This window comes from Budorcas taxicolor, chromosome 11, assembly GCF_023091745.1.
Source record: "Budorcas taxicolor isolate Tak-1 chromosome 11, Takin1.1, whole genome shotgun sequence".
Lineage (NCBI taxonomy): Eukaryota > Metazoa > Chordata > Mammalia > Artiodactyla > Bovidae > Budorcas > Budorcas taxicolor.
Genome location: NC_068920.1, coordinates 129,261,610 through 130,394,274, shown reverse-complemented (window position 1 = coordinate 130,394,274; position 1,132,665 = coordinate 129,261,610). Strand labels below are relative to the sequence as shown.

The following is a 1,132,665-nucleotide window of genomic DNA, read 5'->3' as shown; positions in this document are numbered from 1 at the left end:
TGTTGTTTTCCTCTATTTCTTTGCACTGATCACTGAGGAAGGCTTTATCTCTCCCTGCTATTCTTTGGAACTCTGCATTCAAAGGGGTGTATCTTTCCTTTTCTCCTTTGCTTCTTCGCTTCTCTTCTTTTCACAGCTACTTGTAATGCTTCCTCAGACAACCATTTTGCCTCTTTGCATTTCTTTTTCTTGGGGATCATCTTGATCACTGCCTCCTGTACAGTGTCACGAATCTCTGTACATAGTTCTTCAGGCACTCTGTCTATCAGATCTAATCCCTTGAATCTCTTTGTCACTTCCACTGTATGATCGTAAGGGATTTGATTTAGGTCATACCTGAATGGTCTAGTGGTTTTGCCTACTTTCTTCAATTTAAGTCTGAATTTGGCAATAAGGAGTTCATGATCTGAGCCACAGTCAGCTCCCAGTCTTGTTTTTGTTGACTGTATAGAGCTTCTCCATCTTTGGCTGCAAAGAATATAATCAATCTGATTTTAGGACTGACCGTCTGGTGATGTCCACGTGTAGAGTCTTCTCTTGTGTTGTTGGAAGATGGTATTTGCTATGACCAGTGCATTCTCTTGGCAAAACTCTATTAACCTTTGCCCTGCTTCATTCTGTACTCCAAGGCCAAATCTGCCTGTTACTTCAGGTATTTCTTGACTTCCTACTTTTGCATTCCAGTCCCTTATAATGAAAAGGACATCTTTTTTTGGGTGTTAGTTCTATAACGCTGTAGGTCTTCATAGAACCGTTCAACTTCAGTTTCTTCAGCATTACAGGTTGGGGCATAGACTTGGATAACTGTAATATTGAATGGTTTGCCTTGGAAATGAACACAAATCATTCTGTCATTTTTGAGATTGCATCCAAGTACTGCATTTTGGACTCTTTTGTTGACTCTGATGGCTACTCCCTTTCTTCTAAGGGATTCTTGCCCACAGTAGTAGATATAATGGTCATCTGAGTTAAATTTACCCATTCCGGTCCATTTTAGTTCACTTATTCCTAAAATGTCAGTGTTCACTCTTGCCATCTCCTGTTTGACCACTTCCAATTTACCTTGATTCATGGACCTAACATTCCAGGTTCCTCTGCAAGATTGTTCTTTACAGCTTCGGACTTCACTTCCATCACCAGTCACATCCACAGCTAAGTGTTGTTTTTGCTTTGGCTCCATCTCTTCATTCTTTCTGGAGTTATTTCTCCACTGATCTCCAGTAGCATATTGGGGACCTACCAACTTGGGGAGTTCATTTTTCAGTGTCCTATCTTTTTGCCTTTTCATACTGTTTGTGGGGTTCTCAAGGCAAGAATACTGAAGTGGTTTGCCATTCCCTTCTCCAGTGGACCCGTTTTGTCAGAACTCTCCGCCATGACCCGTTTATCTTGGGTGGCCCTACAAGGCATGGCTCACAGTTTCACTGAGTTAGACAAGGCTGTGGTCCATATGGGGCTTCCCTGGTGGCTCAGAGGTTAAAGTGTCTGCTTGCAATGCGGAAGACCTGGGTTCGATTCCTGGGTTGGGAAGATCCCCTGGAGAAGGAAATGGCAACCCACTCCAGTATTCCTGCCTGGAGTAGTTTTCTGTGATTGTGGTTTTCAACCTGTCTGCCCTCTGATGGAGAAGGATAAAAGGCTTATGGAAGCTTCCTGATGGGAGAGACTGACTGAGGGGGAAACTGGTTCTTATTCTGATGGGCGGGGCCATGCTGAGTAAATCTTTAACCCAATTTTTTGTTGATGGGCGGGGTTGTGTTCCCTCCCTATTATTAGACCTGAGGCCAAACTATGGTGGAGGTAATGAAGATAATGGCGACCTCCTTCAGAAGGTCCCATGCACGCACTGCTGCACTCAGTGCCCCCAATCCTGCAGCAGGCCACCACTGACCCATGCCTCTGCCAGAGACTCCTGGACACTCACAGGCAAGTCTGGGTCAGTCTCTTGTGGGATCATTGCTCCTTTCTCCTGGGTCCTGGTGCACACAAGGTTCTGTTTGTGCCTCCAAGAGTTTGTTTCCCCAGTCCTGTGTAAGTTCTGGTGGCTCTATGGTGGGGTTAATGGCAACCTCCTCCAAGAGGGCTTATGCCATACCCAGGTCTGCTGCACCCAGAGCCCCTGCCCCTCAGCAGTCCACTGCTGACCAGTACCTCCTCAGGAGACACTCAAACACAGTTCTGTCTCAATCTCTGTGGGGCCTCTGGGTCCTGGTGCATACAAGGTATGTTTGAGCCCTCAGAGCATGTCTGTCAGGTATGGGATTTGATTCTAAACGTGATTTTGCCCCTACTACTGTCTTGCACTCATGTCACTAGCAATGTAATGCTCAAAATTCTCTAAGCTAGGTTTCAACAGTATGTGAACTGAGAACTTCCAGATGTTTAAGCTGGATTTAGTAAAGGCAGAGGAACAACATCAAATTGCCAAATCCGTTGGATCATAGAAAAAGCAAGAGTTCCAGAAAAACATCTTACTTCTGCTTCATTGACTATGCTAAAGACTTTGACTCTGTGGATCACAACAAATTGTGGAAAATTCTTAAAGAGATGGGAATACCAGACAACCTTACTTGTCTCTTGAGAAATCTGTATGCAGGTCAAGAAGCAACAGTTAGAACCAAACATGGAACAACGGACTGGTTCCAAATTGGGAAAGGAGTACATCAAGGCTGTATGTTGTCACCTTGCTTATTTAACTTATATGTAGAGTACATCATGCGAAATGCTGAACTGGCTGCAGCACAAGCTGGAATCAAGATTGCCAGGAGAAATATCAATAACGTCAGATATGCAAATAACACCACCCTTATGGCAGAAAGGGAAGATGAACTAAAGAGCCTCTTGATGGAAGTGAAAGAGGAGAGTGAAAAAGCTGGCTTAAAACTCAGCATTCAGAAAAGTAAAATCATGGCATCCAGTCCCATCACTTCATGGCAAATAGATGGGGAAATAATTGAAACAGTGACAGACTTTCTTTTCTTGGGCTCCAAAATCACTGCAGATGGTGACTGCAGCCGTGAAATTAAAAGACACTTACTCCTTGGAAGAAAAGCTGTGCCAAAACTAGACAGCATATTAAAAAGCAGAGAGATTTCTTTACAGACAAGGGTCCATCTAGTCAAAGCTATGGTTTTTCCAGTAGTCATATATGTATGTGAGAGTTAGACTATAAATAAAACTGAGCGCTGAAGAATTGATGCTTCTGAACTGTGGTGTTGGAGGAGACTGTTGAGAGTCCTTTGGACATCAAGGAGATCCAACAGTCCATCCTAAGGGAAATAAGTCCTGAATATTCATTGGAAGGAGTGATGCTGAAGCTGAATCTCCTATACTTTGGTCACCTGATGTGAAGAACTGACATGTTGGAGAAGACTCTAATGCTGGGAGATTGAAGGCAGGAGGAGAAGGGGCCAACAGAGGATGAGATGGTTGGATGGCATCACCGACTTGATGGACATGAGTTTGAGCAAGCTCCAGGAGTTGATGGTGGACGGGGATGCCTAGTGTGCTGCATTCCTTTGGGTCACAAACAGCTGGACATGACTGAGCAACTGAACTGAACTGAACTGACCATGGAACTAGGGCCCCAGCAGTAGAATTTTGGAATCCTAACCACTGGCCTGCCAGGGAACTCCCCAGGCTTGTGGTTTTCCTAAGACTTTTATGAGGGAAAGAGGGAAGGGAGTTGAGGGTTGTAACAAGAAAATTTAGGATAAATTAAGAGGAAAGTGCAGCCATCAGGGAGGAGAGATGAGGGCTGGTGAAAAGACTACAGGATGAATGAACTGATGGTCTGGTCGGGTAGAAGGACTGGCTGAATGCTGGGAGTTAGAGTGACTGAGCTGAAAAGATTGGAGTTGGTGGTATAGACTGGTGTGTGGAAACTGCGATTACGAAAGAGGTGCATTTATTGCATGGCAAGGTCTGGGACATGATAGTGGGAGTGAGTGGCTGGTGTGGCATAGAGATCATTGAAAGGGAGGAGGTCAAGGAACTGATATGCTTGGGTATCAGAGGGTCATCTGTATAAACCCTACATACTCACTGGGTCTGGTTGTCTATGCTCAAGCTCTTCCTCCATTGCCCAGCTCTACAAGTCAATTTCTTATCAGAAAGATGTAGATGTTGATAGTTTCTACATCCTAAGGACTAAATGAATTAATACACACAGAGCACCTAGAAGACTGCCTGATGTATAATTCGTGCAAAACAAGCTTTTATTTTCATTTATGACTAACAAATCTGTAACTCTAGCTCAGAACTGTCTTCATGAAGACTAGTGCAAGCTCTTTTATAACAAAAATCCTAGAAATAGCTGTCTATACTTTTTTGTCCTTTCTCATCTCCCATTCCCCCCTCTGTTTTCCACAATGAGTTATTCCCCTACCTCTGTACTAAAAATGCTTTTGAAAAGCCAACAATGATCTTGATCTTGCCAAGTTCACTGATTCTCAGTATTCATCTTACAGCATTTGACATGGTTTTGATTATGTCATGCTTCTGAAATCCTTATAAAAATTTTGGTTTCCAGGGCATCTCATTCTCCAGGGCTTTAATCACTGTTAACCCTTCTTAATCTCCTTCACTGGGTTCTCTTTCTGTTCCTGACAGATTGGCACATTTTGGGGCTAAGCTTTTTTCTCTATTTATAGTTACACTCTAGATGATCTGAGCAGTCCTACAGTTTCAAATAGCATCTGAATACTAATGCATGCAAAATTTATGTCTGTGATTTCCTAACTCTATTTGGATGTCTAATGGCCATCTCAGCCTTAACTGCCCAAAACAGAAGTCTTGATTTCCACTCCATCCAGACCCGTTTCCCCAGTTCAGCCAATGGTATCACCATTCACTTATTCTCTCAGGCCTTATAGTCATCCTTCACTCAAGTCTTTTCCTCCTCCTTCATAATCAATCCATTTAGCAAGTCTTGTTGGCTCCAACTTCAGGGTATATCTGAATCTGGACCAATTCTCACCACCACAACCCACCATCCTCCTTCTTTCTTGTCTCTTTGCTTTCATTCTTGCCCCTCTACTGTCTCCATGAAACATGCAGGAGGCCTTTTAAAATGTAGATCAGTTTATGTCATTCCAGATAATATAAAATGCAGATTTTACCATGACTCTCTCTACTTATAAAAGATTCAGTCTCCTATAGCCCTGAGGGCAGTGGGTTTCTTTTGTGTGTGTGTGTTTCCTGCTGATCAATAAACTTTGTGTGGCTGAATATTACCTGACGTTTCTGGAATCAGAACGCACAGATTTGGTGAAATGTTATGGAGACGTTAAAAACTGAACATTTGGTGCGGTAACATGGGGTAAATCTTGACCAAAGAAGGCTGAATAGACTCTCCCACCTTTACTTTAATACTATTATGACTGATTAAATTGTTAAAGTGTGCAGGATTACAGATTGTAAGTGGACAAGGAAAAATGGAAAGGGTTGTCATAATCAAGTAATTATAACTGAACGCTTGTTTCAACCATCTCGTTCAATCATGTTATTTAAATTAAAACAAAAAACACCTTTTCTTTTTTTTTTTTAAGGCAGGAGTCCTGTCTTTCTCCACTCACTCGTCTCCAGAAGAAATTAGCACTGAGCCCACCGGGCCACCGTCCACGGGTAGGCGGTCCAACGCTCGCTTGCGTCTCGAAGAGATACTCCCTCTGCTCCCTGAACTCCCTCCGCCCTACTTCCTCCCTCCAGGCCCCGCCCCTCCCCGATGCGCCTGCGCACGAGCGAACACGTGGCTGCCGCGGAGCCAGAGCAGCAATGGCGGCGGGTGGTGGTGGTGTTGCGGACCCCCTGTCCCCCGCGGGGGTCCCTTGCGCTTTCTCCCCGCAGAGCCAGGCCTATTTCGCTTTAGCGTCTGCCGACGGTCACCTACGAGTGTGGGAGACAGCCAACAACCGGCTACACCAGGAGTACGTGCCTTCCGCGCACCTCAGCGGTACCTGCACCTGCCTGGCCTGGGCCCCAGCGAGGCTGCAGGCCAAGGTAAAGTGAACAGAACGGCGCGGGGCGGGCACTCTCCCAAGCTCGGCCTTATTGCCCCCCGGCCCGGCGGCGCGCGGTCTGGCATCGCGCGTGGCCCTCGGAGGCCCGGGGCGAGGAGGCAACGAGCGCGGTGGCGGCGCAGGGTGGGCCCATGCCGCCACCCCCGTGCGCGGCCTGTCCAGAGGGCAGAGAGAACGGGCGCGGCCAGATCCGACGGTCAGTGGACTTGAGCTCTACCGGCGGGCTCCGTGCTGTCTGGGCCTCTCCGTCGCTGGGGCCGCCATATTCGCCGAGGCCCCAGGCCCCCCAGGGGCGGCTTCCTGCTGCCCGGCCAGTTCTCTTGCTTGCGCTCTTCAGAACTCTGGCTTTTGACAGAGCCCCGCTTTGGGGCAGTACTATTCTCCGACCCTTACCGAGCTCATCGACTTTACTTTGGGTAGTTAAAATGAACAAGTCTGTCTGTTTCCTTGCTTCCGGACACCCCCATCCACCCCCCCCACCCCCCACCTTGGGTGCCGGCTCACCACGTGTTCTCTCCCACGTCTAGGATGTGAGACTCTTGAAAGTCCTAACTTTCCCAGCCTGGGTTCCATTCTAAGCCATTTGAACCTTCTTGCTTTTAAAATTTTAACATCTGCACTGCTCGCCGTTGATACATTCCCTTTTCCCCAAGTCTAAAGTCTCCATTAGGACTTGGAGGTAAAGTGAAATTGTAGCTTAACTTAACGAACGTGAGTCCAAGTGAAGTTTCTCTTAGACGGGGCTACTGCTGAGTTAGGGAAAGCTTTTCACTCTTAGGGACCCATCTCAATTAAGATGCCACTCATTTTTGAGTCACTCGACTACGTCTGCACTAACTCAGACGCACGTGGGTACTGCGCCTATAAGGTAGCCAGCCCGAATCAGTGCAGTGTGATTTGAAAATGTCAGTATTGAGATATGTGGGGTTTAGCTAACACTCTGTTTCAGCCTTTAAAAGTCAGTGTTTAAACACAAATGCACTAAAAAGGAAAAAAAAAAAAACTGTTTAGTACAGATCTTAACTCCCTCTGACTATTCCAGGAAACTTTCCTCTAACTTTTTAGGTTGAAAGTCTGGATACAAGTAATTTGTTACACTTTGCATGAGTATGTTTAGATTCTTTTCAGATATTAAGCTAGGTTTTTATACTTTCTAGATGAAGTAACTCTGATTGGCTATTAAAGAAACCTTATCAGTGCACAAAACTAGGACTTAAAAAATCACAGTTGTCATCAGGATTACAGCACTCAGCGTATTTCTCCTTTTCAGATTTCTGTTTGTGTTTTTTAACAGTCTTGTAAAATGATAATAGTTCTAATGGTGATAGGAAATGTGGAGCAATGGTTAGATGCAAAGACCCAAACTGGACTCCTGACTTTGAATCCAGGCTTGGTGTCATTGTATTTGTGCCTCTAGTTTTTCATTTGTAAAATAGGAGTAATAGTGCTCACCTCAAGAGTGGTTGTGAAGGTTAGTATTACTTAATGATGCCTAAAACGTCTAGAGCGGTTTCTGGTGTGTGAGTGCTGCAAGTATTATGTTACTATCTCTTATTTGCATGGTTAGTCCTGCACAGTAGATTAACAACTAACTTTTTGCTTTGTTCAGGAAGAACAACCAGGTTTTGGAAAATCAACTTGAAAAACACCAAAAATAGAACCAGGACTAGAATACAGGTGTTTAGAGCTCAGCTCTTCATTATGAGCCACAAATCGTTACTATTAGGCTGGCAGACATTTGTCACCCACTTGATTTTCTCTTGCCTTGCAATTGTATGTCTGAGGAGTAAAACTTTTACCTAGTCTTAAACTTCCTGTTAAAATCAGTTTGGGATTATTTACAGCACAATGATACGGTAGAAAAATGGGTTTGGTTTCATACCCATGAACCAAACTTGTCTTGTCACATTGAGCAAGTCACTTTACTTTTAGAGGCCTCCTTGAAAAAGAGTTGGGCTACATTAAAAAAAAGTTCTTACAGGCTTCAGTATCCTTTTACTTGTATGCTCTCACTTTAGCCAGCTGACTCTATGAAATGCCCTAAAGTCACATTTTTTAAAACTTGAGTGTCAGAACCAAGAAAGTTTAACTGACCTCACCAAAGCCTTAATAACCATTGAAGTAGTTGTGGCCGTTAGAGTGGAGGGCATTGACTCCTGATCCAGTGCTCTTACTTGAACCTTAGATCTTGAGTCACAGAATTGAGAACTGGGAGCAATGTAGAGACATCCAGTGTTCATCATCTTGGGATTGTATTCTCTTGGACATCAATTTGACATGAAAATTAGGGAGAGAAGTCATTTTCCTGTATTAAACTTGCATGTGTACTTTGTAAAATTTTAAAGTCAGGTGATTTTTAAAGATGGTGGTTGCTGCAAATCTTCATTTTCTACCTTTGCTCCTAGGTCCCTGGGTTATGATCCTTGCCTCTTACATTCTAACATGTTTTCATAAACTTTTATTGTAGATTTATATTATTTTGTACGAGTATTCTCTGGTTTAGTAATTGGCAGTTTGCCACCCAAGGACAAAATTTGGTGACATTACACTTATTAGTGAAGAAAAATGATTTGGTGTTGGGTTTCTTGGATGACAGGAGTTAAAGCAGTGGTTCATAAATTTTTAGAAAAATTAGACTGCTGCTTCTTGTTCTTGGTCACAGAATGATTATAATTCTTTGCCTCTATGTCACAGTAGTCTTTAGGAATTTTTTGTATGTATTATGTAGCTAAGCATTTTATTTCAGTGATGGAGCCTGGAGGAAGAGGACTGCAAATGATGGTGAGGAACATGCAAGGAGACAGGTTGATGGACTGGGTGAATGCTGTTTTTAGAGTCTCAGGTTTATGTGTTTAAGGCTGAGATGTTAGTATATGCCAGAGGCACACATTAAGTGGTTGAGCCACCTTAGTGGTTGAGCTATTTCATTGCTCCTTTAAGATCCAAACTTTTCAGTTTTTCGCAAGTCCTGAAGAAACAGACTGGCTACCACAGTAAATGCATTTATGTTGCTTTGCTGTCACTGCAGTTAAAATGACCCTGCATAGCTTAGTGCTTATTGAATGAAGCACGTGGCATTTCAGGCTTTGGATGGGGCAGGCATAGTAGCATTAAGCATGTTTCTGGGAAAGACTTGAGCAACCCCAGTCCTAACTCTTAGAGAAGCAGCACAATCTACTTGTGTTACGGTATAATGCTCTGTCTTAAGGTATCACCAGTGTTTAAACTTAAAAAGAGTAAGGTTTGCGTATTAGATCTAATTGGCAGAAATAAAAATTCCTCTGTGTTAAGATTTATTTTTGATGTACATACTGTATGTAATTACATGTAAAATGCACACATTTTATTCATTGTTATCCATGAAACTTTAGCATTTGCCAGAGTAAGGGACAGCTAAAATAGGCCAAGAAATGGTGGCATAGGAGACCAATTGCAGAATGAAACTTGAAACTTTGCCATGATTTTCAGTGACTAGAGGTCAGTATTTCTCAAAAATAGGTTTCAAACCATTAGTGGATTGTGAAATAGATTTACTGGATTATGATAGCATTACAGAAATGGCATAGACAATACAGAGTGTATTTTGCATAGTAAAGTTTAAGTTTTTTGGTGAAACTTGTTTCAGCTGTATACACACATGTTTTTATGAGCGTGTATGTGTGTAAACTCTTCTTACTCGGGGATCTCAGCCTAAAAAGTCAGTGCTTAATTGATCAAAATCAGACTTCTCATCACCTGGTCGTGCTTTTTCTGTCTTCACGTCTATACTATGCCTTGATTTTATGAATCACACACATGCAGATTCTCACTCAGCCTTCCAATTGCCTTCTAGATCAAACACTGCTTTCTTGAAACTGTTGTTGGCATTTATTGCTTAGCTCAGCCAGCCCTTCACATTGGCAAAGACTCTGTAGTCTGAGTAATAGACCCAGTCCTTTTGGTCTTCATTTCTGGTACCTTCTGGAGCTCAGATTTTCTTCTCTCTCTCTCTTTTTTTAAATTTCCCCTTTTGTGTGGCTTGTTGGATGTTAGTTCCCTGACCAGGGATTGAACTGGAGCCCACCAGTGAACGTGCCAGAGTCCTCACCACTGAACCACCAGGAAATTCCCTGAAACTCAGATTTTCTGATCACAGATAGATGAACTAAATTTTTAGCCTACCTTTTCCATTACTTTATATATTTACACATGTCATTAACATGCACATGACCTGAAACAAAGGAATATGACAAGACATTAAAGAAGAAATAAAGACAATTCAGATATACTGTGTCTGTAATGCAAAGCAGAGTATGACTTGAGTCTTAAGAGAAAGAAGAGGCTTTTGTGGAGAGAACATGTTTGAGGTCGACCCTGAAGCATGGATTGATTTTTTTTTTTTGACCAAATTGAAAATTGAGATGGGTAGGAAAAATTCTCTCCCAAAAGGAGGGACAAGCAGATGGGAAAGTGTATTCGTGACTCTGGTGGCTCAGATGGTAAAGAAACTGCCTGCAGTGCAGCAGATCCAGGTTAGATCCCTGGGTGGAGAAGATCCCCTGGAGAAGGGAATGGTAACCCACTCCAGTATTCTTGCCCAGAGAACTCCATGGACAGAGGAGCCTGACAGTCCATCCATGGGTTTGCAAAGAGTCGGACACAACTGAGCAGCTAACGCACATTCTTGACCAGGGAGTGTAATATAAGGATGGAATTGGAAATGAGACTAGAAAAGGTGGACTGGAGGCAAATTGTGGATGCCTTTGAATGCCTAACAGTTGTTTTTTTTTATTTCTCTGGGGAGTCATTGAAATTTTTGATCACAGAAATAATAGGTTCTAATAGAAAATGCCAACAGAAGTCTGTCATAATCTATAATCATTAGTACCACTAAACTCTTGATTTCAGAAATATTTAGTAATGGGGTTAAAATATTCAGTTCAGTCGCTCAGTCGTGTCCGACTCTGTGACCCCATGAATCACAGCATGCCAGGCCTCCCTGTCCATCACCAACACCCGGAGTTCACCCAAACTCACGTGCATCGAGTCAGTGATGCCATCCAGCCATTTCATCCTCTGTTGTCCCCTTCTCCTCCTGCCCCCAATCCCTCCCAGCATCAGGGTCTTTTCCAATGAGTCGGCTCTTCACATGAGGTGGCCAAAGTATTGGAGTTTCAACCTCAGCATCAGTCCTTCCAGTGAACACCCAGGACTGATCTGCTTTAGGATGGACTGGTTGGATCTCCTTGCAGTCCAAGGGACTCACAAGAGTCTTCTCCAGCACCGCAGTTCAAATGGATCAATTCTTCAGCGCTCAGCTTTCTTCACAGTCGAACTCTCATGTCCGTACATGACCACTGGAAAAACCATAGCCTTGACTAGACGGACCTTTGTTGGCAAAGTAATGTCTCTGCTTTTAAATATGCTATCTAGGTTGGTCATAACTTTCCTTCCAAGGAGTAAGCATCTTTTAATTTCATGGCTGCAGTCACCATCTGCAGTGATTTTTGGAACCCCCAAAAATAAAGTCTGACCCTGTTTCCACTGTTTCCCCATCTGTTTCCCATGAAGTGATGGGACCAGACGCCATGATCTTTGTTTTCTGAATGTTGAGCTTTAAGCCAACTTTTTCACTCTCCTCTTTCACTTTCATCAAGAGGCTTTTTAGTTCCTCTTCACTTTCTGCCATAAGGGTGGTGGTATCTGCATATCTGAGGTTATTAATTTCTCAGCAATCTTGATTCCAGCTTGTGCTTCCTCCAGCCCAGCATTTCTTATGATGTACTCTGCATATAAGTTAAATAAGCAGGGTGACATTGTACAGCCTTGACGTACTTCTTTTCCTATTTGGAACCAGTCTGTTGTTCCATGTCCAGTTCTAACTGGTGCTTCCTGACCTGCATACAGGTTTCTCAAGAGGCAGGTCAAGTGGTCTGGTATTCCCATCTCTCTCAGAATTTTCCACAGTTTATTGTGATCCACACAAAGGCTTTGGCATAGTCAGTAAAGCAGAAATAGATGTTTTTCTGGAACTCTCTTGCTTTTTTGATGATCCAGAGGATGTTGGCAATTTGATCTCTGGTTCCTCTGCCTTTTCTAAAACCAGCTTGAACATCTGGAGGTTCAAGGTTCACATATTGCTGAAGTCTGGCTTGGAGAATTTTGAGCATTACTTTACTAGCATGTGAGATGAGTGCAATTGTGCGGTAGTTTGAGCATTCTTTGGCATTGCCTTTCTTTGGGATTGGAATGAAAACTGACCTTTTCCAGTCCTGTGGCCACTGCTGAGTTTTTCAAATTTGCTGGCATATTGAGTGCAGCACTTACCATAGCATCATCTTTCAGGATTTGAAATAGCTCAACTGGAATTCCATCACCTCCACTAGCTTTGTTCGTAGTAATGCTTTCTAAGGCCCACTTGACTTCACATTCCAGGATGTCTGGCTCTAGGTGAGTGATCACACCATCGTTAAAATATTAGGTTTCACTAAAATGCACATTGGTTATATAAACTTATCTGGTTGCATGTGTTACTTGTTTGGACATATGCATTCTACTGAATGAGAAGTTAGTTTTAAAAAAGATCACTCACTTGGAGAAAATGTATGTGAGTTGTTGTTTGAGGTTAACTAATTGGATTATTATTTAGGTTTAGACCAATGATCCTCAAAATTGGGCATATTTTCTATAATATTCCTACCACTAGCCTCTGCTTGCTTCTCCCCAAAATAGAGATTTTGCTGATAGGGAAACGAGGGCTTTGAATGTATTAATGTTTAATTTCTAAAATTTCTTTGTGCTTAAAAAAATAATTCCATTTATCTTTGGCTGTGCTGGGCCTTTGTTACTGCTCAGGCTTTTCTCTGGTTGTGGTGTGTGGGCTTCTCATTGGGGTGACTTCTCTTGTTGTGGAGCACAGGCTGTAGGGCATGTGGGCTTCAGTAGTTGGGGCTCGAGGGCTCCGCAGCACAGGCTCAGTACTTGTGGCACACAGGCTTTAGTTGTGCTATGGCATGTGAGATCTTCCTGGGCCAGGGATTGAACCCATGTCTCCTGCATTGGTAGGCAGATTCTCTACCACTGAGCCACCAGGGAAGCCCTCTTTGTGCTTTTTAATGCAGATGCGTATCTACAGAAAAACATACACATATTTGGATCAGCCCATGTCCCACACGTTAGAAACCTCAGTGTAGGTAATTTTAGTTTGATTTGGGGAAAACCAAGAATAGAAGAGATACTTTCTAGAATCTTTCAGAGAAGAGTTTTCTGATGAGGTAGTATTAGGTTGGTACACTTTCCCCTGCTTCCCTTGCCTGAATTTGGTGTCTGTGTTCATAACCTTATGCAGAAGCCACATTTGCCGTCTGGGATCATTCAGAGGTGGCTTTAGAAATTCATGTAACTGAAGGTGGAACCTGGGACACTTTGTGATTAAGTTCAGTGTTCAATCAAAGGAAATGTTACTGATGAGACCATCAGACTTAGACTTTGACTTTAATTGTAACTTCTCTTTTGGGTTTATTAATGTAAATACATTTCTCAAGACTTGTAAAATATGCATTATTTTTTCCATATTTAAAGATATCTTTTTTGTTGTTAAATCTTACAATTTTTTGTTGACTTAGTATGTCCAATGAATCAAATTCTTCAAATGTAACATCTCTATAGGATAATTAAGAGGAAAAAAAGAAGAAAATGCCTTATAAATCTGCTCCTTGATAGTCTGTGCACGGGTAACATCAGTTTTCATTGGTGGTTTTTTGGGTTGGGCAGATTTTATGTATTGTGAACTATTTTTTATGTGCTGTAGAGCAAAGATCTTCAGTGTTGAGAAAAAAAAGTTCTCTTTTTTATGGTATTGGTCTCTTTTACATGAAAAGAATGGATTTCTCAGAATTTCTTTATGTTAAAACATAGGCTAATGAGCTTTAATTTAAATAAGTTATAAATATATGGAAGAAAAGTTGCAAAATTATAATTAATATTCAGCATTATAAACTCTAAAATAGTACTCTGAAGTTGTACTCACTGGTTGTCTTCTTGATGGACAGATAGAAGGTGTTAGTTTCATTTTTTGAAGTAAGTCTAAGAAGGCTTGGACCATTTGACACTAATCACGAACACAGCATGGAACTTTCAGATTGACCCTTAATCAGTCACTGGAGCAACTTCTCTGGTGTGTGCTTTGCGCTCCTCTGAGAGTTCAACAATTTTTGACTCAAATTGAAGTAATTGTATGTTTATAAATATAAAAACATTTGAATCCCATTTCCTGAAAATGAAGCCACAAGGCAAGGAAAGATTTTGTGGGTAAAGGGGAAAGTATTGGCTGCTTGTATATGGATCTATAATGTCTTTGCTTTGGAGTGGAGACTTCACTTGGACTTGTTGGGAATGGTTGGTTTCTGAGAAGTGGAAAACAGGCTGCTTGGAACCCTTAGAACCCTGCCGAGAGCATTCTAAATTCTGTTTGCCTTCCTTTCAGAGAGGTAGGAGACAGGGACAGGTATTAGAAGTTCTTCCTGCGGAGTGATTATATTCTAAGTAGTGAGAAAGAAATCATCTGAGAGCAAATCCCATCTCCACTTTAAAAAACATTTCTTAGAAGCAGGCACATTTCATTTGTGGGCTTGAGGGCATTTGCATTTATGCATTAATGATGGTTCAGTGTTTGAAATAATAAAATAAAAAATTGTCTTTTTTTTTCCCCCCCAGGAAGGTCCACAGAGGAAAAAAAGGAAATCAGAAGCTATAGGAACAAGTAACCAGGCCGACTTGTTGGCTCTTGGTACAGCAGTTGGTAGTATTTTATTATACAGCACAGTAAAAGGAGAATTACACAGTAAATTGATAGTAAGTACATATCTGTATGTGTATGTTTTATATAAAAGAGAGATGTTGGGAAACTGATTATGAAAAACAAAGCAGTTCAGGATATGCTGTAGGATCTGTAGTATAGGGGCATTTTTCTCCCCCTTCCATATTTAAAATTTTGAACAGTAATATTTGATAATTGCTGTGATAGGTAACCTCGTCATTATTATAGGTCAGAATATGAAGAGTGTGAAGAACTGTTGCGTGGGCTTAAAATAAGAAAGGATAGGGAGAATTCTGAGTATCACAGACAGTAGCTGAAAGAAGGAGCACACCACCTCCAGGGTTCTGGAACAAGGGAAGCTGTGAGATTTTTGCTGAAACTCAGACCCCTGAGAAGCAGATGTTGCTCTCTGTGCTGATGATGTCTGTCGAGGGAGATTGGCCCTATGGACTTGAGGTCCAGACTTCTGGGAGGGGGGAGTGGGCACAAGCTGGCTGCTGGTATCTTTGAAAGGAGCTGATGAGACTCGTTCTCCAAGTGTAGAAAAAGCTGAATCTTAAGTTCAGCTGCTGCTGAAAGGATTGCTCCTGCTGGGTTGAAGAAAACGTTAGGGTGATGCAAACTGGGAGACAGGAAGGAAACAGGTCCCTTGGTCTGGAGCCCACTAATGATCCCACTGACAAAGCAGAAATGGGGTTTGCAGAGCCCCAGCCCAGCATCCAGAGCAGAGGCATGTGGGCTTGGTACTGCAAGGCAGTAACTTAATTGGCACGATTTGTTTCAGACAGTTATCTATTAGAGTATGTTTTTGATGTCCACTTAATTCCTATCTGTATATAGGAGTGCTTTCTGTATTTATAAATGAAGGACTTTTCTCTTTTAAGTAACATCTATCCATAGGTAATTTGGAATACCTGAAGTTAGGGAAAAGAATTATATCTAAATTAAAATTAATTTATTTTAATTGGAGGCTAATTATTTACAGTATAGTAGTGGTTTTTCCATACATTGACGTGAATCAGCCATGGGTGTTCATGTGTCCCCCATCCTGAACCCCCCACCTGTACCTAAATTGATCAATGAGAGATCCTCTGTTGATAGTTTAGTCAGTTAATTTTGTATCCTGATACTTCCCATTATATTACAGCTTGAGTAATTTTTATATTTGTTCAGACCTAGTTGCCTAAAGTCCTATAAATTGGATAGTCCCTTGTTGGTATTACTGTTACTGACCATTGAGGCAGTTTCTGATTTTTTTGTTATAAAACTTTTTTTTCTTACATGGCTTCCCACAGTTACCTATAACTAATGAGTCCAAGGTGTGTGCTAGGTGTTTTTATACATAGTATAAATTTTTTCTGAAAGTTTTCCTAATTTGTCCTTGTCTCAGCGGTGGCAGGGTGCCTGTGTTTCAGCAATGTTTTTGTCATCATTGATTATTCTGTTAAAACAACAATGAGACTAACCAAAAACCCAAGCTTATTTAATAGGTGAAAATTTTTATTTGATTTTTAAATCTACATTTAAAAATATATCACTTGTTTTTATATTAAATACTGTAAAAATAATATACAACTGAAAAAAAATCTTTCAGAAGTATATGTAAAGGGACACTCCCTTCATTCCTCCTTCCTCTGCAAGGTGAGTGTGGGCCTTATGTTTGCTTTTACCCCACTATACCCCAGATCCCATCTTTTGATTTGGTCAGTCTTTTGTGATCAGCAGGGACCTACCATCGGGTGCATGGTGATACTGTTTCAGCCAGGTACAGACATGATACTGATGGAGGTTTGAACTCCTTTTTAGGTCATTTTGATAACCTTGCAGGATTATATATAAATCTTTGACAAAGAATGAGTTTATTAGAAATAATTGGTATTGAGTCAGTCAATGTTTGTTGAATGAGTAAATGAATGAATGAGTGGACAGTTGCTAGATTGCTTTCCAAAAAGGTATGCTAGCCCTCTAGCAACATGTAATAGTGCCGTTTTCACTGTAGCCTTACCAGGATGGATATTACAGTGCTAAAAAATTGGTAGATGAACAGACTGAAAATGTTGCTTTGTTTTGCTTTTATCTCTTGGATTACTTACTGAAAGTTTTAAAAAATTTCTTACTGAGTTCTTTCTATGAATTTTTCCATTCATATCCTTTGTTCAGTTTTTTGTGTGTGGTTATAAAGTAGGGCTTTGAGTAGATAGTTGTTAGGAAGGAAGGGAAGTATTGAATTTAACGTTTAAAATTATTTTTCTTTTTTGGTGGGAGCAATCTGTATGAAAGAAGTAGTGAGTTTACCTTTATGCTTAGCTTAGATATGTATACAGTTGTTAACTGTATGTATATTTAATGTGAATTTAGGTGGAAAGAGTGAAAAAACAGTAATTGCTCAGAGGGTAGGTTTTACCCTAAGATTTAACACCTTATTCTGCTGAATGAGCTTGTTCTGGAATGTGTTAGATGGGAGACTTGAATTTGTCTTTCTGCAGTTGATGTCTCCATTTCTATGCAGTGCCTCTGAGTAAGCAAGCATTTTGCTATGCTAAGTATATTTAAACTTACATCCATATGGTATGAGCTATGACACATGGAAACATTCAATGTTTCCCTGAAGAAACGATGATTTTTAAAATTGAGAGAGTGTGTGGTACTTTTTTTTGCAAAGGGATTTTCAAGGATAGTTTTAACTAGAAGTGAATTTTACCTTAAGTGTTGACTTTAAACCCTTTAAGATTTGACTTTACTAGTTCACTCAAGTGTCCCAGACTGTTGCCACTATACATGAAGTATTTTATCATGCTTAGTGCTGACATTCCTATCAAAAGCAGCAGGCGTTTAGGACTAATACTTTGACTTATGATGTATGTTTTTCCAGCAGAGGGGAAGAGAAAGTTAATATTTGATAAAATTATAGCAGATTTATCTCATTTTTAATGTTGGAAATGAATACTCATTTTAACAAGGTTAATGGGTAGGCTTTTTTATTAGGTTAAGGCCTAACATTTTAGTTAAGTGTTCAGTAATGAATCTAGGGTGCATATTATACATTATACCAGATGAGCTTTTTTTTTTTTAATTTTTAAAAAAACATCTGCAGAGTGGTGGACATGACAACAGAGTCAATTGCATACAGTGGCATCAAGACAATGGCTGTTTGTATAGTTGTTCAGATGATAAACATATTGTGGAATGGAACACACAGACATGCAAAGTAAAGTGGTGAGTAACATTGATACTTTTGGGATAGCTCGATGACTATTTGGGAATGCATTAGTGTTTTGACAAATCATGGCTGTATTCTTGATATAAGTAAAGTTGGATATTGGATACAATGGGGAATGTAGACACTGGTAAGGTTATAGACTGTTCTCAAGGAATGTTTAATCAAATTGGACATAGAGGATTTTAATACATAAAAGTTTATGTATTAAATACATAAAAAATATATAATACATACAAGAGGGTTTTAATACATAAATAATGGTATGGGATAACTGCATAAGAGATGCCATAAGGTAGCATGTAATTCAGAGAAGGCAATGGCACCCCACTCCAGTACTCTTGCCTGGAAAATCCCATGGACAGAGAAGCCTGGTAGGCTGCATTCCATGGGATCGTTAAGAGTTGGACATGACTGAAGCGACTTAGCGGCAGCAGCATGTAAATTACTGGTCAGGGTGGTGTTGGGAAGGCCTGGTGGAAGAGAAGAATTTCAGCTGGTCTTCTTAAGAGAGCTAAGATGGATAGGGCAGGAGAATCTTTTTGAGGGTGGGGAAAGGAATTTGGCGTGGGGATATGGCAGGAGCAAAGGCTAGGAGAAAGAAAAGTGAAAGATTTACTTGGAATGGAGTAGTGGAATTTAAGAGGAGGGCCATGCTGGGGAATAATGGCTGGTAGAGGATATGAGCCAAAATATCTGTATAAGAGTCTGGCCATAAGTTTTTGATAAAAATCTCAGACAGTCTTCTAGTTCAAGCACCTAAACCTGTGAGTGACTGTGTAGTAGATGCTTAGTTAATGTGGACTGTTGAATGTAGTTGAACTTACGCAGATGAGGATCCTAAGGAGGATAATGATACTCATGGTCTTACAACTAATAAGTGGCAGGGGAGTTCTAATCCTGCTCTCTTGAATTCTGGCACAGTGTTTCTCTGCTGTACTAAAACTACTTTTTTAGAGTTTTAGATTGTTCGGTAAGCAGGAGACACTGAAGGTCAATGTCATAGGAGCAGAATAACCCAAATAATGTTTTAGGAAGAAAATCTTCTAGGATGGTGTAAAATATATGGGAAGGAGCTAGTTCAGAATCAGACAAGCTAGTTCAGAGGAAGGGTAGCTAGACCCAGCAGAAGGGGTGGTGAGAGAGGCTTAGAATCTCACAGCTTTGGGGCTGGTGGTGCAGAGTGAGTCATCTGCCTAGAGGTGCAGTGCGTTCCATTAACCACACTCGTGGTTGTAAAGAGACACCTGTGGAGGTTCTTGTCCACTAGGTCAGGGTGGGGCCCATGCAGCTATACTTTTAAATGCCATCTAGATGAGAGTTCACCAAGCCAGTCCTTCCAGAAGTGACTGATAATGTTCAAGGCACTCTTCAACATGTTATACACAGTATTGTTTTTGTAACACTGCAAGGTGGTCTCCGTCCCTGCTTTGGCTTAAGAGAGAAGTTGAATCAGAGTCTGAGCTTTCACCCAGCTACACTCTCTCATACAGTATTGTGTTTACAGTTTCATTTTTGGCATTCTTATGCTATAGTTAATTGATTTTATTTTCCATTTTAGGAAGATGAGGATTTAGCTCTTAGTCCCTACCTTTTTCCATCCCCATTTTCCCAGTGTTGTAATGTCACACTTTGATTAAACAATATTCGTTGTTCACGTTATACCTACCTAAATACTGTTTTAGATGAGACTTGGACTGTACTGTTTGTATTATCTTTGGGCACAAAATTTTGGGGTGTATTATTGCTTCATTTGCTTAGTTTTGTATATCCTTGTCATTAGTTCAGTCTCATTCCTGCAATAGTGTAAATGTCATTTATTTTCAGACACATCAGTTGATGAATCAGTTATTTAATCTTTGTAGGCTTTCCTCCAGTTTCATTTATTTCTTGGGGGACTTCTCTGCTTTATTCTGGTGATTATCCTGAGATTTCCTTTCATTCTCTTGAAAATTTTCTTGTCAGATGGAACCTCTGTTTTCTAGATCCCATTCTTCTCTTCGTGGGTTTATTTCTTCCTTTTGGTGACACACACAAATTGGTAGCTTCCTGGAAGACAAGCAGAATCTCAATACATTTACCATGCATGTCTTCCAGTGTCTATTCTGTCCTCACAGTTGATTAATAATTTGAAGATACCGACTTTGAGTTGGAAATAATTTCCCCCAGGATTTTGAAGCATTGGTTCTTTTTTTTTTTTTTGGCTTTCATTGTTAATTATTCTTATACACTGAAATATTCTGTGTTTTGTTTATTTTTTTCTTTAGTCAGTGCATTGTGTTGGCCCTTGAGGAACTATTTAGCCTGGGAATTCATGTTCTTCATTCTTCTTGTACTGTAGATCTGAAAATTTAATTCCTGCTTTCTCCTTTCTCTTATTCTACATACTGTTATTTAGATTAGACTAATCCTTTAAGTTTCTTACTGTATTCTCATTTTAACTCTTCTGTCTTTTCCTTCAGTTACCTGGGAAATTGCTTCAATTTCACCTTCTAAGTCTTGTATTGAATTTTTAAGTTCCTCAAACTAAATTATTAACTTCTGGGAGCTATTTTATGTTCTTTGAATATTTCTTTTTCATTCTGTCATTGTAGGTCACTCCTCTGGAACCAGTCACATTTCCTATTGCTTTTCCATCTTTAAAGTGCACATTACGCTACTTGTGTCTACAGGTCTGATTTAGTGGGTCCAGGTTGGGGCTTCAGAATTCACACAAATTCCCAGGTACTGCTGATGGAGGGAAGTTAACACATTAGGTTGCAAAGCTCTTAATGGGGAGGGGGGCGGGCTTTGGTGGTGTTAGCTCTATGCTGGCATTTCCTGTGCTCAGTGGTGAAGTAGATTCAGAAAGCTTGTCAGGATGGTGATCATGTCTTTTTTTTCTTTAAAGTCTCTCAATTCAGTGACCAGATAGTAAATAAGGAATATAGGTGAGTGCTGAAGCTGTGGGATTTGGTGTAAAATTGTCAAGAATATTTGGTACCAACGAGGGTAAAGGAAAAGTTCTTGCTCGTTATTGCAGCATTTCTTTGATTGTTGGTGAGGTTGAGTTTTTCACATTGATTGTCAGGTTGCTTTGCACAGACTTCTCATTGTGGTGGCTTCTCTTGTGGTGGAGCACAGGCTTTAGGGCTCTTGGACTTATTGCTACAAGACCTGTATTTTCCCAGACCAGAGATTGACCCCATGTCCCTGCATTGGGAGGTGTTCTTAACCACTGGATCACCAAGGAAGCCTTGTTTGTCTGTTTTGATTTTGAGGTTTTTTTTTTTTTTAAATCAAAGAGTTCTTTCTCTTTCTAAAAATGCTTATTTGGCTACACCGGTCTTAGTTGCAGTATGTGGGATCTAGTTCCCTGATCAGGGATTGAACCCAGGCCCCCACATTGGGAGCATGAAATCTTAGTTACTGGTCTACCAGGGAAGTCCCTAGGAGTTCTTTCTTGAATATAAAGAGATATTTGTATATTCTGAGTATTAATTCTCTTTTTAAATTTTAAATTTATTTTTTAATTGAAGGATAATTGCTTTACAGAATTGTGTTGGTTTCTGCCAAGCATCAACATGAATCATACATATACATATGTCCCTTCCCTCTCAAACCTATCTCCCTCCCCATCCCATCCCTCTAGGTTGTTACAGAGCCCCAGTTGCCTATATATTTTTTATATCTTTCCCCCCCAGGCTTTTGCTTTTAATTTTTATGACTTATTTGTGGTAAGAAGTTCTATTTAATTAAATTTGTTTGTTTGTTTTTTCTTTATGATTCCTTATTTGTAATTGCTTTGGAAGGCCTTTTCTAACCCCAGAATTATAAAAACATTCTCATAAATATTTCTTTATTTTTCATCAGTTTTGATTTAATTTCTAAAGTTCATTGTGTATTTTAAGAATCTAATTTTGTTTTTCCTTTTTTTTTTGAAAAGCACTTGTTACCATTTAATGAATTTCCCAGCATGTCACTTCAAGCTACCAGTACACAAGCTGCACCTATACCCTTAATCTTCTCCTCAGCTCTTCTGCTGAAGAGTTTGGCCTTGAGTTTGGCCTTCACAAAGACAGACTGCCTTGGGAGCTTTCCCTTCCCCAGAACTCTGTAGTAACCTAATCACACCACATCAGTGATAGGAGCAGCTCCAGGCTTGGTCTTGGCAGCATTTACCCGTGTCTGTGTACTGACCAAGGTCCATAATTTATCATGGTTGATAGTTGGGCAGAAACCCTGGTTCCTCTTTAAGTGGTACTGCCTCATACCGGCTTTCCCGAAGTATCTTGGGTGATGTTTTCTGAAGTTGATTCTGTGGTGGTACATGCCACCAGCATTACCTTGGCCTTCTGTGTGTTTCCGGTGTTTGCTGAGGTGACTGTGGCCGTGGCTCACGTGGCTCCTAAGTTTCAGGTCTTCCTTAGTTTGGATGGCATGTTGGCAGCCTAGATAAAAAAGAGTAATTTTGTTTTTCTGAATGAGTTATTTGACAGTTCCAATGTGACTAGCAGAGCAATATATTTTCCACTTTAGAATTAACCCTTTTTGGTAGGAAAATTGCTGCTGTTATTTCTTATTATATAAGTGAATAGCCAGGCCAAGCTCCTTGTTGCTTATAAAAGTTTGTTAACGTGTGTGACAGTCTGCAGACACTCTTGCTGCTAATCGTATTTGTGATATTAGAAAGGGATCATCTATACCTGATTTATTTTACTCTATCAGATGGGGGCATATCTGTGTGCATTTGGGGTAGAAATAGCCTTTTTGTACCATAGGTTGAGAGATCATTTGTGCTGCTAAGTAAATTCTCTTTCAGAGAATGCAGGAACTTTGGAGGGAATAGTGGCTTTGCAGAGGTCCAGCCAGCATGCCCAGTTTCCTGGGTATTAATAAAATCTACCTGATGGATTGCAGGATACACAGCTACCCATTATACACTCTCACAGCTCTTACTCACCCATTTCCTGGTACCTCTCCAGATTCTCTGTCCTGTTGGGGAGGCAGGACCTTGGAGATCTGTCCAGGGTTGGTTACTTGACTCAAGTTTCGGGGGATTGCCATTTGGCCTAGAATCTTAAGAGGCATTTTTAAGGCCTGATTTGTGTTTTATTTCTGCTCTGAGTAAAGGTTCCTCCCCATTTACAGAGATGTTTTTATTTCTCTTCAATACAGCAAATGGAAAGGTGATAATAGCAGTGTCAGTTCCTTGTGTATCAGCCCAGATGGAAAGATGTTGCTTTCAGCTGGTCGAACAATCAAACTATGGGTTTTGGAGACCAAAGAAGTCTACAGAGTGAGTGAATCAAATAAGTTGTAAGCATAACAGTGGTCTGGAGCAAGTATGGAGAAAGGCAGGAATCTGAACAAGAGAATATTGTTTTATAAGATTTGTTACTTTGAAGCATATGAAATAGTAGATTTTTAATAGACAAAACTTAGCCTTCAGATCTGTTGAAATAAATTAGATATGTCTTTTTCACATGCATTGCAAAAATGAATATAAATGGAAGAAGTGAGTAGAATTTGAATCGTCTCTGTTGATAATTATAATCGTGTAATAATGACAGTAATTTTTAATTCCTAGCTTGCGTCCAGTATTTGGCGCACTCTCAGTATTTAAGGAAATTTAGAATTAGCACAGTACTTACCTGTGGAGATGTAGACTTACGATTTAGTGCGCTCGGGTTACTGACCTTCTGGTGCTGTGATGATGCCGTAAAATTGTGGTTTCGACTCACTGAGAGTAACGTGAAGACCTACAATTCCTTGGCTGTGTCTGAGCACCCAAGCACCCCTTTAAAATGGGTAGAATGAAGTGAGTCTTTAGGGTAAAGATGGAGGAAAAAAAGATTATGGGCTAGAGTCATGGGAGTTGGAAGGGACATTTTTAATGTTCAAGATTTTTCAGATGAAATTTTTTAAAGTGAGAGGAATATAGCACAAATAATTAGTAGTCTGGAGCTCTGATTTCAGATATGTATTATTTGTATTATTTCTGGTACATGTGAGCTCTTAATTTTTGTTAACTGCTTTATATCCATCTTCTCCTAAATGAGATTTAACTTTCTCTAGCACTTCACAGGACATGCGACACCAGTTTCATCACTCACGTTCACTACTATCAGACCTCCTAATGAGAGCCAACCCTTTGATGGAATTACAGGTCTTTATTTCTTATCTGGAGCAGTCCATGACCGGTTACTTAATGTCTGGTATGTAGTCTTTTGGATTTGGGAGGTAACATTACCTTGAAAGGATTGGTCACATTTACATGGTTAATATAAATGATGAATATGAGATTGGCTTTATTGTATCTAATGTTAGATTTACATTGACTTGTAATGAGAAATTGAGCCTGCCTAAAAATCAGATCTTTATGAGAAAAATTTAAGAGTGTTATATTATAGAACTTCCTCTGTGCTTGTTTAAAGATACACTAGGCTGAATATTTTTGTGACTGGGCAATTTAAAAACCTTTAAAAAAAATTTTTTTTTTATAGAAAAATCTCTTATTTTGTTGAAAGAAATGACTACTGGATTAGTTCAGTAATGTCTATTTGCTGGTGGTTTAATACACACATACATAGGTGATGAACTTATGCTAAATAACAGTTTATCGAACTCAAACACTTTCTCTATAAGAATATCTTAACCTTTTTACTCTTAGGGATACTAGGCTTCACCTCAGCATTATTCTTGGGGGCCGTTTTAAACAGAAATCACCAACCAAAAGCACAGGAGCAAAAAGCGTGGCACTAAGCGGGCTGTGAAAAGAATCCTGAGTATGAAAGCTGCAGTAAAAAGGCAGCATCGCCTTGTTTAACCTCATGGGTGTTGGGCTGCTCACATTCTTCACTTCTCTGTGTATTCCTGTTAAAGACCATGAAATCACCACAAATACTGATTTTGGGGTCTGCAAATAAATTTTAACAAGTAGGCATATTCTCAAATAAGGAATCAACAAATAATGAGGTCATTTATCTGTTTATTTCTGGACTCTGTTTTCTCAATATTACTATGATGTTAATTTTCCTCACCTTAATCTATAAATACTGAGTGAACTCAGTCAAAATACTAGCAATGTGATTTTAAAATTCAAGTGGAACTGCAGAGCACTTAGAGTAGCCAAAATGACTTTGAAAGAGAAGTTGGAGGACTCACTTCAAGACTTGGAAAGCTGTAGTGATAAGAAAGTTGGCATTGCCATCAAGATAGACAAATAGGTTAGTGGAAAAGAGGTTGCTCATTGTTTAAGTCTGCCACAAACACATGAATGCTTTCTCTTTTCCCATGCAACCATGTTACATGATAGTGACACAAATATTTTGCTTATTTTTTAATTACTTTATTTAGCTTTCAGAAGATGAAAATGCTCTTTGGCCCCCTTTTTTCCCCTCCCAGTGTCTTGCCTTCTAAACCTTGGTTTATTATCTAGGCAGGTCCGGTCAGAAAACAAAGAGAAGAATGCAGTGATGTCTTTTACAGTTACAGATGAACCTATCTTTATTGACTTGACTTTGTCAGAAAACAAAGAGGAGGTAAGTGGCTTGTTTTATTTTTATTTTTTGAGAATTTGTTTTTGGACTTCACAAATACTCTTTTTAAATCAGGATTTTGATGATGTGATGGTTCAGGAAAGAGAATGAAGTAAAACAAAAATCTTAGACTCTTTGATGTAACCATTGAGTTCTGTGTCAAGTGCTCATGAGGGCAAAGGACAGGGCGTGGTGGCGCTTTCAGTAATTCAGATTTGCAGGCCTGCCGGCTCGCTGTTGTCAGCCAGTGCACTTGGCAGTAACTTAGTGCCTCTGAACCTCCAGGCTGTGTGGTCATTGACTACGCTGTCTTCATAGTCTAAACTTCCGTTTATAAGCTTGACAACTTCTACTTGAATTGTTCTTTTGATGGAGGGATTATTTTTAAATTCAAAAGTTGTCCATCCTTACTGTTCTGATTTATCTCTGGTTATTATTTGAAGGGTGGAGAGGGTAGTCGGATTTTCATAAGTAATTATTAGAGTAGACTGAAGTATATTTCCTATTAGAGTAATGTTCTGTTTTTGTTTTAGCCTGTCAAGTTAGCTGTTGTTTGCAAAGATGGTCAAGTTCATCTATTTGAACACATACTTAATGGGTAAGTAAGAAAGTTCTCAAGTCTCAATAAATAAGAAATTTATTTTCTTCCCGTGACTTGCTACTGTTTATACTCCCACCTCAGCCTTCTTTGCTTTGTTCCTTTTCAGTTAGGTCATTCTGAATGCTTTAATTCTTTGTGTGTATGAATATATACATTCCCATGAAAACTTGAGTTTTGGAGTTGTGGCTTATTTGTTCATATTTGTGGTTAAAGAGGGTGGCTTTTTGTGCTGTGTATTTAGTAAATTTTGTTAGTTCTAACATAAATTTTAAAAGAAATTAGCTTAGTAGGAAAACTTTGTTGTGAGCTTTGGTGAAGCTTTAATTTCTAACGTTGATAGTGTTGCCCTTGTCACACAATGGCGGGTCAGCGAATGCTTATATTCTGGTGGACAGAGAGGATGTTGCTGATGTTATGTATAGTAGTCATAGAACAGGAATCAGTAAATTATGGCCTGCAGGCTGCATCCAGTAGAGACCATATGTGGCCCCCACCAAAGCAAAAACTTTACTATCTGGCTCTTTATAGAAAGTTTGCCAACTCTTGCCATATGCTGTGAACATGGTCTGAGACTCAGTCAATGTGCATAATGATGTGAAGCTTTAAAATGGTTTCAACTTTTTATTGTCAGTTGGTGGCTTCCCTCATAGCTCAGTCAGTAAGGAATCTGCCTGCAATGCAGGAGACCTGGGTTCGATTCCTGGGTCAAGAAGATCCCCTGGTGAAGGAAATGGCAACCTCCTCCAGTAGTCTTGCCTAGAGAATCCCATGGACAGAGAAGTCTGGCAGACTTTACTCCACGGTGTTGCAAGTCGGACATGGCTTAGTGACTAAACCACCACCACCACTACCCTTCCTTTTACAATAGGAAGTATGAAAGCAGTATACATTTGTTTTAAAACATTCAGGAGACATAGACGATTATAAAACCCAAGTCTCTGGAGCTCCATTGAGTTCCTTAGAGGTAGCTGTAAACCTTTTGGTGTGTAGCCCTCGAGGCCTTTGTTCACATAGTCATATATGTGCGCGGAACGTATAACTGAAGGCCCAGAAGAGGGCCACAGTAAGGGCTGGGGCATTTCTTCTTGGGCAGTAGCCTACCATTAAAGGATTTTAAACTGATGATTGATGGGGTTTGACCTAAATTTTAAGACATTGCAAAGAGAATAGGCCCCAGAAGGGTAAAGGCCAAAGCAGAGGCCAAAAATCCTGGCTGGAGATGGTTGTGGAGTTGGGAAACTAGGAAGAGAGAGTTGGAAAGCTAGTGGGGTGCTTAGAATTGGAGTTATTTATGGAGGATGTGTACTTACTGGTGATAAGATGTCTGTGGTGTGAGTGTGTGTGGCTGAGATACAGGGACGGATAAGGTTGTTGGAGGCAAAAGGCTTAGGACTGAGAGGGAGGGGGAGGGAGGGAGGGGGGATGTCAGAAGGATCATCCGTCTGCACGCTATGTGTGAAAGTCACCAAGAAAGGAATTCTTCAGCAGAATTGTTGGACAGAATGACAGTTAGCTGCTCCACTTCTTTAAGAAGTGCTAAGTGATCTAGAGGCCATTGGGTTAGTGTTAGCTGGTGACGACAGTTTCCGTGGTTTTAGAGATGGTGGAAGAGGAGACTGCTTGTAGCGAATGTTAGTAAAGAACAAGGTGCACACTTAAGTCATGGTGAAGGGTCCTGGCACAAGGGTGTGGAGAGGGCTGCCAAGGTGAGCAGCCTGGAGCAAGGTGAGTGGAGCTCTGAAGTCGAGGATCTAATTTCATTTATATTTTGCTGATTATTTTGCTCCTGGAGGTGTGTTGCGGAGGTCATGATGAGTGTTCAGAGATTGGAAGCATTTGGAGATGGGCCTTAGGGGAGTGGGATGTGGACAGAGCCATTCGGGGCCGAAAGCTCATGGTGCTGACAGCACACTTGGGAGCTTTGGGGCATGTTGTGGTGATAGAGCAGGTGTACCTCATGGCAGATTTTGGGGGTGAGGTCTTGAATGTTGGCAGGGTGGGGATAGATGACAGAAACACTGGTGCTCTGGGGACCTTCTCACTCCTGGTGGTGACATGGAGGCCAGTGGAGGATCCCGTTTCTTTACTTGACACCAACTTCTGAGAATTCGTGTGAAATGCTATTTCACATTTTCTTTTTTATATTTAATTAATTAGTTGATTTTGGGCTGCGCTGGGTCCTCACGGCTTTGTGCAGGCTTTTTCTAGTTGTGGTACATGGGGACCACTCTTCTCGTGCTGTGCGGGCTTCTCATCGCGGGGGCTACTCCTGTTGTGGGGTGCAGGTTTCTCTTGCGGTGGCTTCTCTTGTTGCAGAGCATGGGCTCTGTAGTGTCCAGGCTTCAATAGTTTCGGCTCCCGGGCTCTAGAGCACAGGCTTAGTAGTTGTGGCTCATGGGCTTATTATTTGCTCCTTGGCATGTGGGATCTTCCTGGATCAGGGATTGGACCCATGTCCCCTGTATTGGCAGGCAGATTCTTATCCACTGCATCACCAGGGAAGTACTGTTTTCACATTTTCTTATGTAATTGTTTTTCCATTTCTAGGTACTGCAAAAAGCCTTTGACTTCGAACTGTACAATTCAGATAGCAACACCTGGGAAAGGCAAGAAATCAACACCAAAACCTATCCCTATTTTAGCAGCTGGTTTCTGCTCAGACAAAATATCATTGTTGCTTGTATATGGCAATTGGTTTCAGCCCACCATTGAGCGAGTGGTACGTAGATGTTCCTGAAGTAAAGTAGTATAACATCAATACATCTCTGGTAGATGATGAATGTGAAAGGGTACATTGCTCTGTTTATTGGAATACTTAAGAAGATGTCATATATTTCCCTTTAACTGAGGGACCGTTCAGTGGGTGGTTTATTTTAACTTGTGAGAACTTTGGTTCTACAGTTGATCCATAAACAAGACAGATTTGAACTGTGTGGGTCCACTTTTACATGGATTTTTTCAGTAGTAAGTACTATACTACTACACCATCCAAGGAGGTTGAATCCACAGTTGCAGAACTGTGGATACATTGTAAGTTATAAGTGATGAATTTTCGATTGCATGGAAGGTCTGCGCCCCTAGGCTCTGCGTTGTTCAAGGGTCACCTATGTAATTTTACTTAACTCAGTATATCCAAAATAGCATTTAAATGCTGAGGCAATATAAAACATTTGAGATGTTTTACTCTCCTTCCTTTATTTGCTATTATGTCTTTGAAGTCTGGTATGTATTATTCACTTGTAAGCACATCTCACTTTGGGCTAGTCACATTTCAGGTGCTCAGTAGCCACAGGTATGGGTGAATGTTGCCCAGTTACCCAAAAGATAAATAAGATTTCGTGGTAATATCACACATTGAATATTCCAAGTGGAAATGTGATAGGTGGGGCAATGATTTAAATTTTTTGATTACAAAAGTTTCTTGAGGACTTCTGGTGTGTAATTATGAGCATATCCAGTAGATGAGGCTGTGAGAGAATATTTCTTGCTCAGGCAATCTGTTGTTGATTCGATTTAAAACTATTTACTTACTTTAAAAAAACATAATACATGGATATGATATGATAAAAAGGGGAGAGAAGTGTTAAGCTGTGAACATAAGTCTTCTTTCCATATGTGACTCCTTTAATAATACCACTGTCCAGGTGCAGCCTGTTACCTGTTTGCTTGGTGTCTTTCAGATATTGACTGATTATGTGGGTATAGGAAATTACCTATAACTTTAAAGCCTTATAGATATATAGGGGTTTTGCTGCATAAACCTCCTGTTTATTACTGTATCAGGACATAGAAATTCACCTTCGAGCCAGTGCTTGTCTTTGACTAGCCTGTGGAAGGATAGCAGTAGGAAATTTTAGTCTTTTTTAGCAGATTATTATTTACAAGGGCAATGAGCTGATAATATTTTCTTTAAAACCTGTTACATTTTAAATCTCAATCAATAAAAAAAAAAAAATCTCAGTCTTTTGAAGCTGCACATGTGAAAACTTTGAGCAGTTCATAACTAAGGAAAGTAAACATTATGTCTGCTGTCTTCAGAGATTATCCGTTTTCCTCAAATGCCCCCAGTCTGAATGATGATCAGTCTGAGTGACCAGGAGTTTTTTCTGGAAGCCTTCTATACCTTTTTGTATTTTTATAAATACGCACAAGTAGGCATTTCTTTTTCACTTTATTCTTACTCCCAGTTACTCTGTTTAACAGTTTTTTTCCCTCCTCTTCCACCTTCTGTCCCCCTTGAAAATCCTGTCCCCAGGCTTTGAATTCCAAAGAACCTCATATGTGTTTAATAAGAGATATTTCAAACTGCTGGGCCCCAAAAGTAGAAACAGCTATAACAAAGGTGAGTGCATTGTATATTAGAAGGTAAGAAAAAAGATATTTGAATCGAATCGTTACGTAATATTATGTTTAGACTTTAAATATTATCTTTATTTGTGATCTTGTCTTAATTTTGTGGGATTAGGTTTTAGATATCAAGATTGTAAAACTTTATTCATTTCTGTGTTCTTAATTTGTTGAGTGAATGAGTGCATAGGTGACTAGAAGTTGAAAACCTTGGATTTAATTCTTCCTCCTCTATCCCCCCATGCAGTATCACTGAGTAAATATCAGATTTGTTGATAAATTATTTTCATCAGTTTCTGTACTTAAAAAGCAGCATAACTTTGTTGAGAGGATTGTTGTGTTTCAGGGTGAAATAAAACCTGAATCCATGATGGGGCTGGAATTAAATACCATATACAAGAGCATTCTTGTGATGCTCTATTTTGAATATAGTGTGGCATCTACATGTAGACTTGTGTTTGGCAGTCTAATGACCAAGATGTGCTATGATGACATCCATATGGTTTCGCTTCTGGCTGAGTTTCAGAGATGACACCTTTCTCTTGGCTGTCTGAGCATTTCTGGCAAAGATCAATTATTGAAGGTAGTAGTAAAATGGACAGCTTCACTGTTAACGTTTTTAAGTCATTATGTCATTAGGTAATAGGTAGATTTTTGTTTTTCTTGATTCTTTCCCTTACCTGGTGTTGAAAGCTTTAAAACCATGAATGTTCAGATTGTACTTAAATGCCCATATTCAATTAAAATGTATCTTTAATTCATACCCTATGAGTTAGTTGTATTAAACTTTTCAGTAGAAAAACCTTTTAAAATCTGTCAGTTTTCTCACTGGGGATAAATCTTACAAGGACTAAAGACATAATTTCCTTTGTCGCATGCCTCCTGTTCTTGTGCAACAGGTAAGGACACCAGTGATGAATTCCGAAGCAAAAGTTCTGGTGCCCGGGATACCTGGTCATCACGCAGCTGTCAGGCCTGCTCCTCCACAGACCAAGGAAGTAGAGAGCAAGAGGAAATTGGGGGAAAAGGAGGTAATAGAATCCTTCTGACCTTTTTTGAGTTTGAAATTTAAGATGACTTGGGAGAATCTAATGGAATATATTGGATGGAGCCAAAGCTGAAGACTTCAGAAAATGGAGAGGACAAAACTCTGTTAACTAAAGAGGGTGCTCTTCTGGCCATTTGTTAATTTTTAGCGTGTAAGGTAATTGTAGTTTAAACCAGGACTTGCTGTGATGATTTTCATTGGGTTTCGCATGTTGCTGAGTTCCAATGATGCCTTTTCTCTTGGCTGTCTGAGCATTCCTGGTTGGTTTAGTGCTAGTTAGTCTTTAAAAGTGATCATTGTTATAATCTTTTAAAGCACTTATACATTTCTTTCTTTTTTTTTTTTTTTGCAACTTTTAAAACCCTATTATGGTTTACTGTTCTTGTCAATGAAAAGTCCTCTTTTTTGTCTTCCATTCACTTGTCACTCTTATCCTAATAATCTAAAATTTTAACTGTTTTATCGTTAGAGAAAGAATGTTATGTTTCTTTACCTGATTTTAAATGTCTTGCTTTATTCATAAAAATTATTCCACAATAACATGGTATCTGTATGTAAAAACAATGGCCAACTCTCTCTGGCTTGGCCTGGATCCAACCCTTTAATTGCATCCTACCTTTTAAAAATTGTTTTTCATAAAACATATCCCAGACAGGAGGCTTTACCAAAGCATATTTGTTTGTTTTGGTAATAGCAGAACATTTGTATTTTGATTCATTTACCAAGAGGCTGGCAGAACATAGTGGTTAGATTTGCTTTCAGAAGGGATTGGTTAAGTACAAGTGAGTTTTTGTAGCAAATAAAAAGAAAAATAGGAAGACATCTTATAAATTTTGGGGGGAACCTGTCTTTGTGCTCTTTTGATAATATTTGTTAGCAAGAGACTTGAGGTTGATGGCAAGAGAAGGTTATAGAAGGGGGAGGCTTTTATGAAAAATCATAAAAGGGGGAAATTATAGGTTTTTTCTTAGGCTGTAGTAATCAGATGCCAGGCCCTTATCTTTTTTGAATCTTATAGAGGGATTTTTATGAATTACATTCTCAAATTGTGATTTTTCAGGTTTTTTCTTTCCCCCCTAAAATTTGTGAATTTGGACTATAGATATTGCACTTGTGTGCAACATTGGCTTTATGGTGATGAGATTCTGTTGGAGTAAGAAAGAGCATGTTTGTGTTTTTCACTGTTGAGTTGTGAATCAGTTAGAGCTTTTTGTCTCCTTTTTCACTGTTGAGTTGTGAATCAGTTAGAGCTTTTTGTCTCCTGAGACAGAAACACAGTAATTTGACCAAACTGGTTTAAGTCTTGTCTGCTGCTGCTGCTAAGTCGCTTCAGTCGTGTCCAACTCTGTGTGACCCTATAGACGGCAGCCCAGCAGGCTCCCCCGTCCCTGGGATTCTCCAGGCAAGAACACTGGAGTGGGTTGCCATTTCCTTCTCCAATGCATGAAAGTGAAAAGTGAAAGTGAAGTTGCTCAGTTACGTCTGACTCTGCAGACCCCATGGACTGCAGCCCACCAGGCTCCTCCACCCATGGGATTTTCCTGACAAGAGTACTGGAGTGGGGTGGCAAGGTCTTGTCTGGTGGAACATTAACTGGTCATTTATGTTCTGTAGGTTAGCATTGAAGAACGCCTGGGAGCCCTGGATATAGCTACAAAAAAAGAAAAGGACGACCTTCCACAGACAAATAGTTTTCCAGTTCTCCTCACACAGGGCTTAGAAAGTAATGATTTTGAAATTCTAAATGTAAGTATTACAGCAGTTTTTAAAGGAAATAAGATGGTTAATTTTTCTTAGGAGACAATTGACAGCACATTTACAGAGTGAATAGTCATGTACTGTCTTGAATTTAATGTTTTGTGCATTTAGTCAAATGTCTATCTCTTGGTGGCACTATACAGACAGTCACCAACCTACAAAGGGATTGAACTGAGTTATTTTGAACCTGGAATGCATTTTCTCATAGAAATATTGTTGTGACTTGTTACTGGGTTCTTAGGCTTTAGTTCACAAAAGCCTTTATAAACATTGTGTAGCTGAATTATAATACTCAGCATTCTAGATCACAATTTATATTTTTTTCTGTAGGAAAATGCGTTCCTGAGTTTTTACTCTGGATTCCAGAAACTTATTTCCCCCTGGCCGTGAGAGGGGGCGGTGAGGTGGAACCTTGGCAATGGATAGGAGGTTTGAGGGAAAAATTCAAGAGGGTTGGGGGTATATAAAAGGGAGGCATTTGCTATTTTTGTGTTTGTAAGTTGGTGACTGCTTGTATGTTGCTTAATTTGGTCCTCTTAAATTCCAGAATTTCAAAGTGGTCTGTAGAGAAAATTTAAGTGTAAAAAAAATGGCCTTAAGCACTACCGGACTAGATTAAAGCAGGTTCACATTTGCTAAGTGCATTTGTTATTAGGGACTCTTAGTGCCACTTAGTATAGATGTGACTTGAATAGGCAACCCATGAATAATGTTTCTCTGCTTTATGTTTTGATAAATGGGAATGTCCTATGTTTAAGGTGATTTTGTAAAATGAGGGGGGAAACCAGACATATATGAAAACCTAAAATTACTTTCAAAACACTTTGTGAGTGTATGTATCTTGGGAGGTCGATTTTAGTCTAACATGGTATAGAATCCTTGGTGAGGATTTGGTGAAAAATAAGCTACAGAAAACAATTGACTGTTTTAAAAAATATAACTTATTTGCCATCATAGCTTACTTAATTGTGCTTTGAAAAATTCCTTAGTAGTACAAGTGAATCAGTTATCTTTTTTTTTTTAAAGAAACATCTCATAATAGTACAGTGGGCCACAGTGAACCCATCACTCAGTTTCAGAAATTATCAACACTAACCAACCTGTCTGTTCTTGTTTTATCTGTTTGCCACACCCCTCCCCAGGTTATAGTGAATCAAATTTCAGACCTATTATTTATTTCAACCACAAATATATCCCTGTTCAACTCTGACATTAGCAGTTCTTTTTAAAAACATAACCACAATCTGTTATCACACCTAAAAAAGGAAATGGTGATTTCTTAAAATTATCAAATATCCAGTTAATATTTACCTCTGGCTGATTGTCTTGTAAACTTTTATTTTTTCTCTTTCTTTAAAACCATATTCCAACAGAATCCACACTTAGGGAAATATTGGTCCCTTGGATTTAATAAAAAATTAAAGCTTCTTTCTTGAAATGGCACTGTTAAGATAATGAAAAGGCAAGCCATAGGTTGGCAAAAAACCCGCAACTTATATATCAGACAAATAACTTATATCCAGAATTTATAGAACTCTTTTAACTCATTTGTGAGACTCAACTCAAGTAAAAACCAATTGATAAAGGTGTGAACAGATATTTCACAGATATTCCAATGGCCAGTGAGTGCATATAAAGGTGTTAAACATCATTAATCATCATAAATGCAAATTAAAGCCACAATGAGATGACAGCTGCATGCCCATTATAGCTTTATTAAAATGTAGAAAACAGTACCATCTGTTGGGGAGGATGCAGAGTAACTGAAACTCGAAGCAGTTTGGCAGTTTCTTAGGGACACATCTGCCACAGGAATGTGCCATTCCGTCCTTGGGCGTTTACCGCAAGAACCAGTGTTCATCCAGAGACTTGTACAGGAGTGGTCAGGGCAACCTTATTTCTACCAGCCCCAAGCTGGAAAGAACCCTCGACATGCGAAGGGATAAACAAATCATTATCTAGCAGGGTAAAGAGTGTGTACTCCTTCATCAACAACGTGGATGAATATCAAACTTAAAAGAAGCCAGGCAAAAAAGTACATACAACTTGCTCTCGTTTATATAGAAATTCTAGGAACTGCAAACCAAATATATAGTTCAGTAGTTGCCTGAGGGAGGTGGGTTGAAGGGAAAGAGTCCAAGGAGTAAATGTCCTGATAACTTGCCGACTGTACTTGTCTGATAGCCATAAGAAATAGTGCATTCTTCATTTAATCCCTATCTCTATTTGCTAAAATTCAGTTGGTTCTTCAGTGTGTGGTTTTTAAAATCATTTTTACTGACTATTTCCTGTAGTGTCCTTAGTTTCTGAGTATGCTTATTTATATTTTTTTTCCCCCCTCACAGAAAGTACTTCAAACTAGGAATTTAAACTTAATAAAGAGAACTGTATTAAGGATGCCCCTGCATGCTGTTATTCCGTTGTTGCAAGAGGTAACTGAGTACACTTTTCATTCTAAGGTCCTAATGCCGTGACTCGAAGATGAAAATCCAGACATGGGTTTGCAGTATGTAACGAGCAGGGTACTTAAGAGTGCGTGATAGACGACCACTAGGTCTCCTCAGCCGAAAGTTCCCCAGCCTTGATTTTTTCCTATATATTTTAAAAATTGAGATAGAATTTACATACCTTTAAAGTGTCCAGTGTTGCACAGTATATTATCGACTGTACAACTGCCACACCAGAAAGACAGCCTGTACCCATTAGTCACGCCCCATTTGTCCTTACTCCCCAGTTTCTGGCAGCCACTGATCTATTTTCTGTCTTTGTGTCTATTTTGGACATTCATTCATAAATCCTAGCCTAGATTTTTTATCAGATAATTACTGTTATTTTAGGAATGTATTCCTAGATGGTGTTAAGTTGGTCAAACATTTAGGAGTTAGGAAACAAGAATAATGATTTCCTAATACAGCTATGCTTTTCTTTTGGTTCTATGGATGTGTTTTCATGTGAATTGATTCAGATTGGCTGGCTCTGAAGTCCTGTGACTAATACTGTTTTTCTTTTCCTCAGCTTACAAAGAGATTACAAGGACATCCTAATAGGTAAGACGTTTAGGCAATCTAAATTGCTTTTTTCTCCTTTCTTTTAGAAAACAACTTTATTATCAGGTCATTTACTGGATTAATATTTAATAATTTAGGCCTAATTATGATGTGTAAAACTGGCCATTTGTAGAACTCGCTCAATCTCTGGTAGTTGCTAAAAGACACTATAAGGAAAAGATTGTTTATAACTAAATCTTATGAGTCATCTTTTGTTAATTTGATGACTAAGTATATTTAGATAGGATGTTGATGGCCTCCTTCAGGTGTGCCAGTGGTAAAGAACCTGCCTGCCAGCGCAGGTAGATATAAGAGATACAGGTTCAATCCCTGAGTCAGGAAGATCCGCTGGAGGAGGGCGTGGCAACCCACTCCAGTGTTCTTGCCTGGAGAATCTCATGGACAAAGGAGCCTGGCGGGCTACAGTCCATAGGGTCGCAAAGAGTCAGACATGACTGAAACAGCTTAGCACGCACACAGGGGGTGTTGTTTTCTCAAAGATCTTAAGCTTGTACTATGGCATCATCAGTGTCTATAATGGATTTTTCTTTTCTAAGTTGTTTTTACTGATAGACTCCATTAGACTTTGGAGCTCACAGAGGAAAGTTGAAGAGTTCATTAATTAGGGCCTGACTTACGTTTTTAGCCTATGTTTGTCTTAATGCTGGTTTGGAAATCTTTTGCTGTTTGTACCTTATGATGAAGAGATGGGCTCAGATACATGAGCATAAAATGCAGTGTCAACTGAGCCCAGTTTACTGCCTTGGTATCAGCTAATTATGAAGTAAAACGTTCGTTTTATATCTGGAATTGAATTATTTTTAGAGGAAGGGGTTTTTGTCCTGTTACCTAGTCCATCTTACTACCCTCTCCCTTTCCCAAGAGATTCCTATATTACACAGACCTCAAATAGACCCAGTGGAAGAATGAAAGGACTGTCGTATTCAATAGTGGTTTATTACTGGAGTCATTTTCTAGATCTTTATAACTCTGTTGTATTTACTTTGGGATTTGTGAATATTAGTTGATTTGTTGTGTTTTTTTTTTTTTTTTTCAGTGCTATTTTAATGGTTCAGTGGCTAAAATGTGTGTTAACGGTCCATGCATCCTACTTATCCACAGTAAGTCAGTTCACTTGGAGTTGTTGAATAGTTTGGATTTGATAAGGATTATAAACCTGTGGCTTAACAAAAACCATCTACCCTTTAACTGTCAGCCGCTTCCTTTAAAGATTTTGTTTTTTCCCCAGGTGCAATATCATATTGTCATTGCTGTTACCTTTGATAAACCAGTCTTTTGTTGACCCAGATTTTAGAAGTAATATATATTCTGTAGAGAAGCTTGAAAAATGCAGAAAGGAGAAAAGTCACATAGGAGCCTTCAGATGTTTTTCTATATACACAACCTGTTGAGCAGAATTATCTGTACATTGTATGTATCTCTCCGCCTCCTGCTAAAAAGCTTAGTAACTTTTAAAAGTTTATATCCCCCGTGTTAACATGTCTGTTGTACATTGCCTCAGGAGGCTAAATGGGTGGTTTGTGATAAAAATGATATAAATATTTAATACCTGATGTTTCGCTGGGGCTACTGTCAGCTCCTTATTACCTATACAGATGTAAGGGAGGGAGTGTAAAATCTTAAAGCAGCGCCAGAAAAAAAAAACAGTTCTATATCTCATAATAGAAGTTGTGTTATTACCACATCATTAATTCAGTTACATTAAACTAGAAATAAAATCATGCAGTTGGCTTTTTCTTCCTTTTATTTGATTATCTAGCATCTTTCAGTAGGTTTTCTTGAAAGATTTTAATGGAGAGTTGAAAATTCTTAATTGCTCTTTAAACTATAGTTTTTCCTTTCTTAGCACAGTTTCACTCGATTCTTGCCTGATCACTGTCCCTTGTTCTCAGGCTCCTTTTCCTTCAGTAGTTTGAGACAGAAAAGACTACTGGATAACCTGTTTTGAATTTGGCAGTTCATTCTCTGTATGTCTGTGGTGATCTCTGTCACGGAGTGAAAATGGGGGAAGAGACAGGAAACAGAATGCATATTGGTTTTCCTAGCTTACAGAAGCCCTGGGAGATTGGGGGGTGGTGGTTGAGTGGCATGGTGATGGGAATGGAGAGGTCACCACAAGCATAGCACAGCACTTACTTTGTGACCTTGTTGAATTGCTTAGAGGTGAAAAGAGCCTTAGGAGGACTTGAAGTGAATCCCTTCAGGATTCAACCCTTAAGTTACAACTACCGGAATGGTAGTTGTATAACGTAGGTCAGGGCAAAATAGACTATGGAAATACAGTATAGGGTAGACTCTGCAGCCCAAAACGGTTCTCTTTCCTCAGAGAACAGTGCTTTTCTTCCACCTTCCCTTAGTTTCTTCCTTATCAGGTATCTTTAAGCACTTAAGTCAAAGACTGCTAGGCATGGGGGCTTTAGTAATGTACACACACTCATTTTTATTGTTTAAAATTTAACATTTGAATGAAATACTCATATTTAGTGTCGGATAGGAGGGCAAGTAAAGGCTAGTTAAAGGACAAAGAGTGGGGTCCCTATTTCTACAGCTCTGGAGGGACGAATAAAAAAATTTCCTGCTTTAATTTCTGAAGCATAAGTCAGAGGATTCATTAACAGGAAGTACGTTTGAAATACTCTAAGGTCAGCTTTGTGGTCTGTCACTCTGTCCTGTGGGTCTCTGGAAGCTCTGAAAAGCTTCCTGTAGCTACTGGGTCCTAATGGTAGAGGTCGATCCTGTGATATCATCGGAGAGGAAGTTTCAGAGTGAAGTCCTTTTTAAGAAATATGTGGTTGAGGGTACTTTTTACTTAGTGTCTGCTTTATATTGATGTTTTCAAAAATAATATGATTAACACAAAGAGGTCCCACCCTGCAGTTTGTCTTGCTGTGCAGTTTCTCCTGACCTTCCATCATTCTTTTTAAAAAATGTATTATTTGTTTTTGCTGTTAGTACAGTAAAGGCCTCTGAAAGTTTGAGATTTTGCTAGGCTATGTGATAGGCTGCCACTGCCGTTAGAAGTGCAGGCATTTGCTTGGGGCTGAATATGCAGACATATGTGAGCATGACTTCTATATTTGTTATCTATGTTTTGTTATGATAGTGTCAAAGTATCATTTTTATTGTCATCTTTTTGTAGTTGCCTGACTTGGTACCCCAGCTGGGGACACTGTACCAGTTAATGGAAAGTAGAGTAAAAACTTTCCAGAAGCTCTCCCACCTTCATGGAAAGCTCATCCTTCTAATCACACAAGTGAGTAGATCAGATTGTTTTGTGCTAAACATTTGAATGTGAGAGTAATGGAGAGAGGAATAAGGATTGTTTGCCTGACTGTTGAAAGTGCGCTATTTCAGTTAAAACAAAAACTGGTAGATGAAGATCTAATTTTTAACTAGGCAGTGTTATGTACTTGATAGTACCTGTGTCAACTTTAACTCGTCACCATCAATGTTTCAGTTGTTAATACAGTTAGAATGGTTGTGGTGCTGTGAACAAGAGTCGCAGGGTATTGCTACAGCTTTTGGTCACAGAAGGAAATCTTACCTTAGAAGCATTTTCAGCTTACACAAAGCAGTTCTTTCTTGTATTTGACGCACTTGCCTTTTGCCTGGTGTTTGAACTACGTCATGTTAGGGTTGCCCGTTACAGTGGCTGAGGGTGGGCTCACTGTTGGGGAGGTTGGGTGATGCTTGAGGTAAGTTTACGCTCCACTTCACAATAGCGCCTGATTATCTTTCAGGTCACAGCGTCCGAGAAGACAAAGGAAACGACTTGTCCTGCTCAGAAGGCAAAGTTGGTGTATGAAGAAGGTAAAGACTTAGGGTATATGCTGAACAGTTCATTTTCACATTGACTCAACTCTGTGATTTGTGAGTAAGATCGTGCTTTGGCACACCTTCCCCGATAAAGTGGACAAGCCCTTGGCGAAACCGGCAAAAATGTGATCAAATGAAAGAGAGGGCACAAATATAGTGACAAAAAAAGAGCATTAGGTATGGAAGAGATTTAAATAGAAGGACACCATGAACAGCCATGCAGATGTAGAAAACCTGGATGGTATAGGTAATTTCTTGGGAAGCTTCAATGACCAAAATTGACTTGGAAAGAGAAACCTTGAAGTAATAGTTTTGAATTTACTTAGTCAAATCTTGCCTCACAAGGTACCAGACACGGGTTTTATAAATGAATTTTATTAGTCTTTTAAGGAACAAGTCATTTTTGTCATATACAAATAATTCAGGCATTTTATGAGTCAGAACCAGAAAAATGTAGTCAAAATAGCATTTTAGGTCATCCTCAAATATCCTAAGTAGCAGATTAATTACAGAAGTAAAGTCATGTTTCGTTGCCAAGTAGAATGTATTATAATGTGAATAGCGTCAAGAAACCTTATCACTGTAGTTGTTACCACATTAACAGATTACCGTGGGCACTATATATTAAGCAACCTAGGATTTTAAGTAAGGGAGTTTCCTGAATAAACCTACATCAGACATAGAGTTTGGAAGCACTCCCATAAAGCCGTTAACAAGACAGTAGTGCACTTTAGTAAGGGAGTTTCCTGAATAAACCTGCATCAGACATAGAGTTTGGAAGCACTCCCATAAAGCCGTTAACAAGACAGTAGTGCACTTTAGTAAGGGAGTTTCCTGAATAAACCTGCATCAGACATAGAGTTTGGAAGCATATCCCCATAAAGCCGTTAACAAGACAGTAGTGTACTTTACTGCTTTTGGATGCCCTGCCTTGTACTTTATGAGAGAAATGAGCTCTAGAACATTGGACCTTGCAGTTGTTATTCTTCTCCACATAGAGAATACAGCAGAATCTGCAGTTGCACTGTTATTAAGATATGCAAATAGGCAAGCTTACTGGATACCAAGATCTAGCAAGAAAGGAATCGGTAGCGTTATGATGTCCCAGTAATGTATGTCCATAATGTTCCATTCAGAAAATGTATTAGGAAAAAAGATCCCTTTCACAACAGCATACAAAACTATCTGGAAATACCTCTAAAAAATGAAGCAAAACCTTTATAGAGAAAGCTATAAAACATATAACTGAAGAACATAAAAACATACCTGAATTAATTACACTTTTTGTGATCCCACCCTTCCTCCCCGCTTTTGTTGAGATATAGTTGGCCTAACATTGTGCTCCTTTTAGAAGTACGACATACTCCTTAGATGGAGGACAGCTAAATAACATTTCTAAAAGTAAATTCAGGAGTCTGATTCCATTTATTAGTTTTCAGTGCTATGCCTTTTGCTTTGATCACAAAATTAAAACTAGGTTTCCCTCTTCTTACAGAATCTTCTGAAGAGGAATCTGATGATGAAATAGCAGATAAGGATTCTGATGTGAGTAATTTGTTTCCTGGTACATAAATATGCGCTATATCCTTGTACTCTGTAAGAACGAGGCCTTCAATCATGCTTTCTTTGCTTACTGTTTCCGCCAGGATAATTGGGATGAAGATGAGGATGAGAAAGCAAGTGAAAAAGATGAGGATGTTGATGAAGAGAATGAAGAGGAAGAAGGGGATGATGAAGACAAAGATGAAGAAAATGGTGAGGACAGAGATGTGGCAAGTGAAAAGGAATTAAATGGAGATTCTGATTTAGATCCTGAGAATGAAAGTGAAGAAGAATGAACAGAAAAGAGCAGGCCAAACGAACTGTGTAAACTGGCTCACCTTACCCACTGCTGCCGAGTTCTCCTGGGGAGGGTTGTCTCTGACAGACGCCAAGGACCGCTGCACATTTCCAGTTCCTCATGGTGGTTCCTATGCCACTTTGCTGTCCTGAGCACCCCAGACCTAACTGTGTAAATAAGAGAATTTCATTCAAATGTTAATAAACTTTACACAGTAAATAGACACATTTTCTGCAATGTACTGACATGAGTGTCCAATATATGGTATATTTTTATAACATAATATCCTAGTATGATTGGATATGCCAAGAATTGACATAAATGGAAAGACATTTCCCATGTAGGGGCTCAAGACCTGGACTTTAATGAAGGAGGCAGCTCCTGTCTCAGGTTGGCATCTGTCATCACTAGAGAGACAATTTTAATTTGGTACATTTTCATAAAACATGAAGGGATAAACTAAAAACTGGAGTAAGAATGATTGTGATTTAAAAAGTAATAATAAAATCACCAGTTTTCCTAGCTTCTCAACTGTGGTAATCTGATTTGAATCAGATTGAATATATGGAGTGCTTCCCCAAAACAACCACTTATTTTTCAAGCTGTCATGTGAAATATTTTTTTAAAATACACAGAAATCATGATGATTAAAAAGTAAAGAATTAGCCATATTAAGGATTTTTCTTGACTGCAGGTTGCCTGTAAAGAATCATCAGTGTATAGATTTAGAAGTGCTCATTACCTGCAACTTTTTAAAAGATCCAGTTACAGCTGCTTTTGAAGAGGTTTTCATTTTTATTTAAACTACTAATGGATCAAAGAACAATTGTTTATTTTTTTCTCTTTGGTTTTAGATATTAATGATGACCTTGTTGGAATTTTTTTCCAAAGAAAATATTTTTATAATTCCGTAATTTAATGTGTTCCTTTTCATCACCCACTTTTGGCAGTGTTAGGGTATGTTTACCTGAAAATAAATCTGACTCAAGATTTTTTATGTATGTATAAAGAAGTATTTTGTGTGCTATAAAAGCCTTTTCAAATTATCAGTAACTTTTTTTTTTTTTTTTTCGAAGAATGAGCCAGTATTTGCTCAGTGCCCTGTAGGGAACATGCAGATGGAAGCTCAACTCTAAGAAAGGGCTGGGGAGATGGGTTTATTTTTCCCACCTGTGAATATGTAAAACATAAAACCATTATCTCTGAGGGACTTCTCACTTCGATGGCAGATTTCCGTGCTCAACTAGTGGAGCTGGAGCTATACAAGCATCTTGGGAAAGTTAGAGTCAGCTACTGGTGTAATGTATAGTTATATTTGTCTATAAATGGAGCTGTTTATGGCAATTTAATACCATTCTCTTTGTAAAGTGAATAAATATTCATCTTTACCCAGTGCTTGTCTTGTGGTATATGCAGGGGAACACAGCTACAGGTTTGGGCTTGTGGTGTGAAGGTTTTTTAAAAAAGGGTCTTGTTCCACTAGCATTAATAGGCACATGCTTTCAAGGCTTTTTGGATAATCTAGAATTTGTATCAAAGTGAAGAACCTAAGAACTTTCAGAAGCCAGTGGTGGCTCCTTGATCCAGTCCCACCGGGCCGGGCCGTGCTCCTGCAGACCAAGGCTGCCGTGATGGTCAAGGGCGCATGTGGTCACGCGTCAGGCCCTGCTCAGTGGTCTGAGTCAGATTTCCTCTCTGCCCGACCACCTAGAGAACTGTGGTGGATGCTCACTATTTCTTGTTTTAGACAAATCCAGAGTTAAGTCCCAAACTTACGAAGACTGTTTCCTAGTTTTAGAGTATTCTGCTCCTAATCCAGTCAAGAGTTTTGAGGATGTGGTGGTGTCTTTTTTTTCTTTTTTTTGAGAGTAATTTTTCTTAGCTTTTTTATTTTGAAAAATTAACCCTCTGCCCTTGATCAAATCAAGGATCACATACTGTATTTGGTTGTCATTGCTTTGTTAATCCAGAATATTCCCCCTTGTGTGTTTCATGATTTTGATATTTAAGTAAACCCACATAATTTAAGCTGTGTTATAGAATGTCCTACATGTCCTTATAAAATGTCCTTATGTAGATTCTTGTTCAAATGTTTTCGGTGAGAAAACTATAAATAGGTGACAATATTTGAGATTAATTTGTAAAAATAAATTCTGGGTATGGATGAATGTATTCGATGAAAGTAGATGTGAGGCTCTAGGTTTGGGATTTTTGAAGCCCTTATGAGGGTCAGAAATGGGATCTATGTAGTGAGATCATTTTGGGTACATTGATATATATATATGTATATATTTTACATATACACACATGAAGAAGTCGCTCAGTCGTGTCTGACTCTTTGTGACCCCTTTGACAGTAGTAGCCTACCAGGCTTCTCCATCCATGGGGTTTTCCAGGCAAGAGTACTGGAGTGGGCTGCCGTTTCCTTCTCCAGGGGATCTTCCCAACCCAGAGATCGAACCCGGATCTCTTGCATTGCAGACAGACGCTTTACTGTCTGAGCCACCAGGGAAGCCTGGCTGTTATGATTTTTGTGGAAGTGAATTCTCAGCAGTGTCCATTTAATCACATAACATACTGATCGCCTACTCTCAGGGATTATTTAGTTGCTTGTTTATTGTCATTCAGTTACATGATACAGAGCTGACATTCTATCAGAAAAGTACAGGGACTTTTCTGGTGGTTCAGTGGTTAAGAATCCACCTGCCAGTGCAGGGGACATGGGTTCAATCACTGCTCCTGGGAGAGTCCACGTGTCAAGGGGCAACTAGACCCATGGGCCACAACTGCTGAATCCTACACGCTCTAGAACCCTGTGCTCTGCCGCAAGGGAAGCCACGACAATGAGAAGCCCGTGCACTGCAGCTAGAGGGTAGCCCGTGCTTGCTGAAACTAGAGAAAGCCCATGAGCAGCAGCAGAACGCAGCCAGAAATAAAAATTTTTTAAAGCAGTAGACAATATACGATGTGTAAGGTATGGAGAGGAAGTAGTTCTGTTCAGTATGTTAGAAGATACGGTGACTGGGGAAAAGTGAGTGAAGTTTCTCAGTCGTATCTGACTCTGGGACCCCATGGACTGTGGAACCCCATGCTCATTCCATGAAATTTTCCAGAAAAGAGTAGAGTGAGTTGCCATTTCCTTCTCCAGGGGATCTTCCCAACCCAGGGGTTGAACCTGGGTCTCCCGCATTGCAGGACGACGCTTTACTGTCTGAGGCACGAGGGAAAGGAGTAAGGACATGAGTTGGTATGGGGGAATACAGATGCATAATTAAAATAGGTGGTCGGTATAGGGCTTATTGCGAAGATGAGATCTGAACACAGACTAGGAGGAGGTGAGGAAGTTAGCTAAGCGGGTATCAGTGGAAGAGTGTTCAAGGCAGAGGAAATGGCAGGAGCAGAGGCCAGCACATGTCCTGATGTGTTGAAACCATGAGAGGAGACCAGTGTGACTGGAAAAGAACCAGAAAGGGAGAATGTGTAAGTGAGAGGTGATGGGGACTTAGGCTAGGGTGGTAGTAACGGACTTGGTGATAATTGGTTGTTTCAGGGATTAGTTTAGAACTAGTAGGATTTTGGTGAGGTGTGAGGAGAAGAGGAGTCAGGTATGACTTGTTATGAGGAGACCAGGATGAAGCTGTGGGTGGAACTGTCTTGGGAAGGAAGATCAGTAATTGGCTTTGGGACATGTTAAGTTACAGATACCTGTTGGGAATATAAATCCATTCCCAGTTGATTTGGGGCGGGGAGTGGGGAGGGGGGGTGAGTTTGGGTGGAGGGAGAGATTCATAAATGTCAGTAAAGCCACAGGACCAGGTGAGCTTCTCCAGGGAGTAAATGCGAAGGAAGAGACCCGAGCATCAGTTAGAAACCCCGAGGGACACGAAGAGTGAAGGTGAGGTAGGCAAAATCGGGTTGGCTTGCTCTTCCATTTTCTTTGAATCTGAATTCATGACATCCCTCAGCCATAGTTTCTTTCAGCAGTAACTGATTTCCTGGTGGGTCTTGCCAGGTTTCTGTGATGCCCTTCCTATGGCTGCTTGTGATCCTTTCTTTGAAAGCAACTCAGGTGTAAAATTCGTTTTCCTCGTAATCCAGTACAGTGTTGTTCAGTGGCCCCTCAGCACCGGCCCTTGTGTCCAGGTTGTACACCGGATCACAAGACAGGCAGAATGAAAGACCACAGCATTGTAAACGGGCTAGCAGGCATCATTCCAAAAGGAACAGTGTGGAAGAAAGCATAGGCTAGGTGGCGCCCTCTCTTCTATACGGGGCGGCTGACTTGGTGTGAGAAAGTGAAATTGTACTTGTCAGCAGTATAATGAATATTCATGTGTATGTGTGGGTCATTTTAAAAGATGAAAATAGTTCTGAGAAGAACAGGGTGATTATAAATCGCACTTTATGAGGTGAGGAGTGTCAAATGAAAAATCCCAAAATTGAAAGTCATCACTTAGAAAATTGCCTGGCATATTCTTTCTAGGTAATAATGGCTCAAAGGGCGAGGAGATACTATACTTTTTGGATGCTGAAGTTTAAAAGGGATTTCCTAATGGAAATAAATGTGAAGGAAAACATCTTGTTACAGCCTTGCCTTTGGCCTTGTATGTTTTGTTCTAGTTTGAAAGAGGGGAAGGGTTGTGGTTGCCAGGCAGTGCAGTCTCTGAGGTCAGGGACAACTGGGCAGCCGCCTCAGCGGGCCCTTTGTGGATGTTATGGTCCAAAACCGGGCCACAGCCTTACAGGTTCAGAAACTTCATTTTGTCCTCCATAGAGCTGTTGTAATTTCATACAGTCAGAACATTGGCCAGGCTTCCAAGGGAAATTGATATTTAAATGGTGTATTTATTAATAGAAATACACTACATCTCTCCAGTGGAGCAGTGCCCGTATTGAGTGGTGACCTGCACAGAAAAGTCACGCAGTAAAAACCAGTTTTGTAATTGGAAGACTGTCTTTGCACCAGAGTGTGGAATTGGAATGGAAAAATGAGCTGGATGGTCTTAATAGCTGAGGGTAGAGGACCGTGTATCGTCTGTACTGAAAGGGTCAGAATTCTTCCCTGTGTGTCGCTCTGGTCCTTCCTGTAGTAAACAGGACTGTTACTGTGGGTAGAAGGTTGGTGTTTGGGTCTCCTCAGGCACCTACTGAGGGCTCCCTGTTAGGGTACATTCTAGTGGTTCAGGGACCATGAGCACCACAAAACATGGTTACAACTAAGAAACAAGCTCACTATTTTTAGTCAGTTCAGTCACTCAGTTGTGTCTGACTCTTTGTCACTTCATGACTGCAGCACGCCAGGCTTCCCTGTCCATCACCAACTCCCGGAGTTTACTCTAACTCATGTTCATTGAGTTGGTGATGCCATCCAACCATCTCATCCTCTGTCGTCCCCTTCTCCTCCTGCCTTCAGTCTTGCCCAGCATCAGTCTTTTCCAATGAGTCAGTTCTTCGCATCAGCAAACTTTGATTTTGTTAATTATTCCCAACCTGTCAAAGTCTGTGCTCCCCCTCACTTTTTTTTCTTTTGTTATGGTAAAATATACATACCATTTTAACTGTTTTTAAGTGTGCAGTTCTGTATCGTTAAGTACATGCTGGTTCAACTGACAAAATCTCTTAATTGGCGATTTTTGTGGAAGGATCAAATCCAGGAAATGAAAGAGCAATCGCTAATACAATCCATCAGTCTGTTGTGGAGACACTGGATTTGGGACCAGAAGCTCCGACGATGAGTCCACACTGCAGCGTGGTGACAATAAACCTCTCTTTTGTTTGGCCTGTGACAGGAGAGTAAGGGCAATGTGGTTTGTTGCAAGGATGCTGTGAGCACATACATTGGAGCACAGTGCCTGGCAGAGGGCTGAGTTTTGGAACAATTAATTGTTGGGCATTTTCCCTTATGGAAGAGAAGGAGGGGCACAAGTTCCAAGGGAAACCTCTTTCTATCCCTGGCATTTTAAAAAAATTCAGACAAAATAAGAACAATTCCTCTTTTCCACAGCTAAGAAAGTGAACTTAAATCTTTTAAATGTACTTTTAAAACACATAAATGCACTTCATACATTAAAAATTTTTCAATACATTGTAAAATACAAATGGAGGTCCAGTGGTTAAGACTCCATGCTTCCCAGTGCAGAGGGCACAGGTGTGATCCCTGGTTGAGAAATTAAAATCCTGTGTGGCATACAGTGGCTTAAATAAATAAGTAAAATGCTAGGAATATTTATTTTAAAAAAGAGAAAAATAGTAAAAGGAGATAGATACAATATAACATTACAAATGATTATCTCTCTTAACATTTTATTTTCCTTCTTTATGCTTTTTGATATGTTCCAAGGTTTACTCAATGAATGTCATTACTTTAAAACAACAGATTTAAAAAATACACTAAATGTATTTTAATACATTAAAAAAGCTTAATATATTTTAATGTATTTAAAAAATACATTTTATTTAAAGTATTAAAATAAAATGTATTAAACATTTTTAATGTATTAAAATACATTAAAATGTATTAAACATTTTTAATGTATTAAAATACATTTAATGTATTTTTACATTACATTAATGCAGGAGACAACATATTTTTACATTATATCCAATGCAAGAGATGTAAGAGATATGGGCTCCATCTCTGGGTCGGGAAGATCCCCTGAAGTAGGAAATGGCAACCCACTCCAGTGTTCTTGCCTGGAGAATCCCATGGACAGAGTCTGGCAGGCTACAGTCGAAAGGGCCGCACAGAGTTAGACAGGAAAAGCAGAGACGTTACTTTGCTGACTAAGGTCCGTCTAGTAAAGGCTATGGTTTTTCCAGTGGTCATGTATGGATGTGAGAGTTGGACTGTGAAGAAAGCTGAGCGCCGAAGAATTGATGCTTTTGAACTGTGGTGTTGGAGAAGACTCTTGAGAGTCCCTTGGACTGCAAGGACATCCAACCAGTCCATTCTGAAGGAGATCAACCCTGGGATTTCTTTGGAAGAAATGATGCTAAAGCTGAAACTCCAGTACTTTGGCCACCTCATGCGAAGTGTTGACTCATTGGAAAAGACTCTGATGCTGGGAGGGATTGAGGGCAGGAGGAGAAGGGGACGACACAGGATGAGATGGCTGGATGGCATCACCGACTCGATGGTCGTGAGTTTGAGTGAACTCTGGGAGTTGGTGGACAGGGAGGCCTGGCGTGCTGCGATTCATGGGGTCGCAAAGAGTTGGACACGACTGAGTGACTGAACTGAACTGAAGTGACTTAGCACAGCACTTTCTCGTTAGAGGGATGTCAGTGCAGAAAATAGCCACTAGGTGTCAGCCTTGCTTTGTGCAAATTTCTTATCGCAGCCAGGCATCTTGAGGAAAAGCTTCTCTTCCTGTGTAAACTCCCTAGACGCGCGTGGGGCTTGTGTTTTCTGAACCCCACCTCTGGGCTTGGCCCAGAAAGGCTCTGAGGTGCTTCCAGCTCTCTTTTCTGGTGTCCTGGTCCCCAAACAGAACCTTGAGTGTCTATAGCCCAGCAGCGTGTATCATGAGAGGGACCAAAAGTGAATTCAGTTCAGAGGAGATAGAATGTCTAGGCTGTGGGCCAGCACCTCCAGATATATTGATTTGGGCAGCACCCGTGGAGCAGGCAACTGGTCTACCTCCATCCTGGACTACCAAACACCAGTCTGACAATGGGCTCAGCTGACAGGGAAGCAGCAGCAGCTCTTAGTCTGAGTCCCAGAACATGAGTGAAGAAAGTTAGTCGCTCAGTTGTGTCCGACTCTTTGTGACCCCATGGATTCCTCTGTCCATGGGATTCTCAAGGCAAGAGTACTGGAGTGGGTTGCCATTTCCTTCTCCAGGGGATCTTCCCAACCCAGGGATCAAACCTGGATCTCCTGCATTGTAGGTGGGTCCTTTACCATCTGGGCCATCAGGGGAACCACCTTGAGAGGGAGCATAGGAAGCTTGATGTTTCCCTGCATTTCCTTCAAAAATGAAGTAATTAGAATAAGGCAAAATCAGAGAAAAATCACAATACTGTTCATCAACTACATTAATTTCCCCAGTAGACTGTCCATGAAAACCAGGACTTTACACTATCAATGACAGTGTGGAGGCAAAGTTTTTTTCTCTTAACTTCTTTTCCCACATTATGAAAATTTCAATACATGGAAGTTAAAAGAGTAGTATCATTATCTCTATGCATACTGCTTAGGTTGAACTGTTGTTAATATTTCACTTCATCTGCATTTGTGTGTGTGTTTATTTTGGCTGATCTTTTAGAAAGTGAAATGGAGATGTCGTGACACTTTACTCCTAAATACTTCAGTGTAAATTTTCTAAAAATTAGGACCTCTAAAATTATCACAATGCCATATTGCACCAAAAGAATCAAAGAGTGCTTTTTAATATCATTTAGTATCTAGTTCATATTCAATTTCTCCCAATCGTTGCCCAGATATCTTTTATAGTCGGCTTTTCTCAAGCCAGGATAGTCAAAAGCACCCATTGGATTTGGTTGTTGAGTCTTTTCTTTTTTGACCTTGCTGCTTAGCTTGTGGGAATCTTAGTTCCCTGACCAAGGATCAAGCCTGTACTCTCAACAGTGAAACTGCAGAGTCCTAACCACCAGACCGTCAGTCAGGGAATCCTCTATTAAGTCTTCTTTGGTTACTTGAGACTCTAAGACTGACTCCTCCCCTTTCCCCCTTCAGTTTTTTCTAACATGACACATTGCAGAGACCAGGCTTATTGTCTTGTATTAATAGAATGAGACACAGGCTAGATTTGTTTCACTGTTGTGGGTTTAATTCGTTTCCCTCTCCCTGTATTTTCTATAATCTGAATGTTATATCTCAGTCTTACCCAACAGAACTTTCTGTGATGATGAAAATGTTCCTTGCAACGTCCAATATGGTAGTCACTAGCCACGTGTGGTCACTGAGCACTTAAAATATAGCCAGTGTGACTGAGTAACTGGATTTTACATTTTATTTAATTTTCATTCATTAACTTGTATTTAAATAGCCACACATAGCTGGTAGCTATGGTATGGAACAGCATGGATCTTAAGGCTTGATTAGATTTAGCTTTAATAGTTTTGAAGACACCAAAGGTGTTGCTGTGTATTTTACATTGCAACTCATCGGGAGGCAAGATAGTAACACACTGTCCCACTATGAGTCAGAGTAGTTTTTAAAAAAATCTTTATCAAGGTATAATTTACAGACAATAAAAGCATTTTAAGTGTATAGTAAATAGGTTTCAGCAAATGTTTACTCCTGTATAACCATGACTCGATCCAGATATAGGAAACCTCTATCACCCCAATTAGTTCCCTTGTGCCTATTTCCAGTTGACCCAAATGTGCCCCCTCCTAACAAGTCTGGGGCAACCATTGATATGCCTTCTGACACTATGGAATAGCTAGCTATCTTTCAAAGAGCTTCATATAGATAAAATCAATAAATGTACTATTTTTCTTTTTTTTTTTTAAACTTTTTACTTTGTATTGGAGTATAGCCGATTAATAATGTTGTGATAGTTTCAGGTGGAGAGCAAAGTGACCCAGCCATTGTTGTTGTTCAGTGTGTCTGACTCTTTTCGACCCCATGGACTGCAGCACGCCAGGCCTCCCTTGTCCATCGCCAACTCCCGAAGCTTACTCAAACTCATGTCCATCGAGTCAGTGATGCCATCCAACCATCTCATCCTCTGTCATCCCCTTCTCCCCCTGCCTTCCATCTTCCCCAGCGTCAGGGTCTGTTCCAGTGAGTTGGCTTTCACATCAGGTGGCCACGGTTTTGGAGCTTTGGACTCTTATGGACTCAGCCATACACATGTACGTATCCATTCTCCCCCAAACTCCCCTCCCACGCAGGCTGCCACATAACACTGAGCAGATATAGCAGCATTATTTTTTTAATTAATTTATTTTTAATTGGAGGATAATTGCTTTACAATATTGTGTTGGTTTCTGCTGTACACTAACATCCTAAAGGAGATTAGTCCTGGGTGTTCATTGGAAGAACTGATGTTGAAGCTGAAACTCCAATACTTTGGCCACCTGATGCGAAGAGCTGATTCATTGGAAAAGACCCTGATACTGGGAAAGATTGAAGGAAGGAGGAGAAGGGGACGACAGAGGATGAGATGGTTGGATGGCATCACCGACTCAATGGACATGAGTTTGGGTAAGCTCCGGGAGTTGGTAATGGACAGGGAGGCCTGGCGTGCTGCGGTTCATGGGGTCGCAAACAGTCGGACATGACTGAGCGACTGAACGGAACTGAACTGAACATGAATCAGTCATGGGTACACATATGTCCCCTCCCTCTTGAACTTCCCACCCCATCCCATCCCTCTGGGTTGTTGCAGAGCCCCAGGATGAGCTCCCTGCATCATACAACAAATCCCCACTGGTCATCTATTTTACATACAGTAATGTATATGTTTCCATGCTGCTCTGTCAATTTGTCCCGCCTCTCCTCCCCCTACCGTATCCACAGTCTGTTCTCTTTGTCTTTGTCTCCTTTGCTGAGCTGCCAATGAAATATACTCAACTGAATGTTTTGAGATTCACTGATGTTGTAGCATGTATCTATGGTTTGTTCTTTTTATTGCCAAGTGGTATTTCACTGTATGGATATGCAGTTTATCCCTTCTGTAGATGGAGATTAGCTGTATCCGACAAATTTTGATAGGCTGTGTTTTCAATCAATACAAAACATTCTCTGATTTCTCTTTTCTCTTAAGAGTTCTCCTTTTTAAAAACTACAGTTGACTTACAATATTATATGTTTCATGTGTGTAACATAGTGATTCAATATTTTTATAGACTATACTCCATTTGAAGTTATAAAATATTGGCTCAATTTGTGAGTTCTCCTTTGACTCGGGAATTATTTAGAAGGGTGATCTTTAACTTCTAAATACTTGGGGCCTTTCCAAAGATCTTTTTGTTAATTTCTAAGTTAATTCTATTGTGGTAAGAGAACTTCCTCTCTGTAAATTATTTTTAAATTCTTATTAAGACTTGTTTTAGGGCCCCGTTATACAATCCATCTTGGTGAATGTTTCTTATTCACTTGAAAAGAATGCGTATCTGCTCTTGTTGGGGGGAGTGTCCTACGTTTACGTTTGTTGTATAGTCGCTGAGTCATGTCCGACTCTTTTGTGACCCCACGGACTGTAGCCCCCCAGACTTCTGTCCATGGGATTCCCCAGACAAGAATATTGGAGTGGGTTGCCATTTCCTTCTCCGGGGGATCTTCCCGACCTTGAGACTAAATGTGTGTCTTCTGCATTGCAGGTGGATTCTTTACCACTGAGCCACCAGGGAAGCCTGAATTGTTCTGTAAATATCAACTCAGTCAAATTGTTTGAGGGGCTTCCCTGGTGGCCCAGTGGCTAAGGGGTTTGATCCCTGGCCAGGGAACTAGACCCCACATGCCTCAGTGAAGATCCAGCATGCCTTAACTAAGACCCAGTTCAGCCAAACATATAAATATTTAAATAAGTATATACCCCTTAAAATTTTTTTTTGATAGTGTTCAGGTTTTCTACGTTCTGCATCTACTTATCTTATTGATTATCAAAAGAAGTCTATTGCAGTATTAACTATAAATGTGGATTTGTCTGTTTTTCTTCAGTTCTTCCATTTTTCTCTGTAGGTATATTAAGCTTTGTTACTTCTTACATACACATTTAAGATTGCTGTATCTTCTTGATGAATTGACCTCTTTGTCATCATGAAATGTCCTTCTTCATACCTGGTAATATCTCTTATCTTAATGTCTACTTCATCTAATATTAATGTAACAACTTCAGTTATCTTATGCTTACTGTTTGCACAAAAATCTTTTCCCATCCTTTTACTTTTAACTTGTGTTTTAAATTTTAAAGTGTATCTCTTGTAAGCAGCATGGGCTTCCCTAGTAGCTCAGTTGGTAAAGAATCTGCCTGCAATGCAGGAGATCCCTGTTTGATTCCTGGGTCGGGAAGATCCACTCTGGGATAGGCTACCCATTCCAATATTCTTGAGCTTCCCTGGTGGCTCAGCTGGGAAAGAATCCGTCTGTGCAGGAGGCAGGAGTGCAATCCCTGGGTTGGGAAGATCCCCTGGAGAAGGGAAAGGCTACCCACTCCAGTATTCTGGTCTGGAGAACTCCATGGACTGTATAGTTCATGGGGTCGCAAAGACTCAGACACAGCTGAGCAACTTTCACTTTCATTTTGTCAGCAGCATATAATTACGTCTGGCTTTTACCCAGTCTGACTCTCTTCCTTTTTTTGAATGTTTAGACTGTTTGCATTTAATGTAGGCATCAGTATGACCGGGATTAAGTGTACCATTTTGGTAACTGTTTTCTGTTTGTCTCCTCTGTTCTTTGTTCCTCCTTTCCTCCTCTTTTTGTGACTTTGGGTGAATATTTTAAAAATTCCACTTTATCTTCACTACTCGCTAATTTGCTCTACTTCTCTGTTTTATTTCTTTAGTGATGGCTCTGGGGTTTGCCATATTCATCACATGGTCCTACTGAATTCCCTAGTGAACGCCCTGAGTTATCACAAGGACTCTCTCCTTCCTGGTTAGTTGAGACTTAAGTGCTGTGTGATCTCTGGGAGCAGTTCAGCTCAGTGTTTCTTGGTAGCTCTTTGACCTGGAGTTTCATTCTACGTGTGAGCATCTTGTATTCAGTAAAGACTCAAGGGCACCCCTGGGAAGGGTTTTGTTGTTGTTGTTTTTCTCCCTGCCTCTTTCCATCAGAACTCAGTCCTTCAACTTCCAGGTATCTCAGCTTCTCTGAACCCCCAGCTCTGTCTCCTCGACACACTGGCTTGGGGTTCTCTGTCCCTGCTGTGTGGTCTGGAGGGTGCCTCCAGGGAGAAAGCGAGGACTCCTACCAGCCTAACTTCATCTGTTTCCTTTCTTTTAGGACTCACTGTGCTACCTGTTGTCCATTGTCTGAACAAGTGTTTCATATGTTTTGTCTGGTTTTCTAATTGTTTATTGTGGGAGGGTAAATCTGGCCTATGTTATTCTCTTATGTCATAAAGAGAAGTCTCATTTAATTTTTGATTATTGATCTTTTTTATGTGGCTACATAATCTTTATTATAGTAATTTAAAAATGCATATAAATAATCTATGTTCATAGCAGAAAATCCTTGAAATGCCCATTGAATTAAAAATCATCCATAATCTCCTCTATCCTGAAGTAAGCAGAAATAATGTTTTAGCATGTATCTTTCCAGACTTTTATATGTGCATATGTATCTATAAGTATGAAACTAAGACTATACTATCCACTGCAATGATGGTTTATAACGGCTGCCTGGTCCCCAGGAACACAGGAGAAATGGCAAATATTTTCTGTCCACATTATGACAACTCATGAGTTTTAGAGGAGAGCCTCCTACATTTCAGACACATTTGTAAGACTCTGGATTTGAGAAATTTCACACATAAAAGAAAACTGTGTGTACGTGTGTGTAGATATATAAAATTCTGCAAGTCTGCAAATGTAAAATTTTGAAAGAGAAAAAATTTTATATAACCTCCCCCCCCCAAATAAAAAGGAAAAAAAGAGAAAAAGAACAAAAAGCGACAGATTTAGCATCATATTTTTAGGCCTCAAAAGGGCTTGTCATCAAATGCACTGTTTGAGTGGGCGAAGACCGAATTATTTTTATGGATTGTCAGACTTCAAGAATTTTGTTCAAGTCCGGACTATTTATTAATTTGGACCTTTTAAAGTTAAAAAGAAATAAACCAAATAAGCTACCCTGCTAAAAAAAGAAGAAGGTACAAATTAAAGTTCTGTAGCTCTTTTCACAAAATGCCCTCTACTAGCCAGATCAGAAGTGGCCACTGGTCAGCACGGAGTGAGCATGGCCAAAGCTTTGAGGTTAGAGTCGTGAGGACCCAGACTCTGGCTGAGACCTTTGCAATTTCCTCATCCACAAAATGAAGAGAAGTGTGACTCAGAGGCTGACTGTGAAGACGAATAAAATTTGTAATGTGTCCAGTGACCAAAACCACACAGGTGTTCAGTAAAAAACCTCAGAGGTATTACAAAGCCGGCTCCAGATCAGAGAGCCACAGAGTGTCAAGTACAAAGCCGCCTTCTCCAGCCCTCAGTGTATATTCCCTTTATCTTCATATATTTTCCAGCTAAAGTCTCTCTTTTTTAAGACACTTTAGCTGTTATGTTTTTCCAGAACACTGAAAACTCTATCCATGACCCCCTGGTTTCCGCAGTCAGGTGTGCTCAGCTGTCATGGATATTTTCTCCGTGTCTGTCTGTCTTTCCCTCCCCTCCGCTCCCCTCGTCTGCCGCTTTTCCGCTGTGTGTCTCTTTGGTGGAGGGGAGGCCATCTTGACTCTCCTCCAACCACATACCCTAAGAAAAGTGTGTGTGCTGGGTGTGCTTCTGGGGGATGCACTCCTCTGTGTCACCCACTTAGTCCTTAAAGAGCCATTGCTGGACATCCTTGGGGGACCAATGGTTAGGGATCCACCTACATGTGGGATCCGGGAAGATCCCACGCGCCGGGAGCAACCGAGCTCTCACAACACAACTACTGAGCCTGCGCACCTACAGTCGGTGCTGGGCAGCAAGAGTCACCATCACAAAGAGGAGCGCGCGCACCGCAACTAGAGAAAGCCTGAGCGCAGCACTGAAGACCCAGTGCAGCCAGAAAGTAATAAATAAAATTTAAAGAGCCATTGCTTCCATTACTGCGGTCCAGTCAGCATTCCAGAGGAACTCTTCCCCCTCCCCGCACCCCCTCAGTTCCCCTCAGGTTCACGCTGCCTCCATCAGCCCCAAGAGCTCCAGGAAGATCAACATGAGAGGAATACAGGGTATTTGCTCCTTGATCTCACTGGAAGAACGTGCCATCACTGTTGGAGGCAAGAATGGCAAATGCCCATTTATGACGAAGTGTCAGGACATTCTCTGCACAGATGGTTTTAGGAGAGTTCTAGCTGGGCTTCGGGGACTCCTCAAAGTCTGCCGGCTGCCTCTGGGGATTGAGATTGGCCATGTGACCTTCTGTTCTGGTTTAGTGCCATTCATAGGTGATAGTATTGGGTCTGTCACTGCCTGTCAGGGGGTACCTCAGAGGACTCAGAGGTGGGGTGTCTTAGCCCACGATGGCCACCTTCCCGGGTGGGAGGTCAGAGGCTTTGACCTTTCTGTGGCCAGTGAGGCAGGACATGCCCACACCTGTAAGGCAGAGACTAGAGGATTGGAGTACCAAGGAGATCTGGGTTATTAGTGCTAATGGGTTCTTCTTGTACTCATGGCATCTTGATGTACAAAAACAAGCAATAAAACATAAAAACCAAAGATCTTGGAACCAGATCAACCTCTGTTGGAATCCAGACGTCCCGACGGTGAGGTCCTTGACGGTGGCTCTCCCCTTACCTTCCCTGTCTTTCTTGTAGAACTAGAGGTTAGCCATTGTAAGTAAAAAAGGCGACTGCTCTGCACATAGTAGGTGACCACTGAATGTTCATATCCTTTCTTTTTCTCCTTCCTAAACTTGGATTATCTTTTACATTGTTCTTTTTTTTCCTTTTATTTATTTATTTATTTTACTTTGCAATACTGTATTGGTTTTGCCATACATCAACATGAATCCGCCACGGGTGTACATAAGTTCCCACTCCTGAACCCCCCTCCCACCTTCCTCCCCTTACCATCCCTCTGGGTTATTCCAGTGCACCAGCCCCTTGAACCTAGACTGGCGATTCGCTTCTTATATGATATTATACATGTTTCAATGCCATTCTCCCAAATCATCCCACCCTCTCCCTCTTCCACAGAGTCAAAAAGTCTGTTCTGTACATCTGCGTCTCTTTTGCTGTCTCGCATACAGGGTTATTGTTACCATCTTTCTAAATTCCATATATATGTGTTAGCATACTGTATTGGTGTTTTTCTTTCTGGCTTACTTCACTCTGTATAATTGGCTCCAGTTTCATCCACTTCATTAGAACTGATTCAGATGTATTCTTTTTGATGGCTGAGTAATACTCCATTGTGTATATGTACCACAGCTTTCTTATCCATTCATCTGCTGATGGACATCTAGGTTGCTTCCATGTCCTGGCTATTATAAACAGTGATGTGATGAACATTGGGGTACATGTGTCTCTTTCAATTCTAGTTTCCTTGGGGTGTTTTGACATTGTTCTTATAGCAATCCTTGGACATAAACAGGGAGAACATTTGTATTCCCATTTTAGAAATGAGAAAATGGGATTTGCATAAGATCACAGGAACAGGGCTGGGTCTGGACCCCAGAAACTGATGCTGCAGTAGAACTGCTATGGAAGAAGACAAGCTGAGCTTTCATGCTGGCCCTACCCCTGTTTGCTGGGTGACCTCCCTGAGCCTCAGTTTCCTCATCTGTAAAGTGAGGATAATAAGAGAGTCTACCTCCAAATGTTATTGTGAGGATAAAGGAGCTAATATTTATAAACTGCTTAGACTGGCCAATAATAAACAGTGCTTCAGTCCAGTCTGACTCTTTGCCACCCCATGGACTGTAGCCCATTAGGCTCCTCTGTCCATGGGGATTCTCCAGGCAAGAATACTGGAGTGGGTTACCATTCGCTTCTCCAGGTGATCTTCCTGACCTAGGGACTGAACCCGCTTTTCTTATGTCTTCTGAATTGGCAGGTGAGTTCTTTATCACTAGTGCCCCCTGGGAAGCACATAATAAACCGTAGCTCTGATGATTAAGTGAGACTGACAAAGCCCTCTCTCAGGGGCTTATTTTTGGATATTTTCTTGGGACATTCCGGGAAAGTGTCCTTTTGAGTTCTGTGTGTCCTGAATCTTAATGAGGGATGCTGTTGTGCTGTGCTTAGTTGCTCAGTTGTGTCTGACTCTTTGTGACCCCCTGGACTGTACCCCAGCAGGCTCCTCTGTTCATGGAATTCTCCAGGTAAGAATACTGGAGTGGTTTGCCATGCCCTCCTCCAGGGGATCTTCCCAACCCAGAGACTGAACCCAGATCTCCCACATTGCAGGCAGATTCTTCACCGTCTGAGCCATCAGGGAAGTCCAAGAATACTGGAATGGATGGCCTATCGCTTCTCCAGGGGATCTTCCTGACCCAGGAATTGGACTGGAATCTCCTGCATTGCAGGCGGATTCTTTACCAGCTGAGCTACCAGGAAAGCCCTAATGAAGGGTAAAGGGAGTTAATCAGTATCCATCTATGTCCAGTTATTTCCCCCGACAAGAGGGTATACTGCGTGGGCCTGTGAGTGCACGTATGTTGTTAGAAACCAAGGTGGGCTCCCTGGAGCAGGCATCACTCAGGCAGCAGACCTGAGCTTGCCATCAGTCGCCATCTCCCACGTGTATGTATCTTTTCGTGACAGTGGCTCAGGGAGAGTCCGCTCTTAATATTCAACTGGCAATGACAGGCACCAGAATTTGATTTATATCCATGGTAACTGTCACCCAGGGGACAGTGAGAAAAAGAGTCTTTTCTTCCCATCCTCGTCAAACAGAGCCAGTGCCCAGAGACCATCGGGCCTGGCTCTCCTTCTGGCTGGCCCCAGCTTGCCTCTCCAGAGATGTGTATGTCTCTTCCTCATCTCTCCCTCCCAGGGAGCCCCAGCTTATGGTTCGATGCTGCAGATCAGCAGACCTGAAGGCAAGAGAACAAGGACCCAGCCTTCCTGCCTTTGAAAACTTCCCTGAAGCCTGGCCCCTCAGGTGCTGTATGGGAGGCTTCGGAAATCCATCATATTCCAGATAAGGCTGAATTGCTCAAAAAGCTTGCATTTGTGGTAGCTGACAGTTTTGTCCCCAAAGACTGGTGGTGGTGGAGGGGGCAGGGGAGATGCTTGACGGAACTTTCTGGTGGTGGGGAGGCCTCCTCCCTCTCTCTCCTCACTCCTGAGGCTGCTGGCATGTCTTCTCTGAGGTATTTTTTTATGGGAAGGGGTTTTCATCCTCATCTGCTTCTGAAAACTTCTCTGTAGAGAAGTAAGGATGTTCTGGTACCAAATGGAGGGGGAGAGCCACACCCTGATTGATCTGGACAACTTTGTTGAGATCTGATTTGTCTTGATGGGCCCAAGGGGTAAAATATGATTTGATTTATAAATTTGTTAGTCATTTGGGCTTAAGTCGTGGGCTGGTTGCTTTGGAAACTATGAGACAGATCAGAGCATTGTTTTGTAACTTACGTTCCTTAAGACTCTGGTCCTGAGAAGTAGTTCATGAACAAACAGGTCTATGGTTACATACATTTGGAAATCGGTTCATGCTCTACTCTGTTTTGTGTTTTGACCTCGCTGCTCGGCTTGAGGGACCTTAGTTCCCCGACCTGGGATCGAACTTTGACTGCCATAGCAGTGAAAGTGCTGATTCTACCACTGGATCCTCGGGAATTTCCCAAGGTGGTTCAGTTGCTAAGTGGGGTCTGACTGTTTTGACTCCATGGACCGTAGCCCACCAGCCTCCTCTGCCCATGGGATTTTCCAGGCAAGAGTACTGGAGTGGTTTGCCATTTCCTTCTCCAAGGGATCTTCCTGACCCAGGTATCGAACCCGGGTCTACTGCAATGCAGGTGGATTCTTTACTGTCTGAGCCACCAGGGAAGCCCATAAAGGGAATCCATACAGGGCTTTCCCATACTCTATCCCTTTATTGGAACATTACAACACATAGAACGTGTGAAAATGCCCTGAGATGTGGTATATTTAAAGAAACTATTGCAGCATTATCTAAGTTCATGTTCCCAAACATTCTTTACCAGAATTTTTTTTTTTTTTTTTTTGCACTCACATTTGTTCCATAAAACAAACCTGGGGAATGGCTGAAATGGAGATTCCCACTGGTCCTAATGCAGGTCTTGCCAATAGCATGATTTCAGAATACAGCTGGGAGGAAACATAGGATCTAGCTGAGATGAAGAGGACTCTGTGGCCCATTTCCCCCATATTCCAGAATCACGGAGCTGGAAGTCTTCTTAGTGAGGTTGTTGTTGGAGGTTGGAAAGAATGAAAAATGCCCATTGAACTGAGAAGGTATCCTGAGGAAAAACGAGGCAGGCAGCTCCATATAATCAATGGATCGGTTTATTACAGGGTAATTTACTGACAGGGCAGATTTGGGCAGATAACTATCTGGAAGCTGCACAGTTTGAAAGTTAACCTAAGGCAGGGGGTGGGTGCCTGGAAACTGGACACACATTTCTAAGTCAAGATTTATGACAGGTAGCTAGTCTCGTGGGTGCTAGGAAAATATCAGCAAAGTTCCTCATCATTGTTTAGGGACTAACAGAGCGTAGAGTCCACCTGGTTCTAATGATTATTAAATAGTGTCTATTAATTACAAAACCCCTGCCAACAGTGAAGTGATTTACTGCTCAGTGCAGTCTGGGGAGGGTCAGTGGAAGGACAGGAGGAACTGAATGGACCCAAGATGGTGTCAGTTCGGTTACACTCACAGCTAATGGATTGGGGAATGGGAGGCTGGCTGGGAGAGCCTGGAAGAGGGCTGTCTGCCTTCTCCTCACACAGGCCTAAGGTTGGAGACTTCACTGCCTCCTGCAGGATCCATTGTGAGCTTGTTACGAAGCTCACCTTCCTGTACATCTGTAAAGTGGTGTCCCAGCCCCTGCAGTCACGGAGCCGAGCCCAATCCACTGTGGATTTTTATCCCTTCAGTCTGGAGAAGGGAATGTCTACCCACTCCAGTACTCTTGCCTGGAGAATTCCATGGACAGAGGAGGCTGGTGGACTACAGTCCATGGGGTCGCAAAGAGTCGGACACGACTGGGCAACTAACACACACACACACATCCCATCAGTGGCTCAGTGGAGCCCTCACATTCCTCTCTGGGGGATTTTTTCTATGTCTTCTGTGTTGCTTTTGTAACGTGGTCTAGAGCTCCTCACGGTCATGTTTTCATTCCTGGGAAGCCCCAGCAGTAGCCTAAAATGCCTCAAATATGCTGTTTCATTTTGTTTCGTTTCAAGAGTTTTAATTTCTTCTATTTACCTATAATCTCACTCTCTCTCTTTTTTTGACATTGGATATGGTAATAATGGGGCTTCCCAGGTGGCGCTAATGGTAAAGAACCCACCTGCCAATGCAGGAGCTGTAAGAAGGGCGGACCCCATGCCTGGGAGGGGAAGGTCTCCTGGAGGAGGGCATGACAACCCACTCCATGATTGTGGCATGTTTTGAAGCAGGTTTTTTTAGGTTTATTTTGTTTGGAATTGGATCAACTTCTTGAATCTCTAGATTAACGTCTCACTAAATTTGAGCAATTTATTTCTTTGAGTATCCTTTAGCCCCACACTTTCATTTCTTCAGCCAACAGTACAAATGTTACATCTTCAGTGTAATCCCCCAGGTCCCTGAAATTCTGTTCATTTCCTTTCAGTAAATTTTTTCTCTGTTGTTCGTATTGGATAATTTCTGTTACTCTATCTTTAATTTTACTGATTATTTCCTCTGATAGTCATATTTACATTGTGTTATTTATTTCAGTTGTATTTTTCAGCTCTAAATTTCTAGGTGGCTCTTCTTTATATCTTATATTTCTTGGCTGAAACTTTCTATTTTTTTAATGTGTTTTAAGCATGTTCATAATCAAAGCATTTTATGATGCTGCTAAAAATCCTTGTTAGACAATCCCAATATCCATATCATCTTGTTCCATCATTGATTGTCTTTTCTCATTGAAGTTGAGATTTTCCTTGTTGTAGGTATGATGAGTAATTTTCAGTTTTATCCTGGACATTTGGGTGTTGGGTGTTATGTTGGGAGACTCTAGATCCTATTTACCCTTTCTCTGCAAGCAGTTACCCTGTTTAGGTGAAGCCCACAGACCCAAGTAGGGATGGATGTTCAGTTTCCCACTGGATCCCACTCATACCATCCCAGCAGAAGCAGGTCACTGCCTCACACTGCCAAGCCTTGTCTCACTGCCAGTGAATGGAGACGGAAGTTCCATTTTCTACTGGGCCCTGCTTGCTGGAGGCTTAGAAAGAAAGAGGCAGTTTAATTCATTTTACAGATTGAGCCTAGACATTCTCCTCCATGGGGTCCCCAGGGGGGCCTTGTCCCAAGTGGTCCCTGTGACCTAACCTTTCCGAGTGGCTAGGACAGTGTTAGTTTTTAATAAGGCAGTGCCAACCAAGGGCTAGAATCCCCTCCCCACATCTGCCACCCAAAATGTGGTGCCCAGAGTGGTCTGTAGCCTGGAGATAACAGTCCCCATGCCTGCTCCTGGGAAAAGCTGTTAACACTGCAGGGAAGGGGAACTCTATCCCTCTAACCACTCCCTCCCCTCCACACTGTCACTCCCACTGTGTATTCTGAGTGTCTGCTGTGCCCTCTGGCTGGTGCTGCTTCTAGGGAATCTGAAGATCTGAACTGTGCGGGCAAGGAGCTCACAGCTTAGTGTGTGTGTGAATGTGTGTGTGTGTGTGTATGTGTGTGTATGTATCTGCATGCACGTCCAGGTAAAGGGAAAGTGAAAAGTGAAAGTGTTAGTCACTCTTGCGACCAACTCTTGCGACCCCATGGACTGTAGTCCGCCAGGCTCCTCTGTCCATGGGATTGTCCAGGCAAGAGTACTGAGTGGGTTCCCATGCCTTCCTCCAGGGGAGTCTTCTCAACCCGGGGATCGAACCTGGGTCTCCCACGTGGCAGGTCGAGGTGTGCTGTGTGGAGCTACAACACGACTAAAGAAGCAGAGGAGGCCCTGGAGAGTAAGGGAGGGATCCCCAGAGAGGGCTGACCAGGGGCGGTCTGTGTATGTAGAGGTGTGGGAAGGGCCTTCCAGGTGGAGGGAACAGCATGAGCAGAGGCCGGGAGTAAGGAAGAGTGTGGGCGCTTGCACCCCTCAGTGAAGTCCCTACTGAGTGCCCAGCTGTGTATGGAGAAGCCTCTTTGTATATTTAAACCAGGGAATCCGATACTTTACAATGGAACATATAGTTCTGGGCACTGCTGGACCGAGGCAATCTAATTTATTTTGCAAATCAATAAGGACCAGGAGGACCTCCGTGACATTTTTACTGAGAGAATAGGGTCAACATGTAATCGTCTTCCATTGAGAAAATTCATCAGCATGGGAAATTACAGAGTGTAAGTTTCTGAGATCTTGAGCTGCTTTCTGGGTAGACAAGGGCTGTCCTCTGTGGATGTGGTGGGGATGACGTCTCTGGTATTTTCAAGAGCCCTTCTCCTGGCTTGTGATACTGCATGGTGGGTTAGTCCGTTTAATTCATTCATGTCAAGTGTTTATTCAGTGCTTTCTGGGTAGTCTGGGCCTTGTGCCCTGAGCTGTTCAGTTCAGTCACTCAATCATGTCCGACTCTTCGCATCCCCATGAATCGCAGCACGCCAGGCCTCCCTGTCCATCACCAACTCCTGGAGTTCACTCAGATTCACGTCCATCAAGTCAGTGATGCCATCCAGCTATCTCATCCTCTGTCGTCCCCTTTTCCTCCTGCCCCCAATCCCTCCCAGCATCACAGTCTTTTCCAGTGAGTCAACTCTTTGCATGAGGTGGCCAAAGTACTGGAGTTTCAGCTTTAGCATCATTCCTGCCAAAGAAATCCCAGGGTCGATCTCCTTCAGAATGGACTGGTTGGATCTCCTTGCAGTCCAAGGGACTCTCAAGAGTCTTCTCCAACACCACAGTTCAAAAGCATCAATTCTTCGGTGCTCAGCCTTCTTCACAGTCCAACCCTCACATCCATACATGACCACAGGAAAAAGCATAGCCTTGACTAGATGGACCTTAGTTGGCAAAGTAATGTCTCTGCTTTTGAATATGCTATCTAGGTTGGTCATAACTTTTCTTCCAAGGAGTAAGCGTCTTTTAATTTCATGGCTGCAATCACCATCTGCAGTGATTTTGGAGCCCCCCAAAATCAAGTCTGACACTGTTTCCACTGTTTCGCCATCTATTTCCCATGAAGTGATGGGACCGAAAGCCATGATCTTCGTTTTCTGAATGTTGAGCTTTAAGCCAACTTTTTCACTCTCCTCTTTCACTTTCATCAAGAGGCTTTTTAGTTCCTCTTCACTTTCTGCCATAAGGATGGTGTCATCTGCATATCTGAGGTTATTGATATTTCTCCTGGCAATCTTGATTCCAGCTTGTGTTTCTTCCAGTCCAGCGTTTCTCATGATGTACTCTGCATAGAAGTTAAATAAGCAGGGTGACAATATACAGCCTTGATGTACTCCTTTTCCTATCTGGAACCAGTCTGTTGTTCCATGTCTAGTTCTAACTGTTGCTTCCTGACCTGCATACAGATTTCTCAAGAGGCAGTTCAGGTGGTTTGGTATTCTCATCTCTCTCAGAATTTTCCACAGTTTATTGTGATCCACACAGTCAAAGGCTTTGGCATAGTCAGTAAAGCAGAAATAGATGTTTTTCTGGAACTCTCTTCCTTTTTCCATGATCCAGAGGATGTTGGCAATTTGATCTCTGGTTCTTCTGCCTTTTCTAAAACCAGCTTGAACATCAGGAAGTTCATGGTTCACGTATTGCTGAAGCCTGGCTTGGAGAATTTTGAGCATTACTTTACTAGCATGAGAAGAATTATACAAAAAAGATCTTCATGACCCAGATAATCACGATGGTGTGATCCCTCACCTAGAGCCAGACATCCTGGAATGTGAAGTCAAGTGGGCCTTAGAAAGCATCACTACGAACAAAGCTAGTGGAGGTGATGGAATTCCAGTTGAGCTATTTCAAATCCTGAAAGATGATGCTGAGAAAGTGCTGCACTCAATATGCCAGCAAATTTGAAAAACTCAGCAGCGGCCACAGGACTGGAAAAGGTCAGTTTTCATTCCAATCCCTGAGCTGAGTGTTTGCAAATAATCACTCATAACCTTTGTTTTCAGGGAACTTGCAGAAGGTGGAGGGACACAGACATGGAGTCATCAAACTCAGCAAAGAGTGCGATGATAGGAACATGGGGACTGGTTGGAGACAGAAGCATCCTCGAGTTGGGTGGTTGGAATGAAGTGTCAAGAGGGTTTATGCAGGTGCAGGCAGGATATGGAAAAACTGCAGGGTGGTACAGCAGCTTGCTGGTCACACTGGGAACCTCCATCACTCATGGACGTGAACGGAGTAGTTATAAGTCCTCCAAGACAAACAGGCCACCTGGCAGGAGCCAGGACTTTCATGTGAAGAGCAGGACTGTGTGGAGGAAGTGGGGGAAGCCAAACCTTGGCCCCTCTTCTCTCGCCTCTGTTTGCTAAACCCGAGGGAATCAGAAGGCAAGAGGGCCTTTTGGTATAGCCCAGAAAGGTGAGCCTCCATCTGCTGATGGGCACAGAGCAGAGTTGGGGGGAGGCAGCACAGAGCAGGGTGGGGGGAGCACAGAGCAGGGTGGGGGGGAGGCAGCACAGAGCACCACACCCTGGGTGTTTCGGAACAGCAGTAATGTCCTGTTCCCAGTGCTGGAGGCCAGAAGTCCAAAATCAGCCGTTGGCAGGGCCCGTTGCCACTGAAGGTGCTGGGGAAGGAAGTTCCAGGCTGCTCTCCTGGTTCGTGGTAGTTGCTTGGTTGTGGCAGCATCACTCTACTCTTCACATGGCGGTCTCCCTGTGTGTGTCCAAAGTCCCCTTTTCTATAAGGACACCAGTCATGTTGATTTGGGGTCCACCTCTTAATTTAGCTAATTACATCTCAAATACAGTTTCATTCTAAGTTCTTGGAGGCCAGTACTAAAATATATTAAATTTTAGGAGATTCAGATCAACCTGTCACAACCTCTGTCCTGAAAGTTGGGTAGGGATTCACCAGGCAGGCAAGCACATGTATGTGTGTGTGTGTCCTGAAAGATGGATAAGGATTCACCAGGCAGACAAACACACGTGTGTATTTGTGTGTGTGTGTGTGTGTTTGTGGTGGGGCTGGGGGTAGAGCTATTACTTAAGAGGCCTAAGAGCCACGTGTTTGGGGCCTGTGAGCACTCACTCTTGAAGGTGGCTTTGGAGGCCCTGTGATCTGGTCTCTCCTTTCTCCTCACCTTCCCTGAAAGCTCCCACCCACTTGGATTCCTCCGCGCTCTGCCCTGGCTAGCAGGTCTCTCTAGAGCATCTGCCTGCATCTGTGGGGAATGATGCTTAAATAACTTGGGGGCTTCTTTAAGAAAGAAGATAAAATTAGATATGAAAGTCAGTGAGGAGCAGAGAGAGCCAGGACCAGGTTGGAGGGGCTTGTTGGCCGTGGTGTTGAGTGTGGTCTTTACCCCAAGGACACTGGGAGCCCTGAGAGGTGTCCAGCTGGGGAGCAACCATCGGATCTGTATTTCAGAAGCTCTGACTCTCACTGTGATGCGAGGATGAGTGTGGGAGGAGACACAGCCTTCCCCTCCCCCCAACCCCTGGCGGAGTGAAGGGATACAGAGGCTGGCCTCCTCTTGTCTCCTCCCTATCTGGCACTCTCATTGATGACTTGCTCTCACTAACAAGCTGTGGGACATGGACAAGGGCTTACCATGCTGGGTCTCAGCTTCCCCATCTGTTTCCTCACCTTCATGCCAGTTTCTTCGTGCCTTCCAACCTTTCTTCGTGGATCCAGTGCAAAGAGGAGTTAAGTCTCTCCTCACTTCTTGCAGCCATTGGTCCTGGTTTCGAGGATGTGCCTCCTTCCTGGGGCCTCTGCTGGAAGGAGTTCAGAAGTTCTGTCCCATTGACCAGCTTGCCTCCCGAGGGGCCATGGTGAAGGTCTCCCCCAGAGGCCCAGCAGGCCTGTGGGCTCAGGGCCAGTGTCTGCCACGGGGGATCTTGTTCCTGCTCCTCATTGCCTGGTCCTCCTTGGCCCTCCTGGAGATTGGTTACTGCCAGCTGCTCTTCCCAGGGCCTCAGGAGAGTCCCCCACTGGCCGAACCTCAGTGGTGTCTCTGAGAAGAGGAGAGAAGCCCAGGAAAGGGCCAGGAAGGCCGGGAGTGGGTGCAAGTGGCAAGTGTATGTCGATTCAATTGCCAGACCTCCTGGATGTGTGAACAGCCTCCAGCCAACCCTCTCTGCTCTGTATTACACATGCCTGCTGATTCTTCTGTAAAGAATGCGGGAGGGGGATCTGCCTGGGAAGATTCTTAGCATCTTTGGGTGAGTGGCTCTTTGCACAGCTGCATAAAATCAGTGAGGCCTCTTGGATGGTGAAGGTGAGAAGGGAGTAACATGAGGGGCAGGAGCAGTTGTCATTCCAGGTGGGAGAGGCCGGCCCGGGATTTCTGTTCACTGGCCTGGGCTCAGTGCGAATGTATACATGGGCTGCTAAGATTCATGTTTCCAGAAGTTGGAGCAGTAGAATCTGATTCGGGAGAAGGCCATAAGGGCTTCCTGCTATGCAAATATTTCAGTGATGGAGGGCCACGATGGGCTAGACAGACAGGATGTTACATGCACCTGTTTAATTCTTACAGCAACTCTAACAAGTCGTACTGTTAATATACCCATTTTCTAGATGAGGAAACCGAGACTGAGAAAGGTTAAGTCCTGGCCAGAGGTCATACAGCTGGAAGATGCAGAATCAGGATGCAAACTCAACTCTGCCTTCTGCCAAGGCCTGGATGTTTATACCAGGCTGCCCTGCAGCCTCTAAAAGTGTCTTGACAGTTGAAGCAGAATTGGGCCCAGAGGCCAGCTGAGGCCAAACCAGGGGTTATTTGCCTTGGAGTCTCCACCCCAGGCCTGCTGTGCTGGCCCTTGCTTGGGTTACCACTCTCTATCTCTCAGGCAGCCCCACAGGACAGGCTGGCCACTTGGGAGTGCCCAGCCCTGGGCAAGCCCTGGAGGGAACAAGGCTGTGGGGAAACGTCTCCTGGCTCCCTCTCCCCCACACAGGGAGCAGCGGTTGCTACGCAGCCTTGTTTGTTCAAGGCTAGCCAGGCGACGAGCAGAAGTGTGCCAGCAGCGGGGCCAGTGGCTGCCCACAGCACCTGTCCAGACGGGAGACCCGCAGCCGAGGGCTGCAAGGCTGGGCCGGGGCCGGGGCAGGCCAGGTGTGGGGCTGCCCCGTTTTCACCTCCCTGGACCCACGGCAGCATCATCTGTGGAGAGACCATGGGACCTGGACTCCTCTGGTGACAGGGGTCTGGCCTCTGGATGGAGAGGTGACAGGTGATGTGTCTGCCAAGCTGTGGGTGAGGGGATGGGAAGGGAGGGTGAGTCAGTGTGCCTGAAGTCCTTGGTGGGGTGTCAAGGAGCTGATCTGGAGCAAGGACAAGGATGTGCTGAGAGGAGGGATATCCAGTCGTGATGGAGTCTGAGTCACTGCCGGGAAGTGCCTTCCCCTCTCTGGGCCTTGCCACATCAGCTTTGCACAGGGAGGTTGGGTTCCTGCTCTATGAGTGGACACCCAGGAAGGGGGAGCTGTCCTGGGCTGTCCCCGCCCTGGCCACAGCCTCTGCCAGAGCTGGGGATCAACACTGCACGGTTCAGGCGCCCACCCAGCTGAGGCTCCCCGGGAGAGGGATGTGGGTAGGTGTGCATGCTATGAAGAACGTTAAGGGTACGGGGAACTCATGTGAAATGGAAGGGTTCTTGGTTTGAATTCTGGCTTTACTTCTTACCTGCTGTGTGGACTTAAGCTCCTTCCCCTCTGAGCCTCAGTTTCCTCACCTGTGAAGTGGGGGTTAAATAATACCTCCCTTGGCACTGCTTGTGAGGCGTGGAGATTGTAAGCCCCTGTGCTAGTCAGAGGCCACTTCTCGTCATGCTGTTAGTACTGGAGAGATGACCCTGTTCCTTCCCAGAACAGACTTCAGCTTCCTGAAACTGAGGCTTTGCCCGCCAGCCCTCCTGGACAAGGGCCCATGCTGGCCCAGGGGCCTCAGGGGGCTGATATGTCCTCGGGAGCGCTGGGAGGACTGGGGAGGGCCGTGCTTGGTGGGTGGGTCACTGAGGTTGGTCTCTGAGCATGGGGCTGGCTCCAAGCGGGTGGGCAGGGGCGAGTCATCCGGCTGGTCCTGAGCCCGTCAAGCCTGCACTGCTCTCCACCACATCCTGGGAGGATGGAGCCTGCAGCTCCCTGACCGCGGGCTGGCTGGATCCCAGGACTGGCTCTGTTTCAGCCCCTGGAGGCTTGCTCTGACAGATTTGAAGGAAGAGCATGTAGTGGGAGCGAGGGACACAGAGACGTCAAGCTGGGCTCTGGAGAGACTCCCGGTGCCCCCAGGGCCACTGCAGAGGCCCCGGACTCTGCTCAACCACTGTGGATACTTAGAAGTTGATTACTGTATGCTGAACCTCTTGCAGATAGAGGAATGTTTAGAACTCACAGTTTAAAGAAGAGTGAATGTCTGTGTAGCCACCACCACCAGGTCAGGAAATAGACATCCAGGTAGGACCCTAGAACCGCCCCCCATGGAGCCCTTCCTTGTCACAGCCGCCTCCCTCCCCACAGGGTCAATCATATCCTCATTTTCCCTTGTTTTTCCATAAGGTTTTCCCATCTATGTATGTTTTTCTAAATGCTCCATTTAACTTTGTCTTCCTTTGAACTTCCTGTAAAGAGAATCACACTCTATGTGTCTTCTGTGTTTGACTTCTTCCACTAAACATTACTCTGTGCAGTCATCCTTGGTGTTGAGTAGAGATCTGGTTTGTTCATTTCCATTGTCATGGAATATTCCACGGCGTGAATACACCACAACTTATGTCTCCGTTTTCCTGTGGGGCGTTGAGATGATTTCCAGATTTTGTGTGTATCAACAGAACTGCTGTGAACGTTCTCCTCCTTTTCCTTAGTTCACGCATGCGAGGTTTGCTCTGGGGTAGGTGCCTAGGATGAAACTGCTGGGCATAGGTTTTGCATGTCTTTCCCAGCGGTTGACCCATTTATGCCTCACCCACCGCACATGCTCTGCGTCTCTTCAACACTTGGTACCATCTACAATTTTAATTTTTGGCAACCTTTGCAGACGGGTGGTAGCATCTCATTCTGACGTTAATTTGCATTTCTGTGATGATGAGGAAGTGAACACCTGCCCTCACCTTTCTTCCTCCTCACTTTCCTTCCTTTTTGGTGCTTCCATCCACGCTGATCTCTCTCTTAGCTCCCACCTCCCCCACACTCTGCTAAGGTTCCTGACTTCCTTTTTTTCTCTCTGTCCTCCTGCCCCCTGCCCCCATCCTCTCATTCTGCTTTTGGGAAAACCAATCTCTCATCCACATTATTTCTCCATCACTGATCTTTGAGCTGCTGACCTGGGCTCCAGAGGAGCTGTCTAGAGGTCTGAGATTTTCACTTTGTCTCTGCTTCTAAACCTCTGCTTCTTGGTCCAACTCACATCCCTTCTTGGGCCTTGGATTTCCCTTCACTTAAACAAAGACATAAAAAAAAGACGGCCTTCCGAAGAAGCCGTTTCGATTTCCCAGGATAACCTGGGCTAGACCCTGGAGAGGCACGTGGAAGACTCTAGCTCTTGGTCAAGAAGAGGTGAGCTTCTCCTGGGGGCACTGGGAGAAGGACAGAGTGGTGCTCTGACGTCAGCTGAGGTTCTTACAGGGAGATGGTTGTCAAGGGTGCTTTGCTGGAATGTGACAGACACTTAGATGCTGGGCATGGTCAGAACCAACTTTGCTGAGACTACGATGGGAAAAGATGTATTATTTCTTCCCAGTCTCTTCTGAACCTCTCGTACCTGTAAGTGTTCGCAGACTACAATTTAAAGCTGGGAGCTCCAGCTACTGGGCAGGGATCTCTGAACAGCCAAACCATATGCAGAAAGCGTTCTGGGGACAGTAGACCAGGTCATTTTTAATTCAAGACTCCAGAACTATGATCAAGCTCTGGGATGACTCATTCCTAAAAGTGGGACTCTTAGGGTGGGCGGCAGGCTTCCAGGCCCAGCTGCATAATTTCAGGCAGAATTTGATTCAGTAGCGCTGAGTCCCACCAAGGAATTCAGACCCTGGGGAGGCACTGTCATGGCTCTGACCACGCTTTGCACTGCTGAGTGACTGTTTTGGGAGGCCTCAGTAGAAGGCTGGAGAAGGCACCTTTCTTCCTAGCTCTGCTCAGGGCCTTGCCAGCTAGGGGCTAGAATGATGCCTTCAGGACTGTGGGTCCTGGTAGGCAGTGGCTCTTGACGTTCCTGGATATGTCATCCAGCCTTTCATGAGCCCCTCTTTTAAGAGCCAGGAGAGTAGCTGACCTCTGAGATTTCCTTGCTGCTTGAAATTTAGTGGCAGGAGAAGCAAGTAAAGGCACATCCTATTCCCACAGCGTGAAACTTCATTAAATTAACTAGGACAGGTTTTGATCTCTAATTTACATTTGCATTAACATTATATACAAGAGTGGGGAAAGGCTCAGAATATTCTGGATTTTATGAATTTATGGATATGTTACGTACATATTGTTCCCAGGACTGCCACTTGTTCATCTGGTACTTTTGTATGAGTTAGAAAAATATGCCTCTTTAAGACACTTTGAGCTTCCCTGGTGGCTCAGATGGTAAAGAATCCTCCTGCAATGCAGGAGAAGTGGGTTCAATCCCTGGGTAAGGAAGATCCCCTAGAGAAGGGAATGGTGACCCACTCCAGTATTCTTGCCTGGAGAATTCCAAGGACAGAGGAATCTGGTGGGCTGTATTCCTAGAGGTTACAAAGAATCAGATATGACTGAGTGACTAACATTCACTTTTCACTTTCACTTAAGACGTTTACTTTTATTCATCAGAGAAAGGCTATAATAAATGTGCAGATCTGTAGTGTCTGCAGTGTGAATGGTGTCTCCCCTTAACTATGATGCTCTTGTGCAGTGTCCAACCTGAACAATCAGACAGGGCAGCCCTGCCTCTCTCCTACCTTCATTATTTTTCAAATACAGCTTAAATAAAACTTTCTCTCATATGTAGGCTTTCTCATATCTTTGAGACCAATGATTCTCAAATCAGAATTCCTGGGGAGGGTGTAGGGAGCTGTTTCATACGTCACAGACCTAGACATACAGGCAGCTGTCCTCTTCCTCTCTTTCACTCATCCCCCCGAAACACACACTGAGCTTTACAAGTTGAAGACTACAGTCCTCAGCTATTTTAGGGCACAAGAATGGTTGAGAAGTACTGCTTTGGGCTCCTGACCATGACATTCACCCTGTCCCAGGAGGTCACTGAGATGTAGGCTTGTCCTACCCCAGCCTACCCACTGCCTCCTGCTCACGCCAGGGAACTCATGCGACAGACGGACATTCTGTTGCTTTAAGCGGCACTTCCACTTTGCCACCCAGCCTGAGCCAGGCCTCTTTAATTTTTATTTATCTTTTAATTTATTTTTGTCTGTGTTGGGTCTCCGCTGCTGGGCATGGGCTTTCTCTAGTTGCAGAGAGCAACTCTTCATTGCAGTGTGCAGGCTTCTCGTTTCCGGGTCTTCTCTATCGCGGAGCATATTGGGGTATGGCTCAGCAGTTGTGGAACACAGGCTTAGCTGCTCAGCAGCTGGTGGGATCTTCCTGGCCCACAGCTTGTGAAATCTTCCTGGACCAGGGACTGAACCCATATCCCCTGCATTGGCACGCCGATTCTTAATCACTGGACCATCAGGGGAGCCCAGCCAGGGCTCTTAGCTTCTAGCCTCAAAGACTTTCATAAAGGGCATTTCCCTCTCCTTGAATGCCTGATTGCCTGCAGTAAAATTGTTATTAAACAAACAATAGTGTTAATAGCCACTGTTTATGGAGTAGTTGCTAGGGCCCAGACACACTGTTAAGTGCTTGTCCTATTTTATTGAGTACTGTCAATAACTGTGTAATAGTGTTATTCCCATTACAGTTATATGCATGCTTAGCAAAGTTTAGTCACGTGAAGTCACACAGCTAAATGGAATTTAATTCAAGTCTGTCAACTCCTAAGCATCCTCTCTGGAGTACTGTATACCACTGCCTCCAAGAGCAGAGGACTTCAGCCCTGCTGCTTCCACTTAGTTGCCTTGATAGTTACTTAACATTTTTTTTTAATGAATTTCTTTTTTCTATTTCAAATTGTGTGTGTGCATGCTTAGTCGCCAAGTCGTGTCTGACTCTTTGTGACCCCATGGACAGAGGAGCCTGGCAGGCTACATACAGTAACTAAGCAAAGGAAACTAAGATTTCTTACTTCCGTGTTGATATGTGCCAAGAATTGGGCTACATGGTACTAAATATTATGCCACTTAACTTTTGAAATCCAGTAACAAGGCAGATATTATTGTCCTCATTGTATAGATAAGAAGATTGAGACTTTTAGAAGTTAAGTGATTGTGGAGAAGAAAATGGCAACCCAGTCCAGTATTCTTGCCTGGAAAATCCCATGGATTGCCATTTCCTTCTCCATAGTCGGTCAACTAAGTGTCAATCTTCTTATCTATACAATGAGAACAGTGCTTGGCACATATCAACATAGAAGTAAGAAATCTTAGTTTTCTTCGCTTAGTTACTTCTCAGTAAAGATGTGCTTTAATTTTGATTTCTTCATTCATTCATGATACAAGCAGTTATTAAGAGTTATTACTGGGATGTCCCTGGTGGTCCAATGGCTAAGGCTCCAAACTCCTGATGCAGGGGGTCCAGATTCGAGCCCTGGCTGGGGAACTAGATCCCACATGCCGCAGCCAAGAGTGCACACACCACACCTAAAGATCCTGTGTGTTGCAACTGAGACTAAAAACAGCCAAATAAATACATTCAAAAAAAGAGTTATTACTATGTGCCAGGTACTGGGTTGGACATTTGTCTGCATTTCTGTAAATTCCCATGGGCCTACACCTGAGACTGTCTGGAGGACAGAAGGGTTATAGGAGTCTCGATCTCACTTGATCCCATGATGGCAGGAGAGCCAGTGGGTGCAGCTCCGGAGCTGGCGGAGGGGTGCAGAGAAGGAGCAGTTAAGGTGGGGGTGCCGTCTCATCTGGGCACTGCCTTCCTCCTGGCCCATGTGCCAGTCATAGCTGGAGGCAGTGGTGGGGAGCGGGGTGCCCTGAGATGCCTCTCACAGAGGGTCTGGTGGGTGTGGGTATCCATCTCCTGGTTCTGGGTGGCAGGAGGCTCTTGGGATACCCAGCTCCAGGAATGGCTGAGTCCTTATCTGGAAGTTGAGAGTCACAGAGGAAATCAGCTCTGCCTCAGGCTAACAAAGATGGAGGCATCCAGCTGAGGCAGGGGTGCGAAAAGGAACAGAATTTTTTTCTTCTGGGGTCAAAACACATCATAGTCCACGGCTTCACTGCTCTCGTGCTCTGCAGCCTAACCTCCTATTTCATGGATGATATCAAAGCCTTCCTGCCCGTTCCCTCTGGACCCCGCTCTGCTGCCTCCCTTCACATCCAGGGACCAGACCATGCCTAAGCCAATCCCCGCCCCGCCCCGCCCCACCTCCCATCCAGGTAGCTCTAGGATCCTGCTGCATCTGTTCCCCTGGCTCCCTTCACATCTACAGCCTTTCCCTTCTCCTGGCTCTTTTCCTTCTCCTGTGCACACGCTCCAGTAGCTCCTGTCCTTAAAAGAGACACAGAGAACAAGCACCAGCTTCACCCACCCTCTCTCCTCCCCAGCTGCCACCCACTCTCTCTTCTTTCCCATCCAGCAGCTCTGAAGAGTGATCCCTACCCATCGTCTCCTTGACCTTCCACATGCTTCTCAACAGCAGCTGCCTGTGATCTCCGGGTCCCCCAGGCACAGAAGCTGCTATCAGTAACCTGGTTGATGTCCTCAGGGCCACATCAATGGGCTTTTCTCAGTCCTTACCCCTCCCGACTTCTTTGCTGTGTGGACACTTCTGCTTATTCCCTGCTCTCTGGGTTTTCCTGGTACCCACTCCCTACCTCCCTGAGTGTCCTCGCTCTGGCTCTCCTCCCTCGTTGTCAGGGCTTCCTGGTTCCAGGCCCTTTCCAGAGTCTTAGATGGTAATACTATAGAAATGAATATTGCTTCCACAGACTCTTTTCTTCTAATCTTTCCCTCTGCCTTTTTTTTTTTTTTGCCATGCCATGTAACTGGCAGGATCTTAGTTCCCTAACCAGGGATTGAACGCAGGCCACCTGCAGTGAAAGCACCCAGTCCTAACCACTGGACAGACAGGGAATTCTTGCACAAGACTCTTAGGCAAGCAAAGCTTTTCATTAAAAGAGATAGTTTATGCTCAAGGTAAAAGGTGGGGAAAAGGGGCTAGCTCAAGGGGTGAGTTGCTTTTATAAAAAGAAAAGAGAGGGCTGGTCTCATGAGCACTGGCAATTTCCAGAAACAGTCAAACATCTTTGATCAGTGGTGGGTGGCTATCAGGAATAGGGAGTGTTTCTGTGGGGGAAAGGTTGGCATGAGAATTTTCTGCAAGAGAGCACAGGAACAGATAAGGTTGAAATTGACAGTTGAGCTTCTGGTCTTGTGGCCACTATGTATGCCAGGCATTTGTGCTCTAGCTTGTAGGGCTTGTTTTGCCCAAGGCTGTTCCCGGGTCCTGATTCCAAGATGGTTGCACTCCTGCCTGTCTTGTTTCTACTGACAACATCTGCTCTCATGGCTTCAATCGCTGTCTGATTCTCAGGGATTTCCTGGCCTGTGTCTCCAGCCCAGATCACCCTCTCTTGAGTCTCAAACCAACTTTCTGGATGCCTTTACCTGGGGGCCCTGGAGGAGCCACAAACCAACCTGTCCAAACCAGGACTAAGGGTCTCTCCCGGGCTGGCACCTGCTTCTGTGCTCAGCATCTCAGCAGCAGAGGCGCCCTGTGCTCCGGCTCTCTCATCAGATTCCTAGACTCGGCTAGACTCTCCCAGCCCTCCTATCCTTACCAGTCTCCCTGTCCTGCTAATGTGGTTCCTGCTTCTTTCTCAGATCTGACCCTGTTCTCCCATTTGAACCACCTCTGCCTGAAATCACACTCTTCTCTTCTCTCTCCAGGGTTATTTCCACAACCTCCTGCCCTGTCCACCCACATCTGTCTGCCAGCTGCCATGAGCTTCATACCTTACAGTATGTATGCAGAACTGATGCCACGGGGTATTGATTGCTTACTAGGGGCCAGACTCATTACTGAATGATTTTGTATTTTATTGGATGTATTATTGAAGTGGGGTAGGCGATATCTCTATTTTTGCAGTTAAGGAAACTTTGGCTCAGAGAAGTTTGGCAACAGGTCTGTGGTCACACATCTCACAGGTGTTAGAATTTAATCTCATTCACCTTTGGATTTCAGTTCCTCACATACAGCTCAATGAGTGAGCAGATCTCAGACTTTCAGTGATAGGCTGAACTTAGGAGGTCAGTCCAGTGAGTCACCCGAGAACATAGAGTTTTCCCTGGAAGTCTATGGGGTGGGCTACCTCTTAAGGGGGTATGTAAGGGAGTGGAGCTGTGGGCGGGTGATTATTTTCAGGGGAGACACCTGGGGTACAGGAAGGGGTCAGATCTAAACTCTGACATTAGAGGCAAATCTTGGTTAAGTCACACATATTTTCTGTACCTCATCCAGAGGCTGAGCTAGTGTCTCTGCTTGGGTCCTAAAATTTTGTCAAAAACTTCCTTCCTTAGGAAAGTTCGTCCTGGGTTCCCATTGAGGGGTCTGCATGAAAACACAGGTTAGATGATGTCATTTCTCAGCTAGAAATCCTTAGAGCTCCCTTTGCCTGCAGAACAAGCCCAGACTTGACAGAGCTGTGCAGGTACCGGCCCTCGACTACCTGCCTAGACGTGGGCCCTCCCGGCAAACACTAAACTCAGGCCTATTCGGTCCTCCGTGCCTTTGCTCAGAGTTTCCTGAGCCTGGATTGCCTTTCCTACTTCCCTGCCTATCTAGGTCCTACTTCCTTCCCAGCCCAGTGAGGATGCAGCTTCTCCATGGAGGGTCTCTGTGCCTAGTCAGATAGCACTGAGGCTCTCCCCATGTGCCCATCCCTACCTGGGACCAGGAAGGATTGGATTCTCCAGGTGTTGCAACAAGCATTCCCTGGGCAGTATAGAATCACCATGAAAATAGCTGGAGACTCATCTAGTTTGAGCCTCTTACACGGTAGACGTGTCGTCTCTTCCTTGTGAGGGGTGCCTGTTTCACCTGGGTCTGTCTTGGAGGAATGGAGGGCTGGTCCTGGTAACTTTAAAGATAGCATGGGTTTGCACGTTTGTGCGTGTGTGTTTACATGTAGGGTAGGGGAGGGAGAGAAAGAGCTAATACTCGACATTAGTGATTACCTATCAGCAATGGTACTAAATTATGCTTATACATGACTTCACTGAATCCTAACAAAATCCTTTGTTAGAACACTTTTTCAGATGAAGGAATCAAAGCTCAGAGGAATTAAATAACTTGCCCAGGTTCATTCAAGAGGGCCAGGGCAAGGTCCCAGCCTCCCTGTGTCAACCTCAAAGCAGAGTTCCAGGAGTCCCAAGTGGGTGTTCAGGGCAGCCTGGGGTGGGGGGTGGGGTGGGAGGGCTGCTTACCCCCAAGGCCCCTTTCCAGTGGGTATTTCAGCGGGGACATACTTTGGGTTCAAACTCTAGGTTTGGTGATTCAGTCATCTTTCCCTTCTCCTCTCTCTTCTCTCCCTGACATGGCACCATCATTCCCATCAAACACATCTGAGCAGGTGAGCTCTCTGACTTTCTGGAACCCACGTCCCAGGATTGGGGGCCAACCCCATTCCAGTCCCCCTGTGCTGACCCTTCCTCCCTCCTCAGAGCTTTGCCTTCCTGCCTGAGGACTGTTCATTTGAGGACCAGGCTCTGCCCAGCTCCCTCTGGAGCAAGGTGGACCCTGTGGGTTGTGCGAGGCACAGGACGCTGGGGACTTTGTCCTTGGGGCTGAAGACATTCTTTGCCAGGACAATACCTGTTTGTTCCCTTTCTACTTGAAACCTGAGTCCCCTTCAGTCACCTTTCTTCATTCCTGTGACACTGGTCACCATGGAACCTCTTTAGCTATAGTTTTAGAGGCAGGAGTGGACACTGGTCAGTTACCTCAGGTCACTGCATTTCCTGAGTGGGGACTCTGAGACTGAGGGTGGAGGAGCCAGCCACCTTGGGGGATTCAGAGCATCAAGGGGTGAGGAGCGAACCCTGGTCCCCAGAACCCCTTCACTGTAGCCTTTTAGGTCAGGGACTGGTTTTCCCATCAGGGGACAGTCACTCCTTGATGCCCAGGATAGCGATGGGTCAAACGGGGGTTCAGTGGATTGTGCCTCAGAGGTCAGCACTAAGTACTGTCCATGCCAAACCCCAAAGCTTTAGTGTCATCTGGAGTGGAATATCTGACTGTGGTTTTTATAGTTTGGGCATAGATCTTTAAGTTTCCACCAGGCCTTGGGGAGGCGCCACCCACTGTCCTGACAGAAGACATGGTTGTCCGTACACAGGTGTAGACACCTCCCACTGGCAGGCACTGGGGAGGCCAGTAAGTAGACCCTGAGGGCCTGAGGGGTCAAGGGTGTGAATGTAGGAGAGGGGAGGCCTGAAAGGGACTCTGCTGAGTTGCCCGGGCAAGCCATGGAGTGTACTCCGCGTTCCCTTCCACACTGTTGGTGTCCCTCAGGGCGTGGAGGGACATGGGCCATCCTGGTCTGCCAGGGAGGTAGTGGGGAGAGGGATGGAGGCAGTCTTGCTCAGAAGGTGCCGTTGAACCTTACATGTCTGGATCCTCAGGAAGCTCTAAATCTTCTCTTTAGCTTCATAGACATGATTACTATGGGGAGACTGAGACAGCATATCCACTTTGATAGCCTAAGGTCAGAGTCAGGGCTGGGGTCTTCTTATACAGGGAGTCTGAACTACAGCCTGTGTAACTCAGGAGTTAAGGGAAGAAAAAGACCAGACAAAGCCCAGTGGCCATTCCCTGGAAGAGTCTGCTTCTGTGGAGGGCTGGGTGCCACCTTGGAATCTGTCGTTCTAATCGTTCCCAGGAGATTTTGATCTGCAGCAGAGACTGAGAACAAGGGCTATACCTTATCGCCACGTTTCCACATGTGATTCACACAGAAAGTCTGCACCCTGGTTAGACTCAGGTAGCAGGAGTCTGTGGCGTCCAAAGCCTGGACTCCAGCTTGTTTACTTTGATTCAGTCTGTCCTCCCAGGAACGTTCCTTCTAGGTTTTGCTGGAAGCAGCCATCTTGGCACATTCTTGAGTCTCTTGCTCAGAGAGGCGAGAGGTGGGGTGTTGGGACCCGTGGAATAAAATCTTCCTCCACGTTGCTCTGGAGAAGGGACACGTCTCTCAGCTATTCCAGGCTGCTTGTCACTACTGCGACAGGCAGTTGCCTTCTCCTCTGATTGTGAGGAAAAATTCTCAGAAAACCGAGTGGCTGGAGACTGCAATCAGCACGAACTCAGAGGCTGGGCCGGGACCTCTCTTTGACCAGGGGTTGCTAGGAGCTGCTCTGCCTGCTGGGGTCTGGGTGGGGACGTGGTGGGCTGGCTTCCAGACAGAAGGCAGGTGTTTTCAGTTCCTGGGTTAGGATTTGTTGCTCAGCAAAAAGAGTCTGGCATTGCCTCCTGCCCTGTCCCTGATGGTATCTCAAGGGACCTACTCTGGGGCAGGAACTGGGGGGTTTGGAAGGTTGTGGCCTTGGTCCTGATTTTCTCATTGATCATCTCTGGTCATTCACCTCCCTACCTGTCAGGGTGGAAACGGGTCACTATGATATCAGCAGAGAATTTATAAAACTGAGTAACTTGTAGAGTCTGCGGTGAGACCTTCATTACATGGGAAAAGAAAGAAGTCGGGTCAAGGGCAGGAATGGAAGACTGACCCCAGAGGGTTAAGGGAGGCTGGAAAGAGGCTTGGAGGGGTCGAGCAGTCAGCTCAGGACAATGAAATGGCTGGGAGTGTCTGAGGTTGGCTTGGTCAACAAAGTGAGAATGAGGGCCGGGAGCTTTGTGCAGAAGACCTGTGTGCCTGAGAGAACAGGGGAGTTAGTCTCTGCAGAGCCCCTGCTGCATCCTTGAGTGATCAGAGGGGTTGCAAAGCATGGCTCAACATGAGCTTCCAGGGCAGCTACCAGAGTAATGAGGAAAAGTAGAAACTGGTGGGGAAAGGAAGTGTCAGACTCCCCCTTGATAAGCTCCGCCTTCCCCAAGACCCTGAGGTGACCATGTCAACGCTGAAGCCACCAGCAAAGCTGGGTTCATGCGTTTCACTGGCACTCTTCATAATGGACTGTCTACAGTCATGGAGTCTTGAGAGCCCCTTGGACTGCAAGTAGATCAAACCAGTCAATCCTAAAGAAAATCAGTCCTGAATATTCACTGGAAGAACTGATGCTAAGGCTGAAACTCCAGTGCTCTGGCTACCTGATGAGAAGAACTGACCCATTGGAAAAGACCCCGATGCTGGGAAAGATTGAAGGCAGGAGGAGAAGGGGATGACAAAGGATGAGATGGTTGGATGACATCACTGACTTGATAGACCTGAGTTTGAGCAAGCTCCAGGAGTTGGTGATGGACAGGGAAGCTTGGTATGCTGCAGTCCATGGGGTTGCAAAGAGTCGGACACGACTGAGCGACTGAACTGAACTGAACAGTTATGCAACCTGGGGACTTGGAAACTTTAAAGTGTCCAAGAGAGTCTGAATGTTAAAAGTGCCCTTCAGTCCTTGCCAAGTGCTAAGTCGCTTCAATCACGCCCAACTCTTTGCAACCCTATGGACCATAGCCCACCAGGCTCCTCTGTCCATGGGATTCTCCAAGTGAGAATACTGGACCGGGTTGCCATGCCCTCCTCCAGGGGATCTTCCTGACCCAGGGATCAAACCCGTGTTTCTTTGCATCTGTTGCATGGCAGGTGAGTTCTTTACCACTAGCACCACCTGGGAAGCCAGTGGCAGATTTCTTTACTACAGGAATGCTTTAAGGGCTTCTCTGGTGGCTCAGTGGTAAGGAAATCACCTGTCAATGCAGGAGACTCAGTTTCAGTCCCTGATCTGGGAAGATCCCGCATGTCTGGGAGCAACTAAATCCCTGGGCCACAACTATTGAGTCTGTGCTCTAGCGTCCGGTAGCTGCAACTATAAAGTCCACGTGACATAACTACTGAAGCCCGAGTGCCTAGAGCCTGTGCTGAGACAAAAGAAGCCAAGGAATCGGAAGTCCGTGCACCACAACTAGAGAAGAGTCTCTGCTTGCCGCAACTAGAGAAAACCCTGCACAACAACAAAGACCCAGCATAGTCAAAAATAAATAAAAATTTTAAAGCTCTTAAAAAAAAAAGAAGAGGAAAGAATGCTTTCGCTCCTGGTGGGCTTCCCACAAAGTGGTTTACAAAGGGTTTGTGATTTGTATGGATCCTCTCTGCCTCTCTCCATCATACATCCCTGGATGTTATAGGTTGGGGTCCTCTGGATGCTTGAGGATTGTGCTCACGGCCCAGAAACTAGCTGCTGCCTCTGGACAACCCCCCAGGTGCCTCTCCACCCAGGGCATGGGCACCCGTGACGATGTGCCCCCAGGTAAGGGGCCCCAAGGAAGGTTGTCGGGGTGGGGATCTTCCTTGGATACTCCCGTGGGCTCTGCTTGGGAGATGTGGTCAGGCCGCCAAGCCTTTCCATCCGGGCGAGGCTCTCTGTGGGCTCTCCCTGCTCAGCCTCCTGTGGGGGGCTCCCTATCTGGCTCCAGATTCCTCAACCAGGGCTTTGCCTCCACTCTCTGAGCTGATGGGCTGACTGAGGGTAGTGCTCTGTAGTGGGAACATGAAGACGGGCCATGGATGCAGGAGTGGGTCCATGGGAGGGCTGAGTGGCCCCGTTTTCCTCAGCTGACAGGGCAGGAGACAGTGAGGCCAACTCTGTATCAGGAAACAGCATTCCAGGCCTGGCACTGCCCCTGGAGCCGGCTGTGTGAGCCCGTTTCCCCTGGAGGGTGAGGGAGTCAGAGGTCCTGCCTGGAGTGAACGGTTGCTTGTAACGTGGAGCTGCTGCTCCTGGCAGGGTCCTCTGAAGGGGCCTGGAGACCCCTTGGGAGGAATGTGGAGAAATGGGAATGCCTGAGCAGTTCCAGGAACAAGCCACTGTGCTCAGGGCCGAGGACCGGGGAGCCCATGAAGGAGGCTGAGAAGGTGCAGTGTGGGGAGGGTTTGGAGCAAAGCTGGGAGAAGTCACGTGGAGTGGGCTGGGAAGGGGGGCTTTGGTGGGGAGCACGGTGCCCTGGCCGGCTGGGGTCGGGGTGGCAAGCCCCCACCTGAGGGCAAGGCTGATTTGGGGGATGGGCCACAGAGTTCCCGGGGCTGTCTGTCCCCTATCCCGGCCTTAGTGGACTCTAAGACATTGCTCTCCCTGCCTTTCTGTCCCCAGCCAAAGTTTCGGCTCCTGTGGCCGTGTACTGTGGCAGCGTTCCCCCGAGCAGTGCTGGGCCCCTTGCACTCCCAGGTGGAAGCAGTGACTCCAGCCTGAAGACATTTGGAGAAGGTGAGACGGGGGGATGGGCCTGGTGACTCCATCACATGAAATGGCCTTCGAGTGTCCCAGCAGCCTCTCTGGGGCCTTGGGGCAGAGATGGGCCATTCCACCTGGCAGCCACGCAGACAGGGTCAATGACCACAGAGCAGAGCTTGGACCTCATCCTGGAGGAAGGAGATGGGTGTGTTTAGATGCCCAACTGTGTCTTCAAGCCATGGGCAGGCGTTAATTTTACCCTGGTCCCTGCTAGACATGTCCTTTGGTTTTAGGTGGGTCCTTGGGCTTCCCTGGTAGCTCAGATGGTAAAGTGTCTGCCTGCAATGTGGGAGACCTGGGTTCGATCCCTGGGTCGAGAAGATCCCCTGAAGAAGGAAACAGCAACCCACTCTAGTACTCTTGCCTGGAAAATTCCATGGACAGAGGAGCCTTGTAGGCTATAGTCCATGGGGTCACAAAGAGTCAAGCATGACTGAGCAACTTCACTTCACCTTACTTTTCAATTCTCTGCCTCAAAGGATGGAGGTGTACGGAGGGCTCCCGCCAGAACAGGGAATAATTGGGGCTCTCCTAGGAACTGCAGGAAGGCCCTGTGAGCCCCAGGGAGGCAGAGCTGAGGTCCCGGGGCCTGGGTGATGTTAGCACCCAGGGAAGTTGGGGGAGTGGGCTCCTCTAGCATAGCAGTTCTTTTCTCAGCCTCCCTCCAGCTAGCGCCCAGCGCCCTCCTGGAGAAGCCGTCACAGCTCTTGAGTGGACGTGGGGACCCTGGCAGCCTCAAGCTGGATGCTCCCCTGAAGGGCTGGCAGGCCAGGAATGGCCACCCCAGGAACCTCATGGCCCTGTCTCTGGGTCCCCACCCGCTGGTGCCGCTCCCCTCGCTGGAGTCAGATGCCAACAGTGTGGCCCGGGACACCACCCAGATCAAGGACAAGCTCAAGAAAAGGAGACTCTCGGAGGGCTTGGCAGCATCTTCCCGTGGTGAGCCCTGGGCCCTGCCCAGACCCCAACCCTAAGGCCAGGGACCCCAGGCCGCCTGGACTGTGAGAGTCAGCAGGTGTGCAACTGGCAGCTGGGGTCAGAGGTGGTCAGGGGCACCCTCTCTACAGCCCCTGCCTCCTCCCTGGAATGCCATCTCCCACTTGGGCCTCTGCAGCGGCCCCCAACCAGACTCCCCATTCCCGCCCTCACCTCCTTCTAGTCTTCACTGCAGAGGAATTCTTTTCAAACACAGATCTGACCACCTCTTTCCTCCCACTTCTGCCAACTATGCTAAAGCCACCCAGTGGCTTTCAAGTGGATACAGGACTAGAGCCCGCTGCCTTCCCTCCTAATTCAGTACTGATTTTGTTCCCCTTTCTACCCAACCTGCTTCTGAATTTTAATTATTTAATTAATTTATTCTGAATTTTAAATAGGTGACTTTGACTGACACTTTCTACCAAATTTTACAGGAGTGGGGAAGGACACTCAGCACAGTCTAGGGCTGGGGGAACATCTGTCCCTTCCTCTCACCATCCCAGCCTCCCCAGGACATAAGGCCCTGTTGCCAGCAACTGAATTAACTCCACTCCCCACACTCTGGGGACTCACTTACTCCCCATCCCCATCCCATACAGCCTCTTTGGATCCTGGTGGAGGCCCCAAAGGAATTCCCCTGAGGACTGTCATCCCCCGGGCTACCTCTCAGAGGCTGCTGAGGCTATCCAGGCCGATGCCCCCCATCCAGAGCATCCCTACCACCCCAGAAGCCAGCGGAGCCAAGGAGAAGGGCCTGGACCCGCCCACAAGCCGTCAGGGTCCCCAGGAGCTGAGACCCGGTGCCCAGGAGGTAAGGCAGTCGGACTGCTCTGAGTCTTGCCTCCCTGTGCTTCTGTTTTCCTTTCGATCCTTTACCAATCCCTGTTCGTGGGCCCTGAGCATCTCTGAAGGTATCTTCTCCGGTAGTTGCCCCAGAGGTACTAAGCTGGCTCCTCCTAAGCAGATGCTGTGTGACTATCCATTCTTACACATGATGGTTCTCAAGCCTTCTCTGATCTAAATGTTCCAGAATTTCTTATGGTTCTGACCCTCCTCATTTTGGCAAGGGACTATGGCGGAGGGGAAAGAATCCTGGGTTAAGACTCAGGAGATTTAGGTTCTGGTTTCTACTCTGCCCTCATTGACTGTGTGACCTTGGGCAAGTCACTTCCCTCTCTGGGCCTCAGTTTGCACAAAGATAAGGGAATTGGACCTGATGTTTTTGAGGATCCCTTTCAGCTCTGATGTTCTAGGGTTTTCTGAGATGAGAACAGAAAAACAACTAATAATAATGGCTAAAGGGGTTGCAGTAGGAATGAGAGGACCCCCTTTTGGTTTAAATGGTAAAGAAACAATGAGCTCAGAGGTCCCAGGGTTGTGTTATTAGAGAAACAGGATACTTACCAGTGCTGTGGATAGAAGGGACCACTCTGCGCGCGGCACCTGGGAAGTGAGCATCCAAGTGAACTGTTTCATGGACCAGACCCCTCCCCGACTGCCGCTCCCAGGTGCAGATTTCCCAGCAGTACCTGCACTGCAATGATGAGAAGATGCACGAATCCCTGGGAGGCACTGTGATCCCGCCCATCCCCAAGGCCAAGGTACCCGCTGGGACCTCCCGCACACCTGGCTCCCTTCCCAGCCTCTTGCCTCCTGGCCAGGACATCCTCACGGGCCTCAGGCCCCCCACCACACGGTAAGCAGCCCTAAATCAAAACTACCTTGCGGTCCTCTCTCCTCTACCCTCCAAGATCTGCTTGGACTCCCTATGACTGAGTCTTCACACCAGGGCAGAGCTCTGGGAGCCAGATGCATGGAGGGCAGGGTCCTCCACCATGAGCCTCTGACCTGGGGCAGTCACAGAGCTGGCCCTTGACTCCAGCAGGGGGGTGTATAGGCTTAATTAGCAATATCTTGACTTCTGTCTTTTACCAGTGTCCTGATAGGTGTGGTTGCTGCCCTGATGAACAGAGTATGAATATTTTTAGAGCGCTATTGGATTCATGATAGCTCTTTGTGATGGTGCATTTTCTTAATGAATGGACGTTAAAAATGCAAGCATTATTGTGTCTATGTATGGGGGGTAGTCTACAAAAATTTTGGACTAAAAAGGGAATCAAAAAACTGGGAATCAGTGAATAGGGAGAGTGAATAGAGAATCAGTGAATAGAGAGAGAGGGAGAGATAGAGACAGGGAGAAGGAGAGAGAGCGCTCTCTTTGGGGTCTCCTGTACCCATTTCTCTCAAGGGTCCTCTGTCTCCCACATCGCCTCCCCTTCTGTCCCAAGACATGTCCACATCTTACTGTACCCTGGTGGAGTGTGGGAGCCCATCTGTGGACCTGCTCCTGGATTTAAGCTCTCTGCTCGATTTTTCCACCAACCTCTTCCTCCACCGGCCTCTGCCTCCTCACTATCGACACCGCCTCCTCGTTTTCTGCTCAGACACCCACCTCTTCCTCCCTCTGAGAGTTCTTGGTGGCTTTCATGACTCTCTGGCCCCCGATAAGTGACCCTTCCACCCATCCCACTGCTCTTGAGCTGTTGATGTCCTTGAATTCTTTGCCTTCCTCACCTCCTGACTTCCAGGCAGTCTCCTGTGTGCCCCCTCTTTCCTTGTTTCTTAAATGTATTCCAGAACTCTTCACTTCCATCTCCTTGTTCTCCCCTGGGAGTCTTATCTGTGCAGGTGGCTTCCAAGGTCAAGTGGGATGGGAGACTTCTGCGTCCCCTGGGCTTCCCTCCTGTTGAGCATTCCCAGGGCTCTCAAGGCTGATGCAGATCCAGCGTTGGAAGCAACTGCCACAATATACCCCCACCACAGCATCGCGGATGGAGCTCTTTGTGTTTCCCCTAGCTGTCTCTCCCCCATAACCTCCCAATTTCCATGGGGGTGCAGGAGTGCTCTTTGATCTTCCAATTTCAGCATCATTTTCAACTCTTGCCTCCTGTTCCTAACAGATTGCCACATCCCATGAGGGCTTTCTTAAACAACGAGAGACAATACGGAGGCTACCACCCCTGCTTGCCGCTGCCTTTGCTCTTAGTTTGTACTTGCTGGCTCCCTTTTGACCTCCCCCTGGAGTTCCTACCCCATCTCCTTGTGGCCTTGAGCTCTTCATCCTGATCTTTTGTTTTCATTCACCCCCCTCCCCAAATACACCCCTTCCACGCACCCTCACTTCCATGCACCTCACTGCTCTGTGGGAGCCTGAGTGGCAACCCGCCCCCGCCAATACCCCTGTGTCCAGCCCTGGATGGCACCTCCCTGCAGCCCCAAATGGGCCTCTTATCCTTGGCCTGCTGGTCAGTTCCTACATTCTTCAAGCCCCAGCTCCATGTCCACCCTCTCTGTCACGTCTTCCCTGGCCTCCTCGGGATGTGGCGAAGGGCTCTGTTCACACGGCATTCAGCCTGTGTGCTGTCCAGCCACCTCCCACCTACTTATTTGCTCACCTTTTATTTCTATTCTTGAACTTGCAGCACTATAAGGCAGGGGCTATATCTGGACACTTCTGTGGCTCCCATGGTGTCAAACTCCCATGTTAACTGCCATGGATTAATCACGCGTGGATTAGGCAGATAACTATCTGAAGTATCTGCCTATTTGCTGTCAGGCTGTGACATGGATTTCTCTCCATTGACTCCGTGAGGCTAGCTAATGGCTGGGAGGGAGACTCCATACCATTTCATCCATCCTTCCATCCGTCTGTCTGTCCATGTGTCCGTGCATCCATTGAGTCACTGTTAAGAACCACTCTGTGCCAGACACGGGGTCAGGTGCTATGAAAGCAAAGCCAAACAAGACATCCTCTGTGTTCTGGGAGCTCATAAGAGAAATTTACTAGCAGACCATTGACTAAAAGCCCCAGTGAGGTAAACACTAAGGTAGAAGGCTGCCTCTCATTCTGAGGAGCGCTGTGGAAAATTATTTCAATCAGGCCAGGAAGACTTCTCAGAGGAGGTGAGGCCAGTTGGGTTTTGAAGGCTGAGGCAGAGTCTGTGAGATGGAGCAGAGGGAGAGTTGGGAAGGACGATTGACTGAGGCATTTAGGGCAGGGCTAATTTTCCAGCAGCACCGTATCTGTGTGTGACGGGGGGTGAGGTACGCAGGGCTGAAGGGCCCGTGTGCTAAACTGAGGAGTATGAGCTTTACCCGGAAGCAGTGAGGTGCCACTGGAGGCTTTTTGGTGTGGAAGTGATGTCAGACCTGATTTAGGAAGGTCACCCTGGCCACGGCAGTGTGGCGTGGGCTGTGCACACTGTTGGCCTCAGGGACCCAGGGGAGAAGCTGTGGGCACCTGAATGGGCAGAGGCTGTGGGCACCTGGTCTGCAGTGTTCAGGGTGCAGAGGGGCTCAGAAAGTGAAGAAGTGAGGGAGGGGCTTGTTGACTGGATGGCTGTGGGATGAACCAGGTAGGGAGCTGAGGCCCATGCCAGAGTTACTGGATAAACAGCCAGACAGATGGTGGTGGCTTCAGCAGGACAGGGAACTAGGAGGAGAGGCAGGCTTTGGGGCAGTGAGGTGGCAGCTTGTGAGTGGGTTCAACTTGTGCTGCTGGGGACACTGGTTGATGCTCAGATGTCTGGCCAGGTGCGTGGAGAAGACTGTGGATGCAGGTAGAGCTTTGCTTTTCCATCATTTTCGTGTGGCCTTGTGGGACCACCTCAGGTCACGGTGGGGGTTCAGAAGAGGGAGGAGGGGCTGGAACGCTGTGCGGAGAAAAGTGAAGGCTCTCTGGGTGTGGGCGACCTTGGCCTCTGTCTTTTCTGCTAATGAGTCTCTAGAGAAGGGAAGGAGAGTTTTGCCAAGGTCCACAGCTTGAAGGAGGCTGAGCCACGTGCTCTGAGGCCACATCGTCTGCTCAGAGGGGAAAGGAAAACAGCGTCCAGCTTGAGGTCAAAGGGGCGAGGCTGTGGGCCAGGAGTCGGTGGCGGTCGGGTCTGAGGGAGGAAAGCAGCACCAGGATTACCAGTGCCCCGTGCCCACTCTGTGCCTAGCCAGAACCACCAAAGGGACTTCCCTGCTCACCTCTGCCCCCAGGCCTGTTGGCACAGCTGGGCAGTGGTGGGTTCCAATGGCAAAGACCTAGTGGTGGGTTCCAATTGGCAAAGACCTAGCTCCCTAGCTGGGTGCCCTGGGGTGTTTACCTATGATCTCCAAGCCACACAAGCCCTCCCTGGGGGTCCTGACATAGAAGGCTGTGCCTGTCCCAGGGAGCAACTCTGAGTCTTGGTTGTCCCAGGCTCTGGCCCTTCCTGTAGACCTCTGGTCCCCTGACCTCCACGGTCCCCTCAGTAGGAGACCCTGTATCTGGGCAGGCACTCAGGTGGGCTCTCCTACAGCCTGTCCTCCGGCCATCCCAGCCTGGGTCACCCTGCTGAGTGAAAACTCTGAGGCCAGAGCACAGGATGCCGTGTCCCAGTTCTCGTGGCTTGGCACCCTGTCAGCCCCCCAGAGCCTTCTGCTGTCTACGCGTTTCCCAGTGAGAAGAGACAAGTCCATGTTAGATAATGCATATCTGGTCTTCCTGGGAATGTAAGGCCCATGAATGCATCACCACCTGTCTTAGTGATGCTGTATTCCCAGTGTCTACACAGTGCTTTGCGCACAGTACATCTTCAATAGGGTATGGTAACCCACTCGGGTATTATTGCCTGGAGAATCCCATAGACAGAGGAGCCTGGCAGGCTACAGTCCATGGGGCTGCAAAGAGCTGGACCTGGCTGAAGCAACAACATGCATACATGAATGAGTAAACAGTACTGTTTATTTTAAAAACTGCAATTAAAACCAGTGCCAGGAATGCCTCATCTTTCATTCCTGTGCTCAGTTTGAACTGAATGTCTCCTACAAAGCAGTGGTGATTGCCCATTAGCAGCAAAGGGGGTCATTCCCTCTAAACCCTGGAGGGGAAAAGGAGTGGGTCCCCGAGCTTTCATGGGTTGGGAGAGGTCTTGAAGTCAGTCTGTCCTGAGCTGGGAGGAGATTCACCCCCATCTCCTGTGCACACAGCAGGGACAGGGCTTCCTGTTGGACTAAGTGGTTTACTCATGGAGGCTGGCTTCCTGGGGAATCAACGGTCTATGCAGCCAGAAAACAGGGCTCTGAGCTTTGTCTGGACCAAGCCTGCCAGTCACCCTCAGGTCCAGAAGGAGCTGCATCTCCTGCTGCCTTGAACACCTGGCCAAGAGCCTCTTTACAGGGGCACCCACAGCCTCCTCTGTCTCATCCCCCTCTCAGCTGTCACCCCATCCTGGAGCTAGCCTGGGAGCTAGCTCTTGCTTGCTAGATAGCGCAGCAGGAGCTCTTGCTTGCCGTCTCTCATGGTGCTTTTTTCTCCCCCATTCTTTTAAGATTGGTCCAGGAGCGTGGGCCTCGGGAGAAGACCCCTAGATCTCTGGGTATGTACTCGCCTTGCACCCTTCCGTTTGTTATTTGACTCTCTGGTTCCTGGGTTGGATCATGGGATCAGAATTAAGGCTAGAGGAGATCTGGGTACTCTTAGACTCATTGTCCTCATTTCATGGAGGGGGAAACAGAAGTCTCCCTGGTGGCAGGGAGGGTGGCCCCTGCTCTGTGCTACCCTCCACCAGCGTAGGTTGCTTCATGATCGCCCAGCTGAGAGAGACGGTGCTGTCCCATCTGATAGAGGAAGGGGTGCACTGAGGGTCACCAAGCTGGGCCTTTTTAGGCTCAGTGCACAGAAAGCGCGCAGGTCCTTGCGGCTCCAAAGGTGGGGTTTTGTCCCATCCTGTGGCTGTCCCTGGGCTTCCCAGGTGGTGCTAGTGGTAAAGAACCCACCTGCCAGTGCAGGAGATGCATGGGTCTAAGCAAATAGAGGATTTCTTTCCAGACAGAGTGAGAAACTAAACTGCATCCCCTGAATCCCTTGGTCAGCCGATCCTGGGTGGTTTCAGTGTCAGGGGATGAGAGCCAGCTGCGCTGGCAGTGAGGCAGGTGGTTGGGGCTCAGAGAGGCTCTCCAGCCTATGACCTAATTCATGGGGAGGATTGAAGGTCGAGTGAGGGGACATGGGCAGAGTACGCTGGGCCGCAGGCCTAGGGGGGTTGGCGGCAGCTGCTGTGCTGACTGGCAGGAGCGGGTGGACTGTTGCCCAGCTTCCGGGCAGGTCACCCTGTAATCAGCTCAGCAGCGGGTCAGTTGGTCAGGGGGAGGCTGCTGCCCACAAGGCCCCAGGGTTAGGATGCCCAGCTGGGCCTGAGAGGCAGGCCTGGCATGGAAACCTCTGCTGTGGCCAGTCTCCCCTCTCTGGCCAGGCTGCGGCAGGGTGCGTTGGGGCAGTCCAGTGTGACACACACGGGCACCCAGTGTCCCTTGAGAGCTTCCTGAGAGCACTGGAAGGGGGTTTGGGGCCAGGGGACGCCAGCTTAGAGCTACTCCCCTGTCTTCCCCACCAGGTGTTGCTTGAGAACCGGGTCCTTGGGGGCAGGGGCCAGGCTGCTTGGACAAGGCTTTCCAGGGTGTCTCTTGGTCTCTTGGAGGCATAGGCGAAAGGGGGCTACAAACTGGCAGAGTCCTCAAGAAGTTCTCTGACCTTCCAGCTGTGCCCCTCCCAATGTGGGCACCACATCTGGCCTGTAGTTAGGGTTCACGTGGTAGTGTCTGAAGCTAAGGGCTTTCTCGCAGTCCCTGCTCTGGTGAGCTGGCCCCTGGACACCCACGCCCTCAGCCCTGCTTTACTTCCCGGCAGACAGAGGCTTTGCCCCTCCTCCCTCTTGATTCTGGAGTCTCCTCCCAGGAGGGATCTTTGGTAGAAGGCAGGGGCCAGACAGAGATCTGGGGGTCCCCAGGAGCCCTGCCAGATCCCCAGACTCAATACACCCTTTCCAGCCTCAGGCAGCCCCAGGTGGTGGCCCCCCTTCCCAGAGGAGCCCTGATTTGCAAGTTCTTTCAAGGCCAGTGAACTCCAAACTTTGTGAGCAGGAGAACCTGGTTAACATTGCCTTCATTAAAGAAAAACTAATGGACCTACCCCCACATTGTCCCTAAAACAAGAAATATGCTCTTAAAGTCTATCAATTGGGAAAACACGAATGACAAAGATATACTATGGATTTGATGCCATTTGGAAATGAATTTGAATATTATTAATCATAAGAGCATCTGAAGGTCACTGGGTCTCAACTTTCCCATCTGTAAAACGAGGGCATTGGGCTGGCATTAGTTCTCTGGCTCTTTCCTGCGGTGTTATAGTCTCAGATAGGAGCATGGTAGTGTATCATGATCAATGGGCTCATTTTGTTTTTCCTCTTTCTGAAGTACATGCCTCCCGGTTAAGACAGACTTACATTCTCAGGAAATATCTTAAACCTCTTAGATAACAGGTCTGCCCCTATTTCCTGCCCATGCTCCTCTCCACCCCACCCCACCCCACCCCAGCCTAATCTTAGAATAAAGTGTGCAGTAATTGTTGATAGATGGATGCACGGACGGATGCATGAAAGGGGGAGGGTGTTGGTCCTCAGGCAGCCTGTTCTGTTCCTGCCAGTGCTGCTGTGTGGAGTGAACTTAACCTGTGCCTTTCCTTTTAAGGCAGCACAGGGGAGAGGCACTGAGGGTGGAGGGCTTAGACAGTTGCATGTTCCACCAACCACAGGGCTGCAGAGCCTTAATCCCAGCGGCTGCTGCCCTCAGGTGCTGGGCGTCCTTAGTTTGACTCTTGTTCTCCACTCCTCAGAGCCAAAACCTCTGATCCCACCTGTCAGAGACAGGTCTGCTGCCCCTGAGAAGCCTGCCCTGCCTTTATCTCAGTCTGCTCCGATGCTGACATCCTTCTCCTTCAGCCATGCCCAAGAAGCTCACCCCTTGTTAAAAGAAGAGGACCAGAAGGAGAGTGGGACCAAGGTACCTGGAAAGCAAGGGGAGAGGAAGCTGGGGTCAGAGCACACCACTGGCTGAAGGCACACGTGCTTCTGAAATACACAAGTGTGGGAGCGGCTTGAAGAAAGCAAGGAGGAACCCTGAGGCAGCTGCTCTAGTCCTTAAGGGTGGAACCTGTAGATGGGTTTGGGGTGAAGGCTATGGCAAAAAAGAGAGGAAAGAAAGGAGGAGAAGGATAGAGGTGAGGGGGCCTAGGTGAAGGGGAGAGTACTGCAGGGAGCCGAGGGGTGGGGCTGAGGGAGGAGGCGAGGACAGAAGGAGGTCACACATGGTTCAGAAGGAAGCAGGATGTGGGGGAGATGGCAGAAGGGCTTAGGTGAACCAAACCAAGTAATCTGAACCAGCACCCAAGATAGCAACCTAGAGGCAGCTGACTCAGAGGCAGATCAGCCAAAGGCTGTGTTTCACAGGCTGACAAACACCTTGTACCTCTAAGGTGACCTTGATCCAGATGATTCATACAGATCCTAGTCTGGATGAATTTAGTGAAACGTGGGGAGTCATTGGGCTTCCCACATGGCTCAGTGGTAACAGAATCCATCTGCCAAGGCAGGAGTTGCAGGAGACCCTGGTTTGATCCCTGGGTCTGGAAGATCCCTTGAAGAAGGCAATGGCAACCCACTTCAGTACTCTTGCCTGGAGAGTCTCATGGACAGAGGAGCCTGGTGGGCTACAGTCCATAGGGTCACAAAGAGTCAGACAGGACAGAGAGCATGCATGTGTTCAGTTCAGTTCACTTGCTCAGTCGTGTCCAACTCTTTTCGCCCCCATGAACCACAGCACGCCAGGCCTCCCTGTCCATTACCAACTCCCAGAGTTTATCCAAACTCACGTCCATTGACTTCCCTAGTGGCTCAGATGGTAAAGCATCTGCCTACAATATGGGAGACCTGGGTTCAATCGCTGGTTGGTGAAGATCCTCTGGAGAAGGGAATGGCAACACACTCCAGTATTCATTCTTGCCTGGAAAATTCCATGGGAGGAGCCTGGTAGGCTATAGTCCATGGAGTCACAAAGAGTCAGAAACAACTGAGCGACTTCACTTCACTTCACATGTCCATCGAGTCGGTGATGCCATCCAACCATTTCATCCTCTGTCGTCCCCTTCTCCTACTGCCCTCAATCTTTCCCAGCATCAGCGTCTGTCCAGTGAGTCAGTTCTTCACATCAGGTGGCCAAAGTGTTGGAGTTTCAGTTTCAACATCAGTCCTTTCAATGAACACCCAGGACTGATCTCCTTTAGGATGGACTGGTTGGATCTCCTTGCAGTCCAAGGGACTCTCAAGAGTCTTCTCCAACACCACAGTTCAAAAGCATCAATTCTTCAGCACTCAGCTTTCTTTATAGTCCTACTCTCACACCCATACATGACTACTGGAAAAACCATAGCCTTGACTAGATGGACCTTTGTTGACAAAGTAATGTCTCTGCTTTTGAATATGCTGTCTAGGTTGGTCATAACTTTCCTTCCAAGGAATAAGTGTCTTTTAATTTCATGGCTGCAGTCACCATCTGCAGTGATTTTGGAGCCCCCCAAAATAAAGTCAGCCACTGTTTCCCCATCTACTTGCCATGAAGTGATGAGACCAGATGCCATGATCTTAATTTTCTGAATATTGAGCTTGAAGCCAACTTTTTCACTCCTCTTTCACTTTTATTAAGAGGCTCTTTAGTTCTTCTTCACTTCCTGCCATAAGGGTGGTATCATCTGCATATCTGAGGTTATTGATATTTCTCCCGGCAATCTTGATTCCAGCTTGTGCTTCCTCCAGCCCAGTATTTCTCATGATATACTCTACATATTAGTTAAATAAGCAGGGTGACAATATACAGCCTTGATGTACTCCTTTTCCTAATTGGGACCAGTCTGTTGTTCCATGTCCAGTTCTAACTGGTGCTTCCTGACCTGCATACAGGTTTCTCAAGAGGCAGCTCAGGTGGTCTGGTATGCCCATCTCTTTCAGAATTTTCCACAGTTTATTGTGACCCACACAGTTAAAGGCTTTGGCATAGTCAGTAAAGCAGAAATAGATGTTTCTCTGGAACTCTCTTGCTTTATCAATGATCCAGCGGATGTTGGCAATTTGATCTCTGGTTCCTCTGCCTTTTCTAAAACCAGCTTGAACATCTGGAAGTTCACAGTTCACGTATTGCTGAAGCTTGGCTTGGAGAATGTTGAGCATTACTTTACTAGTGTGTGAGATGAGTGCAATTGAGCAGTAGTTTGAGCATTCTTTGGCATTGCCTTTCTTCGGGACTGGAATGAGAACTGACCTTTTCCAGTCCTGTGGCCACCGCTGAGTTTTCCAAATTTGCTGGCATATTGAGTGCAGCACTTTATCAGCATCATCTTTCAGGATTTGAAATAGCTCAACTGGAATTCCATTACCTCCACTAGCTTTGTTTGTAGTGATGCTTCCTAAGGCCCACTTGACTTCACATTCCAGGATGTCTGGCTCTAGGTGAGTGATCACGCCATCGTGACTATCTGGATGCATGTGTTCATACACGCAGAGTCACTGTTATGGTCTTCCTTTGAAACAGAGATGTAAGAGTGCAATAAGCGGATCTTGAAGGCCTGCTATGTGCAGGTGCTGTGGGATCCAGTGATGCTGATAAGGTCCAGGTACCACATCCTCCCTCTCCAGCAATGGTGACAGACCATGGGGCAAAGGAGGAATAATTCAGGGCCATGAAATGATCTTGTCCTCTACCCACCTTAGCCACTCACTCCCATGGTCACACCATAGACCTCGGCACTGCAAATATCTTCCCTGCCATCATCTCAACCTCACGCAGCCCATTTGCTCACTTCCTTCTCCTAATGTTCTAGCTCAATCCATCTGACATCCCAACTCTAGCACTTGTCTTTCTCCTGCATCAACAATAATTTCCTTGAAACTGGATCATCCCCACGAGCATCTTAGCTCTCTTTCAGCTTAAGGAAACCAAACCGAAGCAAAAACTCTGCCTTGTCTCTTTACCAGTCCTCTCCTGAGCGTGGGCCAGTAGGCTTAGTCCCTGCAGCCCCACTGAAATCACCCCATTGAGGCACTGGTGGATCCACCTTCCCACGTGCAGCAGTCACAGTGCTCTTTCAGCTTGACCCATTGCCCACTTTTGTGGCTCATCCTTCTTGAATTCCCCACCAAGGAATGGAAATGAGGGCTGCTTCTTTCTTGCTTCTCTGACTACATCAGTTGCATCCTTCCTGGTCCTTCTTTGCTGGCTCCTCCTTGTCTTCCTGACCTCTATGTGATGGCACTCAGAACTCACACCTCTAGCATCTTGTCTATTTACACTGACCACTGTAACCTGAATCCTGACCTATGGCATTAGGTACCACCTCTATGCAGAGGGCTCCCAAATCTCCCTCTCCAGCCCAGACCTTCCCCTGCACTCCAGGAGCTGTTAAATTATATGCCTGCATTTATATAGCACTGATACTCAACATCTGCATTTAGGCCTCTAGTTATATTTCCAACTTATCTTATCCAAGATTTTAACTGTTGAATTCTCACCCATCCCACCCCCGAACTTCCTTTTCCCAGTGTCTTCTCTCTGTGAATGGCAGTAAAAGGCAGCTCCAGACTTCCAGCTGCTCTGACCCCAAATCGCAGGCCCATCCCACCTCCTGTCTCTCTCTTATCCCACACCTCATGTATCAGCCAAAGCCGTGGGCTCTACTTTTGAACTTGTCCAGAATCCGGTCATTCTATCATTTTTCCGGCTATCCTAGTCCAAGTCCTGCCACGTGGAAATTCTTGGTTCTATTTTTGCAACTTCTTGTGAATCTTTAATTTTGTCAAAATAATAAGTTATAAAGAACAATACTTAGAGAATCCCCCTACCCAGCAAAAAAAAGGAAAGGCGGGGGGAAGAGGGAATCAGATCATGTCATTCTTCTGTTCAGAACCTCCAGGGACTTGCTGTGTCCTTCAGAGGAGAAGCCCAAGTCCCCGCCATGGACCGCTGGGCCCAGTGTGCCGAGGCTCCTGCCCACGCCCACCACTCCCGACCTGTGTCCTGCCTCGCCTCTGATTCTGGGCACACCAACCAGCGTCCTCCTTGAGGCTCACAGCCACACCCAGCAGCCCCCAGACTCAGGGTCTGCTCCTTACTTTGTTTCTGTCTCTGCTTCAATGCCACCGCCTTGAGATCGCCCTACCTGAAACAAACCCCATCACCCCGTGTCCCTTACTTTCCTTCCCGTGCATGGTTGCCTGACATCAGAGGCTGGTTTGTTTGCTGCCGTCTCACCACTCTACATAGTTCTTTGGGAGCAAGGCCTCTGAGTTTTTGATCATTTTCAGAGCAACTATCGGCACCCAGGAGCCACTCATGTTCTTGATGACTGAATGAATGAAGAAGGTATAGAAAGCGCAGTTAGGTCCACAAGGTGACGGAGTTTGCTCTGACCTTGTGCCAGATTCAGGTCACCATTGCCAGGTCTGCCCAGGAGAGGATGAGGCTGAAGCAGATGAAGGAGATGGAGTTATTCCGCAGGGCAAAGGAGCCGGAGAGGGACAGAGAGCTCACTTCCCAGAGCCTGGGCTCCTGGAGGACCTTGATGAAGGAAGGTACTGGGTATTTGGGGAAGGTGCCTTCAGGCTGGGGACACTTTTTCACCAACATCTGGGCCAAAAAGAGAACATTTCCACACTTCCCATCCACATGGTCTCCATCCTGAGACTGCGCAGGGAGTCACATTTGCTCTCTCGTAGTTCACCAATGGGCCCATTTCCAAAGGAGGGCTCTGGGGCCAGGCAGGACCGGCACTGTCCAAGGACTTTCTCTGCCTCCGCAGGCCTCCTTCCCCTCCGGGGCAGCGGGACCCTGTCTGTGCCCACCGGGCTGAGCAGCCCCCGCAGGAACAACCTTGGTGTCATCCTGAGGAAGCGGGCCAGCCGGGCCTCATTGCCCAGCATCCCCATCAGCAAGCAGGAACCCAGCTTTGCCCGCCATGCTTCAGGTGGGGCCCAGACCAACTGGTGGGGGGCACATATCCGTCTCTCGGTATGCTGTCTTGGATGCTTAGGGGCGTGGCAAGGGTGACCTCTGCTGCTCTGCTTCTGCTTGTTGCCCTTGTTAGAACAAGAGGCAGCCTGGGGTTGCCAGAGAGAGGAACAGTAGTGTGTCTATGGGCCAGCCCTGTTGTGAAGGGAATTGTGGGTGGCTGGACAGGTGTGCCCAACCTGTGTGGCATGTCTTAGAGGACCTGCCAGAGCACCAGGGTCACAGATGCTGACAACAGCCTCTGGAAATATCTGGAAACACCTGGAAGAGGAGAAAAGGGTTCTGGGAAAATCTTGGATTCCTGCCTGTTGCGTCATAAAATGTCAGGGCTGGACAGGGCTGGTTACAGACTGGGATGCAAGGAGCTGAAGGTTCCGTGGGACACTCAGGAAGGTCCCAAGGGACAAGGGGAGGCCCTGTCCCCATTCTACCAAGGGAGGGTCTATTTTGCCTCCCCTTTTGGCATATTAGGGCTCTATGTGGGATTTCATTTGAAAAGATTTTGCTACAAAAGAACATTTGAAAACAACCAACTTGGTTCAGAGTTTCTTTAAGTATAGGATATTGTAAGACATTGGTGGGAGAATAGAGCATCATTTGGGTTCTAGAAATAACACCGGCTCACCTTTCTACTTCTTTCTCTTTCTATTCTTTTGATACCATCAAGTAGAAAGTCTTAATCTGGTGCTAATTTTTAACGCCTTACTAAGACTTTCGAGTTTCTTCTCTAAACAAAGAGATCTTCTTCCTGGCTAGAAACATCAGAAGCTGACTGCCACTTTGTAGCGAGAGTTTTATAATATTTGTTTACTCTGACTGTAAATATTTATCACACACTATGACAAATAATCATTTACCAATTATGGTAGTGATATAACTTTCCCTTAAATAAACTTATTTAGGGGTTTCCATTTCCTTCTCCAGCAGCAGCAGCAGGGTTTGAAAAGTGAGTTGAAGGAAAATACCCAATAAATAAGGGTACAAGTACTTAAGAGATAGGGCCAAAAAAACAAAACAAAACAAAACCCCCAAAACTCATGGAAGTGGTAACTGAATAGTTGGTACTTGGGAAACATTGATCTTCCTAATCTAAGCTACTTCTTTTATAGACGACAGACTGAGACCAGAGACTCAAAGTCACCCAAGGTCAGCCAAGATCACTCAAGGTGATGGTGACCCATAGGGACTTAGACTGTGGCTGATGACTCTCGATCCATTGGCAAAGCTGGGACGAGAATCCAGGAATGAATGAGGGCTTTGTGTCTTGGCTTTAAGGAGAGTACTAACCCTCAGCTCACTCTTGCCTTGGACCTCCTGGGTATGGCATTGTGAAAGCTGCGTAAAGATGAACCTCTGCAGAGAACTAGGCAGGAAGTGAGAGATCTGGATTCCAGTCCTGGCTCTGTTAATGAAGGAGCTGAGGGACTGTCGGGGGGACCCTGGCTTCACCAGAGGATGGAGAACTGGGGAGAAGGAGGAGGAGGAGAAGTCGTAACACAGGCTCCTGGGTGGAGACAAGGTTAGAGCCAGGGAGTCATTCCTTGATAGAACTGCTGGCCTCACCTCCAGCCACAGACAGGGCAGGATTGGGAATGAATTACCAGCTGGGTGGGTTTGGTCACATGACATCAAGCAGCCTGTCACAGGCCAGTGTGTTTATCATAATCAGGTTAGCAATGGTAGGGATAAAAACGGTCAACAAGAGGTTGGAGTTAGGTGGTCTCCATGGTTCCCCAGGGAGTGCAACTGAGGCCCTGGCTTCTACCCCTCACAAGTCCATTCAGCCTGCAGACCCCTCACCCCGTCTTCCCTTTCTCAGTAAGGTGGCTTCAGTGCCGTGCTGTGGAGGCCTCAGGTCTTCTGGGTGAACCCCCTGCTCCTCTCCTTTTCTTACAGCTCAATCCTTACCTGCGGTTCTCACTTTGGGGTCTCCTGAGTGGGAAGAAGAGGAGGAAGAGACGGATCTTCGAGCTTTCAGGGAGTTGAGGCCTTTCTCAAACCCTGAGCTGGGGCTGGTGGATGCCCTGCAGTGCCTGGAGAGTAGTGACTGGTGAGGAAACAGCTCGTGTGCCCTGTGATGGGGTGGGGTGGGGCTGCATAGGAGCTCCTGCCCTGTGCCTCACCCCCACTGCAGATCCTGGTCCTGTGGGGCGGGGGGGGGGGGGGGGGGGGGGGGAGGAGCGGGGGTGTGCATCTGAGTCCCATGGCCAGTGTCTGTCCCGGGCTGCCAACAGTCCTGTGTGCAGCTCCGTGGTGCCCCAGAGCCGGGCCTAGGAAGTACAATCTGACTCTGCAATGCTTCCATGGAGGCCTGAGGAAGGCCAGTGTCCTTCCTTTCTCTAAGTCAAGTTCATCCCGCTCCGGTGTTCCTCCCCCACACAGTCTTGTGTGCTGTGTGCTAAGTCGCTTCAGTCGTGTCTGACTCTGTGTGACCCTGTGGACTGTAGCTCGCCAAGCTCCTCTGTGCATGGGATTCTCCAGGCAAGAATACTGGAGTGGGTTGCCATACCCTTCTCTAAGGGACCTTCCCAACCCAGGGACTGAACCCGGATCTCTTATGTCTCCTGCATTGGCAGGCGGCTTCTTTACCACTAGAGCCACCAGTCTTGGTCGTGAGCAAAGTGATGACTTGTGGTCCCATTTGTGGGAAGGCCTCCTTCAGTTCTCATGTTCAAGAGCCTTCTCTTGTAGGCGCAGGCTCTGTGGGTGGCCTAGGCCTGGGTTGTGGGGGTGAGCCTCCATCCTGGGTTGGGGTGGGTCATGGACCCCGTAAAATGGCCTGTATTGGACTGTTGGCCTTTCAGCCTGGCTGTGACACCAGGACACTGCTGCTGATGCCATCCAATCCCTCCCCGCTGTGGCGGGGGTGGTGGCAGTGTGGGTGCCCTGTGTAGAGTGCCCTCCCCCAGCCACCTATGACAGGGCCTGGACTTGCTTCTCAGGCAGATGAAGGAGAGGGGCCTGGTGAGCATCCAGCGCCTGGCAGCCTGTCACTCGGAGGTCCTCACCGGGAGGCTACATGATGTGTCCTTGGCCGTGACGGGGGAGGTAAGGGCTCCCGTGTCCTGTGTACTCTGCCTGACCCCCAGCCAGTCCTCCTTCCCTGGTGCTACTGCTAGTGCTGGTCACACAGCAGCTGCAGAGGGGCCCGTGGCTCCCAGGGCATCCCTGTTTATATCTCTGCTCTCAGCCACGGAGGTGGCAGCTAGACACCCATTTCTTAGATTGGAAAATTGAGGCCTGGAGTTTCCTTATTTCTAATCTCTGGGTATTGAGATCTGTCACAGCCCTGTGTTGTCCTCTGTACTTAGAATACCTGAGGAGGGATGGAGTGTTCTGGGCTAGATCTCCAACCTGTGGGCAGTTGTAACATTTCCCAAATCCTTTCTCCTGTGAGGCTAGGGCTTGGCCTAGGCCGGGCCCAGATGGGCAATAAGATGTATCTTATCACAAGTGGAGACAATGCCCCCTGTCCTTGGGAGTAGACTGTCCCCACTGGGGGGCCTTGTGAAGATCAAATTAAACATTAATTGTAGAAGTGCTTTCAAGACTAAGTGTTGTACAAATTCCAGATGGTAATGACAATAGTAGGACTGATAATTATGATGATAATAAAGTAATGGTGTTTTTTAAAAAATGAGACTGTCTTGCCCAGAGCTACTGCAGAGTTTCCATTTCCAGTTTGGCGAGGCCTAGGCCTGGGTGAGGGTGGGGGCCACAGGAGGGCTGGTGCAAGGTTCCTCTTTCCTATGTGTTGGAGCCCTTGGCAGGGCCCAGCAGTCCTGCAGGTCCCCCGCCTATCTCTCTCCAAGGTCACCAACCTCCGCTCCAAGGTGTCCCGCCTGGCCATCGGCACCCTGGGAGACCTCTTCAGGGCCTTGAAGAAGAACATGGACCAGGAGGCTGAGGAGATCACCCGCTGCCTGCTCCAGAAGATGGCAAACACCAGCGGGTTCATCCAAAGGGCGGCCAACCGGTCCCTGGGGGCCATGGTGGAGCACGTGACCCCCGCCCGCTCCCTGGTGGCCCTCACCTCCGTGGGCATCTAGTACGTGGGGACTTGACTGGGGGCAGCCTGGGGAGGTGAGGCAAAGGGGAGAGGCACTGGGTAGGGGCAGAGCAGGGAGATGGTGCAGGTACCTCAAGCATTTCCCTTGGGGAGAAAGACCCCTGCTCCCCGGTGGGCCTCTCTCCCGCCTCTGCTGGGCCAGGCTGGGGATAATGAGGGCAGGTTGTAGCTGTCCCAGGCCCCAGCTGGGAAGGGACGGGTGCTACTGTCTGCTCAACACCGGGGAGCTCGAAGTGGCCGTGGTACTGTCCCCAGAGATGGGCCGGCAGAGGCAGCCTTCGGCCCGGGTCTCACTCTACCCAGGGGAGGGATGCTTCTTTCTGATGAAATCTGGGCCGTGAGCAGAGCAAGGCACAAAATCTGCTCTAGCTGGCCTCTGGCGAGGAGGAGGGGACAGGCTGCTGTCGGAGCCCTTCTGCAGCCAGATCTGCTTTCTCTTTACAAAAACCAACACCAACAGCAAAACCAGCATTCCCCCAAGCCCTTTCTCCCACAGGGTGACACAGCTCTCAGCCCCAACAAGACAGTCACTGACCGTTATGCCAGGCGGCCTACTGGGTAGAACCCAGGGTGAGCTGTCACAGCCAGAAGGCCTTTGCCCACAGACTCCTGAACCACATTACCTAAGTTCACAGCCTGGACTGTTACTAAACTTCCCCAAAGTTTCTGTTTCCTCATCTGTAAAAGGAGACCAGGGATAATAATAAAATTGTTGGGAAGAGAGTACAGGGATTGATTCATGAAAGAGGGGTAGGGGAAGTGCCTGTCTCTACCTGACATTGAGTGCTGATTGTGGCTGTTTTTAACCAGGGAGAAATCAATTGTATTTTTTTTTCTGGATTCCTCCCCATGCCTCTGCTTCCTCACCTGCACGATGATGACAAAAGTAGCTTGTGGAGTTGAGGAGACCCTGGTTCAAAGGTGTCCAGTGCAGAGCCTGGCAGGGAGGGTGTGCTCATGGTAAACGGGGCCAATTGATTCTTGTCAGGAAGAACCATGGGAGCCTGGAACAGGGCTGTGCATTGGAGCTCCCTGGGATATTGCTAAAGCGCAGATTCTGACTTGTGTGCTAATGCGCTGGTCCCTGGACCGCACTGAGTAGGGAAGCCTTCCTTTGTGTTCCAGTGGAATGGTGCCCAGTGGGGAGGAAGGGGCCAGTGTCACCGAATGCAATGGACTGTGGACACACTGAATTCATATTGGATGAGGTGAAAAAGAAAGAGGTGACATCCGATGGGTTCCTCCTGTAAGATTTCAGGTTCCCCTAGAAAACACCCATCAATCTCCCATCCCACCTCCTGTTTCAATTCAGCTCAATGAACACGCAGTAAATGCCCACGAGGTGCTGAAGGGTCACCATGCCAGAGGGGAACAGGAGGTTCAACTGAGAGGGAGACTTGCTGTCTGCTCCCTGGGAACCGTGGGGTACCCCTGTATTTACCAGGGGACAAAGGACAGTGCTCTTCCCCACTCCCCAGAAAGTACTAGTTTTTTCTGGGGGCTCAGAAGGCAGAGGTAGGGTATCCTAGGTAGAGAAAAGGTGAGAAGTGAATTTAGGCAAAGGCAGCACATGAGCTCAGGAAGGCACAGGGATGGCGGGCACACGGTGGGCCTGGGGACGTCACGTGGCTTCAGTTTCATTGTCAGGAAGGAACTGGTCTTCCTTGAAGATTCCCCTGAGCCCTGGAGGGACAAAATTGGGAGCCCACTGTGGCATGAAACGTGGAGGCACAACTGTAGGTCCCTGTGTGCCAGTCTGGGGATGCCCCCCACCCCCACCCAAACCCCATTCCTTGGCTGAGCCCTTGCCTGTGACTGTTTCCTTTCAGCCACCGAAACCCCTTAGTCCGGAAGTGCACTGCCGAGCACCTGTCGGTCGTCCTGGAGCAGATAGGTGCCGAGAAGCTCCTCTCAGGCACCAGAGACAGCACAGACATGCTGGTGCACAACCTGGTGAGACTGGCGCAGGACTCCAACCAGGACACTAGGTAATGCAGGGCCTGGGGGACGGCTGACCTGGCCAGCCCAGGCAGACAAGGCTGCCAGCCACCCCTGAGGGTCTTGCCCACGCAGCTCAACTTCCCCAGGGCCACGCGGAGAGACAGCGATGGACAAAGTTGTGTTCTTTCCTTACAGCTGTCATCCCACCTCTCCACACCACCACAGCCAGAGCCAGGCCTGCTCAGGGAATGGTCACTACCCTCATCTCCAATCTCTCTAGCCATTGCAACCCTACCATCTGCCTCCCATCCCTCACCTTTCACTCCCCCTCTAGCCACTGCAGTCTTGCTCTAGTTTCTGTCCCGGTCCAGCTCCATTCCCTATAAAGCTATCCATTCATTCATTCATTTTTTTTCAAGAGATATGTGATGTGTATTCTGTTCATTACTATGAGCACAGGTGTGAACAGGAAAAATTAGACCCCCGATCTTACCTCCTAGTTGCATAATAAACAAGTAAATAATTAGGACAATTTTAGACACAAATAAGGGGCAAAACAAAAACGTAATGGAGAACAAGGTAGGGACTACTTTAGGTTGAGAGTCAAGGGAGATCTCGCTAAAGATTGACATTTGAGTTGAGAACTGATTGGCTAGTAGGGCCCAGCTCTTTGAGGATTTGGGGTGCAAGAGTCCCAGCAAAGGCAGGTGGTACATCCCCTGGGATGGGCTAAGTTGGGTGTTGAATGATGAGATGGCGAGGCTTCGTGGAGCATGGTGAATGAGGGGAGTGGTGGGCAGTGATGGGGAGGAGGCAAGGCCAGGCCGCGGGGCGGGGGCGGCTCATGGGTCAGGGGTTGGGGTTTTGGTAGGAGTCTTTAAAAGCTGGGTTTGGGGTCATTTATCATACTTCTCAGTTTGTGACATGTTATGTCTGGACCCCCACCGCTCCTGGTTCAGCTCCAGAGGACACGTCCACCGTGTTCTGTGTTGTGTCCCAGGTGGTGCGTTCACATGGGCTGTCCCACGGTGCACCTGGGAAGGTGGCATCACACGCGTACACCCTCCCCATGCACTCCCACAGGACTGCACCTCAGGATTGCAACCCCATGGACTGCAGCCTTCTAGGTTCCTCTGTCCATGGAATTCTCCAGGCAAGAATACTGGAGTGGGTTGCCCTTTCCTTCTCCAAGGAGTCTTCCTAACCCAGGGATTGAACCCGGGTCTCCTACAGTGCAGACAGATTCTTTACTGTCTGAGCTACCAGGGAGGCCCCCCCTACCCTGCCCCTGAGGTGCCTACATCCTCACAACCTTGCAGTTTCTGGATTTCACATTTTTACCCATTTAGTGGATAGAAGTGCTAGCTCACTGCTGCTTCTTTCCTCCCTCCCTGATTGCTAATGCATTTGGGTGCTTTTTGATATCTTTGCTAGTCTTTTAATTTTTTTGAAAAAAGTCTCTCTGACAGCTGGAGGATTGATAGTTGGGGAGAGGAGCCAGGATGTAGGTGGGATGCTAGGTGGATGGCTACACCAGAATCTGGGCAAGTCATGTTGGAGGCTGCAGAAGTGGGAGGGGGTGGATTGGGGTGTATTTTGAAGGCAGAGCTGATCGCAGGTTGGTGGTGAGGATTTCAAAGAGGAATCAGAGATGACACTTAGGTTTTCAGATGCACTGTGGGGTGAGTGAAAGGGCCATCTACTGAAGGGAGGAATATTGTCAGGGAAGTGCTGAATAGAAGGTTTGATTGGTTTGCTCTTCAACATGGGTGGGGGAAGGGAGGTTAAGCTCTAATACCTCTCCAGATCTAAACCCGTCGCCGACCTCTCTCTCACACTGGATGGCATTGACGGCACTTCATTTTCTTTCTTGGAACCTTATGCTTCTGGTTTCCATGGCGCCACACTCCCTGGTTCTCCTCCTTCCTCTGTGTCTTTCTCCCACATCTCCCCCCTCACCCGGATGCCCATGGCTTCAGGAGTGTCTTCAGTCCTCATCCCCGCCTTGCAGCTTTCTTTCAGTGGCACCGTTACTTCCTGTGGCTCCAGTCACAGCGAAACTCTGATGCTCCCCTGTGTCTCCCTCTGGGCGGCTCCTTCTCTGAGCATCCATCCATCCATCTCTCTGATGCCTCCCCAGGACCCATCATTGGGATATTCCACTGTCATCCTAAATGAATTCACTGCCTTCTCCTGAAGGCTGCTTCTCTGGCTGTGTTCCCTCTCTTATTAAAAGTCACTATTATTTACTGAGTCATCTAAGATTAAAAATGGGGAAGTTATACTTCATTTTTCCCTCCACATTTTAATATCTTAGAATTCTAGGCATCTCACAGTTGTTGGCCAGGCAGCAATTAAGACTTTGGTTTTACTATCTACACAATTGCAAACTTGATCCTCATTTCTCATCATATAAACCTTTGAATTACTGTTTGTGTTGTAGGAACTACATTATGAGACTCTGTTTGCTGGTTAGCCTTTTATATTTATTTTAAGAAGTCACTGTGGAGACTTGTTGAGTTTAATCGTTGTTTAAAATGTCTTTAGAAATATTACACTGTTTTTGGCATTGAAGTGAAGAGTTACTGTGTATGAGAAAAGGCATGGGAATAGAGTGTTGGGGCATAAATTTGATATTAATGCAAACATTCATCATTGAAGTAAAGACCCAGATTCCACAGTTTCCTACAAAGCAACCATTAGGTACTTTACCTGACCTAAGGAAGGCAGGCAGTCCCCACAAGAAGTGTTACTTTTGTTTCTGAGAGAGCATGAAGAAGGATGGATGGCTTTCACATGTGGGGCTGTGTCACTGAAGGCAGTGGAAATTGGCCATGTCTTCTTTTTCTGTTTTTCTTTCAGAAATAAATTAATGGTGCATCTTTATAATTAATGAAGTTTTAGATGGAGTGAATATGATAATTCTGGATGCTTCAGGCTCCACCTCCAATCAGCTGCCAAACCCTTCAATTTCATCTTCTTTAGCAGCTCTTGAATCTGATTATCCTTACTTAACCCAACCCTCCTGCCTATGTCAGGCCTTAGCATCTCTTGCCTGGATTATTATAGTGGCCTCCTAACAGGTCTCCTGGACCCAGCCTGGTCCCCAAAGATCCATCTTCCACACTGCTGCCTGAGACATTAAAAAAAATTGTTTATGGATTTATTTTTGGCTGTGCTGGGTCTTCGTTACTTTGTGTGGGCTTTCTCTAGTTGCAGCGAGTGAGGCTTCCTCTTCATTGTGCTGTGCAGGTTTCTTGCTGCAGCGGCTTCTTTTGTTGCGGAGCACAGGCTCTAGGCACCGGGCTTCAGCAGTGGCAGCAGGCACACACGCTTAGCAGTTGCAGCTCTCAGGCTGTGGCACCGGCTCGGGAGTTGTGGTGCACCGGCTCAGTTGCCCTCGGCCTGTGGCGTCTTCCTGGACCAGAGATTGAACCGTATCCCCTGCATTGGCAGGTGGTTTCCTTGCCACCCCACCACCAAGGAAGTCCTGAGACATTTCGATTTTAGTGAAAATCTCGTCATTCCTCAGCTTCAGCCCAGTTCCTTCACATCTCCCTAAACTGGCTCTTACCTTCCTTCTTCTCTATCCTGTTCTCTTCCTGGGTCCGGTCCCTGCCTGCTATTCTCCAACCGCACGCTTGCAGATCCAGCAGACCGTCTTATGCGGCGTCCTCTCTCCTCCACCTCCTTCTTAATCTCATCCCATTTGTGAACTCCTACTCATTTTTTGTGGCTTCCCACGTGGCGCAGGGGTAAAGAACCTGCCTGCCAATGCAGGAGACGCTGAAGATGTGGGTTCAACACCTAGGTTGGGAACATTCCCTAGAGTAGGAAATGGCAACCTACTCCAGTATTCTTGCTTGGAAAATTCCATGGACAGAGGAGCCCGGCAGGCTACAGTCCACGGGGCTGCAAAGAGTCGGACACGACTGAGTGACTGAGCAACTGAGCACACACACACTCATCTTTTGAGTCCCAACCCAAGGTGCCCCCCCACCACCACGATTAATCAGGTAGCATTGACCCCTCCCTCCTAGATTGCCCCACCACACCCTTTCTCAGACTTCTAAATGTCTCTTGCTAGAAAAGAAGTTAATACACTTTGGTATAGCCATCCAACAGAATATTATTTAGCCATTAAAACGGATGACATGGGGAGATGATCAATGATAAAGTGAATAAAGCTGGGTAAAAGTTATATATACATTCTGATAGCAACTGAAAATATATATGTGTAGAAAAATGACTATAATAAAATAATATAAAAATTTAATAGTGGTTTTCTCCTGGTAGTGGGATTATGGTCAGTGTTTATTCTGAGTTGGGATTACTGTCATAATTAGAAAAAGTACTAAAATTCTCTTACTATCATTAGAAAAATTATGCAAAGCTGTAAAGCAAATTTATATTGCATTCCTGTGGCTGTTGTTTCATCCTGCTCTTTCTTCAATGGCAGGTTTTATGGCCGGAAGATGGTGAATATCTTGATGTCAAACACAAAGTTTGATGCATTTCTGAAGCAGTCTCTCCCGTCCCATGACTTGCAGAAGGTCATGACAGCTATTAAACAGCAGGTGAGTTGGCAGGTGGTGAGGTGTGAGCTGGTCTAGGGTGGGGATCAGGCCTGAGCCTGGCAGCCTACAACCCTCAGTCGGGTCAAGGGAAGGGGTCATGCACTCTAGAGGCTTTTGTTTCATCCATGATGCCTGATGGGCAGAATTTCCTTCTCAGTGCTCAGACCTGGTTCTGCCTCTCTCTGCCTGTGTCCTTTGTGCCTGCCTAGGTTTTCTTGCCTTCATCTTCTAAGTGGGGACCTTGACCCCTGGAAGGCTCCCCAAGGCCCTTCCAAGCTCTCCTGGGTGGAAGGGGTTATTCCTCTTGTTTCTGTCTAGACTGGAGCATCTGGCAGTTCCCCAGAGAGCTGTCCCTTTCAGCTCATGTTGTGTGTGTATTTCTCAAGGGAATAGAAGATGGTGATGAACTTCCATCAGCCAAAGACCGCAAGGTGTCAAGAAGTCTGGTGGTGTTTGAGAATGGGCTGCCTGGCCAGGACGGGTACAGTAGCTCTTGTCTCCCTAGGGCTCTCCAGAATGAATGGAGGCTTGGCCTGGGGCCTGCAGTGGCCCTGGGTGTGGGGAAGGGTATGCATTTGGGCTGCAACTGAGCCCTACTTGGTCGGCAGGACTCATGGGTGAGTTTATGGGGAGGGTTCCCTCATCCACATCTCGGGGAGGGCAAATCGTGGGCTAGGAAGCATCTGCTGGTAGAGATGGGTTCCTGAAGTCTCAGCCGTGTAGCTGCTGTTTAAGGGTGATGGGGTCAGGCTACATGTGAACCCAGGGTTCATCCACTTAGAGCACCTTTGGCCATCAGAGTGGCCCTCCTGGGACTAATTTAGAGGCAGAGGTAGAGTCAGGCAGGTGAGAAGGAATAGGCCCAGGGGTGAGAGAGTGGGCATCGGGAGGAGTTAGACATCCAACAGGAATCTGACAGTCACTCCTGCGCCTGAAACTAAACTCCTGTGGGAGACTATCTGGACTCTTTAGCTGCACCCCCAGGGGAAGCCCCCTCCACCTCTTCTAGATTAACTTCCTGCTCTCAGCCAGACCTCAGCCCCCCAGTCCTCCGAGTTCTCTTTCCTGTGCCTCTGCCTATGTGTGTTGTCTACACCTGGAACACGCCTGTTTATTCTATAAGATGTGACCCCCCTGCCCACCATGACCTTCCCCCAGAAGCTCTCTCTGCCCCTCTGCCCCCATGTCCCCTAGGTTGCCCTGGCCTTCAGTCCTTTACCTCCCAATGGTCCATGAGCTCCTTGGGCAAAGACCACGCCTCTCATCTCATCACTCGCAGTGTCCAGCAGAGCTCTTGGCACACAGTTAGGCAAGGAGCCTGGGGTATAGGGATGACTGTCAGAATGGATGAGGCTGGGCTCTGCTGGGTGGGACCCAGGTGTAGGGCAGAACTCAGAGACCCAGGTGAGCACTGGGGGTGGGGATAGGAGCTCTGTGTGAAGCAGCTCTCCTGTTGGCTGGAACGGACCAGGGGAATATGATGGGCCTCTGATGTTAAGACAAACGTTAAGACAACAGGGCTTCTTAACATTTCCCTCTTCCCAGAGGATATGAGCAGAACCCAGACGACCAGGGGTCAGGATGCAGGCTCCTGGCGAGACCTTCCCCAACTCTTAGGTTAAAGTGTGTCTGTTATCCTTCCATGGATTTCCACCCTCACTCCAAGCTCCCTCACCCCATTCCTAACTTACCTTCTGAAAAGAGGAAGGAAAAAAAAAAAAAGCAAGAAGAAAGAGCCCTGCCCACTGATAAGGGGACAGAACCCTAGGCACCCAATTAGCATCCTCTTGAGGAAAAGGCACTTTGAGAGTTTCCGAGGCCTGTGACCCCAAGCAGTGGGTGGAGGGGAGGCTCGAGTGGACTAAGCTGCAGGTCAAACTCTGGTTTCAGCCCCACCTGACTTTGGGGGCTGTGCATGGGACAAGATGTATGTTCATTCCCTGGGGCTGCCCAGGTCAGACGCTTGTTCCATGCAGGCTCAGCTCCAATGGCCCACGGCTGGTGGGGCTGCGCTCCTCTATGCGGGGCAGCTTGGAGATGGTGGAACAGCTACGGGAGCTGACGCGGCTGCTGGAGGCCAAAGAGTACCAATCTCGGATGGAAGGTGTGGGGCGGCTCGTTGAGCACTGCAGGGCCAAGCCAGCGCTCATCACTGCCAACCTGGTCCAGGTGAGTGCCACCCCACACCTGTCCTGTCTCTCCCCCCAGTGGGTGCAACTTCAATCTGGAAAACTCAGGAGAGAGTTGGACATTGTGCCAGACCCTCCAGGGTAAAGGGAGCCTGACAAATACTTGCTTTCCAGTTTCCATGGTAATGACATAAGATTATCTGGAAGTGGCCAAGATGACCAGGGCATTGCTTCCTGTTGGGCACCTTGGGACCACTCAGAGTCGTCCTGGGCATTTTTCATCCTCCTAGCGGATATATACAGAGGAGGGTGGAGATGGAGGTTGCCATGGCTAAGGGCTGCCCCCAACCCTGCTATGCACATGAGGTTTGGGGGTAGAACATGTGCTTGACCAGGCAACTGGGCCAGGATGGCTGGATGGGTGGGTTCAGAGAAAGCACAGGTTTCATAGTCTAGAAATGAGGGCAGATGCCTGCTTCTTCTAGGAGTGAGGCTGCTGACACTCAAGCCACATAGCAGAGTAGTTAAGACACAAGCTTGAAGTTTCTTACTAGCTGTGTGATCTGGGCAAATCATTTAACCTCTCTCAGCCTCAGTTTCTGTTTTGTATTTTAATGGTAAACTGAGGATGAGAACCTGTGCTTCATGGGTCATTAAGATTACTCTATGAGCGAGCTGAGAGTACCTAACAAGATGCTCTATGCCCTTTGCTCCCAACGAGTATTCAATATGCAATCCTTCCCCTCTTGTCACCTCCCCCTTTGAGAGGCGAGCTCTTCATCACTGGGAATGCTCTGACATAGGCTGGATGGTCCCCACCAGGAAGGAGGAATCCCTGCCAAGGGCAGCTGGCTGGGCTGTAGGACTCCTGCCCAGCCCGGGTTCCCATGGGCTCTTGGTTTCTGTTCCCTCAATAGGTCTTTGATGCTTTCACCCCAAGGCTTCAGGATTCCAACAAGAAGGTGAATCAGTGGGCGCTGGAGTCCCTCACCAAGATGATCCCCCTCCTGAGAGAAAGCTTACAGCCCATGCTGCTTTCCATCATTGTCGCTGTAGCAGACAACCTCAACTCCAAGAACACAGGAATTTACATGGCTGCGGTGGCAGCGCTGGATGCAATGGTTGAGAGTCTAGGTGAGCCTACTCTGAGCCCCTGCTGGGCTCTGGTAGGTGGCTGGCTCCCTCCCTGGCCCCTCTGTTAAGCTTAGGATGGACATTTCCAACTTCCCTCCTCTGGAATCAGCAGAGCAGTGAAAGGCATTGATTGGCTCTCAGGCCAAACACTGAACTGGCTGAAAAGTTCATTTGGGATTTTCTGTAACGTCTTATGGAAAACCCCAAATTACCTTTATGGCCAACCCAATATTTCCTGAGGCTGCATAGGGCATCGTGGGGAGCCCAGGGTCTCCCAGGTTCTTGATTGGTAGGCTTTTCCATGTCATGTCAATCTGGTAGAAGTGGAGACAACCTAGTCTTGCCTTCTCATGGTACACATGATGGAAATAACTCACCCTGGGTCACATAGTGCCAAGCACGTGAGCCATTGGGGCACTGATGGAAAAACAGATCAGGATCACTGAGAAGGAGTTAGAAGTGTTGTAGACTTTTTTTTTAGTTGTAGAGATAGTAGTAGGGGATGTGGTCTGTATGGGAACCAGGCAGGATGCTGGTGAGACAGGAGGGCAAGCCCGCTGGAAAAGACAAAGGTGATTACCTTGACTGTCTGATATAGAAGTCGTGTTGGGATCCCTTTGACTTTTTGAGCATGGAATGAATGAGAATTGCCTTTGCAGTGATTTGGGGTGAGGAGTGGAGAGTGACAGTGGAGTGAGGGGTTGGGGAGGAATGAAAAGAACAAAAAGGCAGAGGCTGAGGGAGAGACATGAGGAAAGATGGCAGCTCCTTTGTCCCTTATGAGCTTTGCAGGATCACATCTTTGTTCTGGAATGTTAGGTGGAAATTTTGGTGCATCTATTTCTTTTTTTTCCCAAACATTATACTGTTAAATTTTTTTTTTTTTTGAGTAAAGCAAATTAACCAGGCTTCCCAGGTGGTGCTAGTGGTGAAGAACCTGCCTGCCAGTGCAAGAGACATGAGACATGGGTTCGACCCCTGGGTTGGGAAGATTCCCTGAAGGAGGGCATGGCAACCCACTCCAGTATTCTTGCCTGGAGAATCCATGGACAGAGGAGCCTGGCGGGCTACAGAGTCTGACATGACTGAAATGACAGCATGCACAGCTGATTAGCAAGGTTGTGGTGGTTTCAGGTGAGCAGTGAAAGGATTCAGCCATACATACACATGTATCCATTCTCCCTCAAACCTCCTTCCCAGCCACACTGGCACATAACATTGAGTAGAGTTCCCTGTGGTTATCCACTTTGTCGTTGGATATCCATTTTGAATACAGCAGTGTGTATATGACCTTCTGTTATCCATTCCTTTGCTAGATGATTAGATGGTCATATCTGATGTATCTAGTACACAGACTGAAGTGCAAGTTCAAAACCTCAGGTGTGTGAGAATGTAGTAAATGACAGACTCATGTCCAGACCAGTAGTCTTTCACAAACTAGTCTTGCCTTGATGTGAGGAAATGTTTGATCTGAGAACCACTGTTGGCTCTGTTGCCGTATGTTCCGATGAGCACAGAGCCATGTCCTTCCTCTGGAATGCACAAGAGCATCCACCCCCACGGTGCGGCTGGAAATACCCGCCTGGCACACCCACCCGTCCTCCCCATCCCGCACCCTGGCCTGAGCTCAGCTCCCTGGGGCTGGGACGCCAACTGTCCTTGGCTGGAGCCTCCAGGAGAAGTTTCAGTTACAAATTAAAGGCCTGGTCAGGCCCTTCTCCGCCTCTCGAGATCATAAATATTGTCAATTTCCTCTCTTCATCTCAGAGGGAATTTATGATTTGCTGAGTTTGTTGCTGTAGAACAAACAAAATAAATCCAGCTCTAAATTACAGCTTGTTCTCTGCACTGCTCTGGGTAAGTGAGATTGCTGTTGCCAATAACCAAGGCTATTGGTAAATCACCATGGGCCCTAGATTTATTAGGAAAACCAGCACCAAGCAAAATAGGCTTTAGCTATTTGAAGAGGCTGAGCACCCTTGTCTGGGGAGAGGAGCTTTTAACTCTTCCCCGTCCAGGGATTTTACTTTCCCCTTTTTTGCCATTGAGCTGGCCTCCATGAGCACACTGGAGCACCTGAACTTTGAGCTACAGAATCTGATGTCTCACACAGTCACAAGGCTCATGTCTCCTCTACTTTGGGCCCTGCTATACCTACCTGGGCTGGACACCCAGAAAAGGGAGCCTAGGGATGGCCTGCTTTCATGATCTGACCCACCTTGAGGCAGGTTGCAGCATCCAGGAAGATGTCAGTTCTCTTTTCCTCCTGGAACAGGGTCCCCTTGGGGGTGGCTGACAGTGCTTCCTCTGTCCATCAGCCGGAGGATTTGGTGCAAGGAGAATGGAGGGAGGGGAGGCAGCCCCGTCCTCCTCTCTAATCTTAAGGTCGGTGCTAGGCTGGAATGGAATGGAGTTGGCTTCAAAGGGATGGATGGAGCCCACTGACCCCCTGGCACAAGGCTCCTGTGGCTCCCAAAGTGTCAGGTCTAGGGTCTTGGCTCCTGGTCCTTTGAGCCACGCCCTTCCAGCCTAACCAGCCATGCTTGGTTTTGGAAGTGTTCTTAACTGTGAAGTAATGAGCCAACTTCACAATCCATGAAGGTCAGAATTGGTAGGATTCAGTTGCCAAGCTTTCCCAAAGAAAAGAAGCTTTCTCTTCTGCCTGGAATGGTCTAGGCCTGCCCTGCAGAGGAAATAACGAATGCAAGAAACAAAACTTCCCAGTGTCATGGGGGACTGGGTGGTGGATGTAGAGACTGCGGCAGGTGTGACAGGAGAGGAGGGGCGAACATCCTCTTTCCTGAATCACCCAGGCTGAGCCCGGCAGCGCTAGTTGACCCTTAGCCCCCAGAGACCCCTCCTGGTAGTGGCGTGGGGTCCTTTGAGCAGAAGGAGCTTTCTCCCAAGCTGGCTTCTTCATGCCCCTGAGGGACTCTGGGCTCCAGGCTGGAGAGAAGCTGTGAAATGCTATGAGGCAATTGTGTGGAAAGTCACAGCACGTTACTGTTTGTTTCCCACTCAGTGGGGCTCAAGGGGGTCAAAAACACAGCCAGGGCAGGCTCTCTTCTGGCATAAAGTCCAGTTGACACAGCCAAACTGGGAGATTGGTCTTTTTAGGTGACCTCTTGTTTCTAGAATTGGGTGATATAGTCTGGGCATCAGATGCCACATCTCTTCCAGTCCCTCGCTTTTCCCCGGGGTGAGTGGGCCAGTGGTGTGCTGGCTGACCAAGCAGGTGGGATTTCTGCCCGTGTTCGCTTTGGTGGACAGTGAAAAAGGAGACATGTCGGGAGCCTTGCCCCCATCCTCTACCCCTGGTCACTGCCTGCCTGAGGGCATCTCTGGGGCTGAGCCTGGGGTGTCATCTCCTCTACTCAGCACCAAGACCTTCTGATTTCAGGAGAGTTATTTTGGGGATCAAGGCGGTTCCTGAGCAAAGACTGGCTGGCTCTGTCTTTAGGCTCTGTTACTGGGATAGCTACAGAAGAAACTTCATTAATTAAAACATTAGGCTACTGACAGCTCACCTGGCTCCTGGTCAGAATGAGCGCCGAAGAAACTGTTTAGTGCAGCCTCTGGCCATTGCTGCAGGGAGTAGATAAGCTCAGAAATGGGCAGCATCAGATCTACTTTTGCTCTTTTGCTCTGACTTTAAATTCATTACTTTATACAAATTATCTGACCAACATTGTATTGTTAATGAAACATAAAATTCATCCGGGGTGTCCCTCTGATATACCCACTGCTTAAAAATGTATCTCTTATCTTCAGTTTTTTTGTCTGCATGTATACAAATTTCATAATATTAATAATAATGTAAATACAATTTTGACATTTCTCCTTTCACTTAACACCACTCAATTTCCCACTCTGTTAAGTAGTCTTTCTAGTCAACTTTATTAAAAATATAAAGTTTACTTTCCATCTCTGTAAAAGTCATACTTATTAATTACTGAGCAAAAGAAAAATGGAAGCATTTGGAAGGAAAAAAACTTACAGTCTGGACTCCTTAAAGAAACCATTGCTGAGAGTCATTTTTCATGTTAGGTATTTTTTTCTGTGTATATTTGTGTACGGTGTCATGATAATATTACACATTGAAATTTGCGTCCTGTTTTTAAAAAGCAGAGCATAAGTATTTACACATAATTATGCACTTGAGTCACTTTCAACAGCTCCATCATGTGCTATGTCATAACTTGTATTTTTCTGTTTTGGTGGCTCATTCCCAGTTTTCTTGCAACGAACAGACCTAGATCTGGTGGCCACAGAGAATTCAGTTGTGTGACATAACTTACAGGTGGTGGTGGTGATTTAGTCACTAAATTGTGTCTGACTCTGCAAGTCCATGGACTGTAGCCCACCAAGCTCCTCTGTCCACGGAATTCTCCAGGCAAGAATGTTGGAGAGGGTTGTCACTTCCTTCTCCAGGGGATCTTCTCAACCCAGGGACTGAACCTGCATCTCCTGTTTGGCAGGCAGATCCTTTACCACTGAGCCACCTGGGAGTCATAACTTACTGAGTCTTGTGCTTATTGTTGCGAGCCCAGTTTGACTCCAGTGTCTTTGCTGCCACTGTTTATGATACCATGTTTTTCTTTTTAATGCTTTCTTTTTTTTAATTGGAGGTTAATTACTTTAAAGTATTGTGTTGGTTTTGCCATACATCAACATGAATCCACCACAGGTATACACGTGTTCCCCATCCTGAACCCCTCTCCCTCCTCCCTCCCCATACCATCCCTCTGGTTTGTCCCAGTGCACCAGCCCCAAGCATCCAGCATCATGCATCGAGCCTGGAGTGGCGATTCATTTCATATATGATATTATACATGTTTCGGTGCCATTCTCCCAAATCATCCCACCCTCTCCCTTTCCCACAGAGTCCAAAAGACTGTTCTATATATCTGTGTCTCTTCTGCTGTCTCGCATACAGGGTTATCGTTACCATCTTTCTAAATTCCATATATATGTGTTAGTATACTATATTGGTGTTTTTCTTTCTGGCTTACTTCACTCTGTATAATCAGCTCCAGTTTCATCCACCTCATTAGAACTGATTCAAATGTATTCTTTTTAATGGCTGAGTAATACTCCATTGTGTATATGTACCACTGCTTTCTTATCCATTCATCTGCTGATGGACATCTAGGTTGCTTCCATGTCCTGGCTATTATAAACAGTGATGCGATGAACATTGGGGTACATGTCTCTCTTTCAATTCTGGTTTCCTCGGTGTGTATGCCCAGCAGTGGGATTGTTGGGTCATAAGGCAGTTCTATTTCCAGTTTCTTAAGGAATCTCCACACTGTTTTCCATAGTGGCTGTACTAGTTTGCATTCCCACCAACAGTGTAAGAAGGTTCCCTTTTCTCCATACCCTCTCCAGCATTTATTGCTTGTAGACTTTTGGATCGCAGCCATTCTGACTGGCATGAAATGGTACCTCATTGTGGTTTTGATTTGCATTTCTCTAATAATGAGTGATGTTGAGCATCTTTTCATGTGTTTGTTAGCCATCTGTATGTCTTCTTTGGAGAAATGTCTGTTTAGTTCTTTGGCCCACTTTTTGATTGGGTTGTTTATTTTTCTGGAATTGAGCTGCATAAGTTGCTTGTATATTTTTGAGATTAATTCTTTGTCCATTGCTTCATATGCTATTATTTTCTCCCATTCTGAAGGCTGTCTTTTCACCTTGCTTATAGTTTCCTTTGTTGTGCAGAAGCTTTTAAGTTTAATTAAGTCCCATTTGTTTATTTTTGCTTTTATTTCCAATATTCTGGGAGGTGGGTCATAGAGGATCCTGCTGTGATTTATGTCTGAGAGTGTTTTGCCTATGTTCTCCTCTAGGAGTTTTACAGTTTCTGGTCTTATGTTTAGATCTTTAATCAATTTTGAGTTTATTTTTGTGTATAGTGTTAGAAAGTAATCTAGTTTCATTCTTTTACAAGTGGTTGATCAGTTTTCCCAGCACCACTTGTTAAAGAGATTGTCTTTATTCCATTGTATATTCTTGCCTCCTTTGTCAAAGATAAGGTCCATGGATTTATCTCTGGGCTTTCTATTTTGTTCCATTGATCTATATTTCTGTCTTTGTGCCAGTACCATACTGTCTTGATGACTGTGGCTTTGTAGTAGAGCCTGAAGTCAGGCAGGTTGATTCCTCCAGTTCCATTCTTCTTTCTCAAGATTCCTTTGGCTATTTGAGGGTTTTTTGCATTTCTATACAAATTGTGAAATGATTTGTTCTAGCTCTGTGAAAAATACCATTGGTAGCTTGATAGGGATTGCATTGAATCTACAGATTGCTTTGAGTATTATAGTCATTTTCACTATATTGATTCTTCCAATCCATGAACACGGTATATTTCTCCACCTATTAGTGTCCTCTTTGATTTCTTTCACCAGTGTTTTATAGTTTTCTATATATAGGTCTTTAGTTTCTTTAGGTAGATATATTCCTAAGTATTTTATTCTTTTCGTTGCAATGGTGAATGGAATTGTTTCCTTAATTTCTCTTTCTATTTTCTCATTATTAGTGTATAGGAATGCAAGGGATTTCTGTGTGTTGATTTTTTTATGCTTTCTTAAAAGCTCTTCTCTGGCTTCCCAGTAGCCTGGGGAAGACATGGCCTGGTAGCCTTGGAATCACATTGAATTGGACAGGTGTGAGGCCTGCTAGACCTCAGCCCATTGTAGAGAGGGGAGGCTCATTGTAGGCTCAGGGAGGCCAAGATGACTGGCTCGCCAGCCCATAGCTAATTTCTCTATACTGAAGGCTTTTCTTGCCCTTTTGTGTGTGCAGCACCAAGGCCAGTGTGGCTTCTTGTGGTATGTAAAAGGAGCCTATAAAAACTCTGGGTTAGGCTAATTGAGCATGGTTTTTAAGTTTTTGAAAGTTAGATTCCAGCCTCTTAATTGAAGAGGTTTCATTTAAGGTTGCTGAGTTTCATGAAGGTTGCTGGGCTTTCAGAATATTTTAGGGTAACCATAGTAGCAACAATAACTTATATTTGCATAGTAACTGTCTTCTCAAGGCAGTATCTTAAGCAGCTCTATGTGGAAAGTACTAATATTATCCCCATTTTATAGATGGGTAAACTGAGGTTCAGAGAGGGTGACTTGTTCAACATCTCACAGTGAAACATGGAAGGGCCAGGGTTCAGATCTATGTGATCTGGACCCAGTCTACCCCCTTAGCCACTGTCCTTTACTGACTCCCAGTAAACCTAGGAGTGACACAAACAATGAGCTGTCACTTTGGAAGTAGTCAGGGGCAGAAAGGCAACTACTTGGGGTGGTATCTGGGGTGCACAGACCAGTTTAGGCCAAATTAGTGTGTCTGCTTTAGCATTGCCTTGCTGTCTATAAGCATTTATTGGGCATCTGTTGTGTGTCTGGCACCATGGGAGCATGGACTGGCACAGATGTCCACCGGCTGTGCATTTTCAAGTATTCCCCAAGATCTCCACTTCTCTCGGGCTCTGGGAGGTCATATCAGTGGCCAGGGGTGGGGAGGTCTAGCGGCATCCAGAGAATGTTCTGGACTGAGTGTTGATGGGGGAGAGCAAGGGGAAGAAGTCCTTGTTCACAGAGGTGAGCTCATGGCTATCATTAGCCATGGGTGGGGTGACAACCAGAAGCACCTGAAAACGATAATGCAGGTGATGTTGATAAAAATCTATTCTTACACACTTATAGCTTTACCAGGACACCCTGAGACCACTTCTTGCTAACTGAAATATTCTAGAACCTGGCATCTCTTATCTCCCTGAACAAATTATTTTAGACTCTGGAACTTTTGCAAGTTGCAGAGATGCACAGGATGTACATGTGTATATTTTCCCCTCTGTGTTTCTTACAGGTCTCAGCAGGGAAGCAAGGGAAGCATAAGTTAGCTCTTAGCTAGAGTGGCTGCCTGAAGGGAAAAACAAAGCTTTGATTGCCCATCTCTGGGGATGCTGAGGCTCGGTGCCGAGGCATGAACTCAGAGAAGGTGGACTATGCCTGGAAAAACTTCCTTAGGCAGGTTGCTAATCTCTGTCTCCTGCAGAGAAGTCTGGCCTTGAGATGGTCAGCTCCTGAAACAGGACACCCTTGCTGGGTGCACCTCACCTCCCAGAGTCACATCCCTGAAGAATGCACTTTGGCCCTTGCTTGCCTCCCATGGAATTCTTCTGTGTCTGCAGTGATTGCAGATATTGGGAGCTATGTGTGCTGGGCACCTCCTCAGATCTTGAAGGGGCAATCCAGGAGTAAAAGGAGCTCCTTTTACTGCCTTGTGTATTGTCTGGGTTAGCACCCCTTTCTCAGGTAAAGGGCCACTTGCTTCATCTTGCGGATCTTTGGTGAAGGATACAGGACTTCAGAAGTAGTAGTTTGGGAAACCAGGAGGTGTCAGCTAGAATGGGGAAGAGGGAGCAGCTTCTGAAATCAGTAGCTGTGGGATCTGGCTGGAGTTGACTTTAGAAGTACAATCAAAGAAGGTCAGTGAGTCTCTGTATCCCCAGAACATCCCCCAGCCCATTTGCTGGGGCTTTATCATTAGTGGTCCATCTCTAATAAACACTTCTTTAAAAGTGAGAAGAGCTCCAACCCCCGGCTTCATCCATGGGTAAGACTGGAGTGCTGAGTATAGGGGCACCGGAAGGTTATAAATAAACTACCAAGAGATCATTTGTGCCCCCCACCAACCCACCACCACCCCCAACCTGCACATTTCCTCCTCTCATCCTACCAGAACCAGCCAGGGCTTCTGCTCCGGATAGGGTGACCAACCATCATGGTTTCCCAGGGATGCAGGGCTATCCGTGCTAAAATGGGGAAGATCCTGGGCAGATGGAGACATGTTGGTCACAGTAGCTCCAGAACCCCCAGGCTCTTGCTTACATGAGCATGGAGCCTCCCACTCTCTGTAAGAGTTCATGATCGAGTGTCCATCTCTTTGTCAAAGGAGTCTCTTGAAGGAAGAGGAGCAGAAGGAGGACCAGGTTTCATTTAGTTCTTAGCTCCATGCCTGTTATGTAGTGGATATCAGTAAATGTTCAGTGTGGAAATAACTGACCAGCCGGCTGTGGGTACGTTCTATTGGTTAGAGCCGAAGTTCGGGCTTTGAGGAGATACATGATTTCTGAATTCTGATCCTAGTTATGACTATGGCTCAATGCCTCAGTTTCCCCTAAAACGATATCTATATATCCACACCTGTATCCGTTCATCCATCTTTCTCTCTATATCATTCATCTATCTGTTATCTATTAATATCATCTATACCTATCATATGTTTTGTCTATCATCTACCTATCATCTCTGTCTACCATCTATAGTACTGATCTGTCTATCTCCCTCTCAATTATTTACTATGTCGCTCGCTCTCATTTACCAATCGTGCATCTGTCATCAGTCGTCTATATCCATCTATCGACGTACCTATTTTGCTCTAAAGCTCATAGCAGTTTTGAAGAAATATAGACAATATGAACCAGATCTTCGGGAGTAAATGGGGCCTATGTGGGCACCTGTCTAGCTGTCATAGGCCACTCACTGTTCCTCAAACACTCCATGTACATTCACTATTTTTCCAGGCACCATTGTAACCTTGGAAAATTAATCCAGCTTCCCAAAGGGGCTCTTCCCTATGAAGGTGCGGCAGGTACCTTGCCCTGAGCAACTGGGGCCTCTGCTCAGGCCACGGCATCATGACTGTTGACCCTCTTCTTCTCTTCCAGACAACCTTGGCCTTCTACAAGTGTTTGCTGGGCGGGTGCGCTTTCTGAGTGGCCGTGCCATGCTTGATGTCACAGAACGTCTGTCCGGTGAGCCCCAGCCTTCCAGCCCATCTCTCTTCTTTCCTGGCATGTAGTTGAGCCACCCACTTATCTTAGACCAAAAAAAAAAAAATCAAATAATCCTACAGACCATTTAAAAAATATGATAAGCTGCTTGTTTAAAAAAAAGTATTATTTATTTGGCTATGCTAGGTCAGCTGTGGCACGAAGGATCTTCGATCTTCCTGTGACAGGCAGGATCTTTTCTGTGTTCAGTTGCAGCATGTGGGAGCTATAGTTGTGGCATGTGGGATCTAGTTCCCTGACCAGAGATTGAACCTGGGCCCGCTGCCTTGGGAGCATGGAGTCTTAGTCCCTGGACCACCAGGGGAGTTCCAATAACCTGCTCTTAAAAAATAATTCCAGGGTGCTCCGTGTGTGTTGCCTGCTTGAGGGCATCATTCCCACTCCTCTGCCCACCCTCATCTCTTGCTCCAGGTCTTACCTCTGCAACCTGGTTCAATCCTCCCAGGGCCCCTGGAGTTGCCCCTTACTTCTGGTACAGGTGCCAGGCCTGCTCCGAACAGATGGCCTGAGTGAGATCAGGCTGGGGGCTACAATGCAGCTCCAGGGCCAGGTTGGGGTGCCCTGAAGTGAGAATGAGGTCAAGTAGCACCTTGGGTATCAGACAATGAACCCTTTCCTGTTACTCAAAATCAGCATTCTCTGATTGTATAGGTACTTTGTGGGCCCCAGAAATGAGTGGGTATCCATTTACTGTGAATATTATCCATCTATTTCCCCTCAAAAACAAGAGTTTCTACATAGTTCTTCATTAACTCTGTGTCAGCCAGGAAAAGGGAAGAAAATTTCAATTGTCACAAGGCATGGACTAATAATAGCACAGCTTAACACGGGAGTAAATCTTCTGCTAATTACTTCAGCTGCCTTTTAAGCTCGACTTTAATGGCATTTTCCTCATGATGCTGGGACTGTCAGCTGGGGGGGACACCCAGCTCCCCTCAGGCAGGTGAATGTGAACTGAGAGTGGAAGTGAGCTTTCTGGGGCCAGGGTGTAGACGTCTCACTGCCAGAGGAGAGAGTCCAGGGGAGAGGCGTCATGGGGGGGAGGAGTGGGTGAGGTGTGAAAGATTAGGGGGAGGTAAGCCCTTTACCATTTGGTGGGGTCAGGGAGCCTGGGCTCAGCTGCCTGGGATAGTTTTCACCTCTGTGTTCACAGGAGAGATTCAGTGGAGATTTAGGAAACCTTTGAGTTATTTGTTGTTGTTCAGTAGCTCAGTCAGGTCTGACTCTTTGCGACCCCATGGACTGCAGCATGCCAAGCTTCCCTGTCCTTCACCATTTCCTGGAGTTTGCTCATGTTCATTGAGTCAGTGATGCCATCCGACCCTCTTGTCCTCTGTCACTCCCTTCTCCTTCTGCCTTCAATCTTTCCCAGTATAAGGGTCTTCTCCAGTGAGTCAGTTCTTCCTATCAGGGGCCAAAGTATTGGAGCTTCAGCTTTAGCACTAGTTCTTCCAATGAATATTCAGGGTTGATTGCCTTTAGGCTTGACTGGTTTGACCTTCTTGCTGTCCAAGTGACTCTCAAGAGCCTTCTCCAGCATGACACTTCAAAAGCATCAATTCTTCAGCACTCAGCCTTCTTTATGGTCCAACTCTCACATCCATACATGACTACTGGAAAAACCATAGCTTTGACTATATGGACCTCTGTTGGCAAAGTAATGTCTCTGCTGTTTAATATGCTGTCTAGTATGGTGGGTTAATCAGATGATTCGTTTTCTTTCCCTTCCCTCTGACTGCCCCTGACTCTTCCCCCTTGCTCCCCCACCACCCCATCCCTTACCCCTTTCCCTCCCCCTGCCCCTCCCCTCCCTTGTTCCTCCCCCACCACTTGCATTCCTCCCACCTCCCCTTGCTCCGCCCATCTCCCTTTGCTCCTCCTACCCTCCCACCACCCTTGGACCTGACCAGGTGGCTTCATGGTTAACTGTGCCCTCCCTTCTCATCCTGTTTCCAGCACAGGTAACATAACTCTCACTTCTTGTTTCCCACGTTATGACATCAATGTGGCTGAGTTGGCTCCTTGGGTGCAGTACTGCCTTCCCAGGAAAGAGGACCTCCTTGACTTTGGAATTTTCCAAAGTCAGTTTTCGTTCCAATCCCTAAGAAAGGCAGTGCCAAAGAATGCGCAAACTACCACACAATTGCACTCATCTCGCACGGTAGTAAAGTAATGCTCAAAATTCTCCAAGCCAGGCTTCAATAATATGTGAACCATGAACTTCCAGATGTTCAAGTTGGTTTTAAAAAGACAGAGGAACCAGAGATCAAATTGCCAACATCTGCTGGATCATGGATAAAGGAAGAAAGTTCCAGAAAAACATCTATTTCTGCTGCATTGACTATGCCAAAGCCTTTGACTGTGTGGGTCACAAGAAACTGTGGAAACTTCTGAAAGAGAAGGGCATACCAGACCACCTGAGCTGCCTCTTGAGAAACCTGTATGCAGGTCAGGAAGCACCAGTTAGAACTGGACATGGAACAACAGACTGGTTCCAAATAGAAAAGGAATACATCAAGGCTGTATATTGTCACAGTGCTTATTTAACTTATATGCAGAGTAAATCATGAGAAACTCTGGGCTGGATGAAACACAAGCTGGAGTCAATATTGCTGGGAGAAATATCAATAACCTCAGATATGCAGATGACACCACTCATGGCAGAAAGCAAAGAAGAACTAAAGAGCCTCTTGATGAAAGTGAAAGAGGAGAGTGAAAAAGCTGGCTTCAAGCTCAATATTCAGAAAACTAAGATCATGGCATCCAGTCCCATCACTTCATGGCAAATAGATGGAGAAACAGTGGAAACAGTGGCAGACTTTATTTTTTGAGGCTCCAAAATCACTGCAGATGGTGATTGCAGCCATGAAATAAAAAGATGCTTCCTCCTTGGAAGAAAAGTTATGACCAACCTAGACAGCATATTCAAAAGCAGAGACATTACTTTGCCAACAAAGGTCCGTCTAGTCAAGGCTATGGTTTTTTCAGTAGTCATGTATGGAAGTGAGAGTTGGACTATAAAGAAAGCTGAGTGCCAAAGAATTGGTGCTTTTGAACTGTGGTGTTGGAGAAGACTCTTGAGAGTCCCTTGGACTGCAAGAAGATCCAACCAGTCAATCTTAAAGGAAATCAGTCCTGAATGTTCATTGGAAGGACTGATGTTGAAGCTGAAACTCCAATACTTTGGCCACCTGATGTGAGGAGCTGACTCATTGGAAAAGACCCTGATGCTGGGAAAGATTGAAGGCAGGAGGAGAAGGGGATGACAGAGGATGAGATGGTTGGATGGTATCACCGACTCAATGGACATGAGTTTGAGTAAACTCCAGGAGTTGGTGATGGACAGGGAGGCCTGGCATGATGCAGTCCATGGGGTCACAAAGAGTTGGACATGACTGAGTGACTGAACTGAACTGTGTTACTGGGCGTGCCCCAAGAGGCCCCCTGTGTGGGGTGCAGGAATCCTGAGGGTATGGCCAGAAAGTCAAGGTACACGTTCCACGGGAGATGGCACAGGGAAAGCCTCAGGCTGAGCTGAGGCGGGCCAGGCCATTCTTGCTGGTTCACCACTGTCCCAGGCTGGCTCTGAAATCACAGGGGCACATGCTGCAAAGTATCCTGGGGGCTTGGATGAAGTTGAGTTGATGAAGGAAGGACAAATTGGGGGTCTCTCTAAAAAATAAAACAAAACTCTAGACCAGCCCCTGAAACGTGGTACTCCTAGAGATCTGGGGCAGCGAGGAATGGGAAGAGGTGGGCTTGGGAGTCAAGGCGGGCTTGGCTTCTGCCCTCTGCCCTTGTTAGCTGTGGGGTCTTGGGCCATCTCCTTGACCCCTGAGTGTTGGTTTCCTCCTCTGTGAAACAGACGACTGTCCTGTCTGTCAGGTGAGAGTAAAATGGAGTCACGATAGAAACCTCTGAGCCCTGGGCCCAGGCTCAGGCAGTGCTAGTTTCCCGGGTGTGTCTCAGCTCAGGAAAGCTTCCAGTTTCTTTGCCCATAAATAAACCAAGTGCTTCTTTCAGCAGTGTTTGCCTTCACCAGCACTTATCCTTTGGCAGAATGACACGCAGAGTGTGCTGATTGTCAAGCAAGCATTGTTAGCACGAACGCACTTTGGTTGATTCTACCAAAGCGGAGGGCTCTAGCAACCTGTCTGAAGCAGCGTGGGGTACCCCTTGACATGGCCTTGACATTGGGGGCAGACCTGGCATTTTCTGTGTGATGGAGGGCTTGCTGGCAGGTTTTAGCCTGTCTCTGAGTTTTCCAGGGTTTAGAGAAGGTGGGGGGCCTGGGGTAACCAGATTTGGAGGGTTCATCATTGGAAAGAATGACTCTGAATGAGGATCCGTGCAGAGCTTGATGGTTTACGAAGCATGTTTGTGCCTCCTGTTACTACTGGGCTTGTCATGAGGTTCGGCATTGAGACGCCAGGGAGGCCATGATGGTCTTATCTCCTGCTGGCAGTTTTATTTTCCAGAATGCTTCGTTTGAGAGAATCCTGATCTTTCTCCCTAGAACAAGTTTTCTCTGTGTGAGTTCTCCTAGGTGGTAATGCAGATTAAAGCTCTTCTAGGGCTAGCTTCTCTGTCACGTGCATACCCGCACAGGCACTTCACCTGCATCTATTATCTAACAATCCCAAGACTTTGGTTCAGAATTCCTTTCCTCACTTTACAGGTTAGGGGATAGGCTCAGACAGGTTGGGTGGCTTTCTCAAGCTCACACAGCTAGTAAATAGCAGAGAGGATTGCAGTCCAGATGTGCCTGCCTCTTCCCTTTGCCCTGGGCTTCAGGGGCCAATGACTCTGTCACAGGCTCTGAGCACTTCTGCCTTTGCATACCCCTTCCTCCATAAACCAACAAACCAAAAGTTTAAAATTATATTTTATGATTGGTTGATATGAACTCAAATATAAAGCAGGTTAGACATCTTCATACTTTTTTTCCTTCTGATTTTAAAAGAATTTAAAATATTTCCATGGGTCCTGAAGCAAGTTGTGAGCCCTAGGTCATGTGTCTAATGACCCAGGCAGTTGGCCCCCTGGGTTGCCTTCCTTTTGGAGGACAGAGTTGGTGTCCCCTTCCAAGAGAAGGCGGTGAGAGAGGGAGAGAGTGCCTGACTCAAGGAACTGTCCCTCTTTTCTGTCTGACAGTGCTGGTGGCCTCGGTTTACCCCCGAAAGCCTCAGGCCGTGGAGCGCCACGTCCTCCCAGTCCTCTGGTACTTCCTGAACAGCATGATGGGGAACAGCGTCCTGCCCGGGCACAGTGGGAACGTCCGCACGGCCGTCTGCCGGCTGTGCAGGAGCCTCCAGGAGCAGATGGGCTCCCGGCTGCAGAACTTGGCTGCCGGCCAGCCAAAGCAAGTCCTCAAAACGCTCCAGGAGCTCTTAGACACAGAATCCCCGTGAGGCAGCCCCGAGGTCACCGACAGGGGAAGGCATCCGACAGCAGGACAACTGGCAGCTCAGGGCCCTTTCTTCTGGGTTAAAGGTGGATCTGGAATGGGCAGCTGTTATTTTTATCTTATTTTATTTTTTATGATGGAATAATCTCCTGGTCTATTTTCCCTTAGAGTTCCAGATGTATATAATATATTTTGAAGTAGAAATAAAAGAATTGCTTATTTTTCTAAGGTTTTATTATCTTGTATTTTTTTCTGACGTCAGAGAATTTTTCAATAGCTAAGTTTGTGCCAAAGAAAACAGAACGTGATATGGAAACACCCTAAGTGCCCAATTTTGGGTGAATGGATAAAGGTGATGTAGGACACGTGCTGCCCACACGTGTAACATATGTGTGCACCTGCACACACACACACACACAAACACACACACACACGCAGTAATACTAAGCCATAAAAAAGATGAAATCCTGCAAAAATATGGGTGAAACCTGAAGGTATTATGACAAGTGAAATAAATCAAGTGGAGAAAGACAAATACCTTAAGATTTCACTCATCTGTGCAATATGAAAGAACAAAAGCAAAAACAAAAAAACAAACAAACTAAACAGAAGCAAATAGATACAGAAAATGGAGTAGTAGTTACCATAGAAGAAGGGTCGTAGCGGGGATGGGCAAAAAGGGGAAAGAGGATTAATCGTAAGGTGATGAAATCCTTTGGTGGTAAATTCCTTGTAATGTATAGAGAAGTCAAAATATAGTATGGTACACATAAAGGATGTGTACCTGATGCTGGGAAAGATTGGGGGCAGGGGAAGAAGGGGACAACAGAAGATGAGATGGTTGGATGGCATCACCGACTCAATGGACAGGATTTTGAGCAAGCTCTGGGAGTTGGTGATGGACGGGGAAACCTGGCGTGCTTGCAGTCCATGGGGTTGCAAAGAGTTGAACATGACTGAGCAACTGAACTGACTGACTGACACACAGAGAATTCTAGAAAGAAAACAAAATGTGGCAACAGTAAAACCAGTTGCTGATGCTACTGAGACAAAGAACTAGGGAGAAAAAGTGTAGCACAGACCCTCCCATGTTGCAGACCGAGTTGCAGCATAGCTCCTGTCTGTGAATAGCTGGAGAAGCCCTGCTGCACCCAGAGACCCTGAGCTGCTCACTCAAATCCAGCCCATCTGTCATAAGCCTGATGTGGGGTGAACACAAGCATCTCTGGGAGCATCCTGCTTCTGCTTTACAATATCTTCAGTGCGGTATCTGCTGGTCCTGTGGGAACCTTCTAAAGAATCAAAAGGCAAGGAGTGTTTGATACTGACACTGGCATTACTAAAAGCCTTCTCTGCAAGGTGACTTTCTGGCTAGAGGACTAGATTATGTTTCACACTTGAAACTTCTTTCAAACTCTATTCACTTATTTATCTTTGGCTGTGCTTGGGCTTTGTTGCCGCACAGGGTTTTCTCTAGTTTCGGCGAGCAGGGACTACTCTCCAGTGTGGTGCTTGTTCTTCTCATTGCAGCGGCTTCTCCTGTTGTGGAGTACGGGCCCTAGGGCACGCGCACTTCAGTAGTTGTGGCACGTGGGTGCAGTAGTTGTGGCTCTTGGGCTCTAGAGCACAGGCTCAGTAGGTGGTACACAAGCTTAGTTGTCATTCGATACGTGAGATCTTCCTGGATCAGGGATCAAACCCATGTCTCCTGCGTTGGCAGGTGGATTCTTTACCACTGAGCCACCAGAGGAGCCCTCAGCCTTGAAACTTGAAGGACCGGATGAAGAATAAAGCTCCGGACGTGCAGATGTCTTGTGGGAGCTCTGAAACCACACAGGTCACTCCGGCTGGGGCAGATCACGGAGTTGGAGAGGTGTGTTGGATGTGGGCTGGGCCAGAACACAAAGCTGGAGCCACTGATGGAGCAGTGAGAGAATGGGAGATGGGGTTCTGGCAGTGAGAGGGGAACAATGTCCCAGGCTGGGGTTCTGGACACAGTGAGCGTGGCTCTGTCTTGCCAGGGTCAGTGGCAGGTTGACAACAGCATGACCAGGAAGAACTAGAGCTCAGATCATGACCTCTAATACATGCTAAGGTGCAGGCTGAAGGGGCAATATCCCAGTGCCAACCGAGGAGCCGTAGCACCTCTGGGGCAGATCCAAAAGCAAGTCCCCGAGGCCCAGCTTCAGACCAGCAAGTTCTCTGGCAGGCCCACCAGTGGACCCCTCTCTACTGCCACCTACCCCCAGGTACAGCATCAGGTCTACTTCAGTGTTCTGAGCCCCTCCGGAGAGTATAGCCCAGAGCAGGCTGGGAAGCTTTGAACCAACTCAGTTGTTTCCAAACCCCTGGATGCCCCCAGCTGGGGAAGCCTCTTTTTCATTATGTGGTGTTGCCACGACATAACTAGGCTCACCCCTCCCCTTGGCACAAATGCCCTGGGGTGAGGCTAGGCGTGGGACAGTCATCCTGGGACTTGGGCTTTTAATAAGCGGCTTAAAGGTGTGGGTAATTCCAGTCCCAGCCTGAGCAGCTTCTCACCTCCTTATGACCTTTGCTGGGGCTTCCCCCTGCACCATCTCACCCTTTGTTGATTCTGACTGCTGCTGCTGCTGCTAAGTCGCTTCAGTCAGGTCTGACTCTGTGCGACCCCATAGATGGCAGCCCACCAGGCTCCCCCGTCCCTGGGATTCTCCAGGCAAGAACACTGGAGTGGGTTGCCATTTCCTTCTCCAATACACAAAAGTGAAAACTGAAAGTAAAGTCGCTCAGTCGTGTCTGACCCTTAGCAACCCCATGCACTGCAGCCTACCAGGCTCCTCCGTCCATGTGATTTTTCAGGCAAGAGTCCTGGAGTGGGGTGCCATCGCCTTCTCCGGTTGATTCTGACTGGCTGAGGTTAAAGACCTGCTACATGGTGAGCCCATCAAAGACACCCAAGAGGCTGATTTTATACAATTTAATTAACTGAGTTTGCTTGGACTCTTAGTAGGCTTTTTCAATTTGGTTTGGAGACTGACTTTTCCTGCTGGTCCAGATCTTAGAGACTTAGGGACTTCCTTGGCATCCAGTGGTTAAGACTTCAACTTCCCATGCACAGGGTGAGGATTCAATCCCTGGTTGAGGAGCTAAAAATTTTTTTAAGAAAAAAAAGTTCCTAGAGCCTGTCAGAATGTTTCAGAGTTTTTTAGAACTGTAGATGTGCGTGCTAAGTTGCTTCAGTTGTGTCCGACTCTTTGTAACCCCATGAACTGGGGCCCTAGCCTACCAGTCTCCTCTGCTCATGGGATTTCCCAGGCAAGAATACTGGAGTAGGTTGCCCTGCCCTCCTTGAGAGGACCTTCCTGACCCAGGGATCAAATCTGAGCGTATTATGTCTCCAGCATTGGCAGGTGGGTTCCTTAGCACTAGCGCCACCTGGGAAGCCGGATAGGACTGTAGGAGCCGAGGGATTTTAAAGGCAGAAGTTAAACTCAAAGACATTGATTGCCCTGTCTTCCTGCGCTTGGGTCCTGCCTTCTGTCTTCAAACCGGAAGTTTCCCATCTCCTGTACTTTGTACCCATCCTCACAGTTGGGTGTTCAACTGAAAACATCTGAAAAGCAAAGAATAAATCTTTATGCGTGTGTGTGTGTGTGTTTTTTCCTTCACTATCTTAGGTTTTAATCTAGTCTCTGGGCAGCTGGGCTCTGCAGGTGACACTCCTGGCACAAATCAGTGGGGAGGGGCTGGATGGTTCTGGGTGCCTCAGGAAATTATGTGGAACCTAGGAAAATGGTACAGATGATCCTACTTGCAGGGCAAGAATAGAGAGGCAGATGCAGGGAATGGATGCGTGGACACAGGGTGAGCCAGGGGGGTGGAAATAAGCCAGGAGATTGTGATTGGTGTGTGTGCACTGCCATGTGTAAAGCACACAGCTAGTGGGAACCTGCTGGACAGCACAGGGAGCCCAGCTCTGTGCTGACCTGGAGAGATGGGATGGAGCGGGGTGGGAGGGAGATCCAAGAGGGAGGGGCCTATGTACACATACAGCTGACTCACTTCATTGCACAGCAGAGGTTGGTGAAATGTGGTAGAGCAACTATACTCCAACTGAAAAAAAAAGTTCTTGCATCATTACTTTTAAAGCAAAGGAAAGACAGTTTATTAGTAACTTGGGCCTGTCAGGAGTGCCTGGAAGAATGAGGCTTATTGGGAATGAAGACTGTCCTGAAAACCACGGTGGGTTTGAGCAGAGCCCACTCCATTATTTGCTTGGTGGTATGCAGCCAGGAGCTCTAACTTACAAGATGCCCTTGGGGTGGGAATATAGCCTTGAGCTATGGAAGAGCTTTTCTCTCTCTCTTTCTCTCACTTTCTCTCTCTCCAGTGTCAGAATCAAGGAACAAAGGCTTGTCTGAAAACGTGTAACTGCTTAGGAATTCCTTGCTTGGGAATTTTTGACATTTTCTTACAGGCTCCACTTCTTCTCTTATTCTCTCTTCCCTGCTTCATTTCTTGTCTCCTGAGTGAAGAAATATTTCTCCATTCTGATTGCACTTCAGAATCATCCAGTGAGATCTGAAAAAATGCTGAGGCTTGGGCCCACCCCTGGGGGTTTTGATTCGATCCATAGTGGGTAGGGCCAAGGCAGCTGCCTTTTCTGTTTTTATAGGCATTTGTAGGATAAAGAAGTGAGAGGAGTGGGTGGGGGAGTGGAGTTGGGGTGATGGTCTGAGGCTTGGGGAGTGTGGGGAAAGGTGATTGGAGACTGGAGATACAAGATTGTCACTCTGTGCAGGTTCAACTAAGCTACATGCTTCTTCATGGGACACATGTTCAAAAGACGGTGGCCTTAGCATGTTCTGAGAGTGGAGTTTTTGGCCCTGTGACATCAAGAGGTCATGACATTTACACATGCCCATTTGGAGGGTGGGTGGTCCCAACCAGTCTTAACTGGCTTGAGCTGGGCAACAGCTAACTCCAAGTTCCTGAAAAACAACTTAGGCAAACAATAATACATAATGCTTGGAAGACAAACAAGTTTTTGTAAAAACAATTGAAGTGAGCTTAGTCAGTGAAGCCGGGTTACAGTTATTATTTATTAAGCAAGTTATAATTTAATGGGTCTAACTGATGACTAGCCTTGGTTTCACAATGTATTGTTTGATACATTTATATATTGCAAAATGATTACCACCATAGCATTAACTAAAACCTCCATCCGGTCACATAATCACTACTGTTTTTGTGTGTTGAGAACATTTAAGATTTACTCTCTTGGTAACAGTCATCTATATAACATAGAATAGTTAGCGATAAGAGCCATGTTGTATGTTAGATTCCCAGAATTTATTAACCTTATAACTAGAAATTTACACAATTTGATCAATATCTCCCCATAGCATGCACCCCGCCCCTGCCCCCTACCTCCTCAGCCCCTGGTAACCACCATTCTACTGTCTGTTTTTTGAATTCACCTTTTTTGATTCCACATGTGAGTGAAATCATGCAGTATTATCTTTCTCTATCTGACATTTCACTTCGCATAATGCCCTTAAGTTTCATTCAAGTTGTTACAGATGGCAGGGTTTCCTTCTTTCTCATGACTAAATGGTATTCCAGTGTATGTGTGTATATGTGTGTGTGCGTATGTGTGTGTGTGCATATGTGTGTGTGTGTGTGTGTGTGTATCTCACAGTTTCTTTTCTCATTTCTTCTCTGTCTTCTCTTTGTTTCTTTTCTCAAGTGATTCTAATGGGTGGCCAAATTCTGAAATCACAGTAAAATCAGAGGAGCAGAAAACAGCAATGGCTTTGGCCCTGTGGGCATCTGGGCTGTCAGCTCTCCCTACCTGGCAGCCTTGGGGTGTCCTGGCTGGGGACAGAGACTGATGGAGGCCAGATACTGGAGTTAGAGAGGCTAGACTCAAGTTCAGGCACTGTTGCTTCTGGTGCGTGGCCTTGGAACCACTTGTCAGTCTCTCTGATCTTTCCTTATCAATCTTGTGTGTGCGGGATAGGATTTGTGGAAATCAATGAAGACCAACCAAATGAGAAGTGCAAAGACTCTTTATTCAGAGCTTGCTATAGCCAGGGAGTGTTTTGGCAAGATCTCGTGCTTTGGCAGAGGTTCAAGGGCAGGCAGAAGATTGAGAAAATGGGAAGGTTTCAGGTATGCCATCATTATTGGAGGCTGTTGGCCTGGTGAAGGTGTAGATACCACGTGGACCATGGCCTACTGGCGACAGCAGTATCTCTAATGCTTGTTAAAGTGGGGACCCTTGGGCCACACTCCAGACCAACTGAATCAGAAACCTCAGTCATCCTTACACACTCTAAAGCGCCTGAGCCACAGCTTCAGTGCTCTGAGTGGGTCCCAGACTAGTCCACACTTGGGAATGAGCATCCTTAAGTCAGTATTTCTCAAATGCGGTTGATGAAAACTTTGGGAAGAGGCATGGAGACTGGAGAAGAGAGAGAGAGAAGGAATCAAGGTGCTTGTTAAAAATCAGATTTTTATTCTCAGCTCTAGACCTGTCCCTGGAGTGAGGGACCTGGGAGTCTGATCTACCCAGGATCAGACAGGTTGCAGAAGCAGCATCCTGATTGCCTGTTCTCAGCAGGGTTTCAGGAGTCCCTGCACAGGCTGGCAGGGCAGCATCACTGTGTGTACAGATCGCTCATCAGGTGGGCATTTCTGAGTCAGGGACCCTTCAGGGGGCCCAGTTTGGTCTGTGTCGTCACTGGGGCTTACTCAGAGGGCATTATGGTTTCTCTGTATCCTACCACCTGGTGTTCCAGTGAGGAAGGTTATAACATTTGAAGGTTTTGTTTTGCTTTAATCACAGCTGTATAATTACCTCTCTGTGGGTTGATGGTTATTATTAGCGTCACCTTGGGTTCTCCTTGAGAATTTTTACATCCAGAAAGTGATCCAGCACCTCTGTGGGCTGTTGTCAGAAGCTGTTAACTGAACCGAAGCTTTAACATATCACCAGGTTTTGTAAACATAGCCAATCCTTTCCCCTTCCAAAGGAGGGGAAAAAAAAAAGCCAGATAAATAATTTTCATGAAGGCAATTTGTTTCCCAGGGGCTGTATTTCCTTTTTGTCTCATCTAGCAGTTTTTTACTGCTCTGGGACACTGACAATAAAGTAGAAGAGGTGTCTCAAGAGTAAGGCTTTGTCTGCTCCTGCCAGAAGGCTTCACCTGGAAGCCCACTCTGGGGGTCATGGCAATGAGCAACAAATATTTTTTGAAAAGACTTTTTTTCCCCTTAATGCCAGGGACAGTTTTATATGTGCATGGAGGAGAGGGATGGGGAAGTGGTTGAGGTGCATAGAGGGGATTATTAGTTTTTAAAATTTTCTTGGAAATTTTGAGTTTCCATCTAAGTTAGTTTAATAGGAATGGCTATTGCTATAGCTAGACTTTGGCTGGATATGAAAAATAATTTCCTTTCTGTAAAAGTTGGAGAAAACAGAGAATTTCTTCCAGAGAAGTTTGTGGTTTTCCTAGACTGTTCCCCAGAATAATCTGAACATTGTTGCAATATGTTTTAGAACCAAGGCTGGCCAGGGAATAGGGGACTTTCTTTGCTACAGGCTGACAATGTGTCTTTGGAGGAAAACATCTGACATCTCTCAGCCTCTCTTTTACTCCATTTGTAAAAGGCAGTGAAAAAATACTTACTTTGTTCATCTTCTAGGATTTTTTCCCCCCAAAGATCTAATGAAACAATGTAGATAATTGTATTTTGAAAAAGTAGAGTGTTATACACAAAGAAATAATTATGATGAACTCTAGTCTTATCCCAGTAAAACCTGCTATTCTGAAGACATGCCAGTCATTCCTACCAGCTGACTGACAGATCACTTACAACTCAATGTGGGAATAAATGGGAGATTCAGAAGCTTAATTTGCTTTTCCCCTGTTTGGTATGTTTGACATATGTAGTTGCGATTGCCAGCAAAATGTTTTAAAGTCTTTTCACTTTGAAAGACACGGAATTCTTCAAAGAAGGAAGTCAATTCTAGCGGAGTTTGACAGCTGTTTTTATCTTTCTCTAAGGATCAAAGCACAGATCTAGGAGGGGGAAATGGTCTTGAGTTCTTTTCTTAATCAGAATCTTAGCATGCAGAGATGGCAGAACTGAACACTAAAAACAAAGATGACAGAGGGATTATGACTTCAGTCCCCCCAAATGGCTCCAAAAGATGATTTAGAAAAGGCACGTTTGCTCATGCCTTACAGATGGCAGGATTAGTTGATTAGCATTGTTATTACTGCCTGGTAGATGAAGAAATGAGCCTGTAAAGCCAGGTCACAGGGCGAGTCAATGGAGGTGTCAGGTCTCGAGCCCAACCAGGAGTGGGAGAGTCTGGCTCCCAGGGAAAGGGTCACATTCACCATGTCCTCCCTCCTTTCTCCTTCTGCTTCCTTCACTTCCAGCCCATCTGGTCGCTCTAGGGGCGTTACCTCAGTCCTTAGCATTGTTGCATGCCAGTCAGATTGCTGCCTTGGATGCCAGACTTCAAGGATGTCTGAAATTACAGCATTTGGAACCCAGATTACCAGGTTGGTCAACTTCTTCAGTCACCTGATGCAAGGCCCACAGACTATTGTTAAGTTACTTTCTGAAGTCCGTGAGTGTAATCAAGCCAGCAGCATCCAGGGTCCTCCATAAAACTGAATTAGAGTCCCGAGTGAATTAACTGTTTGCTCCTTCGCATGTGCAATGCATCTTTAATTACATTTCATAAAACTGTCTGAATGGATTGATGGAACTTTATTTAAACTTCTGGTAGTACAAGGAGGAAACCATAGTGCAGTATAACATGTTCTGTTAATATAGGCTTGAAACACGTTTACTTTATGGCAGTTTAACAGACTTTGATGTGGGGCTACTTAAAAATATATTACCTTTGATAAGTTTGCTTTGGCAGATAAGAGTGGATGTTGGCAGCCTGTATACAGTCAACCAGATGATTAACTGACAAGCATGTTGACACTTAATAATTCATAGCACCAGCTCCCCTGATACATACACAAATACTGGGTTATTTTAGGAAAAAAGAATATATTTCTCAAAATCCCCTTCCTTCACCTTGTAGGGTTTATGAGGCTAGTCTTGTCAAACATAAGCTCTTCACAATGAAAGTAAAGTCTCTTTGGTCTGTGTCTGCCCTGAATTTTCTATCAGCATGGGTTATGTTAGGTTCTGGACTGGGGATATGATGCGAGGAAGGAATATAGATCATGCTTATAGCAAGGAACCACACAGACCCAAGCTATGGAAGGAAGTTGTATTTCATTCTGAAGATTGGTTTTAAATTTGCAAAAAGCTACACTATTCCACTTGAATATTATACTTGCTTCTTTGCTCCACGAATCCTTTTGGCAGAACTAGAAGACTGTGGTTCTCCCTCGGTGCAGTACTGCTTGCTTCATCACTAACAAGCTGGACAAAGAGGGGGCTGAACACCTTCCTCTTCGCAGCTCTGGGGCCGTCCCATCCTCCAAGAAGAAAAGGAGTTGGCCCCAAGAAGAATCTGGATATGATACGCACCCCTTAATTGAATCTCCTATGTGGGCTTGCTTTGTCTTTATACTCAATATTCCTTCTTGGTTTCTAACTATGAAGAAAAAGAACAGACTCATAAGTCTTTAACAGGTTGGGTTCATTGGCTTAATTAATTTAAAAAGACAAGGCAAAACAAGAAATCTCTGCTCTCCCTTCCCCTAGAGCACAGGAAGTGGATTGGACCCAACACAGATGAGGGCTTAGGCACAGGGGGAAGGCAGGTAAGAGTGACCCATCTGAGAAGCTCTAGAGCTGGGCTTGCCCCACATGGCCACCAACAGTGATTTTTTTCCAAGGCAGAGCCAAAGACACAGGTTTGAGGAAAGACCTGGCCACAGGAAGGGTGAAACAATGGATTTTCACACAAGTGGTTCAATGGGGTGGATTTAATTTATTTTTACAGAGTTTAATTCAGAATGTAATTTGGGCTGAGTACAGTGGTTGGGATGAGTGAGTGGAAAGTGAGTGAAAGTTGCCCAGTTGTATCCGACTCTTGGTGACCCCATGGACTATACGGTCCATGGAATTCTCCAGGCCAGAATACTGGAGTGGGTAGCTGTTCCCTTCTCTAGGAGATCTTCCCAAACCAGGGGTTGAACCAGCGTCTCCCACATTGTAGGAGGATTCTTTACCAGGATTCTGAGCCACAAGGGAAACCCATAGTTGGGATAGTAGCCCCTGAAACACATCTTTGGCTCATCTGTTCCTGGGCCAGCTTGGCACTGCTTCATCTTAGACCTTTACTGCCTCTTAGCTCTTTGGCCTCAGGAACCCCTCCCCTTTGCCACTCTGCTGGAAGATGACTTGGGAGTCTTGAAGCCTTTGGGTCCTTGGGCATCTTGATGGCTATACTAGCTCATTGCCCCTGCTGCCTGGGCCTAGAGGTTTCTGGGTCTCTCATTATATGACATATGAGAATATATGGCGGCAGCCTGGCCCTGTCCTGGCACAGCAGGTGCTCAGTGGAGGCAGGGGGAGGAAAACTCATCAGCCGGTTCACTGCTGATGGCAGGAATCCTGGGTGCCCTGGATCCCTCCACTGCTGCCGGCAGGACAGACAGGAGGGGTGGGTGCTAGCTGCTATTTTACCAGCCTAGCTTTCATGGGGGTGGGGCTCTCCTCTTACAGAACCACCTGCCAGGCACCCTCATGAAGGCAGCAATGGTTCATTCCAGACCCTTCCAGGGCATTCTCTCTGATACTGAGCCTCCTCCATCACATAATATGCTGCCTGGCTCCTAGCTGCCCGCTTTTCCCTCATATCACTGCAGCTAGGTACAATCAGCCCACCTCCCGTCCCCCGCCCCCCCCCCGCCAACTCAAACCAGCCCCAAACCTCTAAGATAAGGTCCTTTGGGGGAGGGTGGCAGGGCCCGGGCTGGAAATCAGCCTCACTTTCCATTCTTTTGGATCTGGCTCCCCGTTCTCATCCTATCACTAGACTTGTCATTGCTGAGGTTATGTCCCCACGTAGAATCAGTTTCATCAGCTGGGTCCCTGTCTCATCTCCTGGCAGCTGGGGTTCTGTGTTGTTTCTTCAGACCGCCAGGAAGCTGGCCTCGAAACCTCACACAGGGCAGGACCCCTTCTGACCAGTTCTTACCTCTAGACTGGATGGCTCTGCACTGCTTGCTTCCTGAAAGCTTGCCTATGGGGCCCAGCCCTCGGCAGCATGCTGCCAGCCTAACCGTGCAGGGAGATGGCCTGAACAAGTTTTATCCCTACCTCAAACAAGTTCCCTGAAGCTGGTTGCTCTCACACACTTACCCAGGTCCTGCCTGCTTGGGTGGCTTTAAACTGCCAGGGTTTTCTGCAGCCTGGGCAGTTCCCAGGATCCACCCGCCCGCCTGGGGAGTGACTCCGCCCCACCGTGGCCTGAGTTCTGCTCTGAGAATTAGAGCAGATACACAGAAACACAATCTCACAGTGGGCGTGCACAGACATTTCCCCACAGAGGGGCAAGTTGTGGCCCCTTGTGGTAGTCTAATCAACACTTCCCCGGATGCCTTGGAAGAGATGGTCCCTGTCACCTCTGTCTGCGTATCTGAACAGGTCAAGGAGGGACTCCCTTATTCAGAGCTTCAGCCTGTCCGTGGGGGAGGCAGCTGAATTCTCAGGACCCAGTTTAACACGTTCTTGAGTCATGATCCACTTCAACAAGACAGGGCTTGAAGACTTTAATTTTTCCAAACTTAAAAAATCAGCTTTGCAACAAAGGTGAAGGATTGCCCCTTTGCTGTACCCTGTGGGTGAGAATTCTTGTCTTTTGACAACCCACTGTGCTGGCACTGAATCATCCAATTACTGCAAATTCTTTTCTAAACAGAAAGCACGCCACAGCCTCCAGTGGAAAAATTCCAAAAGCTGCCGCAAATATCTAGCTCAATTGACAGCAGCAGGGTTTTGGCATGAACGATGGCTCTTCACTTCAATTTCAACTCCAGCAGAAGGTCTGCAGATGACTGGGAATAAAGTTGGCTGAGAAACCCCTGTGGGAGATTGGTTGTGTGTGTGTGGGGTGTGTGTGTGTGTGTGCATTTGCACCCCTTACCCACACATCCTTCTGTGCTTCAGTCCTCGTAGGGCACAGAGAAAAGGCTGCCTTGTTTGGGAGGCTTGCTCGTACCCACTCAGTCTGAGAGGCATGTGGGTGCGTAGGACAGAGCATCTGAGACATGCTTAGCTGGAAGGGCAACAGGACTGCACCAATGGGCTGGATGCTTTGCTTCTAGGGCTTTGGAGTTGAGCTTGGGAAGCAGAAGAAGGAGGGTAGGTGGAGCTGTGTGTCTTAATCTCACCACAGGCTTCTTATCTCTGGAGTAATCAGCTTCTCAACAGAGCTCCTAATGGGTACTTGAATGCCGTGCCACTTTTTAACCTTAAAAAAGCTTTCTGTTTGTACAAGTAGGTGCATGCTTTAGGCAAATGGAATGATGGGATAGTCAAGGGCAATGGAATGTTAAAAAAAAAAAGTAATGAAAGATAATAGATTCTAGTGCCAGGCACACCTGTGCAATTTTTCCTGCTCTTCTTAGCTGGGTGAACTCAGACAAGACACTTGGAGGGTGAGTAGGCGTGGGGGTACTTTGGTTTTCTTACTGCAAAACTAGGAGAATGCTGTCTGCTTCCTTCATTGTTGAGAGAATTAGACAGTTTCATGAACACCTGGCTCATCAAGCATGCTGGAACTACATTTTCCTGCTAAATTAAGGCCAACACTTGAAGGATTAAAGAGTGTAATTGTGGAGTCCATGTTGATAGTTAATCTTCGACCCTTGAGGCAAACCAGGACCCAGGGCTGCACACAGTAGTTGTTCAGAATTTCGCAGACCCCTCGGGCAGTGCCCCTTCCAGGCCTTTCCTGCATTTCAGCAGGAGTCTGGTTGGCCTACCCTCTCTGGGGCTAACGCTTGGCTGTCACCCTTGCTTTCTGGGGTGACTGACATCAGTGTCAGCCAGTTGGCAGCCCGTCAGGTCACTTCCTTCTGCTGGGACTTGTCCTGGGCATGGCCCACGCTGGCCTCTCGCTGCAGCCCATGGCCCAGCACACAGAGCTCTGGGGATGGCACACCCCTGCCGCTGCCCTTCAGTTCTAGGCCACAGGGGCTGTTCCGTGGCTCTGTGTCCTTGGGGCTCTCCTCGCTGCCACTGCAGAGAGAAAGCATAGGTGCCAGTCAAACCCTCCTCGTTGCTTCTGGCCCCGCCCCTCTCCATTCTGTCTCTCTCTAGCCCTCCTGTCTGTGTCGCCCACAGACCTGGTGGGCCCTTGTGCCAGGCCTCTGCCTTTCCATATCAGCTTTGCCTGCTGGTGCTGCCCTTGTGGGTGTCTCCTCTGGTGGGGCACCATGGAAGCCACGCTCCTGGAGTTTCGGAGGACAGGCTGAGTCCTGGTTTTTCTGGGACAGTCAGATCCTGCAGCTCTGGACAAAACAGATCCCTCAAGAACTTGGGCTTTTATTTTGTTTTGTTTTAAAGTGTTAGTTGCTCAGTCGTGTCTGACTCTTTGCAACCCCACGGACTATAACCGGCCAGGCTCCTCTGTCCTGGGATTCTCCAGTTTAGAATGCTGGAGTGGGTTTCCATGCCCTCCTCTGGGGGATCTTCCTGACCCAGGAATCAAACCTGGATCTCCCACATCATAGGCAGATTCTCTACCATCTGAACCACCACTTCTTATTCCATAAAGAGCTAGGCTTATCTAGTCAAATTAAAAATAAAAGCAACACCAACGATAACAGCAAAAACCAAAATAAAACAAATGCAAAAACAACCCGGCTTTGCTCTGCTGCCACCATTTTCGTGAACAGGATAAAATGAAAACAGCTTGGCCCAGACCTGGCCTTTGAATAAAACAGAGCTTCCCAGCTGCTGAGTGCACAATGAAGGGGCTCTGAACAAAGAGGGCCACCCAGTGTGCTCTGGTGGCACAGAATGCAAGGTGGTCCCAAGCACAGAGCAAGCCTAGGCCAGATGGGGAACCAGCTTAGAGAGCCACCCTGGCCATGGGCAGCCAGGCTAGTCCCGCAACAATGGAAGGTGGAGTCCGCTGTTTAGGTTCACGCCCTGGCCCTTCTACTTACTAGCTCTGTGACCTGAAGTGTGTTGATTAATCGCCTTGATTCTCAGTTTCCTTCTTCATCAAAAGGAGGTAGTAATGATACCCATCTCACAGGACACTCAAAGGTTTCAATATTGGATGAAGCATGGAAAACTCTCCACACACTACCCAGCACACCACAGGCACTCAGTGAGTAGTCAGCTGTCACTGGTGCTCTTTTGTAGCATGACCAGAAATTCACACCTGCAAGGGACCTGAAGGACCACTCTGTCATATGGCACCTGAGGTTCCAAGCCTCTCCATCAGGTACCCCAGGGCCAGGACGAGACCCACAACAGGACCTTCTTGACTATATTAGGAGTGTGCTCGGCTCTGTGTGCTTAGACTTACATGGGATATCCAACCAGCAGAGGACGAGTTTGAGTTTGGACCCTGACAAGATCAGGGTGGCAGGAATGGGGGTGAGCACTGGCATTGGCCGACATACATAATTTTCAGGTGGTGAGGAACCCACTCTGATCCTTAAAGCCAGTCTTCTCTATGTCAGCCTCTGGCCCCATCATGAGTGCCTGCAGGACCCAGTGATGTGTGGGTAACAGCACCCACCTTACTGTTTGTTTTCCCTGTGCCCCTTTGGAGCAGGAGGAGGCATGACCCTTTGCTGCCCGTGGACGGGAGCGGCTACCAGGAACAGGAAGGGCAGGCCCAGGGGACAGGCTGTGGTGCCCAGCATCCATGGATGCTGACACTGAGGTCTGACACAGGACTTGGTTCTAGCATTGTGTCTTCTCCAACCCCAGCCAGGTCCTACATCTTCAAGAGGTTCAGGCCAGGAGGTCGATTTTTTTCAGTTGCTGTATGGCTGTGGTTGCACCTGTTCCCAGACCTGATGGGGAAGCAGGCTGCCCGGGTCTCTGGATCCAGGAAACATGGCTGCTGAGAGCCCCTGCCTGGCTAGTCCTATCCTGGCAGAGAGTAAAACACCGCGTTTGCATTTAGCGGAGCAAGTCTGGACACACTGAAACCTGGAGAGAGACAGCTGCCTCCATCAGAGGATTCAATATGTAACAGTTGAGGCTCAGTAACTGAGAGTCCTGGGGAAGCCTCCAAGGACTGTGTCCAATCCCCGGGCCCTGAGATGGGGAAGGTATCAACACAATCATGTTTTCTGAAAAAGGGGCTCATGCCTAGCATGGGATAACAGATGGGAGATCAAAACCAGATGCAGGCCAGTGCGTCCTGCAAGCCTGCCTTGGCTGCAAGATACTATGGGTGGGGCTGCTCCTGCAAGTCCCTGCTTGGGGAAACAGCCTGTTCTGAGCAGTTCCTGGCTTTCTGGCACTGACTTGTTGCATGATCTTGGGGAAATCAGGCTCAGTTCCCTGACATTGTTTCCCATACACAGGAGAGCAGAAAAAATGCTTGTCAGCTACAGAGCTGCAAACGCCCTGCTCTTAGAGCTGGTTGGCTTTTGCTCCCAGATGCCAGCTTTACAACGGTTGGGCGGGGAGTGTGGGGGGTGTCTGGGGAAGGAGCGTTTTCCCACTACTTCCATCACATGCTCACAGTTGCACAGTCTGGAAGAGCTTGGAGGTGTGGTCTGACCAGGAGACAGCAACGGGTGTGAGTCACTCTGTGACCTTCCACGTGACCTTGGGAAGGCTCCTGTTTATGCATCTTCCTCTTCCTCCCTCTTTCAAGCTACAATCACTCCCCACCCCACCCCATCTCTCCGCATATTGAAATTCAGGACATAAAACAACCTTTTAGGCTCCCTATTCCGAGGCGAAGCCTGAGAGAATGGCAGTATTTTCTCCTTGAACAATTTTATGTTACTTTATTATTGCTCCTGCTGTTTTAAAATGTTAGTGTTTTTAATTAATGCCATTTTATCGTCCCTGTTCTCTCAAGCTCTTCTCCGGAAGGGCACAGTTTTAGAAATCTAATCACTGAGTAAGTAGCGAGTGTGAGGAATAATGCATTAACATTTATAGAGGTTCTCAGATGAAAGGTACTGTGTTGTAGGAAGCGCATTTTAGATTAAGAAAAGAGCAACGTTACATTAAGATTCGTGCAAAAATAATCAATATTTCATTTCTTTCAAGTGGCTGGGGAAGTTTATATAACTATAATCACGCACAACTTTCCCGAGATAATATCTTTATTTAAAATTGACTGCCGAGTACTTTGTGAAAAATTACCATATACGCCTCAGCAGACTGTGAAGTCTGTAACACATATCACTCTGGCAGAAATTAACTTCTGATTTACACAACCATGGGCACTGAAAAGATAGCAAGGACTGGTGCAGGCTGAGCTTTGTCTGATCTGATATCAAGACACATTGATAAAAGCTCCTCTTTAACCGACCTCAGATGTACATGTTTCTCCCCATGCCACAATTCAAGAAAAGATACATGTCCCTGTATATCCTGTAAAATAACCACATCACCATATGAGTCCTTTCAATGGCCAGGCAGTGGCCATACTTTGAGTCATGTCCTCTCACAGCCGCCTGCCCAGGCCTGTCTGTGTGGCTGGGCCACGAACATGCCCATCAGCCGCCCTTCATGAAAAAGGCATACTTGGAACTCAGCCGGCCCAGGGCAGGCAGGGGGGCCCTTCTGCCTGCGTTCTCGAGCTCAGTGCTCATGGAAAGTCTTGTTCTTCCTCTACGAACTCTGAAAGGGGAGATGGAGAAGGAGGCAGGATTGGGGCTCCTCAGGAGTAAGAGGAAGCCTAACTTTTATACTCAATACCTCCAGGATCAGCCGTTCTTAAAGTGTGTCCCCTGGCTGCCTCCTAGACCTTTTCGAGGAAGGTGTTGTGTCCAAGTTGTCAAAACTGTGTCCATAATAATATTAAGATGTTATGTGCCTTTCCCACTTATTCTTTCATGAATGCAGAGTGGAGTTTTCCAGACTACAGGATGTGTGACATCACAACAGATTGCCTGCAGATGAAGTTCTGAGAACCCAGCTGTCTTTCTGTGAAGCCCACGCACTAAAGAGGTTTGCAAAACTTCAGAGGTTTGCAAAACTAAAAGACAGTGTCACTCTGCTCCCTCAATTTTTTTTGTTGCAGAAAAAATTGTTACTTTTCGTTATATTATTTATGTTAACATAGAATGGGGCATTTTAAAAATTAATAAACACTCTAGACATCTCTCAACTTTACTTTGTAATGCAGTAAAAAGCGATAGATGCAATGCACAAAGGCTTCTTGAGGGTCTCAGTTTTAAAGAGTTTAAAGGAAGTCCTGGGACCCAAAGCACCTCCCGCTAAGATGCTGGTTTACTGATGTAAACCAGAAAGGACAGGAATCAAGCTGCTGGTTCCAGACAGGTAACCATGACTCAACTTTGGGGGCCAAGTCACTTCATCTCAGTCTCCCCACTTGTGAAATGAGGGGCATGTGTGGCTGGACCAACCTGGTTGTTTTAAACTTTATTTGTATTACAGCAGAGCCTCTTGCAATGAAATCTTTCATGGGAACCTGAAACGTGTAACAGATGAAAAATTGTTGCTTCAGGTTGGGGCACTGGGAGACTGGATATCTTGATACCCCTTTTCCAACTTGTTCTTCTCTTGGAGCACAGTTTGAAAACTACTGACCCAGATGATCCTAAGGGCCCCTCAGCTCTGTCCCCCAAACCACAGGGCTCTCCTTACCTGCTCTGGCCATGCTGGGATTCACAAGCGCTGCTGGTGGCATCCGGGACAGGCAGGTGAAGGCGGACGCCCGGCCGGGGGTCAGAGGCTGACCTTCGGATGAAAGGTTGAGGGTTCAGGGCACACAGAGTTGTCCCTCGCTGTGAATCCACCCTCGTTCGTGGCCCTGAGCTGCCCCTCCAGCCTCCTGTGGGGGTCTCAAGAGGACTCCCAGCTTCAGGGGGCAGTGATGATGGGGTGAGTGAATGTACTGTTGAGACTGGTAGTTTAGCTTCAAACAGAGAGGAGGTGGCTGGGCAGAAAATGGAACGTGTGTTTCCAGATGCCGTGGCTGCCCGACAGTCTTCAGAATCTTGTGTTTCCTTGGGCCCCTGACTGGGAGATGCTGGGGGAGAGGGGGAGGGGCCAGAGGCCAGGGAACCGGCTTCTGTGCACTGGGTAGGGGAACTGGAGATCTTGTGCTGAGCGAGCGGGCTTGCTGAGGGAGGGCTGGGCAGCTTGTGCTGGAGGGGAGGGGAAGCTCGTTTCTTCACTACTGGGGGGCTTAGCACCCTGGGACTCACTGGAGGGCTGAGGGGTGGGCTAGGGGACCCGTGTACACAGGGTGCACTTGGCTGGGCAGATCTGTGAGTGGAGGGCAGGCCCGAGTGCCTCTTGTCCACTCTGGGCATCCAGTGTGCCCTTGTGGGAGAGGCCTTCCTGACTAGTACAGGGCTTCGGCCTTGGGTCTGCCTTGGGGCCTCGGGAGAATGTGGTCCCCGCATCGGCCTGATCAGGCTGGATTCTGAGATCCTGTTCTGCCCGGATGTGTGGCTGGAATGGAGCCAGTGGATGACCTTCCGGGGAGGCTTGGAGAGGCCTGAGGCCCTGTCTGCCCGTACCTGACTCTGCGCCCTGCTGCCCTGCACCTCTGGGTTTCCGCTAGCTGCTGGTGGGTGGTTGAAGTCCAAGGCGAGCTTTCCGGTATTGCAGCCGCCCTTGCTGTTCCCTGGCTCTGCACTGCGGGCCCTGGTGAGGGTGGTGGTGCTCTTGCTGGGCAGCAAGTCAGTGGGGCTCATGGAGACTCTTAGCCTTGGGGAAGCCCACATTCTCCGGGCAGAGCCAGTCCCTCCCAGCCCTGGCACGTGGGTCCCTTCAAGGGGGCTCTCTGCCGCCTCGCTGCTCTCAGGGGGCTCCAGAGAAGTGAATGATTGGTCCATCAGAATTTCCAGAGGCGGCGGAGGGAGATCCTCTGGGTTCTCCTCTGTTTCCCAGTTAAGGTCCTCACTCTTGGCTGCTTCAGCTGTGAGCAGACGGGGAAAGGTAGGAACTAAGGGCCTCCAGCCTGGGCCCATCCTGAGAGATTCTCCACCCAATGCTGGAGAAATCCGAGGCTTTGGATACAATGGGGCCAGCCCTCTGTAAATAGGGAATCTGGGAGGCATGGTGGGGACCCCCCACTTCTTGGGGCAGGGGCTTGGCCCCGAGTCCCGGGAATCCCCTAGCGTCCTTAGACTCTCAGTGGGACTGAAGGTTTCAATGAGTTTCTTGACTGATGTTCTGGTGGGACAGCTCCTGATGGTCTGGTCCCTGACTGCTGGAGCCTCACCGGCCCTCTCACCCGGTGCGATGATGTTTGGGAGCCCCTCAGCTTTTCCCTGCCCGGGCTGTTCTCCCTCAGGGCGGGAGCAGCACTTCTGCAGGATGCTTTTGTCCTGACTTGGCAAAATGCTGAAGTTCTTGGTGAGGGATGACTTTAGCTTGCTGATGGTGCTGCTCGGGACCACCTGGCAGCGGTTGTCTGGCCTCAGCCTTGCAGCTCTGGCCTGTGTGACTGGCTCTTGGCTCTGCCCCTGCCATCGGGAGCCCAGGCTGTAAAACGCCTCCAGCCTCTGGCTGAGGTCCCTCTGGACCCTCCGCAGCTCCTGGAGGGTGGGATCCTCTGTGTGGCTCTTCAGACACCCCTCGGACTGGGACCTCCTCTGCCTCGAGGGGGCCCTCCTGCTGCCGCTGGCCGTGCTGGGTCTCGGGGGCATCGTGGTCCTCTCCTCTTCCTCCATCCAGTCCTGGTGCTCCGAGGGCACAGGAACAAACTTGATCCTTTCACTGATCGCTTCCTTCATCTTCAGAACCATCTCCCGGGCCTGGGGGCTCCTGAGTCTCCGGGGGTGTGGCTGAAATGGGCTTTCAGCACTGGCAGGTGAGGACCGTGGCCTTGGATGGGAAGCGTTTTCCTGCCAGGTGCGTGGGCTCGTGCGGCTCCCTTCGTCCTCCTCCTCCTCTGAGTTGCTGTCCTCACCTTCACTGAGGGATGGAGTGTCCATGCACTTGGAGCCTTTAGAAAGGTGTGCTTCACTGGAAGTCCCCATCCCAGGGGGACCACATGGAGTGCTTTGGCCCAGCCCCCAAGTCCTGGAGGCAGTATTTTCTGGGCCTGCAACGGAGGGCCAGGGGCTCCCTGATCCACCCTGCACTGCTGGATGAACCTTAGCTGTGAGAGGCCTTGAGAGTGGGCAGTCCTGGCGTCCGTCTAAACCCATCCGGAATGGACTTTGCTGCCAGGTGTGTCCTGACAGCCTGGCCTCCACTGTGGGTGAAATCGCCGGCCTCCACTCTGCAGCCTCTGGCACTAAGTCCCAGCTGGCTTGCTTGCCCAGCTTGTCTGCTAGCTGCACGGACTCATTGTCTGCACCGATGCCACTGTCCTCAGAGCACAGGGGTAGATCCCATGCTTCAGGGTCACTGTGGCTGCTCGCCAAGTTCTCCAGGTGCCCCAGAGCCCTGAGGAGGTGTTCATCTGCACCCCTCTTTGTGCTCAGCTTGTTCCCCAGGTGGGCTGCAGCGGTGTGGAGGTAGCTGCCAGAGCCCTCCAGGAGGCTGCTGGTGAGCAAGGCCACTGTGCCGCTGAGCTCCTGCAGCTTGCTGACTGTGTACTGCAGAAGCTGCTGCAGGAGATCTGGCTGCTCCTGGGGCTCTCCTTTCTTCAACGGCCAAGCCAGATCCTTCTGAACCTCCTGGAGGAGCTTGTCTCCATCCTTGGAGATCTCCCCCAAGAGCTGGTTGACCTCATCGAAACACAGCATCAGGAAGCTGACCATGGGCTGCAGCAGCTCGTGGGTCTGGGTGGCCCGATGGGTGATGCTCAGAACTGCTTCATATTTGGAGAGGCAGGCATGCAGATAGGTGTAAGTGCGCTGGTGGGCCTTCACCAGGGGGTCGGGGAAGTCCACCTTGTCTTCAGACTCGTGGGCAGGAAGGATGGTTTGGCAGTAATGACCCTGCTTGCTCGACCTGTGACACTTTGGTCTCTTTGCCCATTTGGAAGTCTCCTGGGTATTACTTTCTTCACTCTCTTCCCCGGAAAAGGCTGCCCCTTGTGACCCATGGGAGCTCTGTCTCTTGAATGGAATGTCCATAGCCATGCAGGTTTGTGATTTGTTCAGCTGGGATGGGGAGGTTTTTGTTTCTGGAATCAGTCTCTCCATATCTTTTGCTTTGCCTGCAGTGGGATCCCTGGTGAGCTGGCAGAGACTGTCAGCCACAGTCTGGGTCCACCTGGGACTAGGCTGTTCTTCTGCCCGTTGTCCCTGTGACGAGCCCCCTCCAGGGTCATAGCAGGTGGAACTTTGAACCAGCAAAGGGAGGGAGCCTCTTTCACTGGCCCTCTGATGTCCTGGCAGAATTGCTTTGGGCTTTTTAAAAAACTGGATGCCACTCTTGGCAACACTGTTAACAAGATCACTGTGGGAAGGTGTGCATCCCATGATGTCAGCCTGTCATCATCTCCCACCTGCAACCCTCACAATTTTCAGAGAATCGTATTCAAAATAGGAACAGAAGGCAGTCTTACTAGTCCATCCAGGCAATCTGCAGGCCAGAATCCTTTGAAGTCCAAGGTGCAGTGTCCTAAACTTGCAACCAGCTCTCTTCAGTTCCTTGGCCCCATCTTGCAGAGGCAGTAATGCTGCTGTCCTGGTGATGTTCTAAGGTTTGAGCCCTCTGCTGCTAGCAAGTAAAAGGGCAGTTCTAAAGGACTTCAGTCTTGTGGATTATGGGCCTCTGAGTGTTGCTCATGTCCTAACAGATGCGCATGGCAAGTGGAACTTTAAGCCTATTAGGTTAATCATGCCCCAGCCAGTCAGCACTCACAGTGTGTTCTAATATAGAACTTCTCAGCATTTACTATCTTGGGAAGCGGATTATTTTTGCACGTGCTCATGCTTTTAATTCTGCTCAGACGCCTGCCATATGAAACCTAGAGAAACGAGCCATAATTGCAAAAGGCTCAGGAAGAGACACATTTGTGGAGAGGAAGTAAAGGGCTCACTGATGACAGATCCTTAAAGAGAAGTGACCTTCACAGTTTGATAAGGGCACCGCAAGCTCCAACCTGTTACTACCCAAAAGACCCCAAAACACACAATAGATGGGAACTGAAGTGATGCATTGCTGTTTGTGTGGCTTATAAAATAGACCACGACTTTCTAGTGCTGGTGAACATCTCTAAATAAGACAGGGAATAAAGAAGTTCAGGTGGCTTTCCTTTACACTAGAAAAGGAAGGTAGATTGCTTGGAGGCCTGGACGGGAAAGCAGAAAAACTCACCACCGGCTCAAGGCCAGTTACTGTAGACTATAGCTGCTCAGGGAGGCAGTGCTCTCACAGGAAAACACTTTTTATTAAACCTTTCTCATAGGAAAAGAGAACAAACAAACTGTAGAAAATTCTTAAAGAGATGGAAATACCAGACCACCTGATCTGTCTCCTGAGAAATCTCTATGCAGGTCAAGAAGCAACAGTTAGAACTGTACATAGAACAACAGACTGGTTCCAAATTGGGAAAGGAGTACGTCAAGGCTGTATATTGTCACCCTACTTTTTTAACTTATATGCAGAGTATATCATGAGAAATGCTGGGCTAGAGAAAGCACAAGCTGGAATCAAGATTGCTAGGAGAAATATCAATAACCTTAGGTATGCAGATGACACCACCCTTAGAAAGCAAAGAAGAACTAAAGAGTCTCTTAATTTGAAAGAGGAGAGTGAAAAAGTTGACTTAAAACTCAACATTCAGAAACTAAGATCATGGCATCCTGTCCCATCACTTCATGACAAATAGACAGGGAAACAATGCAAACAGTGACAGACTTTATTTCCTTGGGCTCTAAAATCATGGCAGATGGTGACTGCAGCCATGAAAAGATGCTTGCTCCTTGGAAGGAAAGCTATGACCAACCTAGACAGCATATTCAAAAGCAGAGACATTACTTTGCCAACAAAGGTCCATCTAGTCAAAGCTATGGGTTTTTCAGTAGTCGTGTATGGATGTGAGAGTTGGACTATAAAGAAAGCTGAGTGCCGAAGAATTGGTGCTTTTGAACTGTGGGGCTGGAGAAGACTCTTGAGAGTCCCTTGGACTGCAAGGACATCCAACCAGTCAATCCTAAAGGAAATCAGTCCTGAATATTCATTGGAAGAACTCATGATGAAGCTGAAACTCCAATACTTTGGCCACTAGATGTGAAGAAGTGACTCATTGGAAAAGAATCTGATGCTGGGAAAGACTGAAGGCGGGAGAACAAGGGGATGACAGAGTTGGTTGGATGGCATCACTGACTCGATGGACATGAGTTTGAGTAAGCTCTGGGAGCTGGTGATAGACAAGGAAGCCTGGTGTGCTGCAGTCCATGGGGTCGCAAAGAGTCAGACACAACTGAGTGACAACTGAGCTGAACTGATAGGAAAAGAGGCTAATGCAGGGCAGTGGAGAGCAGTTATGAGTAGAACTTAAGGGGAAAATGTGTTTTCCTTTTCAACCCCAGCTTCTCAATCTGAGCCTGGTGCTCTTGCCCATAGCTAAGATAGCAGCTGCCCATTTAAAAACTTCTTTAAAACTTTCTTTGCTGTCCATAGGGTTCACTTGTGGCTCAGCTGGTAAAGAATCTGCCTGCAATGCAGGAGACCTGGCTTCGATCCCTGGGTGGGGAAGATCCTCTAGAGAAGGAAAAGGCTACCCATTCCAGTATTCTGGCCTGGGAAATTCCATGGACTGTACAGTCCATGGGGTCACGAAGAGTTGGACACAAAGGTCACAAAGAGCTGGAAAGAGTTGAGCGACTTTCACTTCACTTGCTGTCCATAAAGTGTAGAGCAGGCATTTGGAGTAGGAAGACTTGGGTTTAAATACTGACTCTTTCTCCTTTAAGTTGGGGGAATTTCCACAAGTTATTTAACTTCCCTGGGGCAAAATTCATCTCTGAAATGGAGATAGTGGCACCTACTTCATGGAGCTGTTGTGGGGATTAAGTTAATTAATGCGAGGTAAGTGCTCGGCACAGTGCCTTGCAAGTGGTAGGTACTCAAAAGAAAAGAAAAGAATTTCTTATTCCTCTCCCCCTGGCATCTAAGCCACTTATAATAATAAAAGTCATGAGAAAATTCACTAGTTTGCCCAGGACCAAGCCCCAGTCCCTTCGGGAGTTGTCTGGAAATAACTGCCTACTGAGGCTTGGGGTCCCAGATCAGGTTTCTGCCACTCTTCGTCTGTGCAGGCCCTTTGCTCAGCACCCTGCTGCCTCAGGACTTCTCTGAGACCTCCTAGTGTCTTTTTCCTGTTTTTAAGCACACAGTAATTCCCACCAACTGCAGGAGGGAGACAGGCTTTGATGTAATCATTTCAGATTTGGGGGTATTCAGCTTGTTGACAATGTTTAATTTTCCTAATAGAAAAAAAAAAGATTGCATGGAGCACCTCCTTAAGTTACTGAGAATGGAGTTACATTCTGCCTTTATTGCTTTCATTTTCTCTTACTGAGCACTGTACAACCAACAAAAATAACACTGTAGGTTTTAGGACTTAGGGATCCCTTTTTTGCCGGGAGCAAGCTGAAGACTGGCTACGAGGCTGTGAGCAGAGCCTGGTGTCTATCACAGCCCTATGCCCCAGAGTGCATAATTAATAAAGTTCTCCAATTTGTTTATTTGAAGCAAAACTCATGGGAAACACAAAGCTGACTCAGTGCCTGGGGGCGAACTGTGTTAGGCATCAAAACGTTGTTTCATTTGTCAGAGCCTCGGCTGGCCCAGTAAACAAGCATGCCAAGTGGGAAGAGTTCTCTCTCTTGCATTTAACACAATGCCACACTCATCTGAAGGGTTCTTTATATAAGTTCTTCTCCTCTTGGGCTTTTGCTTGAATCATCTTTGTGAAAACTTTTGATCTAAGTGGCTAAAATTATTTCCAAGCCAATGATCAAAATAAAAGTATTTGCCTGGAGGATCAGCTGTCAAATAGCTTTGTGCCTTATAGACAGGTTTTCTTGACTATTCCAAATAATTTAGGAAGCACTTTCTTCACTGCCTCTCATTTTTCATTAAGACTCACTTTTGTTTTTCTTCCTTTTCAAATTCGTGTTGCTTCAAATTAAAAAAAAGGAGAAGAATTGCTTTGAATGGGAATGTAAAACGACCCAATTACTTTGGAAAGCAGTTAAGCATACACCCACCTCCTGACCCATCATTTCTACTCCTAAGGATTTACCCAAGAGTGTTGAATACCAAGGTCCACAAAAGAGACTGGTACAAGAATATTCCTATTAGCTTTATTCATAATAGCCTCAAATTAGAAACTATCCAACTGTCTGTTAATAGGGAAATACATAAATTTGGTGTTGGAATACTTGCCAACAATAAAAGGAACAAACTATCAAATATGTAACAACATAAACTTAAAAATTAGTATGCTGAGTGAAAAGAAACCAGACGGGTCCACCAGAGGGAAGGCTACAGGGTTAGGGTTAGAAGCAACCCTAACCTAAGCAAAGTAGGGAGAAGCAGCTCTGGATTTGTTCTGCAGCCCAGAGAAGTTCTCCAGGTTGCCCTTCCAAATCGTCTCTGTCTCTGATAAGGCCCTTTGGATTGACAGCTTGGCTGGTGGTCGTTGGTTTAAAGCCTGTCTATGGGCAGAGACTTTCAGATGACCCTTAGTGTCATTTCACAGATGATTGATTTCCAAGGTCCCTTCTGACTCTAACAATTTTGTTGTTAAGACTGTGGTTCTGTAATAGTTTGGCCTTAACAGGAAACAAAGTATTTTCCTTCAGAGCAATAACGTAGAAGTCTGATTGCCATCCCTTCCTTACGAGTGGTCATTAGGAGATCCCTAATCTCAAACCCTGTAACAAAGAAGCCCCCTCAAGTTGGTCCAGTCTTTTTGATCTGATTTCAGCTCAAATGATAGTACAAACATCAATCAGATTATACAATACTTTCATGCTCTTCCAAATTCTTAATGCAGTAGTTATTTATCATAGTATTTTTTAAATCAGAAAAAGATATTACTATTTAATCTGAAGACAATTCATGCACATAAATTAAACTTAAGAGATGAACAATCTTAGTGACTTTGAGAAGATGATGTTGATATTTATTGTCATGAGTGTTTCAGGCTCTGTTGCAAACACTTCACATATCTTCATTAATTATACTGTATGTAGCTCATGCTTTGGGAGGAGCAGGTTGAGAAAGTGAACATACACAAAATAGAGTTTAGCATTATCATCAGACAAGACCCCACACCAGGAAGAGAGGAAAGATTAAATTAAGCCTAGTGTCTCTGGGAGTTGGTCCCTGAGATGGTTGTAAAGGATACTCTGTACTGAAAAGTCCTTGATTCACTGGGTGAATGGATCCCTTCCTTTCTTCACTTCTGAGCTTTCTTCCACTTCTCAAGCCCAAGAAAAATCCCTAGCTTACTGCCTTTGACTTCTAGATCTCAGTCTCTCCTTCTATAACACAGGGATGGTGCAGGGGAAGGGCTCCTGCCTTTGAAGTCAGAATACAGCTCATGGGGGAGGAATTAATCAAGATTCTTCCTGTCAGATCACTGCTCACATGTTATTAGAACCCTTTAGAAGAACCCTTAGAAAAATTGTGTTAACAAGCGGATAAGCTGTGGGACCACTTGTTAATTCCCAGTAGGGAAATAGCAGAATCTAATTTTTTGACTTGAAGAAACTAGTTGTTTACTTGTATATTTACTTTAAAACATATGTACCATGGGCCTTGGAAAGATCTTGGCTGCTAGTTGTACAAACTTCTCAAAATAGACTCTTTACTCTTGTTATTTTTGGTTTTGTGTATTTGGCACATTTGGGGAAAGACATCGGGTGATGATGTAGATTCATGGTGGAATGTGGGTGAGGAGCCAGTCTCACGATTTCTCAGGGTTTGCAAAGCAAGTAGAGAGAGTTTTTGTAACATTGTAGCCTACTCTGTGCATTTTTCCTTATATTTAAATACTGTAATATTTTCTGAGCAATTGCCCTTGGACTGAGGAGCAGACAGCAGATTCAGTTCTGTCTCTCTCTTTTTAACGTTTACATTGTAAGAATGGCTTGTCTCTGCTGACTAGGGGATGAAACAGCAACCACTGCATATAACCTAGTCTGGGAAATTTCATTCCTGTTCACTCACAACTTTTTTGAATGCAGTTTTATAAATTTAGGATTATTAAGACAAAAACAGCCTCCTTCCAAACAGCCAAGTATTTATAGTAATGTTTAAGGGAGATTAATTATCCAAGGATAATTGGAGAACAAATAAGGCAGGTGATAATTAAAATACTTGATATTTAAAAACGGAATCAGCTGAAACTTTGGATCTTGGACTTCTAGTCTCCAGAACCGTGGGAAAATAAATTTGTTACTAAGGCCATCCCATCTATCGTATATTGATATGGCAGCCTGATGAGACTAAAAGAGATTATCTTTTAAGAATGGTATATTTTTATTTATTATAGAAACTTGTATATGAATGTTCATAGCAGCACTATTCACTATAACACTATAGATAAAGGTGGAAACAATAGAAATGTCCATCGACTGATGAAGGAATAAGCAGAACGTGGTATAGCCATATAATGGAACATTATTCAGTCATAGAAAGAGTGAAGTGTTGATAACATTGTAACATGTTAAACCTTGAAAACACGCCAAGTGAAAGAAGCTAGATACAAAAGGTCATGTCGGATTCCATTTACATGAAAGATCCAGAATAGGCAAATCCATAGAAAGAGAAAGCAGATTAATGGTTGTCAGGGGCTGGGGTGAGGGGAGAATGGGAGTGACTGATTAAGGGGTAAAGGGTTTCCTTTGGTGGTGATGAAAAGATTCTGGAACTAGAATTTAGTGATGGTTGCATTGACACTGTGGTACACTTGCCTGCATGGTACACTTTAAAGAGGTCGAAATGACAAATATTGTTTTATGTGCATTTTACCACAACGAGAGAGCAGTATACGCAAATGTAAACATTTAGAAAATACAGATAAGCTCAGAGGGAAATAAAAATGATTATCTATCTATCTATCCTTTTCAATAAAGGTAGATTCTGCTGTACTTTCCATTTGGAACCTAGCTTATCTCTTACTGTATCATGAATTTATCCTCATATAATCAGGTATTCTTTACAGCACTTTTAATGGCTACACAATATTCCATTGAGTAGAGGAAATGATAGCTTCTTTTGCCAGACTCTTACCATTAATAGGTTATTTCTATTGAAGTATTTTTGAAATGTCCTTGTAGATAAATCCATGCTCACATTTGTGAGTATTTTCTCAGAATAAACTCTGAGATGTGGAATTGCATAGCCAAAGAACATAAATTTAAAAAAAAATTGACTTTATTTTTTAGGACAGTTTGAAGTTTACTTGGAAATTGAGCAGAGTTTCCGTATGTGCCCCTCCCCCTACCACTCCATTTTCCCTGTTGTTAGTCTCTTACATTAGTGTGATACAGTTGTTATTAATTAAGGAACCAACATTGACACATGATTATAACTAAAATCCACACTTTATTCAGATTTCCTTAGTTTTTACCTGATGTTATTTTTCTGTTTCAGGATCCCATCCAGAGTACCATATCACAGTTAGTTATCACAACTTCTTAGGCTCCTCTTGACTGTAACAGTTTCTCAGACTCGCCTTGTGTTTAGTGATCTTGCCAGTTAAGTCCTGGTCACCTTGCAGGCTGTCCCTCAGGTGAGTTCTGTCTGATGTTTTTCTCATGGTTAGATAGGGGCTGTGGGGTTTTGAGAGGAAAATCACAGAGGTAATGCGCCTTTTTTGTTACATCACATCAAGGATATGTACTGGCAACATGATTTATGGCTACTGATGTTGACCTTGATGTTGACGACCATGATGTTGGTGTTGACCTGACCGATGCAGAGGGCGTCAGGTTGCTCAGTTGTAGTTATTCCCGCAAATTCTCCCTACTTTTTGGAAATATTCTGAGCAGTCACTTAGGGAGAAGGGAGTTATAGTCCCCATGAATATAAATATTTTTTAAGGTTTTTGGTATAAATTGTGAAGTTATTTTTCAGAAACATTTTACCAATTAACATTCTCAGCAGCAGTGTGACTATGTGTCTACTTTACTGCAAATTTTCCAGCACTGGATATTATCCTTTAAAAAATATCTCCTGAATTTAAAGAGGAAAAATGGCATCTCATTTTCCTTTGCATTTATGAGTTTATTAGAGAGTTGGTATATTTTAAAAATTATATATTTTGTTGGCCATATTAACATTTTGACTGATCATATAAGTTGTCACATTGCCAGTAATATTTTTTTTAAGTTTTCTCTTTTCCTTTTAATTTTGTTTATGGTATTTTGGAGGGACACAGAAGTTTTCATTTCACATGATCAATTCTATCAGTCTTTCTCTTTATAATTTCTATCTCTGTTGTTCTGTTTAGAAATGCTAACTTTATACTTTGTAAAATACCTGGACAAATTTATATTCAGGGAGTTATTATTATAGTGTTCTTTTTCTTTTATTATTGCTTATTTATTTACTTGTTTATTTATTTTTTGTTGCTTATTAATATTGTTTACTTATTGTTGGTTGCACTGGGTCTTCGCTGCTGTGTGTGGGCTTTCTCTAGTTGTGGCAAGTGCGGGCTAGTCTTCATTGAGGTGCATCTGCTTCTCATTGTGGGGGCTTCTCTTGTTGTGGAGTGAGCCTCCATAGTAGCATGTGGGCTCCAGTAGTTACGGCCTATGGGCTTTAGTTGTGAAATCTTTCAAGATCAGGGATCAAACTCATGCCCCCTGCATTGGCAGACAGATTCTTTTCTTTTTAGGAAACTTTTTTTTTTTTTTTTAAGTTGAGTTCCCATGAAATGGGAGGATGTGGCTTGACTAGATTGAGCTTTATTTCTGAAACAGCTAACAGTGGACACATTTCAAGATGGATAACTGTAACTCATGGCCTCTCATGAAGATTTCTGGGACTGGCTTTAATATTTTGAAGAATTCTCGAAATGGAAGTGAACTGGCTGAGGTATGATGCTAAGTTATTTGGGAGCTACTCAATGGCAAACAAAGGGGATGACTTGGAAAATGTGTATGTGAGCACTTAGTGAAAGGCGAGCTTTGAAGTTCATGAGGATAAGAAGTGTGACTGTTAAGCGAGGATACTAATTTGATCACCATGCTTCAGTAATTTACATATTTAAATAAGCAGTCAGATGTGAAGAGAGGGGGACTTGGGGTGCTGGGGTGCTAGGGTAACCATAAACAGGTATTTCAATGAGCAGCTGTTTCCCCAAAATATGTTAAAAACAATCTCATTCAGAAATTTCTTCTCGGATCAATTTCAATCATAAAATAAAATTAATCTAATACTGTTAGTTGTACCTTACAAGGTAAAATAGTGAATGGAAATAAACCAGACTATACTGTGGCAGACTGGAATGTGGCATGTCAATGGATGTGCTCTTCTCTTTCCTTACACTTATCAGATTTCCTCCATGCATCTCACGGCCTCATCTGGAGGGTCCTGAGAGAAGAGGTGCTTGCGTCCCCTCCCTGAACCACAGACTGAGGTTGGAGAGAGAGCAAGCCAGCAAGCCTTGGACAGAAGTGCTTAAAATCAGGTCGCCTCGTTGTGCTAGAGTAGGAATGGTGTGTAGTGTGAGGCGTGTGAGGTGCAAGAGGATGGAGACTTGCTCATTCCCATCTCCCACAAGTCAGAGTGGCATAAGAGGATACCCACAATATCCCAAAGGCTTCCATGTGGAGCAAACTGAGCTGAGAAAGAGACAGAGCCCGGGGCGTTGGCCCAGGATGAGGTATGAAAGCCAGGTGAGGATAGAGCTGTCCTCTTGATGTGTGTGTGTGTGTGAAGTCACTTCAGTCGTGTCCAACTCTGTGTGACCCTATGGACTGTAGCCTGCCAGGCTTCTCTGTCCATGGGATTCTCCAGGCAAGAATACCAGAGCAGGTTGCCATACCTTGTTCCAGGGGATCTTCCTGACCCAGGGATTGAACCTGCCTCTCTTATGTCTCCTGCATTGGCAGGCGGGTTCTTTACCACTAGCACCACCTGGGAAGCCTTTTAATGGAGAGGACTAAATGGGAGTCCCCTGGTGTCCCACAAACTACCCAAAGGAGCTTGAGTCACCTGCTGCAGCCAGAGCCAGACAGCACAGACTAAGAGTAAGAAGCAGGCGCCGAAGGAGCTAAGATTAGGGAAGAGAAGCAGGCAGCAAGGATAAAAGAGAGGACATTTTCAACCTAATTTTAACTGAATTATAAACTTGAATTGACTACAGAATGACTGAATTCAAACAAATTTATCTGAGAGTAACTAGATTAAATGTTCTCTGCTTTGAGGCAGAATAGAGACTCAAGGCAGAGATTACACTCAATTATAGGAGAATAGAGAAAATTACGTTTTTGCACACTCGAGTCAGTGACGGTGAAATTTGTACTGGCTCCAATCATTCCAGGCAGCCAGGTGTTAGTAAAGCCTCAAGAATAGATCACAGAATCATTATGGGCTGCGCTTCCAAGTTATTACCTCATCTGTGGCCACAGTGCAGAAGGTCCACACAATGTCTCGTCATCGGAAATCACGATGAAATCCTTTCAAATTTCTGTTCAAAATGTTCCCTTTATATTAGAAAGCAGAGCTAATGCTTGTTGGTGGAACAAGTATGTTTTCTGACGTTCTGAAGAGATTCAGTCCAGTTTATAACCCTATGATTTTAAAAGCAGGAGGTATGCAATTGCAGGTTGCTGTGAATATCTTCTTGAGTATATCTTCTAGACCCACTGCCAAGACTCAGTGCTGAGTGGGGATTGGGGGGTTTGGGGGTGGGTGGGACAGGGCCTTAGGGTTCCCTCTTCTGAAGGATATTGGCAGGAACTTGGAGAGAGGGAGAAGAATGAGTCAGGGTATCGATTCTCCCATCTCCCTTTGGGAGAGTCTCCTCTGTTTCCTAGGCCTCTTCCTTGGTATGAAGTGAAGGGCCAGGCCATTCTGCCTCCTCTGCCATTGCTGCTGGACCTTCAGCGGTAGGTTAAGGGCCATAGCTGATGGCCTCTGGCCCTTTAAATCTGGTATCCGTAGCACCACAGGCAATGTCATTATTGTGTATTTGCTGCCTGTAGGGAAGCAGGCTGGCAGTACTCAAAGGAAGACTCCACCCCAGGGAGGCAAATCAAAGCCTGCCACCACCACCCAGGCTTTCTCCAATTGGAATCTGCATATGGGCCCAGGGGAGCCCGTTATGAAAACAGATATTTCCATACGCTCCCAACCAACACTCTAAACAATTTGTGCTCTTGTTGAGGAAGCCCCATGAGAAATTGAAAATTTTTTTTCTGGGTGACGTTGAGAAGACCGTGACATGATTTGGGTAAGTTTCATCATGAAATGAATCTTGTGCCCACCTGGGCCTCTCTTGAAATCTCATTTCTGGTAAGGCACAGGTGAGTGTCCTGGACGAAGCACACTGTTATTTGATTTTCTAATTTAAATAAATTTATTTAGTTTTGGCCACACCTCGTGGCTTTGTTGTTCAGTTGCTAGGTCATCTCCAATTCTTTGAGACATCGTGGTAGCATGACAGATTCCTCTATCCTAATTCCCAGAGCAGGGGTTGAACCTGTGCCCCATGCAATGGAAGCGTGGAGTCCTAATCACTGGGCAACCCCGCATCTATTATTTTAGACAAATTAACAGGGATTTCAGTGATTGGACATAAACTATGAGGCAATTTAGACATGTTTTACAGAAATGCATCCTCTTTTATCATTGCATCAAAAAGTCAAAATGTCAGTTCAGTGCTAGAAACCTGAATGGAGTAGTAAAAAAGCTTCAAAATCCACCTTTTATTCCCTTTTTATAACTGATAAGCCAATATTAATGTATTATTTTTAATTAAAGTCCATAGTTTACATTAGAGTTAATTCTTTGTGTTGTACAGTCTATGAGTTTTGACAAATGCATAATGTTGTGTCTTCACCATTATAATATCATAAAAAATAATTTCACTGCTCTTAAAAATCCCCATGCCTCATCTATTTGTCCTTCCCTCCCTCCTTCCCTAGCCTCTGATAACCAATGATCCTTTTACTGTCTCCAGTTTTATCTTTTACAGTATGTCATATAGTTGAAATCACATAACAATATACATTTAAGATTCCCCCAAGTCTTTTTGTGGCTTGATAGCTCACTACATTTTATTGCTTAATAATATTCCATTGTACCACAATTTGTTTATCCATTCACTTATTGAAGGATGTCTTAGTTGTTTCCAAGTTTTTATGAATAAAGCTGCTATAAACATTTATGTGCGTGTTCTGTATGGATGTGTGTTTTCAAGTCACCTGAGTGTGCACCTTGGAGTGAGACTGCTGTATCATTCGGTAACACTATACTTAGCTTCCTAAGAAGCTACCAAACTGTGTTTCAGAGTGGTTGTACCACTTTTCAGTCCCACCAGAAATGAATGAGGTTTCCAGATATTCCAAAGTCTTGCCAGAATTCGGTGGGTTTTAGGAGTTCTTTTAGGATCATTGGGATTTGATTTTCACATATATCTCAGGGCAGATATTTTGAACCCTTTGCTTCCCTGAGTCAGAATTACAGGCTCATTCCAGGGAGTGTTTCTAAAGAGAAACACTGTCTGGGGAAAAGCTACCAAAAGGGTCTGTAGCTTTTTCATTTGGTACAAGAATAGAATTTCATGTACACACATCAGGAAGAATGTAACTTGCTTGAGAGGCCAAAAATAGTGCCACAAGACCCCCCTGGGAAGTTGCCCTGCATTCCCCAGGCCCCACTGCCTGGCTGCACTGAACTCAGTCTCTTTGTCATCTCTGTCATTTCTGGCAGGCAGAGACCTTGGTGGGGTCTCTGAAGAGTGGGGAAAGCCAGGAGGCAAAAGCATGAAACCCATAGCTTGAGTCTCTTCTTACTACTAAGAGAAGAGCAGATAGGACATTAAATACAGTTGTTGTTTTTTTTTCCTCTTCTTGGTCTGAGTTAACTTACAAGAGGCTGCTTTATTCAGGTCACCAGTAATGACTCTGCAAGGATTAGAAGTTTTTTTTCACAGTGAAAGTACACATTCACATTCAGAATTTTAGTCAATAATTTCTCCACAGACATCATCTTCCTTCATAATGTCTTTATGCATCTGACTCTTCCCACCCCTCTATTGCTGTTACCACCAGCTGAGTTCAGACTGCCTACCAGACTATAAAGCTGGCCACATACTTGACCCCCTTGGCTGCATAGTCTCTCTCATAGTGACTCAGGTTCAAAATATTGAATCCATTCTTTTCCTTCATAAAGTCTTATTCATTCTTTCTCTGAAGCATCTCTTCATTTTGATTCTCACCTTATCCCCAGCCTCCAGCACCTTACCGCTAACTCTCCCATATATTATACATCAAATCTAGGCTCTTTAACCTGGACCCAAGGGGTTTGCTCCAAAAACTTACAAGACCCATGCATTGCTCCTGTCTTTGGTCCACTGCTGCTCATGTGTATCCCTCTACCTGGCATTTTTCCTTCCTTCTTCCTCTAAAGAACATTGGAATTCTACCTCCTCTATCTAGGGTTGCCATTTCAAGCAAATAAAATGCCCAGATAACCAGGTAAACTAGAATTTCAGATAAATAACAAATAATTTTTTAAAATTATAGTACATACTTACACTGAAAAAATTACTTGTTTATCTGAAATTCAAACTGAATTGGGCAACCTATGTTTTATCTGCTCACTCTACCACTATGGAAACTTCTTGTTACATGACCCAATTATCTTTTTTGTGGAGCTATTCTGTGTGACCTATGGGATCCTAGTTCCCTGACCAGGGATTGAACCCAGGCCCTTGGCAGTGAAAGCATGACATCTTAACCACTGAATCACCAGGAAATTCCCCAATCCAGTTATCTCTGATCTCATTTTTTTTTTTTTAGTTCTACAAACAACTAATTCAGTCTTTCATTACAAGTTATCTTGTATTATTGATTGTATACACAGAATTAATACTTGTTGGTCAATTATTAAATACTAGGCATTGTGCTTAGTTCTTTTTATACAATAGCTTATTGAATTCTTAGAAGAAATATGTGATATAGTAGATACTACTCTGATACCCATTTTACAAATGAGGAAGCTGAGTCTTTGAGAGGTTATTTTATTTGTTCAAGATCTCAAAACTAATAAAACTTCAACTTTCATTTGTCCATGGAGTGACCAACTTGTTCTGGTATCCCTGGTACTGTTCTGGCTTTAAAACAGAAAGTGCCATATCCCGGGAGCCCTCTTGGTTCCAGGGAAACTCTATATGTCTAACTTCAAAGCCTAGAATCCTATCCTCCTCCTCCTTCTTCTTGTTCTTCTTCTTTTTTTTTTTTTTTGAGAATTTTAATTTTTTGTCTAAGTTAGACTATAATGTCCCTAATTTCAGGGTAGTATCTAATGGCATTTATGATACTTAGAATTATTTAGCACATGCTTGTCAGAGGAGAACCAGGAGCTCCCCTCACTTGTCATACCTCTTTTCTTGGGCCTCTTTGGATGGCAGGAGCTGAAGACTGTGTGGACCAGTGTGCTTGGAGATGCTCAGTCTCAGATGCCACTGAGATTTGTGCATAGCCAGTAGCCTTTGCAACAGAGGCACGCAGGTCCATCCTTGCTTGCAAAGATGCCAGTCTATTGTTACTATTAATAGCAGCAGTGCCTCTAAATGCAGCTCCTTATTAGGTGTGTGGTGCCTCACATGACAGGCTGAACTTGGAGAGACTTCCTTATTTGAATTCTGAGTTAGGACAGGGTGAGGCTGGGGAAACAGAAACCAAGGCGCCAAGAGGAGTGAAATCCCATATGGCGGGAGCAAGCACATCAGCACCTTGCCGGATGGACAGCACCCAGGGAAGCTGAGTGGCTGGTGTTTTATTTTTTTGCTGAGATAGTGCTTTTGTGCAATAGGCACATATCCAAAAGATTAATATATTATTACATTATTATGTAATAACCAAGTGGTTAAAACGATGATATGCAGGTCTTCTTGTTATACTGCAAAGTGGTTATGAGGTATGATGGAAAAGGCAGAAATAGTAGAAATAGTGTTCAGAAATGAACACCTGAAACTAATACAACTAGGGGCATCTGTAAAACTTGTCTCAACCTCATTTTGAATGCAGGTCATTATTGAGCATGTGTTAAATATAAAAACTAAGCTGTGCATAAAGAAATCATTTATAAAAATCATTTGCTATTTAAAAAAATATTGAAATTGAACTGATAAAGGCTAAGACTCTCAAGGTAGCTATTTTTAGGTGCTAAATTTCACTTCAAAATGCTTGAGTTTTAAAATGCACTTTTGTTTCAGGCTTTGTATTAAGAGAGGATACCAGATATGGAGCATAAAGCTTAGGTGCAGTTTCCATTTTGAAGAGCGCTGACAGATTCTTTCATCTTTCCCTCGTTGGAAACTCAGGTGTCTTTTCCTCATCCCAACAGGACAGGCTCTCAGTCTGTAGTGTGACATTCAAAACCACTCCTGGTTTAGCCCCACCCTACCTTTTCAGCTCATCTATGGTGCCTAGACCCTTCTCCACCTAGACTCTTTACTGTCTTCCAAACAAACGAGAATTTAATTTTTCTGCCTCCAAGTCTTTCTCTTACGAAGAATCATTATATATTCACGCTCTTGCACTGGACTCTCTGGGTTCAAATGCTGGTTCTGCTACTAACGACATGATCTTGGGAAAGTTATCTAACTACTCTATGCCCTGAATTCTTCAACTAGAAAGTGAAACTAAAATATTTCTCCTTCAGGGGCACAATAATTCATGTCAGTGCCTAGGACACACACAGCATATACTAAGCACTCGGCCAATGCTAGTTCCTCATTTATATTGCTGGATCTCATTGTTCTCTCAACTTACTTCAAAATAAATCTCTTCCTTGTAAAGCAAGTCAGGCAGAGAAAGACAGATATCATATGATACCACTTATGTGTGGAATCTAAAAAAAAGGCTACAGGACTTTACTGGTGATCCAGTGGTTAAGATTCTGCGCTTCCACTATAAAGGGCATGGGTTTAATCCCTGGTTGGGGAAGGTCATGCCATGAAGTGTGGTCAAAAAGGAAAAAGAAATTTTAAAGGTGTACAAATGAACTTATCTACAAAACACTGAAATAGAGTCACTGATGTAGAAAACAGACTTATGGTTACCAGGGGGTAAGGTGGGAAGAGGGATAAATCAGGAGATTGGGATTGACATATAACACTGCTACATATAACATAGGTAACTAATAAGGACCGACTGCACAGCCCAGGGAATTCTACTCAACACTCTGTAATGATCTATATGGTAAAAGAATCTTAAAAAGAGTAGACATATGTATTCACATAACTGATTCACTTTGCTGAACACCTGAAACTAATACAACATTGTAAATTAACTGTACTCCAACAAAAATTTTAAAAATATATGTACAGCTTCAAGGATAAATATATATATATATATAAAACTTCAAAATAAATATAGATTAAAAAATATATATATAGCTTCAAAATAAATAAATACCCTCCTCGAAACTTTTCCAGATCACCTTATCCTGCAGTGTGCTCTTTCTCTTGGGAAATCCCTAGTTACTGACACTGTTTCTTTGGCAGGTGGTTAACGTTCTTTTCACCTGCTCATGTCTTATAGCCACACACACACTCCAGCCACTCACCAGGGTGTTCAACCAGCTCTTTGTTGAGCAGTCCCTTTGCATCAGGCCTTGTGCCCAAGGCATCACAGGGAGGCAAGCCCTCTTTATGTCATTTGACAAAGGAGAAAATTAAGGCTCAGAGGAGTTAAGTGATTTGCTGGGGTTTCAGAGGTAAGGGTTGATGATTCTGGGCTTCCAACCCAGGTTGCTCACTCTCCCTCCTTTACTAGAAAACAAGTCAATCTTATATCACGGCTGCCCTTCAGGTAGGAGGCACTCAGTGTACTTTTCTGGTGGTTTAATGGATCAATATGCAGTTTGGTTGCCTTTATAACTGTCATTCAGTAGTGCATTATGGTTGTGATTATCTTGATAATGATAAAGATTCTGCATGAAAAATTTTGACGGGCTTTGAAAAGATAGACTATAACTTATTCCTCTTGGGTTGAACCCCGTGTGGATCTGAGAAAGCAGTTCACATTCATTTTTTACTTGAAATGTTCCCTGCTGCTGTAAATACAGTTAGATATGGAATGTTAGAACGGATTTTATTATCAGTGCTGTTTCTGTCACAAAGGAGACTTTCCCATGACTCAGTACCAGCTAATTGGTCTGTCAGTGGCTTTCTTTGTTAGGTGAGTCATTCGATCCATTGTTGACAAGGTGCAAGCTGCTTTCTACCCACTCTCAGGAAGCTCCAGTGGTTCTGACATTCTCAACCCCTAATCAAGATGTTGTTAAAGCAGCTGATGATTTACAGTGAACAAGGATGAAACTGTATTGGTTTTGTAAACAGCTGCTGGAAAGACAACTTCGTGTAGCTTTAGTGATATATGAATGCCTCCCCCCTCAGAGTATGTGCATGCATGTGATACAAAGGCAACTTCTGAGATTTCTAAATTCCTTGCATATAATGATCTATCTTTACTGAGAAATCTTAAAGGGCCAGGCCCATTCGATCAACAAATATTTTATTAAATTTTTACTATGTGCCAGATGCTGTTGTAGGTACTGAAGCTACAGCAGTAACAGAAATAGACTAAAACTTCTGCCGTCCTCAAGCTTCTTCTTTTAAAACTTTTTATTGGGGAAAAAAATTGCAAACATACATAGAAGGAGAAAGAATAATTTTCCTATTATTTGGCTGTAATAATTATCAATGCTTTGTCATTCTCTTTTCATCTATCCCTCCCACCATACACTTTTTTATTTTAAAATGGAGCATTTTAAAGCAAATCCCAGATATTAAATATTTTATCATAAATATACTTTAGTATGAATCTCCATCAGATAAGAATTTTTTAAATAAAAATAAAATCATGTTACTATTATACCTAACAAAATTAGCAAAATTTCTTGATATCATTTACTATCCAATTTGGACTAAATTTCCCTTGTCTCCAGAGTTTTTTTTATATTTCTTTGTTTGAATCCAGATCCAGACAGGGTGTGATATTATAGGTTGTGGAGATAGCTCTTATGTCTCTTTTGATTTACACCAATTCCCCTAAGCTATATTTTGGATGTGGTTATTTAACCTGGACAAGTTCCCACAGTTTGGATTTGGCTGAATGAATCCTTTTGATGTTTGTGATTTTCTTTTATGCCTCACATTTTCTATAGAATGATAGATATATCTAGAAACTTGATTAGAGTCAGTTTCAATGTGTATGTTTGGTGGAGGGGGTGGGGGTGGTGGTGGTGCGTATTGGAACTAATTTCCTAGTTGAAACTGGCCTGATGCTGTTTTTGTGTGCTAGAGATGTTTCTGGAGGTGTCTTCATGGCCAAAAATTTGAGTGTGTGTGTTAGTTGCTCAGTCGTGTCCAACTCTCTGCAACCCCATGAACTGTAGCCCGCCAGGCTCCTCTGTCCATGGAATTCTCCAGGCAAGAATACTGGAGTGGGTTGCCATTCCCTTCTCCAGGGTATCTTCCTGACCCAGGGATTGAACCCCCATTTCTTGCACTTGCAGGCAGGTTCTTTACCATCTGAGCTACCAGGAAAGTCCAAAAATTTGGGTGATCAGTATGAAAAACTAAGCTCTTGTACAACAGTAGCAGTTTTGATCCTGATGCTATGAAAAATTCTTTTTGTTCCTTCTTCTTTTATGCTTGACTCTAAAGAAAATTTAAAAGTGGTTATGTCACGTGATGTTTGTGAGTGGCACCAACCGGAGGGCCCCAGAAGTGGTGTCACACACGGGAACAAGGTGGTTTTGAAAAATCCATTTAGATATTGACTTCTTGGAAAGCAGGCTAACAAAAGAGAGAAAACACTGAATCTAAATGAGATCAGTTGAACTAGAATATCTGAGGGTCTTTAGGATTTATGTATTTTGTGAAAGATATCCAGGTGATTTGAATGTGCAACCAGGAATGAGACCCACAGATTAATAAGGCTTGTGAGATCTTCAGCAGGCAGTCCCCAGGTGAAGTCCTGAGAAAGAAAAAGAGGTAGATCAGGGAAAGGCAAGCCCAAAAGAAGCATCAGTAGGAAGTTCCTGGGATCTCTGGTGGCTATCGATTTGTAAGGATTTCAGTGGTGTTGATGAATTTCTTTATTAATAAATTATGTTATGAACTTTTAAAAAAAAATGACAAGGGGGACTTTGCTTTGTAGAATCCAAAATTATGAAAGAAGGAAAGATGATTTTATGAGCCCACAGCAGAGGAGAGTTGCTGTTTACTGACATGGGAAGGTTATGGGGAAGGGTTCTATTTTGAACATGTTATATTTGAGATGCCTATTAATGAACAGATGTCTATTAATCTAAAGCATATTCTAGATTAGAAGCTGAGTAGGCAGTTGAATACATATCTGAAATTCAGGGCTGGAGGCAGACGTTTTGGTATCATGAAAATAGAGATGGTATTTAGAGCCATAGATTGGATAAGATCACCTAGAAAATGAGAAATTGGCTTCATGGAAACCACATGAACAAGATTCCTACAGGACCCTTGTAAGGGTTTCTCTGAGGCATATCTACAAAGGTGGTTGCTGAGTCATAAAGAATGCTGATAATTTTTCACTAAATATTACCAGATTGTTCTACAGAATGCAGTTTAAATTTTCATCAACAGTGCTTGAAGATTCCCATTTCCCCATATCTTTGTGAGCACTGGAGAGTATCTTTCTGAATTTTGCCAGGCTAATGGGTAAAGTAGTGACATGTTGGAGCTGACCCATGAGAACTGATGGAGCACATTTCTTCCCAATTACTTTTCAGTGGCTTCACATTGGAAGCTTGAAATCATCAGGGATGAGAGTATTTGTACCTTGGAAATTAGTAAACACTACAAATTAGGACTCTTCTTCAACTCCTATATATACCAGCAAACCAGTGGCTATCAGCAATATCACACCATCTATCTTTCCATTCTCTCATTACTAGTGAGTCTGAGCGTCTCTTCTATGAGTGCTTGCCATTCTAGCTTCTCCTTCTGTGAATTCGCCTATTCCCACCCGTTTTTTACTTTTATGTTGGGTTCTCTGACGTCTTTTTATTGATTTGCAAGTTACTTACATATTTTAGATATGAATCCCTTGCTGCTTTTGAATATCTATTTTCTTCCAATTTGTCAGCTGTTCACTTTTTCCATGGTATTCTTCACTGTAGAGAAACCATGGGTATACAGTCAAATCTCCTAGTCTTTTGTTTGAAGGTTTGTGCTTTTGCAATCTTGTTTTATGAAGTAAATCCCTACCCCACATACATAAAGATTTTCTTCCACATTTCTCCTACTTTCTACCTATTTTTCAAATGTAGATCTTCAATTAATCTGGAGTTCGCTCTGAATATGGTAGACATGGGGCATTCAACTCTATTTTTTCTTCTCATTTCCCCCAAACCATCTTCTAAATAATTTGCAACTTTTCTCATTAATTTGCAGTTCCATATTTGCATATATTGAGGTCCCAGGGTCTGCTGAGTGCTCTATTTTGTGTGGCTGTTCTATTTGTTCCTGTACAAGTAGCATACTATTTTTATCACCATGTAGTAATGACATAGTATCTGCCAGGGTAGGTTTTCTCTCTTTGCTCTTGTTTTTCAAAATTGATTTATTTAACATTTGATTTTTCTTTATTGAAGTTTTCTTTCTTGAACTTTATTGAAGTTTCTTAAAATTTGAGTTCCTGTTGGAATATTGGTTGGTATAACATTGAATTTAAAGATTAAATGGACATTTTTTACACTGTAAAGTCATCCTATCCATAGTATATCTTCATTTATTCAATCTTCTTTTTTGTCCTTAAATAGAACTGAAACATTTTCTCCATAAAGATCTTGTAAGTCGCTAGGTTAATTCGTAATATTATGCTTTAGAATTTTATTGATATTGTGAATGGTCTCTTATTGTCTATTATATTTCCTGGGTGTTTACTGCTGAAGTAGAGGAAACATCTGATTTTTAGAAACTGATCTTGTATTTGGCAACCTTGTTAGCTTGGCCTATAACATCTAATAGTTGATTCTGTTGCTTTTATATGCTGATGACCCTCTCTGTGAACATGCTAGGGATTTTAGGATTTGCACAGTGTTCTGATATTCTGCATTTAACTACCTCTGTGTTAAATGTGTGTGTGTGTGTGTGTGTGTGTGTGTGTGTGTGTGCGTGTGTGTTAGTTGCTCAGTTGTGTCTGACTCTTCCGCAGTCCCATGGATGGCAGCCCACTAGGCTCCTCTGTCCATGGAATTCTCCAGGCAAGAATACTGGAGTGGGTTGTCATTCCCTTCTTCAGGGGATCTTCTTGACCCAGGGATCAAACCCATATCTCTTATGTCTCCTGCATTGGCAGGTGGGTTCTTTACCACTAGTGCCACCTGAGAACTACCTCTGCTAGTTGGGCTCCAATCTGGCACCCCAATTCTAATAGCTAGATGTCTCTTGTTCACTTGCATTCTGGAAATGAGCCCCTGTCTTCCTCCCCTGTGAATCATATCCAGCCCTGAGCCCATGTACCGGAAGTAACACTGTGTTCTTTTGATGTTTTTCCCCCACTCTTTTCTCATGGACTGCAGTCCTGTTAAGCACTGAACAGACCTTCTGGATGCTAATGTTCTGTTTGTCTACCCGAATTTCTCAAAGATCCCTGCTACTCATGCAGCATTTCTGTGTCTTGAATGCCCCCAAAGGACAGCTGTGTAGATAACACCACACAGTGAATCAACACAGGCCTTCTGTTACACAGACTTGGGTTTGAATCCTATTTCTGTCCGAGGATACAGTGAATGAGTTCCACAGCCTCCTGGAGTCTGAGTCTTCATTGGTAAAGTGAAAACAAGTAAGATCTGAAAGATAGGAATCAAGCTCTGCTCATATTGAGCATAATGAGTCAATAATGCCCCTGTCTCCACACTGATGCTGACTACTGATTCTGGTCAACTTCTGGGACTGCGGATTATTGCTATATTGTCCAAGAACCTTGTTGTGCCTTCAGATATAATTGAACCTCAGCAGCTGTGGCTGGACCATTTCCCCACGTGCTTTCCCACCCCTTTGATTCATGTTCCAAATTCGGGCTCCATATCAGTGCCCAGCCCGACTCTTGGTTTGAGAACTGTATAGCCCATGGGGTGTTTCAAGAAGCAGGCTTCCAACGAGCGCTTGCATCTGTGACCGTGGGCTAGGGAGTAACCTCAGTTTCTTGAGTAAATGCAAGCAGGTGAGTAGGAGATTCTTTCTCTAATGGCTTCGTATCCTTGGAATTTGCCAATGTACTAGACAGTATTTGGGTAAGGCAGAAAAAGCCAGTTGCCTGGCTGGTTCTAACACAGACTTTCATTATAGTGAGGAACAACGCAGCCAGCCACACCCTGTCACCCACTCGGAGTGTTCTCAGAGGGATAATTTAAATCAGCAATAAAAGTGAACTGTATAGGTGGAAAGTATAGCAACTTTTGTTACACAGAGAACTTTATGAGTTTCTGTGACTCACTGACAATAGGGCTTATTTCAGTTCAGTTCATTTCAGTCACTCAGTCATGTCTGACTCTTTGAGACCCCATGGACTGCAGCCCTGTCCATCACCAACTCCTGGAGTTTACTCAAACTCATGTCCATTGAGTCAGTGATGCCATCCAACCATCTTATCCTCTGTCTTCCCCTTCTCCTCCTGCCTTCAATCTTTCCCAGCATCAGGGTCTTTTCAAATGAGTCAGTTCTTTGCCTCAGGTGGCCGAAGTATTGGAATTTCAGCTTCAACATCAATCCTTCCAATGAATATTCAGGACCGATTTCCTTTAGAATGGACTGGTTGGATTTCCTTGCAGTCCAGGGACTCTCAAGAGTCTTCTCCAACACCACAGTTCAAAAGCATCCATTCTTTGGTGCTTAGCTTTCTTTATAGTCCAGCTCTCACATCCATACATGACTACTGGAAAAACCATAGCCTTAACTAGACAGACCTTTGTTGGCAAAGTAATGTCTCTGCTTTTTAATATGCTATCTAGGTTGGTCATAGCTTTTCTTCCAAGGAGCAAGTGTCTTTTAATTTCATGGCTCTAGTCACCATCTGCAGTGATTTTGGAGCCCCCCCCCCCAAAAAAATAAAGTCTTATTTATTTACAGTTCCTTAAAGTCAGCCAAGGGCAGATTGCCTTCCTTCTTTCAACCAGTTAAACAGGTGGGTGGGGTCAGACAAGAACTGGGTGTGGTGAGAGCAGAGAGAAGGAGCAGGAAACCTCAAAGGGAGGAGGAAGCATCTGTGTTACTTCGTTCTCCTGAGTGTGATGAGCTGCTGGGCCTGCAGGGACAGCGAGACTGGCAGCTGACCAGGGACTGTGGGATGGCCATGGTGTTTACCTATTGCATAAGCACTATGATTTTTAGTTGACAGCATGCTCAACCTGATTCGACAACGTGATGTGACTGTTGCAAGTGAGTACTTTCATATTCTGAGCTATGCTAATAGAAGCACAAGACCAAGAAAGAGGTGGCAGTCTCTCCTCTCTGCACTCAACAGGACATCCCATTCATTCCTGGGCATCACAATTAAGAGTGCTCTAGACAAGCTGGGATGCACCATAAAGAGGCCCTTAAAATGCTGGTGAGTGGATATTAACAGAGTCATGTATGGAGCAGCCTAGGAGCACTGAGCATGCTTGTCCTGGATTCCTTGGAATTGGGCATGATCTGAAGTCTAAAGGGGAGAAATGGAACCCATTAGGGAGGAGATGCAGGGAACAGCATTTTAGTTCTCAAGGTAGGAAGAACTTTTCAACAAGGCTAATCAAAGATAAAATACCCGCTTTCAAAGGAAGTGCACTCCTGCTTACTGGAGGTGCTCAACTATGGCTACTTGGTGGGAGGATATTGTAAGGAGGGACTTAAGCACCTTTTCTAATGTCTGGAGCCAATTATTCTAACAGGAAAAAGATGTTCTAGAGCCTCAGAGGACTTACTTCTGCTCCTGAAGAGCTGGGGTAGCTCTTGCCAGGCAATAAGTTTGGTCAACATGGAAGTCCAGTGTAGCAGTTGGTGTATCAGATCAAAAAGGCCTCAGAGGGAGTTGTTACGATGTTTAACACTACTGGCTTAGGGTTACAGGCTTCAGTCACGGGAAAATATGGACTTATTCAGTCCCTTCATTAAGGGACTGTCAAATAACACCTTTACTTTGAAGCAGGATGCCAGCATTCATCACCACTTTCTGGTTCTTAGGGGGGATGAAGAAAGGGGCCAGGAGAGAAGAGGGGGAGAAGGGAGCAACGCAGCAGGGGAAATAAACTTCTGGGACGAATACTGGTGCATCCTCTTCTGCATCTACACTGCCATGCTGCTGCTGCTGCTGCTAAGTCGCTTCAGTCGTGTCCGACTCTGTGCGACCCCATAGACAGCAGCCCACCAGGCTCCTCTGTCCCTGGGATTCTCTAGGCAAGAACACTGGAGTGGGTTGCCCTTTCCTTCTCCAATGCATGAAAGTGAAAAGTTAAAGTGGGTTGCCATTGCCTTCTCCCTACACTGACATACTTGGGTGTAATTATCCCACTTGGGTATAGCCTTGACTAGGCTTTTTACAGCAAGAACTGCAAGCAGGTAATTGACTAATGGCCCTATTCTGGGCCATGCATGGAGGGATATGGGGGAGCCCCAAAAGGGTAAGACGTGGTGCCTGCTCCTAAGCAGAGTGTTGGAGCGCTTCTAGTCCAGGGATGAGAGACAGAGAGGCAGGTCAGATTGTTTCATCAAAAGGCTTTGATGGAGGAGCGTCTGTACAGCAGGCCACGGGCCGCTTCCCCAAGCATGGCCTAGGGCCAGGTGGGGTTCTGCAGAGAGCCTGCCTCGTGTTGTGGTGGAAATATCCCAGTGGCGTCTCACCCTCGCAAGGTTAACGCATGAAGCTCACCAGACATTCCTGTCCTCGAACCCCAGCCTAGGTCTGCGGAGGGGCTGCGGGGGCGCAGGCAGGAGGCAGCGAGCACGGGCGCGCGCTCCCTTACAGTCCTCGCTCCCCGGCGCGTGCGCGGGGCCGGGACCGGGGCCTGCGCGCCGCCCGGGCGCCTGCACTGCGCGCGCGCACCGACCCCGCGTGGGGCCCGGCTCCGGCGCGCGCGACGCGGAGGTGGCAGGCGGGAGGGGCCGGAGAGGGCGGGGAGAGGCGCGGCGGGAGGCCCCGCGGCCGGCTGCTGGAGACAGGCACCCGGGCGGAGAAGCGCGCCTCTTGGCCTTCTCTCCGCGCCCCTGCGTTCCCGTCGGCCGCCCGGAGAGGCCCGGAGGAGGCAGGTGGGGCGGGAGCGCGCGGGGGCCCGGGCCGGGCGGGTGGGGGCGCGGGGGCCGCAGGGCCGGTTGGCGGTCCGGGGAGGGCGGCGCGGAGGCGCTGGGAGGCCCCCCGCCCTCCGGTCGCCTGCAGTGGGCGCCAGTGTCGCCGGCTCCCGGAGGCCGCCCTGGGCGGGGGCGGGGTTGGAGCGGCCCACGAGCCGGGACGTGGGTGTCTGGTTTCCGTTTCTCACCGCCCGGTTAACTTCAGGATGAGATACCGCCAGGTGTGTGGGACGGGCCGGGCCCTGCTGCGCCGCCCCAACCGTGACCGCCCCGGCGCCCTTGGGAGAGCCTCTCGCGCGCAGTGATGCGCAGCGTGCTGTGCCCAGCCCTTCGTAGTTTTCCTGAGAGGGCCCTCTTCGCATCTCTCCTGCCACCCCTTTGCTTATTAAACTGTTTGAGAAACCTTTTGCCGGAGAGAATTCAAAGATAAATGACCAAGATAAATGACTCTGCCTCCAGTCGTTCGCTACCCCCAGATTCCTTAATTCTAAATCATGGGAAGTTGGGGGAAAACACTTGCTCACAGACTGCTCGACAGAGACGCGGGTTAGACCTCATCCTTGTGAGCTGGATTGATGGGTTTATAACGTCAGCTTTCTTTTGAATTAGATGTCAGGTTGTTCATTAATCTAGAGACTATGTAGGCAATTTGGATTTTAACTCTGAGACAATGTTTTGATATGTATCAGAGGAGGATATTCTCATGGGATAATAACTTGCTGTATGTTCCCTGCTTGAGTGTGGCTCACATTGTAGCAGTATCAGAGTGTAAATCGATGCCTTTTAAATATTTCAGTGAAGAGACACCCTCCTTTTTTGAAACATCCGCCAAATACTTTAATCGTACTTCACTTTCACATTGACACTTGTCATTTATGTATCTTCTGCACAACTTAAAGTCGTCTAAATGGCAGAAGATCACGCAGTGAAGGACATGGAGCAACTGTGTAGAGAAAGCAGAGAACTGGAATTGGCAGATGTCTGCATTTTCATGATGCAAAGCCATCCTGGTTCCACCCTGTTTTGCTACCATAATTATGCATTTTAAAATACTTTCGTTTGTTATGGACAACCTGGGCGGAAAGAGTGAATCTTGAAATGGAATGAATATGTTTATTTCTGTCTTACAGAAGATTTGGCATATGGTATATTATTTATAGGATTTATTTCAGACGTTTCATATTTACCAGAAACAATCCCACCAGCAAGGCTTTTAAAAAATAATATTTATATGATGTCTTTTGTGGCTTGTAACAACTCCAGTTTTGAAACCTACTGGTGATCTTCATGTAATAGAATCAACTGAACTCTTTAGCCCTGTGTAAATCTGTGAACATCTGGTTACTTTTAGACTTGCTATTCCCTTGTTAATGATGTATAATTAAGTACCACCATGGGCTTGCTTAGTTTGTTAGCCTCTGTTTTTTCGTCATTTCAGGCATTTGTATATTTTCTCATCTGGAATTTGAGTCCACAGAATTTTCTGTTCTGAGGGAAGTACTCCTCTGCAGTGTTCAGTACGGTGGCTACTAGCCACATGTGACTTTTGAGTCCTTGTATGGGGCTCAAGCAATGGAGGAACTAAATGTTTAATTTGTATAGACACATGTGGCTAATAGCTATCTGGTTGGGCACTGCAGTTTTAAATTATTCCCTTAGGAAGCCTTCACTGGCCCCCTTGAATCCAGCACTTATTTCAGTTATATAGTACTTTCAAATTTCTTGTAGGAATTCTGTTCTTAACTGTAATCTACTTGATGACATATCTATTTTCTTTACCTTTGCTATGCCAGGCTAAGACTTAGTTTGAAATGCTTGGTAAATATTTGTTGAATGACTAAATGAACTTGTTGAGGGCAGGTACCTTTCATGTTCTCTGTAAGGCCCGTTGTTGTTCAGTCGCTCAGCAGTGTCTGACTGCAACCCCATGGACTGTAGCACACCATACTTGCTCAATGATTAAATAGATTTCATGTAGATAACAAATAAATGGGTTATTATAAATATACTTAAAATGCTTATTTTGGTAAGATTATGTTTTTTCGTATCTCATGAAAATAAATACTCAGAATACTATATGAAAGTGAATGAAAGGGCCCCATGTTTCCAACTCAAGTGGATGCAGCTTGGATTTCCTGATAGCTGAGTAACAACTCAAAGATATGAGTTTGAGTAATATGCCCTTGAACTGTATTCCAAATAAATCTGAGGGCATCTCTTGGTCTCAGTGAGGTTCTTTAGTGAGGTCCTAATAGCCGTGAACCACTCTGAAGAAGTTAATGGGCAACTCCACTCACCACCGTTCAGTGTTAGGGCATTGACCAAGGAATCTCTGAAAAAAAAATCACCAAATATTAGAGCCATGTTACAAGCTGCTTTTACTCAGAGCTGATTTGGGGTGATGGAATTCCTATATAAATAATAGTTTAGGGAATTTGATTCTTGTTATTGCTTCTGTTACATACACAGTTAATTAGGGCCACCTTTTTTTTTTATCTTAGGTTATTTTGCATAACCCATTATCACCAATTAGCCATAGTAGGATTTGAAATGAAAATATGTGCTCAATCCAGCTCATCACAACTCTAGATTTGACCAAGATTTTCCCAGATCTTTAGATCCAGAAGTCACTTTTAGGAAAGGATTCTAAAACTATACAGAAGTTTGTAGAGATGTATAGTTTTCTTAAGTGGGTCAAAAGGTAGAAGGTTGGGCTTTTCATGACAGAAAGGAAATGGGACCAGGAGAAGAAATGCAATGAAGACACAAAATACCTTTTAAGAATGTTCACTACATTGTTCGGGTAATATTGTAGCTTCTTTGGGTTTGAAATATCTAACATGTAAAATAAAGTTGATTACATCTTGTTGAATGAATCATCTTTCCACCTTGAGTCTAGGATTTGAATATTTATTAAATGTGTATATTTAATAAATCATTATTAAATGTGTTTTTGAATGGGAAACTCCACTTTTTGAAAGGGAAGTTTTGAAAAGTGGCTTCTTAACCAACTCAGGAAGAAAACCACTTAATCATTTTGTTGAAGAATTAAGAGTATGAAAAACATGGCTGAGTCCCAAAGTGTGACTGTAGTCAAAGATTAATCTTCCTAAAACAGCTTGAATTAGGACAGTCTCCTTTTAAAAAGTCAGTGATTTCCCACTGCTCATGGAATTAAATGGTTGGTATTTGAGCAGGTATATAAAGCATTACTGAGGAGAGTCCTAAAAAACCATGACAGCCTTACCTCTTTCTAGATGTGCCCAGTTCCAGCCTGCTGTTCCTTTGATGGGCTTTGCTTTTAAATTTCTGCCTACTCATCTTTCAAGACACTTCTCAAATAATGCTTTTTTCATGGCACCGTTTCTCATTCTCAGGAGCTCCTGTTGCAAACGTTCCTTGTACTGAGATTATGGAAGATATTTAACTCAGTTTTATCAACTATAGTTATTAGTACTATTTTATTCACCCTAGTTGGTTGTAAGCTACCTAATAAGCATGGGCCATATTTTACTCATTTTTGTATTCTCTGAAACATCTAGAATAGTGTAGTGCCTTGTACAGATTAATATTATTAAACTTTATTTCTGTTCCTTGGCTTCAAAGGACACTTCATACCTGGTATAGACTGTTTTCCCCAAATTTACTGCTAATTTGTAGAGGCCAACAAGCAGAAATCTTGACTGACTTTGAATACAGGGAAGCTGCAGTATTGAAGGAGAGCTTTCCTTGTGGTAGGCGCTACTTTTTGGAATTGTTAGTATTTGAGGAAGTTCACTATGCCACATGGCAACAATTTTTCCCATTTATGTGGCCAGGTTAATGTCAAAATGATTCAAAGTATTGAATGGTGAGACATTTTAGCATCCAAGAAACCTTGAGAGCCTTTAACATAGTAACACTGGATTAAGTTATTTAATATATAATATCCATGACCATGTAAACCTGTACCTTATGAAAAAAAGAAATTGCCTTACTCTTTACCACTTTCTGCTAGTATTTAGAAAACATATGAATCTAATTGGAAAGAAACCACTTATCTCAGAAAGGTGACTGCTTGGAATAGGGTGGTGGTGGGAGGGAAGCGTGATATGTTAAGGTGATAAACTGCTGGTTAACCAAGTAGAATAGAGCACACATTGAGTAGTGTCTAGCCTAGCATTATCTGCTACACTATCAGTTAACTATCTTTACTTATTCTGTTCTTTCTACTGAAATAATCTATACTCATATTTATTTAGCTTAAGAGTCGGGCATGACTGAGTGACTTCACTTTCACTTTTCACTTTCATCCATTGGAGAAGGAAATGGCAACCCACTCCAGTATTCTTGCCTAGAGAACCCCAGGGACAGAGGAGCCTAGTGGGCTGCCTTCTATGGCGTCGCACAGAGTTGGACATGACTGAAGCGACTTAGCAGCAGTAGCAGCAGCAATATAGTTTTCTGCTTATATTTTAAATAGATACAGAGATTCATAATATTTCAGACTTCAAAGATTTGATGCAGAAGAAACTGGAAGGCTTTTAGCATCATAGTTCAGGTTTACTAACGTTTTCTCTTCATTCTGTGTCATCTCTGATATGTGGGTCAGGGTGCAGCTGTTGTCTAATTTGGAGCAAATTTATCCTGCGTGCTCATGTGTCCTGGGGAAAAGCGGTGATATAAGTGATGTGGCTTAAAGGCATGACCTTCCATCTTCCACTGGATGGACTAAACAGATCCTCTACCTTTCTACCTTGTTAAGAAGTGGAACAATGTCAGTAAGCGTCTAGATTTAGATTTGTACAAGTGATGTGGTCAGTTTTCAATTAAGTTTTCTGGCATGTCAGGAAATAATGATGTTCTAAACTAGATTATTTTCATATGATGAGCAGATGGCACGAACCATTTGATGACATGATAGAAGCTGTGTCAGGTCCTATGAGAAGTCTGAGATGCATCTACCAGGGATACTATCTCCTCGCTTGTTACTGCAAGTGAAGAGGACATCACCCATTTAGATTAGTTCAGCGTTTAAAAAATGTTTTTGCCTATTATTGGGAAATACATAGCAGATTTTTATTCCTGAGCTTTGTCCAAAAAGATTATGTATGCTTTTGACCCTAAGAGACAGTGTGAAGCAATATATATTCATTAACAGTGGTTTGCTAAAAGGATTCCCCCCCCCCCTCACTCTCTAAAGAGATGTTTGAAGGTTGCCAGTAGGTTAGATATTTTTAAAAATAGGCTATTTGTGATTGGAGGCAGTTATTCTAAGTTGCTTACAAATATAATAGATATGCTTTTTTCCTCTCTCTCACTAAAGGTGGCTCTCTAGAAGATGACCATAGAAGATCTTCCAGATTTTCCATTAGAGGGAAGTTCTTTGATTGGAAAATACCCATTTTTATTTCAAGGTTCTGATACACCAGTTATCTTTTCCATTTCTGCAGCACCAATGCCTTCGGACTGTGGTATGTTAAGTAGCTGTGTTTATTTTCCGTGAACTGGTAACTTGACTTCTGTTTTATACCTTTTTGTATTCCTAATTTTTCCTAAAACCATTTATTGTGGTTTTCATAAAATTGCTAAAGTTTTACTTTTTCAAAAATAACAGTTACTTGTTGCTTTTCCTGCCTTTTAAGCTGAACACTTTATGTCTGCCGTCAGCATTTTTACTATGTAAAAATGTTCATTTTAAGCACCACGGTGGATTCAGAAGATTTTATTTTTAAAATGCAGTAGTGCTTAGACACCTAGCATCCTTTTGCTATTGATGTATATATTTTGGTTAAATATATTGACTTGTTTAAAAAGCCATGTGTGAAAAGAAAAAGATGTAAAAACACTGTGAGTAGCCTTTAAGGGCCCTGTTATCTCTGAAATACTGAGATTCTAATGAACAAGCCAAGTAATCACTGCTGAAATGATCCAAATTTGGATGACCATGTAACAAAGAGTAATGTGTTTTAATACACAAACAAGCCTAATTTGGATTCTGTTCAACTGTCTCCCATTGTAATTATCAGTGTGTACACAAATATAGTAAAACAAAACCAGAAAAGCCCTGTACTTATGCAGAGAGGGTGAGACCTTTCCTGGGAATGTGGCTCGAGATTGATTCATATTTAAACTGGTTCATTAAATATTCTTTGTAAAATGTAAATTTAGTAGTATTCTGGTTTTTAATCTATTTAGACTTGTTTTCCTGGGACCGTGTTTTATCAGATAGGTGATAAAGGAATAAAAGAAAACTGGAAGGTTAACTTGATGGATGTGTTACGTTTTTAATTTAGATAGAGCTTTTCAAGTAAAATATGGGGTCACCATTTCAAATTGTCTTTGGAGGTAGAGATAATGCAGTTTTTAAACATTCGTGAAAATATAATGATTGGATTGTGAATTTGTCTTTTTAGCCATATCCATTCTAATAACTACTCATCTCCAAGTATGCTATTTTTATATGTTCAGATTCTGTAGCAGCTTGCCTTGTAGTCATCAAAGGGGTTACATAAAACCTGTGCCTAGATCTTGGGAGTTATTTGCAGTTTTTACAAAAACTGACTGGATTGATTTTCAGATATAAAAAAATCAGTTATGCAGGAAAAACCTTGAAAAGCACTTTGTACCTTGCTTATGGCACTTACCTTGTTCTATCTTGAGTCATAATTGTCTTCTTTCCTTTCCCAGACTACAGCTCTTTGGATGGAGTAGAAATCACATTTTGTTTTTGATTATCTCATTGGGCAAAGGTAGTCAGTATTAGTTGCTCAGTCAGTGTTTGTTGAATAAATACATTGAAAGATGAAAATGGGTATTGATCCCTTTGCATAACCAAAATTAAACATTGTCTCAATTCTTAATACGTCCTTAGAATCTGAATGGACCTACAGTTCAGCTTTCCCTACTCATTTCCTAGTATAGAAGTTCTGTTTCAGGATCTCTGATAGGTAACCGTTCAGCCACTTGGATATCTTCAGTAGCAGGAAACTAATAGTTTATTTCATTGCTAAAGTTTTAGTTGTGATAAAAATTGTTTTTGTATATGGCTTTTTTGTATTTGTATATGGCTCAAAGTATGCCTCCTTAAAATTTTGGCAAAATGGTTTGATATGTGTGTGGAACAAACACTTTTTTATATGATAACCTTCAAATGTTTGAAGATAATTTGGAGATTTTAAATTAGTCTGTACTTCTTTGGGCTACACATTTCTGATTCCTTTACCAGGCCCTCATCATCAGGATTTCTAGACCCTTTTCACTCCAGCTGTTCTCTTTTTAGTATGCTGTAGTCAGTGTCCTCTTAAAACATGGCATCCAGAATTGTGTTTGTTGAGTAAGTATTTGTTGAGGGCCTGTTATGTGCTAGGTCTTGTCCCAGGTGCTGGGGATAGCACAGTGACCAAGAGCAACATTCTGGGAAGGAAAACAGACAATAAATGAACACATGAATAAACAAAATGTGAGTTTTATAGGTGATAATGAATTCTGTGGAGAAAAGAAATGGACAGAGGATAATGCAGCAGCGTGGTTGTTAGGTGGGCTGGTCATCTGAAGAAGCAGAAGCATCTGGTTGAGAGAAGAGCCTGGAGAGATGTGTTCCAGGCAGAAGAACAGGAAATCAAAGACACGGAGTTGGGGGAGAAACTTCGGTGTATCCAGAGAAATAGTGGAAGGCCATTGTGGCTGAGAAGCAAAGTGGTTGAAGGGCAGAATGGCAGGAGATGAAATTGGGAAGGAAGGCAGGGACCAGACCAGGCAGGATCATTTAGGCTTCAGAAAGGAGTTTGTATTTTTTTGTAAATGTAATGGGAATGTAATTTTGTCTGTCTCCTCCTACAAAGAAATCTTGGTGAAATTTTGATTGATTAGAATTGAAATTATTTTAAAGAATAATTAAACTTTAAAGTTTAAATAATTTAACTCATGTATGCTGCTAAAATCTGTAAATTTTAGCTTAGTAGTGAAATTTCTTGGGGAGGCAACATCATAGAGGAAAGACAATAGATTTTGGAGGCAGACCTGGTTTTCTGCCCCAGATTTGTCACTTGCTAGCTGTCTGACTTTGAGCAAGTATTAGTTAGTCTGAGCTTATCTATAAAATAAGACTAATACCTATCAGGTAAGGTGTTTGGTAAAGTGTAAGCATTCAGCAAATACTGCTTTTCTAATGCGTCTCTTCTTTAGATGCTTCTGATTTTTTAGAGTCCCTAGCTTCTTTTTCAAGATTAAAGAATCTGATTTTCTTCTGTTCTCTTTTATTTTCTGGCCATAGGATAATCTGTTCTCTGAATCTTAAGGAAGTTTTAAGGAATTTAAAAATCATGTTTAATTTTGTCTAGTATTTCACATCTTTACTAATACATGTTCCAAATAACCCAATCTCTTTGCTTCAATGCTTCCTTTCTGCATTATCACATATTGCCTCCTGATTGTGTGTACATAGCCGTTCCCCACTGGCTTCTCAGTGGGTAAAAAGTAATGCCTGTTTACTATAGAAAATTTGGAAACTACAGAGAAGTAACAAGAGTATTTAAAATTACACATCATTCTAGTACCGCTGCTAATATTCTGGCATGTGTCTTTCTACTGTGTATGTTTAATCATGGATGTGAATCTATTGTTCATGACATATTTATGTTTTGAGAGGTGAAAATACCTGTAAACTTTGACAGATTTTCTGTGCTTTAGAGGAAGTTCTTGGACAGTTTAGGGTTTGAGATCAGTGCACTCAGATTTTTGTTTCATTTGTGATAAGACGTGGTGTGATGCATGGAAATCTCATTCTCACAGCACTTCAGAAGTGCTTCATAAATTTTGGTGATCCTGACTTGCTTTTGAGACTTGCTTAAGGTAAAATATTTCTAGTGCCTAAAAGTATTTGTGTCATTTGAGTCCTGGTCTTGTTGTTTTTAACATATGCTTTTGGAAATTTTAATAAATATAACTTATGCCTTTTTTTAAATTATTCTTTAAACAGAGTTTTCTTTCTTTGATCCTAATGATACATCATGCCAGGAAATTCTCTTTGATCCCAAAACTTCTGTATCAGAATTATTTGCCATTTTAAGACAGTGGGTTCCTCAGGTCCAGCAAAACATTGATGTTATTGGAAATGAGGTAAGGAGTTTTTATATCATAAATCTTATGTTATTAGGGTTGTTAATTATAAAATATTCCCCCCCCCCATTGGAATGGAAAGGTGGTGGTAAAGGGGCAACCTTTTAAACATGCTGATGCTTGTTCTTTGTATCTCTGGATTTTTCACCAAAAGTGAATTAGTGCTGTGTAGGCTTTCCATCGGGGCTTCCCAGGGTGGCTCAGTGGGTAAAGAATCCACCTGCAATGCAGGAGACATGGGTTCAGTCCTTGTGTTGGGAAGGTCCCGTGGAGGAGGCATGGCAACCCACTCCAGTACTCTTGCCTGGAGAATCCCATGGACAGAGGAGGCTGGCGGGCTCCAGTCCACGGGGTCGCGAAAGAGTGGGATGCGACTGAGGGACTGAGCACGCACACAGCAGAGTCTTTCCATCATTCCCCTGCGCTCCTCACTTCCTTCCGTCTGGAGTCCTGACATTTTGACTCTTGATGGGAGCAGGCACTTTTCATATTTTCATACAAATTAATTTGTAAATTAAAAAAACCCTTTCATGAGGGAATTTGATTGCCATCATGTTTATCTATACTTTTGGGTGGCTTGGTTAAGATGTAGACTTCAATATAATTTAAAAACTGAATTTTTTGCAAGAGGAGTAAAAGAATAATGCTGGGTTCCTTGACCAGCTTACTGTCATGTGTTAAGGAAGGGGGGCTTATACTTTTTCAAATACTGTTACTCCCATTAGAAAGGAAATTTGCTTGTCCTTTGAGAGGTTAAGGAACCTATTGTGAGTGACAAATTACTTGGGAATACTCTTCAAGAGTTTCCTTTGGTCTGGTGACAAGTTCCATTTTCATTATTGTTATTGGGTGCAGACTGAAAATTCATCCATAAGAGAAGTCAGTTCTGTCTACTCATTTTGTGCATGCATGCTCAGTTGCTAAGTCGTGTCTGACTCTTTGCAACCGCATGGACTGTAGCCCACCAGGCTCCTCTGCCCATGGGATTCTCCAGACAAGAATACTGGGACGGGTTGCCATTTCCTCCTCCAGGATTCGTTGAGAACTTATTCAATAAGACTGACTTTCCTGGTTCCTCAGTATTGGTTTGAAATCAGTAGACTATTATGTTGTAATCATATCTTCCTTGGTTTCCTCAGATTCTTAAGAGAGGTTGCAATGTGAATGACAGAGATGGATTGACAGATATGACTCTTTTGCATTATACATGCAAATCTGGAGCTCACGGTATTGGTGAGTATGTGGCGAGTCTGTTAATGGCTTGAGACATCTATGTTTGTGCTTGTATATGTCAACCAGAGTCCCTGCAAGGGGACCTAGGTGATGATGATAATATTCCCTGAATAGATGAGGATTCAGTTAGCTCCGCCCCACACCTTGTTCCTGTTCCTCCCTTTTCTTGAGGGAGTCTTTATAGTCTCCTGGTACCTCCCAGCTTTTCTGGAACAGGCTTCATGCCTGCCTGCTTGCTAAGTGAGAGTAACTAGTAACACCTAGAACCTTTCTGAGGGTTTACAGCAAGGTTTAACAGTCCATGCTTTTTTCCAGGCATCCTGCTCTCTACAGACCCTGGTCTTTATGTCTGTCTAAGGTCTGTTCCTACATACATATGTGTATAGTTTCCAAAACTGGTATTCTCCTGTGCCATACCACTGCCTTTTAATGATAAATTGTGAATTCCTCTCCCTGTTTCAGTAGTCTGAGACAGTGCTTCTTAAACTTGGTGATGAAGGACTCTTCTGTTTTTTCTTTCTGCAGTCCATCATGGACTGATAGTTTTGTAAAATAAAATAAAAATGAATCTTGTAATAGAAAAATGAAATTAAAGACATATAAAATACAAGCCCAAGTATTTTTCAAAAGCATAAAATTTCATTTCAGTTAATATATTCAGAGGAAATGATTACGCAGGGAAAAAGAGAAACATTATCAAAAGTACAAATTACAGTTTGGGACTGGCAGTGGTCCACAGAGTGTACTCTGAGCAGCAGGGGTCTGGCACACTGGTTTTAATGGCTCTGTAGTATTCCATTATATGGATGTCTCTTAATTTATTTAACCAATGTCTTATTATTGTACTTTTAGGTTGTTTCACAATTTTATTCATAATAAAAAGTGCTTTGATGAACATCTTTACAGCTATGTGTTTATCAATATCCTTGAGTATGATTATTTTGTTAGAAAGAATAAATTCCTTGTAAAAGTGACAGTTTTTGAGTTGTAAGTGTATATTCAGTGTGCTGTTTGCCTTGGCTTTTTAGATGAGGTAGTAGACGGCATCCATTGGAACTTAACATTTGTATTGAAGGAAAGTAATTTAGAAAACCTTCTCTAGGTGATGTTGATACAGCGGTAAAATTTGCAACTCAGCTTCTTGATCTGGGAGCAGATGTTAGTTTGCGGAGTCGATGGACAAACATGAATGCCTTGCATTATGCTGCTTATTTTGATGTTCCTGAGCTTATAAGAGTGATTTTGAAGACATCTAAACCAAAAGGCAAGTACTACAAGATCGCCACTGGATGTTATTAATTGAACACATTATTGATGGCAGAAAAATTATAACTAAAAGTTATTTTTACTTGTGATCCATCTTGTTCCTTATGACTTCCAAGCCCATTTTATTTTTCAGAAATAGTTTGAATTTTTTAAATTGAAGATTAGTTACTATCTTTTCACAAAAGATTTAGTACAGAGACATACAAAATAAAGTGTTATCTCATTTTTTTATATCTCTGCACATCCCCCAGTAGAACATGGATTTTATAAAGTGTAGTTGAATCTATGTATAGTTCTTTTGTATTATTTAGGTAGCTAGAAATTTAGAGCAATAAAACCTTCAGAGCTGAGCACTGAAATCATGAAGAATATTTATTTTAGGTGGTATTCAGTTCTGAAATTCTGTGATTCCATTATAGGGCAGATTTTTCATTTTTTTTCTTCTTGTCTTGCTGGTGCTTGATGTCCCCAAATTGAGCATCAGAATGTCTAAATCGCAGTCCTGGTTCCTTTCAGTGGGCAGTTTTCTTTAGAGAAAAAATGACAACAAGTGCAGTAGTATTACTTTATGTTGAAGGTTGTATGCAGTGTTTCCTCCATTTGTAGAAGACTTGTTTCAGAGATTCAGTAGATAAATCTCCCAGAATGTTGTTTCTAACCTCTGCTTCATATAGTTATCCAGCTTTTTTTCCCTTGTTTACGTTTTCACTTTTTGAATGATGTTAGGAAGAAAGCCTCTCTTGATGGTACTGCTGCTGCTGCTGCTAAGTCGCTTCACTCGTGTCCGACTCTGTGTGACCCCATGTCTTTCATAACTGAGGACAGTGTTCTCAGTGTGTCTTGGTTTGTTTGCAGTGTGGGTAGGGCATGTAAGGTGGTGAAGCAGTCATTTGATTCAGGCAGAATTAGCAGAACCAGAGGTATACTAAACCCACGTTATAAAAAACAGTTGAAATGGAATATCCAAATCTGGAGTATATCTTGTATTTATGTATTACATCCTGATGATTTGTTGAAAGTTCTTAAAATGTTCTTAGAATTGCAAGATTCTCATTCTTACTGTGACATACAGATTCATCATAAAGTATTGTGAATGAATACAGCATGTAGCATATGTTTAATTACACTTTAATTTATTCCGGGTTTGAGAAGTCTCCATTGTTTTACCTTCTTTTTTCTATGAAGAGGCAGATAGTAAATATTTTAGGCTTTGTGGACCACATGGTCCCTGTTGAAACTACTTGATTCTACAGAGTGGTGTGAAAGTAGCCACAGAGAATATATAAATGAATGCAAGTGGCTGTGTTCCAATAAAACTTCATTTATGAAAACATGATGAGTTGGATTTGGCCATGAGCCACAGTTTGCTAGTCCCTGACTAAACCATGCAACATTATCATTGTTGTGGCCAATATGCAAGAGGTTTAGTGAAAGAGTGTGTTAAGATAGTTACTTTTATAAATACGAATTATTGCCATTAATTGCTTTTAAGTATACTTTAGTTTGTGATGGTTAGAAAACACATGATAACCTGAGTCCATTTGATAGTGAAATTTTATTATACTAAGAAAAAAATTAGTTAACCAGATTGTAATATGCAGATTAATGGTCCTTCTAGTGGGTTGGTTTAAGTCTCGTCAATAGCGTATACCCCATTCCCCCAAATAAATCCAACCCAACCTGCCTCTTTTCACGTTATAATAGATTAACTAAAATTTTTGTTAATACACTTGTTATGTTCAATTACAGATGTGGATGCCACTTGCAGCGACTTTAATTTTGGAACAGCTCTGCATATTGCTGCATATAACTTGTGTGCAGGTACCGTGAAATGCTTATTGGAGCATGGAGCCAATCCTGCATTTAGGGTAAGAGGTTAAATTAAAAGTGAAAAATATTAAAAAGAATGAAAACATCTAACATTATCTCCCAGGAAAGAGTTGAATCTGGATGTTGTTGTGGAACTCTTATATGAGTAAATAATTTATATTTTTTTGTGCTGCATATAAAGAGTAATAATGATAAACTTTTTATCTCAGATAAGTTTAAGGCGTAGCAGTGAATTTCAGTCCTTTTATATTGATAAGCTCTACTAGCCTTACTTTCATTCAGCTAAATAAAATGCTCTTTACAGTTTATCGTCTTTGAGTTTAAAAGTATCTTTCATTTAGGCTTTTGCTTTATTTATAAATCCTTTAGCTATTAAATAAAAATGCATATATTAAAGTTTATATTTCTGCATTAAACCACATTTTAAATTATTTTGGAAAGAAGTTTTATTTCAGACAGTCTAAAAAAGGCCTATTTAAGAATGGAGTAAACCTTTAAAATTGACTTAAAGGAAAAATTTATTTTTTCATGATCAAGTTACATACTTACAAAGTTAACACACAAGACTGAACTTCATAAACTTCAAGTCGTTTGGTATTTTATTGTCTTCACCAAAGTGGCTATGAGTTTTCTTTTCTGTTGCATTAATAGCAGTGACTTGCTCTGGCAGGGATTCTTCACTGGGTCTGTGCATTCTCTTGAAGTGGCGGCAGTGGTAGCAAAAGCCTCCTCCCCTTTTTTTTTCCTTGCTTTCTTGTTTTGCCTTCCCACCCCAGTTTGTTGCTACTTTTCTTTCTGTTTAACCCCATTGATTATTTAATCAACCCCTCTGTTCCTCCTTCCCTCCCTCCATCCTTCATATGCTATTGTTTTTTAGGCACTGGGAGAATACATGCATCTGGGACAATGCATATGGCACTGGGACAATACATGTGTCTCTGTCTCAAATAGAATATCGTCTAGAGAGGGGGACAAACAAGAGAGCAGGCAGATTTACTGTAGTGTGTCAAGTTGAGTGTGTTAGGATGGGGGACAGGCGGGGTGTGGCACAGAGTGTCATGGGGTTGCATGAGAGGGGAGTCTGTTCAAGCCTTAGGAAGCCTGCTTCCTGGCATAGGTAAACTTGAATACTTAAACAGAGTTGAGAATTAACCAGGTATAGGAGGAAGCTGAGGAAGGCCCGTTAGGCAGAGAGAGAGGTGTGCACAAAGGCCAGGGGTTGGTTGGAGTGTGAAGGTGATAGGTGCTTGCTTTTGCTAGTGCAACTCTTGGCAAGACCCCATTAATGGAGAGAGTAGTTTGAATCTAGTAAGATGCAGTGAGGTATGTCACGGAGGTAAATTACCAATTCAAGCCCAAAGATTTTACCCACTTTTGGTAGTCAATACTTAAAAAAAAAAGATATCTACATGTGGGTCAGCAGTAGCCCTTGGATCAGACCCTAACTTCGCCACTACTTTAGAAAAAGTGAAATTCTATAGTCATGAACAAATCTTCTTATGTTAACATGACATCATTATTATTTTATTACTATTTAGTATTTTTTAAACACTGAAGTTTTAGTTGCTAAATTTTATGTAGGAATTAATAGAAGTGTGTGACTTACTCTAAAAAGGTGAGAACTTAAAAATCTGAAGTAAAATAGTCATTGTAAAAGTAGCCTACCACTTAACAGAACAGGTTTGTTGATTTAAAAAAAGTTTTTTTCCCTTCTTTCTTTTTCTCAAGAGTACATATTAGCACTATAGATGATTTTCTTTATATTTTGTACTTTGAAATTGGGGATCAGAATAGTTCATCACCATCCCCCAAATTTGATAACATGTCTTCCTAACGTATTTTTACTTAGAACCAAACTGACTTGAATTTTAAAATAAAACATGTGAGGCCCTTGCAGACTAAGTGTTCTAAAAGCCTCATTCTTTTATCCATGTGGATCATTTGAAGATAATTATCAGAGGAGAAGAAAAGGGAAAAAGGTTTCTGAGCCAAAGAATCTTGGTTCATCTCATGAAGAGAAGATTACAGTCTGGAATCTTTCTGATAAAACCTGAGTTTTTGGTTCGGGAGCATAGACGAAAGAGGGTTTGTTTGAGGGAAGGACGGCATGGAGCAGGAGAAGAGCTGAGGGTCCAGTGGTTGCTGAATGTGGGCTGCAGTGAATGTGGGCTGACTGAATGTCGTCTCTGCAGTAATCATGGAGATGACGCTGAGCCATCACTCAGTTGTCTCTCCTTGCCTAAGTCTCCTAATTGGCAAATTGGAAATGGTAGTAATATTTTACTTGTTTAGTTGGTCCATCCTGCTGCAATAAAAACAAATTTGTAACAGGCAAGGATTTTTATCTCTGTCATTCACAAGCTTTTTCTTGACATGATAACCAAGTGAGAATCTATGGGATAAAGTTTTGCTTATATAAACACCATGCAAATTTTAGTGGGCCCTGTGACTGACCTTTTTTTTTTTTTTCGCTGCAGGATAAATCCCAGCTCCAATTTTAGAAGTGTTGAAACTATGGATTCTGTTCTCAAAATCTGAGTCGCACCATGAGTGGGCAGGGTGGGTCAAGGTCACGGAGCCTAGGTGGAGGCTCAGGAGACCAGTGGTAGTGTTGGGTCCGGGGTTGGGAAGCCAGGCAGTCCCGTGACTTCTATCTCCAGAAGTGCCTTCTCCACACACGCCACCCACTAACAGCCTGAGCTCCTGCTCTTCCCTCAGCCTGGACTGCCATCCCCACCAGCTAACCTGCCCCATGTTCCCTCACCTCCCTAGGCCTCTGCACCAGTGCCGCTCAGCACTGAGGCCTTCTCTGCCCCTGTATCCATGTTCCTCTTCGCTGCCTTGTTCTTCTCTCTGCCACTTTTCACCCTTTGATACACCATACATTTTATTTATGTGACTATAGTCTGTGACTATAGTTTTTGAGAGTGGAGCTATTGATTTCTTCACTGTGTGTGTCTTTAGCACTTAGAATGGGCAGGTAGTAGGTGTTTCAGTTCAGTCGCTCAGTTGTGTCCGACTCTTTGTGACCCGTTGAATCGCAGCACGCCAGGCCTCCCTGTCCATCCCAACTCCCGGAGTTCACTCAAACTCATGTCCATCGAGCCGGTAATGCCATCCAACCATCTCATCCTCTGTCATCCCCTTCTCCTCCTGCCCCCAATCCCTCCCAGCATCATAGTCTTTTCCAATGAGTCAACGCTTCGCATGAGGTGGCCAAAGTATTGGAGTTTCAGGTTTAGCATCACTCCTTCCAAAGAAATCTCAGGGCCGATCTCCTTTAGGATGGACTGGTTGGATCTCCTTGCAGTCCAAGGGACTCTCAAGAGTCTTCTCCAACACCACAGTTCAAAAGCATCAATTCTTTGGCACTCAGCTTTCTTCACAGTCCAACTCTCACATCCATACATGACTACTGGAAAAACCATAGCCTTGACTAGATGGACCTTTGTTGGCAAAGTAATGTCTCTGCTTTTCAATATGCTATCTAGGTTGGTCATAATTTTCCTTTCAAGGAGTAAGCGTCTTAATTTCATGGCTGCAGTCACCATCCGCAGTGATTTTGGAGCCCCCCAAAATAAAGTCTGACACTGTTTCCACTGTTTCCCCATCTATTTCCCATGAAGTGATGGGACCAGATGCCATGATCTTCGTTTTCTGAATGTTCAGCTTTACGCCAATTTTTTCACTCTCATCAAGAGGCTTTTTAGTTCCTCTTCACTTTCTGCCATAAGGGTGGTATCATCTGCATATCTGAGGTTATTGATATTTCTCCCGGCAATCTTGATTACAGCTTGTGCTTCTTCCAGTCCAGCGTTTCTCATGATGTACTCTGCATAGAAGTTAAATAAGCAGGGTGACAATATACAGCCTCGACGTACTCCTTTTCCTATTTGGAACCAGTCTGTTGTTCCATGTCCAGATCTAACTGTTGCTTCCTGACCTGCATACAGATTTCTCAAGAGGCAGGTCAGGTGGTCTGGTATTCCCATCTCTTGAAGAATTTTCCACAGTTTCTTGTGATCCACACAGTCAAAGGCTTTGGCATAGTCAATAAAGCAGAAATAGATGTTTTTCTGGAACTCTCTTGCTTTTTCCATGATCCAGCGGATGTTGGCACTTTGATCTCTGGTTCCGCTGCCTTTTCTGAAACCAGCTTGAACATCAGGGAGTTCACAGTTCACATATTGCTGAAGCCTGGCTTGGAGAATTTTGAGCATTACTTTACTAGCGTGTGAGGTGAGTGCAATTGTGCGGTAGTTTGAGCATTCTTTGGCATTGCCTTTCTTTGGGATTGGAAAACTGACCTTTTCCAGTCCTGTGGCCACTGCTGAGTTTTCCAAATTTGCTGGCATATTGAGTGCAGCACTTTCACAGCATCATCTTTCAGGATTTGAAACAGCTCAACTGGAATTCCATCACCTCCACTAGCTTTGTTTGTAGTGATGCTTTCTAAGGCCCACTTGACTTCACATTCCAGGATGTCTGGCTCTAGGTGAGTGATCACACCATCGTGATTATCTTGGTCGTGAAGATCTTTTTTGTATAGTTCTTCTGTGTATTCTTGCCACCTCTTCTTAATATCTTCTGCTTCTGTTAGGTCCATACCATTTCTGTCCTTTATCGAGCCCATCTTTGCATGAAATGTTCCCTTGGTATCTCTAATTTTCTTGAATAGATATCTAGTCTTTCCTATTCTGTTGTTTTCCTCTATTTCTTTGCATTGATTGCTGAGGAAGGCTTTCTTATCTCTTCTTGCTATTCTTTGGAACTCTGCATTCAGATGCTTATATCTTTCCTTTTCTCCTTTGCTTTTCACTTCTTTTCACAGCTATTTGTAGTAAGTGCTTGTAGTAGGTGTTTAGTGAATATTTTTGAATAAATGACCAATTTAACTTTTTTCCCAGAAAACTTTCAGATGGCTATGTAGAGCTCTGAGCTGATATGAATTGAAAAGTTTCTCTTTATCTGTAGAATGACAAAGGGCAGATCCCCGCTGATGTTGTCCCAGACCCGGTAGAGATGCCCTTGGAAATGGCCGATGCTGCGGCCACTGCTAAGGAAATCAAGCAGATGCTGCTGGATGCTGCGCCTCTGTCATATGATCTCTCAAAGCCCTTGCTTCCAAATTATGATCGTGTTACTAGCAAGGCAATGCTGACGTCACTTGGCCTGAAGCTGGGGGATCGTGTTGTTATTGCAGGACAGAAGGTATGATAGTAGTTGCCGTCTCTAAAGCCATGTCCAAGGTCACAATGTGGCTTATGTGCCAAGGGTGCAGTGTGGCTTGGGGTGTTTTTTTGCTTTGTTTTTAAGTTCAATGTTTAGGTAGAAAGATACTTAATGGAAAACATGAGATTTAGATGCACGGTTACTATAAAGTATAACTTAAGAATATAAACTATTTGTCAAACTGAATAATGAAGGCATCTGTATTTAAATGGGAGAATATTGGAGGGGCTGAGTGAATTTACAGGCTTCCAGTCCGCAGGTTTCCCCTTGCAGCTCCCTCTTCCTGAGTACTTGTCTCCCACAAATTACTACTGTATGAAAATGCAGCAAACGTGACTCTCACTGTTTCTGCCTTAATTGTTAAGTGCGTATAGATTTAGGATTCTTATGCCTTCTTGGTCCATCAACTCTTTTATCATTATTTGCGTCTATTTGTATCCCTAGTAATATTTTCCTTCTTCTGAAGTCTGCTTTGAGTGAGTGCTTTTTAAAGACTTCTGTGATAAAGTTACAAGAGTAGAAAATTTAGGATTACAAGTAATACGCCAAAGTTACCCTGATTTATATTTCTTTAGGTTGGAACATTGAGATTTTGTGGAACAACTGAATTTGCAAGTGGACAGTGGGCTGGCATTGAGTTGGATGAACCAGAAGGAAAAAACAATGGAAGTGTTGGGAAAGTCCAGTATTTTAAGTGTGCCCCCAAATATGGTAAGGTAGATACTGCCTAATTTGATGAGAATTAATTTAAAGTAATACAGTTTTACTCTTTGATTAAAAAAAATTTTTTTTATGGTTGAATTTGATCTGTAATGCTGAGGCACAGCATTTAATGACCCATTTCAACTATTTCATAGATTTTTTCTTTTCTGTTATTAGTTTACTTTTTAATTGAAGGATAATGCTTTACAGAATTTTGTTGTTTTCTGTCAAACCTCAACATGAATCAACCATAGTATACATATAAGCCCTCCCTTTTGAGCCTCCCTCTCATCTCCCACCCCATCCCACCCCTTTAGACTGATACAGAGGCCCTGTTCGAGTTTCCTGAGCCATACAGCAAATTCCTCTTGGCTATCTATTTTACATATAGTAATGTAAGTTTCCATGTTACTCTTTTCATATATCTCACCCCTTTTCATTATTTTTTAAATAAAGCCTTCTCCCTGGTTATAAGTGAATGAAGAGTCTGCCCTTTTCTTACTGAGCAGTCTTGTGACTGATAGAGTATGTCTTACTAGGAGTGCACCCAGCTCTGTGGACCTTCCTGAATCCTGCTGGTGGTGGTGTCATGACTGAAGAAGGGCTTTTATTCTTTATTACCAAAGAACTACAGTACTCTAGAGGCTGAAGAACTTGAAAAATTAGAAAAGCAAGTGAGGCCAACTTTATTACTGTGCTTCTGAGCTGGAATGATTCTTTCTTTCTCTGACAAATGTTTGCTTAATTTTATTTTCTCTGTTTCTTTCTCTGTCTCTCACACACACTCTGACACATTGATTTCTAATGGCTTTTGTCACTTACTATGTTGAGAATATTTTCCCAGAACATTAATTTCCCTTTTTGCACAGTATTTCATCTTGCAGCTCGATACGGAGGCAGTACAGGGTAGTGTTTGAAGAGTACAGGCTTTGGAGCCTGATGGCTGGGGTGTGAATCAGCTGTTCTCTTTACCAGCTATGGGACCTTCTTTCTCTTCTTGTGTTGCCTCAGTTTTCTTCTGTAAATTGAGGATAACAAACCTACAGAGTTCATGTGAGAGTTAAGTGTATTGATAAATATAGAAAGCACCTAGAAAAGTGCTTGGTTCCCTCTAAGTTCCCGAAAAATATTAACTACCTGCTACCTGTTGTAAATGTATCAAATAGGGGATTGTGTTGTTACTGCAGGACAGAAGGTATGATAGTAGCTGCTATCTCTAAAGCCATGTCCAAGGTCATGACATGGCCTCTGTGCCAAGGGTGCAGTGTGGCTTGGAGTGGTTTCGTTTTGGAGCCTAGCCATTTGGGAAACTCACCAGTTTCCTTTCATCATACACTTAAGCTGAGCCTCATTTTTAGCTCTATTAAAATTTTTCTGTATGAAAAGTGTCCATGATATTAGGTTTAAAAAAACATTAAAAAAGGAGAAAAAATGTAAAATGGCCTGTATATGTTTTCTGTTTATTTTTTTCCATAAAATTTGGATTATAAGTAGATAGCCTGCATTTTTAACTGACATCCTATTAGAATTTCTATAAATCTTTAAACATTTTTTAAAAGAATGATATTTTATATGATTCCATTTCCTTTAATTTTTCTTATTTGATAGGTGAAATTTGTTTGAATTCATATTTCTCTTGATTGTGGTGAAGTGGATTGTCTAAAATGTTCTTTTGTAGCCCATGTATTTTTTGTATTGTCTTGCTAATTCCCAGGAAATAATTACTTATAGTTTGTCCATTAAAAAATTGGGATATTAGTGTTATTTTAAACTGGTAACAGTTTTTAAAATATGCATACATGTTTAGGATGTTAAGCCTTTATATTTACTACAGATATTTTGCCTAGTTTGTCATTTTCCTTTGAACTCCATCTGCAGTGTTTTTGGACATGTAATTTTATGCAGTTAAAAAAGACTTTTCCTTTATAATTTCTTAAGATTGCTTTTATGCTAAGGTAGGTCATTCTTCCTAATCCAAGGATTCATTATAGGTTATATATTTTATTCTTTTGAATGTGTTTATTCTTAAATACTGTATTAGTCAATTAATTTGGAGTTTATTTGGTTAGTTGTATCAGGTTAAGAATTTAATTTTCTTTTATTAGCTAATTTTGGCAACTGTCCAGCAGACTAAGGGCAAGACCAAAACCATTAGCAGCAGAGAGAGCTGATGTAGATCAAAGCCCTGGGAGAGGCTTAGACGGTAACAGAGTATTTGTGGCCTCCCTAACCCCATCATCTCAAGGAGAGGCATGCATGATTAGGACAGAGGTGGATCCCCAAGAACCCTTCCTCCATTCCTCTTTACCTATTTAAATGGCAAGTTGCGGGGGCAAGGGTCATGTCTTGGATTATATAGAAATGGGCATAGTCCTTCCTGCTGAACCAGCTCAGCAGTCTGAGCCCAGTCTTTGCTAAATTACTTGAGGTGTTGGGGGCAGGAGAGGTGGAGCACCTCCTGATGAAGCAGAAGCCAAAGGTTTCTCAGCAACAGGGTTTTTTTCCCCTTCTTTCTAAATCTATCCTTTTCCCTTTTACTTGTTGTGCTTCCTGTATTATGAATTAAGTTCTTCTAAATGCTACAGTCTGTTTCAGGATTGTTTTGTTCCATTGATCTGTTAATTATAGCACATATTAGATTTTTTAATTATAGAAATTTTATAACAATTTTTAAAAAGTTTTTTTTTAGAGCAGTTTTAGGTTCATAGCAAAATTGAGAGGAGGGTACAGAGACTTCCTGTAAACCTCCTGCCCCACACATGCACGGCTTCCCCTTTCATCAACATCCCTTCACCAGAGGGTACATTCCTTGCAATTGCTGAATCTACGTGAACACATCATAATCACTCAAAGGCCATAGTTTGCCTTAAGATGCACTGTTCATGCTGTGTATTCTGAGTCTGGACAAATATATAATGGCATGTGTCCACCAATGCCATATTATAGAGTATTTTCACTTCCCTCAAGACCCTGTGTGCTCCACCTATTCAGCTACCCTCCCCCCACTATCCCCAGGCCCCTGACAATCAATGATTGTTTTACTGTCTCCATAGTTTTGTCTTTTCCAGAATGTCATAGAGCTGGAATCATACAGTATGTAGCCTTTTAATATTGGCTTCTTTCACTTAGTAATTTGCATTTTATATCTCTTCATTACTTGATAGCTCATGTCTTTTTAGCACTGAGTAATACTCCCATGGTCTGGAGGTATCACAGACTTCCATTATTTCTCCATTCACCTACTAAAGGATATCTTGGTTGCTTCGAAGTTTAGGCAATTGTGAAAATTTTATAATAATTTTCAATATTTGATAAAACTATTTTTATTCCTTTTAATAATTACCAAAGTAAACACAAATGCCTAGTTTAATTAGTCAAATTGTGTTGTAAAACAATAATGAAACCCTCCCCTGGCTTGCACTTCATCACTCCAAGTCCCGTTCTTTAGAGGCAAGAATGTTTTTTACTTCTTTGGCTGTTATCTTCTGATGTTCATTTACTATTTTGACTAATGTATTTATAGGAATCTTTCCAATTTTAGACTCTATTGACTTCATACTATGAAGAGAAAGATTTGATATTCTTACTATTCTAAGTCAGGTTTTGTTTTTTTTTTTTTTTTTTGGTTGACTTCTTTGTTTTGGTGGATCACATCCTTCAGTAGCTTTTTCATAGAGGACTCATGGGAAGTAAATTTTTTGAGAGTTCCCATTCCAGAAATGTATATTGCTACCCTTACACTTCATATGATAATTTAGTGGGATCAGGAATAGGTTGAAATTCACGTTCTTTCAATATTTGGAAGGTGATACACTATTATCTAATGCAATTTGGCAAATGTTTTCTGTTATGGGCCAGGTAGTAAATAATTTTGGAGAAGGAAATGACAACCCACTCCAGTATTCTTGCCTGGAAAATCCCATGGATGGAGAAGCCTGGTAGGCTACAGTTTATGGGGTCGCAAAGAGTTATGGGCCATATTTTAGGTGTTAAGCTGGCTTAAAACTAAGCATTCAAAAAACTAAGATTCAGTCCCATCACTTCATGGCAAATAGATGGGGAAACAGTGACAGACTTTATTTTCTTGGGCTCCAAAATTACTGCAGATGGTGACTGCAGCCATGAAATTAAAAGATGCTTACTCCTTGAAAGAAAAGCTGTGATCAACCTAGTTCAGTTCAGTTCAGTCACTCAGTTGTATCCGACTCTTTGTGATCCCATGAATCGCAGCACGCCAGGCCTCCCTGTCCATCACCAACTCCCAGAGTTTACCCAAACTCATGTCCATTGAGTCAGTGATGCCATCCAGCCATCTCATCCTCTGTCGTCCCCTTCTCCTCCTGCCCCCAATCCCTTCCAGCATCAGGGTCTTTTCCAATGAGTCAACTCTTCACATGAGGTGGCCAAAATATTGGAGTTTCAGCTTCAGCATCAGTCCTTCCAATGAACACCCAGAACTGATCTCCTTTAGGATGGACTGGTTGGATCTCCTTGTAGTCCAAGGGACTCTCAAGAGTCTTCTTCAATACCACAGCTTCCAGTTCTCATGTATGGATGTGAGAGTTGGACTATAAGGAAAACTGAGCACCACAGAATTGGTGCTTTTGAACTGCGGTGTTGGAGAAGATTCTTGAGAGTCCCTTGGACTGCAAGGAGATCCAACCAGTGCATCCTAAAGGAGATCAGTTCTGGGTGTTCATTGGAAGGACGGATGGTGAAGCTGAAGCTCCAATACTTTGCCACCAGATGTGAAGAACTGACTCCTTTGAAAAGACCCTGATGCTGGGAAAGATTGAAGGCAGGAGAAGGGGACGAGAGAGGATGAGATGGTTGGATGGTATCACCGATTGGATGGACATGAGTTTGAGCACGCTCTGGGAGTTGGTGATGGACAGGGAGGCCTGATGTGCTGCACTCCATGGGGTCACAGAGTGAACTGAACTGAACTGATGGGCCATGCGGTCTCTTGTTGCAACTCTTCAGCTCTCGTATTGTAGTGAATAAGCAGGCATAGACAATATGTAAACAAATGGGTGTGGCTGTGTTCCAGCAGAACATCACAGAAGTAGGCAGCAGGGAGGACCTGGCTCTCGGGCAGTACTTTACCAGCTCTTATCTTGAGATTCCATGTTGCTGTTTACAAGTTTCAGAGTCTTTCTTCTGCTTTTTCCTTTTCCCTATTTTTGGAAACTTCTTTGGAAGCTTTAGTGTGTTTTCTCTCTTTTTTTAATTTTATTTTTTCTTTAGTGTTTATGTTTTTATTTCTTATTAAAATTGTAGTGGAGTTTTAGGAGAAATTGTGAGTAAACAAAGTGGGTTATGTCTATCTAGAAATTCATTACTCTTCTGTTTAAAAATAATTCTTCCTTAAATGTTTATTTTTAGTTAAGCCTTATAGTTATATGTGAGGATCTGAGGAGAATCCCATCACTGTTTTGATTAGCTTGAGATTCTAAACAGGAAGGTTAGCTCGTATATGGCGCACACTTTGGACTTTAATTGTATTCAGTCATTGCTTTAAATTTAGTTTTGCTTCTCTCAAATGATTTAGTTAATTAAAAAAAGCAAGGAGGATGAGAACTATATAGTTCATTCATTGAACAATGTTATTGTGACTTTAGTGACACAAACAAATTTGAAAAATAGTTCATAGTCTGCCCTCATAAATGTTTTGGTTTTTGATTTTTTTTTAGTCCTTCCTATATCCACACATATAACTTCTCACAGATATAATCATAATGCAGTCAGACTTACAGTTCAATTTTTGTTTTCTTGAATTTGCTTTTCACATTTTTCTATATTTCTATGTAATCTTTATTGTTCTAGTTGTTAATGGTGATGTAATAGTTCATAAATATTGTTGATTCATTCCTTCTATTGCCAAATAATTGTTTTCTCTTACTTATAATATTGCAGTGTTGGCTCATTCAGGTACACAGTCTTTTCCTCCAATTTGGATTCTTTTCTTATAATTTCCAAAAGTGTGATTGGGTCATAGTAGAAAACTAGGAGTTGCTTTTATTCTTGAAATCTATCTTCTCCTTATAATATACATGTGTAACCTTGTTCGCACCTCTTAAATATGAGTATTTCCTTATAGTTAGTATCATAAAGTAAATTAGGGCAGAATTCTTGTCTTCCAGGAAGATTTTACAAATGTACATCCACAGTATAAAATAATTTATTTCTTCAAGCCCTTGATTTGAGAATGTATGTGTATTTGGTAAGGAAAATAATTTAGAGAAAAGAATAGAAAGTCAAAGAAAAATCTGATAGTCGGGAGACAGAAGAGAAAAAACACTGTGGAGAAGTCAAAAGATCTGGGAAGATCAGAAGGAAGTACTGGAGAATCCAAGGAAGGAAAGAATGTCAGAAAAGCAGTATAGTTTGTACTTGTTAGCTATAAATAGAGCACTCACTTTTTGTTGTCCTTTAAAACCTATTTTAAAACAAGTTGTTTTAATGTATTACATTTTGGTCATAATGTGGCTTTGTTAGTTTAGGTGTAAACACTGAATGGAAATGTATAGTACATATTATGACTTTATTTTTTCTTCTTAAATGTCTTAGCCAAATAATCTTGGTATTTACAGTTCATATTTACTGTTTCTAATGTCTGCCTGTTTATATATACTGGAATTTTATGCCCAGATAAACTTGTTTTTTAATGGAATTTTATACTCTCAGCTGCAGCAGAGAGGCTGCCTCCTCCCCCATCCCCTCATGCCTCTCCTCCCCAACACACACTGTATTGTTTCTGATTTTCAGATGTTAAGGGATAAGCCTTTGGGGAAGATTATATTTTGTATTCAAAAGTATTTTATATCCCAACTATGTGTCAGGCACTATAATTAGGTACATTGGGGGAATGCAGAGATGAGTAATCTTGAATTTTGTCTTTAAAGTCTGGAAAGGAGATAAAACATGGACATAAAAAGTTATAATATGGGAAAAAATATGTCCTAAGGAGCTATAGAGAAAGTGACATGGAAGAACAGTTTTTATACTATATAGCAGGGGTCCCCAACCTCCAGGATCTAATGCCTACTGATGTGAGGTGGAGCTGATGTAATAAAAATAAAATGCACAGTAAATGTAATGCACTTGAATCATCCTGAAACCATCCCTCCTACCCCAGTCCATGGGAAAATTGTCTTCCACAACATTGGTCCCTAGTGCCAAAGAGGTTGGGGACCACTGCTGATATAGTACATTATTATTTGCTGGTACTTAGAAGTAATTATATATAAAAGTATAATTATTACTGCTACTCATTCCTCTTTTTCCTTAGTTTCACATAGTGCCTAATTATGTTGTGTGCTTCTTGAGTTACTGTGTATGTTGTTAGTCTTGACAACTAGATTGTAACCTCTCTGAGGGCAAGTACTGATTCTTACTCTTTTTTTTCTCTCTCTCACTGCAAGGACACCTAGTAGACACTCAAAAAGAACTTAAAGATGTTTTGCTGCTGAATGGTTGTACTTGTCCCTTTATTTGAAATGCTTTCAATTGTTTAATATTAAAATTCTGCCTTTTCTCTTAGGTATTTTTGCACCTCTTTCAAAGATAAGTAAAGCAAAAGATCGAAGGAAGAATATAACACACCCTTCTTCTACAAAAGCTGGACCTCTCATCAGGTCCCAGAAAATTGATGTAGCTCACATAACATCAAAAGTAAATACTGGTAGGTCAAACCAGAATGTTAGATATCTTGTTTTAATTTTAATCCATGGAATACCTTATATTGCTTCAGACTTTTTGTTTAGCTACCTGTGAAACCTGAATTTATTGCCTGCAAAGTACTTGGTTTATGATTTTAATTCCTAGAAGAGTATTTCAGATATGTTCCTTCCCTTTCCCCCCATCTATCTCCGTACTTTTATCTAACCTCAAAGCTAGACTTTACACCTCTGATAAATATTTATGCAGTACAACTAGCTTTATGTTTCTCACCTATTCAAGAATTTTAGTGACTTTTTTAAGATTTTGTTTTGATATGGACCATTAAAAAAAAAGTCTTTATTGAATTTGTTACAGTATTGCTACTGTTGTTATGTTTTGTTTTTCTTGGCTAAGAGGTATGAGTGATCTTAGCTCCTCGACCAGGGAAGGCAAAGTCCTAACCATTGGACCACCAGGAAGTCCCTACTGAGTTGTTTTTTTTTTTTTTAATCAGAGAAAGTCATGATTCTTGAAACTTGCTGTCAGAGACCTTTTGCTGATGGAGGGTCTTACTGTTTTGCATTTGAGCTGTGGTTGATCATGTCTCACTGTCTTTTGTATATATTGTTCTGACTCTTCCCTTCATACTTGTCCCAAGCTGTTACTCTGCAATGTTTGACCTCTCCCGGAGGTCCGTGTCTTTGTGTACCTCCTTATTCACATCCTGTTTCTCCGTGAGGACCCCCTGATGACCCAGGTCTCTTTGATCTCTTCGTTCTTATCCACACTACCTAGTTGCTATTTTTTACCTTGGGTTTTGTGCTCTGATTGCCTTATCCATGCAGATCTTTTATTCTGTTGGCAAAATCTTAAACTTTAAATGGACTGTGAGAGTATTTTGTACTTTCGTATTCACTGTGGCTTCCCTGGTGGCTCAGATGGTATAGTGTCTGCCTGCAATGTGGGAGACCCAGATTCAATCCCTGGGTTGGGAAGATCCCCTGGAGAAAGAAATGGCACCCCACTCTAGTACTCTTGCCTGGAAAACCCCATGGGCAGACGAACCTGGCAGTCTACAGTCCATGGGTTAGCAAAGAGTCAGACATGACTGAGCGACTTCACTTTCACTTTTCATTCACTGTGGCACATAGCACAATATAGGCGCTTAATACAATGAAACTAAGCCATGCCGTGTGGGGCCACCCAAGACGGGAGGGTCATGGTGGAGAGGTCTGACAGAATGTGGTCCACTGGAGAAGGGAATGGCAAACCACTTCAGTATTCTTGCCTTGAGAACCCCATGAACAGTATGAAAAGGCAAAATGGTAGGATACTGAAAGGGGAACTCCCTGGGTCGGTAGGTGCCCAATATGCTACTGGAGATCAGTGGAGAAATAACTCCGGAAAGAATGAAGGGATGGAGCCAAAGCAAAAACAATACCCAGTTGTGGATGTGACTGGTGATAGATGAGATGGCTGGATGGCATCACTGACTCGATGGACATGAGTTTGAGTGAACTCCGGGAGTTGGTGATGGACAGGGAGGCCTGGCGTGCTGCGATTCATGGGGTTGCAAAGAGTCGGACACGACTGAGTGGCTGAACTGAACTGAACTGAACTGAACCCATCAATAGCTGAAGCAGGAGGGTTCTCTACCATGAATAAAGGAGTGTGTCCAGGAATTGGGTTGCCCTTTCTACTCTGTTCCATTGACTTATTTGAATATCCCTGTGTCAGTACTGCACTTCATGATTACTATAGGTTTTTTTAAAAAAAATCTTGATCTCCATTAGAGGAAAGCCTCTTCTTTTTTCTTGAACAGTGTCCTACCTGTTTGGCCTTTTTTTTTTTTTTTTTAATTTTACTTTACAATATTGTATTGGTTTTGCCATGCATTGACATGAATCCGCCATGGGTGTACATGTGTTCCCCATCCTGAACCCCCCTCCCATCTCCCTCCCCATCCTATCCCTCTGGGTCATCCAAGTACACCAGCCCCGAGCACCCTGTATCATGCATCGAACCTGGACTGGTGATTCGTTTCACATGTGATAATTTACATGTTTTAGTGACATTCTCCCATATCATCCTGCCCTCTCTGTCTCCCACAGAGTCCAAAAGACTGTTCTATACATCTGTGTCTCTTTTGCTGTCTCGCATACAGGGTTATCATTACCATCTTTCTAAATTCCATATATATGTATTAGTATACTGTATTGGTGTTTTTCTTTCTGGCTTACTTCACTCTGTATAATCAGCTCCAGTTTCATCCACCTCATTAGAACTGATTCAAATGTATTCTTTTTAATGGCTGAGTAATACTCCATTGTGTATATGTACCACTGCTTTCTTATCCATTCGTCTGCTGATGGATATCTAGGTTGCTTCCATGTCCTGGCTATTATAAACAGTGCTGTGATGAACATTAGGGTACACGTGTCTCTTTCAATTCTGGTTCCCTCGGTGTGTATGCCCAGCAGTGGGATTGCTGGGTCATATGGTCGTTCTATTTCCAGATTTTTAAGGAATCACCACACTGTTCTCCATAGTGGCTGTACTAGTTTGCATTCCCACCAACAGTGTAAGAAGGTTCCCTTTTCTCCACACCCTCTCCAGCATTTATTGCTTGTAGACTTTTGGATTGCAGCCATTCTGACTGGCGTGAAATGGTACCTTGTTGTGGTTTTGATTTGCATTTCTCTGATAATGAGTGATGTTGAGCATCTTTTCATATGTTTGTTAGCCATCTGTATGTCTTCTTTGGAGAAATGTCTGTTTAGTTCTTTGGCCCACTTTTTGATTGGGTCATTTATTTTTCTGGAATTGAGCTGCGTAAGTTGCTTGTATATTTTTGAGATTAATTTTTTTGTCCATTGCTTCATTTGCTGTTATTTTCTCCCATTCTGAAGGCTGTCTTTTCACCTTGCTTATAGTTTCCTTTGTTGTGCAGAAGCTTTTAAGTTTAATTAGGTCCCATTTGTTTATTTTTGCTTTTATTTCCAATATTCTGGGAGGTGGGTCATAGAGGATCCTGCTGTGATTTATGTTGGAGAGTGTTTTGCCTATGTTTTCGTCTAGGAGTTTTATAGTTTCTGGTCTTACATTTAGATCTTTAATCCATTTTGAGTTTATTTTTGTGTATGATGTTAGAAAGTAATCTAGTTTCATTCTTTTACAAGTGGTTGACCAGTTTTCCCAGCACCACTTGTTAAAGAGATTGTCTTTTCTCCATTGTATATTCTTGCCTCCTTTGTCAAATATAAGGTGTCCATAGGTGCATGAATTTATCTCTGGGCTTTCTATTTTGTTCCATTGATCTATATTTCTGTGTTTGTGCCAGTACCATACTGTCTTGATGACTGTGGCTTTGTAGTAGAGCCTGAAGTCAGGCAGGTTGATTCCTCCAGTTCCATTCTGTTTTCTCAAGATTGCTTTGGCTATTCGAGGTTTTTTGTACTTCTATACAAATTGTGAAATTATTTGTTCTAGTTCTCTGAAAAATACCGTTGGTAACTTGATAGGGATTGCATTGAATCTATAGATTGCTTTGGCTAGTATACTCATTTTCACTATATTGATTCTTCTGATCCATGAACATGGTATATTTCTCCATCTATTTGTGTCCTCTTTGATTTCTTTCACCAGTGTTTTATGGTTTTCTATATATAGGTCTTTTGTTTCTTTAGGTAGATATATTCCTAAGTATTTTATTCTTTTCATTGCAATGGTGAATGGAATTGTTTCCTTAATTTCTCTTTCTGTTTTCTCATTGTTAGTATATAGGAATGCAAGGGATTTCTGTGTGTTGATTTTATATCCTGCAACTTTACTATATTCATTGATTAGCTCTAGTAATTTTCTGGTGGAGTCTTTAGGGTTTTCTATGTAGAGGATCATGTCATCTGCAAACAGTGAGTTTTACCTCTTTTCCAGTCTGGATTCCTTTTATTTATTTTTCTGCTCTGATTGCTGTGGCCAAAACTTCCAAAACTATGTTGAATAGTAGTGGTGAGAGTGGGCATTCTTGTCTTGTTTCTGACTTTAGGGGAAATGCTTTTAGTGTTTCACCATTGAGGATAATGTTTGCTGTGGGTTTGTCATATGTAGCTTTTATTATGTTGAGGTATGTTCCTTCTATTCCTGCTTTCTGGAGGGTTTTTTTTTTTAATCATAAATGGATGTTGGATTTTGTCAAAGGCTTTCTCTGCATCTATTGAGATAATCATATGGTTTTTATTTTTCAGTTTGTTAATGTGTATTACATTGATTGATTTGCAGATATTGAAGAATCCTTGCATCTCTGGGATAAAGCCCTCTTGATCATGATGTATGAGCTTTTTAATATGTTGTTCGATTCTGTTTGCTATAATTTTGTTAAGGATTTTTGCATCTATATTCATCAGTGATATTGGCCTGTAGTTTTGTGGTTTTTTTTTTGTGGCATCTTTGTCAGGTTTTGGTCTTAGGGTGATGGTGGCCTCATAGAATGACTTTGGAAGTTTACCTTTCTCTGAAATTTTCTGCAAGAGTTTGAGTAGGATAGGTGTTAGCTCCTCTCTAAATTTTTGGTAGAATTCAGCTGTGAAGCCGTCTGGTCCTGGGCTTTTGCTTGTTGAAAGATTTCTGATTACTGGCCTTTTTTATAAATCAAACTTCCATATAAACTTTAGAATAAGCTGTTCAGTTCAGTTCAGTCACTCAGTCGTGTCCAACTCTTTGTGACCCCATGGATTGCAGCATACCAGGCCTCCCTGTCCATCACCAACTCCCGGAGTTTACTCAAACTCATGTCCATTGAGTCGGTGATGCCATCCAACCATCTCATCCTCTGTTGTCCCCTTCTCCTCCCACCTTCAGTCTTTCCCAGCAACAGGATCTTTTCAGATGAGTCAGTTCTTTGCATCAGGTGGTGAAAGTATTGGAGTATCAGCTTAAACATCAGTCCTTCCAATGAACACCCAGGACTGATCTCCTTTAGGATGAACTGGTTGGATCTCCTTGCTGTCCAAGGGACTCTCAAAAGTCTTCTCTGACACCACAGTTCAAAAGCATCAATTCTTTGGTGCTCAGCTTTCTTTATAGTCCAACTCTCACATCCATACAGGACTACTGAAAAAATCATAGCCTTGACTAGATGGACCTTTGTTGGCAAAGTAATGTCTCTATTTTTTAATATGCTGTCTAGGTTAATCACAACTTTCCTTCCAGGAAGTAAGCTTCTTTTAATTTCATGGCTGTAGTCACCATCTGCAGTGATTTTAGAGCCCCCAAAATAAAGTCAGCCACTGTTTCCCCTGTTTGTCCATCTATTTGCCATGAAGTGATGGGACTGGATGCCATGATCTTAGTTTTCTGAATGTTGAGCTTTTAGCCAACTTTTTTACTTTCCTCTTTCACTTTCATCAAGAGGCTCTTTAGTTCTTCTTCACTTTCTGCCATAAGGGTGGTGTCATCTGCATATCTGAGGTTATTGATATTTCTCCGGGCAATTTTAATTCCAGCTTGTGCTTCATCCAGCCCAGCGTTTCTCATGATGTACTCTGCATATAAGTTAAATAAGCAGGGTGACAATATATAGCCTTGACATACTCCTTTTCCTATTTGGAACCAGTCTGTTATTTCACATCCGGTTCTAACTGTTGCTTCCTGACCTGCATACAGATTTCTCAAGAGGCAGGTCAGGTGGTCTGGTATTCCCATCTCTTTCGGAATTTTTCACAGTTTGTTGTGATCCACACAGTCAAAGGCTTTGGCATAGTCAATAAAGCAGAAATAGATGTTTTTCTGGAACTCTCTTGCTCAATAGAATAAGCTATTAAGTTTCTTTAAAGAAAAATCTGTTGGGAGAGGGGTAGGGCACTGGGAAAAAGGGAGTTAAGAGGCACAAAGTTGTAGTTAAAAAATAAGTCATGGGGATGTAGTGCATAGCATAAGGACAATGATGCTGTTACAACTCTGTGGTGACAGATGGTAACTAGACTTCTTGTGGCAACTGATTCATAATGTCATATATAGAAGTGTTATACACCTGAAGATAATATATTATTTATGTAGCTATACTTCAGTTAAAAAAATAAAAAGGAAAAATAAGTAAATAAGATGATAAATGTATCCCCAGGGTGAGAGAATATTAGTTTGCAACAACAAACTGGAATTATATCTCAAAAAAGTGCTTGTCCAAAAATCAAGAGTTATTTTGCCCCTCAACAGAAAATTACTTTCTAGGCAAATGAATTAACAAATTATGTTAATGCTATTTTTAGTGTCAAAAAATAAAAAATTATATATTGAAATTTTAATTGGTATTGCATTTAAGCCTAAACTCAATTTGAGAAATGACATTTATGATAGTCAGTCTTTTAATTATAAGCTTGGGATATCACTTCATTTAATTGGATCCTTAAAAAATATCTCAGTAAAATTTTATGATTTTCTGTATATTTTGCACTTGTTTTGTTAGGTCTATTCTTAGGTACTTTGTACTTTTTGATGCTCTGTAAATGGTATCCTTTTAACATGAAGCCCAGTACACAGCAGGTATGGAAGAAAACCTCAAAGAGGAGCCCTCTATTTCTGGTCTGAGGAGTAGGAAAAGGAATCTCCTACTAGACAAAGTAGAGGAAATCCCTGTTTTCCTCTTCAATTGTTTTTTAAAAAATCTCTTTGGTTCTTTCACACCGTAGTCCCTCAGCAATCCTGCATATTGTAATAGCAGCACAGGATGGCCAGGCACCTAAAACCCCCAAGGGAGGGAATCCTTGTTTTTGGCCAGAGACACTGTGGTCCTGAGAACGTGGATGGAGTCCCCATTAGTTTTTTTTTTCTTTTTTTCTTACTGCTTGGCTCTCAAGAGATTGTATGACAGAGCAGAGCAATGAAAGCCTAGGCATTCTATCCAGAATATCAGGAGGAGGGGGCTTCTGGAGACCATGTGAGGAGGGAGCTCAAGAAAGTGCTTTCAGAATGGGGGGGCTTACTGCCAAGCTGTGTGTACATGCATCTGACCACTGGCTTTGGTCTGCACAGACCTCCACTCAGATCTCAGGCTGCCTACTGGGTGGCACAACACATAAGCCAGATCAAAGAGGCTTTGGGAACCAAACTGACATTGGAGCCACAGTCACAGAAGGTGGGTAGGAAATGCCAGCCTGAACCTACCTGCCTGCTGACTGTCCAGTGCCTGCAAAAACAGAGCAGAACAAAACAATCCACGTTCTCCATAGAATTTTAAACAAGACCCGGAGTCCTATAAAATAATGTTTATAAAATACAGGATACAATGAAAATTGTTCTAAATAGGAAAAACCGGGAAAATCTCGACAGCTCTGAAGGAAAAAGGCAATCAAAGATGCCAACCCTGAGAAGGACAATTATCAGGTAACTATTTCAAAGAATATATTATAACCCTCTGAGAATTAAGGGTGAACCCTCTTGAGACAAATGGAAGATTTCAGCAGAGACTTGAAGATAAAAGGAAGACCCAGATAATGCATGTGCACACACACACACACACACACGAGCATACACAGGAACACAAGTAGCACTGAGGTAATATGAGCTTGGTGGATTGTAGCAATGTCAGTATCATGGTTGTGATTTTATGCTATAGTTTTGTAAAATGTCACCTTTGGGGGAAACTGGGCAAAGTGTGTGAGACATTGCCCAATATTGTTTTTTCACAACTGCATGTGAATCTCCAGTTATCTCTAACAATTCAAATAAAAGGAAAGACTCAAATGGCTATTTTAGGACTGACAAATATAACTGAAAGTAAGAAATTTACTCTATGGGTTGCCTTCACAGAGTCTCTCTTCCCAACCCGTCCATCCAGGGTCTGCGGTTGTAGTTCTGGCCCTCACTCCCAGCCTCTGCTTCCTGTCTCTCCTCCTTTAGGTTCCTCCTAGACTTTGCTGTCCGGTTGACGTTATCCACCTGTGAGTGGTCACTCCAGCCCTCCTTTCCACAGCCCATCAGAGGCTTGTTCCTTACTGAAGAGAGCCAACGCTGTCACCCTCTAAGATTGTAATGTAACCCATCCATCCGGTTTACTTCTCCTGTGTCCCCCCAAAGTCCACTTCATTCCAGCCAAATCCACTTATTCTTCTCTGACCCTGTCTTTCTTTATTTTCTCTTTGTCTGTCTGTAACGCCTACCCTAGTTCTTCCTGACCACACCTCCAGTATTCTCTGCAAGAAATCCGACCGGTCTCTCAAGACGCGTACTGGAATGTGATGTTCTTGATGAGGTGTTAATTTATCTTTACAGCAATGATTATCGTCTCCTCCCTCAATGCTAGGGCTTGTATCAAACATGTCCTTGTACTTTGATTATTCATGTCTTTCTGCCATGCCAAATTAAAAAGGTCTTTCTTTAGGACTGAGACTATGGCTTGCTTTGTTTGTGATGCTCAGAGTGACAAGCTCAGTTCTCCACCCAAAATTCTTTGTGAGCAAGTAGAATTGGAATGGATTCTAGATGGAATTCAAAACTGGATGTCATTCATTAGGTTTCTTATTTAAATGGTTTGGTTCTGTAGAGTTAAAAGAGAAGTCTTAATAAAGTAGATTATTATTTACGAGCTTATTCTTTTTTAAACTGCATTTTTTATTTTTTATTTTTGGTGGGAGTTGAGTGTAGTGAGAGGTAGTCATTTTCAGAATACCAGTGACAGAGAGTACAGGGTTTCTTAATATCTGACTTCCACTTAAATGAAAAGCTTCTATAATGATTTGCAAAATTTTTTTTTTACCACAAATCCACTATCTGAATAGGCAGTCTGCCCCAGTGAATTTGCCTGCACACACCAGTGAAATCATGAGTTGTGTGCAGATGTTAATAAGTATGCAGCTGTCACAGGCATGTTAAGTTTGTTTTACTTGCAAGCACTAAGGCGTGTACTAAGTATCAGATGGTTAGATAGCTGTATTTTAAATGCTTTATATTGTATAGAATTCCTAAGTGGATTTTAAAATAAGTTTAAAAGATAGTTTAGTGATATTTGGGGAAATTGATCGGGGTTTTCAGATGGGCTAGGAATACATTCTTTCCTTTCCCCTTAATGAAATACTGGCCCCTGATGTCTGTGAATTTATTATCCAGTGTGTTCTCAGAAGTAGAGATTTCAGTGAGGATTGTCTGTACTTTGAAAAGTGAATCCGTATTTATGTTTAACATTAAAATTCTTTCTTGCTGAATGTGTTTTGTTTCTGTGTTCTAGGATTAATGACATCAAAAAAAGATAGTGCTTTAGAATCAACACTGTCATTGGCTCCTGGTGAAGAGTTGAAAACTGGAGCAGAGAAAGATGGTAATATAGTTTATAACTTCTGTTCTTAAAATTTAATGTACTGATGAAACTTTAAAACAATATAGTGATATAGCTTATATGAGGCTAAATTTTAAAGTTTGTAAGGGAAGACTCAGTATAGTAAAAATTTATACTTGAAAATCCCCTAAACATCTCATAATAAAGTGCACACACATACACATAAATATTTTTTGTATAAATTCCTGTGTTGTGATTCTTACATACATGTAGTGAATTATAGGACTAGATGCAGAGAATAAAGTGAAATTCCATAGTGTAGATGGCTTGATAGAATTATTTAAAGTTACCTTTACAATTTATACTTGAAAGTTGTTGAGAGTAGATGTTAAGCATTGTCACCACTCACACACACACAAAATGAACTATGTGAGGTGATGGATGTGAAAGTGTTATCTTGATCTTGTTAATCATTCCACTATATCTTTTAATCATAATATTGTACACTTTATATACAATTATATTTATCAATTATTTCTCAATAAACTTGAAATAGATAAAAAATTAAGTTGTCTTTAGCTGTCAAAACACTGGGTGAATAGAGCATGAATAGAAAATTCAAAAGTATTCCTGCTTGCCTTCAGGTTAACTCAGAACATTTTAAATTAAGCTTTTGTTACCGTAAAAATAGATTAGTTGTGTTTTTTATATAAATAAGTTGTGATTCTACTAACTCATCTCAAGTGAGAGGTGAGAGACAGTGGTGATTAGAATAGGTAATTGGTCTAAATTGATTACATGACAACGCTTTTCTGTATAAGATTGTCATCATATGGTGTGGATCCTTTGGATCCTTAAAATTGCTTGTGCTCTAAAATCTTGTGTGTATGAACTACAGTGTATTTTGATGAAATCAGGCATTTAACTCAACGCTAAGATAATCCACAATGGAAGAAGCTGAATGGAGAGTTTCAGAGGATTTACCTGGCAAAGCATCTAATTGGTTCACTGCTTGTTTGCCACCCTTTGATGTATTCCTTTCCTTTACCATTGTTTTAGTTCCCCTGATTGGATCCATCAGCAGCTCCTCCTCTATATCTTCTTTGGAGCACAAACAGAGCCTCTCCAAGAAACTGAATGCACGTGGCAATAACAAGAAGACAATGAGCAAAAGCCCTTCTCTCTCTTCTAGAGCCAGTGCTGGTATCTATGGCTTTTTCAACCAGGCTTTCTTGGTGTTTTTTATCTTGGTTTGTTTGTAAGTAGATTTGCTCTTTTTAAATGTGTAGAAGGAACCCTTTACTTCACTCAGACTGAACTACTTGCCCCTTTCCTGTCCTTCTTCCAGCCCTCGCACCTCTCCTCTCTGTCAGCACACTATGGATCTCTCTGCCTTTCTCCTCACGCTCCTGCCATTTTCCCTTGTCTGGATTTCTTCTCTTCCTTGTGTATCTAAGGACTCCAGCCTCTGTAAGGTTCCTATTAGGACTTTATGACAGATCCTCAGATACTTGGAAACTGTATGATCTCTTCTCCTTCTTTATGTATCTCTTTTATAATCTAAACCTAATATTAATAATTAACAGGTCAATATGCATTATTTATTAATTCATATCCATTAAAGGCATTTTGCATATCTTATTTCACTTAATTCTCTAAATGAATGAAATATCATGACCACCGTCACTTTATGAATGAGGAACCTGAGGCTTAGGGAGGTCAGGTATTGGTGCATGACGGCAGTTTCTAAGTGCACACCTGGGCTGCACCCACAGGTCTGTCTGATGCTTCTCTGCTATTGTTAAACTCTGCCTCTGTCTCAAGTACCTTCAGCTTTTCCTTGTGCTGTAGGGTCCTTAGGACCCTCCCGGCTAGCTGGCAGAGAGCTGAAGCTCTGCCTTTTAGTACAAGTCCAGCCTGAGGCTGCTCATGCAATTTTGGTGACCACACTGTATCATTGACTCAAATAGAGCCGGAAGCTAAGTTTCTTCAGTTTATGGCTCAACGTAGGACTTTACATTTATTTTCATTTAATTTAATGGTAGAATTTTTATCCCTCTGAGTTTTGTTTTTTACATCTTGCATGTAGCTTTTCATACACTTTAGAGTTATCTTCTTATTTAAAAAAGCATGCTTTCTCTATTTTCAGTCAAGTCATTGTTTAAAACTGTGTAGGAGAGGTTGACAATGATAACCTGTTTAGCTCGCTGTGAAGCCTGCATGATCCCATTCAATCCACATTTCTTCAGTTATGTGTAAGGATATAGAAAACACTTTTTCTTGTTGGAATCAACACATGAATACTGAATTTATTGCAGTTCACTTATTTGCCTATGGGCTTCCCGGTAGTTCAACTGGTAAAGAATCTGCCTGCAGTGCGGGAGACCTGGGTTTGATCCCTGGGTTGGGAAGATCCCCTGGAGGAGGGAAAGGCCATCCACACCAGTATTCTGGTGAGGAGAATTCCATTTACTGTATGGAATTGGGGTCACAAAGAGTCGAACAAGACTGAGTGACTTTCACTTTCTTTCACTTTATATGCCTACATAGAAAGGAAATCAGGTCATTTTAACATAACTTGTTTTTAAAAAAAGTCTCATTTAATAAGTCTAATTTAATAAGTGATTAGTAATTACTAGATCCTTTTTCTAATACTTTTTAATACTTGTGCTGAATCAGTATTTTATCGTGAAAAATCTTTAGGATAGGATTTTCTTAAAGATATTTTATTGTATGGGGGGAAAAAACAAAAAAAATCCTTGATAGTAACATTGAGGTAATAAATGTAAAAGTTCTCCAAAAGTGGAAAACCGGGAAATTTTGCTTGAATATCTATTTTCTGAATAGATTCCCCTTCCCCTGAAACCAGTTTCTCTTTAATGCTGTGAGGAACAGAGGTGAGACAATGCAGTGATGTAGCAATCCTGTCTTCATTTTAACTACATTTTAAGGCCTTCTTCATTGAAATTTAGGCTTTTGACAATGACTTGATTTTAAAATTTATGTATGGGTATGGAATTGTCTTTTTAACCCTTTATATAAAGTAGTTGTAGTGTGCCTTCTTATTTAACATTTTTTTCTTTTTATAAATTTGAGGGGTTTGTAAGTTTAAATAATAGAGATGAAGAGAGTTATCAGTTAGAGTAAGAAAGAGGTCCTTTTAAAAAGGGAGGCAGAGAGAATAGGTCACATGTGAGAGAAAGTCCATATTCCAAACCCAAAAATATTTCCTTAAATTTTTTTCTAGATTGAGTGATTTGCATTTGGGGAGGCGTGGACTGCAGAGAGTGGACATTATTAGAGGTTAAGGACAAAATATTAAAGAGAAAGAGGAGCAGAAAGAAGGGGCTGGGGGATGGGGAGGGTGGGCAGGAAGTCTGTGAGCTCAGCCGGCTGTGTCCCACGTTGAACTCATTGTCTTGATCCATTGTCTGTGGACAGAAGCCTGAGGGTTTCTGGCCACAGGTCTGGGTTTCAAGTCAGGTATGCCATCTACTCCTGGGAACACCGTGTCTTCATTAATTCCCGAGTTTGTGTCTTGCCTGTGATTGTAATTCTCATGATAGGCGCTTTGTAAACTGTGAAGCGCTTAGGGAATGTTAGATATTTTGGCAGCCTAGGACTTCCTAGTGCACAGTTGATCTAAACCTTCCTTCTCCCTGAGTTTGTGTTCTTCAGTTGTTGCCACGTTTTTAGTTTCTCCCTGTTCACAGCCTGACTTGCCCCGTATCCAGTACCCTCATGGAGGGTTCCCTAGCCCTTCTCAGATGACAGCCATTCCAGTCTATTTTTTGGACTGATGGGAGAAGCCTCAGACGTCCACCTGTCCTCTGCTATAACTGAGCAGCTTTCTAGATAGGGTTGCTCTAGAACGTCTGATGTTCAGTAGTGGGCACTTCAGGGTTTAGGTTTGAATCAAGGTCTGAGGGGAGGTTGATGTGTGCTTTTGTTTCTAATAAGGAAATCAGTTTGGGGGTAATTGGAACCTTATAACAGTTCCACCTTTAAATTACATTTGTGTATGTATCATTTACACCAAGTCCCACTGAACTATTATGATTCTCTATTCTATTTCCTAGAATAGAGATTGGTGGACTGCAGCCCATGGGCCAAATCCAGCCTACCACCTGCTTTTGTAAATAAAGTTTTCCTGGAACACACTGTGCTCATTTTGTCTCTGTCTGCTTTTGAGCTACAACAGCAAAGTTGAACAGCTGTGACAGAGTAGCATGGCTTGCAAAGCCTGAAGTATTTACTACATAGCCCTTTACAGAAAGGGTGTGCTGACCTCTGTTCTTGTAGAGAGTGCCCCCAGGAGGTCAGGATGAAGTTGATGCTTCACCAGGTGTCATGTGTAAGTTCCCAGAGCAATGATTGTCTCAGGAAACCCTTCAAATTTCATTTGAGTAGCTTTCCTTCACCTGTGAGAAACACAACTGTAGATACTGTGTGTAAGGAAGAAAGCAGCATATATTGACACCTCCAACTAACTAGACTGGTTAGAATACATAGTAATTTTTTGCCTAATGTGGTTTCTGAGTTTCCCTTTGTTTTTTCTCTCTCTTCCTGTCCCACCCCTTTCCCCAACCAATCCCCACGCAGGTTTGAATTCCTCAGCAGCATCTGTAGCAAATAGTGGGCGCTGCGAAGGAGACCTCCGAATTGGAGACAGGGTGTTGGTGGCAGGCCAGAGAATTGGTGCCATTAAGTTCTTTGGGACAACAAGCTTTGCTCCAGGTAATTCACCTGTATAGTCTTTGCTCAACTTGAATTCTTTAGAACACAAAAGATTTACGAATTTACATGTAAATAAAACATAGAATTCTTGATTAATAGTTCTTATGGATGGTTGCTCTGGCACAGAAAATACAAAATGTTGATTCAGATGCAGACTGTTTTCACTAAGGTTGATTATTTCTTATGAATTTTTCTTGCCAATTGTGTTTTAAATTGTCTAAAGTTAAAATCAGTTGTTACTCTCCAGTTTCACTCTCCCTGATTGCCAAGTGTGCTAAATAACAGAGAAAACATTTTAGGATTAGATTTGTGCTAAGCACAGTCTTTGAAATGAGTGGATAATGAGTTCATTGCATATAGCTTTTAACAGAATGGCTTAGAGAGAAAAGCAAACAAAGAGATTCAAAGGGAGATGAAAAAGGTTTTGCACACCCTGGGACCTTAAAGATGCATGTTTGTGTATTTATATATTCATTCCAATCTAAACTTAATACTGTGTTTCCAAAAGTGAAGATAATCTTTCTTTTGCATTTTTGGTGATTGTAATTTCAAATAGAAGCCAGTTGAATAAAACATTTGTATTTTTAAATAGCAGTATGCTGTGTTGACACATGGTGGCATTGCAGGATTTTTTAGGAAAAGGTTACTGAGAACATTGATTTTTTTTTAAAAAAAGTTTGTAGCCTTCTGTCAGGAACTCTGAAAGATCTGAGATTTTACCCTATTTGCAAGATAGATGGCCGCGGTTCCATCGATGGTAGCAGAAGGTGGTAGACTCCTGGGTCAGAGACAGAGAACCTCAGTGCTCTCATCAGTAGTGGTGGCTAGAGTGGCAACATTCTCTTCTGTTGGTTTTCTGGGCCCCAGGTCCCAGAGAGTAAGACAGGGAGGAGGGCCAGGCGACCCCTGTACACCCAGGAGTTTGTGCTACAGGAGAGGAGCCCCAAGCTTAAGCAATCTGAACCTTTATAGAGACAGTAAGTATACCTGTCCTCTTGCCAGGGGAGGCTGTCTCCATCTCCCAAAGCTGTCTTCTCTAGAAACATCTGTGGGCACATGGTCAGCACCTCTCTCCATAAGACATGGACAGAGAATGGTCTCCTAGCACATTCTCGTTTCATTAGTACAATTTATAATTGCAGTCCAGTTACTAATTGACTGGGGATGGGCTGTATGTTTTATAATTCATGTCCCTCGAAATAGTAGTAGTAACTGAGGTAGTAACTGAGATTAGTTAGAATGTTCTTAATATGGTTCTCAGATAAAAACTTAGGAATCACAAAGGTAGTTTATTTTTCCACAGTCACCATGTCTTCCCAGTTTCCTTTCTCTGGTTTTATTAAACAAGGCTTGAGTGGTTTGATTCATTTGGATACAATTGTTTTTAGATTGACTTTTAAGTTTTGAACTCCTAGTAAAGAGCATTTAGGGCTTCCCAGGTGGTGCAATGGTAAATAATCCATCTGCCAATGCAGGAGATGCAAAAGACAGGGGTTAGATCCCTGGGTCAGGAAGATTCCCTGGAGTAGGAAATGGTAACCCACTCCATTATTCTGGCCTGGAAAATACCATGGGTGGAGCCGGCGGGCTACAGTTTTCCATGGGGTTGCAAAAAGGTGGACTTGACTGAGTGTCTGAGCACACACAGAACACTTAGAAATTTGAAAAGTAATAATCAGATGTTGGACATGAGTGTGAGCAAACTCCGGGAGATACTGGAGGACAGAGAAGCCTGGTGTGCTGCAGTCCATGAGGTGGCAAAGAACTGGACACGACTTAGCGACTGTCCAACAAAGAAACAGTATAAAAATTGGAGATTTTTTGTTAAAGTCCTTCTGCCCTGTCAGAAAGTAGTAGGATATATTTCTTGTGGTCTATAGAACTTTCTCTCTTTGAAAGAAAGGTGCTGGTTACGTGGGGCGATGTCCACCCCTCACCACTGCCAGACAGTGTGTAAGTCGCTCTAGTTAACACTTGCTGTAATACCTTCCTGCTGTGTGCTCTACGTTTTCAAGAGGTATGTAGCAGTGGTATGGTGTATTAAAATGGGAAGATGTACAAATTATATAGGAAAGCATCAAAGACAGGAGGATATAAAACTTGGAAAATTGTAGCTGTGGCACTCAGAAATAACAATGGCAGCCAGAATAACCTGGTTTAGTGACATTCAGAAATGCAATGCCCGGCATTAGTATGGCCAAGCAGTAGGTCTGTATACATCTCTCTGTACCTGTGCAGAGTAGGTTGTTTCAGTAAAAAAGACTATCACATGCTTTATACTAGTCTTTCCAACTCAAACTCCAATATCGGCAATCAACTCAAGTGTCATCATTTTGAATATAAGAGGAAAAAGAAGTTAAGGACTTCTGGATTGTCATTTTAGAGGTTATATAATTGACTCTCTGCATTATTAATCTGAAGGAAACAATATTCTGTATTTTGTCACTTGTAGCAAATTTCTCAATGTCCGTATCTTTATTTGATACTGATTCTGAGAGACCAAATACAATCACTATTGTATTCTCCTTTTAAATAAGAAATGAATGGACTGTCGGGTACGTTTAATCTGGAGGTACCTTCTTCCAGAGCCATTACTCTAGGAGTCTGTGTCCATTTATTTAATATTTGCCACACTAAAAGCAACCTCACTGTTTTAATTTTACGCTCTCTGGAAAAGGAAATCCCATTACTCTCCTCAGAGTGCCCTTTTAAATACTTGAAAGCCTTTTAGAAAATTCTCCTATTAGCTAACCTAAATCTTTTAGGTTAAAAATGATTTTTTTTTTTTCATCTTGGGCAGGGAAAAAAGGAAAGAAAAAGAAGCGTCACCATGAAGTCTAGCCATTTTCCGTATTATTTTTGTCCCTCTTTAATTATTTAAGAACTGTTTGTGGTATTCTCATGTTGGGAGAGTAAAATGAAAAGACTGCATGTTCATTTTATGACTTATGCATCTCAATATTATGCTACATGGTTCCCATCTCACACAGACTGTATTACCAAGTTAAGGGCAGTTTCTTATTATAGCTTTCAGATATATTTTGGTCAAACACTACTTGCATAATAGCTAATCCTTGCCTACTTTGTGTTTGTGTATTTTGTCTTCCTTAATGTACAACTCTGCAATTATGCTTGTGAAATGTTTTTCTGGTTCATTTCTGAAACTTTCAAATTTGTTTTATAATTTTATTGTTTGAAGGCTTAATGATCACAATGATCTTCCATCACTTTGGTCATGTGTGAAAATGTTAAACCATCTAGAATGTGGGTTTGCATAATAACATAACAGTTCTGGATAAAGTACAGATGCTTTTAAAATCCAGTATTCTTGTTCTAGGATATTGGTACGGGATAGAGCTTGAGAAACCCCATGGCAAGAATGATGGTTCTGTTGGAGGTGTGCAGTATTTTAGTTGTTCCCCAAGATATGGAATATTTGCTCCCCCATCCAGGGTTCAAAGGTGAGAAAAAAATGAAATTTACATTATTAACAAGAACTTTTTGTAATGCGCAGTGAGTTAGAGTCACTAATTCTGTATGAAAGATGTGCACTAACCACAGACCGTGTCTTCTTTCAAGGGGTTAACTAACCACCTTCTTCAGAGGGTAGGCTCATGGTAAGCTAAATTTGCTTTGCTGAGGATTTGCAATTTTAAAAACCTCCTTTATTCCTCATTTGCAAACCCTGTGAGTATGTGTAGGCTATTAGGAGTGGTGTTTGCTGCTCAGAACAGTGAGAGGAGCAAGCTTAATCTGTCATGCAAACAAAAGTGAAAATGCTCTCTGATTGCTTCAGTCACATCCTAACTACATTAAATTTCCTGCCAGCAGGCACCCCATTCATTCTCCTACAAACCTAATGGAAGCAAAATGGCTTTTTCCTCTCATTTCTTTAGTTTTCAAAAATAGATAGGCAGTACATCTTTGGGGGGAAGTGAAGCTTCAAGTATTTATATATAATATACCTCCTCGGTGTTTCTTCTGAAGATAGAACACTTTTGCTCCAGCTCACTCTGGGTTTTAAAAAATAAGTTGAGCAGAAACAAGTCCTTATGAAATTCCAGGTACACTGTGTGAAATGACTTAATGTGCTGAAAGCAGTTGGCCTGTTATCTTTAAATAGGCAGTAACACGTATGGTACCATCACATTCATGAGAATAGACCTGCCATCTCAAACTGGGAGTCCTGTCTCATCCCCTTCCAACTGGACTGTGTGACTGCCTCCTGGCAAATTTAACCGTTTTCATATCCATTTTCTTTCTCTCTTTTTTTTAAATTGAATTTTACATATAATTTTTGTATTCTTTTCCTTCTTCTATGATATACTTGATATAATCCTTTTCTTGTTATTTATGATTTTATAACATTTAACTTGTAAAGCTTTGCAGTTACAAGTTAACTGCAAAGAACTTGACGAAGTACCTTCAATTAAATGTTTTGTTTGATTCTAATAAGTATTTAGTTAGGTAAAGTAGAAAAGAATAACTGCCAATGGTCCCTGACTTACAATGGTTCAGCTTACGATTTTTAGACTTTACGATGGTGCGAAAGTGGTAAGAATTCAGCAGGAACTGTACTTCTGGTTTTGAATTTTGATCTTTCCCCAGGGTAGCCATACGCAGTATGATGCAGTCTCATGAGGCTGGGCAGGGCAGCAGCTGCAGCTCCCAATCAGCCCCGTGATCATGAGGGTGAACAACCCAGGCACCTCCGACCCTTCTGTACCCACACAACCATTCTGTTTCTCACGTTAAATACAGTATTCAATAACTTAAATGAGACATTCAACGCTTGATTGTAAAGTAGGCTTGGTGTTAGATGGTTTTGCCAAGCTGTAGACTCATGACAGTGTTCTGAGCATGTTTAAGGTTGACAAGGCTAGGCGATGATGTCCAGCCGGTTAGGTGTATCAAATGCATTTTCAACTCAAGATGGGTTCGTCGGGACATAACCCCATTGTAAGTTGAGGAGGATCTCTACAAATATTTACTGAGTATTTAATGAGTGGTGGGCTCTGTACCATGTACTTCATCAATTTCCCCCAGACCTGTGAGATATAAGGTATTACGATTATCCCTATTTTACAGGTAAAGAAAAGTTTCACCAGATACAGTAACTGCTAAAGTCATGTAGCTGGTGTAGGGGACGAAAAACTTGTCCCATACCATCTTACATTCACTAACTGGAGGCGACGGAGTCTGTGAATTAAACTGACAACAGATAAACAGAAGAAAAGGCATAGCATTTATTAAATGTTAATTTTACCCGGAAAGTGTTGAATGCCCAAAGGAATGGTGACAGTGGAGAATTTATAGACCATCTTAATGGGGGAAGGGAAAGCGGGAGAAAGGCCGCTTGTGGGAGAGCAGATGATGTTAGGGAAGATCAGTGGGCCTTTAGGAAAGTGGATGGGGATGTGATAGTCTGTGACAGTGTCTGTCTGGGTGTGGTGTTAACTCCTCATCTCCTCTCCTGTGATGCAAGTCAATCTTCCATGCTTGATGAAATTCTGGGGAGGAGATTTATGACAATGGAGTTCTTCTGTGGGAAGATCTGTTTTAGGCAGATAACGGGAGTTCAGAGAAAGCCTCTTTTTGTAACTGTTTATTCTCAAATGTCTTTAGCTCAAAATAATCCCTTGTGCTAGAGCAGCCTGTTTGGGGTAAGGTATTTTGATCTCCCACACTAGTTAATGGTGGAGCTGGACTCAGCCCAGGTTTGTTACTTTGCTTTTTCCTAAGCCCTTGCTTTTAGATAGTTTGCAGGGGGGCTTTTGGTAGTTATCTTATAAATAAAGAAAAAGAGGCAGTAACTGATGGCACTTAGATGTGCTGGCACTATTTTAAGTGCTTTATATGTATTATTTACTCTTCTGTAGCGATCCTGTGTGTCAGGTACCATAACTATCCCTATTTCACAAGCAGGAAAATAAGGCACAGAGAGATTAAGTGAGGTGCACAATTGTGCCCAGGGCCCAAGTGAAGATTTGAGCCCAGAGAGTTTAGTGTAAGAATCTGTGCTCTTAACCATTATCCTGTTATAATTAAAAGAGGCTCAATGACTTTCTTTAGGACCTATATCTTATAAGTGATTGATTTGGGAATGAAATCCATACTGAGTCACCAGTCAGTCTTCTGGGTTCTCATATTACTTTGAACAAATCTTCATTAACACATTGCTACAGTCTCTTAAAAGTTTGATTTGTTTAGCATATTGTACACACAGTAAATATTGATCAGCTTTCATTCCGTGTCTTTCATGCTATAACAGCTTTCTTCTCTGTTATAGTGTGAAGCCGCTTTCTCCAAGTTTTATCTTCTTTTTCTTGCTTTGTTTATAGAACACACATTTTTTGCCTTCTCTCTTTTTTTTCGGTATCTATTTGGTCTTCTTTAAGGTGATTCATTTAAAAGCAGCCCCCTCGTCTTAGACGAAGCACGGCTCTCTCTAAATGAACTGCTGTCTCCAACCAGCTGTCTTCCTGTCATCTTCTGATTGTCTCATTCATCATCATCAAATACTATTAAGTGTCTTTTAGCACTTTGTGCTGTGCTCGGCATTCTATAAGCAAATAAAACAGACATGATGCCTGATTTTGAGGAGTTTCTAATTTAAACCAGCTTGGGAGCTCTTTAACGATCACACTGATCTTCATGAAGGGACTCCTGAGAACAGTTGTTAACTGTGTGATAGTGACCAATCACAACCTCACCTTGCATCACTCTCCTCCCCAGATTGTTGCTGGCCTTTTTTTTTGTTTGTTTCTTTTTAAAAAACACATTTCCATTAAAAAAAAAACGTGCCCCTGTCCCGGAATCTTTGCACAGATTACTTCCTTTGCTTGGATGGCTTTCTACTATTACCCAACTATCATCTAGCTAATTCCTTTTCTTCTATCAACATATATAAAAGCCAGTATTTCTTTAGAGAAATTCTGAGACTCAGTGACTAGATCTAATCTCTCTCTCTCTCTTTTTTTTTGCTCAAGTGGTTTTTATCAGCATAGTATTAATTTTCTTATTCGTAGTTCATACCATTAGGCACTTCTTACTAATGAACTGATCACTTTTAGAATTAAGTTTTCGACTCTCCATCACAACTAAATTCAAGTACCTCTCTGCTTCATCAAGTCATATTCTCTGCGTTCATTAGTTTCTCATTGATTGCTCTGTGTTATGTGTCATGTGAAGATGATGCACGTGGATTGCAAGATGAAGTTACAATTAATGCAAGAGTTGCAGGATTTCTTTATGGTAACAAAGTGTGCTGGAACAAGTGATGGACAGAATGAAGACTTTTCTGGTTTAGGTCAGTAAACAGTTGAAAGAAAATGAGATAGGATTGGCTTTTTAAAAATAAGGAATGATTTGAATATCAAGAAAATAGACCTGTAAAGACTATGTCCTTTATGATTGTGCTTAGAGTCAAGTATAACATAAAAGATGTTGATTTTATAAGAAAAATCACATATATACACAGACTCAGCTGACGTCTTTTTTCAATATAAAAATGTAATGTTTTTATAATTATAACCTAACATTTGTTATATTTAACGTAAAATAAATTTTCACCATTTTTAGTTCCATCTTTGAAAATAAAGCTCCCAAAAAGCAAAGTTGGGTCCCTATTTGAAATGAATTCACTTGAAGCTGACTTTTTCTGTACTTGCTATCCTTATATAACAAGGACCTCTTCTGTCTGATTAGTGCCTATCTCTGGTGCTAAATTGAAATTCACTTCTGGCTTATTAACAAATACTCAGTAAATGCTTGTTCAGTGAGTAAAACAAGAAATGACCATTGAATACATGTATTTGTATGACTGAGTTCCTTCTCTGCCCACCTGAGGCTATCATAGCAGTCAGTTGACTATACCCCAATACAAATCAAAAAGTTAAAAAAAGAGCGATATAGCCATTGTTGTGAAACCCTCAGTTAAGCGCCAGTCTTAAATATGAAGACCAGCTGCTTCTACTTAGATTTGTATTCTTTCTTTTATTCACAGAGTAACAGATTCCCTGGATACTCTTTCAGAAATTTCTTCAAATAAACAGAATCATTCTTATCCTGGTAAGATTATGATTTTGTGTTCCTAATAATTATTTCTTTCCTTTTCCTTTATTGAACTTTTTTTTATTGTAAAGTGTATGTGTATATAGAAGAATGTATGAAAATATATTTGTATAGCTATGTAATCATAAAGTGATATCTATTATCCACCCCATGGCCAAAGATGATTAACTGTATATCCTGAGTATTTCCCAGTCTCACCTGCCTCCCTTTTTCATATACCCTGTCTCCAGGTATCTTGCGTTGTATGTGTTGTGTAGAGGTGATGGTAGTTTAATTGCTAAGTCATGTCTGACTGTTTGTGATCCCATCGACTATAGCCTGCTGGCCTCCTCTGTTCATGGGATTCTCCAGGCAAGAATCCTGGAGTGTGTTGCCATTCTCTTCTCCAGGGGATCTTTCTGACCCAGGGATCGAACCCAGGTCTCCCACATTGCAGGCAGATTCTTTACCATCTGAGCCATCTGGGAAGTCATGCTATGTAATGTTCCATTAAAATATATTGTGCTTGCTAAGTTGCTTTAGTCGTGTCTGACTCATTGTGACCCTATGGACTGTAGCCCACCAGACTCCTCTGTCCATGGGGCAAGAATACTGGAGTGGGTTGCCATGCCTTCCTCCAGGGGATTGTCCCAACCCAGGGATCGAACCCACGTCTCTTATGTCTCCTGCATTGGCAGGCAGGTTCTTTACCACTAGCACCATCTGAGAAGCCCTAAAATGCATTATCCATTCTATATTTGAGTTATATCCTGTTTTTGACTATTCAGAACCTATGCCATTGTCCACATTTACAAAAGTTCCTCTAGGATTGCCAGGCATGGGATATCCATATCCTCAGCCTTCCTAGTGTCTCAGACTGTCCACATAGGAATGAATGAGAGTCTCTGTCACTCCTCACCTCAGCAAGAGTAGTCCCTTTTGATTTAGAAGTCTTTGCCCATCTGAAGGATGTATCTGGCATCTCCTCGTGGTTTCAATTTGCGGTTTTCAGATTACAAATGAAGTTAAGCCCGCTTCCATGTTTATGGACCCCGTACATTGCCTTTTTTATGACATACCTGTTCAGGTCTTCTGCTCATTATTTTTTGGGAGGGGTTGGTTTGTTTTTATCTTATTAATTTGTGGGTTTCTTTATATATTTTGGGTGCTAATATTTGGTCAGTTTTGTTTGTTGCAAGAATCTTTCCCCTTTTTTTGACTTGTCTTTTGTCCCCTTTCCTTCCCCTTTTTGATGTCTTTTGATGAGCAGAAGCTTTTAAGTTTTAAGTAGTCAAAATAGCAAACTTATGTTTTTCCTTATTTTGTGACTTGGCTTTTCATTGTCTTAACAGTGTCTGTCATAGAGCAGAAGTTTTTAATTCTAATGAAGTCCAGGTTATCAGTTTTTTTCTTTCATGATTTGTGCTTTTGGTTTTGTATTGAAAATGTCTTCACCAAACCCAAGGTTACCCTAATTTTCTCCTGTGTTATTTTCTAGAAGTTTTATAGTTTTGTGTCTTACATTTATATCTATGATTCATTGAGTTAATTTTTGTGAAAGGTATAAGTCTATGTCTAGATTTTTTTTTTTTTTTGATGCAAATGTTGGTTGGTCCAGCATCTTTGTTGAAAAGACTGTCTTTTCTCTGTTGAATTGCCTTTGCTCTTTTGTCAAAGAGCAGTTGACTGTGTTTTGTGTGAGTCTATTTCTGGGCCCTTTATTCTGTTCTGTTGATCTATTTGTCTTTTTCTTTGCTAATACCACATTGTCTTAATTACTATAGCTTTATAGAAATTCTTCAGTTGTAGTAATAGACTTTGATCATCTTCCTCAATTTAGTGTTGGTTATTCTGGGCTTTTTGCCTTTCTATGTTAACATTGCAACTGGTTTATTGATGGCTACAAAATAATTTGCTGGTATTTTCATTGGGATTGCATTGAATGTATAGATGAAATTGTGAAGAACTGATGGCTTAACAGTATTGAATTTTCCTACCCATTGATATATTTAGATCTTTGATTTCTTTCATCAGTTTTATAGTTTTCCTAATATAGATCTTATGTGCATTTTATTTATACCAACATGGTTCTTCCATTTTGGTGTTAATGTCAGTGGTATTGCTTTATAGTAATTCTCTTTACCTTGTATCAGCCTTCTTGTGGTTAAGTTTTTGTCTAAAAACTTTTTTTCTAGCCATTGCCTAATCTTTCTATATCCTCATGTTTTTGGAATATCTTCTAAATAGAATATAACTGGGTTTTACTTAAAAAAATGACAATCTTTGTCTCTTAATCTGAGAGTTTTGCCTATTTGCATTCATTGTATAACTAATATATTTGGATTTATTTATGTTATTTATTTTTTTCTAGTATTTCAACTTTTTTGTACTTAAATGTTTTTCTCTCTTGACTTCATCTGTTTATATTCCTACTCTCTATTTTTCTCATTTTGTTTTCTACTTGTATAAAAGTTATGCTCTATAAATATGCTTCATAGTAATTACTGTAGGTACTTTGACATACATACTTAACAAAGCCTAAAGTCAATTATTATGTTTACTCTTTTCCACATAATAGAAAATCCTTATAAATTGAGTTTTCTGTTTCTACTTTATTTTCCTCAAAAATTTCACATTATTATAATAGTTTTTATATAATTGCTATTTATTTAATTTGCTTATACATATTTACCAATATCTTCAGTCATAAATCCTCTGAATTTCCTCTTGAAATCCTTTTGTTTTTAACTCATTTGTATTCTTAAAAATTTCTATTGGTAGCAAATGCTCTCAGTTTTTAACTGTCTTTCCTAATGATAGTTTTACCAGGTAAAAGTAAAAGTTGATGGAATTTTTAGTTTGAAAGCTGTTTTCTCCCTGGACATTGACATTATCATTCTTCTGTCTCTGTCTTCTGAGAGTGTTTTGAGGAGTCAGCTATGAGTCTGTCTAATCTGTACCATTGTAGGTGGTTTCAGTTCAGTTCATTTCAGTTGCTCAGTCGTGTCCAACTCTTTGTGACCCCATGGACTGCAGCACGCCAGACTTCCCTGTCCATCACCAACTCCTGGAGCTTGCTCAAACTCATGTCCACTGAGTCGGTGATACCATCAAACCCTCTCATCCTCTGTTGTCCTCTTCTCCTCCTGCCTTCAATCTTTCCCAGCATCAGGGTCTTTTCCACTGAGTCAGGTTTTCACATCAGGTGGCCAAAGTATTGGAGCTTCAGCTTCAGCATCAGTCCTTCCAATGAATAAATATTCAGCACCAATTTCCTTTAGAATGGACTGGTTGGATCTCTTTGCAGTCCAAGGGACTCTCAAGAGTCTTTTCCAGCACCACAGTTCAGAAGCATTAATTCTTCGGCGCTCAGCTTTCTGAGTCCAACTCTCACATCCGTCCATACATGACTACTGGAAAAACCATAGCTTTGACTATACTGACCTTTGTTGGCAAAGTAATGTCTCTTCTTTTCAATATGCTGTCAGAGTTGATCATAGCTTTTCTTCCAAGGAGCAGCATCTTTTAATTTCATGGCTGCAGTCACCATCTGCAGTGACTTTGGAGCCCAAGAAAATAAAGTCTGTCTCTGTTTCTGTTGTTTCCCCATCTGTTTGCCATGAAGTGATGGTAGATGTTTTATCTTCGCTTTTTGCCTGCTTTTTAAGATCCTTTCTGTTTGCTCTATTTTGTACAGTTTTACTCTCATTGTGTCTAGGTGGAGACTTCCCTTTGTTTATTCTGTTTGGCATCTTGGGTCCCCCTGGATCTGGGAATTAGTATCTTTGATTTACTCTGTAAAATTCTTCTTCATATCCTGAAAATATTTCTTTCTTCATGCTGTTTATTATCTCCTTCTGAAACTCTGATGAGTAGGATAGTCCAGTTTTTCACTTTCCCATGCCTAGTTTATATTTCTCAGAACATTCTCTTTCTTGACTACGTTCTAGATATTTTCAGAGTTACCTTTCTGTTTCTTTCTTCAGCTATGTTTATTCTACTGCCTAATTCAGCCACAAAGGCTTTTAATTATACATTTTTCATTTGTTTTCTTTTTGTAAGTCTGTGTGGTTGTTATTTATTGTCACTTATTCTTTTTCTATATTTTCAAGATTTTTTTCTTTTATGTTATTAAGCATTTTAAATATTATTACTTTTTATGTTTAATATTTCAATATCCGAAATCTTTATGAGTTTGATTCTGCCATCTATTTCTGTTGAGCCTAACTTGTGGCACTTTCTTTCCTTGTGTGCTTTGTAATTTATTGTGAAATACTTATTTTACCTACTTAGAATTTAATATATGGAAATTCTCTGAAGCCTGAGTTGATGCCTCTCAAGAAGATTATACAGGCATATCTTGTTTTATGGTGCTTTGCTTTTTTTGTGCTTCTCAGATATTATATATATATGTATATATATATATTTTACAAATAGAAGGTTTGTGGTAACCTGCCTTGAGCAAGTCTCTCAGCATCATTTTCCCAACAGCATTGTGCTTACTTTATGCCTCTGGGTTGCATTTTAACCCAGAGACAGGGGTTAAATTTGAAATTTTAAACTCTTTTTTAACATCAATTTTTTAAAGTTTCATTTTTGGCCATGCTGGTCCGTGCTGCTGCACAGGCATATCTCTGGCTGTGGCAGGCGGCGGCTTCCCATTGTGGTGGCTTCTCCTGGTGTAGAGCTCAGGCCTAGGGTGCGTGGGCTTCAGCAGTTGCAGCACATAGGCTCCCAGGTTCTAGAGCACAGGCTCAAGAGCTATGGTACATGGGTTTAGTTGCTACGTAACACGTGGCAACTTCCCTGACCAGGTATTGAACCCATGTTTCCTGCATTGGCAGGCTGATTCCTTACCAGCGAGCCACCAGGGAAGCCCCAGACTTTTTTGCTATTATGACATATTTTGTGGTGGATCTGCCATCAGTAATCTTTGACGTTACTGTTGTAATTGTTTTGAGGCATGGTGAACCTCGTTCATATAAAATGGCAAACCTGATCAATAAATCAACAAAGGTCCGTCTAGTCAAAGCTATGGTTTTCCCAGTAGTCATGTATGGATGTGAGAGTTGTACTATAAAGAAAGGTCAGTGCCAAAGAATTGATGCTTTTGAACTGTCGTGTTGGAGAAGACTCTTGAGAGTCCCTTGGACTGCAAGGAGATCCAACCAGTCCATCCTAAAGGAAATCAGTCCTGAATGTTCATTGAAAGGACAGATGCTGAAGCTGATACTCCAGTACTTTGGCCACCTGATGCGAAGACCTGACTTAGTGGAAAAGACCCTGATTCTGGGAAAGATTGAAGGTGGGAGGAGAAGGGGACGACAGAGGATGAGATGGTTGGATGGCATCATCGACTCAATGGATATGAGTTTGAGTAAACTCCGAGAGTTGGTGATGGACGGGGAAGTCTGGCGTGCTGCAGTCAATGGGGTCACAAAGAGTCGGATACAACTGAAACGACCGAACTGAACTGAATCGATACATGTTGTTGTTCTGACTTGCTCCACAACTGGCTGTTACTCCATCTCGTTCCCCCTTGTTGGGCCTCCCCGTCCCCTGAAAACCAACAGTATTGAAAGTAGGACAATTAAGAACCCTACAATGGCCTCTGAGTGTTCAAGGAAAGGAAAAGTCTCACGTCTCCCACTTTAAATCAAAAGTTGGAAATGATTACAGTTAGTGGGGAAGGCACGTCAAAAGCAGAGATAGGTCAAAAGCTGGCCTTTTGTACCAACAGTTAGCCATGTTGTGACTGCAGAGGAAAAGTTCTTGAAGGAAACTAAAGTGAGCACACAGATGGTAAGAAACAACCTTATTGCTGATGCAGAGAAAGGTTTAATGGTCTGGAGAGAAGATCAAAGCAGCCACAACATTCTCTGAAGCCAAAACCTAATCCAGAGCAAGGCCCTAAACTCTCTTCAATTCTGTGAAGGCCGCGAGAGGTGAGGAAGCTGCAGAAGAAAAGATCTGAAGTCAGAAGAGGTTTATTTATGAGGTCTAAGGGAAGAAGCCATTTCCATAAGATCAAAGCACAAAGTGAAGCAGCACGTGCTGATGTAGAAGCTGAAGCAAGTTATCCAGAAGATCTGGCTAGCTCATTAATGAAAGTGGCTCCACTAAACAGTGGGTTTTCAATGTAGACATGGGTACATGTGTGTGCTCAGTCCTGTCCAACTCTTTGCAACCCCATGGACTGTAGCTCACCAGGCTGCTCTGTCCATGGGATTTTTCCAGGGAAGAATACTGGAGTGGATTGCCATTTCCTCCTCCAGGGGACCTTTCCAACCCAGGGATTGAACCCATGTCTCCTACCTTGGCAGGTGGATTCTTTACCACTGAGCCACCTGGGAATCCCTCAGTGTAGATGATACAGTCTTGTATTGGAGAAGATGTCGTCTAGGACTTTCACAGCTAGAGAGGAGAAGTCAATATGAGGCTTCAAAGAAGGGGTAGCCTTTTAAAAAAATGATTGATTTGACTGCATCAGGTCTTAATTGTGACATGTGGGCTCTTTAGTTGTGGTATGAAAACTCTTAGCTGTGGCATGTGGGATCTAGTTCCCGGACCAGGGATCAAACCAGGGCCCCCTGCATTGGAAGCTCAAAGTCTTAGCCACTGGGCCGTCAGGGAAGTCTAGGCTGACTTCCCTGTTAGTGGCTAATGCAGTGGGTAACTTTGTTGAAGTCAGTGCCCATTTAGCATTCTGAAAATCTTAGGGTGCTTAAGAATTATGTTAAATCTACTCTGCCTGTGCTCTATAAATGGCACAATAAAGCCTGGAGGACAGCACATCTATTTATAACATGGCTTACTGAATATTTTAAGCTCACTGTTGAGGCCTACTGCTCAGAAAAAAAGATTCCTTTCAAAATATTACTGCTCATTGACAAAGCACTTGGTCACCCAAGAGCTCATGATGGACATGTACAATAAAATTAATGTTGTTTTCATGCCTGCTAACACAAATCCTGTGAGTCAAGGAGTTATTTTGTTACTTCCAACTCTTAGTATTTAATAAATTCTTTTCATAAAGCTATGGCTACCAGAGATAGTGATTCTTCTCTTAGATCTGGGCAAAGTTCATTGAAAACCTTCTGGAAAGGATTCACCACTTTAGGTGCCATTAAAAATATTCATGATTCATGGGAGGAGGTTCAAATATCAACATTAATGGAAATTTGGCAGAAGTTGATTGCAGTCCTCATGAATGACTTTGAGGGGTTCACAACTTCAGTGGAAGAAGTAACTGGAGATGTGGTAGAAATAGCAAGAGAGCTAGAAATGGAGCCTGAAGATGTGACTGAATTGCTGCAGTTGCTAAGAGTCAGATACGACTGAGCGACCTCACTTTCACTTTTCACTTCCATGCATTGGAGAAGGAAATGGCACCCACTCCAGTGTTCTTGCCTGGAGAATCCCATGGATGGAGGAGCCTGGTAGGTTGCAGTTCATGAGGTCGCTAAGAGTCGGACACGACTGAGTGACTTCACTTTCACTTTTCACTTTCATGCATTGGAGAAGGAAATGGCAACCCACTCCAGTGTTCTTGCCTGGAGAATCCCAGGGACAGGGGAGCCTGGTGGGCTGCCATCTATGGGGTCGCACAGAGTCAGACACGACTGAAGTGACTTAGCAGCAGCAGCATAATAAAACTGGAATAGATGAGATATTGCTTCTTGTGGATGAACAGAGAAAGTGGCTTGTGGAGGGGGAATCTACTCCTGGTGAAGATGCTGTGAAGATTGTTGAAATGACGATAAAGGATTTCAAACAGTACATAAACTCAGTTGATACAGCAGCAGCAGGGTTTGAGTGGATTGACTCCAATTTTGAAAGAAGTTCTACTGTGGGTAAAATGCTATCAAGCAGGCATGCCACACAGAGAAATCGTTTGTGAAGGAGTCAATTGATGTGGCAAGCTTCGCTGTTGCCTTATTTTAAGAAATTGCTGCAGCCACCCCAATTTTTAGCAACCTTCACCCTAATCAGTCAACAGGCATCAACATCGAGGCAAGACCTTCCACCAACAAAAAGATTGTGACTCACTGAAGGCTCAGATGATGGATAGCACTATTTAGCAATAAGGTATTTTTACATTAAGGTACATGCTTTTTTTTTTTTAAGACATAATGCTATCACACACTTAATAGACTACAGTGTAGTGTAAACTTTTATATATGCTGGGAAACCAAAAAGTCTGTGACTCACTTTGTTGAGAGATTTGCTTTATTGTGGTGGTCTGGAACCGACCCTGCAGTATCTCTGAGGTGCGCCTGTATTTACTTCTGCCAGTTGCCTACAAGGCACTGCCAACTTTATTTACATTCTCTGCAGTGTTGTTGCCTGTATATTACACAGATAAAATGAACTTGCCTTCTGCCTGGTGGGGTTGACACAGGCTGCTTTCCTTTGTGTTCATCTGAGTAGTGCTTCATTATGTTTCTCGTTTAACTTTACACTGAGGATGAGCTGCTTAGGACCCTCACTTTTGTCAGAACCCCATCTTGGCAGGCCCCAGGTTCTCCAGAGGGCAGTCTAGTCCTGGGGTACAGGGTGGTGGAGTGTTTGGTGGGAACCTCTCATGGTTTCTCTTTTGGTTTTTGGCCTTTTTGGAACTGTGCCACTTGTATGAGCTCAACAGTATTTTTCTTTTTTCTTTTTTTTAAAGATTATTGTTGTTTTAAATTATACTTGCTTCATTCAAGAGATTCATTCAGCACATCTGGTGTGCTGTAACTGCCAGAATTGGAAATCCCGTTCTTTTTTAAACACATCCTTTAAAAAATTTACCTTTTGTGAAGTCTTCTTGTTCTTTTTTTTTTTTTTTTAAAGAACTCTGTCATTTGGGGATGCCAAAAACCAGAAGCTCTGAAATTGATTGTTCACAATATACTTAGTAATAGTGTTCTTAAAACTATTTTTATCCTATTTTTTAATGTGATTTATCAAGATTATAATATTTGAGAGTAAAAAGATTCAACTCTATCAGTGTATAATCTGATTTTGTTTGGTATTCAGGAAAGTTTATAATAAAAGCTTCCGAAAGTAACGTCATGATCTTGACTTATTCATGTAGTGCATGGTTTGATAAGAAAGGTAAAATAGCAGTTGTCAAGAAATCTGCACTCATGTTACACTCCACATACACTTACTTTCTTTTCTGCCTGTTTTCAGAGAGCCATTTAGTAAAACAGGAGTCTATAGAAGAAATGATAAAAGAACTTTTAACAAGAACTGCGAATTTGTGATTTATTTTTCCTCTTCTGACCTTGACTTTCATATTTAGGTTTTAGGAGAAGTTTCAGTACAACTTCTGCTTCTTCCCAAAAAGAGCTTAACAGAAGAAATGCTTTTGCCAAGTGAGTATTAAGAAGATTTAGAAAAACATCTTTGAAGATGAACATGACAGGATTCTGTGAAGGAAGAAAAGTAGAATTTTGTATCTTTTACATTGCATGGTAGAATTTTAACACCTAGGAGAAAAGGTGTGATGAGTGTGTCAGTGAGAAGAATTCTTCGTCTCTCCTTTGCAAGCTCAATTAAAAATGCCACCAATGACTAAAGGTAGTATCCTGAATATATTTTCAAAGAGGCTTAGTACTATTAATAAAAGTTGGAGGAATTTACATTTTGTGTTATCTTTGAATAGGGTGGATTGATTTTACACTCTGTTTACTTAATTAGAGAATCGACTTACTATTTTGGGGAGTCCATAAAAGAAATGTCAGGCCTATTTGCATAAGGTAATCTTACTATTATTTAAAAAAATATTCCTGCTTCCTCTTGTAGAATATACTGCTCAAAAGGCTTTTATTGTTGTTTCTTTGTAGATAGAATCTCCTTTTTCTCTTTCTCATTTGTATTTATTTCCCCCAGACCCACTTTATTTCATCTAATAGTTATCTGAGACTTTCAGAAACTTAAAAAAGTTTTTTTTTGAGGAATATGAGGCTCTTCTAGACTGATTGGGTTAAGGAGCTTTTTATTTCTTTCCATTTTAAATTCTCCCAGTTACTCTGTGACTTGTGCCCCGGGAGGCAGGGGGAGCGTCTGGCTGAGTTAGGCACATGCACTTGACGTGGGGTCCTCTGAGCCACCTGGAATTACAGCCCATGCATGAGAACTTACCAAACAGGTGAGCACCAGCCAGGCAGTCCATGTAATCAGCAGGTCTGAGGTTACTGGGAAGCCTCACAAAGAGCTGAGGTGTCACGTGAGAACCCTGACGGGCACTCAGGCACTATCAGGTACAGTTGAGCAGAGCTGGGTGGATTTGGTTTTGTTTCTACCCCTTCCTCACAACCTTTACCAGCTGTGAGATTTTGAAATTGGTCTCCTCACTTGACTAGCTGAAAGAGTTTAAGGGCAATAACTTTATGCTCCAGTTTGTTGAAGATATTCAAGAGTTCTTAGGCAGAATGGAAGAAATTACTAAGAAGAGACAACCAGGATATAAAGGATTTCGAAGGGGGAGAGGTATCAAAGTCAGTGTCAAGATGTTGGTGAGTGAAAGAGCATGATACAGAGAAACCAGGGAAGGAGAGAGAGATCTGAACCGTGGGGATGATACAGCAGGCATGGATATGTACAAGATGATGTGTTGACATGAGAAGAAAATACCAACACTTTCGTTGGTTTTCCTTGAAAATAAAAATAAAGGATGCTTCACTCATCCTTCTACAGATTGACACTAGTACCTGTTTTTTTTTTAAAAAAAGCATACTCTTATTGAGGAAATATAATCTATTTAAAATGTAAATTTTGCCATATTATTATCTTTCAACATTTTCTCAATTATTAATACTCATTGTGGTTGTGAGCAAGAGCCTGGCCTTTGTCCTTGAATAGCTCGGATCTGAACACCAGCACTCCTCTTTGCCACCTCTCTGACCTTATGCAAATAGCTTAACTTTTTTAATTTCTCACTGGTTGGGTGAGGTCGGAGGAGATAATATATATGTTTGGCACATAGTAAGTGCTCAAGAAGTGGTAGATACTGTCACGTGAAATTCAGAGTAATTTCATCAAGTTGCCAAAAGATATCACTTTGGGGAGGATATATATATATATATACACACACACACACACACATATTATGTACTTCTTTGTTAACTTTATCATTGTATTTGTACATTCAACGTGGTAAATAATCTTTTTTTCCCATTGCATTTTAAAACTCGGATTTATCAGATATGCATAGGACAGGCTTTTGACCTCAGTTTTCCTACCCAGAAAATTAGAGTGCTCTTTCTTTCTCCAGCATTAATAGGTAGAAGTATGTAGAAATGAGACACAGTGTGTGATAATGTATTTAAAAATACAGAGAGTGAAATAAAATGGAAAACAAGCAGGACCCAGATTCTGCTCACAGTCAGGCTCCATGCAGTTTTGGTAACAGGTTCTTTGTTATCTCTGCTGTGTGGCCAGGATAAGGGTTTCTCTTGGTGGAGAGATGGTGTGGATGGTGGGTGGATGGCTTCATGCTGGTGGTTTCTGGGTGACTGTTTTGGGAGGTCTCAGGTTATAGAGCAACAAGATCCTGGTCATATTTCTACTGGGGGCAGGTTTCAGGATTAGCTACTTGCAGGGACTGGAAGAAGCTCTGGGCAGTACTGGCATAAGGCCTTGTCTGGGCTGCATGTGGAAGCCTGGTAGTTGTGTCATCAGGTCATGTGGGTGGCGGGTGCTTGGAGGCAGTACCTTGTAAGTAATGTTTTGTTGTAGAGGAAAGGAGAGGAATCCTGTTCTAGGCAACTAAGATCCTTCCTGATGTTAGTGACAAGGGGAGTGGCAAACCCTCAAATGTAACTGGAGTTCCTTCGTAGAAGGGGTGTGTATGTGTGTCCAAAGCTGTGGATTAAGTTTTAAAAATGGTTTTCAAGTAAAGAAATATTTGAAAGGTGAACAAAAGATAATTTTAATTTACCACAGCCAAATACCAGGTTTCATTCTTTTTGCTTCATTAAATAGGTATAAAATGTGTGTGCACATATATAATTTGCTAGTGAAATCTTAAATCCAGGTGAGGGTAGCATTAAAATTGCCCAATGAGAAAAACTTTAAGCAACAGTATTTTCTAATGTTGCTGCGTAGAATAGGAAAGATCCAGTTGTGAATGCCGAGCGTGCTGTGTGGTGAGTGACTTGTGGACCTGGCCGTGGAGGGGAGCATGGCACACGGCGTCGCGCGGCTTCATGCTGAAGCGTCTCCCTCGGTCCCCTGTGCGCAGGTCGAAACCCCCCCTGCACCGCAGCTGGAGCAGCAGCTCGACGGCCGGCGGCCTGGAGGGTAGCGTGAAGCTGCACGAGGGCTCCCAGGTCCTCCTCACCAGCTCCAACGAGATGGCCACCGTGAGGTACGTGGGCCCCACTGACTTCGCCTCAGGGATCTGGCTGGGCCTGGAGCTTCGAAGCCCCAAGGGAAAGAATGACGGGGCAGTGGGAGACAAACGCTACTTCACCTGCAAGCCCAACCACGGGGTGCTTGTGAGGCCCAGCAGAGTGACCTACCGGGGAATAAACGGGTCCAAGCTGGTGGATGAGAATTGTTGAGTTAGGCTTCTACAGTATTATAATAAATGAGCTTATACACACACACACACACATGCACGCACACACACACACTAAAAAGTCCATGACTAATGGTTTACTTCACTTAGCCATTATTTAAAATTTGAAAATACAACTATCTTCATATAGACCATTAACAATTCAGAGAGATCCCTTTAAAAAGCTCGAAATATGAACTGTAGGAATTATGGGTCTCTTAAAACAATATAAAAATAAGATTTTTTTTTTAAAGCTTTTAAAGCTTTAGACCCAAGAAAATTCTTAAACTTGGGGAAAATGTGCCATGAGGTGACTGACTGATGTTGCTTATTGCCTCTCATTTTTGCACAGAATAGTGGATTTTCCATATACCATCATTGTACAGGTTTTCACTAGCTTTGGTTAATGTTAAGACGATCACATGGCCTTGTCTGGAGTTTTTCTTTCTTTCTGTACCATTGAGGACAAGGCGAGAGTAGCAGCTGGATGATGTGCGTTTTTCTGTCTTTGGGTTTAGTTATTTGCCCTTCTGGGAATGTCCCACCTACAGACACTTCAGAGCTGTGGGGGTAGATGGCCCCCGGGGCTCTGGAGCTGGACCTCTCCTGCCGCGGGGTTCTGAAGCTGCTGTTCCTCACCTCCTCCCAGCTGGTGAGGAGGACCTCATGAGCTAGCTGGTCACCAGACCATCCAGCTGGAATGCAGGTCTCCTCACCTGTGGCCTGGGCTCTTGCTGCTGCCCAGTGTGTCAGCTCAGATCTGTTTCTGTGTTGGTGACTGCCTCATCTGGAGGAGCTTCAAATCCCATGATTAGGTTCATGAATTCAAGTCACCATTGGAACTGTTTGCACATATTTAACTTCCTTACTAGACATATCTATAAAACACACACACGCGAAGCACTTTGAAAATAAAACATGATGCACTTTCCTCCTTGTGGAGAATTTGCCATCATTTCCTCTGGGGATGAAAAATATTTAAAAAAAATATATTTGAGACAGAGCAAATTAAGATACGTTAAGAAGAATGTAGTAGCTATTCATTTAAATGGTTATGGTTTTTGGTGTTTTGTTTTATTATTGGTGTTGCCTTTGCTGTTGCTGCTGGTTTCATGTTCGATTGTTGCGGAATTCAGCCTGTTATAAAGCTGCAGAGCTGTATCATGTCTTTATTTTCCTTTTGAGTACATGTTAACAAACTAAGCTTCATAATAGAGTGATGTAATAATGCAAAACATTTGTGTTGTGGATATGTATTGAAGTTTGTCCTATATGTACAAAGATTTATCTTTTATCGTAGATATTCAGACTCTAAACGACCACAGAAATATCAGAGCAGTTTGCTTTATAAGATAAAAAGCATCCTTCAAAATGGAGCTTGCTTTGTGCTTTAGAAAGAATACGTTGAACTATTTTGCAATATACTGTTTAAAATCTAAATTCTGTTGCTTTGCTGCCTTTTTTAAAAAGTATGAAATTTCAAATATTGCTAGAGCTATTTTCCTGAAATACATTTGAAAGTAAGGCTGCTTTATAATCAAGGAATATTTTTGACTGAAGAAAGTGACTGTACTATGATTCAAAAGTAAACTTATTTTATTATATAGTTTATTTCTTAAAAACTCTATTTATATCTTACCATGAAATCCATGACTACACTGAACTTGGGTGTCCATAATTCTTCCTGTTAAATGCAAAATCCTATAAGTTAGTAATGTCAATACTGAATTTATTTTGAGGGTAGACAACCAATTGTTCTCATATTTAGATTAGGATTATTAAATCCATGTGATGTGTATGTTTACATATACTGAACATAAAAATTAGGTGTTTTCATTTGTGTTTTGCTTCTGTCATTCAAAGTTCACATCTTGAGCATTAATAAAAAGGGAAGCTGTTTTGGTTTGGAGTGGCATGTTGTCATTGACCCTGCCTGCAGTACCTTTTCTCAGGTACTCAGATTACATATGCTTTGTGTTTAATTTTTTTTCTTCTTACAGTAATGACTTGGATTTGTCCTATACCTATTGAGAGTCTTAAAAAGTGCCATGCTTCTACTCAGCAAATAAAGTTATGTTTTCAGCTACTTTCTTATTACTTTGTTTTGATGCACAGAGAGTCATTTAAGAAAATAATATATTTCTGTGGTTTTCTAAAATTGCTTAATTACCTTTTATACCAGTGGGATTTCATTTAGAGTAGGATAGAAAACTTTGAGTTTACAGATTTAAAATTATATATAAATAAGTGTCTACCTCCTACTGAAAGGCTTTTGTTTCTGTATTTTAAGGTAATTTGGTGGCAGTATGTTTAAGTGCTTTAAACGTGTTCAGATACACACATTTGCAGTCTAAGCTGAGACACTAACCGTGGTGAGTCCCTCGCACCGTCCTCTCCTGAGCTTCTTATCGCTCTCACGTGTTATTATTCTACTTAGCATTTACCACCCTTGGTTATGTTCACCTTTGTGCTCATTGAGGGGTGGGTTCTAATTGTTTTGTTCATGGCTTCATCCCTAACACTTGGAATAGTACTTGGTACCTAGTACATGCTGAGGAAATGCTGCTGAATGCGCCGAGGCAGTGGAGGCCGTCGATGGTTTACAGTAGAGAGCACCAGCTTTGGCCAGGTGAGCTTGAGAGGCCAGGCCACGGACAGGTACGTTTTGCTGGGAAGGGAGGACAAGGGACAAGAGAGGCTTGAATCATTGTAGCCCACCTTCACCCCAGACAGTGACGTGCTGGGTGTCAAGGGCAGAAAAGGGGACAGGAAGGACAGTGTGGCCACAAGGGGACAGGAAGGACAGTGTGGCCACCTAATTGCCTATCTGTGTTCCCTGGGGCCAGCCCTGAATTTCCGTTGTGCTATGATGCTAATTCAGAGGACACAGTAACATGTGTGCTCTAACACAGAGAGGGTGGACTGGATCTCAGCCACGTGTATACAGCATTGGTTTCTGGAGTCAAGCATTTTTATTTCAGAGTTTTATTTTGGACCTCTACCTATTAAGACTGTGTGATATTATTTAAACCACATTGACCAATGGCTAGAGACCTAATGTGTTAAGAATCATCTTAATTAGGATATAGATCTAGTAATTAACTGTTCACTGGACATTTGTTATCTAAATGATTGACTCAGAGACATATAATACATTTCATTGCATGACAAGCAAGTAGGAGAATTTTTTATTTTTCTTCATGCCCTTTGCTTTACTACACTCATTTATTATACAAACATAGTAGTTAGTTAATACAAAGCTCACATTATCACATATGATTTTAGTAACTGGTTAGTAATATCCCTTGGTACATAGGCCCTTATTTACAAACAATGTCACATAAGCTGCTTGAATACACAACAGGCATTCTTAATGGAGACTGTGTGGGGTTTGAACAAGTTACGTAAGTTGTGTTAAGATTTTATTACAAGCAGAATATGATGCCTTTGCATAAGCAAAAATAATTTTCTTATAGCAAAATTTTTGCCAGTTCTCCTTTTTACAGGAGGGAGAAAGAAATTTATGTGGAGGAGTTAGAGTGGATGGGCACATTACTGATGACAATGTATTTTCATTATGCGTGGTAGAAATGAAACTCTCTTCTGCTCATAGCCTTTTCCCTTGAGGAGAAAGGCACGGATTAGGGGTAGGATCCTTTTTTTCTTCTCATTCTTTAAAATAGAACAGAATTTTCATGATAAAGCAGCAGTAGGTCTTGTCAGTTTTTAGTTCCAATTGGAAAGTGTGGTCTTGATGCCGAGGAGGGGCTGGCTATGGGTTCTGAGCTGTGTTAGTAAAGACACTCTAGGTGTTTAAATGAGGCTGTTTAGCTAAAACATAACCTGTGTCCAGTGATCACTATCATCATTTGACCAGCGATCATGAATATGATTTAATTTCAGCTCTAAAATCCTTCATGAACCCTCAAGTGTCAAGCTGGTTGCTCCTGTAAATATTCAGGTCTTCACATGCACACTTTGTATGCCTCTGTTCTCAGAGGAACCGGTCTCAGGACTGGATATTTTGTCAGAGTTGTTTGAATTGGATAAATTAAATTACATTAAATTAAATAGGGAGTCTCAGGAAGCTACTTGCGCTGAACTGAATTTGAAGCATTCCTAAAGTTTAGGAAGTTTAAGTATCTACATGCAGTGTTCTCTTTGGCCTGTGTTGATCTCACAGAAGCTAAGTTCTTTCAGCTCCAGCCTTAGAGAGGCATTATTTGAAGAACGCTTACCTTCACAAAGACCAAATCAATGATTTTTCATGTAACAAATCAAATAAGACTGACATGGAAATGAATCATGTTAAAATTACGTGCACAGTTTCAAGTCATCCTTTTTATTCTTTGTCTACTGTGACTTCTGAGATTCAGCTTAAGTCTTAGTCAACAGTGTTGATGATATTGGCTGTCCCTGACAGTTCTCCTTATGAAGGATAGGTGTTGCTATGCAATATCTTTGTGAGAATATCCTAATGTGGATTTTTGAATGAATTTTAATAGTCATAAAAATTCCATATTGATGGCAGGGGAAAGTGGATTTTGCATTATACACAACAGAGAAGAGGATGAAAGTAAACATTTTCAGTCTCCTTTATTGAACCTGCCAGTAAAAATGAATTTCTAATAAGAATCCCAATAGATTATATGTACTTCTTAAAAATGTGATTTTTCTCAAGCGATCTTTTCTCTTTCTTGAAGGGACTAAAGCTTAGGGAATTAAGAAATAGCATGAGGTTTCTTGGGGTCTCACTTCACACTCCCTGATTTGAGACAGGAAAATCCAGTCCTGCTTTAGTTTGCTTTCTTTTGTAAAACGTCACCTGCTGCTTACTGGTTATAGTCATGAAGAAAAATAATTTGTCTTTAATCTTACTTCTCTGAGAACTGTGAAATACCACATAAATATTATTGTGAAATAAAGAAAAAACATTGAAAAATCTTTTTCTCAACTGTTAGATACACTAAAATGTAGAAAATTGCCTGCAGTTGTCACAGTCTTCTGTTTTGGTGGGACCCTTGAATTGGCTATCTTTTGGGGATTCCTCATTTCTAGATCCACTATAAAGCTATATAATCCAGCAGTTTTCTAAAAATTGCCCTCCAGTGGCAGTGGGTGTCTCCACAAAGTTGAGAAGAGGGATTCTAACCAATCTGATGGTGGTTGGGAGAGAGGACTCCAGTTACTATGAATTCCTCATCATAAATGGTTCCACGATGTTTGCTGAGGGAGGCCTGACTCCATGGACACGCCTGGTCTCCAACAAGTGGCTCATCATGGGCTTTGTTACTCTGGGAATGGTCATGGACAGAAAGTACATGAGCTCTGTCATTGAGTATTAGGCATGGTGAAAGAGAACCTTCGAGTGATAAGTCACATGATTTTACTTTGCTCATAAGGCTGCCACTGTAGCAAATGTAACAAAAGAGAAATAAGTGGTGTCATGGTCAGTGTGAAAGTCATTAACATGATTTTCATAGTCCTGTGTCAGCTTTGCTTCTTCCAGGAAACCATCTCGGATTAACCTCATTTTGCTATGTTAATTTTATGATTTGTTAAAGAGATCTTTGAATAGAACAATAAACAGAGAACTGATGCTAAACTTCTTTCTGGTCTCCTTTTGAATGAAGATTATATATAATTTGCATCACTGGCATTGTGCACTGAATTAATTGACTTTCGCTTTGAATGAATTAAGAGTCTCTCTGTCTGTCTGTCTGTCTGTCTCTCTCTCTCTCTCTCTCTCTCTCTCACACACACACACACACACACATACACACCCCTACCAACTGTGGGCCGGATGTTGGGATTTACCTTACACAGAAGTGAAGTCTTGCAGAATCAGACTTCAGAGCTGGAAGGGGGCCTTTGAGACCAAACTGCTCATGTTTTTAAATGAGAAAGTGAGAATTTAACTTGCTGGAGTCATGTAGGTAGGTAATTGCTGTCTAATACCTATACTCAACTCCTGTACTCGGTCTGCGTGCTACTTCTCAAATAATCGATGAGTGCTAAGCCATGCAAAATATTACAACCGGGTGAGGTTTTTATCAGTCTGATAATCATCTGTACTGGCAAATAACCACTCACAATGTAAGTGCTCTAGGGAGCACTAATATACTAAGGCTTAGTGGGTTCATTTAGTAAGACTGCCTTTCAACTAACACTGGCTGAAAAACTCGCCTGCCCAATGAGGCTTTTAGTGATGGCAGGATAACTTATTTTGAGTAATTGCTTTCAGGGAGGCAGTAGGCCTTTGTAGATGAATGGAGTAGGGTAGCTGCTGGAGCACAGGTCAAACAGAGGGATCTGCGGAATGGACAGGGCAGAGTACTGCAGATAAGATACGGTATCTGGGGTTCTCCTGAGGCGAGCCTGGTGGTGCCATCTTTACATGGAAAGGTAACACGCTCATTTACATTTACTGAATGCTGAAGCCATGTTCCTCGCTCCCCCAATGCTATGTCATATTATTTCCTTACACTAGCTTTTCAAATGTTTTAAAAGTTATTAACTTAGAGCTAAAAATAGCTCTGTGTTTGAGTGGTGCATTAAAAATTAAATACACCTACTCAGGATACTAAATCAAAACAGAATCTTAATAGAAGCCTTACTATTTGTTCTCAATAATTATCTTTTATTTTAGGGCATCTTGTGGAAGTTTATAGGAATTTCTGGTTTTTGTTTTATATGTTCACACAATAGCACAGGGAACCATCTGCTGCAGTGAAATTAGCAAAGTCAAGTTGTGTGTTCTTTGGGGACCCAATTAAAAAGTCATTAGCTAAAGACAGATTGACAGCGCACTTCATACATTTTATGAATCTTGCCATGGGAAGTCTGTTATTCAGAGTAGTCTAAATTCATAAGCATCATGTTTTAGGTCTACAAAGCTCAAGTGAATTTTAATTCTACTATTACTAGAGGAAAATCTGTTAAAATAGCCTGATCACTTAGAATTTTTAGTGGTACACATGTGCTCAGTCATGTCTGCCTCTTTTCGGCCCCATGGACTGTAGCCCTGCTGGGTTCCTCTTTCCATGAGATTCTCCAGGCAAGAATACAGGAGTGGGTTGCCATTTCCTCTTCCAGGGGATATTCCCCACCGAGGAATTGAACTCGTGTCTTCTTCAACTCCGGCACTGTAAGCAGATCCTTTATCCCTGAGCCGCTGGGGGTTTTTGGTGGTGTGCCCAGTGAATCTGGAGGTAAAAGCCCCAAGTGTTATGGAATAAAGTTAATCTGTGGTTATGTGATATCTTAGAGCTGTAGAGTTTATCAAAAACTATATGGAGAGGCCAGACACTTTAAAAAGAATTCATCAAATTGATTAAATGTCTTCTTCTGTTGCTCATTTTTTAACACTAAGTGTAGCAGAGGGTCTTCACACTCTTCTTTTGAGCTGAAAGGACTTGGTTCTGGTAGAGTTCTTGCTACTGTCATCAAACAACTGACAGGTGAAGCACACTCGGCACAGAAGGGGAGCTGGGAGGACCAGATGGGACTAGTGGGAGGGCAGGCGTATAGAGACACACGCCGTCTTTTGAAATTCTCCCCACAATCAACCCAATTCATTAAGGAATTCAAGAGGTGTGAGAGGGAGTGCTTGTGCTTTCACAGTTTGTAATCTCCCTGAGGGGCAGGGAGAAAGGGACGTTATTATCCTCATTTTGTATATGGAGACACTGAGGTACAGGCAGATCTGAGAACCCATAGACAGCCAGGACGCGCATCCTAACTGGACCTGAAGAATCTGGTCTTTCAACTACCAAGTAGATCTTACTCTTTCTAAAAACATAAAGTTTGTTCCTGATATATTGATCTGCTAAAATATTGAAGTACCGCCTATTGATAAACTAGTCATTCCTCACAAATTGTCAGTTTCCCAATGGAATGATTATGAACTTATGATGAGCTTCTTTATAGATATGGAACATGAATAATTATACTAGCTTATGGCTTAATTAATGTAACTTCTACAGACTTTAATTGTGCCTGTCCATGTTCTAGGTGGAATTTTCCATCATAATTAATAAATATGTGAGTCTGTAGCATCAGTATGAATTGCTGGAGCCATATGGCAGGAGTGCTGATACCTGGGCGATTAGCAAGTTAAATGAAACATCCTGAGGTCATCATATCTCAGTGTGGAGTTGTTTATTATCCATGTATACAGGCTTTTAAGACTGGACTACCATTTACATGAAAACTGATACCAATAAAGACGATTAGAGAGAATTAACAAATCAATCTTCGTGGTAGTAAGGCACAACCTGAAAATGTAGTGGATGTGTAGTTTTTAAGAAGAGAAAATAATAAGATTTTTCCCTTGTTAATGAAAGAGTTGGCTATTTAACCACGTAGCATGCTCCCTGTTTAATTGGTTACTGGTGTCACAAGTATAAAGTAAAATTGTTCTTGTTATGACAGTTGCTCTGTCATCCTTTTAGGAGGGTATCTTTCAAAGTATGATTCTTGAACACCTTCAGGTGGTTTATGAGTTAATGGTTATATAATTAGACTATTTACTTTGTGCCGGGCATGAGCTAAAACTTTATTGATACAAGTATTTAGAGATGAGTTCATTGATGAGATCTTCATGTGTGTCTGATAAAGATACTTTTGGCAGTCAAGAAGATAAAGAAAAGTGATGTCCAAGGTATCTGAGCTTCTCAAGATGTGAAGAACTACTGACTAGGCAAGGCTCTGCCATAGGGGAATCACACTCACTGGTCTGGTATTGGCTTAGAACAGAATGGCCTTGAGTCCAGATGAGACTGTTGATGCAAGTGGAGTTGAGAAGGCAGGGCAAGGTGGATAGACACAGTCCTTTTGCTTGGGAATCTTTAGTGCTTAACAAGTGATAAAAAATGCTTTCGTCCCAAAGTGAGGTACTGGCACAGCTACCACCAGAAATGAAACTGGGAAAGAGAATTGAGGGGAGCAGAAAGAAAGAGATGAAAACTTTCTGATAAAGCATCATTGCATATGTCTGTGTGTAAGATTTAACAGATTCCCAACTTGTCTGCAATGGAGATAAATTTCACGTGTGAAAACCAAGTTCAGAACTCTCTTTGTAACATGTCACTACCAACCTCAGCACTTCACATGCTCCTTAATTCCTTCACTACATGTCACCCAGAGAAAAAAACTGTTTTACTCTGTATTTGACAGGTATACAGATTATACCTTGTGTTTCAGTCCATTTCTGTTCCCATATGTGCTAGAATCACACACTATTAAGGAGCTGGAACTGGGGTGAAGCCTGGAAGGAAGGATACTGAATCAATACCTCTCCTTAGGACCACTGAAGGGCCTGCTGCTCCCCTGATTCATCTCCAGGAGTAGAAACTTCAACTTGGTAAACTTCATGACTGAAATTGTTAGAAAGTGTGACACTACTGCCCATGAATGGATACATTTTTATGCGTTGATGTATCACCGTTGCTTACATTAAAAAATTTTTTCAAAATTACATCATCGGAGTTTATTTTAGTGCTAAGTTTTAAAATAAGTAAGTAAAATTTTGAATCTCAAATTTTCAACGCAATAGGAAACCTCACACTCTGCTGTTCACCGTTAGGAGGAGGGTTTTCTTAAGGCTTGAGGTATATTACCAGGATGTTGGACTCTCTGGATCTTACCATCCTCAAAGCACTTTTGAGTACTTGTGATTCATTCAGGTGAGTGTATACACATTTTCTCTCTACTACTCTTAACTATTCACCACATATTTATGATATGATCGTCGATGACAGCACAAGTGAAAGCACCCAGCATCCACAGTGACCTTCCAGTGAGTTGTCTATGATTTTTCTTTTCCAAGTAAAGAATGTCCCCACGCTGACACTACAGAGAACTTTATTTCTGTTCCCTCTGCTCTCAAGTGGTCCAGGCCCACATTGACCAGGGGAAAACCTATGACTCCGACTAGCAAACACAGGAGTGGCTAGCTCTGCGAGCGTGGAGCAGAGCACGCGGGACAGGGAAAGCAGCAGGAGCAGGTGGACACCAGCCCTCCGTCAGAACCCTACGTCGCCGCGTCCTGGCCTCGCATTGATCACTCCTCTGTATGAGATGTTCTCCTTTTGCAAGACTGGGATGAACGCGTGCTCCAAACCTTTAGAAGCAATTTGAAAACACAGCTTTTGATGTGGCACTTCAAAACAAGTTGGCACAGAATGAAGAGTGACATTTGGTCAGTGGTTTGCGGAGGAGCCGTTACCTGTCCCTCCCCGGGCCGAGCTGGGGCTCAGGGCGCGGGCTGGCTCTTGGGCGCGGGGTCCTCGTAGCGGCCCGGGCCGGGGGCGGCCTCCGGGGGGAAGCCCTGCTGCTGGTAGCCGTAGTTGACGGTGCCGCACGGGAAGTGGCGCAGCCTGAACAGAGGCACGTCCCGCAGGCTGGCGGTCAGCGCCGACGGCTCGAGGAGCAGCGAGGCGCCCGGGCGGCGGGCGGCGGGCGCGGGCGCCGGGACAGCACGGGCGCCCTCGCCGCCCGGGGGCCCCCGCTCGCGCTGCTCCTTCTTGGCCGGTGGAGTGTTCTTTCTGGTGGGTTTCTCTGTAAACCAGGAGCCGTAGGTGGGGTTCCAGAGGCTGGTGGGCTTGTTCCTGGAGCCCTGGACTTGGGGCAGCTCCGAGGGCGGGTTGGACTGCGAGAAGGCCATGTTGACGTGTCCCCCGTCCACGGCCGGCGGCCGGGCGCCGCCTCGGACACAGGCCTCCGCGGCCGCGGGCTTCTTGCCGGCCTTGCCGGGCGGAGCCGAGGGCAGAGCGGCGGGGGCGGCCGGCTCGCGGCCCTCCTCTCGCTTGGCCTGGGCCGCCGAGACCAGGAGAGGAGGGATTCCCTCGGGGTCCTGGGGCCTCATAGGCACCTTCTCCTCCTCTTCCACGAGGGGCCCGTATTCAACCGGCAAAGCGGTGTTGATCACATCTGGGTCCTACAGGCGGGAGAGATGGACGGATGGAGACTTTGAAGCACAAGCCAAACGTGTGGATGGGAAGATAACCTTAGCGATGATGTCATCCAAACTAACTTCACAGATGAGGAAACCATTCAGGGTTTACTGGGAATATATTAATTTGTAAGCACGGGAGAATAAGAAGCACATGCGAAAACGTCCTCATTTCGTAGAGCTTGGAGGAGAGGCGCTGTTACAGAAGAGCGCGCTGGGACAGGGGGCCCGGAAGCGGCCCCACTGCTTGGGGAAGGGGAGTGGACTCAGGAAAGAAAGGCTTTGCAGAGACCAGCTTTAGGCAAAACTTACAGAGGAGTGGATTTAAAAAATTATAAATTAGTTTTTAAAATGGGTTACCGTCTGTTCCCAGTGAAGTGAAGTTGCTCAGTCATGTGTGACTCTTTGCAATCCCATGGACCCCGTAGCTTACCAGGTTCTATCCATGGAATTTTCCAGGCAAGAGTACTGGAGTGGGTTGCCATTTCCTTCTCCAGGCGAACTTCCCGACCAGGGGATCGAACCCAGGTCTCCCACATGGCAGGCAGACGCTTTACCCTCTGAGCCACCAGCGAAGCCCAGTTCCCAGTGAAATACTTACAAAATAAAAATCTGCATGTTTGACTTCAAAATATGTCTGTTGAGAGTGAAAGGAGGGGAGGAGAAGGGAGGAAGGACACACCATGCTGGCTGACAAGGTTAACCTCTGGTTCTCCCAGCATTTCCATCACCTTTGGATGGAGGCTGCACTTGATCATAACGTTTCTGGGTTATATCATCACTTCATTACATATGCTGATATCACAATGCAGTGGTTTTTCAACAAGTTTGGATCTGATGAAACCCAGGAAATACTGATGTGCTACGAGGAAAACCACTTACAAAATCAACTCTGTGCTAGATCATTTTTACAGCGACAGACTGATATAGAAAAGCACAAGGCAGTTGCTAGAGATTTGAGGAAGATTTGTGGAAGAAAGCTTAAAGTTGGGGAAACTTAATCCTGTACTATTTTGTGCAAATTGGGAAAACCATTATTTCCGTTTAATAGAAAAGCACATAGGTCCAGTATTCATCAGTAAAAAGTTTAAGCATAAAAAATAACTACCTTCTAATTCTATCTGCTTTAGTCTTTCGTTCCTTCCCTATTAATTATTAATTTCTAGAATGAGTCACTCAAAATATGCTTGTACAGAGCTCCCAGCTTTTAAGAGGGATCTTATGTACTTTGGAGAAGAAAATTACTCCAAAGTATATGTACTTAAGTGGATGCATCCCATTAATATTACAACATAATAACCTAAAAGCCACTGAACATCAAGTTCTCTAAAACAAACCAAAAAACCCCGAATAACCTGAAGTCTATATAGATAAATGCCTTCTGAGCTCAAAGAACCCAAAAGAATGGAATCATGAGGACAGGAGATGACTCCAGTGTGAAAATGTGTATGTCTATTGTCACAACTAAGAGGAGAGGGAATTTAGAGAGGTAGTGGTTTGTTGTTTGACTTCTAAAAGGTTCTCCAGAATCTGATATCCTGGCAGAATGAGAGGCAAAAAAAGAGGGAAAGAAAATTCACGCAGCCTGGAGGTGAGAAGTGTCGGCTGTGAAGGCCCCTGAGACCTTGAAGTAAGGGAGCACACCCCTCCACCGAGGACAGTGCAGACATGGAGGAAATTGGGAGCCGGGGCTCTCACTTGATGGCCTCCACTGTTGAGGAGGTAGAAGGCATAGTTATCTGCTGAAAATGTACCCCATTTCTATTAACATCAAAACAGGAAACATGCAGTCCTTACTGACAGAAGTGGGAGTGGAATCTGGACAGGGACCAGCAGGACTGCGGGAAGCTGCGTGGCTTGGACAGACCCTCTCCCAGCTCAACTCCTCTAAGCGACAGCAACTAGTATTTGTTTACAAAACAGGCAGACTGAGATACCACTCATTGTACTTATAGATAATTAACATTAGTCTTCAAGAGCATAACTCATATCTGGCTGGTGTAACTATTATTTCACATTTTAGTATTTGCCATCTTCAAGACTTTTCCATATAAATACTAGCTGAAGGAGGTGGTGGGGGGGATGTGTATACCTGAGTGCAGTATTCAATCCTCTCCAAAATTATGGCAAAGTTGGGCCTGTCTTCAGGCTGATGTTGCCAGCACTGGGTCATTATCCGGTATCTAAAAGAACACGGACATAAATTAAAATCAAGAAAAATGGGATGAAAAATACATTTTTCCCCCCTCAGTGCTTTTCTAATGGGACTGGAATAGCACTGTCTTCTAGGGTAGGGACTCATCTTGCCCCCGTGTTTGCACGTGCTGCCCTCTGCTGATGGGCAGGGTGTGAAGGTATCATACAGGGCTCGTTTGTTCCATTCCTGAATTAAGGTCACCTCTGGGACAGAATATTCTAACTGTATTTCCCATCTGTCTTGTTTGTGGGAAGGAGGTGAGACAGATCAGTTCAGTTCAGTTCAGTCGCTCAGTCGTGTCTGACTCTTTGCGACCCTGTAGCCTGCATGGAGTCCATGGTGAGACACATAAGACCGCAGAAAACCCAGGGAATAGAGATACTTCAGGGAGACTCAAGACCTGTGGAGTAAGGCAGCAGGGACGAGTCCACAGCACAGACCTAGGAGGTGCCTGAGGCGAGTGAACCTGGTGAGTCCACAGCCTCCATCCAGACAATGTCTACCTTTTGGGGTGTGGCATTATTGCTGTCAAGGGGCAGGAAGAATAAACCATCTCATTGAAACTAGAGGCACACTCCTATCTTGGGGCATATTAAATGAGGTCAGCCATCTGTTCCTTCATCTTGAAAATCAAAAAGCATATGTGGCTGCAGATATTTTTTGAAAAGGAAAATTGTGCTTAGTAAATTGTAGAAAATCCTCAGAGTCATACACAGGCCCCGGGCAGTTCTTAGGTGGGTCCATCCGTCCTCCACTGGTGACGAACTCCAGGACTTCCTGGTTGCTTTTGCTAGGGTATGGCATGTATCCAAGAGAGAAGATTTCCCATAGCAGCACTCCGAAGGACCTGCACACAGGACGGGAGGTGTGGGTGTGGGCGTGCACACACACACACATACAAATACATTCACAGATGCTCATACACACACACATGCACACATGTAAATACCCCGACACACATACAGAGACGTATGTATACGCACACACAGTGACATAAACGTGCACATTCTCACAGACACACACACATGCACACGTGTAAACACCCCGACACACATACAGAGACGTATGTATACGCAGCGACATAAACGTGTACATTCTCACGGACACCCACACACATGCACACATGGAAAATTTTAATTGCTTAATTTCATTTTTCCACAATAAAAGTTTTTAATATGGAGAAATAGAAAAGAATGAGAAAGTAGCCACAAGTGAAGATCCATAAAAGGATAACCAGCATGTTATCTCTTCTTTACAGATTCTGGGCTTAGAATTTTTTTACATAATTGCTGTGATTTTTTTTTCTGGCAAATTCCATTATAGCATAAACATTTTGCATGCTAATACAAACCCTTTTATAAACAGAATTTGACATAGCTATAAAAAATTCCACTGAGTATTTGTGCCATAATTTGCTGTATCATTTCCATATTGTTTTCAATTTTTAAAGTATTTTAAAAACATTGTGATGAACATCTTTATACATTTTTAAAAGGACAATTTCCTTAGAATAAATTTCCTGAATTTAGGATTAGGATAATCTAGTAAAATTTAGGATAAGAATAATCTAGTAAAATCTAGGATAATTCTAATGGAATTACTAGATCAAAATAATATGAGTGCAGAAAAATTATTTCTGCTTATTGCCCATGTGCCTTTCCAGTGCATTGCTGATCATCAACCAGCACTGTGCATCAGACACTCTTACCAACACTGAGTCTTCTTACTAAAAATGAGAACTTTTGCTGATTTTTAAGGTAAAAAATGGTAGATTATTTTAAATTATGATTATTGATTGGATAATTAACATGGTTGAATGTGTTTGTTAATTCACTCTTTTTCCTGTGAATGTTTCGTGTTTAACCTCATATAACCACCCTAAACCACATATTTTATTTTTATTTATAAACATACTTTATCAAAGATGTTAATCTTTTATTCAAAGTTCAAACACTTCTATTAGTTACTTTCTAATTTTCCTTTTTAGCATACCAAAGATTTTTATTTTTATGTAGTTGAATCTGTTTGAAAAAGTTCTGTGATTTTGTCCATCTGTTTCAGAGATTGTACAATCCTCTCTTTACCAATGACTAGAGGAATGTTTGCTGTTTTCTTCCAGTTGTATTAATATTTCTTTTTTCTTTCTTCTACATCCAGTTGGAGTTGAGTTTGGTGTAAAGTGTGAGGTAAGGAACTCATTTCATTCGCTCCTCTAAAACCACTGTTTAACACTACATATTCCCCAAATAATTTTCTCATCAACTATTGGCTTGTGAGTAAGACAGGTCTGTTCCAGGATATCTATTCACTTCATCTATTTGTCTGCTTCTTGCATCAATACCGTTTTCTTTTACTTTATTTTTTGGCTGTGCTGAGTCTTCATTGCTGCACGCAAGCTTTTCTCTAGTTGCGGTGCACGAGCTTCTCACTACACTGGCTTCCCTTGTAGAGCCGGGCCCTAGAGCGTGGGCTTCAGGAGTTGTGGCACACAGGCTTAGTTGCCCCTTGGCATGTGTAAACTTCTTGGACCAGGGATCGAACCTGTGTTCTGTCATTGGCGGGCAGATTCTTAACCATTGTGCCACTAGGGAAGTCTCTTTTACTTTTTGTGTATTTATGTTTTAATATCGAGTAGGGCATTTTTCCTTACTTCTCTCTTTTTAAAGAAATGTATCAGATTTCTCAAAATCAAATCAAATGTATTTTGATTTCTCAAAATCAAAAATACAAAAAAATGTATTTGACTTGTTTTAAATGAACTTTAAAATGATTTCTATTGTATTTCAAAATCATCTCCTTTGATATTTTGACTAAAACTTTAAAACATTTAATTTCATAATTAGGTTCTTTTTTTTTTAGCAAAAAAGGGCTATCTTTGTTTTAGTATCTGATTGCAGTTTTCTGATGTAATATTACCTCAAAAATTTACGGAACTATAGCTCCTCTGAGACTATAGTGCTTGAGAGTCACTTGGACTGCAAGGAGATCAAATTAGTCAATCCTAAAGGAAATCAACCCTGAATATTCATTGGAAGGACTGATGCTGATGCTGAAGCGCCGATACTTTGGCCACCCGATGTGAAGACCTGACTCTTTGGAAAAGACTCTGATGCTGGGGAAGATTGAAGGCAAGAGGAGAAGGGGATAACAGAGGATGAGATGGTTGCATGGCATCACCAACTCGATGGACACAAGTCTGAGCAAGTTCCGGGAGATGGTGAAAGACAGGGAAGTGTGGTGTGCTGCAGTCCATGGGGTTGCAAAGAGTCAGACATAACTGAGCGACCGAACAACAAAAGCTTCTCTGAGCTTCCCAGGTGGCACCAGTGGTAAAGAACCCATCTGCCAGTGCAGGAGACTTAAGAGATGTGGGTTTGATCCCTGGGTTGGGAAGATCCCCTGGAGGAGGGCATGGCAAGCCACTCCAGTATTCTTGCCTGGAGAATCCCATGGACAGAGGAGCCTGGCAGGCCACGGTCCACAGGGTCCCAAAGAGTCGGACATGTAGGAAGTGATTTACACAAAGTACTTTTATTGACATCATTTAAGTGAACTTTCAAAGATTCTTTTGAGGAGAATTAGGCAAAGATAGTTTCTATATTTTTCAGGTGAGAAGGCTGAAGCAGAGATTATTATACAGTTAATTCAAGACAGACTGGAATACGTTATTAGATTTCTTGATTCAACTAACTACAAATTGCCTGGTTCATATATTATTCCTCTCTGTTTGGTGGCCTTTCTGCCTCCCCCACAAGGCAAAACAAAATTAGCAAAATCATGGATGAAACTAAGTAGCAGGGCTTAAAGAATCCCAGCAATATGTTTTCTGCCTCTCTGGATAGTTAGGGAGACAAATTGGAGTATTCTTCGAGAGAATTATTGTATGGATTGCAAATAGATGTTTATTTTCTTAGCGTTCGAGGGAGTGAGAAGTCATGTTGGTTACAGAATGCTGATAATTTCAGGTAAGTAATGTTGTGAGTGCAGCACTTTCACAGCATCATCTTTCAGGATTTGGAACAGCTCAACTGGAATTCCATCACCTCCACTAGCTTTGTTCGTAGTGATGCTTTCTAGGGCCCACTTGACTTCACATTCCAAGATGTCTGGTTCTAGATTAGTGATCACATCATCATGACTATCTGGGTCGTGAAGATCTTTTTTGTACAGTTCTTCCGTGTATTCTTGCCACCTCTTCTTAATATCTTCTGCTTCTGTTAGGTCCATACCATTTCTGTCCTTTATTGAGCCCATCTTTGTATGAAATGTTCCCTTGGTATCTCTAATTTTCTTGAAGAGATCTCTAGTCTTTCCCATTCTGTTGTTTTCCTCTATTTCTTTGCATTGATCGCTGAAGAAGGCTTTCTTATCTCTTCTTGCTATTCTTTGGAACTCTGCATTTAGATGCCTATATCTTTCCTTTTCTCCTTTGCTTTTCACCTCTCTTCTCTTCACAGCTATTTGTAAGGCCTCCTCAGACAGCCATTTTGCTTTTTTGCATTTCTTTTCCATGGGGATGGTCTTGATCCCTGTCTCCTGCACAATGTCACGAACTGCATTCCATAGTTCAACTCAGCAGTGGCCACAGGACTGGAAAAGGTCAGTTTTCATTCCAATTCCAAAGAAAGGCAATGCAAAAGAATGTTCAAACTACCACACAATTGCACTCATCTCACATGCTGGTAAAGTAATGCTCAAAATTCTCCAAGCCAGGCTTCAGCAATACGTGAACCGTGAACTCCCTGACGTTCAAGCTGGTTTTAGAAAAGGCAGAGGAACCAGAGATCAAATTGCCAACATCTGCTGGATCATCGAAAAAGCAAGAGAGTTCCAGAAAAACATCTATTTCTGCTTTATTGACTATGCCAAAGCCTTTGACTGTGTGGATCACAATAAACTGTGGAAAATCCTGAAAGAGATGGGAATACCAGACCACCTGACCTGCCTCTTGAGAAATCTGTATGCAGGTCAGGAAGCACCAGTTAGAACTGGACATGGAACAACAGACTGGTTCCAAATAGGAAAAGGAGTATGTCAAGGCTGTATATTGTCACCCTGCTTATTTCACTTCTATGCAGAGTACATCATGAGAAACGCTGGACTGGAAGAAGCACAAGCTGGAATCAAGATTGCCAGGAGAAATATCAATAACCTCAGATATGCAGATGAACCACCCTTATGGCAGAAAGTGACGAGGAACTAAAAAGCCTCTTGATGAAAGTGAAAGAGGAGAGCGAAAAAGTTGGCCTAATGCTCAACATTCAGAAAACTAAGATCATGGCATCCAGTCCCATCACTTCATGGGAAATAGATGGGGAAACAGTGGAAACAGTGTCAGACTTTATTTTTTGGGGCTCCAGAATCACTGCAGATGGTGACTGCAGCCATGAAATTAAAAGACGCTTACTCCTTGGAAGAAAAGTTATGACCAACCTAGACAGCATATTCAAAAGCAGAGACATTACTTTGCCAACAAAGGTCCGTCTAGTCAAGGCTATGGTTTTTCCTGTGGTCATGTATGGATGTGAGAGTTGGACTGTGAAGAAGGCTGAGCACCGAAGAATTGATGCTTTTGAACTGTGGTGTTGGAGAAGACTCTTGAGAGTCCCTTGGACTGCAAGGAGATCCAACCAGTCCATTCTGAAGGAGATCAGCCCTGGGATTTCTTTGGAAGGAATGATGCTAAAGCTGAAGCTTCAGTACTTTGGCCACCTCATGAGAAGAGTTGACTCATTGGAAAAGACTGTGATGCTGGGAGGGATTGGCAGCAGGAGGAGAAGGGGATGACCGAGGATGAGACGGCTGGATGGCATCATGGACTTGATGGACGTGCGTCTGAGTGAACTGCGGCAGATGGTGATGAACAGGGAGGCCTGGTGTGCTGTGATTCATGGGGTCGCAAAGAGTCGGACACGACTGAGCGACTGAACTGAACTGAACTGAACTGAATGTTGTGAAATTTAGCAGATAATCATACAGGATACTCATTAACATTTGAATTCCAGATAAACAAGAAATACATTTTTAGTATTAGCATATCCCAGTTGGACTTCCCAGGTGGCGCTAGTGGTAAAGAACCCACTGGCCAGTGCAGGAGACACGAGAGACGAGGGTTCGATCTCTGGGTCAGGAAGATCCCCTGGAAGAGGGCATGGCAACCCACTCCTGCCTGGAGAATCCCATGGACCTAAGCATGTGGAGCTTCAGTTCACGGGGTCGCAGAGAGGTGGATGGGACTGACGTGACTTAGCACACATTCATATCCCAAATACTGCATGAGACATACCAAAAAATTATTCACTGTTCATGTGAAATTTCATTTTAACTGGCCATTTTGTGTTTTATCTAGTAATCCTACAGATCAGGTAAACATATATTTTGTATGCCAATTTTTTTTTAATCACTGATAAGGTAAGCCTGTCTCAAATAGGAGCCACAAGGCCCAAAGCTTTGCACCGAAGCGTTCAAAAATCAAATAAGACAAATATTAAAAAAAACCCACGTTGTTTCTTCTGATATAAAACCTGCTCTTCCTAAAATTATAGAAATAGCTTGAGTGATTGCAGATGAAATTATCTTAGAAATTTGAATCAATAAACATAATCTGATAAAAAAAATTGTAAAGTCACATTGTGCCTGGAAAATCCCATGGATGGAGGAGCCTGGTAGGCTGCAGTCCATGGGATTGCGAAGAGTCGGACACGACTGAGCGACCTCACTTTCACTTTTCACTTTTCACTTTCATGCATTGGAGAAGGAAATGGCAACCCACTCCAGTGTTCTTGCCTGGAGAATCCCAGGGACGGGGGAGCCTGGTGGGCTGCCGTCTATGGGGTCGCACAGAGTCGGACATGACTGAAGCGACGTAGCAGCAGCAGCAGCAGTGCTATGTTTATCAGCCTTTTAAAACTCACATCTCCTGTGTCTCCTGCATTGGCAGGCGGATTCTTTACCACTGCGCCACCTGGGAAGTCCCATGATATAAATAAACCACAATTTTATTTTTCCATCCTCCCCTTGAGTGACAGTTAGGCTATCTTTGCTTATTCTTTATTGTAAACAATGATGCAGATGAACACTCTACCCAAGTCTCCCTAATTCAGGCACTTAGATTGCTGGGTCGTAGGATATGCAATGGAGAATGCAATGGCACCCCACTCCAGTACTCTTGCCTGGAAAATTCCATGGGCAGAGGAGCCTGGTGGGCTGCAGTCTATGGGGTCACTAAGAGTCAGACACGACTGAGCGACTTCACTTTCACTTTTCACTTTCACGCATTGGAGAAGGAAATGGCAACCCACTCCAGTGTTCTTGCCTGGAGAATCCCAGGGACAGGGGAGCCTGGTGGTCTGCCGTCTATGTGGTCGCATAGAGTTGGACACGACTGAAGCGACTTAGCAGCAGCAGCAGTAGCAGCAGCAGCAGCAGCAGCAGCAGGATATGCAAGTGCTTGGTGCTCTGTGATGACTTCGAGGGATGTGATGGACAGGGATGCGAGGGAGGTCCAGGAGTGAGGGGATCTATGTATACATACAGCTGATTCACTTCGTTGTATGGCAATAACTAACACAACATTGTAAAGAAATTATACTCCAATTAAAAAAAATTACACAGTTACCCAAATAACTATCTGTACCTGGAGAGGGAAGGTGGGTGGTGCTCTAACTTGGGTGCACATGGAATGACCTGAGGATTCCTTAAGATGTAGATTGTTGGACCCCACCCCTAGAGTTTCTGCTTTATGAGGCCTGGGGTGGGATTGAGAATTTGGGTTTATGACAAGGTCCCAGGTGATGCTGATGCTGTTGATCAGAGGACCACACGTTGAGACCCACTGCGTTTGGGTAAGTCAAATCTCAGTGGCTTCGAACAACAAAACCTCTCATGCACATTATCAAAAAATGGACCAGAGGAGGGACTCTGATCACCGTGGCTCCTCTGTCTTCTGACCTTATCTCAATGCAAGGCTTTCAGAATCTGGAGGACTCTTGCCCATTTTCTTGGTTTCCCACGTTGCTGTTGAGAAATTCAATTGTTTGGATTCCCTGTCTCTCATCTCTGATAATTTTTTACTATGATTTTATTTGTATCCTTGGAAACTTTTACCACCTTGATCACCATCGGTCTGGAATTTCACAATGATGTGTTCATGTGGTTGCTCTTTTTATTCACAGCACTTAGCACTTGCTGGATGCTTTCATTCTGAAAACGTATGTCCTTCTGGGAAATCTTCTTGAATTATTTCTTTGATGTTTTTATTCCCTTCATTTCTGCTCTTCATTCTTTCTGGGACTCCTATTTGTCAGCTAATTGGGTCTAATGGTCTAATCCTTTTAAATTGTCTTTCCTTTCCTATCTATCCCATCTATTTATAGTCATTTTATTTTCTAGAAGATTTATTCAACTCTGTCTTCCAATTTTTCTATTACTTTCACACATCTATTATCATCTTTTTTTAAAAAAACTTTATTTTCTTAAGAACAGTTTTAGGTTGTGAAGAAATTATGAAGATAACACAGGAAGTTCCCACATGCCTCACACTCAGTTCCATGGTTAGCATTAATGTGACACATTTGTTACAATTAATGAGCCAATATTAAGGAATTATTATTAGCTAAAGCCCATAGTTTATTCAGGTCTCCTTAGCTTTTGCTGAATTTCCTTTTTCTGTTCTAGGACTCCATTAGAATATCACTTTATGTTTAGCTGTCATGTTTCCTTAGGCTATTCTTGACTTTGGCAACTTCTCAGATTTTCCTTGTTTTTGATGACCTTGACAGTTTCAAAGAGTTCTGGTCAGGAATTCTGTAGAATGTCATATCAGGATTTGTCTGTTTTCCTTATGATTAGACTGGAGTTAATGGGTCTGGGGAGAAAGACCTCAGAGGTTAACTACCATTTCATCATATGTCAAGGTACGTGCTGTCAACATGATGTACCGCTGTTGATGCTGACCTTGACTGCCTAGCAGAGGTAGTGTCTGCCAAGTTTCTTTCTTCCCCCTGCTTTTCCCTCTCTGTGCTTTTTGAAAAAAATGCTGCTGTGTGCTGGCCATATGGGCTCCAGGGAACTAGACTCCATCTCCTTGAAGGCTCTCTTATCACATATTTCTATCCAGGAGCTTTTTCCCTAAGAACATTTAAAATAATTAAGTAAGTAATTTTTGGCTGCACCAGGTCTTAGTTGCTGCATGCAGGATCTTTCCTTGCGGTGTGCGGACTCAGTCTTCGCGGCATGCGGGTTTAGTTGCCTCTTGGCATGTGGGAGTTTAGTTCCCCAACCAGGGATCAAACCCGTATCCTCTGCATTGAAGGCAGATTCTTAACCATTGGACTGCCAGGGAAGTCCCAAAAGCATTGTTTTAAATAATCTTTTGTCCTTAAGATTATGGTTACAATAATTTAACTTTCTGAGGATATTGTTTTCAAAAGTTTTCCTAAACTTTCTGCATTCTTCTCCCTCCAAGTTCCTTTGCATATGTTTGCTTCCTTCAGATCAGAATCTTTTCTCAAGTATCTGTGGATTCTTGGCTCTCTATTCATATATTAAGATTGGAACCCGGCAAGATGGGAAGCTCTGTGTAGATGAGGCTTGCTAACTGGTGGGCAACTGACTTGCTTGTTTCACAAGGGGCCTTCGTTTCCTGGCTGCTGTAACAGCATACCACAGACTTGATGACTTAAGACAACAGAAGTTTCTTCCCTCACAGTTACGAAGGCTGGATGTCTGAAGTCAGTATTGAGAGCTGAAAGCGAAGTGTATGCGGGACCACACTGTTCCTTGCCTCTTCCGGCTTCTGGAGGCTGCTGGAGCGTCTTGACTTGTGGCCACATCTCTTCAACCTCTGCCTCTGTCCTCTGGGTGTGAGGCACATCTCCCTCTGCCTCCCGTGAGGCACGGGTGATGCAGGCTCCTTCTCCTAATGAGGGTTTCTGGGATGAGAGCCTGATACCATTGGAGGGCCATTTTTCAGCCCACTAGCACTTGTGATGTCTACAGTTTTTCTCTGCATGGGTCAGTTCCTTCAGTGAGAATCTTCTGATCTCATCCTGCCTAGCTGCCGTGTGCTCGGCACTGAGGGGAGAGAGGAGGCATGTGCCTTTAAGTGGGCAGACTTCTTAAACTCTACTATATATGCTTATGGTAGAGAATCCACCCTTGCTGATGTCTGATATCCCCAAGGTCAGAAAGAATTAAATTCTTCAGAGAGGGAACCCCTAGCCTTGCGTGATGGTAGAGGAGGGGCAGAGGTGAGGGAATGATCTAGTTACTTTCTAAACAGATCTGTAACTCATTTTCCTATCTGCTGCACCTCTACTTGGAGGTGCTGGCACCTTCCATTCCTGGGTCTTCCTGGGGCTCCTGACCAGGCAGAGTGAAGCAGGCTACTTCAAGATGGACGTAGGTGTCAACTGTCTAGTCTCGTAAGTAAGGGACCAGGCTTCTCTGGTGGTTCACATGGTAAAGAATCCATCTGGAATGCAGAAGACATGGGTTTGATCCCTGGGTTGGGAAGATCCCTTGGAGAAGGGAAGGGTTACCCACTCCAGTATTCTGGCCTGGAAAATTCCATGGACAGAGGAGCCTGGCAGTCTACAGTCCATGGAGTCACAAAGAGCTGGACACGACCTAGCCACTAAGCACACACACACAAGTAAGGGACCGTTAGTCTGTAAACTTTCCAGTTTCCAAAACTGTGTCATCGTTGTCTGTGTCCCTGTGGATTTTTATGCAAAAAAGATTCCTCTGTGAATGAGTGTATTTTGGGAGGGAACACAGGTTGACTGCCATTTAAAATTATGTGTTGCTCTAGTAGGAATTATGTAAAACAGTATGGAGAGTGCTCAAAAAATTAAAAATAGAACTACCTTAAGATCTAGCAATCCCACCTCTGGGGATACATCCAAAGGAAATAAAATCAGTATTTTGAAGAGGCATCTGCACTCCCATGACCACTGCAGCATTACTCACAATAGCCAAGATATGGAAACAACCTAAATACTGATGGATGGATGAATGGATAAAGAACACGTGGCATGTATTTTACACACACACACACACACACACACACACCGGAATATTATTCAGCCTTAAACAAGAAGGAAATTTGCCATTTGCAACAACAGGGATAAACCTGGAGGACAGTATGCTGAGTGGAATAAATCAGGCACAGAAAGACAAATGCCACATGACCTCACTTATCAGTGGACTCGCAGAAACAGAGAATAGAATGATGATTGCCAGGGAAGGAGAGGCTAGTCAATGAGTACAGGTCTCAGTTTTGCGGGATGAATGATTTCTGGAGATCTAATGTGCAGATAGTGTTTTCCAAACTGATTTTTAGCTGTAGATCACCATCACTGATATTCCTGTGCTGATAATAATTTCTTTTTCTCTGTTATTCTGTCAGTTGGAGAATTTCATTGATCATTTTTCTAATCTTAACTCAATGTTGCATTCCTGGGATAAATCCAACTTTGTTATTATGTTAAAAAAAAATTACGTGTGGCTCTGTGTGTGGTCCACCAGCCTACAGTAGACCACACAGCCCGGGAATTTGTGAGAAATGGAACTTCTCAGTGACCTCAGACTTCTTAAATCCTAAGCTCTCAGGGTGGGGTCCAGCATTCAGTTGTGTCTTACCAAGACTTCCTGGTGATTCTGATGCTCTGTTGTTGTGGGCCCTGCTATAGAGGTATGCTATCTTCTCTCTTATCCTTCCACAAGAGAGTGTGGGCTCGTTTGACTCATGAGGTCTACTTGAAGGCTCATGGTGAGACCTGGATGAGGGCAGCAGAAAGACTCACCACGTGTCTGTTTTAGAAGTAAATATTCCTTCCATGAAGGCTTCTGGGGGCATCCACTTGACTGGCAGCATTGCACAGCCTCCCTTTCGGTAGTAGCTTGCTCTGCAGGGAGAAGAGAGAAGACTCGGTTCTGGAGATGGCTCTGAGCCAGGTACCTTGAGAGAGTGGCAAAAAGCAAGGTCTATGAACTGAAATTAACGAGGGGCTCTTGTGGTTCGGGGGGACAGCAGGGGACACAGATCAGCTAGTTAACAACCTTAGTGTCACTTAATAGGAGACGAAACAGCCTGCCGGAGGTGTGAAAGAAAAGACCTATGCAATGGCTAAAATACCCGCTAGCAGATGGTTTGATTTCCCTGATGGATTTTGTTTACTGTAACTAACAGTGAATACCATTACTCCAGCCTTATGAGTATAGTTCCTGATGATCCACGGTAATGCGAGATACACAATGGGAGGACTCAGAGCAGGGCTGGTGTCCTACTAGTCTGGGTCCTCCTCGGCGTTCACACAGCATCCAATTCAACACAGGCACGTGACTCCAAGTCCTCTAGGTGGCTGGTGGGAAGCTGCTTCCTTTAGCTCAGCCCCCAGAGAAAATACAGGCCTGGGGTGGAGCTGGCGTCTGAGGGATGAGGTAACTAGTTTTTGTCAGTGACATCATTAATGCGACTCCCTGATAAAAAAAACTAATAAATTAATTCCTACCTCTGAAGCCAGCTCCACCCCAGCCTTGTGTTTTTGTGCCTGGTATGTTATGGGAGGTGGATTCCTACCAGCTGCCAAGATTAATTACTTAAAAAAATAACTGACTGAAATATGAATTGAGTGGTTAGCTGACTCCTTGGAAAAGACCCTGATGCTGGGAAAGTTTGAGGGCAGGAGGAGGAGGGGTCGACAGAGAATGAGATGGTTGGATGGCATCATTGACTCAATGGACATGAGTCTGAGCAAACTCTGGGAGATAGTGAAGGACAGGGAAGCCTGGCATGCTGCAGTCCGTGGGGTTGCAAAGGGTCAGACACGTCTGAGTGACTGAACCACAACGTGTGAGGTATTCTGCCACGTGCTAAGGACAGAAATAAGTCATAGTCTCTCTCTTCCAAGGATACGGTTTGGTGGAAGAAACAGACATAATTAACTGCTAAAGAACACACATATGATGACGAAAGTATGTATTCAAGAGGAAACTCAGTGACCAAAGGAGAATGGGTTTGTTTCACCTGGGGTGGGGGTGGTGGGTGGAAAAGTACGGGAAGAGTTTCTTGGGGGTGCTGATGAAGCTGAATGCCAAAGAAAGTCTCGCAGGAGACATTCGTGACACATGCTGTCGCACGGGGCCTGTGGGAAGCAGGGGGCTGTAGGGAAGCTAGGGTGCTGAAGTCTAGAGTTGGGACCTGTCAGTGCTGAGGACATAGGGGAAGGGCCAGACCACGTGACTCGTTTAGTCTCGCTGCAGCATTTGAGTCTTAGAGCACAGGCAGTCCTGGGTGCTCCGAGACAGGAGGTGAAGGAACGCTGAGGCTCTGGGTGGTGGAAGAGGGTGAAGCGGAGCTTTCCAGGTATGCGGTGGATATCAGTGGTAGATAACAGTAGGTGAAAACATTGCTGACTCCTGAGTTTCTCTGTGCTGCTGCCCTGCGCTAACAGGATGCCATCAGCATTCGCACCCTAGGAGATGGCTACCAGTTCCTTGGGAGGCTGACAGGGGTCTCCCTTATTGTCTGAAGACTGAAAGGTCTACCTGACCCCCTCTCCTTACTCAACTGCTGGATTAGGGAACTGTAATTAGTGTAATTAGTGACTCTGCCAGAGAGTGGCTCGCTCAGCTCATGCAGTGAGTCACTGTTGTTAATAATTAGACAAAGATGAAACTAGGGGTTGGGAAGAGAAGTGTGGGATAGTATACAATAGAGGTTGTTTTTTTTTGCAGTTAAAATTTTTATTTTATTGATTTCTTTTTAATTAATTACTTAATTGGCTGCACTGGGCCTTAGTTGTGGCACATAGAACTTTTGAATTTTGTTGTGGCATGTGGGATCTAGTTCCCTGACCAGGGACGAAACGCAGGCCCCCTGCGTTGGGAGTGCAAGTCTTAACCAATGGATCACCAAGAAAGTTCCCTGTTGTTTTTCTTTTTGATGTAGCCTTGAGCATGTGACAGGGAAAAAGAAATGAAGCTGAGCTAAGTACTGACGGGCTTTGAACTATACTTCCATGTCTCCTGGAGTGGGAAATGCAGAGCAATGTGCTGGGCCCAGTCTCCTCTCAGTTCTAAGGAGCTCTTGCCTAGGGTAATGGAAGCTAAGTCTGTTTGGAATTATTGAATATTGAGGAAAGGGGTTAATTAAGCTAAAGTTTACCTAGAAACTTTTTCCAAGTGAAGTATCCAGGTTATTCTGTCTCAGAACATGCTAGGACTAAAGAGTTGGAACCAGAAAGACAATCTAATTAACAGGTTAGTGTCAATTATTGCAGGCAGAGAGATCCTAGAATTAGTCCTTCAGGCATGAACAATAATTAAGGCTGCCCCTGTGCTGAAAAGGAACTTAATGCCATATTAGGTGGCAGGTTGACAAGGCACCAGAGTACTCTAGGGATGCGGTTGAGAAGGTGAGCTCTGATGGGTGATGGCAGTCTTCACTCACCTGTAGATGTCACGGGCCATTCCGAAGTCTCCAATCTTGGCTACTCTTCCAGGGCCTGGGCAGGTCAAGAGGCAGTTCCTGGCGGCAATGTCCCTGGGATGAAAAAAAAGAGAAAATGCATTTCGTAATTTCATTCCTAAAAAGATAAAGGTATAAGAATCACAAGAATTTTCACCTCCAATCTAAAGTTCAAATAGTTCCCTTTTCTTCTCTGTATTTCCTTTACTACATTAGACTTCAGTATGAAAGAAATAGCTAAGCAATTCTAGGTCTCAGAACCAACAGGGAAATGGAAAAGGATTAGGGGAGATGATTGACAACGTTTAATGGGATAATAATAATGAAAATAACTATAATAGGAACTAGAAAATTGATTGTTCTTTTACCAGGTACTTAAGCACTGTTCTAACTGCTTCATATCTAATTCTCACCATAGCCCTGTAAGACACAAGGTGCTAGTATTATCCTTATTTTATCAAAAAACTTGAGATAATAGAGGGACATAGAAATGTGTTTGGCCTTTGGCTATTGTTCTGTACCGCTTGCTGGTTGGTTTCTGCCGGTTGTGTGACGGTGTGTCCTGGAACAGCATGGTTCCCATGAGAGTCAAGTAGGTCAAGGCGTTCCCCAGATATTTCTAGTTTTATATTTTAATACGCCATCATGGTTTTTACATCCATGATTTTATCTAAAGCCCTTTGTTAAGCTGTATGCATCATAGCTATGAGGCCAAAGAATCACTTCTTTCCTGTTATAAAGTTATCTTGTCTTAGTCGTTACGTTCTAGTCGTTAGGGCCTATTCTTCTATAGCATGCATGTAAGGCTGGATCAGAAGCTTTCCAAGACTCATCAGCTTCTACTCACTGACTGCTAGCCCATTCTTGAGTTGCACGTGGGGATTAAGGATGCAGCCAGACGAAGTTTGGAATGTTGTTGTTGTTTAGTTACTAAGTCATGTCTGACTCTCTGTGGCCCCATGGACTGCAGCACACCAGGCTTCCCTGTCCCTTCACTATCTCCTAGAGTTTGCTCAAACTCATGGAATGGGTTTCTAATAATATTAAAGTCCTGGACAGAAAAAAATAGTACTTCTTGGGGGGAATGGGTGGTGTTTTTATACTTTCAACTGGTTTCATGATCATTGGCTGAGAAAGAAGGATCATGGAAAATAAACAGATGGATAGCATTTTTAAAAAATAGATCTGGATGGGGGTTCATGGCTTAGGATAGCAGAACAATTGGTCAGGGTGGGAGATGGGTGTTATTAATGCCACTGCCCCAATTCAGAAGTTTTAAGTTGAATTTTGAGGAGCAATGGTGCATAAAATGCCCTAAGAAAACCATAAAAGCATAACATATATGACATCAAAAAGAAGAAAATATAGTAGGATATATAGCCATTGCTTCTCAAGAGAAATATAGTGAAGTCAACCAACAACAATATTTATAGCTCTGGAAAGGTCTTTCCGTTGATGTGCATGGAATGGTTGCTTAAAAAATTGATCTTGAATTTAATGGCAAGAAAGTAAATGTAATATCATAGAACACACCAAGAATTGGTAGAATGACACATATTTCTTGAAATGGCAATAAACCATGTCCAAAGGAAACAGATCTAATAGAAAAATGGGAGTGTGTGGATCTGCGAGGGAGTCCGCTCTGAATTCAGGAGGTGTGTGTGCGTGGGAGTCTGTGAATCTTAAGGCAGATAGTGAAGGAGAGAGAATTAAGGTAAACCTATTGGGGGAGGGTGCCATCAGCCTCGAGCCAGTTAGAAGATATAAAAAGATGCTTTCCTAAAACCAATTACCCCGGAAGACAGCTTTGACTGAGATGGACAATTTCTGCTAATCGTCACCTTTTGCTTATAAAGCAGATCATCGAACATACTGTTGATTCAATCTTTGACAATTTCATTTCTCGAAAAAGATAAAAGAAGCAACAAAATATTACTCTGGGATCTTATTGTGACCTTCAGCAACTATTTACAGATATGGAAGCAATAGGAATCTTGAGTGAATTTTTGCTCCTTGTTATCTTATTTTCAGTAATAACAGGGCACTGGATATAGTCAAAATGTATCATCCCTCAGGAAAGCAGATTTCAAAACGTCAGAGGAAAAGTAGACACAATCCCTCAGTCAGAGAATCTGGACACTTGGTGATTAATGTGGGGGTGGAGATGAAAAGGCAGAGATGACCTCAAGGAGAAGTGAAGGGAGAGATCTGAAGTCACTAAGGTGATGGGTCACATTGCTCTCAGATGGGCTCAGACTTAGCGGAGGTAGACATGAGATGGAGAGACATTTATTCTTTCCAGGTACACCAATCTGAGAAACCATAGTGGAAAAGAATATGAAAAAGAATGCATACTTTGCCGTACAGCAGTAACACAACATTGTAATTCTACTATACTTCAAAGAAAAAAAAAAAAACGATGGAAAGATGGCTCTAGCCAAGGACTTATTCTAAAAAGAGCACAACCCTGTCACGTCTGAGCAACAATAAAGCCCAGAGCTGAGATTTATGGAAAGTTCTGGACACAATAAAAAGGGCAAGAACAACAGTGGCAGGGCTGACCTGAGCTGTGAAGCAGAGAGTGTGGCTTTGGGTGAGAACAGAAGAACTGGGGCTCGGCCTCTCTCTTGCTTCTGTTATTTCTATCAAGCACAGGGATCTGCAAACTGGAAAGGCTGAGACTCAGGAGGAAGCTCTGAGGGCCAAAATGATGAAGCTACAAAGGATGAGCCAGTGTGAGCTTCTGGCCTTGTTTTCAGAATGATTGCAGTAAACTAGGCCAGTGTATTTCCTGATCTTTAACATCCCCTTTATTAGGGAAGAAAACATAGCTTGTTATCTACCTCCATGCTCTTCTCTTTCTACACTCTTACAGTGTCTCTCATTCTCTACGTTATTTTTACATAGATTGCAACATGTCTTATACTCTTTGATGGGTTCATGAATGTTTGAGAGTTCATGAGTAAGAGTCTAAGAGTAAGGTTATTATTTACTAAATGAGCAACAAATCATTAGGAAGAGCTTTGCAAAGCGTCTAACAATCTATTTAATTTTTCAAGTTGCAGAATCAAGCTGTCTGTTGAGAAGGCCATGGATAGCCACGTGGAAAGAAATATGTGTCATTTTTCATGTCTATAGCGTTACACACGGATTTGATGTATGAGTGCAAACACCATTTAAACACAAGGGTCAGTCATATAGAGTAGAAGAAATGAAGTACAGAGGTAAAGGAAATAATTCTCATTCTTCATTTCTGAGTATTTTAGAAAAAAAATAATTTATCCAATAAACATTTATTGTGTGCCACTATATGCTGGGGATGTAAAGATGAATAAAATAGGGTTGTTGCCTTTGATTTATCCATAGCCAGAGATCCGAAAACACAAACTCCTTAAACTTCCCTTAAGGAACCCAATTTTTTAGATGATGTGGCATGCTTGGTCACTTAGATGGGCCTCACTATTTGTGATCCATGGACTGTGGCCCTCCAGGCTCCTCTGTCCGTGGGGATTCTCCAGGTAAGAATACTGGAGTGGGTTGTCAATTTCTTCTCCAGGGGATCTTCCCGACCCAGGGATTGAACCCTGGATGCTTTGACAGGCAGATTCTTTACCACTGAGCCACCTAGGAAGCTCAGTCTTCTAGATACGGAAACATTAACATGACCTAGGACTTGACACAGGCGGGGGTCCCTGCAGGAGGCCAGGCAGAGCTCATCCGGGTCTCCAGTGCTGATATAGATGTCTTATGACCCCACTTTGCTTCCCTCGTGGCTCAGTTGTTAAAGAATCCACCTGTAACGTGGGAGACCTGGGTTTGATCCCTCGGTCGGGAAGATCCCCTGAAGGAGGGCATGGCAACCCACACCAGTATTGTTGCCTGGAGAATCCCCCTGGACAGAGGAGCCTGGCAGGCTACAGCCCAGGGGGTCGCAGAGTCAGACAGGACTGAGCGACTAAGCACAGCACAGCACATGATCCCACTTTGCATATGGGCCAAACAAAGCCCTGGGGACACGTAGGGGAGCGTCTGGAAGGTGAGGGCAGAGCAAGGTCACTTAGACTCACCGGTGGATGAAGTGATTCTCCTCTAGATACTGACAGCCACAGGCGATGTCCCGAGCCACGTGCAGGAGATCCAGCATGACCAGGGAGGAGGGCTGGTTCTGTAGGAGACAGTAGTGACCGGCTGGTGAGGAGCTCTCAGGGGAGAGGAGGTCTGAAACACTGGACTCCCGTGCTCACCAGGAGGTCAAACGCAGGCTCGTCACCCTGGGGTCTTGGCCCTGGCTGCACATTCGTGATCACCGGTAGATTTATACAAAAGCACATGCCTGGCCCTCAGCCCAGAACAATGACTCCACCTCTGTGCGGGCGCAGCGTTTATAGAGTCACAGCTGCCAGGTGAGTGGGGCCGGAACCCACACCACAGACGTCCTGCCCCTTCGTGTTTTTTTCTGCCCACTCTTCCACCACTATCTTCATAAACATTTGAATACCCTAAATGTACAAACAGGCCTGTGAGGAAATCAAGGCAGGGTAGTGTTGCTTTAAAACGCTCTATTTAAAAATATTTTTAAAAATTAACTTTCTTCAAGAAGACCTAGATCTGAAGTGGACTGAAAAAGCGAACCTTCCAGAAAATACTGGGCAGATGAAGAGCTATCTCTGGCTTTCCTGCATGAGGTCCCTTTTGTGCAAAAGTTGCTGCCCCCCACTACCCGAACCATCCAGGGATGCAGCCTGGCTCTCCTTCCCCGTCTGGTGGGGCAGCCAGAAGTCTTTCCTGAGGGCTGCGCCCTTCTTGGTGTCTTCTCAACCCCTAAGCCCCGAGTCCGCAGCAGCATGTCCTCAGGCAGTGTCGCGTGCACTGTGCTGCTCGGGGCTTGTTCTACCACGTCCCCAAGGAGACCTCGAGGCTCCCGAGGCAGGGCCTTTGGTGTCCACTTCCATGGTCTCCAGCGCAATGCTTAGCTCACTGCCGAGGTTCAGTGAACAAGGGGGTTTGTTGGTTGATCACAGCCGAACTAGGGTTTTCCAGATGCTGCCACAGATCAGGGCCTCCCTGGGACTCTTTGGAGCAATAGTGTGGGTTGGGGGAGATGGCGAGGAGTTCGTGTGGGGCCTGCTTCAGTTCCAGGGGAGATGACTCAGGGAGGGGAACATTTGCTGCCCATGGACCATCAGGCAGTCCCCTACCTGTAAGAGGGCAAGTCCCAGGACCTTTGATGCAATGTCCTGTGCGGTCAATAGGCAAGCAAGGTTACCTCCATATTGACGGTGAGAGGGCTGAGGGCTCAGAGAGGCTCAGCTAGTAGGGTGGAGCTGAAACTGCCCTGAGCTGGGCTTTAAGGGTTTGGATTGGGGGAGGTGGGATTCTAGGAGTTAAAATTGAGTTTCTTAGGAGGACATGTCTGAGAAGGGCTGGCGTTCCCGTGGACTCAGTGCACGGCACCCACGTGAGCACAGATACAGCACACAGAGTACATTTCAGTGCTTGGTTGAGCTGAGCTGGGCTTCACCCTACTGGGTCCCTTACTGGCTGTGTGCCCTGGAGCTGACGACGCTCCCTTTGTCCAAGCCTCCGTGTCCTCGTGTGTGACAGTGCTGTGACACTCTCAGCCTCCCTGGTTGTTCTGAGGACTCATAGCAAGAGGCACAGAGTGAGCACTTCACAGAGGGCTCTGCATTCATGAAGGGGGCTACTCCGTGGAGGGCGCTGTTGGGGACTTGAGAAGTGGCTCATGTGTCTGGCTTCTCCCAGGACCTTGTTAGGGTCAGAAGTACTGGGCACTGGGAGAGACAGAGTCCCCATTTCCTGGGGACAAGAAAAGTAATATATTTTTGAGAGAAATATTCATCCATCTTGCTATAGTATTAGGACAATATTTTCTGTTTCCAGGAAAATTCTTTCTGTTCCTGCCAAAGAGGACCATTCCTAGCGCTCTTGGAGTCTCTTTGTGTCTTAGCCCCCATCACTCAGGACGCAAGGACCATTGATGTCTCAAATGCTCCATAAGTCTGCTGCACTGCAGGGGCTAAATCTTCTCAGGCATTAGCCCAGGGGCCGCGTTTATCGGGGCTCCCTGTCTGTGGCTGTTCAGAGCAAATTAACTGCACCAATAATCAGTCTTCACAGAAGCAGATTGTCTGTAACCCAAGAGGTGTGTCTGCATATCTGTGTGTGTGTGTGTGTGTGGTGGTGGGGGTCTGTGGATGCTGTGACAAGACCGATATTGAAAACGAGCAGTACAGAGCATAGCCAGTGTGCCATCTGTATCCAGCCCGGCCAAAGGAGGAGTTGGAACCAGGGCTCTTTTTCTTTGATTTGCTACTAAATGTGGCACTTGCTTTGGCAATGTCAGGCAGTTTTTATTCTGTCCAATACTCAGAGAGGGTTTTATCCAGTACCTCCCGAAGCAGACTGTAGGATGGAATTCAATCAAATAGGTATGGGAATTCCTGGGTTAAATAGGCTTCTTCATCAGAGGAATTAGCAGAGTCTTTGCTACACACTAGTGTGTACTGAGAACCAATCAGAGGGCAGTCTGTGTGGCTCTGAAACTGGCTTGACCATGGAATTCTTTTGAGCATGCCTGTGAGTGTGTACCACTCAGGGTTCTGATATTCCCATTAGGACACTGTTTTGACCAATATCTTACTTTGGCTCACAGTTCCTGAGGTGCTATTTCCAAAGGATGATGTATATACTGATAAAAGAGAATAATATTGATAATAATAATAATACTTCCTTAAGTAGCTCCTGCATTTAGAAATGAAGGATCACAGGACATGGGGGAGGAACAGTTTCACCAAGGGAAAAACAGAATAAGGATACATTTTTAAATCGATGGCTATGAGAGTAAGAGGGAAAGATGAAAGGAAGCAGCAAAGAATGAAGACAGGGACACAAGATATGAAAAGTGGCAAAAATCCATTTTGAAAAGTGATGAGAATGGTGCTGGGCCTCAGATTCCTGGCTCCGGACATGGTCAAAAAAATGCACTCAATGAATTGTGGAGGCACCAATAGTACTTAGCAAAATGGAAACCAAAGATGAAAACCTAAGCTTTAGTGGCAATCAGAGGTTCTCATCTCTGTGCTGTGCTCTCTGGCGTCCAAGGAGCCGCCATGTATATGCAGCATCTTCTCCAGAGCCACTACCTACCAGACTACCATTCCCCAAGCAGGTGTAGATGCTATAGTGGGCAATGGCTGCCCCCTTTAATACAGAGATTACTGACTCCTTGATGGCCTTTGTCATTATTGACTGAATCAACTGATACTAAAAGATAGCTACTAGCCTATATCTGACATATATTAAATCCTCAGTAAAATTTTGTTCAATAAAGAGGGGGGTCTGCAAAATTATATTGACATTAAAAGGGTCCTTCCTTCTTGAGGTGGTGGGGTCCTGGGACCGAACGATGTTTCCCTCTGTACCCATGAATTTCATTTCCATGACAGACATAGTTGGCCCTGGCACCCATTCTGTCCTATGAGTCTGTGTATCTATCATGACTTCATATCCATGCATTATCTGAAGCCAGAGCCTCTGAGACCCTCTCTGAGGTCCTTCCATCTTGATGTCTAGATGTCTAGCTGCTGAACCCCAGGGATGGCAGGAGGTGAGCACAGAGTGTGCGTCTGATTCTGAGCACCCGGCTGGGAGCCTGCACACAGCAGGTTAAGCCTGGAGAGATTCAGGGGCTTCAAACAAATGAACCAGGTGGACCTCAGACCTTTGAATTCAGTGAGTTCTAGCCTGGAGGCACAGCTCTGCCCGCCCCTTCCTCAGTGTGTGTATGTCTCCAGCCCCTATGTCCATCAGCCAGTCCCTCCCTCCTTCATCAGGATTTACTGATATTAGCTACCTCAGTCCACTATAAATCCTGGTCCTTTTTCACAGTCAACCTGGTCCTCTCTCACTAAGTTGGAGTTTGTGGTTCTGAGAATCCATGCAGGATACCCAGCAACCTCCCACATGCCCTGCTCCCACCCCGGCTGGAAGTTGCTGCTGCAAACACATTTGCATGGGGTCACTCTGGAGGGCTGTCATCCGACATTTCACATCACCCATCACGGGCAGTAAGTGCCTCAGGAAGGACCAGCTCATCTGAGGTGAGTGGGTGTAAAGGAGTAAGGAGGATGCCTGGACCGCCGCCAAGATCTGGGAGCATGGTTGGCCAGAGAGTCACACAAAGATCAGGGTCAAGGGTTAAAGGGAAGATTTGGTCGGGGGGATCCTGACCCTTAGAAGCACCTCTCTCCCAAGTAGAGTTGACCTTCCCCTGGCTGTGGGCATCCCTGGGGTGGTACCTGCAGCCAGAGGTTGGAAGCTGGCAGCAGGCTCCCGCTGTGAGCCTCCCTGAGGCGGCACTTGGGCAGGGAGGTGGTGGGAGATGTCAGTGATCTGTCTTCCTCACTGGTGCTTTGTTCTTAGAGACAACATCCAAATCATTATCAAGAGAGATACCTTTGCCTGTGAGAGAAGGAAGTACCCCTCCCTGAAGGTTCTTGGTCTTGCCAAGTGATGGGTTCTCAGATTCCCTTTACGAAGAAGTCATAATACTCTCTTGTCCTTAAGCCTGAGGAATGTCCAATGGGAAACCAAGAGCTGGACCTCCTCCCAGAGAGTGACGTCACATGTTCCCTGTTGGACATCTGCTGGAAGCACTGCTGAGATGCTCAGGGCACAAGGCTGAAGGCTCTGCTCTGCTGGGTAGGGGTGGGGAAGCTGAGACTGGTGCCCAGACCCTGGCAGAAATGCCTGCGTAGCTGGCGACCTTTGCTCTCAACCACCTGCCCTCACCTGGGCCCTCAGGGCTTGCCCATGGGGACCACAGGGATCAATAGCACAGCAGGCTGGAGTGAGCAAGGAATGAGGAGCCATAAGGCCTGAGTTCTAGTCCCAGCTCTTCCACTTGCTGTGTGACCTCGGCAAGTCACGTAACTTCTCTGAGCCCCTGTTCTCCCGTCTCCAAAATGAGGTGAGATCTGTACCGTCTACTTCATGGGGTGATTTTGAGAAACGTGAAAACTCTGGGGGGGAGGAGGACGGTGCTGCAGATGAGGGTTATCATGAGGTAGGCCCCTTCCTGCTCTCCCCTTCCTCAGGCCCCTTCCTCCTGCCAGGGGTGCTGAGGTGCACACGCTCATCCTCTCAAGAAGTTAGACTGGATTCCTCTTAGACGGTCAGCCAGAGCCTTGCAGGAATGGTGTGGAGGCTCTTAAGAGCCCAAGTGAAGGTGGGAATTGGAGCAGGTGTGACCTTCTGAGGTTTCCACCACCACTTTGGGTCCATGTGAGGAGGGTGTTCAGTCCTGGTCTTCCTGTGGCCACGTGGCTGTCAGCCTCTCCCTGCTTTCCTTGGGGGTGGGGAGGGTACAAGTCTTCCCTGTGGTCCTCACAGTTCAGCAGCAACTTCAAGATGGCAGTTCCTAACTCAGGGGGTCTGCTCTGCTCCAGTTCCCTGGGCCCAGGACCTCTTGAAGACCCTGGCAGTGACGGGAGTGGACAGCCGGCCTCTGGGCTCACCCAGTGAGATGTGTTTTATAAACCAGGTCTATCCGAGATGTTCTAGCCTGACCCTTAGAGTTCACATCGCAGATCCTCAGGTTAGAGGGGGTTGGCTGCCCTAAACCAGGTTGTCTAATGATCAACTGGGGGGAAGTGTGCATGGGCCCACCTAGGTTTCTTCACTCCCCCAAACTCTAGCCCTTTGACCATAACATGTATGTAGCACTTTCCTAAATACCTCAGCCCTTCATTTTGATTGTAAATCTACAAGGTCAGGAAGTTCCCATCTGAGAGATGAGGACACTGGGGTTCACAAGGGGTGGAGCAGAGTGACCTGCCCCAAGTCAGATGGTTGAGTGAGTGGCACAGCTGGCGTGAAAGTCCCCCTCTGTGCTCGTCCCTAGTTTGGTTTTCCACAATCAGCGGGCCATAAAAACAGATACTGGCTAGAGGAGACATTGCTCAAGGCTTGGGCAAGCTCCCTCGGACCCGGCTCAGCCGTTGGATACCTTCTGTCCCTTCTCTCCCACCTGTCCCCCAGATCAGAGCCCAGGGGCTGACCCTGGCTGGGAAAGGTGTTTCTCACTCACCGGACGAGGCCGCGTCTCCCGGAGGAAGGACTTGAGGTCTCCTCCCGCCATGAGCTCAAGCAGGATAAATCGGGGCAGGGCTTGCAGACTCACGCCAATACAGCGCACGATGTTCTGGTGGTTGAATTTGCTGCAGAGCGGAGGGGAGTAACTGAATTTAACTGAGCTGAGTCTGCAAAAACTGGGCAAAGCTGGGTACAGAGTTATGTTTTCAGAGCCACATTATGTAAGAGCTTTCTGTAAATACGGGGAGCAGGGGTCCCAGGCTGGGCCTAAGGAGAGGAGAATCTGGCTGCTGAGCAGCTGGAAGAACCAGAGGGCAGGCCTGGTGGGGGTTCAACACGCATGGAGTGTTCTTGCTTGGAGTGGGGGGCTGGGGAGCGGGGGAGAGGGCCATGCATAGGCACTGAGCGAGAAGGCTGGGGTGGAGGTGGGCAGGGAGACGAGGGTGTCCAGGAGGCTGGTGCCAGGACTGCTGGCCAGGATTCACATTTTGGGGGTTGGAGTCACGGAGGAAGGCCTCAAGTGGAAGCTGGAGGGCCTGCTTCCCCGAGGGCCTGCCTGAGACCTGCCTGCTGACTGTGTGCGGAAGAGAACGAGGAAGAGGGCCGCTGGATCCCACCATGGACTCTTTGCGGGGGTTCTGAGATTCGCGTTTTCTTGTGATCCTGTGAGGACACGTGAGGCAGTGGGGCCAGGGAGCTCCACGTTGGCACACTTGGGCAGAGCTGATGCACTGGGTGACTGTGCACCCAAATACAGTGCTGCCCACTCGCTGCAGAGTAGGGAGACTGCGTGACGCGGGTCTCCTTCCACCTGCTCTTCTACTTTCCAGGTTTTACTCAGTGATCACTATTACATGGGCAACCAGCAAATACATCACTTAAGCAGGAGCTGAGGCTGCCACGCGTCCTCCTACGGACACAGCACATCACACACGCTGCTCTGGCCTCATTCCCTCGACCGCTTCTGCCAAGGCCTCCCTAGCCTGTCAGGATGTTTGAGGCTTCCCGGTGCACCAGGAGTCCACGAGCCTGGCCAGCTCTCAAGGTCGAACCTCTGTTGTCAGAGCCTTGGACACTGTGACTCCCAGTGGTGGGCCTCAGATCCACCAGCTGAAGAGTCGGGCCAGCTGGGTGGACCAGGGTGGGCACCTTCCATCACGTGGGGGCCCATTTCCTTTACTTGAGAGTTGGGAGCTGGGGTGGGTGAAGGACCTGGTGGAAGAGTTACCTGGAGGAAGATTGTATTTTCCACTGTCAACAACAAGCACACTCTGTTTCTTAAGAAAAGGGGGAAAAGAACCAATGGGTGATACAGGGGTGCTGGTTGAAGGCCAAGTGACATTGACTGGGGCTACAAGGAAACCAGATGGGGGCTGGTCCACTCTGGTAAGATGTGCTAAGAACCTCGGGGGCTGGGGGAGGTCTCCAGTTAGAGAGGAGGGGTGCCCTGCAGGGCCACCCTGTTTCCCTTGGAGATATGCCTGTTAGAAATATCTTGTGTCCCTCACAGGCTTGGGGTGGTGGTGTGGGCGTCCCTCTGGACCGTTACCTGATGATCAGGGCTTCCATGAGGAAATCCAGCTCGTCCTGTTCAGAGCACACCTCCGGCAGCGTCTGGGCACAGAAGGGAGGGTGGGAATGAGGAGGAGGCTGTGAGCCACAGAGGTCAGAGGCTGTTGGCAGAGGGCTGTGCTTACAGAGATCCCAGCCAAGGTCAGGCCCACGAGGAAGCCCCCTCTTACCTTTACAGCCACTTGCAGGGGGCTGGGGTCATTGGGCATTCCAGACACCTGACCTTCATACACCTCCCCAAACGCACCATGGCCTAGACCCCTGTGCAGAGGAGAAGGTGTGATGAGGCAGGGGCACACTTAGTGGCCACTCACAGGAGGCAGGGAGTCACGCACACTCTCAGGAGTAATGCCCTCAGTGTGGCTTTGCCCCGCAATCCCCAGCCTCTATCGCTCTATGGGCAAGAAACATTCCAAGCCAGGCTTCATGACGGCTGATATTCCTTCCATGAACACTCACTGAGTCTCTAATATTTGCCCGGGTGATAGAGGTGACTAAGACCTGGATCTGGTGGGAGAGGACCGATGGCTGGCAGACACCTCCTAAAGAGTGCTCAGAGAATGACAGACATGTGCAAAGGGTTCTCTGGGAGCTGGGAGGGGGAGGGGAGCAATGCTTGGGGGAGGCATTTGGGTGGTTTTGAGGAGCACCCCATTTCTCCCATCTAGTCCTCCTCTCATTGTTCCAACTCCGTAAGTTAAATAATTAAATAATTAGACCCCCAAATGGCCCTGGACATTAAACCTTCTCCCCCCGGGAGGGCCGGGGGTGCTCTGAGGGGTGGCTCTGCTGGCCTCTTGTTGTCAGAGGAATCTGTGGTCCAGGGATGACATCCGGCCACCTAGAACGCTCCCTTCTCTGCCTCCCTCCACCCTCAACTGCCCCAGCAGGTGGCACTCACCGGATGAGGGTGATGCTTTTCCGTGGCACCTCCTTCAGGTCACTGATGGAGGAAGTCTTGCCAGCAAAACAGTAGTTGGGATTGTAGTCGGTCATGATGGTGGAGGTGCGGAGCTTGCTCAGCTTGTACTCCGGGCTTTGCAGCTCCATCTGCATGGCTTGCAGCTCTTGGTGCTTCCGGCGGTACACTGCAGACAGATGCCGGTCCATACAAGGTGGCCTGGGCCAGGCCACCTCCTCCAGGAAGCCTTCCTTAATCTCTAGCTCTTCCGCTGGGGTCTAAATCTTTTTCCATCACTCTTAGTCATACTAACAAAATGGTTATAGATGTGAAAGTATACCTTTCATTGAAAGATTAAAGCAAATATAAAACTTAAAATCATATGAATGGAAAGCTTTATTGTATCATGCAGGGGCAGAGGCACATTAGTGTGGGTCCTCTGAGAAGCAGACCCAGGACAGGATTAGAAATGCAAGGATTTCATTCAGAGAAATGCCTATGAGAGATGATCCAGGGGGAATCCAGGAAGGCTGGGAAGCCACTAGACTGTTTTGACTCCATGTGAAGGACAGGGTGAGGGAAGGTTGAGCAAAGACCCTAGATGGCCATTCAGTCTAAAAAGGCTCCAGCAAGGCTATTGGGAAGTTCTGGAGTCAAAGTGGGCCGTCCGAGGAGTCCCAAGTCTCCAGGAGGGGCCTTGCCTTAGTAGCTCTGCTCTGCCCAGGTGCTGCATGAGGCAAATATAGCAATAGACTTGAGAGTACAGCTGGGGCTCTTAGTCACCTGTGTTTCCTACAGATGAAGAACCACCAAGCCACATAGCTGGAGACAACTGCAGAGTGGAAGGTCTCTAAACTGGCTCTAAGCTGGTGCCCGAGGACCTGAGTTCTAACTCCGCCTTTGTTACCTACAAGCTGTGACCCTGACAAGTGACATGTGACCTCTTTGGATCTCAGTCTCTTTCTCTGTAAGCAGGGACAGTAACACCTGCCCTGTTCCCTAAACCTCCACTCTCCATCCCCTGGGATTGTGATAATGAAATGAATTCACCAAAACAGAATAGTTCCAGAGGAATTCCCTGGCTGTCCAGTGGTTGGGACTCAGTGGTCTGACTGCTGGGCCTGAGTTCAATCTCTGGTCAGGGAACTTAGATCCCACATGCCAAGTAATGTGGTCAAAAGAAATGGTTTTGGAAAGTGCTAAAGAGCTCCCCAATACAAGCGACCACTATCACTGTTATTACTATATGTGAGAACATTCTGTATATAAGGCAAACTCCATGGGAGGTGATTCACAGGGTGGATTCTGCTTTTAAAGCTCGGCCCCACCACTGTTGGGCCAGGGCAAGTGAGTCAACTTCTGTGTGCTCAGTTCCTCCTCTATGAAACATGCCAGCTGTGATCACAGGGTTCTTTGAGGGTTTAGTGAACTAAAATGTGTTACTTGCTCAGCATGTGGTGAGTGTGCAACAAGATAGCTCCTGTCGGCCTGCTCTTTGCAGGATGGCATCATGGGAATCACAAAGGTCCATGGAAAACAGGGAATCCCTGTCCACCCCCAGACTCCCCCAGCCCCATGGGGCTGGCCTCAGAGTGCTGCCTGGAGCCTTTCCTTTCCTTTCCTTCTGCCTCCCCTCAAGTCTCTGCCCACCTGCCCCGGGCATTTCCAGCACCTGGGCCCTCTGTGATGTGCAGATCAGTGCCCCATGGCTCACAGGCCTAATGGGAAATACTGAGAAACCAGCTCTGCATTCTCTGTGGAGAGGGGAATGGTGGGCTGGAGGTGTGAACCTGACTAGAAGAGTCCACTGAAGCCCATGTCTGATAAGAGCTACACTGAAGTCTGGAGGAGGCTGGGGGTGGGGGGCGGTGGTAAGCTTTAGCCATGGTGTTCTCCTCTGAGAAGACCCCTCCCTGAGCAGCCAGCAGGCTCTATATAGGGCTGAGGTTCAGAATCGGGGCTCCTAGGAGCCAGGAGTGTGCTGGAGACAGAAGGAGAAGGGCTTCTGCTTTGGCTTGGCTTGGGCTGACCTCATAACCGCCGCCCAGAATGACCCTTCAGCCTGAGAAGGCACAGCCTGAGATGCCGTTCTGTTCTGCCAGATCTTCCTTCCCTGCCCTGCTCTGGAAGTGCTGGGGCTCTGGGACACTCACCGATCATGATGCCAGAGAAAGCCAGGACGAGGGCGGCTACCAGGGCAGAGGTCACGACGGACAGAATCAGCGAGAGTGGCAGGTGGGGCTCTGGGGTGGGCGACGCTGGAAGACAGTCCCCACGGGGCACGAATGACCATGGTGATTCTCCTCTGAGCTGCCCCCACGTCAGAAAGACCCTTCCCAGCCCCGGACCGACAGACCGCCAGCCTTCTTGGAGGATGAGGGCAGTTTCATCCTGGTTTTACAACTTTTAACAGCTTTTGTGGAGAGGCACTATGTAACAGGGATAAATATCACAATCTTGACACTGATCTGAAACATCAACTGCACATGACAGGATGAGGATGGAAAGTGAGCCAACAGGAGCTGTAGAAGCGGTTCAGGTGCCCTGTGTGTGCGTGTGAAGTCGCTTTAGTCGTGTCTGACTCTGTGCGACCCTATGGACTGCAGCCCACCAGGCTCCTCCGTCCACGGAATTCTCCAGGCAAGAATCCTGGAGTGGGTTGCCATGCCCTCCTCCAGGGGATCTTCCTGACCCAGGGATTGAACCCACATCTCTTATGTCTCCTGCACTGGCAGGTGGGTTCTTTACCACTAGCACCACCTGGGAAGCCCCTCAGGTGCCTTAGTGAGTGAGTGAAGTCGCTCAGTCATGCTGACTCTTTGTGACTCCATGGACTGTATAGCCTATTAGGCTCCTCCATCCATGGGATTCTCCAGGCAAAAATACTGGAGTGGGTTGCCATTTCCTTCTCCAGGGGATCTTCCTGATCCAGGGATCGAACCTGGGTCTCCCACACTGCAGGCAGACACTTTACCCTCTGAGCCACCAGGGAAGCCATCAGGGGCCTTAGGTGACTACAAACTCAGTTTGACCCAAAGATAGAGTATGCCTGTCAGTTAGATTCGAGGCTGAATTGATGCTCTATCCACGAGAGCACTGGGCCCAGTGCGTGGGAGGGAGAGCTGGGTGTGTGATGGTACTGACCACACCAGGCACCGAGCCTGGTCCTGGACACGGCATTTCAAAAGGGGCGTGGACAACTGCAACAACAGGATGGGAAAGAGATAGAGACTCATGTCCCATAGACTGCATGGAAATTAACGGGCTATTTAATCTGGAGGAGACGAGGAAGAGGAAGGCAGCATGCTCTTCAGATGCCGTAAAGGGCCACTACAAGCAGGAAGCCGAGGGGTGGAAGTCGGGAGGAGAATAGGTCTGGCTCCGTAACTCCCCAACGGGAGGCCCTGTGTCTTAGGAGTACTGAGGTCCTTGGTGCTGGGGTGTCTGGTGGAGATGAGCTGGCCCCTTGGTGGGGATGTGGGGGTTGCATCCTGGGCTAGTGGTGGGACCAGGTGACTTATGACTCCTTCCCAAGCCATGACCCACCTTTTGCACACAGGTCCCTTTGCCTGTCATCCGAGCACCCATGCTGGGGGCAGACAGCAGTGTCAGGAAGTTTACAAAGCTGCGTCTGAGGTGTCCCAGTGCCATGGAAACTAGCTGTGGCTCAAGCTCTGTGCCCGCCCACCGCCCAGCCGCTTACCAATGCAGGAGACGCCGTCCTCAGCCAGCACGGTCCCGTGGTCGCAGAAGCAGATGATTTTGTGGCTCTCGGGGTCCATGTGGCACTCGTCTACCTCGCAGTGGCTGCAGTTTAGGTAATGCTTAATGTTCACTTCCCCGTGGCCCTCCATCACTGGTGACAAGGAGAAAGGGTCAGCCTCAGGTGGAGGCCACCCTGCACCCCACCCCTGGGCTCTGTGCTTCATCTCCAGCTGCTGGTCCCTCTTCCTACATCCCACTGCCACTGGAAGCACCGCCTGTGCAGGTGAGTTCCTGATGCATCTGGTGAGCGAAACTCAGAGGACTGTAGGCAGGTGGGAGGGTCCACACTAAGTACCCTTAGATTGGCTGCCACAGGCACAGGGCCCATTACTGTTGCATTCACCTAGGGCTGACCTGCCTGGAGTCAGTCTTTTGTGAACGTATCAGATCACGCATCCTGATTGCCAGAAAACTTGGTGAGGCGACCACTAGGAAGACTTGCCTGCAAGGAACCCATGATCACACCTGTGAGTCCTGGACTCATTGAGTAGCCCTGGGGTTTCAGCTGGGAGGGAGGGAGCACTGGGAGAGAGCCCAGGGAAGCAGGCTCTGCTACTTGGCAGAGGGGGTACCTTTTAAAGCTGGGGTGTACAGGATGCCCAGCGGATTGATGAAGGAAACCCCGTCCTCCCCGTCCATCTCGGGGTCATTGTTTGAGGCTGCGTTGCCCCCTGTGGCAAACCAGAGAAGAGTTTAACGCAGAGAGGTGGGTGCCTGAGTCTGGATACACGTGCGCATCAACGGGGTGAGTGGCGGGGTCGGGGAGGGGCCTTGAGGGCGGGGCGGTGGGAGGGAAGGGAGCTCATGGCACACAGGATGCAGCTGGGGCTCGGTTCAGTAGCTGCTGGGTGTGCGGGCCACTGTCTGCTCCAGGGCCACGGTCTCCTCTGCTGCTCTGCTGGGCTCTCCCAGGAAGCAGTCCATATGATCAAGAGTCAGAAAAGTTCTAGTCTCCCCAGGCTGGGTTGGCCCCTTGGCCCCTCTGCCTGGGGGTGGCTCTCCTGTCCCATCCAGTGAGGGTTGGGGCAGGGGGATGGGCCCCTGTGCCTTTAGGCTCCTGTCCCTCCTTTCAGCAGGCCTTGGGTTATCTTTGGGCTCCCCACCTTGGGCTCCTCCCACCCGCCCAGGGCTTGGAAAAGAAGAGCATCTGGTTAACACAAGCATCTTACACACAGCATTAAAGCAAAACACAGACAGCACATCACAGCACGTGCATGCATCGTGTCCTAATCTGGGGGGTACTGGAGCCATCATCTCCCAGCCTCTCAGCTTCAGAAGGCTCTTTTGCTCTGCTCCGAAGCCCAGAGGAGAGCCAGGGCCAGGGGCCAGCTGCGTGCTGAAGGGCTGGGCTGGGATTGCCCATGGCTGCTCTCAGGAGTAGCCCCCATCAGCATGGGGAATAGTGCCCCTTCTGGAAGCTGGTGGGCTGGGGTAGGGAAGGGAGAGTAGGGAGTCCCTGAGGCCAGAAAGTGCAAACCAGGCCTTCGGGGAGCTGGCTTGGCAAGGACTGTGGCCAGGCCATCCAAAGGGAGGAGTCTGGCCTCCAGGGTTCTCATGCATCCTTGGGGGTGGCTCAGAGAGGAGTCTGGGAAGCCAAGGCCCCTTTATCATCAGCTCTGGGGGAGATCAAGAGTCACTGGGATCTTGATGCTGTCCTGCCGAAACCTCGAGGCAGGATGCTGGCTCGGGAGCCAGCACCCTACCTCTGGCTCGTTTGGCCGGCTGGGAGGAAGGCGTGCATGGTCACATCGCAGTCCACACGTGGGGTGGGCCGGGGGCGGGCAGGCGAGTGCTGGGGAGAGGACAGGGGAGGGAGGTGCCTAGGACTAAGAGGGGAGGGAGTGACACCTTGAACACGAATCATCTTTACCTATATATCCTCCGCCTCCTCCACCGGAGGAGCACCCCCCTCCACCCCCTCCGAAACCCCCTCTTGTCTCCCACCCCCACTTCTTCATGGCCTGGGGGCAGGAATGTCCTCCGGTGGCACCTTCCAGCAAAGATTTTCCAGACCAGAGCAAGGAAGTGTTATCACTCCAGCCACCTCCACCACCTGTGGGCAGAGACAGAGAAACGCTTAAGAGAGGATTCCGGCTGGTTCGGGTGGCTGCTGGGTCTGGCAACGAATGCAGGGCTCGGTGTCTTCCTGGGTACTTGTCCCTTTCCAGCGCCCAGGGGGTTTGCCTTCAGTGGGGCCTGGGGCCTTCAGAGTCCACGGCTAAAAAACCAGGCATCTGCCCTTTGCTGCAGGGAGACCTGCTCTGGCCACAGCTGTGCATGTCCAGATGGAAGTGGGCTGTGTACCCCTGTTTCCCGTCAGGCCTCTGGCTCAAAAGCCCAAACTGTGCTCATTAAGGGATGGGGGTGGTGGGGGGAAGCAGGAGGCATGGCGACTAAATCTGTTCCTCTGCCTTCCCTCTGGGCCTGCCAACTCTTGAAGCTCCTGGCTTTCATATCGTTAACTACTTCTCATCCCAACAAGAACAAGGACCAGCTGTCAATACCCCACCAAGATCGCAAAAGTGAAATTCCTAGCAGCCATCCTGGATTAGGCACCAGATAACCCAAAGGGATATAACTGTTTACTAGGCAAGAGCTTCCCTGGTCTGAGCCTTGGTTTCCTCACCTGTAACTTGGAGATAAGGAGACTCACCTTATGGGGTGAACGTTAGGATCAAAGGAGAAAGGGAGTGTGTGAGATGTTTTATAAACCACCAAGGGGAGGGATCGTTGGGCATCTGTGAGACACGCACACATGCAGAAGGCCTCACACCCCGAAGCCCAGGCAGGGTCTTGCCAGCGGCGTCTAAGTTGCTCTAAGGTCAAGAGCAAAGAGGGCTGGAGGCAGAGGCGGTGATGCTCTGGCTACAAGGGCAGCAGCTGGAGCTGTGCTTCTGTATGCCTGGGCCTGCTCTGAACTCTTGCAAAGGGTCTGTACAGAGCTAGCTTGAGTGCAACTTTATCTTAAGGCCATAGGCAGACAGCAATACATCTCTCCCGAAGTCCTTGAAACTCCAGGATCCCCACTTTGTCTCCCCCTATTGTTTCACATGACATTTCATGAGGCAGTCTACTCCCAGAGACTCCAAAACCCTTTATGCTCCAGCAGAAGGTTGGGGGTGGGAACCTAGAGAAATAACAGTGCCTGCGTCTGCTGGGACTGTAAGGGTTAATCTGCCTGGACACGTCTCAGTTCTTCGGGAGAACTCCTGGCCAAGGTTCTTCTGGACCCAGAGGGGGCAGCAGAGGGACGTGTAGGTGGGGGGAAGCCGCAGACAGGGCTGACTCTGGTGCTAGCAAGAGGGAGACGGGTTTCAGGAAATTAGGTCAAGGTCACGAATAAGCTTGGGTCTAGAACAGGGAAAACCAGAGCCCTGGGCAAGTCATGGGGACCATCTGCCAGTTCTGGAAGCGGCAGGACTTCAAGAATCTGGCCTCCCTCTGCCAGCCAGAGAGTGGGTGTTGGCCTGTCAAGGCTGTTGTCCAAGTCACGTGGTGGAGGGAAGGCCCCCTCAGCTTCATTAGCGGGAAGCGGGCTCTGGTGGCTACGTGGGGCCATGAACTTAATAAATAAATCAGGATGAGATGGGCCTGAAACCAAGCCTGCCCCCCTTCCCCTGCCCCCAGCACCCTACCCTTGCATTCTGCACATCCCAGCCTTCAGGCAAATGTGTGGAAAAGAAAACAATGGTCGTGAAAGTAAAAACACATCATCAACAATGTTTTAAAAAATGGATTAAGTATGAAACTGGTCATCCTGAGGGGAAAAAACCCCTACAACGTTCAATGAGCTTCTTGACACTTCTGTAGAATGAAAATAATATGTTTGGAAAACCCTACAGGACTGTTTTGAAAAGAACATGCATGATAGATGTGGAAATGTTTCGTAAGTTATTAAATGCTGACTGACATAAGGGGTGCTGTATATATCACTGGGGTAATTCCTCGCTGTGGACACAACGACTGTTTCTCCTTCCTCTTTCTCTAGCCATCTCTCAGTTGAAGAGAAAGTTTGAGTCTTTATTTTAATTAAGCTCAAATCTCTAAATGCCTTAAAAAATCCTCCCTCGGTCTGAGTGTGGAGAAAAGAACACACAAAGATGGATGGTTGACTTCAGAGGAATCAGGGAATTCACATCTCCTTCAGAGTCTGTCCCCCATCTCTGTGTGACTGGCTCTCACTAAGGAGGCAGACAGCCCTACCATGGACAGAGATTTTCTTTCCATGTGAGAAGCGTGTGAGCTGGCAGCCCAGGGCCTGGAAGTACAAGCAAACCACAGGGACCTGGGAGGCCGACCCCGCTCAGATTTCTTCCATCTGCTCACATCTAGTTGCATTTGATAAATCCCAGGGAGGGTTGGGTTGGCAGTCAGAACGCTGCCTCCTGCCTCATTTTGTCAGTGACCTTCTGCAAGCCCAAACCCCATACCAGCAAGGTGGCCTCTGGATCCCCAAGGTGTGACCTGTCTTTCCTTTTTTGATGCCAGTACCAATATCCAGAGCTCCCAGCATCTCAAGGGCCCATGACTAAGATGCCCACAGGTGTGTGATGGTGCCCAGTCAAGGTGAAGCTCACACAGTCCTCGGGGACCATTCTGGGAGAGGCTGGGCTTGCAGAGATTTACCTGCAGCTCCAGAATTGCCGTTCAGCCCTAGGACTGAGGAGTTATTCTCCAGTCTCTCTGGGTGGAACGTGTCTGTCTTGGCCCCATAGGCCCTGCCACCACCACCGGCCGCAATGATCAGAGGCACCGGCACGCCATCTTTCATCTGCCAGGGGAGAGACATTCAGAGGTTGAGAAGCTGAGCAGGGCTCCCACCCCGGAGACCTCTGAGCCATTTAAATGCTTAAACATGTCTGAGTGTCTGCTGGGCAGTGGGTGACATCTTGGTGGTCCGAGGGCTCCCATCTCATGTTACAAGAACCCATGAGCTCTTCTGTCCCCTCCAACCCCCAGCTCCTGTATCAGTCCGAGTTCGTAAATGAAGCAAAAGCATCAGGAGATATAAATGTCTATGAACACTGGGAGGCAAGGATCAGTCTTTGGGGCTGTTTATACCGCCCCTTTCCTGAAGCGCTTCTCGAGCCTCAGGGATCTGGGAGCTGGTGCTCAGGGCAGGTCTCTCTTCTCTCCTTCCTCTGCACACAGGGCTCTCTGCTTTGACCCCACAACTTCAAGATTAAGCCCTCAGAACCGCTGGCCCTGCAGGAGGACCCAACAGGAAATCTTTGTCTATCTTCGATGTATCAGAAAAGTCCACCTGAGGACACAGGAGGGCACAGTGGGACCCTCCGGGGCTCTGAAGCAGGATGATGAAGGCCTGCCTAGTGAAACCGGGCTGGGACATCAGCACGAGAAGGGCCTGCCCTTTCCTGGACAGACAGGGAACCTTATATCCCTATGGGTCTCCGCTTCCTCAACTTTAAATGGAGCTAAGAGCACCCAAGGTGCGTGGTTCCTTGGTCTGTCCTGAGGACTCAAAGCCAGGACGCAGAGAAGGCCCCTGCCCTGGGGAACGGCGCACAGACCTCACCTTAAACACGTAGGTGGCTCCTCCCCCTCCTCCGCCCCCTCCTGCCCACTCGTGCACGCTTTTGTTCACGCGGATTTCCTCTTCTATCACGTTGTTTTCTCCAATGCAGACTTTCTGGATTAATCGGTTTGCCTGGAGAAACAAAAACATCTCAGGTTTGTGCCCAAGGTCCTCCGCCTCCCAGCAGACAGAACTTCTATGCTAAAAGACACGGTCTGACCATCTCTCAGATGGCTTATGGTTGAGTTGAGGAGACAAAAAATACACATGGATAACTGTCACTCTGGAAAATATTGGAGAAGGACCACAGGGACCTCTTAGACAGAAAATGAATGGGAAGTTGAGGAGGCGGAGTGAGGCTTTGTTGCTGGACTGCTGAGCATGGAGGACTGCCTGGGGTAGGTGGCATTCAGTTGGGCCTTGCAGGATGCGGAGCTTTTTAAACACTGAGAATGAGGGAAAGTTATGACATTGCAGGGGAGGAGATCAGCAGGAACTCAGAGGGAAGGTGCTAAGTGGGGGTATTTGGGGGAAAAGTATAAGGAGTTTCTTCAGCTCAGAAAAGTCCATCTTAGGACAGAGGTGATCCAGGACGACTTGTTAGGACCCTGTGGATTCTGAAGAGGGGATGACAAAGGCCCCAGGAGCTAAGACAGGGCGGGAGGGGGTCCAAATGGGAGTGGGTAGAGGAGACTAAACCAAACAGTCAGATCGTGGCCAGAGGCCTCAGACACAGAGAGGGGCTGCACTTCATTCTCGAAGCAGTGGGAAGCCGTTGAGGTTTCTTGAGAAGCTGCAGTTTGAAGCATCATGTAAAGAGGAAAAAAAAAAAACAGTGGGTAGCCAAACTTGGATTTTATTCCACCTGATGCAGGCCTAGGCATCTGGGAGTCTCTGGGGACATGCTGGAAATTCCTGTGACCCAGAATCCTGTAATCCCTGAACAAAGAGGGCAGGGTTTCAAGAAGAGCCATTATCCTTGTAGGTCACAGCGGCTGAGATGAACTCACCACACATCGGTCTGACCTCAGGGGAAAATGAATTTTCTTTCACTTAATAGAAAAAAGGCCAATAAAACATCAAATTTTCATCAAATGTGGCTGGGTAACCAGCCAGTGGACATGGCAATTCATCTCGAGCCACTCCTTATGCTAAAGCACTCAGGGGTGCCAGGAATGAGTACTAGAGAAATTTCCAGGTAAATAGCTGAGATGCAATTTGTTTTATGGCATTTTGGATTTAATGATGGAAATAATTTGATATTTTCTAGAGTGGATTTAGTGTGGTTGAAAGGCTGTGATTTGCTATTGTAGACAGCTGACATTTCTCCTATGTACGTGCAGTGCTGGTCAGGGCCGACGTGAGGCCAGAGTGGCATGGAGTCTGCTGGAAGGAAACCCTGCTAACTGCCACCTGGGAGAGGCCCTGAGATGCTGGGGGCATTCCCTGTGGGCAGAGCCAGGGACAGGGGATGGAAATGTGTGCTGCCAGCCGGGCAGAGCAGAGCAGAGTTCAGGGTCCAGTCTAGCTTCCTGACTGGAGATTTGCTGGCCCCTACCTGGATCTGCCTCCTCCGTAAATTGGGGAGCTGCCCAGGGTGCTAAGAAGGTCCGTCCCTCTGCCCCGCTCCTTTTCCTCCTGTCCTCTGTCCGGCAGCAGTGGGGGCCCCCACCCCCTGGGAGGCCCTCTTCTCCTAAGCAGAACCTGCGGATGGCTGGAGATCGCCGGAAGAAGCAACTGGGCCAAAGGATGGCCTTTTGGTTTTCTAGAGCCCAGACTCATGGCCATGCCTCACTGCCCTGGGTCAGGTGTCCCCTTGATTTGAGTCTCAGTCTGCAGCTTGCTGGGCCCACAGCAGCATTTGGATGAGATCACTTTTCCATGATTTGCTTTCTTTTTCTGACTTCCGCGAAGTCCTGAATACATTTGAAAGACTTGGGAGCTGGGTGAGTGTGGGCTCACCCTTCACAGTTTTTGCCTTGAGAGTGATGGGAGTGGTGGAAACTGACTTTTAGACCGATGGTCTTGCTGTCCTGGAGATGTTTGGAAATGTCTGGGGGCATTTTTGATTGTAATTTCTGATGGATGATACTGGCCAGGGATGCTGCTAAACAGGGTGTAGAGGCCAGCGATGCTGCTAAACAACCTGCAGGGCACAGGACCGGGACTGAGGAATGTGTGTGGGGGATGGGAGGCGGGGCTCCAGCAGCTGGAGCCCATTCCAGGCTCTGGTTGGCCAGGCACACAGGAAGAATTCTGCTGGCACACAGCACCAGCAGAATTGCCAAACCTGCAGTTTAATTCTTAGGGTCCACTTCATTCTCTAGAAGATCCTCTCTACACACCGTTTTTCAGCCTAGGGAGGATCAGAGATTGAGGTGGTGCTTGTGAAAGGTTTTCTCCCTTACTCAAACGGGCCCCTGCGGGGAGCAGAGGTCTGGAGCTACTGGGAAGACGAATTCCTTTCCCCATGCCCATGCTATGCCCAGCCTGATCAGCAGAGGGGGCTGCCCTCTGTTGCTGGCTTCTCTGAAACTTGCCCTGCACATCCTCAAAGTGTAAGAGCAAGTAGATTGATTAATGGGGCTTCCCTGGTGGCTCAGACAGTGAAGAATCTGCCTGTAATGCAGGAGACCTGGGTTCGATCCCTGGATCAGGAAGGTCCCCTGGAGAAGGGAATGGCAAACCTCTCTAGTATTCTTGTCTGGAGAATTCCATGACAGACCATGGGGTCGCAAAGAGTCAGAGGCGTCTGAGTGACTAACACTTTCAGATTGATTAATAAAATGATAAAATGCAGCAATTCAGAAGAACAAGTAGATTACAACTGAATTAAAAAAAGAAGGACGAAGTCTTGTGAAAAGACATAACTGATTACGATCCAATCAAGTAAAAGTCCCTTGCAGAAGTCAATGCAATCTTTTTGCTTAGATGAAAGAATTACATTAGCACTCAATAAATTCCTGTGAAAATTACAGCAGCTTGTAATTTAATGACTTAATATATTATATCAGGTTGGAAGTCTTGATTATAGCTGCTAAATAAAAGGGTCCAGGCGTTTCTCAGGCACGAGGCTGCACCTGTGAAGCTTACTCCTGCTGCTTCGTGTGGGGTTGGGGGTGGGACGCCGTAGTTTACCCCTGGCTGCCAGCCTGACACCCGATTCTTAGGAGCCCTGAGGTTATTCTGTGGAATGGAACGCGTCACCTTTGTTACCACTTCGGTCTTCCAAATCTGCTCTTGAATAAATTTCTGGAGAAGGAGCCCTGTGTCCTGGGTCCCAGAAGCTGGATCCCTGCCCCGGCCTCATCCGGTGCAGAAGTTCACCATCAGATGAGGGTGTGGCCTGCCCAGTGTGGAGACTCGCCCTGTGGAGTGCTGAGTTCCCCTGCGAACAGCCAGCACTGAGGGCTCTTGCCGCCCCCAGCACAGGCGAGAGGCAGGGCTGCAGCTTTGTTAGTCCCCACTGTCTCCCCCTGCTGGCCACCTTAGATCACTACTGGCTTTCTTAAGTGCTGCCCTTGGAGCGCTCTGTGTTTGACAGCTGGACACGCCAGTGGGATCAGACACCAGAAGGAAGGGCTGTCTCGGGCTGGAGAGGATGACAGTCTAGCTTGTTGGGTGGTGTGCTATAAGAGGAAACGGGAGAAAGGGGGTGAAAACTGAAGCCCCAGCACATTCGGGGCATCAGAAAGAGGAGGCAGAGTCTCTGTGAGCATTATGACTGACTCTGGACAAATCCTTTCACCTCCGTCGTCTCCACTTTCTCATCTGTGAAATGGGGGTGGAGGGAAGTGGATTACATGATATTCCAGCTCTGATTCCATGCTTAAAAAGACTTAAAAAAATTAATCACACAAATAATATGTGAATGCATTCTTTTTCTAACAATATCAGATATTATGGAGTGTCCTTCAGAACTTTTCCTGTGGTTATATATATATATATTGGCTATGAGTCTGTGATTTCGAGCTGAATAAGACATGTTTGGTCTGGCATTTTCCTGTTTTATGATATGGCTAAAAAAAACCTATGCCCTTGCAAGAAAGCTTAGAAAGGGGGCTTTGACTCACACTTGTGCTGACAGAAACAACCATTTGCCCATTTCAGCAGAACTCAGGACTTCAGTTTTAAGGACTGCTCATGGAACCCATGCCTCAGCCTCCATCTCCATATGGATGTGCAGTGCCCAAAGCCACACCACCCACTTTCTCAGGCACCCAAATGGCCCTGGAAAGGGAGGAGCATTTGCAGGCAGAACAAGGGGTGAGTCCTGCCATTTTTGAACGAGAGCTCCCTGATGGGGTGTGTCTGTCGTTGGTGTCCCTGAGAGACCTGCCTGGGTCCTGGGGAGGGTGGAGGAGAAACTCCCGCTCTGGGTACTTACGCTGGGGCAGGCGTCTTCCCCTTGCTGCCCGACCAGGATGTACAGCGTGTCATCCTTCTCCAGGTTGAAGATGCCTAGCACAGACACGCCGTGGGACCGCATCATGGTGTTCTTCCCACCTTTTCCGCCAGCCGCCCCATAGCCGGAGATGCTGCAACAGGACACAGCACATGGGCTCCTATCATGGGGTGTGAGGACCGACTCCCTTCCTGCCCACCCCACGGCTCCCAGCAGGCCGAGCACACTGCCCTCGTGCTGGAGGGCTGTCCCCTGCATCAGCCCATGAGGTCAGCAAGGAGGGTCCTCTGTCTACTGTCAGGAGAGGGCTGTCAAGTTCAGAAAGGGACAGGAAATCACGTCATTCACAGAGCTAGGAGGATAAAGAACTAGTAAGGGGTACAAGAGAAGGAAAGGGAGGAGGGACAGGGGAGACAGAGAAGAGAAGACAGGGAGAGTCTGCATTAAGGTGGGGTGTTGCAGTGATGGTGTCCCAAATACCTAGGGTCTCCTATTATGGATTTCTCTCCCTGTCCAAGATCAAAGGACTCATGTGGTCCACCTTAGAGAAGCAACTTTCCTGTTCTTCATCTATAAAGTGTTCTTGAACTTTCCTGCTCCTCATCTATAAAATGGGGACGAGAAAAACCTACCTTCCAGCCCGTGTGTGTGGTGAAGGTTAAAGCAATGAGGTCACGTCTCAGAATTGTGGCTGGCACATAAGAAGCACTCACTGAGTATTTATTATTATTCTTACTGATGGGAGTAGCAGTAATTGACTTGGTACGAAGTTTTAAAGTCTCCCCATGGGCTCTAGACACAAGGAGTCCCACATGGAATAACTGAGGAGAGTGGTGTTTACAAGCACAGACTGTTTATTCCCATCTCGCCAGTAACTCCTTCTGGAGCCATGTGTGTGCAGACAACAAGCAAGCAATCGTGATGAAAATAAAACCAGAGCGTGGGGATGCAGGGGTATTCCTGCTGCCTCTGAGGCTGTTGAGATGAAGTCAAGCAAGGATGGGGGACAAAGAACGCAACTGGTGAACCGTATGAGAAGAGCAGTGTGCCATGGAGACAGTTCCTGTGTCCACTACACGTACCTCCCCAGAGACTGGCTACCAGGAAGAGGGGTCTGGGGGCTTTCGAGTCCCTGCATATTCAGATCCAAGGTCCTTTATGAAAAGCTTCGAGGGAGAGCTGCAAGGTGATTTTGTTCACATGCACATGTGATGGCTTCTCCACCTTTAATTCTAGGAAATGTCCAGTGTTCCCAGCATGGGAGGGGGCTCCTGGGGGCTGTCCTAAGGCAGAACTCAGGCCTGTTCTGCGGAGACAAGGCTGGAGGGCCAGCTGATGGCTGATGTGGCAGTTGAGAAACCAAGATCTCCATAGAGAGTGAAGGAGAGTTGAGCCCATCATTCTGTCTCCAGGGCCATCTCCCCTGAGAGCTCGTTGCACATTGGTGTAGGGCGTGTGCCTAAAAGGAGATGGGAGATGGGCTCCAAGCCCTCAAGGGGCTTACAAAGAAACTGGGGAGATAGAGTTATGACCAGAGAAATCTCCCTGTGGGAGTGCTGAGACTGTGGAGGCAAAGTGGAAGCACCAAAGGGCTCTGGGCTTCCAAGCCCAGTGGACCATTTCCTTGCTGTGTGTCCGCTCAGGGTCCCAGATTCTTCCCTTGTCAAGGAAGAACCATTTATTCCTCTCCAAACATACAGGGGCATGGGGAGAGTCAACGTCAGGAGGAGATAATGGGGAGAAAGCCCCGAGAAAGCGGCAGCTCTCTGCGCAAATCAGGGCTGTCAGGTGCCTGGGCCCAGGAGGGGCAGACGACTGTGACAGGCAAGGCAGCAGCAGCGCTGGGGGCCCTGGCTGCTTTTGTTGGGGGGGGGGGGTGCGGGGTGTGCATTTGAGGTCTGCTTTGTGATGGAGATGAGGGATGGGTAGGACTCTCAGACAAGCAGAAAGAGGTGGAGGGTAGCAGTCAGGCTTGTGTGAGCAGAAATGAAGAGGGAGAAAAGTCAGGGGGCTGGGGTAGGGAAGAGGGGGCTGGGAGGTCTGCAGAGAGAAGTAGGGCCAATTCCTGACCATGTGCTAGACGTGAATGCATACGGCATCCCCCCCAACCCCCGAATCCAACAGCCAATAGCCATACACAGGAGCTGTTAGCTGTTTCATTTGACAGATGAGGAAACCAAGGAACAGAGGGATTCACTGGACCAAGCAAACCCTGGTCCAAAGCTCCACACTTCCCCTCATGGAGGCCATCTGCCCTCCAGCACGCTGCTGCGGGTTATATGGTCTGAGAAGCTCCTGGCCCATCCTGACTCACTCAGATTGTCTGCCAAACCCTCGCTCTCAACCCATTGGAAACAGAGTGGTGATGAGGATGATTAAAAGGCTGAGGATAAAGGAAGGCTCATTGGTGAAAGGAAAGCAGCAGAATCATTTAGCTCAGAGAAGGCAGACTAGGGCCGGGGTGGGGGGGTGGTGGGCGTTCCAGAGACCTGGTCGAGTGTGGAGATACTGACGCGGACGTGTGCCTGCCTCATCTGTCCAGCTTGCCGCCCCAGGGCCGTTGGCACGTTGCCTCAGAAAGTGGTTTTGAAGGTGAGGTTCGCTTGGAAGACTGCTGCCCAAGAGGGAGCCCTTGCCCTGCCCCCTCCTGCTATGGCCGAGAGGTGAGCTGTACCCTTCTCCTCCTGTTCTGCCTCATTTGCATAGTCATTTGCATCAATCTGCATGTATTATGAATCACTCTGAACTCTCTCACATGTTTAAATTTAGCCAAAAGCATTATATTTTAGATGTTGTTTGTTCCTGACACTTCCCCCCAGCCCTCAAGCCTTCTTTCCTATTTCTCCTGCCCCCAACCAAGTCTGAACTCCAGCCCCATCTGGGTCTTGACCTAGTTCTTGGCAGAGAGGTAGATGGAAAAAGCCCTGAGTTCTGAGTCATATCTGGGCACTCTGTTGGCTGTGTGACTTGGGACAACTTGGTTAAACTCTCGGAGTCTCAGCTTCCCCTAGCCAAGGAAAAAACGAGGACAAGGACCCCTGCCCTCATGAGGGTAAGTAGTGGATTTGAAAAGACGGCAAACTGCTGCCAAGTGCAAAGTTGGGGGACTCTGGGCTGGGGAGACTGGGGAGCTTGGCACCCAGGTGTCAGCAGCTGGTCTTTGCTTTCCTGTGTGATGGCCTCAGCCCCACATTTTCACCTGGACTAACATTTAGACACGGGGAACTGGCAGCTACCTGCTTGGACCACTTGTAGGGGATAGTGCCTCTCTGGTCAGTCTGGTGAGGCCTGAAATTCCACCACTGAGCTTCACTCCCTTGGAAGCTTCTAGCTACTACAAGGCCCATCTCTTCCAGGTAGCTATACCACAGTGAAAAAAGCACAGGCTGGTGCAGACAGTTGTTGCTGTTGTTCAGCTGCCCAGTCGTGTCCATCTCTGTGACTCCATGGACTGTGCACACCAGCCTTTCCTGTCCTTCACTATCTCCTGGAGCTTTGCTCAAACTCATGTCCATTCAGTCGGTGATGCCATCCAACCATTTCATCCTCTGTCGACCCTTTCTCCTCCTGCCTTCAATTTTTCCCAGCATCAGGGTCTTTTCTAATGAGTCATCTCTTCGCATCAGGTGGCCAAATATTGGAGCTTCAGCTTCAGCATCAGTCCTTCCAGTGAATATTCAGGACTGATTTCCTTTAGGATTGACTGGTTTGATCTCCTTGCAGTCCAAGGGACTCTCAAGAGTCTTCTCCAACACCACAGTTCAAAAGCATCAGTTCTTCAATGCTCAGTCTTCTTGAGGGAGAAGGAAATAGCAACCCACTCCAGTATTCTTGCTTAGAGAATCCTGTGGACAGAGGAGCTTGGTGGGCTGCTGTCCATAGGGTAGCACAGAGTCAGACACGACTGAAGTGACTTAGCAGCAGCAGCAGCAGCCTTCTTGATGGTCCAACTCGCACAACCATATGTGACCCCTGGGAAGACCACGGCCTCAACTATAAGGACCTTTGTCGGCAGAGTAACGTCTCTGCTTTTCAACATGCTGTTGTCTTCTGATTTCATGGCTGCAGTCACCATCCACAGTGATTTTAGACCCCAAGAAGAGGAAATCTGTCATTACTTCCACTTCCTCCCCTTCTATTTGCCATGAAGTAATGGGACTGGATGCCATGATCTTACTTTTTTTAATATGTAGTCTTAAGTCAACTCTTTCACTCTCCTCCTTCACCCTCATCAAGAGTCTCTCTAGTTCCTCTTTGCTTTCTGCCATTAGAGTGGTATCATCTGCATATCTGAAGTTGTTGATGTTTCTCCCACCTATCTTGATTCCAGCTTGTAACTCATCCAGCCTGGCATTTCTCATGATGTGCTCAGCGTATAGGTTAAACAAACAGGGTGACAGCAGACAGCCCTGTCATACTCCTTTCTCAATCTTGAACCAATCAGCTGTTCCATATAGGGCTCTGACTGTTTCTTCTTGACCTGCATACAAGTTTCTCAGGAGACAGGTAAGATGGTCTGGTATTCCCATTTCTTTAAGAACTTTCCACAGTTTGTTATGATTCACACAGTCAAAAGCTTTAGCATAGTTAATGAAATAGGGGTAGATATTTTTCTGGAATTCCCTAGCTTTCTCTATGATCCAGTGAATGTTGGCAATTTGATCTCTGGTTCCTCTTCCTTTTCAAAACCCAGCTTGGAGATCTGAAAGTTCTCGGTTTGCATAATGCTGAAGCCTAGCGTGCAAGATTTTAAGCATGACCTTATTAGCATGGAAGATGAAGGCAACTGTCCGATGGTTAGAACATTCTTTAGTACTGACCTTCTAGGGAACTGGGATGAGGATTGACCTTTTCCAGTCCTGTGGCCACTCCTGGGTCTTCCAGATTTGCTGACATATTGAATGTAACACCTTGGCGGCATCATCCTTTAGGGTTTTGAATAGCTCTATTGGAATTCCATTGCATCCACTAGCTTTATTAACAGCAGTGCTTCCTTGACTCCACTCTCCAGAATGTCTGGCTCTGGGTGACTGCCCACACCGTCATACTAATCCGGATCATTAAGATCTGTTTTGGATGGCTATTCCATGTTATTTTGTACAGTTATTCTTTCCATCTCTTCTTGATCTCTTCGGCATCTACTAGATCTCTACCATTTCTGTCTTTTATTGTGCCCATCTTGGGATGAAATGTTCCCTTGGTATTTCCAATTTTCCTAAAGAAATCTCTAGTCTTTCCCCTTCTACTGTTTTCTTCTGGTTTTATGCACTGTTCACTGAAGAAGGACTTCTTGTCTCTCCTTGCTGTTCTTTGGAGCTCTGGATCTAGATCCAGCTCTGTCCCCCACTCAGGAGCTGGGCGAGACGTCCCCCACTCACTCAGGAGCTGGGCGAGACGTCCCCCATTCAGGTGCCAGCCTTGCACTTGGGCCGCCCTGAGAGCCAGAGCCGCCTGGACTTTTGTGTTCAAGGCACCTTGCTTCCCTCTTCTGGTTCTGGCCATGTTACTCACCAGCTTTGTGACCTTGGGCAGGTTATGTACTCTCTCTGAGCTCTAGTTTCCTCCTCTATAAGAGAGGGATAATAATACTTAGCTTGAAAGGTTGTTGTGAGAGTTCCATGAGATAATGCCCCTTACAAGGGGCCTGGGGCTTCCCTGGTAGCTCAGCAGTAAAGAATCTGCCTGCAATACAGGAGCCCACAGCAGACATCGGTACAATCCCTGGGGTCGGGAAGATGCTGTGAAAGAGGGCATGGCAACCCACTCCAGTATTCTTGCCTGGAGAATCCCGTGGATAGAGGAGCCTGGCAAGCTACCATCCATGGGGGCGCAAAGAGTTGGACACGACTGAAGCAACTTAGCATGCACGCATGCTGAGGGGCCTAGTTCAGCCCCTGGCGGGTAGCTAGTGAGCAACAAATGGTAACTGTTCTAATGTAGCCCTGGTGAGCCTGTCCACTCCTCTCTTGGAGTGACTTCTGGGAGGCAGAAGGGGGTGACAGGGTGAGGCCCCGGATTCTAGAGAGTAGAGCAGTAGGTGGAGTAGGGTGTGGCCAAGGGGCCAGGGCCAAGGTGTTCAGTTTCACCCTGGACCCACCTCCACAGGAGTACAGGCCAGCCCTGGCGCTTCTGAAGACCCTCGAATCACATGAATCACGTTACACAATCTCCTGTCAGAATAACCTCAGCCTGACTCTCTGAAGCTTTCTTCCCATCCCTTGTAAACAGCTTATTTTGATGGTTGACAAATGCCAACAAATTAATATACCTGCCACTCAAGTGGGGAAAATGACTCGCTGTGATTCCAATTTACTGGAAATTACAGGATACTGTTCTCAACGAGCTGATGCTGTAATTTTTTTGTTTTTCTTCACCTAAATCCATGTCCCCTGGTCAGAATGAATGTTTATTGGGTTTGCGTTTTGTATTATTGACTGTGAGCTATTGTTACCTGATGTAATTGAGTTGTGAATCTTTTTTAAATAAAGAATTAGCAGCAAATCAAAGTGGCTGCCTGCCGGAGCCTAAAGGAGAGCGCAGCTGGTGTGCAGCACGGGGTTGCCAGGGACGGTGGAGGGGAGGGGGCGAGGGGACCCCACTTGGAGAAGCAGGGACACCTCATTTCTCTCCTACACCCAATCGGGGCTCTGCCTTTAACACCTCGCTGGACTTCGAGCAAGTCCCTCTATCTTCTGAGGCTTGGTTTCCTCCTCTGGGAAATCAGAACAGGAAGGTCCACCCTGTGTATCCATCCAGCCTCTGGGGTGCTGTGAGAGCGCGGAGATGCTGGGTGTGTTCAGAGATGCTGGATGTGTGCAGGGCTTCGGCAGCACGAGGTCTCTGTTCAGTTGTATAGTCGGATGACCCAGATGGGTCCTGCGAGCCATCAGGTGACACCCAGGTCAGCAGTAGAGGCTGTCCCTGTTCCATTCCAGTTTTGCACCGATGAGCAAGACCTATTGTCCATTTGTGTTCCTTACCGCCTTCCTGACCAGGAGTATGAGAGCTAGAAGAGACCTCAGTGACCTCTCCTTCTCACCCCTCCTTTGACAGATGAGGCCCTAAAGCAGAGGGGAGGTCACACGGTGTATCAGAGGTAGAACCCGAGCTTCATTCTGCCTGCGGCTCATGGATCTTTGCTCCATGCACCACCCCCTCTCCCCCAGGCCCACACTCTGACTTGCCCTGCTCTATGCTGTCTAGGGCGATAGCTCTCTGCACAATTACCCTGGCAAGGAGTCGTGCCCGTGACTCTGCTCTACGCTTGTCTAGAACTGTCCTGGCATTGTGAACTGTTCTTGAACTTTTCTGCTCTGCAGTCTTTGCAAAGACCAGAGGCTCAGTCTTCTCTACAAGGTCTGCGGCTCCAGACAGACAAGTGGACACCACCCCCACCCTTTCCCTGGCCCAGAGCCGAGCGTGCAGTAGGTGCTTCATGGCTGCGGGTGGATCTGAACGATGGTGTGATCCAGCTGTACTCGCTGGTCTCTGGAGCCGGGTGAGGAAATGAGTGTCAGGGACAGAGGCCATCAGGAACAGCTGCGGCCAGGTCTGCGGGCGGGCTTGGCTGGCTGCAGCTGCAATCTGGGACCTCCTGCACGCTGTCTGAGAAACAAGTGAACCATGTGAGAGCTGCTGTCAGGAGCTGTGGGCTGTGCTTGACAAATGAGACCAATGATTTTATGGACAATCTGTGTGTGCGTGCATATACATGCGTGTGTGCGTGTGTGTGTGTGGGAAGCTGGGGGAGGAGGGCTGGGAAGGATGTGGAGCCCTGGAGAGGTAGTAAGGAAGGAAGACAGGCAGGTGGGCTGGGGGGAGGGAGAGAAGGATGAAGATGGGAAAAAGTCAGGAAGAATGAGAGGCTGGCTGGCCGATACCTCTGGCGTGCGGCTGCCCCAGCAAGGGTGTGTCACACATGGAATCCTACTAAATACCCCCAGGCCTCAGAGCTGGGCGCGTGCCTCCATTTCACGGTGAGGCTGAGATTCTTGCCCCAGCACGATCCACAGTCCATGCTCGCGCTCTGACCCACCTCAGTCACCCACCCCCACGGGCACTCAGAACCAAACTGGGAAACCTCTCAAATCAGGTGCCCCCCCTCCCTGTTATCCTTGCCTGTCCTTCCCAGTCAGGCTCCTTGGGACAGGAGCTGTCACTCACTGTCCTGGCTTCCTCAGCCCCTAACTCACTGTCCTCCTGGTATCATCTGCTCCCCTATCCCCCATCCACTCAGTCCTCTAGTCTCGCTGACTCTACCTCCCAAACGTATCAACCCCTCTCGCCATGTTTCCCCTGCCCTCGTCTAGCCCCACTTGACTCTGGCCTAGATGACCTCAACAGCCTTCCCTCTGCTCTCCCTGCCTCCCTGCTTTTTTCTCTCCTCATCACACCATCACCAGAAGGAGCACAATGCAACTGGGAGGTGAGGCTCCAGTCTCAGGGCCAGGTCTGGCCTCAGCTCCTGCAGTCCCCGGCTCCCCCAGGGGCTCTTTCCACCAGGAAGGCCCTCCCCTCTTCTTCATAGACAACTCCGTCACCTTCAAGACTGAAACTCGGGCTTCTGTCTCCTTGCGGAAGCCACCCATGAACTCTGGCCCTTCCCTGGCCTCTGATGGCAGGCCGGTGTGTAAACCTCCGGTGTGGCATTGGTACATCACACGGAAATGCTTTGTTCCTACGTCCACCATTGGCTGGGGCTCCTTTGGAGGCAGAGACTGGATCTTGTACCCTCTACAAACTTAGGTGTCAGGCACAGTGTCCTAATAGGTGCTTAGTACGGTTCTCTGAGATTTGCAAAGCAGAAGGAGAGCAGGTGTGGACCCCTTTCCTGTTTTGTCAGAAAAAGTAGAAAATCTAGGGGAAAGGGAAGCTCAGGACAGTACAGCAATGTGTGTGTGTGTGCATGTGCACACACGTGCGTGCATCTCTCTGTGTGTGTATGTGCACGCACACGCATGCGTGCATGTATCTCTGCGTGCATCTCTGTGTATGTGCGTGCACATGTGTGTGCATGCATGTATGTGTGTGTGTGTGCGTGTTTGTGTGTGTGTGGGCTTTCAGTACCATATAAAATAGGTAACTAATAAGAACCTGGGCTTCCCTGGTGGCTTAGATGGTAAGAATCTGCCTGCAGTGTAGGAGACTCGGGTTTGATCCCTGGGTCGGGAAGATCCCCTGGAGGAGGAAATGGCTACCCACTCCAGTATTCATGCCTGGAGAATTCCATGGACAGAGGATCCTGGTGGGCTGCAGTCCACGGGGCTGTAAATGGTTGGATGCGACTGAGCGACTAACACACACACACACAAGGACCTGCTATACAGCACAGGAAGCTCTACCAAGTACTCTGTAACAACCTATATGGGAAAGGAATCAAGAGAGCAGGTAAATGTATAGCTGATTCACTGTGCTATACAGGAGAAACCAACACAACACTGTAAAAAACTATACTCCAATACAAATTAATTACAAACAAAGAGTGGGGGTGTTTTCACCTGTACGCATCCCCGAGGAAGCCTCAGACAATGATGCCCCACCTTGGCAGACAGTAGGTGCTTGGGAAGTAGTAGTTTCTTTTCCTTAACCTCTCTGATCAATAGGTAGAGACCTTGACTGGAGCTATAATAGTGCCAGGTCTCAGGCTGCAGTCAGACAATACTAGCTGAGTGCCACACTCTTCCAGGAATAGGTGGACTCCCTAAGGAATGCTCCCAACCTTTCTGTTCTCAAGAACATTTTATCACATCTGTCTTCTGGGTGTCCTGTTTGTCTCACTAGATGAATTGTACTTACTAAATAAGGATTAGTACTAGTCACTACGGAGGAAATATCTTCCAGAAAAAAGGCACCTGACCCCCTCAACCTGGATATTCTGACTGGGGGACATTTTGATGTAGGCTATAGCACTTTGGGGCCTCCCAGGTGGCTCAGCGGGTAAAGAATCCACCTGCCAATGCAGGAGACACAGGAGACACAAGTTCAGTCCCTGGGTTGGGAAGATCCCCTGGAGGAGGAAATGGCAAACCACTCCAGTATTCCTGCCTGGAAAATTCCATTGACAGAGGAGCCTGGTGGACTCCATGGGTTGCAAAGAGTCAGACACTACGGAAGCGACTAAGCATGCATGCACGCATAGCACTTCGATGTGCTGTAATGATTTATAGCGAATCATTTAATGGTCTGCTTCTTTCATGTGACATTATGTGACCAACAGACATTATTGTCCAAGTTTCAAGCCTCATCTAAGGTCAAGGATTAGATGAGCATCAAGAATATCTGTAACAGCCTTTGTTGGGTTAAAAAACAAGGAGTCAACAGCAACAACAAAACCCAAACCAAACATTTTGGGTTTTGATTCTTTCATTTTGATATGGTGCTTTTCAGGCCAGTTCAAAAAAGTCCCCTTTAGCAATGTGAGCATTTCAGTGTCTTGCTTCAACAGAAAAACAACTCCTGTGTGTGTTTCTGGTCAGTGTGCAGTAGGGAGTGCTAGGGACTTCGAGCTACCTAGTCTCAACATTCCAAAGAGAGAAATGAAAGCAGTTCTCCCATTTGGGCTGGGCTCATAGCAACACAGGGTGGTGATATTGTGGCAATTCATGTAGATCAGAAACCTGGCTAGACTTAGATATGGCTGTGATTACTAAAAAATGGGGAAATGAATTAATTATTATTTAAGTGTAGTTTAATAAGTTTAATAATAAGATTGCCGGGAGAAATAACAGTAACCTCAGATATGCAGATGACACCACCTTTATGGCAGAAAGTGAAGAGGAACTAAAAAGCCTCTTGAGGAAAGTGAAAGAGGAGAGTAAAAAATTTGGCTTAAAGCTCAACATTCAGAAAACTAAGATCATGGCATCTGGTCCCATCACTTCATGGGAAATAGATCGGGAAACAGTGGAAACAGTGTCAGACTTTATTTTGGGGGGGCTCCAAAATCACTGCAGATGGTGATTGCAGCCATGAAATTAAAAGACGCTTACTCCTTGGAAGGAAAGTTATGACCAACCTAGATAGCATATTCAAAAGCAGAGACATTACTTTGCCAACAAAGGTCCATCTAGTCAAGGCTATGGTTTTTCCAGTGGTCATGCATGGATGTGAAAGTTGGACTGTGAAGAAGGCTGAGCACCGAAGAATTGATGCTTTTGAACTATGGTGTTGGAGAAGACTCTTGAGAGTCCTTTGGACTGCAAGGAGATCCAACCAGTCCATTCTAAAGGAGATCAGTCCTGGGTATTCATTGGAAGGACTGATGCTAAAGCTGAAATTCCAATACTTTGGCCACCTGATGCAAACAGTTGACTCATTGGAAAAGACTCTGATGCTGGGAGGGATTGGGGGCAGGAGGAGAAGGGGACAGAGGATGAGATGGCTGGATGGCATCACTGACTCAATGGACATGAGTTTGGGTAAACTCTGGGAGTTGGTGATGGACAGGGAGGCCTGGCGTGCTGCGATTCACGGGATCGCAAAGAGTCGGACACTACTGAGTGACTGAACTGAACTGAACTGAACTGAAGTGTAGTTTGGCAGGCATAATCTTTCAAAAAACCAGAAAAAAGTCCTCAGAAGCACAGAAGTTGGGAACTACTGCTGTTCTGGAAATGCTGTCTGGCCACTGCCTGACACCATGGTTACTCCAGCAGATTTCTTGCAGATGTTGGGCTGGGCAGCACCTATCGTGTGCAAGACATGTGCGAGGTACTTGTACATGATCTTTGCAACCAGCTGGACAGGTGTCAGCAACTCCCAACCCTCACCTTTAGATGGGAAAACAGAGTCTCAAGAGATTCAGTGACCTGCCCAAGTTTGGAAGGGGGTCTGATTCACCCTATCTTAGGGGAAACAGCCTAAGAGAACCTCTGTGAATCTCAGGGGACTTGAACCAGTCTAACTTGGGAGTCGCCCTGGGCAAAGATGGGACAGCGGGTCTTGCTGGAGGTAACTGTTGAGGTCTCTGTCTGCCTTGCCACTCCTCTGCTGCCTTCCTCATGTTGCTTTTCATACGTGGGGATTTACATCAAGCGCTGGGCTGGCCAGTCTTCCTTCAAGCAGTGGGGCCTCCCCTGCCAGGCTCTCATTTCTGGAGGCTTCCGGAAGGTGGGTGCTGTTTCTTGCGTCTCAGAGTCCAGATGTGAGTTTCAATGGAGGGAACACAAAGACTTTGAGCCTGAGGGTCCTTGGTTCAAATTCCATCTTTGTCACTGAGGGGGCCTCTTTAGGGGGGCCTTAAGGGGGCTTTCCAGGTGGTGCCAGTGGTAAAGAACCCACTTGCCAATGCAGGAGATGTAAGAGGTGAGGGTGAGATCTCTGGGTCAGGAAGATCCCCTGGAGGAGGAAACGACAATCCACTCCAGTATTCTTGCCAGGAGAATCTCATGGACAGAGGAGCTGGTGGGCTACAGTTCAGCTCTTACAAACAGTCAGACACGACTGAAGTGACTTAGCACGTGTGCATGCAGACACAGACATGCGGCCTTAGATCTGTTGCTTAACTTCCTGACTCCAGTTTCTTCATATGGAAACAAGGGAATACAGATAAATACAATAATAATGACATCTTCCTCATTGTTACAAGGAGGAGAAATACCTAGTGGGTCCTCAACAGACATGCATCCTCTTCTCTCTAGGACAGTGGGTGACCTCTGGCAAATCAGCCAGGCAGGAAGGGAGGTCTGGCCTGCTCAGTGCGGTAGGGGCAGGGGTAGCCGGATGTCTTTGGCCATTTACTGGGGATTTGTGGGACCTGGAGCTGCTAATCGCATTGCAGCCAAACCTTGTTATTGCATTCCTGCCCAGAAGTCATTTAAAAAGCACTTAGGGTTTCCCCAGAACGCATTTACTCGAGGTCCCAGGGGGTGGGACTGCACAGAAAACGGGGCAACCTGAGAAGCTCCTTTCCTTCCCCTGGGGCTGAGGCTGTATGGGAGGTGGGTGGGGGCTGCAGGAAGGGAAGCAGCTCATTTCCCACTCCCCTCTGCGGAGGGGAGGGGAGGGGGAATTTGCATGAACAATGGCATAATTATGTTTCCTGTTTACGCAGCCCAGCCAAGTGCTGTGCAAAGAGCCTCCACTGGCTGGGCCTCAGAAGGCTGGGCCTGGAGGCAATTTCTGGATCCTGTGGCTGTGGGGAGGCTCCTGACCCTGAGCTTCAGTTTCTTCCTTTGTAAAAGGAGGATTGCGGCATTGACCTTGCCCCCATCATCAAGCTGTGAGAAGATGACAGTCTGGGGTGTGACGAACCCAGTAGTTTTTGGGGGTGGCATCAGCATCACCTGATAACTTGCTAGAAATTCACATTCTCGATGAACGAATGTGTGGATAGATTCCATGAGTACAATGAATACCGTTTATGTCTCCCTCCTCAACCTGCATCTAGTAAACGCCAACATGTTGTCATATTTGCTTCATTAATGTAAAAATATTTAGCATGAATAAAAATGAAATGCATATTCTTGGGCCCCACTCCAGACCTATACAATCATACTCTTCGCAAGCCTTCCCTAGTGGCTCAGATGATAAAGAATCTGCCTGCTAATGTAGGAGATCTACATGAGGTCAATCCTTGGATCAGGAAGATCCCCTGGAGAAGGAAATGGCAACCCACTCCAGTGTTCTTGCTTGGGAAATCCCATGGACAGAGGAGTCAAACAATCAGATACAATTGAGTGACTAACACCTTCATTTTTTTACTTTGCGAGTAGGGCCAGCAGTCTGGGCCTTGTACAGCACATGGCTGGGCTACTTAAATAGGAAGCATAATTATGCCATCGTTCATGCAAATAACTGGCCTTTGTGTCATTCTGATGCCCATTCAGGGTTAGAAGCCTTGCCATTAGCTTGGCTTAGCTGCCTACTGCTGGAGTTGGGCCTCCCTCAGCCTGGCGTTGCTCTAGTGGAATGCTCTAAGGTGGGGGTTGGGCCTGGGATGAGAATTCAAGAATAGTCGCTTTACTAGCAAACAATGAAGGCCCAGGAAAGGAGGCTCAAGGATAAGAAACATCTTTCATGTGTATCATACTTTTGTTTCCCAAACATTTTGACATTTATTGCCTCATTCGAACAGCATGAAGTAATAGTCAAAGAACAGCCCATTCAAATTATAATTATTAATAAAACTAGAGAACACTCTGAAGCTAGCTCATGCATGCATATCGTCTCCACAAATGGTCTGTGGTGTGGGTGCCTGGCAGACAGAGGACATAGCTACCTTTCCTGCCATATTCCATTATCCCCCATCTTCCCATCTCCAGCCCTCACCTCCAGTGTGGGCCAGAGCCTCTGGCCTTGGCCTGCCTGGGCAGCCCAGTGGGTCAGGCATGCACCCACAGGCAGGACCCCAGTCCTCTTCAGGAGAGCGAGTCTGCCCTTGACCCTCCCCTCCTCCATACCCACCTGTAGGTGTCGGTGGCTGGCACCTTCCAAGTCTGGATGCCCTTCAGGGGGCCCTCGCTCCCCACCACCACGCTCAGGTTGGAGTTCCGGTAGGCATTGTTGCACTGGGCCTGCGTGGGGCCGTGGGGCCCACTGGCCCCGCATGTGGTGAACAGCCAGTGAACTGCACACAAGAGGAAAGGCAATCACTCACTTGGCCTGGCCCTCCCTTCTCCAGGGGTCTCCCTCGCTGCCTCTGAGCTGTTGGCTCCATGGTGCCAAGCCCCTGTTCCAAGATGGCACCAAGGCTGGGGCAAAGAACACTAATCAGTCATTTGAACTGGAAGCTTCTGTGAGGATCTGTTGTGTGCCAGGTCCTGGACCAGAGGTAGAGACACACACAGGGAACAGACTTGGACCCTGGCCTTCACAGACTTACAGGCAACTAAAAGGAGACCCAAAGGGATACAACAACACAGGCCAGTCAGGGAAAAAGAGTCACAGAAGGGCCCAGCTAGCTCTGCACCGTGAGAGTTCTGAGGAGGGAGAGAAGACTCCTCTCAGGTGAGACAGGCACAAGCGGAGGCTAGGTCCTCTCCTGGTTCTCACCAGGTCCAGGACAGTGCTAGGCAAACAAGAAGTGCTCAGTCTGTGCTACTGTGACTGGATCTAACCTGACTTCTGCATACAGGATCCTCTCAGCCTGAAGCAGGTCGAAAGAGTAAACTGGGCACAGAGTCAGCTCCATGCCATCCTTCCCCTCATTGGTTGGGCTTGGAAACACATTGGAAACAGCTCTGTGCTCTCTATTTAATGTTAAAAATAGGAAATGATCACTTGTGCCTCTGGCGCATGTCCTCCTGTTCCAAGCCCCTCACCGCTGTCTGGAGGTTTGTCCTCACCCAGAGCACCCAATGCTCTCCGGTGGCCCTTCGGGGGGGTCTCAGGAATACTCAGCACACCTCCACCCCTCCACAGCCGCTGGACCATTTCCTTCCATACATTTTATCTTTGAGTCAGGCTGGACCTTGGAGAATTGTCAGATTTCATCCTGGTGGGAATTCTAACATGTTTAAACCTATAAAGACTTCCCCCAAATGTGCTCTTGATAAAGTTACTTTTACTTAAAATACAAAAATCTCATTATAAGATTGGAGAAATTACTTCCCTTTAAAGAGATGAAGTTGAATCCTTCCTACAGAAAATTATGAAAAAATTAATTTGGGTGTATATAGCTTTGCTCGCTAAAACATAAAATTCTTTTGATGACTTTCAACGAACTTGATGAAACAATGAAAGGTTAATTTGGGTTGCTAATTATCATCAATCAGATTGAGATTACATGGGGGCAGTTTTGCTAATCTAAAAACCGGGCTGGTTGCGGTGGGCTTTTGAAATGCTGCCCCAGCCTGGGGTCAGGAGAGCAAAGCTCTAGCTGAGGTTCCAGTGCACACACAGCTACTCAATACTGAGCCCTCAGGACTTTTCTTGGCTTCATTTTCTCTAAAGAAAGATGTTGATTTCTATTTGGTTTCTGAAGGTCGTTTCAAGGGCAAGAAGGTGATGAATCCATTCATCTTTGGTGTGAATGCTTGAGGGTTAATTTTCTCATCTGTTTGCATTGTAAGGGGGTAATCTGTTAATTCAAAGGACTGACTCTTCACTGGAAGCTTTTCAGCAGAGCTGTCATGGCCAGTTGACCTTTCACCCTCTCCAGTGCTCAAATTACACGTGCGGGCTGTGCCGGGGGAGATGTGGTAAGGTCACGGACTCTGAAATCAGCAAGAACATTTGGGCTTGGGAGCAGCCTCATCACTTGTTGACTATGGGACCTTGATCATCTTCTTTTTTGTCTGTGAAAGGGGCTAGATTGGTATGAGAATTAAAGGGAAATGAGGTGTATGAAAGGTTATTATAAAATCTAAAACTCTAAAAATGTAATAAGTTATGTTGCTGACTCCTGCCTACAACCCAAGGCTGGTGCTGTTCCTGACAATGGGAAATGTGGCCAGGGTTTCTGTGAATATGGATCCCCCTGCCAACAGCACCTAGGAATTTAAACTCAGTGAACTGGGGATGAGGGTAGGAGCAGGAAGAAAAAGAAAAGCTCAGAAAAGAAGTTTAAAAGTCCATTCCACCCCATGGTCTCTAGCTCCTCCAAGTCTATTCTGCAGGTCAGTCTGTGCCTATAGCATGCAGCCTGGGTTTGGGGGCAGCCTTGTCAATCTGGGGCAGAAGCATGGTGGTTTATTTAGTTAGTTTGGTCCTGGAAACCAAGAATTCAGACATAAATACATATATGTTTTTTTTCCCCCTGGAGAGTGTGCTGAGGAAGACAGCTGAAAGAAGGCATGGACTTGGCACCCTACCTGAGCATCTGTCTTCAGCAGGACCTCTTCTAAAGCCAGCCTCGCTTAATATTGTTCTGAAGGTTCTGAGATGTTCTCAGACAGTCTGGGTTTTTACTTCCTGGTCAAGTTGGGCATCTGATGAGGTAGGAAGAGGGGCATGGGCTTTGAATCCAGATGGGCCAACTTTTCTCATTGGATTTTACCCCTGATGAGGTGTGAAAACTGGGGTAAACTCTGTAGCCTATCTGAGCCTCAGTTTCTTAAGCTGAACAAGTGGAGGTACAATACCCAGTACTTAGACGTGCTGTGAGTATTAAATGATGACCTAAGGACATTTTGCATTAGAGATGCATAAAGAATATACTTTATAAAGTGTGTAACTTCCTGTTCAATTTTTGACTGTAGGAAAGCAGAGACACCCAGTCTCAAGATTTACATTCCTCAGTCCATAAAGAAGGGACCCTAAGGCTGTTTCTCAATAAAAGGAACAGTATTTTCCCAACTCATTGGACATATATTATTAGTCTCAGGTGGTTTCTATACACAAAATTCTGTTTTCATTTGCAGCAACTGCAGATGCAAAGGTCCAGAGTGGGAATTCTTTCTGAAGTGGATTCCACAGAATGAGGATTCGCCATCCCAGGTCAGACCCATGATTCATCCAGCCGAGGTCTGTTGTGCTCACAGCCTTTCAGGCACGGAGGTCCTCTTTGCTCCCTTCGATGGCTCTGATTCTCATAAATCTGCCCAAGGTTGTTTGGAATTAATTTCTGTGTCCCATGAGCAGCACTTCTTAGGGGTATGGGGATTCTGAGTTTATTGCTCATTGAACAAGAGCTGTCCTGCTTCTGCTGTGTATGGGCTTGCCTTGCTGAAGCTTCATCCTGTTGGTTCTCGTTGCTCATCTGCCTGGAATCTCACAGACACCACTGAATGCCACAGCAAGATGGGACAACCCTGGAGATCTCTGAATTTAGTGGTTCCCAAACCACCTAAGGACCTTTAAAAATACCAGTTCCAGGGCCCTGAAGATTCAGATTCACATGGAGGAAGGACAATATTTGCATTTTGTGAAAACTTTCCCAGGAGAGCCAGACTGCTATGTGCAGGGTGGATTAACAGCCAAGCTAGGAGTGAAACATGGATCTTCAGAGTTTAAGTTCAAGACTTGAAAAAGTGCTGCGACTACCATAAAATCCTCCTGGAGACTTTCTGTGCGTCTGGTTTTATTTTCCTTATAAATCCATGCGCCCAGGGCTTAGTTAAACCCCAACAAGGTTGCTCAGGCCCAGAGAGCAGGCAGGCCACCATGAAGGGAGAGGTGAGTTGCTCAGGGTATGTGGTAGGTAGACCCTCAGTTCTAGAAGGTACCACAGTGGCTTAGCCTAGCAGAGTGTGGGTATTGGAGTCATAGGCACAAACCAGGGAAAGCAGGTGATCAGTGTCAGGACTCTGGTCCCCTGAGAGGTCATGGGGAGCCAGGGGGTGTCAAAAGACTCCAGTAACTGGAGTGTTTACAAGATCAACCAGCAGACACATGAGAGGGACTGGGTAAAAAGCAACGAGGTAAAATCTTTGTTTTTAAAAAGATCAAGGTCATAGTGAGACTGGCAGTGAGGTGGGCTTGATGTGAGCTGCCAATCTGAGAGTCCAAGGGTCCTCGCATTTCCCCAGCTCAGAGTCTACATTAATCCCAGAGGCTCCATGGAGCTGCAGGAGGATTAGCTGGCCCCCAAGGAGCATCCTGGATTGGAAGCATGGGAGGGAAGTAGCCAGGGAGGAAAGAAGCCCAGCTCTTTCCTCTTCTCTTACTTAAAAAAACAACAACAAAAACCAAACTATTATATTAAAACTCATTTATGTGTGAGAGAGAAAGAGAGAAAAAAGAACTGCTTTATCTTGTTCTCACTTATACCACACACTGGAAACCTAGTTTAATACTCACTCACATCTAAATTGTGTAAAGAACCCACAAACATCAAAATACTGATTGGTTATAGACAGCTGAGTAAAGAAAAATCCATTAAGCACTGGGTTTCATTTTACCTATACTGTAGCATCCTCTGAGAAGAAACAAATCAATTAATAATATACGGCACAATGTTAAAAAAAATAGGCTAGATAGTGACTGTGCTGGTTTTATTACTGTTCCTAAGCCATCTCATCTGCTCAATTGAATGCAAAGAAATAAAGCGTGACACAAAGGAAAATAAGTTCTCAACTATCACTATTAATCACAATAATAAGGGTCTGCCTCACGCCGAAGCCTATATGGTTGTGCCATGGAAGTGAGTTCAATGGCTCCTGTGGCTCTTTTATACTATTTTGATTCTGATCTATGGAATTGAATTTTATCCGTATTTGTTGACTGAGCTGAACTTCATGGGAGCTGTGGCATACTGAACCATTTTGATGGCCGCTGTAGATCCCATTAAACTAAATAATGACCCCAAATCCAAGCAAATACAGTCATTCGCCATCCATAAATGTATCTGATGCTATTCTTTATTATAAATTGGAGAAAGTAACCCTTTTTGTGAGTACGTGATGAAAATTAACCAGCTGTTCCCCCTTATCAGGGCAAAATGAAAATAACACACATACTGTTGCTATTGTGAGGTTAAAACATTTCCACTCTTTAAACAATGGAGCAGCAACCCCTTCCAGATGCCAGATCAATGTCTGATTATTTCTGTCTTTTTTTGATGTTAGCAGTTGTTGAAGCATAATGCCTAGATATGTTTATTTACTGAGAGTTGCAAAATAATGATATTCAGATTTCATCCTTTTTCCATATTTATTAGTTGGAATATATTCTTAAAGAGGTGCTTCTTCTCACCTACTATTTGGTTGCCCAGTGATACAGTTCATGTAGGGAAGGCAGATAAATGCTCCGTTCTTTCTCCTTGTTTGGAGCATTCAAGGTAATGAATTGGTCATCTACTATGCTCTGAAGTTGACTAGTTTGTATATCACTATGAGTACATGAGTTTAAACATATTTTGAGTTTTAATTAATAATTATTATTTCTTAATAGCTCAAACTATCACATTTTTGGTGAGTGGTAGCTTCCTGAGTTCTTTGTTGTTGTTGTTTTTTAGTAGTTAAGCTGTGTCCTTTGGCCCCTTGCTATCTGGTGTGAAGAAATGTTCCTTACCCAGACCTGCGCTCAGCCATTTTTCAAAAACTTTGGTTTCTTTTAGTGAAAAAAAGCATGTTAAGTATACAATCTGGGTGCTATGGACACTTATTGCTAGTGGGTTTGTGATTGTTTCTAGGCTTTTTTAGTGGACAGAGCTAGGAAATACATAGGCTATATACAAACATGTGTGTGTGTGTGTGTGTGTATACACATTTATATGACAAAGTATCCATGAGTTTACATTGACAGTTCCAAATCAAATTCAGAACTAGAGGGTTTTTAATTTAATCTCTTCTATATTACATCTGTATTTATTTTTCCACACTGCAAATCTTGCTTCTCAAGAACAAAAGTGATAATGGAATTAGAATATTCTCTAGTTACTCATACACTTTATGTTGCTTTGTCCTCACTCCCTTGTATTTGGGAGTTGGAAGGGACTACCTTACCAAAAATTTTTTGCTGTAAATATCCATGGGTTTTCAGTTTTGATATACGTTTGCTCAATTTTTGCATAGAGATTCAGAGAGGTTAAAAAAAAAACTATGCTTTTACCACCAATGGTGCTGTGCATCATTCCAGGATGCTTAAATTGTTTTTAAATTTAGGAATCACTTGACATCTCTCTGGTCAGGCTCCTCACCTTTATTTCTACTCTTGGAACTGCAGGGTTTTTTTTTCAGATTTCATCTCGGGGACATCCCCAGTGACTGTGGTCTATAACTTACTGTTGCATCATATTCTGCCTTTTTTTTTTTTTTTTGGATACAGCCCACTGAGTATAATTTAACTTCTTCACGATAGTGCCATTTGGACTTAAGTTGATTGGGGCTATTTGACCCTTTACTAAATGACTGCAGACATAAATATTTTCTATTAACTCACTTTCTTTATTATCAGGTTTACTTTCTTAGGGCTTCAGGATGTTCTATGATTAGTCTTTTTGGTATCTAGTGTTGGGTGAGGGTGTGAGAAAGCACAGAGAATCTCTGGGCATTAGACTGAGGGGCAGCTAGAGGCACAAAATCTTTATTTCAGGGTTTTGGAATGTATTCACATTTGATACTTATATTTGGTGGATGGTGGAAGGTACTAGAAGAATCTGCTAACCTCAGATAAAAGGATGTTGTTGTGACTTTTCACCAACAGAGCTGGGGATCTTTGGCCCTCTATTTCAATGTATTGAATTACAGTACACTGATGGGTCACTCCCACTCTCCAGTTTGTTTAGTGTCTTTAAAACATGTTAGAGCAGTAGATAGGGAATGGGGAAGAACTGTTACTTTTATCTCATCTCATAAGATGGTCAACCAGGCAGAAAAGTTTAACAACTGGCTTGTGATTATAGAGAAAAGTGGACCATCACATTTATTCTTTTTACAACATTTTTTCATTTGATCAATTTTCCATGTTGTTCTAGCTTGTTTCTCACACTGAACTATTTTGCATCTACACACACACACACACACACACCCCTCCCTTGTTTGTTCATGCATTGCTTCCTGGTCATTTCTCTCTTATTCTGTTTTGATGATGAGAAGCTAGGAGTGGGTAACAGTGGTAATAATAACAGCAGCTCTGCCTTTCGTACTAGACATGCTCACAGAATGATCTGTTTTCACTTTTACATCCTTGTCTCCTAGGCGCCTCACACAGTCCCTCTGGATGGGCAGGATGCCTGCAGAAGCTGAGGTCTCCCGGGGAGCAAAGATCAGGGGCCCATATCCCCTTCTGCTGGGAGCAGACATCCCTTCATGAAGAACCTTGGAATGAGCCAGCTCCCCATCAACAGGGCAGCGAGTCTGGGCTGTTGAGATAAAAGCGGCTTTCAGGACTGGATTACCCTAAACAGCCCTGACACCCAGCCATCTGAGGCAGTTTTTAATGGCTCCTGTGATGGCTGCCTGTGTTCTCAGCCACCCTCTGTTCCCTGAGGGAAAGTGAGTAACCCATGAGAGAAGAAATGCCACAGGAAAAACACTATCCTGAAAGCAGCACTGTAAAAATTAAGTTAAGGGAGGTCTCGGGGCTAATTTGGTTATTTCCCGAGTTGGCGTCAGGCCAGAGCTGTGTTAATAAAGTATTGGATATTGAGATGGGTGCTGTGGACTCACTCATATGGGGGTTACACACTGCGGGTTTGGTTCTGAGGCTTAAGTGGGCTTAAGTGAGTCTCTAAGGAAATGCTCAAATCCTGCTCTTTAGCAGTATGGACATACCCCTGGCTCCATGGTTGATGGAGCTGATTGGCTGATAGACTGAGTGAATTAGTTAGTAGGATCCAAGTCAGAAATCTGGGTGAAGGAAAAGAAGTGCTTCTCTTTTTCAGGGAGCTCTTCTGACTTCCAGTTGTGTTGCTGGACAAGCCCAAGCTGTGCCTTATTTTCCTTACCTATGAGCCTTAATTCCAGAATTGGATTATTCTGTCAGTCACTTAATAATAAATAAAAATTAAATGAATAAAATATGTTATTACATTATTACAAAGTCACTGTCAATATTCACTATAAAAACCAAATCAGGCCTTTCAGACCCAACCACCTGGATTGGCTTAGAAAGCTGTCCTGGAGAAAGGTCTGGAGTCCCCATTATTTCTGGGACTCTGACAAGCTTTGAAAGACTAGAAACCCTCTTTCAATTTGTATTAAGAAGTGGGTCTTCTGGAGGCATTCTTCTATGTCTTCACTCAAGTTATGTGTTTCCCCGAAGTAGAGTGTGAGGATTTCATCTGCAAATTGACGATCAGCTGGGTTGGAGGAACCGATTGAACAAAAGGATCCCACATGCAAAATGCTGTCCCCCTTTTCCCTTAACACGGTTGGTTCTAAGAGGTCAATAATTAAAATGTATTTGAAAGTTTTGCAAAAAAACAAGGAAAAATATGCCTAGAATATATATTTATGTATAAATAAAAGGCTGCACAGCTCACAGGTGGAGGAGGAGGATTATAAATGAACTGAAAATGTACAGAAGGCAATCTATGAAGGAGAAGTGAATTGGCCCAATCTTTTCTGTAATATAGTTTGATAATGTTAAAAATAATATCACACACTTTATATTAGTACAGTCTTTTATACCTTTCAGAGCAAATGATCTCATTTGCTCACCACAATAGCCAGCTCTGAGAAAGAACCATGGCAGGTAATTATTATTCCTACTTTAGGGATAAAGAAAACACTGGGGCTGAGAATATTTGACTCTCCTGAAGTCCCCTAGCCGGAACCACGGTCTCTAGGATTCTTTCTGATTCATTTTCCATCTGGCCATGGATTGGCACTCAGTAGGTACTTTGTGATATTTGAGTGTCTATGGAATATTGAACAGAGAGGCTTAAGATTGCTGCCAAGATTTTGGCCCATCAGAATCCACAATGAACTCTCAGAGCTTCCTGGTGACTGGTTGCTCTCCCACATACAAAAGCCACTGCAGGGACTTCCCTGGTGGTCCAGTGGCTAAGACTCTGAGCTCCCAGTGCAGGGGGCCCAGGTTCGATCCCTGGTCAGGGAGCTAGATCCCACATGCTACAACTAAGACCCAGAGCAGCCAAATAAATAAAAACAAAACAAAACAAAAAAACAAAAGCCACTGCAGGTAGGCTGTTAGGGGATCCGAATGATCTCTAACTTCTGGTGGCCACAGCCTTGCATAATCCCCTCCCTTTGAGTACAGGCAAGACTTTTGAGTTGCTTCTAACCAAAAGAATATGGCAAAGGTGATGGGATATTATTTCCATGACTATGTGATAAGATTGTAACTTCCATCTTGCTGGCAGACTCCCTATACTCTCTCTGTCTCTCTTTCTCTCTCTCATCAACAGCTTCTCCAGGAACTGCTAACAACCACATGATCTTGGGAATAATTCTTTCCCTAGTTGAGCTTTCGGATGAGACCCAGCCCTGGTGAACACCTTACAGAACTTTATGAGAAACTATGAAGCAGAGGACCCAGCTAAGCTGTACCTGGTTTCTTGACCCACAGAAACTGATATAATAAATCTGTGTTGTTTTAAGCCACTGTGTCTATGGTAATTTGATACAGAGCAATAGACAACTATCTGCATAACCCAAATTCCTCCCCAGAAGCCAGTGCTTTCTCTGGCCTCCTCTTTTCTGTGAGCACCCAGCTCGGAGGACCATGGTTGGGCTGAGTTCTTCTCTGTGCTCTCTCTCTCTTCCCTGAATCAGTGAAGCCTACACTTCTTGGCAATGGAGGGGCAGGCAAAGAGGAGCTGACTTTTGGGACCTAGCATTAGCATTCCAGGCATTCCTATCATAGTTTCTCTGTTCAGTTCTGTGCCCAAACAAATAAAAAAAAAGTCTTTCTGCCCAGGATCATTGAAACTTTGCTGCAAAAAGCAAAGAGCTGAATAGGCTCTGAAGGGACGTGGGGTTGTTTTGCAGGCAGAACCAGCAAGTCTGAAGGAAGGATGGTAATTACAAGTGGGCTTCCCAAATAACAAGTGTTTAATGCACCTGCACTGATGGAGGGGCCTTTGTGTCCTGCTGGTCTTGGAGCTAAACGATGCTAAGGCGTGCTGAAGTTGGAGTTCCCGGATCATTTATTGTCTCCCATTTATGTAACCTTTCACTGAAACAAATGGGAAAAAACAACATGTTTTCTCAGGCCAGCCAAGAAGAGAGAGAAAGGCAATGGGTCCTCTCTGTTGCTAAAAGGGCCGCGGCATGGTGTGAAGGCGTTTTGTCTGCAGCTTTGCTATAATGCCAACCAGCACATCACGTCAGACTGGAGGTTCCTGAGGCGTTGTTGAGTCTGTCAGAGCTGGATGCTGCGGCACTATTGTTCCAGTGGGGCCCAGGGTCGGAAGGTTATTGGGAAGTTATGAATCCACTGCTGATCCATTGCTTTCTCAACTGACACTGGATTTCTCTTCAAAAATAATGCTCAGTTCAGCATAATTGGCAACGCTCCAATCCTGAATAGAGAACTTTGCACCACACGGCAGAATAAAGTCGGAGCCAGGGCTTGGGGGACCCGTCTGATTACTAGCTGTGCTCAAGAAGGATGCTGGAAAGGGACCTGGAGACTCCCTGCGTTGGGGTAGCAGTGGCTTCCTGTCAGGCTTATGTGGGCCCAGCTCTGGGTGGTGTATTTTCCATGAGGGGCACTTTGGATTGTTCCCAGCTGCAGGCTCTGAGGCACCCAGCAAGGGGCTTGATACAGAGCAGGCACAAATACAGACTTGTTAAATTAAACTCAGCTTCGTGTGACTTTTTTTTCCCCCTGGGACTGATTCAGGGCTCTGTGAACACATTAACTAGAAAGCAATGATGTCTTCTGTGTTGAACACCAGTTGCATCTCTGAGTGGAGATGCCAAGAGGAGTGGAAAGAGAAGATGGATGTAGCCAGGCTGGATGCAGCAGGAGCATCTCCCTAACCATGGTCAGCAGCTGCGTGGTGTTTGGGATTGTTCCTAATGTGCACGGAAGCTGACAGCTTTGGGGTGAGCTGGCTTAGTGGGAACCCCGGCTCTGCAGTTGACTGGTAGGGCAGGCGGCATAACCCTTCTGATTATGTCTCCTGAGTTTTAGAATGGGAAAATCACGACGGCTCATGCAGTGCACTTTGGGTCAAGCACCTCTCTAAGCCCTTGACACCGATTCACTCACATGACCCTTTCATCAGACCTGTGCGATGGAAGCCCGAAGGACATAAGCTCCATTTTTTTTAATGTGAAGAAACAAAGGCACAGGAAGGAGAAGGGAATGGCTTTAAGTAAGTGGCAGAGTAGGGACCCGTATAGTGAAATCTATCCTGGGGGACTGGGTGAGGGGAAAGGCTGTAAGGATCATATAAGTGACCCCAAGCGTACTGAGTAGCTGGAGACACAGGTATGCAGAGGAAAGGGGGCGTCTGCAAACCCATGAGACTCCGCTGCCCAGGGAGGGAGCTCAGCCTCTCTTCCAGGCTTTGGTGCCCCCCTCCACCATCACCAGGTCCCTGCGGAAGTGCTGCCTCTCCTTTAGCCACCAAGCAGCCGCTGGGCCTTGGTGTCGGCCACCTCCTGGGGATGCTGACTGCTCTGAGAGGGACTTGAGTAGCAGGGATCATGAGTCCCGAGTCACGAGTCAGTTCCACGCCACCTGCCTCCCTGGAGCATGGCCATGCTGGCTCCTGGGGAAGGGAGTCTGTGCCCAAATGAAGCATGACAGCCTAACAGGAAGGGCGCCGAAGCTGCTGCAGTGACTAGGACCCATGGGTCTTGTTAGGGCTCGTGATTCCTGCGTCATCACAGCAGGCTATAAATAGGTGATAATCTAAAATTAGTGAATGAGAGAACTCGCAGCACATGGCTTAACAGCAGGCCAGCTGAGCAGGGAGACGGCCAGTGACCGAAGGGGTTCCAAGGATTATATCTACAGAATCTGCCCAACTCTCAAAGAGGTGCTCCCTCCAACCGAACGAGTGCCAACAGAAGCGCCTTTCGTGTGCACCCGTGAAGGCTGGGGTACGCGGAAAGACGCCAGTTAGCTGCAATGGTCAGCTTTCTTACACGTGCGGGAGTGCACTGTACGCCTGCTGCACTGTTGTGCATGTTAGTGAAGATGCCTCTATGTTCTGTTTAAACAAAAACTGACATTTCCAGTTCAGGGTGTTTCAGAGAAGGGTGATTCCTCCAGAAGACCCACTCAACAGTGGGATTCCTTTTAAGGTTTCTTTAAGGAAACTTTGCCCTTCCGAATGTTATCTGGCTTAGGAAACTTTATTTTTCACGTGATTTTAAAGAAACATTCTTTAGCCTTTTACACAACTGGTATAACTTAGGGCAAGTTACTTCCTCTTTGCAGACATCATGCTCCTCAACTGTCAGTGGGGGATAATATCATCATACAAGCAAATGAGACGATGCGTATGAAAGAGTCCTGCATACTTCCAGCACCCAGCGGTGCTCAGGGATCGTGGTTATTATTGCTGTGTGAAGAGGAGACACAGGAGGCAAGGCCTTTGCTGCCTAAGAACTAAACCCTCGGAGCGGGCTGTATGGCTCTGAGCCTGCCTCCTCCCCATCTCCAGGTCCACGCCTATCTGTATCGAGGATGTCAGGCTGTGGTCTGGGGCTCCTAAACTCTGTTTTAAACCAGGATTTGCTTGTGAGTTTGTTAAAAAGGCAGTGTTTGCCCTTTCATCCTCAGACATGATGATTTTACAGGTCTGCTGGGCCCAGGGATCTGCATTTTAACCAGGAGCACTCGTGGGTACCCCCTCACCCTGCCAGGTGAATGAAACAGATGACGTGAGAACACACCTGGATGAACCCTGGGCTGGATCTAGGTCCCCAACAGCCGGCCTGCTCGCTTCTACGTTCGTGCACTCCCAGATGGTCACTGGTTATTTTCCATTAACGATGCAATGAGACCAGGAGTCTAATCCGGGGTCCCCCTGGAGTGAGTGGGCTTCTACCCTTACTTGTTGCCTCCCTCCCAGTACTCTGGGGGCCTCCTGCCTTCAAAACTGGCACATAGTAAAGAGCCACAGTTAACACAGGGGTCCCAGCTTTGTCTCTGCCTCCAGCCTGGCACGAGGTTGTCGGCAGTGCCCACAGGTGACAAGACAACAGGATTTTCTGGAACCAGATTAGATAGGTGTTTTTTACTGGGCCTGCAGGGCTGGGGTGTGGAAGGCTCTGATGGAAACAAAGACCCCCAGTGAGTGAGAAGACAGTTCTGAGTGAGGGAGGCGGGCCCTGTGAGGCTTGCCTTCCAATAATGCTGTCATCCCCAGAAGGGCTTGCTTGGAGCATAATGGCTCTAGCTACAAATTCTATTAACTCTAATAGTTGTTCTGTGGTGAATGGATAATGCGTTTAGCAGAAATAGACCCAATCAATTTATGTGAAACACATAAAACTTTCTCATTGGAATTGGCATCTGTCCTTGAGTCATAGGAGCGTGTGTGTGGACAGCCTGTCACCCTCACTTCTGGGCACGTTAGCAGTGCCATGGGTTAGTGAGCTCTGGCTCACTTATACTCTGTCCCTTCAGCCCGCAGAACCACAGAGCTGGGGATGACGAGGGGCCTGGAGACAGGCTACTTTAACCCTGCCTTTTAAATGCAGCAGATTTTTAGCCTGTTTGTGCTTGTGTTGGCCCCGCAAACACGAGCTGTTACTTGGGGCTTTGCTGACAGGCATCAGCCATCAGATGAGGGGACGGAAGGCCAGGGAGAGGTGAGCCCTGCCCCAGGAGCACAGTGGAGGCCAGCAAGTGTAGGCCAGCTGAGGGTTCTGACTCCTGGTCCAATGCTCTTTTCCACTCCTTTTAAATTGCCATCCCTCCCCCCACCACCTTTGGCAAGAGATGTGTACTCAGAAAACAGTAAACCAACTGTCACCAGCCAACTCAGAGGCAAGACTTTGGCTTGAAGCCAGGATTCTGCGAGTTATGGATACTTGTAGGTTGGGCTGTTCTCATATAAACTGAGATGATTCCATCCTGCCCTCCTACATAACATGTAAGCTCACAGAAGGAGAGAGAGGTTAGAAAGCTGAGGCAGGGTCCTCAGGCGCAGGGTGGGGGGTGGGTGGGGATCCTGCCTGTCCTTATCTGGGCTTTTAGAGAGAGAGAGAGAAGGCGACAGAGCCTGCCTGCACCTCTTCACCCCTAATGTTCATTACTGCCGGGTGGGGAGCAGGCAGAGAGAGAGGGAGGAAGAGAAGAGCTCTGCACCCATGATTGCATTATCCCAACCGTTTGGATAGTGTAATTTTATGTGCAAAGCTGACAAATGTAATTTCCCAGCCTTAATACTTGCCCCATTTTCTCTCCCAGTTTCTTCATCTGATTAGCTGAAGTGACTCAGAAGCTTCTGAGAAGGTTCCATGAAGCACCTGGACAGGCTCTTTCCTGCCTGGATGCTCCAGTGGCTCAGCTCTGCCCCATGGGCTGGGGGAGAGGAAACCTCCAGACCCAGAGAGTTAGGCCGTCATCGGAGGGAAGGGCTGGCTTGGAGGATGTGAGGTGTGTTTAGAAATTTGGGAGCTTTGTGAGTGATGGTTTTTGGAAGACCCAACTGGCCTTTGCGTTTCCAGGAGCTGCTCTAATGCCTGCCAGAAGGAGAGATGAAATGCCACCAGCCACCTCTGTTCCAGTCGAGCAGAAACTGACAGCGCTGAACTTTGGGGAGAAAATCTTATTATCCAGCCTCCTCCGTCCTTTACAGGGACGGCTGGGAGCTGCTTTGTTTACTGATCATACAGGGCCTCTTGTCTGGGACGCTCTCCCAGCTCTTTTCCATGTAGAGTGTGGATCTCTGAGAGGGAGTTGGATACCAAAGTAGTTCAGTTGGCTGAAGGATGCAGACTTCAGGGCCACATCCTGGCTCATTTTCCCACCAACTGTATGGAATGCTTATGTTCCTCCCCATCACCTCCCTTATCCCTGCAGTGCTAACAACAGCAGTGGGCCCTGGGCTGGAGTGAGAGCTAGAGAGGTCAGTGCACGGGAGCCCCCCAGCCCAGAGGCAATCATACTCACTGACTCTTCTTTCCTCTTCTTGCCCCCCAGCCTCAGCCCCCACTTTCTCTCCAGAGGCCCTCCCTGGGTAGAAACTCTGAGTTAGGTTAAGCTTGTCATCTACAGATTGGCACTTGCCATCTACCTCTACAAGGATCACATCACTAGCTGTTGCAACTGCTGACCATTAACAGTCCCTGAAAGGAGTTCAGGGTGGAGATCAAGAATGAGACACTGTGCTCTGGAAAAGGTGGCAGGACAGGCCATCAGATAGTTAGGTATTTTCAGGAGAAGATCTTATGAGCCCAGTTCTTGCATTTCATCACATCTAAAAAGAGCACTAAAATCTTTCATGGTGACATCTACTCCTTGTGGCTACCAGTAACCTTCACGAGCCTAGCAGTGACCTACAAAAATGTGTGCCCAATTGCACGTACCCCCTTTCACCAATATCACATATACACTGATCTTTCCCTCTGCCTCTTCAGTCTGGACTGCCCACAGAGGAAGTGTGCAAGAACTGTGTTGGGAGGGGAGGTTAGATGAAAGCCAAGAGGGTGGGCCTGTGCATGAACCCAGGGGGTGGCCTGTTTTCCCTGACCATGAGGCTGGGTCCTGGCTAAGTGCCACTCCAAAGGGTTCAGTGGACCTTGTCGTGCAGAAGGTAGGGAAAGGAGGCCCTGCTCCCTCTCCCCTCATTAATCCTCCAGATGAAGACAGACACCCTCACCATGGCAGGCCCATCAGATGGGGAGATGCCTCCTGCTACAGGAACACAGGTGGGAAGGGGTGTCAGGAGCCCGCCTCAGCTCCTTGCTCACCTGAGCTGCTCTCTGATGTGGCAGTGGGCTCCTGGGGAAGCACAGGCTCTGTTCGGTTCTCTAAAACCTGCCCGAGGAGGCTACTAAGGCTGCTTGGGAATGTGTTTGCCTCAGCGTCCTCTTCCTTTTGAGTTGGGGTCACCCTGGAAGGGGTCTAGAGACAGAACACCGACCCACAGCCACTTGTTGATACTCCTGCCCTGAGGCTGGGATCAGGCAGCTGAGGAAGGTTGTGTTCCAGCCCTGGGTATCTCCACCCTCTCAGGCATCCACTTTCTCCTAATTTTATTTGGAGGTGGTGGTGGGGCACTGCCACTTTTGAGCCGCTGCGAGATTTCATTAGTCTGAGTGGGCACTGGACAGACCGTTACTGATCAGCCTTTTAGGGCCAGTGGGAGTTACATGGCAATAAACCTGGGAGTCAGGCAGGGTGGATGGCTGCCTCCTAAATGCTGGCTGCGAGGAAGCCGCTGCTGACATTGGAGGATTGTGCTCAAGCATCGGTCGCCTACAGTCAATCAATAAGTGTTTCTGGAGCCCCTGCTATGTAATCAGGGCTGGTGGTGACGAGAAGTGGGGCTCGCAGTCATGTTTGCTGGGCATGTCCTGTATTTATCACAGGGAGGCAGTGATTAACCAAGGGCTATGGAGGTGAGTTGCTGGGATGAGGGGTGGGGAGGGTGTTGAATGATTAATACAAAGCTGCCCCCATCATGTTAGATGTTTTTGCAAACCACAGGGCAGAGGGGGAAGTAGAGATCATGGTTTAGGAGACCAGGTTCCCTGTTGCATGAAAAAAAAAGACCAGGTTTTTTGAGGTTCTAGCTCAGGTGAAGGAGGAAAGAGGGAAGGTGACGGGAAAAGCAGCAAACTCTTTCCTCTGGTTTCGCGGCTGGATTAGATCCGGTGGGAACTGGAAGGGATGAGAGTCAATCCTGGGACAGCATTTTAGGGGGAGGAAAGGAAAGGGTTTCTTTCTTCAAAGACAAAGCAAAGCTAATAATATTTGTTTAATAAGTTGAGGGTCAGTGAATTTAGTGAAAAGACATAGCCTTTACTTTCTTTTTCTGTACTTTGTACTCAACAAAGATTTCACATTAAAAGTAGAAATTAGAGACTATCATTTATCTCTTGCTATCTTAATACAGAATTACCTTTTACAGGAAAGAGAGTATGGGTGGACTGTGGCTGTACCCCTGCCTCTCCAAGTTACTCATGCTGGACGGAGCCTCACACCTCCATGCACCAGCACCCCCTGGGTGATCCCCTCGACCTGCTAGTGTTGGGCCAAGTGGCCTTCATCAGCTTCTCTGGGAATGATCTAATAATCTTTTAATAATCTTCTCACAGATCTAATAATCTCTGACCAACCTCGTACTGGGTTTGGAGACTCATTCCAAGAGACTTCCTCCTGGTACAGAACACCTGAGAAGTCACATCCATGGTTTAGGGCCAGATGCTGAAGATCCCTGTGTTTGAGGCAGCAAGGGCCCATGAGAGGTCTTCCAGCCCATGGGAGGCTGAACTGAACAGCTTCAAAGGGGAGCCAAGCTTTGGGGAAATTCATTGAACCTGAAGCTTTAGGGGTTTCACCACTGACGAGCTAGTCTGCCTTTGTGCAACAGATATCCTTGACCTTGGGCCCAACCCTCTTTATGAGGAGAAATCAATGGAAAGTTTGCTTTGTTCAGTAAGTGTGGAGTGGTTTCGAAGGACTGAGTTGAGAAACAGATACCAGCTTGCTTCTCCCTTTTGCGTTGGGGCCTGGGTATTTCCCCAGCATGGAGGACAGTTGCTCCTTTGCACAACTTCCAGAAACTTTATTTTCCCAGAGAAACAGCTTCCTCTTGGAGCCCACTAACCAGGGTGTAGGTGATGTTCTTCCTAAAGGTTGACAATTTTATTCTTTAAACGCAGCTCCCCACCCCAATCACAGCATATATATTTTTTTCTACTTTTTGCAACAAAAAATTACTTCACTCAGATATGTGAGTTGAACTCTTACCTGTAGGGTCAAAGATGGGGGTTTCTTTCGATGGGTTCACCCAGGGTTTCAGCTCATTGTTCAGGTTTCTCTCAAACAGATTTCTTGACTTGGGTGCTGTGTTCTGTGGAATCTTGTCCTCCCCGCTGACTGTAGAGTAGAGAAGAGCCCATGGGCTGAGTTAAGGGAGGTTTGGCTTAAGGGGCAGGGAGGAGTACACCCCAGGGAAGGTGGGAGAGGCCAGGGCTTGGGTTGGGGAGGGACAGTGTGGCTGGGATAGTCTGGGCTGGGGGACAAGTGCCGGGGACAGGGAGCGCTCACTGGTGAGATAGCAGTCCAGGCTGACGGAGATATTGTCGAAGGCCACCACGGCTCTGGATCCTTGTCCCCACCACGCGACAATCTGTAGCCAGAACCTGTATATGTGTCAAGAAAACACGTGAGGGACGACGGGGGTGTGTCGCGTCTTAGGATTCAACATCCTGCCCAATTTAATTGTCAAGACCCAGCTTGCCTAATCCCAGGGAGGCAGTGAGGGGGAGTTGTAAGTGTCTCCCTACTTTTCCAGCAAAGAGCACTTCCCTCTCTAAGGGACGGCTCCACAGGTTAATGAAATGTGGGGCTTGGGGCCTGAGACCAGGACTCCCCGATAGTCTGAGGAGACTCGTTGTGCTTTCTGTGTGGACAGGGTGGATGGGAGGGCTGGGCTCCATATCTTCTGGTACTCACAGGCAGAGCTGAAGCCATTATTAAGCTACTGAGATGCTTCTGTGCCCACTGAGAAAGGCCTCTGTCCCCCATGTGTCCTGCGCTTATTGGTTACCTCAGGTAGCCTGATCTGCCCCTGCCTCCCCTGATTCCTCATTATCCAGCAACTGAAGGGTTAACTCCTCGCACAAAGCAGGGACTCTAGAAACCTGGGGCTTGTTCAGTATCAGAGATGACTGGGGTTGGTCTGGGCAGTGCCTGACTGATTGCTAAATATTAAGTGATTTGACTATGATATTTGGGGGTGTTTGTAAGCAGTATGGAGTGGACTGTAAGTGTTAACAGTAAACCCATGAGATACTGCTTCTTTCCATTTCTTTCACACCCTCGGAGGGTCAGATCCTGGAACTGTGGCCAGGGGAGGCTATAGAGTCTGATAAATGGAAAATACCTTTCATTCATTTGTTTCCTTGGAAGTCATGCTCCTAGAAGACTTCAGTCAGCCAAGCCTGACGTGCTGTAAAGTGAATTTCCTCAGAACTTAAAAAACTCTCCCACCTTTCAGAAAGTCAGTCCTAGAGGACCTGCAGAAACATGCATGGCCTCTGGTGTGGATGTTAAAATATCAAGAGAGACAACCAGTGCCCATCAGTTGGTGACTGGATGAACCACATACAATGCAATGCTATCCCTGATATAAAGGACTGGGTGTAGTTCTAGGTGGGGATTTCTCGGTGGCTCAGTCATAAAGAATCTGCCTGCAATGCCGGAGATGCAGAAGACATGGGTTCAATCCCTGAGTCAGGAAGATCCCCTGGAGGAGGGCATGGCAACTCACTCTGGTATTCTTGCCTGGAGAAATCCATGGACAGAAGAGCCTGGGGGGCTACAGTGCCTGGAATCTCAGAGCTGGACACAACTGGAGTGACTGAGCATGTAGTTATAGGCTACAAGACAGATGGGTCTCAAAAGCTCCATACTATGTTTAAGAGGCCAGACAGTAATTAAAGACCTCATGACCCTATTCATGTACATTTTTCCATTTATATGAAACATTTAAAGTAGGCAAATCTATAGAGATTCAAAGCAGAGTAGTCAGTGAGTGAATGGCCACAGGGGTAGAACCGCCCCCCCTGGCCCTTGTGCCCATGAGCAAATGACATCTTCTCCACATGCAGAAGGGTTAGACGCTGGGGTCAGAGAAGAAATACTGTCTCTGGTGGGAGAAAGACTTGAAATCAAAGGCAAACTTCTATCTAAATATGCATTTGTACACAGTAACTCCATCTATGCCTTCATCTGTCAGGTGAAATCTGCTCACTCACCAACAGTCCTTCTTATTTGAAAGTCACACTTAGATGGTCTCAATCTGGTCAGTTCTAAAGAGGAAATGACCAAGTCTGTTGTACTCAGGGCCAACCCTACAGTGCCCTCAGGCCACACTGCCCATGATAGGGTCACAAGCCCCATTAGGATAGATATGTGAAGAGGGTTGGTGGTTGGCTGAGTGTGGAAAGACACATGCCCGGTGGAGGATCCCCAAAGCCTGTTCTCGGACCCCTGGGCTGGATGACTGTGCACGAGGTGTGGGCAGCACATGAACCCAGCTGACCTGCCTGGTCAGCTGTTGGCACCTGGCACTTGCCCCTGAGAGGCATCTTTCATTATGGTCTTGAAAAGCACCCACTGAAAGGATTTTCATTTCACATAGACCTCTCATGTCTATCCACTGGGTCCTACTTTAGATCTCTAAGGGATTTTAAAAGAAATCAGACAGGAATGCTGCCTTCAAGTTCTCTCCCAGTGGAGAGACCACGGGTGTAGAATCAGTTAGCAGGAGGTGGATACCACGCGAGAGCTGCAGGTAAGGTGCCCTGAGAGCTCAGAGGAAGGAGGCATCCGACCAGGCTGGGGGGTGCAAGCACATCACAGAGGAGGTAGTCCTCAGGTTGGTTCTGAAGGAAACAAAGGACTCAAACATGCAGACCTGGGGAAGGAGAGCAGTGAGCAGAGGGGGTCTCCAGGAGAGGAGCTGGACCGGGGGTGGGTCAGAGCAGGAGAGGGCCCCCCGAGCTCCGGTGTGAGGGCTGTGGAAGGAGGAAAAGATGGTGAGAGGCCCGTAGGTCTCATACCCCTGCATCGGGTTTCTCCAAGAGTCTTGGTGAGGTCAGAGCTATGGTTTCCCTGGATCTCCCCAGAGGACAAGGTGTATAGATGGACTCTGGACTGGAGCCTGTGTAACCCTCCGACACAGCCAGACCCAGGATTCTCAAGTGACAGGCACGTGCTCTAATAGTGCAGTCTTGCAGTTCCAGAGGTGAAGGAGACACAGCTCTGAGGCAGCAGGAAAACAGGTACTTCGGTCTACTTGGAGAGGCTGACCAGAAAGAACCCTGCTCCCGGGTGGAAGAGCAGGGAGGCCAAGCTGCCTGATGCTCCCGCACAGCAGTGGGGAAGGGGTCCTCTGTCCACCTTCCCAATTCTCCACTCTGGTTGTCATCTCCTAGTCTGACCTCCAGAGGCCGAGGGGCCAGGTCAGGCACTGGTTTCCCTGTTGAGCTGCATCATGGGAGTGCCTGCCGGGAGGGCCTTGGGTGCCCCAGCAAGTGACATCCGGTGCCTGTGGAGCGTGGGGGCGAGGGCCAGAATCCCTGTCACCCCTAACTGAGCCCTTGCCCTAAATGCACGTCTCCTCTTGCCCCTCTGCTCTCCCTGCCCCTCTCCTGCCTTCTTTCTTATGACCGAGTGACTGAGAGCTGCAAAGTTCTCAACCAGCCCCTGGGCCTCTTAGCATGGATGGCAGGATGCAAGCTGGTGCTCGAACGGTTTCTAAATAGAAGAGTTTCTAAAGTGCTCTGCAAGGCAACGGCAGTGGCAGCTGCTGTTTAAAAGAGTTTGATTGACACTGGGAATTGCACATATTTTGAGTCAGGAACACTCATAACAATCAGCGAAGACTCAATCAGATGCCGAATCAGATGTAAACATGTGATGCTGCCTCTGTCCACCCAGGAGGCCATGTTGCCAGTTCTTCCCCAATGCTCCAGACTCCAGAAACTCAGGGAAGGGATGGGTGGGACAAATGTGGGCCATGCTGGGAAGCAAAGGAGGGCAGGGGTGAAGCAAGACAGTCTGGGAAAGGGATCTGGGGATGTTGGTGATGGGGCAGGATGGGACAGAAGACCCAGTCTGGGAGCTTCTTGTTGGTGGGGGAACTGGCCAAGAGATCAGGTGGCCATCAGGGCCACCCAGATTCAGGCTTCTCTACTTTGGATGGCATCAGATTGTGGGTCTTTCCCGAAGAAGACTCTTGAGGGTCCCTCAGACAGCAAGGAGATCAAACCAGTCAATCCTAAAGGAAATCAACTCTGAATATTCATTGGAAGGACTGCTGCTAAAGCTCCAATACTTTGGCCACCTGATGCAAAGAGCCGACTGACCCTGATGCTGGGAAAGATTGAAGGCAGGAGGAGAAGGGGATGACAGAGGATGAGATAGCTGGATGGCATCACTGACTCAACAGACGCTAGTTTGAGCAAACTCCAGGAGATAGTGAAGGACAGGGAAGCCTGGGGTGCTGCAGTCCAGGGGGTCACAAAGAGTTGGACACAACTTAGCGACTAAACAGCAACAAGTGAAGAAGAGTCTGCTCCTGGCTCTGCTCGCTTTCCTTGCTGGAGATGGTGGGAGTCCTCAAGGCTCTCAGAGTCTTTCTGGTCTAACTACTCTTCACTGTTGAGCCCCCGCAAAGTACAGACCCTAACTCACTTTGCACAGCCAGGCAAGGTCTTGGTTCTGGGTTTTGCACATACCAGGCAGCCTGCTCTGGGTCTGAGGTGAACAAGGCCCATGCCACATTACTGCCCAGGTGGCAGGGGCTGGGTGGTTCTAACATGTGCACAGGTCACTCTGCTGCCCCAAAGCCTTTGCTCTGTGTGGGGAAAGGAAGCAGAGCCTCATGGTTGGCCGAGCCTTGCTTTCCCTCTCCATGGGCACCTTGGTCAGGGAGAAGGAAGAGGCAGCTCCCTGGTGCTCGTCCAGCTCCTTTACGGAGCTGTGCCATTTCAGAACATGGCAGCTGAGACCCTCTGTCCAGCCCTCCACAGTGGGGATCTCATTCCTTGCCCCTCCATGGTTCACACCTGCTCAGCTCTTTCTCTTTCTCCAAAGAAGACACTTTTGATGGCCTGGGTGATGCTGCCTTTTTCCAGCCAGTGGCGTTTGGAGCTTGTTGCTAAAACACGCTTGGCTAGAGATCTTGGTTGGAGCATGGCTTTGCATAAAGAACACATCCCCTGACTCCATCCTTCTTAGCTTTACAGAGAGCCCTGTTGAAAACTGACCTGGGGGTTGGAGGTTTCTGGGAGGCTAGCCATTGGGGTAGAGGGCCAGGTTTAGAGGGGCGGCCTTGGTACTTGTTGCCTCCCAAACATATGGGGCCAATCTCTGCCTGGGCAATGCGCAGGCAACTCACACAGAGCTCAGAAAACACACAATCCTGCTCAGGCATCAGACTGTTAATGGACAGTGGATATAATGCCTTATTTGCTACCCTGCCAGCCTGAGGGACTGAGAAACCTAATTAAGTTCCCTTAATGATTTTAAGTAGCTGACAAAAAGGTGTGTGTCTGAATGTGGACTGAGGGAGTAGGGAGGCTTTGCAGGGAGACTAGAAAGAATGGCCGGGCTGGGTAACAGGCGTTTAATGGATGGCACAGTGTCTTGGATTCCTCAGTAGAGCACTTAGTGTGCTTGGAAGACAGAGTGTGCCACCTCCCTCTCTGCAGCTGGGGCTCATCTGGGCTCTGTCTGCTTAGGATAGGAAGGGGAGGTGCTGCTGAGGAAAAATGCTTCTCCGGTTTCTCACTGTGCACTTGATTTGCTCTGCAAAAGTCTTCCAAAATGGACTGTCACAAAGCTTGGGCCACTGTATGCATTTCTATTAGAATAATGTATGTGATGACAAAGCCCTCTGCACCCATCCTATTATCTGTGTAATTGACTTCAGTTACCGCTGGAAGAGGAGGGGCTGATGGCCAGCCTTGGGGGCCTGGAGCCAGCCCTGGCCAGGATCAGTGTGGCTAGGGCTGGGCTCTTGTGCCCTGATGCTAGGGATCTTTGGCTCTGGCACTGGAGAGTAGGGGTGGGCTGGACATTCAAGGCCAGAGTCATTACTGGGAGATCCCTCTGCCCCACAAGGTCCCACTCACAGAGTAATTTACCATCTCCTGACTTGGTCTCCTCTCCGGGCAAAATGAAACCAAGAACAGGGTTGGCAGGGGAGGCAGGGGCGGGGGGTAGTCAATACAGAGCAATTCCAGGGCTAATAAGGGCCACAGAGCTCTTTCACAGTGAATCTGGCTTCTGTAAGGAAGCCCTTTGGAGTGGAATAGGGGAGAAAATGAATTTTCAGTTCGGCTGCGCAAGCGTGGAGAATCACTCAGACTCTTCAACGTTCTCGGTCCCAGCCTTCCAGGTGCTGTCTCTGCTCATTTTGGAGGCTGACACTTACGAGTCTGGTTCTCACACTTGCTCTGGCATCCCATCAAAAAGGAACAAGGATTTTCTGCCAGACCACATGGCGGGGAGCAGCCCTGCGCTAGCTGGTTCCCAGTTTGCTCTTCCACTCTCTCAGTCTGGGTCCCGTGTATTGAGTTCTCTCTGGGCCCCAGGCTTTCAGGAGGAAAGCTGAAAGGGACATCTTGCTTCCTGGAGCCCTGGCCCATCAGGGGAAGTACCTGTGCACAAAAATACCTGTCCCACGAGCTTGAGGGTGTCATGTGTCCCAAGGAAGGAGAATTAATGCATTTTCCCAGGGGGAGAGGGAGGGAAAGAGAGTGTGTGTGTGTGTACACTTGAGAGAGAGCCAGCTTCTTGGGCTGGATGTCCCCTTCTGAGTTACTGAGGCTAGATTATCTCTGGGATGCCAGCATAAGAATAGAGCTTATGAAGGAAGGGCAGGGACCTCTGGGAGCATCGTCTGACTTGCCAGGTCACACAGGGAGACAGTAGCCAAGGGAAGATGGGAATTCGGGCCTCTTGCTTCCCAGATCACTTTTTTTGCCATCCCTTGCAGAACCACTGAAATTCATTAATCTCATGTATCCTCTTACGTTTTCCATACTGCAGGTGGCGCAGTGGTCAAGCATCTGTCTCCCAGTGCAGGAGATGCGGGTTCAATCCCTGGGTTGGGAAGATCCCTGAAGTAAGAAATGGCAACCCACTCCAGTATTCTTCCCTAAAAATCCCATATACAGAGAAGCCTGGCAGACTACAGTCCATGCGGGGGCAAAGAGTCAGACGTGACTGAGTAACAGAGCATGCACATAGGTCCTTCATACTACTGGTGAAGTACAACCAGCCCCTTGGAACCACTGGGGGCTTGGAGGGCCATCCAGAGCTGGAAAGCACCCATACCCTCTCATTTCAGAAATACTGGGATACGTGCTTCACCTTTGTCAGGACACACAGGCATTTCCAACACAGACCTCATCCTCCACTCCTGCTTCTGTGTGGCCTGTGGCTTGAGGCCTTAGATGATGGTGCTAGAGATGGTGGCAGCCCCCCGTCCCCTGCCTGCCATGGAGAGGAGATCCAGGGGAAGGGTGGTTGCTGCCTCCCTTCACTCGATACAAATCTCTTCATGAAGTGAATAAGTGGCCTTGGCTCTCTGTTTGGGGAGGTAGAGTTTCAAAAGGCAGAGTGACACAAAGAATGGATTGTATACTTGGTGGGACCCCGGGGAAGTCACTGAAACTTGTCAGGTGCGATCTTGTTTTTTTTTTAAATGTATGTATTGTGAGTATTTTCATCAGTTCAGCCGCTCAGTCATGTCCGACTCTTTGCAACCTCATGGACTGCAGCACGCCAGGCCTCCCTGTCCATCACCAACTCCCGAAGTTTACCCAAACTCATGTCCATTCAGTCGGCGATGCCATCCAACCATCTCATCCTCTGTTGTCCCCTTCTCCTCTCGCCTTCAATCTTTCCCAGCATCAGGGTCTTTTCCAATGAGTCAGTTCTTCACATCAGGTGGCCAAAGTATTGGAGCTTCAGCTTCAGCATGAGTCCTTCCAATGAACATTCAGGACTGATTTCCTTTAGGATGGACTGGTTGGATCTCCTTGCAGTCCAAGGGACTTTCAAGTGTCTTTTTCAATGCCACAGTTCAAAAGCATCAATTCTTTGGTGCTCAGCTTTCTTTATGGTCCAACTCTCATAGGTTTCTCATAGCTTTTCTTCCAAGGAGCAAGCGTCTTTTAATTTCATGGCTAGTCACTATCTGTAGTGATTTTGGAGTCCCCCAAAATAAAGTCTGTCACTGTTTCCAATATTTCCTCATCTATTTGCCATGAAGTGATGGGACTGGATGCCTTGATCTTAGTTTTTTGAATGTTGAATTTTAAGCCTTTTTTTTTTTTTCACTCTCCTCTTAACTTTCATCAAGAGGCTCTTTAGTTCCTTTTCACTTTCTTCCATAAGGGCGGTGTCATCTGCATATGTGAGTTTATTGATATTTCTCCCTGCAATCTTGATTCCAGCCTGTGCTTCATCCAATCTGGCATTTCACATGATGTATTCTGCATCTAAGTTAAATAAGAAATATACAGCCTTGACATACTCTTTCCCAATTTGGATCCAGTCCAATGTTTCATGTCTGGTTCTAACTGCTGCTTCTTGACCTGCATACAGATTTCTCAGGAGGCAGGTAAGGTAGTCTGGTATTCCCATCTCTTTCAGAATTCTCCACAGCTTGCTGTAATCCACACAGTCAAAGGCTTTGCCATAGTCAATGAAGCAGAAGTAAATGTTTTTTTCTGAAATTCTCTTGCTTTTTCTATGATTCAATGGATGTTGACAATTTATCTCTGGTTCCTCTGCCTTTTCTAAATCCAGCTTGAACATCTGGAAGTTCTCGGTTCATGTACTATTGAAGCCTAGCTTGGAGAATAGTATTTTCATAGTGGACGCCTCTCTTTAGTATGGGAGAGTCTAGTTCACTGTTTCTTGTATATATTATTTTCTATTAAAAATCTGTACCTCCTTGAGAAGTATTACAAATTATGTATCTCCTTCTCTCCTCCTCTGCCTTCAAACAAAGATTATTGAGTCCCTCCTGTGAGTCAGGTGCTGTGTCTGGAGCTGGGAGTATAGTGGTGCATAAGACATGGATCTTGACCTCAGGGAATATGGACAGATTTTTAATTCATATTATTCACTGGCCATGAGATTTCTGAAGTCCTTACTGGTTCTGCCCCCCCACAGAACTAGAGCCTTCACAACCTGAGAAAACATCAGATCTGGGCAGTGAGAGGAATCAAGAAAGACTTTGAAGAGCTGAGAGCCTAGAAAAGAATGGTAGAGCTGGGACAGGAGAATCATTCAGGAGTAGGGTGAGGGCAGAAGTCTAGCTGCTTTGCTTCAAATGTCAGCAGCCCAGGTGTCTCCTCAATTTCAGACTTCGTGCCTGGGGAGAGAAGGGACTGAGAATACACGGCTGTGTTTTCAGAGGCACTAAGTTATGAAAAACATATGCCTCTGTTGACTTGTAAACCAAGCTGCGGATGTTACCAAGAAAATCTTGAGCAGATCGGAACATCCTGTTTTTCTAAAGCGGTTCACTTACTACTGTTTTGAGTGATTACTTCTTAAACCAGGCTCACAGGCCGGATCTATCGCATCGCTCTGCACTCTTGGTTGTGGAAACTTAGCAATCAAAAGCAACAACTTTTTTCAAATGTCACAGTAGATCAGTGTTAGAAATAGGATTTAGAGCTCGGAATTGCTAATCTACTCCTTGCTCCAATGATCTGGGATGTTTTCTGAGAAAGAAACAAGGCCAGATCCTCCCACTGTTGCAAAGAATGTTTGATTTGTATGTATCAATGCCTGGCTGCACACTGCATTGCTAAGATCTCAGCCACACTCTCCTGCTCTTCTGCCTGACCCAAGGCTGTCCTGGCCGATAGTGCCATTTGGTAGGCAGTGGCAGAAGGGGTCCCTCCTCCTCCAGCTCCTCCTCTAAGCTGCACTCTGAGGCTCACAGCAGTTCATATCTGGTCCCTCGAAAGAGCCTCCAACAGTCCCCACGCTCCGGTTTCCCATCCTCCATTTATCTCTGTGTCCAACGGCTCCCTATACCCCACAGCCTGGGGTCCAAAATACTTGACCTCCTATCCACCCTCTCCAAGGAGACTGTTTAGAATTCTCCAACATAGAATCCTCTTGAGAATTCTTGAGCCTGCATAAAACATTCCTGACTCTAAGCCTCTGCTTGTCCTGATGGTCATCTCTGGAATACCCTTGTCCCTTTCCCATTTCCCTAAGACCTAAATTGTCCTCAAGGTCCAGCATATATATAATAAGCCCATTTTCTCCATGATGGCTCCCCTAACACATGGAAGTCACTGAGCCACCTAAAGACCAGCCACCTCTGTCGGACCCAGCACAATGCTCTGTGTGTGCTGTTGGCCTCTAAGTGTGTATGCTCCACGTCCCCCAGTGCAGCTCCTGTGACCCAGCAAGAGGCTGCATCATACACCCCTTTCCATCCTCTGTGCTTGATGGAGGCTTAGTACATAATTGCTGACAAGGTGACAGCCAGTGACACTTTTCCAGTCACTTGATTCCCTCTCTTGTCCATAAGACAGCTGGATCTGACATTTTATGCCAGTGACTTTCCAAATGCGGTTGACCCTCTCAATTTCTTAGGAAACTTAAAAAAAAAAAATTCTTGGGTCCAGTATGTGATTGCTCAATCAGAATCTCTGTGCATGGGGTCCAAGACTGCATTAAAGCCAGTTTTCTGCTGCTGCTGCTAAGTCGCTTCAGTCGTGTCCGACTCTGTGCGACCCCATAGATGGCAGCCCACCAAGCTCCCCTGTCCCTGGGATTCTCCAGGCAAGAATACTGGAGTGGGTTGCCATTTCCTTCTCCAATGCATGAAAGTGAAAAGTGAAAGTGAAGTCGCTCAGTCATGTCCGACTCTTAGTGACCCCATGAATTGCAGCCTACCAGGCTCCTCCGCCCATGGGATTTTCCAGGCAAGAGTACTGGAGGGGGGTGCCATTGCCTTCTCTGAAAGCCAGTTTTCTAGGTAAGTATAATGTTCAGCCAATTTTGGAAACCTCTGTCCTAAAATGCCCTGCTAAAGTCTTTTCAAAATACTTTTCCTATTATTTGCTTAATTAGTTAATTAATTAATTAATTTTTAGAAGGAATATTTTACTGAGAGAAATTCTCCCTGAAAGCGAGAAAGTGAGGTTTTGCTACATCATAAAATTTGGGGAATACAACATTCATACCTTAGAATAGAGGAGAAGGGCATGGCAACCCACTCCAGTATTCTTGCCTGGAGGACCCCATGGACACAGAAGCTTGGCAGGCTACAGTCCATAGGATCGCAATGAGTTGGGCATGACTGAAACAACTTGGCATGCATGCACGTACACACCTTAGAATAGATCCTGGAATTGATTTCAGCCTTGAATTATGAAGGTTCTTGGAGAAGACTAATCAATGCTCAGAGTAGCTACATAAGGAATCAGTATTCTCGAATGACAGTCTGATTGATGCCAAAGATGGAGGCTCGACTCCTTGGTTTGACCCATCGTACGACACACATACGTATTTTTTCATCAAACCTATTTCCCTTTTTTCTATATACCCCAGCATCTGCTGCATGCAGTTAGTGATGGCTAGGTAACTGAGTTGTAGCTAATGGAAAGTGAGCTGATGTGAAGACTCATAAAAATCTTCCTATGCAAGGATCCTCCAGTCCTCTTTCCTCATTGGCTGTCTGAAGGCAAAGGAGTCAGAACTGGAGAAAAGGATGGATCCACAGAGAGAAAGAAGCTGGATCTTTGAATGACCAGATGGAAGGCTACTCGCCAACTGGCACATTCATTTTTGCTTTCATATGAGTCAGAAATATGTTTCTTTTTGTACAGCCCAAGGATTGGAGGTTTAATGTTATTCTGGGTAGTGTTATCCCAACTACCATATCGTGTATCACAAGCCTAGATACCAAAGTGTGTTCAATGCACCCAACATGGTTGGGTCAATGACTAACCGCCCCTGGGGGTGGGGTGCAGGATAAAGTTAGCCCTAGGCTGGCTGCAGGCCTCCCTGCAGCTGAGGGCTTCTCCCTGCACATCTGCACTACTGCAGGACGAAGGACAAGCTGGGGAAGGCAGAATGGGCTTTAAGGAGTGGGGTCTAGTGCTCTAAGGTGCTAGTTCCTCCTCCCTCTGGGAAGTTAAGGATAGCAAGGGCAAGTGACTCGTGAAAAGCTTGAGCTTGATGGGCTTGGGTGTGCATGCTCAGTCACTCAGTTGTGTCCAACCCTTTGTGACCCTGTAGACTATAGTCCGCCAGGCTCATTTGTCCATGGAATTCTCCAGGCAAGAATACTGGAGTGGGTTACCATTCCCTTCTCTGGGATCTTCCCAACCCAGGGATCAAACCCACATCTCCTGCACTGCAGGCAGACTTGTTACTGTCTGAGCCACCAGGGAAGCATCAAAGGCATGCCAGAGTGGTGATTTAAACAGGCACATGGTGACCGGCACAATTTTTCCAGTGGTCATGTATGGATGTGAGAGTTGGACTATAAAGCAAGCTGAGCGCTGAAGAATTGATGCTTTTGAACTGTGGTGTTGGAGAAGACTCTTGAGAGTCCCTTGGACTGTAAGGAGATCCAACCAATCCATCCTAAAGGAGATCAGTCCTGTGTGTTCATTGGAAGGACTGATGTTGAAGCTGAAACTCCAATACTTTGGCCACCTGATGTAAAAAGCTGACTTATTTGAAAAGACCTTGATGCTGGGAGGGATTGGGGGCAGGAGGAGAAGGGGATGACAGAGGATGAGATGGTGGGATGGCATCACTGACTGAAAGGACATGAGTTTGGGTAAACTTTGGGAGCTGGTGATGGATAGGGAGGCCTGGCGAGCCGTGGTTCATGAGATCACAAAAAGTCGGACACGACTGAGCAACTGAACTGAACTGAACTGAACTGACCGGCACAATGGCCTGGAAGGAAGTGGGTAGAATCTTCTTTGGTGGTGATGCTGGTTGGCTGGAGGTGTGAAAGAAGGAAGGCAGGGAGGGTAGTGCTGGGCAGGGAGAGGTCTTTAGCAGGAGCTGGTGGTAGGGAATTAAGATGATGGATTTCAAGGAGTGGATGAGGTAAAGGAAACTAACTCAAAATGAGTAAGAGGTGTAGCCTAAAAAAAAAACCCAAACCAAAATATTTTGTTAATTATAATGGCTACCATCTACCAAGTTTTCAACTACATGTCAAGCACATTTCTTCACATATGTACATAGGAAGCAGACTAGCCTCGGGATCAAGGGAAAATTATTTCTCCTCTTTAGACCTCAGTTCCTCTTATTAAAAGAGGATTAATTATAGAATCTATCCCAAGCAACTGTTTTAAGGTTGAAATGAGATAATGCATGTTAAGCACCTGTTACAGTGACAGCCAGGCAGTGAGTACTCAACAAATGTTAGTTCTAATGATTGTCTACAGTTTCCATGGCTCTATGAGGAAGTTGTGATTCAACTTACAAAAATATGAATCAAATACAACTTTTTCAGGAATGTACCTAGGCCTGCAAAATAAGGTTTGTTGGAAATCTCTGGATTTCCACTCACTGTGCATTTCTCTATTCAGGTGAGAATAAGTAATGAAAATGTCCCTCTCATGCGGGTCTCATCACAGAAGACACTACACAAAGAGTATTGTGTACGTAAAATGGGGATTCTGTAGATGAGAAACAAGAGCATATTAGGAGAAAAACCTTGCCTCCGTGGAGTTTCTGGGCTAAGTACATGAAGCCATAACTCTCAGCCCAACTGATCCCGTTTAAAAGATGCATTTGTGAAGCATACCACTCGTCATTAGGAGAAAGGCTGCAGAGGGAACAGACATCTAAATATCTCCAGAGGGAACATTTTCTTCTTGTTAGACTGTGTATTTAGTGAGCAGCTAAAAGCCTTTATAATGATAATGCTAGCGAATGAAGCCTACACATGTGTGATAAGTTATGTACATTCTATTTGGCTGTACGATGCAGTGATTTGTGGGGCACAGTTTGATCCATGGTGTTTCCAAATCCACTTCATAATGAGTTCAACTTAGCACCTGCTTCTGTGCTGTAAGCATGTCAAAGCTTAGCATGGTGCGGGAGCACTGTGCTTAACTTACTAGGATATATCATTATAAAGAGGAAAACTAGGGTATGTCCCTGCAAGAGGCTAAAAATTAGAATAAGGGGAGAGAACTCATCCTTTTTTTTTTTTTTCTTTCCTATTTTGAGCAAAGGTAGAATTAATTCTAGTGGTAAGAGTGGCAGTTGAATGGCAGGGCGAGGAGGGAAGCTGATGAGGTGGGGAGAGAATAGAGAAAGCGGTTATATGAGTTAGAGGTAAAGTAACAAGATAACTTTTAAGCCCACATCAAGCCGGTGTTTGAATTAGTGCTGTCCTTCAAAATTACCTTGAGAGCACACATCTGTATTCCAGGGATGTTACCACTGCTCAAAACATCTTGGGCACTTACTGCTCTTGGAGATTTCTCTTGTTACTATTTATAGTAGGTTGTAAAGTTAATACCATTTCATAACGATGACAGACTATGGCATTATTTCTATTACTTTGCCTGTTTGCAAACGGACAGGAGAAATATCCTTCCATGGATCAATGCCTCCCTGTCAGCGGCCTTTATATACCTATGGCATATTCTCTGAGTCTTCATGGAAGGACTACTGTGTGGTGGGAACCATCTGAATATAGCTCTCAAGTGCTCAGTTCTGGATCTCCCTACTTACAAGGACCAGGGCACACAATTAAGATCAAAGTCTTTTTTACAAAGTGATCCTGACAGGTCAGTGCCCAGAGACAAAGGAAGCACAGGCACCAGGCAAGTCTCTAAAGAAAATACCTTGTCACGAGAGTAACAATTGCTGTTTGGGTTCATCTGATGGGACAAAGGCATTGCTTTGATATACAGAACTCTGTGTAGTAGTATTTCTTATAACGTGATTTTATCTGCTCTGTTAGATGCAGGTTGAACAGTGGAGGAATGTTAGATGGATTCCAACGAGTGAAATTCTCACTTAATTCAGCCGGAATTTGAGAATACAGCAATTTCTCTCAATACTTCATTCTGTCAACAAGCGTCTATTGGGCATACTATGTGTTAGGTATGGTACTAGATGATTAGGAAGCAGTGCAGTAGAAGTCAGACCTGATTCCTGCCTCATTGATGTGTATATTCAGATAATAAAAAACAGACATCACTGAGTGACAAGGTATTATAGGAGTGTTTCAAGAACCATGAGACTATATTGTAGGTATGGATTTTGTGAGGCTTCTTTGAAAAGCTAAGGAAAAGTAGCAGTCAGGAAGATGGAAGGTGGAAGAACATTGCATGTGGAGGGAACGGCAGGTGCAAAAGTCTGGAAGTAAGAACTTACCACGGTGCAATTGAGTTGAAAGAAGCTTAATGATGTTAGCAGGTAGAATAACAGAAGAATAGTATAAAAAGAGGCTGGTGAGATTATGGTTGGATAGATCACATGTGGGGCTAAATGAAGAGTTTTTTAAAGGAAATTGAAAGGCACTCAAAAAACCACAGAAGCCATGGAAGCATGTTACAAATGGGAAATGATTAGATTTACATTTCAAAAAGTTTATTCCAGCTTCCTTGTGCAGACTGGATTGGGTGGGGATAAGACATGCAGGCAAGGAGACAAGACTGGATGTCACTCCCATGTCTAGGCAGGCACTAGTTTCATGTAATACCCGGGGGCTATGAGAAATGTCCAGAGCCTGGGAGCTCTTTAGGGCTAATCTTGAAGCACTAATAAAGTTGCTTTTAAAACTTGGTAATGTGCGGAGGTTGGGCAACCTCGGAGCAGATGGTGGTTTGGGACAGCACAGGGAATGAAGTCCTCACCCTCTAAAGGGCCATAACTGGGGAGCTGTCTAGAAGGCAGGTGCTGAATAACTGAAGCAAGGACTTGCCTAATGATACTTCATGGGATGTGGGCAGATGGTAAGGTGTTAACACCTACCTCAGGGTCAGGAGGAAGGGAGTTAACCTTTGTTTTTTTTTTTGTTGTTGTTGTTTTTGTTTTTATCCATTTTATTTTTCTCTTTCCCTCATTTGTTTCCTTCCTCTACCTTCACCATCCTCCCATTTTCATTTTCTGGAGATCCAGGCAGCTACAGTACACTGTCTGAAAGTAAGAAGGATAATGTGCTTTCCCTTATAAGACGCCTACAGAGCACTGATGATCACAAATTCATAAGAACCCTAACCCCCACCCTAGGATTTCATTACTGGTTACTATTGCTAAATTGGCCATCTTAGCCTCTTCTGAGGCATTAGATGGGGAGATATTATTATTACTACTAAACCATTGTTATTATTAGTAGTTATTACTAAGCATTTACAGTGTGCCAGGCAGCTCACCAAGCACTTTACTTCTCCAAGCCTAAGAGGTAGACTTTATTATCTCTGTATAATTGAATATGGCTTGACTTGGAAGATTGGAGTTTGTGGTTTGTTCCATTTATTCAATAAATTATCTGTGACCATAAACTAAGGGATGATGATGGAGGGTGTGGGAAATAAAACTTACTGATATGTACTAGACATAGATGCTTTTGACAGTCATTTTAGTCTTATAATAATCCTGTCAAGTTGTACTGGTATTATGCTCATGTTGCAGTTGTGGGTGCAGTTGCAGGCCCAGAGAGGTTCAATCGGCTGAGGTCACACAGCTAGTAGGTGGCTGACCCAGTTCTTAACCTTGGGACTCTCTGCCTCTAAAGCCTGTGCGCTGCCAGCCACAGTTCTTCAGTTTCATGGGGCAGCCACACATACAGGCGAGGTGGATTTTAGCATGTGAAAACTGCTCTGCCTCCTCCTTCTGCAGTTCCGTTGCCTCAGGGTCTGGATGCCTTCCTCTATCACCTCTAGTTCCAGGGAGGGGGAGGCCAGCCTCCCACATCAGAGCATGTCAGTGGCGTGCAGGCTCCTGGTGCACAGGACCACTCACAGAATTGCACATTTATTAGGTCATGAGGCATCATCCAACTAGGCTGGCCTTTGTCTCAATCCCCACTGGACAGTTTGGTCTCACTATTAATATTGGAAATGTCAGGCTGGTAAACATCTTTTAACAGGAAGGAGGGAGGCTGAGAACAGAGTCTCCTTCAAACAAAACTTGAGCCGATGGAAGTGAACAGAGTCAACATCTTACTGGCCTTAAATCCCCTGGAGTGGCTATGAAAGAGAGAGGACTAGCTGGATTGAGGGGAAAAAAAAAACCTTTTGATTCATCTGAATTAATTTAGCATCTCCCAGAAGGGAGGACTCTGGCATAACCTGCCTGTTCTCCATCCCCTGCACACAGCCCCCACAATCCCAAAGGACGAAAGACTAGTCTAGGGTGAGGGTGCCCACGCTGCCCCGTCTTCCACTTTAATTAAATCCATTTGTCCTGAGGGCAGCGCTGAGCCCTGGGATGTCCGAGAGCTTTGATCTTTAACCCATTTACATCTGAAGGAGTGGGGAGCTGGTGCTCAGAGGCCGATGGTTTCCTGTGACAGCTCAGCTTGAGTTATGAGCTCTTAGAAATCAGCAGACTGAAGTCTGGGTGAGGAATTTGAGACTCAGCTTTATATTTACAAACTGTACCAACTGGCATCACCCTCCCCTTTACCTGAAGCCCTTTGCCCTCATTTTTCGAAGGATCCACTAGGACGGCAAATTGTTTGGGGAGTTGAACGCAGAGGCTGCTCTGGATTGTCCAGTTTGACATTTAGCCTGTTAAAGATGGCTTAAAGATCCCTTCCGGATCCATTTACCGGGCCCATTTATATACATGACTCCCTCCCTGCTCCCTTACTTTTTGGTCCGGAACAGATCAGCTCCAGTCATTGAGGGTTCAGTGTGACACAGCAGAGCACCACGTGAGCAGCTAGGGTGGTCAGGCTCTGCTTGCTCCAGGCTGACTGCAGGTGGCAGACTGGTGCCATCCTGGGCAGACAAGTGGCAGCCGAGCAGTTACCGCTCCATTTCAGAGCCACAAGGCATTAAGGATCTTGTAATCCAACCCTCTCAGTTGAAGATGAGGAGACTGAGGCCCAGAGGAGTTCAAGGTTACAAAGGTCATTAGTCTTAGAATCTAACTAGGAATCTGGGCCTCTGGTACAAGCACTCCCTTGTTTACTGAATAATTCTTATTCATCTGCCTTGGGGACCAGACTTCTAGGAGCACTGGACTGGGGTTGGCTGGAGCAGCTGTCCTCACTCCAGTGCTGACCTGCTGGTGCTTCATCCCTCTGGTTCTTAGTGAAGGAGAACCTTGTCAAAGGGCAGGAATGGGGATACGTGAGGTATGTCCTACCTATGTCACAGGTTTCCTTGTCGCTAATAAGGAATAACTAAAATGTCAAATGGGAAAGTAAGGCAATATCCATTAATTAAGAGAAAATGCCATACACATATAAAGCCTGATTATTATCCTATGAGTTGTTCGGTTTTACTTTTTCCTACAGATACAAGAGGGAGCCAATCAGGCTAGGCCAGAGGTGCGAGAGATGAGTGCTCATTAGCATGGAAATCCCTCAGAGTGTCAGTGCTTCCTGTAGGTCTCCAGAAAGTGTGTGTGTGAACATCTGTGTGTGCGCATGTGTGTGTGAGATCTGGATAGAAGGAGTGGCAGGAGGGCGGACAGGCCCCCTCTTGCATTCTGGCTGACAGAGGAAGAGGGACAGATGGGACGGGTAAAGGCCCACCTGTCGGCCACCTCGAGGAGAGGCAGCACCGTCCACTGCCACAGGCTCAAGCCTTCCAGGGTGGCAACACGCCAGATCATTCGGCTTTGTTCCTTCCCGGTTTTGTTCTCCACCAGCATCAAGGAGACATTTCCCTGCAGGACTCCACGGATGAGCCAGGACATTCGGAGCTGCAAGGAAGAGAAGAGTCAGAAGGACAAGGTGTTACTGTTGAAAGGAAACTGTAGGTCACATTTCTGGAATTCTCAAGGATTTTGCTGGAGACTCAGCCCAGGTCTTCCTGTGAGGAGAGCTGGCCAACCATAGCCTGACTTTATTCATTGTCTCACATTTTCTCCAAGGTTCAAGGAGCTGGGAGGGGAAACTGATGGGCAATTTCGGAACTTTGTTCAGGTTGATGGCATCATCCTAAATTTCACAGGCTTCTGCCTTCTAAGATCAGTGGGGTATTAAATGAACTTTCTAAAGAGGATTCAAAGAGTCTTGTCTGTGGTCCCAATTCACTTTGTGACCTTAGGCAAGTGATTTGGTGATTCAATTTCTTTTAGTGATTCAGGTATCATTGATTTTTATTCCTTTTAAAGACTAATAATCTTATTTGAATGGTACCATGTCATTTGTTAGCTAACTGGAGACCCTATGACTCAATACCTGTGGCCATTGGTGGGCAAGGGTGAGACAAGAACAACATTTTAAAATATGATTTCTTTCAGAATGAGGGTATACACTTTGCCTAAAGCAAGATACAATTATATGTTTTCATTGTGTCTTTATTAAAGGTTTCTATGGCATTGTACCCTAAGACATACGAAAGGGGATAACTAATTTATCTCAGAAAGTTTCAGTACAGTCATGCCCAGAGGCAGTATATACTATAAACAAGGTCTCTGGTCTTTGTGCTTAAAATAATAGAGGTTGTATGTTTGATAGAAAGTCTATAGCAACATTTAAAACTTAGGACAACTACAGCATATCACTGCCCTAAATATTCCTGTTCAGATCCTTGTAATAAAAAAGGAAAGGAAGACAATATATGTCCTATGGCAACTTGGAGTTTTCATCGGCTATGGTGCCTCCTTTCTCTGATTCTCATTGTCTGGAGACATGCTCCTCTGTAAATCACTACTCCTTTTCTCTCAGTCTCTAAGTTCATGGTTGCCTCACAGTTTGATTAAAGAGGTTGCATACCATGAAGCACTTGAAGCAGAAGACCGCTCACTCTGTTGCATACCAACGCTTCACTAACAAGCCACCCCTGGCATTGCGGTGCCCATGTGCTCTTCTATTTCTGAGAGCTGAGCCTGGTGAGCCTGGTCTGTATAACCATAGCCTCTTCACTTCTATCTTTCCCATCTCCCTGCATCCTGTGTAGCAAATACTTGTCTCCACTGCACATCCCTAGCGTAATTTCCCAAATCTGTTACATTTTCTCACGGGCTCCACTCAGTTTTCTTGAGCGGTTTGGATGCCATGGTTGGAAATTTTAACCCTACTCTTGCTAATGAAGCTTCCTCTGCCCTCAGCTCATCATCCTGCAGTGCCCAGCCTGGGATGACGCCTGCCACATACTTTTTGCCTTTTTTTGTTCCCTGGCCACAGAATGGTGCTGATTTGGACCAGTGGAGCCTCAGTGTCCTGGATGACTGGTGATACTTATTCATCCGCTGGTGATTTCCACAGCTGATTTCTTAACACATGTGGTACAATGGGTGTTTCAAACTCTTCCAGAACATTGATTTTGTCACCCTCTGGTCCCCAACACCCAATTTATTCTTTTGATTCCTACTGCACTGATGAAGATTTACTATATCAAGTGCATTCTCCTTCAATCTCTTTTTTCCCCATAGCATAAGTCTCTATTTATCCATCTTCCCTCTTCCTTGCCTGTTTTAGAGGAAGATGTGCCCTCCGCTTTCTTCTATGTTAACCCTTTCTCTTTTCACCCTGCAACCTCTGTCCTTCCTTTTTCAGCACCTTCGACGTCTGTCTACTTTCTGGCTCCTCTGTCGATAAACAAGATCAAGTTTCACTTCTCCAGGAGAAATATCCTTTATTTGATCCTGCTGGCTGCTCTGGCTTACAGTCTATTTCTGTACGTCAACTCACATGTTAACATCTTGGAAAACTGGTATGTAACCACTGCTTCAATTTCCTTGTTGCCCATTCTCGTAAATCCTTTCAACCTGTCTTTTATCCTCATTAGTCTAAAGTAACATTCGCCATGTCCTTTACAACTTACTCATTGTACTCTAGATTCCATAGCCTCCAAACGTGCCTCTCTATCCATTCTTTCTCCCTTCTAAATTCTTTCGTATCTCTGTCACATTTTCCTGTTTATCACTGCCATCTGTGACTCTTCAATGGTTTCTCACTCTCTATCAATTAATAGCAAGCCATTCACATTCCTCTATAATCTAGGCAAATCAACTTTCCAGTCATTCAATAGATGTTTATTGAGTACTTTTGCTGAGCTACATGTATCATCCTAGGATGGTCTAAGAGCTCTGGAGTCTGAGAGATCTGGATGCAAAACTTGTTCCTGCCACTTCGGTAAATGTGAAGCTCAGTTCTCTATTCTCTAAGATGGGAATTATTTTAAACTTACAAGGTTATAGAGACAACTGAATGAGGTAATAAATAGTGGAACAAAAGGTTAAAAAGGAATTCTGGTTGAAGCACAGAGGCAATAGATACTGCATTTCAATGGAAAGTCTGACAGCACAGTGTGGTACAGGGCTTTCAAGAGAGGTGGATGAAAACAGGGTACACAATTCTTTATCCCTCGTCCATACATTGGATGTAAAAAAAGTTGGTGGCTGACTACTAGGAGAGAGTTTTGGGAAAGTGCTTTTGGTGTATCGTGAGTTCCACCTCACTTTGAGGAAGGCTGTCTCTTCACCCCAACTGATGAGAGAGTGGTTTCAAGGATCCCACATCAAGTACTCGACATTCACCCCCTGCAATTTGGGAGCACAGTGGATTAGTGTCTATCTCTCATCTGGAAAAACCTGAAGTGTAAACAAGAGGGTGGTTAGCTTCTCTGATGGCAGAACAGAGGCAGAGTGACAATTTTGGGTGGCTTGCATTCCCAGAGTTTGCGGAGGCAAAAGGGGAAAAAAAAAAAAAAGAAAGGCTTGCATGTAGGCTACACTAGAGTAAGCTGTGTACAGAGGAGCCCATGTCAGTCATTTCAGATCTCACCTGAGAGGGCTGTTTGGAGGGGAAAATATAACTCAGCAGAAAGCAGCTGCAGGTATACTGAGATGCTCAAGGGCAGGGGAAGGACTAAGCGTCCACCTGGACGGGAGAGACACATATGCCCTAGCCAAGGCAACAGATGCCCAGCCACAGCGGAGGGACTGGGGAAAAAGCAGATCTCCAAAGAAACCACAAATATCTCCCCTGTAAGAAATAGTAAATCCTTACATACTTGTTATGTCTGGAGAATACCAGTGAAGATCACCACAACGGGCTGGGCCCAGTAAGAGATTCCCTGTTCCCCTTATCTCTTCTCCGTCCCCACACTTAAGATCTTGAAGGGTCAGTTAGCAAGAAGAGGAGGAGAGTTGGGTGATGAATAGAGAGATCAATGACCACCCTCTCCCCGATTTCAGGCTTTTCATCTGCAATAAGGCCAAGCATGGTGGGTGGAGGGGAAAGGACGAAGCCCTGACATCAAAGTGAGAGGGAAGTTTTGTTTTCTACATAGGCCTGTGTTTGGGGTTTTGAAGTGACTTTAGGTCTGCATTACCTTAGAGTGACCAGGTAAGTAGTGGGATCTGCTGAAGTTTTTACCCAGGAGTCCACACGTGGAGGCTCAATGAAGTGGGTTCCTAGATCCCCCCCACTAGCCTACATGCCAGATTTGCACTTGCCATTCATTTTTCTGCTTCTGTGCTTTTGATCCTTCCATTCTTCTACCTGCTATTTCCTTCTTGCCACTTATAAAAAATAAACCTTTTTGTTCATGGAGCCATTTCTTATCTATCTCAGAAATGACCTCCCACTCATCTGAAATCTTATAACTGAGGCTGGTGGGGCCATCACGGGGTATAGCTCTGCCACCTTGTTTTCCCTCCCTACCGTCAGCCCTCTTGGGCCACTAGTTCCTTCAAAGCAGGGACTGCTTTATTGACCTTGAATTCACAGTGGTTGTCAAGTGTACGCACATGACAGGCACGGATCAATGTCAAAAGGAACAAAAATGTACACATACACAGGAAAACCCTCCTCTTTACCAGGTCCTCCTCTCAGGGACGCAAACCAGCTCTGCATCCTGTGATGCTCCTTAGCATTTTCCTGCATCCCAGGGGTCAGGTTCCAGGAAAGTGAGGAGGGTCTACCTACTTCACAGCCAATGAGTCTAGTCAAAACTGCATACCTCTCGGCTGCTCTTAGGAAACTACATTTGAAGTTGATTCTGTTAGTGAAATGAACATGTTGGTGAGATACAGTCCTGTATCTCCACTGGGTGCCACTGGCCAGTGACTGCTGAGCTTTCTCCATCTTTCTGCACTATTCAATATATTTTATGACAGTAAGCCTGGGCAAGAGAGAACTGGGATGGCTGCCAAGAGATGGTGCTAAGGATGGCATCCTGAGCTCCTGAGGCAGTGACCCAGGATCCCTCTTGAAAGAGATGACCATTCACTCATTCAGCAAATGATTATTGCGTATCTACTCTGAACTGATTATGCATATCTTCCCTGCCTTCAAGGAGTTTATTACCTGGTGAGGAAGTCTGAATTTAAATGAATAATGGCAACTGTGCTGAGTATGGCAAGAGGGAAAATAATCAGAGCCACTTGACAGCGTAGACATAAGACAGTCAAGACTCCTGACGTAAGATAGTCAGGACTTGGGTTAAGATGGCCACTTGATCCAACTGTTCAGTGCTATGGATAAAGAGAAGAATTAAACTTTCATTTTACAGTATTACCATCTATTTTGAAAACATATATCTATAGCCAAACTCAAGCCCAGGGATGCACTGTCTGAGTTTCAGCAAAGTCTAGTTCTAGAAACGAATGCAAAAGGTTTGGAGTAAGATTGCCTACTGGTAGCCAGTGAGCAGCCAGCAAAGCTTGTTTTTTGGCCATTTATGTTTTTATCCATTGACTATTTGGTAAGATGATGTATCCAGGCAGATGCTGTTCTTTCTCAAGATACAGGCAGCGCAGAACCTATAGTCTTTCGCTTAACCGTCTTCACCTGTACTTTTCCCAGTGATTCCAGATTCTGCTGCTAAGAGTCAGTCAGTGCTTTGCTACTCAGGGAGTGATCTTCAGACTGGTATCATCCATGTTACCTGGGAACTTGTTACAGGTACAGAATCTTTGGCCTGGCCCCAACCCTACTGCATTAAAATCTGCAGAGAAGCCTGGTACTAGAGAGCAGCCTCTAGGGCCGTGTCCTTGTGCTCCTACCACTCACTCCATTTCCTTTCTAGAAAGTACTAGAAGAATCTTTGTATCAACATTCATTCTCCAGTGGCTTGTCAGACTATCTTTGTTTCCTTGCCTGTTGACAATGGGATTACTTGGAGTTTGTGCTCCAAGGCCAACAAAAATTAACTGTATGACTTTAAGCCAACCACTTACCCTTTCCGAATCTCTGTTTTCTTAGAGACAAACTTATGATAATAACCATATCTTCCCTGTTGGCCTTAAAAGGTGGTTATAAAGATTGAAAGAAATAAAGAACATGAAAGTAGAGCTCACACTATGGTGAATGAAATGGTTAAACAGGGGGTTTTCAACCTTCATGGCAGATTAGAATCACCTGGAAGTTTCTTGCTCCTCTACACCTTGTACTCCACCCCCAGAGGCTCTGACTTAATTAGCCTTGGATAGCTCCTGGGCATTGGCCACTCTTCAGATCTCTCCAGGTGATTCTAAAGTGCAGCCTAGGCTGAGACCACTGGGGAGAGCAAGCTACTTTGTGCAGGAAGCAGCCTGCCCTTCTTGGTGGGGGGTCCATTTTCATCTTGGACTTTGAGTAGGAAGCAATTCGTAAATAGCTAAAAAATGACTTATGATGTGCCCACCATCACCAAGGTAAAGAGTGGTTTTCCTGCAGTGGGGGAGGATGTATTCCTCAGCAGAAGGTCCTCACATGGCTGCTACATTACCCCTGGACAAAGACTCAGAATGACCTTGAGAGTTAGAGATTTGTGGGCTTAGAGTGAATAGGGATGATCTGAGGATGCAAACAGGACCACAACTTTCATCTTGGACCTACAGCGTAAGGTCCTCTCCAGTTTCTTAGAAGGGCTGGACGACTGATGTCAGTTCTTACAGAATATCTCTTATTAATTACTTGTATCTAAGAACATGACTTAGTAACTGAGCATGCAACTATACAGAGGAACTATATGCGATTCCCAGAATAGACAGAAGGCTCAAGTCCTTTTCAAACTCTTCCATTTTCCTTATATAGTCCTAGGTTCAAAAACCCTTTTGATATCACTTTATACAGATACTCAAATCAGGTAGACTGGTTTGATCTTGACAGTCAAGTTCAGGTACCCAGAGCAGGCAAAAAGCAGTCTTGGAATTTGATCTTAGTAAGACCAACTTCTCTCTAGGTTACCTATAGGATAAAGCACTTCATTAACTGACTTTTTATTAAATATTGGAGAGCTGTACTATGGACTTGTATATATTCTGTCTCGTTTTACTCTCATAACATCCCTTCCTACAGGAATGATCATACCCATTTTTTGGATGTGGAATCTAAGACCATGCACATCTTGCACGGCACTAAGCTCATGTACTGCAGACCTGGATTCCATACTGTGTGCTATGCTCTTTCCACCATGTCTATAGCACTATACAAGTGTAACATACTATGGTGATACTTAAATCTTTTGGATGTGTTATTGTGAAGGTTTTCTAGATACTTGGTGCTCAAAGTGTGGCCTATGAATCATCAGTATTGGTGTGTCCTGGGAGGTTGTTAGAAATGCAGAGTCTCAGGCCCTACCCTAGACCTGCTGAATCAGACTTTATATTTGAACAAGGTATTATCACAGAAATAATATTGGGGAGAATAATGGAGATAGTGGATTTTAAGCCATTTGCAACCTTTTTTTCTGCCAGAAAATTAATAGTTACAAATGTGTGTGTGTCTATGGGTATCTCAAATGTATTCACACAAATATGAGAAATGCTATACAAATCCTACATAATATTTATGGGATGTAAAACTTGTTGGAACCTATAACAATAAAGTTTTTATCCTTCCAAGACCCATTCTAATAGATGTAGGCTCTAAGTGGCAGCTTTTGACTAATAAACTCTTTTACATGCTGACAGCAAATGAGCCAAGTGAAAAGAGACAATGCCAGGAGCACGCCACCAGCAATTATATCTTCTGGCTCCAGCCAGCCCTCTCCAGACCTTCCCCCCATCTCTTGGTGGGCCCTGATAGACTTTCCAATTATGCACCACCAGTGTTGGTCATTTTATTTATTAAAGTTCTGTATGTGAAGCAGGACCAGCCTTGTGGCTAGGCTTTATGCTATTTTTTTTCTCTCATGGCCCTTTCCTCCTCCACAGGTAATTACTGCAACTTTATGTCTAGAATATGCCCCGTGTTTGCTATGAATATCTCATGGGCAACTTCACAAGATTATCTTGAATCCATAAAAAAAAAACCAGCATGGAATGTAGGCTGAAGTGAGACAAAAGAGACCCAATGGTATCAATAATGTCCATTAACATGCAGCACTCTCAAACATAGGGAATGGTATGAGGGGGAGGTGCTATGTTTCTTTGAATTTCTAAAGGGTGGTATATATTCCAGCAGTAGACACAAAACCAAGGACAGATGCTCTAGTGTGTATTTCATTTCAACAGAAGAAAAAAACACTTTTTAACAGATTGTGATGCTCAGAGATGAGCTAGTTCCTAGCAGGTGGGATGGGTACTCCCCCAGTATTCCCCACACTGGGGGTCATCTAATAGTGACTGGATGGCCAGAACTGGGGATGTTGTCAAGGACATCCAAGCTTTGAATGGAGGTTAAAGCTTCTTTCTAATCTAAGATGCCAGGGCTGTAATTCTGGGTATGAACCTGTAACTTTAAGAGTTTTTAATGTGGGCTTATTAATTTAACTGAGACTATTGACACTGCAAAACCCAACATTTTGTACACCATCTTCTAATTCACCTGGAAAAAATAAATAACAACTCTCTAGCTATAAATAGCCTAATGGGAAATCAACCCAACTCAGCACGAGGCAGGCCAGATGTGGATTTCTGATAACAAGCAAATAAAATATGCTGGGAGACACTTGCAATTACAGAAGCTTAAGGAATGCTGGATTCCTGGCCATGTAAGAGACTTCAAAGATTGAGATTGTCTCTGAAAACAGCACCCCATGTCTTTCCTTTTTTCTCAGGCATCACAATGAAGCCAGAGAACACCCAGCCAGGGCCATCCACATGCCCCCTTAGTAAAAACACAGCAAGCAGTGAAGATTATATACAAAAATAATAACTGTGGGATCCCTGGCTGGTGAAGTTACAAAGTTATGGCTATATTATTCCTTCTTTGGCCTTTGCTTTTCTAATATTTTTATAATGAACATCTATTACTTTTGATAACTAGAACAAACTCAGTGTAAAAGCATATTTTTTGAAGAATAATATTGATCTAGGAAAGAATAATATTAAGCAAAGAAAGAAGATACAAAATGCTTATATGGTACGATATCAAATTTATCGAAATCCTTTATCTATCCCTCTGCTCAAATCTACATTTATCTGTCTGGACAGAAATGTACAAATACGGTGATAGGGGTTATCTTTGGAGGGTAAGGTTGCAGGCAATTTCAATTTTCTTCTTTATATTTTCCTAATATTCTACAATGAATGTAGAGCACTTTTGTAATCAGAAGAAACAATAAATGCTATATTAAAAAAGGCATCAAGGGAGGATTCTGATATCACTGGAAAGTGGGAAAAGAGTGCCATCTCGTCACCACTTTGAGGAGGATCTAGTTCTCTTGCTTGAACTGTGGGCTTTGCAAGGAAGACTAAGGGGAAGTGGGAGCTTCTGGGGAATGAGGTTGGGTCATGCTGTGGCTCTGGAATCAGAAAGAACATTTCTGTCTTTACTTATGACATAATATTGAATCACAAGCTGGAATCAAGATTGCCGGGAGAAATATAAACAACCTCAGATATGTAGATGATACCACTCTAATGGCAGAAAGTGAAGAGGAACTAAAGAGCCTCTTGATGAAGGTGAAAGAGGACAGTGAAAAAGCTGACTTGAAACTCAACATTCAAAAAGCAAGATCATGGCATCTGGTCCAATCATTTCATGGCAAATAGAAGGGGAAAAAGTGGAAGCAATGACAGATTTTATATTCTTGAGCTCCAAAATCATTGCAGATGGTCACTGCAGCCATGAAATTAAAAGATGTTTGCTCCTTGGAAGGAAAACTATGACCAAACTAGACAGTGTATTAAAAAGCAGAGACATTACTTTGCCAACAAAGGTCTGTACGGTCAAAGCTATGGTTTTTCCAGTAGTCATGTATGGATGTGAGAGTTGGACCATAAAGAAGGCTGGATGCCAAAGAATGGATACTTTTGAGCTGTGGTGCTGGAAAAGACTCCTGAGAGTCCCTTGGACAGCAAGGAGATCCAACCAGTCAATCCTAAAGGAAATCAACCCTGAATATTTATTGGAAGGATTGACGCTGAAGCTGAAGCTCCAATACTTAGGCCACCTGATGCAAAGAGCTGACTCATTTGAAAAGACCCTGATGCTGGGAAAAATTGAAGGCAAAAATGGATAAGGGTGGCAGAGGATGAGATGGTTAGATAGCATCACTGACTTAATGGACATGAATTTGAGCAAACTCTGAGAGATAGTAAAGGACAGGGAAGCCTGGTGTGCTGCAGCCTATGGGGTGACAAAGAGTTGGACACAGCTTAGGGACTGAACAACAGCAACAACAACAAATCTCAGGACCTCAGTCTTTATCTGTGAAGTGGGGCTAATCATACTCTCCTTACAGAGTTGCTGGGAGACTTTAGTAAGATTATGTGAGCCAGTACCCAACTTACCAAATACATTTATCAATGTTAGTTCCTTCCTCCTGTATTGGAAAAAGCAGGCAGGGGATAAGTTTAGAAATAAACAGCTCACACAAACAGAATAGGACAGGATGAAGGATGCTGTATTAAAATTTTCAGTCCAGTGTTTTATCTTCCGGGTCCCCTAGAGGATTATCTTTCCAGTCTATGTGAAGAAAACAATGTTTTCTTTTGATTTACACTGTAATGAGGTGATCTTGAGCGGACAGCCTCCTCTGTGCCTCAGTTTCCCTGTGGGTGATAGAGATGATGCTGAGAAATAGCTTTAGAAATCCTTATACTGGGGAACAGGATTGATTCAGTGAAATGCAATTCCTACAATCTTCATAAACAGCCATCAGAAAGAATCAGTTCTAATGAGGTGGATGAAACTGGAGCCTATTATACAGAGTGAAGTAAGCCAGAAAGAAAAACACCAATACAGTATACTAATGCATATATATGGAATTTAGAAAGATGGTAACGATAGCCCTGTATGCGAGACAGCAAAAGAGACACAGATGTATTGAAGTCTTTTGGACTCTGTGGGAGAGGGCGAGGGTGGGATGATATGGGAGAATGGCATTGAAACATGTATGTTATCACAGGTGAAACGAATCGCCAGTCCAGGTTCTATGTATGAGACAGGGTGCACGGGGCTGGTGCACTGGGATGACCCAGAGGGATGGGATGGGGAGGGAGGTGGGAGGGGGATTCAGGATGGGGAGCACATGTACACCCATGGCAGATTCATGTCAATGTATGGCAAAACCAATACAATATTGTAAAGTTAAAAAAATGAATAAATAAAACTGAGATAAAAAGAAACAAAGGAAAGAGAATGGACTTCAGGCATCTCCAATTGTCTGCAGGACCCATAGCCACTCAGGGAGTATATTTATTCCCTGGGGAGAGTGTGCTTTCAACAGGTTGGCCCCTATGCATCCTGGCCACATGAATGATCACCACTAGTGGGAGCCACGAGGGCGTTTGATTAACAGATAGACTTGGAATGGGACCTAAACCTAAATCTCCGCCAAGTGCCCGGGAGGTTTTTTATTCACACCCGTGAGCCTTGACAGTAATTCTTCTATGCCTCAGTTTCATCATGTAATGGCTGAGGTATTAATTTTGAATGACTCAAAGGTATTAAATTAATTATGTCCGACTGTAATTACAATGACTGTTGATTACTTTAGCCCATTAGCATGTGTTCTGGCAGCATCAACCACATCGCAGGAAATGGTGACAGAATGCTAGGTTCCAGCGGCTTCCCAGCTCTAGGTACTAAGGTAAGAAAGATTTTGGCCCCAGATCTCAGCAGGGCCATATTTGTTGGGTCCTTGAGACTCAATGAGGAGTCACCTTGTTTGCGCTCATCCTGGACCATGGCCATGCTCATGATTGAGAGGCTGCACAATTAATTAATTAATTAGGATGAAGCAGGTTCGTTGGGCACATCCCCCTGGCGCTAATGATTGGCATTGTGCAAAATAATGCTCCCAAGCTGCCTGCACTGCTAATTGACTCAGAGGAGAAATAAGAATATAGCCTGTCTGAATTTATGTCAGCAGTGACTTCTTCACACCTATGCAGAGTAAGAAGAGGGATCGTAATAATTGCTGCCATTCATAAAAGCTTGAAGAGAATACAAAGAGTTTTTGCATTTTAATCTAATTCTCGCAGCAAGTAACACAGGCATTTTTATTCCCAATTAGGGACACTGACTGACTTGAGGTCCTATGGCTCATTACATGGCAGTGTTGAGACTCACACTCAGGCGACCTGAGTCAAGTCCAGGGACATTAAGAGTGTTTGCAGGATTGGCCTAGGAGTTGGACAGACCGGTTCTGCCTCTTAATAGCAAATCACTAGCAAGTCACTTAAGCTTTTGAAGTCCCAGGTTCTGCTTCAGTAAATGGGGCAACAATTCCTTACAAGTCTCTTTTGGCAATGAGATAAGGCAAGTGGCCTGCTTAGCACAGTGCCAGCCACATGGGAGGGGATCACTATTTAAAAAAATACAGTAGTCCTCATCTCAGCCATTTCACTTTTTGTAGTTTCAGTTTCCCGAGGTCAACTTCAGTCCAAAACTATTATATGGAAAATTCCAGAAAAAAACAATTCTTAAGTTTTAAATTCTGTGCCATTCTGAGTAGCAGCTTGAAACAATGAAAACTCATGCTGACCCCCTCTGTCTCACCTGAGACATGAATCATCTCTTTGACTACTGTGTCCATGCTGTACACACTACCCAGCTGCTAGTATAGGAGAAATATGGGGCATACAGGGTTTGGCACTATCCGTGGTTCCAGGCATCTGCTAGTGGTCTTAGAGCGTATCCCCTTCTTTGATGGGGGGTGGGTACTGCACTCCTTTAGTTACTTTACGGTTATTAAGGGTCCCTCCCTTAGCCCCAGACTAAGGGAAGGTTTCTTTCTCCTAGGAGTACAAAGATTTAGGGTGTTTGAGGGCTCTAGTTAAGAATTTTGGCTTGCGTTTTGTAACATAGCCAAGTGATTCATAAGTAACTTGGAGACCAGGACCTGTCATACTGGAAGTCAGTGTTCTTAGTTTTCTGCTGAATAAACATTCTAAAAAGATCCCAGATTCCTGTGGTCTGTCTCCTGGCTGGTTACATGGTGGGTTTGAGAGGAACATTTGCTGGCTCACCGCCTGAGTGAGGACCTCCCACTAGCCTTCTGTGTGTCCGTCCAGCCCAGCCAAGTGCCATGCTACCTTTCTGGTCCTGTCTTGGCAGCTGCCACGCTTCTTGTCCTGAGGGTGAGGACCCTCGCTTAATTCTCCAGACTGAGGGTCGTTGGATAGAGCAGGTCCAGCCTTTGATCTTGGAGTCATCACAAAAGTCAGATACTAATAGTAACAGCAGCAGTTACCTGCAATGCAGGAGCTGCAGGAGACGTGGGTTCAATCCCTGGGTCAGGGAGATCCCCTGGAGGAGGAAATGGCAACCCACTCCAGTATTCTCGCCTGGAGAATCCCATGGACAGAGGAGCCTGGCGTGCTACAGTCCATGGGGTCGCAAAGAGTTAGACACGACTTAGCACACATGTATACACGCAGCAATGGAGAGGCAGAAACCACACTTATCAAACATCTACTGTGGCCAGATCCAGGCTGGGCGCTTTTCTAACTTGTCTACTTGTTTCTCCCAACAGCCCTGCAGAGGACACTGAGGCTGGGAAAAGTGAGGTGACTTGCCCAAGGTCACCCTGCTAGAAAGTGGCAGGATTCTACCAAGGACTGCAGGACCTCAAGGAGCTGCTCCAACCACCACACCATACTGCCTTCATGATGCTCCTTTTGCTCTGGCCCCAGATGACCAGCTGGGTTCCTCTAGACACAGGAGATGTCATGCTTGTTGGGCCGTGGAACAGGAGGGAGGCAGCTGCCTGGGGCCACCATGCTGCTCTGACTTGCTTCAGATGTCAGCATCACCTCACGGGAGCCAGAGGGAAACTGTGCTTCTTGCCGGGCCCACCATGATGTCCTGGGCAGGGATGGACCACCCAGCTGGGTGTTGCATAGCTACCATGGAGTTCTGTCTCTGCTTCTTCAAGGCTCCCCAAAGCAAGAAGAGGAGGGGTGCAGAGAACAGAGGGTGTGAACACAAGCCCTGGTGAGTCTAGCTGCATTTGCTCTTGATTTAGGCAAACACTGAAGCCTGGAACTATCCAAAGATGAGAGGGATTTGCTGCTGAGTTGGTGAGCATTCTGTCACCACAGCGGATGTTACAGTGTTAGATGAGATGGGAGTTGGATATCCAGTCCAACTCAGGTTAGTGGAGGGATCTAGGGAGGGTATTGCCCCAGTCTGCCCCTGAGCTTGCCACCGGGCCCTCACTGTTTACAGAGAGGGTCTCTACGGTCACCAAAGGTGTCTGTGCAGCATCTCTTGGCCACACAGGGGCAAAGGCTGTCCTAGGTAGACTCAGCAGGAAACTGCTTGTTCCTCTACCAGGCAACACTCTGCAGAGGACCAGGGGAGGACAGTGAATAGGAAGAGGGCAAGGGGCACTTTCCTTCCCCGCCAGGCGGGCACATGTTCAATGCAGAAGATGGGATGGATTCAGGACACAACAGCTTTATTCAGGATCAAGCTCATGAGGCCTCTTGAAATAGCCTTTCCTTCCTGATTTGCTAAAATAAGTGAGAGCACGTGAGGCTGGGAACAACGCACACACAAGGCACAAACAACACCTGGGTTCTGCGGGTAAGCAGCAATGTCCCCTTGGTTGCTTAGGAATTAGACCCAGTGACCAGTCCCAGCTTGAGGAGAGATGAAGCAGGTAACTAGTCTGTTACAAAATGGTTGGCATGACTTTCCTCCCTGTCTCTGGAGATGAGGACCCCGTGGTGAGGAGGATGAGGTCTCTGGGTGAGGTGGGAGCCATGCCAGTCCTCAAGGATGCTTCCAAGGCCCACGTCAGCTCCCCGGAAGCTGAGAAGGTACCATCTGCCCCCGGCAGGGGCAGGGTAATATGACAGAAAGAGCACAGGGCTCAAGTCATAAGACCTGAGTTTGATCCTGATTTTGCATGTACTGGCTGTGCACATTGGGGACATTACTTTCCTGTCTTGCGGAGATGGGCTGTTCTCTTCCCTGGGCCGCCCTGCACGCACCCTGACCCAGATCACGGGCGGGGCAACCCCTGACACATAGGATCTTCTCCAGGAAGTGAGCTACATAGAATATTCTCAGCATCTTTAGCCTCTGCTTGTGAGGGTTTGGTGGGGTTGACAAAGGAAGAGCCCCTCAGCTTTTGTATTTTCCCTTGCCCCAAGTCATCCTGTAGTAATTATGATTACTCTTATTTTTCTTTTCTTGACCATTCCAAGGGGGATTTTACCGTTGAATTAATAAACTGTTAAAACCCAGGGGTCTCAAAGTTCCTTTCCTCTTCCTATCTGGAAGTCCTATTTGTTTGCCCAAGGGGAGGGAGTGAGGCCAGCCTGACTAAGCCCCATCCTCAGAGCCATGACACTCACTGAGATGCAGGTTTACACTGAGATGCTGGAGAACGTCTCACCAGCCAAATCCCCAGGAAGGATGGGCTCTGTGTCCAGGAATAAGTGCCAGCAGTCTGGAAAGCCTTACAATATCAACCAGAGAGCAATTTCCTGAAAAACTCCCTGGCTTCCTGCCACAAGAGTCTCCTTCCCAGTGGGGCTTTGCACAGAATTTAATGGACAGCAGAGGCCAATTCCAGAGGCCGAACTCCTCTCCCACCTTCCTCTGGCCATATTCGTTGGTTTTAATGACAGAATGGAGGTCTCCTTCCTGTGGACTAGATAGCCCATGTCGACATGGAGGAGTCCCGCTGGTCACCTTCTGCCCTGGTCTCAGCAGCTCCCAGTCGCTAATCAAAGCTGTTATCACTACAGGGCAGATGCCAGAGACAGAAAGGCCAGGTGTGTTCCAGCCCCAGGGTGTGTGTGTCTGAGTGTTTGCACATGTGTGTATGGAGAGGACAGAGGTGGCTGCAGCTTCAGCAAGGTCAGAAAACCAGTAGCCAGGAACTGGCCTGCCCTAGGGTGTCAGCACAAATTAAGTGGGTCACCTCCCACTTCTTGGGTCCCTTTCGTTTCTGCAGCTCATAGAAGGAAAACTACTTCTACATTGTGGACGGGGAAAGAGATTGAAGGAAGCCCACATCCCCCCCAGGCTTTGTTCTGTCCTGAGAACATGGTTTAAAATATTCTAGTCACAGCTCAGACTATTCAAATAAAATAGAATTTCAAACCACATGGGGCTTGTTGAGACATTCAGTCTGCTAGGATGTGTGAAAGGCAGGGGGAGGGGCAGAGACGGCCCCTGCCACTCTCCCGTCCTTTTTATTACCAGCAGCTGCAATGCTAGACACATCCCAGTGTGTCTCCCCACCCGGGGGACGCGAGCAGTTCTGACAGCAAGCAAGCGCATGAAAGCCACGGTAAGGCTCTCCTCCCCAGTGGCAACTTTAATTATTTGAACTGGAGCTCAGCAAAATTAAAATAAAATAAAATCTGAATGTGTTTTAAGTGGCTCCTCAGTTTCTTGCAGAGAATAGATCGTGGGTAGGAGAGTGGGGCAGGGCTGGGCAGAGGTCTTTAAATATTCATGCCCCACATGCCACTGTGCAGAGCCATGGAGGCGGCAGCGTCTGCACCAAGGCCAGGCAGTGGAGAGAGGCCCTGGCGACAGTGGCTGCAGGGATCTGGGGGGAGGAGGCCAGAGCTGGCATGCTTCTGAAATGCCCTGGAAGCTGGTTGGCACAAAGACACACCTGGGTATGTCTCCAACATCGGTAGGCCACTGACCTAGATCCACGTGGCTCTCAGAGTGGCATCCCCTTCTGTCTCCACCACCTCTGTCCCCCACCCCATCAGTCAATTCTAATCCCTCCTCGGACTCATCTTTCCAAAAAGGCAAGTTACATCATGATCTTTGGCACCCCAGGTAATGGAGGATAGCTCTCAGCTTGGGTTCAGAATGAATTTCGGTCACAACAGGCAAGGGCGCCTACGGATAGTCACTCTTAAGTTTCAGTGTGCATCCAAATCACCAATGGTTGGGCTTGGAAATGCAGATTCCTGGGCCCTTGTCAGTGATGTCATTCAGGAAGTCTGGGGTGGGGCCCAAGAATCTGCATTTGTCATATTTTCCAAGTGACTGCAGTTGGAGAAACACAGACCTACCAGTAGCTTGTAGCCAGATTTTCAAGGAAATGCATTGAAGGCAACACCAGTTTCCCTTTGGGATCCACTGATGATTGTAGTTTCTCAAGAGTATTTTGAGTTATTCGGCAATTACTTCAACTCTCTAGAGGCCATGGACCAGGACTGTTAGGGTTTAGAGAAGATGCTCAGGGGTGGGTGTCAGCTGGGAGCTCAGTGCTTCCAGCCTGTCCCCATGGGCCTGACTGTCACCAGAGACTTCCACCCATGGCTCTATCTAGTGTCCACCTTCCTGCACCGGGGCCCTATAGCCAGTGGAGGCCCCTTTAGGGTTGGAGGGAGGTTAACCTCACACAGTCCCACACAGCAATGCAACATCTGTTTCTCTGTCAACGACATTCAGCCAACCTGGGAGAAGGAAATCAACTTCCTGCCTTCTGTATTTAGGATTCGAGGGAAACAGATGGCAGGGCTTACAAACCTGGAAATGCATATTTCTATTTTGGCCATTTATTTTTCTGATGAAAACATTTCTCCAACATTGGGAATTCAAAGACCCAGCAGCCTGAGATGAATGATCTGAAACCCTGAATGTGAAATAACTGTGAGCTGAAAACGGAGTGGTCTCCCTGCCTTCCTTTCACTCCTCATGCTGAGCCAAGCTCTGGAAAAGGGCAGGAAATAGCAGAAAACGCCCAGAGCAAATGTGACTGGGGAAATAATAAAATAGGCCAGTAAAACAAAACACCTATTTAAGCTATTGATCAACCCAAAGGTTATTAGAGAAATGATGAAGTATTAGAAAAATATCATTTTTACCTTGACATTTCTTTTTTTTTTGAAATCAGGCTCACATTAAATCTAGTGGAAAATAAATTTGAAGGTGAAGTGATTTTAAGGATTCCCCTTGCCTGTCAGACAGGCCAATCACCTCTTCTCATTTAGACTTCCTCTTAAGAAACCTCCCTTTCTAGGTGATGCTCTGAGACACCCGAGAAGTATCAACGATGACTGAGTAATTCCACCATTTGCAGCAGAGAGCACGGTTTCTCAAATACAATTTAACATAACGAATCCACTTATTTGTGCCCTGACTTCTTCCAGAAAGGATTTAAGGTGGCGCACAGAGCTACGTAAAACATGCACTAGAAGGTGAGGGTGACAGGGTAGATGTCAAGTAACAATATAAAAGCTAATCAGGAGCAAGGCTGCTGCAAACTTACTGGGTAAAGACAGACTTAGTTCCACCATTCTTCTGATTAAAAAACCATCATTGATATATCTTTTCCATTCTCCTTTGCTTTATGTCTGTGAGTTTTTATTTCACAAAAAGACTAGAGGGCTTGGATTTGCCTGTACAGGAAATGGCAACCCACTCCAGTATTCTTGCCGAGGAAATACCATAGACAGACTGTGGTATTACATGGGTAACTGTGGTGGGTTACAGTCCATGGAGCCACAAGAGTCAGGATTCAGGGACTAAATAACCTCTTTCCTGCATCTCTCCTGGTCAAAGCCCCGCCTGCCAGGCACTGCAACCAGCCTGCTGAGGGGATGTGAATGTGGTCAGTTTCGCAATATCCACAACTTGAGAGGCAACAAACTGCTCTGAGAGCACAAAGCTCTTCCTGAAAGAAGCCAGGAAGGAGTTTCTCCTGTGAGTTTCCAGAAAGAGAGGACTGGCCAAATTTAAATTCAGTCCTGACTTCCTAGAGTGTGCGCGGTACTGTCGCAATGCTGGGCCAGTGTGCAGAAGCACACTCTGGCTGTTGGCTAAAGTTCTCTTCCTCCGCCCCCGTTCTTCTTTGCATATTTATACGGAGTTTCAGACACTGTTGGTTAATATTTGTGCTCCTTACTCTGTACTAGACCGCATGACAAGCCCTTTACAAATATTAACCTATTGAAGCTTCACCTCCCTGGTGAGGCACTCTGAGCCTCTACTTTCCAGGCGGGAAAACTGGGGCACTGAAAGGTTATTAATGGATAAAAGAAATTAGACCACCAGTCAGGCATGGAACCTGGATTGGACTCAGGTAGTTGATTCCAGAGTCCAAAAGCTTAATCACTGGGCTCTCCTGGGGGTCTAAGCTCATCTCCTGGTCCCTAGAGAATATGACCCTGGGCTAAGAATCCTGGCACCAGGCCCTCAGTTCCCACACTGAAGGGGTAACAGCTTCACTGTCTGTCTGGGCCAGTGGCTCTGGAGGCACTTCACCAACGGTCATTGATGCCTTAGTGATATTTATGTAAGTCAAAGTGTTGATGCTTTGAAACTTTGAAATGTATTGTAAGAGACCAACATCTTTTAAAAGGATTCTGTAGAAAGTTGCTGTTACCATCGCCTTGTCTTGGAAATATTTGGGAGGTTCGCTGCCATCAAAGTTCTATTGCAAATAGCTCAGTGCAGCTGAGTGTGGTGTTTAAGGTGAAATTCTCTGCCATGGTAAAGACGGGACTTTACCATGTTGGTAGCTACTGTCTGCCTAGAAAATGGTGCAAACGGTCCTCTGGTTCTCCCACAGGAGAACAGCAGCCTGACCATCAGTCTATTTTGCTCATCTGTGCGCGTTCACCTGGAAGTGCCCGAAAGTGGGAGGAGCAGGCAGAGCACTAGAGGAACACCAAGACTTGCCTCACACGGAGAGTTCTTCATGGGCGCAGGAAATGTAGCGCTGGCCACTGTGGCACTTTCAGAGGTGGGGGCGTCAGTGATGCTGAGCAATAGCGCGTGGCCTGGGCAGAGAGGAGAAGAGTCAAAACTGCACCATTCTTGTGCACTGAAGGGCCTTGGGGTGCAAGGTTAATGGGCCCCGCACTATTCTTCTCTAGCCTCGGGACGGAAGACGCTGTTGCTTCTGCTTCCAGTGGGTAAGACAGCCTGCTTATCACTGACTGTGAGACTAGGCTTGTGCAGAGGTCTTCGTTCTAAACAGCCTGTGACATTCCAGCACCGTACATCTGGGTTACTGCATTCCCTGATCTCCCATGGCCACCAGTTTTAGCTCATAGCCCAGGAGCAGCCTGAAGCATGCTGGACTTCCCCAGGTCCACCCCGTCCCCCGTTTCCAGTCATGCCAGTGCTTTGCCCTCCAATGGTCCCAGAACCTTCACTGTCTACTCCCCTCTCCGGAGCCCAGGTCAGCCTGTGCCTCATCCGCTGGCCAGAAAACCTGGAGAACATGAGCCTCAGTCCCACGTGGTGCACAGGCCAAGGATGAGGCCCACGACTGGATGGTGTGGCCTCTTTAGGGGACCAGCGCTGGGAGCTACACAGGCCCCACAGACCACCTCTGACCCCATGTCCAGGCCAGCACTCCCAGGTGTGGAGTCAGCCCAGTGTGGGTGGCATCTCTTGGGTATGTGGAGACCCCATACCCCCTGGCAGTCAAGCAGGGCCTGTGAGAAGATGGGCTACAATGTGGGAAGGGTGGGAGTTGCCAGTTTCAGCTGGATGTAGTGGTAGGGTTTGGCTGAAGAATTTGGGCCCCAGGGAATGATCTAGATACAGCAAAGTTCCCAGGCACGATCCTGGGGCAAATGACAGGAGGACCTCCCTGAGTCCCAGTCTCCCACGTTATAAAGTCTCCTACCTCTCTGCAGGATGGAGGGGGTCTCTCTCCCTTCCCCTCTGCTCCCCTGTGTTTACTTGCTCCAGCCGGAGTCCCTTGTACAAAATTCCTCTCTTTCCAAGCAAAGATTGTGCAGTAAGGAAAAATAACAGTTTTCCTTATTTCTCAGTGAGTTCTGTGCCTAATACACAGCAGGTTTCAACAAACTTGTCAGATTATTACTATTGTTATTGTTCTTATTTTTTAGCTAATCTTTTATCAAAGTTCTCATTTTAAGGATCAAAGGATCAAAAGGTAACATCAGCCTTGGCTTGATTTAATCACTCTAATGCCCAAGGGGGTCTGAAGAAATTGTGTGGGCATACCCCAGGGCAGAGGCAGAGAGGTCCAGTGGCTCAGGGTGGTGCCCCAATTCTGTCGTGTGGCTAGGTAGGCACCAGGGAAGGGAAGAGAGGGTGGTACCTTGGTGGTCGTGGAACTGGGCATCCTTTAAGGTCTGGACTTGCCACTGGGGCGTGTGGGGTGATGGTGAGGTTTGGGTCCAGCCGCAGAAGCCGTCCTCGAAGTCGCAGTAAAAACCAGCAGGGAGTTTACCTGCAGGGAGAGCAGAGGGGCACAGTCATTGCCGGGACTGCTAAACCCAAAACATCAAGTAAAATTAGCCAGGCATGACCATTCTCTTTAATAACAGCTCCCTAACCAGACCCACAGTGTCTAATGCCACTCATAGTGAAGAGAAGCCTAATCTCTAACTTGTACATGTGCTGGTCTTCTGTTTTCTGATCTTCTGAAAATAATAATAACTTCACAGCATGGGGTATTGTTAACCCAGCTTTATATATGGGAAAGCAGAGGCTCAGCGATGTTAAGCAACTTGACCAAGGTCACAGAGTCAACAAGTAATCCAGCTGGGATTTGAACCCAGCTCTTCTGCCTTATTTAGAGAAGGCAATGGCAACCCACTCCAGTACTCTCGCCTGGAAAATCCCATGGATGGAGGAGCCTGGTGGGCTGCAGTGCATGGGGTCACGAAGAGTCAGACACAACTGAGCGACCTCACTTTCACTTTTCACTTTTCACTTTCATGCATTGGAGAAGGAAATGGCAACCCACTCCAGTGTTGTGGCCTGGAGAATCCCAGGGACAGCGGAGCCTGGTGGGCTGCTGTCTATGGGGTCACACAGAGTCGGACACGACTGAAGTGACTTAGCAGCAGCAGCAGCAGCTTCTGCTTTATTTATTTATTTATTTTTGGCTGTGTTGGGTGCTTGCTGCTGCGCACAGGTTTTCTCTAATTGTGGAGAGCAGGGGCTACTCCTCGTTGCAGTGGTCGGGCTTCTTATTGTGGTGGCTTCTCCTGTTGCCGAGCACAGGCTCGAGGGCATACAGGCTCCAGTAGTTGTGGCACACAGGCTCACTTGCCCCACAGCATGTGGGATCTTCCTGGACCAGGAATCCAACCTGTGTCCCTGGCACTGGCAAGCGGATTCTTAACCCCTGGATCACCAGGGAACTGCCTCTTCTGCTTGTAAATTCTGTGCTCTTTACACAGATCCACCATGAACAGGACCCTAGAAAAGCCAGTGTGTGTATACATATATATATATATATATATATATATATATATATATATATCACTGAAGTACATTTCCAGTGATCAGCACAATGATAAGACTGTGGTGGTGGCAGTGGTAGTGTTGGCTGGGAGGTGGTTGGTTTGGGTCCCTCAAATCACCTCTGTCTGCAGAGACACATGCTGCTCAAAACTATCTGTTTCCCTTTGTTTCCCAATCCCCTTGCAGTTAAGCGAAGCCCCATGGCTGGTTCTGGCCAGTGACACGTGAGTGGAAGTGATGTGCATCTCCTCTGGAGTGAGGCTATGAAAAGCCCTGGTGTAGATTTCAGTCTCTCTCTTCTCCTGCTGAAGTGACCAAGGAGAATTCTCGTTCCTGGGAGCGCTGCTGCAGGAAGATGGCGCTTCTGCCAGCAGGAGAGATCCTGTGGGGTAGAGGCCCCTCCCCCCAACCCTCAGTGGACAGGAAGAACCGTAAATGTTATTTTTAGCCACTGGAATCTGGGGATGGTTTATTACTGCAGCATAACCTAGCCTATCCTGACTAAGCAACCCCAGCCCCTGGGGCCTCTTTATATCATCTGTTGGCTCAGCATAAACGGTCCTGTTAGCACTTCTCTCCTTATCAGCCCGACCTCAGGTCCCATTAAAGAGGCCACCGTCAGTTCTAGAGACCATATATTTCCCCATGGCCCACGGAGAAGGACAGGAGCAGAGGGGTAGAGAGAGCTCCCTTGCTTCAGCTCACTCATAGAATGGCTGGAAGGCTCTCAGCCCTGAGGAGCTAGTGGGTTTTCCCGACTATCCTGATGGTGCCCAACAACCCTGGCCAGGCCTGTCTCCACGCGGGAGCTCTCGAGCAGGACCCAGCACCTCCAGTGTCCTTTCTTTGTCTCAGCCTTCTTGGCAGCTGCAGGCTGACAACAAGGGCCCTAACACTTCCTGGCTGTGACAGCACCTTAGTGAATTATTACTCATTTCCCCCTGATTCTCTGTGCATTTCACACAGAGGCAGAATTATAAATTAAAACAGGCTGTCACTGACTCTGAGCATCTCTTCCCATTTATACCCCCCTGAAGAAACCATCCCCCCACCCCGGCAGCCCCACATGTTCCTCTGATTAAAAATCCAAAAGCAAAGGAGATCTTTCTATTTTATTTTTTATGCCCCCCTCAAGGAATTTCACATTCACTTCTTTAGCAAAAACTAACTGGTAGCTGGAAGCGACCTTCCAGAAAACGTCCTTCACACATATGCTTAAACCAAGACCAAGATGGAAAATTCCAGCAGGCAACGACGGGCCTCAGGTAGAAGGAAGACGCGGGGCTGAGCTGGGTCCTGCACAGCATATCGCCCCCTCCTCACTCTTCCAGTAAGTGGAGGGAGAGAACTTAGCCTGACTTAATGGTGTTGGTGCCTCATCAGCACCGGACACCTGCGCTCTGGTCCCAACCTCTCTGCTTTCTGTAAGTGACCTCAGACAAGTCACTTCCTTCCCTCATCTGTAAAGTGGGGTAAGGTAGTGCATATTTCACAGGGCTGTTTGAGGACAACGTAAGAGAGAGAGTATGGAAACATTCTGTAAACACAGCAGCGGTGGCATTATGAATCATCATTCATATCTAGGCAGGGAAACTCAACATCTGAAACTGCCAACACTGCCCTAGGGGCCAGAGATGGGTCCCTCTGCTCCTCTCTGGAAATGCCTGGGTCTTCCACTGAGACAGGATTGAGGAAAGCCATTGGCATTCTCCACCTTCTGGAAGCCCATTCTTGTCCTAACTTGGCATAGGATCCAGGGTGAGCTGAGGTCAGAAGCCCCTTTCTTTTTGGATGATTGAATAAAGGGAGATGAAATAGGCCAAAATAGGTCAAAGGGCAACTTATGTGACAACTAAAACCTTGAAGGGTGGGCAGTGGTGCTGAGAGGATTTCTACCGCTGTAAGAACATCAGAGCATGTGCTCAGCCAGGAGCCAGTCCTGAGGAAGATGGTGGGGTGGGTGCCAGCATCAAGCCCTTGGTGGATCAGGCCGGGGTGGGAAAATTGCTGCTAAGACCATTGCTGAGCAGTGCTGGCACCCTGCGTTGGATCTAAGGTGTTATGTTACCTCATCCATCTCAAGCACCTACTCAGCGCCTGGCATGTTGCAGGGCCTCAATACTTATTTGCTGAATGAAATGGGAGTTGGTCGATCTCAGGGTCGGGAAGGAGGAAATGGCAACCCACTCCAGTATTCTTGCCCAGAGAATCCTATGGACAGAGGAGCCTGGGAGGCTATAGTCCATGAGGTTGCAAAGAGTGAGGGCACGATTGAGTGCTGACACTTTCACTTTCTTCAGTCCCCTAACTCTCTGCCACTTAGAATGTGGTCCAGGAGCCAGCCACACCTGCATCACCAGTGAAATTGTGAGCTGTGCAGAATCTCAGGTCTACCCTCCCTTCCCCCATCTACTGAATCAGAATTTGCATTTTTAATGCTCTTCACATGACTCCCAGACACCTTAATATCTGAAAGGCACTGCTGTAACCCACCCTCTTCTTGGGCTGCAGCCAGGTACTTCGTTGGCTGGACGGCCAAATCGGCTATGTGTGGGTCAGTCAATCCCACAACATTCGGCAATTATGACACCTGATTCCACTCTAAGAGAGACAAATTGGTCGGGTCACAGAGATGTGACCTCAGCAGCAGCTGCAGGAGCTGCCAAGTATAAACTCCAGGCCAAACGACACTACTCCGTTTCTTTCCTGTGTGACAACTCTGTTAACATTTTTGATAAATATGTGTTATACATTTCCTTGAAAATATAGAGTCATGGGAAAAATGCTAGAAGAAATACATCAAAATATTATGGTTATCTCTGAGTGTCTAAAAGGGAGGGTTTGGGGCAATAGTTATTTTCTCCCGTGTACTTTTTGATTTTCCAAATATTTTACAACCAACGTGTTTTATTTTACAATAAAGAAATAAGCCTAAAAAAACAAACAAACAAACAAACAAACTGTTTTAGCCCGACAGGAAGAGTATCCCAATAAAGAGATGAGATTATTGAGTACGTGGAGGGGGAGTAAGCTGCCTGTAACGCTGAGTGAATCCACCACCCACCCAAGGAATGAAGGGGGGCAACCTGACCCTTTTCTGGGACACTGCATGCCTTCAAGGCCATTGCTCAGAACACAGAGGGAACCTTGAAGACACCCTTCACTGGGTCTGTATTCGGGGATGTAGACATGAACTGGCTATGTTTAATTAGAAAGAGGTGTATGGTGTATGGTGGTGGGCTTGGAGGATGGGATGTGAATGGACACGTTCCTGATTGGATTAGAAGGACAAGAGCAGTGCCACCTCCATTTCAGTTCCCCAACTCGTCTCAGTCAGAAATGCCCCTCAAGGTTGAGCCTGATAAATCTGAATGAAGCTTAGTGTGAGTATGGGGAAAGTGTCGGGAGTTGAGGCTGGGAGTTGTCAGGATACAGCCTACTTTATCCCTCTGAATTTCAACCATGGTTGAACACCCCGGCTTAAGTTTAGTGATCCTTATGGGGACATCCCACCAATCTTAAAATGACTACTGCTAAGAGAATATGTTCCAACAAGTTCCAGACCACCTGGGGAAGGACCAGATGAGGTCAAGAGCATTATCTTTAACACATCATGGACAACAGCACCTCAGCAAGCATTATGTTCTAACTCATATTACTGATGAGGAAACTGAGGCCTAGAGAGTGGAGGCGAGTGATCTGAGTGACCCCTAGAAGAGCTCTGGACCTCCCTGCCTCTTCCTGGCCTCTTCTTCCTGCGTGGATATGTGCTGAGAGTTGTGTTGGAAATTGCCAGAAACTCATGTAACTAGTGGGTCCGGCTTGCAGTTGAAGCCAGCCTGGATCTGAATCACTGCTCAGCCACTGGCCAGCAGGCTGATGGACTCCAGGTTCCTCATCTGTATCATGGGCACAATAGCATTGTTGCAATAGGATTGCTGTGGGGGTGAAATAAGTTAATGCATGAAGAGTGTTCAGAGGAGCTCCTAGCATACAGAAAATTCTCAGTGTTAGTTGTTACTATGACTATTGTTATTATCTTCATGGGGTTGGTTTCCAGAATCAACATTAGCCAGTGTGATGGGGAAAACAGCTTAAATGCTGAGAGAATAGGGGTGCCCATAAAAGAAAAAGGATATTTACCAAGAGTACGACCAAGATCAGAGTGGCAAAAAGATCAGAATAACCCTCCTTCTAATTGGACTTTCCTTCTATCAACCGACTTCTGTAGCGAAGAGCTCGGTGGGGTGTTCTCCAGGATGGATCGGTCATTCTGACAGCTGGTCAGAACAACTTTTCAAGTCTGGCTGAAAAGGCTTCTGGGCTTCAGGTGCCCACCCTCCTTACTGGAACCAGGCTGCCCTCAAGCTTGGAGTTGGCCCTGAAAACCCATTAATGGCAAGCCCCAAAATGGTGGGAAAGTGCCCTAAACCCACAGTAATGAGCTGGATCCCGCAGGCTCAAAGCTCTAATCATAGCTCTGTTCCCGACACGTTGCGTGACCCTAAACAAATCAATTACCTTCTCTGTGCTTTCATTTTCCCAATTGTAAATCAGGGCATGGACTGCCTGACCTGTGTCCCAGCTGGGAAGTGGATATCACAAACTTTAAAAAGGCCAAGGCACAGTCACACAGCTCAGAGGCACTGCTGGAAATACCATAGAGACCAATAACTAGAGAGAGACGCACATACAGGCTGGGTCCGGGGCAGCACGGCTGGGCCTGGCTTCTTGTTGGTCCCTGTGTGTAGTGAGAGCTTGGAGAAAAATCCAGGAGCAGACCAGTGTGGAACAAGCCAAGGGCTTACCTGCAGCTCATTACCAAGTTTTATCTAAACAACCACTATTCCATGATTATTGGAAAATGTTATTGGAAAACGTCACTGGAAAGTTTTGTATAAAAAGGAAGATTTTAAAATTGAAAAATGGATTTCTTTACTATTTCACTTGAAAGGGAATATATAAAACCTTTTTTCTGTTAAGGGAAAACTCTGTCCTCCAAATGACCTTGGGGACACTGTGAACTTCTTAGAGCTGTTTGGCAGGCAGGCCCCAGCGTCCTGGAGCCACTGTGTCTGAAGGGGTACTGACTTGGCTGCCCAGTGCCCCAGGGCACCCCAGGCTGCTGTGTCCTTTCCCAGCCATGGTCCCCTTGTTTCACTCCCTGCCTGCGTGTTGGATTTTCAGCTCTATGAAGACAGAGGCTGTGTTATTCGTCTGTGCTCCAGGATCAAGTGCACTTTTTAGTTCACTTTACATGTGTTCTGCAAGTGCTTGCGGTTTTCCTGGAAGAAATGTCTAGAGTGTTCACTCCTCCCCAGGCAGCTGCTGAGAACCCCGTCTTCAAGTGGAGTGAGCACTGGGCTGGGCGTCAACTCTGCCCCTAACTCCTGGTGAGACCTCAGCAAGCTGTGTCCCCTGGGGAGCCCAGGTTCCCCAACTCATGCACTCATTTTAATCCACAAGGAGTCAGTGAGCACGTGTGCTGCACCAGGAATCATTTGAGATCTTGGTATGGGGAAGAGGACCAGACCCACTCTGTCCACATCAGGGGAGAGAGGCATGGAAACCACCTCCAAGAAATGCAATGGATGCACCCCCACTAGCATGGCTAACATAAAAAAGACAGACAACAGTAAGTGTTGATGAGGATATGGAGAAACTGGAAACCCTTATACATTATTGGTGGGAATGTAAGATGGTGTAGCCATTTTGGAAAACAGCTTGGAAGTTCCTCAAAATGTTAAATATAGAGTTATTATATGACCCAGCAAATCTATTCCTAGGTAGGAAATCTCATTTCTAAGAGAAATGAAAACATCTGTCTGCACAAAAACTTGTATATGAATATTCACAACAGCCCCAAAGTGGAAACAACCCAAATGCTCATCCACTGATGAAGGGATAAACAAAATATGGTACAGCAATACAATAAAACAGTTTCTGGAGATAAAAAGGAATCGAGTACTGACATGTTCTAAAACATGGATGGGCCTCAAAAACATTATGCTAAGTGAAAGAAGCTAATCACAAAAGACCGCATATTATCCGATTCCATTTGTATGAAATGCACATCTATAGAAACGGTAAGTAGATTAGTGGTTACTTAGGGCTCACGGGAGCTGAGGAGGGAAGAGGGGGAGGAAGCCGAAGGGGGAGGGATTGGAGGGAATTGAGAGATTGCCAAGGGTTTCTTTTTGGAGTGATAAAAATGTGCTAAAATTAGATTGTGGTAATGGCTGCATAGTTCTGACTACACTTAAATTGTACACTTTAAATGAGTGAATTGTATGGTATGTAAATTATATCACTCAAAAGATGTTAAAAAGTAATGAATATTATGGTGCACGGATGCAGGGTGGGGGTGGGGTTGCACGGAGGAAGAAGAATAAACTGTACTGGATGGCAATGGTCAGAAGATGCTTCTCAGAGGGACTGACTTTTGAAGTGAGTCTTGGAAGAGCAGATGTGACTTAAGATGGGAAAGGGCATTCTGGGAAGGGAAAGGACACAAACAAAGCCAGGAAGGTGAGAGGATGCTCAGAGGAGGTTTGATGTGGCTGGAGCTGGGGTACATGGAAGGCTGTGAGGATAAAGGAGGCACGTGGGTGATGAAAGAAAGGCTTAAAAAGTGAAGGAGGTCTGGGCCTCGAAGGTTTCGCACGTCATGTTCGAGTTGGGCTGTAGTCTGCACATTTTCTCTATACATGAGGATGCTGAGAGCATAACATAAAATCTGGCTTGGTTCTTAATTATACGCTTTTTCTAGACCATGGGTCTTAGCTCCATCTTTTGAAGACTTGTGTAAATTTTGAAAGTTGCCACTGAGAGAACACAAGTGTCACGGGGCATAAGGGAGGTTGCTCAAGCTTGCCTACCTTGGGTGGTGGGGGGAAGGAGGGGATGTGAGCACAGGGTGGGGTGGGTGGGGCAGCCCCATCTACTCACGGCACAGCTGGCCTTCGTCTTCTCCCTGGGCACAGTCCCAGTGGAAGTCACAGGCCTGCCCAAGCTGAAGGACTGTCCCGTTCCAGCAAGTGAAGGAACTCTGCAAGGCCATCTTGGAGCCCGGAGATGATCCTGGAGCACACACAGAGACACAACCCTGGTCAGCTCAGCAGTCCCGCAGGAAGGCTGTAGAGAGGCATCTCTCCATACCGTTCGTATCTCACGGCCTGAGACAACCCTGGCTTCAGTCTGGCCCAAACCAGGGTTAACACCAGGAGGCAGAGAGGAAGTCAGAGCCCTGAGCCCACAGACCCCTGGCTGTGATGTCAGTGGTAGAGTGGCCTGAGCTTTGAGCCATGCTCCCCCAATGCTGTGGGTCCTCCAACCTGTGGCTTTAGTGTGCCAGGTGGACAGCCTACAGGGCCCAAAAGCTGCCCTCTCCCTCTCACGGCGGGGGCTTGCTGGAGGTGGCCCTGGGCCCTCTCCACAGGCTAGGCCCAGAAGGGCTCCGTTTGTCAGCTGATGGCAGGTGACCACTTGTCACTGTCAGATCGGCCCCCAGCCTAGCTGGACATTGTCAGTAGCTCTTGGGCACGGGAAACACACAGGCCCTGCTCCCTTTGGGAATCGGATCCAAACTCTTTAAATTGTTCTTAAACGTCCTCTGTGGTCTGGGTCCAAATTTCCTTTCCTGTCTCACCTCTCTCGGTCTCTCCCCACAACCCCTGGCCTCCAGATCCTCCTGGCCTTGGTTGGATGCAACCTGGTGCTAGAATACCCATTCCCAGAACATCTTCTCCACCAAGTTGCTTGAGCCTCTGTGTGTTTCCAGCCCTAGCCAGTGTCCAGTTCACAAAAACTGTGAACACTGGGTGACCCATCAGTGGCTGGCTGAATAATGCCTCCCCATCAACATCCATATCCCAATCCCTCAAACCTGGAAATATGTTATTTTATGTAACTTGTTGTGATCTTTAGGTGGCAGGTTATCCTGATTATCTAGGCGGGCCCAGTGTAATCACAGGGTTCTTATAAGACGGTGACAAGATAGTCAAGGTGGGAATCAGACCTGATGACGGCCAGCAAGGTTTTGGAGTCCTGGGAGGAAGAGGTTGGAGGGATTTAGGATAACAAGAAAAATTCTCCTTCACTTTTGCTTGGTGATTTCTAGTTTCCAAAGTATTTTTTTCTTATGCCTTATACATGCTCATGAAATACACTTAGGACCTTATTGCCCTCATTCTCAGTCCTACCAAAGAAAACATGAGCAAAATAAAATGCTTGTAAAGTCTTCCCCAGCCTATGAAACAAATGTAAGCTGTGTCCTGTTTTATTCACACCTTATGATCAGGCCTTGTTTCTCATCATGTGTTTTCATGAACATGTGCATGTTTCATACACTAATTACTTGTCATTCCCCAAATAGCTGTTACTTTTACAGTTTCTTTTACTTTCCTTCATTTGAAAAATATATGCCTATTGTCTAAAGTTCAAAACCAGGGTAAAAATCAACAAAACAATGCTCAGAATCTCACTACCCAGAGGCCATAATTTTTAATATCTCGGTAGATTTCTCTTTTGTTTTCGGCCTGTGCTTTAAAAGTATGTAGAGTTGTGTCATATGTGTAAATTGCTTAAATCAACTGAGGTTATATTGCAAGCTTTTTCTAAGGTTTAAAAATTTCCCAGAAGAATACTTTTTAATGGCTACAATACTACGTGATATGTACCATAATTTATTTCAACATTATTCAATGATCAGATTGTTAGACTGTTTATAATAACACTTTGAAGAATATCTTTGAGCATGAATTTTTACCCGCCTTTCAGATTATTTTCATAGGATAGATTCCCAGAAGTGGAATTACTGAATCAAAGGGTATAAACATTTTAAAGGCCCTTGATACATATTGCCAAATTGCTTTCTAGAAGTTAATCCAATTTATACTCTCACCAGCTGTGTTCATACATGCATGCCCCTCTTACTACATCCTGGCCAGCTCTGAACATTATCGTGATTTTTAACTAAAAGTATTTCCCTGCTGTTTTATTTGTATTTCTTTGCTAGTGAGGGTGAATATTTTTTTCCATATGTTAGTAGCTTTATCTTACTCTGATTTTTAGGGAATTGCCCACTTCCTTTTGCCAATTTACCTTTTCGGTTCTCCATGTTTTCCTACTGAATTGTATGAGATTATTAACAAGGATGTGAAACTATTTATCACATGCCAACTAGTTGTTTGGCATTTCCCCCCAGTATTGTATATGTATTTTCATTCTGTTTATAATGCATCTTGACATCCAGGAGTTTTAAAATTTGTATGTAGTCCAAACCTACATATTTTCCTTGGTGTTTTCTTCTTCTTTTGTGCCTTAGAGTGTCTGTTCCGTGTGGGGTCAGTAAGTAAGGTGTGGGGTCAGGAAGTAAGGTGCGGGCTGCCCTTTGTAGTCTTTGAGTTGCTCTCTCATCGCAAGGTCGCCCTCTCATTTGTGATAAAGAACCCGCCTGCTACTACAGGAGACATAGAAGATCCCTGGGTCAGGAAGATCCCCTGGAGAAAGGCATGACAACCCACTCCAGTATTCTTGCCTGGAGAACCCTATGGACAGAGGAGCCTGGCAGGCTTCAGTCCATAAGGTTGCACAGAGTTGGACATGACTGAAGCGACTTAGCACCCAACTAGTTGTTTGGATGCCTGTCTTCTTCACCAAACTGTAAGTGACTTGAAGGGAGGGATCAAGTCTTACCTCCATGCATCTACAACAGTGCCTGGTATAGAGGTCTCCTCACCCCAATATTTGGGACTTGAACTGTGGTATGTATTAACTATGGATGCGATCATCACGCCTGCGTTATATTGACAGTTGAGAATACAAAGGTTCAGGGTGGTTACATGGCTTGCTGAGAGATTGGTGGAAACCCACATTTTCACATCTTGATCTCTATCTTTTGCACCCTGTCTGTCTACGGGGTCCCCCTACCAGGCGATGGGTGGTATGGAGGATGTGCTCAGGAGTGGTGATAATGGGTACAAAAGGGCAGGGAGTCAGTACCCTGTCCTTTACTCACAAACCTGAATGGAGGAGGGGTCCAGTCATGGGAAGGGGTGCTGCTTTCATTCTCTGGATGCCCTAGTGTTTTCTCTGGGTGCCCTGGCATTTATCCCCAGGACCTCTCTGCTGCACAGCCACAGTCCAGAGAAGCCGTCTCCTCCAGCCCTGCTTCTACCAACTCTTCATCTCCTTTCCCCAGCTGGATACTTACAGGCTCCCTGGCATAGCCTCCTCCATACCACAGGGAACTTTATGCTTGTGAGAGATTCAATTAGATGGACGCCTGGTACTCTGATCTCTACTGCCAGCCCAAACTCAAAACTAATGAGGCGCAACAAAAAACAACCGCTCTGCCTTCTCAAGTTCTTTTTTAATGGGGCCCATAAATTTCAAGGAGGAAAGTACCCTTGGTGAACGGTTTTAATCAAGGGCCCGAGTTTCTGAAACAACATCCTTTCTGTGGCTGTGAAATGATAATTCTGGCTTGTGGAATAGGGTAAACTGAGGCCCTGGATGGTCGCAGCCTGCCTCAGTGCAGCAAGGAAGGGACAGAGCCTGGAAAAGAAGATCCAACACCCACTTCTTGAGGTCTTCCAGCCACAGGTTCCGGTGATTCATGGAAACCACTGAAACACCAAATGCCCTAATCACAGAAAGATTAGGGAGAGCTAAGATCAAGTCACTTCGGGGAGACTGATGCTGGGTTTTTTTTTTGTTGTTGTTGTTGTTAGTAAGGGTCTTCTCTATGGAAATCTATTTATTACCTTTGAGGAGGCAGTTCTTTCCAGAAAAACGATCTAAGTCACTGGGCTTCCCAGGTGGCACTAGTGGTGGAACGACCTGCCCATGCAGGAGACACAAGAGGTGTGGGTTTGATCCCTGGGTCAGGAAGATGCCCTTGGAGGAGGGCATGGAAAACCACTCCAGTATTCTTGCCTGGAGAATCCCACGGACAGAGGAGCCTGGCAGGCTACAGTCCATGGAGTCTCAAAGAGTCGGACACAACTGAAGCAGCTTAGCACACATACAAGGGAGTAGTGAGCCACCATCATTCCTTACCTCTGTACAGCACTGTAATAGCTTAGAATGTGCTTTCCAAATCCGTCTCTGTTTGAACCTCATAAAAAACTGGCAGAACAGTTATTCTTATTCCCATTTGATTAATCAGAAGAATGAGGATTCAAGGGATTAAATAACGGAGAAAGAAACACTTTCTAAACAGCAAGGCAGTACAAAATCCAACCAGTTATTTGCTAGGTGCTTTGCCTTAGGTCTCACAGGTAGTAAACCACAGGGAAGGCCCAGAACTTGGTCAGGTGACCTCAGATGGGGTTCTTCTCCCATCACTTATGTTAGATCACCTTCTGAACCAGCACCCTGACTGCCCAGGGAATCACTTGGGAAGTTAGAAATACTGTTGATATTCGGGCCCCACATGGACCAATGAAACCAGTATTTCTGGAGGACAGACTCTTGGTACCAGGGTATGAAAAGCTCCTGGGGGACTTCTCTAGTAGCCCAGTGGTTGAGAATCTGCCTGCCAATGCAGGGGACGTAGGTTCAATCCCTGGTCCAGGAAGATCCCACAAGCCACGGAGCAACTAAGCCCGTGCACTGAAACTACCTGCATTCTAGAGCCCATGCCCCACAACAAGAGAAACCACCACAAAGGGAAGACTGTGCCCTGCAATGAAGAATAGCCCCTGCTGCCACAACTAGAGAAAGCCTGTGTGCCGCAATGGAGACCCCGCACAGCCAAGAAGAAGATAAGCAGATAAAAGCTTCTGGAATGATTCTCATGAGCGCAGGGTTGAGGGCCACCTCCTTGGAGGGCTGGAGCTTTTGGCCCTGAGCACCTATGTGTCATAGGTGGGTCTTTACTTCCATGGTTCTCCACTGCCCCCTGGTACAGTGAGGGGGTGGTCTCAGACCTAACCTCCAAGACCCCTTCTGTCTGCAACATACTGATTCTGGGGTTCTGAGCAGTGGTTGTTGGTAACTATCTGTTTAAAGGGTTGCTCGGATAGAGTTCGTGCTGTCTTTATTAATGCTGACCACTTAATGGCTTCCTTGGAGCCTGCTGCCAAGTCACTCACCCAGCGAGCTTCCCCTGTTGTCTCCTGCCGTTGTCTTGGTCATCTGTCACTTCCATCTTGGAATATCTCTCCTGAAATAGCACACCACACTTACCTGCCTGTTTGTCTCCTCTCTGGGTGAGGCAGAAGCCAGTGCAGACTTGCACCTGAGATGCGTGTAGCCCTGCTCAGGTTACGTGAACCGCCGTTTGACACTGAGTGATTCATTGGGTTTGCTCACTGGGAATGATTCCTTCTCCCTAATTGCTCATTCAAAACAGAAACCCACACCTACGCCCCTCCTTCAATCGTGTCTCAGAGACTTCATGCTACAAAATCTACACAACTCTCCTAACTCAAATTTCTTTTTTAAACGAATGTCAAATTTTAGGGCACTTAATTAATTTTTAATTATGGTGATTTATGTGACATTAAAAAAGGCACAGTTGTATCAGCTTTTGGGCTGTCTCCCACCTGCTTGCTCTTGCCTAACTGATGACACTTGTTAAAGGGGGAAAATCTGAGTGCTGCATCAGTGGAGGGGGGGTTGCAGATCTTGCTCTTAAATGAAAGAGAAGCAGAGACTATGGTGGGAGCAGGCCAGCTTCTAAAGTGTGGGGAGGTCAGGAGTGGGGCTGGAATCTAAGCCAGGCTCCCAGTGGAAACTTACCGTTTCCCAGGATGAGAAGAATCAGGTGTTCAAGGGTAAACAAGCCCAGAGACATGAAAATGGATGGTGACATGATGAGGATGTAGTCAAACAATGTGCACAGGCTAACAGCCGCCGCCACCACGCTGATGTTAATGGAGGTGTTGGAAGGCCTGGGAACTGTGTAAATTAAGCCTGGCAGAGACCAGTCCTGTTGAGGACTTTGGCCTCATAAATCATAGTGTGGACAAGCTCATTAAAGAACTGGCATCTTCGGTTCCTACTCAAAATGTAAATTGGTGTGGAAAGGGCCTGGCTTCAGAGGCCAAGAGGGCGGGATGAGGAAATGCTGTGCTAGGAGTCAGGAGAGCTGGTTCGAGGACTTGTCTTACCACTAGTAAGACTCATGGGAGCATGAGCCAGTCCCTCTTCTGGGCCTCAGTTTCCTTGTTTGTAGACTGTCCACAGCCAATCACTCACATTTACCACGGGCTAGTTGTGTTTGCAGACTCTCTGCATCAAAGTCACACTGAGCTTGGTAATTATGCTACTTCCAGGCACTGCTGCAGACCTACAGAGTTAGAAGATCTCAGAGTGGGGCTCTGGATCCAGCATGTTCCACAAGCTCCCTTGGTGACAACTGCTGCTGCTGCTGCTAAGTCGCTTCAGTCATGTCTGACTCTGTGCGACCCCAGAGACAGCAGCCCACCAGGCTCCCCTGTCCCTGGGATTCTCCAGGCAAGAATACTGGAGTGGGTTGCCATTTCCTTCTCCAATGCATGAAAGTGAAAAGTGAAAGTGAAGTCACTCAGTCATGTCCGACTCCTAGTGACCTCATGAACTGCAGCCTACCAGGCTCCTCTGTCCATGGGATTTTCCCGGCAAGAGTACTGGAGTAAAAAAAAAAAAAAAAAAAAAGTAAACTGATCTTTAGTTCCTTCTCTTCTTGGAAGAATTCCAAGCCTTCTAGCACCACCCCTTTCTCTTGGTGACAATTCCATCCTTGATCCAGGGCTTTCATTTCTGTTATGACTCCAGCAGACCCAAGGCACCACTATATTCAGTTTGTGTTGATGAGACCCGTAAGGTGCAGAGAGACTAGGTTCCAAGTGCAAGGAGGTTCCACTCTCGTCTTCTACTAGCTGATGGTGTAAACTCAGACATATCTTCACAGGCTTCTCTCTTCCATAAATCAGGGAGGCTGTCTAATAAACAGCATTTTTGTGAGGGTCAAATGATATTGGGTACATAAAACAATATGTGGGTTTCTTAGGAGCTAAAGAGCATCCCAAAGAGTTTGGGAGAATTGGCCATAGAGGTTGGGTGGAAAGTTATCAGTGAAGGGGTTCACCAGGCCAAATTTTGGAGGCAGACAGTATCTCTGGAGATCCCTTATGCCTGATGTGTTAGTTGCTCAGTCGTGTCTGACTCTTTGCAACTCCATGGACTGTAGCCTTCCAGGCTCTTCCATCCATGGGATTTTCCAGGCAAGAATACTTGACTGGGTTGCCATTTCCTTCTCCAGGGGATCTTCCTGGCCCAGGGATTGAACCCAGGTCTCCTGCACTGCAGGCAGACTCTTTACCATCTAAGCCACCAGGGAAGCCCCCAAGTCCCAAGAGAAGATGAAACCCTTTCAGCAAAGCAAAGGTGCAAACAAACCCAATAGTAATTTGTGACATAAATAATAGCTATGAAGAGTAATTGCAAGGAAGAATTTCTAAGATTATCTGTCTCTAGTGTCACCCCTACCACCAGAGTTAGCTTTCTGAGCCCAGCTCCCTTTAGGTCCTAATCCTAAACCTTCACTGGTTTCCATGGCCTTTGGTTCAAACTGAGCCTTTGCACACCCAGCTCAGCCCACTTTCCCAGCATCATTGTGTGTTTTGCATCTTTAGCTGAAGACCATGACTTGCAGTATCTTGAACATGCAGCCATGGCTACAGCCTTTGTGTAACCCAATTTGGTGGGCTAGATTCATCTTCTCCATCTGAGCAATTCCTCCTAACTCAGATGTCACTTTCCCCGATTGCTTGTTCTTCTCCCTTGAAGAAAGATGTATGCCTCCCTCTGGGGTTCTCTGGTAATCACTATACACCTTTAATGGTGGACTCATCTCCCCCATTGGCGATTATGTTTGCATTGCTAACTTCTCCCACTAAATTCTTAATTCTTTGAGGCAGGGCGTCTATCTTATTTTATCTCCCGGAGAGTGCCTGGCACATAGTAAGTGCTAATAAATGTATGCTGAAGAAGTGCAAAATAGATCACCAAGTTTAAGTAGAAAGATGAGATGAGGTAGAATTTCCTGGCATTCTGGAAATTACTAGTTCCTTTAGGTTGCACTGTAGCAATTCCATACACACATCTTCCCCTCTCAGCCAAAATCCCATGCAAGCTTTGTATTAGTGAACAATGTTCAGAGATTCTACTAAGACCCTGGGGTTAGGGTAGTGAACAGAAGGTGACATTGGTGACCTGATTTGATGGGTAGGCCATGGGAACCCTCTCTGGGGAAGAGATATTCAAGCTGATACTGAAGGAGAAGAGAAGTCAGCCAGCTGTGTGGAAAGCTGTAGAGGGGCAGGGAATGCGTTGCCAGGAGTGGGAAATGGAGCTAATGACCTGATGATACTAATGAAGCGGAGCAAAGGCCAGTGTGGCTCAAAAGGATCACAAGGGCCAGGAGGGTCATGAAGAGTGGATGGGAAGGGAGGCAGAGGCCCAATCAGGCAGGATCTTGCAGGCTGTGGGAAGGGGTGTGAATTTTGCTTAAGGAGTTTAGACAAGAGACTGAAAATAATTTGATTTCTAAAAAGGTTGTTCTGAGCAATTGTGGGGCTTCCCTAGTGGACCACAGCCTCATCTGACTCAGTGAAACTATGAGCCATGCCGTGTACGGCCACCCAAGACGGATGGGTCATGATGGAAAGTTCTGACAAAATGTGGTCCACTGGAGAAGGGAATGGCAAACCACTTTAGTATTCTTGCCTTGAGAACCCCATGAACAGTATGAAAAGGCAAAAAGATATGACACTGAAAGATGAACTCCCCAGGTCGGGAGGTGCCCAATACGCTACTGGAGATCAGTGGAGAAATAACTCCAGAAAGAATGAAGAGATGGAGCCAAAGCAAAAACAACACCCAGCTGCAGATGTGACTGGTGATGGAAGCAAGGTCCAATGCTATAAATAGCAATATTGCATAGGAACCTGGAATGTTAGGTCCATGAATCAAGGCAAATTGGAAGTGATCAAACAGGAGATGGCAAGAGTGAACGTCGACATTTTAGGAATCAGCGAACTAAAATGGACTGGAATGGGTGAATTTAACTCAGATGACCACTATATCTACTACTGTGGGCAAGAATCCCTTAGAAGAAATGAGTAGCCGTCATAGTCAGCAAAAGAGTCTGAAATGCAGTACTTGGATGCAGTTTCAAAAATGACGGGATGATCTCTGTTCATTTCCAAGGCAAACAATCAATATCATGGTAATTCAAGTCTGTGCCCTGACAGTAACGCTGAAGAAGCTGAAGTTGAACAGTTCTATGAAGAGCTACAAGACCTCCTAGAATTAACACCCAAAAAAGATGTCTTTTTCATGATAGGGGACTGGAATGCAAAAGTAGGGAGTCAAGAAACACCTGGAGTAACAGGCAAGTTTGGCCTTGGAGTACAGAATGGAGCAGGGCAAAGGCTAATAGTGTTCTGCCAAGAGAACACACTGGTCATAGCAAACACCCTCTTCCAACAACGTAAGAGAAGACATCACCAGATGGTCAACACCGAAATTAGATCGCATATATTCTTTGCAGCCAAAGATGGAGAAGCTCTTTACAATCAGCAAAAACAAGACTGGGAGCTGACTGTGGCTCAGATGAATTCCTTACTGCCAAATTCAGACTTAAATTGAAGAAAGTAGGGAAAACCACTAGACCATTCAAGTATGACCTAAATCAAACCCCTAACGATTATACAGTGGAAGTGAAAAACAGATTTAAGGGACTAGATTTGATAGACAGAGTGCCTGATGAACTATGGACAGAGGTTCATGACATTGTACAGGAGACAGGGATCAAGACCATCCCCAAGAAAAAGAAATGCAAAAAAGCAAAATGGCTGTCTGAGGAGGCCTTACAAATAGCTGTGAAAAGAAGAGAAGCAAAAAGCAAAGGAGAAAAGGAAAGACATACCCATTTGAATGCAGAGTTCCAAAGAATAGCAAGGAGAGATAAGAAAGCCTTCCTCAGTGATCAGTGCAAAGAAATAGAGGAAAACAATAGAATGGGAGAGACTAGAGATCTGTTCAAGAAGATTAGAGATACCAAGGGAACACTTCATGCAAAGATGGGCTCAATAATGGACAGAAATTGTATGGACCTAACAGAAGCAGAAGATATTAAGAAGAGGTGGCAAGAATACACAGAAGAACTGTACAAAAAAGATCTTCACGACCCAGATAATCATGATGGTGTGATCACTCACCTAGAGCCAGACGTCCTGGAATGTGAAGTCAAATGGGCCTTAGGAAGCATCACTATGAACAAAGCTAGTGGAGGTGATGGAATTCCACTTGAGCTGTTTCAAATCTTAAAATATGATGCTGTGAAAGTGCTGCACTCAATATGCCAGCAAATTTGGAAAACTCAGCAGTGGCCACAGGACTGGAAAAGGTCAGTTTTCGTTCCAATCCCAAAAAAAGGCAATGCCAAAGAATGCTCAAACTACCGCACAATTGCATTCATCTCACACGCTAGCAAAGTAATGCTCAAAATTCTCCAAGCCAGGATTCAGCAATACGTGAACTATGAACTTCTAGATGTTCAAGCTGGTTTTATAAAAGGCAGAGGAACCAGAGATCAAATTGCCAACATCCGCTGGATCATGGAAAAAGCAAGAAATTTCCAGAAAAACATCTATTTCTGCTTTATTGACTATTCCAAAACCTTTGGCTGTGTGGATCACAATAAACTGTGGAAAATTTTTCAAGAGATGGGAATACCAGACCACCTGACCTGCCTCTTGAGACACCTATATGCAGGTCAGGAAGCAACAGTTAGAACTGGACATGGAGCAATAGACTGGTTCTAAATAGGAAAAGGAGTACATCAAGGCTGTATATTTCACAGTGCTAACTTAACTTATATGCAGAGTACATCATGAGAAATGCTGGGCTGGAAGAAACAGAAGCTGGAATCAAGATTGCTGGGAGAAATATCAATAACCTCAGATAAACAGATGACACCACCCTTATGGCAGAAAGTGAAGAGGAACTAAAGAGCTTCTTGATGAAAGTGAAAGAGGAGAGTGAAAAAGTTGGCTTAAAGCTCAACATTCAGAAAACTAAGATCATGGCATCTGGTCCCATCACTTCATGGGAAATAGATGGAGAAACAGTGGAAATAGTGGCAGACTTTATTTTTTGGGGCGCCAAAATCACTGCAGATGGTGATTGCAGCCAGGAAATTAAAAGATGCTTACTCCTTGGAAGGGAAGTTATGACCAACCTAGATAGCATATTAAAAAGCAGAGACACTACTTTGCCAAGAGAGGTCCATCTAGTCAAGGCTATGGTTTTTCCAGTGGTCATGTATGGATGTGAGAGTTGGACTATAAAGAAAGCTGAGCACCGAAGAATTGGTGCTTTTGAACTGTGGTGTTGGAGAAGACTCTTGAGAGTCCCTTGGACTGCAAGGAGATCCAACCAGTCCATCCTAAAGAGATCAGTCCTGAGTGTTCGTTCATTGGAAGGACTGATGCTGAACCTGAAACTCCAGTACTTTGGCCACCTGATGTGAAGAGCTGACTCATTGGAAAAGACCCTGATGCTGGGAAAGATTGAAGGCAAGAGAAGAAGGGGACGACAGAGGATGAGATGGTTGGATGGTATCACCAACTCAATGGACATGAGTTTGAGTAAACTCTGGGAGTTGTTGATGGACAGGGAGGCCTGGCATGCTGCAGTCCATGGGGTCACAAAGAGTTGGACATGACTGAGCGACTGAACTGAACTGAACTAGTGGTTCAGTTGGTAAGAATCTGCAGTGCAGGAGATCCAGGTTCAATCCCCAGGTTGGGAAGATGAATTTAGGGAGAATGGATCACAGAGGGCAATAGAAGTGGGAAACTGAGTTCATAGATCATTGCAGCTGCCTAAGCAAGTGATGGAGGCACCTTGCCTGAGCCTGGTGGTGGTGGAGCTGGAGAGAAGTGAGTGATGGATTTTGTGTCTCAGGTGACACTGACAGAACAGGCTGGTGGCCTGGAGGTGAGGCTGAGGAAGAGGATGGTGCTCGGGTGAAACCATGGCTGCCTGACAGGACAGAACCACTAAGAGTTTGTTTCAAAATCCAAGTTCCTCAAAGCCAGTCTTCGTATAACCTTATGAAGAACCACAAGGATGCCTGTGGGCCATCAGTGGGATGCAGTATGTCTCATTTTTTGCAGTTGAGCTCTCCAAAGAAATTAAAAATTTTCTTATCTCTTTGTGGCCTCAATAGCCCTTGATTTCATTGCATAGTCCTCTTCCCAAGGTTTCTCTAGGCCACATTTATCTTCATTGCTTTGCTGAAAAGACACAGCAGTAATTTTATTTTTAATGTTATAAATGACCTCTGTGCACATTTACCATTAATCTCCCTGAAGAGTGATGACATTTAACCAGTCTGCACCATAGCTCCCTATAAACTATGTCATTTTCTCCTCTTGCTTGTTCAGTAAACAATGAACAATCCCGGTTGCACCTTGGAGAATTAATACTAATCATTAACAAATCACAGCTACAACTGAGCCCCCTGGAGGGACTATGCAGATTATGCGGTGGAGAAGGCTGCATGGAATGGAGAGCGAAGGCAAGCTGGGATCATTGAGACTGGAGGAGCAGAGACAGGAGTGCTGATTATGGGGAGTGGCCCTGTGAAGCACCTCCACGGAAGGAAGTCGGGTAGATTTGGCTTCCTGAAGACAGATGGGAGGTCATCTTGCCTCCATTCCACCTATGGAAGCCATGGTGTAAAGGATGACTGCTTGAAGAGATAAGGTAGTCTTGAGTGCTGATGCAGAAATCAATCACAGTGAGAATGCCAACCACCCAATCACAGTGAGAATGCCAACCACCCAATCACAGTGAGAATGCCAACCACCCAATCACAGTGAGAATGCCAACCACCCAATCACAGTGAGAATGCCAACCACCCAATCACAGTGAGAATGCCAACCACCCAATCACAGTGAGAATGACAACCACCCAATCACAGTGAGAATGACAACCACCCTCACTGTTTACTGGGCACTTAGCATTTTCTAGGGACTATATTACAGGCTTTATATGCAGTGATTTATTTAGACCTTATAGCAACTCTATGATAGCTATTAGCTCCATTTCACTGAGAAGGAAACTGGGACCCACAGTCACAGTGACAGAGGTTAAGTCTACCTGACTCTGAATGAAGCCCACACTCTTAATCAATATGCTAGACCCACCAGGTGGAAAAGGCCTTGTTAGAAGCTCAGGAATAAACAAGAGGGAGGCTGGTGAACTGCAAATCAGTGGAGTGTCTGACAGAAAATGAGCAGCAGTCTGGGGTGGGGGGAGAGAGAGACCCTGGTCTTGGGAATGTGGAAGGATGGAGAGTGAGGCTGGCTGGGGCTCTGGACTGGATTCTAGCCCCTCAAATGTTGGTAAAATGTTTTTAGGGGTGTGATGCACCAGGTAGGGGCTAAGGCAAGGTCCAGACAAAGGGGAACAAGACTGGACTTGAATATCAGAATTCCTAGTTTATCCTCTGGGCTGGGCAAAAATCCCATCTCTATCAGAGACTGTTGGGATCAAAGGAGATAGCTTTGCTAGCAAATGATTCAAGTTTTATGTTTATTATTACCTGACATTCATATAGCCTCTCACCAAAGTCTCAAGAGGCCCACTCCTCTTCTCTTTTGTCTTTATGAAATGTTACCTTCTCAGTGAGAAGCTAGCCTGGTGATCTTATGCAAACTTTCTCCCCAGACACCACCCTAGACACTTCCTGTCTCCCTTCCTTGCTGTAGTGTTTCTCCTACGACTGGGCAATATATGCTTTCCCTATTAGTTTTGCTTATAGTCTTTCCCCTCCACTAGCATTACAGGGATGGAGAGCTTAGTCTGTTAAAAGAACAGGTACATATGCTCTTTAAAAAAGATTAACTAATTTATTTTAATTGGTGGCTAATTACTTTACAATACTGTGCTGGTTTTTGCCATACATCGACATGAATCAATTGGGGTGGGGAGGGAGGTGGGAGAGGCGTTCAGGATTGGGGGGTACATGTACACATATGCTCTTTAATAAGTAATTTTGGGCAATGGTTTCAGAAGCAGGATTTATGTTTTATTTATGATTTAAAACTGGTAGTTCTGAGAAAAGGCATTTCACTGAGGAGAACTTCATGTAGTCCCAACTCCCACGGCTACATGTGTACATAGCTGGGATTTGTCCACATAAAAACCAAATCACGTAAGAGGCTTACTGCAGTGACTGAGGCCTTCTCTGTCTAAAGACCTTGCTCAGTGCTGCCAACCCAATTCAGGATGATGGCTGCATACTCACAAGTACAATGAAGCACTAAGTGGGGAAGCGGGGGCGTTGATGAAGCTGCAACAGGCATGGGCTGCTGGGACCTTGCCACACATGGAGGGAGGAAAGAAGTGTTGGCCAATAAGTAAGGAATGAGAGGCTGAGAGCCTGTCAGAAAGTATTTTCTATCCCAGGCTCAAAACTAAGAGGGAGGCTGGGACCAGGCCCCAGGCTATGAGTGTTCAGTGGATGGGCTCGTTCTAGTCAGAGTCAAGATGAAGTAGAGCTTTCCGGGAGGAAATCTGAAGAGCTTCTGGGTTACTCGGTTTGATAGGCAAAGAAATCTGGAAAGCGGGGAGAGTCTTCTATGAAAAGATCAGTGTCACTTGCTTCAGCTAGGAGTCAAGAATCTACATTTTTGGGTTTTTAATTCTTTTCTAAGACTCTTACATTGGGGTCTGACCTTCTCAGAACCACAAAATTGAGAGAAATCTAGTGAAATAGGAAAGGTGGATGACAGGGAAGAAGGTTAAAAAAATAATATGAAGAAATGATATTCAATGGGTACCTACTATGCACCAGCCATTTTGTGTGTGTGTGTGTGTTTATTATCATTCATTTGATTCTCTGAATGGACATAACTGAAATATATAAGAAGATAAGTGACTTAGAATGGTTACTATAAAAAATGGAAGATAGCAAGTGTTGATAGGATGTAGAGAAGAAATTGGAAAGCTGTGCACTGTTGGTAGGAATGTAAAGTGTGTAGTCATATGGAAAACAGTATGGTGGTTCCTCAAAAGATTAAACATAGAATTACCATGTGATTCAGATATTCACATCTGGGCATACATCCAAAATAACTGAAAGCACGGTTTGGAAGATGTACTTACATATACATGTTTATGGCAGTGTTATTCACAATAGCCAAAAGATGAAAGCAGCCCAAATGTTTATCAACAAATGAATGGATAAATCAAATGTGGTATGTACAAGCAATAGAATATTATTCAACCTGAAAAAGGAAGGCAATTCTGACGCATGCTACAACAGGGATGAACCCTAAGGACATTACACTAAGTGAAACAAGTCAGTCACAAAAAGACAAATACTGTATGATTCCACTTATATGAGGTACCTAGAGTAGCCAGATTCATAGAAATTCAAATTCCACAAATAGTAGAATACTGGTTTCCAGGGGATGGTGAGAGGGGGAGAATGGGGAATTATTGCTTCATGGGTACAGAGTTTCAATTTTGCAGTAGGAAAAAGTTCTGATAATTGGTTGCACAACCTGAATATTTTTAACACTACTGCACTGTACACTTAAAAAGGGTTTCATGTTATATGTTATTTTACCACAATTAAAAAAAAAGCAGAAGATGATTATGCTGGCCTTCCCAGGTATGATTATCAGCCTATTGATTATGCCAGCCTTGAAGATAAGCCCTAATTGAGATGGCAGGATGGCAGGGCAAGAAGACATCAGTATGGCCTCATGAGAGGCTCTCTGAGGCGTTTAGGTTTTTCTTCTTTCCTCTTTTTTTTTAGTCCCCTTCCGTTTGGCTTCCAGTGGAATATGCTGGTGTGTGAGGCAGTGGATACAGCAAGAATACACTGGCCTGGCAGGGAGAAGGTCTCAGGCCTGCCTGTTGCTGCCATGTACTAGCCAAGTGATGCTGGACAAGGTCTGTGCCCTCGTGGTCTCAGAGTCTACTAATCTTTGAAGTGATGGGGCTGAACCAGGTGAGCTGTAGGGGGTTCCCTCCCCACTATCGTGGATCAAGGTCTTAGCCATCAACAGAGACTAGCAGAGAAGAGTTCGATATGCAGGAGGAGGGTGCAAGCTGGGGGGAGTAGAGGCCCTGGTAATAGTGACATATGTGAATGACAACTTGGAAAGCCTGTGGGGAGACTCCCAGGTCAGCTGGAGTCCTTTCAACCTGCACGCTTGCGGTTAAATGTGGAGCATGTCACGTGGAGGGCTGCTGCAGGCCCAGCAGGTTCCCAGGCACACAGGGCTCCATTTCCACTTTTATGAGTTTTTCCTGAACACCTAGGGGGTTTTCTGCCAGGTACTGTAAGTTTGAGAGTGAAGTTGTTACCTAACAGAGCTTACAATTTTGTTTCAAGAAAATAGGTGAGAAAAGAAATGAGATTTGAAGGAAGAGATCTGTGAGGACACCTATAGGACTGTTCATGCACACAGGTCTCAGGCAGACCTGCCAAGTCGCAGGGGCACAGACACAAGTGTCCTCTCTCATCTCAGGGAGGGTCCAGAGAAACATTTCTGCTAGTGAACTCCTCAGAGTACAAGGACAACCCATTTTAGATGGACCTGATGGAAAGTCCATTTAAATTGTCTGACTGTCCTCAATCTCCACTGGTTTCTGTAATTTGCCAAGCGTGTGGTCTGGAGACAGATGGACCAAATTTGTAGTTTTGGAGACAGATGGACCAAATTTGTGGTTTTGAACACAAATGGACCAAATTTGAATTCTGACTTCACCACGTGGTCTTGTACAAAGTACTCTATTGTCCTGAGCTTCGGCGTTCATCTTGCAGGGCTATTTCAAGGTTTAGAAATATTATAAGTAAACGTCAGTGCCTGGTACATAGTAGGTGTTCAAATAAATAGTAGATGATGCAGGAAACAGTCTACCCTCTTAAGGCCATCCTGTATGTTGGGACAAGTGAAAGTGAAAGTGTTAGTTGCTCAGTCATGTCCAATTCTTTGTGACCCCATGGACTGTAGCCCGCCAGGTTCCTCTGTCCATGGAATTCTCCAGGCAAGAATACTGGAGTGGGTTGCCATTTCCTTCCCCAGGAGATCTTCCTGACCCAGGGATCAAACCCAGGTCTCCCACATTGCAGGCAGATTCTATACCGTCTAAAGCCAGTAAGTACAAGGGAAGCCTCATGTTGGGGCAAATATGTGGACAAATAGTTACCATCATGATTGTCATCATCTGATAAGAGATAAAATAGATAAAATATGTGTACTGTGACAGTTTTAGAACTAGTCTGTAAATTCTTTAAGAATCCTCTTGAGAGGGTTCTTGGGAGGTGGGGATGTCGGTTTTCTCTTCTTGAACCCGGGCAGGTTTGTGACTGGTTGGACTAACTGTGTATGGTAGAAGCCACCATGTGATTTTTGAGGCTAGATTACTTGCTCATGGATACATCTGGCCTTGGAGCTTCCACATAAGAAAATGGACTCCTCCAAGACTACCAGGCTGGAGAGGTCACGTGTGGGCACTCAGGGGACAGTCCTAGCAGAGCCCAGCCTCCCTGCCATCTTGGCCAACACAGCAGACATGCAGCAAAGCTGTCCTGGACCCTGCACATCAGTCCACCTGCCAGCTGAATACCACTGCGGAGCTCTATCAGTGCCGTCCCAAGCCACGCTAAGTCGCATCCAACTCTTTGTGACCTTATGGACTGTAGCCTGCCAGTCTCCTCTGTCCATGGGATTCTCCAGGCAGGAATACTGGAGTGGGTTGCCGTGCCCTCTTCCAGGGGATCTTTCTTATCCAAGATCGAGCCCACATTTCCTGTGGCTCCTGAATTGTAGGCAGATTCTTAACCTCTGAGCCAGCGGGGAAGCCCCTATCAATGCTCTGTGGTACCAAAAATATTACCTAGCTGAGCCCTGCATGAATTCTTGTCCCACAAAACTGTGAGGTATAATAGTTGTTGTGTTAAGCAGCTGTACCCTGGAGTATTTGCTACCAGGAATAACTGAACATATGAATGACAGACACACAGAGGAGAAGAGTCTGATTATGGGGTAAAGGGAGGCTTTAGAAAGACGTGACACTTGAATTGTCCTCAGAGAATGGGTGGGGATTCATCAAAAAAGGAGAAAGGACAAGGGAACCCCAGGAAGAGGACAGAATGTTCAGAGAACAGCAGGTTGTTCTGGGTGACCCCAAGTATGAACTGGGGGGTTGAGACAAGCTGGAAAAAAAAGCCAGAAGCAATTCATGAAAAATCAGGGTTCAGACCTTATATGCATTATCTTGTTCAGACCATATAGCAACTATATGAAGTGTTCGTTATCTACACTTTACTGAAAGCAAACCGCAATCCAAACATTTGGATAGTGCATCTCAAGGTCACAGAGGATTGGCAGAGCCAGAATGTTAACAGGTCTGACTGACTCTGAAGCCCAGGCCCTTAATCAATATGGTACACCCGCTAGGGTGGAAAAGACCATTTTAGAAGTCTCGGAAATAAACAAGAGGGGGTGCAAGACCAGAGATGGCAAAGAATATCTAAAACACTTTCAGAAGGGACAGGATCAGACTAGAGCAGGAGACAGGACTAGGACTAGACAGGGTGTGGAGAAAGGCGTGGGGGGGTCGGGGGGTGCAGAGACGGCAGTGACCAGAGGGCCATCACAGGGGTCTGGGAGACCCAGGGAAAGACAGGGCTGTGGGGGTGGAGAGGAGGGCACTGGTGAGAACTCTTTCAGAGGTAGAGTTGTCAGGATAGGATGATGGAAAGACGGAGGAAGAGGTACAAGATGCCACTGAGGCTTAAGCATTCGGGCACTTCAGTTCAGTTCAGTCCAGTTGCTCAGTCATGTCCGACTCTTTACGACCCTATGGACTGCAGCACGCCAGGCCTCCGTGTCCATCACTATCTCCCAGAGTTTGCTCAAACTCAGGTCCATTGAGTCAGTGGTGCCATCCAACTATCTAATTCTCTGTTGCCCACTTCTCCTCTTGCTCTCAATCATCCCCAGTATCAGGGTCTTTTCCACTGAGTCAATTCTTCACATCAGGTGGCCCAAGTATTGGAGCTTCAGCTTCAACATCAGTCCTTCCAGTGAATATTCAGGACTGATTTCCTTTAGGATGCACTGGTTGGATCTCCTCATTGTCCAAGGGACTCTCAAGAGTCTTCTCCAACATCACAGTTCAAAAGCATCGATTCTTCAGTGCTCAGCTTTCTTTATAGTCCAACCCCCACATCCATACATGACCACTGGAGAAACCACAGCTTTGACTAGATGGACCTTTGTTGGCAAAGTGGACCTTTATCTGCAAAGGCAGATGAGAGGAGCAGGCTTTGCTGGCTGGGACAGCACCGAGGGGCAGTGAGCTGGATGACCTGCACTCCTTCTTCTTGCAGGGCCTCCAAGGCCTCCCAGGGTGGTTGCTGTGGGATCGGGGCCCTGGGCAGGGTTACCTCAGGGAGCTTGGGGAATGCAGAAGGATGGCAAATGTGGCTCAGCAGAGGACGCGCAGGAGGTGAGCGAGCATTCTGGGAAGGCAGGGCTCTAAAGGGGCCAGCGCAGTGGTCCTGCGGGTGGACACACACCTTGGCTGTCTCTCCTCTGGCGAGAGAGCCTTGGTGACCCAGCTGGCACTGGTTCCTGCTAACTCGGCTTCCCCACCACAAGCTCTTCCCAGCTGCCCCCCACCCCCAGCTCCCTGTCATGACAGGTGGTCCAGATGGCTGCACAGGCCCTCCCGACCCCGCAGTCACCACAGTGGTTTATGTGTTGTGGGTTCTTAGTGAAGCTAAGACTGGTTAGAAGATGTAGGGGTGCCTTTTCCCCTCTCCTCCTCTGCTCCAAGGGTCTACTTCTTCTTCCTCACCACCTGCACTGCGTGCCAGCAGTTGGTGTAGCCCACCCAGCCCTAGCGTGACTCAGTCATGGTATCTGGGAAGAGGTGGGCAATCACATCATGGCTTTGGCCCTGCTCCCACTGGCTAGAGATGTGATGGAGAAGACACAAGGGTTTCTCCTTGTGGGTCCCAACCTTCTCAGCTGCTGCCACCCTCTCCTGCCTTCAAGCACAGTGAGTGGAGGGAGCGAAGGCTCTGGAGGTAGCAGATCACATTCAAGCCCAACTCAGCCACTAACTCTCCGAGTGACCTTGAGTGGGCCAACCTCTCTGAGCCTCAGCTTCCTCCTGTTCTTTAAAATGAGAAAAAAATGTCCATTTTTTTCTTTTCTTTTTCCCAGGGTAATTGATTAAGCAGCACTTAGCAGAGCAGTCAGAGAGAGGCTGGCCCAAAACATTTCCCTCTCCAGTCCTCCCACCTGGGAATCCATCTTCCCAATGAGGAGAACGGGCAAGGAGCTCTGTTCTGAGCTTGGACTGGCGGTCACTGGTCTGCCTTGTCAGCCGAGCACTTTTGGGTAGACAAGAGCCCCTCTTCCCTTGCTTGGCACACCTGCCTCTTGATGGATGATTTGAGGCCCTGGCTTCAGAGGGGGCTGCTCTGTGCTGGCTTTCTCTCATGGCTCTCAGCTGAAATGCTTGGCACCACCAAGGGGAGAGGGCAGGTGCCAGGTGGGAGGAGGATGCTGGCTCAGATCACAGGTCTGCACAACTCTGTGGTCTGATCCTGGAATGTGGAACAGCATCTTTGCCTATTGCAGGCTCCAGGCTGAGGACCAACACCATTAGTGTTGATGACTGGGACTCATCCAAGTTGTCAGTAGGACAGGTTCTGCTGGCTTGAGATGTCTTATGTCTAAAGTAGATTCAAGCAAAGAGAAGACTCTTCAGGATCATGCCTGAGAACCGACATCTTTAGGCTGAGCAGACTACTTCCTGCAACGGTCATGTCAAACTTCTGAGGCCTCCCACCAACTGAAGGTAGAAGCGGGGAGGGGATGGGCATAGTAGGTGTGGTGAGGTGGGACTTGTTCAGCACGTTTAAATTCTGCCAAGGCTCTGGTGCTGGAGACCTCTGTGTGAATCACTTTGAGTTTGATGTATGGCAAAACCAATACAATATTGTAAAGTAATTAGCCTCCAACTAAAATAAATAAATTTATATTTTAAAAAGGAAATGAAGGTAAAGACCACTAGCCAGAACTTCTTATAAAGTGCACTTTACTGGAAGCAAAGTTACTGTCTTCAGGGAGAATAAAGAAGCTCAAGTCCTTGAAGATAACAGAAGAAAGTTCTACTGCTTCTATGTTGTTCAAAAAAGGATTTAAAGTGACTTGCAATTATTTTCAAAAAAGCACATAAATGAATAAGTCAGGGTGATCTAAGGGTAATATTTTAGTACAAATGTGCCATAAGATTTCTACATGATAACTAAAATTAGGCTGAAGTATGTTTCCGTGTTTCCTAGTGGCCAAAGCAAAGAGGGAAACAGGATCAATTATAAGAGTTCTTAGGAGAATGCTTTTTCTGACATTGAGCTCTAACAGGAGTTGTTTCCCAGTCCTCTTAAGTGCTGCAATTAACATCCTCACCTGCATCTGTAAAGCCAATACAACAGCATGTTCATTTAGCCATTTTTATAGTGCTATCTCTGAAGCACCTAAGTCAACCGAGGGTTAGACTAGAAAGTTCAAAATTAGCAAAGATTTTAAAATAATATTTGTAACTAGCCAGGATGTAGTGAGTTAGGAACTTTTATGTACCACTGGTGAGCATATGAGCTGATAGAACTTTTCTAGAAATGTTTGGAAATTGGTTATAGGAATCTCAACAATTTTGTTCAGACTCTAAAACCCCATAGTTCCCCTTCTAGGGAACATCCTTGAGGAAATTGAGAGTTATACAGATATTTAGACCCAAAGACATTCACAGTGGATTATAATATTATAAAAGGAAAAACACAGAAGCAAGAGATCCAATGACAGGGAGTGGTAATAAAAGTTGAAACACCTGTATCACACAAAGAGATGTTTCTAAACACTTTTACTAACATGGGAACATTTTCATGACAAATTAACTAAACAAAAAGACAAACTCCATCTGTATCTAAGAATGCTGGTCCAGCATGGCAAAACCCATTTATACACGCAAAGAGAAAAACTAGAAGGAATACATCAAATTGCTAGCCACAGGTGCCTCTGAGCTGGAGGATTTTGAATGGTCTGAGTTTTCTTTTTCCTTCCTTTCTGAATTTATGTGATCTATAATATGCATATGTCGTCTGTAATCAGAAAAAAGGAAGTAAAGTTACCTTAAAAGAAGCATGAATCGATCCTCCCCTCTTCCGGACCAAGGCTTACATTCTAAGGAGACTGTTCATCCTGCATTTTTATTTGAACACTTTCATCGCCATTATCTTACTAGTTTCTCACAATCACTCCAGGAGGCAGGCAGGGTAGGGATTCCATGTGTTTTTAGAGAGGAAAACATGATACTCAGCAAGGTACCATTTGAATGGAGTGTCTGTTTTATTTTCAGGAATCCACATCTCATCCACACCTCTGACTTTCACCCAAAAATCTGCTGGTACAGTGAGCCCTGCAGGAGGTAGGGATGGGGAGATGGGCGTTACCCACAGCTGGATCACCAAGCTGTTGGCACGTCTCGGGCACGCAGTAGCATGCACGTCTCAGGGCTACTGCGTGCCCAAGATGTCCATGGTGCTCCGGCAAGGCTTCCACATCACCATTTAGACCCACACTTCTGTCAGAGGCACAAATTGCTACTTTGCACTGCAGTGAATCTCACATCTGATTTCCTTTGACAGCTAAATTAACAAATCAACTAAACTCCGATACATTTTATGTGCTGTCTTCTGCCAGATTGAATGTGTTCCAGGCACAACACAGTGCAGAGGAGTTTGGATTTACTAGCTCAGGGGTAAACTGTAAACTATTCTCCACGTCCATTTCACTCACTGAGCTAGGAAGCAATTCCTATGTCCATCTGTCAGCTTCTGAACTGGGAGGAGATGAATGAGTCAGAGGCAGCTGACCTGGCCAGGCAGTCCCTAAGAGCTGGTCATTCACTCTGCAACATGCTTTCCTTGCAATCAGTGGGATAATTTCACTTCTAATTTCTGCCCTGATGGTCAGACTTGTCTACACCTGCTCCACTGACTTCCCTTGGCTCTCTTGAAGAGCAGTGACTTAGAATAATAAAGACCTTCATCTGCACAGCATTCTTCATTTTTTGAAGCTCAATAACATAAATTATTTCATTTGGTCTTGTCTATAACTTTATGAGATGTTACTGTCCACCTCCATTTTAGAGATGAGGAAGCTAGTTCAAGGTCAGATAGGTTATAAGGGATAGAGAAGGACTAGAATCATGATCTCCTGATTGCCAATCCAGTACACCTTCTAGAACTTCCTAGAACCTTCTAGAATCTTCTAAGAGTGCAATCGCTTACTCTATTGGAACAGAGGAACCCTGACCATTCCTCTGAAGCTCTGATACCCTCCTTCTGCTGGAACCTGGTTTTCCAGATGGACTTCTATGTTGGTACAGGACACACTGACCAGGCAGTATGACATAGTAAGCTAGCCAGCTAGTGGGCCCTCCCTCTTTATATTTAAAAAAATTTTAAATAGCTGTAAAATACACATAAAATCACCATTTTAAGTGTACAGTTCAGTGGCATTATATACATTCACATTATTGTCTTACCATCACCACCATCTATCCATCTCCAGAACTCTTTTTGTCTTGCAAAACTGAAATTCTGTATCCATTAAAAACTAACTCCCCATTGCCCTCTCCTTAAGCCTCTGAAAACTACTCCTCTATTTTCTGTCTCTATGAATTTGACTAGTTTAAGTACTTCATTTAAGTGGAATCTCATTTAAGTGGAATCATGTAAGTGTCCTCACGGATGGACCCTACTTATTTCACATAGCATAATGTCCTCAGGGGCCATCCATGTGTCAGAATTTCATTCTTCTTTAAGGTATTCAGTCTCATTATTTAAATAATTCACTTTATGCACATACCACAATTTGTTTATCTACTGATGGACATGGGTGGCTTCTACATTTTTGGCTACTATGAATGATGCTACTATGAATAGTGGTATACAAATACTTATTCAAATCTTGACTCTTCTTTTTCTAAAAATAGAATAAGCATGTAGCCTACATTTGCTGAATCATCCTCATAATAATTTGCAGGATCTAAGACATCTCTCCCTCTTTTTTTCTGTCAACTTTATTGAGGAAGATTTTATGGATAATAAGTGACATTCATTTTGAAGTGTACGAATTGGTAAAGTATGATGACAGTGATATACACCTGTGATGACATCGCCATAATTAAAATACAGACTCTCTCCATCACCCCTGAGAAATTCCTCATGCTCCTTCTCAGTTCATCCTTTCCCTCTAGCCCTGGGTCCTGGTACTGTCCGGCATTTTGTCACTCTAGATTCGGTTGCATTTTAGATAAATGGAATCAAGTAGTACAGAGTCTTTCTCCTTCTTCATTCTTGATGATGCCACTCACTGAGCTCAGTGCCCAAACGCTGGGTGGGGGGGACTGCAATGGGGGAGCTTCTGTTTGGGCTTAGTGTTTCCACATGTGGAAAGACTCATGACAAGCTTACAAGAAGCCGTTGCAATTAGCGAGTGGCCAACACCAATTTCAATGATTGGTGTGGCCAGATCATTCCATTTCTTTTTTTTTTTTTTACTTTGCAAAAGTCATTATGCAAGTAATTTGAAATCTGTTTTACTCATACGTTAGGACTCCACAATCCTATTCTCCTTACCTCAAAATATTGAGTCCCCAGAGGGTCTGGGGAGAAGAGAAAGTGACCCTATGGCATAAGGTGTTTTATATATGATAGCTTACTTGATTCTCACAGCAACCCTGCAATGTATGTTTTGCTTTCTCCCTAATCCAGATGAGAAACAATTTTCAAGGATCTAATAACTTGCCAAGGACCACTCAATAGTTTAGCTTTAGTCACCTTGTGGGCTCTAAAACCTGGGCTCCTCCCCTTGCCTCCTGCCTCCTCATGGGTGGACAAGTCTCTGATGATGCAGACAGGGGATGGCAATGGATTCTCTGCCACAGACAATGCCAAGATCTTCGTTAGTAATTTCTGCTGCAGGCCAGTCTCAAGCTTTCCCTGACCTGCATCATGAGTCAGATCCACATCCCTGCAGGCACTGACTTCAGCAAAGCCCAGCCCTCCCAGGGTTGCTGCCTGCCAGTTTAGCACTGAACATTGTGTTTCTTCAGCCCAGGCTCTGCTGATAACACTCTGGTGAACCCAGGGCAGATTTCCTCCCATCAAAATAGCTGCAGAGCCCCCTCCACAGGCCATGTGGGATTGCAGAGATAAATGAGACACAGAATGGTCTTCGGCCCTGAGGTTCCAAAGTCAGATAAGACACTTTTTCTGGGGGATGGCGGGCTCAACAGAAAGTGTACCTACTTGCTTCTGATCTCATCCTGGTTATTAATTAACCTGGAGCTACCTGTCAGAGCAGATTTCCATGCTTAGCAATGAGAGGTGGGAGCAGTTCCATTAGCACTTGGAAGAAATACCAAACAGGACTAGTAGAGATAATCATTTGGTTTGGATGGCAAGGGGTGGGGTGGGGAGGGAGTGACAGGCCTGATGCTCTGAGCTGCTGAGGTCTGCCTGCAGCCAAGGTCTTGGAGCATTTCTTAGAGGGAAGAGAGGTGATTTAGGTCCAGATTCTGGGCCCCTAAGCAAAATGATTTGAGAAAATTATTAATTTTTATAATATTAAAATAAATTTTATATTAAAATAGTATAATTAAAATAATTATACTATAAAATATAAAATAAAAATAAAATAATATAAAATATAGTATATAGTATAAAATATAAAATAAAATAGTATAATTAAAATAAAATAATTAATTATAAAAGAACTGGATTATGGTACCATCCACTCCTAAGATGCTGGGGCTACTTTGGCACCAAGGGGGAAGGAAGGGGCAGTAATGGGGTTGGGGGGGGAGACTTTAACTCCAATCACCTTTCAGCCTCCAGCCCTGGGAATAATGACTGCTTGGGAACTGGGCTGCCATGGAGCTAACTCTCCATGTCTACAGAACACCTTCCATGATCACAGATGAGCTCTGCACCTGAAACTGTGAATTACTCCAAGAAAGTGATTTTCAAATTTTAGCATCAAAATCACTCTTCTTAAAATCCCCCAAATCTTTCATTCAGTAGGTCTAGGGGAGAGCCCAATAACTTGTATTTCTAACTATACAAATTATGATGGTTCAGGTCCTCTAACCACATCTTGAGAACCTCTGCGGTAAGGGTTTGGGTACAAGGAACAGCTACAGGGCTTCTTTGCTGTGTCACCTTGGGGGCCTTCCCATTAACTTGATATCGGCTGACAAACTGGTCCCTAAGGACTGGGGAAATTTGAGAGTAAGGAAGTCTACTCTCTTCTCTCAGAGACAACACCGTCTGTGCCAGGTTGGGCATGGGTGGAAAGCATGAGTTACAGGATCCCGCCCCATCCCAGTGAGCCAGTCTCCTCATTTCTCCCAGGCTGACTTGGCATATCCACCCAGCCAGATGGTCCCCCAGGGTGGCCCATATGGGTCTGCTTAGGAGAATGAATGAAATGTGTCTGTAAAGAGCTGGCAGCTTTCCAGAGAGGGCATCTCAGCCCAATCACTGTCATAACTAACGCTTTTCGCTCATGTGGCGCACTGTGGATTCTCATGGGCCTTGGCTCCCTGGGGCTTTCCAACAACTTGGACAATCAGGTTGGAAGGAAACAAGGTGAGAAGGTGGCCATGTATCAGTGGGATCATTCTCTGGTTGAAAAGCTGAAGCTCAGAAGTACCAGTTCACAAAGCCAGTTGGTAACAGGACCAGAGATCTTCACACCCTGGTCCTTCATCTAACAGCAAGCACTATTGGATCATATGGTCAACGTCATGGTTTCTGAAGCACTTTGACCTGTATTATGAAATTTAATCTTTGTAATAATTCTGTAAGTCATTATAAAATCACTCTGAGGTTTGGTGTTTGTTCATATCCCATGGAAGGAATGAGGCAGTGAGTCCTGAACTGGCCTCTGAATTTGGCTGCCTGAGTTTGCTTCTTGGCTCCACCGTGTACTGGCTGCCTAATCTCACCCAGATTCAGTTTCTCATGCATATAATGGGGATAACAAGAGAAACTTTTCATCGGGTCATGGAGAAGGGCAAGTGAACCAGTGTCCATAAAGTTCTCAGCGATGTCTGACCTAGGATAAACCTGATGAACAGAGGTTGTATTACCATCACTCCCCTCCCTGAGGAAACGGGTCGCAGGGCTGTTATCTCCATAGGCTTAGAGAAGACAGTGGAGTCTTGCCTTCTTCTGTACGGCCTGATGGGCCCTAATTACTGGAAACCAGTGGTTTCCATGGCCCACAACACAGTCTTCCCCTTCACTCTTAACCCCACTCTGACTCATGTTTGACAACAGACTTCAGCCTGAGTTCTGGCCTCTGTTTGTGGCCTCATCCAGGGAAAGTAATTTCAAACTGCTTGCTTATGATCGCTGCCTCGTAGGATAAGATTCATGGGGCTGCTGGCATAACAGTCCATTATGAATCACAGTGGGGAAATCAGAGTGCATTATGTGGAGGCAATTGACATGGTGTTTACTAGGGTAAGGGGCAGTGACTGAAGAGAGAGTTTCATTTATACACAAAACAATTCCACATCCACAAAGCAGGGTTCTAGCACACCAGGGCTGTTTATAACCCTTCAATGCAATAATTGGTGGCAATCTGTTCCCTGGCTGGTGATCTCTCCTTTCATTACTTCTGGCTTCTGAGGAATACTTTGCAGGTAGCATCAAGGATGCATGGAGGTTGGCCAGGTGTCAGCTCATCGAGAGGGATCATATGATTGCAGGGGGAAGGATGGAGGCATGGATTACACATTCGCCTGAAGATGTGGTGAAGCCTGTTGGGGTGGGGGTGAGGCTTTAGCCAGACAAGGAGAATCAGTGCCTACAGGGACCATGTCACCATGGCTACTGGAGACAGTTGATCAGAAGAAGTTGGCTAGGCAGTCAGGCCCCTTGAGACAGGAAGACCCCACATTAGGGGTGGAGGTAGGCAGGCCCCTGGGCCCTGGAGGATGACTGAGCATCAGTAAGAACATGCCCGTTGGGCAAGGCTGACAGACTGTTGATCTCAGGGCAACGACTTGAGCAACTGGCTTACTCTTTCCAAGCTTGCTTTTCATATCTGTAAAAGAAATAATTCTTGTCCTAAATACTCTACAGGGTTGCTGGGATCAGAATTGTCCTGTAACACAACTCCAGGGCATTGTAGGTGAAGTCTGTGTGAGGACCTGGTTGAGGTGATGAGACAGAAGTCACAAAGGAAAGTTCTTTGTGAACTTGAAATATCTGTGCAAATACAAGTGACTTCATTATTTTATTCAGAGTGCTGGATGAGAGTGGACAAGGGCCAGAGGGCATTTGCTGTGGCCAGAAAGAAGTCAGTAGTGCATTGGTGATCTCTGGTTCTGGTAAGGGGGAGGGCAGGGAGGCGGACTGTGGGAAGATCACTGCACTGAGATGTGTGTATCTGAGTCAGCTCATCCCACAGTGCTGGTTGCCACCAGCTGTGGCCTTGCTGGGTTTCTGTTGGCTACGCGGGGCCTTCATTGAATTGTGCTTCTGAGTGAGCACCTCCTGAATACCTGCTCCAGAGTAAACTCAGCCCAGAGAGGTACCAAGAAACCAGCAGAAACCATGCATCAGGCATCTGCCCAGGGCCAGCCACAGCGCCAGTCACGCTGCCTACACTGTATATCACGTCATCCTACTGGCATGTATGAGTAGGTATTATCTTTGTTGAGTAGATGAAGAAACCCAAGCCCAGAGAAGTTAAGTGACTTGTCCAAAGCCACAGAGCCAGATGTGAACTATGACTTGTCCACACCTGAGTCTAAACAACTTCTGCTATATCAGTATCTCCCAAATGTTTTCTGCACAAAATATTGGTTCTGGGAGCTACTTCTTTTGTTTCATGAAAAGGTAATTTTGTGGCAGTAAATACAAGAATGTTACATATTCTATGTTCAAATTGGAGATTTACATTGCATTGTGGCTCAGATGGTAAAGAATCTGCCTGCAATGCAGGAGACCCAGGTTCGATCCCTGGGTTGGGAAAGATCCCCTGGAAAAGGAATGGCAACCCTTCCAGTATTCTTGCCTGGAGAGTCCCATGGACAGAGAAGACTGGCGGGCTATGGTCCATGGGGTTGCAAAGAGTCAGACGCAACTGAGCAACTAACACACACTTAGCAAATGAAAGGCTCTGAGCAGTCCTATACTAGAGGTACTAAATTATATCTTGGCTTTTCTTGGAGTTAATATATAGGATTACTATAAATAGATGAAACATTCTTTTGGGATATTATATATTCTTGTTGCAGTGGAGACCTATGAAAAAAGACCTGTATCAAAGTGGGGCACAGATTTATTACTGTTATCAGTCATGAGATGTAGGTAAGAGGGCAGAGATGCTTTCAAAGGCCATGCAGGGGGCAGTGATACTTGGGGGATCCCAGGGAGCCGGTCTCCAGCTGAGGTGGACCACAAGGTCCTGAAGGAACAGGCCACCTCAGTCTTGCTCTCCTACATCACCCCCTGAAGTCACATGCCTGGCCAGGGGTGGTCTTGAATATGCTCAAGGGAAGGTACAGAAAACAGCATATCGGGTAGGAAAACTGAGAAGTGGATGGGTCATGGGAGATCATGATGCTGACTACTTAATCAGCAACTAGCAAATCAGGTCCTTCAGCTCCATCTGTAGAAGAGTGACTCCAGGGCATCGAGACTGTGGTGGGCAAAAGGAAGGGGAAGAGAGGTCAGAGGTGGTACCCTGGGGGCAGTGAGGAAAAAGGGGCAGGAAGCGGGCAGAACACAACGGTGCCTGGAGGAAGGGGTCTCTAGGAAGGGAAAAGGGTGAGAAGGGGTCAAGAGAGCGGGGCTGAATGGGCAGGGACCACTCGTTCACTGTCAGTGTTGGCACAGGGCTCACCGGCTGCCACCTCTTGTTGAAGGGCATCTGACTATGGGCACCCCTGTCTCAGAGATCACAATGCTGAACTGGAGTGAGAGTACACCTGACTGATCGCTCATCTTGCACATGAGGAAATCTGAGGCCCAGAGAGGAAAGGGGCTAGTCCTGTGTCCCCTGGTACTAGGAGCTGCCTTGGCCCCCAGGCCAGCATCTTCCAGATTCTGCCTCAGCAACCTCCTTTTCCTCAGTGCACCACCCCCACCAGGCCCAGCTGGGCCATGGTGGCTGAGAAGAGCTGCTGGGCTGGCCAAGGGCTGCTCCAAGGGAAGGTAATGAGCTGGGTCCCTTGTTCTTCCCTATCAATCAACTGTCAATTTTTTAACCTTTTTTGGGTATTTACATATGCAATTACTCTAACTTCCAGGAAAGAAAGAGAGAGGGAAAACCATGATTGAAGAGCAAACTCATCTCTGGAATTTTCCAACAGAGCTTCCATCGTGCTGCCGAGTCTGGGTCTGGCATCATGCTCAGTGAGTCCCCATCTCGAGAGGGCAGAGGGCAGGGCAGTTACAAGGCGCTGTCTGCACTAAAGCTGCCTGTCTGCACACTGGGGAGAGGTGTTTCGTCTGTTATACATTTGTGTTCAGCTATAAATGACCTGAAGGCAGAGTGCTATGGTTTCAAAATTTTCTGGTGGAGGAGGTCATGGTGAAGTGAAGGGCTCATGGGAAAGTATTTATTGAAAGCGTCTGATTAGGTTGCAGTTGCCGACAATGAACCGTTTTCAACCCACAGACATCACAATTTCATATGGGTCAACCTAATGTAGACAGATGCTGTGGAATTCTTCATAAACACTTCACAAGGAAAACATCTCCACTGCTTTTTGTCTGATTAGGAGAGGGAGACACAAACGGAGGGAGAGGAATGGACGAATGCTGAAACTTTGAACAAAGGACAGCCATTTGGTGCCTATTTACAGAAGGGCCTTGATTCTGAGGGGCTTCCCTGGTAGCTCAGACGGTAAAGAATCCGTCTGCAATGCAGGAGACCTGGGTTTGATTCCTGGGTCAGCAAGATTCCCTGGAGCAGGGAATGGCAACCCACTCCAGTATTCCTGCCCGGAGAATTCCATGGACAGAGGAGCCTGGTGGGCCACAGTCCACGGGTCGCACAGAGTTGGACACGACTGAGCAACTAGCACTTGACTCTGAGACGGAGGCGCTTCTTTCACTTTCAGCTCACATGTCCCACACCATCCTCCCACTGACACTTGCACCTTTTGTGTGACCTTCAGGTGGTCTCATGTGCCAGCCACAGGATCTTTCAGAATTTTATTTCTGAGTGTACAGGGGCCACACAAAGACTAGAAACAGGTCCAAGGCAGGCAGGGAGTTGCAGAGAGTCTGCTTCCTACACCGGCTCTAAAGGAGTCTGTCTGCCTGACCTGGCCGGGTTCTCTGTTCTGTGGGACCCCTTCCTGACCAGAACTGAAGGGTAGCCCCTCCACAGGCTAGCCTTCCACCTGTGATTTCGGTGGCCTTGTTTGAAAAGCTCACCTTTAACACCACCTGAGTGGCGTCTGGGCCACTCAGACGCCTTGCTTCAGAACTTGAGACTGAGGTAGCGGTGGTGGCCTACGAGGGCTCCGCTGAAGGTCCTGGGGTGGATTGGGGGCTGAGGGCTCAGCTAAAGGTCCTGGGGGTGGATTGGAGGCTGGGGGCTCAGCTGAAGGTCCTGGGGTGGGCTGGGGACTGAGGACTCACCTGAAGGTCCTAGGGTGGGTTGGGGGCTGAGGACTCAGCTGAAGGTCCTGGGGTGGGCTGGGGATTGAGGGCTTAGCTGAAGGTCCTGGAGGTGGATTGGGGGCTGGGGGCTCAGCTGAGGTCCTAGGGTGGGCTGGGGACTGAGGACTCACCTGAAGGTCCTAGGGTGGGTTGGGGGCTGAGGACTCACCTGAAGGTCCTGGGGTGGGTTGGCAGCTGAGGGCTCAGCTGAAGGTCTTGGGATGGGTTGGGGGCTAAGGCAGCCATTCTGAGCCATGTTCCAGCAGAGGTTAAGAAGCAGCTTTTTAGCAGAGCAAGGAGACAGCAGCATCCCATCAGAGGTGCAGGGGACATCGGCCAACTCTTCACCTTGCTCTTTATCCTTTCTCCTCCTCATCCCGGTTTTAGACAGAAGAACTTAAACTCAGAGGCTTTAATTATCCCTGCCTCACAGGGGCAAAGGTGAGGTGCTCACACCTCTCCTGTGAGGAGTAAGATGAAGAGTCACTACCTTGGTGCCTGGTGGGTTCTGGTTCCAGTCCCAGGCCGTGAATACCCTTACAAAGCCCCCATTTTTCTTGGTGGTGACATGAGTGTGGGTCCAATACCCGCTCTAGCAGCTGTCTGGTTTGGGAGGCCTTTATCCAACCCATGAGTGTTTTGCCTCTATTGTAATGAGTAAGGCTTAATCCTTTCCATCCATATAGAGTTTTCACAGATATCATTTCACTGGATCCTACAACACTCCTGTGAAGAAGGCATGGTGGGTATCACGAGTCTCACATTCTCAGAAGGTTACCTTCTACTAAGCTAAGTCCTCAGTTTGTAAGTCCAGGGTTTCCAGCCCATCCAGGCCTGTGCTCCCCTCTACTCACAGACACACACACACTCACACACTGTGTCTATCCTGGCCTGTGCTCCCCTCTACACACACACACTGCATCCTTGGCAGTCTCTGCAATGATCACCATTATGCCACGCTCTCACCCCTCCACTGAGGCTCATTGCCCAATGGGCCCTGGCAGTAATTGAATGGCTGCACTCAAAGGGAAAGCCTTTAAGCCACAGGAAGCAGTTCTGCTGATTCAATCTCATCTAATTAAGAGACACTGAACTGTCAGACATATTGCCTCTTGGATTAGGCATAAAATTAAGACCTCAAATTTTCCAAACTTTTTTTCTTCTTGCTTCATACTCTACCCATTCCGTGCTGTTTGCCCAACATTAGGGGAAGCTTAGCTCCGAAGTCTGGGTTACCCTGAGGCAGAGTATACAAAGCCAGGGCTAGGAGGGAACAAGATTCTCTGGGTTCCTCACTAGGGTCCTCAGAGTCCTAGGGCCAGTGGTACACTGGAGCCAGTTAGGTGCCTGCATCTCCTTTCAAGTCCACATACAGTGACTTCAGGATGGTATTTTAAAAATCAGCCATGACTGAGATGGTTTATACTGCAGAAACTGGCAAATTCTAACATGAGGGCCCTTTCTCCCATCCCTCCAGAGAGGCAGCTGTTAAACACGCATTGGCCCACCACTGTCCAGGGCCCCCAGGGGGACCACGGGAGTCTGAGTGGTGGTTGTGGATGGAGGTTCAAGGCGCAGAACCAGAGACCTCTCAGTCCCCGTGCCACCCGGGCAGCCCTCCTTTTGTCTGTTCCATGGACTGGACTGATAGCCTCTGACCTTTACTGAGCACTCACACTTGCCAGGCTCTGTGCTGAGGCTCTACAAGCATTGACCCACTTTATCTCCTATGACCCTAAGAGTAGGTAGCATTATTAACTGCCTTTTCGCAGATGAAACAAATGAGGCCCAGAGAGGTCAAGTAACTCACTGCAGACAGCTAGTAAAGGGGGCATCAAGATTTGAATTCAGGCAGGTAGACTCTTAATCCTCACTCTTAACCTCTATGCTATTGTTTCTCCACATCAGATTTAATTTGGGGAAAAAACTCCCAGGTTAAAAAAATGCTACAAAATTAACATTTTCACTAAAGTATTCATTGAGGGGCCTGAGTACTCCCTTCTATGCTCCTGCACTTCGCTGCCTCTGGTTCTATATTTAGAAGAAGCTGCTTGCTCAGAGCTGGCTCAATCAATAAATGATAAGTATACTTCAGAAACCCCACACTTGCTCCACTCCTCCTGTCTGATTTTGGGATGGGAGACTGAGCAGACCCACTGGGGTGGTGGAGTCACTCAATCACACTGAGAATGACATCGAAATAAACAAAGAAAATCAAGCACACCATCTGGGCTCCGCACACAGCATGGGCTCCTGTGCAGCTGCTGGGTGCTGTTTATTGTGGGCTGTCTTGGACAGGGAAGGAGGGACCTGAGTTCACCTGAGGGTAAGGAATCTTCCAGGTTCCTGGATAGGAACTGAAACTTACTAATGCCTGAAGCCTTTCCCACCATTTGTTTAACTCCTGGCCCCTCAACTGCTCCAAGTCTACCTATCCTCAAAAGCGCTCCATCCCACCGTCAGGACTTGCAGACACCCCCCACCCGGCCCCCCAGTCAGTTTCTTAAGCAAGTCCCAGGCTATTTACCCACAGAACGGAATGAAAAAATTTAGTCAGGCCGGGGGCTGTCACTTTGTTCTTGCATATTAGCTCTAATTAAAGCCTCAGCATCTCCTGTCCTCTGCATCAAGATTGGGATAGTGAGCTACCATGTGGGTTTATGGTGAGGAGTATGAGATAACCCATCTAAAGTGCTTAGCGCAGGGTTTGGAACCTGGCCAGGACTGAACGTGGGTCATCACTGATTAATGGTGACAGTGTGGATATTGGTGCTTTGTCTCCTCCTCACCGTCATTCTCACTGTCCCCTCTCCTGGTCACCCTCCACGTCTCCCTGTCTGAGTTTTATCCCCGGCAAAGCCCAGTTCATACAGTTCTTCTCCTGTGGCTCTTCCAGGGAGAAGTGGTCTCTCCCTTCACACAGTATGTCACAGCATGGCTTCTAGCATCCAGGAAGATCAGCTGTATTATTTCTGAAGTCTCAGCAGTCTTGACAAACTCTCATGACAGATGCCTTTGCAGTTTAGGGTCATACCACGGCCAGATTCAGATACCATTCTGTCCTCTTGCTCATGGTGGCAATCTCCTTGCTTTCTCTGTCCCTTGGAATATTCAAGGTACCTCATGTGACATGCCAGGCTCTAGTTGGGATTCAACCTGACATGTTCCTTTATGTTGACAATTACCCTTTGCAGAATCTGCAGGCTGACTTAGCAGGGTTTCCTTGATGGGAGGGCAGAAAGAGCTCTCTATTTGCACACAGTAGTCAAGGGTGCATCCCCTTGATTTCTCAGATGTTTAATGTTATGTCATGGGCTTGGTCATACCCTGGGTCTATATAATGATACTTACCTCATAGAGATCCTCAGTGCAGTAAATAGGATATCTCATATTCTGAGTTTAGCACAATGATTAGTACATAGGGAGATTTGATAACTAGTAGTTATTGTATTTTAAAGACCCAGGGTATGACCAAGCCCATGACATAACATTAAACATCTGAGAAATCAAGGGGATGCACCCTTGACTACTGTGTGCAAATAGAGAGCTCTTTCTGCCCTCCCATCAAGGAAACCCTGCTAAGTCAGCCTGCAGATTCCATTATAGATGGAATAGTTCAGTTCAGTTCAGTTCAGTCGCTCAGTCGTGTCCGACTCTTTGTAACCCCATGAATCGCAGAACGCCAGGTCTCCCTGACTATCACCAGCTTCTGGAGTTCACTCAGACTCATGTCCATCGAGTCAGTACTGTCATCCAGCCATCTCATCCTCTGTCGTCCCCTTCTCTTCCTGCCCCCAGTCCCTCCTAGCATCAGAGTCTTTTCCAATGAGTCAACTCTTCGTATGAGGAGGCCAAAGTACTGGGGTTTCAGCTTGGCCATCATTCCTTCCGAAGAAATCCCAGGGCTGATCTCCTTCAGAATGGACTGGTTGGATCTCCTTGCAGTCCAAGGGACTCTCAAGAGTCTTCTCCAACACCACAGTTCAAAACTATCAATTCTTCGGCACTCAGCTTTCTTCACAGTCCAACTCTCACATCCATACATGACTACTGGAAAAACCATAGCGTTGACTAGATGGACCTTTGTTGGCAAAGTAATGTCTCTGCTTTTCAACATGCTAGGTTGGTCATAACTTTCCTCCCAAGGAGTAAGCGTCTTTTAATTTCATGGCTGCAATCACCATCTGCAGTGATTTTGGAGCCCCCCAAAATAAAGTCTGACACTGTTTCCACTGTTTCCCCATCTATTTCCCATGAAGTGATGGGACCAGATGCCATGATCTTGGTTTTCTGAATGTTGAGCTTTAAGCCAACTTTTTCACTCTCCACTTTCACTTTCATCAAGAGGCTTTTTAGTTCCTCTTCACTTTCTGCTATAAGGGTGGTGTCATCTGCATATCTGAGGTTATTGATATTTCTCCCAGCAATCTTGATTCCAGCTTGTGTTTCTTCCAGTCCAGCGTTTCTCATGATGTACTCTGCATATAAGTTAAATAAGCAGGGTGACAATATACAGCCTTGACGTACTCCTTTTCCTATTTGGAACCAGTCTGTTGTTCCATGTCCAGTTCTAACTGTTGCTTCCTGACCCACATACAGATTTCTCAAGAAGCAGGTCAGGTGGTCTGGTATTCCCATCTCCTTCAGAATTTTCCACAGTTTATTGTGATCCACACAGTCAAAGGCTTTGGCACAGTCAATGAAGCAGAAATAGATGTTTTTCTGGAACTCTCTTGCTTTTTCCATGATCCAGTGGATGTTGGCAATTTGATCTCTGGTTCCTCTGCCTTTTCTAAAACCAACTTGAATATCTGGAAGTTCATGGTTCACGTATTGCTGAAGCCTGGCTTGGAGAATTTTGAGCATTACTTTACTAGCGTGTGAGATGAGTGCAACTGTGTGGTAGTTTGAGCATTTTTTAGCATTGCCTTTCTTTGGGATTGGAATGAAAACTGACCTTTTCCAGTCCTGTGGCCACTGCTGAGTTTTCCAGATTTGCTGGCATATTGAGTGAAGCACTTTCACAGCATCATCTTTCAGGATTTGAAATAGCTCAACCGGAATTCCATCACCTCCACTAGCTTTGTTCATAGTGATGCTTTCTATAAGGCCCACTTGACTTCACATTCCAGGATGTCTGGCTCTAGGTGAGTGATCACACCATCTTGATTATCTTGGTCATGAAGATTGTTTTTGTACAGTTCTTCTGTGTATTCTTGCCACTATTCTTAATATCTTCTGCTTCTGTTAGGTCCATACCATTTCTGTCCTTTATTGAGCCCATCTTTGCATGAAATGTTCCCTCTAATTTTCTTGAACAGATCTCTAGTCTTTCCCATTCTATTGTTTCCCTCTATTTCTTTGCATTGATCGCTGAGGAAGGCTTTCTTATCTCTCCTTGCTATTCTTTGGAACTCTGCATTCAGATGCTTATATCTTTCCTTTTCTCCTTTGCTTTTTGCTTCTCTTCTTTTCACAGGTATTTGTAAGGCCTCCTCAGACAGCAATTTTGCTTTAAGTTGAGACTAAGAGAATAAAAGGAACTGACCAAGACCACAATGCCAGTAAATAGCAGGATGGAGACTTGAGCCCAGAATATCAGACTCCAGAACCAAAGTTCTTAACCAGTATGATACTAAGGTTGTCAGGGTATCACTGAAGTTGTGTGTGTATGTGTCATGAACAACTTCTGCAAGTGTAGGAAAAAATCCAGTGATAGCTTTTGTTCTTTGAATTAAGCGGTGATGTATTCAGAACGCATTTTATTTTATTTATTTGGAAATTTAATTCTCTGAATGATGACTGATAGATGAATTCAATTCCTGATTTTTAATAAATGTTCTAGTCTAAGGTGAAAAGTAAAGATGAAGATCTCTTACTCAGATAAATATGTGAGCCTCATGAGGACCGTTAGAGGTTTAGCCGACCATGCAGGGCTCTTCGTCTTGTTTGTCTCCAAATAAGAACCAAAGTCTCCCAGCACTGAGCCCCCAGGAAGCAGTCTGGCTGACAGTAAATTCTTCTAAGGGCTCCGGAGGAACCATTTCAATCTCAAGTTTGCTCAAGCGTCGAGAAAGTCGACTGTTCACCAGTCCCTCTTGAATGTGCATTCGCTCTGCCTGTGGGTGCCAGATGCCGGCCTCTCTGTACATCTTCTCATCTGCATCTCCATAAAATACGTGGTGTGGATGTGTGGTCTCAGAAAGAGGCCAGGGCCGACGCCCCCTCTCCTGTTTGGGGCCCCCTGCTCCTTGCTCTGTGCCCACAGCTTCCCCCATGGTGGCACCTCGCTTGGTTTTAACTGGTTGTCATCTAGCCTTCTTCCTGATAATGGCACAAGCTCTGTGAGGATCCACGATTCCGTACTACACACATTCCTGGATGAACAATACATATTTGGGGGATTAATAAATAAATGGTGCCAGTTCAGGACTTTTTCAACTGAGGGATGAACAATTAGAAATATTCTAAGTTTATCTAGAAGGATGATCCGGATTTAAAGGGAGCCTTTCAATTTGCCCTATAGTATCAACACTCATACCAGCTGGGACTGGTGTCTTCCCTGGATCATCAAATCAGGTATCGTACTGCAGACGGATCCCATGCCTTGACGAGGATATTATTCAGGCCGGCCCAGTGCTCTTCTGCATCTGCCTCCTAACCTCTGCCCCCTTCAAGCCCCACTGAGGCTGTGTGATGTAGCTCTCAGATTGCACCCCTTCCCCACCCAGGCAGCAGGGTTCCTGGCAGGACTGGTGTCCCAGCCTTCTCATCGAAGAGCTTAGTCAGTTAGCCAAGAAATCCTATTCCCTCTTCATTGGTGCTTTCCTGCAGTTGGGCCAAGTCATGGTGTTTCATTAGGATAATAAAAAGCGAGAATGTCAAACTCTCAGAATGTGAAAGTCTCTCACATAATAAAAGCTGACTGGCAATTTATGGCTGTTCCACCTGAGGGTGACTTTGGGATCAATACACTCTCTAGTTGGACTTCCAGACACTCAATTCATATAGGCTCTCTGTATTATTAGTTGGTTGCACCAGCCAGCTCACCTCCCAGAAGGTGGCCGGTGCCACCCAGCTCATCCTCAGACTGCAAATCTCATGAACAAGCTGTCTGGTTGAGTGGTCTCACCAGCTTCTGCCCTCCTCTCTCCATCTCAGAGACAATTCTACCTAATACAGAGTTTCTGCAGCTTGGCCCTTTGGTGGTGCCTATATATTTGCAGAATTTGTCCAAATGTTTCCTCTTGCTGTGGGGAAGAAGATGTGCATTTCAACTCCCTCTTCATCTCCAGGGAAGTGGGTGTCCACAGTCTGAAAAGCTGATTTATAAGCCATGAGTTGTGACTTTTCCAGTTTAGCTCAAGGGTCCCTGGCCTCCTGCTGCCAACAACCCTTCCCAGGCAGAGTCCACACAGCCATGAGAAAGCCTTCTGGGTCAGAGTGTCCATTTTAGCCTGAGTGGGCTCCATTTCCCTTCTTTCTGGATAATGAGCTGCTGGGGAGTCTGTGCACTGTCCTGAGCCGGCCAGTCAACCCTCCCCGTTCACAGGTTTAGCCTCTGGGCAGCCTACTGTCCTCTGCAAGAGTAGAAAGTATAAAGGGCACACGTTACCCAGAGCTTTTACACCGGGCTCACCCTGCACACAGTGGGTACTTTTCTCTAAAGCCATGTATTAAACCTGTTTTGTTAGTGACTTCATGTTAAGGTTCTATTCATTGGGCATCCTCCCTGTGTACAGCTCTGGTGGGTGTCAGGTGCTGCAGAAATACAGAGGTGATTCATGGATTCTTATCCTCAAAGAGTAGCAATCTCAGGGCAGATATGACAGGAGAACAAATAATAAGGGACTGTGGTAAACCGTAAGTACCATAATCGTGGTCAAAATAAAAGCCCACAGGCATTTAGAAGAGGAGATGTTATTTCTAGGTTGATGAGATGAATTAATTATGCTTAATTTATGTGCTTTATGGTTGAGATCCTAGTGCATGAGGTTTGTTTGAAGAGGGGTGGTAGGAAGCCTACTCGTTCTTGGTTCTTCCCAGAATAAAGTGTTTTCTCTGAATCCCCGCTCTCCATACAGCCTGTCACTGGTGGCTGGAACCAGAGAAGCTGCCAGGGGCTCGGTGAGAAGCAAGGAGAAATGGAGAAGAACAGCCACATCTGAGAGGGGCTCCCGGAGGCCACGCTGTCAGAAGTGGAGTGCAAAGTCGCCCACATCCTCCTTGTTGGAGGGACTCTCTCAGGAGCCCTCAGGAAACTGATAAGCCTCCTCCAATCCATACCCTTGATTGGCAAAACAGATCCCCACGCTGTTAGCACTGGTGACAGCTTTCAGACGGGGCATAAACTAATTGTTAAAGACCCCTCAGCATTATTCACGAGGGCGGGAGAATTGGTTTTGGTATCCGGGAAAAACAGCCGTTTGGGTAATTACATTCTGTTTCCCCGAGTCTCCTCTAACGCATTAGCGGGAGATAATATTCCACATTCTAAGTCCAGAACCATCCTACAGAGCTGCTATTAAACAGCTGTCACTTTCCTTCCCATAACTGGGCGCATTTCTCTGCAGGAAGAACGACTCCCTGTGTGTGTCAGCAGCCTCAATCCTGGCACGCTGGGATGGACCGCCGGCAGCGTGGGCAATGCATCGTAGTGGGAAGAACACTGCACTCCTTGTCTAGAGACCAATTTCTGGTTTGGGCTCAGTCGTGACTTGCTGTGTGACCTTGGGTCAGTCACTTAGTGACTTGGCGCCTTTGCTGTGAAGTGAGGAGGTGATGCCTGTGAGATCCACAGTTTGGGCTCACTGGGTGGGCCGTTCTTTAGCAGAGCAGGGGCTCTAACTCTTGCTTTGGGCTGGGAACACTCAAAATGGATTGGCCACATGATCCTTGGCTACTGTGGTCTATCCACTGTCAGCAACCCAGACAGTGAGGGCTGTGGAGGCATGAGGCCCCAGTTCTTCTTTGTTCCTCACTGACCTAAGGCCTACGAAGAGGAAACAAGTTACACTAGGCTCTTCCTTTCCCTCAATTCATGGTCCATATCAGACCCCTGACCCCACTAAAGTAATGGGAAATTAGGGATAGATGGACGGAGAAAGGACACCAAGGCTTGGGGGGTAAGACAGGAGGTGGGAAGTGGCGGGATATGGAGGAGAAACAGAGAAAGGGAGAGTATGGATGGAAAGGGGTGCAGGAATGGAGGGAAGGTGAGAATTAGAAGAGTGTGGGAGAAAGCGGGACAGGCATGGAGAAGGAGGTACTGGAAGGAGGCCAAATACAAGAAAAAGGCAGAGGCTATGGGCTTCCTTGGTGGTGCAGACAGTAAAGAATCTGCCTGTGTGTGTCAGACCCGGGTTCAATCCCTGGGTCAGGAAGATCCCCTGGAGAAGGAAATGGCAACCCACTCCAGTATGCTTTCCCGGAGAATCCCATGGACAACTAGGCACAGATCATGGGGTTGCAAAGAGTCAGACATGACTAAACGACTAACACACACACACGGAGGTCAGTGCTGAAAGTTTAGGAAATTCACTCCCTCCTTCCCTTCTTGTTTCCCTTTCTTCCTTCTTTGCTTCTGACAAACACTTATTAGGAACTCACAACCTGACACACAATATTCTACATCAATAGTCTAGGTGCTAAAGGTGCAAACACAAACACAACATGTTCCTTGCATGCAAGGAGCACACAGTATACTAGGAGCAAGCAGAGTGTTTACTGTGTGACTAGGTGTGGAAGGACTAGGTGTGGAAGGACTAGGTGTGGAAAGGAGTGGGTCGATTCTGCTGGCAGAGGGAGGGCCAGGGAGGCTTCAGGGAGATGAATGGGTCTCAAGATGGGAAGAATTTCTGGGCTCTTCTATATGCAGATTCCCCTCTATAGCTTTGTTGAATTATCTTCACACAAGCCCTGAGTTAGTCACTCTAGTTTCCATATTTCCATGACGCTGTGAAACAATTTTATCTGCATTCACTGCACTGTATTGTAATCACTTCCTTTCATGTCTGTCTTACTCACTGGACTAAGCTCTTTAAAGCTTAGAAACTTGGCTTAATTGCTTTTATATTTATATTGCCCAGGACCTAGCTTGAAGCCAGCAAACAGCAGATGTCAAAAGAAACCACCCCCTACACCCCAAACCCCCTAAAACAGCAACAAAACCACATTGACTGGAAGTATTAGGCATATATAATTTCTCTACCAGTGGTTCCCATTTACATGGGTTACTACAACAGCTAACTTTCTAGCCAGTATTTCTGTCACATTGCTGACATTTTATGTGGAAAAAGGTTAAGGTGTTTCTCTGAATGCTTTCATTAACATCCACGCCTTTTCCCCATCTTTTCCCCACCTCTCACTTCCTTTTCTTTTGCACCTGCCTCTTCCCCTCTCTAGGGATCCTGAGTGGAAGTTGGGTGAGCCTGTTTCCCTTTCATCCTGGCTGTCTAGAGCCTTTCCCTATGAGTGTGAGGTTTCAGGGATCTCTTTAGGCACAACTTGGGCTGTGTACTAACATAATGAATCAATGGCTCTGGGAATGTCTGTTTCCTGGGAACACAGACCCCACTTTGGCTTCCTCATTCCTGAGGACTTTATCCATTGCCGCTGGGCTATTTTTTGGAAAACAACATATCCAGGGAACTGAAAGCATGACCTTTTCCATGGAGTGGTGCCTTTCTGAGCTCATACCACTCAGCCCCAAAGAGGCTGGTCTCTTGACTCAGAAGTCAAGTGTAGATGGAAGCCACCTGTCCTCCTCAGAAAAGCTTCACTTCTACTGGGACATGTCTGCTAGGTCGATGAGCCCACCGAACCACTGTTGCCCTGGATCTGAGACACAGGTTTGTCGCTTGTCTAGACTGTAGTTCATGTGGCCTATGTAGAGGTTACTCAGGGTATTTTGCTGAAGGAATTGTGTCTTTTAATCTTTGTACTCAGTGATGGGCACATTTTAAAAAGAGAAATAAATAACTTCAATTCATCATCCCTACTCTGAAAGCAGGATATTTGGGAAGCTGTACAGTTTGAGTCAACAATTCAGACTCAGTCATCTCTTCAGAAAGGTTATTAAGAAATGCATAGAAGAGACCAGATTGCAACCTGTGAAAAGCATTGGGAGAATATAATACCTTAGCTGGAAACTAGGGTACTGCTGCTGTGAACTGACATCCCCACCCCTACAAGACTTCCTTCTTCCTCCCGTCTTGGGAGTGAGATTACGAAACTCTCTAATGATCTCGCTGAAATAAATCTAAGCCCTTAAAAATGTCATCCAACCTCACAGTCCCTCATTATTATGGGCCATAAACATATATTCAAAATGGGAAAAATCTAAATATGACTTGGTTAATGTTCTACATTGAATTGAAGACTTTCATGATGAGAAATTAATTAAAGGGAGGCTTCTATCCAGACTCCTATATCTAAGAGCTACCCCACCTCCATGGCCAACACTTGGCATTCTCAGACCTAGAACAGAAATGCTCAGCTTGGGTAATGATCACATTGTCGTGGCTCTGGGAAAGGGGAATGAAGTGGTGTGAAGAGCTATGGTGATTTCTCTGAGACAAAGGACAGGTGTTGACCTGGGGAAGGTTCCAGATAATGAGGTTAGCTTGCTGTGGGCCTCATGTCACTGCTTAGGAAAGCTGGAAGCCCCTAGCACACCCGCAGTAAGAAATTCTGCCAGTTCTTTCTGAAGGACACACTGTCCTTTAAAAAATAGCCAATGATCATTCCTCAGAAGTGCCCAGGTTTTCACTTGTCAAGGAAACTGAAGTCTGCTGAGGGATCCTTGCCAAGCTCTTCCTTAGCAAAATGAGTGAAGCAGAGCTGGAGCTCAAAGCGGTGGTCAGAAGGCCTCCCAGAGGCTGGGTGAAGCTGCCCTGGTAGAGACCAAAGGTGGAACAGGGAGCAAGTGTGGGTAATAGAGTGACCCTAACATGTTGCTTGTTCTCATTAATTAATTCATCTAGTTATTGTTCATCCATCAAACACATTTTTATTGAGGATTTATTATGCTTCATGTATCAGGCCATCATGTGAGCTGGTAGGATCCATTTTGCTGAGTAGGAGCCAGAAGGAGGAAGAAATATATAGAACTCTAAAAACAAAGAAGGAAGCGAATTTTTTTAAAAATTTCCTGTGTCATTTTCTTACACAGGTTGTCTCATTGAGTCTAAGCCCATCCCTGAAGAGTTGGCTTTAAAATGATTCTCATTTTATGAAGAGAAGTAGGCAATGCTTAGAGGGGCTGAGTTCGATGAGTGCTGTGTCTGGCTCCAAAAATCATCTTCACCATGGAGCATGGTCCTCAGAGTGTGCCATCTAGATGGGCAGGGACACATTCTCAGGGAAGAATCAAGAGTTTGTACACACTCTACCTCAAACAGACTAGTTATAAAAGTGAAATCACTTTCGGTGAGAAGCCGTGAGCAGTGGATGCCTAAGGCTAGTTAGTGCCAAATGAGCAGTTTAAACAATGATACCGAGGAAGTTCTCAGCCACTGGGGGACAATGAGATGAGATGATATGAGAGTTCTGATGGTTGCTGATGAATACATTGGGCTGGGACCCGTGGAATGACCATCCCTAGCTTGTTCAGCAGATGGGTTGTTGATCTGGCCGGCTGGAGTGGGATTTAGTCAGAGGTCAGTCAGATGGGAGAAGTCTGGGCACACAGCTTGGGGCAGAGAAGAGAGCATTCAAGGTCTCTGAGCTTGACTCTACAGGTTATAGGAATCTTGAGGAGGAAACAGATGAAAAGGTGCTTTCAAAAAATGAATCTGACCATCACAGGACCCAGACTGGGTTTGCTTTAGATTGAGATCTTTTGTCAGGGGAGACTCTGGGGTGGACCACAGAGATGCACCCACTGTCCTGGGGGCTCTGACCCCGACGCAGGGTGACAGTCCACATCCAGAAGCAATGGATGTTGGCTGCACCATCGTAGAACTTCGAAATATTTAGAGGTCTTTGTCTCCCATCAAAATAGGGAACTTTCCAGGAAGATCATTGAAAAGGGGGAACTGAAAGCTCTCTCTGGGGATTATTTAGCTGGAGGCGCAGCTGGACAATTGGAGTCAGGATCTGTGATAATATGATATTATCATGATTGGGCTTCCCAGGTGGCACTAGTGGTAAAGAACCTGCCTGCCAATGGAGGAGACATAAGAGACATGGGTTCAATCACTGGGTTGGGAAGATCCCCTGAAAAGAGCGTGGCAACCCACTCCAGTATTCTTGCCTGGAGAATCTCATGGGCAGAGGAGCCTGGCAGGAGTCCATAGCATTGCAAGGAGTTGGACATGACAGCGACTCAGTATGCATGCATTATCATGATTAGGAAAATTATGATTCAAATTATGATGATATTTTTGAACATCCTCTGAGGTTTCTTTCTCCTGAGCTTTGCAGACACTTTCCCTTACTTCCATTTAGAGAGTTGCTATTGCTTTCTCCAGGCATTGCCTTTGATGGGGGAGGCCACATACAGTTGAAAATACAGATTTTCAACAGTAAGATCAGGACTTTTTCAAGAGCAAACTAGACCTTGGAGTCAAAAAATTGAGTCTTGATTACCTGGAACCAAGAATTGATAAGACTCCCAAAACATAGGCCTTAAACCCCATAAAGAAAAATCACAGAGTGAGATAGAACCTACAGTGGTGTGGAATAGACCCCCAAAGACAATAAGAAAAGAAGAACAAATGATGCGGCTCTGCTAGGGCAACAAGGGCCATGCATTTCCTACCTGGGGAAAGGCTTGGCCTGGTGAGGGCATGGGGCAGAGACCGAGACCAGGAAGTTTGAGGATATTTGCAAACAGGAAGACCTGTGTGCCCTGGGTTAGCACTGGGCTGCTTCAGTAGGGTCAGGAGAGAGGGATGGGTCGGCTGGGAGGCTAAGGGCAGAAAGAGCCTGTGAACCCAGAGCAGCACAGGAGGGTGTCAGGAGCCTCAGTATCTCCTTCGAAGAGTCCAGAGGTGGTTAAGTGGAAGTGGACAGAGCAGGAGAGGCTTGTGGATGGAGCTGGAGTGATCCACATGGACCTGCAAGCCAGGACTCACTCCCTCAGTCACACTCAGGAGCCTGGCTCAATGACCGAAGACAAACAAGGAGTGAATGAGTCTCTTAGGGAAGGCCAGAGTACATGGTTCTTTCATTACCAACTGGCACAGGGCCTTCCCACTGTTACTTGCTCCCCAGAGGAATGGGAAGGGCAGAGGGAAGGAGTCTGAACTAGCCAAAAGGGACAAAGAAAATTCCAGTTCAGAGCTGACTCTTAGAGTTGACTTTCAATTAAGCTATTTGCCATCCACAGAAATGGGAGCCACGTGAAGTTTAATTTAAGTTTTGCATACAGACTGTAAAATTTACATCCTCCATGTGATATTTAAAATCCTTTCCAATGGGCTGCTTCTCATAACCTGGTTTGGATTTTCTTCCCTGCCATAACTCTCCTCTTAGGCATGCCCTTTCCCTGGGCTGAGTGTGGGCTGGTCTTCTCTCTGAAAATACAAGCTGAGACAGAAGGTTCCAGTATGCTCATCACCCATGAATACTTTATCAGGATGCCGTGCATTCCATTTATTTCAATTAAAACCTTATTGAACATCTGGTCTGTGCCAGGCTCTTGTGCTGGATGGTGAGGATCTGGCATGAGGCTCTGTGGGCAGCGGGGAACAGAAATATATAGATGTTAAAGCCAATTTCTAATCTTTCCAATGCTGAGAAGTAGTAGGAAGAGACTGAAGGAAACCAAAAATGGGATAGGATGTGAAAAGCCATGACTTGGCCACTTGGTAATTTTAGAGCCCTAACTTCTTTGGGTCCCAGTATGCTACCCTGCAAAACTGGGGGTAATGTGGGGGGGATTAATTTAGTTCCTTTCCAGATGCTAAATGATATAAAACTTGTGATTTTCAAAAGTGAAGAACTGTAGAGTTCACTGAAGCCACAGAAGGCAAGAGAGTTGATAGAATACAGCCGCTACAAGCACCTCTGCTCTTTGATTCCTCTGTAACATCCTCAGAGCCACCTCAAAGTCCTACTTTGAGTAGATAATGTAGAGGTGAGTACATCATGGGTCAGCAACCTGTCTAGTCCTGGTGGCGTTCAGGACTTCAGAAGGGGTTTCTAGATGGTGTATACTGGAGGGTCCACTCTTGCAATAATGATAACAATAACAATAATAGTATTAATGACTATTATTATTATTATATTGGCAGGGAAAATCTGGAATTTAAGTTTATGCTATGGGTGTGTTTGTCTGCCTATACTTACAAAGTAGAAGGTCCACCTAAATGACTAAAGGGACATCTGAAATCATCTGCAACATTGATACATTTGCCTTGTTTACACTTTCCAGCTGCTGATCTCAATTTTCCACTTGGCTTTGCATTCACAGACACTTCCCACACTGCTCCCTCTTGACTCATTTGTTAATTCACTCATTTAACACTCTGGGAAAACTCAAAGAGCCCCTATTGTGTTGCAGGCTTTGAACCAAGTGCCAGGGATACAGAGATGAGGTGGAAGGCTTGCAACTTAGCAGGAGGGGAAAATAACAGAAGCGAAGATCAAAAAGACTGTGGATGGTCCACATGAATCCTACAAAGCCTTGCTGAGCTCTGTGGACAGAGCTCATACCACATGAAAGGAGTTGTCTGCACTGGAACCAAAGGCTGGGGTGGGGTATGGAAGGAGGACAGAAGAGCCCATAATAGCGGTGTGACTGTGTGACTCCTTTTCTATTCTTTGTCTCTGAAAAGCAAACAATTGTCTCTAAACTTTGTCTCTGAAAAGCAACAATTAGAGACTGGGGAACCTCATATGTCATCGGAGCCTCTGATGAAGTTGTACCAGATAATATACAACCATGGAAGAGCAAAGAAAGATTTTTTAAAATCTACAAAAGCCTAAAGAGTTTGGGTTCTTTAATAAGGTCTCCAGCCTTGGTTCTGGAAGGCTGGGTTTCTATTGTGGAATCCAGTTATGAGATGGTGGGAAGATGGGAAGCCCAATGGATGCATCTGCACATATCCCAGGTAAGGAGATCCCACCTTCTTTAATCAGTGAAGATCAGAATCTTCAATTCTGGTCCAGAAAGAGAACGTCACAGTGGGGGGAGTGGCTAGATCTCAAGACTTGGCTCCCTCCCTTCCTCTTTTCTTCCCTCCTTTCCTCCCTCTTTTTTGAAGACTAGTCATTTCTCTGGAGATTCCTATAAATCACTACTTCCATCTTCAGTCTGGTCTCAGGAGTGACATTTAAACCCTTTAAGACCCTAGACAGTCCCTATACAAAACTCTTGGACTACAACCAGGGTAGGCTGGAATGTTCAGTGTGACTCTACTGAAGACTGGGAAAGACAAGGGACAAAATTTCAGGTGTGCCCCATGAGCTTAGACTCTCTGTTTTGCTGACCCCAGAAGAGAGTTCTCCTAAGCCCACTGACGTTTCCTTCCTAGCTTCTAGTGTCTTCCATGCAGTGAGTGCAACCTCAGCTCCAGTACCCAAGAGCTCACTCCCATTTCATTTCTTGATGCTCAGAGAAAAATACCAGATCCTTTTATCTATCTAGATCCTTGCCTTTGCCATGTGATCAACACCAGGAAAGACTTCCGTCTTAGGCAAGACCTCACTCAGCTAAAGATGGTGATCTTGTCCCTTAGGCACTCTTTAGGAATCCCACATCTGAATGTCCCTCAAAACCTCTCCCTCTTCCTGAGCATGTTCATGCCTTTCTCTCTTTCTCTCTTTCTGTGTGTGTGTGTGTGTCTGTGTAAGAGAGAGAGAAAGAGAGAGAGCATATGTATTGTGGGTGGGTGAGGTCTTGAATGAGAGGGTGACAGGTTCATGAAGGGAAAGGAGGAAACATGGGGGAAGGGAAAAAGGAGGAGAGGAGAAAATCTCTGCTTAGAATAAGGAGGAAAAGACAGGAAGACTCTACATATGCACGCCCCAGATCCATCCCAGTGTATCCAACCTGTCTGTCTCAGCTTCTGTCCATGGGTGCAGAGCCAGAGGTCTGTGCCTGGAGGGAAAGCAGAGCAGGCTCACTGATAACTGGAGTGGCCACAGCGATTCCATGGCCCGATTTTCTTCTTCTCACAAGGAAAGGAAGAAAGTTGAGAAGAGACTGGGTTAACAGACAAACAAAAAGATGAAGGCATCCACAGCCTAGGGGAGACAGAAGGAAGGAGGCTGAGAGTGGGGAGATGTAGGGACAGGCTGTCCACAGGATGCCCAAACAAACAGTTGAGAAGGGAAATTATCTGTCTGCCTTTACTTATTTCTTATCACAGAGTAAACAAAAGGTAGGACTCTGAATGGAGTAGAAACTCTAGCATTGCACATGCCACAGGTAAGGGATGAGGGAAAGGAATGGGAAAAGGGCCACATCAGGAGAAGGATGGCACAGAATGGCCCGACAACAGGCCTCTAACATTACTGTACATACGTGCCGTGTGCATAACATGAGAGCACATGGCAGCCAATGAGCAAAAGTTTGTGTTGCATACTAACAGGAAAGAAAGTATCATTCCTGAGATGGTAAGACAAGCAGAAAAACATCTCTCCTTGTAATTTCCATTACAAGGAATACTTTCCATTCTTATCCATATAGTGTAATTCTGGGCATTTCTCACCCTAGCTTTATATACTTGTGGGCCCAAGTTCATAGGACAGAGACTTTGGGCTACTCACAGGCTCGCCTTGACCTCTTGGGCCTGCGGCACAGGGAGCTTGCTTCATTTCCAGCCCTCCCAGAGACCCAAGTGACCTTCTTCCTTCTACTGCTGTGCCCAGCTGTGGCAGCTTATTCGCCTGCCCTGCTCTGTGCTCCTGAGCCGTAAACCTACAGACAGGCTGCCTCCTGACCCCAGACCCGGGCTACCTGTCCCTGGAGCAATGCGGAGCTCATCAGAGTCAATGTTCTCACTATATTTACATTTCACAAATGATTGAAAGGATCAGCTTATAAAAGCAAAAGAAAGGCGAGGTATTTAACCTCTCTGGGCCTTTTAGGACAACAGACTTACTATGTTCATATGAATTTCCTGGAAGAAGCCTCTAATTAAAGCTTACTGCCTCTTGGCTGCCATTGGCTGGCAATGTGGCTCGTCCTTCCTGTTCATTAGAATAGAAGGGTATCCCAGTGTGGTTGCAGCCTCACAGAGCCCATGCCCACCTTTCAGCCCACTCCCCCAGTGAGCTCCAGAGTATCCCAGTGCCGCCATGATGATCCCATTGCCCCTTGAATGGGAGCTGGTGTCCAGATAGGATATTATACCCGTGTTCTTAAAGGAAATGGTATGACCCTGCTACCAGCTGCATGAATGATTAATGAGGGGTAATTAGTCAATGTTCATTAAGCGTTTTCTAGATACGAAATTCTGGCTAAGAGCTAAATGAAGAAGCAAAAGCCAGAAGACTTTGCATTCACCCACACGCTGAGAAGAGAATCCCAGAATGATGGAGCTGAGAGAATGAGGGATCCCAGAGACCGTCTGTCCTGTGGTTTGCAAACTCTACACTGCAGGGCTTTCTAGGCAGCTGAAGTCTCTCAGTGTTTCTTCCCCAAACAAATCACAACAAGAAAGGCAAACTAAAGTTCCACAAAAACCATGAGCACAGCATGACTGGAAGACAAAGAATGCCAAAAATGGCAAAATAACCATGAAGGAAGAGAGAAAAGGCCTCACATCCCAGCCACTCAGGTTCCAGCACTCTGAGTCTATGCTCCTCAGCAAGCAGAGCAAACGGCTCCTTCAGCCCACACCACCCCAGAAGTTGCCGAGCCCCTGAAGTGAGGAGCCCTGTGCAGGAGTCCCAGAAGAGAGGAAGTAAAATGTCTCCCAGGTCTTCTGATAAGGTTTAGAATCCCGTCCCTGTACCCTCCTTCAAACCAAACCAAACCAAACCAACTCTGAGATTAATTCTGTCCTTGAGGAAATTTAAGAAGCTTTAGGTCAATGCACAGGTGACTTTGCAGTCTAATATTTGGTTAGTCTGTCCCTGACCTGGTACCTAAATTTTAGGAACTGAGCCTTTCTGGTAGCTTGGGTAGCTCAGGGCTCCCTGCTGCTGATTTCTGGTGTCACTGGAGTTCTGCTTGCCATCCTGCCCATCCTCCGTGGCTTGCACTGAGAGGATACCTTCCCTTTGGTACCTGCTTGACCCCAGACCTGTCTGTACTTCCTCTGACCCATGTCCCCTCTGTCCCCCTGAAATGGTGCTTCACCAACATGTCCTCTGATGTTCTCCTAATGGCAGAGAAGGATGAAGTCACCTTCCAGAATCTGGGGGATCGCTATGAACAGAAAAGGTATTTTATTAATTGTGCACAGTTTGCATTGGAGCCCAACATATAGCCTGCCAATTTCAATAGAAAATGTCCCCCAACTCCAGTCTGGAAAGACGTACCATGTTGATTCTGTGGGTTTGGACACTCCCAGAACATCACTACACAAGCATCCAAGTTCGAGAAGCATTGGCCCCACTTCACCTCAAGCCACTTATTGGATCCTGCCCCCTCCCAATTTGCCTATAGCCAAATGACGAGCCATTTCCTGTATGGATGACACTCTGGAGGCAGTGCATTGAACCTGATCTCAAACCTACTGGGCAGAATTATCCTGCCCCTCCTCTAGCGGATGTCCTTAGATTTCACTGAGCCCCTGAGTTGTACAATTCACTGTGGCTGATTTTCCTTGATGACTCATACCAACTGTTTGTCTAATAGCACAGTTAATTAAGAGTTGCCGAGGCCATTGGCGCAACACCACCATGACACACTCTTTGGACTTGGAGAAGAGTAGAACTAATCCTGTTTGGTTTCCCACTAGGTTCCAGGCACTGTTTTACATAGGCATACAGATGAACATAGTCAAACCCCACAGGGACCCTGGGGCAGGTACCATCCACCGTCTTCGTTTCATACATGGATGATCTAGGACTGCAGGATATAATGGACACGTGGCACCCAAACAACTCAGGACCCAAATCCATGTTTTCCTCATCCAAGTCCTATCCTCCTTCCACTATTCATTATCTGGTGTCCATTCTTTCTGTTGCATCTCTTTGTTCATTTCACCTGTTATGGCCTCTATCAAAGAATGAAAGAAACAGGAGGTGAGGTTGGAATATACGAATTTTGCTGTCACCTATTTCAGGAAGATGAAATGGGGATGGGCGAGGTGGTGATTTGAAACCAATGTCCAAACTGACACTCCTCTTATTATCTCTGGAATTAATTTATCTAGGTCCACCCTGTTTGCCTCACAGCTCCAGGGCCAGGTTTTATGGAATGGCTACAGAGGAACCTTAGAGATCCAAAAAGGAAACACAGTTTCACCAAGCCCCTCATTCATCACCATCTGGAGCAGTAGTCTCATCATTAATAACTGGGGCTTAATCCTCCAAATTCAAAGAGACTCCCATTACCCAAAACAATAATTTTTTTAATTACCCAAGCAGAGTGGCAATCGCATATTGAATACTAAGATTGATTTAAACTAATAAATACTTTTGGAAGTTCCTTGAACATTTTAATGAATTAAAAATTATGAAATATTTATAAGCAGTAACAACAACATTTAGTACCATTAATGAAATAAATACATTAGTCAGAGAACGGAATTCATTGCTATTTTACTACTAGACATTGATGTCAATGACTGAATATTGCTCCAAATTACTTGTAAAATAGACCAATTATTTTAGTGCGATTAATCTTTTCAATTATTTCTTTTATGTAGCTGTAATTTGAAAGTAATTTTCTTTTGGGAGTACAATGACCTCAGCACACTGGTTCCTTATTTATTTATATTTTAAAACCTTTTGTGTCTGCCCCCATTTCCAGGTGATTTTTCAATGGTCGAATATTTAAAACAGTTACCCAAGCAATCATTCTTGTTCCTAAGCACTTTGTGGGGGCATTTCTAATTGGCTTTATTAGTGATTATGAGTAAGCCATTCCAGAGTATAAAAGTCTCTGCCAACAGCAGCTATGCATCAGAAGGGAAAGGAGGGGAGGACAAAGTTCTTTTCTGGTTCCACCAGCTGGGGCCTGGCTGTTTTAGACTGCATGCTTAGTTGGCTTGAGGAAGCAGTGCGACAGGCAGGTCAAAGTACTTTTAGGATCTTCCCTGGACTTCAGCCATCCCCATGGGATTAAATGGTCCTTTTCTTTTGGGGAAACCATGGATTCTGTGCACTGAGTCACAAAAGAAAAAAACTGACTTTATTAAAGATAAAAGCATACAGAAGTAGCTGCCTTGGAAATCAAAATGAAGATCTGGGTTGTCAGGATCTCTATTGGCCCAACTGTCCAGACAAGGCCCAAAGTGAAAGTGAAAGGTAGATTCAATTTACATGCCAATTAGAAAACTATTAGGAAATATTAAGGGATTATTATTAACATTATATGTGATAAGGATATTATAGTTTTTTAAAGAGTCTTTATCTTTAAGAGGTATATGCTGAAATGTCTATGGATAAGATAATATAATATCTTGGATTTAGGAAAAACAATCTGGGAAAGGAAGAGTGCAGTGGTGGGTTATAGCCAGCTCACACTCACTGGTAAGAGCTGATTGTTACATTTTCAGAAATCTTTTGAGCTAGCTGGTAAACACTTACTACTGAAAATTAAATTTTATAAACGGACAATTAAATAAAATATATGATTAAAAAGATAGTATAATAAATGAAAACAAACAGCTACAACATAAACGAAAGGTGGGTAGGACTCTGCCAACATATAACACACTATGGGCTAGTCCTACGGAATTATTCAGCCCTGGTTCCTGAATGGGGACATTCAGCTCAGACAGGGGACATGGGAGAGAGAGGGAGATGGTATTTATTGTGCCAAGCACTGTGCTAGGGGTTCTATACACAATATCAGTTTTAATTTCCCCAAACCCATAATTATATATTACAGATGTTCAAGCTTGTTTTAGAAAAGGCAGAGGAACCAGAGATCAAATTGCCAACATCCGCTGGGTCATGGAAAAAGCAAGAGAGTTCCAGAAAAACATCTACTTCTGCTTTATTGACTATGCCAAAGCCTTTGACTGTGTGGATCACAATAAACTGTGAAAGATTCTTCAAGAGATGGAAATACCAGACCACCTGCCCTGCCTCTTGAGAAACCTGTATGCAGGTCAGGAAGCAACATTTAGAGCTGGACATGGAACAACAGACTGGTTCCAAATAGGAAAAGGAGTGCATCAAGGCTGTATATTATCACCCTGCTTATTTCACTTATATGCAGAGTCCATCATGAGAAACGCTGGGCTGGAAGAAACACAAGCTGGAATCAAGACTGCCGGGAGAAATATCAATAACCTCAGATATGCGGATGACACCACCCTTATGGCAGAAAGTGAAGAGGAACTAAAAAGCCTCTTGATGAAAGTGAAAGAGGAGAGCGAAAAAGTTGGCTTAAAGCTCAACATTCAGAAAATGAAGATCATGGCATCCGGTCCCATCACTTCATGGGAAATAGATGGGGAAACAGTGGAAACAGTGTCAGACTTTATTTTTTTGGGGCTCCAAAATCACTGTAGATGCTGAGTGTAGCCATGAAATTAAAAGACGCTTACTCCTTGGAAGAAAAGTTATGACCAACATAGATAGCATATTCAAAAGCAGAGACATTACTTTGCCAACAAAAGGTCTGTCTAGTCAAGGCTATGTTTTTTCCAGTAGTCATGTATGGATGTGAGAGTTGGACTGTGAAGAAGGCTGAGTGCTGAAGAATTGATGCTTTTGAACTGTGGTGTTAGAGAAGACTCTTGAGAGTCCCTTGGACTGCAAGGAGATCCAACCAGTCCATTCTAAAGGAGATCAGTCCTGGGTATTCATTGGAAGGACTGATGCTAAAGCTGAAACTCCAGTACTTTGGCCACCTCATGAGAAGAGTTGACACATTGGAAAAGACTCTGATGCTGGGAGGGATTGGGGGCAGGAGGAGAAGGGGACAACAGAGGATGAGATGGCTGGATGGCATCACGGACTCAATGGACGTGAGTCTGAGTGAACCCCGGGAGATGGTGATAGACAGGGAGGCCTGGTGTGCTGCGGTTCATGGGGTCACAAATATTCGGGCATGACTGAGCGACTGAACTGAACTGAGTTCCACTTACTTAGGAGGAAAACAAAACTCACAAAAAAAAAACCTCTTCTGAGATCAAAAGGGTGGTAAATGATGGAGCTGGAATTCCACACTCATTCTGATTCCAAAGCCTGTAATCTCTCTCCTACATTGTAACAAAAAAACCTTTATTCACTACTTACTATGGGAAAAACACTGTTAGGTGCTAATTGGGTTGTAGAGGTTTTTTTTTTTAAAAAGACACAGTCTTTTAAAAAATAGAACCTAGCATCTATTGAGCAAGACACATAAATAACTCTGGAAAGAAGCAGGCTGTTTTAAAACAGAAATATATAGAAACACAATTCTGGGCTGAGACTTCTGGGAGAATATAATATTTGAGCAGAAATCTGAAAGATGTGGAGGACTGGGCGAAGCAGGTATTGGGAATGGAGGGGGCATAGCTAAAAAAAAAAAAGCTTAAAGGTGGGAAGGTGCTCAGGGAAATGTGAGTAGATCTCAGTGGGTAAATGAAATTTTAGTCATTCTAATGCCTATCTTTTAAAGAGCACAGTCCACAGATAAATTACAGGCAAGAAGTTTTAGAGATCGGGAGTCAAGAAGGGGAATGTTTGGTAAACGAGGTTTACCCTCCACCCGGAAGTCACACTAAGAACTAAGTGAGGACACCAGGCTGTGGCTCGGGTTCCTCTCTGGTTTTCACTTCTGAGCACTGGGTCCATCACTGCATGATTGAGTCTGTCCCTTGAAGACACCAACCCAGGTGTTGGCCACCAGGTGCTGGCATCAGGTTGCGATGATGCAGCTCCCATCACCCACTTGGCACGTTGTTGTCATTAACATGAAATGTTTGCATCAGTTTATTTCTGTGGATGGTAGTTTCACCGTGAGAAACTGAGCAGCAGAGAGGGAGTAGCTTCATTTTCAAAGACTTGAGGCCAGAGCAGTCAGGGAGTTCAGAGCGACATCCACAAACACTCCTCCACAGCCATCCTCTCCTTTGACCCTCACGATTAACGTCAATTTGGGATCAGCCATTGACATATTGTTATTCCTATTTTAAATTTTAAAAAAAGTGTGCCGATTCTGGGGGAGACCTGATGTCCCTTTTGATCCACGGTGTTGCATTGTTTGTTGTTGTTTAGTAGCTCCGTCATGTCTGACTCTTTGTGACCCTACGGACTGTAGCCAGGCTCCTCTGTCCGTGGAAGGCTCCAAACAAGCATACTGGAGTGGGTTGCATTTCCTCCTTCAGGGGATCTTCCTGACTCAGAGTTTGAAAGTGAAAGTGTTAGTTGTTCTGCTGTGTCCGACCCTTTGCGACCCCATGGACTGTAGCCCACCAGGCTCCTCTGTCCATGGAATTTTCCAGGCAACAATACTGGAGTGGGTTGCCATTCCGTTCTCCAAGGGATCTTCTCAATCCAGGGATCAAACCTGGGTCTCCTGCATTGTAGGCAGATTCTTTACTGTCTGAGTCAGACAGTAAAGAAGACAGAGAAGCCCAGGGGTCAAAAATGTTTCTCAAGCTTGGCAGGTGGGTTCTTTACCACTAGTGCCACCTGGGAAGCCTAAAGAGGTGGAAGTGAAAGAAATGAAAATGTTGCTCAATCATGTCTGACTCTTTGCAACCCCATGGACTGTAGCCTGCCAGGCTCCTTGGTTCATGGAATTCTCCAGGAAAGAATAGTGGGGTGGGTTGCCATTCCCTTCTCCAAGGGACCTTCCCAACCACGGGATTGAACCAGTTCTCCTGCATTGCAAGCAGATTCTTTACTGTCTGAGCCACCAGGGAAGAGGTGGAAATGTGACTTAAATTCCCTGACTGCTGTTTTAGCGTTCATTCTGTGTTCTTTCTGAGAAAGGTGTATTGTAACTCGTTTGGAGGAAGACATCTCTACAAATGGAGCACCTATTCAATACCTTGGGCAAACTAAATAAAAGTCAGGGACGCCTTTTGGGGAGTAGTGTTTGTCCCAAGTAGAACAGAGATCTTAAAGCCATAACATCAAAACTCAATCTTAAGACAGAAACAAGTTTATATCAGGGTCACTATGCATTTAGTTTAATACTGCTCAGTAAATACCTGTTGTATGAACGGGTGAATGCACAGACAGTTGGATGCATGAGTCTGCTACACAGAGAGGTTTCTGCGGGCAGTCTGAAGACAGCATTCCAAAGTAATTTCCTTTTATTAATACAAGCACAGACTAAGGAGGGTGCTGGGGTGCTGCTTGCTTTTGGAACAGAAAATGCCCAGTTTGGGCCAGGCTGCCAAGAGCCCATGAGGTTATCCTTCATTTTACCCAGCTGGATTTTGGATCTTACTCTAAAGGCCACATGGCTGGCCAAATATTGGAATCTATTTGTGTAGCTTCTCTCATTTCATCTTGTCCCCTCTTGGTCTAAGGAGGATATCTTCCAGTGCTCATCACTGTCTTTGATGAAGTAAGAAGAAAGAGAAGGGAGAGAGGGCCAGGTGATGCCATGCGTGTTTTATTGGAAACAACCATACCAGTTCCATACTTAGCATCTCAAAGCCAGGACCCACAGTGACAAAAATCTGTCTGGGGAAATGGCCCATATTCAAAGTACAATAGCCTTGGGCTTAGTCTTAATCATTCAAAGAAGGTCTGGTTAATGTAATTCCATTTTGCTATTACATTTTAAACAAGTACAGTATAATAGGATCAAAAAGCTGGGTTAATAGGAGAGTTAAAAATCAGACTGCCCAGCAACTCTCAAGCTGTACTTCATGAAAATCCATTTGGAAGGTTTGTCAAAGACTGTGGAACTGGTGGGCTCCTCACCTCACTTCCTCTAGGGCAGCTGTGCTTGTGTAATTTCATATACTGGATTTTTATTTAATACTTTGTTTGAATTACGAGCTAAACCTCTAAAAAATGTTTGAAGACTATGGATCTAGTTTACGTGTCCTCATTTTAGGCACAGAGAGGTTAAGATAGCTGTCATCTCCCACTCTTTTGGGACTCATGTTTTAAGGTGTCTGTAGTGGTCTGACTGCATTGGATTCCTCCCCCTTCTTGAAGTACAGAAGTCAGTGAAATCACCCTTAGCACCATGGATAGTGTGAGTGAGGATTCTGACACCCTCTCTGAATGGATTAGAAGAGGTAATGTGTATGACAATGTCTTGGTAGAATAAGGGACCACGAGTGCTTCTTGGTAAGAGGTCTGTTAGTGAGCTGAATGTGGCTCTGATCTGGGAAATTTCAGTTCTGATTCTTCTAGGTTCATGAAAGAACTATGGTCACTTGCAATAAAATGTGTTTAGGCTTACATCCTTGATTTTCATGGATGGGGGACCCACTATTGATAAGGGTGTGGTGGTCCTCTTAAACTGCCTTTGACCCGTCTGGGCAGGGAAAGGGGAATTCTGAACTGGTTTCTTAGAAAAACTGAGAACTTGACGACCATGAGATGGAGGTAGGAAGCACACTGGGCTAATCAGTAATTTAGTGTGTTAAAGTTCAAGGTAAATTTTTGAGTGTTTGTGCATTCAGTTTCCACACGGTGAGGGAGGCAGATTAGATGCTTTCTGGGGTCCTTACCAGCAGTGACCTTCCACAGGCAGCACCAGTGTGTGGTAGCTAACAGCATGGATGCTGGAGCCAGATGGCCTCCATTCCAATATCAGCTGTGAGACTCTGGGTACGTGACTTCTGTGCCTAGTGATGATAATAATAATGCATACCTCACAGTGTTGCTGGAAGGATTGATGAGTAAATATAAGAATGTGCACAGAACAGGACCAGGCACATAGAAGGGGCCAGGTGGGTGTTTGCAATATGTAATTTTATGAGCACACTGACCGTTTTCAAGTCCTTTTCAAGATGCTAGTTCTGCTCTTCTGACATATTTTTCAGCAGGTTCTTCTGAACATGAGCAGTCCCAATGGGTGTACTGCATAATCCTAAGCTTTAACTGTCTGCTGAAGAAAAGTCATTACGAAAGGGTTAAGGGTTCCCTGGGAGCCTGGGCATGTAAGGGTTGATATCCCTGCCCTCAGTACTGAATACACACTGCTCTTTCAAGATGAGGGAAAAACCTCTTCCAAGTAATTTCCACTCACTGCTACTTTCTTTTGGGAGTAATAGGGTAATAGCCCAAAGCTATAAAAGCAGGAGCAGCATTTATCAATTGACTGATTAGCTGATCAGTCAACAAATATTTACATCGTGTTTCTTATATGTTTAGCATAGTGTTAACTGTCCCCTGGAGAAACAAAAGCAATATAAGACAAGGTTCTGAACCTCGTCAGGGCCCCAAAGTGACTAACTGAGAAATAATGATAAAATAGCTACTAAATTTAAATGCAGAGAGCAAAGTCTTCCAAGAATAATTTCTTTAGCTCTGAGTGACGTTCTGGAGGGTTTGGGCCCCAAGCTGGATCTTAAATGATGAATTAGTGTTCAAAACATAAGGCCTGGGATCAAGTAGGCATTATTGGCATAGTGTAGAGAACACCAGTCTGCTAGAGGAGAGGTGTGGGGAAACAGAGGGCATCATGTTGCGCAGGTACAGAAGGGCCGGATTGTAATGACTGGAAATCAGGCAGAGGCACTGTGGCTTCCAAGGCAGGACTGAGAAGTGGTGAAAGCACCAAGGTCAGAGTCAAGGTGGTCCTGATGTTAATCCCAGCTCTACCATCAACCAGCTGGGTGATTCTGCAGCTGTCACTCTTCTGGCCCCAAGAAACGAGTGAAGTGGTCCAGCCCAACCTTCATATTTCTGATGTGGACTGCAGATGGTGATTGCAGCCAAGAAATTAAAAGACGCTTACTCCTTGGAAGAAAAGTTATGACCAACCTAGATAGTATATTCAAAAGCAGAGACATTACTTTGCCAACTAAGGTCCGTCTAGTCAAGGCTATGGTTTTTCCTGTGGTCATGTATGGATGTGAGAGTTGGACTGTGAAGAAGGCTGAGCGCCAAAGAATTGATGCTTTTGAACTGTGGTGTTGGAGAAGACTCTTGAGAGTCCCTTGGACTTCAAGGAGATCCAACCAGTCCATTCTGAAGGAGATCAATCCTGGGATTTCTTTGGAAGGACTGATGCTAAAGCTGAACCTCCAGTACTTTGGCCACCTCATGCAAAGAGTTGACTCATTGGAAAAGACTCTGATGCTGGGAGGGATTGGGGGCAGGAGGAGAAGGGGACGACAGAGGATGAGATGGCTGGATGGCATCACTGACTCGATGGACGTGAGTCTGAGTGAACTCCGGGAGTTCGTGATGGACAGGGAGGCCTGGCGTGCTGCGATTCATGGGGTTGCAAAGAGTCGGACATGACTGAGTGACTGAACTGAACTGAACTGAACTGAGACAATAAGAAGTTACTGGAACCTCATGAAAATGCCACAAGCAAAGGGAATTTGGAGGAGATTTTTCTGGCAGTGTGTGAAGGATGGACAATGGTATCAGGGAGACTAGCTGCCTATTGCTAAAGTACCAAAATACATATATGAAGGCCTGAATAAAGCACGTGGCTGAGGAAATGAAGTTAGAAGGATAAACTCAAGCAGCAGGAATAGTGGCATCTAGACAGCAACAGACAGAATGTGAGGCAGCCACAAGCCTAGAGCCCAAGGCTTGATCATCTAGATGCAGGGATAAGAGGAAGAGTCAAAGATAATTCTAAGGTAAATAAAACTCCAGCCTCTACACATTCCATTAAGGCAGCAGGATGTCATGGACAGAAATACTGGCTTGGTGATCAGACTGACTTGGGATTGAGTGTGGCTCTACCTTTCCCTAACTGTACAATGATGGCAACTTTAGAAACATCTGTGAGGTTCAGTTTCCCCATATGTAAAATGAGGATGATAGTACCTAGTTTTTAGTGTTATTGTAAAGCTCGCAGGAGATAACTAACACGTGTAACGGGATCAGCTCTCTACCTGTGCACATGCAAAATGCTCCATAGACGTGAGCTTTCATTGCTTACTAACTGATCAGCTAATAACTGTTACATTCTATGATAACAGGTGTTAGGATTCGGAGGGAGTCACAACCTCTGCCTTCATGGCACCCACAGATAGATATCTTCTCTTTTGCGAGCAGAATTGTCCCAACGACCCCATCTCCAGTTTAGTTAAAATGGCACTTCTTTTCTTGTGGGACAAGGAAGGGTTTTAGAAGAAAGCAGACCAGATACCCTACAAGCTGAAAAGCTGAAAGTGAAAGCCATGTCCAGTTCTTTGTGATTCCATGGACTATAGCCCATTAGGCTCTTCTGTCCATGGGATTCACCAGACAAGAATACTGGAGTAGGTAGCCATTCCCTTCTCCAGGAGGTCTTCCCAACCCAGGGATCGAACCCAGGTAGAAAGTAGACTAGATATCCCACAAACCTATTAACAACCCTGGCTAGCATGTCATCAGCCTGATCAGCTCCTTCAAATGTACTAGTTCTCTTAGCTCCTCCCCTTCATGACCTAACTGAAGTAATGATCTCAGAAAACACAGATGTTTGTCTACATCAAATAGGCCTTGGGTATGCCTGCAAAACAACTCCTTCTCTTTAAATATATGAGGGTAGCTTTAGGATACTTCTTATGTTTTCAACTTGTCCACACCACCTGATGTGCACCTGAATTTGTTCCATTATAGAAGGAAGAGTTAGAAGTTCTCAGGAAACACTGGGATCACTCTGTTCTCTGCCTCACACATCCACAGTGGTCCTTTCATACCTCTTGGTGGCCACAGGATTCCAAACCTGAGAAGGAGCACAGAAGACACCTGCTTATCCATGAAAACCATCTGTTCTTGGACTTGGAGCCTCTGAAGGAAGGTAGCTGGGCCATGAGAACCTTCCTGGGTCTCTTGGCAGGTCCACTTTCCTTAAGGAATCAGAGACATATTTCTTTCTTCCTCCATAAGAGAATGTCCTGTCAGAAGAAACACTTTCTGGACCATTAGAGAAAGTTAGAGAGGTCAACTCTCTTGGTTTTGTAAGGGAAGAGAAGAAAAAAGAAACATATCTTGTAAACTGTGCAATGGATTGCTGCAAATGCAAGATAAACTAGAGGAAGAATACTGTAGGTGATAGGAAGTTGTAAGAGTAAGGAAGGAAAAAAGTGCACAACTGGTTGAGATCTTTCAAAGGTGCAAAGAATTTTTGCAGTATTTGTGCTGGGCCTAATACTTGGAGTTTTATAGCCTCTTATTCCTTTCTGATGCTGCTGAAATGAGATTAGGCCAATTCTGGGAACTCATACCTTCTTCCTGACACATTCCTGATAACTGGCTCCATTTCAACACATGACCTCTTTTGGACGGTACGTGGACCCTTGACATTGGTGAGGACTGATGATGTCCAGAAACATTCACAAATCCCTAAGTTTGTGAGTGTGGAAACATTTGTACAAGCTTCTGGCTTTCTCCCAAACCATATGTTTCTTGTACAGTGTCTCACATCACAGGCTAGGCACCTTTTCAATTTGAACTGAAGTTCAATCTATCATGTTATGATAGATTTTTCTTTTTCTGACACATAAACCAGTTTTGATTAAAAAAGAAAGAAAGAAAGAAAGCCACTTTGTGAAAGTTCTTGCAAGGCCAGCAGTGAATGAAGAGCAACAGCAAGGTAAGGAACTGGGTGGTCAGTAGGGTCCCTACATAATGGAGTCCCTTTTGTATTCAGCTTCATATTCAAAACTGGGCCTCAACATGCAACCAATGGCTATGTGTTATGAGCCTTCATGGCTGCTGATGAACATTCTAAATGGAGAGGTTAGGCCTGGGAGTGCCACAGACTCTGTTTCTGTCTGTACTTCATTCCTGGGCCTCCAGATCACAGGTTCCATAGCACAGGTTAGTGAACCTCTAGGAAGAGGCAGGCATGGCAGTGGCTATTCAAGCAACTTCTTTCCTAAAGATTTGTATAATTCAAGTCCATCTTATATACCCTTTACATGTGGACAAATAATAAAGGGTATTTATAATGATGACCCTAGGTCTTCTGAAAAATCAAGGAAAGATCAACCTCATATCTGTATCAATGATCAGTCTTCTCTTGCATACCAGTCACACTTGGAGCAAAGTCTAATGAAATATATATATAAAGTATGATCTTGAAAATAGGAATAGAAGATCAAAAACTCTGTAGAGGGAAGGGAAAATAAGTTTATCAAATAAGTACACAGATATAATTTACTGTGACTGAGTATTGCATTTAGCTCAGAGTTTCCTGGCAACAAAGACAAAAAAAAAAAAAAAAAAAATTGACAAATTACTCTTCAGGAGAGAGATGTCTTCTCTTGGTAATAAATCTTGAAATAAATTCACAATGTGGATTATGCAAAAGGAATTCAATGACACATGCCTTAATGATTTTTACAAAATAAGCAAGAATTTTCACATATAACCATTTCCCACATTGTCCCTTAATAACAGCTTAAATCAAATCATTAAAAATACTTAATTGTAAATTTTACCTTGGCGGGGGGTCAGGGCAGGGAAAGTAAAGTACTAATCATTATCAAGTTAGTGGGATGGAGATACATGTGAAAAAAATGTTGATAATTGTTGAAACTGGGTTGAGGGTATATGGGAGCCCATTGCACTATTCTATTCATTTGCAAACATTTGAAAATTTCCACAAAACAAAACAAAACCATAGCTGAAAGCATATGGACTCCAGGGAAGTTAAGCTAATGTGTTATCCAACAAAGACTGTATTCTATTTGATATAGCTTTAAGTTAAGTAGATATAATATTATAACTCAGTCTTTGAAAGTTGATCAGCTGGGCTGTGAACCACTTGGCAATATTCAGAATCAGACCCAAAGCACTGGAGACACTTTTGTATAAGTGTGCACATTTCCAGCTAATTATGGTGGCAGATTACTGACCTACTTAAGACAACAAGAGACCAAGGAGTGGAGGGGGAAAGCCAGATTCAGATACCTTCACTGCAGTTCTTCAGGGCAAAGAAGTCCACTGCAGATAAGCTTCGGTTTCCATTTGAGATATATTCCAGGGCCACTCGGAATGGGTTCTCTGGGCGCCCAATTCTTCCCTGCAGCACAGTCCAACTGGTTGCATTGGAAAGCAGAGGGGGAAAACACAGAAAAACAGTGATGAGAAGCAGACCTAACCTGCAGAGAGGTCCCAAGCCTGCCCTGACCTCAGGGCCCATGTTCTCCATTCTGTACAAAGAGGTGGAACCCTAAGTGGTTCTGAGGATGGTCACTCTGACAGCAATACACACACACATACACATTTATTTCCTTCTTGTCCAACTAACTCAGAAACCCAATTCTTAAACCTACTGTGGCCACTGGTGTGTCTTTTGCCTTACTTTTTAGGCAACTCCAGGCCTTTGGACTATTTCATACAGGAAAAAATATGTACACCTGAGAAAATCTGCCAGCAGAGTGCAGGAACAGTCTTCAAAGCATTTATCAGTGTACTAATAATTATCTCTGGAAAGAATTCTTGGTTTTTGGAATTTTATCTGATCCTCAAATCTCAGAATCCTCGGGTTTGCTATATAGTTACTTAAGGGAAGCAGGCAAGTGCTATTTATTGACGGCAGGAAAATTAAAGTGCATTGAAGCATGTATTTTGGGGTAAAAGCTACCTAAGATTGACGTGGACTCTGCAAAAAGGTGCAAACAGAAGAAGACAGAAGCAGGTCAAATGTGAGCTCTGCATCTGTCTATAATCAAGGACACTGACACAGCCAGAGAATAGAGAATAAGCTAAATGAACATTTTTACACCTCACTCAGGCTATTAACCTCTTGGAATAGCCTCCTGTCACTTATTGGAACATCAAATTTACTTCCCAGCATTGATTCAGGTTTTTAAAAATATATAATTATTTTGATAACTTTGTGTGGAGAATGGAAATTACCTGGACTATTACATATTTTCTTTCCTTTTAAAGAAAAACAATTTTATTGAGGTATAATGCACAATAAATTGCACATCCCAAAGTGTACAATTTGATGAATTTTGACATGTGGATTCACCTTAACTCATCACAATGTTTCATAACGTCTTACCACTAGGTTGGGCTTAGGTATGGTAGTACGAGTGCTAAGGAACTTAAGGAAAGACTAGCTTTTTGTTTAAAAGAATTTTAAAGCACCCTCCCAAATTCCAAGTATAAAAACATTAAAAAGTCAGAAAAGTTGGTAAAGGAAAGTAAAAGTCACCTGGAAACTCATCTAGAGACTACCATGGTAAACATCTCTGTAAGCAGCATTGTAGCTACAGTTTTACACAAATAAGGTCATATACACACATGCTCCCTCAATGGTTTGTCACAAGACAATCAATATAAATTACACGATCAGGTCAAAGACTGCATTTTAACGATCTGTGCGTTGCTCCTGGTTTTTTCTCTTTATGATCATGCTGAGGCTAGCCCTGAGAGTTTATCTGAGGACAAATTCTTAGAACTTGGGTCAAAGCATATATGCATTTAAAACTCTGAGGATATTGTCAGTTCTCTAACACTGGATTAGAGGGCTCATTTCTCCATCTGTTTGTTAACATGGGGTCCCATCAAATCTTTTCCATTCATTAACTTTTGGTGAGGAAGGCATCACTCAAAGCAATCTATGGTCTTTCAGGGGGGTGTTCCTGGATGGGGAGTGTGTGTCTCTGGTTCTTGCCATGTTGCTGGGCATGCAGTGAGGTTTGCTGGATGAAGAAGGCAGTGCTGGTCCCTTTCTATGCTCTTTTGTAGTTAATTCTGAGCAATGGAGCCAGTGCCTCCACCATTTGATAAAAGTGTATTAAGTTTCCCCACAATAGATGCTGTAAAAGGCACTATTGCTGTTGTGAAGTTTGTTCTCTGTTACTGTACCCAACAGGATTTCTATCCAAAATAAAACCAGTGCAATTGAATAAGGAAAAGGAGGCCTTTCTGTTTAAATGTGGAACTGTCAAAGAAAAAAACTGAAAAGAAAATGTAAATGAGGGGTTCTTAAGGAAAAACAGACAAAGAGAGTAGAATTTTTCTTGTTCTTCTGAAACATAAAGGGTTCTATTTTTGAGGGAAGATGGTGGTGAAAAGGCATGACTATTCATATTCTTTCACAGTCATAGCTCTCTGCTCTGAGGAATGATGGATTTCAATTCCAGGTACACAGTGGCCCTTGATGATGATTTCCATTTCTGTATTGGCACTAGCCCTCTGGATAAATGTGTCAAGAGTTTTAGGAATTAGTTTCTGAGTTACTGATGCAATAACTTTTGTCTGAAATTCTCTGGCCTCCCATAGTTTACTGCTGCAAGTTTAATAACTTTCAGAGCAGTTGCCAAACATGATTTTATAACCAGGGAAGTTGGGACTGAAAAAGGGCAAGCTTATACCTAGGGTCAGATTTGGTTAAGAGACAGCAAAAACCCTATGAGGGGGAAAATACCACACACTCTCTTTTCTCTCTGCCTCCGTTTTCTTGGCTGACATCCCCGTGGTCATGAAACTTGCTCCTTAGGGCCCTATTTTCTTCTTTAGCTGGTGGCAACTCTACTTGTGCTTGCAAGGGGGGAGGTGATGTTCTAACCTAGAGCCTCCTAGAGACAAATGTGCAGCTATACCCACGTGCCGGGGATCTGCAGTCATCTCAGCTCTGGTGCTTCGATCAATCAACATGACACTGTGGGGAGTCCATCTGGGCTTCAGGAAGCCAGAAGCACGGTCTGGATGGCCTGTCACCATCCATTATCTTCCAGTTGTCTCTCTGGAGCTCTTCACTTCCAGCTCTGGCTCTGCCCACCATTTGCCTGATGACTTTGAACAAGGCACTTTACTCCAAATGCCGGAAATTTTAAATGTTTTCTGATCAGTTGTATTCTCAACCACAGAAAGTATCTCCAACTTTGTGTAAATTTGCTGAGAAAACAACTGACTACACATTTTTTGCTGGGTGGCTGCATCATAATAAATCAGAGTCCACTGAAGAAGGCAGGAGGGTTGGTTTGTGAATATCAAGGTCCATTTCTGACCTGGAGGTTGGAAGTTGTATATTCAAAGGCCATCAGGTTGGGAACTGAATCCCAGATTTTGGTACTAGACTTGCATGGGGTACCAGAACCCACTTGGGTTTTACTTTCTTCATTAGCAAAATGTTAAGAGTTCTCCAAAGTCTCATACTGATCTGATACAATACTTCTCTAGCAGATCACCCAAGTCCTAGTGATAAAGTGAAAGTGAAAGTGAAGTCGCTCAGTTGTGTCTGACTCTTTGCAACCCCTTGGACTGTAGCCTATCAGACTCCTCAGTTCATGGAATTTTCCAGGCAAGAGTACTGGAGTGGGTTGCCATTTCCTTCTCAATGGGATGTTCCCAACCCAGGGATCAAACCCAGGTCTCCTGCATTGCTAGCAGACACTTTATCGTCTGAGCGACCAGGGAAGTCCAACACTTTACTAAAACCCTGAAAGCTTTAGTGGGCCAATAATATTCTACAGAAGGTGGAAGAATGACTTGTCAAATAACCCAAACTTATTTCTCCAAAGAGACTCAGTTCCACCCCCTCAGAGAAATGAAGAGACTGGTTCAAGGTCACCCATTTGGTTATCTGAAGACCAAAGACTAAAATCAAATATATTATTGCTCCACAACTGCCAGAACAGGAGACAGTGTGACCCATGAATCAGTCTGTATATTCAGTCACATTTCATATTGCTAGAATCATGGTGATAAAGAAGGATGTGTTGACTTAGCATTGCTACAGGGAATCACCAGTCTGGGTTTTGAGGATAGACAGGCCAGTCAGACAGTGAAATACCTTGTCAGAAAATGCACACAAAAAAGCAAAAACGTCATAAGAAGATATGATGTGGAAACAGAAACTCTAAGGTTCCTACTGCCCCATACCAGGTCAGTCTCTGCAAGTTTAAAGGAGACTGGCACTTCGAATGTGAGCCAAGCTGCTGATGAAACTCAAGGGTTGGCAGCATGTCTAAAAAGGATGAAGGCATAAAGTTATTTTAAGTCCAGAATGAAGGGGCACTTTTTGACAGCACTTGAGGGCCATGGGTGGCACCTGACAAGATGGAGGAATGTGTATTACATCCTGCTGTGTGGTATTCCAATAGGCATGCTGGTGATGTGGGGCTGGCTCACGAAAGTGAGCCGTCAAACCTACATGCTGGTCAATGGGAGACCTTTCTGCGATAGTTTTAGCTGCTTCAGTATCAAGAGGCCTACATTCACTTCTCAGCTCCATGATCTACTAAGCAACCACAGGCAAATGATGTAATTTCTCTCACTTCCTATTTCCTTAGTTTTAACGTGGAAGTCATAATGCCTAGCTTTCTACATTGCTGTGAGGATTTCTGAGAAAGATGTACACAAGAAATGTCCTTATCAGTTCAGTTCAGTCAGTTCAGTTCAGTCCAGTCACTCAGTAGTGTCCGACTCTTTGCGACAACGTGAATCCCAACACGCCAGGCCTCCCTGTCCATCACCATCTCCCAGAGTTCACTCAGACTCACGTCCATCGAGTCAGTGATGCCATCCAGCCATCTCATCCTTGGTTGTCCCCTTCTCCTCCTGCCCCCAATCCCTCCCAGCATCAGAGTCTTTTCCAATGTGTTAACTCTTCGCATGAGGTGGCCAAAGTACTGGAGTTTCAGCTTTAGCATCATTCCTTCCAAAGAAATCCCAGGGTTGATCTCCTTCAGAATGGACTGGTTGGATCTCCTTGCAGTCCAAGGGACTCTCAAGAGTCTTCTCCAACACCATAGTTCAAAAGCATCAATTCTTTGGTGCTCAGCCTTCTTCACAGTCCAACTCTCACATCCATACATGACCACAGGAAAAACCATAGCCTTGACTAGACAGACCTTTGTTGGCAAAGTAATGTCTCTGCTTTTGAATATACTGTCTAGGTTGGTCATAACTTTTCTTCCAAGGAGTAAGCATCTTTTAATTTCATGGCTGCAGTCACAATCTGCAGTGATTTTGGAGCCCCCAAAATTAAAGTCTGACACTGTTTCTATTGTTTCCCCATCTATTTCCCATGAAGTGATGGGACCAGATGCCATGATCTTCATTTTCTGAATGTTGAGCTTGAAGCCAACTTTTTCGCTCTCCTCTTTCACTTTCATCAAGAGGCTTTTTAGCTCCTCATCACTTTCTGCCATAAGGGTGGTGTCATCTGCATATCTGAGGTTATTGATATTTCTCCCAGCAATCTTGATTCCAGCTTGTGTTTCTTCCAGTCCAGCGTTTCTCATGATGTACTCTGCATAGAAGTGAAATAAGCAGGGTGACAATATACAGCCTTGACGTACTCCTTTTCCTATTTGGAACCAGTCTGTTGTTCCATGTCCAGTTCTAACTGTTGCTTCCTGACCTGCATACAGATTTCTCAAGAGGCAGGTCAGGTGGTCTGGTATTCCCATCTCTTTCAGAATTCTCCACAGTTTAGCAGATCAATATTCTGCCCAGAACTCTCTAAAGGCCCCATCTCACTTTGGAGTAAAATCCTCTATTTAGCTTCGCATCTTTCTGTAGCATGTGAAAAGATGCCTTATGTCTAGATGTTGGTTAGGATTTGTTGAATTGAATTCCATTCCTCGGGTATTTATTGGTGCATTATTGTGTACTAGATAACATATTAAACGCTCTGAGGATCCTTAGAGTTGAGAATGTAGTTTTGTCCTTGAGGAGCTTACAGACTGGTGAGGGAGAGTAAAAGCATGAACTGAACTTCACAGTGAACAGCAGTAGAGAGGAGCTGAATGAGCAGCACAGGAACTATGCGCTGTTGAATCACAGAGAGCAAAATGATGTCTTAAATCTGTGATCAGGAGAGGTATAACTTGAGGATGGGCTGTGAAGAAGGGGCAGGAATTGGGAAGAGGGTGATGTAGGAAGAGAGGCTGGCATTGAGCACATGAGCAGAGCCTGTACAGACTGTGTATACAGAAAACACATGGTTCTGTCTGGTGGGAGTCAATGTTTTTCACTGATTTCTATAGGAAGGGGGTCCTCTGTGTCTTGCCACACTCCCCAACTCTCCCCAACCTCAACCTCCTTATAGCCAGGGTGATGGATCATTCATCATTGAGTCTTCCAGCCCTGATACATTTTAGACACTTAACAAGTTATTTGTTGAATAACAGAACGAATGTACCAACAGATTTCTGTTAAATGAGACAAGATTCTGACATTCTTGGCCAAAATTTATATTGCAGTTTGTACTGTTTGCTGAACCCAGGGTAGGCAAGACATGAGCTAAGAGGCTGGAAGGAAACTCAAGGAGCCACAGGAACTGCAGAAACGTTTATTTTCTCCTGACTGGCACGGCAGCCATAACACAGCCTCTCTCCTGGTTGACACAGCAGCCACAGCAGCAGCCACAATATAGCCATAGCATAACCTCATATAACATATCCATGACATTGCTCCAGTGTAGCCCTGATGCAGCAGCAGCCAGGGTTTTCATGGTGAAACTTACACAGGCGTACTGCACAAAGCAGCCTGTGGCCAAGCGGGCATCTTGTGACCCACATGCACAGTGCTGTAAGTGGTCTCACCTGTTACATAATCATTATTTACAAAACATGGGGCAAGAGTGAGAGGCCGCGGGGCAAGAAAGCCTGACCGTGCTATCTTGCCTAATCTGTTCTTTCCCTATAGTAGTGAAGTTGAGTTAATCTGAAAGTTCAAGTCAATTCATTATTGTTAGCTCTCATCCATTCAAGTGGTAATAATACATTCCCTTAGGAAGAACCTAAAGACTGGGAAATTTGGGGGGGTTGAAGGAAGTTTGGGATTTTTTTCACTATATAGTTCTTGGCTATCCCTTTGCCCACACATAGGCCCCATCTTTAAAGGGGCAGGGCCATGGAAAACCATCAAACTAGCTTTTGTTCAAGGACCTAGAACCCAAAGAAGGAATCAGAGTTACAGTAACTGAGACATGGAGAGGACCTGAGTGCTCAACTAGGAGAGGTCCCACCTCATGCATGAACACCCTCTAGAACCCAGGTCAGCCTTGAACCTTGCTAGGGCAACAATTCTAATGACATTAATAACTGCACTAATAATGTGGTCAGCAACAACAGTTAACACTTATTGAGGGCCTACTCTGTGCTCTGCTTCTAGTTGAGTTTTAAACCTAGTGTCATGTGACTCCATAGTTTTTATGAACACCTTCCTAAATTGTCCTTTTAAGCTTCTTGAGGTTAGAAACCATGTCTTCCTAGGCCTTTGTTTCAATTTCTGGCCCTGATGAATACAGCTAGGGATTCGAAGCTAAAAGATATGGTCATCCCACATTTTGTAGCAGCTACAAGTGCCAAGTCATTCAGATGGTGACTACCCCCTTGCCAGGATAGCTAAGCTCATGAATTAATTGAGGATGATAGAAACCACACAAATTAGACAACCAGCCACGTCCTTTTCACCTGGAGCTTAGTCACATGATTACTATTATTATTGAGCATAAGACTGTCAAGGTTCAGGCCACACAGCTGACATTCCTTCACATATCCCCTTGCTAAGACTCTCTTTTGACAAGTGTCGGGATGTGGGTGTGAAGGTTCATTAGAAATAAGGGATTGAGCCTGTGGCAGCTCATCTAGATCGATTTAAAAAAAAAAAAAGTCAATTGCACTTTTCTCCCTAATCTTATCCTAAAGGAAAGAAGCACACATAACTTTCAAGGTTTTTTAAAAATAGACTTTGTAGTAATTCTACAGCAAATATAAACCATTCAGCACTATTTTTTATTGTTTCCATTAAATCAGCCTGCGTTTAAAGCATTTTTATGGGAGATAGCAGGGGAGAAAATGCCAGATCAATGTAAATTTTACTGTAAATTCCTTTGTTGCTAGTTAATTTTCTGTAATAATAATTACAGTTGGTCTGTGGTGTGGGGTCTTTTACCCAAGTAGCCCTGGCTTTGTTATTCCTTGCCCTTCAAGATTTCCCAGAAGTTAGATGTGTGTGCCCTGGAGAGGATTGGGGCTGGATGGAAACTAGGTTTCCAGTTGATTCAGGATGTGGTTCCCACCAGCCTGTGGTGGAAAGAGATGCCCTGAAGCTGAGGGTGGCTTCTGGCTCTTCTGGAGGGAACTGTGGGAGCAGTGAGGTGCTGGGACAGGGATGGGCTCACTGGGGCCACAGTGCACTCGGTTAGAGACCTTAGCATTGATGGTTGGAAAGCAGTTTTGGTTTCTATCAGAGATGCTGTGTGGGTGACAGGGATCTGGAAGGTGGCCCAGCTTTCCCTAGGTGGGGGCTAAGAAAATGTTCCCAAGCTGCCTTTCCCCTAATTCTTCTGTCATGCTCTTGAGCAAAGAAAAAATTTGAATGGTTTTTGGCTCTTCTTCCTGGACTCTCTTTAGCTTCTAATTTTATCTCCTTTCCTCTCTCCCTCCCTCCTTTCCTTCCTTAATTCCTTTCTCATTTACTCCCTCCCTTCCTTTTTTCTTTCCTTCCTTCAGGAGAAGTATATTGATTAAGAGCACAAACCTTGGAGGCAGACTTCCCATTTTATAATCTCAATTCTACCTCTTACTGACTGTGACTTCTGGCCAGCTACCTACCTAATCTCTCTGTGTCCAAGTTCCATCATTAAGATGTAGGGATAGTAAAAGACCCTATAAGACGTGTGTTGAAGACCATGTGGATTAAGACTTGCACAGGACTTAGCTGACACTCAGGAAGCATTAGCTAATACTGTTACTATTAGGTTAGTGTTTCTTCTCTCTCTTATACCCGCTATGGCAGATGACCTTACGAGAAAGGACTTTACAAGAGGGTGAAACAGGAAAATGACTGAGTATGATGGGATTTCAGGGATTGGGGGGAGCCTCCCACCCCAGAACACCCAAACTTTGGGGATTCTTTCCAGTCTCCCATGCAGAGCTGAAGAGACAAATGCACAAATGCAAATATCCCAAGGAACATTGTGCCAGGCACTCGATATACATCTCATTTATTTGTATGTGTGTGTGTGTGTTCATTTACATTCTGCTTCATTCCAGAAAGGATTTAAGGTGGCTATTTTATTTCATTTAATTTTCACAATAAATGCATGAGACAGATATGATCATCTCCATTTTATAAGGGAGAAAATCGAGGCTCAGAGAGCTTATAAACTTGCCCATGTAGTAAATGGTAAAAGGTGACATGAATCCAAGACAATTTATCTTCAAAACTGTTGCACTTCCTACTATATCGCACATGGGTATAAAGTTATATTAAATGTAAATAACTTGTTTATTAAAAGAATTTTATAGTGGGTCAGAGGTGGCTAGTATTTGAAGAACAGCAGTGCTCAGAAAAGGCTGTATCCAAGAAATATTTGGCTTCTTCCAGTGCTGTCCCAGGCATGTTATTCCTTTTGCCCTCAAGCTCTACATAGTCACAACCACGTGGGAATACATGGACTGCGGCAGGCAAACATCCACTCGGTTCCCTGGCAGAGAGCTTTTCTTCATTCTATACACCAGGCCACGCACAGAGAGGAGACTGAGAATGGACCTCTGCAGACATCGCCCCTAGATCACTGGATGTGAGGTGGAGACTATTAGACTGATGATAGCCACATTTGTAAGAAAAAATGTTAGCAGAAGAAATGTTCTTAAATGACCTCCCTGTGACCAATCTGCTTGCTGGATTAGCATAATCTCTACATTTTCTTTTCAAAGGTACACCCTGTGCTCTGAGTGTTCAAGGTCACTGAATGTTCAAGGTTACTCTCTCATGCTCCTATACCTCCCACTCCTATCACTTGAGTTAGTTTAGCTTATTCCCAACTCTGTTTATGCCAGTTGTACTCACTAAGTGGATGCAACATGAGCAAGAACAATTGGAATTACTTTTTGAAGACTAGTAGAGGTAAGTTATTAAAAATAATTCTTGTTTAATCTTCCCTGGTGGCTCAGATGGTAAAGCGTCTGCCTACAATGCGGGAGACCTGGGTTCAATCCCTGGGTCGGGAAGATCTCCTGGAGAAGGAAATGGCAACCCACTCCAGTATTCTTGCCTGGAAAATCCCATGGACAGAGGAAGCTGGTTAGGCTACTGTCCATGGGGTCGTAAAGAGTTGGACATGACTGAGCGACTTCACTCACTCACTCAGGGCAACAGAAAAGATTAAGAAAAAGACCTTAAAAAATCCTGGTGCACTGGGACGACCCAGAGGGATGATACAGGGAGGGAGGAGGGAGGGGGGTTCAGGATGGGGAACACGTGCATACCTTTGGCAGATACATGTTGATGTATGGCAAAACCAATACAATATTGTAAAGTAATTAACCTCCAATTAAAATAAATAAATTTATTTAAAAAAAATCCTGAAAACCTTCAGAGTGGTTCACAAGGACTTGAAAATTATTTCCATTTTAGAAAAATTGAAACTGAAAATCATGGATGTGGTGTCAGGAATGCGATTTATACAGAAAGACACTGTAGAACACCCAAGAAACAGGCCAACACTGGAAGCAAAAGCCTGGGCCCTACAGCAAGAGCCTGGTGGATTAGCATATGGTTAGCAACTTCTGGTTAAAATGTATAAGGATGTAAGTTGATTCTCAAGCAACTATTGGTCTCAAGCTTATTGTCTATGAACATTTCTTTTAGCTCTAGTATGTATTGAAAAATGGGATTCCCAGGTGGTGCTAGTGGTAAAGAACTCACCTGCCAAGGCAGGAGAGGTAAGGGACGCAAGTTCGATTCCTGGGTTGGGAAGATCCCTTGGAGAAGGGTATAACAACCTACTCCAGTTTTCTTCCCAGGAGAATCCCACGGCAGAGGAGACGTGGACAGAGGAGACTGACAGTCCGTGGGGTTGCACAGAGTCGGACACGACTGCAGTGATTCAGCATGCAAGCACATATTTAAAAATCCAAAGAGGATTCACTAGAGCTTTTCCTCTTTTAAAGGGGGGAACACTGAATATTTAGGCAAAAAATCAAACGAGAGAAAACTTCAAATCAGACGTAGCGAGCTTTAGGATCCTGATACTCCCCTTTCTGTTTCTATGAATACTGGATTAGGTCTTAGGTAAGTCACTACCTCCTTCAGCATCTGATGAACTTCCCTGATCAGCGGACTGTGTGGAGAGATCTGGTTGGATGCTGAGCAGGGGAAGTGAAAAGAGAGTTTGGTTGGTGTCAAATTACTAGAAACAACTTAAAATTACAGAAGGAAGTACAAGAGGGGATCCCAGTGGGGTTCCCCATTCTACAGATTTATCAGTCTCTTTGGCAGGCTGGGTGGTGGATTTTCTCTGAGTAGAGGCCTAGGTGATCATTCTGTCTTTGGAACTTTTTCTGTAAGGAGATTTGGGCACATCACCCACCAGCAGCCAGTGGGAATCTCGAGTCTGTTTTCCTAACTTCCTCTCTGTTCAATAACTTTTTAGCACCATCTGTTCTTTGTAAACACAGTCCTTTCTCTCAAGCCAACGCAATGCAGTTTTTTGGGTTTTTCTTTTTTTTTAATACATCCTCCCCAGAGCCAGATGAAGAAATATAAAGACAACACGGAAACCTGAAATGTGGCCATTTTCTGGAGGATTCCTCCTCCAGCCCAGTCTGCCCCAGCTTGAGCCCTGAGTCCTGAGTGGCATTAGGGGCAGGCTTTCATCTTGTGTCCCACTTTGAGGCCCAGGGTTTCCCAGGCCTGGAAGCTTCCTCCTCCCCTGGGCTCAAATGACAGCCAGTCTCCCATCCCACTCCCTAGAGAGCCAGCTTAAATGCCATTTAATGTGTTATAGTATTGATTGGTTCAATATGAACTCAAGCCTCTGTGCCAAGCAAAATGCTGACGCCCAAGCCCAGAGGCTCCATTTCAGTCATAAATCTCTGGCCAAGCCAGGCCTCTGTGCTGAAACCTGATATGGTAGGGTAGACTTGGCCATAAAACTGTGGCCCTGTAAGCAAATTCTGAAGCTGGGACAGTGGTCAGCTGGAAAAGGATGGAGGGGCCTGGCCAGGTGAGGTCAGGACAGCCCACAGAATTGTCCCTATTAAAGATGATGCCTCATTTTACACTCTGCTCCTGTGCTGCCCTTTTCAAAGTGGCCATCCAGGGGCGTGGAGGCAATTGCCAGAGGCATTGATCGGTCGTGTCCTGGGCCCCGTGGCACAGAGAGGCTAAGTAGCCCTGCTGCCATCCCTGTACTATACCGTGGCAAGTATAGTAGATGATGGTGCTATTGTGGGGCTGGAAGATGTAAATATGGCATGAATCTTGGAAATACCCATGTCTAACCCTCTCACAGGGCAGAGAAGGACTGTGGCCTGAACTATTCACCTTACTCTGCAGACAGAGGAGGGTTCTATTCTATACCTTGTGTCTGAAACAATTTCTTTAAACTCAAACAGGACCATGCTCTCCATCAGCCTCAAGAGCCACCTCTGGTTCCCTGAAAATGCCAGGGCTCTTTCCTGTCCCTGTGCATGTGATCAGGGGGCTCCCTGTACCCAGAATTCCTTCCGTATGTTTTCTCTATTGGGCTGTTTTTCATTGACTAAGGAATCCAACTCCCAGGTTGCACCAGGTGACTGGTATAGGGGAGCAAGGATGAGGATATGCCTGACTCTGCCTGGGGCATTTTAAGAAAAGTTTCTTGGAGGAAGTGACATCTCTTATTTTTGGATGATCTATTCTGGTCCTAGAAGAAATGGTCAGAAAGGGGGGTGTTTTGTGTTGAACTGCATACCTCCAAAAAGCGATGTTGAAGTCCTAGGCCTCAGTGCCTCAGAATGTGACCTTACTTGGAAGTGGAGTCTTTAGAAAGGCAATCAAGTTTAACTGAGATCATGAGAGTGGGCCCCAACCCGACATGACAATGTTGTTATAAATAAGGGAAATTTGACACCAAGACCGACACAAGCAGACTGCCACGTGAAGATGAAGAGAGAGGTTTGGGATGATGCATCTACAAGCCAAGGGATTCTAAAGACGGCCAGCAAATCACCAGGAATTAGCAAGGAGGTGTGGGGCAGATTCTCCTTCTTAGCCCTCAGAAGGTGCCAACCCTGGTAATGACTCCCTGAGCTTAGACTCCCAGAACTGTGAGACAATAAAGGTTTGTCGTTTAAGCCTTGTAGTTTATTATAGTTTGTACTTTCTTGTGGCAGCCCTAGCAAACTAATATAGGTGGATAGCTCAAAATGATCTCCACTAGAACGTAAGTTGGTGCAGCCACTATGGAAAATGATAGGGAGGTTCCTCGGATAACTAAAAATAGAATTACCATATGATCCAGGAATCCCACTCCTGTGTATATATCCAGACAAAACTCTAATCCAAAAAGATACGTGGATCTCTACGTTCACAGCAGCACTATTCACCATAGACAAGACATAAAAGCAATCTAAATGTCCATCAACAGAGGAATGGATAAATAAAAGGTGGGGTGTGTGTGTGTGTGTGTGTGTGTGTGTGTGTATATGCATATATATATATACACCTACACACACATATATATATATATACATACACAAACACACACACACATATATATATATATGAATACTACTCAGCCATAAAAAAAGAATGAAACAATGCCATTTGTAGCAACACGGATGCAACTAGAGATTATCATATGAAGTGAAGTAAGCCAGAAAGAGAAAGGCAAATACCATACGACATCACTTAAATATGAAATCTAAAATATGGCACAAATGAACCTATCTACGAAACAGAAACAGACAGACATAGAGGACAGACTTGTGATTGCCAAGGGGGAGGCGGAGGGATGGAGCGAGAGGCTGGGGTTAGCAGATGTAAGCTGTTACATACGGAATGCATAAACAACAAAGTCCTACTGTATAGAACAGGGAACTATATTCAGTATCTTATGATAAGTCATAATGGAAAAGAAAAAAATACCATCCCCACTAAGTGGTGAAACAGACTTTAAACTATTTTTACCAACTGCGGATGATGGGTGGCATCATCTTTCCATGTGACAACCCCTGCCATGGACAGGAGCCCATAGACTGAGAAAAACAACTAATTTCTCTCAAAGGAGTCCAGATTTCCTTGGGGCCAGAAAGAACATCAGACATTTTCCTGCACATTTACCTATGCCTCCCAGATGAACAATATCACCTTCACCTTCGGGGAGGCTCTACTTCACAATGATACTAGGAAGTGCTTGCTAATAACCCAGGAATCATGGGCCCATTAGATTCGCCTGGGTAATGCTCATACTTTTAAGCCACGCTTGAGGAAACTAATGGAATTTGAACTGAAGGATTCTACTGTGTCAGCCATGTGGGAGCTTTCCAGAATGTAGCAGACAGAACCACTTGAGAGGCTGAGACTGTGCCAGTGGTATGTTCACCTGGGAGCCAATCTGTGGGCTGCAATTTCCACCACCAATTTTCACATGACATTAAAGGGTCAGCTTGAAAGAATGACCTGGAACTCTGAAGGGAGGCTGAGCCTGCACTAGAAGTAGAGTACATGGGAAGCAGAGCCAGAAAGATCTGGGCTCAGGCTGGGGTGGGCAGGAATCCCCAGGCGTTGGGCCAGGCTTTCCTCCCCTCTCTCAGTTCATCTTAGACTTTGAATTTGACACTGGCCCCAGCCCTATATACTGGAAGCTGCAATTTTCTGGAAAGGGCAGGTTCCCCTTTTCCTCTTCAATGATCTGTTCAGTCAATAAGGGCTTGGGGAACAGTCACCTCTAAGACAGGAATAGCCCATCTTCCTTACCTTCCTCTCAAGAGATGTATATAAAGTATCTTAGAAAAGGCTGCCTGGATGCCCAGTGTATTATAAACATCACCATAGTCACTAGTTAGCCTGCAGTGTAGTTTTGTTAAAACCAAAGCAAGCAGAGACCTCCAAAGAGTCAATAAAAACTAGCTTCCTGGGGTGAGGCTGTAAGACCCATCTATTTGCTAAGCCTTGTACCGACAGATCACTGAAGCTGGAGCCTACTCAAGTGTTTAGCATGCTTCTTGTGGAGCTCAGAGGGAGAGCTGAGCCCTTCTCTCCTCCCAGTTTAAAGCCCCCTCAAAGGACAGAGGACTGCAGGAACAGACAGCGACAAAGACTCTGGGAAGACAAAGTTCAGCACAGGATCTCCTGGCTTGTGGATGATTCCAAAGCTCTGCCAACACCTTGCAGGAGGTTCAGAAACATCATTCAAAACAGCTTGCGCCTTTGGTTCAAGGGGCTCCTGGCCTCTGCACTGAGCAGGTGGCGGCCACTCATCTCTGGATCTTCATGCTCACAGAGCAGGGGCTGGATGGCAGGTTCTGCTCTTGGCGGGGTCCTGAAGGATGTGGAAGGGATCGGTGGTCTGCTAGCCTCTCTGGCTTTGGACCCCTGCCAGTGGTGTCCTCCGGCAATGATGGTAATAATTGTTACATTGCTATTAGATTATTATAATTGTTATAATGCATACCACTCCCTGGACCTGAAGGAACCCTTCACAGCCATCTCATTTATTCCCTTAGGGGTTGTGAGAGGTAGGAGTTGGTAGTCCATTGTACAGATGAGGAAATGAGATTCCAGCAGATGACTTGTCTTCGTCTCGATTTAGTAAGGAATGTTTAACCAGTTGAGATTCAAACTCAGGTCTGCCAAGCTTCAAGTCCATGACTGTCTCTCTATGCCTTGGCTTCCCACAGAAGCAGGGTGCAGCCAGGGCTGCTGCAGCAAATAGGGGAGGCTGGCATCAGACACTGAGAGATCCCACAACTTCAGAGCTGAGATGGTTGAGATAGTTTCTTGAGGGTCCCTTGTGTGCAGAGCACAGAAATCACTGTGTGTATCAGGAGATCTAAAGGTGAGATGGTCTTAGGGTGAAGATGGACCCCCAGTCTAGAATCCTCAGGTTCACAGGGTGAGTGCCTCTAGGGACAGCCATGGGACCGCTGCCTCAGCTCACTGGCTCCCACCTGAGGGGACCCGTGTTTCCACACAGCCTCTCATCTGATTCTTACAGCACCCCACCCTGCCTCGCCTAACCTGGGGAACATGCACACAGGTGCTCTTATCCTCTGTCCCACAGCCAGGTAGACTAGAATAAAGGGTTACAGGGCTTGCTTGGAGGAAATATCAGAGCTTGGTCTCATGATTTGCAGGCTAGTGCTCTCCTCTCCATCCCCTGAAGACTCCAGAAACAGAAAGGGCCTCAGCATGTGGGGACTGTCTGCCATGATGTCTGCCTGGCATTGGTATGTGTGGAGCCTCACTCATTAAGGTCTCCTGCTTCTGGAGCCATCCCTTGGCAAGGGCATGAGAGGCATGGGTGTGGGGAGGCGGGAAAAATCTGAGTTGGGAGCCTCCTCTGTCCCTGACATTTTCACTTGGGAGAAAATGAACATCAGTTCTTTTAGGACAGGAATAATGCACAACTCTTCCGATTTTGCAGGTGAGAAAATTGAGGCATGAAAAGCAGAAGGAAATGGAGCCTAGTCTTTTTGACAGAAAAAGATCACAAACGCTAGAATCCTAGGGCCAGTGTCTGACACCTAATCCTCGTAGCCTCTTACTGAACTGAGTGAAGGTAACTGGGACCCTTTGGTCCTCACCTACGATTTGGCTCTATGTATGCTTGTGGTTTGTGGGAATCTGCCTGGGGTGGACCAGGGGCTAAGGTCCCATATTGAATTAAATCTTATGTCACTGTATCCTTTAGTGTCGAGTACATCATCTAATTTAAAAAGATCTTATTACCTCTTTCCTCTTTTATAAAAGTCTTTTGAGCATTTACAGATATTCCTCTCAATCTAATACCAAATATTAGTAAAATTTAATATCTTATTTTTAAATGAGTAACATATGTAAGTTGCTATGTTAAGAGTACCTTCAATGAATCATTTTGCCCATGAGGTGACTGCACTCTGTTTGGAGATGTACCTTACCTCATTGCCTTGTTAGGTCACACTCAAGTGATGAAGGCTCTTGATGCTTTGGTCCAGTCCACTAATTGCTTTCTCACAGGTTGTGCCTGCCAGTGTAGGCAATTCCTGTGTAGCCTGTGAAGGGCTGCTGATTGAGGGCCTGGGTACCTCTTCACCAAGGTCTGGGAGTCTCATTCCCTTTTGGCTGCCTCTATGCAAGGTCAGGACCTGGAGCATCAGTGTTCAAGGCCCTGAGTCCTGGGCTTTCTTTTTGCTTCCCAAGAGTCTGGTGAATTCCCCTTTCCCTAGTCTGAACTCTGTCCCCCACCCAGCCCACTGTCAAACAGAAGCAGATGTTTTTGGCCCACAATTAAACCTCCTTTCAGCAGTTGGTGACTCTGGACACCGAGCTGGGCATTTCTCCCATACAAATATTGCTGTTACCAGATACAGAGCACTAGTGACAGCTCAGAGGTGGCTCCCTTAGCTGCCCCCGCCCCAGGCATTCTGTCTTAGCCCCTTCACTATGCCCTGGTCCAGCTGGGTGTTGGGGACGAGGGTAAGAGCCTGCTGTCACTGCAGCTCTTCTCTCCTCTCTGTGATATGGCTGCCCTTCACAGGCAGTTTCTCCTCCTGTACCCTCATTCTGTCCTTGGTGGTAGGGTTCCTTTCCAATCCTGCACACCCACTCAGATATCATCTACTTGTCCTTTCCCCCAAACATCATCAGGCTCCCTAGGGCTCAGCTGAAGGATTGCTCCCCTCTCTGACCCTCCTTCCAATCATATTCCCTTAAGCGATTTCCTGTGGAAAAATTTCCAATATCATTTGCCTGTTTCCAGAATTGTACAGCCTTTACAAGCATCGTAGAACATGTACATCCTAATGCATTCATTTCTTGCCTCCTGTTCTCGGTTCGTTGGTGGCTCAGATGGTAAAGAATTCACCTGCAATCTGGAAGACCTAGGTTCTATCCCTGGATCGGGAAGCTCCCCTGGAGAAGGGGATGGCAACCCAATCAAGTATTCTTGCCTGGAGAATTTCATGGACAGAGGAGACTGGTGGGCTACAGTCCACAGGGTCGCAAAGAGTTGGACATGACTGAGCGACTCACACACACACACACACACACACACACACACACACACACACACGTGCGTGCATGCGTTGGAAATTGGTGGGGGAGGGGTATACTGGGGCACAGTCACTAAATTCACGACTACCTGTGAGGAGGGATTCCTAAGAACCCTCCCAGGTTGCTGGTGGGACTGCTTGTTAGACGCGGTATCTTCAAACTGGACACAGGGCTAAAGCCTCACGTGCAGGGATCCAAAAGGAGGTGACACAGGCTGGGTATTCAGATTGGCCCAATCCTGGGGGCCACTGTGTGGATATAATTGAAGTCTTTTAACAGAGGTGTCTAAGAGAGCGATTAAAAGGGAATTGCAATTATCGAGCCCAGAGGTAACATTTCAGAACTGGCCCATAAATCCTGATTTGACATAAAATTTAAAACTCCCCAATGCTCTCCAATGCCATATTAAAAGGGCTTTAATACTAAGAAGCAGAAATAATGAATGATACTCAGGTGTTGTTTCCGAGAGTAGGGGCAGCTCTGAGGGCCAGGCTGGCAGAGAGCCACGGGTTTGCATTTGGTTGTTGTTTTATACCCCTCACTTCACAAGGGAGCAGTGTGGGGAGGAGGGCAGGCTTGGCGGAGGGGCATTGAGTGACAACCCGGCAGAGCCGGTCCCCTGCAGCTCCAGCTCTGCTGGGAGCCAGGGCCCTTGTCTGTTATGCAGCTGCTCTGCGCCAGCCGCCAGCCGGGAGCAGCTGCCAAATGAGGGCTAGGGCCGGGAGCTGACCTGGACAAGCAGCATGGCTTGGAGGAAGAGCACTAGCTTGAGTCCAGGGATCCTGGCTTGAGATGTAGCTTCTGCACTGGCTGGGTGGTCGGCCAAGTCACCCCACCTTTCTGCTCAAGGTTCCTTTATTTCACTGACTTCCTCACAGAATAGCTGGAAGGCCTACATGGTGGAATGAATAGGAGAGAGCTTTGAAAATATATGTTGTAATTGATTTCTATTGTTTTGATATTAGCTACTCAACCGATGTGGTCATTCCCTGGGTACTAGGATGCACTGGTTTGGCTGACGCAGACAATGCTGGTCAACCCTCCCTGGGCTTTGGTTCTGCACTCACTGCGGCCCCTTAGGGTGTTGTCTTCTCAGGCAGATGCAGGAGACCATAGCTGTATGTCAACTTTAATCAATCGGAACCTCTCTCCACTCCCACCCCTCTCTAATCCCCTTCCCGAAAACTGTTTCCAAGCCAGATTTTCCATATTTTATAGGTTGTGACTCAAAGCAGCAGACTGTTTTGAATCTGAGTGCAGGACCATCATATTTCCTGCAGCAATTGATTTGGTTTCCAGAATTTAGAAGCTGTAGTACTAGTCCTCCAACCAAGCTTGGTGTCATCAGTAGACCAGGCCCCACCCCCACCCCATCCATGAAATGAGGTAAAGATCATGCAGCTTCTAGAATGTCACAGGTCTGCACAAATGTTGATTCCCTCTCTGTCACCATTTCAGTCATGCATTAAAACCATGGAAGAGCCAGAGGTCAAGGCAAAGCCCTTTGGCAGTTCTCTTAGAGACACCTTGCAGATGAACAGGGCTCACTCACTATGCCTCTTTGGATATAAGTGTTCAATTTGTTACAGACTCATCTACCAGAATATTAAGGGAAACGCTGTCAGGTGGGGTGCTTAAATCAAGACACACTGTCACATCCCCTTATCCTCCTAATCTCATACCCCTTCTGAAGAAGGCGTTTTCTAGGACTTGCTTTACACGAGGCTATGTTGACTCTTAGAATCACCATCTTCTTTTCTAAAAGTTCCAAACCACTTCACCAATTTATTTAGAATTTAACTGATAATAATATCTTCAAATTCAAAAAACTTTCTGATTGACTCCATGTAAATAGAATCCTAAAAATATAGTATTGGGACCCTTGCATTTAAACCTAAAAATAAAATTATCTATGAAACGAAATCTAGTCAGATTAGCCTAGTTTCATCTTAGATAGAGAGCATGTAACTATTTACTTCAATGGGACACTTCATAGTTTATGCTATACTGTACTTAGTCGCTCAGTCGTGTCTGACTCTTTGTGACCCTTATGGACTGCAGCCCACCAGGCTCCTCTGTCCTTGGGGATTCTCCAGGCGAGAATACTGGAGTGGGTTGCCATGCCCTCCTGCAGGGTTCTTCCCAACCCAGGGATTGAACTCAGGTCTCCCTCATTGCAGGCGGATTCTTTACCATCTGAACCACCAGGGAAGCCCAGTTTTTACTGAGTAGACTAAAAAATCTGACTTTGAAAAACAACTAACACGGCCACCCAACATGTGGAGATCCTGTTATATACATAAATCTGTAGCAAGTGTTTTAGCAGTAGGGCAAAGGAAGAGTAACACAGGAATCCTACCCTGAAGGAAATTTTCAGTTGAAGGCTGAAGAAGTAGCATGGAACAAGAAATAGATAATCCCATGGCACGTACAATCAATTTCACCGAATTCAGTAAACACTTACTGAGCATATTACCTATCGGGCATGTGGTAGGTACTGGATAGAGATGAGACATAGCTTCTGCCCTAAAGGGATTTATATTCCAGAATTCACACATCGAGACTGCTTAAGAAAATTCAGTCAGGGAGAGCCTAGCTCAGCATGGGACAAGATTAAGAGGTTTGAAGGAAACAGAGGCAGGGGAAAGGCACTCCAAGTAGGCGTCATGATACAAGGAAGGGCAGCACGGAGGTCCTTCAGTTTCCATCACCTGACTGCTGCAGCTCAAAGTGCAAATCCCTGAGACCAAGACAATGGTAAAGCATCGAGAGAAAAGCGTAATTCAAGTTGAACAAGAAATAGATAACGTTACAGGTCAGGGAATCCATTTCAAAATAAGACTTTCTTTTTGACAGCGTCCCTTTAATGATGGGTCTCTGGGGATCTTTCCTCGCTCAGCATCTGCCACCCTACACAATAATTAGCCAGCGAAGCATTTTCTTTGTTGTTCATTAAAGATTAATGAGAAGCAGAGCTTCAGGCCTGGTTAGATGGAGAAACCCTGAAGGGTTCATTTGAACCTTTCATATCTGTTCATTTTGGAGGTTCTGATGAACAGGTTTTCAACACAACAATGCCGTTTGCCTTCTAACCTACAATATGACTTCGGTGGAAACTCAGACGTTTCTGGCAGGCTGTCTCCCACCATCAGCTTAAAAGCACATGCATGAAAGAAGGCAAAACAGATGTTTGGAGCTCTGCAGTGGGCTGAGCATTTTTCATGCTGGGGTGACGGGTGTTTTCAGCACAGTGTGCCTCCTCACTCTGAGCTTGGTTCCTAAGGTATGGTCAGGTAGAAATGCCAGGTAGCAAGGCGCCACTGTGCAAACACAGCAAGCTCTGGCCAATTTGGAGGCAAGTCCTCCTTTACCTATTTATTTTGTTCTGTTAGATTTTCGCTAGTTCTCTTCCTCCAGACAGCCACATGGGGAGAGACTGAGAGGTGAAAAAAGGAAAGTTTATTTAACAAAATGGATAAAAGAATACTAATAGAAGTTTAAATACTTCTAGTTAAAAGTAGACAGCTGAAAATAATGGAGACAAGAATGATAAAAAGGAGTGTGGAATAATTAATACCTTTCTGAAATTTATAAGGCTCTGGCCCTTTAAGATTAGCACACATTAATAGATTCAGGCTGATTTAAATCTTGCTACTCAGAATGATGCCTCGTTTGGTCCACTTTCTGCTCTTTTGTGGCTTTCATTTCTGAATTTGGCACCGTTTAGCATCTTGTTCAATGCCCTGTACCCAGAGGAGCTCAGAATCCATTAATAGATGATGTTGATGATGCCAATAATCAGAGCTGAGAGCTTTGATTGTATTATAAGCAAAGCATTTGAATAATTGCAGAGCCAACAAGGCACAGAGTGACATTTCTCCATCCCTATCACTGATGAGCATGACCTTGGGACAAGTTATCCCAAGTTATTCCCTAGGGATGCAATTCAGGGAAAGCCAGGGTACCTTTTACAGAAAAGGTCAAGGGAACAAACACATCATTCCACCAAATTGGCCTGTGTCTTCCCAGGTTTCTCTGGGAACCCCGACCTCCTGCAGCCCCTCTCCCACACCTCTTCACTCTCCATTCCTCTGTCCAGAACCCCTTTGCACTGAGACTCCTTAGGATTTGAGGTGGAATGAGAATCTAAGGCTTTGAGCTGAATTGTTCCCAGCCCATTCTCAAGACTGCCTTCAGTAAGCATGAGGTCTCTGCTAGGCCCAGGGGCCTCAGCCTGACAGATGACTAACAACTGTGAAGCCAAGTCCACCCATCACTGATGGTTTCTCTATTCATTTGCAGAGTCTGCATGGAGCTGAGGAGACTGCCCAATTTACAGACCTTCTGTATTATGAAATTAAAACAGAATTTTCAGGAAAGAATCGGCCTGAATATTGATGGGGAGGCAGAACTTTCTGCTCCCCCATTCAGGGCACACTTTGATCTTGTCTGTGTGTCCACTGTCCCCATCAGCAGCACATCTGATACTGTGTGTGGACTCCATGTCCACCTATGCTTTGTGTTCAATCCTGGGCAGGAAGAACTGCCCCTCAAGTCTCCAGCCAATACTTCTAACTGCCTGGAATTCATAACTTCCTCATCTGAGGCAGTTCTTTATCTTCTTAGCAAACCATATTTTTCACCCAGGCTCAACCATTAATATCTTTCCCTAACAGCTCAGATGGTAAAGAATCTGCTTTCAGTGCAGAAGACCCAGGTTCGATCCCTGGGTCAGGAAGATCCCCTGGAGAAGGAAATGGCAGCCCACTCAAGTATTCTTGCCTGGGAAAGCCCATGGACAGAGAAGCCTGGAGGGCTACAGTCCATGGGGTTGCAAAAGAGTTGAACATGACTTAGCAACTAAACAACAACAAATCTAATCTTTATATGTACTAATGACCCTGAGTAAGGTCATTTCATTGCTCCTGGACTAGTTCTTCACGTTAAAAAAAGAAAAAAATAGGATGAGTAGATGAGATAATTTTTAGTTTCAGGAATTTCAGGCTGAGAAGACAAGCATTTGGGAGACAGGCAGACCTTTCTGAGATTGCTGCCCCAGCTGACTGCTTCAAGGTCACCAATTTTGACCATGAGAATACTCATTTAGAAAACTGAACCAAGAAAAAAGCAGGACTTGCTGATATCTTCTCTGGAATGGAATTGCCCTGGGAGAAGGAAATATACAAACATCCATATCAAGAGGCTGATTTATTCCTGTGGTTTCTACATCTCAACCCATATTCTCTAAAGGAAAAGAAAGCCAGGGACTCATTCAGTCATCGTTTGCACTCTAGAGACAACGGAGATGCCATCTCATGAGTGAACAGTGATGTAACTGAGGAGGCACAGACAGGTGGACCTGATAATATGCAACACAAGGAGGAAAGTCCATTTATTCTGTGTCTTCTAAAATGCCACTTGTCCTTTCTCCCGCCCGTTCTCAATACATACTTCACTATTAGCCTCAAGTAAGGTGAGAGAATCCCATGGACAGAGGAGCCTGGCGGGCTACAGTCCACAGGGTTGCAAAGAGTTGGACACGACTGAGTGACTTCACACACTCACACACAAGGTAAGAGGAGAAGTCACCTTTCAATTTGCTTATCTGGCCAGGATAAGGGTGTTCTCCCAGACTGTCTTTGACTCTTCCTTTCTCTCTCTGCTCTCTGCAGAGAGCTTGCCCATTCTCAAGGGATCAGTGCTGCTTTCAGTGGGGATGACTTTTAGATTTTCAGCTCCAGCTCTGATCTGATGGCTCGTGTGGGCCACCAGCACTGAATTCCTGCTGTTTGGAACCATTTCTTCCTGGCTGTCCTCCACCACATGGCATTCCTTTCAATCAGCCAGTCCTTCCATTCAGTATTCTACAGGTCTCCAGAGGGTAGGAAACAAGCCCACGGCTTCCTCGATCTCCTTTAATCAGAGAAGATACCTTTGGACCTCCAGCCTTGTAATTACCATTATTGGCAGGGCCAATGGCTCTCCATCAAGCCTCATTCTCTTCTTTGGTACTCTGGGATGGCAGCCTAATATTTTGGCTGAGTTTTGCTTTTCTTTGCTAAGGTTCTTCTCTGGGTCCTTCATTCCTAGAGGAATCCCCACCTGCCTGCTCTGCTGGTGACCTCTTTGCTTGCTGAAGTCTAGAGTCTCATGCCGACTTCTCAACCCCATTGCCCATTTCTGGATTCTCTGGTTGCTTATTCTCTGTGTGCCCTGTTGGCTGCTCATCTATTCTCAGCTTGAACACTGACTCCAGTCAAGTTCTTTCAGTCCCATCCTCTTGCCTGAGCCTTTATTCCAGGCACATATATCATTAAATGTATATTCAGTCTTCATAATTGTAGTTCAGAAACCTTCAGAAAATCACAATATGGGAGGAACTCCTTACTGTTGTCATAAGGAAACCCAGGGGTGGAATCAGATGGTCTCTATGATCTCTTCCAGCCCTGACATGCCACGATTTAACAGCACTGAGAGGTAAACTCATTCATTTGAGAGATGGAAACTGAGACCCAGAGAGATAAAGTCACTTGACTGAGCTGAGATTAGAATTCGGGTCTTCTGAGTCCGAACTCTTGCCAAAACTCTCAAGCTCTGCCTTTGTTGTCTCTCTTTCTCTCTGCAAGTCAGTTCAGTTCAGTTGAGTTGCTCAGTTGTGTCCGATTCTTTGCAACACCGTGGACTGCAGCACGCCAGGCTTCCCTCATAATCACCAACTCCCAGAGCTTGCTCAAACTCATGTCCATTGAATCGATGATGCCATCCAACCATCTCATCCTCTGTCATCCCCTTCTCTTCCTGCCTTCAGTCTTGCCCAGCACCAGGGTCTTTCCCAATGAGTCAGTTCTTCACATCAGGTGGCTAAAGTATTAGAGCTTCAGCTTCAGCACCACTTCTTCCAATGAATATTCAGAACTGATTTCCTTTAGGATTGACTGGTTTGATCTCCTTGCAGTCCAAGGGACTCTCAAGAGTATTCTCCAACACCACAGTTCAAAAGCAGCAATTCTTCGGTGCTCAGCTTTCCTTATGGTCCAAGTGTCACATCCATACAAGACCACTGGAGAAACCAAAGCTTTTTTTTTTTTTTTTTTTAAGCATAAAGACTAGACAAACCTTTGTTGGCAAAGTAATGTCTCTGCTTTTTAAAATGCTGTCTAGATTCATCGCAGCTTTTCTTCCAAGGAACAGATGTCTTTTCCTTGTTCCTTTTTCATGACTGCAGTCACCATCTGCAGTGATTTTGGAGCCCAAGAAAATAAAGTTTGTCACTGTTTTCATTGTTTCCCCAACTATTTGCCATGAAGAGATGGGACTGGATGCCATGATTTTCGTGTTTTGAATGCTGAGTTTTAAGCCAGCTTTTTCACTCTCATCTTTCACTTTCATAAAGAGGTTCTTTAGTTCCTTTTCACTTTCTACCATAAGGGTGGTATCATCTGCATATCTGAGGTTATTGATATTTCTCCCAGCAATCTTGATTCTAGCTTATGTTTCATCCAGCCTGGCATTTCGCATGATGTACTCTGCATGTAAGCTAACTAAGCTGGTTGACAATTACAGCCTTGACATACTCCTTTTTCAATTTGGAGCCAGTCCGTTGCTCCATGTCTGGTTCTAATTATTGCTTCTTAACCTGCATACAGATTTCTCAGGACGCAGCTAAGGTGGTCTGGTATTTCCATCTCTTTCGGAATTTTCCACAGTTCATTGTGATCAACACGGTCAAAGGCTTTGGGACAGTCAATAAAGCAGATGTTTTTTTGGAACTCTCTTGCTTTTTCTATGATCCAATAGATGTTGGCAGTTTGATCTCTGGTTCTTCTGCCTTTTCTAATTCCAGCTTGAACACCTGGAAGTTCACGGTTCAGGCACTGTTGAAGCCTGGCTTGGAGAATTTTGAGATTAGTTTGCTAGCATGTGAAATGAGTACAACTGTGCGGTAGTTTGAACATTCTTTGGCATTGCCTTTCTTTGGGATTGGAATGAAAATTGACTTCTTCCAGTCCTGTGAACACTGCTAAGTTTTCCAAATTTGCTGACATATTCAGTGCAGCACTTTCACAGCATCATCTTTTAGGATTTGAAACGGCTTAACTGGAAATCCATCACCTCCACTAGCTTTGTTCATGGTGATGCTTCCTAAGGCCCATTTGACTTCACATTCCAGGATGTCTGGCTCAAGGTAAGTGATCACACCATTGTCGTTATTTGGGTCATTAAGATCTTTTTTTGTATAGGTCTTCTGTGTATTCTTGCCACCTCATCTTAATATCTTCTGCTTCTGTTAGGTCCATACCATTTCTGTCCTTTATTGTGCCCATCTTTGCATGAAACATTCCCTTCAGTTCAGTTGCTCAGTCGTGTCCTACTCTTTGTGACCCCATGGACTGCAGTGGAACCAGAGATCAAATGTTTCCTTGGTATCTCTAATTTTCTTGAAGAGATCTCTAGTCTTTCCCATTCTATTGTTTTCCTCTATTTCTTTGCACTGATCACTGAGGAAGGCTTTCTTATCTCTCCTTGCTGTTCTTTGGAACTCTGCATTCAGATGGGTATATCTTTCCTTTTCTCCTTTGTCTTTAGCTTCTTCCTGCAAGTGGCCCTAGTACAATCCCCTCGGCCATCTGTTAGATTGTTGTTTACTTGGAAATAAGAAGGAAAGTAAAAGACCCTTGCTCCCAGGTCACCCCTTGCATTAGCAGCTTCAAGATGGCAGTGGCAATGTGCAATCCACTTACGAGAACAAAGTGTTTTTAAGGACCAAGCACATTGATTATCTGTGCGCGAGTGGCACCACTAATTACAAATAAGTCCTGTCTATTTATTAAAGCAACCCCTTTTGGACATTTCCCGCATGCAAACGATCCTTCCCCACAATTAGGGTAAATTAGTAAGGTTTTACTGAACTAATGAGACAGTGTTTGTGAGGCTTGTCTTTCTGTTTTCCAGGCTGTTTTGAGACAAGAGTCTATAATTGGGATTCTCAAACTGCCACATCCAAGGCAGGCTGCATGAGAATTCAGGTTATCAAATCCCTCAGTCACGTTAATGAATGCCACATAGAGGTGTGTCTCCAGGCCCAGGGACATGCCCACACCTGCATGTCCACACAGAATATGTGCACACTCACACATGCACACATATGTACCTCACACACATGTACATAACACATAAAACAAAATCACATGTTTCTATTCCCAGTTAAGCTTCTTCTTTCCCTCACTAACAAGTGACTATCCAGAAGGCTGTGGTGCTGACATGCTGGGTCTGAAATCTTGCCTGATTCATGAGGGATAATACAATACAAATACAGCAAAATAATAGCAGGAACCTTTTACTGCAAACTTGACTTTTGTTAGCGACTGTCTTCCAAAGGAAGTGTTATTATTGCCATTCAATTGACATAGACACTGATGCCCAGTGACCCAAAGCACATGGTTAGTACGCTGAGCTGGCTTTCTAGCCGTTATCTTTCCACTCTGCCCCTAAAGCACATTCTTTATCCCTAGTCTAGTTCCTTGTTCTGAAGCTCTATTTGGTCACCTAACCTGGCTTTTGAGCTCTTCTCAAAAGCTCTTTTTATCCTTTTAGCATAAGATGGAGTCTAAGCTCATGTAATTGACCTCCCGCAGGCCTCATCCTGATCCCTTGGACCCTTTAGGTCACCACCCTCTCCGTCTCTACAAGAGACCGCAGGCAAGGAGTGACCGTAGGACAGCGCATTACTGCTTCGGTCAATTGAGTTTGGAATGAACAGAATCCCCAGTCAGAATCACTGTGTTGAGATCCAAAGGCTGCAGGTCAGGAGAGGCAGGGTGGGAGGAGTACAGAACCCACTCTTCACAATCTCTGCCAGGTGCCCAAATGCCCATAGGCCAATCCAATAAGAAGCTAGGGGCGTTGGGGAATGGGATTAGGGAGTGGAACTCCAATTCACAGGCGAGCCATCTTCTAGCTATTTCGTTAAGTACCCGATCTGCGACGTGACATAAGACTCAGTCCTCTTTTAGCTTTTAGAATTACGGCACCCAAGGTCCAGGTTTCAGAGGCTTGGTTTTGACTTTTCCAGAAGCAGTTTTTTAAGAGATTTGTGTGTGTTAACAGAAGATGGTTCAATAAAAATTATTAAGGGAAAAAAGAGATTTTCAGAGGCTATCAAATGCTGGGGATAGTGTCAGGAAGCACAAAGAACTCACTTTAGTGGAGCCAAAAGGAAGAATATCAAGATTTCAGATCCAGGCTCAGGCTCCAGACACTGCTCCTTTTGGTCCTTCTGTCTAAATTCCCAGGAATTCTTCTGACTGTAGCAGTCAGAGGAATGAGGGCTCAAATTCTAATTTCACTCACCAATGCCTACCTGACCTGTGCCAATTACTTTACCTTTCTAAAAGTGAGTTTATCCATATATAAAATCGCATTAGACTATAAACTTCATGTGCACCTCAATATCTGACTGAACACCTGTCTTGTAGTTTGCATAATAAATTTGCATAGTGAAAGTGTTAGTTGCTCAGTCATATCTGACTCTGTGCGACCCCATGGACTATAACTTACACGCTCCTTCATCCATGGGATTCTCTAGGCAAGAATCCTGGAGGAGTTGCCATTGCCTTCTCCAGGGTATCTTTCTGACTCAGGGATCGAACCCGGGTCTCCCGCGGTGCAGGCAGATTCTTTACATTGGAGCCATCAGGGAAGGCCGTGCATAGTAGTATGCATCAACAAATATTTGTCCTTAAGGCAAGAATTACTCTTGTCTTATAGATGTTTGGTGCATTTAAAATATTCAGTGAGGTCAACCAATGTCAGCATTCTTCCTTTGCTTTGTGAATCAACTTTTGAAACATTTTTTCTTCTTTTCCTCAAAATTCCTGAATCTGTTCAAGAGGCAAACTTAATTTACAAGTCCTATAGATGCTACGAAGAACAAATATTCACAGACTCATAGAATTTCATCCACAAGAATGAGAGTTGAAAAGAGAGATACTCTGTTCTAATCCCTTAGTTCATCAGATAAAGAGACTGATAGGGAAAGACCTGATTTGCCCAAGACCACATAGCTAATGACAGAGTATTTTCATTCCATGGAAACCTCTTTATTTTCTGATTAAACAGCCACTAGCTTATATCCTATGGAATGAGGTTCGTGACATTGCACAGGAGACAGGGATCAAGACCATCCACATGGAAAAGAAATGCAAAAAAGCAAAATGGCTGTCTGGGGAGGCCTTACAAATAGCTGTGAAAAGAAGAGAAGCAAAAAGCAAAGGAGAAAAGGAAAGATATAAGCATCTGAATGCAGAGTTCCAAAGAATAGCAAGAAGAGATAAGAAAGCCTTCTTCAGTGATCAATGCAAAGAAATAGAGGAAAACAACAGAATGGGAAGGACCAGAGATCTCTTCAAGAAAATTAGAGATACCAAGGGAACATTTCATGCAAAGATGGGCTCGATAAAGGACAGAAATGGTATGGACCTAACAGAAGCAGAAGATATTAAGAAGAGGTGGCAAGAATACACAGAAGAACTGTACAAAAAATATCTTCACGACCTGGATAATCACGATGGTGTGATCACTCACCTAGAGCCAGACATCCTGGAATGTGAAGTCAAGTGGGCATTAGGAAGGATCACACGAACAAAGCTAGTGGAGGTGATGAAATTCCAGTTGAGCTATTTCAAATCCTGAAAGATGATGCTGTGAAAGTGCTGCACTCAATACGCTAGCAAATTTGGAAAACTCAGCAGTGGCCACAGGACTGGAAAAAGTCCGTTGTCATTCCAGTCCCAAAGAAAGGCAATGCCAAAGAATGCTCAAATTACCGCACAATTGCACTCATCTCACATGCTAGTAAAGTAATGCTCAAAATTCTCCAAGCCAGGCTTCAGTAATATGTGAACCGTGAACTTCCAGATGTTCAAGCTGGTTTTAGAAAAGGCAGAGGAACCAGAGATCAAATTGCCAACATCTGCTGGATCATCGAAAAAGCAAGAGAGTTCCAGAAAAACATCTATTTCTGCTTTATTGACTGTGCCAAAGCCTTTGACTGTGTGGATCACAATAAACTGTGGAAAATTCTGAAAGAGATGGGAATACCAGACCACCTGACCTACCTCTTGAGAAATCTGTATGCAGGTCAGGAAGCACCAGTTAGAACTGGACATGGAACAACAGACTGGTTCCAAATAGGAAAAGGAGTACGTCAAGGCTGTATATTGTCACCCTGCTTATTTCACCTCTATGCAGAGTACATCATGAGAAACGCTGGGCTGGAAGAAACACAAGCTGGAATCAAGATTGCTGGGAGAAATATCAATAACCTCAGATATGCAGATGACACCACCCTTATGGCAGAAAGTGAAGAGGAACTAAAAAGCCTCTTGATGAACGTGAAAGAGGAGAGTGAAAAAGTTGGCTTAAAGCTCAACATTCAGAAAATGAAGATCATGGCATCCGGTCCCATCACTTCATGGGAAATAGATGGGGAAAGAGTGGAAACAGTGTCAGACTTTATTTTGGGGGGCTCCAAAATCACTGCAGATGGTGACTGCAGCCATGAAATTAAAAGACGCTTACTCCTTGGAAGAAAAGTTATGACTAACCTAGATAGCATATTCAAAAGCAGAGACATTATTTTGCCGACTAAGGTCCGTCTAGTCAAGGCTATGGTTTTTCCAGTAGTCAGGTATGGATGTGAGAGTTGGACTGTGAAGAAGGCTGAGCGCCGAAGAATTGATGTTTTTGAACTGTGGTGCTGGAGAAGACTCTTGAGAGTCCCTTGGACTGCAGGGAGATCCAACCAGTCCATTCTGAAGGAGATCAGCCCTGGGATTTCTTTGGAAGGAATGATGCTAAAGCTGAAACTCCAGTACTTTGGCCCCCTCATGTGAAGAGTTGACTCATTGGAAAAGACTCTGATGCTGGGAGGGATTGGGGGCAGGAGGAGAAGGGGACGACCGAGGATGAGATGGCTGGATGGCATCACTGACTCGATGGACGTGAGTCTGAGTGAACTCCGGGAGTTCGTGATGGACAGGGAGGCCTGGCGTGCTGCGATTCATGGGGTTGCAAAGAGATGGACACTACTGAGTGACTGAACTGAACTGAACTGAGCCTACATCCTGTGATCACCAACTAGACAATTTCCAACCCAAACATAAAGCCCAGATAGGACACCAGGAAGAAATTCTTCTCCAATGCTGTCCCATCCTTTGTGGTTTACATGCATAAGCAATGGAACTGCTGTGTTCTAGTCTTTCAGCTGCTAAGTAAGAAGGTCCCATTTATTGGAATCTAGCCAAATACCATGCTTAATATTGAGAGTGCTTTACCCTAGTAGCTGGGCTTTTAATCTGTATGCTTAAGGACATGTTTATTTTATGTATTTATTTGCCACAGATACAGCTGCAATTCTATTTGTCAAAATCAACAGAAGAGACTTAAAAGCTTTACAATTGGGAGTAACCTGGTTTTCTTCTCTTACCTTATACTCAGAAGCCATAATCATAATAAGTAAAGGTTGAAGGGTGAAAAAGTGTGAAGGTTGGTTAAAAATGAGGAGTGAACTTGCTTGGCTGGAGTGGAAAGTGCAAAGTATTAGTAAGATAAAAAGCAAAACACTTTATTTACAATGCGAAGGAGTTTGGGTTTTGTTTGAGAGGCAGTGGGGGAGCTTCTGAAGGTTCAGCATCATGAAGCAAAGTGGTCTGTAGGAAAAAAGTCTTGGGATTAGCAGCAGTGAAGAGATTTTGGGATAAAGGAACAGGGAAGAGTGGAGACAGACCCATTTGGGGAAACTAATGCAATGGTAGCACTGGGGAGAGAAGGGTTGAATTAAGGTGGTGATAGTCTGCTTAGAAGGATGGGGCTGCCCTGGAAAAGTATCCAAGACATCACATCATTTAAGAACAATGTTTAAGTTCAGACCTTCCCCAACTTCTGTAATACAGGGACCAACGATAGTCAGTAGACAGAAGTGAAGATATATTAATAAAACACATTTTTACTGGTATTTTAAGGGTTTAGATATTGCTTACAATTGATCAGAAAAATAGTTGAGTGCCCAGAGGCAAGAATTTCCCCCTGATGGAGCTGCTCCCAGGTTCATTACCGTATTTATTCAGTGGTTATTCTTATTTGAGGAACACCTTCCTACCAAGGGCTGATTTTTTCCTTCAAGCCACCCACTCCAAGCCTGTGAAACCAGAGCTTCCTAACATAGCTAGTTCAAAGGAGGGAAAAATCCTTTCCTGCTTAACATTCTGCAAAAGGCACAGGCAAATCTCTGAAGTCAATCATCATGAATGAAGCCATTTAAGAGTGAGGCCCACGACTTCCCTGTGCGGATGAATAACCAGGCAGAGTGAGTCGCCATCAGAGGAGACTGCAGGCAGCTCTCTTTCTGCTATGTCACTCTTTATGACCTGCCTTACGGTCTCAGCGCCCTTCATGAGAATGTCTTGCTTTGCAAAATGAAACAGATAATAACCACAGAGAGGAGAAATGCTAGCCCTGCAGCCTGTTATTTTTAAAAAAGTCTGCAGAAATGGAATGCTGGCCAGACCTTAACTTTATACTGACACACTTGCCTCCTTAGCTTTGCAATAACATGCCCAGAACGGCAGCAGAAACAATCTGGAGGCTCTGTGCCCTCCTCTATCATGGAACTTGCCAGGGAAAACCATAGCCAAGGGGGCTGCTGATGGCTCAGGACCCCTCTTGCCTCCACACTGTTAGTCCCTGTTCAGCCCAGGATGGCTCTGGCAGGACAGCGCTGTTGGTTCCTTTCCTCTTGGTATCCAGAGGGGAAACTGGCTTCATGCCATTCCCCAGGTCAATGGGTATCATCTGCTGGTCCTGCAAGCTGCAGCCCTCAATCCAGAGGTCAACCGAGCAATGAGAGGAAAAGCTCTCCAGATTGAGTGCAAGCAGGGGGCCATGTTTTGTGAATTTGCCTTTGGCTCCAAATGACTGTGCTCAAACGTGCTGATTAACTTGTGCTAAGTGTTGACTTGAGGAGTGATGGGGTAGGAGTCAGTCTTGCGTGCTCATTTTAGTTCTGCCACTGAGCTCCCACCACAATGTACATTCCTTCTTTCAACGTTTGTTGAGCACCTGTCATATGTGTGGAAGCGGCTGGTAGTTGAGAATTTTGATACCCTAAGGTGCAATCTGGGAGAGGAGGCACTGGGAAGGCTAACTGATGTCTCTGGGCTTGTTTCCTTTAAAAGCAAAGATGTTGGACATTCTTTCTTTCTTTTTTTTTTTTTTGAAATCTACAGTGTTACTTTTATTTTTTTTAAATTTTATTTATTTTTTAATTTTTTTAAGATGGAAACTTAATTTTATTTTATTTTTTTTAATTTTTATTTTTACTTTATTTTACTTTACAATACTGTATTGGTTTTGCCATACATTGACATGAATCCACCACGGGTGTACATGCGTTCCCAAACATGAACCCCCCTCCCACCTCCCTCCCCATAACATCTCTCTGGGTCATCCCCGTGCACCAGCCCCAAGCATCCTGTATCCTGCATCGGACATAGACTGGCGATTTGTTTCTTACATGATAGTATACATGTTTCAATGCCATTCTCCCAAATCATCCCACCCTCTCCCTCTCCCTCTGAGTCCAAAAGTCTGCTCTACACATCTGTGTCTCTTTTGCTGTCTTGCATACAGGGTCATCATTGCCATCTTTCTAAATTCCATATATATGTGTTAGTACACTGTATTAGTGTCTTTCTTTCTGGCTTACTTCACTCTGTATAATCGGCTCCAGTTTCATCCATCTCATCAGAACTGATTCAAACGTATGCTTTTTAACGGCTGAGTAATACTCCATTGTGTATATGTACCACAGCTTTCTTATCCATTCACCTGCTGATGGACTTCTAGGTTTTTTCCATGTCCTGGCTATTATAAACAATGCTGCGATGAACATTAGGGTACATGTGTCTCCTTCAATTCTGGTTTCCTCGGTGTGTATGCCCAGCAGTGGGATTGCTGGGTCATAAGGCAGTTCTATTTGCAATTTTTTAAGGACTCTCCACACTGTTCTCCTTAGTGGCTGTACTAGTTTGCATTCCCACCAACAGTGTAGGAGGGTTCCCTTTTCTCCACACCCTCTCCAGCATTTATTGCTTGTAGACTTTTGGATCGCAGACATTCTGACTGGTGTGAAGTGGTACCTCATTGTGGTTTTGATTTGCATTTCTCTAATAATGAGTGATGTTGAGCATCTTTTCATGTGTTTGTTAGCCATCTGTATGTCTTCTTTGGAGAAATGTCTATTTAGTTCTTTGGCCCATTTTTTGATTGGGCCGTTTATTTTTCTGGAATTGAGCTGCATACGTTGCTTGTATATTTTTGAGATTAGTTGTTTGTCAGTTGCTTCATTTGCTATTATTTTCTCCCATTCAGAAGGCTGTCTTTTCACCTTGCTTATAGTTTCCTTTGTTGTGCAGAAGCTTTTAATTTTAATTAGATCCCATTTGTTTATTTTTGCTTTTATTTCCAGAATTCTGGGGGGTGGATCATAGCGGATCCTGCTGTGATTTATGTTGGAGAGTGTTTTGCCTATGTTCTCCTGTAGGAGTTTTATAGTTTCTGTTCTTACATTTAGATCTTTAATCCATTTTGAGTTTATTTTTGTGTGTGGTGTTAGAAAGTGATCTAGTTTCATTCTTTTACAAGTGGTTGACCAGTTTCTAAGGCCCCTTTCTCCTCTAAGAGTCAATTTGTGGGAGGCTGGGCTCTCTGACCCTACCAGAGATGAGCAATGGGTTAGAGATGTGGGTCCTGATTCCAAGTTTTTAGTTTCATGCTCAGCTTGGCTGTTGCCTATGTCTCAGAAAGCCAGACTATCTGAGTCAAGCAGGAGAACCCTAAGTGCTGGACCTTGGTCAGATATCTTGAGCAACCTTTGCCCAGATCACAGTGACAGTGAGGGTAAAGAAGAGCCCTTATATTTGAACTTCCCTGCAAAGCCCCATTCTGTAAATCATAAACTCTACGGAATATCCCCACTGTCAAGTCTTAAGGAAGAGCCTCTCTTTGCTAGAAATTCTGGTAAAGCAACTCATTTTATAGTCAACTTTTTTTTTCTTAACATCTAAGAACAATTAGGATCAACTATTATGTGAACTCTCCAATCTGGAATTTTCCTAGACAACTTCACTCTACACTGAGGCTCCTCGGGCTTTGTCTACAAGGAGAGGCCAAGGAATGAGAGTCTGAGACTGAAACTGGGTGGTATCTTAAGAGCCTGGAGGTAAGGTAGGTGTGACTCCGTCCCTCTAGAGCAGGATCAGAGGCAACAGGCTGACTTTAATGACAGTCAAGTCTTTTTCAGAAGAAGCTAATGGTACCCAGCAAAACTGGGTAAGATCAGATCACTAAAAAGACACAGTTCCCCTTTATACAGGGACAGACTTAGGAATGACTGCAGGCCCCAAATTGGTGGGATCTACTCACTCAGAAAAACCTCACCCCTTTTCTTAGGGGAGGCTTCTCTGGTCCCAGGCCTCTTACAGCCTGGAGCAGCACTTCAGCCTGAGCAGAGCTGAGTGTCTCTCAAGGTGCGAGTCAAATGTGATGCTCCCCTCTCCATCTTCCAGCTGCCCTAACCAAAGAAATGTTTGATGAAGGTAACAGATTGATCAAGACATTTTTAGTTAGTTTTTTCTCCTTTCTGAGACTTGTTGGATATGCTTTACACCAAGCTTATCAAATGGAAATAAAAAATGCCAGTGACATCTGCTGCCAGTTGCTGTTTCTCCATGAGAGTCCCCATCTAAGGATGGAAGCATTCAGCATGGCCTGTGGTTATGGCTCTTCAAGGGTCCGGAGTCTCATTCCTTTCATAGATATTGGAAGTTTTTCACCTTACAAGCTTTTTCAGAAACTGCTTCAGAAGTGGTGCCTGGGTCTGTGACAACCCCAAGCCTCAATCAGAACAGTATTTGGTGCTTTATTATTTTTCTTCCTTCATCAAATTTCTGTTTAGTCTAAGGGATCTTATCTATAAGTGTCAGGGGAGATGGGCATGGGTGAGGACTGCTCTGCACATTTTTAGAAAGAGAAGTGGAAAGCACATTAGTATGGAAAGAAGAGTTTTGTTTGTTGGTGCTGTGATTTTTGTTTTGTTTTGTTTTGTTGTTTTGCTTCTGTTTTGTTTTCGTCTTAGCACAGGGAAAGAAATCCGGCAGTCAATCATAGACTATCTTTCTGTTCCCCAGCACTCATGAAACTATATTCTTTCACATGTTATTTCACTTAATTCTAGAAGAAGGAGGAGAAGGAGGAAATGGAGGAGAAAGCAGAGCAAGCGAGGGAGGAGTAGGAGGAGGTGGGGGAAGAGAGAAAGAAACTAAAACTGATTAAGAACTGTGACTTAGCTATGAACCCTTCAGCTAGAGATGAAACTAGGATTTGTATCAGGAGTGAAACCCTGAAGTCCTTGCTCTGCCACCTTGCATTGAGCTAAGTAACAACCTGCATCCTTTTGTGACTAACTATGTGGAATCAATTAACATCAGTTGAGAAGATGGTCAAAGTGAATGCCTGGATTATGCTGTATCTCAATCTGTCTTCCTCAGGCTCCCTCAGGTTGAATATGTAAGCAAGTCAGCATCCTGCTATTGGTAACAGAATATGCTTTTAGAAGTACATCTTCAATTCTCTCTGCTTTTTCTTCATGATCAAGCTGGTGTTTACAGGCAAATACTCTAAGCAATAAAACTGCCATAAACTGCAGCAGACCAAGCTGATAGAAAATGTACATTGAAGATGAAAAAGTCACAGGCAAGAATAATGATACCCCATTTCTCCAACTCAGTAGAGAACAATTAAGAAGGGGTGAGTGGTTCCTCTGGACATTGGCGAGGCTCAGTAGGAGCTTTTGGCTGAATTTATCTCGCGTAGGGATTTACACATTCTCACATGTTGTACTAAGAATGACAGAGAATGAAGGGAACAAAAAGAAAGAGGAAACATTCTCTCTGTAAAATATTAAAACATTGCAGATGAGCCTAGTGGCCTCTTTGACCAGCAGACTCCCTTCTTCGCCCTCCCATCCTCAGAGGTCATTGCTATATTAAGCTCAGATATATCTCTTTAGGTCTTTTTTCATGTGTCTTACAAACATACACACAAATGTGTATCTATAGAAATTCCACAAGAAGAATAAATTCATATGTTACTTGGGTAATGAAAATTTAATTCGAAAAAAGAAAGAGGAGAGAAATAAAAAATGGAACTTAGGAAAAATAAAGCTTACTTAGGAATGAAGATACTGATTTAACTTTTAAGGTATTCAATAGATCATTGCATTTGTCAGAAATAGACTCAGGTACAATCATACTGTGAATAACATATCTGATCTGAGTTTCTGAATAATACAGCATTAAAGATCACCCATCTAAACGGTTTCAAACTGACTAAAAATACAAAAATCAAATAACACAAAAAATAATACTACTATGCTCTCACAGAAATCAACTCAAAGGAAGACTGTTTGCAAATTCCAGACAGCTTAGTATTATACTTCCTGAACATGACTATATAATACCCACTGATTTAGTAAATTTAGGATTAAAGCTGTTTTTACATATTATGATTGTCATTAAGCAAAGGAACTAATTAGCAAAGTCAGAAAGGTTGCTGTGAAGATGCTCTAATCATCCTGAAACCAAAATGTGAAGGGCGTGAGGATAGCTATGTGCTGATACTCTTGGGCTTTTTAGGCCTAAGCACTCATTTATTTATCCATTCATTTATATATTTTTTTTATTCATTCAGCTAGCGCTTGTACTCCAAGCACTGTGCAGACACTAGAGCACGATGGCAACATGAAGACAGACTTTAGAGAGAGAGAGTTTGGGTTCTTGGCTCTGACACTTACTAATGGCGAGATTTCGGGCAAGTTATTTACAGTCTTTAGCTTCAGTTTCCCCACCTGTGGAGGGATGATACTAACCAACTCACTGTTGAGGGGATTAGAAATAATATTCACAGAGCGCCAAGCATATTTCCTGACACAGAGTAAACGCGGGCAGCATTATTATTTGGATACAGCCCCTATTCCAAAGGAGCTCACCATCTGGTATGAGAGAAAGAGAAGAATTACAGAGGGGTTTCCACATTTGAAATGGTGATATGAGGAGTTCTGAAGGGCTGTCCCTCAGTGAAAGAAGCATAACTTGTGAAAATTGTTTTTAAAAACCTAATCATGTAAAGCCTCTGAAAATTATCTTAAGGGCATTCAGTGCATGAAAAAGAAAAAAGTGGTTATTCAAGAAAATCGACTGTAACTTGGTAAGAACAGTGAGAATCTGTGACATTGGACCCCTCCATCCCTCTCCCTGCTCAGCATGATGGATATTCTACTCCAGGCATGTTCAGCCAAGAACACAGGGCTTCCTCTGCCCCCAGCTCCTGATCCTGGGTTCTGGAACCTCTCAGGAGGGGCAGTGCTGGTACACTGTGTCAGCATTCCAGATGAAGTGTGGTTGGGCTGCAATGCAAGGTGAGGACAAGGAGCTATGCTGTAAAGGGATGGCTTTCTTCTATAACTAGGGGGCAGGTAAGAGTAAGAGTTCTTGGAAACATAATCACTTCCACAAAAGACAAATTTGGAGATGCCAGAGACTAGGGAATTATTGTGAAGCATAAGCCAGAAAGGACAACACTAAGTTAGCTGAAAGTGAAGGAAAATGGATTTAGATGATGCAGTCAAATGATATCTCATGTCAGGCACAAAGGGACCTAGGAGTTTGGAAAATCAAATGAAATGATAAATATGAGATGATAACATGCGTCCCCCAAGAGTCATTACTGTGTATTTAAGGCTATGTATGAAAGACAGAAAACAATGTGAAAAGCAGAACTTTTGGGCTAATGGATTAACCAGGAGATGGGAGTCAAATCTCTTGACTCCTGTAAGCCACTGACTCTAAATTTTAGCAGAAACCAAATCACAGATAAAACTACCGAAGTGATTTGTTCATTCACAATGATCTATTCTAGGCTCATGAGAAGTGACAAACCGGTCTGGCCCAACCTTTCTTCTTGCTCAGGATTCCGAGCCAACTCTCTGTTTGTCCCTTGACTCGGCTGACTGACAAGTGTGTGTGCCACACCAACTCCAAGTGAGAATAGCAATAGGGACTTTGGGGGTATCCAGGGATAGGTCTTGCCTGGAAAATCCCATGGATGGAGGAGCCTGGTAGGCTGCAGTCCATGGGGTCGCGAAGAGTCGGACACGACTGAGCAACTTCACTTTCATTTTTCACTTTCATGCATTGGAGAAGGAAATGGCAACCCACTCCAGTGTTCTTGCCTGGAGAATCCCAGGGACGGGGGAGCCTGGTGGGCTGCCGTCTCTGGGGTCGCACAGAGTCGGACACGACTGAAGCGACTTAGCAGCAGCAGCAGCAGGGGTAGGTCTATGCCTCTGGTGATGGCTGCTGGTAGATTTGGGGCCCCCTGAGGCTGCTGCAGTCATTCTTGCTGAAGACTGACTGCTGAAGTGACCTGCAATTTACAAATGAGCACCCCTGAAGTTTCCACCAAGCAAATAGGGATTGAGGGCCTACTAGGGACTGGGTGTTTTGGGGAAGCAGATATAAGTTAGACATGTATCCTGTCTTTAGGAGCTCCCAGGTCGATATGAGAGTGAGTGTACTGCCCCACATTGTCTCATTCTGTTCTCATTCCCATTCACTGAGTGGAGGGGGTGGCATTTTAGGTGGCCTCTGAAGGATGGAACTTGAGGTGGACCTTCTAGCATAAAAAGAACTCTCGGCAGACCCCCTCAATCCCTACAGCCTAGGTAGCCTAGGTTACAGGTAGGTAGGCCTCTCTCTGACACACTTATTTCCTGGGCTTGTCAGGGGACAAATAACTTTCGACTGTAATGATGACTTGGTCATTTATTTGATGATTAAACGTGGCCAGTCTCCATTTTCTTTCTCCTCATGCCATGGCATTAATTATGGTACCAGTGACTGTGTTATTATGATTCCACTTTTTCCCCTTGAGAATTTGGTTCTGAGCAATGGGTCATCCAATGGTAAACTATATTTAGCCTTTTTTTTTTTTTTCAACTGATATGATCCATTGACTAGCAACTGATTTGCAAGTGAGTCATCCAGACATGCCCTTGGGCCTCTGTGTCATTTCTCAGTGAAGTGGAAGTGAGTAAGCACTAGACAGTGAGTTCAGAAACCTCGGCTCCAGCCCCAGCTCTCCCACCTACTAGCCATGAGTCATTGATTGTTTCCCCACTCTGGGTTTCCTTGTCTCTATCAGGAGGGAGTCTGTAGTCAGTAAGATCCTACCAGCTGTATCATATATGATTTCATATGATCAATAAAAATGTCCTCGTTGTCAGACTTGTAGAGAAAATCTGTCTCCCAAGTGACTAGGCAATGTTAAACAACTATAAAGTCTGTCCCGACAATACCAGATGCACAGTAGATACTTCAGGATGCCCCCTGTAAATACTCTTTGATTGATGTAGTGATGATTTCTCAGACTCACTGGTCTATAGCAGTTCTTCTTAAAGTTTAATGTTCATGTAAGTCACAGGAGGATTTTGTTCAAATGTAGATTCTGATTCAGTAGATGTAGGGTGGGGCTGAAGATTCTGTATTTCTAACAAGGTCCCAGGCAATGCTGATATGGAACACACTTTGAGTGATATGCCACTTTGAGTGGCAAGATTTTAGAGGGTTTTGATGAGAGGACGTGAGACCAGTATTAGAAGGCTTGATACTTAAGAATACCAAATTTCAGCTAACTTGTTTTCTCTCCAAGTGCTTTCCCCAAGGCCTTGCTCAAAGCAGGTGCTTAGCAAGTGCTTGCTCACTGACTGCTGGATTTTACTCTTCTGTTAAAGTTTAAAAGAAAATGTATCTCTTTGCTCTTCATTATCTAGGGCAATTAAACCCAAATGGCTTCTCCTACTTGGTTTTAAGGCTTTCCTGCCGGCTCAGTGGTAATGAATCTGCTTGACAATGCAGGAGATGCAGGTTCGATCCCTGGATTGGGAAGATCCCCTGGAGAAGGAAATGGCAACCTACTCTCTAGTATTCTTGCTTGGGAAATCCCATGGACAGAGGAGCCTGGTGGGCTACAGTCCATGTGGTCACAAAAGATTCCAAGACGACTCATCTACTCAAAAACACAAACAACAACCTGGTATATTCACACCCCATCCTGCTAGTAATTTCTATTAAGACTTTCTGGATCTCTTAGGCCAAGTTTAAAGGAACATTTACAAGATGTTTTAAAATTCAGAGCTTCTTTGACTCCAACCAGTTGGAACCATTCAACAGGCATTTGTAAGGGAAAAGTTTGAAGAAGTAGAAGGCACACAGATACACAGATTTGCCAGCAATTTTATAAAGAATGTTTTCCATATCATATTACCACTTGTGCCTGGATAAGAATTCCTAACGTGTTATTCTTGGTTATATTTCCAAAGAGAATGCATGCAATTTTTAATTGAATATGTTCAAAAACTCCTATGTCAATCATATACAATAGCTCTCTACACTCCAAGGAGGTATCAGTTCAGTTCAGTTCAGTTGCTCAGTCGTGTCTGACTCTTTGCGACCCCATGAATCACAGCACGCCAGGCCTCCCTGTCCAACACCAACTCCCAGAGTTCACTCAGACTCACGTCCATCGAGTCAGTGATGCCATCCAGCCATCTCATCCTCTGTCGTCCCTTTCTCCTCCTGCCCCCAATCCCTCCCAGCATCAGAGTCTTTTCCAATGAGTCAACTCTTTGCACGAGGTGGCCAAAGTACTGGAGTTTCAGCTTTAGCATCATTCCTTCCAAAGAAATCCCAGGGTTGATCTCCTTCAGAATGGACTGGTTGGATCTCCTTGCAGTCCAAGGGACTCTCAAGAGTCTTCTCCAACACCACAGTTCAAAAGCATCAATTCTTCGGCGCTCAGCCTTCTTCACAGTCCAACTCTCACATCCATACACGACCACAGGAAAAACCATAGCCTTGACTAGAGGGACCTTAGTCAGCAAAGTAATGTCTCTGCTTTTGAATATGCTATCTAGGTTGGTCATAACTTTTCTTCCAAGAAGTAAGCATCTTTTAATTTCATGGCTGCAGTCACCATCTGCAGTGGTTTTGGAGCCGAAAAAAATAAAGTCTGACACTGTTTCCACTCTTTCCCCATCTATTTCCCATGAAGTGATGGGACCAGATGCCATGATCTTGGTTTTCTGAATGTTGAGCTTTAAGCCAACTTTTTCACTCTCCTCTTTCACTTTCATCAAGAGGCTTTTTAGTTCCTCTTCACTTTCTGCCATAAGGGTGGTGTCATCCACATATTTGAGGTTATTGATATTTCTCCCGGCAATCTTGATTCCAGCTTGTGTTTCTTCTAGCCCAGCGTTTCTCTTGATGTACACTGCATAGAAGTGAAATAAGCAGGGTGACAATATACAGCCTTGACGTACTCCTTTTCCTATTTGGAACCAGTCTGTTGTTCCATGTCCAGTTCTAACTGTTGCTTCCTGACCTGCATACAGATTTCTCAAGAGGCAGGTCAGGTGGTCTGGGATTCCCATCTCTTTCAGAATTTTCCACAGTTTATTGTGATCCACACAGTCAAAGGCTTTGGCATAGTCAATAAAGCAGAAATAGATGTGTTTTTGGAAATTTCTTGCTTTTTCCATGATCCAGTGGATGTTGGCAATTTGATCTCTGGTTCCTCTGCCTTTTCTAAAACCATCTGGAACATCTGGAAGTTCACAGTTCACGTATTGCTGAAGTAGGTGTATTGTTCTTTAAAAAGGAGAATGGTAGGGATAATAGACTAATGAAAATAGGACCGGGGCTATAATGGGATGTGATGGATGCCTATTCCTTTTCTGAAAATTGACAAAGCAGGATTAGTACCAAGGCTCACTTTCCTCCTGACTTTGTCTCCAAGTAATATCAAATTCACATTGGTTGCTCTCTGATGAATGATTTGCATGGCTAAAATGGAAACATGGTCATCAATGTAAGGCCTGGATTGCCATAATGTGTTTTTTTCTGAATACAGTGTGTGTTACTTGGAAGCAACACTAGTTGCACCATAAATATTTCAACTGTCAATGTTTGGGACTTGTTTCTTTGACCTGGTTCCAAATCAGTCAATGAGTAATAACAATAGTTTGGTCTTTAGAGTTTGAAGGGTGCTGACAATCCACATGATTAAAATTCATAAGATAGGCATTTATCAAAATAACACTTCACCCATAAAGAAAAGGCATTGATCAGTCCCCAACACATGTAATATCCATTTACAATGGAGACTTGCCTTCCAATTCTAACGGACATTGCTGGGCTCATGGTTGAGAGATGAGGCAATTGTATTTTTCCCATTAGGTCAACAGGCAATCCATTTGCAAGGAAACAGTCAATTTTGGATCACAGATCATTAGAACTCAAAGGAATAATAGAAAACTTTTGGCCCGAACCTGTCATTTAGTATATAAGAAAACTAAGGCTAGAAAACTGATTTGATTTGCCCAAGGTTGCACAACTATTTCAAGCACCCAATATAGTTCAAGAAAGCACCTGCCTTCTTTTAAGCAATGCCCTTGGACACTCCCAATTTACTGTGCCATTTTTATTTCTACAAATAGATTGCTGTGGCTTTGACCCAAAACACAATGGAAATGAACTAAATAGTTAAAGGAAACAACTAAGTGTCTCTACCACTTGCCATTCATTTATTTCATAAAAAATATACTGAACCTACGATGTGCCTGGCACTCAAATGATGAAATCCTGAATAGTCATTGAACTCTCTCATCTGGAATGCCAAAGTTCATGTCTCAACATAAAGACTTGTAAGAGAGTTCAGCATCACCAAAACTACCCTGCTTAATCTACTTCAAGAATAATCCCTATATGCATCTGTCAGAGGTAGCCCTGCCAGGTGTTAGAAACAAGAACATAACTGAGAACAATATAACATCTCAAAGTTTCTGAACCTCCCAGTGCAATGTCAGGTGCTTTCATATCCATGATCTTATCTGGTTCTGGCATTACACAGTGAAGTATTGCCCTCTCCCATATATATTTAAAGGTAAGAATGCAGAAGTTTGTACAAGTTTTATGAATCCAATCCAGGGTCACAGAGGTAATAAAATCTGGACCTAAGATTTGAATACAGGTAAAGTTGCAGCTATGAAATTAAAAGACGCTTGCTCCTTGAAAGGAAACCTATGACAAACCTAGATAGTGAATTACAAAGCCAGAGACATCACTTTGCCAAAAAAGGTCCATAAAGCTAAAGTTATGGTTTTTTAAGTAGTCATGTGTGGATGTGTGAATTGGTCCATAAAGAAGGTTGAGCACTGAAGAACTGATGCTTTCGAACTGTGATGCTATAGAAGATTCTTAAGAGTCCCTTGGACTGCAAGGAGATCAAATCAGTCAATCCTAAAGGAATCAACTATGAATATTCACTGGAAGGACTATTGCTGAAGCTGAAGCTTCAATACTTTGGCCACCTGATGCAAAGACACAACTCATTGGAAAAGATCCTGATGCTTGGAAAGACTGAAGGCAAAAAGAGAAGGGGGTGGCAGAGACTGAGATGATTCGATAGCATCACTGACTCAATGGACATGAATTTGAGCAAACTCTAGGATATAGTGGAGGACAGAAGAGCCTGACATGCTATAGTCCGTGGGGTTGCAAAGAGTCGATCATGATTTAGCTACTGAACAACAACCACCAAGTTGCCTCCAAAGGCAATACAGGTTTCACCCTTTTGCCAGTTTTATTGAGGAACTGTGTCCAGAGCAGTCGCCTGACAGATTTTGCCAACATTAAGCCTTAAAGTAGTGCTGCAGACTGAGTGTTTGTATCTATCCTCCACCTTAACTTAATATTTTGAAGACTGAATTCTCAATGTGATAGTATTTGGAGGCAGGGCCTTTGGGAGGTGATTACGTCATGAGGGTGGAGCCATCATGTTGGAATTGGTGGTGTTATAAGAGTGATTCCCTGGAGGCTCAGACAGTAAAGAATCTTCCTGCAATGCAGGAGACCCAGGTTCAATCCCTGGGTCAGGAAGATCCCCTGGAGAAGGGAATGGCAACCCACTCCAGTATTCTTGCTTGGAAAATCCCATGGACAGAGGAGCCTGAAGGGCTACTCTCCATGGGGTTGCAAAGAGTCAGACATGACTGAGCAACTAACACAGGGGGATGATGAGACTAGAGCTCACTCTTTTCACCATGTGAAGATGCAGCCAGAGAGTGGCTGTCTTCAAACCAGGAAGTAGGTTCTCACCAGATGGGGAATCTCCTGGTGCTTTGATCTCAGACTTCTCAGTCTCCAGAACTTTGAGAAAAATGTCTGTTGTTTAGGTTCCCTAGTCTGTGGTACTCCTATCATAGTAGCCAGCGTGTACTACCACAAGTAACACAAGCAGATCCTACCTAGAAGGCAGGATCCATTCAGTCATTAAGACTCTTTCCTCTTCCTTGCTCACCATTTGATTTTCCACCTCTGGTTTGGATATTTCTATTTTTCTGTATAAGACATGGCCTTAATAATGCTAAGATTTGGCTTTGAGTGTAACTCTGCTTACAAGAAAAGATGGCTAGAGACCAAGAAGGCCTAGCAAGTGCATCCAGAGAACTTCTTTAGTAATGCAAGCGAAACGTAAAACCCATTTGTTACAAACCCATCAGTAAGACTTGAACTCCTTAGAAATCAGGTAGCCATTTAAAAATTTTTACTGATAAATGTCGACCAATTTTGCCACATTTTCCTGAGACATGGCTGACAGAAATGAGGCAGGAACCCTTTGCTCCCTTCTAACTTCCATCACAAGTGCCTGTTCCCAAGGGGACGGGTTTCAGAATGTCATCATCTTTCAGCTGATATCTCTGCATCAAATTATCACCTCCAAACTCTTCTCCTACATCATTTTCATTAGCCCCTTTAAATTAATCTGATTCAACTGATGCTATTAACTGAGACATAGCAGGTATCAAGAGTTCATCTTCTACTGGGTATCATGAGGTCTTTGAGAAAAGCCCCTTTCAACAGAGGCCAATTTGTTGCTATCATACTGATTTTCACTCATCAGCTGGTAACTCTCTATTAGCCCATCAAGTTCAGCTTTTAATGGCCAAACTGTATCTGTGACCGCAATTCAATTTCCACTCTGCACTTGTGGTTCCTTGATACTTTGAAATTCTTTAAACCTGCTTGATTAGCCACCTGAGGTAAACGGCTTAGTCATTTTAAGTTTTATGAAACATCTGTGCACTTTGATTGTAGACCAGAGGAGAAAATGTCTCTGGAATCTTCCTCAAAGCATTAGGAAGCACAGACCCCAAGAGCTAGGTGACACAGATTTCAGGGGGAGTGGGAGAGGTAGTCAGGACCAGAGCCACAGGACTTGATGACGCTGGAGCCCCATGAGGGAATCGAGTAGCACTGGTGTATCCTAGGCTGACCTTTGGATGCTGCCTCCAATGGTGGCCAATTATGAAATGGAATTAACTCAGTTCGAGTTCTTCTTCTGTTCCTGGAGAGTCCTGGGTTGGATGAGCAGACACACTACAGCCTCACAACTTCTTTCTCCTCTTAGTGCCTCATTCCCTCCTCCTTATTCTTCTCCCTCCCTTCTTCCTTCTCTTTCTTACCTACTCTAAGTGCATCTATTTTGGAAACCCCATGTGGGCCCGTGGTCCTACAGAAAAACTGTTGTAACATGTGTTATGTGAGAAAGAAGAGCAGCCCCTGACATGCAGAAGCTGACCTGGCACTCCACAGCTTGGTCATGCTATTCTATCAGACATGAACACAGAATACTGAGCTCAGGCAACGTTACTCTGAGATCATGATAAAAATGAGACAAAGCATGGCCACTTCTAAGCACAGATAAAAAACAGATAACTATGCTGCATACAAAATACCAAATGTGTCTCTCTCAACCGAGATGAGTTGCTAGTGCTTCTTTACCAATTACAATTACAGCTTGATCCTCGTTTCTAGTCTTTTCTCCCTGAGAAGATTTATTGAGACACACAAGCATATAATTGCTCCCACTTTTGGACAACATCCAATTTAGAGCAACCCCCTTCTTCCCTAAACCTCTTGCAAATCATCCAACCAAAGCCCAAATCCTATAGTAGGTTCCTTCAGCACTCTCTTACTGAGACCCACAATGTTTCCCATGGTGTCTGTTCTGTACTGCAGCTAGTAATAAACCCAGTTTGTTTAGTTACAGGTATGTTACTGATGGCCTTTGCTTGAAGGACATTGACAAATGATAAAAATAACTCACACTTAAGTAACAATTTACATTTTGAAAGTATTCACAAGCATTATTTTATTCAATCTTCATGACTATGAGGAAGATGGGAAGGTATTATTATACCCATTTTCCAGATTAAGAAACTGAGGCCCCATGTAGTTAAATGGGTTAAGTAAGTTCAAACATCTACTAAGTATTAGAAACAGGGATTGAGACAAATCTGTTTGTTCCATACTCCGTGCTTTTTCCCTGTGCCTGGTCCTAGAAGAAATAAATCCCTCAACTATTTGTAATTTAGTACTTCATCAACTGAAGACTGTAGGTGAGAAGGGAATGAGGTTGGTGGTGGGCAGAACATTCTGGGATAAACCTGAAATATCTTTCAGAATCATTGATTTTAATATAAGATTTTTGAGGAAACAAGTTAAACTTTTTTTAAAAAAGAATGAGGTTTAAACATTATAGATTTAAAACAGAACTCAAGAAAAATAAAAAGAGAGCAGAAAATCTTGTTATTTGCTGCAAGTGACTTAAGGCTACTATCCCAGGCCTTGTCCCCACCCTCCAGGGGTCTGCATTTAGGGATACTAAAATAGAGCTGAGAATTTCATCTAAGGTCCTACAATTCATCTTTGGATGCAAAGGCATGGAGCAAACACCTCGGACTGACTTTCTTTTTTTTTTTTTTTTTCATATTTATATATTGGACTGACTTTCAAGTGCTCTTGTTGTAGTGCTGAGGGCAAACTTGTCCTTGGGGCCATTAGGCTCAATGGAGTAGGGCTAAGCGTCCCCTGGGGCCCCTGTTGACTCTGGGGGAGGCAAGCTGTGGACTTTCCCTGGGAGCCAGTTCTTCCCTAGGGTTCTAGGGGTCATCCAGCTTTCTGCAGCTTGGTGATCTCCAAACCTGACCTCCCTGGGGGACTCAAGCTAGAATCCAGTCCCTCTCTAGACCAGCTATTACTGCTGAGAGGCATGGGTAGGGGTGAGAGAGGACCCTAAGGGAACTGACCTTGGTTCCAGGCCATGTCAAAGCCCGATTATTCTTAGACATAGTCATAATATGTACACAAATCTGCAGGGAATCTGCAATCTGACAATGTTCCCAGGCAAGCTGCTTTTAACACATTTACTCACACATACAAAGTTTGGAAGGCTATCATCTCCTCTCACATCTGGCATTCACATAGACAGACCCCAGGGGCTCTAGTACTGAAACAACATGCAGTTACTTAAAATAGAACAAATGAAAATCATTAAGGACTACCTGAGCTGACAAATTGTATTATAATGTTATTTTTAAATGTATAACATAAAAGTGGGTATAAACTCCTTATGCTTATAGCTTTTACATGATGACTAAAGCCAAACAGAATAATTCAATAATTATTTGAAACATGTGCGACGTGTATACTCAGTCACTCAGTTGTGTCTGGTGCCCAGCTCTTTGCAACCCCATGGACTATGGTCTCCCAGGCTCCTCTGCCCATGGAATTTCTTCAGGCAAGAATACTGGAGTGAGTTGCCAGTTCATCCTACAGAGGATCCTCCCAACCCAGGGGTCGAACCCCGGCCTCTTGCATTGCAGGCAGATTCTTTACCATCTGAGCCACCAGGGAAGCCCCGTCTTGGTGTGTACCTACCACCTAACCATCAACTTTGGCTTCAGAATCACAGGAGAGCTGGTTACATGCTTCCATGAAGTCCTTTGGAAGGGGCTGGATGATTTCTCAAGATCTCAATTTGGGTATTATGATTATACTGAGATTAAGGAGGAGCAATGTCTTTTCAAACACTGGGATGAACAGGAACATCCGTCGTTCCTCTGAAGGCCAGCAAGTCCCCTCTGATGTGTCCATCTGGCCCATTGTGAGAAGAGTAAAACGTTATGGTCATAGGAAAGAAAACAACTTTCAGTTATGCTGTCTTGTAGAGGCACAATCATTTCCAAACAAGCTAAATTAGCACTAATTTAGAAGCAGATGTCCAACTCCTTGTCTGCTTCTCACTGGTTTCATCATTCAAATCTTTGCAGGAAGCAGGCTCATAGGTACATCAAAATGTACCTAAGATTACTAATGATGAACCCAAATCATGCCTTCCCCTCCATTCTCCTCTGGCAGGCATCTTACCCTTCCTTTATAATCCTCCTGATAATGCCACTTGACCAGTAAAAAGAGCATCTGTCGAGAAAAATGCACTGAAACAAAAAACCTTACAGTACAGGGAGCTTTGGGGTGTTAATTACACAAATTGCCCATCAGCTCCATTGTTACTCTCTTTCCTTTGATAAATTAAAAAAATGTTGAGACTTCTAAGCATGAATGCAGTTGAGCCAAAAGTTTTCCTATAAATATGGATGGAAATGTTGGCTCCTTCATAATAGCCACAGCCAAGAGCTCTGGACAGTTGGCTCAGAGGCAGTGAGGGGTGTTGGGAAGTGTGGGGATGGGGGTCAGGAGACTGGGTTTTATACCAGCATTTCTATAACCTGGGTGATCTTGAATACTTCAGCCTGTTTGAGATTCTTCTTTGGTAAAAATGGGGCTGTATTACTCATTTTCCAGGCCTCAGTTCAGTTCAGTCGCTCAGTTGTGTCTGACTCTTGGCGACCCCATGAATTGCAGCATGCCAGGCCTCCCTGTCCATCACCAACTCCCGGAGTTCACTCAGACTCACATCCATCGAGTCAGTGATGCCATCCAGCCATCTCATCCTCTGTCATCCCCTTCTCTCCTGCCCCCAATCCCTCCTAGCATCAGAGTCTTTTCCAATGAGTCAACTCTTTGCATGAGGTGTCCAAAGTACTGGAGCTTCAGCTTTAGCATCATTCCTTCCAAAGAAATCCCAGGGTTGATCTCCTTCAGAATGGACTGGTTGGATCTTCTTGCAGTCCAAGGGACTCTCAAGAGTCTTCTCCAACACCACAGTTCAAAAGCATCAATTCTTTGGCGCTCAGCTTTCTTCACAGTCCAACTCTCGCATCCATACATGACCACTGGAAAAATCATAGCCTTGACTAGACGGACCTTTGTTGGCAAAGTAATGTCTCTGCTTTTCAATATGCTATCTAGGTTGGTCATAACTTTCCTTCCAAGGAGTAAGCATCTTTTAATTTCATGGCTGCAGTCACCATCTGCAGTGATTTTGGAGCCCCCCAAAATAAAGTCTGACACTGTTTCCACTGTTTCCCCATCTATTTCCCATGATGCCGTGACCAGATGCCATGATCTTCATTTTCTGAATGTTGAGCTTTAAGCTAACTTTTTCACTCTCCTCTTTCACGTTCATCAAGAGGCTTTTTAGTTCCTCTTCACTTTCTGCCATAAGGGTGGTGTCATCTGCATATCTGAGGTTATTGATATTTCTCCCAGCAATCTTGATTCCAGCTTGTGCTTCTTCCAGCCCAGTGTTTCTCGTGACATACTCTGCATAGAAGTGAAATAAGCAGGGTGACAATATACAGCCTTGACGTACTTCTTTTCCTATTTGGAACCAGTCTGTTGTTCCATGTCCAGTTCTAACTGGTGCTTCCTGACCTGCGTATAGGTTTCTCAAGAGGCAGGTCAGGTGGTCTGGTATTCCCATCTCTTTCAGAATTTTCCACAGTTTATTGTGATCCACACAGTCAAAGGCTTTGGCATAGTCACTGTAATTATGAATAAAATAATGAAAGCACACCTAGACTCACAAGCATGTGGAAATGTGTGTGTGTGTGTGTGTGCATGTATTCAGACACATACGCACACATACCTAAAAACCCTATGTACTACAGTGAAATGGACACTGGGGGCGCATCAGAACACCTAGGTGTTAGTCCTGGTTTCTTTGCTGTGTGAACTTGGACAAGTTTCTTAGGCTTCTGGACTTCAGTTTCCTCATCTGTAAAAAAGACAACTTTGAACAAATGATTTCCAGTGTCCTTCCTGGGTCAAAGGCCTCTAATTCTAACTCAGACATGAAAGGGGCAAAGTCATAGCTCTACCACTGGCCAAGGTTGTCACCTGATAATTGCAATGTGACAAGGATGCAGGGGGCAAAGAGAACTTCCTGGGTGGCATCCTGCTCCAATGATGACTGTGGGATGGAGAATGAGGGCCCAGGCCTAGAGTGATATGCCGGCTGTCAGGGTGTCCTTGCCCTTTCCTGTGACTTCCTTCTTTTCCTTTTCTCTTCACTCTCTCCCCTTCTCATTCCTGTTTCCTCACCCTTAGACCTCAGCCCTGCCAGGAGGCTGGCCAAGGATTTCAGAAGTGGTTGGGAAAGGGCACTGCTAACTCTCCAAGCTGAATCAACCACTGGTTCACAAGCCTTTCACAAGGTATGGGGGTGGGCTGAGAGTAATAAAACAAACAAACAAACAAAAAAACAGAACCCTTTCACTAGTGATGAAATTAATGGAAGGCAATTCGGGAAGGACGTGGAGGAGGTTGTTAAGTCCTATGAACACAGGAAGTCCTTATGCCTGGGCACTCTGAGAGGCTTGAGCTCACTGATAATCAGGCTAATAATAACTCCTAGCTCAGGTAGAATGTTTCTTCTGAAGGTTCTGCATCTATCTAGCAATAATTTCATTCTCTTTTCCATTGCTCCTTACAAAGCTGTTCTTATTAGCACCAATTTGCATATGGGGAAACTGAGTCACGGAAAGGAGAAAGTCACATCATGGCTGGCATTTGTTCTCCTATGTTCTCACAAGTTTATATCAAAATACAACAAAGAACAATGTAACTGCTAATGAAATATTTATTTAGGCTAAAAAATATTTATTTATTAGGTTCGAATAGTCCCTGAATGAAGAGGGGAGAAGACAGAGGTGTGCCATGGAACAGGGCGTCAGGGACTCCTGGTTCTGCACCCTCTTCTCTCTCTGTCCTTCTCTTGCTTGGCTTGAGGGAGCTGGGGGCTGTGGACAGGAGCATGAGGGAAACTGAGGAACATGGGAAAACACTGCCAGACGCAAAACACAGCCAAGTCTGGACAAGCCAGCGGTCATTTTGATATAAATGACCTTCTCAGTAAGGTCAGTTCTCAACGGGCATCTTGACCCCCAGTTTGGATGCTCTTTTGTAAATGAAAAGATGAAGACTGAATGCCCAGGGGGCAAAGAGAGTCAGGCTGTAGCACCCAGGGCTGCATTATGACTTCCGAGCCTGGGTACTTTTGCTGTCATGGGACCATTCCTCCACAAAATGAATTAAAAATTCTATTTTACTACTGCATTGATGTACAAATATATTGATATTATATATTAAAACACTTTATTCAAACTAAAGCCTCATTTTCCTTCCTTCTGATTTTAAAAGAAAGTAAGGACGAAGCTGAAATGCCAATACTTTGACTCATGAGAAGAGTTGACTCACTGGAAAAGACCCTGATGCTGGGAGGAATTGGGGGCAGGAGGAGAAGGGGACGACAGAGGATGAGATGGCTGGATGGCATCACTGACTCGATGGCCATGGGTTTGGGCAAACTCTGAGAGTTGGTGATGGACAGGGAGGCCTGGGGTGCTGCGATTCATGGGGTTGCAAAGAGTAGGACACGACTGAGCGACTGAACTGACTGAAGTGAACTGAAGGACTTCTCTAGTGGCACAATGGATAGGAATCCACCTACCAATGCAGAGAACAGGTTCAATCTCTGGTCCAGGAAGATTCCATATGCCTGGGAGCAATTAAGCTTGTGTGCCACAACTGCTGAGCTTGTACTCTAGAGCCCAGGAGCCACAGCTACTGAGCCTGTGTGCTGCAACTAGTGAAGCCCGTGAACCTGGAGCCTGTGCTCTCCAACCAGAGAAGCCATCGCAAGGAGAAGCCCCTGCATGCAACACAGAGTAGCTCCTGCTCACTGAAACTAGAGAAAGCCCTCTGTTCAGTTCAGTTCAGTTCAGTTGCTCATTGTGTCTGACTCTTTGAGACCCCATGAACCACAGCATGCCAGGCCTCTCTGTCCATCACCAACTCCCGGAGTTTACCCAAACTTATGTCCATTGAGTCAGTGATGCCATCCAACCATATCATCCTCTGTTGACCCCTTCTCCTCCTGCCCTCAGTCTTCCCCAGCATCAGGGTCTTTTCCAATGAGTCAGCTCTTTGCATCAGGTGGCCAAAGTATTGGAGTTTCAGGTTCAGCATCAGTCCTTCCAAAGAACACCCACGACTGATTTCCTTTAGGATGGACTAGTTGGATCTCTTTGTAGTCCAAGGGACTCTCAAGAGTCTTCTCCAACACCACAGTTCAAAAGCATCCATTCTTCTGTGCTCATCTTTCTTTATAGTCCAACTCTCACATACACACATGACCACTGGAAAAACTATAGCATTGACTAGACGGAACTTTGTTGACAAAGTAATGTCTCTGCTTTTGAATATGCTGTCTAGGTTGGTCATAACTTTCCTTCCAAGGAGTAAGTGTCTTAATTTCATGGCTGCAATCACCAACTGCAGTGATTTTGGAGCCCAGAAAAATAAAGTCAGCCACTGTTTCCACTGTTTCCCCATCTATTTTCCATGAAGTGATGGGGCCAGATGCCATGATCTTAGAAAGCCCTCACAAAGCAAGAAAAACACAGCACAGCCAAAAGAAAAAAGAAATTAGAATGTTCTCATGAGGCCCTAAGAGTAATGTGGGCCATAGGCACTGCATCAGCTGTGCTTCAGGGATTAATCAGCTTGTATGAGGCATTCCTTGCCTCCTAGAATGACCAGCTACCGTAGTTGACCCCTACAGTCTGCCCAAGCCCATCTGGGCCAGGCTCACTCAAATTCATAGAATCAGCCTCAAAGCATCAGTTTGAGCTTCTTGGAGGTGCAGATGCCTCACGGCTTTTACAGGTGAAGATACTGAAGCTCAAAGATGTCACGGTTGAATTATCAAAGATGGAGGGGTCAGGTTTTGAACTTAACTCTGTCTCTCCCCAAAGCCCTTGATTTGACTCCTACTTCCCACAGTGTGTATCTGAGCTGCTACTGAACCCCACTTCCCAGACTAGACGTCTTCCTGTCTGGGACCTACACCAGAAACATCTATCTATCTACAGAGATAGATGGTTCTAAATGTAGATAGATGTATCTATCTGCAGAGATAGATAGAATGTAGATCTATCTATCTACATAGATGTAGATGTTTCTATCTACAGATGTAGATGTTTCTAAATAACTATCTATACCTTAGCAAATATGGAAATTAGTAATTAACCAAGAGTGGATAGGTGATAGCAGAAAAGTCTGAAAGTAAAGTCTACATAATGCAATGGAAAAGGTCCCACAGAGATACTCAGAGGGAAAAAGACATCATCCCCAGAGGATTAACGTTCCAGTAAACTGTAAGCTGCTTATATTTTCACCCCATTACCATAACTTTCAAATAACTGTCTCAAAAAATAAAAAGGCAATAACTTAGGGCCAGACACATCACAGGCTAGGCGACACTGTCTCCGAGACATCTGGGGTTCTCTTGTACAGTTTCCCAATGGCAGTGTGGAGGCTAGAGAGAACACACTGGATTATCAGTGAATGGGGATGTTTTGCCTCTTGTCAAGGGAACTCTGAATCAATCCTCAAAGCATCAAGCCTCTGAGCACCAAGAGGCCTAGATGTGGAATAAATCTAGGCATGACCATTTACAACTGTGATACGAGCAAGTCACTTCACTTCTGTAATCCCCTTGCTAATGAAAAGCTCATAACAACCCCAGCCCTACCAAGCACACAGGTTTTTGTGAGGCTTAAAGGAAATAAAGGATATAAATTGGTTTTGTGAGCTACAGAGCACTGTCCAGATGCTTGAAACTTGACCCTGCCCTAGAGTCCCCTGTTCTCAGACTTCTTTGTGTCTGTTGCCCCCTGGGGTGGTCTGGTCATAGCTTCCTAAAAGCTGGCCCCGTCACCACCGAGATCCCCAAGCTGGGCTGCCATACAATGGCAGTAGATTACACTAATTTGTTTTATTTATTTGAGATACTTGGAATTAAGGGTTTTTGAAAGCACTATGCAAATATATGTAAATGACTATATTTCATGCAAATAATGAGCAAACAGTGTCCGTGTGTTTGCTTAGAAAAATCTGATGGCCAAAGGCTGTTTGTTTATATCCTCGAAAGAATCAGGAATAATATTTTACACAACAGTCACTCTTTCAGGTGTTTAAAAAATATGGATGTTAAGGAACCTAGTGTTCAGTATGTGACTTACCAGCTGGTTATGACCCCTTTTCAGTATTCATCAGGATATCCGACATCAGTTAAGCAGTCTCTCATTCATTAATCATTTAACAATGATGGTGCCAGGGATCTGATGATTAGCAGAGTAAGGTATGCATCCTTCCTCAAGGACTCTCCGGCCATGTGGATGCCAAAGTTGGCTGTTAAAACACAGCTGGGGCATCAGTTTCCTGACACATATTCATGGTTAATACCTGACTGCATTCTGAATAATGTCCAAGTAGCTGATCGCAAGGCACTCAAGACTCTGTGCAACCTAGACCAAATTGACCTTTCTACCAGAATCTCTCCCCTGACCCTTCTTCACATGACCTCTGCTTTCATGTGTTTAGTATGTAATATTTAGTATTCTTCCAAATATATTTACCCCTCCCGTACTCTGTGTCTCTGATAATGCTTATTTTCTAAATACCAAAGTGCATTATTAGTACGTATCATTGATTCTGGTCTGGGTCTCCTGCTAACAGACAAACAGGAGTGTTTTGCTAACTTATGCTTCCAAAGCCAAAGACAGAGCAGGTGAGTCTTTAGTGATCAACTAAATAATCCAACACCCTTGTTCTACCAATGGGTAAACTAAGGCCAAGAAAATGGAAGGGACTTAATCAAGGTGATAAAGCTGGAACCAGTACCAAGTGTGCTCATCCAGCTCCAGGGCTCTGTAACAACTGCATCACAGTCATGGCTCACAGCCTTAAGCACAAAAGAAGAATCAAGTTGACCTGCTTTCTAGGGGTCACCTTAACAAATCAGGCTATGTTAACCACACAGTTCCCAGGGTGGAGACTAGTGAGGAAACACAAGTTCTGGGACAAGGTCATCCTTCCAGGTCATTATAATCCAGATGTTCCCTGGATGTGCAACCAGCTTATGTATTAACAATAATGGTAATGAGAGTAGGGCACTAAGCAACCTTCTTCTGCTCCTCCAAAGTCTAGACAAGAGGCTTTCAACCCTGGCTGCACACTAACATCACCTGGAGAGATCTGAAACCTATCAGTGCTCACCCTCCACTTTGACCAATTAAACGGAATCTCAGCAGTAAGGCCAAGGCATCAATACTTTTCATATACCTGGATGAGCCAGGCTGCAGAGGCGAAATGAGGCAGCTGCTTCCCTATGCCCAGAGACAGGCTCTAGGCCCCACTGATTCTGCCACCCACTTGGTTCATTCCCCACGGTGATGGCCCAGCTGCACTGACATGTCATCCAGCCTCCTGCTCCCACCAATCCTGGGGTAACAGAGCAAGCAGGGCACAGACCTCTCTTAACCCCGACTGTCTGGGGCGAAACCATATTTACTGGTCATTTGCTGTTGGTTTGTTAGAGCAGTCCGTTATGATTTCTTGCAGAAACCACCCTAGTGGGTACACTAGCACTGGGCAGGCGGCATTCAGATTAAGCCGCCACTACGTCTCGGCAGGATGAGGATGGAGAGTCTGCCACCACATCTCAGCAGGATGAGGATGGAGAGTGCACACAGAACAGGTCTGCTGACATGTGGTGCTTTTGTCAGCTCTGGAAATTATTTTGAGCAGCACAGCGAGCAATGGCTTCAGGAGGGGGAAAAAAATCCTATGTGTTTATTATAATGCTGTCCAAGATGATTGCCCTGAATGAACGAAATAGAATAGAATTGGTCCTGGTTTGCTGAGCACACATAAAAGAAGAGAAAATGGAGGCAGGCCCTGTCCTTCTCTCCACAGTCTGTTTCTATTAGGAAATGACACGATTCAGTGGCACCTCTGGTGAAAAAGAGGGTGGCTGGGGGAGGAGGGCAGGATTTCCCCTTGAACACAGATGGCACGTTACATCTCAGGGTCAATCGGACAGGGTCAACGGTACATCTCACTGGTCCTCCAGGAAAGTCCCTTCCTTTGCTTCCTAATCAGAAACCCCCACACACCTCTGGTCTTTGGGGTGCAGGGCCTTATCACTTTCAACTTCTCCCCATCTCTCAGCTGCTTGAATTTGGGTGGAGTTTTCCACACAAGTGTATTGCCTAAGGGAGGGGTGGGGAGAGAGTGATGTTGCCTTTGATGCAATTTCAACAATTGGTGAAGTGAAAGGGTGAATGAAAAGGGATGAAAAGCCAGAAACCATTTTTTTTTAATGACAATGGAGAGTAACATTTTTAGTTTCTGGTATTATTGTTTTCTTTATAAATTTAAAGCCAGATGCAGCAATTTATGGTTTATTATTCTTTCCCGTGGCGCTTGCTAAAAATTTCAAAGTTATACCATACTGACTTTCTTTCCTTTTGTGTTTCACTGCTAGCGGACACAGTTTGAATCAAATCTCTAACAAAGACAGAAGGCTCAGAGCCTGCTTGTTTGCTGAAACTGCTGGAAACCTTTCTGATTTTTCAAGAAGCCATGGAGGATGCAGGGGCTTCCGCAGTCCACAGACTTAATATACAAAGTAATTTAGGAGAAAGGCTGGCTTGGTTTTGCTGGTAATGTGAGTTCATTTGCAATTCTCTTCCCTTCTCAGCCGGATTGAAAATGAGTATTGAAATTCAGGAGAGGGTATGTGTGTGCCTCTTGGGCGTGTTAAGCCAGAGGGTGTGTGCTCTCTGTCTACACCCTGGGGAAGGGATGGCTGGCCATGCATCATTATTTTACAGCTGTATTTGCACAGGTGGGAAATAACAGTGTCATCTTGGAACAGCAGACACAATGATATATGTTTTGGGGGGCATCTATAGAGCACAGTGAATCATGCAACATGTGATTCAGCCCTACCATAAGTCAATCCATGCTGCCCACCAAAAGCTCCTTAGGTAAGTGGAGAGGCTGCCTTCAGATGACTTTGGAAGATGAAAAATATTCCTGTATATATTCAGCCAATAAAGCAGCCATGCAGGTAAATAAAAACAAATTCAGAAATCAGAGTCTCAAGGTTGGAAGAAACTTGAAAGACGTCTAGATCAGCCACCTGTCCAGACACCCATGCCTGCGTCCTCTGAGCATCTCTGTGTATTCTCCTCCAGTTTCTGCTTCAAATCCCTTCCATGATGGGGATCTCATTGCCTCCTCCAAGGAGATTAACCCATCTCAACTTCCCAGTGTCCAGATGGTTAAAAAACAAAGTGAAACAAACCCCTCTACTTTATGTTGTTAAAAATCATAGCATCTCCTGCTTGATCCTAGCTCTCGATCCTAGTTGCACAAAGGGCAAAAATAATCCCTCTTGGCATGACAATCTTCCAACAGTGACAGCCATGTTATTTATTTGTTCATTCATTAGCTGAACCATCTATTATGGGCCAGAAAGCAGGGTCCAAGGCTATGAAGTGGAGAACATAGAACCTGCCGTCACCATACAGTAGGGCACTACTGTAAGGTACCACTGGGTACCTTACTGTCGGGGTCCAGCCCCGGTGGGTCCAGGTTAATTCAAAGTGGGGACGACGTGGCTGGGATCTCCCGTGCTGGCTCCCAGCACCTTACCAAATGAATCGAATTTGCTGTGGTTAAATGATGGTCTAAACAATTTCCTGGGGACCTAAGGGAAAGCACAGCTATTTGCCTAGTGGGAGGTTGGTGGGTGGAAGCAAAGAAGGCCTCCCAAGGTGGTGGTTTTGGTCTTGGACTCCCAGGGTTATGTTTCCTACCTTCTCTTCAAGTTGCTTGCTAATTTCTCATGAGAGGATTTGCACATCAGGGTCTGCCCAGCCACTGTGTTGGAGTCTCCATTAATGCAGACTCTGACAGTCTCAACTGTTAGGTACTTTTCTGCTCACAGTCCAGACACAAGTTGCTTCACTGGTCTTGCAACCTGGAGGCCCTGCATCTGGAGCAAGGAAGCTCTTGGGAGAGGACGATGCTCCTGAGGATCTGGCTGTAGGACCCAAGGGCTCTTGAATGTTACTGGTCTCCCCAGTCACTTCCCTGCAGAAACTGTCTGTGCAGATGAGGCTCCTGTGTCAAAACCCCCATCTGTTTCACAGAGGCATGGATCGCCGAAGGAAATCTTAAAGCATCTTTTTGTAAGCAGTCTGTCTGCTTGTGACACATTTGGAAGAAAGGGGCCGTGTTAACTGTGAAAGTGCCTTACTTGTGTGGATTTGGAGGAAAGGTCTGTAATTATCACCCTCTGGACTCCCCAGGGACCTGTGAATTGGGAACGCTCCTCTTGAAGGTGGGCTAATGGAAGAACTGACTGTTAGGGCAGATCGTGCCTGGGTGCAAGGCCCTGGAGAAATAGGAAAAGAAAGTACTAGAGGAAGTGAATGACAACAAGCAAAACCCTGAGGGCAAAGGGGAAGATGCTGTCACCCTCCTGCTCTCCCCTTGACAACAGGGCTCCTAGGACCCCAGGGAAAAAAACATCATCACCAAACAACTATTTTCTCTGGGGCCATGTGGTGAAGGGCAAAACCAGTACGGGATGCTGGGTTCAGAGACCTATGTTCAAAATAACTCAGTTAATTGCCGTGTGCCCTTAAGGATGTCACTTAAACTCACTGAGATTGGGTAATCTCATCTGTAAAACAGCTTCGGTAGAGACTCCAGTTTGGCAGGGTTATTAGAAGCATTGTGGTACCAGCTGGGCCAGAGCTCTGAGGGTCCTACAAGTGTTAGTCGTCGTGATCCCAGCCAAGCCCTGCGAGGTTCGTGGAAGTGACTCAAACAAGGTTCTAGTCCTCACAGAGTTTTTAGTGGTACAGGGCAGACAGGGCAATGCAAAAGTAATGTCACTATAAGGGAAGCATGAGAGAAGGGTGGATGATCAAGTTCTGGGAAATCAACACTTGGGAGAAAAAGAGAAAATTGAAGGGATACTTCTTTAAGCCTATTTAAAGTGGGTAAAATAAAAAGAAATTGTAAGGGAAAAAATGTTACAGTTCTCTTAAATCTACTACTTCATGGAGGTGGAAGAAAAAGGTATAATGAAAGGGGAACATTTCTTTTTTAATATCTGTAGGGCTATAGCCTATAAATAATGAGAAGGAGAATCTATTAACTGTAAGACAGAAAACTTCTAAGGAAATAGGACTGGGCAGTGTTTCTTGTGTGACTTCCCTCAGATTACTGCTTCTTTTGTTAAGATCCAGGTCTCCAGACCCCATCCCATACCTAAAACATCAGAACCTGAAATGTGGCCTGGCACTGTGCTGTTAACAAGCTGCTCAGGTGATTTTTATGAAGTGTAATATTTAAACATATTTAACTTCTGATTTGGGTGAATAAACATACACAAAGAGCACCTGTTAATCAAATACCCAAATCAGATCCTGTGGGCTTTATAAGTTAATATTAATTTCATGGTTTCAGTATTTATACTATGGTTATGTATCATATCTGCTTGCTACAGTGAGTGTTTTAAATACTCCTTATGGCAAATTAAAATAGTGTATTTTCAACTCTCAAAGTTTATTTCAGAATGTTGTATTTCAAGCAGTCTGACTTTATCTGCTTGAGAATGATTTTAGGTTTTAGAAAAATTATATGCTGGAATAGGAACAATCTCACGTTTGCTCTGCTGCAAATGGATGTCCAACATTCTCCCTGCAGTCTCTCTCCCCACCACAGTCCACCTCATATACCACAGACTGACCAGTCTTTCTGAAGCAGTTTTGGTAAGGTTACTCCTTTGGTGAAAAACAAACAAACAAACAAACATGAATGGCTCCCCACTGCCTATGGGATAAAACTCCTTAGCCTGGCTTCCAGGTCTTTCACACTATATGGCCCACCTACCAGCTAATCTTTCTCTCACATTTTTCTGCACATACACCCAAATGCCGGCCAATCTGGACTACTCACCATCCTCATCTGTCACTTTATGTCTCCCAAACTCTAGCTCACACCAAACTTGCTCATCGCAGCTCATCAGGATCCTATCATCCTTCTAGGTCTCTAGACATCTAAGTGCTGGTTGTCCAGTTGTCAGAGCTTCATCCAGACTCTAGAGCGCTGTTTCTGTGCTATGCCCCTGGCCTTAACACACAATACCTGGTATTGTACTTATTGCTTATTTGTCTACTAGACTTAAAGTTACTGGAGAGCAGTCCCATAGCTGGAGAAGAAAACAGCACCCCACTCCAGTACTATCGCTTGGAAAACCCCATGGATGGAGGAGCCTGGTAGCCTGCAGTCCATGGGGTCGCAAAGAGTCGGACATGACTGAGCGACTTCACTCACTCACTCATTCCATCCCGTAACACATTCCACTCTATCGCCCATAGAAACAAACATGGTAAAACGACCTCCAGAAGGCATATGTAAGAGTGCTGCTGCCCAACAGAACTTTCTGCCATGAGGCAAATTTTATACACCTGCGCCATCCAATAGGGGAGTCATTGGCCACAATAGTGGCTCTTGACCACTTAAAATGTGGCTACGGTGACCAAGGAACTAAATTTTCAATTTTATTTTGTTTCAGCTGATCAAAACTTATATTTGAGTAGCAGATGTGGCTAATGAACAGACTATGGGACAGCACACACAGAGAACATATTTAATGAAGGAGGATGCACTGGACTTCGACAACTTTTAAACTTGCTACTCTGCCCTCAGGGTTCACCTGATCTGGTCCTCCCTACCTCTGCATCCTTAGCTCAGCTCCCACCTCCTCCCCCCTTACTCCATCTAGCCATGCCTGGCTAGTTTCCTTTTCTTAAGTAGGCCTTGCTCGCTCTGGTTTCCAGGCTCTTGCTTTTGCCCTGTGCTCTGCTTGGAGTGCCTTCCTCTCTGCTCTCATTCAGCTGGGTTGTCATTCAGGTCTCAGCTCAAATGTCACTTCCTTAGAGAGAATGTCCCTGATGTGCCATCTAAAATAGACCTCTCTTTCTGTTACCCCACCTCCTTATATTTTCTTTACAACCCTTTCACTATCTAGAGTTTATTTTATTACTTCTTTACTGTCTAACTCTTCCGAATCAAAGATGAGCTTCTTGAGTAAGGAAGCACTCAAATACCAGTGTGTAATAAAATCAGTGAGTGAAAACATGAAGAGAAGGAAGATATTTGCACAGTTTCAAACTGTCTCCCAACAAGATACTCATTAACTATAAAGGAGAAAAGGCTATTTTTATTACAGAGAAGAAACATATTAGACACCACCTTTACCAAGTGCTAACCCGACAAGTGTAATCCAGGGTTAACAGCAGCAGCGACAAAACATTTGACATCATATACCCTCTTGGTGTGATGCACTGAGGAAACATCACTTCAGTGGTATTGTCCCAGTAATGAAGAATCTCAGTTTAAGTATGAGACATTAGACAATCTCAAATTGAGTGACACTGCACAGAATATCTGACCAGTTCTATTCAAAAGCATCAAGGTCATGACTGAAGGATTGTGAGACTGGAGAAAATAAGAAATGATGTTTAAACATGATACAAGAACCTATATTGTTTCCTGGATCAGAAAAAGGAGTAGAAAAAATTGGAAAAAAACCCAATAATATTGGTGGGATTGCTAATAGAAATGTATCGATGTTAATTTCCTGGTTTTAATATTTACATTATCTTTATATAAGATGTCAGTGGAACAGGAAGTTAGGTGAAGGGTATATAGGAACACTGTACTATTTTTACAACTTTTATGTTGTCTAGAGTTATCTCAAAATAAAACTTTAAAAAAAAATACAAGCTTTTGAGAGGAGGGACTTATCTGTCTTGTTTTAGAACAGTACCTTTTACATAGCGGGTATTAGCTAATCATTTGTGAATAGAAGGAAGAAAGAAGGATGGAATTGAGGAAAGGAAGAAATGGTGAAGGGAAAGAGGGAGGCGAGGGAGGGAGAAGAGTTGGAGGAAGTGTGGGAAGGAGGGAGAGCGTGGCTTTGGGAAGACTGAAGGTGTCTCTTGAAGAAGATGTGAACATAACAGCTCTGTTAAGGCCCTCAAGGGAGAGGCTTGCCCACAGCATCTGTCATACATATGCCCTAGGTACACAGAGGCTTGGGGATATCCCCCAAGCAGGGGCTGTGGCTATTCATCTTTGTGTTCTTGGGACCTAGCGCCTATGCCACATTCTAGGTGTTCATACAAATTTACTAAATTTGATTTAATTAAAGTAGTTAATGACTTGGATTAGATGCAATGGTTGGATTAACACGTGTGATGCTTTCCCAAGAGAATTCTCCAGCTTTTGGTGGGCAGGTTAATAACTTTGGCTACGGAATGGAACTGGCACGGTCTGAGGCTTGGGTCCTGAGGGCTTGGGTAAATGAGTCTCTATAGATTATTGAAAATTGGAGCAAAATTAACTCAGTGAAAGAGCCTATCCTGGGGTGGCCTACAGAACTAAATTTATTTTCAAATGCAGGATGTATAAAATCATGTGCTGTGCTGTTTTCGAAACTTAAGGACATAAGAAGGGCTCAAAATCTGAGGTGTCTTTCCAATAGAAGGGATGAAATTTCACTGAAGACCATTATTTTAATTCTCTGTATAAATGACTACCGATGTGCCTAGCATCTAGTTATGCACTTCCTTGGTTCACAATAAAAACCCTTTGAAATTAAGTTAATATCTCTGCTTCACAGATGAGGAAAATCAAGTTGAGAGCGTGAGATGTGAAAGTGAAAGTTGCTCAGTCATGTCCGACTCTTTGTGACCCCACATACTATACAATCTATGGAATTCTTTAGGCTAGAATACTGGAGTGGGTAGCCTTTCCCTTCTTCAGGGGATCTTCCCAACCCAGGCATCGAACCGGGGTCTCCTTCATTGCAGGCAGATTCTTTATCAGCTGAGGTTTCAGTGAAGCTTGATCAGTCCTAATTTACACAGAGTTGGTGATGGACTGGGAGGCCTGGTGGGCTGCGATTCATGGGGTCGCAAAGAGTCGGACATGACTGAGCGACTGAACTGAACTGAAAGTCTTGAAGTCATAAACTTAGGCCCAGCTCCCTCTCATCCAAAGCACTTGAAACAGGTCCTAGACATCATCTACTCTGACTCCACACTGCTCTGCCCCATATTCTATGCTGCTAATGATAGGCATTAGCAGGTGAGACAGACTAGACTTTAAGAGAAAGGGGTCCCCCTGGTCACCATCTTTCACAAGATGTCGGAGCAGGAGGCCAGTGGAACACAGTCCAGAAGCCCAGAGAAACCGCCAGCAAACTGGAGGCCTTTCTAGCTTCTCATATTGTTAGCAGTGGGATCTCAGACAAAGGCATTTGCTCTGTCCAAGCTTTGGCTGTGCCTTCTGTCAGATGACAAAGATATGGAAGCCTCTCCTACCCCAGGAAAGCTGCAAGGCGGGGGCCTTGTGTCTGGTCTGCAACTGGAGACTCCCATCATCCTGTATGCCAGGGACAGACACAGAAGTTGTTCAAGTGGCTGAAATGCTGTGCTGTGCTAATTACACCAACCTCAGAATATGCTATCTTTTTCTTTCCCTACTGCTTCTATTTCATAGTGTTTGTCTCCCTCACTCTGAATTTTCAAATAAGAACTGTGCGTTAGCTCCGCAATCAGAACGATTGAATTGGCTGCAGAAAGGAACATGCATGACGTCCTCAGCAGGAACCTTGTTTGGAACAAGGTCAAAAACCACTTGACTGACCAAGAGAAGTAAGAGAAATGAAAATTCAAAAGCCTCTATTTATAACTATGGAAACTGAAATTCCGAATTGTGCTCTTGACCTGGCAATTACCCCAGGAAACAGCCTGTCCATCCTTGGATGGCTATTGGAAATAAAAACAGACTCAACCAAGCTCTTCTTTTAAGTGGGACTCTGTCCTCTATGGTTTTTCTAAGGGTCCTCAGTTCCTAGCATGGTGCTTGTGCAAGGAATGCAGCAAAAAGTTTGATGCCTAAGAGCTCTAGACTAGAACTGAGCCCCTTTTGCTTCCTAACAGACTGGAGTGGGGTGCCATCACCTTCTGATGTTGAATAAGACACCCCAGATTTTTGACCTTCAGCTTCCTCACCTATACAATGGTAATGCCACTTCATGTCCATTAGGATGGCTATGATCACACAACAATAACAACCAGAAAATAACACGTGTTGGTGAGAATACAGAGAAATTGGAATCCTCATGTCTTGTTGGTAGGAATATAAAATAATGTAGCCATTGTGGAAACGGTTTGGCAGTTCCTCAAAAAGTTAAATATGGAATTACTATATTACCTGGCAATTCCACTTCTAAATAAAAACCCAAGAGAACTGAAACCAGGGACACAAACAGATACTTGTACACCAATGTTCATAGAAACAGTTTCACAATAATCTAGAAGTGGAAACAACCCAAGTGCCTTTCAACAGATGAATGGGTAAACAGAATGTGGTATGTACATATAGTGAAATATTTCCAACCTTAAAAAGGAAGGAAATTCTGACACACACTACAACATACATGAACACTGAAGATATTATACTAAGTGAAATAAGTCAGACACAAAAGAACAAATGCTGGCCCCCATTCACATGGGGTACCTAGAAGAGTCAAATTTAAAGAGACAGAAAATAGCATGGTAATTGCCAGGGGCTGGGAAGAGAAGGGGATGGGGAGTTTGTGTTTAATGGGTACAGTGTTTCAGTTTGGGAAGGTAAAAAAAGTTCTGGAGATGAATGGTAGTGATGGTTGTGCAACAATATGAATGCCACTGAACTTCACACTTAAAATGGTTAATTTTATGTATAGTTTACCATAGGAAAAAAAAATGGGAATATTACCACTAACTTTATGGGTTATTTTAAAGATTAAAATAGATATCATATGCAAAATATCTAGAACAATGCCTGTCACATTGTAGTTGTTCCACATACAGGGATTTCCTTCTCCACAAGCATATTTAATTTACAAGGAGCCTCTCTTTTCGTTCTTAGAAGATTATAACTGAAAAGTGGCCACACAATGGAGATGGCATACAATAACATTTCTGCACAAAGATGATCACACTCAAAGAAGGAAGACGTTAATTATAGGTCAGTCTGGAGACTTTGCTTCCTTCTATTTTATGTCTTAAGAATAATTTAGTCCTTACAGCAAACCGAATGCAGAAAGATGCACCAGAGGGACCATTGCAAATCTCTTTTGAGTTTGAAACAGGAAGGGAGAAGTGCCGTTCTACGTCTCAAAAGTGAAGGAAAGCATCTTTACCTACCTAGTTCAGCAGGCCAACAAATAGCACCAGCTTGATTCGGATGTGAGAACCAGAATCTCACCCACCCTGAGGTATGGTGTTTCTGGGTGGGGAGTCACCACACCTGCCCATTTATGCTCAGGTGACCTTCAGAAACAGGATGAAGAAGCACATTGGAGGCCAGTCCCTGCTGGAGGCAGGAGTGGCGAGGGGTTCTGCACCTGGTCCAACCTGGACCTCTAAAGACGATGCCAAAGAGTACTTTTCCAAGGCTCCTTCCAAATCCAACCTTTGTTGGGTCTGTGGCCTCCATGTTGGAGAACAGGTTTCAGCCTGTGGGTTTCATGGAGAACTCTTCCAACAGGCCAGGCCAGGCTGGGACTGTTCCTTTTTTTCTCAGGGGGTGCCTCTGAACACTATGAATCAGGGAGCTTAGGCTCAAATCACTTCCTCAAACCAGTCACCCTATAGAGGATAGTAAAAGTGAAAATAATAGTGGTTAATCAAGGGCTCACTATGTACTGGTGACTATCCTAGGTGCTTTCTATTCATTATTCAGTTCAATCCCCATAAGAGCCCTGTGTTGTCAGTATTATTATGCTCATCCTATGAGTGCAGAAATGGAAGTTGAGAGAGGTTAGGTGACTTGTTCAAGGTAAAGATCCTCCTTATTTCCATCCACTTCTGCTCCTTCCTAACTTTTGAGCACCTTGAAGGTACCATTATCATGTTATTAATAGAAAGTTTAGGAAGTTCTCATATGCCATGCTTACAAATATCCTTTGTGCAAGCTCCAGAGGTATGCTAAGCTTGTAGGAAAAAGGCTCAAAGAATAACATATGAACATTTGGAACCTGCGTTTTTAAACCAATAACCATGGTCACCATGTGACCCTCATAGAATTTTTACAATGTGTGTATAAATGTGCATGTATATATATAGACACACATTTAAAAATATATGCATATACATGTCTGCATATATATGTGTGCACGTGTGTATATATACACACATATAAACAAATTTTTTCAGGTCCAGTTATGCAACTTAGGACATACAGCCTAAAACGGTCACCTATAAACTTGATTAATTTATTTTAAAATCAATGGAAAGGATCTGCTTCAATCATACCCAGATATTTAGCTTCAGACATACTATGATGTTATGTTATGTTATGTTATGTAAACCTTTTAAGCATTTCTGTCAAAGATTTTGTAATAATTTATCACCTGTCCTTCCCAACACTCTGAGCTAAGGAGATGGCACTAATCATTACGGCTTGAATTTGTTTTAGGCTATCTTTCTTTTGAGGGACTCAAAAGATACTACATAAGTCTTGCAATACCTTCAAAACAATCCTGAGGCTCAAGATTTCTTATTGACTTATGGAAGGCATTGGAAACTTCCTATTGTTCCCTGTGGATTGAATTAGGAGACTTCAATGGTGTCTACTGCTAGCAGGCTTGGGCAATAGTGACTTCATTTCACAGACGGTGACTAAGCAACTGAACCATGGCTGAGGTTTTCATTAAGATCTAGGTCTCCTGGTGCTGGAGAAAATTGTCAATAAGAATACAAGTTGCCAACATTATTGAGTGCTTACACTGTGTTTGGGGTTTAAGAGTTGGTATGGTTGCTGTTCAGCAGTCTGCTCCTTTGTTTGGTGTTCCCGTCTCTTGGGCTTCAAAACACCCACAGCATGTGCACATCTACGCAAGAAAACCTGGCTCTGCCTCACTTTGTACCAGTCATGTGGGCCCATGAGCTTCCATTTTAAGGGGCACAAGGATTACTTGGGAAATGTATTAACATACAGGTTGCTGGGACCCACCTAAAGTTTAAGTAGGTCTGAAGTTATATTTTTACTTAATCTTTCTGATGCCTTCTAATATAGGCGTCTGGGGAATATACTTTGATAATCATTGATTCAGGACTTGCAAAGACATTCTTCTTCTTTACTGAAATTTCCCCCTTCATTCACTTCTCAAACATTCACCAAGCAGTAAACATAATGGAGAATCTCATTTGGATGGTGCTTTTACAGTTGGAAAATAATTTCCACATACAGCCTCGTTTGAAGCTCACAGCAGCCATCTAAACTCCATCATGTAGGTATGGGGGCACATGTGGCAGACACCAGCGAGCTCTCTTCTTCTTCTCTGCCAGTTTGATTAATCTGGACTTGATTAATTTATTTTACAGAGAAGGCAATGGCAACCCACTCCAGTATTCTTGCCTGGAAAATCCCATGGACGGAGGAGCCTGGTGGGCTGCAGTCCCTGGGGTCACTAAGAGTCAGACATGACTGAGTGACTTCACTTTCACTTTTCACTTTCATACATCGGAGAAGGAAGTGGCAACCCACTCCAGTGTTCTTGCCTGGAGAATCCCAGGGATGGAGGAGCCTGGTGGGCTGCTGTCTCTGGGGTCGCACAGAGTCGGACACAACTGAAGCGACTTAGCAGCAGCAGCAATTTATTTTAAGATCAACCGGGAAAGGATTTGCTCAATTATACCCAGATACTTAGCTTCAGACGTGGTATGTTGCTATGTTATATGAAACGTTTCAGTATTTCTGTCAAGGATTTTGTAGTAATTTATCTTCTGCCTTCATCGGTTGGGCTGGAGATCCCATGAAACCTGGAAACATGGGTCCTCTATCCTACCCAGGAAAAACTTTTTGACAGGTCCAAACAAATTACTTTAGGAAACTGATTGGCAAAGAATGGGCATGTTCTGGCTACTGAGTTATAAAAAGAACTGTATTGGGGAGAATCTCCCTTTTTGAACTAAAAAACAACTTCCTGAGCTGAATGCCTGCCCCTTCTTCTTTTCTGAAACTCATAAATGAACAGCTATCTCGTGACTATAATGCAACAAGCACAAGGATGAAAGCCAAAATGCTAAATATGATGGAGCAGAAAGATAAAAAGACCTCCAACAACATCATTTAAATTGTGAGAAAAAAAAAAAAAAACCCACAGCAACTATATACATCTGAACTTGTTTTTAATTACAAAAAAGAAATCCCTGGGCTTTTTTTAGGGGGGCAGGGCAATCTAAATTAGATTTTCTCTGTCACCTTTAGCCAAAATCATCCCTAACTGATCCAGAGATGTTATAATTATTAAAATCCTACTTTATATAGAATAGCCAAAGAGAAGGTTAAGTTACTTGTTTAAAATCTCTCAACAAATAAATAATGGGTCCTGGACTTGAAACTCAGATGGACTAACTCCAACTCCTAAACTGTCTACCCAGGAGCCTCACTGTACAATGAAGGGGTTCCAGTGACTACCACGCAAAAGAAGTGGAAGGAAGCCAGTAAGTGGGGGTCTGAGCTCCCTATCCCATGTCAACTAGAATAATTCTTACTAACCCATTTTATAAATTAGACTTTCACATAAAACATAATTTAAAGAAAGTGTTCTGTTGATTAAAAATATAGTTTAAAATAAAATAGCATTATGCCATGCAGTTTTCCTCTGATACATAAGGCATTATAAAGAGTACAATATTTGATCTTTGATTTTCGCACATTGTTACCTAGTTGAGGAGATAAGACATACACACGTACCATGTTGAGGAGCAATGCAAGAGTTAAACTAAAGCTGTTTAAAGCAAAGGCTACTTTTGCTACAATATGTCTCTGAAAACAGTGTTATAAAGCAAATAATTATAAAATGATTCCTATTTTTCCCATAGGAATTATGTCATAAAAAGGGTTGTGCTCCTAACCAAAGACGTAGAGTCCAATTAATTATAAATATAGCCAATAACAAGGCTCAAGAGCAAAATGTAACATCATTTGAAATAATAAAATGATGTTCCAACTCCTATAAAATGGAAGTAAATATATTGAACACATTATAGCACATTTGGGCTTACCATATAATCAAAGTAGTCATATAATACAAACATAAAAATCTACACCATAAATATGACCTAAAATTAACATGCAATCAACAATAAACCAAAAACATGCAATGAGTGATAATTGTATATGCTTCTTTGAGACTGTAGATGGAGTTTTACAGGACAGGATAATTTAAGTGCTCACTTCTTTTATAAGGGTGAAATAGCCAAATAAATCAGTACTCATGCGTTCCCTTAATTTGGATTGACTCCTGCAGCAAGCAGATGTATTCCAAAGATTCACTTGAAATACCATGAAAAATAATGACTGTTATTTGGAGATCCACAATGGCAGGTTGTGGGATTTTTAATGCTGAAAAAATATTTTAAATGTAAAAGTCTGCTATTGCTTTGGTTTATTCAAAGCTCCTCACAAGACTTCCACTTCTGCCTATGTGGATTAACTGCTACAAGGATTAGCCTCCTGTCATAAACAAAGAGAAAACCAGAAATCCATACAAAGTGGTGGGTTTCAGGTATTGAACAGCAGACATCACAAGACTGGTACAGGAGAGAAGGAAAAGAAATGAGATGAGCCTTATAATTTCCCCAGGTTATTTCCTGGAGGCCACTTCTAGGTTGCAATTCAGAGTGAGCAAAACTAAACAGAGCGAGCTGACTTGAGACTGAAATGGGAGTTTGGGGGTGCCAAAGAAGCTATCGTTTTCAGGCAACACACTAAAGAGGAAGCTCGAGAGAAAGGGAGAGGAAGCGAGAGAACACGAACAGAGGGAATCCCTTCGGTTGAGTTTGAATTCATGCATGCATGTAAGAAAACCATTGCAGGACAAGAAAGAACCAAGAAGCAAGAGGCAAAACAATTCCTGGAGGCAAGCCTGTGAACACAGTCTGTGTTCCAATCAGCCAGAGCGGACAGATCTAGTAATACCATTCAGTAAAATCACACTTTAGTAGTAACAGAGTTAAATTAACCTCAGAATGGGAAAGATTGATGGCAGGAGGAGAATGGGGTGACAAAGGATGAGATGGTTGGATGGCACCACTGACTCAATGGACATGAGTTTGAGCAAACTCAAGGAGACAGTGAAGGACAAGGAAGCCTAGTGTGCTGCAGTTTATAGGGTTGCAAAGAGTCAGACATGACTTAGCAATTGAACAACAAGCCTCAGAATAAAGACTACTCTGAATCTGACAGAGCAAAACTTAAAAGAAATCCTTGAAAGGATCAAACTGATCTGCAAGTTACTTAACTGCATGCCAGAATGAAATCCAGCACTCTTTAAGGGAATATAACAAATATTCACATCAAATATTATAATAATATTCAAATATATGCTGATGTTCTAATGGTAAAAATTTATTTTAAAGCATTACTAAATTGATAAGACTTGCTGTCATTATATTTTAATCAGTTAATGCTTATGACTAAAACAATTACTTCTACAATATGGGAGTCACTAAAAGGGTTCCTCAATTTTGAAATGGCCAAGAACCACGGAACCACTGTGTTGGATGAAAGAACTTAGCCTAAAGAGTTTGAGATCCTTTCTGAAAGGTAACAAGCAATCACGGATGGTTTATAAAGGGGATGACACTGACAGCAATGCTCTCACATCAAATTTTAGGTTAGATGACCTGACATAGAAAAAAGTCAGATAGTCTGTTCTGAAGCTCAGGGACTAAAACTAAATTGAATAATCATAAATCAATCACCCAGTTGTTAACTTGGCTGGGACACAGTTTTCTGGATCACTGAGTGACCAGACCACATATTGTACATATGATAATTTGAGTTATGTGATTAGATAAGCCATTTGTTGATAGGTTATTACAGTATCTTTAGTAGACATCTGTAATTTTGTGTGATGTATGCTCAGTGCTCTTTCTTTTTAGGAATTGCCATATCTTCACTTGATTTGATTCTGGTGGAGCTGCTAATAATCCAGCCCCTCCCTTTCTAAGCTGATAATACCCATTCCCCTCATGTACAATAATTGATTCAGTTTGGGTTCATGGCCCATGAAGGATCAATAATCTTCCTTTCTTTGGAATATGGATGCCGTGTGAAGGAAAGGATGACTTCTTCTCTAAGATTCTGAGCACCAAGAACCATGTGTGACCAGAGCTTCTAGGGAGTCTTGGAGATAAGGGAAAGAAATAAGAAGGCAATGGCACCACATTTCAGTACTCTTGCCTGGAAAATCCCATGGATGGAGGAGCCTGGCAGGCTGCAGTCCATGGGGTCGCTAAGAGTTGGGCACAACTGAGTGACTTCACCTTTGCTTTTCACTTTCATGCATTGGAGAAGGAAATGGCAACCCACTCCAGTATTCTTGCCTGGAGAATCCCAGAGACAGGGGAGCCTAGTGGGCTGCCATCTATGGGGTCGCACAGAGTCGGACACGACTGAAGCGACTTAGCAGCAGCAGCAGAGTTGAGGAATGGAAACAGAGTTCTGCTAACAATATTTAATCTATTGTTTAATTAATCAGCAAGCATACATTATTATGTGTTTATTATGTACTTATTATGTGTTTAGCACTGTTCCTGGCCTTGAGGGGGTGACAGTGAACAAGACCTCTAAACACATTCTAGGGAATTCTTGAACTACTTGACAGGGTGGAATGTGAAGCTTCAGTTCAGTTCAATTCAGTTGCTCAGTCGTGTCTGAGTCTTTGTGACCCCATGGACCGCAGCACACCAGGCCTCCTTGTCCATCACCAACTCCTGGAGTTTATTCAATCTCATGGCCATTGAGTCGATGATGCCATCCAACCATCTCATTCTTTGTCGTCTCCTTCTCCTCCCACCTTCAATGTTTCCCAGCATCAGGGTCTTTTTAAATGAGTTAGTTCTTTGCAGCAGGTGGCCAAAGTATTGGAGTTTCAGCTTCAGCAGAAGCCTAGTCTTAGTATTTTAGACTTTGCAGTTACATGAGCCAATTAATCTTTCTTTTTCACTTAAATTAGTTTACCTTTAATTTCTGTCACTTGAAAGAGTTTAAACACACTCTTAATTCTGATTTTAAAAACTGAGAGGATCATTTAAAAAGAAGAGCCTGACTGAAGACAAGAACTTGGAATCCTCTCACTCAGTCTGGAGTAAAACTAATCAGCTAGGCAAGGGCTTCTACAATAGTGGTTCAGAGATCCCTGGGGGTTCCTGAGTGTCTTTCAGGGGATCCATAGGGTAAAACTATTTTCATAATCATATTTAGATGTTATTTGCCTTTTTCACTCTCATTCTTTCATGATTATGTAGTCGAGTTTTCCAGAAACTACATGACGTCTATTAAACCAGACTTTAAAGAGATTTGCAAAATAATGTAAAACAATGCCACCCTTCTCAATATATTTGTTTTGGTTTTGGTAAAAATGGTTACTTTTCCTTAAACTATGTTATGTTTACTTGTAATGGATTTATTATTGTTTGCAAATGAATTAGTAGATAAAATTTTTTAAATTTCTGAGTTTTAATAATAATATGATAAAGTCAATGTATTTAACCCACACAAACATTAATTTTTAAGACTCTCAAGTGATCCTGGGACAAAAATGTTTGAGACGTGTTAATCTAGACCAGTGCTGAACAGTTGGTGGGTTAATATACTTTGTGGTGAAACCGAGGAGCCATGGTGATACAGACAAGAAGAATGCCAGCTCACTGGAGGTATAAGTGCAATTTTAGTTCATGAGCATACATTTCTCCCTTTTATCCTTATAGATGAAAAGTACTGGTTCACACTGGGTTGGCACAAAACAAACTGCAATAATTGCCTCACTATTACTGGCACAGACAGATGTGTCTTGGAAGTAACCAGCCCTAGCAAAGACTGAGGAGACAAAGATGGTGCTAAGAAGCTTTCCAAAAGAAGCTACTCTCATTGACACTCTGAATGAAGGAGGAAGTATCCTGTCAACAAGCTAATGAAAGGTTAAAGTGTTCAATCTATCCACATCTGCAGAGTTATCCAAATTGGTGATCACTGGCCATTACCTTGTGCTAAAGTGACTTCTCAATATCCAGCACCTTTGATTGACAGGGACTGAAAAGGCCAGTGATGACAACAGGAATATCAAGTAAGGACGCAGCAGGTGGCCTTTACCAGCTGAGCCACAGCGGAAGCCCTTTGGATATTACAGCTTTTATTAGCCTAAGTATTTTAATAAGATCTCTCTCACTTTAAGTTTTGACTTGTATTTTGAGGCGGTTCTCTCCACAAAGTTAAAATCACTATCTATTCAGCCCCAACATTGTCTCATAGGTATGCTCCAGCTCCACAACAATCAAATCCATCCCTGTTCTTTCCCGATTTTGGTCTTCCTTGCAGCTCTCTTGATGGCATCATCCTCTCTGTTATTGAAGTTCTCAACTTAGGGTGTTTGACTTCTCCTCCTCTCTTGCTAATCCTAACCACCCTCTTTGTTCCTGCCACCCTTATTTCTGTTTTTCAATAAGTTGCTGGTTTCTACCAATTCTACCCAGACTTTCATGGAGACTCCACAGCCCTGAATCGTCTACTCCTGATTGGATCACTATGAATCTGCCTGTCAAAGAAAATAAAACTTCTCTGAAGAAGAACACTATCATCCAGAACTTCTGGCATTTCATAAAATATTACCAGGAATGTCAGGAAACAGAGCCAAAAGACCCAAAGCCAAGATAAAAAACAAAGAGAAAAACAGACCTTGAAGCCTGGTACTGGAGTAATCAAATACATACTTAAAAATGATTTTTGGAAGAATATATTCAAGAAAATCAATGAAATATAAAGAATTTCATCAGAGAACATGAATCTATGGAATAAGAATCAGTGGAAATTCTAGAAGTGAAAAATATAATGTCTGAAATCAGTAATTCAATAGATGGACTTAACAGTACATTGGACACAGCAGAAGAGAGAATTAGTAAACTAGAAGAGAGGTCAGTAGAAAATAACTATATTGAATCACAGGCAGAAAAAAAAAGGATGAAAAATGCAAGAGTCAAAGAGACATATGGGACACAACGAAAGGTGCAAAATATATGAATTTGATGTTCCAGAAAGAGAGGAGAAAGAGAAAAGGACAGAGGCAATATCTGAAGAAAAAGAGACTTTCTTTTAAAAATGAATGAACAAATGTTTCTTTATAAGCCCCAAACAGAATAAATGTAAAACAGATTTATTCATATCATAATAAAGCTATTTAAAATCAAAGACAAAAAGACAATCTTCAAAATAGCATGAGGGGTAAAATTATTACCTCTAAGGAAGCATCAATAAAGCTGAAAATTGACTTTTCAACAGAAGCAGTGAAGGCCAGAGAGAACTGAGTGATACACATAAAGCACAGAAAGAAAATAACTGTCAGCCAAGAGTTATCTACCCGGTGGTTGCTGTCTTCAAAGATAAAGGTAAAATAAAGACATTTTCAGTCAAAATAGCTTAACAGTTTTTTCCCAGCACATCTTCACTAAGAGCAATATTAAGAAGAGCTCTTGAGGCAATACAAAAATGGTCCCAGATAGAAATTGAATAATATAAGGAGCTCAAGAGCATTGGAAAGAAAAAATACATATATTGTTATTTTGACATAGTAATACTGTCTTGAGAGATTTTAAATATGTGTAGCAATAAAATGTATAACAAAAAAGGACAAAAGATAGTGCTGGAGTAAATGGAATGTAAATAATCTAAGGTCCTTGCCTTGTTTGGGAATGGTAAGCCTACGAATTCAGGATATACCCTAGTGATCTCCAGGGTAACAATGAACAGCACAGTAAAATGATAACTGGGCTTCCCAGGTGACTCAATGGTAAAGAATCTGCCTGCCAATGCAGGAGAAATGGGTTCTATCCCTGGTCCAGGAAGATCCCCTGGAGAAGGCAATGGCAACTCACTCCAGTATTGTTGCCTAGAAAAACCTGCAAAGAGTCTAACATGACTTAGCCACTGAACAACTACAACAATATGATACATAATTAAGTACCTTCCCACAAAGGTCATTCTAGGCCAAGATGGCTTTACCAGTGAATTCTTGCAGACAGTTAAATATGTAGTAAAACCAATTTCATATGAAGTCAGCAGCAAATAAAAATATTAAGGGAGACTTCCCATTTTGTTTTATAAGGTTAGCATAATTTTGTTTGAAAACAAAAGCATAGGCTTTGAAGGCTTAAATGAAGTAAAAAGTATAGGCCATTCTCTCTCATGAACATAGATGTAAAAGTTCTAAATAAAATATTAGCAAAACAATATGAGTTACATATAAAGTAGATAATCCATCACAACAAATTGAGCTTATTCTAAGATATAAGATTGGTTTAATTCTCAAAATTCAATAAGGGTAATTCACTACTTTTTTAATAGAAAAAGTAGTAAACATTCTATAAATGACTTGATAGAATCAGAAAAAGAATTTGATACAGTTCATCACCCAATCATGATTAAAACCCTTAGCACATTAGATAAAAAGTCTGGGAGACTGTACTTGTGGCCACAGCCATATTGCATCTCTCCATGCTGTTCCAGAACTTGCAGGACTCTACGACTATCTTGTTAAATACAATACAGTAGAAATGTTGCTGTGTGACTCTTGAGGCTAGACTATAAAAGGCAGTACAGCTTCCACTCTGACCTCTTGCAGGACACTTGCTATTGGAAACTCTTCACCGTGCTTTAAGAAAGTTGAAATTAGCCTCTATGGAGAGACTGCATGGAGAAACCCAAGTAAAGAGGCTCCCAGCCAAGAGCTAGCATCGAACATCAGATGTGAGGGAACACGTTTCCAAATGATTCCACTCCCTCAGCTTCAAGTCTTCCAACTCCAGCACATTGTGAAGCAGAGATAAACCTCCCTTACTGCTCTCTGTCTAAATTCTTGATTCTCAGAATCTACAAGCATAATCAATGGTCTTTTTTTTTTGCCAATAAGTTTTAGGATGCAACCATAGGAACTAGAACAGAAGGAATCTTCCTCAATCTGATGTAAGACATTTGTGAAAACTCTACAGCTAACATGATATCTAATGATGAGATACTGAAATCTTTCTTCTGACTTAAGGAATGAAACAATGATACTCATTATCACTACTTCAAATATACATTTCATTGGCTCTTTTAGCCAATATAATAAAGCAAGGAAAAGAAAAGAAATAACTAGAAAAGAAAAAAAGAAGTGTCAACTTCGACAGATAACAGGATAGAAAATCCAAAATGATATATCAGCTTTTAGAATCAATATGTAAATTTAGCATGGTCTTTGGATCTGTATCCAAAGACTATCAATACACAATAAAAATTATATTTAAAAAAACTAGTCATAAAAGAAAAATAAAAATTTTAAACAACTTTTACAAAAGTATTTAAAGATCACAAAGGAATAAATCTAAACAAATATTGGCAAGAACACAAGGAAAACTACAAAATTATTACTGAGAGAAATTAAGGAAGACCTACATAAATGGAAGGCTTTATCATGCAAATGGATTAGAAGACTCAATATTGTAAGCATATCAATTCTCCTCAAGTTAATCTATAGATTCAATGCAATCTCGATCAAAATCTCAGCAGGTTTTGTGTGTGTGTGTGTGTTTGTGTGTTTAAGATGATTCTAAAATGTATATGTAAATGTAAAAGGCTAAGCATGGCAAGAAGAACTATGGATGGAGGTTCAGGACGTTGTACAGGAGGCAGTGATCAAGACCATCCCAAAGAAAAAGAAAGGCAAAAAGGCAAAATGGTTGTCTGAGGAGTCCTTACAAATAGCTGTGAGAAGAAAACAAGTGAAAGGCAAAGGAGAAAAAGAAAGATATATCCATTTGAATGTAGACTTCCAAAGAATAGCAAGGAGAGATGAGAAAGCCTTCCTCAGTGACCAATGCAAAGAAATGGAGGAAAACAATAGAATGGGAAAGACTAGAGATTGCTTCAAGAAAATTAGAGATACCAAGGGAACATTTCATGCAAAGATGGGCTAGATAAAGGACAGAAATGGTATGGACCTAACAGAAGAAGAAGATACTAAGAAGAGGTGGCAAGAATACACAGAAGAACTATACAAAAAAGATCTTCATGACCCAGATAATCATGATGGTGTGATCACTCACCTAGTGCCAGACATCCTGGAATGTGAAGTCAAGTGGGCATTAGGAAGGATCACTACGAACAAAGCTAGTGGAGGTGATGGAATTCCAGTTGAGCTATTTCAAATCCTGAAAGATGATGCTGTGAAAGTGCTGCACTCAATATGGTAGCAAATTTGCAAAACTGAGCAGTGGCCACAGGACTGGAAAAGGTCAGTTTTCATCCCCAAAGAAAGGCAATGCCAAAGAATGCTCAAACTACTGCACAATTGCACTCATTTCACACACTAGCAAAGTGATGCTCAAAATTCTCCAAGCTAGGCTTCAGTAGTACATGAACCGTGAACTTCCAGCTGTTTAAGCTGGATTTAGAAAAGGCAGAGGGACCAGACATCAGATTGCCAAAATCTGTTGGATCATGAAAAAGCGAGAGAGTTCCAGAAAAACATCTCCTTATGCTTTATTGACTTTGTCAAAGCCTTTTACTGTGTGGAACACAACAAACTGTACAAAATTCTTTAGGAGACAGGAATACCAGACCACTTGACCTGCCTCCTGAGAAATCTGTAAGGAGGTCAAGAAGAAAAAGTTAGAACTGGACATGGAACAACAGACTGGTTCCAAATTGGGAAAGGAGTACATCAAGGTTATATATTGTCACCCTGCTTATTTAACTTATTATGCAGAGTACATCATGAGAAATGCTGGACTGGATAAGGCACAAGCTGGAATCAAGATTGCCAGGAGAAATATCAATAACCTCAGATATGCAGATGACACCACCTTTATGGCAGAAAGTGAAGAAGAACTAAAGAACCTCATGATGAAAGTGAAAGAGGAGAGTGAAAGAGTTGGCTTAAAGCTCAACATTCAGAAAACGAAGATCATGGCATCTGGTCCCATGACTTCCTGGCAAATAGATGGGGAAACAATGGAAACAGAGATAGACTGTATTTTGGGGAGCTCTAAAATCAGCTGCAGATGGTGATTGCAGCCATGAAATTAAAAGACGCTTACTCTTTGGAAGAAAAGTTATGACCAACCTAGACAGCATATTAAAAAGCAGAGACATTACTTTGCCAGCAAAGGTCTGTCTAGTCAAAGCTATGGTTTTTCCAGTGGTCATGTATGGATGTGAGAGTTGGACTGTGAAGAAAGCTGAGCGCCGAAGAACTGATGCTTTTGAACTGTAGTGTTGAAGAAGACTCTTGAGAGTCCCTTGGACTGCAAGAAGATCCAACCAGTTCATCCTAAAGGAGATCAGTGTTGAATATTCATTGGAAAGACTGACGTTGAAGCTGAAACTCCAATACTTTGCCCACCTGATGGGAAGAGCTGACTCATTTGAAAAGATCTTGATGCTGGGAATGATTGAAGGCAGGAGGAGAAGGGGACAACAGAGGATGAGATGGTTGGATGGCATCACCGACTCAATGGACATGAGTCTGAGTAAACTTGGGAGTTGGTGATGGACAGGGAGGCCTGGCGTACTGCAGTTCATGAAGTCGCAAAGAGTTGGACACAACTGAGAGACTGAACTGAACTGAAGCATGGCAAAGACAATCTTGAAGAAGCACAAAGTTGGAGTACTTAGAATACCATATATCAAGACATTTTATAAAGCTACATAAATGAAAATGAAATGGTACTGACACACAGATGGACACATAGCTAGCAACTGAATAGAATAGAGTTCAGGAACAAACCTATATTTATAATCACCTGATTTATAACAAGGATGCCATTGAAATGCAATGACAAGAAGATAATCTTTTCAACAAATAGTGTCGGATTAATGGATTATGAAAAAGCAAGTTTGCATCTCTACTTCATGCCATACATAAAAGTCTACTTAAATAAATTATAATCCTAAATATGAAATGCAAAACAATACAGCTTCTAGAAGATAACACAGGAGAATATGTTTATGACATTGGCAGAGGTAAAGAAGTCTTAAACAGGACCTAAAAAGCACTAATCATAATTCCAAATTGGTAAGTGGGAGTTCACAAAAACTGAAGACTTCTTCTCATTAGAAGACATTGTTAACTAATTGGAAAGGCAAGTCACGAACTGGGAGAAAATATGAGCAATATCCATAATGCATACATCTTAAAAAGGACTTCTGTTCAAAATATGGAAGGAACTCCTAATATAAATAAGAAAACAAAATCTATAGTATAAGAACATCGAAAAGACCAAAAGATTTGCAGAGGTTCAATAAGCATATGAAAAGCATCAAAGAAATGCAGATTTAAACAACAATGAAATACTACTTCACCCAGTAGCATAGCTAAGGACAAACAGAACAGAACAAAATAAACAAAAACCAGACCCTACCAAATTGAGAATAGAGAGCAGCTGGATGCCTCATATATTGCTGGAGGGAGTGTAAATTGGTATCACGACTTTGGCAAAATGCTTAGCAATATCTTCTAAGGCTAAATGAACACACACTTTTCACCCTCCTAAGTAAATATCCAAAATGAAATGTATACATATGTGCAATAAAAGTCCTGTATATGTACAGTCTAATTCACTGGATAAACTGGTATACATTGATAAAATGGAATATTACTACACAATGAAAATTGAATTAGTACATACAACTAAATGGAAATGACTCACAGACAAAAAACAGTCACTACTATTCATATGCTCATTCATATAAAGTTGTATATATTTTAAAAGCAGGAAAACCTAATCTATAGGGAAAGAAGCCTAAATAATGATTATTTTAAGAAATCTGTAATGACTAGAAGAGGCATAGGGAGGCTTCTCATTTGCTGGGAAATGTGTGGTAATTATTCATAAAAAATATATGAATAATTACATTTTGTAAAAATTCATGCATTGATATATGGTTTTTAGTGTATGTATATCATATTTCATTTAAAACATTCAAAGAATAAAAAGAAGAAAAAACATAAGTGGTAGCTGGGAGTGCTGATGGCAACACTGATGACTTTCTGTTCTGCAGAAGAACTGCATTTCTTTTCCCAAATGCCCAACGAGTGGGCACCACACAGGCCTCACGTGCAGAATTTCAGTTACTACTGTGTAACTAACTCTGTGACAGCAATACCTGAATATTTTGCCTCTGGAGGAAAAACAAAATCGTGAACTCAGGAATACGCTCTCTTTCACAAGATGGCATTGCAGCATAGAAACTTACTCCTGAATTCATTTCTTATTCTGTTGGATTTGGGGAAGTGTAGTCCAGGCTAGTCTTCTAGAGGAATAAAAGTCAGTCAGGGCGGGAGGAGAAAGATGGGTGTGGGGAGGGGTGATTCATTAGATCAAGTTGAAACGCAAAGATAGAGGAGCCCAAAAGCCTGAACTAATTATCTACTCAAAGTGCTCTGCCAGTCGGGCCCGTCTGCCACTCCTGCCACTTGTCAGGGCCCAGGCTTTGGCGTCACTTTGAAGGGAGACCTTAGGGGACCCTTGAAGTTCCTGTAGAAGAAGCTGCCTCGGCTCCTCTGCCTAATCTGATCTCCTCTCCCATCTCCCCCACTCAGCATCAACCCTGCCTCCAACTGTTCAGCTCACCTTCTGGAGCAGCAGTGAGCGAGGCGAGTGGAGAGCAGACAGTGAGCCAGGCAGCTGGCGGGAGAGCCACCGGTCCTGCAGGAATCCCTTCCTTGCTGGACAAGAGGCACATTTCAGAGCACAATGGGGCCATGGGGAATCCAAAGGCAGCAATGGAAGAGGAGAGCTTTCCTTTCTGCATGTCTCCTAGTGCTCCGCGTGATCTCAGCTCACGCCATTCCCATTTGACTGATGAGGAAACAGGCTCAGAGGGGTGAAAGGCCCTGCCCAAGGCCACACACTTTGTAGGTGGTAGAATCTGCTTTTCCCTCCAGCTTATCCCAGACGCCCTCCCTACTCTGCAGGGCTTCCCTCCTCCAAGTCCTCACAGTGGTGAACATTCGGGGCGTCTCAGGTTAGCTGCATGAGATGACGTCCCAGAGGGCACCAGAGGGAGGCAGATGTCACCATCCTCACTCCCTCCCATTAGCGAGTGGCCGAATCCCAGCCAGCTCCGTGGAGATACTGGCAAACCCTGAAGCCAGTCTCCACTTGGCCCTGGCCTCTCAGTTAAAGGTTTGAGAATTCTGGCTGAAAATTTAAGACAGCCGAGAGCACAGCTAGCTCCCACTGAGTAAACAGCACTGAGCCCCGATAAAGGCTCATTCATCTCCAGGAGCTTCATGCTTGAAAGACTCTGAGCGCCTGAAGAGAAACTGTGCAAACTGACATCACAATAAACAGAGAAAGCATGTCTATAAAATCCCAGACAGGTGGCGATGTGACTGGTGACAGCAAGTTCCACAACTGCAATGAAAGGGGAGTCTCAGCTGTGCCATATAGGGTAACTTCAGAAGATCCCAGGGAGCTGCAAGCCCACCAGCACTTGCTCTGGGGAATGGTCATGAGACTCCCCGGGAATGATCTATTAATTCATGATGCTGACACCAATGGGATTTGTTATTCACTTTCTTGACTAACCTGAGGTTCAAATTCATGTCTTTAGTTGCCAACTCAATCGCTGCCCTCTTCTCTCCATTCATCCATCCATCCATCCATCTGACATATAATGAGCACACAATAGGTTCTAAGCTTTGAAAACAAAACAAAAAAGACCTGATTTCTGGCCTTGATGATCCCATAATATCGCAGAAGTGACAGACATAAAATAACCACAATCTTTTTAAAATACCAGCAGTTTTTCCCTCCATTTATAAATAAAATAATTGTAGGAAAGATACATTGTAGAAAAAATGGAAAATATCTGGAAGTATCCAGGAGGAAATAAAAACCACACTTAATCCCACTATAGAGAAATAACGAATGCACTTACTTAGGGATATAGCTCATGGGCCTTCCCAGGGGACACGAGTGGTAAAGAACCCGCCTGCCAATGCAGGAGTTTGATCCCTGGGTCAGGAAAATCCCCTGGAGGAGGGCATGGCAACCCACTCCAGTATTCTTGCCTGGAGAATCGCATGGACAGAGGAGTCTGGAGGGCTACAGTCCATAGTGTTGCAAAGCGTCAGACATGACTGAAGCGACTTAGCACACGTGAATGCACATATAGGTCATGACCAAGGCCGTGGTGGAAGAGGCAGAAAGTGGGGAGGAGCACAGAAGAGAGAGGGAGTTGGTGGCCCAGGCAGTCAGGAGGGCTTTTCAGGTAGAGGAGGGGGTGCTTGCCTGGGGGGGAGTACAGCAAGGGGCAGGAAAACATGGTATGGGCTGGGACTCAGGGTATGCATAGGCACTCAGGGAAAAGAGGTGAGAGGAGAGAAGACACAGGTCAAGGAAAGTGAAAGCAAAGTGAAGTGGCTCAGTTGTGTCCGACTCTTTGCAACCCCATGGACTATAGCCTACCACGCTTCTCTGTCCATGGGATTTTCCAGTCAAGACTACTGGAGTGGGTTGCGATTGCCTTCTCCAGGGGATCTTCCTGACCCAGGGATCGAACCGGGGTCTCCCGCATTGTAGGCAGATACTTAACCGTCTGAGCCACCAGGGAAGTCCATAGAGACAGGTCAGACAGGCTGCAAAAGAGTCCCTCCTCCAGAAAGAACTTGGATCTCATCCTCAGCCTTTTTCACTGTAGTTTTGCATGCAGAAATTAGTTGAGATGCATTACTAGTAATTCCTTAATAATGATTCCTCAGATACTGACGGACATGCCTTTTTATAGTTGTTTTTCATTAGAGCAGTCACTGTGCACCACACTCTGACTCACCTGCATTCTCATCAATTTCAAGAGTAGGTGGGAAAGGGATAGAGCAGAGCCAGGATGGTGCCCTCACCCCATTCCCTGGAAATGAGCATCAGCGTCACGGGTCTGCCCCTTTGGTAACTGTCTCCTTTCTCTCCCCTTCCTGCCCTGAGTAAGCTCTGTTAGGGTAGAATCCATATCAGTCTTACCATTTGCTATATCCCTAGCCCCTAGCACATTTCGTTGATTCATTTATTGCTTTAATAAGTATTTATTGAATGTCTACTCTGCACTGGACAACCAACTCACTTCACTCTGTTGAACACGCTTCCCAGATTCGTGGAGTTTAGTCAGGGCGGGAGGGGCAGCTTTTAAGTGAATAAACACACCAATAAATGTTTCATTACAAATAGTGACAAGTTCTATCGAGGAACAGCACAGGGGTTCTGCATGGGAGGAATAATTAGACTGGGAGCAATGAAGAAATCAGTGAGGAAATTACATTTCACTTGGTTCCTAAAGGGGCTGGAATATACTAGGCACCAAATAATTATATACTGAAGAGAAGTCAAAGTCTGCATATGCCAATAGACGTGCATCCTTTATGAAGTCTGTCTCTATCCAAACCTGGCTGCTGTGGCCAACAGCTGAACGGCTTGCAGAGTGCCAGGGGCACAGTCAGATGCGTGTTTTCAAAAGATGACCGCTACTTCCATTGGATCTTAGCTTCTTTTTTTTTTTTTTTTTGTAGTTACTGTGAACAGGCCTAGATGATCCCTAAGAATTCTACTTCTCCCATTCCAGAATCCTTGACTGATCAGTCAGCAACTACCTGGCCCTTAGGCAGACTTGGCAGGGGAGTGAGGTTATCTTAGTCTCCTGCCATCCCTCCCCCACCTAATCTTCTTCTCAATCGCTTTTCTTAATTGTCCTTGAGCAAATCCAACGGGCTTCTTAATATTCTCTTATCAAAACTGCCTTCATAAAGTGAAATCAAAGCATGATATAAATGCCTAATAAGGCTTAGTGCGTTATTACCTCCCCAATTCACAATGATAAATTCTGAAGCCAAATAATGGAATGTTAATAATGGAATTCCAGCCCCCCAGATGGATGTTCTGGGCCCTGCACTATACCTTCAGGGACTTGACTGGGTCATGGGGAGGTGGGATTCCTGTTTACCATTTGGTGGGTGGAGGACGCAGTACAGAGTGGGACATCAGGCTAGAAAGGCTGCGGATCTACAGGAAGAGGTGTGCCATCAGACAGAGCTGAGGCGAGCAGTGCTGGCTGGGTTAGGTCTGGGTTAACTGAAGAGGAATAGGGAGATGACGCCTGGCATAGAAGGTCTGAGTAGTTTACAGAGATCAGAATGAACCAGGGGGCCTGGAAATTATATGCCCATATCAACATGCTTGGGCTTCCCTGATGGCTCAGTGGGAAAGAATCGGCCTGCCAGTGCAGGAGATGCAGGTTCAATTCCTGAGTCGAGAAGATCCCCTGGAGGAGGAAATGACAGCTCATTCCAGTATTCTTGCCTGGGAAATCCCATGGACAGAGGAGCTTCATGGGCTATGATCCATGGGGTTGCAAAAGGGTCGAACAGGGTCTAACACGACCGAGAGACTAAACAAAAATCAACATGCTTAGTACCACCTTATCCCACAGGCCAGAGGCGCACCATGCAAAACAGAAAGCTGCTCTCTTACTTACCAGCTGTGTGGTCTGGAACACAATATTCACCTTTCTGAGATTCTGTGTTATAAAGTAAACTACAACAGTTGCCTCTCTAGTTGTGATGAGGCTTTAAGAGGGAAACTATGAAATTGCCTAGAAGAGTGCCCAGTACACAGCATGTATTCAGTTGCTGATTGATATTTTCCTTCCCAGCTAAGGGCTTCCCTGGTGGCTCAGCTGATAAAGAATCCACCTGCAATGTGGGAGACCTGGGTTCGATCCCTGGGTTGGGAAGATCCCCTGGAGAAGGAACTGGCTACCCACTCCAGCATTCTGGTCTGGAGAATTCCATGAACTATATATTCTATGGGGTCACAGAGTTGGACACAACTGAGCGACTTTCACTTCACTTCATTTCTCTTCCCAGCGAGGCAAGTCAGTAAGTTCCTACCCTGAGGTTCAGGCTGCTTCATCAGAGACGTTATATGATTCTTAATAACGCAGAATGGTTTCCAGATTCTGAAGGTCATAGACAAAAGGGGGTAACATCTTGAAATTTCCAGCTCTTTTGCTCTGGGAGACAGCAGTTCAGAGGGTGATAGATGCTACCAGCAGGGATGGCAAACATTGGGAGTGTGGAGAGATGCAAAGGAAAGTGGCGTCCCGGTACGGTGAGGGGCACTGAGAAAGGCGGGGACTTCAGAGGGGTTCTGGATGACTTAGGGCAGAGTGCTCACTCAGCCAGCACGAGGTCGGTGGTCAGGAAATGTGAGCTGCTTCTGAGTGTGACTTAGAATCTGACAGCTCGGCTCCTCACTTGGAGGTGCCGTTTGAGAGCATAGAGGCGAGGCAAGTCAAGATCTTTTGCCAGCAGATAACACATTGATTTAAACAAAAGAAGAAAAAAGGCTATTTTCCCAAGTCTGAGCTCAATATTGATAAGCTGTGCAAAACACTGCCCCACGTGGTGTATGATTTCCATCCATCAGAAATGAAGAGACTGCCTCGCTTTCAGCTTCCGAGAGCTCCCCCTAGGCTCCCTGCTTTTGGCTCCTGGTCAAATAAATAGAAATATGAATATTAACAAAATCACAAATATGAATATAAACATGTGAACATAAATATGTTCATACATATAAAACATGATCATATAAATAAATGTCGTCTACCTTTCCCTTCCTGTAACTTCCTTTTAGGGTCGATCAACAAACCATCCTGTTCTGTGGACATGACTGAATATCATGACTGACTATCATGACCTTATCTTGCATAAAGGGCAATGTGGCCTCAAACAGCCCTCACATCCATTGTCTGCCAATGTCACACAAGCTCCTTCCAAGAAAGGTGGGAGGGTGCTGTCTGCCGCGTATGCACCTGGAAACAGCCCGGGCAGGCGGAGGACTTAACTCCCTGATGGTCACCGCTTTCTTTCCACTACTCCTTACTGTGTGCTTTTGTAGGAGAGCTTTGAAGTAAAGGACTTCTGTGCTCTCCAGGCTTCTACAGACCAACAAGGAACAAGTTATTTGCATATGCAAATCAACCCACACAACCAGGTTACTTAGGGGAAAGTTTCCACCCTGAGCTTTCTAGGCTCCAGGCCTGCCTGGGAGTGCTGTAGGATTTGAGGTCACAAGGATAGGTTTCTGGGAGCACAGCTTGGTCACCAAGACCTAAGAGGGAGTTAATAAGAAGGCCAGGGGATGCTTGAACACATGGATCTGAAACTCACTTTTTATCCATGTGATGATTTTGGAATTAATTAAATATCCTATTTTACCAAAGCTTCAGGGTGTTTTTGCTCTAGATAGCGTCTTTTCTCTTAACTAAATTGAGGCCCATAAATGAGAAATACAGTGCATGAAATCTCTGGATGTCACACCATAAATCTCAGGCATGTGGCTTTGCAAATCTCCTTTAGGATAAATTGTAGCAATAAAGTATTTGCATTTTTTCCATGTATCACTGGGTGAAGGGAGCTGAGCCTTTCCCAGTCATGGACACTTAGATTGCAGACCACAGGGTAAAACAGGGTGCCATGAGGCAGCTTGATCCCTGGGACTGTGCACCCCAGGGGTTGCTGGTTCTCTGGCCTTCTGCCATCACCAAGAGACATGAGTAATTCTGTTCTGGAAGTGACCTTGGGAGAAGTTAGGAAAATGTAGGGGAGAGCATTCATTCAACTCAGGGGTGGAAAGCACAAGTTTAGACCAGGCAAAGGAGCATGCGATTCTTGGAATCTGATATAGAATTTCTATACCAGACCTAAAATATACTAGATAAAGAATTCAAATTTGATAAGTTTTTCTTTTTTCATTCCTTTAACCTGTGACTCACTGTTGTATTCATTCAATTAAATGCTAAAAAGCAGCTTAAAAAGAATGAACTAACTCCCTATATATCAACACAGAAAAATTCCCCAATGGGGAGTGAAGAAATACAAGTTCTGAAAGATATATAGCGTTATCAGAACAGAATATGCATTGGCTTTGGACACATTCATTTGTAGAAAAAGTACCAAGTCACACATGGAATAACACCCAGCAACTGCAGGAGAGTGACGGGGGAGGTAAAAGAGAGTGGAGTGATGCTTTATCCAACTCAGAGGGAGAGGGAGAGGGTGGGATGATTTGGGAGAATGGCACTGAAACATGTATACTATCATGTAAGAATCGAATCGCCAGTCTATGTCCGATGCAGGATACAGCATGCTTGGGGCTGGCGCACGGGGATGACCCAGAGAGATGTTATGGGGAGGGAGGTGGGAGGGGGGTTCATGTTTGGGAACGCATGTACACCCGTGGTGGATTCATGTCAATGTATGGCAAAACCAATACAGTATTGTAAAGTAAAATAAAGTAAAATAATAATAATAATAATAAATTTAAAAAAGGTGGGGAGGAAAGTAAATAGGGCAAAATGTTAATATCCATTCTAAGCAGGGGATACATGGGTGCTTGCTATATTATTTTCTGTAGTTCTGTAATATGTCATAATTAAAAGCAAAGTATTATTTTAAAAAAGAATAACAGGCATATTGTTTCCATTTGGAGAGATGCTGAAATGGTATCCTGTTACTTTAATTTGAATTCCCTGAGGTTGAGCATAGTTTCATGGATTTACTGACCATTCTGTTTTGTGAACTGCCTATTCATATTCTTATTTTTCATTTATTTGTCTATTGTGCTTTTTATTCTTGACCTAGAAAAACTTATCTAACAACTCCTTAAATAGATATAGCTTATATTGTAAGTATTTTCAGAGTTGGTTGAGTTGTATGGGACTGTTTATCTCTGAACTCACTGGTTCCAAGTTGTCTGTTTATATTTCTTGTCTCTGCTCTTTTGTTGTCCCCCTGCCCCAGGGACATGTTGACCTTTCTTGCTGTTGTCTGTCAATCTACTCACTCACTTCACACACCAGCCTGGAGGAGAGGTCAGTCAGACAAAGGGAAGGGAGCAGAACTGGGGGTTGCTAGGTCAGCTAGAGCGCCACAGGCGATGATGCTGTGGTGGGCACTAGATGATGCTAAAGTGGGCACCGAGGAAGGTCCAGAAGAGCCGGTTATCATCTGGGAAGCTGGACAAGGTGTCCTAAGCCAGTGCTTCTCCATGTGCTTATGAATCTTCTAGAGACCTTGTTAGAATGCGGATTGCGATCTGGCAGGTCTGCGTGAGGCCTGAGATTCTGCATTTCTAATGAACTCCCAGGTGATGCTTTGCTGCTGATGAGCAAAATCTTGGTCGAAATCTTAAACCAGGAAAAAGACTGAGCGTGGTCCTTTGAGTTACTGCATGTAGCAACTGAGTGTATTTTCTACTGGGAATTGTGCCTGAGGATGGGCATCAGATTTAGGGAAGGAAAATATTAGAGATTATTCTAGAACAGCTGGTGAGGAAATAGCTGCATATGGAGGTTCGGTGACACATCCAAGCCTACATAACTTGTTAGGGGTAGAGCAGGACTAGAATTTGGACTTCTGACCTGTAGTTCATCGCTTTAACTATTTTACCATTTCATCATTTTCATCTTAGTAAGAAAACAAACTCAACAGTAAGAACTCATTAACTTGCCAATATGTTGGGCTTTAAGCAACTCTCCTGTGGACAAACCCAGATTAAAGATAAAAGAGCAAAGGGGAAGGGAAAAATTTTTTCCAGTCTTTATCATAGGACTCCTATAAACTACAAGCCCCTATAATAAACTTTGATTATAATTTGATTTTACTAGAAGCAATTTATGTGTACTATTTTATTAACATACATAAATAAAGGCCCATCTTAACTGATTCTGTATCTGCCAGACCCTAGGTCCCTGTCTTTCTTTAGTTTTCTACAGTCTCTGATTTTGGCAAAGCTACTTCTTCAGGCTTCAATTTCTTCAATGATGTTGGACTCATTGTCTCTAAGTCTTTTCATTTTTAATAATTTTGAGTCTAAAGTATTCTTTTTTGTATACTTTAAATACAGCTTTATGGGACTCCTCTCTGCAGCTGTCATTTTTCTCTTTACATGGTTCACAGCTTTCCTGCACAGAAAAGTGATAAGCAAAAGGAAGGACAATTGATACAGTGGGTACTTTAAATTCAGGAAAGAGGGTCAAGGTACTATTTAAAACCCAGCAACAGAATGACTTATGCATTGATTTTCAAAGGCTCTTAAACCTCAGCTCTCACACACATGCAAAAAAAAAAGTAATTGCCCCACAGACTATTTGCCTCAGAAGAAAGAATATGGTCAGTTCAGTGGGCCTGTTAGAAAGCCTAATTAAGCCAACTGTGCCTTTCCCTCTCTATCTATGACCATAGATCTCAAATGGACAAACCATAAACCTTTAGTGTAACCCCTGGGTGAATTCTAACCAGTCATTACCTTTTCCCCCTGAGACAGTTCTGGTATAAGACCAATATTAGAAATGAAAACTCCATTAGTGTTGGAACCATAAGGCTCTCTCTGGGCTTGGAAAGGTATTGCTTTCCAAGGTGTAGGATACAGCTGTTCAGTATGAGATATACCACTGGACAGCATGCCATGAGTAGGAGTAAGTAACCCCACAGCTGTAGTTTTTAATTTGCAAGATTTTCTAGTTTCTAAACTCTAATAGTCTATAGTTCTAAGTATTTTGTATCTGAAGGTGGAGTTGAAGTCCAGGCATAAATCCTACTTGTTTAAGGTCAAGGAGAAGTGAGGGTGAATACTGTCGATGTGTACATCCGAGGAAGGGTTATCAAATCAGTGTGGCTTAGTAAGGAAAAATAGAGATTAAGGCTAGAAGAAAAGAATGAAAGCTGGGAACACTTGGGAAAATTTCACCTAACATTTTAAAACTGTGTTGAGCTCATGGTGTGACATGAGGTCATGCACTAAGGCTTTCTTCCACATAGGATCCATCATTGGATCTTGTAGGTGCTTTGGACATAAATAAGTGTTACTGGTGCAGTGGAATGATTGCAGTGTTGTACATTTCAGCTGATGAGAGAGCAGGAGAGGGCTGTGCAAGAGAAAAAAAGCAAAAAACAAAAACAGAACAACTTGGGAGAAGAAAGTTCTTCACTCTTTCATGATGTCACTTACTCAAATCCAAGGCAAGAACTTTCCCGAGTGTTTCCTTTTATGCCTGGAGGGGGCAATGGATGGGAAGGGGGGTAGCTGAAGACTGCCACTGGCAGCCTGTCTTGCTTTATAACTATCCTACCCAGTTATTGGGCTTCCCAGGTGGTACAGCGGTAAAGAATCTGCATGCCAGTGCAGGAGATGCAGGAGACCCGGGTTCCATCCCTGGGTTGGGAAGATCCCCTGGAGTAGGAAATGGCAACCCTCTCCAGTATTCTTGCCTGGAAAATTCCAAGGACAGAGAAGCCTGGCGGGCTACAGTCCACGGGGTTGCCAAGAGTCAGACACAACTGAGCACTCACACACCCAGTAATTGTGCTAAGAGCGAATGAGCAACAGGCACTTGGAAACCTGAAGGGCAGAAGCTTGGAAGAGACTGAAGTAAACATTTTGTGCCTGGAAAGAGGACTGGAATGGGAATTGCAAAAGTAGAATCTAGTGGCCAGCAGTCTGCGCAATGTGTTCCACCTCTCCTGAGTCAGTTTCCTTAGCTACAAAATGAGTTGCATTCAATTAAACCACGTTTGCGTGCTAGGATCACTTAGAAGCTTTCCCAAAGTACCATTGTCTAGGCATTACCACCCCAAGCCAACTGAATCAGAATCCCTGGGACTGGGGCATAAACGTTAGGTTCTCCTTGAAGCTCCCCATCCAACTCTATGTATGCCCAGGTTTGAAAACTACTTTCTACTCAAAGGGTGTTCATGAACCAGTAGCATCAATATCACCTGGGAACTTTTTAGAATTGCAGAATCTCAGGCCCCAATCCCGGAACCTACCTTCTGTGCACCTGCAGTTTAATAAGATTCTCATATGATTTACAGGTACATCCAAGCTTGAGAAGCCCCAAGAAAGGTGATGCCTGGTGTGCTGCAGTCCATGGGATCACAAGGAGTCGGACATGACTGAGCAACTGAACTGAACTGAGCTGAAGACAGATCTCTAAGTAATATTTTATTTTAAATTGTGAGATATTTTTAACACATGGAAACCCTTAAAGAATAATTTAAGTAACACTCATGCACCCAACTCAGCTTTATCAAATCATTAGCTTTTCACCATTTTGATTTAGGTTTTGTCTAATGTAATAATACGTGTGTGTGTGTGTGTGTGTATGTTAGTTGCTCAGTCATGCCTGACTCTTTGCGACCCCATGGACGGCAATCCACCAGGTTCCTCTGTCCATGAGATTTTCCAGGCAAGGATACTGGAGTGGGTTGCCATCTCCTTCTCCAGGGGATCTTCCCAACGCAGGGATCGAACCCAGGTCTCCTGCACTGCAGGCAGAGTCTTTACCGACTGAGCTACAAGGGAACATATTTTATATTAAAGCCCCTCATTTATCCTCCTGAATCCCTTCTTTTTTCCTCTCTTCATAGATGTAGTCACTATCTTGAATTTGGTTCTTTTTAATTTCATGAATGTTTTTATATTATTATTACATAGGTGGATAATTACATAGGTGGATAATTACATAGGTAGATAAAATGATTTTGTTTATTTAGTAGGTTTTCTGGGGTTGATCTATCTCTGCATTCTGGGGACAAATCATAATGGGTTATGGTATGTATACTTTAGAAATATACTGATGGATTTGGTTGCTTGTATTTTATTTAGGCCTTATTAAGGGGGCTTCCCTGGTAGCTCAGCTGGTAAAGAATCCGCCTACAGTGCAGGAGATACTGGGTTCAGTCCCTGGGTTGGAAAGATCCCCTGGAGAAGGGAAAGGCTACCCACTACAGTTTTCTGGCCTGGAGAATTCCATGGACCAGTCCATGGGGTTGCTAAGAGTTGGACACAACTGGGCAACTTTCACTATGGTATTAAATGAGACTCGTCTGAAGTGTTCCTTTAGTGTTAGTTTTGTTATCAAGAGCATGCTAGTTGTATTAAATGAGTTTGGTAGTGTCACTTTTTTTCTATTCTTTGAAATACTTTGTAAACCATTAGGTTTATTTATCTGCTTCTGGGGAGTTAGAAAGGTTTTCCTAAAACCATCTGGATCTTGCATCTTTGGGGGGTGTTCAAGGAGCTGATTATTGATTCACTTTTTTAAATAGTGAAATATTTGATGAAATAATATTCATTTGTTTATATCAGTTTATTTGGAGTTTCTATTTCTTTTTGAGTCAATGTTGGCAATTTATCTGTTTCCAGAAAAGTGTGTTTCATCTGAGTTTTCAAATTTATTAACATAAAATTGTTTATTGAATTCATTTATTTAAAAAAAAGTTCTACTTTATCTGTAGCTATTGTCTGATTTTTCTTTTTCTCTTTTGCTTGATTTATTCTTTTTTTTTTTCAAGGAACCAGCTTTGTTAATCACTCTTTATTACCTTTTTTCTTATATTTTCTCTGTTTTATTAGGTTTTATATTTGTATCTTGTTGAGTTGAATATTATAAATTTTTTGGAAAATGTACATAAGGTTATAAATTTGACCTCAAAATTCACTGTAGTTGCATTTCACCAATTTTCCTTAGTACTGTTTCTGTCTTTCATTTCTATATATTTAGTCATTTCCACTGTGGTTGTCTCTTTAATCTATGGGTCATAGGACATGTTTATGTTTTCTGACATATTTTGGTATTGCTTGTAACTAACTTTTATTATTATATTTACTTTTAATTTAACTACACTGTGATCAGAGTACATGATTTCTATGGCATCAGTCCTAGGTGAGAAGTCTGATACTCTGATTATAGCTAATCCCTTTAAAAATATTCTACTTGGACAATGTACACAAATATTGAATCATTATGTTATATTCCTGAAATAAATGCAATGTTACATGCCACTTATGCTTCATTAAAGATATTCTACTAGTTTTTAAAGGTTTTTCTCTTTATTATCCTTGATAATCTGAACATAGAGACATAATATATTCCTTAATTGCGCTACATACTTGGAGTGAAATTTTTATCTAAATAATTCTGCCTTTTTTCATGTCTGTAAAATTCTTATATTATCTTTCCAAGTATTGATTCTCCTCTATTTCCTCTACTCTCTCCTGACACCTGTTTGACTATGTAAGACCCTCTCTGTCTTCCATATCTTCAACTGATTTTCAAAGACTTGAGAAAATCTCTTTGTCTCTCTCTGCTGTTATTCTGGGTGAATCCTTGAATGCAATCATAAATTCCACTAATTTTCCATTGGAAGAAGACCACTCCAGAGTTCAACTTATCTACAAAGCTGTTAAATTTTGCTTAAAATTTTATTTTTATTCACTTTTTAATGACTATCTTTTTATTTCTAATATTTAAAATTGGTTCCTTTTCATATCTCCCTGTTTTCATTTCATGTCAGCCTGTTTTTTTTCATAACTTTTGGTTCCTAACTTTTTAAACAGAAGTTCCCTTTATGTATCTATGTATCTATTTGAGTATATACTAAACGTTCTCATATTAAAACCAGTTCAGACTGGTACATAAATTTCTTTTCATCTGAAGAGTATTCATATCCTGATCATTGATTTTAGGCTGTCTTCTCAGCATGCTTTCACATTTTGGAATTTTGACTTGAAGGCTAAGCTCATTTGGAGTGGTTTGTTTGTTTACAAGTCGTCCTCTTCCCAGCCAGGCTCACCCCTCCTTGTGTAGTTGTTTGCATTGAACTTGCAACTCTCTAAAGGCCAGAATCAGATCCAATCACTGACAATTTGGTTCAATTTCACGTCAGAAGACATTGTCCATAGGACTACAGCTTGCTAAAAAACACTAGTCTAGGCTCCCTGTATGCCTGGGGAAGCTTATCCCATTGTCAACCCTGGCTGTAAGCACTGACTGCTGAACTCACATCCTGGTGGTCGCCCTGAGAACTACTTACCAGTAGTGACCAAAGTCCTAGCTGAATGGACTGCTTATCTACCCAGAACCCTGGACACCTACAGCAGCTTGATCTGTTCATTCTGTTTTCTACTTCTGATCTGGATTTGAGAGGTGGTATCTGTCTATCCTTTTGAGCTCAGCTAAGCTGTTCTGTGCTTTTCATTATAAAATATTTGGTGGAGGAGAGTGCAAAACACATGATTTTGCTCAAAGTCTAGACTTGAAGAGAATGGCCCAGGCTTTGTCAGAAAGTTAATGGGAGTCCTGTCTTCTTGGAGGGCTGGAGTCAGTGCATATTATGTTATCTCCTACCCTTTAGAATACAAGTACCAGAAGGACAAGGTCTGTGGTCTTTTGTCATGCCATATATTTCCAGGACCCCAGGAGACTGTTTAGCATGAAATAAGTGCCTCACAAATGTTTTAGAAAAAACTATAGATAAATAAGCTTCTCTGGACATTTTTCTGAACCTTTCTGATAATGTTCTTAGACTTAAATTCAAACATCTACCCCCTGGACCATATCTTCAGTGTTGCACATAAAGTCAGCACATTTTTAAGATCAATGATGTCTTGAAGTCAGCCATTAACTGCAAAAGTCAGAGCTGCTTAAGAGAGATATGAGCATGCCCCATTTTATCACAAAGGAGCAACATGGAAAAAATATCCCTTGATAAATATCCTACCAGTAAATTAAAAACAATAAGCAAATACCTTCAAATTGCTTCACAGTGTGCTTTGTTCGTCTTTCTCTTTGAATATTATTTATGAGGGATAATTTACTGATATTGTTGTTACCCCAAATTATATACCAAAGAAAATTAAAAGCACTACACAGGAGGAAATAATGAATAGTAGCATTTAATTAAAACCAAAGTGAGTACAATCAATGCCTGTCTAATACAATAATGAGCTTAATTTAATTTTCACTTAATGGAAAAAAAATGAGGCTTAAATCAACTGCCTATGGAATTAAATGACAGCCATTTCAAAAATGCAAGTTTTTCTAAAGTAGAGTTTTAAGAGAAAAATAATGACCCAAAACAATATCAATGAACAGGTCCATATTCATTTTCTAGAAGAGTTAGAGGGGGTCACTGTTAGCAGCACTCTGGTTTTCGAGTTCTAGAAGGTAGAAAAAATTAAAAAGCAACACTCTTAACTTCCTGAACTCCAGAGTCATCAAAAAAGTAGACAAAAATTGGATTTCTCAGGATTGTCAGTTTGGGATCATGGTCCAAAAGGACTGAAATATTAATAAACAGAGTAGATGTGGGGGAGATTGACTGGATGCTTCCTCTCAGCTCTCTGCTGTATGTAGAATAGCAGCCAAGCATGAGGTGGGGGAGCTGTGTGGGAGGGAACTGCTGAGCCCCCAAACATGGTCTGTGGCTCTGACTGAGTCTAAAGCTAAGGGAACAGGATTCTGGTTAAAAAAAATAAGGTGAGGAAGTCCCAGCCTGGATTTTGAGGGGTTGCCTCTGATTAGAATGATGCTGTTTATGAACTCTAAGGTCAGCTGAAGAAAGGACTCGACATGAGATGGTTTAACCCATGAACATGTGAAATGGAGACAGCATGGTACAGCGTCCAGAGCACCAGATTTAACAGCTCTGTGACCTTGGGCAGCTCACTTAACCTGTTGGAAGCTGCTTCCTAATCTGTAAAATGAGGATAATGGTAGATGATTCAGGAGATGGGAGACACTTCCTCAAAGCGCTCTATGTACCAGTCACCGTCTGCTACTGCTACTGCTGCTAAGTCGCTTCAGTTGTGTCCGACTCTGCAACCCCATAGACGGCAGCCCACCAGGCTCCCCCGTCCCTGGGATTCTCCAGGCAAGAACACTGGAGTGGGTTGCCGTTTCCTTACTAGGTATTAAACATTATTTCATTGGATTTTCTGCTCGTTTACTGATCTGTCATTTTATGAGACAGAGACAGAATCATAGACAGAGCCGGACCCAGCATTCACATCTCGTGTGTCTGACCCCCTCCCTGCAGGCTGTATGTTATCCTGGCCTTGTTCCTGAATCTCAGCCCACATTCAAAGGCAAGAGGGACTCATGTGGCTGGAGTTATTTTGATCTTCTCTGCTCAGCATCTTTTCTTGGATTGTTATTTTTGTTTCTTTTGGACTCTTCCATAATAGTTATGCACACATGCGTGCATACATAGACACACCAACAGCCTTCGATGCTGCCTGTCCTACTTAGATTTCATAGCAGTGGGGATCACCTCACAAGCAGATCAAGGTAATCCCAGGACAGTTCTCTGCACAAAGCAAGTGCTATTAATATACACCTATGTAAATGATTAAACTTCTTGCATTCTCTTAGCTTTATAGGCTGCTTTTTGGGCAACTGATAAGCTCCTGTTATTTACTCCTTGATAATTTGTCACTATGCTCTACCAGGTGCCTACTTCCTATTATATAAGTCTGCTGTTATATTCAGCAGAATGCTGGGGTCACTTCCTAAACTGATATTCAAACACTGGTGACTCCACCAGCTCTCCTAATTAATCACAGCAGCACTGGAGCAGTTCAGGGGGTGTCAAGCAGTTCCCCCAGCATGGCTGATTGCATTGGAGCTGTAGGGTTGGCTCAGGTCAGATAATATTGGTAAGGGTCCATATAGCCTTCATGGTCTTATTTCAAAAATTACACTGGGGTTAGTTGAAAAAGCAAGGGATGGGGAAAAAACTGACATCTAATTTTCTTTTCCTCATAATTTACTCATGATCTCCACCTCTCATTTGGTAATGACGGTCTATGGGGATAACATAAGATTTTTCAGATCCAGTAGAGCCCCATAATCATGCTGTATCTTCAAAGGGAGGTGAGGGCACTGGGAGTGCGAATATCAGGTAGACTCAGCTGATACTAGAAGTGAAGTTAGTTGAGCAACTTTGGGTCACAGCCTGGTCCTCCTCCATCTGGGAAAGCCCATGACTTTGGTTTCATGGAGCAAAAGAGAGGGATATCACTTTATTAGCCCCAACACAACAGCAGTGATCACTGGGATCACTGGGGTGGTGAATGAACTATAGAAGCTCTGAGAAGAAAGCAAAGGACTAAAAGCTTACCAAAGGAGAATTCATAACCACTCATCTTTAGGACTGGAAAGAAAAAACAAACTCCTCTTAAAGAAGAATTAGAGATGAACTACTAATTAGAGCAGAACAATGCAAATGAATATGCAAAGGAGATGAAAAGAGACCATAATTATTTATTTATATGTTTACATTTCATATTAGTCTGTGCATTTCTTAAACCAAGGTCTGTATCGGAGTTTTTCTTATTTATAGCCCCAAGGCTTGGCATGATACCTAGTACTTAATAGATGCTCAATAAATGATTAATTGAGCTAAATATTCCACAAGCATAAGTACCTCCAAAGATGTTATATTAATCTCTGGGGCTTGATCTTGCCTCAAATCACAAAACATGACTAATGTGTTATCTGGGGCATGATAGGTTGTGTTACAATGAACTCCAGAAGGATAGGTTAACTGAAGAGGCAGAACCTAGGCCCAGGAAGCTTATTCCAAACTGAGGAGCTGTCTCAGTTGCTGAAGGAAAGGTATAGCTGGTTATGCAGGTATTCTGAAGAGGACATACACCCACAGAAGGCAGAAACGTTAAAAAGAAGACACTAGAAGGCAATGCTTAACAAATGCTGGAATTCCAGGAGGTAACAGGGACTCCGTCATTGCATTATCCAGACTAGGACTACAAACCCTAGCATGAGGGCAGGCACGGCACTTGTCTAATAGGGACTAGGGCATGAGTCAAGAATTCATGTACCATGGAATAAAGGAGAAGCCATGTATCATCCCTACGGACAAGGGCTGGCGAGGCTGTGTATATGAGCTGATGCTGAATCCCAGAACATTCAGTGCTTCTTAAATTGCCCCTGCCTAAACCAGAATTGGAGTTAGAGGCAAAAGAAGAGCTGAGCTTACAGTCAGTAGAGTCACAAGACCTTGGCCAGGGGCAGAGGGGAGGCTACAGCTCAGCATGGCCTGACTAGCAGAGTCAGAGGGTGTGTTCCTGTATTGCTCTGAATCATTGGCTAGCACTCCAGCGCCCTGAAATTGTTCACGTGCCAGGTCAAGCAGGGAAGAAACATGTCATAGTTAGTGTGTACTAGGCCAGGGCTCTCACAGTCTGGTCCTTGTGCAACATCAGCCTTGCCTCACCCCAGGCCTCTTGAGTCAGAAATCTGAGGGTAGTAGACAACAGTTTCTGTTTTAACAAAGCCTCTAAGAGATTTTGACACAGCTCAATGTTCAAAATCACTGTAGTAGACACTAAGTTAATGTTCTTCCCTTTTCACAAAGACCCCTTTGACAGTCTGATGAAACCTACAGAATCCTTCTTAGAGTAATGTTTCCAAATTTCAAACATATAAAATAAAATACATAGCACTACAAAGGAAACCAATTAAACTGAAATATAGTTATCAATATCTAAAAAGTTATGATATAGTAATCTGTATGCCTCTTTATTAACACATTTAATAACAGTATCTCATGGCAGATCTAATAATGTCTGTCAATTTGAAGTAGTGATGAGCTTCAACAGTATTTCATGATGTCTGCAACAGTTGTAATGAGATTTGTATTTGTGACAAAGTCACATATACTACTACAGTAGTAGCAGATTTATTTCCTATATTCACAATTGTAGAAACACTAAATTTCTGTCACAAGTTCTAAAAATAAAGATGTAATTTTTCCCTTCCAAGTTCATACGCATTTCAGTTATATCCACAGATCTCTAAGGATCCATGGACCCAGGACTACAACTTCTGCTTATTAAACACTTAATAAGTATAATTTTATTCTCTGAACAATATTATCCTTAATATTCCCATTTTATTTGTGAGGAGATTGAGGCTCAGAGAATTGAAGAAATATATCCAATGTCTTACACAGCAAGTAAGACACAGAGTTCAGGTTCAGAGTCCCTGTGAAACGCAGCTTTCCTTGTTTCTTCCCAATTCCCAGAAGAGGGCCAGCTTCCTGATATGAACTCAATAAGTATTCCCTGAATGAATGAATGAACTGCACCAGACTGGCTGAAAGCCAAGCCTACCTACCTCAAAAGTCCATTTCTTTCTACTCCCCAACCACCTTATGCTACTATTAAGATGGGACATGTTCTTCATATTTATCCAGAAGTCAGGAAAAGGTAAGTTCAGTTCCCTAATCTGCTAGACCTGACTGCTGAACTTTGATTCTAAAATTCATGTTGAATACACAGATTATAAGCAATATTATACCATCAAAATTGGAAAACAATTCAACAAATTGAGGAGAGGAGCGTCTCAGCAAGGAGCACGGGTCCCTCTGCTTTCTCTTGGAAGCTGCTGAGCTTGTTTATGAAGCAGGTTGCTTCTTTCACTCAACATGTGTCCTTCTTTAACTGGCAAATTAGTCGGAGCCAGCGGGAGAGAAGGAAGATGGGAGGAGACACGGAGGACCCAAAATCTGGGAGAAAAACAAAACGAGGGAAAAGAAACAGAGAAGGCCGCCTTCTCATCTGAACAAACCAAATTTTCATCAGGCACTTTTCATAGAAGACTAGTGTTCTTAACTAAGCACACTTAATTTGATTACCTTAAAGGTGAACTAGATGCTGAAAAATTCATTAACATAACAGCAATTAAATCCTTAAGAACAAACATATAGGCTGTAAATGAAGTATCAATCAAAAGATTAATCAAAAGCTAATCATGGAAAATATCACTCTTGGCCTGACTGGAAGAATATGCCATGGTTACCATTCCAAATTATAGTATTACAAGATCTGTTTTAATACTCAGTCATATTAATTGGCAACATTATAGTTAATGAGTTTTATAATCCTTTACTTCTGAATCAGAAATTAAATTATCTTTAGGTTGTATCTTCTTTCCCCAACCCATGAGCAACACTGTTATCCTTGTCACAAGAGCGCATTGAGTGCTTTTTCCATAGAAGACGTGGGGCTTTCCACTGGGGAGACACGGAAAAATAAAACAGATTCTGCCCTTGAGGAAAGAAGAAACAATAGTCCTTGGTGGTTCAGATCAGAGCTGCTTAAAAAGAGTGGGAGAGGCATTAGGAGGGAGACAAAGAATTAGGGCCTTACGATGAGACTTGGCATTTGCCTGGCCTGCACCCTGTTCAGTTCTAGCTTCTCCAGGGCCTGGCTCAGTGTCTGGCACAAAGTAGGAACTTAGCAGAAACTCTTGTCTTTACTTTGGTCCAGTGGTTCTGCGAACAAGAATAAAACTGAGAGTACAGATGGGGGAACTTCCTTCTGTTCATAAAGATCTTTAAAGGTGATTTCTGAGGCTGGATGTAACATCAAGGGTGTGGTCGTCTAAGCCACGGAGGTAACTCAAGGCTGTCTTGGTTACACAGATGCTATTGAAGATTAGATGTAGGTAAGTGTTCTGAACTAAAAAACTAACTTTATAGTGGGAATACCAGCATAGAAACCTGGCCAACGTTTAATCCAACCAGATGGTTTGGGAGCATTTAGAAAAGAACACAGGGATCACTGAAGAGCTACCAAGGGTAAACTCAGAATTAGGCATGCAAACCAATCTCACTTTCTCACTGTTGGGCTTGGCACAGGTTGGGGAGTAACATAGAGAACATGCATCTCATTTCAGCTTTTGATGAAATCTCTCTTGCTGTGCTTTCAAGTAATAAGATAGATGTGGATTAGTTGACAACAGCATTAAGTGGATTTACAGTTACTTGAGTTTCAACAGCAAAGGAGTATGGATTAATGTCTCTCTGGCCTCTGCCCTGTCCTGTTGGAGGTTTTTATCCAACACTGGGATGAAGACTGGAAGGATAGCTGATCAGATTTTCAATGACTCTTCTGGGTAACTCACTCCTACAACTCTGGCATTTCTAGTTTTCTAAGGGAGTCCTCTAGTCCAGGCCCTAATCTCCCCTCACTCTAAGACTCTGTCCCTCAACCCAGTCAAAGACCAAAGAAAGGTATATATCAGAGAACATTTTCTCCAGTCATCCCATAGCAGAATGAGCTGCCTTTTAGGAGGTCCCTACATCGGTGACAGGTCAATCCAGGTGACCTCTGAAGCTTTCCTGGCTTCCCTTTTGTCTCTCATTATCTGAGGGGATAGCGTGTAATGAAAAAAGTATTTTCTTTTAAAACAGAACTGACTTCTCTTTATATTCTTTTGGTAAATCTCAGTTTCTTCATCTGTACAATGGAAATAATTCCTATTTCCCAAGGTTGTGGAAAGAGTAAGTCACGTGGACTACCTGAAGCACAAAGCACAGAGTAGGTCCTCGATAAACATTAGTTCCCTCCATATCCCAGTACCCAGGTCTAGCACATGCACGTGGTAAAGAGGTTGAACAAGGCTCCCTGAGAAGTGCCCTGGAGAGCCGTTGGGGCACTGCAGAGCCCACACAATCCCTCTTTGCGGGGCCATCATTGCCAGGGCAAAATGTCCCCAAACACTGTGAAGTAGCAGGTTCTTCCTACCCTGGAAGGTCTTTGATTTTGGCAGAGCAGAGGGGAGACAGTGGACAGAGTGCAGTGAGATACATTAACTCTCTCTCTGACTTGGCAGGCTCAGCATCTAGGGAAACTGTCCCAGTTCCTCAAATGAAGATAAGAAGCAGAATCCCCAACTTGATGGGTCTGGGAAGGGCCAGTTGAATGAGGAATGTGAGATTGTCTGGATCACAGCCTGCAGCCCAGAAAGTGCTGAATAAATGGCAGGGTTTTTGGTAATATTAGTATCAAGAACAGCTCAAGCCTGTAGGTTTTCAGACCTGGTACTAGTCCACTTTAGGCTTCCCTTGGGGCTCAGCTAGTAAAAGAATCCACCTGCAATGCGGGAGACCTCTGTTCAGTCCCTGGGTTGCGAAGATCTCCTGGAGAAGGGAAAGGCTGCCCACTCCAGTATTCTGGCCTGGAGAATTCCATGGACTGCACAGTCCATAGGGTTGCAAAAAGTCAGACATGACTGAGCGACTTTCACTGGCTTGGCTAATGGTGAGGGGGAGTGCAGCTAAGACAACTTGGGCAGAAGCTGTGGGAAAATAGTGATGAGAGGTGGATTTTGGCAAAGATTTTGGCAAAAGAGAGGGTGTTTAGAAGGCCCACAAAGCTTGGGGCTCTGAGATCTTTTAAGACATTAAGGTTTTTTAACCAGCAACCTTTCCTACACTCACAAGAGCTGCCACACTAGAGTGAGACATTGAGTCCTAAAGGGGGCTGGTGGGGAGACGGGGCTGGGCATGGCTCCAACACAGGCTCTGCCCCATCCAGGTGAGTAACTGACAGCCAGACCCTTCTGCAGCTCAAGGAACCCACCCTGCAACAGAAAGGGGCACATTGGACTAGCTGCTCCCTCAAGTCCTTCCAGCACCTAGAATCCTGGGATTCCAGGTCTTCCCAGTCTTGTGACATAGACAACAATAAACCTTTCAGGTACCTCAGTAATCCTGTCTCAAGTCTGGAATCTCAGAAGTGACTCACCGCATAGTAAATTCCATGCTATTGTGAGATGCTCAAAGCCTTTAGAGGCTCTCGGTGCATGTGCAGGCAGTATGTGTGTGCATGTGTAGACGGTCATAGTTCTTTGCTGTTAGACCTCAGTTAGAGCTATTTCCTTTCCTTTCTTTCATGTATTTATTCATTCTGTAAATGTATTCTGCTTTCCTGTTATGGCAGACTCCATGCTTTTCGCCATGTTCTAAGTTTTCAGCACATTCTCTACTCAAAAAACAAAACAAAATAAAACATTCTTCTAACATGTTTTCATTAGGCATGTTTAAGAGGACAGGGTGTTTGATGTACATTAAGTACGTTCACATTGGGTGGACTTTGGGTGAGTGCTGGGCATCTCCTGCCCACTCCTAGGCTCCCTCTCTGCCCTTCTCCTCCCTCGGTTGTGCTGCAGGGGCCTGAGCTGCATGGGATACATCCCCAGCCCCCTTGAATTCTGTCTTCTGGTTGGGTTCGGCCAATGCAGACTGTCATCGCAGGAGATGAGAGGGAGGGAGGAGGAGAGTAGCATTGGGGAATTTACGTCTCTATTTCCTCCACTGTTGCACACCTGTCTATCCCTCAGCAGTGGGATTCTCAAGTGCCTTCTCAAGGCAGTCTTCTCTCCACAACTCTGTCCCTCTGGATTCCCAGAGTGCTAGGCGTGCCCCTTCTCCTGCGGGACTGGGGTAGCAGTGGCCTGTGGTGGCTGGCCCCCGGGCTACTGCTTTATCCCTGGTAGTTTCCTTACTTTGCCTACACCTTTATAAGGAAGCTTCTCTCTTCAACTCACTTCAAATTATCTAATTTGAATATATCATCTCATTTCCACCTTGAATGATAAAAATCATCTACTCCCACCTCATTTTCACAGGGGAGGAAACTCAGGAGGTGACTTGCTCAAGGTCACTCAATTACTGAAAGCCAGGACTCACATGGAAGAAGTCCATGATAAATATACAGAAAGTTGACCCAGATTTTCCTAGTTCCTTGTGTTTAGTCTTTTTTTTCCCCTCAGTCCCTGGAAAATGCTGTCAGGAGGAGTCACAGCGTAATTAATTATGCTGGCACATCCAATGAATGGAGCTATGATTTAGCAAGTCTACTCGAGATGCTGATGAATCGAATAATGAAATGCACATTTCAGCTTCAGCTAAGAGAATTCAAACCTAGTTTAAGAAAGGTGCACAACTTTACATGCCTTTAAAAAAAAAAAAGGAAGCTTTTTATAACTTCTGCTCTAAGATTCACCTACCTCCTCCCTCTTCCTGACAACTGATGACAATCCTTTGCCAAGAAATCTACTGTAGTTCCACATGTAGAGATCAAACGAAATAAACTATTCAAAGTGTTTTTAAAAGTATAACATCGCTCACAAAATGTGAAACATTATAGGTACTCAACCTATAAATGTCTGATTTAAGGAGAGCATATGCATATAAACAGCCCTTTTGCACATTTAACTATTACATCAGATTCAAGCTCTTTAGGCAAAATTTTAAGGCCCTCTAAAAACTTACTGCCTTTCCTCTACAATTGCCTCACTTTTTCATTAAGGCAGTATGGGGTAGGGGAACTGATACAGATCATCTCAATTCAATGGTTCAGGGTCATCATGTATAGCTGTGCAGGCCGGGTCCTGAATAAGGATGCCACATCTAAGACATTCACATCACAGATGCTGTAGATCTTTATGTGTTTTATGACAGTTTTCCAGGAGATCATAGTAGGGTGGCTTGCCCTGCTAAAGTTGTTATATATGGCAATTTTACAACATAAAGTAAAATGTCTTGAAAAAGGGATGCCTTTTCCTAATATGCTTCACAAAAAGCAACTATATGAGTTTAAGAAATTTCTTTAACTTAATCCTTGTCTCCTAATCTAATCAGCAGGCATTTTTCAGAATAGAGAAGGCAAATATTTGTCATGGGTACCACATCATTGTCAGCCAATGGCAGACCTCAGCAGCCCATCAGGACTCCTTTTCTCACCAAGCCTGGATGCCACCCACTTGATGTCCCAGGCAACTGCTACCAACCAGCTGGGGGTTGGCGTGTTGGCTGATGCCATTGGTCATCACTGCATGAGAGGATAGTTGTAAGGATTTCAAGATGAGGAATCTACAGTGCCTGGGCTATGATGATGACTGTTGTTGCAGGAGAATATAAAACTCCCACCAGAGCTCTGGGAATGCCGTCCATGGCTTGGCTATCATTCTCTCTGCAATACCTGGTGCTTGCTTCTCCACCAATCTATGCTCTGCTTCAAACATTGATCGAGTATGAATGAAGCCTGGTCTGTGTCAGACATTGTGCTTGTGACCCAGAGTGACCTAGATTCCCAGCTCTATGCATATCCTCACCAAGCTCAGCTCACTCGGGGTCCTTTTCTCTTCTATAAGCTCCACACAAGCCCATGCTGTTGTTCACTACTAATCAGCACTTGGTGGTGATTTTTAAGTCTCTGTGAAACTAATTATAACTCTTTAATGTGTTGAGGCCTTGTATTTTCACCAAGAAGGCAGGTCCCTTAAAGACAGAATCTCTTTCTTCCACTTGGGTTCAATACTCTGCTCTCATAGGAACTCTATAAACCATATTTTGGGCATGTAAGGTGCCTTGACAAATAAAGCAAATAAAGCATTTGTTATAACTAGTCCCTGGTCACCTTTTTCATCTGAGGCTAAGAAAATGAATATACATAGTCATTAAAGGATTATTACTCTCCTGGTCCAGAGAGTAAATTGAGATTTCTTTTCTCTCTTTTGAAGTCCAAAAAACACAGAACTAATTGAAAGCACCTGAGATCTTTATAATACTATCACTTATAATAAGCAATAATAGTATAAGTCAAAATACAATTTCTTCATGCCATCACTATTAACTTCTATAGGATTAATGTCTCTCTCTCCCCTTCTCATTTGGCCAAATGCATTTTAGTAAGTGCGTATGGGAACTGAGAGGATGATAAAGAGTTATGGTTTTCAGAATTTATTCTCTGCTCTCCTAATATTGCAGCCATATTCCTTCCAGATTAGATGGCATTTTGACTGTGGGTTATGGGATTAATGTCCAAATATGGTTTGGAAAATGGAAATGGAGGCATGGTGACCGGGTTGTGGGGTGTGGAAAAGATATTGTCCATGAAGTGCTGAGCTATTTTGACAAGGAAATACTCATTGATACACTCAGTCACTCAATTGTGTCCGACTGTTTGTGACCCAATGGACTAGCCCACCAGGCTCCTCTGTCCATGGGATTTTCCAGGCAAGAATGCTGGAGTGTGATGCCATTTCCTCTTTCAGGGGATCTTTCCAATCCAGAGATCGAACCCACATCTCCTGTGTCTCCTGCATTGGGAGGTGGATTCTTTGCCGCTGAGCCATTCATTGACATACAACATGCAAAAACCAGAAGAGTTTTGAAATGTGACCATTTTCAGGACTCCAAAGCAGTAGATAAAGAATCTGCCTCCAATGCAGGAGACCTGGGTTCAATTCCTGGTTGGGAAGATCCCACGGAGAAGGGAAAGGCTACCCACTCCAGTATTCTGGCCTAGAGAATTCCATGGACTGTATAGTCCATGGGTCACAAAAAGTCAGACACAACTGAACGACTTTCACTTTGGGGCTTTCCTGGTGGCTCAGAGGTTAAAGCGTCTACCTGGAATGCAGGAGACCCGGGTTTGATCCCTGGGTCGGAAAGATCCCCTGGAGAAGAAAACGGCAACCCACTCCAGTACTCTTGCCTGGAGAATCCCATGGAGGGAGGAGCCTGGTAGGCTTCAGTCCATGGGGTCACAAAGAGCTGGACACGACTGAGTGACTTCACTTTCACTTTCACTTTCAAAGCAGTAGAGTTGGGATATACGTGTGGAGGGGCCACAAGATGTAGGAGAAATTACTGAAGATTTCTAGTTTCTGATTTCTTCCTCTGTGAAATGGGAGTACTGACTTGCCAATCAATGACACTTCTGTTGTCACAAGAATCAAAGTCGCAGTTGTGCAGGTTGGGGCTGTGCTGGAGCATTCTGCTGAGGGGAGGAGAAGGGCCTGGCTCCAGTCCAGTCCAGCCTGGCTCCACTTGCCAAGCCTCGGCCTTTTGCTCATTTGTCTCCCAAGAGCTGGGGGGGCTGCTTCTAATTTGGAAGAAGGAGCTGTTTGTGCTCACAGCCACCCGGATTAAGTATGTAATGACATTATTATTCAGCCAAGGGCTTCTACTTTTTTCTAATGAGCCTCTATCTCTCCCACCAGTGGACAGAGTGTGGAGTTGGATCATTACAACTGAACACAGGCTAAGTGTTGGCAGGAGGGGACCAAAGACACAGGTTCACAGTACTGCAGCATTTTGAAGCTGGAAGATCACCTACTCCAAACACCCCCATTCTGCAGAAAAGGAGTCCAGGACTCACAGTAACTTCTCTCATCCTCAAAGGCGGGGGGGGGGGGGGGGGGGGGAAGGTTTATTACTTAGGTTCATAAAGCTAGCTGGTGGTGGTTAGAATGAGAACCCTGATGTCCTGACTGGCAGGCCTGCATATTAGAAGGAGTCCTCTAGTCCCAAGATATATGCTTGTCACCGTGGTCTTGTGGCACTGGAGAACCCACCCCCTGGGCCCTACTCTGGCCCTCCTTCCTGGAGGTCCTCTTGGTCAGGTGGAGGGCTTGCTGGTTTCACAGCCACTTGGAATTTGGGTGCTTTCCTCACCACACCTCGCCCTGAGCCCTCCGTCTGCAATCCCCTCCCACCCCTCTAGTTCCTCTAGCCTGACTCCTCATCCAGCTTATTCACAATTATTGCTCAGGCTGCAAATTGCAAACACCAACACCTTCCCCATTGGGCCCTCCTTTCTTGATGGGTAGCCCAGCTTTTCCCAGTGAACCCGCTTCAGTGGAAGCAGACTTCGGCCCTCAGCCCGTTTCTTGCTGACTGACTGACGGGTGCCCTCAGCTCCCACCCACCATGGTGGTGCCTCTGTCTTTCCACAAGTTCTCCCTCTCCCCTGCTAGCCAGCCAAGTAAACTTTCCTTACACTATCTTCCCTCCCCAGTGGTTGGTTTTCTCATTCATCTAACACTGGCTCCCACCTCATCACCCTGTCACTGTCCCGGGGGACATTGCAACATACCACAAATACGTGGACCTCACAGTCCCTGTACTGGGATGGTGTTCACAACTTGTCAGCACCTCTCACCTGGGTGCTGCCCTCCCACAGACGCTCCTCAACCAGGATTTCAGACTCCAAAATTCCTTCTCTTTCTTCCAGAACCATCTCCTCACCTTCATCAGGAACTTCAGTCCCTGACTTCATGCCTTCCTATCTCCTTGGATCCTGATTTCCTTGCCATCCAGTCCAGACCTGGTGGACGTCAGCTTTATCCATGCTCTTGGCCATCCTGGGAAGCCTGTCTCTCTGGTCTGTTGCTGATTCTGTCCCCCCCGCTGGGAAATGCTCCATGCGCTCTCTTCCTTCAGCTAACAGAGGCTCCCCACTTGCACAGGGGCTCTAATCTCAGCTGGATCCAAGTTCACACGCACTATAATACTGTCTCCAACTTGGTTTTGTTTCCTGCCTCCCCGAGGAGACACGAACCCTCAGTTCCCTCTTTTCTGCCTTATCTCCTCCTGGTACCTCCTCCATCTCCTTATCCTGTCCTCTTGTTTCAAAGGGAGAGGGAATCCCCCAAGGCATCTCTCCCAACCATTCCAGATCCTTCCAGAACCTCTCTCCTTTATTTTCAGTCCCCGTGTCCCTTGCTAAATCTTTCTTCTCTCCCATCCACTGATCTCTTCAAGTTTCTGCCATCATTCTCCTTCCTTTCCCATTCTCTATTCATGTGGCATTTAACCTTTTGCAGCCTCATCGCCACATTCACAATTCTTTGAAGAAGCTCTACTACGGGTTGCATGTTCCCTCCTTCTTGTCAAAAGCAGAGGTTTTGGTCAATGACTGCGTGCTCTAAAAGAATCTCCTTGGAACTCTCTGATCCTTCGCTTCCACGTCCCTAAGTGGCCCACTGCTCCTGGAAGTTCCGACCACACTGCCTTTAACCTACTTTCTTTCCCCTCTGGAGTGAGTCCTCAGCCCAATGCTATGTCCTCTTCTTCTCTCCCTGGGAAAGCACATGTCCTCCCAGTGATTCCCTTCTCATGGAACATTCCGTTCCATCTCCAGCCTCAAGCTCTCTCTGGACATCTGATAGTCTTTCAAAATTTGTTGTTTTTGTGGTAAAATGTACACAACACAAAATTTAGGATCTTAACCATTTTTAATGTATAGTTCACTGGCATTACGTACATTTACTATGATCTACAACCATCATTACCATCTGTCTCTAGAATATTTTTTATCTTGCAAAACTGAAACTCTATACCCGTCAAACTATAACTCCCCATTCCCTCCAACCTCCAGCCTCTGGCAACTACCATTCTACTTTCTGTCTCTACGAACCTGACTTTCCTAGGTTTCTCATATAAGTGGACTTATATAGTATTTGTACTTTTGTGACTGGCTTATTTCACTGAACATAATGTCTTCAGGGTTTGTCTAGGTTGTAGCATTGTCAGAATTTCCTTGTTTTAAGGCTGAATAATATTCCATAATATATTCCATAATAATATTCCAATAATATTCCACACTGTCATATGACAGATTTTCTGTGATAGGCACTGGTGTACACCAGAGCTTGCCATCCATATGGTGCCCTCATTATTGGATATGAGTTGCATACTCCCTTATGGGGGTCCCCTGAGGGTACAGGCCATAGCTGGTTTCTTTGGCAGCTTCAAACCCCCTAACAGAGCCTCTTGCAGAAATAAATGCCCAGAAAAAAATGTGTTGAATGAGTGAATGAATGAACTCAGTAAGCATTTGTGAATAGATCAGTTTTATAATACCTACTTTGAAATCTTTCTCTTGAAGTTTCATCCCCAGAGAGTGTTTGCAGTTGAAGTTACCTCCAAACTCAGCATGGATCACTCAAGTGTTTATTACTGAGAGAATCTTGTTACTCTATATATCATGCATTCCCCCAATGTAAACTGCCATTGAACAAGCAGAACAATGTCATGTGCACTCTCTTCATCAAGGACCTCGTATTAAGACAGATTAACTTGAAGGGAACAGCTCCGGCCCGGGTATCTGCCCCATCCCTCATTCTTATTGTGATTAATGAGATGAGGCACACATTTTTTTGCATTTTGCCTGAAAACATATTGAGTTTATGCTTCGTCCCACAATGTTAAATATTGTCTTAGAATTACATTATCTCATACACAGATGGATGGGCTTGGTGCTGTGTGTACTGCTGACAGTTTTCCTGAAGTGGAACCAGGATTGGTTAGGGGATCGTTCAGCCATGATTATAGATGGGAAGCAAGCAGAGACCTTCAGTAAAACTAGACTATACTGGTATGCAGTGAATCCAGAACCAAAGCATTACTGCAGACAGAAAGATGCAACAGGCCAAGAACCAAGTCAGGAAGAGGCAGACTCATCTTTACGGTGGGCAACTAATGCCATCTTGAAGAAGCAGAACCCTTTAAGGGATCACGTCTCTATTTCTATAACTTGAGTGTCTCAACACTAAGGAAGGACTCTCTCTATATATATTTTAAATGAATAAGTTTATATTTTTCAAACTGTTTTGCATTTACTATTTTATTTTATTCTTAAACTAGCCTATGGAATAGATAGGTAATGATTTATTATTCCCAGTTTACAGGTGGAACCTGAGACACAATGTGGCATTATCAGTTACCTGATCACCAGGGAGCTGAGATTAGGAACCTGGCCTGCTGAGTTTACATGCAGGGACTGCTCTTCCACTTCATTCAGTCATCTTTCAGTGAATGTTGGTGGAGCAGCTGATGTGTCCCAGGTTCTGGACTTGATCATGGATGAAAGCTGGGGAAATGGAGACGTGCTCTATTTCCTCAGGGACTACAGAGTTTACAGAGGATGCAGATATGAAAATGAATCGTTAGCACCAAGTTGCTGAGAGCAAGAACAAAGGCCTGGGCACCACACTGTGGCACATGCAGGTCTTTGCTTGTGAGGCTGAAAAGGCTTTGGAGAAGAGATGATATTTCAATCACAGGAGTTTTCTAGATACACACACATCAAGAGTCCCAGCCCAGGGGCATGGCACAGAGAGGGAAAGCAGCGTGCATCTTTGGGGAGTTCCAATCAGCATGGCTGGAATGTGGGTATAAGGGTGAGCAGTGGTAAAGAAGAAAGCCTGAAGGAGCAGCAGGGGTTGGATTCATTTAGCATTTAACAGACAAAAGTTATAGAGAGCCTACCACACGCTATGAACTGCATTCAATATAGCTGATCCAGTGGATATAATGAAAGAGAGAGGTCCTTGCCCTGATGATGCTTTCTTTTCAGTAACAGAATCAGACAACAGACAAGAAACTGAGTATACTAATTAGTTACAGATTGTGAGTAGCGCTAAAACAAACTAGACAAGGTGGTATAATAGAGAAAAACAGGTCATATCAAACACTCCTGAGGTGCTGATGTTTTGGCTGAGACCTAAAAGATGAGCACCAGATGAAAACACAGATCAAGGTCCATGTTGGGGATGTAGGAAGCGCAAAGGGCCTCTGGTTGGTAGAGACAGATGGACAGTGACTATGGAGAATGGTATGAGAGGTGGTCAGATATGTGGGCAAAGCCAGGTTATACAGGGCTTTTGGTCAAGATTTTATTCTAAGACCAATGAGAAGCCATTCAACTATTTCATAGTGAAATGATATAATTTGAATTATATATATGTATATATACGTGTGTGTGTGTATATATATATATATATATATATATATATATGTATGTATGTATGTATGTATGTATGTATGTATGTATTTGGCCACACTGCTCAGTGGTACCTGGGATCTTGGTTTCCCAACCAGGGATCAAACTCATGGCCCCAGGAGTGAAAGTGTGGAGCCGTAACCACTGGACCATCAGGGAAGTCCCTGAATCATATTTTTAAAGTTTATTTTGACACTTCTGTAAAGAATGAATTAGAAGGGCACAAAAGCGGAAGTAGGAAGATCAGTTTGGTGGCTACTGCTGTCACCTGTTGAGAGATGATGCTGGCGTGGACCAGAGTGGTGGCAGGCAGGGAAAAGTGGCTAAATATGTATTTTGCAGATGGAATGAATGGGACTTGCTCTCAGCGTGGGCATGGGTGAGGGGTGAAGGAGGAGACAAGGAGGAGTTGCAGGCTTGGGTAATGCTGGGATGGAGTGGAGGAAGCAGCTGGGGTGCCCTAACCCGGAACTGAAGTGACCTAAAGGTTTGGCAGTGAGATCGGTCTTAATTTCATTGAGGATGGATGCCCTGATGCTGAGCAGAATAACAAGGTCAGACGAGCATTTTAGAAGGTTGTTTTGACAACTGGGTAGAGAGAGGAAGCAAGGAGCCCCGAGACAGAGAGGTGAGTTGAGGGTGAATGTAATGATCAGATAAGAGGTGATGAGGGCTTGAAGTAGGACAGAGACCCCAGGATGCTTATGGTCTGCTGACAACCCCAGGTGTACAGCTATTAGGATTATGAAAGAAAATGTGATTCCCCATTAGGCTGTGTATGCTAAGTCACTTCAGTCATGTCTGACCCTGCAACCCTATGGACTGTAGTCTGCCAGGCTCCTCTGTCCATGGGATTCTCCAGGCAAGAATACTGGAGTGGGTTGCCATGCCTTCCTCCAGAGGGTCTTCCTGATCCAGGGATCAAACCTGTGTCTCTTATTTTCCTGCACTGGCAGGCGGCTTCTTTACCACCAGTGCCACCTGGGAAGCCCTCCCTTTGGGGAGTGGTTAGTAATTGAACCACAGTAAGGGAAGTCAGCTGGGTTGAGAATAACTCCAAACCCTCTGGGGCTTCTCGATGATGCATAACTTGGGAGCAGCTGGGATGCTCTGTGGTTCTCAGGGCAGGAAGGCTTATGAATTCCCTACTGGATGATGCCTGCTGATGGCAGTTTTATAACCATCTGGGGCACCTAGGCCACACACCATCCTCAACGTAGCTTTCCCAGGGCTACCAGGAAGGGAACTCAGAGATCGGTTCTTACCCCAGAGCTGGGGAGGGGACTGCTCCTGCGTACACACCAGCTCCTTCTCAGTAGACTCTTGGGGCCTCAACAGCTCCAGAACAAAAGTGCTGTCTAGAGATGACTGAATTGTCTTGGGGGCAGTGAGTTCTCTGTTACGAAGTTCAAGTAGACTGACAGCCCCTTAGCAGGGACTTCAAATACCAGCTGGAAGTTGTCTTAAATGTCTTAAAGGTCTCCCTCCTGGCAGAGCTTCTGGCTCCCCTCTGGTTCTGATGAGCTTGGGAGATGTGTGTTGGGCCAGGCACTCTTGACATGATTGAAATTCCATTCTGGGTGGAAGAGCTTGAAGGGACATGGGAAATAAGCCCTCTGCAGCCTGTTATTAGTGATGGCTGGGGCTTCAAGGAATTGCTTCATGCTGCTAAATGGGTGCAGGGCAAGCCCTGGACAGCAGAGGCCACATCACATATCAGAGCATTCAGGTGATGGCAGAAAAATCATCATTCCAAGAGGCCAACCCCAGCACTGCTCAGCTCTTTCTGTAACATAAGGCAGCCAGGGGTTTCTATAGCACCCCTAAAGAGAACAAATGAAAGGTTGAGAAGATTTCAAACTCAAAAGGGGGCAGATTAATTGGGGAAAAAGTAAGGTTTGTTTGGTTTGGCAGCAGCAGCCCCACTGGGACTGTTTGCTGGCATCCAGCACAGGGTGAGTAAGATGTGGGAAAAAACCCTGCCCTTGTGTAATGTAAATGGCTGCAGATATTGTAATAAAACTCATGCGGACTTCTACAGCAATCCCCTGAACTAATGAATTCTGGCTTGCTATGATCGATGGTTAGCACTCCCAGAGCCAGTTCTTCTCTGAGAAGCCTCTCTCCTCGACTGGTGACCTTAGCCTCAGTGTTCTCCCAGGTGACTGTGGCCGGGGGGTGGGGGCTGGGGGAGGCTGTTTGATGAGACGGTGCAAAGGCTCTTAGTAAGCCTCCACCAGAGACAGTGTTTTCGGGCAACAGGACCCAGTCTCTTTGTTCCATGTAGAGTTCTCAGATCAGGAATCAAGCTTTGTGCACTTCATCCCTTTTGTCGGCATACATTTTGCTTTTCATATATTATTATATTGAATGGGCTATAACAAATGCCAACTGAAAGCAGTGAGCATAGAACACGACTTGGAGTAAGGAGGTGATTAGAGAATGAGAAACTAATCATCGAGAGAAAACAGGGTCCCAGATGAAGATGAAGTGAGTTCATCAGAGGCTGATGTCATTGGACTTTTTAGAAAACATGGGAGTTATCTTTAGAGACTGAGCAAAATTTGGAGGAGACAGGGAAGACTGAGAGAGTAATTTGAGTGGGACATTGTTGCAATGGCCCAGATTATAGCTAAGGAAGTGGCCTGATGTAAGAGGCAGAAGTATTGGCAAGGATATTGGAAACCTGTGCACTGTTAATGGGAACATAAAATGATGCAGCCACCATGGCAATAGAATGGTAGTTCCTCAAAGAATTAAAACTAGGAATTACCACATGATCCAACAATTCAACTTCTGTATATACCTAAAAGAACTGAAAGCGGGTCTCAAATGTATCAGTTCAGTTTAGTCGCTCAGTTGTGTCTGACTCTTTGTGACCCCATGGACTGCAGCACACCAGGCTTCCCTGTCTGTCGCCAACTCCTGGAGCTTGCTCAAACTCATGTCCATTGAGTAGGTGATGCCATCCAACCATCTCATCCTCTGTCGTCCCCTTCTCCTCCTGGCTTCAATCTTGCCCAGCAAGATTTTCCAGTGAGTCAGTTCTTTGCATCAGGTGGCCAAAGTATTTGAATTTCAGCTTCAACATCAGTCCTTCCAATGAATATTCAGGACTGATTTCCTTTAGGATTGACTGGTTTGATCTCCCTGCAATCCAAGGTATATATACATACATGTTCATAACATGTTATTCACAGTAGCCAAAATGTAAAAATAACTTAAATGTCCATTGGCAGATTAATGGATTAATAAAATGCAGTATAAAGATGCATGGAAAAAAGATGCAGTGGAATATTATTCAGCCCTAAAAAGGAAGGAAATTCTGATGCATGCTACATCATGGATAAATCTTGAGGACATTATGCTAAGTGAAATAAGTCAGTCCCAAAAAGACAACTAGTGTAGATTCTACTTATGTTTGAGGTATCTAGAGTAGTCAGATTCAAGAGACAGAAAGCAGAATAGTGGTTGCTAGGGACTAGGGGCAGAGGGAATAGGGAGTCATTGTTAAACGGATACAGAGTTTCAATTTGGGGATGAAAAATTCTGCAGACAAATAGTAACAGTTGCACAACATTAAATGTACTTCACACAACTGAACTTAAAAATGCTTAATGTATATTTTACTAGTATTAAACTTTTTAAATAAAAATTATTTTTAACAACTAAGAGATATGAAAGTTTCCAGATGCAAATCAGGAGGAACAGGCTCAATTTTCACTAATATTTCTATGACTCAGGGCCCAGTACAATACTTTCAGGGATGAAGGAATGAGTGGAACAAAACACTTCAAGAGAAGCAAGAACATCTCAGAGTAGGGGCAGGAAATTCAGGCCAAGCTGATAGAGTCATGACAAACTGTGTGTCCACATGGCAGTGAGAGAGGCCACTGCTTCCACTCAGCTGAGGCTTCTGAAGGGCTGCTGGCCAAAGCCGCCTGCTGATTACCATCTGAGTTTTAGTTACCCATGTGGATCTGCTTGTAGGCAGAGAACACATATCTTGGCCAAAGAGAGGAGTCTAACCATTCTTTTATTAAGCATTTAAAAATTCACATATACGACTAATTTATTTGGGGGGTGGGGTATGTGTGGTATGCCTGAGTCCTGAGCATGTCTGGCCTGCAAAACTGAAGGTCTGATCTAGAACTCAGTGAGTGCGCTAAGAAACTACCACCCTGCAGGGCCTTGCTGGCTTTTTTAAGAATTGAGAATTGTTTCTACCATCACTCATCAGATACGCAAGGAGAGCAGAAGGTCTGTTTGCTCTCTCTCTAACTATTCTCTGCTGCTGCTAAGTCGCTTCAGTCATGTCTGACCCTGTGCAGCCCCATAGATGGCAGCCCATCAGGCTCCACCGTCTCTGGGATTCTCCAGGCAAGAACACTGGAGTGGGTTGCCATTTCCTTCTCCAATGCATGAAAGTGAAAAGTGAAAGTGAAGTCGCTCCGTCGTGTCCGACTCTTAGCGACCTCATGGACTGCAGCCTACCAGGCTCCTCCGTCCATGGGATTTCCCAGGCAAGAGTACTGGAGTGGAGTGCCATTGCCTTCTCCAACTATTCTCTGGCCCCCATTAACACCTGTGTGTGGACATTCACTGCCTTTCCTTTAGACATTGCTAAGCAAAGTGGTTGGGGCAGCATCAGCATTACCTGGAGAGTTTGCTCTTAATACAATCCAGATTTTCAGTTCCATCCCAGACTTACTGAAACAGAATCTGGATTTAATTAGACCTCTGGGTGGTTCATATGCACAAAACCCCATTAATTCATGTTGCCCATGCTCAGCCAGTCATGGGAGTCACCAGGGGTGCATTATTAAAGAGATTCCAGGCTCCTCCTCCAGGAGATTCTGACTCAGTAGTGGAAACGGGATGTGAACAGTGTGTGCAGGTACCACCATGTGCTAACAGTCAGGAAAGAAGGACACTTAGTTCAATTCAGTCACTGAGTCGGGTCCAACTCTTTGCAACCCCATGAATCGCAGCACGCCAGGCCTCCCTGTCCATCACCAACTCCCGGAGTTCACTCAGACTCACGTCCATCGAGTCCGTGATGCCATCCAGCCATTTCATCCTCTGTCGCCCCCTTCTCCTCCTGCCCCCAATCCCTCCCAGCATCACAGTCTTTTCCAATGAGTCAACTCTTCGCATGAGGTGGCCAAAGTACTGGAGCTTCAGCTTTAGCATCATTGCTTCCAAAGAAATCCCAGGGTTGATCACCTTCAGAATGGACTGGTTGGATCTCCTTGCAGTCCAAGGGACTCTCAAGAGTCTTCTCCAACACCACAGTTCAAAAGCATCAATTCTTCGGCGCTCAGCCTTCTTCACAGTCCAACTCTCACATCCATACATGACCACTGGAAAAGCCATAGCCTTGACTAGATGGACCTTAGTCGGCAAAGTAATGTCTCTGCTTTTGAATATACTATCTAGGTTGGTCATAACTTTTCTTCCAAGGAGTAAGCGTCTTTTTACTTCATGGCTGCAGTCACCATCTGCAGTGATTTTGGAGCCCCCCAAAATAAAGTCTGACACTGTTTCCACTGATTCCCCATCTATTTCCCATGAAATGATGGGACCAGATGCCATGATCTTAGTTTTCTGAATGTTGAGCTTTAAGCCAACTTTTTCACTCTTCACTTTCACTTTCATCAAGAGGCTTTTTAGTTCCTCTTCACTTTCTGCCATAAGGGTGGTGTCATCTGCATATCTGAGGTTATTGCTATTTCTTCTGGCAATCTTGATTCCAGCTTGTGTTTCTTCCAGCCCAGTGTTTCTCATGATGTACTCTGTGTATAAGTTAAATAAGCAGGGTGACAATATACAGCCTCGAAATACTCCTTTTCCTATTTGGAACCAGTCTGTTGTTCCATGTCCAGTTCTAACTGTTGCTTCCTGACCTGCATATAGGTTTCTCAAGAGGCAGGTCAGGTGGTCTGGTATTCCCATCTCTTTCAGAATTTTCCACAGTTTATTGTGATCCACACAGTCAAAGGCTTTGGCATAATCAATAAAGCAGAAATAGATGTTTTTCTGGAATGCTCTTGCTTTTTCCATGATCCAGAGGATGTTGGCAATTTGATCTCTGGTTCCTCTGCCTTTTCTAAAACCAGCTTGAACATCTGGAAGTTCACGGTTCACATACTGCTGAAGCCTGGGTTGGAGAATTTTGAGCACGAGATGAGTACAATTATGTGGTAGTTTGAGCATCCTTTGGCATTGACTTTCTTTGGAATTGGAATGAAAACTGACTTAAGTCATGCAATAAAAAGACACTTGTTTCTGGGAAACACACACACACAGACCAAGGTACTAGTGATCGTGTTCAGGAGGCTTCCTTATAATGAAAGCTTCCAGAAGAAAAGAGCATTGAATTTTGTGAATGTTTATAAGCAACTTGTAGCAAACTTTGGGTATTCACTATTTAAATAATAATTTTGATTCTGAGTTTTTCCAGCATTACTGCTTTCAGCCTCTTCTCTGTTTCATCTTCATCATGTCCCTGGTTTCCCAAAACACTAAAATAAGCTTTTTTTTTTTTTAATGTAACCAAAATAGAAAGGCTTCAAAGAGAACAGGGATTCCTTCAACCATGGAGAAGGCTGTTTTAAGAGTAAATTAGATCAGCAAAAACTTTCTGTACTTACTTGTACAATCCCTTCAGTCCCACCTACTCTCATGCTGTTCAGTGAATATAAAGTCTGAAATGTGGGAGAAAAGAGCCTTTCTACCCTTTTGGCAAATATATTGCTCTGGGTCTTCATGAATCCCTGGAAACATCTTAATTCATGAATGAATTCTTATCCTTGCACTGATTCATCAAAGAACAAAGCTGTTGTTCAGTTGCTCAGTCAGTCATGTCTGACTCTTTGCGACTCTGTGGACTGCAGCACACCAGGCTTCCCTGTCCATCACCAACTCCCAGAGCTTATTCAAACTCATGTCCATTGAGTCAGTGATGCCATCCAACCATCTCATCCTCTGTTGTCCCCTTCTCTCCCTGCCTTCAATCTTTCCCAGAATCAGGGTCTTTCCTAATGAGTCAGTGCTTTGCATCAGGTGGCCAAAGTATTGGAACTTTAGCTGCAGCATCAGTCCTTCCAATGAATATTCAGGACTGATTCATTGAAGATTGACTGGTCTGATCACCTTGCAGTCCAAGGGACTCTCAAGAGTCTTCTCCAACACCACGGTTCAAAAGCATCAATTCGTCAGTGCTCAGCCTTCTTTATGGTCCAACTCTCACATCCATATATGACTACTGGAAAAACCATAGCTTTGACCATATGGACCTTTATGGGCAAAGTAATGCCTCTGTTTTTCAATATGCTGTCTAGGTTTGTCATTGCTTTTTTTCCAAGGAGCAAGTGTCTTTTAATTTTATGGCTGCATTTACCATTTGCAGTGATTTTGGAGCCCAAGAAAATACTCTATCACTGTTTCCATTGTTTCCCCATCTATTTGCCATAAAGTGATGGGACTGGATTTTTTGAATGTTGAGTTTTAAGCCTTCATTTTTTGAATGTTGAGTTTTAGGCCAGCCTTTTCACTCTCCTCTTTCACAGTCATCATGATGTTCTTTAGTTCTTTGCTTTCTGCCATAAGTGTGATATCATCTGCATATCTGAGGTTATTGATCTCTCTCCTGGCAATCTTGATTCCAGCTTGTGCTTCATCCAGCCCAGCATTTCGCATGATGTACTCTGCATAGAAGTTAAATAAGCAGGGTGACAATATACAGGCTTGATGCACTCCTTTCCCAATTTGGAACCAGTCCGTTGTTCCATGTCTGGTTCTAACTGTTGCTTCTTGACCTGCATACAGATTCCTCAAGAGGTAGGTCAGGTGGTCTGGTATCTCCATCTCTGTAAGATTTTTCTACAGTTTGTTGTGATCCACACAGTCAAAGGATTTAGCATAGTCAATGAAACAGGAGTAGATGTTTTTCTGGAATTCAAGTGCTTTTTCAATGATCCAATGGATGTTGGCAATTTGATCTCTGGCTCCTCTACATTTTCTAAATCCAGCTTGAACAACCGGAAGTTCTCAGTTCTACTGTTGAAGGCTGGCCTGGAGAATTTTGAGCATTACTTTGCTAGTATGTGATAACCTGCCTCTTGAGAAATCTGTATGCAGGTCAGGAAGCAACAGTTAGGACTGGACATGGAACAACAGACTGGTTCCAAATAGGAAAAGGAGTACGTCAAGGCTATATATTGTCACCCTGCTTATTTAACTTCTATGCAGAGTACATCATGAGAAACGCTGGACTGGAAGAAACACAAGCTGGAATCGAGACTGCCGGGAGAAATATCAATAACCTCAGATATGCAGATGACACCACCCTTATGGCAGAAAGTGAAGAGGAACTAAAAAGCCTCTTGATGAAACTGAAAGAGGAGAGTGAAAAAGTTGGCTGAAAGCTCAACATTCAGAAATCAAAGATCATGGCATCCGGTCCCATCATTTCATGGGAAATAGATGGGGAATCAGTGGAAACAGTGTCAGACTTTATTTTGGGGGCTCCAAAATCACTGCAGATGGTGACTGCAGCCATGAAATTAAAAGACACTTACTCCTTGGAAGAAAAGTTATGACCAACCTAGATAGTATATTCAAAAGCAGAGACATTACTTTGCCGACTAAGGTCCGTCTAGTCAAGGCTATGTTTTTCCTGTGGTCATGTATGGATGTGAGAGTTGGACTGTGAAGAAGGCTGAGCACTGAAGAATTGATGCTTTTGAACTGTGGTGTTGGAGAAGACTCTTGAGACTGCAAGGAGATCCAACCAGTCCATTCTGAAGGAGATCAGCCCTGGGATTTCTTTGGAAGCAATGATGCTGAAGCTGAAGTTCCAGTACTTTGGCCACCTCATGTGAAGAGTTGACTCACTGGAAAAGACTCTGATGCTGGGAGGGATTGGGGGCAGGAGGAGAAGGCTGGATGGCATCACGGACTTGATGGACGTGAGTCTGAGTGAACTCTGGGAGATGGTGATGGACAGGGAGGCCTGGCGTGCTGCAATTCATGGGGTCGCAAAGAGTCGGACACGACTGAGCGACTGAACTGAACTGAACTGAACTGATGTGGTATGAGTGCAATTGTGCGGTAGTTGGCATTGCCTTTCTTTGGGATTGGAATGAAAACTGACCTTTTCCAGTCCTGTGGCCACTGCTAAGTTTTCCGTATTTGCTGGCATATTGAGTGCAGCACTTTCACAGCATCATCTTTGCGGATTTAAAATAGCTCAACTGGGATTCCATCACCTCTGCTACCTTTGTAATGATGCTTCCTAAGACCCGCCTGACCTCGCACTCCAGGATGTCTGGCTCTAGGTGAGTGATCACACCATCGTGGTTATCTCGGTCATTAAGATCTTTTTTGTATAGTTCTTCTGTGAAGAGTGAAGTGAAGTGAGTCACTCAACTGTGTCTGATTCTTTGCAACCCTTGGACTATACAGTCCATGGGATTCTCCAGGTCAGAATACTGAAGTGGGTAGCCTTTCCCTTCTCCAGGTGATCTTTCCAATCCAGGGATCAAATTCAGGTCTCCCACATTGCAGGCAGATTCTTTACCAGCTGAGCCATGTGGGAAGCCCAGGAATACTGGAGTGGTTAGCCTATCCCTTCTCCAGTGGATCTTCCCAACCCAGGAATAGAACCAGGGTCTCCTGCATTGCAGGAGACCAACTCAGCTATCAAGGAAGCCCAGTTCTTCTGTAACTCACCCTAAATTATGCAAAAGTCAAGGCCATCTAACTGGAATCTATTGCAATATATTTCTAACAGAATGCCTTTTTATAAAAACAAAGAATATCTTCTGGATAAGCATTTGTAATGGAGACCTGTTTGGGCTTTAGAGAGCCAGGAGGAAAGACAGAAAGAACGAAACTAGTGTTAGAGAAAAAGAGAGAAGGAGAGATTAGGAGATTATAAGTGAAGGAGCTTACTTGCAAGGTACTTGTTAACTGCTTGTATTCACATTTGGGATTTGTCACCTTGCAATCAAAAGAAGACAAAACAGTGGCTGTAGTCACCACTCCCTGCTCTAGAATTCCTTATGGAGTCATGGATGGAGTGGGAGTTCCTCCATTGGTCCTGGGTCAAGGTGGCCAGTCAATCCCTTGACATTTCTGCAGCTTTTCTTGAAGGAAAGAGAAATCCCAAAGGAGGTGGAAAGGTAGCTGGAATGAGGAGACAGAAGGAAGATGCTCTTTATCTTGTCTCACCAAGGCAGTGACAAGAAGCCTGGAGCTCCTTTAATTAATTTCTTCATCTGCTTTGGCAAAGATGATGTGTACCTAATAAATGACATCCTTAAAGCCCCTTAGGAGCCCCACATGGCAGATGGCTGCTATTTCAAAGCATAAAAATATTAGTTGAGGAAATCAATCAATATTTCTTTAGCATTTGCCATGTGCTTAGCACCGTAACAGTTAAAGACGTATGCAAAGTAAGTATAAAATGAGGTCCATGTCTCCAGGGCTTACAAATAGGATTTAGAATTCAGAGCAGAGAAGTCAGAACTCACAAAGACCAAAGTTCAAATCTCGTTCTGCTGCTTTGGGAAGTTACTTGATTTCCCTTAGCTTTTGTGTCTTCCCTGAAAACTGAGGTTAGTAATATTTACTTCTGTTCATATACTGTTCAATATGAATTGAAAGTATTCAATATGTACAATATTTGTAAAGTGCTTAACTTACACAAAAACGTTCAATAACTAGTAGCAAAAAAGCAGGAAGAACAGTTGCATCAAGGAAACCAGAAGCACCCACACAAAACGACTTGTGAACAAAGACAGCACCGAGTGTTGACGGACTAAGTAAGTAGACAGCTGAGTATAGCGACCTGCAGGCACTCTCTGACGGGATGGGACACCAGCGTGCATTCAGTTTCGATCGTTGTAGGGAACTGAGAAATAAAGAAAACAGAGTGGGCTGACGTCTCCTGGAAGCAGAACAGAGTGGGTTGATGTCTCCGGGAAGCTTCATGAGGGTGGGGGTTCCATCCTGACTAGCTGTATCTGAGCCTTGCTGGTCAGACCAAGGAACAAATGGGGCACAGTAAGTGGTCTTGGTTCCCCTGCCCCTCCAGCCTCCATCTCTCACCAGCCCCAAGTTAACTGACTGCACACCCGCTTCTTCACCTATTAGTGCCATTTATTTATCTGCTTTTGTGTAGTGTCCATTAAAGTCTTTTGACCATTTGTTAATTGAGTGGTACAAGCCTTTTGTCATAGATAAAAGTGTGAAAAATGAAGGTAAAAGTCATTTAGCTCTGTCTAACTCTTTGCAACCCCATAAAGTGTAGCCTGTCAGGCTCCTGTCCATGGGATTCTCCAGGCCAGACTACTGGAGTGGGTAGCTGTTCCCTTCTCCAGGGGATCTTCCCGACCCAGGGATCGAAGCCAGGTCTCCCACATTGCAGGTGGACTCTTTACCAGCTGAGCCACCAAGGAAGCCCAGATATAGATAAAATCTTAAATATTATATTTCTCCTATTCTGATTTTTCATTTTTAAATGGAATCCTTTGAAAATGAAAAGTTTTTAATTTTGATAAATTTCAAATGATCAATATTTTGTTTCATAGTTTATGCCTTTTGTGTGCTATTCAAGAAACCTTTGCTTACCTATGTTTGCTAAAATTTTCTCTATCTTCCTCCGGAAATTTCATAGTACTAGATTTTACATTTAGGTCAATGATTCACTACCAGCTAATTTCCTAAGCATTTTTATACATTCCCATTGGCTTCAAAGTCAAGCCAACATATCAACAACTCCGAAATTTACTTTTTTTCCCCAGCCCAGATCTTTTTTCTGAGCTCTAGACTCCCCTGTTCACCTGCATATCCACTGAGGTGTTAATAAGTTTCTAAAAAGTCCATCTCCAAACTGATTTCTACTTTCCTCTCCACATGTGTGCCTCCTTCTCTTTTGCCTGTTTTAACGAATCTTTCCATCCACCCAACTGATCAAGGCAAAAATACCTTCCTCTTTTTCTCACCTGTATCCAATTCAGCACTAATCTTGTCCATTGTACCTGGTACATATACATGTACATACCTGTTCATATTTCTCTATACCTCACTTTCTGACTACAGGACTACCCTCCCTGGCCTCTGGACCACTGAAGAAGTCTGGAGTCTCCAGACACTTCTGTCCTACCTCCAATTCACTCACAGTTCTCTCCTTAAAACTCTATATTAGGGCTTACCTGGTGGTCCAGGGGTTAAGAGTGCAATGCAGGGGACACTGGTATGATCCCTGGTCTGGGAAGATCACACATGCCTTGGAGCAACTAAGCCTGTGTGCCACAACTACTGAGCCCATGAGCCACAACTACTGAAGCTCACTTGTGTAGAGTCTGTGCTCCACAGTAAGTGAAATCACTGCAATGAGAAGCCTGCACACAACAACGAAGAGTAGCCCCTCTCACAATATATATAGAACTCTACATTAGCTTTCCTTTGCTCTTAAGATAAAGACTGTGATCTTTATGGCTGATGGCTCCTCTGCCTTTCTCCCCATCCTTTACCCCAGCAAGGTCTCTCTTTATTTTCGCCTGGATGCATCACTTTTCCTTGATTTCTTCAAAAATATCTCAGCTTCAGGACCTTCATATGCTTTTTCCCCTCCCAGAATCTCCTCAGTTGTCATACTATAGCTCTTTCTTCAGATTCAGTTCGAAGGCCACTTCCTCTGGAAGGCTCATCTGATCCCTGGGTCGGGGTCCCGTCCCGTTTGAAGAGTTCACGGAAGTCTATACTCCGTTGTGGTGGTGGTTTAGTCGCCAAGTCATGTCCAGCTCTTGCAACCTGGAGCCTGCCAGGCTCCTCCCTCCATGGGATTTTCCAGGCAACAATATTGGAGTGGGTTGCCATTTCCTTCTCCAATATACTCCTATACCATGCATCACGATGGTAATTGCATGATTATACATGCAATTAGTAATATAATGTTAATTTCCTCCTTTAGAATGCAAACTTCATGAGGACAGCAATTGTTCCTGCTGGTTCTCAGTCTTTTTTCCCACCATCTATTTCCCTTCATGCAGTAGAGGAGCACTTATTGAGGTAAATATTTAGTAAATAAATGAAAATGAATGAATAAGTGAATGAATGAAGACAAAGAGAAAGGCAACTCTGGACCGGAAGAGGGGTGGAGGTGGGCCATGGGGCAAGATCACACCAAGATGGGGGTTAGAATGGAATTACATGCTTATGCGAAACCTGTTTGTTGAATTTTCTTTTGGAACTGGGAATCAATAGATAATTTTCTTTCCCCAATCATGTAAGCAGGCAACTAATTATAGCAAGACTGGTGAGACCTACATTGCTCCCATCAAAATCAACCTGTACAGCTTCAGGAGCATATGGTAAAATAATTTCAGCACAAAAGATGCAGATGTAACTCTGAATTCTCTGATACCAGCGGCTTCCTGTTTAAAAGCAATAAAGTGCAGGCATCAAAAGGCATTAGTAAAAGGGGAAAGTTCAATTCAAGGAAGATATTTTCATAAGCCAATTCGAAGAGAGATTTTTTTTTCACTTTTCCTCTAGAGCTTTTGGGAATCCTATTCACACAGATGCAAAGAGTCAGTTCAAGCCTGACTGAGCAGGGCTGAGGCGGGCAGGGTCCAGTGATTTGAGTTGGGGCTCCGGCAGTGAGGCAATAGGAGTCTGCGGCAGCGGGGGGGTCTCACCTCAGCAGGGATTCGCATACAGCGGCAGCCTGCATGCAGACTTCCTTATCTCCATCCCGCCTTGGTTTATCCAATAAAAAGTCATGGATCTGTCCCTTCCCTTAGTAGTCTGTTACTCAGTTTCGCCTGCAAATAAGGCAAGGACCAAGGGCACTGCTGGGGACTTGGTAGAAGCGCAGATCTGATTCTTTCCCACTCCATCTCTATGCGCTCCGGAGTAAGACTCTGGAGTTCAAATCCCAGCTCTGATCATTCCTAGTGGGACTGTGGGCAAGCTCAATGTCTTCATCCATAAAATGGGGAAAATAATAATGTCACCTCACAGGACTACGGTGAAGGTTACATAGGTAAATGCAGGCAGAGGCTCTTAGAATGATGGCCACCACATATTAATAAGAAGTGCCAGCAAGTGGCAGCAGTGTTTTCTATACATGATGTTCTGTCTCTGGTCAGAGATTCTACTGTTCTCTGCCTCCTGGTACAGAGGCACATACCCTTACTTATCATCTGCTTCAGCTAAGAGGTTAGCATGACAATGTGTTTTAGTTCTATTTGGAAATATTTCTCAGTCAATAAATATTTACTGAATGTGTATTGTGTGTCAGGCACTGGTTTGGGCCTGGTAGGCACTCAAAATGAAAGCCTGCACGGAGTTGGGGCTCTACTGAGAGAAATGGGCAGAAACACACATAGCTGGTGAGTTTCCACGAGACTGGAGCCACTTACAAGGGGCCCTAGGGGCTGAGAGAGAAGGGACACACAGGGACAGAGCTGACCGGGCAGATTTCCCGGAGAAGGTGCCCTCCTCACAATCCTCACAGTTGTTTATCTCAGGCTTTGAGACCTTAATGGTGGCATTATACAATTGATATTTTCTCTTGTGTTACCTAATGCATCATCATATCTCTGAACATAAAATTAAAAGACTGAATAGACTCAACATCCTTTCACTGAGGAACTGCGCTAAGGGCTTTCACACGCATTATATCATTTAGCCAATTCTCTACGAGGACGTCCGGATTTCTTCAAAAACCAGGATGCCAGATGGGATAATTTTTTGATGGATGGAGTCCATTACCAGTTTAGGCCACAAGCCCAGGTGATTGAAAAAGCATAAATCAGGCAGTTGTCCTGGTGATGCCACTCTCTCCAATTTTTAAACCTTCTGCTAATAATGGAGATATTACCTGGCCCTCTCAATGATAAAAGAATTAGCTCATCGAATCACCACCTGATCACATGGATGGCAGCTCCTCTTTTTCAGCAGTTTCCATAGCATTGTTTAATTTTTACACTAGAGAGGGCTACTGATGTCTTTTGTTTCTTTGTGTGTGCTTTGCTTTACCGCCAAGGGCTTCGGCCGTCTGGTTTGCACTTAAACCTAGATGTCATACGTGTGCCTGAAGGATGATGAGAGAGGGAGAGATGCTTGCCTCTCATCATCTCCTACTCCCGGCTGTTTCATTCTGAGATCACCAAGTCAAACTCAGTTTGTCAATCAAGTTCCCAAATCTGAGCTCTTAAAAGATCTCACCTAGTTCAAGCCGTCCCTAGAGGGATGGAGAGTAAGACAGGGCTGGTGGTGGGTTACAGGGTTCCCCAGTTCCTTTTTGTGAAGTCCAGCCACAGAGAATGAGTCAGAATAGTCAGGAGGCTGTCCTTCTGGCACTAACCCCAGACCCGTTTTAAATAACGCATCTAAATGTTAATGCACACTTAAGACAACAGTGCAGCTCATACTCTTTCCAAATTGATTCATTTTGCAGTGAGCCTGATGCAATTTACTCAGTATAAAAATGTCTCTGGCAATTAGGGGAACAAAGGGGCAAAGCTGGCAGACCACAAGGAGGACAAACAAAGCAAGATGACATGAAAGCTGGGGCCGGAATTAAATTTCTTTTTGAATCAGACATTTTTGGGAATGTCAATAGTAAACAAAAGCATTCTTTTCAAGAGAAACATGAGGATTCTCCATTGGCAAAAACCAATGCAAATAGTCTGAGACGTGATTTTGATGGACTGCTCCGAAGCCTCCCTGATTCCTAATGTTGTCAACTTCAGTGTGTCTGGGCTTCAAACAGCAGATGCAGAAAGTGGAAGAGAGAGCCAAGTTTCCCCTACAGTGGTGGGTGGGGTTTTCCAGATCACTGAAGAATAGGTCCCTGACCCCTTCACTGGCCACATTGGAAGGATGTAGCTCTGAAATATATGCTACAGAAGAAAGTAAAATTGTTTAGCCTGGGGAGAAAAAAGTTAAAAAGAAACATGAAAACTATCCTCAAATGAAAAACTGCTATGTAAGGAGAAATTAGGCTTGTTCTGTTCAATTTTAGAGGAGAAAAAGAGGACTGGCAAGATAATGGTGAAACGAGATGGGACTAAGAGATACTATCTACTCAAATGATCCTAGGTGCCTTGTATACATTATCATAGTACTACTTCATAGGGAAATTGTGGTATTAAATGTAATTGTATGCCTTGGTGCTAAGGCCATGGTGAGCACTCAGTATAGCTATCATTGTTAAAAGCAATAGTCCTCAAAGATCCCACAAGGTAGGTATTACTATTCTCATTTTATGGATGAGACATCAGATGTTTGAAGAAATTAAATAATTTTTTAGAGACACTCAGTAACTTTACAAGGTTACAAATCCAGTGAATGGGCCGTGAATAAGTTGTTCCGAGCAGCTTTAGCTGCCCCACGGTGGGGTGGTCTGCTGGGCTGTGATGAGTGTTCTACTGCTTGGAGCAAGGTGAGGTGAAGTAGAGGAGCTTAGGAAGAGGCTCTTGCGTTGGTTTGGACTAGTAAAGGGGTTGAATTCAATAATTTTAAGGTTCTTTAATGCTTGATAATTCTATGACTGAAGTTATTTCCCAAGTTCTGCTGGCTGGCTAGACCATGCCTTTAACTCATCTTAGCATAAATGGCTCAGGGGGAATGTGAACTTGGAGAGGCAGCCAGAGAAGAAGGCCAAGGACCCAAGGACCATGCACACACACGGAAATCCCGGAGTTTTTATTCCTATCTGAATTCTGACTTTGTCAACCACCAAATTTCCTGGCTCACATTCCATACACAATGAATCTGCTGTCACTGGCTCCCCAAACTTCAGAGGCCAGTGAGACAATTTATACAAGGTAGCAGAAGGTTAATCAAGAAAGATAACAGCCAAGGGGGGATTTTTAGAAATGGAAGTCATCTAGGTCTATTGCGAGGATGACCCCAAAGAGCATCAAGACACTCCCTAGGGAAAGTGACCAGGGTGGAAAACTCCAGACAGATAAATCTCTCTGAGGCCTGCAGGTAGATATGCAACAGAATAATAAGCAAAATTTCATGCAGTCAGGGAGGAATGGTAGTCCGGGGAGAGAAAAACAAGATAAATGGAATATTCAAGGAACACTGAAGAGCATGCAACTGGAATTCATCCTAGCTTATGTGAAAAGATAAAAAACTCAACAGGAGCTAGTGTGCTTAAGTAGGGATGTAAAGACCAGTAGTATACTAAGGAAAGGGAGAAAGTGGAGGGAAAGTACCAAGTAGAAGTCTCTTGTGGAAGATGAGGAAACATATAGAAAGAATATGTGGGAAATTACTTAGAAAATTGGAGAGGATAAAAGGATCACAGAGCGGGTAATCAGAAAACATCAGAACCACCTATTTCCAAGGCTGATATATGTCAGCCTTTGTTTAGCAGTGTGGGATGGTTAGGGCTACAAAGGAAGATGACTCAGGCTGAGGGCAGTCAATATATCTGAGGTGGATAGAAGGAAGTAAGTTGTTGTATAAGACAGAGGTAGAATTTTGGTCAGTAGCTTTCTAGATGCGTTCCCCGCCCTCCCCTGCCCACCCTTAAAACCACATTTCAAGTTCTTGAAGAGTTCCTGGCCCAATTACTTTGAGAATTTGTTCCTTTAGTTCGCACTTTTTTTTTTTTTTCTTTCTTTCTTTGCCATGTGGGGTGTGTATGGAGGTGGACAAGAGGGCTTGAAACAACTTGCTTTACTCAGCAGTGTAACTGAACAGTTTGATATAAATGAAGTATGGGTCCAAAGGAATGGGGTGATCCAGGCTTAAGAGGGGTGCAACCCAGGTGGTTGGTGCCAGGCTAAGGAGCTCAGACTTGATCTTGGGTCAGAAATGGTTTCACTGAAGGGTTTGAAGTGGAGGATTAACAGCCTGCAGTTTTCACCTGCCACTTCTCTCCTCAAGGTCTCGACGTGCTTCATTTGGGACTTCCTAATACCCAGGAAGGGTCACTGAGGTTATCATCCTCAGAGGCTTTACGCAGCATTCCACAGAATTAACAGAACACCACAGAATAACAATCTGGCTCTGGCCTCTCCCTCACACTCCTTCAGAGGGACCGAAAATCTGAGTCACGGAGCTGAGCCAAAGATGAACAGCACCGCACACGGCTCTCTCTCCTCGGGGGCCCACTGCTCAGCAGTCCTGCAAGCAAAGCTGCCCTGTGGGGTGGAGGTAGGCTCCAGACCCTCAGGTAACCTGGTGCCCTGGAGGGAACAGCCTCAAGGACCATCCAAGCCACTGGGGATGCTAGTTCTCACGCCTGGGCTCGGCCTGCTCTGCTGCAAGCTGTGACTTTCATTCCACGGCCTCCCCTTTCTTGCCACCACAAGACCTACCCATCAGTAGAGGGAAAGCTATCAGTAATTTGAAAGCAGTGAGAACCCTCCTCTTGGAGTTCAGTGATGTAAGAGTCTCTCAGGCATAGACATTGCACCAAATCCCTGAGCAGATTTTGTAAAGCCTTTTAAATGCCAAATCCCATCGTTGATCAGCTCTTAACTAAGGCTCTGAACCATAGGAGAATGCATTTCTATTCTAACAGCAAGGAGTTTCGTTGGACATGTGAGCGTGGAACTACAAACAAAACAAAAAGGGAAACTCAGGAGCAGGCCAGGTAATGAAACACAGGCCTGGAGCAAACGCAGGCGGACCTGGGAGATTACGCAGGTGGTGGTATTTCTGTACTCGTCAGCACTGGCTACCTAACCTTCTCCCATTACAGTTAAAAGAGCTGATAATTCCACCACCTGTTTCTGCTTCTTCACCACAGACGGAGACCTGAAAGCAGCAAGCAGTGAGGGGCAGGATTGGAGGAGAGCCTCAGGAGTCAGGGATCACAGGGATCTAAGACCATATTCTTTAGTTAGAATTTCTATGGCCTTCCGGAGGGCCAGACATGATGTTTCCTAGTTCCTGTTCTCAGGACTGCCTGCTCTCCAAAAGGTGCTTCTTCTGTGGGCTGAGGCCTTAGAACTTCGCCCTTGATTTTGGATAGAAAGGATTACATATATACCATAGGAAATATGCAACTGGGCACATCAAAGGTTAATCATCACACATATATAATAATGTATTCTCAATTCTTGGTGTCAGGGAAGCTCACAGCACAGTGTTTGGGAGTATCAACTGTGGAGCTGGACGACTTGGGTTTGAATATGAGATGTGTGACTCTGGCCAAGTTACTTAACCACACTGAGCTTCAGCTCCCTCCACGATAAAATTAAAGCGCCTCCCTCACTGAGTGGGGTAAGTGCAACGTTAGGCAGACGACACGTGGACGGCCCTTAGGATAATGCCCGGCACCACAGAGGAAGCACGAGGTAGCTACTCCTCTCTCTCCTGGCTATGGTCTGCGTGTGCTCCCTGCCCCCATCCCCAAATTCCTGTGTTGAAATCTACCCCCAGAGTGGTAGTATTAGGAGATGGGGCCTTTGGGTAGTGATCGGGTCATGAGGGTGATTAGTGAGTGCTCTTATCAAGAGGTTCCAGAGAGCTCCCTTGCCCCTTTGGCCATGTGAGGACAGAAAGAAGACACCAACTATGAACAAGGAAGAGAGACCTCTTTCTGCTGACACCCTGATCTTGGACTTTCAGACTCCAGCAAGTGAAGTGAAACTGAAAGTCACTCAGTCGTGTCTGACTCTTTGCAATCCCATGGACTATAACAGTTCATGGAATTCTCTGGGCTAGAATACTGGAGTGGGTAAGCCTTTCCCTCCTCCAGGGGATCTTCCCAAGCCGGGGATCAAACCCAGGGCTCCCACATTGCAGGCAGATTCTTTACTAGCTGAGCCACAAGGGAAGCCCCCAGACTTCAGAACTGTATAAAATAAACTTCTGTTGTTTATAAACTGCCCAGTCAGTGGTATTTTGTTACAGTGGCTCAAACAAGGACTAAAATTTTCCATTTTCCATTTCATCATCACTATTACTATTATACAAATTAAGAGGAATGCAGGAAGAGAGGTGAGCCCCTACTCAGGCTGCCAGGGTGCTTGCTCATCCCTGTCCCCCACCAGCAGCCTCATTCTTCCTCTGTCCTCTGTGTGTTGGCACTCAGGAAGAAGCCAGCTGTGAAAGGGCACCAGATCCCTGTCGACCAGTGGAGAGACAGGGCTGCAGCTGGACTGCCACAGGGCCGCAGGGCCAATGCCATTCTGGGGACCCTAAAGGGCTTCTCAGAGGAGGAGACACTAAACTGGCTGCAGAAGAATGAGTAAGGACCTCTGGTGGAGAACAGGGTGGAGGGCAAAGCTGCCTGAGCTACTCTTCTTGCAAAGAGAAAGGAGAGGAAGAAGGATGACAAGAGAGGTCTGGAATCGGAGCCAACAGCAGCCAAAATCATAAGGCTGGCCCAGAGAAGACAACTGAGCTGGCTCTGATGGGAGAAGGGGAGTGGTCAGGTGCACACCGACAGGAAGGCGTCCCATACAAAGCGGGCACGTGTGCCGAGGCCTGGTGACGTGCTGGGGCCGCAGGATCACTTGGCCACCTCCCCCGCCCCAGTCTCTGTCTCTTGGAGCGCCTGACTTCCATGTGTGTGTCCCACTGGCTTGTGTGGCAGCAGAACCCAACCCCTCCCCACTGAGGCAGTCTCCAAACAGAGAAATCTCTGGACCCCACCCCCACCCCAACTCTTGTGGCAAACATCCTGTTGCTGCTGCTGCTGCTGCTAAGTCGCTTCAGTCGTGTCTGACTCTGTGCGACCCTATAGACGGCAGCCCACCAGGCTCCCCGTCCCTGGGATTCTCCAGGCAAGAACACTGGAGTGGGGTGCCATTTCCTTCTCCAGTGCACGAAAGTGAAAAGTGAAAGTGAAGTCGCTCAGTCATGCCGACTCTTTCTCCTGTTACAAGTGCTCAAAAGATTCCGCCCTGGGTCCAAGCACTTCTCACTTTCTCTTTCCCGTTGGTATGATCTAAAGACAGTCCACGTGTGCAGCTATTTTCTGCCCCAGCACAAGTGGATTTCAGGGGACAAGCTCTTCACCAGCACCCCTGTGGCACTGGTGCACACACCCATCACAGCGTCAGAACTGTCCCTTGTTGTCCAACACCAAACCTCACTCTGAGGCCTTGAAGGCAGGAAGAGCCACCAGAGCCCAACCAGGGCCTGGGATAGAGTGAGAGTTGTAAACATTTGCTGCCACAATGCATGATGGAATGAATGTGTGAATTCTTTGACACCAGTGGTGTATCACCTAATTCCTCCATCTCTTTTTAATATCTCCCTCCCTACTGGGAAATTGTAAGTACTTGGTAAGCACTCCCGAGATGAGAAGTGATTGTTTTTATGCATTTTGACTTCTCTTTGTATACAACATATATTTATCATTATGGGATTTGCCAGGATGCCATTCTGACAAGCCGAGAGGTTTATAGGTATTCACAATTCTCTTATCTTCCTAGTGTTCAGTCCATCAAATATCCAGGGCAGAGTGGAAGAACGAAAGCAACCAGCTCAAAAGAGCCCCACTACAAGCCTTGGGCTGTCAAACCTCGAAGGTCAAAGCTGGCAGAAGCCGATGGTCTTTTCATTTATTTTTCTTGACGCTCATCAATGAAGGCAATCGTGAGTAAAAGTTGTACCTGCCAGGAAAGGAACTGTCCTTTGTACTTAGTGGCAACCTTCACAGTTGAGGTGCATTCTGACAGCTGCTTCCTGAACCCCAGGGAGAATCACACATCTATCCCTGGGCGTGGGCAAAGGGTGGGGAGAAGTACTTTTTTATCTTTTCACTGATTGGAGACTCTTCTTTGATCTTGGCCTGGACTTTCAATTTTTAGAGCTTAGGTTTAGGAAGACTTGCATCACAGAACTACCATAAACTGATCTGGTATCTGTTCACCTAACACAGAATATCTTCTGTGTGCTAAATGCTGTGCCAGACACTGCAAGGAATAGGAAGGTCTACAAACCAAGGATCTAGCTTCAAGGTGTGTGGCCTAGAGCCAGATGACCAAATATCAGATGAGATTTTCCTGCCTGATTGAGAACAAGTCTTAATTTCCTCAGAGCCCAGTGTGATACAAGGGTTCAATTGCAAGGCTTCCTTGGGGGAAATAACATGAGGTAAAAAAATGATGCAGAAGATCTGTGCTCCCCCCTGTGTGTTACCCACGACTATGGGCAAATCACTGAACCTCTTTGAGATTCCGTTTACTTATCTGTAAAATGAGGCTAACAACATATTAGGCATAAATTGTAGTGAAGATACAATGAGTCGGTGGATGTTGATGTACTTGGTACCCTCAACATGCACAGTGCAGGTATTTACTGTGAATACTGACAACATAGTGTCTACCTCCTAAGAACACAAAGGAGTGCCATGGTCCTGCTGTTAATCTGAAAATGAGATGAGAGTCAACATATGACATTGTGAAAAACAAGAGGCATGGTGGATAGTGTGTGGATAGTGGATGGATGGATGGATAAACGCATGAAAGGATGCATGGGATGGAGATCCCCTCTGACTCTAAAAGGTCAGGCTTTCTCCAGTCCACTGTGTATTCTTCTCAGTCTCCGTGGCCTTGAACACTGCAGTCCTTTTGGAGAAAGAATAACGGATGTGTCCTGAGAAGACCCACCAGAGGAGACCAGACCCATCCATGTCCTGGGATACACGGTTTTCCCAGCTTGTGGGAGCACAGCAGGCAGGGTCAGGCCAGGCCTAGACCGCCCTGTCACTAGCGTGTCTCCCCGTAAGGGGGTGAAAAATGACTCTCCACCCTGCACACAAGTCCATCTCACCTCTCCAAGCTTTCTTTTTTTATTTTTCCCTTCAGTTCAGTACAGTTCAGTCGCTCAGTCGTGTCTGACTCTTTGCAACCCCATGAATCGCAGCACGCCAGGCCTCCCTGTCCATCACCAACTCCTGGAGTTCACTCAGACTCACGTCCATTGAGTCAGTGATGCCATCCAGCCATCTCATCCTCGGTCGTCCCCTTCTCCTCCTGCCCTCAATCCCTCCCAGCATCAGAGTCTTTTCCAATGAGTCAACTCTTCGCATGAGGTGGCCAAAGTACTGGAGTTTCAGCTTCAGCATCATTCCCTCTAAAGAAATCCCAGGGCTGATCTCCTTCAGAATGGACTGGTTGGATCTCCTTGCAGTCCAGCGGACTCTCAAGAGTCCTCTCCAACTATAGAAAGCCACCTGTTTATGTGATGATGCAAGTCAAGCTGAGATGCTAGCTGTCATTACTAATTCTTGATGCACATCAGAATCCCAGTGGCACTCTTTAAAAATACTTATGCTCATGCCCCTTCCCAAGACTAGTAAAATCAGAATCAACTGGGATAGCCTTTAGCCATATGGACTTTGTAAACTGTGTAGTTCTGATTTGTACCCCCAAATCTTGAGACCTACCATTTCAATGGCTTAAGGTCCATATGCTGGAGAAGACTAGCATTTTAGTCGTTGCTTCCATATTACTACTCAAAGGGGTGAGAAAGAGAAATATGATAAATCCAGGCATAGTCAACGGGACTGGTACTTTGGGGGTACCACCTAGGTCATTCTGAGTGGTATGAAATTGATAAACTTGGCCCTTCTCACAACCACTCTCCTCAAATGCTGAGCAGTCTGGAGGAAGGCTGGCCTACCTTTATAGGAACAATTGGTAGGGGATGAGGGGAACACCCCCTCCACATTACTTAATTTTACTTCACAACCACCCTATGAAGTGGTTTAGTTATTACCATTATACAGAGGGGAAAGCTGAGGCTCCAGAGACTAGCCTAAGAGCACACTGCGTGTGTGTGTTGGGGGAGGGGGTGCCTCCCCGCTCGCCTGGGACTGGAGTCTCACGACTGCCTCTGCTAGAGTCACCAGCTGCATGACTGTTCCTGTGACATGGTGACAGGGCTGAGTGTGAGTTTTAAGGCTTTTAAAAATTATCTTTAAAGCCTTTGAATGGCTCTCTCTTTTTAGTGTAAATCACCCGGACATTAAAGCCCTTATTGTATATTTATTAGTGTGTTATTCAGACCAAGGGGGAAAAGAGAGACGCTGACACTACGAATGACTTTGAAAGTGAGAAGAACCAGGGCCTGAAATTAAATCATTGTGACAGTGCCACTCGAGGGCATCAATTTCAATAAATGATCACCTTTTTTTCCACTCCTGATCCCGTTTGTCATGCGGGCAGGATGCGAGGAGAACTTTGCCCGGGATGCTGAGTACCACAGGCCTCTAATTCCTTCATGCTGGCCAGGCCTGCCACAGTGCCCTGAACCAACTGAAGGCACACCCAGCACAGCTGGGCAGAGGCAGTCGGGCATCCTTTCAGAAGCAAATGCCCTGTGTCATCTTTCCACACTGCGCTCCCCCGCTCCTGCCCCTCACTCAGCCTTCTGAGACCATCCAGTCTATTTACAGGGAAATCCAGGTTTCTGTACAAAAGTGGTGAAAGGTCTCTGTGGGTCAGTAGTAGGTAACTGACTTGTGTGCCAGACTAGTGGGCCCATGAAGCAGACTCTATCATTTCCTGCACCCCTGTCCTGACTGGCAACCTGAGGCAGGGGCGCTTGCATTGCACGATGGAGGAAGGGGTGGCAGCCGGTGAAATCTCCACTTCAGGAGGGAGGAAGCTGAGGCCGGGAAGGCTGTGGTGGTTCTATTACCACACTGCAAACTAGCAGTGCAGCTAGGACTGACAGTACACCTCCTGATGCCCAGGAATCAATATTGCTTTGGGTTAAATTCCTTTGGCAGGTCTCCCATTGGGATTGTTTCTGGTTTTAAAGCCGGGATCCTTAGTCAGAACCGATCAGTTTAAATAAACATGGCAGCCGTGTGGGTACCCAGCACAGACGTGAGCTCTTCTTCAACTGAGAGAGGAGTGCAGATTTTAATCTCAGGGCAATGAGGTTGAGGACATCTTGATTGAGATTTTCTGTTTAGCTGGGAAGCAGACAAATGGAAGCACTGGAGGATGGGGCTCTGGGGTCCAACATGGGCGTGGGTCCTGGCTTTGCCAGGAGCCTGCACTTTGACCTTTATCACACCTCATCAGGCATTGAGCCCTGGCTTCCCACATCTGGAAATCAATGGGACAGATGGAACTCAAGTCTCCTCTGAGTGTAGGGGTTAAGCTCCCACAGATAGGTGAAGTTCTGTGCTGTGGAGAATCTTATTTCTCTGCTATTCTCTGGAATGAGTCTCATTTGTGTTGTGAAAAGGCCCTGACAGCTTATCTTGGCTCAAGTCCGGGTATCACCAAATCCTTTAAGTTTAAAACATCTTTTCAAGTATTAGTAATTCAAACGATTGGCAAATTCTATCCCCCCAGGCCCAATTCTTCCCTCCACACACTGTAGTTTTGGTCACACATAAGAAAGTCTCCAGATACCCAGGGCTGCAGGAGAAAGCTGTGTGTGCCAAGAGGAAGGCAGGCTTGTGATGAATGTCGTGGAAGCAGTCTTGGAGAGTCTCTCTTACAGTCCGAGACACCATCAACCCTTGTGCTTGTGTTCTTGAGTCCAAGAAGCTGCTGATTTTACATTGCCAATTGCTGCTGGAAAGACTGCTCTTCCTAAAACAGCTTTCAGTTGAAAGGCAGGGGAGCGCAGAAGAAGGAGCTGAGATGCCTGTGCTGACTTTCCTGGACAGTGATCTTAGCTCAGCCTCTGAAAATTTCTGGGGCCTAATTTAAAAACATCTGCATAAGCATCTGCTGCTGCTGTTTAACTTGTGTCTTGCTTACTGAACTGGATGCTTCTTGAAAGAAAGCCTTTGCCATCTCCGGCCGTGTATTCCCAGCACCGATGACGCAGGTGGCATGCCATCCCTGGTGGTTACATGAATTATAAACTGAGAAGGATCTATTAGTAGCATGTATTAAGTATCTACTGCAGTTGGGCACAGTGTGCGCCATCTTCCTCATGCCATTTCAGGTTGTTGTTCAGTTGCTCAGTCACGTCTGACTCTATGCAACCCTGTGGACTGCAGCATGCCAGTCTCCTCTGTCCTTCACTACCTCCCAGAGTTTGCTCAGACTCACATCCATTGAGTCAGTAACACCATCCAACCACCTCATCCTCTGCTGCTCCCTTCTATTTCTGCCTTCCATCTTTCCCAGCATCAGGGTCTTTTCCAGTGAGTTGGTTCTTTGCATCAGGTGGCCAAAATACTGGAGCATTTCACAGTACACCATGTTAAATAGGTATTGCTACTGCTACTGCTAAGTTGCTTCAGTCATGTCCGACTCTGTAAGACCCCATAGACGGCAGCCCACCAGGCTCCCCTGTTCCTGGGATTCTCCGGGCAAGAACACTAGAGTGTGTTGCCATTTCCTTCTCCAATGCATGAAAGTGAAAAGTGAAAGTGAAGTCACTGAGTCGTGTCCAACTCTCAGCGACCCCATGGACTGCAGCCCACCAGGCTCCTCCGTCCATGGGATTTTCCAGGCAAGAGTACTGGAGTGGGGTGCCATTTATATTCATTCAATTCACAGAACTTTGTGGCCTCTAATTTCCAGTTAGCATGTCCTCTGCCTGCTGGATTCTGCAGTCAGCAGGGTTGGGCAGTTTGACAGCCCATTTCTCTGCTTCCTTGAGTCTGTGGCCTTTCTGGCTGAGAAGATGAGCAGATGAGCAGGCCAGGCATTCATTGTCGGCTGTCCCCTGGGAGACTCTGGGCAAAGCCTGACTGCCTTGGCAGACTAAGGCATTCTCGCCCTGTGAATCGTTTAGATCTCATGCACTCTGCTGCTGCTGCTGCTGCTTTCCAGGCGACCGGGAGGGGAGCATCTGCTGGGATTCCCCAACCGCCACCCCTGCTTCCTGCGCCTCCTTGCAGGCTGCCGCCCTGCTGGTGTTGCACTGAGTGGTCTCCCAGGGACTTGCTGGCCTCTGACTTGTCATTCTTCTGAGTCAGGCTCTCCTGAGTCGACAGTATTATGACAACTTCCTCCCTTGTTACTACAAATGCTGACTGTTGTTTTCCCAGCAGCAGTCCCCAAACCACCGTGTTCTGTTCTGAGAGGAAGCCAGCCTTATCCATAGTCATCACTGTCATCACCACCACAATTTCACCATGTCCCCCTCACTGCACTGATCACTGGACTCCTGGGGTCATCTTTGACATTAAAGGGAACAAGCTTCCAGCAAGGCAAACTGCCAAGGATCTCAAAATCAAAAGATTCTTGAGAGTGGCACTGACCTCATAATCAGAAAACAGATGAGTCGCAATCCTGTGTGATCCCAAATTGTAAGCAGAGCGGAATAGATCAGGGTATTAAGTAAATGGCCTCCTGATCAGAGTGTGCAAAACCCTTCACATCCTTAACTGCATTGACCCCACATGACTGTGTGCGAAGGGCAGCACCATCATCCCCACTTTACAGATGGTAAATCTGAGGCTTAGCTAGGGATGGAATGTGTCTGCACTTATAGAGCTCATTCATGAAACACCCTTTCACAAACCATCAAGGTTGAAGATAGTGACACAGTACCTGTGTTGTTGAGTATTAAATAAGAAAACACATTTAAAATGCATAGCAGTGACTGGCATAATTAGTGCATAATAACTGATACATATGTGACAGGAAGCAAGTCCTTTACCCCTCCTGGCCTCAGTTCCCAATACTTGTGAACTGACATGGTGGGACCAGGTAAATTCCAGTGTTCCTCCCCACTCTAAAATGCTCCATTTCAGTGGTCTCAATGGGACAGTTTTGCCCCCCAGGAGACATCTGGCAATGTCTGGAGACATTTTTGTTGTCATAACCTGGGGAGCTGCTACTGGCATCTAGTTGGTACAGGCCTGGGAAGGCAGGGGACATACTGAGGACAGTGCCCACAAGAAGAACTGTCTGGCCCCAGATGTCAATAGCATCGAGACTGAGGAAACCAGATCCAGCTGGACATGAACAGCTAGAGCTCTCTGAATTGCTGGAAAGGGCCTGTGGCCTGCAGCTTGCCAGGGTGTCCAGGACAGCACCCTGTGGGGTGAGGGGGAAGGGGGGCTGGCTCAGGCGTCTTGAATTTAAACTGACATCACTCTTGCTCATCATCAAACTCCAAAATGACTCTGCCACAACTAGGAGAGAACAGTGCGGCACAAGACTCATGGAGCCCGGCCAGACGCACAGCCCCTAGGACGCAGCGGCAGCCCTACCAGAGCCAGGGTCAGTGGGCTTGCCCATCACCCCTGCCGCCCTTCCCCTGCCTCAGCTCCCTCCCTCCAAGGGGCAGACGACTGCCAGTGATCAAAGAGTCATGCTTTGGCCTGTGGAATGGACACAGAAATGGCAGCCAGGGCAGCCTCAGGGGAGTGTCACAGCCTCCTGCACTGTGCAGTATTGGTCTCCGTGTTCTCACCACATATGGAGGGAAGGTCACCATCACACGCTCCCTGGATCTTCAAAGAAGCGGCTGCTGCTGCTAAGTCGCTTGAGTCATGTCCAACTCTGTGCGACCCCATAGACGGCAGCCAACCAGGCTCCCCGTCACTGGGATTCTTCAGGCAAGAACACTGGAGTGGGTTGCCATTTCCTTCTCCAATGCATGAAAGTGAAAAGTGAAAGTGAAGTCACTCTCAGTCATGTCCAACTCCTTGCAACCCCATGGACTGCAGCCTACCAGGCTCCTCCGTCCATGGGATTTTCCAGGCAAGAGTACTGGAGTGGGTTGCCATTGCCCTCTCTGTCAAAGAAGCTAGCTTATCTCTTTTCACAAAGTTCCTTCATCTTCCATTTCTTCTTTCCCAAACTCATAGGTTTTCCCTGAATTCCTGCCAAGAGGCTATGGGTTTCCCAGAAAGAGGAGAAATGACCCAGAAAGACCCCAATGAAGAAGGGGAGACCTGGGGTCTCATTTAGGTTACTATAAATAGGCTGCCTATCTCCTCTCTGCCTCAGTTTTCCTATCTGTTAAATGAGCAGAGACATTACTTTGCCAACAAAGGTCTGTCTAGTCAAAGCTATGGTTTTTCCTGTGGTCATGTATGGATGTGAGAGTTGGACTATGAAGAAAGCTGAGAGCCGAAGAATTGATGCTTTTGAACTGTGGTGTTGGAGAAGACTCTTGAGAGTCCCTTGGAAAGCAAGATCCAAACAGTCCATCCTAAAGGAAATCAGCCCTGAATATTCATTGGAAGGACTGAAGCTGAAGCTGAAACTTCAATATTACGGCCACCTGATGCGAAGAGCTGACTTATTTGAAAAGACCCTGATGCTGGGAAAGATTGAAGGCAGGAGGAGAAGAGGGTGACAGAAGATGAGATGGTTGGATGGCATCACCGACTAAAAGGACATGAGTTTGAGTAAACTCCGGGAGTTGGTGACGGACAGGGAGACCTGGCATGCTGCAGTCCATGGGGTTTCAAAAAGTTAGACACGACTGAGCGACTGAACTGAAATGGGACCTCAGATGATAGTTATGAGCATAGGGAGATAAAGAGGGGACGGCTCTTTGTAAGCCCCCACAGTGAGTCACACCAAGGAGCAATCATCTTCCTGAGGATGCTGGACAGGGACCAGGCCCTGCTACTTAGGAAGCGCTGAAGTCCTGCGGCCCTTGTCCCTTTGCATGCATGCATGTTCTCAGCTGGCATTTCAGGGAGACCCCAAACTCCACGTCCCCCTGCGACATCAGTGAGTCCCTCTACCCGCTCCCCACTCTTCTAGCACTTTAACAGATTGATAGCCTGAAGTCCCAGCAGTGCCAGGCAGCACTCTCTGGACTCTGCCAGGCTTGGTGGGGCAGGAATGGTGAGCGGAAGGCAAAATAAGCAGCTCACGGGGTGAGGAAACACATACAGGATGGCACTGCAGCCGGGGCCGCCACCAGCCCCACTCACGGATGGGAGACTTTGCCATCTGGTATTCTCACAAGAAAGGGAGACCATGATGGAGGAAGGCATGCCCATGGCTCACCCCCTAGCACCTGGTATTCCTGATTTCTTGTGAACTCTGCAAGAAACACTTGGTGGCTGGGCCCATCCCAGCCAGGCCAACGAGACATTTCTGAGGCAAGAAGACGTATGCGAGTTTCAATATGAGGAGAACATCCTTTCTGAAGCCAAGATTTCATTCTTGCTGGGACAGTAGTAGCAGTTCTTTGAAACACAAATAAATACAGATGGACCAGTAGCAGGGGGAGCAGGGTGAAGTCTTTCAAGAAATGAGTAAGAGGCGGTATAGTTTTATTGGAATGGTGGTAGGTAAGCTCTCCCCACTGACCCAGCACAGCATGGAGCTGGAGATGGGTAACATCACTGTTCAGTTGGAGCCTCTCTGAAAGATATTTTCTTAGAGGGAAGTTAAGCCCTGTAAGCTTAGCTAGAAATGTGAGGTCTACTGGCACACGTGCCTCTCTAACCCCTCAAAACTGAGGTCTTATGGAATGAGAAGAAAGGCAAGTGCAGAGATTCCCTTGTTCAAGTTTGCTTCCCAGAGTCACTGCTTCTAGAGGCCTGACGGATCACTGAGGAAGCAAGTGAGTATGTCCAGGAAGCTTAAGTTCAATGACAAGGGTACTGGGTATGACATCAATGCTGTGAAGCCTTTCTAGAATAAATCTTGCTCCTCTCCTCAATCGGCACTGTGTGGCAGCCCTGACCTCTTCCACTGTGGGGTCCCGTACTGCTATGGGACTGCTCAGGCAGCCACAATAGTTCGCTCTTTCCCTTCCTGCCAAAGTTCCTCTGGTAAAAACCAGTTTCCAGCATATTAAATTACTTTCATTTTGGCCTTTTAACACTCCCCTTGGCTGTTTTCTTCTTGGCTCCATCTGGACTTTGGGAAACGAATATCTTTAATACCCACTCATTAAATGTCCACTCTGCCAGCTGGTCCTCTGGCCTCTGGAAGGACCGCCAGCCTGGGCAGCCAGAGGACCCCACAGATCAGTGCCTGAGGTACCACTCAGGGACTATTAGCAGTAATGGCTCAATCTGGACCCTACCCATTAAAGGACGATTGTGAGTTTTAAGTAGATGTCATAGAGTCTGGAAATTTGTAGCCAAAACCACATCTCCGTTCACATACTGGATTTGGGACACGGGGAAGGACTCACCCATGCTTTCCCGGAGTGGGTGCCAGGAGGATCTCTCTTCCAGCCTCGTTGTGGGGCAGCAGCTGAGCGACGTACCTGCCCGACGGCTGCAGGTGCCGATGCACCGAGACAGCCAGCCGGCAGTGCTCGCTGCTGCTCCTCATCCATGGGCTCAGGATCGTGTGCTTGGAGTTTGCCGAGGTGTTGAGAAGGAGGAAGGCGCCTGCCAAGAGACATGGAGAATGAGTCTGCAGTGTGTCCGGATGAGAGGACCAGCGTCAGATCTGTGGTGGGATTAGAGAGACCAACGGCATTAGAGTCAGCGATGCTGGAAGTCTTCCTCCAGCCCCTCACCATCTTCACACAGCCAATCTCATCCCCGCTCTCTTAGGCTGTTTCTATAAAAAGTAGAGCCTGAGGCAAAGATGGTGATCGGGGCTTATCATTAGGCAGACCGAGCTTCTCCCCTCAGCTTCCCTACGCACTAGTTCTCTATCTTTGAGTCTCAGGTTTTCATCTGTAACACGGACAGCCTAAGAGAGTCGCTCACTCCATGTATGATCCCAGAGTGGAGCTAGGACATCAGTTACACCTCATAAACCTCCAGGTGTGGGATCCCCAAACCTCACAAACCAGGACACTCTGGGGCATCTCAGGCCACCCAGTGGGTCACAGTTTAAATCTGAGCTGACCTGAGTTCTCCATATGACACTCAAGCCAACTTCAGACTCAACTGATATCTGTTGGACAATTCAGAGTTTCTGAGGAATGTATGGGTTGGCTCCAGGCTCTCAAATAGTTATGACCAGTTCAAGATTTTCTTTGTGTGGCTTATTTTGGTCACTTATTTTGTAGCTAAGATCATGGCTATAACTCCTTTGCTTATTAGCTACGTGATCTAGAGCGAAGCATTAACTTTTTCTTGTTTCAGTTTCCTCATGTATAAAAATGGCATGGGAAGGGTTGGCCAAACTCAACAGTTTCTTAAGACACATTTCAGCCCCTTTGTCTATGAATCATGTGAATCTGCAACTATTCTCCACAAAGTGAAGTCGCTCAGTCTTGTCCGACTCTTTGCGACCCCATGGACTGTAGCCTGCCAGGCTCCTCTGTCCATGGGATTTTCCAGGCAATAGTCCTGGAGTGGATTGCCATTTCCTTCTCCAGGGGATCTTCCCAACCCAGGGATCGAACCCAGATCTCCCACACTGTAGACAGATGCTTTGGCAATCCACTCCAGTACTATTGCCTGCAAAATCCCATGGACAGAGGAGCCTGGTAGGCTACAGCCCATGGGGTCACAAAAAGTCGGACACAACTGAGTGACTTTACCTTACCTTACCTTACCTTACCGTCAGAGCTACCAGCGAACTCCTTTCTCCACAAAGAGAGCCCTACAAATCCATCCTGGTGCCATGTCTGTGGCAGAGTTTCCCTCTGGGGCAAGCCAACCGTAATACCAGCAGCACAGGCCAAGTGACCTGCACAAAACCTGTATTTATGGGGATTACTGTTGGCATAAAACCACAGCATTATTTTATTGTTCCTGGTATTCCTTCTGATGCATTAATATCACTTGCCACACTTCTCCATTGAAGTTTTGGATCATTAGATGCTGCTCCTTTTGCAGTGAAAGCCTGTCTCCTAACATCCTTGATTTCTCCTGTGGGAACCAGCTAACGAGTGTTCAGCTTCTTTAACCACTCCCAGCACACAGAATTAGTCTCCTTTGCAGATAACCCAATTTATCGAGTAGGCAAAGGAACCATACTTTTCATTGATAAAGAATGATATGGAGGAAAGAAGGGGATTTATACCAGAAGCTAAGTATTTCCAAGGACACATATTGTGTCAGAATTTGGAGAGTTGTTATATTCTGGAAGTAGGTAAATATGACTTCTAGTTACAATCAGGATGAAGTCAGCACAAGACTGTTTCTGAACTGAATCAGGGACATGGGTCAGTACTGGAAACTAAACCCTCTGTAATTAGTGGGAAGTTTCAGGATGGTGCACAGGCCTGTGAAAAGTGCTTTCTGACCCTCAGTAAATAATCTGTATTATTATCCTATTTTACCATGGGGAGACATTCTTGTTATGGGCACAGAGGTTAAAAAAAAAAAAAAAGATAATTAGAATCAAAGACTCAGAATTAGAAAGCACTTTAAGATGATCCAGTGTAATGCCCTTGCTTTTCTAGAGAAGCAGACTGGAGATCCGAAGTGGGAGATAACTTGTATAAAGTCTCAATTTGAAAGTCCAAACCAGATTCCAGGTCTCTGAACTCCTAATCCAAGCTCTTTCCCTTGCATCTTTCTCACTGCCCCACTGTATTCTTTATCCTAAAATGAAATGTAAGCAGGGTGCCTTGTGGCCAAGTTGTATAACGCAGGAGCCGAGAGGGATGGGACAGGAGAAAGACAGGCAGATGGACTCTCCACTCCAGAACAAATCCATTTGTTCACTGGCCTCTTTACTCATTCCTTTCTGCCCTCAGATTTCATTTATTAGATGCCTACTTTGAGCAAACATCCAAGCACTGGCTCTGCCCTGGGGACACAGATATGAACCAGACACGGATCTGGACTTCAAGGAACTCTAGGTCCCATAGGGGTAATGAGACGTCTGCACTAACTTTAATCAAAGGTAGAGGTTATAGAGTCATAAGACACATACAGACAAAGTACTTTGGGAGGCTCCACAAAAGATATTAGGTTCAGTTGGGAAGATTCATAAAGAAGATGATCTTTGAGCTAGGTCTTTAAAGGAGAGAAAAACAAAGATATTGGCAGAAATGACTGTGCAAGATTTGAGAGGAAGAGGAGTCAAGGCAGAAACGTAGAAAATGTGTCGTGGCATTTGGATGCAGAGTAGGGCACATGAAGAGAAGGCTGGGAAATAAGGAAGGGTGACGCGTGTGGACCAGACCACAGAGAACATTTCATTCCCAGCTGAAAATGTTCATCTATACTTTGGACAATAGGGAGCCAGAAAAGATTTTTGAGCAGGATAAGGACCTCATCAGAGTGGTGCTTCAGGAAGATTAATCTGGTATGGTGGGGGAGAGGCAGGATCAAAACTGACCCAGGCTCATCCTCCACCACCCATCCACACCAGGCACGGACAAGACTAAATGCAGATGTGATGTATGGAGTATGTTACGTTGTAAGCAAAGGTGCTGTGTTAGGGACAACTCTGGAATCTACTGAGGCTTCCAACCATCTGTTCAGAGCAAATGAGAGCTCTGGAAGTCCCTCTGGGGCACCACATACTTTGGGGTGCATTCTGAGCTTAGGATGAAGCCACATATGCCACATATAAGGAAGCAACAGTAGTGTGTCTGGGTCTGAGACACTACGCTGGTATTTTTCTTTGGGAAAAAGTTGGATTGAAACCAGCTTTTTGAGCTACTGAGAGAAAGAATGCAGGCAAAATAAAAGAGGTGCTTCCCTTTTTTGTCAGTGAGTACACACTGATGAGTGGGTATTAAAGATATTCGTTTAAACCCTGGGAAACTCGAGCTCCCAATAGGAGCAAATCAAGCTGAAGTTGCTGGGGTTTGGGGCTCATCCTCTCCACTGTCCCTCCCTCCTGGATGTGAAAACACATGTAAATTCTGTCCTTGTGATTCAGTACCTCAATAATGAGACTCTTTCAAAGCTGACTGGAAGATGGATTACTTTTCCAGTTCTAATACGTGAGATGATGTTTATATGAATTTTATTTTGTGCAACTGGACTATCAATAAGGGACTGAGCTTAAAGTATTTTCACTCTCAATAAAACTCTATAGTTGAGAGCTATCTCTTCATCAGCAGCTTTCCTCTACCCCTAAAAAATAAAATAAAAGGAAAAAATACATTTCATAAGCTCCTTGCGATATTGTCAGTATAAATCTTTTAAAGTCAGTGAGAATTTATCTCTCCTCTTCCTCTTTCCCATTTCCTGTTTATTTTGCTCAAAATAGCTTGGGGCTATGGGAAGGCTCCTGGGGTCTCTTCTAATTAAGAAGGATGGCCTGGCAGCTCACAGACCTTCTCCCAGAGTGGGCCATAGGGGGTGGAGAAGCAGATCAAAGAGCCCTGCTTACCCGGTGCCACGATCATGGTTTCCTTATTACGGGACTGTGTTGATGTGTTCAGTGATTAAATATGAAATAGTTATTATTTCTACCTCTGGTCACAGGCATAGGGATGTGTCACTCTCATCCAAGCCAGCAGGGCTCAAATTATGAGACAGAAACCAAGGGGCATGAATCTTGAGATCAGACAGACTCTTTTATATTCAGGCTCTATCTCTATTCCATTCTAGGCTTTAGACAAATTGTTTAACCTCTTTAAACCTTAGTTTGCTCAGATTTAATATGGCTAGAGCCTAGCTCCTATGGCTGTCGTGGAGATTAAACTGAACTGCATGTGTGAAAGTGGCTAGTACAGTGTCTGGCCCTTAGTAGATACATGATGAATGTTGATTTCCCGCTTTGAGGGGTGTCAATCTGGAGCTCCTTTTATCTATCCCTAAACTTGAAATCAGAGGACCAAATTTCAGCCCTGGCTCTGCTACTACCAAGGTTTCTTTGTTTGTAAAATGAAAAGGTTGGATAGAATCTCTCTGAGGACCCTTAGAGCTCCAAACTGTCAGTAATTCTATCTGCCTGCCTAGAATATTATTAATCTAAAGGAAACATGTCAAGTCTCCAAGCCCCTAAGTCCTAAAGACTTCTTCTCCTAACTTACCTCTCTGAGGCTTCTAAACCAACAGTTTCAATCAATTGACCAAATATTCTGTGAACTGTGATTCCCGGTTCTGCTTCCTCTCTTCTAATTTACACGAACTTGTTACAGGACTGGTACCACCTCTAAATGTTTCATATTTAACACAATGCTTGCCATATGGCAAGCACTCAATGCCTTTAAAAATCAAAGTAATATATACATAAAGCAAGGAGTCAAGAAGTTCAGAGTGGCTCATATAATAATAATAATGAAACTATCCCCAATCATGCTCCTCACACCAAGTCCCAAAAATACTTTTAAGGATTTCTAATGTCTTTGACCAGCTGCTTTCATGATTCTAGATATTATGATCAGAGTGTTATTTGTTGGTGCAACAACTTTAGACTCATTAACGTTGATGGTACAGTAAGAAAAATGATCCTATCCCCCTTCTATTGGGTTGGTCAAAAAGTTCATTTGAGTTTTTCCACATGATCTTAATAATTCTTTATTTCTTAAATTCGTTTTTACTTTTTTTAAATTACTTTCCTTTTTAACTCTTCATGGCAAATTTATCATTTGTTCCATCAGCTTTACACAGTATCACCTGACTCTCCTCCCTGGAAGATGACGCCATTAGCCTTCCTGCTCTTCCAGACTTTTTCACATCCACCTCCTAAAGCAGCTGTGTTTTCCTCTATATTGTCAAGGTTGTGGAAGAATGATTAAGTCTTGTGTTTTGCTTACAGGTTGATGCTAAATGTTGAAAACTAATAACAGAGCTTTTTATATTGTAAACTATACACATATTGTCACTGCAGTGAACAAAGTTATATTTATAAATGTCTTTATTGGTCCAGTAATACATACCACTCCACAGAGAATGTTTCTAATATCAAGATGAAATGAGTATTCATTCTCTCTCTCTTGGTCTTAACATTGTCACCTGCCAAAATTGTGGCACATTATAATTTGCCTTATATTTGAATCAGGAGTCTCCTGTGCAGTTTGTTTTTCCAGAAATTTCTGATTGGTTTTCTCTTTATTTTCTATCCGCCTTTTGCACTATATCACTAATGCTTCTACAAATTCCTTGAAGAATCTCTCCCTTCTTCTCGAAGACTCTGACTTTCTGTTTTTAATTTATACCAGTTGTTTTCTGGGCCTCCAATACAGCTATTATGGAATTTCTTTTCACTGGGTCTCTTCCATTAGTCCCACCATCCTGGGAAATTTCGAAAACTTCTTTGAGAATCTTTGGCTATCTCCAATATTTTTATTTTGTTTTCACACTTGGTTGATAGATTGTTAGGCTATAGTTTCCAGATCAGAAGTTTTGCTTCAGAAATTTAAAGGTCTAGCTTTAGTGTTGTTGAGCATCTGTGTGACTGAGGTGAAGTCTGAGGCTGGTTTTACTGTAATTTTTTTTATAGTCAACCTGCTTTTTTTCCCCCCGCTTTGGAAGCCTTCAGGACCTTTCTTTAACACTGAGGTACTTGAATTTCGGTACTATGGATCTAGGAATGGATCTCTATAAAAATTCTGCAGTGACATTTGGTGGGCTCTTTCAATCTGAAAATACATTTCTTTCTTTTATTTCTGGTAAATCTGTTGTATTATTTCTCTGATATTTTCATTGCCCTCTTCTCAGTCTTAAATCTTTCTGAAGACATTTATCTCTCAAGTTAACTTGTTAGCTACTTTATCTTTGTTTTCTCTGGGGTCAGTTTTTTAATGTTGATATTTCTTTTTCATTCTGCTGGGCTATCACATGTAGGGTGGTCCTGGCTCAGCCCCTCATATAGAAACAGGAGAGGCTAGGAGTACTTCTAGAAACTTCTCTACCCATAGTTAGTGCTTGCCCTTCATGTCAGCATTGGCTTGATGGACTGTGGGGAGCAGGCCACCCTGCAGCACCTGCTCCCCAACTCCAGCATCATGGACTCATCTTCATTCTCTGCGTGAGCAATGAACACTCCCAAGAGTAGCCCTGGGTTTCTAGGTCCACTTGAATTTTTTAGAGAAAAGTCTTTGTTTCTCTCCCTTGTGGTTAGGTATCTTACTAATTTTTCATCCGGTAAACTGGGGTTGAAGGGAAGTGACCATATGAGTTAACACACCACAGAGAAATCACATTCTTCCTCCTGACTCTCATCCTTCCTTCCAGAGAATCACTTATCAGTACCCACTGCGGTGCTGCCCAGCACAGGAAGGCTCCCTCCTCTGCTCCAAAGCGAGCATCTTCTCATCTTATGTCCTCTGTCAACAGCTTCCATCTCCTGTTTGTGCTCTAGAAGTCACTCATAGATCCCCTCCTGTTCTGTTTGCCATTCAAGGTTTATTTCTCCTTTGAATCTTATCACTTTAGTGGGATTACAGGAGAGAAGAAGACAAAAGTGTGCTCAGTCCACCATCCTGAACCAGAAGTCTCTTAATCATATTCTTTGCGTGAGAACATGAATAAACAAATGTATGAATGGACAGATTTCTATCTCAATAAATCACATGATGCTGGCACCACTGGTTGTCTATATTGAAATTAAACTATTAAATCATTACTTCAAGCTATTACTTGATCATGATACCATTTGTATTAGGTGGGGCTTAAGGAATAGCAGAAGTTTATTGGCTGGAATGTGGACAGAAGAAGTGCAACATGGTGCAAGGTGTAGCATAGGGAATGATGCCGTGCCACCCCCCAGAGTGTGTTCCACAGAACACCAGCCCCACAAGGTGTTAATAGGTATTATGGGAAAGCTCTGGGATCAAGGAAGGTTGAGGATTATTGGGTTAAACAAAAGTAAACAGGCTTTTTCCTTGTGGGACTTCCTAGAAACTTAATATGCCAATAAGAGTTTTGACTCTTCGAGACTGAAACATAAAACAAAGATTTCCGAAACTCCTCAGGGAACAGAATCTTTTGCTATGGTGTATAATGCACCATGGAATATGCTTTGAAAACCCTACTCTATTCTATTTGTGCTCTAGAGACCATTTGCAGAAAGTGAGAAAGGAAAAAAAAACCATCGTGATAAGAATTATAGTATAGAAGTGAATAACATATCTCTACCATCTCTTAAATTGTAAAGCTCTGTTTGTATGACTTTCAAACTGTCCTCCCATCAACATCTAAGATTCTTGTGGCAGAATCATGCTTTTGGAAAGGCTCCTCTGGGTTACTACTTTGGTCTCTCTACCTGAGGATACTTAAAAATGCTACATTCTATATCTGACTTTCAGAATGTCAGAGCTAGAAACAAACATGATGGTCACATAGCTAGGCCCTTGCTCTAATGGGGAGAAAGCAAAGAAGCTAAGGACTTGCCCAAGGTCATACAGCAAATCAGTGGTGGATCTGGGACTAACAGCAAGATTTTCAGATCCTGCCCAGTGGAACACTCAGTAGCCGCCTGCCCGTGTCAGAGGTCTATGATGGTGTTTTGGTCAAATGTTCTATGGGTTGGTCTCCAGCTGTCCCAGACATCACTTTCTTTCTTTTCACTTTCACAATTCTAAGGATCTGGCCCATCTATCTGCCTGTCTCAGATCCAAGGAAATAGACTAAAGCCTGGGCAGGGGGCACCCAGACAGATGACGTATCCTCTGGAAATCACTCCTGGGGGCTTAGGGTGGTCCTTCAAGTCTGGGAAGTATTTGAGGGTCTCCTCTGTTCATGTGGTCTTATGAAGTACCAAACCAGCTTGGGAACACTGAAAAAGTTCCTTTATTGTTTATTTTTCAAATTTGAGTTCTGCTACCCTATGTAATCTCAACTCAGGTTTTAGGTTTTAGTTCAGACTTTTGAAATATATAGGAAGGAGTAGTTAGGATTGTCCTTATCACCATGCCTTGTCTGAAAGTGGGATAACTTAGGAATCTAGACCTAGAGTTCTCGCTAGTTATTTAGCCCAGCCATTTCACCTTGCAGGTGAGGACATTGAGGCCAGAGGGTTGAAGAGATGTGCCTGGGTTCCACAGCAGGCAGCTGAGCTGTGTTAGGCTCCGGCTCCTCCAGTTCCAGACTGGTGCACCCTTACTGTCTCACACTGCTACAGTGTCAAATATTCGGTATAAGCTCCACTACCGTCCACCACCAGGAATTAAATGTACTGCTTTACTGCACCTTTATCAGGAAGCACCTGAAGAGTAATGGAACTGATTTTTGAGGTCTAATGACAGAATGAACAAGTATGTTCATTAAGGGAGGAAAGGGAGGTAGGAGTTGATTTTTCTTAACAGTATTATTAATCTTAACATTATGAATTCAGCTGTAGCCAAAAGTGGTAGTAACTTGCCTATTTGGTGGATTGCTGTAAACTACCTCTCAGGTCCAGGCTAACTGTGGCAAAAGTTGCCTAGAAATGGTAAAATACATTTATGCTTATGTGTGTATACAGTAAATATATGCATATTTGTGTGTGCATGTGTATATATACTTTATAGTGTGTATATATATGTATACATACACACACACACACACACACACGTGTGTGTGTATCCTGTATATGTGTGTATGTTCAGGTAGCCCCATTTTAGATCTCTGATCCTGTTATAAAGAACAAATCTTTTGGCAGGGGGAGAGACATACTTTTCTTTGTTTTTGTTTTTTTAACCCATAGGTTTCATTTAAGAAAAAAGACCAAAAATCTTTATATACTGCCTCTGTGTTCTGGGGAGTCAGCAAAAAAAGATAATAAAAGGCAAAGCAAATAAATAGAAGGAAACAAGCTAAAGTGCTGAGAAACCTCTTTTCCCTAAGAGCTCATTGTGGTAATCCTCAAGGAAAATAGAACAGCACTTGATCTGATGAGAGGGAGAAAGGAGAAGCCAGATGAAAACTAAACAATTGATTTAATTCAATGAGAAGCAAGAGGCAGGAGAGATAAAAGTATCTGCTGCTATCAGGGTTGGGAAGGGAGGAGTTAGGGGACAAAGTGCCTTTGGTGTAACAAGATCCACTTTAGATGGAGACAAGCACGAAATCAAGTTTTCCCTTTTCCATGTAGGTTCGTAGCTCTGGAATCAGATTGTTCAATTTCTGCCTTAAGTCCCAGATGTCAGGGTATAAAAATCTTTCATGTTACTTTTTAAAATTTTGCTAAGAGGTATCAGATTTTATCACTTTATTTGTGTAGTTCGTTGAATTTTTAAAAATTAAAAAAATTTTAAAGCAATTTTGGACCCATGTTCTTGTGGGAGTGTAACAGGATCTCAGCCTCTTATATTAATTTCTGACATTCTGTGTGCTGTGGCTCTCAGACATTCCAGTGTTGAGGAAGGAACACAAACCCTGGGCAAATGCTGACAAGGGAAGGGAAGCGAGGGAAGGCCACCAGGTCACCACATGCCACTCTGGGAATGACCCACAGGGCACCAAGAGGCCATCCCACCCAACTCTTTGTCCTTCGGAAGAGGGAACTCACATGCAGGAAGGTGAAGGAACTGTCTGAAGAGGGTTAGGCGGAGGAAAATGGCTAGGTTGAGCTCTCAAAGGTTCTAGAAGGATCTGGCTTCTTCTAACTGGTCTTCCCACTTCCCACTCACCCTCCCCCCATACATTCTGCAAACAGCAGCCAGAGCCATCTTCTTAAATAGGATTTAGTTGGTCACAGTCCTTTTAAACTCTTCAATAGTGTCCTACTGACAATAGATTAAATCCAAGTTCCTTCCTATGATTTACAAGGAAGGTCAGAGGGGAACCAACCTGTGGCAGATATCATAGGTTGGCTCACTTAGCACCCTCACCAACTTCCTTCTCTCTTTCCTTTCTCTTTTACTGAGACTGGAAGTTTAAAAACGACTTGATTTAACAGGCCTTCCTTATAGACCACTGACACAGTACTAGCCTATGAAATGTAAGCAGAATTGTGCTTATAAGGTGGCCAGAATTAGCTAATAAGAACACAGGACACTCAGTTAAATGTAAATTTCAGAAAAATAATGAGTAATTTTTTCAGCACAAACATATTACATGGGGCATACTTATATTAAAAACATTATTTATCGCTTATCTGATGCTCACATTTAACTGGACAGCCTATATTTTATCAGTCGAGCCCATGTTCTGGAAAATTTGGGGAAAACCTTCCCTCTCTGCCTCTTTTTCTTCTTGCCTGGAATGTGGACTTAATGCTTGGAGGTGTGGTAGCTGTCCTGTGACTATGAAGCAACAAGCATAAGCACACAAACTGGAAAGGTAACAAGAGTTGTCACTGATGGTGTTTTGGGACATTTGTACCATTGCCTGCCCAAGATCTTTATCTGGCTAAGCCACTGTGGTGAGGGCTTCTGTTTTTATAGCTGATGCTCTGTGATCAGGGATCTTGTCTGTCTTGGGCCAGCTGTCTAGTGCCTAACACAATGACAGGGACAGTGCTCCTTCAACAAACATTTCCTAAATGGGTAAAGACATTACACTTAACAAAAACGCAGGTAATTCACTTATTTCCTTGTATCTTATCTAAAATAGTGTCATTCTTATTTTATGCTAGAAAGAACATTTCCCCTCTTGAACTGACTGGTGGTTATAGAAGGAGTATTATTTGCAAATAATTTACAAATAATTTTTTAAATGCCTGGAAGTTTGGACACTTAACGTCAGTGTTTTTCAAATAGTGGCTTGTAACCCTTTAGTGGGCCATGAAATCAACTTAGTGGGTCATGACCAGCATTAAATAAAAAAGATGAGAAGGAAGAAGAAAGGAAGAGGGAAAAAAAGAAATTTAAAAATATCCATATTGTAATTTCCCCTTGGGAAATAATGGCTGCTGATCTATATATATATATATACACATACACAAAATCACACACGTTTCTGTGTACTATGCTGTTATATAAAATATATTTCTTACTGTGGGTTATGGTTAAAAATAATTGAAAGGCTCAAGATGAGTATTGTTCAAATTTCAAATGTTCATACATGGAAAGTATACTGGGTGGGTCTGTTCCCTGAGCTACCTCTCATTAGGTGGGTGATTTGGGGAGAAGAAATCTATTTGGACAGAATTTTGTGATTTATAAAACTCGCCCACACAAACAATCCTATAACAACTCCGTGAAAGATGCTTTCCCAGTTGTGGCTGTTCCTGCCATTGCAGCCATTAGCCACATGTGGCTACTGAGTACTTGAAAAGAGGCTGATGAAACTGAGAAACTGAATTTTTCAATTTATTTAATTTTTAAAACTTTAAATTTAATTTAAAAATTAAACTTAGAAGCCAACACTTGATTTAGTCATTAGAAAAACATGTTTGGAACAACTTGGATACGTGAATCTAACTTTTCAATCATAAATTTTATGAAAATACAGACCCACTATTTAAAATGAAAATTTAGCCTCAAATTGACATGTACTGTAAATATAAAGCATATACTAGATTTCAGTGATTTAGTACAGAAAAAATACACAGTATTTTATGAATAGTTTTATATTGATAACATGTTGAGATGACAATATTGAATATATTGAGTTTATATATTATTAAAATTAAGTTCATCTGTTTCTTTTTACTTTTTGTAATGCGGTTTCTACAAATTCTAAAGTTACATTTTTGGCTCATATTATATTTCTACTGGGCAGCACTGCTCTGAGGATCAAGTGTCTTGCCCTAGGCCACTGGATGAGCCAAGTGCTTCAACCACCGTTATGATCCAGATCATGTGACTCAAAACTCATGGCTCTTTTTGCTAAACTACAAGTCACATCTCTAACAGGCCTCATTGTTACCTCTAAAAACAGTGGGGGTGAACTGTAGGACAATAATAATATAATGATGATGATGGCTAACATTTAACGTGTGCCTAACATGTCCTGGGTGCTAGGTTAACATTTAATAAGGTTTACTGCATTTGATTTTACAACAGCTTGGTAAGGAGGCATGCGATTGTTATATCCACTTTTTAGATGAGGAAACTAAGGTTTGGAGATACCAATTAATCTGCCTATCAGCTCAAGGTAGCGCAGTCTGAGGGGCCCAGAACCTAGGAGGTCCATACAAATGACTGAATACTAAACCCTTTCCCGAGATGATGGCCATCACAAAAGCATTTGGGCTCTGTGTGGGTAACAAGCAGCTGTATCTCCCAGAATCCTGTTAGATTAATTTCCTTGGGGAAATAATATTTGCTGATCTTGCTGCTGATTCCAACATCATACAGTAGAAATCTCTAAGTGCCACAGTCTTTGAATAGACAGATAAGGCTCAAGAAGGTGACTTTGTATCTGAAAAATTTTCAACCAGAAAATTGAAATATGGGCTTCATTACTATGGGTGCTTATTTAAAGATCTATTTGCAATTTAAAATTAAATTTAATAACAGCTTTCAAATATAGGGACAAATCATACTTTCCTCATGAAATTATTTTTATTTTGTTATAAACACTGTGCATACTCATTAAGTACAATTTAGGAAGAAAAAGTAAGACAAAACAATTCATCTGTGCCTCTACTACTCGAACTTTGTATTGTGTTTGTTTCGTTCTTCCATATGCCTGTGTGCTTAGTAGCTGAGTCGTGTCTGACTCTTTGAGACCCCGTGGACTGCAGCCTGCCAGACTCCTCTATCCATGGGGATTCTCTAGGCAAGAATACTGGAGAGGGTTGCCATGCCCTCCTCCAGGGGATCCTCCCAACTCAGGGAACAAATTCAGGTCTCCCACATTGTGGGCAGATTCTTTACAGTCTGAGTCACCAGGGAAGGCCCATATACATAGAATTTTAAAAATTTATAATTTCACCAAGGATACTTTTCCCTTTGCTCTTTCCTTTAACATTAGGTTATAAGCATTTTCTCTATGCTGTTTATGTAGGCTTTCCAAACATATACATATGTATATATACTTGTATAATATTCCAATCCAGTGGACATAACATTTAAACTATTTTTTTAGTTTAGATAATTAGGTTGTTTCCAATTTTTTGTGATTATAGAAAAAGTTGTTCTCTTGCTCCCTTGAATAGTAGTCTTTTTGGAGGGTCAGTCCCTCAACATGTATCAAAAACTTAAAACTATGCATATTCTTTGACCCAACAGTTCCTTTCTAGGAATTTGCTTTGAAAAAACAGTTATCCAAAAATACTTCTTTGCAAAGCTGCTTAGCACTAATTATGTGAGCAAATATTCAGAAATGGTAAATGTTGGACATAGAAGATTAGATAAGTAATGTATGGTGTATTCATGTGATGAAGTACTTGATGAAAACACTACAAATACTGTCTTAAAAGCAGATATATGATACATGTAGGGACTTTCCTGGTGGTCCAGTGGTTAAGACTCTGTGCTCCCAACAAAGGATACCTGGGTCTGATCTCTGGTCAGGGAACTAGATAACCACATGTCACAACTGAGGGTTTGCATGCCACAACTCAAGACCCCACATACCACAACTAAAAAGAGACTTTGCATACAACAACGAAGACCTGGCACAGCCACATACATAAATAAATATGTCCGTGTAAGTTTAAAAAGTGGATATATGTGTTTGTTAGCCATCCGTATGTCTTCGTGGTACATATACACAATGGAGTATTACTCAGCCATTAAAAAGAATACATTTGAATCAGTTCTAATGAAGTGGATGAAACTGGAGCCGATTATACAGAGTGAAGTAAGCCAGAAAGAAAAACACCAATACAGTATACTAACACATATATATGGAATTTAGAAAGATGGCAATGATGACCCTGTATGCAAGACAGCAAAAAAGACACAGATGTGTATAGCAGACTTTTGGACTCAGAGGGAGAGGGAGAGGGTGGGATGATTTGGGAGAATGGCATTGAAACATGTATACTATCCTGTAAGAATTGAATCGCCAGTCTATGTCCAATGCAGGATACAGCATGCTTGGGGCTGGTGCACGGGGATGACCCAGAGAGATGTTATGGGGAGGGAGGTGGGAGGGGGGTTCATGTTTGCAAACGCATGTACACCCGTGGTGGATTCATGTCAATGTATGGCAAAACCAATACAGTATTGTAAAGGAAAATAAAGTAAAAAAAAAAAAAGTGGATATATATATATATGTGTAACTGATTCACTTTGCCAAATACCTGAAACTAAACATTGTAAATCAACTATACTCCAATAAAAACTTAAAAATAAATAAGGAATAGATGGGGAAACGGTGGAAACAGTGTCAGACTTTATTTTTGGGGGCTCCAAAATCACTGCAGATGGTGACTGCAGCCATGAAATTAAAAGATGCTTACTCCTTGGAAGGAAAGTTATGACCAACCTAGATAGCATATGCAAAAGCAGAGACATTACTTTGCCAACAAAGGTCCGTCTAGTCAAGGCTATGGTTTTTCCAGTAGTCATGTATGGATGTGAGAGTTGGACTGTGAAGAAAGCCGAGCACCAAAGAATTGATGCTTTTGAACTGTGGTGTTAGAGAAGACTCTTGAGAGTCTCCTGGACTGCAAGGAGATCCAACCAGTCCATTCTAAAGGAGATCAGTCCTGGGATTTCTTTGGAAGGAACGATGCTAAAGCTGAAACTCCAGTACTTTGGCCACCTCATGAGAAGTGTTGACTCATTGGAAAAGACTCTGATGCTGGGAGGGATTGGGGGCAGGAGGAAAAGGGAACGACTGAGGATGAGATGGCTGGATGGCATCACTGACTCGATGGATGTGAGTCTGAGTGAACTCCGGGAGTTGGTGATGGACAGGGAGGCCTGGCGTGCTGCGATTCATGGGGTCGCAAAGAGTCGGACATGACTGAGCGACTGAACTGAACTGAAGGATTGTTAAATACTACTACTAATAATAATGATAACTTTCTTCGATTGACTACCAGACATTGTGCTTATCCATATTTAGGATCTAATTTAATCCTCAAGAACCCATGTGTTTGGTACTATTATTATCATCTTCTTTGTACAGATACAAAAATAAGTTTAGAGGGTTAGGTGACCTCTCAGGGCCAAAAAACTGATAAGCAACAGAACCAAGACACAAACTTGTTATCTCCAGGGCTTGCACCATTAATCACCATGATATATTAATAATCAGGATGCTCACCATCTATTGTTAGATAGAAAAGGCATTTGCAAAATAATGTTGATAATATGATCTCAGTATGGTAAAATACATATAATAAATATATGTATATGGAAAAAGAAAATACTTGAGGATATTCACCAAAAGATTAAATGGATAGCTCTGGATGGTGGAATATTTTTCTTTATATTTTTTTGAATTTTCCAAAACATCTGCTACTTTTTTGGTATTTATTATTGCAATAAAATGTATACAACATCAAATGTACTACTCTAACTATTTTAAGTGTACAAATCGGTAGCATTAAGTACACTCACAATGTTGTCATTAAACTGTCACAACCATACAATTCGAGAACTCTCTCATCACTCAGTTATCCACTTCCTGCCCCTGGTAATCTTTATTCTACTTTCTGTCTATGTGGATTTGACTACTTTAGGTACTTCATATAAGTGCAATGATATAGTTTTGTCTTTTTATGATGCTTATTTAGCATAATTTCTTCAAGAAATTCTTCAAGAAATTTAGCTAAATTTCTTATTTAGCATAATTTCTTCAATGTTGTATCATGTGTCAGAATTTCATTTCTTTTTAAGGCTAAATAATATTCCATTGTGCATATATATATACACCACATTTTGTTTATCCATTCATCTGTTGCTGGACATTTGGATTGTTGTAAATAGTATTGGCTATTGTAAATAATGTTGCTATGAACATTGGTGTACAAGCATCTGTTTGAGTGTTTGCTTTCAATTCTTTTGGGGATATGCCTAGAAATGGAATTGCTGGGTCATATGATAATTCCATATTTAAGAAACACTAATTTTTGAGGAACTGCCAAACTGTTTACATTCCCATTGGTATTGTACAACAATATCAATTTCTCTACACTCTTAACCCAAATTCTTTTTTTTACTTTTTTAAAAATAATAGCCACCTAATGGGTATGAAGTGGCATCCACTGTAGTTTTGATTTGCATTTCCTTAATGGCTAGTGATGCTGAGCATCTTTTTATGTGCTTATTGGTCATTTGTATATCTTCTTTGGAGGAATGTCTATTTAAGTCCTTTGCCCAGCTTGTAATTGGGTTGTTTGTTTTCATCTGTCACTTTTTAAATTAGAAAGTAAACTACAGTGACTTTTATGAAGGATTTAAAAAAATGCATATTTAATTGGGTCTTTCCCTACTTCTATACCTCGTGTTGCCTCTGGATTGAGGTTCATACTATCACAGTATAGGTCAGCCAGGCTCCATCTGCAGCCTCCTGCTTCACACAGGATGCTGCAGGTGTTCCAAACTTCCTGCAGACATCAGGTCTCTTTGCCCATGCTCTACCTTTTGTAGAGACTGCATTCCCTTCTTTTCTTCCTCCTCATTGCCCTTCTTTATCCAGCTACATCCTAACCACCCTTTAAGAGCCAGCTCAGGGTTATTTCTTCAAATAATCCTTCCAAACCCTCCAGGCTAAGTGATGATCTTACTCCTGCTTTTGCCACATGTTGTGGATGCCTCTGCCACTTACCTTTTAGTGATGGAGTTATGTGTGTCTGTCTCGTGCACAAGACACACTCACTCATTGAGAATAAGGGTAGGCCTTTGTCATTGGCTTACACCAATGCCTAGCTCACAGAAGGAGCTCAATATTTACTTAACAGAATTGAACTCTTGGTTTTTATTAACTTATTGCTTGCTAACAAAACAAGCCTTTCTATTTTGTCCATCAGCAATGCATGGAGGTACCTGTTTCATTGCAGTCTTGTCAACAATGGGAATTATATTTGTTGTTTCAATTTGCATTTATTTAATTACTAGTGAGGCTGAATCTTTTCCCCATATGTTCTTTAATTAGTTATCTCTCCTCTTTTGTGAGCTGTCTGTTCATTTCTTTTGTTCAGTTATCTATAGGAAGTTTAGTATTTCCCTCATTGATTTTGTAAAAACTGTTTAAAACAAGGCTATTAACCCTTTGTCTATTATACTTGCTAAAAGAAATTACTCCCATTTAGTCTTTGTCATTTAATTTTGTTTTTAATGTAAACAATTTGAATCATTTTATGCTGTCAAATCTTACACATGAAGTTTATCAATTTGCCTTTTTATATTAATAAACTTGAATGTCCTATAATGGCTTACCTTAGTATTAACTTCAATAATATTTGATAAGAATAATTAGTATATTTAAAAGTATATCAGTTGCTTTATGGGTATTGAATGGGCTGTCTAAGTGTAATTATATCCAAGGAAATCATTAGGTGAAAAAAAAGGAAACCTAAGTGAAGTCACTGAACTTATATTGTAAATTGACCTTTCTTTAAGACTTAGCTATTGCAGTCAGGGAGGCAGAAAGGCTCTAAATTTCAAGTGAGATCTAAATTGCAAAACAACAGTCAGGCCTGGAGAAGAAGGTTTAGGAAAGGGCGAATCATCAGTCCCCAGAGGCCACTGTCCATGGGTAGCTTTCCTTTGGCCCAAGTCTTGGTCAGCACTGGCTTTTAAATTTGGATTAGTGTCAATGTTTAAAAGTCAGGAAACATCAGTCACATTAATACCTGCACATCCAGCTGCTTCTGAGGGAGAAAAGAAGGTCTAGCAAGAATGGGCCTGGTGCTTTGGAGGCAACAGTTGACCCTCTCAGTGCTCTCAGGACACTCTTACTTCCCCATGATCCCCACCACTCTCTAGTGTCCCATCACTGAGGAATGATGGCCAGCAGTCATTATCATCTTACCCTTGGCTCATTTTGCTCAATCACTTTGTCTACCAGACTGCCACGGGATTGAGTTTTAGTTTATGACATCAGATCAGGCTCTGGAATCTGTGTGATAATCTCAATCATAGAGCCACAAGGATTAATTTTAAATTCAGTGCTTCTGCCCTGGAAACAGTCAATCTGAGTATTTGATCTGCCCATTTTTACAAGTGGAACTTGCTGCCTGCTTCCCATCCCTACCCACCATTTCTCTCTCGTCCTTGATCCCTTGGTTTGGACCTAATGAATATGATTTATTTTTACTTCAATTTAGATGCTCTATAACTAAAGCCCAGCTAAAGAAGCAGATGATTAAACGATACTCATTGCAAGAGTCTGAAGATGCAGCTGTATCTTACATCCTAATAATCACAGGTGATGACGATAAATAAATAAGGGCAGGCTCTCAATTTCTTTGGAAAACAAGGACGCTTTGATTTTCAAAAATCAGAAGAAAAAAGACCAGTCAGTTATTTAGGAATAAAGAAAAAAAAAAGGATAGTTGTTAAATATTTATAAAAATCATTTAGGAAAAATATTTGGTTATTGAAGAAATAATGGCTTTTCAGGCTGTTAGAGGTGTAAGTTTGTACAAAGGGAAACTGCCTTAAGAGTCAGGCTAAAGGATCATGACGTAGGAGAGAGGGATTGGAATCCTGAGAAGCTGCGCCCCTATTGAGTGAGGAGATAGTCAAAACTGGCCCCAAGGGAAATTTGGCATTAGAACTCTGTACCTGCAATGGTCCAGGAGCTTGCCTGGGAGAATGCTGTTGCCCGGGGGGTATTGCCCCAGCACTGGGAACTCTGATCCCTGGGCCAAATCCTGGCTCTATTATAGGAGGTGTGATCTTAATGAAGACAGCCTCTCTAAGGCATTTGTAAAATAGGAACAGTGAGAGGACCCTCCCATAGTGTTGTGGTGAGACTTCTTGGAGGAAAATTATGTAAAAGCACTTAGCATCCTCTCTGGTCTTCATCAAGGACTCAGTAAGTGTTAACTCTCATTATTACTTGCCATCACAATCATTACTATCACCGACAAGACTGTTCTGAGCACTTACATTGTTGTTGACAACTTTCAGTGACGAGGGGTACAAGAAATGCAGCAGGGACACATTCTCCAAGGTCATAGTCACTGTTTAGGGACCTGAATGGAGGTGGGCCAGGGAGGGGCATAAGAAAGGCAGCCACTGTGATTTCATGGGTTCACTCTCCTTTAAATAAAAGTTGTTATCAAGAAGTCTTAGGTTTCCCTAGTAACTTTAGCGGAGCCTATGAACTCTCCAGGTTTCATTTAAACATGGAGATGACATCCAGCTTTAAACCTGGAGATGACATTCAGTTTTCTGAGCAATATTCTACCTGCCCAGGTTTATACTGATGATATATTCTAGGTTTCTAGAAGGCTGTTATTAGGCCTCCAGGGGCCTGAGCTAGCCTCCATTTGCAGTGTATACACTTAGGTGGTTTAGCCTGCTACAAATATCTCTCTTCCAGAAAACTTAAATTACAGTCCCATATTTTTATTTCTTCATTCTTTTAACACTAACTAGTTAATTCAGAAATATCTTTACAAATGTTTCAGTTTTATAATCTGACTCCAGTTTACAATATTTCATACAGCAATGTGGTGTATTCCACGGATAAGAACATTTATCATACAAATGTATAATAAAATCATATATACTTTGTTCTCTAAGTACTTTGCATCTTAGACAGTTAGATACTAACTGATTAATTCATGACTGAAAAAAACAAACACAACCTTTTTTAATGGAAAAAAGAAAAGAATAAGAACACTAAGCATAACCCTGAAATTGAGACATATCCTCTAAATTCTGCTTGTAAGTAGCCTAGAGCAGATCATCAAATAGCCCATTTGGAAACACTAAGACATATTGAAAGTGCTTGGTTTTCAGGAACCAAATGATAGTGAGAAATGTGGGTATTTCCTGTCCAGCCAAGGATGCTGAGACTCTCTTAGGAAACGACGTTGGAAGTAATTCCAATCAGATCCTCAGGGCTCAGGGCTCAGTGCTCAGAGCTCACTGGTCTCAGATCCTGGGGCACTCGGCAAGAGGGATGTTTCAGCAGGGAACTGGAAACAGGGAGTAGAAATAGGTCAACAACCTTTACTTTAACCCTTTAACTAACAACTAGCTGCTAGATAAAACTGACCAAGGGCCCCCAAATGAAAGCATTTCCCTTCATCTGAAACACTCACTGATAGGCTACAAAATAGACATTACATCTACTATATACTACATTATATTGAGTGGGTTGTATATAGACTCTCCTTGTTATCAGGGAAAATATAGGATAGATGAAACAAAAGCAAAACAAAAAGCACAGGTAGGCCATGGGGTGCCAAAGAGTTGTAAAATAACTGATGCTGGGATTTTAGGATATGGGTTAAGATAGACATTTGCATATGTGCAGTCTCCTCTGCCCTCTCCTCCAAGCTGACTCAGGGAATCTGGGCTTTCATGCGCGTGTTCCTTTGAAGTCCTGGAAAAGGGGTCCTCTGAGCTAAGAGTCCATAGTGCCTTTAAAGACATGAAAGGCTGTCTCTTTCCTCCTCCCATGTCTGGCTAACGATGTATGCACTGCACTCCTCATTTGAGTCCTTATGTTTCAAAAACCCTGCTGGTTGCTGGGAAAGACCGATGCCAACCAAATCTGATCTGAAAAGTTCTTCCTTCTTTCTGGTTTCTATAAATACTACATGATCATCTTTAATCAAGGGCCTATCTCTTCTCCATTTTCAAACATGTTGGTCTGTTTCTGGCATGTGTTATCACGCTTCAGGTCATTCACAGAATCAGAGAACTTTGGACTCCTAGATTTGAAAAGCTTTTTTGACACGCTTTTGCTCATCTCAGGGTTAATCCTTGACTAAATGCTTTCAGTCTGCCTCTCCCAGGAGTCCTTATCACTCTTAAGTTTTGCCTATATAATGAAGCCCAAACTCCTTAGCCTGATTCAACATCGTTTTTACACCTCTCTCCTCCCAGTTCTTAGGTTCACTCTCTGACCCAGCCTGCAATCCAGAGAGCTGGTCATTGCCACCCTGGGCTCTTCTCTTCCATGACACCAAGGCTTTTTACAGACCATCTTCTCTGTCTTTCCTCCTCTTCTGCACCTCGAAATCTACTCACTCTTCAAGGCCTATCCAAAGGTTGCCCTTCTGGTATGCCTTTTCCAACTTCCTCAAGCAAAGTCAGTCTTATTTTCCTTTCCTACATCCATATTTTTGTGTATAACATTTTCCAAAACTTAGTACCTTATTATGACTTGTGCCCACGTTTCCAGGTAGCCTAAATTCTCCCCAAGGGTGTACATCACAATTCATTCATTCAGCATTCAACTATTCAATTTATTCATTCATTCTCCCCAGCATTCTGTCCCAGACCTGGCACATAGCAGATACCCACAAGTGATTCCTGAATTAAACTGACAGGGAATTTAGGTTTAGAAATGTGAAATAATTCATTAATTGCTATAACAGATCAAACTTGAAAAGTTTAAGAGGGTAGCCTATAATTTCCTGTTCATAAACACTACCATAATCATGTGCACAGGTGGCAAAGCTACTGCTCTGGTCAGGACACATCCAGTATCTATTCACTTTGAAAGGTTCTGACAAGTGTACCCAGATATGAAAGCAAAGAGAGTTCCTGAAAAGTTGGGTGGATGTTAGCTTAGCTGCCTTCAGGGTATGGATAGCCCCAAACCAAACGTAAACAGCCTTTCCAGAAATCTGTGTATTGAAGGGGGACCATCTGATGGTCTTGAGACCTTTGCTCTGTAAGTCGTTTTGAAGACTAAGAATTATATCCAGGGCTATTTGTTAGGAATTGAGAGAGCCAAGAGACCACACATGTTGGGATCTTGGATAACTGGGTCGAAGTGATGAAGCAGATAGGAGAAGTAGTTTTTAATTCCTGCCAGAAGAGGCCCTAGCTAAACACTTGTCATCACTGACAAGTAATAGAGATTTCCAGAATTATGATAGGATTTTTAATATGTTCAGCTTTCTAATCTTCGTTGTCTCTCTATATTCTTAATATTTGCCATCAACTCTTAATGAGGTTCTATATCTTCATTTAGGGGATATACTTCTGTTAATTTATCACCTTCTGTCCCATGAGAAATGTATTTCAGCAAGCCATGGATAAATTATTGTAAAGCATATTTATTTAGTACAATATAATTATTGCAACATTCAGTAAAGGCAAATGGATAAATCATGAAAGAAGAGCAATATGAGTGGAACTGCTGTGTATCAGTTTATGATGACCATATATGTGTATGTTTAGAGATGTATGTACGTGTGTGTGTGTTTGTGTGTGCTCTTCTGAGCTGGTTTTGGATTTGAATAGGATGTCTGTCTGGGCGGAGACACTTTTGATCTGTACTGTCCAATACAACCGCCCTAAGCTCCATGCGACTATCAAGGTTTTGAAATGTGTTTAGTCCAAACTGAATGTGTTTTAACTATAAAATACACAGCAGATTTTAAATACATTTTTTTAAATGTAAAATATCTCATTATTTGGAAATCAGCTTTGAAGTTTCTTAAAATGCTAAACATAAAGTTAACATGTACCTAGCAATTCCATTATGTACCTACCCAAGGTACATAACCCAACATTAGTCTACACAAAATTTGTATGTGAATGTTCATAGGACTTTATTCATATGTAATAGCCAAAGACTAGAAATGACTCAAATGTCCAGTAACTGGTGAGTGGATAAACAAATTGTGGCATATCCTTACAATGGACTATTATTCAGCAATAAAAAGGAACAATGTACTGATACATGCTACAACATGACTGGATGTCAAAACCATTATGTTAAATGAAAGAAGATAAACCCAGAAGACACATAGTTTACAATTACCTTTAAAGCTATAGAGATGGGAACTAGATTGGCAGTTGCCTGGGGCTGGGGATGGGAACTGAGAATGACTTCAGATAGGCTGAATGATTCGGGGGAGATGATGGAACTGTTTTAAAATTAGACTGTGGTGATGGTTGCACAACTTTGTAAAATACTAAAAATCATTGAATCTTACACTTAAAATGAGAAAATACTGTAGTATATAAATTACAGGTAGATTCTTCACCACTAGTGCCACCTGGGAGGCCCATATTATATGATATTTCCATGTAATTTTTAATGTAATAATTTTACATCATTTTGAGGTTGAAATTAAAGTGTTTTGGGTATACTGTGTTAAATTAATTTTATCTGTTCATTTTGACTTTTTTAATATGGCTACTAGAAAATTTCAAGTATCTACGTTGCTTGGACAGCACAACTTTAGAAGGTCCCATGATACCAACTAAGCACAGGTCCACAGCTCCTTACAATTTCAGAGAATGTGCTTGCCTTCCTTCTGGCTCGCAACAAGCCCCGTATGGGAACAGAGTGCTTGTACCCTTCAGTAGGCTTTAAAATAAGGGGGAACTGCCTGGATTACTTAGCAGCAGCAGCAGCAGCCTGGATTACAGTTGTTTATGTGACTGACTATATAACAGCACCCTGGTGACTGGAAGAGGAGTGTTGGGCTGGGCATAGAAGAAGTTGTGACCCTTTGCTGGTTGAGGTACAGGAGCTTAAGGGGAAACCAAGTCCAGTGTCAGTGGAGCATCCATCATGTCTGAAAATGGATCATGTTCAAAAATCAGCTGGGGGACTGTAAACATGTACAGATGCCTGGGTTTCATCCCTAAATGTTTGGATTTAACTAGTCTTGGTAATGCTATTGGAAAGCTTTTCAAAGAGATTATAGTATAGGCCAGGGTGAGAGTCACCGATTCCTGGCTTTGCTCAACAAGGATTTAATAATGGATTTAGAATTAAGAGAAAGAGGATGAGAGGAAAGCAACGGACAAACAGGAAGCACTGACTCCCACAGGCCACGTGAACCTTGCAATCCTCTGCCCATCTAAGAATATGCTGCTTGCAGCTTACGAGACAGCACCTCCTGTGTTGGACGAGATTTCATTGTGAGCTGCGTCTGACTTAGTCCAAGCTCAAACCTGCTGTATTTTAGCATCTGCTTACATCTCCTATCCTGCCATCTGGACAGGACTAAGGAAGTCTATCCTCTCCCCACATGATGGTCTTTCCACTATTTGAAAACAATTATTAGCACCTCAAGTTTTTCTCTTTTCTATACTATATACTCCCAGTTCTTTGATCAGACGTGGCCCCTTCTCCAGGCCTATAACCTATCTAAGCACAATTGGTCAATTTCCTCTTTAAAATGTAGAGACTCCAAATGCCCATCTTCCGGATGGTGTCTTCCCAGGGCTGAGTATGGAAGAACAATTTCACTCCTTGATAAGGTCATTACATCCTAGTAATCCACCAGAAAGAGGAAAGCAAAGAACGGAAGAAAACGAGAGCTAGATTCCTGAAATGTTTCCCCTGTACAGTGTTCTCATTTTGAGCACGGTACTTCACAAACTATGCACTGGAGTGAATGTGGGCCCAGTTTATGAGAATGGAGGACTTATGGGCAGAGAAAAGGCTGCTCTTTTTCCTAACTTAAACTATTAACCTTCTAACAAGTGCTCCAGTGACCAAAGCTGGGGATCATTGGCAAAACGACAATACTCAGGAAAGGGCTTAACAGATCTGAAAGGGCTAGTCTATCCTGGGTAGGTACCTTCTATGCAGAGACTTGACTTGGTTCTCAAAGATAAGAGCAAAGGCAAATTATATCCCCTGCCTGGACAGGCCTTTTTAATTCCATGCTGTTAACTGAAGCTGGTCCTTATATGCTTTGCTCACAAAAACATAGCCTCCCAAAGAGCAGTGGCCAGTTTGACTTCTCTGTCATGTCATAGGGCCTAGAACATAGTAGAAGATATCTTCTGTTTAACAATTAATTACCCACATCTCTCTCCAAAAATAATTTATTTCAAATTCAATTTACTTATATTGAATATGCACTCTGTGCTAGATAGGTAGGGTGCTTTTACACATTTTTTTAAATTATATAAATGCTTTCAATGCTTTCAAGCGGGTAACCTGGCCATTCTAAAGGAGATCAGCCCTGGGTGTTCTTTGGAAGGAATGATGCCCAAGCTGAAACTCCAGTACTTTGGCCACCTCATGTGAAGAGTTGACTCACTAGAAAAGACTCTGATGCTGGGAGGGATTGAGGGCAGGAGGAGAAGGGGACGACAGAGATGAGATGGCTGGATGGCATCACCGACTCGATGGACATGAGACTGAGTGAACTCTAGGAGATGGTGATGGACAGGGAGGCCTGGCATGCTGTGATTCATGGGGTTGCAAAGAGCCGGACACGACTGAGTGACTGAATTGAACTGAACTGAACTGAATGCATCCTTGTCCACAGTGCCATTGCTTGCATGGACATAGACTGCCCCCTCACCACAATTAGCAAATTATTTAACTTATATGCAGAGTACATCATGAGAAACGCTGGGCTGGAAGAAGCACAAGCTGGAATCAAGATTGCTGGGAGAAATCTCAATAACCTCAGATATACAGATAACACCACCCTTTTGGCAGACAGATGTGGCAGAGTGATGAATGACATACCGGGGGAAGTAGGACAATCGATGATTTTGTGACACAAACCAATAGCCTTTTCCTGATGTAGGGAGTTGCCTCCCTCATTGCTGAGGATAATATAACTTCCTCTCAGGGGATACTCCTTCTGAACCCTGGAAACAGACTATTCCAACTTGGACTTTCAAAGGCCAGTATCATGTGAGTGACAGACATTGTCTCTTACCTATATTATCTTTTTAGCTATCAAAATTGAAACAAAAACAAATCAACAGAGGCATTTTTGTGGTTCAGCCTTTAAGTCATGTCTGACTCTTTGCAACCCCATGGACTGCAGGATTCCAGGCTCTTTTGTTTTTCACTATCTCCCAGTTTGCTCAAATTCATGTTCTTTGAATCAGTGATACTATCTAACCAATAGAGGCGCAGACACTGTCAAATGGGTGTTCAAAGAGCACCTAGTCCCATGCCTGGCATGAAGGATCTCCACCACCACTTCCCACCCTAGTAAAGGGAAAGACCACTGCTTCCCAGCTCTATTGAGACAATGTGGCAATATGCTCATCTCCTCCAAGATGTCCTGTCGCTATCAAGGTCATCTGTGGAGAGGCCTCTCCCTGAGTTGCTTGGTCCAGTCTTCCGTTTATTTCTTTTCTTTTTCCACTTCCCTCCTAAGAGATAAATGGTAATAATAAAAAGCACCCATATTTGCAGAGTCCTGGAATGGAAGAGCTCAGTTTGTCCACTGAGATCCTCACAAGTAAAGAGTCAGAGGCCTTAAGATGCTCTGCTCTGAGTCAGAGACAGGCTGAGCTATTCTTATTATCTCTGGGTTGTTGCTTTACTTTTTGGTGTGTTTGTGCTGCTATCACTTTGCTTTCCCATGGTTCTTCCAGGATTTGATCCGAGAGGACCCCTGGGCCTTGTGCTTTATTACAGAGAGACCAGGGAAGGGGGTCCTGCCTGCTGAGGGCAAAGTGATTGAAAACTTCTATAACGGTTCACTTTCTCTTAAGGTTCTCACTACGGTATTTGCAAAATGTCCTCTGAGTTCTCCCCAGGAAAATAGAGATTAGATGTTATGTCTGTGATGTACATGGTAAGGAAACCTTAGAAAAAGACATAACAGCATCCAATCAATGGAACAAAACACGCACCATAGTGAATTTCCCAGCAACCCTTCTGGGGGACAGGCAGTGCTATGGTGGACCAGATAATGGTACGCACGGACCATGCTGGGATCTGAGTCACTGCACAGTCTTCACCTTCTTTTCACATTAGGCTAGGCCAGTGCTTCTCAAACTGGTCTTCCACAGGAATCACTTGGTGCCTTGAAATAACCCTGGTGTCTCTCACCCCTGAGATTGTGGACTAACTTGTCTGGATGAGACCTGGGCTTTGACAATTTTTAAAAAGGGCATACACACAGAGGAAACCAGAACTGAAAGAGACACGTGTACCCCAATGTTCATTGCAGCACTGTTTATAATAGCCAGGACATGGAAGCAACCTAGATGTCCATCAGCAGATGAATGGATAAGAAAGTTATGGTACATATACACAATGGAGTATTACTCAGCCATTAAAAAGAATACATTTGAATCAGTTCTGATGAGATGGATGAAACTGGAGCTGATTATACAGAGTGAAGTAAGCCAGAAAGAAAAACACCAATACAGTATACTAACACATATATATGGAATTTAGAAAGATGGTAACGATAACCCTGTATGCGAGACAGGAAAAGAGACACAGATGTATAGAACAGTCTTTTGGACTCTGTGGGAGAGGGAGAGGGTGGGATGATGTAGGAGAATGACATTGAAACATGTATAATATCATACAAGAAACGAATCGCCAGTCTAGGTTTGATGCAGGATACAGGATGCTTGGGGCTGGTGCACTGGGATGACCCAGAGGGATGGTATGGGGAGGGAGGTGGGAGGGGGGTTCAGGATTGGGAACACGTGTACACCCATAGCGGATTCATGTTGATGTATGGCAAAACCAATACAATATTGTAAAGTAAAATAATAATAATAATAATAATAAAATAAAAATTTCCAGGAAATTCCAATGTGCAGATAAATGTCAGAACGACTAGGATGAATCAATGGGAAGCACTGTTTCTAGAAGGGATCCAGGGGTTGCAGAGTTTGATAATTAGGTCAGTTCCAAACTCTGAGTGAGTGAACCTCGGCAATCTTCTGGGGACTTTAGGGCACCTCGGGTAAGGCAACCAGCTTCATTCTCACAGGTATATGTAGAATCTCTACGAGACTGCTCTGCCTGGACAATGGACATGTGATGTGCACTCAGAAGCACTCTGCTCCCTTCCTTGGGAAGAAGAAGAAGACTTTGTCTGTCTTCAGGTCCACCATTCATGGACCTTCCAGAGAGGCAGGACAGCTGACCCTCTCCCTGGGACCCAGACTTGCAGGCTATGTATAACCAAGGGCATTCATCAGAATACCCTCTGGGGATAACAGTGCAGCCTACTGACCTGAGGCTGTTTTCTGAAGGAAGCAGAAAATCATCACCATCATCACAACAGCTTCCATTTACTGGTCACTTGCTCTGTGCCAGGCAGGGAGCATGAGAAGATGACCACACAGCACAACTCTAGCTGCCAAAGTGAATTCTGGGTCTGGGTGCTCTTGTGGCTTTGCACGGCAGAATGATTTAATATATTCTCATTTAATCCCTACATAAATCCCTCAGAGAGATTATCAAACTCACTGATGAAACATGAGGCAAAGAAGTTTCAAGTCTAAGAACAAAAAGACCCCAAATGGTGAAATGGAGATCGAAGCCCAGGTTGGAGAAGGAAATGGCAACCCACTCCAATGTTCTTGCCTGGAGAATCCCAGGGATGACAGAGCCTGGTGGGCTGCCGTCTATGGGGTCGCACAGAGTCGGACACGACTGAAGCGACTTAGCAGCAGCAGCAGCTTCCTAATGGTGAGCACGAAGGGGACTGAAGTACAGGAAGATAGATGGATAGACAGATAGAGACATGGATATAGATAAATAGATAGATATGGATAGATATCCCAGGATAGCAGAGCCTGGCAGGCTACAGTCCATGGGATCACGAAGAGCTGGACATGACTGAGTGACTGAGCATGCACACACACATATACACACACACAGATATCCCAGGACCCTGTTGGGCAAGCCTAAGAGAAACCTGCAGTTAGTGAGAGGGTAACAAGAGCAAAGGCAGGCAAAGAAAACCAATTGAGTGTTAGAAACCAGGCATCAAGCAAGCGATTATGGAAAAATAATATTTGCTAGCTACTGAATAAACAACAACAGAGCCAAAACAAATGAGAGCAGCCCTGGGGATCTTCTCAGTCAGATTACTCAGTGGAGAATCCCCAAGGCAGTGGCCCAGCTCTCTTCATCGCCAGCAGCTACGTTTCCACGGGCTTAGCTTATCACATGGAAAAACAGGGCAGCCAGACAAAGGCAGCCGGCCTCTCCTCACCCAGTCCCTCCCCATCGCACAGCAGCAACTTCACAGCATCTTGCAAAATACAGAGATTGTTATTCTGAACATAAACTCTGTTTTTCTCCTAGAAGGATTTTATTACCTTTTGCATATGAGTTCAGTACTTGGAGAGATTAAATTGGAGCCGTTAGAGAAAAAGAAGAGGAGGAAGAGGAAGGAGGGGAAAGGGGAGGTGAAGAGGAAGAAGAAAAGAGGAAGAGAAAAGAAAGAGAAGAATCTCTAGGCATGTGTGGGGACCACTGCTGACACTCACAATTTTGTGTATCAGCACCAGATCAGGTTTTACTGAACTGAGGAACTTTTCCTGTACGGCTAGATACATAGGGCCTCCTGGAGCTTCCCTTTATGGCAAGTTGAACCTGGCGGCCCCTGCTTGAGCTACAAGCTTGCAGGAAGGAATGACAGGTCAGGAAAACAGGCAAGACCCAGCCAGAGCCACCCTGCCTGGATCAGTTTATGAGCCGTCCAATTTATCCAGGCCCGTTGGTAAGGCACCCACCATGGCTGAATTCTAATCAGTCATTAGGGTCCCAGGGATTTGAGTGTCCACATCATGATTTGTCAGGACATCCTGGGTTTACACAAAACTCACCAGAGCATCAAGGAAGCACTGCGAGCTTGTCTCATATTTAAGAGACCACTAATAATAGCAGAATTGACATGTTGTCTTCCAATACAAGAAATATGATGTCCTGGGTGTACTGACTCAAGTCCACATGGAAAGTTGATATTACTGTGGGGCAAGACATCCTCAAAGCACTCACATGTTGTTACGACTTTAAACCTTGTAAGCAGCTAAGGCAAGAATGTGGAGAAACAGTTGTCATCATACACATTGTGGGTAGGAACGTAAACAGGTTGAAGGTTTTTGGTGGAAAATTTGGCAATAACCTTAAAATTTGGCAAAAACCTTAGCCTCAGCAATTCAAAACTTAGAATTTGTTTAATAAAAATGATTTGGAGGTGAGTACAATTTAGTTTCCAGAATATGATTTACTGATAATACCAAGAAAAGAAAGAAACAGCCTAAAAAGGAGAACGGTTAAGTGAAGTAATTCAGGCATACATTGGGAACTAGAGATAAGGTTGGAGGAGAACAGTTAATGACCTGGAAGATGATCATGACATATTTCTACGTGATTAAAAAAGTCACAAAACAGAATTGTACTGTGATCTATAAACTATGTAACATAAATATATGAATAGAAAGAAAAAGAGACTGGGGAGACACGCAACAAAATGTTAAGTGTGGTCATCTTTAAGTCATAAAGCTACAAGTAATTTTCCTGAATTTTTAGGCTTTGTTTTCTCAAATATTCACAATGAATATGTTAGCTATTCTCATCAAAATAAATAATAAAAGTTTTATTTTTTAATATGCAAGGAACCCTGGGTGGTGTTTTCTATAAAAAAGTCTTAGAGAGGAGGGGCCTTTAAGTAAAGCCAGCTGCTCTGTGACCAAAGGCAACAGAAACTAGATCACGTCGTTTGGCCGTCTCACTGCCTTTGCTATTCTCACACATTAAAAACTCACTAGCTACTCAGTACAACCTGGCTGACAAACTGATTACCTATGGCTTAGATAACTGATTCCCTATTGATATAGAGGGATCATGTAACCAGGGCCCAGAAAATACTGGCCTTGCTAAGAGCCAACTGGCAGCCCCATAAACACAGTCCATCTTGGTTCATTCGCTTATAAACTCATGGGGACCAAGCTCATGTTCTCCACTTGCCCAGCACCTGTCCTGAACCTGTACGAAATAGGTATTCAGGTGTCTTTCTGGAATCAACAAAGCTTTTACCAGCTCTCTGTTTGGGGCAGGAGTGACATTTCAAAGACTCTGATCCCAAAGGATGTCTACAGACAGAAATTTCACAGTCCCATAATATCCTCAATTTATTTATTGCTACACTTGAGTTCTGACAACTTTGCACGCCTTGTCCTCACTGAGAACCACTGCACAGTCTCCCTGAAACCAGTCACTCGCTGTTCCCTAGGCAAGTCTTGCTAGGTTTCTACTTTCTGAGCGAAGTGGAAAAGATGAAGCAATTATCTGGAGGGTTCAGGCAAAATGTCAGCTTTCTTCTGAATCCTCCTTCTAGTCTAAATCTCATTCCATTTCTAAGAAAGCATTTTCCTGATTCATTCTGCTACATTTTCTCAACTCCTAGTTTAGTTTCAGAGAGAAGGCTCAGCCTATTAGCGTTAAATACTAGACTTGGGGACGTGTGCACCTCGTGTCATCTCTTGGAGGAATATTTTACCATGAAAAATGGGCTTTAATAACAGAACGTTGAGAGAGATGACACAGAGATGATTTACGCAAGTATATATTATGACATATTAAATTGCAGACAGTTTGGGTGAGACCAAGTCTTAAATGAAACATCTAATATCTGCACCAGAACACTGCCCAAGAAACTGCAAAAAACAAAAACACGAAAACATCCGTTATGTCCTGGGAGCGGCAGGGTCAAAGCCAAGCTTCCCCCCAGCCTTTCTGCAAAATGGCTCTGCCGCGAGTTTTTGCCTAGCTGCGGAGCACTGAACTGAAAAAGTGGTTAATTAATGAAAAACTTAAAATTCAGCAATGAAATTACCTTTCCCAGTGACTGACAAAAGCAGTATAAATAATTCTGTCTCTCCCACAGTTGATTGAACAGAGTGCCTTTCCTCTTTTGTCAATGGCATAGAGACATTTTTTTTTTCCCACAGCCACATGTTCATAGTGGTGACAAGTGTCAATGCTTAGGTTTAGCCAGGGAAATGAGAGGGGGCAGAGAAAATCAAATGAGAACCAGTTTCAGTCGGTGATTTTGAATATGTGTGCTTTTTAGGGGCAGGTGACTCAAAGCATAGGGCAGGCCTTTCAAGTCCAGGTTCCCAGTGGTCTCTGGGCACAGCAAAGCTGCTGGAACCTAGGTGCCAAGTGGTCCCCCTTTCCATCCCTTGCTCCACCTACTCACTGATCCCACAGCCTCTGAAGTGAAGAAAGGGAAAATGCAGCTGAGTGCATGGTCAGCAGAAATAATGGTAAAAATGGGAGGAAAGAACTAACTTGAATTTGGGAGAAAACCCTTCTTTCCTTCTGGGTCCTATTTTCTTGTTTGTAAAATTGGTATGTGTTGCCAGTGCATTCTCAGTGGGACTGGGTGGGAAAAGCAATTGCTTGGCACTGGAGTGGTTGTGGGCAATAGCATTTCATCAACCAGACTCCTGTGTGCAGTCTGCAGGAGGGACTGACAGAGCATGCTCCAAAATTATGATACATCTCTCCATTTCTTGCCGTGGGGGAGAAAACGAGTCTTTCTTTTGAGACTATAGCCTGGGCCTTATGTAGAGGCCCTCTTTCCACCCAAGGAAGGAGGCTGGACTGGAGGAAGGAGACAAAAGACCCTACGGAGGGAGGCTTCCACCCACACAGCCACACTGGCAAACCCTCTGGATATTGACTTAATTTGCAACTGCATGTGGCTTAAACTACTTGAATTTCATCCAATGAATGAGGCTCCTCATCCTACCCCAGCGAATTCTGAATGTTTCCTCTCATTCACCCTTACAGCATGGGCTTGGAAACCCAAGAGCCTGGTTTTGTGTAACTACAGCAGTGATGGCAACAGTGATCACCACCTACTGACCCCTTACCATTGCTATCTTAGGTCCTTACCTGGAATAAATCACTGAAGAGTAGTCCCATCTCTACCAGTAAGTCACTAAGCCTTACTGATGGAGAAGGAAATGGAAACCCACTCCAATATTCTTGCCCGTAGAATCCCATGGACAGAGGAATCTGGTGGGCTACAGTCCATGGGGTTGCAAAGAGTCAGATACGACTAAGTGCAGTCTGCAGCAGGGACTGCAGATAGTCAGATCCGACTAACACACACACAAGCCTTACTGAACCTGAGTTCCTTGTCTGTACAGTGAGATGGATACTAAAATGTGCTTCGTAGCAATCAGGGGTAATAGCAGAAGGGAAAACACAGGATGTCACTCATGCTCAGTAAATGTGACTTTCTTTCCCTTTCCTTCCCCTAAATGAGGTTGAGAGAGAGTGTCTCCTTTCACAGATGAGGACAAGAAGGCAGCAAAAAAAATTGATAGGGTTCCTTAGCCATTGCTCAAACAATCCGAGGGCACAAAAGCACTCCTGGGGACAGTCTGGAATCCATCCTATGCCTGAGGCCTGTGTTAGGACTTAAGGGAACAACCTCTGCTGCTGCTGCTGCTGCTGCTAAGTCACTTCAGTCGTGTCCAACTCTGTGCGGCCCTATGGACAGCAGCTCACCAGGCTCCCCCATCCATGGGATTTTCCAGGCAAGAATACTGGAGTAGGTTGCAATTTGCCTCTCCAGGGGAACAATCTCAGAGGCTAAGAAATGATCCCAGCCCTGAAGGAGTCTCCTACCTAGTTGGGGACTAGTCTACCACCATTGAAACAATTAGCAAATCTCCTTAACAAGAGCCTCTGGGTAAAGAGCCTATCTCTCATCCCCAAGGGAGGCTACTTCAGGTTATTTATCTTCATCAGACTCTCCAGGGCATGCTAAGAGCTGCACAATGAAACTCCTTATATCAAGGAAGCAACTATTAAAACCCAGGATTCTAATGGATTTCTAAAAACAGAGAGAAGGTAAACACAACTAAGATTGATTCTCAAGATATTAGAGACACTAGACCTGAAAGATGATCTAAGGAAAAGAGTTGTTACGTGCATATGTCCAGTTCAGTTCGGTCACTCAGTGTCCGACTCTTTGCAGCCCCATGGACTGCAGCACACCAGGCTTCCCTGTCCGTCACCAACTCCTGGAGCCTGCTCAAACTCATGTCCATCGAGTCGGTGATGCCATATGTAGTTGTCTCTATATGTGTGTGTTCGTCACTCAGCTGTGTCTGACTTCGCAAGTCCATGGACTGTAGCCTACCAGGCTTCTCTGTCCGTGAAATTCTCTAGGCAAGTATCCTGGAGTGGGTTGCCACGCCCTTCTCCAGGGGATCTTCTGGACCCAGGGGTTGAACCCAGGTCTCCCGCACTGAGGGCAGATTCTTTACGGTATGAGTTACCCTGGAAGACCCTCTCTGAATGTGAAATCAGCTTATTTTCAGGACTTTTCCTCTAAGGGAGCGAGTTTGCTCAGGTAGGACTGAAGGTGCTCAAGAATGTGAAAATTCTGGGAATGCTGTCTTGGAAGAGGGAAGCATTTGAACAGAAGAAAGCATGTGGGTCTGAGAAAGTGTTCTGGGTTGGAAAGGCCCACAGGGTCACAGCATCCAGTCCAGACCCCTGGATCTCACACAGAATTGGGAACAGTCTCATAAGGAGAGGGATCCAAGGCTGAGTCCTTGGAGGGAGTTCTTCCTCTGAACGTGGTGACTGCAGCTCCCGGGGAAGGATGCTTGGTGTTCTCTCTCAGAGTCTGCATTCTCTCCACAGTAAAGCTGGCTCCTCAGGAGTGATCTTTATGAGGACAGAGTTCCCTGGCCTGGGGCATTCTTATGTAGAGAGCAGATGGCCAACATTTTAGCCAGTGGGGGTTCATCCACAAAGAAAAACTTTTATTTACTGGTTTCTGAGGGATAAGACTGTTCTTTCATCAGCCTTTTAAACGAGAAACAGGAAACCTAAAAAAAATCTTCTCAAATAATTAAAACTAATAAAATCTCCTGTTTCTGTTATGGATAATTGTGGAACAGAAAGGCGGGGATGGGGTGGGGGGCCAAAGAGGGGAAAGAGACAGTTGGAGAGAAAAATGGAAACAGGGGGCCACAGAAGGAGCCTATAGACCTAGAGGGCATGAAGCAGCAAGGCATCACAGGCTTCCTTTCTCCACTCAGGGAGAAAGATGGAAACGAATACTCTGCAGAAGGACCAAGGAGTCCTAGGCTGAGCCACATACTCAGAGGTATCCAGAGACCCACAGTGGCTCAGTCATGCAAAGGGGGTGGCTGATAAACCAGGACACCTGCAAACACGAAGAAAATCTAGCTGAAGAATGTGTCAGGGTGAGTGACAACAGGTTAAGAACCAATTGAGGGAAATCACTTTATCCTCACTTTCTCTGGAGACAACCCTGAACTTTTCATCCTGCAAAATGGGTAGAATCACATCCTGTTTTAAAGAAAATCAGGTCTGTGTTAGAGTATCATTTCCAAATTTTGCTACTTTGCTTAGACTATCTCAGCTGACATCACAGAACTGACTGGGGTTTGCTCAGCCCTAAGTATAGATATGGCAGAAAGTGAAGAGGAACTAAAAAGCCTCTCGATGAAAGTGAAAGAGGAGAGTGAAAAAGTTGGCTTAAAGCTCAACATTCAGAAAACGAAGATCATGGCATCCGGTCCCATCACTTCATGGCAAATAGATGGGGAAACAGAGGAAACAGTGTCAGACTTTATTTTGGGGGGCTCCAAAATCACTGCAGATGGTGATTGCAGCCATGAAATTAAAAGACGCTTACTCCTTGGAAGAAAAGTTATGACCAACCTAGATAGCATATTCAAAAGCAGAGACATTACTTTGCCGACTAAAGTCTGTCTAGTCAAGGCTATGGTTTTTCCTGTGGTCATGTACAGATGTGAGAGTTGGACTGTGAAGAAGGCTGAGCGCCGAAGAATTGATGCTTTTGAACTGTGGTGTTGGAGAAGACTCTTGAGAGTCCCTTGGACTGCAAGGAGATCCAACCAATCCATTCTGAAGGAGATCAGCCCTGGGATTTCTTTGGAAGGAATGATGCTAAAGCTGAAACTCCAGTACTTTGGCCACCTCATGAGAAGTGTGGACTCATTGGAAAAGACTCTGATGCTGGGAGGGATTGAGGGCAGGAGGAGAAGGGGACGACAGAGGATAAGATGGCTGGATGGCATCACTGACTCGATGGACATGAGTCTGAGTGAACTCCGGGAGTTGGTGATGGACAGGGAGGCCTGGCGTGCTGCGATTCATGGGGTCACAAAGAGTCAGACACGACTGAGCGACTGGACTGAACTGAACTGATGAACCCCTTGCAATTGCTGAGCTGTGGCTCAGACAGTAAAGAATCTGCCTGCAATACGGGAGACCTAGGTTTGATCCCTGGGTCGGGAAGATCCCCTGGAGAAGGAAATGGCAGCCCACTCCAATATTCTTGGCTAGAGAATTCCTTGGACAGAGGAACTATCAGGCTGCAGTCCGTGGGGTCGCAAAGAGTCAGACACGACTACACTTTCACTTTACACTTTAAATGCAAAGGTCATGCCTGTCTTTATCTTGAGCTCCTACCCCAGTACCTCTCAACATTTGGTACTTGAATGTATGAATGAAGGTGTTTCTCTGCTATTTCCTCTGAGGACTGTCTCTGATCCACCTTGTTTTCCCACCTGTAGGAGGGGCCTCTTCCCTGCCTTCCCAGTGCATTCCTTCCCCAAACCAAACACACACCACTGTAGTTGTCTGGGTCTCTAGGGGCAAGCATTCTGCAGTGTTCCTTTAAAGAACCAGCCCTCCAAGACAACACTGACCCCCTCAGGCCCTGGCTACCCAGTTCTGTTCTGTTTTTTTGGGTTTTTTTAAAGTATTTATTGAAGTACAGTTGATTTACAATATAATGTTAGTTTCGGGTGTACAACATAGTGGTTTAGTTTTTTTTACAGATCATATTCCACTAATAAAAGTTATTATAAAATAATGGCTCCAATTTCCTGTGCTATACAATATATCTTCGTTGTTTATTAATTTTATACATAGTAGTTTGTACCTCTTAATCTCATACCCCTAATCTGCCTCTCTCTTTGCCCTCTCCGCTTTGGTAACCACCAGTTGTTCTCTATACCCGTCAGTCTGTTTTAATCATCCTGTCTCTTGACCAGAGGGCAGCAATCTATGGCCTGAAGCCATATCCAGGCCAATATCTGTTTTGTCCAGCCCATAGAAAAGGTAAGAATGCTTTTCATAGTTTGAAATGGTTGAGGGGGCAGGGAGAATATTTTATGACATATAAAAATTATATAAAATTCAAATTTCATTGTCCATAAATAAAGTTTTACTGGGACACTGTCATGCCCCTTTACGCTTTGTCTGTGGACGCTTTCATGCCACAGTGACAGAGCTGAATGGTTCCAACAGAGAATGTACAGTCCCCAGAGCCAAAAGTATTTACTTTGTGGCCCTTTATAGAAATAGCCAACTCCCAATCTAGACAGAGGTAGAAAGCAAAAGCAGGATGAGGTCTCAGCTCTCATGGCTGGACTTAGAGGAAGGAGACAGGACACTGACAATAAGTGAGAAATGCTATGGAGAAAACTTTACGATGGTAAGGAGGATAAATTTGATGGGTAAGGGTGGGTTTGAGAAAAGATCTCCCTGGTGAGTTGGCATTTGAGCAGAGACCTGAGGGATATATAGGAGGAAGATCTGGATGTATAGGGGAGAGGATTTCGGACAGTGAGAAACTCAAGTGTCAAGGCCTCAAGGGAGGAGAGTCCTTGGCCAGAACCTTCCATTTGGGTACCTTCCCTACAGCCACCCTTGACGCTGGTGCAGAGCCAGCAAGCACTTCTGTGTTTCTCATCTTGAGGGAGAGGGAGTGTGGTGCAGTGGTCACAGGACCTCAGCTGTGCTCAGGGATTCGCTCTTGCCAGTCCATCTTCCTGAGCCACCTCACCTGTAAAATGGAGTGGACACCTCCACCCCTGCCCCATGTTGAATAAGATGAACATGAAGTCTCTTTCTAAATGGAAATGCACATGAGGGGGTTAAGTATCTTTACCACGGACTTCTATTATACCTGCCTGCCTTTTTGGTGTTCCCTGCTTTTGATTGTAAGCCCTCCTGGGTTGGCTACCATTTATCTTGAATTTTCTGGGACAGCTTTGATTTCATGTGTGTGGTCCCACTGGCTCTATAAACTATTGAAATGTCCCAGAAAGTCACATATTTCAGCCTCCAAACTACATCTCCTGACTGCTTCTCACACGAAGTGCCTGCCCCTTTGCAGACCCTTGTTAATGAAGATTTGGTGCGAACAGCCTGACCTCTGGGCAGGGAATAGGGAAAAGTTCCCTAGAATTGCTTTGAGGTCAGTGCTTCCACCATTGTTTTAGGGGGTGGGGGGCAGTGCTACACTCTTCTCTCAGGTACTGCTCAGGTACTCAGGAGGTTCTTATGGGCCTGTGTTTTCTGCTCTGGGAAATGGGATGATGATACACAAGCTTACATACCCTCTTTCCTAAAAGGATGCCTGAGGGACAAAAGTGAGCTGCTGCAGTGCCCTTTGATGGGAAATGCAAGAGAAAAGGAGAATGCGTAAACCAGGTGTTACATTATTAATACCCGTTCTTTGACAACTTCAGAGAATCCAGGCGGGCACAACCAGGGGCATTTCAGCTGCAAATGCAATTCCATTTCCTACTGCAATTCTCCTCTGAGAGCCTCTCAAAATCAAATTCCAGTTCTCATTGTGTGAAGTTTGTTTGCTGATGAACTTCGATTTACAAAGTGGCCACTCTAGGTGAAAATTTTTATAGGACTGAATTTAGCCAAATTGATTGTCGTTCATTATAAGAGTGAGCGGGGGGAAAATTCACGACAGGACACCAGTAATGCCAAAACAACTCTTAAGAAAACTGCCCAAATGATAGCTTTTTGCTTCTTGCAAGATTCCATCGACACCGCCTTCCTCAGATGCTCATTTCAAGGCAAGCAGTGAGTGTTTTAACTGTTTTGATCAGTGCTCATTCTTACTCCTCTAAGTGGTGGCTGAGGTGTGACACCAAATGAGAGCCTCCCCACCCCTACTGCACCACTCCCAACAGACTGGGTCTCCTAAAGAATCCTGGAGCTTTGTGACATTTTAATTTGCTGGAATGAGACAGGATGTAAGCAGGAAGGCTTATGTCTGTGCATTTATCTTGCTTGGGGGAAATTAGTGCCGGGGCGAGAGCACACCCATTGTATACACCAATGAAAAAATACAATTCAATTTGTGTTGGCAGCTTTAGGAGAGCAGGGCAACCATTTGTTAAGTGCGGGGTAATTCAGTGCCTGTTTTGCAGAAAAGCGGCGCTGAATCCCCAAGTTGGCAATTTTGCCAGCAGATAAGTGAGTTCCCAGCCTTCTGGAAAGTTTCTGGGCAGAAGATTGCTCTTTTACAGTGCAGTGGCCCTGGAGTGGTGTTTCTGTCAGCCAAGTCTGCCTAGTGCCAGGCTCGCCCAAAACGTAGGCAGAGTGGAGTGCAGGGAGCTTTGGTGACGGGCACGTTGATGTGCTCCTGAAAGGCGCACCCTGAGAGCTACAGAGTGTCGTGGGGGCGGCGAGGGTGTTTTTATTTGAGAACACCTTTTTGCAGCCTCCTTGTTCAAGACTGCCTATATTTTCCTGCCCGTCTCACTGCTGAATAAAGAATCAGGAGCTGCAGGCAAGAGCCAGCAGTCCCTTCTTCTGTGAAAAGGTAGATGCACAGGGGTGTGGTTGACTGATTCTCTAAAAGTACATTTCAGAGAAATTAATGAATTTCATTTCACATGAAATGAATGAAATGGAGAAATATGTTGCATTGATAAAAAGCGGGGGTGGCCTATCTATTCCCAAATAATCAAAGTGTATTCAGAAATGGCCCGGTTCACAAGTGTGCTTTGCCCTAAGTTCACCTGATCTTCAAGATCTCAGAAGCCAGGAGCAGAACTCCAACTCACCCTGCCTGCCTCCTCCAGGGCCATGGCTGCGGGTCCCCGTCTGGAGAGTGCTCTCCACTACCCGCCCCCTCAGCCCCCCTGGGACTGCAGGCTAGCTTGGCAGAACCCGCCTCTCTATGCCAGTGCCAATGTGGTGAGGGAGGAGCTGGTATTCTTAGCAGGTGCTCTGTCAGGCTTGCCCAGGAGGACTCAGCCCTCGAAACCTCCTGGTTCAGATCTCTTTTTGTGCACCCAGTGTCTTCAGGAGAGCAACCTGCTGATTGCAGATGCCCCTGGCAATCCTTTCTCCAGTCCTTTGGAGAATTTCCAAGCTACCTGTCAGCCCTTTTGACACTCCTCAGAGCCCAAGACTTCATACTCTTGGCAGAAGTGACCCTGAAGTTCATCAAATACACTCTGGTGTGTCTGGATTCAAATATTGGGCCTGCCCTTTATTCTTTTTGAGTCATTATATCTCTCTGAGCCTCAGTCTCCTCACTTGAAAATAAAGATATCCACATCAGATGAGCTTAAAACATATGACTTTTCATAGCAGTCTCTATATGCCCTGTGCTGGCACCCAGCAGTCATTGTATAACTTGCACTTCCTTTCCTGAGGTGTGAACAAAAGCAAGAAGGGATTTGGTGAGCAGTCCGGTGGTGGCAGTGCATCTGACTGCCTGACATAGATAACAACACATGGATAACAAATATGGGTGCAGGGGCTGGGTTGCTAAGTCCACATGCAGGGACTTTGGGGCTGAGACAGTGAAGAATCAGTAAAAGCAAAGAGAGGTGATAATGGTCCTGTCCGAGGGGATGCTGCAGCTTGTGATCCCTGCCCATCATGGGACCACCGTTCTAGCATGCGCAGTCCGCCCTCAGCTCTGCAAATACAGGAGCGTGGCTCACAGCCTCCTTGTTTCCAGACGGCTTTGAACACTGATGCGAGAGCAGTGCGTGTACCTGGTGAACCTCTGCTCCAGTTTCATGGGAACTGGCAGGGGACAAGTCTTTCCCAGCAACCTAAACGGACAGCCTAGTCCCGTTTTCAAGACACCTCAGGCCTTTCTTCTTGCAGGATAGGATCTTCATCCTTGAACTTATGCTGCTTCTGGGATCGGGGAAAAGCTGAGAGATGCACTGGGTACCAGGGAGGTAGGCAGGCCCAGGGCAGCAACCCCTGGCTGCACCGGGCTCTTTCGCCTGGTCAAGGAAAAGCAAGAGAGGATCTTGATCTGTAATAGGTCCGGGAGGGCCCATAGGGTATCGTGCTCTATATTAATATGGTCTCTGTTCAGACCCCTGAGTCCTGACCATTAATAAAATTATAAACTGTGAAAGCTGAAAGGGCCTTTGAGGCAGTTTATTCCAGTGCTTTTTTACCCATGCTCTGCAAAGTCCTGCGCTTCAGAAGGGATCTCGGGGACTGCTGGGGTGTGCAGAGAGTAGAAAGAAGGCACATGTTTCTTCGCCCCTTTGACCAGAACCACTCAACCCCATCTCTTTCTTAGTGCTTGGGGGTATGGCCAATGAAGGGTTCACCTGGTATAAAAGGATTCCCCTGCAGCAAAACAAAAACTGCCACAGAATTCCCAGAGATAGTTTATTTCATCTCCACATTTCACAGCAAAGGAGCCTGACTTCCCCAAGGCCCCCCAGCTGGTTAGTACACATCCTGGCTGGTTAGTCAGGCTCTTTCCCTGGCCTGCCCTGCAAGCAATCTGAGTGCTGTCTCTGGGCTCTCCAGTCGTGGACAGCAGAATGTGGGAAGTGGAAGGGGGTCTGAACGGCATCGACAGGGAACTGCACAGTCTGGAGGAAGCAGCAGCTATCTACTGTGAGATACTCTGGGGAGTTCTTGGTTTGCCAGGCCCTTTCTATAGCATCTGTAGGTAGCCCTGCTGAATGGGTCTGGGACTCTATGGGACATGGAGAAGCACCAGAGAGCCCAACATCCAGGGTTCTAGCCCTGCCTCTGTAGCCAGTTTGCTGTGTGACCTTGGACAAGTACTTTTGTCTTTGAGTCTCCTCATCTACAGATGGATTATTTCTAGTATCATTCCAGCTTTAGAATTCTAGGCTTTCTCTGATCTTTAATGATGACCTCATGCTTGTACCGATGTCTATATTTAAGATCAACTTGCAATGAAAAATAAGTCTATTCCTCCGTTCTGTCCTCACAAGCTTTAGGTGTCTTAAAGATGCTCATGGCTTATTTACTCTGACCTTTAAAAAGGTGACATTCTGGTCCACATGGGGGGTGACATGAGAGAAAATGCTCAGCCTAGCTCTGATGAGAACCTGTGTTGTTATCTGCACAGAAACTCCGGTGGCCTCCTGCCCAGCCTCTTCCATGTCCTCAGTGCTCTTTGCTGAAGTTTTGCCCTTCTCCTCTGTGCCCTGAAAATGGACTCAGGGTATGTGAGCCACCCCCAAGGCTTGTCCAAGAGCACCTGCTACGTGCCAGACTTGAAAAACTGTGCATACCCCCAACTAGTCAAACTATGAACCAGCTGCTCTGAGGCACGGGAGGGCCCCTGTGGAGCTCTTAGGATTGTGGAGACGGTGCATGTGGCAGACTGAAGGCAGTTCCATGCGCTCTGGATACTGGGTCAGAGGAAAGGTGAACAAACCCCTCAGCGAAGACTCCAGTCTTGACCAAGCAACGCACATGGATATATGGCTCCCGAAGAAGGCATAATTCTAGGGTTCAACAGCCTCAAGTTCTTCACCCACAAGAGCCCGGCCTCATTGTAGGAAAAATACTGATTCACTCTGAGGCTTCAGGATGGTATTAAATTACTTGTCCATTATTTTGTGATTTATGCTGGGATCAGTCTGAGAGGTCCCTGCATTGCTTTCTCCTCCTCACCCCACCCACCCCCATCTCAACCACTGCCTAAACATCCACAGAATTTATAACACTGGAATTGGCTCTGAGACCCAGTGATGTGGCATTTTTCTTTCTGAAGGGGTTTTTGCGACTGTGTGGGTTTTATGCATATATCCAGATGATTCTTATATTAAGCTGCAGGAAAAAAAATTCAATTTGTTTTTTATTAAAGTCCAACCGCTGCCCTGCCAGTCAAACCCATTTATCTCACTGAGCATGGACTGCTCATGTCAACCCATGATTACCGTGCACTACCTCGATAACAGCCTGCTGATTATCCCAACATCTGAAAAGCTGCCTTTTGTAAATTACATTGCACTAATGAAGCCCAGATGTACTTGCTTCCGTGTCCTCTCTCGCCCTCCCTCTCTCTGTCACGCACAGTAGCCAAACCGCAAGGCCAGCACTGGCATCTGAAAGTCATTATAGCCTAAGCCTGAGATTTTAGGCCCAGTCACAATGGAGGTCTCCTTTGCTGCGGCCACTGGATATCAGGTTCACATAACTCCCCTCGGATTCAATATGCCTTCCCCCAAAGTTAGACTGGGAGTCAGACTAGAGCTCCATTATTACGGTCAAAGCAGAAAATCCAGACACCAGGCAACGCTTTAATTTAGGATAATAAGGAAGATGAACAACATGTGGTGCCGATCGTGTAGGTGCAAGGGCTGTGATTTTTAAATTACGCTAAACAGCTGTGGAGGGGAAAGTTGCCATCCGTATGACAGTTTAGTTCAGCCTGGACAAAGACAGGCCCTGACGTGGTTTGGGGCTATTTACGCCATCCTGCTGCCCAGTGGCAGCAAGTCAAAGCGCTCGCCCATGGGTTCTGCAGTGGTCAGCTCTGTCAGGCTCTGCTGCGTGATGGCATAATGGCCTTTCTGTCTTAGTTTCCTCACGTCTCAGGCAGAGAGAAACAAGTATCAAGGCCAGGACTCAGGGGTGAATTAGTATTGGTGAACATATGGTGTCTCTTTCCCCAAGGTCGAGTGCTTCTCCGCAGCTCTAAGTCCTTACCAAGAACTGCCTGGTGCAGAGCCTGTGTGTAGCAACAGCTCAGAGCAAGGGCCTGCCCTGGTGGAACCCACCTGGAGTCCCAGAGCTAGGGGAACAGTTGCAAGGACCCCTTCACTGTGCCCACATCCCACCAGGCTCTGCTCAGCACTCCCTAGAGTCAGAGCACTGGAGGAGGAGACAGGCAGAAGGCGATACATGGCTGACGGGTGTCTTGTGGTCTAAAGATTGCAGGTCAAGACTAGAGGTGGGAATCACCTGGACCAAGAGCCAGAACTCCAGGAAATGGTGACCATCAGAGACGAGTAGGGTAGTGTGGGTGAAGCAGGGACCCCAGTCCCTGGATTCCTTAATCAAGAGGAGTTTCCTTCTCTCCTTTTCAGTTCAGTTCCGTTCAGGAGCTCAGTCGTGTCCGACTCTTTGCGACCCCATGAATCGCAGCACATCAGGCCTCCCTGTCCATCACCAACTCCCGGAGTTCACTCAGACTCACGTCCATCGAGTCCGTGGTGCCATCCAGCCATCTCATCCTCAGTCATCCCCTTCTCCTTCTGCCCCAATACCTCCCAGCAATAGAGTCTTTTCCAATGAGTCAACTCTTCGCATGAGGTGGCCGAAGTACTGGAGTTTCAGCTTCAGCATCAGTCCCTCCAAAGAAATCCCAGGGCTGATCTCCTTCAGAATGGACTGGTTGGATCTCCTTGCAGTCCAAGGGACTCTCAAGGGTCTTCTCCAACACCACAGTTCAAAAGCATCAATTCTTCGGGGCTCAGCCTTCTTCACAGTCCAACTCTCACATCCATACATGACAACTGGAAAAACCATAGCCTTGACTAGATGGACCTTTGTTGGCAAAGGAATGTCTCTGCTTTTCAATATGCTATCTAGGTTGGTCATAACTTTTCTTCTAAGCGTCTTTTAATTTCATGGCTGCAGTCACCATCCACAGTGATTTTGGAGCCCCAAAAAATAAAGTATGACAGTGTTTCCACTGTTTCCCCATCTATTTCCCATGAAGTGATGGGACCAGATGCCATGATCTTTTCTCTTTTTACTTCCTTTCAAATTAGAATAACTTTTGAGAAGATTGGCATTTGGCTCTAAGTTTTCGCCCAGTGATGGCTTAAATGCCCATCCTGCCTCATCTTCTCATCTCTTAAGCCAAGAGAAAGCAGAGTCAGGATAAGGGTAGTGTGGGCCTAGGTGAATATATGGGACCTCTGCAGAGTGGACTGCAAGGTAATGGTCATGGCGCAATTCTCTCTCCCCTGTCCCTGAGTGTAGACTCAAGCTGAACATTGACTCAGCAAGCATTTATTAGGTTCTGTCTGTTTGCAAGGCCTAATCTTTTGTTGTTTGCACTGCTTATATAGGAGAAGATCTGCATGGACAGAACCATATCTGGAGGAGAGAGATGGACAAGAGCCTAAAAGTGTCAGAAGCAATACATCATGCAGGTGAAACCAAGGGGAATGGCTTTTTAGCTAAGGCAATCTTAAAGGTTCAAGGAGGAGGGAGATTTGACTAGAGCTTAGGAACTCTATCCCAAACCCTGAAAAAAATGGGAATCTCACTCACTTTCCTTCTATGTGTTTTTATTTTTTCTAAATGCAGAATGGATTTTTTTTCCCTCTGTATTTTAAATAACAAGGCCCAGAGAGGGAATTTGAAGCAGAAAGCTTATAGGCTCAGTCTCATAATTAGGACCTAAAATTGAGGCCTTGGGTTTGGGTAAGAGCCATGAACATTTCAGATTGTTCAGAAACCACTCCTAGACATTCTCACCTGTCTTGTAACTGCCAGTTTTTCCAGGGCTAGAGAGTCTTACAAATTAAAGGGACACAGCAATGCCATCTCATTTTGTTGGTTCCTATGCTGATGCTCAAAAGAATGTTCACTTGCACAGTAATTCTAGGGAACAGGCTTCTCCAACGTCTGGCATCAAGATTCCCTTCCAATAAGTGGTCACGTTTGTTTCATAGATACAACTAGAGAAATAGAGTACAAGAATGGATACAAAGAACGACAGGCAGGCTGAATCAGAGAGAGGCAGAATCTTTTCCAACATCGTCTTCACACAAAGAAAAGAATGATAAGTCAGAATTCAAGGCCAGCACTCTTCTTAATCCAGAGAAATCGTTTTTTCCACTACACTTTGCTTCCTGCTGTTATTTACATAATGTTATAATAAAATGAAACATTTGCATCATGCTTTGCAATTTGTAAAACATTCCTAATCTCACTATCATTTGGTGATTCTTCTACCACCATTAGTCTCTATTTAGAGACAAAGAAATTAAGTCACACAGACATGGGGTGATCTGCTTAGGGCAACACCACTGGCCAACAGGAAACTCCACCTCCTGTCTCTCTAATTCAGGGAAGCTTCTCCCATGAAACCAAACATCCTGGCCCTCTGTAGATCTCTAGTCACAGCAGAGCCCTGAGCAGAGAATAGGTCTTGGTTCTAATTCCAGTTTCTCTTGACCTCAGTTTCCTGATTTTTAACACTGAGATAAAAATCTGTTCTCTTCCTTTACCATGGCAAATCTGCTTCCTTTTGCCCTAAAAAAAACAAAACAAAAACACCTTTCTTAGGTGCTTTTCTCTGGTTTCTTTCCATAAATGTAAAGACAGACTCCCATGAGTACCAGCATGTGCCTTGCTTGCTGTCACTTGTCCCTTTTCCTACAGACACAACCACTTGATGAGCCAGATAAGCCCTCTATAGAAAACCTTGGAATGTTAACAGGGTGATAGCTGGCATATGCCTCTAGGGCATTGCACGGCCTCCAGTAGAAATCTCATTATCTGCCTAAATTTGTTTACTAAATAAATGAGACAACCTATTTATTTATCATGTAAATTTAATTAGAGGCCTGATGTATTTACTCTGTGTCTATCAGGGTCTCACCACCTTCTCCAGCTCTGCATTCTGGCCACTCTAGCCAGCGCACGCAACAAGGAAAATGAACTCTGTCTTTCCTGGATCTTGGCTCTGAAGCAGCAGGAAGAAGAGGGCTAAAGGCAAAGCCAAGATGTGACGAGTGAGTGGGGGTGGAAGCTCAAAAGACAGAGTTCATTTCCGCCCCCATACTTCCAAAGGCACCAAGTCACCAAATCTGAATGGGGTTTCTGTTGAGAATGAGTCTCTAGGAAGACTCCCGGAGTCAAATCCAGTAGGATTTAATGTAAGGTCATGGAGGTAGTAAATCCATAAGAAACCACATTTACAGTTACTCCATCTCTATAGGGAGCTTCTGCTTTCATTATCTGTTAAATGTTGTTCCTCTACTTTTAAAAGCAATAAATGTTCCCTGGGAATTTTTCCAAAGCAAAATATGACAACTAATGGCTGGTTCATCAGGATCTCAACAGGGATTTTGCAAAGATATTAGTCAAATAAATTTGGGCAAACCTGAATTAAACAAAATCTGGTGTAGTACTCATGCACCAGGACTCTCAGAAAGGCACACAGAGTACACAGGTGTCTTTATATTCCTATGATCATGGAAATGATTCTTTTTCTTAGAGAAATGTGGTAATCAAGGATCTGCAGAAATCCATAAACACAGTACGTCTTTTCATCTGTTTGTCTTCTTCAATTTCTTTCATCCATGTCTTACACTTTTCCAAGTACAAGTCTTTTACCTCCTTGAGTGAGTGAGTGAAAGTTGCTCAGTTGTGTCCAACTCTTTGTGACTCCATAGACTAAACAATGCATGGAATTCTCTAGGCCAGAATACTGGAGTGGGTACTTGTCCCTTCTCCAGGGGATCTTCCCAACAACCACTGCAGGTGGATTCTTAACCAGCTGAGCTACAATGGAAGCCCAAGAATACAAGGATAATATCCCTTCTCCAGGGTATCTTCCCAACCCAGGAATCGAACTGGGGTCTCCTGCATTGCAGGTGGATTCTTTATCAACTGAGCAGTCAGGGAAGCCCTTAATCTCCTTAGGTAAGTTTATTCCTAGGTATTTTATTCTTTTCAATGTGCTTATAAGTCAGATTGTTTCCTTAACTTCTCTTTCTGATAGTTTGTCATCAGTGTATAGACATGCAATAGAGTCCATATTAATTTCATATTCTTCAAATTTATCAAATTCATTGATGACCTTTAGTTGTTTTTTTGGTAACATGTATAGGATTTTCTATGTATAGAAAATTGATGAGGGATTCTCCATGTTTAGCATCATGTTATCTGCAAAGAGTGATAGTGTTAATTCTTTCTTTCAAATCTGGACTCTTTTTATTTCTTTATCTTATCTGATTGCTGTGTCTAGGACACCCAATACTATGTTAAATAAAAGTGGTGGGAGTAGGCATCCTTGTCTTATTTGTGACCTCAAAGAAAATGCTTTCACCTTTTCACCATTGAGGATGTTAGCTGTTGGCTTATCACATATTGTCTTCATTATGTTGAGGTATGTTCCCTTTAAGGCCACTTTGTTGAGAGTTTTTATCATAAACAGACGCTGCATTTTGTCAAACGCTTTTTCAGCATCTATTGTGATGATTATATGATTTTTTCATTAACTTGTTACTGCAGTGTACATTGATAGATTCTGAACCATCATTACATCCGTAGGATAAACCCCATTTGATCATGTTGTATCATCATTTTAATGTATTGTGGATTCTGCTTGCTAATATTTTGTTGAAGATTTTTGCATCTATGTTCATCAATGATATTTGCCAGCAATTTTCTTTTCTTGGATATCTTTGTCTGGTTTTGCTAACTGGGTGATGCTGGCCACATAGAATGAGTTTGGAAGCATTCCTTCCTCTGTAAGTTTTTAAAATAATTTAAGAAAGATAGGTGTCAACTCTCTTCCAGATGTTTGAATGAATTCATTTGTGAAACTATCTGGTCCTAGATTTTGTTTGTTGGGAGTTTTTTTTGTTTTTAAATTATGGATTAAGTTTCATTACTGGTAATTGGCCTGTTCACATTTTCTATTTCTTCCTGGTTTAGTCTTGGAAGACTGAACACTGAATTTGTTAGTTTCTTCTAGGTTTTCCATTATATTGGCATATATTAATAGTTGTTCTTAGTAATCTCTCATGATTCCTATTCTTTTGTGATGTGGGTTTTAGCGTCTTCATTTTCAATTCTGGCTTTACTACTGTACACCCTCTCTCTTTTTCTCCTGAAGTGTCTGGCTAAAGGTTTGTTGATTCTGTTTAGCTTTTCAAAGAACCAGCTTTGATTCTTTGATCTTTTCCTTTTTTTTTTTTTTTTTTTGTCTTTTTTTCATTTATTTCTGCTCTTATCTTGATGATTTCTTTCTTTTTACTAGCTGTGGATTTTGTTTGTTCTTCTTTTTTCTAGTTCCTTCAGGTTAAGGTTAGGAATCATTAATATTGTTAAAATGACCATACTACCAAAAACAATATAGAAATGCGACATAATCCTTATCAAAATACCAATGGCATTTTTCACAGAACTAGAACAAATAATTTTAAAGTTATTTAAACACAACAGACCTCGAACAGCCAAAACAATCTTAAGAAAAAAGAGCAGGGTTGGAGGTATCATGCTCCCTAACTCCAGACTACAAAGCTACAGTCATCAAAATAGTACGGTATGGGTACAAAAATGGACACACAGATCAATGGACCAGAATAGAATGGAACAGAACAGCCAGGAAATAAACCCAGGCTTATATAGGTAATTGATCTACAACAAAGGAGGCAAAATATAAAAACAATGGGAAAAAAAAGTGGTGCTGGGAATTGGACAGCTTTCATGTAAAAGAATGCAACTAGAACATTTTCCCATACCATATACAACAATAAACTCAAGATGGATTAAAGATCTAAATGTAAAACTGGAAACCATAAAACTCTCAGAAGAGAACATAGGCAGAACACTCTGACATAAATTATAGCAATAATTTTTTTTTTTTGGATCTGTCTTCTAAGGCAAAGGAAACAAAAGCAAAAATAAACAAATGGGACCCAATTAAACAAACCCTTTTGTACAGCAAAGGAAACTATCAGCAAAACCAAAAGACAACTTACTGAATGGGAGAAAATATTTACAAATTATATGAATGATAAGGAATTAATTGCCAAAATATAGCTCATATAATTCAATGTCAAAACAGCTCATACAACTTGATATCAAAAGAAACCAAACAACCCAATTAAAAAAGGGTAAGAAAATCTGAGTAGACATTTCCCTGAAGATATACAGGTCGCAAATAGGCTCATGAAAAGATGCTCAACATCATTAATTATCAAAGAAATGCAAACCACAACCACAGAAAGATATCAGCTCACATCTATCAGAATGGCCATCATCAGAAAGACCACAAGAAACAAATGCTGGAGAGGATGTGGAGAAAAGGCAAACATTGTACAATGTTGATGGGGATGAAAATTTCTGCAGCCACTGTGGGCATATTATGGAAGTTCCTCATAAAACTAAAAATAGAACTACCATATGATCCATCCAGCAATTCCACTCCTGAGAGTAATCTGAGGAAAATAAAAACACCAATTTGAAAAGATACATGTACCCACATGTTCGTAGAAGCATTATTTATAATATCCAAAATATGAAAGCAACCTAAGTGTCCATAAATAGATGAATGGATAAAGAAGATGTGGTAAAGACAGACAGATAGAGACAGATAGATAGATAGATAGAGAAATACTTCTGGTTGTTTGGTCACTAAATTGTGTCCGACTTTTTGCAACTTCATAGACTGTAGCATCTCAGGCTCCTCTGTCCTCCACTGTCTCCTGGAGTTTGCTCAGATTCATGTCCACTGTGTCAGTGATGCTATCTAACCATCTTATCCTCTGCCACCCCTTTCACTTTTTGCCTTCAATCTTCCCATCATTAGAGTCTTTATCAGCTCTTTGTATCAGGTGGCCAAGTACTGGAGCTCCAGCTTTAGCGACAGTCCTTCCAGTGAATACTGAGTGTTGATTTTCTTTAGGATTGACTGGTTTGACCTCCTTCCTGTCTAAGGGATTCTCAAGAGTCTTCTCCAGCACCACAATTTGAAAATATTAATTCTTTGGCTCTCACTCTAGTGTTCTTGCCTGGAGAATTCCAGGGATAGGGGAGCCTGGTGGGCTGCCATCTATGGGGTCGCACAGGGTCAGACACGACTGAAGCGACTTAGCAGCAGCAGCAGCATCCGTCTTCTTTATGGTATACCTCTCACATCTGTATGTGACTACTGGAAAAATGATTTGACTATATGGACCTTTGTTGGCAAAGTGATATCTTTGCTTTTTAATATGCTGTTTAGCATATATTGGAATAGTACCCAGCCATAAAAAAGAATGAAATTTTGCCATTTGCAACAACATGGATGGATCCGGAGGGTATTATGCTTAGTGAAGTAAATCAGATAGAGAAAGACAAATACTGTATGTTATTACTTATATGTGGAACCTAAAAAATAAAACAAACTAATAAATATAACAAAAAACAAACAGACTCACGGACCTGGAGAACTAGTGGATACCAGTGCGGGAAGGGAGTGGGTAAGCTACAAGATATGGGCAGGAGATTAAGAGATACAAACTACTAAGGATAAAATAAATAAGCTACAAGGGTATATTGTATAGCAGAGGGAATATAGCCAATATTTTACATAACTTATATGGAGTATAATATATAAAAACTCTTGACTCACTATGGTGTACATCTGAAACTAACGTAATATTGTAAATCAACAGTCAGTCAGTTCAGTCGCTCAGTTGTGTCCGACTCTGCAACCCCATGAATCACAGCACGTCAGGCCTCCCTGTCCATCACCAACTCCCGGAGTTCACTCAAACTCATGTCTGTCGAGCCGGTGATGCCACCCAGCCATCTCATCCTCTGTCGTCCCCTTCTCCTCCTGCCCACAATCCCTCCCAGTATCAGGGTCTTTTCCAATGAGTCAACTCTTCGCATGAGGTGGCCAAAGTACTGGAGTTTCAGCTTTAGCATCAGTCCTTCCAATGAACACCCAGGACTGATCTCCTTTAGGATGGACTGGTTGGATCTCCTTGCAGTCCAAGGGACTCCCAAGTTTTCTCCAACACCACAGTTCAAAAGCATCAATTCTTCGGCGCTCAGCTTTCTTCACAGTCCAACTCTCATATCCACACATGACCACTGGAAAAACCATAGCCTTGACTAGACGGACCTTTGTTGATTATTATTCAGATGATGTTGAGTGTTTTCATCTCTCTTTAAGAACTCATGTAAAACATTTCTCTCTGGTCATAGTTTCATTACTTTGTTGGCAAAGTAATATCTCTGCTTTTGAATATGCTATCTAGGTTGGTCATAACTTTCCTTCCAAGGAGTAAGTGTCTTTTAATTTCATGGCTGCAATCACCATCTGCAGTGATTTTGGAGCCCATAAAAACAAAGTCTGACACTGTTTCCCCATCTATTTCCCATGAAGTGATGGGACCAGATGCCATGATCTTAGTTTTCTGGATGTTGAGCTTTAAGCCAACTTTTTCACTCTAACCAACAGTACCCCAATTTTAAAAAAAAGAACTTGCACAACTCATTCTAGAATGGCTGGTTTACGTCCTGGAGTCGACTCAGGGATTTCGCTAAATGATCAGAATTTCTTTTCTGATTTACATCTTGGTATGGTGACATCAGCTTGTATTTAAAGGTTAATGTAAGCAATGCTGCATAAAATGTACCTCTTTGATTATTATTCAGATGATGTTGAGTGTTTTCATCTCTCTTTAAGAACCCATATAAAACATTTCTCTCTGGTCATAGTTTCAGACTAGCAATTGGTTTGATTTTACTCTAGACACACTGTGAACCTGTAATTAAAAGCATTTCATGCTTCACGTGGGCTGCTAGAAGCCTACAGCCAAATCTGTGGTTTCCTCTATCAGTATATTATAATATATATGGCATAGTTTTTGTACTGGGGGTATTCTAAGGTACATGGTAACATTTTTATCCACATTCTCTCCTTCATCTTAATTTCTCATTTTTAATGTATTCTATCTAGCTCAGTTATTCATATTTTTAAGACCTAAGTTCTTTTTGGAATAAGGCAAGGCATAAATGCATAATTAAAAAATTTTAAAGCTCACTTTAAGTGATGATACAAAAAAAATCAAGAAAATCAACTGTAATCCTAACATCTAGATAAAGTTCTGCACTGCTAATATTTTGATGTATTTTCTGTCAATCATTTTTACAAAATTAGAATCATATACCATATACAACTTTGTATCTTGCTTTTTCCACTGATAGAATCATGAGCATTTTCTTCTTACTTAATAGTCTCTATATTTAACAGTTCCCTACTGCAGGCACTTAGCACGTTTTCAGGGGGTTATTTTGTTTTTTGATGTTATAAATAATACTCTGTTAAGATCTCTCTATAATATATCTCTGTTCAAGTTTTAAATCATTATTTTAGGATAAATTCCTAAGAGAATTAGTAGTCTAAAGGATACAAAATGTTTTTTACTGATGTAGAGATGATTCAAAATACTATATTAGTTTGACATGTACAACATAGTGATTCAAAATTTTTATAGCTTATACACCATTTAAAGTTATTATAAAATATTGGCTACATTCCCTGTGCTGTGCAATAAATCCCAATAGCTTATTTATTTTATACATAATGGTTTGAATCTGTTAATTTCCAATCCCTATCTTGCCCCTTCTCCTTCTCCCTCTTACAGCTGGTAACCATTAGTTTGTCCTCTGTAAGAATATAAACATTTTTAATGTTTTTGATAAATATTATACGACTGCTTTCCAAAAATATTGCATCAGTCTGCATTCCTTCTAGCAGCATAGGAAACATGCCTATTTCATCCTGACTTCACTGGAATTCTGTCATTATCATTAAAAAATGTTATTAATTTTATAGTTGAAAATAATTTCTTAATTTGTATTTTTTCATTGTTTAACATTCACTGCCATACAGTGTTAAAAAATTTAATTTTTACTTTTGATTACTAGAATCTAAATAATCTTTCATCTCTTTATTAATCTTTTCCATGTGTTTTTCTTTGAATTGTTGCTCATATTTCTTTTTAGGGTATTAACACTTTTCATTTTTATTTACATGAGGCTTTTTACATATATCTAATACATCAACTATTTTCCAATGTGTTTTTGGAAAATATGCTTATGTTTCCATTTTGTTTCTCATTTTTGATTGCCATTTTTTATTTCTTATGTAATTATCTCAACATATCTGTTCAATTTAATTCTTACCTACATTTTAGGACAAAATAACTATCCACACATAGTTTTTTTAAGTTTCAAAAAGTGTTTTGCTCTTTTAAGTTTAACTAAATTTAGCTAAATTTTAGAATTTACTTTGGTATATTTTGGGCTTCTGTTGAAGACTCAAGCCCTGAGCCATGTAAGTGCATCAGTCCTCTCTAAGATGCTCTCAGCTACTGGTTTTGCTATCTAACCTGGCAAATGAGAACACTTTTAATGTTCATTTAAGCTGGCCTCTTTGAAGAAAGTAATGCAGGTAACAACTTATACATTGTGGTTAGAAGTGAATCATTGTGGTTAGAAGGATGATCTCCCCGCCCCCCCCCCCCCCCAACTCATTGTCACATACAGTACATTTAGCATCCAGAGACAAAACCCAAATTTTCCCATTATACACATATTCCTTTTCTCTCTAGTAGGATACAGCAAACAAACAAAACCCAAAAACCAGGGAAATAAAATCCTTGAGACAGTTCCCAGAGTTAGGGTTGATTGTTTTCCAAGAATTTTAGCTAAGAGTTCCAGATTCAACAGGACAAAATCCAGGATGAAGGAGCATTGGGATGGGGTTGGGCACAGCCTTACCTGCTTGTGAGGGTGAGGCCTAAATCTGAGTCTTTGTATCTGAGTCTTCCTGCTTCTTAGTCCCCTTAGCCTGAGAGTTAGCTCTGTTCCTACAGTGGGCCTTTTTCCACTCTGAATTAGGAGTCATCCCAGTGCAACTGGCGGGAAGGTAATATAACTCCCCTGTATGTGGAAGGGGGATGGGATGCTCCCACATTTCAGGCCCAGCCACAGACACTAAGTCCCTGGTCTCCTGTACAGCAGACCCGTGATCCCTGGCTGCTACTTGATGTGTTATATCTATCTTTCATAACAGGCTAAGGCTGTGGGCTTATTTCTAAGCACAACTCAAAGCACTGATTTCACAGTGAAATATAAAGTCCTAAGTGATATGGCCCTGACTTTTTCGAGAGATCACTTCTCCTTCTGCCCCTACCAGAGTCAATCAGGTTTCTTTCTCCCCTGAGATGGATTAGTTGTAGGAACCAAAGGTCTCAGCACCTGAAAACCACTTCCTATTTTAGTTCAACCACAGGCTCCTGTGTCAGTTCTCTGGCCTGGGGCAAAGACTTAGCATTTTGCTTTTGGTTTTCTGGAAAAAGCCTAAGTGACAGCAGCTTCATATTTCTTTCTCTAACTTCTTTCATTCCAGATTTCTCAAACAACTACAGGATGCGTGATAGCTATTAATTTCAAAAATGAATAAAGGTGAGAGACTGCATTTATGTTGTGTTCAATATTCTCTTATGTACTAAAAAAAAAAAGAAGAAAATAAGTAGCTTATCCCTCCAAAAGCAAGAATGTATAGAAATATTGAAATATTTCCTAATGAGGGTGTGGGAGAGAGGAAAGAAGTAGGTGGGCAGAGTGAGGGGAAGTCAGCTGTCCCAGGTCCAGTCATACTCTACAATCCTGAACAGAGATGCTTCTTCTAGTTCAGGAAGCCAGAGAACAAATCCCTTAGAGTCTGGGTCACCAAAGCCTTCTGTCCCCACCCCAGACAAACTTACTCTAGAGAGTTTTTTCACACGGATTTTAAGTAGAGTGTCCATGTGTCCCAGCTTTCCCAGGTCTGTCTCAGTTTACACCGCTGTTCCTTTCACTCTCTACTGTGGTCTGAACGTGTGCTGAAATTCCAATGCCCTGTGTAATGGAAGAAAAGTTATGACAAACCTAGACAGTGTGTTAGAAAGCAGAGACAACACTTTGCCTACAAAGGTCCTTCAAGTCAAAGCTATGGTTTTTCCAGGAGTCATGTATGGATGTGAGATTGAAAGACACTCAGTTATGTCTGACTCTTTGCGACCCCATGGACTATATAGTCGATGGAATTCTCCAGGCCAGAATACTGGAGTGGGTAGCCTTTCCCTTCTCCCGGGGATCTTCCCAACCCAGGGATTGAACCCAGGTTTCCTGCATTGCAGGCGGATACTTTACCAACTGAGCTATCAGGGAAGCCCATGGATGTGAGAGTTGGACCATAAAGAAGGCTGAGCACTGAAGAATTGATGCTTTTGAACTGTGGTGCTGGAGAAGACTCTTGAGAGTCCCTTGGACAGCAAGGAAATCAAACCAGTCAATCCTAAAGGACATCAACTCTGAATATTCACTGGAAGGACTATTGCTGAAGCTGAAGCTCCAATACGTTGGTCACCTGATGCAAAGAACTAACTCGTTGGAAAAGACCCTGTTGCTGGGAAAGATTGAGGGCAAGAGGAGAAGAGGGTGTGAGATTGTTGGATGGCATCACTGACTCAATGGATATGAGTTTGAGCAAACTCAGGGAGATAGTGAAGGATGGGGAAGCCTGGTGTGCTGCAGGCCATGGGGTCACAAAGAGTTGGACATGACTCAGCAACTGAACAACAACAAATGGTATTAGGAAGTGACCTTTTGGGAGGTGCTTAAATCATAAGGGTGGAGCCCTCACCTGATCATGCTGGGACCCTGATCTCAGACTGCCAGCCTCTAGAGCTGTGAGAAATAAATTTCTGTTGTTTATAAGCTACCCAGTTTGTGGCATTTTGTTACAGCAGCCTGAATGGACTAAGGCACTCTCACAAAGTCTCAGTTTGGACAATAAATTATATAGTTACCCTAATTATTTGTAGAGAAAGAGATTATGTATGAATTAAACTCTCATTCTCTCTAGATTTGGGGTTGAGGTAAAACAAGTCACACACCGTTCCAGAAATTAGTGAACACTGTTTTAGGAGTTGGTGAACATTTTCTGTAAAGGATTACATAGTAAATATTTTAGGCCTCATGGGCCAGACAGTGGCTATTACAACTAACTCAACTTGGCTCTTGCAGGAAAAGTGGTCACAGACAACATGTAAACAAATGTGCCTGGCTGTGTTCCAATAAAACTATTTATGGACACAAAGACCTCAATTTCACATAATTTTCCTGTCACAAAATATTTTTCTTCTTTTGATGTATTTTTTTAACCATTTGGAATGTAAATGTCATTCTTAAGTCAAGGGCCAGATTTGGCCTGCAGGTCATAGCCACTCCCTGAGCTATTCTCTCACCTGTGTGAACATACTTGGGTCCTGGTGGACAAGCCCCTTGTTCTGCTCTGGGAAGGGCTCTGCTGGATCTGTTGTCTGTATACATTTATTATCATCATAGTCAAGAATTAACATTTATCGTCTGGACACACGATGAGGTCTGAGATCTTAAGAGGTGGAAAAATCTTATTATCTCTTCAGTTTTCAAACATGGAATGGTGATAGGTGAAGTGTATCATAATTTGCTACCAGTAATAAACTACCAAAGCTTGCAAGTGATTAATGCCTACTCATAAATTAGAGCACATTTGACGTTTTCATTATGAGAGTGCTGTTCTCTCTCACTTCATCCTGATCTGCACTCTTAGGATACTAAGAGGGGTTCTGCCGACACATGAATGACAGGTGAAGTTCACGGGCAGGACCAACTGTCAGAGATGCTCCACAGCTGCATGACAAGTGAAGGTGGAAAACCTCTGACCTAGTCCAACCTCATTCTTTTTCAGATGGGTAAAGGTCTTCACAGCAGCCCTGCATAAGAAAGGGTCCAGGAAAAGATGTCATGGGCCTGAGTCTGCACACAGAGCAACTGAGGGGCAGAGCAAAGCAAAATGCTCAAGGTCACACAGCTGATCAGCAGTAGACCTAGAACTCTAATGTTGGTCTTTAGAGTCCTAAGCTTTGTGGGCTTTGCTACAGCACACAGTTTTCAGTATCACAGGGGTCAGAGAAACCTCAAAAACTCAGTCTGCTGTCTTCAGGCTCTGACTGCAATAACAATATTCCAAAGCACTGGGTAATTCTACCCCTATTGTACAGAGTCTGGGCCTTCTCACCTCTGGTACTAACATGGAAAGTTGCACTATTCCCATTTTATGGATAAGTAAACATTTTCAGCACATGACCTAGATCAAAAGAATCCAATTGATATTCAGAAAACTGGTATAAAGTACTTCTGCAAAGATAGAATTGGTGACCAAAGAGTGGTTACCTCTGTGCCAAGAGGAAGCTCTTTGATAGAATGGAAAGTGAACAGTAAAGGACCCTATAGCAGGCTTGTCAAATCGCCAGTCTGGAAGGACTCTGGGGTCACCATGTCAAGCTCTCTATGTCCCAGGGAACAGGACATTATTAAACACACTAGGGAAGAGTCATCCATGAATGCCATCCAACCAAAGCCGCTTTGTCAGCTTGTCATCCAAAGGACTCTTGTTAGCCAACCTGCCCCCACATCTACAGGGTAAGAATGACCATGTGCATAATGACTAAGAGCACTCTAAGAAGGACACACGTATCCTTAACCATGAAACCATTTAATTCTTCTAAACATCATGTTATTGGTAATTTTATTATGTTTTAATTCCTTGAAAATTGGTCACTAATTTGCATTGCATGGGAACATAAAAGCTGAGCGTCAAAGAATTGATACTTTTGAATTGTGGTGCCGGAGAAGACTCTTGAGAGTCTGTTGGACAGCAAGGAAATCAAACCAGTCAATCCTAAAGGAAATCAACCCTGAATAGTCATTGGAAGGACCGATGCTGAAGCTGAGGCTCCAATACTTTGGCCACCTGATGGGAAGAGCCAATTCATTGGAAAAGACCCTGATGCTGGGAAAGACTGAAGGCAGGAGAAGAGGGCGACAGAGGATAAGATGGTTAAATAGCATCACTGACTCAATAGACATGAGTTTGAGCAAACTTTGGGAGATGGTGAAGGACAGGGAGCCTGGTGTGCTGCAGTCTTTGGGGTCGCAAAGAGTCGGACATGACTTAAACAATTAGTCTACAGTCAAATACCCAAATCACGCGTGGCTCCAGAGTTTGTTTTCAGCTGGTTACTTTTAAAGGCTGAATTTTCTACATGCAAGCTCATGTTCCTATTCAGCAGCCCCCATATTAAAACCAAATGGTCCAATGCCACCTAAACAATTTCCTTTATTAGGTCCTTTGAAGTTCCTCATTCTGACACTAAACGTTCCTCTCATTCCTTTTTGTCACCAGAGAGAAGTTCAAAGAGTTACAGCTCCTCTTAAATTTGGGATCTCCAAGAATATCAGGCTCACGAAAGCATCCAGCCAGCCACAGCCAGTATGGTAAACAAAGGGAAGCGTAGAAAACAAGACAGGCACATGCAGGAGGGCTGGACTTCGGCAAGTGGGCCTCTTCCACTGAACCACAACACCATGAATCATTAATGCTGCTGGCTGGAGAGACAGGGGAGTATAAGACACCAGAGGAGCAGAGGCAGAGGATGGACTCTGTCAGAATTTAAAGAGAGAAACAAACAGAGAGCACTAAAGCAGCCCCTTGGAGACTGCGTTCTGGCTTTTTCTTCCTTACGGTCAGATGGAAAAGGGAGGCAAGGAAGGAGAGCAGCAGACGGCAGCGTAACAGGGAGAAGAGGAAGAAGGGGGCAGGAGAAGGGAGGAAAGAGGAAGGCTTTTTTAAAACCAGGAATCAGTGCCCCGGACCTTAGTTATGTATATTACATTGTCTTCCCCAAGCAGCGGCCCACGTCCTCTCATTTTCAGTTATCAGAGCTAAAACAAACCTGTTGGGCTGTCACTAGCATTTTTCAGGGCCTGAACTCATTCTGGGTTTTAGTCTTTCCTCTGTCCTTCTCACAGGTCCGTCTTTGGCCTGCTGGCTTAAGATCTCTTTTTGCCTGTCTTTTTAAGATCCCTTTTTACCTCAGGTACAAAGCCAAGGCTACCAACTTTTAAGGATTAGGAAACTGTCACTGGGGAATTGACCCCAAGCAAGCTCAGATGACAAATTCTCAGTTAAGGGCCTAAGGGAAAGGAATGAGAATGGGGAAGGGCCCAGGCCTCCCTGAGTCACCACAGCTGATGGCTCCTTGGGTGCTCAGAGGGATCTTAGAGCACCTTCTGCCCCCTCCAGGACTCCTCCCATTTCCTTTTCCAGGAAATCTTCCCAACTCAGGGATTGAACCAGAGCCTCCTGCATTGGCAGGTAGATTTTTTACCACTGAGTCACCTGGGGAGCCCCTTCTTTTCCTTATATCCCTCCAAATCCCCAATTTCTGTATTACCACAGGCTCTTTTCCAGTCTTGGCCACATCACCCCATCTCTTTGCTGATCTGGGCACTGGCTGGTGAAACAGAGTGTACCTTGAGGTCTAGTTTCCTGATTCTTGCAGGTCAGGCCAGTAACACTGCAAGCCTTCTCTGCTTCCTTAATCTGCTCTGTTTAAGCAGACAGCTAGGAGCTGGAAAGGGTCCCTGTTGGCTGAGGTCTCAGGGCTGTTCCCTGACATGAAGCTGGCCGAAGAAGGAAGCAGTGCAAGGGTGTTTCATCTCTCCCTACACCCAGGGAGAAGGATCACAGGAGGCCACGGCTTCCTTTTGCTCACTTCCTGGCTAGGTTGAGTGTTGGGTGGAGCAGAAGAAAGGACCCTCATACCCAATCTCCTGGCAGTGGGTTGAATAGTGTTCCTCAGAAAGATGCATCCTAGGCCTACAGTCCAGCACCTGTGAAGGTGCCCTTATTTGGATGTAGGATTTTGCAGATGATTTTAGTTTTGATGGCATCTGAATGCAGTGATGGTCTCTTTACAAGAGACAGAAAAGGGAAACCTGAGACACAGAGGCATAGGAAGAAAGACTAGTGACGATGGAGGCAGAGATTAGAGTACTGATGTGCGCCAAGCAACACCAGGAGCCACCAGGAGCTGGTAGAAACAAGGAAGGCCTAGAGACTTCAGAAGACACCTGGCCCTACTGACACCTTGATTTCAGACTTCTGGCCTACAGACCCATAAGAGAATAATTCCTGTTGGACTGTAGCCTACCAGGCTTCTCCGTCCATGGGATTCTCTAGGCAAGAATACTGGAGTGGGTTGCCATTTCCTTCTCTAGGGGATCTTCCCGACCCAGGGATCAAACCCGGGTCTCCCGCATTGCGGGCAGATGCTTTAACCTCTGAGCCATCAGGGAAGCCCTCTTAAGCCACCTGCTGCTGCTGCTAAGCTGCTTTAGTCGTGTCTGACTCTGTGCGACCCCATAGACGGCAGTCCACCAAGCTCCCCCGTCCCTGAGATTCTCCAGGCAAGAACACTGGAGTGGGTTGCCATTTCCTTCTCCAATGCATTAAAGTGAAAAGTGAAAGTAAAGTCGCCCAGTCGTGCCCGACTCTTAGCGACCCCATGGACTGCAGCCTACCAGGCTCCTTCTTTCATGGGATTTTCCAGGCAAGAGTACTGGAGTGGGGTGCCATTGCCTTCTCCGCTTAAGCCACCTAGTGTGTGGTAATTTGGTATGGCAGCCCTTGGAAACTAATATATCTCCCTAGGTAAACTCTACCAAGAGTAGAATAATTTTTCTTGATACAAGAAGGACAGTGGGTTACAAATTGGTTCTCACAAGTTGGGATGAATTAACTCACAGGTTATGCTACCCCTGTGCCTGGTTGGCATGTACAGTGAAGGTTTTACCCAAAGGTAATTTTGGCCTGTGAACAGTCATTGGGTATTTGGTTAGAGTAAAACCCCATGAGGGCATCATGAGGTCAGGGAAATCCCAGAAAAGGAGATGGTTGGAGATGACTTCAAATAACTACAATGGCTAAACTGATTGCCTAGAGACAGGAAGGGTCCCCTCCCTCAATCCCTGTGCCCCCTGCCCAGCCCCCATAGATTGGCAGAGCTCTCCGTCACATTTTCACATTCCAACTCCCCCTTGTCCTGGAGTGGAGAGATGGAGACAGACTAGAATTTCTTATTCCAGGACACAGTCTCTCCCAAGACTAGGAGAGCAGGCCCTTCCTCACCTAGATCACTGCCTATCACTGCCTTAGTGGCTCATTCTCCCTTCATTCTCTACTCCTTACCTCCCACTCCAAAGCTGGCTTCATTGGAAAGCATATAAAAATCTGGGCGAGGTTCTTGAGTTTGGCTGAGCAGAAAATCACATTCACTTAGAGGGAACTCTGGGGCTACGTGCAAAGCAAAGTCCACTTTGGAAGAACACTAGACAGTCAACCAAGACACTCTTTAATTCACAGAAATGAAAGAAAGATGTTGTGATGCTTGTTGGCATGGGACAAACCTAGTGGTTAAATGCAGAAATCAAAAATGTCAGAAAGTGTTGAATACTCCTCTTTTATCTCCTCTGATACACTATGTGACCATGGAGAAGCAGTATATTGTCTGGACAAGCTTCTCTATGGGAGACAGAGCAGTGAGCGAGCAACAGTTGACTGCTTAATTTTCAGGAATTTTGAGAAAATGCTGTTCAGCACAGCCATTATTAAAATTAAAGTATAAAGCTTACAATTGAAATCAGTGCTTCTTGCTGGGGGGTGATTTTGTAACCCAGGAGACATTTGGCCATGTTTGGAGAGGTATTTGATTGTCACAACTGAATAATGCTACTAGTCTCTTGTGGGTAGAGGCTAAGGATGCTGCTGAACATCCTATAACCACAGGCCAGATCCCTAATAAAAAATTACCGAGCCCCAAATGTCAACAATACCAAGGGTGAGAAATCCTGAATTAAATCAATTAAATAAAAAACAGGTAAACAGCACATCAAATTCATCACTTCCTAATTATTTATTAGTATCTATCTTTTGAGGCTACAGATTTCTGCACATATTGCATCTGCATGGAGAAACACTTTATCATGGTGTGAACTGTGTATCTCTTCCCAACTCCACATTCAGTAAATCATGTCAGTACCTTCAAACTAGCCATGGTGGGTGGATTTACACCAAGGAAATAGGCAAACATTACCTATTAGGTCTCCCCTTGTTTTTGGAGATCCAGTTGTTAAGTATTCTACAGTAAACCACTTCAGGTATATATAGGTATGCTGCTGCTGCTAAGTCGCTTCAGTCATGTCTGACTCTGTGCGACCCCATAGACGGCAGCCCACCAGGCTCCGCTGTCCCTGGGATTCTCCAGGCAAGAACACTGGAGTGGGTCGCCATTTCCTTCTCCAATGCATGAAAGTGAAAAGGGAAAGTGAAGTCGCTCAGTCATGTCCAACTTTTTGCAACATCATGGACTGCAGCCTACCAGGCTCCTTCGTCCATGGGATTTTCCAGGCAAGAGTACTGCAGTAGATTACCATTGCCTTCTCATATATATATACATAGGTATAGGGTACCTGAATTGTGGTGGGATCTTCTCCTTCATTTTTCACTTCTCTCAAAAGATCACAGTGAAATGGAGATCTCTGTTTTTCTAAACAAAAACTGGGAGGGGCTACAAAGGTGGCTGGAAAAATGAAGTCTCATATAAAAATGCAAAAGAAAGAAATGGAAGAAATAAGGTGTTTACAAGAAACAATTGTTAATGGAAAGTAAGTCATGCATGTAAATCTATCTTTTTACACTATTAGAACATCTGGGTGAAAACTGAAAAATCAATCTTTCACCCAGATATCTTTTCTGAGTGATACTGGTAAACGAATACTCCAACATTCAGAGTCCATGAAGCATAATATCTAAATACTAGGAAATAGTAAGATGAGTTTCCACTTCTTTTCCTGCTGTTTAGATATGTGAAAGCAGTTTCACTTTTACTAAAGTAGAACTTGACTTCAGGATGACCCACACTAGAAACCAGGGAGGGCACTAGACAAATTTGCCTATGTGGCTCATGTAGAATTTGAGATTACTCTGCATGGTAACAGACTTAAAGAGCCTCCCTCAATAAGAAAATGTGATGGGGTGATAAGGGAAGACAACAAGAAAAAACAAAACATTTTAAAGTAAAGGAAAATTTGTATGAATTTTAAAACCAAGTATGTGAACGAAATAAGTCTGGTGAGATAAAGCGGTGGCTTTGACAGCAAAGCCTGGGGGAAGTTTCTCTGAAGCTGAGAGAATTCTGAACTCCTGGTGGAGAGCCAGGAGGGCCCTGGACACTGACAGGTGTGGACTGTGATCGAAGATGAGGTATCTCGCAGTCCAGGAGCTGGGAGTTGGCCAAACAGTGAGGAAATGGGGCTAGGACTGTGTTTGAGGAGGTGTGGGTAAAGGAGAATGTCCACTCAGATCCTGTGAACCCAGATAACTGACCCTAGTCCTTGTTCTCCAAAAGGTGGAAGTGGGTGGAGAGCGCACCAGTTCCTGCTGGGCGTCTGAGATGTTAGGTTACCAGTGGTCAAGTCAGCTTCAGCTTGAGGGGCTGGCTACATGAAAAATTAGTTTCCTAGAAAAAAGACAGGAGGGACCATTACAAAATATAAAACAGGGCATCTCCACTAGCTGGGGCTATGGGTAGCTCCTATTCTCTTCTTTCTACAGTTTTGTATTTCTAAAATGTTCTATCATAATTCAGTTCAGTTCAGTTCAGTTCTGTCGCTCAGTCGTGTCCAAATCTTTGCGACCCCATGAATTGCAGCAGCCAGGCCTCCCTGTCCATCACCAACTCCCGGAGTTCACTCAGACTCACGTCCATCGAGTCCATGATGCCATCCAGCCATCTCATCCTCGGTCATCCCCTTCTCCTTCTGCCCCCAATCCCTCCCAGCATCAGAGTCTTTTCCAATGAGTCAACTCTTCGCATGAGGTGGCCAAAGTACTGGAGCTTCAGCTTTAGCATCATTCCTTCCAAAGAAATCCCAGGGTTGATCACCTTCAGAATGGACTGGTTGGATCTCCTTGAAGTCCAAGGGACTCTCAAGAGTCTTCTCCAACAACACAGTTGAAAAGCATCAATTCTTCGGTGCTCAGCCTTCTTCACAGTCCAACTCTCACATCCATACATGACCACAGGAAAAACCATAGCCTTGACTAGACGGACCTTAGTCGGCAAAGTAATGTCTCTACTTTTGAATATACTGTCTAGGTTGGTCATAACTTTTCTTCCAAGGAGTAAGCGTCTTTTCATTTCATGGCTGCAGTCACCATCTGCAGTGATTCTGGAGCCCCCAAAAACAAAGTCTGACACTGTTTCCACTCTTTCCCCATCTATTTCCCATGAAGTGATATCAGGGACCAGATGCCATGATCTTCGTTTTCTGAATGTTGAGCTTTAAGCCAGCTTTTTCGCTCTCCTCTTTCACTTTCATCAAGAGGCTTTTTAGTTCCTCTTTACTTTCTGCCATAAGGGTGGTGTTATCTGCATATCTGAGGTTATTGATATTTCTCTCGGCAATCTTGATTCCAGCTTGTGTTTCTTCCAGTCCAGTGTTTCTCATGATGTACTCTGCATATAAGTTAAATAAGCAGGGTGACAATATACAGCCTTGATGTACTCCTTTTCCTATTTGGAACCAGTCTGTTGTTCCATGTCCAGTTCTAACTGTTGCTTCCTGACCTGCATACAACAGGGGCTAATTTATAACCAAAAAGAAAAAAGTTGGTTCTAAAAGGAAAAGGTGAACACAGTCAGTATATGTAAAAGTGTCTTTTTATGTATGTCTTTCCAGTTTGTAGTATAATCCAAGATGGTCAGCCTGAAACAGCCCTGAATTGTCCTTGTTGCAATTTGGGTTTATTTTCCCTAATTTCATGATCACTGTAAGCAATGATACTTTGGTTATTTAGTAAAGACTCAGATTGACTTACATCTACCTGATTTTAATACCTCAAAGGCAGAGCAATTTAGACCAGTGATTCTCACATTTCTTTGCCCAGCTCCTCAATTTCAACTCTAATTTCCACTGTTTTCTAACTAGAATGAAAATATATTTGAATATTCACTTTATTTGAGTGAAGTGAAAAAGTGTATGAAAGTATTAGTTGCCAAGTCATGTCTGACTCTTTGCAACTTCATGGACTGCAGCCCTCCAGGCTCCTCTGTCCATGGAATTCTCCAGGTAAGAATACTGGAGTGGGTAGCCATTCCCTTTTCCAGGGGATCTCCCCAACCTAGGATTCAAACCTGGGTTTTCTATACTGCAGATCAGTAATTTTTACCTGCTATTCTTGAAGTTTGAATTTTAATATACTGTCCTAACTATTCAAGTTCTGAAATGTGATAATGCCTATATTTTTGTTTTAGATTATCTTTTATTTATTGTCTACTGATAAATATTTATTATCTATGTTTTAGGTACAGTTTTACGTTCTGTGGACACAACAGTGAACAAAATCGGCAATGTTTCTGCCTCATATAGCAGTATATCTGGTATGTATATTTCCTGTAAAATTCACTAGGATAGGATTATGGATTCCAGAAAGAGTTGGTGGACCAAATCCTTTAATAATGTATCCCATTTCATAGTGATGAAAAATGAAGTCAAATGCCTTGGTGATTTAGCTAGTTAATTGAAGAATTAAGAATAGATCCTCTGTATTTCTAGTTCAGTCCATCTTCTATTATACTTCAAAGATGATAAATACTAATAAAAACTAGACCTCATATCAAGGGTCCCATCTGTTAATAATTATCAGTGACTTCCTTAGCTTGATTTAATGACTGTTCTCAACCTTCATCCTACTGGTCTCCACAATATTTGGCACTGGAATCATCTCTGGGGTGAACCTGAACTTTAGGTTTGAGTTTCAGCTACGAGTGTACAAATCACCCAATATACAGTTGGCACTTACAAGACACTCAACAAATGTTAGCTCTCCTCTCTTACTTCTAATAACACACTATTATTTTATTCTCACCTCTGATGTCACCAGTTGAACCTGTTTACACCTCACCCTTTTGCTAGATTCTTCTTTCCTCAAGCCCCACTAGAAGCTCTGTTCTGAGACCTATGCACTTCTCCCTATATTCCCACTGATGGGTTTAATCACCCTCTCTTTGAAAATGACTCTTAGATCCACAGCTTGAGTCTCAATCTCCTGCATTCCCTGTGTCCTGTTATTTTTTGTAGCCTGTAGGAATCCTGACTATTTTGCTGTCAGCTTCATTCAACATGTGCCAGGGACTTCCCTCATGGTCCAGTGATTAAGAATCTGTCTTCCAATGCAGGGGATGCAGGTTTGATCCATGGTTGGGGAACTAAGATCCACATGCTGCAGGGTATCTAAGCCCATCCACAACTAGAGAGAAGCCCACACACCACAATGAAAGATCTGCATGCTGCTATGAAGACCTGATGAAGCCAAAAACAAACATATTTAAAAGTCCCAAACAATTCATTATCTCTTTCTCCAAACCATCTTTTCTTTTCTAGGCAACACCTTTTTGTGTTTTAGGCAAAGGAAGAAATATATCTGAAGACTGAAAGAAGAGAGGAATGTGTATCTCTGAAGAAATGACAGAAATTCAGGATGACTGGGAGATGGAGATGGGAAGCAGAGCCTGGATGGGATGATCAGGACCAGATTCAGAAATCCTGGAGCCACATTAAGGATTTATGAGTTGCTCATGAAACCTAGTGGGGACCTCTTAACAGTAAGAAGCTAACTACTGACAATAGAAACTGAGAAAACAGACTCCAGAGGAGTATTGGCATGGCAGCAAGGACTCTGGCCACCTGAAAACTTCCCTGGCCACACTAGGGCAGATCTGACTCCTAATAAGGAGCATCAAGAGCATGCATGGAGCTTCCCAGGGATGTTTTTGGAGCGCATACTGACTAGTGCATCCTAAATGAGGTCAGACCTCATAAAGTGGTCCATGAGGTCTTTCATCACTACTCTTTTTGGTGAGAGCCAAAGGAGCCTCGCTGGTAAAGAATTTCTCCCCAGTGAGAACATTCCAGTCTGTGTCATTGGGTTTAGTTTGCATATCTGTGGATCAGTCAGTACCTATATGTCTTAGCACCTCCAGACTTCAAAGTAGACATGAAGATGCTACCCACTCCAACACTGGGAGTAAGATAAAGTCAGTGAAATTCTTGGAGGCCACAGGAAAGTACCTGGGAAATATAAGACTATTAATAAAAAGTTAAATGAAGAAAATCTGAAGAAAAGTGACAGTCTTTTGGAAATCCAATCCCCTAACTGGCAGTGATAGAGGTAGTGGACAGCAAGCCTGGCCAACCTCACAAATCAGACTCTACGTAAGTAGCTACTGTCAACAGGGTGGTGAGGGAGAGGAGATTTAGTGCTCATTCCCAGAGCCATCATATCTGTTGTGCTTCAGAGCATGTGAAAGATGATAAATCATATAGGAATATGAATTGATGCTGCTAATTTGGTGCTGAGTCCTTCCATTTGCCGTGGAATCGTCAGAAATACCTCAACAAAGCCAGGTGCCCTTTTCTTAAAATTACATAACCAATCAAATAATAAATTTATTAATTCCTAACATGAGAGTGACTCATACAGATTTTTACATTAGGGAAAAAAAATCTGACAGCCAAGAGGTCTCACTGGTTCTAATGATCTAATGAGTAATTCTGTCCATTAAGGGAAGATGTGGCTTCCTGATTAACGTGGAACCTTAGCAGTATTTTTAATAAAAGTTTTAATACATACTGCTGTTCAGCTGGTGTCATGTTTAATTAAAACCTTGAAAGCTCCTAGAGAGCTCTCTCTCCTCTTCACCAGATAAGGAGATGCAGAATGCCTCTGGAGGGTAGGAAGAGGACAAGGCAGGTAGGGGACGCAGGGCTGAGGAAGGTGGAGAGGAGAATGGCCCAGCAGTGTTCACATGAGGGCTCTGCTGGTGCCAAGGCCAGTTTCTGCCAAAGGAGGCTGGGCCGAATTTTATCCCCTCTCCTATCTCCTCACTGTAATGGAGGGAAAAAAACAACAACGGAGGATCAGAGTACTCTTAAAGACACACACTCGTGTGGCTTTCATTCTGTTTTCTTTGCACTTGGATCGGTGTAATAGGACTCATTACAGAGACCTAGGGGTGACACCAGGCAGTGCCTGACCCTAAAGCAGATTGCTCTCATCCTAATACCTCGCATTAGCGACACCATGAAAGTGCACGGCTTCATCGCTTCATAAAAAAGAGAAGGGAGGGACTTCCCTGGCAGTCCAGTGGTTAGGACGGCACGGTTTCACTGCAGGCGGCATGGATGTGATACCTGGTCAGTGAACTAAGATCCCACGTGCACAGTGTGGCCAAAAGAAATGAATTAAAAAATTATTTTAAGTTTACAAAAGGAAGAGAGCTGCAAGAGATCTAGAAAGCAAAAGGCAGCTAGCTTCTGATTTAAAATTATATGATGCTAAGTGAAAATAGTGCAAAATAAAAATGATACATCTGTATACATGGGCATAGTGTGTATATACATGTACTGATTCCATATATATGTATAGGGAATATGCATATGTATAATATATATGTGTAATATATATGTGTATATACATGGGCATAGTGTGTGTATACATGTACTGATTCCATATAGATATATATGGAATATACATATATATAACATACACGCACACTTACATACATTCAAAAAAAGCTAGAAGGAAATGCTACCTATTGTTAATAGTGATTAAAAGCCTTTGGTTGATAGGAGTATCAATGAATTTTATTTTCTTATTTTATACATTTAAATATTCAATTAATAGTCTACAATGAGTATGAATTGAAAATACTGTAAACATATCACTTATATTATTCAAAGAAGCATTGTTTCAAATTATAAGGCAACTTAAGCCTTACCTCTGTTCTCAAAATACAGGAACAAAATACAGAAACACCTAAAACTACAAGTAAAAGGACATACAGAAAATCACAGACCAAAAAAAATCTCTACTTTAAAATAACAATGTCCAGGCACTTAAGTTGTATGGTGTGGAACACTGTAAAAAGATATAGCTGTGTCATCAACAGATAAGATACCCTCAGAGGTAACTTAAGAAACAGTGGCTGGCTTTAAAATGACTAAAAAGAAAACCTGACAATAAAATTCACTTAAATATCTGACTCTGCAAAAAAAAAATATTACACTCTGTCCTAGAGGAGTACTATGTAATTGAAAAGCCTATGGTGTAACAAGAACATCCTTAGTATAAGGGACAATCCCAAATGTGATAAAACAAAAATGTGAGCTCTTAAGTACTTTTTAATGTTTCAAAGGCAAAGAGGGACTGACTGCTAGGAATAGGATGGTGGCTCTTTCACTTGATAATATGTTTTTAAGCTGAAAAATCCCTTAGCAAGAGATGAGAAGTTGTCATTAAGGAAGCTAGAGGCTCAACCATCAGGTACCAAGGGGGCTTTTAGATTAAGCTGTTGAATCAGTCTGCTTTTGGGGTATAAGAATGTGACCAGCGCTTTGTTGGCAGGAAAATGCAGGCTCCCAGGGATCTGCTGGGACCATAAAAGTAGTATTTGAACTTGTACTTTCTGTTCAAGATGGGAAATTGAGCATAGTCTATACTTCATTTTTGCACACCAAACATAGGAAAAGATAGAACAATCTTTGAATAATCAGAGTTAACTAACATGTATCTCACATTGAAATCCAAAAAAGAGACTTCTCACTAGACAAATAGTGATTCCTTAAACCTCAAAAGAGGTAAATAAAAAAGGGAATCCTTAATGGGCAAAAGGGCCAATGCTCTTCACCTACAATGAAGCCAAGACCACTCTCAGGCGTCTGGAAGTTGGGTCATGGTGCTCACTGGTATTAGAGAACTAAACTGTTCTGCATCCCTGCCATCATCCAAAGGTTGGGGCTGGGGTGGTGTTGAGCTGTTCATCAATGTCAAGGTTAGGAAATCTTCAGTCATATGAGACCAGAACCGAGAGCTGCCTTGCACCAGTGAGGATGGGCTTGGAACCACACCACCCATCCAGGAAGGGGTTAAACCAGTAACCAGTACAGGCCTGACCTGGAGCCATTTCCTTTCAAGCCTGGAGCTGAGACTCTGCAAGACTGTTTTCCTGTGGTATCACCTTAAAATACTCAAGAAGTGAAATCTCTGGTGGAAGATGAGTTCACAAACCAAAAATACTCCAGCCTGTGTGGGAGAATAACACCTTGAAAGGCAGACAACAAACAGAAGAACTTATCTGAAGTGAATAGAGATACTAGAATACCCTGATGAGATTTTGACTATCTTTAAGAAACTCAAAGAGATAAAGGAGGCAAGAGCATTCGTGGAAAAGAATATAAGACATGGAATAACACGAGGGGGTTTCAAGAAAGAAGACCCTTAGAAATTTTGGAAATGAAGGCTGCAAGGAAAGAAATTAAATCATTGTTTATGTGGAAAATGAAACGTTGAGGCTGAAGACGTAGCTCCTGGCATCAGGAGAGAAGCAAAGAAGAAGATAGAGATGAAGGAAGTAGACTCTCATATAGGCAGGGGGACCAGGAGAGATGTCCTGCTGAGACCATGGAGCTGCCTGGGCACAAGGCATTGCTTGTATGCTGTGTTGGTGGCGTGATGCGGTGGCCCTGAGAACTCAGTGGATTAGGGTAGGGCTGAAATTTGTGAGAGGTGGATGGTAGGAAGAGATGACTCAAAGGGAGGGGCTGGAGGCACTTTAACAGCTGGGCTAGTGAACAAACTATAAAATAGAAATTAGAGCACAGAGGCATGGTGCTGGGTTAGTGTGAGGTAGGAAGGAACTCAGGTCATATATTTGGAAATAGGCAGCTTAGCTTGGAGAACTAAGAAAGGGCTAAATGTCTCCACTGAAGCTTACTGGCAAATTCCTTAACAGGCAAGCCCAGGGGACATCCATCTAGGTGGAAATGGAGAGGGCTGCTTGGGTCACTGACTATATCTGGTTAAAGGTTTCAAAATTGGATTTGTAACTTATTTATAATTCCTCAGAAATCACTCAGTGCTGGAGCTCAAATTTGCTGTAAAATAGTCAAAAATAACCCAAATTGCATTTGCACATAGCTCTGCCTGTATGCAGAGAAATTTATTCTGTCTGATGCTTCTTCTACAAGTAGTTTCAAACTAGCCAATTCAGAGATTGGCAAATGGCCTCTGTGAACAGTACAGAAATATCAGGGAAGACCAGAGACGGGGAGCCTAGAGCTGAAACAAGCCCCCAGACTAGTTCTAAGTACTTTACAAATATTAATTTCATACTTAATCAAGATCTTGGGTACCAGTCATAGTTCCATCCTGATTCAATGACTCAATCCTGGTGTACAGCTTCCCCATGGGTCCCAGTGGATAATCATAACTCCTCCACCTACCTATGAGGGTATTTGGAATATCTATTGCAAGGATATAGGGCTTCCCCAATAACTCAGCTGGTAACGAATCCACCTGCAATGCAGGAGACCCCAGTTCAAATCCTGGGTCGGGACAATCCCCTGAGAAGGGATAGGCTACCCACTTCAGTATTCTTAGGCTTCCACGGTAGCTCAGACGATACAGAATCCGCCTGCAATGAGGGAAACCTGGGTTTGATCCCTGGGTTGGGACGATCCCCTGAAGAAGGAAATGAATGGCTACCCACCCCAGTATTCTGGCCTGGAGAATTCCATGGACTATACAGTCTATGAGGTCGCAAAGAGTCGGACACAACTGAGTGATTTTCACTTTCACTTGGCAAGGATATAAATGAAAAGACTTTATTAATTGGGATGTAAAATCAGGGTAGTGACTTGGGGGGACACTCCCAGGGGAAGGAGGAATTATAACTCAAGGCCTAGATTATAGACTCCATTCTTCTCAGTGGGAGCATCAAGAGTAACTGCAGATTTGTGTGATGGCTGTACGGAGAGGGCAGGACAGAAAAATGGTGCTCGCTCAGCTTCTTTGAGTGTCCTGTAGAGTTAAGAGAGCCACAGAAAGAGATTACCAGAAGTAAAAAACAAAACAAAACAAAGAGGGCAGGGAAGTCACAAGAATCAGTGTGAAGAACACGTCCAGGGGAGCAGTGTTGGGTTCAGGTGACTCAGAATACAGTTTAGGCAAATTCCAACAAAAAGGGTCCAGAACCTTGTCATTGCATTTGTGGCCTGGATGGCCCTCAGCAGACCCAGATGCAAAGCTTACCAGATCACCAGAGCCGAGGGGCAGTTAGATGTTCTGATGGGAACAGCCTTAAGGTGACACAGAAGGAAGCTGGACAGGGCTGGACAGAGGCCCTGAAGTTGCCTCCTATGACACTTGAAGGTGTGAGGGGACAGGAACTCAGCCTGGCTCAGCATTCTCTAGGGTGTGAGCCTCTGACAAAGTGAAAGTGAAGTCACTCAGTCGTGTCCGACTCTTTGCGACCCCATGGACTACAGCGTACCAGGGTCCTCCGTCCATGGGATTTTCCAGGCAAGAATACTGGACTGGGAGCCTCTCACAGTAGGATGCTTATTTACCGGGAAGTTAAAGGCCTGCTACCTAGTTTATGTTACCAATTGCCTGCGGTGCCACTGAAATGATAGAAATCTGAAACAACCTCGATATGAATCATATACTTTTGCTTTTTTCCTGATAGTGTGCCAGCAAGATGCAGTTACCATTTTCCTGAAGAAAAGGGCTTGATTTTCCCCTGATTCTTGTTAGGGAGGGCTGGGATGGAAACTTCCACATTCCATTTGCCTGGCAGCAGCCAGACCTGGGTTCCCTCCTACCTCAGGATCCAACACGGACAGGTCTGGAGAAAGACTCTTCTCATAGAATCACTGAGAGCCAGGCCTGGGGAGGACCCAGCAGTCACCAAGTCCAGTGGCCTTTCATGGAACTCTAGTTTTGAATGAACTGCTCTGAAGGGGCCTGGAGTCACCTGCCTGGACTCTTGATGGATAAAAGTACTTTATTTTTTGGTTTAAGTAAGGTTAAGCAATGTGCCCTGGACCACATGACAAGGGGTAGCAGCACTGAATCCAGAACTCAGGCGGCCTGACTCTCAGCTGGGGAGTCCCTGTTCTGCTTCATAATGTCACTGCCTCTCACCTGCCTCCCAGCAGAGGAAAAAGAGCAGCATGAAGAGGCCAGAACCCCTGTGAAAACACAGAATGACAGCAAGGAAGGTACAAGGAACTCCTCCTGCGTCACGTTCGGAGAGGAGGTCGTTCCCTCACACTGTCCCCAGCACACTAGGTGCCACATTCTCTCTGAAAACTTCCTGGAGCATTTGCCTACCTAATAGGACTGCGAAGGATAAAACCCACCATTCAGTTTATCAGTCTGACCTTATAATTCTCCTCTTCCTGGAAGACTTCCTTTTTAAGCCACTCTTTCCTGGATAGATATTACTCATCTTTAGGTCTCTGTTCTCATTTCATTTCCTGATTCACCAATTTAAATGATATTTCCCTGTTATAATTCCTAATTAACCCTTTATTTTTCTTCCTATGCAATTAGCAATTACATAAAAACTATTCAAATTATTTCTTCAATATCCATTTCTCCCATCAACAGTAAGTGCCATGAGGCCAGGACTTTGTCCATCATTGCAAGGTCAAGCACAGAGGTTGGGAAACTACAGCTTGTGGGCCAAATCTGGCTTGCCACCTGTTTCTGTATGAACCAAGAACTGAGAATACTTTTTACACTTTTAAATAGTTGGGGAAAATATCAAAAGAAGTGTATTTTGTGATGTGAAAATAATATGAACTTCAAATTTCAACGTTCATAAATAAAGCTTTATTGGAACACAGCCATTTTCCTTCATTTATGTATCAACTCTGGCTGCTTTCAAGTTACAGTGGCAGAGCTGTAACATGAGAGTAGCTACAACAGTGAAGAAAAGCAGAGAAAGGCCATGCTAAAGTTCAGACATGTGTCAGGGATTAAACTCAGACCTTTCAAACTCCTGCAGTGTTTCCACTTATTGGATTTCTCCAAACTGACAACAGGGACTGCAAAAACCATGGCCCAGAATCTAACCTGGGCCCCGCAGGAGGTTTTCTAGATATCCATGATAGGTAAATATCCCTGAGGACCTGGGATAAAAGGTGCTTTGTTAAAAGCCACTTTAAATACCTCCCTGAGAAAAGATACTTACAGGGATAAAAGCATTTCTGCTGAAAAGAGGCCTGATGTGTTCTGTTTATGCAGAAGTTGAGGTTTCTTTCCATTCTGTTACAAAATGCAACAACCCCAGGAGTTTCATGTTCTGATGCCACATCGCTCTGCTTTCAGATCCTGCTTTTGTTCCGCTCACATTTCCGACATGGGAACAAAGCCACAGGCTTGGGCAAACAAATGTCCCTGGATTAGAGTGCCCTGCTCAAGCCAGTTGCATTAAGATGGCAATACTGGTATTAGTTTCAGTCTCTTGAAAGTCAATGAATCCTCCCTTCAATCATTGCTGTTGGAATATTCAGGCATATTTCACCCCAACTAATAAATACAGGTGATGTTTAAAGACAATGAAAATTGTTGGAAGAAGCTAGGGGGAAGAGAATAATCTACAGCCCAGAGAAAACCATGTTTGAACTGATAGCTTCAATCTCATAAACTCTCTGGATTGGAAGAGGTCTTAAAAGATTGTCTAGCTGTAAAAGACAAAATATTTATGTCTTCCTAAAATTCATGTTTTGCAGCCCTAAACCCCAAAGTGATAGTAAAGGTAGGGCCTTTGGAAGGTAATTAGTTTAGATGAGGTCATGAGAGTGAGGCCCCTATGATGGGATTAGCGTCCTTATGGAAGGAAAGTTATGACCAATCTAGATAACATATTCAAAAGCAGAGATATTACTTTGCCAACAAAGGTCCATCTAGTCAAGGCTATGGGTATTCCAGTGGTCATGTATGAATGTGAGAGTTGGACTGTGAAGAAAGCTGAGCGCCAAAGAATTGATGCTTTTGAAGTGTGGTGTTGGAGAAGACTCTTGAGAGTCCCTTGGACTGAAAGGAGATCAAACCAGTCCATCCTAAAGGAGATCAGTCCTGGGTGTGCATTGGAAGGACTGATGCTGAAGCTGAAGCTCCAGTACTTTGGCCACCTCATGCGAAGAGTTGACTCATTGGAAAAGACCCTGATAATGGGAGGGATTGGGGGCAGGAGGAGAAGGGGACGACAGAGGATGAGATGGCTGGATGGCATCACCGGCTCGACAGACATGAGTTTAAGTTAACTCTGGAAGATGGTGATAGACAGGGAGGCCTGGCGTGCTGTGATTCATGGGGTTGCAAAGAGTCAGACACTACTGAGCGACTGAACTGACTGAACTGCACTGAAGAAGAGGAAGTGAGACCAGAGTTTTCTCTTCAACGTGTGATGCATCCGAGAGAGAAGCTCTGCAAGACTATGGACCTACGGGTCGGAAAGAGAGCTCTCACTCAGAGCTGGATCTGCCAGTACCTTGATCTCGGCTTCCCAGCCTCCAGACGGAGAGAAATAAATGTTTACTGTTAAAGCCTCCCAGTCTCAAGATGTTGTTATAGCAGCCCACAATGACTAAAAAGCCAGCACATCCACGATCTGAATATTGAGCGTCCTCTCCACCACTTCTGCTTGAATATGTTTGTGATGGTACCTCCCCACCCCTCTGCCAGAATCAAAATGGCAGATCATCAGTGGTAATTTGTTCCCTCTAAGTCTGACCTCATGTTCTTGGTTCCATCCCTTGGATTACATTTCCCTTCCATGAAACAGCCCCACAACCAAGCCATGTGTTCCTAACTCTCACCCCCATTGCCACATACCCATAACTGTACCAGCTTTCTCTTTTCTAGGCCCAGCAAGCTAATATTTCCTGATCATTCTTTATATGACATGGTTCCAAAATTTGTTTTTCCACTGAAGCTTTCAATGTTAGAAAATAAGCCGATATGGTAGATGCCCACTTCATTTCCCTGGCCTGACTCCTCCCCAGGAGTGAGGAAATGAGCTGCAAGTAAATCAAAGGCTTACTGGGTAAGTTACAATGTGGATCATGAAGAGCTGCTTTCAGTTTAGACCCAAAAGGTTGTCTAGTTAAAATGGCATAAAGAATGGATTTTCCTGGTGTCAATCATGGAGAAAAGGGACAAGACCATAGGAAGGAAATGGGAATCCAAATGGGCCATTACAGGTTTTGGGCCCCTGTGCCAAACTTCAAAGAATGTAAGTGTGTTTGAGAGTACTGTTAAATATAAGGAAAAGAAACAACAGCCCTTGTCATGCAGAGATGGCTAGAGACTGGGCATCCCTGTAGGCAGTCAGGAGAATGAGTCTACCTCTTGATGCAGTTTATCTGGTGCGATGGTTGGCCTAATCTGACTTGTTGCTTATTTTTGTGAATAACAGAGCCACACCTGTGATTTACCTATTAACTATGGTTGCTTTCGTGCTACAATAACTGAGCCTAGTAGTTGTGACAGAAACTAAGGCTCACTGAGCCTAAAATATTTATTAGTCCTTTACAGAAAAAGGGCTTTCCTGGTGACTCAGTCCCTTGGACTGCAAGGAGATCCAACCAGTCCATTCCGAAGGAGATCAACCCTGGGATTTCTTTGGAAGGAATGATGCTAAAGCTGAAGCTCCAGTACTTTGGCCACCTCATGCGAAGAGTTGACTCATTGGAAAAGACTCTGATGCTGGGAGGGATTGGGGGCACCAGGAGAAGGGGACGACCGAGGATGAGATGGCTGGATGGCATCACGGACTCGATGGACGTGAGTCTGAGTGAACTCCAGGAGATGGTGATGGACAGGGAGGCCTGGTGTGCTGAGATTCATGGGGTCGCAAAGAGTCGGACACGACTGAGCAACTGAACTGAACAGATGGTAAAGAATCTACATGCAATGCAGGAGACCTGGGTTCATTCCCTGAGTCAGGACGATCTTCTGGAGAAGGGAATGGCGATCCATTCCAGTATTCTTGCCTGGAAAATCCCATGGACAGAGAGCCTAGTGGGTTATAGTCCATGGGATCACAAAGAGCTGGACATGACTGAGTGCCTACTAAAAAAAAAATACAGAAAAAGTCTGCCACCAGTGATACAGTTCAGTATTTCCAGTATTGAATGCCTTACCGCATTAGTCTTGAGTGACTAATGCAGTAAGGCAACAAATCTGGGGGGTAATTCTTCACACTAGGTGCCCCTCTTGAAAATTCATGGTGTTACTAATTGAGTAGAGGCTTCAAGAAGCCCTGCAGCACACATGTCTGTTTAACTTTGTTTAACTCGGCACTCCTCAGACTCACTTAACCCTATCAACATTCCATTGCAGCATAGGAGCACACTCGCAAAATACCAATCTTGTTGCTTATTACTGTTCTTTGAATTGACTTTCTATTTTTTTCCCCAAGCCCAGGGATGCACCTTGCTTAGATTTTCCAGTCTAGTGACAGTTATGTTGATGAGATCTGAGGGGAGGGCTGAGGTGTTTCCTCTAGGCCAGAGTGGTACAGTGAGTAATGCCTCTCAGTCCGAGGAAGTGGCAACACTAGAAACTGGGGAGAACCCTCAGTGGCCTGCAGGAGTCCCCCTCCAATGTCATCATATTTTCCCTCTTTATTGGATTATTTCTATAAGCAAAGAACATAATTTTTTCATCTCAAAAAACAAACCAACCCTCTCTTGAATGCCATCCCTACGCCACTACACCCATGCCTCTGCTGACATTTGCATCCGAATTCCTCTAAAGCATTGTCTATACTCACCCCCTCCAATCCCCTCTTCCTACTCTTTCTTGAATCCACTCTGGTGAGACTTTCTCCACCACTCCCCTAACATGGCTCTTGTCAAGACCACCATGACTTCTGTGAGGCTAAACCCAAGGTCAAGGCTCAGTCACTGTACTTGTAATATTTGCATATTCTATACAGATAATGACTCTTCTCCCCAAACACTTCCTTCTCTAGGCTTCCAGGATCCTGCTCTCCTACGGCTCTCCTTCTACCTCACTTGGCCCCCTTCTCAGCCATTCCCTGGGTCACTAGAATCTCCCTGACCTCCAGATGCTGGAATTCCCCAAGGCCCCCACTAGAATGCCTCTCTCCATCTACATGGTCTCTACATGAGCTCATCCTGTCTCACGGCTTTAAATGCCAATGACTCCCACATTTCTATCTCCATCCTCAGTTTGGAATGTCTGTTACCCTGAAATTTGCTTGGCTCACTTCATGTTTTTGCTAAACTACTACAGTATCCATACAGTGCTCTCTGACCACTCTACAAATATATGTATAAATAACACCCTCATCCCTCACTCCTGCCTGCCAGTGCTCCCTTAGCATATTTTTTTTTTCTCCTCAGAACTTATTAATACCAGAAATATTTAGTTATTGGACCATAAGCTTTATGAAATGCAGGTACTCTTTTGTTCTCCAAAAGAGTTAATACAAGGGCCTAGATCCCTGGAAGACACATAGTAACGTTGTAGGATGAATGAATAGAGGTGTGAGTTGTCTATGTTGGGATTCCAGGAGTCAACATGATTTCATAGCTGGGGGAGCTAGATTTCATAGCTCAGTTCAGTTCAGTCGCTCAGTCGTGTTCGACTCTTTGCGACCCCATGAATCGCAGCACGCCAGGCCTCCCTGTCCATCACCAACTCCTAGAGTTCACTCAGACTCACGTCCACTGAGTCATTGATGCCATCCAGCCATCTCATCCTCTGTCGTCCCCTTCTCCTCTTGCCCCAAATCCCTCCCAGCATCAGAATCTTTTCCAATGAGTCAACTCTTTGCATGAGGTGGCCAAAGTACTGGAGTTTCAGCTTCAGCATCATTCCCTCCAAAGAAATCCCAGGGCTGATCTCCTCCTGGGGGACCTCAAATCACATAGCTTGTAAGTGGCAAAGCTTATATATGAATCCTGGTCATGTGATTGATGGGGGGTAGACACAGGTTCCATTTCTGCTCTCATGGAGCTTTTCAGTGGTTTTTCAATTTTTCAGAGCTGTTCAGTCTGACTTTGAACAGACAATGGCAACTCACCCCTTGACCTCTAGGCCAGGTTCTTTCCATTGGCTTCTTGTTATCACTATCAAAATGACCCTTTGAGACCAAGGTCTTTATTCTTAAACAGCCATTACTCCTTCTCAAGGTATAGATCTTACAAGATTCTGATGCATGAGATGAATTTTTACCTCACATTTAAGACAACTTTTTCATCTCTCTAAACTATGTTACTAAGTGTTGAGTCTCATCTTACGTGGTTTGTGAGGAGTCCCTGTGTCTCCTGGCTTGTCTCTCATGTTTGTACTTCTAGTTTTTTAATGTTCATTGGTTATCAAGGTGCATGGTTTTAATGTTGTTACCTTCACCAGAGTCTAGTCCAAAGTACTGTGATTTTGCCCTTCCCTTCGATATGGTGGCAAGTGGGAAATGGCAGGGGCTCTGTGAGATCTTTAGTCCAAACTGGCGGCCCACATAAGAAAAATGTTAAGAATTATTGTTTCAAGGTCTTCCTTTACTCATCTTTCCTTTCAAAGTGAATAACATCTTATAATCCATAATCTTATATCTGGATGGAATCTCAAATGTCACAGTGTCCCAACATTTAGCAACAATCCAGTGACCCCTGAAACATCTGCAACATGAAGGGCACCTCTGCTTGAGCCCCTGTATCAACAAAATATTTTTACTCTCATACAACTTTCCTTAGGTTGAGTCAAAACCAGCTTTCCTAAAGCCTCCACACATTGGTTGTGGTTTTTGTCTTTAGACCTAGTTCATATAAACCTCATTTTTATTTTTTTGGCCAGGTTTTCAAATTGGCCTGTGAGTATAGAAAAATACATCCGATCCATTTGTGTTGAATGGCTACTAAAATAAATAAAGGTTAATAATCTTTCTATATACCCTCAGGCAGCAAGAGAGTTAAAAGTACTGCCATTACCACGGTGCGGATGGAGAAACCAAGGCATACGGATGGCAGATGACTGACTGTAGGCTCAGTGGACAAATGATTCAGGATTCAAGACTGCTTGTCCTTTGCTCTGACTTGGATTCCCTAATGTAGTGCATACTCCAGAGAAAGCTATTATAATAACAACTCCAAGAACATTAGAATTCCTATTACTGAGAAAGATGTACTTTCATTTAAAGGGTTTCATTCTCCTTAGATGAGTTCTACTTTCTGCTTTCCCTTCATTCAAATTCCATGTTTATTATTTCTGCTCCAGTGACGGCCTGCTAAAGCTAAAATTCCACTCACACGAGCCAGCAAACTCAACTCCAGGCAGCAGCAGACAGGGGCACTTGGTCTGTTGGAGACAATGGTTCCTCTCCAGTTTGGTCAGCAAGCCGGATTTAAACTGACAAGATCATAGCTCTACAAAAATAAGATTTATTAATTGTCCTGAGGAAGGAAAAGGTCACTGGGCAAATGGTATCTTGTATCTCATTTTTCAACTGGAGTCTGGGTATCAGTGTCAAATCATTTCTCTGTAACTAGATTCTGCCTCTCAACAATAATTAAAAAAATGACTCAATGAAATCATGCTGTAGGTCTGCTTGTGTATTTCGTTATGTGAATACATTTCACTTATACCGAAATCAGTCTGGATTTGCTGACACTGCAGTTTCTTTAGGACCCCACTGAAAAATGTGTTTGAGGGACCATTCATTTCTTCTCCCAGACCCCTGCTGTAGTCCATTTCTCAGGCTTCAGCTCTTAAGGAAGGATAGAAGCTTCCTTCACGTGATCTGGGTCACTAAGAATGGCAGGGCATGGGAGGGGCCGGTTGGGAAACTACCCATCAGGCCAATTGCAGTTCACCTGACAAGACTCCAGAGATGGCTGGGCTGCAGGGGAATGGCAGCAAGACCACCACCATCACAGGTGCAGGCTTGAGGGGCTGGAAGGTGTGCAACGTTGTACAGGGAAAGGAAGTCACAGAGGGTATTTATTTCTCTAGCTCTCCTGGGCTCTGTTGTGGGCAAATACCCACGATGCCTTGCTTCCCTGGGCTGTGGAAGCACATTTTCAGATTCAACAAACATTTACCGAGTATATACTATGTGCCCATCCAAAAAAGTAAACATTCTCATAAACAGGTCTTCATTTAATCCTCATTACAACCCTGTGAATGAGACGGAGTTGTAATGTCCTGGTCTGGGGGCGTTTTGCTCTGCTTGTTTGCTATTAAGTGATTTGATTAAATGGCTATGTCAGCCATCCTAAATCTTACCAGGAGGAAGGGTAGATAGATAAGTGAACAAACAGCAGACAGACACAGAAGTTCTCCTCTACAAAATGAATCCTTACCAGAGCAGACCCAGGCAGGATGACTTGCCCAAAACATGACCTGGAAGTGACAGGGCTGGGACCTCACACCAGGGCAGGCACCGGGACCCACACTTCCTCCTCTTCCCAGCCCGCCGCCTTACATGTTAATGATCTGTTTAACACCTGGGTACTCAAGAGGTACCCTTGTAATCCCATCTCAGTAGTGTTCTAGCAATGTCTCAATTTTAAATGTAAAGAAAGTAACTTCAAGTTTGCTGTTTGGCTTTGACTATACTGCACAGCTTGTGGGACCTCAGTTTCCTTTGAGGAACTGAACCCTGGTCATGACTGTGCAACCCTGGAATCCTAACCACGCGGCCACCAGGAGCCTTTCCCAAGTCTGGTTTCCATTTTTACCTGATAAGTTTCCTCTCACTCTGCTTTCCTGGTCTCACTCATTCCTGGCAGTCATGCCCACATCTCAGGGTTTCATGCTTAAGACAAATGTAGGAATTCTGCTCCCAACATGGATAACTCCTCTCCTGTCCCCAGAGTTATCATGAGATCAACCAGCGCTGAGTCAGCTGAGGAGAGTTCCCTGGAGGTCATTCTCTTTTCAGCCACTTCTCTTCTCACCTCCTCCTTCTTTTCTCTCAGCCTCAAGCCCTGAAGACTGACCTGCTGTGGAGGAATCCAGGGTGGTGACTTCTCCAGGTATTTTAGCTCACCAAAGGGAGGGGGTGGGAGTGGCAGGGCCATATGGTGCTTACTGAGGGGTTGGGCTATTAATGTGAAAGTGAAAGTGAAGTCACTCAGTCCTGTCCGACGCTTTGTGACCCCATGGACTGTAACCCACCAGGCTCTTCCATCCCTGGAATTTTCCAGGCAAGAGTTAATGTTAAGGAGGAGGTGAATGTGGGAACAGGCAGTTTTGCTGTCTCCCCTCCTATCTTCTGAAAAAGACTTTCAATCCTCCTACACCTTGACCTTCACTGTCCCTCCTTGTCTGGCCTACATAGCCCACATTTAGTAAGAATCCTGCCAGGTCAGCTTATCCAGATCCTTACCCTTGATCCTTTGATTTCTGATCAAATTATTCATGACTGCTCCCCATCTAGGTGATATCTGGTCACCCCAGCCTGCCTGCAGCAAGAATCCTGTTAAAGCCTAATAGGAGTTAACCTACTTTCCTAGCAATTCTCCATTCACCAGACACTCTGTGGCAATAAATGCCCACCTTTCCTTGTCGTAGTCAGAACCGAGCCAGGCTGTGTGCTGAGGTTTCTTTTATCCTACTGCAATTCTTCCTGAGTAAAATCTGTATTTACTGCTGTCACCACCGTCCAGCTCTGGTTCTCCTTGATGTGTCTACAAATACTCACCTCCCTCAGAATAATGCCAGACCAGTTTGGGAAGAAAGAATTCAAAGCAAACATAAATCTTCGAAGGCATGGCCTCCTCTCACTCTGAGTGTGCTCACATAAGGGGTGTGTATACATGTTAAGGTACATGAATGGAGAGCAAGTTCATGAATTCTAGTTCTATTCACATTTCAATACCCAAATTAAATGTCTAGTCATAAGTGTTCTGCCACAATTGTGGTCATCATCAGTAGCTTTCTGTAAATGAACCCAGAAAACTTTATTAACCCAAATTATTTTTTGAATGCTTGCACCAAAAGGAAGCCTGGAGCTAAATTTAGTGTTCAACCGCAATCATAAATTTATCCCAGATGCCTGGCATTTCTCATTCTCCTCTCCTTTTAATTAGTTTTGGCTTCCTTTCCATTTTTAATTGTCAAGGTTTATTTGAAATTTAACATAATAAATCGCCTCAATCCCTTTCGCATTTCTACTCAGGAAGTCAAATTAGCTAATATTTTCAGATGTTGACATTTCTTTCAGAGGATAACCCCTTCCTGTAAAAAATCATCTTTGGAAACAGAAGGTAAATGGAAACACAATCCACAGGCTCGCACACTGCTCTTCCCTGCTGTGGATACCAGTAGACACCTGGGCTCCAGTTGGACGTGTGCCACATAGGAATACATGCATCTTACACATCTGTATCTCCTCCACCAAAGAAATAAACCCTCTTCTCTATGGAACAGAGGTTTTGAACACCAGCTGGTAGGCCTGATTTCAGTGTTTTTCCATAACAAATAAATAGCATTTTGTACCATTAAGTGAACTTGCACTGTCCGGCAGAATGGCTTCGAATACTGCCAAATGCGATTATCAAGACTGATTTACTTCTGCCCTATAGTAACCTAGCTACTTAGCTTTGTGCAGATTCAGCTGGACTTGTTTCTTCTTTGGCTAAGCAGAGACAGGGCCACTTTCAGCAAGTCAAGGAAAAGAGGAGCTCCACAGCATAGGGCCTAATGGGCAACAGAGCAGAGCCAGTGTGCTCCCTGGCTCCATCATCTTGCTTCCAACGATAGCAGATCTGGTCCAGGCAGCTCAGACTGTAAGAGACTCACCAGGGATGCCAAGGAGCTTAAAAAGTGAGGAGGAGCCAGGGGAAGGAAGGGTTACTTCTGCTCCACCGTTCCCGTCATTCTTGCCCTAAACCAGTGCCCTCCTCTTCCTGGATCCCTGGGTCCTTGGACACCCGATGACCAGCTCCATTACCCTTCTTACCCTCCCCTTGACAGCACCCCCCTGCAGCTAGTTCCAGGGGTGCTGGCACCTGTGGGACTTGGTTTGTCACTCCAGCTCTGCCACTTGTAGCTCTGTATCCCTGGACCTCTTGAACTTCAATTTGCTCAACGGTGAGAATAATCCCCACCTCATGATTAAATTTTAATGTATTTCACAATGAAAACAGAATGTCAAAAGGATATCAGCACCTCCAGGTTTGTTGTAGTGCTACTCACAATAGCCAAGATGTGTAAACTCAAGTGTTTGTCAATGGATGAATGGATGAAGATGTGGTATGTATGCGTGCATGTACATATGTGTGTATACACATGCATGCAATGGAACATTATTCAGCCATGAGAAAGAAGGAAATCTTGCCATTTTGTGACAACATAGACAGACCTTGAGGGCATTATGCTAAGTGAAATAAGTCCACTTGAGAAAGACAGATACTGTACGATAACATTTATATGTGGAAACTAAACGAGGCAAACTCGGAGGAACTGGGAGTAGAACGGTGGTTGCCAGAGGCTGGGGGACGAGGGAAACGGGGAAATTTTGCTCAAAGGGCACAAACTCATACTTATTAGATTAAGAAGTTTGGAAATCTAATGTACAGTGGTGATTGATTTTAGCTAATAACACCGTATCATATAACTGAATGTTTCTAAGAGAGTAGATCTCAGATGCTTTTATCACAAAAAAGAAATGATAACACTGTGACAGGATGGAGGTGGTAACTAAAGCTACTGTGGTAATCATTTTGCAATATAGAAGTATATAAAATCAATATGTTGTACACTTTAAACATACACAATGTTTTGTGTTAATTATATCTCAATAAAGCTGGGAATTTTTTTTTTAATTTAACCTATTTCAAGTGACTGACAAAATGTTGGGGCACTAGTAAAGGGTCCGTTATGGTTAGTTTCCTTCCCTCTCTGTCCTCCAGCCCTCACTCCCTGCAGACTCACCTAGCTTGTCTCTCTTCTTGAAGGTTCTCCCCTCTAGACTGACAGTATAATCCATCCACTACAAATGACTCAAAGACTGACACATATTCTCTTCTTGACCAAAATGTAGTCAGGGCCTCTGAGTTCAATGAGGCCTCAACCTCTAAGAGCCCAATTTAGCAAGAATTCTGTCAGGATGGTTTATCCAGAGTCGTTCATTCTCAATATCTGATCACGCTAGCCTGCCTTCAGCAAGACTCCTGTTATGCCCATTTAGTCAGAATTCCTCATGCTTCCTCATCCTGATAGTTCCTCTTTCTAATTCTCCATACCCACCCCTCCAATCCTTGGCCATAAGCTCCGACTTCTCCTTGTACTCAGGATCGAGCCCAATCCCTCTCGTACTGTAAACTCTCTATTACAATAGTCTTGGATACCATTCTTTAAAAGTGTCATGAAAAATTCTTTTCTTTAACAAGGCCTCAAGTACCTGTGTTCTCACTTGTGACTTTGAGAAAGTCGGCTCCCTGTTCTTGTTTGGCCTAGTTGGTGAAACGATATTCACTTTTATAAATGTCAGCTTCCCTGTGCAATTTTCATTGGACAACCCCCACCTCTACTGCCACATCCTGTCTAGTGCAGGACTCTGGAACCAGACAGCCTGGAGTCAAATTCCAATTCTACCTTTCTTTAATTTTTGACCTTGGGAAAGTTATTTAACTTGTCTGTACCTCAGTTCCCCCATCAATGAAAGTGAAAGTGAAGTTGCTCAGTCGTGTCCGACTCTTTGCGACCCCATGGACGGTAGCCTATCAGGCTCCTCCATCCATCGGGTTTTCCAGGCAAGAGTGCTGGAGTGGATTGCCATTTCCTTCTCCAGGGGATCTTCTCGACCCAGGAATCGAACCCGGGTCTCCCACATTGCAAGCAGACACCTTACCGTCTGAGCCACCATACTACCCACCACATGGACTGTTGTTGCATTAATTCTATTAAGTGCTCGGATATAGTATTTGGCTCATAGCAAGTGCTCAATAAATTTTACCACTGTTATTATCTCTTCTCATGTTTTATGATGATCATTGTTATTAATACTATCTGCCCTGCCCCACCCTCAATCCTCGACAAGGAAGCTCCTTAATAGCATATGTGGGTCTCACTTATTTTTGCATTTTCCTTCCAGTTTCACATCACCATGGCTCACAATACGTCACTAAGCCCCTGGGCTGACAACAACTGGTTGGATAAAGGATTCATAGCAAGTGTTGATGGGTGCCAAAAATGATCTCTCTGGCAGTTTATTTGTATTTTTTTCAACACTTTCACTGAGATATCTTTGATATATAAAAACTGTATATTCTTAAGGTATACAACTTGATGTTTTGATATACATTGTGAAACCATCACCACAATTAAGCTAATTAACATACCCATCACCTCTATATATTTACCACTGTGTATGTGTGTGTGTGTGTGTGTGTGTGTGGTGAGGAGATTAAGATCTATCCTCTTCACAAATTTCAAGTATACAATGCGCTGTGCTGTGCTTAGTTGCTCAGCCATGTCTGACTCTTGCAACCCCACAGACTGTAGCCTGCCAGGTTCCTCTGTTCATGGGATTCTGCAGGCAAGTACTGGAGTGGGTTGCCATTTCCTCCCCCAGTACAACTCTTGAGAACCCCATAGACTGTAGCCCTCCAGGCTGCTCTGTCCATGGAATTTTCTAGTCAAGATACTGGAGTGGGTTGCCATTCCCTTCTCCAAGTATACAATACAGTACTGTTAAATACTATCACCATGCTGTACATTATATCTCTAGAACTTATTCATCTCACATAATTGAAACTTTGTGTCATTTGGCCATTTCCATCTTCTCCTGGTCCCTGGAAAACACCATTCTACTCTCTGTTTCTATAAGTTGGACCATTTAAGATTCCCCTTACCAGTGAGATCATGCAGTATTTATCTTTCTGTGTCTGGCTTATTTCACTTAGTATAATGCCCTCCAGTTCTATCCATGGTGTTGCAAATGTCAGGATCTCCCTCTTTTTTAAAGTTGAAAATATTCCACTGTGTGTGTATGTATGTGTGTGTGTATATACATTTTCCCTTTGTTTCTGTATCACATTTTCTTTATCAGTTCATCTGCCAAAATATAGGCTGATTTTATATCTTGGCTACTGTAAATAATGCTACAGAGAACACGGGAGTGCAAATGCATCATGATTCTGAGCTCAGCTCCTTTGGATATATATCCAAATGTGGGACTGTTGGCTCATATTGGTCTTGGCAACAATCTTTTGGATGCGACAGGAAAATCATGGGAAACAAAAGCAAACACAATGAGATGACATGAAGCTAAAATGCTTCTGCATAGCAAAGAAAACAAGCAACAAAATGAAAAGGTAACCTATGGAATGGGAAAACATATCTGAAAACTATATGATGAGGGCTTAAAATCTAAAATGCAGAAGTTTACGTGCAGCTTAATAGCAGCCTTCAAACAGTGCCTGCACGACTAGGAACACTTTTCGCATGTCACCTCAGATGTCAAATTATCTAATATTGAGGAGGATGAGGCAGACACTTTTGAGCCTAACTCCAAATCTAATTTACTGTATGACTGCACCATCCATGTGAATGCCGGGGCTTGGGCCTCACCTAAATGACTTTTACTCAAAGACAGTTTTGGAGTCAGGGATGGAGGGGTTTGAAGAAGCTGTGAGATAAATGTATTAGGTCATCCCTCCTGTCTGCACTGAACAATCCAAACATGTGTCTTCTCTTTCTACAAACATTTCTGAGGAAGGCGCTGTCCACCTATGATGTGAGGAACCATTATGCGGTGAGAGTTTTGGGCTTGGGTAATCAGAAGACATTGAAATCAAATCTAACATCTGATTGGCTATGGACCATGGGCAATGGATGTGCCTGTTTCCTCTTCCTATTTAATAAGGTGGTCTGATGATTGATATCAAAGGATATAGCCCCATGCCTGGCACTGGGTGCGCACTCAGTACTGACAAAGACTCTCTTTGACCAAACTTTGGTCAGGCTCCCCTGAGTCCACTTCTCCACTCAGCCTCCACCTTGAACCCCTTCCTGTCTACAGCCTGCCAAGCTCAGCTTTAGCAAGAATCATGCTAAGTCAGCAAGAATTCCTCTACTCTTGATGTCTTCTCTTAGAACTTTTTATTCATTGAACCCCTCCCCACACCCTGCTCCTTGACTATATGTCTCCCCTTCTCTTTCCCATATTTGGAGTTGAGCCTGATCTTTCTTCCCTATTGCAACAGTCTTGAACAAAAGTCTTCTTCACCGTTTTCCACAAGTGTTAGAATCATTCCTCTTTAAAAGTACATGCCAATGATTACTGCCATTATCTTTCCTCCTTTCCAGGGATCAAGAGGTTGTGGGATTTTTCTATCTAGTTTCTAGTTTAAAAAGCAGCACTTCCACAACCATGTGGAAACTCTACCTTCCTGGCATCACTTTTGGACTGGGGAGACCTACCTTGATATGATAACTACAGGTAGGTGCCTTGGGGTTCAAAGAGAGGGGCAGGTACAGAGCCTGCGTCAGCACATTCCTCAACCCCTCTCCTTGGGTTCAGTATGGTACACTTCCTGGGAGGGGCTGGGCCAGTTCTTTAGAAATGCTCCTAGTCTCTGACCCACATTCAACCTAGTTCATTGTAATCAAATCAGCCTTTTTTCAGGGAAAGCCTTCATCTTAGAAAACCAATGTTTCTGATCAAAGGTCAACCTCAAAATCCAATCCAGAAGCAATTATAGTAGTGTTTTAAGAATCACAGTTGAGGTTCAAAATTCAACCTTTTTTTTCTTTTTCCTAAAACAAGTTGCCTCCACCCTTTGACAAACAGGGTTGAGTCTCAGGGGACTATAATACAATTCTAATTTAAAGTCTAAAGCTCTGTGCTCCTTTCAAGCTGTCATCAGTTTGCCACACTGCTTTGTTGAAAAAAACTCAAGGTGAGTGGGCATGAGCTTTGTCCTCTTCTTTCGCCTCCATTTCAGTGTTGCTCTGTCCCTGAATCCACTAGCCCTCATTTTGGGGAAAGAAGGTCCCTTCTCTCCAGAGATAACCCCCTCCCTATGTGCTATCAACCTGTCCACTCTCTCTCTTCCTCCAGGATTTGAAGGTACTGGCCCTGCCCCTGGTGCTCCTCTTCCCATCACCTGCCATCTCCTGGTGCAGAGTTGCCCAAATTTTGAACAGGTGGTTACTACCAGTAATGTCAAGATGATTAAGAATAAGTACTTCAAAATAGTTATGCATTTAATTTAAATTTGTATTAAGAAAAAATTATATAATTAGCACATCAAACACAGTTTTGCAGATATTACTGCTTTAAGTGAAGCTAAATATATGTAAGTTTTTAAAAAAGCAGATTGACTTATAATAATACCAAGTAAATGACAGTGGGAGTGATGTGAGGCTTTGGAAACAATGGACTGAAGTTTGCAGGTCTGTACAGCAGAGAGCCCTGGGCTGGCAGCCAGGAGTCCCCTCTCTGCCACTCATCCTCCATGTGGCCTCAAACACCTACCTTAACCTCTCTGGGCCTCCACTGGGATTGTACGTCATTTCTTGGGGCTGACTCCTTTCCTGATTTTCAAATGTACTCGGTTTTCCCAGTATGTTTACAAACAGTCTCCCCAAACTGTTCCTAGGGTGTGCTGAACCCTCAAGTTCTAGCTCTCTGGGTTCTCTCCCTCCTGTTTTACTGTGTGAATTCTGAGGTATTGTATTCTTCATCCTTTTCCTTTCTTAAAAGCCCCACAATCTGCCTGCCAGCCTGACAACTCCACTGAGAGAGCCCTTCAATGTTACTGTGACTTCAAAAGTAGGGCTGCTAGCATGCAGCTTCTGGAACAATACAACTCAAACAAACTTTGTGGACAGGCTTAGGAACCCATCCTAATGCACAATCACTCTATCCCAGGAGGATGATTTCTGAGCTGCCAGCATCTCATTTACAAGAAGACTTTCAGAACCTATCTCCCTTCATTTGCGTTTAATGACCCCTCCTGGATTGTCAAACAACATGCAGCAAGGGTCCCTGGGCTTCTGCCCTCACTTGGCACCGCTGCTGCCTTCTGATGGGGTGAAGGATGTGGGAGGAATGCCAGGAAGCAGTTCCTGGGGCACTGGCTTATATGACAGGCTGACTCAGGTGCCTGCACCCACAGTGAGGGCTTCCGAGGGACATCAAGCAAGGGTGGCTACCCAACTGCAGCAGCCCCAGGAGAAGCCTGGGGTGAGTGAGGATAAGCAGATGGGCTTCTGGGTTTGACAGGGCCAAGTGATTCCCTTTCTTCCTGTCTCAATCTCCTAATGTGCTAACCAGCAATAATTAGTATTAAGAGTAGGAAAGTCTTTGTGGGAGTTTTCTAGGGCTGCTATAAAGAAGTACCACAAGCTTAAAAATAGAAAATTATTGTCTAACAATTCCGGAGGCTAGAAGTCCAAAATCAAGATGATGACAAAGTTGATTTCCTCCAAAGCTGTGAGGTAAGGATCCCTTCCAGGCCTTTCTGCTTGGTGTTGAGAAATGAGTTTGTCCGAATTTGTGTCTATGTGTGCTTGTGTCCAGATCTCTCCCTTTTATAAGGACATCAGGCAATTGGATGAGGGTCCCAACCTCCTCCAGAATGACCTCATCTTAACTAATTACAACTGCAGTAACCCTACTTCTAAATCAGACCACATTCTGAGGTACCGTGGAGTGAGGATATGAATATATGAATACTGAATATATGAATATTCGGAGGGGCACACTTCACTCCATTACAGACTTGAAGAACTGAACAAGCAGTCAGGGCAGCTGGATTCTAGAACCAACTTTTCTAAGCAGCTCTGTGGTACAGGGTATGCTGAGTAGGTTCTCTAGGCCTCAGGCTCTTCCTCATCCCCTAAGTCTAAAGATTTAAGACCAGACCGTCTCAAAGGCCCGTTTAGCTCTAACAGCGAATAGCTTCATCATCTAATTGAAACAGATCCAAATGTTAACAAAGCATTTAAAACTTCTCACGTGGAAGATACAGTATAAACACTAAGAAATAATAACCCTGGAGCCTCCATAGAAAAAGTGCAGACAAGTTCAAAGTGGTTTTCAAACATTATTTCATTAATCTTTACAAATCCCCTGTGAAGCAGTATTATTAAAGAGCAAACTGACAATTGTGCTATAATCTGGTCAAGTAAAAGAACAATATCTCAGACAAGATAATAGCAGACTCATCTGCCGCAAGAGAGGGCTGAATATTCAAAGGCCATGCAAGTTGGAAACAAATAGGAGATTTCATCTCAGGTGGCTTCAGAATAGGGGTTGGAAATGAGGCTTTAGCTGCCATCCTGGGGGACTTTCCAAAGGAGGGAGGGGAGATTTACGAGCAGAGTTTCCAGAACACATGCATCATTCATGGCCTCTAATTTTTCATGCATAAAGGTTTGAGCTGATATTTAAGATCTAGGAAATCTTCCGGGAGGGAATTACAATGTTTTCCTGAGTTGTGAAAAAACACTGTCCTAGATGATTTTTTTTTTTTTTTTTTTGCTTCCTAGAAGGTGGAAAAAAGATGCTATTTTTTTATACAGGGCTAAAATGGTAGGTGAGGTTGAGACTTGGAAATGTGGCCATTTCACAGATGCCCTCCCCCTCCCAGCTACTGGCCATCATCCTGATTCTGACCAGCTTTCAGAGATAACTGACAGTACCCTCTATCCCAGGACACTGATCCCATATTCCACCTAGAAGGCAAGATGAAGCAGGCAACTGAATGAAGGAAGTCAGCCTTTGGGCATGAGACAAATGGTTACATCCAGGTTTGGACTTGTACAAAGACCCTCTGCTATGCTGGATGATGGAGGGGGTGGGGAGACACAGCTTGTTCAGCCCAACCTTAAATCGTTCCTTCACTGGCCAGTCTTCTGACCCGATATTCCAACACTAGAGATTTATTTTGTTGGTTGCAAGAATTTCTATCTCCAAGTGACTCCCTTTAAAATCCTAAATACCTGTATCCAATCTCCTGTAGTTCTTCAAATAAGCCAGCCCCCTCACACCTCTCCTGCACGTGCTGTTCTCTTGGTATGGAATCCCCTTCATGGCCCTTGCCACCTGGCTAACCATTATTCTTTATTCAAGACTAAACTCAAGCCCATCCCTTCCAGAAAGTCTTCCCTGATTTCCCAGGTTAGGTGAGGGTCACTTCCCTGCACCCCGTAGCACTTGTAATTGTTAGTTTTCAATTCCTCCTTGAGAGCATAGCCAATGGTCTCCCTCCTGACATCCCTGATGGGAGACCCAGTTCCTAGCACCTAGGAAATGGTGAATAATATTTACTGTGAATGAGCCTTTTTTTTTTTTTTTCACCTGCCAAACTTGATGATTTTTAAAAAGACAGAACTCAACTCTGCTGAGAATGAGTTGAAGCACTCATCTTCTACTTTGTGGTGGAAATATAAATTGACTCAAGGCCCTTAGAAAGCCATTTGGCAAGACATATCACAAACAATAATAACTTCATAGCATTTGACCCTGACACTCCTCTTCTGAGAACCTCTCTTCAGAAAATAATATAAACTATGAAAAAGTGACCACCATGAAGACATTCAGGGCAGCATTATTTAAAATAGAAAATATCTGGAATGAACTTGCATGCTTGCTAAGTCTCTTCAGTTGTATCTGACTCTTTGCAACTCTATGGACTATAGCCTGACAGCCTCTTCTGTCCATGGGATTCTCAAGGCAAGACTACTCAAGTGGGTTGCCATGCCCTCCTCCAGGGGATCTTCCCAACCCAGGGATGAAACCTGGTCTCTTATGTTTCCTGCACTGGCAGGTGAGTTCTTTACCACTAGCACCACCTGGAAACTTAAACGTCCATTTATCAGAGAAGAGGTTAAACTGCAATCTGATGCAATGTTTTCCATCCACTGAAAGTCATGGAATAACCTAATCAAAAAATGGGCAGAAGATCTAAATACACATTTGTCCAATAAGACATACAGATGGTCAACAGTCACATGAAAAGATGCTCAACATTGTTAATTATTACAGAAATGAAAATCAAAACTATAGTAAGGTACCACCTCACAAAGGTCAGAATGACCATCATTAAAAAATCTAGAAATAACAAATGCTGGTGAGGGTGTGGAGAAAAGTGAACCCTCCTATACTGGTGGTCAAAATGTAAATTTGTGCAGCCACTATGGCAAACAGTATGGAGGTTCCTCAGAAAACTAAAAATAGAATCACCATATGACTCAGCAATCTCACTCCTGGGCTTAAATCCTGACAAAACTCTAATCCAAAAAGATACATGCACCTGTATATTCACAGCAGCACTTTGAAAATAGTTAAAACCTGGAAGCAACCTAGATGCCCACTGACAGATGAATGGGTGAAGAAGATGTGGTCCACGTATGCAATGGAATACTGCTGCTGCTGCTGCTAAGTTGCTTCAGTCGTGTCCAACTGTGTGCGACCCCATAGACAGCAGCCCACCAGACTTCTCCGCCCTCTGGGATTCTCCAGGTAAAAACACTGGAGTGGGTTGCCATTTCCTTCTCCAATGCATGAAAGTGAAAAGTGAAAGTGAAGTCACTCAGTCGTGCCTGACTCTTCGCGACCCCATGGACTGCAGCCTACCAGGCTCCTCTGTCCATGGATTTTCCAGGCAAGAATACTGGAGTGGGGTGCCATTGCCTTCCCTGAATGAAATACTACTCAGCCATAAAAAAGAAAGAAAGAATGCCATTTGCAACAACAAGGATGCAACTAGAGATTAAGGGTGCCTTACCTTCCTTCCAGGTTCATCTGACTTATGGTCTTTTATAAAGGCAACATCAATCCTGCAGAGGTCTTGCACAAAAATATTTCTGGGTAACAAAGAGAGGTTTAATGTCTGTAGATGAGTAACAGCAATTCTAAGGAGAGTGAGGACATGAAGAGAGGGGAAACATAGACATGAACGGTAGGGAAAGAAGGCCCATCTTCCACTCTGGCGTTCACACCTGCAAGAAAGGTGAACAGATCTTGATTTGGAGGAACTATCCCTATGGACTAGCCTAAGGAGGAACATCAAAGACAGGGTCACTCAACACCTAAGATTCACTGCTTCTGTGTTCTGCCCCAGGCACTATAAATAAGGACATTTATTTAGCTGATATCTAGGGGGAGGTACTCACTGTGGGCAGAGTCTGGGGCTAGGTGAGCTAGGATGCCTCATCTCCAGAAGTCTACCAGCCGTTGGGAAAGTAAGATTAAGACCCAGGGGAAAGGTAAGTGGCAGTCCCATGCTGTGTGGGATTCACCATGCCTGAGCAGTGCAGACACTAGTGGCGCCAGGTCAGTGACACTTGGGGCATAAGTGGGAAACAGGACGGGCTCTAGACAGTCTGCAGGCATCATGCTGGGCGATTCCACTTTTTCATATTGTGTTATCCTCACCAACAGCTTATTTTTATTTTCTTGATTTTACAAATGAGAAAGCTAATTATTGAAGATTACATAGTTAGAAAGGGACTAGAGTTCAGCTTCAAAATTAACTGCTTGACTTCCAAATCCATAGGTGGAAGGAAGGAAGAATACCCCTGCATGTATGTGTGAGTGTGTATATGTACATATATATTCCAAAAAAAGCCTTTCAAAGGTTTTAAATCAAACAATATTTTACCATTTACAAAGATCTTCTCCTCCAGGAGCTTAATTTGATCCTCTCAATAGCCCAGAAAAGCAGCAATTTTAATTACCTCAATTCAACAGATAAGAAAACTGATAACCAAAGAGTATGAGGAATAAGTAAATTTGGTTAAGTGGCAAAGTAAACATGTAAACCCATTTTTTCTTACTAGTAAACCCATGCTTACTACACTCACTCATTCAGCCACCAAGACTTCTCTGACTGCTGCTGGTAGGCCAGGCAGGGCCCGGCCCTGGAGACACAGAGAGTTATCTGACTTTCCCTCCCTCTCCCAGACCCCAACTCTCCACACCCCTCCCTGTAAGAAGTAGACCCCTGCACTTTGTGCTCCAGTGGGGAAGTTAGACCATGTGCTGGGCTGGGGCATGTACTGGCGGGTTTTATGGTCTACCTGGGGAGCTGGGATAAGGCTGGGAAGCACTTCAAGGACTCCTCAATCTGCATCTTAAACATTGGTTTGCCAAGAGAGGCAAGATAGATGAAGCTATTTCCATCAGAGGAAACCTTTACAAAGGCAAAGAAGTGAGAAGCAGCACAGGGCTCTGAACAACAGGTAATGACACGTGTAAGGAGCTGAATATTTGCGTCCCCTCAATTCATATATTGAAGTCGTAACCCCCAATGTGATGGTATTAGAAAATGAGGCTTTTAGGAGGCAATTAGGTTTCGATAAGGTCATGAATGTGGGGCTCCCGTGACAAGATTAGTGTCTGTCCAAGAAATGGGAGCTCCCTCTTTCTCTACCATGTGAAGACATAGCAAGAAGAAAACTACTGTAAGCCAGGAAAAGGGTCCTCAGCAAAAACCTGACCATGCCGGCACCCTAATAATGGACTTCACGGACTCCAAAATAGTGAGAAATAAATTTTTAGCCGCCCTGTCTAAGGCATTTTGTTATAGCAGCTCGAGAAGACCGTGACAGTATGCTGTTTTCACTGTACTTTTCTGTTTCGACCACAGTTGCCTTCTAGTAAGACAGGCCTCTATCTCTGCAGAGAGGATGATGGAGGCCCAAGGAGTAGGAGAGACTTGCAGTGCAAAGAAACCTCTGCTTATTCCTTCCCCAGGGCCTCCCCTAAACCACCCGCAATCTACCCACTGCAGTTATTAGACCTGCTTCTTAGGAGCCTGGCTGCCGTTTCCAAAAGAGAAAGATACCCGTGTCAGGCAATCGTGCTCATCATCCCCTAACGATGCTTAATGCCAGGCGCCAAGGTGGCTCTGAGGCCCAGCTGACGCAAGGAGGCTCGACTGTGCGCAACACACTCCGGAAGGCTAACAGCAGGCTTTTCCAGACCACCACAGCCCTGTATCATAAAAGATTTCTCTCTAGCCCAATTATAACAGAAAATTCTCTTCTGTTCTCCGGCCCCAGCTGCCCTCTACACAGAACCCGGAGAGAATAACACATCATTTCAAGCATTCTAAAGCAGGGCTGTTTGCAAGGAAGAACACTTGCCTGCTCTCCACTCCCCCTTCTCCCCAAACACTGCTCACTGTTGATGCTGCAAATTTCTCCGTTACATGGCAGGTAGGCCATTTCCGTTCCCTAATTTAGCAAATGAAGATGATTATTGCATTTAGGTTGTCTGAACTGCAGTGGGCCAGGGAACTGTGAAGCATTTGATTCATCCAACTTAAGTCGCGTTTCTCGCAAACGTGTCTCTGGCTGGTTTACTGCTAAGACCCCAGCAGGAGAGAGGAAGGAGAAGGCATGAGTCACGTCTTGTTTGTTACAACACGAAAATGTCCCAGGACCTTTTGAAGTAGGAAAGAGGGTGGAATGATGAATACTTCAACTATGAATCAAATATGAATTGAACTGTAATCAGGGCTTAAAGTAGATGGCTGCATAATAAGTGCTAAACAATTCATCTTTCTGTCAGGTGGCAGAAAGTAATTTATTCATTACCATTTAAGCAAAAAGAGAGCTTATGTGTTTAAAGACAGAAAAGTTTAGTGTGCTCCATTTTTGATGGCACTGCAAAGGGCCCAAGTTGAAAGAAAGTGCTGAAAAAGGGAAAAGGAGTGAAGTAATCTTCAGAGTATCAAACTTTGATTTGGCTTGGGAAATATCATTAATTCTCTTTCAGCATTCAGTGGAGAAATCAACAGGGCTTAGTTTAAGAATTCTTCAACTGAAGAATTAGTAAATTCAGTGAAGCTTCATCTTACTTTATGCATCTCAGGCAGTCCCCAAACATCCATGTGTAAAGTTAAAAAGTATGTATTAAACTATATTCTTTTCCCTTTGACTTCCATTATGATTTCAGAGATATGTTTCCTTGAGACCCCCAAAATACAATAAAAGCATCATTTAGTCCTCTTATGATTCACTGCAAGCATTCTACCTTTGTCAACATGCAATCTATGAGCATTAAATCGTCCTACAAAACCGTAAGAAAAACATATGCTTTTCTATATAATCTTAGTACATTCAGGATGAAGCACATGTATTCCCCATTAAAGCATGTTATATAACTAATTTTCACTTCATTGCAATTTTTCATGACTCCATGGGACTTAAGTGTATAAACAGCCATAGTTACCAGGAGAATGCTTCAGGATTTCAGCCAAACTTATGAACTAGAGGAACCATATGGCAGAATTTTCTTGGCCAGAATTCAGTTGTACCACTTCACAAGTATTGTACTATATTTATTTGCTATTGCATAGCAAATACTTACTATGTTGTTACAAAGAAGCTGGTGTACAGTCTGACTTAAGACAGTATGGTACTGGCACAAAGACAGAAATATAGATCAAAGGAATAAAATAGAAAGCCCAGAGATAAATCCAAGCACCTATGGACACCTTATCCTTGACAACGGAGGCAAGAATATACAATGGAGAAAAGACAATCTCTTTAACAAGTGGTGCTGGGAAAATTGGTCAACCACTTGTAAAAGAATGAAACTAGATCACTTTCTAACACCACACACAAAAATAAACTCAAAATGGATTAAAGATCTAAACATAAGACCAGAAACTATAAAACTCCTAGAGGAGACCATAGGCAAAACACTCTCTGACATAAATTACAGCAGGATCCTCTATGACCTGCCTTCCAGAATATTGGAAATAAAAGCAAAAATAAACAAATGGGACCTAATTAAAATTAAAAGCTTCTGCACAACAAAGGAAACTATAAGCAAGGTGAAAAGACAGCCTTCAGAATGGGAGAAAATAATAGCAAATAAAGCAACTGACAAAGAATTAATCTCAAAAATATACAAGCAACTCCTGCAGCTCAATTTCAGAAAAATAAATGACCCAATCAAAAAATGGGCCAAAGAACTCAACAGACATTTCTCCAAACAAGACATACAGATGGCTAACAAACACATGAAAAGATGCTCAACATCACTCATTATCAGAGAAATGCAAATCCAAACCACAATAAGGTACCGTTTCATGCCAGTCAGAATGGCTGCAATCCAAAAGTCTACAAGCAATAAATACTGGAGAGGTTGTAGAGAAAAGGGAACCCTCTTACACTGTTGGTGGGAATGCAAACTAGTTCAGCCACTATGGAGAACAGTGTGGAGATTCCTTAAGAAACTGGAAATAGAACTGCCTTATGACCTAGTAATCCCACTGCTGGGCATACACACCAAGGAAACCAGAATTGAAAGAGACACGTGTACCCCAATGTTCATCACAGCACTGCTTATAATAGCCAGGACATGGAAGCAACCTAGATGCCCATCAGCAGATGAATGGATAAGAAAGCTGTGGTACATATACACAATGGAGTATTACTTAGCCATCAAAAAGAATACATTTGAATCAGTTCTAATGAGGTGGATGAAACTGGAGCCTATTATACAGAGTAAAGTAAGCCAGAAAGAAAAATACCAATACAGTATACTAATGCATATATATGGAATTTAGAAAGATGGTAATGATAACCCTGTATGCGAGACAGGAAAAGAGACACAGATGTATAGAACAGTCTTTTGGACTCTGTGGGAGAGGGAGAGGGCAGGATGATTTGGGAGAATGGCATTGAAACATGTATAATATTATATGATATCATATAATATCATATGAATCACCAGTCCAGGCTCGATGCATGATACAGGATGCTCGGGGTTGGTGCACTGGGATGACCCAGAGGGATGGTATGGGAAGGGAGGTGAGAGGGGGGTTCAGGATTGGGAACACATGTACACCTGTGGCAGATTCATGTCAATGTATGGCAAAACCAATACAATATTGTAAAGTAATTAGCCTCCAATTAAAATAAATGTATATTAAAAAAAAACTTAGTAGAATTCTGTTTAAAGTGCTTGAGCCTGAAAAATATACCTGGCTACCTTAATAACTAAAACCAAACCTTTGGCAGAGACCAGGATGCAAAACCTGTTTGCTGAATAGTTCTTGTATAATCCCAAGCAATTCAATACAAACAGTTTTTAAATTAAGGAAGCTTTGAAGAAGCTATCCATATAAAAAAAATTGTAAGAAAAAAAAAGACCATAATAAAAGACTTACATAATACAGCTTAAGTATGTTCAAGACTCTATGATTTGCCTCTCCACAGATGCTGGAGCGCACCGCCAGAGAATGACCCCATACACAGGGATGTCATTCTCTCTAATGAAGATTCAAGGAACCAGCTTAAAAATTGGGATGACACCTGCCATGAGAGCATTCAGAAGGCAAAGCTACATGCTTTCTATTATAAGCGGCAAATTGTTATGTAAACTTGGCGCACAGAGCTTGCCCAGTTATATGTGTGCTATAGCAATGGGATCTGATCTAGACCTGGGCACCGTGGGAGAATCTCCCTCCCACCCCTGTTTCTGAGTGCTTAAGAAGCCTCACATTCAAAGGCAACCCACAGGACTACTGCCTATTAACTATGGTTAAAATATCTGTCATTATATTTAACAAAGTAACCATATGCAAATGCTAGAAAGTTCAAGAGTCTAAGGAAAGAATGGAACAAGTGGAAATTGCTTTCTAACCAGTTATCACAGTAAATTGCTATCTATGATAATGAACAGATATACAATGGCCTACAACAGGAGTTTTATTTGTTTGAATCTTTCTTTAAGTGGAGTATTGAATTGCCTTATATAGTAGTCAGAGTTTTCTTTTAGGATGTTTAAAGCTAAGGTATTGCATACAGGAGAATCTTAAATTGAATAATCTTAAATTGTTCTTGTAATTCTTTCTGTTACATCAAGCAGAGATTACCAGAAATCACAGTCCAAGGCATTGTTGTCCACTTAATAACCACTATCTATCTCTCAACAGCAACATTTAACATTATTGAGTTGCCAGGCTCTGTGCAGTCCTTTACATATGTGATTTCTGTTAATCCTGATAGCCACCCTCTGAAGTGAGTGCTGTGATTATTCCCATTTTATAGATGGAGTCTTAGAGCAATAAGTCACACTGCAGCAGGTTATGGGACAGGAACTGAATGCAGGTCAGCCTGACCCCACACCCATAGTTTTAACCATTAAGCTAACTGAAAACAAGCTGACTCTGAAGAGGTCATTTCGTATTTCTAAATCTATAAAATGATGGGCCCCAGAGGCAGTAGTGTACCCAACAAATGCAGCTCCCATTCAATGCTCCACCAGTACCTATGAAAGTTCTTTAATAATAAATAGTAAAACATTATTTTTTAGGTAGTTTATGTCAGTTGACTTCCCCAGGCACCACAGCTACAATTCAGAGTCTAGACAGAAACCTGATTGAATGTTAATAGCCACATGTACCTTAGAGTGCCAGCAACGCCACGGAAGAGGGTGAGGTGGAAGGCTCTTGGTAGAACAGTAGCTGTGGACGCACAGGAAGTACCCTGAGTGGATCATAGATATTCCTCCTCCTCCGGCTTCTATCAAAGCCAGTGGGGAGAAAATGAAAGCCTCTCTTCTCAAAGAGGGAGGAAAATAAAACAGTAGCTAAAAGGGGATGTTAGGGATTTTCTAGTAATAGAGCCATCACAGATAAAGAGTTTTACTTAATTTTTTTGAAAGTGATATTACCTAAGCACAGGGTCTCTAATTTCAAGCACTGGGGAGTTATATAGTAGCTCAGGGACTCTGACACTCAAACTACCATAAATGAGAAGAAAATGCTTTCACTGAAAGCAGAGAAGGAAAAGAGGGGTGGAATTAAGGTTGTCATTATTGAGTACCTGAGTGTACTAGGTATTTACAATTTTAACATAATTTTTAAAATGTTATTCTTAAGGGTATCACAGTAAGTGTTGTAGTATGCAATCCTCCTAGATTAATGCTTTGCTATCTTAGTAAACACATAGAGGAGGAAATATATACTATAGTTATCGTAGGTGATCTTTTGAAATTTGGTTACCTACGTCTGTAGGAAACTTGAGCATTCACCCCACACGACTCATAGCGTACTTACACACTGATAATCTATTTTTTCTTGTGGGCTAACTTTTCAAGCCACAGAATCACACTGGCCAAAGTGTGATTTGTGTAGTGCATGCAACTTTAGGTTCTTTATGAAAGATGAGGATATAAAAATGAACAGTTTCAAGTTAGCCAAATAAAGTCAACTCAGTGGGTCTATAGATAAAATGATCAAAGTGAAACTGTACTAAATATATGCAAACTACATAAAAGAATATCAAGCTCTTACAGCTATATAGAGAGCTTTAAGATTTATAAAGCACTGATGCAATCTCTGCATCACAAATGTTTATTAAGATTCATTTAAGAAAATTTTTCATTAATAGCTGTCATTGAACAAGTGATGATTTTGGCCCCTGGGCCATATCTCATGATGAGGGTGATAAAGACTAAGTCTAAAACTCTAAAACAAATCAAAGTAAACCTAGACTTTATCATCATTCCAGGTAGAAGTCTAAGCTGTTCATACATTCAAGTGAATTGAGATCAGTTAGGGAAATCTTGGTAACAAGGATTAGCCTCTACTTTTGGCTCTGCTAATAAATGTGAATCTCTGAGAATGATAATGGGCTTTAATTCCAGACCCCACTCAGGGACTGGTTGTGCATTTCTACGGTAGCTGGCAGGACAACAGACAAACGACTAGAAGAGGAATCAGAAATCCCAGCTCTGCCAATGTGACACCTTGACAAATTAGTTAACTTCTCTGAATTTTTTTTTTTTAATGACTAAAACTGAGAAAATAGTATCTGCTCTGCACATTTCAAAGGATCATTTGTACATCAAATGAAAATGGATGTCTGAAGATCTTCTGAAAGTTGTAAAACAAGCACTGAACCCCACAGTAAAGCTGCTTAAAGAATAAAACAGATCTTGCAACACAGCCTCCAATGCCCTACGCCATCCAGTCCCATCCCACGCACCCTGCCTCAGTTTCCTCGCCACTGAAGAACATACCCTCAAAAATCTCCATTTTCACCCAGTGGCAACTTTGCAAAGTATTTAATTCTGTTTCCCATGCATATATCATCTGATCAGCCTAATGTTTTGAGGCAGATAAAATAGGGATTGTCTCTAATTGGCAGATAAGGTCTCACACCACTAGTAAGCGGTGGAGTCATGAGGTGAGTCTCTCTTTGAGCTGCCTGCTGTAGAGAGTTTCTGCAACTCTCTTCCTGGAGTAGGTAGTAAATTCCTAAAGGCTGAACTCCTCCTTCTCCACCTCTGTGCTGTCTAGCGCAGAACTTGGCATAAAGTTAACAAAAAAGTTAAAATGAGTAATGCTGACCTGAACCTGTGACAGCTGAGAGCACAGGTTGTCTCCAGGGTGTGGGGCTGGTGGGAATGGAGGGGTTACGCACTTATGTCACTCACCCCAAATTCATATGTTGAAATCCCACCCACCCCCACCCCAGTGAGTATATATGGAGATACAGCTTTAAAGGGGTAATTAAGGTTAAATTCAAGTAATTTAGGAGATAAATAAGGTTAACATTAGAAAGCAATTAAGGTCTAATTTAGGTGATTGAGGAAGTAATTAATGCTAAATAATAAAGTTTCAATTAAGGATGAATAGGGTTAAGATAGAGAAGACTAAGAAAGCTTAAATAAGTAAGGTTAAAAAGGGTAATGAAGGGTTGGGCCTCAATCCAATAGAATTGGTGGTCTTTTTAAGAGGAAGAATCTCTCTCTTGTATGAGGACACTGTGAAAAGATGACCATTGAGAAGCCTGGGAGAGGGCTCTCAGCAGAAACCAATCATGCTAACACTCTGACCTTGTACTTTCAACCTGCAAAACTAGGAGAAAATGAATTTCCATGGTTTAAGGCCCCCCTGTCAATGATGCATTGTTATGGCATCCTTAGCAGAAAACAGCAGGAGTACATACATACATACCTTGGGCTGGAGGTGAACTGAGTCTACGATGACCTACTTCATGAGTTTAATGGGCTTCATTTCTTACTTCTTTCTCTGGTAGAATCTGTTTCATCATAGTCATGACAATGATCATGTCAAAAATTATCTTTCAAACATGAAGAGGCTCCATTTTGAATATGTGATCAGAAGGTGTGGGGTAGCTTTATCATGTCAAAAACTACCAGGGGGGTCAAAAAACTATTCTCAAAGGAAGCCTAAAAATATGTTGAACTGAGCAAAAATGAAGGACAAAATAACAAAAATAACATATCAAAATTTGTGGGACACAGATAAAGCCAATATATTTGAAAGGAAATTATATATCACCAAATGCTTGGATTAGAAAAGAATAAAATTCTCAAATCAATAATCTTCAATCCTAAGTCAAGAAACCAAAAGAAGAAATTAAAAAGAAAAAAACAAAAACAAGCACAATAAAGGGCATAATAAATCTAAGAGCAGAAATCAATAAAATTGGAAACAGAAAAAAAAATAGAATAATCAATAAAACAAAAAGCTAGTTCTTTGAAAAGATCAATAAAAGTGACAGACTTTCAGTAGAAAAACAGGGAAAAAAGGTGAGATGCAGATCATCAATATGAGGACCAAATCAAAAGATCCTATAGATTCCACAGACATCAAAAGAATAATAATATTATATTATAAACAATTCCACATATATCAGTTTAACAATGTAGATAAAATGGACCAATATCAAAACCACAAACTATCATAATTTACCCAATATGAAACAATTTGAACAGCTCTATAACTATTCAGATAATTGAATTTACCATTTAAAAACTTCCCCCAAAGAAATCTCCAGGCCCAGATGGTTTCATTGGAGAATTCTACCAAACATTTAAAGGATTACTACCAGCTCTACACAATCTCTTCTAGAAAATAGAAGAGGTTCGCTTCCCAATTCATTTTATAAACCCAAAACTACCCTGATACAAAAACTGACAGAGTCAGTACAAAAAAGGAAAACTGAGGACCAAAGTCCCTCCTGCATATATGCATATATATGTACATATGTGCAAAAATACTTAAAAATATCAGCAAAAAAATCAGTATATAAAAATAACTATGCACCATGACCAAGTGGGAATTATTCCAGAGATACAAAGCTGATTCAGCACTGAAAAGGCAATCAATTTAACTCATCATATTGGCAGGTTAAAAAAGAAAAATCACATAATCATATCGGCTGATGTAGAAAAAGCAGTAGATAAATTGAACATCCATTCATGACAAAAACTCTCAGGAAACTAAGAACAGAGGGGACCTCCTTTAACTTGATAAAAGAAGTCTACAAAAATACCATAGTTAATACCATATTTAATGGTTAAAGAAAGAATGCTGAATGCTTTACAAGTTAAGAACAGGCAAGATGTCCGCTTTAACAACTGCTAACTAATATAGTACTGAAAGCTACAGCAAGGACAATAAAGCACAAAAAAGTAGGGGTGGGTAGAATCGAATACATATCAACGAGGAAGAAATCCAGCTGTTCATATTGTTCCTATTTTTATAATGGAACTTTTATTAAAAAGTGTAGTTGATTTGGGCCTCCCTGGTGGCTCAGCAGTAAAGAATCCCCCTGTTAATGCAGGAGATACAAGAGAGGTGGGTTTGATTCCTGGATCAGGAAGATCCTCTAGAGAAGGAAATGGCAACTCACTCCAGTATTCTTGCCTGGGAAATTCCGTGGACAGAGGAGCCTGGCGTGCTGCGGTTCATGGGGTCACAAAGCGTTAGACACAACTTAGCAAATAAACAACAAAAACAATACTTGATTTACAGTATTTTATTAGTTTCAACTGTATAGGATAGTGATTCAGTATTTTTGCAGATTATACCTCATTGCAAGTTATTATAACAACTATGCTATGTTGTTATATAGCTATATATACATAATATAGTTATTGTAACACTTTTCTATGTTATGCAGTATATCTAGCTATTTATTTTATACATAGTAGTTTGTAACTATTAATTCCACACCTCTAATTTGTCTTTCTCCTCTTATCTATCCCCTTTGGTAACCACTAGTTTGCTTTCTATAAATGTGAGTCTGTTTATATTTTGCAAATACATTCAATTGTATTATATTTTAGATTCCACATATCATTGACATCTTGCAGTACTTGTCTTTCTTTGACTTCTTTCAAATTTCAGTAAGCATAATATTCTCTAGGTCCATCCATGTTGCTGTAAATGGCAGAATTTCATTCTTTTTTATGGCTGAGCAATATTACATTGTCACATCCACATCATCATTATCAATTCATGTGTTGATGGGCATTAGGATTGCTTTCATATCTTGGCTACTGTAAACAGTGTTGCTATGAACATTGGGATACATACATCTTTTTTAATTAATTCAGTTCAGTTCAGTCACTCAGTCATGTCCGACTCTTTGCGACCCCATGAACTGCAGCACGCCAGGCCTCCCTGTCCATCACCAACTCCCAGAGGTTACCCAAACTCATGTCCATTGAGTCAGTGATGCCATCCAACCGTCTCATCCACCGTCATTACCTTCTCCTCCTGCCCTCAATCTTTCCCAGCATCAGGGTCTTTTCAAATGAGTCAGCTCTTCGCATCATGTGGCCAAAGTATTGGAGCTTCAGCTTCAACATCAGTCCTTCCAATGAACACCCAGGGCTGATCTCCTTTAGGATGGACTGGTTGGATCTCCTTGCAGTCCAAGGGACTCTCAAGAGTCTTCTCCAACACCACAGTTCAAAAGCATCAATTCTTCAGTGCTCAGCTTTCTTTATAGTCCAACTCTCACATCCATACATGACTACTGGAAAAACCATAGCCTTGACTAGATGGACGTTTTTAATTAATGTTTTCATTTTTTCCCGATATATACTGAGGAGTGGAATTGCTGGTGAAGGTGAAGGTGAAGTCGCTCAGTCATGTCCGACTCTTTGCGACCCCGTGGACTGTAACCTACTAGGCTTCTCCGTCCATGGGATTCTCAAGGCAAGAATACTGAAATGGATTGCCATTTCCTTCTCCAGGGGATCTTCCCGACCCAGGGATCGAACCCGGGTCTCCCACATTGGAGGCAGACGCTTTAACCTCTGTCTTAGCAACTAAACAACAATAACAAATGTGGGTTCTTGGTTCCCCAACCAGGGATCGAATCCACATCCCATGCATTGGGCCACCAGGGAAGTCCATATGTAGTATTCTTGAAATTATAAAATTATATAAATGAAGAAGAGAATAGTGGTTGCCAGAGTAAAGGAAAAAACGGGGATGGAAGGGAAGTGCTGTGGCTATAAAAGGACAGTTATAAAACATCTTTGTAATGCTGAAACTGTTCTGTGTCTTAACTTTATCAATCTCATCATCCTTATTGTGATATTGCACTTCAGTGTTACAAGATATTACCATTGGTGGAAACTGGGTAAAAGGCAAATGGAATCTTCTATATTATTTCTTACAACTGCATGTGAATCTATAATTATCTCAAAATTAAAAGTTAAATTAAAAATATATAGTTGCTATTAAAACTCAATATGCATGTCAATGAAGTGAGCGGAGAGAACTTATATTCAAATCAGAGCTTTACGGAGGTCTGTGAAATTCATTCCTCTTTATTGACTCCATTTTCCCTAAAGGGGTACCTCATCCTTAATACTTAGAGAACTCTCGTGATCATAGTTAGCATCTCAGCAATGATGGAAAGTGAAGGCAGGAAACTGGGGCATCAGTTTCTTTGCTTACAGCATGACCATGGACAACCTCTGTAACCATGTAACATGTAATGTTGTAACCATGTAACCATATACATGATTACAATCTCACCTGCGATGCAGAGATAATAATGTCTACCATGCTAGGTTTTTGTGAAGCTTAAATGAGATACGACCTCTAAAGGATCCAGAACATGACAGTACCTCAATACATAGCAACTTTTGCCAATATCAAGAGTCAATGATTAGTATTCACCTTCAAAATGCTTCTCCTACCCAGAAGAATGCTGTGGGTATATCTATGTGTTTATATCTATTTCTATCTAATTTCTAAGAGCCAAGAATGCTTATAGCCAGGATAGCCTAGAGTATCGGGGAACTTGTTTGCAGCAATAGCAGTATACCAAAGGTGACAGAATGGAGGAAGGAGATGGAAGCGGGTTTGGGTTGGAGCACTGTCTTGAGGTCAGGGTCTCAGCATGTTCTCTTTTCTGCCTGCCTGTGAGTCCTCAGATCTATGTGTGACTCACCCACTGAGCAGTCTTTTTTTCTGCCCTAAATGTATTCTGCTTTCACGTGACCTTCCCAGTAGACTGTAGAAGTTCAGCCTTGTTGGGCTCAGAAGGTATGACTATAATCCTGGCACCATCTTCCATTATCCAGGTGACACTGGCCAAGTCTCTCCAAGCCTTGTTTTAGCCACATACAAAATGCAGATAATGAGCCTGCACAGGGTTACACTAGGGTTATACAAGAGTTAAAATAGCTCATATGAGGTACATACATAGTATCCAGCATACAGTACACATGGAACATATGCTCATTCCTGCTTCCCTTCCTATAAGAAATGGATTCTTATAGAAAATGTTGGACATTTAAGTAGAATTGGAAAGTAGGTGAAATTACAGTCTTGCCTACAAAAGTATTCTAATTCTGACTTCATAATAGAAGACTTATGCCAATGAAAATCTAGCTCTCATATAGAATTTCAGAACAGATTACAAGGCTCACTCTATTTAGCCACTCTCCCCAAAAGGATTCAGACTCCAAGGGGAGGACAGGGCCACTCACACTTCTGGGTCATTTGAGGATAGCTTTGGCAAGAGATTAGAAGCAAAATCACCTCAATAAGCTGTTTCAAAAGGGTTCCCTTTCCCAGAAGCTCTGCCATGTCTTTGCATGGCAAGGAACACCCTTGCCAGGACTCTCGCTATTCATGGCTCCTGCCAATACCACCTGTAGAAAGGAACCCCCTGGACTTTAAAGGGAATGTATCTCAGAGCCTCATGAATTTCTTTCTTTCATATATCTCCCTGCCTCATTCCACTAAGGATTTGAGGAACCTTACAAGACTTCATACTTTAAAATAGAAAGCAATAAATATTTAATAAATCAAGAGCAGAGAAAATATATTTAGAATAGAAAATCAACCCCAGGGCAAAGTTATACTGAAAGTACATGCGCCCGCAACCACGCATGCTCAATTGTGTCCACTCTTTGTGACCCCATAGACTTCCACACTTAACAAAAGCTGAGCTGAGAGTGTGACTTTGAGCTTCTTGGCAGAGAGAAAAATGTGGTACAGAAATCCAGTGGACATAGGGAAAACACTCATCAGTTTCCCAAGGATGCAAAGCTCTTCCTGATATTACATCTAAACGAGCCATTTCTTGAGTAGGTCTTTCCATAGGGGATGCAGAGTGCTGTAGCTAATGGCATCCACCACAATATCTCCACAAAAGTCCAGTTCTGGGCTCTGCAGAGCTTCACCCACAGATCCTCCAAGAGTGACCCTGTGGCACAGGCTCTAGTAAGTGAGATCCAACATGCTGGACTTGATGTTCAATTTACGAACAAAATATTCTACTCACTTAAAGTATTCAAAAATGTACTGAGAGGGGCGGGGTAGATATGAATCTGGGAAAGGGAGGGCAGTCCTTCACTCAGAGAATTAGACAGGAGGAGGCCCAGCACCTTTGTTTCCCCTTAGATCTCCAGGATTCTGTATGGTCAGTTCAAGTGCCTGGTGATGTTTTGTTTTGTTTTGTTTTTTGCCATGCTGCACAGTATGTGGGTTCTTAATTCTCCAACCAGGGATCAAAACTGTGTCCCCTTCATTGTGAGGTGAATTCTTAACCACTGGACCACTAGGGAAGTCACATGCCTGGTGATTCTTACACTCATTCCTCCAACAACTATTAAACCAGGTAAGTGCTGAACAATGAGGAATTAGCTTTGAAAGGACAGCCACGTCCTTTTGGGGTTTATCATGAGTGAGGGGAGAAAGATACTGAACAAGTGATTACTGGTATAATCACTATTGCCAATGGAGAAGCACCAGGTGTTAAGGGAGAGAATGACTGTGGGTGTTAATTTTGTCAGATGATTAGGGAAGGCTCCCTGAGCTACAGAAATTTAAGCTGAGAGCTGAAGGATGAGGACAGTGTAGCTGGGTAAAATCTTGCAAATGGAGAGAAGAGCATGTATAGAGTTCCTAGACGAGAGATGTTAAAAGCTTCCAGAAACTGGAGATGTTAGAATCTCCCAGAAGTCCAAAACAGTGTGGCAAGAGGGAGAGGAAGACTAGCTGGTAATCAGGCCGCTGAAAGGAAGTGGGACAGTTTATTAAGGGTCTGGGAAGAATTGCCAAAGATTTTTATTTTATCCTAGAAGAAACAGGCAACAATTGGCAAGTTTTAAGCAAGGGGATTATAATGTTGGTTCGGATTCCGAGGATCACTAACTGTAGTGTGAGAGAAAGGATGGGAGAACAACAAAGGTGAATACAAGGAGACCACGGGTTTCCTAAGATTAGGTTATTTGTGGGTGGAGGAAGCAAGAATCTTGAGTGAGCAACGGGTCAGCACCAGGAAAGAAAAGATGACCACACTGGATTCTGAAAACTAATCCAGTAGTTTACAAGTTGAGCACTGCAAGAACGGACATGGTGAATCAGTCTGCTGAATGCAATAGCCCCTGGGAAAGGCAGGGGCCCTGAGACAGACACTAATAACAATGCAAAGTCATTCACGCTTTTATCGTTCGATTGTAATGAGTCCACTCATCATGGTAATAATAATAATGATGTGTTTGAATTTCATAATTGCTTAATGGCCATTCCTTACCACCACCCACCACCACCCCCTACCATTAGGATGAAACTAAAATAATCTAGAGTATTTATCACTCTAAAAATGATTGAAAACATTGGTTTTCTATGTTAGTAGCATCTAAGAACTAAATTATATACAGGATCCAGTTATTTCTGTTGCTTTAAAGGGGAGCAGTAACAAAATGCATACAAGTAACTGTTTTCAGGAATGTTACTGTTCAGAGGCTAAGTTGTATCCAACTCTGTGACCCTGTGGAATGCAGCATACCAGGCTGCAGGTTTTCAGGAAAACCCCTTTCAAATGAACAAAATCTTTCTTCATGGAATTCAAACAGTCTTTGGTCCTCAGTTTTGCCATCCCTATGTGGTAGTGTAGGTCAGATAATATTTGTAGTTCTCAAACCTAGCTTTACATCAGAATGAGCTGGGAGCTTATTAAAAACTCAGCTGTTTGGGCCCCATACAAGCCTCTGGCTGGGGAGCCTGCTGAGAGAGTCAATTCCTAGGCAGGTTGATAAGAAGTCTGGGGTCCCCAAGGAGGAGAAAAGGATTTGGGTCTCTCAAGGAGAAGATAGGGGCCTGGAATTCTCAAGGAGGAGAAAAGGACAAATGTCTTATTTTTTCTCTATGTTCCTTAGTCTTAATCACAAAAAACATTTTTTTCTTTAAGCCCAGAACTGGTAATTACACAATAAACAACTCAGTTTCAACTCTGTTCTAAGGATTATAGAACAACATTGTATCCTGCTTAAGGACAGTTTTTCCCTCCTGAAAACCTTCTGACTAATCCTGTTATCTTAAAATGTAAATTATGGGAGTGGGTCTAGTAAGATCTTTACAACCTTGAGACATTCTTTTGATTTATTGTAATAACTAATTTAAAAAGTATATAACCCCCTTGCTTAGACTAGTGAGGGGGCATTCCCCGTACCCCTTCTGATGTCTGTGTCAGAAGCTTTCTCTGTCCCTTTTCTTACTTGAATAAAACTCTGCTACACAAAAGCTCTTGAGTGATCAAGCCTGGTCCCTGGTCCCAAAGCTAAAATCTTCTTTGGAGATCACGAATCTGACATCATTCACTGGTATCTGTGTTCTTAGACGCTCCTCAGATTATCTCTGAGGATGACTTGGGGCTGTGAACGACTGGCTTGGCTGATCTCTAGGGTTTCTGCTGTATTCAAAAGGACTTTGTTATTAAGTGTGGTCCATCTGTGAGTTTGTTAGACATAAAAGTCTCAGGCCCCAGCCCAGACCTACTGAAACAAGACTTTTTAAACAAGTATCCTAGAGACTGAATGCATATTAAATTTTGAGATCTCTAGTCTAGGACCCTAGATTAGAGTGGTCTAGATTTGCTATAGATTTGCTATAACGTGGTCCTCATTTGCTATAGTTCAGAAAACTTGGCAGCTAGGTAAGAAAGCAACTTTCTAAGAGTTGTACGGCAACTAGGCAGCTAAGCCTAGAATACAGTTCAGTTGTCCTTTATCAGCAAGGACACAATGCCTCTCTCACAGCCATAAATAAGTTCAGAGAAAAGAAGCCAAATCAGCAAAGGTAAATCAAGTCCAGGATTGTGCTGGCTCATGCATATATAGGGAGACCAACAAAGCAGCACTAAAATCAGGGGCACATTTCTTTAAAATATATAAATAGTAGATAATCGGAGGTTGACTCCAAATCTGGGTCTGCATAAATTTCTTCTCAGGGGTACCGTATATCCTTTCCCCTTTCAGCTTCCTTTTTCACTAGACCCTTATCCTGGGCTATGTTCTGCAGTTTCCCTGACTCAGACCTGGATCTCACCTGTTCATCTACTCTTAAAAAATTAAGCAGCAGCAGCAACCATAAAAACCTGTGTAATTCTCACCATCAATAGAATACGAAAATACCCCAAATCTTTTTCCATTCCTACCTCTCTACTTCATTCTAATCCAATTTGCCTGTTGTCTTCAGAAATGTATTTATTAGCATTCACTTAGTCATTCACTCAATTAACATTTATTGAGCACCTACTTAGCATGATACCCCAAGTATTTTACTAGGTAAGATTAAGTTAAACCCATCGCTACCCTCTGGGGGGTTATAATTTAGTAGGAATTTAAACTTCAGGAATAGTAATAGCTAACAGAAAGTGAAAAGTAAAGATTTCTAAAGAGCAAAAGAGATAAAATGGTGAGAAAGCCAAGGAAGAGAATCCTTTTGTCTAGGGGAAGAATAATAAAAAATTTCTTAAGAGTTACAGTGGCTTTGACACATATATTCAAGAGTGAAAATAATAATAATATGGGTACATATTTAATGTTCCGGGCTGGCACTAGAAAGAAAGACATCACCAGCAAAGAGAACAGCATATGGCAAAGGTTTAACACATATATAGGGTTAACTGAATCTAGCAAAGTCAACTTCAGTGTAAAGTAATGGGAAAATATGCTGAAACAATGACACTGAGGCTTTCTCAATAGACGAGTGACACGACCAAGTCAGATTCTGGAGTACAATCCTGATAAAAGAGTGTCAGACATTGAAAGTCCAGAGGAAGGGCATCACCAGAGTCCTGGTACAGCCAATGAAGGCACGAGCTAAGAGCAGGCAGAGAAGGAGGGGCAGCAACAAGGGATGCAGTGATGGTGGCGTCTAAGAAAGGTGGATGCTAGTCGCTCAGTCATGCCCAACTCTTGGGGACCCCGTGGACTGTAGCCCACCAGGTTCCCCTTTTCCATGGAAGTCTCCAGGCAAGAACACAGGAGTGAGACCTTCCCAGGGGATCTTCTCAACCCACAGATCAAACCCAGGTCTCCTGCATTATAGATCAATTCTTCACCGTCTGAGCCACTAAGGAAGCCCTGATGGCATCTAACTAGATTGCAATTTATTGGGATTTTCTAGGAAGAGAAAGGAGTAAAAATAATGTTAAAAGTTCAGATCTGGATGTCTGGGAGGAGAATGGTACTAACCAGGGAACCAAGACAGATATTTTGAAGGAAAGGTGATAAATTCATATTGGGCATCTACAGCCTAAGATCCTACTGGGAATCCAGGAGGAAATGTTCAACAAGCAATTGGAAATATGGAGCTGGAGACTGGAAGAGACTGAATGAAGTGATTTGGGGATCATTTATCTTAAAGATGGGAGGTGAGGCCACGGGATTGAACAAGATGGGAGAAAGAGAAAAAAGAGGAAGGTACCAAGGGTGTTTAGTTGGATATTCTAAAATCAATATGATAACAAAGCTAAAGATCCCTTCCTACCCTCCCTCTACCCTTCACAGCAGCTTTCCTTGTCCATCTCTACCAAAGTTCCTCATTCAGAAACATCCCTTAAGGTCTAAGCTTCACAGAGGGCTTAAAGGTCTCACTGAAGCGTTAGTCCTGGTTCTGCTCTAATTCCCTTGAGGCTTGAGTAGATAGTTTAATCAGATACTTCTCTGATCTTGACTTTGCATCCAAAGCATAGAGGAATAAACCAGAAGACCCACAGTCTATGAATCTTTCCACTGTGACATGAAGGAGTTTATGAAGACCAGATGTTTCACTCTCTATGATATCACTCGTATATACCACATTTTCTCCTTTCCAATGCCAAGTCACTGATCATTTGACACTTCTATCACTAAATTTACTTGGCCTGCCCACTGCTTCAACTAAGATCATTTCAGGTTTCCTATGACTTATTTCTTATTTATATCAAACTATAAAATTTGGTTTGTAGTATGTAGTAGGTCTGTTAATAATGACCCATCATTAGTTGGGTCATCCCTGTTTCCTCCCATTTTCTACCATGATATCAAGTAGCACAATTTTAAAATTTATGCTATACATTCTGAAGGAAAGTTACACGGCTCAAAATAGCCTGGAGTTAAAACTCCCCTCTAGGTCCTCCCCACCATTCTATGCAAAACAAAGAACTCTCTCACCCGAAGAAAAAAATGGACATTAGGTTGATTATGTCCAGCTCCCAGCCGGTCCAGCCTCTGGCCAGTTTCCAAAATTCCTTGCCCCAGCCATTTAAGACATAACTACTCTGAACAACCTTGCAGAAGAACAGGCCCCCTTAAGACAGTAGCTTTCCAGCCATTTAAGAGATAACTACTCTGAACAACCTTGCAGAAGAACAGGCCCCCTTAAGACAGCAGCTTTCCACAACATGCCTATATATACTTACTCTTTTCTTGGGTAAGCGAAGCTGCTCACTAATCTGACTGCTGCCCCTTCTCGCCTCATTAAAGGTGATCTGTTCCTGTAAAGTGCCGGTCTCGTTCTTATTCTGAACCTCGCCTTCTCTAACTCCCTTACTCTACACATTCATGCAGAACTATTTCAAGAAATTAACATCCACATAAAGTTATCCTTTCAAGTGATCTTAAATTCATATGATATTTAATTTTTGCTTTGTTTACAGAAACTCCAGCATTTTTATCTTACTCATTTGATTGGTTATTGAATCCTAGGGTTGTTCAGGAGCAATATAGACTTCTTCTGGGAGAATCTATCTTCTCGGTGTCACCCACAGCTCTGGCATCCTCTGTCTTATAACTCAGACTCTTTTCTCTGAGCTGACTCAGAAAAATCAGGGGAGGAGAGGCAGTGAGGTTCGATAGTGATAGAAATCCTGCAGTCCCCTGTTATCTTTTTTACTCCTTGCTTAAAGTTGCTCTCTGCTTTCCCTGCAGTTTCATAGACTCAGAGATTATAGCCACATTGGGTGTGTCCTTGTACTAGCAGAATAAAAGCCAGTAACTATTTTTTAAATTTAAAGGGTTTTGTTGTTATTGTTTTGTTTTGCTTTGTTTTTGACTCTCCAGGGATAGCACAATCTTTTCCATTCATGCAGGAATCCAGTTGTTAGCTATTATGTTTACTGATAATTTAAAGAAGTTTATATCCTTTAGCAACCAGGTATGCTCACAGTTTGTCTCTGACGTGAATGGAAGACCTTAAATGTACAAAACTCAACTTCCATTAAAAACAGTTTTCTAAGAGTACTTCTTCAAAAAAGTAATTTTAAAAACAATGCTTGAATAGATAAGTTCTTAAATAGGGAGTTGAAGTGGTTTCAGAAAACCAGGATTAATTTTGAAGGCCTTCACTTACTCGGTTCATTTCCTCAGGAATACTCTGATTCTTCAACATGTCTAAGTTTCACTGGCTTTGGATATAAGAAACCCATGCCAAGTCCCAGGTGTCAGGTCTCTCTAGGGTCATGCAGATTCCCACGGCCTTGAGGGCCTTTATGCTATGCTATGCTAAGTCACTTCAGTCATGTCCGACTCTGTGTGACCCCATAGACGGCAGCCAAACAGGCTCCCCCGTCCCTGGGATTCTCCAGGCAAGAACACTGGAGTGGGTTGCCATTTCCTTCTCCAATGCATGAAGGTGAAAAGTGAAAGTGAAGTCACTCAGTCGTGTCCGACCCTCAGCGACCCCATGGACTGCAGCCTACCAGGCTCCTCTGTCCACGGAATTTTCCAGGCAAGAGTACTGGAGTGGGGTGCCATTGCCTTCTCCGTGAGGGCCTTTAAGACCTCATGAAGTCAATACTGCCTGGAAAGACTGAGGACCAGTCCTTGGGAGCAGTGAAATAAGAAAGACTCTGCTTTTCCTCTTTTCCTTTATTTTGTAATATTTTTGCTACCACCAGGTGGTAGTAGGTAAGTGCATCCATGGCAAAGGTGGAGCTATCAAATGCTCTCTTTCAGGAAATTACCAAAACAAGCTCTGTTTAATGAGAGTCTGAAAATCTTAATTAAATGGGATCAATATTACACACAGAACAAAAACAAACATACAAATGCAAATGAGGTGTCTTTCCTTGTGGGAAAAGTCAGAAAATGTGTGCGTGCATGTGTGTTCCATTATCTTGAAATAAACTACGAATTAACTTGGCTTCTATTACATTAGACCAAATGGTCAGTTTGCTGAATGTCTTGAATTTCCACCCACATTTTCTTTACTCTGAGGAAAGAGAAGCCCCATATGCAAGTTTCAGATTCCAAATACTTTCGGGGTATCAGTTTTATGGAAAGAATAACCTGTTTTATTGGAGTCATCACAAATCTTTTAATTTTAGAGGGATAAGAGGCTTTAGAGATCTTCAGACACCCTCACTTGACAAATGAGAGAACTGATTCCAGAGAAGCTGCATGATTCATCCAAAGCCATCCAGCATGTTGACACCAACCAGAGCTGAGCAACTACGATTCCAATCAGGCTTTTGTCCCCACCTCCCACCAAGGTGCTCCTGTCAAGGTCACTGGTCACCTCCCTGTTATTAAACCCAGTGGTCAGTCCTCAGCCTCGGATGTTCCTCCTGGACCATCAGCATTACCATGACTGATCACTCCCATTCCCACACTTTCTCCTGTGACTTCCAGGACACAGGACCTTCTTTGGTGTCTTCCTGCCTCACTGTCCTCTCTTCAGTCTCTTTTGTCAGTTGCTCCTTATCTCCCCAACTTGTTCAGTTCAGTTCAGTCCAGTTGCTCAGTCGTGTCCGACTCTTTGCAACCCCATGAATCGCAGCACGCCAGGCCTCCCTGTCCATCACCAACTCCCAGAGTTCACTCAAACTCATGTCCATTGAGTCGGTGATGTCATCCAGCCATCTCATCCTCTATCGTCCCCTTTTCCTCCTGCTCCCAATCCCTCCCAGCATCAGAGTCTTCTCCAATGAGTCAACTCTTCGCATGAGGTGGGCAAAACACTGGAGTTTCAGCTTTAGGATCATTCCTTCCAAAGAACACCCAGGGCTGATCTCCTTTAGGATGGACTGGTTGAATCTCCTTGCAGTCCAAGGGACTCTCAAGAGTCTTCTCCAACACCACCAACTTGTTGGAGTTCACCAAAACTCAGCCTTTGGATCCTCTTGTTGGAGTTCTTTTCTCACTACATGTATTCTTGGCTAATACCATCTCCCTACTAAAGACTCCAAATTGTATCTTCAGCCCAAACCACTTCCCTGAATTCTAGGTCCATTTATCTCTCTGCCTTCTTAAGATCACCACTTGGCTATCTAACAGATGTTTCAAATTTCTAATGTACTGATACCATGAATTCAGTTTTGTCATAAAAATTTTATTCTCTTCTAACACATTGTATGTTTTACTAACTTATTTTTTCTGTTTCTTTCTACAAGAATATAAGTACCAGGAAGCAGGAACTGATGTCAGTTCTGTTCACTGCTAGCTCTCCAGTTTATAGAACAGTTCCTCACATATACATATTGAATAAACAGCTGTGGTATGAATGGATGGACAGAGTGAATGAATAAGTGAAGGAGTGAATGAATGAATGGGCCCAAGTCTAGTCTGCTATTATAGCATATGGTTCCTCTTCTACTTTCATATTCTTTTGGGCTTGGAAAAATCAGTTTCTAATACCACCGCTCCTAATACTGTAATTAATATTGGAAGATTCAAAAAAAGTAATAAACTTCTTCTATAACTTCTTTATTTGGGAAGATAAAGTCTGTTCTTTAAGCACTATGCATTTCTTCCTAAGTGTATACTTGCAATTCAGATGGCATGCTGCCAGGCAGAACACTGGGCCTACAGTCAGGACCTCTACTTCTCTAGTCTATCTCCTCTCCCTACACACCATCTTAGACCCGGCCATAGTCTCCTCTTGGGTCACGTGCAGAGGCTGCTGTTTGCCTTCCTCTTCTTCAGGCTTTCTTCTTTAATCCTCTCCCTGCCCCACCTCCAACCAGAATGATCTATTTCAGTGGTCTTCAATCTTCTATTTTTTAATGGCAACTCTTTTGTTTTTTACTCATAGAAAGGCTTCAAGAACAAAGAGTTGTCATTTGAAGCTCTAACTTTCACCTTAGGACCACCTCTGAAGATGTCTCTAGGTCTTGAAGAGCTGTGAAAGGCAGTTCATATTCCCTGAATTGATATGGGGCTCAAAACTCAGCCTGGACACGCTGCCTCATTCAAATAATCAAGGGTTGTCTATCACTTCAAAAAGTGTTTCCTCTACTTTGATCACCCACGCGTCACCTTCATGATTTTTTGCCACAACTGTGTGTCTCTTATTATTAATACTAACATTTTTCTTAAAACCAACTCATATTTATAAAATTAATTTAGTTTCGGGAAGTTGTATCACTATTATCACCACCGTCAACTAACAGTTAATGTCATTTGTTATGAATGAAAGGTACTTTAAAAGTAAATATGTAGCTATTCAAATGACAAAGATCATCAGGTAAGTGCACATGGCCCTGTGGAAACATCGCCCTGGAAAATAAAGCTGCAGTTTCTCCCCATGGCCTCTTCAACACCCTCCAGAAAGACACGACTTCCTGCGGTTCTTCCCATGCTGTCTCAGGCCTTCTTGACTTTGTTCATGCAGTTCCCTTTGCCTAGAAAGCCTACTGCCTTAATATTTGCGTGTGTGCTCAGCTGCTAAGTCATGTCCGACTTTTTGCAACCCTATGGACTGTAGCCCACCAGGCTCCTTTGACCATGGGATTTTGCAGGCAAGAGTACTGAAGTGGTTTTAGTTAAAACATTTTTTATTAACTTATTACACACCCATATAACAGAAAGCAGTTTTCCCTTCCTTCTAATTCCCACTATTCAGAACAAACACTTTCAATTATTTTTAAATTGTGGTAAAATATACACAACATAAAATTTACCATTTTAACTATTTTTAAGTGTAGAGTTCAGTGGCACAATGTTGTGTAACCATCACTAGGATCTATCTCCTGAACTGTTTTCTTTTTATCACGAACGGAAGCTCCATATCCATCCAACAGTAACTCCCCATTTCCCCATCCTCCTAGTTCTTACCAGGCACCGCTCTACTTGCTGTCTCTATGAGTTTATTAATCTAAGTACCTTATAGAACTGGAATCATACAGTATTTGTCTTTTTTGAGCCTGAGTTATTTCACTTAGCATAATGACTTTGAGGTTCATCTGTGTTGTAACATGCTACAGTTGCAATTCACCCTGGGTATTCCCCCAAGCCAGGCTTCAGCAATAAGTGAAACTTGAACTTCCAGATGTTCAAGCTGGTTTTAGAAAAGGCAGAGGAACCAGAGATCAAATTGCCAACATCTGCTGGATCATCGAAAAACCAAGAGAGTTCCAGAAAAACATCTATTTCTGCTTTATTGACTGTGCCAAAGCCTTTGTGTGGATCACAATAAACTGTGGAAAATTCTTCAAGAGATGGGAATACCAGACCACCTGACCTGCCTCTTGAGAAATCTGTATGCAGGTCAGGAAGCAACAGTTAGAACTGGACATGGAACAACAGACTGGTTCCAAATAGGAAAAGGAGTACGTCAAGGCTGTATATTGTCACCCTGCTTATTTAACTTCTATGCAGAGTACATCATGAGATATGCTGGGCTGGAAGAAGCACAAGCTAGAATCAAGATTGCCGGGAGAAATATCAATAACCTCAGATATGCAGATGACACCACCCTGATGGCAGAAAGTGAAGAAGAACTAAAGAGCCTCTTGATGAAAGTGAAAGAGGAGAGTGAAAAAGTTGGCTTAAAGCTCAACATTCAGAAAACTAAGATCATGGCATCCAGTCCCATAACTTTATGGTAAACAGATGGGGAAACAGTAGAAACAGTGACAGACTTTATTTTTGGGGCTCCAAAATCACTGCCAATGGTGACTGCATCCATGAAATTAAAACACGTGTACTCCTTGGAAGGAAAGTCATGATCAACCTAGACAGCATATTAAAAAGCAGAGACATTACTCTACAAATAAAGGTCCGTCTAGTCAAGGCTATGGTTTTTCCAGTGGTCATGTATGGATGTGAAAGTTGGACTATAAAGAAAGCTGAGCACTGAAGAATTGATGCTTTTGAGCTGTGGTATTGGAGAAGACTCTTGAGAGTCCCTTGGACTGCAAGGAGATCCAACCAGTCCATCCTAAAGGAGATCAGTCCTGGGTGTTTATTGGAAGGACTGATGTTGAAGCTGAAACTCCAATACTTTGGCCACCTGATGTGAAGAGCTGACACATTGGAAAAAGACTCTGATGCTGGGAATGATTGAGGGCAGGAGGAGAAGGGGAGGACAGAGGATGAGATGGTTGGATGGCATCACCAACTCAATGGACATGAGTTTGGGTAACTTCTGGGAGTTGGTGATGGACAGGGAGGCCTGGCGTGTTGCGGTTCATGGAGTCGCAAAGAGTCAGACATGACTGAGTGACTGAACTGAACTGAACTGAACTGAACTGACTGGGTATGAAAATTTAGGTTGAAAATTATTTTCCCCTGGGATTTTGGTTGCATTTATCAATTGACTTCTTGATATTGTGAAGTCCAATTGCAGATGTTAAGGTAGATACTATTCTGATTTCTTGTTATTTATATACGATCTATATTTTTTCTTCTGAAAGATGTACAATCTTTCCTTATTCTCTAGTTTTTAAAAATTTCACAACTGTGTGCTATTATGTATACCTTTTATATCTTGGAGCTAATTGTCCTGGATACTATCTACAGTTATCATTTGTATGTGTGTGTGTGTGTGTGTGTGTGTGTGTGTGTGTGTGTGTGTGTGTATGTGTGTGTTTAAGTTTTATTCCTGCTCTCCACATTGATTCTGAAAATCCTCTCCCCCTCTTTATTTTGCTTCTTGGTTTTGGCTTTGGTCTCTAATTTTTCTTTTAGAACTCTATCACCAAAAGTCTTTTGGTCTTTGGCTGTCCTATCTAACTTAAGATTGAGGGAAATTTAAAGCCAATTGGAATCTCTGTGTGCACAGATGGGGGCCACTGCCTTGTGAACTTCACAGGATTGTGTAAACAATCCTCCTGTCACCTTTTGCTTTCTTGCCTGGCTAAGAAGCCATAAGCCTGACTCCCACTCTTCTTAAATCTTACCGTTCAAGGATACAGAATAAGCTAGGGAATCTCACCACTCAGGATACAGACTCTCCCTTAATCCTCTAGTAGGTGGTATGGTGTAAACCCATGACCTCACCTCTGCCGGTCTCCTGGACTCTCCTTAGATTCTGTTTCGGGTCCCTCTGTTCTTTCCCTCAGGCCACCCATTTCCACCCTTCAGCTTTTACATATGGCTCCCCCATGGCCTGTTTTCCTCACCTGCCAGCCTTCAGTTCAGACAGAATATCCCCTGATATCTTTTAATAAACCCCCAATTTTTATCTTTCACATAAAAATAGAGCCTATGTGTAGACCCCTAAATCTAGGCAGGGGATGAAGATTCTTTGGAGTCAAACTCAAAAGGCTTGGAACAACAAGGAAGGGAAGGAAGAAAGGAAAATACCCAATTCATTTCTTTCAGAGTTTCAGATCCCCGACTCTAAGATACCAAACAACAAGAGACTGAAGATGATCATTAGGAAATATTTAGACTGAAGCAAGTCTTCAAGTGACGATGCACATAGTAGATGTTCTATGGAAACATATTAAGGTGAATTTAACACATGTAGGGTGGTAGGTATATGGTAGCTTCTTACCAAAACTAAGATTTGGGGTCTTCAGATGTCTTGGTGCCTCATCAACAATTGGCTTCCTTTTTCGATGATGCACTGCCTCTCCTTTAACAGAGCCTTTATTTCTAACCTAATCTTATTTGTCATGATTCTCTGAGACATGCCAAATAAAGCTTTCAGGTCTCTATGTATTTTGGTATCTGGATATGTCTGACTCACTTAAGGGCTTTCATCCAGTGACAGTAACCATACCCAATGAGGTCTCCATGCTAACAGGGCTTAAATGTTTTCTACCCCTCAGGCTCTTTGGGTGATGATTCAACCAAAGAGAAAATGGGAAATGAAAGTTTGTACCCCCTCCTTTTCTGACTCCAGTGCACTGCAATAGGGCTACTTTTAATATGCTTAGCAACAATTAGCTCTTGAAGCTGCAACAGCTGCACAATGCTGATGCTCTCCAGATGCAGCCAACGAATTAAATCATGTGATAATTCAATTGGAAAATTGGGTGTAATTATGGAGAATGCAGAGTCTGCTAGTGACTTGGAGCTTTCGAAACAACAGTGGTGTGGGCTGTTCAGAGAGTGTGTGGCCTGCACAGAAATTGATATGGGTGTTTGTAGGAATCTAGGTCTTCTCTCTGACAAAGACAGCATTACTCAGTCCTGTGCTCAGTTAAGAGTAAGCTGAGTGCCACTAAAATAAATCTTTTTAACTTCAAAACTTTTCACAGACCACCCTTCATGACATAATCATGTCTATACTTTGAGTATCTTCTGGTTGAAAACTTGTAAAGCAAGTAAAGGCTAGAGTCCCCAAGGACTAGCAGTTCATATATTAATCCCAAAAGGCAGCTTAGTCAGAGAATTGTAAAACAGGATACCATAAACATTCTGTTTTAACTAGAAAACATGTACAGATTTTCATATACTGATCTTGATGTAGGGCCAATGCCAAAATTTTGGGTCCTCCATGTCATCTTTCTTACAATCACCACATCCATAACTTACTGCTTATAATTTCCCACTTAGGTTTATATAAAGAAGAACAGGAACCTAAAAGGATTTGCAGAAAATTTTGAATGCAGACTTCTTAAAGCTACTCATGCTCTTCCTTCAAACTTTTATAGCCTTCTTACTCCCAATGCAAAGGCTCTGTGCACTGCCTTGATGTTGTGCCCTATGCAATCTGAGGGGGTGTCATTCAGAATGTTCCTCAGAACTGTACTGTGACAACCCACAGAGCCTTTCTCAGTGGCCTTGCATCATTTGACAGAAACTTCTTTTTTAGTGGCTTGCCTTTATTGACTCTTTTCAACTGGACTTTTACAGAAACAATAGCTCTCTTCTAGCATTGTAATTGAATTTTGTAATTACCATAAATATCTTTGAGAACAAATACAACAGGGGACTCTTGGGAAGCTAACATCTTAACTGATGGCCACAAAGAAATGCAGGTATGCTAGAGAGCAGCCTGTTGACCTCGAGTATTCAGGACACTGCGCATCAATCAGGATGTTTTACAGAGGGAACCATTAGTATAGGGGGTTGGTAAAAGTGAGAGTTAATTAAGAGAGCTTCTACTGTCCTGTGAACTTAGGGATGCTCTTAAATGAATTTATATTTTGTTCTTTACTTTTCCTTCTACATATTTTTGAAAAATACCATCTACAAGGGTGAGACATTTTACCTCTTTAATCTACAAATGGATTTTGGGATTCCTTATCATAGCTCCTCAGCAGAACAGTCCTCAGGTTGGGACCGCCTTCCCCGGCTGAGAGTTTCCTGCCCATAGTAAAGAATGACTGAGGCTGGTTAATAAAGTGGTAAGAAATTCTCTGTGTCTAACAGTGATTTAAAGTCATGGGGAGAAGGACAAAAGTATTCTACCATGAGCCACCCTTTACCGTAATAAGTTTCCTGAACAGTTTGAAGATCACAAGAAACATGGATCTCTAAAGAGGAAGAAAGTCATCAGTTTATCCATTTGAGACATTCTCCAATTCCTGTTCTTTTGGCTCAGCCTTTGAGTACACCATGTCTTTTAATCAGATCAGACCAGGAAATAGCAGCTTATTCATACCTGAGAAACACTCTTAAAGAAAAGTGCCCTAGAATCAGACAGTCTTCTGTAAAAATCATGACTCTACCACTTGCTTACCCAAGTTAACCTAATTTGAACATCAGTCTGTAAAAGGTCATGGCAATAAGTACTCCACCAAGGTAATGTGAGGATTAAATGCTTCAATGTATGCCAAGGGACCAGAAATGTGTAGATGCTAAGTAACTATTAGGCAAGAGCAAAAGGTAACCAACATTTTATTGGAAAGTAAAGGAAGTGGGAAAGATGTAAGGTATAAGAAACCAAAGATTCAAAATAAAGAGAGAAAGAACATGAGAAGGAGTGGTAGAAATAATATACAAAATTTTACAGTTAAAGAGCATATTTATGCATGCTGTATAGGCATCTTCCTTGGCTCAGCAGTAAACAGTTCACCTGCCAATGCAAGGGATGCAAGTTCCAACCCTAGGTTGGGAAGATTTCCTGGAGAAGGAAATGGCAAACCACTCCAGTTTTCTTGCCTGGGAAATCCCATGGACAGAGGAACCTGTCCCATGGCTACAGTCCGTGGGATTGCAAATGTGAGACATGCCTTAGTGACTAAACCACCACCACCATCAGTGGCATATCCCAACAACCCTGTGAGACAGGACAGGCATTAGTACTCATTTTACAGATGAGGAAGCTACAGTCCCAAAGAGTACGAGTTGACTAAGTCAGAAAAGAGTTGGAACTAGACCCAATGTCTCCTTATTTCCAGCCTAATACTTTGCTCATGAGTTCACACAGTCTCCAAATTTCTGTCTTTACCACACCACCTTGGGGATTTTGTGATGACTCCCATACTCCAGACGGCCTACTTCTGGTTTAAGGAGAACACATATGAGCAGAATTGGGAGTCGAGGAAGCTGCTTTGGGTTTTCCAAATCTAGCATGGCTAGAGAATTATTTCAAGAGACACAAAGATGAAGAGAACCTATGAAGAAGAAAAGCTTTGGCCATGAGGTTGTTTGCAGGGGAACACCGAATATGAAAATTGAAACTGGCGATCACTTGATATTAAGAGTCAGATAAAAGTGATGTTATAAGTCCTGAGTTGTTATATTAGTGGTTAGAAAATTATAGGAAGTGATATGTTTTGAGGATGAAAAATTTAAAGGTCTAATATAACTCTCCAGGCATATTAAAAGACATTATTTCCATATTCTTCTTGGATAATCAATCATGCCATAGCAAATTAAGAGTTCTTATTTTTAGCCCTATTAGCTACACAATGATAATGAAAATTGATTACAGTCACATTCTACTCCTTAAGACATTGTCAGTAAATGAACTGAAATGCCCCAGAATCAATCCATTTCAAAAAATATACCAGAGATTGAAAAAAAGTCCTCATCAATTACTCTGATGTCTGTTAATAAAGAAAAGATGATAAACTGGCTGTTTCTGTCATTGGTAACTTACTGTAGGCCAATAAAACAAGTTCTTTTGTTCTACCAACTAGAGACATTTTCAAGGAGCTAAATGGATCAGAGCTGCTGAAGATCAGATATTGATTTCCAGAAAAAAAATTCAGAGAACTATCCAAAAACACTATTTGGAATATGCAAAAACCAAAGAGAACGAGTGATGTTTTTCTCTGATTTATCGTCCTTCAAAATCTAAGAAAGTTCTGTGTGTCTGGACTGGAGAAAAGTGATCTCAAGATATTCCTGCTGGTGGAAAAGTGGCAAGTTTGGAATATTGTAGAAATGTTGGTAGAGACTGAATATGGTGGGAAACACCATATGTTGGTGTTTCTCCAAGCCAATCTTCTGGGTGCTTGGAAAGATACTGAAAACACTATCTTAGGAGATGTGTGTGTGTGTATGCTAAGTCTTTTCAGTTGTGTCCAACTCTTTATGATCCTGTAGACTGGAGCCCACCAGACTCCTCTGTTCATGGGATTCTCCAGGCAAGAATACTGGAGTAGGTTGCCATGCCCTCCTCCAGGGTATCTTCCTGACCCAGTGATTGAACCCAGATCTCTTCCATCTCCTGCACTGGCAGGTGGGTTCTTTACCACTAGCACCACCTGGGAAACCTGCAGATGTACACTAATGCTGAAATCTTAGTAAAAACAGATTCCATGAGGAACTCTTCAAGTTCTCCCTCTGATTATTCTGAGCTATGTCCAGGAAGGCCTAGAGGGGCTCAGTAATGAACAAATTGGGCAGAAAGATAACCCTTCAGTTTCTAGTCTATGGATCTCTGGACTCTACCATCTTCACCTTGTGTTGTAAAGTCTCAGTTAGTTCCAGAGGTCAAGTTTCTTAGTGACAGGGCTAAAGGTGGGAGGAGGGGAATGTAAAAATCTGGACCGTAAAGATAACAGAGGCAAACAAGGGACCAAGAGATAGCTATGGTAGGTTAGAAAGAACACTTGACTTGGAGTCAAAAGTTTTGGTCTTTATACCAGTTGCATCTTTCTATAGGAGTATAATTCTGGATATTTTACCTCCATGAACCTCAATGACCTCATCTGTAAAATGGGGATAGCACATAAGGTTTTGTGAAGACTAAAGATGTCTTTGAAATTGATGTGAACATTGTAAATCACATAGCAAATCTGAATTAAAATAGCAGAGTACCAACCCGAGGTGGCTGGATAAAGCGGCCAGGGGAGTCAGAAGTATGGACACGGATCAGCCAGAATCACCGTCTTTCCAACAAATGCCTGGGTTAACAGACACAAAAAAGCTCTGCTGTCAAGAAAAACAACAACAACAACTATAAGTAGATATATTTGAAAGTCATTTCTGAAAGAGACCTTGAATAAAGGATGGAGGATGTTGGGGGTGGAGAGAAACTCCTCCCAGCAAGACAAGGAAAGATGACAAGTTAGGTCACGGTGGTTGAGGAGGAGACAGTGATTTGTTGTCTATCTCCCAGCCACGATGGGACTGTAACTAATGAGGTTATTCTGATTACAAAGGAAGCATTCAGCCCCCTAATGAAGAACTCTTTGGTAACTGGTGTTAGGGAAAGAGAAAACAAACCAGCAGCTTATTAGTTCCACAGCAAGTTAATTAATTTTTGCCAGTCACTTCAGGTCACTTGCCGGCCAGAGCATCTGTCTCACTCAACTGAACAGCTGGAGGGATGGCAGGCGTGTCTCCAAGACATGCATTTGTCCTGGTTCTGGGAGTAGGAGGTGTGGCCAAACACAAGGCTGAAAAAACAAGAGCTTCTGGGGTTCTTCCTGCTCCCAGCCCCCGCCACTGCCCACCGCTCCGTGGCTCCTGATCCACTCAAGGCAATTCAAGACTGCAGTAATTCCACGAGAAGCAAAAGAAACAAAAATACTTAGAATGAGGTTACTCCTGCCTCAATACATCATTTAAATGTGGAACAGAGTGCTAGCAGAAGTTCTAGTCCAGACTACAGGCCCTCCTCTCCCACCAAAGAGCTTTACAGCCATGATAAGGTTGCTTAACTTCTCCAGGCCTCCCTTAGCTCACCTGAACTGCCCAGCTGCATGCAGAGATGTTCATCTCTTCTAGTGTTAGGAAATTTGAGTTAATAAACACATCCTTTCTCAAAGAAATGTCAAGCCTTTGGAAGATATTGCTGAATACCCTTTCAGAAAGACATCAACGGCTTGGTAGAGCCCCTCTTCGGAGGTGGGCAAACGAGGGTGAAGAAAGTGCTCAAATAAAATAACCACGTATTTGTACAGAAGTTGACCTGGCCTCAAAAAATACTAACAATTTTTTATTTAAAGATGTGATATGCAAATACAATGGAAGCTATTTTGTTGAGCATGCATATTCATGCTAGTATATTTACTTTCTAGGGTGGATTAAGTGATACAAATTTTCTTAATTATATGCTTTGCATAATATATAATACACATATAAAATATTTATTGTACACTCACCCCCAGAATAGACCAAGATAAAGAGGCTCATAAACTACACTGAAGCAGGGCCCATAAGTTTAGTCCCCTCCTTAGGCCAGAAGCTACTGTTCAGCTTCTGTGGTTTTTAAATCTCTTATCTTTTAAGATTATAAAGTTTTCACTAAAAAAAAAAAAAAAATCAAACTGAGGAGGGGCCAATTATCTCAAGTCCTCACATACATTTTACCAAGCTCTGAAGTTAAAGCCAAAGTTTTTGTTTTGTTTTAAGTTTTTTGGGTCATTGTTTGACAAATAATGGTATCTTTTTATAAATAAAGCCCAAGTTTTAATGTCTATCTAGGTGCTCAGGAACTGTGGAGTTCCCCTCCTGCCATCTCCCAGCATGCACATTCACTGTTAAGCCTACTGCAAGTAGTTAATAGGAATGCTTGGGATCCTCTAAACCCACTGTTGGAAAAGACCCTGATGCTGGTAAAGATTGAAGGCAGAAGGAGAAGAAGGTGAAAGAGGATAAGATGGTTGGATGGCATCACCAACATGAACTTGGCAAACTCCAGGAGACAGTGAGGGCCAAGGAAGCCTGGCATGCTGCAGTCCGTGGGGTTGCAAGAGTCGGACACAACTTGGTGACTGAACAAGAATAACAAACCCATTCAAACAAAAGAAATAGTGGCTGATAGGGAGATCTGCAATTTCATCAGGAACAATGCTACTTAAGAAAGAAGCATTGCATTTACAGAGAGCACTTCATGCCCCATGGCAAATTAGCTGGTGAGGGTCCCAGGTAGGTAGTGCATAAGATTAACATCACTGCAACTGGGAGCAGGTTCCTCTGCCTTGGGCAACTGGGCTGAAGAGATGGGATGGAGTCTCCTCTATGAGTTGCCACTGATGTCTACTGTGACTTAGCACTTCATAGTAACTGGACTACTCAAAAGCTTGCCAGACACTTTATATGAGCAGGAAGATGAAACATTCAAGTTGTGTTCTACATTAGGAGACTGAAAGTTAAGGGAAATAAAGCAAATTACCTAGTCTCAGGTCTGAGACTAGACTCAATATATTAAAAAAGCAAGCAAACAAACTGCACAAATCTTCCAGGCAAACAGATGCCAAAATAAAAGCAAACCCATCTTCACATTTATAATATTTGTCATCAGGGACCAGGAACTTCTAACACTTCACTCTAACTCAATATTTACCTGGAAAGTGAGTATAGTTTTAAAAAATTAAATCCATGTATTTATGTATGTATGCATGAATGGGTGCATCTATTTTTATTTGGGCGTCTTGGTGTTCATAACAAATTTTATATAAGTAATTTAACCAGTCTCTTAGGAATATGCTTTTCCCTTCCATTCTCTTCCTATCTGCACTCTTTATATTCTTTCCCATCTTCTCACTTGGTCTCATCTCTCCTATCTTCTGCCCTATTCTTTGCCCTAATGTGGGCCTTTCTTATATATCCTCATTTTCTGTATTATTAGCTAGAATATATCTTTTGAGAAGATCAACACACCCTTCCCAGGACATCATAAAATAAACAACCCTTTAATATTAATATATTGGAAGGAAGCCTTGACCTTAGTAAGCAAGTCCCTGGTGTAAGGTGGAAAATGGAGGTGAGATGGGTCCCTTTGAGGCCAAGGCCCAGACAGGGCTCTGCACTCATAGGCTCTCAGACGTGCTGGCTGACTGGTTATGTGATTAAACTCTGGTCCAGGAGATGCTGTGCCAGCTGAATGAGGAAAGCACATGGACTAACTGTGAACACAGACCAAAGAACACTTTAAAACTTGAGTCCTCTGTGTTCAACGTGTTCAGAGGAGTAGGGAACGAACAGTCCAAGAAGAGTGGCCAAGGTGGGTCTGAGCCGTTCCCCTGAAGGTCACGCTCATCTGGAAGCCACCTATGAGGCTGGGGCCACCCTGGATGCCAGCTACCAAGCTGTCAACCCTCATACCAGTGCTTAACGCTGTCCCCTCTTTCCAATAGATGGTGTGTGATGAGGCAGGGAACAAGGAAAGATATAAAGGAGAAAGTGAGGGCAAAAGGGGTAAAGAAAATCAGGAGAAAACTGGGAAGAAGAAAAAGAGGAGAAATAGAGATAAGGCCAAGGGAGAAGGGAAAAAGAGGACAAAGAGGGCTGGTAAGAAGAATGGATAGCGACAGCTGCAGAAAGTCAGGAAGGCTGGAACTTTCCTTCTAGTCAAGAGTGTGCACAGCTGCTCCAAAGTGCACTGCTCTTCTCTTTGAGAGCTTCATTTCCATTATTTTCTGCATTTCTTATCTCCTCCTAAATATGATTACACAGTGTCCCCCCTGCCCCAACCTGGAAGTACTGCTTTGACCATAAAGGCACAGAAGAATTAGACTGCACATTGCCCTGACTAAAACCATGGTGCTCACCCTACTCATTCATTTGGTTGAGTTCTCCCATGAACCCCTCATGGTAGGCATCTTCCTATGTGATCAGATGCACTCATTTCCCCTCGATCTTCTTTATCTCCTGGTAACACAGTTATGGAAAGAAGGGAAGACATCAATATGCACTGGGCATTAATCACTGGGCTAGGGATTTTATATTTTAAAATACATATTTTATATATCATATAGATACAGATATAAATCTATAATCTATATAATATATATTATATTTCAAAATATATATTATATATAGTATAGATCTATATCTTTATTATATATATAATACAATTTTGACTCTGAAAACTCATCACAGTCCTACAAGTAGGTATTATTATTTTAGTCCTATTTTACAGATGATAAATTAATTTTATCAGTTCAGTCGCTCAGTCGTGTCCGACTCTTTGCGACCCCATGAATTGCAGCACGCCAGGCCTCTCGTCCATCACCAACTCCCGGAGTTCACTCAAACTCACATCCATTGAGTCGGCGATGCCATCCAGCCATCTCACCCTCTGTCGTCCCCCTCTCCTCCTGCCCTCAATCCCTCCCAGCATCAGAGTCTTTTCCAGTGAGTCAACTCTTCGCATGAGGTGGCCAAAGTACTGGGGTTTCAGCTTTAGTGTCATTCCTTCCAAAGAACACCCAGGACTGATCTCCTTTAGAATGGACTGGTTGGATCTCCTTGAAGTCCAAAGACTCTCAAGAGTCTTCTCCAACACCACAGTTCAAAAGCATCACTTCTTCGGCACTCAGCCTTCTTCACAGTCCAACTCTCACATCCATACATGACCACTGGAAAAACCATAGCCTTGACTAGACGGACCTTTGTTGGCAAAGTAATGTCTCTGCTTTTGAATATGCTATCTAGGTTGGTCATAACTTTCCTTCCAAAGAGTAAGTGTCTTTTAATTTCATGGCTGCAGTCACCATTGGCAGTGATTTTGGAGCCCCCCCAAAATAAAGTCTGACACTGTTTCCACTGTTTCCCCATCTATTTCCCATGAAGTGATGGGACCAGATGCCATGATCTTCGTTTTCTGAATGTTGAGCTTTAGGCCAGCTTTTTCACTCTCCTCTTTCACTTTCATCAAGAGGCTTTTTAGTTCCTCTTTACTTTCTGCCATAAGGGTGGTGTCATCTGCATATCTGAGGTTATTGATATTTCTCCCGGCAATCTTGAGTCCAGCTTGTGCTTCTTTCAGCCCAGCGTTTCTCATGACCTACAAGACCTTTTAGAACTAACACCCCAAAAAGATGTCCTTTTCATTATAGGGGACTGGAATGCAAAAGCAGAAGTCAAGGAACACCTGGAGTAGCAGGCAAACTTGGCCTTGGAGTACAGAATGAAGCAGGGCAAAGGCTAACAGAGTTGTGCCAAGAGAACACACTGGTCATAGAAAACACCCTCTTCCAACAACACAAGAGAAGACTCTACACATGGACATCACCAGATGGTCAACACCAAAATCAGATTGATTATGTTCTTTGCAGCCAAAGATGGAGAAGCTATATACAGTCAGCAAAAACAGTTTTATCAACTAATAAATAAATTAACAAACTAATGTTTCCATTTCTATGATTGAGATAAGAATAGTTTATGGCAATATTGTGAGAACACGTGAATATGAAATCTCTCTGGACTCTAACAACAGAAAGAACAATGTTTGTTTAGGACTTACAGGTGTTATTCTAAGGCCTTGCCATGTAATAACCATTTAATCGTCACAATAACCTTGTAAGGGAGACTCTTTATTTGCATTGTGCATATAAAAAATAAAGTGACCTTCCCAAGGTCATACAGCTAATAAATATGGAGCCAAGACATGAACTCAAGTAGTTTGACTCCATGGTCCCTGTATCCACTCTGTATTTACACACTTACTGAAATAGCTGTTCTACATCATTTAGACTCTGCATAACAGAAAACAGGCCTTTGGTTCAACAGAGGCCAATGTAAGAAAAGTCCTTATCTGTTAAACTCTCATTTATGCAGCAGATTTCATACGATGTCTTTTATAGATGCCTTTTCAATGCACATAGCATAAAAAAGTCAACTAGGGCCATCTTTCCCATCCTTTGAGGTTTGGGGAAGATGAGATTAAACTTTCAATTCCACACCTTGTGGAAGTTTAGAATTTTCAAATTCTCATTAAGATTTCCAAAATTCCCAGGTGCTCATGACCATTTCTGGTTTCAAATTGGATTGTCCATTTGTGCCGATGCCATGCCTGCTTTATAACAAGTTGTCACCAAGGTGAAACTTGATCCCTTCCTTGAAATCTATCAAAAAGGTCACTTATACACTAATTTCCCATTAGATATCTATTTTAAACATGGTAACGCATATATTTCGATGCTATATAACATACGGAGCTCATCTTGGTGCTCTGTGATGACCCAGAGGGGTGGGATGGGAGAAGTGGGAGGGAGGCTCAAGAGGGAGGAGACATATGTATACTTGTAGCTGGTTCACATTGTTGGATGGCAGAAACCAACACAAAATTCTAAAGCAATTATCCTCCAATTTAAAAAAAAGATAGGGCAATGTGTGTATTTACTATAAAACTAGTTTTGCTGGCAAGGACAACAATAATTTCAGAGAAAGCATTACGTCAGAAGAACATGAATCAGCTCAAAATGAACATTAGGAATGCCAGCCCCCACAGTCCTTCAAGCACTTCTTCAGTAGAAAGTATCAAAGGCGGTTCCCTCTCTCTCCTTTCAGGAAATGTCTTCTCATTATTTTCATCTGGACACACAGACATCCATGACTCTGTATAAATTGCTTGAGGGGTCTGCTGCTTACCTGTCAAGCAATTTATATGAAGATATTTCTTTTTCCAAATAAAGAGAGCTTCTTCCCCAAAGGAAACTGTGTGCCAACTTTTACAATACACTGGAATCCTTGCCATGAGTTTGTGACATCGCTCTCATCAAATATGAGCTCCTTGGAGAAAGTTACATGCCTTTACATACCTTGTTGCTATGGATTTCCCACCAGGACTAGAATAGTGTTTAGTAGATACTAAGTGCTTAAGAACTGTTTGATGATTGACAAGAAAACAGAGATTCACATATTCAAAGAAATGTGGACTCACAAAAAGTTTGACTGTTAGTTTGACTAATACGCACTTCACATTCTCTGAACAACACTGACTTTCCATAAACCCATGTTCAACTATCACTGTATTTCCTTAAAGGGCAATTCATAAATCAGAGCAGACTAAACTGTGTGCCTAACTGCTCCCCTTGAAACTCATAATATTCATCTTCCTAAGAAACCATAAAACATGATTCTAAAATGACCTAGTGGTCATGTCTTAAGGACACTGAAAAAACTTTAAGCAAAAATGTCTTGATTACGCTGACACAAAATTCTTTCATGAAGCCATGCTCTTATTAATCACTTCAGGTGAGTCAAAGTAAACATAATCAGTCAAGGCTTTAAGAGAAGAAATTGGAAGAAAATTCTTGGTCCCAAAATGATTGCTCTCCCTCTCTTTCTCCTTCTCATCATCTTCCTTCATTCCCTCCCCCGTTCTCTCAGCAACTTTTACCCAAAGAAGAGCACAGACCATGATGACAGCTGTGCTGGAGCAATTTCCCTTCACGGAGTTAAACCTCATGAGGTCCATTTGCAGAGGACTGGATTACATTTTGGGTGACTCACAGATGTGTCATGTGTCTAAGACATATTGAATATCTTCTCACAACAGGGTTCAATGAATCAGGCAATCTCTTCTGCTATTTTTCATCCTCTTCTGTTTAATGTTTAAAGGAAAGCATAGGACAAAATCTAACACTGGATTTCACATCGTGGGCTGTGAAAGTTTAGACTTGGTTCCACATGTAACAATGCAGAGAAATTACAGCAAATAGACCTAGTCTATATATAACCTTACATGTTTCAGGTCAGGATATAATGTTTCTCTCTTTTGTTTGCCTATGTGTCAAATGGAGAAACAATGAAATGTTTGGCTCTATGCTAAAAACACCCTGAGAGGGACTTTTGAAAATGTTTTTTTGTTATGTTGAAACAAAAAAATAAGAGGGTGAAAAAAGAGAGAAGGTTAATATCTCTGGGAACTCCTTTGTTTTCTTAGTTCCTCATTTATTTCCTCCTGATTAGTATAGTTTTTCCAATTCTTCCCAAGGTAAAACCTCCTGAGATGTTTCTCTTATAACACCACCCCAATTGTCAAATACTGAGACCTGGGAGAGATAGCTCAGTGTCAGCCTATTAAAATCTCACTTCTATAAGAAAGTTCATAATGATGGAAAGGCATTCTCACCACAGTTCTGAGACACAATTTGCATAAGTCCACAGAAACTTTCCATGGGATGACAGAAAATCAAATTGATGATCCACTCTTTCCATTTCTGAGCTCCATTTTTCAGATAATGGCATTACAAAATATCTAGTTGCTGAAATCATATGATCAAGTTAATATTGATTCTCTTTCATTCAGTTATTAAGACAGATCTCAGATTCACAGCCTTTTACCAGCTCCCAATGGAACTGCCCCAGTTTGGGTCTTCATTTGTACTTGAGTACGTAGCCTCTTACCTGGCCTTGTTTTGGCCACTCTTTCCTTATATTCTTCTTCCATCACTATCAGACTGATCTTGGTAAAACAAGTTCTGGCCAAGTTGCCTCCTCTGTTTATAAGCCCATCAATGTCCTCCTATTGTCTACCTTATGAAGTCTGGATTCCTTAATGTGACTTTCAAGATCCTTCTTTACAAGTTGATTCTAAACTTGTCTTTCCATCCTTGTGTCCTGCCGGACCCCACCCTTAACCATCAGCAGCAGCATAATACTTCCAACTGTTGAACCTCCATTCTGTGCTCTGCTCTATACAGACCTCTCACTTCATCCTCCCCACAACACTTAGGGCTGAAATGATTACCGTTAGAATTACACAGATCAGTTATGGGAGGCTGGGTAACTTGTCCCTATCTTCAGCCTGCATTTCCCTTTCCTTCCCCATCTTACATAATATTTTTTAAGACTCTGGTCAAATAGCACCTCCTTTTAGAAGTGGGCCTCAACAACCTTTTGGCTCTCCCCAGTTTCCCTTCTCCTCCATCTAACGTTACTCTTAGACTTCTCTATTTTTTTCCATAGAATGTTCTTTAAATTTGATTACTGCAGTGATTATTATCAGTATAATGTGTCTGTCACCTACTGTAAACCATGAACTATCCTTTCTGTCTTTTGCATTTATGACATTCTTTATCCTTTATATCTACCATGGTCCTGGCAAACAGTAGGTACTGAGGGTTGATTTTAGGGTTAAATGCTGGGCTCCAAGATATTAGGGGGTTCCCAGGTATTTAGGGGTTGAGAGGAAGCCTATGTAGGATAAGGGCATGGTGACAAAGATAGGTAGGGCTCTTGGCTAAGACTGTTATGTTTAATTCATCATTCAGAATTAGAAGGGCTTCCCTGGTGGCTCAGATGGTAAAGCATCTGCCTGCAGTGTGGGAGACCTGGGTTCAGTCCCTGGGTTGGGAAGATCCCCTGGAGAAGGAAACGGTACTCCTGCTTGGAAAATCCAACAGACAGAGGAGCCTGGTAGGCTACAGTCCATGGGGATCACAAAGAGTAGGACTGACTGAGTGGCTTCACTTTCACTTTTCAGAATTAGAACTAAATTTCATTACGGGGCCACACTGTATGATATTGCTTGCATACAAAAGGCTTCTTCTGGGATCCAGACCAAGGCTACACCTGGGACTGGAAACCAGGTAGACTTGCTAGCTTTCAATGGATCTTTTTCATGAAAGCACAGAGATAAGATATAATATAAATTTCACTCACGTAAGAGCTGTCTCCTCTTCTTCCTGAGAAGTAATGAAATAATTAAATAGAACTGACCCCTAACCTGGACCTCCCCGCCCCACGTCTCCCCACTATGATACATCGCCGTTTCTCATTCCCTTCTGCTGTCCTGCTACCACTCTGAAGTTCACGCAACAGTGCTCATCTCTAGGCCATTTTCAATTAATTTCCTGAGTAAAATTTCATGAGACACTATCAAACCTTTTGCTAAAATCAAGATATATTACATCTACTCTATCCCCTTAGTCAACTAATCAAAAAAGCAATCAACTTTGTCTGGCATGATTTGTTCTTTTAAAACCCATAATGCTTATTGCTCATAATTCCATTATCTTAGATAGTTTTTTTTTCCCCTCGTAATATTTGTTCCACTATTTTAACAGGGATTGAATTACTAGATGGTCATTTCTAGGATTGCTACCTTGCTATTTTGAAAGTTTGCTACCTAATTTGATACAATCAGCATAAGGGTATTTCCTTATTCTGTTATATCACAAAAGAATAAGAAAGGGCCTTTCAGAAGTCATTTGGTCAATGCACACACACACAAGACTCTCATTACCTTCCTGAACCATTCCAGAACACTATACATTTTTTAGCATTTCCCAAATAGGAGAATTTGAGATCTCTATTGATACCTGAATCAGTGATTCACAACTTTATGCTTAGGAAGCACTTCCAAATTTCTCATCCAATTTCCTTCTAAAGGAGGAAGTTATGGTGAAGAAGGCATAGATCTGATACTGAGTTCAAATCCTGAATGTGCAATTTACTAGCTGTGTGACTTTAAGTAACTTTCTCTTTTTAAATGAGACAAAAATAAGAATTTTAAAATAAAAACATTTTAAAATATTATATTTTTTAATTACAAAATAAATATATGAGAAATTCTAATGACACAGAAGTGTGTTATCCCCTTGGCTCTACAATCAAGATCTTACTCTGTAAAAGTAACCAGTGATAATGGTTCTATATGCATGTTTCCAGCCTTCCCAGGTGATGCTACAGGTAAAGAACCTGCCTGCCAATGCAGGCAACATAAGAGATGTGGGTTCGATCCATGGGTTGGGAAGATCCCCTGGAGGATGGCATGGTGACTCACTCCAGTATTCTTGCTGAGAATTCCATGGACAGAGGAGCCTGGCAGGCTACAGTCTATGGGGTCGCAGAGAGTTGGACGTGACTGAAGAAACTTAGCAAGCACACACACACATACATGCTTCTAGGATATTTTCTATAAAAAATAAATGCATATAAGTCAAAATGAGGCCATAATATTCACAATGCTTTACATTTTTCATTTAACTATATATCAAATATATTTTTATGACAGTACACACACCTATCCAAATTTTTTTCACAATAAGTATCTATTAGGTTTGTAATTAAATTTGTTATGGTTAAATCATAGTTAATTTGGCCAGTCCTTACTAACAGACATTTAAAGTAGCTTCCAAATTTTTCTCTATTCCAAATGTTAATGATAATAAACTACAATAATGTCTAAACAATTAATGAGAATTGAGGGAATGAGTGAGAACTGTGAAACCATGAGGGCTGCCCACTAAAGGCAAGCTGCTTCTTCCTCTTCCTCTCCCCACAAGCTTCCCTAGTAGCAGAACTTGATGGAACAGGGATACTGGAGGTGGAGCATCCCTGGTCACCATGAATGGTGGGATGGTACAAAGGAACACCTTTTAATCACCTAATGTGAAGCTCACTCTGAAAGTTTCTAAATTCTCCTGGGTACTGCCAGGGAGAACCTGGTTCATGCTATTGCTTATACCCTGAGTGTCCTAAGGCAAGTTCTTTACCATCTCTGGAGTTCAACTTGCTTATTTATGAAACAGTGATAACTTTTCTAATCATAACTATCACTGCCATATAGTATTCACTATATGACAAATACTGTACCAAAAGAGAGCTCCAGTGCATAACTTGTTTAATTTTCACTAAATCCCTTTGAAGTAGATTATATGACTCTCATTTTAACTGGATTTTTAGGCTTATTATTGAATTGTATTGTTATACATACCTTTTATGTAATATATAATTTGCAAATATTTTCAACCAGTCTGTGGCTTATTTAATTTTTCTTAATGGTGTCTTTTAAACACAAAAGTTTTAAAGTTTGATGAGGTACAATATATTAATTTTTAAAAATTGATTGTGATGTTAGTGTCACAGGGAAAATCTATTTTCTCAATCTAGAAACTGTACAGTTTTAGTTCTCATACTTTGGTCTATATTTGTTTTGAGTTAATTTTTGTATATGGTATGAGGCTGGGGTCTAAGTTTTTTGCTTTTTTTCAGTATGGATATCCAATTATCCCAGCACTGTTTGTTAAAAACACTACCTTTCCTTCATTGAGTTGCCTAGGAACCTTTGTAAAAAATCAACTGCTCATAAACATTAGGACTCTCCAATCTGTTCTGTTGATATATATCCCTCTCGCCCCAATATCACACTGTCTTTACAAAAAGTTTTGCAAGAAGATAATGTAAATCCTCCACTCTTTTCTTCTTTAAAAAAAAATTGTTTTATATATCCTAGGTCCTTTGCATCTTCATATAGATTTTTAGTAAAGGAAGGAAGGAAAGGAAAGGGGGGAAGAAAGCCTGCTGGGGTTTTTGAAGAGATCAGGATTGCACTGAATTTACAGAGCAATTTATAGAGTAATGCTATCTTACACTATTGAGTTTTCCAATAAATGAAAATGTCTCTTTTTTTAATTTATATTATCCCTTAATTTCTTTCAGCAATGCTCTGTAATTTTCAGTGTGCAAGGCTTATATTTTTGTTAAATCTATTCCTAAGAATTTTGTGTTTTTCTGACACTTTTATCATTTGAATTGATTCCTTAATTCCCTTTGGGGAATTGTTTTTGGTTAGAACATAGAAATAAGAAGTATAATTAATTTTTGTATATCAATTTATATCTTGTGATCTTCCCAAATTCATTTTTTTTTTGTTTTTTTAGTTTTTGCTTTCTCATGTGAATTCTCTTGGGTTTTTCTAAATAAAGGATCATGTCACCTGGTAATACTAAAATTTCTTTTTTCCCTTTTCAATCTGTTTGTCTTTAATTTCTCCCTTCTCTCCATCCCTTTCTTCCTTCCCTCCTTCTTTCATCTTTCTTTCATGTCCTTATTAAACTGGTAAGGTTCAATGTTGAACAGAAATGATGAAAGCAGACATTCTTGCTTTTTCCACAATTTTGGGAGAAAGCTTTGAGTCTTTCATCAGGTATGTTGTTAGGTGTGGGTTTTTTCATAGATGCTGTTTACCAAATTTAGGAAATTTCCTACTACTACCATTCTGTAGAGAGATGTTATCATAAATGGATGTTGGATTTTCTCAAATTCCTTTTCTGTTTCTATTTAGATAGCCATGTCCTTTATCCTATTAATACATTATATTGATTTCTTTGTGAATGTTAAGCTTTATATTCTTGGATAATTTCCAGTTGATCACAGTGTCATCCTTTTCATATGTTGCTAAATTTTGCTTGCTTATTTTGTGAAGGCTTTTTTCTATCTCTGTCTATGAGGGATAGTGGGGTTTTGTTTTTGTTTTCTCCTTGTGATGCCTCTTTCTAGGTTTAGTATCAGGGAAAAGCCCAAACCTAGATGACTTCACTGGTAAATTCTATCAAATATTTAGAGAGCAAGTATTGTTAATTTTTCATATACTCTTTCAGAAAATAGAGGAATGAACATTTCAACTCACACTATGAGACCACTCACTTTTCCCTGATTGTTGTTGTTCAGTCACTCAGTCGTGTCCTGTTCTTTGCAATCTCATGGACTGTAGCCTCAGGCTCCCCCATCCATGGGATTTTCCAGGCAAAAATACTGGAGTGGGTTGCCATTTCCTTCTCCCGGGGATCTTCCTGACTCAGGGACTGAACCTGGGTCTCTCGCATTGCAGGCAGACTCTTTACTGTGTGAGCCACCAGGGAAGCCCTGTTTTCCAGTTTAAAAGTTACTTTTGAGGGAGAGAATTTGCAAGTAGTGACTCAGAGAGTAAAGAAGCTGCCTGCAACGCAGGAGATCCAGGTTCAGCTCCCGGCTTGGGAAGATCTCCTGGAGGAGGAAATGGCAACCCACTCCAGTATTCTTGCCTGGGAAATCTCAATAGACAGAGGAGCCTGGGGTTATAGTCCATGGGGTCACAAAGAGTCAGGCAAGACTGAGCAACTAACTCTTTCTTTCATTTGGTCATAGCTGGAAATCCCGCCTCACATTATTTCTTTGAATTTTATTTTATTAGTCTGAAAGATGGATATTCATCTTTCTAAACCTCTTTTATGGAGCTATTTTGGGAATCATATAAAGCATAGTATAACGCTATCCACCCTAGTATTCTTGCCTGGAGAATCCCATGGACAGAGGAGCCTGGCAGGGTACAGTTCATGGGTCACAAAGAGTCAGACATAACTGAGTGACTAACACTTTCACTCTTTTCATGATAAGTGCTTGGCATAAAGTAAGTTCTTGGTAAACACTGATAGAACTATTGTATGCAGTTGGGTGGATTGTGCCCCGTACAGATGTGTTAAGTGAAGGGGCGAAATGAGGCTGAGCGTCAGTTCATGTTCTGCTTGCCAAGCTACAAGTTCTAGCACTGGCTGCACCCAACCAGAAGAGGCATCTTTTCCCAGTTCCTTCACCCAGAGGAGGTAATGCTTTCAAACTCACACAGAGGTGCCATATAGTCTAGTTGGTCTCAGGGTCGTCATATTCCCTCTCGTCAACCTTAGTCCTTCATGATGCAGGCTAAGTCCTTTTTCTCAAGCTGGCTCAACATGTTCACAGGAAAGCTCCTTATCAATCTCGTGCCTTTTGGTTGTTTCTCCCCTATTTTCACTTTATTTTCCCTTTTCCTTTTTCAGGGTAAAAGGTTTGAATGACTTCACTCATGCATTTATGGAAACATGAATTTTTAAAAAGTTGTGGGCTGCTCCTGCTGCTGAGAGGTGTTGGGAAAAGTACTGCTAATTACATTTCCTGCAGAAACTTAATCTCTAAATCCTTCTGAAAGACAGGAGTCATTAGGAATCATTCTTCCACTCCATCTAAGCACCTGGTTGCCTTTTGAAGAAAGCTGACTTTCCATCTTGACTTTGACCTCAGGGGTAAAGAAGCCAATTGACCCAGCTTACTTTTTTCTTACATGAGGTTTTAATTATAATCATTTCCTCATGGAACACAAGACTTCCAGAATTTGCTAAACTTTCTTGTTTCTCTAGCAAGCAATATTTCTTAAATTTATGTTTGTACATGTGTCACAGGAAAGACAATAAGTCTGAATTAATCTTTATTGGCAGGGGACGCCCACTTCCGGTCTGTGTGCTGGCTCTTTGTGCCTATTCTGTGTCCAGAGTTATAGATGGGAAGGATGCATTTGCTTTTAAGGAGAAAATAGAGGTTGAGGAAGGAAGAGGGCCACTAAAACAAGATAGAAGACAGAGGGAAAAGCAAAGACAGAAAAAATAAGAGAAGGGAATGAAGCACTTGTGTGAGGGCTCGACAACTGCACTGGAGGGTTGCCGATCCCATAGAACTGAAACTCTTACCTTCCCTAAATTCTTCATTTTGAAAGCACTAACTGTTTAGGTTACAGTATTTTTTAATATGCTCAATGTTTCTGATATAATTTACAGTTAAGGAATAAATAGGGAAGAATCAGTGTTAAGAGCTTGGATGAAGGAGCAGTAGCAGCAAGTGCGCTGACTCCTCCCACTCGGCAGCTCCCTGAATATACACCACTGTTGGAATGGATTCTTTTGGGGTATAAACACAGTGTCTTAGTCAATGAAAAAGAATCATTCTTAGGCGAAGCAGAGTATATGATCTGAGGAATGATACTCTAACAATATTTTCTATTTGTGTAGCACAAGCAATATTGAAGGTGAAGATATTAAACAGGAGCATTCTATGCCATTGCTACAAAAGTGAATTTAATTTCTATCTACTTCAGAATAAACAGGCCACTCTTATTTGAGACATTCTCATTGTAGACAATTCTTGTTTTATTTACGAGGAATAAATAAATAATTCCTTATTGCCAGCATAATGTCCCTTATTACTTTGTCCAATGCTTCCTGGTGAAGGCATACCAACATATCAGAGAGAAGACAGTTGCTGAAGAGAATACAAGTTCAGGTCAGAGTACCACAGCAAAGACACAAGGAGCTTCCACACCATGTATGCAGCCAGTTTCATTAAAAGTAAGCCTAGTAAATCGAGTAAATGCAGCATACTTCCAAATAATAACAGCTTCCATAAAAATTAACTAAGACCTGATATCCAATAATGTGTTTTTATTAAGTATGACTAGCAAATAGTACTAAGAATTATAAAGCAAGAATTGGAAAGAGTCAAAATTGATCATAATGCTTTAGGTAAGAAAAACTAGACTGCCACGATAGCACCAGGTAAAAGGTCCTTATGTATTCTTCAGTGGGAGAGCTGGACCCTGGATCTGACCCCCCATGCAATTTCTAGAACCTGATGTATTTCCACATGTAAATGTGCTCAATCCTTCTCAGCGAATTCTTTTGTCATGTCCCAAAAGTCCTAAATATGTTATGCATGGATACCTGGGCCAAGTAAGCCTCCTGTCTTTTAGGGTCAAGACTGCTTATTTTTTAAGTTTTTTAAAAAAATATTTATTTTAAAATAGTTGTGTATTTGGTCGCACAGGGTCTTAGTTGTGGCACATGGGATTTTTGATCTTCCTTGTGGGATGCAGGATCTTTTGTTGTGGCATGCTAACCCTTAGTTGAGGCAAGTGGGATCTAGTTTCCTGACAAGGGATTAAACCAGGGCCTCTGCCTTCAGAGCACAGAGTCTCAATCACTGGACCACTAGGGAAGTCCCAGAGGGTCAGGACTCTTAAATCAAGCCAGAGCAGCAGCCCCTGCTTCAGACTGCTATGGCTGGGAAGTCCACCATCAGGCTGGGCCTTGTGTTACTCTACTATGCCGTTTCCCTGTTTACAGAGCGGTCTCTTGTGCATTATTTCCACTCATTTTTATAACAAGTCAGGAAAAAAAAAAAAAAAAAAAAACACAGAAGTAAAATGACCCCCAGATCTCTCTTCAACTTGTATCAGACCAGTCTTTCTCCATCTTAAATGAGTAAAGATTATCTTTCCTCTAAGGAGAATTACACTGTACTTATCTCCACTCAAGAGAATTTTATTTTATTCCTCTTTGCAAGGTCCTGGCTTTCCCTCAACGCTCTTCAAACATAAATTCTGAGCGGTTCATAGCTTTTCTTAAACAGAACCCATATTTCTTTAAGATGTGTCTTATCTGAACCATTTGATATATAGAAATCAGTGAGGCTAAAAAATCCAGATAACAGTAATAAAAGGTATTAATAAGAGGAAGTAGGAAATCAGAAAGACAACTTCACATACTCTTGGAGCCTATCTGGTCCCTACCCACTCAATTTACCAATTGAAAAACTGAGGCCTGGGCTCACATGGGCACCACTCCTGACTCTCAGAACAGTGCTCCCTATGTTTTTAGAAGGGCGATCCGAGTCTCAGTAACCTGACTCCACACCAACTGCCTTACCATGTAGCCCAGATGGCAAGCTTCATGCTGTGGCTGCCTTAGGAAGCAATCCTTGACCTTGCCATCTGCCGAGAAGAACATGGGTGAGAGTAGGCTTCCCAGGCTCCATCTGAAGACATTGCCCTTCACAGATGCCAGGGGATCTTCCCGACCCAGGGGTTGAACCCAGGTCTCTGGCTTTTTCTGCATTACGGGCAGATTCTTTACCATCTCAGCCACCAGAGAAGCCCCACAGGTACCACAGTGGATATAATTCAGTTGTGTTGTCGAACAGGAGTCCCCCAGCATTACTGGTGTGAGGACGATGCCCTGAATTTCTGAATACTGCCAGACATCTAATGAGTCATATGTACGAGAAGCCTGGGAAACACTGTGTTTCACGAGTTTGATGTAATGGAAAGAACATAAAATTTGTTATTCAAAAACTAGAATTCAAGATTTGACTCTCACATTCCAGCTTTGTAGACTCTATAGATGAGTAACTTACTTCATCTCTCTAAGCTTCCATCTGTGGGTCAAGAAATATTTAGTGAATGTCTATTTTATACTGGGCATTGGGCCAGGCTCCTGGGACATCACAATGCAAGACCCAGTATCCTCTGAGTAAACGTGGGACATCATAATGAATGAGAAAGACCCAGCTTCCTCTTCTCAAAGCCTACTGGTTAGCCTTAGTTTACCAACCTATACATTAGGTGCACTAACACTATCTGTCTTGTTGTTTTATGAGAATCCAAGGTGATCATGAACAGAAAAACACTTCACAGACTATAGCTCTTTCCAGTTTGACTTGCTGGGCCTGACTGGCAGCTGCTCACCACAGGCCCTGTACGTGTACTTTCACTGCATCATCCAGCCACCTTTGACAAGAACTTCATAGATACTGTCCTGGGCAGCATCACAGCTTCCTTCCACAGGTGACGTCGCCTCACCCAAGCTCCCCCATTTTGAGCAATGATCCTCCCCAGACCGCTCTGTTGGGTGCTTTCTGTCCTCCTTACCCACAGGAGCCAGACCCTCAGATGCAGCTGCATACTTCTAGCTTCAGCTCCTACTGCTGCTCTTTCTGTTCTGTTTCTGGTCCTGTTTGCCTGTTCCCTGTGCAGGAGGAAGTCTACAGACTGCCCTCCTAGCAATAAGTCAAAGGACACCTACAGTAACTATAAGGAAGTGTGTCTCTGAGGCCTAGTCAGTCCTCTGAGCCCTGCCCTTTCTAGAAAAGGGCCTTAAGAGCATCAGTTTTCCTCCTGACTTGCTCAGGACCAGCAGTATTAGTGTCTTATGGCTACTCTTACAAATTATCAGAAACTTCATAGTTTAAAGGTCTTCTCAGGTGGTGCTAGTGGTAAAGAACCAGCTTGCCAATGCAGGAGATGTTAAGAGATGAGGGTTCAGTCCCTGGGGAGGGAAGATTCCTTAGAGAAGGAAACAGCAACCCACTCCACTGTTCTTGCCTGGAGAATCCCCATGGACAGAAGAGCCTGGAGGGCTACAGTCTATAGGATTACAAGAAGTTGGACACGACTGAAGTGACTTAGCAAGCATGCAATGGCTTAAAACAACATAGATTCATTATTGAACAGTTCAGGAGGTCAGAAGCCTAAAATGAGTTGGGGACTGTATTCCTTCTTGATGAAAGCTGAGGAAGAATCCTTTTTCTTGCCTCTTCTGGCTTCTGGAAGTGGCCTGCATTCCTTCTCTCACAGCCTCTTCCTACATCTTCAACACCATCAGCTACTATGGTGCCACTTTACATGGAACTGTGTCCACCGCCGTGATTTCGGATGTTCCCTTGACTTAGATTTCAGTCTACAGTGCATTGCACTGTAGATTACAATAGGGAATTACCAATTATTGATTTAGTGAAGAAATGCACAATTCAAAGAATAAATGGAATTTTATTTATTTATATTTATTTTAAAAATTTTTATTTTTACTTTACTTTACAATACTGTATTGGTTTTGCCATACATTGACATGAATCCGCCACGGGTGTACATGAGTTCCCAATCCTGAACCCCCCTCCCACCTCCCACCCCATATCATCTCTCTGGATCATTCCCATGCACCAGCCCCAAGCATCCTGTATCTGTATCAAACATAGACTGGCGATTTGTTTCTTACATGATAGTATACATGTTTCAATGCCATTCTCCCACATCATCCCACCCTCTCCCTCTCCCACAGAGTCCAAAAGTCCGTTCTATACATCTGTGTCTCTTTTGCTGTCTCACATACAGGGTTATCATTATCATCTTTCTAAATTCCATTTATTTGTGTTAGTATACTGTATTGGTGTTTTTCTTTCTGGCTTACTTCACTCTGTATAATAGGCTCCAGTTTCATCCACCTCATTAGAACTGATTCCAATGTATTCTTTTTAATGGCTGAGTAATACTCCCTTGTGTATATGTACCACAGCTTTCTTATCCATTCATCTGCTGATGGGCATCTAGGTTGTTTCCATGTCCTGGCTATTATAAACAGTGCTGCGATGATACAAATAGCATGTAATTAACTGATCTTCAATCTGTTTCTCTCTGATTCATCTGGAGTCATCATCACATTTCCTCTGACTCTGGCTCTCCTGTCTCCCTCTTTCAGTCACGGGGATCCTTGTGATTCCATTAGATGTATCTGGAAAACCCAGGATTATCTCACCTGTTAAGTCCCTTTTACCATGTCAGTTCAGTTCAGTTCAGTTCAGCCGCTCAGTCATGTCCAACTCTTTGTGACGCCATGAATCGCAGCACGCCAGGCCTCCCTGTCCATCACCAACTCCCAGAGTTTACTCAAACTCATGTTCGTTCAGTCGGCGTTGCCATCCAACTATCCCATCATCTGTTTTCCCCTTCTCCTCCTGCCTCCAATCTTTCCCAGCATCAGGGTCTTTTCCAATGAGTCAGTTCTTCGCATCAGGTGGCCAAAGTATTGGAGTTTCACCTTCAGCATCAGTCCTTCCAATGAATATTCAGGACTGATTTCCTTGAGGATTGGCTGATTGGATCTCCTTGCAGTCCAAGGGACTCTCAAGAGTTTTCTCCAACATCACAGTTCAAAAGCATCAATTCTTTGGCACTCAGCTTTCTTTGTAGTCCAACTCTCACATCCATACAAGACTACTGGAAAAACCATAGCCTTGACTAGACAGACCTTTGCTGGCAAAGTAATGTCTCTGCTTTTTAATATGCTGTCTAGTTAATTAGTTAGTTCAGTCACTCAGTCGTGTCCGACTCTTTGCGACCCCATGAATCGCAGCATGCCAGGCCTCCCTGTCTATCACCAACTCCCGGAGTTCACTCAGACTCACGTCCATCAAGTCAGTGATGCCATCCAGCCATCTCATCCTGGGTCGTCCCCTTCTCCTCCTGTCCCCAATCCCTCCCAGCATCAGAGTCTTTTCCAATGAGTCAACTCTTCGCATGAGGTGGCCAAAGTACTGGAGTTTCAGCTTTAGCATCATTCCTTCCAAAGAAAACCCAGGGCTGATCTCCTTCAGAATGGACAGGTTGGATCTCCTTGAAGTCCAAGGGACTCTCAAGAGTCTTCTCCAACACCACAGTTCAAAAGCATCAATTCTTCGGCGCTCAGCCTTCTTCACAGTCCAACTCTCACATCCATACATGACTACTGGAAAAACCATAGCCTTGACTAGATGGACATTAGTCAGCAAAGTAATGTCTCTGCTTTTGAATATGCTATCTAGGTTGGTCATAACTTTCCTTCCAAGAAGTAAGCGTCTTTTTACTTTATGGCTGCAGTCACCATCTGCAGTGATTTTGGAGCCCCCAAAAATAAAGTCTGACACTGTTTCTACTGGTTCCCCATCTATTTCCCATGAAGGGATGGGACCAGGTGCCATAATCTTCATTTTCTGAATGTTGAGCTTGAAGCCAACTTTTTCACTCTCCTCTTTCACTTTCATCAGGAGGCTTTTTAGCTCCTCTTCACTTTCTGCCATAAGGGTGGTGTCATCTGCATATCTGAGGTTATTGATATTTCTTCTGGCAATCTTGATTCCAGCTTGTATTTCTTCCAGTCCAGCGTTTCTCATGATGTACTCTGCAGAGAAGTGAAATAAGCAGGGTGACAATATACAGCCTTGATGTACTCCTTTTCCTATTTGGAACCAGTCTGTTGTTCCATGTCCAGTTCTAACTGTTGCTGCCTGACCTGCATACAGATTTCTCAAGAGGCAGGTTAGGTGGTCTGGTATTCCCATCTCTTGAAGAATCTTCCACAATTTATTGTGATCCACACAGTCAAAGGCTTTGGCACAGTCAATAAAGCAGAAATAGATGTTTTTCTGGAACTCCCTTGCTTTTTCCATGATCCAGTGAATGTGGCAATATGATCTCTGGTTCCTCTGCCCTTTCTAAAACCAGCTTGAACATCTGGAAGTTCACGGTTCACGTACTGCTGAAGCCTGGCTTGGAGAATTTTCAGCATTACTTTACTAGCATGTGGTTGGTCATAACTTTTCTTCCAAGGAGCAAGCGTCTTTTAATTTCATGGCTGCAGTCACCATCGGCAGTGATTTTGGAGCTCTAAAAAATAAAGTCAGTCACTCTTTCCACTGTTTCCCCATCTATTTGCCATGAAATGAGGCGACCAGATGCCATGATCTTGGTTTTCTGGTGTTGAGTTTTGCCATGTAAGGCAACATATTCACAAATTCTGGGGGTTAGGACTTTTTTTGGTGGCCTCCATTTTATCTGCCACACCAACCCATAGGCTTCCTAGCCTCTCAAGGAGCTCTTCTTTCATCCATCCAGGGTGCCATATAGGTTTCCAGAGGCAGTGCCCCATCTTGATGCTGTGGTCTGACGAGTGACTTGAGCCATGAAACGGTCCAGATTCCAGAAGTCATGGCTAAATCTTGGGGAGTGGGTATATCTGTTGAGGCTGATGAGGATTTCTGTGGCTCACAGATTCTGTGTCAGGTACATGGCTGTCCTTCGTGTCAGATATGCCTACACACAGTCGTGTATCAGAGTGGGAACAAGCCTTAGTGGTAATCTAGTGTAAGACATTGACCTTACAAATGAGGAACCTACAGCCCAGAGAGGTAAAGTGACATCCCTTATGGCAGAGTTGCGATGAGAGTCCAGGTCCCTTCTCCCTCCAATTCTTGTCCTCCTTTCTTACTCCACGTGCTCCATGGGCAGGATTGTTAGATTCAGCTAAGGAAGGGCATAAGCATCACCAGACAACCACAATTCATCCCTTCCCACTGAAGGCTTCCCATAGATGGCAGAAGAAACACCCTGGAAGAGGCTTATACTGATGGGGAGGCAAGAAATACTTCACTAGATACCCCGAAAGCATGCCAACTCATTAAGGCAAGTTCTTCTCTGGAGCTCAAGTTCCAGCTGCCAGGCTGGCACCAGAATCTCATTAGGATGAAATAATCACAAGTCACAGCTGGGTGACCTCACTTCTTGGGATATGACGGTTACACTTCTGTAGGCAGAACCAGGGAACCAATGTGGCCTCTCATGGTGAGTTCCAGGGGAAGGGCAGGGATAAGAGGCCACAAACAACACCACTGACTTTAGTATGATAAGAAGTGTGTTCAAATGTAACACAGGAGAATTCCCTGGTAGTCCCATGGACAGGAGTCTGCCAGCCAATGTAGAGAACATGGGTTCAATCCCTGGTCCAGGAAGATTCCACATACTGTAGGGCAACCAAGCCTGTATGCCACAACTACTGAATTGTGTACTCTAGAGCCATGCATCACAACAAGAGAAATTTGCATACTGCAACTAAAGAGTATCCTGCATTCACCGCAATAAGAGAAAGCCCACACACAGCAATGAAGGCCCAGCACAGATAAAAACAAACAAATTAATTAATTAAAAGTAAAGTGTAAAATCCCATTTTAAAAAAAAATGAAAGGAATCCGCTGCACTGTTCTCCACAGTGGGTGTATCAATTTACATTGCAACAGGTTTCCCTCTTCTCCATCGATGGCAGTAGTCAACACAACATTGTAAAGCAATTATTCTTCAATTAAAAAAACAAACACACATACACACACAAAACGGCACAACCACCCGAAATCCTTCTGATACATCTGAAGGGGCAAAGATTGAATTGAAATACGAATGTGAATTGAATTGAAATGTGTTGATGTCATTCATACTTACGTGCTGCACTTAGTCCCTGGGTGAATTCCTGAACCTTATGCACAAGTGATTACCTTTTGTAACCCTCCAAGCATAAATCAAGCACAAACAGGGTCCAGCAGGGTTGCTCTGGATTTGTGAGCTGAAGTGAACTGTTGGTGCCCTGTACCATACCCAGGAAGGCAGGCTTGCCCATTTGTTTCTCACTCCAGCCAGTACCACAGGCTTTTTTCGTGGTTGTTGTGGCAGAAAATAGCTAACACGTTCCCTCCCCCAGGAAAGTCTAAAATAATTCAATAAGACATACCTTCAAATGAGAATTTTTATCCCCTTATATTAAAAAATAATGATGCTTTATCTTATTATAAAAGTAATACATAATAATGGACTCAAATTTGAAAATACTAAGAGTACACAGAAGAAAATAAAAATCACTGAAAACTGAGTCATCCAGAATAACTTGTGCTACTATGTTAGTATATTTCCTTATAGACTTTTTTTTACGTACATATACATTTTTCTCTTTTACAAAACAATTTAAGTAACATACATTGTTTAATCTTTTGAAAAAATCTAATAATAGGCCTTGAATACTTTCCCATGTTATTGTTTTTACATGGCATACACATAATGGCTGTATAATATTTAAGTATACTGCCTGCAATGCAGGAGACTCAGGTTTGACCCCTGGATTGGGAAGATCCCTTGGAGAAGGAACTAGCAACCCATTCCAATATTCTTGCCTGGGAAATCTCATGGACAGAGGAGTCTGGAAATCTACAGTCCATGTGGTTGTAAGAGTCAGATATGACTTAGCAATTAAAAAACAATAATATTTTATTTAACTAAATCCTTATTGTGTGAGCACTTGAATGAATTCTAGTCTTTCACTGCCAAGATACCTTTTTAGATAAGCTGGTAGAAAATCTTTGGTTGTAACCCTGTTCCTCAGGTCTGTCAGGTAATGTTAGAGAAAAATATCTTTTGATTCTTGAGGGTGAGTTAGTATGTTAATAGTATTTAGACAGGAAGTGATTTCTTCCTCTTCAAACCATATTGATTCTGAAAAAAGAGACTAAATGGTCTTTGAAACTCAGAGAGACCACAAGAGCTAAACCTATCTGTAAGGCCTTCTTAATGGAGAGTACCCAGCCAGCATAGCTCAGGAGATGGGAGGTGAACAGACAAGGAGAAATCTGCCCAAGCAACTTCCTAAAGGACTGGAAAGGGACAGATTCATCAGTGACTCTGGGGCTGGGTGACATGTCTTAGCAAATCCTGAAGTTCAGTTCCATTTATAGAGGACAGATGTCCTGCAGAGGCTCCAAAGTATGTGCATGATGACATTTACTTTAAAGAAGTAAGAACCAGTCAGAATGGCTGCGATTCAAAAGTCTATAAGCAATAAATGCTGGAGAGGGTGTGGAGAAAAGGGAAGCCTCTTACACTGTTGATGGGAATGAAAACTAGTACATCCACTATGGAGAACAGTGTGGAGATTCCTTAAAAAACTGGAAATAGAACTGCCTTATGACCCAGCAATCCCACTGCTGGGCATACACACCAAGGAAACCAGAATTGAAAGAGACACGTGTACCCCAATGTTCATCGCAGCACTGTTTATAATAGCCAGGACATGGAAGCAACCTAGATGTCCATCAGCAGACGAATGGATAAGAAAGCTGTGGTACATATACACAATGGAGTATTACTCAGCCATTAAAAAGAATACATTGGAATCATTTCTAATGAGGTGGATGAAACTGGAGCCAGAAAGAGTGAAGTAAGCCAGAGTGAAGTAAGCCAGAAAGAAAAACACCAATACAGTATACTAACACATATATATGGAATTTAGAAAGATGGTAATGATAACCCTGTATGAGAGATAGCAAAAGAGACACAGATGTATAGAACAGTCTTTTGGACTCTGTGGGAGAGGAAGAGGGTGGGATGATTTGGGAGAATGGCATTGAAACATGTATAACATCATGTAAGAAACGAATCGTTAGTATAGGTTCAATGCAGGATACAGGATGCCTGGGGCTGGTGCACTGGGATGACCCAGAGAGATGGTATGGGGAGGGAGGTGGGAGGGGGCTCAGGATGGGGAACACGTGTACACCCATGGCGGATTCATGTATGGCGAAAACAATACAGTATTGTAAAGTAAAATTAAAAAAAATAAAGAAGTAAGAAGCAAAATAAGCTTTACCAATAATATTATATAGCTAGAAAAAATATATATGCATATAATTGATAAATACACACATAGCAAGAGTGCTCAGAAATATTTTACTAATGAGGAATACAATAAAATAAAGTTTAGAAACCACTGCCTTAAAACAGAAACTCCATAGTAGACAAAGGGAACAGAACAGGTAGGGAGATTCTGGGAACCACTTGACATAGACAGTCCCAGTTTGGACCACCCCATTTGACACACGTGAAAAGAAACATCGTTCTGTTCTGGAGTGTGTGTGTGTGATTCCAACTACATTCTTCTTCTATTCCAGTTTGCCTATCTCTCTTGACTATTCTCCCAGCTTCAACAAACTGCTAAAACCAGAGGTCTTTGCTAAAGACTGCTATACAGACGAAGTGAGGGGAGCAATTACTGATCACCAGAAGCTAGGAAAGAGGCATGGGAGGGATTCTCCTGCAGAGCCTCCAGAAGGTGCCAACCATGCCATCACTTTGATTTCAGACTGCTGGCTTCCAGAACTGAGAAAACATTAATTTCTGTTGTTTTACATCACCCAGTTTGTGTTTACTTGTTGCAGCAGCTACAAGAAACTAACACAAAAGGGTAAAACAGGAGTGAACCTAGACTAAATGACCCCACTCTACCACTGTGGTCCCCTTATCACCCGTGGCAGCTTTGCTAGGCATTTCAGAGCTCCAGAACAGTATTTTTCAACCTTTTTGAAAACTATTATGCCACCCAGATAAACATAAAAATCTCAGGAGCAGAGTTTCATTCAGGCCCCCACACAAAACAAAGCAAAAACCTGAGAATCAGTGCCCTGGACAAGAATTCAGTTGATACAGGAAGAATGTTAGCCCCTCCCAGCTGAGTCTACTCCTGGTCTTACTGTGTGTGCATCTGCGTGAAGGGTTGGGGAGGAGTTTGGGAGGGGGGCTGCTAATCTGCTTCCCATTTTAAAGCTAGGATTTTGCTAGAGATCAAAATCTTATCTTGCTGAAGAAGAAAAATATGTTCCCTTGACTGCATTCCAAAATACCGGAAGGAGTAGACATTGAACATGCCCCTGGCACCTCTTAAAAAGTCATAGAACGCCTCAACCTGATGATTCCTCAAGATTTTATTAATTTATAATATTATGTTCCATCAAGATCATCACTTTTTATTATCTTGCTGCTCTGCATTGTATCTCCCTTATTATTCTCAGCTACAGAGGCCATAAATTAAAATCATTCAGAATTTATACTCCTACAGTTCATTATCTATGATTGGTATTATCTCACCACCTTCTCTGGCCCCTCTATATTCCCTGACAAGAAATATTGCAATAGAGTCTAAATACCATCCAACCAATAAATGTTGAGTTAAAGAAAAAAGGGGGGGGAGTGGAAACCCTCTATTGAAGGGTACTCCATCACCCCTTATCTCCATCAACAGCAATTCTTTCTGTCCAAATGACAGAGAAATAAGCTTCTAAACAGCTGAGAGTTAGGTCCTTGCTCTGCTCCTGTCTGGACTGGGCATGTCATTTTCTCTTCCCTTACCTTCTTCTACTCTTTCCCTGAAGGTTAAGGGACTAATGCGTCATGAGAAGCAACCCTACTTCAGGGAACAAACAGGCAGCAATGTAATCGATTGACTTCAAAAACAACAGGTGGTCCATTACTTGAAATTTTGAGCACCTCTCAGTGACCTTCCAGAGGCCAGAGGCAGCCCTGCAAAAGCTGGGAGGCTGGTCTTTTGTTTCTAAGACTGATCAAGACGGAGTATAGATCCCTCTACTAGACCTCAGGAAAAATAAACACAAGTATCTGACAATGGTGAGAGTCCCCCAGATTACATTTGGATGTGTTTGCTCACTAAAAAACTTGATGAAGTAAACTGGTGCATCCACAGAAGCTTTTGTCATGGTTGTTCCATCAATGTCTTCAGAGATGTGAGATCCTACCACACTAGGAAGAGCAATAAAAGAGAGATGAAAGTTGGCAACACTTGCTAAAAAGTGGATATTCAAATCCTAACTGATCCTGAAAGAAAGCTGAATGGCAAAGGATTGATGCTTTTGAACGGTGGTATTGGAAAAGACTCTTGAGAGTCCCTTGGACTGCAAGGAGATCCAACCAGTCAATCCTAAAGGAAATCAATCCTGAATATTCATTGGAAGGACTGATGCTGAAGCTGAAGCTCCAATACATTGGCTACTCAATGTGAAGAACTCACTTATTGGAAAAGACCCTGATGCTGGGAAAGACTGAAGGCAGGAGAAGGGGACAGAAGAGGAGGAGATGGTTGGATGGCATCACCGACTCGATGGACATGAGTTTAGCAAGCTCCAGGAGTTGGTGATGACAGGCAGCCTAGCATGCTGCAGTCCCTGGGTTTGTAGAGTTGGACACGACTGAGCAACTGAACTGGACTGAACTGAGTGATTCATACAATGGGAAAGTTCACATTTAGTGTGTGTCCTGGCCTTGGGATCTAGCTTTTTAGAAACATAAAGCCCTCAATATATATCCACTTTCAGGACCACTGCAAAGTCAATATTTCTTCCTCCCCTCCTCTCCTTCCTTTTTTCCCCCCTTTCACGATACTCAGCATAACATGCAGATGCTAAAAATCATAAGACAGAGCATAGGGGAGGAGAAACAGGTCAGAGTGTGGCAAAACACAATCTATTGGCACTGCTTTAAAACTTTAAAAATGTAAAAAGCATTGATTTTCAAAGTTATAAAGTCTGACACCACCATATCTGCGGATAATTGCCACTTGTCCTTCTCTCCTCATCTCAGTGAACTTTGATCATAATTCAACAGTTATCAAATAAAAAACCTATGATCAAAAATGCATGTATACACAGGACTGTTTCAACAGGTTAGGCATTGGGATCCAGAGACATCACTAGCAGTGGCTGAATGTGAGTAAGCTTGAGAAAGGGTCCACACCAATAGTACAAGAAACCTAAGAATCACCTGAGAAACTTATACAATCATAAAATAAGAGCCCCATGGAAATCAAAGTTGCAGTGACATACTGTATTTCATCTGCCAGATGAACAAAAATGACAAAGCCTGGCAAAACCCAATACTGGTAAAGATGTAGAATCCTGGATGTACTAATACATCACTAAAGGGAATATAAGTTGGTGCCACAACTTTCGAAAATACATTGGATTATGTATTGAAATGGAAGGTGAACCATGTGACTCAGAAATTCCACCCCAAGTTCTATGCTCTAGGGAAACCCTTGGACATGCACACACTCCAAGAGGCACGTAGTGGTGCTGTTGGTAATAGCATAAACTCAGAGACAACCCAAATATCTAATAACAGTGGAAGAGACAAACTGTGGTATTTTCATGTTATGGATCCAATACAAAGTGAACCACAGCTGTATGTATTAAAATGGGCAAATCACAAAACACTATTCCATTTATCCAACAGGTTGCAAATCTAATCAATATGTTGTTTGAGGCTATATACCTAAGGGGTAAGGCCACAGAGAAAAGGAAATGCATGATTAAACACAAAGTGTGGGGTAATGGTTACCTCTGGGGAAAAGCAGAGATTTTTTATCTAGGTGGGGGAAGAAAAGGTTGTAAAGGAATGGACCACATTCACACTCTTACACTTGGTGATGAGAATACAAGTACTGATTATATTGTAATCTTTAATCCACACATATATTTTATGTCTACTTTTTTGTACATGCTTAATTTTACAATAAAGTTTGAAAATCTACAGATTCCTAGGCTCTATTTCACATCTACTGAATCAGAATCTTAGGTTATAGCATTTAGATGGTATTTTTATAAGTTCTCCAGAAGATTTGGATGCACTTTTGGGTAAGAGCCATTCACTGACACACACACACACACTACACATCAGTATCCAGGTGAAAGCAGCTTTAAATACATATCAAAGTCAAGAAATGTCAAAAGTGTCATAAAAATAGAAAAGGTCATCCTGGGAGAGTGTGAATAAAAGAAAGAGGCCTCACAGTTCAGGGCTCCAGGCTGAGGAGGAAGCCTGGGAGCATAAGTTACTAGTTTTCAGTCCTCATGAGCTTCCTTGAGCCCTGTTCCAAAGGGTTGGATTGATCTTGAAATTGAACTTGTAGCCTCCTCTCCCTTGTATAGTCCAAGGCATGGAAAGGCACAGATATTAAAAACAGGTTTCAAAGGAAACAGGATAGAACAGGGATGGAAAATTCACAAATTTCAAACAGAAATAGACATCGCATCCACATCCTGGACCACTCAGGACACTTTGCAGTGTCCTCTACCCTTACCTCTGGGCATTTCCTTGGCATGCTCCGCCTCAGGCCCATCCAACAGGTCCATCTGAGAGGCCTCCTCAGAAGAAACATGGCGCCAGGACCAGCTCTGGTTCCCGAGGTTGTGCAGTGGAGGGGAATACTCCAGCTCACAGGGGAAGTCAAAGCTGCACTCCAGACCTGCAAGGAGCAGTCCACGGTCAGTGGGGCAAACTGTCTCCCAGATGTGACCTTCCAGCCCCACTCCTCCACTCCAGGAAGTTGGCCTCCATCTCATCCACAACCTTCACCCGATCCAGGTGTGAGGAGCTATAAATTTCACAGGCAGCTTAGCTCCATATGGATGAGAAGGAGACTAAGAGAGAGAAATAGTGTGCTTTGTATAACTCAGATTATGAGAGATGTCTTCAGAGAAGGCAAGTAGGAAAAAAGAGCTAAGAGGTTGAACCATGAAAAGATTTGCATCCTGTCAAGTTACTTGGTGACATGAAGAAGGCTTGAGGTCAACTGGTCAGAGCTGGGCTTTGCACCCAGAAAGGTGTGAATCTAAGTCAGGCAAGAAAATTAACCTCTCTGGCTTCAACCATCCTCTCTTGTACATTAGGGATGATCATTTCTACCTCTGGAGATTGTTGTAAGAACCAGCAGGATAACACAACATCTACACACACAACTGATGCACAACTGATGCTCCCCAAAGATTCTTATCAGATTCCTAAATAAGAAGAGAAGGCCAAAGGGAACTTAGGCTTCTCACAGCCCTGTTTGCCAACCATATCATCTATTCTTCAACCACCCTCCAGGGAGGAGTGCCAAGGCTAGGATAGCTAATCTGAGTTCTATTTTCTCTTGGGGAGGGAATAGGGAAGGTCACTGATTAGGGAGGGAGAGAAGAGGCAAGAAGAGGCCGTGCTCTGGGACTTTGTATCATCTTTTCTAGGCTTCTTTGCAAGAATCATCACTGGGTCCAATCCTTTCACATCTGCTGCCCTACTTTTAGGATGTACTCACCTTCTATTTCCCTTGCCTTGCTCATTATTTTCTACCCAAAGTGGCTGAAGTGTTTGTACACCTAGAAGGCTCTCAATGCCTGCTCATGGATCAACAGAATATGTGCCAAAAAGCAAATTAGTCATCTACTCTTTACTTCATCATCTCCATCTTCTTTTAGCCCTGGAGATGTGAAGAAAGGGAAAATTTGATATAAAGACCATTGAATGGGACTTTGGGGAATTTTATTGGTATCCAGGCTTCTCACATTTGGTTGGTATCTTCTTCTCACATGTAGAACTTGGTGCCCTCATTCATAAATAAGAGGTTTAGACTCAATGATTCTAGAAACAATTACCCAGAGAAGCCGAGGTTCCAGCTCCAACTTTGCCATTGATTTGCTGGTTACCTTGAATAAGCCACTTTACTTTTCTGGGCCTTAAGTTCCTCAAATACAGAATGAGACCCACACTAGATGTCTTCTAAAGTTCCTTCTTGATTTGACTGTTTTAAGATTCCAAAGTCCCTAGTCTTAAGGTGTTATATCTAATTTATTAAATCAATCTGTTTGGTGGTGCTAATGGGTAGTGTTTAGTCGCTAGGTTGTGTCTGACTCTTGAGACCGCATGGACTGTAGCCTGCCAGGCTCCTCTGTCCATGGCTTTCCCAGGCAAGAATACTGGAGTGGGTTTCCACTTCCTTCTCCAGGGGATCTTGCTGACCCAGAGATCGAACCTGCGTCTCCTGCATTGGCAGGGGGGTTCTTTACCACTGAGCCACCAGGCAAGCCACTAATGGGTACTAACTCCCAGTTATCACTGTGCATTGTAATAGCTGCTTCTGGAGCTACTGTTACCTTGATCTCCAAGACAAGTTCTCTGTTGGGAATTTCAGAAGGCAGAGGAGAAGTAGTGCCAAATCTAGTGCCAGTCACTGGAATGTCCTTTAGTAACACCATAGAAGCTGGCCCTGCCCTGGATTGGGAGTAAAATAATTCCTATTGACACTGGCCAAACTAAGTTTAGGGAGGAAGGAAAAAATCCTTCAATTATCCTTCTATTAAGTATCTTTCTACTTCTCAACCAGCAGAGATTTATGTACCAGCTGCTCTCCAGAGCTGCCATCCTCCTGGTCCTAAGGTTAATACCACTCGCCCTTTCACGATTCAAACAATTCACCTTTATAATGTCAAGCTGAAACAGGCAGAGCTAGGCTTGTTTGAGTTGACATGCCACTTGCTGCCTACATATTTTATCAGCCTTGAAGACTTTCTACATGCTTCTGAGGGCTGAGCTACTGCTATGAGCTAGTGTCCATGAATTGTTGGCTGCCTTTATCTTCAAGACTTGCTTGCTAGGTCCCCAGTTTCAATAACAGAATGCAAAGCGAAGAAAAAAACCAACATTTTGTACTTTGTAGCACAAAATTATCCTTATAATGAAATATATCTTATAATGAAAAGTATAGCCATTAAGCCTGGCTCCTCTGTCGATGATCAAAAAGACCCAACCACATTAGCGGAAGATCAAGTCAGAAGGTGGCCACCTCCACCCCACATTGACAACTATCGGGGCCTTTCCCAGAGCTTCAACTTCTGAAGCCCATCCTCCATCCTGACTTTTCTTCTCCAATTAAAGTCATCCTGCTTCCACACAGGACAGAAGGGCAGCATGCCAGCTCAGACACTGCCTAGCAAATGTGCTCTGTGCGCATGATACACAAACAGACAACAGAACGTGCAATCCCAGCCTCAAGTATCATCAGTCCTTGAATCTTTGACCTCTGGAGAGACTGACGATCGGTTGTGTATGGATCAGATTCTGCCTAGTAAAACAGGCCAGGCAGATACTCCTACTATCAAATAGGTTCGTTTTGAAATTCATACTCTGAGGCAGCTTCTCTTTAGCTGTCAAAGATGTACTTTGTGCTTTAAATAGAAATGGAGCCAACATTATTGCTTATTTGGGGTGAAATTAGATTGGGTTTTTCTACATTCTGATTTAATTTCTTATAAAATTTCAATACAGGTTTCTTCTGACCTAGCTTTAGTGCCTTTTGAGCAATAATATCTGGGACTTGTCTTCCCTAAAAATGGCAGATTAAGGCTCATTTTCCTTAGGCCTTTTCTGAGTTTCTAGATCTAGGGTGTTTCTTGGATCTCTCTCTTTAGCCCTCCTTGACTCTGTCCCCAGGAGGTGGGTGCTATAGAGTCTCTCTTACAAATAGGACTCAGAGGAACTAAGGGCTTCAGTGAAGTGTTCAGCCTTAAGCAACCCAAAATGGCTGAACAGACCCATGCCCAAGGGGAGGGGTAGAAACAAACATTCACCAACCCCAGCAGTAGGCCAGGGACTGTGCTAAAGAGATTTCTTATATCACTATATTTAATCTGCTGAACAAATTAACAAGTGAATTGTGTTTTCTCTTTAAAGCTGAGGAAACTGAGACTCAGAAAGTTTACTCTACTTGTACAAAGATGAAAGGACTGCCCTGAGGCAGAGCCAGAATGTGACCCAGGGCCGACTAATGCTGAAGAGCTCACACCTCCACAGCTTCAGAATTTTAATCCAGGGCCAACAGATCAAATTAAATAATATATGAGAAAGCTATGAAGTGCTATGTTTTGGTTATTATTAGATACTGTGTCTGTAACTTTGTCATATCCATAAAGGCTTCTATACTGCCCTAAGGGGACAGATCTATATTTCATCTGTGTCAGGTCCAAGACTGTACTTTTCACATATCCGTTTGGAACCAGGAGAATCTAACCACTGAGAAAGAGCAATGAGAAAAAGACTTTCCAGAACCTGCTAATCACATAGTTGAAATCACTGTGACCAACAGAAAGTCACTTCCATCATGGAAGAAAGATAAAGTAATGGAATCTTCTGGAAATAACTGGCCTGCTGAGAGGAGTATCAAATGCTACCAAGGCAAAGGTCTTGGTAGAGCAGTGAGGGTGTCTCCAGGCTCAGTCCTGCACACTGCAGCTGAAGGGCCTCAGCATGTCCACTCCTTTTTCTGCATCTGGCTTTCTGCAATTTGAAAATGATGGTGCGTATCCCCTCTCTGATGCTCTCCATTTCTGAAGTCGGTGATTCTACAGAGCTCACCGTGAGCCAACACAACCAGACTTACAGACTGTCGGTCCCCTCGCTCTGTCTGCCTCTAAATGAGGGCCTGCTGTTATCTCTAGTGGGCTCCCCAGGAAAGGAGGTGCAATGTGCAGCACACTCCATAGGCACTCAGTTTGCATCAAGATTCTCAAAGAATTAAGAAGGAGAGTTCAGGCAGCTTTTACAGATGACTGCCAGGGTGAGTGTGTGTGTGTGTATTCACACATTTTTATCTGTCTGTACCCATATTCTTAAATCTTCCAGGATATGAGTTATATTTCTAAAACTGAATTAACAGCTTCAAGAAATTGTTCCTAGTATAAAACACAGCCATTCAGAAGAATTGTTCAGTAACCCATCAGAAAAGCCCTGTGGTGGCCCTTCCCAGAGAGATGCCCAGTTCCCTTGGTTGTGGTGAGCTGGCAGTGACCAAGCACTTTGAGACTGAATCTGGACTCTGGGAGGGTGTGTGACTACCACAGCAATCACGCTCAAGGCCGGAGCCTAGGAAGCCAGCCGTGGCTACTCTGGCAAAGGTGGGAATCTTCCCAGCCTGAGCCACAGGAAGGAGACTGCATGGAAGTTTCAGGCACTGTCCAAGCATAACAGGGATAGCAGATGTACTTTGGACTCTAGAGTCTTCTCTTGGGTGTACTTAGAAAATCCCACAGTCTTCCTTTATATCCAGACTGACCTCAAGCTTCCCCAAATCCCTTAGATCAAGATCCTTTGTACCTCCTTCACCCTAACCCTATAAATGCAGAGACCTCCCACTAGTTTCCTAAGTTTCCTTTAGACAACCCAAATTAAGGGACCAACAGCCTCCTTTAGACTTTAAGACATGTCTTCTGAGGCTGGCTGGTTTCTAGAGGCCACAGGTGGCAGGTGCCAGCCTGGGCAGGTTCATAAGAGCCCATTGGATGATGTTGCCCAGCCTCAACCCAGCACAAGGAGTGAAAGCAAAACCACAGAGTGAAAAGCAGAGTCATAGGAAAAAGAGAGAAATAAGATGTTTATCAACCCCATGATACTTCACCCTTCTTCATTTGTCTCTTACTACAAGTGTCCCAGGAGTCAAGTTTGGACTTATGTTCTCAACTCTGGCAGCAAGGAGTGTATGTTTATAGAAGAGCCCATCTCTCCCTGCGGGAGATGGAGAATAATTCCTCATAATGGATAGCATGTACTGAGAGTTTAACATGGTCAGACACAATGCCAGGCACCCTATATCACTATCTTATTGAATTCCTATGAACTAAATGGGATTCGTATCTCAATTTGATAGAGGAAGACACTGGAGCTTAGAGAAATGAAGTCACATCTGAGGTTACTCACATAGGAAGTGACTGACTTGGTTTCCACCTACCTGCTTCCTCAATGGGACCCCAAGGCCTTGACATAAGTAGCTCACTAACAGGAAATTATGAATTGAAAAGGCAGCAGAAAGACTTCCCCTCGTTCAGAGCCACAGACACCAGTAACAGTCAAGACCTGCAGTGAGGCAAGACAGGAACTGGGACAGGCAGGGTCAAGATAGAGGCCAGACAGGAACCAAAGCACCTGAGCTGTCCTTGAAGAGTGTCCTGCTCCCCACCTTCACAAAGCCAGCCCTGGGATACCCTAGGCGAGGACTGAGCCAGTGTGTCCATCCCCAAGAGCCAAGTCTTACTCCCAGCGGGCATGACTCAGAAAGTTAAACCTACAGCGGCATTAAAGTCTGGGACTCCATGTTCATGTCTGTTTTTCCTGATATCCTCTGCGGTGTCCTTTGCGTTTCTCGGCCAGGCTAAGGGTCTCCATTAAGGGAACTGAGAGTGGGATGGGCAAGGTTTTTGGATTATCAGGGACCCATGAGAGAGTTTATTCAGCTGTATACTCAGCCCTGGGATCTGCATTTGAAAACAGAATTAACAGGCTTGCTACTAGTTTAACATACGGCAACATAATTGTGATTTTTGCCTCGGGGTTATTTTCTTCCCTCTAGTCTTGATCCAGTGCTTAGCTGCCAGGATGCAGAGAGCCTGACATGGGGCCTGAAATCTCTCATTTCCTGAATGGTGGTCTCTATGGTCCCACCCAGCTCTGCAGTCTTTTCCTATGCATACTTGCCCATGGGTCTTATTAAGCAACTTAACACCTTCAGGACTGTTTCTCGGGGATAGAGCACAAGTCCTGAGATTTGACTCCAGTCCTGCTACTTGTCAGCTGTGCAGTGTGGGGCACTCTCTCCCTCTCTCTGAGCCCTAGCCATCTCAGTGATGAGGCTAGCTTCCCAGGACTGGGAGCAGCACTCAATGAGAATGATGCATGTCTTTGGAATGGAGAAATCCCCAATGCACATTAGCTGGTTCAGAATTTACCCATGCCCTTTTGAACACAGCTTTCTGTTCACCATGAGAAACAGTATTTACATGGGGCAGGCAACCAATAGCACATGACCACTTCCTTAGTATTTTGTTGTACCACAGGAAGGTAGGTGTTTCTGCCTTAAGGTGATATTTGGAGTCAGCTGTTAGAACTTGAAGTAACATTTGAGGTTGTTTTTCCCATTGGACAGGTGAAAACATCAAGACCCAGGCCAGGGAAGATTTACCCAGGATCATATGACTGGTCAGGGAGTCCTTCACATACAGAGTGGAGGACATCTCTCCTGGCTGTGGAGGCCTTTCCGAATGGCCTCCTCTCCAGGCAGCACCAGGCCTGAGCCAGGTTGAAAATTAGTTACTGAATCACCAGCTCTCACCTCCTCAGGCTTGGCTTATTGGCACATTTAAGCTAAGGCTGTAATGATTCATGGGTGGCATTACAAATGCCAATGTATTCCTGACAAGCCTGATTTGTGTATTCAATAAAGAACCATATGAAGCACCATACACATGTGGCAATTTTCTTGCAGGTGACCTTTAGAGGTCATAAAATAGAGCTTCATATTTGAAACTTCAGTTCATTAGATAAAGCTCCAGGAACCAGCAGTCTTGAAATACTGTCAGGCCTTAAGAATTGAATCCAGCTCAAGAGAACTCCCTTGGCTGCCACCAATCCTGAGGCACAAGGTGGGGTCTCCTTTTCTCAAGAGATTTCCCAGAACTTTCCAAATGTTGACCTCAAGATCATGAAAGACCCTGAGGACCATCTTAGAGGAAGACACTGAATCCAGAGCTATAGAGGAGCTTGCCGAAGGATGCACAGTGGGTGAGTTTAGAATTGTTCTAAATTCCAGTTCCTAACCTGGTAACTTTTACTATTATCACTCAAAGCTGTGAGTGACAAACAAGTTAAATGATACCTTAAAACAATTTTTAAAATTCTAAAAAACCCATACTGCATTTTTCTGGAATAAGCTGGCAAAAGCATACATAGCTGGGTTTCAAATATTCCACAATGATCTAATGGCTAAAATAATCTCCAATAAGGCTTCCTGGCTTCTCTTCTGCCAACAAGCTGCTTTTTGGTGGTTGCTGGAAGCTCCTGCTGGACAGCAAGTCTGTGCGCAGGCCAGAAGCTATGTGAAAACAAAGGGAAGAGAAAAGGGCGGTCTAGGAGTGAAGTAGGAAGATCCTCTTTTGTCCTGTTTTATATGAAGACCTCAGAGGGGCACCAGGGTGTCTGGGGAGTAAACAGAGACATAAGCTCCAACCTGGGGTCTGACTGCTCAAGGTGAAAGCTCGACTCTGTCACTTACTAGCTGTTACCTCAGGGCAAATTATTTAATTTCTGTGTGGCTTGATTTTGTTTTCACTTTAAAGTGGGGATTAAAACAGGGGCCACCTCAGGGAATTATGAGGAAGATTAAATGCAATACACACATCAAGCACCTGGCATGGGGACTCACACACACAGTCTGATTCTTACTAAATGATGGCAAGCCTTGTTCTTGCTCTCCAGTTGGCTCCAGGCTCAGTCACCACAGAGCAGAAATAAAGAGGCGCATGTTCAGCAATGAAGGCAGAACTATGTAAAACCTTGTTGAAGCTCCTCCTCACTTTGACAGGCTGATCAAGCTTTCCTTTGGAAGTGAAGTCATGCTAAACCTTGACTAAGAAGAGCTAGGTTCAAGCCCTGGCTTGAGATATTATTTCAAGCAAGTCCTTTAACCTCTCTAGGCCTCAGTTTCCTCATCTGAAAACTGAGGTAGTGGAATAAGATGATCCTCAGATCTCATCTATCTCCATCCTCCTAAGACTAATTTCACCTTTGGGCATGGCTGAAACAAGCTTTCTAATCTGGCTCTAGCCAGCTGGTCAGCAGAATCCCAAGAGTCCTGACTTCCAGCTCAGGCTCCTTTCTCCTTTCTCCTCTGGGTTTTCTTCTTAAGGAGCACTTAGCCTACCAGTCACCTTCTATGTTAATCCACCAGCTACCGTCAACATTCTGGTCACACTCTTTATGAGATCTGCCCCCTGCTTGCACTCCCCCACCACTATTCACTTGGAGGGACCCCAGAACTAAAATCATTCACTTCCTCCCCACCAGCATCCTCCCTACAACGTATCTGGGAACCAACCACCCAATTTAAGACATCTGCTTGGCTCACTTATAATCAAGATGCAGCAAAAAAGGGCCAAGTCTCCTTCAATCAATCAATTATATAAACACAGCCTCAGAAGACAGTCTCAGAGGAGGGAGTGTGTGTGCATGCATGCCCACAAGGGTGGGAGATCAGCACAGAAAGCTCAATTCTCATTTCCCTTATCTGTGGCCATAACAATATTACAGATTGAAGAAATGGGACTTGGCTCTTCATTCCAGAACAGAAAATTAGAAATAATTTAAATTCTGAAGTTAATAGCCTCTTAATTTTACAGATAGGAAAACTAAGGCTCAGGAAGGTGAAATAACTTGGCCAAAGTGGCATAGCCCAGGTTCTGGAGGAGCAGAAAGCTAAGACTAAAGTCCAAATTGGGCTTCTAGGCCAGTTTTCTGCCTGCAATTTCCAGGAAGTGTTTATGCAGAACATGGTACCTCTAGCAGAATGAGGCCAGATCTAGACAGCATGGTGAAAACATGTTCTTTGTACACTGCTCAGCATGGCATCCACCCAAATGGGATCATTCCTGAAACTAGATGGTTGGAGGAGATCTCTGAGTAGTGTGGCAGCCCCAACAACCGGAGAAGGCTGAGGGTCCTGGGAAGTCCCGACCTCATGCAAGATGGCCCTCCCCACTCACTCATCTGTATCTGCCGGTGAGGACCTCCTGAGTGTTGGAGGTGATCATGAGGTTCCTCTCTGGTGCCAATCTCAAAACACAGGCTTCCCTAACACAGACTCTGTGACCTTCAGAAACTCCTAATCCGGTGGGAGAGAAAGACTTACTCACACCTGACTTTCACCATAAGCAGACCTGTGGAAGCCATGGGAACTCAGAACAAGAGAGACCTGGCTGGAAGGATCACGGGCTCACGGAAGAGGCAACTTTGGGGCTGCAGTTTGAAGGGTGAAAGGATTTTGGCAGATGATAAAGATTTAGCTAGGAAGTTTAAGGATAGAGGAAGGATTGAGGTTATTCCAGGGAGGGTGAGGAATAGTTTGCTTATTTTCATGCAGTCATGTGAATTTTGAAGCTGGGCTGCTCAGCATTAAATCCCAGCTCAGAGAGTATCATGGTTCAGGATAAAGTGCTCTCAGGTTCCAGAGGACAAAACTAGGGACTTAAGAGTTTTAAGGAAAAATATTCTAGCAAATAGAGTCATGCCACCAAAATGCAGGCTATTGGCCTCTCACTGAAGCAGCTCTCATTCCTCTTCAGAGAGCATTAGGGAAGCACCTATGCTCCAACACATGGAATTCTGTCCCCACAGCTAATCCTGACAGTGATGCTCTCAATTAGGAATCATGACCATTCCCACTATTCAGATGACAAAGAGAATCAAGGAGAGTGGTTGTCACTGACGGTAAAATCACTCTTAAGAATCAGAGCTGAGACTGAAATTTACATCTCAATCCCAACTGAGCTTCTTCCCCATCATTCAAACAGAGGCTGGAAGATGTCTTGCTTCCATGTCACAGAGGAGATTCTCATTGGCAACTAGGAGGTGAATGAAAGATTTATAGCTTCCAAACCTAATCCTACAGTCCCCACATCCCAGAATCTTGTTTTTCAGCTCTCCAGGGGACTTCCCTAGTGGTTCAGTGACTCAGACTCCACACTCCCAATTCAGGGAGCCTGGGTTCAGTCCCTGGGCAGGGAACTAGCTCCCACATGCCACAACTAAGATGAGGCTATTTGATGAGACTGCTGTGGGCCAAGAAAGCTCACCATTTCTGTGAATTTCTCACAGACCGAATTATTCTAGTCATCTATTCAAATGGGCTGGTTAAAGTCTTGTTAATCTGAAGTCTGTTCTGTCATGAAGTTCTGCCCCTGAGGTAGCTCTTCCCATAACATTTCACTTTAAGAGGATTTCCTCTCATTTTTCTCACTGTTGATCAGTCATTTTCCTGCATATGTTTTGGACACATGTCTTTATAGACTGGTTAGAAATGCTCTGTATACAATATCTCAGATGTCCCAAAGCTGTCAAAACAAAAATTCCTCAGCTCACTCATGTCTGCTGAATGTGCTTTTTTAGATTGAGATTTTTTTTAAAAAAAGCCTGCTCAAAGTAGTTAAAGACACAGATTTTATTTCTAAATGAAAATATGTCCAGCCTAGGAACTATTCTCGTCTTACACATGTCTTTCCTGATTAATATGACATTAGGAGTAACAGGGCTTAAGGGAACATCCATACCTTTTACTAAAATAGAGATCCCCAGGAGCAGAAAAGACTGGGAATTGAGGGACTTGAGTATACTCCTAGTTGACCTCTGGACCATTCAGCATATGTTGAAGTTTCATCCAGTGTATGTTTAAGAATGCAACTAAGTACAAAACACTCGAGATGCAAAGGAAATAAGATGTGGATTACTAACCTCTAAGAACTTCCAGTTTAGGAATCAGGATGATTCAGGGCCATACATAACTAAGATATGAAGAGAGTGTGATACAGACATGCAAAGTGCTGCAGAAAGACATTATATTACCTTTCTTGCTGAGAAGATCGGAACAGTGAGGTCTACAACTTTGCAGGTTGTCCTGATTTGGGGTTAATTTGGTCACTAGCTGTGGGGTATGAATGCTCACTACATGGTTTTCAAAAAGAAGCTCTACTAAATCTAATAGGCAGACAGTATCTTTGCTAAAGCGGAAAGTCTTATTTCCCAAGTAAACCTTCCTATGGGTTTGACAGTTCATCAGACCCAGGGGTACAGATACAAAACAATCATACAACAAGTGTTTAAGCAGCACCATTCAGATGGATATTTAGAAACACCTTAGACCTGTGACCTATGATAAAAGTGAACTAGGCTAACTGATGAACCTAACTGCAGGGCAGCAGTGGAGACGCACACACAGAGAACAGGCTTGTGGACACAGTGGGGGAAGGAGAGGGTGGGGCCAGTCGAGAGAGCAGCATTAAGCATGCTGCTGCTGCTGCTAAGTCGCTTCAGTCGTGTCCGACTCTGTGCAACCCCATAGATGCACAGGCAGCCCACCAGGCTCTGCCGTCCCTGGGATTCTCCAGGCAAGAACACTGGAGTGGGTTGCCATTTCCTTCTCCAATGCATGAAAGTGAGAAGTGAAAATGAGGTCACTCAGTCGTGTCCGACTCTTCACGACCCCATGGACTATAGCCTACCAGGCTCTTCCGTCCATGGGATTTTCCAGGCAAGAGAATTGGAGTGGGGTGCCATAGCCTTCTCCACATTGAAGCATACACATTACCATTACCATATGTAAACAGATAGCCAGTGGGAATTTGCTGTGTGACACAGAGAGCTCAACCTGGTGCTCTGTGACAACCTAGAGGGGCGGTATGGGCTGGGAGGTGAGAGGGAGGTTCAGGAGTGAGGGGACATATGTATACCTATGACTGATTCATGCCGATGTATGGAAAGAAGTCAACACAGTATTGTAAAGCAATTATCCTTCAATTAAAAATAAATTAATTAAAAAGTAAATAAATTAATTTTAAAAGTAGGCTAGAATCTCTATGAGGGGCAGGAACAAAGAGCTTGGCAAACTGTAGATACCCACTGTATGAATGAATGTATAATAGATAGATAGATGAAAAGTGACATTTAACATCTCTACCTTGGGTTGAATAAATTAGACCCATCCATGACTGCTTTATCAGGTGACCTAGTTTACACTTGGACCATAAAAAGGATGAAATACAAACTAGGAAAGTAATTTGGTTCATAAGAACCATCAGGAAAGCCCCAGGTTTTGTGGAGAGGGCATCACGTGATGGGATTCTTGGAGAATTTGGGATGCTCAGGAAATAACCATTCCCTGTACAAGTCAGATTCTTTTCAGATTTCAAGAGGGGGATGATGCAACCCTAGTATTATCAAACATTTTCATTAACTTTCTCCATTAAAAAAAAAAAATTACAGGGAGAAAGAGACATCAGGGTAGCCTGGGTACTCAGAAAAAGGCCTGAGGTAGAAGCAGGGACTGAGCTGGGCTTTGCAAGCTAGAGCAGTGGGATCTAGGGAGACAGGTTCAAGGAAAGGAAAACAAATTAACCAGGGACAAAATGGAATGAGAAAGCAGGAAACACGGGGAAAGGAGGGGGATGTAAAAGAGAAAGGATATTTACCAGAATGGCAGGCAGTTCTCTAGGCAGCTTTGACACTGCTGGTGACTCCCGCATGTAAAATTCTTATCCCTTTGGTTTCTCTGGCTGTTCCACCTTCTGGTTCCCCTCCTATCTTTTCAGTTTCTCCATCTGTGACTGTTTGTCATGCTCCTCTTCAATCACAGCGTCCGTCATAGTCTGTGCTAACCATTGTCTATCACACCTCTCTCCTCAAAGCCAAGACAGATTTACAATTCTCTACTGACCATCTTTACCTGGGTGTCCTGAAAGCACTTCAAATGTAACTGGTTCAATATAGTCTCTCCATTGTCTCCTCTCCCTCTAGATGTCATAGTCACCAACTCTCCTTGTCAAATATTTCTCCTCCTCTGTACTCTGATGGGGGGATCTTCATCTACTCAATTACTCAAGTTGGATCTCCTACAAGGGCAACCTAGTCATTCTCACCTTATAGCTGGAATCTCTCGCAGGTTCCCCTCCTGCCCTTCCTTTTCCAGCCTATGCTTCACACATAGAATCATAACTGAACACTTAGTATACCCAGAACTAACTGTTTCTCCAGGCTCCTCTCTCCCAGACCATCTTTACCCTGAGTCACTGGGCTTGACCTGCTTCTCATCACCCCTCTGCGCATTCATTCCCTCTGCCTGCAAAGCCCTTCCCAGAGATCTCAGTGGCACCAGGGTCCAGGGCCCAGCTCAGCAGTCCCTGTCTCCTGAATGTCTACCCTCGGAAGTCCTTCACAGACCTGGCTCTCCCTCCCTGTGTTCCAGGGAGATTTGGACATGCCTCTGTTACTGCACCTGTCTTACAGCATGCAGGTCTGCCTCATCCTCAAGACTTCTTGTGCTATTGGCATTTAGCACGGCTATGCCTAGAGCAGAACCAGGCATACAGTTAGTGCTCAAAGAGTGTTTATATCCATTATCCCATTCTCTGTGTGTCACAGACACACTAAGGGGGAAATGATGCAGGCAGATAGGTAGGGGTGCAGAAACAGCTCTCAGGAGGATGCTGCTCAAGATCAGAGAAAGCTTTGGGGAGCCACCTTCCCAGGCGTGAGAGTGGAGGCTATGTTAACAGGAGCACAAATGCATGACCAGGAGACCACACGACACTGAGTGATGCTCTCCACATTGCTTATCCGTCAGTCTGTCCCTGTTCCTCACCCATCTCACTCTTTCCCTTTTGTTAATTTCTCTCCTGCTCTCTCTGTGACAGTCATTTTAAATGGATCTCTTTTGATTTGCCTTTCTTGCTTTTGTGTCAGTTGGTCAATTATTCTTTTATTATCATTTTTTATTACCTTTTAATCTGACTTGATTCCTTTCCGTTTCAGTCTGCCATTAACATAGAGGTAATTCGTTGGTATTTACTGAGTGGATCTACGTGTCTTTATTTTAAAGGCAAGGGATATGATCGAGTAGAGCATTTTAAACAAATCTCTCCTCAAAACATCTAAGCCAACTACTTTCCCCTTGACTTCCACAGACTGAGCTCATTGGTTCCCAGCAGGCCACTGGTCCTCACGGTGACAAATGTTGCCTGCTCTTGGTCTTGAATGACTGCTGGTACTGCTGTTCCCCACAGGACTCAGTCTTTCTGGTGACTACATCCAGAGCCTTGGCTTATCACATAATAGAGAAACATACAGAGGCACGGACAAGGGACGAACTTGGCTTCCTGGCTCAGTGGACCTGGAAGAGAACAGGAAAAGGCCTGGCCTATCAGGGCAGAGGAACTGGTAAGAAAGCATTCAGCTGTGACAAGAGCCCACTAGGGCTCCCTTGTGGAGCTGCTTTTCACTGGAAGCGCCAGGCTCTTGAGGGCAGTATGTCAGACCATGGCCAGACACATCACATGTGTAATTTGAGGAACGTGATCAGACTGACTTCCTGCCGGAGCTATGAAGTATATCCCATGGGGGGCTGGAGGGCTTTTTGTTTACCATTCTTTATTCTGTGGGAGGTTGATTTTTTTTTTTTTTTTTTTTTGAGAGAGAGAGATTTAAATTACCCAGTCTTTTCAAAGAAATTGATACATTAACAAGACTGGTGATGGTGGTAGCAGCAGCAAGGGAAGTAATTAAAAAGTCTAATCTTTCTTTGTTTCCAAAAACACCAGTACCTAAATTGGATGGGTCCCAATGGGCTTGAAAGTAGACAAAGTTTTAACAGAACTTTTATTTAAAGTCCAACAATGACTTTGTTGTGCTCTGATGTTGAGATGTTGGGAGGAACCTTTCTTTTCCATGATTCGGTTTTCTGGACATTGGAGGACTGGAGGGATGAAGCACTACATTATTTTACCAGGACAGTTATAACAAAATAGTACAAAATGGCTGGTTTCAAATAGCAGAGAATTATTCTCTCACAGTTTTGGAGGCCAGAAGTCTGAAATCAAGGCACCAACAGGGCCATGCTCTGAAGGCTCTAGGAGGGAATCTGTCCAATGACTTCCCTTAGTTCTGGTGGTTGCTGGCAATCCTTGGCATTCCTCGCTTGAAAATGCATCATTCTAATCTCTGCCTCCATTATTACATGATGTTCAGCCTCTGTGTCTGTGTCTATCTTTGCTTTCTCTTCTTACAAGGACATCAGTTATATTGGATTAGGACCCACTCTAATCCAGTGCAGACTCAACTGCACCTACAAAGACCCTATTTTAAACTAAGGTCATACTCACAGACAGTGGGGGTAAAGACTTCAATATACCTTGTTGGTATACTGAACCAGAGTCTATAGAAGGGGAGGCAAGACTGCCCATGCTCTTGGGTTGGGGGCGGTTACATTCACATCTAGGAAGAGGTGAATTACCGTAGCTTCCCTGGAATAGTCTCAATTTGGGGACATCGAGTCTTGGTCCTAGAGCTGCCCAGATCTTGGATATCTGATTGGTCATTTAGTCCAAACTGAGTGGTCAGGCTGTCCAGGAAATGAGAGCCCTTTCTATAGAATGAGGACTTTACCTTTGAATTAACTTTTTGATGTGGTAGAACGAGCACCCAACTTGCAGTCAGAAAATCTGACTTCAGTCTTTTCTAATGCTCACCAGCTCAGTAACTTGGTAACATGGTTAACAAATATCTTGAGCCCTCAGTTTACATTTCTACAAAGTGGGATATAAAATAATTTTCACCCACCACAATTTTTTAACACACTTAAGTGAGAAAGGGGGCTGTGGAAAAGTTTGGCAAAGTATCAAACTTCTTTTCCCAATAAATCAAAATTCTTTTTCTCATTCTCATCTGGGCAGAAACTTTGGTTACTTTGCTCTAAAACATGATCTGATTCTTCCTAAACCCAGAATGGCAAACATGAATTAAAGCTGGAGGAGGCGGGGAATACGATCTGCTTTTGTGGCTCTAGAACTCAAGGTGATCAAAACCCTGTAATCTCTTACTACCTGGAGCTTCCAAATGAAACAGATTTTTATCTGGGTAGGGAGTTGGAGCCCAGTCCTTTAACCAAGCCTATAAATAAGTCCTAAGGCATCAGAGCTGGATGATAAAAGGAAAAAAAAAAAGTGTTTCTTTATACACCACCCCCCCCCCCCTTCTTCAAAGACTTGAGGGAAGAATGTGCAGCTCTGTTTGTTGATGATGAAATTAGCAGGCTCCTATCATTCAAGACAAGATGAGAAAGAGCTGGAATCTGATACAAAATGCCATTGAAAAGAATATATTTTACACAACATAAAAGGCCCCAACGTAAATTAGAAGAAATATGGGGAGACTTCAAAAAGGTAGGTCAAACTTTTTCCTCAAGCAGATAATTACAGGCTGGGGTGAGTAAATCTTATTAGCCTCTATCCACCTCGTCTCTTCTCATAAAACACCAGTGGAGAAGAAAGCCATACTCAATTCAGTCCTGGACAGCTTGCCTGAGAGGGCTGGCCGCCACTGTCTATCATGATGCCTGTGGTTGTGCTGCTGAAGCCTACCACTGCCGCCCTCTCCTACCTCCCCACCAGCCGTTCCCTCCCACCTTCACCCCAGAATGCAGGTGAGGACAGCCAGCCAGCACCAAGCTCCATCACTCAGGGCCCACACTGACTTGCCGAGTCTTAGTTACTTCTTACTGTCTGAAGAACTATCCCTTTGGGCAGCAATTTTCCAGTCAAATTTCTCTACCCAAGTTTGAGGTCTTAAAATTAATGAAGTTGTTAACATTTCTTAAAATGTCTTTCATAGCAGTTGAAAGTTGTAAATTTATGACCAGTGAGCCTGCTGGCCTCTTTGGTTCATAGACACAGGCTGAGCCCTGCAAACATCCTTAAGGAGACAGAAGTCTCAGCCTTCAGTTCTCTCTGCTGTGTGTCTCGGGACTAGTCTTCAACCTCCATGCCCCAGAGGTGCTCTTTGTGGCAGTGGGTTGAACTGCCTGCTGCTGCTGCTAAGTCGCTTCAGTCGTGTCCGACTTTGTGCGACCCCAGAGACAGCAGCCCACCAGGCTCCCCCGTCCCTGGGATTCTCCAGGCAAGAACACTGGAGTGGGTTGCCATTTCCTTCTCCAATGCATGAAAGTGAAAAGTGAAAGTGAAGTTGCTCAGTTGTGTCTGACTCTTAGCGACCCCATGGACTGCGGCCTACCAGGCTTCCTCCATCCATGGGATTTTCCAGGCAAGAGTACTGGAGTGGGGTGCCATTGCCTTCTCCAGGTTGAACTGCCTACAGAACTGTTTCTCTGGCCAGTGAACTCAAAGAGAGGAAGAGTAAGTTTCGCTCGTGTTTGCTTTTGTATCACCTCTAACACGTGGCACGGGACCAAGCTCACACAGGTGGTGGTGGAGACAGCTAAGTTCTATGGTCTCAGCTGAATTAAATACAGGGAGAAGACGAAAAGGCTCTGAAGTTACCACCGCACTCAGTCAAGGAGCCACCAACCAAGAATCATCTCTTCTCACCCTGTGAATAGATAGCAATGATGATGCTGACTTCGGTACCTTGTTGAGCATTTGGGCAATGTCTGACCGATGGTTTTGGTTCTCTCCTCTGCCAAGAAGGGAAATTCTGAGGATTCCAGGCTCAAGGAACATCTGAAAGGAATCTTGCGAATCACCCTTATCTATTCTTTTCCCCCCTGGAGCATGCCACCTCACCCTCATTCTATGTATGAGAAAGGGGAGGCCCAGGAAGAGGAAGTAGGTATATTAGAGTCAAACAGTGGAGCGCTAGCAGTTTAAATAAGCTCCAGTGGTTTTCTTCTTTTAACCTGAAACCTCTTTTTGGATGTTTCAGAGAGAATAAATGCAATGCTCTCTGTGTCATGCAAGAGGCAGACCTGACTTTTTTGGACATTACGTTTTATAAAAGTTGTGGAAATACTGAGTGACTTTGAGAGCAAATACAAAAACATTATCCAAAGACTGCTTCTATCACAAATCTGGGTTTATGAAGCAATAACAGTACAAAGGACCAGATTTCAATTATTTACAAACACCTTTTCTTATCCTAAGATAACACTCAGTGTCTGGCCTAAATAAAATCAAGAAGTAATTTTTATCTGGAATCTCCCGAAAACTAATGACCTTCCCCTCCTACCAGGGGCGGCTTAGGAGTAGCAGAAAACATCCTAGAAGAGTACCATTCTAAACTGCCCTAGGGGTTTTGATGCATTTCTTTTTTAAGTTTGAACTGAAAGTTACAGTTAATCTGAACCCAGACTTACTGCTTTACAAATGGAAACACTAGTACATGGAAGATCTCTGTTAGGTGCACTTTAAAAAGCTCAAGCCCAGGGGCAGAAACCGAGCGGCAAGAACAGGCAAATATGCCCAGAAGGGAATCTAGAACTCAGTGTTGTACTAGGTTCATACATTTTTAATTGAATCAGGCCTGATGAGTTAATTCCATCCCGGAAGGCCTCTGCATTCATTTATCAGGGACTAGCCTCTATGAGTTTCTTCTTTGTGATAAGTTAAAGTGAGAAGCAAACAGAGCTTTGTGCCTGCCCTCACAGAGTTCACCCTAGAGGAGTTCAAGAGAAGAAAAAAATGTCCAAGTAGAAATACATTAGTTCTCCTCCAAACATTCCCTTTCCTCTGCAGAGGCCCAGCTTCTGTGAACTAGCAGGATAAGGACAGAGGATGAGGAATGCTATACCATGTAATTCTGGCCTCAGCCTAACAGAGTGAGTTGGTAGCTCCCTAGAAGAAAAAGTGAAGGGAAGAATTCTGCTTCTGTAGTTAGAAAATCCACTTTGTATGATCTTATGCTCAGTTTCTGCATCTGTAAAAATGAAATGGGACCTGGCCTCCTTACCTCCAAAGTTGTTGCAGAATCAAATGAACTGAAATAATATCTAGGAAGATGTCTGGGTACTTTTAAGGAGGTACCTAAATGTCAGGGAATCACTTGAGGGGCCCCAGAAGATCCATGACCCTCATAATAATCCTCTCTCAAGAGATCACTATAGAGACACTCATGGATTAGAACCATGTATCTAGAAAGCCACAGTCAAAACGCAAACATTACATTTTGATGTAATGTAAGTCAAAGCATTACATCTCATGGTGGGTAAGGGGCAGTCAGGAATACCACACACACATAAAGGTAGCTGGGATAAGATGTGGCAGCCACAAAGCCTTTGGCTTCCTTCGGATACAGAAGACGGCTGACAGTCTGGAGAGGCCAGGCCTGGGGGCAATGGTCTTATGGAGGTGGCTGTCAATGGAAGACTAAGGGCACAGAAAGACAAGCCATACATCACTAATTGCAACTCACAGCTTCTTTAATTATGAGATGGTGACTACACATTACAAATAACTAACAAAATATACTTACCGTATCGGCTGCGATGAGACAGGAAAGGGAAGGAATCTTTCATTATCCAGGTCAGATTCCATGCAAAAGAATCGGGAGGAAGAGAAGGCAGGTTTGTTGGTGACTCCAAGGAGCTCTGACCTGAACATAAAAAAGACAAAGAGAATACTGATCTTTGTGCTGGGGATGTGTCTTTTAGCTGTCGCTCATATGGCTTATAAAAGAAAATTCAGAGGAGGCTTTCATGACATCAATTGGAAAATGAGGGGGGAAAAGACTGAGCCACTAGTAGATTGGATTGACCTCAGGACCTCAATCCACATTTTCTACCAAGGGCAGTAAGATCTAAGAAGCCTGAATCTTGTGACTAGGCCATGCCAAAGATGTACAGTAGAAGAACTAGAAGCCAGGATACTTCCTGGTTTGGTCTAATAGTTCTATCCAAAGTCTGTTCTGCCTATGAGAATTTGAGCAACTTTACAGAGAATTTTAATTCATTGCATTCAAATAATGCCTCCACTCTACTTTATGTTCAGACTTGTAACTTCATCTAATGTTGTTTGCTTGGGTTATTGACTTATCAATAAGAATGTTGAAACCACACTCAGAAGTTATGAGTTTTGACAATTATGCTATTTTCGGGGGGAAAATGCTAGGTGATGAGTTTTCCTATAGCTGAGAGTCCAGGGGAGCCACAAAGGATTAATGTTTCTGATTTGCATGAGAGAAAGAAGGATTGAGAGAAAAAGAGTAAAAGCACCATTATTCCTTTGCTTAAAAGTACCTCAAGTGGGTTTCATGTGGTGAAAAGTAATTATAATATATCTACAAATCAAACCAACATAGGCTGCATGCTCTTATGCAGTTCTTCCCAGAAATCCCCAACCCATTGCTATTTGCTAATGTCTTAAGGCAGGTAAAACTTTTTCTATTAAAGGACCACTTTGACCAGTTTGAGCCTATCTGTTTAGGAGATAGGCTGAGTGTGGGCAGGAGGCAAAGAAGGGAACTAGAATTTCTTCTGCAGCTTCCATGGATGAGGCACCATGCTGGGCTCTTAACTCACATAATTTCACAATGACTCCCTGAGATAACCATTACCATCTCAGTTTTACATATGCAACAACTGAGGCTTAGAGGGCAAATGATGGAATCAGGAACTGAAGCCAGGTTTGCCTGACCTCAAGAAGCCATGCTCTACCATGAGTGGGCTGGCTTGCTACTCAAACAGAAAGTGTTAAACCACCTGGAGTGATTTCACAAAGAGGAAGTAGAGGAAGAAAAGAAAAAAGAAAAGGAAGCAACAGTAGCAGCAGCCTGTTTGCTTTGCAGATTCTTCCACATCACTTCCAGCATGTACTCCTCCAGGCCCTATTATGCCTTCAGTCCCCTTACAGTATCAGTCCCTCTGCATATGCTTTAAGGAAAGCATTGCTCTGAGTGGTCCCAGCAGCCTTTTGTTTCCAGGCTGCTCCACTGTTTTATCTACAGGCGCTGCCCTTTCGTGAAGCCCACTTGTCCCTGTAACTAGAACAGAATGGGCACTCTATACTCTCCTTCCAAAGAAACATTCTTCTTTCTGCCTTCCAAAGACTGGAGTTGGAAGTGCTGGCCTGAGTACCTAGAAAAGACTTTTTGAATTTTCTCTCACATGTGATCTAAACAGAAACGAGTTGAATTGGTTGGTACCTAGATACATCTTTTGTAGCATTTCTCCAAAATGGCTCAGAGGAATGCACTGGAAGGAGTCAGATGTTATACTAGTAAGTTTGAGAGAGCAGCCACCTCATTTCACCCTCATATCAACTCTGTTTTATAGATGGGCAATGGGGCTGAGAGAATTGAGGTCCAAGATCACCCAGGTCTACTTAAGAGCAGGCTTGAGGTTATTAGACTTTTAAAGAATAATGCTAACTGAGCACACATGGACTAGGCATTGTGGTAAGTGCTTTAAATGTGCGATGGCACTTGATTCCTACAACAACCTTGTGAATCAACATTATTATTGGGCCTTATTTTGAGAACAGGGAAACAAAGGCTGAGAGAGGTTAGAAGCCCTGATTGTGGCCACGTGACCCGCAGGCAGGAGACCACAGAGTCAACAGATCAGGCTGCCTGATGCTATAGCCCTCGCTCCTCACACCGCCCTGCAGGGGCTCCCACAAACTACTCCATGGTGATCAGTGCTCTATAGGGCCCTTCAGCGTCCCCACTGGTCAATGGCCAAGATCAGAGATGAGAGTCTGCTCCAGACTGGGTCAACAGTGTGAGGGTTATGAGAAGGCTTTGACAATCAACTCCTTGCAAAGAACCCTATGTGAATAAAAATTGACACCTCTATGTCTGAGTCATGAGCAGAGCTCAAATTTTAAATAATTCTGAAGCAACAGGAAGATCAAGTCTAGGTGATATTTCCCAGTTTCAGAATTATGTCATTTTTCTTAGCCATACGGTTTGGGAATGGTATTAACTTCTTCCTGGATGTGAAGCACCAAGCGGATGGGGCTAGGCATCAGGAGGCACTTATGAACCTGTGCGCGGGCATGGACGGCAGATTAAGGTAATACGGATAAGGCTCAGGTTATATGCACAGGGATAAAAAGTATCTGAAATAATTCAAAAGGAGGGCTCTGAGGGCTGAGTCATGGCCTAGCAAGGAGCCATGGACCTCACTGTGGGTCACTCCTAAAGACGTAAACTTAAACCATTTTACATCTGAAAGTGAAAGTGTGAGTCGCTCAGTCATGCCCTACTCTTTGTGACCCCATAGATTGTAGTCCGCCAGGCTCCTCTGTCCACGGAATTCTCCAGACAAGAAGACTGGAATGGGTAGCCATTCCCTTCTCCAGGGGATCTTCTCGACCCAGGGATCAAGCCTGGGTCTCCCACATTATGGGCAGATTCTGAGCCACCAAAAATGCCAATAAATAGTTGAGCACTTTCAAAGTTGAATATTGGACAGAAAGCATGCATTTTTACCCCACCCTTATAGGAATTCTCAGAATTTCTGCTAGTAGGCTGGGTTCACACATGGTCCCCAGTGGAAGTGGATAATGATTTGCTGCATGAGACTGGAGGAGCTAATGGAGGTCAACCAAAACGATGGGTCTCCTCACCTGAAAGCATAAAGACTAAGAAAAAGCACAGTCTACTAGAATGAAGTTGTTTGTCAAAATCAGAAGCACTGACACAGAAGTGGGTTGTAGTAATATTAATAGAATATGCATAAACGCAGACTAGAAAGAAGAAAGCCCTGCATTTAAGTGCAGGGAAGAAGCTCTCTGCTCCCTGTACACTTCATTTCCACCTCCTACCCACCTTCAGCCCTGGTGGGAATGGGGGTTTCCAGCACAGAGAAAAGCTATGCATAAGAAGTAATCCATTTAAGCAAGAAAGAAGCTTGGGTTTTTGGTGCTTTCCTCTGGAAATGGGAGGATCCAGAGTGAATCTCACTAGCACAGACTTATGGGGTGAAGGTATGAACTGAGACCCTCTGGTTCAAAGGGAGTGTATCTTGGACCCTGAGGGAGAGGGGTAGAAAGGAAAGGAGAGGAGAAAGTAGGAGCAAGGGCTTCCAGGAGTCCAAGTGATAGCCAAAACCACCTGAGGGGAAAAGTAATGCACTCTGGACTGAGGACATTTTTGATTGGCTACAGATAAGATTGTTTTAGGTTTTGGAGGGGATTAGGGGGATCTACTTTCCAGGTACCACAGGTTATCTAGGCACAGTGAAACCTCTAACTTCTTAACACTACTCTTTTCCGACCACGTGTCACCCCTCTTGCATCCTCAACTTAGATTCCAGGATTCGTCACAATAATAATTCCACTACAATAATTCCCTTGCAAACAAGTGCAACTCCTGTCCTTTCGTCCTTCACGGTTATCCTGAGCATCTGAATGTGGTGGTAGGAGAGGAGGGGAGGAGTATACCAGATGCTTAAAAGTTTCACTTTAAAATTATGACCACAAACCTCCAGAGGACCCTCAGGACTGCCCAGGAATTCTTCTGAATTCCCTGATGGGCTCAATTCACCCTCGCTCTTCTAGTCTCACTACTTCTAAGGTTTTCTTACCCCTCAAGCCTCCAATCCCTGACCCCCATTCCTCCACTTTCTCAGCTAGTGAACTTTTTATTTTATTGAAAAAAGAGAAGCAAATCTATCAACTCAGAGGTATCAGTAACTTTATATACTACCTTCTCTCCTGCTACGACAGGCTGACCACACTCTAAGCAGTGGCAGCCTCTCCACCTAGCTGCTAATCTCATCACGTCCCAAGAAATCCACTGGTGCAGCAGTTTGCCCTTTCTTCTGTATCAACAGTTTCCCCTCCTCTTCCAAGTCAACCTCATCTGCAGCAAGTGTATATACATCTTTTAAAAAAAAAGAAAAAAACTTCCCTGACCCGCACACTCTTCTTCAGCCATCTTCCCATTTCCTGCTCTCCTTCACAGCTAAGCGTCTTAAAAAGATCTGTCTGTGCTTCTGTCTCTACTTTTCCTCTCTCGTTCCTCTTCCGTTAAATTAAATGAGGATCGTCTGCACTTGGCTGGGTCAAGGTCACCAAAGACCCCAGGTTACAGTGAATGAGTCTTGGTTCTTCTCTTGCTGGACCACTCAGCAGCACTGGATCACGCTGATCTTCACTGCTTCTGAAATTCTTCACGTCTCAGTGACACGCAGCCCTTGGCTGCCATAGCCCTTGTCTCCTACCTCAGTGGCAGGTCTTCTCTACTCCTCTTTGCCAGATCTTCCCCATTTTCCAGACTGTACAAAAGGAACATTCTCCATTTCCTAGCAGTAACTGCCCAGGAGATTTCACGGCTGAATATTCAATTTCATCACAGTAGTTTTAACCAGCTGACAATAAACTCTGACCATGAATTTCAAGTGAGCCCAGGACACCAGACCCTTAAACTTCACTAAAATCTCTTGACCCATGAACAAGGGATTTGCTTTAACCAAGCATGTTCAGACTTACGAATCCATTCTCTCCTATCCAAAGTGCTGATTTTCAATTCTGAATTAGCATGACCACCATGTAACTCTTCCTAGGGCTCTAAAAACTCTGAATTTTATTCCTTAGAGAACTGCTCAGTGAATTTCTTGCCTGACATGTAAATAAGCTCAGCTGTTTTTCTTTTTTAAAAACTTGATGGGGGAGGGATTTTCTGTTTTATTATTTTACAGGTGTTGAAAGTTGGGTAACTTGGGACATGTCTCATCGCCATCTAAACTCACTCCCCAAAAAGATCTCATCCAGTTTTATAGCTTTAAATATCATCTATATATTAACGCCACTAAATTTATATCTCAAGGCCCAAGCGCTCCCCTGAACAGCAGAACATATATCCAACTGCCAGTCTGCAAACTTAACACATGCAAAAATAAACACGTGATGTCTCTCCATCTAAACCCCAGGTGTTCTCTATTTCAGAAAGCGGTGGCAATACTCTCCTGCTTCCTTGGGCCAAAACCAAGGAGGAATCCCCGACATTTTTTCCCCATGGCCCGCACCAATTCATCAGCCAATCTCAATGGCTCACCTACAGTATGTCCCTCTCTTCTCTCCCCATATCACCTCTCACTCTGACAACCGCTATGAGTTCCCAGCTGGTCCCTTGGTTCTCCTATTGCTCACCTTCAATATGTTCTCCACACAGCAGTTGGACTGGCACTTCAGCCCTGAAACAGCATTAACATTTCTTGCCAGGACCTAGTCCTTTAAGGTCCCACATGATCTGGCTCCTGGTCTCTTTCTGACCTCATTTCCAACCACTTTTCCCTTGCTCATAGAGCTCCAGCCTTACAGGCCTCCTTGCTATTCCTAAACTCGACAAGCAGGCTCCCATCTCAGGGCTCTTGCACTGGCGGGTATCAGCCTAAAAATTCCTCTGCCCTACTGGCACGAAATCATCCCATCTTTCCACCCAGGTCTCTGCCCAAATGTCACCTCCTCAGAGAGATCTTCCTAGTCATTCTATAGTCGCTCAGTCATGTCTGACTCTTTGCAACCCTAGGAACTGTAGCCTGCCAGGCTTCTCTCTCCATGGAATTCTCCAGGCAAGAATACCAGAGTGGGTAGCCATTTCCTTCTCCAGGGGTTCTTCCCGACCTAGGGATCAAACCCAGGTCTCCCCTATTGCAGGCAGATTCTTTTTTTCTTAATGTATTTTTAATTTTAATAGGATTATCAGACGGCCTTCCCCAAAGGCTGTCACAATTTCCAATTCCACTAATAATTCATGAGTCCCCTTTCCCCTGTATTCCACGAATAATAGATATCAGGAGCTTTATGGTTTTGCCAAGGATGTTTGGTATAAAGGAATATCTATTACTTGATTTTTCATATCCCTGACTATGAGTGAATTTGTACATCTTTTTGTGTGGCCTTCTATTTACTAGGGGAGGGGAATAGTGGTATTAATTTGCCATTCACTAAATTGACAAATATTTTTGCCTATTTTTTGAGTTGTTTTCTCATTGTCAGTTTGAAAGATATCTTTATTGCAATAAAGATATACATTATAGCTATCATAAAAGTTATATATTACATATTGTAGCTATTAAGTTATATTTTTATTACATCTTTTTCCAAAGCTAGTATTTGATTATCAACTTTAAATTTTCTTGCTGTGCATTTTTATTCTTAAATTTTATTTAGAATATTTTTAAAGTGACAGAAAAAGTTGCAAAGATAACTCAGAGGCTTCCCCAATACCCTTTACTCATATATACATATATTTGTGCAGGCAGATTCTTTACCATTTGAGCCATGAGGGAAGCCCACACACTCCATTAACAACTCTATATCACATTGATCTGCATTTATTGTTTCTTATATTTATATTTGCCTGTTTATTGTGTCTCTCCTGCATTAGTCACTGCTATGTCCCCATGCCTGGCACATAATAGGCACTCAGTAAATATTTGTCAAATAATGAAACCAGAGTTTTGGAGCAAATTATTAGCTCTGATACTTATTAGCTGTTTAACTCAGGCCAATCACATACTCAGTAAAATCTCAATGTCCTGAAAAAATGATAAAAACAAGAATAACGGATGCAAACTCTCAGGATTTTGTACAGGCCAGATGAAATGATGTACACATGATGTATCAGTCACACCACTATTGAAATTTTATGTTATTTCTGTTTCAGAATCCAAAATGAATGAGAGTCTTGGTTGCTCTTCTATCTGAAGATCTAGGATACATACAATGTCCAAAAATCAAAAGTGCTCCAAAAGCGCTGTTTCTCTGTTATTCACTAGTTAATTATTAACTCTGCCAACTGTCTACAATCTCTACTACCCCAATTTCAGCCAACTGGCAATGTCTCTATATTCAGTGTTTATTATTATACGTCTTACTGTGTGCCTATTTATCTCTAAGCCAATGTACATAATACAATGAATATATCATACTTGCATTGGCATAAATAATAAAGAGCTATGTGTGTGTGATGGTTATTTACATGAATGCCCTGGGTTCACTATCAAGCATGTTTTACAAACCTCCATCAATAAAATGTAAAAATGCTTCTCTTCTAAATGCTCTCTGGAACTGCTCCTGCCTTGCCTTGCACACGTTTTGCTTATTTATTTTCCTCCCAACAATAAAACAATCAGTGACTGCCTGCTAGTTTTTTCCCCCTTATTTGAAAACACACTTAATAATGCATTCCTTAACAATGATTTTGTGTCACACGAAACAAAGCTTAATGTGGCCAAATAAATAGCCGTCCAGATGTCAAACAGTGGTGAGCAGGCACAGCAAGGCTGGGCACAGGGGAGGGCTCCCGCCTGGGATTGGCAGCCCAGGGAAACCGTTTCCGTATTCACAGGATTGAGCCCACACCTGTGCAGCCAAAGAAACTTCAGTGAATTTACATGACTACTAGAGTCAGCAGTGATGTTGGAGCGGTGACAGGCAGTTCATTTAGTCTGAAAAACAGATGTGATTTTCAGACGCAAGAGGGAGAATTAGCAGCTATGCCCTTTGTCCTAAACACACAGACCCCCTACACCTTCTCCAGGCCTGGAAAATGAGGGGGCTGAACTTTCAGTTCAGTCAGCTCCTCTCCAGTTCAGGGAATCAACTCTTCTGCAGTTTGCTTTCATATTTCCTTCCAGTTGGCTCATTCAGAGAGCTGCTATTAGTGTCAGGGCAGAATTTGAATAGAACTAAAAGCCCCCCATTTCACCTTACCTTTCACTAAACTCCACTCCACCTCTGCCAGGAAGGTTTGTGCTCTTTCTTGGTAGCTCAAGTCCTGAAGCAAAATTATTATTTCTCATAAAGTTCTCTTGTACCATTGAAAGTCATAGTTTCAACACATGTTCCTTGTCTCTCTCCCCAGTACCCAAAAGGACCTGTGTATAACTACCAAGTTCATCCAGTGGTGAACCCCATCTGTCAGTCAAATAAAAGCAGGCATTCCTTCCCAAGGCATGGCATTAAGGAATATTGATGGAACACAAAGGAAATTGTCAGCATGGTCCCAGCTCTTGGGGATTGGTTACCTGCAAGGTATACTAGACCCACACATAAAAGGGAATTACAAAGAGGTTCCGGCAGAAATGGCTGAAATGTGTCAATGTGAAGCCAACAAACACACTTTGGCCACTACTTGCTTTTTCATTCTTATTTCCGAAACAGAATCCTTTCATATTCTATCTCTGTCACACTTAAGTCTCCAAACCTTTGCCCAAGTTGATCTCTACCTAGAATGTCCTTCTTGACCTGCAGCTTTCTTAAATCCTACCCTTTCTTAAAGGGGCAAACCAAATCCCTCCTTCTCCAAGGTTTCCCATCTTTCCGAGCTGCAGTCTCATCAGAGCAGCTGAGCTGGGATTCAGAGGGGCCCAAAGCAAAACGTGACTGGGCCTTCTTAACCACCATGGCTTACTGTCACTTCAGAATGTGCCATTAGACCATTTACCAAACACGCTGTTCAAACTACCTTGGTTGTTCATGACAATGAAGTAAACTAGTTTATTAATTTAATTCACAACTTTCAAGTGCACAGATTTAGAAGAAATTAGCAAAAGCTTTTCATAGGGGCTGCTATTCTGTCTCATGTGGGACATATTGACATGCTTTCCAAGGTCAAGGCCAAGGCCAGATCAGGGGCATAGACCCCAGGGATACCACATCTGTGCAGGCCACCAGTAACTTATAATTCAAGCCAAAGCCAGATAATGAAAGTAATAAGACATTCAATGCTACCCTTTAGAATCTGTGTCCCAAGTTGTTACATTCTGACCTATCTAGAGATGACCTCAGCATTCCAAGGAAGAGCTCCTGACTGGCCTGTGAGCCCTGCTGTATCTACTGCTCTGGAATCCCTGCTCCAGGTGTGCTCGGTTACTGGCCCTACTTACCTAGCCCAGGTGGACTCTCTGGCTTTCAGTAGTGGAGGAAGGCTCATTGGCATTTCTACTAATCCAAGAGTGCAAGGAAGAGGATATCACTCTCTGAGTAGCCTGATGCTTCTCTCTCTCTCTGTGTCACACACACACACACACACCCCATGTCTGAGCGCTTCCATTAGCAGGGCAACAGGACTTTATGTTCTGGGTCCATTTCTGTGCCTTGCTTGTACTCTATGACACTTACTCCACTGTTATTTCAATCCTATCTTCTTGCCTCAAAATCTATTGACTAGAATAATAATCAAAAGGAAGACTTTGAACTACCACTAGGCCTTTTATCTTGTGATCTCAGAAAGCTTTACCAGGCACTAAATAATTAATGTACTGCAAGTGACACAAAGCCCAGGCAGCGGAGGGAACCAGTCCCTCAATGAAGGACCTTTCTCTTTCCAAGTGAGGGCATGCCTGTGGGAACAGCCACCCACCGGCAGGCCCAGTAGTCTCTGGGTAAGTTGGACAAGAAGCTACAGACTGTCCAGAAACAAGTCTTCTCTTGACCTGATATTTCTAGTTAGGAAGTAACAGTTACCAGGGTGACCCCTGGGGAAGGCATGGCCCACTTCTACCAGAAGACGTGGCCTCCAGCATAGAAGAGTAGATCCTATTTACACAATCACTGTGATTTATGACTTACTGATGCCTTTTAGAGTCATTCACTCTCATAAGCCTCACAATGGTCCTATGGATTAACCCCTTTGACAGATGAGAAGACTGAAATTCCAAAAGCACAACTGCCCTACCCAAGGTCACACAGGGAGAATCAAGATAGGACATTCAGCTGAAGACCCTGATAAATGGACCAACCGGAAATGCCACTCTTCAGTACAACCTCTTGGAGATGATGTTGACTTCCCTGGAAAATAGTGACATTGTGTTTAATACAGCAGAAAGATTCATCAGATTGCAGGTGCCTGAAGTATTCTCCTGAGGATGATAGAATCCCTTCAGTTCAGCCAGGAAGGTGACCTAGAAACACACAGCTTCAGTCAGGGAAGCTGGCTCTCCAGGGCCTCAAGCTCAGCTAGCACTGTTTCCATGACAACCACCAGGTCTGATGCTTGGCCTTGAATTGGGGCCTTGGCTGGTCCAGAGAAACAATGTTTGGGATGGAGAGATGGAGAGGGACAGAACACTTTTTACTAACTTGCAGGCCTTTCAACCCATCTTTATCTACTTATAACTCCACTCATTCCAGCAAAAAAGAGTCTATCCTCCAGGAAACCACACTTTAAGTACCATTTGCTCAGCACAAAGACCTCTCACACATGGCTGGACGCATTTCTGGAAACTGGAAGCAGAATGCTCTAACAGGTTGGTATGTTAGACAGAGACCTGGGTTTCTGGGAACCGTGATGTTACTGTGCAACTTTGGGTTAGCTACTTAACGTTTTTTGAAGTTTTTTTCTCTGCATTTAAAACTGAACTCATCATGCTTTCCCTTCCAACTTTAGGAATGCTCTGCGAATTACTGCAACAGTACCTACAAAGCCTTCAGGCTCTTTTGAAGAGATACACTAGCCATCCTGTGCTGTTACCGAGGGGCACTGTCATGATGATATATTTTAAAAACATTCTTCACTTGTATTACTAAAATAAACTCAGTTCACAGTAAACTAGAGCGGCCAATAACCTGATTTGCTTCTCTGGCTCTGGTGCTGCATGTCCCTCTTACTCCCACTCATCTTGCACTGTGAACAACAGCGGTCAGTGTCACCCTTGACTCCTGTGCAGAGACCCACGGTGAGAGCTGGGAAGGACTGTAAAGACCATTTATCTATGTCTTCCCATCACATATATGAGTCAACTGAAACACAGGGCCAGTGCTTTCCCCAAAGTCATCTCATCAGTGAAAACTCAAGACTCTGATCTTCCGACCCTTCATTCTGTGTCTCACTGAACCATGAAAGAAAGTAATAAAGAAAGGAGGAAGGAAGAGAAATACAGAAATATATATTTTTGTCCCTTAAGCCTTTCAACTACTGCTCTGTGCAATACTCAAGGATGAAAAAGTAAGTAAGGGAAAAACCAATACTTCATGAGTGCCTATTATGCACAGAGGCCCCATATTAGCTATTTATAATTAATTAATTTAATTGGAAGCTAATTACTTTACAATATTGTGGTGGTTTCTGCCATATATCAACACAAATCAGCCATGGGTGCACGTGTGTCCCCTCATCCTGAACTCCCCTCCCACCTCCATCCCCACTCCATCCCTCTGGGTTATCCCAGAGCACTAGCTTTGAGTATCGTGTTTCATGCATCAAACTTGCACTGGTCATCTATTTTACATATGGTAATATACACAGGAGCTGGTGATGGACAGGGAGGCCTAGCGTGCTGCGATTCATGGAGTTGTAAAGAGTCAGACACGACTGAGCAACTGAACTGAATATACATATTTCAGTGCTATTCTCTCATATCATCCCACCCTCACCTTCTCCCACAGAGTCCAAAAGTCTTTTCTTTACATCTGTGTCTCTTTTGCTGCCTTGCATATAGGATCGCTATTACCATCTTTCTGAATTCCATAATATACTGTATTGGTGTTTCTCTTTCCGACTTACTTCACTCTGTATAACAGGCTCCAGTTTCATCCACCTCATTAGAACTGATTCAAATGTGTTCTTTTTTATAGCTGAGTAATATTCCATTGTGTATATGTACCACAACTTTCTTATCCATTGGTCTGCCAATGGACATCTAGGTTGCTTTCATGTCCTAGCTATTGTAAACAGTGCTGCAATGAACATTGGGATACATGTGTCTCTTTCAGTTCTGGTTTCTTTGGTGTGTATGCTCAGCAGTGGGATTGCCGGGTCATACAGCAGTTCTATTTTCAGTTTTTTAAGGAATCTCTACACTGTTCTCTATATTAGGTATTTTATAACCACTGCTCCATGTAAATCTCACAATTTTCTCAATGGGGGATTATTATCCCCATTTCTAATGAGAGACCTGAGGCTCAGAGAGAGGTTAAGTAAATGGCCCAAGGTCTTGGAGCCAAAAGGGATGCAGCTAAGATTCATTTCATTGGATGAATATTTATTGAGTATCTCCTATGTGCCAAGCTCTACCCTTGATAGTTAGGATATATTAGTGAGCAGAATTAAACACCCCTCTCTTAAATCTCACAGGTTAAGGAGCTTATAAACTGAGTGTGCTGAGGTAGCAGCAGACAACAGTCCAACAACCTCACACACCCTTATAACATCTCAGTGTTGGTGTGTGTTATAAGGGAGAGATAAATGGCCCTAGGAGAATGTACAGAAGAGAGACCTGACTCATCCTTAAGGCCAGGAGAGGACTCCCTGAGAAACTGACGCTTGAGCCAAGGCTCTAAAGCAGATAAGTAGACTTAACTAGTGAAAGCGAGTGAGATGGGCTGGGGAGCCAGAGAGGGCCCCCTAACCTCTTCACTGTCTCTCCTATAAGATCATCTAGTAAGGTCACCTAGAAACATACACCTGTAGTCAGATATATGTTATGTCAGCCCTCTCCAAGGCCTCAAGCTCAGACAGCACTCTTTCTATGGACACCAACACCAGGCCTGATGCCTGCCCCTTGAGATAGGGCCTTGCCTGACCCAGGAGGAGGATGCTTAGTGTGAAATCTGTCAGAGGCCTGGCGGTCTGATGGAAGATGCTGAGAAGGAAACACAGTGGAGTAGACCCTCAGAACTCAAACACACCATCATTCACCAAAGGGAAGGGCTGGGACCTGGTGTCTGGATTCCAGGCTCCCTCTCTACAGGAAGGTTGGCTAACAGGTCAAGCAATAGATAAAAGATAGGGGGATGACTAATGGTACAGGGTAGTCCTGCCAAAGGGATGAAGTCATTCTAAGTGTCAATTCTAGGGGACCTCCCTGGGTGGCCTGAAGGAAGTCCTGTCCTCAGTTGGGAGAATGCTGCAGGTGTCTGTGATTTGATCAGTCTTTCTGCTGCACGTAATTCAAGGTCCTTGTTTTCCAGGATAATCAGCATCATCTCCAGGAGATTCTGAGTGGGACTGTAGAATCGCTGGTTGGTCTATACAGTAGGTCCTTTCTTGGTGACAAATAAGGAGCAAATGCTCTGGACTGAGACAAACTTGGCCCCATCGAGACCCCTACCCTCTCTGGCCACCCACCCCATCCCTCTCTTTAACTAGTTAACTCCCCTCATTCACTTTAGGGCCACAACTGAAACGTCAATATCCCAGGCAATCTTCCCTTGATCTTACGGGTGAAAGCAAATTAAGATGTATTAGTTACAGGTCTGAAAACTGAAAAGTAAAGGGATGAAACTGCTTCTAGAACCAGTCTTGAAGCCACTGACCTCCTAATGATAAACTCATATTTACTCTCCCCTCACCACAACCTGGGCAATACCATCAAATCTTTTTTTTTTCTCACTACTGTGTTTTATTTTTCTTTAAATATTAAATGAAGAGAGATGAAACAGGGGGACTGGGCTGGTGCAGCAGGAAGAGAGTGAAGAAGAGGGAGGAAGGTAAAGCAAAAGACAGTGAAGAGACAAGGAATAAGGAATGGGCAGAAACAAAAAAGGGAAGAAAGTGGAGAGAGAGAAGTCACCTGATATTTTCACTATTTGGAAGTAACCGAGAGAAAGTTATTCAAAGCACCTTTGTGAAAAGGCCATAAAACACCTTGGGGAAAACATGAAAGTCATGCTGCCACCATACAGATGAGCACCCTGGAATTAGCTGCCAGAGCAATGTCTGAAAAGAGGAAATTCAATGGCCCACATTACTGCCTCCTCCCCCTGCCTCCTGGCTTCCATCGCCTCCAAATCACCTGGCTCTGAAGACAGAGGCAGTAATTTGGAGCCAGCAAGTGTGAAGGAATGTTGGAGCTGTTATTTGCCTTCATGCAGCACATCTTGCGTGCTTTTAGAAAGATAATTTAAAATGCTCTTCCAGTTTCACTATAGAAAATCTGAAAAAAAATCAGGAAGGTCTAAAGAAGAAAATAAATATGACCCATATCTCCATATCCAGAAAGCCAGTGTTAACGTTTTATGGTATATTGTTTTGTGACTTGGTTTCACAGGTTTATCAAGGTAGCATTTGGCTTAAGTTCTGTTGAGGAGAAGGAGAGTTCCTCCCTCCCTGTGAGATATTTGCTTGCAGGACTGAGAGAAGTCATCTCTAGAAGCCCTCTGGACCATCACCAGCCAGCTCACACCCTGGAACACAGATGCTAAAACCACAAAAACTTGAGATGCTGTCTGCCCAGAGCATGGGCCTGCAGTCAAGGGCAACACAGGCCAGTCTTTAGTGGGAATGCGGGACCCTGGCCTGGTAGACTTAACAGCAGCTGGGATGTGAATGTCGATAAGTCAGGAGATGCTGTGTAAGCTCACTGGGCAGAGAAGCAAAGAACTTCTGTTCCAGTAGATGCTTCAAAGAAGTCACAAGAACCAAAGACTGTATAAAATGTATTTCAGGGCTTGAACATCAATGATAGATGCAGTACGTTAATTTTATAACTTAGAAAAGATCTTTTAAAAGTGGAATTCCATCCTATTCTCAAAGGGACAATCAATGAACTAAAGATACAGTCTTATCTCTCTGTGACCAGTGATATACCCAACAAACATATTGTAGCTCTCAAAGCCTCTTTGTACAGGGCTTCCCAGGTGGCTCGGTGCTAAAGAATCCCCCTGCCAATGCAGGAGACACAGGTTCAATCTTAGGGTCAGGAAGATTCCCCAGAATAGAAAATGGCAACACACTCCAGTATTCTGGCCTGGAAAATCCCATGGTCAGAGGAGGCTGGTGGGCCACACAGTCCATGTGGGTCACAAAAGAGTTCGGACACAACTTAGCAACTAAACAACAACAACACCCCTTCATGTGTGTTCAAGCCTTTGATCTTTACAATGATCTTGTTAAGATAATTTCTAAAATCCCAACTGAGGAAGAAAATGAAAATCAAAGAAGTTAAGTCAGTGCTTCCTAATATTTTTCTATATCATGACACAGACAAAATGATATTAATAATCTGGGTTAACCAGAAGGCAACTGACTCGGGTAGGGGTTAAGCTTCAGCCATAGCTGGTCCATGTCAGCCTCCCAGAGTGCCTAGGGCCTCAACGGTTTGGTATCTCTGCATGCTGGTGAGCTTCTGTAGCACAAACATGACATGGCACACTGCTGGGGAAGAAAAGCTGTGGGCCAACACGTATGGCCACAGTCACAGTTGGGAGAAGTGACAGACAGCAGCATCCTTGGGACTTCTTGAAACATCCTTGGGACATCTTGAAACAAAATCAGAGATGTTAGCCACAGAGGAATCCAGGGCTTACTCCACGGGCTGCTGCTGCTGCTGTTGCTGCTAAGTCACTTCAGTCGTGTCCGACTCTGTGCAACCCCATAGACGGCAGCCCATCAGGCTCTGCCATCCCTGGGATTCTCTGGGCAAGAACACTGGAGTGGGTGCCATTTCCTTCTCCAATGCATGAAAGTGAAAAGTGAAAGTGAAGTCACTCAGTCGTGTCCGACTCATAGCGACTCCATGGACTACAGCCTACCAGGCTCCTCCATCCATGGGATTTTCCAGGCAAGAGTAGTGGAGTGGGGTGTCATTGCCTTCTCCGACTCCTCAGGCAGAGTCAGGAAAAGAGCAAGTGTGCCCAACACTACATCATCACCTCCATGAAGCAGGTGTTTCGGGTGAATAAGGGTCTTAAAGTTGGATCTGACAGGACTGTAGAAAGTTCGCATTAAGCGTTTATAAAGTGCTGAGATGCTTCACCAAAGGAAAGGGGCAAAACTTAGCTCCTTTCTGTACCCTGGGAAACTCAGAAAATAATTTTGCAGGATGGTTATTGAATGGCCCAGAAGTAATGATTACAAATGACTGTGTTAACTGCTGTACGTGGCCTCATCTGTCATCATACCAGAGTCTTATCAGAAGCCTCATCAGGATTAGTGGCTCATCACGACTGATGACATTTGCCGACCAAGCTGGCTTGGCTCCCTCCCTTGCACCTTCAATCAAAGTGGCAGGAAGAGTTTTCTAAAGTTTGAGCATAAACTCTGAGAAATTGCCTTCGGAGAAGGAAATGGCAACCCACTCCAGTATTCTTGCCTGGAGAATCCCATGGATGGAGGAGCCTGGTAGGCTATAGTCCATGGGGTTGCAAAGAGTCGGACACGACTGAGCGACTTCACTTTCACTTTCAATGACTCCAGGAGTGGCTTCTAAGATAATGGACTCTTTTTCTGTAAGTGAAACTCTGTCTCCCCAAGACTTCCTGGGTCTTGCTGTCAGTGGAGATGCTGGGCAGCACTGGGACATGATGGCTACCAGCACCATGCAAATGAGAATCTAAACCCTGTGAACAAAATCCTGCTGAATGACAGGTTATATTCAATAAGAGTGGTTTACACCCAGGCAGCGTCTACACAACATCAAGCTTCTGGACGGGAAATGAAAATACTTCCTCGGTTCCCTGTCTCCAAATGTAAACCAAAGGTTTCCATTCTCATCAGGTTAGCGTGCCTTATATTGATCCAACCTGAGACAGCAGCTGGGATTGAGTATTAAAAGTATTTGGACCAGATGAATGAAACCCAAGCTAAATGGGTAATCTTACTTGTATCACTTATAACTGTGTAAAAGAGGATGCCTGACTTCTAGCAAGGCGCTGTCCATGACCTGGAAAGGTGTAGGCAGGTGAAGTCAATTCCCTACTAATTGCTCACACAGCAATAGGATTAGCAGTGGGAGGGCAGGAGGCACCACTTTTACCTGGGCCTTTACACATCACTTTGCACACACGGTAAATAAACTCCTGCATTTTGGTGCTGGAGGCATCCAGAGACTTCTAGAATCCCAACATTTGTCAACTAGCACCATATCATTTCCTCCATAAAATGTACTGCCAGAATAAATAGGAAACAACAAATCACCCAGGTCTAAATGAGTTGTAACCACACTTAGCCTAAGAGTATGAGGCTTTCAAATTCTTACCTCAACAAAATGATTTGTTACATAGAGTGGAATTTGGAGACACTTGCAAACAGTAGAAACTGTGACTTTAAAATCTGCCACTACTAAGAAGTTGCTGTAGTCAGAATATAAAAGTTATGGGGGGAAAAAAACATGACCAAAAGCTACTTTTCTAGGTACCTTGGGGGTATGCTGAGGTTCCAGACCCTGAAACAAGCAAGGGGAGGCAAGAATTGTTAGCACACAGAAGTTCTCTCTGTGGCATTCTCATTGTCCAGATTTGTAGATCTCTGTAGTTTTTTGTCTAAGACAAGAAGCAATTATATCCACAATAGGGCTAACTCACTCGTGAGGTGAAAAGACTGAAGGAAGGCATGCTTGTGGGTTGCTAATTGTTAGAGAAACCCCTGAAACAAAGACATTGAGCTCCTGACCTTTCAGGGTGGATATAAGTGGAATGAATATAAGACCAACAGGAAGAAGCTCTAGAATGTGAAGCAGTCTGCCAGCGAAAGCAAGAAAAAAGCTAGGAAGTGAGTAGAAGAAAATCTACTCACAGAACAAATAGGAGAGCATGACAGCAAAGAGAGAGACATACAACTGAGTAGTGAGGCCCTCACCCTGCTAGTGCAAGGGGGAACTGAAGAAGAATAACCCAGCCAGGCTCCCCAGAAGTCACACAGAAACTAACAAGCATGATCAGGGAGGACAAAAACCTGATGTCACCTTAGGAGAATGAAATGGCATCCAGGGCCTCTCCCAGCTTTGAAACTGTCATTATTTATAGAGATATGTGATAGGAGGTGCAGGCTTATAAAAGGGGCTATATACCAGATTAGTAAGAGGAGGCTAGATGGGGAATCCCAGATGGTACCGTATCATCTTGGAGTTTAGAGCATGGGCTTAGACATCAGACTGACCAGAAATTAATTCACAGCCTCAGCACTAAACTACCACCAGGGTGACCTCAGGCAACTTATTCAACTTTCCTAAGCTTTGCTTTCCTCACTTGTGATGTGGAAACAATGATAGAGCCAGACTTCTATGCTTGCCTTGAAGATTCCATGAGAAGGTGCTTATGGACCACTTAGCACAATGCCTTGCCTAGAGTAAGCATACAGTAAATGCTACTTCTAGCACCATAAACAATAGTGTATTATTATTAGAGTAAATAAAGGAAGTGCTGGACAAAATTTGAGCCCATCCATTAAGTCTGAGTTCTAAACTTTCAGGGAGAGTCCATATGGTGCCTCAGAGGGAGAACGTGAGTTTTGTGGGCAGCAGGCAAAGACATGGAATGTATACACAGCCACTTGGATAGGACAGGTTTTCAGAACTGTGTAGGCAGTGACAGGAGGGTTGAAGGGATGGTCTCCGGAAAGCATGGCAATGAGAGCTTGGGCCTGCAGATTCTGGCAGGTTATTGACCGTTGTCAGAAAGGCCAAGAGTCAATGGCCTTAATGTAGAGTTCTGATGCTTACAGAGAGTGGAGAGGATCAGATACATTGTCAGTCTGAGAGCCAGTAAAGCATAAATTAGGTTACCAAGGTGAGAACTCAGGCATGGAAAACCAAGTTAGGTACCCAATTATGAAGGAGACTTGGAGAATAAGCAGTGTGACAGCGTACAGAACCAACCCTCAACCCAGGTGTCAGCCTCTTTCTGACCCTGTTCCCTGGAGTCGTTGACTGCAACTGAGTCATCTGTGCTCTTTACATTCGTTCCCCTCACCCACATTCAGGCCCAGACAAACAGTTCTGCTGCAGACAGTCTCCATAACCATCTGGGAGCTCTGAGCAATCACAGAGATGTCAAATTGTGCTAGAGAATAGGAGACTGGCTAATCTTTTCAGATTTTTTTTTTTTTTAATTGAGAAAAAGGAACGGCGTTCAGAGACCATAGACTTAAAAGTTTAACAATGCTCTTCTGGCACAATTCTAAAATGGGTAATTAAACAGATGGCTTGGAAAACTTTAGAAACATATACTCATCATAGGGAAACAAAACTAATTCAATAGGGATAAACCATGGTCAGACTAAGGATAACATTCTTACTATCCAAAGAACAACACATCTCCTCCTCACAAAAATAAAAAAGAAGTATAAAACTAAGACCCATGTAAAATAAATAGATCCTGATCTCTTTCCCTTCCTTACTCCCTCCTTCCCTGTGTCTGTTGTGTCAGTCTGTCTCCCCCTCTCTCCCCTTCCTACAGTCACACATAGTAATACAAATGGCTAACAAATATTTGACGAAAGTTTCACTCCAACAGTAATGAAAGGAAAGCAAATTAAAACAGTGAAATGCTACCTTTTACTTACTGAAGTAGAAAATATTTAAAGACACCAATAATTTAAATAGTTTGAGTTAAACTAAATTTAAAATAAATTTTACAATAATTACGCTCAACACTGGGCAAGGAGACAGAAAATTTTATACTTTCCTGATAGAAATATATATAAAGAAAGTTGAGCACCGAAGAATTGATGCTTTTGAACTGTAGTGTTGGAGAAGACTCTTGAGAGTCCCTTGAACTGCAAAGAGATCAAACCAGTCAATCCTAAAGGAAATCAGTCCTGAATATTCATTGGAAGGACTAATGCTGAAGCTGAAACTCCAATACTCTGGCTACCTGATGTGAAAAACTGACTCACTGGAAAAGACCCTGATGCTGAGAAAGATTGAAGGCAGGAAGAGAAGGGGACAACAGAGGATGAGGTGGTTGGATGGTGTCACCGACTTGATGGACATGAGTTTGAACAAGTTCCGGGAGTTGGTGAAGGACAGGGAAGCCTGGTGTGCTGCAGTCCATGTGGTCACAAAGAGTCGGGCACAACTGAGAGACTGAACTGAACTGATAGGAGTATAAATTATAAATTTAATGTTATTTGTAATAATAATTTAATGATGGCTATCACTGAGTATTTACTATATATAAAGTGCTATGTGTGTGTGTTAATCGCTCAGTCGTGTCTGACTCTTTGCAACCCCACGGACTGTGACCCACCAGGCTCCTCTGTTCATGAAATTCTCCAGGCAAGAATACTGGACTGGGTTGCCATTCCCTTCTCCAAAGTCCTATACACATGCATTGCTATTTATTACAACAGCCCTATGAAATAGATACTGATATCCTCATTTTGCATATCAAGAAATGAAAAGGATAAGAGTTTCCAGATGCCCCAGAGATTCTGATTTCACATGTCATCCTACAAAGAAAGGATACAGATGGGTGCAGAGAGGATGAGAGGAAAGATTAAAAAGTCCCACAGGTGATCCTGTTTGGACATAACTATCTCTCTGATGAGAATAACAATACTGCATCACACTGTTCAGTTCAGCTCAGTTCAGTCGCTCAGTCGTGTCCGACAATTTGAGACCCCATGAATCGCAGCATGCCAGGCCTCCCTGTCCATCACCAACTACCGGAGTTCACTTAGACTCAACGTCCATCGAGTCAGTGATGCCATCCAGCCATCTCATCCTCTGTCGTCCCCTTCTCCCCCTGCCCCCAATCCCTCCCAGCATCAGAGTCTTTTCCAGTGAGTCAACTCTTCGCATGAGGTGGCCAAAGTACGGGAGTTTCAGCTTTAGCATCAGTCCTTCCAAAGAACACCCAGGACTGATCTTCTTTAGAATGGACTGGTTGGATCTCCTTGCAGTTCAAGGGACTCTCAAGAGTCCTCTCCAACACCAAAGTTCAAAAGCATCACACTGTACATAAGCAATTTGGGCAATATTTAGAATCTTTAACAGTGTTCCTTACAGTGTTCCTCTCTGAATTTGATTCTATTTTACAAAAACATTCTCAGGTTATAAAAGGGTTTGTGAAGAATTATACTCTACAGTAATTTTATAATAGTAAATGCTATCTCATGGGAAACAAGTTAAATATATAACAATAGGTAGAATGATTAAGTAGCAATAGGAATAATAATAACTTTTATTGTATGCTCATTATGTGCCAGGTACCTGTTTAAGATTTACTTGAATTGTCTCATGTATTCTCTAAAGAAACTTTACAAAATAGAGGTACTAATTATCCTCATTTTTGCATATAAGGAAACTGAGCCAGAGAAAAGTAACTCCTCAGGATCAGAACTAACCATGGCAGCATCAGACTAGAACCCCTGCAATTTTACTCCAGAGTTTTCACTACTAACTGTCAAATTCTATATATTTATTTCCATGATAAAATATTATGAACTCATTAAAGATAATGTTTTCAGAGAGTTTTTCATAGCAAGAGGAAATATTTACATTATACGCTTGAAAAATTGCCTATATAGTATGATCTTAGCTATGTAAAAAATATACAAAGAAAATGCCCGGAAGGAAATATGCCAATTAACAGTAATTGTCTTTGAATGGTTTGGTTATGAGTCATTTATTTTCTTCTTTATACTTTTATGAATTTTTCTAATTTGCTAAAATAAGCTTGTGCTTTTTATATTTTTATTTTTTTTTAAATCTAGGGTGAAGAAAAAGGAAGTCATATTCATGCCAAATAATTCTTATTTCCATTTGAACAATGTATTTTAGAATTTGACAAAGCAACATATTTAGTGCATTAAGAAAGAGAACAAGCACAACATGAGATATCTTGAATTATTTATTAATGGAACAATACTTCTTATATTAAGTAAATAAAAGAGGATCAAGATTAAAACTTACACACTCTTGAATTTCTACTCCCTTTACTCCAGTATCTAACAGAATGCCTTACATAGTGTTAACTTTTGGCAAATATTTGCCAAATGAGTGACAGTGTCTTGTTTAATATTTTTTTTTTAAATCAGTGACAAGGCATGGAAGAAATGCTTATGAAATTTGTAATGACAACTGACACAACAGAAAGCAGAGTCAAGATCTGAAATTATCTAAGCCAAATACAAGAGGAAATGTAATACTCGTTTGAAGTTTCCGGTATATCAATCGCTTATGTATCAAAAGTCTTAAAATGATTTAGCCATTGATTTGCTTCTAACTTTAGAAACATCCCAAGAAAACAGAGAAGAATATGCACAAAGACTTAGCCTGAGGGATGTCCCTTATAATACCTGGAAACACCTAGAGATTAGAAACATATATAATAGTGATGATCTGTCGCATATACTGTGGGCCTCCTTAAAATAGAACATTATTCAATAAAAGGATATTGTAGAAATTTAAATTGTTGTTCTAGAAATATTTTCATAATATGTTAAGTAAGAAAGGCAAGTTATTACATAACAAACAGTGTAATTCTAATTTAGTTATAGATAACTATAATAATGTGATAGATACAATATTATTAATATTATTACTAGTAATATATTACTAATATATAATATGTAATAATATTAATATATTATTATATAAGTGACAGATAGCTAGAGATAAATGCAAGAATACACATCAGAAGGTTATACATTAAAATGTTAGCAGGAAACTTCATCGCATGGTATAACTATGGGTAATTTATATACTATATTTTTTTCATCTTGCTCTATTGAATGTGAGTTACTTTAAAGTAAAGATATCCTCATACAACTATAGAATGTGTTTTGGGGTGTTGTGGTTGGTGCTGATTTTACAATATTTCATGTAAAAACCAATGCCTGGATGTATGATTGCCCTAAGCTCTTACACAGCTAGCAAGGCCGCACAGTAGCTAAAAAGGCGTTAATTCCAATCGTACGTGACACCACTAGAAGACAAACCTCCAAACTATAGGCAGCAGTCACTCCCTCGGGCTCTGTAGTGAGCAAAGCACATTGATAATAACTGTGTTCAGTTCTTACATTGTTTTAGGGAAAAAACCAACAAACCACGGAGTCCAGAGCAAAACAAGCAGGTGGCAGGAACATCTGCTGTGAGCAAGGTTTGTGCTGGAAAGAGCAGTCTGTTGAGAGGTGTTACCTCTGCCACCCTTCTCAGCTTGGTATCTGTTTTGTTTTACATAATCCTCCTTGAGTATCTACCACTAGGAACCATCCTGGGCTGATTCCCAAGCATAGCATACTAGGTCTTCAAGGAGGTCGGGCAATGGTTGGAATTGAACTTTAGACCCTGGAATTTAGAGCCAGGAGGAACAGAATAATCCTGATGAGAATATCTGAGCTAAACTGAGAAGGGAAAAGATAGGAACAAGAGGGGACAAGAGTAAAAATACAAGCCTGGTGGGGCTAATTGAGAGTCCAGAGACCCAAAGCCTGGGGTGAGAAGAGTTGAGAAACAGAAAGATTGCCAGCAAAAAGAAGACAGAAAGATAGCTTGGGCAGCCTCAGATCAGGGAGGAGCTCATGTTTTATTGTAGGATTTGAGTGCTATAGACATAAAACTAAGTTTAAAACCCAAGTGACCCTAGCCCTCACGGAGGTTGGCGCTTGTGTCAATAGTAAAAGAGCAACCAAATGGACTTTGTTGAGAAGTAAATGACACATTACAAATTTACATGTTCTTTTTGCAGAAGAATCATGCTCAAATTCTATGTATCATTACTTTTTATCATAAAATAGGCTTTCATGTTTATGTCCTGACAGCATAATTTAGCATATGAGCCCACAGGGCAAATTCTTTAACTTGCACAGTCATGTATTATTTTGTTGTCGCTCCAGAATTACAGGGTGGTGATAATGCAGCTCATGAAGCAGTCCCTGCTCATATTTAGAGGAGGCTGCCCAGGTTTTCAAGACTAAGAGAGTTTTGAGACATGTTTTGGATATACATATCTTAGAACTTTCAACATGGGCAAAGGGTGTCAAATGAAAAATTGAAATGGTCAGACAAGGACTACTGGAGATAGACTCATTTAACCCCGATTGGAACTGATTCATTAAAGAGTAAGCTGACATAAGGATATCATTTGCCCTATCCAATATTTTGAAGCTCTATGAAAAGCTTCATTTGAAACTAAATGTTTACAAGTTAGAACATGGGAGAATAGTTGTTACTGATTACTTAAATATCAACATAGCAAAAAATAATTTCTGTGACATGTGACTTGAAGGGTGCACAGAATAGGGTGGAAAGAACATGGTTGGATATTTTGCAAAGCCTGATAAACCTGGATTTACATCTTTATCCTACCACTTATTAGGTATGTGATAGAGTCAGATTAACGAACGTATTTGAGACTCAGTTTTGTCATCTGTTAAAAAAACAGAAGGGGGATGAAAATTTCACCTTCTGTCATTACTAAAAGATTTCATGAGATGTGTATTGTGAATACCAAGCATATTTTAATGACTGCTTTAATGTCATTAAATCTCCTTCTCACCCTCTATTAGAATCAAAATTGTAGGAGGCCAGCATGGGTTTTGACTGCAGCCACTGATTCACAAGGTAACAATGCAAGGGAGTCTATCATCCTATGTGCCTGGCACTCAGGATATAACTAGGAATGTAGATAAAATGTCAAAAAAATCTTTCAGTGCATGTAATGAAGTTTTAAAAAATGCATTTGTAATGTCTCTTTTATCATTTTTATTGCATTCAATTCAGCAAACATTTATTGAATGCCTACATCATCCATATTCATTCTCTAGTTTAGTGAACTTCAAAGAGCTATTGCATTTCTCTGTGAGGTCAGAGACTGGTGTTTCACATCTCCTATTCTGACACTGAGAACTTTTCTAGCCCCAACTCTGCAGGGCTAGTTTATTTGACCATTAAGCTCTACTTTGGGTTCTATCAGCTTCATGAATTAACAAAAAATAATGCTTCCCACATAGTAGATCAAACACTTATTCAATTAAAAAAAAAGGAAAAAAGGAAAGGATGGAAGAAGGGAAGACATTCTGAAAGAGAAAGGAAGAGGGAAACTTGGTCAGTCACAAACATACAGAAGGCAGTCAGAAAGACAGATAAAGGGCAGTCAGATAGATGGACAGTTGATTAGACACACAGAGGGACAATCAACAGACTTATAGAGACTCTTATTTATCCTCTTGTTCTCTTATCTTTTGACCATGACAGCTCTTAACTATTCCATGGGCTACTGAAACAAACATTTTAAAAATGAGAGAAAGCAGAGGGTCAATATTAAATGTCAAATAAAACAGACAAATCACACTACCATAAGAATGCTTGATTTTTAAAAAATTCCTATAATCTGAGCACTGAAGCCAATCAATAGTCTCAAAAAATCTAAAAAGAGGTCAAATTCATTCTGAACTTTTTGGTTGAGCTGCTTGGTTAATAAATCTAACCAGCACACGTTTCCCCCAGTGACCTTCATCTAGTCATTGGGAAGCTCGCAGGGACAAAGCTCTACTCCCTTATTAAAATTAGAGAGTCATTCTGATGATTCTTTGAAGGCAAAAGCCTCTTTGGCCTCCATCCCCTTACAAACTCCCTGGGGCAAGTTGAAGTAGTCACATATATAGACTGAATTGGGCTCAAGCTGCATGGGTCCTGCATAGCTATGAGGGACTTTGGTTGGTAAGGCCTGGCAATTACATGACTGGGGTCCAAAGGCAGTTTGGAGGAGGAGCTGTGGTAGGGATGAGAGTCACTCAGCCAAAGTGCTGGCACTCAAGGTCTCAGTCACTCATGAAAAACAAGTTAAATATTTTCACCACAAAACTGAAATCTGCCTCCCCTATCAGTGAGCACACTGGTCTCCTCCACACCAACAATTTCACAGCCACAAGGCTCCCCTGGGGCTTGGAGATAGTCAGTCTCTGTCCTTTGACATGGCCTGAGCTTTCATTTGGCCTCTCCTCAGGCAGGGCCTGAATGACTATGGATGAACTGGGGAGGATGCTTCTTTTGCCCGGGTCCCTATTGCTAGAGGAGACTTCAAGGCCAAGTTCATTATGTAAGGTGCCATCTTTAACCCTAAGGTGGGTACTGGTGACAAGTACCCATCAGGCAAGCACTCTAAACTGCTCTTCCCATAGCAGGCATAGGCTACTAGTTCTAACACTTTCTCTGATCAATGGCCTCTGTTTACAGGTTGCCCAACTTGGACTGATACCTGGGCTGGAGTTGAGAGAAGAGATGGGCAGTCTTGCCTATATTACAGGTTTTGGGAAAATCACTCCCTGGCTGTGAGTCTCAGTTTCTACATTCATCAGACAAAGAGGCTTGACTAATTGTTTGCCAAAGTCCCTTCTGGCTCTTATTTTACCTACAGCCTTTATATACACATTTTAGATCCTCTACCCAGCTAAGGATCCAGCCCTGGATGTCAGCCCCTTAGTCTAGTGCTCTAACCAACTGAAACCAACGACCGCAGCTCAGGGCCAGAGATGCCCAGGCAGGAGACCTCTGGCATGTCAAACGTGACCTACTCGCCCATTCTAGCCAGGTGAGCAAAGATGCCTTAGGTTTCAATCTCAATTAAGTTGCCGACCCCAAACCTCTTATCCCCTCCCTTTCCTTTGCTCTAAGATAGATAAAGCATCCCAGAGTGAGAGTCAGCCTTATATACAGCTGCAGCCAGGACAAACCCCAGCTGAGGAACAGGGTTCTTCGTGTGCCAGCCATCCTCAGTTATGGACTTATAACACCAAGCACTTCTTGCACTTTGGCAACATCTCTGCCATTATTGCAATAATGGTCAAGTTCCAGGCAGTAGAAGGAGAGAAAATCCAACATCCCAGGGATATAATCCAATCTCAGCAGCCTTAAACAGACCAAGAGAAACAAGTCACATTCCTGCTGGGCTCTCAGTATTAAGATTTTCTGACATTGAGTTTCGTGAACTGCCTATGCATGGTTGAGGGGTTAGATAAACAAATAAATCCATTTTTCCATATTGATATCCCATAGCTATCTGAGATCTCTAAAGCCTTTGCAATCTTTTTTTTGTTTTCTCAAAAGCTTGCCCAGAAGTTCTCTTTAATTAGAAGAGTTTCTCCTGTTTTATTTAGAGGTGTGATATTTGACTTGGAGACCTGGTTTTCAAAGCAACTCCTTTCAGGCAGGCTAAGCTTTTGTTCATTAGAGAAGCCTAGCCAGTGACAGTTAGTTACATACACAAGACAGAGTGGGAATCACCTCAGTGGTATGAAATTAAAGAATAAATGAAGGAGGCAATAGACTTCAAAAGAAAAGTCAACCCTTCAACACAGGAAGGAGATGAGAACAAGGAGCCTCAGAAGGGCCCAGATCACTTTCACTTTGTCATTAGAGAGTCCCTGAGGACTGATTCCTGTTTGAGCTGGAGCCTGGCGTTTTGACAAAGTCCCCGAACATGACCCCTAAATTGATTTTAAATCTTTTCTCAGAAGAAACTGAAATGATAAAACACACAGCACCCTTTAGAGACCACCTGCCAGAAACCATTCAACAGACGGGGGCTTAAAACTCTGTCAGCCTGTAGCCTGCCAGTCTTTGTTTAAACTTTAAGAAAATTTACAGGTGTTAAACAGGCCCTCCAGGATTGTAAGCCTTTTCAGGGCACAGGTTCCAAAGAGGACTCTGTGAAAATTAGTAGACAACCAGATCAAGACAGACCTGCAAGGCTCCAACCATGCCCATTCAGGATTCACATGGAGGTCTTGAGACATAAAATCTTCCTCTCAAATCAAAAGTGGTAAGATTATATTTCTTTAATTGAAAATTCATGACGAAGGCTTTCGGATAACACTGGGTTTCTATACTACAACATGCAAAACTTAGACATACAATCCAAAATGACTAAAGACTGTAACTTTTCCTATTTCCATATTGGTTTCCTGCATGACCCTGGGACTAGCACATGCCTGAGAGAGTATCTAAGTCTAAAGCCACCACATGCAGGAGGGAACTAAAGCCCACAGAGAAGACGCTACATGCCCAAAACTTGGCAGGGTGTTGGTACAAGAAACAAGATCTCATTACAATACAATGTCCTTCCTAATTATTTCTGCCACTCTGGACCCATGGTCGGTGGAAGGAAAGACACTATGGTAGGGCGTAGGATTGACCAAGAGAGGGAAGAGTGATATTTCAGTTCCCTGTTGCTATGGATCAAACCACTACAACACAAAGGGCTTAAAACAATGACAACATTTATTTTGCTCACAAATCTTCAGTTTGAGCAAGGCTTGGCAGCTGCAGCTCATTTCTGCTCCATTAAGGGTCAGTAGGGCCGTGAGAAGGCTGCGAGGGGGCTGGAATTACCTGAAGTCTTACTCAGCCACACGTCTGGGAGTTGATAATTGACTCTTAGCTGGGACCTTATCTAAGGCAGTGGCTGGAGTATCTGTAAGTGGACTTTCCATGTAGATTCCTGACTTCATCACAGGTGTCTGAGTGCCAAGGGTGGTAGTAGGGAAGCACTCCAAAAGGGATAGAGCCAAGTGGAAGCTAGTATGTTTTCTGATATATCCTCAGAAGTCACTCAGTGTGGCTTCTGCTGCTTTCTGTTAGTTAGGTGTGAGTCACTCAGACAAGTCCACTTTTAAGAAGGGAATTAGACCCCAGCTTTTGATAAAAGGAGTTGGCAAACATTTTTCAAAGCCACTACATATGCCAAAGACTTTTTTTAACCACATGAGGTAGAAAATAGGGGTAGTTTACACTGTTTTGGAGATTCCCTTGTGGCTCAGCTGGTGAAGAATCCACCTGCAATGCGGGAGACCTGGGTTCGATCCCTGGCTTGGGAAGATCCCCTGCCGAAGGGAAAGGCTATTCACTTCAGTATTCTGGCCTGGAGAATTCCATGGACTAAGTAGTCCATGGGGTCACAAAGAGCTAGACACAAATGAGAGACTTTCATTTGACTTTACACTATTTTAAACAATCCTACAGGAAATTTCTTTGGGGCTCCAAAATCACTGCAGATGGTGATTGCAGCCATGAAATTAAAAGACGCTTACTCCTTGGAAGGAAAGTTATGACTAACCTAGATAGCATATTGAAAAGCAGAGACATTCCTTTGCCAACCAAGGTCCATCTAGTCAAGGCTATGGTTTTTCCTGTGGTCATGTATGGATGTGAGAGTTGGACTGTGAAGAAAGCTGAGTGCTGAAGAATTGATGCTTTTGAACTGCGGTGTTGGAGAAAACTCTTGAGCGTCCTTTGGACTGCAAGGAGATCCAACCAGTCCATTCTAAAGGAGATCAGTCCTGGGTGTTCTTTGGAAGGACTGATGTTGAAGCTGAAACTCCCGTACTTTGGCCACCTCATGTGAAGAGTTGACTCACTGGAAAAGACTCTGATGCTGGGAGGGATTGGGGGCAGGAGAAGAAGGGGACGACAGAGGATGAGATGGATGGATGGCATCACTGACTCGATGGACATGAGTTTGAGTAAACTCTGGGAGTTGGTGATGGACAGGGAGGCCTGGCGTGCTGCGATTCATGGTGTCACAGAGTCGGACACGACTGAGCGACTGAACTGAACTGAACTGAACAGGAAAATTTGCTTTACTCTATGACTAATATATTTAAGGCACTATACTGAGCACTCTATATGCAATATCTCATTTCAATTCTAACAACAAAAGAAGCTATATTCACATTTTACAGATGAGAAAACTAAGACTCAGAGATTAATTTGCTGAAGCTCACTCAACTAGAAAGTGGCACAAAAAGGCTATATTCTGGTTCTAAATCTCTTTTCACAAGTTACATTTCTTCAGCAGTGGATAAGAACTGTATCTTGGTGATATATAATGGGTAATTTTACGAGTCAACTTAACTGGGCCAAGGGATGCCCAGACATCTGGTTATACATTATTTCTGGGTATTCTGTAAAAGTGTTTCCAGAAGAGATTAACACTTGAATTGGTGGGCTAGATAAATCAGATGGCTCTCCCCAATGTGGGTGGGCACCATCCAATCCATTGAGAGTTTGAATGGAACAAAGAGGCAGAGAAAAGTTGAATTTTCTCTGCCTGACTGGTTAAGCTGACCATCAGTCTTCTCCTGCCCTTGGACTGGAATTTATACCATCAGCATTATTCCTGGTTCTCAGGCCTGCAGACTTGGACTAGAATTTACACCACCAGCTTTCCTGAGTCTCCAGCTCAGGCAGACGATGGGATATCACAGCCTCCATATTCTTATGACCCAATTCCTTATCATAAATCTCATTTTATATGTATATACATACACATATCTCTCGTATTGGTTCTGTTTCTCTGCTGCTGCTGCTAAGTCGCTTCAGTCGTGTCCAACTCCGTGCGACCCCATAGACGGCAGCCCAACAGCCTCCCCCGTCCCTGGGATTCTCCAGGCAAGAACGCTGGAGTGGGTTGCCATTTCCTTCTCCAGTGCATGAAAGTGAAAAGTGAAAGTGAAGTCGCTCAGTCGTGTCCAACTCCTAGCGACCCCATGGACTGCAGCCTACCAGGCTCCTCCGTCCAAGGGATTCTCCATGCAAGAGTACTGGAGTGGGTTGCCATTGCCTTCTCTGAAATGACATGCTAGATAACTTTTAAATATTTCATTCCCCATGAACTTGAAAACAAAAAATTTGATCTATAAAGAGATAATACTCAAAAAAGTTTATAAAAATATTCCTATTGACGGAAACAAAGTTATGGACCTAGAAAATCCCTATAAGATGATTTAGTAGAAACCTTTCATTTCATAGATGAAGAAATTAAGCCCTGGAAAATAATCTCAAGGTCACCAGCTTTGAAGGCACATCAGGATTTATACACAATTCTAACCAATCCAAAGTTCATGTCTTCTCTATACTAGGATATGGGAGAAAGGAAAATGCATCTTTTTCAAATAAGGAGGCAGAATTACAAGAAGTCAGAAAATCTTTCATCTATTAAAAAGCATAATGATGCCTGGAAAACTCTACAAATGCAGTGTTCTCTCCGCAACACAACTCAGAGTAAGGATTCCAAAATTTTCTGATGACACAGGAAAATTTAATCTCCAGTAAACAGTTCAATTAAAATGATGGTTTTATAAAGTTTTTAAACAATATGAATAATAGTTAAGCCCTAGAGAACTGCAATATGATTGCACTTTTCATCATATGCAATAAAATTACAAAAACTCTCTTAGATGCTGCAAAGTCCACTTCCTTACAGATCAGAAGAAAGCTGGGACTACCAGCTTGTATCGAGTACTCCTGGTGAAACTCTGTCTACCTGGTGTGCTACTGGAGGGATTAGTAGCTCTTTGTTTGGCTGAATCTTTTTCATCCTTCAGGCTCAGCTTAGATGTCACCTCCTTAAAAAGTCCTCCCCTGATCATCCTATACTGTTATGATCCATCACTGTCCATTATTTGCTTTCTTCACGCTGCTCATCCCAATCTATAATCACATATTTGTTTATCCACTTGCTCACTGTCTGACTCCCCTTCCAGAGTACAAACCCCACTGAGGGCAGGGCTAGTATCTATCTTATGCATCTATACCAAGTGCTAGAATAGAATCTAGCAGAGGGTAGGTGCTAAATAAATATTTATTAGAAATGAAAGAAGGAAGGAATCCTAGACTGTGCAAATCTTGAGATCAATTATTGACCTCTAGGATTTTAGGACATTAGTCCACATCCTCAGGCCCCACTATGAAACAATCTAGTTTAAGAAAAGTCATCTTAATGAAGTACTTCTTGCTATGAGTCAGATACTCTGCCAGTACTTTGTGAATATTATCTTATTTAGTCCTACAACAGCCCTATGGCATAGATATTAGAACCATTTCCATTTTTGAGGTGACAAAACTGAGGTCCAGAGAAGATACATAACCTGCCCTCATTTAACACTGCTAAAAAGAATCAAAGATAAGATTCCCACTGAGATCTGTTTGACTCTATAGCCTGATCCCTTACCTAGTGGGCAACACTGCTAAGAATGTTGCTATTGTTGTTCAGTTGCTAAGTCATGTTTGACTCTTTACAACCCCATGACTGCAGCACACAGGCTCCCCTGTCCTTCTCTACCTTGTGGAGTTTGCTCAGATTCATTTCTGTTGAGTTGGTGATGTTACCTAACCATCTCATCCTTTGCCATCTCCTTCTCCTTTTGCCTTCAATCTTTCCCAGCATCAGGGTCTTTTCCAATAAGTTGGCTCTTTATATCAGGTGACCAAAGTATTGGAGCTTCAGCTTCAGCATCAGTCCTTCCAATGAATATTCAGGGTTGATACTGAATATTGAATATTCAGGTTGACCACTAAGTATGGGTTTATTTAAAGACGTGATTTTTAAAAAGCAGTTGGAAATCAATTTTGAACAATTAAAATCTTTTGTGAAAAATAAGAATTGTGTACAAAACTCTCTGGAAATGCATTCCTGACACAAAGGTAGAATTTGGACTGAGTCTCTGCATGCTGGTGATAGGTACCCAAATTATAGGAGAACCATTTATCTTCAAGCCTGGATCTTTAGAAGACAAATAGAGAGTGATATGACAAGATTTGGCTTTGTTGGGACCCTTTAAATAAGAGGACAACTTGATCCAAATTACACCAAACTCTCAGTTTTCTACTGAGTTGATAAGGTTTTATGCAGAAATCAGCTCCCATGCCAACTCCCTAGTTGGGTCTATAGAGACATACTGAGGTAACTTAGAGACCCATTCGTGAAAGAAGCCTGAAGTGTTCTGGGCTTCTCCACAATTATAGTACTTTAGGCCAATTTAGGAGGAAAAATTCTTATAATTTTTATCAGCTGCCAGTTTTGAGATGTCTATTGCCCTTTATGTTGTTTTTAATTCTAATTCTCTTATGTGTTCTACTCAGTTCATTATATTTGAACCATATTCCCAACGTCATCTCACTTGGGAGAGAAAAATAGAATCTGTCTTGCATTTGCCAGCCCTTCTATTCATCCTGCAGAAACATAATGGAATAAGCCATATACATGTGTTCTGCTACAAAAACTACAGCTCTTGAGATGAATCTCATCCAGTCCTGTATTTCTCACAAAATTTCAGGGCTGGAAGATACTTGCTGCTAAGTCACTTCAGTCGTATCCAACTCTGTGTGACCCCATAGACGGCAGCCCACCTGGCTCTCCCGTCCCTAGGATTCTCCAGGCAAGAATACTGGAGTGGGTTGCTTAGGAGGCCACAAAGTACATGTCTCCTCTCAAAGCCCTTAGCAATGATGGCTGACACTTCTGTCTCTCCTCCACCAGTTCCATGTGTGTGTGTGTGTGTGTGTTGGGGGGGGGGGGTGGTCACTAATCTATGAGTGGCCAATACTGACTGATGGAAAGGTCCTCCTCATTCAGAATTACAATTTGACTGCTTTCAAATTGCCCTTTGGGAAACTGGAGAGAAAATAGTTCTTTTCTAATCAGTGCTCTATTCATTATAATATGTTCCAACTAGTCTGAAATTTTTAAAACTTATCTTTGGAAGCAGGTGCTTTTAAGAAAGATTGCTTCCATAATCAAACCCAAGAACAAATCTCGGGAAGAATTACCTACAAGTAGTAGATATTTTTTAAAAATTGTTGAACTAATGAATGAATGAATAAATGAGTTTCTTCACACCCAAAAATGTGGAAATTTTCATTATATTCTCTAGAGATACTACTGGGTCACTCCAGGTACATCCAGTCTGAAGTGAGAGAAGGAGAATATCTCTGTCCCCATCTCCAACCCCAGTCTGGGAGAACAGAAGAAGCATCATTTTCAATTTCCCATCTCCTCAATATCCAGCACAGGGCCCAGCACAGAATGAATGTTCAACAAATACTCCAAAGAATTTCTAAAAAAGGAAAGTGCCCCAGGAGCCTCAGGGACCATTCAACCCAACTACTTCCCTTCTGGAAATACAAAACAGAAACAAATCTTCAGCAATACTCATAGGTTAATTCTAGGTACTGAACATGACCTTGGAGTTCTTGGAAGGCTCACTATTTGAATGTCCCCTCCTCGAAACATCTTTCCATCTGCTATCGTCACCTAAATTTCCTTGAATAGAAAAGTAGCCAGTTCCAGCACACACTGTCAAGCTTTCCCTTCAAAAGTGTCAAGACCCAAAGAAGAGATGAATTACTCTTAACTCACACTAAGGTGTAAAGAACTGTTGGCAGGCATTTTCCAGAAAGCTATGCAGTACATGAAATCAACTACAAACAAAAGAATGAGTCCAGTGAGTCCTAAATCTTGCCTCTCTGGGCTAGGTCATAATGAGTGAATTGGGATTTCCTCTTTTCTCTGAGGGAAAAACAGTAGCTTGAAAGAATGCTTGAGTGAACTTTTCTTCTTAAAAGATGCAGGACCCACAGTCCTATACTCATTAGGTGACCAGCTCTCCAGTGGCTTGCAAGGTTATCTATTATCCTGTTAATTACACATCACAGAATGCTCCATGACATCTGAGTCAGGAAACACAAGACGCTGGTAGCATGAGTCCTTGGTCTACTCTGGAGTGGCACGTCCCACTCAAGACTTTAAGAATCAGCTGCCCACATATAGCAGGTGCTCCAGGCATATGGTCTAAGGCAATGCTTCTCAAATATTAATATGTGTATGAATCACCTGGGTATCATATTAGAAATTCAGGTTTTGTGTTTTTTTGAGATATAACATATTCTTTAATGAGCTGTAGGTTCTCAGTTATTGGTTCATAATATCTCAATTCATTCTGTTAAAGATAATTCCACCACTGCAAACACTAAATGCTTTAAAATAAGAAATTTTAAATTTTTAAGAAATTAAGAATTTGAAGATATTTTGTACTTATATTTCTTATTTATGGTAAATGTTTCAAATGTTAAGAACCTAAATAATGTTGTTAGCAGAAAACTGTCTTTCTCTGAAAATTAGAACCAAAAACACTGAATACAAAATCTCAGGGTTTGGTTAACATGACTCTTAAAAGCACAAAAGAGGCAAGGAAATATATGGGAATTTCATGTGGTATAGGTAATGTCATTCCAACTTCTGAGATGAGGAAACAGAGACTCAAAAAGCAAAGGTAATTACATAAAGCTACCACTGTCTAACCCAGGTCTATCTGTCATCAAGACCTTGCTAGTCCTCCATACCCTGCTGCTTCTGCCCTCACTAAGGACACTAACTTGGTAGAATGGTCCTGGAAGGTAGAAAGAAGGAAAAATGGTCTTGTCATCTGACCATCTGAATGATCTTAAGGCTACTAAATTTCCATTGTAGCTATCACACTGAGGATCACACACAGCGGAATTTACAAAAGCACTTATACTTTACAAATGTCTAGGTCTAAGAAAGAGGTTGTTTTTATTTTATTTTCAAAGATGGGTAAATAGTTCAACTCTTTGTCCATTGACAATGTAGAGTTAGATTTTCTATCATAATTCATATCACAGATTCCCTATCATAATTCATATTATATATATGGGCAGAGAGTTCTTAAATCAAGGTTACTGTGTTTCTCAAGAAAATTCAATTACATGCAGTTAATAAACACTTTTCATAAGCAAAAACAAACAAAATTACACCAACACCATAGAATGGTCCTCAAAGGTAGGAAGAAGGAAAAACAGTTTTGTTATTTTATGCCAACCTTGCTCTCCAAGAATTCAAGGGACCCACCTAAGACTGAGCAAGGGGATTCAGAGTGAGAACAAGGACTGTGGCTCATCTGGCTAGATGGCCAACCTTCAGCAGCAGCTAGCTGAGTGTCTGCCAGGGTCTGCAATGAAGCCAATGGAGATACCCTGTGCATTGCACATGTCCAGCTGCCATGGGCATTTGAGGTTAGAGGGAGTGGAGCTGTGTGCGTTCCAACCCTTATGCTCATACCAAATCCAGGATAAGTGCCTGTCTCCTCTGCTAGGCCCATCAGTCTCATTTCTCCTTTTGTCAACATCCTGCTAAGAGTCTGCCAACTCAGACAAGGCTTTTGAAGCTAACATGGTTCTGCCCACAAAGGGAAAGAGAAACAGGTTGAGAACTTCAGAATGTGCAATAAAATGGAAACCCTTCCCATGTTCCCAGCACTGAGGCATTAAAATAAAATCATTTGACAATTATTTGCTGGGATCGAGAAAGTGAAGTCATTTTCAGAGCAGCCACTAATCTTAAAAAAAAAAAAAAAAAAACGAATGTGATTTGATCTGAGCAAGGAACCAGAGCACTGGAAGATTTTGCTGCCGGAGGCTCTACACTTTCATGATGTTATCGACAAAGATTGGAGGGTGAGTTATGGTGGGGGGCGGGGTGGGGGAGCGCGACCACCGTGAGCATTTCCAGAAGTGGTAGGAGTCGACTAAGTTAAGATCAATGATTTCCTTGATTATCTTGCTTCCCCCCTCACAAGCTTGGTCTCCATCTCAATTTCTATTCTTATCGGCCAGAAAAATAAAGATTGTTTACAGAGCTGAAATAACACCTGCTTGGTTTATCTTATTTTAGAAACAATAAAAGCTAGGGAGTTGGAAGGATTAAGGAGGAAAAAAATCAATTGTGTTCTTTCATGTTGGAAACATTAAAAAATAACTCACCCTGCTCTCTACTCTAAGGCCCAATTTGGCTCTCCATTACCCAGGGCGATTTCCAATCTCAGACTGCAAATTCCCAAGGTTTAAACTGGACTGCACTATAACGGGGTGCCCTTGAAAGACTCAAAGAAACTCTTTCTGGTCAGTTTTTTATAATCCCAGGCCATGAACGTGATCCTAAACATGCCGAAAGAAAACATTTACTTTTGGCACTACCACCTAAACACAATCAGCAACCTGAATATGGCTTAATTGCTTAAATGTTTTCAAAGTGTTTTACATTCTTGTTATCTTACGGCATCTTTGTAGGGAAGGCAAGGGAGAGTTTTACCCACTATTATACAGACGTGTGTGTTGAAACCAAAAAGAAAAGAAGGATGAACTGACTGACCCCGAATCTCAAGGATAAGTGGTTAAACTGGATTAGCATCCAGGTGGGAATATGAGACCACCTGACCTGCCTCTTGAGAAATCTGTATGCAGGTCAGTAAGCAAGAGTTAGAACCAAACATGGAACAACAAACAGACTGGTTCCGAATAGGAAAAGGAGTACATCAAGGCTGTATATTGTCACCCTGCTTATTTAACTGATACACAGAGTACATCATGAGAAACACTGGGCTGGAAGAAGCACAAGCTGGAATCAAGATTGCCGGGAGAAATATCAATAACCTCAGATATGCAGATGACACCACCCTTATGGCAGAAAGTGAAGAAGAACTAAAGAACCTTTTGATGAAAGTGAAAGAGGAGAGTGAAAAAGTTGGCTTAAAGCTCAACATTCAGAAAATGAAGATCATGGCATATGGTCCCATCACTTCATGGAAAATAGATGGGGAAACAGTGGAAACAGTGTCAGACTTTATTTTGGGGGGGCTCCAAAATCACTGCAGATGGTGACTGCAGCCATGAAATTAAAAGATGCTTACTCCTTGGGAGAAAAGTTATGACCAACCTCAGTTCAGTCGCTCAGTTGCAACCTCAGTTCAGTCCGACTCTTTGCAACCTCATAAATTGCAGCATGCCAGGCCTCCCTGTCCATCACGAACTCCCGGAGTTCACTCAGACTCATGTCCATCGAGTCAGTGATGCCATCCAGCCATCTCATCCTCTGTCGTCCCCTTCTCCTCCTGCCCCCAATCCCTCCCAGCATCAGAGTCTTTTCCAATGAGTCAACTCTTCACATGAGGTGGCCAAAGTACTGGAGTTTCAGCTTTAGCATCATTCCTTCCAAAGAACACCCAGGACTGATCTTTAGGATGGACTGGTTGGATCTCCTTGCAGTCCAAGGGACGCTCAAGAGTCTTCTCCAACACTACGGTTCAAAAGCATCAATTCTTCGGTGCTCAGCTTTCTTCACAGTCCAACTCTCACATCCATACATGACTACTGGAAAAACCATAGCCTTGACTAGACAGACCTTTGTTGGCAAAGGAATGTCTCTGCTTTTGAATATGCTATCTAGGTTGGTCATAATTTTCCTTCCAAGGAGTAAGCGTCTTTTAATTTCATGGCTGCAGTCACCATCTGCAGTGATTTTGGAGCCCCCAAAAAAATAAAGTTTGACACTGTTTACACTGTTTCCCCATCTATTTCCCATGAAGTGATGGGACCATATGCCATGATCTTCGTTTTCTGAACGTTGAGCTTTAAGCCAACTTTTTCACTCTCCTCTTTCACTTTCATCAAGAGGCTTTTTAGTTCCTCTTCACTTTCTGCCATAACCTAGACAGCCTAGACAGCATATTAAAAAGCAGAGACATTACTTTGTCAAGAAAGGTCCGTCTAGTCAAGGCTATGGTTTTCCCAGCGGTCATGTACGGATGTGAGAGTTGGACTGTGAAGAAAGCTGAGTGCCGAAGAATTGATGCTTTTGAACTGTGGTGTTGGAGAAGACTTTTGAGAGTCCCTTGGACTGCAAGGAGATCCAACCAGTCCATCCTAAAGGAAATCAGCACTCAGTGTTCACTGGAAGGACTGATGTTGAAGCTGAAACTCCAATACTTTGGTCACCTTATGGGAAGAGCTGACACATTTGAAAAGACCCTGATGCTGGGAAAGATTGAAGGCAGGAGGAGAAGGGGACGACAGAGGATGAGATGGTTGGATGGCATCACCGACTCAATGGACACGAGTTTGGGTAAACTCCAGGAGTTGGTGATGGATGGGGAGGCCTGGCATGCTGCAGTCCATGGGGTCTCAAAGAGTCAGACACGGCTGAGCGACTGAACTGAACTGAATGGAATGTAGTTCTCTTTTTGCTCTGCCATGCTCCTTTGCAGGATGCTGCCAGCTCTAACATGGGAGTGGGCCTATCAGATAAGACAGCCAGGCTGTCCAGGGTGATCCTGAGCAGATGTGGCAGAACGCAGATATAACATCCTTTCTCCCCCAGACACATCTCCCTGTAGGAGGAGATCTGGAGAAGAACAGGGCAGTTTTCGGGGTGGCCCAGCACTCTCTCTCTCTCTCTCACACCCCACCCACCTTTATGACACTAGCCACTCCCTGACTCAGTTTCTTCACCTTTGATGAGGGAATACCGGATATTCTAAAGTGATGTTCCAGAACTATATGACAATGAGGATCTATTTTCAGGCTAAACACTTGCCAACCTATGCATGTTAGTTGTACCTGAGTAGCCACTGATATTATTATTTATCAACAAGAAAAATGATTCTGAGTGAGTTAATATTTTTCTAACTAGTACAGCTTCTAAATTCATTTGAAGAAAAGTAGTATAAAACATGCAGGACAAAATAGCCCCTCAGCCTAAGGAGCTGACAGTAGCCAGCATGGACATGAGATGGGCTCTTTCCCAGAGCTGGTATGGAGCATGTATGAGTGGGTGATTTTGAGCTCAGTTTCCTATGAAGGAATGGTTAGGAAGTTTCTTCTCCATCAGCTTCTTTAACAACACTAACTTCTCTAATTGGCCAAGAAGCCCCAGTGTCAAATATCCAAATATCCTCGGGTCTGTTCTGAGACAAAGCCATTGGTTGATGCTTTGAGAAGGAACCCTGATGTTTGGAGTATCTGTTCTCCAGGGACCAATTTTACTATGGTATCTATGTCTGCAGACTGTCTCAGGGGACCAAGATTCAAAGCGCACGTGGTGGAAAATGCTAACCGGACATCTTCATTCTCCTCAAATGGATCCTGCCTATAGCAGAGGGCTGAGTTTCAAAAGGGAGAAGCAGGAGATGAGAGCTGGCCATGCCTGGGTCCCCTGACTGTGCCCGGCAACAAACTGAGCACATTTCATCCCTTCTCATGTAATTCTCTCATTAACTTTGTGAGGCACAAATTAACACCCATCTCCCCATTTTGTGTATGAGGAAACTGAGGCTCTGAAAGCATAACTAACTTGCACAAGGTCATTAGCTGATCGACAGAAGAACATAGTCATGGCTGGAAGCCTGTCCTCTTCCTAACAGATGTAAGAAAATTTCCATGAAGGGTGTTTGGGGCCCTCACGGGATCTATGCCACATTGTCGACCTATGGATTAATCTTCAGATGTGCCAATTCCTACATTTCCACCAGCGCTAAAATGACTCAAAAAGAATAATATGCACAAATTTTTTAAAAATATATGCTAGGAGGCTTCTGTTAGCCCAGATTCATCCCTGCAGTGCTGACAGAGCGTGGAGTCAGAACAAAAAGAAATCTGAATGCCACACACAGGGCAGATAGGTTGCTGAACATGAGGCGCCCAGCCCACATCTGCCAACCTCCTAGCCCACCTCTGTGCTCTGCAAACATGCCTCTAGGCCTCTGTACATGCTGTTCCCTCGGCCAGCAGAGCTCTCTCCCCACTTTCCCTGGCTAACTTCTGGTCTTGTTCAGGACTCAGCTCAGAGGCCTGTCCTGGGAGAAGCCTTCCCTGACGTCCCTGGCAAATGCTCCCAAGGCCTTTAAGACTTTTCCTTGATGGTCCTTTTCAGATCTTCTACTTCATTGTTCCTAAGGGCTTGTGTAATATTTGCCTTCCCAGCCAGGCTGTGAACTCAAAAGGGGACCGAGACCCATCTGTTTATTCCCACCACATAGTAGACCCTTGAAAACATGTGTTGATGGCTTTAGAACTGCCTCAGGACTCTGAACGAAGTATACTTCTCAACGAAGTATGGAAGTATAACCCATCATTCACTCATTCATTCACTTATTCTTCAGATAAGTGCCAGATACTGTACTGGGATTTAGAGGTATCAGTTCAGTTCAGTCGCTCAGTCGTGTCTGACCCTGCGATCCCATGAATCGCAGCACGCCAGGCCTCCCTGTCCATCACCAGCTTCACAAATAAAAACAGCAAGATCCCACCGCCCAGGAAACTGACATTCTAAGTGAGAGAGCAGATCAGGAGCAAAGAGCACATATGTATAATGTCAGGGTACGGTAAAAGCTATGACAAAGTAGATCCGAATGGAGGTTAAAGAGTGACACAGTGGCCAGGGAAGACCTCCAAGAAGACTGCAGTTGATCAGAATCTTATATGCATGAAGGTCAAAAACAGCAGGTGACATTGAGAAAAAAACAGAGTTCTGCACCAGAGGATGCTACAGTTGCAAAAACTTTAAGGCAGGAGCCTGTGTGACAAGATCCAGGGAAGGCCATGAGGCCACTGTGGCTGAAGTGAAGACTGGGAGGGGAGAGAATTAGGAGGTGAATTCAGAGAGGTGGCCTGGAGCACTATGATACAGCAACAGCAGCTGGTGCCAGACACTGTTCCAGGTACCCTATGAGAACCCATCATCCCCATTTTATAGATGATAAGGCAGAGGTATAGAAAGGTCAACTGCCTGTCCAGTGATATAACTGGCAGAGTTGAGATTTGAACCCAGGTGATCTGATTCCAGAGGACAGGGTCATCTTATACTATGCCGTTATGCCCTGTACATAGGTAGCCAGATAAAATACAGGATGCCTAGTCACATATGAGTTTCAGATAAACAACAGGCACTTTTTTAGTTTAAGAGTATCTCAGATATTTTGTGGGCATCCTGTGTTTGTTGTTGTTGCTACTGGTTTTTTTGCTTCTCTCTGTGTGTGTGTATTTTTTTTTTTTCTTTTCAGGTCTGTCAACACTACCTGGATTTTTTCCTAAATGTTCCAAAATCCTTTAGAGCAGAGGTCAGCAAATTTTTTCTGCAAAGGATCAGAGAGTAAACATTTTGGGCTTTGAAAGCCACATACACCTTCTGTCTCACATTTTTCACTTGCTTGTTTCTTTTTTTGGTTGCTGTTGTTTGTTTTTAACAACCCTTTAAAAATATAAAAAAACATTCTCAGCACATAGGGCATGCCCTCTGCAGTTTCTGATCCTTGATCCAGAAGCTTCTAAGTACCAGACAGACATGATCTTACTTAGGCCTTGGTTCTCTGCACTCGAGAATCAACTCACACCTTCCTAAGAGAAAGTGTTTACCACCTACCCACAGTACTCTTGTTGCGGGAGCACGGAAGGGTTGCTAATTTTTGGTTCAGCATTGGCTGGAGGAATGGCTGCCGTGTGGCCTCAGGGCTGGGACTCGATTTGGCATTACTGTGTAACCATGGCTCCTGTTAATGAGGCACTGGACAAGCCTTTTCTGAGGGTCAGGGGTGTCTTGGTTGTGTCTGGGTTGGTGATATGGCCCCAGGGCTTCCATGCCAAGGGCCATGGATCTGTACCTTGTGGACCAGTCTCCTTGGGCTTTTTTCTGCTCCCCATCCCTGCATGTGTGTGTGCAAATGGGACCATGGGCTTACCTCAACTTCTTCCCTCCCCATGCTCTGCGTCTGTCTTATTCATCCCCATGGGTGACCTCCTCCAGGCCTCTACTGTTTCTTTCTTTTTTCTTCTCCTTATTAAAAAGGTTTCAGTTCAAAATACATTTCCTACTCCATTAGACCTTCAAGTTTCCCATTTCCTGGATTTCAGATTTGCCTGGAAGAGTCTCAAAGCTAAAGTCTTGTTTTCCTTTTGTTCTCACTATGTCCTACCAAGTCCCTTTGTGTGTGTGGAAACCACTGCCTCTTTCTATGCTTGGTGTACACTGTCCTACAATTTAACTTCTCTGAGAATTAAAAGCTATCTTTCTCTCTCTTTGCAATCCATACTTCACTTTGTACATAATGAAGGCACTAGATTATTTTCCAAGTGGAATTCTTTCATGTCCCATCCCCTTTCTTTGTGTTTCTAACCTGTCTCCTCACTGCTTGCCAGCCCCATCTCTTTTCTGAAGTTAACCAATTTAAATGCAAGTCTGAAGGATCCTCACACAAGATCTTTTTCTTCATTATTGTACTTTCCTGTTCCGTGAAAACATTCATCATCCCTCATCTAACTTAGGTTTTCCATCTGCCTTTCCATTTATCCAATTTAGTGGGTGATTTAGCTCACTCTATGGGACCTGGTGTACAAGAACTGGTAAGTAATAATGAAATAGCCAAGCAATACTATTGACTGAGCCCTCCACCAGGGACTTAGGAAGTTCTAGAGAAATAAAAGATCCATGGATATGCATGTGTGTGTGTGAGCATGTGTGTGCATGTATGTATGTGTGCATGCAAGTGTGTATGGAAAGGGATGTCATTTTGATTTAATCTTCTAGGGACAGGATATAGCACAGGAGGTCTTCCCCTGGACATCCTCTCTGGGGAACTTCAGTGTCTGGCTATGACCAATCTGACTGTTTTAAATCAGAAACACTCTATGGTGTTTGGACAGGATTTAAAAATAATAAGAAAGATGACCATAATTTCTGTCTCTCTTTTCTGTAACTTGGTCCTTTGGGTTACCTCATCCTGTGGAATATGGAGCTGGAAAAACCCATTAGTGATGGGTGCCATGCTGAACAGATCTGAATAACTATTTAACAATAGTGCCAATGAAAACATTAATAAGTCACTGCTTCCAAAGTCAAAAGCCATTGTCACATTAATTCATTTGTGCACAGAAGATGTCCACAGCTCCTAAGAGTGCAAATAATAGCTTTGCCAATATGAAAGCAAAACATAATTACTCAACAATAAACACACTGTGCACTAGTAACAGCTGTTATCAACAGCATGTTTGAAGCCAAAACAAAGGAAGTATTATAAGATTTTTTTTTAACTGCTGCCTATCATTCTCATGGAGGGAAAGCCACAGGAAGTATGACTAAGCTAGAAGTATTTTACTCAGCTACCATTCTACTCTTGCTTTCAGACCAGGCAAGATGTCTGGTCTCATTCTGTCTAGCCTGAAAGTGGGAAGATGAATTCTAAAGTAGAGTTACTTAGATCTTCAGGACAGCTCTAGTCAGCAGTCATGTATGATTTTTTTTTTCTTGTTGATATTAGAGGACTAGCTTTGATTACTACTTTACTCTGGCTGTGAATTTTATATTGGCCTTCTAGATAAATAGAGGTCCATATAGCAATGACTGATCACCATTTATACTGAGAATCTTGTCTGATATCCGTAACTGTGGGAAAGAAAGGGATGGTAAATACAGTTCATTTTGTGAATATCTATATACATATTTGGCTTTTTCCATAGAGTCACAGAAATCCCAGCACAGTTTAAGACACATGTGAGGCAGGCAAAATCTTCTCCCCTTTCATCACTGCCGCACCCCCAGCCCTGTACACATGTGTGCGTGCAAGTGCACAGACACTTAGCCTGTCTCCGGAGTTTGAGTGACCAAGTGGCATGAGACTCTTGGTTCCCACACTTATTATCTGAGTGACCTCAGGCAAGTTAATCAACCCTTCAAGTCTTGGTGTCTTCATTTGAACATGGGGGATAATAATAGTATTTGCATCCTTATTGGGTAAGGATGAAGTAAGAAAATGCATGTCATACTTGTGGCTGCCACACCTGGCACATAGAAAGGGCTTACAAATAGCAGCCAATATTGTTATTTTTGGCCAAGCTCCCCCACTGAAGAATCTCAGGGGATATCCCAACACTAGACCTCAAAAACTAAATAGACCTATCAGATTCCATAAAGACCTCTCCTGTGATCTTTGCTAACTAATCTTAACTATGGTCCGGTCCAGGTGAGTGCCATGGATTTCAGAAGTTGCCCTTGTTTGACGGGCATTTGCCTTTTCTGCAACAGACATTATAGACACAAATGTGGGATCCCTGCTAATTTTTGTTTAGTGTGAAAGAAGTGTTTGAGACCCTGAAATGCAAGGAGCTTTGCAGACAACTCACTAATCTACAGACAGTAAGATCAATGAGCTGTCTTCAACATGCCTCAGCATGCCCTTGTCTCCATCCTGGAACTCTGAAGGTGCCTCTGTTTTCATGCCTACACCCCCGCCCCCCAGAGCCCGATGGTTCCCCCCTCCTTCCCTTGTTGTCTAAGGAAAGAAACAACTGATTGTGGCTACAGGTTTCCCAGAAAGTTCTGGTGAATTATCTCTGCCCCTCTGATCTGCCTTCCAGGGACACAGAGCCCACCAAAGAGAGAACATCCCTCTCTTAGGAACTACTGTTACATTGTAGAATCTGGCAACTGCAGGGTAACATGACTTAGGGGCCTCTTGCCACTAACAGAGAATAAGCTTAGGGGGCAGACACAGGGCTTCACTACTGAAGAACCAAGACACCAGGCCCTGTTTATAACTGTGGGAAGTAGCATAGTAGAGAGGAAGAGTAAGCAGAAGTCTAAGGCAGACAGATGTGGGTAGAACTCCTAGTTTTTCCAGCCACTTCCGGAAGTGGTTTAGAAATCCTTGGAGCCTCAGCCTTCCTGTCTAAATGGAGGCGATGAGAAGGATGAGGACTCCCTATCAAAAAGGCAGGCACTCCTGAGGAGTAGTTCTCTCCTTCTCAGCTGACCTGGAGAGCAGCCTTACTTGGGAGAGTGCAGGTAACACTCTTTTTGGAGAAGTAAATCCTTTAAAGGCACAAGGATGAGCCAGCATTGGCAAACAAGACAGAAATAGATTAGAAATGATTTCTAATGGAATTTAAGCAAAAACTACAGCACTGCCTTTCCCTGCTGCTGTCTGCTGGGGACTCACTGGGGAGTCCCTAGGTGCCCCCAGTAAAGAAACCACTGAGCTTGTCCTCTGGTTCCACACATCAGGTAGAGGGGAATGTTTGTGAAACAGCTTGCCCTCTGTGGATGAGAGTCACTCTTTCGACAAAAAAACAGACTTCTGGATGGGGTGAGCAGTCTCTTCCCTTGGGTTCCAGTAATGATTTTCAGAAGTTTAGAAGACTTTAAATAGGAGGCAATGAGAATACAATGTATATTTAGTATCTAATTTAGACGGTTCATTTAAAAATCAGAAAGCATTCACCTCTACTCAAAAATGGCCCATTCTAGGTTAAATTCTTAATTATTCTGGAAAATGCAAATGAGAAGCTATAAATATAGAGTCAGGGAATAATCACGGTCTGCACAGTGTAAATTCAAGTCAATCGGTAAAGGGGGAAAGAAAATCATTTGCCTTTGACATTAAATCCAGCTGTTCTTTTAAAGTCGGTTTTCCCTAGCCGAGAATTTTACATTTGCTATGACCAAACCAGCTCCAAAACCTTCTAAGTTTAGACAATACTTAATCTGGACGTCTAATAGTTCATTCTTTTCTAACATCATTGAACACTTCCATTAAACCAAAGTTATTATTATCAACATTATGAGGCCTGACAGAAGCAAGCCCATTGTTCAAACGAATTGACCTCCACTACAATTGACCTTAACATTGCTCAACTGCTTGACAGTCAATTATCTCATGATCTCCCTTCAAATGGGCCTCATTGCTGAAATAACTAATCCATTACAGAGGGAAGGTTATTTTAATAGCTGAGCAGAGGGTTGCTTTTTGCAGTCGCCCCTCGAGTATATATTGTGGAGCAACTGGTAGCCCTCGATCTACCTGACAAGAGAAGGCACCATGCCAAATCCATGTTGCATGAGAGAGAGAGTAAAAGACCGGTTAGGACTCAGTTATGACTGAGATGACGTAAGTGCTTAAAATATACCAGCTCTTGCAGACGTACCCTATTGTGTCTCTAAACTGTGAGGCAGAAGAGGACACGGGGATATGGGGAGGCATAAGCAAACAGCTGAAGGCATCCAGCCACACAAGGAGACTGGGGTGAGGGAGCTCTAAGGCCCTTCCTATTTCCAGGAATCTATGGCAGTGCCTCAACAATGTCTTCTGGAGTCAGGTGACTTGAGTATAGGTTTCTACCACCGCTATCAGGATGTATGACACTGAGCAAGTTGTATACCCTTGCTAAACCTCAGTTTCTTCACCTGTATAACAGGGGTAATGATATCCATCATATAGGGGTGCTCTGAGGATTGGATGACATATAAAGTATCAGTCTAGGATCAGACCCATAGTAGGCACCAAACTAGTATTTTTACATTGATTATAAATGCTATATCTCTTTCTAGTCATTTTGAAAGTCAGCTTTTCCCCTGGAGGTGTGACCCTTGAGCATTTCTATGTCTGTATGGCAATCCTGGCTTTGATAGCTTTAAGGATAGGTATTTTCCCAGACCATGAAAGAGACCTAATGAAATAGGAGAGTTAATAAAAATGAGTGCTTCATGAACCAGGAAATTAACTGTTTCCCCATCAAACCAAGCTCAGCCCCCACATTTATTGGATGTTGGAGACCCAGCTGCCTCTGGAGGCACTCATAGCACCTCTGCTTCAGGAAACCAGTTGGCCTCGCCTGACAGGTCACAGGCTGTAGCAGAAGGGTCAAGTATTCTTGCTTGGAGAATTCCATGGACAGAGGAGCTTGGTGGGTTACAGTCCATGGGGTTGCAAAGAGTTTGACATGACAATGGCACCCCACTCCAGTACTCTTGCCTGGAAAATCCCATGGACGGAGGAGCCTGGTAGGCTGCAGTCCATGGGGTCACTAAGAGTCGGACACGACTGAGCGACTTTACTTCCACTTTTCACTTTCATGCATTGGAGAAGGAAATGGCAGCCCACTCCAGTGTTCTTGCCTGGAGAATCCCAGGGACGGGGGAGCCTGGTGGGCTGCCGTCTATGGGGTCGCACAGAGTCGGACACGACTGAAGCGACTTAGCAGAGCAACTAACACTAGTATCAGGCTTAGAGCTGGAACTTAATAAGTTATTGTTAAATAAAATACTTTATATACCTAACCTGCAAGACCTCAACTTCACCCTCCTTTTGAATAAGAAGCATGCAAGTGTCCTTGACAAAACTGGAACACCTGTCCAGGGGAAGAGGAAGAGATCTTTACTTCCAGCTTCTGGGTGTAGGTCCTAACTATCCCAGAGTCCAGCTTCCAGAAGGCTTTTCTGGAAGCCACTGTACATCCTTAGACTCCTGGCTCTTAGATGAGGGCAATCCAACTCAAAAAGGGCAGAAGCGACTTCCCTAAATTCAAGGGTTTTTCCAGTAATAATGACATCATTTTAATATACTTTTGACAGTGGTCTACATGCATTAATAATGACAACCATGGCTAACATATAATAGGGTCTACTTTGTGCCAAACTCTGTGATCAGAAATGTTCATATAATTTTCATTTTTCATTTGATTCTCAGAATAATCTATGAGGTATTCAGTAGTGTTACTCTAACTGTAGAGATAAGGAAGTAAAATCTAGTTTAAAGGTTAAGTAACCTGATCAAGGTCACCCAACTTAATGTTGCTCTGCTTCCCAATACCTTGGTGAGTCTTACTTCAACTTTTTAAAGGCAGAGCAGGGATAGATATCAGGAGACAGTGGCTCAGTCGGATAAATGACATGGCCAAGGCCACATAGCTAGTTTAGGAGACCAACCATTCCAGTGTACCTAGGACTACTGTAACTTTAAAATGAAGCATCCTGTGTTCTGGGCCAACCATCAGTCCCAGGCAAACTAGCACAGTTGATCATCCTATGAGAGGGTAGAACCCAGGATCTCTGAGTACTAGTACAGTGCTCTTTCCATCACAAACTGTACTTTCTCTCTTAATAATGAAAGATGAAGTCATTAGGATGCATGTATTCATTTTTTCTGGGCCCTCAGTGAAACAGGCATTTTAGAATCTGTTTATAACATCAATCACTTTAGCTCTCAAGAAGAGACAGACCCCAGCTGGAACTGTTCTTTCTCGTACACTCTAGTGATGAAATGCCCAGTCTCTCCCCTGCCTCCTCCCCCCTGCTCAGCACACCTGGACTCCTGCCACTCATGTGTATAATGCTCCTGGAGCCATCTGGCCCAGCATTGCGTGTCCTGTCAACACGGATGTCAAGCAGGCAAGATGAAAGGAAGTAACTCCAAGGAACACTGCTCATCTTCTAGCCCCAGTCTGGGGGAAGTTCTAACGATTACTCATTAGATAGGTACAAAGAGAGAAAAATGACTGGTTACTGTCTGGCTGTCAGTTGGTGCCTGGAGCAGCCTTTGCTATTTCTTGTTTAAGCAAGTCTTCTGGGGAGGGTACCAAGACTTTTAAATTAAGGTGGATTATAGACTGGATATCTTAAGGGGCTACCCAGGGAATTTTCATGGTTTAGAGAACTGATGATAGTTGTGGCAATGTTTGTGGTTCTGCCAGCAGCCAGCATATCTTCTCTGTGAAAGTGGCAGAAGGAACAATGGACACATTTAGCAAAGGGAGCCAAAGCCCTATACAGCCTAATTTTCACAACTATCTGAGCCAGTCTGTAGATTCCAAGTAAATGTGAGTCCCATAAATGGTAACTGAACAACTGCAGCAAAGTCTGATGGCTTTTTGAGAAATAAACCTATTCACGTCCTTCTTAGGACATCTACTCAGAATACTTTTCTAGTATAAAGCAAGTAGAAATTGCATAGAGAGAAAGTCAGCTTTGATTACATAAAAATCTGCTAACTGGTATACATCAGAAGGTGTCAAAAGTAAAAACAGAAACAAGAAACCAAAGGAAAAGATACAACAAAAGTCTGATTACATTGACATATAAAATTCTTGATCATCAATTAAAAATTATAAAAAAATAAGAAGGGGAAAGTTTAATATGGAGATACAAACCTAAAAATTGAAATTTGCTTCTGAAATACACACACACACACACACACACACAGAGCGTGAGGGACTATAGAAACAGTCACTTTATCCTTGGGTGGTGGTACTAAGTATGAGAACAACTTTTATGTTTAGCAGCTTGATAATAGGCATTATGGTCTCTAAAAAAATCCATTCTCCATAGCCCAGTAAACCATTTGCATAAATTCTAAACTTATAATTAGAAATGGGTAAAATGATACAGTAAATGATTATCAATTAAAGCATTATTTATCATAGTGAAAAATTTAAAGAGCCTAAATAGTTTAAAATATAAAATACATCTACAAAGTAGAATTTCACAATCATTAAGAATCATGCTTTCAAAGGAAATTTAGTGGTGTGAGAAAAGCTCACAATGTAATACTGAGCATAAAAGCTGTAAATATACTGTAGTCAGCATGCCTCTAAATTGTGTGTGTGCATATTTGTATATATGGGGCTTCCCTGGTGCCTCAGTGGTAAAGAGTCCACTTGCCAATGCAGGAGCCATGGGTTCAATACCTGGGTCCAGAAGATCCCCTGGAGAAGGAAATGGCAACCCGTTCCAGTATTCTTGCCTGAAAAATCCCATGGACAGAGAAGACTAGTGGGCTATAGTCCATGGGGTTGCAAAAGAGCTGGGCATGACTCAGTGACTAAACAACAACAGTTATCAAATACGGAATGACCTTGCATTACTGCATAGTCAGAAAACACTCTTTCATATAAAAAAAGGCAAAGAAGAGTATGGAAAGGGGCTGGGGTCTCTTGATTTTCACTCTCACACTAGTCCTTCCTCTTTTTTTTAACCATCTACAGACACTGTGTCTGTTTCTAGGCTCTCTTTCACATCCATCGATGTTTCTTTTCCTATAAGGAGAGAGCAAGGAAAGCTTGTGGTTAGAACCATGACTTCTTTCTTTAGCCACTGAGAGGCCAACAGTCAGAACCAGACCTCCTATGGTTGGAAGGAGGAAAATAGCACTCAACCATAAACTCCTTGAGGGCAGAGCCTGGGCCTCAGCAGCTAGGCCTGTGCTGGCCAGGCCACTGAAGTGACCTCAGTGTAGGTACATTTCAGCACACGCTGTCTCTCACTGCTAAGTACTGAAGGCTACTGAATATGTGGGGTGCATCTCTTCCTTCAAAGGAGCTCCGTCTTCAGAGGAGAGATTAAACAGGTTTACAGTGAACTATAACACACAAAAAGAGGTACCATGAAATGAACGTGCACTGAAATGCCATGGCAAGAAAGAGTTGGGGGTATAAATATACAAGGACGAAGAGGATGAGAAAGCAGACAGCAGCGGCAACAACTTGGAAACTGGGCAGCAAATGGGCAACCAGACTAATATTTAACCAGATCTGAGGCAGCAGTACCCTCAGCTGACGTTATGGGGCCTAGAAGCAGCCCCCCTTTTCCCAGTAGAACTCCTCAAAAGAACGAGAAATTGACTCTACTGCCTCTGCAGGTATGGGACAGAAGGGAAGCTAAGCCAGGAAGCTTGGTCAAAGTCCAGGGGCTCTGTATCAATCCAGAGGGGTGGGATGGGGAGGGAAATGGGAGGGAGGTTCAAAAGACAGGGGATATATGTATCCCTACACATATCCCTATGGCTGATACATGTTGAGGTTTGACAGAAAACAAAAAAATTTTGTAAAGCAATTATCCTTCAATTTAAAAATAAATTAATTAAAATAAAAAAAGAAGCAGTGGAATCCACAGCATGATGGAGAGGTGCATTTGCTCTCCGGACTAGGAGAGGTGGAGACCCACTGGGTCCAGGGGATACAGGGCAAAACTAGAGGTAGAGAGCAGAGTACTGGACATGCAGGAAAGAGTGAGTGTTCGCATCTTAAATGAGGAGACCTGCAACCTTCTTCCTCACTGGGTTTCCCAAATGTAGCGACCAGGCCTGTACCTGTAAGCAGGGGACTGGCAGGGCTTTCCCAAGGGGATATGAACAGGGTAAGAGGAAAGACCTAAAAACACTGACACTGAGTTTCTCCAACAAAACAGCCCAGCCACACTCTTCAGTGAAGGCCACAGGTGACAAGCCTCAATGGCGAGCTCAGAGCCTCCAGACAGCACTTGAGTGCTCTGTTCTTAACAAGAGCAGAAATTAGAGTTCACAGACATGTGAGAAAAACCTCTAATGTGAAAGATGGAAATCAAACAAACACACAGGCCAAAAGCAACCTAACAGGAATTATTCAAAGAAAACATTTTATATTCAGAATATATTTAATGTCCTACAAGATACAAAAGAAGATACACTGCATTTATGCAAACAAGAAATGGATAATTTAGAAAAAGAGCACTAAGAGAGCAAAAAAAAAAGAATTATTGAAATTAAAAATATTATGGTAAAAATGGGAAAAGTCAACAGAGGGTTACAAGATAAAGAGACAGAACATAGAACAGAAAAGTGGAGAAAAGTAATGACAAATCCATGTTGGGTGCCCAACATGCAAATAATAAGCATTCCTGAAAGGAAGAACACAGAGAGTAAGAGAGAGAAAAAAATCAACCACAAAATAATTCAAGGAAATGTCTCTCAGTTGAGACTTGACTTTCCAGATTAAAGGGTGTCCATAGAGCAATGTTAAAATAAGCTCAAAAGGCACAGTGTCATGAAATTTTAAAACACAGAGGGCAAAGACACAATCAAATAACTTGCAGAGAGAGAAAAATAAAACAAATCCCATTCCGAAGACTGTGAATTTGAATGGCTTTGAACTTCTAGATAGAAATGCTGGAAGATAGAAAACAATGGTGTGATGCCTTCAAAAATCTGAAGATAAATGACTTTCAACCTAGAATTCTATACTAGGAGAAACTACCAATCAGGCCTGAAGAAAAATTAATGGCTCTGTCAGATATACAAGGTCTCAAGTGTTTTACCTTCTGGTACTGTTTCTCAGGACGCTACACAGGGATGCGTTCCATGCGATTCAGCAGCACACTGGCAGAGAAGGGTGGAACACAGGGCAGGCAAAGGGAATTCCTGGGATGAGGCAGAAGGGAGGACCCAGGATGCCAGAGGGTAAGACCCCCAGTTGAGAGCAGGGGAGAGGGCTCCAGAAGAGATTTCTTAAAGAAGATGTGATTGGCAGGTGAATGAACACATCTGATGTGTGGAAAGACATTTAGACAACTGGCAGAGTTTGGGGTTGAAGCAGTGATACATTCAGAGGAAACTAAGGGAATATAAAATGGTATAATGCAATCTAAATGTAAATATAAAATAAAACAAACCCCTAGGGAAAACAGAAGATTGTCCCTGAAAGGAAAAGTAAAGGTTTAGCCATGAATCTAATTTTCATTGCCATATACAATAAACACTGAATATTGACTTGAACAAAATTAAAATGTAACATGATAGGGAGAGTGGAGGGAAAGAAAGGCATGGCTTGGCTTGCCTAGTAAACAAATGATCAGGGCAGAGGACTGATGTATTCACTAATAAGTCTTATACACTATTTGCTATTTTAAACTACAGGCAGGCACAAATTTTGATAAAATAATACAACGTAAGGAAATAGTGAATCTCAATTCTCCAAGTGCCCTTTCCTCTCCCAGATCATAATCGTGTTTTCCTATCTGTTTTTGTGTTCAAAGCAGAAGACTGGCTTAACAAGCAACATGAGGGCTTTGGGCTAGACATGGGGAAAGGGACTCACATAGCAATGGAATGGATGGACTTCCAACCAATATCTTTGCTGTTTCATGTTTATCTTACTTGTTAACATAAATAAAAATATCCACCAACATTGATGCATGAACTCTGCACATTTGTTAATTACAACCATATGTTGACTACAAATTTTTTCAGTTCAGTTCAGTCCCTCAGTTGTGTCTGACTCTTTGCGACCCCATGAATCACAGCATGCCAGGCCTCCCTGTCCATTACTATCTCCCGGAGTTCACTCAGACTCACGTCCATCGCGTCTGTGATGCCATCCAGCCATCTCATCCTCTGTCGTGCCCTTCTCCTCCTGCCCCCAATCCCTCCCAGCATCAGAGTCTTTTCCAGTGAGTCAACTCTTCGCATGAGGTGGCCAAAGCACTCGAGCCTCAGCTTCAGCATCATTCCTTCCAAAGAAATCCCAGGGTTGATCTCCTTCAGAATGGACTGGTTGGATCTCCTTGCAGTCCAAGGGACTCTCAAGAATCTTCTCCAACACCACAGTTCAAAAGCATCAATTCTTCGGCGCTCAGCCCAACTCTCACATCCATACATGACCACAGGAAAAACCATAGCCTTGACTAGACGGACCTTAGTCGGCAAAGTAATGTCTCTGCTTTTGACTATGCTATCTAGGTTGGTCATAACTTTCCTTCCAAGGAGTAAGCGTCTTTTAATTTCATGGCTGCAGTCACCATCTGCAGTGATTCTGGAGCCCAAAAAAATAAAGTCTGACACTGTTTCCACTGTTTCCCCATCTATTTCCCATGAAGTGATGGGACCAGATGCCATGATCTTCGTTTTCTGAATGTTGAGCTTTAAGCCAACTTTTTCACTCTCCTCTTTTACTTTCATCAAGAGGCTTTTGAGTTCCTCTTCACTTTCTGCCATAAGAGTGGTGTCATCGGCATATCTGAGGTTATTGATTTCTCCCGGCAATCTTGATTCCAGCTTGTGCTTCTTCCAGTCCAGCGTTTCTCATGATGTACTCTGCATAGAAGTGAAATAAGCAGGGTGGCAATATACAGCCTTGACGTACTCCTTTTCCTATCTGGAACCAGTCTGTTGTTCCATGTCCAGTTCTAACTGTTGCTTCCTGACCTGCATACAGAGTTCTCAAGAGGCAGGTCAGGTGGTCTGGTATTCCCATCTCTTTCAGAATTTTCCACAATTTATTGTGATCCACACAGTCAAAGGCTTTGGCATAGTCAATAAAGCAGAAATAGATGTTTTTCTGGAATGCTCTTGCTTTTTTGATGATCCAGCAGATGTTCGCAATTTGATCTCTGGTTCCTCTGCCTTTTCTAAAACCAGCTTGAACATCTGGAAGTTCACGGTTCACATATTGCTGAAGCCTGGCTTGGAGAATTTTGAGCATTACTTTCCTAGCCTGTGAGATGAGTGCAATTATGCGGTAGTTTGAGAATTCTTTTGCATTGCCTTTCTTTGGAATTGGAATGAAAACTGACCTTTTCCAGTCCTGTGGCCACTGCTGAGTTTTCCAAACTTGCTGGCATATTGAGTGCAGCACTTTCACAGCATCATCTTTCAGAATTTGAAACAGCTCAACTGGAATTCCAGCACCTCCACTAGCTTTGTTCATAGTGATGCTTTCTAAGGCCCACTTGACTTCACATTCCAAGATGTCTGGCTCTAGATTAGTGATCACATCATCATGATTATCTGGGTCGTGAAGATCTTTTTTGTACAGTTCTTCTGTGTATTCTTGCCACCTGTTCTTAATATCTTCTGCTTCTGTTAGGTCCATACCATTTCTGTCCTTTATCGAGCCCATCTTTGCATGAAATGTTCCCTTGGATTCTCTAATTTTCTTGAAGAGATCTCTAGTCTTTCCCATTCTGTTGTTTTCCTCTATTTCTTTGCATTGATCGCTGAAGAAGGCTTTCTTACCTCTCCTTGCTATTCTTTGGAACTCTGCATTCAGATGCTTATATCTTTCCTTTTCTCCTTTGCTTTTCGCCTCTCTTTTCACAGCTATTTGTAAGGCCTCCCAATGGGTGAAAATCAACAGAAACATTCTGTGAGAATCAAGTTTAATTTACAAAGAAAAACTATTGATTATTATCTGTAAATTGTGCACTACATATCTTTTTTATCAGTAAAATATATATTAAATGAGTCTGTGCATCTGTATGCGTGCATATGTCTATACACACAAGTTTTTCTTTACAGAGTGTCAACAAACATTTATCGGCACACCACTGGACCTACAGCTATTGCTCAGGAATGAGTTAGGAATAAGGAAGTCTGACTAGAGAAATTTAGCCAAATGATCCCTCAGGAGCCTGTATTCTTACAGTGACTTTTACCCTTCCCTCTGTTCTCTACGACTTGGGAAAAGGAAGTCTCTGCCTTTCGCGAGGGTCGGCTCTGACTTCACAGATTAGTAAATACCCTGGTGCTGACGTGCTCAGACGCTCAGTCATGCCCAGCTCTCTGTGATTCTGTGGACTGTCGCCAACCAGGCTCCTCTGTCCATGGAATTCTCCAGGCAAGAATACTGAAGCAGGCTGCAATTTCCTGCTCCAGGGGATCTTCCCAACCCAGGAGCTGAACCTGTGTCTCCTATCTCTTGCCTTGGCAGGCAGATTCTTTACCACTAGCACCACCTATAGATTTCCCCAAAGGGCATTGTCATTGATGCCCACAGAAGGCAAAACTTACTACATAAGGATGGGTTTCTTTGGAATAAAATTAAGAATTATTGATAACTCAAAGATATTATTTTTCAAAGAAATACAAGTAAAACATTTATCCATTGGAATGGGTGAAAGAAATGACAGTTGAACTATTTATTGCATTAAGCACTACATGCATCTTGGGCTGATTTTGTTTCATGAATTTCCTCATAAAATTATATTATTTTTAAAAAGCATCATAAAAAAAGAACTTAAAGGAGAAAGAAATTAATTTATAATCCTGAAAGGAACAGGAGAAGGAACAGATTCTGTGAAGATACCTTTAATGTGAAGACTTCTTTAAAGAGAAGGTCTTGGAACTACAATGACATCAGAGTTTTAAAAATATTGGGAAAAAATACAATTTGGCAGGACAATATTCAACTGAAAGCTAATCCTGTTGAGGAAAACGTCTAAAAGATACATGGCGCCTGACAGTGCTCAGAGCCATTGGAAGCAATGAACAGTGGTGGCGGGAGCAACACAACCCTGGTTAGTGCCGCCTCCTGAAATGGCGCAGGTACGGTTTGTGTTATACTATTTTCAGTGCTATTTACAAACAGGATATTTAACTAGTGTTCATTAAATTGGTACAAGTGGCTGTCAGCTCATTCTCTCAGTGCTACTTGGAAACACTCTGACTGACACACTAGTTACTGAAAGGAATGCTCAGCTCTGAGCCAACTTAATCTCAACCCCTCCCTAACATCCACAGGCACATGCTCCAGATAGATAAGAATCAACTGTAAAGTTGAGAGTCTGAGGTTCTCATGCTCTCTGGCTCCACTCCTCCATACTTATCTATTTCATAACCACTCTGTGAACCCAGGGCTTTGGCCTTGTATTTTCCATTCTGTATTACCATTTACTGAGTGCTCTTACATAGATTCCCTATTTTGAGCCTCTCAATAATCCTATGACAAGAGTGGAGCTGGCAGAATGCCCATTTTCCTGGGGATTCCCAAAGGTTAATGCCTTGACCGAGGTGTCAGGGCAGAATCCAACCTAGGACTCACTCAGGTGTTTTGGCTTCTAGCCCAGTGCTTTTTCCATAAAATGCTGACATTTGGACTCTGAGGCGAACCTAAGACATAAAAATAGAATGCCACATGTCTGATAAATTTCTTCCAATAAACTACAAAAGGTATAGTTCCTTAAGCCAGAAGAGAAATATAAAAACTGGAGACAACAATTAAATGACTTTGGTTGTGTGTATATGGCCTCTCTCTGAAAATGGATGGTATTAATTACACTGTCAAGAAAAATCATTACATGAAACAAGCTTCACCAATGAGTTGCCAAAAAGATGATTTCAAAATACTGACTTTGGGATGGGTTAATTTAAATTTACATAGTTAATCATTCTATGATTGAAATAGGGATTTCTTTCCTCTGGAAATAATCAATCTGGATATTCATGTTAAGCAGACAAATAGGTTCTAAGAAAAGAGGGAGACAAGAAAAGAAAGCCAGACTGAAAATTCAGAAAAAGGCAAAAGAAAAGATTTTTATTTTAATCACTGGAAGTGTCAACAAGCACAAGGCAACCTTTGACTGATTAAAAGATAAACCAAATTACAACATGATGCTTGGTGGAAAGTTATAAAGGGGAATCATAAATTAGATGGGAATTTGGACAAAAGGGCCTTTAAAATCTCTTCTAACACTCAAGTCTTGATTAACTCTGAGTAAAACCATTCTCTAACTTGGGCGTCAGGGTCATGTTTCACTGAAACTATTTCTGTTACCCAAACACTTCACCTAAAGGAAAGTGACACTGTCTTATTATTTTTCTAACCAAAGAAACTGAACATAGTTACCAGCAGGAGAGAAGGAAACCTCTCCCAAGTAGCTGAATACTGGAAAAATGAGATGGAGGACCAAGATGTCATATCCCAAACCTCTTATTCATAATTGGAAACCACTTCCACCATGTAGGATACGAGTAGTCTCCCCTGCAAAAAAGTCAAAGCAGAGGTGAAAAATCAAAGGAGAAAAAAAGGGGGGCTCCATATACCTTTAACAGATGATAACATAGTGGTTAATGGCTTGGGCTCAACTAGATAAAATTCTCTTTGTTCAGATCTCTGTGTCCCCACCTATTAACTGGGTGACTTTGCGGCATTTATGGGGATGATAATAGTACTGACTCAATTAAAGTAATTTAATTAGAGCTGCTTAGCCTCCCGGCTAAAATATAGTAACAATCCAATGAACATGAGAATGAGCATTTGCTGTAATTGAAAGTTTTGGTGAGAAAGTGTTGCCTTGAAGGAGAACCATAACATTTATGGCAAGAGAAGTCTTGGTATCAAGGGGTGCTTCACAAATTCTTGATCATTTTGAAAAAGTTACATGACTTTTCAAAGAATAGAGAACATCCAGGTCCACTAGAGTAACAGCTGTAAGGCAGTAGAGAAAGACATTTTCTAATTTCCACTTTTGAAGCAGTGAACCATGTGATTGATGGTGTAACAAACCCTTCTCTGAATTAGACATATGTTGATCCTCTTCCTGCCAGGCATGGTGCTAGGCACACACAAAGCTTAATTATACTCAGTGCCTCTTTGAAGAAGCATGTATGCAGATGGATAAATAGATACACAATAGCTTTACTGCTGAAAAAACAAAAACACAATGGAATTCAGGAAAAGAGAGTTTATTGCTAGTAAGACTTTGTGACAAGTAAGCTGGCCCTTTAAGCATGAACAAGAAGGATGTTCATCAAAACTGACACGTCACAAGCAGCCATGATTCTTAACCACTTCCACAGTCCTTCCAATCCCAACCTAGAGTCAGTGTTGAGAGAGAAGTGGCTAACTAGAGGTTAAAGATGGCCTTTGGTAGGGCAGCTACCCCTTTCTCTCCTGGCTACATTGACCTGAATGGATCTGGCAGGGAGCTAGTGTGTCCCTCTGATCCTTCTCAAACATAGAGTGAAATGCTGGTTGTTGAATGACTAGTTGCCTTATTTCAAGTCTGAGTCAGTTCTGCTTCTCATCAGCATCCAGATACCAAGTTGTGGCTTACGTCAAAACAGGTCCTAGTTTGTGTCAAGCCCTGGAAACCAACGTTATTTTCATGATCCCTACAAGTTGCCAGCTGTGCCAAGGTGGACAGGATTATCGGTGACCTGAGTAGAAGCGCCTCAACAAGTGGAGCCCAGAAACTAGGCTCTGGCCCCCAGTGTACCGGTAAGTGGCTCTGTCACTGGGAGGGAGTCATGGAGCTGAGACTTTAGCTCCTCATCTAGTGTCAGGAATGAGTCTCCTCAAACCACAGCAAGGCCAAGATAAGGGTGCACTGGACAGGGGTCTGACTCCCCAGCCAAGTGCCTGGGGCCAGCAAAGGTGGGGCTCACACATGAAGCTCCAATTTGCTATTTGAAAGCCAAGATCAAATTATTTATTAATGGGAGAACCAGAAGGTCATTAGATTTTTTATACCTGATTTCAGCTTACTGTTATTTTTAGTTCTATGGCAAGAGTTAGGAAATAAGCACACTGTAACACTCTTAGAGACCAAGGTCTCTTAAAATCACCATCTAGCCAAGAAGTGGGCACCCACGAGGTTAGTTGCAGAGGATTTATGGGGAGTAAAAAGAGGAGAAAGGGATGTCAGCGAAGTCTGTGTCCACTCAAACCTTCCCACTGTATCCTTTCATGCCACCATCTATCCCTTTGCCTACCTCTGGGTTCTTTGGTCCTTCTGCCACCTAGAGACCCCAGAGTCAGAGATCCATGCTACAGATTTTGGCTGGCTTGCTTCTTTTCCATTCCCCATGTAGACATTTTCTCAATACAATATGTCTCAGAGGGACAGTTATTAGAAATAGCCCATAAGAAGAGGGAGCTGACTGGCCATTTTCTCTTACTTGTCTACAGATCTTTCGGGGCTCCTGTGAAAATACAGATTCTAATTCAGCATGCCTAGGTTGCAGGCTGCGATTCTGCGGACTACCAAGCTCCTGGATGGTGTTCATTTCTCTGATCAGCTTGGTGGCAGAAATTTAGCCTCCCTTAAGCATCACTGTGGATTCACATATGAGGATAAAAGACTGAAAACACTCTCAAACAAATAAAGAATGCCTTTTGTGGTTGGACCAGGATCCCAGGAAGGGCCACGGTCACTGAGAAAACTTCAGCAGGAATGCTAGACTTGGAGAAGATGTCCTGCCACCAGGGTGAGAACAGGCCAGAAGGACAGCACATGTGCATTTCCGGATGGCTTTGAAGATGCAAGGCTGTAAGTCTGTGCACGTGTGCCTGCACGTGTGGGTGTACACATGCACTTACATTTGTGTGTGTGTGTCTATTGGGAGGGCAGCAGGGGCAAGGCTGGGAGGAAGAGGTAAACACACTGATCCTTTTTCTGTAAACGGTTGCCATCTCCTTAACATCCTCCTCTTTATTTCCCTAGAAAAGATGACACTAAAACTCTGTCCTTCAAAAATCTATCAAACATGAAGAGGAAATAGAGTGTACTCTTGTGAGGTGAGAGGAGAGGTTATGATTATAACATTGACCACCACCACCACCACCAACCCCCCAACCCCCCCGCCGCCCCGTAACTCCCTGCCTATCCTGTCACAGGTCTTCCTATCTGAAAGGATAGGGAATAAAGGAAAGCCTTGTGGTGGTCGGACTGGGCTCTCAGGAACGACCAAGTGGAGATGATTGGCCAGCATCCTGAGGCAGGCTAGCTTTCCTTCCGGCACCCACTGAGCTTCTCTGGCTATGACTCATAGACGTGGATAAAGGCATACCTTCAAAGACATTGAGGAAGCTCTAGAAAATTAGTCTCAGTGGGGATTAAACCAGGTCTCCCAATCCATAATTCAAGTCAAGGATTCCCCCACACTTGCTGCATGGATGCCTGAGTTGAATCCACACAATTCTTTCCGCAGATCCTTCAGTGGGCATTCATAGTGGCCACTGAAACATTAAATTGTGCAAAAGAAGTTCTTCTTCTCAAGAAGCCAGTTCTTCGTTTAGCAGATAATACATCATGTGCTAAATCACTCAGGCAAGTGCCACCCAGTTGTTAGAATAAAGATGGTTTCATTGCTAAATATTGGGCTTTAAAATCCAATCAAGTGTAGAAAGTAACTTTAATTAGACCAAAGAATCAGATAAACAGAGTGTAAAAAGCTTAGTGTTTGAACAGCATGTATCTCACTGTGCTTTTATTCTCTAAAGACACAGAGTCAAAACAGAGATTAGGCCTCTGCTACCCACTCTGAGACAACTAAGAAGTAAAGGGGACAAGTATATTACTTCACTCACACCCAGAAACACTATTTTATTCATGGGGCTTTTGGACAAAACTCCTTGATCTTGGGAATGCTGAGAAACAAATAACCAGCATCAATTATGGATAAAGCATCCCAGCCCTGAAGACAATGGATATTGACTCCTGATCCCCACATACACACTCAAAACCACAGAAGATTATCAATAGAACTGCAGTCAATACTGTCTAAACACTGCATCTATCTTGGAAAAATATATTCGAGACATGTGACGGCCCTCTTTGACTCAGGCATCTCAACAACTTTCAGGATCTTATCCCGTGCCCTCCTGTCTTCCACTGAGCTGAGACTGCCAAGTGACGGAATGCCCACCTTCCTATTCTGTCTTTCACAAAGCTCATTTCCTGAAGCCATGAAAGGTATGGAATCATCTCAGTGAGTGCAACATCAGGCTCTCCAGACCCTTACCTACAGGAACAGCTTTGAACTGCGCTGCTTGGGCCTCCCACTCACTTGGATATTTTTAGAACTGAACATAGAACAAAAATGAACTTTTCAAACAGGGAAGGAATGCAAAGTGCTTAGGGATGGTTTTCAAAGGGCAAAGCTTACTTTAAATGACTATTGATTGGACCTAACTGCAACATGACAAGCTCACATGGGGTCAGGAGCTTGCAGAGGAAGCCAGGTGTGGAAAGCCAATCTCTGGATACCTAAGGGAGGTCTGAGCTCCACTCTTGGCTGAAATGAATGGTTCAGTTAGCACAACAGAAGGATTCTAGGGGGAACAGATGCCACAAGCAAGAGTCCACGTTACTTGAAATGTGATGTTGGTGAGAAGTTCTCCAGATACATCCAACATCCTTTCTGTTGACAAAGCTTTAACCTTATCATCACATGGAAGCCTAAGTTCTAATTTTTAAAGATCTGTTTCTTGCCTACTCAGCAAAATGTTTTTGATGACTTTCTAGACACTTAAGTGTAGTTTGAAGAGGAGGCCAGGTAGGAACTGACTAAAAATACGCCAAGGTAGCCAAGCATCATCTTCAGAAAAGACAGAACTACCCCATGCTCTGCTCTCCCCCTTTACGCACTCTTTTAACAAAAGTAATTTCTGTGTATCTGCTATGTGTCTGGCAGCTGCCAGGGATGAAGGAGACAGAATTGATTCTGATACTACCTCAGGGAGTTCAAGGTATAATGAAGGAGAAACATACACACAAACACTTAAAGCATATCCACCCCCTTCTGGGACTGGGCACAAGGGTAGCAGCTTGATCTGGAAAACACAGACCTCGTTTTCCATCCTACTCTCTGCCTTGGCAGGGCCAGCCCCTCAAAGAAATATATCCCATCATGTAAGCTTTTGTGCAAATCCTGTGTTCTAGAGACACCTGGAAACCACTCTCTGGGCTTCTTCCATGCTTACCACTAGCCCTAGCACACAGTTTCCCATGGGCCTTCCAGGTCAGAAGCCAGGATCCCCACCTCCAGGAAGGAGAGAGAATGTGACCAAGATCACACAATTGACAGGCTCGGCACATGTTTCAGAAACAGATCATCTGCAAAGTGACATAAAATCATTACAATATACAAAGCAAACAAATAAATTTTCTCATCTATATAAAAATGACACTGCCTACTTATTATGATGGGTTCAGTTCAGTTCAGTCACTCAGTCGTGTCCGACTTTGCGACCCCATCAACCGCAGAACACCAGGCCTCCCTGTCCATCACCAACTCCCAGAGTCCACCCAAACCCATGTCCATTCAGTCGCTGATGCCATCCAACCATCTCATCCTCTATCATCCCCTTCTCCTTCTGCCTTCAATCTTTCCCAGCATCAGGGTCTTTTCAAATGAGTCAGCTCTTCGCATCACGTGGCCAAAGGACTGGAGTTTCAGCTTCAACACCAGTCCTTCCAATGAACACCCAGGACTGATTTCCTTTAGGATGGACTGGTTGGATCTCCTTGCAGTCCAAGGGACTCTCAAGAGTCTTCTCCAACACCACAGTTCAAAAGTATAATTCTTGGGCGCTCAGCTTTCTTTATAGTCCAACTCTCACATCCACACATGACTACTGGAAAAACCATAGCCTCAACTAGATGGACCTTTGTTGACGAAGTAATGTCTTTGCTTTTTAATATGCTATCTAGGTTGGTCATAACCTTCCTTCCAAGGAGTAAGCGTCTTTTAATTTCATGGCTGCAGTCACCATCTGCAGTGATTTTGGAGCCCAAAAACATAAAGTCTGACACTGTTTCCACTGTTTCCCCATCTATTTCCCATGAAGTGATGGGACCGGATGCCATGATCTTCGTTTTCTGAATGTTGAGCTTTAGGCCAACTTTTTCACTCTCCTCTTTCACTTTCATCAGGAGGCTCTTCAGTTCTTCTTCGCTTTCTGCCATAAGGGTGGTGTCATCTGCATATCTGAAGTTATTGATATTTCTCCTGGCAATCTTGATTCCAGCTTGTGCTTCCTCCAGCCCAGCGTTTCTCATGATGTACTCTGCATAGAAGTTAAATAAGCAGGGTGACAATATACAGCCTTGACGTACTCCTTTTCCTACTTGGAACCAGTCTGTTGTTCCATGTCCAGTTCTAACTGTTGTTTCCTGACCTGCATATATTATGATGGGTAATGAGTTGCATTTTTTCCCTCTCATCTCCCATCATGTGACCAAAATGCTGTAAACCATAGAATATTAGACTCAGCCAGGTTTCTCATGGGCCTTTTCCTCTGTACCCTATCTCACTCTACAAAATAGACCATGGCAGGACTTTGGGATGTGTGAATTGTCCACAGGGAGAATTTCTCCTTGACAAGAAGCTGATGGACCCATGTGCAGGTCCACCGGCTGATCTGGGTACAGGCTTCAAAAGCCCAGGAATAGGGTCATTGTTGAAAGAAACACATATGAAGTGGAGCAGGGTGACAGTTCACGATAATAACTGATGGGCTTTTTATTCCATATATTTCTGCTTACCTATTAACACCTCCCTTCCCCATTTACTGCATCAGGAAAGGAGTAGAAAAACCAAGAAAAACAGCTGAAATCCAAGAGCCAAATCTTGAGCTTTGCAAGAGCCTAGCCTTTACAATAGCCTAAATCTGAAAGGCTGGAGGCTTACACAAGGGATTCAGAAGCTGGCTCACAAGTTACACTCTCATGCCCTGAAATCAGATTTGGACTCTCTGGAATTGTGCTAGAGATGAATTAGAGAGAGAGAAATAGGCCGGTGGATCAGACATAAGTTTCTTCATGGGACTCAGTCCAACTTTCTGCCCACTGTTCACAAGCTGGTCTGTCTACAGGTTGGCCTCAGAATCCTAGCAACCCTTGCACACTCAGGGGCCAGAGGAGTAAAGCATATTCCTCCCTCCACTGCACTGCCTTTCATCTCCGTGCCCGCCCGTCATGTATTCCCTCCCCATCCCAGCAGTATCTCCCTTGGCCTCAGGACAGCTCTGTACCTGTCGCCCTTCCCAGACTTCAGCAGTCTTCCAGGAAAGGAGACCAATTACAGGGACTACTTTTAGGAAGCTGAGTGAAAGTCAGGACTTGATTTCTCATCAGCCATCAAGCCGTAACAACTCCAGCAGTTTGGGTTTGAACTGAACCAGTGACCTGCACTGAACTGAAAGGCTCCAAACACCATTATTGCTCCCCAGGGCAGCCTTCCCTGTGCCTTTGCCTCTCACCTCATCCATCTGAGAGCACAGATAAATGAGCCTTCTTGACTTGTTTATGCCAGCTCTCCCCTCCCTCCCCTGTTCTTACTCTCAGACCCCTTTGCAGAGTGCCCTCTGACCGCATTCTAGATGGATGTGCTGTTGTGTAAGCCATTCTCCTCAACATTAACATTACTCAAAACAGCTTTAACAGCATAACTCCTGCTGCCTTTGATGGTGGAGGCATTGGGCTCGACTTCCTGTCTGAGTCCAAGAAATCCGAGCCAATGCAAGACATATGTCATTACTCAAGGACATTGACTTAAAGATAGCTGCTACATTATAGACTCCCCATTTTTCCTGCTTTTTTTCCTTGGGGATGTGCTTTTCTCTTTTCAGCATCATAATCAATAGTTCATCTCTCCTTTGTAATGGATCATATCAGGCACCACTATGCTAAACTGTCACCTGACATTTAATGTGGATGCTATTCTCTCAGAGGGAACACAATTTTCTCCGTCTTCAATGCCTGGAATATTGAAAGGACCTAAGCAATTAGGTGTCCAATTAGGTGTCAAGTCACAGTCTTGCTATAGGACTAAGAAAAGAACACAGCCTCAGCTGCTCCCAACTCACCATGGACCAATGAAAAGCAAACTCAATAAGTGTCAACCTGTCTCATAACAAAAGTCGATTTATTACTGAGAAAGCAGACACACACAAAAATTAGATCAAAGGCCCTCTACTCTTCATTCATGATGTACTACCCCTGCTGAGCAACTGTGGATTTTTTTAATGACAAAAAAATTTTTAAATACCCTAAGTTCAACAACAAGAAAATTTCAAGAGAAATCTCAGCTGAGCTTTGCTGCCCCAGGAGATGAGCTGGTTTAGCTGCTTTATCAAAGAACTCTGAAATATAAAATGCTCCTGAAAGGAAAGAAGAAAAACACCATCCTTCAGGGAGACTGAGCTCTGTAACATTCTTGTCCTAGAGAGGCTCCTTGGGGATAGGTGCCCCGCACATGTTCACCCCAGAGACAGAGCCATAAGGAAGCAGAGAGGCTGAGAGCCCCCTGTGTGCTCCAGGATCCCACTGTCTGGTGATCCTGCGTAAATGTCTCTTCCCTTGGGCTCCAGTTGTCACATCTGACACACAGGAGCTGGATCCAAGAACATCCAAGAGATGATTTAGATTTCAAATTTTATGACCCTTACATGGAAGAGAGAATAGGAATACCTAATATTAGATGTAAGACAGAGGAAGAAATCAGGAAGTTAGGAGACAGGAAATAAAAAACCAAAAGAGTACTATAACAGGAAACAGAAGGGTAGACAAAGTGGGCAGGGGAGGATAAAATAAAGATGAGGTCAAAACAACTTTAATTATTTAGTTCCAGTAAACACTAATGATAGTGATGGTTTCTATTCATTCAACATCTACCAAGGTATATATACATTTTCTCTAATATTCCCAGCTTTCTGAGGTTGTATTAATATATCCATCTTACAGATGAGGAATCTGAGGTTCAGAGTGGTTTAAAGTTCACACTGCTATTAATTAATTTAATCAGACCATACATAAGTGAACCCAGGAACCCAAGCCAGCCTTTCCACTATGTTATACTACTTCCTAAACCATTCTCTCAATTGTTTAGCAAGGGATCCAGTGCTCTCTTCTGCTTTAGTTCATAAAGTGTAGTTCAAGTAGAGGATTCATGAAGAATCCAAGAAGGCAGCATCTGTAACCAAGAGCAGGTGTGAATGCGCCTCTGACAGAGAAAGGGAGGATCAAGGTGAGTGTTCTGGAAATCAACCAGAAGTACTACATCGTGGGATGAATCCTACTATAGGGAGATGGTATAGCAAAGAGAGGGACAAGCGCTTGTTTAGAAATCAGGAGAACAAGGTCTGGATTCTTGCTACAAGTTTCCTGAAGGGCTGTGCATGAGCCCTACCTGCCCTACATACTCCAAGCACTGCAGAACATCTGGGTGCGTGTGCTATTAGATACGAGGGGCTGGATACAAGCAAAGGGGGTAGGTGAGGGGAAAGGGGAGATCAGAGCTCTTTTAGCAGAGTACAGGGAGGTCCTACAAACTGCAGACACCTATTCATTGCTTCAGGAGAGGCAGGCTCACCTTTAAAAAAAAAAAAAAAACTACTTTTCAGTGAAGACAAACTGGTATGTGAGTGGGATTGCTAAAGTCTTTTTCATTTTGTGCAAGACTCAAGCCTGGCTCCTGTTAAATGGAACGTTCCTGAGTACATTTGAAAGATGATTAGGTTTACAAAAGTTCCATTTGTCTACAACCTTTCACACAGTGTTATATTAATAAAGAAGAGCTACACGGGTATGAGTCCATGTGATATGGAAACACGTGTAAAACAAGAAGCAAGGCAAGTGAATTTGTGCAGGCCATGAGGCTAGGACCTAGAAAGAAAGCAGATGAGACTGAAAACAAATACTGTAACAGGAAAAAGAATTTACTGTGAAGCACAGCCATGAACCTCCACTGGCCCCTACTCTGATTTCCCCATTAGCTTTTCCTTATGGGTTCTGACTACTTCCATTGCCTTGAGATCAGGAAGCACAAGAAAGATTCAGAGGAATTTTATCTACCGGGGAACATTTTCGAGTAGATAGATTTCTTTTTTACCCTATCTGCAAGGTTGGAATTAAATATCCTTCTTATTCACTGTTCCTGGATAAAGTGGCTTTTAAACGTTATTCACCATTGTCATTTCCACTTGCGCCTTCACTCACACACACAATGAAAATAAAATGAGACTGAGAATGATTGATGCTGCTCTTTTTAATGATGAATGCCACCAATTTTTGTGTCCTTTGGTAAGTTTTTTCATATTCCTTTTCTTTACCTAACTTAGTTTTTCCCCTTCTTCCATCTAATATTTTCTTTCCCTTGAATTATCTGCAACTTCCATAGAGCCCTAAAAGGACAGGTGAGGCTTCCCTGGCCCTCACCATAACCCATGAGCCAACACAAGTGGCAGTTCAAATATTATGAAAATAGAAGCACCTCATTCCGTTTAATTAAACATCAGTACAACCAACAGAGATTCTTTTCTGAGCACAATTCAAAGGCAAGCAAGCTGCACTTGAACAAATAACTTTGCATAGAGAGGCATTCATAATGACTGATGTTAAAACAAAACAAATGTATGTTAGGAGAGATGGTGCTAAAGGATTTGCTGAAAAATGTAGAGATCACCATGTGGTTATTCATTCAATAAATATTCATAAAGCACTGATTGTGCACCAGGCACTAAACTAGGAAATCAGAGTTCAAGGGAAAATAATACACAGTCCCCAGACTGGAGTTTAGGTGGTGGGAGCCCAAAATCCAGGCAAAAAGTAAATGCAAATTAAAAGTTTCCCTCTATTTCTTGACGTTGCAGAAACAGATGTCCCTAAGATTGCTCTGAAAGCCTTTGAAAGGGGACTGAAACTGACTCAACAGAAAAAGTTTCCTGAAGTCCAGTTTCCTGCATATTCTATGCCAGTTCAATCTAACCCAAACAAACACCATTTTTAGATAGAGCATATTGGCATAACAAGAGCCATTTGGCAACAGTTTATTCATCTAGAAAATATATATTATATATTTGTATGTGCTAGACAGTGCTAGGTGCTGGGTGAAAGATACAAACATGAATTAATCAGGGCTTCATTCCTTAAGCCACTTACGGATTGATCAAGAAGTAACAGATGGCAATCCAAGGCTCCATGTTTGTTACTTTGCATTCAAATTTATTCACTTGTGCCCAAACAATTATTTCACTCATACTGTATACATCATGTAAGGTACTCAGACATGGAGAAGGATAGTTCAGGGAAGGCTTTACAAAGGAGCTCATATTAGGGTTGAGGTTTGAAGGATGAGTAAGAATTGCCAGGAAGAGAATGGAAAAAGGACATTCAAGAGTGAGGAAGCAACAAGTGTAAAGATATGGAGCTTTGAGAGAGTAGGGTGAATTCCATAAGGGGAAACATCTCAGTAGTTCTCTGAAGAATAGAGGGACTTCCCAGATGGCACTAGAGGTAAAGAACCAACCTGCCAATGCAGGAAATGCAAAAGATGTGGGTTCGATCCCTGGGTCAGGAAGATCCCCTGGAGGAGGAAATGGCAACCCACTCCAGTATTCTTGCCTGAAGAATCCCATGGACATAAAAGCCTGGTGGGTCACAAAGAGTTGGACAGTCCATAAGGTCGCAAAGAGTTGGATAGGACCCAAGCAACTTAGCATGCATGCATGCTGAAGAACAGGCAGGAAATGATGCTAATACGGTGTCTGGGACTACATAACCAACTCTGTCTTACACCAAAGAATGGGATCAAAGTCACCAAAGATCTTTGGTACTCTCCTGCAAACATTAATTCCACTAAAGTGAGACAAGAGTCCATGCCTTTACTGAAAGAACTGGTATGTGAAAATACTGGTTAGCCAAGGCATGTAAGCATAGTTTTAGAAATGGAAACACATCATCAGTTGCTGCAGACATTAAGGACTTCTATGAAGGTAAGAGAGTTTCTTGAAAGCAAACAGTGATTACAGTTAATAAGACGTGCTCCAGAGCCTCTGTCTGGTCTTTAGGCTGTGACCTATGTTGATGGACAGCTAGTTCAGTTATTTAGCTCATCCAACCATCTGGCGGTGAAACAGCTGTTTAGTTTAAGGAGCCTAGTGTGATAACTTGCTGAGTGCCTCAGTGATATGGCTCATGACCTGGTCACATAGCCACAGCATCTGTGAAGACAGGTTTTGAGACAAGAAGAGCTAGTGGGTTGTGAGAGGCAGACAGTGAGGGGATGTTCCAGTGGACAAGTGAAATAACACACTTCATCAGGGAAGGAAGGGAGAAGTCTAGCTACTGAAACCAGAGAGGCCTAGACAGATTCCCAACAGCCTGCCTTGGGACCTGAGAACATCAAACTCTTTCTTTTCATTTCTGATGCTGTGTGATGCACACGCTGGTGAGACCTGAGGTTGTACAGGGACTCAGGGACTTATAAGAAAGGCAAAAGGAGAGAACTAGACCAGAGATCAGTTTTGGAGTAAGAGATAGGAGATGGCACACAGGCAACCTAGTGAGACTCAAATCACTGGCAGGACTTCAACGAGACTGGCTTATTGTCAAAGACAATCAAACTGAAAAGGGCATTCAGAACTACAGAGCTGGGGGACAGTGATCCCAGATTCTGGGGTCAAGGGACTTTGGCTTCAGGAGCCAAAGGCTAAGGAGCAGGAGCCACGGGACCCACCAGAGCTGTAACTCACACAAGGCTAAAAAGAACTGCTTTTTCTTCTTCAGACAGAGCTTTAGATGTTAGTGTTTCCAGTTCCCCAATCAGTGCCACTTTCTGTGCTGTTACTTTTTCCTGGAGGTAAAAGAATGAATAGATTGCTGTTTCTTCTTCCCACTTTCAACTTTAGCCAAGTTTGCAAAGAGGTAAGTCTAAAAACATGCTCCATACTGCACACTATATATGTGTGTGCCTGCATTTATTCATTTATTCCTTTACAAGGCTAATGCTGAACCTCTCCAGTGCTCTCCAGAACTGAGCTTATTATAGAAAATAATACAATATATGAATATAATATCACCACACCTCCCTGTAAAAGGCAAGGTCTAGGAAAATAATGTCTACACTTAGACCACTAACCAGACCATTCTACCTGAAATGGCTAAGTCAACCACCAACTGATTTGACTGATTTTGTCAAAGACTTACCTCTTTGCAAACTTGGCTAAAGTTGAAAGTGGGAAGAAGAAACAACAATCTATTCATTCTTTTACCTCCAGAAAAAAGTAACAGCACAGAAAGTGGCACTGATTGGGGAACTGGAAACACAGTGAACTGACTGGTTGCTTGACTGGCTTGGTGGAATAACACAGTTACTTCAGCATCATGTTGCCACAGCTTTGCAATGCACCTCTGCTGATGAAATGAAGCGAAAAGCGATGAAATTACTACAAATACTTCCTATTTCAAAGATGCCAGCCTAGATTGTCAAAGCTGAAGAACTTTTGCCAAACACCAACCTGTACGACACAGAATGACAAAGGGACATCATGGGTAGATCCCTAGGTTGGAATGTACAGCACTGCTTCTCTTCCTGGGTTTGCTTTTATCCAACCAAATCTTAACTGGCCACTCATTAGAATCCTCTACAAAGCTTTTAAAACCATTCATGGAGGGAGGTCCCAAAGACACTGATTAAACTGATCTGGAGTAGAACCTGGACAAGACCACATATTTTTAAGGCTTCCCAGGTGATGACATCACCAACTCAATGCACACAAGTTCGAGTAAACTTCGGGAGTTGGTGATGGACAGGGAGGTCTGGCGTGCTGCAGTCCACGGGGTCGCAGAGAGTCAGACACGACTGAGTGATGGAACTGAGACTGAGTCTGAGGTGATGATAATAAATAGCCATGATTGAGAACCCTGGATTTTAGTGATATGTCCCCTCTGGACTTCAGTTTCCTATTTATTTAATGAGGATATTAGACCAGGTGATATCTGGGGCCCTCACAATTCTAAGAGTCCTTGTTAATTGTGGTCCCATCCCAGCTGGCAGGCAGCTCTGAAAAGCCCACTTTCTGTCTGCATAATTCAATTCCCAAATGCCGCCAAGATAGTTGACCTACCATAGAGGGCTGGCATGTGGGTTAATGAGATCATATTTGCAAAGCATTTGGGGCTCTAGGGAAGGAATCTCTAATATATGCAGCTAAAGAATGATTACAGCAACATTAATGTCATTTTTTTTTAAGGAAGAGTAAACCACGGTTCACAACCCCGTGTCTGCCATAATTAGACTATCTTGCCTGGATGGAGAGAGGAAGAGTGGAAAGTAGATTAAAGAAGGTCTGCTCTTGTTAAGACTAGATGCCAGGTCAAGACTTCATGAGACATGTCTATGCAATCACAATTGATATGGACTGGACTTTAATCCATGCAAAGTCCTCTGGTCCTCAAGCACATCCCTAGTAGACCTCTTTCTGACCTGCATCTTTGTGGAAATACTTCCATGTAATAAGGACAAAAGATTAATCTTGTGAGTCTTGTCCAAGAATAAATAATCATCAGTGGGACTCTATATCTAAGATGTTATTATCTGCTGTTTTTGACACATTAACGTTAGAAGAGATGAAGTAATCTTCTTAAAAAACTGATTCATTTGACCTGCTCATGCATACACTACATACGACTGAAAAGACTAGAGACCAAGAGATGTGAATTTATGTTTGGCTCTGCCTCTTACAAACTCCATGATTTCTGGCAAGTCTCTTACGTTCTTCTACCTTCTTTTCTTCTCTTAGATAACACATGGAAAGCACCTAGAAAAATGCCTAGCATAGCTCAATAAATACTTAGTTTCCAATCTCTGCGTCATACATGGGGAACCACTGGTGGATACTATCAGACTTGAAATCAGGGATTTCCAAGTAACAGTCACTCTGCCCAGATGGCACTGAAGGCCTCTGGTAAGCCAGATCTTCTGTTTTTCATAGCTCATCTACAATCTCAAATTCATCCTTGTATTAACTTACATTCAACTAGTTTCTATGTTTTGTCTACTATAGACCCAGAGACAGACTTAATCATTAACAATCAATTAATAATTGAAATTTTAAGGAATTTGAAACACACCATTTTAGAGTTTTTTTTCAAACAATTGGGATGCAGCAAGTGATCTGAAAATTTGTCTTACGGCTTTATTTATGAATCAGTAATTCTCATCATAACATGAACTGATGAAATAAAAATTAACTTGGAATCTTGAAGAAGGCTGGATTCATGCATAGGTTTAATCATTTCAATAAAAACACCAATAGATTTTCTTTGGAACTTGGAAAAATTATTCTAAAATCCCTCTGTTACAACAAATAATTTAAAAGGGTTTTAAGCTTGTTTGAAAAAGAAAATTGAAAAGTGTGATGCTGACAACAAAAATAGACCAGTGGAACTGCATGGAGACCCCAGGAGCGGACTCAGGTCTATGTAAGAATTGAACACATGATAAACAGAGTGTCTCAGTTTATTTGGGAGGTCAGGATTAGTTAATAAATAATGCTGGAGCCATTGGTTAACTATTTGGGAAAAAGTTCATTTGGCATCTCAATCCAAATCATTTCACCATAATAAACGGCAAATAGAATGAAATAAGTTTAGAAAATGAATCTATAGCAAAAAAAAATGGAACTACAAAGTAGTATTTCATGGATCTCTAGAAAATAAAGGATTTTCTAAGATTAAAAGGAATTTAAAAAATTAAAAGAAAAAGGAAAAAACTTTGACAACATGAAATTTTAAAACTGCATAAAAATTATGTAACAGGCTTTCAAACTGGGAAATTTTACAGCAAACAATAGTTACTCCTGACATTCTTCAAATAATTTAGAAAAACACAGACTAGCAGGTTTAAAGTCTGTGGACATTAACAAAAAGCACACATACACACATACAAATTACTAACAAACATGAAAAATTGTGTAAACTCACAAGTAAGTTAAGAATTGCAATTTAAAGTAAGATTGCATTTTTCTTTACCTATTAAATTAAAAATATTTTTAAAGTAATATTCAGTTCTGGCAAGTGTTCAGTGAGATAAGCGTTCTTACATACGCTAGTGGGAGTACAAATTGTTCTGGTAGAGCATTTTTAAAAACTCTTTGAAGGCAAATATAGATAGTCTTACAATGTTCCTACTTTTTGACCCAGTATCTTATTGAAATCCATCCCAAGAAAATGATCTGATGTACACATAAAAGCTTTTTGCATAAGAAAATTCATTGCTGCAATCTTTATAGAAAACACAAATCAGAATAATGAGGAAGCAAACTAGCTGCCTAAAATAAGAAACGACAAAGTAAATTATGGACATCCACAAGGTATGCTATTATATAACCTCTAAAAAAGATGTTTATGAAGAGTTTATGCAATGTTAAGTGAAAATATAATCTTTAATAGGTTACATGTAATATATTTTCACTTCTATATTTAAAATTCACAAAGTAAAGACTGACAGGAAATATTAAGTTGTTAAAATAATTATATTTAGTTGGTAGGATTATGGACTATTATTTTATTCTGTATTTTCCATCATTCAAAAATAATACATATTATTTTTACAAACAGTTTTATAAACATAGATGCACATTCCAATTATTACTTTGCAACACTTAAAAAATGGGATGGGTCTTCAAATTCAGTCGATCTTTCTTTCTACCATTCTCTTGTGTCTTAATCTCTCTCTATTAAGTCCACACACATGGCCCTGAAGGAGGAATAAAAGGATTGCTTGTTGCAGGCCTGATTTTTCTTTTATCCCAGCGGCCAAATGGGAAAACTGCCTCTAAACAGGAGGTCTAAGGCATTGTACAGGAAGAAAAATAGATAAACGCTTGACAAAGGCTCTCTCTGCTGGGGAAGAGCTCCTGGAATGACCAGAGGTTTTGTGATAAAGCGTTCAGTCTCCAAGGCTGTCTTCCAAATAAACCAGAAGCACATTTACTATATAACCTGGTAGGTGATGATCAGCAAAACTTACCAAAAAATACAGCATGGATTTCCTCCAAGTGTTAGCAGCCAATTTCACTCTAGGAGGTAAAATTACTGGAACTGATAAGCCAATATTAAGGGACCAAAAAAGCTACTTAAATATTCCAAAGACCAATTTGAGCCATCAGACTTACATCTGAACAAACAGAAAGATGGCAATCTGGAAATTATAATAAGAATGAATTGATTTTGTACCTCTTCTTCAGTTTCATTATGATCTATGACAGTGGAATGGATTCATTTTATGTCATTTTCTCCTAAGCCTCAGAATACTTTCTTTCAGGTCCTGAGGTATGAGCAGAAAGCACAGATGGCCCTGTCTGCTCCAACCCAGCAGAGACTGCAAACGACTTTGGAGTTGTTTAAACTTGTTCCTTTTCTCCAAGCAACCTGGCTACTGGGCAGCTGTTCATTTCAAGGCTCAAAAAGATGCAGGGGGAGATGAAACTACCCTAAAGGAAAGTTGGGGCTGGTGGGGGTGAGTTGTGAAATGTGCATGACGAATGTCATGGGGTGGGGGCAGTTGAGCTACCTTTTAATAAGTTATTTTTGTTATTATCAAAGAATAAGTGAAAATAAAATTCTACTTGTTTGGTTTTAGGAGATAGACACAGGATCATGGTATCTACAACTTTCAGTTCAATGACAGCAATAATAACAAAAAATTATGTATAGAGGTACACAAATATGAATTTGTCTCTTCCCCCAGTTCCTGGCACAGAACTCCTAAAACCCTTGTAATTTCCTGATTGATAGGAACTCTAGGAGCATCCTTTGTTCTAATGGGGTGACTCTGAGTGGGCTCCTGTATGGCTCCTGAATGATGGGTGGCTGGTCACCAGAAAAAGCAAGCCATAATTAAAAGTTTAGAATTTACAGCTTCACCATCTCCCTCATTCCTCCAGAGAAAAGAGAGGGGCTGGAAATGAGAGTTATTTACTGTGCCTATGTGATGAAGCCTCTGCATAATTCCAATAGCAGTGGGCCTGGGGGACCTGTGGGTTGGTGAGCACACGGAGGTGTGAGGAGAGTGGCACACTCACGGAGAGAACTCAAGCGCCCAACTCTTCACACACACCTTGCTGTACGTGTCTCTTCCATGGGCATGTTCATCCATATCCTTTATCATACCCTTATAACAAACTGGGAAGTGTTAGCTAATGTTTCCCTGAGCTCTGCGAGTCACTTTAGCAAACTGATTGAACCCAAGCGGGGAGTCACTGAAACCTGTCTATAGCTGGTGGAACAGAAACTCAGGTGATAACCTGGGCTTGCGACTGGTAGTCTTAACTATGCGTGGGGGCGCTGAACGGGCAGGCTTGTGGGACTGAGCCCTTCCCGTGTCAGATCTGATGCTGTCTTTGTGTAGACAGTATCAGAATCAGGTTAAATTATGTTGAGGGGGAAATCTTCCACATATATTCTGAGAAGCAAAGTGTTCTCTGTGAAGGTAAAAGAGACACACATGATGATGAAAGGCACAGTAGGTAAGAACTATGTTTTTCCTTACATAGAAAGGGAAAAAGCTGAGTTTTCTTTTTCAAATATATAAGTATATACATATATAAATACACATCTTTATACACACACAAACACACACACACACACACACACACAGGATGTAGCAAAATACCAAGAATTGGAAAAACCACATTGGAGAAGGAAATGGCAACCCACTCCAGTGTTCTTGCCTAGAGAATTCCAGGGACAGGGAAGCCTGGTGGGCTGCCATCTATGGGGTCGCACAGAGTCAGACACGACTGAAGCGACTTCGCAGCAGCAGCAGCAGCAGCAGCAGCAGCAGCAGCAATGGAAATGTATATGGAGGTTTATAATACTACTCCAGCCACTTTTCTTTAGATTTTAATCAGTTTTTAAAGATTTATAAAATAAATTAAATTTATAAGCTATTTGTTATGTAACCCTCTTAATTGGGGGTATGCACTGTATTATAAGGCTCCCCTGTGGCTCAGTGGTAAAGAATCTGCCTGTGAGCAGGAGCTGTGGGTTCGATCCCTGGGCTTGGAAGATCCCCTGGAGAAGGAAATGGCAAGCCATTCCAGTATTCTTGCCTGGTAAATCCCATGGGCAGAGGAGCCTGGCAGGCTACAGTCTATGGGGTCACAGAGTCAGACACAACTTAGCAACTAAACAAAAATAACAACAACTGTATTCTATAACAACAACTGTATTCTAACAAGTCCATATAACTCTATTTATTGAGCACATTGCTCATGCTATCCCCCTTTTCCTGCTATGGTTTACCAGTATTTCATAGATTTTTTTTTCCCAAACACTCCTTGGTTTCTTTCATTTGAATCTCCCTTAAGACCCAGCTGATTATAATAGCCTTCTTGGCTTGAAGGTCCCAGAGCAGCCCATCCTCTATCCCTATCAAATCACTTATTACTCCTTACTGCCACTGCTTGTTTAATTGTCTCTTTGCCTTTCTGGACTGTAGGTTTCCTGAATGCAGGGGCTTTGTCTGCCTCATTTATCAATATATCCAAAATGCTGACACAGGGCCTGGCATAGAAGTACCACCAAATATTCGTTAAATGAACTAACTACTTACGCACTGGTAATTTGTCTACTCTTAGAATTTTAAATCTCCTTAAGATCTTTCTTACTCATGTCCAAACCATGCACAAGGTAGGTATTCAATACATATTTGTTGAATTGAAGATTTAAAAAGAGAGGGAAATGTGAGGAATTTTTCACTTTCACCAAAGGACTAGACTTTTATATTCATGCAGCTACTGATCCGAGAGCTTGAGTCAAGTAAGCTTAGCCCTGGCCATCCAAAGGACACAAGAGGAAGGCATAAATGAGTGGGTGGATCCATGTGTAAGTGAGAGTGGGTGGTGAACTTTAGATCTCCCTGGTCAGTAAGCAAGTTGGTGGGTGGGAGGGGTGAGACTGCTTGATAAAGACCAAGGGGAGTACTGCATTGGAACTGTCACCAAGCACTCATTTGGGAAGGTGAGAGGAGCACACTGCCAGTATCCTTTACTACATTAGCTAATCAGGAAATGAGCTCAGAAATCTAAATCCAGAAGGGGAATAACTGCCACCATTTTGGTAATTATAAGGCAGCCAAATCCTCCTCTTCTATGTGCATGAAAGTATTTGGGGTATTTTATTATGAAATCAGTACTTTCACCAGATTGTATCCACTTTGATATAGCCAAGTACTCTCATCCATAGGTTCATCCACAGGGAAAAAATTATCCACATTTGTCCCCTGAAAGGAAATCTAAGAAACCAAGAGTTATTTTTATTGCAGCTGGAAAATTATGTTTTCAAATGTTTTTGGAATGAGAATCATCAGTCAGAAATTAAAAATGGTACCTTATATAGGTTTTGTGTTGGATAGAAAATATATAGAATTTAGTCTTACCATCACAGACTACAAACTCCCCGCTCCTAGTGTCTAGGTCTTTTCAGCAAAGGTAGTTTCATGTGCATTTAAGGGATAGTGAAACTCTCAAGAAGTAGAGGATGGAAATTTCCCTGGAGGATTAGTGGTTAAGACTTCACACTTGCAATGCAGGGGGCACGGGTTCCATCCTTGGACAGGGAACTAAGATCCCAGATGCCACATGGTACAATCCAAAAAAGAAAAGAAGCTTGGCCACGTTTTATAAACTGCCACCACATCTAGAACCTGCCATGTCCCCACGAATATCCAAAGGTAGGATGATAATAACCCAAACAATTCTACTCATCCTTCAAATCCCACTTAGGTGGCAAAGATTTTATCCTGCCCCTGAGGCAAATGTGCACAGAAAGTTTGCTCCTAAAGGGGGAGGAATACTGATCTTGCTACAGAATTTTCCTTAAAAAAAGGGGGTGGAGGGAGGAGGACAGCACTGGAGAGCACAGTGACTAGAACACTGCATTCCACCACGGGGCCTGGCTCCAGTCATGCCTCTGCGCTCAGAAGCATTTCTTGTGACACTGAGCATTTCTGAGCATCTGCTTTACCAGCTTGAAAATGGGAATATCAAGACTTGCTCACCTATACCACAGAGCTATTGTAAGGAATCAGTGAGATGCCACTCCAAAGAATTTGAAGTTGAACAGCTCTATGAAGACTTACAAGACATTCTAGAACTAACACCCAAAAAAGATGTCCTTTTCATCATAGGGGATTGGAATGCAAAAGTAGGAAGTCAAGAAACACCTGAAATAACAGGCAAGTTTGGCCTTGGAGTACAAAATGAAGCAAGGCAAAAGCTAACACAGTTTTGCCAAGACAATACACTGGTCATATCAAACACCCTCTTCCAACAACACAAGAGATGACTCTACACATGGACATTACTAGATGGTCAATACCATAATCAGATTGATTATATTCTTTGCTGCTGAAGATGAAGAAGCTCTATACAGTCAGCAAAAATAAGACCCAGAACTGACTGTGGCTCAGATCATGAACTCCTTATTGCAAAATTCAGATTTAAACTGAAGAAAGTAGGGAAAACCACTAGACCATTCAGGTATGACTTTAATCTCTTATGATTATACAGTGGAAGTGGCAAATAGATTCAAGGGATTAGATCTGATAGACAGAGTGCCTGAAGATATAGGGACTGAGGTTCGTGATATTGTACAGGAGGTGGTGATCAAGACTATCCCCAAGAAAAAGAAAGGCAAAAAGGCAAAATGGTTGTCTGAGCAGGCCTTACAAATGGCTGAGAAAAGAAGAGAAGTGAAAGACAAAGGAGAAAAGGAAATATATATCCATCTGAATGTTAGTTCCAAAGAATAACAAGGAGAGATACGAAAGCCTTCCCAAGTGAACAATGCAAAGAAATAGGGGAAAACAATAGAATGGGAAAGACTAGAGGTCTCTTCATGAAAATTAGAGATACCAAGGGAACATTTCATGCAAAGATGGACACAATAAAGGACAGAAATGGTATGGACATAACAAAACCAGAAGAGATTAAGAAGAGGTGACAAGAATACAGAGAAGAACTAGACAAAAAAGATCTTAATGACCCAGATAACCATGATGGTGTGATCACTCACTTAGAGCCAGACATCTTGGAGTGAGACGTCAAGTTGGCCTTAGGAAGTATCACTACAAACAAAGCTAGTGAAGGTGATGGAATTCCAGCTGAGCTATTTCAAGTCCTAAAAGATGATGCTGTTAAAGTGCTACACTCAATGTGTCAGCAAATTTGGAAAACTCAGCAGTGGCCACAGGACTGGAAAAGGTCAGTTTTCATTCCAATCCCAAACAAGGGCAATGCCAAAAAATGTTCAAACTACTGCAAAATTACATTCATTTCACATGCTAGCAAAGTAATGATCAACATTCTCCAAGTCAGGCTTCAACAGTACATGAACTGTGAACATCCAGATGTTCAAGCTGGATTTAGAAAAGGCAGAGGAACCAGAGATCAAATTGCCAACATCTGTTGGATCATAGAAAAAACAAGAGAATTCCATAAAAAACATCTACTTCTGCTTCATTAACTATGCCAAAGACTTTGACTGTGTGGATCACAACAAACTATGGAAAATTCTTAAGGAGATGGGAATACGACCACCTTATCTGCCTCCTGAGAAATCTGTATGCAGGTCAAGAAGCAACAGTTAGACCAGACATGGAACAGCAGACTGGTTCCAAATTGGGAAAGGAGTACATCAAGGCTGTTTACTGTCACCCTGCTTATTTAACTTCAATGCAGAGTACATCATGCGAAACGCCAGACTAGATGAAGCACAAACTGGAATCAAGGTTGCCAGGAGAAATATCAATAATCTCAGATGTGCAGATGACATCACCCTCATGGCAGAAAATGAAAAGGAACTAAAGAACCTCTTGATGAAAGTGAAAGAGGAGAGCAAAATAGTTGGCTTAAAAGCTCAACATTCAAAAAACAAAGATCCTGGCATCCAGTCCCATCACTTCATGACAAATAGATGGGGGAAAAATGGAAACAGAGAGAGACTTTATTTTCTTGGGCTCCATAGTCACTGCAGATGGTGACTGCAGCCACAAAATGAAAAGATGGTTGTTCCTTGGAAGAAAAGCTATGACAAACCTAGACAGCATATTAAAAAGCAGAGACATCATTTTGCTGACAAAGGTCTGTATAGTTAAAGCTATGGTTTTTCCATTAGTCATGTATATAGATGTGAGTTGGCTGAATGCTGAAGAATTGATGCTTTTGAACTGCAGTGTTGGAGAAGTCTCTTGAGAGTCCTTTGGACTACAAGGAGATCAAAGCAGTCAATTTTAAAGGAAATCAGTCCTGAATATTCATTGGAAGGACTGATGCTGAAGCTGAAGTTCCAATACTTTGGCCATCTGATATGAAAAGCAGACTCATTAGAAAAGACCCTGATGTTGGGAAAGATTGAAGGCAGGAGGAGAAGGGGACAACAGAGGATGAGATGCTTGAACGGCATCACTGACTCAATGGATTATGAGTTTGAGCAAGCTCCAGGAGATGGTAAAGGACAGGGGAAGCCTGGCTTGATGCAGTCCACAGGGTCACAAAGAGTCGGATATGACAGAACAACTGAACAACAAGTGGGATGTGAGGATGTGAAAATACCTGAAATCTAAAACCCTGGCTGCACCAGCTAGCTTTTTGGTTTTTTCGGCTGTGCTGGGTCTTCACTGCTACATGCGGGCTTTCTCTAGTTGTGGTGCTCAGGCTTCTCGTTGTGGTGGCTTCTCTTCTTGCAGAGCATGGGTTCTAGGGCCCATGGTTCAGTAGTTGCAGTGCTTGGGGGCTCTGGAGCACAGGTTCAGTAACCGTGGCACACAGGCTTAGCTGCCCTGAGGCATGCGGAATCTTCCCTGGTCCAGGGACCAAACCTGTGCTCCCTTCATTAACAGGTGGATTCTTCACCACTGGACCAGCAGGGAAGTCCCAGCTAGTTATTTTTAACATGGCAGTTCTTACCAGATAGATAGCAATAGAATCAATAAAACTTCCAGAGATCTTCTTTCCATTTTTTTTTTATTTCCTTTTTATTTTGACCAAAGAAGAAACATTTTCAGAAACCTCTAGTCTAACTTAAAAAACAAACAAACAAAAACCCTCCTGAATGATCCACTGAGATCCAGCCAGGGAAGCAAAAAGGATGCTGAACTGGTTCTGAATGGGGCTGTGGGGAAGAAATGGGTTGGAGAGAATAACCAGGCGTCACTTTAAGAACCTTAGAATTTTGCATAAAAAAAAATTATTTTTACTTTATTTTACTTTACAATACTGTATTGGTTTTGCCATACATTGACATGAATCCCCCACGAGTGTACATGAGTTCCCAATCCTGAACCCACCCCCCACCTCCCACCCCATATCATCTCTCAGGATCATCCCCGTGCACCAGCCCCAAGCCTCCTGTATCCTGTATCGAACATAGACTGGCGATTCGTTTCTTACATGATAGTATACATGTTTCAATGCCATTCTCCCAAATCTTCCCACCCTCTCCCTCTCCCTCTCCCTCAGAGTCCAAAAGTCCGCTCTATACATTTGTGTCTCTTTTGCTGTCTCGCATACGTTAGAGAATAATTGGCCCCAAAGAAAAATGGATTAAAAAGTCATGATAAAAGATTTCAAAATGAGAGACATACTATTGTACTATCATTAACAAATCAAATTTGACTGAACAAAGAGTGTGAAAGTGGATCTCCAAAAGGCATGACGTCAACAGTCGTATATTCATATATTCAGTCAGTGCATCTGTGTTCAGAATTTTCTCTGTACCAGGCACTGTGCAGCTTTTAGGGTGCGGAGCAGAACAAAAGGCCCTGCCTCCAGATAGGGGAGGCAAATGGCAGAGTAACAACAGTAATTCACTGTGGTATATTAGAAACTTCAAGAATGATGGCCCACAAAAGGGACACCTGTAGTGCTTAGAGGTAAGTGGTGGGGAGAAAAACGGGAGAGGGAAGAAATCACTTGGAGGAGGTGATGCCTGAATTGAGTCTAAAAAGGGAGAAAGGTAGGGTAGGAAATTCACGGCCAAAAGACAGCAGGATCAATCTCTCAGAGAGGAAAGACCTAAGGTAGGTGCAGCCACCACCACGCTGCCAGAGGAAAGGCTACAGGTCAGGCCTCAGCGCCAATAAATCCTTGCATCATTCCAGGAATTCTGAAGCCATTCTTTAACTTATTTGTTATTTATACCCTGCCTTGTTTTAAAAGCAATCTAACATGGTTATATAAAAGTGAGTTGGAAATAAAAGTTTAGGTCTACACAGAGAATAAATTGCTACGGAATAGGATACCTTTTAGGTGCAGCTGTTCAGTGGGGACAGGTTGCTCACAACCCCTTTAAACAACCGTCTGCCCACGCCAAAAAAAAAAAAAAAAACCATTGAGATTAAGTGCTCTGAAGCTTCTAGCTGGCAACTGGAGATCTTTTAGAAGGGCTTTGGCTTTGAGGCATTCAAATTTCCCCCACATTGGATTTAATAGCCAATTTTTCTCTTTGAGACCCAAGAAAAGTCCTTTGGTGCAAATCTATCCCACTAAGGAATGCAGGCAGAAAGGAAGAACTGACTTCCTTTCCAAGGCTCGGGGCCTCCAGGTCCTAAGCAAAACAATTGGGGAGCTAACTCACAGCCTACTCACTTCACAACTCTGAGAGATGGTAACAGAACAGAGCCTTCCAGCTGAGGGTATCCATGCTGTTGATTCCTATGTGTGCTCTCTTTCTCTCTCATCTAGATTCCAGTGTGTCCTACTTAGAGAGAAGATCAGCCCTAAAAACATGCACAGACTACTCCTTCCCCAGAGAGGAAAAGATAAGTTGAAGCAGTCAACCCAGGCTCCTAGGAACTCACAGACAGCAAGACATGTACAACATTTAACTTAGGCAACATCATGGAGCAGAAGGAGACTCCCCCCACATACCTACTTAATGGGGGGAAAGAAAAACTATATGTAATAACCAGTGGGTGGTGTGAGAAATGTCTACTACCAAGAGAAAGAGAAGAAAACAGGAAACACAGGAAACAAAAACCCATTTGCTTTCCCAATTTGCAGTTCCCCTTCATTGCACCTAATTTGAAAAATGCATAGAATTTTTTAAGCTCAATGACTAGTCATCTATCGCTCGGTTCCAGAGACTGTTTTGTTTAAAAAAAGAGAGAGAGAGAACGAGATCATTCTAGTTGCTACCTGTACTGAGCAACACTTCGGTTCTCTCATTTACTTTTAATGATTGTAAATTCAGCTCCAAGACATATAAGTTTTTCCTGCATTGTGTATGCCGTTGCGGTGCTACCCTCAGCCTTCAAAGATCAGAGAAATGACACAGCTACTACAGTAGAAACTGGTCTCTATTGTCTGTTTTTGCTTCCTTTTCTCTCCCTTTAATGTTTTCATTTTTGCTTTCTTTCCTTCTTCTCAATCTCTGACTTCTTTCTTTTTCTAGGAGGAACGAAATGTATCTCTCAATTTGCCAGGAGTACACAGACCAGTAAAGTTAAAAGAGGCTCTAGAAATCTTCCAGGAACCCATCATTTCATATTGAGGAAATTGAGGCTGAGAAATCACAGCCTGAGTCATAGTCATTGACTGAAGAGTCAGCTCTAGGCTAGGATCCCAGGTCGCTTAACTCCTGTGTTAAGATTCTTTCTCCCTCAGCACTGCTATGCAGTTTCAGGGCAAGTCAGTTTGGGACATGATATAATTAACAATTTCTTAACCCCTAGGTCTAGAAGGGCATAAATCATAATGATGACAATAATAATAAAGTCCAAATCAAAACCTACCTCTAGTTCTATGAGGTAAACTGTACTATCAAAATAGTCCTGTTCCAAATGTTGACTTGGTTTAAACAACAAAACAAAATGAAATGAAATCTCCTAAACCTAATTAAGTACAAATATGTTTTGCTCAGTCACAAAAGAAACCCACTCATGTCTCCCAAAATAGTCATGCATTTAAGTTCAGTCAAGTATGGAGACTGCATGAGAGGAGAAACTTAACAGTTGATTGCAGTGGGCAAGGCCACGGTCTAGCCTATCACTAAAGGGAAAGGGGATGGGCCCTCTATAACCAATTCTGCATTCAGGGGCTGGTTATCAAGTTGGCAGATTATTCAGGATCTTTCCCATTACTCTCTGTCAACATGATTTTCAGATCTTTATTCTATTTCCTTGTACCTACACTAGAAAGGGGGAAAGAAACAAAACACTGAAACTAATCTGGTTATCAGTTGGGTTTATAACAACAATGACAAAAGAGGAGAAGGTTGAAAATCAAAATTAAAGTCCAACACATATTCTAGACAATTATAGCCAACTCCTCTATACTAATCCCTAAACCTGCGTTTTGGCTTATGTCCAGTTTCTCTGTTTCCCTTTGAATGTGCAAATAACCTAAATGGGGTGTTTAAAAATAAGTGAATTTTTAAAAGTAGTTAAGATGTATTCAAAGAAATTCTTTCTTAATTATCTGAATGGCTTGAACTATAACACAAGGAAGGAATTGCTTTTATTAAATGCAAAATCTTTTTTTAAAGCAACCTCAATGAGCTGCTCTCAATGAGCTGTGTCGTTGCCAGCAAAACAAAGTGGTAATTTGGGCAAATGTCCACGTAATTCAGATCAAAGAAATATGCCATTGCCACAACTCCATTAACCTGAGATTCTGAACAACTTAGCTCATTAGGCAGGAGACTTGGGGCAGGGAGTGGGCCAGAGGTGGTCCAGCTCACTCAAGCTAGTATTGAAGGGCAGCATATGGACAAGCAAACCCTTGTTTGTTGAATTCAATTGGCTGTTTAACAATCATTAAATGACTAGCAACTTCATTAACTTTTAAGAATAGCAACTGGTTGTTTGCAAGTGTCTACCACCCTTACTATCGTGTTTAGGGTATCCTTCATAGTCAAGTGTGGAAAACTGAATAGAGAGTTTTAACTGTTTAGAGATAAAAATAACACTGGGCCGTCAGGGTGCTGCTCTTCATCTTCTTAACCATTAATTCAGATGGCTGTATATTGGTTCAGATCCATCTGAAAACTGGAAATTATCTTTTTATCCTACTAAGAAAGATAAACTGACTGCACCAGCATTGACTCATGGAGGAAAAAAACATTGTTTCAGGTTGTCTATAGTGAAATGTAGATTTAAGACAGTTATGCAGATAGGTACAAAGATCCCAAGCTTGGAGGCTGGGCAGGCGTGAGGGGAGGGGGCCCAAACCATTGCGTGGATCTGTGCCTCAGTAAATCACACAGCTCTCCATTTCCCTCTTCATCTCCACGGGCTCAGCCTCAGTGTCCCCTGAAGGCAGCATTTTCAGGGAACAAACAACTTAGACTGAGGAAATTAACCTTCCCCAAGCAACAGCGGTAAATAGATAAGGAAGCTGGGAGACATAATATATGTACGCTGAGTATTAGAAGCTGAGTAAGAAACACCAAGTCAATTGTTTTTGAAGACAATTAGACAATACTCAGAGGCAAACCAGGAAAACGAAATCTCTTTTATTTTCTCATTACTGTATTGCAAATGTAAAAGACTGCCTGTGTGTGAAGCCAGCAGTTAGAATATTTTCAGAACAATAATCTCATCCTGCAAGAGCTAACTACTGTATTTACAGATGAATTTTTTAAATGAACATTAAGCGTGCATGCCTGCCATCCTGGCCCCACAGACAGGCGAGTGAGGGTCACAAGCAGCCAGTGCTGTGGCCCCTTCATGCCATTTCAATCCACCTGGAACTAATGAGGTTTTAGGAACGAGAGAGGGTCTGGTGAGGGTAGGGTATGTATTGGTCCTTGAAGCCCCACATTTTGCCCAGCATTCTTTAGGTCACAAAGAACCTTCATACCCTCACCTCATATGCAGCTTGTGACTGTGACTATGAGGTGAGGCAAGTAGAGCCTGGAAGACGGTCTGTATTTGACAGATAAGGCAACAGAAGTTCAGAGAGGTCCTCAAGCTAGTAACTTCCTTACCTGGAGGTAGGGCTCATGGCTCCCACAAGACCTCTGGTGCTTTCCATTTTCTGGAGGAAGGCCAGCACTGGGTTTAGGGTGCTCACCAGGAGTCGGGGTGCCACTTTAGTCCTACTTTTGATCTTTCAGAATATGCCTACCCTCTCTGATTCTGAGATCCATTACCTATAAAATAAGTTAATAATTGTGCCAAAATGACTAATTCACGACAACTTTCCCACCACAGAAGGAACATCCAGGCTTGGACAGGGAGCCAGGATGCTTCAGTTGGGTCCGACTCTTTGCAACCCTACGGATTGTAGCCTGCCAGGCTCCTCTGTCCATGGGATTCTCCAGGCAAGAACACTGGAGTGGGTTGCCATGAAGCAAAATGAGGGAATCACAGAGGAAGGTCTCAAGTTAGATGGTGGTAAAAACAACAAGCAGGGGTCTTAAAGGAAAAGATCTTACTTAGGTCCATATTAGATAGTTTTCAGGGAAAATATAAGACACACACACTCCCCTTCATTAAAGAGATCTCAGACAATTCAATCACCTAAAGCACTTTCAGGCTTTAAACTTCACTCAGGAGCAATCCTCAGCAAGGATTACAATCTGTGCAGACTGAAGATGACAATTAAAACATTAATTTTCTTAAAAAGCCACAAATAGCACTTTGGGTCTTTATGGTGAGTTGTCAGGTGCGACAAAGGGCTCATCTCTCTTATCTCTCCCTTGACAACCTAGAAATATCTGTCACTCTCCTCATGCGGTTACAACAGTGATACAATAAGAAACAAGGGAGGAGATGAATCTCTCCCCAGACTCTCCTCTAGGGAAGCCAAAGGAGGTTGAATGAAAAAGAATGGAAGATAACTGGAGCAGTGTGAGTCTAGTGCTATCGATTCTGCATCTGTCTCAAAACATTACTCACTGGAATGGCAGCAGCCCTCGGGAAGGGAACAGAGGCTTCCTGCCGCTAGGGAGGGCTCCGCACTCAAGTGCCTAAGGCATGCTGGGAGCAGGAACAGTGTGCAGGGGGGATTCTCAGGGGCTCCATCCTTGGCCTGCTGCCAGGTTCCAGTAATTTGCTATTTAAGTGTCAATAGTTTTTAATTAGCACGTGGGAGGTTTTTTGAAGGTGCAAAGTGCTGGGTAGGTGGTTCAAACAAGTATCAGTTTAGTACAGCCAGTAAGCAAGTGAAAGTGGAAGCAGAAACAGTTGATTAGGTGACCATTACGGATAATATATGGCAGTAATAAAAATCTGGAGTTGAAAGGGAACTAAAGGTTCCTAGCACAGTTTTCCCCCAAGTATAGGACTCATACCACTGTTAGTATCTTAGGATTTTAGATGGGCCAGAAAATGCTGTAGGTGACACAAGGACAAGTTATTAAATATCATTAAATTACATTGTGAGAAAACTTATCCTGCTTCAGTTCTCTTTATCCTCTGAGTACCTCAGAAACAAAGTCTCAACTGGGTGCTATTATGTCTCTAACACTTCCCAAGTTTTTTTTTTTTTTTTTAAGGGGGTTTTATTTATTTGGCTACATTGGGTCTTAGTTGCAGCATGCAGGGTCTTTGATCTTCATTGCATCATGCAGGGTGTTTTTTAGTTGCATCATGTGGGATCTTTTTGCTGTGACATGCAAACCCCTAGCTAGTTCCCTGACCAGGGATCAAATGTGGGCCCCCTGCATTGGGTGTGCAGAGTCCTAGCCACCAGACCACCAGGGAAGCCCTACCATGCTCCCTTTTAACAAAAAGTGAGCAAGATTCAGGTGTAGAAACTTTGATTTAGTCAAAGCATCTAGGCAGAAATCAATCTCATTGCTTGGTTTTCATTTTATCTATTCTTTCTAATATTTTCCATATACTTTACTACAAAGATATAAAGTTTCTTTTTTAAACATCAGTTTATTAAAGTAAAAAATTAGTCCATTAAAAAAATATTAAGTACACGTTACACAGACAGGACATGGATGATGTGGTACTAATGTGACTGGAGCTCAGAGAACAAGGATGTTGGGCCCAGAGCAGGAATGACTTGCCCACAATGGCATATTTGGTTGATGTCATCCACTCCTGCTGCTCAGCCTCTATGAAGGAGAGAGAAGATGAAAGTCACCTTCGTCCAAAAAGCATCTGGAGCTCAGAGAAGCCACATGACTTTCCTAAAGCTCTGGGTCCCAGGAGTCGGAGCAGGAGTCAGTCTTTCCTTTTTAGGCATACAACCAACAGTCAACTGATGCACTGGGTGCGTCACAGGGTGGTGACAGAATTAGTCACTTTGCCTCATTTTCTTTTCCTTTTCCATCAGTCTCTTAGATCACTGAGAGATAAGAAGTGAGCTCAAATCAGGATATCTCTCAGATGGAAAAACAGACACAGCATTATCTTACACTCCCTGGCCCATTCTCCAAAACCCCTGCTGTCCTGAATGTGCCACTGTAGGAGGTAGTGGCCGCAAAGAACGGTGTAAGTACAGCATCGTGAGACTCTGGGAAGCTGATCGCCACCGCCTTTCTACGTGGAGCCTGGTGTGGCCAGAATACAAAGTGGCAAGCAAAAGTCCAGCCTCACGCTGCCTGCCATGCATCACATCCATACACAATTGCACCTTGATGGATGCAGCAAACACAACTTTATATATCTGCCACGGACCCAGTGACCTTTCAGATCCCTGAGTTAAAGGATCCATTATTCATCTTTATGTACAGCTTCCTATGACAGGTCTGCATGATAAAGCCCAGAGATACTTTGATGAAGTAAATAATTTAGCCCCATCCATAATCACCTGCCATTCTCAAATCCTAAAGCCTTTCCAGGGGTTACTTTACCAAACCAATGAGTCCCTTATTGATGATGCCAGGGGAGCATAAACTTTATGCAGAAGCTTAAGTGCATCCAAGAGCTTGCGAGTTTTAGAGAAGAATACGGATGAGGGACATGTTCTTATACAAGGATTTGCAAACATAAGCCTAGCACACACATCCATTTCTTTAATAATAGATACTGTTTTCTACTATGTGCCACGTGTTGTACTTGGAACTTTTACACACTATTTTGTTTAATCTTCCAAATAGCCTTGCAAAGTGACTGTTAGTATCTCCATTATACAGAGAGTCAGAAGTCAGTTAAGTATCTTATAAATGTCACCACCCTGGCAAGTAGCAAGGCAGCAAGATCTTTTAAATTTTCCCTGGAACAAGAAAGGATATGAAAGAATGAATGGGTGCATGGCAGAATGTGAACGATACTTGGTCTGACTCCATCCATATTCATAGGCTTCATGGGGCTTTCAGTGTGTCTTCTGCTGCCCTGTCCTGAATTCAAATGATTACTTCCCAGAGATATACAAAAGGCCAGAAAATTCCTGAGAGCAACCAGTATTGGCCAGCTGGTTTGTGAAGAGAGCAACAAGGTAACTGCCGCATAGTCCAGCCTGATGGGAAAGGACCAGTCTATCTGCAACCAGTTTCTACTACTTGGACTTGTATCTTCCTGGGGCTTTGGAATCCTCCCAAGTCATTGATTGGAAGAGCCTGACAAGCCCATGGATTTCCTGTTCCAATTTACTCATTAAAATTGAGTCTAATGAATATAAATGGACAAAACTTGAAAGGTAATACAGACGAAGAAGAGCAATGATGTCAAGATGGTGGTGTTTGGAGTACAGTTTCTCCTTTTACGATTTAAAAAAGATTCATCATTAAAAAATAACGGGCATGCAGTCATATTGTTTGATGGTGTCAAGGAGATAAAGACTGAGAAAAGACCACTGGGTTTTGTACTGGGGATAAATTGTGTTGAAGGGCTTCAGAGAACAATGGGCAGAGTTAGAAAACAGGTTCTCTCCTCAGTTTTGACACTGACCAGCCCGGCAACCTATGCAAGTCACCTGATAACACTGTGAGCTTTCTGAGCTTCAGATCCTATGCTGATAAAATGGTAGTCACAACGCCTATCCTACTGCTCAGGCCTTATGTTAAGGGTCTGTTATGGACTGAATTTTACTCCCCCAGAAGGTATAGGTTGAAGCCCTAATAGGAATTAATGGAACAGGGCCTGTAGGGTGAGTACCATACAGATAATAAAGATGGGGTCAAACTGGTCCTGACTTGAAGATGTTTGCTGTCTTGCCAGGGAAACAAGACATTTTTGTGACAAAAGCAAAGTGTGACACTCTCTTAAGAGGTAAAAAACTTCATGAGATTTTTAGATTGGAAGGCATTATTTCTAATGAAGATGCAACCAGGAAAGACTTCCCAGGGGAGGTGATGGAGGACGGACAAGCATCCTCGTAAATGCGGCTGATTCTGAGCAGAGCACATTCATGCCTTCCTCCAGCCAGCACGTGCTGAGCACTGATTACATTTCCACAATTCCAGATATCAAAGGAGATATACAAAGATGTCTCTTCTGGGGCCCCCCACCCTCTGATGGTGTGCTCCTTATATTTAGGTGAAGGTGCCATCATCCCTTTCAGTCTGGCCAGCAAGCTTCAAAAAAGGGCACAGCAGAGATCTCACAAGCTAGAATCTCTGGCACTAAAGACAGAGGTGTAAGAAGAATTAGGGAGTAAATAGAGGAGGAGGAAAGCAGGCTAAGGAAATAAACTTATCGAGGACTCAAGGTTGAATACACATTCTTGTTACATCACAAATGGGAGGAAAGGTCTCCCTCAAGACAGTGTATTGAATTCATTACTTAGATTTTCAAAAAAAAAAAAGCATAAAAATCAACCTCCCCAAACTTGCAGAGCTATGGTTTATGTCCCCTCAAAAACTGGGAGGCCCTGTTTAATGCTCCATTGTAGTTTGACAACCTGTTACCTAGACCAGTGCTGAACTCTACAGCACACCCTTGAAAGCCACACCTGCCCTGCCAGCCCTGAGCCCCCATCTAAACTACCTGAGCATGTTCTCTCTGCAGAATCCTTTAATCCATAATTGTGTGGCAAATAGCTGTTACCCTGCCAGTCTCATAAACAGCTGCCTGGGAAACCTCCTTCTATAACTCATACCGAGAACTAGTAGAACTTTAGTGAACTGAAATTCTATTAAGTCTGTGGCTGTCATGGCTGAAAGAAACTTAAGGAGAGGAAGAAAGGATAAGTTAACGCTTCTGTAACATCTTTTAAGCCTCTCTTCACAAGTCTGAGCTGAATCTCCCCTCCCAGTGGTGCGAGGGAGGAACAGACATGCAGCTGGCCTCCTCGGGAGAGGGAGCAAGGTTCTGGGCTATGGAAAAAGAAAATGAAACAACATGGAACACTTCAGTATTTGTCCAGCATGGCTCTGAACACCCTCGACAGGTGAACTGAGCAGTAAAAGAGGTGGGTGTGCTACTATTACCTCATTTTACGGAAGAGGCACTCGGGCTTAGTAAGGCTAAGTAATTTGCTCATGTCACGCTGTACTTAATGTAAGTGCTGGAGCTGTGGTTCAGTAGTGCTCTTCCCGGACCCTTGGGAAGTTAGACCACACCCGTTCTCCAACCCTGCACCTCACCTTTGCTCAGGGGTTAAGAGTCAGACATACCTTAGGCCCAATCCTGGGTCTGCTTTATTAACTGTATGAACTTGAGCAGGTTATTTAACTTCTCTGAATCTCAGTTTCCTCCTCTGTGAATTGGGACTGATACCTATGTCATGGCCTGGTGTGAGAATTACATGCAATTAAATGCACATAACAGAGCCTGGCAACTAGTAAGCTGTCAACACAGGGAAACATTAGTGGCAGTGGTTAGTGGTGGTGGTTATGTCCCGGAACCACAGAATTTCAAGTCTTAGAGACCCTCTGATCCAACCTGGGATGAATGAAAAGATAATACATGAGCAGATCCAGCTGTACTATAACATACTTTCTGGCATGTTACAGGCTATAAGCAGAGAACCATAAAAATCCAGAGTACTTTGTAAACCGTGTCTGGAACCAAAGATATTTTTGGCACAGCAGTTCTTTGTCACAATAATTAGGTGACTTTGGATAAGTAACTTAGGCTTCTTCAGCCTTTATTTTCTTCTCTATCAAATGTGGATGATAATAGCCAATCTGCTGTGCCATGAGGATGTCGAACTTTGGACATTATTTAACAGAGTACCTACATTTCTTTATAAAGTCACCACTAAACCCCACTTAAGTGTGTACTTTAAAAAAAGAAGTGCATAGTAAAAACTTTCTGACCTCCAAAACATGTTCAAAAGCTTCTCTCCCTCCCAAGACTAGGGCCTTTGGTATCAGTCACATGAATGTGGTCACCCCATCCAATATCTCAAACTAGTAGTCAAGGTTGCATCCTGCCCCCAAAGTCTTGCTTATCCTACAGTCTTTTGGTCATTTTAATTTGTTTTTATTTATATCACTTGCCAACACTTAACAGCAGAGTCTTCATTTACGGCTCCAGATGCCCATAGGGCAAGAGTCTACCTAAGCCTGATCTCTTTAACTGAAGTCAGCTTGTCCTATTTTATCTGGCTGAGCTTTTTTCATTCTTTCACTGCATGATCACCCACACCTATAGGCACTGAAATTTGTGACCCCATTGGATTCAATTAAAATTTTCTATGTTACTACAGATCTTCCTAATTTATTTAAAAAGGAGGAGGTAGGGGCTGTTCATTCAAGTCTTTGAGTGACCCCAGTACTCTTGGTCCACCATCCATCTAATGTAAACAGACCTCTTTGTGGGGACCACGGAGGCGAGGGAGGCACCTGGATGCTGCACTGGCCACGTCCTGGGCTGGTCGTGCTCTGAGAGAGGAGAGGTTTGCTCTTGGAAGCTTTCTGCTGTTAGACTGTGGAGAGGTCCCTCTTGTGGGATTCAGAGAGGAGGCCGTGCCGACTTGCACAGAATCAACAGCTTTAATGAATAATATTAAGGTGGCAGTGTCATCATTAATTCATGAAACAAGGATGTAATTAAAGACTGAAGGAACAGGGTGTGGGAGTGGGTTAGTCCTGTGCCTCCCTCCCACCTCCCACCCATGCCTCCCCCCCCCAACTTTTTCCTGACACAGTCCTGAAAGACTATCCAATGACTGAGCCTCTGAGGCGCCCACACACGCTCTTTCTCCTGGGATTATGCTGGAACAGCCTGCGGAGTCCACAAAAGTTTAGTTGTCAGCCTGATCTTAAAGCATGATCAAAAATTTGAAAGAAGGCAAACAGCTTTAACCACACTGTACAGAAGAATAGAGAGATCACAGATCGGGAAGTACAGAAAGTGGATTAACACTGCACAGCCAACAATATGTGTGTATCTGGACAGACCCTACCTCTTTAGGGATGGAAGCAGCAGTGAAAACTGTTACTTATTTCTTCAACAAACACATATTTTGAGTTTGTTGTGATTACTGTAGACGCTTTGAAAATATAAATAATTCTTAACACATGGCCCAGGCCTACTAGTGAAGGAAACATGACAAATCCACATGAAATGTTAAGTAACAGATTCCTTCATTTGCAAACAGGCAAAGTAGGGCCATTTGCAGACAGACAAGTTCCCCTGTGTTGGCTGGGTGGCTCTGAGCAATCCTATTCCTTTCTCTAAACCTGCTTCCTCTTCTCTGGAGAAGATAAAAATTAATTCCTGCCTCTTAGCATTGTTACATCACGATAGCAACATTATCAGGAAGTACTTTATAAATAACAGTGTCCTAATCCAATTTTTCCAGTAGTCATGTATGGATGTGACAATTGGACTATAAAGAAAGCTGAGCACTGAAAAATTGATGCTTTTGAACTATGGTATTAGAGAAGACTCTTGAGAGTCCCTTGCACTGCAAGGAGATCCAACCAGTCCATCCTAAAGGAGATCAGTCCTGAATATTAATTGGAAGGACTGATGCTGAAGCTGAAACTCCAATACTTTGGCCACCTGATACAAAGAACTGACTCACTGGAAAAGACCCTGATGCTGGGAAAGATTGAGCGTGGGAGGAGAAGAGGACGACAGAGGATAAGATGGTTGGATGACATCACTGACTCAATGGACATGAGTTTGAGTAAACTCAGACAGTTGGTGATGGACAGGGAAGGCTGGCATGCTGCAGTCCATGCAGTCTCAAAGAGTTGGACACGACTGAGCGACTGAACTGAACTGAACTGAATCCAATATAGCTTATTCTTATTATTAGTGATACCAACTATGGACCGAAACAACCTGCTTAACACATGAGCATGTAAGATTAAGCAAGAAAGTGTATTCTAAAAGTGATTACTAATCCCATCCTACTAAAAAAGATGTCACAAGAAAACAAGCAGAAGGAAAGACACCAAAATGAAGAGCCCTGAGTTCCAAAGAGGGAGGTTCCCCGGTGTCAGAAGAAAAACCAGGACTGCAGGGTTGGTCCCTGGGGTTCGGGGCTGGTGCTCTACCAGCCAGCTCTGAGACCTTGAGCAACTGGCTGAGCCCCTCTGTGCCTCTGATTTCTCATCTGTAAAATGAGGTTATTTGGATTTAATTATCTGCACAGCTCCTCCTAGCTTGACAGGCTATGATCTATGGTCTATGAGGGGCTGGGCCTTGAAAGCTGAATCAGAATTTAGTAGAGGAGTAAGAGCTCATGAATAAACACTCAGGGACAAAGACAGGAATATATAAGAGAAAGAGAGTTAAAAAAAAAAAAAGCTGGTATTTATTGACTGCCTACTCTGTTGCTATTGTTCAGTCGCTAAGTTGGGTCCGACTCTTTGCAATCTCAAGGACTGCAGCATGCCAGGCTTTCCTGTCCTTCACTATTTCCTGGAGTTCGCTCAAACTCATGTCCATTGAGTCGGCGCTGTCATCCAACCATCTCATCCTCTGTTGCCCCCTTCTCCCCCTCCCTCAGTCTTTCCCAGCATCAGGGTCTTTTCCAATGAGTTGGCTCTTTGAATCAGGTGGCCAAAGTATTGGAACTTCAGCTTCAGCACCAGTCCTTCCAATGAAAATCCTTTAGGACTGGCTGGTTTGATCTTGCAGTCCAAGGGACTCTCAAGCATCATCTGAGCATGCATGCTAAGTTGCATTAGTTATGTCCAACTCTGTGCAACCCTATGGACTGTAGCCTAACAGGCTGCTCTGTTCATGGGATTCTCCAAGCAAGAATATTGGAGTGGGTTGCCATGCCCTCCTTCAAGGGATCTTCCTGACCCAGAATCGAACCTACATCTCTTATGTCTCCTACATTGGCAGGTGGGTTCTTTACCACTAGCACAACCTGGGAAGCCCCCAAGAGTCTTCTCCAGTGCCACAATTCAAAAACATCCATTCTTTGGTGCTCAGCCTTCTTTATGATCTAATTCTCACATCCATACATGACTACTGGAAAAACTATAGCCTTGACTGTACAGACCTTTGTCAGCAAAGTAATGTCTCTGTTTTTTAATATGCTATCTAGGTTAGTCATAGCTTTTCTTCCAAGAAACAAGCGTCTTAATTTTATGGCTGCAGTCACCATCTACAGTGATTCTGGAGTCTTAAGAAATTAAAGTCTGTCACTGTTTCCATTTTTTCCCATTCCCTGGTGGCTCAGAGGTTAAAGCATCTGCCTCTAATACAGGAGACCTGGGTTCGAGCCCTGGGTTGGGAAGATCCCCTGGAGAAGGAAATGGCAACCCACTCCAGTATTCTTGCCTGGAGAATCCCATGGACAGAGAAGCCTGGTGGGCTACAGTCCATGGGGTTACAAAGAGTTGGACATGACTGAGCGACTTAACTTAACTTAATCTGCCATGAAGTGATGGGACTGGATGCCATGACCTTTTCTGAATGTTGAGTTTTAAGCCAGCTTTTTCACTCTCCTCTTTCACCCTCATCAAGAGGTTCTTTAGTTCCTCTTCACTTTTTACTGTTAGGGTGGTATCGTCTGCATATCTGAGGTTGCTGATGTTTCTCCTGGAAATCTTGATTCCAGCTTGTGATTCATCCAGCCCAGCATTTTGTATAATGTACTCTGCATGTAAGCTAAATAAGCAGGATGACAACATACAGCCTTGACATATCCCCTTCCCAATTTTGAATCAGTCTGCTGTTCCATGGCTGGTTCTAAACTGTTGCTTCTGGTCTTGCATAGAGGTTTCTCAGGAGGCAGGTAAGGTGGTTTGGTATTCCCACCTCTTTAAGAATTTTCCACAGTTTATTATGATCCACGTAGTCAAAGGCTTTAGTGTAGTCAATGAAGCAAATGTTTTTCTGGAATTTTTTTTGCTTTTTCTATGATCCAACAGATGTTGGCAATTTGATCTCTGCTTCCTCTGTCTTTTCTGAATCCATCTTACACATTTGGAAGTTCTCGGTTCATGAATTGCTGACGCTTACCTTGAAGGATTTTGAGCATTACCTTGCTTGTGTGTGAAATGAACACAATTTTATGGGAGTTTGAACATTCTTTGGCATTGCCTTTCTTTGGGATTGGAAGGAAAATGGAATTTTTCCAGTCCTATGGCCACTGCTGAGTTTTCCAAGTTTGCTGGCATATTGAGTGAAGCACTTTAACAGCATCATCTTGTAGGATTTGAAATAATTCAGCTGGAGTTCCATCACCTCCACTAGCTTTGTTTGTAGTGAGCTTCCTAAGGCCCACTTGACTCCACACTCCAGGATGTCTGACTCTAGGTGAGGGACCACACCATTGTGGTTATCTGGGTCATTAAGACCTTTTTTGTACAGTTCTGTGTATTCTTGCCACCTCTTCTTAATCTCTTGTCCTGTTAGGTCATTGCTGTTTCTGTCCTTTATTATGCCCATCTTTATATGAAAAGTTCCCTTGGTATCTCCAGTTTTCTTGAAGAGATCGCTCGCATTTACCATTCTTTGTTTGCATCATTTTAAGTGTTTTCTGTGTATTAACTCATCAAATCCTCATAAGAACCTTATAAAATGGTAAAATTATCCTCCCTCTTTTACAGGGAGCAAGATGGAGCCACAGGGAGGTCAGCAGTAATTTGCCAAAGGTCACACAGCTTGGCAGAGTAAGGCCTAGGATTTGAGCCAGGATAAATAAGACACTGAGTGCAGAATTTCAAATAGCAAGGAGAAATAAAGTTTTCCTCAGTAATCAATGCAAAGATATAGAGGAAAACAATAGAATGGGAAAGACTAGAGATCGCTTCAAGAAAATTGGAGATACCAAGGGAACATTTCATGAAAAGTTGAGCACAATAAAGGACAGAAATGGTATGGACCTAACAGAACCAGAAGATATTAAGAAGAGGTGGCAAGAATACACAGAAGAACTATGCAAAAAAGATCTTCATGAACCAGAAGATATTAAGAAGAGGTGGCAAGAATACACAGAAGAACTATGCAAAAAAGATCTTCATGACCCAGCTAACTACGATCATATGATCACTCACCTAGAGCCAGACATCCTGGAGTGTGAAGTCAAGTGGGCCTTAGGAAGCATCACTCCGAACAAAGCTAGTGGAGGTGACGGAATTCCAGTTGAGCTATTTCAAATCCTAAACAATGATGCTGTTCAGGTGTTGCACTCAATATGCCAGCAAATTTGGAAAACTCAGCAGTGGCCACAGGACTGGAAAAAATCAGTTTTCATTCCAATCCCAAAGAAGGGCAATGCCAAAGAATGCTCAAACTGCTGCACAATTGCACTCATCTCACATGCTAGTAAAGTAATGCTCAAAATTCTTCAAGCCAGGCTTCAACAGTACATGAACTGCGAACTTACAGATATTCAAGCTGGATTTAGAAAAGGCAGAGGAACCAGAGATCAAATTGCCAACATCTGTTGGATCATAGAAAAAGCAAGAGAATTACAGAAAAACATCTATTTCTGCTTTATTGATTAAGCCAAAGCCTTTGACTGTGTAGACCACAACAAACTGTGGAAAATACTTCAAGAGACGGGAATACCAGACCTCCTGACCTGCCTCCTGAGAAATCTGTGTGCAGGTCAGGAAGCAACAGTCAGAACCGGACATGCAACAGAGTGGTTCCAAATCGGGAAAGGAGCACATCGAGGCTGTATACTGTCTCCCTGCTTATTTACCTTCTATGCAGAGTGCATCGTGCAAAATGCCAGGCTGGATGAAGCACAAGCTGGAATCAAGATTGCCAGGGGACATATCAATAGCCTCAGATACGCAGATGACACCACCCTTATAGCAGAAAGCGAAGAGGAACTGAAGAACCTCTTGATGAAAGTGAATGAGAAGAGTGAAAAAGTTTTCTTAAAACTCAACATTCAGAAAACTAAGATCATGGCATCTGGTCCCATCACTTCATGGCAAATAGATGGGGAAACAAAAATGAAAACAGAGACTTTATTTTCTTGTGCTCCCAAATCACTGCAGATGGTGACTGCAGCCATGAAATTAAAAGACACTTTCTCCTTGGAAGAAAAGCTATGACCAACCTAGACAGCATATTAAAAAGCAGAGACATTATTTTGCAGACAAAGGTCCATCTAGTCAGAGCTATGGTTTTTGCAGTAGTCATGTATGGAAGTGAGAGTTGGACTATAAAAAAGCTGTCAAAGAATTGATGCTTTTGAACTGTGGTATTGGAGAAGACTCTTGAGAGTCCCTTGGACTGCAATCCAAGGGATTCTATCTTACAGGAAATCATTCCTGACTATTCATTGGAAGGACTGATGCTGAAGCTGAAACTCCATACTTTGGCCACCTGATGTGAAGAACTGACTCATTTGAAAAGACCCTGATGCTGGGAAAGACTGAAGGCAGGAGGAGAAGGGGATAACAGAGGATGAGGTGGTGGTTGGATGGCATCATCGACTCCATGGACATGAGTTTTAGCAAGCTCTGGGAGTTGGTGATGGACAGGGAAGCCTGGTGTGCTGCAGTCCATGGGGTCACAAAGAGTCAGACACGACTAAGCAACTGAACTGAACTGAACTGATGACCCCAGAGTCTACACACTCAACAACAAGCCACTAGAATAAATCATAGGTCACACAGCATGAATCTGGTGAGGGGACGAGCTATGAGATGAATACACAATGTGACTGCAAGATGGTATGTTTTCTAGGGATCTTTCCTGCTCCTCTTAGTAACAAGGCCAGATCACGCATTCTGCCACTACTCTGTCCAGCCAACCACTCTGTCCCTGCAGAGTGAACTATGAGGCCAAAAAAAGTAAAGACTTCTAAGTGGAGAGTCAGAAGAAAAAGAGCATTTTGAAGTCATCTGCCCAAACACAGTTCACCTACTGTGGAAGCCTAGCTTGAAGATTTTGAGCATCATCTTGCTAGCATGTGAAATGAGCACAACTATACTGTAGTTTGAACATTCTTTAACATTACCTTTCTTTGGGATTGGATTGAAAACTGACCTTATTTTACTGACTTGAACAGAGAGGCCCAGGGAGCTTAAATGTGTTTCTCAGGACTTCACTCGTTCATTCATACTAAGCATCTAATAAGTGTCTTGTATTGTACAAGGCCATGAAGGTATAGGGCTGAGCTAAACACAGATTAAACAAGAAACAAGTCTCCTAATGGGGAAATGGAGGGGATGTTGAGAACTTGGAGCTAAGGAATTTAACTCAAGAATTTAAGCTGAGCTCTTAAGAGTGAGTTATTTAATTATAGATAGAAAGCAAGAAATGAAACTAGAAACGAGGTGCCCATGGACAGTTCTCCTCAGGCTTTGTGTTAGAAAGATAAGGACTTGTTTCTTCCCAATATCTAGTATTTCTCTGCAGAGAACAAAAGTGCATACAGGCACCCACGTGGCACACCAAACTCCACTGTGCAAGAAGCAGGGAGTAAGATTTATTATTTCTCTTATTATCTCCTATTACTGTTTGCTTCCATTTGTCCAGGGCTTTGAATTTGTAAAACAGATAGAAGTTCGGATGTGACCTGGATTATACAAACACCTGCATGGATGTCACCACTCTTTTGTCTCTTCAAGAAAAATTACTGCAAGTGTGTGTATTTGAACCCACTTGGCCATTATACCATTTGAGCTTTCCCCTTTTCCATGGCCTATTTTTAGATTCCTTCTCCCGTTTTCTGAGCCCTATTAGAATAAGGTTTTCATTTTAATCACGCACTCTGGGCAGGCCAAATTTAGGCATAATGAAAACAAAAAGTGTTATGCAAAATGAGGCGTTAGAGAAAGCCCAGCCTGGCACGTGCGCTGCATCCCCAGTGTGTGCTGGCCAGAACAGTGCACAGGCTTTCCAGCCTGGGACCTGCTGTTCTCCCCCAAAGCAAGGCAGCCCATTAGCACTCTGCTCCAAGAATATTCTGTTGCATAAGAAATGCAGCTCTGAGCCACTCTGTTCCTAACCCCTTCAGCAGCTCCAGAGCAGATAAAGGGTTTAATAATGCCTGGCCCAGCACAGGGCAGCCCTCATCTTAGGGACCCTGTGCCACAGCTTCTGATAAAAAAAATAAGTCTATTCTTGTCCCAGACTGCAGATTTATCCCCACGGTATTGGTTCTACATCCTAGCTGCACATGACAGTCACCTGGAGTGCTTCTAAAAATATTGTTTCCCCAGGAAGACACCCCAGACTAAGTGAATCAGAATCTCTAAAGGTGGAACATGGGCAGAATTGTTTTCATCTCTGTTTTCTTTAGTATCTCCCTCCTCCACTCCACCCCTGTGATTCTAAAGTCCAGATCTGGTGAAGAACCTTTATCCCAAAGGAACTGAGAAAGGGAAGGGACATCTTGTCACTCAAAATGTTCCCACCCTCTTTAGCCCCTATCAGCATCGCCTGAGAATCGGTTAAAAACACAGAATCTCAGCTCCCAGCTGACTTACTGCATCAGAATCTGCATTTTAACAGATTTCCCAGGACTCTTAAGAGATGCATACTCACATTACAAATCCAGAAACATTGCCTTCTTCCCTTGTTGTTTTCATTCAAGGCTATGTGTAAAACCACTAGGACTTATAAGTAAGAGCCCAGATTCAGCAACCAAATGCTGTTGGGCTCAAAACCATCCTGCTGCTTACTTGACTTTGGATATGTTATACGGTCTCTTTCTGTTTCAGTTTCCTCATCTGTAAATGAATTACAGCATTTATTTTAGAGAATTACTGAGTGAAGAAAATCAGTTAACACTTTAAAACAGTGCCTGGTTCATTTTAATTGTTCTCTTGGAGAAGGCAATGGCACCCCACTCCAGTACTCTTGCCTGGAAAATCCCATGGGCGGAGGAGCCTGGTGGGCTGTAGTCCATGGGGTTGCTAAGAGTCGGACATGACTGAGTGACTTCACTTTCATTTTCACGCATCAGAGAAGGAAATGGCAACCCACTCCAGTATTCTTGCCTGAAGAATCCCAGGGACGGAGGAGCCTAGTGGGCTGCCATCTATGGGGTTGCACAGAGTCGGACACGACTGAAGCGACTTAGCAGCAGCAGCAGCAGCAGAGCATTATCAATTATTACCATGACAGGGATGACTGGGTGAAGTCCTAGACTCCTACCCACCCTGATGTTTTCACATCCCCCTATTGTATACAGAAAAATTCACTGCCATGCCACATTGATGTTACCACTTGATTGGCAGCACTTATGTCAAGGTATTAGGAAAGGGTTAAAACAAGTCAATGCAGCATGAGGATTTATGTACCTTTGTTCTTTTTTAATAATTATTATCATTTTTATTATAGTATAGCTGATTGACAACACTGTATCTTTGTTCTCTTTTGCTAAAAGAACATTCACTCTGAGAGGCAGACTCTCCACTGTCAGCCGGGCACAGAAAGATGCTACCAGAAGCGATGGCTTGCTCTACATCATCCACGTCCCTGGTCCATGATGCTAACTCAGTGGGCCACAACACAGTGTGTCTTTCTTGGGGTTGGTGAAGAACAAAAAATTCCTTACTGCAGATAAGGAACAGAAAATTCCAATGCCCACATTCATGGCATAAAGATGGAAAACATCTATCCCTAAGATTGAGATGCCTTGCATAACAGGCTGTTCACAAGTTCAGTAACACTCCTCTTTTCAAAAGATGGAGTTTAATTCCTCTCTCCTTGAAAGTGAGCAGGAATTAGCAACTCACTTCTTTATTTTCCTTTTTCTTTTTTAGGAACTCATTGTGAATGAATAGAATGTGGCGGAAGTGATAGCATACGACTCTACCATGTCATGAGCTCAGTCAAGTAGCCCTGTTCAGAGGTATGCATATGGAGTGACTGAAGCCAAAAATGAGCCATCATGGAAGCAGATCCCCCAGCCCCAGTCAAACTTATGGATAACTGTAGCCTTGACCAACAACCTCAGGAGAGACCCTGAGCCCAAACCATTTCTGGACAACTGACTCACAAAAAACTGTGATATGATAAGCAGATCATATGTGGCACCAGGTAGAGACCACCTTACGTTTTTCCACCCAGTGGTGCCAGATCATGAGAGTAATGGAAGGTACTCACCCTGGCCCCACCTTCTGCCCTCTCCCACCCTATCTGGTTTTCATTTTCTCTGTTACTGTACCCTTCTCCCTAAGAATCTACCTCCTAGGAAGACTGGGAGGACTAGAAGTAATCTGGATAAGTTTATCTTGCATAGGAGATAAAAGCAAAGAAACTCTGAACTTAGGACCCTGGGGCTTCTCAGTAAGAAATTCTGATCCTTGAATTTCCTCAGTCCTCTTTCCCTGAAAGGGCCAAGACTAGCCCCTACAAATGAGAATGAAAAGGAAGTAATCATCACCCCCAGTCTTGGCCACCCAATCCTGATCAGGGACATCTGGAGGAGTCCTGGGGAGTTAAGTTACTCCAGACCACTCAGGTCTTGACATCGTCCCAGCACTGATGGGAAGGCCTCTGGAAGGCATCTCACAAACTGAGCTGTCCTGACCTCCGTCTGTCGTTACCATTCCTCAGACCTTGGGGAACAGAGGAAAACTCAGTCTCCTGTTGCCAGCCAGATTAAGTTCTAGCAAAGGAAAATCAATCTTGTCTGAACTGCCCCCGCCCCAAAGATGAGCACAGGCAGGGAATGTGAAGGCTAATGGGTCACTCCAAAGTGACTATCCTCCATGTTCTCCTGACATTCCTCATGGTCTATTAGTAAGCAAAAGAATCTCAGAAAGCTTCTCAGTCCCTATTTGCTAAGCTTATAAACCTTACATCGCATCTTCTTTACACTGTCTTTTCCCCTAATAAGCCCAAAGGTTCTTATGCACATTTTCATAGTAATCCAGTAAAGTCACCTCCCAGACCCTGGATGCCTCCTGATTCAGTCAAGGGAGGAATCAAAGCACAGGAAGGTGAGTGGTTGCAAGGCTCTCCCCACTGCCCAAGAAGTAGATTCGGAATACCACCTGAATTCTGAGTTCTGAATTCTGAAATCCACCAGAATTCTGAACCACTACCCAGAATCTGTTGGCAGTTTACAGGACCTGCCAAGGGTACTACAGTGCCATAACAGTTAGGCAAAGGGAAGACAAAGGCAGAACCAGCTCTCAGCTAGGGGAGGGCAGAGGAAATGAGAAACCAGCATAGCTGAATCTTAACTCTATTTGCTAGGGGTACCATCCTTGCCTAATGAGTAGTCAAAAGTCATGTGCTGCTGGCTCAAGAACTGGCTCATTTCTTCTTGACTGGTGTCCAGCCTGTTCTCTAGGACTTGGGCAATTTGCAAAAACTGGCCTGGAAGAAGTCTCTTTACCTCTCTGATCCTCAGAAATGTTCCTCACTCATAAAATGACAAAGAAACTCCTCCCAGCTCTGAAGTTCTAAGAGTTGACAAATATGAAAATTTTAGAGATATATCAAGGGATATAGGATTATCAGAACAGGTAGCAGAAGACCTTGATTCTAGTCTCGGCCCACTAGCGGTTGTTTGATGCTGAGTGAATCATCTGACTTGGTCTCCTTACCTATATAGTGAGATGGTTAGCTATATTCGCCCTGAGGTTCCTCCCAGTTTGGCATCTATCTCTAAATTCAGTGACTGTATGTGGAAGGAGCTATAGTAGAGAAGGTTTTCTCCAGACAGTGACTCTCCTTTGATTCATCTCTTCATCTGTGCATCCATTAATTCGTCACATATGTACTGAGTGACTGTCATGTGGCCACATTCTCTGTTAGTCACTGGTAACAACGAGAACGATGCGCACGGCTCAGTCCACGTGCTAATTACATTTGAGAAGGAGAAGCAGAGAACCAAATATCACAGTGTGTGTACCAAGAGCCAGAGGAATAAGGGACCTTGGTACTTCAAGGAATGCAAAGCAATAGGATTTTACAATGAAGTGCAAGGTAGGGAATGGTGGCAGTTGAAGCTAAAGAGCTGGCAGGAGCCAGATCTGAAGGACCATATACTTCAGCTTCAAGATCATTTTTGTGTAAAGGAATTCTAGTAGAGATCACTGGGTGATTTTAATCATGATTATAATGGAAATAGGTTTTTATCTTGAAAAGATAATTTTATGTTTAAATTTTTTAAGATCACTATTGTGTACCAGGGATTGACTAGATGAAAATGAGGCCAATGAATGGTTCAGGCAGGAGATGATTTGAACTTGGACTAGGAAGGAGATGAAGAAACATGGAAGCATCTGACAAATAGTTACAAGCTAGAAATCAAAACAACAAAAAAGAGCAGTTAGATGTGGAGGTGGTGGAGCTTGAAAGACAGTGATTAAAAGGAAGATGTTCAGGAGGCTGAGAAATCATTTCTAAGGATGCCTGGTGATCCATGGCTTGCTTTTGTGACTCAGTGAATGCTAAATCAAACAAAATAGGTTTTCCTCACACAGCTGCCCTCCCTGAGGCCCTTTCAGGTGACAGATACCCACCTGCGACTGGCCTGCCCTGTGCTTCCTTATCACATCCTCCCCAGCAGCTCTGACATGGCCCTATAATTTTGTAGGGAGGACAAACACACCACAGTCTATAGTTCTATAGGAAGGACAAACACACCACAGTTCCACCATCTATATGAAGCCTTCTTCTAAAATTCAACTATAAACCTCCAAACTCTTGAAGGAAAAGGAAGACAGAGTGGTTGGGATTTTATAAGATCTTTTTTGGGTGTGAAAAAAATCAACCAAAAACAGAAACATCTTTAGTTTGTGACATTTGGGGCTTGATTTATCATGGGCTTCAATATAGCACCATACCAAATTCTACAATAAGAATCATCAAAACCTTCTGAGTTACTACAGACCGTCTCTCCAGTTGATAAAAAAGGCAATCTTAAGTCTTTACCAGGCTCTCTCTCTCTTTCTCTGTCTCTTTATGTGTCAGGGTTTAACATTCACATACTCAGTCAGTCTTATACAAGCCTCATGCAATATTAAAATGTTTATGCAATCCTTTCTGTGCTTGAAGCAGCAGCAAATGTTCCTGGTGTGCAAGGAATGAGGAGAATAATGTTCTCACACTCTTGAGAGAAAACTCAACACCAGAGCAATGCCTGCCTTGCCCTCCATGATTAATCAGTGCTAAGTCAGATCTCGTTCTCCCCGGCTACCTGCCACCTCTTGGGGACCCCAAGCATTGACTGAACACTGAGGAGAGGGCACTGACTGGTTACTTTGTTGTAAGAAACAGAGAACTGGGCTGCCAGTCAGAATGCTTTTAACTAAGTTCACAGCTTCAAGTCTACAGGCACATGCTATGCTGGTATTAATCAGATGTCAAACTTTAAACCATCTAAGGGGTCATGTTAATGGTGTGACATTTCAGAAAGGTTTGCCTTCAGCTGCTATTTTCTTACAGAGATTGATTTCCAAATAAATGAACTCAAATCCAAGTGCCGGAGACTAACAGAGAAATTGGTCTCAATCCAGTATCTTTCAACCAATGAGCATGAGATATATGATGGGGGAAATACTGCTAGAAGGAAAACAGGGACTTAGAGATGTCAGGTAACAGTCTCAGAACAGCATACGGTTCAGAAGCAGCTTTTATTTTATAGTTTTTGTCCAGCACAGGAAAATTAAAATATCAGAGCTGAAAAAGTAGGCTTCTAAGATTATTTTATATGTAAAGAGTCAAGATCCAGAGAGGCTAAGGAATTTGTTCAAAATCCCTAATTTGTGATTCACTGTCTAAAGCAAAACACACTGACCTTCTAAGAAGGAGCAAGCCAAACATTTCCAATAGAAAACACACTTTCTCCACAGAGTTCGCTGCAATGCTGTGATGTTCTCTGATGTATAGGTCTTCTCTGCCTATGAACTGCTATCAAATGATGAGTGCTTTGCAGAATTTATATATTAGAGATGCTTTTAGATATTATGTCCAGTCTAATTTGTTTAGTGAGCTCTCTTGGCTGAGGGCAGGGTCAGGGACTTAATTGCCAGCCCCAAATTCCATCTGAGATGACTCAATATCCCTTCTAAGAAGCTAGCTCCACAGAAAGAAGAAGCCTGAGAAAGCTTCCCACCACTGGCTTTGCAAAGAGCCCTGGGATGAAGGGTGTATGTGGCTAAACTAACCCGCTCTATCCTTAGTGCCTATTGGAGCTGAGCTTGTAAATTCTGGTGTTCCTCGCAAGACCAGAGAGCTAGACAAGAAGCAGACCAGATGTCTGCTTATAAGATCAGAGAGCAAGAACATCCCTTACCCTCAGTCTTACTGTATAGAGCCTGAGATCATTACCAAGCAAGGCTGTACGTGCCTGAGGCTGGTTGTTCTGGGTACAGTTTATTTAAAATCAGATTACAGATCTACATTTCTATGAAGAAGGTGAGTCCACTACTAAGATCATTTCCACCTACAGAAGGAAATATATTATTCATTAGATTAATTCTCAGTGAACGGTGGATCCATCCTACTACTTACTACTGAGTTCTCACGTTAGGAAAATCCCTGGGTACCAGCGCAAAGCTTCTCTAGATTATCTGAAGTCTGTTGCTGCAAGCTATGCGTGTATATGCCTACTCCTCAGCCTGGTATGGCCCGGATCTGTGAGGCTCTTTCCCATTCCCCGATTTGATCCCTCTTCTCTGTAGCTACAAGTCTCAGAAAATACTCTGGGCTGATGGGAGCATAGAAGCTGTCAGCCTCAGGGTGAAGATTTGAGATTTCCATTAAGTTGATGCCATGATTTGTTGTCTCTCCCAAGGCTCTGCTTTCCAATCTGGGCATCCTTCATCACTTCCTTGGCAAACTGAAGTGGCATGGAGCCACTGGCTGCTGAGAAGTTTAACACTGACTTGGCTCCAGTTTGCTGAGACAGAGTGTTTATGTAGCCTATCACCCCCTCTATTCAATGTGTAGTGGATGTCTTAGTGGGGCTCTTGGCTGTAAATACCTTCAGGAAACCTTTTTTTCAGTCATTTCTTTCAACTCTGTGAACAAACACACACTGTCCTTCACAAAGACACTGACAGCAAAAACTTCTCTCTCCTTTCAACTGAATTAATAACTGCAGGGGGTGGGGGGAAATTCTTCAAACAGTAGGATTGCTGCTAAGGTAGTCTAAGAGAAAGATCACTAGCTAGTTTCCAGGATGTGGCATAAGCTAACGTGCCCCATTGACAGCCATTACTTTCCAACCCTAGAACCAGGTCTGGGGCTTTCAACAGGAATCCTACTGGACTTCTTCAAGCAAGGTTTTCTCCAGGCCCAAGCCCAGGGCCTGAGACCCTGGCTATTCAAGGTGATCCAGTAACTGGCAGCATCAATATCACCTGGAAGCTCGTTATAAATGCAGAGTCCCAGGCCTCAACACTGACTTCCTGAATCAGAATCTCCATTTTAGCAAGATCCCCAGAGATCAGTTAGACATATTAAACTTTGAGAAGCATTCTTTAGATCTCCTTTCCTCTGTGCCCTTAAGGATGACAACTCCACTGTAAGTTTAACCCTAGTTCCTAATCAGCTCCTTTTCTGTTTTGACCATGTGCACTGTGTCCCAACACTGTTGACCTAAGTCAGTTTACATGTTTGACTTCTCATCCCACACGCATTCTAACTTACAGCTTTTGCAGCACAAGTCTACCAAACACAATGCCTTCCCAAGGTTCAAGACCTAATGGTTAACCTTGGTTTTTGATGAAAATCACTTAACCTGTCTATGTTGTGGCTTCCCCAGATGCTAAATGGCCCTATATATGTGTGTCACTTTCTATGGGATACACATGCCAGGAGGACAAATGGGGTCATTCTTATTTAATAGTGCTCATTATTATACAGCAAGTGCAAGATAGTTTGTTTGAGCATCTGTCTGGGTTAATGGCCACTATCTCCTGAAAAAGCTAACCATCTTCATTGCATGCTTAATTCTGAGACTGCTGGAAAAGTTGCGGTTTCACATGGCTTCTCAACTGGGTAATGTTTGATCATTCAGATACTTCAATGTACTTAACAGGCTATTTGAAGAACCTCTAGCAACAGGAAAGGAACCTTGAGTAAGGGTGAATCTTTACTATTATACTGAGAGGTGAGGTCCTTTGTTTGTCTTGTCATCTCTGTGGAAATAGACAAGCAAGGGACTGTTATGTAAGACACCTTGCTCAACATCATGAAAAGACTGGGTTGGAATTCTGGATGCTCGGAAGTCAATTACATAGGACTCTGGACAAATGACAGCAAAGTAGAGGGCAAAGCAAGATTACGGGGCACTTTCTGGCAGGAGGTTCCACAAGGATGAGCATGTCCAAGAAGCAGAGACAGAGCTCAATGCATCGGAACTAGGGAATGGAGGTAAAGAGAAAGGGGTGGATCTCTCAAAGGGGTACACAACAGAATAACAACCAAGAAACCCGAAACTGGTTGCCTGTGGAGGGGTGGAATATATAAAATGCACGTGAGAGACAGGCATGTGGATTCTAGGACCTACACAAATGCCCTAGTCCAGTTAAAAGCACTTTGTAAACTGCAAAAGGCCATGCAAATATTTGATATATTATTAAAAGTGTTCTAATATACATATCAGGAATGTGAGATTCCAAAATGCTAGTAAAATTAGATAATGTGTCCAGTAAGGTCACATATCTGGTAAGGTCAAAACCACTGGCTTCTCAGCTAATGCTGTCTGAAGACAATGTGAGAAGAATGCTTCTTACCAACTGAGAGTTCTAATTATGTGGTATGTCTATGGTCTATATGGTACCCACCCAGTTAGTAAAACAGGGAAAAATTCAGCTGAGTGAGCCAGGTTTTGAGGACTTGACACAATGCCAAATAGTCAGTCTCATCAATTTTCTCAACTCGTTTGATATCAAGGTTGTCTTGACAAATAGGTTGACAGAGCTGAAGGCAGAAAATTCTAGAGTAAGGATCAACTCTAAACAATTAGGGCAACACTAACATGTAGAAACTAGACAAAGTGGGAAGGGACAGTAGATATTTACCAAATTTAATTGTGAAGTTGGTTTAGATATCAGCTATAATGCCAACATAATAAATATTCTATCAGGTTAAAGATGAAGATGTTTGGGAACACATGTAAGAATTAAAGATTTTAAAATTAAAAAAAAAAGTTTAAAAAAAAATAAATAAAGATGAAGATGAAGAACTGAGATTGCAAAAGGAGATATTCTGTCCAGATATGTCAACAAATAAAAGGGGTGTGAGTACAGGAAGGGGAGATCACAGAAAAAGGAGGGAAAGAAAAAGAGGGGTATGATTCTATACTCCAGAATTGGCAATTGATCCCAAATCACTTTATTGCACCTAATTGAGAAGTCTTTTCACATCACTCACACCAAAACCACAAAGATCAGAGTTCCTCAATCCACCTTGAGTACTAACTATACCATCAACTACAGCTAAAAAAGCACACAACTTTTTGTGTGCCCTACCTTTCAAAAGAGCAGAAAAAGCATTGTAACTTATTCAACTCTCTTAGTTAAGAAAAATTTCCCCTTAAGACAAGCTCCCCCAAATCATGACCTAAGCCAAATAAAAGGCAGCCATCACTCAGGCTGGGTAGTGAGGGGGTAAATCAAGTGTTGCGAAGGAAACAAGCAATTGTGACCATGTCTTTTTGTATAGGAAAAAGGTCTAAGTACCCTGCTGGCAGTCAGCAAATAATAAATAACATGAGCTAAAGGCAAATCTTGAACTCTATTTTATTCTAAATTGATTCAGAAGCTGAGAGAGTAGGAGAAATTAGAAATATTTAGGAGAAAAATTCAGTGACTCTGCTATGGAATATATATTGACAGTCAAAACATACTGACATAAGGAAGAAATGGCCTTTCCATCTGAGAACTCTGCAACCACTAGCATTTCTATCCTCAAGTAGTATTACCATGCGTTTATTCCATGCCACATTCCTAGAAGGTAAATTTATGAGTTTTCTTGTACAAAACTGGAAATGAAGGTTCACAGCCTTTTCTTCCTCCCTTGTGATCACACTATGGACCCCACCAGTGCTGCTTCACCTAGGTACATTTCTACAGAATCCACATGCAGCAGCCTCCCCTCCCCAACTTTGGCTGTGTGTAGGCATAATAAAGCCTAACTACCTTGCTCTGAGTTGGGAAAACACCAAGACATAACTTAAGTTCAAGGATTCCCCTGTAAAATCAGGCTGCAGTACCATCTGAGGGAATTGTGCCCTAACATTCAGGATAGTTATATCATGAAAACACACAACACCCCAAATTTCAGTAGTTTAAAACAAGGATTATTTCTTGTTCATGCCACCTGTCCGCTGAGAGTTAAGCTGTCTCTGCTCATCTTAATCACTCAAAGACACTGGTTTGCAGAAGAATCATCTTGAATATTGCCAGTTACCATAACATAAGGAAAAGAGAAACTGGGAGACTCAGAAAGCAGTGAGTGTTCACTCAGAATTAACACACGTTGCTGCTGCTAACAACTCATTGTCCTGAACTAGTTTCATGGCCCCACCTGACCAAAAGCATCCAGGGATGAACTTTACTAATGACTATGATAGGAAATCAAAGCTTAGAACCCTGATATCTGCTGCCTGTTTATGAAACATGCTTTGGTGTCCATGAGTAGCAATTTATCGCTGTAATCTGCTTACAGATACTTTCTACAAAAGACTTTGTGGTAGGTTTAGGGAAATCCAGAAATGAAAAATGTTGCTATTATTCCAGCTTTCCCTGGTAATATAGTGATAATATAGTAATATAGTGATCTTTGACAATCCATGGTGAGTGTCTTGCAAAAGTGAAAAGTACAAGTGTTAGTTTCTCAGTTGTGTCCAACATCCCACGGACTGTAGCTTTCCAGGCTCCTCCATGGAATGCTCCAGGCAAGAATACTGGAGTGGGTAGCCATGCCCTCCTCCAGGGGATCTTCCTGACCCAATGATCAAAGCCAGGTCTCCTGCATTGCAGGCAGATTCTTTATTTCTCCATATTCAAAATGAACTACTCTGTGTGGTCTTTTACTTGGTCAGGATAGAATAACTAGTATGGAGCTATATGGTTAATGAAAACATCTACAAAACCAGAAAAATACATATGAAATCACTATTACAGAAATTGGATAGCAAGCAGCAAAAGACTCTGATCCCTGGGAAAAGGACAGCAGATGAGATAGGCCTGCAACAGACTCAGTTTTCTACCTAAAGGCACTTGTCACAGGGAAATTCAAACATGATCCTGCTGAGCCCATGAGACAGATATTGAGGTTCAGGGGTACTGAAGTCATTGGAAATTATGAGATATAGAACCAGAAAAGAGGGAACTATACCAAGAAGGTGATCCACAAATCTGCAGAGAAGTCTCCTTTAGTCTTTGGCTGAACACTACACTGCACATGTGCAGGAAAAGACTTCACAGGGCCAGGAAAATAACATCTACCAGAGAAACAAAAAGTACGAGAGGATAACAATTCCCTTGTATCTTAGAGATTGTATTTCAGTCTAATGAAGGTTGCACAGGACTAAGAGACATTAGAGTCCTCACCAAACACACTGGAAAATCCTGAGTTAATTCAGCATAGACCTCAGAAAGTTCATGCCTTAACAGTGGGCCTAAGCTTGTCTTAGGTTAAAGGTCCTTACTAAGAAAGTTTAAAAATAAGCCTCAAAAAGATTGAACTGATTGACCACCTACCAGAACAAAATAAAACTATCAAGGAAGGCAACAAAATCCAGGCAGTCAATGATATAGCAACAATAATGCCCAGCATAAAATAAAAAATAAATAAATAAATAAGTAGATAAGCAAGAAAATGTGATACATCTTCAGGAGACAAGTCAGTCAGTAGAAACACACTGGAAATGATACAGAAGAATAAGTTAGTAGTCAATGACTCTAAAACAGATATTATAAATTTGTTCAAAGATTAAAAGGAAAAGATAAATTTAATGAGAAAACAAAGAAGAAATCACAATAGAGGGATAGTAAGTGAAAAAAAGAACCAAACGGCAATTCTAGAATAGAGATATACAATATTCAAAATGAAAATTTCACTGGATGGGCTTAATAACAGATGACACTCTGCTAAAGAAAAGATCAGTGAATTTGAAACGAAGCAATAGGAACTAACCAAACTAAAAAGCAGAGAGAAAAAGATGACAAGAAAAAAATGAACACAGTCTCAGTGATCTATGGGAAAATATTAAGTATTATAACATATATGCAACAGGCTTAACAGAAAGAAAGGCTGGATAAGAAAAAAATATATGAAGGAATAATAAAAAAATTTTACAAGTTTTATGGAAAATATTGACTTATAGATCTAAGAAGTTCAATGAATCCAAAGCAAAATAATCACAGAGACAGCTACACCAGGACACATCGTAGTCAAGTTGCTAAAAATTAATGATAGATAAAGGATTTGTATACAAATGTGCATAAGAACTTTATAATAACTCTAAATAACTGAGTTAACTGTAAATAACTCAAATGTCTGTCAACAGGAAAATGTATAAATAATTTTTGATATAGTTATATAATGGGATGAATATTACTAATCAAAAGAAATAAACTGATATATATAACTTATGGATTTCATAGATATTATGCTAAATGAAAGAAGCCAGACACAAAAAAACACATATTGTATCATTTCACTTATATGAAGTTTTGGAACAGGCAAAATGAGTCTATGTGAAAGAAATATGACTGGTTGCCTATGAAGGAGGGGTTACAGGTAAGGGGAAAGAAGGGTCTTTCTGTGATGATGGTAATGTACATCTTGATAAGGATAAGGGTTCTACAGGTATATGCAATTGTCAAAATGAATTGGTACACTAAAGAAATGTGCATCTCATGGAATATATATTATTTTTCAATACAAATATTAAAAGTAAAAATAAAATAAAAATCTGCATATAAGTGGTCTGGTACCATTAGGTTTGTTTTTTTTTTTTAAGTATCTGGTACCATTTTTACCACCCAAAATGACTTCCATTATGTGCCTATGGATGCCTGAAATTCCAAGCAATTTACTTTGAGGCCCTATGCCTCTTCAAAAATCAAATGGCCTTTAAATGAGAGTCACATTGAAAACCATTTGCACCTATAGTATAAGAATGTGTTTTTGTGGGGATGGCTGAAACAAATACCATGGGGGTTATAAGAGACAGTTTTTCTCTCTGTTTAATTTCTCCTCAATAAACATATTTTATATATAAAGATGAATGAAGTTTTTTAAAATAAACAAAGATCCTAGCTGACTGGGTAGGGTGGGTGGCCCAGCAAGATGGAAAACTGGCAGAGGAAAAAGTAGCTCAGAATTCCAGAAGAAAAATGTCATCATCTTCAAGATTTCAAGTAACTGCCTTCCAATTCAGACCAGCAAAACATTAGGATAATTGAGGCAATTTCCTACATAGAGAAACATGACAAGCTATCTTTATGGAAATTTCAAAGTCGGAATGAATACATTAAGTAGATCATAACATGAGCTTTTTGTTCATGGCAAAATGAATGTCTCGCCATTCCCAGAACTTGCCAAGTTCTCTCCTGCTTCTCTACTTTGCTTATATCCCTCTCAAAGGGATGGGCTTTTGCTCCTCTAGAATGACCTTTTGCTTATCTGCCAATGGAAAATCCTTTTATCCTTTAAGTGTCCCAAGGGTCCTTCCCGAAAAGTCCTTCACTGAACGCTCCCTTCTCTGAACTTCCAAGGCTTCCAGGGTCTGTCTTACGAAATCTAGCATGGCTTGGTATTGTGACTCTCTACAGCAACAATGATTCCGATAATAACTACTATGTATTGGCAGTTTATCATATGCTACTCACTGTGCTTTACAGACATCAGGTCATGCAATTTCTACAGCCACTCGACAAGAGAGACAGCATTAACTTGATTTACACGAGAGGAAACAAAGACTTAGAAAAACCAAATAATTTGCTCAAGGACAAAGTCAGTCTACTACGCAGATTTAGGGTTACAACCAAGGCTGTCTCACTCCATAGGTTTTGTTCTTAATCACTATATTACCTCCTTGGCATCCATGTCTCATTTAATCCTAACACAACAAAAACAAAATCTATCTCTATTTCTACATCATTTACTAAGTAACAGACAGAGTATTATGCTTTCCTTGAATGGAGGAATCATGGTTAGGACATCTTTGCATTGCTTCTTGCATCTGACATGGTTTCTGGCAAATAGGCAGATCTCAACGTGCTTGAACGGATGGAAAGGCAGACAAGCCAATTGCAAGATTCTAGCTCTTTCCCTAATTTCAAAAATTGTATTCCTAGAGTATCAAACAACCAAAGTGAATGAATAAATAAATAAATAAACAGATCCTCCAAAATTTTATTTCCTGCTTCAATCACAGTCTCAAGATTGGGTATAAATCACATGATTTTGGTTGGTCTCCTGGCCAGTTCTAAGATTTGCAAATCTAGTTCCTGTTCCTCTGCACTTCAGAAATATTTCCTTCCTAATTCATTTTCTATTGAAAGAATATTACAAAGGAAAACTATGGCAATAGTGTAGTTCGTATGAGATCTTCAGCTCAGGAAAGAAAGGACTCAAGGCTTCCACACATACTATGTCACCATTAGTACCATGCAAGTTACCTAGTAATAAATGAACACTTGAGTGGCACTGCAATAGGCAAAGTACTTCTGCTGCACCATCTTATCTGATCGTCACACTTTGGAGTAGGCAAGGAAATTTGTATTAACTCAACTTCAGAGGTGAAGGAACTGAGATTCAGAGAAATAAAGTGATTAGCTACTAAATAAAGTCAACAATCCAGCCATTCCCTTCTCCAGGCGATCTTACCAACCCTGGGATCAAATCGAGGTCTCTTGCATAGCAGGCGGATTCTTCACCATCTGAGCAACCAGGGAAGCTCTCTTTTGGTTAAAATTAACATCATCTTTCACTCTCACCACTCACCATATTGTCTCTAGCTCATTACTGCACTCAACTGTTAATCTAAATGTATAATAGGACCATTTCGTTAGGCCTGTTTTGGGGGTCAGCATTAACCCCTTTCCTTTAACAAAACAGCAAGCTATGTTTTGTTGGATTGTTCTTGAATGTGGCTTCCATCAAATATAACAACATTAAGGTTACACCTGCAAAAGTCTTAGAAAGCCAGGCTCTATCTCAGTAGCACCTTATCATTTTCTTGAAGTAAAGCCTAGAGGAATTCAGTGATTTTTTTTTCCCAAGACAACAGTTCACATCTAGCATACTATATGCATTCTGTATACCAGCTAATCTAATCTGAACTCCCCTCCAATGTAGCAACCTACTCTATTGCATTCATGACAGGTTCTCCTTCACTTGCACCTCTACCATCTGAATCCAGCTCTAAGCATAATAATTACTGCCCTTATAGACGAACCTCTCTGGGTGATGACTTCCACCCGATTTTGCTCAGTATTCTTGAGAGCCCTCTATTGGCTTTCTGGGGAATAGCAGGCAGCCTCTGTTGGGGACTGTGCTTGATGAGTCTCAGACAGCTTTACTGAGCAACCAGCCCAGTCAGTACAGCCCAACCAGCGCTGCTCATTTCAGCACCATCTGAAACACAAAACACGGGGAAGAAATCTGTGTCTGCCAATTGAAACATACAGACTTGGCAGTGAAACAGACTTCCATTTTCTCAACTTCCAAAAATATCCATCAGAACTAATTTCTCCAAAAATAAAACTCTGCTCTGAATCAAGGGCTTGTCAAGCCTTTCTTCCCCCAGTAACTGTTCTTCACCTTCATCAAACCTCCTCCTCACTCTTGCCCAGCCATGGCGTACAGTACGACGACATGCCGGTTGTAAACGTCACGTAACTCCTAAAACCACTTCCCCCCACTTCCTCCCTCCATCCTTCTTTTTCCTCTTCCTCTCTTCTTCCTCTTCTTCCTCTCTTCTCTCTTCTTTCCCTCTCTCCCTCTCTCCACTCCTTTTCTTCTTTCCACCCCTCCATCTCTTTCTCTTTATTCTAACAAATTTGAATCAGAAGCTAGAAAGATGACTATTAATTGAAACCTGCCTCTTGAAGTTTACAGTCTAAAAGGAAAAACATGACAGCTATATTTATGACAAAGAATATATTAAGAATCCTAGGACAGGTTCTGGGGCTTCCCAGGTGGCACAGTGGTAAAGAATCTACCCTCCAATGCAGGAGACACAAGGGACAAGGGTTTGATTCCTGGGTTGAGAAGATCCCCTGGTGTTGGAAATGGCAACCCACTCCAGTACTCTTGCCTGGAAAATTCCATGGACAGAGGAGCTTGGTGGGCTGGAGTCCATGGGGTCTCAAAGAGTCGGACATGACTGAACAACTGAGAATACGCACAGAAAAGGTTCTATCTAGACAGACTCTTGTGGTTGCAATGAGTTACCTCAGGTAACAAGGGATTTACCGGAAGGAACGGAAGGAAACTTGAGCATAGGAATTCAAAAGAGCCCTAAAATCACATCTCAGAAAAAGCAGAAACTGGAGGGTGAATTTGAACTGGGCAGGGCTGGGGCGGGGAGGTGGGGCGGTTAGGAGCTCACCACCAGGGTGCACAGGTACATCCTCTGTGTCTGGTTTTGTTTTTTTTCTCACTTAACAATGGATTTTCTCACCCACTACACAGTTACCATTCAACTCTCCAAGGATAGACACTCATGCTTCTGGGTTAGGGCAGCTGCAGGTAAGGGGCAGTAAGGGCTCCAGACATTTCCAACAGCAGCAGGGCAGGATCTGACTACCACCACCCTCCAGGCCTCCAGAGCATGGACCCGTCACTGGGGAAAGAAGAAGCTGAGGCAGTACTGAGCAAGCAGGGCTCATTTTCATGACAGCAGCTCTGCCAAGTGCCATATTTGACTGGTAGACTCAACAACAACAACAGTGTGCCCTGAGCAGCTGGCGCTACGGAAACATCCCTTTTCACATCTAGTTCCAAGCAAACTCCTCTCTTGCAAGTGGGGAAGTAAGTTATATCTGGAGAACTTTGGGCTCAAAATCCATAGATATTTGGGATGAGGAGAGGAATGGAAACTTTTAGTGAATGTTCTAACATTAAAGGTGGAGAAAATGATAAAAGGGAAATCCTCTGACTTCTCATCTCTTGGGAGGCTAGGTTCACAATCTCTCCTCTGCACTGTGTGAAATACCAAGGACATAGATTGACCAAATGGCCAGTGAAGGGTGAACAGGTAACGATGACTAACCTTTAGAGAAAGCAGGACTTGAGACTTGAAATACTGACATTGGGTGGAGAGAAGAGGAATGTGACTGAGGGTGGAGGGCAAGGAACTTGTCCTTGAGAAGGATTTTAGTGCCCCACCATCACACAGAGTTGGTTTCAACTATGAATTGGAATTACTGGTAATGAAATTGTACCCTACTCTGCACCTACTTCCATTCAACAGGTACACACAGACACATACAATTTCCTCCAAGAGTTGTATGTGTGTACAACTTCCTAACTCCTGAAGGTGGCTATGCAAGTACTATAAGAAAGGAGAGAGACAGATAGAAAGAAAGAAGAGAGGAAATAAGGAAAGAAAAAAGGTAGGAAGAAAGGAAGGAACAAACTGCAAATGGGATTGGGTGGATGGCTGCTGATGGATGTGGTTATCACACTCTTACAGCAAAGAATGGGTAGAGCGAAGTTTAAGTTCTGCCTTTAGATTTAATTATTGACAGAAATTCACATTGTAGAGACCTGGCCAACAGCTTTGTAAAAACTAAAATGCTCATTGATTTACCTAGAGAAGAACAAAACTTCTCACAATTTGTCAATATAATGGACACAAGCAATAGTCATTAACCAAAACCAGAAGTCAACAGAAACCCTGGGACCATGGAATGTGCTGTCTAGAGATATAACGCACACTGGTGACCAAACAGTATTCTCTCATCCCACACACAGTTACCATGAAGCACCAACCGTGTGCCAGGCACATCATTAGGCACCAAACACCCAGTTCCTGCTCTCATGAAGCTTACTATCTAGTGGGGATCCAGACATCAACCAATTAATCTTACAAAGAAAGGTAAAACTCAACTGTGACAAGCACTTTTGAAAAAAAAAATCTGCCAGCGCTATGAGAACACAGAATGGACAATCTAATATATAGGACCTGGAAGGTCAAAGGAACCTTCTAGAGAAATTAACCCCTGAACTGCTATCTGATGGAGAAGGCAATGGCACCCCACTCCAGTACTCTTGCCTGGAAAACCCCATGGATGGAGGAGCCTGGTAGGCTGCAGTCCATGGGGTTGCAAAGAGTAGGACACGACTGAGCGACTTCACTTTCACTTTTCACTTTCATGCACTGGAGAAGGAAATGGAAACCCACTCCAGTGTTCTTGCCTGGAGAATCCCAGGGACGGGGGAGACTGGTGGGCTGTCGTCTATGGGGTCGCACAGAGTCGGACACAACTGAAGCAACTTAGCAGCAGCAGGAGCAGCTATCTGAAGGATAAGAAGGATTTATCAGGGTTTGCATGGGCCTGAGGGATCAGTAGTTCTTCCTCTAGATGGAGAAAAAAGACCATATTAGGTAGTGGGAACAGCATATGCAAAGGCCCTGTAGAAAAACGAAGCACAGTGAACTTAGCCTCAAAGTATAACAAAGAATACACTCATCTTCACACTGGTTTCTGCCTCCATGTCTGTGTCTCTGTTTATCTGCCTCTCTGACTCTCTCTGTTTCTCACACATACACACACTCACACACATGCTGCCCCTCCCAAGGAAAGGCCTCTCAAAGGCTATAGATATCAACCCCTTCAGAACATTGGCACTGGAGTTCCCAGGGCTGCTGTCTAAGGCCCCAAAGCATTTTCATAACCAGCTCAGTCACAGCTAGGCTGGTGTGTTTGTGTGGTGTGTGTGTGTGGCGGGGCCGGGGGTTGGGGTGGGGGGGTTGGCAGGGGGGTGGTGGATTATGAATGCATGTCTACTCACTTTCTCTCTCCAGACTCTTCCTTGATCTGCTGCTGCTGCTAAGTCGCATCAGTCGTGTCTGACTCTGTGTGACCCCATAGACAGCAGCCCACCAGGCTCCCCTGTCCCCGGGATTCTCCAGGCAAGAACACTGGAGTGGGTTGCCATTTCCTTTTCCAATGCATGAAAGTGAAAAGTGAAAGGGAAGTCGCTCAGTCATGTCCAACTCTTCGCGACCCCATGGACTGCAGCCCACCAGGCTCCTCCACCCATTCGATTTTCCAGGCAAGAGTGCTGGAGTGGGGTGCCATTGCCTTCTCCACTTGATCTACTAACAAAGTGAAATTAACAGCAAGTGGCTCAAGGAAGAAAAAGGCACAGTTGACACTCAGTGATCTGAGTCACTGGAGAGGATCATCAGGGTTGGCCATCGTGGGCACAAGTGGTGAATCATCCACCCTGGGATCCCAGGGCTGAAGTTACTGATCACTCCTTCACACGAAAACCTGAGTTTTTATTTCAGGAATGATTCCCCAGTAGTGCTCCTTGGTACCTTAATGCTAGGGGATGTTAATAGGAGTTCTGAAAATAAATTCGATTGTATGGTCAAGTTGAACTGTTCTATGAAGACCTACAGGACCTTCTAGAACTAACACCCAAAAAAGATGTCCTTTATATTATAGGGAACTGGAATGCAAAAGTAGGAAGTCAAGAGATACCTGAAGTAACAGGCAAATTTGGCCTTGGAGCACAAAATGAAGCAGGGCAAAGGCCAACAGAACTTTGCTAAGTGAATGCACTGGTCATAGTAAACACCCTCTTCCAAAAACACAAGTGAAAGTGAAGTCGCTTAAACACCCTCTTCCAAAAACACAAGAGATGACTCTATATATGGACATCACCAGATATCAATACTGAAATCAGATTGATTATATTATTTGCAGCCAAAGACAGAGAAGCTCTATACAGTCAGCAAAAACAAGATTGGGAGCTGACTGTGGCTCAGATCATGAACTCCTTATTGCAAAATTCAGACTTAAATTGAAGAAAACCAATAGATCATTCAAGTATGACCTAAATCAAATCCCTTACGATTATACAGTACAAGTGACAAAGAGATTCAAAGGATTAGATCTGATAGAGTGCCTAAAGAACTATGGACAGAGGTTTGTGACATTGTATAAGGAGGCAGTGATCAAGACCATCCTCCAGAAAAAAGAAATGCAAAAAGGCAAAATGGTTGTCTGAGGAGGCCTAACAAATAGCTGAGAAAAGAAGAGAGTTTGCTAAAGGCAAAGGAGAAAAGGAAAGATAGACCCATTTGAATGCAGAGTTCCAAAGAATAGCAAGGACAGATAAGAAGTCTTCCTCAGTGATTGTTGCAAAAAAAAATAAATAAATAAAGGAAAACAATAGAATGGGAAAGGCTAGAGATCTGTTTAAGAAAATTAAGAGATACAAGGCAACATTTCATGCAAAGATGGGCACAATAAAGGACAAAATGGTATAGACTTAACAGAAGCAAAAGATATTAAGAAAAGTGGCAAGAATACACAGAACTATACAAAAAAGACCTTCATGACCCAGATAACCACGATCGTGTGATCACTCACCTAGAGCCAAACATCCTGGAATGCGAAACCAAGTGGGACTTAGGAAGCATCACTACGAACAAAGCTAGTGAAGGTGATGGAATTTCAGTTGAGCTATTCAAATCCTAAAAAACGATGCTGTAAAATTGCTGCACTCAATATGCCAGCAAATTTGGAAAACTCGGCAGTGGTCACAGGACTGGAAAAGGTCAGTTTTCATTCCAATCCCAAAGAAGGGCAATGCCCAAAAATGTTACTACCACACAATTGAACTCATCTCACACACTAGTAAAGTAATGCTCAAAATTCTCCAAGCCAGGCTTCAACAGTATGTGAACTACAAAATTCCAGATGTTCAAGCTGGATTCAGAAAAGGTAGAAGAACCAGAGATCAAATTGCCAACATCTGTTGGATCATTGAAAAAGCAAAAGAGTTCCAGAAAAACATCTATTTCTGCTTTATTGACTATGCCAAAGCCTTTGACTGTGTGGATCACAATAAACTGTGGAAAATTCTGAAAGAGATGGGAATATCAGACCACCTGACCTGCCTCCTGAGAAACCTGTATTCAGGTCAAGAAGCAACAGTTAGAACTGGACATGGAACAACAGACTGGTTCCAAATTGGGAAAGAAGTATGTCAAAGCTGTATATTGTCACCCTGCTTATTTAACTTATATGCAGAGTACATCATGCAAAATGCTGGGCTGGATGAAGCACAAGCTGGAATCAAGATTTCCAGGAGAAATATCAATAACCTCAGATACACAGATGACACCACCCTTGTGGCAGAAAGTGAAGAGGAACTAGAAAGCCTCTTGATGAAAGTGAAAGAGGAGAGCGAAAAAGTTGGCTTAAAACTCAACATTCAGAAAATGAAGATCGTGGCATCTGGTCCCATCAGTTCATGGCAAATAGACAGGGAAACAGTGGAAACAGTGAGAGACTTTATTTTGGGGGGCTCCAAAGTCATTGCAGATGGTGACTGCAGCCATGAAATGAAAAGATGCTTGCTTCTTGGAAGAAAAGCTATGACCAACCTAGACAGCATATTAAAAAGCAGAGATATTACTTTGCCAACAAAGGTCCATCTAGTCAAAGCTGTGGTTTTTCCAGTAGTCATGTATGGATGTGGGAGTTGGACTTTAAAGAAAGCTGAAAGCCAAAGAATTGATGCTTTTGAACTGTGGTGTTGGAGCAGACTCTTGAGAGTCCCTTGGACTACAAGCAGATCCAACTAGTCAATCCTAAAGGAAATCAATCCTGAATATTCATTGGAAGGACTGATGCTGAAGTTGAAACTCCAGTACTTTGGCCACCTGATGCAAAGAACTGACTCATTGAAAGAGACCCTGATGCTGGTAAATATTGAAGGCAGGAGGAGAAGGGGATGACAGAGGATGAAATGGTTGGATGGCATCAAGGACTCAATGCACATGAGTTTCAGCAAGCTCCAGGAGTTGGTCATGGACAGAAAAGTCTGGCATGCTGCAGTCCAAGGGTTCCAAAGAGTCAGACAGGACTGAGCGACTGAACTAATGGTCAAGTAAGCTTGGGACACTTTGGATTATAAAAAGTGAGACAGGTATCTGTTTTGCAGGAAGTCCCCAGCTGTTCATGGCATCTTTTCAACCCTGGAGAAGGAATTCTAGTTTTAATTTCCTAAAACTGTTAAAATACTTTCCCAGAAGCCTTTGACTGAGAAGCATCTCAAACATGTACTATAAGACAGATTTGGGGAAATTTGGCTCTCCAAATTCTCTTAAAAGACCTTTGCCCTGGCTTTCTTGACCATTTCAGGACTATCTTTAACACAATGGAGAGCCCCTATTTCCCATTCAAGATTTGTATGAAATGCTACCTCATGAAGAAAACCTTCGCCAATGCTCTAGTCTACATTTAGTGTTTGTATACTGGATCATACATTCTGGGCTATGTTTGTAAGAAATTCAGGACTTGGGAAATGTAATGTCTTATTCTATGGTCTGGTCCTAATAGTCTCTTGTGTTTTATTTTTTCCACAATATTTACTACTATGAAAAATTGCCTTGCACATATATACATATGCTTCTTGGTTGCCTGTCTTCCCCTCTAGAATATATTCTCCATGAAAACAAGAACTTGTCTCATCTGTCACCTACAACCCAGCACATAGTAGGGGTATAAATATTTGTTGAATGAATGAACGATTGCTTTCAATGATCTGTGGCTTGTAACTTTTGTCCCATAAGAAGTATTACAATCCTCTTGAAAATGGGGACATATCAGTACGCTACAGCAGAAAGGGATCCAAGGTAAGTGAGAGGAAGCCTGAAATGAATCGTATCCTGCCGCTGTGTCCCCTGAGGGAAGGCTCCTGACCTCTCCATGCCTCAGTTTCTCCTTCTGCACAGCAACTCACCATTGTACACCTACACCCAAATTAGAGTAAGCACACAGTAGGTCATTGAGTGAATGAATACGCATTTATCGCATCTACTAGATACTTGGCGAGTGTCCAATAAATATTTATTGAATAAAACAGAAACACAATACATTCTTTGTTTATATGGTAAAGTGAAAGTGAAGTCACTCAGTTGTATCTGACTCTTTGCGACCCCATGGAATGGAGCCTGCAAAGCTCCTCTCTCCATGGAGTTTTCCAGGCAAGAGTACTGGAGTCGGTGGCCATTTCCTTCTCCAGAGGATCTTCCCAACTCAGGGATCAAACTGGGGTATCCCGCATTGCAGGCAGACGCTTTACCATCTGAGTTTATATTGTAAGGGGGACATAATCCTTTGGCAAAAAGAAATAGGCATTTACTTTAAGTATTAGTGAATTTTACTGACACGTATGTTGGTGTCTAAAAGTTGACATTATTCCATATTTACACTTTCTCAGTCTCCACAGCCTGTTCTGTCTACCCTGGTGAGTGGCTTCCTTTTCCACTCATGGTCTTCTGAGTGGCTCAACAGCCACCTCCTCTCCCTGGCATTAAAGGACATTCAACACGGCAAGAAAGGGATGCCATGTTCCTCTGAAGACTGCCAAAAGTTCGGCAACCTCTTTACCAGGCCGAGTACTACTTCTGCTACTACTGGCGGTGGTTGTAGTGATGGAAGTAGTAGTCATTCGTCATGACAGTCACAGACACCGCTTAGGGAGAGTATACTATTACATGCCAGCAACTATGCGATGCTTTTTGTATATATCATTTACTCACCACAAGAATTCCAAGAGATTGACTCTATTATTTCCATTTTACAGATGAGGAAATGAAGTTTGGAAAACACCATTTGCTGTAGGATTTATAAGCAGGTCAACCTACCTCTAGAACTACTCTTGCTGAGCTATAGAATCTATAAACACACATGAAGGGAGTGGGAGTAGAAACAGCTCTGACATCCTTGTCATTTCCCCTGCACGGGACATAGGAAGAGAAGCCAAGTGGAAGAGAAGCCAAGAGAAGCCAGTAGCACTGGCTAAGCCACAGGGGAGAACCTCACTCAGGTTGGATGTGGTTCAGGAATTGCCCAGAAAAGTTCTGGTTCCAGGGGTCCCCTCCCATTCTCTCGGGGGGCCTCAGAACTCCCTTATGAATAGTTATCCCTCTTCTGGAGGTGAATAGAGCTGCTCACCACAGCAGGCAATGTACTACAGCTGGAAGTAGGGGAAATATGTTGACCAGGACCTCTGGAGGCCTACTCCTTTCCCCCCTGGAGCTGAAACTTTGCCAGCAGCCCAAGGAGCTGAACAAATGTTCCAGGAGCCCTGAGGTGTTAGGAAACCAACAGGGGATTTTAATTAAAAGCAACTTGCTGATCAGGTACATACTTAATGTTATAATTACCCAGTGATGACAGCCCTATGAAGTACAAGCGAGCAGGAAGTACTGACCAAGCAATTTTAAAAGGTTGGTCTAATGCTCTTCATTTTTCACTGAAGCCTAAATTGAGTTTGTGCTTTCAGGGAATAATGAAAAAGACAGAAAGGTGAATGACAATACAGTTCCAAACATCCCAGACTGAAAAAAAAATGAGTGAACTTTCCTCTGAAGCCAAATAATAACATTCATTCATTCATTTATCAGACTTCATACAATAACTGTTTTGTGCCAGGCACTAGGCTCTATGGTGGAAATATGGACTGCAGGGGGTGGGGGTGTGACGAGAAGGAAGAGGAGAAGGGGGAAGAAAAGGAGTGGAGAAGAAGAAACAGTCTTGCCTTCAGATGAGCGCATTATCTAGTGGGGGAGACAGACTCCTGGCTCCAAAACTGTAGGCTCAGCTCAGGAGCCTACTGGATCTAAATCCCTCCATAAGTGGCAAGAATTTCCAAGTCTCCAAGAAGTGTCCTCTTGGCTGCTGGCAAGACTGGGTATGCAGCTACCAGGGTCCCTAGGGGCTCAGAGACAGCGTGGACTCACACACAGAGCATGAGTGTGCCTTGGTTCCCCAGGGAGGGGGCAGGAGGAAGCTTTTCTTCCCAGCCAAGTCAGCAATACAGTGGGACTTCAATTCTGAAGCCAGCACAAAAGGTACAAATTGCATTGAGAAAAAACTATACTTGAAAATCCCTTAAATTGTCTATAAAGTGCAGCATACATGCTCTGCTTCATATTTACCACCTGGTTCAGAAAGGCTTTTTCACAAGATGGTTTAAGAACCACTGAGCTACATATACAAGGAAGAAGGAAAGGATCATCTCTATGCAGATGATGGACTTTCAAACCATATGGTCTTCATGATAATTATTAAATTGCTAGTGGTGAAAAGGGGATGAGCAGAGAATTTTCAAGTGTTTCTGCTAGCCTGCAGGGCTTTCTGCACAGTGCTTTAGTACCCAGCCTCTAAAATCTCAGTAAGTGTTAATGGATTTGTTTGTTGTCCAGAGGGCTCCCCAGGATGGAGAGAAGGTTAAGCTCTTAGGTCTGTGGGGAGGAAAAGGCTCAGGCAGGTCTAGGCTCTGAGCTGTCTGCAGATGGGATTCTACAGCAGGTGCAGGAGGACAAAATGGGGCAGCCTCTCTAAAGGGAGGCCGGTCTTGGGGGTGGTGGGCCGCAGCTGAACTCTTAGGAAGGGCACAAGTCAGGGCCACAGAGATTTGGCCACCAGACAGCCAAGTAGTGGCCAAGTGGCAGAGACCTGGGCTGGGCAATATCAGCTCAGGCAGCACTTGGGTGGACTGATCTGCCACAATATCCTCCTAGGGTTTGTATTCTGAGTACAACCAGGATATGCCTACTCTCCCCAGGGTCTCACCTCCTCTGGCAGTCTCCCCACACCCCCATCAGTCCTGCTCCTTGCCCACCCTAGGAGGCGCTCAGGTTGGTCACCCATATCCCAGGACCAGCTTGCTCTCTTCCACCTGCGTAAGTATCATCCCTTCTTCAAGGTCCCACCCAAACTCCACCTCTCCCTCTACAGCCCACCTGGGAATGGCTCCCAGTCTGCCCATCCTTCCACAGCCCTTACCACTGGCTGTGCTCATCTGATGCCAGCCGTGTGGTGGCAAAGAGCACAGATCAGAGCCTGGCCTCCTGGCTTCCCATGTTACCCATGACACATTCATGACTCATGAGCATGGACCTGGAGGTGGCTTGGGCCAGTCATGTCTCAGTTTCCCATCTGCACATGGGGGCAAGAAGAGTGCCTATCTCCACAAGGCTATGAAAGAATTACAGAAGGCAAAGGATGTAAAACACCTTGTAAGTGCCTGGCACAAGACGAAGTTCTCCATAAACATTTTTCTTTTTTTCAAAACTGAAGTATAGTTAATAGCTCTGATATGAGGTATTATTTTGTTGCATTTTAACGTCACAACAGAAACTATGTAAATGTTCATCAACAGTATAATGAATGAATGAATGAATGAATAGCCATGCATTCACGCAACAGATGAGCACACAGCAATGAGAAGGAATAATCTATGACTACAGGCAATGGTCCGGATGCATCTTACAAATATGACATTAGGGAAGCCAGAAACAAAGAGTACATAAGATACAAAAAGAGGACAGTGATTCTCTAGGACAGAGACACACCCGGAAGGGAAATAATGGGAACAGGGAATTTCAGGGTGCTGCCATGTCCTGCTTTTGATCATGGTGGGTGTAACACAGGTATGTTCATTTGGTAAAATTCTTTATGCTGTTAATTTTTTCTATGACTAATTTGTTGCAATAAAAGAATTTAAAAACAAGTGTGAAGCAGTCAACTATCAAGGATGCCCAAGAGCCTGGGAAAGAAAGAGAGAAAAGACATTCTCAGTGGTGACTGCAGAAAATGGCCATAATTCCCTGCTTGAGGTCTCCCAGCAGGGCCCTTGCCCACAACCCCAAGGATGGCTTCATCTGGGGTCAGGATGGTCTAGAGGCTTCCCCTCTCTGGGCGTGGCAGCAAAATCTGGTCTCAGACTGCTCCCCCAAGCATGTTTCCCAGTCCTTCCCAATGGGAACTGCAAACTCCTGTCAAGGCTGTTTCCTCAGGATATGGAAAGAGTCCTTGCCAATCCCTGACCCTACACTTTCTCCCAATTCCTCCTCCTCTGCCCTGCCACGCATTACACCCACCTTCTCCAGGAAGCTTTGTCTTACTGCCCCAGCACTTCCTTAACTACCTAGTCTCTGGAATCCTGCCACGGCCAACCCAGGCCATCAGCGGTTTAATGTGAAGAGATTCTTCACTAGGAGCTTTGTGTGTGCGTTCATCTGTCTTCTCACCCAGGTTCTCAATCCTTTGAAAGGAGATATCTTTTTCTGCATCCTTCCTGTCGTGTCTAGCACAGTGCCAAACACACAGTTAGAGGTGAATATATTTCCATTTGTTGGCCCAGTAGTTACATTGTGTCTTTTCCTGAATTACAGTGGTAATTCTAATTAAGACAATTGACTGCCTTATTGGATTGTAAGGAAATGTTTTAAAATTACAATAGTACTTATTGACCAGAAAAAGCCCTTCCCTGCTCAAACCCCATTAATGGCTCCCCATTAACCTGAACATAAACTGCAAAATCCTTCCCGAGGTTTACAAGGGCCTTTCCACCTGGCTACTCCGTTCGTGTCCTTCTCCACTTGCTCTTCCTTTGCTTCTACCACACTGCACTGACTTCAGTTTTTCAAAAAGACCGCATTCTCACTTGTGCCAGGACCTTCCCCTGGAACAGTATTCTTAACCCCACACTTCCCCCTCCTTTGACCAAATTTAATTCTCTCTCAGGTTTCACTGAGCTCACTTTCTCAGGAAGACCTTCCCTAAATGCCTGGGACCAGTGGTTCTCAGTCCTTGGCAGGGGTCAGAATCTCCTGGAAGGGCTTGCTAAAACACAGGCCCTTAGTCTTTCTGATTCCTTAGGTTCAGCATGGAAATCTGCGTGTTTAACCAGTTCCCAGGTGATTCTTGCCCAGATACCACACTTTGAGAACCACCTGTCAAGACGAAGTGCCCCACTCCCTTGTTACAGTCTCCAAGGACATCTCTTCTTGCCCTTCTATGTCTGTACTTGCTAGTGTTTGTTCAGTGTTCAGCCTCCTCAGCGACTATCACTTCCATGAAGACAAGGGAGTGCCTGAATAAATGAAAACAGAACTCGCGTATTTCTGTGGCACTCTAACAAAGCACTTTCACCTGTTGCCGCGTTTGACCTTTAAGACAGTTCTGGAGAAGGGCAGATCAGGAGGAGATTGCTCCTGTTCCTCAGATGAACCAGCTGAGGGTCAGGATGCTCAGGGCACATGAAGTAAACAGGCAGAGAGCAAATAAGAGGGAGAATATGAACTAAAACCTGCTTTGTCTTGTGTTTCAGACCTGGAGAACTTTTTCACTTTATTACTCTGGTCTGGCCATATCTGCCTGTGGGGGAACATAGAGAACAGAGCAAAAACTATTATTGATTTTTCTCTTTCCTTCACTTAGGTGCTTCTACAGTAGAAAAAACACCAGCCCATTATGTAGTGTTTATCCCATGACCTGTGGCACAAAGCTTGATTCCATGGAGGGGCATACGCTAAGCTAGCTAAGACAGTAATGCATTAATAACTCATAAGCTTTCTCACCTTTCCTTGAGCATCACAGCTTTCCACCCAGGTGACAATAAGACAGGCAGATGGGGTGTGTCAGAGGCGAGGCTGTGAACCTTCTTTGCAGTGAGATCTATGTGGCCTCCTAACCTCTGGTTGTAAATCAGGCTGTAAATCTGGCTGTAATCAGGCTGGCAGCCTCACTGACCATCACCTAGGTTCACCAAGACTGGCCACCCAAGATGGGTCAAGGAGTGTGGCAGTGCCTGTTGATTCATTCTGAAATGTGGAGAAAGTCTCTCACACCATAGGAGAGATGTCTCAAATCCAAGCTGTAGGAGTCAGGACTGGAGCAGCAGACTCCCAGCAGAGATTTCCAACAGTTCTGGAACCTTCCTCCATAAACACTCTCCCTGTCCTAAGTCACTCAGTTACAGTTCCTAATGGTACACATTCTAATGGGTATATCTGACAGCTGGAACTGAGAACAAAATAGAGAAAACGCATAAACTTGTGGCTGCTATTATTAAGTGGGAATGTTAAGCAACTTTTACTGACGTAGACTACAAGCACTGTCAATATGGCTGAGGACTTCCAAACTTATACCTCCAATGCTAATGTTCCACAGTCTGTCTGATCCCTCCACTTAGATACTTCAAAGAAATCCAACATATTCAGACTGAATTTTTTGTTTCTCCTCACAAACCAGTCTTCCCCATCTTTGTAAATGACACCTTGGTTCTTCCTATTATTTAAACCAGAAATTCAGGCTTCACCCTTAATTCTTTACCTGCTCTCACCGGATGCCCAGTCTATCACAGGTCCTGTTGGTTCTGACTCCAAACAGTATCTCAGAGCCATCCATTCACTCTTCGCACTTGGACCACGCCAGCCCAGCTGCCATCATGTCTCACCTATGCTGGTCCAGCAGCCTCTCAATTGGCTTCCTGGCCACACCCCTACCCACCTCCCCATTCATCCTCCATGCAACCATCTATGCAGTTTTCTTAACATGTATATCAGATTGTGCCATCCTCCCACTTTAAAGCTTTTCAATGGCTTTTCATCTATACTGTGTGGAATAAACTCATTTAAATAACTCATTCTTACAGCCTGAAGATCAGGCAATATCAGATCCTGCCTGGCTCCCCAGCCTCTTCTGTGTTCCCTTTGCTTGGGGGTCATATTTCAAATTTGTTTGGCTTCTCCCCACCTCTCAGCCTTTGTATTTACTGTTCCCTCGACCAGAAAATTCTCCTCTTTTCCCAAGCCCCCACTCAACCTGAACAGGATGGGTCTTTCTCAGCTTTCATATATCAGTTTTCACATCCTCAGAGCCTTCACTACATGCAAAATCTATATTAACACTCCCTGGGTTCTCTTTTATTTCACAAATTAATATCATTTACTTAGTCTTTCCCTTCAATCTTTCCCAGCATCCAGGCCTTTTCCAATGAGAAAGATTGAAAGCAAAAGGAAAAGAGGGTGGCAGAGGATTAGATGGTTAAAGAGCATCACTGACTCAATGAACATGAAACTGAGAAAACTTCAAGAGATAGTGGAGGACAGAGAAGCCTGGTGTGCTACAGTCCATGAGATCACAAACAGTCAGACATGACATAGTGACTGAACAACAAATAACAGCAACTTAGTCATCTGCTGTTTGACATTTAGGTTGTTTACAACTTCAGATTAATAACCCTGAGTTAAATATCCTTGCAACTAAATCTTTGCACATCCCATGATTATTTTCTTAGAATAAAGCCCTATATTCATACACATTTATTTTACCTGACACCCACTGATTACCACTTTCTCTGTACCAGGCAATATTTGAAATGTTTTACTACTATGAGCTCCTTCACGAGTGGTGTGTGCACACTTTTTTTTACAGTTAAATACACAAGTTTAGAACCCCATGAACAGTATAAAAAGGCAAAAAGAAATGACACTGAAAGATGAACTCCCCAGATCCGTAGGTGTCCAATAGGCTACTGGAGAAGAGTGTAGAAATAACACCAGAAAGAATGAAGAGACAGGACCAAAATGAAAACAATACCCAGTTGTGGATGTGATGGGTGATAGAAGTAAAGTCCGATGCTGTAAAGAACAATATTGCACAGGAACCTGGAATGTTAGGTCCATGAATCAAGGTAAATTGGAAGTGGTCAAACAGGAGATGGCAAGAGTGAACATCGACATTTTAGGAATCAGTGAACTAAAATGGACTGGAATGGGTGAATTTAACTCAGATGACCATGATGTCTATTACTGTGGGCAAGAATCCCTTAGAAGAAATGGAGTAGCCCTCATAGTCAACAAGAGTCCAAAATGCAGTACTTGGATGCAATCTCAAAAATGACGGAATGATCTGTTTCTTTCCAAGGCAAACCATTCAGCATCACAGTAATCTAAGACTATGCCCAACCAGTAATGCCAAAGAAGCTGAATCTGAATGGTTCTATGATGACCTACAAGACCTTCTAAATCTAACACCAAAAAAAAGCGTCCTTTTCATTACAGGGGACTGGAATGTAAAGGTAGGAAGCCAAGAGATACCTGGAGTAACAGCCAAGTTTGACCTTGGAGTACAAAATGAAGCAAGGCAAAGGCTAACAGAGTTCTGCCAAGACATCACACTGATTATAGCAAACACCCTATTTCAACAACACAAGAGATGACTCTACACACGGACATCACCAGATGGTCAATACTGAAATCAGACTGATTGGATTCTTTGTAGCCAACGATGGAGAAGCGCTATACAGTCAGCAAAAACAAGATGGGGAGCTGACTATGGCTCAGATTATGAACTTCTTATTGCAAAATTCAGACTTAAATTGAAGAAAGTAGGGAAAACCACTAGACCATTCAGGTATGACCTAAATCAAGTCCTTTATGATTATAAGGTAGAAATGACAAATAGATTTAATAGATTTAATGTCAAAGAATATTCAAACTACCACACAATTGCATTCATCTCACACACTAGCAAAGTAATGCTCAAAATTCTACAAGCAATTCTTCACCAGTATGCAAACTGAAAACTTATAGATGTTCAAGCTGAATTTAGAAAAGGCAGAGATCAAACTGCCAACATCCATTGGATCACAGAAAAAGCAAGAGTTCCAGAAAAACACCTACTTCTGGCTTTATTGACTATGCCAAAGCCTTTGACTGTGTAGATCAAAACAAACTGTGGAAATTTCTCAAAGAGATGGGAATACCAGACCACCTGACCTGCCTCCGGAGAAACCAGTATTCAGGTCAAGAAGCAACAGTTAGAACTGGACATGGAACAACAGACTGGTTCCAAAATGGGAAAGGAGTACATCAAGGCTGTATATTGTCACCCGTCTTATTTAACTTATATGCAAAGTACATCATGAGAAATGCCAGGCTGGATGAAGCACAAGCTGGAATCAAGATTTCTGGGAGAAATTTCAATAACTTCAGATACACAGATAACACCACCCTTATATCAGAAAGTGAAGAGGAAGTACAGAGCCTCTTAATGAAAGTGAAAGAGGAGGGTGAAAAAGCTGGCTTAAAATTCAACATTTGAAAAACAAAGCTCATGGCATCCAATAGCATCACTTCATAGCCAGTAGAGGGGAAAGAATGGAAACAGTGAGACTTCATTTTCTTGGGCTCCAAAATCACTGCAGATGGTGACTGCAGCCATGAAATGAAAAGACGCTTGCTCCTTGGAAGAAAAGTTATGATCAACCTAGACAGCATATTAAAGAGCAGAGATTACTTTGCCAACAAAGGTCTGTCTAGTCAAAGCTATGGTTTTTCCAGTAGTCATGTATGGCTGTGAGAGTTGGACCATAGAGAAGGCTGAATGCTGAAGAACTGATGATTTGTGGTGTTGGAAAAGACTCTTGAGAGTCCCTTCGACTGCAAGGAGGTCAAACTGTCAATCCTAAAGGAAATCAGTCCTGAATATTCATTGGAAAGACTGATGCTGAAGCTGAAGCTCCAATACATTGGTTACCTGATGCAAAGAGCTGACTCATTGGAAAAGACCCTGATGCTGGGAAAGATTGAAAGCAGAAGGAGAAGGGGAAAATAGAGGATGAGATGGTTGGATGGCATCACCAACTTGATGGACATGAGTTGAGCAAGTTCGGGAGTTAGTGATGGACAGGGAAGGCTGGCGTGCTGCAGTCCATGGAGTCTCAAAGAGTCAGACATGACTGAGCGACTGAACTGAACTGACACTAGTTTATATATGTATATGTGTGTGTACGTATATATGTACTGACATATATATGTATAGTGACATATATATGTATAGTGAACTGACACTAGTTTATATATATACACACATGTATATATATGGGCTCCAAAATCACTGCAGATGGTGATTGCAGCCATGAAATGAAAAGACGCTTATTCCTTGGAAGAAAAGTTATGACCAACCTAGATAGCATATTCAAAAGCAGAGACATTACTTTGCCGACTAAGGTCCGTCTAGTCAAGGCTATGGTTTTTCCTGTCGTCATGTATGGATGTGAGAGTTGGACTGTGAAGAAGGCTGAGTGCCAAAGAATTGATGCTTTTGAACTGTGGTGTTGGAGAAGACTCTTGAGAGTCCCTTGGACTGCAAGGAGATCCAACCAGTCCATTCTGAAGGAGATCAGCCCTGGGATTTCTTTGGAAGGAATAATGCTTGGGCTGAAGCTCTAGTACTTTGGCCACCTCATGCGAAGAGTTGACTCATTGGAAAAGACTTTGATGTTGGGAGGGATTGGGGGCAGGAGGAGAAGGGGACGACAGAGGATGAGATGGCTGGAAGGCATCACCGACTCGATGGACACGAGTTTGAGTAAACTCCAGGAGTTGGTGATGGACAGGAAGGCCTGGCGTGCTGCAATTCATGGGGTCACAAAGAGTCAGACACGACTGAGCGACTGAACTGAACTGATATCATGTACGTATGTATGTACATATATATGCATATGTATACATACATATACATATATATATATATCCTGGAGAAGGGCATGGCAACCCACTTCAGTATTCTTGCTGGGAGAATCCTCATGGATGGAAGTGCCTGGCAGGCTATATAGTCCATAGGGTTGCAAAGAGTTGGGCACAACTGAGCGACTAAGCATATACATATATATAATTTTACTGTTCTAAGAACACTTAACATGAGCTCTACTCTCTTAACAAAATTTAACAGTCCTGCACAATACATAGGAGAAGGCAATGGCACCCCACTCCAGTATTCTTGCCTGGCAAATCCTATGGACGGAGGAGCCTAGTAGGCTACAGTACATGGGGTCGCAAAGAGTCGGACACGACTGAGCGACTTCACTTTCCCTTTTCACTTTCATGCATTGGAGAAGGAAATGGCAACCCACTCCAGTGTTCTTGCCTGGAGAATCCCAAGGATGGGGGAGCCTGGTGGGCTGCCGTCTATGGGGTCGCACAGAATTGGACACGACTGAAGCGACTTAGCAGCAGCAGCACAATACATGATTGCTAACTACTGGTACAATGCTGTCCAGCAGCTCTCCAGAATTTATCGTCTATAACTGAAAATTTATACCCATTGAACAACAACTTCCCATTTCCCTTTCCCTCTAGCCTCTGGCATATTCATTTTTATAGTTCTTTTTCTTTTCCATGCCCTTTATCATATTTTGTAATTATTTATTTTATTTGTGACTTTTTTTTGGTCTGTCTTCTTCATTGTACTGGAAGTCTTTGAGAGGACAGGAAAAACCTACCTTATTTTCCCTGTAAACAGTGTAGCTCACTGTAATTCTGGTGCATGTCATGGGCCTGGCATACAAGGGGCTCAATAAATATTTATGAAATGAACCAATGAAGGAGCAGGCACCTTGGCCCTTAACATACATTATGACATTTAATCTTCACAGTCACCCTATAGTAAGGCTATCATCATTTCCTCTCCACACTTGAACACAGCAAGGCCCACAGGTAAAGAGACTTATGCCTAAGTCAGTCGGAATCTTGGGCTCACGTCGCGCAAGCTGCACTTATATGCCCAAGTGACCCATCTGTTTATGCAGTGCCATCCTCATTTCTTGAGAACAATGGAAGATTTACCCTCTTCTTTCTGCTGTGAAGAGACTGCTGCCTCACGCTGCTGGGAAAAAGGAAATGTAAAGATAAGAATCTTGATTAATTAGGCTCATATATAACCTTTAATTAATTGGTCAATATTCAAGGATCACATCCTTGAACTTTGGAAAAAATTAACAGAAGAGCTCCTAAAAATTAATTAGTAGAAATCAACACTGACAGAAGTCTCCCTGCTTCCCTTAAATAAGTGGTTGCAGGAGTTTACAAGTTCTGGTTCTCGCTCTAAGTGGACTGGAAAAAATAGAGGCCCCGCCTATTTTGCATGTCCATGGCTCTACAGGTCCTAGGCCAATCCTCATCAAAACTGTTTAGTCTTTCCAGCTCTTCAATTATTTAGTTGTTTACTTGCCTGTAATTTTCTATGTGTGTAGAATCATCAAATTTTAAAATCAAAAGTACCCCAAAGATCATGTTTTGTTTCTTTACTGTGTGACCCCATTAATTCAGATGACATTAATTTAAATTCATGATTACACAGACATCAAGTGAGAGGTATTGTGACTCCTTCCAGTTAAAATATGCATATTCTCTTTACTGATATACCGTCTCATCCCAAGAAAGATGTGAGGAGACTGCCTGATTAATATATTGAACTTCTCTGATGGAGGTAGGGCGAAAACGGATGACGTGGAGCTGTAGGTCAGGACTCTTTCCTCTAGCGTCAGGAAAATCTGAGGTTGAATTTTGCCTCTACCACCTTCCAGCTATGCGGCCTTGGGTAAGTGACTTAACCCAGCCCCAGATCTCTCATCTGTAAAGTAGGAAATTATAATAGAGCTGGAGAAGACTCTTGAGAGTCCCTTAGACTGCAAGGAGATCAAACCAGTCAATCCTAAAGGAAATCAGTCCTGAATATTCACTGGAAGGACTGATGCTGAAGCTGAAACTCCAATATTTTGGCCCCCTGATGCGAAGAACTGACTTATTAGAAAAGACCCTTATGCTGGTAAATATTGAAGGCTAGAGGAGAAGGGAATGACACAAGATGAAGTGGTTGGATGGCATCACCGACTTGACGGACATGAGTTTGAGCAAGTTCCGGGCGTTGGTGATGGACAGGGAAGCCTGCCATGCTGCAGTCCATGGAGTCGCAGTCGGACACAACTGAGTGACTAGACTGAACTGATCATAGGATTGTTGTGAGGAGTAAAATAAATACTGCATGTAAAGTGCTCGGTACAGCATCTAGCTCATAATAAGTGTTCAGTAAATTACTACAGCTACTGCTAGTAATGTAAGTTGTCATACTGAAAGCATCTACTGTGTGCCAGGCATTTTACATACAGGTCCTCACTTACTTCTCCCCTATCTATTGAGATGGATTTTACATGTGAAGAAGCAGTAATTTGCTGAAGGTCACCAGCTAGTAGGTACAGGAACAGATATTGAACCCAGATGAATGTTAATCCACCATCAGGCTGCTTTCACCAAATCACACCTCCCATTTAAGTGGGTAAAGAAGGACTGGTGATGTTATCTGTCTCCCTTTGACAGAAGGGAGAGTTCAGTTCAGTCGCTCAGTCGTGTCCGACTCTTTGCGACCCCATGAATCGCAGCACGCCAGGCCTCCCTGTTCAACATCATCTCCCGGAGTTCACTCAGACTCACGTCCATCCAGTCCGTGATGCCATCCAGCCATCTCATCCTCTGTCGTCCCCTTCTCCTCCTGCCCCCAATCTCTCCCAGCATCAGAGTCTTTTCCAATGAGTCAACTCTTCGCATGAGGTGGCCAAAGGACTGGAGTTTCAGCTTTAGCATCATTCCTTCCAAAGAAATCCCAGGGCTGATCTCCTTCAGAATGGACTGGTTGGATCTCCTTGCAGTCCAAGGGACTCTCAAGAGTCTTCTCCAACACCACAGTTCAGATGCATCAATTCTTCGGTGCTCAGCCTTCTTCACAGTCCAACTCTCACAACCATACATGACTATTGGAGAAACCATAGCCTTGACTAGACGGACCTTAGTCGGCAAAGTAATGTCTCTGCTTTTGAATGTGCTATCTAGGTTGGTCATAACTTTTCTTAAAAGGAGTAAGCATCTTTTAATTTCATGGCAGCAGTCACCATCTGCAGTGATTTTGGAGCCCAAAAACATAAAGTCTGACACTGTTTCCACTGTTTCCCCATCTATTTCCCATAAAGTGATGGGACCAGATGCCATGATCTTCGTTTTCTGAATGTTGAGCTTTAAGCCAACTTTTTCGCTCTCCTCTTTCACTTTCATCAAGAAGCTTTTTAGTTCCTCTTCACTTTCTGCCATAACAGTGGTGTCATCTGCATATCTGAGGTTATTGATATTTCTCCTGGCAATCTTGATTCCAGCTTGTGTTTCTTCCAGCCCAGCGTTTCTCATGATGTACTCTGCATAGAAGTTAAATGAGCAGGGTGACAATATACAGCCTTGACGGTGGTTTCAATTTGCAGAGAGGCATCATAGGTAGAAGGACCTGTGTCCCTCCTGAGGGCACACAGCTGAGAACCCAGTATAAGAAAGAATGTCTAACAAGTGAAGTTCATGAGTTAGAAGGAATGCTTAACTGGAAATAAGGTGACCTCACGTCTTTTCTGCCTCTAGGATTCTATAGTAAGTTAGACTGCATTTCTTAGTTTTACCTTTCAGCCAGGTAATCGTAACTGTTCTCATGTAACTGCACGTGCTGGGCAGAGAACTGTGTGGATGGTATATAGCAAACTCAGAACCGTGACCTGAGGTAGGAAACATCTAGAAGGTGTGAATGTGCATCTCTGTGGGATTAGAACTGGGTTCAAGATTATTTACTTGTTTATAAATTACCAAGAATATGGATGTGTAATACATGTTCACATACCGCAGATGATAAGTTTTTGGGGTATTAAATCAGCAAATGGATGAGAAGAAATCACAGGATCCTCTGAGACTATGCGATTAGGTGGGGAAAGTGGGAGGAGGAGTTTTCTCCCAACTTCAAGAATTCAGAGTTCTCAGTTAAAACCCATGCAATTCATCTTGGGGTCTTTCCATGATTGGACCCCAAAGGCTTCTATGTAATGTGTTTCTATAGCCAAAAACATAGGAAAAGAAAAAAGGAAAAGGGAAAATAAAAACCAAACAGAAGATCTCATTCTGACTGTACCAAATCATGGTACAAACACCATTGGGCTGTAGCTGAGTGTGATCTGATCCCTGACACTTTAGAAAGCAAAAGATTCACAGGTGGGAAACCAGAGACAAGCAGTTTTAACAGTAAAAGGAACACAGGGGTTACTCTAAATTATTGGGATTCTTCAGTCCATGTGCAAGAGCACTAGGGGAGGTATAAGTGATGTCTACAGAATTATAAATTATAAAAATAAGAACACTGAAGAAACTAAAGGCAGAGGGAAATTTTAGAAAGTAAGTGGAAACAATCTTTAATTAAGTGAACAAAACCCCATGAAACCTATTACTCCCACGAGGCAGAACTGGCTGAAAGAATAAATGGTTCAGTTCAACAAATACCATTGAGAATTAGAATTAGGAGTGCTAACATTTTTTTTAATTAAACTTTTTATCTCGAGATAAATGTAGATTCACATGTAGTTGTTAAGAAATAATGAGTGATCCTGTTGGGTACCTTTTACCCTGTTGCCCTCTTGGTAATATCTTGAACAACTAACAACAGTGCAACCAGAATACTGACAATGATACAATCCAGCCGTCTTAGTCAGATTCTGCCAGTTTTACTTGTACTCATGTGTGCGTATGTGAACATGTATGTGTGGTTAGTTCTATGCAATTTTATCACATCCTGTATCCACCACCACTAGTCAAGGTACAGAACATTTCCATCCCCACAAGGATCTCTCGTGTTGCCCTTTTATAACAACACCCACCTCTCTTTCACTCCCATCCCCAACACCCAGCAATTGCTAATTGGTTCTCCAACTCTATAATTTTTTCATTTTAATAATGTTACATAAGTGGAATCATAGGAGCTCTAACATTTTATGGATAACAGCATATAATTAAAGATGAGGAACATCCCTTGAGGTAATAATTCAAAACCAAAGTTGAACTATCCTTTTCACAAAGTATCTCTTACGTGTTAACAGGGGGTTACATAGAAACAATAGGTCTTATGGAGTTAAACTTTCTGACATTCACAGGAAATGCCCACTTTGTTTTATTTAACAATTTGAGTGGATGGGGCAGGATGCAAAGCATCCGTGTCTCACTAGAGGGACCATGTACGGGAGACAGGACCACCCTATAGACAATAACTGGAGTGACAAGATGATGCAGGGTCTGGAGGGTCCAATGTAGACAACAGGTTGTTCAACAAGTGGTCAAGTCTGGGTAGGATCCAGGCTGGGACTGCAAGAAAGACCGTGGAGATGAAATCGGCCTCTGTTCACTCAAGAGCCAGACCTATGCATTAGAGATGTGTGTAAAGAAGGTTGAAAGAAGCTGAAGTTGTTGAAAACAAACCATTTCAAAACCTTTAAATATATGACTTCACTGTATGTATTAAATAAACAACAGATAGTTCCAAATAAATGGAAGAGAGGCAGGGAGCAAAAAGACCAGGGAGGAGGCCACAGTAGTAAGAAGATAACGTGAATTAAGATAATGGCAGAGAAGCTGGCAAGAAGAGAGTAATCACTTGTGAGAAAATAAATAGAAGATTCAAGAGTGACTAGAAATGTAGGGGAAAGGGAGGGGAAAGTCATATATGAGGGGAAAGTCATATATGACTTACCCCAAATTTCAAGCCCAAGTGAACAAGAAGACGGAAGTGACCAAAGTTTCAGCCTGAGTGAACAGGAAATCCAGAAGTGGGAAAAGACTAAGGGGAGGACCAGATGGTTTGGTCATGTTAAGACTGACTTAGTAGGAGGGCTTCTTTTAGAAGAAATGACCATAGGAAGTTGAAAGATGTGATATGAAGTTTGGAAGAGATAAAAGAGATTGCTTTTGACAATCATGTTCCCAGTTCAGACAGCATGATGAAGTGGGAATTCATTCTAGTGATGCAATGTGGGTTCACCATCCACAAATTAATCAGTATGATACACCACATTAACAAAATGAAAGATAAAATCAAATGGTCATCTCAATAGATGCAGAAAAAGCATTAGACAAAATTCAACATGCTTTTATGATAAAAACTCTCAATAAGTGGGTATACAGGGAAGATACCTCTATACAATAAAGACTATATGTGACAAGCCCACAGCAAACATCATACTCACCAGTTAAAAGTGAAAACTTTTCCTTTGAGATCAGGAATAAAACAAGGATACTCACCCTCACTTTTATTCACCGCAGTATTGGAAGTCCTGACCAGAGCAATTAGGCAAGAAAAAGAAATAGAAGGCAACCAAATCAGAAAGGAAGAAGTAAACTGTGACTAGTTGAAGTCAGGGAAGATGTCTGAGGGAAAGTGTGTTAAGAGAGCCATAAGGTTCTTTTGAGAAGGATGAGAAAAAGAAGACAGCAGAGAATATAGATATGGACTAAAAGATAGGGAGAAGGGTTAACAAAGGACTCAAAACAACATGGACTCATGAAAAGGAAGGTGAGAATTTCAAGCAGAGGTTAAGCAATATTCCAAATAGTGGAAAAGGGAAAAAGAGAGAAAGAATGACAAGGATAAGCCTTTGAAATCTTCCCCTTTGGGAGCTGTGATCTGAGGCCTATCCAAAGGAAGAAATTTTAATGATGGAACTTCTGGTAATGTGATAGGGGTTTTTTGTTGCTAAGAAAAGGTAATTTTATTGGAGGGCTTTCCTGGTTGCTCAGTGGTAAAAAATCCACCTGCCAACGCAGGAGACCTGGGTTCGATCCCTGCATTGGGAAGATCTCCTGGAGAAGGAAATGGCAACCCACTCCAGTATTCTTCCTGGGAAATCCCATGGACAGAGGAGCCCGGTGGGCTACAGTCCATGGGCTTGGAAAAGAGTCAGATAGGACTTAGTGACTAAATAACAACAAACAATTTTATTAGTGTCTCTCAAATCCCACCATATGGCAACTACCGGCTCTCTCTTATTAGGAACGCCTTTGCTCACCCATGAGGATGGATAATGTCCAGAAGTTCTACCAGTTGGCTATGGAAAAGTCAAGGCAGAGGAGAAAAAAAAAAATCAAGAAAACAAGATAGCAACAGTTATTATTGAGATTTCTTGGTAGTAATAATTTATTAGCAAAATCTACACTTAATTTTACCATCTATTATGCACTAGAGGGTCTACTAAGGCATATACACTGTGGGCAGCCACGAAAATGCACTGCTCAGATCTCCTGCTACAGGAGTACAGCTGACCAAAAGCCTCACAGCCATTCCTCTGGCTCCATAGCAAGGTCATGCTTCAGCCAGACAATGACTGAGAAAAGCAGTGATATAATAATATTACTATCAGCCCTGTCCTTTGAGGGGTGAGAGTCTACCAACAAGTAGCTTTGGCTCAAGGGCTCCCTTCTGGCCTGGCCAAATCTTTATTGGAATGCCTTCCTTCCGCTTGCTTGCCTTTGTAGATGTCAGACCTGCATCAAGATCTGAAAACCAACCACTTTTTCTGGCTTCCTTTACTTTTTCTTTCAAGGCATTTCTCCCAATAAATCTGTTACACATGTAATCTTGTCTTGGCATCTGCTTCTCAGAAGACTTGGACAGAAACAATGCTTTATCCCTTTTCGCAATTATGATAACCCAAGATATACATACTACTGTTCCCATTTTCCGGATAAGAAAACTGAGGCACAGAGTACTTAAGTGCTTGCAGAAGATCATTTAGGTAGTTCATCGGCAGAGCTGAGATTCAAACAAAACCATGTGTGCCGGACAAGAGTCTGTGCTCACCTCCCTAGCTACCCACTCTTGCCAGTCTTTCCATCATCTGTCACACTGCAGCTACACGGGCCATATTTCATGTCTTGAACACACCTGGTTAGTCTGCCTTGGCCTTTGGCCCACACTGTTTCTTCTATCTGAAATGTTCCTCTTCTCTAGAAAACAGGCTCCTTCTTCTCTTTTGGGTTTTGGCAAAGGAGTACTCCCTGACCTCCTGAATTAAGCACTGATCTTTTTTGTCTTTCTCTACTTCTGCCCCTGGTTTATTTCCTCCACAACACTCACTTCAATATACAATTATTCCCATTGCTTTTCTGCATAGTGTTTTTCTCTGTTTTTGCCCCTAGAGTGCAAGTCTCATGATACTAAGTATCATGTCTTTCTCTTTCTAGTGCATTGATAAATCATAACTCAGAGCTTGGCACACAGTCTATCAATACATATGTGTGCTGAATAAAGCAATATATTTGCATGGCACTTTACCACATATATTCTCTCACTTTAAAAAGCAAAGAGAACAAAAAGAGAAGAGGTTAAATTCATTGGATTGGGAGAAAAAAATCATGCTTCACATTTCTCTAATGGTCCCAGGTGCCAGGGTGTCTCTAATAATGGGAGAATCTGTAGCTTGAGAGGGCAAGTCCATCTTGGGAGAAATTACAGTGTTTTTCCTGGAAGGAATGTATATAAAGCCAGCAGTTCATGCAAGTCACATTGTGCCAACAAACACCTCCTATCCTCAACCCTGAAGGACACTGGAGGTCAAGCAGGGCTGATATCCATCAAAAATGTCAGAGATGTCAGCCGAGTCCTCTCAGCCACACTCTGGCTTGATGCTACTAAGTTCAGTGGGTTTGCCTGACAGTCCAGGACAGAACTCCGCTGCTGACAATTAAATTGGCAGAGTTGGTGGCTAATTCAATGACATCTACTCAACATGACTGTGACCTCTTTACCACTTTAAAGTGACCTTTTCAGGGCATGTGCACTCAGCGGGACTGCTACTTAGCCCCCACTCTTACTGAGCAGCTGGCGAGAGCTCTTTCAAGGCAGTGGAGTTAGAGTTAGGGTTGCCAGAGGTAGAAGGAGGAAACACACCCTGCCTTTCCTAGCTGGGAGGGAGACCCTTTCTGTTAGATCTACAACAATAATTCCTGAGACTTTCAAGAGGAAATGCAGCTGCTTCCCTGGAGCAAGCTTCTTCCTCACTGAACTCAAACACCTAGATCAGCTCCTACATCATCCTGGAAGCCACTGGGTCCAGCACCAAATTCTTATCTATTCCACCCAACATCAAGTAATACCAGCATTATTTGACCTCTATTGGAACTGTCATCTTACACCTTACAGAGAATTTCACTTGTCTTATTGCATGACAGTAATCATCACCATCCTCATCACTGCCTTCATCATGGTCATCCTCACCATCCAATAATCCCATGCATTTCAAACATATCCTTAAAGTGTCTTCAGGCACATGGTATCATTTAACTCTGACAATAATTCTCCTTTCATAAAAAAAATGCACTATTTAGGACTTTTGTTACAATGGCTAGAGTGCTAGATCTTACTGCCTTCACCCAAAAAGGGAAGATGTTGCTAGGACTCAGGCTATCTCAGAGAGCTCATGAACAGGCAAAGAGCTGGGCACACCGGTGCCAGAGCATACTGGTACCCGGGCCTGGGAAACTCCCACAACCCTTCTCACCTTCTTTCATCTCCACCTTTCTGCCAATCTGCTTTATTTCTTTTTCATCTGTGAACTGACTTCTCTGCTCCTCAGCGACTCCTCAGTTTGATATGTAACAATTCACATATCCAGATACTCATGGATTCATTCACATTCTTTTTTTCTCTCCTGACACAACTCACTCCTACCCCCAGGTGCCAGGATAAGAAACTGTTGGCCCATCTTTGCTCAGATATCCATCCCTAGATCACGACCATGGCCCTGGGAGCATGAGGGTGGGGACTGTGTGAAGGGAAACCTAGGCTGGCAAAAAGTCTGTCTAGTATAAAGAAACTGAGAGTTGAAGAGACAAATTCACTTAAATAGATAATGTGTGTGAAATCACCTATTATTCTTCCTAGTATATGCCACTGCTCCAAAATACAAGTTAAATTTGTTATTGACATAGTTATCATTGTCCAAAGTCATATTGCCAGTAAGAGAGAACTCAGAACTTGAAACCAGGTCTCTGGATGATCAAGGTGTCTCTCCCCAGGGCCCAAAGTTCTCTGGGAGCAGGGACCAATCTATTCAGCATTGTATCCTTAGCATCTAGCCTAGTGCTTGGCAGTAAACTAGTTCTTTACTTTTTGAAAAATAAACAATTGTTTCCACTGTTGTTGGAAACACAGCAACATCAAAGTTCTTCTCAGGGCATAGAAAGACAAGGATGTGGGGAAAACATGCAGCCTGACTCTGAGCAGCCTGGAGGCTGTAGGGGTGTTCTCCCACTCCTGCTCTTCAGGAAGTGGAAAGAGGTCACCCGGATTCTCAGGAGATGGGGTCTTCCCCCTCCACGTCATCTCCCATCTCTATCTCAGCTCCAGGAACTGAACTCACTCCAACTCTCTGGTAACTGGAGTGAAAGGAAGGGCAGCAAAACCTGTTCATGTCTACAGAGCGGCTTTTGACAGTGTGATGAGCAACACACTGTGGGTGTGTGGAGCAGGGGGAGCTGGCAGCATCTCCACCTTTCAGAGAGATGCCAGCTCAGTGTGTGGCATGCACAAGGCTTTCACAGCCCGCTAGGAGTTGGCAGGTTTAGCGGACCTTGTCTAAGGACCAAAACTACATGGGAGTGGAAGAATTTTTAATTCCTATGGTAATAAGGAGCTTAAACTCCAGTTCTATTTACAGGCTAACTTATGAGCTACATCCCTACACCCCAGGCTGATCACTATGATATGCAGATTTACCAGGGACTAGGGAGAATCTACATGCAGAGGAATTAGTTTGCAGATGAAAAGAACTACTTGATTAAAGCAGTCAACAAAGATGGAAACAAAGAAGGGACTGAAGAAAAAAGTTCTTAAAGACCTATCGAAAATATGCCACGTGGAGTACAAGTCACCCGTCTGAAAATCCGAAACTCTTGCAACAGCTATGTGGGCAAAACAAGTGTACCAGGCACCCTGGTGTGGCTCCTGGGAGCTCTCTGCTTCTGCTCTCCCTGATCCGTGGTTCATAGGCAGCAGTGTGTAATGGAAACCCAGGGTGCCTGTCACAACTGTGCATTCCTAGGCATTTTTGCCACTTGCAAACAAGCCAGTTTCTACCTTTTGGCAAAAATATATACACTGGCTCAATATTTGAAAGGCAAAATTCATTATCTGGCTGGCACTAGATGACAATTTCCAGGGCAGTAGAAAGATTAATATATTTACATAGAGAGAGCCTGCAGCCCACTCTACATTCTGCAGGACACGCCACTGAACAGCAGCAGAATGATAGGTCGAAGGGGAACCTTCTAGAAAATAGTCCCCGTTTCACTGAGGCCCAGAACTCAGATGAGAACATCAAAGAAGGCAAAATAAAGTTATTTTCTTGTGTCCTTGCATCCCTTCAAAAAAGTTTAGTCCTTAACAAAAAAGAGAGAGACTGTAAGGAAATGTTGTCCAGACTGAAGGTAGCTGGAGGAGAAGTACCATCACCAAAAGCGTCGTTTGCTTGGTATGTAGCTTCTGCATTAAGTATAGTCAGAATGATATTTCTGCAAGGCGATCTGATCAAATTACAAGGTTCACTTGTCCTAAAGAGGTATTCAACCATTTTGTTGTTCTGCTCGTGCTATTCAGCTGATCGATGAATTGCAACAATGCTGTTTTGTCCCTGACAACTTCAGGGCTTACAAATGTCTTACGACTTAGGATGTTTTGTAATTCCCTTTGAAGGTGAAGGAGTGTTAAGATGCTCAATTGTATCCTACTCTTTGCCATCCCATGGACTGAAGCCTGCCAGACTCCTCTGTCCATGGAGTTCTCCAGGCAAGAATACTGGAGTAGGGTAGTCATTCCCTCCTTAAGGGGATTTTCCCGACCCAGGGATCAAACCTGGGTCTCCTGTATTGCAGGCAGATTCTTTAGGGGCTGAGCCACCAGGGAAGCCCTAACTGAAACACAAAGAGCCTGAGAAGTGACCCAGAGTCACAAAGTAAAACCATCACCACACCAAAGGGAAGTGGAGGCACAAGGACTCCAAGTGAAAGCATCTGAGCGCTAGCCACTGTTGTTACCTCGGCAAGCTCTTTCACTACACTGGCTCTTCAATTCCCTCGTTTACAAATGAAGGCTTCTAAACTTGGCCTTCCCACCTCCCGGGGTTGTCCTGAGGACAAAGTGTCCTAGGGCTGCTTGAGTGCGGAGTGTCGGGGGAGGAGGTGACACAGTCACAGCTGGTGAGGATGGAGGAATAGGCAGCTACCCAGACAGTAGTGCCTTTAGTTCCCATTGAGGGGTGAGGACAGAGAAGGCATAGGCCCTGAGGGGAAGAGCAAGGGTGGCAGAAGCAGGTAAGACAGACCTGGGAGGCCCAGATGGAGAGTACTCCTCATGCTTCAGCTGGAACAGACTGAGGACTACTCATTATGGAGGGAGCAGTGAGCAGAAAGGTTATAGAGTTACAGCAGGAAGGCGGGAGTATGTATTCCAGGAGCCAGGAAAAGGAAGGAAAACAGATGGGTTGGTTGTTTCCTTTGGCTTCAAAAGGAGCCCCAAGAAGTAAGGTGGCCGGAAAAAGGAGAAGGATGAGCAGCCCCTGCCCTTCATTCATCTATTAATTCACTCAATAATTTGGAGCACCTACTAGGTACCAGTCACTATTCTAAGCACTTATGAGACGCCCATAAACATCAACAGACGAAGATTCCGCCTTTGTCAAGGCAATATTCTATGCAGAAGAGATAACTAAAAAATAATAACATAATAACTTAGTTAATGAGATTGCATGTTAACTAATGATAAGCATTACTGAGGAAAAGATAAATCAAGGAAGGGTAAAAAAGTGTTCCAAGATGTGGGTGAGGTCAAATTTAAATACAGTGATAAGGAGAGACGTCATTAAGAAAGTGGCTTTGAGCAAATATTGAGGTACGTTATTGAGGCAATGTACCATGTGGGCATCTGAGAGAAGAGAGCATCAAGCAGGAGAGATACCCTAAGCCTCACATTCTAGCCCAGCTTGTCAAAGTCTCCTGCTATGGCAATGCACCTCATTCATAAATGCCCACAACAGGATCTCCTATCCCACATGCTCTCTTTACAATGCAACTTTGACACTCTTTGCATCACCTTGAATCTGGACAGGTTTGAGACTATGGCAGAAATGGCAATAACTTCCAAGGCGAAACCATAAAAGGTAGTAAAACATCTGCCGGTTCTCCAGGGACGCTCACTCCTGAAACTCAGCCACCACAGTGTGAGGAAGCCCACATGGGCACCTGGAGGGACCACAAGCAGGTATTCTAACTGGAAGCCCCAGCCGAGATCCCAGTTGACAGCCATCTTCAATCAGAAGGCAGGTGAGTGAACAAATCACTCAGAATATTCCATCTCCAGCCATCAGTCTCTCCCAGCCTTTGAGTCTTCTAAGCTGAAGCTGAAGCTGAGCTAAAGTCTCCATATCATGGAAGAAAAACAAGACATCCTTGAAGTGCCCTTTCTAATTCCTGAATCATAGAATCCATAGGCATAATAAAGTAGCTATTTCATGCCTCTAAGTTTGAGTGGTTTTTATACAGCAAGAGACAACTGGAGCATCCATATTAGAGTGTAGAGTATATTACCCCAGCTAATAATAAAATATGAATTTGCTTGTCCTCTGTGCCTATACCTTCCTTAGATACCCAACAAGGGAGGAAAAGTGGTTACGCTAACAGGGAAGATTAATGTGTTTCTTTGTCCCTTGACCTCCTAACTGCATACTGATCCCAACATTACCCCTTAGAGAGATTAGCAATGACAACAAAAACAAATAGGCCAGAAACAAACCTTATTAAAAAGTTCAAAAGAAGTATCACAAATCAGTGGAGAAGATTATTTAAAAATTGATATTGGAAGAACTGGTTAACTACTCAGTGGAAAATCAATTTAGATCCTACACTTAAAGAAATTCAATATGATCAAAGAGCTTAATGTTAAAAATAAAATAATAAAGAAGAAAATCTGGATAGAGCAATACTTTATTTCTTGAGGGGAAAGACTTTCTAAATTTAAAAGCAAAAAATTACAAAGGCAAATACTGTTAGACTGAATTGTATGCCAAAAATTATAATATTAAAAGACAATGAATAAGGAATAATATCTGCAACAAAGATTATAAGCAAAGAACAAATACCAAGAAACAAACAAATGAAACAAACACACTAAGATCCCAATTGATTAATGGGCAAAGAATGCAAACAGAAAAATTCTAAATGAGAAAATTCAAACGGTAAATACCCAACTTGATGGGTTATCAAAGAATTTCAAATTAAAATAATAATGAGGTAATAATGATCTTCATCTGCAATAACAGCAAAATGACAATAATGGTGTACTGTGAGCTGAGTATTCTCATACACTGCTGGTGGAAGTGTACATTTAAAAAACCTTTGGTGAAGTAAACTGGCAATATGTATACCAGCAAATGAAACAAGAGTAACTTGAAAACAATTCAGGGTAAATATCCACCATTAGAGAAACAGTTAAGCAAATTGTGACATATCTGTTTCATAAAATATTATGCATTTATTAAAATCATGTTTATAAAAATATTTTAAAGATGTGGAAAATGTAATCAAATTTAAATAAATAAAAATATGCAAATATATGTATACTTCTGCAAAGAAATAAACCTAAGATGTGCCTCAAACTTATAGTTCTGATTAGCTCTAGGGATTATTAATGAATTTTCTTTATCTATTTCTTAAGTTTCTGTTTTAGTAGAATATTACAGAAAAAAAAAAATCAGGGCAAGACTGATTAAGATTTGTTTTTCAATTCCCCTGTAAGAGGAGTTAAGTGCTATAGGTCTGTGATGAAGAGCAACCCTCATTGCTCACAAGAACTACAAGGCTGTGCCAAATCATAGGGCAGGTCACATGACCACTGTTGGAGTAAAGGGGAACAACTATAATGACTCCAGGACTGTCTTGCACCTCAGCCTTCAGTTTTTTGGATAGGTGTATTTCATGTCATTTTTCCAGTCCACTGTGGGAACAGAGAGGTGTGACTAGTCAACACACGTGAACCTTGGTACAGACCTCATTAGGCTTCTCTGGTTGCTCAGTGAGTAAAGAGCTCATTGGTTTCAGGGAAGTTTGTAGAAGCCAAATGGTGAGGAATAGGAGACCTGACTGCGGATGAGAGATACCAGCGAAACCAAGCCTACAGCAAAACACCCCTGCAGGCTTCCTCTGGTCTAGCAGAAATTTGTATCTAAACTAATCCAGGCTCCTCTGGTGTTAACTCCAAATAGAATGAAGACCATAATATATCCATGCAGCTCTCCTGCACTGACCCCTTAAATTCTACTGGACAGAATGTCCTGGACAGGCTTCATGGGATCAGCCACTACATTCCCTTATGGAGATCCTCCCACTGTTGCCCAGTCAGTCCTCCAAAGACAGAAGTCCAAGACTGGTTTTTTGTTTTTTTCTTTTTTGCTAAGCACATGGCAATGAAAAGCTTAGGTCCATTAGAAACAGGCAACAAGAAAAGGGAAAAGTAAAATCAGAGTAGGTCTAGCATCTAAGAGCAATAAAACCTCTGATTCTGGAATTAACTCTTAACCAATGGTTTCAGTTACATTCCTGGCCATAAAAAGGCTGTGAGACATGTAGACATTGAAGATGTGCTTAAAAAGGGTTTGCGATTACTCTACAGTAAATGCTATTGATATTGCATGGGTCATGAAATCATGGACTCCTAAAAATCATGGACCCCTAAACAAACAATTCTCCTTGTTTTGCAGAGGAGAAAAACTGAAGCCCAAAGAGGGAAAGCAACTTGATCAAGGTCATACAACTTGTTCACAGCACAAAAAGTGAAAGTAAAAAAGTGAAAGTCACTCAGTTGTGTCTGACTCTTTGTGACCTCATGGACTGTAGCCCACCAAGTTCTTTTGTCTATGGAATTCTCCAGGCAAGAATACTTGAGTGGGTAGCCATTCCCTTCTCCAGGGCATCTTCCAGACCCATGGATCAACCCTGCATTTCCTGCATTGCCGGTAGATTCTTTACCATCTGAGCCACTACGGAAGCCCTGGTTCAGACCTAGACCAACCCTGACAGATGTTTGGAATTTGTTTTAAAGAAAGCAATCACAATATGAGAATCATGATAGTACCCGCCTCAATAGACTGGAGAAAAACCATGCATATCTGGTAGAGAGGCCTGACTTCTAACACCGCCTCCTTGCCAAAGAAATCATGCAGCCTGTTGCCCTCCAAGCCCCAAGTTTTATATCATTACATATAGGGCTGATAACAATCCTATGACCCTCAGGCTTAAGCTTCAGGAAACATGACACTCTCTAGCTGCCTCTCTTGTATATAAAATTCTAGATACTTTCATACAAGAGCCTCTAAAATATTTAAATAATGACAGGAGGTTGACTGAACTGGTCTCTCCAGAACATCCCTAATTCAGAAGACCTGAAGACCTTAAAAGACCAAAGAATTTAAGAACAGAACCAGCCAGGGGAAAAAGCTGACTGGTAAAAAGCTGTATGACACTAAGGACATTCTGTGATCTGTCTGGGCCTGTTTTCTCATCTGGTGAGGAGACAACACAGGTGGACAAACTAGATACTCAGAAAGGTCTGTTATAACCATGTGGTTTTAAAATTGTCTTCATCTTTGCTATGGGTTTGTTCAAACAAGCACTTCTCCTCACTTTCAAGTTGGCTAGCGCATTTAAATGTCAAAAGTAGGTTGTCTCATGGACTGTAGCCCGCCAGGCTCCTCTGTCCATGGGATTTTCCAGGCAAGAGTGTTGGAATAGGTTGCCATTTCCTTCTCTGGGGATCTTCCCAACACAGGGATTGAACCTGGAGCTCATGCACTGCAGGCAGATTCTTTGCCAACTGAGTACCAGGGAATTCCCTTACATGTTTTCAATAGAAAATATAACATATGACACAGATGATCCATGTATAAATGGCCAACAATGCAACACACTGAAATTTTACTATTTAATACCAGCAAATATCCACTCTTCAAGACTTTGAATATGATTGAAGATAATAAAGAAATAAAATTATTCTAAATTTTTTTAAAAAGTAAGTCATTTAAGAGATACACAATATCTCTCCTTGGAAGAGCTCCAGAGGATTTCCAAAGTCTCCTTTGGAAGTGACTTAGACTATGTGGGCTCCTCAACTTGCTGTGTCCCCATCCATACACCCTCCAGGAACCTGGGGCATGGCTGGGGTCCACTCTAGGTTGCAGCCCTTGCCACTGACCCTGATGTTTTATCAATACAACAGGCCAGCATATGCCAAGGGAGCAACAAAAGCTGAAGCGCAACCAGAACTCTGACAGTTAACGCATCCAGGCCCTCAGAAAGGAAAACCTAGTGATGATGATGGGGAGACAGAAATAATAACTGTGTTCACGTGGTGGTTCCAGCTCAGATAGGAAGTAGAGGGGCAACTAAAATCAGTGGAGCAAACCAAGAAGCTAGAAATCTGCCCAGAGGCAGAAACTAGATGATGCCAAGAGCCAAACTCTAGGAAGAGATTTGAGCATCAGGAGTCAGTGCAGCATCTTAATGAAAGCCAGACAGGAAGAAGCAGATGCCTCCCAGGGGCCACGTCTTAAGCAGAGCAGCAGCCAACTGACTAGAGTTGCTCTTCTCGGGTGGCTGTGACATGGAAACATCGCCAGAATAATTCAGAACCCCCACTGTTTCCTCACCACCCAGATCACAGTGGCCTGGGAAGCACTTCCACTCTGCATTGGGCCTCAAAAGCCTGATTCTTTAAATGTTCCCAACAAAGTGATGGCCTCTGGCCAATAAAGCAGCTATCTGCTCATGTGTCATGGAAACCTGGTTTGTTCTAGAAGCTCTTTTTCTGCATGGCCCAAATTTAGCAGTAGAGAAACACAAGATCGAAAAAGGGCCATTCCACAATGACCTCCTCAACTGTGAATAGAAATTGCTCTGTTCTCAAAGTACCCACTAACCACTGACCAAATTTATGAGGCAAAGAAATGTATGCACAAATCCTCCTGTCTCCCTGCCCCAAGATTTGGGCATCCCAACACACTTGGTGTGATTGCTTTCGTGGTTTTAAAAAATTGTAAGATTATTTCTTCATCTGGAAACCTCATATGGTTTCTTTCACTGGTCCCCACCCCTATCACCCAGAACCGAGCATCACTTGACATCTGTCAACTGAAGCCCAGAACAACAAAAACAAAAAAGGCTCTGCTGGTATGACAAAGGCTGACATACTTGAAAGAAAACTTGGCAATGACAAGCTGAATCCAAAGGGACTAAGTGAAATATCAGACATATCATATCAGACATTTCCCTCCCTCTTGAGAGTAACTCAAAAACTGATAAGAAAACTCAGATGTGTACAGTAAGGGACACTGCTGGAATGCTTACCTAAAGCAGTTACCACATCATGGTCAGGAACTCATGGCCCACACACATCTGGAGAAAACTGTTTATACTCAAGCAGCTTCAGAGAGTGTGTCTCCAAATTACCAATGTCATTTTTTAACATGCCAGGAAGAGAGAAGGAAAGCAGGCATGACATGCGTTCTTACATGTGGAAGCTGAGACACATATGCAGAAATCATTCCAGAAATTTCGACAAGAAGCCAAGGGCAGAAGCCAACAGTGGATTATGGACTTGCATAGCGTTATTCTAATATCGGGGGCAACTTCAGAAGTGATATTGGAGGTGAGTTTGCCCAGATACAAATACCATGGACTTATCTACCAAGAGCTGCCTTGACTCCTAGTTCTGTCCTTCCCCTTCCAGCAGATGAACCTCCTTAGAAGTCCTCACTTATAATCAGTCTTTATCACTCTTGCTGCACATCAGGATTTCCTGAGGACTTTTGAAAAACACACAACAGTTTCTCAAAAAGTTAAACATGGAATTATTATATGATCCAGAAATTTCACTCCTGGCTTTACATCCCCCAAAACTGAAAGCAAGGGCTCGAACAGATACTTGTACACCAATGTGCATAGAAGCCAAATGGTGGAAACAACCCAAATGTCTATCAACGGATTAGTGGACAAAATGTGGTATATGCATACGATGTAATGTTATTCAGCCTTGAAAGTACTGAAATTACAGCACATGCTATAACATGGATGAACCTTGAAAACATTTGCTAAGACATAATATAGACACAAAATGACAAATGTTACATGATTCCATGGATATGAAGCATCTAGATGAAGTGAATCCATTGAGACATAAAATAGAACAGATGTTACCAGGGATGAAGGCAGGGAAGAATGAGGAGCTATTGTTAAATGAGCACAGAATTTGTCTGAGGTAATGAACAACTTCTAAAAATGGAGAGTGGTGTTGGTTACACAATGTTACAAATGCATTAAATGTCAATGTATACTTAAAATTGATTAAAATATTAAATTTTATGTTATTTATATTTTACCACAATAAGAAATATTTTTTTTAAATTGTATCTGTGCTCCAATCTCACCTAATATCAATTGAATTATGATTTCCTAGGTGTGGTTCATGTGTTTTTGGAGAAGGCACTGGCACCCCACTCCAGTACTCTTGCCTGGAAAATCCCATGGATGGAGGAGCCTGGTAGGCTGCAGTCCATGGAGTCGCTATGAGTCAGACACGACTGAGCCATTTCACTTTCACTTTTCACTTTCATGCATCAGAGAAGGAAATGGCAACCCACTCCAGTGTTCTTGCTTGGAGAATCCCAGGGATGGGGGAGCCTGGTAGGCTGCCGTCTGTGGGGTCGCACAGAGTCAGACATGACTGAAGCGACTTAGCAGCAGCAGCAGCATGTGTTTTTAAACATCTGACCACCCATTCAGCCTTCTGTTCACCCAGTCTAGCCTTTTCCCCTAGATAAACAAATGAGCACTAACTGAATGCCTTGCATATGTTGAACAGTATGCTAAGAGCTAAAAATGAGCACTCCAAGGATGGAAAGATAACAACCTGAGGAGGCACCCATGGCTAAAAATTGGATGTAGTAATTTTTGAAAGTCCACAAACTCTTACACACTCTTTTCTTAGAGTGTGAGCGGGACCCTAAGGACTGGCCTTCAACTAACAGAAAAAAGTGCTGCTGCCTCCAGCTGGCTCTTTCCCTTGAGTCACTCCTGCTGGGGGAAGCTAGCTGCCATTATGAGGTGCAGAGCCAGAGCTTGCCTCGCCCTAGTCTCAATCCTCATTTTGGTCTTTGTTCTGGGAAGGACACTCCAGCAGACCTATGGAGAGGCCCTCATGGTGAGGAACTGAAGGCCCCGCTAACAGCCACACAAGGGATCCATCTTGGAAGCAGGTCTTCCAGCCCTGCTCCAGCTTTGAGGTGGCTTCGGCCCTGACTGACAACTGACTACAACCTCAGGGGAGTCTGAGCCACCGCTAAGTCATTGCTGGATTCCTGACCCTTAAAAACTCTGTGAGTTGATAAATGTTTGCTGCTTTAAGCTGCTGCTAAATGTTGATATAATTTGATAAACATCAAAACCTGTATCTAACAAGCCCTGGAGCTGAACTAAATTCTCAGGACTGAGCGTGACCTGAAAGGCCATCAAATCTAACCACCCAGCCCTTTCCTTCCCAAGTGCCTGCTTCATTCTTGAGTTTAGATTTTCTTCCCATCCCTCATCTGTCTTCCTGACTTCAAGGTCATTCAGCAAATATTATTACTGAGTGTCCCTTTACCAGATATGAAGGTTAAACGGTGGAAGCCAACAAAGATACCACCCCTATGTACAATGCCTTGATCCCAGATTTTCTCTGCTTTTATAGCCTCCCAGTACCCATAACAAAAAGCAGTCTCTAAACTCCATCTTATAGAAGGAGCAAACCTAATCTAGCGCATTTATCAATACATCATAAGTGAGTAAACTAAGGTCCAATGAAATAATTTGCTCAAAGATCAGGGCCTCCTTTGACCCATGTGGGATCATACTTACATGTTGGAAATAAATATGTAATTTTTTGCTTCTTTTAAAGCTGAAGTTAGAGGCTGATATGGACTAAAATACACTCCCACCTCAGACTTTCATGCTTGCTCTTCCTTCTACCTAAAGATCTTTCCTCCAGGCATGCTCACGGCTCCATCTCTCACGTTGTTCCCATTCCTACTCTAACATCACTGGTCACAGAGCCTGCCCTGCTCATCCTACGTAAATGAGTACTAACATCACTATCCACCCTCTTCCCAGTTTCACTTTCTCCCAAACTTTTACTGCCCCTTGATATGCTATGTATTTCTTGGTCTATTGCCTGCTCTCCCCTCTAATATAACACCATGAGAGCAGGAACTTTTTCCCTTTTTGTTCACCACCGTATTCCTAGTGCCTAGAATGATGTCTCACAGTAGACATTAAATAAATAATTCCTCATTTGTTCACTCATTCATTAAACTATCCAATTGATTCCTGAGGCCTTAGTCCACCATTAATTTAATTGGCCAAAAATCTCACAGAACGTAGAGGCAAATTATGGGCACTTCAGCACTCTTTCTACACAGAGGCTACTCCTGTGGTTACCCCTGGCTCAGTGGTAGGAGGATGTGCCAGACTGCCCTGGAGGCCGCCATTCCCTGAGGCATGACCAGATGGGGCTCCCAGTGAAGCAGAGGCAAGGAAGCCCCTCTTCTTCCTACCCAACACCAGGACATTGGTCTCCTTCCAAGGCCCAGAGGAGAAACATGACCACTGGATCAGAGGGCAGGGGTTGGGGGGCAATCTACTTAATGGTTACTGCAGTCTGTATGGGCAATTATCCCATCCACCTCAACTTGGGAGACAAATTGAGGAGAGTATTGTTTGGTGCAAAGGGTTTTTCTGCTATTGTACAGAATAAAAAGCCGTCTCTTTCATTTTGTTGGATTGCAGGATAAATCAAATACACAGCTTTTTGTTTACCAGGAAACCACCTGTTTACCATTTGTAAAGGAACTTGATTGCCTCTGAGAAATATTAGCATGGAGCTTCAATTTTCTACCCACTGAGGAGTATAGAAGGTACAGAAACTAGAGAGGAAAAACAGAAGAAAGTTGTGAGTCTTTAGGGAAATTAGATCTTTGGGAGGTTGAATGATAATAATGGAAACTGTAAAAAGCCAAGCCTGTGTTAAGTGTGTTCACTGCATCTATTGTCCTAACATGTCCCTGTGATTGTCCATAGTTTACAGATTAATTGAGATTTGGTTGTTACATGACTTAACTAAGCTCCAAAAGCTGGTAAGCCATTAACCTCACTCCGGTACTCTTGCCTGGAAAATCCCATGGACGGAGGAGCCTGGTGGGCTGCAGTCCATGCGGTCACTAAGAGTTGGACACTACTGAGAGGCTTCACTTTCACTTTTCACTTTCATGCATTGGAGAAGGACATGGCAACCCACTCCAGTGTTCTTGCCTGGAGAATCCCAGGGACAGGGGCGCCTGGTGGGTGGTCGTCTATGGGATCGCACAGAGTTGGACACAACTGAAGCGACTTAGCAGCAGCAGCAACAGCATTAACCTCAGATTTAATTCCAAGCCTCAGTTTTGTTCTCTGGCAAGTCTGCTGCACTGTCCTGCTGGGGCATTTTCTAACACAACTTTGTCCAGCTCACTGTCCTGCTGGGGCGTTTTCTGACATAATCTTTGCCCAGCTCAGATCTAGATGTTACCCACAGATCCAGGTCTTTAACAGGGGTCTTGGAACTTCCAGTCCACGCCGGAGAATGAAGCAGTTGCTAATAACTATGATGAATGAACTCTTCGGCCATAGGATTAGGGAGTAAAGAGAATTTCAAAGTAGGGGAGCTAAGCCAACACAGGGCACCAAGCCCAGTAGAGAGCTGGGCTGAGAGACTGGGAACCATTACAGTTGGCAAGGGTATGGGGCACCAGGTCACTGGTCGATGAGAAAAGTGGCATCAGGAGACAGCATCAGCCAGGAATCCAGAGTCAAGAAGACAAGGTTGGCAGATGGAGCAGGAAGAGAGGCTAGAGCGAGGAGCTCCACAAGAACACAGCAGGCTGGCTGGGCAGAGCCTAGGCAGAGGGGCTAAGCAGAGAATAGGCAAGAAACAGGACTGCTACTAAGTAGTGTCACCCTAATGGGCCCCAGTGACCCCAAGGAAGGTAATTCTACTCAACATCCTTTGCCAACAACGACTCCAGGACTATGAGGTCCTTTGCACTCGATGATAGGGCACTCAGCTTTCCCATGTGTGGTCCTGAAGGGCTACTATTCACAGGTAGCTCAGGCCTGCATGGTAGCAGTAGGACACACAGACCTGACCCAGTGGACAAGAAGCCCTCCTCCAATCAGTTCTCCTGGATCCTGAGAGCAACTGGCCTGGCAAACTTCCAACCTCTCGATAAAGCAGTTTGAGGAAATACTTTTACTTTCAATCAGTGCTTCTCAAAGTGCCAGTCCATGACGGATTAAGAAGTGTATACCAAGCAAGCAGAAACACACTGCATCCTCCTTTAAAAAGGTCTTGCAATGAAAAAAAAAAATATATATATATATATATGTATATATCAGCCGAACTAACCTGCAAACTCAGTGATGAAGGTGATTTATACTCTGCTGCAAGATCCTTACCTCATCAATGACTGGTAATGGTGTGTGACTGGACAGCCTGTTTTAAACTCTTCTGCTCCAGCTCCTTGGTCTAATGCCTTCCCTCCCCTCCCCTCCCAAACCAGGTCCCAGGAGACTGACAACATAGAAAGTTGGGGTTTCGAGGACAATGGTGTATTCATTCGGTTCAAAAGATGGGGTGGCTCTAATGTACCAGATTATTCTGTCCTTTCACTCTCAAAAGCAACAGAGTTATCATTCCTTGGAAACAAACACAGGCCCACTTATGAATCTAGAGGAGGAAGGAAGATTGCCAGACCAGTCTTAGGGAGAAATTTCTCTTCCCTTTGGTAAGAAACAACCAGTACATTTCCTGTAAATCTGGTAGCTAACAAGACTGAAACTTCATGTTTGAATTTGTCAGGGAAGAAAGCCCACCTGAATCATCTCAAAGGGACAGTTTATTACTTCACAGTTATCTGATGCTAATCAACTCTCTATCACCTGTGATGATTTTCTCTGACATCAACATGCCATGGTAGATTCAAAGCAGATCCAAGAAACCCAATCCTATAGATGTCTTCAGCGTCTGTTAAAGACTGGGTCTTGTCATAAGAGATTGAGGAGGTGCTGTATTTTCTGCAGACCCACCCTTGCAGAGGTATCTGCCTCATTAATGACAAGGCCACTTAGCCATCTCTCAGAGCCAACTCCCCCCTGGCTGCCTTGGGGAAGAATCTGCTCCTCTCCATTCTGCTCCACACCTTTGTTGCCTGTCAGGTTCTGTCTCAACTGGACTGTGGTCACTTGGAATTAGTTGTGAAGTAGGAGAAACCAAGTAGGAAGGCTGATGTGGCCCAGGGCAGGAGGGTGTGCTGATATGATATATAAGGGAAGCAGCAGCTTGGGTTTTGGGTTTTTTTGTGTGATTTTTTTTTTAAGTTGAGGCATGCAAACTCTTAGTAGCAGCATGTGAAATCTAGTTCCCTGACGAGGGACCAAACCTGGAGTCCCTACTTTGGGAGTGCAGAGTCTGAGCCACTGGACAATCAGAGAAGTTCCAGCAGCTTGGGTTTTGTCAGAGCCCTTCACTGACTTGCAGAGAAATCTCAAGCAGTAGTTTTTAAATACTGGGGGTCATCAGTCTTACTGAAATCTGATGAAAACTACAGACGTCTCAACAAATCAAAAAAGGCACCCATAAGTGTCATACACACATACACACAAAATGATTCTCCAATCTGCTTGTGAAACACAGCTCAAGAGTCACTGACATAGGGGCTCCCTCCACCATAAGCCCTACCTATGCTCCTCCTTTCCTCTATTATAGGTCCTTGGGGATCTATGGAAACATGGATTTGGACTTTCAGCACTGAAACAATAACTTAGGTGGGTTTATTATAAGAGCACATGCTTGACAGGGAGGAGATCTGCATTTTAATTCTTCCTGAATCTAACTGCTTAGATGTAGGAAAGCTGTGGGGCTTCCCCGGTGGCTCAGTGTGAAAAAAATAAATAAAAATCTGCTTGCAATGCAGGAGACACAGGAAATGCACGTTTGATCCCTGTATCAGGAATATTCCCTGGAGGAGGAAATGGCAACCCACTGAAATATTCTTGCCTGGGAAATCCCATAGATAGAGGAGCCTATGGACTACAGTCTGTGGGGTCAGAGAGTCTGACATGACTGAGCACACACACAAACAAAAGAAAGCTGTATTTCCTCTAGGCCCGCAGTTTTAAAAATGAAGGTAATGAACACCTTCTTCAAGGTGTCTTAAATGTTCCATGGAGCAACCAGGGACTATGAAAGCCAAGATGGAAGTGAGGTGAGCAGGGTTTTCTTGGCATTCTTACCCCTCCCCTTCAAGTAGAGCAGCTCTTCTGGTCTTAAGAAATTTGAAAGTCTCTTGATTGGAGGTGCTCTAAGGTCCCTTTCAGGGCTACCTTTCTAGGATGCTCAGTCTGGCCAGGACAGAGAGCTGAGCCAAGAATGGATGATTTAAAAGAAGGCTCACTGGGATCTATATACACTATCTCTTGCCTCTACCCCCAAGAGAATGTAATGTGGGTCTGTCTTCAACCTTGAAGCCTCAGAGGCCACTGACTCAAGTCAGATGCACCTGGCATGAGATGCAAGTAGTGTGGAAGAGAGCAAGGAAGAACGACCTCACTGGGTTAAAGAAAGTTGCAGGCTACTCAGTCTTCTCTTGCAGTCCCTCCAGTTACAGGGAGCTGAACCTTGCAAGTTTCAGGGGCACCGCATGAATGCTGAGAAGAACAGCAGGCTGCTCCCGACCCATTCAGTGTCAAGCTGTGTTACTGGTATTGTTCTGCTAACTTGCTAAATAGCTATAATTAAAACAGGGCTATTATCATTAATTATGATCTTCTAACTTCGGATTGGCAGGTCGGTGCTTTTATCAAGTTTCAAAGAGCAGCATTTCTGTATGTTATAAGAAGCAAGGGAGATACATGGGGCTGAACCGTTCTGACCCTGGAGCAAAGGCCACAGTGCCATTGTTGGGCACAGCAAACTTTTGTGTCCATGGGGCAGGGTCCCCTGCCAGCTCATCCAGACACAACAGGCTGCTGGCTGTCTCCCTGACTCCTCCACGTCCTGTTACAAGTTGGGCCAAATTGTAGTCTTTACAAGAGTAACACAATGGAATTGGGAGTGGATAAGACTCCACAGGCAAGGGATAGGGTAAAACTTCTGCTTAACTTCTTAATGCTGAGCTGAAATGTCATTTCTTCCATGAAACTTATCCTATTTCCTCACCCTCCCTCTTCTCCTTTACCTTCTCCAGGTCAAAATGTATCACTCTCATCATTATCTTCTTTGCATGTCCTCCTCCCCTTTCCCTGGTCTCAAACCTCAAATTCTCTACAATTTCTATGCTGTCAAATTGGAGAGAGAAACTAGAGGCTCCTCAGTCCCGTGAGTTCTGGGATAGGGTATGTCCTTTTGTGTTACCTGATCTGAAGCCTGGTGAAGACCCCCCCACCACACCACAGCTCCCACTCAATGTCTCCATCTGCACGCAGGGACACTTGCTGAGGCTGTCTAAATACATAAACATTTCCAGGAAATGCAAAGGACAATGAAGGATTATCAATATGAGAGCCTCGGTGTCCCTCAACAGCAAATCTTAGCTTGAAGGAAAACGCCTTCTGAAACTGTCACATTTGAAAGTCTTAAAATAAAGAGAATACAGGCAGACATAAGGAGACTAAGTGACAGGTTGCAAATAGGTCATTTTTTAAAAAGAAATAAAAAATAATGTATGAAGAAAACAATGTCTTGATATAAACTATTACACTGGGTTAAACAGAAATTTCTTTTATTTATAAAAATTATATAATTTTTTAAATTTATTAGAAAAATTAAATTAAACCAAGTAGGTTTCACCTCATTTGTGGAATAGACATGAGGCATCCAAGGGCTATTTATGTTTTCCTAATAAAAAGTTGTCTGATACAGAATACTCAATTACATCTGAATTTCAGATAAAGAAAGAATACATTTTTAGCATATCTGTATACCAAATTTGTCCTTGGACTACAAAATGTACTCCAAGTTTTGGAGTACAAAAGAAAGCAGGGCAAAGGCTAACAGAGTTTTGCCAAGAGAACACATTGGTCACAGCAAACAGAATTTTCCAACAACGCAACAGACAACTCTACACATGGACATCACCAGATGGTCAATACCAAAATCAGATTGATTATATTCTTTGCAGCCAAAGATGGAGAAGCTCTATACAGTCAGCAAAAACAAGGCCAGGAGCTGACTGTGGCTCAGATCGTGAACTCCTAATTACAAAATTCAGACCTAAGAAAGTAGGGAAAACCACTAGACCATTCAATTATAACCTAAATCAAATCCCTTACGATTATACAGTGGAAGTGACAAATAGATTCAAGGGATTAGATCTGATAGACAGAGTGCTTGAAGACATTGTATAGGAAGCAGTGATCAAGACAATCCCCAAGAAAAAGAAATGCAAAAAAGCAAAATGGTTTTCTGAGGAGGACTTACAAATTGCTGAGAAAAAGAGAAGTGAAAGGCAAAGGAGAAAAGGAAAGATATACCCATTTGAATGCAGAGTTCCAAAGAAAAGCAAGGAGAGATAATAAAGCCTTCCTTGGTGATCAATAGGAGAAGGCAATGGCAACCCACTCCAGTACTCTTGCCGGGAAAATCCCACGGACAGAGGAACCTGGTAGGCTGCGGTCCATGGGGTCGCTAAGAGTTGGACACAACTCAGCGACTTCACTTTCACTTTTCACTTTCATGCACTGGAGAAGGAAATGGCAACCCATTCCAGTATTCTTGCCTAGAGAATCCCAGGGACTGGTGGGCTGGGAATCTGGTGGGCTGCTGTCTCTGGGGTCCCACAGAGTCAGACACGATTGAAACGACTTAGTAGCAGCAGTGATCAATACAAAGAAATAGAGGAAAACAATAGAATGGGAAAGACTAGAGTTCTCTTCAAGAAAATTAGAGATACCAAGGGAACACTTCATGCAAACATGGGCACAATAAAGGACAGAAATGGTATGGACCTAGCAGAAGCAGAAGATATTAAGAAGAGGTGGCAAGAATACACAGAAGAACTATACAAAAAAGATCTTCATGACCCAGCTAACTACGATCATATGATCACTCACCCAGAGCCAGACATCCTGGAATGTGAAGTCAAGTGGGCCTTAGGAAGCATCACTACAAACAAAGCTAGTGGAGGTGATGGAATTCCAGCTGAGCTATTTCAAGTCCTAAAAGATGATGCTGTGAAAGTGCTGCACTCAATGTGTTGGCAAATTTGGAAAACTCAGCAGTGGCCACAGGACTGGAAAAGGTCAGTTTTCATTCCAATCCCAAAGAAAGGCAATGCCAAAGAATGCTCAAACTACTGCACAATTGCACTAGTAATTGAAAAATAAGAGAGTTCCATAAGGACATCTACTTCTGCTTTATTGACTAAGTCAAAGCCCTTGACTGTGTGGATCACAACAAACTGTGAAAAATTCTTAAGGAGATGGGAATACTAGACCACCTTACCTGCTTCTTGAGAAATCTGTATGCAGGCCAAGAAGCAACAGTTACAACTGGACATGGAACAACTGACTGGTTCCAAATTGGGAAAGGAGTACATCAAGGCTGTATATTGTCACCCTGCTTATTTAACTTCTCTGCAGAGTCCATCATGTGAAATGCCAGGCTGGATGAAAGACAAGCTGGAATCAAGATTTCCAGGAGAAATATCAGTAACCTCAGATATGCAGATGACACAACCCTTATGGCAGAAAGCAAAGAAGAACTAAAGAGCCTCTTGATGAAAGAGGAAAGTGAAAACGCTGGCTTAAAACTAAGCATTCAGAAAACTAAGATCATACCATCTGGTCCCATCATGCTGTGGCAAATAGATGGGGAAACAATGGAAACAGTGACAGATGTTATTTTGGGGGCGCTCCAAAATCACTGCAGATGGGGACTGCAGTCATGAAATTAAAATACGCTTGCTCCTTGGAAGGAAAGTTATGATAGACCTAGACAGCACATTAAAAAGCATAGACGTTACTTTGCCAACAAAGATCCATCTAGTCAAAGCTATGGTTTTTCTAGTAGTCATGTATGGACGTGAGAGTTGGACGGTAAAGAAAGCTGAGTGCCAAAGAACTGATGCTTTTGAACTGCGGTGTTGGAGAAGACTCTTGAGAGTCCCTTGGACTACAAGGAGATCCAACCAGTGCATCCTAAAGGAAATCAGTCCTGAATATTCACTGGAAGGACTGATGATGAAGCTGAAACTCCCACACTTTGGCCATGTGATGTGAAGAACGGACTCACTGAAAAAGACCCCGATGCTGGACAAAACTGAAGGCAGGAGGAGGAGATGACAGAGGATGAAATGGTTGGATGGCATCAAGGACTCAATGGACATAAGTCTGAGCAAGCTCCGGGAGTTGGTGATGGACAGAAACATCTGGAGTGCTGCAGTCCATGGGGTCGCAAAGGGTTGGACATGACTGAGTGACTGAACTGAACTAAACTATCCCAAATATCTTATGGTACACGTTTATCTTAAATTCAAATGTGACTGGGCATCCTGTATTTTTTTATTTGCTGAATCTGGCAGTTCTAGCTAATATCCAAACATTATAAAAAGTTTTAAAGCCTCCCTAATCTCCCTGTTAGGAAGGTCAATAGGATGGGGGTTCCCCGTCCTAGCTGCACCCTCCCCCATCCATATACACAATGCAAAGCTTGAAGCTAACTCTAGCCACTGAAGTCTCTTTGCCATTCCCCAATCCTTTCTGGCCTTTTCCTCATTTGAGGGCTTTGCTGTAAGTGTCCCCCTCCTTGGATGCTCTTAATCTCATCTCTGTCTGGTGAAATCTGCAAAGGCCCATCTGAGGCCAACTTCTCTAGAAAACCTTCCTTGCTTTTCCCACACTGTCCCTCCTCTGGTCTCTGCCCAGTGATATTCATTAGTGCATAATGAGGAATTCCTGACAAGGGTGTTGAATCTCTTTCATCCCCACAGTGTTACCTCTAACAGTGCCAGAATTTCACCAAGCACACAGTGGCACTCAATAGAAGATGCTGAACTGAAATACTTTTCTCTCCTAAGAGATGAATACAGAGAAGCTCCAACTCAACGGAGCTAACATCTAGGCTCAGATCTACTTACTCATCAAAGATTAAGATAGAATTTTCTCTTAAGCCAATTAAGTACATTTGAACCTGTTGCCTAAGAACAATTCAACACATGTTTGCAGCACCCTAGTCCTATATCTCTCTAGTTACCTGCATCTTGGTCTTTATTTAGCTCTTCCATCAGATATTGGATTTTAAAAAAGATAAAACTCAAAACTCAGGCTATTTACAGCCATGTCTGTTTCCTCCCAGGAGGGAAAAAGAGTGCCTTTAGCTCACAGTACATTGTCTGGCCTGAGGGCAAATACATCTCAACCATGGCCATGAACAGAAAACCATGTACTATCAAGGGAAATTCAAATCAGAGACCAACATTTAAATTATGATAGTTTATCTTGAACAAGTTATATAACCTTTTTTGCTTTAGTTACATCATTTATGACATAGGAATAATTGAACCTCACTCATAGGGTTGCACAAAGAATAGCTGATACAACCCAGTAAAGCACTTAGCTCAATGCATGTCAGTGTAGACACTTAACAGATGTCAGTTTTCAAATTCTTTTTATAAGACTTTCTGTGGTTTACACAGTAAAGACAAGAGAGACTGAAAAAGCAGCATTCCCACTTGAAATCAGGAACATGTTAACCCACCCTAGCATTTGACATGTCTTTTAATGCCTCTCTGAGTGATTAGTTGTTGTCATTTGTCTAGTTAGTCTCAAAATTTTATTAGGCATACAGTACATCTGACACAGATACATTTTAGATAACAAATTGCCACAAAAAATGTAGTGGATTAAAACAACCACCATGTTATTACATCTCGCAAATTAAATGATTCAGAAATTTAGGCAGGACTTGGCTTAGGTGACTCTTCCAATCCCTATGACACCAACTAGAATCACCTGGTGGTTTTTCAGCTGGTGGGTGTGTTAGTCTGGAGGGTTCCACGGTGGCTTCTCTCATACATCTGGCATTTTGGCAAGGGTGTCTGGAAGACTAGGCTTAGCAGAGACAGATTACCAAAGTGCCTTACTGAATTTCTGAGGGTGCTCAGATTTCTTACATTATCACTAGTTTCTCTCACAGTGAACATCTCAGGAGAAAACTACATGGCCGTTTCTGACCTACTCTCAGAAGATCACACAGGGTCACTTCTGCAAAATTAACTGTTGGTGAAGACAGTCCCAAATCTGCCTGGATTCAAGGAGACAGAACATAGGCTCCTCCTCTTTCAATGAAAGTATCCAAGATTTGGGGCCCAAGCCTTAAACTGCCACTCTGAGAATCTTATAAAAATGCAGATTCTGGTTTAGCAGAGGTGGGGTGGGGCCTAGGATTCCACATTTTAACAATTTCCCAAGTTAGGAGATACTGCTCTCCATATATTATACTCTTGAGAGGAAACAGTTTTGACAACCGACTATGTTGTTTCTCCCGTTATATCCAAATCCTGTTTGTTACTGTTTCTACTGTCTCATTCTTTGGTGCTATCCTATGCTCAGTTGTGTCTGACTCTTTGTGACTCCTTGGACTGTAGCACACCAGGCTCCTCTGTCCATGGAATTTTCCAGACAAGAATACTGGAATGGGTTGCCATTTCCTATTCTGGCAATCTTTCTGACCCAGGGATTGAACCTGCGTCTCTTGTGTCTCCTACATTGGCAGTCAGATTCTTTACTATGCTCTGGTAGCTTCCTTTAATTTAGAACTCATCCAACCAATCTTTTCTCAGACTTACTGGAAGGGCAACTATGTTCAAAGACCTTTACCTTAAAAGAAACAAACATCCTTGTGTTTAGATTTCACAGGGAGCTTAAAATGGCTAACAGGAAAACCTCTGGCAAATGAGGATGTCAGGTCAGGTAATCATAAAGAATTTGGGGTATGTTTTTCTCCAGCATTTGAATACAGACACATCCAAAAAGATGACTACGAGAAGAGGACTCACTGGTGGTTTACCACCTCTTGGAGACTCAGACGATATCTGTGACTCAGCTAGTTGCTGACCAAGAAGTATTGATGCCTTGGGTTCTGGTCACACAAGTCAATGTCCCAATTATCATGGTTATTCCTGGGTGTGAAGGGTTGGGCCTGGAGGCATTGAGCACACAGTTCAATCAATTTTGTTTCTAAGTTAACACAACTATATTAATGTTTTCTTACTTAAGGAATGATAAATTCAAACCAGGGTTCAAAGAAATACAAACTTTTAGATAGAATATGGCAATTTCTGGACTAATTCTCAACTGTTACAAATTAACATCTTGTAACACCTTTTTGAAATGGACTTTGCCCTTTGTTCAACCAAATTAAGCACAGATTTTTATCCTGTGCTAGAACTTCCAGGTGCTGCTCTAGTTACTGAACCTGGAGTAATTCAGAACTCAGAAGCACAGGGCTCTGGATGTTTTGAAACAGGTTGCAATTTACACAAAAGGAATCATGAATGCTTATTTCAGTTTGCCATAGTAGCTCTGGAGCACTAATTTCACAGAAGTCAAAGTCAAAACTTCCTATTAATTTCCCAAAAAGGATTTCCTCTTACTATACCCAAAATCTTTACATCTTTTATACTTTCATTTGAAAAGCACTTGGAAAGAACACCAAGTTACATGTCAATTTCTAAAATGGTTTCATTACCATTAGAAAAATCTTAATGCTAACCTCCTATTCTAGCATTTCCTACTGATTCCTGGGAAACTCACTTATTGGTATAAAAGAGGGGTTTGCACGCAGTCTGTTTGTTGGTACACATTTTGTCAAGTGAAGTCTTAAGATAATCTCAATGTATAAAACTAATGAAAATCAGTAGCTATAACAGAATCAAAAGAGGGGACATTTCCGTTTCTGGACACAGTTTGAAAACCACTCGGTAAAAGTTAATTTATTTATCTATTTTTAATATAAATTTATTTATTTTGACTGGAGGCTACTTACTTTACAATATTGTATTGGTTTTGCCATACATTGACACGAATCCGCCACGGGTGTACACATGTTCCCAATCCTGAATCCCCCTCCCACCTCCCTCCCCATACCATCCCTCTGGGTCATCCCAGCGCACCAGCCCGGGGCATCCTGTATCCTGCATCGAACCTGGACTGGCGATTCGTTTCATATAAGTTAATATATATGTTTCAATGCCATTCTCCCAAATCATCCCACCCTCACCATCTCCCCCAGAGTCCAAAACACTGTTCTATACATCTGTGTCTCTTTTCCTGTCTCGCATACAGGGTTATCGTTACCATCTTTCTAAATTCCACATATATGCGTTAGTATACTGTATTCGTGTTTTTCTTTCTGGTTTACTTCACTCTGTATAATAGGCTCCAGTTTCATCCACCTCATTAGAACTGATTCAAATGTATTCTTTTTAATGGCTGAGTAACACTCCATTGTGTATATGTCCCACAGCTTTCTTATCCATTTGTCTGCTGATGGACATCTAGGTTGCTTCCATGTCCTGGCTACTATAAACAGTGCTGCGATGAACACTGGGGTACATGTGTCTCTTTCAATTCTGGTTTCCTCAGTGTGTATGCCCAGCAGTGGGATTGCTGGGTCATATGGCAGTTCTATTTCCAGTTTCTTAAGGAATCTCCACACTGTTCTCCATAGTGGCTGTACTAGTTTGCATTCCCACCAACAGTGTAAGAAGGTTCCCTTTTCTCCACACCCTCTCCAGCATTTATTGCTTGTAGACTTTTGGATCACAGCCATTCTGACTGGCGTGAAATGGTACTTCATTGTGGTCTTGATTTGCATTTCTCTGATAATGAGTGATGTTGAACATCTTTTCATGTGTTTGTTAGCCATCTGTATGTCTTCTTTGGAGAAATGTCTGTTGAGTTCTTTGGCCCATTTTTTAATTGGATCATTAATTTTTCTGGAATTGAGCTGCAGGAGTTGCTTGTATATTTTTGAGATTAATTCTTTGTCAGTTGCTTCATTTGCCATTATTGTCTCCCATTCTGAAGGCTGTCTTTTCACCTTGCTTATAGTTTCCTTTGTTGTGCAGAAGCTTTTAAGTTTAATTAGGTCCCATTTGTTTATTTTTGCTTTTATTTCCAATATTCTGGGAGGTGGGTCATAGAGGATCCTGCTGTGGTTTATGTCCGAGAGTGTTTTGCCTATGTTTTCCTCTAGGAGTTTTATAGTTTCTGGTCTTATTTTTAGATTTTTAATCCCTTTTGAGTTTATTTTTGTGTATGGTGTTAGAAAGTGATCTAGTTTCATTTTTTTACAAGTGGTTGACCAGTTTTCCCAGAACCACGTGTTAAAGAGATTGTCCTTTCTCCACTGTATATTCTTGCCTCTTCTGTCAAATATAAGGTGTCCATAGGTGCGTAGATTTATCTCTGGGCTTTCTATTTTGTTCCATTGATCTATAGTCCTGTCTTTGTGCCATACTGTCTTGATGACTGTGGCTTTGTAGTATCGCCTGAAGTCAGGCAGGTTGATTCCTCCAGTTCCATTCTTCTTTCTCAAGATTGCTTTGGCTATTGGAGGCTTTTTGTATTTCCATACAAATTGTGAAATTATTTGTTCTAGTTCTCTGAAAAATACCGTTGGTAGCCTTGATAGGGATTGCATTGAATCTATAGATTGCTTTCGGTAGTATACTCATTTTCACTATACTGATTCTTCCAATCCATGAACACAGTATATTTCTCCATCTATTAGTGTCCTCTTTGATTTCTTTCATCAGTGTTTTATAGTTTTCTATATATAGGTCTTTTGTTTCTTTAGGTAGATATATTCCTAAGTATTTTATTCTTTTCGTTGCAATGGTGAATGGAATTGTTTCCTTAATTTCTCTTTCTATTTTCTAATTATTAGTATTTAGGAATGCAAGGGATTTCTGTGTGTTGATTTTATATCCTGCAACTTTACTATATTCATTGATTAGCTCTAGTAATTTTCTGGTGGAGTCTCTAGCGTTTTCTATGTAGAGGATCATGTCATCTGCAAACAGTAAGAGTTTTACTTCTTCTTTTCCAATTTGGATTCCTTATATTTCTTTTTCTGCTCTGATTGCTGTGGCCAAAACTTCCAAAACTATGTTGAATAGTAGTGGTGAGAGTGGGCACCCTTGTCTTGTTCCTGAGTTTAGGGGAAATGCTTTCAATTTTTCACCATTGAGGATGTTTGCTGTGGGTTTGTCATATATAGCTTTTATTATGTTGAGGTATTTTCCTTTGATTTCTGCTTTCTGGAGGGGTTTTATCATAAATGGACGTTGAATTTTGTCAAAGGCTTTCTCTGAATCTATTGAGATAACCATATGGCTTTTATTTTTCAATTTGTTAATGTGGTGTATCACATTGATTGATTTCCAGATATTGACGAATCCTTGCATCCCTGGGATAAAGCCCACTTGGTCATAATGTATGATCTTTTTAATGTGTTGTTGGATTCTGATTACTAGTATTTTGTTAAGGATTTTTGCATCTCTGTTCAAAAGTTTATTTAAACCAAAAAGTGACTTTGAATAAACAATAATCTGGCAGCCTCTTTTTAAAAAGTTCTGTCTTTTTACTTTGTTAACACAAAAAAGCACATTTGAATAGAACGAAAGATTGCAGAGCTGTACAATGGTTTCTCTGTGGAAGGGAGAGCGCAGAGAAAGGAGGAAACAAAGATCTATCAAGAAAGAGAAAGAATGAAAGAGAGGGAAAGAGGGAACACATTGGGGAGACAGTCAGGCAAGGTAAAGACTCTCCGATGAAAACGGACTCGAGTACTCCTAGACATAGATGACCAAGCAGTCATTTCATCTCTTTATGACCCAGCTTCTTAAGGGAAAAGAAAAACAATCAGCTAATCAGCTCTTACTGTATTCTATTGTGCAAATAAGCTGACAAAAGAAGACAAGAGGGTGCTTTACAAATATTATAGAGCAATGTTTCCAAAAACATATTCATCCTGAGGTTTTTAGTCCTCGAAACAAGTATTTCTAGGCCATTACACTTTGAGGTAGGATACAGAGCACCTACCTAGAGTAGAAGAGAAGCAAGCTCCACCCTCTTTCTTAACAAGACATTCACTCTGGTGACAAACCCGATACCCCATACCATTCTGTATTGTGATTGAACTGTGTTGTGTAAGTGTGCCTTTCCCCATGACCAATCAGACTGTATGTCACTAGAATCAAGGGACCGTGTTATCTGTGGTAAAATCTGTTAATTTCTAGCCTAAGCACTGTTTTAGGATGAAAAAGTGGGAGTTTCCAAGCCAAAAAAGCCTGGGCCTGAATCCCTGAATGCCTTTGGGGAAAATCTGAATTTCTGTGTATTGGATTTTCTACAAGTGAATTAGAAATTCTACCTTTCATCTCTCAGAAGTAGCTACAGATGTCATACTCCTTCTCTTGCATCCTAGAAACTTCAAAACAAACATTTTGCATGGTTCAGTTCAGTTCAGTAGCTCAGTCGTGTCCGACTCTTTGTGACCCCATGAACCGCAGCAGGCCTCCCTGTGCATCACCAACTCCCAGAGATCACTCAGACTCATGTCCATTGACTCGGTGATGCGATCCAGCCATCTCATCCTCTGTCGTCCCCTTCTCCTCCTGCCCCAATTTCTCCCGGCATCAGGTTCTTTTCTAATGAGTCAACTCTTCGCATGAGGTGGCCAAAGTACTGGAATTTCAGCTTCAGCATCAGTCCTTCCAAAGAACACCCAGGACTGATCTCCTTTAGGATGGACTGGTTGGATCTCCTTGCAGTTCAAGGGACTCTCAAGAGTCTTCTCCAACACCACAGTTCAAAAGCATCAATTCTTCAGCACTCAGCTTTCTTCGCAGTCCAACTCTCACATCCATACATGACCACAGGAAAAACCATAGCCTTGACTACATGGACCTTAGTCGGCAAAGTAATGTCTCTGCTTTTGAATATGCTATCTAGGTTGGTCATAACTTTCCTTCCAAGGAGTATGCGTCTTTTAATTTCATGGCTGCAATCACCATCTGCAGTGATTTTAGAGCCCCCCAAAATAAAGTCTGACACTGTTTCTACTGTTTCCCCATCTATTTCCCATGAAGTGAGGGGACCGGATGCCATGATCTTCGTTTTCTGAATGTTGAGCTTTAAGCCAACTTTTTCACTCTCCTCTTTCACTTTCAAGAGGCTTAGTTCTTCTTCACTTTCTGCCATAAGGGTGGTGTCATCTGCATATCTGAGGTTATTGATATTTCTCCTGGAAATCTTGATTCCAGCTTGTGCTTCTTCCAGCCCAGCGTTTATCATGATGTACTCTGCATATCAGTTAAATAAGCAGAGTGACAATATACAGCCTTGACATACTCCTTTTCCTATTTGGAACCAGTCTGTTGTTCCATGTCCAGTTCTAACTGTTGCTTCCTGACCTACATATAGGTTTCTCAAGAGGCAGGTCCGGTGGTCTGGTATTCCCATCTCTTTCAGAATTTTCCACAGTTTATTGTGATCCACACAGTCAAAGGCTTTGGCATAGTCAATAAAGCAGAAATAGATGTTTTTCTGGAACTCTCTTGCATTTGCCATGATCCAGCGGATGTTGGCAATTTGATCTCTGGTTCCTCTGCCTTTTCTAAAACCAGCTTGAACATCTGGAGGTTCACGGTTCACGTATTGCTGAAGCCTGGCTTGGAGAATTTGGGGAATTACTTTACTAGTGTGTGAGATGAGTGCAATTGTGCAGTAGTTTGAGCATTCTTTGGCATTGCCTTTCTTTGGGATTGGAGTGAAAACTGACCTTTTCCAGTCCTGTGGCCACTGCTGAGTTTTCCAAATTTGCTGGCATATTGAGTGCAGCACTTTCACAGCATCATCTTTCAGGATTTGAAATAGCTCAACTGGAATTCCATTATCTCCACTAGCTTTGTTTGTAGTCATGCTTTCTAAGGCCCACTTGACTTTGCACTCCAGGATGTCTGGCTCTAGGTGAGTGATCACACCATCATGATTATCTGACTCATGAAGCTCTTTTTTGTACAGTTCTCCTGTGTATTCTTGCCACCTCTTCGTAATACTTTCTGTTTCTGTTAGGTCCATACCATTTCTGTCCATTATTGAGCCCATGTTTGCATGAAATGTTCCCTTGGTATCTCTAATTTTCTTGAAGAGATCTCTAGTCTTTCCCATTCTATTGTTTTCCTCTATTTCTTTGCATTGATCACTGAGGAAGGCTTTCTTACCTCTCCTTGCTATTCTTCGGAACTCGGTATTCAGATGCTTATATCTTTCCTTTTCTCCTCTGCTTTTTGCTTCTCTCTTTTCACAGTCATTTGTAAGGCCTCCTCAGACAGCCACTATGCTTTTTTGCATTTCTTTTTCTTGGGGATGGTCTTGATCCCTGTCTCCTCTACAATGTCACAAACCTCCATCCATAGTTCATCAGGCACTCTATCAGATCTAGTCCCTTAAATCTATTTCTCACTTCCACTGTGTAATCATAACGGACTTGATTTAGGTCATACCTGAATGGTCTAGTGGTTTTCCCTACTTTCTTCAATTTAAGTCTGAATTTGGCAATAAGGAATTCATGATCTGAGCTACAGTCAGCTCCCGGTCTTGTTTTTGCTGACTGTATAGAGCTTCTCCATCTTCGGCTGCAAAGAATATACTCAGTCTGATTTCAGTGTTGACCATCTGGTGATGTCCATGTGCAGAGTCTTCTCTTGTATTGTTGGAAGATGGTGTTTGCTATGACCAGTTTAGGGTAGGATTTCCTTTTCAGGCAGAACCTTCTTTAAGAGGGGAAGTGGTAGTCAGCTTTGTTCTCATTTCCTTCTAAGAAGAACCATCATTAATGCTTATATTTGAATAATATTAAACAGTTTACAAAGTATATTCACATTTATTATTTCCTCAGACTCTCCCAGAATCTCAGTGGGGTAGGCACAGCTGGTATCATAAATCCTGTTATATAAATGTAACAAATCTAAAGTCACTGAATTAGTAAACTATCAACTGGATTTGAAAACAAAAGTCTCCCAGTAGCTCAATGTTCCCTTGCCTCAATTCTATAGTATCAGAGTTCTGCCTCAGGCCACACAGGCCAGAAGCAGACTCAAGTCTGAGAAAGAGACCCCCAACTTTAGCTCGGTGTCACATCTCATCAAAACATAATAAAAGGGAATGGAAACGGCAATCAAATAAACCTAAGTTTGCAACCTAGATCTGCCATTCCTGGCTGTATGACTGTGTAAGTTCCTTTCATTGGAACTAGGTTTCTCATCTGTAAGATGGTGATACTTCCTTTAGAAGGTGTTTTTGAGGGTTAAATAAGTGAACATAAATTTAAGCATGGGGCTTGGAGCTCTATAAATATTTATCAAATTAGGGAAAAGAAGAAGAGGGGCTTTCCTTCCCTAGTTCAGTTCAGTTCAGTTCAGTCGCTCAGTCGTATCCGACTCTTTGCGACCCCATGAATTGCAGCACGCCAGGCCTCCCTGTCCATCACCAACTCCCGGAGTTCACTTAGACTCACTTCCATAGAGTCTGTGACGCTATCCAGCCATCTCATCCTCAGTCATCCCCTTCTCCTCCTGCCCCCAATCCCTCCCAGCATCAGAGTCTTTTCCAATGAGTCAACTCTTAGCATGAGCTGGCCAAAATACTGGAGCTTCAGCTTCAGCATCATTCCTTCCAAAGAAATCCCAGGGTTGATCTCCTTCAGAATGGACTGGTTGGATCTCCTTGCAGTCCAAGGGACTCTCAAGAGTCTTCTCCAACACCACAGTTCAAAAGCATCAATTCTTCAGCGCTCAGCCTTCTTCACAGTCCAACTCTCACATCCATACATGACCACAGGAAAAACCATAGCCTTGACTAGACGGACCTTAGTCAGCAAAGTAATGTCTCTGCTTTTGAATATGCTATATAGGTTGGTCATAACTTTTCTTCCAAGGAGTAAGCGTCTTTTAATTTCATGGCTGCAGTCACCATCTGCAGTGATTTTGGAGCCCAAAAAATAAAGTCTGACACTGTTTCTACTGTTTCCCCATCTATTTCCCATGAAGTGATGGGACCGGATGCCATGATCTTCATTTTCTGAATGTTGAGCTTTAGGCCAACTTTTTCACTCTCCTCTTTCATCAAGAGGCTTTATAGCTCCTCTTCACTTTCTGCCATAAGGGTGGTGTCATCTGCATATCTGAGGTTATTGATATTTCTCCTGGCAATCTTGATTCCAGCTTGTGTTTCTTCCAGTCCAGCGTTTCTCATGATGTACTCTGCATAGAAGTTAAATAAGCAGGGTGACAATATACAGCCTGGACGTACTCCTTTTCCTATTTGGAACCAGTCTGTTGTTCCATGTCCAGTTCTAACTGTTGCTTCCTGACCTGAATACAAATTTCTCAAGAGGCAGGTTAGGTGGTCTGGTATTCCCATCTCTTTCAGAATTATCCACAGTTTATTGTGATCCACACAGTCAAAGGCTTTGGCATAGTCAATAATGCCTAAGTGTCTTCCTTTTCAAGCTTGTCACATCATGGTATTTAAAAGTCATTCCTTGGGAGGTCAAGAGGACATAATGACCAATCATGTACATTTTCATTACACCCTGAAGCCTTTCAGCAGATTTGAAACAGGATGTAAGAGAAACCAGCACCCCAGGGTAACAGGCAACCTGGAAAGGGTGCTGAGTGACAATTACTCTTTTTATAGTAATGTTAGTAGTATAGCACAGCTTTAGTGAGCATAATGTTGCCATTAACACATCAGTATTAGGAAGTTTCAGATCAAGTATTTCATACATGCCTCCTAAACACTTGTCAAATCATCATGGTCGAAAGCCATAGAAACTAGAAATGGCCTTAGAGATCACTCTGCCATTTCTCATCTTAAAATGACAAGTCTGAGGCCCATAAAGAAGGATATTTTATGATTCTGGGGAAAACTATAAAAAATCACTGGATTCTGATGCTGCCTGGGAACAAGTGTGAACACTTACATCCAACTGCTTAGGAGACACTGATTCACCAACAACTCACACAGACCAGGAACTGCCATCAGAAAGCTGAGAGCTGAAGGGTAAGTTAGGGAAGTCACTGCCATGTCACAGATGGAGCCACAGATGCAGTAAAACCTAAGGGCAATAGTGGTAGGGGTAACCAGGCACAGCCCTCCTGACATCCAGCCTCTCTCCACACAACGCCGAAGCCAAGAGCAAGAGTCCACAAAAGCCCATTCTCTGAATGCACATCCACTGTTTACCTTCTTAGGTAAACAGTGGCTTGACCGAGTTCAATCAGTCTCCTCCTGATCCAGTCAGGTGACTTTAAACACACAGCCATGGTCCCAAGCATACCCCCTGAGGTGGACTCTATTATTGTCCTGCAAATATTCAGTCTCCCTTTCCCATCCACTATGGGAGGATATACTTGCCTGCCATCAGTGTTGGCCTTGGCCTAGTATTTCCTTTGGCAATTGGAATGTATGGAGAAGTGGCGAGGTACCAGATCCAAGCAGAAGGTCTGAGAGTTCTCTTCCATTTGTTTCCTCTGCCATGAGAATATGGAGGCTCAGATAAGAGGTGCCCCTTCATCATGAATGCCAGAATGAGAATATGCATGAAGTAGATCTGAACCTACTGACAGCCTGGAGCAGACAGCAGCCACCCATGGCACCAAGAGGCAGCATGATTGAGAAATACAGCAATCTTGTAAAGCAACAAGACTCTGAGGTAATTTATGCAGCATAACTCAGAGAAAGATTTCTGCTACACTCTTCATTTGTTAATTTTGATTTCTGAATGGAGAGATATGCCTAATTCCCTCTCCAATGATGGCTTCTAGTAATGTACTATGCACCAGACCCTGTATCAAGTGCTTCACAATTCTTAGTTCATTCGATCCTCATGATGAACTAAAATTGAGATATTATTGTCACCATTTTACAGATGATAAATTTGAGGTTTGGAAAACGAGAGCTGAGAGCTGAAGGGATTGGTCACTGGTGGCCTATCTGGGACTTGGAAAAACACCATCCCTGCCACCAGCACCACTCCAGACTGCTTCTATGGGCACTGATGGAATTCAAACACACATAAGCCTAAATGCTCAGAACCTCTCCTCTGCTCCCACACACGTTATTTCCCAACAGAATATAATCTTTTTATTTTAAATAGGCTCTTTGGTAAGAGAAAAAATGACTTGTGCATCTTCAGAATAATCTAAGCAACCCCTCAGGTCCATTTTAAAAACTGAGTTGAATTTCAAGCCTTCCCAAGGTTGACACGGTCAATTCCATCATGCCCCAGAGCCAAGGAGACCCAGCTTTTATAAAGTCCTCCAGCCCATTCCCCATTAAGGCACTGCAGTGCCTTGTGATGGCTGTAACGCTTCTCCTTGATTTATAGCTCCATCTATTCTGGGCCACTCCTGATGGGCCTTCTCATTCCCTGCTGTCTGACAGCTTTAGGGATTCCTCTCAGGCCATAACTTCTGAATGTTTCCACCCCTCCCCTTCCCTGGCTCTGGAATTTCAGCTGCCTTCCATTCAGAAAAAGATTGCTCCATTTATTCTCAGCTTCATGGTCTTTTTACATTTATCTACTGCTCAGCCACCATCCTGATCAGGTATTTAAAGATAAGCCTGTCTACTTCTGACAAGTGACCCTGCTCCTTTTTCTCACTGTTCTGAGTTTCTCTTTGGCAGACTCAATATCATTTTATATATTTGCAGGCTTCCAACTTATTCCATTCTTCCTTTCCTCTTATCAAATGATATAATAGATGCGGAAAGGCCTGGGAACCTATAAGAAGGTGTATAAATATTACTCCTTTGCTATTTTTGTTGTTGTTTTTATAACTAACAACTTCCCAAATTCAATTCATCATGGTGAAATGTTAACTCTCACTGCGGTAAAGGTTTCCAGATTCATTCTCAGCTTCAAACAAACCAAACCCCACATTTGAGGCTGTTTAGGTCTGAATTCTCTGGTGTACAGTGCTGCCTATAATAGCAGGCCGTGGTCCAGGCTTCCAGCTTGCCTAGTTATCTAGAATTTTGTTTTCATGGTATCTGTAGTCATAAGAATTCAGCTTATTAAATTTCCAGAACAGCAGCTCCAGAAGTTGCTTACATGGGAAAGATCATGGAACTAATAGAGCTGGGTTCAAATTCTGCTGTGCCATTTATAAATGAAATGACCTTGGCCGGAGTGACTTTTCTGAGTCACCATTTCTTCATCCACAGTCTCTCCCTGGACTTTGGTATGAGGACTAAATTCAGTAATCCTATACAAATCCTTAGCAGAATGCCTGGCACATGACAACCCTCCAATAAAAGTACAATGTTATTAATATTAATAAAGGAATGGAAGACTAGAGTCATTGCAAGTAGTTTAAATGCTCAGAAACTTTTAGGTTAGAAGGGATATCAAGGACCAGAACTCTTTTCTTATGAGAGAAGATCAAAAAACCCAGAGAGAATTTAACTGCCTTGACTGTCTTGATCTGCGAGCTTTGAGAACAGGGGTCACCCCGTCTCCATCCCTTCCCCGTTCCTGGCTCACAGGAGGCACTCGGTGAGTATGGCGCTGTGGACGGTGTTGTCAGACTCAAGACAGTAGCACAGCATGGTGGCTGATGGTGGGTGTTGAGGGCCTGAGAGCCCGAGCAAGAGACTAGTTCTACCACTTTGGCAAGTGACTTAACCTAAGCCTCTGTGAAATGGGAGAAGCATCCACACTTCCCTCATAGGGCTGCTTAGGAGGGTGATATAAGAAATGGAAACAGAACTCAACTCAAAACACAACACACACAAAAAATAACCAATAAAATGTTAGCACTTAAACTCTCAATAACTTACCTAAGATCACCTAATTAAGTAGTGAGAGACCAGTGAGAACCCAAGTAGCATGACTTCTAGTCAGGATATTTTCTTCTAAAATTTTAAAAAATCAGGTTGCTCTAATGTTATCTAATGTTTCATTCTTATTCCTAAGTGTTTTTTTTAATGCAGTATGTTCTTTGACTTTCAACTTTTTTAAATTCTCAAGTATTTTTCTTTTCCCTTTGGAGGAAGGCAGGGAAAATGCCAGTATCTAAGTGTGACAATATTTCAAATGCACACAGACATACACACACCAAAACACACACACCATTTACACACACTCCTCTTAAAATGCACTTTTGAGAAAATATTTTCTATAGAAAGATACAGTATTTGCTTAATAATCAATGGAACCTATAAAAACTAACATTTCTATCAGTGGTGAAACCTCAACATGTCAGATCATATGCCCAGACTCCTTTCTGAAAACTTAATATCCAGGGACCATCATTATCCATAATGCATTTTTGAATCAGGTCTTAAAACTTAAAGTGGCTTTTATGCCTAGAGATAAGGTGGGATTTGGAGTTGGCATGTTATAGTGGCACACATGAGGACTGTTGGTTGATTCTAATTCTCTAGGATGATTTAAAACCTCAATTAGCCCTGAAAGTAATTATTCAGGATAGCCTCCTCATTGCCATCTTGTTCTGTGAATTAGTGACAACCTGGGGAGGCAGACCACACTGGAGTGAATCAGGGTTCCATTAGGAGATCTTTTTTTCATTCTGAAAGACACAGTGTGAACAAGGGTTAAAAGACAAAGCTTTGCTCTAAAAGAGAATGGGCTAGGAGTTGAAAGTTACATGACTGAAAGTCTTAGCAGAGAGACAAAAACTGAAAATGAAGCTGCAGCTCCAGAAAAGTCTGTGCTGTGGCTGTTAACCTTGCTAAACTGCGGTCCAGCTCCTTTACCATTCCTTTGGAAACCGACTGGGTGACTGATTAAATAACGTGGAAAAGAAATCATGGACTCTGTAAATGAGTATTGCATGATTGGCCACAGTTTCTCCTTCTAGATAATATCTGCAGCTTAACAGTATTTCCAGAGGCTTAATTCAGTAGGTCCTTCACCATCTCAATTCAATAGTTAATTGTGAGCCTCAATTTGGTTAATTACTAGTTTATCAGTCAAGTTACTGACTCTCCTAGGACTTTCTCTGGGGCTTCCCTGGTGGCTCAAACAGTAGAATCTGCTTCCAATGCAGGAATTCTATTCAGTTCAGTCGCTCAGTCGTGTCTGACTCTTTACAACCCCATGAACCGCAGCCCGCCAGGCATCTCTGTCCATCACCAACTCCCGGAGTCCACCCAAACCCATGTCCATTCAGTCGGTGATGCCATCCAACCATCTCATCCTCTGTCGTCCCCTTCTCCTCCTGCCCTCAACCTTTCCCAGCATCAGGGTCTTTTCAAATGAGTCAGCTCTTCACATGAGGTGGCCAAAGTATTGGAGTTTCAGCTTCAACATCAGTCCTTCCAATGAACACCCAGGACTGATCTCCTTTAGGGTAGACTGGTTGGATCTCCTTGCAGTCCAAGGGACTCTCAAGAGTCTTCTCCAACACCACAGTTCAAAAGCATCAATTCTTTGGCCCTCAGCTTTCTTTATAGTCCAACTTTCACATCCAAACATGACCACTGGAAAAACCATAGTCTTGACTAGACGGACCTTTGTTGGCAAAGTAATGTCTCTGCTTTTCAATATACTGCCTAGGTTGTAACTTATAACTTTCCTTCCAAGGAGTACGCATCTTTTAATTTCATGGCTGCAATCACCATCTGCAGTGATTTTGGAGCCCAAAAACACAAAGTCTGACACTGTTTCTACTGTTTCCCCATCTATTTCCCATGAAATGATGGGACCAGATGCCATGATCTTAGTTTTCTGAATGTTGAGCTTCAAGCCAACTTTTTCACTCTCCTCTTTCACTTTCATCAAGAGGCTCTTTAGTTCTTCTTCACTTTCTGCCATAAGGGTGGTGTCATCTGCATATCTGAGGTTACTGATATTCTCCCGGCAATCTTGATTCCAGCTTGTGTTTCTTCCAGCCCAGCGTTTCTCATGATGTACTCTGCATATAAGTTAAATAAGCAGGGTAACAATATACAGCCTTGACGTACTCCTTTTCCTATTTGGGACCAGTCTGTTGTCCCATGTGGAGTTCTAACTGTTGCTTCCTGACCCGCATATAGATTTTTCAAGAGGCAGGTCAGGTGGTCTGGGATTCCCATCTCTTTCAGAATTTTCCACAGTTTATTGTGATCCACACAGTCAAATGTAGGAGACACAGGTTCAATCCCTGGGTCAGGAAGATCCCCTGGAGAAGGGAATGGCAACCCACTCCAATATTCTGGCCTGTAGACTATCATAGACAGAGGAGTCTGGTGGGCTGCATCCTTTGAATCGCTAACAGGTGGACACGACTGAGTGACTAACACACAGGACTTTCTTTATGATCAATGGGTATCTGAGAGGAGGACAGGAGTGAGCCAATGGCTTTCCGGAATTGCTAATGGCAGGGGTGAAAACAGGGGCTAGCTCTAGGTTATGGACCTATGGCTTTTCCTGGCCTTCCATGCGTTTCACAGGCATTGTGTTTGGTGCCAAAAGATTCTGGCATATGTCTCTCCATTCTGAAGACAGGCACATATACTATACTAAATGTCCCAGGGGTTGGGGTTGGGGGGGCACAAACTGTTTCCTGCAATGGGATTATGGGAATGGCAGAGGGGATGCAAGCAGACATTGCCATAGAAATGACCAGGCAAGGCATGCACTCACAGCTCTGAAGTAGTAAATCTCTCTTGAAGGAGGCAGGGAGGGGGCTATAGTCACTACATGTCTTGGAAGAGCTGAAATTTACATAGAGACTTGAGGTATGAAGAGCATTTCCCCAGTAGGAACAGAATGGAAAGGCCCCTTAAAGAGGAAATAATTTAACAAAAGCACAGAGCTGTGATGGTGAATTGAGTGTCAACATGAATCGAAATGTGTTGTCCCCAAATTCATATGCTGAAGACTGAAACCCCATATAAAAAGATCTGGAAGAGGGAAGGAAAGTAAGGGAAAAGAATAACAAGACCTCATTTCTATGCTGCTGATTCCCAACAACAGACCCATAGAGACACACTCTCTCTTGCACCCTCCCTTGGCCCCAGACACACCCAGAGTTGTCCATCTCCTACTGACACCAGAAGTAGAACAGGTCCATTTTATTCAGTGAGCCCATTTTGATTCCTTCTTCCAGGTTTAAGTGGGTTTTTTTTAATATAAATTTATTTATTTTAATTGGAGGTTAATGTTTAAAAGCACAGAGAAAGGCCACATTTCTAACCAAAGATGGAAGAGAAAAGGGTTTCTTTGAAACTGATCAAATGCAATTAAGGTAGAATATCCAATTCATACACCTTTGATTAACCTTTATCTGGAGAGAAATGATTGGTGATTAAGAATTAGATGAGGTGAATAATTATATCAGGAATCTGCCTTCGAAGAAATCTCTTTTAGCGCTAGAGAAAAAGCTGATAAAAAACAATCATGGCTGTTAGTAGTGTCTTTTAAGGAGAATAATTAACCTGTAATAACAATTTTGGCCTCAACTTAAGCCCTATAAAATAATCCTTTTTCATTAACTTCAAGTTCAATTAGCATCAATAATGAGCATTCATTTAGAAGTAACCACAGCGTCAAGCTCCCTGATGACTGAGCCTGTGACTGCTCAGATACTAGCTGTAAAACCCTCAGCCTTTGCTGCCGCACAGCGCCAAAGTGGGAAGCTTGGAGTGGACACATTCAGGACAAGGAACAATTTGGTCCTCTGAAATATAGATGTCTCATATGATGCCGAAGTTTGTAGAGACAAAGAAGAGGAAGATGACAAGGATGAGGAAGAAGGGGAAGAAGAGCAGCCACCACCCTCTCCAGGGGTCTGCTAATCTTAATATTTGCTTATCCAAGAGCTTATGTAACAACATGACAGTTAATTTTATCCCATGTTCAATTGAGTTGAACTGGTAATTCAGACACTATATGGGATTGTCCTAAATGAACGGAAAGCCCCCTACAAGATATGACCCAGAGGGAAACAAAAGCTTTATATGAAACCTTCTGCCCTTTCTGTAACTTCAAAAATTAAAAATGATGATTTGACTACCCATCAGGCATTTTTCCCCTTCTTTCTTGCTAACAGGGTCTCAACTCTGATCAGGTTTGGAACATCTGTGTACTTCAAGAGCACTATTTTAGACCTGAGACATGACTGCTGAACAGTTTAAGGCAATGGTTATTAAGTAAGGCCCTTACACTAATACACTAACAGGGGCTTCCCAGGTGGCGCTAGTGCTAAAGAATCCACCTGCCAATGTAGGAGACATGAGACACAGGTTCAATCACTGGGTCAGGAAGATCCCATGGAGGAGGGCATGGCAACCCACTTCAGTATTCTTGCCTGGAGAATCCCAGGGACAATGAAGCCTGGTGGACTATGGTCCATAGGGTTGCAAAGAATTGGACACGACTGAAGCAACTTAGCCTGCATGCATGCATGCATGCATGGTCCACTAACAGAGTACTTGTTAGTAATTCAAGTACACAGGCCCACCCTAGACATATTGACCCAGGAGCTCTGAGGATGCAGGCCAGCAGTGTCTTTTTAACAAGCCCTCCCAGTGATTCTGACACAAAGTCAAGTTTGAGACTATAGGAATTGTGTTATTTCCTCTAGATTTCTTTTTGATTTAGGCAGTCTTTGGAAAAGTTTTCCTTTTTCTCGTGAAAGAACAAAAGACAAACGCTTGCCCTTTTTCAGCTTCATGTGAAGGTACCTAGAGCTTCTGCAACCACACACCCTGAGGAAGGCAGAGTGGAAAGACAGAAAGGATCTGGGTCCTTTAGATTATCAAATGCTCCTGAATTAACAAACCCTAGAGACACACCAGCTCTTGAATTCTCATTATATAAGACTGTTCAGCTAGTTTTAGTTGGGTCTTTGTTATTTTCAGACAAAAGTATTTTAGTTGATCTCAATGAGAACAAGCATAATCACAATACAGATAACATCTAGGATGCACTTATCATGTGCCAAGTCTGCCTCATGTGCATCCTCTCAATTCATCGTCACAGCTGGCCTTGCCTTCTCCTTGACCATTAGCAACACTTCTCTGGAAGGCTGTAGTCAACATGCACTGACTGACCTAGGAGTCCTTTGAGGAGCCCTGGCCCAGTCCAATCTCCCTGTCTTGCCCAGATAACAGGTCCTCTGCACCTCCATCTACCCTAAGGATAGGTCAATTCATCCATTGATTCATGTATTAGATTACAGAGGAAAGGGAAAGAGGAAGGGAAGTAAAGCATCTGCGTGAAATGCCACCCGAGGGATATCAGTGGAAATGGGCTTCCTAATAGACAGTCATGAACACGTGATAACTGTGGACCAGAAAGTGACTGTGTAGTAGAACCAAGGTAGGTGGCCAGGGCCACACATCAACCTGCCCTTGCCTTCTATCCCAGGAACTTGTTAGCTTCTAAGAAGAACTGCTATCTGCTCCTCTCTCTTCACCACTCCTTTCTCCTTGGGCCATGGTTCTTAATACTCAGTATTTCAGTTCAGTTCAGTTCAGTCACTCAGTCATGTCTGACTCTTTGCAACCCCATGGACTGCAGCACGCCAGCCTTCCCTGTCCATCACCAATTTCCGGAGTTTGCTCAAACTCATGTCCATCGAGTCGATGATGCCATGCAACCATCTCATCCTCTGTTGTCCCCTTCTCCTCCTGCCTTCAGTCTTTCCCAGCATCAGGGTCTTTTTCAGTGTCAGTTCTTTGCATCAGGTGGCCAAAGTATTGGAGTTTCAGCTTCAACATCAGTCCATTCAATGAGTATCCAGAACGGATTTCCTTTAGGATTGACTGATTTGATCTTGCAGTCCAAGGGACTCTCAAGAGTCTTCTCCAACACCACAGTTCAAAGCATCAATTCTTCAGCACTCAGCTTTCTTTATAGTCCAATTCTCATATCCATACATGATTACTGAAAAAACCATAGCTTTGAGCAGACAGACCTTTGTCGGCAATGTCTCTGCTTTTTAATATGCTGTCTAGGTTGGTCATAGTTTTTCTTCCAAGGAGCAAGTGTCTTTTCATTTCATAGCTGCAGCCACCATCTGAAGTGATTTTGGAGCCCAAGAAAATAAACTCTCTCACTTTTTTCAGTGTTTCCTTATCTATGTGCCATGAAGCAATGGGACTGGATGCCATGATCTTAGTTTTCTGAATGCTGAATTTTAAGCCAACTTTTTCACTCTTCTCTTTCAGTTTCATCAAGAGACTCTTTAGTTCTTCCTCGCTTTCTGCCATAAGGGTGGTGTCATCTGCATATCTGAAGTTATTGATATTTGTCCCAGCAATCTTGATTCCAGCTTGTGCTTCTTCCAGCCCAGCATTTCTCATGATGTACTCTGCATAGAAGTTAAATAAGCAGGGTGACAATATACAGCCTTGACATACTCCTTTCCCGATTTGGAACCAGTCTGTTGTTCCATGTCCAGTTCTAACTGTTGCTTCCTAACCTGCATACAGATTTCTCAGGAGGTCTGATATTCCCATCTCTTTAAAAAATTTCCAGTTTGTTGTGATCCACACAGTCAAAGGCTTTGGCATAGTCAATAAAGTAGCACTCTGGTACTCCCTTGCTTTTTCAATGATCCAACAAATGTTGGTAATTTGATCTCTGGTTCCTCCGCCTTTTCTAAATCCAGCTTGAACATCTGGAAGCTCACGGTACATGAACTGTTGATACATGGCTTGGAGAAGTTTGAGCATTGAATACAGGAAGTTTGAAGCCTGGATACAGGGATTTTCAAAAGAGGATGGTACTGTGCATGATGGCTGCTTGGCTTGACAGACAGACCCTGAGTTGCAAAAGTACAGATGACACAAGACGGCAGAGTAGAAGGAAGTGTGCTCATCTTCTCCTGCGAGAACTCAAAAATTACACCACACTGCTGAACAACCATTGACAGGAGAATGTTGGATCCCACCCAAAAAAGATATCCCATGTCCAAGGGCAAAAGAGAAGCCCCAGCAAGATGGCAGGACTGGCAAAATCATGTTTAGAATCAAACCCCATACCCGCCAAAGATGCTTGGAGGGTACAAACAAAACCTTGTGCACATCAGGAGACCCCACAGAGACTGTGCCAGACCTGCTTTTGAGCATCTGAGTGACTCCTGTGGAGCTATGGGTCAGCAGTGGCCTGCCGCAGAAGCAGGGGCTCTGGGTGCAGCAGACTTGGGTATGGCATAAGCCCTCTTGGAGGAGGTCGCCATTAACCCCACCACAGAGCTGCCAGAACTTACACACAACTGGGGAAATGGACTCTTGGAGGGCACAAACAAAACCTTGTATGCACCAGGACCCAGGAGAAAAGAGCAGTGACCCCACAAGAGACTGACCCAGATTTGCCTATGAGTGTCCAGGAGTCTCTAGCAGAGGCGTGGGTCGGCGGTGGCCTGCTCCAGGGTCGGGGGCACTAAGTGCAGCAATGCATGCATGGGACCTTTTGAAGAAAGTCACCACTATCTTCATTACCTCCACCATAGTTTGGTCTCACAATAAAGTTGGTCAAACAATCAAGTTCCCTCAGGTCATGGGAGGGAACACAGCCCCACCCATCAACAAAAAACTGGACTAAAGATGTACTGAACATGGCCCTGCCCATAAGAACAAAATCCAGTTTCCCCCACAATCAGTCTCTCCCATCAGGAAGCTTCCATAAGCTTCTTATCCTTATCGCTCATAGGGCAGACAGAATGAAAACCACAATCACAGAACACTAATCAAACTGATCACATGGACCACAGCCTGGTCTAATTCAATGAAACTATGAGCCATGCTGTGTAGGGCCACCCAAGATGGACAGGTCATGGTGGAGAGTTCTGACAAAACGTGGCCCACTGTAGAAGGGATCAGCAAACCACTTCAGGATTCTTGCCTTGAGAAACCCATGAACAGTAGGAAAAGGCAAAAAGATAGGACACCGAAAGAGGAACTCCCCAGGTCAGTAGGTGCCCAATATGCTACTGGAGAATAATAGAGAAATAACTCCAGAAAGAAGTAAGTGATGAAGCCAAAGCAAAAACAATGACCAGTGTGAATGTGACTGGTGATAGAAGTAAAGTCTGATGCTGTAAAGAACAATATTGCATAGGAACCTGAAATGTTAGGTCCATGAATCAAGGTAAATTGGAATGGTCAAACAGGAGATGGCAAGAGTGAACATTGACATTTTAGGAATCAGTGAACTAAAATGGACTAGAATGGGAGAATTTAACTCAGATGATCATTATGGGCAAGAATCCCTTAGAAGAAATGGAGTAGCCATCATAGTCAACAAAAGAGTCCACAGTTCAGTACTTGGATGCAATCTCAAAAACGACAGAATGATCTCTGTTCGTTTCCAAGGCAAACCATTCAATATCACAGTAATCCAAGTCTATGCCCCAACCAGTAATGCTGAAGAAGCTGAAGTTGAACAGTTCTATGAAGACCTACAAGACATTCTAGAACTAACACCCCAAAAAGATGTCTTTTTCATTATAGGGAATTGGAATGCAAAAGTAGAAAGTCGAGAGATACCTGGACTAATAGGCAAGTTTGGCCTTGGAGTACAAAATGAAGCAGGGCAAAGGCTAACCGAGTTTTGCCAAGAGAACGCACTGGTCATAGCAAACACCCTCTTTCAACAACACAAGAGAAGACTCTACACATGGACATCACCAGATGATCAACACCGAAATCAGATTGATTATATTCTTTGCAGCCAAAGATGGAGAAGCTCTATACAGTCAGCAAAAACAAGACCCGGAGCTGACTGTGGCTCAGATCATGAATTCCTTATTGCTAAATTCAGACTTAAATTGAAGAAAGTAGGGAAAACCACTAGACCATTCATTCAGGTATGACCTAAATCAAATCCTTTACGATTCTACAGTGGAAGTGACAAATAGATTCAAGGGATTAGATCTGATAGAGTGCCTTAAGAAATATGATCAAGACTATCCCCAAGAAAAAGATATGCAAAAAGGTAAAATGGTTGTCAGAGGAGGCCTTACAAATAGCTGAAAAGAGAAGAGAAGCAAAAGACAAAGGAGAAAAGGAAGATATACCCATTTGAATGCAGAGTTCCAAAGAATAGCAAGGAGAGATAAGAAAGCCTTCCTCAGTGACCAATGCAAAGATAGAGGAAAACAACACAATGGGAAAGACTACAGAGCTCTTCAAGAAAATTAGAGATACTAAGGGAACATTTAATGCAAAGATGGCCACAATAAAGGACAGAAATGGCATGGACCTAACAGAAACAGAAGATATTAAGAAAAGGTGGCAAGAATACACAGAAGAACTATACAAAAAACATCTTCATGACCCAGATAACCATGATGGCGTGATCACTCACCTAGATCTAGACATCCTGGAACGCAAAGTCAAATGGGCCTTAGAAAGCATCACTATGAACAAAGTTAGTGGAGGTAATGGAATTCCAGTAGAGCCATTTCAAGTCCTAAAAGATGATGCTGTGATAGCACTACACTCAATATGCCAGCAAATTTGGAAAACTCAGCAGTGGCCACAGGACTAGAAAAGGTCAGTTTTTATTCCAATCCCAACCCAATCCCAAAGAATGCAATACCTAAACACATTTTATTTTAATATTAAGGAAATTTCAATTTAGTCACTTGAAAGTAATTTTCCTAGTACCCACTATGGTACCTTGTATATGGTAGGTATTTCTTTCAATGTCTGTCCACAGTCAACATGAAAATCAGAAGCTATAATACAGCCAAACTATAGTAGCCACATGCCCTTGACCAGGCTCCACAGAAGGTTGATGAAAAATACACAAGATACCCTGAGAAATGAAGAACTTGGTGCTGTATTTCACTACTGCTCTGCTTCATCCTTCAGCCTGTTCATCTCAAGATGGAGAACTATAAGGAGGGAAGAGGGCATCCCATTATGATAGGTGGAGAATAAACAAAAGAGAAGGCAGGAAGGTTAGAGGGATAAGCGAATCAAGCAAACTAGCTGAGGAGTATGTGGATCTGAGCACTACCGGATTTTCATCCTACCCTACAGCCCTCTGTAAAATTATAATCAAGTGTCCTTTAAAAAATAATTTTTCCTTGTAATAGGGATAGAAAGGAAGCATAAGCTTGGAACAAGTAAGAAACATTCAGGTTTAGAAACCTAATCCCAGTTCAATTCAGTCTCTCAGTAGTGTCTGACTCTTTGCAACCCCATAGACTGCAGCACGCTAGGCTTCCTTCTCCATCACCAAATTGCCTGAGCTTCCTCAAACTCATGTCCATTGAGTCAGTGATGCCATCTAACCATCTCATCCTCTGTCGTCCCCTTCTCCTCCTGCCTTCAATATTTCCCAGCATCAGGGTCTTTTCCAATGAGTCAGTTCTTTGCATCAGGTGGCCAAAGTACTGCAGTTTCAGCTTCAGCATCAGTCCTTCCAATGAATATTCAGGACTGATTTCCTTTAGGATGGACTGATTTGATCTCCTTGCAGTCCAAAGGACTCTCAAGAGTCTTCTCCAACACCACAGTTCAAAGCATCAATTCTTTAGTGCTCAGCCTTTTTTATGGTCCAACTCTCACATCCATACGTGACTACTGGAAAAACCACAGCTTTGACTACACAGAACTTTGTTGGCAAAGTAATGTCTCAGCTTTTTAATATACTGTCTAAGTTGGTCATAGCGTTTCTTCCAAGGAGCAAGCATCTTTTCATTTCATGGCTGCAGTCACCATCTGCAGTGATTTTGGAGCCCGCAAAAATAACGTCTGTCACTGTTTCCATTGTTTCCCCATATATTTGCCACGAAGTGATGGGACGGGATGCCATGATCTTCATTTTTTGAATACTGAGTTTAAAACCAGCTGTTTTACTCTCCTCTTTCACTTTCATCAAGAGGCTCTTTAGTTCTTCTTCACTTTCTGCCATAAGGGGGGTGTCATCTGTGTATCTGAGGTTATTGATATTTCTCCTCGCAATCTTGATTCTGGCTTGTGCTTCATGCAGCCCAGAATTTTGCATGATGTACTCTGCTGCTGCTGCTGCTAAGTCACTTCAGTTGTGTCCGACTCTGTGCGACCCTACAGACGGCAGCCCAACAGGCTCCCCCATCCCTGGGATTCTTCAGGCAAGAACACTGGAGTGGGTTGCCATTTCCTTCTCCAATGCATGAAAGCGAAAAGTGAAAGTGAAGTCACTCAGTCTTGTTCGACTCTTAGCAACCCCATGGACTGCACCCTACCAGGCTCCTCCATCCATGGGATTTTCCAGGCAAGAGTACTGGAGTGGGGTGCCATTGCCTTCTCCGATGTACTCTGAATATGTTACATAAGCAGGTGACAATATACAGCCTTTGTGTACTCCTTTCCTGATTTGGAGCCAGTCTGTTGTTCCATGTTCAGTTCTAACTTTTGCTTCTTGACCTGCATACAGATTTCTCAGGAGGCAGATAAGGTGGCCTAGTAGTCCCATCTCTTTAACAATTTTCCACAGTTTGTTGTTATCCACACAGTCAAAGGCTTTGGCATAATCAATAAAGCAGAAGTAGATGTTTTTCTGGAATTCTCTTGCTTTTTCTATGATCCAAAGGATGCTAGCAATTGATCTCTGGTTCCTCTGCTTTTTCTAATCCCAGTTACAGGATCCAAATCCCAGTTCAGTCACTTACTAGTTGCATGATTTAGGCAAATTATATAACCTCTCAGAGCCTCATTGTGAAACTGAGGTTAAAATATCCATCCTTTGCAGTCCTGAAGATTAAATGAGAGAATGACTATAAAATGTCCGGCATATAATAAATGTTCAATAAATGTTAGCAACATGTGTTTTATTTTTCCAACTTCTTCCTCCTCAATACCTTTTCTGAAGTCAAGTATGATACTCTCTGTGTCAGGTAATGTTTGAGAACTTTTAAGCAAATTATTGAAAAATCTTTTTTCTTTGAAGGGGAGGATGATGAGGATAAAGTAAACTCAACTTCTGAGTTCTATACCTGCTATTTGTGCAAAGTTAGTTCAAACCACAGATGAAATCTGGATGCCAGGAGTGGAGTCCCAACTTCAAGTCCATCCACCAGGTCTGAAAACCCTACTTCATCTGATTAAATTATCTGCCAAGCAGCTCTGTCTCTGCTGAGAATCACTGCTTTACTTATGAAAAGCTGCAAATCAAACAACAGGGCTGTCCAGGGAACTGAAAATTTAGCTATTTAAACATTTCCTCCTATAAATAAATATAAATGGTTGCTTTCCTCTAGAGAAAATTTGTATCCCTCTGATCTCTGAAGGACTGGAGAAGGTGCCAAGAAGATTGCACATTTTCTGGTGAACATTCCCAATCACCTTAATCTCTTCACTGACAATCTTCTGATCTGATAGAAATAGAGGTTATTGTGTCCCTCAGTTTATAAAGTATTAGGGGGAGGGTGAGTGGATCAGAGAGAAAAACAGAACACAAAAATCATCAGGGAGATGGAGGAGCAGGGAGAATTACTTTTAATACAGTTGCATAATCCATAATTCAGCAAGCTTTTCATTTCTCTTATCTTCTAAAAAAAAACATGAAATTAAGTTCTAAGCAAAGTGCATAATTTATAAGTCTCTGTGCTGATTATTCCCAAATCCCCATGCCTAGCCCTGATTTCTCACATGAGTTCTAGTCTCGTATTTCAAATTTCCTACAGAATGTTGCTGCCTTGAGTGAGCTCTCATCTCAGCTCCCCATGTGCCAAAAGAACTCAACTCTTCCTTCCAAATTTCTTTTCTTTCCCAATTCTTCTTTCCTATCAAATGAATCATTGTTATTCTAATCTTACCGGCAAAAAGCTCTAAAAAAAATTGGATTCCCCCCTCTTGCCTCTGACACCTAAATCTGTTAAGTTTTTCTGGACTCATTCTTTTCTCCACCATCCCACTTTCAAAATATTTCTCCACCCTCCACTCCAGAATACTGACTCTAGTCTTTGCAATACTAATACAGACTATAAATTCTTACCAGTTTCATTTTCCTAAAATGCTATTCATATCAGACCTATTGATGGCAGCCTATTTCTTGCTATGAGGAAGTTAAACATTCTTGCTTGCTCTCCAGGGCTCTCCTATCATGACTTGATCCCATCTTGTTCTTTCCAACACATCCCTTCTCCAAATGGAAAGGTTCCAGCAGAGCATGACATTCATATTAGGTATTCCAGGAGAACTGGCTGAGTTAACCAAACTGAATTGAGCAGCCCTCACTTCAAGCTCCATATTCTATTCTTCCCACCTAGAATGGTGTCCTTCATCCTGACTATCCAGAACCCACTCATCTCCAGGAGCCATCAAGCCTCAGCTCCATCAACTCTCAACTCACTAACTCCATACTCACTATTCTTTGCCCCAAGACCCTTTCACAATACATTCAAGCATTGACAATACATTCAAGCATTGAATCTCCAACTTTCGACTCCAAGTCCCATATTTTTGGTTTTTCTTATTAGACTATAAGTTATTTAAAGTCAGGGATCACGTTTTATAATTACTATCTTTTACCCTGTAGAACTTTACAAAGTTCTAAACACACAAGTTTCTATTAATAATTGCTGAATGGAGAACAAAGTCAAGGAAAGAGTCAATAAGCCATTAAGAAGTATATACCATGTTAATGGATTGGAAGAATTAATATTGATAAAATGACCACACTACCCAAGGCAATACACCTATCAAAATATCAATGGCATTTTTCACATAGCTAAAAAAATTTTTTTAATGGATGGAAAAATGAAAGAACTCTAATTACTAAAATGATCTTGAGAAAGATCAGAGTTGGAGGTATCATGCTTCCCAACTACAAAGCTACAGTAATCAAAACACTATGGTACTGGCACAAAATAGACACATCAATCAATGGAACAGAATAGAGAACCTAGAAACAAATCCACACATTTAACAGTCAATTAATCTAGGACAAAGGAGGCAAAAATATACAATAAATGAAGTGTTATCTGTAAAAGTTTATTGTACCCCTTAAATTAGTAAAATATTGTAAATCAACTATACCTCAATTTAAAAAAAATTAAATGTGAGTGAATAAACTTGTAAGACACACACTGTGTTCATTGGGGTATGGGTAATTAAAGATGGAAAGGATCTGTTTAAGTAGTCCTCTTAATATAGCATATTAAATGTACCATATCTCCTGTCCTTCACACTGAGACAGATGAATCAAGTAGTCCCTTATTTCCCAATTTTGCCCCTAATGTTATCCCTATCTAAATAAGGAAGAAGTTCAGCTTTTAATACATGAAGGTAGGTAAATAATAAGTATTGATCAATCTAGTTATCTATCTATCTGTTTATCTATCTAGCTTCTTATCTATCACCTCTGTCCACACAGCTGGCCGCTAATAGAACAGAAAACCAGAACAGAGTATCTTGGATATATTCTGCATATTCAGAAAAGCATCCAAAAAACTTGGGTTTTCCTTTGGGGTAGAAATGAAAATAAATTTATTTAATCTTATAGTTTCTAGGCATATTAGTTAGCAGTAAACATCGCTTAATCTGCTAGTTACCAAACACATAAGAATCAAAGAAGGTTATCCTTTCCTACCACTTCTCTGTGAAATTCTAATTAAGCCTGCAACTGTTTCTAGAAATAGGATTTTTCCAGTATCACTTCCAAACCAGCCCTGGAAATAGGTTAGAATCACATAATTTTAACAGGAAAGGGATAGTAGAAATTAGAATTAATTTATTTCACATGACTGAAACAAAGACTGAGAAAGTTTAGGCGATTTGCCTAGGTTCAAACAGGACAAGTCAGCACGTCCTAAGATGAAAATCTAATCCCATGACTCCTGGTCCAAAACTCTTCCCGCCTTCTACTGGTTCAACTTACAAAGGTTTTCAAACTTCATAGTTAAGAATTTTTTCTGCTATGCAAGTAAAAGATCTTACAATGAATATCTTAAAGAGTTTAAAAATAATCTTCATGACTTAATTAAAATTATTTGACATTAAACATAAATAAAGAAAAGACTTGCTGGATCCATATGCAACTCTCAGGAAATGCACAATGCGATGGCTCTGATTTTCTGAGGACTTTAGTTCTTTGAGCAAACAGACTGCTTTAGTCTACAACATTTCAAGATTTCTTTTGGGTCCTTTGCTTAATTGTATTTTACATAGGATAAACTCTAATTTTGAATATAGCTAAATTTCAGCAAAGATGATATAGAAAGAAAAACACAAAAATGTTAGGGGATGCTTTTATTAATAAAACAACAATAATACTAAAATAGAAGATAACAAATAATATTTTCAACCCTTTAACCATGTGGCAGGTGCTACACTAACCTTTTTAAAATTATCTCATTTGCCTCCCATGCTGCTGCTGCTGCTAAGTCGCTTCAGTCGTGTCTGACTCTGTGCGACCCCATAGACGGCAGCCCACCAGGCTCCCCCGTCCCTGGGAGTCTCCAGGCAAGAACACTGGAGTGGGGTGCCATCTCCTTCTCCAATGCAGGAAAGTGAAGTCACTCCCATAACAACCCTATAAAGCAAGTGTTATAACCTCTGTTACCTCATAATCTCTATTCTATAGACAAGACTTCCAAGAGCAGAAAAGTAAGGTGTCGTCTCATTATTTTATGAACTTTTATATAATAAGTTCTGGAATTGAGTACCAGACCCAGAATTAAGTTCAGATTCCATTTTCTTAACACACTGAAATACTGTGTCATTTCAGAAGTGAATGGGTTAACTAACATTCTTTAAAAAAAGGAAAAAAAAAACCACCTTTCAGAGCCTACCCTCTGAAAGAGATACTGCTGCTTCTGATGATAATTGAGTATGAGGTAGACTACAGAATGACACTCCAGGCGGAAGGAGTATACTTCTATCAGGAATTACACAGCTGGAGCAAGATAATTCTCCCTGCTTCTGTTTTAACAATAAAAGGTCTTTAGTAAAATGGGGATAAGTGATTCAAGTAAAAATGCATATATATAATACTTTTCATTTAATCAAAGAACAGGCCATGTGGATTGTGGATCTTTCCCTGGCATGCTACCAAACCACACCACACAGATATAAAAAAACCCAAACACAATTTTGGGTCACAAAATACTTTCTTGATGTTATCAAGCATTCTCATTACCTACCAGGAATCACTTACCACTTCATTCTCTTCTGATTTTTCAGAATGCTTTTTCAAAACATTTTCTGTTTTCTGAAATGTAAACACCACGGCTTATATACTGCTTTCTTAAAAATGTTTATGATTCTCATAGGCCAGAATCTCCATGTAAATTAGACGTAAATCTAAACTATGTTTCTAAATATTTAAGGACATAAAAAATCCCTATCCATCCTGCTGTCATTTTAAGCTATTTGACATTTATTGTTCTGAAGAGAAAGGTCAGATGTATCAAATCTGCATTTGTACTTCTTGACATTTTTCTTCAACTACAGTTTTCCAAACTATGGTATTAAGACTAATACTATGAAAGAAAGAAAAAAAGGAAGGAAGAAAGAAGGAAGGGGGAAGGGAGGGCGGGGAGGGGCAGGGAGAGCTGAAGGAGGGGACTAGAAGGGAAGGAAAGAAAGAGGGAAGGGGGAAAGGGGAAAAAACTTCCCTTGTAGCACATTTCCAACCTTAGCTGCCCACTGTGACACATGTGTTTTCAGTGCTTTCCTCCTCAGCTGCATTTGTCAAGCAGATACGTGTGGGTACAGAGAGGCTGGAGCATGAAAGGAAAGGCAGGATCTGTGGAATGGAAGGGGACGCATGGTTTCATGATCTATTCAGCATGACCTTTGCTCATACTTCATGGAATGGTTTGAGACCATCTGGCCCCACTCCTGGGCTCTCCATCCTTCATCTCTGCATAGCCCTCTGCATATCTGTCTTCTCTCTAGTCACCCCGGCCTGCGGTTCTGCCCATTCCTACCTCTAAGCTGCAGTAACACAAGGATTCCTAGTTAATTGCTTCAACATGTTCCACAATGGTCAGATCACAGCAGAAGTTGTCTTCCTTTGAAGGAGACCCCTTAAAAGGAGAAGATGTCAGGAGTAAATAAGCAAACACAGTGAGCACTCCAAAACCCAGTTTATGAAGAAGGCTGACAAGGGAAGCTAGGATGTATGGTTTCTTCATAGCACTCATCATCATTTCTTATTTTATGCATTTGTTACTCTGCATACTTAAAACGCCTCCCTCTAGTCTACAAACCTCATGAGGCCAGAGCCCTGGTCTGTTTTATTCATTGCTGTCTGTGCAGTACCTAGCACAGTGTTTGATATTCTGAAGCTGCTCAATAATTATCTATTGAATTAACAACTGTTAAAAAAAGAAACATAAGGTGAGAAAAAGGAAAAGAAAGAAAAGAAGGAGGAGACAAAGGAAATTATCCAGCATATGTAGGATAACTGACTGATGTAAAGGGCCCTCATACTGGGGAAAGAATAACAGTCATCAAGTAGAATGATGGACAAGAGTTAAACTGGCTAGGACTTAAATACCAGATCCTTCTCTCCTTAGCTATGTGATCTTTGCCAGTAACTTTAATCTCTCTGAGTCTTAGTTACCTGAAAATAGGAATAATAATATAATCAACCTTGTAATAGTGAGGACTAACTATTGCAATCTGTGAAAATTGTTCAATGGTAGCTATTACCATTAGTATTAAGTTACACAGGAGTAGAACTTAGCCATTATTAAATATTTTTTCAACATATCTGTCCAGAAAAAATAGGGCAGCCTCATAAAACAGTGATTCCCCATCTTCCAGAAATATGTTAAAAGATGAGACTGCAGGAACACTATCAAAGAACAGACTGCAGGAGCAGACAAAGCGTGAGTGGAGTGGCATCTGAGGCCTGCATAAGAGGCTGATGCCTAGGGTGAGTGGTCTTGCTACAAAATTATTCCTTGTTTCTGGTACCTGAAATCTCCTTTCTCTTTAGCTTTTACTCTTCTGATTTTCAACATAAAGAAGGTTCATTCATCTTTAATACACTTTTTCTTCATTCTGCTCAACCTTTTAGCATCACTGATATCTCAGTCTCTCTCCTCCCTTTTTCCTTTCACAGATGATAGACTTCTTGAACTACTAAGCACATTGTGCTCTGATTTCTTTAACACTACCCTTAAACTTCCTTGTGCAGATGCCTGCTTTCCAGAAAGCTCTTGGCCAAACCTTTCCAGTCCATCTGTGGAACATCCTCCTCCTTCAGTTTCCATCACACCGCTGGATCCAGTAGCCTCTCCTCCTTTTTGTAAGAAAGTTCTCTGGGATGACATCATTGACTCCATTCCACCTCCTAATTATGAACTTTCTTAAATCTTAGGTGTGACCTTCCTTCCATACGAATAGCTCCCATATCCATATCTTCTGCCTGGACCTCTCACCTGTTCCTGCTTCTACTCTATATCTTCACGTGCATACAAGATAACCTGATCCTCAGATGGATGCCCACTACAACTATTATCATGCCAGTCACTCTCTCCTAGATCAGATCCTCATTTCAACTGACTGCTTTATCAGCAACACTACCAGTCTACAGGGTCCCTGGCCCCAAACCGTAGACCTTTGACTTCTTCCTTTTTGTTCCCTTATATCTGGGCATCTCTGAGTCCCCAACTCCTGAGCCAGGGTACAGCCTCTCGGGGCTCAAATCCAACTACTAGCTCTCCCTGTGGTCCAGGCCTGAAATGCATGCCCAAACTACATTTCCTAAAGAACCTGCAGTCAACAGGCAATCAACATGCATCACCCCTACTCACAAATTAAACACTTTCTGATTCTTCAACATCAAATGTAAAGTCCTGACTCAATAAGCCAGCCCCACCTCTAATTCAGAGTATCTGACTCAGCACCCATCCTCTCAACTCCCAATATTCCTTAGAGTTCTCTGTTCCGGCTAGTCCTACTTTCATACACACACACGCACACACACAGAATCAGTCTGTCTCTCTTTCTCTCTCTAACCAGTTGTTTTTCCTCTGGGCATTACTTTCTGTCAGAAAATCAGGAAGGTCCCATCTTCCCAACTTGAAAGTCCTTTGCCATTCTCTTTTCCAAGTCTAATTATTTACTCACTCTGCTGAGTGCTTAGTTGCTAAGTCATGTCTGACTATTTGAGACCCCATGGACTGTAACCTGCCAGGCTCCTCTGTGTGTGGGATTATACTCGCAAGAGTACTGGAGTGGGTTGCCATTTCCTCCTCCAGGGGCTCTACCCAACTCAGGGATCGAACCCACGTCTCCCGCAGCTTCTGCATTAGCAAGCAGATTATCACTGAGGACTGTATTCACTGGGAAGCCCTGAGAAACCCTGTATTCACTCTAAGATGTCTCAAATCACCTCCTTCTAGACTATTTTCTAACTCACTTCTATTGTAGTCCCAAAAGAAAACCATCATTTTCAGCAGATATCCTTTGCCTTGACTTCCTGCCAAAAGGTAATAAGCTTATTCTTTCTAAAATTTCAGAGATATAATTTCCTGTCTCAGAGGAACTTCACCACTCCCATCATACACTGAGCAACTGGAGCTCATCTGACTTTAAAGGAATGGTTTTTGAGATCTGGAGGTTTAGAATGAACCTGCTCCCAATCACCCCGGCAGGAAGTGACCTCTCCAAGCCTCCAGTGAACCACTACAACCATTTGCATCATTTGTTCAACATTTGAGTGCTACCTTTCACTGGAGTTATTTATTAGTATGCCTTGTCTGCCTTTTCCCCTCAACTCACTGTGAACTCCCCTGGAGAAAGAGATTGTATTTCATTCAACTCGGTAAGTGCTCAATAAAAACCAAACCAATAAATAGCATTTCCTCAGGCAAAAGTCCAAATTTACAGATATCCAAAAAAGAATCCCTCTGTCTGATTTCACTTTGGTGAGCTCTCTCATAAATACATATATGGTGTCTCTAGAGACAAGCCATTATGACTCTGATCTCCAAATCCAGCACACAGACTCCCAGCCATGACTGAGTACTAAACAAGCGCTGTTGTCTAGCCTTTCAAGACTAGCCTTTCTGTCATAAAAAGCAATAAAATTAGACAAAATATATGAAAAAACTATTTTTCTTGGATACTCAGTAGCAAAGAATTATAATCTTTGAGAGAACGAAAATAAAATGTGGGAGGTCTTAGCACTGCCCTGATTTTCTGCCTGGAGGAATTTACTACACTCTGAAACAGGAAGTGAACTGAAGTGTTAGTCATTCAGTCATGTCTGACTCTTTGCAACCTCACAGACTATACCCCACCAGGCTCCTCTTGTCCATGGAACTTTCCAGGTAGCAATACTGGGTAGCCATTCCCTTCTCCAGGCGATCTTCCCGACACAGGGATCGAACTTGGGTCTCCTGCACTGCAGGCAGATTCTTCATCATCTGAGTCACCACGGAAGCCCTTGATACAGGAAGGAAGAATCCAAGTAGAGCATGGTGGTCTCACAGGCCTGAGGTAACAGCAGTTTGGGACAGCTGATGCAGCTTGAATTATCAGGGAGCAAACCAGAGAAGAGGCATCTAGAGAAAGACATAAAACACTCCATAAAACTGCACAGGAGTCCCCTTGAGTCTCTGGCTGAGTATTAAGTTGCATTCATAGGATGAGATTACACAAAGCTGGGTAAACAATAGCTAAAGGGAAAAGAACATATGAGGGAACTGCAATCTGAACAACTTCTGTAGCTCACACTGAATTAGAAAATGCTTTGTTGTTGTTGTTCAGCCGTATAGTCCTGTCCAACTCTTTGTGACCACATGAACTGTGGTATGCCAGGCTTCCCTGTCCTTCACTATCTCCCAGAGTTTGCTCAAATTCGTGTCCTTTGAGTCTACAATGCTCTCCAATGAGCTCATCTTCTCACCCTCTTCTCCTCCTGCTCCCAGCTCAGGGTCTTTTCCAATGACCAGCTCTTCGCATCAGGTGGTCAAAGTACTGGAGCTTCAGCTTCAGCATCAGTCCTTCCAATGAATATTCAGGACTAGATTTCCTTTAAAATCAACTGGTTTGATCTCCATGCTGTCCAACGGACTCTCAAGAGTCTTAACCAGCACCACAGTTCAAAAGCATCAGTTCTTTTGGCACTCAGCCTTTTTTTTGTGGTCCAACTATCACATACATACATGACTGCTGGAAAAACCACAGCTTCACCTTTGTCGGGAAAGTAATGTCCATGCTTTTAAATATGTTATCTAGGCTTTGTCATAGTTTTTCTTCCAAGGAACAACTGTCTTTTCATTTCATGGTTGCAGTCACCATCTGCAGTGATCTTGGAGTTCAAGAAAATAAAATCTCTCACTTTCCACTTTTTCCCCATCTATTTGCCATGAAGTGATGGGACCAGATGCCATCATCTTTGTTTTTTGAACGTTGAGTTTTAAGTCATTTTTCACTCTCCTCTTTCACTTTCATCAAGAGGCTCTTTAGTTCCTGTTTGCTTTCTGCCATTAGGGTAGTGTCATCTGCATCTCTGAGGTCATTGATATTTCTCCCAGCAACCTTGATTCCAGCTTGTGCTTCATCCAGCCCAGCATTTCACATGATGTACTCTGCATATAATGTAAACAATCAGGGTGACAATATACAGCCTTGATATCCCTTTCCCAATTTTAAACCAGTTCACTGTTCCATTTATGGTTCTAACTGTGGCTTCTTGACCTGCATACAGATTTCTTAGGACACAGGTAAAGGGGTCTGGTATTCCCATCTCTTGAAGAATTTTCCAGTTTGCTGTGATCCACGCAGTCAAAGGCTTTAGTGTAGTCAATGAGGCAGAAGTAGATGTTTTTCTGGAATTGCTTTGCTTTTTCTATGATCCAGCAGGCATTGGCAATTTGATCTCTGGTTCCTCTGCCTTTTCTAAATCCAGCTCATACATCTGGTACATCTGTAAATTCTTGGTTCACATAGTTTAAAACCTAGTTTGAAGGGTTTTTAGCATTACCTTGCTAGCACGTGAAATGAGTGCAATTGTGCAGCAGTTTGAACATCCTTTTGCATTGCCTTTCTTTGAGATTGGAATGAAAACTGACCTTTTCCAATCCAGTGGCCACTGCCGAGCTTTTCAAATGTGCTGGCATACTGAATGCAGCACTTTAACAGCATTATCTTTTAGGATTTGAAAGCTCAGCTAGAATTCCATCACCTCCACTAGCTTTGTTCATAGTTACGCTTCCTAAGGCCCACTTGACTTCACACTCCAGGATGTCTGGCTCTAAGTGAGTAATCACACCATCGTGGTTATCCGGGTCATTAAGATCTTTTTTGTATTGTTCTGTGTGTTTTTGCCACCTCTTCTTAGCGTCTTCAGCTTCTGTTAGGTCCATACCATTTCCACCCTTTATTGTGCCCATTTTTGCATGAAATGTTCATGAACTGTAACTAATTTTTTGACGAGATCTCTAGTCTTTTCCATTCTATTTCCTCTGTTTCTTTGCATTATTCACCCTAGAAGGTTTTCTTCTCCCTCCTTGCTATTCTTTGGAACTTTGCATTCAGATGGATATGTGCACCAAGTCACTTCAGTTGTGTCAGACCCTTTGCCACCCCATGGACTGTAGCCTGCCAGGCTCCTCTGTCCATGGGATTCTCCAGGCAAGAATACTGAAGTGGGTTGCCATTTCCTATGCAGATGAGTGTATCCTTCCTTTAACCAGAGAGAAGAACCTCACTGTACACTTCAGACTTTCAGTGGAGACCCTAGAAAGATAAACCTTAAAATGAGAACTAACTTAACAAAAGAATAAAGGCTCATCTAAACTCCTTTAGCAAAGCTTGACAATAATCCTTGAAAGTATCAAATTGACGGGCAAGAAAAATTAATTGCCTGGCAAACAAAAGTCAACAGTCTTTAAATGAAGACAACAAAATCTATGCAGTCAACAATGTAATATTTATAATATGCACCATCCAATAAAAAATTATTAGGTATACCAGATAGAAAGAAAATGTGACATTTAACTAAGAGAAAAACTGATCAATAGAAACAGACATAGAAATGACAAAATAATTTAAGTAACAGAAAGAAACTTTAAAAAATTATAAGAGCCAATGTTTATTGAGTGCTTATTATGTGCAAGGTACTATTGTTTTAACATTAGGTATTATCTCATTTATTTTCAAAATAGTCCTCTAAGAGAGATAATCTCTTTGTACCATTTTGAGGAAAAGCCCAGTAAGGTTCGTAAGCAACCTGCCTATGATCAATCCAGCTTTCAGATATTAAGGCCAAGATCTGAACTCAGGAAATCTGATTCTAATGGCTATCCTCTTTTCCACAGTACCAGAATGCCTCAGAAAGAAATTTAAAGCAGCTATTATAAATACATTCAAGGACTTTTTAAAAACATAATGAGGAAAAAAACACAAATGGAAGTACACATTCTAGAGCTAAAAAATATAATGTCTAAACTAAAAATATATTAGATGGGCTGGTTTATCATCAAATTAGACATTGTACAAGAAAAGGGAATGAACTCTAAGACAAGCAAAAAAACTATCCAGACAGAAGCAGGGAGAGAAACAGGGCTGGAAAAAAGTGAACAGACCCTTAATTAAATGTGGGAATACATTAATTGTATAACATAATTATAATTAAATTCTTAGGAAGAGGGAACAGAAAAAACTACTTGAAAATTTTCCAAATATGATGAAAAATATAAACCTGCAGAATTGAGAGTCTCTAAGCAAATCTCAAGCAAGAAAAACACAAAGAAACCACAAGATACATTATAATCAAACTGTGGAAATTCCTTGATAAACAAAAAATCCTACAGCAACCATGGGATGATGGGAAGGGAAACAAAAAGGGAAATAGAGATAAAAATTTCTCTGACTTCTGATCAGAAACAAGACAAACCATGTAACAACAGAACAATACTAAAGTGCTGTCAACCTAAAAGTATATCCAGTGAAACTCTTCAGAAATAAAAGCAAAATAAAGATACTTTCAGCAAACAGAATCTGAGCAAATTTAAATACAGAAGAATGGCACAACATTAAATATTAATGGATGAAAGAAAAATACTGTAGATGGAAAGTGATTCAGAAAAGAACAAGAAGCTTCTGCAGCCAAGACAGAATCCTATTACCCTGCGGCTGACAACCAAAAACTCTGAACAAAATACAAAAACAACTATCAAGGGACTCTGAAAAATAAATAAAACCAGGAATATTGAGGAAGAAAGTAAAAGGAAAAACTTGGAAAAGCAACTCCTAAGGATTCTTGCAGAAATCCTTTCTTTCTGGCCAAAAGGCCAGGTAAACGGCATTGTGATCCAGAGAACATGTATCTTTGGCATTCTTTTTTTTCTCTCTCAATTCATGATAAGTCCTCAGGAGAGTTAGCTTGCCTGGTGATGTCAACAGCCAAACTCTAATAGAAATGCTATAATAATCGTTATCATTCAGACCAGAAGACTGGGTAGGGGGGTGCGCTGGGGCTCGAGAAGGGACCCCTTCAGGCCTAACAGTGTGGAGGGAATCCCTGTTTTGTTTATCTTTATTAGCTCTTTGTTTTGCCTGAAGGCAACCTTAGTTAAACGAGTTGTGCTGCAGCAGTACAAGTGGGTAAAACTGTGAGTTTAAGGAAAATCTAAAAGAAGAGAGAGATGGAGAAGGAAATATGCTAATTCTGTAAAGAAACTGGCCACAGGTTCTAGCTCACCTGTGAGCAGCACACATGAGGACAGACTCAACGCAACACAACAATGGCCTTAAGGACAAAACTAAGGTTTAAACCATACTCAAGTCTCAGACCTAAGAACATTTAGTCAAATTTTCCTGAAAACAACCTAAAATTACTCAATATATAAAGAACAACAACCAAAAAAAGGACAAAGTCTTAAGGAGAAGGATCATCAACAGATGCCAATAACAAGATGATAGGATGCTAAAACTATCAAAGACTTTAAAGAAGCTCTTAAAACTATGTTCCATGAGTTAAACATACATATCTGAAAAATAGATGGAAAGGTAATTGTTAGTAAGTAAACAGAAAAATTTTAACGGAAAATTTAAACTAAAAAATATATCTAAAATAAAAAATCATCATAAAATGGAGATAACAGAGTAAAGATTCAGTAAACTTGAAGACAGATCATAGAAACTGTCCAATCTGCAGAACCAGAAGAAAAAAATTGAAAAATGAACTGGGCAGAGCCTCAGGAGCATGTGAGACAGTAGCAAAAGGTCAAATAGTTGTTCAATTAGAGTACCAGAGAGGAGGAGAAACATAATGGTGCAAAGGGAAAAATAAAGAAATAATGGCTGAAAACTCCTCAAATATCATGAAAGACATAAACTTACAGATCAAGAATCTCAACAAATCGCAAAGAGGACAGAATCAAATAAAATTTCATGCACAGATTCATCATAATCAAACTTCTGAAAACCAAAGACCAAAGAAAAATCTTTAAAATAGCTACATATAAGGGACAACAATTTAATGACAGAATTCTCACCAGAAACTGTGGAGAGAAGAACATCATTCTTGAAGAGAAAAAAAAAAAAAACTTTCCACCCAGAATTCTGTGCCCAGTAAAAATACTCTTTATAAGTGAAGATGGAATAAGGACACTCAGATAAGGGAAAAACTAACAGAATTTGTCACCAGAAGACCTGCTCTAAAAGAAATGTAAAAGGGAGCTTTTTAGGTTGATAGAAAATGATAAAATAGGGAAAATTGGAATTTTAATAAAGATAGGAAAACAAAAGAAATGCTACATATCTGAGTAAATATGAAGGACTAGTTTTCTCCTCTTATTTAAAATATGAATAACTGCTGAAAGAAAAAATTAAAACTGCTGTCTAGCAAGATTCTAAATTATGTAGATAAAACATATATGACAACTGTAACACTAAGGGGGAGGATAAAAGGACATACATAGTTGTAGAAAGTGAAAGTCGCTCAGTCATATCTGACTCTTTGTGACAGTCCATGAAATTCTCCAGGCCAGAATACTGCAGTGGGTAGCCTTTCCCTTTTCCAGGGGATCTTTCCCACCCAGGGATCGAACCCAGGTTACCCACATTTGCAGGCAGATTCTTTACCAGTTGAGCCACAAGGGAGGCCCAAGAATACTGGAGTGGGTAGCCTATTCCTTCTCCAGCTGATCTTCTCCACCCAGGAATCAAACTGGGGTCTCCTGCATTGCAGGCTGATTCTTTACCAACTGAGCTATCAGGGAAGCCTTACACATAGTTGTAAGCCATCTATATTTTACTTGAAGTATTAAAATGTCAACTCAAAATAAACTGTGAAAGCCCATACATAAATAAAATCCCAAGAGCAAACACTAAAATTATAATATAAAAAGATGTAATGAAGACAAAAATTAAAACAAAAAAACATTCAAACAACTCAAAAGGTGCCAGGAAAGGGATAACAAAGAACAAAAAACAGAAAGAGAAAATAATAGTAACAAATGGTAGACCAGATCCAACCATATCAAACATAACATTAAATAGATGTGTCTAACACAGCAAGTAAATGATAGACATTGTGAGACTGAATTTTAAAAAGACACATGAAATCCAACAATACGTCTTCTACAAGAAATTCACTTTAAATAAATACATAGATTCAAAGTAAAAGGACAAACATCGCTCATTATTAAAGAAATGCAAATCAAAACTACAATGAGATATCACCTCACACCAGTCATAATGGCCCTCATCAAAAAGTCTACAAACAATAAATCTGGAAAGGGTGTGGCGAAAAGGAAACACTCTCGCACTGTTGGTGGGAATGTAGATTGATATAGCCCTATGGAAGACGCTATGGAGATTCCTTTAAAAACTAGGAATAAAACCACCATATGACCCAGCAATTCCACCCCTAGGCATATACCCTGAGGAAACCAAAATTGAAAGAGACACATGTATCCCATTGTTCATTGTAGCACTATTTACAATAAGCTAGAACACAGAAGCAACCTAGATGTCCATCGACATCTAGGATAAAGAACTTGTAGTATATATACACAATGGAATATTGCCCATAAAAAGGAACACATCTGAGTCACTTCTAATGAGGTGGATGAACCTAGAACCTATTATACAGAGTGAAGTGAGTCAGAAGGAGAAAGATAAACACCGTATTCTAACACATATACACAGAATCTAGAAAATTGGTCCTGAAGAATTTACTGACAGGGCAACAGTGGAGAAACAGACATAGAGAATACACTTATGGACTTGGGGAGGGGGAGGAGAGGGTGAGATGTATGGAAAGAGGAACATGGAAACTTAATTACCATACGTAAAATAGATAGCCAGTGGGAATCTGCTGTATGGCTCAGAAACTAGAACAGGGCCTCTGTATCAACCTAGAAGGGTAGGATGGGGAGGGAGATGGGAGGGAGGTTCAAAAGGAAGGGGATATGTATACCTATGGCTGATTAAAAAAAAAAAAAAAGTAAAAGGACAGAACAGATATACCATGCAAATACTAATCAAAAGAAAGCTGATGGCTATATTAATATCAAAGTAAACTTCAAAATATGAATACCATCAGAGATAAAAAGACATTCCATTCAGTTCAGTCACTCAGTCGAGTCCGACTCTTTGAGACCACATGAATCGCAGCACACCAGGCGTCCCTGTCCATCACCATCTCCCGGAGTTCACTCAGACTCACTTCCATCAAGTCCGTGATGCCATCCAGCCATCTCATCCTCGGTCGTCCCCTTCTCCTCCTGCCCCCAATCCCTCCCAGCATCAGAGTCTTTTCCAATGAGTCAGCTCTTCACATGAGGTGGCCAAAAGTACTGGAGCTTCAGCTTTAGCATCATTCCTTCCAAAGAAATCCCAGGGTTGATCTCCTTCAGAATGGACTGGTTGGATCTCCTTGAAGTCCAAGGGACTCTCAAGAGTCTTCTCCAACACCACAGTTCAAAAGCATCACTTCTTCGGCACTCAGCTTTCTTCACAGTCCAACTCTCACATCCATACATGACCACTGGAAAAACCATAGCCTTGACTAGACGGACCTTAGTCGGCAAAGTAATGGCTCTGCTTTTGAATATACTATCTAGGTTGCTCATAACTTTTCTTCCAAGGAGTAAGCGTCTTTTTATTTCATGGCTGCAGTCACCACCTGCAGTGATTTGGGAGCCCCCCAAAATAAAGTCTGACACTGTTTCCACTGTTTCCCCATCTATTACATAAAATCAAAGAGTCAAATTATCATGAATATATGCTGCTGCTGCTGCTGCTAAGTCACTTCAGTCGTGTCCGACTCTGTGCAGCCCCAGAGACGGCAGCCCACCAGGCTCCTCCATCCCTTGGATTCTCCAGGCAAGAACACTGGAGTGGGCTGCCATTTCTTTCTCCAATGCATGAAAGTGAAAAGTGAAAGTGAAGTCGCTCAGTCGTGTCCAGCTCCTAGCCACCCCATGGACTGCAGCCTACCAGGCTCCTCCGTCCATGGGATTTTCCAGGCAAGAGTACTGGAGTGGGTAGCCATTGCCTTCTCCACCAATGCTAAATATGCAGACACCTAATTAGAGCTTCAGATAGAGAAGCAAAATATAATAGAACTGAAAGGAGAAGGAGGCAAACAAAAACCTGGAGACTTTAGCACTCCTCTATTGGCAATACACATAACAAACAGAGAGACAATCAAGGATATAAAAGACCAAACAACACCATTAACCAAGCTGACCTAACTGACATTGATTGAACATTCCACCTAACAATAACAGAAAATGTGTTTTTTGCAAGTATACATGGAATATTCAGCAAGATAGGAGCTATAAAACAAACCTTAAAAATTTTTAAACAATTGAAATCTAACTCAGTATGTTCTCAGACCATTTCAGAATTGAACTAGAAATCAGTGAAAGATATCTCGAAAATCCTCTAAGTATTCAGAAATAAAACCTACTTATACATAACTACAGGTTAAAGAACTATAAAATATTTTTAACTGAGTGTAAATGACGTTTCATTACAATATAATGAAATCTGTACAAGGCAGCTTAAGTAATTATTAGGGGGAAATTTTAACATTACATGATTATATTTGAAATAGAGGGCAAAAAATATTTAATCAATGATCTTAAGAAACTAGAAACAATTAGAGCAAATTAAACCCAAGGCAAACAAAATGAAAGAAAGACAATAAAATTAAGAGCAGAAACCAGTGAAATTTAAATAAGAAAAATAACAGAAGAAATCAATGCCACAAAGGTCATTTCTTTAAAATTCAATGAAATTGGTAAATTGGTATTCTCTACCCAGAATGATGAAAAAGAAAAGAGAAAGATGATGCAAATTACCAGCATCAAGAGTAAAAGAAAAGGCATCACTGAGTGTACAAACATTAAAGATAAATAAACAAGGGAATATTATGAACAACCTAACTTGTATTAATTCAGCAAATTAGATGAACCAATTTCTTTAAGGATACAAATGACTAAAGGTCACTAAAAAATAAACAGATAATCTGAATAATCCTCTAATTAGTATTAAATAAATATATTTAGTATTTAAAATCCCTCCAGCAAAGACTATACCAGGCCAAGATGGCATCAGTACCAAATTCTACCAAAAATAATTTCAGCAAGAAAAACCTACAATTCTCTTCCAGGAAAAAGAGAAGAAGAGGGAGCACTTCCCAACTCATTTTATGATTCCAGGATTACCTAGACCCTAGTCTGTCAAAGATAGTAAAAGAAAACTATACCAATAACTTTCATGAACATGAAGAAATTCTCACCAGGTATTAGGAAGCAGATCCAACAATATGTAAAAAGTATGATAAGTCATACCCATGTGGGATTTATCCAGGGAACTTAAAGCAAATTCAACATTTGGAAGTTAAATAGTACAGTTCACATTTATCAAAGAAGAAAAAGAAAAACCACATGATCATCTCAATAGATGCTCAGTCTGAGGGAAGCCAGACACCAGAACACAAGGATGTTCCAATAGTCCTGTGGAGAGGACCACCTGGTGAAGAACTGAGACTCCACCAATAGCCAGCATCAGATAGCCAGTCATGTGAGTAAAGGCCTAGTAAGTCAAGCTTTAAGATGCCTACAGTTCAAATTCCTAACTCATAGGAACTATAAAAGATACTTATTTATCATTATTTTGAACCACTAACTTTTGGGGTGATTTCCTATGCAATGTTAGATAACCAATTCCTAGAAATGCAAATTAAAACTACAATGAGATGCCACCACACACTAGCAATGCCAAATATTTTGAGGGATGTGGATGGAGCAAGTAGAACTCTCATACATTACTGACGGGAGCAAAATACAGTACATATACCTTGGGGAAATGTTTTTTCAATTTCTAATAGTGTTAAACATGCATTCACCACACAACCCAACAATTCTATTTGGATTTAAGATCATCTATAGCATATGTCCACAAAGTGAATTATACACGCAATGTTCATAACAGCTTTAGTCATGAGAGACCCAAACTGGAAACAATCTAAATGCCCATGAACAGATGAATGGATAAACAAATTGTTGACCCTTAAACAATGCAGAGTTAGGGACACCTACCCTCCTTGCAGTTGAAAATTTGCATACAATTTATATTCGGCCCTTCCAATACAGGGTTTAATTCCTCCATACCGGCTGTTCCACATCAGTGGATTCAACCAGCTGTGGACTGTGTAGTATTTGTTGTTGAACAAATCCACACATAAGTGGACCTCCTCTAAGTTCAAACTCAGGTTGTTCAAGAATCAACTGTATGTTCATACAATGAGATGAATAAAAAGAAACAAACTACTATTATAATACACACCAACTACACAAAAAAAATCTTAAAAGCATTAGAATTCTAAGTGAAAGAAGTCAGATACAAAAGAATATACCGTATGTTTTCATCCACAGAACAGACAAAACAAATCTACCACAATAGAAATCAAATCAGATATTGCCTAGAGCAGGAAGTATTGGGTTCATTGCAAAAGGTCAAGGAAGACACTTGGGGATTGGTAGGAATGTTCTGTATACTAATTAGGAAGGTGGTTACACAGATGTACACATTCATCAAACAAAACACTTAAAATAGGTGCATTTTATTGTATGTGAATTCTACTTCAATAAAATGGAAAATAACCATTACACAATGTTGGTCATAAGTTCAGATACCAGGTCAAAAATAATCCTTCCAGGCCAAAAATAATCAAGTGTTCCTTCTCACTTCCTTCCCTCCCCCTGCCCCTATTCTCTTTCTGTCACTCTTTCGGTTTCTTTTACTATATCTATGCATCTCCATATCCAGAAAATAATCTCTGTCTTCTATTTTCCTGGGTTACCTCTTCTCCACATTCCTCTCTGTTTTCCCACTTATATCTCTGTCATTCTCATTTTTATCTTTCTTTATATAAATATAGTTGTGCTTCTGCCCACTTTTTTCTGTCCCCTCTAAACTCTTTCTTCTTTAACTCACTTGAATGTATGACCAAAGAATTTGAAATTTTGATTTATTACTTGAATATTTTGTTAAATTTAAGACTGAGTGCAAGAAATATTTGTGTTTTATTTAAATTATTTTATTTAAAATGGAATTATTAAGAGTTATTATACATAATTTATTACATAGTCTTTGGTTGATACGTTTCCCTCTTTGAGTTAATGACCTCACTTATAACAGGGCTCCCTTTCCCTGCTTTAGGAAGCTTTTGAAGCATCCATTCTGGACACCAATGGAAGAAATGCAATCAAGAACTGGGGAAAAAAACTAATACTTGCTGAATACCAACTGTGTGTCAGGACTTACTATATGCCTTTTCCTATTCTCACAGTAACTCAGGAGATGGGTATTATTTTTCTCATTTTACAAATAAGAAAAGCTGAAATTCAAAGAAGCCTTGGGCCAATAAATGGTATAGGAGGGCTTCAATCCCAGATCTTTTACTTATTCTACTATGGTTTATCCAAAGTCATGTATGGATGTGAGAGCTGGACCATAAAGAAGGCTGAGTACCAAAGAACTGATTTTTTCGAACTGTGGTCCTGGCAAAGACTTTTGAGAGTCCCTTGCACTGCAAGGAGATCAAATAAGTCAATCCTAAAGGAGATCAACTCTGAATATTTATTGGAAGGACTGATGCTAAGCTGAAGCTCCAATACTTTGGCCACCTGATGCAAAGAGCCAACTCACTGGAAAAGACCTTGGTGCTTGGAAAGATTGAGGGCATGAGGAGAAGGGGATGACAGAGGATGAGATGGTTGGATGGCATCATCAACTCAATGGACATGAGTTTGAGCAAACTCTGGGAAATAGTGAAGAACAGGGAAGCCTGGTGTGCTGCAGTCCATGGTGTTGCAAAGAGTTGGACACGACTGAGCAACTGAACAACAACAATCCATTATTTAGAATAGGACCTTTTACCTTTGACTTTGCAGAAGTCCAATTCCTCATTAAGAAAATATATAAATGAATGGTGTTATATTCATATAAAGGAATACAACACAGCAAATTAAGAAAAAGAAAGACTGAATGTTGGCACACAAAATGACTGATGAATCCTACATAAATCATGCTGAGTAAGAAAAGTCAGACATAAAATAATATATACTATATGATTCCACTTACATGAAGTTCAAAAATAGGCAAAACTAATTGATATGGATGATACGGATGGTTATCTTGGTTAGGGGTTGAATACAGACTGCAAGAAGACAGGTGGGAACTTTCTGGGGATGCTAGAAATGTTCTGTATCTTCATCTGGGTGATAATTTTGTGGATGCTATACATGTGAATTATCATCAAGCTGTACACAAGATCAATACACTCAATCCACTTTGTTTGTCATCCCTCAATTAAAAAACAAATCACTTTCTGATGCTAAAACACAGGTCCTATGTCCCACTACCAGAGATCCATTTCCAGAAAAGTTTGAAATTGAGCAAACTGATTTCAATGAAACAACCTCACTTTAGGAACCTTGGGGAGGGGCTTTACAAACACTTTTCAATGCTTCTGAGCTGTTAACTGAACCTTATGGCCTGCTTCAAAGTCTGGGGCGTTACATAGCTGCTCTGAATGCCAAAGGTTGGGGGAACTACGTATGGATGAAGTAGAATCTTAGCACCTGTCATGATTCTTATATATTCATTTTTCTACTGCCTTATATATTTATTTCTGAATAATCTAGAGTAGAGCCTTCCACATAGGTTATCTCATACAATGCAACAGCAACTCTGTGAGGTAGTCAAGACAAGATCTGTGTTATTTCCTTTAGGAAAACAAAACCCAGAGGCTTAAAGTTTTTAAGGGATTGCACAAGATTTCAAATCCAATGAAGACGAATATCATAAAAGGATCTAGGCCTCCTAGCTCCTAATCCAGTGTTCTATTCACCAAAAAAATATTTATTTTAATTATGTGGGCTAAGAATGTAAAAAAGGTCTACAAAGAAGTTCCCCCCATGCCCAAGTTCACAAATCCATATTCTGATGAAAACTGAATAAAATATAAATGAGAGAAAAAACCATAACCAATGGTTTAAATTTTCCTTCTGATTTCCTTTGGTTATTTGCCTGATTTCCTTTAAGCTTGCCTAGATTTGCTTTGTTTTACTTTCATACCTACCCTTTAGCCTTTTCCTTACTCAAGGGAATTCAGACTACCTACCTCTTCATGCACCTGCTGTCACTTAGCCAGAAAGGGATAATTCAAGGAACAAAGTCTCTTAATTAACCATGTGGTTAGGTGTATCTGCCTCAAAGGAGCTCTCTTTCTGACATGTTCTTGGGCTTCCCACTTTCTGGAATGTCTATGTTATATCATCAAATGGATTTGATAAAATTTCCCTGGGAAAGGGCCTAAGCTAAGAACAGTTCTGCTGAAAAAATAATCATAATATTTGCTGAAGGAAAAAAAACACCTACTCTGAGAAATCTGGCTCACCCAAAAATATATGGGGTACCTCCCACCCTCTTACTATCTCACCACCAGGCCAACTCTTGCTTTGAACTGCTCCAATCTCACACCTTGACTGTGTGAAATAACCCAGGTAATCACTAGGTTAAGAAGCACGGGGCATACCCTAGATTGGAGGAAAAAGCAAAGGTTCTAAGAAAGAAGGCATTCACAGGGCTCCTTACTAGCTATTTGCTATTCTCTCTACATAACGCCTGGACCTATAACCATCCTCACCAAAACTCACGTTCAACTACTCTCAAGCAGAGATGATATCCATATGCATCTTTTGGAGGCAGCAGCTCATCTACAGCTCACAAAAAAACACCATCTATAAAATGCAGTGTGGATGCTCAACAACTTATTTTAGGTTAAGGTAATTTCCTAAGAAATTAGGAATGTGGTCCACTGGAGAAGGGAATGGCAAACCACTTCAGTATTCTTGCCTTGAGAACCCCATGAACAGTATGAAAAATCAAAATGATATGATACTGAGACAGGAAATCCCCAGGTGGGTAAGTTCCCAATATGCTACTGGAGATCAGTGGAGAAATAATTCCAGAAAGAATGAAGGGATGGAGCCAAAGCAAAAACAATACCCAGCTGTGGATGTGACTGGTAATAGAAGCAAGGTCAGATGCTGTAAAGAGCAATATTGCATAGAAACCTGGAATGTTAGGTCCATGAATCAAGGCAAATTGGAAGTGGTCAAACAGGAGATGGTTAAGAGTGAACGTCAACATTTAGCGAACTAAAATGGGCTGGAATGGGTGAATTTAACACAGACGAACATTATATCTACTACTGCGGGCAGGAATCCCTTAGAAGAAATGGAGTAGCCATCACGGTCAACAAAAGAGTCCAAAATGCAGTACTTGGATGCAATCTCAAAACGACAGAATGATCTCTATTAATTTCCAAGGCAAACCATTCACTATCACAGTAATCCAAGTCTATGCCCCAACCAGTAACACTGAAGAAGCTGAACGGTTTTATGAAGACCTACAAGATCTTTTAGAACTAACACCCAAAAAAGATGTCCTTTTCATTATAGGGGACTGGAATGCAAAAGCAGGAAGTCAAGAAACACCTGGAGTAACAGGCAAATTTGGCCTTGGAATACAGAATGAAGCAGGGCAAAGGCTAATAAGAGTTTTGCCAAGAGAACGCACTGGTCCTGGCAAACACCCTCTTCCAACAACACAAGAGAAGACTCTACACATGGACATCACCAGATGGTCAAAACTGAAATCAGACTGATTATATTCTTTGCAGCCAAAGATGGAGAAGCTCTATACAGTCAGCAAAAACAAGACCCAGAGCTGACTGTGGCTCAGATCATGAAATCGTTATTGCCAAATTCAGACTTAAATCGAAGAAAGTAGGGAAAACCACTAGACCATTCAGGTATGACCTAAATCAACTCTCTTATGATTATACAGTGGAAGTGAGAAATAGATTTAAGGGACTAGATCTGATAGATAGAGTGCCTGATGAACTATGGAATGAGGTTCGTGACACTGTACAGGAGACAGGGATCAAGACCATCCCCATGGAAAAGAAATGCAAAAAAGCAAAATGGCTGTCTGAGGGGGCCTTACAAATAGCTGTGAGAAGAAGCGAAGCGAAAAGCAAAGGAGAAAAGGAAAGATATAAGCATCTGAATGTAGAGTTCCAAAGGATAGCAAGAAGAGATAAGAAAGCCTTCCTCAGCGATCAATGCAAAGAAATAGAGGAAAACAACAGAATGGGAAAGACTAGAGATCTCTTCAAGAAAATTAGAGATACCAAGGGAACATTTCATGCAAAGATGGGCTCGATAAAGGACAGAAATGGTATGGACCTAACAGAAGCAGAAGATATTACGAAGAGGTGGCAAGAATACACAGAAGAACTATACAAAAAAGATCTTCACCACCCAGATAATCACGATGGTGTGATCACTCACCTAGAACCAGACATCCTGGAATGTGAAGTCAAATGGGCCTTAGAAAGCATCACTACAAACAAAGCTAGTGGAAGTGATGGAATTCCAGTGGAGCTATTTCAGATCCTGAAAGATGGTGCTGTGAAAGTGCTGCACTCAATATGCCAGCAAATATGGAAAACTCAGCAGTGGCCACAGGACTGGAAAAGGTCCGTTTTCATTCCAATCCCAAAGAAAGCCAATGCCAAAGAATGCTCAAACTACCACACAATTGCACTCATCTCACATGCTAGTAAAGTAATTCCCCAAATTTTCCAAGCCAGGCTTCAGCAATACGTGAACCGTGAACTTCCTGATGTTCAAGCTGGTTTTAGAAAAGGCAGAGGAACCAGAGATCAAATTGCCAACATCTGCTGGATCATCAATAAAGCAAGAGAGTTCCAGAAAAACATCTATTTCTGCTTTATTGACTATGCCAAAGCCTTTGACTGTGTGGATCACAATAAACTGTGGAAAATTCTGAAAGAGCTGGGAATCCCAGACCACCTGACCTGCCTCTTGAGAAACCTATATGCGGGTCAGGAAGCAACAGTTAGAACTCCACATGGGACAACAGACTGGTTCCAAATAGGAAAGGGAGTATATCAAGGCTGTATATTGTCACCCTGCTTATTTAACTTATATGCAGAGTACATCATGAGAAACGCTGGGCTGGAAGAAGCACAAGCTGGAATCAAGATTGCTGGGAGAAATATCAATAACCTCAGATATGCAGATGACACCACCCTTATGGCAGAAAGGGAAGAGGAACTAAAAAGCCTCTTGATGAAACTGAAAGAGGAGAGTGAAAAAGTTACTTAAAGCTCAACATTCAGAAAACGAAGATCACGGCATCCGGTCCCATCACTTCATGGGAAATAGATGGGGAAACAGTAGAAACAGTGTCAGACTTTATTTTTTTGGGCTCCAAAATCACTGCAGATGGTGACTGCAGCCATGAAATGAAAAGACATTTGCTCCTTGGAAGGAAAGTTATGACCAACCTAGAGAGCATATTAAAAAGCAGAGACATTACTTTGCCAACAAAGGTCCTTCTAGTCAAGGCTATGCTTTTTCCAGTGGTCATGTGTGGATATGAAATTTGGACTATAAAGAAAGCTGAGTGCCGAAGAATTGATGCTTTTTAACTGTGGTGTTGGAGAAGAGTCCCTTGGACTGCAAGAAGATCCAACCAGTCCATTCTAAAGGAGATCAGTCTTGGGTGTTCTTTGGAAGGAATGATGCTAAAGCTGAAACTCCAGTACTTTGTCCACCTCATGCAAGGAGTTGACTCACTGGAAAAGGCCCTGATGCTGGGAAGGATTCGGCGCAGGAGGAGAAGGGGACGGCAGAGGATGAGATGGCTGGATGGCATCACTGACTTGATAGACATGAGTTTGAGTGAACCCAGGAGCTGGTGATGGACAGGGAGGCCTGGCGTGCTGCAATTCATGGGGTCACAAAGAGTCGGACACGACTGAGTGACTGAACTGAACTGAATTGAATTTCCTAAGACAGCCTCCCGTTCAAGTCCCTGGGCTATGTGTCTCCATGGAATTTCAAAGATTTAATTGCTTTTCATGGGCTCATGTCTATTAACCACTTAGGTTTTTGCATTTCGTCATGGCATCTGGTCCCATCACTTCATGGCAAATAGATGGGGAAACAGTGGAAACAGTGGCCTACTTTTTTGGGGGGGGGGCTCCAAAGTCACTGCAGATGGTGACTGCAGCCATGAAATTAAAAGATGCTTGCTCCTTGGATGGAAAGTTATGACCAACCTAGACAGTATATTAAAAAGCAGAGACATCACTTTGCCAACAAAGGTCCTTCTAGTCAAGGCTATGGTTTTTCCAGTAGTCATGTATGGATGTGAGAGTTGGATTATAAAGAAAGCTGAGCGCCGAAGAATTGATGCTTTTGAACTGTGGTGTTGGAGAAGACTTTTGAGAGTCCCTTGGACTGCAAGGAGGTCTAACCAACCCATGTTAAAGGAGATCAGTCCTGGGTGTTCTTTGGAGGGACTGATGTTGAAGCTGAAACTCCAATACTTTGGCCACCTGATGTGAAGAGCTGACTCATTTGAAACGACCCTGATGCTGGGAAAGATTGAGGGCAGGAGGAGAAGGGGACGACAGAGGATGAGATGGTTGGATGGCATCACCAACACAATGGACATGGGTTTGGGTTGACCCCGGGAGTTGGTGATGGACAGGGAGACCACGCGTGCTGTGGTTCATGGGGTTGCAAAGAGTCGGACACAACTGACCCACTGAACTGAACTGAACTGCATCTGACAATGGGGGGCTTCCCTGGTGGCTCAGATGGAAAAGAATCCATCTAATGTGGGAGACCTGGGCTTGATCCCTGGGTTGGAAAATCTCCTGGAGGAAGGCAAAGAAACCCACTCCAGTATTCCTGCCTGGAGAATCCCCATGGACAGAGGTGCCTGCGGGCTACAGCCCATGGCATCAAAAAGAGTGGGACATGACTGAGCGACTAAGCACAGTACACATCTGACAATGAATGATGAGGCTAGAAATGTACAGGAAGGGCACAGCTCCAGCTAATTACAGTAAAGGAGTTGCCAGAGGCCAGTGGTCCAGCATGTCTATGGCCATGGTAAGGCCTGGACTGCACAGATCATTCTGAGGGAAGATCCACCATCCGAAAACTGTTGCTCTTAATGCCTCTATCTTTTTCTTTCTCAGCATTTGTTTCCTTACTTTCACAAAGTTAAGACTTTGTTTATTTCTAAACAAACAAACAAAAAGGATTGGATTGTAAATATGCCACTTGGTTCTCTGGACTGAATCCAAGGTCAAAAGGCCTATAAGAGGATAATAGTTGATAGGAATAAAGTAAATGCCACCTCTCAACGCCTCTTTTCATCTACATTTCTGGCAAAGACAGGTCTTCCGTGATGGAACAATAGAAACTGTCATCCTGGTCACTCCCCGTTTCCTCCGGATCTCACCTCTCATCTCTTAGGAGTTAGAAGTTAGTTGTATGGGGAACACACAGTATCACAATTGCTGCCAGGGCTGCCATGTATTGCCACACACGAGGACTGCACAACTCCAGATGGCACCATTCAAATAGGCTAAAATGTATACGGAACCCTTGTAATTGCAGAGTGCACAACCAGATGCTGGAGTGTTGCTGCTTCTAGGAAAAAATATAATTGTTCATATTGATGGAGCAGTTTATGATGTTTCAGGTTTTGGATTAAGATTTACATGTGCTGTGCTTCGTCGCTCAGTCGTGTCTGACCCTTTGAGACCCCATGGACTGCAGCCCACCTGTCCATGGGGATTCTTCAGGCAAGAATACTGGAGTGGGTTGCCATGCCCTCCTCCAGGGGATCTTCCCAATCCAGGGATTGAACCCAGGTCTTCTACACTGCAGGCAGAGTCTTTACCAACTGAGCCATCAGGAAAGCCCTAAGATTTACATACATCACCTAATTTAATATTCGGGACATGATCTTGAGATAGGAACTGTTTACTATAACCATTTTCAAATGATCAAACCAGGCCTTAAAGATTTTAAGAAATGTTTCCAAATCATGGCTATTGCCCACCAAATATTTATTGTATGACCTTCTGGAAAAGATAATGTAAAGCTTTTTGTCTATTTACATGTCTGGGTTATTTGTAGTATGCACCTTGAAATGATTCCCTTAGTGGAAAGAGCTCTGATGAAGGCAGGATATGTGGTCCCAGCCAGTATTCTAACACATCGTTTAGCAAGTCATAACCTTTCAACATATAAATGAAAGTTTCCAGGTCTAAAACTTTCTACCTAAATGACCTTGAAACAATGTTATCAAACTTCTGGATTCCAATTACTCTACTTACAAAACAAAGCAAATATTTGCCCTTCCTACTGTATGATTGGTAAAAATGACAAATGTTAAAATGATTTATAAATTATAAAGTCCCATACAACTGTAATAGGACATTAATAATGATTATTTTAAAAAGCAAAATATCCTTTCCAAATCGGGCTGGGCAAATTTCTATGAAGTGTTGTCAGGCAGTAATCCTGAGAGGGGCAATAGGCTGCAACTTTTGCCCACACAACTCCTTCTTTTCTTCTCCCCACCGGCCAGTCCCTCTTTACCTTCTGTAGACAAACTGCCTTATAAAAGCTTTCATTTTTATTAATGATACTACTCTCCTCCCACATTCCACAGAAAACCTCCTATGAACCTTCTTTCTCTTTTGTAAATTTGTGAAAGGATCAATAGGATTTAGAAGAAGCACATTTTTCAAATAGCTGTATATATTCTCAGCATTTCAAAAGGTTTTCAGTAGCCAGTAAGAGTTCACCAAATCTAGAACTGATCTCATCTTCTCAAGATCCAAGTACCTTTTGTCTGGCCCAGTGACTTGATGCCACACACGTGAATAAATATATCTTTAATGCATAGTGCTGGGTGAGTGTGACTCCCCCTGCTGAATATACAAAAACCCCAGAGAACACTCTGTTTAATCTAGGGACAAAGAAGAATAAACTCATTAATTTCAAAATAGTGTTTTCAAGATACCAACAAGCACTTCCCACAAACTTCAGAAATACATATGCAATTATTTTCTCTTCCCCCTGGCAACATCAAAACCCAGAGGCTCTCCAGAACTGCATCCCAAAAAACCCAACTCCTGACGCTGTTCTCCATCCCAGCTCTCCTGACTTCTGCAGCTTCGCAACATTGGAAAATATAGAACTGATTAACTATGAATGCTGTGGCTTGTCTGACCCACATCTCACCTTACTCTTTTGCTCCTTTGGAATTCCAGTCCATAGTCAGAGGAATATCAATTTCAGAAAATAAGGTTTCCCTGATATCTAACCTGAAGTTTCCTTCTGCAAGTCTCATCCTATTACTTCTGTGGGCCACACTAAATAACTCTTCCCCTTCACTGCCACTCTCCCTCTTCAGAGATTTGTAGATTGTTACCATGGCTTCCCCTTCATCACCACTTAGACCAGCCATATATATTTAATTTTTTTCATCTTTTGTCATAAATCAGTCCATTCCACTCTTAAATCAGCTCTCTGCTCTTCTCTGGACTAACTCCAACTCTCCCAATTCACCTCCAATAACTGATATCCCTTCTGGGAGCTCCAATTTACTTTCTATCTTCCTTCCCTCTCTTTGCCCTTTCCAGAAATGAAATAGGAAGGGACTAACAGATATGTGAGGTCAAGGGTCAGGAATATTGCATTGTATATACCTACTCTAAATTGCTTAGGCCTCTCCATAGTACATATACAGTCCCAAGTCATATATCCCCTTTCCTGGAATGAGAAGGCAGGTATTAACAGTGAAACAAGCCCTCTTATCCCACAGATCATTATCCTCTAGGCTTCTGCCTGAAGGACGGCAGAAGCAAGATGTCAAGACATTTACACAACAGGTTACAAAGTAGAGCTATGGGCAATGTGGTAGCCTCCAGGCAGACATCATTTTTGAGGTTTGGGGTATCCCAAGATAGTTTACACCATTTGTATAGCCCCAGTAATCTCTGTATCTCTTTTCAATGAATGGGTGTTCTGGGGAACTACTTCAGACTTTTCATATGTTGATCCCATTTATGAATTCACAATAACCGTCAAAGAAACACCATTAACATGGCATGCATTATAAAGTCTCTCAGACACCCTTTTGTTCTCTCAGATAGCCCAAACTGCAAGTGATATGAAGGTATTGCTTTGTTCTCACTAGGTGGTTTTCTATTTCTTACCACATTGCTAGTCATAGTCTGCTCAGGTTTGGTACCCTACCTTTAGTCTGAGACAAATGGGCTACCCCAGGCCCCTCAAAACAAGGGCTGGCAGAAGACCCATCCTCTCCACTTTCTTCCTCACAGACAGCCCCACCAGCAAGACCATCCCCCTCTAGATTAGACCATCAGTTACTCAGGCAGAAACAGGGAGAAATTTACTGAGCTGTGCCTATTCTTCACTTAACTAAAGATCCTATGTCACAGAAAAGTTAAATGCCTTTTCTGTAAGTCAGAGTCTATATAAAAAGAATAAATCCATTTCCTCAAACATGATAAATAGCAAAATTAGTCCAAGTGTGACTAATTGTTCCAAGTGTGAGAACCTAAACTTCAATTTTGATACAAGAAAATGAATGAAACCACAATAATATATATTGTCCCAAACATAAAACATGATACAGAAGGGTGTGCCCAGTCCCTCCACAGGAAGCCTGCAGTAGAGACTGTATCTAAATGAGGCTGGGGAAGCAGTGATAAGGCGAGAAGCTAGTCCTGCATGGCCAGCTGCCTAACTGCAGACAGCATATGTCTCAGAGCAGAAGAGTCCAGTCTGTTCCAAGTGTGATCACCACAAGGCCTGAAGTGCTTTTCAATAAGCTGTCTGTCTCTCTGGAGGTCATGGGGAGCTCATCCAGTTACACTTAGTGTCTTATTTGATCCCATCAATAATCATTTGATCCCAATACTGCTGAAAAATGCTTGGCTAAAATTTCTAGCCTTTTAATGGCAGAATCCTGGCTCTTTCTAAAACTAGCATTGCTAGACGTGTCAAATGATGCATAAGGGCTTCGTCCTGCTGCCAAATGGACTGTGTTGCTGAGGGAGGATTTGGGATGTTCACTGTGCTTCCCCATAGCCAGTAGCAGAGCAGCTCCCAGAGCACACTAATCTCTAGATGAAACTCCCTCACTCAGCAGCTCCAACTCCTCATCTAATGTTTGACTGGAGTATATTCTTCAAAAGCATTAAGTATGTGACTCTCCAGAGGCACCAGTGATAACTTCAAGCAACCTGCTTGTTTATAATAGGTAAGTTCAGAGCTGTAGAAAAGACCCCTTTGCCTGTATCATCAGCATCTAGACTGCTAGGGCCTGCCTATATAACAAGAAATGATAGGAAAGTTTCAGAGATGCTCAGAGACAGAAAGTGGGAGAAAATCTGCATTCCCAGAGAAGTAATTTTTATATCCATTACACAAACATTAGGCACTAAAAGAGAATGCCGCATGTATAAACCACGGAAGCCGAGACAACATTAAAGCACAGCTGTTCTTTCCAAAAGTATCTGCAGCGAGGCAACAGTACTGGTCTCTACCTCAGTTCACAGAAAGCACTACCAAATTCATCAGATCCTGGCTCTTGCCACAGGCTAGTATAAATTCCAACACTGAATATAAAGGGGTCATTTTAGGTGTCAATACCACTAGTGCTAATGCTGAAATATGCATCCAGACTCAACTCATCCATGTTTTCCATGGGGATCACATATTGGTATATTTTCTCTGCAATGACTGAGAAACCTCAGCTTCAGAATATCCCTTCACGAGACTACTGGGTATATGTGGGAGTGTGTGTGTGTGTGTGTGTGTGTGTGTTGGGATAAGCATGGGGGCTACTTGTAGCTCTATATTAGGCTGTTTTTCAATGCTTTCCATCCAATTAATACAGAGACATTAGTAACCAGTGGAGCATGAGAATTTCATTTATTTCTGACAACAGGAATGATAGAAAAGATGCCGGGTTTTACTCAATGAAATTAGTGTAGGCATTTAAAAGGCATGCTTTCTCTTCTATGCTTTCTCATTCATTTACATTTTATATTTTATTCACAAGCCTTTCCCCAATGGTCTTACAAAAGAAGCATCCATTCAAAACCACCTGGTTTTCCCAGTCAAAGGATATTATGGGAAGAGTTAGAAGTAAGTGCCTAAATACACAACCCCAACTCAGTGAATATGGGAAGAAAATGAGAGTAAATGAAATATAAACCTCATTTCAGGAGTCTCCAGCAGTGAGATCTGCAGAGAAATGGGCCTTCCAGAAACAGGCATTCAGATTTGCTAACACAGATACTCAAGCTAAGAACTGCAGTGAAGGAACTGGGAGAGAGAGAGAAAGGGAAATCAACTACTGTCCCTGGCTTCAGAGTGACTCCCCCAGAGGAAAATAATCTTGGCTGCTTTGCTCCCTCTCTCCACATCTCCCTCCCTTTCCCTGTCGCCTGTCCCTTAGTTCCTCTGGGGCTCTCCCAATACATCTGAGAGGAAGAACAAGAGTCTGTGAGTGGACAGGAACTGGGGTTAGGTGGAGAGCAGAATGAATTAGTGAAGAAGAGGCCATTCCTAGGTAAGACAACATTTGAAGAGGATAGCTGGGTGGGATTCAATAATAAGTAGTTCTATATTCCCTGAGAAAGTGTATCACATTCCCTAAACTTGTGGAGGCCAGGAAGAGTAACAAAGGGAAAAGAAGAAAGGTAACAGTTGAGATCTAGAACTAAGCTCTCAGAATGCAAAAGTAATAGAGGGATTTCAACTGTCCTAGGAGCCCCAAATAAAGGACATACAATCTTGGCTGCAACCCTGTGTTTGTCAGTAGAAAGAGTCATTCTATCAAGAACAGGAAACTTTTTCCCCCCTGACTTGGTTGCTGAGAAGGAAGGGAGAGTCCCTTGGGGAGTGACTGCGTTCAAGGAGTAAATATAGTCTAACTGGTAAAGGCGATTTGAGGGAGAAAAAAGAGCTAAGAACCATGGGCTGAGGTTTTGGAAATCGGGGTTAGTTGACAGTGGCTGTAAATTGATGTGTTAAAACAACAACAACAAAAACAAATCCCGAACCACTCAAGCGGGAGCTGCTCACCGGTCCCAAAGATCTGGAAGAGAAGGCGGGGCTGGGAGGCTCGGATCGCGGCGGACAGTCTTCCCTCTCTACCCACTTCCGACACCTTCTTCTCCGGCATCAGGCGGATCCTCAGCCGCCCTTCGCCGTGTCGAATCCACCAGCTGAACAGATCAGTAAGGTTGAACTGAAGCAGCCCCGCAGTCGCCTCCTCTGGAGGCCCGATGCAGCCCTCTAGGATCGCCTCCTCTCCAAGCTCCAGCACCAGCTGCTTGGCGCGCCGAAGCTTGCGAATTGAGCCTCCCTTCAGCACCCTGGACAGCGTCCGTGCCTGAGCCGGGGTGGGAGAGCTGGAGCCTGCTGTCCACGAGACCCCGGGTGGTGGCCTCACCAGCCTAAGCAGTGGGGCGCAGTCGAGAGCCAGCGAACCGCGCGCCTCCAGCCGGCCAGCCCCCGGCTCCGAGGGGGACGGCGGCGGCAGCAGCAGGTCCCGGGCGTAGACGCGAAAAAGCGAGGGCACCACAAAGTCCACCGCCAGGCTCTTCCTCTGCAGACGCGAGTAGCTAAGCGGCTCCCGGGGCTGCAGGGCCGGCCCCATGGCCGGAGAGCCCATGCGCTGGCCGGTCTCGATCCCAGTCCCGGAGCCTGAGGCTGCCGGTGAAAGCAGCAGCAATATCAGCAGCCACAGAAGCCCTATGGCTCCCATCCCGCCAAAGGATGACTGTTTATGCTAGAGCTCCGACTCCCCGGGATCCAGCCTCACCCTCCGCTCCCCCTCAGATGAGAAGGGGTTCCTAACAGTCGTTGGCCCTGACAGGCTCCTTCCACCAGATATCGGGGGACTGTCCGTGCACTAGATTTCCTTTCCTCCAACTGCAAGGAGGAGAGCAGGAATCTCAATAAAACGGGGCTGGAAGCTCAGGGGCGTGTCAAGAGACCCTGAAGCGCGAAGGGCTCAGCAGCTGGGACCCTATGCCTCTCGCGCGCCGCGCAGAATGCCGCGCCCCCGTCCGTTGATCGCCGCGCTTTGGAATGAGAGAGACTACTACGGTTGACGGGAGATGGCAATTAGGTACCGTCCTCTCCTGCCCCTCGCGGCCTGAGCTGTGGTCTGTCCACTCTTGAGCGGCCTCCAACCCTCTGCAACTTTTGCGCCGGGAACGGTGGCTCCGAGCTGGTATTTGGTGTCCCGGCCACCTCCTGAGCTGCTTTCGGCTCTTCTGACCTCCTCTTCCGCGTCTAGCAGGGAAACGAGGGCACCAGCTGTTTTCTCGCGCACCCTCCTGCGACCCTCCGCATCGGGAGGTCTTTGGTCTGCACTACTAGCTGAACTTCTGAACCTGAAACGAGCCGTCGCGCTGCGGAGCAGAGGCTCAGGCCGCCGCCGCGCAAGTTTACACCGTCCTTGCTATCCTCCCGCGTCTGGTCTCAGAGTTCTCGGGCACCAAAGCGGCCCCAGCGGCAGAAGGGAGTGAAAGCATTCAGGGACCAAAAGCCCGAAATCTTGCTGCCCCCTCCTCACTCATCGGCAGCTCCTGCGGCTTCAGTGACTGGGCAGAAGGTGGCCGGAAGTCGCCTCTGTGCCCCGCGACCCTCTGGGCTGCGGCAGCCAGGGTGCCAGCTGCTACTGCCGCTGCAGCCCCGGGAGCCGCTCTATCGCATCTGCCTGGTGGCCCGCCACTTGCAGCTGGCGGAGCCGCGAGCGCGCGCCGAGAAGGGGGCCGGGCCGAGGCGGGGGCGGGGTTCGAATACCAACTCCTCACCGCGGCTGGGCCCACGCAGCCCCGCCCCGCCCCGCTCGCCCGCCAGCCAATGGTGCGGCGAGGTCGACTTCTTATGCAAATCTGCAGAGGCCCCCCCGCTTTCATTGAGAAAAGCACAGAGCCCGCCCTACCCTCCCTCCACCCCTCTTCCCTCTGTCGCTCCACCTCTGCCAGATTCCCTGCCCTATGTCGCTTCTGTTGTGAACAGGATCGTGTATTAGATAAATAGTAGGACTGGAAGAGGCCTTTGTAATCAAGTATTCTAATTTAGCATTTAAGGCAAGTAAACGAATCCGACTTAGGAAAAGCAGTTCTGGAATAAAACTGAAGGCCAGGGGAGGGGAGAAGGGAGGTGCAGCGTGACACTGCCAACTCTGGGCTTGGATTAGGGCCCTTAGACAGAGTTTTCTCTGACTCTTCCATTATTTGAATGCATTCCTGGGGAACCTGGTGATCCCACCATCCACACAGGATAAAATGGTGCGGAGGTCGGAGGGGAGCATTTTTGGGGGGTTAAGGCGGAGGGTGGAAGTGGCTCGCGATCTTGCAGAGTTGCGATTCAGCTACAATAAATATTTCAGACCGCAGTCACGGCGTGTTTTCTCAGAATGGTGCTTAAATATGTGTTACTTCCTTTATTCTCTGCAAGGTAAATATTTTAAACTCTAGTTTTTGAGGAAACTTGAGTCACAGAGATCTTAACTGATTTTCCTAGGATCACAGAGTCCTACGTGCCTCCCGAGCTCTTACTCATGCCTCTTAACCACTGCTCTTAATCATACCCTTCTATGAGTAACAGGCTAAGAAGTCTAGAAGTGACTTAGCTAGAAAGAATGATCTGGCATTCCTGTTCACAGTCCTGGGAGTGACAGACAGTTCAAAACTGCAGGCCATTTCTAGAGCCCTGTGAAGTCAGGGCTGTATCTCCAGTCTCTCTCTTCATCTCTCTTGAGCAGCTATCACAGAACCTGGATAATGGCTGTGTTTATAACAAGTGGTTCACTGGAATCGCAGACAAACTACAATCTTTGATGCACACAGTGGAGCTGATTCTCCCTCACTGAGCAACAAAGAATGACCTGACTTATCGAAGAAATGATGCTCCTACCTTGGTGGAGCAAGAGAAGGAGGTAGAAAAGGGAAGAGGAAGGGAAGGGTATGAAGGTTAATAGCTTCCTAGTATGTGAGCATATATGTTTTGATCTTCCTCATACTTCACTGGCATGCACACTAGTGAGAGAATAGTTTTCTATGTGACATATTAAAAAGACTAAAACACTGGTCCTTTCATTCCCCACCGCAGCCCTTCCTTATTTCTCTGTTTAATTCTGTCCAAAGTCAAACTGACTCCAGGCATTTGTTAGTAACTAAGAATCCGCTACAATCAACAGCCACTAGGGGGCTGCAGAGACTTTCAACTTAAGGTATCTGCCAGGGTTGAACATTTTCCCAAGTAATCACCAGGATCACTGCCACTTTTGCACCTAGTGAACACAAGATCTCAATTCTCATGCTTTTATAAATTTTCTCCAATATCCCCAAAAGAAGGACAAGTGCTTCTCTGTATAGATTAAATCACAATGAATCCAAAAAATTTTCCCTTTTTGTTAAATAATTTAGAAAAAAGAGGCAGAAGTGAATATTGATAGTCTATCAGTCACATATGAGGCATGTATGTATATGCATATACATATGCATCTGTGTGTGTGTGTGTGTGTGTGTGTGTGTGTGTGTGTGTGTGTATCACATCACATAGTGGCCTTTTGAGAAAAGGTATGTATTATTATTTCCATTACAGAGACAAAACAACTAAGGCTCAAAACCACTAAGGCTCAGAGAGGCAAAATAATTTGCCCAAGGTCAAACAGCAAATAAATAAGAGTTGGAATTCAAACCAGTGATTTTTTTCCCTCCAAAATTAACACATTTCACTGAGATAAATTTGGCCTCTTGCTCATGTATACAGTTATAATTTTGCCACTTCTCCCCTATGTCATTAGCTTCCCCAGTGGCACAGTGGTAAAGAAACCATCCGCCAATGCAGGAGATGCAGGAGTCATGGGTTCAATCCCTGGGTCAGGAAGATCCCCTGGAGGAGGAAATGGCAAACCATTTCCAGTATTCTTACCTGGGAAATCCCATGGACAAAGGAGCCTGGTGGGCTACAGTTTGTGGGTAGCATAGAGTTGGACACGACTGAGCAAGCACATCTATTCTACCTTATATCATTTCCATCTAGAGCACAGCAGATGGAAAAGAGCAATTAAAAACAAGTGGGGGAAAACAGAGATAGAAAGATTTAAAATGTGGCAGCAATGATTACTAACATGGTCTGATGCATGTATTATGGACCAGCATATTTCAAAATAAGGGGCTTCCCTTGTGGTTCAGATGGTAAAGCGTCTGCCTACAATGCAGGAGACCCAGATTCGAGCCCTGGGTTGGGAAGTTCCCCTGGAGAAGGAAATGGCAACCCACTCCAGTATTCTTGCCTGGAAAATCCCATTGACAGAGGAGCCCAATAGGCTACCGTCCATGGGGTCACAAAGAGTCAGATACAAATAATTTTCATGTATTATCTCATTTAGGAATCACACTAACACTATGAGGGGAAGTAATAATATCTCTATTTTACAGATCACAAATGGAAGCTCAGAGAGGGTAAATTCCCAACAACAGACTACAAAAGGTAACAAAATTTGTTACAGAATTTGAACCTGGATATCTGACTAACAAGTCCATGGTATCAAATCCTGGATGACCTCACAAGACAGAAAATGGAGTATGGTGGAATAGACTGAGATGGACAGAGGTGAACAAGGGAAAAACTGAAAACTCAACTCAAAAAGAGAGATACAAGGTGTGGGAGTTACAGTGAGAGCAGACAGGAGACAATGGAAGCCATGAAGACATTTGATAAGATGGGCTGCTCTGGGTCACCTTGCTGATAACTTGGGCACTTAAGTTGCGGAGGGAGGAAAGCGAGATCATGAAGGAAGAAAGGAAAGGGCCAAGATGGACACTGAAAGCACCAAGACCCTCCTCTGGAAATTCCCAGTTTCTGGTAATGGTAAAGTGAGTAACACTGAAAAGGAGGGGTTTGAGTTCTCTATAAGAAAAGCAGTAATAAAAACAGCATTTCAAATCCAGGCAGTGTGACATACCACCTCAAAACTGGAAAATCTGATTGAGACCTACCGAGTTAAGTCAGGTATTCAGTTGGTCAAAAAGAAGGGGGAAAAAGAAGGAGAAGAGAGGGGGAAGGAAAAGAGCAGGAGGAGCAAGAGAAGGAAAAGAAAGTAGGAGAAAAGTCATAAGTTGAGCTGAAGCTAGTCATTAGAAGATGCTTACTGCTAAGACATTTGGAAACTCACAACCAGAGTTATCTTACCCTGGGACAAGAGCAGGGAGTGTGATCTAGGAAAAACATTCAAATGAATGTGGATTTGTATTCAGGAAACCAGATTTTAATCACCATCTTGCTTCTCAGAGGCTCTATGAATCTTGGGGAATTCCTTGATTTCTCTTGGCTAATACATCAAACTAGAAGAAGAACCAGGTATAGCTTTAAGACACTGACAACTCTGAATTCTGTGTGAGATTCTCCAAGTGGCCAAAAGGTCTCATCCAAGACTGAGGACCAGAGCTGAGGTGGCTCAGACGGTAAAGAATTTGTCTGTAATGCAGGAGACCTGGGCTTGATCCTTGGGTTGGGAAGATCCCCTGGAGAAGATAATGGCAATCCACTTCAGTATTCTTACCTGGAGAATCGCATGGACAGAGGGCCTGGCAGGCTACAGTCCACAGGGTCACAAAGAGTCGGACACAACTGAGCAACTAACACACACAGAGAAAGAGAAAATGAACTTCCAAGGGAACCAAGGAAAGAGTTTGAACCTAATGCTGAAAAGAGGAAAAATAAAGATTTATTTCCAAAAATGTATCTCTACTAGTAAATAGAGTTCAGTTCTGAAACTATATCTGCAATTACTGACCAGTCATACATATTTTCTAATAATCATCATACTAAGAGAAAAGTAGTTAGAAATATTAATTCAATCATTATTTACTAAGCACCTACTATTTGCTTGGCTTTACATGGGGTGCCAAGGAGAGATACTGTGATGAATAAAACAGACAAAGTTCCTATTAGCATGAGGTCTTGATAAAAATTAAGTGAAAAAATCAAGAATGCAAAATTGAATTCATGCCTATGCTATACCTAAGCAAAAATTACAAATATAAAACAAAAAAAAAGTGGAGGAAAACACAAATAGATTTATTTATAAATAAACTTATTGGGCATGGCAAATTATGGGTGTTTTTTTTTCTTTTTACAACTACCTTTTAACAGTTTTGTATAATAAATAATAATAGAATTTAACTCTCATAAAGAAAATATATCAGTCAGGATAGCTAGGTTATACTGTTATAACAACAACAACAACAAAAATCTCACTAATGATGACATATAATCTCATAATCCATATCTATTTCAGGTCAGCAGAGAGCTCTGATTGTCATAATCAGATCCAGGCTATGGAGGAGCTATTATTGTCAACTTGGAGGGTTTTGAACGAAAAAATTTCAACCTGGAAATGTCACATCCTTTTTACTCATGACTCTGGCTGGAAACAACCATATGGACCTCTTCTATCATGAGAAAAGTCCACAAGGTGGAGAGTCAGAAATATCCAGCAAACAGCCTCAGTGATGTCCAAGGAAAACCTGTTGAAGCGTTGCCTTAGATGACTCAGACCAGGTAGGGTCTAGAAGACTGGTGTTATCCAGAGAAAATATGATCTTAATTTGCTTGAGATACACAGCCAACGGGAGAGCCCAGCCACATGAGGCCACACGGCCTCTCACTGTGTCCATATGTCATTGTGGAACAACAGAAAAGCTTGGTCTGCTCTCATCCTCACAAGGCATGATATAAGAGGCTGCACAGACACAATAAAAGCCCTTCTCAAACACCAGAGAGTGACAGCTCTCTCCCAGAAACTATAAACAATCTCACATTTACTGAAAAGAGAAGAAACAACAGGAGAAATCAAAGCAAACAGTTCACCACTATGTATTTCACAGCAATCCCCGTGTTTGCTGAAGCACAGTACATTAGGGAAGAAGGCCGTGAGCTATTACTACAACTGCATGTGTTGGTCTTATCACCTGCTGCTGGCCTAATATTTTCTTGTCTTTTTAAATATCCTTTTTGGCCAGGGAAGATGAAAGTAAAACTTTTTGGGTAATTTGATTATCAATGCAGTCCTTTTAGAAAACCTTTCAGGGGCTCCAAATCAACACAGTATCCATTCCATCTAGTTTTTTCTGACTTTCAGCCAACACAGGTTAGTGTCCTGGCCTGTGACTTTTAGCGACATCAAGAAGCCGCCTTTGGTATCTTAGAGCCTAATCACATCTCTGTGACAGATCAGATCAATCATAGGCAGATCAATCTCTGAGCAATAGATTACATCTAATTGACCTGCTCCAGCTGTCAGTCCTATCTGATTCATCATTTCACATCTGCTTTGTCTTGCTTGGTCTTCTCTCCCTGACTTTCTTCCTTATTCAGACCCAGGGGTGACTAAACACCTTTGACTGAGCCCTACCCAGATGGAGAGACAAATTTTGGTTCTACTTAGGAGGAAGGGGGCCACAAAGGATGAGATGGTTGGATGGCATCACCAGCTCAATAGACCTAAGTTTGAGCAAACTCCAGGAGATAGTGAAAGACAGGGAGGCCTGTTGTGCTACAGTCCACAGGTGGCAAAGTGTCTGACAGGACTTAGTGACTGAATAACAAGAAGAATCTTAATGGCTTAGCTCAGATGGCTTATCATCAATTGCCTTTCATGCTAATCACTTTGAATCCTATTCAAATAACTGCTTTTTTGTCTTGTCCAGTGACCAAGCCACACCTTACTCCTAATTTCTTAAAGGGCTAAGCTTAGTCTGTTGTTATAGGACTCTTCCCCTAATCAATACCCTCCCTCTGAAATCCCCTCTCCACTGAGTGGCTTCTCTGAGCCAGTCTCTTGCCAGCCCAACTGTGTGTATACTAGTTCTCAGTTTTGTCTCCCATGGATGTGAACTAGAGATGCTATCTTCCTCTATTTCCCCCTTCTTCTGATTGGACCCACAACCAAGAGTAAGCATTGCTTATTACTATGGGACACAGGTCATGACCATGGTTGATTAGAAAAGAAGTGAACACCTGACTCCAGAGAGGCCCATCCTCAGGCTGGGTGGAGCCGATCACCTCTCCTCTCCAACTAGGAAGCAGACTATGTGCAACTGACATGTGAATCAGTAACAGTGGGGCATCAGAACGCCCCCTAAAAGCTGATGGTTTCCAACAGGTCTTAAATGAACATCTCACTTAGGAAATTTGGGATGGACTCTGCTCCTGACAAATCAAACTAAGACAAGCTGGGACACTGCTCTTTCTCTCCCACTAGTGCTTCCTGGCACTAACTCCTTACAGAGATCCTACCTAGACACTGCTCTCTAAGCACAGGTGTACCTGACCCCAACACTACTCACCTTGCTATCCATACCTGACCTAGGTCTGCCCTCTTCCTGCTTCCTCTATTTTCCAAAGCCTGCTGTAGCTGGGCAAGTCTCACCGGCAGCCCACCTGAGTTATGGTCACAGGTAAAGACAAGAAGCCCTGCAGATGGACAGGCTTATCTACACACTGTCTACTGCTCTCACGCACCACATCAGGGCCACTTTGAGAAGTGGTCTTTGAACACCCAGGAGACCCACAGGCAACTCCTGTGGTTAGAGTCAAAGGTGGTGAGAAGCGGCAGCACTACTGAACTGCTTTTAAATTGGTCTTTAAGCAAAAGAGTAAAGCAGCTCAGTCCATTAAGGAACCCTCACTCAGAAGCTGTCCCACTGACATGCTTCCCAGGGCCTTAAGGGACTCCACTAACGAACCTCCAGCAGCTACACCAGTTACTTCCCTGCAAGTCACACCACATCAAGGCGAGTTTGCAGGGACATGAATGCGTGCCTGGCCCATTGAGGGAGCCCATCTGGTAAGTTTAGCTTCTATTTTCAGCAGCATGACATAATGAAGGAAGCTCCTTCGAGGGAAGCAAAGCATTTTTCCAACTTGTCTCTCCACTTCTTTACAGCAGTGAGTTTCAAAGCCTGATGAATGCAAGAGGTCTCCCTTCCTTCAGGGAATGATGAGCTGTTCTGTAGACTTTCATCATGACATGGGACTCTGGGGTACTTAGTAACAAACTGAGTTATCGAGGTTATTAAATGTTGGCGTTCATAAACTAAAAATGGCTCATTATTAGAGTTTGCGGGGGAGTTTAATTCAGTATCCACTAAAAAGTGAGTACACTTTGCAAAGCCTGGCCCCATTTCCCAACTCCAGCTAACTATGAGTGCAATGCCTTAGAGGAAATTGTACTCCAATAATCTTCAGGAAGTCGGCTTTCTTATCACCAGGTACTCAGCGCCACTGTGAATTGCACTGAATGCAAACAATACTCCAGGTGATTCTACTAGCATCAAGATTACCACACTGTTGCGAGCTGGTGAGGTTTTCAAGAGCTGCTACTTTTAATTTTTCAAAATATGAATTGTTGCTCATTTAGCTCCATTAATATTGTTATTGTTCTTTAGTCACTAAGTCCTGTCTGTCTCTTTTGCAACCCCACATACTGTAGCCCACCAGGCTCCTCTGTCCATGGGATTTCCCAAGCCAAAATACTGGAGCCTTCTCCAGTGGATCTTCCCAACCCAGGGATCAAACCCACATCTCCTGCCTTGCATGCATATTCTTTACCACTGAGCCACCTGGAAAGCTCTTCATTAATATTAGAATATTATCAATTATTCTGTTAACCCTACGGTGTGTAGTGATATATGGTTGCATTAACAGTATTTGGGGCCTATAATTTTTCCAATAATTAAAGTTTAACATTAATCATCCACATCCCTGGGCTAATTTGCTTTTATAAGGACACAGTACGTTATGTGCTGCCTGTGAATTTGTGCCACTGGAATAACTTGAACTTACATCAAAGAAAGTGTGATAAAATCACTGAGTTGTTTTAAAATTACAAGGTACTGTTTAAGCATATATAGACTTTATATTCTCACTTTCTTCTTTTATAATGTGAATAATATGTAAGAAGTATTTCTCACTAGCAACAAATTTATCACAATTTGTTCATCTCCAATTCTTTTTTATCCTCTCCAACTTCTATCCATCATCAAAAGAGGGGTTGGGTGGGCCATGGAGTCTTTTGCCTCATACAAGTGGACTATGATGAAAAACACTTAAGGACTATGGAAGTTGGAAGGCCCATGGATGGGAGTCAAGGCCCACCAAAGCACCACCAGCTTGCCTAGAATCTGAGCACACACTGAGTTTCTATGTTTGCAGAAAGAATCCTGCTGCCAAAAAATGTTTGAAATCTCTGCGCTACACATTTCTATTTATGCAATACCACAGTCATTTAAAACAATGCTAGAAATATCCAGAAAGAAAATACTACCTTGTTAGTCGTGGGAGTTGCTTTATTTTAAGAAAAGGAACATGTAAATGAATAGTCAAAGCAATGAGAAAAAACAAAGGTGGAACTAGATAAAGAAGGTTTCACTCAGCTCAATTTAACCTAGCAAAGGACTCAGCTGGGTGTTGGGAGAGAATGGAGTGGGAATGACGCCAAGATGAATGAGATAAGATCCCAGATAGTTTTGGTCCAAGAGAACAATGAGAAAAGTTCAAAACTGACTATGATACAGAAAAGAGAGATGCAAAGTGCCTGGGGAGAGGGATCACGGGGAGGGATGAGGGAGGAGGCGTCTCCCCCAACCCTGGGTTGGCAGGACTTAGTCAATCACTCTGCGGAAATATACCACTGAGAAGGCACTTGGCAAGGCCAAGGAAAGGACACCCACAGCCAGGGAGGCCCCTGTTCACCTCAACACCAAGGAAAGTGATTTAAGACAAGGCTTCTCAAACTTGATTGTGCATACAAATTATCGGTTGGTGGGAGAAGTCTTGTTAAAAAGCAGATTCTGATACAGTAGGTTCAGGACTGGCCTCAGATTCTGCATTTCTAAAAAGCTCCTAAGTGATTCCAATGCTGCTAGTCAGATACTTTGAGCTGTGGGATCTAAAAATCCATGCCACAGTCAGATGCTAATGACACATTATAAGGCATTAAGTTCTGTGACAAATACTGCTCCTTGCCTACCCAACATCTTCTTTTATTTCACATTGAAAATCCCAGTTTTGTTTGGTAGGCTCATATGCTCAGCTAACTGTTTAGTTCCCCGGTATTCACTGTAGTGGGGAGTTGGAGGGGATGGTACAATTTGGACAAAAAAAGTGCAAACAGAACATTCTGGAGAAGGTATCCATTCCTGTTTAAAATGGCAAAACCTCTGATAGAGAAGGTCTTCATTCCTGTCTTGCCTTTCCCTCTCCTTTTTCCTGCCTGAAACATGGACCTAATGCCTGAAGGGGCAGCAGCTCTCTTGCCACCATGACATGGAAAACCACAGTCATGATGATGGAACTGGAGGAAGCAGCCTGGATCCTTCATCCTTTGTGGACTGTGCCTTTCTGCCGTTTCTCGGTGTCTAGGTTTAGGTTTGCCCAGAAGTAGCCCTGAGACAAGAACTGACCTGTTGTTTATTTAGGAAGTAATCCCACGAAACACCAGTAGGGGGATGGGAAGCGACACAGGGAAGAGAAGGAAGCCAAAAATGGTATGTCATCTATTCAGTGGGGAACTGAATCTTAGTTCCACTGGGGAAGTCCAGGACACCGTGCAGAGCACACCAGAAAGATCCCGCCAAGAGGGTAGAGAGTTAATGCACCCAGGCAGTCCCATCCTCTTGGGGGCAGGGGGAGAATTAAGCCCTGTAGGGCATTAATTCTCCAGAACACTGGCCTGCCCTACATACAGGTCAAACATACTCCCACAGCCTGAAAAAGCTCTGCGATCAAGATTGGGGGTATTTTCAGTAGCAGTGAGAAGCGCAGAGACTGACATGAATGTGGTACCAGCGGGATCTGGTACACCTGGTAAACTCAATCCAGACTCTATTACCCAAACACAATTCAAGCTGAAATCACCTTAGGAGTATTCTGATTTTTTTAAAAAGGTTCTCACCCCATCACAAGAACACAGAGGGCAAAATTATTTAATATTAAAGCATGTATTTATAATGGCAGTGTCCAAGGCAACATATTTAGAGGCAGGAAGCTTTTTCTAGCAAACTTTAAAACACACTATATAGGTAACCACATGCTCTGCCAATGGGAGCAGGCAGCAGGCTTCTCCACAATGTGGAGATTTTGATAAAACACCCAGAGCTTATAAATATGTTATTCACACAGAATATTTTCCCACTTAGTCTAGATTTTATTTTCTTGCTTCTTTGGCAAATCAAAGAGACTTTCAATGAGTTCAGGAAAAAGCATTCTCCAGGTAGGTAAAGCTCCCATCCTTCTAAATGATTAACATCCTTTTGAATGACCTAGAAGATGAAATAATAAGAAAGTCACTCAGAAAAGCACATGGTAGCAAGCTGAGACAAAGCAGAAATGTGAAGAGAGATGAAAAGAATGAGTTCATAAAGTTCCTGAATGTAGAAACTAGAAGCAAGCACACTGAGATCATCCTTTATTCTTGCCTCAGCCCTCTGGCTGACCTCCGGGGGAATGAAAGCAGTGTGGTGAGAAGAACCCCAGCCTCGACTTCATTCCACTGCCCATCACCCCACTCTGCACAGCACCTAGGTTAAGGGTTGGCTGCAGCCAAGGCAAGACAGACTAAAGACTAAGCAGGCCTAAAAATTCCAAGGTCAGTGATTTCAAAGAAAAACTCAGTAGAAAAAGCAGCAATCACTAAGGGGTAGAGAGCAGTAGTATCTGCAATCATACTACAAACCCCGCTCTGCTGACCCAAGGGATTTGGGCAGGCAGGGCCAGAGTCTGACCAGGGAAAAAACAACAACCACCACCAACAAGCCTAAGGTCATGGAAGAGATGGGGAACTGCTTTCTTTTTTCCTTTTTAAATATTTTTATTTCTTTCTTTATTTGGCTGCATCAGGTCTTACTTGCAACACACAGGATCTTCCATCTTTGTTGTGGCATATGGAATCTTTAGTTGCAGCATGTGGACTCTTACTTAAGACAGGTGGGATCAAGTTCCCTGACTAGGGATTGAACCTGGGCCTCTGGCGTTGGGAGCATGGCGTCTTAGCCACTGGTCCACCAGGGAAGTCCCTGGAACTGCTTTCTTTTTCTGCTTTCTTTTAAAAGAATTTTAAGAACTTTTCACAGTCTCAGATATTTTCAAATCAGGTTTCAACATAGCCAAAGGACATGCAATTAAGCAACTGCTTTTGCCACATAACAGTGAACACTTTATTTTCTTTGCTGTTGTGCAAATCACAATGATGGAATTGTCCCTGTTGAATCACCAATGCAGTCCCCTGAAGTGATTTCATCATTTCTTTCTGAGGAGACTGTTGGCCTGTCACTTTACCTTTGCGAATCTCAGCTTACAAGCTTATCCATAACATGAGATACATCTACCCTCTCCATGTCTTAGAGTTGTTGCAAAAGTCAAATCAGAAATGGTATCATCTATTTGCAACGGCTTATGAACCGAGAGTAAATGTAAAATACTGTTATTACTCACATAGTGTTGTCCCCTAAGAAGATCTGGATTTTTTGTTTATACAATATTAGTGTGACCGTGGAAAATACAATGTGACTGAGGGTTACATGAGTTCCTATGTATATAGACTTAGCACAGGACCTAGCATACAATGTATGTGCTAGATACTGTAAACTCTGTATATGCTGAATACTGTTATCATTATCATCACCACCACCACCACCATCATTATCAACATCTGCATTTATTTTAAATTATAAATGCTCCCAATTAGTGAACATTTTCTTGCTTTGATTCATGAGAATTTGGCTGCTTGAGTTTCCTTTTGAGCCAACCTCTAAACCACCGAACAGCACTAGAAAAGTGATAAGTAAGGCTTCTACTGACACCCTGAGAGGCTTTTCTCTTTCAAAAGACAATGAATGAATGTGAGGTTACTTTGAAAACGAAATAATGTACTCTCCATATTATTATTGCTTTTGCCCAATTTTTATTTTTGTCAACAGCATTCACACTGGTATTGTCACCATCAAGCCTAGGAAATGTGGAAAAGGAGGATGGACCTTTTCAACCAGTCATGGAGCATATTTTTCATTATCCCTGGAGCTAGTGAAAGGTAGTTTTGCCACCTGTGGACAAATCAGGTCCATCTTACCCATCTCTCTTCCAAAAACCTCACAGCATCATAGAATGTGAATGTTGGAAAAGCCCTCAGCAATCTGGTCAATCTTTTCATTTTATAGATACGGAAACTGGGGCAAAGGAAAATAAAGGATTTGCACAATACCAAGATAATAAGAGTGGGAACAGGGCCAGACCCCATGTCTGTTTAACTCTCAGTCCAGTGTTCTTTCACTACCCGGTGCAACCTCTTCTTGCAGTCAGATGGCATGGTCAGAGTCTTGGCAGGAAGAGTGGCAGAAAGGAAGCCTGAGCACGTGGGAGAAACCAGGAGCAGCTGGAAAATAGCTGGCTATACTGAAGATGAAACAAACACAAAACAAGCCTCAGGAACAGACAGAGGCAGGCATGAAACAAGGTAAGAAAGGGGCAGACCTATCCAAAGAGTAGGGAGAACAGATGGGAGCCCAAACCCAGCTGGCAGGGACATCGAGCCAAGCTGCTTAGAGGCAATTACCTGGGATCCAGACTCATGGGACTCACTGTGTTACAGATTCCAAAACACTGTTGGAAGTCCAGCTCTGACCTGGAGTGAACAAGACTGAGGGCTGGACTATCATTTTGAGATATAAAAGGACTGACTTTGACTTCTGATGCTATTTTGATTATGCCTGTTCAAACCTTACCATTCTAAAAGGTCTCAAGTGATAAAAGCTCAGGTCAAGGGTGGAAACCACAGGCTGAGAGTAAGAGTTCCCCAAATCTTGAGCATAAAAGCCAGGAAAAATGAAGCAGGAATTTCCTCCCAACCCCTGATACTGAGTGCATGCACCGGACTGAGGTTCTGTGACAGCTGATGATTAGGAGAATCAGAAGAAACTGGTACTTAAGAAAGGAAATTTTCATGTGTTTGTCCCATGATTTACATATGACTTTAAAAATATATCTAAAAAGTCAAATGCTTTTATTCTGAGGCAAATATACAGAAGTGTGTGAAGGGTGTGAAGACCACATTTCCTACCTATCAACCTCCCTTGAGTAGAATAATGGTTTACCTCTGTGGAGACAAAGAGGGTATTTTAGACAGAAAATAGTGTGTGCAATGGCACAGAAGCAAGAAACAGCCTTCCATGACCAGAGAACAGCAAGGATGACTGGAAAACGGGGTCAGATGGCATGCACAGAAAGGACTGGAAAAGCAGACAGGAGACAGAACGTGGAGGGCTTTGCACACTAGATGGGGTCCTTTGGATGTTATCACAATAGATCCTCATGATAAATCTCAAGTACAGTCAGTCATCATCATTTATACATTTGATATTTGCAAACTGTCCTACTTTTTAAAATTTATTTGTAACACCCAAAACAATACTTGCAGAACTTTCTCTGTCACTCACAGACCTGCAGAGCAGCAGATATTTTTATGTACATTTCCAGATGAGGTGAAACAAGAAGATGTTCTTTTGGTTTCAGCTCTCATACTATAAACCAGTGCCCTTTCTGCTATCTATTTAGAGTCACCTTTTTCATGTTTTGTGCTCTGTATTAGTGATTTCACTGTTTAAAACAGTCCCCAAGTGTACTGCTGCAGTGCTGCACAGCAAGAGACAGAGGAAATAAATGTGTTAGATGGGCTGCACTCTGGCATGAGTTACAGTACTACTGGCATGAGTTTAATGTTAATGCATCAACAATATATATTAAATGTTTTGAAATAGAAAAACAAATGAAACAAGGTTATGTATTGATATATTAATTAAACTATTGTGGCCAGAGGCTCACAGGAACCTAATTCTGCATTTCCCCTAGGAGTACTAGTTCAGTATTCACTAATTCAGAGTTTGCTGTGACTTTACAGAACGTAACTACCACAAATAAAAAGAATCCACTGTACTTGGCACAGTTTTGTTTCATTTCACTTTTAAATTTGCATTTCCCAAATGGTTAACCAAAATGGCTTCCCAGGTGGCTCAGTGGTAAAGAATTCGCCTGCCAATATAGGAGACACGGGCTCAATCCTTGGGTCAGGAAGATCCCCTGGAAGAAGAAATGGCAACACACTCCAGTATTCCTGCCTGGGAAATTCCCACGGTCAGAGGAGTCTTGGCTGCAGTCCATGGGGCCACAAAGAGTTGGACACAACTTAGCTATTGAGCATGCACGCAGGAATCTAAAGTCTCACAAGGCTCCCTTGCCCAAGGCTCGTATTTACTAAGTGATGGAGCCAGAGCTTGAAGCCAAATGGCGTGGCCCCCAATTTCCACATATTTCTACTCTGAAATACTGCAGATGCTAAAATAAAAGAAATTCCAGTGTCCAGGAGGCCAGGTGTTAAGAAATGTGCAGTCAGCCATGCCACAAGACTGAAAGATAATTCAGTGCAACTCTGTAAGGATGCCTGGCTGACTCCTGATTGGAGGGACAGCCATGTAAAGTGCTAGAATCTTGTGTGGCTCCACCTGAGCAGGGCTTTACAAAGACTAGGATTATCAGTGGCTTGTTACAGGGTCCACAAGAGCTGCTGTATCTTAACATTCCACATGTAGTAGAGCCTGGTGGCCTGGAATCAGATAATAGCAGCCTGGTGTATGTACACTTAACAGTCCCTTCAGCAACCCCAAAACCTTCCTTCTGCTTCCAAGGCATGATATATTTTTTAAGGAACATCAAACAGATTATCAAGGAAATCAGTGAAGAGCATGGTATTCTGGAGGAGCAAAATATGAAAAGGAGGCCATGGGGTAAAATAGAAGCACAGCTTTCTGCTCAGGCTGTGCTCCTTTTGGGTTCTTAGATGCCTGTTCTATACCCCATTGGTCTGCATGAAAATGTGAATACAACTAGTGTGTGTGTTGGGCAAACGGAGTGAGGGAAGAACCAAAACATCAGAAGACAGAAAGAGGAATTTGTTTTCTCATCTGCAATATTAGTAATTGAACATTTCTACAAGATCCCCTTCAAATCTGTCCAAATCATAAGAATATAAAATTCTTTCCAATGTTCTTTCAAAGAGGAAAAAAATCAAAACTGAAGTGTCAAAATCTAAACTGCAGCAGCTCCAGGTTAATTGTGGTTTGCCTTCTGAGCCCCAGCTTCTCCTTCCAAGATCTTCTGCCTCCTCTCAGAAACTCAGGACCCCATGGTCTCACCTTATGTCTGCCCTCTAAGAAGCATAGGATTTATTGTTAAAAGGGACCCTGCGGGCCAGCTAATCAGGATACACACCTTGGCACTATTAAGGCAGTCTTTCAACCTCTATTGGAGCACTGGCCTCCCTGAGAGGTTGTAAGGGAAGGGTTCCTCTAATGACAGGGTCAGCAAACTATGGCCCATGGACCCAATCTGACCCGCCATCTGCTTTTGTAAATAGTATGTTATTGTCATACAGTCATGCTTACTATGTACTGTCTATGGCTGCTTTAACACTACAGTTGCAGAGTTGAGTAACTATGACAAAGACTGTATGGCCCATAAAGCCTAGAATATCTATTAATACTGTCTGTCCCTTTACTGAGAAGTTATCCAAATCCTGCTTTTGTTGAAATGGATGAGTTTTCTTACATTACCCTGAAGTCTGCAATCTGCCCTGTTGGCCGTCATTCTCCCCTGGAGTACCATGGGAGGCTAAGTCCTCCTTCATCAGACAGCTCACTCCTGTCCTCCATCAGACAATCCTTTGGTATGTATAATCAATATTGTGGTTTGCTCTTGGTTCTCTCTTCCCTGAGATGGAAACCCGTCTTATTCACTCACTGCTGGTATTTTAGAAGGGAGCCAGTACACACCCCTGCCTGATCAAGCTCTGCATTCTAAGGAAGCTCTGTATTTCTCATGCCTACTCCCACCTCTCAGCTACCTCTGCCCCAGAAATCTTTGGGTTCTTAGACTTAAGTACTTAAACATATAGTGTTACATATAATTTGTACTTATTCAGCCATCAGGTCCCTTTACAAAGAGCCTGTCTGGTGAGGTTTGCTTTGTCTATTAATCAATTTGTAGCCCCCAGCCAAGTGGATAGGGTAACAAGCAAGTGTAGAAGAGAAGGGAAAAAAATGCTTCAGCTCAGTTTGGCTGGATATGAGAGTCAATGACTGCTATAGAAAAAAAGGCCTTATAGACCAATTCTTTTCTTTGCAAATGAGTGGGCTGAGGCTCAGATAGCTTATGGAACTTTCCAAGGTCACAAAACTGAGCAGTGGTGGGATTTACATGAAAACACAGGTGTTCTGACTCCACGACCATTCTTGCCACTGCCATTTCTATTTCTGTCTCTCCATATGACTAATTTCCTTAGATCCATAGTAAAAAATGCTTTGGGTATCTCAATGAACATAACCTGGGAGAGAAGAAGATCTGTTTTAGGCCATATTACCCTATATCCAAAGATTCCCCTTCATCCCACTTTCCCCAAACTCTGTGAGTCAGGCCTGGGACATTCAGAAAAAAAAAAATCAACATTTACATAATTGATATAATTTACTGAGCACTTACTATGTACCAAGAAGTCTCACAACTTATTTTACACTCATCATCTCATTTAATCCTTACAACAAAAAGAAATTATTATTATCCACATTGTATGACTCAGAAAACCGGCTTTTAAAATAACACCTGAGTGCCCATTTGCTGGAACTGGGAGCCCACAGTCAGAAAATCTGACTCCAGAGCTGGAGCCCCACAGCCCCCATACTCCGCTCCTCCTGTTGTCAAAGCCTCACGGGAGCGTGTTTACTGCATGGCACAGAGCCAAGTCTTTTCACAGAGACAGACCTGAGCCTAAGAGGCACTGCTTGATCGTCCTTTCCCTAATACTCTTCTTTACTTTCTCTTCTTCCATTTTCATATACAATCAAGCAATGATTTTTTTGTTTAGTCAGCAAAGATCTATAATGGGCCCATTACAAATCTACATTTCCTCTTCCTGTTTCTCCTCTTATTTTTCTCTCGTTTAATGTTTTCTTCTCCCTTTAATGGCTTATATCTACCTAAAGCACCCAAAGGTATTCTCAGCTCAGACAAAGCCTGAAGGAATAAGTGTTTGCTTTCCTTTGGATCCTACTCTGCTAAAGGCACAGATGATGCTATTGAATCTACCTCCTCCAGCAGGCACCTGATTCTGACTTAGAAAGGGACAAACTTGTACCCTGAATTCAGTTCTGCTCGTATTAAACCTTCCTACATCACACACTATAAGTGATGCTAGAATGCAAAAAGAAAAATATAGTCCATGCCTTCCTGGAGTTTACTGCCTGGTAGGGTTCAAGGAAAATCCCAGGCAAAGAAAAATGCTTAATCTGAGTAGTTTAGGATCATTAAGACGCATCCAAACCCAAGAAGAGAAAGAAGGTGTGGGTTCATGTAGAAGATCTAATGTGCATGGATGCTTAGTCTGGGGTCCACTGAAGACAGAGGAATCCCTTGAGTCTATTCTTAGGGTAAGACTGAGTCCTTTACTCATATAACAGCCATGATTCAACAAGCGCTTGCACTGTATTTTATGCCTTTTAAATGTTATCTCATTAATTCTTTACGACAAACTGCTGCTGCTGCTGCTGCTGCTGCTACTAAGTCGCTTCAGTCGTGTCCAACTCTGTGCGACCCCACAGACAGCAGCCTACTAGGCTCCCCCGTCCCTGGGATTCTCTAGGCAAGAACACTGAAGTGGGTTGCCATTTCCTTCTCCAGTGCATGAAAGTGAAAAGTGAAAGTGAAGTCGCTCAGTCGTGCCCGACTCTTAGTGATCCCCATGGGATTTTCCAGGCAAGGGAACTGGAGTGGGGTGCCATTGCTTTCTCTGACAACAAACTGCTAGGTAGGTAGTTTTAGCCCCATCGCCAGTATTCTTGCCTGGAAAATCCCATGGAGAGAGGAACCTGATGGGCTACTGCCCATGGGGTCACAAAGAGTCATGAGCACACACATGCAGGCATAGATCACTGGAGCTTAGAGAAACTTAAGTTCCTTGCCCAAGCTTGGGCAGAAAATAAGTGACTCAGGTGAAATTGGGAAAGTGCTTATTCTGATTTTCAAGTTCATGCTCCTGATCTCTACATACACTTCTTCTCTTCCTGGAACAGTGTGAGCTTCTCTCTTCCAACCTGAGACATGCTGACCCATCATTCACTGGGAGATTTATAAGAGGTGAAGTTGGGGGCTGAATATGCTCAGAAGGGTTACATGAACCCCGGAGGCAAACTGCCAGGAACAGCATGGGCAACTGTGCCTTCCCACTGGCATCTCCCTCCAGAGGTACTTGGTGGCACAGTAAGAAAGGCACATGGTTTTAAAGGGCAAGGTACTGGGTTTGTGTGCTCTCCCTCTGCCACACTTTGCAAAGTTAGCATTTTTGCAGGGCCCCTTAGACTGACTCTTGGGGCCTGTGTCTCTCACCCCACCACTGCTAGGCCCCTGCCTTACACCTCTATGTCTGAATGCTTGCTAATGCAACAGGTAGCTCTGCAGTCTCTCAGAGCTCCTAGGACCCCTGGGCTCTAGACTCCATGAAGATCAGCTCCAGCACAATCTTGGCTTGGAAATTATCAACTGCTTTTGTACTGACATGGGCAGTGATGGATAAAAGTTTTACTGCTTCTTCCAGATTCTTTACTGAACTTTAAGTATCCAGTATTTAAAAAAAAAAAAAAAAAAAAGTCAGCAGGTTTGCAATAATTAAACAAAGCCCTGCAGCTGATGCAAAGCCAATGTCCAGAGCATGGGTAAGCTGCAAGTTGGAGCCTGTGTTCGCACCTCCCTTTAGGGCCAGCTGCTGGAGCCTGGCTGTGTGGGGCTGGGCCCCACAGGTGCAAGATGGGGAAACCAGGCTTCCTTAGAACAGAAGCTAGCTTCTAAGGCTAAGAGAGTCATGTGAGGCCAATAAACACGGGCTTGTTTTCCTCTGAAGGCCCCCAGGGTATTAGTTATAATCAGAACAACATTTTAAAATCAAACTGTTCACCAATCTTATATATAAGCAGAGTTAAGCTCTAGGAGACAGTTACCTGTGGCAGGTATCCGACACTTAAGAGAGCAGAAGAGTCCAAAGTCAGAAGAACTGGATGAAGTGATGCCTCTGTCACTTACTGGTTGTGGAACCCAGGCACACTTGTAAGGTGAACAAAAGATTCTGAGAATCCACTGAGTTAATCTATAGAGGGGGCAGACAAATAGTAGGTGTTTAATCCCCTTTGGTGAAGACTTATTTGTTTAGTTGTCAGATTCTATGTTCAGAAAACTTCAGAACACATTTATTATATTGTGATTATTACTTCATAACTCCCTTTCCCCATTTGATTTAGAACCCCTTAATAAGAAATATTCACCAAATGTTTGCTGAATCTGTGAATAAAAAGATGGTAATGACAGTCCTACATGCAAGGCAGCAAAAGAGGCACAAAGAACAGACTTTTGGACTATGTGGAAGAAGGCAAGGGTGGAATGATAGAAGAGAAGAGCATTGAAATATGAATGTTACCATATGTAAAACAGATGACCAGCACAAGTTTGATGCATGAAGCAGGGCACTCAAATGCCAGTGCTCTGGGACATCCCAGAAGGACAGGGTGGGGAAGGAGGCAGGAGGGGGAGTTCAGGATGGGGGACACATGTGCACTCATGGATGATTCATGTCGATGTATGGCAAAACCCACAATATTGTAAAGTAATTATCCTCCAATTAAAATCAAGATTTTTTTAAAAATTGTCTATTACTCCTTTCAATTCTGCCACTTTTAGGTATTTTGGAGCTCTGTTGTAGGGTGTTTATAATTGTAATATTTTCCTAATATATTCACCCTTGTATAATTATGAAATTTCCCACACAAGCTTAATTTGTCTGATATTATTCATAGCACTCCAGTTCTCTTTGGTTATAGTTTGCATGATATATTCTTTACATCTTGTGTTTTTAAATCTAAGGTGGCTCTCTTGTGTCATAGAGTTGAACTTACTCTTTAAATCCAATCTGATATCCTCTGCCTTTTAAGTAGAGTTTTTCATCTAGTTATATCTAATGCAATTATTGATACATTTGTATTTATATCTACCACTTTGCTATTTTTATCTTTACATCTTTTGTCTTGTTTCTCTATTCCACATTTAGTGGATTTTATATTAAACAAATAATTTTTGTGTACCAATACTTTTCAGCTATACTTTTTTCAGCTATTTTCTTTGTGGTCACTCTAATGGTAGTATTATATTTCTTTATCATAATCTAGTTCAAGTTAATACTATCTTAACTCCAGGAAAATGTAGCAAGTTTGCTTCAATATAGTTTAATTTTCTCTACTCTTCTTTACACTTTATACACACATTTACCATTTCTGGCACTCTTCATTTCTTCCTATATATTCAATTAACATCAAGTATCATTGTCTTTCAGTCCTAAGAGCTTTCCTCTGAATTCCTTGCAGGAAAGATGTGCTAGCAATAAATTCTCTGTTTTTGCTTATCTGGGAAAATCTTCATTTTTGTCTTCATATTGAAAGGATAGTATTGCTGGATAGATTATTCTTGGTTTATACTTATTTCTTCTTTTTCCACTTTTGTGTTATGTCATTATAGTTTATGACCTTCATTTTTATGTTAGACATTAATTAGATTATTATGCCCTTGTATATGATGAGCAATTTTTCCCTTATTGCTTACAAGATGGTCTTTGTCTTTGAATTTTGTCACTGAATATGTTGTGTTAAGATATGACTCTCTTTGTGTTTATTCTACTTGGGATTAGTTTGGCCTCTTGGATCCATAAATTCATCACTAAAATCCAATTTGTGAAGTTTTCAATTATTATTTCATAAGTGTTTGTTCCACTCTTTCCTCTCTTATTTTGGGAAACCCTTTACAGATAATTTGGTATATTTCATATTGTCACAGAGGTATCTGAGGCTCCATTAATTTCTCTTCAGCTTAGATAACTTCATTAAGTGATTTACTTCATCGATCCATTCTTCTATTTCATCTCTGCTCTTGAGCAAACCTAGTGATTTTTAAAATTATTGTATTTTTCAATCCTCAAAATTCCATTTGGTTCTTTTTATTGTTTTCTCTATTTGAAATTTTTACTTGCTAAGTCACTATCATCTTATTTTCCTTTCTTTGAATGTATTTTTAATAGGTCTTTAAGATTTTGTTTGCTAAACTAACATTCTGGGCCCACTCAGAATCCATTTCTATCAGCTTCTTCTCTTCTTGAGTATGGATCATCCTTTCCTGTTTCTTTGCATGCCTCATTAAAAAATATGTAGCTAGTATTTTATAACAACTCTCAATTCTGATTTTTTTCCCTGAGGAATGATTTTCTTTTGTTTTTAGCGAAAGCAGTTAACATGCCTTGAGTTGAGCTGCAAAATTCCTCTTTGCCATGGTGAACAAACACTAATATCTCTCATCAGTTTTTTATTCCTCATTTTTTAACCTGGCTTTCTATGGCTTATATAGATTGAGGGCAACCAACAATTTGAGTAGAGGTTGCTCTCAAACACTCTGATCTCTGAAAGTGTCCACCCATCCCTCTGCCAATTTATCTACCTATGGGCTAAGAAGAGTTCAACATTCAGCCAGTTCTCAAGCCTGCCTTGACTTTCACTTTCCACTGGATTCTCCTGAGACTCTCTTTAGTCTACACCTAGTTTCACAGTGAGTCAAGGGTAGGTGGAGAGCTTACTGAGCCCTTTGAACTGTGGACTCTCATTTCCAGAATTTCCTTCTTAAATATCTGATGATACACCATTTGTTCAGACTCTCTCTGCAACCACAACATACCCAAGTTAGTAGAGTTATAGGTTTCCACAGTTCATTTTATACTGAATTCTGTACTTTTACTGAAAATACCCAGATTTCCTGCCCTCTGCTCCTTATTAAGTTCAATCTCTCTGGCAGCAAAACTGTTTGTTCTTGCTGGCCAACTCTCCAATGGCAAAACCACAATTCTTGCCAACAGATCTATGTGGGGAGGTGGGGATGATGGTGGAAAGATGATAGCGATCCTGGAATACAGGCTGCAGACTCCAATGTTTTCATCCAAATCTCTTGCAGTTTTTCACAAATAAATGCACCTCAATTTCTCTCTGCCTTTGGTCAATCTCTAGATTCCTGAAATTATTTTTCTTAAACTTTTTTCCAGTTTTATACTTATTTTGATGGGAAAAGATATGTCGATTTCTTGATGCTACCATAGCCAGAAGTTCTGCTCTCCCTTTGAACCATCTTTAGTTTATTAATACATACTGTATGAATCTAATTTTATCTTTCACTATATGGCTATCCAACTGCCTCATATTACTCATTAAAATAGCTATCTTTTCCCAAGTGATTTTAGATGCCACGTTTATCATGTATATTAAATTTCTGTACATACTTGGTCTGCTTCTGGATTTTCTATTTTATTCCACTGGTCTATATACGTTCCAGTACTATTCTAATTATAGAGACTTTGTAGTGTGTTTAATATCCAATAAGCCTGGTTCCTTCTCTCTTCTCTTCTCACTACACACACACAGCTATTCTTTCATGTTTATTTTTTACTTAAACTTTCAGTATCAGCTTGTCTAGCTACAGAAAAAAAAAAAAGTATGTTAGCATTTTTGTTGTAGTTACGTGAAATTTATATGTTAACTTAAAGAGAACCAACATAGTATACTGATGATATTGAGATATTTATCCAAGAACAAAGGATGTGTTTCTACTCACTCAAATCTACTTTTTTGTCCCTCAGAAGTGTTTCATGTTTTCTTCATATAACATTTGCACATATCTTTTAAAGCTTATTCCAAAAGAATATATCTCTTTTTGTTGTCCTAATCACATTTAAAATTCTAATAGCATTGATCTTTAGCCTCAAATCAAAACTCATCCATGATGTGATTAAAAAATATATATATATAGACCTCAGAGTCAGCTAACCTGGAATTCAAATTCTGACCCTTTTTCTTCTTTACCACGTGACCTTAAGTAAGTTATAACCTTTCTGAGCCTCAGATTCTTTACCTATAAAATGGAGATGATGAAATCTACCCTCTAAAGGATATTGTAAGGGTGAAATAAAATAGTCCATATAAACTGCACATAAACTTGTCACTACCACCCCCCTTTTCTTGGACTTTGAGCTTTCGTTTCCTTGTTGTTTATCCTCACAGCAACATCTGCTGGATCTCTTATCGATGCTTTATTAATAAATTGGTGGGGTTAGAACTGGTATGTAAACAATGAAGCACATGTATTTTTTAATATTTTGTATCAGAAACTATTCAAAGGGTGCAATGTTTGCTTTTCAGTTTTCCTAATAATTATCTAACACCCACTTTAGGATTATTTCATTGGCAATGTTTTGAGGAATAAGAAATAAAATTCAGATCCAAAAACATAATCTCCCTTGTCTTAATTTCAAGCTCTACAAGGAGGTAGGGAAGAAATCCCATCAAATTTCCAACAACATTTCAAGGTGTCCTGTAGCCCAGGATTTATTCATGACTCTCCATTCCCTAACTATTTCATCCCTCAAGCTCTGTTCATTCTTGTCTCTATTTTCACTCTGCACAGCTGAAGTAATCACACTTGATGCCAGGTGAGGTGCTTTGAGATCCTAAGACGAAAGGCTTGGACCTCCAAACATGGAGCTTAGGACCTGCTGCTGCTGCTGCTGCTGCTGCTGCTGCTGCTAAGTCGCTTCAGTCGTGTCCGACTCTGTGCGACCCCATAGACGGCAGCCCACCAGGCTCCCCCGTCCCTGGGATTCTCCAGGCAAGAACACTGGGGTGGGTTGCCATTTCCTTCTCCAATGCATGAAAGTGAAAAGTGAAAGTGAAGTCGCTCAGTCGTGTCCGACTCTTCACAACCTCATGGACTGCAGCCTACCAGGCTCCTCCGTCCATGGGATTTTCCACGCAAGAGTATTGGAGTGGGTTGCCACTGCCTTCTCCAGTTTAGGACCACTTGACAGTATATTATCTCTGAACCTTTATTCAGCTCTGAACATCTCCGTAATCTTGCTCCCTTTCAAAGTGGGGAGCTGGGGTATACTGCCTTAAAGACACCAAATGTCCTATTTTCAGAAAACAGCCTGCTCATTTCTGAGGCAGCCCCTGGCTGCTGCTCTGGATTCCCTGAGCCAAACAGAACCTCCCAGAGCAGCTGGGAGAAGCAGGTGCATCCTGACTCCTCCAGATTCACACCTGGAGTGTGAATATTTGCAGTCCCATTCTTTGAGACCTCCTCTCCCTACTATCAACTGGAAACAACAGCTACTGCCACCTATTCACTATTCACTATTACCTTTGACCCCCAAGCCCTGGAACTGGCAATAAAAGGGGCATGGTTTCCCCTCAGTGATGGTTTTCATATTTTTCTTTTTTTGGCAGTGGAATCCTCGTTTTAAATTCAAATCTTTTCTGATATCCAGGCTACATGACAAATAGTAGTGAAGCAGTTCTAGATACGGCAGAAAGCTAAGAGGAACTAAAGAGCTTCTTGATGAAGGTTAAAGAAAAGAGCGAAAAAGCTGCCTCAAAACTCAACATTCAAAAAACTAAGATCATGGCATCTGGTCCCATCACTTCATAGCAAATAGGTGGGGAAACAGTGACAGACTTTAGTTTCTTGGGCTCCAAAATCACTGCAGATGGTGACTGCAGCCATGAAATTAAAAGACACCTGCTCCTAAACAGTATATTAAAAAGCAGAGACACTACTTTGCCTACAAAGGTCTGTCAGTCAAGGCTATGGTTTTTCTAGTAGTCATGTATGGATGTGAGAGCTGGACTGTAAAGAAGGCTGAGTGTCAAAGAATTGATGTTTTTGAACTGTGGTGCTGGAGAAGACTCTTGAGAGTCCCTTGGGCTGCAAGATCAAACAAGTCAATCCTAAAGGAAATCAGCCCTGAATATTCATTGGAAGGACTGATGCTAACCTGAAGCTCCAATACTTTGGCCACCTGATGCAAAGAACTGACTCATTAGAAAAGACCCCGATGCTGGGAAATATTGAAGGCAGGAGGAGAAGGGGACGACAGAGGATGAGATGGTTGGATGGCATCACTGACTCAGTGAACAAGTTTGAGCAGGTTCTGGGAGATGGTGAAGGACAAGGAGCCCTGGCATACTGCAGTCCATGGGGTCGCAAAAAGTCAGACACAACTAAGTGACTGAACAAAAACAATGAAGTTCTAGATAAGGGGGGATTGCAGATGAAGGACTCTGCTGATTTACCACCACTCCCCGCCCCCAGTCCTTTCTATGCTCACATTCCAAGGAAAAGTCACAGTCACAGAACCCGGGTTTCCTTGCAACATAATATGAAACTAATTGGACAGGAGGAAATATTTACCTCTACAAATGAGATTTAAAAAGAAAAAAGGGAGATTGTAGCACCATTTAGGAATGATGACATTCCTAAAAAAATAGTGAAAAGTAACATTTAAACTTGAGGGATTCTCAGGTGGTGCTAGTGGTAAAGAATCCACTGGCCAATGCAGGAGAGGCAAGAGACGCGGGTTCGATCCCTGGGTCAGGAGATTCCCCTGGAGGAGGGCATGGCAACCCACTCCAGTATTCTTGCCTGGAGCAAGAGAATTCCATGGACAGAGGAACCTGGCAGGCTACAGTCCACAGGGTCGCAAAGAGTTGGACACAACTGAAGCGACTTATCAAGCACGCACAGCCAGTGCATAAACTGGGAAGTCAGGGCACTTGGGCTACACAATCCCCCTGCTAGTGAATGACAGTGGCAGGTTACTTAAGTTCTTCAGGCTTCAGTTCCTTCTTCAGGTAACGGTTAATGATATTGGTCCATTCCCTTACATCCTTCTAAGTAGTCACTGCAAAAGTCTTTCCTCCTCCAACAGTATTCTATGAGTATTAACGAGTATTCATTTTGATGACAAAATGTCTTTGCTGTTTTACAACATTTTGTATAAGCCAAAGGTAATCCCAATTATATGTATATTTAAACTAATTATTCACCACATAGTTACTCTCCTTTATTGGAGTCTAAACTTGCATTTGCAATTGATTACGGTGTCTGTATTTTACAGCTTTCTATATGATGCATTTATTCCCTCTGCTTTGCAATATATTCCCACTGAAACTTGTTCAAGGTAAGTCTGACATTTTTAAGGAATGATTTTTAAGGGGTATTTGTGTGCAAATTTTATTAGCACTTCCAAATTAAATTGTTTTTATTTTAATGCATAGAGTCAAACAGATAAATACCTAATTTGTATTCTTGGGGGTAGAAAGAATGGTATTAAAACTATCAATATAATAGCATGCTTAAAATCTGAAGTTCAAGGAAAGTTATGAATATATGTTGGAGTTTTATCTCATAAAACCATTCTTATCTTAAAGTTAGTCTTGGAATATCTGGATCAAATAAAATAATATCAGCACCCCCCCACACACAAAGAGTAGACAGCCTACAGTCAGAAGATAGAAGGAGATAAGGAAAGAAAACCAGCCTTATTTTAACATTCTCCTTTCTTCTTATCTTGTTTTTTCTCTGTAAGTTTTGCCAACCTGGTTCCTTGACTCTGTGTTATGATATTCATTTTTATGACTGTTTACAATTTACAAAACACTTTTGCACTCATCTCACTTAATTTTAGTCTTATAAGAATCCAAGCATATCTGGAGGACAGTTCTTTTTGTACCCATTCTTCAGAGGATGAAACAGGCTCCATGGAGTAACTGATTACCCAAGCTGCCAGGCTGCTTTTCTTGCTCCCCAACCAGTCTTCCCAGCACTCATATCGTATCAGGCGCTGACATCCCAGCCTAGCCACCTTCTAGGGTCTCCCTGAGGACCTTCCCCAGGAGCAGATGAGACCTCTGGTGAAGGTGCCTGGAGCAGGTGACTCCCTTAGAAAAAGCACTGATTACAGTCAGAAGACCTAAATTCTGGTTCTAGTCTTGGCCCTTCCTAACTCACTTAGCAACATCAGGCCCTTCGCTCATCTTGTCTAGGCCTCAGTTTCCCCATCTATAAATTAGGGATGTAAACGTGCTCTGAGCACCTCATAGGCATATACTATGGAAGTCCACATGATACGTATATAACATACATGAAAATTATTTCCAAGGCAGTGGCTTCATTTCACTGTGTCTCACAGGCCCCTGGAGATGCCCTCTTTTAAAGTCTATGTCGTGCTTGGGACCTCATCATCCTTCAGTCACTGCAAGCCCCCAAGGGGCCAGCCAGGGGAAGGAAAGTGCATTGCTGGTGCCCTGACCTTCCCCCAGGGGTGGTCAAGGAGGCTACTCCTGGAGGCCCTTCCTGCCCTGTAGGTACAGCCTTGCCAGTGGCTCCCCAAATACATCATGGATCTGGCCTCCCCTGCACCACGTGCTCCTGCCTCAACCATTGGGGGGGGGGGGGGGGCAGAGGGGAGCTCATGACCTGATTTAATGAGAGCCACAGCCACTACCACTGCTCTGAGGTGCTAGAAGCTGGCCCAGTACATGCCCCCATGGAGCCTGCTAGAGCAGCTAAGACTGAGAGGAGGGGCGGTGTGCAACGAGCACAGATGTGAGGAGCAGCTGTTCCTCCAGTTCCTGTTCCCAGCCCCAAGGGTCTGTTCCCCCCTCTTCCTGACCCCTCAGGATGGAGTCCACTGCATTCTATGCTCATTAAATGTTTATCTGGGTAAAGCTTCAAGCCCTGGATTAGGCAGTTCCTGGCTGGGAAAACCTGCACCACTAACAAGGGACAGCCAAGCAGGGGCTGGGGGTGGGGTGGATTAAGAAGCCATCCTGGATCCAGCATTAGAGCAGCAGCCCTAGGAGAATAAAGAGGAGGCTGAGGATTGTGGACACCCCGAGTTAGGAAATGGGGCAGGAGAGGGTGTCTGCACTTGGTGTAAGTTTTCAAACGTGCTTCTGAGGCTTTACAGAAGTGAGGTTCACCACATCCAGGGAGGGAGAGGCACCTGCCAGGAGGCCCCCTCCATTTTCATAATGGCTAGAAGATCAAGCCCAGAGACAGGAGGCATCTGCAGGGTTCAGTAGGCCTGGTGATAGAGCTGGAGGAGTTGCCAGTCTGCTGTAGGGAGCCCGAGTCTTTGGAAGATTCTCACTGTCATCTGTCTAAAGTGTTTTAATAGGGTAATAATACTGTTGGTGATAGTTGGCATTGATGAATACTAAGCACTGTACTGCTAAACCATGCGCATGCAGTATTTCAATTAATCTTCACAATGATTCTGGAAAGGAAGGACACTGAGAAAACTGAGGCTCACCTACGCAAGCTGACACACCCTATCACTATGTGACAACAAAGCTCTAACTAGGGCTGGGGTCTGACTTTAGAGTCTATGCTCCTAAGCAGCCTGCTGGTCTGAACTGACTCCCAGACATGAACAGATACTAAATTATATCTGAGGGCTCTTTTAAGGAGAATGACAAAAATGCATCTATTAAGCCCCGACTTTGTGCTAGGCATTTTACATTTATTACCTTGTACTCCTCATGACAGTCCTACGAGGTAGGTACTCTTACCTCCAGTTTACAGATTAGAAAACTGTGACTCATGGATGGTAAATGATTCACTCAAGTTATGAAACTGGAATTCAAACCCACATCTGTCTGACTCTAGAGTCTATCCCCTTTCCATGAGGCTCATCTGGATGTTTTTATTTGGGATTCTCACTCAACTTCAGTGGCTCCTCATTAGAAAGAGAAGCCTCCCCTGGAGAAGCTACAGGATTACAGGGGGAAAGGACTGGAAGTTCAGGCTGGGAAGTATCATTCCAGAGAAGTTTCTACAAATCCCCAGATCCTGGGCATTACTGGTGCGCACTTTGAAAATCTGGTTTCAGAGCCATTAATCCAGAGCACCCTGAGATATAAAGTCACATATTTTTGAAAAGTCTTCCAGGGGAAAACATCAGGCCAAGAGTCAAAAGAATTTTGCCCAGGTTCTCTCCTGAAGTCTCTGAGGGGCTTCCAGTAAGTCGATTATCCTATCTGAGTCTCAGTTCCCTAGTAAGGCTTCCTAATGATCCTGCCAGCTCTAGTTCCTAATCCTGCAGTCAGATCTATCTTAGTCCATGAGAACGGATCCCAGTAGAAATGAGACAGGAAGAGGGCAGAGCACAACCTTTAAAAGAATGACACAGCCATTGAGGGCATGGCATAAACTGGTTAGAACTAACCAGGTCCACGATGGCAGATGGGTCAACTTCCCCTAGACCTTGAGCCTCAGTATATGCTCACTGTAACACATCAGCAAGCTAAATGACACACCCACAGGTGCCATGACAGTTCCGAGGCCAACTATAAAAGGCCAAAAAGTGGGAGGTGGCCCAATTCCTGGAATTCCCTGCCCCTTTCCCAAAATAATTGGAATAATTTTTCCATTCATTAGCTTATGAAATTAACCACTCCTATAAAAACTGGAAACCCCATACCCTGGGCCTCTTGCCTTCTGAGACAGCCCACACTCTGTCTATGGAGTGTATCTCCCTGAGTAAACCTTCTTTCACTTCACTATGGTTCACTCTTGAATTCTTTCCTACAAGAAGCCAAGAACCCACACAGCCTTCACAGGGACTAGATTGAGACCTGGGACATGACCAGGCCTCACACCCCACTTTATTTCCTACAATAGAAATGTCCTAACATATTAATTGTGAAGCATACTACAAATCAGTTTGTTACCAAGTGTGCCAAATTAGAGACCATCTGTATAACATCACTTTCATTCCACTATGATGCACAAACAGGAAAGAAAGGATGAACTTAAACCAATACTAGTAATGACACAAATGCATCAATATCGGTTGATGTAGGTAAACGGTTAGAAAATTACAGAGCTGAAGCATCAGGAAGGTGGCACAGAGAGCATGCCATTTACATTGGGTCTTGAAGGACAAGGACTTTTCCAGGGAAGAAGGGCCTTCCACGGAGAGGACATATTAGATTCAGATTGTCTTCCCCAACCGTGATGATACTATTCATTCAGAGTATGACAATCCAGCCAGTATCCTCAGGGGAGACCTCAGGGAGATCTACCCTTGCTAGGGATCAACAATCCACAATGTAAACAAGGCAAGCAGCCTCCCTCCTGCAGGGAGGATGAGTTCTGCGGCTGCAGTTTCTAGAGACCACTGGGAACAGAGGACATTTTCCTCCTTTTAGCAATTCCTTCCAGAGTCTGAGCCCCAGTCCTCTTATATTTTTGTCCCCTGCCCAGACCTGCTCAGTCTTGTTCTGTTCTGCCCAACCCTGTCTGACTCTGCCCAGCTCCATTCAGCTCTAGAAGTCTTGTCCAGGTCTACCCTGAACTGCCTAGCTTAGGCATCCTTGCTCGCACCTGCTGAACACAGCACAGCCAGTACTGCTCAGCACTGTGTGGTCCTGTCCAATCTGTCTTGCCCAGCTAAGCCTTGCCCAAACCAGTTCGTGTTCTGCTCAATCCTGCCCAGCCAGCCCTGTTTGGCCTAGCCCTTCCCAGTCCTGCCTTGGTCTAGTTCACCACTATCTGCTGCCACCCACCCCCTTCACCCCCTGACTCAAAGAAGTCTCTTTTCCCCAAAATATCCTCCTCCCTTTCTAAGGCTACATTTGGGCCATGATAAAATATAACCCTAAGAAACCCATTACTGAATCTATTTTAAGAACTCTGTTGAGGACATTGTTTACTATAGGGATTCTCTTTATGGAAATCCTTGGGAGATGTTTCTCTCCGAATTCCGTAACAACAATTGTTCTTCACAGTTGACTGTATTATTTTAACTTCTGGGAACTGTGACCCTGTGACAGTTCCAATTTATAGTGTCCTGCAAGAGAGCAAGAAGCAAATAAATGGCCCGCCCTTGCAAGTGTACGGGATCACAGTGCACATTTCTGAACTAATGTCTTTTTCAGCTTACATTTTTTTCTTTGCCTCTTTTACTTCTCATGATTAACTTATTTTTCTTTGTAAACTATCCTGAATAGTTCCTAGAAAAACGTTGGACACAAATAATAAGGATCATCTGTTAAACTCCCATTCTGCACAGTGTTGCATGGATGAGGGTCCCCTGCTCTTTCACACACCTGGACAAGGCACACGGAAAAGCCCCCATTTTGTGGTGTTTCATTTCATACAAAGCCCCTCCAGGCAGAAGGAAGAACTCACTCAGCAACATGATTGCTCTCATGCAGGAGAAAAACCTTGCAAATGCTTAAGAACTGGTTGTACTTGCTTTAGGGATTTTAGGAGAATCAGGTTTGGAAAAAAAGATCTGAAAAAGATAAGTCATTTCCAGCTTTAGAGCCCTAGAAGCAGAGCTCACAAATGAGTAAACATTGTCAGCTCATTGATTATCTTAAGCCAGAAGGAGGGAGGGGCTGAGCGGATACAGGAAGAAAAGAAACCCCAAGAGATATCAATTTGAAGGCAATGGGCACAATGTACACTTCAATGTCACCTTCATTAGCATTAAAAAGGACCTGAATTGGGGACTTCCCTGGTGGCCCAGATGGTGAAGAATCCACCTGCAGTGCAGGAGACCAGGGTTCAATCCCTGGGTTGGGAAGATCCCCTGGAGGAAGGCATGGCAACCCGGTCCAGTATTCTTGCCTGGAGAATCCCCATGGACAGAGGAGCCTGGCAGGCTACAGTCCATGGGGTCGCAAAAAGTTGGACACAACTAGGCGACTAAGCACAGCACTGGTGGTCCAGTGGTTAAGAATCCACCTGTGAATGCAGGGCACATGGGTTCCATCCCTGGTTCAGGAAGATCCCACATGCCTCTGGACAACTAAACCTGTCCATCATAACTGCTGAGCCAGTGCTTTACAGCTCTGGCTCTGCGAGGAGAGAAGCCCACCCATCTCACCTAGAGAGTAGTCCTGGCTTGCTGCAACTAGAGAAAACCTGTGCAGCTTTGAAGACCCAGCGCAGCCAAAACAAAGACCAGAATTCATGGAGGCACCACTATGTAGAGACTCTGAGGATACAGAGAGGAAAAGAGATGTTTGCACCCTCGAAGACCTCACATTCTCAGTGTGAGGTCAGAGAGAAGAAAAGAAGTCAAAAGAGAAAAAATTACATGGTACAAAGCTGTCTGTATTGAGCGTTCAGCTGATAAAAGGGTGCCATATAGTACCATATAATGCAGAGAATGAATGGAAGCATTCAGGAAGCCGGCTATCCAGGACCCTAACAGCAAACCAGCAGTCCAGAGCACCTGGTGACAGAGGTGGCAGAAAGGAATGATAAATGCCAACATAACCAGAGACAAAATAGAAGGCTGCCTGTGGAGAAGCAGCATTTGGAACTGCTGCCTGCTGGCTGCTGCGACCTTTGAGCTCTGCTGTGGCCTGCTGATAAGCTTACATTCTGAGCTGGGCTAGTTGGTGCTGCACAGGCTGAGTTCTACTAAGACTCTGTTATAAAATTTAACTGACCTAAATCAGAAGCTCTGATAATTGGCAGTTAAGTACAGGAATCCCTAAATGGGACTAGTGCTTTCTTCAAAGTTACTCTGGGCGGTATGTCACGGCTCAGATCTATCCTTGTGTCTCAGAGTGAACCACGTGTCTTGATATTACCATAAGCTGAGCCTAACCATGAAATTAAAAGATGCTTACTCCTTGGAAGAAAAGTTATGACCAACTTAGATAGTATATTCAAAAGCAGAGACATTACTTTGCCAACTAAGGTCCGTCTAGTCAAGGCTATGATTTCTCCTGTGGTCATGTATGGATGTGAGAGTTGGACTGTGAAGAAGGCTGAGCACCGAAGAATGCATGCTTTTGAACTGTGGTGTTGGAGAAGACTCTTGAGAGTCCCTTGGACTGTAAGGAGATCCAACCAGTCCATTCTGAAGGAGATCAACCCTGGGATTTCTTTGGAAGGAATGATGCTAAAGCTGAAGCTCCAGTACTTTGGCCACCTCATGCGAAGAGTTGACTCACTGGAAAAGACTCTGATGCTGGGAGGGATTGGGGGCAGGAGGAGAAGGGGACGACCGAGGATGAGATGGCTGGATGGCATCACGGACTCGATGGACGTGAGTCTGAGTGAACTCCGGGAGATGGTGATGGACAGGGAGGCCTGGTGTGCTACGATTCATGGGGTCACAAAGAGTCGGACACGACTGAGTGACTGAACTGAACTGAACTGAGCCTAACCAACTCTTGGCTCACAGAATGACTATCGAGAGAACACTCAGGGATAAACATACAACTGTGCCATTGGTGGTTACGCATGTAGAAAGAACAAATAAGTACGTGGCGCACTGAGGTACAAGCCCCACAGGGCACCTGGATCACCAGGTCTCTGTGTGGCTGAAAGCACCTCTGTTGCTGCTTTGCTTCTGTCAGAAAAAAGGATCCTGAATCTCAGCACTGGAGAAGGAAAATGTGTGATGCTCTGTGATACTAACGAAAGCATACCAGAATATATCATCCCAACTCCCCAAAGGGGCCAGAGGAAACTATACATTACTAGAAAATTGAAAAAGTGATCACCAAAGACTCTGGGTACCACCATCTTTCAGCATGCTCAGCAACCATTCCAATCCCACCTTGGAGCACAGCCTTGTAAGTCAACAAATCAAGTGGCATTTGTGGTTAAGATTACGTGTGCGGGTGAAATTCCTGACACCAGCTAGAATTCCCCGGATGGAAAAACTTAAAGACAGGACATCTACGGGGTCTTCACACCAGGGAAATGACTCCATCCCCCTGCCACCACTGTAAATTCTCTTGCCTTCAATAGCTGGAAAAACTTGAAAGAATAATAATCGTTATTATGGAAAACTGGCATGGTGCAATGTATTTATTATTACTTTGTGAAACATCCCAATTAACCAGAACCACTCGCAAGCAGGGCCTCTTGATTCTGTATCAGACATCTTTTTTCAATAGCACGCCCAAAGAATCAAGAAGACCTACTTGTGCCTTTTAACCAGGCTGCCACTATTTTTCATAAAAAGAAAGAAAGCAATAGATGGCCTAGCATTATTTGTTGCCTCACAAAGGACCTCCAGGCAATCAGCCTCCCCCTAAACGACAACCTCATCAAAAGGCCTAATATTGGAGATTCTGAAGTCTAGATCTCCTTAATCATTTAATCTTGGGCACAACCCCTGAGGAGATACAAGTTTCATTATAGCAAACTATGTAAAAGCTACAGCGTATCCAATGCCAGGCCTCACAGATATATAGCAAGTGGCCTCCAGACCTCCATGACTCTCATGCCCCTGACACCCCAAGAGCCCACTGCCCAATGCCTTGATTTTAGGCAGTGGCAACTGCCACAAACCTGCTAGGTACTCAGCATCTCCCAGAGGTATAAGCCACCAGCTGGGGACAATTTGCCACTCTCTCTCTCTAGTGGTTCATTGGTATCCCCACAATTGGCAGATCTTTATGGCCTTAGTTAACACTGGGCTCAAGTAACAATACCAGGGGTCCCAAGAAATTTAAACAAGGTCTCACCTATGCACTTAAAGAAGTTACAGGACATTAAAATATAGGGCAAGTAGCAATGTCTCACCTTAACCATCAGTATTATTTGTCTTACCTAAATTCCCCAAGGTCATAGCACTCATTTTCCTAAAATACCCCATAGTGGGCAAGGACACTTGACTCAATAAGCAATAAGTTTGAATAAAACAGTCTTTGGCACCTGACGTTGGTCTCACAAAAAAGGATCCCATAGGCCTCTCCACACCTCCACTAAACCTGGTTAAAGTGGTTAACATAGAGTAATATATTTTGAAACAAGACCTGCTGCTGCTGCTAAGTTGCCTCAGTCGTGTCCAACTCTGTGTGGCCCCACAGACAGCAGCCCACCAGGCTCCCCCGCCCCTGGGATACTCCAGGTAAGAATACTGGAGTGGGTTGCCATTTCCTTCTCCAATGCATGAAAGTGAAAAGTGAAAGGGAAGTCACTCAATCGTGTCCGACTCCTAGCAACTCCATGGACTGCAGCCTACCAGGCCCCTCTGTCCATGGGATTTGCCGGGCAAGAGTACTGGAGTGGGTTGCCATTGCCTTCTCCTGAAACAAGACCTACTGGAATCAAAAGCCATTATACAAGACTTACTGAAGGAAGGGGTCATTGTTTCCACTGTCTCCCTCTTTGATAAGCCAGATTGGCCAGTACTCAAACCTGATGAAAACAAATGACACTCAGCAGTGGTTTACCTTAACCTTAATATCATAATTCCTTCAATTAAGGTTCCCATATCTAATATCATTGATATTACTGACTCTACTCAATCAGAAATTGCAAAGTATTATGCTGTTATAGACTTGGCTAATATGCTCTCTTCACTGCTCATTCTGACAGCCTTTCAATGGAAATATGCCCTCCTCTTTGAAGGAACACAAAATAGTTTTGCTTGCCTCCCCATAGGGTGTTTCTACAGCCCTGCCTCATACTCATTCTTTGTAGGCAAGATCTTAATTGCATTCCATTTTCTCCAGAACTCAAGTATGACACCACACTGACTACTTCCTCCTTTGAAGAGATTCAAAGGACACATTCACACGGAGATATAAACATACATCATAGACTTTTCCAATTAGGGCTGAGTCATTGTTCTACAAAAGATTCAAAGCTCTACAACTTCAACAACATTTCTGAGCATTATTTGGTCAAGGAATCAACTTCTCACTTATCTGTACCCACTGATTTAAGGCAGACCCAAGAGTTACTGGATCTATTCAAATTTGGAGGCAACATATTCTTCACTTACAAATTTTAATAAATCCCATTTATGTTGTTACTCACAAATCAGCAAAGTGTCTAAAATCTATTCAAATTGCAATGCAACAGGCAATCCTTTTAGTGCCCTCTGGAGACTCCTCCACTATACAGGCATTAGCAACCCCTTCCTGAAGTTTTTGAACCACCCATGATGGCCATAAATTGCTTATGGGCTTCCAGTGGAAGAAACTCTTCAGCTTCATACTATACAATATTAAAAGAGCAACTGTTGGCCACATAATGGATTCCTCTTGGGATGCGTGGAAGCTCTCACAGGCCCTGGGCCCAGATTTTACTCTGCTTTACCAGACCAAGTTTTATCCAGCTGCCCATTATGTCTTGAATCATCAAAGCAGCATCTTACAGGTTCAGCATAGCCACAGAGGCCTCCTTATTGAGATGGAAATAGTACTTAAAGGTTAGGGCCAAACCTGGGCCCTCTGGAATATCCTACTTCCAAGAGGAGATAGTCTCTCCTTTCCTCAATACCTTGCTAGATGCAATGGCACCAAAGGTGATAATCCCTCTCCCACACTCCACAGCCACATGGAGGGTCCCTTGAAATCAACTGAGTGACCAGCAAGGGGAGTCTATACACTTATGGGTGGCAGTGGCACCATCACACATGATAAAGCCTGTATCCCCCATCCAGGACATCCCTAGCCAAAGTCATCCCCAAGGTCAGCACAACTGGCTAACTGTCATGTGGCCACCTTAGCACCAGAGAATGCCCTGGCCGAAAATCTGTCCCATCTGCATGTTCGTACAGTGCTGCGATCTCACTCAGTCTGTGCAGGCAAGATCTTAACTGCCACAGCACAATGTCAGGAGTAGGGCTATGGTGGTCATGACAGCCTGGTGGGAACTGGAGCCAGAAGAAGAGGAAGAAACAGCCATTTCTGGAGATACCATCTGAGGTGGAGTGACTGGAGAGTAGAAAGAACTCTGCTGACCCCTCATCCCTCACCAGTGTCTTTGGTAGGCCAAACCGAGGTAAAATCCAGCCAAAATGAGGGCCCTGGAATGCATTCTGTCAGTCCCATTATAATGCAGAGAGGGGAAGAACAGATCAGAGGGCAAACAGAAAAAAGACTAACACAGTAAAAGGAAAATTGAAAACAGAAGGTAAGGTCAGATCGCCTATAGTCTTGTAAGCGCTTTATCCTAAACACAATGGGGGGGCTATTGAAGGGTTTTAAACAGAAAGCATATGATTGAATTTGTCTTAAGTTTACTAAATCTTTTTTTAAAGTTTTTTAGCTATAGTACCTGAGCATAAAAAAAAATAAATAAAAAGGTTTCATTGTAGTAGATGTGAACATAAAACACCTGAAAGTATGATCTCCCCATTTAAAAGCTACAGTGTTACGTTACATGTATCTAAAGACTGGAAACAAGAATAATGAGGCATCTGGGAACCACGTCATCAAAGAGTCAGTTTGAGGGGATCAGTTAATTTCTCCTGGAGAGCTAAGCTCTGACAGAAGACATGACACCTGTCATATTATGTGAAGGGCAGCCATGTAGAAGAAGGTGTAGGTTTCTCTGTTGATGTGCCAGAGGGAAGAGTGAGGAGTCAGGGGGGAATAATGGGAAAGTAGATTTCATTTCAATTTTGATAAAAGAGCTTCCCAACACTTAGAAATGTTAGCAATGGAATGGGCTCTCTCTGAGACGCTAAATTGTTCCACAAGAGAGTAAGCTCGCAGTGAGGAAAAGCGATCAGATGAAACCCTGTGTTAGTTGGGGCCAGGTTAGGAGGCAGTTGTAACACTGAAATATTCAGTGGTTTAATATGACAAACGTTTAGTTTCTCGCTCACACCACTCATCCAGTGTGGGACACAAGGGATCTTTCTTCACTATGGTTCCTCAAGGAGCCAGCGATGGGAACACAGGCACCCTGATCACCACAAAAGTGGGAAGGGAAAGGTTCCCTTAAAACCTCTCCATTGATGACATGATCCTTCCTCAACTTTCACTGGCCAGAGCATGTCACACCAGCACAACTACTTAAAAGAGCTGTGCTCAGAAAATAGAAAGCCACCAACATTCCGAGACCGGCACTAAGGACAGGCATACACTTCATGTCTCGATTGTACTTGCCCTGCCTACTTTGCAGGATGATTAGAGGACAAAGTCATGTGCGAAAATTCTTCGTAGGGATAAAGTGCTATGAAAATGAACAGTGTGCTGATGGCCTGCACCTTGTTCACCGTTTCCTCCTCAAGGCCCAGCGCATAACAGAGGCTCAGTAACTATCTGCTGAAAGACTATAAGGATCAACAGATATTGTGAGTTGATTTGACTTCTTCCTGGTGAAATACAAGTTGAGTCTAGATGTATTTAGGAAAAGGTGACAAGTCCACTATCATTTATCAGGTTGTTGAAAAAGAGACTCCTTTATCTAGATGGAAGATGAGTTAAATGATCTCAAAAATTCTTTTTAACAACAACAATGGTAACAACAAATGCTACCTGCAGTTTTCCTCTAGAGGCATAAAATACAGTAGTTATCCTGAAATAAGGGCCCAGATTTCATGACTTGTGAAAGAGATTTTATTCTTCCTAATAAACCCCTCCTCCACCCACTCTTACCTTTGTGGCTTGGCTTTATTACCTTGACAGCAAAAACACTTTCTGAACTTTATTAACTGTGTCCTCACCATGTGTAGTAGCAACATGAAACAGGAACATAGTTTTGCTCTCTCTGGAAACCCCAAGGTCAAGAGTGCTGGCCACATAGTAGACATCCAGTATTTGTTAAATGGGTCTGTTAAATAGAGTCCCCAGTCTCCAAACGCCAAGGCGAGGTGTCCTAGACAAGGAATCTTGCTTCTCAAACCCAGCCATTTCAGTTGCAAAAGAGAAGAGGAACCTCACTGGTAAACACAACCCTTTTGGGGAAAAAACCCTGGCCCACACAATAGCAGTTTTATGCCGAGATGGCACTTTTCCCAACACATTATGCTAAAGCCAGTTGGAGAAGATGCTGAGGACTGTTATTTCCTAATTTGATTCTGCCATTTCCAGTAATGGAAAGCTGCACTCCAGCCATCCATCTTAATAAGTGACAGATGCATTTCATTAAAACTTCCTTAAATAATTTCTTGTAGTTTAGGAAGGAGGGAAAAACAAGAAAGAGTGCTAGTTTGTGCTCCCATGCATGCCAATGTTTTGAGAGCCATTAAACAAAGCAAGAGCTTGTCTTCAGTTGAGAATTAAGTGGTCAACTGATGCCAACCCAAGTGTGCTTCTCAAATGCATTTGCCCATTGGACAAAGGCAAGAAAGCCTGTTACAGTGTGTTGACGAAAGAGTAATAATAGTAATTACACATGATTTGACACTTTGTATTGCACTGTCTGTCCCTAAACACACTGCAGAATGGAGACAGGACATTCTGTAAATGGACTCTTCTCAACTTCGCAACTTCTGTGGCTAAATAGGTATATAAAAATCCAGTATAGTGAAAATAACATTACACTGGATTCAGAAGATCTCAATTCAAGTCCTGTTTCTACTGCTTAGCAGCTCTGTGACCTTGACCAAGTCAACAAATTAATCTCTCTTTGTCTCTATCTTTTCCTTTGTATGGTGAAGATATAAAACTTGTCAAAACAACCTCACAGGATTATTATGAGGACTAAATGAGACAATAAAGCGAAAGAACTTGCTAAACTATGAAGAAACTTTCACCAAAAAAAAAAAAAACCCACCTTCATGAGGCTAGGGATTTCCTTCCTTTCTGCATTTCTCCTCCTCTCCCTTTCTCTCCTTCCTTCCTCCCCTCCTTCCTCTCTCTCTTCTCTTTGCTTCCGTTCTCGCTTTCCATCCTTTCTTCCTCTCACTCCCTCTCACTCTTCTATTCCCATATTCCTAGTGCCCAGAACAACACTTAACATACAGATAGTCAATAAATATTTTTGGATTACATGGTCATTACTTTTATGTATAACTTGACTGTACAAGGTGCCCAGATATTTGGTCAAACACTATTCTGGGTGTGTCTGTGAGGGTGTTTCTGGATGAGATTAAAATATTTGAAATGATGTATTAAGTAAAACAGGTTGCCTTCCCTAATGTGGGTAGACCTCATCCAACCAGTTGAAGGTCTGAATAGAACAAAAAAGCTAGGAGGGAACTTCAGCCTCCTGCTGGCTTAAATTGAGACATCAGTTTTCTCCTGACCTTGGACTAGAACATAAACCATCAGCAATTCGAGTTCTTTGGCCTTCAGCCTAGATTGGAACTAACACTACCAGCTTTCCTGGGACTTCAGCTTACTTACTGCAGATCTTGGGGCTTTTCAGCATCTGTAATTGTGTTATCCAATTCCTTAATAAATAAATAAACAAACAGAGAGAGAGAGCCCCATGTCTCTACTCCATTCACTGTTAACTAACTTCAATACCTAACTTAAACACAATGGATAAAGCACAATCAGATGGACCATGTTGTTATTAATTAACCATTTGAGTTGACTTGACCTTTTAAGAGGTAGACACAAAAAACTTCGCAATGCTAACTTAAAGACAATGAATAAGGCACAGTAAGATGGACCGTGTTGTTATTAATTAACCATTTGGGTTGACTTGACCTTCTTAGAGGTAGACACAAAAAACTTTAGGTGAGTGAACCTAAGAGAAGTGTGACAAGGAAGTTCAATTATAACTCAGGACATGTCATTGAAACTCTAAATCCCAGGTAGGATCCTTCAAAGTGGTGTAGTTTATATCAGTACTATTATGCTACTTTACTCTGAACTCTTACTATATGCTTAGCAGTGATATGCATTATCTCATTTAATCCTCACAAGCGTATTATCCTTACCTATTCTATGTATGACAAATACTGAGCCTCAGAAAATGCAAATAACTTCTCCAGTATCAGAGCTGGTGATGGAGTAGTGGTGGAGCCAGACCCAAATTCCTAACCACCATGCCACTGCCACTCAGCTTCCAACTCTGATGGCAGGATTACAGCTGCATCACTTAGCATGCACTATGTTATAAATATTTATATAAGTTCAAATCAAATTGACTTAAGCATGAAGGAAATGTATTGATTCATACAAAGAAGCACAATGTAGAGCTGTCTTCAGGGTCGTCTGATTCAGAATTGTGTTCCATTTCTCAGGTTTCACCCTTATTCATGTACTTGCTTCATCTCTGACGGAAGCAAAGTGATTATGGTGATTCCAATACAATATTCATGTTCTACATCATCCAGAGGGAAAAGACAGACTTGAAACATTTCTTTTCCAAAACCTGGAGCAGACTAATAAGCTTCACTCTGATTTAGACAAACCTGAAAGAATCAAAGTAGCCAAGGTACATCACGCACTGATGATTAGCCTGGGTTATCACCTGGTCTTCCCTGGTAGCTCAGCTGGTAAACAATGTGCCTGCAATGCAGGAGAGCCCGGTTCAATTGCTGGGTCCGGAAGATCCCCTGGAAAAGGGATAGGCTACCCACGCCAGTATTCTTGGACTTCCCTTGTGGCTCAGCTGGTAAAGAATCCACCTGCAGTGCGGGAGACCTGGGTTTGATCTCTGGGTTGGGAAGATCCCCTGGAGAAGGGAACAGCTACCCACTCCAGTATTCTGGCCTGGAGAACTCCACAGACTGTATAGTCCACGGGGTCACAAAGAGTCTGACACAACTGAGCGACTTTCACTTAGATCAACACCCAGGCAAGGAAGATGGAATTAAAGTAACTGGCTGAAGGTGAGGTAATCCCCACCTCAGCACAGAAATAAACTGTGTACTGTCAGAAAGGTGGGGAAGGCAGCAGCATGCGTTACGTGAGCAACCAAAGCTCTTTCTCATTCCTCTGAGCAAGCTGCGGGCCTCACCGCTCTATATTCACCCTCCCTTATAAGAACTCACTAGTCCAATAACATCGGAGGAGGCAATGGCACCCCACTCCAGTCCTCTTGCCTGGAAAACCCCATGGACAGAGGAGCCTGGTAGGCTGCGGTCCATGAAGTCGCTAAGAGTCGGACACAACTGAGTGACTTCACTTTCTTTTTTCACTTTCATGCATTGGAGAAGGTAAGGGCAACCCACTCCAGCACTCTTGCCTGGAGAATCCCAGGGACGGCAGAGCCTGGTGGGCTGCCGTCTATGAGTTCGCACAGAGTCGGACACGACTGAAGCGACTTAGCAGTCCAATAACATGCAATAGAAACCTTACTCTGTACAAGCACCAGAAGACTGACATTCAAAGACAAACACGATTTTTGTCTTCAGAGGACTTGCAGTCTGGTAAAACTGGAAACTGACCACAACAGGGGCAGAGGAACAGAGAAGGAAATATTTGTGAGTTGGATGAATGAGTATGTGTACAATGGACGGCCAAAGTCTCATTAACCTTTTCTTCTGCACTGGAATCAACCCAAGGTATTTAACCTTCCTTCAAAGCTCATTTTATCATTTTCACTGCTTTCTTTTGGATCAGTGCCCCCCTCTCTTTTCTGGGACATTGAGTCCCATGGCATATGCAGTGTTCAGAGGATACCCTGATTCACACTGAGTCTAATCCTACACCCCTTCTCCCCTTAGTACATTTCTCATTTACGCATGCTTGTCCTGTTTTTCAATCTCCTTTAATTGTAGATCTGGGAAGGAGCTGTGTTTAAGTACTCTTATTTGTAGCCTGTCTAGAGCATGGCTGTGGTTCAGTAGCTGTCTATTAATGAGAGTAACTAGGTTGATAAGAGATTTCAGTTCCTGGAGCTATTCAGCAAATGCTTTTTGACCAATTTTAAATTTGTTTTAGACAACAATATTTACAGTTTTTAGTCACTGGCAAGCTGCTCTGGTTGCTTATTTTCTACACACTGCAATAGAGATATTAGAAGCCAAGCCTCCTGTTGATTTTTTTTTAAATCATTCTACAGATTTTTCAGTCCAAGGAGCTCAGGACATTTACCAAACCTCGTGAGGTTAGGAAGAATAGGCTTGACTATTCACATTTTTGACTTCCCTGTTGGCTCAGACGGTTAAGCGTCTGTCTACAATGTGGGAGACCCGGGTTCAATCCCTGGGTTGGGAAGTTCCCTGGAGAAGGAAATGGCAATCCACTCCAGTACTACTGCCTGGAAAATCCCATGGACAGAGGAGCCTGGTAGGCTACAGTCCATAGGGTTGCAAAGAGTCAGACACGACTGAGCAATCTTCACTTCACTCACATTTTTAAGGATGTTAAAAAAAAAATGTACAGAATAAGGCTGGATCTTATCCATGTCAACAGCAGAACCAAGACTACAATTTCAGTTACCAGTATGCCTGACCTACTCTCAGGGTTTTCCTCCTCAGGGACAGGGCTGAGGAGTAGCGGAACGCACTGCAGACAGAAAGAAGGGAGGAAGCAGGTATTTACTGAGTTCTTGATATGTATCACATACTTTTCATGTTTACATGTGAACCATATCATTATTCCTCACAACTGTGTTAGAAAGATAGTTATCTTATTCTCATTAAACAAAGAAGAGAGTAAGATTCAGAATTATTTACTTGCACACACACAGCTAATATCTGGTAGAGCTGGGATTCAAACCCCAATATCACCCCAACCTTTGTCTTTTGCTCTGTACCTTATGACCTTCCAAAGTCACAAATGCCTGAATTTCAAAGTGTTTAGAAAATGGCTTCTGAATACTGATGGAGATGAGCAGCTCTCACAGCCTGACCACACCATCTTGGAATAATGTTCTGTTAATGGTCTAGTGATGGTGTTGAGTACAACTAGGGAAGATGACTGTGTTCTAATTCCATCTCTTTTTTTGTCTTAATTCCATCTCTCCTGCTAACTGGCTGAATAACTGTGAACAATTCTACTTCTCCAAATATGTCCAATAAATATTTTTAAATAGCTAGATGGATGGTTACATTAGTAAATGCTCAAATGAGGGGGTTGTTGGTAACTTTGTTTTTCTCTGCCCCTTGACAATTCTAAAAGACAACTAGAAGTTTGGTCATGACTTTAGAATAAATTCAGACTTCATCATCTATGCCAGTCCAAACACAATGGTATAAAAGCATAAAATTTAGAGCATCTGCTAGTAATAGTGGAAAGATAAAAAACACACAGCTGCTCTGTGCTGACTTTTCTTGGCAGGTCCCTGACAACGCCCCAAACTTACAAGCTTCATATGAAGAACAGGCTGGAAATTAAATCATAGAACAGAGTGGGGAAATAGAAATCCCTTAGGCCACAAAAGGATGAAAAGGAGAAAACAAAAGCAAATGTAAGATTTTGACACATGCAGGGAATCCATCTTCTTAGGAAGAGACCAAGGGGATCCTTGGGCATCAGAGTGTATAGAAGAAAAGCATTAGACTTGGAAACATGAGATAGAATTCAAGGATAGCTCTATAGTGACCCCTGGGTGATCATAGAGAAGTCATTCACCTTCCTTGCAACTTCCTTTCCCATTTGTAAAATATGGGTAACAGATCCATCTCACCTACTTCACAAAGTTACTCTAGAGTTCACTGAGAAAAATAAGAACAAGAAGAGCAGGTTTCTGCATCCCATGTGGGTTTCAGATTGTACTGCATGTCATTTTAGTTATTCTTTCTCCACAGAACAATATAATTTATACGTGAATATGCTTGCTTTTGTACTTTTTTTGGAGCGGGAGGTAATCAACATTTATTGGGAACCTATCACAGGGAGAGTCTGTAGATGGATACAAAAGTGTGTGAAAACACTCTCAACCACCTTAGGGAATGGAAATACCTACCCATCCACCAATTATAAAGCTAGTTTGAAACTTTGGGTCAAGTCTGTCCAAAGGCAGAATAATGGCCCCCAATAATGTCTGTTTTGATCCCCAGAAAGTGTGATATGTAAGTACATAGAGCAAAAGAGAATTAAGGTTGCAGATGGAATTGTTTGCTAATGAGTTGACCTTGAAATGGGAAGATCTTCCTGGATTTTATAGGTGGTGGTGGTGTAGTTGCTAAGTCACATCCAACTTTTACAACCCCATAGACTGTAGCCCACCAGGCTTCCCTGACTGTGGGATTCTCCTGGCAAGAATACTGGAGTGGGTTGCCATTTCCTTCTCCAGGGGATCTTCCCAACTCAGGAATCTAACCTGAGGTTTCCTGCAATGTAGGCAGATTCTTTACCAACTGAGGTACAAGGGAAGCCCCGATTTTATGAGTGGTTCCAGTTAAATCACAAGAGCCCTTGTAAATGGAAGTGGGAAGCATAAAAGGGAGGCCCAAAGAGACAGCAGCATGTGAAAGACTGGGCCCAATATTGCTGCCTTTGAAGATGGAAAATGTATCCATGCTGAGGAATGTGAGCTGTCTTGGGGAACAAGCAAAAGACAGGAAAATAGATTTTCCTCCAGAGCCTTCAGAAGGCATGCAGCCTTGCTGAGACCTTAACGTTAGCCTACTGAGACTGAGACCCATTTTGAACTTCTTACCTCCAGAGCTCAAGATAATACATTGATGTTGTTCTAAGTTACTAAGTTCTTGATAATTTGTTATGGCAGCCATAGGAAACAAACAGAAAATTTAGTTTGTTATTTTCTTATAATTTGGAGAGACAGTCCTCCTTATCATCTTGTACTTCTCTGCCGGTAAATTTCTTTTCTAAATATTTTTATTTCTGAGTCTTCCTTCATAGCCACCATCTAAGAATTAATGAAATGGTAGCCAGAATACAAGAGATATGATGTTCCAGTCATTCATTACAGATTATTCTACCATTTAATGGTACAAAACAGGCATTTATTATGCTTATGGATTCTGTGGGTCAGCATTTCAGACAAGGCATTGTGGGGATGGTTTGCCTCTACTCACAGTATGTGGGTCCCCAGCTGTAAGATTAGAAAGCTGAGAATGCCTTGACATCAAGAGGCTAAAATTACCTGAAGAATTACTTATGTGTCCAGTAGTTGATGCTGTTACCTGGGACATTAGCTGGCACTGTTGTCTGGAACACCATCATATAACATCTCCATGGACTTGGGATTGCCTTCCAACATGGTGACTTTTCCAGAATGTTGTACAGTAGGAATCATATGTAGCAATTTCAGACTGGCTTCTTTCACTAAGAAAAATGCATTTAAATTTCTTCCATGTCTTTTCTTGGCCTTCCTGATAGCTCATTTCATTTTATCACCAAACAATATTCACTGTACAAATGTACTATGATTTGTTTATCCATTCATCTTCTGAAGTATACCTTGGTTGCTTCCAGTTTGGAGTAATTATGAATAAAGCTGCTATAAATAATCACTTGTAGGTTTTCATGTGAACATAAGATTTCAACTCATTTGGGTCAATATCTAGGAGCACAAGTGCTGAATCACATGGTAAGACTATGCTTAGCTTTGTGAGAAACTGCCAAACTGCCTTCCAAAGTAGCTGTACTGTACCATTTTGCCTTTTCATTAGCAATACCTGAGAGTTCCTATTAGCCCACATCCTCATCAGTATTCAGTGTTGTCAGGTTTTTGGATTTTATCCATTCTAATAGGTGTGTAGTGATATCTCATTATAGTTTTCATTTGTAACCCCTGATGATATCTGAGGTTGAGCATCTTTTCACATATTTTCCATATACATATCAAGTTGGGAAGAAATGCTATCTTAACAATATTGAGTCACTTTTGGAAAATACAATTTGCCACACTTTATGAAGGCAGGGACATTTTGCCTCTTTTGTATTATATCCCCAAAATCTAGACAAGCATTTAATAGGAAATAAGTGCTCAACAGATATTTTTATTCATTAATAAGTCTTTCCTTTTCATTTTTTTTAAATATAAATTTATTTAATTGGAGGTTAATTACTTTACAATATTGTATTGGTTTTTCCATACATCAACTTTAAAATATTTTTTTATTTGGCTGTGCCAGGTCTTAGCTGCAGCACATAGAATCTATCTTTGTTGCAGCACGTGGGATTTGTGGCATGTGGGATCTAGTTTCCTGGCCAGGGATTGAACTCAGGCCCCCTGTGTTCAGAGCATGGAATCTTAGCCACTGAACCACCAGGCACATCCCAATAGAATATCCAACCATTCATTCTGCATCTTTTAAATCATCACCCCGCTCTAGGCTCTGGGCCAAACCTGGGTGTGGCAGTCCCTATACTCATCTGGACTTCTCTGGGATCATCTGATGGAACTTGGGAGTCTCAGACTATAACCTCTTGCATTAAGGAGTACAGCATGGGGTAGCCTATCATATACATACTCAGCCCACTTCTTGTTAGCAGCCTTATCAAATAAGGTGCAAGCCTCTTCCTCTCTCTGGCATTCTACCTTCTGTTTTAAGACCCCGTGTGCCCTGGCTGGAAAGACTGCCAGTAAAATCATCCCCAGACATCTGTTCTCTGCCTATCATAACCCTTGGGAGATAGTTTTCTTATTAAGGACTCTGGTGATATCAGTCTCTGGTGTCTTTTTATCCTAGAAAGAGATTAAATTTTGTTTTCAAAAATAAAATCAGAGATAGGGCCTTAAATTTCTCCTTCTATGAGTTTCAAATGTCTCTGTATCCTCCAGGAAATTTCAGAGAAATTGTCGGTGTAATTTAACAAAGCTACACTTAGTATTATCTTCCTTCCAAACACTGAATAAGCCACTCTATATCAACCCAAAGGTTTAAAGCATTCTATGGCACCCTTTCAAACAGTGTTTCATCACTAGTGAATGGTGTTCCCCAAATCAGCAGTGACTTCTAAGAGTTCACACTCAGAAATGTGAACATCTCTGCTTACCAGTTTTCCAATAGAGAAATGACGATTTCCTTAAAACCAACCGGTCTCACTGCTATGGTAGTAACAGTCTGTGGCACAGATATGTTTTACACTGGGATTCTTAGTAGTCCTAGGTGAGGATCCCATGTGTATGAATTTATTCCACAAAATAGAACATAAGAAATTTCACATTACTTTTATCTCCTGAAATAAAACTAATCTTTTCTGAGCCCCCATCCCATTGAGTTGGTAGGAAATTCAACATAGTTTCAACTGTGCCACAGTTTCAAATTCAACTGTGGCACAGTTTCCTCACTCAGGGCTGGCAGAGTTTCTGGGGACCTGGCACAGTGTGCATCATTGAGAAATGTGCTATGGTCCATGGTCTATCACTAACACGCTCAACTTCCAAGCCCATGAAATCTCACAAAGGTGAGCATCTCCTCTTTCCTGGGCTCACAGCCAAGGCCGAGTGTCCAGAGTGCCACATCCTGCCTGTTTTGGTGCCCCATGAGCCACTCTTCTGAGACCCCCCCTCCTCCCTGAAGTGCCTCCAGGGCCGCGCACTGGTGCCTACTCTCCTATGAACCCAAGAACTTTTCTTTCTCTCCTGGCCTTAGGGGGTATTTAGAAATCTTCTCTCTCCTCTGGCAGTTTCAACATCGAGAGCCTCTTGAGTGCCAAGCACTTGCCTCTACTGTCTTCCCTTCTCTTGAAGCTCAACACATTCCCCTCTGAAGCACAGCTTTTGGCAAAACAAAAGCCAGGAGAATCACTGTCTTCTGAGGGGAGTAGGAAGCTCCTGGGATGAAGAAAAAGAGGCCTTGGTGGGTTACAGAAAATGTCCACTGTATAGCTTTAACAATAAAGCCCCAATTACCATTGCTGGTACTAATGGTACCAAAAATCATGTTGTCACTATTAAATAAGTGCAATTATAGGAAATAATATCTTTTCCAACAGTTTTTTAATCACCCGTACGTTCCATAGTAAATTTGAAAAGGTCCTCCAGCTACCTATAATCTGAATCATCACATCTTCTTCAGCCATTAGCATGTTGCCTTCCGTCTGTCTTTGATTAAGAATGGTTTTGTCTGGAACTCTCTCTCCTACTAAACTGAGAGTTTCTTAAGAGCAGGGTCTGAGTTTTTGTAACAGGTCCCAAAAGAAAACAGATGGCATGTTGAAACCGGATAATTCAAAGAGGGTTTATTTACCATGATGCAGGAAAGACACAGGAAACCTAAAGGACAGTGTGGAAATCCAGAGCTAGCAGAAACTCAGAGGAAAGAGAGGAGGTCAGGCAAATGGATCCCAGAAGGAAAGAGTGAGAAAGAGTCAGTAGCTGAGCCAAGATAACCACAGAAAAGGAGCCATGGTAGGCCAATACCCTGGCCTCTCTCTCCTCCCACCAACTGGGTTCTCCATTGGTCAAAGCCAACTATAAGCCAGAAAGCATCAGCACCATTAATGTAATCCATACACCTCAGCCTTGGGGCAGAGAATGAGGTGGTTTCTGTGGGCTCCAAATATAAGTAGTTCTCCAAGGATCAGCTTTAGTCTGTGCCCTCAAGAGTCTTAGAGCCTAGTAATAAAGAAGGAACCCAAACCCACATCTCTTCATCACAAGTTTAGAGCTTGCTCCACTCCCCTGGATGTAGTGAATTCCCCTGAAGATTCTGAACCCTACAACTACTTAATTCTTAGTCTGAGATATGCAATCCATCTCTTGATTATAAGGTGTTCTGTAATTCACATTGGTTGTATTATTACCCCTAACTCGACCGTAAGCTCTTCTGTAAGGAAAAGACTTGTATCCGTACCTTCCTTGTAAATGTTATAGCTCTGAATATGGTATATTATCCTTATTGGCTGCTTGATACTTGTCAAATGAGTGAGCTATTGAAGTGATCTTAGAATCTCCCTATAGATTTTAACTGGAGGCGGGCATGGCAACCCACTCCAATATTCTTGCCTGGAGAATCCCTGTGGACAGAGGAGCCTAGCGGGCTAAAGTCCATGGGGTCACAAAGATCGGACACGACTGAGTGACTAAGCACAGATTTATGGTACAAGAGTAGGGAAGGCACATCTTTTTAATGACAGCCATGCCCAACTCCCATAGAGATTTTCAGGGAAAAAACTACCTAAGAGGATGTTGGTATAGCTTCAAACCTCCCTCTTCCCTTGTTCCAGTAATTAAAGCCCCAGAGGTAGTCCCATACATGCCCCGAGAACAGAAACCTAAGACAGGGGCATGGACTCATTTATTAATTTAGTCTTTGAATTAGCAAATAGTTACTGAGGCTCTACCAGGTTCCACACACTGAACTAAGTATTGGGCATACCGTAGCAAATAAGACAAGTTTTAGACGTAAGAACTGACCAATTAATAGAAAATTGAAAAGTGCAATAAGTGTAGTAAATATTTTTTAATGAAAGAAAGAACGGATTAAGAGATTAGCAAAGACATGGCCTAGGTGGTCAGTGCCTTGCCCACATTCCCAGCTTACCCCAGAGGTCACCATACAGTTTTTCCCATGTGGATGGCTTTCTACATTGTTTCTCTGCTTCAAAGCATTTTCTGGCCTCCAGTCTGCTCTGGCAGTTGGTACCCTAGGAACAATCTTTACCAAGTAAGGGCTGAGAGCTGTGGATAAATATGCTGACTCCCTCAGCCTTCGGAGATAATTCTGAGGCACACTGCACACAGGCTTTCTCAGGGTCTGGGAACAGAGCCCCAGGTTCCACAGCAACGACTTACTCATTACCCCACACTTGGTTGGCTTGGTTCCATTCCCTCTATTGCTTTCTCACTCCCCTACTGGTGCTTCCTGAAGCTCCCCCCAACCAAATAAATAACTTGAATTTATATTTTTATCTCAGAGTTTCCTTTTGGGGGAAAGTAAGACCTTCAAAAGTAAGACCATAGAAAACTCACTTATATTAAGGTCAACATACGTAATAGTAAGACAACTCCAAAATGAGGAGTCTGACATCAGTTATATACTCCAAAAAAGAGACAAGTCACTGAAATTTTGGAAGAGAAGTGAGTCAAAGGCTGGTGGTCCTTCTTTATGGGGTGGAGAGTGATGAGGAGAGAAGCTTTGTACTAGAAGAGGAGTACGAGGGGAGGTGGATGGAACAGGGAATGATGTCATGACTGCGTAACAGAAGCAGCTGGCAGCCACAGGGAAGAAGGAAAACAATTGTTTCACTCTCATCATAGAAAGACAGAACTCAGTTCCTTTTCCACCACCTCGTGGTGACATGGATTACACAAAGCTGAGATGAGGGCATTAAAATAGCAAGTGATGCCCCACATGGATTTCTTTTCTAAACTCAAATGACAGAGGAAAGCACTGTGTGAACCACTGATTGAGTTGCTTAGAATTCATGTTTAATAACCCCTCCTCACCCAATGTTAGATTTCAAAGAAAATACTACTTATTACTAAGGTCGTGATTTCTCTAGTAGCCAAGATAACATCATTAAATCCTTGTCATATAGCACAGAGAAAGAGAAGATGCTTAAAAATATTTGATGGACAAATGAATTGAGTATGGAAGGTGAGTTTGGAGACAGTATTTCTTCCTTTTTTCTGTGTTTCTTCCTTCTTCCCATTAATATAGCAATACTGGTTCCTCCTGTCCCATCACTCACTGTGCCCTGGGAGGTATACTGAATGGCCCATCCAATTGCTGCATTTGGAAGACAAACCTGGGTAGGGTTGCCTAGCCCTTTTCTCTCCTCTTTCTCTTCAAAGTGAGGCATCCACGGGTGCGTGTATTCTCTCGGTTCCAGTACCTCTAGGACAGGGTGGACAGCTTTGCCAAGTAATGGAGTTCAGCCTCCACCTAAAGGACAATCATCATTTCTAATGTCAATTATGTGATTAATAGCAATATTGTGGTCCCCATCAACTCTTTCATCTGATATCTTAAAATTCAGTTGGCTCAACACCCAACATTATGGAAAGAGAATCACACAACTTTAATGGAACAAAAGCAGTTCAGTTCAGCCATTCAGTCATGTCCGACTCTGTGACCCCATAGAATGCAGCACACCAGGCTTCCCTGTCCATCACCAACTCCCGGAGTTTACTCAAACTCATGTCCATCAAGTCAGTGATGCCATCCAACCATCTCATCCTCTGTCGTCACCTTCTCCTCCTGCCTTCAATCTTTCCCAGCATCGAGGTCTTTTCCAATGAGTCAGTTCTTCGTATCATGTGGCCAAATTATTGGAGCTTCAGCTTCAGCATCAGTCCTCCCAATGAATATTCAGGACTGATTCCCTTTAGGATTGACAGGTTTGATCTCCTTGTAGTCCAAGGGACTCTTAAGAGTCTTCTCCAACACCACAGTTCAAAAGCATCAATTCTTTGGCGCTCAGGTTTCTTTATAATCCAACTCTCACATCCATACATGACCACAGGAAAAACCATAGCTTTAACTAGACAGGGCTTTGTTGGCAAAGTAATGTCTCTGCTTTTTAATATGCTTTCTAGATTGGCCATAGCTTTTCTTCCAAGGAACAAGCATCTTTTAATTTCATGGCTGCAGTCACCATCTGCAGTAATTTTGGAGCCCAAGAAAATAAAGTCTCTCACTGTTTTCACTGTTTCCCATCAATTTGCCATGAAGTGATGGGACTGGATGCCACGATCTTAGTTTTGTGAATGCTGAGCTTTACGCCAGTTTTTTCATTCTCCTCTTTCACTTTCATCAAGAAGCTCTTCAGTTCCTCTTCACTTTCTGCCATAAAGGGGTGTTATCTGCATATCTGTGGTTACTAATATTTCTCCAAGCAATCTTGATTCCAGCTTGCGCTTTATCCAGACTGGCATTTTGCATGATACACTCTGCATGTAAGTTAAATAAGCAGGGTGACAATATACAGCCTTGACATACTCCTTTCCCAATTTGGAACCAGTCTTTTGTTTCAGGTCTGGTTCTAACTGTTGCTTCTTGATCTGCAAACAGATTTCTCAGGAGGCAGGTAAGGTGGTCTGGTATTTCCATCTCTCTAAGGACTTTTCACAGTTTATTGTGACCTCCACAGTCAAAGGCTTTGGCGTAATCAAGAGTCAAATTTCCAACATCTGTTGGATCATAGAAAAAATAAGAGAATTCCAGAAGAACATCTACTTCTGGAGCAGAATAACTGGGTGAAGAAAAGAAGCCTGAGTTTGGTTGGTCTTCCCCTTACCAGCTTTTATAAACTTGAGGTTTTACTTTACTTCTCTGGGACTCAATTTCTTCATTGTTGCAATTGGACAAGATGAATTCTAAAGTTTCTTTCATGATTCTCATATTGTAGGATTTGTAGGGTCATCTGCCTCAGGGAAGGTTTCCCTGTGCTACCTGCTCTGAGTGAGATATCCCTTCTCTGTGCAACCCTGGAACCCTGTTCAGTCCTTCATGGCAGCACTTGCTGCTGCTACTGCTAAGTCGCTTCAGTCGTGTCCAACTCTGTGCGACCCCAGAGATGGCAGCCCACCAGGCTTCCCCATCCCTGGGATTCTCTAGGCAAGAATACTGGAGTGGGTTGCCATTTCCTTCTCCAATGCATGACAGTGAAAAGTCAAAGTGAAGTTGTTCAGTCGTGTCCGACTCTTAGCAACCCACCCCATGGACTGCAGCCTACCAGGCTCCTCCATCCATGGGATTTTCCAGGCAAGAGTACTGGAGTGGGGTCTTACTATCCTGCAATGGCCTGTATCCTGGGCTAGCAGATGAGCACCAAGGAAGGCTTCATGATTGCCTTGTTCCCTGCAGCACCCCCAGCACTTGATACATTTCATGCTGCCACTGCTTAGTCACCTCAGTCATGTCTGGTTCTTTGCGATCCTGTGGACTGTAGCCTGCCAGGCTCCTCTGTCCATAAGATTCTCCAGTCAAGAATAATGGAATGGGTTGCCTTGTCCTTCTCCAGGAGAATCTTCCCAACCCAGGGATTGAACCTGCATCTCTTACATCACCTGGGGAGCCCCTTGATACATCTCACGGCAGGTGAGATAAATATTCACTGAATCCATAAATGTGATATAATCTAAGGGAGCAGAGTGCCCCTGTGACAGGGTGACCCCTGTAAGCTACCTTCTCCTGGGTGAAAGGAAAAGAAAAGCATCATAGTGCTGGATATAGCCACAGCTCTCATGCCACACACCCCCAAAGAACCTGGGAAGTAGACTGAACACTGGAGAGCAAGCTTGGATTTTGTATCTATTCTGAAAAATCTTCTTATACTGTTTTTCAGATAAATCTACTAATTCTGGGGAAACAATATGTCATCTTTAGGGGAGAGGCAACTCTCCCCTATATTCATCCATATTTATGGGCCTCTGCATTGGGGCTATTGCTGCGTGTGCTCAGATTCTCAGTGAGGTTTCAGCCAGTTGGAAAGCACAATAACCTCCTCTCTATTCCCATCTGCATAGGCCAAACTACAAACCTTTCCCTCTACCAGTCCTACCTGACATCATGAGACTTCTCCTCCCAGGGATTGGAGGAAATGAGCAAATCAACCCTGAGCACACTTCAGGTGGCTCTGTGACCTTGCATTCCTCCCGTGACCTTTTCCATGTTACTCTTTGCATGGGCAACTTCAGCCATTACATTAGCAACACACAATTACACCTTCAAGGTAGATTCAAGTTCAGCCTCTGCCAGGACATAAATACCTTAATGAGGTGACAACCATGCAAAACTTCTGAGTGGTGTAAATCTAGGCTCTGATAGGTTGCAAAGATACGCTGGCAGGTTCATGTCCCAGAACAAAGAAAGGAAAAGAGAGGAGAGAAAGGATGGAGGAAGGGAGGGAGGGAAGGAAACAGGAAGAGGAGGAGGAAGAGAGCAAAAAGAAGGAAGAAGAATGGGCCTTTCTATGGTCATGCTGGTGGTAGTATGCAGCACAGTGTTTTTATTTTTTTATTTTTTTAGAATAAAATAAACCCTTTATTTACAATAAATGAAATACAGAGTGAATTAATGGAATCAGTTCAGTTCGGTTCAGTCGCTCAGTCGTGTCTGATTCTTTGCGACCCCATGGACCACAGCACGGCAGGCCTCCCTGTCCATCACCAGCTCCCGGAGTTTAACCAAACTCATGTCCATCGAGTCGGTGATGCCATCCAGCCATCTCATCCTCTGTCACCCCCTTCTCCTCCTGCCCTCAATCTTTCCCAGCATCAGGGTCTTTTCAGATGAGTCAGCTCTTGGCATCAGGTGGCCAAAGTACTGGAGTTCCAGCTTCAACATCAGTCCTTCTAATGAACACTCAGGACTGATCTCCTTTAGGATGAACTGGTTGGACCTCCTTGCAGTCCAATGGACTCTCAAGACTCTTCCCCAACACCACAGTTCAAAAGCATCAATTCTTCAGCGCTCTGCTTTCTTTATAGTCCAACTCTCACATCCATACATGACTACTGAAAAAACCATAGCCTTGACTACATGGACCTTTGTTTGCAAAGTAATGTCTCTGCTTATACAATTAAAAGGAAAAACTGCTTATAACATGAACATGTAGATGAATGTGAAAATAATGATGTTGAGTGACTGAATTTAGAAACAATGTATTATATAGTACTTAATTACTTTATATAAAATTATTAAGTAATATGTTAACAAAAAGTTTAATGGCTGTTTCCTAGGCAAGAGATAAACAGGTAAGAATGTACTGTGGATAAAGAGTTGTTCTTTATTTCAAGTTTACCTGTGGCTACTACAGTGAACACAGTTGTGAAAAATCATTGAATTGTCTACTTTAAATAGACATGGTACATTGTACATACATTATTCTACAATAAAATTGACAAATGCTTAAAAAATATTTTGAATGTAAAAATGGTGAATTTTTATTCAACAATCATTACTATAGCTTCCCAAGACAGAAACAAAAAGAAATAGCTAATAACATGGTACTTTTAATATTTCAGGTTATTTGGTAGACAGTTTATAGCGAAAAGAAATAATTTATGCATTATTTAATATAGTTTTTATTATATGTTGTATATTTGTAACTTTCCACTGTGTCACCTTTTTATCATAATTAGGGATCTATAAATATTGCTGGGCTTCTTTGGTCACTCAGATGGTAAAGAACTTGCCTGTAATGTGGGAGATCTGGGTTCGGTCGTGGGGTTGGGAAGAGTCCCTGGAGAAGGTAACAGTTACCCACTCCAGTATTCTTGCTTCAAGAACTCCATGGACAGAGGAGCCTGGTAGGCTATAGTCCATGGACTTGCAAAGAGTTGGACATGACTGAGCAACTTACATTTTTTATAAATATTGTTAATATCACTTTGTTCACAAGGTTAAGATACAGGTTTTTAAATAACATTCCCTATATAATGTCAAATAACAATGTCATAAGAATAAAGTTAATAACACATGTACTGTCCAAAAAAGTGAGAGTAAAACCTAAAAAAATAATTTGTGCAACAAAATTTAATCATGTATGCTATTCAATATAATATTTTAAAAATAATGTAAAAGATTTTAAAAATTCAATACAAAATAGCAAAATCACATGAAATTAAAAGAAAGGAAACAAAGTACATTTCTGAACAGTAACTCCATTGATAGAAAATTAAGAAGACATGAGTTAAATATTGAGGACAGAGTACTCAGTTTATCAAAAGTAACTCTTTAACAGGATACACAAAAATAAATTTCTAAGAAAGCAATTAAAGGCTCTCTACTAGAAAGAAAAATTAAAGAAGAGAAAATTTATGTTTGGAAATGATCTAGAAGTAACAAAAAAGTATTCTCAATAGACTGAAGCCCTGCACAGTGTTTTTAAAAGTGATTTCTACTGTTTTTAATCCACACTTGCACCCTAATCCCTACTGCTTTAATTCCTACTGCTAAAATTCCTGCTGTCATACTCAGGGTTCCACACTCACATTGAGCACATACTCCCAGAGGACAGAATACTCTTCAGTGCTAGGTTTTTCTTGCTTCTCTTGATATCCTCCCAATACTGCTTGGCCCATGAGGTGCAGTGAACAGACTCCTACCTTCTGTCAGGGGTCCAAGGGAATATAAATCTCTCAACCAGAGGCAGAGTGCATGGGGGCCACTAGCCAGCCTCCAACACCAGCCAGGAAAGTAGAAACCAGTGCCGGTGCTCTGGCCATAAAGTGATACAAGGACCCTCTCATTCCTGAACCTGCTCGTCCATACTCAGTGTTTGGCTCAGTTCTATATTGACTGCATGGGGGGAAAAAAAAAGGCTATTATTCAAAATGTTCCTCAAGTCCTCAATCCCAAATATGTGCCAGATCCTGAGAAAGTAAGGAGAGGTAGAAGCCAGGGTCAGAGGTCAAATAAAAGGAAATAACAACGGATCTGTGAGATGCAGCCAGCCTGCAGCTATCCCTGAGCCTGCTTTTCCTTTAATGGTACAGTGGCCACTCCACAGGCATGTATTTGCCTATCTTAAAGGCATAACTGTCTGAAGTGATATGACATTTATTGTCCTGGCTATTTCCCTCACAACAGTCCCATCATGTCCTATGAGTTTTACAGTGGTTGTCCCCATGATAATGAGAATAGAATGAATAACCATCTTTCCCCAATTTACCCTGGGAATGGGAGGGACCCTGTGTGGTGCTGTTCATAGAAATATAATGTCACTTCAATATATAATTTTAAAGTTCGTTATTTGAAAAATTAATAATAGCAAGTGTTGGTGAAGACATAGAGAAATTGGAACCCTATACTGCTAGTGGGAAAATAAAATGGTACACAGCTTCTCTGGAAAACAGTTTGGCATGTCCTCAAAGAGTTAAACATCATATGATAAAGCAATTCCATTCCTAGATATATGTGCAACACAAAACTTATATGCAAATGTTCATAAGAGTATTATCACAGTACCCCAGAAATGAAAACAAATCAGATATCCATCACTGATGAATGGATAAACAAAATGTGGAGAACCTGTCAATGAATGATTATTCAGCAATAAGGAGAAATAAAGCATGCTACAACAGGGATGAACCTTGAAAGCTTTATGCTAAGTGAAAGAAGTTGGTAACAAAGAGGACCACATATCACATGATTCCATTTACATGAAATGTCCACAACAAGCAAATCTATAGAAAGAGAATAGATCAGCAGCTGCCAGGGAATCAGGCGATGGGGGAATAGGTAGTAACTGCTGGCTGGCACAGGTTTATTGTGGGGGTCACTAAAATGTTCTGGAATTAGACAGTGGTGGTGATAGGTGCACAACTGTGAATGGACTAAAAACACTTTTAAAAGGTAAATTTTATGTCAAGTAAATTATATCTCAAGAATAGGAAAGGTTTGGGCCTTACCCAAAGGTAAGGCTTTTGGGCTATGTGCCATTCAGCAACTCATCCTTTTTGTCACAGTCTATTCCTGGCCAACTAGAAATAACTGGCCACATGAGAAAAAATAGTTATCTAGTATTATGTCCTCAACTTTCCAAACTTGCCCCTGCCCTTTCCTACTTCTGTGAAACCAAGCTTAAATGAGTATTTTTCCCAAAGATCTCCCAATCCAATTAAAACTCATACCCCTCTTAAAAATTTTCTTTCCATTATCATACATAATATGTCCTCCTTTCCAAAGCCAATCTATCCATGGTGTTGGTGGCCATACACCCTCCAGGCTCTAAAGTCTTGCTATATCCCCAAACCTTCTCAGTTTGTATCTCCAACTTCCCTTTCCGGTATATTTCTCTTTCTTGTTATACTGAAAATATGCTCAGATGGCTCAAGTCCTTAAGAGGAAATCTTCCTTGCTACTGGATCCATTTCCATTCACGATCTCATCTTTTCCCTCTCTTTTTAGGTAAACTTCTCAAAGAATGGTCACAGTTTTTCTATGAACTTCAACTTACTCTACTCTCTTTCCCACTCCCATCCTTCCTATATTGAACCAACTCTATGACCACTAGATGACTCACATACCATAGGCAGTTGGGAATTTTTTTTTCCCCCTGTATGCTACTGCATGTGATATTGATGATCACCCTCTCCATCTTGAAGTCCTATTCCTTGATTTCTAGGAGACCACACACTCCTAGTTCATCTCCTATCTTTCCAACCATTCTTTCAGGGCCTCTTTTGACAGCTCTTTTAACTCCAGCACAATGCTTCAGTATTGGTATACTCAGGGTTTTTCTCAAACGTGCTACTCTTTGTACCCCACTTTTCTCCTTAATCATTTTAACTATATGATGATTGCTGAATGTCTCTCTCCAACCCAGACCTCTCTATCAAGCCACAAATTCATATATCCATTTGCCTGATGGATTTATCTATCCAGTCATCCCTCATGTACCTTAAATTTAGCATGTCCAAAACAAAGCTCCAATACTTTAATGTGAAGAACCAACTCATTGGAAAAGACCCTGATGCTGGGAAAGATTAAAGGCAGGAGGAGAGGGGGCAACAGAGGATGAGATAGTTGGATGGCATCATCAACTCAATAGACATGAGTTTGAGCAAACTCTGGGAGACAGTGAAGGACAGGGAAGCCTGGCATGCTGCCATTCATGGGGTCGCAAAGAGTTGGACATGACTGAGTAAACAACAACAAAGGACAATGCTTGTCCTTCCTCTGTGGTTACCTACAGATTGCTGCAAGCTGCTGCATGCACAATGACCACTGACACCAGGCTGTTGACTGTCTGAGGAGTGGGTCATTACAGACAGCACCAACAGCAAATGAGTCTGTGCCAGGCAAATGTCACAGAGCAGGTAGAGGCTCTGGTTGGGAAACCTTTTGCCTTACAGAGTGTTGAGTATTTATTTGGATTAATGGCTTTCAGGGTTACAAGATTTCAAATGTAACTCAAATATTTATTGGTGATAGATGGCAAGAAGAAAGAGCATAATTTGAAGGTAATCATTTATGTATTTCCTCTCTTCTATCATTGAATTTTAAACCCATAAACCAGGGACCCAAGTGGTAATAATCATATTTGTAATTCCTTGCACTCATACAGTGCTTTAGCACTTGCAGTCTTCCCTTAAGTTATTCATTTTGACTTTAAGTCATATACCTGTGCAAGTAAGATCTGTTATTCCCATTCTACTGATGAGGAATATGAGACTCCAGGTGTTGAGTGATTTATCTATAGGTCAAGGATCAGAACCCACACTGCCTGATACCAAAGTCACAGCTCTCACCAAAATACCACACTGCCTCCTCACCTCCTTTCCTTGAGAGTCCCCACAAAGCATAGCAACGATATTAGTTGACAGTTTTTCAGGTTGCCACACCCTATCATACACATACATATTTTATGTACATTTTATTTTTACAACAACCTGTGAGATGGATAATACCATAGTTTTTGATAAGGACTTCCAGATCAAGAATTGTGACTATGACTAGACTAGAGAGGTGAGTCAGAGATAAAAGGTACTGCTTGACCAGACACTATTTTCCTCAAAATCCTCTGCTGTATCTGGCTTCCCTTGAGAGATCCAGATGAATGCCAGGTCCTGGCTATTTCTGATCATTAATCAAATGCACAGCACAATCGTCACAGAAACTTTCTTCCTTGAGCATTCTCTCAAAATGAATCTGTTATATCATCTTAGTTTAAATCCTCAACCATCATTCTTACAGATAGTTGTCTGTTTGTACAAACCAAACTTCCAACCTTTTAAAATTTTTGTCAGCCTTGCAGATGATGAGCCTTCACTTCCCAGGTGTATCTGACCTTTCTGGACTCTTCAGTGTCAGCCAACAGCTCTTTTTCTTGACCCACTTAAGATTCCTTTTACATTTGTTTAACCTCACAGAGAATTTGATGAGTTCTCTGTTCCTAATAATGGCCAATCATCTCCTACAATCATGAAATGAAGTACTTCTTTTCACTGTGGCTGCAAGGCTAGGCTAGCTCAATGACCTTGGATACACTGCAGCAACAAGGTCAGTTGTGTTGCTACCTGACTCTATCATTCCTGAGTCACCAGGTAACAAGGAAGGCACTTTCTATACTTCATATTATGTGTTCTGTTAAATTTTATATCGCAGAATACTGGGATCATAATCCGACCTTTCCTGTCTTTAGATAAACTAAAATCTTCAAAGTACCTGATAAAAAATTTGGCTTTAGAGTATGAACAATTCCTCCTATGCCAAGCTAACAGACAAGATCCTTCTTCCTTAGTTTCTCTTAGAAAATAAAGTTTAATGATATCTTGATCTATTTTAAACTCTAGATTCCCCTGTCTTGGATATTCTCACACTAATTTCTTCTTTACTGGAGTCATAATCTATTTTAACAAGATATATATTCAGTGATGTTGTCTTCCACATTAATGTGGTAGAAAGAATTCTAGGCCTCGACTCACTAGGTCTGAGTTCTAGTCCTAGCTCTACCACATCTGACTCGGGGGGGTACCAGAAAGCCTCTATGAGTCTCCTCTTTCTGATACATAGAACGAGGCAACACCCCAGTCATCAGGGAGTGTTGCACCATGAGAGCAGCTCGTATGTGCAGGTGGAATACTACTGCTCCCACCACATCCGTCACTTCCAGATGACTGCTACAGACTGAGGGAGGAAGACGCCATATCTAAGAATTCATTCAGGTCAAATGACTACTTTAAAAGATTATTAAATAATCATTACATCACTATCAAATCACTAATATTATAGTTTGATATTATTATTTAAAAAGAACATATCCAAGGTCTTTGACCACCTTTCTCTTTAGAGCAATGGACCTGGGATGCATGGAAGGATGAAGAAAGAACAACTGACACAGCACTCTCTGCTCCTGACAGCATAATCTATGCAGATGATATTGCAGAAAAGGTAATGTCATTTTTCCTTTATACCACTGCTTCAGAGAAATACTGTGTGTCTCTGTGAGATGTCTGTGTGTGTGTGTGCATGCACACACGTGTGCAGGTTTGAAGACAAGGAATAAAGAAGGGACCTACAGTTGCAATGATGGATCTCCAGTGGGCATCAGACCTTGCACTGCCGAACTCCACCCTGAAATATCCCATTAAAGTATCTCTTTCCCATCCTATTTACGCTGTTACAGATCAAGTCCCTGCTTTGAGGTATAGTGAGACAAGTAGATTCTGGGATGAGATCAACTTCTGTGATACAGCGTATGAGTTCTATGTTTTCAAAAGGTGGAAGTTTTATGTTGGATAATGGAAAAAGTCTTTCAGAAAGGAGTTGAAGAAGAATACTGAAGCACAGGAGGCAAGGCTAGGTATCAGGGGGGTTCCAGTGAAAAGTTTAATTACCTAGTTGAGTTTCCCCCCCTTGGACTATGGAAAAAGTCAAAGCAAGCATTGGTTCATCACCATTTTACCTCTAACTCGGTCAGTTCAGTTCAGTTCAGTCACTCAGTTGTGTCTGACTCTTTGTGACCCCATAAATCGCAGCACGCCAGGCCTCCCTGTCCATCACCATCTCCCAGAGTTTACCTAAACTCATGTCCATTGAGTCAGTGATCCATCCAGCCATCTCATCCTCTGCAGTCCCATTCTCCTCCTGCCCCTAATCCCTCCCAGCATCAGAGTCTTTTCCAATGAGTCAACTCTTCGCATGAGGTGGCCAAAGTATTGGGGTTTCAGCTTCAGCCTCAGTCCTTCCAATGAACACTCAGGACTGATCTCCTTTAGGATGGACTGGCTGGATCTCCTTGCAGTCCAAGGCACTCTCAAGAGTCTTCTCCAACACCACAGTTCAAAAGCATCAATTCTTTGGCGCTCAGCTTTCTTCACAGTCCAACTCTCACATCCATACATGACCACTGGAAAAACCATAGCCTAACTACCTTAATTTATTGCTACCAGCCATTCAGCTTTGTATGGAGGTGGGTTGGAGGATGGAAGATGCAGGGAAGTGTGTGGCCTTCCCCCAATCTCCCTTCTGCTGAGGTCCACAGGACTGTCCCAGCATCACACTGTGTGTGATAGCAGTCCTTGAGTTATAGGTGGTGACAGCAGTGAGGTGAAGGGACTAGTGAGGGAACTCTGAGGGATGAAGGCCCTTGCCTCACAGAGAAGTGAATACCAATGTAAAATTCAGTGGCAGCTATGACCCTTAAACGGGTAGAGCTTGACAGGTGACAGGCATGTGACAACTGTCTCAACTACTAAGACCACCCCGGTAAGAAAGATTATCAGAGCTGTAAAACTGTCCTCTCTGTGGTTCCTACTCCTCCCCAGGTCTCCTGTGGCACAACCTAACTGTCAGAGAGCAGCCACCTCTCCCAGTTCCCAAACACAGTCCCTGTGTCCAAAGGTTCCAAAGGATGCTCTCCTGGTCCCTGGCAGGAAGGAGGAAACTTGACCTACTGTGATGGCATAGGTTAAAACTTTTCCCGTACCAGTCACTGGGCATAGCCAGAGAACTTCCGGACGCTCAGCTATTGCTATCTCAGATAACCTTGCTGTTTCCCACTGCTTGCAACAAGAGCATGAATGTAGTGAAGTAGCTCCCATTCCTTGGCTCCCCAGTGCCACAAGGCCTTCTTGAGATCTGAGACAATCACTGTACTTCCCCTTGATTAACTTCTTTAAAAATCAAGCCACTATCCCAGGGTAGAAAGCCCCTCCTCAGTCATAAGTTGCCTCCAGTGTCTCGCTGTGGTAACATTTGCATCTTTGCAAACCTGAATAAGGTACCCACATTGCCTCAGTAGCCAAACGTGGGGGATTTCCCATCTTGCAGAGGCACCACCTCTGGGATTTACCTGAGATCATAGAGCTGGTTCTCACCTCATAGGGGAGGTACATCCTTATCTTTCAAAGAAGGGCCCAATAGATTACTTCTGGAGCTCATAAATCAAGTAATGGGAATATATACATTATTAAGAGATATGGAAATAACCTCCAGGAACTCTAAAACCAGAGACAGTCAGGCATGGTTATCTTCAGGGAGTAATATTTGGGAGGATAACAGGTGGAAGCCAGACACTTTTTTCATTGTAAGCACTTACATATTATTCAAAAGTTGAATGTATTAATTGGATTTTTGACTGATTCATACAAAAAGATAAGTAAATAAAGGAAGATTAAAACACATCGAAACACAGACTTCCCTGGTGGCACAGTAGATAACAATCTGCCTGTCAATGCAGGGGACATGGGTTCGATCCTTGGTCTGCAAAGATCCCACAAGCTGTGGAGCAACTAAGCCTGTGTGCCACAACTATGGAGTCTGTGCTCTAGAGCCTAGGAGTCTCAGCTAGTCTCAGGAGTCGCAACTACTGAGGTCACATGCCACAGTTACTTAAGCCCACACACCTAGAGCCTGTGCTTGGCAACAAGCGAAGCCATCACAATGAGAAGCCTGCTCACCCCAACAAGAGAGTACCCCCTGCTTGCCTCAAAAAGAGAACGCCCATGCAAAGCAATGAAGACCCAGCCTAGCCAAAAATCAACTAATTAATTAATTTAAAAAATCAAAACACAATGTAAAAAATGAGTATTTATGAATTAGAGTCAGAGAATCCTTAGAGCTAGAGAAGAAAAAAAAATCTTAAAATTCCCTCTTCTACCCCAGATGGCTCAATTAGTAAAGAATCTGCCTGCCAGTGCAGGAGACACAAGAGACATGGGTTCGATCCCTGGGTCAGGAAGATCCCCTGGAGTAGGAAATGGCAACCCCACTCCAGTAATCTTGTCTAGAAAATCCCATGGACAGAGGAGCCTGGCAGGCTACAACAGTCCATGGGGTGGCAAAGAGTCAGACACGACTGAGCATGCATGCACACGCTATGCATTTCACCCTCAATCCTCTACTTATTTATAAAAGATGAGAAAAACAGGCTCCGAGGAGGAAAAATTACTTTCCTAAGGTCTCACAAGGAATTGACTCCTACAATAATCTTATTTCAACAACACAGTCCTAGAGCAGTAGTTGAAGCAGGGAAGCAGAGGCAGGAAAAATAAGGTCCAAAATCCAATCTGTCATTCCTAAGGGTCATGTGGGTTATATTAGCAGAACCGATTGCAGCTCTTACAATTCCACCTTCTATGGTTATAGGGTTTAAGTGAGTGGTAGGATGATGCCTTGGGACAGTCAGGCTATAGAAGCTGCTGGCCCCACTGGCTGATGAGGAGAGAAGTGCAAGAGGAAGCTTTATATCTGATTTAAAGACCTGAGTTTGGCGATATGCTGGATCTGTGTTCTTGCGGAAGCCACTTATTATCTCTGTGCCTCATTCTCCTGGTCTATAAAATGTAGATAAAGAATACCCACTACAGCAATGTTTCAAGGAATAATTAAGCTAGTGCATGTTAAGTAAGTACACAGCATACATTCAGTTCAGTTCAGTCGCTCAGTCATATCCTACTCTTTGTGACTCCATGGACTGCAGTACACCAGGCTTCCCTGCCCATTACCAACTCCCGGAGCCTACTCGAACTCAAGTCCAAAGAGTTGGTGATGCCATCCAACCAACTCAAGTCCAAAGAGTTGGTGATGCCATCCAACCATCTCATCGTCTGCCGTCCCCTTCTCCTCCTGCCTTCAATCTTTCCCAGCATCAGGGTCTTTTCAAATGAGTCAGTTATTCGCATCAGGTGGCCAAAGTATTGGAGCTTCAGCTTCAGCATAAGTCCTTCCAATGAATATTCAGGACTGATTTCCTTGAGGAGTGACTGGTTTGATCTCCTTGCAGTCCAAGGGACTCTCAAGAGTCTTCTTCAACACCACAGTTCAAAAGCATCAATTTTTCGTTGCTCAGCTTTCTTTATAGTCCAACTCTCACATTCATACATGACTACTGGAAAAACCATAGCTTTGATTAGACAGATCTTTGTCGGCAAAATAAGTGTCATGTAAGTGTTAACTTCCCTATCATTCTATCTTAAACCCCTAAAAGTTTATTTTAATAAATACATCAACAGAAAAAATTTGGTATATCTGAAGTTGAGAGGCATACTGGGGGGAAAAAAAGTGAAAGGAAGGCATGTTATAAGCTAATATTCCACAGGGTATCCTAATACTACCTGGGAAGACAATGCAAAACTAACATGGGAAACTGGTGGGTCACCACAACAGCAAGCACAGGAGGCTGTCTTACCTGCCATGCCAATACCTGATGACACCAGCTGAGAGGGCATCTAGATACTTGGAAAGAAATCAGCATGTCCCAGGGTCACAGGGAAGAATGCTCTCACTAAAAATGAATGAGAACCAAGAACTATTAAATATCAGATGAAGGTAAACATAAAAGGTAACTCTCTGATAATGCAAAGAAGTTCCATGTGGGGGAAATATTAATAGAAAAAATTTAAAGGACTTTTCAAAGATGCAGTTAAAATCTTCATAAAAATTAAATATACATGTTTTTCAATAAAATAGGAATAAAAGGTTTTCAAATGAGTAATTTCTTCAAAGAACCAATAAGAGATTTTGAAATTAAAAATACAGTAAGTGTTTAGCAGTAAAGGAGACATAACTGAAGAGAAAATTAGAGAACCTGAAGATAAATCTGTAACAATATCCAGAATTCAATGAAAGACAAAGAATAGAAAATATAAAAGAGTATGGTAGATGAAAAAGTATGATGAGAAGCAGGACAGTATCTCCCCCATGAGAGGAGATAATTAATTATAAATTATACTTAATTATAATTATAATTAATTACAAATTAATAAACTAGTTATTTCTTATTAATTATGAGAGGAAAAGCATGACTTCTATGTTGGATAATTCTGGCAGGCAGCATCCTAATTATATGGTTGAAGTTAACATTACCAGTGATATGACAAACCAATAACATGTCCCCACATATGATGCACTAAAAAGGGCACATCACCTCTGTGGTATTCTTGACAAAGATGATTAACATCAGTCTACTCAAAAGAAAACATCAGACAAGCCTAAAATGAAATATATTTTACAAAGTAATTGGCATGGATGTTTTAAAAGTGCCAAGGTCATGAAAGGCAAAGAAAATCCAACAAACCATCAGACTGAAGGAGTCAGAGACGTGTGCTAATTCAGTGTGAAATCCTGGATTAGATCCTGGACCAGAAAAAGAACATTAGTGGGAAAACTGATGAAATTCAAATGAGGTCTGTAGATTAGTTATTAGTCTTGCATCAGTGTCAATTTTCTGGTTTTGAGAACTGTGCTATGGTTACAGTAAGATGTCAACATTTACAAAAAGCTTGATGAAGATCGTACTAATATTCTATATTCTATGTACTATTTTTTGCAACTTTTCTACACACCCAAAATTATATAAACATTAAAAGTTTTTCTTTAATCACTTAGAACAGTGCCTAATACAGAGTAAGCACTCACTATATGGTTGTTGCTATTATGGGTTTTTCTTGGAAGTCACATTTGAGAGCATTTCCGACTCCATGGTTCCTAACTTGTTTTCTGAAAGTCCACTTCAAATACTGTCTTTAAATAGAATATCTCTTCTACTATTATGTACTAATACTTTTCAAAAGTATATAAAGTGCATTTGTGGACTAATAAAAAGCATGCTGATTTTAAAAATAGCAGCTAATACAAGTCAACAGCTGTTTATTATTCTGAAAACTTGTAGCAAATGAAAAATAGATGGTAAAGTTCTTAATTAGGTGAAGACACTTATCAATATCATGTAAGAAAAGAATGTTTATTATCATTGCTATTATTCAACACAGTGCCAAAGAAGAAAAACTGTCAAAGAAAGAAAGTTATTTAAAAATTGTAAATAAAATAAAACTGCTATTATTCACAGATTAGATTATATACCTAGAAAATTGAAGAAAATCAACTGGAAAATAATTGGAATTCATGAGAGTTTAGCAAAGTACTTAGATCACTACACAAAAATCAATGATTTTTCTATAAACTAGGATTTATCAATTTAAAATATTTTAGAAGAAAAATCTTACCCATGACAGAAAAAGCTACCTAAAAATAAACCTAACAAAAATAATGCAAAGCATTTTTTTTATTAAAAAAAAAAAAACAAAACATAAAACCTTACTGAAAAGTTTTTAAAGCCATGAATAGAGACCAATCTGGAGAAGGCAATAGCACCCCACTCCAGTACTCTTGCCTGGAAAATCCCATGGATGGAGGAGCCTGGTAGGCTGCAATCCATGGGGTCGCAAAGAGTCAGACACGACTGAGCGACTTCACTTTCACTTTTCACCTTCGTGCATTGGAGAAGGAAATGGCGACCCACTCCAGTGTTCTTGCCTGGAGAATCCCAGGGACGGGGGAGCCTGGTGGGCTGCCGCCTATGGGGTCGCACAGAGTCAGACACGACTGAAGGGACTTAGCAGCAGCAAAGACCAATCATGTTTATGTAGAGATTTAATATTGTATTTCACCTCTCTCCAAAACAATCTATATATTCAATTCAATCCCAATCAGAATCTCAAAGTAACTGTATCATTCAGGGTCCCAGTAAGAGACTAAGAGCACACTTGGATTAGGATGATTCTGGGCAGAGGAGGGGGATGTTGATAAAGGGACTATTTACACACCAGCTATTCACACAATATAGATCGGGTCTAGGGAAATCACAAAGAAGAATGCCATCCCTATGCCAGAACATGCAACAATGGGGCTATTACCCCATAGGAAGATAATCCATAATCCAAAATCTAGAAGAAAGGAGTTGTGAGGATGTGCACCCTTCCATAGCAGGGGACACAGCCAGCCCAAAGAGCAACCCTGCAGGAAGAGAGCCAGGAGAATAAATGTCCCAACCTCATCTTGCTCACTCCCTCCGTTACTGGAGGCCCTTTATTGGCCAAACCCACCTGGAAGTCCAAGTGTAGTAGTATCTCTTAATATAGTCCATGTACTCCATACAGCTTCCCAGGGCAGTTATGCATGTGCACGCTAAGTCACTTCAGTCGTGTCTGACTCTCTGCAACCCCGTGGGACTGTAGCCCTCAAGGCCCCTCTGTCCGTGGGATTCTCCAGGAAAGAATACTGGAGTGGGTTGCCATTTCCTTCTCCAGAGGATTTTCCAGACCCAGGGATAGAACCAGCGTCTCTTACATCTGCTGCACTGGCAGACAGGTTCTCTACCACGAGCACCACCTGGGAAGCAGGGCAATTGGCAGGGTGAAAAAGCATAGAGAATGGATTTGAAGAGGTAAACATTACCCATCTATCATTGTAAGGAATAGATCAATGGAACACATAGAGAATCAGAAACAGACCTTTGTAGGTATGGAAATTTGATAAATTATAGAGCATTTCTAGTAAGTAGAGGAAAGATGGATTACTGAAAAAGTGGTATTAGAGCAGGAGGCTCTCTCTTTGAGGAGGGAGAACAGTTATATACCTATGTCATACGATAATAAAAATAACTTCTGGATGGAATAAAATGTAAAACAGAAAGCCATAAAAGAAGTAGAAGAAAATATAAGATAATATTTTGATGTCCTTGAGAATAAGGATGCCAAGAGTAAAAATCATAGAGATAAATAAATCTAACTTTTTCAAATGTTATATACTAAAATACAGCACTAAATAATTATTTAAAAACTGCAATAAAGCATTAGTAAATACAAAAAAGGACGAGCATCCAGAGTATTCAAATACCCTGGAGAATCAACAAGAAAAATACAGCCTAGTTAAAAACTACTGTCTGGGGATATGAGCAAACAGTTCATAGGTGATTTATAAATGAGGAATAAATAAATAGAAAATGAACAATCTTGGTAATAGACATGAAAAGGTAAACTCACAGATGATCTAAACGGTGAGTAGTACAATATCATGTGGGAGAAGAATACAGGGACGGGTACTCCGCTGCATCACTAGGAGGAGACACAGATCAACACAACACTGAAGGTTAACTGACAGCGTCTGTTAAAACTAAAAACATGCCTATCTGCTGGCCCTTACTGCATTTGTCTCAGGCATTATTTGTAAATATTTCTTACAAAAACAATCTAACAACATTCCATTTGTCTCAAGCATTATTTGTTAGATTGTTTTTGTAAGAAACATTTACAAAGTTCTTAGAAAACAGAGGCAAGTACAAAGATGCCCTCACGACATTGGCTGTATAAGCAAAACCTGGAAACAAACAAACCTAACTCTATATACATCTATCAATGGGAGAATGATCAGATGACCAGTAATACATTCATACTGGAATACCATGCTCCTCTTAAAAAGAATATCTAGGTCTGTATGTGACAACATGGATAGATTATAATACATATTGGAAGGAATGATGCTAAAGCTGAAACTCCAGTACTTTGGCCACCTCATGCGAAGAGTTGACTCATTGGAAAAGACTCTGATGCTGGGAGGGACTGGGGGCAGGAGAAGGGGACAACAGAGGATGAGATGGCTGGATGGCATCACTGACTCGATGGACGTGAATCTGAGTGAACTCCGGGAGTTGATGATGGACAGGGAGGCCTGGCGTGCTGCGATTCATGGGGTCGCAAAGAGTCAGACACGACTGAGCGACTGAACTGAAGAAAAAAAAAAGAGCAAGTTACAGCGTAACAAAAGTAACATCACACAAGAAAAATGTTTGTGGAGAACACAAACCAAAGATGACATACAACACTGTCCGTGCCAATAAGTGAAAAGCTGAAATCTGCTGGAGAATTCAGAACAAGTTTGCATTTTAGTATATCACTGGCACCATCACTTCCTCTTGACATTTCCCCTTTCCTGAGCTATAAGGAAAGTGGTAAAGTGTAGTTTTCACCTGGGCACACTGCTGCTGTTAGAAGGAATATCAATGTTTCTCAGGTACCTGCATCCCAAATGGCCAAAACATATTCCTCATGTGCCTCCCTTATAATGCTCCTTTCCTATCTATGTTCTCCATCAACACCACCCGTCTAACTCTGGGCTTTATCGTTGACTCCTTATCCTCAAATTTCACATAAGAACTTGTCATGTCTTTCTAAACACACTTCACATTTATCCACTTCCCTCTGTGCCCTCATGTCCATAATCCTTTTCCTGGACTTCTGCCAGACTTAAGTCTCCTTGCCTCACTAACCTTGTCTTTGCAATTAGTCAGCATGATTTTTCTAAAATGCAAAAGCATATCATGAAATGGTCTTTCATTATCTTTAGGAAAAAAGTGCCAATTTCTTATCATGGCTTACAAGGCGCTTCAAGTGGCCCCAACTCTCTCTTCAATGTACTTGATTCCACTCTCCCTTTCCTGTTCTTCAGCCATTCTCAAGTTCTTTTCCATTCCTCTAATGAGCAACACTCCTTCTGAATTCAAGATCATCATAGGTTTTTACCCTCCACCTGGAATACTCCCCATCCAGATTCTCTACGTCAAAAGAGTATTCAGAATATCTTCAGGGCTCAACCTAGAAATACTTCTCTCCAAAGAATCTTCCTTAATTCTCCTCTCCTATGAAAGGATGATAATATTATCAGTCATCTTTGCTACAATAACAACTGCAAAATCTAATGACTTATGACTAGCTCTTAACTTTTTTCCCATGACAGTGGCTTCATGCTCTTCCCTGAGTCTTCTCATTTCAAGACCCAGACTGTTGGAGCAGTCCCAATCTATAACATGACATTCTTTTGGAAATATAGAATGCTTCTAATAAACTTCTGCTCAGACATGGTACACATGACATTCTGCTAACACTTGTTGACCAAACTATGTCACATAGACAAGTTCACCGTCATTAGACTGAGATGTATATTCCTCCCATGAAGAGACACAGTGAGTGACAAAGAAATAGGAGATGACATTGAATTCTCTTACTCGGAAGTGAGGGGGAAAATTGAGGTTAATTGTATAATATACTACAATGATAATAATGACAGTGACAGTTATCATTTATTGTTTACTATGTGCTGGCTTCATGTTAAATGCACTAATATAAAATTTTCACTGTAGCCTCACAACAACAGTAAGTGTTTATCACTGCCCCCATTGTGCAGATAAGAAACCTGAAGTGAAGGGACTTCATGTCACACAGTGAGTGGTGAAAGCCTAGGTTTGAAACCAATTCCACTTCTGTCTGATCCAAATCCATGCTTTAAGTCACTACACTACACTTCTCCCACAGGTCCTTGTTCCCCACCCCTCAAGCTTAGTACTTACACATTCAATTGTTTACTGGGTATTTCTGAAAGCAGGAGATACTATCACAGTGCCTGGCCAAGAGCAGGGCTCAATCAATAATTATAGAGTGAATAAATACACTTCTGCACTTCCTTCCCCTATTCTCCATTTAGCTAACTTCTGCTCCAAGTTTCAATTTCAGTGTTAATTCCTTCCAGAAGCTTCCTCTGACCACACAGGCTGAGTTAGGACTCCTCTTCTGTGTTCCCACAGGGACTTACGCATACAGCTATGCTTGTTCTTACCATAATGACTGTAATGAGTTTTGTGACTCTCAAGAGCAGGAACTGTATCCAATTTTTCTTTGTCTCCATAGTGCCTAGGAAAGTGCCAATCACAAGTGCTCAATAAATATTTGATGAAGGAATGAATGACTGCAGGAATACAGGAATGAATAAATGATAAGCAGACACCAAGACACCTTGTGGTACTCATACCCAGGCTCAGACCTAGCTAAAAAAGCTGACATGTCATTTTCAAAGCAGAACCTTGCATCCTCTGTCTTCTCTTACTCCCCCACAGTCAGAGCCTACTGCTTCCTCCTGTGCTGTGTGCTGTGCTTAGTCGCTCAGTCGTGCCCGACTCTGCAACCCCCTGGCCTGTAGCCCGCCAGGCTCCTCTGCCAACGGAATTTTCCAGCCAAGAATACTGGAGTGGGTTGCCATGCTCTCCTCCAGGATGTCTTCCCAGCCCAGGGAACGAACCCAGGCCTCCCGCATTGCAGGTGGATTCTTTACCATCTGAACCACCCGGGAAGCCCACTGCTTCCTCCTCCTGCTGCTGCTGCTGCTAAGTCGCTTCAGTCGTGTCCGACTCTGTGCGACCCCATAGATGGCAGCCCACCAGGCTCTGCCATCCCTGGGATTCTCCAGGCAAGAACACTGAAGTGGGCTGCCATTTCCTCCTCCAATGTATGAAAGTAAAAAGTGAAAGTGAAGTCACTGAGTCATGTCCAACTCTCAGCGACCCCATGGACTGCAGCCTACCAGGCTCCTCCGTCCATGGGATTTTCCAGGCAAGAGTACTGGAATGGGGTGCCATTGCCTTCTCTGCTGCTTCCTCCTATTGCTCCTCAAATGCACAATACTAACTTTCATATCTCTTACCCTCTCTGCTGCTCCTGCTGCTAAGTTGCTTCAGTCGTGTCCAACTCTGTGCAACCCCACTAGTTGTTGAGATATGGAACATTTTCTTGGCTGAGTATTCCAGGCACAGGAGAGACAGAAAGTCAAGCAGAGACAGGAACTGTCTGCCCACTCTGCATGGGCACTTCTCCAGCACAAGCAAGGTCTTCCTTTCTTTAAACTCATTCCAGAAGGCACAGACCTGTGATGGACTAAAATACTGCCACCTCATGTAGGACCACAAGAGAAACCACTGAGATACTCAGGAATAAGAATAAGATCCCCAATAAGAAGGTCTGTGAAATGTTCCCAAGCAGGCTCATGACTAGATCTTGTGCTCCAGGTAAGTTGAGAAACCTGAAGCCATGCCAGTCTAAAGCAAAATTCAGAGGCCCCATTATTTGCTGGCAATGCTCATGACTCCTCATGTCTGAAACCTTCTCTCTCTTCCTCCATTCTTCTTTCATTCTTGCCCATGGTTGGTACCCCTGACAGAGCTATTATACTCTCCAGATGGAATCTGATACATTCATTCACTCTCTTAAGGGTCTGCTCTGGGCACCAGGTAGTAAAGCCAGCTTCTTTCCCACCGTCAACTCCCTGCCCTTACACAGTCCACAGCCCAATGAGGAAGCAAGATAAGACACATGTAATCAGACCAGAAGCATACAGTAAGTACAGATTGTAAGGTCAAAGACAGATGTAAACAAGAAACTGAAATAGAAAATGATAAGTCATGGAACACCTGTTTACAAAGGTATGGTCAGAGAAGGATGTTTGAAGATCATGATGTTTTAAGCTGAAACCTACAAGACGAAGAACCAGCCACACTGAGACAGTGGAAGTACATACATTCAGATAGAGAGAACTATATATCCAACAACACATCCAAAGGTGCAACAAAGTTTGCTGTGTTCCAGAAGCTAAAAGAAAGTATACAGCTGGAGCATGTGGTCTTCAGGAAAATATAGCATGAGATGGGGCTAAAAGGGTGGCATAACCTGCTCCCGCAGGGCCTTGTGGGCACTGTGAAGAATTTGAATGCGTGTGTGCTAAGTCACTTCAGTTGTGTGCAACTCCTTGTGACCCTACCAACCAAAACCTGCCAGGCATCTCTGTCCATGGGATTCTCCAGGCAAGAATACTGGAATGGGTTGCCATGCCCTCCTCCAGGGCCTCTTCCCAACCCTGGGATCAAACTCGCCTCTCTGACATCTCCCGCACTGGCAGGTGGTTTCTTTACTACTAGTGCCACTTGGGAAGAGGCACTCCCAGAATGGGGAGTCTCTAAAAGGGTTTCAGTATGGGAAAGACTGTCTGCTTTTCATTTTAAGAGCATCATCTGGTTGCTGTGGAATAAAGTAAAAGGAGATCAGTGTATTTCTCAGAAGACAGATGATGGTGGGAGCACAGACTGGAGAACAGGCCATGAAGACAGAGAAGCAGATTTTATATATGATATGGTTTAGGCAGGTCTCATATGTGCTGTCTGCAGACATCTTAAGTAAAGCTGTCAGGTAAGCAGCCTGAGCTTAGAAGAAAGGTCCACGCTCAAGGGATAATTTGGAGTCACTAGCATACTAACGCCGCCTGCCGGGGCAGGGGGAGAGGGCAATGGCACCCCACTCCAGTACTCTTGCCTGGAAAATCCCATGGATGGAGGAGCCTGGTGGGCTGCAGTCCATGGGGTCGCTGGGAGTTGGACACGACTGAGCGACTTCACTTTCATTTTTCACTTTCATGCATTGGAGAAGGAAATGGCAAGCCACTCTAGTGTTCTTGCCTGGAGAATCCCAGGGATGGGGGAGCCTGGTGGGCTGCCGTCTATGGGGTCTCACAGAGTAGGACACGACTGAAGCGACTTAGCAGCAGCAGCAGCATACTAACAGGATTTTAAACTGAGGAGACTGATGATATTCCCCAGGCTGCTGCTGCTGCTAAGTCGCTTCAGTCGCCAACTCTGTGTGACCCCAGAGACGGCAGCCCACCAGGCTCCCCAATCCCTGGGATTCTCCAGGCAAGAACACTGGAGTGGGTTGCCACTGCCTTCTCCAATGCATGAAAGTGAAAAGTGAAAGTGAAGTCGCTCAGTCGTGTCTGACTCTTCACGATTCCATGGACTGCAGCCTACCAGTCTCCTCCATCCATGGGATTTTCCAGGGAAGAGTACTGGAGTGGGTTGCCATTGCCTTCTCCGATTCCCCAGGGAGAGAGAGCCTAAGAGCAAGCTTTGAGCATACCAATCCTAAGAAGTCAGGAAGAGGAGAAGCTAGTAAAGGGAGCTGAGAAGGGTGGCCAGGGAGGTAAGAAAGATATCAGGAGACTCTGGCACGACACACCAAGATTAAGAGGTTTTACAAAAGGCTCAATATTTCTGTTCTTGTGATAGCTGAAACAAGAGGTTCTGAATAGATGTTAGTTTTCTTTCTTCCCGAGACTTAGATATTCATACGTTAATAATACTTATATGCTAAACCTTTACATCAAAAGAACTGTTCTCTATTTGTGAGATTTAAATATTAGCCTACATACCAGGTGCTGAGGGGAAGGGGGAATAGTGATAATGAAAGCACATCACATATCAAGACATATATTCTTTGTCCATAAGTAAAAATTTCTGCTGCCAGGAGACTCCTTAGAAATTATCTAGTGCCCTACCTTATACAGTTAAGACCAAACTGGTGACACCAATACTGAGTATCACATTACAAAGTCACTTAGAAATACTAATAATGTGCCAATCACCAGTCACTCTGGAGGTGGGATCTGGCAGCAGGGCTTTAACAAGCCATCCAGGTGAGTCTGCCACATGCTCCAGTCTGAAAACCACTGTATCACAAGAGCCTGCTGGACTGTTACTCCATTCCCAGCTAATTGGCAATGTAGTAGGCACTCTGGAATAAACAAATCAAAACTGGTGTTGATAATCAGGCACAGCCTGTTATGTCTTGTCAGCCAAAAGTGACAGAACAAAGGGAGTCATCTAGGATTTATCCCAGGGCCTCTGGGGGGACCCTACAGGTAGCAGAGTAGTCAAGGACCCTGACTCGGTTGGACCAAAGCCCCTGGATTATAATCCTTTCTCAAAGATTCTCCATCTCAGTAATGCTGATATGCCAGGGATTATGGTCAAATGAAAATGCATTAAATTGTAAATGATCTTCCCCATCTGAGCCAAGAGAAGCCCTGGAAGAATTCATTAGAGTCTGATGGCACTTGAACCTGTCACTGTTGCACATCTCACTCTAGTTAGGCCACAGAATACAGATTATTCACCCTGAATATGGCCACTCCATAATGAGCCCCTCCAGGGTTAGCTCCTAGCAGAAAGTAGGAAATAGGGAGGCAGAAACTTACAGCAATGTGTTTCTAAGAATAGCAAGGATGCTGGCCTGGAGGCCTTGTCTCATCTCTTCCACTAGCTCACTGCATGTCCATGAGCAAACTGCTTCCATTCTGGCCACCATCTCCTCAACTGGGAAATAAACTTTGCTTCCAGTGCTGCTCAAACTTTAGCATGCACAAAAGCCACCTCATGAAGGAACCAACCATCTGGTGTTGCCATGACTGAGGGAGGTCCTGGGACATCAGAGTTTTAGTGCTAAAACCAGGAAAGTTCTAGGCAAACCAGGATGACCTGGTCACCTCTACACCTGGAGAGCTTGTTAAAACAGTGCTAGGCCTCACCCTTAGATTTGTGTTTCTAATTAGCTTTCTGCATGCACTGTTACAGACTAGATGGTATGGAGGCTTTTAAATGCCTTTCTACAGACCAGCTACATTAGACAGACATGAGGAGCTTATTAAAAAATATAGATTCCAGGGTTCCAACACCAGAGATCCTTATTCAGTGGGGCTGGAGCTACTTATCTTTAAAAAGTTTCCTAAGTGATGCCCAGCAGACTGTACTAGATCATCTTATGGGTCCCTTGCAATACAAACATTCCATTGTATTTTCACTGTCTATATCCATCCCCATTTAGTAAAAGCTCCCCCATGAATTGAGGGAGCTCCAAGTCACTTTCTCTGTGCTTGGATCAGTCATGCCAGGCATCAGGCATTTCCATTTCTGCCATGAGCAAATACATCTGTTAGGAATGGCACAAGGGTCCCTGGGAGGTAGGCGCATAAGTTCGGTGTGGGCGAACACAGGCGCTTACTCATGGATGCTGCTCTCACTTGCCCTGGGGAGATCCCAGTCTGCGTCAAGGAGCTCCAGAGAGCTGCCCGGATATGAGCCCATCACCAGGGCCTCAGTGGGGATGAGTGTGCCCTGGTCTGTGTGTGTCATGCCAGGTGAAGTCAGACGCAAGCAGAGAGGGAGCAATCAGTGCTTCCTGTACTCAGGGCCTGGCAGTCTGCTGGCAGTCATGACCCAGGAAACTACAAACAACCTGCAGTGGGACTTGTGTGAAGAGTCCAATCAGAGAGCTCTACAGCAGTAATGGCCCAGAACCCAAGGCTGCAGCTGAGGCTATGGGCTCTGAACAGGGCAGATGCTGCCACCTCGTGGCCCTGGCTCAGTCTGAGCCAGCCATTGGCAGTCTTTTCTTGAATCTGGAATCTCAAATCACAAATTCTGAAGAGTTTAATCTAAAGGAGACCCCAGAGATTATCCAATCCCTTCTTCCACTATGCAGAAGGGGAAACTAAGTCCCTTAGATGCTGCCAGGCTCCCACACATGCACCCTAATGTGTGGCAAAGCCACAGTCAAGTCCAACCTAATGCTTTCCCTAAGCACCTTGCAGGTTTCCAGCTTCTTTAAGCCAAACCACTATATCCAGTAACCCTGACTGCTGAGGCAGGTGAGGTTTGTAGAATGATCTTTGTAAGAAAAGCAGCCTGGCTGTTATTCAGTGCTGTAACCATCTGCCTCCTCCATGCTTAACCTTCTACTGGAGGGAAACAAACACTGGCCAACAAAGAGTGCTTGCTGCTTTCCAGAGGAGAGTAGAGAATGCTCCACAAACGCACATTTTACTCTCCGAAGCAAACAACATCCTATAGAAAAAGGTCCTATCTTCCTGATACCAGACCTTGTTGACTTTACAGTTTCTTTGTTCTTCTCCTTTAAAATTTGTTTGGAGGATGGACAAGATACTGAGCTCACCTCCTCCCAAAGTCACACCAAAATTACAACTATTTACAGAGCAACTATTAATGAGAATAGACCTAGAGACAAGCAAAAAAAAATCCACAACTAATGATATGAAGAAGGAAGCACAGTGACATGGGTTGGAGGGGCAGAGACAGTATAGTCAAGACCCACACTCCCAGGTAAGCAACCCACAAAAAGGAAAACAATCACAATTGCAGAGGTTCTCCCTAGCCTGGCAGTCCTGCGCTGGAAGATAACTCCCTCAAAACATGTGGCTTTGAAGGGCACAGGGCTTAAATACAGGACAGCCAAAGGGCTGTAGGAAACACAGACTCTACTATTAAAGAGTGTACACAGAACCTCACATACTCCAATACCCAGCACAGAGGCAGTGACTTGAACGAAGCCTAGATCAAACTCACTTGTTGGTCTTGCAGAGGCTCCCAGAGAGGCAGGAAGCAACTAGGCCTTCTTCAGGAGACATAACCAGGTGCCAGTCACTTGGGGGAGACCATTCTAACATAAGTGTACTACTGCTCACACACACTATTTTGGAGTCCTATCTGTAGCCTAAAAGTACCAAGGATTACCTGCCTACCTGTAAGTAAGCATCAGTCCCAAGATGCCCCAGGTTGATTAGCCAGCCACTTGGGGACCCAGCCCGTACCAGCAGGGATACACCAGCCCAAAGACCCCACATTGGGCCCTATAGCTGGATACCTTAGGACAGGGCCCTCCCACCAGCATGCCTAGGGCCTGACCCACCCATCAGTGGGTCTTCGCCAGTCCCACCCCCTCCCCCAAAGCTCCATATGCAGCCAAACGGGAACCTGGCCCTGCTTAGCAGCAGCCCAGCAACCTGCACACAGGGCAGGTCTAGCAGCTAACTGGGCCAGAGGCCAGCCCCACCTGCCAGTGTACCCACAGTGTCCCCAGCAAGACAGAAGGGCCCATGCAGGCCACACACAGGGTGCCCCAGAGCATATGGCCCTCCCCAGAGAGGAATACACTGCTTGGCCCCAAAGCACACCTTCTACATAAGGCCATTTCTCCACAATAGGGAGACATACCTGATCTACCTACCACATAGAAATAAAAACAGCAAGTTGGCAAAATGAGGAAACAGAGGAGTATATTTCAAACAAAGGAACAAGATAAAATCACAAAAGAATTAAACAAAGGGGAGATAATCTACCTAATAAAGAGTTCATGGTAATAATCATAAAGATATTCAACAAACTCAAAAGAATGGATGAATACAGTGAGAAGTTTAATGAAGAGTTAGAAAATATATAAAGGAACCAAATGAAACTGAAGAATATAATAACTGAAACAAATAAATATACTTTTCTTTATTTATAAGGAATCAAGAGTAGATTTGAGGATATAGAAGAATGAATCAGCAAACTGTAAGAAGGTATAATAGAAATCACCTAATCTGAAAAGAAAAAGAAAAAAATTTTTTAATGAGGATTAGACTTTTGGGACAATATCAAGCATACTAACATTCACACTATAGGTATTCCAGAAAGAGAAAAGGGAAGAGAACTTATTAGAAGACATAATAGGTGAAAACATTCCTAAACTGGAAAGGACTAGACTTGCAGATCTAGGAAGCCCAGAGAGTCTACCAAATAAGATGAACCCAGAGATCCATACAAAGAAACACTGTGGTTACAGTGGCAAAACTTAAAGAGAAAATCTTAAAAGCAGAAGTCAAATGCAACTAGTTATGTATAAGGCAACTCTTGTAAGACCGTTGGTCAACATTTTACCAGAAACTTTGCAGGCCAGAAGGGAATAGCACAATATATTTAAAGAGATGAAAGGGAAAGACCCTATAACCAAGAGTACTCTGTTGAACCAGACTATCATTCAGATTTGAAGGAGAAATAAAGAGTTTTAAGACAAGCAAAAGCTAAAACAGCTAGGAGCACTAAACTGGCTTTAAAAGAAATATTAAAGGATTTCTCTAAGTGGAAAAGTAAAGAGCAAAAATACAAATACAAAATTTATGAAAGGAAAAATCCCACTGGTTAATGCAAATATATAGTACAACTTCCCTTGAAGCTCAGTCGGTAAAGAATCTGCATGCAGTGCAGGAGACCCGGGCTCAATCCCTGGGTTGGGAAGATCCCCTGGAGAAGGAAATGGCAAGCCACTCCAGTATCTTTGCCTGGAAAATCAGAGGAGCCTGATGGACTGCAGTCCATGGGGGTCGCAAAGAGTAGGGCACGACTAAGCAACTAACACTAACACTAATGAAGCTAACAGAGAGGTTAAAAGACAAAAGTAATAAAATTATCTATATCTATGATATAGTTAAAGGATAGAGTACATCATGAGAAACGCTGGACTGGAAGAAACACAAGCTGGAATCAAGATTGCCGGGAGAAATATGAATAACCTCAGATACGCAGATGACACCACCCTTATGGCAGAAAGTGAAGAGGAGCTAAAAAGCCTCTTGATGAAACTGAAAGAGGAGAGCGAAAAAGTTGGTTTAAAGCTCAACATTCAGAAAACGAAGATCATGGCATCCGGTCCCATCACTTCATGGGAAATAGATGGGGAAACAGTGGAAACAGTGTCAGACTTTATTTTTGGGGGCTCCAAAATCACTGCAGATGGTGACTGCAGCCATGAAATTAAAAGACGCTTACTCCTTGGAAGAAAAGTTATGAGCAACCTAGATAGTATATTCAAAAGCAGAGACATTACTTTGCCGACTAAGGTCCATCTAGTCAAGGCTATGGTTTTTCCTGTGGTCGTGTATGGATGTGAGAGTTGGACTGTGAAGAAGGCTGAGCGCCGAAGAATTGATGCTTTTGAACTGTGGTGTTGGAGAAGACTCTTGAGAGTCCCTTGGACTGCAAGGAGATCCAACCAGTCCATTCTGAAGGAGATCAGTCCTGGGATTTCTTTGGAAGGAATGATGCTAAAGCTGAAACTCCAGTACTTTGGCCACCTCATGTGAAGAGTTGACTCATTGGAAAAGACTCTGATGCTGGGAGGGATTGAGAGCAGGAGGAGAAGGGAACGACCGAGGATGAGATGACTGGATGGCATCACGGACTCGATGGACGTGAGTCTGAGCGAACTCCGGGAGATGGTGATGGACAGGGAGGCCTGGTGTGCTGCGATTCATGGGGTCGCAAAGAGTCAGACACGACTGACTGACTGAACTGAACTGAACTGAATAATGTAAAAAACATTAAACATCACTCAGGGGGCGTAAAAATGCAGGGTTGTTAGAATGCATTCATATTTAAGAGATCAATTTAAAATAACCATATAGAGGGCGGTCCTAAGATGGCGGAGGAATAGGACGGGGAGACCACTTTCTCCCTCACAAATTCATCAAAAGAACATTTCAACGCCAAGTAAACTTCACAAAACAACTTCTGAATGCTGGCAGAGGACATCAGGCACCCAGAGAAGCAGATCATTGTCTTCAAAAACAGGTAGGAAAAATATAAGAGACAGAAAAAAGAGACAAAAGAGGTAGGGAGGGAGCTCCGTCCTGGGAAGGGAGTCTTAAAAAGAGAGAAGTTTCCAATACCAGGAAACAACTCTCACGGCCAAGTCTGTGGCGAGCCTTGGAAGCACAGAGGGCAACATAACAGAGAGGAAAAATAAATAAATAATTAAAAGCAACAGATTACAAGCCCAATGGTAACTCCCCCAGTGGAGAAGCAGCGCAGACGCCTGCATCCGCCACTAGCAAGCAGGGGCTGGACAGGGAGGTGCATGCTGCAGTGCTTTTTAAGAATCGGGCTGGAATGCCCCAAGCATAACCAGAGCGAACTAACTTGGGCTAGCAAACCAGACTGTGGGATAGCTACCATACGAAAAGCTCTAACATAAGCCACGACCAGGACCACGCACAGAACAAAGGACGGAACAGAATTAGCCCACTGCAGACCATCCCCCTCTGGTGACAGGCAGCCAGAGCCGGGAAGGCCGGAGAGGGGCAATCACAGCCCCAGAAAAACTTCCAAACTGCAAGCAAGTTTCTTTGTTAACTAAGACTTCTTGGGGTTAAGGACAGTCACCATCTGCCTAAAAAGAGGCGCCAGTTGTACACCCAGAAAACTGAGCATCAGGGATGGGAAAGGCGATAAGTCACAGCGACCGCGCTCGCCAAACTCCCAAGCTGCTCGGACCTGGGAAGGGCACAAAACGAGGCCCAACCGGGTCTGCGCCTCTGAGGACTACCTGAGTGCCTGAGCCTGAGCGGCTTAGACTGGGGAGGTGCATGCAGCCCAGGGCCGGCCTCAGACGGTTCCCGGCAGAGCAACCTAGAGCCTGAGCGGTGTGCGCCGTGAGCGGGGACAGGCCCAGCGGGGCTGAGAGACTGCGAACACACGCCAGTGTTATTTGTTTGCAGCACCCCTCCCTCCCCACAGCGCGACTGAACAAGTGAGCCTAAAAAAAAAAAAAAGTGTCCACCACCGCCCGCCGTGTGTCAGGGCGGAAAACAGACACTGAAGAGACCAGCAAACAGAAGAAGCTAAAACAGAGGGAACTACCTTGGATGTATAGATCTTAAGAAATATAAGCCAGACCAAGGAACTATCTGAAAATGAACTGACCCCACACTGCCCACAACAACACCAGAGAAAGTCCAGATATACCTTTACTATTTTTACGATCATTCTTTTTTTTGTTTTGGTTTCTTCTTCTTTTTTTTTAACATTTTTTAATTTTTAAGTTCTTAAAGCAAATGCCATATATATATTTCGTGTGTGTGTGTGGCGATTGTTGTGTTTTTTTTTAATAATTCTCGTGACTTTGTTTTTTTTTTTCTTTCTTGTCTTTTCTTTAATATTGTATTTTTGAAAATCCAACCTCTACTCTAGATTTTTAATCTTTGCTTTTTGGTATTTGTTATCAATTTTGTACCTTTAAAAACCCAATCTTCAGTACCCATTTTCACTTGAGAGCGAGATTACTGGCCTGGCCACTCTCTCCTCCTTTGGACTCTCCTTTTTCTCCACCAGGTTGCCTCTGTCTCCTCCCTCCCCCTTCTCTTCTCTACCCAACTCTGTGAATCTCTGTGTGTTCCAGACGGTGGAGAACACTTAGGGAACTGGTTACTGGCTGGATCTGTCTCTATCCTTTTCATTTCCCTCTTTTACCCTACTGGCCACCTCTGTCTCCTTCCTCCCTCTCTTCTTCTCTATATAACTCCATGAACATCTCTGAGCAGTCCAGACTATGGAGTGCACATAAGGAAGTGATTACTCGCTAGCTTGCTCTCTCCTCTTCTGATCACACCTCATCTCATTCCAGTCACCTCTAACTCCCCCCTCCCTCTTCTCTTCTCCATGTAACTCAGTGAACCTCTCTGGGTGTCCCTCAATGTGGAGAAACTTTTCATATCTAACCCAGATGTTTTATCACTGGTGCTGTATAGATGGAGAAGTCTTGAGGCTACTGTAAAAATAAAACTGAAAACCAAAATCAGGAGGCTTAAGTCCAAATCCTGAGAACATCAGAGAACTCCTGAATCCAGGAAACATTAATCAATAGGAGCTCATCAAACGCCTCCATACCTACACTGAAACCAAGCACCAGCCAGGGGCCAACAAGTTCCAGAGCAAGACATACCACGCAAATTCTCCAGCAACACAGGAACACACCCCTGAGCTTCAATATAAAGGCAGTTCAAGTTACTCCAAAACCAAAGACATCTCATAACTCATTACTGGACACTTCATTGCACTCCAGAGAGAAGAAATCCAGCTCCAGCCACCAGAACTCCAACACGAGCTTCCCTAACCAAGAAACCTTGACAAGCCACTGATACAACCCCATCTACAGCAAGGAAACTCCATAATAAAGAGAACTCCACAAACTGCCAGAATACAGAAAGGACACCCCAAATGCAGTAATATAACCAAGATGAAGAGACAGAGGAATACTCAGCAGGTAAATGAACAGGATAAATGCCCACCAAACCAAACAAAAGAGGAAAAGATAGGGAATCTACCTGATAAAGAATCCAGAATAATGACAGTGAAAATGATCCAACACCTTGAAATCAAAATGGAATCACAGATAAATAGTCTGGAGACAAGGACTGCGAAGATGCAAGGAAGGTTTAACAAGGACCTAAAAGAAATAAAAGAATCAATAGATAATCAATAACGCAATAAATGAGATCAGAAACACTCTGGAGGCAACAAATAGTAGAATAACGGAGGCAGAAGATAGGATTAGTGAAATAGAAGACTGAACGGTAGAAATAAATGAATCAGAAAGGAAAAAAGAAAAAGGAATTAAAAGAAGTGAGGACAATCTCAGAGACCTCCAGGAAAATATGAAAAGCTCCAACATTCGAATTATAGGAGTCCCAGAAGAAGAAGACAAAAAGAAAGACCATGAGAAAATACTTGAGGAGATAAGAGTTGAAAACTTCCCTAAAATGAAAAAGGAAATAATCACCCAAGCCCAAGAAACCCAGAGAGTCCCAAACAGGATAAACCTAAGGTGAAACACCACAAGACACATATTAGTCAAATTAACAAAGATCAAACATAAAGACCAAATATTAAAAGCAGCAAGGGAAAAACAACAAATAACACACAAGGGGATTCCCATAAGGATAAGAGCTGATCTTTCAATAGAAACTCTTCAGGCCAGGAGGGAATGGCAAGACATACTTAAAGTGATGAAAGAAAATAACGTACAGCCCAGATTACTGTACCCAGCAAGGATCTCATTCAAATATGAAGGAGAAATCAAAAGCTTTACAGACAAGCAAAAGCGGACAGAATTCAGCACCACCAAACCAGCTCTCCAACAAATGCTAAAGGATCTTCTCTAGACAGGAAAACAAAAAGGGTGTATAAACCCGAACCCAAAACAATAAAGTAAACGGCAAAGGGATCATACTTATCAATAATTACCTTAAACGTAAATGGGTTGAATGCCCCAGCCAAAAGACAAAGACTGGCTGAATGGATACAAAAACAAGACCCCTATATATACTGTCTACAAGAGACCCACCTCAAAACAAGGGACACATACAGACTGAAAGTGAAGGGCTGGAAAAAGATATTCCATGCAAATAGAGACCAAAAGAAAGCAGGAGTAGCTATAATCATATTAGGAAAAATAGACTTTAAAACAAAGGCGGTGAAAAGAGATAAAGAAGGACACTACATTATGATCAAAGGATCAATCCAAGAAGAAGCTATAACAATTATAAATATATATGCACCGAACATAGGAGCACCGCAATATGTAAGACAAATGCTAAAAAGTATGAAAGGTGAAATTAACAATAACACAACAATAGTGGGAGACTTTAATACCCCACTGACACCTATGGACAGATCAACTAAACAGAAAATTGACAAAGAAACACAGACTTTAAATTATACAACAGACCAGTTGGACCTAATTGATATCTATAGGACATTTCACCCAAAAACAATGAATTTCACCTTTTTCTCAAGTGCTCACGGAAACTTCTCCAGGATAGATCACATCCTGGGCCATAAATCTAGCCTTGATAAATTCAAAAAAACTGAAATCATTCCAATCATCTTTTCTGACCATAATGCATTAAGATTAGATCTCAACTACAGGAGAAAAACTATTAAAAATTCCAACATATGGAGGCTGAACAACACGCTTCTGAATAACCAACAAATCACAGAAGAAATCAAAAACTAAATCCAAATATGCATAGAAATGAATGAAAATTAAAACACAACAACCCAAAACCTGTGGGACACTATAAAAGCAGTGTTAAGGGAAAAGTTCATAGCAATACAGGCATACCTCAAGAAACAAGAAAAAAGTCAAATAAATAACCTAACTCTACACCTAAAGCAACTAGAAAAGAAAGAAATGGAGAACCCCAGGGTTAGTAGAAAGAAAGAAATCTTAAACATTAGGGCAGAAATAAATGCAAAAGAAACAAAAGAGACCATAGCAAAAATCAAGAAAGCCAAAAGCTGATTCTTTGAAAGGATAAATAAAATTGACAAACCATTAGCCAGACTTATCAAGAAACAAAGGGAGAAAAATCAAATCAATAAAATTAGAAATGAAAATGGAGACATCACAACAGACAACACAGAAATTCAAAGGATCATAAGAGACTACTATCAGCAGTTATATGCCAATAAAATGGACAACGTGGAAGAAATGGACAAATTTTTAGAAAAGTACAACTTTCCAAAACTGAATCAGGAAGAAATAGAAAATCTTAACAGACCCATCACAAGCATGGAAATTGAAACTGTAATCAGAAATCTTCCAGCAAAAAAAAAAGCCCAGGTCCAGACGGCTTCACAGCTCAATTCTACCAAAAATTTAGAGAAGCGCTAACACCTATCCTACTCAAACTCTTCCAGAAAATTGCAGAGGAAGGTAAACTTCCAAACTCATTCTATGAGGCCACCATCACCCTAATATCAAAACCTGACAAAGATGCCACAAAAAAAGGAAACTACAGGTTGATATCACTGATGAACATAGATGCAAAAATCCTTAACAAAATTCTAGCAACCAGAATCCAGCAACATATTAAAAAGATCATACACCATGACCAAGTGGGCTTTATCCCAGGGATGCAAGGATTCTTCAATAGCTACAAATCAATCGATGTAATTCACCACATTAACAAATTGAAAAATAAAAGCCATCTGATTATCTCAATAGATGCAGAGAAAGCCTTTGACAAAATTCAACATCCATTTATTATAAAAACTCTCCAGAAAGCAGGACTAGAAGGAACATACCTCAACATAATAAAAGCTACATATGACAAACCCACGGCAAACATTATCCTCAATGGTGAAAAATTGAAAGCATTTCCCCTAAAGTCAGGAAAAAGACAAGGGTGCCCACTTTCACCGCTACTATTCAACATAGTTCTGGAAGTTTTGGCCACAGCAATCAGAGCAAAAAAAGAAATAAAAGGAATCCAAATTGGAAAAGAAATAGTAAAACTCTCATTGTTTGCAGATGACATGATCCTCTACATAGAAAACCCTAAAGACCCCACCAGGAAATTATTAGAGCTAATCAATGAATATAGTAAAGTTGTGGGATATAAAATCAACACACAGAAATCCCTTGCATTCCTATACACTACTAACGAGAAAGTAGAAAAAGAAATTAAGGAAACAATTCCATTCAACCATGCATCAAAAAGAATAAAATACTTAGGAATATATCTACCTAAAGAAACTAAAGACCTATATATAGGAAACTATAAAACACTGATGAAAGAAATCAGAGAGGACACTAATAGATGGAGAAATATACCATGTTCATGGATCAGAAGAATCAGTATAGTGAAAATGAGTATACTACCCAAAGCAATCTATAGATTCAATGCAATCCCTATCAAGCTACCAGTGGTATTTTTCAGAGAGCTAGAACAAATAATTTCACAATCTGTATGGAAATACAAAAAGCCTCGAATAGCCAAAGCAATCTTGAGAAAGAAGAATGGAACTGGAGGAATCAACCTGTCTGACTTCAGGCTCTACTACAAAGCCACAGTCATCAAGACAGTATGGTACTGGCACAAAGACAGAAATATAGATCAATGGAACAAAATAGAAAGCCCAGAGATAAATCCACACACCTATGGACACCTTATCTTCGACAAAGGAAGCAAGAATATACAACAGAGAAAAGACAATCTCTTTAACAAGTGGTGCTGGGAAAACTGGTCAACCACTTGTAAAAGAATGAAACTAGAACACTTTCTAACACCACACACAAAAATAAACTCAAAAGGGATTAAAGATCTAAATGTAAGACCAGAAACTATAAAACTCCTAGAGGAGAACATAGGCAAAACACTCTCCGACATAAATCACAGCAGGATCCTCTATGATCCACCTCCCAGAATATTGGAAATAAAAGCAAAAATACACAAATGGGATCTAATTAAAATTAAAAGCTTCTGCACAACAAAGGAAACTATAAGCAAGGTGAAAAGACAGCCTTTGGAATGGGAGAAAATAACAGCAAATGAAGCAACTGACAAACAACTAATCTCAAAAATATACAAGCAACTTATGCAGCTCAATTCCAAAAAAATAAATGACCCAATCAAAAAATGGGCCAAAGAACTAAATAAACATTTCTCCAAAGAAGACATACAGATGGCTAACAAACACATGAAAAACGCTCAACATCACTCATTATCAGAGAAATGCAAATCAAGACCACAATGAGGTACCACTTCACACCAGTCAGAATGGCTGCAATCCAAAAGTCTACAAGCAGTAAATGCTGGAGAGGGTGTGGAGAAAAGGGAACCTTCTTACACTGTTGGTGGGAATGCAAACTAGTACAGCCACTATGGAGAACAGTGTGGAGATTCCTTAAAAAAATGGAAATAGAACCGCCATATGACCGAGCAATCCCACTGCTGGGCATACACACCGAGGAAACCAGAATTGAAAGAGACACATGTACCCCAACGTTCATCGCAGCACTGTTTATAATAGCCAAGACATGGAAACAACCTAGATGTCCATCAGCAGACGAATGGATAAGAAAGCAGTGGTACATATACACAATGGAGTATTACTCAGCCATTAAAAAGAATACATTTGAATCAGTTCTAATGAGGTGGATGAAACTGGAGCCGATTATACAGAGTGAAGTAAGCCAGAAAGAAAAACACCAATACAGTATACTAACACATATATATGGAATTTAGAAAGATGGTAATGATAACCCTGTATGCGAGACACCAAAGGAGACACAGATGTAAAGAACAGACTTTTGGACTCAGTGGGAGAGGGAGGGGGTGGGATGATTTGGGAGAATGGCATTGAAACATGTATACTATCATGTAAGAAACGAATCGCTAGTCTAGGTTCGATACAGGATACAGGATGCTTGGGCTGGTGCACTGGGATGACCCAGAGAGATGATATGGGGAGGGTAGTGGGAGGGGGGTTCAGGGTTGGGAACTCATGTACACACCTGTGGTGGATTGATGTCAATGTATGGCAAAACCAATACAGTATTGTAAAGTAAAAAAATAAAATATAAAATAAAATAAAATAACCATAGAGATAGACAGACAAAATAGACTTTACAACAAAGACTACATAAAGAAACAAAGAGGACATTACAATAATGATAACTAGATCAATCCTACAAGAAGATATAACAATACAGTAAGTCCCTTTATACAAATGTTCAAGTTGCAAACTTTCAAAGATGCAAACGTGCATTCATATGTCCAATCATGTGAGTTTACGTGTCTGGCATACATTATCATGTGCGTGCATCTTCTAGAAGTGGTTGTGCTTTTGAGTACTTTACTGTACAGTACTATATAGAGTACAACAGTATAGTATCTTTAGGTCAAGTCCAGGACATCTGCAAGCAAGTGTAAAAGCAGTGGTGATGCAGCTGGTTCTGCTAACAAGCACCAAACAATAATGACAGAAACAAAAGTGAAAATAATTGAGAGAGTGGAGCAAGGCAAAAAGAAGGTAGATATTGCTCATTCTTATAACATGAACTGTCACAACCATGGGCACTAATTCTAAATAATTAGGATAATATCATATAAAGTGTGAAGTCTGCTGTGCTGATTATGTCAACAATAATATCAAAGAAGCATGGAAAAGTGATAGAGAAAATAGAGAAATTTATCAATTTGTGGATACAGGATCAACATTAGTGTCAAGTTCTGCTCAGCTTAATGTTGATTCAGTCAGTCAGTTCAGTTCAGTCGCTCAGTCATGTCTGACTCTTTGCGACCCCATGAATTGCAGCATGCCAAGCCTTCCCGTCCATCACCAACTCCCAGAGTCCACCCAAACCCATGTCCATTGAGTCGGTGATGCCATCCAACCATCTCATCCTCTGTCATCCCCTTCTCCTCCTGCCATCCATCTTTCCCAGCATCAAGGTCTTTTCCAATGAGTCAGCTCTTTGCATCAGGTGGCCAAAGTATTGGAGTTTCAGCTTCAACATCAGTTATTCCAATGAACACCCAGGACTGATCACCTTTAGGATGGACTGGTTGGATCTCCTTGCAGTCCAAGGCACTCTCAAGAGTCTTCTCCAACACCACAGTTCAAAAGCATCAATTATTCTTTGGCGCTCAGCTTTCTTCACAGTCCAACTCTCACATCCATACATGACCACTGGAAAAACCATAGCCTTGACTAGATGGACCTTTGTTGGCAAAGTAATGTCTCTGCTTTTGAATATGCTGTCCTGGTTGGTCATAACTTTCCTTCCAAGGAGTAAGCGTCTTTTAATTTCATGGCTGCAATCACCATCTGCAGTGATTATGGAGCCTGGAAAAATACAGTCAGCCACTGTTTCCACTGTTTCCCCATCTATTTCCCATGAAGTGAGGGGACTGGATGCCATGATCTTCGTTCTCTGAATGTTGAGCTTTAAGCCAACTTTTTCATTTTCCTTTTCCACTTTCATCAAGAGGCTCTTTAATTCTTCTTTACTTTCTGCCATAAGGGTGGTGTCATCTGCATATCTGAGTTTATTGATATTTCTCCCGGCAATCTTGATTTCAGCTTGTGCTTCCTCCAGCCCAGCGTTTCTCATGATGTACTCTGCATAGAAGTTAAATAAGCAGGGTGACAATATACAGCCTTGATGTACTCCTTTTCCTATTTGGAACCATTCTGTTGTTCCATGTCTGGTTCTAACTGTTGCTGCGTGACCTGCATACAGATTTCTCAAGAGGCAGGTCAGGTGGTCTGGTAGTCTCATCTCTTTCAGAATTTTCCAGTTTATTGTGATCCACACAGTCAAAGGCTTTGGCATAGTCAATAAAGCAGAAATAGATGTTTTTCTGGAACTCTCTTGTTTTTTCCATGATCCAGCAGATGTTGGCAATTTGATCTCTGGTTCCTCTGCCTTTTCTAAAACCAGCTTGAACATCAGGAAGTTCACGGTTCATGTATTGCTGAAGCCTGGCTTGGAGAACTTTAAGCATCACTTTACCAGTATGTGAGATGAGTGCAATTGTGCAGTAGTTTGAGCATTCTTTTGCATTGCCTTTCTTTGGGATTGGAATGAAAACTGACCTTTTCCAGTCCTGTGGCCACTGCTGAGTTTTCCACATTTGCTGGCATATTGAGTGCAGCACTTTCACAGCATCATCTTTCAAGATTTGAAATAGCTCAACTGGAATTCCATCAACTCCACTAGCTTTGTTTGTAGTAATGCTTTCTAAGACCCACTTGACTTCACATTCCAGGATGTCTGCTTCTAGGTGAGTGATCATACCATCGTGATTATCTGGGTCATGAAGATCTTTTTTGTATAGTTCTTCTGTGTATTCTTGCCACCTCTTCTTAATATCTTCTGCTTCTGTTAGGTCCCTACCATTTCTTGTCCTTCATTGAGTCCATCTTTGCATAAAATGTTCCCTTGGTACCTCTAATTTTCTTGAAGAGATCTTTAGTCTTTCCCATTCTATTGTTTTCCTCTATTTCTTTGCATTGAATGTTGATTCAAGAGAAAGCTAAAAACTTTTATGATGACTTGAAAAAAAAATACAGGGAAGAATCAGAGGGCATTTCTTTTAATGGCAGCCATGGCTAGTTTCATCAGTTCAAGGCTACAGCCAACCTTCACGATACAAAAGCAAGCAGTGAGGCCATGTGTGCAGATACAGTAGCTACTTAGGAATTTCCTAAAATGCTTGAAGAAATTATTGATGAAGGTGCAAGTTTACCCAAGCAGGATTTTAATGTGGATGAGATAGGACTGTACTAGAAGAGGATACCAGACTGAAATTATATCACTAAGGAGGAAAATTTGATGCCAGACCATAAAACAGCAAAGTATAGGCTAACTCAGCTGTTTGGTGACAATATTTCTTGTGAAATGAAGCTAAGTCTCTTTTAGTTTATCATTCAGAGAACCTAAGAGTCCTTAAAAACAACCCAGGGCTCCCTTCATGTTGTGTGGAAGATTAACCCCAAAGCCTGGGTAACACAGGTCATTTTCTAAGACTGGTTTTTCCACCACTTTATCCTGGAGGTAGAGAGATATTGCTTGGAGAAGGACATCCCATTCAACATTCTTTTCTGAGCCACCCCTATTCACGGACAGCTTTCATCTCATTGTAAAAATAGTACATCTGCTACCACATAACAGTATCACTCATCCAACCTAGGGACCAGGGAGTTATAGCAACTTTCAAGAAATATTACTTATGTCACACTTTTGATCAGGCAGTAAGAGCAGTGATGAATCAGGAACAAACAATCTTGTGACAATTCTGGAAGGACTATAACATCCACAAGGCCATAAAAAAGAACACTGACTTTGCTTGGTGTGAGGTTACAGTCATCACCATGAATGGGGCTTGGAAGGATCTTTGCTGCAGTTTGTTCATGATTTTTGTGGCTCTGAGAAGGTCACTGAGAAGTCTAAAGAGGTCTTCAGCAACTTAGTGACCTTCAGCAAGAAGCTGGAGCTAGATCTGCAAGAGGACAACTTAACTGAACCTGCTGTAAAACACAGGAAGCTTACTAATACAGACCTGATGGAACTGGAGGCCCAGAGAAAGGACAAAAAGAAACAAGAGGAAGAAGAAGGAACTGAAGAACCAAAGAGATTCACAACACAGGAAATGACAAGAGGATGTTCTTTATTTTAGGAGACACTGGTAGTTTTTGAGGCACAAGACCTGAAGGTAAAATGGTACATGAAGGTTAAAGCAGCCATTCAGAATGCAATCCAGTATGACCCTGCCATTTATGATGAGAAAAAAAGAGCCACTACCCAGACACCACTGAATTGATTTTTTAAGAGAGTAGATAGAATCAAATCCATCAAGGAACCAGAAACTGTGCCATCAATGTCAGGTGTGGGTGATATTGTGGCTTGCCTCCATCTCCTGATTGTTGATGATCCTTCAGCTCTGCCATCTCCCACCTCCTCTCCACCCAGCAGTCAGTAAACTCTTCTTGACTGTTCACTTGATGTCAGCCCCTATAGGCCAGCTGTTGTACAGTACTGTACTTTGCAGGTACCAAACTGTAAAATTAAAGATGTTTTCTTTATTTTTGTGTTTATATTTATATATATATGTGTGTGTTTTATATATATATATATGTATGTGTTTTATATATGTGTGTGTGTGTGTGTGTGTGTGTGTGAAAAGTATTATAAACCTATTATTGTATAGTACTACATGGGAAATAGATGGAGAAACAGTGGAAACAGTGTCAGACTTTATTTTTGGGCTCCAAAATCACTGCAGATGATGACTGCAGCCATGAAATTAAAAGACACTTACTCCTTGGAAGAAAAGTTATGACCAACCTAGATAGCATATTCAAAAGCAGAGACATTACTTTGCCGACTAAGGTCCATCTAGTCAAGGCTATGATTTTTCCTGTGGTCATGTATGGATGTGAGAGCTGGACTGTGAAGAAGGCTGAGCGCCGAAGAATGCATGCTTTTGAACTGTGGCATTGGAGAAGACTCTTGAGAGTGCCTTGGACTGCAAGGAGATCCAATCAGTCCATTCTGAAGGAGATCAACCCTGGGATTTCTTTAGAAGGAATGATGCTGAAGCTGAGGCTCCAGTACTTTGGCCACCTCATGTGAAGAGCTGACTCATTGGAAAAGACTTTGATGCTGGGACGGATTGGGGGCAGGAGGAGAAGGGGACGACAGAGGATGAGATGGCTGGATGGCATCACGGACTCGATGGACACAAGTCTGAGTGAACTCCGGGAGTTGGTGATGGACAGGGAGGCCTGGGGTGCTGCAATTCACGGGGTCGCAAAGAGTCGGACACGACTGAGCGACTCAACTGAACTGAACATAGCCAATTGTGTTAGCTGGGTGCCTAAGCCAAATCTGTTGCGCTTATGAACAAATTGGACTTACAAATGCACTCTTGGAATAGAAATTGTTCATGTGCAGAAGACCTACTGTAGTAAATGTATATGCACACTCAACAAAGGAGCACCTAAATACATAAACCAAACAAAAACCTAAAGGGAGAAATTAACATAACTAAATAACAGTAAGGGACTTAAATACCCCTTTACATCAAACCCACACATATTAATAAGGAAACACAGACCTTAAAAAGAAGCACATTATACCAGATGGAGTTAAGATAGATGGTTAGATAGAGAACATTCTATTCAAAAACAGCAGAATATTCATTCTTTTCATGTACAGAAAAAAGATCTATTTGTGTCCAAAATAAATCACAAGTATGCCACAAAATAAGTCGCAATAAATTTAAGAAGACTGAAATCATACCAAGCACATCACACCAAGTATCTTTTCTGACCACAATAGCATGAGACTAGAAATCAACTACCAAAAAAACTGCAAAAATCCACAAATATATGGAGACTACAAAATATGTCACTGAAAAAACTAATAGGTCACTGAAAAAAATCACAGAAATGTTTTAAAAATCTAGAGACAAATGGAAATGGAAACATAACAAACCAAAACTCTCTGAGACACAAGAAAACAGTGCTAAAAGGAAAGCTTAGAGCAATACAGCCTACCTCAAGAAACAAGAAAAATCTCAAATAAACCATCTACTCTTACACCTAAAACTAGGAAAAAAGAATAAAACCAAAAGCTAGTAGAAGGAAGGAAGTAATGAAGATCATAGCAGAAGTACAGACTCTAAAAACACAGAAAAATGAAACTAAGACCCAGTTATTTGAAAAGATAAACAAAATTGATAAACCTTTGGCCAGAAAAATGTAAAAAGAGACAGGGACCATATAACGAAAATCAGAAATGAAAGATAAGATATTATAACTGATCCACAGAAATGAAAAACATTAAAGAGATTATTACAAAAAGAAAATAACAAACACTGGACATCAATAAATTGGACAACCAAGAGGAAACAGATACATTCTTAGAAACATACAATATTCCAAGACTGAATAAGGAATAAAAAGAAAATATGAATGGACAGATTACCAGTAACAAAACTGAGTTTGAAAAAAACTCAAACTCGGGTTTGATGCCTAGTCAGAGATTTAAGATACCATATGCTGCAGGGCCTGCAATGCAGGAGACCTGGGCTTGATCTCTGGGTCAGGAAGATCCCCTGAAGAAGGAAATGGCAATCCACTCCAGCATTCTTGCCTGGAGAAGCCCATGGGCAGAGGAGCCTGGCAGGTTACAGTCCACAGGGTCACAAACAGTTGGACATGACTAAGTGACTAACACACACACACGCTGCAGGGCAACTACTGAGCCCATGTGCTCCAGAGCCTGTGCATGGACAACTAGAGAGTCCACACACAACAAAAGATCTGGTGTCCCAAGGCAACCAAATAAATAAATAAAATTTTTTTAAACCCTTAGACCAAAAGTAATAAATTTTAAAATTCCATTTAAAAAAAGGACCACAAACAGTAAGTGCTGGTAAGGATATGGAGAAAAGTAAACATTTACACATGGTAGGTAGAATATAAATTGGTACAGCCACTGTGGAAAACAGTATGGAGATTCCTCAAAAAATTAGACATAACTACCATGAGTTCAGTTCAGTCACTCAGTCGTGTCCGACTCATTGCAACCCCATGAACTGCAGCATGCCAGGCCTCCCTGTCCATCACCAACTCCCGGATTTCACCCAAACTCATGTCCATCAAGTCGGTGATGCCCTCCAGTCATCTCATCCTCTGTCGTCCCCTTCTCCTCCTGCCCCTAATCCCTCCCAGCATCAGAGTCTTTTCCAATGAATCAACTCTCCGCATGAGGTGGCCAGAGTACTGGAGTTTCAGCTTTAGCATCATTCCTTCCAAAGAACACCCAGGACTGATCCTTTAGAATGGACTGGTTGGATCTCGAAGCAGTCCAAGGGACTCTCAAGAGTCTTCTCCAACACCACAGTTCAAAAGCATCAGTTCTTCAGCACTCAGCCTTCTTTATGGTCCAACTCTCACATCCATACATGACTACTGGAAAAACCATAGCTTTGACTAGATGGACCTTTGTTGGTAAAGTAATGTCTCTGCTTTTTAGTACACTGTCTAGGCAATGAGTCGGACACAACTGAGCAACTGAACTGAACTGAACTAGGTTGGTCATAGCTTTTCTTCCAAGGAGCCAACTGTCTTTTCATATCATGGCTGCAGTCATCATCTGCAGTGATTTTGGAGCCCAGGAAAATAAAGTCTCTCACTGTTTCCATTGTTTCCTCATCTATTTGCCATGAAGTGATGAGACCAGATGCCATGATCTTCATTTTTGAATGCTGAATTTTAAGCCAGCTTTTTAACTCTCCTCTTTCACCTTCATCAAGATGCTCTTTAAATCCTCTTCCCTTTATGCCATAAGGATGGTGTCACCTGCGTATCTGAGGTTATTGATATTTCTCTCCCTGCAATCTTGATTCCAGCTTGTGCTTCAGCCAGGCTGTCATTTCTCATGATGTATTCTGTATATAAGTTAAATCAGCAGGTATAAATATACAGCATTGGCATACTCCTGTCTCAATTGGGAACAAGTCCATTGTTCCATGTTTGATTCTAACTGTTGCTTTTTTACCTGCATACAGGTTTCAAAGGAGGCAGGTAAGGTGGTCTGGTATTCCCATCTCTTTAAGGATTTTTCACAGTGTTTTGTGACCTACACAGTCAAAGGCTTTGGTGCAGTCAATAAATCAGAAGCAGGTATTTTTCTGGAACTCTCTTGCTTTTTATATGATCCAACAGATGTTGGCAATTTGATCTCTGGTTCCCACGTCTTTTCTAAATTCAGTTTGAACATCTGGAAGTTCTCAGTTCAGGTACTGTTGAAGCCTGGCTTGGAGAATTTTGAGCATTACTTTGCTAGCATGTGAAATGAGTGCAATTGTGCGGTAGTTTGAACATTCTTTGGCATTGCCTTTCTCTGGGATTAGAATGAAAACTGATCTTTTCCAGTCCTCTAGCCACTGCTGAGTTTTCCAGATTTGCTGGCATATTGAGTGCAGCACTTTAACAGCATCATCTTTTAGGATCTGAAATAGCTCAGCTGGAATTCCATCACCTACACTAGCTTTGGTCATAGTGATGCTTCCTAAGACCCACTTGACTTCACACTCCAGGATGCCTGGCTCTAGGAGTATTACTAAGTCATAAAAAAGAATGAAAACTTTGCCATTTGCAACACCATGGATGGACCTAGAGAATACTATGCTAAATGTAACAGGTCAGAAGGAGAAAGATAAATATCATATGATTTCATTTAGATATAGAATCTAAAAAAACAAATAAACATACATAACAAACAGAAACAGACTCATAGATACAGAAAACAAGTGGTTGTCAGAGGGGAGGATAGTGGAGGAATGAGTAAAATAAGCGAGAAAGATTAAGAAGTACAAACTTCCAGGTACAAATATGAGTCATATGAATGAAATATACATGGGGAATACTTCCAATAATATTTCAGTAACTTCGTATGGTGACAGATGGTAACTAGACTTATCACAGTGATCATTTTGCAATATATAGAAATATTGAATCACTACATTATGTCCCAGGAATTAACACAGTGCTACAGGTCAATTACACTTCAATATTTAAAACTCCAAAAATATATTGTTAGAACCATCAAAAACTCCCCATATAGAAGGAATCACCATTTGGAGAAATCATGCCCAGCAGAACTATTTAGAGGCCAAGGGTTAGAAGCAGGTGTCACAAAGGAAAAAAAAAAGAGAGAGAGAGGAAAAAAAGAAGGTAAAAAAGAAGAGGGAAAAGTACGAGTTAAATAGAGAAGGAAGGGAAAGACAGACAGAAGCAACCACTGGGTGCCAGTATGGGCCAAAGACTGCTAACCCTTGCCTCAATAAACCTCTCATTCATTTGTCAAACATTTTAGGAGGACCACTCAGTCCAAGACATCCTGCCTGACCCTAGAGTAGACACAATAAGGAATCACTGTACTCCTGCCTTCAAAGTATATATGAGGTAAAGACATACAGGAAAGAAACTGTACCAAGCAACTATAACACAAAGTGGAAGGTGATGAGTATTATGGTAAGAAAGACACAGTACTGCGGGAGCCCAGAGGAGGAAGAGGCATGTCTAGTTTGAGGAGAGGAATTAAAGAAGGAAATATCATTTCACCAGTGTTATAAAATCATGAGGAAAATGGCAGTATGCAAAGATGAGATCTGGGGCATTTGGGGAAGAAAAAAAAGACATGAACTAAAAAAGCAGGGAAAGAAGTTATGCAGAAAACAGTGGCTGAAATGCAGGGCACATAAAGGGAAGTATGGGTGGTGTGTGGAAAGGCAGAAGTGGAAAAATCAAGCAGAGGATGGTAAACTTGAGTGCCAAATTCACTCTATGCTAGAGAACCCCTCCAGGTTTTTAAACAAGAGAAGGATGTGACCAGAACTGCACTTGAGGAAAATTAATCAGTAGCAGAGCAATAGAGAATCTTATTGTAAACACAGCAGCTTGAGGGAGGAGAGGGCATGAGTTCATGGGAAGAGGGGTCTTCCGTCCACCCGGATTTTATTTTGCAATTCAACTGCAAGTGCTGAACAATATGTCCCAGTGTTCATATTGCCAGAATTATATCCGCCAGTTACTGCTTCCTATGCATTCATTGCCAGGTTTTCTCTTCTATGAGCTGCCCTAGAGAACAATAATGATATCCACAGCTTCCTATGGCCTCCATTCTGTTCCACTGTCTCAACGAAGCATTCATCTTTGCTCCCAGCTGGATAAGGCCTGTTTCTGAGGGATACTCACCATCAAAAGGCAAAAGCTAATGTACTGGCACATTTGGGTGCTAGGAGGAAGGTGGTCTAATGGTCACTCCTGCAGAGAGACACCCAGGACTCCCTTGCTCGGATGATACCATTTCACCAGTGCTCTAAAATTATGAGGATAGACATGTTCAAACCTGTAGGACAGACACGGAGGGCTTCTCTGACTCATCCCTACCCTGGCCCTCATGAAAAAGTGACATTAAACAACTAAAACAATTAAGCATCTCAGAATGTATAGACAGAAGATGAAGGAAGCCTGACCATCATGGGGCCCCACCCAGAACAACTGACTGACCAAAACAAATTCACCAAATACCTAAACTTTAATTTTAAATGACTAGGTCCCCTTGTTCACAGCCAGATAATCAAATCCATATATTGGAAACACAGTTCAGTCTTTTTGAGTTGGTTTTTTCCCCAATTTAAATAAATAAGGGCTTTTTTCCACGGTATTTTTTTTTTTAATTTCCTATGCTTCACAGCTTGATTAATGACAGACTCACCTTCACAAAAAGCCAAGGAAAGGAAAGAAAATTAGTGTGAAAGTCCAGCCATTTCAGGTCTCCTCTGGCCTTCCCAAGGTTCAATACACACTGCTACTCCTGGAGATGACACAGCTTCAGACCTGAGCTGGGCCCTGGGGTCAGGTGTAGGATAAACCCACATGTGTGACTTAGCCAATTATCCTTTCTGTTTTAGCCTAAACATTATCTTGAAAAACCAAGTGGAAATCAGCAGTATTCTACAAACTTCCAACCCTTGGGTTTCTGCCAAGTGGGAGTATAGGAAGCAGTGGACTTGAAGTTAAAGGCCCAGTATCTAGGCTTAAATATGCTCTTTACCAGTAGTGGGACTTTAGCCAAGTCATTTTCCTCTCCACCTTCAGCTTCCTCTTTTAAAAAGGAGCTAACCTCTTTAAAAAGGGATTACTCACAAGCTTTAATAAAACAAAGTGACTTAAGGTACAACAATATGGTATGAAGGCCAAGTGCACCCTCTTCCTACCTGATGATGGGAGAGGTCATGCAGGTAAAGGATTTTGAAATCCTTATGAGGACCTTAAAAGCAGCATGAAATGGTGAAAACAGCACAGGATTTGAGATCAAGCAACCTTATTTAGGATCGTGGCCCTGTGGTGTTAAGCAATTCACGAACTCATTCCAAGCCTCAGTCTCCTCAAGTGTAAAAGCGGATAATGATGCCCACTTCAAAGGGTTTAAAAGGGGCTGATTCCAAATCTCTTAGGGAGAGATTCCTTTGTACGAAAGCTGCCCTGAGAAGCTCACCTGGGTTATACATAACCTGTAAAGCATGGATATCGCTGGTACCAAGAGCTCAGAGAAGGGAGTGAAACTTCTCTGCATGTGACAAGAAAAAAGATTTCTAAAAGAAAAGGCAAAGAAAAGCATTAGGGAGTGACAGGGAAAGCTAGGAAGATGGCTAGTGGCTTTGACAGGAGAACACAACCTCCTGCCCCCCCTTCCTACCCCACTCCATCATGCCTCAAATCTTTAGGAAAATTACCAATAAAAAACCTTGGTACAAGTGAGGGGTGTGAGTATGTCACGAGGCTGCATTTTACATTTGGCCAATCCAGTGCAACTTGGGACCATGAATCTGCATAAACCGAGAGGAGAGGCTTAGGCCTTCCTTGGGCTCCAGAGGCCCCAGGTGACATCACTGTTGTATTATTGTGGTTTCAGTAAGAAAGGGGTATAGCATATCAGGAACATTTCATTCAAATAATTAAACTTCTAAAGAATGGGCTTAAACCAGCTTAAACCAGGCAGAACTTTAATACCTCGCCATTCCACTCTGCACATTTCCTAGGGAACACAGAATGGCTAGAACACCTGACCTGGACATGGAACAACCAGGAGCCTCCTTTCCGTTTTCAACCTACTATGAAAATTTGAGTGGGGAGAGAATGGGGAGTTCTGGTAAAAAGGACAGAGCTTCCAAACAGGAGGGGAAAAAAAAGATTAAATTCATTTCAAGAGAAAACAGAACTAAAACTTCGTTGGCAGGTTAGTTTTCTGTTGCACCTGTTCTACAGGCCTCCTTCCTTTTGCCTCCATGGAATTTTGCATATTTTATAGACAGTGCCTTGCAACAGTTTAGCTTTTAATAGGTTGCTTTTGGCCATTTCTCCCAACCTAATTAGGGGACTGCCTAGGAAGTGCCACTTTCTCTGGCTGAAGTTCCTTCTGGGATCATAAGCATGCCCAGCATATCCAAGTTCAACACTTACAGTGGACATTGTTTATGTAGCTTGACTAGGAAGGCCCCGATCTTTCATCTTCACCTGGTATCTATAGTCTATTGGACTTCATTTGAAGAACATTATCCATGGTATTACCTGCCAAATTATTCATCCTTCGGGTTACGGTAGTAAACTCGTAAGCAGAGGGGTTTTAGATTTTCCATCCTGTCTCAAAGAAAAATGGACAAGGAACACAAGACACCTACAGTCCCTCATCCATCATTGCCCACAGGCAGGTGATCTGCTTCAGTTATTCATACAGCACACAACTCCTGCATTTCTCTCTTCTATTCTGTTATCAGGGAGAGATGTGAATCAATAACAACTCTGATGTCAGTGATAGCCAGATTTTGGGCCCTCCCTCTTCCTGTGTAGGTTTCATGTTCTGACCTCTCCTGGCTTCTTACTGACATTTATTCATAAACCCTAGCTCTGGCTTCCATTCACTTTTCTCCTCACGTTCCTAATCCTGGCCTCATCTTCAAAGCTTCTTAGTGCTCTGCTCTAACAGACCAAAATTCCCTTATTTTCATCAGGGTCTATCTATACTGGGTCACTAATTAACTTCTGGCTCTCCAAGTTACAGAGCTCATTTGCTTACTCACAAGAGACTACCAAAGGAAACCCTTCATTAGCACTCCTGAGCTGCTCATTAGCCACTAGGAGAATCACACCATCCAAACTGACAAATCCACCAGTCTGCAGGAAGGAAAAATGACTGACTCTACTTGGATTAACGGCCCTTTACCTCCACAACAGCTCGCTGGACATCCAGCACTATTGGGAGAGGGCTATCAAATCTGTGCAAGGCAAACAAACCCCTGTTCTCAAAGCAACAGGGACAAGACTCACATTTATGCAACAATTAAAATACAATATACAAGAAAAATATAAGACATCAAAACAAAGGCAGTTTTATTCCAAAAAGTAAAACTGATTTAACATTTTGAAAATGTATCAATATAATTTTCCAATTTAATAGAAAAATAATTTTAAAAAATCAGTTTAACAAGGAAAAAATCATCTGATGAAAATCAACACATGATTTAAAAGAAAAAACTAACTTAGCCAACAAGGATTAGAAGGGAACTTTCTTCATCCAATAAAGGATGTTGCTCAGTCATGTCCGACTCTTTGCAGCCCTATGGACTATAGCCAACCAGGCTCCTCTGTCCATGGGATTTCCTAGGCAAGAATACTAAAGTGAGTTGCCATTTCCTACTACAAAAGAATGGCTACCAAAAATCCTACAGCAAACACTGCATTTAAATGAACCATTGAAAGTTTTTCCTCTGAGACTAGAAGCAAAACCAAGATGATTACTCTTTTCATTTTATAATTACTGGGTAAACTGGATATTCACCTGGGGAAAAAATTGACCCCCTCTCGCATTATACATAAAAATCAATTCCAGGTGGATTACAGGTGGAAATATAAAAAGGAAAACAATTAAGCTTCTAGACAATAACATAAACCTTAGTGGTAGGCAAAGATTTCTTAAACAAGATACAATAGCACAAAGCATAATTTAAAAATTGATAAGTTGATATACATTAAAATTAAGAACTGCTGTGCTTTGAATCACAACATTGATAGAGGAAAACACATTACATATAACTGAAAAAACAAGCTTATCCAAACTATATAAATAGCTTCTGCAAATCAATTACACAGACAACTCAATTAAAACTAAAGCAAAAGACTTAAACAGGCATTTTACAAAGGAAGTATCCAAATGGCCAATAACCATAAAGGTTTCTTAAAGTCATTAGGGATCAAAGAAGTGCACATTAAAACCACAATACAATACCACTACACTTCTTTCAGAATGGTTAAAATTTGGGGAGTTGACTACATGAAGCATTGATGAACATGTGGAATACCTGAGCTTTTCAGATACTGCTGGTGGGGGTAAAAATAGGTCTAATCATTTTAAGAAAGAGATAATATCAACTAAAGTTGAACATTTGTAGACTCTATAAGCAATTCCACTTCTCAGTATATACTTGATAAAAATGCCTACATACGTGCAGCAAAAGAAATGCACAATAACATTCTGGGCAGCAGCATCCAGAATAGTTCAAAAATAGAATCAACCCAAATGCTAATCAACTGAAGAATGGGTAAATACAGTACACTTGCACGATGAAATATGAACAACAACGGAAATGAACGAACTACTGCAACACACAATATGGGTGAACCTCACAAACATGATACTGGGCAAAAGAAGCCAAACTTGAAAGAGTAGATACTGTATTATTCCATTTATATGAGATTTAAATATCGGCAAAACAAATCTGTAGTATTACAGGCGAGTCTTCCAGGGCGCTGATGGGTGGTGGTTCATGAGTGTGCTCACTGTGTGATATTTATCAACCTAAAGAGGTATCCCAAGGAAGGGGGACCATGAGGGTGGTCTATCAGAGCAAAGATGAGTATTCTATCACTGACATTGTTTAGAACAGCCAACGTACAGTGATAATAAAAAGCAGACTGATTGCTTTTCTCTTGTTTTCTAATTTTCTGTGGACACGAACCCCTCTTTATCACCTAAAGCTGCAATGAACTGCTCCCACTACCCCCTCCACACTACTATTGATCAAGCTGTACACTTAGAATTTGTACAACTTCTATAATACATTTCAAGAAAATTTTTATTTAAAATTTTAAAGGCAACGATTAAAAGAACATAAACATAATCTATCATTTCTAAATCAGACAACATTAATATAAAATATAAATCCAAATTCACGACAGCGGTTGGCTTTAAGAAGGGAAGAAAATGGAACTTCAATTTTATCTGTAGGTGTGCGTGTATAACAAAAAAAAAAAAATTCAGATCAAAGGGACACCTACACGAAAGTCATTTCTTTGGGATGGATAAGTGTGGGCAGACACCATCAATCATGCAGTACAGGCCCAAAGGAAAGGATTCATCCAAAAACACACAAGGAAATAGCATCAGTGAAAAATGCCCATGGTGCCCCATTCTTTCATTCGCCCTCAATCCTGAGGACTAGGGCACATGCAGAGGATGAGCTCAGGGAAAGGAATGTGATAAAGCTGCCCCTGTCTAGCAGGGTCTAAACTCATGCAGGAGGCAAAAAGACCTTAGGGCCTGAAACTGTGGAAGGTGTTTCTGGAAATCCCTTAGGACACTCCAAAGGAAAGGGCAGCCTGAGGGGTAGGTAGCAGGTACCACAGCAAAAGTGAAACAGAATCAGGGTCTCTGCCAACCTCTAATACAAGCATACCTCATTTTACTGCACTTTGCTTTTTTTGCACTATAAAAATAGTGTTTTGTTGGTTTGTTTTTTTTTTACAAATTTAAGGTTTATGGCAACTCTGTGTCAAGCAGGTCTATTAATGTTCTATTTTCAACAGCATTTGCTCACTTTGTGTCTCTGTGTCACATTTTGGTAATTCTCACAATATCTCAAACTTTTTCATTATTACTATATTCATTATGTTGATTTGTGATCAGGGATCTTTGATGTTACTACTGTAACTGTTTTGGGGTACCATAAACCATGCCCATTTAAGGTGATGAACTTAATGATAAATGTGTGTGTTCTGATTGCTTCATTGACTGGCTGCCCACTTCCCTCTTCAGGTCTCCCTATTTCTTGAGATAAAACAATATGAAAATAGGCCAGTCAATACCCCTATAATGGCCTCTAATAAGTGTTCAAGTGAAAAGAAGAGTCGTATGTTTCTTATTTTAAATCAAAAGTTAAAAATGGTTAAATTTAGTGAGTAAGGAACACCAAAAGCTGAGACAGGTCAAAAGTTAAGCCAAAAGCTAGGCCTCTTACACCCATGTAGCAAATGCAGTGGAAAAGTTCTTCAGTTAACACACAATGATAAGAAACAACTTTCTTGATGCTACAGAGAAAGTTTTAGTGGTCTGAGTAGATCAAAACAGCCATAACATTCCCTAATCCAGAGCAAGGCCCTATCTCTCCAATTACATGAAGGCTAAGAGAGGTACGGAAGCTGCAGAAGAAAAGTTGGAAGCTAGCACAGGTTGGTTCATAAGGTTTAAGGAAAAAAGCTATTTCCACAACATAAATATACAAGGTAAAGCAGCAAGTGCTGATGTAGAAGCTGCAACAAGTTACCCAAAAGATCTAATTAAGGTCATTAAATGAAGATGGCTACACTAAACAATAGACTTTCAATGTACACAGAACAGCCTTATATTGGAGAAGATACCGTTTAGGACTTTCACAGCTAGAGAGAAGTCAATGCCAGGCTTCAAAGGAGAGGCAGGGACTTTCCTGTTAGTGACTTTAAGTTGAAGCTAATGATAGTTTGCCATTCTGAAAATTCTAGGGCCCGCAAGAAGTATGCTAAATCTACTTTACCTGTGCTCTCTAAGTGGCACAACAAAGACTGAATGAGAGTACGTCTGGCAATATGGTTTACCAAATATTTTAAGCCCACTGTTGAGACCTGGTGCTCACGAGAAAGATTCCTTTCAAAATATTACTGCTCACTGGCAATGCAGCTGATGACCCTGATGGAGATGTACAATAAGATTAATGTTGTTTTCATGCCTGCTAACACAAACATCCATTCTGCAGCCCATGGATGAAGGAGTAATTTTGACTTCCAAGTCATATTTAAGAAATATATTTTGTAAAGCTATAGATGCCATACACAGTGATTCCCCTGATGAATATGGTCATCAACTTTTAAACTTCCTAGGATCTATTTATCATTCTAGATGCCATTAAGAACATCTATGATTTATGAGAAGAGGTAAAATACCAACATTAATGAAAGTGTGGAAGAAGCTGATTCCAGTCCTCATTGATGACTTTGAGGGGTTCAAGTAACTGCAGATGGGGTAGAAACAGCAAAAGAACTAAAATTAGAAGTAGAGCCTGAAGATATAGCTGAATTGCTACAATCTCATGGCCAAAGTTTCACAGATGAGGAGTTGCTTATTATGGATGAACAAAGAAAGTGGCTTCTTGAGATGAAATATACTTCTGGTGAATAAGTTGTGAAGACTGGAAATGTCAATAAAAGATTTAAGAATATTACATAAACTTAGCTGAGAAGCTGAGCAGGATGTAAGAGGATTGACCCCAATTTTAAAAGAAGTTCTGTGAATAAAATGCTATCAAATGGCATTGCATGTCACAGAAGTCATTTGTGAAAGAGTCAACTAATGTGGCACACTTTAATGTTGTCTTATTTTGAGCAATAAGCTACAGTCCATGGGGTCGCAAAGAGTCGGACACGACTGAGCGACTTCACTTCTTCTTCACTTCACTTCTATTTTGAGCAATAAGCCATCCCAACCTTCAGTAACCATCACCTGGATCAGTCAGTCAATGAGCAGCCATCGACAGCAAGGCAAGACCCTTCACCAGCAAAAATATCACAACCTGCTGAAGTCTCAGATGATGGTGAGCAATTTTTAGCAATAAAGTACTTTTTAATTAAGGTACAGTTTTTTTAGACATAATGCTACTTCACACTTAATAGGCTACAATATAGTATAAACATAGCTTTTATACATGCTAAAAAACCAAAAAATTCATATGACTTGCTTTATGGCAATATTCACTTTATTATAATATTTGCTTTATTGAAATGATATGAAACCAAACCCACAATATCGCTAAGATGCGCCTATAACATCTCCTTGAGTTTTGAGGACCCAAGGGTAAAGGGCCTAGCAAAAAGAGCACCCCTTCAACAAGCGAAGGGAGACCCACTGAATCACAGTGCTTCAAACCCACAAGGGTAACCCTCATGACACTTCATGGTTTTCAAAGTGCATCTAAATACATTTTGTTTCATTTACTGAACAATTCTGTATAGTTAATAGAGACTATGCTTTTTTCTTTTTTTCTAAACAAAAATAATAAATACTTATTCATGAAATTGGGAAAATACAGGAAAGGAAAAAACTACCCATAGATTTTCATGCTTAACATTTTTTAAAAGTATACCACATTCTAAGAGTTAATTGTGTTGAGTTTTTCATTAACCTTTAATCATAGTAAATACACAAATATGCATATCAGGGATTATCACACCCATTTTGAGGATAAGTAATCTGAGGCTCAAAGCAGTTAAATAATTTGTCCAAAGAGACAGAGCTACTGAGTGAAAAGTCTGGGTCTAGAACTAAAAAATTCAGATACTCTGTTCTAGTTTTTGATGAATTTGAGAAATAAGTAGAATCTCTCACTTGTCAATCTACCACCTCAGGCAAGTCATTTCCTCTTTTATCTGCCTTTGCTGGCAGGAAAAGAAGAGAAAACACAAAGTCTCTATAAAAAATAAAAATAAAAAAAAAGTTCTGAAGCTGCCACAAGAGAGTTGAGATCCCCTGCAGTTATGGATGGGGAATTAGGGAGGCTGTAGTTGGCTCCCACTATGTGTTTCTTCCTTTGGACAGTACATGAGCCGGGGACCTGGCAGAAAACAGGCAGCTCCTTCTAAAGTGGGTAAGAAAAGCAAGTTTAATAAAGACACAGTTTACACAAAAGTGTGAAAAGAGCTAAGAGAGCACACCAAAGAAAAACGACAATCTTGAGTCAAGAAATACTGGGACTGGAAGCTGCAAAGATTTGGGACTACAGGAAAGGAACTATTTCTCCAGTCCACTGTAGCAGAGAGGGAGCTGAGAAACAGGCACCCTGAACCCCCGACCCCCTCCCTTCTCATGCTCTGAATACCTGCCAGTGCTTCTAACATACTGAAATCAACCAGAGGCAAGAGCGCAAAGGGAGTTGATAAAGCTACCTAGGGTTAGCCTGCTAGGACAGGGGCAGTAGCGAGAAGTGAGGAGAGTGCATCTGGAGGGCAAGCAGAAAATATCCAGGATGGGCTTTCCTACCTTACAGGAAAGGCATCAGAATTCAGAACTATTCAATGAGTCTATAGCAGGGATAGGCAAACTATAGCCTACAGACTAAATCCAGTTTAAGTCCTTTTCTTTTGCAAACAAAATTTTATAGGAACATAGCCACACTCATTTGTTTATATATTGTCTATGGGGCTGCTTTCAGGCTACACAACCAAGTTAAGTCTCTAGGACAGAGACTGTACTGCCTGCAGAGTTTAAAATATTTACTATCTGGTCCTTTGCAGAAAAAGTCTGATTTTCTTTTTCTTTTCTACAAGAATCACATTCATTTAACATTCATTCTACAAGTATTTATGGAAGGTTTGGGGGGTATAGCAGTGAACAAAGCAAACAAACAACTCTATCCTTGTGGAGCTAGAGGGAGGAGATATATACTAAACAAATAAGTAAATGATGTAGAATCTAAAAATTGATGAGTGCTATGCAAAAAAATGAAGGTGAACAAAGGGCAGGATGTACTGGGGAGCTGGGGAGAGGTTACAGTATAATTCATATCATGCTTTATTTAAATCACTCCACTGAATCACAACATTTATGCAATGATGTAATCTTCTCCCTACTTCCTAATTCAATGAAGCTATGAGCCACGCTACACAAGGCCACCCAAGATAGTGAAGAGTTCTGACAAAACATGGTCCACTAGAGGAGGGAATGGCAAACCACTCCAATATTCTTGCTGCAAGAACCATGAATAGTGCAAAAAGGAAAAAAGTTATGACACCACCCACCCCCCATCAAAAGGTGTCCAATATGATACTGTGGAAGAGCAGAGGGAAATTACTAATAGCTCCAGAAATAACGAAGGAGCTGGGCCAAAGCAGAAATAACGCTCAGTTGTGGGTGTGTCTGGTGATGAAAGTCAAGTCCGATGCTGTAAAGAACAATATTGCATAGGAACCTGGAATGCTAGGTCCATGAATCAAGATAAATGGGAGGTAGTCAAGCAGGAAACAGCAAGAGTGAACATTTGTGTCTTAGGAATCAGTGAATTTAAATGGACAGGAATGGGCGAATTTAATTCAGATGACCATTATATCAACTACTATGGACAAGAATCCCTTAGAAGAAATGGAGTACCCCCATAGCCAACAAGAGTCCAAAATGCAGTTGCTGCTGAGTTGCTTCAGTCATGTCCGACTCTGTGCAACCCCATAGATGGCAGCCCACAAGGCTCCCCCATCCCTGGGATTCTCCAGGCAAGAACACTGGAATGGGTTGCCATTTAATTCTCCAATGCATGAAAGTGAAAAGTCAAAGTGAAGTCACTGAGTCGTGTCCAACTCTTCGCGACCCCATGGACTGCAGCCCACCAGGCTCCTCTGTCCATGGGATTTTCCAGGCAAGAGTACTGGAGTGGGGTGTCATTGCCTTCTCCACAATCTCAAAAACAACGGAATGATTTTGGTTCGTTTCCAAGGCAAACCATGTAACATCACAGTAATCCAAGTTTATGCCCCAACCACTAATGCCAAAGAAGCTGAAATTGACCAGTTCTATGAAGACCTACAAAATCTTCTAGAACTAACACCACAAAAAGATGTCTTTTTCATCATAGGGGATTGGAATGCAAAGTGAAAGTCAAGAGATACCTGGAGTAACAGGCAAGTTTGGCCTTGGAGTACAAAATGAAGCAGGGCAAAGGCTAACAGAGTTTTTCTAAGAGAATGCACTGGTCATAGCAAACACCCTCTTCCAACAACACAAGAGAGGACCCTACACATCAGTTCAGTTCGGTTCAGTAGCTCAGTCATGTCCGACTCTTTGTGACCCCATGAACCACAGCACACCAGGCCTCCCTGTCCATCACCAACTCCCGGAGTCCACCCAAACCCATGTCCACCGAGTCAGTGATGCCATCCAACCATCTCATCCTCCATCACCCCCTTCTCCTCCTGCCCTCAATCTTTCCCAGAATCAGGGTCTTTTCAAATAAGTCAGCTCTTCTCATCAGGTGGCCAAAGTATTGGAGTTTCAGCTTCAACATCAGTCCTTCCAAAGAATACCCAGGACTGATCTCCTTTAGGATGAACTGGTTGGATCTCCTCGCAGTCCAAGGGACTCTTAAGAGTCTTCTCCAACACCACAGTTCAAAAGCATCCATTCTTCAGCGCTCAGCTTTCTTTATAGTCCAACTCTCACATTCACACATGACCACTGGAAAAACCATAGCCTTGACTAGATGGACCTTTGTTGGCAAAGTAATGTCTCTGCTTTTTAATATGCTGTCTAGGTTGGGCATAACTTTCGTTCCAAGAAGTAAGCATCTTTTAATTTCATGGCTACAGTCACCATCTGCAGTGATTTTGGAGCCCAGAAAAATAGAGTCAGCCACTGTTTCCCCATCTATTTGCCAGGAAGTGATGGGACCAGATGCCATGATCTTCGTTTTCTGAATGTTGAACTTTAAGCCAACTTTTTCACTCTCCTCTTTCACTTTCATCAAGAGGCTCTTTAGTTCTTCACTTTCTGCCATAAGGGCAGATGGTCAACACTGAAATCAGAATGATCATATTCTTTGCAGCAGATGATGAAGAAGCTCTATGCAGTTAGCAAGAACAAGACCTAGAGCTGACAGTGGCTCAGATCATGAGCATCTTAATTCAAAATTCAGGCTTAAATTGAAGAAAGTAAGGAAAACCACAAGGTCATTCAGGTATGACGTAAATCAAATTTCTTATGATTATAAAGTAGAGGTGATGAATAGATTCAAGGGATTAGACCTAGTAGACAGAGTGCCTGAAGAACTATGGACAGAGGTTTGTAACACTGTACAGGAGTCAGTGACCAAAATTATCCCCAAGAAAAATGCAAGAAGTAAAGCGGTTGTCTGAGGAGGCTTTACAAATAGCTGAGCAAAGAAGAGAAGCAAAAGGCAAGGGATAAAAGGAAAGATACACCCAACTGAATGCAGAGTTTCAGAGAACATAAAGGAAAGATAAGAAGGCCTTCTTAAATAAACAGTGAGGAATGGGATGGGGAGGGAGGAGGGAGGGGATTTCAGGATGGGGAACACATGTACACCCATGGCTGATTCATGTCAATGTATGGCAAAAACCACTACAATAGTATAAAGTAATTAGCCTCCAATTAAAATAAATAAATTTAAAAAAGAAAGGAAATAGAGGAAAACAATAAAATGGAAAAAACTAGAGATCTCTTCAAGAAAATTGGAGATATCAAAGGAACATATCACCTAAGGATGGACACGATAAAGGACAGAAACAGTAAAGATCTAAAAGAAGCAGAAAAGATTAAGAAGAGATAGCAAGACTATACAAGAGATAGAAGAGCTATACGAGAAAGGTCAACAACCCGAATAACCACGATGATGTTACCACGATGGTCACACACCTAGAGCCAGGTATCCCCGAGTGCAAAGTCAAGGGGGCCTTAGGAAGCATTACTATGAACAAAGCTAGTGGAGGTGATGGAATTCCAGCTGAGCTACTTCAAATCCTAAAAGATGATGCTGAGAAAGTGCTGCACTCAATATGCCAGCAAATTTGGAAAACTCAGCAGTGGCCACAAGACTGGAAAAAGTCAGTTTTCATTCCAATCTTGAAGAAGGGCAATGCCAAAGAATGTCCAAACTACCATACAATTGTGCTCATTTCATATGTTAGTAAGGTAATGCTCAATATCCTTCAAGCTAGGCCTCAGAAGTACATGAACTGAGAATTTCCAGATGTATAAGCTGGATTTAGAAAAGGCAGCAGAATCAGAGATCAAATTACCAACATTCGCTGAATCATAGAGAAAGCAAGGGAATTCCAGACAAACATCTACTTCTGTTTCATTGACTATGCTAAAGTCTTTGACTGTGTGGATCACAACAAACTGGAAAATTCTTAAAGAAATGGAATACCAGACCACCTTGCTTGTCTCCTGAGAAACCAGTATGTGGGTCAAGAAGCAACAGTTAGAACTGTACATGGAACAACAGACAGTTCAAAATTGGGAAAGGAGTATGACAAGACTATATATTGTCACCCTGCTTATTTAACTTTTATGAAGAGTACCTCATGCAAAATACCAGGCCAGATGAATCACAATCTGGAATCAAGCTTGTCAGGAAAAATATCAACAACCTCAGATATGCAGATGATACCACTCTAATGGCAGAAAGTAAAGAGAAACTACAGAGCCCCTTGATGAGGGTGAAAGAAGACAGTGAAAAAATCTGGCTTAAAACTTCAAAAAGCTAAAATCATGGCATCTGGTCCCATCACTTCGTAGCAAATAGAAGGGGGAAAAGTGGAAGCCATGACAGATTTTATTTTCTTAGACTCCAAAATCACTGTGGATGGTGACTGTAGCCATGAAATTAAGAGACACTTGCTCCTTGGAAGGAAAGTTGTGACAAACCTAGACAGCATATTAAACAGAGACATCACTTTGCCAACAAAGATCCATATAGTTAAAGCCATGATTTTTCCAATAGTTAAGTATGGATGTGAGAGTTGGACCATAAAAAAGGCTGAGCACCAAAGAATTGATGCTTTTGAATTGTGGTGCTCAAGAAGACTTGTGAGAGTCCCTTGGACTGTAAGGAGATCAAACCAGTCAATACTAAAGGAAATCAACCTTGAATATTCATTGCAAGGACTGATGTTGAAACTGAAGTTCCAGTACACTAGCCAACTTATGCGAAGAGCTCCCTCACTAGAAAAGACCCTGATTCTGGGAAAGACTAAAGGTAAAAGGAGTAGAGGGCAGCAGAGGACGAGATGGCTAGATAGCATCACCGACTCTGTGGACATGAATTTGAGCAAACTCCAGGATCTAGTGAAGGACAGAGGCCTGGTCTGCTGTAGTCCATGGAGTCACAAAGAATCAGACAGGACTTAATGACCAAACAACAACAACAACACTTCCAGGATGAAAAAAAATGAGACTCACAAGCTGACCCAAGAGGACATGGCTAATCAATGCTTCTGTTGGGGTCTGAACCCACATCTTGCTGCTCCAAAGCTCTTGTTTGTAACAACAACTCCTGAAAATGAGCGCACTGGCTCAGAAAAATAAAGTGATTTCCAATAAGTTTTCTCTTTTAATGCCAAGAGAGCCAAAGCTATTTATCTTTAACCTCCTCAGGGGGACTAGCCCAAGCTCACTCTGAGTTACCAGACAAGCAAGACTTAGAATCCATATCGTCTGAAGCCAAACACAGACATTTAATCTACAGCAATCCAACAGAATTCTTAGCAAAAAATGTTTTGAGGAGTTGATAGGAATTGAGAAAAGTTAAAAACAAGTGTGGAACAGACTCAAAGAAAGCAAAAAGCAGTTTTAACACCATAAACCGGGTTGCATGTGTGCTAAGTCACTTCAGTTGTGTCACATTCTAGGCAAGAATGCTGAAGTGGGTCGCCATGCTCTCCTCCAGGGGATCATCCAGACTTAGGGATGGAACGGGTGTCTCTTACGTCTCCTGCATTGGCAGGCAGGTTCTTTACCACTAGCACCACCTGGGAAGCCCCAAACTGGGTTGCACAGAGATGCAATTAAGCAAGCAAACATAGAATGACAATGCTACTAAACACATACTTACCCAAAGACAGAATGAGGAGTCAAAAAACATCATAGCTACTAGCTTGCCAAGGTTAGACATTCCCAAACATCTATAATCAATTGTTTGCCCATTTTCCAAAGGCCAGATGATAATCAGTTTGATATATAGGATGTATATCTGGGTTGTAGAGAAGAGGAATAAATATTCTGGATATCATTGTTTTTGTTCAGTCACCAAGTCGTGTCCGACTCTTCTCTGCAACATGTCAGGCTTCTCTGTTCCTCACCATCTCTTGAGTTTGCCCAAGCTTATGTCCACTGAGTCGGAGATGCCATCCAACCACCTCATCCTCTGTCGCCCTCTTCTCTTTCTGCCTTCAATCTTTCCCAGCATCAAGGTCTTTTCCAATGAGTCCAGTGTTTGAATTAAGTGGCCAAAGGATTGGAGCTTCAGCTTCAGCATCAGTCCACCCAATGAGTATTCAGGGTTGATTTCCTTTAGGATTGACTGGTTTTATCTCCTTGCTGTTCAAGAGACTCTCAAGAGTCTTCACCAGCACCACAGTTTGAAAGCATTAATTCTTTGGCACTCTCCTTTCTTTATGGTCCAGCTCTCACATCTGTACATGACTACTGGAAAGACCATAACCTTGACTACATGGACCTTTGTCAGCAAAATTATGTCTTTGCTTTTTAAAACATTATCTAGGTTTGTCATAGCTTTCCTGCAAGAAACAATCATCTTCTAATTTCATGGGTGTAGTCACCATCTGCAATGATTTTAGAGTTCAAGAAGAGGAAATCCTGTCACTGCTTCTACCTTTTCCCCTTCTATTTGCCATGAAGTAATGGGATCAGATGACATGATCTTAGTTTTTTTATTGAGTTTTAAGCCAGCTTTTTTCACTCTCCTCCTTCACCCACATCAAGAGGCTCTTTAGTTACTCTTCAATATAAAACCACAAAAAGAAATTTTTATCTCTCAAACATCCATTCTAAGATGACACAGTTCCTGTTCTTGGATGGAATGGCCTAGGGAGCACTAAGTAGGAAGCCCCGGGTTTTAAAGAGCCTGTCATTGATTTTCCCTCCAGTTAATGAAGTCCCTAGGCTGGTAGAGCTACTAAATTTCAGTGCCAAGTATTAGTACCTTTTCCTGATTGTGGTGATTCAACAGCCCCCAGTGAGGGTGAATCACAGGAAGAGCTAGAGGGCTGAATGTGACCCTGGAGTCCACACAGTCGTCATGTTCATGGACATCACCTGGCATTAACATCAGCCAAGCAGCTGGGCCTATGGAACATATATCACCAGAGTTAATCCATCTGGTCACCATCATTCCAGCCATGGCTGTTTGGTCCTTGCCCTCAAAGCCAGGACACATGGAGGCTGGGGCTGCTCTTACAACAGATAAAGAAAGGGAAGTTTCCAAGAACCATGTGGAATCATAAAATATATGCCCCTAAAGGCCCTCCAGATAGTCTAATCAAAGGAGAGACAAAAGCATCAATGAGAAAAAACTGAAGTAAAGATTTAAGTAATAAAGGAAATAACATAAATGATCTCTGAATAACAGGGTTCATAGAGAATAGAAGGGAAGAAAATGGAATCTTTATAATATGGTGTGTCTTGCCAGGACAGAGGCAGTTTCTTAAAAGAGCTGCACAAAACCAGGTGACAGCCACCCTCATTTGGCACTTAAACTAGCAATCTCCATAATGGACTTCTTCAAGATTGCCCCATCCACAGGGCAAAAGTGGATACCTGACCCCAGATGCCTCAATTTCTGCCCCTAAATGACCAGCAATACCAAATAAGGACAATCAGAAACTGAGCCAGTCAACCACGAGGAGTCAAGCTGGGCAGTGTTTAGGTTCAGAGGCTCCACTCTGTAGAAGCCAGGATGGACTCTGAGCAAACAGATGTAGAAACAGATGCTCAGAAGGGCAGAGAAAGACTAGGCTGACAACATTAGGTTCCTCTGACTCCACTGAGAAGCCAAGTTCTATTATCAGGAGCGCCCTCTACAATTTTAGTTTGTTTGAATGAGTTTCTCTTCTTTGAAATGGACCAATTCTGGACTAAAGGGTTTTGTCCAGTTAAACTAGCCAGATTAGGCCCAAGATGGAGTCCCTCATGCTAAGCCCCAAGTCAGCAAATCAAAACTTAACCAAGTTTCTATGCTTGGCTCTCTCAGAAAAGGCAGCCCTAGTCAAGCAATCAGTGCTTGTCAGATCAGCACAAGTTACCTGACCAGGCTCCAAGATTCCCTTTGCTCCATAAAAGGAAACTGACCCAGCTTTAACCACTCAGCGAATGCCCAATGTAACTTCATTGTTCCCGCTCACTTTGGTCTCACTTTGGTGAGAATCTGTCACCTTCTATAGCTTTTCAGAGTTCCTTTCTATCTGCTAGATTGGATGCTGCCCAATTCATGAATTGCTGAAGAGAAGCCTACTAAATCAGTACACTGCTGTGGAAATTTTTAACAGTCCTCTGCTGTCCTTTGCAGAGCCTTGCAGATAAAGGGGAAGAAATGGCTTCCTTTTAGGGAAAAAGAAGGGAAGTACAGCAGAAGAAACGCTATCCTAGAGTCAGGGGGTCAGAGTTCATAAACAGGTTCTAAACTATTCCACAATGTGATGTTGAGCAAGTCACAACCCTTCTCCTGGTATCAGTTTCCTCATCAATACAAGGAACAACGGTTCCCAGACTGATATCCATGAACTCATCCTAGAGGTCCTTGCAGGTAATAATAGGGTTTCATTATAAATCACCAAAATCCTAGTAAAAAGCAAACACTTTTCCACCAAAGGACTGCAGAGGCCACCCTCTCCTTCCTATGCATAGCTCTGTGTGGCTTTCTATATATACCAGCTCTGTGCACTTGACTACTCCCCTCATCAGACTTGTGAGCTCTTTGAAGGGAGGGGCTGTGTCTAATGCATACCATATGAGGATGGAAAACACTCTGCTAGATAAATTCCCAGGAGAGAGAGAGGTGAATGTTAAAAAGTTATCACACCCATGGCTAATTAGCACATGAAAAGATGTTCAATAATGCTAATTATGAGCAAAATGCAAATCAGAACTATAATGAGGTACCACCTCACACAGGTCAGAATAGTCATCATTAAAAACTCTACAAATAACAAATGCTGGAGAGGATGTGGAATAAACACTCTGTTGGTGGGAAGGTAAATTGGTGTAGCCACTATGGAAACAGCATGGAGGTTCCTCAGAAAACTCAGAGTTGCTATCAGTTCAGTTCAGTTCAGTCGCTCAGTCGTGTCCGACTCTTCACAACCCCATGAATCACAGCACGCCAGGCCTCCCTGTCTATCACCAACTCCCGGAGTTCACTCAGATTCACGTTCATCGAGTCAGTGATGCCATCCAGCCATCTCATCCTCTGTCGTCCCCTTCTCCTCCTGCCCCCAATCCCTCCCAGCATCCGAGTCTTTTCCAATGAGTCAACTCTTCACATGAGGTGGCCAAAGTACTGGAGTTTCAGCTTCAGCATCGTTCCTTCCAAAGAAATCCCAGGGTTGATCTCCTTCAGAATGGACTGGTTGGATCTCCTTGCAGTCCAAGGGACTCTCGAGAGTCTTCTCCAACACCACAGTTCAAAAGCATCAATTCTTCAGGGCTCAGCTTTCTTCATAGTCCAACTCTCACATCCATACATGACTACTGGAAAAACCATAGCCTTGACTAGATAGACCTTAGTTGGCAAAGTAATGTCTCTGCTTTTGACTATGCTATCTAGGTTGGTCATAACTTTCCTTCCAAGGAGTAAGCGTCTTTTAATTTCATGGCTGCAGTCACCATCTGCAGTGATTTTGGAGCCTCAAAAAAATAAAGTCTGACACTGTTTCCACTGTTTCCCCATCTATTTCCCATGAAGTGATGGGACCAGATGCCATGATCTTCGTTTTCTGAATGTTGAGCTTTAAGCCAACTTTTTCACTCTCCTCTTTCACTTTCATCAAGAGGCTTTTTAGTTCCTCTTCACTTTCTGCCATAAGAGTGGTGTCATCTGCATATCTGAGGTTATTGATATTTCTCCCAGCAATCTTGATTCCAGCTTGTGTTTCTTCCAGTCCAGCGTTTCTCATGATGTACTCTGCATAGAAGTTAAATAAGCAGGGTGACAATATACAGCCTTGATGTACTCCCTTTCCTATTTGGAACCAGTCTGTTCTTTCATGTCCGGTTCTAACTGTTGCTTCCTGGCCTGCATACAGGTTTCTCAAGAGGCAGGTCAGGTGGTCTGGAATTCCCATCTCTTTCAGAATTTTCCACAGTTTATTGTGATCCACACAGTCAAAGGCTTTGGCATGGTCAATAAAGCAGAAATAGATGTTTTTCTGGAATTCTCTTGCTTTTTCCATGATCCAGCGGATGTTGGCAATTTGATCTCTGGTTCCTCTGCCTTTTCTAAAACCAGCGTGAACATCAGGAAGATCACGGTTCACATATTGCTGAAGCCTGGCTTGGAGAATTTTGAGCATTACTTTACTAGCGTGTGAGATGAGTGCAATCGTGCTATAGAATCCAGCAATCCTATTCCTGGGCATATGCCAGACAAAATTATCATTCAAAAAGATCCATGCCCCTATGTTCACAGAAGCACTATTCACAACAGTTAAGACATGAAACTACTTAAATGTCCAGCAACAGATGAATGGATAAAGATGTGGTGCATACACACATGTAATATTATTCAGCTATTAAAACAAAGTAATGCCATTTGCAGCAATGTGGATGAAACTATAGAGATTATCACACAAAGTGAAGTAAGTCGAGGAATTTCCTGGCAGTCTAGTGGTTAAGACTTCCACTGTTGGGGTCTGGGTTCAATCCTTGGTTGGAGAACTAAGATCCGACATGCCACATGGTACAGTCAATTTTTTTTAAATTTTTTAAAAAATAAGTGAACTAGTCAGAAAGAGAAAGATAAATACCACATATCACTTATATGTGCAAGCTAAAATATGACATAAATGAACTTACCTACTACAAAACAGAAACAGACTCACAGACACAGAGAACAGACTTGTGGCTGCCAAGGGGGAGGGGTGGGGAGGAGTGGATTGAGAATATGGGATTAGCAGATGCAAACTATTATACACAGAATGGATAACAAGGTCCTACTGTATAACACAGGGAATTATATTCAATATCCTGTGATCAACCATAATGGAAAAGAGTGTGAGAAAGAATGTGTATACATATGTGTGTATGTGTGTGTGTATATATATATACACACAGGGACACTATATATATATGTATATATATACACACACACACACACACACAGGTATAATTGAATCATTGGCTGTATAGCAACACAACACTATAGTTAACTATATTTCAGTAAAATAAATTGAAAACAAAACTACCGCATCTTAAGTTTGAAATGACTGCCGGAGGTAACCACAAAGGCCCTCTAAGACACTCACATCAGGTAAACCACTTCAGTTCCACAGGTTTCATTCAGTTCCTTCATTTATTGATCATGGTCACTTTCTAGCTCTGTGCTTTGCTTTTCTACTGCCATGGAACAAATTTCCACAAACTTAGCAGTTTAAAACAAGACCCACAGTTCTGAAGGTCCGAAGTCCAGGCCAGTATGACTGGATTCCCTGCTCAGGGTATCATAGGCTGAAATCAATGTATCAGCCTGAGAAAGCTCTTGCTTTTAAAATCAGGGCTCATGTGATTAGAGGTGAGACCCACCAGATTATCTTTTATCTTAAAGGAAACTGACTAGCTTTGTTAATAACATATGCAAAATCCCTTCTGCCATGTAAGATATGTTATCACAGGAGTAGCATGAGGAGTGAAGGTTATGGGGACCATCTTAGAATTCTGGCTGTCACACTCTACTACAGTTGTTATTAATCCAATACTTTTTTCTCCTTTCACCATTTCTCATCTATTACATGTGGGTAAGGATACCAGTCTCTCTCACTTCATTTGCCCTTAACATCATTATGGAATAATGTCAGCAGGTTTTAAGCATCAGTGGAGTTAGTTGTTAAATAAGTGTAAAGTATCATTACTTGAAGGTGAAGGAGAGAAGAAATAAGTATCTCCAAATTTCATGAAAAAATGGATTTCTACCCTACTGAGCTCCTAAATAACAATAACAACTATGAGAAATACTCTCACTCTTAAGATTTGGGAATTACATCTGTCAAAGTGTTTTCTGCAAAACGTGAATCGTGCCAGGATCCCCTTAATAAAGAAGCTCCAGTCAAATCAGTTTTTAAAATGCTACACAGAATATTTTCAACCTCTGCCCACCCTACTGCCTCCACCCCCTAGTAACTTAGAAATATACAATAGTATATTAATGCATGTGAGAAACTTCAGTTAATATATATGGCCATAAATCCCACTTATCTCCTATTTTTTAACCTGTTCATACTAAATCAACTATAACATAAACCCCATGAGAGTACAGATTTTGTTTGGTTCGCTACTGTAACCCCAGTGCCTATAACAGAGCTGGATTTAATAAATGGTTATGAGAAAATGAATGAACCAGTGTCTCGGTGAACAAAGTTTAGGAACTAGAATCATTTTAGGATCTAGAATCATATATATGAGCCAGTAAGTCCAGATGACAAAGGCTGATCTGGTTCAAGGATAGGAGAAATCAGGGTCTTGAACTCCACTGATGTTTCCACTGAGACTGACTTCCAAATCAGCAAATCATGCAGTGCAGTTACTCACAAGACTAAGGGCACAAATAAGTTAGTGCAGCTCTCCATGGGCACCCAAAGTCTGATGACCTGTGCAGGCCTTACAGAATCAGGCTAGTAGTGCAAGGCTTCTCAAACTCTAATGTGCATAGGAATTACCTAGGACTTTTGTTAAAATGCAGATTCTGACTCATTAGGTCTGGCGTAGGGTGGGCAGGGCTGATATTTTTGCATGCCTAACAAAACTCAGGTGTAAGGATGCCGTTAGTCCACAGATATCACTTCAAGAAGCAAGTGTGAGAGCATCTCTGACATCGGGGGCTGCCAGCACTCACAGGTTCATTCTAAAACCATGAAAGGAAATCCCTGCTGCACCACAGCGGGATGTTTTCTCTTCTGTTTCTTACAGAGTTACTGGTCCCACACCAGTCACTGACCTTATGCTCATTAGCAAAATAACATTTACCCATGTAGTAGAATAAATATTCTTCTATAACATGGTTTTTAATGGCTGCATGCTATTCCATTGTATAAAGTTACATTCAGTTCAGTTCAGTCTCTCAGTTGTGTCTGACTCCTTGCAACCCCATGAATCACAGCACACCAGGCCTCCCTGTCCAACACCAACTCCCGAAGTTCAACCAATCTCATGTCCATCGAGTCAGTGATGCCATCCAGCCATCTCACCCTCTGTCGTCCCCTTCTCCTCCTGCCCCCAATCCGTCCCAGCATCAGAGTCTTTTCCAATGAGTCAACTCTTTGCATGAGGTGGCCAAAGTACTGGAGTTTCAGCTTCAGCATCAGTCCTTCCAATGAACACCCAGGACTGAGCTCCTTTAGAATGGACTGGTTGGATCTCGAAGCAGTCCAAAGGACTCTCAAGAGTCTTCTCTAACACCACAGTTCAAAAGCATCAATTCTTTGGCGCTCAGCCTTCTTCACAGTCCAACTCTCACATCCATACATGACCACAGGAAAAACCATAGCCTTGACTAGACAGACCTTTGTTGGCAAAGTAATGTCTCTGCTTTTGAATATGCTATCTAGGTTGGTCATAACTTTCCTTCCAAGGAGTAAGTGTCTTTTAATTTCATGGCTGCAATCACCATCTGCAGTGATTTTGGAGCCCAAAAAAATAGTCAGCCTCTGTTTCCACTGTTTCCCTATCTATTTCCCATGAAGTGATGGGACCAGATGCCATGATCTTCGTTTTCTGAATGTTGAGCTTTAAGCCAACTTTTTCACTCTCCTCTTTCGCTTTCATCAAGAGGTTTTTTAGTTCCACTTCACTTTCTGCCATAAGGGTGGTATCATCTGCATATCTGAGGTTATTGATATTTCTCCCAGCAATCTTGATTCCAGCTTGTGCTTCTTCCATTACATTAGTTTATTTAATAAAATCCCTATATGACATTTAGAGTGGTTAACACTAAAAATATTAGATTTGTTTTTCACTATTACATACAAAATGAAACACAACTTAAACTTTGTTCATGTACTTAATTTTTCCTTAGGATAAAATCATGGAAGTAGAAATATTTCATTTAATGTTATGCTTTTGACTTCTATTTTGTCCTCTTCATTTCTAGCTCCAAATGTCACAGCTGTTATAAAAGGATGTGTCTGTGTGTAAAAAGATAGAAGGGAAGATAGTGAGAGAAAGAAAAGAAGAAAGACACAGAAATCAAGAAATATATTATTTCTCATAAGCATTAATCCAACTCCTATTCTGTTCCAACTTTTATTTGCCCAGCATAGGAAAAGTTTGCTATTTCTTCTCAATGTGGAGCCCTAGACCTCTAGAAGATTCCTTAAAAATAATCATCAACCACAGTAAGCAAAATATTGTCATTCAATAAGGAACATTTACATTCTCCAGAAGCATAAGATGTTGCCATTTGTAGAAACAGATGGAAAAATCATTTTCCTCACCAACACATTAAACAAAGGCAAAGTGGGGAGTGGCAGGGGGCGTGGAGAATGGGGTACTACAGCATCTTTTAAAATGCAAATAAACAAGCCTGCAAATTTTTGCTGAAAAGAATGCTAGTCAAAGATTTCAGATAAATTTTTTGTGACCTAAACTAGGGTTGTTTTTCAAATGTTTTTCAAAATAATCAAATCTGATCTGGATTTAGGCTTTTATCCCACTTTACCTCCAATACTTCCAGGAAAGGTGTGCTCAACTACATCTAAGAGTTCACATGCAGAACTACTCAGAGTCCTGTACTGTAAACTAGCCACAAAAATTCATGCCACCACATACTGCCACCATGAAGGAAGGAAAACAATCACAGCTAAAACAAAACACTTTTTAAAAGTCCTAGAATAAAAGCCAACTACTTGTGTGTTTTCTGCAGGAAACCAGTATTTTTCTATATTTTACTGAAGTATAAATTACTTATAATTCATTTATTTCTTTCTGTTCACTTGGTTTTTTTTTTAATTTTATTTTTTGGCTGTGAATTACTGTGAGGCATACAGAATCTTAGTTCCCTGACCAGGGATGGAACCCTGGCCCCCGAAGTGGGAGTGCAGGGTCTTAACCACTGGATTGCCAGGGAAGTCCTGTAATTCATCCATTTAGAGGGTGTAGTTTAAAATGTTCCCTTATACCTATCTGCAGCCAATGCCTGGCACTGGGGCACTAGGCAATCACTTATCTACTTTCTCCAGTGATTGTTTTGCCTTTGCCAGAGTGGAATTACGTGATATGGAGTCTTCTGTGTCTGACATCTTCAATTTAGCATGATGGCTTTAAGATTCATCCATGTTGTGTGTATCAGTAGTTCTTTTCTTTTTATTGCTGAGTTATACTCCATTGTATAGATATTCCATATTTTGGAGACTTCATATTTTGTTTTCCCATTCGCCAGCTGATTGACATCGGGTTGTTTCTAATTTTAGACTATTATGAATAATGCCTCTATATATGATCATGTGTTTTTGTTTTTTTTTCTTGGATAGACAGCAAGCAGAATTTCTGGGTCATATGGAAAGTGTATATTTAGCTTGATTAGAAAAAAAAAACTGCCTAACTTGTTTTGAAGAAGGCTGTATCATTTTTCATTTCCACTAGCAATATGAGAATTCCAGTTGTTCCATGTTATTTTCAATACTTCACTATTGTCAATCTTTTCAGCCACTCTTGGCAATATGAAAAATATCTCATGGAGGTTTTATTTCCAGTTCCCAAATAACTAATGATGTCGAGCATCTTTTCGTGTGCTTGCTAACCATTTCTGTACTTTCTTTTGTAAAATATGTTTTAATCTTTTATTTAAATTGTCTGTCTTCTATTATTGAGTTATATAAAAGTTCCTTGCTCTTCTGCACGTGCCTTATCAAATACATATTTTGCAAATATTTTTCCCCATGCATGGCTTTTCATTCCCTTTCTTACTAGTTTCTATATGAATAAAAATTCTACATTTTGATGAAATCTAATTTATAATTTCTTTATGATTTAAGCTTTTTTGTCCTATTAAAGAAATCTTTGCCTAACCTAAGATTTAAAAATTTTTCCTCAGAGTCCAAAAGACTATTCTATACATTGTAAAGTAATTAATCTCCAATTAAATAAATTTATATTTTAAAAAAATAAATAAATAAAAATAAAAAATTTTCCTTTTTTGTTTTGCTTTTTATTTTTATTGAAGTATGGTTGAGGTACAATTCTGTGTTAATTACTGCTGTACACCAAAGTGATTCAGTTATACATACATACATTCTTTTTCAGACTCTTTTCCATTATGGTTTATCACAGGTTATTGAATATACTTCCTGTGCTACACAGTATAACTTTGTTGTTTATCCATAAGTTCAGTTCGGTTCAGTTCAGTCGCTCAGTGGTGTCCGACTCTTTGCGACCCCATGAATCGCAGCATGCCAGGCATCCCTGTCCATCACCAACTCCTGGAGTTCACTCACACTCCCGCCCATCGAGTCAGTGATGCCATCCAGCCATCTCATCCTCTGTCGTCCCCTTCTCCTCCTGCCCCCAATCCCTCCCAGCATCCGAGTCTTTTCCAATGAGTCAACTCTTCGCATGAGGTGGCCAAAGTACTGGAGTTTCAGCTTCAGCATCAGTCCTTCCAAAGAAATCCCAGGGTTGATCTCCTTCAGAATGGACTGGTTGGATCTTGAAGCAGTCCAAGGGACTCTCAAGAGTCTTCTCCAACACCACACTTCAAAAGCATCAATTCTTCTGCTCAGCCTTCTTCACAGTCCAACTCTCACATCCATACATGACCACAGGAAAAACCATAGCCTTAACTAGACGGACCTTAGTCGGCAAAGTAATGTCTCTGCTTTTGAATATGCTATCTAGGTTGGTCATAACTTTTCTTCCAAGAAGTAAGCATCTTTAAATTTCATGGCTGCAATCACCATCTGCAGTGATTTGGGAGCCCCAAAAAATAGTCTGACACTGTTTTCGCTGTTTATCCATCCTATACATAATAGATTGCATCTGCTAATCCCAAACTCCCACTCCTACTTTCCCATCCTCCGCCCCCTTGGCAGCCGCCAGTCTGTTCTTTATGTCTCTGATTTTGTTTCTGTTTCACAGATAGTTTCATTTGTGTCATATGTTATATTACACATAAAAATGATATCACATGGTATTTTGTCTTTATCTTTCTGACTCAACTTAGTATGATAACCTCTAGCTGCATCCATGTTACTTAAAAGATTTTATGTTTGCTTATAAATTTGTTATTATTTTTACACTTCTTAATTCATTTTTAATTAATATCTGTGTATGGCATGAAGGGTCAAAGTTCATTTGACCCTTCCATATAAACAACCATTTGTTCCAGCACCACCCACTGATAAAATTATTCTTTCACCACTGAATTATCTTGACACCTTTACTGAAAATCAACTGATCACATAAGAGTGCTATGTCCCAGGACTCTTATTTCTGTGCCAAAGATATGCAAGTCTATCTTTATGCCAGTACCATACTGGCTTGATCACTGTAACTTGAGAGTAATTCCTGAAATCAGAAATGTAAATCCTTCAACTTATTTTTAACTATTTTGATTGTTCTGAGTCCTCCGTATTTCCACATAAATTTTAGAATCAGCTTGTCAACTTCATTTAAAAAAAAAAAAAAAGCTTACAGGAATACTGAATTAGAACACATTGAAATTATAGATCTATTTTGGGAGAGTAGTCATCTTCACAATACTGGGTATTCCAATCAATAAACTTGACATAGCTCTCTACATATTTAGCTGTTCTTTAGTTTCTCTCAACAATGTTTTTATATTTTTTCAGTGTAGAGGTCTTGCAAAGCTTTTGTTAAACTTATTTCTGGGTATTTTGTGTAATGTGTGCAAAATTTCTAAAATTTTATTTCTGCCTTGTTATTCGCTAGTATACAAAAATACAGTTAATATTGGCTTATTGATTTTATATCATGCCATGTTACTAAATTCACTTACTTCTAATTTCTTTTTTTGTAATTCCTTAGAATATTCTATATACATGCTAACTTTATTATCAAATAACGTTTTATTTCTTCCTCTCAAATCTCTATGCTTTTTTTTTTCTTGCCATACTGCACTAAGACCTCAATTACAATGTTGAATTGAAGTCATGACAGCAGATTCTTCCTTCATTCTTGATCTTTGGTGGAACACACTCACCATTAAGTGCAAGGTTAGCTGCAGGTTTTTCTTAGATGTCCTTTCTTAAATTAAGGATGTTCCCTTTTAGCCCTAGCTTGCTGACAGTTTTATCATAAATGTTTGCTGAATTTTCTCAAAGGTATTTTCTCCATTTATTTAGATGATTAAATGGTTTTTACCTTTTATCTTAATAACATGGCGCATGCATTGATTGATTTGGTAATGGTAAACCAAATCTTCAATTCTAGAAAAAATTCCACTTGGTCATGATATACAGACATTTTTACATATTGCTGGATTTAGTCTGTTTATGCTTTGTAAAGATTTTTAAGTCTGTATCCATGATGGATATTAATCTGTGGTTTTCTTTCTTGATATCTGATCTAGGTTTGGTAATACTGGCCTCATAAAATGAGTCGCATGGTAGTCCTTCCTCCTCAATTTTCTGCAAGAGTTTACATAGGATTGTGGTAACTTATTCATTAAATGCTTGAACAAATTCACCAATAAAGTTGTCTCAGCTTGGAAGGTTTGTGGTTTTAATTATGAATTCAATATATTCAAATAGATTTGAGACAATTTATTTCTTTATGAATAAGCTTTGGTAATTTATGTCTTCCAAGAAGTTTATCCATTTTATTTAAGTTGTCAAGTTGACTGGCATAAAGTTTTTCATACTATTACTTCATTATCCTTCAATGCTTGTAAAATCTGTTGTGACATCCATTTCGTTTTTGATACTAATAATTTGACTTTCTGTTCTCTCCCTTTCAATGTCTCATTAATCTCCCTCTCCTCTCTCTCTTTCGCTCCCTCTCTGTGCTAAAACAAAAGTTTTATCAACTACTAATCTTTTCACAGATAAGCTTCTGATTTCATTAATTTTCACAAATACTTGTACATTAAAAAATTCACTGATTCCTTCTCTGATCTTTGTTCTTCCTTCTACTTTCTTTGGGCTTAATTTGCCCTTTATTTCTTATGGTAGATTAGTTTATTGATTTGAGTCCTTTGTGCTTTGCTAATGCAAGCATTTAAAACTATCAATTTCCCTCTAATCATTTCTTTAGATGCATTTTACAAATTTTTATATATTGTATTTTCATTTTTCATTTAAGTTCAAAATATTCCCTAATTTCCTAAGTTTTCTTTTTGATCTACATATGATTTAGAAATCTATTGTTTAAATGTTCATATATTGGGGAGTTTTTCAAATATGCAAAGTGTTGATTTCTAATTTAATTCCATTGTGGTCCACTAATTTTAAGTTTCTAAGTAGAGAGTCATTTCTCTTATGGAAATCAAGAATAGCTTTATTATATGCAATGAGAAAAGGGAGGAGTGCCAACAAGAATAACCAATTGTTCCCACACCACATATTGAAAAGGCTCTCCTCTTACCACTGAATTACCTGACACTTTTACTGAACAACAATTGATTATATAAGGATGATCTGTTCCAGGACTGTCAATTCTATGCCAATGATCTACAAGTCTATCTTAATGACAATTCCATACTGATGGAATCACTGTAACTTTACAATCCAGTGAGTCTTAAGTTTCCAATTAGAGAGTCATTTCTTACATGGAAAACAAGAATATCTTTACAAGGAATAGGACAAGTACTAGCAAGTCCTCTACTTCCTGCTGCTGCTGCTGCTGCTAAGTCACTTCAGTCGTGTCTGACTCTGTGCGACCCCATAGATGGCAGCCCAACAGTCTCCCCCATCCCTGGGATTCTCCAGGCAAGAACACTGGAGTGGGTTGCCATTTCCTTCTCCAATGCATGAAAGTGAAAAGGGAAAGTGAAGTCGCTCAGTCGTGTCCAACTCTTCAAGACCCCAGGGACTGCAGCCTACCAGGCTCCTCCATTCATGGGATTTTCCAGGCAAGAGTACTGGAGTGGGGTGCCATCGCCTTCTCCGCCTACAATCATATATTTCTTCTAAAACTCACAAAGGCTTGAGGAGACCCTGCCCATATAAACAATGGAGTGTATTACTTGGTTTAGAAGTCCTTTTCTTGATAAAGCTTTTCCCAAACATCCCAGGCAGAATGACACCCTCTGACTTCTCATCTCTGTTCCAAAGAACTTAGTTCTTATGTTTAGAGTAGTGGCTAAAACCAAGATGGAACTATAGAGGTCAAAATTTTGACCTTGATTCTCCTCTGCTCTGGGTTTTTTAGTGTGTTACTACAGCTGATACAATTGGAGAAGGAAATGGCAACCCACTCCAGTATTCTTGCCTGGAGGATCCCAGGGACGGGGGAGGCTGGTCTATGGGGTCGCACAGAGTCTGACACGACTGAAGCGACTTACCAGCAGCAGCACAGCTGATAAAACTGCCTTTATGCCTTTCACTCTTGGACTCAAGACAACTACAGCAGATAAAGGTAAACTACTTTTTATGCCTTCACTTTACTCTCTTCAGTACCTTTTGAATACCTATTCAGTCACTCTGTAGCTAGTATGTGGTTAGAGTTCAAAAGATATCATCATACAAAATACTATTTTTCATTACAAGGCCTGATAAATTTTTGTTCAAATTGAGTAAAAATATTTTTTCACATCCCAAAAGCTATTTTAAGCTGGCATAAAATGGCCTAAAAAAGTTTCTCCTCAGAACTTTAAACAACTTAAAATGGGAATGAAATAATGGAAATTTCAATCCTAACCACAATCTGATCCTCTGGTATAGTGTTAATTTTTGAATAACAACTACTGTAATGACTAACTTGTTTGACGTGTCCTTGTATTAATCATGAGTACTTTAATATATATGTATGTGTGTATATATATATATGCATATATAATACTATTAATATGTATTTTAAAGCATGTGGCAAGAAAAGTAAAATCATCTCCCTTCACATTACCTAAATTGTCATTTCCCAGAGGAAACTACTGATTAAAATTCGACTGCAGACTTCCCTGGTGGTCCAGTGGCAAAGAATCCAACTGCCAATATAGGAGACACAGAGTCGATCCCTAGTCCAAGAAGATTCCACATGCCACAGGAAAATTACTGAGTCAGAGCTCTAGAATCAGAGCTCTATAGCCTGCGAGCTGCAACTACTGAGCCCTCATGCCACAGTTACTGAAGCCCAAGTGTCCTAAAGTCTGTGCTCCACAACAAGAGAAGCCACCGCAATAAGAAGCCCACATACCCAAAGAGAACCCCCTGCTCACTGGAACTAGGGAAAGCCATAAGCAGCAATGAAGACCCAGCACAGCCTAAACAAACAAACAAAAAATTGATTGCTATTTGTAATATTTAAAAATTGTTATTTAGTAGCCTCTTAAAGTCTACTAACAAGTTCAGTTCAATCGCTCAGTTTGTGACCCCATGGACTGCAGCACGCCAGGCTTCCCTGTCTATCATCAACTCCCAGAGCTTGCTTAAAATTCATGTGCACAGAGTAGATGATGCCATACAACCATTTCGTCCTTTGTTGTCCCCTTCTCCTCCTGCCTTCAATCTTGCCCAGAATCAGGGTCTTTTCCAATCAGGGTCTTTTTCTTTGCATCAGGTGGCCAAAGTTTTGAACCTTCAGCTTCAGCATCAGTTCTTCCAGTGAATATTCAGGACCGATTTCCTTTGGGATGGACTGGTTGGATCTCCTTGCAGTCCAAGGGACTCTCGAGAGCCTTCTCCAACACCACAGTTCAAACGCATCAGTTCTTTGGCACTCAGCTTTCTTTATGGTGCAACTCTCACAACCTTACATGACTACTGGAAAAGCCATAGCTTTGATTAGATGGACCTTGTCGGCAAAGTAATGGCTCTGCTTTTCAACATGCTGTCTAGATTTGTCAGAGCTTTTCTTCCAAGGAGCAAGTGTCTTCTGATTTCATGGCTGCAGTCACCATCTGCAGTGATTTTGGAGCCCCAAAAAATAAAGTCTGTCACTGTTTCCACTGTTTCCCCATCTATTTACCATGAAGTGATGGGACCAGATGCCATGATCTTTGCTTTCTGAATGCTGAGTTTTAAGCCAGTTTTCACTCTCCTCTTTCACTTTCATCAAGAGGGTCATCAGTTCCTCTTCACTTTCTGCATATCTGAAGTTATTGACATTTCTCAAGGCAATTTTTATTCCAGCCTGTGCTTCATGCAGCCCAGCATTTCACATGATATACTCTGCATGGAAGTTAAATAAGCAAGGTGACGACATACAGCCTTGACATACTCCTTTCCCAGTTTTGAACCAGTCCATCGTTCCATGTCTGGTTCTAACTGTTGCTTCTTGACCTGCATACAGGTTTCTCAGGAGGCAGGTCAGGTGGTCTGATATTCCCATCTCTTGAAGAATTTTCCACAGTTTGTTGTGATCCACATAGTCAAAGGCTTTGGTGCAGTCAATAAATCAGAAGTAGGTGTTTTTCTGGGACTCTCTTGCTTTTTCTATGATCCAACGGATGTTGGCAATTTTATCTCTGGTTCCTCTGCCTTTTCTAAATTCAGTTTGAACATTTGGAAGTTCTCGGTTCACATACTGATGAAGCCTCGCTTGGAGAATTTTGGGCATGATTTTTCCAGGTAGATGGAGTCCTAGCATTTATTTCTGATTTCATCTCAACCCTCACTAAAATGAATAAAAGGCCACTGGACTAAAGGAATAAAAAGGACAGTGGCCCACAAAGACAAAGAAAACAATATCAACAAAGTTCTCTGAAGATGAAAAGCAAGTCAACCAGTGTCTTTAAATCCTAAACAGATTTGTCTACTTTCCCTAATTGAGAGGTATATCAAATTTGCTTTCTAGGACCTCATTCAACATAAATGATTGGCCAAAAATTTCCAGTCACTTGAGGAAATGAAAGTCAATAGATAACATATAAAACTGAGAACACATTAAGAGCCATAATTTGTATGTTAATATAAACAGAAGAGAAATAGAAGATAATCAAATTAAAGAATTGGAAGTTTTTACCAACAGTGAGAACTCTAAGGTGAGTAGAGTAAACAAAGAACTACAGTTTTTCAACATAAACTTTGCAGTATTAGTTGATTTTTTAAAATTATATATATGTATTAATTTGACAAAAATTAAAATTATGTTTCTAAGAAGCCACTATTTGTTTAAAAGAACTTTTAATTTCTATTTTACCCAATGTTTTTGCTCTTATTGTAGGAAGACAGCTTCAAGTGGTTAACTAGAAGTTTTACATGTTTGTATCGCTCTTTGTGCACCTATATATATCACTTGGAGAATTCCCAACTTCATTTCATAAAGTGAAAGTGAAGTCGCTCAGTCGTGTCTGACTCTTTGCGACCCCGTGGACTGTAGCCCACTAGGCTCCTCTGTCCATGGGATTTTGCAGGCAAGAATACTGGAGTGGGTTGCCATTTCCTTCTCCAGGGGATCTTCCCAACCCAGGGATTGAACCCAGGTCTCCCACATTGCAGGCAGATGCTTTAACCTCTGAGCTACCAGGGAAGGCAAAAGCGAGGTTCTTCATTTCATAAAGAAATATTTAAATCAGATGAATACCATGTTGTAGTCACACAAAAATATTTATCTATTATAACCTCCCATCTAGCTATAGACATAATGGTACTTATTTTATTGGTTCATAAAGCAAATTCTCTAGGCTCACTATTTTTAGATCTTCAGTAGGACCTGACTAACCTGTGTCAAGTGTTCACCATACACCACACTCTGAGCTAAAGCCTTTTCCTATGCATTATTACACTTAATCCTAACAACTCTATAAGGTAGATGCTGTTATCCTCCATTTTACAGCTAAGGAAACACAGGCCTTAAGAGGTTAAATACTGCATCCCAAATCATCCAACTAGTAAACGAGGAGGTCAGTTTCGTCAGACTTCAAAATTTATGGTGCTATCCACTACATTATTCTGCTTCTACTTCATAGCAAAATTGTTCTGCTGTGTATGTTTCCTGTTTCAGTGCTTTTGCACCACACTAGGTGGGGTATTGTCAGCAAAGCATTAATTCCTTTCCCCACATATCGTCCATCTATATGCGTAAGTGTTCTAAGAGAAAAAGCATCACTGTTTCTCCTTTGCTCCATGCCATTTCCCACTCAGTAAGACTGTGAAGACATTCACTCAAAAAGAGCCTTCAGCAAAAATGAGACAGTCTTCACAATTTAAACATTCCTTCTAAGGATGCTTTTAAGGCTATTCAGTGTAGCATTCAAGAATAGAGAACTCTTGGAACTGCATGACCAAGGTAAATCATCCTACGTACAATGACGACAGAAGTGTAAGAATTTCACTCCCTGGAATATTTGATTTCTTCAGGATTTCAAGGTGACAATACTGGCATCATAAAAGCACTACAGAAAAACATCTAGGTGGAGAACATGGATGAAATTTCTGGCACACGCATCACCACGGTCCTCGCATTCATAGCCACAAGACAACCCTCACACACCAATACACTCCTTGTTCTGCTTGTAGTCTTTGGAAAGAAACATTTCCTTGACAGCATTTGCAAGTCAGGTTTTGTTTTTCTCCTCCAGAATAATTTGTACTGCAGAAATTCTTCCATATGTCAAAGTTGGTCTCATCACTTTGGTTGGAGGAGGAGGCAGGGAAGAACACTATAATTACGGAGATGGTTTAACCCAGAGAATATATAAATATTGCAATGCCATCCTCTTGGCATAATGCTCAAGAACTTCCTGTTCCTCATTTCTAAAGTGTAAGTGATTCTGCACTAAACATCAGGTTCTGACATGAAAAATATGGCAGTACAGCTGAAATATAGCTTAATCTTCTGAATTTTGATAATACTAATACCTTAACTGTTATTGTACATTATACTTATGTTAGCTAATGGATTCTCATGACACCATGGGGATGCAGGCAGATGTATTACCCAGTTGTTTAAACTTGCACTGTCCTATAGATGGCTGTGTGCATTATGTGCCCTCTTAACCTGATTGTGGGCTCCTTGAAGGAAGGATCTGGAATCCATTAAGGGACATCCATTGAGCAACGGTGATATGGTAATGGGAGATGACATCATATTATGAAATGACAATGGATCCCACCTTAGCCTCTTTGGGCCTCAGATCTGGAAGATTCCAAGCACAGCAACTACTTGGATGACCAGTCTCCATTCATGTGCAGAATGCAGAATGGGTTGAGCCACATCTCTGCACTCAGTTCCAGCTCCTTTGCAACTGCTTGAATAAGCAGGATTCCACAAGACACACGTAGCAGCCAACACAGCGGGTCGACCTTTTCTTTTTATATACAGTTCCCTGGCAGTCTAGTGGCTAGGATTTCACTGCTGCAGCCTGGGTTCAGTTCCTGGTTAGGGAAGACCTTCTTTCTTCCAGTGTCTGCACTCACAGGAGTCTTCCTCTTCCTGCTCAGATCAGAGGTTTTTTTGATCCCCTGGTGGCTCAGATAGTAAAGAGTCTGCCTGCAATGTGGCAGACCCGGGTTTGATTCCTCAGTTGGGAAGATCCCATGGAGAGGGAAATGGCAACCCACTCCAGTATTCTTGCCTGGAAAATCCCAGAGATGGAGGAGCCTGGCAGGCTATAGTCCACAGGCTTGCAAAAAGTTGAATACGACTAAGCTACTTCACTTTCACTTTCATAAGACACAGGTCTAGGTTCTGGGATGGAGGCTTTTTTTCCTATTTTCTCTCTAGGAGTCTCCAAACCTCTGCCACCTCGTAGTCTTAAATTCTGGGTTAATTACAATGTACTGTTAATCATGTTGAGGATGGGGAGGTGAGAGGGTCAAACACAGAGTTGCACATAAATAATGAAGAGTAAGCAAACAATTTTAATATAACATTCTCTACAATGTCCTCACTTCACTAACACTGTATAAACCTGTACCTGCACAATTTTAAATGTTCCTAAGAGATGCTTTTGTAAAGTAAGCCATATCATTAAATGTCAAAAGGCAGCATCCAACAGGGATTCCAGTAGGACAGCAATCTTTGAAGCTGTCTGACCAGCCTGGAAACCTGTGAGGCCTGAGCTTCCTGATCCCTCCTAGATCCATGTTGACTGTTTCTGGTCCGAGGCTGCTGCCACTGCCCTATATGGCTCCAAGGCCTGCAATCTTGTTCAATAAGGCTACCATAATTCCAACAGCTGCTACACCCTTATGTACCTGCACCCTTACACCCCCAATCTTCACTCAATAATACCATCAATGGCACCACCTGGCTAGAACTATAGCTAACTGACTCCATCTCCTGCAGTCTTAGCCAGTTACTCCACCAGAGCTCAAAGCTGCTGTAGCACTGTCTGCCAGATAATCATCATTTTATCCCTCACACCCTACTCTTCCCTTACCTCACTTCCACAAAGCTATCATCGTGGGCAACTCCGCTGCCATCACCGAGACCTTTTCCTGGCTAGTCAGTTGATTGCACACTAATGCTCAAATTCCCACATGTATCATAGTTTACTCAGGACACGGTTTATTAACACAGTTTCACAGTTGACCTTCCTCTAGTGGTTCTCAGCCCTGGATACATTAGAATCACTTGGAGAGCTTTGAAAACATATTGATGCTTGCACCTCATGCCCAGAGAGGCTTTAATTGGTCTCAGGTAGGGCCCATGTATGGCTATGCTTTACAAGTGACTCTAATGTGCACCCAGGGTTGAGAACTACTGCTTTATTACCTTTATGTCTCTACCTATATGAGAGGCATGGGTGACGCTTATCAACTAAACAGGCCACATCAAACACAAGTTAACAGGATACTGACTCATCTTAACAGAGTATGTCGGCACATCTTAATATGTTTATAGCATTGAAGAACTGTTCTTATAGTGCTCATAGTCTGAGTGCCCAGGGGATGCAAAGCTGGGTACATCTTTCAACACTAGTTCCAGAGTCTCTACCGTTCCCAGAACTCTTGAGGTCTTAGCAGCTACAATTAAAAAATCTATTTACATAGTTTGGGTCAACATGAAGCAAGAGATAACCCATGCATTCAATAATGCAATAAATTGTCTTCTTTCCATCATGATGATGAAGTGCTCTTTGCAGGCCAACATGTATATTTAAGAATTGTCTTTTACTACCTGTTCTCAATGAATGGGGCATGTCATATGGGGTAGTATAAATAGTCAGAAATGAACTCACAGCACCTCTGTGGGGTTGCCTGACTCTGATCACTGTGGTAGCCCCACAATAAGACCTTGGCTGGAACGGAGAGGTGTCATTATACCACGAAGCCAGGCCCCCAGAGCAGGCTCAATGATTAACTATGTCCTCACTTTCAGTGAAATGGAATGTGGTACCATTTTATGGTAAAGAGCATAGGCCCTGAATTCTCAGGTAATATGCCTCTGTCAGAATTCCTGCTTCAACACTTTCTGGCTATGTAAACTGGAGGTGGTTATAGTAACCTAATTCATAGATTTCTTTAGAGGATTAAATGAAGTAATGCATGTAAGGCTACTTCAGTTCAGTTCAGTCCAGTCACTCAGTCGTGTCCGACTCTTTGCAACCCCATGGACTGCAGCACGCCAGGCCTCCCTGTCCATCACCAACTCCTGGATGTACCCAAACTCAGGTCCATTGAGTTGGTAATGCCATCCAACCATCTCATCTTCTGTCATCCCCTTCTCCTCCCAACTTCAACCTTTCCCAGCATCAAGGTCTTTACAAAGGAGTCGCCTCTTTGCATCAGGCAGCCAAAGTATTGGAGTTTCAGCTTCAACATCAGTCCTTCCAATGAACACTCAGGACTGATCTCCTTTAGGATAGACTGGGTGGATCTCCTTGCAGTCCAAGGGACTCTCAAGAGCCTTCTCCAACACCACAGTTCAAAAGCATCAATTCTTCAGCGCTTAGCTTTCTTTATAGTCCAACTTTCACATCCATACATGACTACTGGAAAAACCGTAGCCTTAACTAGACAGACCTTTGTTGGTAAAGTAATGTCTATGCTTTTTAATATGCTCTCTAGGTTGGTCATAGCTTTTCTTCCAAGGAGCAAGAGTCTTTTAATTTCTTGGCTGCGGTCACCATCTGCAGTCTGCCACTGTTTCCACTGTTTCCCCATCTATTTGCCACGAAGTGATGGGACCAGATGCCATGATCTTAGTTTTCTGAATGTTGAGCTTTAAGCCAACTTTTTCACTCTCCTCTTTCATCAAGAGGCTCTTTAGTTCTTCTTCACTTTCTGCCATAAAGGTGGTGTCATATGCATGCTGCTGCTGCTAAGTCGCTTCAGTCGTGTCCGACTCTGTGCAACACCATAGACGGCAGCCCACCAGGCTCCCCCATCCCTGGGACTCTCCAGGCAAGAACACTGGAGTTGGTTGCCATGTCCTTCTCCAATGCATGAAAGTGAAAAGTGAAAGTGAAGTCACCCATTCGTGCCTGAGGTTATTGATATTTCTCCCGGCAATCTTGATTCCAGCTTGTGCTTCATCCAGCCCAGCATTTCTCATGATGTACTCTGCATATAAGTTAAATAAGCAGGGTGACAATATACAGCCTTGACATACTCTTTTTCCTATTTGGAACCAGTCTGTTGTTCCATGTCCAGTTCTAACTGTTGCTTCCTGACCTGCATACAGGTTTCTCAAGAGGCAGGTCAGGTGGTCTTGTATTCTCATCTCTTTCAGAATTTTCCAGTTTATTGTGATCCACCCAGTACTTTGATACAAAGAGCTGAATCATTTGAAAAGACCCTGATGCTGGGAAAGATTGAGGGCAGGAGGAGAAGGGGACGACAGAGAATGAGATGGTTGGATGGCATCACCGACTCAATGGACATGGGTTTGGATGAACTCCGGGAGTTGGTGATGGACAGGGAGGCCTGGCGTGCTGTGGTTCTTGGGGTTGCAAAGAGTCAGACATGACTGAGTGACTGAACTGAACTGAACACAGTTAAATGCTTTGGCATAGTCAATAAAGCAGAAATAGATGTTTTTCTGGAACTCTCTTGCTTTTCTGATGATCCAGCGGATATTGGCAATTTGATCTCTGGTTCCTCTGCCTTTTCTAAAACCAGCTTGAATATCTGGAAGTTCACAGTTCACATATTGTTGATGCATGGATTGGAGAATTTTGAGCATTACTTTACTAGCATGTGACATGAGTGCAATTGTGCAGTAGTTTGAACATTCTTTGGCATTGCCTTTCTTAGGGACTGGAATGAAAACTGACCTTTTCCAGTCCTGTGGCCACTGCTGAGTTTTCCAAATTTGCTGGCATATTGAGTGCAGCACTTTCATAGCATCATCTACGTAGCAAAGTATCTATGTAAGTAAGTATGTCAAGGCTGTATATTATCACCCTGCTTATTTAACTTATATGCAGAGTACATAATGTGAAATGCTGGGCTGGATGAAGCACAAGCTGGAATCAAGACTGCCTTGAGAAATATCAATAACCTCAGATATGCAGATGACACCACCCTTACGACAGAAAGAGAAGAGGAACTCAGGAGCCTCTTGATGAAAGTGAAAGAGGAGAGTGAAAAAGTTGGCTTAAAACTCAACATTCAGAAAACTAAGATCATGGCATCTGGTCTCATCACTTCAGGGCAAACAGATGGGGAAACAATGGAAACAGTAACAAACTTTATTTTATTGGGCTCCAAAATTGATGCAGATGGTGACTGCAGCCATGAAATCAAAAGATTCTTGCTCCTTGGAAGAAAAGCTATGACCAACCTAGACAACATATTAAAAAGCAGAGACATTACTTTGCCAACAAAGGTCCATATAGTCAAAGCTATGGTTTTTCCAGTAGTCATGTATGGATGGGAGAGCTGGACCATAAGGAAAGCTGAGTGCTTAAGAACTGATGCTTCTGAACTGTGGTGTTGGAGAAGAGTCTTTAGAGTCCCTTGGATTGCAAGGAAGTCCAACCAGTCCATTCTAAAGGAAATCAGTCCTGAATATTCACTGGAAGGACTGATGCTGAAGCTGAAGGTTCAAAACTTTGGCCACCTGATGCGAAAAAAAAGACACTGATTGGAAAAGACCCTGATTCTGGGCAAGATTGAAGGCAGGAGGAGAAGGGGATGACAGAGGATGAGATGGTTGGATGGCATCACTGACTCAATGGACATGAGTTTGAGCAGGTTCTGGGAGTTGGTGATGGACAGGGAACCCTGGCGTGCTGCAATCCATGGGGTCACAAAGAGTTGGACACAGCTGAGTGACTAAACTGAGCTGAACTGATGTAAGTAACTCATTACTGTTTGCTAATAGTGCACATAAAAATTTTCACTTTGCATAACTTTAGAAATCATTCAGGAGAACAAAAAACAGAGGACACTCTAAAGACATCCTAAACATGATTTTTTATTATTAATTGTTTAAACAATTTAGAAGTGGAAATACAGAGAGTCCTTGAGAAGGAAAAAACTGAAAGAAAATAATGTTTTCCTGTTCCTCACCCAATGCCTCCTTCTTGTAAATAGTGAAAAAAAACTGTTTCTCCTGGACCCAACAGAAATAAACTCTTCTCATTCTCCCTCCTGATAAAAAACTGGAGGCCAGGGCAGAAAGGAATAACCTGAATCAGACAATTCCCAAAGAATCTGAGCCAAGAGAATGGCCTTTGCTGTCCCACATTATGATCTCAAGGGCTTGGGAAGCTCTGAGACCTCTGCTGAGCACTGCTTACACAGGCCATTGAGTTCTCCCAATGGCTACTGCAGCCAGGGCCATTAAGAAAAGTTGACTTTGCCCTTCAGACAGCAGAGTGAAGTTCTCGTTTGCTCCACAATGCACTTCCCTGAGTGTTTATGGGCCAGAGCAGCTAAGTCAGACTATAATGGTTCCAAACTGACTGTACCCAAACCTCCTAACATCCTTTGCTTTACTCACAACTGAATAACACTGAGGCAAGAGAAATTCACTCTCATCTTTGGTAAATGAAAAAGATAAAAAAATCAATAAAATAATTTCCAATCTGTTCCTTACAATTCAATGCCCCACTAATCAGAATGAGTCAGAAACGAACGTATTAGCTAAAAAAAAAAAAAAAAAAAGCTTTAAGAAATATGATTTGATCTAGTTGAATAAGCAATCATTATGCTTGAAATTCTCTGTGTCATATTTGCCAGTCAATAGAGCACACGGGATATGGACCATAGGGAAAGCTCCTTTCATATGGCACCAGCTTCCAAACTGCATCTTCAATTGCTATAAGCCATCCAGTGACTTCAGGGAAAAGCTTAATTCTCACCAAAACGAAGCAACAACTAGTTTGTAACAAAATAATACCGTTCCCTCTGGGACCCAGCTCCTCATTTGAGCTTCTTAAATTGGAAATTTAAGAATTCTTTATTTTACTAAAGATTTGAATCAAAGTATAGTTCTTGTTAGCCCCTGCCTTACAAGAAAAAAGGGTTACAAGAAGGAAACCTAAACACAACCAGAAGGTAGATCTACTTTGATGATATCAAGGTGCAAAAGCAGACTGGTCATGGGTTTATCTATAATTCCAAGCAACATGGAAGTTCATGGCTTTTCTTTAACCAAGTGTAACAGAGTTTCTCAAACTGGGGCTTGTAGAGACAGCCTCAGGAATTCAAAGCTCTAAGAATTTTTTTTCCCTTTGTTAGCCCCTGTTCAACAAAGTCTTTAAGGATCAGCCCCACAGAGTCCCCAAGCTAACCCTGACAAAGACAAGGGCATCACCCTCAGGGGGCAGGACAGTTATGTTGACACAGGTTTGGGAGGATGCTTGGGCCCTTCATGTCAGAATTTCTCTGTTACCCACCTGACTATAAGAATGCCATTTTATAGAGACCCCAATACTGTCCAACTCACTGGATTAGTGTCCTTTGGATGTTACAGGCTACTCTCCTCCCTAGACTATGCTGTAACTAGTCAATTCCAGTAGGGCCAGTCCAGTCCCAGAGTGTCTCACCACCAAGCCTGTCCTAATTATAAGAAATATTTGGGGGGTGGAGGGGTTGCTGCTGTTGTTGCTACAGCTCCACCCCAAGAAACAATCTCAAAAGAAGCATTTTAACTACAAGCTACATGGCCTTGGGAAAATCACTAAATACCACAGAAGCTAGGCTAAACTTTAAGGAATGCAGGCTGTATCTGCAAAGCACTAGATGTGTGCTCCTAAGCAAGTCAACTTACCAGCTATCAGCATCAAATCTGCATTTTAAGATTACCTAGTGTCATGTGCCCAGCTCCTGCCCAGCCAGATCATCTTTTCTAGCACATCACCCATGTCCCACTGTTGTGAGTACTGGCTGCTAATGCTCACAGCTGCCCCTCCTCTTTGCAGAACTGTCCTTGGCCCATCTCCACTAGCCACAGAATGGTTGACATGGGGTGCAAAGGAATGGCCCCTTTGCCTCAAGATGGGACCACCTTTGTGGTGCCATTTCTACTCCAGAACATCCCACAGGATCAAGCTGAAGCAGAGCTCTAGCTGAGACCACATCCTTACATTTTTTTCCTCCTCCTATGTCCTGCTTCCCTTATTCTCCTTCTCAAGAGAGCATTCTCTCAATAGAGCTCATATACTAGCATCCGCAAACCCCAGCTCAGGCTTTGCTTCTAGGGAACCTGACACAAACAGGTGAGCTGTGAGGAAAATGGATTGGAGCAGACGAAGAGTGATGACAGGGAAACAAGATAGGAGGCTGCTGCAACAGTCAGTTAATCAATGCTGGTTCTTTTCTGTTCTGTTCAGACATTCCATTACCCTCTGGGTCGGATCCTGCTGGTAATCATAACAAGCTCATTAACTCTGCTCCATATGTCAGAACAAACACAGGTCAAACTGGCACAGTGAGTTATTTAATCCATTGGGGCTGATAGTCAGAGAAATAACAAACAGAGCAAAACCTGAAACATCTACTTTAACAAGTAACCAGGCTAGAAAAACAGATCATCTCCCAGTTCTTCAATGGAAATTTAAAATAACATCTGCTGGGGATACGACGACAGGTCTCTTGACTTAGTTTGCTACTGATTACTCACAGATTATCCAGGAACAATATGCAACCCTGAGTCATCCACCCTCTGCACTGAGCAGTTTCCCTTGGAGTCAACGTGTTATTGTATAGCACAGGGAATTCTACTCACTATTCTGTAATAATCTATATGGGTAAAGAATCTGAAAAAGAATGGATATATGTATAACTGAATCACTTTGCTATGCACGTGAAACTAACAGAACATTGTAAATCAACTATGTGCCAATAATTTAAAAAAAAAGGGGGGGGGGGTTACAAGAACGAAACTTAAACACAACCAGATGGTAGATCTACTTTGATGGTATCAAAGTGCAAAAGCAGACTGGCCATGGGTTTATCTATAGTTCCAGTCAACACGGAAGTTCACGGCTTTTCATTAACAAAGTATAACAGAGCTTCTCAAACTGGGGCTTGTAGAGACAGCCTCAGGAATTCAAAGCTCTAAGAATTTCTTTTCTATTTCCATTTTTTATGATAACCTTTACATATCAATCTAAGTTTATTCTGTATCTCATGGATGACCACTGATAACTGAATACTGTCATGAGATTTCAATGTTAGTGTCATAACTGGGTATTGACATACTGATACCACATGATTACCCAGAACTACAAGTGCTTAACTTTTAGCAAAGGATCTCTCAAAGTGGAAATATGCAGATGTATTCTCAAGAGGCTATGAATTTTCATATTTGAGAAACACTGTAAAATAAATTTATCTCTAAAGATTCCAACTGCCAACATGATAGCAAGTGGTCAAAATGAGGAGCTGGTGTTCTGACTGCCCTGCCATCAATCACAGAACAGAGACGGATAACCTAGCCAGGTGGGGTGAAGGCACACCTGTGAAAACTCAAGTGACATCAAGTGTTCGTATTCCACAGTTGTGGGTTAGTTACTGTTCCTGTTATTGTTTATCTCTAATTAAAAACCAAACCAATTATTAAAGTAGTGATAGTAAAGTTGTTCCAACCTGAAGACAGGGTCTACTTTTACCTCAGAACCCAACTTCTGGGCTCTTAGGAGATGCTCACTAAACATTTAACAAAAGAATAATTATGCATTAAGCCACAAAAGTGGTCCCTCTATTACAGGCTAATGAAAACATGCCCGGATTATAAATGCTTATTTGACTGATCTAAAAACAGTCTGCATTCATAGATGCTTTAACTAGAAAGAAAAGCAACAAAGTTATTACTGTACCAGTCATGAGAGTGATTACCTCTAGAGGGAGGAAAGAAGGGGGCTGAGACCAGAGTGGAGGACATAAAAAACTTCTGGGATGGTGGGTAATGTTTCTATTGCTAGATGACACATGGGTGTTTTATACTATTCAGTATACTATAAATTTGCATTTCTGCAACAACAGTGAAGCACTATGCTCTCCAAAGAAATGCAAATCAATGCAACCACTGTTATGGGAGAGAAAGAGTACTGGGTCTAAACTCCAAAGCCCTAATTTGAATCTCAGGTTTACAACTTATCAGTTGAGTAACCTTTGCAAGGACATCAAACATCTGATGAAGAGAAAGATTTTTGTTTACTATTAAACAAAGTAAACAAAACTGGGGGGTGGGGAGAAAAGGACCAAAGGATAACTGAAGCATCCCAATAATTGTTAGACAAGGGATATATTTTTTAAAAATGGACGTTTGGTATGCTATAAAGAATAATAAACTGAATATTGACTGTAAAAAAAAAAAAGAAAGAAAGAAAGAAAGTGAAAGTGAAAAGTAAAAGTTGCTCAGTCGTGTCCAACTCTTTTTGATCCCATGGACTGTATAGTCCATGGAATTCTCCAGGCCAAAATACTGGAATGGCTAGCCTTTCCTTTCTCCAGGGGATCTTCCCAACACAGGGTTCAAACCCAGGTCTCCTGCATTGCAGGTGGATTCTTTACCAGTTGAGCCAGAAGGGAAGCCCAAGAATACTGGAGTGGGAGTAACCTTGGTAAATCCTATAACCCTAAGCCTCAGTTTTCCTATATGTAAAATGTAGATATCACAAGGTACAATGATTCTTGAGAGAATACATGTGAAAATGCTTTGTTCATTGTAGAGCAATGAACAAATGAAAGCATTTTTATAATGAAAGCATTATAAAAGTGTAAACTTGAAGCTCAGTTGGTAAAGAATCCGCCTGCAATGAAGGAGACTCCGGTTCAATTCCTGGGTCAGGAAGATCTGCTGGAGAAGGGGTAGGCTACCCACTCCAGTATTCTCAGGCTTCCCCTGTGGCTCAGCTGGTAAAGAGTCACCTGCAGTGTGGGAGACCTGGGTTCGATCCCTGGGTTGGGAAGATCCCCTGGAGAAGGGAAAGGCTACCCACTCCAGAATTCTGGCCTAGAGAATTCTATGGATTCTATAGTCCATGGGGTCACAAGGAGTCAGACACAACTGAGCGACTTATAAGAAAAAACACTTGGTTGATATTATTTGGGATTGTGTGAGACATTATCAATTTTGTGAGACATTATCTAAGAAAATGAGGGTCTGGGGCCCACCTGCCACTAAATAAGTTCATTGGTTTTGTGTCCTGCGAAAAGCACTTCCACGTTCTCACCGGTCCTGGGCCTGCCTCCTCTCTGGCTTCCTCCCTCTGACACAGACCTTGAGCTCATGCTCTACTATGCCCTTACACTCCCCTCAATTGTGTGTCATGCATTCTCTGAACCCTGTGCCTTCCCATATACTGCTTCTCCTGTATGGAATTCTTTACTCCCCTGGCCCACTCTTTCAGTTTATCACTCAATCCATTCATTCAACAAATATTTACTGAGTACCTACTATGGGGCAGGTACCAAGGATAAGTTGCTACCCTCATGAAGCTTACATTCTGATGATGGCTAACTCCTACTCTCCCCTCTGTGGCTCAATTCAAGTATCACCACTAGCTCTAGAATTCTTTCCCAAATGTCCTCTACACATTAACTTTCCATAACCACCAGTCAGCAATCCCCACTGAGTTGTTACTATACTTCTTTGCCCTCATAGAAGTCCCGGCATGCAAATACTAATCTGTCTTGCCTATTCATGTAGACCATGATCTCTTGAGTATAGAGAAAAAGCACATGATAATAATAAACAGCTGTGCACCAAGTGCTTAATACATGGCTGGCACAATTCTAAGTACTTTTACATATTAACGTATTTAATTCTCGCAAAAATTATATGAGGTGAGCATTATTATTGATCCAGTTTGAAGGTGAAGAGACTGAGGCACAAGGAGGTAAAGTTCCTTGCCCAAAGCCACAGAGCTGGTAAGCAGTGGAAGCATAACTAGAATTGCTGACATTCCCACACCTGGTCACTATACTCCTATAGCCTCATAGTTAGGAGACACTATAGATGTCTGGGGGCAGAGGAAGGGCAAAGAGAGGGCAGAAAGGAAAGCCATTCACTCAGCAAATAATAGGATAAGGAGACCTTTTTTATCAGGTACTTGTAGCTGGAATGAGCCTAAGAGAAGGAGAGGTTTCTCTCTAAATTTCTGCATCTATTCCTATTTCCTCTATCCCTTCGCTCCCTTAAACTTAAGCTACCTTGGGATTATCCAATCAATTAGAATATGCTTTAATTAATGGCACAGTTCAAGCTGGTCTGTGTTCTTTCAAGCCCAAAACTTCATGAACCAGGGGATTGACGACTCAAGGATTGCAGTCCTTCCTGTCAGTCAACCCCAAATCCTCAATGGTGTGAAACACGGCTGGGGATGCAATATGAAGACAGGTTTTCAAGGCTGAATTGGGCCCCAGAGATCTCCTGATCCAGCAGCAACAAACTCAAAGGCCTGTGAAGGAGAGCAGCTAAGAGAACTGTGGAAGTAGGCAGGGTATGGGACAGCAGATGTGAAGTGGCCTGTATAGGAATCAAGCACAACAAACACTGCAAAGTGATTTTGCTTTTTATAACTTTGTGTAGAACTTCTGGTTAAACATAGCACATTGAAACCATGCATTTATCTCTACTTCCTCCTCCAACACTAGTAATATGACAATGAAAGAATTTAAGTGTGAATCTGAAAGGACAAAGAGGGAAAACAGGACGACGGCAGTCAAAAGATATCAGCAAGGCTTTGGAAAATGGAAGTGATAGCTGACTTAATAATAATACACAGAAAGCTGAAATTATAATACACTTATAATACACAGAAAGCTGAAATTAAGCAAAGCTGAGAATTAAGCATGAAGAAAGTGAAGTCATTAAGAAGCAAACCAATCTATCCCTCAGAACCACACAAAAGCTCTGATTTTGCAGGAAACAGAAAACTCAAATGACTGGGGCAAGGAATGGGGATGAAAACAAGATTAAGAGCTGCAGAGAGGCCTACTCAACTACCCAAGTGATTACAATTCTCTACTGTGGTAGAAGACTGGAGGTTTTGCCAGTTCTCTCTTGCGCACATAAGACTTATCAGAAAATAAAAATTAGGTACCTCTGTGAAAACAGTAGCATTAAGTAAAATTATATATACAGAGGAGAGAGACCCAAAATAGAAGTTTTACATATCTTTCTTTAAATTTATTCCTAACACAGGGTGTACTGAAAGCAGTATTTTTTTAATTTCCATTTTCTAATCACTTGTTGCTATTCACCACTGACCTTGGATCTAGTGACCTTACCAATTTCATCTAATAATTCAAACTCCACATCTGTGGGATCTTCTGAACTTTGTGAGTACAATCATATCTTCTACAAATAATGAGAGTTTTCTTTCTTCCTTTCCATTCATTTTGTTTTTCCCCTTATTTCCCTGGCTAGTACTTTCACCACAATGTAAGACAGAAGTGGCATTGGGGACATCACTGTCTCCTGCCTGATCTTTCAGGAAATTTTTCAAAATTTCACATTATGTTTACTATAGCCTTTACTGCAGCAGCAGCAGCAAGGAAGTTTCCCTTCACTCCACATTAGCTAAGAGTTTGGGGGGATTTTTTATCATGAATGAATGTTGAATTTTATCAAATGTACTTCATCTACTGAACTTATCATATGATTTTTCTCCATTATCGTGTTAATTTTGTAAATTGCATTGACTAATTTCTTAATGTCAAACCAACTTTGATTTCCTACATAAATCCAACTTGGCCATGCTATATTATCTTTTCTTTATGTTGTTGAACCAGTTTGCTAATATTTTGTCAGAATTTTTGTATCATTATCCAAGAGTGATTTACCTATAATTTTCCTTTCTTGCAATGGACCTTAATAGCTTTGTAAAAAGGAGACAACTCACCATAATGTATAGTGTTGTTCTGAGAATTAAATGAGAAACCAATGTGAAATCCTTTAGCCCATATCCTGGTACACAGGAGATATTCAACAAATATTTATTGAAAGACCGGAATAAACTCCAGCTGTAAATACTTAAAACTTGAGAATAAAATGTATACAAAACACTTCAAAGAATAAATCAATAAAAATAACAAAGGCTTCATACATAAAACCAGTAAAACCAGTAGGGTTTGATACATAACAATCTAATTTCTAGAGCCTCAACTGATATTCAGACTCTTACTCAAAATCTAGAGCCCAGTGAAGACAAACTCCAAACCAGGAAGAATAGGAGAGAAGGACTAAAATCCCTATCATACCCACTTTTTCACTCTCCAGCAGTAATTTCCAATTCCACCATCTTCATAAAAAATGGACTAAAGAGGGGGGCAGTCCTAAGATGGCAGAAGAATAGGATGGGGAGACCACTTTCTCCCCCCACAAATTCACTGAAAGAACATTTTAAAGCTGAGCAAATTCTACAAAACAACTTCTGAATGCTGGCAGAGGACATCAGGCACCCAGAAAGGCGGCCCATTGTCTTCAAAAGGAGGTAGGACAAAATATAAAAGATCAAAAGAGAGACAAAAGAGGTAGGGATCGGATGTTTCCAAACACCTGGAAACACTCTCACCGGCGGATCTGTGGCAAGTCTTGGAATCTCAGAGGGCAACATAACTGGGAGGAAAAATAAATAAATAAATAAATAAACCCCAAAGATTACGTGCCTAACGGCAACTCCCAGCCAAGAAGCAGCCCAGATGCTTGCATCTGGCACTTGCAAGCAGGGGCTGGACAGGGGGGCGCCGGCTGCATTGCTTAGGGTAAGGACTGGGGCCTGAATGCCCCGAGGGCAATCTGAGGCAATCTAACCTGAGATAGTAACCCAGACTGTGGGATAGCCAGAGAGAGAGAGAGAGAAAGACAGAGAGAGAACTATCCCGTGAAAAGCCCTAACCTAAGTGCCAGGCCCACTCACAGAACAAAGGACTGAGCAGAGCTAGCTGGCTGCAGACCGGCCCATCCCCCACCAGAGACAGGCAGGTGAGGGAAGCCAGAGCCAGAAGGAGGCAATCACGGCCCCAGAGAGGCATCCTCTACCAAACTGCAAGCAGGCTTCACTGCTAACCAAGACTTCTTGGGATTCTGGACAGTTGACATCCGCCAGGAGGGTTGAAGCCAGAGATCAGCTCCCCAGAAGAGACACACGGCACACCTGAGAAGGTGCGCCCACTGTACACCCAGAAAACCAAGCAGCTGGGATGGGGGAGGCAACAAGATGCACCCCCTACCTGGGGGTGACCGCACCTGCCAAACACCTGGTCACCTGAGCTGCTCAGACCTGGGAAGGGCACAAACGCAGGCCCACTGAGTCTGCGCTTTGTGGAATACCCGAGAACCTGAAACTGAGCGGCTTAGACCTGGAAAGTGTGCACAACCCAGGGCCCGCCTCAGACAGTTCCCAGCAGAGCAACCTAGAGCCTGAGAAGTGCAGACCATGAAAGCACACACACCGTGAGCGAGGGCAAACCCAGTGCAGCCGAGACACTGCGAGCACTCCCCACACACACCAGTGATATTTGTTTGCAGTGTTCCTCCCTCCCCACAGCACGACTGAACAAGCGAGCCTAAAAAAGTGACCACCATTGCCCCATTGTGTCAGGGCAGAAATGAGACACTGAAGAGACCAGCAACAGAAGAAGCTAAAATAAACAGAGGGAACTGCTTTGGAAGTGACAGGTGCAACAGATTAAAATGTTGTAGCTAGCACCAACTACATAAAAAGAGGCCTATAGATTTTGAGAAGTATAAGCTGGATCAAGGAACTATCTGAAAATGAACTAACCCCACACTGTCTACAACAGCGCCAGAGAAAGTCCTAGATATATTTCTACTATTATCATTTTTTTTAATTTTTTTTATTTTTAAGTCCTCTATTACTCCTTTAATTTTCATTTTTATAGCCCACTATTACCTTGCAGAAGAAAAAGGACCCTATTTTTAAAGCAAACTTCATATATATATATTTTCTAATTTTTGTGACTTTATTTTATTCTTTTAATATTGTGTTTTTGAGAATCTAACCTCTACTCGAAATTTTTAATCTTTGCTTTTTGGTATTTGTTATCAATTTTGTACCTTTAAGAACCTAATCTTAGTACCCATTTTTACTTGGAAGTGAGATTACTGGCTTGACTGCTCTGTCCCCCTTTAGACTCTCCTTCTTCTCCACCAGGTCACCTCTATCTCCTCCCTCCCCCTTCTCTTCTCTACCTGACTCTGTGAATCTCTGTCTGTGTTCCAAGCTGTGGAGAACACTTAGGGAACTGATTACTGGCTGGATCTCTCTCTCTCTCCTTTTGATTCCCCCTTTCTCCTCCTGGCCACCTCTGTCTCCCGCCTCCTTCTTCTCTTCTCTGTATAACTCTGTGAACATCTCTGAGGGGTCCAGACTGTGGAGAGCACAGAGGGAAGTGATTACTGGCTAGCTTTCTCTCTCCCTTTTTGATTCCCCCTCTTCTCCTCCTGGTCACCTCTATCTCCTTCCTCCCTCTTCCCTTCCTCATGTAACTCTGTGAACCTCTCTGGATGTCCCTCACTGTGGAGAAACTTTTCATCATTAACCTAGATGTTTTATCATCAGCGCTGTATAGACGGAGAAGTCTTGAGGCTATTGTAAGAATAAGACTGAAAACCAGAGGAAGGAGGCTTATGTCCAAAACCTAAGAACACCAGAGAACTCCTGACTCCAGGGAACATTAATCGATTAGAGCTCATCAAAAGCCTCCATACGTACACTGAAACCAAGCACCACCCAAGAGCCAACAAGTTCCAGAGCAAGACATAGCACGCAAATTCTCTAGCAACACAAGAACATAACCCTGAGCTTCAATATACAGGCTGCCCAAAGTCACACCAAACCCACTGACATCTCAAAACTTACTCCAGAGAGAAGAAATCCAGCTCCGCCCACCAGAACACCAACACAAGCTTCCCTAACCAGGAAACCTTGACAAGCCACCCATCCAAACAAACCCACAGCAAGGAACCTCCACAATAAAGAGAAACCACAAACTGCCAGAATACGGAAAGGCCACCCCAAACACAGCAATATAAACAAGATGAAAAGGCAGAGAAATACTCAGCAGGTAAAGGAACAGGATAAATGCCCATGAAACCAAAGAGGAAGAGATAGGGAATCCACCTGATAAAGAATTCAGAATAAAGATAGTGAAAATGATCCAAAATACTGAAAACAAAATGGAGTTACAGATAACTAGCCTGGAGACAAGGATTGAGAAGATGCAAGAAAGGTTTAACAAGGACCTAGAAGAAATAAAAAAGAGTCAATATAAAATGAATAATGCAATAAATGAGATCAAAAACACTCTGGAGGGAACCAACAGTAGAATAACAGAGGCAGAAGATAGGATAAGTGAGGTAGAAGATAGAATGGTAGAAATAAATGAAGCAGAGAGGAAAAAAGAATTAAAAGAAATGAGGACAATCTCAGAGACCTCTAAGACAATGTTAAATGCCCAAACATTCGAATCATATGAGTTCCAGAGGAAGAAGACAAAAAGAAAGACCATGAGAGAATACTTGAGGAGATAAGAGTTGAAAACTTCCCTAAAACGGGGAAGGAAATAGTCATCCAAGTCCAGGAAACCCAAAGAATCCCAAACAGGATAAACCCAAGGCAAAACACCACAAGACACATATTAATCAAATTAACAAAGATCAAACACAAAGACCAAATATTAAAAGCAGCAAGGGAAAAACAACAAATAACATACAAGGGGATTCCCATAAGGATAAGAGCTGATCTTTCAATAGAAACTCTTCAGGCCAAAAGGGAATGGCAGGACATACTTAAAGTGATGAAAGAAAATAACGTACAGCCCAGATTACTGTACCCAGCAAGGATCTCATTCAAATATGAAGGAAAAACCAAAAGCTTTACAGACAAGCAAAAGCTGAGAGAATTCAGCACCACCAAACCAGCTCTCCAACAAATGCTAAAGGATCTTCTCTACACAAGAAACACAGAAAGGGTGTATAAACTAGAATCCAAAACAACAAAGTAAACAGCAATGGGATCACACTTATCAATAATTACCTTAAATGTAAATGGGATGAATGACCCAACCAAAAGACAAAGACTGGCTGAATGGATACAAAAACAAGACCCCTATATATGTTGTCTACAAGAGACCCACCTCAAAACAAGGGACACATACAGACTGAAAGTGAAGGGCTGGAAAAAGACATTCCACGCAAATAGAGACCAAAAGAAAGCAGGAATAGCAATACTCATATCAGATAAAATAGACTTTAAAACAAAGGCAGTGAAAAGAGACAAAGAAGGCCACTACATAATGATCAAAGGATCAATCCAAGAAGAAGATACAACAATTATAAATATATATGCACCCAACATAGGAGCACCACAATATGTAAGGCAAATGCTAACAAGTATGAAAGGGGAAATTAACAATAACACAATAATAGTGGGAGACTTTAATACCCCACCCACACCTATGGATAGATCAACTAAACAGAAAATTAACAAGGAAACACAAACTTTAAATGATACAATAGACCAGTTAGACCTAATTGATATCTATAGGACATTTCACCCCAAAACAACGAATTTCACCTTTTTCTCAAGTGCACATGGAAGCTTATTCAGGATAGATCACATCCTGTGCCATAAATATAGCCTTGGTAAATTCAAAAAAACTGAAATCATTCCAAGCATCCTTTCTGACCACACTGCAGTAAGACTAGATGTCAATTACAGGAGAAAAACTATTAAACATTTCAACATATGGAGGCTGAACAACACACTGCTAGGTAACCAACAAATCACAGAAGAAATAAAAGAAGAAATCAAAATATGCATAGAAATGAATGAAAATGAAACCACAACAACCCAAAACCTATGGGACACTGTAAAAGCAGTGCTAAGGGGAAGGTTCATAGCAATACAGACATACATCAAGAAACAAGAAAAAAGTCAAATAAATAACCTAACTCTACACCTAAAGCAACTAGAAAAGGAAGAAATGAAGAACCTCAGGGTTAGTAGAAGGAAAGAAATCTTTAATATTAGGTCAGGAATAAATGCAAAAGAAACAAAAGAGATCATAGCAAAAACCAACAAAGCCAAAAGCTGGTTCTTTGAGAGGATAAATAAAATTGACAAACCATTAGCCAGACTCATCAAGAAACAAAGGAAGAAGAATCAAATCAATGAAATTAGACATGAAAATGGAGACATCACAACAGACAACACAGAAATTCAAAGGATCATAAGAGACTACTATTAGCAACTATACGCCAATAAAATGGACAACTTGGAAGAAATGGACAAATTCTTAGAAAAGTACAACTTTCCAAAACTGAACCAGCAAGAAATAGAAAATAGTAACAGATCCATCACAAGCACAGAAATTGAAACTGTAATCAGAAATCTTCCAGCAAACAAAAGCCCAGGACCAGACGGCTTCACAGCTCAATTCTACCAAAAATTTCGAGAAGAACTAACACCTATCCTACTCAAACTCTTCCAGAAAATTGCAGAGGAAGGTAAACTTCCAAACTCATTCTACGAGGCCACCATCACCCTAATACCAAAACCTGACAAAGATGCCACAAAAAAAGGAAAACTACAGGCCAATATCACTGATGAACATAGATGCAAAAATCCTTAACAAAATTCTAGAAAACAGAATCCAACAACATATTAAAAAGATCATACATCATGAGCAAGTGGGCTTTATCCCAGGGATGCAAGGATTCTTCAATATCTGCTAATCAATCAATGTAATATACCACATTAACAAATTGAAAGATAAAAACCATATGATTATCTCAATAGATGCAGATAAAGCCTTTGACAAAATTCAACATCCATTTATGATAAAAACGCTCCAGAAAGCAGGAATAGAAGGAACATACCTCAACATAATAAAAGCTATATATGGCAAACCCTCAGCAAACATTATCCTCAATGGTGAAAGTTTGAAAGCATTTCCCCTAAAGTCAGGAAAAAGACAAGGGTGCCCACTCTCACCACTACTATTCAACATAGTTTTGGAAGTTTTCGCCACAGCAATCAGAGCAGAAAAATAAATAAAAGGAATCCAGATTGGAAAAGAAGAGTAAAACTCTCACTGTTTGCAGATGACATGATCCTCTACATAGAAAACCCTAAAGACTCCACCAGAAAATTACTAGAGCTAATCAATGAATATAGTTAAGTTGCAGGATATAAAATCCCCTGCATTCCTATACACTAACAATGAGAAAACAGAAAGAGAAACTAAGGAAACAAATCCATTCACCATTGCAACGAAAAGAATAAAATACTTAGGAATATATCTACCTAAAGAAACAAAAGACCTATATATAGAAAACTATAAAACACTGGTGAAAGAAATCAAAGAGGACACTAATAGATGGAGAAATATACCATGTTCATGGATTGGAAGAATCAATATAGTGAAAATGAGTATACTACCCAAAGCAATCTATAGATTGAATGCAATCCCTATCAAGCTACCAATGGTATTTTTCACAGAACTAGAACAAATAATTTCAAGATTTGTATGGAAATACAAAAAAACCTTGAATAGCCAAAGTAAGCTTGAGAAAGAAGAATGGAACTGGAGGAATCAACCTGCCTGACTTCAGGCTCTACTACAAAGCCACAGTCATCAAGACAGTATGGTACTAGCACAAAGACAGAAATATAGGTCAATGGAACAAAACAGAAAGCCCAGAGATAAATCCACACACCTATGGACACCCTATATTTGACAAAGGAGGCAAGAATATACAACAGAGAAAAGACAATCTCTTTAACAAGCGGTGCTGGGAAAACTGGTCAACCACTTGTAAAAGAATGAAACTAGATCACTTTCTAACACCACACACAAAAATAAACTCAAAACGGATTAAAGATCTAAATGTTAAGACCAGAAACTATAAAACTCCTAGGGGAAAACATAGGCAAAACACTATCACACATAAATGACAGTTGGATCCTCTATGACCCACCTCCCAGAATATTGGAAATAAAAGCAAAAATAAACAAATAGGGCCTAATTAAACTTAAAAGCTTCTGCACAACAAAGGAAACTATAAGCAAGGTGAAAAGACAGCCTTCAGAATGGGAGACAATAATGGCAAATGAAGCAACTGACAAAGAATTAATCTCAAAAATATACAAGCAATTCCTGCAGCTCAATTCCAGAAAAATAAATGACCCAATCTAAAAATGGGCCAAAGAACTCAACAGACATTTCTCCAAAGAAGACATACAGATGGCTAACAAACACATGAAAAGATGCTCAACATCACTCATTATCAGAGAAATGCAAATCAAAACCACAATGAGGTACCATTTCACGCCAGTCAGAATGGCTGTGATCCAAAAGTCTACAAACAAAAAATGCTGGAGAGGGTGTGGAGAAAAGGGAAGCCTCTTACATTGTTGGTGGGAATGCAAACTACTACAGCCACTATGGAGAACAGCGTGGAGATTCCTTAAAACAAAGGAAACAGAACCGCCATATGACCCAGCAATCCCACTGCTGGGCATACACACCAAGGGAACCAGAATTGAAAGACACATGTGTATGCTAATGTTCATCACAGCACTGTTTATGGAAGCAACCTACAGGTCCACCAGCAGACAAATGGATAAGAAAGCCGTGGTACATATACACAATGGAATATTACTCAGACATTAAAAAGGATACATTTGAATCAGTTCTAATGAGGTGGATGAAACCAGAGCCTATTATACAGAGTGAAGTAAGCCAAAAAGAAAAACACCAATATAGTATACTAACGCATATATATAGAATTTAGAAAGATGGCAATGATAACGTTCTATTGCGAGACAGCAAAAGAGACACAGATGTATAGAACAGTCTTTTGGACTCTGTGGGAGAGGGCGAGGGTGGGATGATTTGGGAAAATGGCATTGAAATGTTGAAACATGTATATTATCATATGTGAATCAGATCACTAGTCCAGGTTCAATGCATGAGACAGGGTGCTCGGGGCTGGTGCAATGGGATGACCCAGAGGGATGGGATGGGGAGGGGAGGGAGCATTCAGGATGGGGAACACATGTACACCCATGGCGGACTCATGTCAATGTATGGCAAAACCGCTACAATATTGTAAAGTAATTAGCCTCCAATTAAAATAAATAAATTTATATTTTTTAAAAAATGGATTAAAGAGAAGCAGCCTGAGTTGGCATCCAGGAGACTTGTCCTTTAATAGTACTTTGGAGTTTCACAAATCACCTAACCTCTTTGGACTGCAACTTCCTCCTCTGTCAAGAAAGCAACAACAATCCCCATCCTGCCTATTTCATAGGGTTTTTATAAAAATGAAATAAAAGGGCTTTAAAAAGTTCAAGAATGTTAAGTGCTTTCTACTGATATCAGTTTATACTTAAATAAGCCTATGAGGTAGGAAGAGATCTTAGGATCAGAAGGACAAAGCACAGTGCCCAAGATCTTATAGCTAGTAAGTATTGCAGCCAAGATTCAAACCCAAGCAGTCTGAGGCCAGAGTCTGTGCTCTCAATCTTTCTATCATGATATAGACTAAGAAAAACACTGATCTTCCACTCAAAACAAAACTTTCATGTTGTAATAATATACAGTATTGAGATTCAATGTTATTTAACACAAGAAAGGAAAGTGAAAGTGTTAGTCACTCACTCGTGTCTGACTCTGTGACTCTGTGGACTGTAGCCCACCAGCCTTCTCTGTCCATGCGGATTCTCCAGCAAGAATGCTGACATGGGTTGCCATTTCCTTCTCCAGGGGATCTTCCCAAC

General features: G+C 43.2%; 5 protein-coding genes, 3 non-coding genes and 1 pseudogene across 10 annotated transcripts; 6 read left to right on the top strand and 3 right to left on the bottom strand.

Moving 5' to 3' along the window:
• The first annotated feature begins 5,775 nt into the window (after positions 1–5,775).
• WDR43 (WD repeat domain 43) lies at positions 5,776–43,368 on the top strand. The gene is made up of 18 exons (XM_052648386.1): positions 5,776–6,000; positions 14,715–14,852; positions 17,912–18,033; positions 23,192–23,312; positions 24,092–24,231; positions 25,455–25,557; positions 26,088–26,152; positions 28,703–28,874; positions 30,411–30,497; positions 31,402–31,533; positions 33,165–33,296; positions 35,654–35,740; positions 36,324–36,355; positions 37,413–37,476; positions 39,516–39,629; positions 40,117–40,186; positions 41,688–41,737; positions 41,839–43,368. The coding sequence occupies exons 1-18, from the start codon at positions 5,776–5,778 to the stop codon at positions 42,028–42,030; spliced, it is 2,046 nt and encodes a 681-aa protein (XP_052504346.1). The 3' UTR covers positions 42,031–43,368.
• On the bottom strand, positions 21,998–22,455 carry LOC128055830 (60S ribosomal protein L27a-like; annotated as a pseudogene).
• Positions 23,719–23,803, top strand: LOC128057091 (small nucleolar RNA SNORD53/SNORD92). Its single transcript, XR_008200273.1, has one exon. It is a non-coding gene; the product is annotated as a small nucleolar RNA SNORD53/SNORD92 (small nucleolar RNA).
• Positions 30,983–31,060, top strand: LOC128057089 (small nucleolar RNA SNORD53/SNORD92). The gene has a single exon (XR_008200271.1). It is a non-coding gene; the product is annotated as a small nucleolar RNA SNORD53/SNORD92 (small nucleolar RNA).
• On the top strand, positions 31,730–31,805 carry LOC128057090 (small nucleolar RNA SNORD53/SNORD92). The gene has a single exon (XR_008200272.1). It is a non-coding gene; the product is annotated as a small nucleolar RNA SNORD53/SNORD92 (small nucleolar RNA).
• A 39,056-nt stretch (positions 43,369–82,424) lies between the features above and the next one.
• TOGARAM2 (TOG array regulator of axonemal microtubules 2) lies at positions 82,425–127,445 on the top strand. Its single transcript, XM_052649514.1, has 19 exons — positions 82,425–82,452; positions 83,293–83,406; positions 84,091–84,372; positions 85,011–85,222; positions 85,920–86,107; positions 90,769–90,815; positions 93,113–93,279; positions 97,745–97,895; positions 98,123–98,287; positions 100,228–100,381; positions 101,274–101,379; positions 102,144–102,379; positions 104,230–104,388; positions 108,801–108,918; positions 109,305–109,399; positions 110,895–111,087; positions 111,965–112,181; positions 121,909–121,995; positions 127,189–127,445. Exons 1-19 carry the CDS (start codon positions 82,425–82,427, stop codon positions 127,443–127,445), a joined length of 2,976 nt encoding a protein of 991 aa, XP_052505474.1.
• Positions 127,446–140,478: 13,033 nt separating this feature from the next.
• Positions 140,479–148,980, bottom strand: PCARE (photoreceptor cilium actin regulator). The gene is made up of 2 exons (XM_052648261.1): positions 145,238–148,980; positions 140,479–140,656 (listed from the first exon to the last, which is right to left on the bottom strand). Exons 1-2 carry the CDS (start codon positions 148,978–148,980, stop codon positions 140,479–140,481), a joined length of 3,921 nt encoding a protein of 1,306 aa, XP_052504221.1.
• A 24,877-nt stretch (positions 148,981–173,857) lies between these two features.
• CLIP4 (CAP-Gly domain containing linker protein family member 4) lies at positions 173,858–237,728 on the top strand. 3 transcript variants are annotated; one of them, XM_052647974.1, is made up of 18 exons: positions 173,858–173,975; positions 179,320–179,467; positions 182,974–183,113; positions 184,253–184,346; positions 185,449–185,610; positions 187,362–187,480; positions 192,417–192,653; positions 193,250–193,385; positions 200,920–201,060; positions 210,256–210,345; positions 211,363–211,561; positions 211,652–211,773; positions 214,906–215,040; positions 218,378–218,501; positions 223,046–223,110; positions 232,382–232,454; positions 235,325–235,450; positions 236,161–237,728. In XM_052647974.1, the coding sequence occupies exons 2-18, from the start codon at positions 179,335–179,337 to the stop codon at positions 236,315–236,317; spliced, it is 2,253 nt and encodes a 750-aa protein (XP_052503934.1). In that variant the 5' UTR covers positions 173,858–173,975; positions 179,320–179,334; the 3' UTR covers positions 236,318–237,728. The 3 variants fall into 3 exon arrangements, with proteins under 3 accessions (XP_052503934.1, XP_052503933.1, XP_052503935.1); XM_052647973.1 differs by having other exon boundaries at positions 235,325–236,294; XM_052647975.1 differs by lacking the exon at positions 211,652–211,773 and having other exon boundaries at positions 211,363–211,506; positions 235,325–236,294.
• An 8,169-nt stretch (positions 237,729–245,897) lies between these two features.
• On the bottom strand, positions 245,898–976,755 carry ALK (ALK receptor tyrosine kinase). Its single transcript, XM_052648260.1, has 29 exons — positions 976,071–976,755; positions 752,970–753,089; positions 733,450–733,614; positions 576,839–577,040; positions 433,051–433,178; positions 369,138–369,269; positions 361,036–361,167; positions 359,637–359,737; positions 340,233–340,402; positions 322,031–322,125; positions 321,731–321,859; positions 303,962–304,124; positions 289,541–289,691; positions 285,154–285,285; positions 284,244–284,388; positions 281,488–281,670; positions 280,190–280,288; positions 279,556–279,708; positions 278,006–278,110; positions 275,853–276,039; positions 275,122–275,212; positions 274,929–274,993; positions 273,375–273,504; positions 267,334–267,431; positions 263,249–263,341; positions 260,601–260,702; positions 249,506–249,640; positions 248,689–248,779; positions 245,898–246,581 (listed from the first exon to the last, which is right to left on the bottom strand). Exons 1-29 carry the CDS (start codon positions 976,753–976,755, stop codon positions 245,898–245,900), a joined length of 4,866 nt encoding a protein of 1,621 aa, XP_052504220.1.
• Positions 976,756–1,132,665: the final 155,910 nt, after the last annotated feature.

What these genes read in the sequence shown, in the direction of transcription:
- ALK (XM_052648260.1), bottom strand. Translation starts at nt 976,755, where the DNA reads ATGGGAGCCATAGGGCTTCTGTGGCTGCTGATATTGCTGCTGCTTTCA. An exon ending in CGGCAATTCTGGAGCTGCAG is followed by an intron (nt 281,671 to 284,243) that starts GTAAATCTCTGC and finishes CTCTGCCCACAG; the next exon opens with GTGGTGGAGGTGGCTGGAGT. An exon ending in GAGAATCACTTCATCCACCG is followed by an intron (nt 263,342 to 267,333) that starts GTGAGTCTAAGT and finishes TTTTCATCCCAG; the next exon opens with GGACATTGCCGCCAGGAACT.
- WDR43 (XM_052648386.1), top strand. Translation starts at nt 5,776, where the DNA reads ATGGCGGCGGGTGGTGGTGGTGTTGCGGACCCCCTGTCCCCCGCGGGG. An exon ending in AATTACACAGTAAATTGATA is followed by an intron (nt 14,853 to 17,911) that starts GTAAGTACATAT and finishes AAACATCTGCAG; the next exon opens with AGTGGTGGACATGACAACAG. An exon ending in ATGCATCCTACTTATCCACA is followed by an intron (nt 37,477 to 39,515) that starts GTAAGTCAGTTC and finishes ATCTTTTTGTAG; the next exon opens with TTGCCTGACTTGGTACCCCA.
- PCARE (XM_052648261.1), bottom strand. Translation starts at nt 148,980, where the DNA reads ATGGGATGCACACCTTCCCACAGTGATCTTGTTAACAGTGTTGCCAAG. An exon ending in TCCCAGCATGGCCAGAGCAG is followed by an intron (nt 140,657 to 145,237) that starts GTAAGGAGAGCC and finishes TTCTCTCTGCAG; the next exon opens with TGGCAGCGAGGAGAGCCCCA.
- CLIP4 (XM_052647973.1), top strand. Translation starts at nt 179,335, where the DNA reads ATGACCATAGAAGATCTTCCAGATTTTCCATTAGAGGGAAGTTCTTTG. An exon ending in ATCTGGAGCTCACGGTATTG is followed by an intron (nt 184,347 to 185,448) that starts GTGAGTATGTGG and finishes AACCTTCTCTAG; the next exon opens with GTGATGTTGATACAGCGGTA. An exon ending in ATCTAAGGACTCCAGCCTCT is followed by an intron (nt 211,774 to 214,905) that starts GTAAGGTTCCTA and finishes ATCCCCACGCAG; the next exon opens with GTTTGAATTCCTCAGCAGCA.
- TOGARAM2 (XM_052649514.1), top strand. Translation starts at nt 82,425, where the DNA reads ATGGGCACCCGTGACGATGTGCCCCCAG. An exon ending in CTCAGGCCCCCCACCACACG is followed by an intron (nt 86,108 to 90,768) that starts GTAAGCAGCCCT and finishes CATTCTTTTAAG; the next exon opens with ATTGGTCCAGGAGCGTGGGC. An exon ending in GAAGACCCCTAGATCTCTGG is followed by an intron (nt 90,816 to 93,112) that starts GTATGTACTCGC and finishes TCCACTCCTCAG; the next exon opens with AGCCAAAACCTCTGATCCCA.